Here is a 1,153,433-nt window from a genome sequence, read left to right on the forward strand (position 1 = left end):
AGGCACTGGTTTGGATTCTTAGCACCGCATGTTTAAAAAAAAAAAAAAAAAGGAGGTTATAAACCACATACTATATCCAGACACTGTTGGAGGTCCAGGGAATGCAACATTCAATGAGAGAGCTCTCTAAGAGATTACATTCTGTAGCTGAATGTGGTGGTACAGGTCGGTAATCCCAGCAGTTTGGAAGGCTGAGACAGGAGAATCACAAATTCAAGATCAGCCTCAGCAATTTAGCTTAGGCCCTAAATAACTTAGGGTGACTGTATCTCAAAATAAAAAGAGGTAGGGATGTGGCTCAGTGGTTAAGCACTGCTGGGTTCAATCTCTGGGGGGAGGGGGGAGTATACTCTGTGATGAAAGTAAACACTAAACAAGAAAATTATTCAATTCCTGACATTGGGTGTGTCCACTTTTTGAGGCAGGTTCTTGCTAAACTGTTTAGGCTGGCCTTCAACTCAAAATCCTTTTGACACAGCCTCCCAAGTAGTTGGAGTTACAAGAGCAGGGTTTTACTGATAAACCCTTGCCAGAGAATTTAATAAACTGATGAAAAAGGAAGTCAGTGGGTGGGTACTTTATACCAGAGGGTCAAGGTAGGCCTGTCACAGGAAGTGGCATTTAAACAGATGTCAAGGATAAGAAAAAGCCAGCCACACAAATACCAGCAGAAAGAACTAGAAAGGGAACCAAGTAGTGGAGCATTATCTAGAAGAGGAAGAGAAGGTAAGTGAGGGCTTCTTTGTTTTCTTGTTTTTCAGTCTTGAGTGAAAGTACTAGAAAGTGTTATTTTGCTGATTTCCAGAGAAGAGAAATACTGGGGACATCCTAGAGGAAAGAAGAGAATAGCAATAGTAGAACTCTTGGTAAGGTTAAGCCCCAAGCCCAAGTGAAAGAGTTGATCTTTTACAGAAGCAGCTGTTTCTTCCATAGTAACAAGAGGGAGAGCAGAGAAAATGAGTTAGATGTCAGTGGGGTCTGGAGTTAGATGGTAGAGAAATGAATAATCTTCTTTTTTTAATATTTATTTTTTAGTTTTAGGTAGACACAATATATTTTATTTTTATGTGGTACTGAGAATCGAACCCAGTACCTCACGCATGCTAGGTGAGAGTGCTACCACTTGAGCCACATCCCCAACCCAGAAATGAATAATCTCTTAATGTTTATAAAGTAAAGACTGTGGACTCTAAGCAGGATGCGGTGGCACACACCTGTGATCCAAGAACTCCAGAGCCTGAGGAAGAGGATCAGAGGATTGCTAGCTAGTTTGAGTCCAGTCTTTGTTTCTTTTTATTTTTAATTATTTATTTTTTTGTACTGGGGGTTGAACCCAGGGACACTGTAGCTCTGAGCTATATCCCCCAGTTGTTTTTATTTTTTGAGACAGGGTCTCACTAAGTTGCTGAGGCAGGGATGTAGGTAGCTCAGTGGTAAAGTTTCCCTAGGTTCAATCCCCGGTAGCACAAAAAAGGAAAAACTAATGTGTACTCCTACTATTTTTTTAAGCATTTATTTTTTAGTTTTAGTTGAGCATAGTATATATTTTATTTTTATGTGGTGCTGAGGATTGAACCCAGTGCCCCACACATGCTAGGCGAGCGCTGTACCACTAAGCCACAACCCAAGCCCCCCCCCACTCCTACTATTAAAAAAACAAAATTAACTATAAAACAGCCTCAGACCGCTCCTTCAGGAGATATTTCAGAAGACAATGCTATCAGACGAGATGACAGCTTCATGTGTTTTATCATTCCTAAGGACTTTCCAGTGAGACAAGACATGGAGGTGGAAAGCAATAATATTGATAATCCTGTCCCTGTGTGAGCCTAGGCTAATTGTGTTTGTGTCTCCATCTTTTAAAAAGAATTTAACCTTTATTATTTTTATGTGGTACTGAGGATCAATGCGCTCTCACTGAGCTACCACCCCAACCACCTGTGTCTTCATTTTTAAATTTTTCTTTTTGGTACTAGGGATCGAACCCAGAGGGGCTCTACTACTGAGTTATATCCCCAGCATTTTTTATTTTTTTATTTTGAAACAGAGTGTCACTAAGTTGCTAAGGATCTCACTAAGTTTCTGAGACTTCCCTTGAATTTGAAATCCTTCTGCTTCAGCCTCCAGAGCCACTAGGATTACAGGCTTGCATGCACCTGGCTCCACCTCTTGCTTTTGATTGAAAGCAGGGTGACATCAGTCCCCACTGCCATAACAACTCTAGGTCACTGGCCCATGCTGACCAGTTCTAACTGGAACCTGTTCTTACAGATTTTATGGTTAGGGGGAATTAGCCTTATCTCCCTGAGTTCCAAGATCTGGTCTGTGTAAGGTTCATAAAAGTCATCCCACCACTGCCCCCAGCTTTGTTTCAAGATAACTTGTGTTCTTCTTATCGGCATTTTGGGGCCTGCATTTCTTCTACAGATAGAAGGAATGTAACATATCCTGTGAACTTAAGTCAGGCAGGCCGGCAGGTAAATTGCTTTTTTTTTTTAAGCTGTAGATGGACACACTATCTTTATTTTTTTATGTGGTGCTGAGAATTGAACTGGAAAATTGCCTGGAAATCTCGACATTTAATAAGGGACCTGAGATTCAAAGAAACTAACCCACTTGCCTAACTCATACATGTTAGGCAAGCGCTCTACCACTGAGTCACAACCCCAGCCTGGTAATTGTTTTTCAGAGGTGAAAACGTAGGGATCAGCACAGGGTGCCCAGTTTATAGAATCTCATGTTTCCACTGTTCACATCTGTCTGTTCCCTATCGTAGGTATGTCTACATGTACATTTTTAAAATAGACTATACTGTATAACCTAGGTGCACAGTAAGCTATACCATCTAGGTTTGTGTAAGTATACGCTATGATGTTTGAACAATGACAAAATGGCCTACAACAATGACAAATGCTCAGACAGTATTCTTGTTGTTAAAGGATGCATGACTGACTGTACCTGGGTTTGTACAAAAACACTTAGTATCCAACACTTAGTAGCTAAGTGAACTTGGGCAAGTTTTCTAACTTCTCTGTATCTTAGTTTCCCCAGATTCACATCTTTAAAATGCAAATAACAATAGTAATTGCCTTCAAACTGACTGTTTGGAAGATTAAATGAACTTACATGGATAAAAAGTTTAGACAATGACTGGTAGAGAACAAGCACTAGATAACCAAAGACACAAAACATACATGCAACTTAATATAATATAAAGCCAGTTTCTTTCCTTTTAGATGTACTTTCCTCAGTTCCACCACTTATTGTTCACTGTGTATCAGGAACTATGCCAAAAATATTACATAGCTTATCACATTTAATCTTTGCTGTACTCTTTTGAGTCAGTCTCTTTTTTTTTTTTTTTTTTTTGATACTGGGGATTGAACCCATAGGTGCTTTACCACTCAGCTACATCCATAACCTTTTCTTTAATTTTTTTTTTTTATTTTGAAACAGGGTTTCACTAAATTACGAGGTTGGATTGGAACGTGCAGTCCTCCTCACTCCTGAGTTGCTGGGATTATAGTTGTGCACCACTGTGCCTGGAAATCTCAACATTTAATAAGTAAGGGACCTGAGATTCAAAGAAACTAATGCACTTACCTAACTATCTGATAGTATTCAGTGACATGTATCTGAGTTCATGTAAACATGTCTGAATTTTTATTATGCTGCAATGGTCCCCCCAAAACACATTACACACTTCTCATGAAAATTGATGTTCCAGGTCTTTGCCTTTTCTCCACCATAATGGTACGCACACTTGACTGTGTTCTTTGCCATGTCTTCTCACAAGGCTTGGAGGATCAAGCAATTCCTGGTCATAAAAAAATCAAAAATCATTTATCAATGGATTAGGATAAAAACTGGTAACAAAATCAGGTACAAACTCCAAGAGGATACATGGGAGGAAATCAACCTGGATCTATAAGAAATTGCACATGAGATGGCACACTTTTAAACTGTATCAAGATCATGATCATCTTACCATGTCAAGCTGAAAATGTCACCACTGTCTGGACAATTAGCATATTTAACTAGGTATCTGGTCTTTCTTTAGCTATGAAAGTGCTATAGTACTAGGTTCAGTTAGTTCAGTACTAAATATGTAAAGTTTTGAACTGAAAAAATTTGATATTCCAGAAACTAATCAGCATAAACCCTCCTGTTACAGATGTCTTTTGGAGTAACCAAAGTGTGATGATCTTGAAACATAACGATTCAGGTTAAGTTAAAAGACTTACATAGTATTAATTACTATTACTACTCCTCCCTTACCCTCTTTGTAAAAATATTTTTAGCTGTAGATGGACATAATACCTTTATTTTATTTTTTTTTTAACGTGATGCTGAGAATTGAACCGAGTGCTTCATACATGCTAGGCAAGAACTCTACCACTGAACTACACCCCAGACCCTCCCTTAGCCATTTAAGAGAAGGAATCAGGTCTTAATTGTCTTTGCATTTCTAGAAACCAGCCCAGTACCTAGCACACAGAAGTTGCTTAATAATTATTGTTTGATTTAAATTATGTCTCCATTGAAACTTACCTAGGTTATAGGACTTTGCTAAGTACTATCATCTAAATTTTCTCCTTTAATTCCCACCACCATCCTTCAAGGTTTATATTATTATATCCATTTTACAGATGAGGTTACTGGTATACAAAGTTATGCTAGGCACAGTGGCGTGCACCTGTAATTCCAGAGACTCAGAAGTCTGAGACAGGAGGATTGCAAATTTGAAGCCAACTTCATCAATTTACCAAGACCCTGCCTCAAAGTCTATAGATTAAGACATTTAAAAAAAGACTGGGGTGGGCTGGGGATGTGGCTCAAGTGGTAGCATGCTCGCCTGGCATGCGTGCGGCCCGGGTTCGATCCTCAGCACCACATACCAACAAAGATGTTGTGTCCGCCGAGAACTAAAAAATAAATATTAAAAATTCTCTCTCTCTCTCTCTCTCTCTCTCTCTCTCTCTCTCTCTCTCTCTCCCCCCCCTCTCTCATTCTCTCTTTAAAAAAAAAAAAAAAAAGACTGGGGATTTAACTCAGTGGAAAAAGCACCCTTGGGTTCAATCCCCAGTAATAAAAACACCACCAACAAAAAGTTATTGAGTATCTTGTCCAAATTCACACAACTAGTGAAAAGCAAAATCAGAATTAGAATCTAGGTCTTTTACTCCCAGATTTATTTCACCCCAGCTGCAAGCTGTATTTGCATTGTCTAGGTGTGTAAATAGATGTCTTAGACATGATATAGACAGCATCATCAACTTCTAAGTCAGATTTGACTTTCATCAGGGTCACCAGGCATCAGCAGACTCTGCTTCAAATGTCACAACACCAGTCATCAGGAAGAGTTAGGAGCAAGGGCAGTTCTTGACTCCTAAGATCATGTCCAATTTCACAGCACTTTGTCTACATTTTACACAGTGTTAAACTCCATGCTTTAGATCATCTGCTAAAATTAAACATGGTAGAAACACATCAGCTCTCATTCCTACATTCCTCAGTGACTGGCCTTGCATGGAATGAAGTGACAGCTGAAGTACAGCGGAAAAAGATTAGACTCAGAGCCAAAAGGTGGAGATAGTGTTAACTATTAACTTCATAAACTCACCAAGGACAGCAATTGAGGCTACTTCATCCTGCCATTATTAGAATATCAATAAATGTTAAAGGCATGATTTTTTTTCTTCAGGAATCAAGTCCAAGGCTGGTGTATACTAGGCACATACTCTATCCCTGAGCTATAACCCCAGCCAAAGATTATCCTGGCAGAAAACTGAGGACAGAGGGGCAAGATTGTAGACAAGAAGACAAAGAGACTTTTTAAAAGCCAAGCAAGCAATAAAAAGGGTCTAAGCTCAAACAATGAGAACAGGGATCAAGAACAGGAAAGATAACTATACTATATATTTATTAAAAAAACATTTTAGAAATAAGATTTTTAAACTATCCAGGCACTTTGGCACATGCCTATAATACCAGTGACTCTAGAGGCTGAGGCAAGAGGATTGCAAGTTTAAGGCCAGCCTCAGGATCTCAGTGAGACCCTCAGCATCTTAGCAAAATCTTATCTCAAAAGTAAAAAAATTAAATAACTAGAGGTGTAAAACACCCCTGGGTTCAATTTCCAGTATTAAAAAATTTTTTTTGAAAACTCACAGAAGCAATGGAATTAAATGAGGGAGGGCGTAAATGAGAGTCAGAGATAATACCAAGGTTTCTAACTTGTGTAACTGGATAATTGTTTATGTAACCACGTTTGTTAGGTTGGCTTTTTGTTATTGCTGTTGATGTTTTGCAGAGAGTCTGTACTAGGGATTGAACCCAGGGGTACTTTAGCACTGAGCTAATCCCCAGTCCTTTTTATTTTTTATTTTGAGATAGGGTCTCACTAAATTGCTGAGGCTAACCTCAAATTGTGATCCTCCTGCCTCAGCCTCCTGAGTCACTGGGATTTTATGCATGTATCACCATTTCTGCCTTGTTGAGGGTTTTTGCTGATTTTTTTTTAAGGAAGAATAAAAAATGGCTTGTGTTACTCACATGAAGTTTTCAGAAATGTGGTTTTCCTGTTTTTTTTGGGGGGGGTTGTTTGTTTGTTTTCTAGTACTGGCAATTGAACCCAGGGGTACTCAATCACTGAACTACATATTTAGCCCTTTTTATTTTTTTGAAACAGGTTCTTGCTAAATTGCTGAGGCTGGCCTCGAACTTGCAATCCTCCTGCCTCTGCCTCCTGAGTTGCTGGGATTATAGGAATACGCCTCCATGCCTGGTTGTTGTTTTAGTTTTTGTTTTTCAGTTTCTAGTAAAAATGATTTCCAACTTTTCTACAGCTGGGAATGTAGGTGCAAATTATTTCATAATACATTCTGTTGTTGGTGCTTTGTTGCCTTCTCTTCCTAAACTTCCCACCAGCTGCTTTTTGTTATTACTGTTATTGTTGTCTTGTTTAATTGGCATTTGTTGGCCAGAAATAAAACAACATTCCCAGCATGTTACCTTCTTAAGGAAAACACAGAAACCTACAAAAATACGATTATCCTTTGTTGGGTGGCTAGGTGAAGAGAAAACAGATCATAGTTTAGTTTGAAAAAAAGAAAAACAAGACATAGCCTATTTTGTCTACAAACAGCATGTTCTGGTTCTTTCCCACCCAATCCTCTTTCTAGAGAGAGGGAATGAGATATCAGGTTTAGGAAAATGAGGCTAAAAGGATCTGGGAAAGAGAAAAAAATATTTGAGGAGTTCTAGGCTCTACCAACGTTCTAAGGAGAGCAAAGAAAAATGAACTGGTTTTTTGCATCCTCCTTCTAACATCCCCTTGGAGAACCACATTCCAGCTACCCTGGGCTATACATCCTCCTTCAGGATGATTCACAAATGTCCTTCTTCAGGTGGAACTGACCATTCCATTGTGTCCCAGTCTACCCTGAACAAACTTTTTTTGTGTGTGTGAAAAAGCTTTTTTATTCTAAATCAAATTGGTTCACCAATCTAATCATAACAATGCTTAACATTTCCCAGTTTTGGCAATTTCTATCACTCTCAATTTTGGGTAAGCCTACCTATGTTCCCAGCATCATCGCTCCCATGGTCCTCAGCAACCATTCCAGAAAACAGAGATGATCTAGTAATACTACCTGTTCTTAATTTCATTAGTAAGTTTAAAATTTTTCTCTATTAAAAATCATTAATAAAGTGTTCATGCTTCTTATGAAAGGCTTGACATCATACAATGGTCCTTGTATGAAAGCAAAAACAGTTTTCCACTATAGTCTTTATCATATAACTGTTAAAAGGAAAAAAAGGAAGAGCCGTATTTCTTGAATTTTTTTCAAACCCTGAATAAATTCTCAATCTATGAATGAAACACAAAACCCATATTTCTTATTGGAACTATTTTTCTTAATTTGAGGTTTTTTTTTTTTTCAGATCCTGAATTTCTTCTAAGTCTACAATGAAACAGCCAAAGGATTGGAAACATGTGTTCTGAGACAGACCCACTTGGTAATGAGAAAGTCCAATTCCAACTGGGGAAATTTACCTGAGTCCTAGCCTTTCAGTTTAACATTACACCTACCACCTAGAAAAATAAATCCAAGTACCCATCTGGGTTGAAGGAAAAGAGTTACTTGTGACTTTATAAAAAATGGAACTATGTAATGTAAAATTCCAAAAAAAAAATTCAAATGGTGCTACATAAGACATTTTTGTTTCTTTTTCTTAGGAAAAAGGAGTTATATGGAAATTTCTCATTCTTTTTCTTCTATGTCCAAAGTTGAAGACAAGTCATACTATAGGGTCCATCACACCTTCTTAACTAAAAGACTACTTGTGCTACTTTTCTTCCAGTTTTGGCTGCATGGAAAACTAACTCTACTGTGCTGTAGGACTCCACAAAACAGGATGAATGAAGCTCTATACAGCAGCTTCTCATCTTAGGAAGGTGAATAGGGTTCCATTGTGGACTCAAACTGGGTTGTTTGCTTTTACCATTCTTTCGACTAAATATAAGCATGTACTCACAGGGTTAGCCATTACACAATCTGGTAAGTCTGTAGAAGAATGACAAAATTTAAAAACAGCAAAGGTTCTAAGACTTGAAAAAGTCAACAACAACTTGTGTCTAGGAGAAAAAATCCCTCCTTTCATCCAAAAATGTGGATTTACAGATGTAAAAAAATGTATTTGTACAGAATCTCTTTAGGTATATCAGATATGAAATCAATCTTGATATCTTGTCTTTATGCTTCTTTATCACATCAAAGGGTTATCTGCAAAACCAGACCTTCATTTCTATCCAGTAAATCTATGTCACAAGATGAACCAGGATTTAGAGATATATATATATAACTTTTTAACATCTCTTTCTTTTTCAGATTACAACAAATATTTGGAATTTACTGCTGCAGTCTCAAATGTGCTTTCCACAATAGTGGCCAAAACTGGAAGACATTTTTTTTAAAAAACCCTGAAGTCATTTATACTTGCCATTTATTAGTCTTCTTGTTTGGAACAAAAGGCTAATAATTTACAAATACCACGACCTAAGCACCTGTTTCAAATTAAACATCAGCCTTCAGCTTGCAAAATAATTTTTTTGATAATTAAGTAAATTGCATAAGACCCATCAGTTGCTTTTTTTCCTTCCTGGAGAAGTCAGCAGGATAACTGAACCCTCAGGGCGTCTTTCTGTGTTGAATCTGAAAGGTGAAACAAAAGAAAAGCAGTCTTTTCCATACCATGTTTGTGAAACTGATGTGAACTGATCTCCTTACCTCTTTCCCAACTGTGGAGGTAATGTGTAGAAAGGTATCCATATTTCAGTAGGGAAAGTAACTGGATAAAAGAAGCAGGACTACCCACTCCAGAAGACAACATGGAAGTACCTGCCACATCCTGAATTCAGAATTTTGTTTTGAGATGAATATAAAAGCACTTAAATATCAGGAAAGTGGTCATTCTGTGTGACAAGGATTCTTGTATGGTCTATCAGATGCAATTGGCTTTCTGGGTACCTGCCTGCCCCCAGCCCAGAAGCCAAATGATCAGATGATGGAGGCGCTCCTCACTTGGCCATCTTCACTTCTTCTGAAAAGAATCTAGGACTCCTTCTTGTATCTACTTGTTCAGGGTCTGAATCCCCCACCCTTTGACTTGGATTTTTTGAGGACTCCATGTGCATCCTCAAGCTTAGCATAGTGGCTCATGCAGGCAGTATGGAACAGTGTTAGAAGCAGACAGTCTGCTTAGCAGCAGCAGGCATCCCAAATAGGTGAGACTAGGGAAGCTAGTTTTCTGAAGGCACAGTTTTGTTTTGTTTTGTTGCTGGGAATTGAGCCCATAGATGCTTTACCATTGAGCCATATCCACAGCCCTTATTATTTTTCATTTTGAGACAGAGTCTCACTAAGTTGCTGAGGCTGGACTCGAACTTTTGATCCTCCTACTTCAGCCTCCTGAGTCACTGATATTACAGGCATGCACCACCAGGACACAGTCTTTACTTATACTGTATATTTATTTGGATTGGTTTAAGGGAGCTAATATAGATTAGTGGGTTAAATCTCCCAAGCAACCTTCTTCATTAAATAATGGTTAAATTAAAAAGTCATTTTTTAGACTTTTACCTCCTTGAGATCAGTGACTTCTTTACTTCTATATTCCCAAGAAAAGAGCAGTACCTGGGACATAGCAACCCAGGTTGGATGTTTGTGAAACTGATGTGAACTGAACTCCTTACCTCTTTCCCATTATTCCCTCTTTGTGAAATATCCTTCCCCTCATTCCCCTCTTCTCTGCCTGGGGAAACTTGTGAGTGATCATTCAAGTCCCAGTACAAATATCACTTTCTCTTTGAGACCTTTGTGCCCATACCCAGAGAGAACTAATTTTACCTTTGCTCTGTTGCACAGAAACTTACATACAAGTAATAATCATTTCACAACATCCTTTTTTTTTTTTTGGTGGGGGGTGTTGCTGGGTATGGAACCTAGGGCCTCATGCATGCTAGGCAAGTGCTCTACCACTGAGCTAGACTCCAGCCCCTTATAACATCCTTAATGAGTTCACACACAATGTACTGTGACAAGAATATACAACATTGTCAGATATTTTTTTGTTTGATATTGGTTTTGGTCCTTGGAATTGAACCCAGGTCCTCACACATTCTAGGCAAGGGCTGAGCTAGACTCCCAACCCCTAGATACAAATGTTTTAGATGAGCAATCTATCTGCTGTGACCAGTATGGATACCATGCTGGCAATAGGAAGACCAGAGTATGTGAGAGAAGATGAGGCCTAAATGAAAGCAGGAACACAGGGGATGGAGTTGTAGCTCAATGGTAGAGTGCTTGCCTAGCATGTGTGAGGCACTGGGCTCCATCCTCAGCACCACATAAAAATAAATAAAGGTATTGTTTCCATCTGCAACTAAAAATTTTTTTAATTAACAAAAAAAGAAAGCAGGAACATAGAGGATAGAAAGGAAGAGGAAGAAGAAGAGAAGTGTTCAAGATGAGGAAAAGGCAAGAATCATGTGGGATGCAGATTTCCAGGCTGGGAACACAGGAAAAGAAAAGAAGTTACAGGGGTGCTGGGGTTGTGGCTCAGCGGTAGAGCACTCACCTAGCATGTGCGAGGCCCTGGGTTTGATCCTCAGCACCATATAAAGATAAGTAAATAAAATAAAGGTATTGTATCCAACTACAACTAAAAAATTTAAAAAAAAATTTAAAAAAGGAGTTACAGGGAATCTACTAAAGATAATGCTGAACATGTTGAATTTGAAGTGTGTGGCACATCTAGATGGAAATAGATGGTGAAATGGCAGGTAGATATACTAATTTGGAGCTCAGGAAAGAAACTAGAGCTAGAATCACAAATTTGAGGTTTTAATCCAAAGGAAATCCATAGGTGGTATCCAAAGGCATAGAGGTTCTACAGGAAATGTGGATAGAGGGTATGGTTAAGGATGAAACCCTAGAAGGCAGTAGCATGTAAAGAAGGTAAAATGAAGAGGTAAGTGGGGGTGGGAGTACAAACTATTATAAAGGAAAAGAATGAGAGAATTTGGGAGGAGTCAATGTCTAGAAAAAATACTTCAAGACCTAATGCAAGAAATTAAGATGGCTCCTCCTTCATGAACTCTATTTCTTTATGAATTAGAAGGTCATTAACAGCCAGGCGTGGTGACGCAGGCCCGTTATTCCAGCAAGTCAGGAGGCTGAAGCAGGAGAATCCAAATTTGAGGCCAGCCTCAGCAAAGTTGAAAAATAAAGTAAAATAAGTATAAAGGATAGGGGCTGGGACTGTGGCTCTGCAGCAGAGCGCTCGCCTCGTACGTGCAAGGCCCTGGGTTCTATCCTCAGCACCACATAAAAATAAATAAATAAAATAAAGGTATTGTGTCCAACTACAACTAATAAAGTAAATATATATATATATAAATATATATATATATATATATATATAGGACTGGGGATGTAGCTCTGCGGTAAAGTGCCCCTGGGTTCAATCCACAGTACCAAAAGGAGGAGGAGGAAGAAGAGGAGGAAGAGGAGAAAAAGAGGGGCTGGGGATGTGGCTCAAGTGAGAGCACGCTTGCCTAGCATGCATGAGGCACTGGGTTCATTTCTCAGCACCACATAAAAATAAAATAAAGATATTGTGTCCACCTAAAACTAAAAAATAAATATTTTTTAAAAAGGAGAAAAAGAAGGTCATTAACAGGTAGGGAAAGAATAGCAGGGGAAGGAGGGGAGGGGTAGATCTATATAGTGAACTTTAAGATGATGAAGTATGAAAAGCAAGAAGAAGGGGTCCTGTGAAATGAAAAGGGACTTCAAAGTAGCAGTGAAGAGCCAGCTGAGTGTGAAGATACCAACCATTAGTTTCACTGGCTTATTTGGTTGTGGGCATTTTTTTTTTTTAATGTCAGGGATTCTCAAAAACTGTAGGAATAGAGAAGGCACATAATTGAAATTACCCAAGGTTGGGGGGATTTACAGGGTAAGTATGACAGAAAGACTGGGAAGCCAGGCTAGCTGTGGCAGAAAAGAAAGACAGATCTGGAGAAAGAATTTAAGTGACTGGGTTGGGTCTCTTGTGAGGTTTAGGATTAGTGGGAATAAGGCAAGGCAGGAGGCTGGGAGGTTATAGTCAGAGGAAAAAAAACATTTCCAGTTTCAGAGTTGGAAGTTAATAGGTGATGGAAGTTTGAGAGAGAAGCTATAAGAATTGAAATCTGGAGTGTAGAAAGAGATATAGATTACAAGAGACCTAGCAGTCAAGGAATGGTGAGGTCACCAAGCTGAATATATTGTTTACATGGAAGTTGAAATTACCTGTATGATGGCAGGGGTTGAAGTTGAAAGGAGAGCTGCAGGACAGGTGCTATAATCTCAATAAAGCAAGTCAAAAATGACAAAAGTAGAATCTTGTGTGATTTTCCCACAGGCCTAAACAGAAGACTAAAGAAGCTAGATTGGGGCTGGGATTGTGGCAAAGCTGTGAGCGCTTGCCTAGCAAAGGCGGGACCCAGGTTCGATACTCAGCACCACATAAAAATAAAAAATGCATTGTGTTGTGTCCATCTACACCAAAAAATAAATACTTGAAAAAATAAAAAAACATATAAAAAATAAAGAAGCTAGATTGAGATAAACTATGTGGTATATGCCTGTAATCCCAGCAACTCAGGAGGTCGAGACAGGAGAATCCCAAGTTCGAGGTCAGCCTCAGCAATTTAGAGAAGCCCTAAACAACTTAGAACCTGTCTCAAAATTAAATATAAAAAAAGGGCTGGGGAATGTAGTTCTGGGGTAGAGTATGTGCCTAGCATGTATGAGGCCCTGAGTTTAATCCCCAGCACCATAAATACACACAAAATCTGGGATACAATGATAATGAAAATTATGATATAAAATTTAATATATTGATTAATATACAAAAAATTTTGTATATTAAAAGTTTATTATAAAATTGGAACTGCACTTGCCTAGCATGTGTTAGGTACTGGGTTCGATTCTCAGCACCACATATAAACAAATAAATAAATAAAGGTCCATCAATAACTTAAAAAAAAAGTTTTTATATCTACCTGGAAGACTGTAGGGGTATACAGGAAAACATCTGTAGTGAGCATATGGGATTATAGTTGATTTTATTTATTTTTTCTTTATACTTCTTTTGTGTTTTCCAAATTTTCTATAAGTCAGAGGCATTGTATTTACAATGAGAAAAGAAATGACATTTTGTGAAATATTTTTTTAACAGAGTAGAATTTAAAAATACCATCAGGCAATTATGTCAGCTCTGAATTTGTGAGGCATTTGCCATTTATAAACATGTCTATCTCCTCGAGGAGCTGAAATAAACATATATCATGGTTCAAACTGATGCTCAAACTATCATTAAAGTGATATCTTGTCAGATTGCCACAGCTTCTGACACAACCAGGAGTCCTACAGAATTCTCATGCTCTCTGCTTATTCTACACCATCCATGTCCCCATAACTTGAAGAATAGTGGAATGCAGTGGCACACACCTGTAATCCTAGCTACCTGGGAGACTGAGGCAGGAGGATTAGGAGTTCAAGGTCAGCCTCAGTAATTTAGCAAAACTGTCTCAAAATAAAAGATAAAAAAGGGCTGGAGCTCAGTGGTGAAGCACCCCTGGATTCAATTCCCAGTAACAACATCAACAACAATAACAACAACAAAAACCTTCCCACACACAAATTAACTTGAAGATAAATCACCACAGCCATGAATTTGCAGTTGTATTTGTTTGTATCTTTTTTTTTTTTTTTTTTTTTTTTGGTACTAGGGATTGAACTGAGGGGTGCTTTACCACGGAGGGACATCCCCAGCCCATGTTAGCATGCACCACTTGCCCAGTACAATTATTTCTAAAGAAAAGATAAAATTCAGTTCCTTTATTTTATGGGGACGGATACTGGGGATTGAATTCAAGGGCATTTGATCTAATAAAATATAATTAATTATTTTGTATTTTACTTAGAGACAGCGCCTCACTGAGTTGCTTAGCACCTCACTTTTGCTGAGACTGGCTTTGAACTCGTGATCCTCCTGCCTCAGCCTTCCTAGCTGCTGGGATTACAGGTGTGTGCCAGGCGTGAAGACTCAGTTCCTTATTTTCCAGTCTTTTTCAAGTCTTTCCTCTTTTCACTTCCACTTCCAATTACAATGCTACATTTATGTCATTGTTGATCTATGCAACATTTTTGCTACTTCTACTCCCTTGTATTGAATGTCTTCTTCTTGTATGTTTGTCTAGAAAATACCTACTTATCTTTCAGGATTCTGTTAAAGTACCTATTACCTTTTCTATAAATATTTTCTTGATGTTTGTCCCCAACTAGTTAGAAATCACTATTCCCTCATTTGAATAGCTGCTATAGCATTTGTAACATATTTGTGCATTTATTGGTTTACATGTGTGTGTTTTTCAATAGATTATAAACTCTTTAAGGACAGGGAAATAATATTATTCATCTCAGTATCCCAAGTACCTAACATAGAAGTTGACATACATTTTCTATTAATGTCAGGTAGTAAATATTTTGACATGGGGACCAAATGTTCTCTATCCCAACTACTCAACATGGCCTAGTAAAGCAAAAGCATAAATGAACGGGCAATAAAATTTGACTTACAATACAAGAGACAAGCCAGATTTGTTTACAGTCCCTGATTATAGTGATCATAGTTGTCAATCTCTGACCTAGTGTAGATGGACTTGCAATGATTTTTTTTTTTTTTTTAGCCTAGTGGAAAATTAAGTGGTATGGGCAGGATTCACATCCCATTACATTCAGTCACAGATGCTGTTGGTTTCCTGTTCATATTTTCTTGGCCTTCACTTCCACATGCTGAAGGCTACTTACAGGAAACACCTGCGTCTCTTTGCCTGAGTTTAATTTTGTTGTGTTTTTCCCTTCTTCTCTCTGGCCAGGAAACATGTTCTGCCTGTACACAGAGCAAGCTGGAAGTTTTAGAGATTTAACATCAGAACCAATAACAAATGGGAATTGGTGGATAATACCCCAGCTTCCTCACCACTCCACTGGGATTCCCTGCATGTGTCCTATACTGTCTCCCAGAATTCCCCAGAATCACTGAGGCCCAGCTGGCCCCTATGATAACTAGCTCAGTAATGTATGCATTATCGGCTCCCTTCACTTCCTTGTCTCACTGCCTTACTCTCACCCATGTTTAATGACATCAAACCCCAGATAAGTTACTTGTACTAGACACATACTTGCTACTATATCCCAGGACTTAGCCAGAAGACCCCTGTTAAAATGCTTTTGTTGTTGGTTAAAAAGAAAGAAAGAAAGAAAGAGAAAGGGCTGGGGATGTGGCTCAAGCAGTAACGCACTCTCGGGGCACTGGATTCAATCCTTAGCACCACATAAAAATAAAATAAAGATGTTGTGTCTACTGAAAACTAAAAAATAAATAAATAAAAAGAAAGAAAGAAAAGTAACATAAATTATTGGCATTCCCTAAAACACTGGCATAGAATAACCCAGTAACTATGCAAAAAAAATTATAACTTTATTATTTTATTTGCTTATTTTTTTCATGTGGTCCTGAAGATTGAACCCAGTGCCTCACATGTTCTAGGCAAGTGCTCTACAACTGAGCCACAACCTCAACCACCCCAAATTTTTTTAAAGAGGATTTTTAGAGATTAGAACATAAAAATAGGCTTTGCCATAAAACAGCTGTGTCACTTTGGTCAAATCACTTGACCTTTCTGAGACTTTGTTCCCCTTCTAGAAAGGCAATATTACTCACTTCACTGATTTCTGCGAAAATGGAATAAAATAAGGTATTAAAAGCTAGGCATGGTGGTGCATCTGTAATCTCAGTGGTTCAGGAGTCTGAGACAGGAGGATTGTAAGTTCAAAGCTAGCCTCAGCAACTTAGCAAGGCACTTAGCAACTCAGTGAGACCCCGTCTCTAAATAAAATATTAAAAAGGGCTGGGAATGTGGTTCGGTAGCTAAGCACCCCTGCATTTAATCCTCAATACCAAAATAATAATAATAATAAGGTATTAAAAATATTCCTCTAAGTCCCCTAACTAAAACTTTAAGATGTTAAATCTTTAAATCTAAAAATCTTTTTCTCAGCCCTCATTCTTTTTGGCCACAGTTAATTTACTTTTTTGTATATGTTTACAATATTGTTATTCACAATAATGTTTTGTTCATTTTTTTTCACTTGCATTTAGCTTTTTTTTATGTTGCTAGTTTCAAAAAGCAGGGCCTTTTATAGCTAAATTAAATCGTATATTTGAAATGTTTTGTAAACTGCCAAGTGTTTTGTTATTACTCACCTCATTCCATCAGTGTATTTTTATCACTCACCATGTGCCTGTCATTGTGCCAGGCTAAGAATAAAGAAAGAAGCAATATTTGTTTTAGGATTCAAGAACTTAGAGTATGGCAGGGCACAGTGACATGTCTGTAATTCCAAACACTCTGGAAGCTGAGGTGGTAGGATCTCAAATCCAAAGCCCTTTTGGACAATTTAGCCAGACCCTGTCTCACAGAAAAAAAATTAAGAAAAGGGTTATAAAGGGATTGGGATTGTGGCTCAGTGGCAGAGCATTTGCCTAGTGTGTGTGAGGCACTGGGTTCTATTCTCAGCACCAAGTATCAGTAAACAAAATAATGGTCCATTGAAAACTAAAAAAATATTTTTTAAAAAGGTGGGGGAGGGTGGCTATAGATATGGCTAATGGTAGAGTACTTGTCTAGCATGTGCAAGGCCCTGAGTTTGATACCCAGTACTTCATACACAAAGAGTTTAGCTTATGAAGGTATATAAATAAGTTACCATACAGTGAGATGTATTGGGGAGGAACATGATGGAAGGACTTTGAGAGCTTCAGGAATGGAATCCTGACTTGCCTGAAGGAAATCCTCAGGTAGAACCGGATTCCAATTCCATCTCTACCTTTTACAGAAGGACCCTGGCCAAGATACATGACCATTAAACAGTAGATTCCGGGCTGGGGATGTGGCTCAAGCGGTAGCGCGCTCGCCTGGCATGCGTGCGGCCCGGGTTCGATCCTCAGCACCACATACCAACAAAGATGTTGTGTCCGCTGAGAACTAAAAAATAAATATTAAAAATTCTCTCTCTCTCCTCTCTCACTCTCTCTTAAAAAAAACAGCAGATTCTTCTTCTCCTCCTCCTTTTTAAAATAAATATTTATTGTACTTGTAAATGGACCTTTATTTTATTTATATGTGGTGCTGAGACTTGAACCCAGGGCCTCACACATGCTAGGCAAGTACTCTACCACTGAGCCACAACCCCAGCCCCAGATTTTTCCTTTTTTAAAAAAATATATATTTTTTAGTTTTAGATGGACACAATACTTTTATTTTATTTATTCATTTTTATGTGGTGCTGAGGATCAAACCCAAGGCATCACACGTGCTGGGGAAAACTCTACCATTGAGCTACAACCCCAGCCCTAGATAGCAGATTCTTGACCTAGGAACTTAGGATAAAGAATTCCTTCTGCCAAATATATAACAACAAATTCCACCATTATGTACAACTATAATACACAAAAAAATGTTAAAAATATCTTCTGGGGGCTGGGGATGTGGCTCAAGCGGTAGCGCGCTCGCCTCGCATGCGTGCGGCCCGGGTTCGATCCTCAGCACCACATACCAACAAAGATGTTGTGTCCGCCGAGAACTAAAAAATAAATATTAAAAATTCTCTCTCTCTCTCTCTCCCCTCTCTCACTCTCTCTTTAAAAAAAAAAAAATATCTTCTGCATAAAATTGCCAAGAGGACTAAACAATATGATAAACGCAAAGGACCCAGCAAAGTGCTTCTATATAATTGGTGTCTAGTGCATTCTTAGGAAAGATAGGAGAGACTTCCAAAGGAAGTAATGTGTGAGCTGAGTTTACAGGCATGAATGCTTCGCTTTATTTTTTAGAGAGGAGAAACTAACACTTGTAGAGAAACTACTAAGAATAGGAACTTAGTGGGGTTTCCCAGAATGAAGAGGGGAAGAATATTCCAGGCAAACAGAACAGCATCAGGAAAAGACATAAAGGCCTTGAGACTTCATACTGTGCATATGGGAAACGGCATCTTTTTCAGATGTGGTTAAGTCAAAGGAAACAAATGACCCCACAGTGAGAGGCTGAGTAGAATCAGATTACAGTTTGAACTGTTCTTTTCCTCCCGACATCTAGTATTTGGAGTTTAAATGTCCAGTTAGACCTGTAGGACTGCAGACACACTGTCTTTAGAAAGAAAAAAGTTTTCATTGATCTGCAGGGTTTGACCCCTGAAGTAGAAGAGTATCAATTACAAAGATCTAACCTCCTATCTAATTCCCAGGACTACACAGTCATTTCCAAAACATGGACCTTAGTGCATAATTTATGCACTCACTTTGTAGCTCTGTAATTAAATCTGCAGAGGGCTTGGAGCTACATGGCAATACTTGTACAACTCTCTGTGTATGTAAATACGTTGTACTTGAATGTCAATTGATTTTTTTGAACACTCCCCCTTTCTATCCTAATGATAGATTGCATTATGGTTGAATTGAGTGGGATTGATGCACTGAACAAATAAACAATTAAAAAAAAACATGTGAAGTGATTGACCCACACAATCCTTCCTGATCTAAATTCCTGTTACATTCAGGGTTTGTACCATCTATTCCAGTTTTCTAATATCTATTATGTATATACTGACCAATTCCCTAGGAGGTCTGGTCAAATAAATCTGATATTTATCAAGTGTATACTATATCCTGCTATTATGTGACTAATTTCATGTTCATTTTACTGAGTATTTACTTCTATGCCAAGTGCTGTAAGTACACAGTAGAGAACAAACAAGACTTATGCTCTCATGTAACTTCTAAGTCTCTAACAATGTTACAAAACTCAAATTTTAAGGAGTGGGAAATGAGAAATGCTACTAGGGAGGCTGAGGCAGGAGGATTGATTATGCTTAGAAGTTAGAGGCCAGCCTGGACAACATAGGGAGACCCTGTTCAAAAAAAAGGATACAAGAATATCAACAATTGGTCCCAAAGATGTTTATCCACAGGCATAGTAGGCACCATGCTAGGGGCCCAGGGTACTTTTAGGGGCCCAAGAAAATGTTTTAATTTTAATTTATTTTAAAACCAGAAGAGAAGCTGGGTGTGGTGGCATACACCTATAATTTCAGAAGCTCATTAAGCTGAAGCAGGAGGATCACAAGTTCAAGGACAGCCTCAGCAACTTAGTAAGGCCCTAAGCAACTTAGTGAGACTTTGTCTCAAAATTAAAAAAAAAAAAAAAAAAAAAAAAAAGGCTGAGAATATGGCTCAATGGTTAAGTGCCCCAGTACAAAACTAACTAAATAAATAAATATCAGCCCAGAAAAAAAGAACACATTAATAATGAATATATAATAATGAACCTTGCCCACATTATATTTGTCTTTATGCCAATGCAGTCATCTTTAAATACTTTTTTTATGGAGGAAAGTACCCATTAAGGCAAAAGTAGTTAGGGCCTAAAAAGATCATAATATGACTCGGATTAGCCCAAGATCACATGGTTGGTAAGGAACAGAACAAGGTAAGACAGTCCGTTGTAAGCCTGACATCCCTTTTGTTTAGATGCATCTAGAGGTTGGAAACTATGCCTTTACTTCCCTCCCAGTGCCTGATTCATGGGGGTACTCAACAAATACCAAATTAAATCACTTTGAAGCCAGGCATAGTGGTGCACACCTAAAATCCCAGATATTTGGGAGGCCTAGGCAGAAGGATGGCAAGTTCCAGGCTAGTCTCAGCAATTTAGTGAGATCATGTCTCAAAATAAAAAATAAAAAAGGCTGGGGTGTAGCTCGGTGGAAAAGAGCCATTGGGTTTAACTCCTAGGACTGTGAAATAAGTACGTAAGTAAATCATATTGAGTCACCTAAAGTACCTTATACAGTATTGCTATGGTTAAAATGTATGTGTCCTCCCAAAATTCCTATGTTGGAACTTAAACCCCAGAGTAATAGTATTGAGAGGTAGTGCTTTGGGGAGGTTAGACTCACAGGGTTCCTCCCACATCATGGGATCAATGCCCTTATGAAAGAGACTTCAGAGAGCTGCCTGGTCCTTCTGCCATATGAGAACACATTCATCTTCTTTTGCATCTTTTCTGCCATATGATGCTACTGCAAGAAGAGAGTATCTTGGAAGCAGAGAACAGCCCTTATCAGAAACCAGATCAGCTTGTACCTTGATCTTATACTTTCTAACCTTCAGAATGCTGAGAAAAAATATCTTTGTTTCTTTTTCTTTTTTAGTGATACTAGGGATTGAATTGAGGTTCTCATGCTTACTTGACAAGGGCTCTACCACTTAGCTACATCCACAGCTTATTTTTATATTATTTTGAGACAGTCTTGCTAAATTGTACAGGCTGGCCTTGAACGTATGATCCTCTTGATTTCTTTCTTGTGATCCTTCTTCTTGTATCCTTTTTTTTTTTTTTTTTTTTTTTTTTTTTTTTTTTTTTTAACAGAGTCTCCCTATGTTGTCCAGGCTGGCCTCTAACTTCTAAGCATAATCAATCCTCCTGCCTCGGCCTTCCTAGTAGCAGGGAATATGGGCATGTGCCATATAAAGTTGAGAAATAAATTTCTATTTCTAATAAGTTGCTCAGTGTTGGAGATTTTGTTATAATAGCACAGATTAAGACAAGTAAACAATTTTAAAAATATACGTGTGTGTATGTGTGTGTGTGTGTGTGTGTGTGTGTGTGTTGTACTGAGGATTGAATCCAGAGGTGCTCTACCCTTGAACTGTATCTCCAGCCCTATTTAGTTTCTATTTTGAGACAGCATCTTGCTAAGTTGTTGAGGCTAGCAACAAACTTGTGATCCTCCTGCCTCAGTCTCCAGAGTCACTGGGATTATAGGAATGAGCCAACACATCCAGTTTAAAAATATATTCTTGGGGGCTGGGGTTGTAGCTCAGAGGTAATGTGTTTACACGACATGTGAAAGGCCCTGGGTTTGAGTTTGACTCCCAGCACTGTACACACACACACATACACACACACACACACACACACACACACACACACATTTTTCCCCCATATGGAAAATACACCTGAAGCCAAACATGATGGCACACATCTGTGATCTCAGTGACTCAGGAGACTAAGATAGGAGATCAAAAGTTCAAAGCTAGCCTCAGCAACTTAGCAAGGGCCGAAGGAATTTAGCAAGACCCTGTCTCAAAATAAAAAATAAAAAAGTCTGGGGATATAACTCAGCAGTTAAACTCCCTGGGTTCAATCCCTATTATACCCCCGCCCCTAAAAAGAAGAAAATAATATAGAGCGCACACATTTTATTGATTTGTAAGATTTGGGGATCAAAAGTCTAAAACCAACATCTTTACTTATAAATGAAGACGTTTATCATTTAATCTGTATCTGACATATCTCTGACCTCAACATATCCTAAAAAAGACATTATGTATGTAGTGCGATTCTAAAATTCACCAACTCTAACATTCATTGTTCTAGAACCTGATATATGAAAACAAAGAAGGCACAGTGATCACTGCCCTTAAGGAGCACATTGTTAACTTTATCATTTCACCTAAAATGAACAGACTCCATGTGAATGCTACCAAACTAGGTATGAGTAAGTCCAACTTATCAGAGTTGAAACACAATATAATTTTTCACAAAGGCTGATACATTACAAGCATCACAATGGTCATTCTAAGAGAGGTTGTTAATGTTAAGAAAGCATTATAAATTATCATTATTATACACTCTTTCAAATCCTGAACCCCACCAGTTCTTAGAGCAGTAGTTCTCAATTGAGATTCAGTTTTGTACATGCACACCCCAGGGCACATGTGGCAATGTATGGTGACAGTTTTAGTTGTGAAAACTGTTGGAGAGAGTACTATTTAAATCTGTTCGGTAAAAGTCAGGGATGCAGCTAACCATTCTACAATTCAGGGACTATCCCCTACAACAAAAATTTATCTGATCTAAAATATCAATAAAATAGAAATTGAAAAACTCTGGCCTAGAGGAAAAAAATCCAAACTCCTCCATCTAGATTTCAAGGCCTAGAACATTTTGATCCTGTTCATCATTTCATTTTGTCTCCCTCCACCTTATTCTTTGGATGCTTCATCTTCATAAGAACCTTATATGTCAACCCTATCAGATTGTCACAAAATTTTAAAAACAGCGATTAAGCACTTGGGCTCTGAAGTCAGGGAGATCTGGCTGAGTATCCAGGCTTTGCTACTTGTCACCTATGCATCCTTGGGCAACTTACCCAACATCTCTAAGACTCATTACCTTCTTGTCTAAAATAGGGATAAGAATAGTGATTGCTATTACAAGGACTATATGAGATGACACAAGTAAGTTATACACACTGTCTGGCACATCTCACTGCCCCTGTGCTTCTGCTGTTCTTGCCTTTACTGAGGCACCAAACACAGGCACCTTTAGTCCTGAGTTAGGTGCCTAAATAAAGTTGCCATCACTCCAGCTGGCTTGAGAATTCTCGGAGGGCAAGGATTAGGTCCTCTCTGTCTACACACCTATCTGGCCCCAGCACCTGGCATAGTACTCTGCATATAGTGAGTGATTAGCATACATTAATAAAATTACAATTTTGGCACTCCCTTTAGGAGAAGACTTCCTTGTCAATGAGTTAAAAACCCTTAGGATTCTAAAGGTGGCTCTTTCTTCTGGAGTCAGTTGTGGTTTCCTTTGCTTCTTCCACTTTCTCTGCCCACTTCTCAAGGTTGGAGTTCTTCAGGATTAGGTATTTAGCATGGTTCTTCAATCTTTCCTCCCTCTTAAAAAGATCTAGCTAGATGGCCTAAAATACCACTTATATTTCCCCAAATTATATTTGTAGCCAGGACCTTTTCTCAGCTTGATTTATATATTTTGACTTTCAACTTGACATTCTCAACTAAGTGAACAACAGCCAAAGTGATCTTTTAAAAATGTAAACCTGGTGATGTCACTCCTTTCAAGGGCTTCCTACTACACCAGTTACAAATCCTTCCCATGGTCTACAGGCTTCTTTGAAGCCTTGACTCAACTCCTTCTGCAACCTCGCCTCCTCTTTGCTTACTGTGCCTAAACCACATTAGCCATCTTTCTGCTGCTCAAATGAGAAAACTCATTTCCCTTCTCAGAGCATTTGGACTTGATGTTGCCTTTTCCTGGAACATTTGCCCCCAGTTCAACATATGGCTTCTCATTCAGATTTAAATCCAAGTGTCACCTCAAGGAGGATTGCCCTGACTCCTTCCCTATCCCAGTCTATGAGTCTACCCCTTCTCTCTCTAACCCTCTATCACTACTTTTACTTTTTAGAGAAGGAATTATCTCATTTATTTGCTTTCTTTATATTTTTCTGTCTCCTCCACTAGAAAATGAGTTTCATGAGAGAAGACTTGTCTTGTTCTCCTCTGTGTCTTCAGTGCCTGACACATAATAGAACCTCAACAAATAAACATTGAATAGATGGATGAAATGAAATAAAAGTGTATTGGAGGTACTGGAATAAGAAGTTCTAATTTCTGGGGCTAGGGTTGTAGTTCAGTGGTAGAGTGCTCGCTTAGCATATGTGCTTGCTTAGCATATTCACATAAAATAAATAAATTAATTAAATAAAGGTATCATGTCCATCTACAAGTAAAAAAAAAAATTCTTTTAATTAAAAAAAAGTTCTGATTTCCATTCCCTACTCTTTTTCTATATGACCATGGTATATGTCACTTGTATCTCAGAGTTCCAGTTTGTTCACCTGTAAGGTGAGCCTTAAAACACCCTCCTGGGGCTAGGGTTGTGGCTCAGTGGTAGAGCACTTGCTTAGTATGTGTGAGGCACTCGGTTCAATTCTCAGCACTGCAAGTAAATAAATGAATAAAATAAAGGTCCCCCATACCAAAAACAAAACAAACAACAACAACAATAACAAAAAAACCCACTCTCCTCAAACACTTGGATGTGAACATTAAATTGTATAATGCACTTGAGTGCCAGCTGCAGTGCTTAGCACAATACAATGATCAGCAAAAGCTGGTACACTTCCCCTTCTTTGAGCTCCATTTTCCTCACAATTGGGGAAATAACTGTGATTGAAATGTACAGGCTGATGTAGAAGTAATATTAGTCCGCCAGTCTTTCCTTCCTCTGCGTCTTCAGGTAGTATTGCCTTTGCTCCTCTTCCTCCTTCCCATTTCTCTCTGCAACCTTGGCATGCCTCCTTCAGGAAGCTTCCTTGAGATCCCATGCTGGATTAAGACTTCTTCTGATCCCTAGATATTTCTGTTAAACAGAGGTCACTCTGCTATCACAGTTTCTTCATAGCCCTAGGGAATGGATGGACCCACGGATGGAAGGAAAGATAGAAGGATACAGGGACCTAAGGATAGTGAAAAGAATCATGAGAGAGCGCTTTGAAACCAGCTACACCAAAGTTGAGTAGGCTCAGGGGAACCCTGAGGCCAGCCTCAACTGGCCCTGCCACTCCCCCACTCTCTAGGGACCCTTTACTCTAGCTCTCATAACACTTGCCACCCCACCCCACTCCCCGCCCCTTAGCTCCTCCAGCACTCTCAGAGCGTGGTCCCCAACCATTGGCTGTAGCCCTCATTTCACCCCCACCAAGGCCGCGAATGGGAGGCGGCCAAGTACAGAGACCTCAGGCCCCTGGCGGGGGCGGGGGTCCAGGTAGAAGCAGCCGGCAGCAGCGCACAACAGCTGACCAGGTACCTGCACTCGGAAGCTGGGCGCAGGGATACGGGACCTCTGCAAAATGAAAGGGCTGCAGCTGCTGCCACTGCTCTTGGCGACCTGCATACTGGGGGAACAGGTGCAGCGCCAAGTCTACCTGCGCGAGGAGTTCGAAGATGGGGGTAAGCGTTCTGGCAGTGGGAATGACCCTGGACCAGACCCTTCTTGATCCTCCCCAATCACCTGCCCCAGTGATCCCTCTGACTTTCCTTGTTTGGGCTCATTTAGAACCAGAAGGACCACGGTTTAAGTCCCTGCTTGCTATTTCTTAGCTGTCTGACCCTGGGCCAGTAGCTAACTATGTCTACGTTTCAATGTCCTTTTCTAATAAATGAATATTGAGAGTTAAATTAGATAAGAAGGGCAAAACATTGTTCTTAGTACATAGTAGATGTGCAGTACATGTTTTTTCCCTCCTTTTCATCCCCAAAGTACAAACAAGTGAACCCTGGAGGGGAAAATGACAGCATTATTTGTGGTAGTGAAAATTTTTGTGGTTCATAAAATAGAGCTAAGAGAACCTTGGAGGTCATCTCATTCAGCATTTCCCCTGAAATGTCTCAGGCCCATCAGGTAATTATGTCAGATCTTGCTTATTTAAAGACACATTTTCAACAGTACTGTTTCAGGGCCTGCCCCCCCACCCACCCCCCCACACACAAATACTCTTCCTCTGTGTGTGTAAAATCTGATTCTTTGAGAGAAGAGTGAATAAGAAAATTACCTAGGAATTGGGAACTTTTAGATTTGAGTCCACGTTCCAACTTCAAAGCCTGGATAAGCCCTTTCCCCTTTCTGAGACTCAGTTTCCCCATCTGTGATACAAGTAACACCATGTTGAGGGTAGTCAGGTGCAGAGGTGGTGCAGAGGAAGGAGGGAATAACCCAGACAAGAGGGAGGGACAGGAAGACTCAAGGAAGAATACAAAACTCAAGCACTGTTCTTATGGATGAACAAGAGTCCACAGCTAAGCAGAGGTGGGAAGAAGGGCATTCCAATTCAGAACAACAGCAAGTGCAAAGGCTCTAAATGATGATGTAGCCTGAGGGGTATCTCCAGGGAACTGAAAGTGTGAAGGGAGACTAGAGAAGGTGAGCCTGTAGAGAAGGCAGGGGCTGAATCAAGGGTACCAAGGAGCCTAGCCTTTGCTGAAAGCAGTGGGGAACTATTGAAGGTGGTAAGCAAGGAGACACAGACATGACCTGTGTCTTACAGCACGTCAGCAAAGATATGGAGATGGATTGTGAAGCTAGCCAGAGAGATCAGAGATGAGAAGACCCTCTAGGACATTATTGTAATTTCTTGGTGAAAAGTAGTGAGGCTGTGCATGAACACAGTGGTACTGGGGATTGAACCTACTGAGCTACATCCCCAATCCTTTTTATTTTTTATTTTGAGACAGGTTCTTGCTATGTTGTTAAGGGTCTTGCTGAGTTACTGAGAGTAGCCTTGAACTTGTGATCCTTCTGCTTCAGTCTCCCAAATTGCTGGGATTATAGATGTATGTCACAGCGCCAACACACAGGGGAATGTTTAGGTGCTGACTGAGGAGTGGGATGCAAGAAATCCCTTAGTTTCACTAATTGGCTGTGGAGGAAACTTTGCATAAGGCACAGTCTCTTCCAAAGATAGGGTGCTAGCCTCCCATTTCCTGAATGATCTCAGCGCAACCTTTGCAAGCTTCTGACTTGCCAGCTCTTAGGCCCTCCTCCCTGCCTGGCCTGGCTTTAACTGACACCGTAATTCCTTTCTGAAGCAAAGAAATCATGCATAGACCTGCATCCATTTCCCCAAGGACTAACTCCACTTGTTCAAAGTGGCAGGAGTGAAATGCCCAAGGGTTTTATCAATGTTTCTGAACTGTCCCTTGAAATCAGGGAAAGAGTAGTTTCAAGACCTAAGCCCCAAGACAGTTGATGAGGTCAAAATCATGAATAAAATCCAGCACATTACATGCTGTAAAGATAACTCTTCATGACCTTTCTTTACCAGGAAGGCTTGCCTATGCCACTTCGCCACCTCTGTGCTTCTGTGTCATCCCTGTGCGCACTGGCTATTTTCTCTGATTTTCCTCTGTGTTTTCAATATCAAAGTCAGTGGCTGCCCTAGAGAGGTACCAGGTTAAGGACTGTTGTTGAATGATTGAATGATTGGACTGAATTTTGACACACACACCAAAAAATAACACTCCAGAAAGAGAATGTTCAAATAATCTTCCCATAGCAGCAGGACTGAGACATCTGAAATGTATAAATGTATAATTTGAGACAGGGTCTTGCTAAATTGCTGAGGCTGGCCTCAAATTTGTGATCCTCCTGCCTCTGCCTTCTGAGGTGCTGAGATTACAGGTGTGCACCACTGTGCCAGGCAGGTTTGTGAGGCTTATCCTCAGTTTAGAAAATCCAGAAATCCAATACTGTTAGGGTACTAGAAAGCACTGGAAAGATTTAAGCACTGACTTATTTTATCCAAACTCATAAATATTGACATAAAACAAGATGTCCATAAATTCATGTGTATCTTAGACTTCGTTAAAAGCACAACTTAGGTGTTCTCCTTCAGACTTGGTCTTTCTCCCTTGGTCTGCTCCATCTTGGTAAGTAGACCAACATATCACTTGATTGTTTAGATCGAAAATTTAAGATTCATCTTTGATTCCTTTATTTTTTCCATCAGCAAGTCTAATTGATTCTACCTTCAAAATATATTCAAAGCCTGCTATGTTTTACCTGCCCTATCACTACCCACCTCTCATGTACACTATTTCACTAACTTGAATGGCCTTTCTGCTTTCCCTACTCTCTTTTGATATAAAATTCAGAAGCAACCTTTAGAAATGTAGATCAGATAATATCATTTTGAAACTTAAAAACTTCCACACCTTCCTATTAGATTTAAAATGAAATCCATCTTTCTTACTGTGACCTACAAGAATCTCTGTGACCTGTCCCCTGCCTGCCCCTCCACTTTTGTCTTCTGCTTACTCATTACATTCTAGTCACAGTGGCTTCTTTGCTCTTTCTCAGATACTGCCAGCTCAGTTCCATCTCAGGGTCTTAGCACTTGCTGTGACTTCTGGCTAATTACATTTCCTCCTTCTCATCATCCAGATTTCTGTCTAAATGTTTCCTGACAGGGACTTTTCTTGTTTATCCATCAAAAAAAATATTTTATCCTTTTATGTGACTTAAATTGTAATCAACTTTCTTGAGATAAAACATTCATTTACTTATTTAAACTGTATCATTCAAAACTTAAAAAAAAATCAACAACAAAACTGTATCATTCAGCTGAGCATGGTGGTGCATGCCTACAATCCCAGTGACTTTTTGGAGGCTAAGTCATGAAGATTGCATGTTCAAGGCTAGCCTCAACAACTTAGGGAGACCTTCAACAACTTTTTGAGACCCTGTCTCAAAATAAAAAAGAAAAAGGGCTGAGGTGTACTTCAGTAGTTAAGTGCTCCTGGGTTCAATCTGAAGTACCAAAATAAATAAATAAATATATAAATAAAGTGTATCATTCATTAAACTTTGAAAAATGTCTACACCTGTGTAACCACCACCATAATCAATATACAGAACATTTCCATACCCCAAATACTTCCCTTGTGAACTTTTGCATATTCAATATTTTAGACTACTTCCCACTATGTTTCTTTTTAAAAATATTTTCACCCCCTGCCCTTTTCTGTCCTCTTTCTTGCTCTCCTCATCACTAGATTAATTTCCTGAGAACTCAGTGCTTCCCTGTTGTGTTCATTGTAATATCTGTAGCATCTAGAATAGTGCCTGGGTCAGGCATATAGTTGGTGCTCAATATTTTTTTGTTGAATGAATAGATTAATTAATAAATGAATGAACTTCCCTGGGAAGTGACGTTTCAGATATCAGAATGCTCTTATTAGCCAACACAAATCATTCTTGGTTCAGGGAACCCAGGAAACTAAACTCAATGAGATGGAACTTAATCTTATTGAATGCCTATTGTGTACCAGTAGTTTTTTTTTCTTTTCTTTATACATTATTTTAATGAAGAAGGTGTGAGCGGTCCTTAGAATTCAACCTTCCATGTACAGATGGGGAAATTGAGCCCTGGAGAGGAAAAGTGTTTTTCCCAAGGCATAATAAATCGGTGGCAGAAATGCTTGCTGAACCCAAGTCTTCTGCCTTCATATATAATTTGTTGGCCACTGAATCAAGTTGCCATGTCTGATGGTCATCAGGTCATAATACTAGTGGCTTCAGGGACAACAGGAGCTTTAGGAATCCCAGAACTTGCATAGGGACTGGCACATTAAAATATGCAAGAATGTTAGTAGATTGAATTGGAGAATCATCGAGTTGATGATACAAATAGATATGAGTGGAAGACTAATGGTGACAGCAGTGACCATTGTCAAAACACAAAATCAGGCAGAAAGAAACTGGAATTCAAATGAGGAGCTGAATGATGCAGGAGTCACAAGGTGTGTGTGTGTGAATGTTAATTCTGTTAGCTCCCAGACTTGACCATGAAAACTTGGCTGAAGAAACATTCTGAGACAAAGGGCCTCTGTGCCCAGCTGGCACAGACACACTGAGGACAGCCCAGCAGGGCTGAGGAACACCCTGCTGTTCAGGCCTCTGACTGATAAGCAATTGAGACCATCTGTGATTCGGGGATACTTGGACATGCTGAGCCTGGGGAAGAATCGCCCTGGAAATATGCCCAAACCAAAGAGGCCCCATCCAGCTGGCCTTTCCAGGTCTCAAGTACAAACTGATGGCAAGGATCTCTCTGGAGCTCACAGGGATGAGAAGGCAAAATGAGGGCCTTGGAGCAGACAGATGAGGCTTCAAGTCCTGATTCTGCCATTTGCTAAGTGGGTGACCTTGGGTAATTTATTAACCTATTTGAGTGTCCATGAAATGGAGGTGATTACCTTACCTCCTTTGAAAGGCACTGTGAGGACTGAATGAAATGAGATATGGAAACCATATTGCACAGTACCTGGTACATAGGAAGTGCCAGCTCCCTTTCCTTCTTCCTTCTCTCTGGTGTTCTGCTTGTGTAGCTCACCTGGAATATGGCTCACTCTTCAATCACTGATCAAATATCATCTCAGCACAGGGCCTGGCTGCCCCTATCTAAAATGACACATTATCACTCCTTATTTTTTTTTAAATATTTTATTTGTAAATGGACACAATACCTTTATTTATTTATTTATTGGGGGGAGGTTATACCAGGGATCGAACTCAGAGGCACTAAACCACCGAGCCACATCCTCAGCCCTATTTTGTATTTTATTTATTTAGAGACTGGATCTCATTGAATTGCTTAGCACCTTGCTTTTGCTGAGGCTGGCTTTGAACTCACGATCCTCCTGTCTCAGCCTCCCAAACCACTGGGATTACAGGTGTGCACCACCGCATTTAGCCTATTTATTTATTTTTATGTGGTTCGAGGACTGAACCCAGTGCCTCACACATGCTAGACAAGTGCTGTACACTGAGCTACATACAACCTCATCCCCCTTATCACTCTTGTTGTTACCTAATATTATATTACATATTTATATGCTATTTTGTTTAAAGTTTATCAATTAATTAGAACAATAAACTCCAATTAAAATATAAATTCTATGAAGGAGGAACTTTATTCTGTTCCCTGTCTAGTGCTTAATAAGCCCTCAATAAACACTAATGAATAAATGGAAGGAGGAAAGGAGGAAATATTCAAAGGATGGTTAGAGTTTTTCTCTCTTCTTGTTTTATAATGTCATGGGAAAGGCAGAGTAGAGGATATTAGAATAGTATGAAGTGAGACTTTGGAATTGTAACTTCCGGTCTTTGGGTAATTTGCCTTAAAATTTCATTAAGTGAGCTGGATGTAGTGAAGCATGCTTGTAATCCCAGCAATTCTGGAGGCTGAGGCAGGATTGCAAGTTCAAGGCCAGTCTCAATAATTTAATGAGGTCCTAAGCAATTTAGCAAGACCCTGTCTCAAAATAAAAAGGACTGGAGATACAGCTCAGTGGTAAACTACCCATGGGTTCAATCTCCAGTGGAAAAAAAAAATCATTAAATGAGAATGGGGATATAACTTAGTGGAGAGTATTTGCCTATCGTATGTGAGGCCCCAGGTTTGATCCCAAGCAACATACACACATCATCATCATCATCATCATCATCATCATCAAGCAATACTCTTATGATTTGTCCTCTTACCTGAATAAATGTTATACTCTAATTAAAACACTTTTAAAAAATTAATGACACCCAGAGCCCATTTTATGGTTTATAATACCATTATCTAATAAAAGAAACTAGGCTTCCTTAAAGAAATGTCTGATTCTAGGACTGGGAAGGGAATATACATGATGACATCTGAGTATTTTATAGTTTCAGAAAGTAAGGAGGTGTTCAAAAAACAAAACCATAGGAGAATGTCAAAAGGACACAGAACCAACTGGAAGAATTTGGAATGGCAGCAGGGTATGGTGGCATAGGCCTGTAATCCCAGCTTCTGGGGAGGCTAAGGTAGGAGGATAGCAATTTCAAGGCCCACCTGGGCAACTCAGCAAGACATTGTCTCAAAATAAAATTTAAGAAAGAGGAGGGCTGGGGTTGTGGATCAGAGGTAGAGCGCTTGCCTAGCATGCATGAGGCACTGGGTTCCATCCTCAGCACCACATAAAAATAAAATATTTAAAAAGAACTTTAAGAAAGGGGAAATGCTAGGGAATGATATTGGCCAAGTTAGAGTGTGTGCATGTATAAATATATAACAACAAATCCTACCACTATGTATTATTATAATGCACCACTACAAATATGGGAAAAGATTTAAAAATGAGAGTTAAGGATGAAGTTCACAGCACTACATCATACTATAATTCAATTCCCAGTTCTGAAAAAAAAAATTCCCAATGGCTAAAGACATTGAGCAACAAAATAATGTGGTATTGGGTTAGATTATAACTCTAAGTATAAAATAAATATCCATTAGTTCATACTAATATAATGAAATGATAGAATAAATAAATAAATAAGGACAAAACACAATTTTTAAAAATTGTAGATGGACACAATACCTTTGTTTTATTTATTTATTTTTATGTGGTGCTGGGGATCGAACCCAGTGCCTCATATGTGCTACGCAAGTGTGTGAGCTCTACCACTGAGCTACAACCCCAGCGCAATACAAGATATATTTCAAATAATTTATGTAGATAATCTGCCCTCAAGAAAGTGGACTATACAATGGGTGTGGTGGTGTACTCCTATAATCCCAGAGACTCAGGAGGCTGAGGCAGGAGTCTAGCAAGTTCAAAGCTAGTCTCTGCAACTCAGTGAGACCCTGTCTCTAAATAAAATACAAAATAGGGTTGGAGATGTGGCTCATGGTCAAATGCCCCCAAGTTCAATTCCTGGTACCAACAAAACAACTAAAAAGGACTAGGAATGTAGCTCAGTGGTAGAACATCCCTGGATTCAATATCCAGTACTGAAAACAAAAAGAAAAAAGAAATATAAAATAAGAAAAGCAGATGTCTTTCATTAGACTATAACCTCTTTGAGGGTTTGAGAGTTCAAAGAATTATGTCTTGTTCAAATTAGTACCCTGGCATCTAGCACTCAGGCAGCACAGAAAAGGTGCTCTGCAAATATTTAAGGGAAAAACTAGTATTTTTTCCTTCTGCAAGCATATAGGCTCTTATTTAATGTCCACTTTCCTAGCAAACTTGGCTAAGATACAGTGGATTAGAAATGACAACCTCCAAGAGAAGTGGAAGTTCTACTAGAAGCTCTGGTTCAATGACAGCAACAATAATTATTTTTATTATCTTAACTAATTGGGTCCTCGTGCCAATCCATTACTTGAGAAACATTTGTCGAGCACTTACTATGTAAACAGGATTCCTTTCTTTATTTTTATTTATCTGTGGTACTGGGTTGGAACCCAGGGACACTCTACCACTGAGCCCTTTTTTTTTTTCAAGACAAGTTCTCACTAAATTACTGAGGCTTTCCTCAAACATGCAATCCTTCTACTTCAGTCTCTCAGATTGCTGGGATTACAGGTGTACACCACAATACCCTGCCTGCCTGCCTGCTTGCCTGCCTGCCTTTCTTTTTGGTACCACGGATTGAGTTCAGGGGCATTCAACCACTGAGCCACATCCCCAGCCCTATTTTTTGTATTTTATTTAGAGAGAGGGTCTCACTGAGTTGCTTAGTGCCTTGCAGTTGCTGAGGCTGGCTTTGAACTTGTGATCCTTCTGTCTCAGTCTCCCTAACCATTGGGATTACAGGCGTGGGGTACTGCACCTGACCAGCGTTCCTTTCTTTAAAGAGTTTAAATATAATACCTTTTTAATAGATGAAGACACCGATGCAGAAAAGGAATTGCCCAAGTCATATACAACAGCTAAGTCAGTTGCTAGAGGCAAACACCTTAATCTCAGGGAGAAGTGAGTGTTCCAAGAAAAGGGACAGTGGAGACTGAAAAACTTGAAAACCAGACCTACATCTCTGCTGTACATTATAGGTTGATAGACAGTTTGAGTCTTTAAAAAGTTTACGTTTTTTTATTAGAATTCTGTACACAAGAGACTAGTATATTTTATCATGTCTAGTGTTTTCCACTGAAAATGATAGGTAAAATATTGGCACCTGAAGAGGTAAATGTTAAATTGTCTAACAAATTCTCTTCTGTTGAATAAGATCTTACAATTTTGAATAAATACAGCAAATCTGTATTTTTATCTGCTTATTCAAGCTTCTTCTAAAGGATCTATTCTGGCTCAGGACTAGATGCTGGGGAAGATACAACTTTTATCTTCAAATCTAAAAATATTTATCTTTACCTTTGATGTTATGAAACTTTGTATACATAAATACACACATATGCAGATATAACACCACTGGTGTTGATTGAGCACTTGCCTGCCTACAACTGTGCTGCGTGCTATTTCATTTAATTATCCCCCAAACTCTATGAGTTAGGTAACTTTTGTACAGGCGAGGAAACTGAGTTACAAAGAAGTTAAAAATACTGCTGAAGCCAGATGTGTAAGCATACCTGTAATTCCAGCGATTTGGAAGGCTGGGGCAGGAGGATTACAAGTTCCAGGCCAGCCTCAGCAACTTAATGAGGCCCTAAGCAACTTTGTGAGAACATGTCTCAAAATAAAAAAAAATAAAAAGGACTGGAGATGTGACTCAGTGGTTAAGTACCCCCAGGTTAAATACCTAGTATCAATAAATTAATTAATTAATTTAATTAAATATTGCTAAAGCTGGTGGCAGAGCTGAGTCCCTAGTCAGTCTGTTGATTTGAGCTATATCACAAGCAGATGGTTGAGAGGTACAATTATGGGGGAATGTTTAGCGAGGAACTCTGTTTATATGGCCTCCTTGCTTCTCTCTACAGATTTGAGTGTGATTATTTGAGTGTGATTATGTGCATTTATCAGCCAGATGTGCCAGCTCCCAAACACATTAGTTTTTGCTGGAGAGGTCTCTGTAGACCTATCGATATCTGACCAATTTAAAGGGAAGATTTATCAGGTGGGAAGAAATGGCAGCATTCAACTTTAGTTAATCTAATGTTACCTTGATCTCAAGAGCTCTCCTTGATATGGCTCTTTCTCTTCTCTTCCCTAAAAAACTATACAGTTTTTATAGTTACCCTGAAACACAATGCTGCTTCATGCCTCTGGTCTTTTATAAATGCAAGACATTCTGTTTGGAACACCCTCTCCTCGCCTTTCTGCCCTTTTAATTCTTTCTTCAAACAAGCCTCCTCTGAAGTCCTCTCTGATGCCTGGGAGAAGGTAGATGTTTTCCTGGATGTTACTACCCTCTGCTTCCTTAACCTACCCTAACCACACTGTTGCTTCACTTGTCTGTCTACTTGTTTACTATTTAAATTGTTTACTTGTATGTTTCTTCTACCAGATTCCCTGAACTCCTCAAGGCTCATAGGTCCCTGAAGGGGCCTTGTCAGATTTTCATGTCTGTGTACCTAATCCCTGGCATAAAGTGAATGACTAATATTCATTTGTTGAATGAAGGAACAAATGAGCCCAGAGCCAGAGTGCAGAAGTACTAGATTCTAGTCTCAGATTTGCAACTGGTAACTATGTGTCCGTAAGCAAGTTACTTCCTTCTGTGGGCTTCTGTTTTCCTTTATATAATGTAAAGAAGTTAGATTAAATGACCACTGAGAGTCATTCTGGCTTGAGTCTTCATGATGTTAAGACATTATAAAGTTAAAAGGAAAATTATAAGGCAATAAAATGGAACTTTATTAATCATATGACATTATTCTCCTAAAAAAGAGAGACTTCTTGTTTTAGATACCCTAAATTGTGTCAGGTTTGAATTGTATCCATACTCTTTACCCTGAAAAATAATTTGAGATGGGAAATCTGGACTTCTGTTCTAATATCTTCTACCATAAAGTTCAAGGCCAAGATTGTATAATCGTCTCTACATACTGGTTAAATTCAATTAATATTTGCCGGATGGATGAATAAATGCATTATTCTATTTGTAAGGCTGAGAATCTTATGGTTTAGGCAAAAAGCATAATGACACATCCATTCAGGCATTCAACAATTTTTTTTAACAATTTACTGTGTGCTAGATACCAGGACACAATGGGCAACAAAATCGTTATGTAACTTACCAGTCCAGTAGGAAGATAGACTTTACTAAAATTATACACAAATTATACATCACAAACTATAAAATGCCACAATTGACTCTTACACAGGTTGCACACTCTTTAGGTTATAAAGGGCTTTTCACATGTTTGATCTTAGGGAAATATATAGAGTCTAGAGTCTAGACTATTTTTAAGTAGTCTAGTCTAGTCTAGCTAAAAGTACAGATTTTAGTGTTGCATAGATCTGGGTAAGCTGCTCACTTACTTACTAACTGGGCTCTTAGGCAAGATTCTAAACTTCAGTTTCATCATCTTTTAATGGGGAAAAAAAACCAGGACATTCATCACAGGACTATTATGGGAACACAATGAGATAATGCGCATAAAGCACTGAGCACAATGCCTACATATGGCTGCTAAATAGTATCTATTTTTTCTTTTGTTTTAAATAGTTATCTTTAAAAAAAAACATTTTTAGTAGCTATTATAAATTATAACACATTTTTTTTTCCTGCATAGCACTTTTCCTTGTATCTCTTTCTTCTTTCAGAGGAAAGACAATTATGCAAGCCAGACAGAACTGATTCCACCACTTATTAGGTCCACCACTAACAAGGTGCCAACTGGAACAAAGAGTACCTATCTCCTAGCATCGTCACATGAGGTCCTAACATATATCTTTGGCTTTAGCATTGATCTTTTGACTTTGGCATCAATACTTATCCTTCATTGGATCAACTCTGGTCAGAGAAATAAGGTCTACTTCATACAAGCCACAGCAATTTTAGGCAGAAACTCGTGACACCACTCTCTTAGGAGGGAGAGAGAGGTGGGCACCAAGGCTGTCAAATACTGAGACTTTGAGAGAGACGGAGAAAACAATGAAGTATTGGGGAAGGAAAATTTTCTTTCTTCCCTTAGAGGCTTTTGTTTTGTGGTGCTAGGGATTGAACCAGGGTCTTGCTCATGCTAGATAAACTCTCTACCGCTGAGCTATACCCCAATCCCCTTTTAGGTTTTTTGGCTGTCCTTGCTGAGACTAAGAATTAAATTGATGTAAAACAGAATAACAGGAGAAAAGCATACAAATTTACTTAATTCATGTTTGTTTTGTACTGGGACTTGAAACCAGGGGCACTTTTTAGATGTTTAGGAGCTTTATTTTTTTATTCATTTTTATTTATATGTGGTGATGACAATCGAACCCAGTGCCTCACACATGCTAGACAAGTGCTCTACCACTGAACCAAAATCCCCGCTCCTCTCCAGCTCTTTTTTATTTTTTATTTTGAGACAAGGTCTCACTAAGTTGCTTAGGACCTTGCTAAGTTGCTGAGACTGACCTTGAATTTGCAAGTTGCTGGGATTATACATGTATTCCACCGTGCTGGGCACTTAATACATGTTTTATGTGGCATGGGATTGCTCATAAAGAAGTGAAAATGCAGAGAAGCAAAATTAATCTCTTAAACACTGAATTGGACAAGTAATAGGTTGTGAAATGTGATAAGGAGTTTGGTAGGGAAGTGAATTGGATAGTGAAGTGACTAGGAAGATAAAGGTTGATGTAATGAGGTTTGTCCAGATTTTCATGAGGTTCCATTTCCATCTTCAATAATAAGAATGTTATATATATATATATATATATATATATATAGTGAATATACACACAAACACACAACACACACACACATACACACACACACACATATATATTTTGGTACCAGGGATTGAACCCAGGGGCACTTAATCACTGAACCACATTCCCAGACCTTTTTTATATTTTAGAGAAGAGTCTCACTGAGTTGCTTAGGTGCTTGATAAATTGCTGAGGCTGGCTTTGAACTAGAAATACTCCTGCCTCAGCCTCCAGGGTGCTGGGATTACAGGTGTGCGCCACCATGCACAGCAAGACATTTTTCACATGAGAATTTTATTCCTGTGGTATATATATATACCACAGGAATAAAATTGGACTGAATCGGACAAGTAATAGGTTGTGAAATATTTATATATATATACATATATATATATATGTATATATATATATATATATATATATATGTTGTAGTTGGACACAATACCTTTAATTAATTAATTAATTAATTTTTATGTGGTGTTGAGGATCGAACCCAATGCTTCACATGCGCTAGGCGAACTCTCTACTGCTGAGCCACAACCCCAGCCCTTATTCCTATTTTTAAGAAAAAGAATGAAGGTCAGAGTGATCTTCTTGCACCTGCTGTTTTTAAATGTCTTTAATTCAACACAGTCAATATGCCAGAGCAGCATATTTTAGGGTGGTATATTCTTAACTCCTTCAAAAGCAAGCCCAAGGCCCTTGGGTTTCATGAAAGGAAGTAGTTGAGTCATCAGGCTTGAGTAACAGTAGCTGACAGAGCAGCTCACAGTGGCCTTAATGGGTGTATGTTGGTTCAGGATTTTCATGGGTAGAGCTAAGGCTGAGATATTGGGGAGTGGAATTTGAGAAATATCCATTCAGCTGCAGGGAGGAGATGAAATAAGGCTACCTCCAAGGCCTTTTCTATCTCAAGTTGCCAAATTGCCCTGTGACTCTGGGACCAGGATGGGCCCAAGAAGTGGGAGTCAGCAACTCTGAAGCATAAAATCACAAAGGCAATGAATGTTTGGATGGAGTGCCAGGTCCCAAAAAGAATGCCTCTTTGTCTGCATGCCATCTGTGCCAAAACAAAACACATTTATCAGCATCTCCTTGAAACAGTAAGGGAGAGTCTAAAAAGTTTAAGCAACAAAAGAAGGTAAATGGAAATTGATTGTTCATTATCATCATTACTAATTCAAGAAGTATAAAATGTTACTGCTAATCTCTTGGTAAGCTAATTTTATTATTTTGCTTTGCTAAACATAAGTACGTATGATTTAGCCTCCTAAGCACATTTTTTCTACCTACTTTTATGAGAACAAATATTTCATGCCCTTCAACCATATTTCCATGGTGGTCTTTAGAATTTAACTGTCATAAAAGATGATAGAGTAAGGCATTATGTATAAATTACTCACATACTTGGTATTTAAGCCACTTCATGTGGTAGTGCCTGAAGAGTAAGATCTTAGGCATTGTATAGTGAGGGGATTTCAGGAATATTGGAGTCATCCTCTGTTATACTCTTACCCTTTCCATAAGACTTGATCAGCATTGGCTGCATTTTATTTTCTAACAAAAAAATTTTTTTCTGGGCTGGGGATGTGGCTCAAGCGGTAGCGCGCTCGACTGGCATGCGTGCAGCCCTGGTTCGATCCTCAGCACCACATACCAACAAAGATGTTGTGTCCGCCGAGAACTAAAAAATAAATATTAAAAATTCTCTCTCTCTCTCTCTCTCTCTCTCTCTCTCTCTCTCTCCCCCTCTCTCACTCTCTCTTTAAAAAAAAAAAAATTTTTTTTCCTTTTTTTTTTTTTTTTTTGTAGTACTGGGGATTAAACCTATGGATTCCCACACACTAGACAAGAATTGATCTAATCTCCAACCATTTTTATGCTACTTTGAGTCAGGGTTTTATTACATTTCCCAGGCTCCTCTCAAATTTGTGATACTCTTGCCTCAGCCTCCCAAGTAGCTGGGGTTACAAATGTGTACTACCACACCCAGTCACAAATAAGTTTAATATGTTGCTTTTTTTTTTCTCCTTTACTCCACAGATGAATGGAAAAAACGATGGGTAGAATCTAAACATCGGCCGGATTATGGTAAATTTCAGCTTACGGCAGGAAAATTTTATGGAGACCAAGAAAAAGATAAAGGTAAATACTGGAATTCAGGAATGCACCAATTGAATGGGAAAATTATGACTTTTATGCAATTGTTTTTGTTTCTGACTATCAATTCATTTCTCTTAAAAAATTAGAAGATGGAGACCAGGCAGGGTGGTGCATACCTAATCCCAGTGACTCTGGAGGCTGAGGCCATAGGATCACAAATTCGAGGCCAGCTTTAGCAACATAGCAAGACCCTGTCACAAAATAAAAAAATAATAAGGACTGGGAATGTAGCTCAGTGATAGAATACCCTTGGGTTCCATTCCCATGACTAAAAGGAAAAAAAAATAGTAAATGGAAAAGGATTAACTTTCCACTAAAATAATAATATCCATTCATTGAATAATAGGCATTTTAAACTAGGTCCTTACACATATTATTCCCATTAATCCTTCTAACAACTTTATGAGGTGGTCACTATTATTTTCCCAGTTTTGCAAAGGAGCCTAGGAGAGGTTGGGTTATGAGCTCAAGTCCATATAACCAGCTGCCAACGGGTGGGACTGGGATCTGATTGTGGGTCTGGCTTCAGAAACTGTTCATTACTCGGACTCTGCTGCTTTCCCAACCCCCCTAGGATTTTTCAAGTAGCACTCTGCACTTGAAGCAGAAGAAAGCACTGCATAATGTCCAAATGTTTCTCTTCCCTAGAGCAGTTTAGTATTGTAGATAGTGGAGTAAAACAGACCTAGGGCTAACTCCCATCACCTACTAGCTATACAATTAGAACAAGTCTTTTTACTTCTCTGAGCCTTGATTTTAGGAGACAGTATCATCACTTGCCATGTTCATTAGACAGAGCCATTTTAAGGGCCAATAGTATTGTGAAGAAAGAGTGAGCTCTGAGGACTAGGGCTGTCAGCATGGGTTTTTGGTCTCAGAAAGCTTTTGTCTATAAATAGAATTCATTGATCATTCTCTGCAGTGATTTCCCATCTTCTCCTTCCTGGCTACTGTTATGCATCTCATTTTCATGTTTACTGAAGGAGAGCATTATAAACTGGTTTAAGCATTTTAAATCTTATTTAAATCCACTCTGGAAAATTGCTTCTAGAGAATTAGAGACTGAGTGACCCATGGGACAGACACCTGTGTCATGGTGACTCCAGTAGGGCAGTCTGCATAGCCACCCATCTCCTGTCATTTCACTCTCAGTTGTCATCCTTCACATCTCATCCCACTCAAGCTCTTCAGATTCCTTTTGGTTGTCTGGAAGGTCCCCAGGGTATGAAAGAGGCTTGGTGAAGGGGAACTGAATCAGGCAGAGTTTGGCAGAACAGAGCCTCAAAACTTGCTCTTCTGGGCTGGGGATGTGGCTCAAGCGGTAGCGTGCTCACCTGGCATCCGTGTGGCCCGGGTTCGATCCTCAGCACCACATACAAAGATGTTGTGTCCACCAAAAAACTAAAAAATAAATAAAAATTCTCTCTCTCTCTCTTAAAAAACAAAAACAAAAACAAACAAACAAACAAAAAACTTGCTCTTCTGATCCTGTGCCACTCCTTTCTCTGAGGAAGTCTTTCCTGGCTTCTCTAACTGCTCCCCTCCCTGAGATCTTTGAAGAAAGATCTCTTTTAAATTTTCTTTAGCTGGGCAGGGTGGCACATGCCTGTAACCCCAGCAGCTCAGGAGGCTGAGGCAAGAGGATCACAAGTTCAAAGCCAGCCTCAGCAAAAGTGAGGCACTAAGCAACTCAGTGAGACTCTGTCTCCAAATAAAAATACAAAATAGGGCTGGGGATGTGGTTCAGTGGTCAAGTGCCCCTGAGTTCAATCCCCAGTACAAAAAAAAATCTCTTTAAAATGAGAACAGGCCACACACAATGGCATATATTTGTAATCCCAGCAACTGGGGAGACTGAGGCAGGAGGATCACAAGTTCAAGGCCAGCTGGGGGCAACTGAGTGAGACCCTGTCTCTAAAAAACAAAAGGCCTGGAGGTGTAGTTAAATGGTAGAGCACTCCTGGGTTCAATCTCTAGTACCGCAAAATAGTAGTAGTAGTAGTCATCATGGAATAAAAATGTGCACAGTTCTTAATATGATGTCAGACAGGGAAGTACTTATCAAAGAGCCTGGTGTGCAATAAATGCTTGAGGGAACTTATCTGAATCAGAACCTATCATCCTTCTAATAACTCAATACACATTTATTGAGCATTTCCTCTATTCCAGCCCTGTCCTAGATGCTGGGAATATAAAGATGGCCCTCTTCTTCAGGAGCTTAAAAATTACTCAAAGGGACTGAAATAAACCTAAATTCACCAGAGTGTGACTCAGGGAAGTAGAGAGAACTGTGAGCTCATGAAGTAAAGACCTTGAGCAAGCATGAATCATGATAGCCCCTTACATTGCATGTTGATAGCTTTTTAAAAAAAATAGAAATATTGCATTTATTAACTTGGAAATTTGAAAAAAGGTGGGGAGTATTTTATGTTAGAATATAATGGGAATTTCAATTAGAGATAAAGAAGTTAAAAGTACATGGAAAGCTAAGAGATTAATAAATTAATACTGAACAAGACTGCAGGGTCTAACATACAAGAATGATTTTGTCTCCAAAAGCACGTTGCACGAACCAATTCTTTATATGACTTATGGGATTTGTGTTGACAGTTTATAAGTACTTCTCGCATCTCTTGCTCACTTGACCTTCACCAGGAACCCTGTGAGATAGAAATAATTATCCACATTTTGTTAATGAGGAAATGAGACTCAGAGAGTTAAAGAGGCAGAGCCATCACCAGTCAGCTGGGCAGCAGCGTGGCATAATAAAGACTACTGGCCTGGGAGCCAGGAGACTTGGCTTGTCTGTTATTTGTGACTGTGTGATCTTGAGTAAGTAACCTTTCTTCGCTGGAGCATGTTTTCCTCATCAATAAAGTAATGTGGTTAGACTAGAAAGACTCTAAGATCCCTGACCACCATGATATTTGCTGAAGAGGGAGGAGGTAAAAGACTTGAAGTGAAGGCTGGGGGTTCTGGAATTAGAAGGATTGGTTGGGTGATCCTGGACAAGTGAAATGGCCTCATCAATTTTATGACAAAGTGGAGACATTAGTAGAGCCCAACTAATGAGGTTTTTATGAGGATTAAGTGCAATAACACACATGAATGAACACATTGTCTGGTAAAGATTAAGTGTTCAGGGGCTGGGGTTGTGGCTCAGCGGTAGAGCACTCGCCTAGCTTGTGTGAGGCGCTGGATTCGATCCTCAGCACCACATAACAATAAATAAAATAGAGATATTGTGTCCAACTACAACTAAAAAAATATTTTTTAAAAAAGATTAAGTGTTCAGTCAACAATAGCAAAGATGATCATTTGATCTAAGAGTTGATACAGGGTCTCTCTCTTTAAACATTTTTTTAGTTGTAGATGGACACAATATCTTTGTTTATTTGTTTTTATCTGATGCTGAGGCTCGAATCTAATACCCTACATGTGTAAGGCAGGCACTCTACCACTAGGCCACAGCCCCTGCCCCTGCAGGGCCTCTTTTAACCTCAGCACTTTTGCATGGCAGAGCCTCATTTTGGCCTGGGTGGGGCAGGGAGAGGAGGTGTCTCAAAAAAAAAAAACAAAACAAAACAAAACAAAAAAAACAGGGCCTTGTTTTGTAAAGCTACAGAGCAGTGTTTAAATATCTCTTGAAAAGCAGAGGTAGCTTGGATAGAAGGAAAGAAAGCATTTGTCAAATGTGGCTAAAACTTCCAGCTTGATTCCTTATCAGGCATGTGGTCCAATGCAGGTCTCTTGACTTCCCCAGAACTCACCCTCCAGACTTGTAAAGTGGGGTTATACCATTTTGCAGGATTGTTCTAAGGCTTGAATGAGATTTCAAGTGTAAAACTTTCAGCACAGCTACTGTGTGTGAGAAAATACCAGAGATTGGTTAGATCAAGTGATGAGTCTCTCTGGTTGCTTTTTGGTCATTTAATCCTAAAGTCTCTATGCTCTCTGTTTTTAGGTCTCCAGACCAGTGAAGATGCCAAGTTTTATGCCCTTTCAACAAGGTTTAAGCCGTTCAGCAATGAGAATGAGACCTTGGTGGTTCAGTTTTCAGTAAAACACGAGCAAGGCATTGATTGCGGTGGCGGGTATGTGAAACTATTTCCTGCCACCCTGAACCAAGAGGATATGCATTCAGAATCTGAGTATTACATCATGTTTGGTAAGCTCTCTGAAAACAGTTGCTGTCAGTCCTACAAGGTACTAAGTGAGATAAGAACTACTGTGGTTGTTGAAAAGATTTACGTTGACCTGGAACAAAATTTGTAATGTGATAGTTTCACACTACCTGTGCAGTAGGACTCTTCAACAGGATATGAAAAAAGCAACTCTAAACCTAAATGTTAATATAAGTAGACCAAAGAGGTGGGGAGGTGCCTGGTATTAGCAAATTTATAGCACAGGGGAAAGAGAAGGGAACTGGAACTCTATCTTAGTGGTTGAGGTGCTTGCCCAGCATGTTCAATGTCCTGGGTTTGATTCCCAATACTCCTGGGTTGGGGGTGAGGAGAGAAGGTTGTCATAAACAATGTAGACAGTCTCAAAAGCTATTACTACAATGAAACACTGTGCTCTGCATCCTCCCCTTTTCCTACTTAGTTTTTTGTCATTTGATCTCTTATTCAGAGCTCATTCTGTGATCTTATAGCACCTCATTAATATCTCTTAAAAAATATGACCTTCATTCTTATAGCATCACTGGTTGTCAAAATTATGTGTCTTTGCTCATTTTTCTTTCTTCAGAATTTACCCTTCTCACAAGAAATGTATGTGTACACAGTGGTAGTAGCAGGGAAATTGGAAATAATAAAAATGTGATTTTTTTTCCCTTTTATGTGTACGTTATTTATCTGATCCTCAAACAACCCTACAAGATTGGGTTTTCTTTCAGGCAAGAAATTTGCCCAAAGTGAGTAAGTGGGAAACCAGAACTTGAACCCAGTCCATTTGCCTCTAAAGCCTGTGTTTTTTTCTACTTCATCCATCCACCTTCAGGCAATTGAATAATTTTTTAACCGATGGAATGAACCCTCAGATATACACTTGTAATCCCATCTTCTCAGGAGGATGAGGCTAGAGAACTAGTTCAAGGCCAGCCTCAGCAATTTAGTGAGGCCCTAAGCAATTTAGTGAGACTCTGTCTTAAATCAAACATAGAAAAGGGTTGGGGATGTAGCTTAGTGATAAAGTGCCCCTGAGTTCAATCTCCCGTAAGGGATTTGCAGGGAGGAAGAATGAAGGACATATTTTTTAAAAGATATTAATGAGGTGCTATAAGATCACAGAATGAGATCATGGCATGATTCAGTTCAACTGGAGGATTTGGGGAGGAGATGTTAATTGTTCTTTGAAGATTGAGTTAGATTTTAATAAGGAGGGAAGGAAGTAGAGGGTATGTAATGAGGGCAGAGGAAGCATGTGTGCAAAAGTTGAGTCATAAAATTCAGATGGAAGTAGAGAATTGGTGAGAACATCAATGTAGCTAGAGCACTTTGTAGGGGTGTTTGTGTGTGTTGGATAGTCAGAGAACACTAACTCAGAAGGTGAAGTTGAGAATTAGGTTATATTCCTGAACCTTTGGCATATAAAGTTCTCTGGGCTCAGAGTTACTGATCAATAAATATTTCCCCTGAGAGTTTTCACAAGGTAGAAAGGCCCTAAGGCTCTGCAACTAGGTAGGCAGTGTTTTCAATCCCAGCAAGGCTTCTTATTAGCTGTTTGACCTTGGGCAAGCTGCTTAACTTTTCGGAGACACAATTTTCCCAGCTAAAAGTGGAGATAGTAATACCTACTTGTGAGAATTAAATGACATGGTATAAAATGCCTGACACGGGAGGGGATTCCGGTTGGTTTGGTCAATAGGATCCCTGGAAGGACATCAGAGAGACAGAAAAGAGCTGTATCCCTCAACTAAGAGTACCCTTTTCTCCTGGCTGCTTCTCCACAGGACTCTTTTTGCAAGCTCTGGTAACTCCTCCTCCTTCAGGCCCTGGGTGGGACTAACCCCACTTCCTAGCCCTGAGATAGCACTATAGCTTTCCCAATGTCCTGACCCTGCCTTTATAAAGATTCCTTTCATTAAATCTTTCTCAAATATTCCTACAGTAGAGTATGTCATGTATTTCTTGCTGATCATACTGATTAACACACAGGCTGTGTCTGTCTTGGATCTTGGCCTTGGACTGGGCAAACTGCCTGAAATTGATGTGAAATCATGCTTTGGGGTTTAATTTCCAGGACCTGACATTTGTGGCTTTGGCAACAACAAAGTACAGGTCATCCTTCATTACCAAGGGAAATACCATGAGAATAACAAGACCATCAAGTGCAGGGTGAGTGTATAGGGCTGGTCCTCAGCCTGGGGGGAAGGATAAGCATTTTATATTGGTTATCTCATTAATCCTTATAAACTAAACACTATCATCTACATTATACAGATTAGAAAGTAGAACTAAGGAAGTGCTATAAATTCACAAAAGATCAGCTGATCCAGAAACCTGTGAAGTCATGTAAAGTTCTCAATGCATGACATGGCCCAATCCCTAATGCTAGATACTGGGGAGAATGGGGAGGTAAGGAATGCTGGGCTTTAAAATGAGGGGTCAGTTTATTATAGTAACATCAGGCTAGAGACACTAAGTTTAGCTAAAGGAAAGTAGGTGGATTTCATGAGTAATTTGACAAACACTCACCAAATGCTAACTCTGAGCTGGGACTTGGGGGTGGACGATGTGCTAGACATGACCTCTGACCTGATAAAACTTACAATTAAGTGAAGATAAGAGTAAAGAAGAGGAAAGTTGGGGCTGGGAATATAGCTCAGTTGATAGGTGCTTGCTTTGCATGCACAAGACCCTGCGTTCAATCCCCAGCACCAAAAAAAAAAAAAAAAAAAGAGGAAAATGACCACCTAGTATAATTGGGGTCTGGGAATACAGGGGAGGACCCCTACCCAAACTGGAGGCTTAGACAATGCTTCTTCTTCTTTTTTTAATATATATTTTTCTAGTTGTAGTTGGACACAATACCTTTATTTTATTTATTTTTATGTGGTGCTGAGGATCAAACCCAGTGCCTCGTACATGCTAGGCGAGCGCTCTACTACTGAGCCACAACCCCAGTCCAGCAATCCTTCCTAAAAGAACTTTTTCCCTGGGCTAAGTTTTCAAAGATGAGCATAACTTGAAGGGATATGATAATTTTACAGAGAACTGAATTCCTAGCGGAGAAAATTGCTTGAGAAAAGTCAAGGAAACTTGAGGAAGACTGGTACTGCCAGAGATTTGGCACAGCCAGGGCACAGAGAAGATAGGAACTGAGTCTAAAGAAGCCATGGGGCCTGGGTTATTGGTTCAAACCCAGAGCCTTCCGGAGGAGGATGGTGTGGGGGCTGTGTGTGCAGGAGCTCCCTGATGTCCTCCTCTGGAGCAGGAATGCAACTGATGGATCATATATGACTCCAGCTGTTGAGAAGCTCATAGTCTAGTGGGCTAGACAGAAAAAGTCAAGATCAGAGAATGATCAGAGCTATTGTAAAGAGGAGGCTGGAAGGTGAGGGAGACTGGAGGAGTGTGTACTAGGACAACAGACCCAGGATACCTAGAGGGTTAACCAGAGAAAGGGGAGGAAGATGTGATAAAGTATATTTGTGAAAATGTGGGAGGTGGCATTCAGGGAACTGTGGATCTCGTGTATTTAATGCTTGAGATCCAAGAAGTTCAATATAGAGCTGAGACATTTCCCCATTTCCTTTATAGATCAATAAAGACACTCACCTGTATACTCTGATCATTCGTCCCAATGCTACTTATGAAGTCAAAATTGACAACCAGCAAGTGGCAACTGGGGAACTGGAGGATGATTGGCAGTTCTTGCCTCCCAGGAAAATAAAAGACCCCTATGCCCGGAAACCAAGGAAATGGGATGAACGCCTGCAAATAGAAGATCCTGAAGATAAGAAACCTGAGGTCAGAGGATATTTGTCTGGGAAGTGGGTGGGATCCCAGCAGTGAGGTAAAAGGAGGAGGCTGGGAATGATAGAGCAGAGACTGGGCCCATCAAGATCAGTATTCAAAGCAGGATGGAGGGAAGAGAGCACACATTTGTTGAGGATCCTTCTGACAACCTCTGTGAGCAGTGTTGTATGCATAAGGAAACACGTTAGAAAACGAAGTGACTTGCCCAAGCACACACACATTAGAAGGAAGATTTGCACCTCTATTTCTTTGACTCCAAAGTTATTGATATGGGCAATATAAGGTACATACTCATTGATTCATTATCATTCTGGAAAGCTGTACTGGAGGTATCTTTGATGAGGACAACCCTTATTCTCCAAGAACTCAGAGTCTAATAGGGGAGGCAGATAAGAAAACAAAGATCATACCCTGTGATCAGTGCTGAGACCCAGGGAGGTCAAAGCCTGTGAGAGCCCAAGCCCAGTTTGGGGTGGAATATAGGTTGTGGTCTGAGAAAGAAGATAATGTTTAAGTGATTAGATTAACCTAAGGGATAGAAAAATAGACTCTGGGGCCAGACAAACATGAGCATCAATGTGAGTTCCACCACTTATTAACTATGAGACCTCAACCTACTAACAAACCCTGGGCAAAGAACATACTGTTGTGAAAGTCAGTTTCATAAACAGGGATTAGTATGATGCCCATGCATGAAAGTTGTTGTGAAGATTAAATGAGCTAATATAAAATACAGAACATAATGTCTGGTACATGGTAAATCCTTAATATATGGCATTTATATCCTTTATAACATACTGAATTTCAAAATATAAATTCACTAGAGTAAGGGAAGTAAAAATGGGTTAGAAGAAAGACATTCCAGACCTAGGGAATAGGTGAAGCAAAGGTGGAAAATAATATGATTGTCAAAAGAACTGAAGCAGCAGTTCAGTATTTTGGGAGGATAAAGTTCAAGGTGGTACATGATAGGAGGACAGCCTAGAAGTCTTCCAGAGCCAGCCCATGGAGGGCCCCACCTGCCATGTTGCTACTCCACAGGTCAGAGTAGGGTCAGTTTCTTGTGAGGAGATGTTTGGGGTAGGTGAGGGCAGCAGGGAACCCAACAGCTGGGTTTGGTCCTTGGATATATAAGATGTCCCCCAAAAACTCCTTTGTTAATGCAGAAATATTTAGAGGCAAAATGAATGGATTGTGAGAACTGTACTGTAATCAGTCCATCCTAGTTTGAATGGGTCACTGGGGAATGTGACCTGAAAGAGTTCATCTTCCTTGCAGCTGCTTTCTCTCTCTTCTTCCTGACCTCCATGAGGTGAGCCCTGATTCTCCACCACACCCTTCTGCCATGATATTCTGCCTCACCTTGATCCCAGAGTAACAGACTTGGCTGACCATGGAGTAAATAACTGAAACCATGAGCCAAAATAAACTTTTCCTTCTCTCAGTTGTTCTTGTGGGGTCTTTTGGTCACAGTGGCAAAAAGCTGACTAACAGTTCTTAAAGAGAAGCCTGCAGTGTAACCTTATGTAAAGAGACTCAGCAAAAGACTCCAATTACAGGGGGAGGGAGATTTAGGCAGAGATTAAGACAGATAATCAGGCAAAGTGTCTGGGCCTTCAGCACCGTGGGAAAATTAGGTCTAAACTCCTACCAAACCTGGTGGGCAGGCTCAGGGCAGCAAGATTAACCATAGATCCGCCCTCCTGGTGAAACCCTCCACCTGATGCTGTCAGAGTTGGCTCAAGTCCTGGGTGAAAGCAGAGAGGCTGAAGGCCTCTGTTCCCCCTGCAAAATGAACCAGAAGAAGATGGAAACTGATTAGCTGGTTGGGGATTAGCTTCCTGAAACAGAAAGTTAGCATCCTATCCTGGGAGCTATCCTCTTGAGAGAACCCTGCCTAGAAAATCTGTCTCAAAAATTGCAACACCTTTCAATACCATCACACTGGCAATTAAATGCTGGTGGGAACAAACCACATCCAAACCATAATAAGCACATGTTTGGGGAAAGGGTGAGGTCAGAGACAAGGGAAATTCCTATCTGATTTGAGCTTCAAGTACTCAAGGTCAGAGTGATAGAGAACCCAGAGGTGGGGCAGGAGTTGCTGCTTAAAGGCTTTTTGTTTCCTGCATAGGAGTTTATTTACAAAGTCCTGAGCTAGCCCTTTATGTAGGTGAGCAGAAGGATGGTTGGGGTAGGGAACCAGTTCCTCCTGACCACAGTTTCATCCCAGACCACAGATCTATCTGCATGGAGAAACATTTCATTTTAGGACTGGGAGGACTTTGAGTACATCCCAGACCCGGAGGCCAAAAAGCCGGATGACTGGAATGAGGCGATGGATGGGGAGTGGGAAGGGCCCCTGATACCAAACCTCAAATATAAGGTGAGGTGGAGGTAGGGAGGGGGGTGTGTGTCTTTCCAATGGGTATGAGAAATAAGATAGAAGCAATGTATATTCTAATTTACAAAACAAATTCTGAGATCCTGTGGTCATTTTTCCCTCACTTCTACTCCCTTACCCCAAATAACACTGTCCTCATGCCAACCCTTCTCTCAGGGCTGTGCCCAACTGGGAGAGGATAGGCTGGTAAGGACAATGCTCAAGCTCCTGAGCAAGGAGCTTGTCCAGTGCAGTGGAAAGCAACCAAAAGAACATGGTCCAAACAGGAAATGGGTCTGGAAGTCTCAGAAGTGGGCCTGGAAGGGAAAGGGTAAAACATGCATGAACTCAAGCTGTTAGGGGACAGGAGAACTTCTTTTTAAGGGTTAATTCCTGACCTCTTGTCAAAAGCAAGAACTAAAGAAGTCAGTTGACAAGTGGACCAACAATAAAACTGACTGAGGCAAGCAATTTATTTGGCCACAGTTTCCTGTGCCACCCACCAGGAGGAGATTGGCCCGAGTGCCAAGATACTTAGATGATGTTCTCTAAGAAGCCACAGTTTCTTAACTTCATGAATAAGCTCATGCAGAGATGGGGACACGCTCAGAATGAGTCTCTGCCCCATCCTTTAGCACCCTCTGAGTAGAAAAGGCAACTTGAAAGAGTCTTGTGCATTAACTCAAAGAAAGGGAAAGAAGCTCCAGGAATCCTGCTCTGAATTCTTATGTCTAATACACAACTACTCTAATGAATTGATTGGCCTTTTTGATTACATGAGATCAGAAGAATGGAAAAATGTTAATCCTGTGTTCATGCTTTGGTTCTCTGCTCAGGGACAGTGGAAACCTCGGATCATTGACAATCCCAATTACCAGGGAGAGTGGATTCATCCAGAAATAGACAACCCTAAATATAAGCCTGACCCCACCATTTGTCATTATTATAACATCAGTGTTCTTGGCCTGGATCTTTGGCAGGTAAAGCTTTCTGGACTCTGATCAACAGTTCTAGTTTTCACACTGTGGAAAGATCCCCAGGTTGGAAATCACAAACTTGAATAAGCCTTTATCTTTCTAAACCTCAAACTTCTCATCCTTAAAATGGGAAATTATATTCATCCTAGTAATTTTAGCTCTTATAAAAGCTAAAATTGACTGAGTTCCTACCATGTACCAAGCATGTCATTAAGGGATATGCCATTTAATTTTCATTATACATCTTCTATTTCTAAATGTGAAAAGGAGGCTCAGAAAAGTTAAATTGCCAGATAATATACAACCGGGAAGGTGAGCAGAAAACTAGGATCTGGGCTGGGCATGGTGGGGCATGCCTGTAATCCCAGCGATTTGGGAGAATGAGGCAGGAAGATTGCAAGTTCAAAGCCAGCCTCAGCAACTTAGTGAGGCTCTAAGAAACTCAGTGAGACCCTATCTCTAAATAAAATACAAAAAAGGCTTTGGGATGTGACCCAGTGGTTAAGGAAGAGGAGAGGAAGTAACTTGGTTTTGTAAAAATTGGCCTGGGATCAATGCTTTAGCTATATTTTCTTCCTTAATTCCCACACCTCTGTAAGGTATTTTATTATTACCTCTTTTACAATGGAGAGAATTGAGGCTCAGAAATGTCAAGTGAGGTACCCAAGAGCACACAGCTCGTGCATGGGAGAGACAGGATAATTCAAATACATGTCTGTCAGTATCTAAAGTTCTTTCTGTAATGACTACACCCACAATACAACAGAACCTCTGGAAACCACAGCCACGTATCCTTGGGTGTATCTTGGCAGGTCCCTGGTCCTAGAAATCTCTGTTTTATCTCTATAGCTCACAGCCACCAAAGATCTCTGGATTAGACACATCATATTTCAAGTGTCTCTTAATTTCTTTATTCACTTCCTACTTTATTTCCACTTTTGTGGTTTTCTGGTTCAAGGACACCAACATAGAAGTGCAAGGAGGTCACATATGTAAATTACCAGGTGCAGGGAAGGGATTCAGGTGAGCAGTGGCGGAGAAAAATAGCACAGCTTTCCTTCCTGGTTTATCTGATAAATGTGGATACAATTTACACAAATTTGCATTGTTATCTTTCTTTTTTAATTGTCCCTTTTTAATACATTATAGGAACTTTCTACATCTTGGAAACACATGTGATCATATTACTATGCCTAGTCTGATTATTGTCTTAAAATGCCCCCCCTTTTTTTCCCCCAATGAAATCCTTAAGGTACACATTTTAAACTTTAGTCATCTACAAAATTAAAAATTATTTGACACTAATTGCTCTGGGTTCTCTCAGCCTCTCTAAGCAGGCAAACCTTTCTATTTTAAGAATTTAAACCATGCCAGAGAAATGCTTCTCAAATCTTAGCATGCATAGAAGTCACTGGGGAACCTTATTAAAATGCAGATGCTGGGACTCGGTGAGACTCTATTTCTAAACCCCCAGCATTACCTCTTTATGGTGTGTGTGTGTGTGTGTGTGTGTGTGTGTGTGTGTGTGTGTAAAAGAGAGAGAGAGAGAGACAGAGAGAGAGAGAGAGAAAGAGAGAGAAAGAGAATTCTGCATGATGCTAGCACCGCCCTTGAAGGCATTTTTTTCCCCTCTAACATCTAGTTAGGTCTGGCATCGAGCCGTCTACTCTACCATCCCCACTCAGCTAACCTGGAGCATATAGTTTATCACAGTCTCTGCACCTTATTGGAAAAGCCAAGGGACTCTACACATGAAAACGATGGATATTCCTTTACCTGCCCCTCCCCAACCACCCTAACCCCGCTTTCCAGCCTTTGGATATTCTGCCGGTTCAGTTGCCCGCTCTGTCCTTCCTTCATCCCTACTTAGTAAGTCAGTTGACTTTTCTGCCTTGCCCTGACCCCTCCTGTTCCCTGTTCTGAGGCCTTCAAACATAATCCCTTTATTTTTTTTCCTTTTAGATATAAGTAATTGCATTCTTTGGTCAAGGCAGAGGCTAGGCGGGGGTGGCAGAGCAAAGAAAATACTTTTCCTTTGGGACTCCTCATGATCTATTCAGTAACATAAACTTCAACAAGTATAGCCAGACATAATGCAAAGCACATTGATATCCTTTAGGTCAGGTGGTCTGTGTCAAAGACCTGTGAAGCCAGGAGGGTAGGACTTGCTATCTCCATTTTTTTCCTTCAATTTGTGTGTGTGTGTGTGTGTGTGTGTGTGTGTATGTGTGTGTGTGTGTCTGGTGACCCAGACTAGGAAGCTAGGCAAGCACTCTGCCTCTGAGCAACATCCTCACATGCACAAGGCCTTGGGTTCAATCCCCAGAACCACCAAGGAAAAAAAAAACCCTCTTTCTTATGTGTTCTTTTCTCCTGTGTGAAGAAACCAGAGAGGGTATATTTTCTTCCATTTTGCCATTTTGCAGATGAAAACAAGCATAGAGAGGAGGTAAATAGACCAAGGTCATCCCACTGGTAAGTTTTTGGAAGCAGGACTAGTACTCTCATAATCTATAAATTTGACATAAGAGGGCAAGGGGTCACTGAAGAGACCAAGGGAGATTAGTAATATTGGAAACAGGAAAAATGGAAAAGCCAGCAAATGATCACCTTCTTTCCTTCCTTCCTTTCTCTCTCCTCCTTCTCCTTCTCCTTGTTTTTTGCTGGTGCTTGGAATTGAAACCAGGGGCACACTGCCACTAAGCTACATCCAACCCCTTTCTATTTTTTAATTTTGAAACAAGGTCTCCTAAATTGCCCAGGCTATTCTAGAACTTGCAATCCTCCTCCTGAGTTACTGGGATTACAGGCTTGCCCCTCCACACCAGGCAAACAGGCAGTTTTCTAAGCAAGATTGCTGACAACACAAAAGAAAAGAAAAAATCCCCAAAGTCAGAAAATATCTTACAGTTGCACAAAGAATTTTTTTTAAATATTTATTTTTTAGTTACAGGTGGGTGCAATATCTTTATTTTATTTTTTTGTGGTGCTGAGGATCGAACCCAGTGCCTCACACATGGTAGGCGAGCACTCTACTTCTGGGCCACAACCTCTCTGCACAAGGAATTTTGTAGACAAATTTTTTTTTCAAATGAGTCAGAGCAAAATAACAATCTCTATCTATTTTGTTGGTTGGTGGGATGAGATGAGTCAAATAAAAGTCTTTCTCATGAAAAACAAAAACATAAACAAAATATGAAAAAACAACAACAAAACCCTTTTTGGTCACAAAAGTGTATGGCAAGGTGGAAGTTTTCAAAGCTTTGGGGAGCGACATAGTGTAACTCACCTGAGGCTTTTTCTTGGTCACACAACTTCTCCCGTGAAATTAACTTGAAGATTTAACATGGCGCTAAAGTAAAATATCACTGATTGGCCCTCCTTTTGTTTGTTTTGAAATATATCCAGATACCAAAAAAGTATAATCACTATTATCATTTACTGAGCATCTATTATCTGCTGAACACTGTGCTTTGCATGTATTAGCTCTAATTCTCATGACACTATCACAGGGAGTTATTATTTCCCTTCTCTTATCAGAGGAGTTGAGTAACTTGCCCAAGATCATACAACTACTATGTGGTTGAACTGGTCTGTTTGACTCCAGGTCTTGTGCTCCTTCTATTCTATTCCTTTGTTATGAAATAAATAAACAAACACTGAAAATATTACATACCATGAATTTAATTAATCTTTCTTTCAATGGTGAATATTGAAAATGTTATTTAAGAAAATAGAGAAATATGGTATAGGATCTAAATTTTAGAGAATTTAAATTCTGCTTGCATTTCTTATGAAAACTTTTCTTTCCCCCATGTTCTTTTAGTTTTTCTGATTATTCTAAGGAGAGGACCTTAAATATAGTATCTATATGTAGGCATCATCAGAAGGAGGTGTTGTCAATCTGAGATGGGGCATGAGCCACTGGGCACAAACTAGAGGTTAGCAGAATTATGGAAGTTTCTTTACAGACCTCTTAAATAGTGGGTAGAGGCTTGAAGGAACACCAAGCCTTGGATATCAGTAGATTAACTTCTTTCTACAGCAGATCATCTGGGGCAGTAAAGCATGCTGGATGATTTGAATTTTTAATAATCTTTGCATTCCCACCGTAACCTCCATCAATATTATTATTATTTAATTTTTTATTTTTGATACTGGGGATTGAACCCAGGGACACTTAACAATTGAGCCATATCCTCAGCCTTTTTAAAAAATATTTTATTTAGAGATAGGGTCTCACTGAGCTGCCTAGGGCCTCTCTCAGTTGCCGAGGCTGGCTTTGAACTCAAAATACTCCTGCCTCAGCCTTCTGAGCTGCTGGGATTATAGGCATGTGCCATGGTGTCCGGCTCCCAAACTCCATTTCAAATTAAAATTTCTGAACCCAAGGCTTGGGAATCTGCATTTAGCAAGGGCCTCCTAGTGAACTATATTTGTGTATGTGTGTCCATTTCAAATTAAAATTTCTGAACCCGAGGCTTGGGAATCTGCATTTAGCAAGGGCCTCCTAGTGAACTATATTTGTGTATGTGTGTCCATTTCAAATTAAAATTTCTGAACCCGAGGCTTGGGAATCTGCATTTAGCAAGGGCCTCCTAGTGAACTATATTTGTGTATGTGTGTGCTGAGAATGAATCCCTGGCCCTGCATAGGTAAGCATGTGCTCTACCACTTAACTACATCCCTATCCTCCAGGTGATATTTCTTTTTTTTAAATTTATTTTTTGGAACTGAGAATTGAATCAAGGGTGCTTCACCACTGAGCTACATCTCCAGTCCTTTTTATATTTTATTTTTGAGACAGGATCTTGCTAAATTGGCTTAGGATCTTGCTAAGTTGCTGAAACTGGCTTAGAACTTGTGGTCCTCCTACCTCAGCCTCCTAAATTGCTGGGATTACAGGCACTGTGCCTGACTCCAGATGATTTTTTCAGACCCTTTAATATTTAAGTACCCAGTTTTAATAATCCCATTATTTTATTTTAACAGGTAAAATCAGGCAGTATATTTGACAATTTCCTTCTTACAAATGATGAAGAGTTTGCTGAAGAGGTTGGAAATAAGACCTGGGGAATAAGAAAGGTAAGATGTTCCCCAACCTGTATTCCAAATGTCTGTGTCCTCAGTTGTGCACTGTTATTTGCATTAATTTTTTTTAGTTATAGATGGACATAATACCTTTATTTATTTATTTGTATGTGGTGCTGAGGATCCAACTCTGTGCCTCACATGGGCAAGGCAAGCGCTCCACCACTGAGCTACAATTCTAGTCCCTATTATTTGCATTTTTAAAAATCAGTCTCACATTATAACCCACAGCTGGTAACATGGCCTTGAGAAGTGAGACAAAGAACTCACATTCATTGGACATCTACAACTCTGTACTTACGACTCTGTGAGTGCTTTGCAAAATTCACCTCAGCCCTTAAGATGACCTAAAAAGATATTATTACTTCCATTTTTCAGATGTAGAAACTGAGATTCAGAGTATAAACTGTACAAGGTCGACCACATGCACTCTTTAACTTGGTGAGTTCAAATTTGAACCCAGAACTCATATACCTTTTGTGCATCATGCTGAGTACTCAGTGTGGTGCTCTAGGAGGGAGCCACTGAGCCCATTTTGGATGGATGGCTTGCAGAAAGTGCTGTTTACTAGCTTCTCTGTCCTCCCAGAATATTGTATGGGTGGAGTAATACTTGAGACAATGGCCTTATGATAGTGACACAAGGCATCCAGATGTCCTGGCTCTGCAGGAAGGCCCATTCAAGCAGGGTGTAGCCAGTGCTTGACTATACAACAGGAAACATCCTTAAAGTACTTGCAAAGCATAGACAAAAAAAAAAAAAAAAGGGTACTTGATATTTCAAAAAAAGCTTTAAAGTAATAATTATGGGGAAAAGTTATTAGACTTTTTTATACCTTTTAGTATGGTTTTGTCTTGTTTATTTGGGGGTTATCATCAAATATTGTTTAATTGAGTCACTATTACATATTGGTTAAGAGTATGAGTTTTCATTAGAATCAAGGCATGCACCATACTTAGGGCCTGGACTACTGCTTTCCCTTGGAAAGAAAAAAATTGGGTTTGTATTTTTCCTTGACATCTACCAAATATAACAATTTTGCAAGTTAAAAAAAAAGAGTTTGAGTTTTGGGGCTTGGGTTGTGGCTCAGTGATAGAGTGCTTGCCTAGCATGTGTGAAGCACTGGGTTCGATCCTCAGCACCACATAAAAATAAATAAACAAAATTAAAGGCATTGTGTTCATCTATAACTAAAAATTTTTTTAAAAAAGAGTATGAGTTTTGGAACTAGATTGCTTAGATTCAAATTCAGTCTCCATTCTTCACTGGCTGTATAAACTTGAGCAAGTTATTTAACCTCTTTATTATTCAGAAATAATGATAGCAACTATCTCATAAGTTACTGGCATACAATATGTGCTTAATAATTATTATTATTATTGAACCATTTGTTCACTTTACAAATATTTTCTGACAAATATTTGCCTGTTCAAAGCTAGGTATATAGCCAAGAAATAAAATAAAGAAGTTTTTGCCTCCATGGGGCTTACATTCAATTTGGGGGAAATGTATAAAGAAATCCAAACTTCAGATCCTATGTTTAGAAAGTAGGACAAGTAACACTTACCTCATGCATTGCAGTGAGGAATATAAATGATGTGTGTAGATTGTTTAGCTCTGTGTTCAGCAGCAACAGTAGGCATTCAATAAATATTTGGTAATTCTGAATCAATTTTTATTTACAAATCACACACACACACACACACACATTTTCATCCCACACATTTGAAATTTTGTGTGTAAATAAATACTATCCCAGAAAGTTTTTAGGCTATGGGAAGATGCCAGACATTCTAAAGTGGGTTAACTTTATTTATTCTTTCTGTAAATTATTTTGAAATTTCACATTTTAAACAGGACATAGAAAAGCAATGGAGAGAACTGTATGAAGAAATGGAAAAAAGAAAACAGGAAGAAGAGGCCAAGAAGAGAAAGGAAGAGGAAGAAGAACAGGAAGATGACATCTGGGGACTTGAAAAAGAGGAAAATGAAGAGGATCCCAAGGAGGAACCAGGAAATTCCGACAGGCAGGTGCAGGAAGATAATGAAGAAAGAGGTTTGCTGGGTGAAAATGAAGAAATCCGTGTTGACCAGAAGGATGAACTGTAATTGGGGAAAAAATGATGATGCTCTGAAGCAAATGATGGTACTTAGAAGGAGAAATGTTTAATGCACCAATTTTTTAAAATGTGTGGAAAGAAAAGGAAAAATGAAAAAGGAGACTGTTGGAAGAAACTTTGGGTTTTTATTTTCACCCACCTCCTCTGCTCTGCAAGATCTTCAGAAAGTCTCATCACCTCTTGGGATCATTTCCTTATTAGTGGAAAGGAGAGATCATTTCTATTTCATGAGGTTGTTGTAGGGATTAAAATGAGCTAATATGTGTAAAGTGCCTGAATATAAATGTATAGTCAAAAGTAGTAACTATGTTAGAAGTCAGCCTGGGCAACTTAATGAGACCAGGTGTCAAAATAAAATTTTAAAAAGGGCAAGGATGTAGTTCAATGGTAGAGCAGTGGCCTAGCATGTGTGAGGCCCTGGGTTTGATCTCTAGTATTGCAGAACAAATAAGTTAATTAATTAAATTGTAGCTATAAAAATTATCATTATCATGGTGTTTAAAATTGTTGGTTAGTAAGCTTCTGTGTCAACCTGATCCTCATTTTCAATTTGTTCCGTATACCTAAGGATTTTATTTCATTTAAATATTTCTATTGCTTAGTCTTTGTTGAGTAGCGCTGATGCTTGTACTTGTGCCCATTGATGTTTTCATCTTGCAAATGTATCAAGCACTTAGAAACAAAATCAGATTTCCTCTTAAATAAGAAAGCTACTTTATTTGTTTGTTTGTTTATTTATTTATTTATAGTACTGGGGATTGAACTCAGGAGCACTCGAGCACTGAGTCATATCCCCAGCTCTATTTTGTATTTTATTTAGAGACAGGGTCTCACTGAGTTGCTAAGCACTTCACTTTTGCTGAGGCTAGTTTTGAACTTGAAATCTGTTCTCTTCTCTGCTGTTTTGTGCCCTAATTTTTTTTCTTTATTTTATTTTTTGGTGGTGCTGTGGGTTGAACCCAGTGCCTCACATGTGCAAGGCGAGTGCTCTACCACTGAGCTAAAACCCCAGCCCCCGCTAATTTTTAAATAATTTTTTCTTGTTTGCAAGTTCGTTGGTCTTATATCTTTTCTGTACCACCTGTTCACACATCATTATCACTTGCATTCTCATCCTTTACAGATTACACTTTCTCATGAAGTTGTGGAGCTCCTATAGTGTGCTTATCTAATATTCATAGCAGTCATTTGTTCTGGTTCTGTTAGTAAGGGGCAGGGCCAGTATTTGAACTCAAGTTCTTTTGGTTTCAAAACTTATCCTTCCACCACACCAATCAGTTGAATATGTGAGTACCTAACTGCTATTGAATACAGAGTAGGCAGCTTTCTACATGGAAGAAATGACCTTTTAAGTGTACTTTTAAAAAAAATTTACATCCACTATCCAGTGAGTCAGGCTCAGACATGACTGTCATGTGGTTCAGTAAACCATAACACAGGGCTTCAGATACAAATCTGGAACATGGTAGGTGCTCATTTAATATTAGTTGAAAAAAGTGAACAAAACTCTGCCTGGGGTTTTCAGGGAAGACTTTGTGAATGAAGGGAGATCAAATAATGCATGAGTCTGTCCAGTGAAGAAGAAGTGTGGACCTAATTTCAGTCAAAGAGTAGGGTACTTAGATGACAGGCAGTGGGTGGTAAGATCATGGAGGAGCAGCAAGAACTTCATCCTTCCCCTTCTGCAGGCTGGCTTGTGTAGTTTCTGGAGCTTAAAAATCTATGAAATACTCTCTGGATAATGAAGCTTGATTTTATACCTACTTCTATAGCATCAGAGTCTTCCCATTATGAAAAAGAGCAAGGCTACGGGGGCTGAGTTGGAACATTTTGTCTTTGGGTTAGAGGGCTGGTGTTTGGGGTGATCTACATTTTAAGGATGCCAGTCTGATGAGTATTGTTTACTAAAAATATCTGCTCTGCTCAGTCGGGTATATGTTCCACCAATTGTTACATATTTTCAGTATCACCAGATAAAGATAATGATTTTCATGCACATTTTTGAGGGAAGAGTAAAAAATAATGATTCATTTGAATATTTTTTGAAGATTCTGCTCCCACCTTTGCTAAATTTTCTTTTGTCTTTTATTTATTTATTTATTTTTAATTTTTTTTAATTTTTAATATTTATTTTTCAGTTATCGGTGGACAAAACATCTTTATTCTATTTGTATGTGGTGCTGAGGATCGAATCCAGCGCTCTCGGGCATACTAGGCAAGCATGCTACCACTTGAGCCACATCCCAGCCCTATTTATTTATTTATTTATTTATTTTAGTTGTTGATAAAATTCTATTTTTATTTATATGTGGTGCAGAGAATTGAACCCAATGCCTCACACATGTTAGGCAAGTGTTCTACCCCTGAGCTATAACCCCAACCCTTGTCTCTTTTATTTTGACCAATTGTATAAATACACTTTTTTTTTTCAAAAATTAAGGTAAATTTAAAAAGAAAAGGGCTGGGGATGTGGCTCAAGCGGTAGCGTGCTCGCCTGGCGTGCGTGAGACCCGGGTTCGATCCACATACAAAGATGTTGTGTCCGCTGAGAACTAAAAAATAAATATTAAAAATTCTCTCTCTCTCTCTCTCTCTCCCCTCTCTCACTCTCAAAAAAAAAAAAAAAGAAAAAATGTGTATACAGTTTCACCCATTATGCATACAGACTTTGAAATTTTTTTTTGTTTCTTTTTAGGATTTATATTTTAAATACCACCATTCTGCCACTGAATCATTTTTCTTCAAGTGATTCAATTTTTTTTCTAATTTTATTTAATTAATATTCAAAAGAAACTGATTTTGCTGTGAAAAATTTGGAGTTGACAAATGTATTAAGAAGAAAATCAAGGCAGACATGATGGTGCACATCTGTACTCCCAGCTATCTGGGAGGCTGAGACAGGAGGATCTCAAGTTTGAGGCCAGTCCAGGCAAATTAGTTTAGACCCTGTCTCATAATAAAATTCAAAACAGAAAAGGGCTGGGGATGTAGCTCAGTGGGGGAGCATGCACAAAGCCCAGGGCTCAATTTCCATAAACACTCTCTCTCTCTTTCTCTCTCTCTCTCTCATACATGCACACACAGACACACACACTATTCTAAAGTCCAGAGATAGCTGTGCAATATTTATTGTACATATTTCCTGCCAGTTTTGTCTCCATGTGTTGATTGGTTAGTTCGACTTAGGGCATATGGCATTTTATCATCTTTGGTCTGTGACAATGTAACTTTTAAATTTTATTTATTTTTCCCCCTGTATTTCTTTTCCCTTGTTTTTAATTTTTTTTTAACTTAGAGGTTGCTGTCCTTTTACTTATTTTCAATGGTTTTGTGCATCTGGTATTTCAAATATAACCTTCTATTATCTTATCTACTTTTTCCAGTGTCTTTTTTTTAAATCTTATTTATTTATTTACTTATTTTGTAGATGGACACAATATCTTTTTATATTTATTTTTATGTGGTGCTGAGGATTGAACCCAGGGCCTCACATGTGGACCTCACTGAGCCCCAGCCCCAGCCCCCAGTGTCTTTTTAAAAATATTTTATTAGTTATTGATGGACTTTTATTTATTTATTTATATGTGGTGCTGAGAATTGAACCCAGTGTCTCACACATGCTAGGCAGGGACTCTACCACCTGAGCTATATCCCCAGCCCTATATTTGTGTTGTAGTTTGTGTTTTTGAAGTTTCATTCTTCCCTTCTCCTCAGTCCCAAACTATAATAGTCTCCTAATATTTTCTTTATAATTTTAGTTTTCACATTTATTGTGTCTTTAATCCTGTGGAAGCTACTCATATAAGATGCAAAATTGATGAAATACGGTAATTACACTATTCAAGCCTTGATATATCAGTTTCTGAGAGGAGGATATTAAAATCTTCAGCCACAGTTATGTATCTGTATTTCTCCCTATGAGTTCTATGTATTTTCTGTCTGTATGATTAGATGCATCCATGTGTTGTATCTTTTGTTTCTATTGTTATCTTTTTAGGTTTTTTTGTTATCTATTGTTTCTTTTATGAATACGTAATAACTTTTTATCTCTTAGCTTTTGAGATTAAAATTATTCTTTGACAGATGTTAAGATCACAACCCCGTTCATATTTGCCTGGTGCATTTTTTTATTTTTATTCTTTCTGTCTTTTTGTATTTTTAAGTATGTCTCTTCTTCTAGCTAATTTATTGTGTAATTTTATTCCCCACTGGAAATTAAATTCAAAGCTTTGTGCATGATAGGAAAGTGCTTCGCTGCTCAGTCTCATCCCTTTTTATTTTTTATTTTGAGGCAATGTCTCACTAAATTTCCAAGGTTGGGCTTGAACTCACGAACCGCCTGCTCAGTCTCCTCCGTAGCTGGAATTACAGGTGTGAACCACAGCACCCTGCTTGAAATTTTTAAAAAGCCAATTGGGAGGTGCTAGGGCGATAGCTCAGCGGTAGAGTGCTTACCCTGCACATGTGAGGCCCTGGGCTCGATCCTCAGCACCACATACAAATGAATAAATAGAATAAAGGGGTTAAAAAAATCCTTCCTTAAAAAAAAAAAAGCCAATTGGCAATATTGACATTTTTACACTTAATATACTATACATTAAGATTTAGTTCTACCATCTGTAGAGGCAGAAAGATGTGAAGCTTTTTCTCATACATTCTAAGGGTCACATCAGATACCTCTATAACAAAGAAGATATTAATATGAGAAAAGCATAACATATTATTTTAATGAAATATTTAGATGAGAGCTCCTGTCCCTACTCAGGCTGAGAAACAGAAGCAGAGCCCAGCTGAGTGCGGGGGCAGGGCTGGGGCAAAGCTGGTTCAGCACTTGAACAAGAGCAGGCTGAGAGCCAGGCTCAGGATAGACTGAGAGTTCAGGCAGGGCCCTGGCTGGGCCTGATGGGAGATGGGATAGGGTTGGGCTAAGAGCCCTCTTAGGGAGGGGGGTGGGGGGTGGGGTGTGTGTGTGTGACATACAAGGAAGGGCCAGGTTGAGAGCCAAGCAGTTCCCAGCTCAGAGCTGGAACTGTCAGTTATAGTGCCTGACAGTGATAGTGTCAGGATAGAAAAGGGATTTGGGGGGCTTACATGACACGGGAACATTCAGAAATAAAGATTCAAAGATTCAGGGGAAACTATTTTTATACTTAGGTTCAATGAAGAATGGACAGTCATGTGAAAAAAATGTGGTTGGAAAAAAAGATATGACCTCATGGTAATAGACTGAGAAGGGAAACCCATCTTGGCTTCTGAGATATGGGACAGGAGCTTTCCTGCAATGAGGATCTTAATGACCTTCTGTCAGACAGGGCAGGTCAGAGAAGTTCTTTAAGGCCAGCTCTAATACAGAAAGGTAGGTGAAGTTAGGGTGATATTTCTAGTTTCTATGACCCACCTTGGGGATGTGGTATTTTGGGTTTTATGACTAACTTTGGGGAAGAAAGAAGGGTGGGAGGCAGGAATGTGGGAGAAGGTCAAAGGGAGACTTTGCTTCCGAGGCTCTTTCAATGTCCTTCAGTTCAAAGTACAACATGCATAAGTGACATATTTTGGAATATTGCTTTCTGAGCCCCAATATATCAATTTACTATATATTCCTTTTTAATTTTTAACCTTCCATTTGGTAGGATGAGTTTTATTGTGTTGTTTTATTTATTTATTTATTAGTTTTTAGTTTTTGATGGACCTTTATTTTATTTGTATATGGTGCTGAGAATAGAATCCAATGTGTCACACTTGCTAGGCAAGCGCGCTACCACTGAGCCACAATCTCAGCTCCATGTGCTGTTGTTTTAAAATTTTTTTTTCAGTTGTAGATGAACACAATAACTTTATTTATTTTTTTATGTACTGCTGAGCATTGAACAATGCCTCATGCATGCTAAGCAAGAGCTCTACCACTGAGCTACAACCCCAGCCTTTATTTTGCTGTTTTATTATATAAATTATATAAATATATATTTATATATTTTATTATTATATATAATTATATTTTTTCATAGAGGTAGTCTGTAACCTCAGACTCTTAGTCATGGGTTTAAGAATAAATTTTCAATAAATACTCCAAACTTGATGCTCAAAAATTAAATATCTTGTGTCTGAACTGATCCAATCACTGTTGCTGAAGAAGAGGGTATTTGAACTTCAAAGAAAACATAGGGTATTTAAAATTTTTTTTTAGTTGTAGTTGGACACAATACCTTTATTTTACTTATTTATTTATTTAGTTAGTTGTAGATGAACACATATCTTTATTTTTATTTATCCATTTTTACATGGTGCTGAGGATCGAACCCAGGGCCTCATGTGTGCAAGGCATGTGCTCTACCACTGAGCTACAACCTCAGGCCCTATTTTATTTATTTTTATGTGGTGCTGAGGATCGAACCCAGCGTCTTGTATGAGCTAGGCAAGCGCTCTACTGCTGAGCCACAACCCCAACCCCAAACATAGGGTATAGTTACCAAAGGATGGGGGAATGGAGACTGGGTGACCATAAAATGATATGTCTTCTTTCAGATGAAATAAATTTATTTGAGTTCTCTATTTATTCATCTGTGTAATGGCTATAATACCTACATCAAAGGGGAGATTTAAAGAGCAAATTAATAACAGATATGAATATCCTTTGTGAATTATAAAGTACTGTACAAAGACTAGTCATTATTCTTGCTTTTGCATGCATCACGTGGTATTTGTTTAGATGTTGGTATTTATCTTAATGGTTGCAGGGGAAATACTTCCCTACCTAGTATTCTCCCTAAATTGTGCTGATGTCCATATAATTGATTTTCTTTTCCCAAGAATAAAAAATGAGCGAGATATCAGGATTATATTTGACCAGTTCTATCCAAAGAGTCCTAAAGTCTAAATCAAGGTAACTTGTTAGTAGCCTTCAGGATGCACACAGCTATACACTTGGTACGATGGTGCCAAACTGGGATTCAGTTCCTTCTCTACCTTGAATTAGATATGAGGCCCTAACCATGTTACTCATATTGTCTGAGCCTCAAAGTCCTTGCCTGAAAATCAGAGGTCATAAGAAGACCTATCTCTTAGAGTTATGGTGGTATTAAATAAGATTATATATAAAGGTCCCTGGCCTAAGAGAAGATCTCGTTTTGTCAGACATAAACTTGCATCTCTTTATTGAATGCTTACTACCTTCCATTCTGCTACCTTATAACTAAGTTGAATGTAGGTTCATTCTCAACTCTAAAGTACATTAAATTGCTCTGTTTCCTTGGAAAATAGCTGCTGTCTTCCTCCAGACCTTGTATCTTCAGAATTTGGACCATCAGTATTTGCCAGGAGGATAGGGTCTCAGAAATCTTTTTCCTTATTGGCAATTGGATTTGTTAATTCTGCCTTTTTTCACATAGGAAGGATTTAGATTCAGACCAGACTGAAAGATAATGTATACTTGTTGTGTTTACTGAAATAGGTTCTACCACATGATTGCTAATAAGCCCATAATAAGTCCATGAATTAAGTACTGATATCTTCATTTTATTGATAAGGAAATGGAAGGTCACATAAATTAAGTAACTTGACCTAGATAAGAAAGCCGATTAAGACACGGGAGACATGGGTTTAGAGGTGTAGCTCAGTGGTTGAGCACTTTCCAAGCATGTGTGAGAACTGGAGTTCAATCCCCAGCACACAGAGAGAAAGGAGGCAGTCTAGTGTAATAGAAGGAATATGGGCTTTGGAATCAGATTTAAATTAGGATCCCCACACTGCCATTTACTATATCTCCAACTTTGGTTCAGTACCTAAGTTTTTAACTCTCAGTTTCCTCATCTGTATGGTGGGGAACTATACAGATCTGATTGATCTTCTATAATGTTGTGAGTTTGAGTTGAGAGTACATGTAAAATAGCATGTGGTACGTGGTAGGTGCTTCATAAATACTCAGGTGACAAGAGTCCAGAGCTTATAGAACCCACATAGAATATTAACTTACAGGAAGTTCCAATTATCATCAAACTCCTTTAAAACATTTCATTGAACATTCAAATACTTACCTTACAAATCCCTTGGACTGTGATTCAAAATGATAGTCCCAGGCAGGAAATCAGGCAGCAAGATACAGTGAAAGAAGCACATAGGTGGGAATCTGGAGGCCTGGCATCCAGTGCTGGCTCTTATTCAGTGTGTGTGGGATCTTGAGCATGGCACTTTTTACCTCCCTGAACCTCAATTTCCTTATTTGTTAAACAGAAACAATATTCTTTACCTCCCATGGTTGCAGGAGGTATAAAGGCAGATGAATGCAAATGTTTTTCTTACATTTTGGAAATGCTATATTAATGCAACCAGTTGGTAGTTTATGTTTACTATTCTCTCCAGAGGGGGGGGGGGAAGAATTGGACTCAATGATAAACTGTGGCTTGTCTCAAGAGAGTAATTCGTGGGGAAACTCAGGCCATAGCATGGCCTGTTTAAGTATTTGTTACTGCTACAACAGCAACTTATACTCAAATATCATTCACTATGCCCACTAAATTGTCCTCCTCGTGAAAGGCAATATTCTGTAGGCACTCCCCTCCCAAACCCTGCTTAGACTGGGACTGGGTTTATGACCTAAAGGCAAGTGACCTACAAATGTGGCCTGGCTCCTCAAGAATGAGTTGGTCAAATCAACATTTCTTTCTCAGGAATTCGAATCAGGAAGCATGAGATGATTGAGGGCAATTAGCAGCAATAAAAACCATGACTAATAGGATGTAAAGAAAGAGGCCGTGAGGTCGATTAAGGGTATGTATAGGAGGAGTCAGAGCCGGGGCTGCAACAATCCAAAGTGATGAGGATGAAGAAATTATGAATACACTGAAGTCATGAAGTAAAATATGATAAAATATGTCTATGCAATAATTATCTCTAGAGTTTCTTCTATGAACAGGAAACTGAGTTTGTCTCTGAATATATAAAAGTGAGACACAGGCTTTGCCTTCACAGCACTTGATTTTTTTTAAACATTTTTTTAGTTGTAGATGGACACAATATCTTTGTTTTATTTATTTATTTGTTTATTTTATGTGGTGCTGAGGATGGAACCCAGTGCCTCACGCATGTGAGGCAAACACTCAACTACTGAGCCACAACCCCAGCCCCGCAGCAGCACTTGACTTTAATGGAGAAGAGAGACAAAACAAGTATGGGGCTGAGAGAGAGCCAACCAGCAAGGGACCTAATTCAGAAATAGCATGGGAGGGAAGGTCTCTGAAGAGAAATTAGAATGAGACTTGAAGAATGAAGTAGAACCAGCCATGAGAAGAATATTTGAAGTAGAGGATGTTAATGGCTTTTAGCAAAAAAGAGCTAATCATGTTCAATGAAGCTGGGGAAAAGCCACATGTATGGAACAAAGGAAAAGAAAGAGAAGCATAGATGAATTTTCAGGGGTAAGCAGGAGGTGACAACCCAGAACCTTATAGGTCTTGGTGAGGAGTTGGGAATTTAGTTCCATCAGCATTTGAGGCTGGTTAGTGACATGACTCAGTAAAGTATACTAGAGAACCTTAACAAATAAGGAATCCGTCTGTTCTAAAACTAAGTTCTATTGTTTATCAGCTGTATAATCTTGGCAAATTACTAAATCTCTCTGTGCCAAAGTTTTCTCATCTATAAAATTGAGGTACATTTGGTATTATCTCATGGAGTTGTTATGGGAAAAGAATATATATATTATACATATATAAAAATATAAGTAAGCCAGGTATGGTGGTTCCCAGTGGTTCAGGAGGCTGAGGCAGGAGGATTGCAAGTTCAAAGCCAGCCTCAGCAACTTATCAAGGCCCTAAGCAACTTAGTGAGACCCTGCCTCAAAATAAAATATAAAAAAAGGGCTGGGGATGTAGCTCATTGGTTAAGTGCCCCTGGGTTCCATCCTTAGAACCGTAATAATAATAATAATAGTGATAAATGTATATATTTAGATCTGGAGCATGACACTTTTTTACGTGTTTTTACTTAAATTATATATATATATATATATATATATATATATATCTCACACAGACACACATATATTTTTTTACTTATATATATTTTTCCAGTTCCTAGCACATAGCCGATACTCAATAAATATAAGTTTATATTAGTATTTTGTTTTTTAAAAAATCACTGTAACTACTATGTGGAGTGAATGTGTGAGGGATAAAAACAAGAAGATAAGGCATGGTGCAAGAGAGGTCAACAAGTAGTCTGTGTAAGAGATGAAAGGTGAAGTGGTGGTGGACACAAAGAGGAATGGACTAATTTGATGTAAATTTGGAGATGAAATTTTCATGTTTTGCAGATGGACTGGACATTGTAGTTGAGGAAAATGGAGGACTCAAGAATGACCTGTAGGTTTCTGGCTAGTGCAGCTAGGTAGATGGAGGTGACATTTACTGAGAGGAAGGAGCTGGAGAAGCTGATTTGGCAGGGAAATTAGGAGTTCTATTTTAGACATGTTAAACTTGAGATGTCCATGAGAAATCCAAGTGGATGTAGTTAGGCAACTGGTTTTAAGTTTGGAAACCAGAAAAGAAGACTGGGGCAAAGATATGAATTTGGATGTGGTCTTTAGCACAATCAGCATTTGAAGACAGAATTAGTTGAAATCATCTATTAGAGAATTTAGAGAGTAGTGAAGGATGCCAAGAAGAAGCCTGAGGAGCAGTAAATTTTAGGGGGATTGAATAGAAAAGGAGAAGGAGGAGAGGCCTGTGAAGAGAGAGTAAAGCTAGAGGGATATGGGAATATGAAAGCCAAAAGAGGACAGAGTTTGAAGAACATTGGAGAGGCAGCTGAACATGCAAGGTCAAGTATGACAAGAATAGAGACATACTGGTCATTGACAAGTAGTTTTCAGGAGTAGCTTCAGTAAGTGGGGGGCCCAAATAAGAATTGAATAGCTTGGGGGCTGGGGTTGTGGCTCAGTGGTAGAACGCTTGCTTAGCACCTGTGGGGCGCTGGGTTAGATCCTTAGCACCACATAAAAATAAATAAATAAAATAAAGCTATTGTGTCCAACTACAACTAAAAACAAAAACAAAAACAAAAACAAATATTTTTTAAAAAAAGAATTGAATAGTTTGAAGAATAAATTAGAGGTGTGCTTGCTTTGATAGCACATATGCCAACACTGGAACAATGCACAGAAAATGGGCATGATACCTACAAAGAGATGACACACAAATTTGTGAAGCAGCCCATATACTTCTTGCATGGATTTGAATGTGGGGACAGTTCAAAAATGAAAATTAAATCAAGGAGAATGGAAGGAATCCTAAAAGCAAATAGAAATAATTTAAATATCTAATGCAACCACTCTGGAGGAAAAGGGAAAAAAAAAAAAACGAATTCAAATACTTCTGAATACAGTACTTTCAATATACAACTTTATTTTAAAAACAAAATTGTAAAGAAATCTTGAACCTTATTTAGTGTGTTATTTTTGGTAGTGGAATGATTTTAGCAGCGAGGAAACTATTTTGTGTGCATTATAACACTGAGTAAATGAAAAAGACACAGATGTTATTGGGAGCCTGAGCTCTCACTGTGGGAAAAGGGAAGTGCAAATAAAGACCCCTATGGTGTAGAATTGGAATTAGAGGCGCCAGTAATGAATTCACGATTAAAAATAGTTACATAAATTAAATTGCTGTTTTCCCCCTTGGTTCTGTTTATTAAAAGGGCCTAGAAGCAATTATACCCAGTAGCAATGAGCATATCTGGTGCCCACATCTTGGTTTCTAAATACCATTCCCCCACTACAAGGGAAGCTCATTGGAGAAATGGCTGATTTCCAGAAATAGCCCATGAATATATAGCATGACTGGAACATCTTCTATGAGAAAGTAGGAAGTGTTAAAAAAATTGATGAGGACATATCAAAAGTACACAAATGTCAAGCTGAACATGGTGGTACATGCCTGTAATCCCAGCAACTCCAGAGGCTGAGGCAGGAAGATCACAAGTTTGAGGCCAGCTTGGGCAACTTAGAGAGACGCTGTCTAAGAAAAGGGGTAGGGACTGGTGGGTGTACCTCAAGGGTAGAGTGCCTGGGAAAAGAAGGAAAAAAAAAAAGACACAGAAACCGGCTTGGCAGGGCTCTCATTAGCCAACCCTGAGACAAGTTTAATATAATATGTAAATAAATAAGAGAGAATGGAAAGATCTCACAGTAGAATGCCAACTAAAAAATGCATATGAGCTGTGCACAGTGGTGTACACCTATAATCCCAGCGGCTCGGGAGGCTGAGGCAGGAGGGCTGTGAGTTCAAAGCCAGCCTCAGCAAAAACGAGGTACTAAGTAGCGCAGTGAGACCCTATCTCTAAATCAAATACAAAAATAGGGATGTGGCTCAGTGGCTGAGTGCCCGGAGTTCAATCCCCAGTATTCCCTCAAAATACATATGAAATGATGAAGTTAGAAAATCTCAGTTTTGCAACTATCATAGTAATTGATTGAGACAAGATTTATCCATGAAGGTTGGGCAAAAGTTGGAAGAGGAATGGGATATTTATACCTTTCCACTCATTACTCATTATTTACATAACAGAAAATGCTAACTGTATGGTGAGAAACCTGGCAAATATCACCCACCTGATCAAAGTGAACACAATCAATAATGGGCCCAAAGGACATGGTGTTTCTCCTTGTATGATGCACTGAGAAAAATACTACCTCAAGAGGCACAGTGGGGCAACCCTGTAACCCCAGTGACTCAGGTGGCTGAGACAGGAGGATTCCAAATTGAAGGACAGTCTTTGCAACTTAGTGAGACCCTGTCTCAAAATAAAAAAGAACTGGGGACTGGGGTTGCAGCTCAGTGGAAGAGCACCTGCTTAGCAGTGTGAGGCACTGGGTTTGATTCTCAGCAGCTCATATAAATAAATTAAATAAAGGTCCATCAACAACTAAAATATATTTTAAAAAATAAAAAAGGACTAGGATGTAGTTCAGCGCTAGAGAGACTGGGTTCAATCCCCAGTACAGCTTTAAAATAAATAAATATAGTTAGTGTTTCAACCTGTCACCTCCCCCCAAAAGAAAATGCAAACTTAATCAAGCAGAAACATAGGACAAACCTAAATGGAAAAATCTATATAATACCTGGCAAATAGTCTTTTTTTTTAATTTATTTTTTAATTTATATATGACAGCAGAATGCATTACGATTCTTATTACACAAATAGAGCACAATTTTTCATATCTCTGGTTGTTTATACAGTATATTCATACCAATTCGTGTCTTCATACTTGTACTTTGGATAATAATGATCATCACATTCCACCATCATTAATAACCCCATGCCTTTCCCTTCCCCTCCAACCCCTCTGCCCTATCTAGAGTTCATCTATTCCTCCTATGCTCCTGCTCCCTATCCCACTACGAATCAGCCTCCTTATATCAGAGAAACCATTCGGCATTTGTTTTTTTGGGATTGGCTAACTTCACTTAGCATTATCTTCTCAAACTCCCATCCATTTACCTGCAAATGCCATGATTTTATTCTCTTTTATTGCTGAGTAATATTCCATTGTGTATATATGCCACTTTTTTTTTTTTTACCTATTCATCTATTGAAGGGCATCTAGGTTGGTTCCAGAGTTTGTGAACTGTGCTTTAAAAGCGTGAATATTATGAATAATGAGGAAAGACTGGAGAACAATTCTAGATTAAAGAAGACTAAAAAATAATGAAAGTTAAATGCAATGCATAATTTGGATTAAGCACTGGATCAGACCCAAATGGAGGGTTGGCCCGCTATATGAAATATTATTGGGCCAATTAGTAAACTTTGAATATGGCTATGTATAAGGATTATATCAATTGTAAGTTTCCAAAATTCAATCGTCATACTTGGTAGGTATATAGATATAAAGAGAATATCCTTATTTTGAGATATACATACTGAAATATTTAGGGTATCTGGGATAAATTCAAATGGTTCATAAAATACATACAACCATGTACATACAAGTACACATACATACACACTCAAAGAATGTGGTAAAATGTTAAGCTCTGGTACATCTGGTGTTCTTTGTAATATTTGTGCAACTCTTCCACATGTTTGGAATTAATTCAAAGGAAAATGTTAAAATATTAATTGGAGGCACAGAAATAGAAGCACTATGTAGATAACTCTCAAAATTTTGTCTGTGGGGCTGGGAATGTAGCTCAGAAGTAGAACAACTTGCAGAATACACTAGGCCCTGGATTTGGTCCCCAGAATGGCAGAAAAGAAAAAAAAAAATGGCTGTGAAGAGGAGCAGAGAAATGGAACCAGAGAAAGTATCAAGGCCATTAAATCATAAGATAGCTCTCTTCAAAGATAGATGATACTAGTTGGGTGCAGTAGTGCACCCTTGTAATGCCAGCTACTCAGGAGACTCAGGCAGGAGGATTGCAAGCTTAAAACCATCCTGGGCAACAAGAAAGACCCCATCCTGTGCTTTCCAACAAAAGATAGAAAATGCTAAAACAGATTTGTTTTCTGATGACAACCAGTACAGTCTCAATCCCTCTTTTAAAGAGAAGCCTAGATCAGATATCCTCTAAGGGCCTTTCCACCTCAGGTCCTCTGTGACTCCCGTGACCACTAGACATCATGAGCTCTTCTGAAGGCATGTTTTATTCCTTAAACTGCAAACAGCAAAAGACATCTGGGCCACCACCACTTGAGGGCAGTACAAAATGATGCTGCATGTGGTTCTGATGGTTTTATTGTTTTGGCTGCTGGAACAAAACAAAGCCCTTTACATGATTTCCAGTCCAATGTATTGGGTGAAAATAAAGCTCCTGCCAGTACACCACTTTTTCCAAGTGTTTAAATTCTTATTACATAGGGATATCAAAAGACAAGCCCAACATAATTCATAACACAGTTTGAGGAGAGGAGTAACTGAGTGAAAGGATCACATGCCTTGGGAAAATGCCGATACATATTATGAGTTTAATAAAAAATAGCTGTTAATAGAAGATTAGAACATGTCAGAGTTAAAAAGCATGTTAGAAAGGAGGCTGAATACAGCCCCTTAATTTTGAAAGCAGGACCCTGAGCTCAGAGGAGGGAAGGAGCTTGACCAAAGCCACAATGACAAGGTAGAGAAGGAAATGATTTCAACACTCATCTGGTTAGTCTGTGAAGACAAAGGTTGTGGTATTTTCAAGTGACATCATAAATACAGCTTTTAGCTGGGTATGGTGGTGCATGCCTATAATCCTAGATACATGGGAGGCTGAGGCAGGAAGATTTCAAGTTTGGGGCCTCTTGAGCAACTAGCCAGGCATATCTCAAGACAATTTGGTACCAGGGATTGAACCCGGAGGGTTCAGGAGGATGAGGCAGGAGGATGATTAGTTCAAAGCCAGCCTCAGCAAAAGAGGTGCTAAGCAACTCAGTGAGACCCTGTCTCTAAATCAAATACAAAATAGGGCTGACACCACTGAGCCACATCCCCAGACCTTTTATATATTTTATTTTGAGGTAGGGTCTCACTAAATTGCTTGAAGTCCTCATTAAGTTTGCTGAAGCTGGCTTTGAACTTGTGATCCTCCTGCCTCAGCCTCCTGAGCCACTAGGATTACAGGCATGTATCACTGTGTCTGGCTCACCCACACATACAAAATTTTTAAAAGAGCTGGGAATGTAACTCAGAGGTAGACATCTAGGTAGACATCTAGACATCTAGAATCCCCACTAGGTTCAATCCCCACTATTGCCAAATAAATAAATAAATACAGCTTGCAAAGAGATTGACCTCATCACTGATATTGATTTTGAGTTCCTGAAAAAATTATGACACCTCAGATGTGAAGCTGTGCCCCTGTGTCTTCCTCTCCCTGGGTTGGTAAGACTGTTCACCTTCAACTCTTACCCATTTCGACTGGTTCTATGCCTGAATAGCATAACTCTGATCATATCCAACTTGTTTTCCAACTTCTTTCTGGTAGTATCCTCAGACTCCTGTGGAGTCATGTTCTAGACTTTCCTATCAATATTGAGGGATAGAGTTGGATAGAAAGTGAATTGGTAAGTATCTTTGGAAAGACACTGTATTATCATTGGAATACAGGGGAGGTGATCTTAAAAAGGACAATCAGAAAATCCCAGTGAAACATAATAATCATATATATATATATATATATATATATATATATATATATATATATGAATGATTTTTTTTGGAAGGGGGATGTGCCAGGGTACTCAACCACTGAGCCAGATTTACAACCCTTTTTATTTTTATTTATTTACTTAATTATTTTTGAGACAGGGTCTTGCTAAGTTGCTTAAGGGCCTTGCAAAATTGCTGAAGCTGGCTTTGAACTTGTGATCCTCCTGCCTCAGCCTCTTGAGCCACTGGGACATAATAATCCTTAATATGACCTAAGTACATGATGGAGAATAAAATAACCTTAAACTAATCAAAACACAGAAGCCAATATGACTTCATAATATGCTAATAACTGGGCTCAATTACTTAGCAGGGTCCTTAACCTCACTATTACCTATAAGTAAGTGTTTAGGCATTGGCTTCATGTGTTAGTCAGCTTTTCATTACTGTATCAAATGCCTGAGATAATCAATTTTTAAAGAGAAAGCATTGTTCTGGCTCACAATTTTAGAGGTTTCAGACCATAATCTATTTGCCCTATTATTTTGGTCTGCAGTAGAGCAGCACATCATGGTAGAAGCATGTGGCAGAGCAAATTTTTGTCTTTTTTTTTTTTTTACTGCTATATTCTCGTACCTAGAGCAGTGTCTAGCACATTATAGGTACTCAGTAGTATTTATTAAAGTAGTGAACAATTCCTCTGGTTAACCCTATCAGGCAGATTCTATTTTTATTACCCTCATTTCATAGAAAAGGGAATGGAGGTTTAGATAAGTTAAAAAATTTATCTCACATCATTAAGAAACTTACCTGCCACCCTATTAAATGGCAGAGCTGGATTTGAAATTAAGGTGTGTTTTCCTTTAAAGCCCTTGTCTCTAACCATTGCACATACCATGCTTTTTCTATCCTTACAATCAGCTCTTCTAGATCTATCACTGTGCTACAGTGTTGGCCCCAACATTTCTTCTTTAGATCTCTTTAAAGGCTCCTTGAGCTGGCATGGTGGCGCACACTTGTAATCCAGCTGAGGAGGCTGAGGCAGGAGGATCAAAGCCAGCCTCAGCAAAAGAGAGGTGATAAGCAACTCAATGAGACCCTGTCTCTAAATCAAATACAAAATAGGGCTGGGGATGTGGCTCAGTGCCCTGAGTTCAATCCCTGGTAACCCCTCCCTGCCCGCCCCAGCAAAAAAGCTCTTGACCTCACTGCCCCGTCCTCTATACAAAGCCAGGATGATCTTTCTTGTGTTTTTTTTAATATTTTTTTTAGTTGTAGTTGGACACAATACCTTTATTTTATTTTTTATGTGGTGCTGAGGATCGAACCCAGTGCCCCACACATGCTAGGTGAGCACTCTACCACTGAGTCACAACCCCAGCCCCCTCTTATGTCTTTTATTAAGTGTGCAATCACATGATTTTAAACATATTCAGAGTTGCACAACTCTCACCATTATCTAATTGTTGAAAATTTTCATCATTCTGAGAAGAAACTTTTTACCCCTTTCTATAACTCTGTAGCCTAAACTAGCTCCTTTTCCCCAGGCAACTACATATCTACTTTCTATGTCTATGGATTTGCCTATCTGAACATTTCCTGTAAATATACTCATATAATTTGGGTCCTTTTATTTCTGAATTTATTTTTTTTTTAGTTTTAGATGGACACAAATCTTTATTTTATTTATTTATTTTTATGTGGTTCTGAGGATCGAACTCAGTGCCTCACATTTGCTAGGTAAGCGCTTTACCACTGAGTTACAACCCCAGCACTTATTTCTGAATTTTTTTTACTTAGCATAATGTTTTCAAGGTATATCCATGTTGTATTATGAATCAGTACCCCATTCTTTTTATTGCTGAACAACACTCCATTGTATGGAAATCAAAGTGTATTTATCTATTCATCAGTTGATAGACATTTGAGTTGTTTCCACTTAGGGCTATTTTCAATAATACAGCTGTGAACAGTCATATACAAACTTTTGTGTAGACATATGTTTTTTTATTCTTTTGGTTATGTATCTAGGAATAGAATTTGGGGCCCATATGATAACTCTAACTTTTTTTGTGTGGTACTGGGGATTGATTGAACCCAGGGGTGCTCCCCCACTAAGCTACATCCCCTTTTAATTTTTTGAGACAGGGTCTCATTAAGTTGCTGAGGCTGGCCTCAAACTTGCAATCCTCCTGCCTCAGCCTCCCCAGTTGCTGGGATTTAGGCATGCACCACCACACCTGATATGTGACTTTTTTTTTCCTTTTGTGCTTTGGTGTCACATCTAAGAAATCAAAAGGTGATGAAGATTTACATCTATGTTTTCTTCTTAGAATTTTGTAGTGAAGTAACTCTTAGCGTCTTTTTTTTTTATTGGTTGTTCACAACATTACAAAGCTCTTGACATATCATATTTCATACATTAGATTGAAGTGGGTTATGAACCCCCAATTTTACCCCAAATGCAGATTGCAGAATCACGTCGGTTACACATCCACAATTTTACATAATGCCCTATTAGTAATTGTTGTATTCTGCTACCTTTCCTATCCCCTACTATCCCCCCTCCCCTCCCCTCCCATCTTCTCTCTCTACCCCATCTACTGTAATTCATTTCTCTCCTTGTTTATTTTCCCATTCCCCTTACAACCTCTTATATGTAATTTTGTATAGCAGTGAGGGTCTCCCTTCATTTCCATGCAATTTCCCTTTTCTCTCCCTTTCCCTCCCATCTCATGTCTCTGTTTAATGTTAATCTTTTCTTCCTACTCTTCCTCCCTGCTCTGTTCATAGTTGCTCTCATTATATCAAAGAAGACATTTGGTATTTGTTTTTTAGGGATTGGCTAGCTTCACTAAGCATAATCTGCTCTAGTGCCATCCATTTCCCTGCAAATTCTATGATTTTGTCATTTTTTATTGCTGCATAGTACTCCATTGTGTATAGATGCCACTTTTTTTTTATCCATTCATCTATTGAAGGGCATCTGGGTTGGTTCCACAGTCTAGCTATTGTGAATTGTGCAACAAGTACATGAAAAAATGCTCACCATCTCTAGCAGTCAGAGAAATGCAAATCAAAACCACCCTAAGATACCATCTCACTCCAGTAAGATTGGCAGCCACTATGAAGTCAAACAACAACAAGTGCTGGCGAGGATGTGGAGAAAAGGGTACACTTGTACATTGCTGGTGGGACTGCAAATTGGTGCGGCCAATTTGGAAAGCAGTTTGGAGATTCCTGGGAAAGCTGGGAATGGAACCACCATTTGACCCTGCTATTGCCCTTCTCGGACTATTCCCTGAAGACCTTAAAAGAGCATGCTACAGGGATACTGCCACATCGATGTTCATAGCAGCACAATTCACAGTAGCTAGACTCTTAGCGTCTTTTAAGAATTTTATAGTCCAATGGTCAAAATGGTCATTGATCCATTTTGAGTTAGTTTCTGTATATTGTATGAGGTAGTGATCCAACTTCATTCTTTCACCTGGGGTTATCCAGTTGTATCAGTATCATCTGTTGACAAGACTGTTCTTGGCAACCTAGTTGAAATATCTTGGCTAGTTGAAAATCATGTGACTATTTAGATATGGGTTTATTCTTAAACTCTCAATCTTATTCTATTGATTTTGATGTCTCTATTCCAGTACCATACTATCTTGATACTATTTTGTAGTAAGTTTGAGATGAGTAAGTATGAGTCTTCGAACTTTGTTCTTCATTTTCAATATTTTTTTTGGATATTCTGAGTTTCTGGAAGTTCCATATGAATTTTAGAATCAGCTTGTCAATTTTTATAAGGAAGCTAGCAGGGATTCTGATAGAGATCGCATGGAATATGCACATCAATTTGGGGAGTATTAATAATTTAACAATTTTAAGTCTTCCAATTCATGAATGTGGGAAGTCTTTTCATTTATCTGTCTTTTTAATATCTTACAATAATAAAACTATAAAGTTTTATAGTTTTCAGTTGTAAGTATTCACTTCTACTAAGTTTATTCTGATTTTTTCTTTTCTTTCTTTTTTTAAGTTTTGAGACAGGATCTCACTTAGTTGCCCAGGCTGGCCTTAAACTTGCAATCCTCCTGCCTTAGCCTCCCAAGTAGCTGGGATTACAGGTGAGTACAACCCCATGCCTGGTTTATTTTTTCTTTTTGATGTTAACATAGATGAAATTTATTTCTTAGTTTCATGTTCAGACTGTTTATTGTAATGTACAGAAATATAATTGATTTTTGTATATTTGTCTTGTGTCTTGCACCTTGCTGAATTTTGTTTATTCTAATTGTTTATTCTAATAGGTTTTGTTTTTGTTTCCTTAGGGTTGTCTGTATACATAAGTCATCTCATCTGCAAATAAAGATAGTTTTACTTCTTATTTTCCAATTTGGATGCCTTTTATTTATTTTTCTTGCTTAGTTGCCCTGGCTGGAATCAGGGAAACTAAGCAAGAAAAATATGATGAATAAGTACAACGATGAATAAGTGAACCTTCTATAACATGATTTTGAATTTTTATTTCCCTCCCTTAGAGTCATTCAGTGACTCCACATTGCCCCCAGGATAAAGATCACTTTTTATTAGCATACATAAGGCCAGTTTAAATCTCACCCTAGCCTTGCACCTTCATAAGCTAAAATCTAAACCACCTGAATTACATATTTTTCCCAGATGTTTGCTTTTTTGTTTATGGACCTTTTGTGAACATTATTCCCTCTGCCTGGAGTATGACCTTTTCTGTCTATCCCTTGATTCACCAAGGTACTTCCTATTTAGTTTTCAGGTTTCAACTTATACACAGTCTCATTAAGAAATCTTTCCCTGGTCCCACAATATGAATGTATTCCTTCTGTATGTTCCTACATTTCTGGCATCTTAATCTTCTCCTAACTCCGTTTTTATTGCTTTTATAATTACCATTGAATTTGTCTGGCTTCCTCTCCAGACTGGGTGCTCTTTGAGTGTAGGACCAAGTCTTTTTTATTTTCCTAACTCCTCTTCTTTGTAGAGATCTTAGCATAGTATGTACTAAAACTTGGCTTGTCAAATGATTGATTAGGAATGCAAAGAAGCCTACTAATCTGCTCTTCATAAGTCCCTTGTTCTACAAGCCTCTTTTGGGGATTTTAATCGGTAGTCTAAAAACTAGTCCAAGAGGCCAGCTAGGAGTTTGCAGGATGTATGTAGTTCAATGCTGTTTCATGGGCCTGAGATAATTTTAATGCACCTTTGAAATTCCAATCAGAATCTTCTCTTGTTAAATAATTTTTAAAACACCTATTCACAGTAGTCTTTGTATGAATATTTAATTATAGGGACAATTTGTTTTACATAGAATTTCAGATGAATAGTCTTTCAGAAGTAATTGTTTTCTTGAATCCAATTCTTCAATGTTGAAGATTTTTTTTTCAGATCCCAGTGCATTTTGATTTGACTAAAGCTACTACTAAAAAAAGTATCTTCTAAGCCATGTGGGGTGGTACATGCCTGTAATCCCAGTGACACAGGAGGCTGAGGCAGGATTGCAAGTTTGAGGCCAGCCTCAGCTCCTTAGTGAGGATCAAAGAAACTTAGAGAGAGTCTGTCTCAAAATTAAATAAATAAATAAATAAATAAATAAATAGGGCTGGGGATCTGGCTCACTGGTAAAGTGCCTCTGGGTTCAATCCCTAATAAATATATCAAATTTGACTTCAAATTTAATATATATACTTAATATATATAAAATCTTCTCAAATGCTTATTGTGTGCTAAAAACTTCATATAAATTATTATCGTTTTATCCTTACAATCTGTTCAGTGAGGCAGTAGTGATTATAATCTACTTTTTATCACAGAAAGATGGAGTGGTTAAGTAACCTCCCCAGATTCTCAGAGGCAGAGCCAGGAGTTGAATGTGAGTCAAGTCTTTTTGACACTAAATTCATGCTTTAAACAATTTACTTCCTCTATCCTACCTACTGATGTATAATTCATATAATTTTATGAATAGGACAGTTGTAACTTACTTGAGGTTAAGCTTGAAAATTAGTAAGGCAAAATTGTATAGTGCCAATATTATCCTCAGAAAATTCTTCTTTAGTCTGGTGCCATGGTGGATGCCTGTATTTCCAGCAACTTGGGAGGCTGACACAGGTGGTTTGCATATTTCAGTCCAGTTTCAAAAACTTAGCAAGACCCTGTCTCAAAATAAAAAATTAAGTGTTCACTTTGGCAGCACATATACTAAAACTGGAATGATAGAGAAGATTAGCATGGTCCCTGTGCAAAGATGACACACAAATTCATGAATCAGTCTATATTTTTACGTTTACTTGCACAAAACTGATCAGTTTTGAGAGATTGTTAATGCCCTTATAGTGTTTTTTGTGGTTGTGAAACAAATGGTGAGAATTTGAGTTTGTCCCTCTTATTATAGTATTGAAATTCAGTTTACTTAATTTATCAAATCATGTTCATGTCCTCATTTTATATACTTGCGTCTATTAATAAACATTGTGATACATGAATAAAAATAAAATAAAAAATTTAAAAAGACCTGGGTGCCAGGCACAGTGGCACCTTCCTATAATCCCAGTGACCCAGGAGGCTGAGGCAGGAGGATTGCAAATTCAGGGCCAGCCTCAGCAATTTAGCAAGATTCTGTCTGAAAATTTAAAAAATAAATAAACAAAATAAAAGGGACTGCAGGTGTGGCTCTGTGGTTAAGTGCCCCTGGTTCAATCTCCAGTATCCCCCGCAAAAAGGAGGGGGCTAGGGACCTAGCCCAGTGGTAAAGTACCTCTAGGTTCAATCCCTAGTACAAAAAAACTTCATAATTCATTCAGCATAATATACAAACATAACATCTCTGCATGAACTCAACACACTCAATTGTTTTCATCAATGTTAAGTCAAATCCTTGAGTCTTTAGTTGAGTACCCACTAAAATCCTTGTCTTGCATATAGAGATGATGCTGAATAACAAAAACAAAACAATCTTTCTTAAAAATTGGAGCACTGAAGATGTATAAATATATTCATATATAGTTAAATGCAAAAATGATACTGCTTTTCTTTTTATATATTTTGATCTTCTGGACTGGGGAATAGAGCAGGCAGTGCCTCTAGTGCAAGTATATGCCCTTTTATGTATCTCTCTGTGCCAAGTTTTGCTGTTAAATGGGAGAGTCTTCTTAGACTTTGAAAATTTAGTAAATTTATTTCAGATCTCTGTTAGAGGAGGAACACAGCATTTTTAATAAAGCTCACAGACATGAGGCAGTTATAAAGAAAGCAAATTCTTAATCAAAATCATCATCATAACAATGGGATAATACCCATTTGTTGAGCACACATTCCCATGTGCCAATTACTGTTCAAAGTGCTTTAATGACATGGTTCATTTATTCCTCTTCATCACTTTGAGATGTAGTTTACATAAAACTGAGACTCAGAAACTTTTAATAACTTTCCCATGGTATTATAGCTTATAAATGGAGGACCTTGATTCAATCTCAAAATTGACTCCCAAACTCATCTTCTTAACCACTGTGTTGACGTTAGGATTCCTGGTCTATAATCTTGACTTTATCTTAAAAGAGGAATCTTATTCACTGGGCTCAAAGTCATTATATTTGAAAATACCACCAACATAAAACATTAAGAGACTCCTTTCTTCCAGTGGGTAATTCTGGGTCTTGGAGAACTCTAAAGAGACACACTTCTCCATGCCACTTCCAGTTTAGCCATGATATTGTCTGGGTTGTCTTCTTTTCTTTCTTTCTTTTAAATATTTTTAGCTGTAGATGGACCCAGTGCCTTTATTTTATTTATTTATTTATTTTTATGTGGTGCTGAAGATCCAACCGAGTGCCTCATATGTGTGAGGCAAGTGCTCTACTACTGAGTTACAATCCCAGCCCTTGTCTGTTTTTTTTTTCTAACCCTTTTTACCATTCTCTGCTAGTTCTTCCCTCTCCCATCTACACTATATTCCATCCCACCAGACCTCTCAGCATACTTGGAACACATTTGCTTTTCTGTGCTTTGCTGACACATATTTATCTGGAATGGTACCCATTTGTTATGGTTTAGCTATAGGGTGTTCCCCAAAAGCTCATGTGTGAGACAACACAAGCAAGTTTATATTCAGAGGTGAAACAATTAGATTATGAAAGGTGTAACCTAATTGGTGGATTAATCCATGGATGTGGGTTAAGCTGTAGGCAGGTGGGATGTGGCTGGACAAGGTAGGTCACTGGAGGTGTGACTAGGTTTTATATTTTGTCCCTGGTGAGCAGAACCAAATCTCTCTGCTCTTCCTGACCCTGCCATGAGCTGAGCAGTTCCTCTGCTAGGCCCTTCCCCCATGATATTCTGATTCAGCTTGGGCCCACAGCTACAGAGTTGGATGACCATGGACTGAACCTCTAAAATCATGAGCCAAAATAACCTTTTTCTCTTTTATGTTGTTATTGTCAGGTCTTTTGGTTACAGTGATGAAGAAGCTGACTAAAACACCACTGTAGACCTTGGTCAGCTGGTTGATGAGAAATCCCTAAAGTTTAAAAGGAAAGTACAAGATCGAATTTATGTTTTAAAATGATTTTTCTTGGCTTGGGAGGCTGAAGCAGGAGTATTGCAAGTTCAAAGACAGCCTCGGCAACTTAGCAAGGCTTTAAGCAACTTGGTAAGACTCTATCTCAAAATAAAATATAAAAAGGGCTGGGGATGTGGCTCAGTGGTTAAGCATCCCTTGGGTTCAAACCAATTATTCTGACTATGATATGGAGAATGGATATAAATACAAGCATAGAAGCAGAAAGATTAGTTGATTTAGGAGTGATTCAGGAGACAGAAGGTGGCAGTGGAAATAATAAGAATTGGTCAGATTGGGATATACTTTGAAAACAGAATCAGATTTTTTTTTTACATATATAGGAGATTTAGCCAACAGAACTTGCTAATAGGCTAGAGTTGGGCTGTGAGAGAAAGCACAAGAAAAGCAATCAAGGCCTAAACAAGACATTCTCTATTTGGGCTATAATGTGAGATTTTTCAATACACAGTCATGGTTTTAAACCAAGACACAACTGTGATTATGGCTTAAAGAAAAATCTTTGAAAGAGTTGTCTATTTGTCATTATGAGTGTGTGAGGGGAATGTCTTGGTTTTCACCAGTGACATGAACCAGCATTATCAGCATCTGCAAAGTGCCAAACACTGCACTAGGCTCCTTCACAAAAGTTCCATCATTTAGTTTTTCCCCAAATGCTAAGTACCAAGAATATCCCCATTTTTCAGAGAAGGGAACCAAGACTTTGTGATTTGACTGAAGTTATGCAGCCAGGTAGGGGCTGAGCTGAGATCTGAAGTCAAAGTGCACTGTGAAGCCCAAGTTCTTATCACTGCACTGATTCAAAGATAGAGAATCAGGATTCCTCAAACTTTTCTCCTCATTACTTGAAGCCTTCTGTTGACTCTCTTATGCCCTATTTTAGAGCCCAAGGCTGGCAAACAAGACAGCTTTGTTCTGTCTGTAGCCTATCCTCTGACTTGGCCTGTGATTTAGGACAAGCTTCTTAATTTGATGGTGTCTCATCATTCACACATGTTAAGCAGGACTAGTAATTACTGATGGAAAAAAAAATGCTTTGAAATCTGCAGATGAAAGGATTTTTGGCCTTGAGTGCAAATATTGTCTTTCCCATGGTATTCTTTTTTTTTTTTTTTTTTTTTTTCATTTTTGGTTTCATACCCCCCACCACCACTTTTTTTTTTTTTTTTTTTTTTTTTTTTAGTACTGGAGATTGAACCCATGGCTTCTTGCATGTTAGGCTAGTGCTCTACCACTGAGACATATCCCTATCCCCAGTTCTTTTATTTTAAGACAGAGTTTCCCTAAGTCATTCAGGTTGGCCTGAAACTTGTGATCCTCCTGACTCCAGAATAGCTGAGATTACAGGCATCTTCCACCATGTCTGGATATTTTTGGTTTATACAGCTTCCAGGACCCTTCATAAGAAAGGGGGAGGAAAGGAGGAAACAGGGCAATTGTAAAGTAAAGCGGCGTTTGCTTTCTCTCTAAAAGGCAATGGCACACTGGGGACATGAATGTAATAATCTCCTTTAATTTATAGTACTCAAGAAATATTACTAATAGATGAAAATATTTTAAGAATCATTAAGTCGGCTTTGAAAAAGCCTTAAAAATGATTTCTATTTTTGTGTTCAGGCTACTTAAACCCTAAATGTTCTCCGGTAGAAATGCAAAGGACCTAACATTTATCTAGTGTCTGTTGTGAGCCAGGTATAGGTTTTCATATGTAATCAGGCAGGTGTTATTATTACCTTCAGTTTACAGAGAAAGAAACTGACTGTCCAAAGTTACAAACTAAAGAAGCTATAGGGCCAAGAACGGACCAAGCTGGGCCTTTCCAGGTATAAACTCAGATTGTTCCCAGGACATCCTATTGCACTGAAAAATTAGTAATGATGACAATTTTGAACTTTCCTATCACACCCCGGGTGTGTGTAGCATTTAAAAATCTTTTATTGCTTGTTCTTTTCATGGCTTAGACTCTGGCACAGGGACAGTTATTTGTGTAGCACAATTGTTATTATTGTGCAGCTTCACATATTCTCTCTGCTCTGGGCAAAAATGAACAATGATGGGCTATATTTATGAAACCAGCAGCTTGGAAGTATGAGCTCCAAATTACCATTACAATTGTAGTATTTTTCTTATTTTTAATAGCTTAGCACCATTTATGTGGAAGGCCCTTCTCAAAGAATCATGAAAATAAACTGGTTCTTTGTATATTCAGAGAGTTCCTCACAGTCCCCCCTCGTCCCATAGTTTCAATCAATCATCCTGCATTTCTCAACTTTATAAATGCTGGCATCACAGATATGCAGTGTTCATGAAGAGCTGATATGACAGTTGCCTGCAAAAGCTGGTAAAACAAATAAATAAAATAATTGTGATTTTATTTAATGGTGAACTGGGGAAGGAAAGTGGGGTTAGAATAAGATTGAAAGATGACTGATGAAAAAGCTGTACAGGATTTAAGGTCTCCTCGTCAAGCTCATCTCAGGTTTATGGTTATCACAAATCCAGAGCCTCATCTTCAGCTTTCCACATTCAAGAGCACTATTTTATCAAGACTTCTTAGGAATGACTAATTTCTACAGGACACCAGTAACATGTCCTTTAAAATGTATATGAGTCAGAAGACCTGTGTATAATTCTCAGTCCCGTCATTATGAATTTGGACAAATTCACCTTCTGTAAAATAATGTAAAAAATAATACCTATAGGATTGTTATGCAAATGAAATAATGTACTTGACAACCGCAGTTTTTGGTTATTAATATTTAGATTTAAGTCATCAGACACATCTTTACATACTTAGGGAACATCTATGAACCTTTAAAATGACAAGGATATTTGTGTCAGCTGCTCAAGGCACCCCACTTCTTTTTTTTCTTTTTTTTTTTATACTGGGGATTGAACCCAAGGGTTCTTAACAAGTGAGCCACAACCCCAGCCCTTTTTAAAAATATATATATTATTTTTTTAAATTTTGAGACAAAGTCTAAGGGCCTAAGTTGCTGAGGCTGGCTTTGAACTCATGATGCTTCTGCCTCGCATCCCAAGCCACTGGGTTTACAGGCATGTACCACCATGCCTGGCAGCACCCCACTTCTTATAACTAATGTATTTGCAAGCCCAACGTAGTAATTGCAGTCTTGCCAGAGTAGTAGATAATTAAATGGTGACCCAGGCCCTTTCATAGGCCATTTATGCGTGATCCCTTTTTTAGTTTTATTTTTACAATACTGGACTTGAATTCAGGGCATTGCATATGCTAGGAAAGTGCTCTATCAATGAAATAAAATCCCACCCCTTTCTAAAAATTTTATTTTGAGACAAGGTCTTGCTAAGTTGCCCAGGATGACCTAGAACTTGTAATCTTCTTACTTCAACCTCCAGAGTAGTACAGGCATGTGCCACTTTGCCTGGCCATCTCTAATTTTTACACTATTCCTACTGAGTAGGCCTTAATATCACCAATGTGCCTCTTATGTTTAGATATGAGGTGTTCCTCCAAAGCTCATGTGTGAGACAATGCAAGAAAGTTTAGAGGTGAAATGATTGGGTTATGAGAGCCTTAACCTAATCAGGGCATTAATTCACTTTCATGAATTAAGTAGGTGGTAACTATAGGCAGATAGGGTGTAGCTGGAGGAAGTGGGTCACTGGTGGCATGCCTTTGGGGTTTATATTTTGTCCCTGGTGAGTGGAGTCTCTGCTTTCTTACTGTGTTCTTCTGCCACACTCTTTCACTGTGATGTTCTGCCTCACCTTGGGCCCAGAGCAGTAACTGAGATGTCTGAAACCGTGAGCACCTGATGAACTTTTCCTCCTTTTTGTTGTTCTTGTTGGATCTTTTGGTTATAGCAATGAAAAAGCTGACTAAAACAGTGCTTGTGAGGAATATGAGGTTTAGAGACCCAGAGATATTAAGCTGCCCTAGAAAATATAGGTAAGTCCTTTTCATCTCTCATATGCAGTTCACTCTTGTTACGATGAATTAGATCATAACATATCTTCCATTAGCTACATTTTATGATCCTAAAATAGATTTGGGATGTGACCCAGTGCTTTGATGAGATCTGGGACACACATTAGCAAATTGTCATAGGCATTAAAAAAAAAAAAACCACACACACACACACACACACACACACACACAAATCCAGTTTCAGAAGTTCTAGGCCTGTTTTGGGAGTTTGGCCCATCATTCCCATTCCTAAAGGCTGGCTCTCCCATGACATGTCAAGTTATTAACTGAAACCAGAGCCTGTAAGCAGAGAAACAAGCTAGTGCAAATTAGGTTCTGGAAGGGGCCTGGAACAACTCCCATATAATAATTTTAAGGGAGTCTTTCCCTCTTGAGGGGAAGTGTCTGATTCTATTTTTTTTTAACCAAGATTCAAACCCTCTTTGGCCCCCACTTATAGTACAGAATTTGTTTCTTTACTTTATCTTTTTTTTTTTTTAAAGAGAGAGAGGGAGAGAGGGGGGAGAGAGAGAGAGAGAGAGAGAGAGAGAGAGAGAGAGAGAGAGAGAGAATTTTTTAATATTTATTTTTTAGTTCTCGGCGGACACAACATCTTTGTTGGTATGTGGTGCTGAGGATCGAACCCGGGTCGCACGCAGGCCAGGCGACCGCGCTACCACTTGAGCCACATCCCCAGCCCCTCTTTACTTTATCTCCAGATAAGAAAATCAAGGAACAAATAACTATATATAAGATCGTGTGTTCAGTTCAACAAACTTTTTTTTTCTTTTATAGAACTGTGTATAGAACCAGGGATACTTTGCCACTGAGCTACATTTCCTGTCTTTTTTTTGGGTGGGGTGGGGTGTGTACTGGGGATTGAACTCACGGACACTCAACCACTGAGTCATAATTCCAGCCCTATTTTGTATTTTATTTAGAGACAGGGTCTCACTGAGTTGCTTAGTGCCTTGTTTTTGCTGAGGCAGGCTTTAAACTAGTACCTCCCAAACTGCTGGGATTACAAGAGTACTTGGTCCCTGTTCTTTTTTTTTTTTTAAAAGAGTGAGAGAGGAGAGAGAGTGAGTGAGAGAGAGAGAGAGAGAGAGAGAGAGAGAGAGAGAGAGAGAATTTTTAATATTTATTTTTTAGTTCTCGGCAGACACAACATCTTTGTTGGTATGTGGTGCTGAGGATCGAACCAGGGCTGCACGCATGCGAGGCGAGCGCGCTACCGCTTGAGCCACATCCCCAGCCCCGGTCCCTGTTCTTTTAATGTTTAATTTTGAGAGAGGGCTTGCTGAGGTTGGCCTTGAAATGACAATCTTCCTATTTCAGCCCCTTCCAAGTAGCTAGGATTACAGGTGTGTACTACTGCATCCAATCAGTTCAACTCACTTTTATAATGTACTTATTAGGCATCAGGAGTTGTGCTAGATGCTGTACATATAAACATTTATAAACTGTGAAAAGCAGTATGACATAAATAGAAGATGCTACTTTTGGGGGGGGGTTATTAGGGATTGAACCCAGGGCCTTACACATGCTAGGCAAGCACTCTACCACTGAGCTACATCCCTTTTTAAAAATTTTGAGACATGGTCTTGTACAGGTTGACTTGAACTTGCAATCCTCCTGCTTCAGCCTCCCCAAAAGCTGGTATAAGGTATCATTTTGACAACATAAATCACATAATAATGATAATAATCCCTTATATTTCCTTAACATTTTCCATATTGATTTGCTAATTATCATACATGAGAAACTAAGGGCCAGATAGATTAAATGGTTTGCCTGAGGGCACACACTAAGTTGATTCCAATGTTCTCTCTACTACCACACACTGCCTTTCCAGAAAATTCTAGACATCTGGGATTCTACCTAATTCATCCAAGGATAATGTCTTGGATAACATGAGGTTTGGAAGAGTTTCCTTGAATAGAAAGTAAAATTGTATTCCCCAAACCAATTTTCTCCATGACTTTCTTTTCTTTCTCTTTCTTCTTCCCTCCCCTCCTTCCTTCATTCTTTTTTATTATTTTTATTTTGGGTGCTGAGTGTTGAACCACCCAGGGACACTCTATCACTAAGCTACATCCCTATCCCTTTTTTAAAATTTTAAATTATGACACAGAGTCTTGCTAAATTGCTGAGACTGGTCTCTAACTTGTGATCCTCCTGCCTCAGCAGGAGTAGTTGGGATAACAGGCATGTGTCACCATGCCCAGCCCGCTCTATGACTTTCATATTTCTTGTGTATCTACAACTTTAGATGCATTCACATGTTATTTTATAACAACTCTTAGGTCATGTGACTAGTAAATACTGGAGTCAAAGCTGGAATCTTGTTTCTAATGTTTGAGCCCTGTTCATTTCACTATAACAATACTGCTTTGGAGATTATCTGTATAACCTTGAACAAATCACTTAACCTCTGTGACACTCTGTTACCTCATTTGTGAAGTGAATTGTGAAATGCAGATGTGATAATATAAAATAGAAAACTCCAATAGAAATATCACTTGTGGTTATTGCTGTTAAATGCACCAAAGTGGAATTTTTTAAAACAGTATACTCCCTTTTCCTTTGAATAAAAAACCAAAAAAACATAAAGTGGCCAAGGGAGACTCTCTTAAATAAGGGGAGGCCTGTATGACTTGCTTTTTAAGGCTGGATCTGGTCAGAGGGGTCTGAGTGGAGTTAGGCAGGCATTTCTGTGGGTGGTTGGTTTGTGGTGGAAAAAGTCTGAAAACCAAAGTGGGCTAATTACAACTGGGTCTTGTTCAGCTGTCCTTCTTAACGTGCCAAATGGGGACTACTATGATAGTGGTAATGGTTGTAGGACTGATAAGAGTTGTGGTTTCCACCACAACTGGATGGTGGTGTGGGAAGCCACCATGCCTAAGAAAGAAAGACCAATTCTGGGTTTTGGGGTAGGCTACAGCTTTACTGCAAGCTTAGCTAAACTGTGAGGGAGGCAGAGTAGTAAGTCAGTCACCTGTCCTCAAGATTTTTCAGTTCAGTGAGTGGCAGAGAAGCCCTCAGCTGTTAAAACAAGACAGAACATAATAAAAGTCACATAAGAGCAACTACGAGGTGGGGTGTGGACTTCTAGAAGGCTTCTTGAGGTAGTTAGCATATAAACTGAGCCTATGATGATGAGAATTTCAAGTAACTGGTTGGTTATTCCTATTGAGAGTGGCAGCATGAGAAAGTAGGATGTGTTATGTTTAATATGGCTTTTATTGAGCTACGTGCTAATAATGTCTGAGAATACAAAAAGATACAAAAAATACAAAACCAGTTATTTTCCACTGGGGAATTCTTAATCTAGGGAGGTAGACAGTCATTAGGGGGATTATGATTTCATATAGTAGAGAAAAAAGGTTAAAAAGGAGAATGTGTAACTTTCATTTGGAGAGAAGATACTTTGCAAAAGAGGCAATACTTGAATTGTGTCCACAGAAGGGAGGAAGTGTTTGCAAGCTGAACTAAGGGCAAGGTTAGGAGTGCTTCAGGCACCAAATAGGTCCTAGTGTTTTTTTTTTTTTTCCTCTTGGTGCTGGGGATGAATCCAGGGCCTTGCACACCTGTTCTTACACTGAGCAACCTTAGCCCTCTGCAGGACTCTCTTACTTAAAAATCTAAATGGAACAAGCAGCAGGACTATACTCCTTCCTCCTTCTAAAAAGGTTTTAGCTGGAGGAAATAACCTATTTTTTTTTTTTTTGTACTGGGGATTGAACCCAGAGGCCTTAAGCACTGAACCACATCCTGACCCCCCCCTTATATATATATATATATATTTTATTAGAGTGTCTCACTGAATTGCTGAGGCTGGCTTTGAACTGGCAATCATCCTGCCTCAGGCTTCCAAGTCGCTGGGATTACAGGTGTGCTCCTCAGCGCTCAACCTTAAAAAGTTATTATTATTTAAAATAATAGCACATTGAAAGGCTTTAGAGGCAAACTGAGATACTAATCAAGCTATTTAATCTTTACGTAAGACATTTATTTTGGTCTGTTCCCTTATTTGTGTAATGCATTTCTGTTTCAGTTCCCTCATTCATATAAGTAAAAAACAAAAGCATCTGTTACACAGCCTGAAGTATATATAGTACTGTCATTATTTAGAATTCTTATCTCTTTTAGTCCTCAGAAGCCACATTAACTGTGGGTATACTTTCTCTCATTTTTCTGAAACAGAAGCGCAAAGTAGGTGACCTACCTTAAGTTCACACAGGACAATCTGGTGCCGCCTCTGTAGCCCGTCCGCCCCAAACTTATATCCGCGCCGGGTTTTTCTAGGCGACCCAGGGCATACTCTGGTCCGGCAGCACTCACTCCCGCGCCAGGGTTTGCGCGCCGCCGCGGCCAGCTCGGGCCGGCGGGCGGGGCGGGGCCGTGAGGGGAGGGGCGGGGCGGGGCCGTGAGGGGCGGGGCAGGGTGAGGAGGGAAGTTGTCGAAGTTCGGGGAGACGCCCGCCCGCCGGCCGGCCCGCCCGCCCGAGCCTCGCCTACGGCCGCTCCCTCCGCCTCCTCCCCGCCCCGAGCCCCAGTCCGCCCGTCCTTCCTTCCCCTCCCGTGCATGATGGAAACACCATGGCTGCGGCAGCCCAGCTCTCCCTGACACAGGTAACGCCGCCTGCCCGTCGCCGGGCTCGGCCGGCCGATGCCCCCGGCCCCCTCCCCCACCGCCCTCAGCTTCGCTGACCCGGGCAGCTGCTCGGGACTCGCGCGCTTGGCGGCCGGTGCGCCCGAGCGAGAGCGTGTGCGTGACCGAGCCAGGGCGCCATCCCGAGCCGGAGCTCCGCCGTCTCGGCCGCGACCCCGCCCCGAATAGGCCGGCGCCCCTGCCCCGCCCCGCGCGGCCCTCATCCCAGCCCACGGCCCGGTGGACTGTGCCCCGGGCCGCGCTCGCGCGTCCCGCGCTGGCTCAGCCGCGTCAGCTCTCACCCACCCAGGAAGTTTCCCCTTCCAGGCCAGACGCCCGCCAGGTGAGCTCCTGTTGAGCTCGCGCGGAGTAGCCTCACCCCCGGTCGCAGGCGGGTTGTCCTCTGGGCCACCGGCGGCAATGCCTTCCCGAGCGGACGCACAGGCCCCAGCTAAGCAGCCTTTGCCCGCTGGAATTCGACGGAAGCCCTCCTTTTCTCCAGTAGTTCTCTCCAGTTAGCCTTGCTTCCTAGTAAGTCGCATCCTACTCAGGTACCTGCCCTGCTCGCCCCTTCCTGAATTCAGGAATTTAGCTCTTTTTCGCTCCTGATCAGGTTAACTTCTGGGTCAGACCCCCGATTCAGTCTTTTTCACCCAAATCTACTTTCACTTCCCCCCCGGCTGGGGGTGGGGAACTCTCACCTAATCGCTTGTCCGAACCGATAACAGAGGAAACATCTTTTAGCAGGTGTAGCACTTTGGCTAGGGTTGGTGCTGGGAACCACCTAGCAGATCAGTGTGTCCGGGAGAATCTTCACCAAAACCTGTCCTCAGGGTCTTCTTGCCTTTTATGCTTGTTCTTCACAGAAAAAGTCTAACCATCATTCACTTAAGGAGCTTGGTTCCTCCCTCTTAGTAAAGAAAGTCAATTATAGCCTTCCCACTGTGTCCAGGGTGATGAAGTGCCAGACACCTGTTAGTCCCGTCCAGCTCTAACGACCAAAACTCTCTTCAGCCTCATCTTCTCAGCCTGTTTTCTGTAGAGCTGGTGGCCATGTACTCCCTGATCTGAGCTCCCCTAGCCTTTTTAGCTGTCTTGTGGTATCTCCCTGCCATCTTGTCTCCGTGGCCTAGATTTTTCCGGTGCTTTTAAGGCTTTAACGCTGGGATAGGGCATGCATTTGGTCTTTGTGTTAGGATCAAGAGACTTTGTGGCGTTTTGCCTAGCACTCTAGGATAGATAGAGTGAAAGAGTCTTTTTCTTAGAAATAAGAACACACACATCCCTCAGGTAAAAATAACTTCAGAACTTCAGTTTGCAAGAATTGTGCCTTAGAGGTTTATTTGCTATTGTGTATTCTTTTTGACCAATAAGCAGGGAAGAACCTTTAACATGGAATGTAATGGTTTAGTCTTGGTCCCAGGAGTCTATTTTGAAAGGTCCTTCTGAAATTCGAATTTGAGGAATAGAAACATTGACTTTTAGATGTTCACTTTCTAGGAGTCTAGTTAGTGACTTGCATTATATGAGGTGCCTGCTGGCAAGCTGTGGATTTCTGGCTCTGCTGGCAAATTCTGGCAGGAATTTTCCTCTCTTGAAAATTTTGTTCTCTTGAAAGCTTCTGTAAAATTGTTTCTAAGTTGTGTGCATATTTTATTTGTTTTTAGTTTTTGGTTACTATCATTGCTTCAGGCTCTGTCCGTTTTTTAGTTGCTTAAATAATTTACGTATGTTCTTGTGGTTATATATATTTAGGTATTAACATGTACCCAAGAGTAAATACAGAATCAGTAGTATTAATCTTCAGTGTCTTATATTTAAGAGAATATACAATGGCGGTTAATTATTGATAATTCAAATAAATCAATTTAGAATATTTTGATCTTAAGACACTAAGAATCTATACAGTTATAAAGGCACAGGAAAAATAAAAACTCCTAGTATATGATCTAAAAACAATAAATGTTATAAGAATGCTCTTCCTTTTAGTGCTTTTTAAAAACATTGCAAGAGTGATATAACTGTATTGCAGACAGTTTGGAAATTGGAGGGAAAACATCTCCCATAATTTCAGTTTCTGGTGTTTATTTTTAATTTAATTAAAAAATACACTGTGCTGATTAACTTCACCTTAGTGGTCTGTTTTAACAATTATGATAGTAAATACAGGGCAGAGTTTGAAAATTACAACGTGCTCTGAAGCAGAAAAGGAATATTTTATTCAACATGACAGATATTTGAGTTTCCACAATGGAAAAGGCACATTAATGATATTTTTCATTTTTGCCTGTACTTATAGTTTATTCAGGAAGTCTCTGCTTCCTTGAGAGATATCTAACCATTCTGAAAAATGGCTTGGAATGTTCAGCACTTGGGAGTGGTTGTCATAGTTAAATTAATTAGGAACAGTTGGATTTGTCCAGTAGAAAGTCTCCCAGGAGTCATCTGAGAGTACATTCCTTTATTTTTTACTTTATTTGCAGATAGAATGCTAGTAAAAGACTAACATGTGGTAGAAAAAGATCAAACATCCTTAGCAATGAATTATAGTTCTGAATCTCTGCTCTCTAGTAGTCTTATAAGGGCTCAATTTACTTGCTTTTCAAGGTAACGTAAAAACATTTAATATACTTCTTTGGGAGTTTTGGGCTTAATTAAATTATAACCCCAGAAACCAAAAAAGAAAATGGTCTGATGGAGAGATCTAGTAACTTGGAGAATTAGTAGTATAATAAATGAAAAGGTAAAGTTTATTAGACAAAGCTCTATGCTGGAATTTCACTTTAAAGCACTTGAACCCTCATCTACAAGATAAACCTTCATTAAAAATTATGTCTGGGGGCTGGGGATGTGGCTCAAGCGGTGGCGCGCTCGCCTCGCATGCGTGCGGCCCGGGTTCGATCCTCAGCACCACATACCAACAAAGATGTTGTGTCCGCCGAGAACTAAAAAATAAATATTAAAAAATTCTCTCTCTCCTCTCTCACTCTCTCTTTAAAAAAAAAATATCCATTAGACATTTAAAAAAATTATGTCTGTTAGGGAACTTTTAATAGTTTAAGGAGTGTTGATAACTGAATGCTGTATTACAGTAAACAGGAAAAATTTTATGTAGACAAATGATGTAATCCAGTTAAGGGTGCATAGAAGAGACTGAAAGAAAAACACTTAAGATTTTATAGTAGTATGGTAATTGTATTTATTTACCTTGTTTTCAACAGCATGTATTCTTTCTCTAATCAACTGATTTAGCAGTTCTGTATGACAACATTTTTGAAATTTTACTCATTTAAATTGAGACCAATAAAAATTGAGATCATTAACTATTAAAGTAAAACTGTATTCTGAGAATGCTTCTACACTTAAATATCATTTTACTTTTTAAAAAAAAATTATTATGCTACTGGAGATTGAACATAGGGCCTTATACTTGCTTGACAAGCATACTTCCATTTAAAATTCTCATCTTTGGATTTAGAGAAATTTGTCAGGGAAATGATAATAATTATTATAATAGGTTTGGAGAAATCACTTAGAAGGCTAATTTATAATTTTGTGTGCTGCTTTATAATTTACAAAGCATTTTATGTTCTTTCATTTGATCTTATAATAACCAATGAATTAGGCTGTTATTATCATCATTTCTAATTGGAGGATACTGAGGCTCAGAATTTGACTTATGTTTTTTATAGTCATAAATAAAAGAGCCATCATGAGTCCATGTTTTTTTAAAAAAGCAATACTAGTGAAAAGTCTTCTTTCTTCCCTAGGTCCCTAGTCCTTTTTTCAGAGGCAGCCATTCTTGCCAGTTTGTTTGTTTGTTTCTCTCTCTCTTTCTCTCTCTCTCTTTCTTTCTTTCTTTCTTTCTTCTTTTTTTTTAATGTGTTTTTGGTAGTTGTAAATGATCAGAATGCCTTTATTTTATTTGCTTAATTTTAGGTGGTGCTGAAGCTCAAACCCAGTGCCTCATGCATGCTAGGCAAGTGCTCTGCTGCTGAGCCACAGCCCTACCACCCACTTGCCAGTTTCTTGAGTGTACTTTTCTTAATATTCTGTGTGTGTGTGTGTGTGTGTGTGTGTGTGTGTGTATGTATGTATATTCCAGTTTAAATTTTTTTTTTTTGCTGTTGTAGATGGACAGCATGCCTTTACTTTTTAATTTATTTTTATGAGGTGCTAAGGATCAAACCCTGTGCCTCACATGTGCTAGGCAAGCACTCTACCACTGAGCTACAGCCCCAGCCCTGTTTTGCAGTTTCTATAAGATTTTTTCATTCATTCTTTTTAGATATACATGACAGTAGAATGCATTTTGGCATATTACACATGCATGGAGTATAACATCCCATACTGTGGGTTGTACAGGATGTGGAATTACATTGATCATATATTCATATATGAACAGAGGAAAGTTATATGTGATTCATTGTACTGTCTTTCCTAATCCTATGCCCCCCCTTCCCTTCATTCTCCTTTGTCTAATATATTGAACTTCTATCCTGCCCCCTTTATTATGTGCTAACATCTGCATTTCAGAGAGAACATTCAAACATTTGGCCCTTTGGTTTTGGGGATTGGCTTATTTCATTTAGCATGATAGTTTCCAGTTCCATTCCTTTACCGGCAAATGCCATAATTTCATTCTTCTTTAAAGCTGAGTAATATTCCATTGCATTTATACCACATTTTCTTTATCCTAGGTGCTGAAGGGCACCTAGGTTGGTTCCGTAGCTTAGCTGTAGTGAATCGAGCTGTTATAGACATTGATGTGTCCACCTCACTAGAGTATGCTGATTTTAAGTACTTTGGGTATATGCCAAGGAAAAAACTTCCACAGTTTATTCTTATTATATTTACCTTATCTGATCTAGGAAATTGTTCCATATCAGTACATGTAGAGCTTCCTCATTATTTTCAAAATTTCATGGTATTCTTATTTGTGAATGTAATTTAACTTATTTAACTAATCACCTAATGGTGGACATTTATGTTTCCAATATTTTGTTAACAGCAGTACTACAGTGAATATTCTTTTACATGTCTTTGTGCTCATGTGTATGTGCAGTAGTTTCTAGTGGTTGTAATATTTAGGTCAGACGACTCCCCCCACCCCCCAAGGGTTACTTTTTAGTTTTTTCTTTGAGACAAGATCTCACCAAGTTGCTGAAGGTCTTGTTTAATTGCTAATGCTGTCCTCAAACTTGTGATCCTCCTGCCTTAACCTCCTGAGTCGCTGGAATTATATGTGGGCTCCTATGCCCAGTTACTATCAAATGTTTGTCTCATATGTAGAAATGATACTTCATTGTTTTAACGTATTATTTTTTTAAAATTTTGGGTTAAGGTTTAACTTCTTCAGCTGTTTATATTTTCTTTTTTGAAACTTTCTGTTTAGTACTTTAATGTGACCTCCTATTGGGTTTGTATATTTAGAAAATTTGCACTTTGGCATATTCTTTTTTTTTTTTTTTTAAAGAGAGAGGGGGGAGAGAGAGAGAGAGAGAGAGAGAGAGAGAGAGAATTTTTTTAATATTTATTTTTTAGTTATTGGCGGACACAACATCTTTGTTTGTATGTGGTGCTGAGGATCGAACCCGGGCCGCACGCATGCCAGGCGAGCGCGCTACTGATTGAGCCACATCCCCAGCCCAAGGCATATTCTTTTTAAAAAAAATATTTTGTTTTAGTTGTAGATGGATACAGTACCTTTATTTTATATGTTTATTTTTCTGTGGTGTTGAGGATTGAACCCAGTGCCTCACATGTGCTAGGTGAGTACTCTACCACTGAGCCACAACCCCAGCTCACTTTGCAAAATTCTTTTTATTTTTAAATATTTTTTAGTTGTAGATAGACACAATATCTTTATTTATTTATTTTTATGTTGTGCTGAGGATCGAACGTAGCACCTCACATATGCGAGGCAGGTACTCTATCACTGAGCTGCAGCCCCAGCCCACTTTCCAAACTTCTTTACAAATATTTTTTCTCTTTAAAATTTTCTGTTTATGGCATTAAAAAATATTTTTAGTTGTATATGAACACAATACCTTTATTTTACTTATTTTTACTTTTATGTGGTGCTGAGGATCAAACCCAGTGCCTCACACGTGCTAGACAAGTACTCTACCACTGAGCCACAACCCCAGGCCTGTTTGTTATTTGTAGTTATAGATGGACAGAATGCCTTTGTTTATTTATTTATTTATTTTTTAATGTGGTGCTAAAGATCAAACCCAGTGCCTCATACATGTTATGCAAGTGCTCTGCCACTGCTACAGCCCAGCCCTGGCATTTTTTGATTATGTGTAATATTTTTTAAAATTTTTGTTTAAATTTATAGTCTTTTTTTTTCTTCTGCCAAATCTAGATTTTTGTTTTTGTTTTTTTCTTTTGCGGTACCCGGGATCTAACCCAGGGCCTCACACAGGCTAGACAGGTTCTTTACCATTGACTTATATCCCTAGCCTCAGATCTAGATCTTTAAGTGTAAGGAGCACAGGTAGAAGAATATATCTGTAAGAGCATTCTTATTCTGCCTCTGAATAGCTCTGTAATCTTGGGACACATTGCTTGACCTCATAGACTCACTCATTTTTGGACAGTAGAAATAAATTATTGAGACTTCACAGGTATATTGTGATTACAAAATAAATTGGTGAATGAAAAAGGACATAAAGTAAATGCAACTTTCAGTAAATATTTTCTTTAACTATCCCTGTAGTCAAATTTGTTATAAGTTGATGTCATACCTTGTATCTGCATTGGTTTTTTCCTGTTTCATAAATGTGAAAACTGTGCCCTTCCCTTCCTTGGTACTAGGGATTGAAACTGGGAGGGCTGTGCCACTGAGCTACACCCATAGCCCATTTTATTTATTTATTTATTTGTTCTTCTTCTTCTTCTTCTTCTTTTTTTTTTTTTTGGTACCCGGGATTGAACCCTGGGGTGCTTATCACAGAGCCACATCCCCAGCCTTTTTAAATTGAGACAAGTTCTCTCTAAGTTGCTTAGGGCCTTGCTGAGGCTGTCTTTGAATTTGTGATCCTCCTGCTTCAGCCTCCTGAGCATCGAGGATTACAGATGTGTGCCTGGCTTTATTTATTTTGAGACAAGGCCTTGATCAGTTGCCACGCTGGCCTGGAACTTGTGTTACTCCTGCTTCAGTCTCCTGAGGAATTCCAAGTGTGTGTCACAGCACATAGAATTAATCTTCTATATTACTTGCTCAGGGTTGTATTATAAATGGTAGAGTTGAGATGTGAATCCTGGTATATCTGTTCTCCAAGGCACATTTTTTATGCTGGTGTTTGTAAACAGTTATTAGCAGTATTTCAGTCAAATTTAGGATGAAAATGAACATTCACATGATATTACATTCCTCTATTAATGTGTAAAGGAACAAAACTATTCAGAGTGGGGGAGACAGAAGGAATGAGAGAGACTGTCAGAATAATAATAACTAATATTTATGAGCGCTTATGATGTATTACTATTTTCAGTAATCCTTACAACTTGGCAACTTTCATTAGTTTTTACAAACTGATAATCTGATAATCCTTGGTATCCTTTACAAAAAGAGAAAGGGGAGACACTGAAGTAAAGCAATTTTTTCAAGGTCATAATGCTGCAAAATTGTACAGCCAGATTAACCAGGCAGTGTAAATAACTCAGATCAGTTGTTTTTTGTTTTTGTTGTTGACACTGGGGGTTGAACCCAGGGGCACTTCTACCACTAAGCTATACCTTTCTGTGTTTTGTTTTGAGACAGGATCTCACTAAATTGCCTAGGCTGACCTTAAATTTGCCATCCTCCTGCCTCAGCCTCCCAAGTTGCTGGGATTATAAGTTTGCCAATGTACCTGGTTTTAACAACTCAGATATAAATTGAATGAGTCTGTTTGTTTTAAATTGGGGATCTTGCTTTGTTGCCTGGATTGTTCTCGACTTCTGGGTATAATAAGCCTTCCTCCCAAGTAGCTGGGAATCCAAGCCTGTGTTACTATGCCTAACTTTGAATCTGTAATTTTTTCTTTCTTTTCTTTTTCTCTTCTCTTCTCTTCTCTTCTCTTCTCTTCTCTTCTCTCTCTCCTTCTCTCTCTCCCTCCCTCTCTCCCTCCCTCCCTCTCTCTCTCCCTCTCTCTCTCCCTCTCTCTCTCGATACTAGAGATAGAACCTAGGGACACTTAACCACTGAGCTACACCCCTATCCCTTTTTTATTTTTTATTTTGAGGCCTTGTAAAGTTGCTGAGGTAGCTTTGAACTTTTGATCCTTTTACCTCTCCTGAGTCACTTGGAATTACAGGCATGTGCCATCTTGCCCTACTTGAGTCTGTATCAATGTAAGGGCAAAATGGTCTGACAAAACTGATTGAGATGCCAGTCCTTGATAAAACAATGTATGATTTAATGTGAAAATCAGCATACCACAGAGACCACATCTGTAGAAAGTGATGGTTGTACCAAGTTATGGTGGAGGGTTTTTTTTTTTTTTTTTTGAGAGAGAGAGAGAGAGAGAGAATTTTTTAATATTTATTTTTTAGTTCTCGGCGGACACAACATCCTTGTTGGTATGTGGTGCTGAGGATCGAACCCGGGCCGCACGCATGCCAGGCAAGCGCGCTACCCCTTGAGCCACATCCCCAGCCCTGGTGGAGGGTTTTTTAAAGATAGTTGAAAGTAGTTTAACATTTTGCAATCTCTATAAATGTATTGCTTATGAAAGCCTAATCTTATGTAAGGATGCTATATTTCTTGTCAATATTTACTTTTTTCATAGCTTTATCAAGGTAAAAATTCTTTTTTTCATTTTGATGTTCATTTTTTTATTGGTTGTTCAAAACATTATGAAGCTCTTGACATATCATATTTCATACATTTGATTCAAGTGGGTTATGAACTCCCATTTTTACCCCGTATACAGATTGCAGAATCACATCGGTTACACATCCATGTTTTTACATACTGCCATACTAGTGACTGTTGTATTCTGCTATCTTTCCTATCCTCTACTATCCCCCCTCCCCTCCCCTCCCCTCCCATCTTCTCTCTCTACCCCATCTACTGTAATTCATTTCTCTCCCTTATCAAGATACAGTAAAATGCATATATTTGAAGTATGCAGTTTGATCAGTTTTGACATGTTTTGACATGTATGTAATCAATGCAATCAATATAACATTTCTCTTATGTTTTTTTTAAATTTGAAATCATGCAGACTGTGTGTCATGGATGATTTATTACATTAGAAATTAATCACCTTAAGATATATAGAACTCCACTCCCACATCTCAACTACTTCAAAATTAAATGGCACACTTATAAATATCTCACAGGTCAAAGAAGAAAGCACAAGAAAAGTAATAAGAAGTGCTTTAAACTAAGTGATAATAAAAGCTTAAAATATCAGAATGGGAGGAAATAGTACTCAGATATACATTTATAACTTAAAGTACTTATATCAGAAAGAAACTAGATTAACAAATTATTTTCAAATTAGGTAGTATTAAGGAAAAAATAAGAGTAGGAGCAGAAATATATGAAATAGAAAAGAAATAATACAGCTATAAGTTGATAAAAATCAAACAAGTCTAATCAAGAAAAAGAGCAAAAACACAAAAATTAATATCAATGGAAATGGAGTTATCAAAACAACCCTATAGATGGTAAAAATATATTAAGGTAATATTATAATTGTATGCCAACATATGTGATAGCTTACATAACATGGTCTATATTAGAGAAGGGTTCATGTGCTGCTGAGGAGAAAGTGTATTCAGTCATTGATGGATGAAATATTCTATATATGTCTGTCAAGTCTAAATTGTCAGTTGTGTTTTTTTAGTTCTAAAGCTTCTTTATTTAGTTTTTGTTTGAAGGAGCTATCCAGTGGTGACAGAGGCATTTTAAAGTTATCCAGTATTATTGTGTTGTAGTCTATTTGATTCTTGAAATTGAGAAGGGTTTATTTGATGTATATAGATGTTCCATTGTTTGATGCATAAATATTTATGATTATTATGTCTTGTTGGTGTATAGTTCCCTTAAGCTGTATGAAATGGCCTTCTTTGTCACTTCTGATTAATTGTGGCTTGAAGTCCACTTTATCTGATCCTGCTTGTTTTGTGAGATCCATGTGAATGATATGTTGCTGATATTTACTTTTAATCTAATATTCTTTTAGAGTTTCTTCAGTATGTTATTGCTGAAGATGTTAGCATGTATCAGAGAAACTAAACAAATATATTATTAAATAAAACCTGAAACCACTATTTCTAAAGATTTATGATGTTCCAGATATGGTCATTTTTGCAAACTAGAATAAAATAGTGGGAGATCTTGGGCCAAAAGTCAGAATATCTTAGCTTAATTGACCATCTTAATTATTTATAGAGATGTTAATTTTTATGAAATGTTGCACTTAATTTTGATAAATCACTGATATTAAGAATTATTGATAACCTCATTTTATATTGTATTCTACTGACATAATATAGATTTATAATTAAGTATATATTAAAAATAAACTTGTATGCATTAAAATTGCCTCCAGTTTTGCTGGTTGAGTCTCTTATTTCTTTTTTTTTTTCTTTACTGTTTTTTTTTTTAATTTTGAAAAATTTTTTTTGGTTGTTCAAAATATTACAAATTTCTTGACATATCATATTTCATACATTTGATTCAAGTGGGTTATGAACTCCAATTTTTACCCTGTATACAGGTTGCAGAATCATATCGGTTACACATCCACGTTTTTACATATTGCCATACTAGTGACTGTTGTATTCTGTTATCTTTCCTATCCTCTACTATCCCCCCTCCCCTCCCCTCCCATCTTCTCTCACTACCCCATCTACTGTAATTCATTTCTCTCCCTTGATTTTTTTCCCTTCCCCCTCACATCCTCTTATATGTAATTTTGTATAACAATGAGGGTCTCCTTCCATTTCCATGCAGTTTCCCTTCTCCCTCCCACCTCTCGTCCCTGTTTAATGTTAATCTTTTTCTCATGCTCTTCCTCCCTGCTCTGTTTTTAGTTGCTCTCCTTATATCAAAGAGGACATTTGGCATTTGTTTTTAAGGGATTGGCTAGCTTCACTTAGCATAATCTGTTCTAATGCCATCCGTTTCCCTGCAAATTCCATGATTTTGTCATTTTTTAGTGCTGAGTAATACTCCATTGTGTATAAATGCCACATTTTTTAATCCATTCATCTATTGAAGGGCATCTAAGTTGGTTCCACAGTCTAGCTATTGTGAATTGTGCTGCTATGAACATCTATGTAGCAGTATCCCTATAGCACGCTCTTTTAAGGTCTTCAGGGAATAGTCCGAGAAGGGCAATAGCTGGGTCAAATGGTGGTTCCATTCCCAGCTTTCCCAGGAATCTCCATACTGCTTTCCAAATTGGCCGCACCAATTTGCAGTCCCACCAGCAATGTACAAGAGTACCCTTTTCCCCACATCCTCGCCAGCACTTGTTGTTGTTTGACTTCATAATGGCTGCCAATCTTACTGGAGTGAGATGGTATCTTAGGGTGGTTTTGATTTGCATTTCTCTGACTGCTAGAGATGGTGAGCATTTTTTTCATGTACTTGTTGATTGATTGTATATCCTCCTCTGAGAAGTGTCTGTTCAGGTCCTTGGCCCATTTGTTGATTGGGTTATTTGTTTTCTTATTGCTTAATTTTTTGAGTTCTTTGTATACTCTGGATATTAGGGCTCTATCTGAAGTGTGAGGAGTAAAGATTTGTTCCCAGGATGTAGGCTCCCTATTTACCTCTCTTATTGTTTCTCTTACTGAGAAAAATCTTTTTAGTTTGAATAAGTCCCATTTATTGATTCTTGTTTTTAGAGTCTCTTATTTCAGAAAGCAGTTACTGAATGTCTCCTGTGTGTCACTACTTCAATAGGCCACGGAAATATGAGACTAAGACCATGACATTTAGCTGAATTAGTTTTTGGTCTTTTAGGGGTAAACACTGCTTTTTTGGTGTGATAAGTACTATAATGTACTCCACCTGTGATTATGATGGAATTTTTGTAGTAATTTAGTTTTTAATTTTTAAAAATACTTTATAGTATTCAAGGTTGATTATATAGATGACTTCTTAAATCATACCTAGGGCAACAACAGGGCTGGAGACATAGCTTAGTGATAGATTGTTTGCCTAGCATGTACAAGGCCCTGAGTTTGATCCCCAGCAAAGTGGATGAAAAAAAAAAAGACATTTGATTCAAAACATATTTAATTCAAGTCAGTTTTCTTATGTTTTATTTTTTTTCTTTGGATTAAAGCAAGAATTTTAAACTTTGAGTTAGGACATTAGAAATGGGGTTCAAGGATAGATTTAAAAAGACCTGTCCCCAGCAGTATGACAACTATTTACACAATATTTACATTTTATTAGATGTCACTGATTTAAAGATGATTTAAAGTATACATGAGGATGTGTGGGGGTTATATGCAAATACTGCATCATTGGACTGATAAAGCATGTGCTAGGCCCTGGGTTGGATCCCCAGAATTGCAACAACCTTCCCTACTCTCCAGCCCCACAAAACAAAACAAAAACACTTCACCATTTTAAGGGACTAGAGCATCTGCAGATTTTGATATTTGTAGGACATCTTAGAACCAATCCCTTAGGGAAATCATGGGACGACTGTACTTCGTAGTATAAAGGAGACACTTAGTAAATAGAATTGCTTTGATTTTATTGATATTTATGTACAGAATTCATATAAGTATTCTTTTAAATGTTTCTTACCTCCGAAGTTCTTACTCATTAAAGAAGACTTGGAACATGCAGAAAAATAGTAGATGGATAACCATCCACACAGTTTTTAAGATTTTTTTAAAAAATGTTTCCCATTTATATGATTTTCATATATGACTGTGAAATCACATATTCAGTGTATAATTTTCTATTCTGAAGGGATTTTTTTTTGTACTGGGGATTGAATCTAGGTGAGCTCTATCCCTGAGTTACATACCCAGACCTTTTTGTTTTTTACTTTTTTAAAAAAAAATTTATTTTTTAGTTATAGGTGGACATATTAATATCTTTATTTTTGTGCGGTGATGAGGCTCAAACCTAGTGCCTCATGCATGCTAGGCGATTGCTTTACCTCTTAGCCAAAACCTTTTCACTTTTAAGACAGGGTCTCCCTAAATTTCTGAGGCTGGCCTGGAATTTGTAATCTTCCTGTTTCAAATTTTTGAGTTGCTGGGATTATTGGCATGACCACCACCCTCAACTGAGTTTTGTTTTCTTTAACTTAACATTATAGGTATATTCCTTTGTGGTCTTTTAAGCATCTTTTTCATATCTTTGGAATCTTTCATTGATTAGGTGTTATATACTTTAGTTAATTAAGCCCTTTATGTATACAGATATTTTATATCAATTATTATTAATACTATTGCACATAACCTTTGATATACCATTTTCTGGGTTCTTTTCTATAGAATTGTATGTGCTACTTTTCTGTATAATTGAATTATTTTTCTATGTATACCTTTGAGTTTTGAAATCAAATGAGTTGTTTTTTTGGGAGGGGATTGAACTCAGGAGCACTCAACCACTGAGCCACATCTCCAGCCCTATTTTGTATTTTTTTTAGAGACAGGATCTTACAGAGTTGCTTAGCTCCTCACTTTTGTGGAGGCTGGCTTTGAACTTGTGGTCCTCCTGCCTTAGTTTTCTGAGCTGCTGGGATTACAGGTGTTTGCCAAGGCGCTGGCAGATGAGTGGTTTTTAAGATCTTGAATTGCAGACAGCATTAATGATTCAAATAGCACCATTTTATAGTAGCAGCACCATTTTATAGTTCTACCAGTAGTTAATGAGGATGAGGATTTTCTAATCATCCTCTCCAATGATTGTTAGATTGTTATATGAATTTTTGATTCTGACCATTTTAGTTGGTGTGAAGTGGTATTTCATTGCTTTTTTTTAAAATGTCCTTGAAAGTATATTCTACAAATTGTAAATTTATTGAGTTGATTTCTAGGCCAGGTTTGAAAATATTCCATGTATCCAAATTAATGAACAGGTATAGTTTAAAACAAACAAACAAACAACAACAACAACAAAAACAAATGTACTATTTTGAAGGAATTAAGATGAGAATATTTAATTTGGTTGAGAGGCCATTAATAATTTGTCAAATTTCACTTATTATTGGAAATTAATATTAAAAATTGTGAGCTTGAAGAAGATTCAAGTATTTCAATTTGCATACAATTTTCATCTTCAGTGTGTTGCTTTCATTCTTAGCCTGTTCTCTACACTCTGTTCTTTTTATTTTTTTTTTCTGGCACACTTTTTTTTAAAAAAAAAATTTTATAGTTGTTGATTGACCTTTATTTATTTACTTATATGTGGTGCTGAGGATGGAACACAGGGCTTCACACATGCTAGGTGAGCACTCTGCTGCTGAACCACAACCCCAGCCCATTCTGGCATCCTTTTATGCATGGCCTTGTAAGATCTGGAGGTGGATTCTAAACCATCTGGCACTTTAGAATGGTTCAGAAACTTAACTCTGTTGACTCTGCTTTGAGCCATACTTGCTTTAAATGACCTGGTTTGTCTTTGTCTCGGGAAGTTTTCTTCTTTATACCCTCACACAGCTTTTTATGACCAGTTTCTTTCTTAGCACAGGAATTTTGGCAGTATCAGTGTACATAGATTAAGTTAAACAAGTCTTATTTTCAAATAATCTCACCAAAAAAATCATAAGGAAAATTTCAGAAAACATTTAGGTTTTTTTTTTTTTTTAATGGATCTTATTTTATTTTATTTATTTATATGCGGTACTGAGGATCGAACCCAGGGCCTCACGCATGCCAGGCAAGTACTCTACCACTGAGCCACAACTCCAGCCCCAATATTTAGTTTTTTAAATAAGTATATAATTGAAATAATTTGTATACTAATTCCTGTTTGATAAAATTGCAGTTTTTTTAGGTACTAATTATAGGTATTCTTTCATTATAAGGCCAGGTGGAAAGAAAGTATATTCTACACATTGTAAATTTACTGAGTTGATTTCTAGTCCAGGTTTAAAAATATTCCATGTATCCAAATTAACGAACAGGTGTAGTTTAAAACAAACAACAACAACAACAAAAACAAATCCTATACCTGCATTTAAAAATATAAACCATCAAGCACTTCCACAAAACTTCTGGAGGTACTGAATTATGTTTAAATTTATGTTTAAATATTGGTTATTTGTTAAGATATTTTCTTTTGAACTCATGACCTTTTGTTTTCTTTAAGAAGGTTATATTTTTTGCTTTAAAAACAGCTTTATTGAGATATAATTGATAATATAATAAGTTTACCCATTTAAAGTGTATAGTTCACTGATTTTTAAAATTTTTTTGTAGTTGAAGGTGGTCGGTATGCCTTTATTTTTAAGCGGTGCTAAGGATTGAACCCAGTGCCTCACACATGCCAGGCAAGACCTCCACCACTGAGCTACATCCCCAACTCCCAGTACACTATTTTTTAGTCATTAATATATATCTACAAACAAATTTAGAGCATTTAATCACCTCAAAAACAAACCCCATACCTGTTCAGTATCACCATTCTGCCTCCACGTTTCTCCTAGCCCTAAGCAACCACTAATCTACTTTCTGTCGGTATAGATTTCTCTATTCTGGACTTTTTATGAAGGGAATAAAACTAACATGTAGATGGTTGTGACTGGCTTCTTTCACTTAGCATAATGTTTTGAGATTGATCCAAGTTGTAGTAAGTATTAGTAATTCATTCCTTTATATAGCTGAATAGTTTTCCATTGTATGGTTATACCACATTTTGTTTATTCATTTGCCTATGGATGGATATTTGATATGTTTTCATCTTTGGATTATCATGAATAATGTTACTATAAACATTCATGTATAAGTTTTTGTGTGGGATAAATATTGTTGTTTGTTGTGTATATATCGCGCCATGTGGGAACTCTGTTTAGTCATTTGAGAGACTGCTGACTGCTTTCTAAAGTAGCAGCACCATTTTATAGTTCCACCAGTAGTTAATGAGGATGAGGATTTTCTAATCATCCTCTCCAATGATTGTTAGATTGTTATATGAATTTTTGATTCTGACCATTTTAGTTGGTGTGAAGTGGTATTTCATTGCTTTTTTTTTTTTTTTTTTTTGCATGTCCTTGATGACTAATGCTATTGGGTATTTTGTGTGCTTATTAGCCATTTGTATATTTTCTTTGGAAAATCATCTGTGTCCCTTCCTCATTTGAAAATTGAATTATATATCTTTTTATTGTTGAGTTATGAGAGTTTATATTCTAGATTTAAGTGTCCTGTCAGATGTATGGTCTGCATATATTTCTCCAATTTAGTGGGTTGTCTTTTTACTTTCTTGATGGTATTCTCTGAAGCACTTTGTTTTTAATTTTTATTAAATCTTATTTATCTATTTTTGTCTTTTATTGCTTATGCTTTTGGTGTTACATTTAAAAATCTTTTGGCAAATCCAAGGTCACAATGATTTATCTTTATGTTTCTTCTAAAAGTTTTATAGTTTTGGCTGTTGTATCTAGTTCTTTGATCTGTTTTGAGTTAATCTTTATAAAGGATGTGAGTTAAGGGTCCTACTTCTTTCTTTTGTTTTTGTGGGTATCTTTTGCTTGTTATATGGTGTCACAGCACCATTTGTTGAAGACTATTCTTTCTGCCTTGAATGATCTTACCACCTTTGTAAGAAATCAGTTAACTGTAGATGTATTGGTTTATTTCTGACTCTTAATTCTGTTTTGTGGATATGTAAGTCTGCCCAGGCAGTACAATGCTGTCTTGAGAACCATTGCTTTGTAGTGAGTTTTGAAATTGGAATGTGTTAGTTATCTAACTTTGTTTTTTTCCTTTCAGGATTACTTTGGCTATTCTGGGTTTCTTGCTATTCCATGTGGATTTTATTTTATTTTATTTTACTTCGAGACAGGGTCTCACTGAATTGCTCAGTGCCTAGTTTTTGCTGATGCTGGCTTTGAACTTGCAATCCTCCTGCCTCAGCCTCCCAAGTCACTGGGATTACAGGCATGCACCACCGCGCCCAGCTTCCCTTCATTTTTTTTTTTTTTGAGAATTTTAATATTTATTTTTTAGTTTTCGGCAGACACAACATCTTTGTTTGTTTGTGGTGCTGAGGATCGAACCCGGGCCGCACACATGCCAGGCGAGTGCACTACCGCTTGAGCCACATCCCCAGCCCTCCCTTTATTTTTAAGATCCTTCTCTTCAATTTTATTTTTCTGCTTCTTAAGATTGATGACAAAAGGACAGGTAAAAGAGTTAGTTGTGATATGGTCATCATTGCTCCACATGTGTGTACTTGGTTGTACATAGAAAATATTCATCTAATTGTTACTAAAGTTAATTTTGTTTGTAGAAACACAGGAAGTTGAATTGTAGCTTAAATTTTGAATCTTTGTCTTCTAAGAAATATTGTATAATGTGACATAGAATAGTTTTTTTCCTCTGCATAGGATTCTTTAGTATTATTCACTTACTCCATTCTTTCAAATATTTTACTTATAAAGTATTTGTTATCTTCTACATGTAAGGTACCATGCATATATGTCAGTAAGAAAAAAGTTCTGAAACTTAGATTTGAATTGTCCACTACCATTTGTCTGATAGTTGCCTTTAGACTGTATTAATTGCTTAAATCACTTCGAGTATATTATAGAATTTTCAAAGGCAGTGGAAGTTAATGTGTTGATACAATATCAAAAGAATACCATTCAGGGCTGGGGTTGTGGCTCAGTTGTAGAGTGCTTGCCTAGCACATGTGAGATATTGGGTTCAATTCTCAGCACCATATAAATAAAGTTATATATAAAAAGTATCTCATGCTTACATAAAAAAAAGAATGCTATTCAGGTTCTGAATGTAATTTAATTAATTTTAAAAATGAAACTAGGAGTTAGAACAAATAGAGAAAAAGAAATATAAGAGAAAACTGTAGTATTTTTCAGTGCTGAAGTGTTAGAAGTGAGGCCTACTGCTAGGTCTTGTGCATGCCATCCTCATTCTGTGTCCACCATGCATGAATGCAGGTGGCCATTCAGACCTGCTAGCTGGAGTCCCTTTTCGGCCATGTCTGTCTCTTCTGCTCACTGCATGGCCTCCCCAGGCCACCCTACACCCTCTGTGTGGAGGACTGGTCCTAAGGAAAGAAGATCCTAGCAAGTGCTAGAACCCTAGGCCCTTAGTTCCTAGTTTCCCCCCAGCTGCAACCATGCTGTGGGATTGACCTTGTGGGTTACACTGGGTACCAACTCTATTTGTTTTCCAAGGAAAAATTCAAATTGCTGCTCTTTTGAAATTACTCTGTCAACATAAAGAACCACGTATGGATCTTGTTTCATTTTTACGTCAACTTGGTAAAAATGCACTTGAACTCTGGAGGGGGGGAGATGGTGCCAGATTATAAGAAGCAGCATGTCTGTCTGATTGTATGCATAGTTGTCAATGACCAAAAGCAAATTAAAAGTATCTCTAGATTCTGAATGTGAAGAAAGCTTTGTGATACCAAGAAAAAAGATAGATAAATGTGCATAAGTACAAGTTAATAAAAAAGTGTTACTTTATCTTTTATTTCAGTAATTATTTGTGTTTAATGGAAAATGGTACTTATGGCTGAAAGTTTTTTTAGGATTTAGGAAATATGGTAATACTTTTCTGAGTGTTATAAGGTTTGAATGATGTCATTCACATGAAAAATCTTAGCAAGGTAATGGTGAAGATAATAACAAAATTGATAATAGAGGTAACAAACTTAAAAATTAAATAATGTAAGTCCTACTTGAATTTAAATCCTGGTGCCAGTACTCAGGTAGATGTATGACTTTGAGTCACTCAATTTATTAATGTCTTATTTTCCTTATCCTTTAAATACAGTGTATTAATATATGATTTATAAAGTTAAAAGGCTTCATTAATGTGCTTAGATTAGTAGTCCCTGGTGTACAGGAAATGCTCAGTAAGGATTCAGTGAAAGTTATTGTTAGGAATCTGTGAAACACAGTGTTTGTATGATTTTAAAATGTATTGCTGTTTAAGTTCGTACTTTAGCATTTAACTTGCCTTTTTATTAAAAAATAAAATTAATTATTATTATTATTATTTTTTTTTGGTGGTGTTGAGGATGGAACTTGGGACTGTCTTTAAAAAAACAAATTATTTTCACCAGTACTAGAGATTGAACCCAGGGCTATATATCACCAGCCCTTTAAATATATATATATATATTTTAAATTTGAGATGAGGCCTTTCTGAATTTATTGCCCAGACTGTCCTCCAATTTGCAGTCCTCTTGCCTTAGCCTCCCAAGTAGCTGGGATTACAGCTAATTTATAAAACAACAACATTTCATTACTGATCCTTTTGGGTCTCGGGTACCCTGTAAATTTTAAGAAAAAAAACTAATTTGTGCAAATCTAAATTTTTCTTATTTAATCCAATTTGGTGTCTAGAGTGAACTCTGAGGGTCTGTCCTCCATCCCATTTTGTAAGTCATTACTGTTTAAATTACTGATGAGAATCCTTACTAGCAAATTCTTTACTGCTTTGAAAATAAGTACTATTCAGCTAGTAAATATGTAAACGTGTGTTTTCTCAGTTCACTTTAAGAAATAAATTTATTTAGAGCTGATACTGGTGGTGTGTGCCTGTAGTTCCCCCTACTTGGAATGCTGAGCAGGAGGATAACTTGAACCCAGGAGTTTGGGGCCACCTTGGGCAATGGTGAGACTTCCTCTTGAAAAGAAAAAGAAGAAAAAGTAAATTGATTTATCTAGAAAATAATGTTTATGTAAAATTATACTTGATAAAAGTAAGTTGTATGGACTTTTTTTATTATATATATTTTTAGTTGCAGGTGGACACAATATCTTTTCATTTGTAATTGGTGCTGAGGATCAAACCCAGTGTTTCACTTGTGCCAGGCGAACACTGGACCACTGAGCCCCAGCCCCAGCCCAGGACATATTTTTTGATCAGATTGAATTAGATTCCTGAAAAGTAGTCTAATATTGATTTGAGTTATTGATATGGTCTTTTTAAACCCATCATTTTTCAGTAGTATCCAGCTGAACTATCTTTTTGAAATTCTTTTTCTCTCATTGCTGATAATTTCCAAAGTCAATATTTTCTTAGATCCAAATTTTAAAAACTTCAAGAATACTCTACTTAACCAGTATTCTTGGGTCTTTGCTTATTATGCTCTCAGTTTAAAAATGGTTTTTATGGAACAAACACGACATGTTAACATGTTTGCAGAATGAAGTATTGCAACTTTTACTAGAATGTAAGCTCTTGTGAGAGCAGCAGCCCTGTCTGATGATGATGATGATGATGATTCTTCTTCTTCTTCTTCTTCTTCTTCTTCAAAATATAGTTTTAGTTGTCAATGACCTATATTTTATTTATTTACATGTGGTGCTGAGAATCGAACCCAGTGCCTCACATATGCCAGGCAAATGCGCTACCAGCCCCAGCCCCACCTGTCTGATTATTCTGACTCCAGATAGATCAAACCTATCATTCTATACCTAGAAGGCATCCACTACATGCTTATTAAACTATTAAATGAGTTGCAAATGCTCATGGTTAATGTCATGGATTCTTTGGGGGAACTACTCCAGTGACTGCTTGTGTTTCCTTGTTCGTACCTTACCCCATGTCTACAGGTGAGAACTCTCACCTAAAGGAGAACTTGATTTTCTTTCTTTCTTTTTGGTACCAGAGATTGAACCCAGTGGTGCTTAACCACTAAGCCACATCCCCAGACCTTTTTTATATTTTATTTAGAGATAGGGTCTAATTAAGTTTCTTTAGGACTTCGCTAAATTGCTGAGGCAGGCTTTGAACTCGAGATCCTCCTGCCTCAGCCTCCTGAGCCACTGTGATTACAGGCATGGGCCACGAGTGGCTGGGACTTGATTTTCTTTACCTTCCCACTTTCCCTACCAACAACTTCAGAGTTGTTCTCCTTTCTAAGATTGTCTATTACTGGCTTTCTCTTGACCCCTCGGTTTCTGATTTCTGTTTTCCTTTTCAGTTTGGATTATTTGAACACTATTGCACATTTTTATTTTCATTTCTGCCTTCTGTTTATTGTTATTTTTCATCCTGTTTTCCTTTGCATTGTAAAGTGTGTAAATCTTTTAGACATCACAGACCTATCAGGAAGTTTTAGTCTTCTAAACTCAAAACATTCACATTGTGTAAGCATGTGTATGAAAGAGTAGGCTCTTGGTTGTATTCGTTTAGTACTTTGACTTTAGGGGATCACCATTAGAGGGGTAGTATTGGTGGTTGAGGAGGAGTTGAAAGATGTAGGGATTGGTCCCCCTTCAGGTTTTGTAGCCCTCTTGAAAATGAAGTATTGGAAGGCAGAATCCTAAGTAGTTGTTTTGTGTTAATAATTTTGTTTTGGGCCTAAAATAATTTTTTTATTGCAAATTAAAGAAAGTTGTGTGCATCATAATGCTGTTTTTTTTAATGTTCACTGGTGATGCACTGTTACTTATTTTTTTTTTTAATTCCTACTAAATTGCTAAGTCTCAAACTACTGATCCTCCTGCCTCAGCCCTCCAGATTGCTGGAATTATAGACACCACGTCTGGCATCATTTTTCTTAAATTTTGAGAGAGAAAAACTAAAAAGATTTTGAGTTGGCTTATTTGAAGCAAGAAAATCTATTTCATCATCTTTTTTCTTCTTCTTCTTCTTTTTTTTGGTGGTATTGGGAGCTGAACCCAGGGACACTCTACTACTGAACTACATCTGCAGACCTTTTTGTTTTTTATTTTAAGACAAGGTCTCAATAAGTTTTGAGACTGGCTTTGAACTTGGAATCCTTCTGCCTGAACCTCCCCAGTAGTTGGGATTACAGGTGTGAGATACAATGCCTAGTCCATTGTCCCCCTTTCACTACCTAGACGTTGTATATGTTTGCCTATACAGTCTTTCATTTTCTTTTCCTTTTTTTCTGCCTGAATTATTGCTGCCTTTTTTTTGGAATTTGCAAAGTTAATTCAGATAAGTCCCCTGTACCCTTCATCCAGTTTTCCTATTTGTAACATCTTGTATAACCATGGTACAGCAGCAAACCATAGACCTTATACAAATTTCATCAGTTTTATAAACAGTTCTGTGCTATCATGGTTTGAATATCTTCTCTAAAATTTATATTGAATGTAATTGCCATCATGTTGGTATTGGGAGGGGAGACCTTTAAGAGGTGATTAGGATCATGGGAACTCTACACTCATGAGTGAATTAATGTTGTTACCTGGTAGTGGGTTTATTGTATTGAGAGTGGCTTGTTATATGGGCTCTTACATTTTCTACCATGTTCTGGCACAATTGGAAGGCCTTTACGAGGTGCTGGCACTTTAATATTGGACTTCCAGCCTCTAGAACTGAGAAATAAAATTTTCTTTATAAATTATCTAGACCACAGTATTCTGTTACAGCAGCAGAAAATAAATTAAGCCATATTCATATGCAGGCTGAGTACCCTTTATCCAAAATGCTAGGGACCCAGGAGTGTTTAGAATTTTATTTTTGGGCTTTGAAATATTTGCATATATGTAATGAGATATCTTAAAGATGGGACCCATGTCTAAACACAAATTCATTGATGTTTGATGTATATCTTACACACGTGGTCTAAAGGTAATTTTCTACAATATTTTTAGTGTGCCTGAATTTTGACTGTGACCCATCAATGAGGTTGGGTGTGGAGTTTTCCACTTGTGCTGTCATGTTGGTGCTAAAAGTTTTGTGTTTTGGAATATTTTGAGTTTATGATTTTTGGATTAGTAACACTCAGCCTGTACAATTTATCAAAAGTGGTGTGGATTCATATGGGTTCACCCTAACCACAATCCAAGATAAAGAACTGTTTGATCACAGAGATCTTTTATAATCATACTCACTCTTCTTTCCATTTTATGAAAGCATTCACTGATTACTCTGTATTTCATATGACCTTGGAATAAACTGAAAAAATATTGGCAATATGTTTTAGGGTTTTTTTTTATTTTTTCTGAGGATTGAACCCAGTGCCTCACATGTGCTAGACAAGCACTCCACCACTGAGCTACAACCCCAGCCCCTGTTTTCTTTTTTTTTTTTTTAACATTGCTCTGTAACTATTTACAGTAAGGATTTAAAATGTCAGTTCATTTTGTATGCTTCAGAATCTATGTCTCAAAAGAATTGACACTGAAGAAACTCTTTACATTACTAACCTGTGAATTTCTCCAACAGCTGGATTCCTGCATGTATGCGTGGGTGTATGTGTATGTGTATGCATGTACACAAGGTATAGTTGGTGTAGATTTCCTTATATGTTTTTTTTTTTGTGTGTGTGTGTGCTATATTATGCTGTACTAAGAAACAACTCAATATCAGTAACTTACAATAAGAAAGGTGTATTTATTGCCCACATTATAAGTTCCCTAGGAATTAGCTATGGTTCTGTTTTGGCAGTTCTTTTCATTTCAGGATTCAGGCTTGAGAGCAGTCCCTATTTGTGACATATTGTTCTCCTGGCAAGGAGAAAAGAGTAAGAGCTAGCAAAAACACACAGTAGCTCTTAAAGCTTCTACTTAGAACTGGAATTTTCTCACATTTTATTGGCCAAAGTAAGTCATATGTCCAAGCCTCACATTATAATGGAACATCCTCAGAGAGGCTCTATAAGTTGCATTTTTTTTTTCAGACTGTGTAGTAAATAGAAATGACTCTTTGGAAGTAATTTTTCTTACATTTATAAATATTTAACTTAGTCACAACTGATAATGAATAAATTTTTCATTGTTTTCTTGTGGTGCTTGGGGATCTAACCCAGGGCCTTGTACATGCTAGGCAAGCTTTCTACCACTGAGCTCAGTATTCTGAACTACATTTTCAGCCCTTAAATAATTCTTTTATATTGTAATAAAAGAATTTTAAAAGGCCATATTTTGATTTTGACAACTGTTTAAAAGTTTAAAAGTTTTCCATTCACCACAGATAAGAAAAATTGTGCTTTATATATGCAATATGAATTGTAATGCATTCCGCTGTCATATATAACAAATTAGAATAAAAAAGTTTTAAAAAGTTTTTCATTAGCTGTTTAGTTGCTAAAAGTTCATATGCAATTTTGTATACTGATGAGATTTTTGGATTTTTATTTTTTTTTCAGATTAAAAATAGCTTTATTGTTTCATTCTCATTATATAGGTAGGACATTCTTATCATAAAACTGTCTTTGGAGAATGCAAAGCAGGGGCTGGGGCAGTGTAGTTCAGTGGTAGGGCCCTCACCTAGCATGGACAGGGCCCTGGATTTGATCCCTAGCACTGCAAAAAAACAAAAAAACAAAAACAAAACAAAAAGAGGAGGAGGATGCATAGGAATACAAAGAATATAAAAATCACTTATTATCCCATCATCCAGAGGTAATCACTGTGGTGACTTGAGGCATTTTTTTTCCTCCATGCATTCATTATGTGTGTGTGTGATGTATGTGTGTTTAAAATTGGTCATATTTATAGTTCAACAACGAAAAGTCAAGTTTTGTGTGGGTTTTTGTTTGTTTGTTTGTTTTGGGTATCAAGGGTTGAACCTGGGGGCCCTTAACACTAAGCCAGCCTCCAGTCCTTTTTGTTTTTTATTTTGAGAAAGCATCTCTCTAAGAACCTGAGGCCGGCTTTGAACCTGAGGCCCTCCTGCCTTAGGTTCCTGAGCCTCTAGGATTACAGGTGTTTGCCACTGGGTTTGGCAAAAGCCAGTTTTACTGAGACACATCTAAAATACTCTGGTCATCTTACTTGATCAGTAGTAACTTGGCAATTTGGATGACTTTTTCCATTCTCACTTAACTGTATCACATTAGTATAGTAGTTAGCACAGGGTGTACTTTAGAACACTTTAGTAAACTAATACCTTCTCATATATGTTTATGTAGTGACCAATGAATCTGTAATTTGATGATTAATAAGGTACAGTTTGGAGCTCAGGATTTCTTACTATGTTTGATCCCTGCCCCCTGTACTAAAAATGCTACTAAAATTAACTTTTTGTTATCAAGGAAATATTTCATTTGCTTCTATATCAAGGTATACTTTTGTAAGTAGGTGACTATATAATTTTTTGCTCAAATTGAGGCATTTTTGAGAATAAAAAGGGATATTAAAATATTTGAAATTCTATACATTTCTGAAATATTTATTTTAATCATTAATGGGACTTTAATGGCATTAGTAGATCAATAAAATAGTTTCACTTAAATTTTAAATTCAAAAATAAAATTCTTAAGCATTTTATTGTACATAATACTGAAATAAGGTTTTTATTGCATGCTAAGAAGCACAAGCAGATTATTTTTGAAAATAACAACTTTTTAAATCAGTGTTTTTTTAATTTTATAACTTTTTATTTTATTTATTTATTTTTATGTGGTGCTGAGGATCGAACCCAGGGCCTTGCATGTGTGAGGCGAGTGCTCTACCGCTGAGCCATAACCCCAGCCCCTTAAATCAGTTTTTTTAGCCTGCTCTGTCTATGTTATGTCACTCTGGTTTTAATTTTTTCATAAAGTTGTCTGCATGAATTTTCAGAGTTGCATTTTATACATTGTGGTTGCTAAACTTTATAGTTGTGTCTTTTCTGTAATTAGAAAAAATTTTTAATTGCTAATGTACTCCTTATGTGCTGCTCAGATAATATTTACTAAATGGAGAACATTCATAATTCTGTTTTTATTATTAAAAATTATAAATTTATCAGCCCCATATTTTTCATCTGTAGTGCCTTTTTGCCTCTATCCAAGTATTATCTTTGACAAATACTTTTATAAGACAGATCTTGTCAAATAAGTTTTCTCTATGTATGATTATTTTACATGTTCCACCAAGTTTAAATGCTGCAAAATTGTAAGCCTTCTCTAATTTTATTCCTTTCCAGTACAGAACTAAAATTTATCCTGTTAAAAATAGGAAGACTCTTGATGGAAATTCTGCAATTCATTCCGAGGTTTAATTACAGAATTTCAAAATCAAATCTTCTGTACTATTTGAGCTCTCACTTAAATTTGTTCAGTTTTTACCTTGCTTTTGAAGTATACATTTCAATGTCTCAGCAAACTTTGTTTATATAAATAGATCTTAGTTAAGTTTTATGAGCTGAAGGATTTTTTTAGCTTTATTAATTTAAGACTTTAAACTTTAATTACGGGTTTCTAACTGTCTTTGAATAATATGCACCCAATATTTGGAGTAGTTAAAAAGACTCCTTTATAAGTCCAACCTAAGTTTCTCAGTAGTGAATCTTTTTTGAAAATAAATCCTCCAAACTCTTGCAATTGTCCCTCTTTCCATCCTCATTTTTCTTTAGTTTTACCATGGCGCTTGGGGATCCTTCACAAATTCTCCTGTTTAAAAATCACACCCCTGGGGCTGGGATTGTGGCTCAGTGGTAGATCACTTGCCTAGAATGTGTGAGGCCCTGGGTTCAATCCTCAGCACCACATAAAAATAAATAATAAAAATTTTAAAAAAATTCAATCTAAATATATATATATATTTTTTTTAAAATCACACTCCTGGGGCTGGGATTGACGCTCAGAGGTAGAGCACTGGCCTAGTATGTGTGAGGCACTCGGTTCAGTCCTCAGCATCACGTAAATATAAAATAAAGATATTGTGTTCACCTATAACTAAAAAATAAATATTTTTTAAAAAATCACACTCATATCTTCTTTCAGAACTATTTGCTGTTCTTTATAGATATAGCTGAGCTTTCTGTTAATTGATGCCTTTATATATACTGTAATCTCTGTGTAGAATCACTTTATTTTCACCCATAAAGTTCCATACTTTAAGTTTCTATAAAGCTTCCCTGGACTTACTTCTGAGTCTTGAACATTCTTACATATTGATATACAGGTAAACCTGAGCCTTTAAACACTGATATATATTCTTTTGTTGTCATTCAGATGAGATATTAAATGTGTTTATCTGCTGACCAAAGAACCCTTTGTGTGGAGGGCCTTCACGCTGAGTGACTAGCATTTTCCTTCCCTTATCAGTTGAGGCTGTGTTGGTCACTTCCAGTGATCTGGCCACATTCAAAGTGGCCCCAGATGGTTGTCCCAATCCTGGAAGTAGCAGAATGTGTCTTCGTTCGTAGGCGTGACTTCCTGCAGCCCCATGCATTGAGCTATGCTCACCTGTTCCTTTGTGATATTACCCCTTTGCCCTGTTTGGGATAGAATGTTCCATGGAAATGCCCTTTGTGTGACCCCTTCTCTTGCTCTGCCTTTGGGTGTGGCCTTCCTAGATGTCAGTCAACCTGCTGACAGCAGACATCATGAAGCTAGACTCAACCCCTTGAATCCTAACCCCTTGCCTTATTTGAATGTCTTCTCCTGTATAAAAAGGGTCAGCACACCCTCACACTCTCTCTTTCTTCGGACTCTTAAGGTCAGAGGAGCTGTCTCAGGACCCCCAAAGAAAAAGGTATCGCTGTCTCTTGTGTGGTTATTGCACGCTACCCAGTTCCCCTGGAGCAACCCTAGGAAATGCTACACCTTTGAACTATGGTGTGAATTGAATGGCCCTGCCTAAGTTTAGGCATTTCACATCTGATTATGTCAATATCATCTTTTTTGGGGGGTGGTGGTGCAAGGGATTGAACTCAGGGGCACTCATTCACTGAGCCACATCCCAGACCTATTTTGTATTTTATTTAGAGATGGAGTCTCACTGAGTTGCTTAGCACCTTGCCATTGCTGAGGTTGGCTTTGAACTTACCTTCCTCCTGTCTCATCCTCCCCAGCTGCTGGGATTACAGGCCTGCACCACCACGCCCAGCTCAGTATCATCTTTTTGTACTTCAATTTATGTATTCATTTATATTTATTTTTTGCAGGACTGGAGCTTGAACCTATGACATTATGTGTGCTAGGCTAGTGCTCTACCAATGAGCTACATTCCCAACCCCTTATTTGAATATTTTATTGAAGTGGTTTTTGAACTGAATTCAAAGGTACCTAGGGCACTTGGGTAGAGAATCAGTGTGTAGAATGTTGGGGCCTTCCAACTGGCTTCAGCTAAAATATTTCATCTCTAATTTGTCAGATGTTGGGTTTCTGGGTAGAATTTTGCATGAGAAAAAGTTCCAATATAAACAATTGTTTTATATTTGTTACTGGGATTGAATCTAGTGGTATTCCACCACTGAGCTACATCTCCACCTCCCCCTGCCCTCCCTCTTTTTTAACTGCTAGTAGTATTCTTCTTTTTAGAAAATTTTTAGTTGTAGATGGACATGATACCTTCTTTTAATTTACCTATTTTTATTTGGTGCTGACTATCGAACCTAGTGCCTCACAAATGGTAAGCAAGTGCTCTACCACTGAGCCACAGCCCTAGCCTTCCAGCCCTTCTTATTTTTGGTCTCCTACTTCAGCCTCTTGAGTTGCTGGGATTACTGGTGTATGCTACTGTACCCAGCTTTGTGTTAAAAACAGTTTTAAGATTCTTGTTTTATTTCTTGTCTACTTAATCCTTAGTAAAACGTGGGACTGTCTTTTTTTATTCTCCCTTTCAACTTGGCAAAAAAGAAATGAAACCAATCTTAATTGAATTAAGGATCTTTTTTATTTTATTCACCTTTGTTTCTCAATATATTTGTATGCCAAACATGTTAATAGAAGTTATTGAATATAATTATTATTTACTTTTTTATTTTAGTTATCAAGTGGGAATCCTGTATATGAAAAATACTATAGACAGGTAAGATTTTTTTTCTGTTTTTCCTAGATGGAACATAAAGTATACTGTCAACTGTCAATTGTATGCATGTAGATTATCAGCTAGCTGAATAAATTTGACATGTCTTGTTTTTAACTTTTTGTGCTTTATAGCCTCTAGCTTTGAATACTTAGTGCTTCTAGAAAAAAGAAGGCAAAATAATTAAAGTAATTTAATTGCCTTAAATATCTATATGAAATCTATACAACATTAGATATATTTATTCAGATATAAGTATTAAAATTAACTTATAATCCAAATTGAAATGGCTTTTATACTGTTTTTGTAGAATATTTTTTTAGTTGTTGATGGACCTTTATTTTATTTATTTATATGTGGTGCTGAGAATCGAACCCAGTGCTTCACACATGCTAAGCAGGTATTCTACCACTGAACTACAACCCCAGACCCACTTTTATGCTGTTTTTAAAACTTACTAAAGTATAATTTTCACAAGCTGAAAACCCTGGGTTTCATATGAATCTAAAATGAGCATGGGGATTGAGAGAATATCTTAGTGATAGAGCAGTTGTTGAGCATGCACAAGATCCTAGGTTCCATCCCCAGCACCACAAAAAAAAAAAAAAAAGGAAAAAATAACAAAAAAAAAACAAAGGGTGGGTTGGAGGAAATCAAGGATTTTTATTCAATTTATTAGTTATTGAAGGAACCAGTTGAGTATAAAAATGAGAATATGAGTTACAGAGATTCATACTCTGCCAGACAAAGTTTACTTGCATTGGTATAGACAGGAATGATTTGTATTGATAACAGTTTTCTATAATTTTTGATTTATTTTATTTTAAGAGAGAGAGAAAGAGAGAGAGAGATTTTTTAATATATTTTTTTTAGTTTTTGGTGGACATAACATCTTTATTTTTTATGTGGTGCTGAGGATTAAACCCAGCGCCCCACGCTTGCCAGGCTAGCACGCTACTGCTTGAGCCACATCACCAGCCCCTAATTTTTGATTTGTTTATTTTGGATTAAAACCAGGGGCTCTCTACATCTGAGTTATATCTTCTGCCTCTTTTGTTGTTTTATTTTTGAGACAGGATCTCACTAAGGCTGGTCTTGAGGCTGGACTTGAACTTGTGATCCCCCTGTCTTAGCTTCCCAAGTCACTGGGATTACAGGCATTGAGCTACTGTACCAGGCCTCAGTTTTCCATAGTTTAACCTCTATCCCTGCAGTGTGTAGAATAGTCTTTCCAATAGAAAGTTACTCAAGGGTATATAGTATATATCAGATAGTCTCTCAAGGGTATACACACTCTCACTTACCCATTTCCAAGTATTAGATCATTTTTTTCTAAAAGCCTCCTTACCTTGTGATGATGATTATGGAAAAGACTGGTCTCATATCTGGCCTGACCATCCACAGAGTTGTGGCAAATATTAATTAACCATTTTAGGCCTCTTTGATTTTGACTAGTAGACCTAGAACCATAGACTATTTAGCAGTTTAAAAGGCCAGAGAATTAATTTCTGCTTGAAAAAATTTTAGAATCTGATTATATTTTTATTCTTTAATTATTTGTTTATTTTTATTTTTAATTATTTTTTCTAGTTGTAGAGAGACACAAATCTTTACTTATTTATTTTTATGTGGTGCTAAGGATTGAACCTAGTGCCTCACATGTGCAAGGCAGGTGCTCTACCACTGAGCTGCAGCCCCAGACCAATTATTTGTTTATTTTTTAAGAGCTGAGGTCTGTCTTTACCAAACTGGTCTCAAATTCCTGGGTTCAAGCGAGCTTCTTGCTTCAATCTCCTTAGTTTCCTTAGTCTCAAATTCCTGGGTTCAAGCGAGCTTCTTGCTTCAATCTCCTTAGTAGCTGGTGTATGCCACAATCCCCAGCTTGATTGTACATTTTAAAGCCTCTATTAATTGTTGTTCTTTTTTTTGTCGGGGGGTGGGGGCAGGTGTGTACTGGGGATTCAACTCAGGGGCATTTGACCACTAAGTCATATCCCCAGCCCTATTTTGTATTTTATTTAGAGACAGGGTCTCACTGAGTTGCTTAGTGCCTCGCTTTTGCTAAGGCTGGCTTTGAACATGGGATCCTCCCGCCTCAGCCTCCCAAGCTGCAGGGATTACGGGCATGTGCCACGGTGCCCAGGTTTTTTCCTTTGTCTTGAGGCTATGATCTGAATCTTTAAAGTTCTCTCTTCCATATTTCACCAGCATTACATGTAAATTAGAATGAATTTATCACATCTGAAGGTTTCTTAGACATCCAGGGTTCCTGGCTTGCTGGTAAGTGACCTTGCTTTATTATCTGTGAGGCTGGGACTTGCCAGATAGCAAGTCAGTTATTCTTGAGAGGGATTTGTAAGTATTGACTCAACATAAAGTCAATGTTCTTCAATAGTAGCTTTTTCTATGTGAATATCCAAAATAATATTAATATAATAAAAATAATAAAAGGAAATCATTCTTAAATATGACCTTGTTTTGCACACGAGTTATCTGTCTCCTTACAAAAGTAGAACAAATTGTAATTAGATCTTTAATAATTACATTGCCATAAAAAGTAAAGATGTTAAAAGAAGTATTTGTTTTTTTATTTTGATAGGCCAATGATCTGATAGGCCAATTTCCATTCATATCAAATTGAGGATTGAGATAATGTAGGAAGAAAAAGAAAATTAGAAAATTAGAAATAATACCACCAGATGAGGTGACTCTCTCCTATATTCCTCGATACTCAGGAAGCTAAGGCAGGAGGATCACTTAAGCCTAGGAGTTTGGGGTCAGCTTAGGCAATATGGTGATACCTCATCTCTTAAAATAAAATCAATAAATAAGAGGACTCAGAGTGTAGTAACTCAGTGGTAGAGCATATGCTCAGTGCATGCAAGGCCATGGGTTCAATCCCTAGCACCATAAAAATCAAAGCAAAATGAAAAAAAAAAACAATTTATTTCAAGTAAATAATCATAATTAAATTTTCTTCACTAATTTAACCAGTTCTGTATAATTCTTTTTTGACTGGATCTTGGGTCAGGAGTCAGTTTTCATGAAGTACATCTGTTTCCAGACTGAAAAGAATCCTGGAAATCCTTATTTCATCTACCAGTATAGCCTGAAAAATTGCTTAAGTGATATCAACTCAGAAATCTTTACCCAAAACTCTATTTTTGGAGTATTAGTATTTCAGAGACCCTTCCATGAGATCTTTGAGAACTGTCTGTTGAAGATACAGATTCTAGCCTATATAGTTTATAACAGAGCATCAGAGTACTATAGAAACTGTCTATAGATGACACAGACTCAGTGACTGTGTTTAATTTATTATGGCAACCAAAAGAATGACAGATAGTAAAATTCTTTATTGGGATACAGTACACAAATATTTCATGAGTTGACTGCTGTTTCCTCTGAGTGCCTCTGTTTAGGTTATATTAGGTATGAGTATTCCTTTTCAATCCTGGTCAGGGAGAGAGCAAAGAACAGTAGTTATGGAGGATTCTGGAGGCAGATTTCCTAATCCTTTCTGTAATTCTTATTCCAAATTTGAAGGATTAGGCAACTCTTTCTTTTTTGCTTAGTTTCTGATTTATCCTATGTTCTAGCACTTGAAAGAAAGGTTTTCTTTTTTTTTTTTTGCCTCTTTGTTTATACTGAACAGTCTTGAATACTTTATGTTTATAGTAAACTTAATCTTTTAACTGGCAATACAGCTATTTCACAGACATCCTAGTATACTGTTAACTTTCCCATGACTTTTTAAATTTTACTTTATATATTTTCATATGGAACTTTAGGAAATTTTTGCAAAAATGAGAGTCATTTTTTGGAATTTTTTTTTCTCTCTCTCTCTTTTTTTTTCCCCTATTCTTGTGACATCATTCTGTCTTAAAGGAAAGTCCCCATTAGTTAAATGATGCATTTCCCTTAATGAATTGTAGAAACTTAACAATTTTAACAATATTTCTTAAAGTTTATTGTGAAATCAATTTCTCCTCCTCCTCCTCCTCCTTTTTAAAGTGCTGCAGTTCTTATAGAGTACATATAAAAGCAGAAGTTGATAATCTGAAACTGTTTGAAGAGGCAGACAACATAGGCAGCTAATTCTCATTTGTTAGAAGACCTGTCCAGGAAATGAGAAATGCTGCCTTTTTTTCTTCTCTTGCCATTTAAGATTATTGGAATTGAAGTGACAATCATAAAAAATTGGAGTCAGAAGACATGTGTTGAAGTTCTAACTCCACTAATTTGCTTTTACTTCCCCTGAGCTTTGGTTTCTTATTGGATAGTAGGCATGATTAACAAAACAAAACAAAAACAAACTTAGCAAATTGCTGCTGCTGTATATGTGGTACTCTACTCATATTACTGTCCGCAAATTCCTTAGCCTTTGTTAGTAAGAGGATTCCTGCTCATTTCTTGAAAAAGCCAGTCCCAAATCACAGGGATGGAGGCCAGTAAATGGTGACAATTTTGCCTTTGTGTTTTCTTTCTAAGCTTACAGTTTGTGTCTTTTCAGGTTGATACAGGCAATACTGGAAGGGTGTTGGCTTCAGATGCTGCTGCTTTTCTGAAAAAGTCAGGGCTTCCAGACTTGATACTTGGAAAGGTAGTGTTTATATATTATAACTAGGTTATAATGAATACATAGAATGCTAGAAGATTAAGAAACATAACCATCAAGAAATTTAAGAACCGGGGGGCTGGGGATGTGGCTCAAGTGGTAGCGTGCTCGTCTGGCATGCGTGCGGCCCGGGTTCGATCCTCAGCACCACATACCAACAAAGATGTTGTGTCTGCCGAGAACTAAAAAATAAATATTAAAAATTCTCTCTCTCTCTCTCTCTCTCTCTCTCTCTCTCTCTCTCTCTCTCTCTCTCTCTCCCCCCCTCCTCTCTTACTCTCTCTTAAAAAAAAAAAAAAAGAAATTTAAGAACCAAATCAGAAAAGCAGTTACAGTAATGGGATGAGGGACATATATGACATAGCAATTTACCTTCTTGAAAAATAAAGCATAGTTCAAATTTAAGAAAAAATTACTTTTGAAGAGGATAAATGAGGAAATAATAGTACATTTGATTATTGTTGGGAAATAGTGGAACCTTGCCACCCACTCAGAGCTGGCTCTATCCCTGCTTCCTCTATATAAGTGTCTCTGTTGAATGTGTGATGAATGGAATGGGGATTTTGGGAGGCTTTGGAAAGAGCACAAAAAAGGCAGAAAGCCCCTGTCCTATGAAATTATTTTGCTATTTATTGATACATAGTTAAAATCCTGAAAAATAACCACTTTTCTTAATTTAATTATTTGCAAATAAACATTTACCTTCTCAATTTGCCCATGAGAAATAATATAACCTTAATAAGAACCTAAAATCAAGAACAGTATGTTGCAGTAGAAAGAGCATGTTTGACTCAAGAGTTAAAACCTGGGTTAGTGAAAAAGGCATTTGACTGGAAGTTGGAACCTGGGTTTCTTCTTTCCCCGATGCCTTGAATGTTCTTGAGGCAAGTCACTTAACCTCTTTGGGTCTTAGTATTTTTGTGAAAGGTTGCATTGAATGATCTTTAAGGGTTCTTTCCACTTTTAATTCCACGATTTTTAGATTTGATTATCAGAATATGAGGTTGTAAATTATAGGGATTTAACTTATCTTTGAGATGATTTCTGTTAAAAATATAGATTGATTCTTTTTCCACCCCCTAATTTCAGATTTGGGATTTAGCTGACACAGATGGCAAAGGCATCCTGAACAAACAAGTAAGATTCAGAGATTCATATGAAAAATTTAAGTAATTTGAAATAAAAAATAGCCAACAGATTTTTATATTTTTAAGCTAAGAATTGCTTTTTATCAACATTAGGGAATTTACAAGAGCAATTGTCATAACAGTGAAAATAATACCAAGCACTAAACGTTAAAATATCTGATTCCTAAAGGTTAATGTTAGTTTGGTGACATTGTTCCACTGAGATTTGTTTTCTGTCCTATAGAAAGATTTTGCTCTTTTAATCTTACTAATTCAATTTTCTGGGTGTATAAGTAAACATTGTGTTAAGATGGTATTGCTTGGTATATTTGAAAGGAATCTCTTGGCTAATCAAGCCTGAGTATTCTGGCCTGATTCTGTTCTGACAATGACACTTGGTGCTTTCCTCCTCTAGTATAATTTTTATTTTGTTGCTCATAACACATTGCAAGTTAGTTAGTATTAGCTCCCCTTATGTGGAAGTTTTAATTTAATTAACTTGCCCACGCAACTTTAGATAACAGAACTAGAATTTCATGGAGAATTCTTTCACTTAAAGAGTCCATCTATACAGTGGAAGTGCACCAGATTACCTAAGAGTAATTGAATCTCTCAGAATAAGACAAGAAGGAATATAAAGAGTACTTAGAATACCAGCATTTAAAAGTGAGAGGAGGTATAGACTCCAGCAGAAGAGACTTGAAAGGTCAGAAAGAACTAGGAGAGTTTCATTAAGCTATTTGGTGGAGAAGTACTTCAGAATGAAAGAGAATGAGGAGGACATAGGCATTAGGTTCCCTAGCTAATCAAGGAGTGGAGTCTTTTACATGGAAACTTTTCGAGTAAATCAGAAGAGGGTTTCTTGGTAACATTTTTTTCAAGAAATTTATGACTGAAAGGCAAGGTATTGTATAAAACAGACAGCCTGACTTTTTAAGAAAAAGTTAGGAATAGAGTAATAGGACATAGGTGAGAACAAGAGGTTTTAGAAAAGTAGGGAAGTGTTGAATAAACTACTGTATTAGGATGTCAACAAGCCACTGTATTAGGATGTCAACAAGTTGTAAAGATTATAGCTGGAGTAAAGTCTTTTGTTATCATGTCTATTCCTAGACTTATTTCTAACTCAAAATAGCTGAAAACCAGTTGCTTTAGCTTCTTTACATTTATTTATTTAATTAGTTTTGGACTGAGACTTAAAATCCAAGGACCTTTGTGGGAGATTTATAAACATTTTGAAGTCAAGCAGTTATATAATTGTTTTAAGTGCTACTCATTTATTTCTGCAGCTGTTTTGGAATAGCAGTGATTGAGTCACTTGAATTACTGATCCATGTTTCAAAATTTATAATCTCACACTGAAGAGATGATTAATAACATTTAGTGATTTCCTCCTAGGCTCCCACTCTCAAATTCCTTTTTCTCAAAACATTTTCTAACAACATTAAACATTCTTTGAAATATGAGTATTAGTTACATAAAATTTTCATTATCAGTATGTATCACAATTTATTTAAATACTTTCTGTTTATATTGTTATTTGTTACTTACAGTATTAGAAAAATCTTTGTACATGGGTCTTTTTTCAATTTTAAAGCAAGTGTTCTTGAAACAAATTTGTTATTATATTTGTTGCTACACAAAAACTCGGGAGTAATTATGAATTCTTTTATATTTTCAGATTATAAGTAGTATGTGTGGTAGATAATGGTCATACTTTTTTTCCTCAGGAATTCTTTGTGGCTTTGCGTCTTGTAGCATGTGCCCAGAATGGATTGGAGGTTTCACTGAATAGCTTGAACTTGGCTGTTCCTCCACCAAGATTCGTAAGAAATGATTTTAGATGTAAATTGTATCTAATTATTAAAAAGTGACACCACATGATTTGAAATTAAAATTAATATATTAAAAATAAATTTCTCCTTTAACCCTATCCCTCAGCTACATGATTTTCTTTCTTAATAGCTGCTATTGTTTTTTGTGTCTTCTTTTTTTTTTCTTTCTTGTGTATTCTTCAGTTACTATGTGTGCATATAACGAAATATAAATATGTATAAGTATGTATTTCCTCATTTTTTGTTAATTATAGCATATTGACCGCTTGAATCTATAACTTTTTAAAATAACAAATGTTTTATAAATCTCTACATATCATTGCACAAAAATTTCCTCTCTGTTTTTTATGGCTGCATAGTATTTCTTTGTATTTACCATAATTTATTTAACTTCCTATTGTTTGACTTTTAGATTGTTTTAGTGTTTTGTTATAAAATGGTTCTATGAATAATAACTTTGTACGTATATTATTTTGCATGTGCTGATATATGTATGTATAAATTCCCAAAAGTGGAATTGATGTTCCAAAAATTTTTGCCTTTGTAATTTGGGTGTATATTGCCTTCTGTAGTGGTTTGTTAGTTTACATTCCCACCAGAAGTTGGTTCAAGTGCCCTGTTTTCCTACATATTTGGTAGCATACTATTGTTATACTATTAGAAAATTATTGTCAATTTGGTGACACATGGTTTGTAAATATAATTCCGATTCATCCTTTTGGTTTTATAAAGTGAGGTTGAGTATTTTTCTTATGAACAGTTTACATTACTTTTATGTGACTATTTAATTGTAGGCTCTCCATGTTTTTCTTGGGTAGGTTTTTTTAATTTATTAAATTCTAGAGATTCTTTAAAAATTAGGAAATTAACTTTTTGTCTATATATGCTGCAAATATATTTTCCCAGCATGTCATTTGTCTTTTGCCCTTGCTTTTGATTCCCCCTGCTCCATGACTGTTTTTTTTTTTTTTAATCAAGTAAGTAAATTGTCAAGTTAATTTTTTTTCAATATTTAAGTTAATACTGATTTGGGTATCAATATGGATTCAAATTTATGTTTTCAAGATGGCTACCCTACAGACTCAGTGTAGTGGGTTGAATAATCAATCTTTACTGATTTAAAATGCTACCTTAATCATGAGCTTAATTCTCATGTATTTAAGTTTTTTTTAAATTTTTTTATTACTTATTGATCTGTTTATTTGCTGGTTTTATGTTATTTTAATTATCATTATTTGGTAAATGTTTTCTGTATCTGTTTATGGCTAGTTCCTTTTGTCCCACTCTTTTTTTGGAAATATAATGACTTTTTTTGCTTTTTATTTTAATTCTATTTCATTTTTTGTGGTTCTGGGGATCAAACTCAGAGCCTTGTGCATAATAGGCAAGTGATCTACACTGAACTTAATACCCAGCTCTAGTTTGTTTGCTTTTTAAATTTTTTTTTTAGTTGTAGGTAGACACAATATATCTATCTACTTATTTATTTTTTAATATGGTACTGAGGATTGAACCCAGTGCTGTTATGTGTGCTAGGCAAGCGCTATATCAATGAGCTACAACCTCAGCTCCTCTTTGTTTTTAAACTTAATATTTTAGAAGTATCAAGAATTTAACTTCAGTTTGGGGGATGTCTGCACTTCTTTGTTTAGGCATGGAATCAAGTGTCAATATAGGGATTTGTTACCTAACTATTATTAAAAAGATTTTTCAAATATATTAATCTGGGCTGGGGTTGTGGCTTAGTTGTAGAGCACTTTCCTAGCATGTGTGAGGCACTGGGTTTGAGTCTCAGCACTGCATATAAATAAATGAATAAAATAAAGGTCCATCAACATCTTAAAAAACATTTAAAAAACTTTTAATCTGTCTTCATCCAGATAAACATAATAATTGGGACATACTATTAATAGGTATTGTGTACTTAAAACTTACAAATGCTAAGTTCGTTTGTTTTCCCAGTTTTTAAAAGATAATATTAGGGAAAAGTCATCAGTTAATAGGACTTCAAATATTTTCGTTAATATTCAGATATCTGCTGAGCACAGTGGTGCCTGACTATAATCCCAGCCACTTGGGAGGCTGAGGCAGGAGGATTGCAACTTTGAGGCTGGTCTCAGTAACTTAGTGAGACCCTGCCTCAAAATAAAAAAAAAAAATACAAAGGACTGGGAGTACAACTCCGTGATGAAGCAACCCCTTGTTTAATCCTTGGTAACAAAAAAAAAAAAATTTTTTTTTTTCCAGATAACTTTATCTTTCAATTGTTGTAGGATTTCTTTTTTAGTACGTTTTACTTAGTCTTCCACAGTGATTTATGTGGTCAAGTGAAAATGACTTTGTTTTAGTAGAAAATAGTTGAAGGTCTACTTAATGTAAGAAGTGTTTTAAGTGCTTAGAGATCCAGTGTTTTATATGAATATATTTAAATCCAAAGACCATTTTTCTTCATTGCTTATTGATATGAGAATTTCAACAATTCATGTGCTATTTACATTTTAGCATGATACCAGTAGTCCTTTACTAACCAGCGGAACCCCTGCAGCTGAGCTTCCATGGGCTGTTAAAGTAAGTAATTTGTATAACTATTCATTTCTTACTCCTGCTTTGCTTCCTACTCACTTATATCCTTTCCCCCTACTTCTGAAATACATTGCAATGCATGTTAGACTTTTGTATGTATATTTAAGGATAATAGGAAAAGTACCCACACTGGAATCTTTGAGGGATCTTTCAGTTCTGTTAGTCATTTTGTGACAAAAAAAAAAAATGAGGAATTTGGTATTGACTGGACAAATAATGAATAGAAGATTTTCATGTTATACAAGTAACATTTAAAATTTTAGGAGATGTCTTGTTGACAAGAAAAATAAATTTTGCTTTGGGAAAATTGGGGGAATCCTGGTGTTTATTCCTAGAGTATTGATGTTTGTTTTTAAAAATTTCATTTTTTTGCATTTGAAATGTACCTAATACCATGTTTAGAAACTCATCAAATGTTATAAAATTGTGACTTATGAAAGTTACTTCCTTGCTGTATGTCTGTTTAAGTGAGAGAGTTAGAACTAGTTGTTTCTGTCTCTGAAATCTTTTGATTCTAACAAAGAGTGTTCCAGCTTCAAAAGGAATAGGGGACACTGGACTCTTAAGTAGAATCACTTTAAAATTATTAATTAATATATTTGATGAAAGTAAAAAAAATGTTTTTTAAATGTTATTTTTAAAAATGTCTTCTATGAGGACTTGATTTTTATAACTGCAATCAAAACATTTCCACCATTACTTAACTTGTCATTTTTTTAAAAAAACATTTTATTTTAGAGTGAAGATAAGGCCAAATATGATGCAATTTTTGATAGTTTAAGTCCAGTGGATGGATTTTTGTCTGGTGATAAAGTGAAGCCAGTGTTGCTCAACTCTAAGTTACCTGTGGAAATCCTTGGAAGAGTAAGATATTAAGTTTTAAATGTAGTATTTTCTGTATTATAACTTTATATTTACTAAGAGCACTTGTTGGTCATTATTAAATCTACAATCTTATTTTAAAATTGCCTTATTATAGAATTTTCTGTGTCCTGACTTAATATATAAAATTATTCCCAGTTTATTTGTGTTTTTTATTATTCCCTGTAAAATATAAGTGATTGAAGTTAGTTATATATGTAAGCCCCTTAAGCAGGTCCATTTTTCTTTGTGCTGTATGCTCTAATTTCCAACTGCATGACAGTTTTTAAAGACTATCAATATTTTATGTTTACCACTTACCCCATATATCATGTGGTCTTATAAGGAATAGTTTCATCTTTGAAATAATTAATTGTACTTTCTAACTTGAACTTTTTCTAGATCTTTTCTTTAGATACTTGCAAGACTTTAATTCTTTGATTTCACTCAGACCTTTAAATCTTAGACTCCTTTACTTTCCCTCTGTCTTTTTTTATTGTGGTAAGATGCATATAACATGATATTTGCCCTTTTATCCAATTTTAAATGTAAAGTAGTGTTAAGAATACTACATTGTTGTTCAACCATTACTATCATCTATCTTCATAACTTTTTCATCTTGTAAAACTAAAACTGTCACCCCGCGCCCCCCCCCCTTTTTTTTTTTTTGGCTGTGCTGGGGATTGAATCCAGGGCCTTGTGCATGCTAGGCAAAGGTTCTACCGCTAAACCATATCTCCAACCTTTCCCCTTATCTTTTGAAATTACTGTTTTCCTCATGCAGCTTGGTCCCTGACTCCTGGTCTATAATTCCATATTCTCTTCCCAGCTCCCTTTGCCACATTTTCTTCCATCTTCTCTACCTGATGAAATCATAAATTCTATTCTTTGACTTGAATTCTTTTTTCCCGTTTTAAATTAGAAAATTTTTTTAATTTGATGGAGAATGTTATACGTATTTATCATGCACAACATGATGTTTTGAAAATATATTTTTAACCATATATATGTGTGTGTGTGTGTGTGTTTGTTTAAAGATGGCTACTTAGTGGGAATTATATTAAGATGTAAAATATATTAAGATCCATCTGTGAGAAAACATAGATCTGTCTTAGGTTCCCCCAATATATTCTGACTTGAATTCTTGTCTCTCTAGAGACAAGAATTTTTTTTTTTCCTAGATGCTTGCAAGATTTTTTTTTTAACTTCACTAAGTAGTCTTTGACTTTACTAAAAATCCAATTTTATATGAACCTAATTATCACTGGTTGCACATATGAGACAGCCTAATAAGATTAATGTCATCATAAATTTGTGATCACCACCTTCAGGTGGGGTTCTTCCTATTGCTTAACACCCTTTTTTTGTTTCCAAAGTGATTTCTCTCTACTCTCTTTTCATATGTCAAACCTTATCTTCTCTCTCTAAACCTCTGGCCCTTACTTTAATTCCCTGCTTAAGCAGACTATATAGGGTCACATCCTGGCTATACTGCTTCTTAGTTGTGTGACCATGGACAAATAATTAGAAAACCACATCTTGGTTTTCTGATCTTTAAAATGGGCATATTTTCCAGTTTAGAGGGTTGTAAGCATCAAATATGATAATGTAAATAATGTACTCACTGGTACTGTTAAGCATCAAATATGATAATGTAAATAATGTACTCACTGGTACTGTTATGGGCATATTTTCCAGTTTAGAGGGTTGTAAGCATCAAATATGATAATGTAAATAATGTACTCACTCGTACTGTTAATAGCTGCTTTGGTGATGTTGATGATGACGATAATGATGAAGGCAACATTACCACCACAATATTTACACTACTTCTAGATGAGTGTTAACATAGATTGGGGGCTCAATAAATATTGATTTTAAAAAAAAACATGTATATGTTTCCCACTGTTTATTTCTCTTCTATGTGGTAAGGATTGCAAACTGTAAATAATTGTGTCATTTTATTACTTGAATCTAAGTTTTTAGAAGCTTCCCATTACAATTAAGAAAAATCCAAACTCCGTTCAAGGCGTTTAATGACCAAGCACTTGCTTATCTCTACTTCTTTATATTTCTCTAGTATACTTTCTCTCTCAGTTCCTAAACAACACATGAAATGAAAGAACATTGATATTTCTCAATTTTCTTTTTTAAGGTTTGGGAATTGAGTGATATTGACCATGATGGAAAGCTTGACAGAGATGAGTTTGCAGTTGTAAGTAACTTAATGTTCTTAAAATATGAAATATCATAATGGTTTTATCATGTGAAAATTTACCCTTTTAATTAATCCTTGAAGGAAAACTTGTGTTTATCAGATTGTTGGTATAAACATTTTTACCTAGAATTTATAGGTAATTAATAAATATTTTAAAATAAATGAGTAACAAAATGTGTGTTTTGCTGTCTTCATTTTATTTGACTTTAAGGTATATTGGGATATATATGCCAGGCGAGCGCGCTACCGCTTGAGCCACATCCCCAGCCCCTATGTTTTTTAAATTATCATTATCATGTTTAAAAAAATGCAGAAACAAAAACTTAAGCTGACTTGAATTTATAGTCATAGTTCCTAGTCATTTTTGTTTTGATTTGCGTAATGGTTGGAAAGTGGTAAAGAATACACTCTCACAATGGTGGCAGAGGTTTTTCAAGTTATATATCAGGGGTTAAGTCAATTGTTTGTGGAATGTTTTGGGGAAAGGGGATGTATTGAAAAGATTTGTATGTGATATACCATGAAACATTGTCACACATAACACTTTATTTATTTTTAGTACCAGGAATTGAACTCAGGGGCACTTAACTGTTGAGCAACATCCCCAGCCCTTTTTATTTTTCATTTTGTGACAGGGTCTTGCTAAGTCACCTAGAGCCTTTCTAAATAGCTGAGGCTGGCTTTGAACTTGTGACCCTCCTGCCTTAGCCTCCTGAACTGCTGGGATTACAGGTGTGCATCAACTATGTAAAGAAGTGTCTTTTGTGTTAAGAATATTGGTACAAAATCTTTGACTTGGTAAGAAGTATTGAAGATTTTTTTTTCTTATAAAGATAAAACTTTTTAAATTTCAAAGGATTATTTGTATTAATATAGTTAGAAACAGGGAGAATAATGATATCCTCATTTAATAAATAGTAGTATATGCTAAGATAATTAAATAAACATAGTTTATCTTATATACCCTGAAGCCTTTTCCTAGGCAACTTACTTTTTTAAAAAAATAAAAATGAATCTTATTAAAAGGATAATTTAAGAATAATAAACACAATTTCAGTAAATACCTACTTTAAATTTTGTTTTGTTTTATTTTTTAGTATGGGGGATTGAACCCAGGGGGTGCTTAACCACTGAGTCACATCCCCAGCCCTTTTTATTTTTTATTATGAAAAATAGGCTCTCGGGCTGGGGATGTGGCTCAAGCGGTAGCGCGCTCGCCTGGCATGCGTGCGGCCCGGGTTCGATCCTCAGCACCACATACCAACAAAGATGTTGTGTCCGCAGAGAACTAAAATAAATAAATAAATAAATATTTTCAAAAATTCTCTCTCTGTCTCCTCTCTCACTCTCTCTTTAAAAAAAAAAAGAAAAGAAAGAGAAATAGGCTCTCACTAAATTGCTTAGGGCCTTGCTAAATTGTTGAGGCTTGTCTTTACTTGCTCAGCCTCTTAAGTTGCTGGGATTACAGGTATGTGCCACTATGCCTAGCTTCCATTTTATTTTAAATAGTGAACATCGCTTTATCTTTTCTTAGACTTATTGTTAGTCATTTTTAATATTTGTTTTCTATGAACATTCTTTAGAAATTTTTTCAACTTTAAATTCTAGCTTGTGTGATTTGATATACTACTTCTGTGCTTTTTTTGCTATGTAATATTTCTTGTTTATTGTGTATCTTTCTTGAAAATGGAGCATTTTTGTTTTTAATATTTTACCCATTTATGATGATACATGTATTGATTTTACCCATTTATGATGATACATGTATTGATTTTCCCCTACTGTGTCTATTTATTTTACATTATTTTCTTCTTTATTTCTGTTTCTGTTGTTGTTGATGAATTTGTGATTCCTCCACCTCTTCCTCCTTGTTAGTGTAGAAATTCTATTATAATGTCCCATTCTATTAATAATCACTATGCCTTTTTCTGTACTCTAACATAGTTCTTCAATGTTTGCAAATAAGATTGTTCACCCTGATTCCAGTAAAATGAGGCATTTCAGTTATTTTTACTTCTCTTTTTCCCTATCTCCCAGCTTTAGAACATTCTGTGAAACTCAAATTCTAGCTTTTGCTCAGTTAATTTACTTCTTTTAGTTCTAGAATTTTCTTTGTAGTTTTTTTCATTGTTTCACTAGCATTCTTTTTTTTTTAAATTTTTTTATTGGTTGTTCACAACATTACAAAGCTCTTGACATATCATATTTCATACATTAGATTGAAGTGGGTTATGAACCCCCAATTTTACCCCAAATGCAGATTGCAGAATCACGTCGGTTACACATCCACAATTTTACATAATGCCCTATTAGTAATTGTTGTATTCTGCTACCTTTCCTATCCCCTACTATCCCCCCTCCCCTCCCCTCCCAACTTCTCTCTCTACCCCATCTACTGTAATTCATTTCTCTCTTTGTTTATTTTCCCATTCCCCTCACAACCTCTTATATGTAATTTTGTTTAGCAATGAGGGTCTCCCTTCATTTCCATGCAATTTCCCTTTTCTCTCCCTTTCCCTCCCATCTCATGTCTCTGTTTAATGTTAATCTTTTCTTCCTACTCTTCCTCCCTGCTCTGTTCATAGTTGCTCTCATTATATCAAAGAAGACATTTGGTATTTGTTTTTTAGGGATTGGCTAGCTTCACTAAGCATAATCTGCTCTTCACTAGCATTCTTTTGATTTAGAATTTATCTGATATATCTTCTTCCATCCGTTAACTTTCATAAATGGAGCAACATAATCTGTATTTTTTTTTTCTTATTCTTTAAGATGGGATCTCCCTATGTTGTCAGGATGGCCCTGAATTCCTGGTTTCTAGTGATGCTCTTGACTCAGCTTCCTGAGGAGCTATAACTATAGGCATATACTGCCGCACCCAGCTCTGTACTGGATTTTAAAATTAAAATTGCTACAATATTAGTAATTTAGCTTGTGCAAACAAAACTATAAGTCATGTGACTTGTCTTTATTTACAATCATTAATTTTATAAAACTGAATTTTAAAAATTAGTCTTAATGTTTCTTGAAAATGAAATTTAAAAATATTTTTGCAATAGAGAAATAACTTAAGACCTGAACATTTTAAATTATCTTCCAAAATAATGAATTGTCCACATATATACTTACTCATATGATCTATCCTTTTAGACTGTGACAATTTAGTTTGTAAGATTTTTTTGCTGAAATATAACAAAAGGGGTTGGGGTTGTGGCTTAGCGGTAGAGTGCTCACCTAGCACTTTCGAGGCCCTAGGTTCAATCCTCAGCACCACATAAAAATAAATTAATAAAATAAAGATATTGTGTCCAACTACAACTAAAAAATAAATATAATTTTTTTAAAAAAGAAATATAACAAGTTCCCCTGAGATTATCTTATTTTACTAACTAATCAAACCTGGATTGAATATAAGAATCTTTATGTTCATCATCCACCTTTAAAATTCTTACCCATTTCCCCATGGATTAAATGGTACAATTTGTTCATTTGTGTCAAGAGACCCAGTATAAAAATGAAGACTATAGATGTGTGGTTGTATTTGTGTGTGTGTGTGTGTGTCTTTTAGAAATAACTTATTTCGACCCAGTGTGGTGATACATGCCTATAATTCCAGCTACTTGGGAGACTGAGGCAGAAGGATCTAAAGTTTGAGGTCAGCCTGGGCAACTTAGTAAGACCCTGTCTTAAAATAAAAAAAGATCTGGAGATATAGCTCAGTGGTAGAGTGTTTGCCATGTGCAAGACCCTGGGTTCCAACCCTAGTAACTGATACATACACATATTTATTTCACTAGTGAATCAAAACTGAATCTTTGTGTTCTAGATTTACCTTTAAAACTCTTAACCAGTTGGGATTTTGGTTAATTTATTGTTTAATTGGGATCAATGAAGTCAATTCTAATTTGTGTAACATTCGTTGCTATGCAAACCTTTAATGAATGGCTCTTATTTCTTTTCAAATGTAAATTCTTCTTTAAATTTTTAAAAATTTGTTCTAAGGCTGGAGTTGTGGCTCAATGGTAGAGTGCTTGCCTAGAATGCATGAGGCACTGGGTTCGATCCTCAGCACCACATAAAAATAAAGATATTGTGTCCAACTACAACTTAAAAAAAAAAGCTTTAAAAAAATAAAATAAAGATATTGTGTAAAAAAAAATTTTTTTTTAGAATGCATTTTGACACAAGTATAACTTCTTATTCTTCTGGTTGTACATGATGTAAAATCACACTGGTCATATAATAATGTATATACATTATAGGTTAATAATGTTTGATTCATTCTACTGTCCTTATCCCCTTCCCTCCCTTCACTCCCCTCTGCCTAATCCAAAGTGCTTCTATTCTTCTCTAACTCCCACCCGCTTATTGTGAATTAGCATTTGCATATCAGAGAAAACATTTGGCCTTTGGTTTTTTGGGAATGGCTTATTTCACTTAGTATGATATTCTCCAGCTCCATCCATTTATCTGCAAATGCCATAATTTCATTCTTCTTTAAAACTGAGTAATATTCCATTTTGTGTGTGTGTGTGTGTGTGTGTGTGTGTGTGTGTGTATCTATCATATTTTCTTTATACATTCATCTGTTGAAGGGCATCTAGGATGCTTCCATAGTTTAGTTATTGTGAATTGAGCTGCTATAAACATTGATGTGGCTGTGTCAATGTAGTATGCTGATTTTAAAAGTCCTTTGGGTATAAACTGAGAAGTGGCATAGCTGGGTCAAATGGTGGTTCCATTCCAAGTTTTCTGAGGAATCTTCATAATACTTTTCATAATGGTTACACCAATTTGCAGTCCCAACAGTCCCTTTGTATACATTGTGTACCTTTTCCCGTACATTCTTGCCAGCATTTATTGTTGGATGTGTTCTTGATAATTGCCATTCTGACTGAAGTAAGATAAAATCTTAGAATAGTTTTGATTTGCATTTCTCTAATTGCTAGAGATGTTGAAACTTTTTCATATATTTGTTGATCAACTATGTTGTTGTTCTGTGAATTGTCTGTTCAGTTGCTTAGCCCATTTATTGATTAGGTTGTTTTTTTGTTGTTAATTTTTTTTAGTTCTTTATATATCCTAGAGATTAATGCTTTATCAGAGATGCATGTGATAAAGATTGTCTCCCAGTCTATAGGCTCTTCCTCACATTGATTGTTTCCCTTGCTGAGAAGAAGCCTTTTAATTTGAATCTATCCCATTTATTGATTCTTAATTTTACTTCTTGCACTTTAGGAGTCTTGTTAAGGAACTCAGTTTGTAAGCCAACTTGGTGAAGATTTGGGCCTATTTTTTCTTCTATTAGGTGCAGGGTCTCTGTTCTAGTGCCTAAGTCTTTGATCCGCTTTGATTTTAAGCTTTGTGCAGGGTGAGAGATAGGGGTTTAATTTAATCAAATGTAAATTCTTAATGCTTTTTCATATTTTTTGAAGCCTAGTGGTTTAATTAAAACTTCTGAATCTAGAAAAATCTTTGAAAAAATTAATAAGTGCATTTGTAAAATTCAAGCATGGAGGCTGGGGATATAGCACAGTTGGTAGAGTGCTTGCCTTGCATGCACAAGGCCCTGGATTTGATCCCCAGCCCCGCAGGGGGAAAAAAAAAAAGTTCAAGCATGGGTATTCTGACCACAACCAAAATGACTCTTTAGAGTTTTACATGTGTATACGTAAATGTATATACACATAATTATACTTTTTAAACTAGATCTACCCCCTTGAGTGTAGATTTTCTGTTACTTTGCATCGATATTTTATTTACTCATTGATGAATAAGCTGATTAGATATAGAAATATTAGAAATATAGCTCCCTGAATTTTCCTTCTGACTCATTTAGCTTGGTAGAAAGTTTCTAATAGGGCATTAAAGGGGCTTCTTGCAAAAATGCAAAATAAAAAAAGATAAATGCTTCTAAGTTTAGTATCTGTACCTGTCTGAAGGCATTTGCTAGTATATTTCAGTTTGAAAACTGACTATAATTTTTTTTTTTGGTGAGTATGGTACAGTTACCTTTTTATTTGTGCCAGACTTTTAAAAATACACTTTTTTTTTTTAGTTGTCAGTGGATCTTTATTTTATTTATATGTGATGCTGAGGATCGAGCTGACTGCTCTCACATGTTAGGCAGGCTGTCTATCACTGTGCTACAACTCGAGCCCTGTGCCAGACTTTTAATAAGATAAAGTACAGTGTAATAAGAAAGCAAACAGTCACAACCCAACAGAACTAAAAGTATTCTGTTTACTTTTTTTCTTTTATTGGTGAAAAAATTGGGACTTCAGTTTTGTCAAGGAAACTATTTTCAAGACAACCTGAGATTGATATCTTCTCAGACTTTCAAAAAAAAAGTGTTGTTTATTGTCAGCAAATGGCTAACATTTATTTTTTGTTGTAGTATTCACTTTTTTAGGAAGTGACTTCTGTCTGCAGCAAGCAGAGTGCTGACCTTTAATGTGCTTGCTAGTCACTTCTCTTAGAAAGGTACCAGTCTAATACTACAGATGCGTGAATTTGGTTGAAAATATATGCTAGCCTGATTGTTTTCTTTCTGGAGATTCAAGTTTTCTGAGACAGAAAATTTGTGTTTTCCTAAAACTGACATTGAGTTGGCTACATCTGAGTTGGCTAGTGTGTGAGTAGAGAATCTGGTTTGAGTCAAATAGGTAAAATTGGTCTCTGGATGCTGCACCTGGGAACTTGGTAAAATGAAAATTCTTTGACCTAGCCCTAGAAGAATCAGCCTTAATGATTTCAGAATTCTGAGTATAGGGCTATCAAGCTGTTCAGGTAATTCTGATGTCTGCTAAAATATTGAGTACTCATGTATTAAACTTTAGCTTTATCAGTTGTAAAAAGAAAGCATGGGGTTTTAAAGTTACATGTGTGTTGCTAATAATGTTGATGAAATCTGGATAAAGTAAGAGCATTGTAGCTGGAAGATCTTTGAACCCTGCTGTGTGACTTCTTTACCATAATGTATTGGGCATCTCTGAGCCTTGGTTTCTTCATTTATAAAGTATTAGGAATTGTAGAAATCATGAATCAATGTTGTTGTATTGGGCGTTCAATAAACATTAATTTGAAAGCTCCACAAAACTAAACTTAAAATCAAAAATAGATATCCACTTGGGAGAATTATAATTTTCAGTGGAAGAAAAAAAATCAAGAAGTATACAAGCTTTTTCATAATTGCTGCTGTAATTTTTTTTTTTAATTTGGTATTAGGGATTGAACTCAGAGGCACTTTACTGCTTAGACATATCCCCAGCTCTTTTTGTTTTTTATTTTGAGACAGTCTCACTAAGTTGCTTCCGGCCTTGCTAAGTTGCTGAGGCTGGCCTGAAACTTGTGATCCTACTACCTCAGCCTCTTGAGTCACTGGAATTACAAGCGTTTGCCACTGCACCTGGCTCTGCTGCTGGACTCTTTCTAGAGGTTCTAAGCTATTTTGAGTAATTCATATCCTTAACTATAGTCATGGAAACTTAAAAAAAAAAATCTGTTCTTTTTCTCCCTTTTTTATTTTTTAAAGCCCTGGAAACTTTTCATATTCCACAAGTGTTGAAAGTGTCTTGAATCCTTTAAAATCTTGTAGCTTATGTCCTGGGAATATCTATAGGCAAGTTGTCCCACTTTGTGTATATGCTTTAAGTATTTGTTAATTAAGAATATTTTAAAACAGGCAATACATTCTTATAGTTTAGAAATCAATACAAGAAGGCATTCAGTGAAAAAAAAATTCTCAGTTCATTCCTGTCCTCAACTGCTCCAGTTACCCTACTCTATAACCAGGTATTTTTCTTCTTTTCCTGTCTCTCTTCCTAGAATTTCTTAATGCAGATATAAAAAAAATGAGTAATTATTTTTTCCTTACCACAAAATATAACACTGTTCAACACTACATAGATTCTTGAGTTTCTTTTCAGAGTGCCACATGATTTTTTTTTTCCTGATCTATTGAAGACTGTATATAGTTAAATTGAATCCAATTTAAGTGAATAATTTGATGAGTTCTGACAGTCATATGCCTGTTAAAGTTCTATCATAGTTAAAATGCAGAATGTTTCTGCATGATTTTTCTTTCATTGCTTCATAGCATTTCATTGTATGGATATATCATAGTTTTGTTTGTTTTTTTGGCACTGGAGATTAAACCCCGGGGAGCTTTTCCACTGAATTATATAATCAGTCCTTTTTATTTTTTATCTTAAGGCAAGATCTTGCTAAATTGCTAAGGGTCTTGCGAAGTTGCTGAGGCTGACCTGGAACTTGTGATCCTCCTGCCTCAGCCTCCCAGTTGCCAGGTTTACAGGTGTGTGCCACTGTTCCCCACTATACTATAGTTTTAAAAACTATATATTAACTGATGAACACTGGGTGCTGATACAAGTTTTCATTTAATAACCTTTGCAGCATTTTATATGTAGGCAAATAAATCTAAGGATGGGTTCCCAAATGTGAGATAGCTGAGCTAAAGAGAAAATACATTTGCAATTTGGTAGATGTTGCCATTATGCCCTTCAAAAGAGTATCAATTTGACCTCTGTAGGGGAGAAAAAATAATTTTCCCTCTACCCTATTAAGGTCTTGGTTGGGATATTTTTAACAAAAGATTTAAAAGAAAAGCAAGTCTATTAACTTATATATTTCTCATGTACATAGGAGACAACTCAGGGAAAGAGTAACTCTCAAAGAAGTTGCTTAAAACTCAGCTTATGTAGCATCTTTAACAAAGAACATAAATTTTAGAGATGACAAGAAAAAAGAAAAAGACCTTGAGTCTGTAGGGGTTGCAAAGTGTAAGAAGATAGATATATGTGGAGCTAATGATAGATAAAGTCTAGTTAGTAGGCAAGTTTGTTACATGGATTCTTCTGATATGCCATCTCCAGGCTGATAAGGGTCTAGAGTTGTTTTGGGGAGGAAATTCATTCTTACAGAAAGAAAAAGGCATACCTTTGTAAACTCAAGTCCTTCCTATAGGCACATAGCGGGAGAGCAGAGAACTTTTTGTTTGTATTTGCTGCTTCTTAGTTGTCTTCAGTCCAAAATAATTCTTATACCAAAATGGTGTGTTTGCAGTTGACATATTTTGTACCCTCAGTTGCCCAATAGCAATCTATGACAGTGCCTATTTCCCCACATAGCTAAGAAAACACATTATTAAACCTTGTATTTTTGCCAGTGAAGTAGAAAATGGTATTTACTATTAACTTGTAGTTTTCTTATTAAGAGTGAAATTGAATTTATATCAATTTGTATGTTTGTATGTTATGTTATTTGTATGTTAAAGGATGGGCCATTTATAATATTTAGTTTTCTTTAAAGTATCTGTACACTTTATTTTTCTGTTGGACTTAAGGTTATCTTCTCTTAATTTCTAGGAGCATTTTATATATTCAGGAATTACTTCTTTCTTTATAGATACTATCCCCCGCCCCCCATTATCATTTGCCTTTGTCATTGAAGTAACTTTAGTTAAAGGTGTGTATCTAAATTTTTTAGCTGCTTGGAATATTTTCCTAAATATTGCTTAGCTTTGATTACTTTTCTTCCTCCTTCCTTTCATTTCTTCCTATTTTTCTCTTACTTTCCCTCCTAGCCTAATTTCTTAAAGAAGGATTTGAGACAGCTTGAAGATTATTTGTTGTTGAGTAATAATTAACTCATTGGGTAAATGTTAAATGATTTTAATATATATGATCCTGGTTCATCTTTTTTGAAGGCCATGTTTTTGGTATACTCCGCATTGGAGAAGGAACCTGTGCCAATGGCCTTGCCTCCAGCCTTGGTGCCACCTTCTAAGAGAAAAACGGTCAGTATATCAGGCTCTATGCGGTTGATCCCCTCTTCATCATCAGCCAAGGAATCTTACTACTCCTTACCACCTGTAGGCATTTTACCTACCAAAGCACCATTAAGACAGGTATAGATTTATCAGTGTTAAAGGATTTTTCTTTTAGCAAAGTGCATGTCATTTAACAGTTGAATTACTTTATAAGGTTAGAGAAAACTGTTAAAGGGATCGAAGACTTAGAGCTGCCTTTGGTTGAACTTACATAATGAGACGTTCCAGAGGAGTCATATTCTTTTGTATTGCCGTAACTCATATGTAAAGCTCAGTGTTTCATTGGCTTTACTTATATCTGCCTGGAATTGGAGATGGTAGATGCTACATGCTAACATGACATACTTGTCGTGGCATAATTAATATTTGGTTTTGCTTGATCTTAAGTTAACTCTTGATTCTTTGGGATCTGATTATCCAATTCTAGTTTGTCCAGGACCTTTTTCTCCCTCTGACCTGCCTCTTGTCAGGTTGAGTAAAGCAAAGGGGTGACAGGATCTGCAAATTCCAGTTTGGCTATAGTTAATAATACTGGATGGAGCTATAGAAAATGAAGATTGAGAATCATATGAATATTTTATTTCCCAGTTACTTGTGTTAATGTGGGATTTCCTGGTCAAGAGTTAACTGTGCTTGAGTTTACTCATTACTTAAAAGAAAAAAAAAAGTTAAAATGGGCATCTATATGTATATAGTCCCAACTGATCTGTATTTTTAAAATTTTCTCTTCACCACAGCATTTTGGTTACTATATGATGGAAGTGACACACTGTTGTGGTTAGTGGGATAGACTTGTTCAGAATATGATAGATACTGTCAGGGTTTGAAAGAGTGACACTTCAAAGTTTGTTTCATTTTGGCAGAAATACTGTTTTTCCCCCCTCTCTAGTGGGTTGTATCCCCTGCAGAAAAAGCTAAGTATGATGAAATCTTCCTGAAAACTGATAAAGATATGGATGGATTTGTATCAGGATTGGAGGCCCGTGAAATTTTCCTGAAAACAGGCTTACCGTCTACCTTACTGGCCCATATTTGGTAAGACTTTATTTTATTTAAAGGGATTTTTTAAAAAAATATATATGGTTTTGTGTGGGGTCTAGTTTTGTGCACTCTTAACTTTAGTCATTTTTGCAAGCAGGATAGTTTTTGTTTCCGAATTTTTTCTAGAGAAAATTTTAAATCTGAAGAGTTCTTCTGAGTAATTGACAGAAGCTTGAGTATAGGTTTCTTGAAATTTTATAAGATTGAAAGTGTCAATTGTTATTAGAATGTTAAAATTCACCATTTGTTTATCTTAAAATTTTAATGGAGATTCAAAATATGTGAAATATAAGCAATCTAAGAAACAGTGTCTTTAAGGCTTACTTGTATAATTCTATAGAGTATATGTATACTTTCACACTTCATTTAACACATTCCATCATTTAAAAATACAGATCCTTTTCTGGGTGTGGTGGTACATGCTTGAAATCCCAGCTACTCGCAAAGCTAAGGCAGGAAGATCACAAGTTCAAGGCCAACCTGGGCAAATAAGCAAGACTCTATCGCAAGAAAAAAAAAAATGGGGCCAGGGGATGGCACTTGGGAGGTAGCTGAGTACTAGAGCATTTGCTTAGCTTGTGTAAGGTCATGGGTTCAATGCCCAGTATCCCGATTACTCTCACATGAGACACAATTCAGTGTATTTATTTTTCTTCTTTTATTTGTTTTTTTTTCAACTCTGTGTTTTAAATGAATTTATCATTAAATGTGATATTGTATATGAGCATGCTTTGAAGTGTGCCTCCTACCAATCCAGCTAACTATTACCAGAAGTAATTTTGAGGTTTTTAAGAGGTAGCAGATATCAGAAGTGAAACAAAATAGTTGCAAAGAGAAAACTTAGAAAAGAACAGAGCAGGGTGGTAGATCTGCCTTAAAAGGGACAAGTACCCCAAACTGGGAAAAAGTAAACATGCATAACTAACTTTTTGAGTGCCTACATTAGGCATAATACTCAATAAATAGTAGCTGTCACAGTTAGGCTTGGCATTTTGTGCAGATTTTTAATGTATCTAATCTTTAATTCTCATAGTAACCTTACAGGATGGGTATTATCTCCATTTTATAGATAAGCAAACTAAAGCTTAGAGAGGTTAAAAAGCTTGGTGTTCAGGTCACAAGAAGGAAATAAATAGAAATGCTGGAATTTTAAGTCTGTTTGATACTGTGACCTGTAGTCTTTTTATCAGGCTATGCTGGCTCTCAAATAATTAAACAGATCGGAACTATTTATTTATTAAGCTAAGTCTTAATAAATGAATGAGTCAAAGAAAGAAAATAAGATGAAACATTGTGTTTCTCTTCAAGTGATTTTGTAAAGCTTTCCAGATTGCTGCCTTCTCACATGTAATCTCCATTTGCAGCTGTTCTTTCTGCTTTGGCTTAGAGATCCTTGTGTCCTCCTATTCCAAGAATTTCAGGAAGCAAGCTGACATGGAAATTTTTCCTTGTTTTGGATTTGTTAAACTGCCATTAATGAACTAAATTTTCTGAGAAAACTTAGGTTTCATTTTTAACATCTTTTAAAGTTAAAAATTTGAGGAATTGGTAATGTTGGGATTCTTTGGCTCACCATAACATTTACTCTGTAGTGGTTCTGGGAAATAATGAGAAAGCACAAAGTAAACCAAATTAGTGAGGCCTCTGCTGAGCACTAGGGTGAACATTCTCTTTTTACAATCTTATCTGTCTCTTCTGGCATTTGAGTGAATTTTAGACAAGCTGCAAGTTGGTGTTACTGTCTTTTAAAAAATTCAACCAATTGTTTTTAAAAAGGTACACAGTTGGATTATTCTTTTTCCTTTTTTTTTCTTTTGGTATCGGGTATTGAACTCAGGAGTACTTGACCACTGAGCCACATTCCCAGCCCTATTTTGTATTTTATTTAGAGGCACTGTCTCACTGAGTTGCTTAGTGCCTCACTTTTGCTGGGACTGGCTTTGAACTTTTGATCCTCCTGCCTCAGCCTTCTGAACTGCTGGAATTACAGGCATGCACCATCACGTCAGCTGTCCTTGAGTTTGAGGATGGTAGTTGTTGTGCTTATATACTGTTCTTTTTTGTTTGTTTGTACAGGGCATTATGTGACACAAAGAACTGTGGGAAACTTTCAAAGGATCAGTTTGCCTTGGCTTTCTACTTAATCAATCAAAAGTTAGTAAAGGGCATTGATCCTCCTCACATTCTTAATCCTGAGATGATTCCACCATCAGACAGGACCAGTTTGCAAAAGGTAAGATAACTTAAAAGAAAATCCGAATGCATTAATAGAAAGGAACAAGTGTCCTGTCAAATTATAGAGTTGATTTGAATGGAATAGTAGAAATATGTATCTGGCTAGTAGCATAGCACTACATAGTTTGTAGTTTAATTGGTGCCTATAAAGATGTTCATGTGTGTCTTATATAACATCCTTAGTCTGTATCTTGTTTACCCAACTATTCATTACATATATGACAACTATATTTCCCAATCTTAAATTGGAAGAATTCAGTCTTATTTTTCCCTTCATGGATTTGTGAGTTAATTTTTATGAATAAAGTATGAAAACTAAATGAAGGCTATTAAATTATTGTGTTCCATTTTATGGCTCACTCTTAAAGGAAACAATACAAATTTGGAAAAAAATTATAGGAGATAATAATTGCTTGGTGTCAATTTTATAATAAAAAAGCCCTCAAGAAAACATTATGTTGAGAATACATCTGTGTGTGACTTGCCATAGATGACCCTTCATTCCTGAGTTTGCATATCTGAACAGTTAAAAGCAAGTTTTAGTTATTTGGGGTTTTGGGCCAGTAGTGGGAATTTCCAAAACTTCATTATTTCAACCATATTGTGCCTTGATTTCTCACATTATCTAGAAATTCTTCCTGCATAGTGCATTTTTATGATTTCTTGGCTTGTAATAGACCTTTAAAGGTACTTGCATACGGGCTGTAGCTGTAGCTCATTGGTAGAGCGCCCGCCTTGCACGTGTGAGGCACTGGGTTGGATCTTCAGCACCACATAAAAATTAAATAAAGACATTGTGTCCAACTACAACTAAAATTTTAAAAAAAGGTACTTGCATACTGTAGTGTCTGTTTGCCTTTAAAAATAAATGTGTAGCGAAATGTATCTGTAGTCCTAGCCCATGGGATGATCTCTTGAGCTCAGGTGTTCAAGGCCAGCTTGAGCAACATAGCAAGACTTTTTCTCAAACAAAGTAAACAAAAAACAAAACTATATTTAAATATGGCCTGTAAAATAATCATTGGTGTGGTAATTTTTTCATGATTGTTTAAAATAGGAGCTGTCAAATGTGTGCTATGTATAAGGAGGTTCTCTTTCAAATATCAATATAAAATGAGTGAAAGGACCATCAGTTGAGTAGGAAGGAGAATGGCAGGGAAGAAGAAAGGGAGGGCAAATGGCAAAGGTGGGCAGGGGTAGTAGGTGGTGACGTGACATAAATTAAAATTCACTTCTGTGCATATGATTTTATTGAGTTTAACCCAACAACTATGCATCTCTATAATGCTGTAATTTAAAAAGTAAATATAATGTTTTGGTTTTGCATTAATTTTGTAACAAGGGTTTAAAAAATCCCATTTTAACCTAATAAAAGTCAACATTGGGTTTTTTTTCCCCCTAAGTAAACTAAATGAAATTTACTGCCACTGGATATAGAGAGCTACTTATAGGAGTATTTTTTTTTAAAGATTGGTGTGATTTTTTTTTATACCTGTATTTTATTTATTTATTTTTACGTGGTGTTGAGGATCGAACCCAGTACACATGCTAGGTGGGTGCTGTACCGCTGAGCCCCAGCCCCAGCTTCTTGTTCTTGTTTTTAATAAAATAAAAATTTCATTATCTGTTTTGTGAGGGTCTTTTTTGATGGGGGTTGGTAGTACTTTGCGAATTTTTAAAAATTGTTTTTGTTAAAGATAATATTACTGAATTTGTATTTATGTCTTGTGCTATGTAACTGTATTTCAGTTATAGAATACTGTGTTGGCTTATTCTCTCACACATTTAGATTTTTTTCCATGCCTCCTTTAACTACTAATAAGACTTTCACCAACACAAAATTATGACAGATTTCTGAAGCAAATTGTTCACTGAAATCTCTGTAATGTTAGTAGATATTTGAAGTTGCATCTGGGTATACACAGTTTTTAATTTAGTAGGTTTATCTGAAGTCTGTTCACTAGAACATAGAAAACTTTTTGTCAGTTTTGTGTTGGATATCAGCATTCATCGAAATGGGATTTTATCACTGTTGACTTATCTATTAACCAAAAATTTAATACTAAAATAAAATTTGCATTCATTTTATCTTTCAGATCATCTCTTTTATCTGTATAATCGATTTTTTTAAATACGGCTTTTTTTGGAGGGGGGGGGGCAGCTTTGACTAATCCTTTTGAATGTTGCTTTCCTTTCTGTGTTTTTTCTAGTTTGGACTATTTTTTCCATTCTGCAGCACTCTGCTTTTCGCCTTTCTTGTACTGTCAGTTTCTTAACTCTACTCTCCCTCAAGGTTAGAGCTTTATTTTATGCCTTTTTTTTTGTAGACTTACAGTTTTTGGTTTACACTATACATTTTGAAATTAGAAGTTTTTTATGAGCAAAGTTGATGCAGAGAAAATAACCTAAACAGTATGCTTTTGTTATGTATCACTTGGTCCTTGTGTATTTTAGCTTGCCTTCCCTGGGCTCTCTGATCCACTTAAAATCATCAATGTGGAATTTTTGTGTAATGCACAAAACAGGGTGAGAGAAAATATGTTGAAAATTTTACTAATTACATTTTTCTTCAGATACCTTCCAAATGTTGTGTATAATAATAGCTGAACTTTTTTCTTGCTTCCTGGTTTTGTGCCATTCTAGTCATCTAAGGTATTACACCTTTTACTTATTTGAGGTTAAACCAATTTGTCTCATTCTGTCTTCTTAATTAATGATATTTTATTAGGAAAGATGGTCAAATATGAGTCACTTGTAAATTAGAGTGACAGAAGAGGTGTGGAAGTCATGTGATTTTGGATGTGCTTGCACCTCTGATAGCAAATTTCTCAGTAGCATTTATGTGTAGAAGTTACTCTTGGCGATGAAAGTGAGACCAAGTGCTATTTTTTTCATTTTATTTACTTGTTTGGCTGTCTTGTGTGGCTTAGCTAACTGGACAAGTTTAAACAGTTATAATTATAGGGAATAACTGTCACATTCAGAAATCTACTTTAATACTTCTAATTTAATATGGCATTAATAAGAGTTTTGTGTATCAGTGAAGTACAGTAAAACAGTATATTTGATATGAATCTAAAGTATAAAACTGAAAATATCATTAACTGAATTTTCATAGATGAATTTTCAAATTGATAGTCAAAACAGCTCAGTGCTAAAAATGCAATATGGCATTAAAAAATACAGAAGGAATTATTTGCCAAATTTTGTGGATCATCAAGTTTACTTTTAACATATACTTTTAACATGTACTTAATGATCTTGACATGCAAGTGCCAAGGGGCATAGTGTAAAATGGCACTTGAATTTAATCAGAAGACTCTTGATTTAGCTGTTAGCTAAATTTGTGCAGCCATTGAATCTGTTTCCTTAGCTATATAATGGGGTTAATAATAATATCTGCCCTACCTCCTTCCCTAACAACCCACTTTTTATATTAGTTTTGAGAATTGACCAATGGATTTGACAGTGCTTATGAATTACAAATGACCGTATAAATGTGAAGTATAGCATATTGTTGTGCAAGTTGATGACATAAGTTCATAAGAATGTAATTTTTAATTCTACTGAGTTTTATATTTTACTAATACGGTCATCAATATATGTAACATTTTAGAAGTGTGATTATTTTGTTATTTGTCATTCTCGTTGTAGCACTGGGTATAAAGTGTTTTTGCTCTGACTTCAACCAGCCATATAGAACCTCAATTATAGTTTACAAAGGAGATATATTTCATTTAATTTGTTAAATGGCCAGGGCAGAGATTATTTCCCTATCTTACAGGTGAAGATCATGCAGCTAGTAAAATAGCAGAGTTGTGAATAAACTCAGCTGAATTTTCTAAGTGCAGGTATCATTTAGGGACCAATTTTTGTACCTTCATTATTGGAAGAAAACCATATGTAAAGGATGTCATGTATAAAGACAGTCTTTTATGTGGTGATACTAATACTTACTATAGAAAATATACCTGAACAGTTTGTTTTTACTTTAAACAGACACTGAATGTATTTAACCAAAGTAAAATATTTATTGAACTAAGTCAACCATTATAATTCTGAGATTCAACAAAAAATTGCATACTTATTCTGTGTCAAATGATACAATTACAAACAAATCCTCCATTGATTTCCCTAAGAAATTTATACTTTGGTGGAGGAATTAGTTTATAAATCTGGTATTTGTTTTCCTGCAAAATTCTGAACAGGCTAGAATCAAGTCACAAAAACTTTTGGATATGAGGTGAGGATACATTTTATAGAATAACAGCTTTTTGAGAATTTAAGGGAACTTATATTACTATATAATTATACCAGATATGATTTTATTAAATGAATTAAAAGTATTAATAATGCAGTAAAATATGTAATACCTTGTATCTGTGTATAGCTTTTAGCATTTTCAGTGCTTGGCCTTATCTAACTTTATAGTAATGCGTAATTGTGAACTTTTTTTTTCAGAACATCATAGGATCAAGTCCTGTTGCAGATTTCTCTGCTATTAAGGAGCTAGATACACTTAACAATGAAATAGTTGACCTGCAGAGGTATGTAAATTAAAATTACAGGTGACTTCATATACACATCTACATAGAATATATATGTATGGTGTATATGTGTGTACATGCACACACCCTTCTGTTTCTGATACATAGTTTGGTAAATACTACCTTGTTCATCTTTACCATAATTCTATCTAAATGGAATCTTTATGCCTTATTTCATTAAATATAAGGCAACCTTTATTTGCAGGATGTGCTTTGTATCTACATGAATTTCAATGACCTTAGTATCGTCTCTTTGAACAACAAACATGACTTGACATCCTATACACTTAGTCTGTGCAACTTTTGGAATGTCATTACTTAGTTTGAGTTAATTTACTTTATAAAAATATGACCAAATTCTCAACTTTTTGAAAATTAGCCTTTGTTTTGTTACACAAAGCCTCTAAGCTGGACTCTGTAGCATACACCTGAAATTCCAGCAACTTGGGAGGCTGAGGCAGAATGATTGTGAATTAGAAGCCAGTTAGCCATTTAGTGGTTAAGTATCCCTGGGTTCATTCCATAGGAAAACAAAACAAAACAAAAGCAAAAAAACAAAAACAAAATACCTCTAATAAACAAAAACAATGAAAAAACCTCCTTGGTGATCATATAGTCCAGTTTCTTTCTTACTCATGGGGGGTGGGGGAAATCCAATGTCACATATCAAATTACAGTTGGTGCTTGTACCAGATTGAAAAGTTCAGCATTCTTTCTTTTATATAATTTTGCCTCTTATTAAGATTTAAACATTTTCAACTTTGGTTTGAAATAGGAAAAATAAGCATTTGGTTACCAAATTTGTAATGATGTTTGGGTTTCTTATTTTCAGATAGTCCTTAAATAATTTTGCTTGATTTGTTTATGTGAGACACATTTTATAATGGCTATATTTGAATATGTTTGTCTTTCTGTACCTATCAAGCCTGTGAAAATAGGCATATACTCCAGTGTTTTAGGATTTGCTTTCTTGACTTCCACAGTAGTTCTTTAATATATGAAATACTTTTAAAAAATATTTTTTCTTTTTTTAGTCATCCATGGACCTTTATTTTATTTATTTATATGTGGTGCTGGGAATCGAACCCAGTGCCTCATACATGCTAGGCAAGTGCTTTACCACTGAGCTACAACCCCAGCCCAGTATAAAATACTCTTGTAGTGAGTTTCAATATTAATTAGAGTATCATAATAAAATGCTCTTGCCTAAACCACCGATTGTAATGTGTGTTATATTTTGGTCAATTAAGCTTTCAGTAACTTTTAGTAACCATAATGTTCAGGGGTACCAATGTCAGTCTTTGTAGTGAATAAAAAAGAACAATTTAAAAACATTATATTTGGGCTGGGGATGTGGCTCAAGCGGTATTGCACTCGCCTGGCATGTGCGTGGCGCTGGGTTCGATCCTCAGCACCACATACAAATAAAGATGTGGAGTCTGCCGAAAACTAAAAAATAAATATTAAAAAATTCTCTCTCTCTCTCTCTCTCTCTCTCTCTCTCTCTCTCTCTCTCTCTCAAAAACAAACAAACAATAAAACATTGTATCTAACATTTTCTAACTGTGTTATGAAAGTTAGAAGTTTTAAAACTTTGTTAGTTTTTAGGTTATAGTCACATTTTATAAATGTTGTGATATATTAATACATGATTTGATATTCATGAAAATATTTTCTCTAGGCTTTTATTTTAGGTGAGATTTATAGGGTAGACAAACTTTCATGATCTGTCAAAGCCAGTGATGTCATAATGAATTAGTAAAATTATACTTGTTAAAATTCACTTTTGTAAAAGTGGTTTTATTTGGTCACTAAGTAGTTAGCGTATCCCATTAAAAACCTTGACTTTCATTATTGTGAATAACATTTTTTTTCTGGGCAAAATTCTTCCTTTTTATGCATTTTATTTTGTGGTACTGGGACTAAACCTGGGGCGCTGGGACTGAACCTGGGGCGCTCTTCCACTTTCTAGATTCCCCAGTCTAATTTTATTTTTTTTAATTTTTAATTTTAATTTTTACATTTTGAGATGGGGTCTTGCTAAATTGCTGAGACTGACCTTGAACTTGCAGCTTCCTGAGTTGCTGGGATTCCTGGTATGCAATACCACACTCAGCTGTCTTCAGCCTTTAAATCTCTTTTAGTACTATATCAGGATGTGATGTGTATGACTACAAAACAGGAAAAAAAAATTTAAACAGATTTTATTTGTGGCATTTACTAAATTGTTGTCTGGCAAAATATTAGACTCTCCTCCTTTGTTGACTTTGAGATGAAGATTTAATTTTAGTCCAGGATCAGATCTACAAATAAACAGCATACATAATATGGAAAAATTATAATCAATATATGATGAATATGGCACTTTATAATACTTTTTTCCCTTGATAGTTATAATGCATATTTATTATAAACATTTGGAAAGTGGTGAAATGAACGTTTCATAGAATAATATTTTGTTTTCAGCATTGCACATCAATGGAAATATTGAAGGCTATATATGTAACTTGGGAGTTAGTTGGGTAAAGAATATTCTTTATTAGAGCTGAGAAAGTAGCTCAGTGGCAGATTTCTTGCCTAGCACATGCAAAGCCCCAGGTTCAATCCCCAGTGCCACAACAAACAAAAGAACATTCTTTGTTGCTGGTCAGAAATGAGACATTGTGTTATCATCTCTAGTTCACCAGATTATTTCTAATAGAAAATATAAAACATTAATAGCTTTTGCTTAAAGTAGGAAAAGCAATGGTTGTAATATAATACTCTCATCAAATACCTGGATCTCTTGCTGGAGGTCAGGACATATATTTTTCATTGTCCACTAGTGTTTTCATCTGAATTTCTAGGGAGGCATGACTTTCTCATCTGCCTGACTGCTATCCTGTATTTCCCTTTCTCGGTGACATCACCATTCAACCAGTCACTCAAACTAGAAACCTGAGATTTTTTTTCCCCTCCCGTTTTTAAAATTTTTTGAAATATTTCTTGAATTCCTTCCTACCTTCCCATATCCTTTCCCTAACCAGCTCCTTCTCATCCTTTAAATCTTACCTTAGAAATTATTATCTCTAGGAGGAGAGGTCTTCCTTGACTGTATTACCTCCTAAGCCTCGTACTCTTCAAATCTTATTTAAGAGCCCCTATTTACAAAGGTCATAGCACATACTTACCATACTTTATTATAATAGTCTATTTTTTAAAAATCTCTCACTAGACTGTGTGTTTTTCAATTATAGGGATTACTTACTTTTTACTGTTATATCCCTAGTGTTCATCTTATAGTAAATGAGAAAATAATTAAAATTTGTCTTCTCTTTCTACTATTTTTGTCTTAGTTTTAACCCTTTCCTTTTATCTGTATTACTATTATTACCTCCTGTTTGGCTCCCTGCTTTGAGCCTTTCCTTCCTTTCTTTAGACCTTTCTGCACTTACAGTTGATATATAAAATACACCCAGATCCCTCAGTGACTCCTTCCCCAACTGGATACAGTTCACTTTCCTGAGCATGGCTTAAAGGCTTTTCCTTCATGGTATTCCCCTGGCATCCTGGCCATTCTTCTTCCTTAGCCATCTCTCATAGTACAACACCATGAAAGTTACTGAGAGCAGACTCTGTGTTTGCTCTTTCTACATCAGTGCTTAGCAGAGTAGTCTAACCCACCATTTTATATTCATCCCTTTCTCTAGCTATGGCACTATAACTATAACATGCCACCACTTTTATTCTTCTTTGCCTATGATTGTGCTTTCCTCTTTGCTTGGAACACACACCTTTTGCCTTGTAAACTTCCATTCGTTCTTCCAGGCCCAGCTTAAATGTCATCTCTTCTGTTAAACCTTCCCTGAAATCTTCAGAATGTTAATTGTTTCTTTTCTCTACCTCCAGAGACTTTATTCCTGTATTTTGTTACTTGCTAAGTTTCTTTTAGTAATTTATATTTCTTATTTGGGAAATTTTGAATTCCTTATCCGCAAAGTACATCATAGAATCTCAGCATAGATTAGTTGATTAGTGAATGAATGAAAGTATGTTGTAAATATCAGAATATTTCTTATCAAATAAACATAATATCAAATTCATCATTAAAAAAACATTTTTAGTTGTAGATGAACACAATACCTTTATTTTGTTTATTTAGTTTTCTTATTTTTTATTTTTTAATGTATTTATTTATTTTGTGGTTGTAGATGGACAGCATTCCTTTATTTAATTTGTTTATTTTAATGTGGTGCTAAGGATTGAACCCAGTGCCTCACACTAGCTAGGCAAACGCTCTACCAATGAGCCACAACCCCAACCCAAACTTATCATTTTTAAAACTCTACAGTTCAGTAGTATTAAATGTACAACCATCACCATATCACATCTTTAAAATTCCAGAAGTGCAGTTGCTGAGTCATATGGTGGTAATTGCACAACTGTTTTTGTGTTAGGATTTCCTTTGAGAATTTGATGAAGGCTATTTGTCTATGCCCCCAGAAAAAAAGAACATGTTTCCATCTATGCTATTTTGCATTTATTTTAGGAGTTCCTAGACCCTTAAAAACTTATCTGTGGATCCATTTTTAAGAATCCTTGCTCCAAAAGTAAAATGTGTCAGATAGGGAAGTTATTGGTGGAGAAAAATGCAAAACATTTGGGAGATTGATTAAGTCACTTGGTTAGTGTAGTGGTGGTGAATTATGCTGAGGCAGGAGTTAATATTTTGCCTTCTCTTAGTGTCTACTTCCTATCTTTGTCCTTTTAGCAAGAACATCAGGAAGTAAAAGCCACATCCTGTCTTGCTTGTTCATTATCCTGGTCTTGAGCCAATAAACAGGATAGATAATTATTATAATAGTTATGGGTACTGTGATGTGCCTGCTTTATATAAATTCTTCTTTTGAATTCTTACAACATTCCTTACAAGAGTAAGGTTTTATCTTGTTTTTCAGATGAAGAAATATTGAAATAGGTCTGTATTTCCAAGAAGCTTTCCCTGATATCTACCTCAGTTAAGAGAGCACTCAGTTTCCTTCTCTCAGAACACTTTCAGTAGTGAATTATATTTCTTTACCCTACAGATTCTGAATTCTGTGTGGTGGTAAAGACCAACTCTTAACTTCTTCTTCTTTTTTTTTAACACAAAACCCATTTTATTATACAAAAAATAGTACACAATAAAAAGCTATTTCACTTAGTCCCACTGTTCATTGGTAAACCAGTTATAGTTGGTGTGTAGCTTTATATTTATATTCAGATTTATATTTATGCACATATACATGTATAAATATTTTTACAAAAACACATACCATGATATAATGACCAACTCTTAACTTCTAACCAGGCAATATAGTGTAGAATATCAGAGTATGGCTCTTTAACCAGATTGCCTGACATCATTTGGTCAAATTTACTTAACCATCTGTACTTCAGTTTTTTGATCTGTGAGATGAATATACAAATAATACCATGTAGCATCGTTAACACAGTTCTTAGACCATGGTAAACTTTAAATACATGGTAGTAGTTATCATCATTAATCATTATCCTCATTCCTAACACTCACTTTATCACTTAGAGCACTGAATTTACTGAATAGCTACTCAGTAAATATTTGAATGAGTAAGAAGCTGAGTGAGTTCTCTTTCCCTAGTTGAAGAGAGATTGGAACTTTGTAGCCAGGTACCCAAATTCTGTATTCCTAATTATATAGACCTCTATTCCAATCATATTTAAGGACTTAATTTTTACAAAAAAATTAAAGGAGTGTTAGCATATGCCTTGAATTTTTAAAAAAAAAATGATTTTTGGCCAGGCACCATGACACAGGCCTGTAATCCCAGTGACTCCAGAGGCTGAAGCAGGAGGATTGCACATTTGAGGCCAGCCTCATCAATTTAACAAGGCCCTAAGCAACTTAGTGAGATCCTGTTTGAAAATAATAAGGACTGGGACTGTGGCTTAGTGCTAAAGCACCCCTGGGTTCAATCCCTGGTACAATAAACTTAAAAAATAATTAAATAAAATAGTAAAAAGACAAAATATTTTGGTTTACTTTGGTTCCATTTCTATCAAAACTATTACATCTGGACAAATCATTGCTTATAGTATTAAATGTGAGCTCTTTGCTTATCTGATCCAATTTGGTCTGTTTCTGGCTCTGTAAAGGTCTCAATTGAGCATTACTGATTAAATACTTGAAGCTCTAGGTTGTATGTGCATTTGTTTGGTAATAGAGTGGCTACCTTGTTCATTTTCACAGTGTATGGGTAATCATTAAAATCTCTGTTTGGCAGATTCCCCTTATTTGAAAATTCCTTGTTAAAATCTGAAGCTGCTTTGTACAGTGCAGTAGCCACTAGTCATGTGACTGTTGAACATTTGAAATGTGGCTAGTCCAAGTTAATATTTGCTATTAGTATAAAATATACTGGATTTCAAAGACTTAGAAAAAGAATGTAAAATGTCTCATTAATATTTTTATATTTATTACATGCTGAAATGTTAATAATTTTGATATAATTAATATAAAATATATTAAAATAAATTTCATTTTTTCCTTTTTATTTTTTAATATGTAACTGTAAGATCATTTAAAATTACATAGTTGGCTTGCATTATAATTTTGGTGGGCCTGCTTTGGTCTGACTCAATTGTGTTCTGTAGAAATTACATTTCATTTACTTGTAATATTTTGTGGTTGTGGTAACTTATTAAGGGGGCATTGATCTCTTTTAATAAAGCATTATTTTTCTAACAGAGAATAAGTATTCTTATTGATTCTTTTAGTTATATAAAACATTAGGAGGGCTGGGGTTGTGGCTCAACGGTAGATTGCTTGTCTAGCATATGCAAGGCGTTGAGTTTGATCCTCAGCTCTATATAAAAATAAATAAAATAAAGGCATTGTGTCCAACTACAACATATATATATATATATATATATATATATATATATATATATATATATATATATATATAATAAAATAAGTAAAACATTAGGATGTCCAGATGTCATGACGGGTAACTATAATTCCAGTGATTCAGGAGGCTGAGACAGGAGGATCATAGGTTCAAAGTCAGCCAATTTAGTGAGGGTTTAAGCAACTTAACAAGACCCTGTCTCAAAATAGAAAATAAATAGAGCTGGGACATAACTCAGTGGTTAAGCACTCCTGGGTTCAATCTCCTGGTACCAAAACAATAACAATAAAAACAGCAGGACACATTTTGACATAATCACAAAAGCAGGGAATATAATTTGTTCTAATTCAGTCCTCAGCACTTTCCCTCTCCCTTCCTCCTACTTCCCCCTTCTCCCCTCTTTCTACTCTACTGATCTTTTTACAATTTATAGTTGTAGTTTATTATAGTTATTTATAGTTTTTAATTAATGAACTGTGCATATATACTTGATATAAAAATTCAGTCAGATTCATTCCACTGTTCTTCTGTTTTCCTATCCTTTCTTCCTCCCCCTCAATCCTCTTCCTCTACTCTTTCCTCTTTTTTGATAAAATTCCCTCTTCCTTTTTACCCTTTCTCTTTCTCTTTCAGACCCCACCCCTTAGATTGGATCAGCTTCCCTCATTTCAGACAAAACATTCACCTTTTGACTTTTTGGGACTGGCTTATTTCACTTAGCACAATAGGCTGTAGTTCCACCTATTTACCAGTAAATGCCATAATTTCATTCTTCTTTATGGCTGATCAATATACTCCATTGTGTATATATACAACATTTTTTTATCTGTTCATCTGTTGAAGGGCACCTAGACTGTTTCCATAGCTTGGCTGTTGTGAATTGTGCTGTTATAAACACTGATACAGCTGAATCACTGTAGTATGCTGATCTTAAAAATCTTTTGAATGTATACTGAAGAATGGGATAGCTGGGTCACATGGTAGTTCCATTTCTAATTTTTTGAGGAATCTTCATACTTAAAGCTGTATTTTTAAATATGTGATAATCTATCAAGAAGTTTCAGCTCCTGGAGAATTTAACAGTCTGTCTCCACAGATATAATTTACCTCTTTAAAGAAGCCAGTAACGGTTGTGTTTTTGAAATAATAGCAAATAATATAAGGGTACTAATAATAATAGTTGAAATTTATTTAGTACTTACTATGTTGAAGGCATTGTGCTAGAGTCTTTGTAGATGTAAATAAATTCTTCCCATCAACTTCAATATCCCCATTTTGTAATTGAGAAAGCTAAGACTTAGTTTTACATTTCTTTTATTTTTTTAAATCTCAATTTGTCATTCTGGAAAATTAGAACAATTTTTTTTTGATTTGCAAAATTAACTTTTATTTCTCCTTTGAAAAGTCCTGCACTAAGGGATGCTTTGGTTATGTAAGCCATGCTCCAAAGTTTATGCCTTTTCTGATTCCAGTTAGGCTTTCTTTTCAATGACTTATGTCCATGAGTATGTTCTCTGACATATTTTTCAAAAACAAAGCTATTAAAACAGCCAGCCTCTCAGAACTAAGTAAGAGATTGAATTGTTCACATAGTACCATTTGCCCTTAAACTTTACAGCATTTATCCTAAAATTTTATGACTAATATCTTTTTTTCCTAGCAAACTATAAATAAGGGCCCAACTTAAATCTTGTTTTGTGTGAAGTATATATTCAATAAATATTAGTTCAAAGAAAGAAATAATACAATTTATATATAGAACATATAATTAAGGCAACTTTTAGAGAAATACCTTATACTTACTATTAGCAGCTGGAATACTGCATTATAATTATTTCTTTATTTATTAGGCAGAGGAGAATGAAGGGAGAAGAGAGGGTATGGAAGTAGAAAGGATAGTTGAATGAATCAGACATTATTACCCTATGTGCATAAATGATTATTTCTTTATGTTCTTCTCTTCAACTTCCCACACTAAGCATGTATATACACTGAATTGAGAGCTTAAAGTCTGGTACCTATCCCACTATTTTTACATTGCAGTCACAATTATATAGTAGGTCTTCAAGTCGCATAGGGATATATTGGGTCTGTTGTGTATTTTCCCTTTTATTCTTCATACCAATTCTACATGTAATATGAAAAGTAGATATCTTTTTTTATAAACACAGAAAACTAGGGCTTAGTAAGAGTTTGCTGCTGTTTAACTTTTTATTTAGCATATACTATTTACTAGATGTGTTGGCAAAAATTATTTAATCCTTTCTGTAACTGTGAGATACATCAGGTTTATTTACCTATTTGAAGAGAAGAAAACTGAGGCTTAAGAAAGGTGAAGATGAAGTGATATACCTAACTGGAGTTGGTTTAAGCAAAAGGGAATATTTAATGACTACATGAAATTGGAAGCATAAGGGTATAGATGGAAGGTGTGTTAGGACTCATAGAAACAGAACCTTTAGAATATGTATAAATGGGAAAAATTATTTTAAGGAATTTGTTCACATGATTGGGGAGCCCGTAATTTAAAAATCTGTAGAGCAGGCCAGCAGGCTATAGACTCATAGTAGAGTTGATATTACAGCTTGAGTCTACAAAGGCAATCTGGAAACAGAATTCCCTCTTTCTTCAGGGACTTCTTTAAGGCCTTCATCTGATTGGATGAGGGCCACTTACATTATAGAGGATAATCTACTTTATTCTGATTTAATAGTTAACCTCACCTAAAAAGTACTTTCATAACAACATCTTGCCTATTGTTTGTGCATGTATCTGGGTACTGTAGCTGAGCTAAGTTTGCACATAAAGTTAACTATCGTAAGTGACAGGAGCCAGGGCCTAAGCCTTGCCAAGACTTACTCTCTAGCATCTGTAATTTATTATTAGTAGTAATAGTAGCAGTAGTAGGTATCATATTGGCAATAGTACTTTTTTAATTTTAGTGTCAAGTAAAGACATCTTAGATAAAGATTCTGACAGTCTTGTCTTTGATCACAGACCCATTCTTAAATTAATTGCTATAATTATGAGGTAAGGTACTAGTTGAGTGTGGATCAGGAACTAATCTCTGGTCAGTCCTTGCTCAAAGAGATAAAGTCTACAAAAAGGTGGCATCTTCTGTTTGAATCATCTGGACAGAAAAAATAGGTTAGAGAGAAAGAGAAACAGTTTCCAGAAGAAGGATTGCCAGACCCTAGAAGGGAGGTCCAGCCAGAACCAATATCACTTACTATAGTGATTTAAGATTATCTGTGAGGGAGTCAGTATTTTAATTCTGGACTATTTTCCTTCAAATCCTATGCTTTGAAACTGTATAATGAGTTTGTAAAAGTAGAGAATAATTGGATTATTTTTTATATTTAGACAAGATTTTAAGGCAGAGATTTTAGTGATAATATTACATTCTATAACTCTGTCAGATTGTTTTCTAATCATTAAGTACTTTTTACATATTTAAAAATTTCTCCTGCAAACAAAGATATGAAAAATTGTGATATATATATATATATATGTGTGTGTGTGTGTGTGTGTGTGTGTATTAAGAATTGTAATGCAGGGCTGAGGATATGGCTCAAGCGGTAATGCGTTCGCCTGGCATGCGTGGGGCGCTGGGTTCGATCCTCAGCACCACATAAAAAATAAAATAAAGATGTCGAGTCCACCGAAAATTGAAAAATAGATATTAAAAAATTCTCTCTTCTCTTTCTCTTTTAAAAAAAAAGTACTGTAATGCAAAAAAAAAGTTCATGTATAATGGCGCATAAATTGACATGAACATACTTTATATACAGAGATACAAAAAAATGTGCTCTATATGTGTAATAAGGATAGTAATGCATTCCACTGTTATATATTTTTAAAAAATAATAAAATAAATTTAAAAAATTTCTCCTAGACTTAGGTTGTAATTCAGTTGTAGAGCACTTGTCTAGCATGTGTGAGGCATGGGGTTTGATACTCAGCACCATAAATAAATAAGTAAAATAAAGGTCCACTGACAACTAAAAAATTATTTAAAAATAAATAGATAAAAATAAAAAATTACTCCATCAACATTAAAGTTCTGAGTAGCTGGGCTTGGTGGCTAATGCATATAATTCCAGCATCTTTGGAGGCTAAGGCAGGAGGGTTACAAGTTCAAGGCCAAGCCTTGGTAATCTAGTGAGACCTGATCTCAGAATGAAAAATAAAAGAGGGTGGGGTGGGGTAGAGTTCTAAGTAATGTTGATATTTAGGCTGAAAGCCTTTTTTTCCCCTAAATTATATGACATTTTCTACATTTCACCTTCCAATCCTGATATGGTAGAGATATTAGTATCTACATATGGAAAAGAAGACTGGGGCTCTGAAAGGTTAAGTGATGTAATCAGAGTCAATCTGTGTTTCACAGCAGAATCAAATTAGAATCTGTTCCCTGGTTTTTTTGTTTGTTTGTTTGTTTGTTTTGCTCATTTTGTTGCTCTCCATAAGACCCACATGTCTCCCTAATGTCTACATAAAAATAGCATCTTTTACTTTGCTTGTAAAAGCTACTAAATAATAAGCATTTTGAGGGTTAAATGTGCCCCAAAAGAATTTTTACAAATGGGGCTCAAGAGTGTAAAATATAGTTTAATGAGTTTTTACAGCTTTCTAGTTTTCAAGCTTCATTTTCTGGTTAGAAATGCTTATTTTCAGAATAGAGGACTAAACTATGAGTCTGGGAAGGACTTCGAAGGTGATTTAATTCTGTCTCTATGATAATATTGGAATAGCATCAAAGTTAAGACAGATGGCTCACTCCCTTCTCCTCCTAAACAGAGCCTGGGAAAATGGAAGTGAATCATATGGACTCAAGGTTTTTCAGCCTGTCTTTGTGAGCCACTTTTGACTACTTCATATTAGATCTATGCAGTTATCAACCTCAGGCTTCTGAAAGCCTAGCTTGGGCTTTGTTTTCTTTGATGATTCAGATTCCAGGGTGCATGGAATTAGATCTGTCAGTCTGAAACACTGGGAAGCTGTGTCCCTGGTTCTACCTATAGCTTTGGTTCTTATGGATTTCTCAAAAGGTGCAAGTATCTTGAATGTTAATAGGGGTAAAAAATATATACCTGGGGACTCTGCATATAAAGATTGCCACTTCTCATTGTGGCACAGATCCTTGAAAAGAGAATTCAGTTTTTAAATTACTGGTGTTAAACAGAATGGTTTGTATTTAGGAGAATGCACATTGTTGTGGCCAAGCATCTTTCATGTATCTAAATGTATATTTAGATGTTTTTTTGTCTGAAGTGAGAAGATAATTATAGAAGTTAAGAGCTATTGCATGACAATAGAATAATAATTTGACATCTGAAATTATAAGTCGTAAGAAAATTATTCAATTATCAGCGTGGTTTATGGGGCAAGTTTTCAGTTTATTTCTGTATAGAAAGTGATATAATTGAACATTTAATTTTTACTTTTTTATTATTTTTTAAATATATATATACATATATATATATATATGTATATATATTTAGTTGTAGATGAATACAAAGTATCTTTATTTTTATGAGGTGCTGAGGATCAAACCCCATGGCGCTTTACCACTGAGCTATAGCCCCAATCCAGAACATTTAATTTTTAAAGTTTTCTCTTTAGCAATGTATATGATAGTACTTGGTTTTGATTATAAAAGGAATTAATATGAGAATAGAATTTTGCTAGATTATTAAGTTCATTTTATCTCTGTAGTAAGAAGGTTCCCATATTTTATTTAGTTGGGAAAGATTTTCAGAATATGTTTGGAGACAGCATCACAGTTTGTTCCCTGCCCCATACACTTCAATTTATAAAGAGAAATTTGTACTCTTCAGGCTTCCTCCATGTTACACAAACATAAACCTTGTTTGCTGATTAGAGCTGAGAGTCCTTTGTGATGTTTTCTTTTTCACCAAGTGAGCTTTCTTCCTTTGCTCTGCTATTCTTCTGCCTGGCTACTTAAAGTCAGCTCACCGCCTTCTTGCAGCCCTGTTTTCCTGCATGTACACTTGATCTTCTGAGCAGACACTGTCAGTAACAGGATTTAACAGCAGAGCAGAAAGAACTAAAATGTGCACGTTCACATTTACATTGGTATGAATAGTGCTGATCTATGATATTGTGCAATATTTTCTATTTTTGTTATTATCTACTGTCTGAAATGGAGCTGAAGTGATGTTGACCTTGTGTGGAATGCCTCTGAGGATTAGAGGTGGGGGTGAGGGCTAGATTTTCATGTGACTTATTTCTGACATACTGCAGCAGGACTGAAACACTCATCTGCTCACATAAGGAGGAAAGAAAAAAATTCCAAGATTGAGCTTGCAGAATTTGTGTGGTATTTTCAGAATTTTTTCCCTTGTGTTTTTCTGTTTTTCATTTTACCTAATTTGATAAGGGTTGGAGGTGGGAGATGGCCTTTGTATAATAAATAGATTAAGGGATGGAAGGAACAGGCTGCAATGATGATGATTCGCATGGTGAGGGACTGTTTAAAATCTCCAGGACATCATGACCCACATTGCGACCTGTCCGACAAACGGTTAGTGAGCTCCTTGGCCATGTCAAGTCTTTAAAAGTAACAATATACAAATACCTTTATTCATGTGCTTTTTTCTTCCATACAAAGTTTTAAAATCATCGTGCCTACATATTCAAATGATTTTTGTCTACATTTAAAAGTATCACCTGAAGAAGGTGAGAAATATAAATGAAGACTCTCCCTTAAATATCTCCTTAGTAGATTTTTTTTTTTTACTTTCCTTTATGCCAAAATTCAGTGAAGCCTGAGCCTACATTTGAGTTATGTCTGGAATGGAAACTGAAATATAGTAATGAGGCTTTGAGGAAAACTCTGCAGTACTAATCTGGAGAATTTCTTAAATCCTACCTTCCCCTCTCCATGTTGCCTTCTTTTACTCCTCACCCCACCCCAAAAATATATTGCTGCAGAGTTCTATGGGCTTTTTTTTCTCATTTTGTAGTAAAGAAAGGAATGGGAGCTGTGTGTGGGGGTGGGGATGGTGGGGTGTTGATAAACATGGACAGTTAAATTTGTTACATTAAAGAAATAGCTTTATTTTGCAATTCTGAATCTAAGGTCACTTGAGATTCATCATAGGAACACGGCCTCTAACAAAACATGTAACAATTTATAGATGATATTTCAACGTAAAAGTAGAGCCCAATATGTTTGATTTGAGAAGTGGAAGAGATAAATTCTACTGTGATTCTTATTTTATGAAGTATACATTGATCTATATATTAGATCAATTGGGTTTGTTAGGTTGTTTCAAAATAGCTTTTTAGAACAGATGTGATATTTGATTGAGCAGATTACCTGGTATTAACAATCTTCTCCATTTGTTCTGTGTTGTTGCATTCTAAAATTGATGCTCACTAGTGACTTAAGGGGAAATTAACACTTCGGCAAATGCCTTTTTCCTTAATATTGTTCACCAATTCTATTAGCCATTTTCATTTCATTTGACAGTGATAATTAAGGGTTAAGCTTACAGAGCTGATGCAACTCCTCCTTTTCTTCAACAGCCATTTTCATTGGACAGTATTTCCATAGCAACAGTGAGATCAGTGGAACCTGAGTGTTTCATTGATTATTTTTCTCTTCTTCCTTTTTTAATCTATTCTCTTTTCACCACATTTTAGTGAGGAAGCAATTTTTTAAAATAAACAGCTATATTGATTTCTATTCCATAAATAATTAAAAGAGGGTAGAAAAATCTGCCCTTCATTTAAAAATTGAATGTTTGACTATGTATTTAAAAAGCGATTCAGGATTAGGAGGATGGATAACCATACCAGCTGTAGCTGATGTTCTCAAATATTCTTGCATTGTTTGCTGGTCTTCTAGGGAAAAGAATAATGTGGAACAGGACCTTAAGGAGAAAGAAGATACTATTAAACAGAGGACAAGTGAGGTTCAGGTAGGTGAACTATAAAATTCACTATTCCACTTCTGATTTAGGAATATTTTTTAAATGTATAAGGTCACTTACTATTAGATGGATATGGTATTAGGTTTAGGGAATATCTGATATTTGTATAATATAAATGTCTTTCTTTTGTAAAATGATTGTTCTTGCTTTGAATTCTGGCTTTTATTATAGTACAATGAGAAAGCAGAAATTTTCAGTGAAGATTTCTAGTTTTGAAAGTATTTTTTAATGATATTTACCTGCATAGTATATCATTAAAGGTAACTTTGAATGACTTTTGATATGAATATTATTATACCAACAAAATTAAATGAGTGAGGTCATCATCTCATCATCATGAAAAACCAAATTGCTTTTCTCATGCATATGAAATTGTATTAACTAAGAGACCTACTATTTTCAAAGACTGTTTCTTGTAATTCTGCTTGGGTAGGAGATGATATAGAACAATTTAAAATAACATTTTATATGTTGCTTAGCAGCCAGCATATCTTAACTTTGGTGTAAAGAGATTTAATTCATTTTCACTAAGTTCCTTGTTAAGTAGTTTCATTTTACAAATAAAAAAGGTAGTAAAACCTGTTTATATTTGGGAAGTGATATAAAATGGGGTGTTTCAAACATTAAAAACATGGAAAATTGGGCAGTGTTTCATTTAGAGCAGTAAACAATTCATGTGGCCATGTTATTGGGGTACCATTTCCTGAATGCTACACTAGCACATACAGGAGGAGATGCCAGTGAGAGCCCATGGATGGGCATTTCTTAGTGTGTTACTTGTATGTTGATTCCCTATTTATAATAATATTTCTAAATAGGCAAAAGCTCTAAATTTTTAGATTCATTGTTTTGTTTTGATGTGGTACGTTCATTAGGGGTTGTCTGTCAGGTAGATTATGCTAGGGTACAGAGAATGATTTACTGAAAGATTGAGGAAGAAGCCAGAGACATTTCTAGATAGTTGATTCTCTGATTGGGTGACTGCATTTATTCTATATACTGGAATTTTCCTAAAAGCAATGCCAAAGTTAAGATATCACCACCAGTATATTTCTCTTTCTGGTAGTGAGATTAGGTGTAGGAGTGTCAGTTACTTGAATCATATTATTTTTGTGCAGTTTTTAAGTTTCTTAACAAATTCCAGAGTCATAACTTTAAGCAGTTATTACTGAAAATAGCTCTGAGAATGGAAGACAAAAATCTAAAAATATTTTCTTGGTCTGAAGAGATACAGTCTTTGATATCTTTGCCAGCTTCTAAATTTAGCCACTTACTCTTTCAAAGTGCATAGATTCTTGTGATAAACAATATTTTGTTACTTGAGTACATCCATCCATTGTTTTTTTTTTCCCTATTGCATCTTTTGAACATGGGAATTTAAATAACCAGATAAGAAGAGCACTAAACTTCACATTGTTCCTTTCAGGCTCAATGGGTTATTCTTAAATATTTAATTCCTTATCATTAGAGAAGTTTCGTTATCAGGATTTCTCTGTGATTTGCTTGTTCTTACTTAATGGCAGTAGTAAGGTATGTGTTTAACCTTAAGCTTTGTGAAATCCAAAATATGAGATTGACGCAGAAAATCCACATTGCTAAATTTTTCTGCGTAGGGTGCTATAAGTACAAGGAACATGATTATCATAGACTGAGTAGTAACGGTTGAACATAAATTCCTTAGAAAGTAATGCTGGATTGGTCTGGGGCTATAGCTCAGTGATAGAGTGCTTGCCTAGCCCATGTGAGAGAGAGACCCTGGGTTTGATCCTCGTCACCACATAAAAATAAATAAGTAGAATAAAGGTATTTTTAAAAAAATTTCAAGTCCTAGAAGATCCTTTGTAATGTGGACTTGATCTTAAAAAAAAAAAAGTATTAAAAAAGTATTGCTGGATTGATTAAAGCCTTGGGTTACTCATTTTATCCCAACAGAAGTATTTGTTTTTAATGGTAATGAGGCACTAGACTAAGAATGATAGTAATTGATATATATAAACACTTAGACCTCTACACTTTAGTAATCATTTCCAATTTTCTGAAGCACAGGACAACTTGCCAAAAATGGTAATAAGTAGGTTTCATTATATTAATTCTGATGTTACCTGTTGATAATGAATCATGGACTAGGAATAAAATGGGTAATTAAAATCTATAAGCAGTTTTACTCTCAGTACTTCTTTTCTGACAAAAGTAATTTATTAGAGTTATTAATAGAAGCAGACTTTAAAAAGTATGCTTCACTGCTTCTTTCTGACCCCACTTTCTAATCAGAAAAAGAAAATTTGGCCTATCAGTGAATTTGGATTAAGTTCAAACCTGAAGATTTTTTGCTTAATCCAAATTTGTTTTTCTGAGTATTCTTGCTTTTTTTCCTTATTACTAAAGTCACAAATAATGAGTACCTGAGTTCACATTTTAAGCACAGAAACCAAACTTTCAAAATCAAAATTGATTTTTTTTGTTGATTTGTTTATTGTGGGTTTTTTTTTGTTTTGTTTTGTTTTGTTTTGTTGGTTGTAGGGATTAAACCCAGGACCTTTTGACTAATCAACAAATACCTAGGGATTCACTCTTATTCAGTTTTTCATAAAGATTTATAGCAACAAGTTTGAAACAAACTTGAATTTAGTTCCTGGTTCTATGACTTCCTAGGTTTGTGATCCTAAATAAATAATTTAATTATCCTATGCTTCTATATTCTCTTCTGTACCAAACATTTCAGAGGTGATACAACAATAAATGTTCTGTTTAGTTTTATTATTCTTTACCATACAGTCACCTCTGTACACGCACCTTTCTTCATCAACCTTTTTTTTTTTCTTACCTTCTAACTTCACATAGAACTCTCTGCACATAGGACTTGCCAATTTGTATATACCCTCATTTGGCTTGGCTATTGCTGTCACTTTAGCTACCACCTATTTTTCTCTACTTTTATTTCTCTGTGTGACCATTTTTTCCCCTTCCTGTTTTTTCACCAACCCTATATAATATGCTATTTACCTGTTTCCCTGTGCTTTATTTTTTCTCCTAGAACCAGCAATCTTAAGTAATCACTGCTTTCTTGGGTTATATGCTTCTAAATACCTTCCTACCTTTTTTTTTTTTTTTTACTTCATTTGCCTTTGTGAGGATCAGATAGACTATGTGTGTGTGTGTGTGTGTGTGTGTGTGTGTGTGTGTGTGTGTGTGTGTATCTTTCCCTCCTTAATGTCAGGTGCCAGTCCCACATCTTCAGTTAACCATTTTATATTTAGCATTTCAAAGTCAGTATATCTAAAATGAATCTATCTTACTGAAAAAAAATCTTCAGGTTCGAACTTTATTATTTTTATCAGTTCTCTTTTTCATTGCTGTCACCCTTTCCACCTATCATGTATAAATTCACAGTCATATCATAAGTGCTCATTCTGACCTCTTTTTCCTTTCTTCCAAAACCAATTTTAGTACCATGAGTCAGATATAAAAATCTTTATTGTTGCCCACTACCACTGTTAATGATGAGAGATTGTCATATATCACCGATATATCTGAGGTAGAAGAAAAATGAAATACAGACCCTCCTTCATACTAGTCATGTTTTGATCATCTGACTCTGAACTATATGCCATATATATTTCTCCTCATTATCTCTACTTATACCTTGTGTTGTTATACCCTGCTTATATAAATTATACCGATGCCTTAAAGTTTAGCTCAAATTGCACCACTTCTCTTAAACTTTCTCTTCTCTTGCTCTTTAGTCTATATCAGTTTTTCCTGTATTTTCCCAAAGGAGTGTATATCTATTTTATGGCATATACTTTATGTTCCCTTATAGTGCTAGCTTGGTGTGCGTGTATATAGATTCCAGTATCATACGTTATGAGTTCTTTGAGCTTAGGAATTGTGCCTTGTATCATCTCTTCTATATTTGGTAATATGTTATTAGATGGAGGTTAATGAATTGATTAATTGATTGATTGATTGATTTTGGTGCCAGGGATTGAACCAAGGGGCACTTTACTACTAAGATATATCCCCAGGCCTTTTTTGTTTTTTATTTTGAGACAGGATCTTGCTATGTTGCTTAGGCTATCCCTAAATTGCTGAGGCTGTCCTCGAACTTGTGATTCTCTGCCTCAGTCTCCTGAGTTGCTGGGATTATAAGCCTGCACCACTATGCCTGGCTAGATGAAAGTAAATTTAAGGAAGCAGTTCACCAAAAAAAAAAAAATGAATAAAACTTTGATTTTGTGCATGAAACAAATAACAGGAAAAGACACACCCAGAAGCCACAGGCAGAAAGTATTGGAAGCATAGTAGGTGTCATTGAGTTCATAGTAACCTCATGTAACAGAAGCTCCTAATTATTTGTACTTCATCAGTTAAGAGTAACTCTGAATAATTGCCCATATTGTTTTCATTTTAATTTTAATTCACTTAGTTGGTTTTTTTTCTCAGAGGACAAGGGATGATTTATTTTAGTTAGAAATAAAATTAGATATATGAGCTCAACATTCTTTCCCTGGCGATAATGCTCTTTAGAATACACTGGGAAACAGATGATTAGGAAATAGAGGCAGTCTTGTTTGTGGGGTTTTCTAACACTCACCTCATTTAATAGGCTTCCTTTCTGTTCTTTGACTTGAACATCTTGCTCCACAGTTGATCACCTTTTTTATTTTAAGAATAATCCTGTAACTTCTGTTTTGAGTGTATATAATAATGTTCCTGATTATTTCTCATTTGGGATTAGTCTGTAAAGGTTTTTTTTTTAAGATAAATAACACTTTTTGTGAGATTACCAAAATTTCTCTTGTTATCTTTAATAATTCTTCGATGTAGAGATATTACTATAAAAATGTGTCTGTATATATGCTTTGTTTTTTTTAAGCAAAACATATTGCCCTTTTGTTTATTTTCACACTGTATTTTGTAAGAAACAGTCAGAAACACATTTATTTTGTTAATATTTTATAGGTTGAATTCTTACTGGGGATTGAACCTAGAGGTGCTTAACCATTGAACCACATCCCTAGCACTTTTTTAAATTTAAAGATGGATGCAATATCTTTATTTATTTTATTTACTTTTATGTGGTGCGGAGGATCAAACCCAGTGCCTCACATGTGTGAGGCAAGCTCTCTGCCACTGAGCTATAACCCCAGCCCCGCCAGCACTTTTTTATATTTTATTTAGAGGCAGGATCTCATTGAGTTGTGTGGAGCCTCACTTTTGCTGAGGCTGGCTTTGAAATTGTGATCCTCCTTCCTCAGCCTCCTGAGCTGCTGGGATTACAGGCATGTGCCTGCCACCAGGCCCGGCTTACAGGTTGAATTCTTAAGTTACTTCTTAGTTGTACATTCGACTTGGGTTACTAAAATTAATTATTTTATTCTTTGATATATCTAATATCACTTGATAGGGTGTGGAAGAAGGGAATGAATTTGTCATTTTCAGTAACCTGAGTGATTTCTAGAAAACAGGACATTTTTCTTAAGCCAAGATTTTCAGCTCAAATATCCTTCATTCATGAATGAAGACTCTTGGATATGACTGGCTTTGGTATTTTTCTAAAACAAACTTTGGCATTGTATTACATTTAATCTTGTTAACTTCATCCTTGCCACTCTCTAATTGCTGTTATCCTCCTCCTTTTGTTGTTGATAGCTCTGGGAGGCAGGTAGAGCATGATCAAGGAAGATAAAGAAAAAGTATCTGCAAGTGTCTTGAGTAACTCACTTGAGGGGATGATATTTGAAAGTGCCGAGTTCATGCTTTGAACCAGGAGAGTTTTTTTCCCAAATGGCCACCTTAAGATTAAGAGAAAATTATCCAGGTTTGATAGAAGGTACTTTTTGCCAGAACCTGCCACTGCTCTAGTTGAGATGTGGCAGAAATGGGTGAGGGGGACATGCATCAGTTTCCTTTATTTAGTTTCAGGATAAGCAAAATAAGAGTCAGTATATCTAGATGTACTGATAACGATATGGAAATTGCATTACAATGGTGGTCACAAATTTGCAAGTACAAATAATTAGGAGCTTCTTTTACATGAGGTTACTATGAACAGTATGAAAAAGTCTGACTCAGTGATACCTACTATGCTTCCAATTTACTGTAAGAATGTGTCTGTATATATGCTTTGCTTGTATTGCCCTTTTGTTTATTTTCACACTGTATTTCGTAAGAAACAGACAAACACATTCATTTTGTTAATATTTTATAGGTTGAACTCTTACTGGGGATTGAACTCATGGGTGCTTAACCATTGAGCATTAATGAAATTAAAGTGAAATTTGATTCTTAATTCCTGTTAGCATATATATTTGCAACTGTTCATTTTTACTTTTTTCAGTTTAATAACTTTAAATCTACTTACTGAACATGAAGATCTTCTTGTTTATGTTAGAATTTTTGTAGAAGGTATTTTTCATTTTAGAAATAGACATGAAGAGGTACGAATTTTAATTAATTTTAATGTGGATATGTATCCAGCTCTAAGTATTTGTAAGGTGTTTTCTCAGTAACCTTTTCCTTAAGGCCTGTACTTCCATGTTGCCTTGTAGATTCTTACTGCAGCTAAGAGATGAGAAAAGGCAATAAGGTGGGGAAATTTGAGTGATTGTGTTTGCTCTTTAGAAGAGAAAGTACAGGAATGAGTAAATATTATACTGGTTTGTTCATACCCTTTTATGTACTTCTGAGGTTATTATATTTAAATGGATCACCAAAAATGCTATTTTTAAAAATGTGATTCAGTTTTTTTAAAGGAAACCAGCATTAATCCTATTATTGGTAATTATTACATGAAAATTTAGTCACATCAGAAATTTTTATATTGGTCTGAAATCATCAGAAAAATAGCAAACTTGATATTTTCTGATAATATCATGGGAGCATAGTAAATTTGTAAAATACAGAAAATTACAAGGAAGAAAAAGAGAGCCTTTCTATAGAGAACCATCATTAACATTTTTAAAATATTCTTTTTAGTTGTAGATGAACATAATACCTTTATTTATTTATTTTAATGTGGTGCTGAGGTTCAAACCCAGTATCTCACATTGCTAGGCAAGCATTCTATCACTGAGCTACAACCCCAGCCCCCATTGTTAACATTTTGCTATATTTTCTAAGTAGACATAAATGGCTTTATATTTATTAACATACTATATATACCTTTCTGTTCAGCTTTTAAAAGTTATTACTGTATCCTAGACGTTTTCTTATACCTTATGGTCCTTTTTTTTTTTTTTTTTTTTTTTTTTTTTAGTTATACATGGGCACAATATCTTTATTTTTGTTTATTGATTCTTATGTGGTGCTAAGGCTAGAACCCAGGTCTCACACATGCGAGACGAGCACTCTACCACTGAGCCACAACCCTAGCCCCCCTTATGACCCTTTTAAGATCCATTGTATTGGGGTTGAGGTTGTGGCTCAGTGGTAGAGCACTTGCCTAACATGTCTGAGATGCTGGGTTCAATCCTCAGCACCACATAAAAATAAAATAAATAGGGCTGAGGATATAGCTCAGGGTGTGTGTGTATACACACACACACACACACACACACACACACACACACACACACATATATATATATATATATATATATATATATGAAAATATTATGTCCTCTACAACCAAAAACAAATTTTAAAAAAACAGATCCATTTTATTTTTTTTCCATTGGATTTGCAATAAAAGAAACCAAAATTACATGTAATCATAAAAACTAGATATTATTAGAGATGTGAAGTCCTAGATTTTTAATTGGGAATGAGGCAGAATGGGAAATTAGACTAGAATACTTTCTGGTGGGGATAGATAAATAGTTTTACTATTCCCACCTCTAACTTTTTTTTTTCTTTTTGTGTGTGCACTGTTTTTGGAGTTACTGCAATGTCCACTCAATGCATGGAGTGGATGGAGCAAGCACCAATTCTATCTCCTATTTCCGAAAATATATTTAATATATTTAATGTATTGTCTGGGATAGAAGATGTATCAGATATTAAACCTGTAGGAACAGATACTACACTGGACCTTAGCAAAAAGCTGAAAGGTGATCTGAATAGCTTTAATTAAAGGGAAAGAGAAAAATCTTTTTCCCCCAGGAATTGAAAAAATTCTTTGGGGTCAGTATATTACTACATATAAACTATGTGAATATTTTATAAACAAAGTAAGGAATGTTATAATGAGTTATGTATCCAAAATAATAAAATTACTTTAGTTGACGGTTTAAAAATATTGTATAACTAAATTATAAAAATTTTTCAAACCATGTAGTTTTTCAGGCTACAGTTGGCCCTCTGTCCATGAGTTCCACATCTAGCAATTAAGCCAACCACAGATTGAAATTGAAGTATTTAAAAAGTTGTATGTGTACTGAACATGTACAGACATTTTTTTCTTGTCATTATTTCCCTAACCAATACTGTAAAACAACTGTGGACTTGATATTTATGCGTTACAGTCATACCTCAGCGATAAGGTGGTTTCAATTATAGTCCACCACAATAAAGTGAATATCACTATCAAGTGAGTCACTTGAACTTTTTGGTTTCCTAGTGCATATAAAAGTTGTGTTTATACTATACTATTTAATCTATGGGATGTGCAATAGCACTATATCTACAAAACAATGTACACATCCTACTTTAAAAAATATTGGTAAAAATGCTCACTATCTTCTGAGTCTTCAGCAAGTCATAATCTTTTTGCTGGTGGAGGATCTTGCCTTGATTTTGATGATGGCTTACTAATCAGGGTGGTGGTACCTTAAGGTTGGCATGGCCATGGCAGTTTCATAAAACAGTAATGAAGTTTGCTGCATGGATTAATTCTTCCTTTCATGAAAGATTTCTTGGTAGCATATGACGCTGTTTGAGAGCATTTTACCCATAGAACTTCTTTCAAAATTAGAGTCAGGGGGCTGGGATTATGGTTCAGCGGTAGAGCGCTCGCCTAGCACAGGCGGGACCCGGGTTCACTTCTCAGCACCACATAAAAATAAAGGCATTGTGTTGTGTCCTTATACACCTAAAAAAATAAATACATATAAAAAATTAGAGTTGGGGGCTGGGATTGTAAATCAGTGGTAGAGTGCTTGCCTGGAACATGCGAGGCATAGGGTTCAATCCTTAGCACCACATAAAAATAAATAACTAAAATAAAGTATTGTGTCCAACTACAACTAAAAAAATTTTTTTTGTTAAAACTTGGGGTCAGTCCTCTCAAACCTGCTTTGTCAACTAAGTTCATGTAATATTCCAAGTCCTTTATTATCATTTCAGCATTTTTTTTAAAGAGAGAGAATTTTTTAATATTTATTTTTTAGTTTTCGGCGGACACAATATCTTTGTATGTGATGCTGAGGATCAAACCTGGGCCGCATGCATGCCAGGCGAGCACGCTACCGTCTGAGCCACATCCCCAGCCTCTCATTTCAGCATTGATCATAGCTTTTTTGCCAGGAGAGGAAAACACGTTTTTTTTTGGCTTATCCTTAAGAACATTAAATTTTATCATGTGGGGTTGGGGTTGTGGCTCAGCAGTAGAGCACTCACCTAGCACTAAAAATAAATAAATAAAATAAATGAATTGTTTCCAACTACAACTAAAAAAATATTTCAAAATATTTTATCATGTGATTATGGCAATTCAGTCACATCTTCAGACTCCCCTTATAATTCTAGCTCTTTTGTGCTTTCTACCACATCTGTAGTTACTTCTTCCACTGCTTTCATCTACCTCAATAAAATTAAAAGGGCTGAAGGGATGTAACTCAGTGGTAAAGCACTTACTGAAGTGTACACTTAAAATATACAAATTTTATGTTATATAAACTGTTTTAAATCTGTTTAAAATAATTATATGCCAAGGTTGAAAACGGTATGTTAAAATGAAAGAAGCCAGGGCCAGGTGCAGGGGCACATGCCTGTAATCCCAGTGACTCAGGAGGCTGCGGTAGGATGATCGCAAGTTCAAGACAGCAAATCAGTGAGGCTCTGTCTATATAGAACCTAGACTATAACAGCATTGACACTGGAACTGAGAGGCCCTGGGTTTCACCCATCCACACCAGGCAGTGGACAGTGAGCTGAAAACTGGACAACAAATGTCACCCACAGCCACAGCCCTTTTTAAATTTTGAGGGTCTAGCTCATTTCCCCAGACTGGTCTCAAGCTTGCAATCCTCCTGCCTTAGCTTCCAAGGAGTTTGGATTACAAGTGTGGACACCACCCCAGCTATGTTTCATTTTTTTAAAAAAATATTTTTAATTTTAGTAGACATATAGTAATTGTACATGTTATTAAGATGCAGTGTGACATTTCAAATACCTTTATACAATGTAAAATGGCCAGGTCAGGGAGTTGACTTATCACCTCAGACATGTCATTTTATTATGGTAGAACATTTAAAATCCTAATAGCTATTTTGAAATATTTAATGATAGTTGTCAACTATAGTTATCCTACTATGCAATAGAACAAAAAAGTAATTCCTCTTATGCAGTTGCACCTCATTGTCTATTTTCCCACTTGCTTTCCTTCCCCAGGTCTTCCCAGGCTATGGTAATCATTATTCTAGTCTCTATTGTGCAACCACCTTTCTCACTTCCACATACAAGCCTCAGAGTGTATGATATTTAGCATAGGTTTTTAATAGTGGTTGATGTGCTGAAAATACACAGAAAGGTAGCATGAATGGAAGCAGGGTTATCAGCTGGAAGGCAGCTATCCAGAAGAAAGATAAAAGTGGCTTGCCAAATTGGCATGAGGCCGGTGGGGTGTGGGGGACAAGACAAAAAACAATCCCATTTATTTGAAGGAAGTAGCAACAGGATTTGCTGATGTATTGGAGATGAGAAGAAGATGCCGTATTTTCTTGACTAGAAAAACTGAGATGTGGAAAGATTGAAATTAAAGAAGATTTTGGGGAAAGTGCCAGGAGATCTATTTTCAACATGTTAGAGAAGCCCATAGCTGCCCGGGGCCAGCTTTTTTGTTTTGTTTTGTTTTCAATTTTATTTTGTTTTTGCAGTCCTGAGGATCAAACCCAGAGTCTCACATATGCTACCACTGAACTACATCCCCAATCCTGAAGGATAGATTTGAGTAAGCATATTGGATATCTAAATCTGGAATTTAGGGAAGGAGTTCTCAAGTAAAGATTGTATATAAAGCTAGGAGTGGAGGCGCATGCCTGTAATCCCAGGGACTGGGGAGACTGAGACAGGAAGATAACAAGTTCAATACCAACCTCAGCAACTTAGTGAGGCCCTAAGGACTTAATGAGACTCTATCTCAAAACTAAAAAAAAAAAGAGAACTGGAGATGTGGCTCAGTGGTTAAGCATCCCAGGTGCAATCCCTGGTATGGTGGTGGAGGAGGTTGTCTTCCAAAACAATAAGAGTTTTTTTCTCCTAAACTGGATTTGTTTATTTATTTTTAAAGATATATATATTTTTAGGGGCTGGGGATGTGGCTCAAGCGGTAGCGCGCTCGCCTGGCGTGCGTGCGGCCCGGGTTCGATCCTCAGCACCACATACCAACAAAGATGTTGTGTCCGCCGAGAACTAAAAATAAATATTAAAAATTCTCTTCTCTCTCTTTCTCTCCTCTCTCACTCTCTCTTTAAAAAAAAAGATATATATATTTTTAGAGATGGACACAATATCTTTTTTATTTTATTTATTTATTTTTTATGTGGTGCTGAGGATAGAACCTAGTACCTCACAAGTGCGAGGCAAGTGCTCTACCTCTACCAAGAGCTATAAACCCAGTCCCTCCTAAGTTGGATTTAAAAATTAACTTAAACTTTCCCTGCCCCCAAAGAGAATAATATATTAATTTTCTTATATTTCAGGATCTTCAAGATGAAGTTCAAAGGGAAAATGTTAATCTACAAAAACTACAGGCTCAAAAGCAGCAAGTACAGGAACTCCTTGATGAACTGGATGAGCAGAAAGCTCAGTTGGAGGAGCAACTCAAGGAAGTCAGAAAGAAATGTGCTGAGGAGGCCCAGCTGGTAATGTCTGGCTACTTATTGCTGCCTACATCTGTACCTGAGTTGTTTTTCCTGGCTTAAAATGAAAATATTCTCTACTTTTGTTATTATTCTCATTAAGTGGCAATCTCATCAGCAGTTGGCATATGAGGGAAATGGAGTAAGGTTCATCAGAAATTACAGGCTCTCTTTAGTGGAAATAGAAGAACACTGTTGTAGAAGACAAAGTTTTTCCAGATAGTTGGGAAGTAAAATATCTATACCTTCAACTCTCCTCTATACTTTCCCCAATTACCCTTTTCTGCCAAAACCATACATTAAAAAACACCAAAATAGTAAACAAAGAAATAAGTACATTATTAACATTTTAATGACAGCTCTTTTTTAATTCCCCTTTCTTCTTATTTATCTCCATGTTATAGATCTCTTCTCTAAAAGCAGAAATAACTAATCAGGAATCACAGATCTCCACTTATGAAGAAGAATTGGCCAAAGCTAGAGAAGAGCTAAGTCGCCTGCAACAAGAAACAGCAGAATTGGAGGAGAGTGTGGAGTCAGGGAAGGCTCAGCTGGAACCTCTTCAACAGCACCTACAAGATTCACAGCAGGAGATCAGTTCAGTAAGTCTTTGTAAAGCAATAAATAAGCCCAATTGGACTGTCAGCTGACCTCTTAGTCAACTTTTGATCTTTCTCCCTCTGCCTACTTTATTATTTATTTTTTGGTTATTTATCTAAATAGGTTTCTTGTCGTCAGTTACACATTAAAATTATATATCCTGTACATCTCATGCTGGAGCAGTGGGTAAGAGTGTGGGCTTTGCATTGAGATGGGCTAGGTTTTTAAGGGCATAACAGATCAGTGACTTACAGTAAATTTAGAGTTGTAAAAATGTAATAATTCTATTTTAGAACATTTCCATCTCTCTCAAAAGATCCCTCATACTTATGTTTAGTCAGTCTCCATTCCTACCCTCAGGTAACAATTAATCTGCTTCTTGCCTCTATAAATTTGTTTTATTGTATATAAATTTTATCTCAAATGGTTTTCTTTAATTAAAAAAAAACAAGGAAAAAAATATTTTAAAGAATATTCATTCATCTAGTAGCATTCCCAGTAGGATAACTATTTGGGGTTATTCATTTATTGAGGACCAACCTACACTGGGACCAGAACTGCCACTAACTAGATGAATCACCTTAGGATCAGATTCTTTGTCTTTAAAATTGGAGAATTAATAAAACACCAACTTCTGAGGGCTAATGTAAGGATTAATGAGGCAAAAACCCGTGAGATATTTTAGTATAGTGTTTGGAACATACATGCTCAGCAAGTGTTGCTTACTTTTATAAGTAATAACCTAGTGTCTTATTGTTCTAATTTTGAAATCGGTTTTTCTGTTTGGGAAAAACTTTTATTTTTTTAAATTAGAAAATTGTTTCTTCTATAAATAAATTTGGGATTTTATGGTTGGTCCCATGTATAAATCCTTTGCTTTTTCATTTCTAGCCTTTACTACATGGAGAATTAACATTTTAGTTATCATGATAGTAAGATGGTTGGTTACATAAGAACATAGAATTCATGTCATTTCCTTCTTTCAATTTGAACTTGAATAAGCTGAGGCCAAGGAAATTATGCTTACATAATCTTTAAAGGAGCCACATTCATCCAGGTCTTCTAAAACCCCTTTCAGTATTCTTAATTATTATATATAATGAATTCCTCCTTTCTCTGCTCCCTCTTATCTGGAAGGTGAGCTTTTGGTGGACTTTGTTATAATAATGGTTAAGATTTTTTCCTGCACATTTATTTATATGTTGATCTCTTCTAGTAGATTTTCCTTTCTGTTCTAGGAGCTTACACAGTTTTTTGGTTTTTTTTTTTTTTTTTTTTTGTTTTGTTTTTTTAATCTGTCGCTTAGCACAGTTCTTATTTCAGTGTAGGTCCTCAGTAATAAGATAACCCAAAATAGTTTCCCTGGTTGGTAATGCTACCAGAAGGATGGATATTCTTAAAATAGCTTTTTGGTTTTTTAAAAACTCGTTTGTTGAGGTAGAATTTATATATCATAAAATTCTAAGGTTTTTTTTTTCAAAAATGATTTTATCTAAAGGGTTTTTTAAAAATATTTTTTTAGTTGTAGATGGACAATACGTTTATTTTATTTATTTATTTTTATGTGGTGCTAAGAATCAAACCCAGTGCCTCATACATGCAAGGTAAGTGCTCTACTGATGAGCTACAATCCCAGCTCTAATTCTCAGGTTTTAAGGGTATAAATCAGTGATTATTCAGTAAATTTTGAGTTGCACAAGCATCACAATCCAGCTTTAAAATACTTCTTTTATTCTTAAATGATCTCTCCTTCTCTTTTTTTTCAGTCTTCAATCTTTTTTTAAAAAAAGAGAGAGAGAATTTTAATATTTATTTTTTTTAGTTTTTGGCGGACACATCTTTGTTTGTATGTGGTGCTGAGGATTGAACCCGGGCCGCACGCCTGCCAGGCGAGCGCACTACCGCTTGAGCCACATTCCCAGGCCCCAGTCTTCAATCATATAAATTAGCTTTCTGCTTCTTACATATTTGTCATTTTTGGATACTTCATATAGATGCAGTCAAACAATATGTAATCTTAAGTGATTTTTTAACAGCATATTTTTGAGGTTCATCTATTGTGGAATGTATCGTTGATATTATGTTTCATTTTATTGCTGAAGATATTCCATTATATATTTAGAAACTATTTCATTTATTTAATGTCCCAGTTAATGAACATTCTTTTTACTTGTTGACTATACTGAATAATGTTGCTGTGAACATTCACCTACAAGTCTTTGTGTAGGTGATTTTATTTCTTTTGGTTGTGGAATAGCTGGCTATGTTATAAAGTGGTGCTTTACTTCTTTACTTTAACATTAATAAACTGTTTTCCAAAGAAGCTGCACCATTTTATACATATACCAGCAGTATATGAGGGGTCTAGGTTCTTCTGTCACCAATACATTATAGTCCTTCTAATAGGTGTAAAGTGGTATCTCATAGTGTTTAACTTGCTTTTCCTTGATGAGAAGTTATCATTTGTCATTTGTTGAGTGCCTTTTCATGTACTTATCAGCCATTTTTTTATCTTCTTGGATGAAATGTCTATTAATGTCTTTCATTCATTTCAAAAATTAGATTGTTTGTCTTTTATTATTATAAGTTTCTAGCATGTTCTGGACCTAATTCCTTTATCAGATAAATGATTTACAATAATTTCTCCCAATCTTTGACTTGTCTTTTCGTTTTCCTTTCTTTGACCTTTTTAGAAAGGGGGCTTCTTTGAAAGGAAGGAACATAAACAAGTAAAGAAGATATTAGAAATCATTATTGAGAAAATAAAGCAATGTGTATGAGCCATACAAAAGAAAACCTAATTTTGGTCAAGATTCTATTAATTGTCTCAGGCTAACCCTAAGGATTCTGTTCTAAATAAATTGTTTGATAAGCAGGTATTTCCTCTCACTGTTTCATCTATATGATGGGTTTAATTTTAATTTCATGGTTTTAAAGTTGTAGTGGAGCATGAAATTGATATAATGATCAGGATAAAAAAATTTTTTTAAATGAAATACAGGGCTGAGGGTGTAGCTCAGTAGTAGAAAGCTTACCTGGCATGCATGAGACATGGTGCATTAATTATAATCAGGATAAGTACAACTTCATGAAACTTGTTTCACTAATATGTGTGTATATTATATATATATGTGAGGGTATGTATCTACTCACATCATATAAATGCATGTGTCTATGTTATGTGTGTGTGTGTCTTTATGTATACATATACACAGACAGATAAATCCAAATGTGTACATATACCTTTACTGCATTAAGATGTGTAATTGATTTATTTTTATGGGTTAAAGTAAAAGAGTTTATAAGCCACTGCTCTATTATTATATAAAGGTTGTATGCTGTGTTTTATAAATGTGTAATATTTTTAGATTGTTTAAACTCAAAATACGATGTTATTTGGTAGATTATACACACACACACAAACACACTTACTTATAACCACTGTTCAAATATATAAAGCACAATACTGATGTTCATTCAGTGAATATATTAAACTTATAGAGTGCATCGTTATGGTTGATGTTGATGTATATAAAACAAAACTTGTAGTTTCTAACCTCAAAGAGCTCAAGATTGTTCATTAAAAAAAAAGTGCAGTGAATTAGTAGAAAAGGAACAAAGGACAAACAAGATGCTAGAAAAACTTAAGTGCTATGATAGTAAAAAATGCATTGTGCTGGGTACTTTTATGTACTTAATTCCTCATTTACATAGACTTTTGCTTTTTAAAGAGTTCTTTTGAATTTTATCTTTTGAGCCATACAACAATCATCTGTGAAGGTAGTCATTTTTCTGTATAGATTAAGAGAAAAACTGAAATTTGAAGAAGTTGCTTTGACTAAGGTCACCCAAGTAGTAGAAGATGACTAGATATGCACCTATCTCCTAAACCAATGTAGTGTTCTTTCCCTGGGTATAAAAGACCTGTGGAAAATTATAGATTCCAATTTCAGTAATTTAAAAACCCTATGGGGAAATTAAAATAGAGGGTACAGAGAGGCTTGATTTATGAAAGATCATTAAGTAATTATTCATTTTTATGTTTGCTAAAAACAAAAAGTGGCATGGTAATAAATGAAGGGAATTCAAAAGTGATTTTTAAAAATTACAGTGTATGAAAAAATGGAAATTACCCAGTAAAATTCCATCTATACTTTTTCAATAGAAACTTTTTGAATCTGACTTAATGATTGTTATTTTTTAAGAGAGAGAGAGAGAGAGAGAATTTTAATATTTATTTTTTTTTAGTTTTTGGCGGACACAACATCTTTGTTTGTATGTGGTGCTGAGGATTGAACCTGGGCCGCACGCATGCCAGGCGGGCACGCTACCGCTTGAGCCACATCCCCAGCCCCTATTGATTTCTTTGAGATATTTATAAGTTTGCTTTTTGTTATTGTAAATGTTAGTATAAACATTGCTGGTGGGACTGCAAATTGGTGCAGCCAATATGGAAAGGAGTATGGAGATTCCTTGGAAATCTGGGAATGGAACCACCATTTGACCCAGCTATCCCTCTCCTCAGTCTGTACCCAAAGGACTTAAAATCAGCATACTACAGGGACACAGCCACATCAATGTATATAGCACCAGAATTCACAATAGCTAAACTGTGGAACCAACCTAGATGCCCTTCAGTAGATGAATGGATTAAAAAATATTGTGCCATATATACACAATGGAATATTACTCAGCAATAAAAGAGAATAAAATCATGGCATTTGCAGGTAGATGGATGGCATTGGAGAAGATAATGCTAAGTGAAGTTAGCCAAATGAAGTTAGCCACTATGAATCAGCCTCCTTATATCAAAAACAAATGCTCTGATATAAGGAGGCTGATTCATAGTGGGGTAGGGAGGGGAAGCATGGAGGAATAGATGAACTCTAGATAGGGCAGAGGAGTGGGAGGGAAAGGGAGGAGGCAGGGGGTTAGCAAGGATGGTGGAATGTGATGGACACCATTCTCCAAAGTACATGTATGAAGACACGAATTGGTGTCAACATACTTTATATACAAACAGAGAGATGAAAAATTGTGCTCTATATGTATAATAAGAATTATAGGGGCTGGGATTGTGGCTCAATGGTAGCGCGCTCGCCTAGCATGCATGAGGCACTGGGTTCGATCCTCAGTACCACATAAAAACAAAATAATGTGTCCGCCTAAAACTAAAGATACATAAATAAATAAATGTTTAAAAAAAATGTAATGCAAAATAAATAAAAATAGATGTTAGTATTTTGTTCTTCTATTCATGGTCCCATATAGCATCTAGCTTTTATAATATATTACAATTTATTGAATTCTGTCTTATGGATCTTATTATTGTTCCAGGAGTATAAATTCATTTGGATAATGAAATCAAAAACACTTTGAGGGCTGGGAATATAGCTCAATTGGTAGAGTGCTTGTGTCACATGCACAAGGCCCTGGGTTCAATCCCCAGCACCATAAAAAACAAAAACAAAACAAAACAAACCACGTTGAGCTGGGTGTGGTGGTGCATGCCTGCAATCCCAGTGGCTCAGGAGGCCCAGGCAGGAGGATCACAAGTTCATGGCCAGCCTCAGCAATTTAGGGAGATGCTGTCTCAAAATAAAATAAAAATAAAAATGACTGGGGATGTAGCTCAGAGGTATAACATCCTGGGTTCAAGCCCTGTACACCCCGTCATAATAAGAAAGAAAAAAAAAAATACATGCTTCAAGTGTTCTTTATTTAACATGCCCAGCACAACTTAGACAATACTTTCTAGGGCTCTAACCCCATTTACATAGTATAGGACCCTTATCTTCACTCTCCTTTCCCAGTAGAGTACAGCTGCTTCCAAAGCCTTGTCTCTCCCTCAACTTCTGTATCTCTATTATAAAGTACTGTCACTGAGTATTCTTTTTCTCTGTCATATTGCTCTTTCCTTCCAGTACTCTGGCCCTTCTTTTTCTAATTCTGCCACAAAATACTGCTAGTTCACAGATTCTTTGCGATTTATAAGAATCGAAATTCTTGGGAAATTTCAAAAAATACCCCAACAAAAAAAGAAATCATGTGTACTAGAGAGAGATTACTGAAATCTTTCCTCTAAGTCATGCTATATTCCCAGAGGATTCTCCTGGTGAAGAGCAAATTTGTTTTTGACCAAATCTAAGGATATAATTATTTTATGTTGCATGTCTTTCTACTAATAAGTTGTTTTGTAATTTTACTTTGTGTTGACAGATGCAAATGAGACTCATGGAAATAAAAGAGCTGGAAAATCATAATAATCAGTCAAATTGGTGCAGTAGTCCACACAGCATTCTTGTAAATGGTGCTACAGATTATTGCAGCCTCAGTACGAGCAGCAGTGAAACAGCCAACCTTAATGAACAGGTTGAAGGCCAGAGCAACCTGGAGTCCGAGCCCATACATCAGGAGTCTCCAGTGAGTCTAATACCTTCATAATCAACTTCAGAAAAAAAGATGGATGAAATCAAACTTTTGTTGGCATCATACCTAATATAAATATGTTAGTATGCCCTGAGGACTATTGAGATTTCGTTTTTAGAGGCAGAGAGTGAGTTTTGATACAATAAGACTCACAGCTTTAACTAGTATTAAAATGTAATTTCATTTATTTTTTAATTTATTTATTTGTTTATTTACTTATTTATTTTAAAGGAGGTTACTGGGGATTGAACCAAGGAGCACTTTACCACTTGAGCTACATCCCTAGACCTTTTTATTTTTTATTTTGGGACAGGGTCTCACTAAGTTGTTGAGGCTGGCCTCAAACTTCTAATCCTCATGCCTCAGCCTCCTGAGATTACAGGCATGCACCACTTGCCCAGCTCTTGAAATGTAATTTTAATGGCTTGTAGAACATATTTAAAAAACAATACTTCTAAAGGAGAGTTGTTGAGAATTTATCTTACAATAAGCAGATGCTGCTGCACCTCAACCTGACTTAGATATTAACTTTTAAAAAAAATTTTTTTAAGTAGCTGAGGGGATAGCAGTGTGATAAAGAGCTTGCCTAGCATGTGAGAGTTCCTGGATTTGCCCCAGTACTGAAAGAGAAAGAAAAAAAAAAAACTAATACCAGAAGTTTTTTAGTTACTCTCATTCAAAGCTGAAAGTAATTCTTTATTATATAATATTATAATATTGAGGACATTGATTTTTACTAGTTATTTAGATTGTGCCAACTATATGTGAGGGCTATAGAGATAAAGTATCTTTAACTTTTTCCTTTAAGCAGCCTATAGTCTAGTAGCATGACACTGTGTTAAAAGACTGATAAAAGAAGCATAGTCTTTTCAGATAGGACAGCTGAAAGGCACTCAAAAAAGGTTTTGTAGGGAAAGCTTTGGCAAGTAAATAGGGTTGAGCAAAGAAAAAGGTGGTACATTCCTGTCAGAGAATCAGTATAGCATGGATACAAGTAGAAGAAAACATCTGTTTAGAATCATGAATCATGAGAGGTTTTGAGGACATCTTGTGATGGTGAGGAAGATATTAGCAAGAGGTAAGTCTCTCTCCTAGTGGGCATCTGCATTTTCTTAAGTACTTTCTCAAAACACACATGTAATATATTCTACCCCAAACTTGCTGAAGTAGTTTCTGAAATGGAACCAGGTACGTGTATTTTTAAAACAAATTCTATGCATGATTTTGATGTGTGGATCAAACTGGAAAAAAATTACTTATAGATCATACCTGGCCAGAGGATAAGAAATTTAGCTTCATCTTGAAGCATTGTGGAATTTATCTTACTGCCATGAGTAGCCATTGAAGAATTTAAAATGAGAAATAAGATGATTAAATTTACCTTTTAGAAATGGGGGAAGTGGAGAGTGGGGCTGAACACATAAAGGGGCTATTGAGAACCTGTGAGAGTTGTTTTAGCCTAAATTTAAGCAGTTACAGAAGGAATGGTGAGAAGACGACAAATTTAAGAGGTATTAAAGATGTAAAACTTAGGGCTGGGGATGTGGCTCATGCTGTAGCGTGCTAGCCTGGCATGTGTGGGTGGCGCTGGGTTCGATCCTCAGCACCACATACAAATAAAGATGTTGTGTCCACCGAAAACTAAAAAAAAAAAATATTTAAAAAATTCTCTCTCTCTCTCTCTCTCTCTCTCTCTCTCTCTCTCTCTCTCTCTAAAAAAATGTAAAACTTAGAGACTTCATTATATTTAGACAATGAAGTCATAGATACATGATTTAATATTCTTTTAAGCACGAAAGTCAGATTACTGGATTATCCTTTAAACACATCAAACTGCTGGTATTAGTAAGACTTTTTACTAACGATCTAAATCAAGAAAACAGTGAAGAGTTGTTGAAGAACTTTTAACCAGAAAGACCATTATAAGATTCACATTTTAGATCTCTTACTTTGGCTACTATAAAGGAGGGTAGATTGAAAGAGTACAATATTGGAGGCAGGAAGGCAGGTGGAAGGCTACTCCTACAGTCTGGATCATAGATGATGATTATATAATGAGTGATAGTGACTGTCTGGATGAAGAAAAGGAAAAAGAAGAATTTGAGAAAAAGAGGTAGAAAGAGCAAGACTTGGACTCTTATTTTAGCTGAAGGATAACCAAAATAGGAAGTGGCTAAAGATGACCTGAACACTTCTGGCTTAAGTGACTTTGATACTTGATGACACCATTTTTCTAAGATAGATTATAGGAGAAGAAATCATTCAATGAGTATATTATGTTTGTCTTTTTGTTGTTGTTTTTTAATAAAGTTTGAGTTTCCTTTGTTAGTTTTCTCTGCCAGGTAGAAAAGGACAATGTAGTCTGTAGCAGTAATATTTTATAAGTGGGGTGAAGGGGATAGTTCAGTGGTAGAGCACTAACATAGTGAGGGCAAGGACCTGAATTTGATCCCTAGTGCCACTTCAAAAAAAAAAAAAAGTGTGTGAGTGTATATGAAATTTTATGTATTTACTAAATCATAAATAAATGTTGGGGCTGGGGATGTGGCTCAAGCGGTAGCGCGCTCGCCTGGCATGCGTGCGGCCCGGGTTCGATCCTCAGCACCACATACAAAGATGTTGTGTCTGCCGAAAAACTAAAAAAATAAATAAACAAATATTTAAAAAAAAATTAAAGTATATTTTAATATAAAAAGTGTCTATGCATATGTATGTGTATATTTATTTGTTTGTTTGTTTATCTTGTAGGCAAGAAGTAGTCCTGAAATATCACCTGATGTGATTGATGAAAATGAAGTGGTAACTGCATCTGTTAATGAGAAAGTTTGTCCTGAATTTGACAATGACAAACATGCAAAAGAGGTAAATAATTTTATATTTAAGTACTCTTATCACTAATGTGTTAAATGTTCTTTATGACTGCAAAAATATAATATTTGTTATTTTAAAGCATGGGTATGATTTAAACATGCATTATTTTATTTTAAAATGTTGTATTTTAAAACCTTGGTTCCTAAAATTTTTTTTTTAATTTAAAATTATTTTTAGGAAGATCCATTTAAATCAGAATCAAGTTCACTGACAGGTCCAGTTGCAGATACAAACTTGGATTTTTTCCAATCTGATCCTTTTGTTGGCAGTAAGTATCATTTTGTTGTTGTTGTTGTAGTTGGACACAAAACCTTTATTTTATTTATTTATTTTTATGTGGTGCTGAGGATTAGAGCCCAGTACCTCACACATGCAAGGCAAGCGCTCTATCGCTGAGCCACAACCCCAGCTCCAAGTATCATTTTTTTAAATAGTTTTTACTTGTCAATGGATCTTTATTTATTTATACGTGGTGCTGAGAATCGAACCTGTGCCTCATACATGCCAGGCAAGTGCTCTACCACTGAGCCACGTCCCCAGCCCCCCAAGTATCATTTTTTAATATTATAAGTTTAAGTTTACCCAAAAAGACTTTTTAGCATGTAAACTATGTAAGAATTAGGACTTCATTGAGAGCATACTCATTATAAGAAAGTGAAAACAAACACTTATAGTCTTAAGTTTGCTAATATTTATCTGCCACAGGCAACTAAATCCAGGACTAAATCTTTGATTATGTCTTAGGGGTCCCTAATTAAGAGTATGTTTCTTGGGGTTGGGGTTGTGGGTCAGTGGTGGTGAGCTTGCCTGGCATGTGTGGGGCGCTGGGTTTGATTCTCAGCACCACATACAAAGAAATAAAAGTCTATCAACAACTTAAAAAAAAAAAAGAGTATGTTTCTTTTTCAGAATAAGAACCAAAGGAAAGGGGCTGGGGATGTGGCTCAAGCGGTAGCGCGCTCGCCTGGCATGCGTGCGGCCTGGGTTCGATCCTCAGCACCACATACCAACAAAGATGTTGTGTCCGCCGAGAACTAAAAAATAAATATTAAAAATTCTCTCTCTCTCTCTCTCTCTCTCTCTCTCTCTCTAAAAAAAAAAAAAAAAAAAGAACCAAAGGAAAAATGTTATAGGCAAGTAGTGGAGATTGTGGAGGTTGGACACTTTTTTTTTTTTTTTGGTACCTGGATTGAACCCAGAGGCATTTGACCACTGAGCCACATCCCCAGCCCTTTTTCTAATATTTGGTTTAGAGACAGGGTCTCGCCAAGTTGCTTAGGGCCTCAGTAAGGCTGAGACTGACTTTGAACTCAAAATCCTTCTGCCTCAGCCACCGGAGTCACTGGTATTACAGGCATACGCCACCATACTGGACTCAAGGGTAAGACATTCTGAAGTTAGCCAAGAATTAGTTGATATCAATGTAAAGTACTTTAAATATTACTTGGGTCAAAGCTCTTTGACATTGTATTTTACTTCCAAAATTAATTGTGAAACTGATGAGTTTGATATTAGTTTTAAAGATGTGAAACTTAAGGACAAAGGCAGAATAAGTTACTTAAAGTTATATCAGAGATAGCCTAGATACTAGAATTCTTTTTTGAGGGGTGTGGGGGGTGTGTATTTGGAGTGAACAGGAGTGCTTAACCACTGAGCCACATCTCCAGCCCCCCCCTTTTTTTTTTTTTGTATTTTATTTAGGGACAGGATCTCACTGAGTTATTAAAAGCCTCTCTAATTTGCTGAGGCTGTCTTTGAAATTGTGATCCTCCTGCCCCAGCTTCCACTGGGATTACAGGGTTGCACCACCATGCCCGGCTAGAACTCGTTTTTTAAAAACAGCTTTATTGATATGTGTAATATATATGTGTGTGTGTGTATGTATGTATGTATATATGTATAAATACATATAAAGTGTCAAAAGATATAAAAGTTGTGCATTTAAAATGTTGGGGTTGGGAGTGTGGTTTAGTGGCAAGAGTGCTTGCCTAGTATGGTCTAGGTCCTGGGTTTGATCCCCAGCATTGCAAAAAATAAAGTGAAATAATAAAAAAAAATACATAATTCAATAGTTTTAGTATGTTTATGGTTTTATAATCATCCCCACAATCTAATTTTGGAAAAGTTTTTATCACTCTGTAAACTTCATACCTAATAACAGTCACTTTCTATCTCCCAACGCCCAGCCCTATTGCAAAATGGACAAAATGATTTAAATAAACATTTCACTAAAGTAGATATACAAATAACCAATAAACACATAGAAAAAATACCTAATACTGGTCAACCCCCCAATAAGATATTGCTTTATACCTACTAGAATGCATATAATCAAAAGTATAGATAATATCAGGTGTTGACAAGGATATGGAGAAATTGCAACCCACATACACTACTGGTGGGACTGTAAAACTGTGCAGTCTCTTTGGAAGACAGTCTGACAGTTCCTCCACCAATTAAGCAGAATTACTAATTAAACAAAAATTATTGTATGAACCAATAATACACTCAGAAATGAAAACATATTCACACAAAAATTTGTTCGCAAATGTTGAGCATCAAATCTTTTTGCCCATTTTATATTTGGTTTGCCTTTTTGTTATTGATTTATGAGAGCTATACATATTCTAAATAATAATTCTCTTATGAAATATATGATTTGCAATATTTGCTTGACATTCTATGTTGTCTGTTATGTTCTTCATGTGCTATTAAGCACAAAGATTCCTAAACTGGGTAAAGTTCAATTTATTTTTTTCTTCTTCCAAGAGTTTTATAGTTCTGTTAGATTTAGATTTTTTTTATATGATATGAGGTGTAGGGGTTGTGTTGTCCCCAAACTTTGTTGCAAAGACTGTTGTTTCTGCACTGTGTATTGTTGGTACTCTTGTAAGAAATCAAATGGCCATAAAAATAAGGGTTTGCCTCTGGACTTCTCAGTATTTTCTCTCTCTCTCTCTCTCTCTCTCTCTCTCTCTCACTTTCATTTGCTCAGTGAAGCTCAGTGTCTTCATTTCTGTAGATATTTTTTAGTAAAATTAATGCTGTTGTGCCCATCTTCCCCTTTATTTGTAACTTATGCTTGTGATCAAGGTAAGTATAGTAGGTTCTGTTTCAAATTTGTCTCTTTTGAGGTGTATTTCAGTTCAGCCTTTATCTTTTATTTTTTTAAATTCTTTATTATTTTAAATATTTCCTAAGGTGAATAACATTCATAATTTTATTTGCTTGGAGTTAGAGTTATTGAAACTAACTTAGTTTTAAAAAATTTGACTTTTGTTTAACATGAAAGTTTTTTAAGAGTTACCCTTTTTTAAAAAGTTATCCTTTAAGTAATGGTGTCACAAGAATAAATTTTGTTATTTTGATTTCTCCTTATTTTATCCAGGTGATCCTTTCAAGGATGATCCTTTTGGGAAAATTGGTCAGTACATTATTGCATTACATCTTAGCTTTAATTCAATTCTGCTTATTGTAGGCTTATTGTAGGCTTTGTATTTAGGAGAGTTAACAATGTTGGAGAGTTATAGGAAATAAGCTTCCTATTTATTGAGTTGAAGCTGCTTTACAGCCATAGTCTAAAATAAGATACTGCATATGCCTGGCATTTTTAGTAAGAGAGTCATAGGTTCTTGTGAATTTGCTTAATAAACTGTTAGCTGTACTGTGTGTGTGTTTGTGTATTTGTGGTGCTGGAGATCGAACCCATAACCTCACATATGCTAGGAGAACTATACCTCCAGTCCCAGTTTTACTTTTTAATAATCTTTAATATTGCTTTAAATACTATTGGCTCTAATCTCTCTAGCTAAAGATTAGATGAGCATAATGAATCTACATACTACAGGGTTAGAATATAATTTTATTTTCCTAAGATTATAGCCTATTCATGCGAATGGGGAAAAAGGAAACATCTTGAAGAATTACTCAGTATTGGACTTTAAGGTATTCTTTTCCTGGGATTTTTCATTAGAATAAAGCAATCTTGGGCTGGGGATGTGGCTCAAGTGGTTGCGTGCTCACCTGGCATGCGTGCAGCCCGGGTTCGATCCTCAGCACCACATACAAAGATGTTGTGTCTGCCGATAACTGAAAAATAAATATTAAAAAATTCTCTCTCTCTCTCTCTCTCTCTCAAAAAAAAAAAAAAAACCTTTAGAATAAAGCAATCTTGTAATTTAGTTTTGTTTCCTGAACCTGTTCCAAAGTATTGGCTGTTAGCTTTAAACTCAGAAAGGGAAATATATTTAAGTTTTTGTTGCTGTTTCCTTTAGTTATGATAGCATAGAATAAGGGCACGGAAAATTAGATCTCTTAAAATTATGTGCTAATTTTAAAAGTAAGTTTAGTAGGTGAAAAGCTCTATATCTCATCACCTATTTTAGATTCTGCAAGACTTCAAAAATGTCTTTTAATTAAGGCAATTGTGATGCCTGTCTTCAGGTGATAGGAAGTTTACTGTAATGATGTTTTTAATTTATTTTATTTTATTTGTGCTTTATTTTCTTAGATCCATTTGGTGGTGATCCTTTCAAAGGTTCAGATCCATTTGCATCTGACTCTTTCTTCAAGCAGTCTTCTACTGATCCTTTTGCCACTTTAAGTAACGACCCTTTTAGTGCATCCAGCCAGAGCAATAATACATCAGTAAGTGGGAGGATTTAAAACTGTTAATTTGAGTGGATAACTAATGTCCTAAGTGAATTTCTTGAAATGTATAGTGATGAAAGAATCATCCCTTAGATTATTACTAATGGGTAATATAAGAATTTCTATCTCATCCAGAACCTTGGTGCATGCCTATAATCCCAGCTACTTGATATCTAAGGCAGGAGGACTATTTGTTTGAGGCCAGTCAACTTAGCAATTCCCTGTCTTAACATAGAAAAATCAAAAGATCTGAGTAGATCAGTGGTAGAGTCCCCTGGATTCAATTCCCAGTTTTGAGGAGAAAATAAGAATTCTGTCTCATCTCAATCCATTTAGTTTTTGGTTCAGGTTTGTTATTCATAGTTTGATCAACCACTAACAATTGAGTATACTGACTTATAGTGTTCAAAAATTAAGTTCATCCTTGAGAAGGAATCAAATTTTATCCCATTCAGGATATTAAAAATAAATGACTAGAAATCCAAAAACTAGTCTTAAGTAAATCTTGCCAGAAATATTTGGTATATATTGAAAATTACTGTAAAAGGAACAATGGAGACATCTGGAATATTAATCTTGTATAGAAATACAAATTCCCACTAAATGTCAAGCTTTCTTGAGTATATACATATCTGCAATAACATCCACTATTTTAATAACCACATACTATGACCCAAGTGTTTCTATGTGTTTGTCATTTATTATTTGTGATCTTCACATCAAAAGGTAGGTGTTGGTATCTCCATTTCAAAAATAAAATATGGGACTAAAAAAAAAAATACTAACTTAACATGCCTAAGGTCATACAGGTGAGTGCTTTATTATCTGATGACCTTTATATTATAGATATTTCAAAGTACTCAAAACGAAGTAACAAACCTCCTCCATGTATCTGTCACACAATTTCAATAGTTGTGGATGGACTGAGAGTTTTTTGCTTGTTTGTATCTTTCTTTTTATTTGGAGACTTAGTTTTTGAGACAGTAGTTTCATGTTGTATAAGTAAACTGGACTGAGATAGGGGCAGTTGATTGACAGGTAAAATCCTCACCTCTTATATCCACTAATTGTGCAACTTGATTCCAAACTTTCACATAGTTTATTATCAAAAGCAGCAGTTTTCTTTTTAATGAAAGCTGTGTGTTTCCTCTGAGGCACAGAATGCTAGAATTATTTTTAGGTAACAATTAGGAAATAAAAACAAAGGATTTTATGATATGAAGTTCCAGAAAATCTATGAAAATAGTGTGCATCCTGAATACACCATGATATCCTGAAGTAGAAAAAGAACATTAATGGAAAAACTGGTAAAATCCAAATAAAGTCCATGCTTTATAGTTTTGTACTAATATTAATTCCCCAGTTTTAACAGATGTTCTATGATTATATGAAATAGTAACATTAGAGGATGCTAGGTGAAAGGTGTATGGTAACTGTTATCTTTACAACTCTTCTGTCTGTTTAAATTATTTCAGAACAAATAGTTTAAATAGCTTGCAACTGTACAAGTAGCAATGCTATGAAGAAATGAGTACCACCAAAATCATGGTAATAATCATCTCAGCAGAGGATGAATGGGGTTGTAATTGGAGAGGGGCACGTGACATCTTCTGAGGTGTTGGCAACTTCTTGGGAAATGATTACATGGATGTTCATCTAATACTTAACTTATTAAACCATATGTACATTTCATGTACTCTTTGGAATGGATGTTGCACAGTTCAAGAATTAATTTAAAAATAATATGTATCATTTCCACTTAATAAGACTTAATAAGGGGAAAACATTTGTTCCTAATATTTGTGTTCTTGAATTAATTTAGAATTTGTAAAGAATATTTTCTTGAGAGTTAAAGTTAAGTTTCAGCTATGAAATGTTGTATCTCTTAGTCATGGATTTGTGTAATTTGTTTAGGTAGAAACATTGAAGCACAATGATCCTTTTGCTCCTGGTGGGACAATTGTTATTGCAGCAAGTGATTCAGGTAAAGAAATAATTAATCAAATTTACTGAATATGAAACATTAATTACCCTTTAATATTTTTGTCTCTATATTTTTGGTCCGGTTAATTATGGATTTAAAATTATTGCACAGTTCTGTCTAATTATAACTTACCAATAATAAGAGTGTCTAATTATAACTTACCAATAATAAGAGTGTCAATCATTTGTTTATCACTTTCTCCTTGTATTGTTCATTATCTCTGTTATTTCTAAGGTTAAAGATCTTTCTAGAATATATACTATAACCAATATTTGTACAACCAATAATAATTTTTTGCTTTATAAAAGATAGTGTTACTTAAGTCAGCATTGACTCTTATAGATGTTGGGCTAAGTGAAAAGATAGTGACTTCAAACAGATAATGAAAATTGTTTTATAAATGTGAAAAGATTCTGTTAATAATACAGAGAAAAGCTAAATGTTATTTTAGCATACAATCTTCATACTTTATTTGTATTATCTAATTTTTAATTTTTTTAATGACCTCTTAGTATTTCCACTTCAAACATCTAGAAACTGAGGACCAGAAATATTAAGTTACTTAATATAGTTCAACAGATTTGTTCCAGGTAGACCAGCAGTTTACTAGATTCAAATCTAGGACTGATGGAGTTTAAAGCTTTTTTTCACTAAGTAACTCTGCTTCTTCCCCACTGTTTATTTAATAATAAAACAGATAAACAAGCCAGCTACTGTGTAGCAGAGCAGGAAATTAAAGGAAAATAAACACAAACATGTTAATACTTCTATGTCATGCTGAAAGTAGGATGCTTTGTTTTTCTGTGTTGCTGAGTGCAACAAATTAAGAATTATGAGCATAGATAGATTAGTAGAAATGCCTTAAGAACTTGGATTTCTTATATTGAACAGATTATAATGAGATTTAGCACAGTGTGTTATTTGTTTCGAGGTTGAAAATTAACTCTCAATAGGAGTAGCGAGAGTGAGGAATATAAAAGGCAGGTGTGTAGTAAACAAGATTTGATGTAATGTCAGGTATTGATTTAAACAATGTAGAATAAGAGCAAATGAAAATTCCAAAAAACTTGTAGTAATAGTGGTTAAATCATACCTTTAAAAAAACACATGTGCATCTTTTTTAGATCCTTATTATTAAACTGATGAATTAATATATTGCTAGGGATATTAGGTAATTTGAGAAGATAACTTAATAAAATAAAAGGAGAATATAATTAACTCTTGATTGCCCACACTAAGGAAGTGGTAAGTGCCATGAGAGTGGATTAAAACTTTAAAGATGTAAAAGAAAGGAGGTCACATTAAGGGTAAATTTTGAGTGATTTCAAAGCCAAAGATGGCTTTTGTGGTATGCTTCGAAAGAATGGGCTAGAATTTTAGCAAGTAGATATGAAAAGAGATATTATGTGACACTAAGAGAGTAATCTGAACCAGGCTGGGAGACAGGAAATACAGGGCATGTTTGAAAATAAGCAAATAGACATTTTGACAAAGAGCTAATTGATAGAGAAATAGTTAAGTAAAGTGGTAGAGTAAATGACTATAACCTAGGAGGGTTTATTGTTTTTAATCATAATAATAACTACCATTTATTGAGCACTTAAAGAGTTCCAACACTCCATGTGCTAACCATTTTCCTATACTTAATTCTTAGATGAGATAATGGGTATTATGTTTACTGTAAACAGCATACAAGGAAAATCAAGGTGTGGAGAGAGAAAGTAATTTTCACAAGGTTAAAGAAGAAGTAGTAGTAGTAGTAGTAGTAGTAGTATATGAATCCACATTCAAATGAGGTCTCTGGTTTTCCTCCTGCCTCTCCCTGCCTGTTTGGTCATTCTTCTTCAGTTTCCTTTGCTGAGACTTCCTGTTTTCCCATCATTTTAATGTTGTGTTGTCCCAGGTCTTAGTCCCTAACGTCTTTTCTTTTTCTTTTGTCTATACTCCCCTGGGAGAGTTTCATAGCTTCAAATACTATTTATATGCTGATTTGTTTCTCTAGCCACATCTCTTTCCAGAACTCCAGGCTCCTTTATCCAACTACCTATTTGACATTTCAACTTGAATATATGATAAGTACATCTAACACAATATGTCTAACATCAAATACCTAATCTTTCACAAACATGTTTCTCTTGGTGCCTTCCCTGTCTTTGTTCATAGCAACTTCATTTTTAATGTTTTCCACATCTAAACATCTGACCACATGATGATCTCTATTAACTTTAATAAATCTTGATTCAGATACTACCTTTTCGTTGAAGCTTCCTTTGGCCACCTTTTCTAGCATTTACAAGTATACTGTCCTTCTCAGCACTTGCACATTACCATTCTCTACTGTTTTCTACTTTCATCATGACATACTTTCTAGCATACCATCTACATTGTTTTCTATTCCCTCCTACTACTAGAATTTAAGCTCCATAAAGAACTGGGATCTTTGTTTTCACTGGTACATTTCAAGAACTTGAAAATATGCCTAGGCATGTAATATTATTGAATAAATGATTGAGTCAGCTATTACACTCACAGCACGTGGTAAAAGCCCAGTGAGTGAGGATTTTGGTGGAAACTCGTGACAGATATTATTTGTTTTGTTCTGCCAAGTGGATTTTTAAAAATTATGGTAAAACACACACACACACACACACACACAAAAAAAAAAAACCAAAAAAAAACAAAAAAAACACACCATATATGTTGCATTAAATGAATTTTTCTTAAAAGTGGTTTTCTATTACATTAGCTTATTTACCATGCTAATTTTAGCATGAGTTTACTATCCAAGCTTTCTAAGGAAAAAAATAGGATCCTAGGCAAAGCTAATGAAATATTTTTAAAATAAATTCACTCATGGGGCTGAGGCTGTGTCTCAGTTGTAGTGCACTTGCTTGGAATGTGTGAGGCACTGGGTTAGATTCCCAGCACCATGTATGAATAAATAAAAAAAAATAAAGGTCTATCAACTACAAAAATATTTTAAATAAATAAATAAATTCACTCGTGAATACACGGAGTAGTCACAGTAAATGTTCCTTTAAGAAAAAAAAATGTGGTAAAACATAAAGTTTACTTTGGTGGGGTGGAGGGGGTACCAGGGTTTGAACCCCGGGACACTTAACCACTGAGACACATCCTCAGCCATTTTTTGTATTTTATTTAGAGTCAGGGTCTCACTAAGTTGCTGAGGGCCTCATTAAGTTTCTGGGGCTATCTTTGAACTCACAATCCTCCTGCCTCAGCCTCCTGAGCCACTGGGATTATAGGCATGTACCACTTTGCCCAGCTAAAGTTTACCTTTTTTTTTTTTTTTTGTGGTGCTGGGGATTGAACCCAGGGCCTTGTGCATTCAAGGCAGGCACTCTACCAACTGAGCTATATCCCCAGTCCTAAAGTATACTATTTTTAAATGTACAGTTAGTTTATTAACATTAGGTACATTCACATTGTTGTGAAACCACCACCATCATCCATCTCCAGACTTTTTTGTTCCAAAACTCATATTCATACCCATTAAATAACTCCCCATCCTCACTCTCACCAAACTCTAGCAATCATTTTTTCTGTCTCTATGATATTGACTGGTAAATGTACTGCATGTAAGTGGAATCATAAAGTATTTGTCCTTTTATAATTCATTTATTTCACTTAATGTAATGTCCTAAAGGTTCATCCATGTTGTAGCATGCTACAACAGAAATTCCTACCTTTTTAAGGCTGAATAATATTGTATACAGATACTACATTCTGTTTATTCTTCTGTTAATGAACACTTTAGTTGCCTCCACATTTCATCTGTATGAATAATGCTGCTGTGCACATGATTGTACAAATTAACTATTTGAGTGTCTGCTTTCATTTTGGAGGAGTAGAATTTAAGAAGTGGAATTGTTGGATTAAAAGGTAATTCTATTTTAAATTTTTGAGAAACTGGCATACTGTTTCTACAGTAGCTGTACCATTTTACATTCCTATTACCAGTGCACAAGGGTTCAAATTTTTCTACACCCTTGCCATCACTTACTACTTTATGTTTATTTTGTAATAATAGTCATCTTAGTAGGTGTGTAGTGATATCTCAATGATTTGATTTGCATTTTCCTAACAATAAGTCATGTTTTTAGCATCTTTTCATGTGCTTACTGGTCATTTGTCTATCTTCTTTGGAAAAATGTCTATTTTTGCCCACTTTTAAATTGTGTTGATCTTCTGTTGTTGAATTATAAGAGTTTTTTATATATTCTGCATATTAACCCCATGTCAGGTACATGATTTGCAAATACTTTGTCCCATTCCATTCCACAAGTTGCCTTTTCATTCTGTTGATACTGTCCATTGATGTACAGAAGTTTTTAATTTTTATGTAGTCAGTCTTACCTACTCTTACCTTTTTTCTTTTGTTACCTTGCTTTTAGTGTCATAACCAAGAAAGCATTGCTAAATTCAGTGTCATGGATTTTTTGTTGTTTATTTTATTTTATTTATGATTATGTTATGATACTATCACTATAAAATATTAAAAGATGTCTTTTGTGGGCTGGGGTAGTGACTCAGTGGTAGAGCACTTGCCTAGTATGTGTGAGGCCCTGTTTCAGCACCACATGTAAATAAATAAAATAAATGTCCATTGACACCTAAAAATAAATAAATAAATGGAAAATAAAAGATGTCTTTTGTAAACTTCATGGTAACCACAAAGCAAAAATATATAATAGGGCTGGCTGGGGTTGTAGCTCAGTAGTTGAGCGCTAGCCTAGCATGTGTGAGGCACCGGGTTTGATCCTCAGCACCACATAAAAATAGATTTAAAAAATAAAGGTATTGTGTCCATCTATAACTAAAAAAAAAATTAAATACATAATAAACAAGCCAAATATAGTAAGAAAGAAATTAAAACATACCAGGTACAGTGGCTCACACCTCTGATCTTACCAATTTAGAGGCCGAGGCAGGAGGATCACAAGTTTGAGGCCAGTCTCAGCAACTTATTGAGACCCTGAGCAACTTTAGTGAGACCCTGTCTCAAAATTTGAAAAATAAATAACCATACTTGTGTCAGATGAAGTAGACTTTAAATCTTAGGCAATAAAGATTGATAAGAAAGGTCATTATATGATAGTATGAGCTGAACATGGTCGCACCACACCTATAATCCCAACAACTCGAGAGTCTGAGGCAAGATGACCATAAGTTCAAGAGAAGCCTGAATAATTTAATGAAACCCTATCTCAAAATAAAAAGTTCTGGAAATAACTCCATGGTATGGTTCAGTCCTCAATCAAAACACACACACACACACACACACACACACACACCAAAAAAAAAAAAAAAAAGATAAAGGAGTCAGTTCCACAAAAGGAAACAACAATTGTGAATATATATGCACCAATATATATGAAGCAAATATTAATTGACCTAAAAAGAGAGAGACTCCAACACAATAATAACTGGGGATTTTTACCCCCCACTTTCTGTAATATACACATGATCCAGACAGAAAATCAATAAAAAAACAGCAGAATTAAATTGCATTCTAGACTAACACCGAAGTACTCAAAACCCTCTATTTCCTTGTTTATTTTCTGGGTTCTATTCTATTCACAATTGAAAGTGAGACATTGAAGTCTCCATATAACTGTAGAACTGTTTCTCTAACTCTGTGAAGGTTTGCTTCATATATTTAGAACTCTGTAATTTGTATATTATAAAAGTATAAATCTTGGTAAATTTCTCCTTTCATCATTATATAATGTCCTTCTTTGTCTCTCATAGCAGTTATAGACTTAATATCTATTTAGTCTGATACTCATGTATCCCCTATATCCCTTGTTATCCATCTGCAAGAAAAATCTTTTTCTGTATTTTCCCTTTCAACTTATGTACATCTTTAGCTCTAAACTGAAAATCTATGCCTTGCATATAGAGGGGTCCTTTTTTCTTTAAATCTATTCTGCCAATCTGTCTTTTTGATACCAGGGGTTAAACCCAGGGATGATTAACCACTGAGTCACATCCCCAGCCCATTTATATATATATTCTATTTAGAGACAGGGTCTCACTGAGTTGCTAAATGCCTTGCTAAATTGCTGAAGCTGGCTTTGAACTCAACATTCTCCTGTCTCAGCCTCCCAAGCCGCTAGGATTGTAGGTGAGCACCACCTTCACCCAGCTAGTCTATGTCATTTGACCATAGCATTTAATCCATTTGCATTACTAGCTGTGGGCAGTGGCATAGGCCTGTAATCCCAGTGCCTGGGGAGGCTGAGGTAGAAAGAGGATTGAAAGTTCAAAGCCAGCTTTAGCAATTTAGAAGGCCCAAAGCAACTTAGAGATACCCTTTCTCAAAAGAAAAAATGGAAAGGGTTAAGGACATGGCTCAGTAGGGGTTAAGCATCCCTGGGTTCAATCCCTGGTAGAAAGAAAGAAAGAGAGAGAGAATATGAATAATAAAGAATGCATTATTTCCATTTTACTGTTTGTTTTCTGTATATTGGTTGCTTTTGTCCCTTAGCTCCTTCCTTACTGAATTTCTTTGTTTGGTTGATTTTTTATCGACATACATTTTCCTTTCATCTGATTATGATAAGTAAACATTTTAAATTTGAATTTAAAATGAATTTTAAGTTAAGAAAATTCCATCCAGTTGTTTCACCTTTTGGGATTCCATGTAGTTTCAGAATCATTATTTAGTCTGTTTTCTTAAGCAAACTATATTATGGAACGGAAACTGAGTCCCAGCATCACATATCAGTTTGTTTCCAAATCTATGTCTACTGATCTTTCCACAGTCGTAACCAGTCTATCTTTCTACTATGTAGATGACAAAATTAATAAATCTTTGAAACCCAAAATTTGAGGAGGGGCAAGAATACTAATTATATAGGAGAAACAATGAAATGGAAAATACTAAGTAAAGAGATGAAAACACTTTAATAGAAAATTTTTAAATGATCCATGGACATACTCTTTGGAGGTATGAGAGAAAACTCCAGACTTTACCTTTACTGGACTCTTATTACAACAGCAACAGAAATAATTAGGAAAGAAGGGAGTCCTTTGAAATACCCTAAGCAATGACTTTGGAAACCATCAAGTACAGCAGCCTTTTGGTCCCCTTTGTACTTTGAAAAATTACTGAGGATCCATGAAGACTTTGTGTCTACCACGCGGCCTGCGCAGTGGTTTCATTAATGAGGTTCTAGGCATTAAGTTAGTTAGAAGAGATCAAAATAAAACACACAAACTAGTACCTTATTTTACATTGCTAGGTCCAAGACGGCTCGCCTCCCTGGTTCCCGCCTCCAGCCGCCCAGCAGGGCAGCGAGGATTACTCTGGGCTAGAGAGAGAGAGAGCGAACACGCCTGGGAGCAGCCTTTTATTTGGGGGACAAGAGATTTAGGGGAGAATTCCATCCAATGAAGGTTGAGGGGGGGCTGCACTCCAAGGTCAGGGCCAGTGATTGGGTCTCCGGGGTCAGTGGTCACGCACACCCCCACACGGATGGGCTCTCTCATCAGGAAAGGGTCGGGATAGCTCCGACACAGCCAGAGCGCCTCAGGCCCTTAACGGGAGTCACCCAATCACGTGTCAGAATGGCTCCCCACATTTGTGTTTGAATGGATAACATCTATCAGAATTTGCCATATTAGAAATTGCAATACACAGTTCAGCCAGGTACAGTGTGCCACTGTAATCCCGGTGACTCAGGAGGCTGGAGCAGGAGATCGCAAATTCAAAGCCACCTCAGCAACTTAGTGAGGTTCTAAGCAACTTTTGAGACTCTTTCTCAAAAAATAGTCCCCCTATAAGTTTATTATAGTGAAAAACACAGTGACTCCAAATCAGTACAATATACAGCTGTTCATCATCATTGGTTTTATGACCTTGGTGCAGATATCAACATGGTAAGAAAGGTAAATAACACTTTAATATTCTAGAAATAGCTTTGACCTCACAAAAGGTATCTTGGGGACCACTGCTTTCTGTGGATTACCACTGTTTCAACATATTCTAAAAGATTTTCCTGTTGCTGTATATTACGCTGGTCTCTATTGCCTTAGTACAGCTTGTTCTCAGAAGGCATCTGGAAAAGATGTTCCCTTTTATTCAAATTAGGAACCAGAGAATGATCTAAATGTACTGGAGAAGTTGTTGAAGAGTAAGGGTTCTCTCTAGTTGTGAATTTAGCCTGGTGCTTCTGTCCTTTTCATGTACCTTCTGCCATTGTATTGTCAGTTCTGTGCCTTCACAGCCTGTTTCCTGAAGACTGCTGGACCTAGTCCAGTAGTCTGGAATGCTCTCCTGGCTTCTGTACTATGTCAAGTTACCTGCTGCAGATTTCTTCTCATATGTCCTAAAGGCACTTCAGGCTCAGAGTGCTTAATGGGAAAAAAAAAAAAAAAAAAAAAAAAAAAAAAAAACACCTCTTTCAATTAGTCTCACCTGAAAAAGAGTATAATACAAATGAAAGCAAAAGGCAAATCTGTACCCATTCCTCCATTCATTCTATAATAATAATATTATAAGTGGCCTTCAGCAGGTCATTATTTACTCTTCTTATATTCCTCAAATTCAGTAAATCACAAAAGTTTTGTTGTTTCATCCCCAAATGGAATCTGATTGTCTTTTATTCCTCATGCTCACTTTGTTTGCACTCTCATCTTCTCTCATCTCTCTTTTTTTTTTTTAATTATCAGGAATTGAACCCAGCAATGCTTAACCACTGAGTCACATCCCCAGCCCATTGTATTTTTTATTTTGAGACAGCATCTTGCTAAGTTGCTTAGGGCCTTGCTGTATTCCTGAGGCTGGCCTTGAATTTGTGATCCTCCTGCCTCAGTCTCTCAAGTCATGGGGATTATAGGCATGTGCCACCAAACCCAGCCTTATCATGTTTTATCTAGACTATGATATTAACTTAAAATAGCTGGGCACAGTGGTGATCACCTGTAATCCTAGTGGTTTGGGAGGCTAAGGCAGGAGGATCTAGAGTTCTAGAGTTCAAACTCAGCAACAGCAAGGCACCAAGTAACTCACTGAGACCCTGTCTCTAAATAAAATACAAAATAGGGATGGGGATGTGGCTTAGTGGTTGAGTGTTCCCGAGTTCAATCCCCAGTACCAAAAACAAAATATAATTACTACAAATCTAAATCACTAGTCCTGTGTTCCAGATATAATTTTTTTTACTTAATGTCCAGATATATGTCTGAAAGTGAAATATAAAACAATTCTTTTTTTAGTTGTAAATGGACACAATACCTTTATTTTATTTGTTTTTATTTTTATGTGGTGCCGGGGATCAAACCCAGTGCCTCACACATGCATGCTAGGCAAGTGCTCTACCACTCATCCACAACCCTAGCCCCGAAATATAAAACAATTCTGAACATTCTTCCAGATAGCCTATTTGTTAACCCATTAAATCACAAGTTTTCAATTTTATGAATATTTCAATGAAATAAATACAGGTTTATTAAAATAGAATAGAAATCATAGTCTAGAGCTTATTAACTAATACTGTTGATACTAATAATTATATTGTTTTTATATAATTATATACTATATTTAGGTTGTTTTCATAGGTATTCCACATCTGTGGCAATGGGGCAAAATGGGTTAGTGTGGCTATCTATTCAATTGCCCAAGCAGAATCTTGGGAGTCATCCTAGGCTGCATCTGTATTCTTTCTAAAATCTCTGGGGAGTAGCAGAGCTTTACCAATTGACTGATGAAGATATGAATAAGTAATTTGTCTCAGACCTGCTACATTGTAAGATTTTTAATTGAACAGTAAAGAGAGAGACCAACTTTCTTTTCTGGGAAGACTATTTTTTGAAATTAACTTGGCAAATCTGTGTTTTCCCCTACTTATGTATATAGATTCGTTTGTTTGTTTTTAGTAACAACAGCATAAGTCTTTCCTCTACGTTGTTTTCTTGAATTTCATTATGCTTGACATAAAAACTTTCAATTATGGGGATATGGGGAAGCTGAATGAGTTATAAGTAATTTAGATCAGTGGTTCATCCCTAAGAATCTAAATATTTTTATGGGAAAAAGAGGAATGTACATAGTTTTTTGTTTTGGTACTGGGGATTGTGCTTTGCCACTGAATATAGCACTAAGCTACATTCTCAGCCTTTTTAATTTTTTATTTTGAAACAAGGTCTTGCTAAATTGCTGAGGACCTCACTGAGTTGCCAAGGCTGGCCTCAAACTTGTGATCCTCTTGCCTCCCAAGTTACAGGGATTATAGGCATGCACCACCACACCTGGCTATGTATAGGTCTTTACTATATTCATTTGTTTACTTTCCCTGTTCATAAAATTCCAACATCTGGTAACCACTGAGACTCAAAGAGATCACACTACATATCCAAGGTCACAAACATATTTGCCTTAGTTATTTCCACCCCTGTACTCTTACTCTTTTATTCTATCATGAAATTAATTTAACAAGCAAAAAAAAATTAATCCCATGGGATAAGGAATTATAAACTTTCACTGGGTGCGGTGGCATACGCCTGTAATCCCAGTGGCTCAGGAGGCTGAGACAGGAGGAGGATCGAAAGTTCAAAGCCAGCCTCAGCAATAGCGAGGCACTAAGCAATTCAGTGAGATACTGTCTCTAAATAAAATACAAAATAGGGCTGGGGATGTGGCTCAGTGGTCAAATGCCCCTGAGTTCAATCCCTGGTACCCAAAAAAAAGTTATAAGTAGATAATTTCTGTCCCCTTTCTTTCAGTAGTAGAAATATGAGTGTCTTCTATTTGCTAGACTTTGTGCTAGGTAGGCCTTGAGGATGCAATAGTGAACAAAACAATTCCTGTCATCATAGAGCTTATATGGGCAGTACAGGCACTAAGCAAATATATGTCAAGTATTGATAAATGCTGAGATTTTTTTTCATAGCTTTATTTTATTTCATTTATTTTTTATGTGGTGGTGAGGATTGAACCCAGGGCCTCACATGTGCGAGTCAATCCTTTACCACTGAGCCACATTACCAGCCCAATAAATGCTGAGATTAAATCAATAGGATAGGGCTAGGGCTGTGTGATGCACTGGGTTTGATCCTCAGCACCACATAAAAGTAAAATAAAAATATTGTGTCAACTTATAACTAAAAAAATGTTATTTTTTAAAAAATCAGAATAGGATATAAAAAGTGACCTATCTAAAATACAGATTTTTCATTCATATTTTCCCAAAGAGGTATGTCAGCATAGCATGATCTCAAAAGTTTAAGAGGTCTCCTATTATTTCCATGTGCTTGAGTCAAATGTATGAAAGATGATATATCATGAGCTATGTAATGCTTTAAATAATCAATAAAAAAAATATAAAAAAAAAGTTTAAGAGGAAAAAAAAGTGCTGAGAAAAAGGGCTCGGGCTCAGGTTATAGCTCAGTTGGTAGAGTGCTTGCCTTCAATGCACAAGGCCCTGGGTTCCATCCCTACCGCCACAAAAACAGAAAAGGAGCTCTTAAAGAAATATGCTAAAATACTGGCAAGAATTATTTCTGATAATGACATTATAGATGATTTTTCAATTACGCTTTTATATGTTTTTCCAGAATATATTGCTTTTTTTCTTGGAGCAGAAGAGGGTACTAATGAGGTACTATTTGCATTGATGTACATATCAATAGGAAGAAAGCCACCTGCAGGCTTCCTCTCCTAGTGTTTCCTCTCCTGGGACTTCCTTTCCTCTCCTGGGACTTCCTCACAAGGCATCTCTCATGTGATGTTGTGAATCCTTCCACTTTCTGAGAAGGCCTGTGCTTCACCTCCAGCATGATCATTATCTGAAGATTCTTGCCAAAGTCTTAAAAATCTCCAACTTGAGCAAAAGCATTTTGTCATTCATCTAGGATTAGGTGATCCTCAGTGTTTGAACCAATGCTATATGTGTAATTTTTGTAGAAGGTGTAGAAAATCTCTCATACATAATCTTCACATGGCAATATCTTCTTTTTTAATTAATTTATTTCACAACGTATATATCACAGCATTTCAGGCAAACCTGATCTAACTCAGTTCTGTTGCTATATGTGTTGTGAACTCTTGTGAAGACTGTGGGGGCAAGAGCAGAGAAAATACATGAAGCAAATTTAAGTCCTTCTAGTGGAACAAGGCCAACTCCTTTACCCTCACCACCCTTTCTGCCAGTCAGGAGAGTGTCTGTACCTTGCTCAGGCTATACCTCAGCTGCTACAACATCAGGAATAACAGAAGAGGAGAAAAAGTAGGAAAAGCCTGAAAACAGTACCCATGATGAGACTGGGCCCCAGGGCTGTGGAATTTATCAAATATGTGTTAATAAAAAAGCTTTTTTATAGATAAAGTTGTAAGATTTCTTATAACTCTAGATTTTTCAACATTCTTTTAAAGATCAGAGTTGCTGATGAAACCCTAAAGGACTGAATTTTCTGTGTTAGACAAGTATGATCCTTGAAAACAGGAATATAGCCTATCCAACATGCCAAGAACATAAGAAGATACTGTGTGTGTGTGTGTGTGTGTGTGTACCTATCCCCTTTTCCCACTCTGATACCCCGTCACTGCCTTAGTGACAGAGCCAACAGAATAATATCCCTTCCTTGTTTCCCTTCTGTTTTTATCTGTAGTTATCTTATTTATATACTTATTTCTAGAGATGTAGGGACACTTTACATTTTTTTTAAAGAGAGAGAGAGAGAGAATTTTTTAATATTTATTTTTCAGTTTTCGGTGGACACAACATCTTTATTTTTATGTGGTGCTGAGGATCGAACCCAGCGCCCCGCACATGCCAGGCGAGCGCGTTACCACTTGAACCACCTCCCCAGTCCCACTTTACATTTTTAAGTTGGTAGTTGGGCACACTTTCTTTTTAAGTAATTCTTATGTAAAGATGAAGAATTGAGGAATAATAAGGAGAAATTTTTTGTACCTCTTTGTCTTGCCTTTTCTTTTGCAAGTCTCTTTTCCCTCCTTCCTTTTCTTCCAATTCCTTCCTTCTTAGATCAGGCAGCATTTACTGTAGAAACTTTGATATTATTCATAGCCCTTCTGTCCAAATAGGTGAAGTCTACTTTCAAAGTTAACTATAATGAATGTAGCATTGGTTAAATAATGCTTTTGCAGTTAACTGTTCTGCCTGGTAGTTTGCTTTCTTTCCTTCACTTCCTTCTATTTGGCAAATCATTTCTTATTCAGAAGACCTTAGTCAAAAGCTCAAATGTAATAACTACTTTGTTACTTTTCTGATTCTCCCAGGCAATTAGTGATTCCCACTACAGGATTGTCATAACCTCTCTAGTAAACTGTACAATTCTATTTTATTATTATTTGTTGATGTGTTTCTCATCCCACTATGAACTTTTAAAGGGTAGGAAGTGTATCTTCTTATGTTCTTGGCATGTTGGATAGGCTGTATTGCCTGTTTTCAAGGATCATACAGGTGATTATCAATCAGGTAAGCATGGTATAAATCAGAATGCAGTTACTGTCACAGAGAGTGAAGAAACCAATTCTTGTTGTGGAAATCAGCTACATCTAGGGTTCTCTAGGTGTAGTAAAGTTCTTTGTGGGTAAAGTAGCATTTCACCTGGGCCTGGAAGGATGGGTATGAGTTATAGAATTAATGGTATCTAACGTTTTTGATTTGTAGTGTCTTCATTAGAAATAGTTTAAGTTCAGAGAAGCTGTACTGTTTGACATGTATTCCACAGCCTTAAGTACTTTAGCTAGAAGTAGTTCACCTGTTTTTGATTTTGAATCATTTAGTTGATTTACACAAAGGAATACATCTTTGGAATTATTCATGTGCATTCTGTCTCTGGACATCAGTCATAAATTAAGAATTATATAATTTAGAGTTAATATTTTGGAGTAAATATTTTCCATCTGAAGTTACCAACTAAAAGAAAACATGAAATTTGATGTGTTCTATCCCATTGATTTTCTTTACTCATTTTAGCCACAGACCCCTTTGCTTCTGTTTTTGGAAATGAATCATTTGAAGATGGATTTGCTGACTTCAGCACATTATCAAAGGTAATCTGCAGTGATTAGTGAGGAAGGAGAATATATGTGTTTCCATCAAAGAAACAGTTCCTCCTTTAAATTACAGACTCCTTTCACAGACATTGCAACTTGATTGCAATAAGTTTAGCAAATTTTGATTTCAGATAGAAATGAAAGAGAGCTGTAAACTATTTCTATACATAAAAAGACTGGTAATGATACAGACAATTATAATATGTTTACTCAATAACATTATATTTAATCTTCTATTTAAACATGTCTCTTCCGATTGAACTTTGTTTCCCTATGTACTGTTTGTGTCATTAGCTGTTATATTTATTCTAACCGCTCCATATTGGCTACTTGATTTTATGCTCTGAAGTTGTTAGGGTGAGTACTAAAATGATTAATAAACAAAGCCCAGTGCTAAATGTCCACTATATGTTTTCCAGCATAACTCTGGTATTAATTTAGGCTAAGAGAGAAGGATTCGTGTATGTCAGATTGACCCCCAAAGAACATTTAGCAATGACTAGACACATTTTTGGTTTTCACAACTAGGTAGAAGATGCTGTTTCCATTTAGTGGATAGAGGCTAGAAGTGCTTTTAAACATTCCACAGTGCACTGCCCAGCCCCTCTCAACAGAATTATGTCCAACCCAAAATGTCAACAGTACCACTGATAATACTGGCCTAAAGAGTTCTGAAGTCATAAAGCCTTGAGTCATTATTTTAGAAAATGAATCTTTCATTAGTCCATGTATGGAAGGAGTAATCTTCAAAACCAAATTTAGACTTTATCCATGAGAAAAGTTTGCTGTAAAAAATTGACTTTTGAGTTTGGTTTTATAGTTTGTCTAGATACCATTTTGTTTGCATTAAAATTAAATCTTTCCTTTATTTAAGTGCATTAGTGAGAAATCAGTAATTTTTTTTCTTTCATTATCATCTGGCTGACTTGACCCTTTAAAATGGGTTGTGATTATTGCCTGAAGTTGAATAAGGCTTCTGTCCAGAGTTGGCTTGTTTTGGCGTGATCTGTTGCTCTTTATAAGTAGTGATGTTACAATTACTACTCATATAGAATAACTAAAGAATGATCCCATCTGCCCTTGAATGCAAAGGTTAAAATGTCAGTGCTCTTAGAAATGAATAAAGCCACATAATACTTAAGTCATTTTTCTGCATGTTCTGTGACTATGCACAGTTTGCTTGGAGATAGATGTCTTACATATATATATAAAATCGTGTATAAACATTTCTTTTTAAAACAAAGGCGAACAATGAAGATCCTTTTAATTCAGCCACATCAAGCTCTGTCAACAATGTGGTCACTCCAAAAAATGTGTTCGATGAAACATCCATCAAGAGTGAAGATGTACCCCCAGCACTGCCACCTAAGACGGGAACTCCAACAAGACCCTGCCCACCACCACCTGGTAGGAGAGTTGGTGCCTTTCCTAAATCAACTCAATGCCTTTTCTCCTGAAAAGTATTATGCAGATCTTACTTAACATACCTGTATAAAAGGCAGTGAACAAAACAAGTCAAACACATAGCAGAAACTTGCTGACTTCAGTATAGAATTATAGTCATGTGCCTAAGAGGCCAGCCTGTGTAACTGATATGAACTGACATGAGCTTTCTAATAAGAGCTCTTTTATTCCCCCTTAATCATTTCAGAGAGGTAGTAAATGGAAAAAAGGAAGTGTAGATGGAATCTCTTTTTAGAAGATCATTGATTACCATTTGAATAGCAGTTTCCTATACTTTGGTGTTTTAATTAATTTCTATAAGAGAAAAAAAATTCCTACACAAGGTAAAGTCTTTCTTAAATCCTTTAATGTAAAAAAATATGGCTACTGGTATCCAGAATTCAGCAATATAGTAGTTTAAAAGGAAGTATTGCCTTTCTTAAAGGAAAATCTTATTTTCAGCTCACTTTAAAGACTCTTTTATAATAGTTATCATTTGGTGGGGAGAGGTCCAGGAAGTTTTTAGTACAGATAATAAAGAGCATATAAAGTGGCTAAAAGGCAACCCCCTGTTGTGCTACTTACTAGGCTATTCTATGAGAAGACACATTTGACACGTTAGCTTTTTAGTTATATATCATTTCCTGGTAAATTTTCAATCTAACACTTATAGATTATTATTCTTGCCTTTTCCTAATAGCCTCTTCATGATATTTCTTGGGCAAATTATTTCTTTTTTTTTTTAATTTAAATAACTGGATGTACAGTTAATTATCTATTGAAAAATCAGGTAAATTATTTAAGTGGTTTCTGTCTTTTAAGGAAAAGTAGCCTTTATCAATTGCTAGAAGTAAGGTCAGAATACATGAAGAAATAAGTAATTGTCAGTTTACTCATTTAAGCTTTTAAACCTGTATGATGCCAATGGTGAGGTTATTTTAAAGTCGTAAGTAAAGTAATATACTGGTGCCTTAATTAAAATTAAGAATAGAATCTTTTGAGTATACATCATTGGAGGAAGACCAAGGGAAAAAGGTGGTTTTTTGGAAAGAACACTGATTGGGAACCAAAACACCTGGGTTCTAATTCTGGATATTCCCTGACTTGCTCTGTAATTTTTTTTCTCTGATACTGGGGTTCAAACCCAGGACCTCGTGCATGCTAGGTAAGTGCTCTACCACTGAGCTATATCCCCAACCCTCACTCTGTGGCCTTAAGTGTATAATTTCACATGTCTAACTCTCAGCTGCCTAAGTTGTTAGATGGTGGCGGTAACTCTAATTTTGCCTGCTTTCATAGGATTGAGATTTGGGATTTAAACATCTTTTGTAAGATAAAATACTGATGGAAATAATCTATTATGATTGTTTAATTAACCAGCTTAATAAGCATGTTAAGATAAAATATATTTGAAGATATTTTAACACCATTCTTATTATCTTTTCTTCAAAAAGTATTAAGTTGGGGCTGGGGATGTGGCTCAAGTGGTAGCGCGCTCGCCTGGCATGCGTGCGGCCCGGGTTCGATCCTCAGCACCACATACAAACAAAGATGTTGTGTCCGCCAAAAACTAAAAAATAAATATTAAAATTCTCTCTCTCTCTCTCTCTCTCTCTCTTTAAAAAAAAGAAGTATTAAGTTTAAGACTTTAAAATTGGAGAACTTTCCAGATGCAGTAGTGTACACTTATAATCCCAGCAATTCAGGAGGCTGAGGCAGAAGGATCACAAATTTGAGGCCAGCCTCAGCAACTCAATGAGACTCTATCCCGAAATAAAAAGGACTGGGGACATAGCTCAGTGATAAAGCACCCCTGAGTTAAATCCCCAGTTCCATAAAATAAAAAAAAAATAAAATCACAGAACTTGTTGGAAAGTGATACTGAACTAATAAGTGACTAACAGAACATCATACTGTTATTTAACCAAAGATTTGTTTGTCAACAACCACAAAGATACAGGCTTTGGTCTTCAAAACATTGTTTATTTTTAAGTTTGAAATATTGTAGATGTCAAAAAGTAGGCAAGGTTTTACCAAGATAGTTTTGTGCTCGTAGATATTACAGAGAGAGATTTAGAGAAAAACCAGAGGAATTTTGCCATTTTTAAGGGTCATTTGCTATTACTAGTGGGTGTCGGTACAAGTATCAGGCTAAGGTTATAACAACAGAAGCCATTGACATCTTTATTCTTTATCATTTTCCTCCTATTTTTGTCCTTTCCTCCCTCTCTTCTTGGGAACATGCTCTTTTGAGGTGAGGAAATATGATTCCTGGCCTATTCCACTCTTTGCTGTTTTTTTTTTTTTTTTAAGCTGTATCTTGTTGGAGTCTATTTGAGAGATCAGATTGTTGGTATGGCATTTGAGTCGATATAAAGAATATATTTCAGGTTCTCACCCCCATCCTCCACCTTTAATTCTTTAATGCTCCCTGTGTACATGTTCTTGTGTGCTTGTGTTTGCCATATTTACTGGTTGAGTTAACTGTAATGATTTTGATCCAGGGAAAAGACCCATCAACAAATTGGATTCTTCTGATCCCTTTAAAGTGAATGATCCATTTCAGCCTTTCCCAGGCAATGATAGCCCCAAAGAAAAAGATCCTGATATGTATTGTGATCCATTCACTTCTTCTTCTACTTCCACTACCAATAAAGAGGCTGACCCAAGCAATTTTGCTAACTTCAGTGCTGTAAGTACTGTGAATGGGCTGTTTGGGGGAAAATCTTTCCATTTACAATTTGAGGAGTTTTCCAAGACGACTTTGGAGTCTGCCAAATTTGTATCTCTTCAACTAAATTTGCCAAAGTAATCTTGTATTCTTCCCCCAAGCAAAACCTCTAATTCTGTTTTGATGGTTCTAAAATTTCTTCTTTGCACAAATGATTTTACTACTCTTAGTTCTTGTGTTATATACAAGTTGCTTTATAAACCTTCCTCTTGGTCTTAGTAACATAAATATAAGTAAAATCTTGTCATATAGTTTTGCAGATGGTTATGGATGATGATGATTTAATGGACTATTGGAGAATAATTTACTATTTGCCCACTGGATGAATAATGCCAGTGGTGAGCTTGTGTATTTGTAACTGTGTTGTATGTGTGTGTTTGTGTATAAAGTTTTAATGATTTTTGAAGACCACTTAGCAATTATTATATAAGAGGATAGAGAATAGTTGCAGGGATTTTTTTTTTAAGTGCTGAGCATCAAATTCAAGGCCTTGTACACTCTAGTCAAGCAGTCAAGCACTCTTCCACTGAGCTACATTCCCAGGGATTCTTTGAATTGCATACCCTCAGCCCCATGACATCTTTTCTAAAATCTTAATGTATCCTGGATATGGTGGTGCATACCTATAGTTCCAGCTGTGTCTTTCACCACATAATTGTTACCACCATAATTGTGAATATACATTAATTCACAAATATTCCACATATCCTAATATTGCCCCAAGATGGTGTAGTAATAAGCGATTTTTAAATCATACTAGCATAATTTTTTAAAAATAAACTTTTACAATAATGATCACACTCCACTTTTTTTGCAAAAAAAAAAAAAATGGCATGAAATCTATGGTAAATAGGGTATTTGAGAAGCTAAGGTGGAGGATCACTTCAGCCCTGGAGTTCGAGACCAGCTTGAGCAACAGAGCAAGACCCCAGCCTCCTAACCCCCTAAAAAAAAGTTTATGAAATCAATTATTGTCAGGATCTAAACAATTTAGAGCTCTAATTCTCTAGCCTCCCGTACTTGCTGTGCATTCTCTCAGAGCTGACTAAAATAAGACCTTTAGAAACCATAGAAAGGTGCTATGATGGGCTAAGGACGTAGCTCAATGGTAGAGTGCTTGCCTAGTATGCATTAGGCCCTGGGTTAGATCCCCAGCACCACAAAAAAGAAAAGAAAAAAAAAAAGAAAGGTGCTACGATAATGGCATTAGGCACGGCCTGTAAGAGAGTAGAAATTGGGCAATCAGCTGGGTTCAGTGGCACTCCAGAGGCTGAGACAGGAGGATCACAAGTTCAAAGCCAGCCTCAGTGATGGCAAGGCACTAAGCAACTCAGTGAGACCCTGTCTCTAAATAAAATACAAAATAGGGCTGGGGATGTAACTCAGTAGTTGAGTGCCCCTGGGTTCAATCCCCGGTACAAAAAAAAAAAAAAAGAGAGAAGAAATTGGGCAACCAATCACAGAAATATCACTCTGGAGAGACATAAAGCAGTATCATAATATTCTGTTATTTAGATAAAATCAAGTCTTTTGCTTTTTAATAAAATTTGTAGAATAACTAATCGAAGTTTTATTTTTTTCAGGCTAAATGACCTCATTATCACTGCCTGTTCTATATCGAGAATTTTTCTTTATCTATCACTTTATTTTCTTGATTTTGGAAATAGAAGTTGTAATGGCCAGGTGACCCTGGCTACAGTCTGACTGATGTTTTCCTCCTTATTGTAACAGTTGGTCACTCAACTAGTTTTATTGCTGCTGCTATTTCTATTAGAAAGCAGGTAGGCAAACAGGCACAGTGGTGCACGCCTGTAATCCTAGCAATTTAGGAGGCTGAGGCAGGAGGATAACAAGTTCAGAGCCAGCCCCAGCAACTTATGAGACCCTGTCTCTAAATAAAACATAAAAAGGGCTGGGGATGTAGCTCAGGAGTTGGGCACCCCTGGGTTCAATCCCTGGTACCGAAAGAGAGAGAGAGAGAGAGAAAAGGTGGGCAAGAATCTGTGTGCAACTAAGGAAGGTGTACCACCCGGCTTTTTAATCTGTACTTTTAAGTTCTGATGGCTTCTGCTGAAGGTCAAGGAGAAAAATAGAACTCAATATTTCAAATATTGTAAAAAGTGGAGTGTCAGAATTATCCTGACCTTTCATTTCAGATGGAATTTTAGTTATTTAAAGCAGAGAATCAAGAATTGGCTTACTTAGAAGATTATAATTCTCTTAGTATAAAAAAATAACCTGTGACAATTTGTGGTATTTAATATGTTAAATAAAGTTTCAGAAAGCAAATCAAAACCTGGTTGAAATAACTTTCAAACAATAACTGAGGCATTTTACTTACTTCATACTCAAATCTCAGGATAGTGTAAATATAAAGTAGCTTGTTATAAAAATATCCTTATTTTAATTTTGGAATACTTGTTAAGTATTATAAATTTCACAAGTACTCTAATTCTTCTAGGAAAAAAACTACCATTTTCAAAAAGTCTTGAATATTGCTTTCATTTTATCCTTATAAAGTCTTCTTCTGTATGACAAGACTTGAAACCAAGTAGAATTTTGTATTTAGTTTCTGCTGAAGTTGCTGTTTTGGTTGAATAAAAACATTTCCCCGATTGAATAATCATTAGTATTAAGGGTTTTTTTAAAAACTGAGTCCAAAAGTTCTCAAAGCCTGCCAAAATCTTCAATATACTTAAAAAAATAGTTTTGGTTCTTATCTTGCTTAGTATAACCAATACTCTTTATTATATATAGCAAAATCAGCCTATTTTTTCCTTCATAGTTTTTCTATACCTGAAAGTCTAGGATGAGGTGGAAAATTGCCAGTTGGCTTAAGTTAAAAATTATTTATAATGTGAGGATGCTCACTTAAGTTTAAATAGTAAATATTTTACATTATATCAGAAAGTCTACCCCTCTTCCATTTTTGAATCTGCTTATCTACTTGAAGTGTTTCTAAGTAATATTTTTAATATTTACTTTTATAGACAAAGTCTATAGATGGAATTTTTTTTAAATAAACCACAGTTATGTAACTGGTTAAAACTAAACTTATTGCTGAGCACAGTAGCACGCACGTGTAATCCCAGTGACTGGAGAGGCTGAGATAGGAGCATGACAAATTTGAGGCCAGCCTCCGCAACTTAGCAAGGCCCTAAGCAACTGGGTGAGACCCTGTCTCAAAATTAAAAAGGACTGCTGGGGTGGGGGCTCAGCGGTAGAGTACTCACCTAGCACGTGTGGGATACTGGGTTCAATCCTCAGCACCACATAAAAATAAAGGTATTGTGTCCAACTACAACTAAATATATATGAAAGTTTTATATAAACAATTTTTTCTTCTTTTTATTGTTTTACTTATTCATTTAGTAATTTGTTCATTCATTATGTCTTTTAAATGGCAGTATCCCTCTGAAGAAGATATGATTGAATGGGCCAAGAGGGAGAGTGAGAGAGAGGAAGAGCAAAGGCTTGCCCGACTGAATCAGCAAGAACAAGAAGACCTGGAACTGGCTATTGCACTCAGCAAATCTGAGATATCAGAAGCATGAAGAATTCTCTTGTCCTTTGTCTACAATACTCTTCTTCCTAAATATTGATGCTATTTACCATGTATATCAAAACTACCTGTGAGCATGGGAATACAAAAGGTTTGAGATTCCTGTAAATGTGACAAAAGTCTAGGTTTTTTCTTTTGTACTCTCAGATTTGATTTTTATTATTTCCTCTAAAAGCAGTAACCTAATCAGACAGCTTTACCTAGGCCCTTGTTCTGGTGTGCATTTACTGTGAGCTTCAGCCTGCCTGTGCTACTTTTACTTGTAAAGCTAGAGCATCCAAGCTTCTGCCTTCTGGAATGTAGAGAAATAGTTTCACCCCATGCTACCTTTGTTCTGTGGTTATTCTGATTAGAGTCAGTGGAGTTTATAAAGTTTGCAGTATTCTCCCTTGATTTGAATGGTTGAAGGAGAGGAAGAGAACAAACATTGCATTTCTTTTATGATTGATATAAATTGGCTAGTATAAAGTACATTTTTGTATATCCTTGGAGTACAAATACCATTTAATTTGTTTTTTAGAGAAAAGGAAAAATATTTTGCATCAATCTACTCCACTATTGAAAAAAGGATGCTTTAGATTGAACGATTTTAACTTAAAACTTAAATTTTTCCTAAATAAAAACCATTAAAACCTCATGTGGAAATACATTTTTTAAGACAATTTTCTGTGGATTTAAGGAATTTTAGGTCAACAGATACCTCTCCATAAATTTGCTAATTAACAAAATCAGTTTCTTACAAGTAAAGTTTGTAAGAAAATGTCCATTTTAAGTGCCAGATGTGAAGAAAATTTATCACTTAAAATGTACCCATCAGTATAAGGTAAGCACAAATCTTGATTTACATGCAACTGTTCTGCCTTTGCAGTGGCACTGTCCTCTTGAGTTCATTTAGTTTACTATTATACTTTTGCAGAAGAAACATTAGCAAGCTACAACTGGAAGGTACTTTAATTTTTCATGTATATTTTTTTTTTGTTTAATGAAGTCTTAACTACTTGAAATATAAAAACTTTCACTGAATACAAATAGGAAAGGTGACATGTATTATACCATATTGCTTTTTTGTCTTTGTAGTTTAAATTAGTTTATTTACTTCATGTTTTTCACCTATAAAAAGGGCAACCTAGCCTTTTTTTTTTTTAATTGGAAGGGAAAAGATCTGCCAAATTTTCAAAACTCCTTACATTTTAAAATCCCATCTTTAAAACTAATCTAGCAGGCAAGCTGAATTTGAAATAGACTGTGAAGAAGGCTGTATATTGTAATCCTCTTTTTGCACATGAGTTACTGAGTTAGATAATGTATTAAATAACAGATAAATAAAAATGCACCTAAAACCTAATTTAAATTCTCTGGGATCAACAAGTCAAGGTGGTATTGATCTGTAATAATCAGAGTAACTTATTGCTTAAACTATAAGTAAATTCCAAAATATCTAATTCATATGATCTTGAAATGGTGCTTTTCTTCTTTCCACACACAATTGGATGGCTGGAGTTTAAAACAAACCACTTCCTGTACTGCTAACTTTTTTCTAATTTTTATATAAAAACATTTCAACATAAAAGTCATATATGAAGCAAGGGCTGAATCATAATCACAAGGCTTTAATTTTGATAAACTAATCCAGTGACTAAGGATTTAGGCAAGTTAGCAAAAGTTGATTGAGAAGGTAGCGTTGGGAATTGCTGGTAGGTGGTGTTTTCTGTTTTCTTATTTTTTTTTTTTCCTCCTTCCCCTTACTCTTTGAGAAAAAGGTAAGTTGACTTGAACAACTTTCTTTTGCACTGGGAAAATGAACAAATGTTTGAAATGCTTTTAAAATATTTTTTTAATTAAAAAAAACACTCTGGAAAATATTAAATATCTGTAACTTATGAACACCAACTTTCAATGTAATAAGTGTACCCTAATCTTATGTATGTTTAACTGGATTATATAGATTCTTATCTTTTGTTAAAATATATATACTCAGTGGACCAATATAATATTAAAATATGTATATATTATATAAATATATATCTTTATCTCCATGCTTGCTTGTGTAGGTTGAACGTCTTATGGTCATTTGTGATATTTTATGTTGTTGACCCTGGTTTCAGGGCCTGTAATTAAAAAGGACAGATAAGTATTGCTGAGAGCTAAGTAGCACTACTTACAAAGTTTTAACCATCTTCTACATACTGATTCAGCTTTATTTGGGCTCTCTAAAATTTTCTCTTGCATTTCAAACTTCTAAATTGTAACCTGTAATTATGAGAATAATATACTTTAAGTAATAATAAAGCATACTACCCACATATTCAGTTTATACTGGAGTTTTGCTTTAATGTCAATTTTAGTTATTTTGTCTGTTTTTGTGAAAGGAAATATATATGCACAGAGAGAGATATATACAAAGATATGCAAAACATTTGTGGCTTGTATATATTTATTGAATAAGGATTATGACATGGATTCTTGGAAGGCACTGTGAGCTAATAAATTGATAACAATCCTGGGCTTAAATCTCCATTCTGCCACTTTTGAGAAAATAATGTAAAGATGGCTTTGAGAGCCAGGTATGGTAGTACATGCCCATTATCCCAACAACTTGTGCATATGGCATGTGCTTGTAATCCAAATTTCTTTTTATTTTTTTAATATTTTTTAGTTGTTAATAGACCTTTATTTTATAATTTATTTATATGCAGTGCTGAGAATCAAAGCCAGTACCTCGCTCATGCTAGGCAAGCACTGTACCACTGAGCCACCACCCAGCCCCTGTAATCCCAATTTCTTTCTTTTTTTTTTTAATTTTTTTTTAGTTGTCAGTTGGCCTTTATTTTATTTATTTATATGCAGTGCTGAGAATCAAAGCCAGGGCCTCACTCATGCTAGGTAAGTGCTCTACCACTCAGCCACCACCCCAGCCCCTATAATCCCAATTTCTTGGAAGGCTGGGGCAAGAGGATCCCAAGTTTGAGACCAGCCTGAGCAACTTAGTGAGACCCTGTGTCAGAATAAGAAAGGGCTGGGGATGTAGCTCAGTGGTTGTTTTAGGCAGCTTTTTTTGCTGCTGTGACTAAAAGGTCTTACCAGAATAATTGTAGAGAAGAAAAAGTTTATTTTGGGGTCCACGGTTTCAGAGGTCTCAATTCATAGACAGCAGGCTCCATTCTTTGGGGGCTCAAGGTGAGGCAGAACATAATGGTAGAAGATTGGTGGAGGGAGGTGGGATACATGATGATCACAAAACAAAGAAAGACTTCACTCACCAGATAAAAAATATATACCCCAAAGGTATGCCCTTAATGACCCACTTCCTCCAGCCACACCTTACCCACCTTCAGTTTCCCACTCAGTTAATCCCCTTAGGGGATTAATTCACTGATTGGGTTAAGACTCATATAACCCAATAATTTCTCCTGTAGACCTTCGTGCATTGTCTCAACTTGAGCCTTTGGACACCTAATATGTAAACCATACTAGCGGTAGAGCACCCACGAATTCAATCCCCAGTACCCCAAAAATATTTTTTTGAGAAAGTTATTCAAGCCTTCCTGAACCTCATTTTCTTCATCTAATAAATATCCTAATACCTAATTTATGGGATTGTTATAAAGGATTTTTTTTTTTGAGATGATGGGGTCTTACTGTATTGCCAAGTCTGACCTCAAACTCAATCTTCCTTAGTCTCCAAGTAATTGGGATTACAGGCACATGCCACCAAACCCATTCTGATAGTGTGTTAATATTTAAGTAAATAAATTCAGACACTTTTCCCCAGAGCTGAGGACTGAACCCAGGGCCTCACATATGATAGGCAAGTGCTCTACACTGAGCTATACCCTCAGCCTCACATTTTTATTAATAGTAAAAAAAAGCATTTTGTTATTTGAATGTATATTATGTGTGAAGCCCTGTTCTAAGCATTTTGTGTGTGTATTCTTGTTTCTTGTCCGGTCTCCACAATAGATCTAAGTAGCAGGTACTATTATTATCCCCTGTTTTTTTAAAATGGAAGGACTGAGGCTAAAAAAAGATACAATGTGCTTTTGACTATACAGCTAAGAAGTAGCTGAGCCAGGAATTGAACACTGGTCTCTGATTCTGAACATGATACTCTTCAATTTATCATACTTTGTTTTATGTGCAAAAAATTTTTTTGCAGGAAATGGTAGGAACAGGATATAATAATATTTTTAAAGCTCTAAGCATGATCCTAAGTGTTTGCTTATATTAGTTCATTTAGTCCTCACAGCAGTAACCCTGAAAGGTATAGATTCTATTATTGTCTCCATTTTGCAGAGGTGCCCAAACTTGGCTAGTAGTTGCAGAGCTGGAATTTGAACCAAGGAGACTAGTTCCAGATTTCTAACCACCACTTTCTATTCCAGTTAAAAGATAAGCCACAGTAGAAATATCACAAATAAAATAATTCCTATAATCTCACTCTTGAGGTTGAATGGAATAAACCTACTACACTGCATGTGGCTAAAGCATTTTCCAATTTATTATCCTATTTGACACTCATGACTTGCCAACACATGAAAGTACTAAGTAATTTTTTGTTATTACTGTTACCCCACATGTACATGGTAGAAAGGGCCAGCCATGCTTTTTATTAAAGAAATACAAATTTTAAAACCATATGGCTGAAAAGAAAAACAGAAGGCTGGCAAAAATGAAAAGTAATTTATCAGTGATCCCAAGACTCTGGAACGAAGATATAAAAAGGGAGGCAGAAAGTAAGTTTGAAAGAGTTTGAAGTAGCTCACTGTGACTAGAGTTCATTGGCAAAGAAGTGAGTTATTCATGTTTGCATGTAAGAAAGACCACCTCAGTGGTGATTTGGGGCACTGCTTTAGGAGTAAACCAGATAAAGCAGGGAGAGCAGGGGGTAAGGTTGTTGTAGCCATCCACAGGAGATGGGAAGGACCTAAACCATGGTTGTGGCTGAAGCCTAAGAGAAATCGAGTGATTTGAGAACAATTTAGAATTAACAGATCTTAGAGTTGAGATATAGATAGTGGGAGGGAAGGTCTACTTCTCCAGATTTAGCAATCATCAAGATCACCTGGAGGGCTTATTGAACTACATATTGCTGGATCCCACCCCAGAGTTTCTGCTTCAGTAGATCTAAAGGAAACCCAAGAATTTGCATTTTCAACAAATTCCCAGGTGTTGCTGGCCCAAGGCCCTTTCCTTTGAGAACCACTGGAGTAGAAGATAATTTCTAAATCTTTGTTCTGTGGTTTTATTAAATATACTCATATAATATGCAGTCCTGTTACAACCTTGTCATTCTATACTTGTAAATTCTGCTGCTTTTTTTTTTTAAGAGAGAATATCTTTTTTATAGATTGACACAACACAATGCCTTTATTTTTATGTGGTGCTGAGAATCGAACCCCGGTCCTGCCTGTGGTAGGTGAGCGCTCTACCGCTGAGCCACAATCCCAGCCCTAAATTCTGCTGTTTAGTGTGAAAAATCTTCAGTCTTTCTTGTAGATAGTTTTAAAATATAATAATTGAAAACTAACATTTAGATGGCACTTAATGTGCCCAGTACCATTTGAAGCACTTTATATATACTGATTCATTTAATCTCTATAGCAATTCTTTAAATTAGGTACTGTTATTCCCAGTTTACAGCTAAGAAGTCTTAGGTACATGGAAGTTAAATAATTGGCCCAAGATCACAGAGCTAAAAAGTTCCAGAGCTAGGATTCAAATCCAGACAGTCTGGCTCCAGAATCCATATTCAGTTACTTGTTCTGCTTAAAAAATTACATTCTTTTTTTTTTCTTTGCATGCTTGGATCTATAGTATACCTCTTATTGTCAGAAAGCTTCATATTGTGTGAGTTTTGAAAATGCACAGTGGGAAAGTCACTGTCATTCCATTGACTTTGAAGACTCATATGAGGGTCCTGCCATTTGTGGTGTAGTGGGGAAGATATATTTGCTTATACTTTGTTTCCCAGCATTGCATACTGAAGATTACTGTGGGGTGCTGGAACACCCAGAAGAGGGAAAGAATAGTTCTAAGAGGACTGGGGAAGGCTCCTTAGAGGGGGTGTCCCCAGGACATGGTATCCTGTTGCTTTGTTACTAGCATTAATGAAAGCATACATGGTCACTGTTAATTTTTATTTTTTATTTTTTTTGAAGGTAAGCTCTCACAAGGTCACACTGGAGAAGGCCAGCAGACAGTCTACCAGGAGGCCTCATTTATGTGGCATTCATTACATTAGTAAATTCAGCCTGGTCCAGGGAATGACCTTCAGGTTTAGAAACTTGACTTTCATCAATAAAACAGAGACAGCTCCCATTAAGCAAATTCACGGGGACTGATGTAGAGACAGGGATGACACTTTCCAGTATAAATAAAGTTACCACAGGACTTTGAATGCCCGCAGTTGGTTCAGTGCTACTCCCTCTTCCTTGCTGGTGCTTGACTGCCTCCTGTCTCAGGCTCCTCTTAATGTCAGCTTTGGCAGCCGAAGCTGCCTGCCTGGGCCATGGACGCATTGTTTTGGATTCATATGCTTAATCAGGTTACAGTCTGGTTTGACTGGTTGGGTAGCTATAAGTCTGGTTGTGGTGACTTTGCATATCTTTGCTTTCATCATTGTGTATACATTTTTCAGTATGTTAAAGAGCATCATTTTTTAAATCATGAAATTTGTCATTGATATGTCCTGGGTCAAAAGAAAAAATGAAAGCCACTGATTTTCTTTTTAAATCTTTTCAATTAAAAAATTTAGGTGTTAATAGTATATAACCAGGTAAATTATATAAAAGATTATCTCCATCAGGCCTGGGAGTACATGCCTATAGTCCCAGCTACTTGGGAGGTTGAAGAATGAGAATCATTTGAATCCAGGAGTTCTGGGCCAACCTGGGATACATAGCAAAATGCCTTACCATTTTCTAGCCGGGTGACTTAGGGTAAGTCTCTTAAACGTCTTTGATCCTTAAGAGGGATAATAATTCCCTCGAAGAGTTGTTGTGGCAAGATGGCAAGTGAGGAAGTAAGGGGCAGGGCCAGAACAAAGGGGTACGAAGAGGATCTTCTAATGAAGTCAACTTCCTGCAAGACAAAGTGCTCATGGACACAAGTGCGGGACCCAATCTGTGCTCCTAAGTGGGAGATCCAATAGAAAAACTAAAACAGATGGGCGTGGTGGCGCACTCCTGTAATCCCAGCAGTTCAGGAGGCTGAGGTAAGAAAATTTCAAGTTCAAAGCCAGCCTCAGCAAAAGTGAGGCACTAAGCAACTCAGTGAGACCCTGTCTCTAAATAAAATACAAAATAGGGGTGGGGATGTGGCTTAGTGGGTGAGTGCCCCCGAGTTCAGTCCCTGGTACCCAAAAAGAAAAACTAAAACAGACATGCAGACAGAGGGGGGCACCAATCAATTATAGTGAGGAGAGAGTGGACAGGGGAGGAAATTCCAGATACCATAAAAATAACTGGCCCAAACTCCCTCACCAGATTCCCAGTTCTGGGGAAGTCTGTCTCTCTCACTTTTGCAATAAACCTACTGTTTCCTTGCTCTGCATCCTGTTCTTCAGTTATTTGCTGAATGGAGACAACAATCCCAGCAACTCAGGACAGGAGGAGGACTGCAGTTTGAGAACAGCCTCAGTAATTTAGGCCCTAAGCAACTTAGGCCCTGTCTCAAAAAAGACTGGAGATGTAGTGGTAAAGCATCCCTGGTTCAATCTCCCAAACAACAACAACAACAAAGATGGATATAATGTCTGGCTTCCTATTACGTGGCAGATCCTTAGTGCTAACATACCTATTTGTTTGTTTGTTTTTAATATTTAATTTTTAGCTTTAGGTGGACACAATATCTTTATTTTATTTTTATCTTGTGCTGAGGATCGAACCCAGTGCCTCATGCCAGGCAAGCGCGCTACTACTTGAGCCATATTCCCAGTCCCAACATACCTGTTTTTAAAAAATAAAAAAGGAGCCAGGCATGGTGGGACACACCTGTGACTCTTGAGGCTAAGTTACAGAGGATTGCAAGTTTGAGGCCAGCCTTGGCAACTTAGGTAGGCCCTAGGGAGTTTAGTGAGATCCTGTCTCAAAAACTAAAAAGGGAGGGAGATGTAGCTCAGTGGTAAAGCACCCCTGGGCTCAATCCCTAGTATCAAAAAAAAAAAAAAAGGGAAAAGGTAATAACATATTTTAGGAAAATGTTTGATCTGTGATTAAAGGGAATAAAATTCAGTTATCCTGAAAGTTGTATTTATAGTATATTTCTAATTCTGGATAAATTTACCACTGAAGGTAGTTCATATAACACTATGTCTAGCACCATTCTCTTTTGTTTGCATTAACTCATTTAATCCTTGCAACAAGGTTTGTAATAGATACTATTTTTGTCCTCATTTTCCTGATGAGAAAACAGGAGCAGTGAAGTAACTTGCCTGAAGTCACACATAGCTAGCAAGTGAGGAACCAAGATTCTAACCTAGGCAGCATGCCACCAGAGCTATGGAGGATAGGAAGGATAAAACCTACACTACCTTGGGGTTGTTAGGAGATGCAAAATAAGATAAAGTTGGGGAAATGGCTCATAAGTGCTTTGTGCATTTTAGGCTTCTATGGCAGGCCGACTGAGGCTGTGGTTAAGATGTAGTCTGGCTGTTCGCATTGAGTCCCAGCTCTGCCATTTGTGTGATTTTGAGCAAATTACTTAATCCCTCTCTGCCTCACTTTCTCAACTATTAAAATTGATACATATAAGATGTAAAAGGACATACATGAAGCCAAATGTGGTTGCACATGCCTGTAATCCCAGCGACTCGGGAGTTTGAGGCAGGAGGATCTCAAGTTCAAAGCCAGCCTCAGCAATTTAGCAAGGCCCTAGGCGCTTAGGAAGACCCTGTCTTTTTTTTTTTTTTGGGGGGGGGGCGTTGGGAGTGGTACTGGGGGTTGAACTCAGGGCCATTCAACCACTAAGCCACATCCCCAGCCCTGTTTTTTTTTTTTTTTAAGAGAGGGAGAGAGAGAGAGAGAGTGAGAATTTTTTAATATTTATTTTTTAGTTCTCTGCGGACACAACATCTTTGTATTTGGTGCTGAAGATGGAACCCTGGCTGCATGCATGCCAGGCGAGCGAGTGCATTACGGCTTGAGCCACATCCCCAGCCCCCCAGCCCTATTTTTTATTTTGAGACAGGGTCTTACTGCTTTGCTTAGTGCCTCGTGGTTGCTGAGGCTGACTCTGAACTCATAATCTTTCTGCCTCAGCCTCCTGAGACTGGGATTAGCCGTGTGTGCCACTGCTCCTGGCATGAGACGCTGCCTTAAAAAAACTTTTAAAGGCTGAGGATATGGCTCGGTGGTTAAGTGCCCTGGATTCAATCCCAGGTATAAATTTAAAAAAAAAAAAATGCCAAACTCGGTGCACGCCTGTAATTCCAGCAGTTTGGGAGGTAGAGGCAGGAGAATCGTGTGTTCAAAGCCAGCCTCAGCAGTTTAGCGAGGTGTTAAGCAACTCAGTGAGACCCTGTCTCTAAATAAAATACAAAATAGGGCTGGGGATGTGGTTCAGCGGTCAAGTGCCCCTGAGTTCAATCCCCAGTACCCAAAAACAAAACAAAAATACATGATATAGTTGTTTAGTTGTTTCTGGGATTAAATGAGTTGGTACATATGAAATTTAGAATAATGCCTAATATAGTTCTAAACAGATAATTTTAAGAATAAGAAACTAACCTGAAGTTCAAGAACTTGAAGTTGAATCCCAGCTCCTGATTTGGTCTTAAGATCATTTCTAAACATCTGAGTCAAATTTCTTAAAACAGAATTGTCTGGATCAGAAGTAGTGTTTGTAGAACCTCAGCCTAGTACCTGCCACTGAGTAGCAACTTGCTAGGTATTACCTTCATTTACTCAACACTGAGTGCTAAGATATGTATCAATGTGCTAGGCTCCGAGGAAGACACAGATATGAGTTATTCTCCATACTTTCAGATAGAAATCTGAAGACTAAAACTGATGTTGTAGATAACTAATGCAAAGAATTAAAAATATGTACTGCTAAATACTGTACAAGAAACAAAAATGTACCCTCTGAAGAGACCTCCCTCAATGTGAAAATCTAGAGGGCTTCCTAGAGGAAGTGGCATTGGCTATGGGCTCAGAGGCTAGGTGATTCTTTAATTCTCTTTTTTGTAGACTGAGCTCTGGAGCTGTGGGAGACTAGGCTTCTGACGCCTTGCCTGGGAGCCCAGGAGAATGCTAGCTGTCTGCAGTGCCCAGTGCTGCCCAGTTGGACAAGGTTCTGTGAACTGAGGGGTTTGGGGCTTGTAGGTACACTGAAAGTGGAATTTCCAGATCTGGAAGTTCTAGTTTTATGGGCAGATAGGCAGCATTCTCAGGCCCTTGCTGATCTGCCAAGACCATCTCATGAGTGCTCAGAGAAAGGGTGGAAAATCACATCTCTGCCTACCAGGGAAGAGTAAGAGACTGCCCTGATGGCCCTTGGGGTGTTCACACTCCTGGCAGATTTGCCCAGAGCCTCCCACCCCATGCCCAGCCCACCTGTGGACCACAGACAAGCAGGTAGAGACAGACAGACATGGGTTTAAGACCTGATTCCACAACTTGGTCTCAGGGAAGTTAGTTAACCCCTCTGAACTTCAGTTTCATCAGCTGTAAAGTGGAAATATTTAATAAGATGAAGAAATATGAGAATTGGTGCAAAATGCCTGACTCAAGACTTGGCACATCATAGAATTCTAACTTGTAAGAATCAGTCACCATTTGTTTGACACAAGATTGGAATTGCACAAGCACCTAGCATATAGACCCAGCCCAAAATGAGCTACCTTGCCTCTGCTGTGTTCAATCCTCACCCATGAAAGAAGCCTCCACAAGCCCTTGAATCTATTCCCATGGGATCTGGAGAAGTTCTCTTCTAATACTTCAAGGTGTTCCTGTGCCTCATCCTTAGCTGAATTGTTGGGACTGCACCTTGAGGGGCTCACCTGGAGGTGCCAGAGCCAATTCCACTTGTTGATGATAATTTAAAATAAAAATCAAAAGTGCACATGACCCAAGAAGAAATACAAGGCTTTAAAGAAAGTTTGTACTGGAGACAGACTGTGGCTTATTCTCCTCTTTCTATCCACCTCCATGAGGAGCCTGGGACCAGAAATCCATAAACTGGGTTGTGTTTCAGTGCCTGGCCTGGCCTGGTTTGGTCTGCGGGTTGTACCCTTTAGGACCAGGCAACTACTTCCTATCTCCCTTCTCCATGTCAGCCCCCTGCCACTCCTGCTCTGTGCCTTGCATTTGACCCAGTCCCAAGCATTTGACCCAATTCAGGCACAGGCAGGCCTGGGAAGGCCGGTTCTGTAGTAGGTGGGAGAGAGAGGGGTTGGCGGAACCACTTTGTCACGCAGAGGCCCTGGTTGGGCCATCAGGCCACTCCTCAGCATGGAGGCCAGGCTCTAGGCAGAGTGAAGAGGGCTGCGCCTGGCCCCGTGTGTTACCTAGAACAAACCCCTGGCCCTCGGTGGGCCTCAGTTTCTCCCATGCCCAATGATGTTCGAGGTCCTCTCTGGTTCTGGATGGGAGTGTGCTGCTCTGGGACCCCGCTCCCGGGGTACCGACGCCCTCACCAAGCAGGGAGGTGCCGGCCAGGTCTGGGAGGAGCTGCCGGGCCCGCCCCGCGCGCCGGGTCCTGGAGCTGCCGCTGGAGCCGCGGCTGCTGTCGCCCACACCGCCACCTGGAGGGGCCGCCCGTGCCCTCCTCAGAGCCTGGCCCGCGCCCATGGCCTTTCTGACCGCCTGGAGGGGGCCGGCTTCCGGGAAAAGAGACCGCAGGTACCGGGCGGGGGCGGGGACTCGGTGGGAGGCGCAGAGGGGACCGACAGGCCGCTAGGGGACACCGCCGACGGGAGGGACAGCCGAGGGGGCACAGAGGGAGACGACAGCGCACAGGCTGCTGGGCACGGGGTTAATGGCCACAGGGGCAGCCTCGCACCTCCCCCAGCTCCAGGTGCTCCCAGCTCCAGCACAGCAGGACTGGGTCTGGAGCCTAGGGATTCAGTCTCACCTGAGTCCTGCTGCCAGTGCCACAACCTGTAGTCACCCTGAGGGGGCTGGACCTCTGGCAGTGCTGGTAGTCCACTTTGGGCAGCCACTCTCTGCTCAGCCCTCTGCCCACTCGCATAGCTCTCCCCAGCTTGCCCCCACAGATAAGAGGAGGAACATTGTCCTCCTGAGGGGCTGTCTCCATCAGAGGGCAGCAAGCAGTGTTGGGAGTTGGGGTGGTGACCATATCCTGGGTCTTAGTCCGAGTGTGGAATGATGTGCATCACAGCTTCTCCAATGATCCTTCAAAGACGTGTCATTGCCCTCTTTTGATTGTCACCTCTCCCAGCTAACTCCACATCCTGGATGAGTTGCTACCTATGGATGTGTTCCCATGAGGGGACAGCCCTGATCCTTCTTCTGAGCTGAGACCCTCCCCACAAGTCCTTCTTATTGACATATTTAAAGTTCACTCTTCTATCCTGGAAAGAGCAATGCAACTATCCTCCATCTGACTGTCCTAGGAGCACCTCAGACTTGGCAAGTCCCAAACTAAATTCAACATCTTCATTCCCAAACCTGTTCCTCCTCCTGGGTCCCCATCCCAGCCAATGGTATAGTCATTCACCCAGTTGCCCAAGCCTGAAACCTGGGAGTCACCTCTGACACCTCCCTCCCTCACTCTCACACCAGTTTCCAATCCTGCTGATTTTACCTCCTGGATGTTTCTGAAAGCTGTTCATTTCCCTTAGACTCTCACAACAGCCCCTAGCTTTCCCAGCTCCTCCAATCTCTCACTCTTCAAACATTCTTTCTAAAGCACAAACCAGATTGCTATTTTTCTGCTCTAAAATGTTTCCATGAGTCTCCGTCAATTAGAGGTTGAAGTTCAAGGCCCTTGGTGGGCAGGGTTGTGACCTGTCCAGGTGCATCACTCATTGGTCACTCATTGATCATTCACTGTCCTAGCCACACCAACTGGCCTTGTGCTCTCAGGACTGTTGCTCAGGGTTGCCTAGAAGGCCATTTCTTCACTCTAACACTCCATAAAATTCAACTTCAGGTGACCTCTTGTTAGAGAGTCTTCTGAGCCCATCCCTGAGTCAGAGTCATGGTCTCCAGGGCCCTGGCATCTTGGCTTCTCTTTCCTGGCTCTCAGTCTTTCATCACATTTGTAACCCAGGACCTGTGTACATACCATGTTTCAGGTATTGTATTAGGCACTACAGATACAGTGTTACTTTACACATACAGGCCTGGGCTCTGGAGACCATATTCCAGTGTGAGACACAGATATACACAGGTAGACCAGGAAATAAGTAAACATCAGAAATAGATGCTGAGTAAGACTTAGAGTAATGTGACATGATGCACAGTAAAATCTACCGCCCAGAGCATGGTGAAGATCAGTGCTGACCAGATCTAGGATCCAGAAAGCAGGCTGACCAGAACAAACAGGAAAGGAGGTTTCACTGTGTGTTGAAAAGCACTCTCTAGTGCTTTAGGCAGGGTATTTACATACTTACATATTTAAAGATGATCATGCTGCCCTCCAGAGAAAATATTTGTGGACAGAACATTTCAACTCTACTCCTTTTTCTGTTTCCCCATTATGCCTGGAGGAGGAGACAGATTCTTCTGCCCCATGTCCCCAGAGCCCAGCACAGAATGGGTTTCAGGCTCAGGCTGTGTTCAGTTTTGATGAGTACATGAGGGATTTCTGAGGAGGACAAGATGCCCTGGTTGGCGTGGTAAGGACTGGCTGTGTCCAGATGGATTTCTTAAACTCCCAGGATTTCCTAAACACCTATGAGAATCCAGTTGTGCTGTCTTGGGTACGGGAACCTCCACGCTAATATTCTGTGTGTATATATTATTGTTATTGTGTGGAGAGAAATGGACAGGAGTATCAGAGGGGAGGCCACACAATGATCCGGGAAAGAGATACTGGGATGTAGATTAGGAGAATGGAGGGGATGCCGGACAGAGGCTAAGCAGCAAGAACTGCACCTTGGTGAAGGGACAAGCTGGGAGGCAAGACTCAGAACCACAAAGATGGGAAGGAGGTGAGGGGCTGGGAGAAGTGGGAGAAGGGGCCCTCTGGCCAAGCAGAGGCCTCCACATTCCTGGGGGGGGGGCGGCCTATGTGAGGGAAAACATGTGCAGTCAGCACACAAGTAGCCTTCATATTTCAGCTAGTACCTGCTGGACACAAACACCAGAGAATTCTTTATTCCCAGTTGCTCCCACAAGGTGTCACACCTGAGGCTTAAACCCAAGTCTCCATTCTCCCAGTGTGGGGACATGTCTTCTCTCCACCCTCACCCCTGACCTTCACACTGCCTGGTCTCCCACAGCATGTCCAAAGGGGGAAGGCTTCAGATGTTGCTCACCCCCTATTCGGCCACTTGAACTTGATTCAGTTACTTGATCTGCGAGAGCCTCAGCTTACTTGGCCATAAAATACTAGCTATTTTCTGAGGAGAGGGAAAGACCCACTGGAGTCATATTTGTAAAGGACCTAAAAGTCAGCCACTGGGGCTGTTCAGTGTGGAGTAAATGTGAGTTCATGTCCTTGGTGCTGGTAGGAGGAAATATCGCCCTTCCAGACCATTTGCGTTGGACAGAGGGGATTCTGAAAGGTTCAGGAGTCAATGATCAAATTCCCAGAAATGGAAACCCCAAACTGTTAGGAAGAGGAAATGGAACTGTCCCATCCTTGCACATCTTAGCGTGAGGACCAGCCTACAAATAGGGCTCCCTCCTAGTCATTCCGCAGCCCACTTGTGGTAGGCATAGCACCAGAAGCCCAGGCGAAGTGCAGGCAGGCAGGTTTGCCCAAGTGACTAAAGGGCAGAGCTGCAAAACGAGGAAGAGGCTGGGCTGCAGCAGACAAATTCTTGCTAGAGGAGCCCTCAGCTGCCTCCAGGTTAGGTGTGTCTCATCTGGTGGCTGGAATCCTTGGATAGCTGTGGAGTCCCTTCCTTGGAAATGGATCTGAACTCAAAACCAGTGATGAGATTTCATCTCTGTGATTCTCAGATCCATCAGGTGGAGGTGTTTGTGATTCTGGACCTATGATTTAAAATTCTAGGGCTGGGGATATAGCTCAGTTTGGCAGAGTGCTTGCCTCACATGCCTAGGGCCCTGGGTTCAATCCTCAGCACCAAAAAAAAAAAAAAAAAAAAAAATCTAAACTTTGCAAGGTGCAGTGACATAGGCCTATAATCCTAGCAACTCAAGAGACTGAAGGAGGAGGATCACAAGTTCAAGCCAACCTCAGCAATTTAGTGAGGCCCTGTCTCAAAATAAAAAATAAAAAGGGCTGAGGATGTAGCTCAGTAATAAAGCCCCTAGGTTCAATTCCTAGTACTAAAACAAATAACAACAAATTTATGCTTCTATGATATTGAAGCTTCTGATTCCAGGATTCAGGTCAGCTCCCTGTTGCTGAAGGCAGTTATACAGGGCAGGAGACAGTTCTGGTATGAGAAGCACATTTTGGCCCCACATTTGGCATTTGGGTTTTGGGGATTGGATAACTTCACATAGCATTATCTTCTCTAATTCTATTGATCTACCTGCAAATGCCATGATTTTATTCTCTTTTATTGCTGAGAAATATTCCATTGTTTCTATATGTCACATTTTTTAATCCATCATATGATCATCTCAATAGACACAGAAAAAGCATTTGACAAAATACAGCACCCCTTTTTGCTCAGAACACTAGAAAAATTAGGGATAACAGGAACATATCTCAACATCATAAAGGCTATATATGCTAAGCCCCAGGCCAACACCATTCTAAATGGAGAAAAATTGGAGGCATTCTCTCTAAAAACTGGAACAAGACAGGTATGCCCTCTTTCACACTTCTATTTAACATACTTCTTGAAACACTGGCCAGATGAAAATTAGACAGATGAAAGAAATTAAGGACACACATAGGAAAAGAAGAACTTAAATTGGCACTATTTGCTGATGATAGGATTCTATACCTAGAAGACCCTAAAAGTTCCACCAGGAAAACTTCTAGAACTAGTAAATGAATTCAGCAAAGTAGCAGGATATAAAATCTACACCCATAAATCAAAGGCATTTCTGTATATCAGTGACAAATCCTCAGAAAGAGAAATGAGGAAAATTATCCCATTTACAAAAGCCTCAAAAAATAAAATAAAATACTTGGGAATTAACGAAGGAGGTGAAAGATCTGTACAATGAAAACTACAGAACCCTAAAGAAAGAAATGAAAGAAGACCTTAGAAGATGGAAAGATCTACCTTGCTCTTGGATAGGCAGAATTAATATTATCAAAATAACCATACTTCCAAAAGCACTACAGATTTAATGCAATTCTGATCAAAATCCCAATGACATTCCTCATAGAAATAGAAAAAGTATGCAGTATTATTTTGGGCACATTGTTTAACCTCTCTGTGCCTCAGTTTCCTTATCTGTCAAATGAGGACTGTGAGGATTCTAAGAATTTGTTTATGTACAGCCCTGGGAACAGTGCCTGACACAGTGCTGTAGGAGAGCTTCTGATTATAAGAGGAAGGGCCTTCTCCATCAACTCTAGGAAATTGGTCTGAAAATCCCCGGGGGGCTATTCTAATTGGGTCTTCCTACAACCAATCACTGTGCTCTGAGAAGCAGGGTCAGGTGAAGGGATGCTCCTGCAGGTCAGCCGGTGGGGCTGGAAAGGAGTGAAGCTTCTTGAAGAACTGCTTTTTGAAGAAGAAGCACATGAGGGGCTTATAGTATAGAGGTGGCCACTGACCAAAACATAAAACGAAGCTATAGTTGTGCAAAGTACACAAATCACAATGCATTTGGAGGACTCCTGCCCATTCCTCTGAGACCCCCAATTGTTTGTGATATCCTAAGAAACTGAAAGTTGAAAAATCCTTTGTGGCCTCCTCTGGGGGCCTGTGCCACTCACTGTCCTCCTGCAGTTGTGGCTTTTCTAGACCCAACCATTCTCTCTCTGACTGTGACCACCACCCTGGCCTGGAAACAGAGTGGCCCTGGAGGCTCCTTACTTTATCACCTGTCAACTTTGTTCCCATTCAGGCTGCTCTAACAATACCAAAAGCCAGGTGGCTTCCAAACATCAGAAATGTGTTCCTCACAGGCCTGGAGGCTGGGAAGCCAAGGATCAAGGCAGATTCAGCTTTCTGGCTCACAAATGGTGCCTTGTTGTGTCCTCACATGGTGGCAGCCATGAGGAGTCTTTTATAAAATCCCTAATCCCCTCCATGGGTGGCTCCACCTCATGCCCTGATCACTCCCCAAAGGCTCCACCTCCAAATATCATCACCTTGGGGTAAAGATTTCAACATGTAAATTCTGGGAGAACCAAATATCCAGTCTATAGCAACTGCTGTATCCCAAGGACAAGTCACACCTAATTACCCACCAGATTGACTGGGATGCTTTAGCAAGTAGGAAAAAAAAGAGATTTTTTGTTTGTTTGTTTGTTTGTTACTAGAGATTGAACCCAGGGTTTCTTTATCACTGAGCTACAACCCCTGTTTTTTTTTTTTTTTTTTTTTTTTAATTTTGAGACAGGGTCTTGTTAAATTGCTTAGGACCTTGCTAAATTGCTAAAGCTGGCTTCAAACTTTTGATCTCTGCCTCAGCCTCTCAAATTGCTGGGATTATAAATGTGTGCCAGCACACCCAGCATAACAGATTTTGATGATACCATGGCCATTCTCCAATCTCTTGAGCATTCTGGAATTCTGGAATGAGCTTTCTCTGGGAGAAACCTATGCATGTCTTCTAGCATCTTCTTAATTAAGAGACAGGAAGCATATTCATTCTCTCTCTCTCTCTCTCAGAAGGTATCTCTCTATGTTGCCCAGGCTTGTCTTGAACTCCTGCATTCAAGTGATCCTCTCACCTCAGCATCCCAAGTGTCTTAGATGATAGGCATGAGCCACCAAACCCAGTTCCACATTTTCTCTCTTACCCCAACTCTAAAGCCTTCCTTTCCCAGCTCAAGATCAGCCTTTCCCAAGTGAGCAGCAGTGCAGAAATCTACCACTTTCAAGTAAAATTCTTTCCCTCACCCTACAAATAGCTATTTTTTGCTGCACTACTCCTGGCAGGACTAGATGGGACATAAGGTGCCCCATCCAGGTGGAACTCAGCCAAGCAATTCCATTCTTTTGGATCCCTTTTCTTCCCATGGGAGTAAATTTCTTCCTTGCTTTTTGCCTCCTGCAAAAAGGTATTCCCCTTAGTGCCTTGCAGCCGGCTCTGACTAATACCCACAGCTTGCAAAAAGTAGTAGCATAGCCCCTCGCTTCATTTCCAGCAAAGAAACACCCTCTAACAGGTACAACAGCTAAGCCTCAGGTTGAAGGTAACTTTGCTTTCTTTTTGAGAAAATGAGTGGGTGGGCATTTGCTTTACATCTGGGTGCCAAAAGGGCATACCCAAGGACCGTCCCTGAGCACAGATCAGGCTAGTCAAAAGTTAATGGCTCCACTCAACAGTACTTCTCTCCTCCTTCACCTGCCACTGCTTCCTCCAAGTCCCAGCTTCTCTCCCAAGACACCTTCTGGACCAGCTCTCTGCCTTCAGAACTCTCCCCTCTCCCGCCTTTGGGATCCATCATAACATAGGCCTTCGCCCATGCCTCACCAGGAGCACTTGACAGGCATCATCTATTTTCCACACAATTTTGACCAAAGAGGCCTCCAGGTCCTGGGCAGGGCCCTTGGTGTACATCTTAGGAGAAATCCTTTTAATTTTTTTTCTGGGCAGCCTTGTGTAGTTTGAAGTCTCTTTCAGGTTCATTTGCTTATTTAATGCTCACAACAGTCCTGTTATCCCTGCTTTTTGGGTGAGGAATGTAAAGCTGAAAGATAATGACAATGCTCTGTTCTAAGAGTTTTTTTGTGGCCAGGCATGGTGAGTCCATGCTTGTAATCCTAGTGGCTCTGGAGGCTGAGGCAGGAGGATCCCAAGTTTAAAGCCAACCTCAGCAACTCATCGAGGCCCTCAGTAACTTAGTGAGACCCTGTTTCTAAATAAAATATTTTTTTAAAGGGCCAGGGATGTGGCTCAGTGGTTAAGTGTCCCTAGGTTCAATTCCCCAGTACCAAAAAAAAGGTTTTTTTTTGGTATATTACCTCATTTAATTCTTGCAACAACCCACCATCATTCTCATCCCAGAGATGGAGTCACTGACCCAGGTGTCAGAGCTGGGTACAACCCTGGTATTTGAGCTGTTCCCTGAGCCACTCCCTACCCTGCCTCAAGCTAATCAGATGACTTGCCTAAGATTACCTAGTTGGGACATCATGGGACCAGGAGTCCATCCAAATCTTCCTAGCTCTGCAGCCCAATTTCTGAACCCCAACACCATGCCACTTAATGGCAGAAATCCTTCATTAGAGCTGTCACCCTTGATGTATCAGAACTGTTCTTGGTTCCCTGTGCCTGCCCAGGCTCCTTCTGTAGGCCCACCCTTGGCAGCTGCTGAAGACCAGGCAGTAGAAGACCTCAGTCCTCGAACTGAGAACGTCAGAGCAGGGAGGGCCCTTGAGCTCCCTATCCAGCCTCCCCTCCTCTCTGTATTTGGAGGAAAGAGAGAAACTAAGGGCCAGAGTAGAACAGTAATATGTGCCCAAGGTCACAGGACTAGTGTGGGCACAGTCCACGTGAGGGAAGAGGTCCATCCAAGGATCAGACCTAGGTACCCCCAAAGGCATCGTCACTACAGGGAATATTTAAGAGCTGTGATTCTCACAGTCTCTTCAAAGGTCCATATTGGGTCTATTCACTTGTGAATTATTAACAAGCCCAGTTCTGTATCCTGCTGGGTAGGGCTTATTCTCTCCAAGAAAACCAGTTTTACAATCACCAACACAGCCCCATTGGGAAGGCTCTGGAGTCAGTGGTGGATCTGGGCTGGCACAGACCACAGGGGTTGGGAGGGGCACTTTGTGCCAGGAAGGGCCTGGGGGAAGGGACTGAAATGAGGATGGGGACAAGAATCACCCAGATAATGCTCACTTATCAACCCAGCACCCCTGAGAGTGATGGAAGGAGGGAAGGCAGAAAGCAGGAAACAGGTGTCCTGACAGGGGAGGAAGGGATCCTCGACTCAGAATGCTGTCAGCTCAAGGTCACGGGTGGGTGGATGGATGATCAGAGTAGAGTTACTGTGTTGAGAGGCAGAAACAAGGATGATGACTCACAGGCTCCCCTGGGCTGGGACTGGGCAGCTCCTAGGGGTGGGGAATGGGCCAGGTGGGGCCTTCCTGAGGGTGGGCCTGTCCATGCTCTGACTCACCAGGTGAGTGGGCATCACGATACTGGGTTGGCTTCAGTATCGTTGCCACCATGGTGGTGTGAGGAGTGTTCCAGCTGTAATGGCAGCCATGCTGCTTACCTTGCAGAGCTCAGTTTGCATCTGTAAAATGGGGAGCACAACATCTGTCACACTACCACAGTTACTGGGTACCTATGCAGCACTATGCTACATGCCAGGTCCTATTCTGGGCATTGTGCATACATGAATTCTTAATTCTTACAAAAGCCCTTTGATGTAGGCATTAGTATTATTTCTATTTTACTGATGAGGAAACTGAAGCTCTATCTAGTTAGAAATGAAAATTAAATGAGATAACTCATGTTACATATTTAATACCATGTGTGGCACTTAAGAAGCTTTTGATGTGCATCAGCCATTGTTGCAATAATTACCTTAGAGGTAATTATTTCCTTAGGGAAACTATAAAGTTCTGGACCTAGTGTTCATGTCTGGTGATTAGTCAGGCAACACCAGCTGTCAGGCGCTGAAACACACAGATGAATCTCACCAGGCCCTGCCCTCAAGAGTGTCCCGTGGTAGGGGGAATTAGGATTGGTCAGAGCAGGTTAAGGCAGTGGGTGCCCAGGATTCCCAGCCCAGCCTGAGAGGGAGGGCTTTCTGGAAGAGGCAGTATCTGAATAGAAACCTGTAGGGTAAGGAGGAGTTTGGGCATTAGAATGTTCTTAATACATGTTGGTCAAATACCGTGAAGATCTACCTTGGAGCTAATGTAGCTTAAAGCTTCAGGATCTCTTCCTCACCTGCCTGGCATCTTCTGAGGCTCCAGGAGGACCCTAGCAATTTTCTATCAGTAAATTTGTATGATTTTTTTTTAAAGAAGCCTCCCAATAGTAAGCTTCTGGATCCATCCCTGGTCACATGAATGGATAATGAGTGACAAGGAAAGGACATATGTTCTAGGGAAAGGAAACAGCATGGGCAAATACGTGGAGATTTGAAAGTGCATGGCATGTAACAGCCTCCCAGCCTCATCACCTGGGACTTGTTTTTACAATAAATTGCTGGTCTTGTCACAGCCTCCAAACTCCAGCTGTCACCAATGTGCCCTTGCCACCTCTATGTTTTCATGCATATTGTTCCCTTACCTGGTACACTTGCTCCACAACTTCATTAATAATATAACTTCAAAGCTCAGCTCTGACCCCACCTTCTCCAGAAGGCCCCCTGACTCTCCTCATCTGGATTCCTTACAGTTTCGTGTGGATGTCATTATAGACTGCTTCTTAAAGTTAATTATCTTTTTTATGCCTATATATGAGACTGCAGAGGTGGGATGATTCTTGGAAGTAAGCATCTGCCCTCTGCTTACACATGGGCTGGAGGGGAGCTTACTGCCTTCCCAGGAAGCTTGTTTAATGTAAGCAATAATCCCACAAACCTCTCCCCCCTACAAACAGCCTGCCTGGCTCCCCTGGGATCTAGTCCAAGTCTTCTTCCCACCCTGGTTGCTTCTGCAGACTGCCCCCTCCTGTTTCCTCCTCTGACATCTAGGAACTTAACCTGATCTAGGGGAAGTGGAGTCCCTCCTTCTCCTGTCCCCAGCCTATGTGAAGGGACAGCTCTAATGGCAGCCACGTGCTGTGCTGTGATGAGTCATGATTAAGAGCATCTGGGACCCAGAGGTGGTGGTTGGTTAACTCCTGATGGGCCAGAACTTTCTCTGCCAGGAGATCAGGTCAGTTCAACCCTGGGCTTACATACCCACCTGAGGCCTAGATGCACAGTGGACACCTGGAGAGTGACCCCACACACAAGCATTGAGAATAAAAGAGAAGATCAGTGGGGTGAAGGACTGGCACATGAGCTCCAGAGTCAGAAGGGCAGGGTTCCAATCGCAGCTTGTCACGTATTAGGTGCGTGCTCCGGAGCCAATCACATGAACCCTATGCCTCAGTTTCCACATCTGTAAAATGGCAATTATGGAGATTGAGAAGACTAGTGTGAGCTGCCCACTAGCAGTGAGTGCTAAAATCGCGTTATTTCCCGCCTTCTGGTCTCCTACAAACATACTCCATGGACATGTGTTTGGGATTAAAATTCAAGCCTGACTCTGGAGGCTGTGTCTTTCTCTGCATGAATGCCCCCATTAATGTTGTAGGACATCAGAGGCTCCGGTGGGAGCCGCTGCGGGGCGGGAGCTGTGGGGGAGGGGAGTGACAGGAAGGTGGACCTCAGGTCTAGGAGAACTTTCTAACTCTGGTGGGGGCGTGAGCGGTAGGAGCGAGCGCTGGGCGGGGTCTGCGCACAGAATCTGTGGCCCGGGTCGCACCTCTCCGGGCTGGGAGTGGGGACCCTCGCGCGGGCCGGGCGAAGGCAGGCCCCGCCCCAGCCCTGCCCCAGCTCCGGGAGGCTGGGGGTGGCCGTGGCCCCACTGCGCGGGTGGGCAGACCGAGGCCCGGCCCGGCCCGGCCCCGCCGCCTTCCCCGCCCCCGGCGCGCCCCTCCCCGGCCGCCGCCTCCGTGGCTCGGCTGCACAGCGCGGGGCTCCGGGATCCGGCGGCAGCACCTGGGCCGCTGCTGGCGTCCGGCGGGGGCAGCGCCGCTCGCCCCCCTCGGCGATGACCACGGCCGGCGCCCCGGGCGCCCTGCCCGCGGGGTAAGTGCGCGGCGGGCGGCCCCGGGGGCGCGGGCCGGGGCGGGGACGTGCGGGGGCCCGCGCCGAGCCTCCCCGCCGCGCCCGCGGCCCGCACTGCGGCTGTCGCCCCTGCCGGGCGCGCAGTCCCCCGCCCCGCTGCCTCTGGGGCGGCCCGCGCCGGGAGCCGCGAGGGGGCTGCGGAAACTGCCCCAGGGGACCCTGGGTCGGCCACTCCCCCTCTGGGTCCCAACTTTCTCACGGAGGTGTAGTCAGAGCCATGTTTGCAGGAGCCTGCTTACCAGCCGCGTCGCGTTGGTGTCTGGGGTGGGCCTGTGACCATCCCCGCGCTAAGATGAGGAAACTGAGGCATAGCTCTTTATCTGACTTGTCTCCGCTCCTCCCCGAGGTAAGAGTTGGGACGAGTTCTGTCTGATGTCAGAGCTCCCACCCACGTCATCTTCAGTGATATTGGGTGGACTTAAAGGGCTGTTTCGTCCAACCCGGCCCAGGGGATGTAACAGGGTTGTAAAAGGTGGGCGTTGGCACTATCAACAAGGCTGTCTTGCCCAGCCCTACCCCCACCCATTGAGGAATCCTGTGGGACCTCCACATTGTCCCTGTAGCAGTGACAGCTGCTTGCTGTCCAGAGACCTTCCGCAGCTCTGCCTTTCCTAAGGCCCGGTGGGTAGGGGCAGCTGCCGGGATTTCTGGCTGCTGGCAGGTTGCTGGGCAGAGATAGAAACCCAGGTGAGTTGGAACCTATGCCTGCCCTGCCTGGAGCCTCACTACCGGTGACAATATTTGCCAAGGGCCTGAGGCCTAACAAATGAACAGGGAAGTTAGGAACCTGGTGCCATCTGGGCAGCTGGATGCCCCCATAGGGCCTTTGTGTGGGGCTGGAGTATAAGAGCTCAGAAGCTGGGTTGCTGGTGAGGGATGCCCTGGTAAGTTTTGCCTTGATCATTTGTTATATGACTTTGGCCACGTTCTTTACCCTCCCTAAATTTTTCGACCCACCTTTGGAAAATATGGGGAGGCTGGGCCACCTTCCTGCTGAGGGCTGAAATCCTTGTAAATCTGGAGCTTGCTTAGGTCCCCTTCTGCCCAGCTCTGACTTAGCACCACCCCACTGGGTCTAGAAAAGTGATTTCCTGGAGAGTATGCAGGCATGGAGCAAGGCTTCCATGAAAGAATCCTAGACTTTGGGACTGAAATCCACATTCATCCCTCTTCTTTATACCACCACATCCATGCCTGAGTCCCCTCCACAACCTCAGGCTCCTCTGGGCCTGCTGTGGGATTCCAGGGCAGCAGGCTGGCTCTTCTAGCACTGGCAGACCTTCCTCAGACTGACCTCACCTGCCTCCCTGCAGTCCTGCCATGGCCTACTGTTCTTTGAGGTCACGTAGGTCTATTTGCCCCTGCCTTGGTCAGAGTCATCCTCATGGGATCTGAGCAGTTGAGGCCCAAATCAGAACCATCTCCACCTTCTCTGTGAACACTAATTCAGTCACTCATCAAATAAGACCTGTTTTGGGCCCAGCCCTAAGGCAGGATGGTCAGTGGTGAACAAAGTAAGCCTCAAATCTCTACCACTTTAAAAATTATAAAATATTTTTAATTCTTTGGAAGAAGATAGCAAATAATAAACTGAACTCTCATGTTTTTGTCACCCAACTTTGTCAGATATTATCACTGTGCCCCATTTAGTTCATGTTCTTTTTTTTTTTTTTAATAAACCATGGAAACCTCTGTGGACACTCCTTCCCTCCTTCCCTCTCCAGAGATAATTGCCATCCTGAATTTTGGTTTTTTCATTTCCTCATTTTCATTCTTTTGCTGAATATATGAAATGCTAAATGGTAGGTAGATGTTCTTTAAAGTGGAGTCATAGCATGTGTTGTCCTGCAGCTTTTTCCTCATTCAATGTCAGGTTTCTGAGGTTTAGCCTTCTTGATCATGTGACTCTGGTTGTCCTTGCCCTGATATATGGTACACCACCCTGTGTAAAGACTCACATTTATTTACTTTCCTTTCTTGTTGGACATTGAGGTGGGTCCCCATGTGTTGCTGTTCAAATACTGAATATTCTTGTACAGGTGTCCTTTGCGCATGTGTTTCTCTGGAGTGTCTCTTAATAGTAGAATTGCCAAGTTATAGGTATGTACTCAATCTTTTAAAGTTATTTAGTTTTATTATAAAATCAGTGCTGCTCAGTAAAATAAATGATGGCAATACATAATGTTAGGAAAAAGTTATAATTGCTGACCTTTTCTGAGTACTTCCTATTGTGCTTTACACAATCTCATTCTTTACGACAACACAGGGAGGTAGATCCTGTCATTCCCAGGCCACTGATGAAAAAACTGAGGCTCATAGAGGTTAAAGAACTTTCTCAGGTTTTTGCAGGAAGTTATTGCTGGAACACAGCTTGAGTCCAGGGTTATGTGCTTTCAAAATTCTTAAAGGCCACCTTGTCATGCCACAGGGCACTCGCTTTATGTGCATTTAAGGGGTCTCTGGAAGGAGTTTAGAAATGTCACTTTGGAAGTGGATATGTTACTTCACTGGTGGCGCCGAAGTCCCCCTCTCCCATGATGGAGCGGGGATTAAAAGCCACTTCTGGCTCCAGTCTGCTTCTTGAGTGACTTCGCTTCCCTGCCCCACATCCAGCTCACCCTGACTGAGGTTGGGATGGGAGCTTTTTAGCTGGGGCTGAGGATCTTCTAGCTACCCCACTCTGTCTCTGCCCATGAAGCACTAGGGTAGCAGACCAGGTGACAACAGATGGGAGGTGGGAGGCTAAAGGAGAGCAGGGAGGGGCTCCAGGCTGCCTGATGCCCCCTTCCACTCTGTCCAGTTCCTATCTCATGTGGGCCTTAAGTGGATGGGATCTGAATGGGAAAGCCCCACCACCACTAGCCAAAATTCCTGTAGTTGGTCACCAGCCCTGCTCCATTCTTCACCCAACCCTGTGCTTCCCTTGGCCACCTTCCTTACCCATCCCTGTCAGTGTTCCCAAGGAGATGGCCCCTCATCACAGACCCATCACCTGCTTACCTGAAGGTGCCCTAAAGGAGAGTGGCCTTCAAGACACAGCCTATGGGAAGGAGGGGCTTCTGTCACAGTCAGGCCAGGGGAAAGACTTGGAGCACTGAGATGCAGAAAGCATTTGTCTTTTCCCAGCTTCTTGGGAGGGGCCAGACCTTGTTTCCGCTTTAGGGCCTTCCCTCCCTTATCTGTCAGTACAGATAAGAGTGCCTGCTAGCTGGAGGATTGAGTGAAATAATGCAGTCTCCAATTTAGATAAAACTTGAATGATATTCTCTTGGTGGTGGATGGTGTTAATGCTATTATTAAGTTAAGTGGGGCCAGTGTCCCTCTTTTTTTTTTTTAATTTTTTATTGGTTGTTCACAACATTACAAAGCTCTTGACATATCATATTTCATATATTAGATTGAATGAACTACAGTGTCCCTCTTTCCTGAGCTCCCCCGTCAGCCCCCCGCCCCCGTCTCACCTCTCTATTTAGCTGCTTTTTTGGAGTCTCTGTCTTCCAACCCTTTGAGACTGCTTAGCCCCCTAACTGCTGTACAGGTGTGGTGTCTCCAGCCCTTTGTGCACATTGTCCCTTCTTGCACTTCTTTCTCTGTCATATCTGCAACTCTGCACCATCTGTCCCAGATAGCTTTCTTGAGTGCCCCAGGCAGGGTTGGAGACCTCCTCTGGGCCTCTTCAGTTCCAGTGATCCCCATGATCACAGCCCTGATCAGGATGACTATCACTGTCTCCACCTGCACCTATTGCTACTACAGACTGTGAGCTCAAGGGCAGGCCCAGGTCTGGGCCCTCTCTGTGTTCCCAGAGCCTCGCCCCACACTTGGCCCAGAATAGGAGCTCAGTGGGTATTTATGGGAGTGAAGGAAGGAGGAAATCATCTGGAGGAAGGAAAGTCACTTACCAGCCTCACTCCAGTTAAGCCAAAGAGGTGCTAGGGTTGCCAGGGGGACAGATATGCATCTCTGTACTGTTTGTCCCTCAGGCTGTGCATGGACAGGTGGGCAGAACCTCTTCTTGGTGGGGGATGGAGGGAGTAGGGTATGTGTGCATAAATGGGAGTTAGGCTCTTGGACATAAACCATAGCAATGGACTTGGTTCCCTGAGGCTGAACTGATATGTCTTGGCTCAGGAAGAAACTTGGGTTGGAACTCACATGTGGGTGTATCACCTTGGCCAAGTCACCTCTGTGTCTGTTTCCTCATTTGCAGTGTGCGTGTCTGTTTGGCAAAGGGAGCGGGGGTGGTAATAATCCTATTGCACAGAGCATTTTGAGAGTTCAAGGAGAGAGTGCTGTTGAACATCCAGGGTAGTAGGTGCTCAGTGCCACCTTGTTGATTTATTTATCCAACAGAGCTGAATGGATTGAGCATTAGTTGACAGGCTGGGCCCAGGGCACAAAGGAAGATAGACACATCTAGGCCTTGTGAGGAGAGGGCTGGGGCAGCTTGGGGTGGGACTTTTTAGACCATGAAAAGGAACTGGGTCTTTGCCTTGAGAGGATGGGGAACCAGTGAAGGATTTGAAGTCTAGGAGTGACATGGTCAGATCTGTGGGGTTTTTTAAATATTTATTTTATAGTTGTAGTTGGACACAATAACTTTATTTCACTCATTTATTTTTTATGTGGTGCTGAGAATTGAACCCAGGGTCCCGCTCATATGAGAGGAGTGCTCTACCGTTGAGCCACAACTCCAGCCATAGATCTGGTTTTTAAATGGACATATTTGGCTATAAAAAAGGGACAGATTAGAGGGAATAATGTTTCAAATATTCTGCCTCCAAAAAAACTACCTGGAGGATGGATGGGTTATACCAATCACCCTTTATGACACCTTCTGAACTCCCTCAGTAGAAGCAGATTCTCTCAATCCAAGAACAAAGAGGGAGCTAGAGTCAGGCTGGAAATGAAATGAAGCCACAGCAACTTTAGGGTCCTTGCAGATTCAGAAACCTAGACCTGTCAATGCCAATAGCCACACAAGGGACGGGAGATGAGGTCTTGAGCCTGCGCAGGTACAACAGTATGAGGAATTAGCATATAGTCTTCCTCTTCCTCATAAATGTGGGACCCTAAGGCCTTCAATCTCAGTGACTAGGAGGATGGGCCAGAAAAAAAGATCATCCACCAGAAAAGGGAGACAACAGTTCTGGTGGGAAAAAAAGGGTTCTCTAGAAAATTCTAAATATTGATCTGCCATGACACAAATGCTGGGTTCGAATGCACACCACTTTTGTGGTCCTAGAATTCATAAATTAGAAAAGTGACTTAAGTGGTCTCAGGATGTCAGTGCCTCAGGGAACTTGGCTGGAGTAAATGGAAGTCCTTTTTGGATGGATGTGCCCTTGTCCCAAGGTCCCTTTGACAATGATGAATTCATGTTTAAATTTTAAAATACACAAGGAAACAAGCCATTATGATCAGCAGATATCAGGAACAAATGGTAGTTTATCTGAGAGTCTTAAATGCTAGAATTAGCAGATACAGAATATAAATAATTGTGCTTAAGAATTGTGGAGACATTGATGCCAGGTGTGGTGGCACATGCTTGTCATCCTAGCAGCTAGACAGACTGAGGCAGGATGATCAGGAATTCAAAACCAGCCTCAACAAAAAGTGCAACACTAAGCAAATCAGTGAGACCCTGTCTCTAAATAAAATGCAAAATAGGGCTGGGGATGTGGCTCAGTGGTCAAGTGCCCCTAGTTCAACCCCTAGTCCCTCCCCGCAACTCCCCCGCCGCCAAAAAAAGAATTGTGGAGATGTTGAAACAGGCATAGTGATGCATGACTGTAATCCTAGCAATTCAGGAGGCTGAAGCAAGAGGATCTCAAGTTTGAGACCAGTCTCAACAACTTAGTGAGACCCTGTCTCAAAATAAAAATAAAAAGGACTGGGAATCTGGCTCAGAATAAAGTACCACTGGATTCAATCCCCAGTACCCCTCCCCCCCAAAATATATAGAAATTGAAGAAGAACTTGAAACAATAAGATAAGCAGGTAACAAAATACTACCTAAAATATCCAAAACATACTTGAAAAAGAACCAAGAAGAATTTCTGGAAAGGAAAAATATAATAATCAACATGAAAAAAAAATCAGTATCCTGGACAAATAACAGATCAGACACACCTAAAGAAGGAAGTTGTGAAAGACCTAAAGAAAGTACTCAGAACCTAATAAGTCAAATGGATAATAAAGAAGCAAGTTGAGAGACATGAAATGTGGAATAAAAACTGTCTAGCTGAGGGGCCGGGATTGTGGCTCAGTGGTAGAGTGCTTGCCTAGAGTGTGTGAGGCACTGGGTTCAATTCCATATAAAAATAAAAACAAATAAAATAAAGGTATTGTGTTCATCTACAACTAAAAAAGTATTTTTTAAAAAATTTTAAAAAAGAGAGAAGGGGTAGGAAGTGATCGGAACAGACTTGGGTAAAGATGATAGAGACTTGGGCCAGAGGCCACTGGGCATGGAACGGGGTAGGTAGGGTTTTTCTTGGTGGTGGTGAGGTACTAGGGACTTAACCCAGGGGCACTTTATCATTGAGCTGTATCCCTAGCCTGCTTTATTTTTTGAGACAAGATCTTCCTAAGTGCTTAGGACCTCCCTAAATTGCTGATGCTGCCCTCGGACTCACAGTCTCCCTGCCTCAGCCTCCCAAGTCTCTGCTATTACAAGGCTGGGGCATCATGCTGGACAAGAGGATGGTTTTGAGACATTTAGGTAGTATAGTTGATAGCGTTTAGTGATGTAGTGGATGATGGAGGCCTGTGAGAGGGGTGTGTCAAGGATAACTGTCAGATTTCTGGCTTGAGAAACTGGGCAGAGGTGTGTCACTTATTAAAATGGCAGAACTGAGGGAGAACATATTTGGGAGAATGAATGGGAGTTTAAACGGGACACATCTCATTTTGCCTGGTAAGATCCGATGTATGGAACAGGAAGCACTAGAATTGGGCCTCAAGGTATAGGTAGTTTACTTGGTGGAGAAGAGGTTTTTTCTTTACTATTTTTTGGGAAATAGGAATTCCCTTCAATGATATCACTGAGCTCCTTTCTGGAACCTTCCTTCACTCACAAGAGATCCCTTGAGAAGAGGCATTCTCAAGATTATCAGTCAGACTTCTGGGATCTTTCTCATTTCACATCTTATTTTTTAGATGGGAATACTGAAGCCCAGAAAAGTTAGGAATTTGTTTTCCTTGTTTTTTACTCCCATTTTTTCATTCATTCATTCATTCACTTCACATATGTGTTAAAAGCCTACTTTGTGCCAGATCCTAAGTGCTGGGGATACAGCAGTGATCAAAAGTAAGATTCCTGTCTTTTAGTGCTTGTATTTTTGTGGAGAGAGAGAGACAGACAGACCATAAACACAAGAATATATCACATATGAGAGAAGATAAGGACCTCAGAGACATGTGAGAAGTGGGGAGGGCGGGTGTGTGGGAGGTGTCATTGGGAAGGTGAGACTGCAGTATGGAATGCCCCGGGCTGCTTTTACAGGTCTGCTGCCCTCCATGGCCCATTATGACAGTGTCTGGGGTTCTAGAGTGCAGGCCCGAGAGACAGGAGGAGGCCTGGAGAAGGAGGGACAGAAGTGGGACTTAGTGGGTGAGCTGCACCCCCCCAGGGGGGACAGCAGAGCCCAATGGGTCAAAAAGGCCACAAGGATCCCCACTGCTCTTGTGGAGGGTAAGATACATTTATTCCCGAGGTCTTCTTGCTGTCTATTCTCCTGAACATCTCAGATGTCACACACACTTTTGCTCCTCCTCTCACCCTTGGAGACATTGAGAAGTGGGTCCAAATTGTCTCTTTATTCCAGTACAGAGTGGGCAGCCTGGAAGGGCTTGGGAAAGATACTCAAGGCTAACCAGAGAGGTAGTTGGCCAGGAGGAGCTGAGGCCCATTTCTCTCCTCTCAGGACTCCTGTGAGCAACCTCCATGAGGCCCTGGACCAGTGCATGACGGCCCTGGACCTGTTCCTCACCAACCAGTTCTCAGAAGCACTCAGCTACCTCAAACCCAGGTGAGCTTAAGCCCTAGTGGGGGTGAAGGGCGGAGCTGCGTGTGCACATGCGGTGCAAATGTGTGTGTAGGGATGGGGCATGTTGGTCGTGGAGAACCAGAGGTCTTGTTTGAGAAGAACCTCATGTAACTCAATGCCTTCAGCTTTCTGGGTCACCGTGACCACTGAGAAGTCCCATAAAATGGCTCAGGATCCCAGTCCCACAGCCTTTGAGCAGCCACCATAGAGACCTCTCTAAGGTCGCTGTGACTTATTCACCTCTTCCCACTTTACCTCTTATTCCTGCTGAGTCCACTGGGGCTTCTTGTCTCCATCGGCTAACATAGTTGCTTTGCTTATTTTCCCTGCAGTTGCCTACTTCAAGATCAGTAGGGTAATAATGAGCACTGCTCTTTTAATCAATTCCCCCAGTGTTTGCTGCCTTATTTCTTGATAATATGCCTACACTGCTTTTTCTTATCATATTTTCTTTGTCTTTAAAACTGAGATATGATTCTCATTTCATGAAGGTCACCTTTTTTTTTTTTTAACTTTTGATCCCACACTTTGATTATATTCTTTATTTGCTGTTTCTCTCTCTCTTTTTTTTAAAATATGGTTCTTTTTAGTTATACAGAGCAGTAGAATCCATTTTGATATTCATACAAGCATGGAATATATCTTTTGAAAGTCACCTTTTTTTACTTACTACTTTTTGAAAAATTTTTCTAATTAGTTATACATGACAGGCAGAATGCACTTCGATTCATAGTACACAGATGGAACACAATTTTTCACTTCTCTGGTTGTACCCAAAGTAGAGTCACACTTTACACATTTATCCTTAATTCCACCAGTTGATCCTATCATGAGTTTTTCCCTATATGTCCAAATACCAAGTGAGCTCTCAGTCCCTGTTCTTCCTGGAAACCTGGATATACGGTCTCCTGGCCACTCCCAGCTACCACCCCCGCCCCAGGCTCTTGTTGCCTCTCTCCTGTTTCCTTGAACCCAAGTCTTTCTCTCATATAGTCTACTGGATTTTTCCAGAATATGCCCTCTAGAAATTTCCTAACAAAGAGTTGCATGAACATAACATGTTTTTCTATCAGAAGTTTGAAGGTATAACTCCCCTGCTTTCTGTCATCTTCTGTCTCTCTGAACCCTAATTCTACTTTTCATGTGATCTTTTTTCCTTCTCTAGAAATGTTTAGGATCTTCCCTTTTAATCTTGAAAATCTGGAATTTCACAGTGATGTGCTAAAACAAAGGTCTCTTTTTTTTTATCCCATATTATTTTTTGGAGACTCAGTTCTAGGAAATTCCCTCTATATATTGTTTCTCTTTCCTGGCTTTATTTATTTAGATCAATCCTTTTCTACAGCTCTTATCTCCCGTTCCCCTTTCTGATTCTTTATCATTTTCTTCCTCCAATTTTTGGGAATTTCCTCAGCTTCGTTATTAAGTCCTTCTATTGACTGCTTCTACAAGTACATGATAATTTTTTAGTATTCTGTATTGTTCTGTGGATCTTCTTTTTTTCCTATAACATCTTATTCTTGATTTGTGGACCTGTTGTCTTCTTTATAGCTACATTTAGAATGTGAGGTTCCATATGACAGAGCCTGACATAGTAAGCTTTCTAATTTATCATTGTTGTTGTTATCATCACAGCTTATTATCCCTTTTTAAAATGCTCTATTCTTTTCCCAGGATCTTTATTCTTTTCATATGATCTTGACTTCTCCAGTTTCCTGAATTCTGTTTAATGGTGGGAACCCTTCTCTCATGGGGTATTTTCTCAGATACCTGATGATCCCTAGTCATAGTTAACAGTGAATTCACTCAAAGGCCAGCTGGAAAACCTGTGCCAAGTAGCCTTGTGATTGGTGAGATCTGGGAGAGAGCTGCTGGCCCCCAGATGTCAGCATCTGGTGTGGCCCAGTTTCCTGAAAAGAATCCTCCATTTCTAAGCCTGGACAGAGAACCCAAGGCTGCCTGAATTCTGAGGTGGGGTGAGGAGGCTGGGGTCCTATCATGTCATCTGCCTATTTTCCTTTAATCTCCCTCTCTTCAGTCCTACGATATCCTCTATATTGCTATACCCAGTTCCCCAGATCCCAGGAAAGCTAATGCCCAGGCAGGCCTACTGGTTTATACAAGTCCCCAAGCCTGATTGTTCACTTTTTTAAAAAAAATATTTATTTTTTAGTTGGACACAATATCTTTATTTATTTATTTTTATGTGGTGCTGAGGATCGAACCCAGGGCCTTGTATGTGCTAGGCGAGCGCTCTACCACTGAGCCACAATCCCAGCCCTCTGTTCACTTTTTCTGGAGTTGACTGGCCCATCATTCTGTTTTCTGGGCTCAGAGGCCCAGCTTCTGGAGTGTGGTGGGGGATCCAGGATGTGATGATCAGAATGAGTCTTTCTGGTAGCTATCCTATACCTCATTCTCACCCTCTGAAGGACTCAGGTGACCCAATCATCTTCTCCATTGATAATGCCCAGGTTTCCTTCCAAATAGTTTTTGTTTGTTTTTTGTTTTGAGGTACTAGGAGTTGAACCTAGGGATCCTCTACTACTGAGCTACACCCCCAGTCTTTTTTCTTATTTTTTTTATTTTGAGACAAGCTCTTACAAAGTTGCTGAGGCCGGCCTTGAACTTGCAATCCTCCTCCCTCAGCCTCATGAATCTCTGGGATTACATCATGTGCCACTGCATCTAGCCCCTTCCCAATAGTTTTGGAAGGCTTCTTGCTCCCAATTCCCTCCTGGTCATCTCCTGTCTCTCATTGTCCTGGACCCCAGACCATAGCCATCTCCTGCACTGGAAATTGGCTATCTCAAGACTATACTGCCACACACCAAACATTGACACTGGCTTTTCTCCTCATCCCCTGAGGCCTAGTGAACACCAGGTCACACCTTGGTTTAACTCTGGACTGTCCTGTAGACTTGGGGCCAACAGAAGAGAATCAGAGCACAGGGGGAAAAAACCACTAAAACCACATGGCACGTTACACTCAGGTCCTCAGTGAACCTACCAAAAAGTCCTGAGGAGGGATTTTTCCTCCTCCTCTCCCTCACCTCAGGGAAGCACTCCAAAGACAAAACCTTCACTCTAAAGGAGGTACCCCAGAGAACCAGTCTTCCCAGGAGGTCCCTCTTACCTTGCATGTAGAGCAGGGTAGCCTCGGTGCCTCAGTGCTTTCCCACAGGTGATAGTATCAATTCTAGCCCTCCCTACCTGCCTTGTGTTAACCAAAAATGTCTCCAAAATTGCCAAAAGTCTCCAGGGGAACAAATTATGTCCCACCTGTGATAGCCAAAAAAAAAAAAAAAAAAAAAAAAAAAAACTTTAGAACTTGCCAGATGTCCTCGAGGGGCATGTTGTGGGGGCAAAAAAATACCTCAACATGGAGAACCCCTGGTTTAGGGAAAATGATTCTTGCTAAAAAGCAGTCCTGGTCCCCATTTGTAGCCTCTGAAGCTTCAGGAGAGGTTGGGATTAAATTTCACTGTCACGTTGTCTTGTTTAATTGTCTGCCTTAGCTATAGGGGATGTTATCCCTCTTTTACTCCCAGGGGAAGTCACTATGTTTACCAAGCTCCCTTCCTTATGTCTGTTCTGCTAATCTCTGGTACTTAGCTCTTTGTCAGTCTCACAACATTGTCTCTGGAACATGGAGTCTGCCCTGTTAATTTTTCTCGATAAATAAGTGATCATGGTTCATAAGTGGCAGAGCTGGGATTAAATGCAGGGCCACTTGGCCCATAGTCCCCACTCTGACCACTGTGCTCTGTTGGGTCTTGGCAGGGTGGAGGCAGTCACCTTGCATAGGAAGACCTCATGCTGCCTCTCCACCAGGAGGAGTGAAGAGGTAGAAAAGGGTGTGCACAGACCTGCATGTGCCTGGGCACAGGAAGTTCAGGGTGCATCCCTGTGGACATCCTGGAATTTCTCCAAGAGAAAGGTCACTTGTTGAGACTGAGGGGTCAGGCAGTGGGGGGGGGGCATAGGGAGAGTAAAAGGTGAGTAGTGTGACAGGCCTGACCAGGCCCCCAGCCTGAGGTGTGCCTGTCTGCCTGGCAGCTCTCTCACAGTGTTCAGTAGCAGTGTGGAAGAAGCGGGCAGTCCTGCAGACCCTGGGCTGGGGTTCCTAACTGAAGGCGTCATAAGGTCATATAGGACTTAGCACTGAGTATTCTGACAAGAGACAGGCAGGTATGAGGAAGGCTGGCCGAGGGGTCAGGAAGAGGAGACAGGTTAGAGGTGGGGCAAAGGCAGGAAGCTAGGGAAACTGTGGTTGTGAGGGCGCTGGCATCCTTTAAGGCTCCAGAAGCAGAGCCATTCTGCATGATGAAGACGAGGTTCAAGGTGCCATCCAGGGGAAGGGAGGGCGGGAGAGGACTGTTGCTGGTTCATTCAACCTGCATGAGGTGTCCTGATACTCCAGTACTATGCAAGACATGGGCTGTTGTCAGGTCCCAGCAGGGGAATAGTGAAACCAACCATAAGCTTGCTGAGAGCTACACAGGGACTCCAACTCATGTGCGGGTCAGGAAGGCTTTGGTGTCAGCTGCATAATTTCTTTCTTTTCCTTTTTTTTTTTTTTTTTTTTTTTTTTTTTGTGTGTGTGTGTGTGTGCATGCCCATGCACTGGAGATTAAATCCAGGAGCACTTTACTACTGAGCCACATCCCCAGCCCTCTTATTTTATTCTTTATTTTGAGACAAGTTCTTGTTAAATTGCTTAAGGCCTCACTATATTGCTGAGGTTGACTGGGAACTTGAAATTCTCCTGCCTCAACCTCCTGAGTTGCTGGGATTACAGATGTGTGCCAATGTGCTATCTTTTATTTTTTATTTTGAGACAGGGTCTTGCTAAATAGCCTTGAACTTGGAATTTTTCTGCTTCAGTCTCTTCAATCTTTTGAGCTGTTAGGCTTATAGGTGTGTGCCCAGCAAGATGCCTAATTTTCAGACCCCATTGCAAAATGAAAATGTGGGGTCATTTAGCTCCAAATTAAGAATTTTGAACTGGGAACAGTGGCATATGCCTATAATCCCAGTGGCTTCTGAGGCTAAGGCAGGAGGATCCTTGAGTTCAGAGCCAGCTTCAGCAACTTAATGAGGCCCTGTCTCTAAACAAAATACAAAAAGGGATGGGGACAAGGCTCAGCAGTTAAGAGCCCCTGGGTTCAATCCCTGGTACCAAAAAAAAAAAAAAAAAAAAAAAAAAGAATTTGAGGCAGTGATAACAGAATTAAACCAAACATAGGACCTTTTTAGGTGCAATGCTCTGTGCAGCAGCACAGATCAAATGCCTGTGAAACTGGCTTCAAACAGCTTTCTTGAAGAAGTGACATGTAAACTTCTGGGCTGGATGAGAGGGAATAGCCTGAGCCTGAACCTGCAGTGAATGAGGCTCTGGTGTATTTGAGGGTGGAGACCCTCAACCTGGCTGGAGTGGGAAGAGCTACAGCAGGTCCTAGTAGGGAAGGGTCCCAGCAGTCTGAGGGAAGGTGAATGGGATGTACAGTCCCCTGGAAGCAGCTTGTCTTGAGAGGAGGGCAGTGAGGTGAATTTTGAGAAGACCAGGATGAGGGACCAGGAAATGGGAGCTCTGATGAAGAGGGAGTAGAGATAAGGAGAGGTAGAGGGCTGTGTCTGCCTCCAGACATACTTGGAAAGTGAGGCCCTAGGCTGGGACTAGAGTTGGGGGCCTAGGAAAGAGCAGTGGGGGTTGGGTCAGGATGAGAAGGCCCAGATGGTGGAGGCAAGGGCCGTCATGATGGCTGATAAGGCCTAATTGTTGGGTGTGAGCCAGGAAGGAAGAACTTGAGGTCACCTCAAGTGGCCAAGGGGTCCCCAGTCACAGCATCCTGCTCTGTTGATGGCTCTTCCAGCACCCTCCCCATCTTGATAACTGCTCTGGGCCCTGGAAGGTGGGATCCCAGTGGGCATTGTTTGGCAGAGCTGGGTTCAGCGCAGCTGTGTGGGGCCTAGATTCTGTGTGTGCAAATAAAAACATGTGGAGTACATACTGAGGTTTGGGGGTTGTCCTGCCTTTGTATATGAGTTTTTAGTCTTGATCAGAGTTAGGGGGCTTCCAGATGATAGGCTGAGACAGGGCTAGGATTCTAGCCACAGATGCATGTTGGAGCCTTGGAACTCAGACTAGAAATTCTTCTTTGCCTGCCAGCTACACAGGTGGGGCTGTCCCTCCTTCTGGGCCAAGTACCATATTGGGCTCAGCAGGGAAGCTGGAGAGGTGGGGCTGATTCCTGGGACTGAGACCTGTGGAAGAAGAGGAAGGGAAAGGCTAGGTCCTGAGTTAGAGAGGTCTGAAGAAGGGGTTGTGGGGCGTCAGGGGGTTGGGTGTCTGTGTTGCTTGGGAAGCCCCTCATTGAGGAGAGGGCTGGGAATTAACCTTGACCCTAGCAGGACACAGAGGAGCTCAATTTACTGAGCATAGACATTGTGGCCCCTGACCTGGGTGTCACTCAAAAAATACAATAACCCTTGGACAGAAGAGTTATTTTATTCACTTTACAGAGGAAAAACTTGAGACTTAGAGAAACTGTGATGTTTACCAGAGTCATACAGCTGGTGACTGGCAAAGCTGAGACTCCATTCTGTGTCTAAGGGACTCTGAAGTCCAAGTTTGGCCCCACTTCAGGCAGCCATTTTTCCACAAACTGCTATCCCCAGAGGAAGCCTGATGAGGTATCTTGAGGACAGGCAGGGATCACGAGGGGTCCTCCAGCTTTTTGTTTCCTTCAGGAATCTTTGACTCTCAAGAAGCCTAACACCCAAGAGTCACTCAGAAGTATTAAAAAAAAAAAAAAAAAAAAGAAACTCAATCTACAGATGTTTCATGAACGAGAAAGGAAGACGGTTAGAGTCACATGATTTTATGATAAAACTGTCTATAAACCTTAGTCATCTCTCTCTCCTGTGAAGTTCCCAGCATAAGCCTGGCACTGAGGAGTTTTGTAAATAATTGACAAGGGCACGTGGGGAAGCAGCAACACTGCTGCTGTGCCAGGCAAGCAGCTCCCTCCTGTCAGTCCCAAGGGCCACAGGGCCCAGGCCAGCCAGCATCATTGCCCCCTTTTGCAGAACAGCCACCAAGGCCCAAACTGGCATAGTTCCCATGCCTCCTTGCCCTCTGCCCTCTCCATATGTTAGGCTAAACCACCCCCCTCCTTCCCAAACACACGTCTGTGGAGAAGCCCAGGGCTGTGGAGGAGCAGGGAGGCAGGAGGCAAAGGCTGAGGACAGAGGTGAGTCACATCCAAGCTCTGTCCTGGAGGTGCCCACAGTCTTTGGAGATGGCTGAGTCTATGCTGATGACAGTTCAGTGTGGCCTGTGCCTGGTCATAGGCACACAGTCCCTGAGGAAGAGCCCTGGATTCCCAGGAGGCTTGGAGGCAGGGGAGGGGCATCTCAGGGCATAGGAACCATGAGGAGGAGAGCATGGGGTTTTTTCGGGGAAGGTCTGGATGGTTCATTGAGGCCAGTGGTGCAATATTCATTGTAGCCAGACCATGTGGGGGGGGGGGGGCGGCAGAGCTTGTTTCCAGTGGAACTGGGATGTTAAACCAGGGGCTAGTGGTCAGATGATGGGACAAAGGGATCGAGAGTACAGCTGATCCAGGGGGTTGGGGATGAGAGCTAGCCCAGGGTTGGGGCTTGGGGATAGAAGGGATCTTGGGAACAGATAGGACCAGGGATTGCCTGCCGGAGGTGAGGGCAGAAACAAGAGGCGGGCCCAGGTTTGGGGAAGGGCAGCTATAGGTTCACACTCCTCCAGGACCTTAGTCCTCAAGCTACATTGTTGCTACCACCCCTCCCAGAGAGAGGAGGAACTGAGGCTCAAATTTGGAAGGTCATTTAGGACCCCTCAGCAGGATGAGGAAGAGCTGATCCGAGGTCTTTTGAGTGGCAGTGAAAGGGTCAGACAGTACCTGCTTCCCTCATGAAGAGCTGGAAGGGGATGGCAGGTGATTTGCACTTGTCCAGTCACATCTGGAGCTGGAGGAGGGGTGCCCTCAATGTCCCCTTTCTCTGGCAGAACCAAGGAGAGCATGTACCACTCGCTGACGTATGCCACCATCCTGGAGATGCAGGCCATGATGACGTTCGACCCCCAGGACATCCTGCTTGCCGGCAACATGATGAAGGAAGCACAGTTGCTGTGTCAGAGGTTGGGGCTGTGGGGAGGCAGGGACTGGGGTTTGAGGTCCCCCTGTTTGCCATCCTGTCCTATCCTAGTGCCTGGCACTGAGGAGTTTTGTAAATAATTGACAAGGGCACTACTAGTGCTGTTGCTTTTTGCTAAGTGGTTTTGTCCTCAAGTGCTAAGAGCCGTCCCTGCCAGCACAGCAGTAAAGCTTTGTCATCTGCTCTAGTTACCAAGCAGCTTTCAGGTACCAGTGCTGACTAGGAGAGAAATCTAGCTCTGTCACTTCATAACTCTGACCTTGGCAGGTCCCTCTCTGGACCTAACTTTCCTCATCTATAAAATGGGTGTGATAATATATGATGATGGGTAGTTCTGGAAACTGCATGAGGACATGGGTCACAGGACCTGGTGCATAACTGAATGTGTCCAATCCATATTTGCTGTATAAGTGGGCCAATAGACCCTGAGTGCCTGGGCCAGATGTGGTGACCTAGATTATCAAACTGGGGCAGTTTTGTTACCTGTACCACCAGGCAGAGACACAGACCCAGAGAGTGATTCAGCATGATTCAGGGGGCTCATGGGGTTTTGAGTATCTAGCCCCCAAAGTGAGAAAGACTCCTGGAGAAGGTAATACCTCAGAAGGGCCCTGGAGTGTGATGAGGTGCTGGTCAGGGCAGAGTGAAGCAGGACAGGGATTCAGGCAGAAGACAACAGCAGGGCAAAGGGTGTAGGAAAGTCCTGAATTTGGGAATGCCAGGAGTTCAGTATCTGGAGAATCCTATACACCTTGGAATTTTCTGGGAGCATAGCAAAAAAGGGGCAAAGACCTAGGCTGGTCCTCTCTTTTATCCCCACTTAATGACTGGAGGCCTCTTTTTCCTTTTCAGGCATAGGAGAAAGTCTTCTGTGACAGACTCCTTCAGTAACCTGGTGCACCGCCCCACCATGGACCAATTCACAGAAGGTGTGGCATCTGTGCCCAGCCCAGATGACCCAGCTCCAGACCTGAGGAGTGAGGGGAGGGGCAGTTCTTTTTCCAGTTACCACGGGGGCAGGGCCCTGGGCCTACATGTGGGGCATGTGTGTCAGGCCTGGGACCTTTTCAAGAATGGCCCTCTGGTGAGGGTGTGAGGAGACCTGCCCACCCAACAGCATGCCTGGCTGAGAACCTGGACTGAGGAAAGGGAGACTCATGGAGACCAAAGGGTGCTTAGAATGGAGTGTCGATCAGGTGCACCGATGGACTTGCCTTAGTGACGCTGTGTGTCCCAGAGGGGAAAGTGGTCTTAGGAATTGACATCCCAGGTTTAGACAGATGGCAGCAGCAGCAGAAGAGTTGATCTGGGCTCTTGTAGACCACGTGGCATCTTTAGGCCATGACATTGGGTGACAGTAGCCAACCATAAGTTATTTGGGGCTTTTCAGCACAGGTACAAATGATCTCACCCACCTGAGAGCACTGATAGTTTTAGTATCAAACAATGCATGCAGTGGTGCAGGGTGCAGCGGCATCTGCAGTGACACTTGGGGAAGGAGAAGGGTCTGTGCCTATATTTGGGGTGTTAGTGCTGGGAGCCAGTCCAAAGACTAGGGAGAGAGCTGTGAGCTAACTTTGGACAGGGTGACTGGGTAGAGTTAGGGGAGGTGCTGACACAGCCTCCCTTTGTTTTGGGAAAAGAGGGGGTTTGAGGATTGCCCCCCGCTTCCTGGCTGCAGTATTTTGTCCCCCCCCCCCACAGAGGAAATCCACGCTGAGGTCTGCTATGCAGAGTGCCTGCTGCAGAGAGCGGCCCTGACATTCCTGCAGGTAGGGACCTCTCCTTTTGCTGGGAGGCTGGAAATTTCAGATCAGTTACCATGTCCATGCCAGATGGGTACATAGCACCATGACCCTCCCCTTGTGGTCCAGGCGAGGCCTGAGGCTTAGAGCCCCAGCTTCTGGTCCTGGCCAGCCTCGCTGTGGAGGGAATGGGCTCTTCCCCTCCCACCCAGCACAGGTGCTCCCAACCATTTCCAGGGTGTGGCTTCCACCTTTTCACTGCTGCTGCTCCTGTTTATAACCATGTAGGGCAACAGGCATTGTCACAGAGCCCTGTCACAAAGCCCATTTTTTGTTTTGTTTTGTTTTAAAGAGAGAGAGAGAGAGAGAATTTTTTAATATTTATTTTTTAGTTTTCGGTGGACCCAACATCTTTATTTTATTTTTGAGAGAGGGAGAGAATTTTTAATATTTATTTTTTAGTTCTCGGCGGACACAACATCTTTGTTTGTATGTGGTGCTGAGGATCGAACCCGGGCCGCATGCATGCCAGGCGAGCGCGCTACCGCTTGAGCCACATCCCCAGCCCACAAAGCCTGTTTTACACTTGATTCATCCAGTCAACACAGGTAGCACCTACAGTGCACCAAGCTTTTGCACACAGCAAAGTATGTCCTTTCTCCATACCTCACACACATCAGTTTGTTTTTATATATGTTTACATTGTTATTTAATCTTCAACTCAGAAGCCAGTGAAGAGGCAATTTAGAGGAGTCATTTTCTCAAGGTCACAGGATTAGCAAATGGCCTCCTTACCACCCTGTAGGATTCATGAGAACTATCACTGCATTATTTTACTAAAAATCCTGGCTTATAGTTATAACATATTATCAGGATATTTGGAGGGAAGGGATACACATGGGTGCTGTTTGTTATTCTTAGCTCTTTTTTTTTTTTTAATTGTCTTTTGGGACCTTTGGTGATTAGGATTAGATTAATCCTAATCTTTGGTTTAGGACTCACTATAATAATTGTACCATGAAAGGCTTGTTTGTTTGTTTGTTTATACATACTGGGTAATGAACCCAGGGGTGCTTCACTACTTAGCCACATTCCCAGCCCTTTTTACTTTTTATTTTGAGACTGGGTCTCACTAAATTGCTGAGATTGGCCATAAACTTGTGATCTTCCTGCTTTAGCTTCCAGAGTCTCTGGGATTACAGGCATGTACCACCACACTTGGATTATTTTATTTATTATATTACTACAAATAATAAACACCTTCAATCCCCAAGAACAGCACTGGTGGAAACTCTTCTTGCCGTCTGAGATCCTGCCACCATCCTGGCCTCCCTCCACAGGGAAGCCACTAACTTCATTTTCCTTCATCCCCCACCTGTTGTTAAAAACAGTTTATCAGCTTCCTGTTCCTTTCTGAACAGTACATTGTTATGCTTCAGTGTTTATGAACTTCCCAAGGGCTCAGGCTATGTGTTGCTTGCTTTCTTCACTTGTCCTCATGTGGCTGTATGATATTGTCTTAGATGAACATACCCCATTGTGTTTACCCACACTCCTATTGGGTTGTTTTGGTTCTCAAGCCTGGGCTGGCTCTCAGCATCTCTTCCTTCTGCAGGATGAGAACATGGTGAGCTTCATCAAGGGCGGCATCAAAGTTCGAAACAGCTACCAGACCTACAAGTGAGTGGGACTTGCCAGCAGGAGGGCTGGGAGGCCTGGGACCCCGGCATCTACTACTCTGGGCTGCTTTGTAGGAGGCAGAGAGTATTGGCTGGGGGCTGGAAGTTTAGCGTGCTGAGCTCAGGCAGATTTCTGCACCCCCAGTGTCTCAGTATTCTGAAATAATATCCCCCTGGTTTTCTGGCTGTGTCTGTTCCTTTGATCTCCTGAGTGCCTTCTCTGAGGCTGAGCCTATGCTAGGGAAAAATTAGACCCAGATTTCACACAAATATCTTGGTCTAGTGGAGGCAGGGAGACAGACCCAAGAACAGTCATTCGAGGAACAGCAGAATTCATACATATCCATGAAGGCCATGATCCTTTCCCCATGAAGCTTTTCTCAACTCCTTTAGTAGTCAGATTGTACACACACACACACACACACACACACACACACACACACACACCCCACCCTTGAGGGCCAGAATCATTTTCATGCTCTGTGGATCCCTGACTTTCAGCCGTGGGCCAGACATAGATTGTGTTTATGAATGAAAGAATGAAGGTACAATCAAGAGTACTTTTACCCAGTATGTCTCCACAGTTCTTTATCTATAATCCAGCATCAAATAAAGCTCTGAAAACTCAGTATCCCCTTAAATTTTACATTAAAATTTATTTCCCATGAAAGTGTGAGACTACTTATCTTCATCTTTCCCATGTAGTGTGACTGTTTCCCTACAGATAAGTGTTGCTCATCAGTGTGACAAGTGTGGCTGGGGTGGAGCACAGGATTTGTCCAAGGAGCCAGACAAGTGCTCTGGCCCCACAGCCTGCCTGTCAGCTGTCAGAATGATGTCTCCAAAACACACCTGGCTAGGTTACCTCTTGCCAACTCCTGAGGCTCCTTCTGCTCTGAGAAGACTCTTGGTCACTATCCAGCCATTCCTGGGAGCTCTTCCCTACCTTCCTTGCCAAATCCTCTCCTCTACTTTGCCTCAGACATTGGGCCTTCCCCCAGTTCTTCAGCTATGCCCAGCTGAGTCCTGCTTCAGGGCCTTTGGATATGATGTTTGGTCAGAAACACTCTGTACCAGGCTAGCTCCAACTCACCCCTTAGATTTTCTGCTCAAATGTCACCTCCTAGCTAAAGACTTTCTGATTCCCAGATGAGATTGGGCCCAGGGCTTTCCCTCTGAGGTTCTCTTCACTCTTGCAGTGACTTGATGGAGCTGTCCCATAGAAGGTGGGTGCTATGGGGCTGTGCTTGGTCGTTTTGTTCCCTGCTGTCTTCTAGTGCCTGGAGCTGAGAAGCCTCAGTGGTGCTTGCCAATCAAAAACTCATAAGATGTTGATAGTCCAGGAAGGAAGCAGACACTTTTATATATATATATATTTCTTTTTGAGAGAGGGGGGGGGGCTGGGGATGTGGCTCAGCGGTAGCGCACTCGCCTGGCATGCGTGCGGCCCGGGTTCGATCCTCAGCACCACATACCAACAAAGATGTTGTGTCCGCCGAGAACTAAAAACTAAAATATTAAAATTCTCTCTCCCTCTCTCCCTCTCTCTTAAAAAAAAAAAAAAGAGAGAGAGAGAGAATTTTAATTTTTTTAGTTCTCGGCGGACACAACATCTTTGTTGGTATGTGGTGCTGAGGATCGAACCCGGGCCACACGCATGCCAGGCGAGCGCACTACCACTTGAGCCACATCCCCAGCCCCAAGCAGATACTTTTTTAAAATACTGGGAATTGATCCCAAGGGTGCCAAGGGTGCTTTGTTGCTGAGCTATATCCCTTTTCTTTCTTCTCTTTTCCTTTTTTTCTTTCTTCTTCTTTTTTTTTTTTTTTTTTTTTTTTTTGAGACAAGGTCGCTAAATTACTGAGGCTGGCCTTGAACTTGAAGTCCTCCTTCCTCAGCCTCCCAAGTTGCTGGAGTTATAGGCATGTGCCATCATGCCTGGCAGCAGGCACATCCTGAGAATCTCTGGCTTAGCCTGGGCTAAGGGATCTTTAGTTGGTGACCAGGAAGAAAGGGTTGGATTCCAACCAAGCAAACTCTTAGAAGATTTCCTGAGGGAGGGGGCTTTCAAGTTAGCCAGTGGTTCTCACCTGGTGGTAATTATGTCCCCTGCAGATGTTTGGCAAAGTCCCACTGGGGAGAGGATGCTACTGACATCCAGAGGGTGGAGGCTGGAGATGTACTAAACAATGCAAGAGACTGCCCCAGTTCTGCTCCCTTGCTCCAACAAAATTAGCTAGCCTACCTAAACTGTCAGATTGAGCAACTCTGTTCTAGTCAGAATGCACAGCATGAACACATGCCTGAAAGACAGGGCGAGGCGTGCTAAGGTCAGTGTAGCTGAAATTCAGGGTGAGGAATGTGTTGTCATGGTGAGAGATGGTTAGAAATTCTTTGAGTATCAGCTCTCTGGATCTCTAGAATTGTGTAAATCTACCACCAGGGAGTTAGATCAGGCTAAAGTGTAGTTGACCTTGGGCCCAGCTGGAAGGGACCCCAGCTTCTGCCCCCAGCATGTGACTGAAACAGAGCTTTGCCTGTTCCCACAGGGAGTTGGACAACCTTGTCCAGTCCTCACAGTACTGCAAGGGATCGAGCCACAGGCACTTTGAAGGAGGAGTGAAGCTTGGTGTAGGAGCCTTCAACCTGGTGAGTGGGAGTCCCCTCTCCCCATTTCCACAGTGTCTGGGTTCCAGATAAGTCTCCCCTGCATGTCTCTGCCATGTGTGGTCACTACTGAGTGCACCATGTTTGGCTATGTGCCAGGCACCAGGACCCAGAGATAAACCTCACATATCACCAACCTTCAGAGGCTCAGAACTGGGGCGTGGGTGGAGGGTGCTGGACTCGGCTCCAGAGACTCCATCTGTGCATCTGTGTGTCAAATTGGTGGCTCAAAATTTACCATGGGGGAAAATCATTATAGCACTAGAACTTGAAAAATCAGTTACATCAGGCCTTTAATGACAGGGAAAGCAACAGGCCTGGAAATAGCTGGTGACCAACAGAGGACCGAGAGCCTTTTCCAGGAGAGCTGGGGAAGTTTTTCTGGGAGACAGATTAAGCATCTGGATGGATCTCCATGGATCTTGAAGGATCCATGGAGTTTGCAGATTCGGAAGGATATTGCAGGCAGAGGGGACAGTGTGTGCTCAGACAGGGAGACTGGGAAGCACTGCTCTTAGGAGGTGTTGCTGCTCAGGTCCCTGCCACATAGGACTAGGGACCTTTCCAAAGGCATGTGTGTCGGGGAAGTTAGGGCTCTGCTGTCCAGAAGTCTATTCAAAGAGCAGGCCGTGGGGTGGGGTTCCCTGTCCACACTGGGGTGCCCTCATTGTACCCAGCTGTCTCTGTTCCTGCAGACATTGTCCATGCTTCCCACTAGGATCCTGCGGCTCCTGGAGTTTGTGGGGTTTTCAGGAAATAAGGTAAACACTTGCCTTTTAGTGCCTTTGTCCTGCTCTGCCCCAGGACTGAAGCTGGGCTTGAAAGGGTGCAGCTGAGGACCTAGGTGCCAGTCCAGGCTCAGCCCCCCTCAGTGTGTAACCCTGGAGAAAGCCCAGATCTCTGAGTCTGCCTTCACTCCATTCTGGTCCTATGGGGCAGTTGATCCCTCCCTGGCCCCTCACATGGAGGAGAGGCTCTGGGGTGAGGGTGGGTGTGAAGGGCAGCCCTGAGGGACCTGGAGTTCTTTTCCCCTCTGATTCTTCCTCACTTCAAGGCTTTGAGCAAGTCCTTCCCTCCAGGACAATTGTTTGGTGCTCCCATCTCATCTGGGAGATACCCAAGGGAGCCATCCTGGGCTTCAGAACATGAGAGGGAACCAGAGAACTTGAGCACCCGGAAGCCTTACTGAGAGCAGGAACTTGAGGGCTCTCTGGTGGAGGAGGCTGGTGGTGTGGAAGGAGCACTGGCTTGGAAGTCAGGAGCCTCATGCCCTTCCTGTGACTCTGAGCAAGTCCCTGCCTCCCCTGAGTCGCCTCTCAGTGAAACAAGGGATCCCTGCGGGCTGGATAAGAGTTGCTCAGAGGTGCACTGTCTCTGGCCCTTCCTGACATCTGCCCTGCCCGTGGATCTCCACGGTATTATTTAGATACTTTTCTCAAAAGTCACTCAATTTTCACTTGAATTTTAATGAAACCATATTACATGAAGTGTATATTATTTGACTAGAACATTATTATAAAAAAGAACATTATTATAAAAAAATTACGAGAGCCACCCAATCTTATGAAATAGTGACTCCCTAACTCAACCTCAGGCTGCTTCTCTTTGTGAGAGGGAATTTAGGGCAAGAGTTTGACACATGCCAGCATGGGCCTGGAGCTTTCCTCTAGATACCATCAGGACAGAGAGAGCCAAGGAGGGAGATTGTTACCTGAGGCTTGGTGGTACTGAATGCCTGTCTTTGGGCCCTCAAAATTTGGGTTGTCAACCAGGCACAGTGGTGCACAGCTGTAATCCCAGCAACTTGGAAGTCTGAGGCAGGAGCATTGTAAGTTTGAGACCAACCTCAGCAATTTAGTGAGGCCCTAGGGACTTAACGAGACCTTGTCTCAAAATGAAAACAAAAGGGCTGGGGATGTGGCTCAGTGGTTAAACAACCCTGGGTTCAATTCCTGGTGCCAAAAACAAACAAAATAAAATAAAAAAGAAAAAGGAATTTTTTTTTCTTTTTTTTTTTTTTTTTTTTTTGGTTATCATCTGTGGTCCATGACTGGAGGCTTCAAAGGTCCATCCTGTCAGTTTTGCTGATGACAGGTAGGGTCTCAGGGTGCTGATGAAAGAAAGAGTATGAGAAAGGCCCAGGGTGGGATAGGTAACCCTAACCTGCAGCATCCAGCCTAGGCTTTGTCCCAAAGGCAGAGTAGCCATAGAGAGTTTGAGGCAGATCAGGTTTGTGTTTTAGGAAGGACACAGGAAGGACAAGAATGCTGCAGACTACAGACTGAGGGGCAGGGACTACAGGAGGGTCTGGCCTTGCTTCTCCCCAAATTAGGCTCTGGAGGCTTCTCCCCCAGGAAGCCTTCCCAGGCACCCAGACTCGTGGCCCCACCTGTGCCCCGACCTTGTGGTTAGGGTTTTCCTTTCACCACTCCTCCTTCCAACATGACCAAGCTGCTTGGCTCTCAGAGCCCACAAGGCTGACAGTAGATGCATACAGGGAGGAATGGGAAGGGACTGTGGGAGAGGTGGGTGACACCCAAGACCCAGGCAACCCTTTATCCTGGCCTTAGCAGCGGTGTCCCCCACCCCGCCCCCAAGGTGGCTGAGGCACTGAGAACGCAACCCTTTGCTCAGGGTCACACAGCCTGGGGGCAGCTGCTGTGGCCTCCAGCTTTCCAGACAAGCCTAGTGCTCTCTTGCCCCTGCTTCAGCAGTACAGACTCCCAGGCCCCTGGCTCTCTCTGGGAACCTCAGCCTGTCCTCCTTTCCCCCAGGACTATGGGCTACTCCAGCTGGAGGAGGGCGCCTCGGGACACAGCTTTCGTGCTGTGCTCTGTGTCATGCTGCTGCTGTGCTACCACACCTTCCTCACCTTCGTGCTTGGTAGGAGCCCTACATGGGGCCCCGGGGTCTAGTGGTCTCCAAGGATCAGAGGTTGCAAACTATGTTCAGGCCTGTGGGATGAGGGTGGGTTACTGAAACCAGAAATAACAGAGCCACATTGACTATCCTGAGGCTAGCCTGATGGCCACTCAGTTCCTTCCAGTGTAACCACATTCCAGCCACAGTTTCCTCATCTGCAAAATGGGCATGATTGTGCCTACCTTGCAGGGAGTGAAGATGCTGTCTCTGTGTTTCTGGACACAAACTTGGCAGATTTTGGCACCTGACTGTTGAGCCCTGTGATATGCCAGGGTGATATCTGCATTATCTTATTTAATTCTTATGTTGCCTAAGATAGGAAGAATTATCATCCCTGTCTCAGAGAGTAGGAGGTAGAGGCCCTAGGAAGGCCCTGGTAGGCTGCTGGGAAGAATACAGGAGCCTATGATGGTAATGTTTTATGCTCCCCTGGCTGCCTCCTCCAGGTACTGGGAATGTCAACATCGAGGAGGCAGAGAAGCTGTTGAAGCCCTACCTGAATCGATACCCCAAGGTGAGCCCACATTCAGCCAAGCACTCCAAGCGCATGAGCACACCACGGATCCATACATACCTTATGTATTTCATTGCAGGGCGCCATTTTCCTGTTCTTTGCTGGGCGGATTGAAGCCATCAAAGGCAACATTGACGCTGTGAGTGTTGGGGGTCTCTTGGGGACTCCCAGTCCAGCAGGAAGTCAGGCAAACAGAAGCATCCTTAGTGGATAGAGCAGACTTGTAGTGGGACCCCAAGAGAGGACCCACACAAGTGTAGGGTAGGAGATTCACTTCTAACTAACGCAGTCTGGGAAGATGAAGGAGGACATGGCATCTGTACTGTAGGATTTTTTTTCTTTCCATTTTTTTTAATGGTGTGTTAGAGTTGTACATAATGATTTGTTGTGCTGTATGATATTCTAGGTGAGGGGGATGCTTAAGGGAGGTGGAGAGTAGGAAAGGCCAGTTGTTCAGAGCATGGTGAGGCTGGACCCTGGTGAGTAGAGTGTTATTGCCAGGGGCTAAGGGGAGCCAGGGAGAGTTAGAGACGGGAAGGGTCACAGTACTGGTAGAGACTCCAGCACTAAGTCAAGGCCCACAGCAGATTCTACAGTGTGGAGTGCTGGGGTTTCTAGCTGGCCCTGGTAGGACAAATATCCCAGGCACAGGTAATCTTATAGAGGCTACTGATAGACATTATTTTATCACTGTCATGTTAATTCCTTCCACTTCCTGTTATCCTCTCCAGTGTAGCTCTGTCCTACCTTTTCATTTTGTGACTGAAATCTAGAGTCCCAAAGAGGGGCAGTAATGGGCCCAAGGACATGTAAGACTTAGGTGGGTAGAACCAGGACAGAAAGAAGATCTCCTGGCCCCACCCAAGCCTGGCACAGGGCTGGACCACCATGCACTGGAGGAGGTCAGGTCTGCTGTGGAGGTGGAGGTCTCAAAGGGTGCAGAGGGTGGGGCAGGACACACCAGGCTGACGCAGAGGTGTCCACAGGCCATCCGGCGGTTTGAGGAGTGCTGCGAAGCCCAGCAGCACTGGAAGCAGTTTCACCACATGTGCTACTGGGAGCTGATGTGGTGCTTCACCTACAAGGGCCAGTGGAAAATGTCCTATTTCTATGCCGACCTGCTCAGCAAGGAGAACTCCTGGTCCAAGGTGGGTTGACTTCCTGTGTCAGGGTACTGGGATGCTCAGGCTGACCCAGACTGGCCATGAGTCCCTAGACCAAGAGCTAACCCCCTGGCTGAACAGATGTGCCAGATGGAATCTAAACAGGACCATACCTTCTAGTGGAACCCAGAGTTTGAAGGAACTAAAACCATGAGGAACAGAGAAACTTTTTTTTTTTTCTGGTGCTAGGAATTGAACCCAGAGCTTTGCACGTGCCAAGTTTGCATTCTGCCACTGAGCTACATCCCCAGAATTAGGTCAGTCAAGATTTTTGGTCACAAGGAATAGAAACATGGCTCACATGTCTAGGCAAGTGCTGTCCAATAGAACTGCCTGGCTCTTTCCATTTCCTTCACATCACAATCAAAGGAAAAGTTGCCATCTCCATTGAGTACATGCCAGACTCTGAGGCTGACTTTCCTGGCCCACTTAGCTGTTGGTGATAAACCCTGGATTTGAGATCAGTTCTCTGAGACTCAGGGGCCTCTGCTCTTCCCTCACTGCTCTAGTCCTCCCAGGGAGGCTGGCTTGCCCTGAGACCACTCTGTTGTTGGGGGCTTTCTTGGGCCCAACCCTTGTGTGCCCACCACACCACACCCATGCCTCATCACCTCCCACTCCGAGTAGAATTAAGCCTCGGGAACCTTTTTGAACTAAAAGTGACTGTGGAAGCCTTCCTGTGCAGTGAGGTGGCAGGTGGGTTCACCCACTTGGGGGAGACGGGGCATGGGGCATCTACACAGCTGCTGTGAGGAGCAGTAGGAGGGCCAAGTCTCCCAGGTGTCAGGACATCTCTGGCTGTGACAACCAGCTCAGTCCCCAGCTTACTGAGTTTTTTTGGGTCTGTAAGTCCCTATCTACCTATAACACTGTCAGGGGGGTTTCCTATAGAAAATGGGGGTTGTAGCACCCTGAGTCCTGGGGCTTATCCATTCCTAATCTTTAGCACGTGGCCACCACAGTGTCAATCAATGTCCTACTCTAGGGATTTGGCCTGTGACCATTGTCATATGTGTCATATGTGTCACCTTCTCTACTCAGATTTCTCTCTGCTTGGACCCTTCAAAGGCAACCCTGTGAAGATCTTTGAGTTTCTCCAGTGCTTAGCCTAGGGATTGAGATGGTCAGAAATTTGGTAGTGACATCTATGCACTTAGTAATATAAAGGGGAATGAGAGCAGCTCTGAGGCAGCCCAGAGGACTAGGAAGGCCTCAGGAAGAGGAGCTCTCTGAGCTGAGCCTTGGAGGAGGAGCTAGTGTGGTGGAGTGGAGGAAGTGAAAGGGACAGCAAGAGCAAAGGCTTGGGCCAAGAGGTTCTGTGTTACCAGGACGGGGGCACTGAGGGGTGTGGGGTGTGAGTGCAGGGACACTAGAGAGTCCTTCCTCCTCTGAGCCACTTGCTATAAGCTTTTTTTAAAAAAAAAAAGAAATTATTTTTTAGTTTTTTGGTGGACACAATATCTTTATTTTACTTTATGTGGTGCTGAGGATAGAACCCAGTGCCTTATGAATGCTAGACGAGCACTCTACCACTGAGCCCAACCCCAGCCAACCATATGTAAGCTTCTTGATGACAATTACTTTCTGCCTTGCACAGACCCTGTACTGTAATCCAGCAAGGTAAATGTTTGTGGAATCAAAGAGCAAACCGTCAGGTACCTTGGGGAGAAGGGACTCCCAACAGGGGAGGTTGCTGCTATGTTCTACAACATCCCTGGATAATTTGAATGTGTACAACTCCAGGTCACAAATCCATCCTAGCTCCTGGTAGCATAGTGAGGGTGAGCTGTCTAGGAGCGAGTAGAGAAGGCTCTTAGGAGAATGAGACTGACAGAGGAGAGTGGCATACTGGGCAGAGGAACAGTGCAGGCAAAGAGTAATGGAGAAGAAATGGCAGCAGATAAGCCAGAAAAGGAGTTTGGGGCAGGTGGTGAAGATCTCCAGTGACTTTTGGGGCTTTATGGTAACATCAGGGGTAAGGACAGCCCTTGAATGCTAGTGGTTTACAGATTTGTGCATTCTGGGAACCCCCAAGTGCCAGGTCCTGTTCTAGGACAGGAATACAAGAGTGAATAAAGTAAAGACCCTGCTCAAGGCTAATATCCTAGTTGATGTATATACATCTACATATATAGATGTATAATACATCATTATGTTGATCCCCTTCTAATGTATGGGTAGTCAGGGATGCCTGTCAGGGAAGAAACTGGAATGTGCTGAAAGGGCAGGCCTTTCTATTACTTCAGACAGAGGAGCCAGAAGCTGTGGTGTAGGCCTGTAATTCTAGTGGCTCGGGAGGCTGAAGCAGGAGGATGGCTAGTTCAAAGCCAGCATCAGCAACAGTGAGGCGCTAAGCAACTCAGTGAGACCCTGTCTCTAAGTAAAATACAAAATAGGGCTGGGGATGTGACTAGTGGTTGAGTTGGCCCTGGGTTCAATTCCTGATACTGATACCCACCCCCTCAAAAGGAAGGACCTTCAAACAGAGCGAGCTGTGGATGCAGTAGGCTGCAGATAAGGCCTGGTCGGAAAACAGGGAAAAACACTATTCTGGGAATAGCTCAAGGCCTGTGAGGAGTGTGTGAGTGAGGGGGAGACTGTAGGAGATGAAGTAGGAGAGTGGGGAAAACTGAATCTCATAGTCCATGGTGTGGGTAATGGCTTGCAGGGGAGTACAAATGGGCGCAGGGAGCACAGGAGACCATGTGGACTAGGAGTACAGCCTGCAGCGGGGAGAGGGTGGGGGGGCTGGTACGGTGACTGAGGGGTGTCTGTGGGAGCAGGGCCTATGAGATTCAAGGCTGGACAGGAGGTAAAGTCACTGGGAACTAGGCGGGGCAAAGGGAGAGAGCTAGAGTGTGCTGGGGAACAGGTTTCCACAAGGGGGAGCTTCCCATCAGCTTTTTGACGTTGTGAAGGGTTGACTGAGGCGCGGGCTCAGCGTGGCTGCCAGATGGAAGGCTGCTTTCTGCCTCCTCCAGAGATCAGACTCCAGGATGTCCTGCTCCTATTTCTTTCTTGGCTACTGGCAGGTGTTTTCCTTGGCAGCAGCCCCAGGAGGCATGAGCTGTGGTTCAAGGATGGGCCACTTGAGGGCAGCACGCAGCTGGGCAGCACGGAGCCAGGCAGCACCCAACTGGGCGCCTCTCCCATACACTTCCGGGGGAAGGCGTGCGCAGGCGCGCAGGGATCCTGTTCCGGACTGGGCTGCCACCTGCCTGTACTGCACAGTCCCACCTCCAGTGCTTTGTTCGGGCCACTCTTTGTTGGCTGGAAGGCCCCTTCTTGTGCCTCTGCGAATCTTATGTTCTTCAAGAGTCCATTCCTCAGTCGCTGCATCCCAGAAGCCCTGATGCTCTCGCTGTCCTTGTCTCCATCCCAGCTACTAGTTGCTCGGTCCTTCTCTCCACTGCTTCAGGATGGAGGAGATGACTGCTTTGACATAAGATCCTCCAGGATTTAATTCCCAATTCAATTCCTAAAGTTACTTCAGCTTCCTCACTGTCACTTTCTCCCCAGGGGCTTCGGGAGAATGTTGGGCCACAGTGAGCTCTGAATGAGGAATTTGTGCCATTCTGGAACAGTGACTGGCAGGAGGGTTACTCACATTTGTCTCTTGCTGTCTCACAGGCCACCTACATCTACATGAAGGCCGCTTACCTCAGCATGTTTGGGAAGGAGGACTATAAGCCCTTTGGGGATGATGAAGTGGAGCTATTTAGGTAGGTCCTGCCATCCCACTGTGGACAGACCAACCAGGCTTCTCTCACAGCTGATGAGGGTAGCAGAAAGGGGCCTGGTGAGGTGGCCATCTCCTCCAGCTCTGGGCTTCCTGTCCAGAGAGTGTTCACAGCTTGTCATCTCCTGTCACCCACTATGACGCTGCTGGTCAGAACCCTTTGAATGCCCAGGTTTCCTTTCATAAGTGGTTCTGTAGACTTTGTCTACCACTCAGCCTCTTCTATCTGGTCAATAAAACAGAGGTGGACACTGAGACCTACAGAGGAGCAGGTCCTCCTTCAGCTGAGTTAGCCTGATGCACTCCAGAAGCACAGTAGAGAGCCCACCCCACAAATGAGGACCAAACCAACAAGGTTAAATCTAGCCTGTGCCTTTTTTTCCCCCTGTGGTACAAAGGATTGGATTTGAGAGTGCTCTACTACTGAGCTACATCCCCAGCCCTCTTTGTTTTTGAGAACAGGATCTCACTAAGTTGTGCAGGCTGGCCTCAAACCTGCAATCCTCCTACCTCAGGAATCCTAAGTGGCTGGGATTACAGGTGTGTCACCATGCCTAGCTCAGCCTGTGCCATTTCTTAGCAGTGTCACCTTGGACAGTCTCAGCATCATAAATCTTCCAGGGTTATTGTGTGACAACTAGATAATATATTTAAAGTGCCTGGCATAGGACCTGGAACCTAGTGAGCAGTCTGCCAAGTGGTGCTCTTTTCATTCTTATCTGTACCACCTGTTTGCCTCCGTAGGCAAAAAGGTTGTTAAGGGAAAGCTCCTTTAGCTGTGGCAAGCTAAAGATGGGAGTCTAGAGTCTTCCTAGGGTCATGATGAGGTTGGCTGAACCCAATTTGCAGACTTGGAAGTGGGTGTAATATGAACTTCCTGGACTACTACTGTCACATACAGCATGTATCACTTATGGAGTGCCTGCTACTATAGCAAACTCCATATCCCTGTCCCATAGAACTCTTCCAGAAGGCCTGAGAAGGGTAGGTATCATTAATACTATAGAGATGAGAAAACTGAGGCTCAGAGAGGTTCCTTCCAGCATGCAAGGCATTTCGGGTGGCCTCATTCCTATGTCCAGGCTGTTTCTGAAGCCTAAATGTCTCAGGCCTGAGGTCCCACCTGGAGGGTGGGAGAGCTGGTGGGTGAAGATCCAGATATGGAGGTGTGCTTAGCTGCATACTGCATATTATTCTGTCCCTGGAAACACCTGAGGCTAAAGCTCGAGAGATTGGAATTAAGGCTTTGAGCAGTTTGGTCTAGGTAGGTCCTACCCTTTTTCTGGGTGTTGGTCTTCCCTGTGAAACTAGAATTAGATTTCCATTGGGTCCTCCCAGGAAATGGAGCCTGGGAGTAGAGGAGCAATAAGCCTAGTAGCATTTGGGTATATTCTTACCTTCACTAGCCACAAACCCCTTGTCTAGCCAAAGGAAGTAGCCAGGTGGTGAGAATAGGGCCTATGAAATAAGACTATAGCCAGAGGCTGTTTCAACCTGGAAGGCTCTTAGAGTCACTCTTTTCATACAGATGGGAAAACAGGTCCAGAGAGAGGGACCAAGTAGAGGCTGGGTAGCCTGGGGACCCTCAGTGCTTTCTTGCTTTTTCTCATTTCTTCCCCACCCTCCTTGTCTCTTTCTCAGAGCTGTGCCAGGCCTCAAGCTCAAGATTGCTGGGAAATCTCTACCCACAGAGAAGTTTGCCATCCGGAAGTCCAGGCGCTACCTCTCCCCAAACCCTATCTCATTGCCAATCCCTGCTCTGGTGGGTAGGAAGGTCTGGCTTGATCCTGCCCTTGGGTTTGGTATTGTGAGGATTAGATGAGAGCCACTGCCTGTGGGAAGTACATGAAGAAACTTTCATGTCTCTGAGCCTGGAGAGGGTTTCATAGTTCACCTGGGATTGAGGGTAGGAACAAAGATGAACTGACCTGGCCCTGAACCTGAGAAAAGTGCTGGTCTTGGGGCATGGGGAGGAGATACCTCAGGGCAGAAAGAGCAGTTCTTAGGCCATAGCCTGGTCCCTAGGCAGAGGCATCAACCTGACTGTCCTCTGTTCCCAGACTATTCCAGTTCTGTCACATGATGATAATAATTGTTGCTCATGCTGGTGTCCCCTTCATTAAACTAATCTTTTTTGAGGGCTGGAGTCTCAGCCCATGGCATATTTAACTGTGAACAAAAACTGTGTGGCTGGGGTATTAAGGCCTAAAAGATGAACTTAACTTGTCCAGTTTGCTCAGCTAGTAAATTGGAGTCAGAATTTGAATTCAGCAGCATGGCTTCAGAACCTGTATTCTGAGCCACTGTTATAAAGCTAATTCAATGCCTGATTTGAGCTGGCATCAGATAAACTTCCCCTTAGCTAAAAATCATATTGTTATTTAGCTAGTAAGGCAGGTAGAAAAGTAGGAACCCTGATTTAGAGACCCAAAGCCAGCTCCACTACTCACTAATGCATACCTTAGGTAGCATTCTTCTTCAATATAAACCTGATAATATGTGTCTTGTCTATTTCCACAGACAATTAAACACTTTGTAACTTGAAAAGCTCAATATTTATAAAGAATTTTATTTAGAGCCTGAATATTTCTAAATGTTAAAAAATTTTACAATTAAAAATATATAGTAAAGCTGTTATTATCAAATGGAGGAAAGGATTATTGTAGGAAGGGCAGAAGATGCAACTTTACTGAAAAGTTAGGGAAGAATTTTCCCAAAATGTAATCTGCAAAACACTATTTATGCAGAAAATAGTTTCAGTGATTAAATACATTGGGAAAGTGAGCCTAAACAAAGTTGATATGTTGTAGACTTTCTTGGAGATTTTTTATGCTGATCTAAATGATAGGTTTCCGAGAAGAAGCCTAAAGATATGTATGATTTTTCCCCCTTATTTGGGCACAAAACCCCCCTCTTTTTTAATGGGATATTGGCTAACTTGGGACAATAGAACAATTTGAGAAATACTGGTCTAAATTCAAATTCCCTTCCTAGAATATAATAACTGCAACAGTATCTTTCTAGAACTTTATACAAATTACATTCCAATACTTGGTTTGATCGTTTAGGAAATGCTAATCTAAGCTAACAGTTACTTGAATGCAAATTTAATATCCTGAGCTTCCTGGAAGTCAAGACAAAACAACAACAAACAACAACAAAATGGAATCAGGATATATTTTATAGTCTTCATGATAGTAATGCAATTCTAAAGGAAATGGAATGTGAGTTGCCATTATTGAGCTCATTGGGGAGGACAGGAGAAAACAAGACAGTATTAAATTTTATTATCCCAAAATACTTAAATGAATTATGGCTCCTCCAATATAAGGAGTCCCTGCTGGCTGGAAAAGAGGATTTCTTGTAGGCTGGGACATGGCCTGGTCTTTAGAAATGCCAGGTTTGGACAGAGGTTGGAAGAAGACATAACAGTACCCAGGGAAGCCACAGAAAAGTAGATGAAACATATTGGTAGTTATGAGCAGAATAGTGAGGATATTGAATCCTCTGCCCCACTGCCAGTGATAGGGCCTATTGCATGTTAGGCAAGCGCTCTACCACTGAGCTGTTGTACCCCCTTCCCCAACATTGGGCCATCTTAAATTCCTGACTGGGGTTAAGGTGAGATCTCAATAATATATGATGAAGTTCCCTCCATACCACTCTCAAGCCCACAACTTTACAGGCTGGGCTGAAACCTGGTTGAGAAATTAGAAGGGATTGTGAGATCCTCTGATCTGAGCTTTCATTTTATAGATGGAAAAACTAAGTCCCCATTTAGGGCAGAAATGTAGGACTGACTTGTCCTATCCCCTGCCCTCAGGAAATGATGTACATCTGGAATGGCTATGCTGTGATTGGGAAGCAGCCGGAACTCACAGATGGGATGCTTGAGATTATTACCAATGCTGAAGAGATGCTGGCAAAGGGCCCAGGTGACTACACTCAGGCTCTTGAACCTGCCAGGCTAGGGAAGGTCTTTACAGTTGAAGATTCCCTCAGCCAAAAATGCTTTTCCTCGCTTCTCTATTCTGGTAACTGTCCTTTTTTCTTTCTAGACTGACCTTAAATGTCAGCTCCTCCAAGCAGCTATCCTTTGTCCCCTTGTCAAGGCCTCCTCTCTAGGCTTCCACAGCCCCTGGGCTTCCTTCTGTCATGCCTGATTCTCTGTATTGTCAGTCTCAGTATCTTTTTTTCCTACTCAGATGTGAACTCCCCTCCCCCTAGGACAGGGACTGTGATTCACTCTTATCCTGGGCCCTACAGAATAGGAGCTCCCCAAGTAATGAAGCAGAAATGACTAAGCCTATATCTTCTTCCCTTACACCCCTGTTCTCAGAGAATGAGTACTCAGCAGATGATCAGTGCTTGGTGAAACTGTTGAAAGGCCTGTGTCTGAAATACCTAGGCCGTATCGAGGAGGCTGAGGAGAATTTCAGGAGCATCTCTGCCAAGTAAGTACCTCTGGCTGCTCCTGCTGGGCCTAAGCCTCCTGGGAAGAATTTCGGGGGGCTCCTCCATCCTCATGTAGCTGATAGCAGCCAACCCCATTCACCCATGTGTACTACTATCTACTGTGCTGGGTACAGAGAATTCAGACCTAGACCTCCAGGCTCACCAAATCATACAGCCATGTTTCCAGTGAACAGTGCCCTGGTAAAGTTTGTAATTCAGCAGCATGGGAAGCAACATATTAGAGATGGATATCTATGGCAACCCAGCCTAGGGCTATGCTGGAGGGAAGCAGAGGATGCCTGGAGGAGGGATCTAAACCTAACTGGAAATGCTAGAAAAGGCTTTCCAGTGCTGATTATTTAAACTGGGAAGTTTATCAGGCAGAGAAAGTAAGGGAGAAAGTAGTAGATACAGCCTGTGCAAATGCCTGGACACAGGATAAACACCTGAGATTGGGGTAACAGTGGTGAGATCCTTTGCTGCATAAGTGAAGCTATAGAGAGAAAAAGGTTATAACATGAAATAAAGAAGGCTGCATGTTCTTTTGCATAAGGCTAAACTATCCTGCAGAGGAGAGCCAGGAAGGATACTAGACAAGGCAGATTTGTGTTTTAAAAGTATGACTCAGGGGCAGCATAGAACATGGGTCAGAGCCAGGAGACTTCCCAGTTTAATAAACTATTCAGCCTGGAGTATGCAGTTGGTATTGAGGCAGGGGATAGGCTAAGTATAGACAGGACACATAGATTGTCAGGAGCCTTAGGGTATAGAACTAGAAGGCTCCCCTGTGGACTCCAACCTTTCTAAGGTTAGGTAGTGGCAACTTTCCCAAATTGGAATGCAGGTCAGGAAATCCTCATATGAAGTTCTTGGGAAACTACAGAGGAGGACCTGAAGGATACCTCAAGGGCAAAAATTTGTAAGCCATGCCTTCTGTTCTGCAGTGAAAAGAAGATTAAATATGACCATTATTTGATCCCAAATGCCCTATTGGAACTGGCCCTGCTGTTTATGGAGCAAGGCAGAAATGAAGAGGCCATCAAACTCCTGGAGTCAGCCAAGTAAGGCTTGGGTAACCTCCATCTGTCCTTTGCTCACTCTGAGCTCAGAAGCTGGGCAGGGGGAAAGGAGCCCTCAGGAAGCGGTGAGAGAGGTTTCTTGGGGAGGACACACAGTCCAGAGGCCAATCATGTATCCCTGGGTACTCAGCTCTGCACTATCATAGGAAAACTACTTCCTCAACTTAATTGGAATCCCAGAGGAAATGGGCTACCAAGGACTGGCGTGAGGACCCAGGTCTCCTGCCTTCTAGTCCAGGGATATATCTCCTGAAACCACCCCTTCATGTTTAGGGACCCAACAGGACCAAGAACTGTTCCAAAGGGCATGATACCAGGGTGAGGAGGCACACACCCTCTGGGTATACCTTCCCTTGGCTAGGACTCCACACTCATATGGATCAGTCAGGGATTTGAGTCTCTAAAACGTAACAGGGGAAAAGCTCAAATAGAAAAAAGAAAAGAGACCTCCCAGAGCAGCTTCTTGTATCTAATTTTCTGCTCACTTCCAGGCAAAACTACAAGAATTATTCCATGGAGTCAAGGACGCATTTTCGAATCCAGGCAGCCACACTCCAAGCCAAGTCTTCCCTAGAGAATGGCACCAGATCCATAGTCTCATCAGTGTCCTTGTAGCTTTGTGTAGCATTCCTGGGCTGCAAGATGAACAGAGACAGCTGGACAGAACTCCTGGAAACATTTCAAAAGATTCCCTCCCTCTGCCCTGCCCTGCCTTTGGGGTCCACCGGTGCTCCAGTGGGATGGCACAGCAAGAGTAACCATGCAGAAGCAAAGCTGGCATTTTCACTAGTGTGGCCACATGCCTTTGCCAAGGGCAGAGCAGGTGGAGCCCTCTGCCTGCCCTATCACACATACGGGTACTTGTTTTTCACTGTGATGTTTAAAGAGAATGTATGAAGAGTTTACATTTTCCTTAGAAATACAATGATGGGATTATAGTTGGCTTTAAAAACAAAACCAACCACCTATAAACCTTTGTTTTCACCCACACTGATGTGGCAGTAAATCTCTTTATTATAAGATGCCAAATGCCAAACTTCTTTTTAAGCCTCAGCAAAGACCTTCCTTTCAGAGGACCTAAAGAATATCCAGAGGGTCTGTGACTCTGAATTTGAGGTTCCTGGAGGTAGGGCACAAATGTCACACAGACACCTACTCTCATACTTCATATCCCGCCCCCCTTATTAACTGTCCAACTTAAAAATCAAGCAGGTATTTTTTAGGGAGATGAAGTTTGAGCCCATCTGTAGAAAAATAAATTTCCACCAGTAGGGAACAGGGATGCCAAGGCCCAGCAGAGGCACCTTGTAACCTTTGTGCGCCAAAACCAGGAACTTTGTGGGAAGTGAGGGAGGTGGTTTTCAGAAACCAGTCTGCATCCTTGCTATATGCCAAACTAAAACCACTGGGAATAATGAAACGAAAATATGTACTTCACTCCAAGGTATGTTTATTTACAGACAGCATTTTTCTTAGAAATAGAATGATTATTCTTGGCCTGCTGTATTATGTTTTAGATTTTTCAGTGAAGAGATATTTAAGTAATAAAATTTATACACTTGAAGAGGTCATGCAACATCTATTTCAATAAAATATGTGTTGCTTGAATTCTTGGGCAGAGCAGAAAGTCTTGATTAGAAGCGACATGGCTCATGTCAACATTTTTTTGAATAAGTTACCAACATTATAAAAATGAGAAGATTTTGCAAATGAATCTGGTTTCTAGCCTCAACATTGAGCCTCAATTCCCACAAGAGGACAATCAGCTGGAGTTAAGTAGAGACTACTTTAAACACCACTTCTATCTTTCTGGCCCCTAACAGCATTTGAATTTGTAAGCTCTGGGACTGTTAAGTGAGAACTCAAGTTCGGTTACCAACAATTTTACTGTTCATATTCTAATATCAGTACATTTCAACATAACTATTTAGTTAACAGTAAAAATATTCATCTGTAAAGAAGTGACTCCCCAGATGCATGAATGCAATTTCTATAAGAATCACAGCCATCTTTTTCAAATTTTCCAGAATTGCTGTTTAGCAAACACCTGAGCATCTGCCAGGGGTTGGGTTAATACTAATATACAATCAACCAGCCTCCTATGAGCAATGCTGAAAGGAATAACTGGTTTTAGCTAAAACACATTCTTACCAGAAAAAAAAAAAAGACAACTCTTCATCCAATAACATCTTTTGCACTCTCAAAAGTGCTGTCAGAGTGTAAACACTGTGAAAAAATATTCTGTCCAAGAGAGCCAGTCCTTTGCAAGCTCGCTCTTCTCCAAAGCCTGGATGCTGGGAGACCAACCTGTTTTTAGGCTGTTGGACAAGACAAAGTGAGAGGGGTGATTGCTTGATGAGGGTGACGGTTTCCCTACATATTAGAACGCTGTCCTGATACATTATTTGCAAAATGCAGTTTAAAACAAAATAGGGGGACTGGGATTGTGGCTCAGTGGTAGCTGCCAAACATGTGAGGCACTGGGTTCAATTCTCCGCACCTATATAAATGAATAAAATAAAGATCCCCAAAGAATTTTAAAAATAAATAGGGCTTGAGATTGTAGCTCCGTGAAAGAGCACTGGCCCGGCATGTGTGAAACCTTGGGTTTGATCCCCAGCACCACAAACACACACAAAAAATCTCTCCTTGAATTAAGAAGGAAATTATAAAACAAAAACAACTTTATTTCAACATTCCTTTCAGCTGTTTTTTGCTTTAAATTTTTATGGGAGGATTGTTTCCTTTGCCAATATTTGTTACTACTGATTTCCTGTTGGGCTTCATTAATTGGCCTGTGTCACTTTTACCTGTTACTCTGGTTGCAAGCTGACTGATAATCAGTGGGGTTTTACCTCCTCTGTAGCTTCTGAGATAGTCTCCCCAAAAACATCCATGTGAAACAGAGTGAAAACACTGAGTCTAACAACATATCCAGGGGTCTCTGAAGGTGAAAATCCTGTCATGAGCTTCTTGATATCTCCTTAGAGTCATTTTGGTCATTAAATCTCAATACTGCTGATCTTTCTAGCACATCTGCCCTGCAGAGGCTGCTGATTAGTTTTGGCTTGGAAATTAGAAGATCTGAATTCTAGTCTTAACTTTGCTATTGACAAGGTGACCTTGGAAAAGCCACAGACTCTCAAAAATGGCAATTTATATTAGAGTAAGGCTCTGATTCCAACTCAGGGCAAGTCTGTTTCTTAGTTTTCATCTGCAAATAGAGGGAATAGATATACCTCCCTATTTTTCTGCTTGTCTTCACAAGCAGTTCAACCATAAACAAAGACTCCCTTAAACAGGAGTAGGATGAGGGAGGTGGAGCTCCACAATAGCCAGGATTCCAGAGAACAAGTAATCTTCATTTAGAAAAGGTCTAAATCCTGTGCCACACAGATGAACTCAGTTTTCAGGGAAGTAGCAACTGTGTAACAGGATCTGAACAGGCCCTTGAAAACACAAAGTTTACCTTGGCATCTCAACTGGTCACAAAGGCCCTCCTGCACCCTGGCAGGGTGGCTTGGCAGTGTGATGGTCTCTATCAGCTCTCCCACATGTTGGCAGGTTTCCCTATTTCCTTATCTACTGAGTCAAATGGGAGTGTTTCCAAGACAGTTATCGTCATTCACAGCAAAAGCCACAACCTGACATCAAAGCCGGTTTTTAAAAGGCCAACATCAACCCAAGACTTGGCTGTGGTCCAGGAGGGAGATTCCAGCCTGAGTAGAACTAGAAGGTTTTCAGAAAGCAACAGCCTGTGGATTATTAGACCATTTAAGAAAGAAACTAAATTCACTTTTCCCTAGAATTATTCCCAAGTAAATTTAAGAAGATAGAAAGCCAACAATCTTAGCTTGTTGCTTTCAAGTATACCAGTTGTGTAAGTATTTTATGTAACTACCCTATCAAGCAGGGACTATTGTTGCCATTTTATAGAATGAGAAAACCGAGACACAACTAAGATCATGTAGCAGAGAAGATTCAAATTCAGGTAGCTGAACTCAAGAGCCCATACTTTGCTAAATTACTGGTCAAGTTGTAAAATTCACTTCACAGCTGGTCTCCCCAATATACATTGAATCTTGGGCTTATGCCAAAGATGGAGGAGGTATTGGCTAATAACCACTGGAAATCCTTGGTTGGAACATATGGAATATGTTTGTGTCACTTGGTTCCCCTAGGCTATTTGGCATTTTGAGGTAGGAATGTGAATAATCAGAACAAAAACAAAAGGAAGAAACAAAAAAGTAATTGTACTCATAAAATCACTGAGGGATGTTAGAGAAAAGGGCATGATCTAATTCCCACTTGGATAGGTAGAGTTCAGTCAATAATTCCAGAGATGGGAAACGAAGCCTGCAAAGATCTGAGGCTTAAGAGGGGAGCAAACTATATTGTAGAAGAGGACTGCTATCAGACTAGAAGTTGGAATGTCAAGACAGTGGGAGATGTACAAAGCTAATCAGTAACTTTTAAACACTTATGAGTGCTTGGCTAGTCAAAACCATCACATCTGTGGGCCAAGTGATTCATGGGCCATATATTTATTTTCCTTCTTTTCAGTGCTGAGAATTTAAACCAGGGCCTCATTCATGCTAGGCAAATTCTCTACATACTGAGCAACACCCTAGCCCTATGAACCAGAATTCTGCCACTCCTGGGCTAGAGCTGATTTACTGCAGTTATCTCTGGAAAAGGTGGTAAGCAGACCCACACAATGAGAAAGGTTGGCTTACTAAAAATACTCAATCTTTAGACTATGGAGCAGTGGATAAAAGCCGACTGTATTTAAACTTATTTGAACTTCTTTACCCCATGGAGAATCAGTTTATTTTTATATAAAATAGGGCTTTAATGTCAACTGCTTCATAGGTTGCAGAAGATACAGTTCATGTAAATAAATCTAGCATAATAAGGCTCCTGATAAGCATTTAAGTATACTGGTCTACACATGCTATGGTGGGTCTGACCTGTGGGGTGACCAAATTAGGGGCTATAGTGCTGCCATTAAGGTTTTTCCATCTCTTGGCTTTGCTTCTGTATTAGGCTTATTCTCTTGATTTCTTTGAATGGCAATTTTCCTAAATCCTGCATAAAAAATGAATTAGCGTGGCCTGGGATGGTAGGTCCCACTACATTAGAAATGCTCTGATTGCTTAGGACCTCTCTTTTCCCCATTTTCTTTCCCCCAGTTTAATAAAAACCATGTGACAACATACCATCCTGCTTTAAAAAAAATTTTTTTTTAGTTGTAGATGGACAATACCTTTATTTTATTTATTTTTATGTGGCGCTGAGACTTGAACCCAGTGCCTTATATGTGCGAGGCAAGCACTCTGACACTGAGCCACAATCCCAACCCACTATCTTGCTTTTGTGGAGCTTACTCTGATAGGGAAGACATATAGGTACATAAAGAATTAAGCCATGGAGTAAATAATGGAATATATTTGGCTCCAAGGGCTAAGAAGCCAGCAATCTGAACAATGTTGAGGAGCAACAGAGCAGAAACTATACTGCAAAAAGATGAAACAGGTAAGAGCATGGCATTTTTAGAAGACACTAAAAGATGATCCATGAAACTAGATGGTAGAATCCTATGAAATAAAAGAGATGCAGAAAGCCAACTCATCCCAGTTAAGGAGTTAACTTAAAACAGGAAACTATTAAAATTTTAAACTGAGGAATGACATCTTATAATCTATTAAAGTTATTTTACTTCCCATGTGCTTTTATAAGGTTAAACATGGATGTAAACCTTTAGAAGCAATTATTTCTGACTTTTCTAAATTGTTAATAAAAATACCTTATCTTCCCTTCACCTGTTACTGGAATTAGGAGGGGAAAAAAGGAAATGCTTTCAACAGGCTAAGTGATCATCACTTACATGAGTTGCTATTTCATATTCTTAGCTCTCCCAGGAAATCAGAAGCCCAGTTGATCAAAAGCCACAGCCATGAACATCATTTCTTATTTCAACAGCATATTCAAAGTCATTAATTCAAGGTTTAAGAGAGAGTAGGACTGGCAATAACAGCCCGTCTGAAAATGACTTGCTAGAATAGCACCTATCTCACAACCAGAAAGACCTATGAATTATTTTCCTCCGTGTCATTACAGATAATCAGTATGACAAAGGTCATAAGGACCAAATGCTGCATTGTAATACTGTAGTTTATAATCTGTTTACTGAGTTTAGCCACACTCATGGATAGAAGATCATTATTTGGCACTGCTTCAAAACTGAAGGATTAGCTCTACTTCTGGAATCAGCAGAATGTAGCCTGCTCCTGCACTCTTGTACAGATAGTACTAAAAACCAACCTAGATAAAACCTAGATAAAAACCAACCAGCATAGACTAGGGTTCCCAGTTCATATAATGCTTCTGAGTCCTAACTGACTACATCAACTACTATATGGTAGGCTTTTTATTGATTTATTTTGGCATGGCCAACCAAATCTTCTCACAGGAATCCATTACTATGCCCAGATTTTTAGGGTAAGTCCTTAGTTAATGCAAATTTAACTTACTTTCCTCAATGCCAGGAAATCTGGAGCCTACAAGCATGGTTTTAAAAGGGTTCAAAGCATACAGTGCTGCTACTCTACTGATCACATTAGGCATTTCAGATGCATAAAATATGCTCTCCCTCATTCATACTAAGAAAAACAAAACCTTCTGTGGAAAGTACCCCAAAATAGCAACCTCCCAATAAAAAATAGTAAAATTTCTCAAGAGACAAATTTAATGAAAAATTCCCTCCCAATTCTGCATTTCCTAACTGAAGTATTGTAACATGTTGTTTTTTGCATTTAAAAGGATAAGGTTATTGTTTTTTCCTGGTTAGGCTTTTCATACCACTTCAAAATGACTTGGCAGAGGCAGCCAAGACACAAGGGGCAGAAACTTCACCCTATATTCCCAGACCTTTTTAAAATTCTCAGACAGGGTCTAAGTTGCTGTGGCTGGCCTTAAACTTGCCATCTATGTGCCTCAGCCTCCTATATCACTGGGATTAAGGTATGCACCACCATACCTGGCTCAAATCCCACATCTAAATAAATTCCTCTATTGGGCTTTAGAAACTTTAATGCTATAGTGTTTTAATGCTATACTGTTTCAAAGTATGATTAAATGATATTAAATGCCAAGCAATAAAAATACTTCCTAAAGGTATATATATATACCTAAAGATTTCAAAGTGATCAAATTTAAAATTTATACATGACCCCCCCTTTTTTGGGGGGGAATATCTTGGGAAATATTCTCAGTAATCAACTCTAACTGTAGCCCTTCACAGCTGTATTATAACTTTATTTAACAACTCAGTAAAAGCCAAAATTGATGGATTTTAACATGGTATGTGGAAAACAAAGTCAAAGAATACAAAGTGCCCCCAAAATCATTCTGTTCAATACCAGTGCCTTCAATATTACCAAACTTCTGTGAAAGAAGCCTTATAATAAAGAAAGACTAAAATCAACATGGAAACAGATTTAAAAAAAAAGTTCATTTAGCAATTCTGACAATCTAGAAAAGAAGGTCTGACTATAATTCTGGATAACATAGACATCATGTTTTAAGTAGAAAACATAAGAACAAAAAGTAATTATCACTGAAAATATTGCACAACTTCAGCTGTTTCCTCCAAATTTACTTTATATAATCAGATGGATATAAATTAATGAACAAAAATTTAAGCAAGATACATTAACAATTTAACAGAATCCGATAATCTAATTTCTTCCAATTTTTCTCAAATTCATTTGAGTGTTTCCATCATGGTGCTCATAAGGAAATCAAACAACATATGGCTACTACAGTTGAATGTCAAATTAACTATTTATGACATACTAAATTCTTCTATAATACAATTATGAAGAATCTTTAAGGAACTTATGTTTTGTATGTAGAAAAGTGTTAGAGTCAAACATTCAACAACAAAAATAAGAAACATTTCTGATTCCTCTGTTAGGTGTAGACTGCTTCTCCTTTTGCTAATGAATGTTTTTTAGCTGTAATATCACTGAGCTGAACAAATAAATCACCTTGAGTACATAAGGAAAAATAAACACATGCTAAATGGATAAACATTACTACTATATCTTTACTAGACCATCTCTACCTCTAACACTTCAGAAGCTTAGAGATTTAGAGTATTCTTACATTAACTGCAAGAAAAATTAAAGGAGAAATTCCTTTTTTGAGATCACAACTATGAAGTCATGTGGTTATAAAATTCTGCATTTGTGTGCAAAACATGAATCACATTTACCTTTATTCTCCCTACTTGGTCTTGTCAATCACCTAGCAGGACTTAACAGATACCTTTCAAAGAAACATAGACTGAGATGTGTTTATATAACTTCAATAACCTCATCACTATAGTAATGAGAGATGCAGTATCCTTTTGCTATGGTTCAAGACAACAGGGAAGGAGAGATCACAAGAAAGAGAAATCAAAATTATTACAACTGAGAAACTACTTCTCAATTAAGTTTTACCATGGTGCCACTTTCATTTTTACATAAGCATGGTGGCATAATTCAAGCTCAATAAATCGGAAATCTTAATATTTAAAATTTACCTTGACTTTCATTTATCACCATATTAACAACCAAAAGAATTAGATAAAACACATAGGAAAGGGTAATATTAAACCCACCTTGCTGAGTTGATTTATTGACACATTAACTCATATATAGAAAAGGGATAGTGCATCTCAGTTTGCTTACAAGCTAGGAGATCACTTAAAATTCTGCATTTCCTAACTGCAAACAGAATATAGCACTTACAACAGGTTATAAATAAACTGGTTTTCAAGCATAGAGCCAGCCCCAACGATAATACACTATTTAAAAAGACCTAAGGCAATGAATTCCATTTCCAATGGAAAAAAAGAACTGTGCAAACAAGCTTAAAACTACTTTTTTTTTGTGCCAGTGTTATAAAATGTAGCTTTTAATAAAACCTTGACCCAAATGCCATTAACTTCAGAAAAAAATTTGGTGGAGAGAAGAAAGTTATTTCATTTAGGAAAAATAACCACTATCTTTTTTTCCTAATCTTCAACACACACAATTTAAACATGTACAGTTGCTTTAACACTTTACACAATTCCTATGTACTGGAGCAATAACAAGGTCTAAATACAATTATATTCTTAAACACTGGGTCAAGGCTTTACATAAAAATACCATCCTACTTTCCCCCCCTAAGTTTCTAAAATATCACATACTTTCCTCAACATCTGCAGCCATCCAGGAATTTTTAGGAAACTTTTTGTGCATGATCTTAATTCCTAATCCCTGGCTCTTTGGGCTCAGTGACGAAAGATCAAAACCACCAAAAAATGATGGTTCACTTGAAGTCAGACGAGAGACCCTGGCTCAATTAGTCTCATAGGATGAGAGCAGTGCTGCATCAACTGGCTCCATGCAGGAGGGGCACGTGAAGGATCTCATCAACCAGTCATCTATACAGTCCAGGTGATAGATGTGCATGCACGGCAGAAATCGAATTGGGTCCCCATAAACAAAGTCCATCATACAGATCACACACCTGTGGATGTGAGAATAAAGTATTTTTAGGTGAGTGGCCTACTCAGAACACTCTTTAAAATCCCATAACAAAGACAATGTTAATACAAACAACACATCATTACCAAAGCATGCAAACTGAATACATCTATAGTGATGTATTCAATGTTGATAAATGTTGACACATTCATATTATCTTATTTTAATTTTCTGGGAATTTGCTGGGCCTTCATCACAATCAGCAGAGCAAAGAGAAAAAGATCTCAGAATCAGGTTCACTGATGTGCTTGTAAAACAGCTACATATTACAGGATACCTCTGTGGAAAATGTGGCACTTTATGAAGGAAAGCATCAGTTAGATCAACTTTCCTTGTACTGAGTTTTTAGTAGAATGCTGGAGTAATATGATTTGCATTTTAATAACTACATATGAAAACAGAACCACTGATTTAATCCTACCTACTGGGCTGCTGTTTTAAACCTATCTTCATTAACCCAGTTTCGAGTTCACTATACTTTTCTGAGGTTCAAGAAAGCAAATCAATTCTACAGTGTTTTAGAAGTCAATATCTACACAGACTATAATGTAAGTACTAGAACTAAATGTTGCTATAGCTCAAATAGCCAAACATTAACTAACACAGTAAATTAGATTATGTCTGTGTTAGTGAAGCCTATCTCTATTTAAAAGGAGAATGAATGTCCTCATTAAAGATTCTCAGATATCAATGATGAGCCCTGGGGATAAAAATTCTCAATAAGCAAAATTTTACCTACAACTCATAAAGCATAATGAATTTCACAAGAAATAAATTTCTCTCATCACTATAAAGCCTTAACAATTTTAATGACTTCATGTTATTGATGGGAATCTTCCTAGGAATATTGTTTAAAAAGGTACATAACCCTTTCTCAGAGGTTATCAGTCCTTGTAATACTGCCAAACATTTCCAAAAACCTGTTGAGAGGCCACTAGCAATGTTCACTTTCATATAGATGAATTAACTACCATCAAAGTCATTCAAATAGACAAGCAGCATATAATGGTCTGAATCCACACTTGATTTATTGGCTTTTTGTTTTTTAACAAAACTCTTCCTTATTGTTACTCTGAACCTCTTATTGCATTAACTGAGGTGTTCTAAAATCATAAATATCAGACTTCCAAAGTACATGAGAAAAAGCAAATTTTCAAAAAGTTAATCTCAGAAAACAGACCTCTGAAATGTGTTTATTAATTAAAACTTACTCCCGGATCTTTTTTTCGGATCCATCTCTTCCAGGGTCATAAACTCCTTTAGGCAGATGTTGTATAAGGCCTATTCTTTGAGCTATCCTAATTTGTTCCTCTTCAGTCAGCTGAGTTGCTAGCCGAGTCTGGCTAGGTGTTGGATGATAAACTGGAACTGGAACTTGTTCCTAAATATTAAAAAAGGAATTAAAGATTAAAAACCTTATTTTATTACAGTCTGTTTTCTTTGGTTTTGTGTGGTTTGGGAGAAGGGGGCACCCAGCTCTGCCTTAACTTTAGCTTAAATAAATAAAACAAAACAAAAAATTCATGTTTAGATATCAGACCTAGTTGATTTTTTTTTTTAGTTGTAGTTGGACACAATAACTATTTTAATTATTTTTATGTGGTGCTGAGGATCAAACTCAGGGCCTCACATGTGCTAGGCAAGCACTCTACCGCTGAGCCACAACCCCAGCCCTCGGACGTAGTTTTAAAGGAAACAAACATTAGCCTTACTGAAAACCTAGCATAAAATTAATAGAAGTTATTTTTCCATGAAGTCCAGTATATCAAGATATATTCATTTCTGATATACCAATAGATAATATACGGAGTTGTGGTCACAATATTAACAATATTTGTGTCTGGCCATCCCAGACTTATTTTCTCTTTTCTTTCCACAGATAAAATAACCTTAAAATGCATCTACTATTTGAAAGACTGGGTATTGTTGCACTAAAATCTGCAAAATTCACTGTGCAGTCTACACAATCAAAAAGTGTGATCCTTTTTCAGGCTAGAGGAGTTCCTAGAAAGGGGGACCTCAACTCAGGACATGTGAGGTCCTTGTTATAAGTGACTGAAAAGAATTTCAGTAGGCACAAGGCAGAGGCACATATTTAGGAAAGTAGATAAACATTCAGAGGAGAATGTGGGCTCTCAAGAGAGAGATGTCATTTGGATAAGGTAACAGGCATTCAAAGGAGAATGCTGGCCATTTAAACAGAATACAAACCATCTTGAGTGAGAAGTTTTCGGAGTAAATCAAGGAACACACATTCAAGGAAAAAGTGTGGGCCACCTCGAGAAGGAAATCAGCCGTTCTTTGATGTGGTATGTTAATATTTACAGAGGGTCAGGTGCTAGGGACTTGATTAGAGGTTGAATCAGTAAGGAGTTACGTAATTTCCCATCAGTTTTCCTTGCACATGTGTTGCCTGCATCATTTTAATGTGTGTGTGTTTGTCTGTGTGTGTGTGTGTGTGTGTGTGCGCACGTGCGCGCATGTTACCCAGGGGTGTTTTACTACTCGGCTATATCCAAAGCCCAATTTTTTTCCAGACAGTCTTCCTAAACTGCCCAGGCTGGCCTCAAGCTTGCAATCCTCCTTCCTCAGCCTCCTGAGTCAATGGGATTACTGGCTTGCACTACCACACCCAGCTGCATTGTTACTTTTGTAAGCAAGGGCATGGGCTAAGGATGTACCTCAGTGAATGTTGATCAAGAAAATGTGTCATGATTGTTTAAATCTCATGATTATTTCCAGTATTCCAGGATTTCATGGACATTTTCCTCAAGAAAGTATATCTTTCTGTCTTCCCATTTCCTATTTCATCTTTAGATATTAAATCATAAATATGGTGTGGGCACCCTGTTCTGAGCTACATTTCCAGTCTTTACTATTTCATTGTGAGACAGGGTCTTGCTAAGTTACTGAGGTTGACCTTACACTTGCAATTCTCCTGCCTCAGCTTCCTGAGTCACTGGGATTATATGTGTACACTGTTACCCCTGGTTAAATGGGAATTAAGTGTTATCCTAGGCATTGGGCCAAATACATAAGTTCAGTCAATAAGTACTATTACAGCTCTGAGTGCAGAGCATTTAACAACTGACTTTTGCACTGGACTAGAGGAAAAGTAAAACTTGTTTTTTTAATTATATATATTTTTAGTCATTGATGGATCTTGATTTTATTTATTTATATTCAGTGCTGAGAATGGAACCCAGTGACTCACACATGGTAGGCAAGCACTTTGCCACTAAGTCACAACCCAGCCCAAAGTAAAACTTTTAAATGGGAGTTTTAGAAATCATCTAAGACCAATTCTCCCACTTTATAGGTCCAAGCTAGCTTATAATCAAACAATTACCAATAACAGGGGGAATTAGAATTCTGCTTTCCATGTGAGCTGTAATTTCCTATATAACATACTTGGAGATACAAGGAGATTCTGTAAGTTAAAGGATTTGGATTTTGTCCATTTACATTACATTGAAAAAATATACTGAAGCCAGGTGTGGAGGTATACACATGTAACCTCAGCTACCAAGGAGGCTGAGGTGAAGAATCCCAAGTTTGCGTCCGGCCTGGGGAAATTAAATGAGACCATATCTCAAAATGGAAAAAAAAATTATATATATATATAAAATTATATATATATATATATATATATGTGCGGTGGCGCAGCACACACCTATAATCCCACCGGCTGGGGAGGCTGAGACATTTGAGGATCACAAGTTCAAAGCCAGCCTTCGCAAAAGCGAGGTGCTAAGCAACTCAGTGAGATCCTGTCTCTAAATAAAACACAAGAAAGGGCTAGAGATGTGGCTCAGGGCCCCTGAGTTCAATCCTTAGTTAAAAAAAAGGGGGGGGGGATGTTCTTGTCAATCCCCATTAGCTCAAAAATAAAGATTTGGATTGGGGGATAATTCTTCCTATTCCATAACTGATGGTTCACTGTGTCCAAACTCTTTATGTAAACTACAATTTTTGCCAAAAACCTGATTTCCTTCTGATTCTAGAATATGGTATATGCTAGGCAAGTAAGTGTCTATTTTAATTCCTTGGGTATGAATCACCAATGAGCTTCCCTAGATGATAACCCTTCACACATGTTTCTACATGTTGGAGGAATTAAGCTTTCTGTATGACTCCACCAGGAAAGGACTTTTGGAAGCTGATGCTTGATTTCTTCTGAACTTTGCCCTATGCACCTTTCCCCTTTACTGATTTTGCTTTGTATTCTTTTGCTATAAAGCTGTGAGTAGGATTACATGCTGATTTTTGAGTCTTATCATCAAGCCTGAAAATTGTCTTAAGGATTCCCAATGCCAATGACTATGATTTGTTCCCACTTCATTTCCATGGCTACTGTCATTGCCAGCTAAAAACAAATGAAAAATAAAAATTTTGAATAGAATATACTCCAAGGCCTAAGTATAGAGCTGATGATAAAAGGTATAAAAACATACTTTTCAAATAATGTTCACAGTGATAACAATGGTGCCTGCACTGATGCCCATGTTTTCAAATGGTAGTATTACATATGCCCCCTTGAAAAAGCAAAATACAAACAAAACCCCAGCATGCTTTGAATTCTCTTCTTCTTTGCAGTTCTGGGGTTTGAACCCAGTACCTCAAACATGCTAGGCAAGTGTTCCATCACTGAGCTATACCATCAGCCTTCACATACTTTGACAACAGTGGTGATCCAGCATCAACTTTTCTCAAAGTTAATTTAAAAGGAATAATATTTTGAACATTTATTATTTAGTGTAAGGAAAAAGTACTTTCAAGAGAATCCATTAGCTATCTGCCTCTATCTTGAGGGGGTAGAGGGTGTTAAATAAGATCCTATGTGCATCCTTTTTTAATCCTTTCATGGTCTTCACCTAACACTATGGCCTTGTTGACAGGTATGATTCATAAATTTATTTATTTTTAGGCCTGGGGATATAGCTCAGTTGGTAGAGTGCTTGCCTCACATGCACAAGGACCTGGTTCAACCCCAGCAGCCCCCCCGCCCCCAGCAAATTACATTTCAAGTCTGGATCTCCCTTTTAAACTCTAGGTTCTACCTGATAGTTCCAATCCAATGACTCAAGGGTACCTCAAACTCAACATGTCCATAAACAAATTCCCCTTCAAATATCTGATCCTCTTTTAGGCTTCTCTCAGTAAATGGCATGATCCTGTCTTTCTATTTTTGTAAGATAAAGACATCCTTGACACCTCCTCCTTCTTCCTCACCCTCTCATATTAAATATGTCATCAGGTTGTGGTGAACTTCTTTTCTACATAAATAGACAATCTGTTATTTTCTTTCCATTTCTATTGCCAACATAGACAAGTTGCCTAGTGTAAGCTCTCATTTCTTCCCTAGTATGCAGTATTAGCTAGCAAACCCTCAATTTGTTTTCTATATAGCAGTCAGAGCAATTTTTTTTGGGGGGGTACTGGGGATTGAACTCAGGGGTACTCAACCACTTAGTCACATCCCCAGCCCTATTTTATTTAGAGACAGGGTCTCACTGAATTACTTAGTGCCTAGCTTTTGCTAAGGCTGACTCTGAACTCATGATCCTCCTGCCTTAGCAGGAGGCACTGGGATGCACTGTGCACTGGGTAGAGTAATTCTTTAAGCCTAAATTCAAATCATTGCTTTTTAGTCTTACTGGCTTTCTCTCAGATTCTTGAAAGAGACACTGTCTCATCAGAATGGCAATCAATAATACAAGCAACAATGAATGCTGCCAAGGATGGGGGGGCGAGGTACACTCATACATTGCTGGAGAGACTGCAAATTAGTACAACCACTATGGAAAGCAGATGGTAAAAACCACCATTTTGAATAGCAATTATCAAGAATGTAAGTAACAATAAATGTTGCAAGTATATGGGGAAAGTGTACACTCATACATTGTTGGGACTGCAACTCATGCACTGGAAAGCAATATGGAAATTCCTAAGAAAACTTGGAATGGAAACACCACTTGACCCAGTCATCCCATTCCTAGGTTTATACCCAAAGGACTCAAAATCAACATACTACAGTGACATCAATGTTTACAGCAGCTCAATTCACAATAGCTAAACTATGGAACCAACTTGGGTGCCCCTCAACGCATTAATTCACAATAAGAGTGAGTGAGTGAGTGAGTGAGTGAGTGTGTGTGTGTGTGTGTGTGTGTGTGTGTATGAGAGAGAGAGAGAGAGAGAGAGAGAGAGAGAGAGAGAGAGAGAGGAGAAAGAGGTATTTTGGACTAGACAGAGGGGAGTGAAGGGAAGGGAGGGGGCATGGGGTTAGGAATGTAAGTAGAATGAATCAGATATTATTCCCCTATGTACATATATGATTACATGACCTGTAACTCTACATCATGTATAACCAGACAAACGAGAAGTTATATTCCATTTATGTATGATGTGTCAAAATGCACTGTACTGTCATGTATATATTTAAAAAGCTAGAAAACAAAAATAAAGACCAGAAACAATTTAACCAGTCTCCTCTGTATGCTGACACACAACCCCTTCCCAAATACGAACACTTAATGTGATTTTAACCACCTGTGGAAAATAACATTTAGCAATTAATCATGGAAAGAATTATTTATCTAAATCACCAAAGTACCAAATTGGGGCTGGGGAAGTGGCTCAAGTGGTAGCTCGCTCGCCTGGCATGTGTGCAGCCTGGGTTCCATCCTCAGCACCACATACAAAAACAAAGATGTTGTGTCTGCCAAATACTAAAACATAAATATTAAAATTCTCTCTCTCTCCCTCTCTCTCACTCTCTCTTTAAAAAAAAAAGTAACAAATTGTTAATATAAACATTGGCCTTAAAGAGAGTATTTGATTAAAGCAGAGAACACCAGTTAGAAAAAGGCCAAAATGTACCTGGGAATTGGCAATTCTTGAATGAAAGCTCCTTGGATTTATATTACAGCAAGAATAATCAATCAATCAATCAATCAATCAATCAATAAATAAATAAAGAATAATCATCTCTTGGCTATGAATACAAACCATCACTGTGTTTGGGCTAAAAAAGCAATTTAACTGTGATTCCCTTCCCTAACCCATACTAGAGATTGAACCCAGGGCACTCTATACCAATGAGCTATATATATCCTGCTGCCTGCCTGCCTGCCAATCAACTTATCAATCAATCATCAAGGCAGGGTCTTCTTGAATTTCTGGTCTCAAATTTAGTGATCTTCATGACTCAGCCTCTTGAGTCACTGAAATTACAAGACTGTGCTACCTTACCCAGCTCTATCTGTTTACCAATGCGCAGTACCTGGCACATAGTTGGGACTAAAACATTACTGGATAGCTGAATGATCTATATCAAATCACTAGTGTTCCTATAATCTATGTTATAACACTTAGTTTTTTAAAAAAACTGCTGATGTAATATGAAAAAATTGCTAATGATTTGATAAATCACAATAAAAAAGGTAAACTTGATATGAATTATAACAGGGCTTCTCCAAGTACACCTGGCTTGCTATTTTTCAAATTTCTACCTACCCATCCACAAGAACTTCAATAGGTCCAAACCAAACTATACCTCTATATAGTTCCATATTATTTTCAAATCCAGAATTTCTATCTAGGTTAATAGCAGAGAAGGACTGTGTAAATACAAGCATTTCATGGAATTTCAACACTGGCATGTAAACAAGTATGTGACTTTAGGCATGTTACTTAATACCTCTGAACAAGGTGCAGTGGCAAAAGCCTGAAATCCCAACTCATGAACTGAGTCAGAAGAGTTTGTGGCTGGCCTCAGTGTTAAAGTGGCCCTGGGTTCAATCCTAGTACAAAAACAGAAACAAACCTCTGAACCATTTGGGCTATCCTATAATGATATCACCAGTCATTTAAGTAGATATTTCATTCTTCCTGACTTCCTTTATCCATCATCTACTTAAGTATCTTACAGTCTTATTTATCATGTCCTCAGTGATAGGATACACACAGTTGCTTGCTCTTGGACAGGTAGAATTCAGTTAGAAAAGCAAATCTTTTACCAATAAATTTAAAACATTTTCCTTAATGCTTTCTTTAGTTCTCCAAAAAAGTCTGCATGTAAATAAACAAAAAATAATAAAAATTCCAAGTGAATTCAAAAAGACACATTTGTCCTATAGAAAAGGAATAATTTAATGTGCACTAAGGAAAAATGCAGCAACATGGAAGAAGGTAGAATATAAAAAGGACAGAGGATTATAAAACATGCAAATACAGGGCAATGGGTTCAGACACAGGCAGAATCAAAATATAACAAAGCAGGTCCAACCTTATGAGCAAAATCTCTGAAACATTCCAATTGTTTGTTAATAAATAAGGTAGCATCTACAAAATGAATAGAACATTCTGGGCCCCAATATTAAGACAAAAACAGATGAAAATGCAAAATGTGACCATCTGAAAGGTATTCATTAAAAGTTGGATTCAACTTAGGGAATATGATACAATTTCAGAAGCTAAAACAATGCAGTGGGGAATTGCCTAAATAATGTGCTGAGACTGGAAATAGTACAAGTCTGGTTTGTGGTGACAGAAAAATAAAGTCACTGCTAAAGAATGCAGCTTGTCACCAAAAGCTGTATCTTTTTATCCAGTAAGAAATAAGAGCCAGCCCTTCTGATTTTTCTCCTTACAGCCTTAAAACTGTTGCTAGCACCACCTCCTCCCCAGCTGCAGTCTCCTGCTGGGCATGTTTTCTCTGAATTTTGCCAAACTTACACTTATGGTCATAAAAAAAGAAAGAAAGAAAGATTTGGAATAGTTGGTCACAATGTGTATTTTAGCTCTGATGTTCTATTAATCTTGCTCATAACAGCAAGAAAACCCCCAAATAATAGCATTTAACTATACTTATGTACAAATACACACAGAAACAAAAGTCAGCATCTTATCTAGATAGTGAGAAATGATATCACTTTATTAAGAAAGTTGACAGGCGAGCGTGGCCTGAATGTTTGAAAAAGTGCTCTGCTTCCAGGGCTGGGGTTTGTTTGCTTGTTTTTAAAATGAAATTTACTAGTTGGTTTCTATTAAATACTGAGTATTTCATACATAGGATTGCACAGTGTCCTATTTGGAAGAGAAATGTGTTATCACTAAATGTATTATCACTAAAGGTTGTGGCAATGCCAATTAAAAGGCAGGTATAATCAAGATTATGGGGAAACAAAATTAAGATAGATTGTAGAACTATGCACATATTAGGAGATACCACAAACAAAAAAAATCTTGAAACCCTAGGTAAAACCATGTGAGGGTCTCACAGCAGAGTGAGTCCCCTGATTTCTCGGCAGCTTTTGATTTTTAATTCATATGTATCATTAAAATAAACCATCTTTCTCTGAGGTATTTTTACCTAATTTTAAGAGTCTTCTAAGCCCCACCTCCACTTTCTTCCCTAAATTCAACTATCTTTTCTATCCCACCAAGCAATCTGGTTTTGAAGGGAAATGGCACCTCCTCACTGATTAAGTATATTATTATTAAACATATATTATATTAAACATATAAGAGGTCACTGGTTTGAACTGGGCTCTGCATGAGGCCCAAACCAGAAACCAAAATGCACTCACTCTTTCTGAAATTCTATGCCAGCAAAGCGAAACCAAGTTGTTTATCTGATCTTCCCAGAGAGTTAATAGCCAAATCCCCAAGCAAGCTAGTTTTAGTCAGCATGACATGCAAATTCCCTCTGCTTTAACCCTTATAAAAAAATAACTATAAGTTACAGGAGGCTAATCATTTTTTATACAAACCCACTGTTCTGTTATTGCCTGGTTGGGAGCTCTCATTCTACTTCGTAGAATGGAATCTTCCCCAATCTAAATTTGCCAAAAAAAAAAAAAAAAAAAAAAAAGCCAATTCAATAATTCAATTTATAAATAAAATGGCTATAATTTTGTCTTTTGGCAAAGAATTGTTTGCCATTGGTACAGATCTCCGGAGTATTTGCAGGCCAAGAGATTATTTCCTGACTTAGCATGAATTTTATTGGAACTACTTTACAACAGTCTTTTGAAATTTTTTCTTTCTTTCTTTTTACTTATTGCAGTGCTGGGGTCTGAACTGAAGGCCTCCTGCATGATAAACACAAGATTTACCCGGAGGCCAAAAGCAATTTGACATCACCAATAAAAATTATTCCTTCTACAAAATGCTGAACTCTCATGTTAAGAATGCTGAAAAATAATTATTTAGGAGATATATTTCTTGGATTCTAGCATTTTTGAAGGTAAATAGGAAATCAGCTTAATCAATGTACATATCAGTTTAAAAGTTTTAAAAAGTGTATCTCATTAAGGAAGTACTACAAAGCAAAAGGCCTACATTGAATGTAACACCTGAGATGAGTAATATATAATTCACAATTCAGAGAGTTTTAGTATGTTCCAAGAATTATACAATCATTACCAGTGAATTTTAGATTCCTTTCCCCCACTAAAAGAAATCCTGTACCCATAGCAACTCCTCATTTCCCCCTAGGCATCCTGTCTTTAAAGATATGCCTATTTCACTTAAGTAGAATGATGCTAATGTGGTCTTTTGTGAGTAGACTTTCTCTCCTCCCCCCCCCCAATGGGGTGGGGTCCTGGCTTGTTTCACTTAGCCTATTTTCCAATTCCATCCATTTACTTGCAAATGTCATAATTGTATTCTTCTTTTAATATTATGTGCATGGAATTTCATTTAGCATAGTTTCAAAGTTCATCCAAGGTCCAGCAGTATCAAAACCATTCATTTTTATTGCTAAATATTCTATAATATGGAAACACTACATTTTATGTAGTTATTGATAAGACATTTGGGTGATTTCTACTTTTTTTTCTTTTTGGTACCAGGGATTGAACCTAGGGGTGCTTTACCACTATCCACATACCAAGCTCCTTTTATTTTTTTATTCTGAGAAGGGGTCTAAATTGCTTATTAGCATCTTGCTAAATGGCTTTGAACTTACCATCCACTGGGATTACAGGCATGCACTACCATGGTTAGCTTGTTTCTCTACTTTTTGGCTAGTAATACTCTTTAAGAAAATTCACTTCTACATTTTTGTGTAGAGCTTATATTTTTCTTGGGTATACAAGAATAGAACTCTGGGGCTGGGGATGTGGCTCAAGCGGTAACATGCTCGCCTGGCATGTGCGGGGCACTGGGTTCGATCCTCAGCACCACATAATAAAGATGTTGTGTCCACCGGAAACTGAAAAAACAAATATTAAAAAAAATTCTCTCTCTTCTCTTTTTAAGAGAAAAAAAAAGTAGAACTCTGTTCAACCTATTGAAGAAGTGAACTATTTCTCAAAGCATCTGCACCATTTTGCGTTCAACAGGAGTATTTAGTGTTTCAATCTCTCACATCATTGCCCACATTTACCAGTTTAACTCTCATTCCAGAGAGTCTAAAATGGTATTTAACTGTTTTTTTTTTGTGTTTGTTTTTTTCTAGCACTGGGAATTAAACACAAGGGCACTCTACCCTTGTGTGAACTATATCAATGGTGCTTTTTATTTTTTGAGACAGTGTTTCATTTAGTTGCCCAGGCTGGCCTCAAACTTCAATCCTCATGCTTCAGCCTCCTTAGTAACTAGGAGTACAGTGTGGGCCATCATGCCGAAAATTCATTTTGATTGATTCCCACTTCCCTGACAGCAAATGATGTTAAGCATCTTTTGATATGCTCACTCTTTGTTAAAATTATTTTTGTTCTGAATTTATTATACAGACAGATTTGCAAATATTTTCTTGCTTTCTAATGGTTATCTTTTCACTTTTTAGATGCTGTTCTTTGAAGCGTATTTTCTTCTTTTTTCCCCTCAAGTGATAGGCATCAATCCCAATTCTCAACCACTAAGTATCATTCCCCAGCTCTGAAGAGTCACTTCAGAGTCACTTCAATTGATGATGACTGATTTATGTTGTACTTTCTGTATCATCTAAGATTTTGTTTAACCCAAGTTCATGAGGACCTACTCCTCCCAGAATTTTGCTATGAAGCACGGCTGTTTACCTTCAAATATAAATCAAACCTTAATTATTTGGGTATTTCTATTAATTTTTGTAAACACTGTTGTACCACATAAAGTCTACCTTTATATGATTTATAGGGCATTTTTAGAAGACCCATTTGATTATAAAGGAGTCTCATTACTACAGGTATCATTAAAAATAACTTCATCCCAGGGGCTGTGACTGTAGCTCAGTGGTAGTGCACTGTATAAATAAAAGGTCTATCAACAACTAAAAAAAATATTGAAAAACAACTTCATTCCAATGTCCCTTTCCTCTGCTGACTCCCAGAGGACTGCCTTTGAGGCAAATCTATCATATATATTTACATTTTACAACTACCCCTGTCAGATTATAGTTATCACTACTGTTTAAGCTCAACTCTCCTAACTGACCTGCTCTACTGCTAAGTCTATTTCATCTTTAATATAAAGTAGAACTATTCATATTTATAGATTATAAAAATTTATAAATGACATCCTGGTTTATGGCATTTAAGGAATTTAGGAATTTTTGTCTAACAAATAAAAAGCTAAACAAATTGATGAATCAAAAATTCTTCTTAATCGTTTGAAGTGAGGTCACACCAAGTACATGCCTACAATTTCAGAGGCTCCGGAGGCTGAGGGAGGAGGATTACAGATTGGACGCCAGGCTCAACAATTTAGAGAGGCTGTAAACTTAGTAAGATGCTGTCTCCAAATAAAAAATAAACAGGGCTGGGGATGTGGCTCAGTGATTAAATGCCCTTGGGTTCAATCCCTGGTACCAAAAAATAGTGAGGTTACAGGACAAACATTTGCTCCTACAATCAGAGAGAAAGGTGGATATATGGAATCCCACTTACTAGAGTAGAAATCCCAGAGACTCAGTTCCCAGGTATAAAAACTAAATAATTGTGTTTGATGAATTGTGGAATTCAAATCTTAGGGGAACAATCACACTTGTGAATTTTACCTCCAAGACCTCTTTATATCAGTCCTTGCAATGAAAAAAATCTCATGATCCCAATAAGTAGAAAAGGAATGATTTGAAAGATGCTAAAGCATTGTTTTTTAAATATGGGGGTCTTGCTATGTTGCCCACATTAACCTCAAACTCCCAGACTTAAGCAATCCTCTTGCCTCAGTCTCCCAAGTAGTGGACTATAAGTAATCAGAGCATTCTGTGCTTAACAAAACTAACCCTCAGGAGAAACACTTGTCAGAGCTAAGTGTCACTCAGAAAAGGGAACTACCAAAATCTAGCCCTTTCGGATTATCTGTCCCATTTGGAAGGAGAGAGATGAAAAGTACTAAGAACTGAAAATTAATACAAAAACAAAACAAAAACCCACTCCAATATATACATATTAGGATAGTAAAAATCCAAAAAACTGGAAAGATGTGGAAAAACAGGAACTCACGCCGCTGGTGGTAACATAAAATGGTACAGAGACTTTGGAACACAATTAGTTTCAAACCAAAAACGTTCACACAAATGTTTAAGCAGTCCATCCATCCGTCCATGTTTGTGTCCCCTCTCCCCCCTCCCCCCGCTAGGGATTGAACCCAGAGCTTGGTGCATGCTAGGCAAGCACTCTACCACTGAGCTATGTCCCCAGCTTCAGATCTTTAAAATGGGTAAAAAAAAAAGAATGGGCATAGTGGTGCATTCTGGTAGTGCTAGCTACTCCAGAGGCTGACGTAGAACTGCTTGAGCCCAAGAGTTAAAGACAACCTGAAAGATATAGTTAAGAACCTGCCTTAAAAAAAAAAAAAATGTGGATAGCCAGGCGTGGTGCACACAAATGTAATCCCAGTGTGCTGGAGAGGATGAGGCAGGAGGATTGAGAGTTCAAAGCTAGCCTCAGCAATTTAGCAAGGCCCTAAGCAACTCAGTAAAACCCTCTCTAATAAAAATACAAAAAGGGCTGAGGATGTGGCTCAGTGGTTAAGTGCCCCTTGGTTTAATCCCCAATACAAAAAAAAAAGTGGGGATGTCGTTCAGTGGTTGAGCACATACATGGCATGTACAAAGCACTGGATTCAGTTCTTAGCACACACAAGATTTGAACAGACACTTCTCAAAGGAGGTATACAAAGATCCAATTAAGCCCCTGAAGATGTTCAATTTAATTAGCCTTTAGGGAAATACTCATCAAAACCACAATGAAAACTATATCACTTAGGCTGGAGTGCTCAATGGTAGAATATTTGTCTAATATGTGTGAGGCTCTGGGTTTGAGCCCAAGCACCAAAGAAAAAGAGGGAGAAAAGCTAATAAAGATAACACTTCACTGCCATCCACCAAAATGACAAACAATAATTTTTAACAAGTACATGTAGATATCAAAGCCCTCTACATTGCTGTGGCAGATGTAATATGGTCCAAGAGTTGACAGTTTTTCAAAAGGTTAAATGTGGAGTTATTGGGTACAGCAATTCCATAAGTGTATATCTAAGCAATGAAAATATATAACTGCAAGAATGCTTGAACACAACTGTTCAATGTAGCAGCATTCATAAGAGCCAAAAAGCTAGAAATATCCCAAATATCTATCAATTAATGAAATTATTAAGTTGTATATCTACACAATGGAATATCTGACAAAAAGCATGAAGTCCTGGAATGGTGAAATAATTTAGTAGTAGAGGACTTGCCTAAGCATGCATGAGGCCCTGGGTTCCACCTCCAGCAACAGAAGCACATAATACATACAAAGTCCCACTACATTACAAAATATGTAAAACTTAAAGTCATGCTACGTCAAAGAATCAGGCACAAATGACCACATATCAGTAGGAGTCCATTTGTGAATCTAAGACAGACAAATCATAGACAGGAAGTAGATTTGTGTTTGCTTCCAGCTGTGGGGTAGAGGTGGAGAAATGGGGATGGCAATGGATAGTGGATTGTTTTTTTCTGAGGCCATTCTAAGCTTGACTGGTGATGGCTGCATAACTCTATACAAAAACCCACTGAAGTATACACTCTAAACTGGTGAATTATATGGCATACCTCAATAACATTGTTAAAAAAAAATAAATGTGACAAACATAGGCAAATTAAGTTGCTTAGCTTCTGTAAGCCTCAGCTATAAATATACTGCATGATATTATAAACATACACTATATACATTATAAGTACTTTATTCCAAGGCAATACAATGAAAATTAGAGATATACTAACTCCCAAAGTAAACAGTAAGAGTCAACAATAATAATATTCATCTGAAATATGAACTAATCCAAAGAACAGTAAGTAAGGGATACCCAATTCTTATCAGGACTGATCTACTGACTTAAAAAGAAAAGCTATAATCCAATCAATAGAATTACAGATGATTTTGAGGGGTGATCTACTGACTTAAAAGATAAAAGCTATAATCCAATCAATAGAATTATAGATGTGCTGACAGCCAGTAAGTTTAGAGTAAGAAAAAAAGACAAGATTTAGAAATGCCACTTTTGTGGACATTTTCCATGGTTTAGATAAAATTATTTAAGATTGTACAACCAATTTTTGTCATCATGGATCTTAAAATTCGTCACATCTTTTTATCCAGCATTTCATAAGAAACTTTATACTATAAAATATTCTAAAACAAATGTCTGACGTATTAAACACTCACAGAATAATTTAAAAACAGCAAAAGGGCCAGATGTGGTGGCACATGTTAGTGTTCCCAGTGAGTGGGGAGGCTGAGGGGCAGGAATATCAGTTGGAGACTGACCTTGGCAACTTAGAACATGTCTCAAAATAAAAATTAAAAAGAGGGTCTAGGGAAGTGGCTCAGTGGTAGAGTACTCATCTAGCATGTACAAGGCAATCTCCAGTAAAAAAATACACACACACACACACACACCCCACACACAAACATGAGACTTGAAATGTATTTTAGTGATGAAGTACTCAAACCTCAGTCAAAAACAAATACATTAATTAATTAATGGGGGTGGGGTATTGGGGATTGAGCCCAAGGGCTTTATCACTGAGCTATATCCCCAGCCCTTTTTTGAGACAGGATCTCACTAAGTTGCTTAGGGCCTTGCTGAGTTTGGCCTCAAGCTTATGATTCTCCTGTCTCAGCCTCCTGAGTTGCTGGGATTATAGCAATGGGCCACCACACCAGGACTATTTAATTAATTTTTAAAAAATAGCAAAAGGGCATGGGATGGTGGCACAGGCCTATAATCCCAGCAACTCAGTCAGAAGGCTGAGGCAAGAGGATAGCAAGTTCAAGGCCAGCCTCAGCAACTTGAGAGCTCCTGTCTCAAAATTTTAAAAAAAGCCGGTTGGGGGAGAGCTAGTGATGTAGCTCAGTGCCCTGGATTCAATCCAAAATAACAAGAACAGATCTGGGGTTGTGGCTCAGCAGTAGAGCACTTGCCTAGCATGAGCAAGGCCCTGGGTTCAATCCTCGGCACCACATAAAAATAAATTATTTTTTATTTATTATTATTATTATTATTTTTATTTTTATTTGTGTCCAACAACTGAAAAATAAAATATTTTAAAAAATAACAAAAAGCCAAAAGGGTGAAATAATTTGAAGAGCTGAGCATATCTGCAAGGAAGGCAAAAAAAAATTTTTTTTTGTATTCTAGCCCTTAACACAATCTCAGGTTTTCATTCCCTTTTCTTTTCTCAATGTTATAGGGAGAATACTTACTATTGATTCTATTAGTAAAAATATAATGTATTTTTAACTCCTACAGATTCATTTGGGACAGACAATGCAATTAAGAACTGGGCAAAAGACTATATAAAAGATGATATCCAAAAGGTCAAGCATATGAAAAGGTTCTCAATCCTAGTACTCACTAGGGAAATGCAAGAAAACCACAAGGAAACATATCAACACATCTATCATAATGTCTAAAATAAAATAAAGACAATTCTGGAGATTATTATTATTAAAAAGAGAGAGAGAGAGAGAATTTTTTAATATTTTATTTTTTAGTTTTCAGCGGACACAACATCTTTGTATGTGGTGCTGAGGATCGAACCTGGGCCGCACGCATGCCAGGCAAGCGTGCTACCGCTTGAGCCACATCCCCAGCCCCATTCTGGAGATTAGTATAATCTACTATGTGTAGCTGAAAACTACTACTAGATAATCTTAAGGTTCAACAAAAAAACTGAGGTTGTGTATCTGTTAACTAGCTTGGTTATAGCAATCATTTCACATGTATAGATATTGAAATATTGTTGTATACAATATAATTTTGTCAAATATAACTCAATAAAGCTGGGGAAAAAAATTTTAAAGACAACAGACTGACAATACCAGATGTCAGTCTCTCATATTTGATGGAGTGGTAAACTTGGGAAAACTAATTGGCAACTTTTTGAAATGCACCAAAAAAAATTGAGAATTGAGAATTGTACAGATATGTACAAATACATTTGCAAATACAGCAAAATGTTAACTGCAGAATTTATGGTTGAAACATGAATATTCCAACAATTCTGTCAACTTTTATTTTTGATAATTTCTCTAATAAAATGTTGAAGGGAAAACTAAATATATACACATATACTTACCCAAAATTATGCTCCTGGATATACACCCAAAATAGGTGCTTATGTATAATGTTCACAACAACTTTATAGAGCCAAAAAACAATGCAAACCAAATATACATCATTAGTAAAATGAATGAATAAAATATGGCCCATTTTATACAAATGAATACTGCACAAAAATGCAAAAAACATGAGTTACTGCCATTATGTAACATGAATTTCACAAACAATGCAGAGAATTATTTTCAATCTGAAAGTCTGGTGATAAATTAGGATAATGTTTACCTTTGGAGAAAGGGTACTGATTGTTGGAGGGGGCATGAGTGAGATGGTGGGGGGCTGAAATTAGTCTATGCCAGAGGTACATAATTGTTCACTGGATTATATAGTAAAAAAAAAAAAACCTCTTAGTTATTTACACACACACACAGTGGGGCACAGTGGTGTCTGCCTGAATCCCAGTGATTAAGGAAACTGAGGTAATGACAGCCTCAATTTAGTGAAGCCCTAGCAATTTAGGAACACCCTAACTCAATAAAAATAAATTTTAAAAAAGTGCTTGGGGAAGTAGCTCAGTGGTAAAGTGCTCCTGGGCTCAATAACCCATACATAAAAAAATATATAAATGAGCATGTGTGCACACACATATATAACACATACCTGCTGTGTCACAGAAGACACAGGTATTAGGACTTCTGGATTTTTAATGAGTATTCACAAAATTTTAATTGGACATAAATTTGAAGGAATGCTTTCTTCATTTCTATATTTTCAGATCTCTTAGTTACTTTTGATGTGCTCTCTGGATTAAGAAATAAGATAATTACTCATCTGGCCCCTGGGAGCACACCCCAGATTCACTATTAAAAGGGTATGTATACATTCATAGGCAATTTAACTTGAAGTATTCTTAGTCAAAATAAAGAACTCTTACTAGTAAGTCAGAGTTCAAAGATAATATCATAAAGACAAACTGACTATTAAAAAAATGTTTTACCAAAAGAAATTTATCCCTTACTTTAAGATTTCTTTTAAAAAAATTTATTTTACTTTTCAATCTCATGTAACCTTCTGCCCTTAAAAACCACTTTATCTATAAATCAATTCTTCCTCACATCTTTCATATTTCCAATATTAGAGTATTATAATTATACACAGTAGTTGGTTTCATTTTGACAAAGTCATGCATGCATAAATTTTTATTTATTCCATTACAGTCCCCATTTTTCCCCCTTTCCCTTCACTCCTTCCTCCCCTTATTCTCCTTCCTTTATTCTTCTGATCTTCCTATTGCTTGTTTATTCATTATTTATTAATATTTGTTCAGCAATATTAAATGTCACTCATAAGGAGTCGACTTTAGACTTTTTAAAGCCTATTTTTACCAATTTTTGTTTTAAAATGCACATAGAATTTACCACCTTAGCATATAATTCAGTGATAGTAAACACATTTATGATATTATACAACCATTACCACTATCCATCTTCAGAGTTTCTCTTCTTTTAGAACTGAAACTGTATACCCACTTAACAGCTCTCCATTTTATAGACTATTTTTAATAAACAATAATACAGAATGGAAATATATTATCCCTGAGCTGGGCAAAGCAGGGCTCGCCTGTAATCCTAGTGACTTGGGAGGCTGAGGCAGGAGGATTGCAAGTCTGAGGCCAGCTTCAGCAATTTAGAAAAACTGTCTCAAAATAAAGTAGGCTGAGGATGTAGCTCAGTGGTAAACTGCTCCTGCGTTGAATCCCCAGTTACCCCCACCCTTAAAAAAATAAATTAAGCCCTTAAAAAGAATCCCATCATGAGCTGGGGGTTGTAGCCCAGTGGTAGAGCGCTTGCCTTGCATGTGTGAGGCATTGGGTTCCATCCTCAGCACCACATAAAAATAAAAAGATATTGTGGCCATCTACAGCTAAAATATATTTTTAAAAATTCCATCATGCTTTAAGCATTTCTTAAAAACTTGTATATTAAAAAATTATAAATATTTAAAATCAATTAGGTTTCTATTATTACCTAAAAATTGTTAAGAAAATCAAGTTCTCAGATCTTATGTACCAAGTAACTCACTGCCCCATCTTCTCATGTTACCCTATAATTAGCTCTAGAATTAAATTCTGTTGACACTCAGTACTCTTAAAGGTGCATACATTCTTTTTTTTTTTTAAGAGAGTGAGAGAGGAGAGAGAGTGAGAGAGAGAGAGAATTTTTAATATTTATTTTTTAGTTCTCGGCGGACACAACATCTTTGTTGGTATGTGGTGCTGAGGATCGAACCCGGGCCGCACGCATGCCAGGCGAGCGCGCTACCACTTGAGCCACATCCCCAGCCCGCATACATTCTTTTTTAAAAAATATTTTTATTAGTTGTTGATGGACCTGTATTTTATTATTTATTCGCTGTGCTGATAATAGAACCCAGTGTCTCATGCATACTAACTTGGCAAGTGCTCTACCACATTCTTAAAGACAATTAAGCAATTTTAATTAAAGGACCAGTGGGAAATCAGGCAAACAACAAAAAAACCCTGAAATAATGGTCACAATAAATAACTTTGCTCTTGTATAAAAAAACTAAGCAAACTGAACTTCACATAACATAAAACCAAATCAAACAAACAAAATATAGCCAGGCACAGTGGGGCACACCTATAATCCCAACACCTCAGGAAGCTGAGGCAGAAGAATGGTAAATTTAAGGCCAGTCTAGGCAATTTACCAAGTCCTTGTCTCAAAATAAAAATAAAAAGGACTAGGGATGCAGCTTAGTGGTAATGTACCCCTGGGTTCAATCCCCAGGAGCAAAAAGAGAAAAGTTATCTGAAGAATGGTACACAAAGAAGTAAAACAATTCAGACTGAGAAAAATTAAGAGCCTTTCTTAAGAAGCCCTGTACTCAGGAGGCTGAGGCAGGAGGATCACAAGTTCCAGTTTAAGCAGTTTACTCAGGTCCTATCTCAAAATTAATAAAAAGCAGTGGGGATGTAGCTCAGTAATAAAAGAACCCTGGGTAAAATTCCCAGTACCTAAATAGATAAGATAAAAAAGGGGTTGGGGTGTAGATCAGTAATTTTTCAATGCTTGCCTTGTATAGCCAAGGCCCTGGGTATGAGTCCCACTACCACCAAAAAAGAAAAGAATTTTATGTTGCAGGTTGGAATTCATGAACTCATGACATTTGAGCTGGACTTTTGAACATTAGGTGGTTAGACTGGGAAATATTAAAGAAGAGCATACTGAGTAAACTGAACAGAAAGAACAGAAGTGAAAGTCAGGAAAGCAGAAGGCATATATAGAAAATTGTTAAGTTTGACTGGAGTAAATAGGTTACAGGGTTACAAAGAACTGGAAAGGTGTACAGAATCAGATCATAACCTTGAATGCCTGAACAGATCTTCAGTAGTTAGTCATGGAAGAATCATTAAGGATTAAGAAACAATCATCTGAGATTTATCCAGTGTCATGAAATGGAATCAGGAAGTGTCAATTAAGTTATTGTTGTAGGAACTGACAAAGTTCTCAATTGTGGCATAGTTCTAAGCTAGTTAATCAAATATTCTGCGGGTGTCTACAATATGTATAGTGCCTTTCCATTCCACCAAGAAATTTTAAAAATTCAATATATCATTCTTATTTTTGAGGAAACTGAACTGGAAAAACAAATATCATTAAGACCAACAGTTAATTAACAAGATAGTAAATGTCAAGAGAAATGTTAAAACAAAATTGTACTTGACAAATTAAGAGTGAGAAGAATGAAATGTCTAGGGAAGCCTTTATTAACAAAGCTGGAGTTGATCTATACCTCAATGAGAAAGTAGAAGGGAGGGATAAAACTTCACACAAGGGAAAGTTTTTTTCTGGCAGTTTTTTCTGGTTTGAACCCAGGGACTCAAGCATATTTAGCTTTGTATCACTAATCTACACCCCCAGTCCTTAAGAGAACTTTCTAAAAGTTAAACACTTTGTTTAATAAGATTAAGATCAATGAAATAAATTTGGAGGTAACTTCCACAAAAAGGTAAACACGATGCTGATACATTTAACAAACAAAAACCCTTCAATTATCTGAATTAGGTATCAGAAAATAAGGCATTAATATAGACAATTCCAAATACTTTTAAAATAAATAACATATCCCAAGATTTTCAAGGAGGGAGGTTACTATTCAATGAGTTCTATATGACAGAAAAAGCTATTTAACAAAAAAGTACCTTGAAGAAAGCATTATTCAGTGACATTTTGATATATTCAAAGCATTACATTTTCTTGCTTGTGAAGGAAGTTTATCAAGACATAATTTGATAAACTCTTTCCTTTTTCTTATAAGTGGCCAAGCAATTTGAATCCAGGTCTATCATTATCTCTAAAACCAGAGATATTCTTGTATTCACTGTTCTATTAATAGCTTATTTTCCTTTTGACTTTTAAACTTCCAAATGTTATTCATCAAAAAGTACAGGGTATGCCAGGTGAGGTGGCATATGCCTACAATCCCAGCTACTGAAGGAGGAAGACAGCAAGTTCAGGGTTAGAATGGGCAACTTAGTAAGACCCTGTCTCAGGATAAAAAAAAAATAAGGTTGGATGTGGTGGTGCATGCCTATAATCCCAGCTGCTCTGGAAGATCACAAGTTCAAAGCCGGCTCAGAAACTTAGTGAGACCCTGTCTCAAAACAAAAAAAGGGTGGAGGGGTTGGGAGATATAGCTCAGTGGTAAGTAAAGCACCCTGGAGTTCAATGCCCATTGTTTGAGCAGGGGAATGGGAGGAGTGTAAGGCAGAGAAAGAAGACTGGTAAATCACAAACTATAAATGCCCCTCAATTTACATTGGGGCTAATCCCAATAAACCCAATGAAAGTTGAAAATATTTTAAGTAGAAAATGCATGTAACATATCTAACCTACCGAATGTTATAGCTTTGCAACACAGTATACCTTATAGAGTATTGGTTAAGCTTGCTACCCACTGCCTAGCATCACAGTAGAGAATCATAATCATGTATTACTAGCCCAGGAAAAAAAGCAACTTCAAAATTCAAAGTACAATTTCTATACTGAGTTTGCACCTTAATAAAGTTGAGAATTTACCAGGCATGGTGATAAAAACTGAAATAACAGCTACTCAGTACATTGAGTCAGTAGGATTTTCAAGTACAAGGCCAGCATGGGCAATTAAGTGAGACTCTTTATCTTTAACAAAAAGATAAGAGTCAAAACTTAAGTCAATTTTTTTTTCTTTTGGTGCTGGGGATTGAACCCAGGACCTTGTGCGTGTGAGGCAAGCACTCTAACAACCGAGCTATATCCTCAGCCCCAAAATCTTCTTAACTGAGGGAAAGTCTACATATAGTTCTTATAAAACATCAAGATGTCATTATTTATATGTACTCAGAAAAACTATAAAGTGATTTGTTGTCCAATGACAACTCTTAGCAAAATGCCTCTGTCAAACCAGCACATAACAGGGTACTTAAGTGACAGAGCGATACCTCTAGCTGTTATAGGCTGCCTACTTGATCCCCTTCTCTGATGAACCTCCATTCCCCAGCCTTTCATGACTTTACTACCACTCCAAGACTGCCTTAGATGGGCAGATTTCATTTGTATTATTTCTAAACATTCGGAAATAAAAAAGCTGGGTAAAATGGGTTGCCAAATTTTAATTCTTCCAGTTCAAGAAATGCCTCAGTCACTCCCCCACCCATACTTCAAAGGTAAGTATTCAATTACTTTACCATAAAACATCTAGAGGCAATATAGATATGCAAATTTTTAAAAAAATTTTATCAATAAATTATTTTAAATCAAGTCCAATATTTAATGTTCTTGGCACTTGACTTTTTAGGAGTGACTAGGAATTGCAGTTTTCCTCTAAAACATTCAACTTGCATTCACTTCATAATACATTTAATCTACTAAAGGTGAATCCATATATTCCTTCAACCAAATTATTGAGTGCCTAATGTGTCAAGCACTACTTAGCAAACATCAACTTTCCAAAAATCTCCTTTCCTCTTAGTGAAAGATGGATAAACATAGTAAGTGTGTGCTTGAAAATGATAAATTCAAGCCTTTCAAGGTGGAGAATACTCAAAACTCCCGCTAAGTCAAAAGGCTGAGGCAGTAAGATAGCAAGTTCAAGGACAGCCTGAGCAATTTATCAAGACCCTGTCTCAAAATAAAAAGGGCTGGCAATGGAGCTCAGAGGTAGAGCACTTGCCTAGCATGCACAAGGCCCTTGATTCAATCCTAGCACCTCTTCCAGAAGAACAAGAAACGAAAAACATCAAAGGAACAAACCCTTGAAGGAGAGGAAGTCAATCAACCATGATGATACCTAGGGAGCACTCCAGGCATAGGAGAAAGCAGAGCAAAGGTCCTAGATAAGAACAAGGAGACCAGTGAGACTCGAGGGAAGCCAGCAAGGGGGAAAGCATAGATGTCATAATAAGTATGTGTGGAGATGCGGAATAAATTGTATAGGGTTTATGTGACATTGTAAGAAATTGTTTCATTAAACAGGGATCCATGAAAGACTGAGTGCCATGATTTGATCATTATCATTCTTGCTACTGTGCTTAGAACAAATTACATAAGGAAAGCAAGGGTGAGAGCTAGGAGACTACTAAAAGGAACACGGCAAAGAAATACATACTTCCTATAAATGTTGATTGTTAATGGCAAAGGAATTACTCTTTTCTTTCTTTTGACAGGTGCTGTTGATTGAAACTTGAGCAAATACACCCTTGCCCAGGGCTCATTTTTAAGCAAAAATTTTTTAAAATTAAAAAAAAAAAAACTTACAAAACTGTCATATCCTGCTAATAAGAAATATCTGGAATTTTCCTTTATCAAGTTCTTGGTAAATATGTACATTGTACAACATAAACACAAAGTTATCTTGACTATAACTCACCACGGGGGGTGGGGGGGTGGAGGGGGGACGGACATGTTCCTCTACTTATAATCAGCTATTCCCTGTTCGAAGTCCTATGCAGCTGAGTCTGTTTTTTTTTTTAAAGAAACAAGGGGTCAGTGGTAGAGTGCTTGCCTAGTACCTGTGAAGCCCTGGGTTCAATCCTTAGTACCATGAAAGAAAATAAATAAGCCAATGTTACTGTAGTTCTGTTAATTATTTACTAATTCTTGAAAAAAAAGTTACTTTTGTTAACTGGAAATATTACAAATCACCTTGGATTGGTGCTACTCAAATTAACTAAAATAAATGTTCCTAAAATCTTATTTCTTTCAGGGGGACAATATTCTTCCTAAAAAATGTTTCCTTTTATGCTCCTGCTCTTAATATAACTATTTTCATAATTAATACAAAATTCACAATTAATACAAAACTTTACATCAGTTATCTAGGTCATTCACTTCAGGAAAGGACAACCACAAAAATTTCCCACTGTCAAAAATAACACATACCAAAAAATGCTCATGATCACAAAAAATCCTTCATCATCTAGTGCTTCTGGCAAACGCAAATGTGGTTCTCTAAAGTTATCCTTAATATAGCAATCAAAAGGATAAGAGAAAGAGCAACAAGTTAAAGATACTAAATTGCTAGGGAGCATAAATTTTATAATGAAAATTCATAATTCTAAAAAATTTTATTTATGAAACTTAGGTACATTTGCTGTAAAGTATATATATATATATATGTATATATATATATGTATATATATATATGGAAGGGATGATGAAATTTAAAAAGTTCACTTGCTTTCATGCAAAGACATTTGGAAAGACATCCAGACACTGCTTGGAATTACAGAGATTACCGCTGTGACAACTTCAAATCCTAGGTGTATATAAGTACAGTAAGTATAATATTGAATGCAAGCTAATTCATTCAACATTTAGGTGTTTTAATGTGCCAGAAAATTCATGAAAACACTGAGATTAGCCATTGAGAACAGGGCTTCTATTCTTCATTTATCCCAGTTACCAAGTACCTACTATAATATAAAGGGCACCTGGAAATACAGGGTTCCTAGACTCATACAGCTTAAACTGGGAACAAGGGGAACACCTCAAGGATGAGACACATATCAAACTAAAGAAAAAGAACATTAAAGTGTTATAGGTACTGCTTATGTAAGTGTAGAGGGTTCAGTGGGAGACACATCCGGGAATTCAAAGTGGGAGGGAGAGTAATGTCAGGACTTCAGATATAAAAGCTGAGTCCTTAAAGCTGATTAGATGTTCACCTGGCCAACCTTGGGGGAAGGGATCCAAGCAGTGAGCAACTGTAGAAAAGGCAGATGTGTGAAAACCCTGATGTACTTTCTAGGCTTGTAATACAGAATGAAGAGAGAAGCCATTGAGGGTTCTATGTACTACAATTAACACTGGACCTGACTGATACACATGAAAGAACCCTCAAGGGTTTTATTCAGAAAACAGCATATGTGATCTGGTTTTTCTGGTGTGCTGAGACACTGGGTTACACAGGAATGGCAAAAGAAAACACAAATGATGTCACCACATGAAACAACAAAGGAGACTGCCCAGTTAGAAAACTAAACTCCCTTCAGGAAAAAATAAGGACTACTATTCAGGCCCTTCTGGAAACTTTTTATTCAGTATCATTTAAAATGGAAAAAGCAGAGGAAAGGCTTTTAATCTATCAGGGATTACAACATCTGCATATCTATTTTGAGTTTTCAAGAACTCTAGCTCTAATTAATTCCAACACATCTGGGGTTAGTGGTTTTTACACCAAGAGCAATGAGACCTGTTCAGGAGAATCTGATAAAAAGGGAGAACCACAAAACAGAGGCATTTCCAGTCAGGCTGAAAGGTTTTCAAAGTTCAAGATAATCAAGTCTTAATAAGCTGGCTCGTTAAAAAGGTGTGTCAGGGGTGGAACAAGAGGATGACTTAAAATTAATATACCCATAAACAACTCTTGATATTGCTGACTAAAATCACCACTTGGAGATCTGTCTCCCAAGCAGAGGGAGAAATGAACACCTACCAGATCCAATTAACAAAGACGGGTGGGGGTGGGGAGAATCGTATATGAAAACATAAATGAGTGGGGTGGGCGGTTGACCACCTATCCAGTTGGTGGTTGTGATGAGGAAATCATACGATTCGGTCATAAAGGCAGGAAAACAATGTCACACCCAAACTCCACATGCTAAGCACCAGACATTGGCCAACGGGATATGATCACATACTCTGATCCCTGAACTCAAGGACAGGGAGTACCAGCCCCATACGGTGCCCGAGGGGAGGTGAAGGACCACCCCATTCTGAGGCTGGAAGCAGACACCCTCAGACCCAGCCTTAACGGGGTCACCACCCGCCAGGCTAGGCCTCGCCAAGGCCAGACATCCCTAAGCCCCCTCCATCTCGGCCAGCGCAGCCTCTCCTCTCACCCACCCCCAACACACACCCTCCCCTACCTGATATGGCGGCGGCGGCTCCTGATCCGGCTCCGTCCCCTCGCCAAAGCTAGCCCGGTCGGACTGAGACTCGTGAAGCAGGGAGATGTCATCCGAGGTGGGGGATTTGAGGCAGTTCCCCATCTTCCAGGGCTGGGGCGTGTGATCTGAGGGGGAGGAAGAAAGCAGTGACGGGGTCGTTCGCACGTTCTGCGGTCAGCCTCTCTCGGCGAGGTGGGGTAGACGGCAGACTGGGGTTCAGGCGGCGGCTCCCCCGCCCCCCGGCGCTGCCGAAGGGCAGCTCATGCCAGCCCCCGGGGGTGGGGACTCAAGGCTGGGCCGCGGGCCCCGCTGGGGTCGCGGCGGTTGCCTCCTTCGAGGCGGCTCTGGGGGGGGGGGGCGGGGAGACGTAGAACTTCCCCACCCCGCCCCCCCGCGGGGCGGCAGCGGCCACGGAGCTGCTGGGCCTAATCCAGGTCAGGAGGTGGGGGCGCGGCCGTCACGGCTGCCTCAGCTGCTGCCTCAGCTGCTGCTGCCCCCGCCGACGCCGAAGCCGCAGCCGCGGGCCTCATCCTACTCCGCCTCAGCGCGGCGGCGGCGGCGGCAGCCAGAACGAGGCCGGCTGGGGACCTGCGTCACCCCGTCGTGCGTGCACTGGCTCCGCCCCGGGCGCCCAAAGCCCGAAACAGGGCGGCTCTGGAGGCGCGGCTGGCCCCTCCCCCCTTTTGCAGCTGCTGGGCGTCTGGAGCCGGCTGGATGCGGGTACCTGACTCTGAAATCTCTCAGCGGTCTCCCACGCTTACATCCACTGCTCCAAACCTCCCCTCTTACCTCTGCACCGTTCTGATGGTCTTCTCACCACCCTCTGCCAGATAGTGTATTTATAACCCCATATCTGAATGGATCAGTACCACTATTAAAATGCTAAATAGCCTTCCCTTTATCCTTTCAGAATAAAGCCCAACCTCTTTAGTGAACTCTCCCTATCTCTCCAATCATTTCTTTCCTACCCTCCTATCTCACACCCAGAGATTTTCCTGTTGTATATCTCAAATTATCCCATTTCTTTCCGTTCCCACCACCATAGTCCCAAATTACCATAATGTCTTAACCACACTTCTGCTCCATTAATCTCTGTGCATTCATCATTGTCATCATCCAATCTACTTTTGTAATCTCCACAGTTGACAGTTATGTTTTTTTAATACTTTATTTATTTATGTGGTGCTGAGGATCGAACCCAGTGCCTCATGCATGTGAGACAAGCGCTCTATCACTGAGCCACACCCCCAGCCTGACAGTTATGTGTTTAACTGTAGATCTGGCCACATACTGGCCCTGTTCAAAACTTGCAGTAGCTTCCCAATTCTGTTCTTAAAACAATCTTTAAATGGTTTACAAACCTGACTGCCTCTCAAATTTCATTAGCAAGATTGTCCACACCTTCACGAATTCTAAACTCTAGGCCATTCAAAGTGCTTCTAGTTATCTCAAGAACTGTTCCCTTTGGTTGGGGCCTTTGCCCATATTGTTTCTCTGACAGAAATCCACTTCTCAGTCCTGGCCTTCTACCTCTCATCAGGCTAATCATTATTCCCACCTGTCCCTCCTGTATTCAATTTCATTTTCCTTGGGAAGCCTTTCCTGACCCTCCAGCCTAGATTAATCACCTCTTCTGTGCTCTCAGACCTTGAACTTTTCTTTTTCACAGACTGATCAAGCTGAATCATCTGTCCCTCCTCTGTACAAGGCCTGGCACATTGCCTAAGGTAAAGCAGGCTCACTTCTTGGTTGAATGAACAAATAGCTCAAACAGCATATGCAAAGAAAACAAGAAAGATGAGAGTACTCCTAATATTCATTCAATCTGAAGACAAAGAAAAAAAAAAGAAGACAAGAAATGGATTTTGAATCCTTTTTTTATATTCTTATTTGTATGTGTATGTGTCCCTATATGAGGCACTAATAAAACTGATGATTATCCAGCCTGGCTTGTTCTTGGTGGAGCCTAGAATCCACTAGGAAGACAAGTAAACAGAGGAACCCTTCTGAGCCTCTCCCCAACCCCTACAGTCTTTAGAGAACTGAGAAGAGAATGATTGGTTCAGTTGGCTAAGGATCAGAAAAATTCCTAGAGTTAATATTGTTTTAAACAATATGGGCCTTAGCACCCTTACTTTGGAGTCCCTAATTCTACAAAATCACATTCTTAAAATACATTCAAATTCCATGTGAAATATAACATTTTGTAGTAGTATTTCTTTTCTTTTTCTTTCTTTTTTGTTTTTTTTGTGGGAGGGGCTGTACTTTGGATTAAACTCAGGGGCATGCTATCACTGGGCTACATTACCCAACCCTTTTTGCTTTTTGTTTTGAAACAGGGTCTTGCTAAATTGCCCGGGCTGATCTTGAATTTGTTGTTCTCCTGCTTCAGCCTCTTGAGTTACTAGGATTACTGGTGTGTGCCACCATGCCTGGCTAGTGTAAAAAACTTTTAAAGATTGTAATAATTTTGATTTCTAAATTGTTGAGTTTCCAGGAAGTCATGTAATTTGTGCTTAGCTAAATCTTCCAGAAATCAGTGGTACTCCTGAATTTTTGCAAAGTGAGGAAAATTTAACTTACAAATTATTTTCATGTCTAATGACATTTCATAAATAACAAATTTAATGTAATGTTTACACAATGCTAGAATTTATAGATACAGGGTTTTTTTGTTGTGGTTGCTTTTTAGGTTTTGTTTGTGTCCTACTTTTTTTCTTAATTTTGCGCTTGCTCTCTATCTCTCTTTGTCCTCTCTCACTCGCCTCCCCCTCCATACACATATACATATACACCATATTACTACCTCACGTAGGTACAGCTTTAGATCTCCGTGTGGTGAGAGAACAACTGTTGCATGTTCCTGAACCCAGCACTACCACCTAATTTAGGTGACAATATTGATAATAATGAGAGTTTCCCTCTCATTCCACAGAAATTCAAGTCAGTTGTAAATTTTTTTTTTGTTACTCTTTGTTTGGTACTACAACTTTAATCCAGGAGTGCTTTATCACTGAGCTACATCCCCAGCCCTTTTTTATTTTTTACTTTGAGACAGGGTCTAAGTTGATGAGGCTGGCCTCAAACATGCAATCCTCCGACTTCAAACTCCTGAGATGCTGGGATTGAAGGCGTGCACCACTGCACCTGACTGCAAATTGTTTTTTTAAGCAGCCACAGAAAGTATGATTTTATAATAACATCTAGGACATAAAGCATACAATGAAGAGGAGGTATGGAATTATATTTTAGAAAAGGTGGGTGGTTATTCATCATTATTTCCTTAGGAAGAGACTCTCCCTTTCCCCCTCCCTGTGGCGTTAAGGATTAAATTTAGGGCCTTGTACATGTTAGGCAACTGCTCTGCCACTGAGTTATGTCCCCTAGCCCCAGCATTATTTCCTAAGGGATGGACAAAATACCAGCTATAATTCTAACACAGTTTTTTTTTTTTTTAAGAGAGAGAGGATTTTTTTTAATATTTATTTTTTAGTTTTCGGCGGACACAACATCTTTGTTTGTATGTGGTGCTGAGGATCGAACCCGGGCCGCACGCATGCCAGGCGAGTGCGCTACCACTTGAGCCACATCCCCAGCCAATTCTAACACAGTTTTAAAAAATGATACAAATGGTCTTGATGATAATAAAATAATGCATAAGAAACTATATAATCATAGTTATGCACCACATAATATTTCAGTTGACAACAGACTGTATATATTATGATGACCCATAAGAATATTGGAGCTGAAAAATTCCTATCACCTAGTGATGTCTAGTCATTGTAACATTATAGCACAATATGTTACCTGAGTATTTATGGTGATGCTGGTATAAACAAACCTACTGTACTATGGTCATGTAAAAATATAGCACATAGAATTATGTACACTACATAATACTTGATAATAAACAACTGTTATTGGTTTATGTATTTACTGTATTATCCTTTTTATAATTATTTTAAAGTTTCGCCTTATACTTATAAGAAAAAAGTTTGCTGTGTTACACCAATAGCAGCCTCATATATTTTGTGTTTCCCACACCTCTTAATTGCATCATTTTCTCTTGTGCTTGACTTAATCATGTTATTTTGTTCATTGTGGTCCCTAATCATGCGAAATCCATTGCAAGTGTTGCTAGGAAGAGGCCACATCAACTGAGTGACCTGAAAACCAAATTAAAAGTGATTAAGAAGCTGGTTGTGGTGGTGCACACCTGTGATCTCAGCTACTGGGAGGTGAAGAAAGGAGAGTTACTTGAGCCCAGGAGTTTTTGGCCAGTCTAGGCAAAACAATGAGAGGCTATCTTAAAAAAAAAAAAAAAATTAAGGACTACAAAGGTGGAAAATCAATGATTATTATTAGTCACTTCTCAGGCATGTCCCATTACACTATAACTAGGATTTTGAAGAACAAGAATAAAGTGACAGAGGCTGTTAAGGGATCTATTTCCATTGACAGCAATGTACTAATAAAAATTTTTTTTAATTGGTTGTTCAAAACATTACAAAGCTCTTGACATATATTTCATACAGGGCTGGGGATGTGGCTCAAGCGGTAGCGAGCTCGCCTGGCATGCGTGCGGCCCAGGTTCGATCCTCAGCACCACATACAAACAAAGATGTTGTGTCCGCCGAGAACTAAAATAAACATTAAAAAAAATTCATATTTCATACATTAGATTCAAGTGGGTTATGAACTCCCATTTTTACCCCAAATACAGATTGCAGAATCACATCGGTAACACATCCACATTTTTACATAATGCCATATTAGTAACTGTTGTATTCTGCTACCTTTCCTATCCTCTACTATCCCCCTACTAATAAAATTTTGAGAAGAGCCTATATCAGAAATGGAAAAACTTCTAATGACGCCGGACACAGAAGCATATCCCTCTCAACTTCAAGATCATCACAACCAAAGCAAAAATTTGTTTGCATTGTGAAAAGAAAAGACTGGACTTGACTACCTATGACATTCACTTTACTGCTGCTCTGAGTTGTTTAAAAGATTCAAGAATCATTATTCTGGGACTGGGGACATAGCTGATGGAGCATAAGACCCTGAGTTCAACCCCCATTACATGGGAAAAATAAATTCTGGTTAGGGATGTAGCTTGATGGAAGAATAGTACTTGCTTATCGTGCACGAGTTTTTACCCCCATCAATCAATCAATTAATCAATCAATGAAAGATTTGTTATTTAAGCTGGATGTGGTGGCTGGCATCTATCACCCTAACTACTTGGGAGGCTAAAAGGGAGGATCAATTGGGCCCAGAAATTTAAGGCCTGCCTAGGCAACATTGTGAGAGCCCATCTTAAAAAAAAAAAAAAAAAAAAAAAAAAGAGTAGGGACTTGAGTCATCAAATACTAATGTGAAGACAGCTTGAGAATTTTTGTACCTGGCATGATAGTGTACACCTATAATCCTAGCTGCTCTGGAGGCTGAGGCAGGAAGATCACAAGTTAGAAACCTGCTTTAGCATTTAGCATGGCCTTAAGCAACTTAGCAAGACTCAGTCTCAAGAAGGACTTGGGGAGGCAGCTCATGTAAATGCTCTGGATTCAATCCCCAGTAGGAATTTTTGGAAACTCTAGATAAGCTGATTTTGGGGGAAAATCACTTGCTTGAGCAAAGCTTCAATGTGGATGAAACATTCTTATTCTGGAAACAGATCCCTGGACAAGACTTCCATTCATAAGGAGACTAAGTTCAGTGCTGAGTATCCATGGATTTAAGGACAGACTAACAATCTTGCTATGGGACAATGTTTCATGCTACAAATTGAAATCCTCTGTGATCTGGCACAGTGAGAATTCCAAGGTCTTCAAGCATATCAGTAAGCACACAATGCCAGTGTACTACAGCAGAAATAAGAAGCCATGACCCAGTTCCTCTTCCAAGGTGCCCTCCTGCATTGCTGTGCCAGCCAAATGGAGAAGTGCCATTTAGAGAATAACACACCTTTCAAGATTCATGATAATGCTCTCATGAATCCTCCTTTTATTGGTGAGTTTCATCCCAATATCAAACCAATATTTTCCCCACTAAACCCAAGCTCTTTGATTCAACAGATGGATCAAGGAGTAATAACAGCTTTTAAGATGTACTACCTGAAGAGAACCTTTTCCCAGGCTATTGCTGCAACTGAAGACATCAGGAAGACACTGATGCAATTCTGGAAGAATTACAAAGTATTTCAAGAGCCTCACTTGGGGTTGGGATGATGTCACCAGTGTGGAAGAAGACATTTAAGAGGTTCATTCATGACTTCATAAGACTTCCTGCCCAGGATGAGGAAGTTGCAAAAATCAATAAAACTATGGAGATACAAACAACTTTAAACTGCATGGGGATGAATTTGACATTGAGGAGCACATAGAGGTGGTTCCTGAGGAAATGACTAATGAGGAGTTGTTGGAAATGAAACAGGAACACATAGTTGAAAAAGAAGCAAGAGAAAAGTGAAATGCAGAAGAACAAGAAGAATGCCTAAGAAAATTCACAGCTTAGCCGAAGGATTTACCAGAAGTTTTTGCAAGTTTCAACAAGCTCCTAAAAAGTTTGAAAACATGGTCCCCAACACTGAAAGTTTGTCATTAGCAGAGAGGAATGGTCATGGTTCATTATCTCCTTATAAGCAAATTGATGATGAAAAAAGAAACAAACCAAACCACCTTGGACATATTTCTGAAAAGAGTTGACTTCTCAGAAGAGCTTTAGGAAAGTCCTTCCTGAAGGGATCCAGAAGAAGGCATTATTATCACAGGAGTTGACAGCTCCATGCATGTTATTGTCCCTGAAGAACTTACAGTGGGATAAAATGTGAAGTTAGAAGACAATGATAATTCTAATCCTGTATAGGCCTAGGCTAATATATTTATTTATTTTATATATTTGTTTTAGTTGTAGATGACACAATAACTATATTTTTATTTGTTTATTTTTATGTGGTGCTAAACCCAGAGCCTCACGAATGCAAGGCACGCACTTACCACTGAGCTACAACCCCAGCCCTAATATATTTATTTTAAAACAAAAATGTTTGATCTGGGCACATTGGCACATACGTGTGACTCAAGAGACTGATGCAAGATTACAAGTTCAAAGTCAACCTAAGCAAGTTAGCAAGACCCTGGATCTCAAAATAAAAAGGGCTGGGGCCTGGTTACAGTGGTGCATGCCTGTAATTCCATGGGCTCAGGAGGCAAGGCAGGAGGCGTTCAAAGCCAGCCTCAGCAAAAGTGAGGCACTAAACAACTCAGTGAGACCCTGTCTCTACATAAAAGACAAAATAGGGATGGAGATGTGTCTCAGTCCCCCTGAGTTCAATCCCTGGTGCCCCCACAAAAAAAGGGGGCTGGGGAGGTAGCTGTATGGTAGAGTCCCCTGGGGTCAATCCCCAGTACCCCCAAAATAAATAAAAATAAAAAGATTAAATAAAATATATTTATGCTAGCACACAATGAGCTTCATATTGTTATTTTTAAACTAATATGCTTATGATATTTTTTTAATATTTAGTTTTCTTAGTTCTTTAGGTGGACACAATATCTTTATTTTTTTATGTGGTGCTGAGAATCGAACCCGGTGCCTCATACATGCTACCACTTGAGCCACATCCCCAGCCCTGCTTATGATATTTCTTAACATTAGTTTCTAACATTATAAATATTGATAGACATAGTTCATATAAACAAAAACTTTTGGGGGCCTTTAATCTGAAGATTAAAGTTTGAGAATCCCTGTTTAAGGCCTTCTTACTCAACTGTGTGGTCCATGAATCAGCACTATCTGAATCACTGGTGAGTTAGTTAGAAATGCAAAATCTTAGGTGTGGTAAAGTGGCCCACACCTTTAATCTCAGCAATTGAGGAAGCTGAAGCAGGAGGACTGCAAATTCCAGATTACCCTCAGCAATTTAGCTAGGCCCTAAGCAATTTAGCAAAACTCTGCTGCCAGGCATGGTGGCACACGCCTTTAATCCCAGTAGCTCCTGAGGCTGAGGCATGAGGATTAGGAGTTCAAAGCTAGTCTCAGCAAGTTAGCAAGGTGCTAAAATATAAAAAAGGATGGGATGTGGCTCAGCGGTTAAATGCCCCTGGGTCCAATCTCTGGTTTAAAAAAAAATGCAAAATCTTTAAACAGATCTGAGATTGATTAAATGAGAATGTATCTTTTACCATGATACTCAGGTGACTTATATACATATTAAAATTTGAGCAACACTGATCTATGTGGTTAAAAATTCTTGGAAGAGGTGACACTTGGATTTTATAGGATGGGTAGGAGTATCCAGGGAGGACTGCACATAGATGATGTGGGGAAGGAGAGAGCTGGAGGAAGGTATAGTAGAAAGAAATGTCATGACATTCTGTGACACTGCCAATAAAACATGCCTAGATCCTTAGCAACGTTTAGTCCTCCAAAAATAATGAATTTTCGTGGGCTGGGGTTATGGCTCAGCAGTAGAGCGCTCTCCGAGCGCCGGCAAGGCCCTGGGTTCAATCCTCAGCACCACATAAAAACAAATAAATAAAACAAAGGTATTGTGTCCAGCTACAACTAAAAATAAATATTTTAAAAAATGAATTATGGCAACTATAAGAGTTCAACAAAAATCAGGAGTTAGGCAGTTGTGGTGCAAGATGCCTATAGTCCCAGCTACTCAGAACTTTGAGGCAGGAAGATCCCAAGGCCAGCCTGGACAACTTAGTGGAGACTCTGTCAAAATAAAATAAAATTGGGAATTGGGAATGTAACTCAGTGGTAGAGTACCTTTGTGTTCAATACACCCCCCAACAAATTACAATCTAAAAGTGCCTCTAGTCCTCTTTCTGAAACTTTATTCTGAAGGAGATTTTTAAAATAAAAGTTTGTAAAGTAGCTGGGCACGGTGGTGTATGCCTGTAACTCTAGCAACATGGGAGGCTGAAGCAGGACAATATCAAATTCAAGACTACTCTCAGCAAATTAGTGAGATCCTCCATAACTTGGTGAAACCCTGTCTCAAACTTTTTTAAAAAAAGGACTGGGGATGTACCTCAGTGGTAAAGTGCCCCTGAGTTAAATCTCAAAAAGAAAAGTGTATACACACGCACACGCACACACACACACACATATGTAGGCTCCCCCATGATGCCACCCATGAGGTTCTCACCCAAGCTGGCAACATATTTGGAATGCCAGACTCCCAAACTGCTCCACTGCTCCAGTTTTGAATTCTACAAGTCTTCATTTAACCACACCCTAAGGAGAAAAGACTCATACATTTTTTAGTTTTTCTAATAAATATTGGAAACCTCCTAATCCCACGAGGCTGCCAAGCCAGGATAACAACAACTCAGCTCCTCTCCAGATGAATATTTACGGTTCTCCTTTGACTATTGGCCTAGCTCATGTATAACCACCAAGAAGTTACCAGCAACTACCTACAGAAAGTTACTGTGGTGCCAAACTCACAAAGGACTTTTACCCAAGTTTTCTTTCTATTTCTCTCTCTTTTTTTTTTTAGATTAATTACTATATTATTTTTGTTTTAGTGATGCGATCTTTCTTTGTTGCCCAGACTGGCCCTGAACTTCTGGGCTCAGGTGATCCTTCTGCCTCAGTATCTCAGGAAACTGAGATTACAGACATGTATGACCATGCCTGGCTAGTTACCCAAGTTTTCTAAAATAAGATAATTTATGCCTGGTGCAGTGGTGCATGTTTGCAATCCTAGTGACTCTGGAGACTGAGGCAGGAGGAACACAACTTCAAGACCAGCATAAGCCCCAGCAGCTTTGTTTTTCTTAATAGCACTTGCCATTTTACCATATATCAATTATTCACTGTATGTCTCCTTCACAGGAATAAAGTCCACATGGCAAGGACTTTGTCTTATTCACTACTGAGTCCCCAACATCTAAAATAGAGTCTATCTTGGCCCTATGGCTCAAGCCTGTAATTCTAGCACCTCAGGAGCCTGAGGCAGGAGGATATTGAGTTCAAAGCCAGATTCAGCAACTCAGCAAGGCCCTAAGCAACTTAGTAAGATCCTATCTCTAAATAATAAATATAAAAAAAGGCTGGGGATCTCACTTCTGTAAGAGTGTCAGCCATTATGAAGACAAACAACAAGTACTGGCGAGGATGCGGGAAAAAGGTACACTCATACACTGCTGGTGGAACTGCAAATTGGTGCAGCCAATTTGGAAAGCAGTATAGAGATTCCTTGGAAAACTGGGAATGGAACCACCATTTGACCCAGCTATTCCTCTTCTTAGACTATATCCAAATGGGGCTGGGGATGTGGCTCAAGCGGTAGCGTGCTCGCCTCGCATGCGTGCGGCCCGGGTTCGATCCTCAGCACCACATACCAACAAAGATGTTGTGTCTGCCGAGAACTAAAAAATAAATATTAAAAAAAAAATTCTCTCTCTCTCCTCTCTCACTCTCTCTTAAAAAAAATTCTCTCTCTCTCAAAAAAAAAGACTATACCCAAAGGACCTAAAAACAGCATATTACAGGGACATAGCCACATCAATGTTTATAGAAGCACAATTCACAATAGCTAAACTGTGGAGCCAATCTAGATGTCCTTCCATGGATGAATGGATCAAAAAAAAATGTGGCATTTATACACAATGGAATATTACTCAGCAATAAAAAAGAATAAGATCACAGCATTTGCAGAGAAATGGATGGCATTAGAGAAGATTATGCTAAGTGAAGTTAGTCAATCCCCCCCAAAAAATGCCGAATATCTTCTCTGATATAAGGGGGGTGACTCAAAAAGGGGTTGGGAGGGAGAGCAAGGGAGGAAGATTACCTCTAGATAGGGAATATGGGTGGGAGGGAAAGGAAGGAAGAAGGGGAATCGCATGGATGGTGAAAGGAGACCCTCATCATTATACAAAATATATGTATGGAGATGTAAATTTGGTGTCAACATACCTTATATATAATCAGAGATATGATAAATTATTGTATAATGGTATATTAAGAATTGTAATGCAAAAATAAATGAAGAAATAAAGAAAAAAAAGGATGGGGATGTGGCTCAGTGATTAAGCCCCCCTGGGTTCAATTCCCAGTACTATAAATAAAAAACAAAAAGGGCTGGGGATGTGGCTTAGTGGAAAGGACCCTTGAGTTCAATCCTCAGTACCAAAAAAAAAAAAACAAGAACAAAAACAATTTAGAACATTGTAGGAACTGTGGACATATTTTAGACAATATATGAATGAAATATAATCTTCAGTATAATACATAGTAAATACAGAAAATAGAATGAAATTTATTCTCTCTTTAAAACAGTGAAAAATGACATATATATGTTGATAGAAAATGGAATGTAGGAACTTGGAGACAATAATCACCAGGATAATGTGGAAAACCAAAAATGGCTTATTTGATAGGGGACAGAATTGCTAACAATGTCTGCCCTTGCCACAGTATTACTGTTTCAAAATCGTTTGTTTGTACAATGAAATAATTGTTTTGGGGAGATGGGGGATGCTAGGCAAGTGCTCTAACCCTGAGTTACATTCCCAGTAAGAGTGAGCCAGGTGTGGTGACACAAACCTATAATCCCAATGACTTAGAAGGATGAGACACAAAGATCACAAGTTCAAGACCAGTCTTGGCAATTTAGTGTCTTTTTTTTTTTTTTTTTTTTTTTAATGCTGGGGATTGAACCCAGGGATACTTTGCCACTGAGCCACATCCCCAGCCTTTTTAGTTTTTATTTTGAGACAGGGTCTCACTAAGTTGCTTTGGGGCTTGTTAAAGTGCTGAATCTGGCCTCACACATTCAATCCTTCTGTCTCAGCCTCCTGAACTTCTGGGATTACAGTCATAGGCCACCATGCCTCATGAGAAATCATAAAAAATAAAAAGGACTGGGGATATAACTCAGTGGTAGAGTACTACTGGGCTCAATCCCCAATGCCACAAAAAGTGGATTAAAAATCACTGTGAAGGTAAAGATAGGATATTATGTTTGCAAAACTTATTTCTGAAAAATGGGACTCTGTATTTCAAGATGGAAAAGCACAGTCCTTAGTACTTTTGGAGAGAGAAAAATAAGAGAAGTAGGATAGTTTGCTTATTGTCTGAACAGTAAATAACAACACATTAGAATTGGGGAATGTGGAGAGAGGAAATGGAAAATAGCCTCTCTGATCTGTGCCCACAGGCTCTGTTCTGAATTTTATAATGGAACACTAACCACAAGGCAAAACAGAGAGCTGCACGGTCTGTACATGTTGCAAAGGTGCCCAACTCTGGAAACAAGTGGCTGTTGAAATTCAGATGTTACTCTGTAAGCTATTGAAATTGTCATAGTATGGTATTTGCCCATATGGTGTGCCTTGTTCTAATTTTCACAAAGGCATCACAGAATATGGCTGAGGCCCTATCATGGGTAGTGAAGTGGGTCATTGATTTAGTGTGTTGGAGTCTAATGTAGGTGAAATAACCTCTTAGTTGCAACATTTAAATCTCTACTCCAGCAATATTAGGGTCAGGTTCAACATGTAGCCTTCATAGAACAATATGAAAACAGTGATTGATGTTTATCACACAGTGTCCATTACCTGGAATTGCACATATTATTGAAAAACAGAAGTTTATGTACTGGATGTAAATATAGAACGATAAATGACCTTATCTTCCTCTAATCCTACTGCCATAATTTAATGAAGAAACGGGGCTGGATTGTAGTGGTGGTAAGTGTTGCAAATGGGGAGAACAGAAAGGAAAGTGTTGGAGTCACAACCCTTGGAATTATCAGTAGGAAAAACACTATGTTGTGCTTGCTTCAGCAGCACATATACTAAAATTGGAATGATACAGAGAAGATTAGCATGGCCTCTGTACAAGGATGACATGCAAATTTGGATAGTGTTGCATATTTTTAGAACTTGTGAGATACACACACATACACACACAAATAATGGCATTCTGCTCAGCCATTAAAAAGAATGAAATTATGAGAATATCATGCTAAGTGAAATTAGCCAAACTCAGAAACCAGAAGGTCCAAGGGTTTCTCTCATAATTAGAAACTAGAGTAAAATAAAGGAAAGGGGGAGGGAAGGATAAGATTACATAAAGAACCCATCAAATACAAATTAATAGATACGCAAAAGGAAGTCCAATAGACTAGAAGACAGAGAAGGGGAGAAGGTAGGGAGCATGGGAGGGAAAAGGGGGATCATACATCTATTTCCATGCATGTATTATAATGGGTTCACTTGATGTTTTGACTATATTCCTTGTGGCTTTGAAATTTACATGTTTTTTTTTCTTTTTCCTAACCTTCTTCTCCTTGATCTTCTTTTCCCTAACCTTGTCCTTCCTGATCTTCTTATCCCTAACCTTCTCTTCCCTTATCTTCTTTTCCCTAAACTTCTCCTCCCTGATCTTCATTTCCCTAAACTTCTCCTCCCTGATCTTCTTTTCGCTGATCTCCTTCCTAATCTCTCCTCCCTAATCTCACTTTCTCTAAATCACCTCTTTAAAAAAAAAAATCCCCTGTTCTACATGATGGGCAGAATCACAGCCTTTGGGATGGGAGTCTCCGTGTTTCTCCTTTGCTAACAAAGCAATAAACTTTTTTTTTTTTTTTTTTCCGTTTTCTCAAACCAGTGTCCTCATTATTGGATTGGCATCTGGACAAGGATGAGCTTTTGGCAACAGTAGGAGTCTCAGGATGAAACTAATTACTATGTATAACCATAAAGCTCTAATAATAAAATAAAACAAAACAAAATAAAAATACTATGTTGAAATGAAGTACCCAATCATTTTCTCCCTATCCCTCTGATTGATTCAGAAAAAAATAAAATAAAATAAAATAAGCACTTTGTACCCCTCACCACCTTCTTCACCAAAACATACTATGTACATTCTCTTACAGTTCCTCTCCTTGATTCATGAATGGAAAGTCTTTCATTTTTTTTTTCTTTTTTAAAATGGTACTGGGGATTGAACTTGAGGCGGGGGTAGTGGGGAAGTTTACCACTAAGCTACATCTACATTCCCAACCCTTTTCATTTTATTTTTTTGCAGTGTGGTGCTGGGGATTGAACTCAGGGCCTTGAACATGTTAGGCAAGTGTTGTACGAATGAGCCACATCCCCAGCCCCTCTTTCATTCTTTTCTGTTAGCAAATTTTCTTCATTTTTCAAAACTCAGCTCTATGAGCAGTTCTCTGAGAAGCCCACCCTAATACTCTTAGCCAGTCTAGTCCCTTTTACTACAATATTCTATTACCATCTTGTATTAACTGTGAACCTACCTACTGACCTTATTAGTTTGTTAGTTGTACCAGCTAGCCCTTCCCCCTGAATCTAAGCCTACTCTGTGACTGCTTCCACTAATAAAATATGGCAGGAATGACACTATGCCCTTTACAAAGCTACACCTTAAAAAATTGGAAGCTTTGACTTCCTATGCTTGGAACACTGCCTCATGGAGTCCCCAGGTGTCATGTAAGATATATGACACCCCTCTGGAGAGACCTCATGGAGTCTTCAATACTATATGCAATGAAAAAGGTTCTGAGCCTAGCCTTCCAGTTTTTCTTAACAATGTGTCAGTCACATGAATAAAGCTGTCTTGGATCCTCCAGACCTGACTGCCTGCCAGCTGAATACCATCAACTGATCTTGCTTGGTTGACCCCCTAATTAGCATCCAAGTTTTACCCTGAATATTGACTCACAAAATTGAGAGAAATAATGAATTTTTTGAGCAACTAAATTTTGGATAGTTTGCTACATCATTAACCGATAAACATAACAGAATTTTATACCTGCAAATAGGGTGTTTCTATAGCAAAAACAAACAAACAAAAACAAAACCCCAAAACATGTACCAGTTACTTTGGGACTGGCCAATGGGTCTCTACCTTCAAGATCTTGAGGAGCCTTTTAGTGAAAGCTGGAAAGCCCTGGACGAGATCGTTAATCTCTTGTGTTTGCCACCAAGGAATTGTTATGGGAAGCTGGAGACAAGTTTGACAACACTGTTGATTTTGGTAACATGCAAAGTAGAAAGATACTTAATGACCATGTGCATATGGTTGGGGAGTTTCCACATAGAAAGTGCAGAGTATCAACTGACTATTTCTAGTTGTCTATCCAAAAATATGATAGAAGGACTCAAGGTCTAGTCTCTGTAAGATCTCAAAGGAAGAAATGGTAAATATCAAATCCATAGAGTTGCCAGTAAAATGAGATCACAGGGTAAAGATAAGTCAAGGGTGTGACTGCAAAACCTTTTAAAATCTCAGAAATTTTCAGATACTTTCAAAATCATTTCTAAAGGAAAAAATTCTAAGGATCTTAATTATATGCCTTACAGTCTCTCCCTGATCAACAACAGGGTTTTTTAGCCTTATGGATGTGGTTTTACATCAGCTGTGTATGGGGCCCATCTACAAGGTTATCTGAAAAGGTGTGTTTTTTTTTTCCCTAATGGAGTGGAGTATAATTTGAGACATAGAAAACTCTCTAAATTTTATTTTATTTTGCTTTTTATTTTACCCTCCAAAATTTAAAAAGTTAATTAGCTCGGCTAATTCACAGACAGTACAAATCAATAAAAGGTCTCTGGATCCCTACCTACTAAGGGCAGAAAGCAGACTGAGGAAAGTAGTAAGCTATAAGCCAAGAACAGTGGTAAGCATCGGTAGTCCAGGCACTGGGTGGGGTAGGAGGATTGCTTGAGCCCAGGAGTTGGAGACTAGCCTTGGCAACATAATAAGCTCTTGTCTTGGAAGGAAGGGAAGAGGAGAAAGGACAGGGAAGGGAAGGGAAGGGAAGGGAAGGGAAGGGAAGGGAAGGAGAGATTGATTTTGGGCTAGGGATGTGGTTCAGTGGTACAGCACTTGCATAACATGTATTAAGGTCCTGGGTTCAATCCTCAACACTGCATTAAAAAAACACTCAGTTTCAAAAATGGGCTGTTTCTTATGGAAAAGAAATGATGACAGAGGGCAGAGAATCATTTCTAGGTAGCAGAACCAAGTCTTAACTAAGGAACTTGCAAATAGCTAGGTTTCTTTTTTTTTTTTTTTTTTTTTGGTATCTGGGTTTGAACCCAGTGTCACTTTACTGCAGAACCATATCTCCAACTCTTTTTATTTTGATATAGGGTCTTGCTAAGTAGCCAAGGCTAGCATGGAACTTGCAATCCCCCTGCCTCAGCTTCCCTATAGCTGGGATTACAGGCATGTGCCACTATGCTTGGCCCCACAATCCTCTCAAAAAAGAATGTCTGTTGCAGTTATCTTATACCTATCTCACCATTTGTAGTTGTGTGTGTAAAGAGGGGCAACTTATTTTTTTTAGTTCACAGGTGTTTAGGCTGAAAGGATACTCAAAAACTAAACTCTGTGAGCTGTGTCTGAAGCCCACAACTACACCTAGCATTTGAAGAGATCACAGACCTTGATCCTCAGTCTGATGTAGTGAGCTGAGTTTTGCTGAGTCCTTTGAAGATGTGAGCATACTTTGCATGGTGAGAGGAATGTAAATAATTTGTGACCAGAAAGTAGATTGTGACAGATTAAAGATGGCTGTAAATGCTTTGATAATCCTGGCAGGGTCTTGTGTTTCCTTCTCTCTTTCTCTCTCTCTCTCTCTCTCTCTCTCTCTCTCTCTCTCTCTTTCTTTGCTTTATTCCCCCAACATTTTTTTTGGTGCATTATAGTAGTACATACTGATGGGATTTGTTGTTATATATCCATACATGCACACAATACACAATATAACAATATAATTCAACCAATATCACCCCTTCTTTTATTGACAGGTTTATTTAGGAAAGTAGTTACACATTCAAGGGAGTAGTTACACATTCAAGTGAGAAATACATTCAAAAGAGAAATGCCGGGCTGGAGATATAGCTCAGTTGGTAGAGTGCCTGCCTCATGTGCACAAGGCCCTAGATTCAAGCCCCAGCACCTTGAAAAAAGAAAGAGAGAGAGAGAGAGAAATGCTTTTGAGAATATGCTGAGCCTGGCCTCTAATTTGCATTAATCCTACCTCACTCTCCCGAATTGCTTGGATTACAGATGTGTGCCACCACACCCAGTTATTTTAGTGAGTTTTGGAGAATGAATAAAAGGTGAGTAAGTAAAAGTAAGGGGAAGAACACTTCAGAAAGAATAAATAGCATGTGCAAAGGCTCAAAAGCCTGGAAATTTTAGTAAATCTCATTTCAGAATTATTGAAATAACAAGTATAAAAGAAAATGAGGCAGATGAAGCTGAAAAGGTAGACAAAGGCAAGCCTCAGGAAAGATATGTATGACTGCCCAAGTGTCTATCCATAGACTATGAAAGATACTGACTGTAAAATTATCAAGTATCTTCTTTTTAAAAAAACTATTTTTAAGTTGTTGATGTACCTTTATAATATATTTATTTATATGTGGTGCTGAGGATTGAACCCAGTGCCTCAAACATACTAGGCAAGTGCTCTACACTGAGCCACAACCCCAACCCCTATCTAGTATCTTTAATCAGATAAATCATATTATTTCTCTTTTTGTATATATGGAAAATGAGGCTCCACACAGGTTTTGCCACCTGTTCAAGAACACATCATTAGTAGGTGGCTAATGAAGGATTTGAATCCATGTCCAATAACTATGAAACTATATTTTAAAAGACTTCAAGGGCAAACATGACTTCATTTTTTCTTTCCACATTTGTTATTGGTGCATTATAATTGTATATAATGATGGGATTTGTTGTTACATATTTGTACATGCACAAAATATAATAATATATTTTGGCCAATATCACTCCCCAGCACTTATCTCCTCCCTACCCTCCTCCCACCCCTTGGTCCCTTTCCTCTCCTAACTTCCCTTTGATTTTCATGAGATCCCTGATGACTTCATTTTTTAAAACTAATTTTTGAACACATTCTATCTGCCAGAAATTATGTAAAGTGAAGAGATGTGAAAGTGAATGTCATAAGCAATATAACATATGAATGTGTTGTGCTAAAAATGATTAATTTTCCCTGAGGAAATGAGAAAAAAAAGCTTCTTAGAAAACAGATATTTTACCTATTTATTCATCATTTATCTTTTATTATTTAAAACTAGAGCTAACACTCTTTGAACTCGAATCTCATCTAAAGATGCCTGACCTTGTACTAAGTGTTTTACATGTATTATTTTGTCTCATCAACCCTATGAAGTAGCCACTATTATTTTCTACATGTTACAGATGAGGAAACTAAAGCAAAGAGTTTAGGTAACTTGTTCAAGGTTGCACATTTAGTAAACCTGGATTGGAAGCAGTTGGACCAGATGTCATGCTTTTAACCAATAATAGGGATATTTAAGTTGTTTTTATAAAGAAGATTTGTGGGCCAAAAGGCATTTAAGAGAGAACACACACATACACACACACACAGAAACACATGCAAGGTGGGCATAGTGGTGCAGCCTATAATACCAGCTACTCTGTAGGCTGAGGCAGGAGGATTACAAGTTCAAGGCCAGCCTGGGGGATTTATCTAGAATTTGTCTTGAAATAAAAAAAAAAATGACTAAATAAAAAGAGTTGGGGACGTAGTTCAATGGGTTCAGTCCCCACTAATGAAAAATAAAAAAATAATAAAGAATGAAAAAATACTGCCCATGTCCGGCACAGGGGTTGGAATCGGGATAACTCTGTGTGGTGTGGGCTGTCGGGGAAAAGACCACATGGAAGTAATTTTTTCACAAAGCAGGGGTAAGATGGCTCTGCAACCTTAAAGGACTTGCTATCACGTTGGAAGGCAGGAGAGTGAGAGAGCACCATGCACCAGAATCTCTTTATTTATAGGGAAAAGAATAAAGGATTTTCTTTTCTTTCTTTTTTTTTTTTTAAAGAGAGAGAGAATTTTTTAATATTTACTTTTTAGTTTTCGGCAGACACAACATCTTTGTTTGTATGTGGTGCTGAGGATTGAACCTGGGCCGCACACATGCCAGGCTAGCGTGCTACCGCTTGAGCCACATCTCCAGCCCAAGAACAAAGGATTTTCAATAAAATGTTCTTCACCAAGTAAGGCTAGGGGGACTGGTCAAGTCCCAATGGATGACGCCCAGGTCCAGAGCCAGGAGGAAGCAAAACTTCTTTGCCGATTGAAGGTAGAAGTCACCTGCATGGGCAGCCTGAAGCTGCAATGCTAGACTAACACCTTCTTGGCTCAAGACTGAGAGAGAATGCTTAATCATAGCTCTGGCCACCCACAAAAAAAAAAAAAAAAGAAAGAAAGAAAGAAAAAGAAAGAAAGAAAGAAAGAAAAAAGAAAAGAAAGAAAAACATGCAAATGTTTGATGACTTTAAAAAATTCACTGTGCTCTAAGAATAAATTTTAAAAGTATCTAAAATTTAGAGAATTTCTCTAGTGTGTGTGTATGTATGTGTGTTGGGATATGAGGAAACGGGATGAAAGAAGAATGATAGGTGGAGTGTGCTAGAAGAGTACTTTCTTTGGGGCCAGGTAATGGAGGACAAGGGAGTTTTGACTTGATCCAATGGGCTGTGTGGAGCCATGATTTTTTCCTCCCTTTTTCTCTTACTTTGTATTTGTTTTTGTATTTTGTTTGTTTGCAATGCTGGGGATCTAACCAAGTGTCTTCCACATGCTAGGTAAGTCCTTTACCACTGAGCTACATCCCAGTTCCTCTTGGCGGTTTTTTTTTTTTTTTTTTTGATCGGGGAGTGACAAGAGTAGATCTATGTTGGAAAGAACAGTCTGGTGGCAAGGGGAAAAGGATTGAGTGGAAGAGACTGGAAGCAGAGAAAAAGGGTTGTTAGGACTCAGTTGCAATGGATATGGAGACCCAAACTAGGAATGATGGCAGTGGGGATAGAGGAAATGGAACCAAGGAATACAAAAACTAGTGATTGTAAGGTCAGGCACGGTGATCAAAAGGAGGCAGATTAAAAGCAGCTGAACAAGGCTTTATTGAGATTTGCTCCCTGGAGCGGGTCTGGGAGAATAGCCCCCAGGCTTAGCCAGATTGGAATTTTATTGGGTTTAGGAGAGGAAAGGAGGGCTTGGGACAGGAAAGGGAGGGTTTTAGAGTTCCCTGGTCCTCCTGGGGTAGGTTGGGGGATCTTGCTGAGATCCATGTCCTTCCAGGATTGGTCAGGAGATCTTCTGATTGACAGGTAGTTATGAGGCACCATCACTGCTTGTCTGTTGGCACCTGATTGGTAGTTCTTTTGTGCACCAGTTGCCTGGTGTTTTGTTCCCTTAGCCACCTCAAACCAACCTAACAGAGATTATTTCCACAGATAATACCTTTTCTTTCTCTCTCTCTTTCTGTACTGGGGATTAAACTTAGGGGCACTCAACCACTGAGCCACATCCCCAACCCTAGTTTGTATTTTATTTACAGATAGGGTTCCACTGAATTGTTTAGCACCTCCATTTTGCTGAAGCTGGCTTTGAACTCACAACCTTTTGCCTTAGACTCCCTAGCTACTGGGATTACAGGTGTGTGCTACCACACCCAGCCAGGACATGCTATTTTGAAAGATGATTAAGTATTGCCTGGTTTTGCTTGGAAAGGCTTGATAAAGGCTCATTTTCATAATTTGTAAAGTTAGGAACTCTGCCTACAACTCAGCATCCTCCTTACAGAGCAAATCAGAAACACTGAGGCTACACATATCAAAAGAATTTGAGCCAGGTATGGTAGCACCCATTTGTAATCCCAACTATTCAGGAGGCTGAGGCAACTTAGCAAGGTCTTGTCTCAAGATAAAAATAAAAAGGCCTGGGATGTGTCTCCAAAGTAAAGCACTTGCCTAGAATGTTCGAGGTCCTGGGTTTGATCCTTAGCACCACAAAAACTAAAACAAAAAATGTACTTTGGTAGTCTCCTCTATTATCCATCATTTGCTTTCTGTGGTTTCAGTTTTTTTAAGCTCAACCTCAGATGGAAAATATTAAATGAAAAATTGCAGAAATGAACAATTCATAAATAATTATGAATTATGAAATAAAATTATTTTATTTTCTGGTACTGGGGATTTAACCCAGGGATGTTTTACCATTGAGCTACCTACATCCCCAGCCCTTTTTATTTTGAGACAGGGTCTCACTAAATTGTTTAGAGTCTTGCTAAATTGCTGAGGCTGGCTTTGAACTTGCTATGCTCCTGTCTCAGCCTCCCAACTTGCTCACAGGCATGCACCATGTACTGCTGAGTAGCATGAAGAAATGTTTTAGTGTCCTGCCTGGGACATGAATCATCCCTTTGTCCAACATACCCATGCTGGATACACTAATTACCCATAAGTCATTTAATAGCCATCTAGGTATGGATTAGTCTGGGTTCTCTAGAGGAACAGAATCAACAGGATGTATAATTATAAAAGGGGGGCTTATTTGACTGGCTTAAGCAACCTGAAGCTGGATAATCCACAAAGGCTGCCTGCAGGCTGGAGAGCTGGAAGAACCAGTAGCTGCACAGTCCAAGAGGCTAAAGCCCCAGAACAAGAGGGATCAACAGTGCTACCCTAGTTTGAGATGGAAGGCTTCTGGAGAATCGCTTTGGAAGAGTGAAGAAGTGAGAGTCTAACATCCTCAGATGATCACAGCAGCAATCAAGAACCCATTCAAGAAGAATTAAGGGCTGGGGATGTGGCTCAAGCGGTAGCGCGCTTGCCTGGCATGTGTGCTGCCCAGGTTCTATCCTCAGCACCACATACAAACAAAGATGTTGTGTCTGCCGAAAACTAAAAAATAAATATTAAAAAATTCTCTCTCTCAAGAAAAAGAAAAAAATTGAGCTTGCAACTGCTGCTGCTTTCTATTCTTCCAACTTTTATTCCATCCAAGTCATCATCCTATTGGATGGTGCTGCCCACAATTAGGGAGGGTCTCCATTTCAGTTGGCTATTCCACATGCCAATCATTCCTAGACATGCCCTCATAACACACCCATAAGCCTCCTAATCATCTGCATCTCAACCAATCAAGTTGACAATTCAAATTAACCATTAGAGGGTTATTAGATTGACTGTCACAATATTGCAGTGCTTAAAAGAGTACTGATGCTTTTGCAATTCAGATACACCAAAATAGAAGCCTTAAAGTGCTTTCTTTAAGTGAAAAGGTAAAAGTTCTCAACATAATCAGGAAAGAAAAAAATCGTATGAAGTTGTTAGGATCTATAGTGTAATAAGATTTTTTTTTAGAGCATTATAATTATACATGGTGGTTGGGTTCATTCTGATGAAATCCTACATGTAAGAAATTTTATTACAGTCCCTAGTCCCCCTACTTTTCCTTCCCTTCTCCCTCCCCTATTCTCCCTTCTCTTCAGATCTTCCTTTTATTCCTTTATTTATTTTTTATCATCATCATCATCATCATTATTTTTGGTACTGGGGGTGGAACCCAGAAGGGCTTTAACACTGAGCTACATCCCCAGCCCATTTTATTTTTATTTTGAGACAGGTCTCACTAAGTTGCTGAGGTTGGCCTCAAACTTGTGAGCCTCCTACCTCAGACTCCTGAGTCACTGTGGTTACAGGCATGTGTCACTGTGCCCAGCTATTTATTTATTTATTTTTATGTTGAAGAAATAGTATATTTAGAATTAGCCAGCTGGATATTTATTTATTTTCGATTGGTGCCTTCTACATATACATAAAGGTGAAATTACCTTTGGCACATTTATATATACATATAACATGATTTTGTTAAATTAATTCCATATTTCCTCCCCTTTCCCTTCCTTCCTCCCTCTAATTCTCCTTCTTCTACTCCACTGATCTTCCCTATATATTTATAATATCAGATACTCCCACCTCCACTGCCTTCTTTCCCTTGTTTTGCTCTAGTTTTCACATATAATAGAAAATATTCAACCCTTGATTTTCTCAGTCTGGCTTATTTCACTCAGCATAGTATTCTCCAGTTCCATTCATTTACTGGTAATGGCCATTATTTCATTCTTCTTTATGGCTGAGTAAAACTCCATTATAGGTATATACCATATTTTTTTGATCCATTCATCTATTGACTGGCATCTAGGCTGATTCCATAATTTGGCTATTGTGAATTCTGCTACTATAAACATTGAAGTAGCTGTATTGCTATAGTATGCTGATTTTAGTTCTTTGGGATAAATACCGAGGAGTGAGATAGCTGGGTCATATGATGGTTCCATTCCTAGGTTTTTTAGGAACTCCCTACTGCTTTTCAGAGTGGTTGTATTGTTGTATTGCTGTCCCACCAATGTATGAGTACAACTTTCCCCCACATCCTTGCCAGCATTTATTATTATTTGTATTCTTGATAGTTGCCATTCTGACTGGAATGAGATTAAATCTTACTCCAGTTTTGATTTCTATTTCCTTGATATCTATAGATGGTGAACATTTTTTTATATATTTGTTGGCCATTTGTATTTCTTCTTTTGGGAAATTTCTGTTTAGTTCTTTTACCAATTTATTTATTTATTTATTTATTTATTTATTTATTTATTTATTTTGCACTGAGTAATGGAGTTCTTTATATAATCTGGATATTAATCTCCTGTCAGAGGAATAGCTGGCAAGGGCTTTTATTCCCCATTCTGTAGGCTCTCAATTCATGCTCTTATTTGAGAGCTTTGTTGTACAGAAACTTTTAAATTGTATGGCAGCCCACTTATTGATTATTGGTTTTATTTCTTGAATGTTAGGGGTCTTGTTGAGGAAGTCAGCACCTGCACCAATGTCAGGGCACATGATGGAGTGTTGACCCCATGTTTTCATCTATCAGTTGCAAGGTTTCTGGTCTAATTCCTGTCTTTGATTCATTTTGATTTGACTTTAGTGCAGGGTGAGAGATAGGGATCTAAATTTCATTTTTCTACACAGGAATATCCAGTTTTCCCAGCACCATTTGTTGAAAAGGCTGTCTTTTCTTATTTTATGTTTTGGTAACTTTTTCAAGATTGGATAACTGTAGGTATGTAGGTTTGTCTTTTTGTCTTCTATGACATTAATCTTCATGTCTATAATAAGTTTTTCTTTTTTTGGTACCAAGATTGAACCCAAGGGTGTTAAATCACTGAGCCACATCTCCAGCCCTTTTGTATTTTCTATTTTGAGACAGGGTCTTGCTAAGATCCTTGCTGAGTTGCTAAGGCTGGCCTTGAACTTGTGTTCCTCCTGCCTCAGCCTCCCAAGTTGCTGAGATTACAGGCATGCACCATAAAAAAATTCTTTTGGGGTGGAGTACCAGGTATTAAAATCAGGGGCACTCAACCACTGAGCCACATCCCCAGCCCCATTTTGTGTTTTTTTTTTTTTTTTTTTTTTTTTTTAGAGACAGGGTCTCACTGAGTTGCTTAGCACCTCGCTATTGCTGAGGCTGGCTTTGAACTCATGATTCTCCTGCTCAGTTTGCTGAGCCACTGGAATTACAGGCATGCACCATTGCGCCCAGCCTATAAAATATTTTGAGAGAGATTACATTCATACAACTTTTATTTCAGCATATTTTTATAATTATTTAATGTTATTATGTTGTTTATTTCTTACTGTGCCTGATTTATAGATAAAATTTTATCCAAGATGTGTATGAGTAGGAAAAATATCATATGTAGATCTAGGTATCAGATAGCCACTGGGGTCTTGGAACATATGTATCCCACCTGGATAAGGGGAGACTATTGTATATTTATTCTTTTTGGTTTGTCAATTTTAGACATTATTTTGGAATTCCATTATGAAAGATGAGGATTTAACTCTCTTTCATCACTCTAGGCCTCTATTTTCCCTCCCTCATATGGTTAAAATATAAATTTTTACTAAATCAAAATTTATTGAATTTAAATGTTGTTTACTGCTAAGCTAGGTGCACTGTATTTTCTTTCACACCCTTTTTTTTTTTTCTTACTGGAGATAATAACTTTGTTCTTTTCTTTCTTTTTTCGGTACTGGAGATTGAATCCAGAGGTGCTTAACCACTTAGCCACATCCCAGCCCTTTTTATTTTTTATTTTGAGATAGGGTCTTGTTAAGTTGTTTAGGGACTGGGTAAATTACTGAGGTTGGCCTCCCACTTCCCAAGTCACTGGGATTACAGGAGTGCGCCACACCACCCTGCACTGATAACTTTTTTCATTTACTTAATTCTCTGTCACTATTTTCTATGTGACCAAATGTACTAGATAAGTTCTGTTCCTAAAGTCCTCCATTCTACTGTTCCAAAGTATGCATGGGAAACATCGGTCATTCTAGGATTCCCCTTTATCATCCTCCTGGGGATTCTCTGCTTCTTTTCTGTGCTGTATTTCCTGTTTTACACATTCCACGTCTTTTGCTTTTTTACTTTGCTGTCTCCTTTTAATGACACATACTCTTGCATTATCTTTCCAATTAAGAGTTATGGAAAATAATTTTTTGGAAACTTTACAAGTCTCAGTATGCCTTCCTTTTTCTTTCATGCTTGATGAGTGTTCTCTGGATGTAGAATTCTAAGTTGAAAAAAAACTTTACACAGAATTTTTAAGGCCTTGATACTTTGTATTCCATTTTCTAGTGTTTGCTTTGAGACATTTAATGTCATGTCAGTTTTCTTTCTATCCCTTGTATGATACCATTATTTTTTCCTGGAAGTGTGGCATATTTTCTTTATCTGCTAGTTTTCATATTGATGTGTGTGTGTATGTGTGTATATGTGTGTGTGTGTTTGTGTGTGTGTATTTCAATTCTCAGTACCAAAAACATAAAATCTATGTGTAAATTCATACATTGTTTTTTTTTAAAGAGAGAGTGAGAGAGTGAGAGAGAGAGAGAATTTTTTAATATTTATTTTTTAGTTTTCGGCGGGCACAACATCTTTGTTTGTATGTGGTGCTGAGGATCGAATCCCGGCCGAACGCATGCCAGGCGAGCGCACTACCGCTTGAGCCACATCCCCAGCCCGTAAATTCATACATTGTTGATACCAGTATAAGCTAATATAACTTTTTCCAATGTAGAAATCTGTAACTGAGTCATAAAATGTTTTGACTTTACCTGGCTCTGCTATGAAATTAGAAGTAAAAAAAAAAACTATAAACAAAGAAGGGATTCTTTGTTATGGGGAACTGAACCTGGGTGCTTTAACATTTAGCTACACCCTCAGCCTTTTTTTTTTTTTTTTTTTTTTTTACTTGAGATAGGGTCTCACTGAATTGCTGAAGCTGGCCTCACTCTTGTGATCCTTCTGCTTCAGTCTCCCAAATCACTGGTATTATAGGCACGTGCCACCACACCGGGTCTGAGATTATTCATTAAAATAAAATTTTAAAAAATTGGAGGCACAAAATTTTCCAAAAATCCCAGAATGTTAAAATTCTTTAGATTTTTAGTATTATAAAGTAATTATTTAAAGTAATAATTATGTTGATAATAAGTGCAATGAAAAGGACAGGGGCATATGTTCACTGCAGGTCAGCAATGTAAATTTTTTATAACTATAAAGGCAATATGCAAAAATAAACATTGTTTGCAGAGGTAGAATTGGGAAACTTTTTCTTTTCAAAAAAATTTATACGTGTTGTCACAAAAACGTTTTTATAATTAAAAAAATAAATCTCAAGTCTAAAGCTAACAAAAATCATAGCGACATGTCTCAAATCCCCCTTAGATGAAGATGAAAACTAAACTGTTCTGCCACACATCTGAATGTTTCAGAACAGCCAGGTCTTTGATGTCGGGTAGACTAAACAACCAGATGTTTGACTGAAGTTTTCTGTTTTCATCTGAAAGGCTGACAAATGTTATAGCCTGAGTGTGTAACTGATGTCAGTTACCATTAAAGTTCAATGACTTGCTAACATGGCCCCATGCAGCTCTCCTGGCCTTCTTCATTTGTTGCTCAAACATATTTTTAATTGGCTCTTAGCTTTGGTGTTACATAACTCTTAGATTATTCTTCATTATCTAAAGAGTAAAGGCTAAACTCAACCCTTTATCATGTGGTTCCAGTTGACTTCACCAGCTTTATCTCTCATTTTTCTCTCTTACAGAGTCTATGTTTTTAAATATTAGAATACAGCCTTTGACCCTCAAGATACTCATGGTTATATCATTATTATTATTATTGATGTTATTTGGGGAATAGCATTGTTATTCATTTTACTAGTGCTAAAGTGCTAGGACTTTGTATATTTTATTGAATTTGATCTTTATCACCTTCAGTGGAATTATGATTTTCCTCTTCACAATGAAAAAAAAAAAGAGGCTCAGAGAAGTTCCATATCTTGTCCAAAGTCATAACCACTAAGTAAGCTGCATATTAATAAGTTTACTACAGCATGTTGGTGGCTACAGTGGAAGTATGAAGAGAATGAGAACTATAAAATTTACAGGAAATTGGTAATAATAGGCAAAGGTTTAGTCCAAAAACCATTTATAGAGTGCCTAGTATGTTCTGGGCTCTATGACAAGCATCTGGGACATGGTAAAGTCAAATGTCCTCTCTTCCTTGAAGGAGAAAATTGCCTGATAAGGATGTCAGTCAACTAAAATTAGGTGGAGAGCTCGGGTGTCCCAGAAATGCAGCCAACAGAAGTGATGGCAACATAAATGATCAGGGATTAGCTGGGGTACAGGTCCTAGCCTCATAGTTCCAGGAAAAGGGGATGGAGACTCAAACAAATCCCAGGTATTAAGTGACCTAGAGACAGTTCCCTAGGAAAATGTGTGTCTCCCCACAGGAATATTTGAAAGGTGAGGAAAGAGGAGAAACTGACATCCCATCAATATGAAGAAAACACTGAAGTCAGATATTCTGTTGTGCATCTGGAATCCCAGGACCTCTGGAGTCTAAGTTAAGAGGATCACGAATTCAAGGTCAGCCTCAGCAACTCAGCAGGACCATCAGCAACTTAATAAGACCCTGTCTCAAAAAAAAAAAAAAAAAAAAAAAAAAAGGACTTGGGATATAGCTTAAGACTCATTAAGAGTGGAGTAAGGGGCTGGGTATAGTGGCATATGCCTATAATCCCAGTAACTTTGGAGGCTAAGGCAGGAAGATTACAAGTTTGAGAGTGGCGGGAATAATTTAGTGAGATCCTGTCTCAAAATTTTAAAAAAATTAAAAGGGCTGGGAAATATAGGTCAATGGTTAAGCATCCCTGAGTTCAATTCCCAGTATCATAAAAAAAAATTGACATCATTGTATATTTTTCTCCAGTCATATTCAGGGGTTTTATTGCAGGCACAGAATGAGCAGAGTTGGATATGTGAATGGTTCTAGTTCATTTGTTTGTTCGTTCTTTCTTGTTCCTGGGATAGAACCCAGGGGTGCTTAACTCTTAGCTACATCCCAAACTCTTTTTATTTATTTATTTATTTTTATTTTGAGACAGCATCTCATTAAGTTGCTTAGGGCCTTGCTAAGTTGATGAGGCTGGATTCAAACTTGAGATCTTCCTCCTCAGACTCCCAGGTAGTGGTGGCATGTGCCACCACACCTGGTAAGTTTGGCACTTTTATTCATTGGTTTTGAAAAATACTGCTCCCTCCTCCTACATTTAAAAAGAGAGTATATGAATTTATTTTGTGCCAGCAGCTAATTTAGAGGATGGAGGAAGCCAGTCCAAGGATATGGTCAACATATATAGGAGGTTAGAGATGATACAACAATTTAACAATTGAGGATAAGGCCTAATTGAATTGCCCTGAAGTCTGCAATATTGTTTAACTTTCAGTTTCATTTGCCAAAAGTTTCTTTCCCTAATTAAGGCAATTTGAATTTATTTTCTACTACTTGCAGCTGAATGGATCCTAATTTGAAACACCTATGCCTATGATCAGTATGCTTTAACTTGTATTTTTTTTAGTTGTAGTTGAACACAATACCTTTATTTTATTTATTTTTATGTGGTGCTTTTTAAAAATTATTTTTATGAGGCCCAAACCCAGTGTCTCACACGTGCTAGGTGAGCACTCTATCACTGAGCCACAACTCCAGCCCCTTTAACTTGTATTTTTAAGTAGGTGTGTAAACAATGATTCACTATGTTTTAACTCTGTCACTGTTGCTCTACAACTGACATGTTATTTTTCTTTTTTCCCAACCTTCTTCTTCCTGGCTGATCTTCTCTCCTAATCTTCTCTTCCCTGATCTTCTCCGTAGTCTTGTGATTTCTTTAAAAATCTGCTGTTCCTCATGATGGGGAGAATCACAGCCTCTGGGACAGGAGTCCCCTGTGCTAGCAAAACAATAAAACTTCTTCTTCTTTTTTTTTTTTTATAATCATGTCCTCATTATTGGATTGGCATCAGAGACAAGGACCGACTTTTCAGTAACAGGCAGTATATGAGTAATTCACATGTAATATGGTATTTTATATTTTTTAAATTTCTTGGGCAGTTAGATGAAATACAGAATGTCCATTTTTACATCAGATATTTGTAAGCTCTAATGGCTTGTGTTGGCATATGTGGATATGACTCTGGAGAAGTAGACAAGAGAGTATTTTATTCTAAAGAAAATGGAATGCCAAAGGAAGGGTTTAAGCAGTTTAAACAAAAGAATGTTTTTTGTTTTGGTTTTGAAAATAAGCAATTGGTTTTTATTTACTTAATTATTTTGTGTGCTGGGAATTGAACACAAGGCCTTGTTCATGCTAAGTACGTGTTCTATTACTGAGCTATACCCCCAACTTCAAGAATAAGATTTTTTTTTCTTTCTTTCTTTCTTTTTTCTTTTTTTTTTTTTTTGTACTGGGGATTGAACTCAGGGGTGCTTTATCACTTAGCTATATCCCCAACCCTTTTTATTTTTTAATTTTGAGACAGGGTCTTGTTGAGTTACCCACGGCCTCACTAAGTTGCTAAGGTTGGTCTCAAACTTGCAATCCTCCTTCCTCACCTTCCCAAATTGCTGGGATTACAGTGTGCACTACTACTCTGGGTGAGAATAAAAATTTTCAAAAGGGTATTTTTCCCTGATTTTTTCTCATCGTCAAATTTTTATTCCTTTCAAAAGCTCTCTCATTCATATGGTGACTATTATTAAGCACTTACTATGTATTAAGCACTTACTATATGCCAGTCATAGTTGTAGGAACTTAGGATATAGCAGTGAATGAAACAGACAAAAATTCTAGCCAGAGTAGGTCTTACATGCTACTCACGCCAAAGAGCATTTTCCCCAAGATGTCTTCCTGAATTCTCTCAATCTCAATTCTTTCAGCTTTTGTGGCATGGTGTACCACAGTAAGTACATTTATCATAGTCTATATCAAGTTAGAGGCATTGCTTCAGCTGTCAAGAATCTCTTTCACAGAACTGAAGAGTTCTTGGGTTTAGGATCCATGTTATTAATCTGCCTCCCAAGCACAGAGCTGCTTTGGAGCAAGTGCCAGTGGGTGTTGAATGAGCCAACCATCTTTTTTACTGTCCTACAGATCACTCCTACAATTTTCACTGAAGCCTCTGCTAGGCATTTTTTTTTTTTTTTTTTTTTTTTTTTTAGCAATTGGGAGCCAACCATAGGGTGTAGCAATCTGGGAGCTATATAGAAATGACATTCCTTTTTCTTTTCTTTTGAACTTGGGATTGAACCCAGAACACTTTCCCTCTGAGACATATCCCCACCCCTTTTTAAATTTTTTAAATTTTGAGACAGGGCCTCCTGCCTCAGCCTCCTGAGTTGCTGGGATTACAGGTGCATGCCAAGCTAGAAATGACATTCCTAATAGTGATTATTACTGATAAACAACAACAAACTTCATTTGTATGATCACTGGCATAATAGGAAATGAATATCTAAATAATTCTCTTATGGAATTCAAATAGCTGTCCAAGCTAGGTGTGGTAAAGCATGCCTGTAATCCCAGCTTCTCAAGAGGCTGATAGATGGATCACAAAGTTGAGACTAGCCTCAGCAAGTTAGTGAGGCCCTAAGCAACTTAATGAGACTGTGTATCAAAATAAAAGATAAAAAGGGCAGGAGATATGGCTCAGTGGTTAAGTGCCTCTGGGTTCAATACCTGGCATTAAAAAATCAAATAAAATAATATAAAAATAATAGTCTAATTTAAAGACTGTAAATGACTCTTTGGTAAAGAGATGGAATGATGCCCATGAAACTGATAATTGCAAGTGTAAAAAATTTTTTTGGTTTAAACATAAAATATTTTATAACTGGGTTTTATATTAATTTAAATACAATAATTATAATTTAGGGGCAAGAGCTCTGATTTTTTTCTTTTTCCCTCCATATTTTTAAATTGGTGATTTATAGTTGTACTGATGGGATTTGTTGTTACATATTTGTACATGCACACAATACACAGTATAACAACAAAATTTTGCCAAGAACTCTGGGGCTGGAGTTGTAGCTTAATAGTAGAGTGCTTGCCTAGCACACATAAAGCATTGGGTTTGATCCTCAGCATCACATACATAAATAACATAAATAACTCTACAACTGAAAAAAAATCTGTTAAAAGCAAAAAAGAGTTATTGTAAAGATCCAAAGAAATTGATGATTATCAAATAATTTCTGTGTGGTTGCTACATAGCCAACAGAGGGAGCCCTTGTTACAAAACCTAATAACTTTCCTACCCATTAATAGCCAATAGAAGAATAGAATGAATAAAATAGTTCAGGTATTAGACAATTCTGTTTTAAATGTGTTGGGAATCTAGAATTCATTTTTGAAACTAAGCTTAGGGGATAATGTTAAGTTACAGGTATTTCAAAATAGCATATATGTATTGGATATTTATTTATTTATTTATTTATTTATTTGATACTGGGAGTTGAACCCAAGGGTGCTTTACCACTGAGCTACATCCATACTCTATTCATTTATTTATTTTTGAGACAGGGTCTCACTAAGTTGCCATGGCTGGCCTTGACCTTGTGATCCTCCTGTCTCAGCCTCCCAAGTTGCTGAGATTTCAGGTATGTGCCAGTGCACCTAGTTGTATCGGATTTTTAAAAAGCTCTGTACATATTGCTGTAGTGTTCCTGTGTCTATATATTTGTGGTGCTAGAGATCAAATGATTTATCTTTAAAGTACACAATATGATATTTTTCTGCTTGAAACCAGCCAATGGCATCTTCGTTACTCATGCAACAAATCTAACCTTATAGAGTGGTGAAGATTATAGCATGAGACCAGTCTCACAGTTAAATTCTTAGCTATTATTTTTCACTACTCTGTCCTTATTGAACTGATTCTTGATCCTTCAAACTTCAAACAGAAATGCTTTTCAAACTGCCCTATTTATACTTTAGCCTTCATTTGCTTAATTCCTTTTTGTCCTATAGATTTCGGAATCCCAGAAGTCTTGCCTCATTCATAGTGTAGGTGTTTTTCTGGTTCTTAACACAACATCTTATAATGAATTGTTTACAAAGGTGTCTCTACTACTTTAGAGAAGAAGTCAGGTCTTGTTATTTGTTCTGTCTTCAGGGCCTAACAATAGAATGGCCAGCTGTCCAGGTTTGTCTGGGACTGTTCCAGTTTTAGCACTGAAAGTTGCAAGTATCTGGCAATCTTCAGTACCAGGCAAAGTGCGGCAGTTAGTCACCTTACCTTAGGTCCTCATACATTATTAATACAATCAGTACAACCAGTAAACTTGCTTTCTAAGCAAATTATCTTTGATCAGTCCCCTTTGCTTCCTGGGTTTAAATTTCTCCAACTGAAACTAAAAAGATTAAACTGGATATTGGCTAAGCCCCTTTTGATTCTGATATTTTAGAATTGGATGTTACTGACTTCAGCCATCATCTTACTTTATTTAAAATCTTAAATGGCTGGGTGGTGGGACATGCCTGTAATCTCAGAGGCTTGGGAGGCTGAAGCAGGAGGATTGCAAGTTCAAAGTCAGCCTCATCAACTTAGTGAAACCCTGTTTCAAAATAAAATATGAAAAAAGGGGCTGAGGATGTAGCTCAGTGATTAAGTGCCCCTGAATCATCCCTGATACAAAAAAATGAAAAATAAAATCTTAAATTGTTACCACTCCATCTAATTTTTTATAAGAGTGCTGCTGAAAATATCCATGATAAACTAAGTGAAAAGCCTAAGATATAAATTATGTATATATGGTATAATTTCAGTTTTATAAAACATGCTTATTTTCATATTTTATAGAAGAAAGGGACTATTTTATGAATATATATTTTATTATGGATAGTCTTTTTTCACTTTCTAGGATTTCAAAAATCTCCAGAATGATTGTATGATTTCATAATCAGGCAATAAAAATATACAAAATGCCAACATTTGTGCTGATGTAGCAGTGAGTGCACTTTAATTATTTTTCAGAAAATTATTACCTTTGTATGAAATTGGTAACAAAAGTTAAGTAACTGATTATATGTTTCCTTTAGAAAAGTGCTACTCAAACTTTAATGTTGGTTTGTGATGGGCCTGAGATTTTCCATTTCTAACAAGCTTACAGCTGATGCCAGTGCTTCTGATCTGCAAACCAAATACACTAAACGAGGCTTTAGTGGATATGAATTTGAATCCACATTTGACTGCTAATTACAAAAATTTTAACCATCCTATGCCTTTGGCAGTACTTCCCAAACTGACACATTGGGGTAAACATAAGCAGCTGCTTATAATTCAACTTTCTGAGAACCGAGGGGATCAATGCCTTGGAAAACTCATAAAATCTTTGAGGTACAGAATGATATCCATTCTGCTATTGAGAACTCCTACCTTGCAGATCATTTTTTTTTTTTTTGTAAACAGGAAGTCAAAAGCATGAAAACCTATCAGGATAACCAAAATACTGGAACACTAGGTTGATAGATGCTATATTACTCAAAATAGATTAACTACCCCTTCCTTTATGCTTCTCACTGAACTGGTACAGTTGTGCTCTACTGGTAATATTTGAACGAAGGAATGAGTTTAAGTGTATTATAATGCTAACAGCTGAATGTAGTATCCTGTAGGTTTAGATTACTAGTTCTCAAAGTTTCAAGTATGTGAGACTTACCAGGGGAACTAGCCAAAATGTAGATTCTTGGACTATTCTCCCCCCAAATCAGATTCTGGGCAGTGGAGTTAAAGAATCTGGTTTTCTGTGTTTTTTCTTTCTTTCCTTTTTTATTGTGGCACTAGGGATTAAATTCAGGGGTATGCTATCACTGAGTTATAGCCCCCAGACCTTTTATTTTATTTTGAGTAAGGGTCTCACTAAGTTGTCCAGGGTAGCCTCCAACTTGTGATCCTCCTGCCTCAGCCTTCTCAATAGCTGGCATTACAGGCGTGCACCATAGTACCAGGCTTTATTTTATTTTATTTTTTGGTATTGGCGATTGAACATAGAGCCTCATGCGTGCTAAGCATGCACTCTATCACTGAGCTACATTGCCAGTCCCAGGGTTACCACATTTGAAAAATAAGGTAGATAATGTTGCTCAAAATGAAGTCTACATATGTCTTTAATTCTAAGTAAAAATCAAACAATCTTTCAAACCCATAGAACTCATGAAATGGGAAACTAGGGATAAATTTTCTAGCAGTAGGAGTTAATATTCATTGAATACTTACTATGTTCCAGGCATTTTTAGAAGCATTTTATATTATTTATCTCAGTCCTCACATCAATGCTGCAAGGAAAACATTCTTAACTTCATTTTTTAAAAAAAATTTGGAAACTTAACCCTGGAAGAAGATTAAGTAATGTGCCCAATGTTCCAATTAAGCAGCAGAAATACTGTCCAAACTCCAAAATCCTTAAATGGCCCTACTTTCCCTACTTCACCGTCACACAAACTCCTGATTCATTCTGCTATAGTCAAAAAGATGCTGAAACCTAGTACCCTCCTAGTACCCTTGCCTACAGCAAGAGCTATAGCGGGGAGGTGATTTCAAAGAATGGGGCAAGGACTGGGGTCACACAGAAACATTTAAGAAAGGAGATTTTCTGTCTACTTTCTCCAGGAAGTTTTCACTACATCATCAAACCAGGAGAAACTAGAAGAAATCCAAGTCCCTTTCATTCATCTTCCAACCTCCTGACAAACTCCTCCCCAGCCCACTCCTCAGATACACAGAGGAGATAGTCCTGGAAGTTCTCACCTGAGGCAGAGAAGAATTCCAAAATGAAAAGGGCATATATCCTTTAGTCTTTGTGACTGAATACAGTGACAGACTCTTGAAACCAATAAAGATCTTAGTTGCTTCAATGGTAGCTGATTCCTCTCTGTTTGTGACCTTCACTCTGGTCCTGTGTCTCTGGATTCCAGCAGCAGGCTTTTGATTCAGGCTCTGAACTTGGCATGGTTTATATAATTCAAACTTTCCATCTAAGTCATTCTTGAAAACCTTTTGAAAATTAAAAATTACAAAATTTCTCTCTAAAAAATAAATAACAAATCATTATTGACCTTCTTTAAAAGTATTCAAAATAGAAAATGTGGCAGTTCTTTAACACATGTCCTTTATTCTATAATGTAGACACATACTTCTTACTAAGACTGGGTATATAGCTAGGTTGGTAGAGTGCTTACCTCGCATTCATAAGGCCCTGGGTTCAATATCCAGAACCACAGAAAAGAGAGGGCGGGGGGAAGGAAAAAAAATTATGTGTTGAAATCCAGACCTTCAATATGATTGTATTAGTAGGTGAGGCTTTTAGTAGGTGATTAGGTCCTGAGGGCTTTGCTCTCATGAATGACATTAGTATCTTGATTAAAAAAATAAAAAAGATGCCAGAGGACTAGAAACATAGCTCCTTGCCTGGCATGCTACAAGGCCCTAGGTTTGATCCTCAGGAAACACCCTCCTAGGAAAAAAGACCTCAGAGAGCTCATGTGCCTCTTCTGCCATATGCAGATGCTATAAGAATATGGCTTTCTTTTCAATCTCCCTCCCCCACTCCTTTCTCTTCTGGAGATGGAACCCAGGTCCTCATACATACTAAATTCATATTTTACCATTTAACTACACCCCCAACTTGAAAAGACAGCTTTCTATGAAGCAGGAAGTGTGCCCTCACCAGACACCTAATCTGCCAGGTATCTTGATATTGGACTTCTAGCCTCCAGAACTGTTAGGAATAAATTTCTGTTGTTTATAAGCCATCCAGTCTATGTTATTCTGTTATAGCAACTTGGATGGATTTAAAAAGTTGTCTGTATTCCTAGGTGTGATGCCAAATGCCTGTAATTCCAGCTACTCTAGGAGGCTGAGGCTGGAGGATTCTTGAGGCTAGCCTCTGCAACTTAGTGAGTCCTTGTCTCAAAATAAAAAATAAAAAGGATTGGGGGTGTAGCTTAGCGCTAGAGGGTGTCCCTAGATTAAATACACAGTACTTTCTCTTCCTTAAAAAGTTATCAATATAAACTCATGACTTCTTTTTAATTCAATATATTATATCATATATAATAAATGTGATCGTTATTCATTTTTTATTTCAAATTTCCTCTAATTTGAACAGGGGAGTTCCTTGAAGTTGGCTCAGGTATCCCCTAGGCATAGTCCCATCAATTTATAAGCTCTCTTCTTCTTCTTTTGTACTGGGGATTGAACCCATGTATATTCTACCATTGAACTACATCTCCTGCCCTTTTTTAAATTTTGAGACAAGGTATTGCTAAGTTACTCAGACTGGCCTTGAACTTGTGATCTTCCTGAGTCATTTATAAGCACTTCTTTACTTTAGCCACAGGAAAATGTTCCAGGATCACTTTGTACTTTCCTTGTCCTGACCATAATATCAGCCATTTCTTCAAGGAATGTTTTTCATTTGAGTATAGCTTTTGGACCAAGATCTGGATGTTAGCTGTTGTCATTGTCACTAAAATGAGTTATCAATGTGAACAAATGTAGTATGAATATGTAGTATTAGAAGTATCAGTGTGAATAAATTCATAAGCACACATGCACACAATACACATCCATAGTCTATTTGATACCTTTAATTCCTGTCCAGTATCATTTCACAGGGTTTTTTTCTTCCCCGTCTGGGATTCTACTTTATATGAGTGTCAGACAAAGCCTCTCTAAGGAACTGATATTTGAGATGAAAGTGAAATAATATTTAAGAGCTAGCCATGAAAATATCTAGAAACAGAGTTTTACAGTCAGAGGGAACAGCAAGTACAAAGACCTAAGGCAGAAATAAATGTGGTATGTTTGAGAAACAGACCAGCCAGTGTAGTTGAAATGTACTAAGTTACTGGGGAGGATGGTTTGAAATGAAGCCAATGAGATAGGAAGGAGCTGCAAATAAAACTGTATAGGATATAATAAAGGAATTTGAAATTATTTTAGTAAAATAGGAAGACATTGAAAGATTTTGAGAAGGAGATTACAGTAAATCTGTTTTATGTTTCAAAAGGTAACTTGGACATTGCAGAGAGAATGCATTATTAAAGGGAAACCAAGCAGAGAGATAATTATGAGACTTGCAATAGTTTAGGCAGGATAAAATAATGACTTATATAAAGGTAGTAGCAAATGACATAGAAATAAGATAATAAATTTGAGGCATATTCTGAAGGTAGAAGACATGGTTGGACAAATTCTAAATTCTTAAATGAATACTGAAAATCCAAATGAATTCTGAATTTATACATCTGCTATTTGCTGTGTGTTGTGCTAAGTCCTGAGGATAGAAAAATTTAAAAAAGGAACTCATAAAATAACAGTGGGTGATAGAAAGGCAAATAATTATAATGTAATGTGATAAACATATAATAATAGGCTTAAAAATAATAACAATAATAGAGTTAAAGACAAGGTAAAATACAGACCTTAAGGAGGAAGGAACTGACTGTCCATGGATGCAATGAGTGGTTACAGTAATTTTCAGAAAAGACAGAAAATTACATTCTTTTCTTTCTTCCTTTTTTCATAGTATTGGGGATTGTACTTAGGACCTTGCACATTCCAGGTACATGTACTCTACCAGTGAGCTACATCCCCTGCCTTTTAAAAATTTTTATTTTGCCACAGGGTCTCTCTTAAGTTGACCAGCCTGCCTCAGAATTGTGATCCTCCTGCCTCAGCCTCTGAAATAACTGATTATTGATGTGTTACAACATGTCTAGCTTGGAAAGCTGACATTTATTTATTTATTTAGGTGTTGTGGATTTAATATGGAGCATTTCACAACTGAGCTACATCCCTGGCCCCTTTTATTTTTTTTTTTATTTTGAGACAGGATTTTTAATTTTAAGATAGGATGCTTAGTTGCCTGGGTCATTGCTAAATTGCTGAGGTTGTCCTCGAACTTGCAATCTTCCCGCCTCAGCCTCCAGAGTCACTGGGATTACAGGCATGCACCACCAGACCCTGCAGAAAACTATCTTTTAAAGGATAAAATTAGTTGGGAAGAAAATAAGCATAGGTGCATGAAATAGCCTGGTGAATTGCAGGATCTCTTACAATGAATGAAACCTAAAGTTTAAGATAAAGAGTTTAGAGTCAGGAGGAAGCAAATGAGGGTTTATTTTTGTTTGTTTTTGTTTTGTGGTATTGGGGATCAAAACCAGGGCCTTGTCTACACTAGTCTTTTTTTATTTTTATTTTTTTAGTATTTTTTTAGTTATACATGGACACAATATCTTTATTTTGTTTCTTTTTACGTAGTGCTAAGGATCGAACCCAGGGTCTCAGGTGAGCACTCTACCACTGAGCCACAACCCTAGCCCCCTATACTAGTTTTATGCTCTACCATTGATCTAAACCACTGATCTTCCCCCAACTCCTTTTGAGATGAGGTCTTGCTATGTATCCCAGGCTGGTTTTGAACTTGGATCAAGCAATCCTTTGCCTCAGCCTCTTGAATATCTGGGACTAAATGCACAGACCAACACACCAGCTCAAATATAGGAGTTTGGGGAGGCTAAGCCAGAGAGAATTGGTAGAAAAAATATTAGAGATGAAGAAAGTACACAATGAATGAACTTTGGAGATCCATAGAAGGTTTTTCCCTGTTTCTATACTGAGTATTGATCTGTGCTTGCCTATGAGGAAACTATTTGAGGCTAAATATTAGAAAGCAGTAGGCCAAACAATTCCCACACCTCACTCAGAGCTGGGAATATTTTGTGCAAAACTAGAGTGGGAAGATCATAATACATAGGGCATCAGACAGAGTTCTTAGACTTAGTAATAGAGCTAAATTTGGCATAGACTATAAAGGCCAATCTTGAACCCAATCTAACAAATCTTAAAATCAAACTTCAAAAGGATCAAAATGATTATACATTCCATAAATGTATGACAAAGTCCAACATTATTTAAAAACTTTTTAAAAAGTACACCAGCAATGTTTTTGTTTTTGTTGTTGATGGCTGTAAAAAAAATACAGTAATGTAAAAAAACCCAAAACAACAACAACAACAACAAAAAACCCATGATGTCTAATGTCAAATTAGAAAGTACCAGGAAAATGAAGGAGCAAGAAGATATGACCTGGGCTGGGGATGTGGCACAAGCGGTAGCGCGCTTGCATGGCATGCATGCAGCGCGTGTTCCATCCTCAGCACCATATACAAACAAAGATGTTGTGTCCGCCGAAAACTAAAAAATAAATATTAAAAAATTCTCTCTCTCTTTTTTTTTAAAAGAGAGAGAGAGAGGAGAGAGAGAGAGAGAGAGAGAGAGAGAGAATTTTTAATATTTATTTTTTAGTTCTCGGCAGACACAACATCTTGGTTTGTATGTGGTGCTGAGGATCGAACCCGGGCCGCATGCATGCTAGGCGAGCGCGCTACCGCTTGAGCCACATCCCCAGCCCAATTCTCTCTCTCTCTCTCTCTCAAAAAAAAAAGAAGATATGACCTATAATCAGGAAAAAAATCAATCAAAATAAACAGATACAAAAATGACAGAGATGATGGTATTAGTAGACAAGGATGTTAGTGCAACTATTACAAACATGATTCATATATTCTAAGAGGTAGAGGAAAACATGAGTATAATAAGGAGAGAAATGGAAGATACAAAAATTATACAGGCATAGTGTTACATACCTGTAATACCAGCTATTTGGGCTGATGAAGCAGAAAGATGACAAGTTTGAGGCCAGCTTGAGCAACTAAATAAGATACTATCTCAAAATAAAAATAAGGGGGCAATCAGCGGCCACCATCTTGGAGAGCTGAAGTATCCACCGCCACTCTCTGACAGACTGCAACAATAAAACAGGTCTGTGTCACTCAGCCCATCCCCCATACATCGGGGAATCCGCATAAAACCTCTCCTAGGCTTTCCGGGGGAGGGAGTATCAGAGTGAGCCCGCATAAAGACTAAGGGAAAACTAGAGACACCTGACCTTCAACTCCCCCTCCCATCAGCAGCCAAAACGAAACCTGTCTAGCCAGCGCTGGGGGAGGGACAAGCAGATAAAAACAAAATGATAGAGTGCCGGGGATCTCAATAGGCAATTATGCGAACCCGGAGATCTGGGCTGACTGATCCCCGTGGCCTGCCCCGTGGCTACAGAAGGCGGGACGCCGCAGAGAAGCGATTAATTAGCAAGCAGGGAGGAAAGTGGCTGCAATTCTGTGGAATCCTGCCGGATGAGCCCGTACTGACCCCCGGGATGAGTGCGGGACTTCAGAGGGGGAAGGAAGCGGTACAGTTCTATCCCCCACAACGGAAACAAAACAATAGAGTGCCAGGGTCCCCAATAGACACCCTCCACACCCAACAAACGGCAGGTCCAGAGTACAGTTTGAACTGCCGAGAGCCATCACTCAGGGGAAATCTGGTCTAGTAGGAGGAACCAAGACTAGCAGGAGAAACTAGGGGACTAGAGGCCAGGCCCTCGCGACTGGGAGGCTGGAAACCGCAGGCCCGCCGGCAACAGTTCGCCCACTGCCCGCGTAACTGGGCAGTAGGAGAACGCCCGCCTGCCGACTACAGACCGCTGGACTGGGTGCCTAGAGATCGCCCGCCCACCGGCGACAGCCGGCCCTCTGCCCGCGCGACTGGGCAGCCGGAGTCCACTCTCCTGCCGTGACCGATCACCCGCCCGCTGCCTGAGATACTGGGCGGCTGGAGACGGCCTGCCTGCCTCGACGGGGAGCTGAAACCAAACAGAGACAGTCCAGTCACACAGCCCCATTAGGACACCCCAGCAAGGAGCCTGGGGCCCGTCATAGCAGAGTAGTGACGTCACTGGAGCTCGGCCGTCGGAATTCCTTCCCAGCAGAATCCACGTTAGCAGGCACAGTTTAACAACACAAAGAAGAAACAACAGAGTAATACAGAACCAAAACAAATCTATAGAAGAGAGCAGAAACACGGCAATCAAATAGAGCTAGAAAGTAACGTGGACAACATGAGAAAACAAGGGAAAAAAGGAGTACAAACAATGCAGGACAACTTAATTCTACAGGAGGACATAGAAACATCAGAAGCAGGGATAGGGAAAGAACTCAAGGCATACCTAACTCGAATGGAAAGGAATATCAGGGAAGACATGAGATAGCAAGTCCAAGCAATAAAAGTATATTTTGAAAATGAATTAAACAAACAAATTCAAATGGCAAAGAACGAGCTCTACCAGGAGATAGAGATCTTAAAAAAAATCAAACAATAATCCTAGAATTGCAGGAAAATATAAACCAAATTAAAAACTCAAACGAGAATATTACAAACAGACTTGATCAAGTAGAAGTCAGAACATCAGATAATGAAGACAAGGTTTATCAACTTGAAAAGAATATAGTCAACACAGAAAAGATGCTTAAATCCCATGAGCAATCTATTCAAGAGATATGGGATGTCATAAAAAAACCAAATTTGAGGGTCATCGGGATAGAAGAAGGCACAGAGACTCAAACCAAAGGAATGGACAGCATATTAAATGAAATAATTCTAGAAAACTTCCCAGAGATGAAAGATGAAATGGATTGCCAAATCCTGGAAGCTTACAGGACCCCAAACATTCAAAACCATAATAGACCAACTCCAAGACATATAATTATGAAGATAGCCAATGTACAGAACAAGGAGAGAATATTAAAAGCTACGAGAGAAAGGAAGCAGATTACATTCAGGGGTAAACCAATTAGGTTAACGACTGATTTCTCATCACAGACTTTGAAAGCAAGAAGATCCTGGAACAATGTATTTCAAACGCTGAAAAATAATGGATTCCAACCAAGAATACTGTATCCAGAAAAATTAAGCTTCAGATTTGACAATGAAATTAAAATCTTTCACGATAAACAAAAGCTAAAAGAATTCGCAGCAAGAAAACCAGCACTGCAAAGCATTTTGAGCAAAATACTACAAGAAGAGGAATTGAAAAATAGTGCCCAAAACTAACAGCAGGAGGTATCTCAGTAAAGGGGGAGGGAAATAACCAAAAAGTAAAACCAGCCAAACTAAAATAAATAAATAAATAAAGAAGCATGACTGGAAGTACAAATCATATCTCAATTGTAACCTTAAATGTTAATGGCCTAAACTCACCAATCAAGAGACATAGGCTAGTAACCTGGATCAAAAAAATAAATCCAACAATATGCTGCCTTCAAGAGACTCATATGATAGGAAAAGACATACACAGGCTGAAGGTAAAAGGTTGGGAAAAATCATACCACTCACATGGCCCTCGGAAGCAAGCAGGAGTGGCCATACTCATATCGAATAAAATCAACTTTAAACCTAAGTTAATCAAGAAAGATAAAGAAGGACACTATATACTGTTAAAAGGAACCATCCACCAACAAGACATAACAATTATCAATTTGTATGCACCAAACAATGGAGCTGCAACATTCATAAAACAAACTCTCCTCAAGTTCAAGAGTCAAATAGACCACAACACAATAATTATGGGTGACTTCAACACACTGCTCTCACCATTAGACAGATCCTCTAGACAAAAACTGAATAAAGAAACTATAGAACTCAACAGCACAATCAATAACCTAGACTTAACCAACATATATAGAATATATCAACCATCATCAAGTGGATACACGTTCTTCTCAGCAGCACATGGATCCTACTCAAAGATAGACCATATATTATGCCACAAGACAACTCTTAGTAAGTATAAAGGCATGGAGATAATACCATGCACCATATCTGATCACAATGGAATGAAATTGGAAATCAATGATAAAAGAAGGAAGGAAAAATCCTACATCACATGGAAAATGAACAATATGTTACTGAATGATCAATGGGTTACAGAAGAAATAAAGGAGGAGATGAAAAAATTCTTAGAGACAAATGATAATATAGACACAACATACCGGAATCTATGGGACACAATGAAAGCAGTTTTATGAGGGAAATTCATTTTTGAGGAAGTTCTTTCCTCAAAAAAAGAAAAAAACCAACAAATAAATGAACTCACACTACACCTCAAAAACCTAGAAAAGAAAGAGCAAAACAACAGCAAATGTAGTAGAATACAAGAAATAATTAAAATTAGAGCAGAAATCAATGAAATTGAAACGAAAAAAACCATTGAAAAAATTGATAAAACTAAAAGTTGGTTCTTTGAAAAAATAAATAAGATAGACAGGCCCTTAGCCATGCTAACGAAGAGAAGAAGAGAGAGAACTCAAATTACCAACATACGGGATGAAAAAGGCAATATCACAACAGATACTACAGAAATACAGAAGATAATTAGAAAGTATTTTGAAACCCTATATTCCAATAAAATAGAAGATAGTGAAGATATCGATAAATTTCTTAAGGCATATGATCTGCCCAGATTGAGAAAGGAAGACACACACAATTTAAACAGACCAATAACAAAGGAAGAAATAGAAGAAGCTATCAAAAGACTACCAACCAAGAAAAGCCCTGGACCGGATGGGTATACAGCAGAGTTCTACAAAACCTTCAAAGAAGAATTAATACCAATACTTTTCAAGCTATTTCAAGAAATGGAAAAAGAAGGAGCTCTTCCAAATTCATTCTATGAGGCCAACATCACTCTGATCCCAAAACCAGACAAAGACACTTCAAAGAAAGAAAACTACAGACCAATATCTCTAATAAACTTGGATGCAAAAATTCTCAATAAAATTCTGGCGAATTGAATACAAAAACATATCAAAAAACTTGTGCACCATGATCAAGTAGGATTCATCCCTGGGATGCAAGGCTGGTTCAATATACGGAAATCAATAAATGTTATTCACCACATCAATAGACTTAAAGACAAGAACCATATGATCATCTCGATAGATGCAGAAAAAGCATTTGACAAAGTACAGCATCCCTTTATGTTCAAAACACTAGAAAAACTAGGGATAACAGGAACTTACCTCAACATTGTAAAAGCTATATATGCTAAACCTCAGCCTAGCATCATCCTAAACGGAGAAAAACTGAAGGCATTCCCTCTAAAATCTGGAACAAGACAGGGATGCCCTGTATCACCACTTCTATTCAATTTAGTTCTTGAAGTATTAGCCAGAGCAATTAGACAGACAAAAGAAATTAAAGGCATAAAAATAGGAAAAGAAGAAATTAAATTATCGCTATTTGCGGATGACATGATAATATACTTAACAGACCAAAAAGGGTCTACAAAGAAGCTTCTAGAGTTAATAAATGAATTCAGCAAAGTGGCAGGTTATAAAATCAACATGCATAAATCAAAGGCATTCCTGTATATCAGCAACAAAACCTCTGAAATGGAAATAAGGAAAACCACTCCATTCACAATATCCTCAAAGAAAAAAAGATATTTGGGAATCAACCTAACAAAAGAGGTGAAAGATTTATATAATGAAAACTACAGAACCCTAAAGAGAGAGATAGAAGAAGATCTCAGAAGATGGAAAATGTACCCTGTTCATGGATAGGCAGAACTAACATCATCAAAATGGTGATATTACCAAAAGTTCTCTACAGGTTTAATGCGATGCCAATCAAAATCCCAATGGCATTTCTTGTGGAAATAGATAAAGCAATCATGAAATTCATATGGAAAAACAAAAGACCCAGAATAGCAAAAGCAATTCTAAGAAGGAAATGTGAATCTGGAGGTATAGCGATACCAGAGTTCAAACTGTACTACAAAGCAATAGTAACAAAAACAGCATGGTACTGGTACCAAAACAGGCAGGTGGACCAATGGTACAGAATAGAAGACACAGAGACTAATCCACAAGGTTACAACTATCTTATATTCGATAAAGGGGCTATAAACATGCAATGGAGGAAGGATAGCATCTTCAACAAATGGTGCTGGGAAAATTGGAAATCCATATGCAACAAAATGAAACTGAATCCCTTTCTCTTGCCATCCACAAAAGTTAACTCAAAGTGGATCAAGGAGCTAGATATCAAATCAGAGACTCTGCATCTGATAGAAGAAAAAGTTGGCTCCAAACTACATATAGTGGGGTCGGGCTCCAAATTCCGTAATAGGACACCCATAGCCCAAGAGTTAATAACAAGAATAAACAAATGGGACTTACTTAAACTAAAAAGTTTTTTCTCAGCAAGAGAAACAATAAGAGAGGTAAATAGGGAGCCTACATCCTGGGAACAAATTTTTACCCCTCACACCTCAGATAGAGCCCTAATATCCAGAATGTACAAAGAACTCAAAAAATTAGACAATAAGACAACAAATAACCCAATCAACAAATGGGCCAAGGACCTGAACAAGACACTTCTCAGAGGAGGACATACAATCAATCAACAAGTACATGAAAAAATGCTCACCATCTCTAGCAGTCAGAGAAATGCAAATCAAAACCACCCTAAGATACCATCTCACTCCAGTAAGATTGGCAGCCATTATGAAGTCAAACAACAATAAGTGTTGGCGGGGATGTGGGGAAAAGGGTACACTTGTATACTGCTGGTGGGACTGCAAAATGGTGAGGCCAATTTGGAAAGCAGTATGGAGATTCCTGGGAAAGCTGGGAATGGATCCACCATTTGACCCAGCTACCGCCCTTCTCGGACTATTCCCTGAGGACCTTAAAAGAGCGCAGTATAGGGATATGGCCACATCAATGATTATAGCGGCACAATTCACAATAGCTAGACCGTGGAACCAACCTAGATGCCCTTCAATAGATGAATGGATTAAAAAATGTGGCATCTATACACAATGGAGTATTATGCAGCACTAAGAAATGACAAAATCATAGAATTTGCAGGGAAATGGATGGCATTAGAGCAGATTATGCTAAGTGAAGCTAGCCAAGCCCTAAAAAACAAATGCCAAATGTCTTCTTTGATATAAAGAGAGCAACTAATAACAGAACAGGAAGGAAGAGCATGAGGAAAAGACTAACAGTAAAGAAAGACAAATGGGGGGAGAGAAAGGGAGAGAGAAGGGAAAGCATATGGAAATGGTAGGAGACCTTCAATGATACACAAAATTATAAGAGGTTATGAGGGGCAAGGGGGAGGGGGTAAAAAGGGGAGAGAATTGAACAACAGCAGGGGAGGTAGAGAGGGAAGATGGGAGGGGAGGGGAGGGGAGGGGGATAGTAGGGGATAGGAAAGGTAGCAGAATACAATAGTCACTAATATGCCATTATGTAATAATGTGAGTATGTAACAGTTGTGATTCTGCAATCTGTATTTGGGGTAAAAATGGGAGTTCAAAACCCAATTGAGTCTAATGTATGAAAGATGATATATCATGAGCTCTGTAATGTTTTGAACAATCAATAAAAAAAAATAAAAATAAGGGACTGGGGTTATAGCTCAGTGGTAAAGCACTTGCCTAGCACTTGTGAGGCACTGGGATCAATACTCAGCACTACATAAAAATAAATAAGATAAAGGTATTGTGTCCATGTACAACTAAAAAATATATAGTAAAAAAAAAAAAGAAAAAAGAAAAAGGTCTGGTCGGGGGATGTAGCTGAGTGACACAGCTCCTGTACTGTGTGCAATAGCCTGTGTGCGTGCACACACACACACACACACACACACACACACACACACACAGAGTCTATCTCTATGTATCAAATGAGACTATTCTGCATATAAAACACTACAGAACCAAGAGATCAGTGAACTTGAAGACAGAGAAATAGAAACTATTCAAGAGGAATAGCATATTGGAAAAATAATAACAAAACCCTCAGATGAACAGAGAGTCAATAACTTGTGGAATAAAATGAAATGTTCTAATATATATCTAATTGGGAGTATAAGAAGGAAAAAATAGCTGTGTGAAGTGATGCATAACATCAATAATACCAGCTACTCCAGAGGCTGAAGACAGGAAGATAGAAACTTTGAGGCTAACTGAGGCAACTTAGGAAGACCCTGTCTCAAATAAAATTTAAAAATGTTGGTGCTGGGGCTAGGGTCGTAACTTAGTGTCAGAAGCTTGCTTAGCTAGCATGTACGGGGCACTAGGTTTGATCTTCAGCACCACATATAAATAAATAAACAAACAACAAACAAGTAAATAAAATAATGGTATTTGTTTATCTATAATTAAAAGAAAGTTTGGTACTGGGGATTGAAACCAGGTAGAGTGGACCCTGGTTTCAATCCCCAGTACCAAAAACCAATCAAGTAACTAAATAAAAAATTTTAAAAATATAAAAAGATGTTTATAACATCACTAGGTGATATAATCTTATGAGACCAATGCCATATATGAAGACAATCATTGGCTGAAATATTGTTAAGAGTATATACTTTTCATCAGGAACTATGCAAACCAGAAGTCAATGGAACATTTCTAAAGCACCAATAGAAAAAAAAATACCAATATAAAATTGTACACCCTAACCAACCCAGATGCCCCTCAGTAGATGAATGGATAAAAAAAATGTGGCATCTATACACAATGGAGTACTATGCAGCAATAAAAAATGACAAAATCATAGAATTTGCAGGGAAATGGACAGCACTAGAGCAGATTATGCTTAGTGAAGCTAGCCAATCCCTAAAAAGCAAGTGCCAAATGTCTTCTTTGATATAATGAGAGCAAATATGAACAGAGCAGGGAGGAAGAGTAGGAAGAAAAGAGTAACATTAATCAGTGACATGAGATGGGAGGGAAAGGGAGAGATGAGGAAAATTGCATGGAAATGAAGGGAGACCCTCATTGCTATACAAAATTACATATATGAGGCTGGATGGGGAAGGGGAAAATAAATAAGGAGGGAGATGGATTACAGTAGATGGGGTAGAGAGAGTAAAAGGGAGGGGAGGGGAGGGGGGATAGTGGGGGATAGGAAAGGGAGCAGAGTACAACAATTACCAATAGGGCATTATGTAAAATTGTGGATGTGTAACCGATGTGACTCTGCAATCTGCATTTGGGGTAAAATTGGGAGTTCATAACCCACTTCAGTCTAATGTATGAAGTATGATATGTCAAGAGCTTTGTAACGTTGTGAACAACCGATAAAAAAAAAATTGTACACCCTGTGGAAATATATTCAAATATTGAAGGAAAAGTAACAATTATTTTCAGGCAAACAAAAGAATTGAGAGAATTCATCACTGTAAAACTAAAGGAATTTCTTCAAACAGAAGGTGGAAATTAGTATCAACTTGAATAAGCTTAATGCACTGGAAATTATAAATATATGAGAAAAAAAGACTATTTTTTCACTTTTATTCTCTTTAAAAATAATTTATTATAAAAAAAAACAGCCCAGTGCAATGGTGTACATCTGTAATCCCAATGATTCAGGAAGCTGAGACATGGACAGCAAGTTCAAGTCCATCCTGAAGAACTTGGTGAAAATCTGTCTCAAAATAAAATAAAAAGGGCTGGTGGTATATCTCAGTGGATAGTGCCACTGGTTCAATCCCCAATATTACAAAAACATAAAAAGTCTAAAATAATAATAAAATAAAATTAATAAGGATGCATTGTGATGTTTAAAACAAAAGTAAAGGTAAGACATATGACAATAAAATCACGAAGAATGGTATTAGAAAATGAAGTATACTATTATAAGATTCTTACACTATATACTAATTCACTACATATACATACTATATATAAATACTCTCTAATAGTATTTGAAGGTGAACTGTAATAAGTTAGGCATATATTAAAATACAATAACAGTGATAGATTACACTTTTCAATCATTTATTCCTTTGTTTCCATATCCCTATGAGGCCAAAGTTTCAATAAGAACAGGTATCTTAGACTTTTAAAATTTTGCCTGAAATCCAGTTATTAATAAAATTATCACATTTTGCTTGCTGTGATTTATTTTTTTTTCTTTTTTTTAATGGTTGTTCAAAACATTACAAAGCTCTTGACATATCATATTTCATACATTAGATTCAAGTGGGTTATGAACTCCCATTTTTACCCCAAATACAGATTGAAGAATCACATCGGTTACACATCCACATTTTTACATAATGCCCTATTAGTAACTGTTGTATTCTGCTACCTTTCCTATCCTCTACCATCCTCCCTCCCCTCCCCTCCCCTCCCATCTTCTCTCTCTACCCCATCTACTGTAATTCATTTCTCTCCTTGTTTATTTTCCCATTCCCCTCACAACCTCTTATATGTAATTTTGTATAACAATGAGGGTCTCCCTCCATTTCCATGCAATTTCCCTTTTCTCTCCCTTTCCCTTCCACCTCTTGTCTGTTTAATGTTAATCTTTTCTTCCTGCTCTTCCTCCCTGCTCTGTTCTTAGTTGCTCTCATTATATCAAAGAAGACATTTGGTATTTGTTTTTTAGGGTTTGGCTAGCTTCACTAAGCATAATCTGCTCTAGTGCCATCCATTTCTCTGCAAATTCCATGATTTTGTCATTTTTTAGTGCTGCGTAATAGTCCATGGTGTATAAATGCCACATTTTTTTTAATCCATTTATCTATTGAAGGACATCTGGGTTGGTTCCACAGTTTAGCAATTGTGAATTGTGCTGCTATGAACATCGATGTGGCAGTATCCCTGTAGTATGCTCTTTTAAGGTCTTCAGGGAATAGTCCGAGAAGGGCAATAGCTGGGTCAAATGGTGGTTCCATTCCCAGCTTTCCCAGGAATCTCCATACTGCTTTCCAAATTGGCCGCACCCGTTTGCAGTCCCACCAGCAATGTACAAGAGTACCCTTTTCCCCACATCCTCGCCAGCACTTGTTGTTGTTTGACTTCATAATGGCTGCCAATCTTACTGGAGTGAGATGGTATCTTAGGGTGGTTTTGATTTGCATTTCTCTGACTGCTAGAGATGGTGAGCATTTTTTCATGTACTTGTTGATTGATTGTATGTCCTCCTCTGAGAAGTGTCTTGTTCAGGTCCTTGGCCCATTTGTTGATTGGGTTATTTGTTGTCTTATTGTCTAATTTTTTGAGTTCTTTGTATACTCTGGATATTAGGGCTCTATCTGAAGTGTGAGGAGTAAAAAATTGTTCCCAGGATGTAGGTTCCCTATTTACCTCTCTTATTGTTTCTCTTGCTGAGAAAAAACTTTTCAGTTTAAGTAAGTCCCATTTGTTGATTCTTGTTATTAACTCTTGTGCTATGGGTGTCCTATTAAGGAATTTGGAGCCTGACCCCACAATATGTAGATCTGAGCCAACTTTTTCTTCTATCAGATGCAGAGTCTCTGATTTGATATCTAGCTCCTTGATCCACTTTGAGTTAACTTTTGTGCATGGCGAGAGGAGGGGATTCAGTTTCATTTTGTTGCATATGGATTTCCAGTTTTCCCAACACCATTTGTTGAAGATGCTATCCTTCCTCCATTGCATGCTTTTAGCTCCTTTATCAAATATAAGATAGTTGTAGCTTTGTGGATTAGTCTCTGTGTCCTCTATTCTGTACCATTGGTCCACCTGCCTGTTTTGGTACCAGTACCATGCTGTTTTTGTTACTATTGCTCTGTAATATAGTTTGAAATCTGGTATCGCTATACCACCTGATTCACACTTCCTGCTTAGAATTGCTTTTGCTATTCTGGGTCTTTTATTTTTCCATATGAATTTCATGATTGCTTTCACTATTTCTACAAGAAATGCCATTGGGATTTTGATTGGCATTGCATTAAACCTATAGAGAACTTTTGGTAATATCGCCATTTTGATGATGTTACTTCTGCCTATCCATGAACAGGGTATATTTTTCCATCTTCTAAGATCTTCTTCTACTTCTCTTTTTAGGGTTCTGTAGTTTTAATTGTATAAATCTTTCACCTCTTTTGTTAGGTTGATTCCCAAGTATTTTTTTTTTGAGGATATTGTGAATGGAGTGTTTTTCCTCATTTCCGTTTCAGAAGTTTTGTCGCTGATATACAGAAATGCCTTTGATTTATGCGTGTTGATCTTGCTGTGATTTAGAAGGGTAAAATTTTCAGATATTACTTTCACTGATGTTTGGAGCCTTTAGAAAATATTAGGGGCTGGGGATGTATCTCAGTGGCAAAATGCTTGCCTAGCATGTGCTAACCTCTGAGTCCAATCTCTGGCACTGAAAAAAAACATATATATATATATATATATATATATATATATATATATATATATATACACACACACACACACACACACATACACACACATATATGTATATATTATATATATATATATATATATAAATATTCCAGTTATATATATAATAACTATCTTGAGATCAACTATCTTTAAAAAATTGTTTTAGTCATAGATGGACACAATATCTTTATTTTGTTTATTTAGTTTTTTTATGTGGTACTGTGGATGGATCTCAGTGCCTCATGCATGGTAGGCAAGCGCTCTACTACTGAGCCACAACCCCAGTCCCTTGAAATCAACTATCTTGACATAAATATTTTATATATATATATATATATATATATGCAGAATATTATATATAACTGTAATATTATATGTAAGTATTATATATAACTGTTTATTTCAAGATAATAGGCTAATTTCAAGATAGTTATATATGTAACTGGAATATTTATTTCAAGATTGTAGGCTGATTATATGTGGTAGTTACTCCCAACAATACATCTTAGAAATGAGTGAAAATTTACTAAAAACAACATGGAGGTTTTCCAGCAATGACACAATTTCTCATACTGAGTGAACTTTTATGCAGTTAGCAGTTGTGAACTGAAAGGCAGCCAAAAGAGGACATAAGCTGGAGATTTGGCATTTGAAAGAAAGAAACTACACTAGGTAAAATACATGTTTAAAAGGCCTTTTCCGTGTACAATAGTCCTGACTCTCTGCAGTCCCTGGAGGCTAGAACTGAAAGCAGAAAGCTAGTCTGTTGAGAGCCACAGCCAAAGGGGCCCCAGCAAACTTCCAGCTGCCAGCTGATTGGCTCCTCTGCTGGTGATGCTCATTGGGCTGTTTCCCCTTTCAGACCACGGAGCTGCTCATTGGGGGACTCTTTTGGCTCCGCCCACATGACCCAGCCAATCAGCCTCAAGAGCAGGAGGAGTGTGGGGGTTGAGAGGCTAGCTGGAAGTAGGTGGTGGCAGTTGGGCTCTCAGGGAATTCCTGAAGAGCTTGTATGGTACCCAGTGTGTTCTAAAAATAAAGTTTGTTTCCGCTTGACAAGAGGCTCCTGAATTGTGCCCAGCCAGATTGCGGCACTAGTCTTTTTTTTTTTTTTTTTAAGAGAGAGAGAGAATTTTTTAATATTTATTTTTTAGTTTTCGGCAGACACAACATCTTTCTTTGTAAGTGGTGCGGAGGATCGAACCTGGGCCTCACACATGCCAGACCAGAGCGCTACCGATTGAGCCACATCCCCAGCCCCAGAAAGCTAGTCTTTTTGACTTGAAGAGTCAGAAAAGGAATTTCAGATTTCCCAGAGCAGCTGGAAATTGAGAAGGAAATCCCAGGAAGGGGAGAAGGATGAAGGACAGAGTTTCAAGTCTGCATATACATACCCCTCAAACCCTTGATTAATTGTTGAACCTTACATGAAACAGGGGGAAAATCCAGGGTATCTAAGGGAAATAACAGCTAGAGGGCCAAAGAAACCCAGAAGGCACTTCTGCTGCTATTACAGTATAGATCACAGAAAAATTTGAACCTTTAATTTTTACTTGATTTGATTAAAAGGAGCCAGGTGAATAGCCAGGTGCACAAGCCTGTAATCCCAGCAACCTGGGAGCCTGAGGCAGGAGAATCATGAGTTCAAGGCCAGTCTCAGTAATTTAACAAGGCCTTAAGTAACTTAGTGAGACCTGTCTCAAAACAAAAAAATCTTTTGATTTTTGGGCTGGGGATGTAGCTCAGTGGTAAAATGTCCCTGGGTTTAATCCCTAGTACTAAAAACAAACAAACAAACAAACAACAATAAAATCTCTTAACTCTGCTAAACAGGTCTCACTTAAATTGTGGCAATATGGAATTGTGATTCCTCAACTACTTCCCAGATTTGAACCAGTTCACAGAGTCCTTTGTATAAAGGATGGCTTTTGAAGAAGGAATCTGCTGTGCTCTATTTAAAATTTTACACTGTAAGTATTTCCCAAGGTATCCCCTAAAAGAATTGCAGCCATTTACCAGGTGACAGTGTATTATGCTACAGGAAATGATTAGATTTTTTGATGTATCAGTCACTGTGAATTTACATAATTCTTGGAGACCTAAAATACCTTAGAGGTCTACTAGGGGCTTCTAGAGTTTTTAGATTATTAATGGAGTTTTGGTTTGAGTCCATCTCAGTGGGCCTAGTTGGTTTCAAATTCATTCCCTGTTCTTTTCTCACTTATAGACTGCATAATTGCAATATCTATACATAGATATAGCTATATTTCTAGCAAATATCAAATTGTCACATTGATTCCCTGACCTATGAAATGAAACATATTGTTGTATCAAAAGCCAAGCATGAACCACTGGAACTTCTTTTTCTCCACCAAAAGAGTAAATCAAGTTGAGCACTGTGGTGTGCCTGTCGTCTCAGCTACTGGGTGACTGAGGCAGGAGGATGGCTTGAGCCCAGTAATTTGAGGCTAGTCTTGGCAACATACTGAGACCTCATCTCAGAGTTAAATGCACACACACACACACACACACACACACACACACACCCCAAAAAACGGTGACCAAAAGCAATACCACATAGAGAGATTAAGGCCACTTAAAAGATGCAGGGTTGATGATTCTTGCCATACCTCCTTTCAACTCACCCATTTGGCTTGCACAAAAGACAGATCTTAGAAAATTAAAGAGGTTTCTTTCAAACCTAGTCAAGGGGTTCTTCCAACTCCAAACCCTGTTTCAAGAGTTGTTTCGTTGCTGGAACTGCATCTGCTATCCAGTTATTCCTCTGGCAAATACTTTTTTCTCTATCCTTATTATTATTTCACCTGAAAGGATTAGTACTATATCTCCACTTTTTTTTTTACCTCAAAGATATATGTTGCCATTACCATAGACCAAACACATTTGTGTCTTCCCACAATGTTAGATTTATTGAATAACAATGAATTCACAGGTTACACCACATTCAGTGGTGGCTATTCTTTGAATACTGTAGTCACCTGATAGTCACAAACTGGGCAATCTCAGGTTCTTTCATTTCAATCTTAACTATATTGTATCTATAATACATCACATCACACTTTAAACTATTACATATAAGGTTACAGAAAGGCTAAAAAAGAGTTAAAGCAGCCACAGGGGGTCAGGAGACTGAACTGAGAGCAAGGGCAGAGAGCAGATACTGAGTCAAGCCCCTTTAGGCAGTCAGATAAAGTTACCAGCCAAAGAACTTGTGCAGGGTGCAAAGCTGTCAAAATACAGGAACTTATTCAAGGCCAAAATCCAAATGGATGGCAGTTTCAGAGTGTAAGCTTAGAGTGTCAGCTTGGAATGGGCTATGTTGTCATCTCAGGCAGGAGAAAGTATACTGGGCTGAAGCCAAAGGATAGGGATTTGGAGGTTTACTGCTATGGCCATTTTCATGGGTGAGTTTTCATAACAAGTGACCAAGGGATGGGTTTGGTCTAGTCTTGGGTGTTTCTCCTTTTATGAGCCTCAGATGACGGGGTTGCTTTCAGTGGTCTGGTGTTCAAAGTTCAAAGCCAGCCTAAGCCTAAGCAATTTAGTGAGACCCTATCTCAAAATAAAATATAAAAAGGGCTGAGGATGTGGCTCAGTTGTTAAGTCCCTCTAGGATCAATCCCTGGTAACAACAACAACAACAACAAAGCTGTTATTGGCTTGCTCAATGGACTATGAACAGAGTAGTCGTGGTGGAAGGAATGGAAATTACTCATAGGCTTTAGCAATATGAAAGTCCACTCACCAAGGCACTTCTGAGTGCCTACTTATGAACAGTAGAGATGTTGCTGGTCCTCTGTTCCCTGGGAGTGCAGAAGTGGTGGGAAAGATGAGTCAACCATCTGGAGACAGGTTCTTATATTGAACTACTTCCTTCATAGCGAAGGTATCACCTATATTCTCACTGGAATATACACTTATTTTGGATATGGATTTGCCTTCCAGGAATACAATGCTTCTCTCAATACCATCATCCATGGACTTCAGAGTACTTTATTGACCACAATGGTGTTCTGCAAGGATTGCTTCTGACTGGGAATTAATTTAATTACATCAAGTGAGGTGTGTCAGTGGGCTCTTGATTGTAGAACTTATGCATTATCCTGAAGCAATAATCGGATACAATGGTGGAAGGGATTTTTGAAGATTCAGTTACAGTACTAACTGGCTGGCAATATGATGCAATACCCAAGCAATGTCCTCCAGATTATGGTGCATGCTCAGCTACCAATATATGGTGATGATTGTCTCATGGCCCCGATTTTTCAGGAAACAAGAGGTGAGAATCAGACTGACTCCCTTATTACCTCTACTAGTAGTGATTTTTTTTTTTTACTTTCTGTCTTGGCTATGAGCATGTAATAAGTCATGGAAATGATGATAATAGTTAGGAGTATTTCATTATTACTTAGAAATTAATATATTTGTGTATACATATTAACCAATATTTTTTGGCTCCTATCTCATTCTGCTACTATACAACATCTGTTAATAGTGGTTAATTATATATCTCATTTGTTAGATATGGATATGGATATCCATACAGAATATCAATAGAGATCTGTCTCTTACTATAAGAGAAAGAAACATCACCCAAAGATGGATAAAAGGATTTAATATCTTAATTTGGGGAGAGAGTTAATGTATTTTTTTGTTGTTGCTCTTGTCCCAGGAGAGATTATATACATATATAATGATTGCTATAGCCAAGAAAATTAACATACTCATTATCTCATATATTTAACTCTGTGTGTGTGTGTGTGTGTGTGTGTGTGTTAAGAACACCTAAAATTTGCTCAGTTGGAAAATTACCAGTATACAATATTATTAACTATAGTGGACAGATTGTACTTTAGATCTCTAGACTTATTCATCCTATATAACTGCAACTTTGTACCCTTTGATTTACAACTTCCCATTTCCCATCCTTGCTACTGGTAATCATCATTCAACTTTCCAGTTTGTAAGTATCCATTTGAAAAAAATTACACATGTGAGATCATGTGTTATTTTTCTTTCTGCATCTGCCTTATTTCACTTGGTATAATGTCCTCTAGGTTCATCAAAGTTGTTGCAAATAGCAATATTTCCTTCATAAAGACTGAATAATATTTCAGTGTGTGTGTGTATGTGCGTGTGTGTTCATGTACTTGTGTTTGGGTGTATTTCTTTATCCATTCATCTGCTAACAAACACTTGGTTGTTTCCAGATCTTCACTATTGTAAATAATGCTGCAGTGAACTGGGAATTGTGTGAGTACATTATATATTTGACTTATTAACCCCTTATTAGATATATGTCTTGCAAATATATTCTTCCAATCTGTGGACTGTCTTTTCATTTTGTTGCTTATTTCCTTTGCTGTATAGATGCTTTTTATTTAATGAAGTTCCACTTTGTTATTTTTTTTTTTTTAAAGAGAGAGTGAGAGAGGAGAGAGAGAGAGAGAATTTTTAATATTTATTTTTTAGTTCTCGGCGGACACAACATCTTTGTTGGTATGTGGTGTTGAGGATCGAACCTGGGCCGCACGCATGCCAGGCGAGTGCGCTACTGCTTGAGCCACATCCCCAGCCCATCACTTTGTTATTTTTGCTTACGTTACCTGTGGTGTCCTATCCGAAAAATCATTGCTGAGTACAATATCAAGGAGCTTTCCCTCTATGTTTTTTCCTCTGGTCTTGTGGTTTGGTGACTTATTTTGAAGTCTTTAACACCTTTTGTTTTTGGTACTGGGGATTGAACCAGGGCCACTTTAACACTGAGCCAAATCCCCCAACCCTTTTTATTTTTTATTTTAAACTCGATAAGTTGCTGAGGCTGGCTTTGAACTCACGATCCTCTTGCCTCAGTCTCCCAAGCCACTGGGATTACAGGCATGCACTACCTCACCCAGCCCTTAACACATTTTGAGTTAATTTTTGTTTATGGTATAAGATAAGGACCTAGTTTCCTTCTTTTGCATGTGGATATCTAGTTTCCATAGTACCATTTATTGGGGGGATTATTCTGATTATTCTTTCCTCATAGAATCTTTTTAATTCCCTTATTGAAAATTAGTTGACCATATGTGCTTAGGTTTCTTTCTGGACTCTCTAATCTGTTCCTCCAGTCTATGTGTTAGTTTTTATACTGTTTTAATTATTATAATATTGTGATAGATTTTGAGATCAGGTAATGTGATACCTCCCATATCATTCTTTTTGCTTAAGATTACCTTGGCTATTCAGGGGGGTCTTTTGTAGTTCCCTATGAATTTTAGGATTGTTTTTTCCACTTCTATGAAAAATGACATTGGAATTTTGACAGGGACTATATTCAAATCTGTAGATCAAATTTTGGTAATTTTATAATTTGAACAGTATAAAATCTTCTAATCCATTAACATGGAATATTTTCTGTTTATTTTTTTCTTCTTCAATTTCTTTCATCAATGTTTTATAAGTTTCTGTGTACAGATATTTTACCTTTTAACTTTAATTTTAAGCATTTTCTGGTAGCTCTTGTAAATGATTTTTTTTTTTTTTACCTTGATTCTTTTTTGGATAGTTTATTGTTAGTGTATGATTTTTTTAATTAATCTTGCAACTTTACTGAATTAATTTATTAGTCTTTTTTTAAAAAAAACTGGAGATTGAACTCAGGGGCACCCCGCCCTATTTTGTATTTATTTAGAGACAGGGTCTCACTGAGTTGCTTAGTGCCTCACTTATGCTGAGGCTGGCGTTGAACTCTGGATCCTCCTGCCTCAGCCTCCCAAGCTGATGGGATTACCAGGTGTGCACTACCATGCCAGCCATTTATTAGTCCCAAAAGGTATTGTGTGTGTGTTTGTGTGTGTGTAGTCTTCAGGGTTATTTATATATAAGATCATGTCATCTGCAAACACAGACAGCTTAATATTTTCCTTTCCAATTTGGATGCCTTTCATTTCTCTTTTTGTCTTGAGATAGGGTCTCATTATATTCCTTAGACTGGATATGAATTCATAGGCTCAGTTGATCCTACTTTCCTCAATCTCCCATACCTCCATATAATAGAAAAGAAAAAACATTCCAAACTCATTCCACAAAGTAAGTATGCTGTGCTACCCAAAATCTGGTGAAAAAAGGAGAGAGAGAGAAAGAGAGAGAGAGAGAGAGAGAGAGAGAGAGAGAGAGAGAGAGAGAGAGAGAGAGGAGAGAGAAGAGAGAGAGAGAGAAGAGAGAGAAGAGAGAAAGAAAGAACAAGCTGTAGACTAACAACCTTGATAAGCAAAACAAAAATTCTCAAAAATAACTTACAAGTAGAATGGAAAAACACACTAAAAAAGATACACCATGATCAAGTTTGTCTCACTCCAGGGATGCAAGGATGGTTCAACATATGAATATCAGCAAACAGCCAGGTGCAGTGGTACATGCCTGAAATCTCAGCAACTTGGGGGGCTGAGTCAGAGGGATGGAAAATTCAAGGTCAGCCTCAGCAATTTAATAAGGCCCTGAGCAACTTAGCGAGACCCTGTCTCAGAATAATAAATAAGGGCTGAGGATGTAGCTCAGTGGTAGAGCACCCCTGGGTTCAATCCCCAGTACCAAAATAAATAAAACAAAAAGTTATACTACCAAAAGTAATCTGCAGATTCAATGAATTCCTCATTAAAAAATACCAATGACATTCTTCACAGAGCTAGACAAAACAGTACTAAAATTTACATGGACACACAAAACTCTAAAGAATCAAAACAATTCTGATTTCAAAGTATACTCCAGAGCCGTAGTAACAAAAACTGCCTGGCATTGGCATAAAAACAGACACATAAACCAATGGAATAGAATAGAGGACCAGAAGTAAACCCCATGCATCTACTGCCAACTGATTGTCAAGAAGATGCCAGAAACGTATATTAGAGAAAAAACAGCCTCTTCAACAAATGGTTCTGGGAAAACTAAATATTCACATGTAGCATATTCAAGCCAGATCTCTAACTCTCACCCTGCACAAAAATCTACTTAATATATATCAAATACCTTAACGCAAGACCTGAAACTTACAAACTTCTTGGGGAAACACTTCAACATACTGGCACAGGCAATTATTTCCTGAATAGGACTCTAATAACTCAGAAAATAAAATTAAGAATTGACAAATGTGATTACTTCAAATAAAAAATTTCTGTACAGCAAAGCAAACAACAGAGTGAAAAAAAAAAAAAAAGAAAACCACAACCTATAGAATAGGAGAAGATCTTTGCCTGCTATTATTATCCAAAATATATAAAGAACTCGAAAAATTTAATAATAAAAGAACAATGAATCTATTCAATAAATGGGAAAATGATCTAAATAGACACTTCTCAAAAGAAGAAGTACAAGGCCAATAAGTACATGAAAAAAATACCTAACATCTTTAGCTATCCAGGAAATGCAAATCAAAATTACAACGGGAAAGAAACCCCTACAAGGGTCCCCTTCTTCCCCTGCAAGAGTTCTGTTTCTATTCTTTACACTTGAATAAATTCTACTCCTCTTATTCTTGCAAAAAGAAATTACATTGGGATTTCATCTCACCACAGTCAGATTGGATATCATAAAAAAATAAAACAAACAAACAAAAACCCAAACAGAACTAACCAATGTTGGTAGGGATGTAGGGAAAAAGGAACCCTCATACGCCATGGGTGGGAATGTAAATTAGCATAGTCACTGTGGAAGAGTATGGAGGTTCCTTCAAAAACTAAAAATAGAGCTATTGTATTGTCCAGCTATACCACTACTGTGTGTATATCCAAGGAAATGAAATCAGGTAAAAAATGAAAAGAAATAGCTGCATACCAATATTTATTCTAGCAGTATTCATAATAGAAGTATGAAATCAGCTTAGTTTTCCAGTAACAGATTAATAGATCTTAAAAATTTTGGAATTTATGCATGAAGGAGTACTATTCAGCCATCAATAATGAAATAATGTCATTTGCAGGGAAATGGATGGAATCAGAGGACACCATGTAAATTGAAATAAATCATGCACAGAAAGACAAGTATCACACATTTCCTCTCATATGTGAAGACTTAAAAATGACTTATTATTAAGGAATGAAAAAGGACCAGAGAAGGATAGAGAGGGGAGAGCAAGGAAGGCTATCGTAGGGAAGGTGGATATGATCAAAGCATGACATATACATTTATGAAAAAGACACACTGAACCCCATTAATTTGTACAATTAGTACACATTAATAATTATTTAATTTTTTAGTGATTACACACCACCATTACAGCATTCTGAATTTTACTATATGGCTTTACCATTGAGCTTTTTACTCTCGTATGTTTTCATATTGTTAATCAGCATTCTTCATATTAACTCAAAGAACTTCAGTTAGCAATTCCTATAAAGTTAGGTTTAGTGGTGATGAGCTCCTCTAGCTTTTGTTGCTGAGAATATTCTTTAGGTCTCTTTCATTTATGAGGATGACTTCGCTAGATATAGTTTCCTTGGTTAGCAACTTTTTCTTTCAGCACTTTGAACGTATCAACTTTCTTCCTCCTGGCTTTACAAATTCCTGTTGAGAAGTCTGCCCTTAGTCCTCTTGTGTTTTTTTTTTTTTTTTTTTTGTAGGTAGTTTTTTTTTTTTTTATTGGATGTTCACAACATTACAAAGCTCATGACAAATCATATTTCATAGATTAGAATCAATTGGGTTATGAACTCCCATTTTTTCCCCAAATACAGATTGCAGAATCACATCGGTTACACATCACATTTTTACATACTGCCATATTAGTGACTGTTGTATTCTGCTACCTTTCCTATCCTCTACTATCCCCCCTCCCCTCCCCTCCCCTCTTCTCTCTCTACCCCATCTGCTGTAATTCATTTCCCTCCATGTTTGTTATCCCATTCCCCTCGTAAACTCTTATATGTAATTTTGTATAACAATGAGGGTCTCCCTCCATTTCCATGTGATTACCCTTTTTTTCTCCCTTTCCCTCCCGCCTCATGTCTCTGTTTAATGCTAATCTTTTCTTCCTGCTCATCCTCCCTGTTCTGTTCTTAGTTGCTCTCATTATATCAAAGAAGACATTTGGTATTTGTTTTTTAGGGATTGGCTAGCTTGTATAAGCTTTGTCTCTCCACACTTTCAAGATGCTTTCTTTGTCTCTAACTTTTGACACTTTGACAATAATGTGACTTGGAGTATTCTTCTCTGAATTGACCTTGCTTGGGAACTTTAGAATGTGGATGTAAATATTTTTTTTTTTTTTTTGAGAGAGAGAGAGAGAGAGAGAATATTTTATTTATTTTTTTAGTTTTTCTGCGGACACACAACATCTTTGTTTGTATGTGGTGCTGAGGATTGAACCCGGGCCACACGCATGCCAGGCGAGCGCGATACCGCTTGAGCCACATCCCCAGCCCTACTCCTTTTTCTTTATATTCCTTTCATTGGTTTATCTTAAATTACTTTTTTTATTTTTATTTTATTTTGCCTTACTGGGGATTGAACTCAGGAGTGATTTACCACTAAGCTACATCCCCAGCATTTTTTTTTTGAGAGAGAGAGAGAGAGAGAGAGAGAGAGAGAGAGAGAGAGAATTTTTTAATATTTATTTTTCAGTTTTCTGTGGACACACATCTTTATTTTATTTTTATGTGGTGCTGAGGATCGAACCCAGCGCTCCTCGCATGCCAGGCGAGCCCGCTACCGCTTGAGCCACATCCCCACCCTTTTTAGGTCTTGCTAAATTGTTTCAGTTGTCCTCAAACTTGTGACTCGCCTTACTTGGCCTCCTGAATAGCTGGGATTACAGGTGTGCATCACCACACTTTGCTTGAATGACTTGTCTTTGAATTTGCTAATTTTGTCTTCTGCTTGATTGAATTGGCTATCAAAACTCTCTACTGAATTTTCAGATATATCATTATATTATTTAACTCTAGAATTTGTGTTTGGTTCTTTTTAAATGGATTATATTTTAGGGGGCATTTGTTGTTGAATCCATTTAACTATATATATTTTAAATTTTATTAAAAAACTTTTTTAGTTATAAATGGACAAAATACCTTTTTTTTAAAATGTGGTGCTGAGGGTTGAACTCAATGCCTCATGTGTGCTAGACAAGCACTCTAACACCGAGTCACACCCTCAGCCCCCTTTTATTTTATTCTTTATTTTGAGATAGGGTCTTGCTAAGTTGCTGAGGCTGGCTTCAAACTTGTGATTCTCCTTCCTCAGCCTCCAGAATCATTAGGAGTATAAGTGTGTGCCATTGTGTCTGGCAGATTCTATTTTGTTACCTTTTTATTTTGTTCATGCATTTTCCCCCTAATTTACTTGATTATCTGTACATTTTCTTTCATCTCACTGAGTTCTCTGATCTGTTCTTAATTCTCTTTTAGGCAATTCATAGATCTCCATTTCTTTGGGTTCAGTTTCTGGAGCTTATTATTATTCTTCATTGTCTGTGTAGGCCATGTTGGCACTTGTGAAGGAGGAAGAGCCAATTCCAGTCTTTACAGATTGCTTTCAGGAGATTAAAGATTTCCTCTGTTAGGTTTCGGGATTGAAGGATTGCTTCTGGTACCACAACTGAATGGGGTTGGAGTTGGAGCTAGGTTACATAGTCTCTGCTGCATCTGTAGTGGGGTCTGTAGTTGGCAGCCCTGTTACCAGGGGTTCTAATGAGAATGAATCCTTCTGGTCCCTGAGTAGACTCTGCTATCTCCAGGACCTTAGGGCTGGTGCTGGGACACAGGCCAGCATTAGGATCTTCAAACAGTGAGCCTTTTATTAGGTGTGCAATCTAGGTGTGGCTTCATCTGGAAAATCTCCTGTGAGGTCACTGGGTAGGTTCCCAGACAAACAGTATTGCCCTGGTCAATGGCTGAGAGGGGATGGACCCAAGTCAGTCACAGTCTTGTTTCAGGGACCACAGTTAGAATTGAGGCTAGTAAGCCTGCTACAGGGACTCAGGCAGGTGTGTCTCCCTCTGGGTCCCTGAGCTGGCAGTGGAACTAATTTCTGATTACTGCTGAGGCGGGCTGGAACCAAGTCTCAGAGGCTTTTCAGTGTCTGCTATGAAATTAGGGTCATAAAGCCTTCCCTGGTGATTCAAGTGGGCATCTCTTTCTTTGAGATCCTATGGCACTGATTGAACTGTGCTCTGACTGCTGCTGAGTGGGGCTAGAGTCAAGTTTCAGAGTCATTTGTAAGTACACTGCCAGGATCAACATTAGCGGGTTGTCATCTTAAGGCATAAGTGGGTGTGATTCCTTCCAGGTCTCTGAGTAAATGGTTCTAGAATAGGACCAAAGCCAAAAGGGCTATATTTCCAGATTTCCACCAAATCTGGAAATATAGCCCTTTTGGCTTTGGTCCTATTCTAGAACCACCTGCAACCACCTGCAACCACCTGGTTGCAGTACTGCCCTCCTTGGTCTTGGGCTGTGCCAGGTTTTCACAACCTCCTACCTGAATCCCACTGAGTAATTTTTATCCAGTTAGGATTGAAAATTTATTGTAGCCAGCGTGGGGTAGGTTTGGGGGAGGTGGGGGGATATGACAGAGAGATCTCTTCTTCTGCTATCTTGCTGATATCATTCTGCTATTGTTTATTTGGAAGTTTTAAATATGGCTAAAATATAAATGAATGCCCAATTGATGACAGGTGGAATGTGGTAGTTTGTACTGTGTCAATTTGGTTAAACTAGACTCATGTTTCCCATAATCATTTTCCCCACATGGTCCAAAGAGAACTTTGTACATTATCTGTAAGCATAATTTAAGGAGAAGCCATTGCTTTGTGAATGCTGTCATGCTTAGATATTGTAAGGGACTGTAGAGAGTCCTGTGGGTTCCAACTTTTCCTCACTCCTCTTTCCTGTGGCAAGTTCTTCTTCCCAGTTGCTGACCCTGTTGGCAAACAAAGGCCTGGGGCCCACCACCAGATGCTTGCTGTACACTTTCAAAGGCAGTTGCTTCCTGTAGACATTCCTAGAGGCTCAGTTTCGGTAGACATTCCTACTATCCTTTTCTTCTCCATTTTGTTGTGGCAATGGACAAAGTGGCTTCTCAGATTAACTGATCAGAGACTCTTTCTCTGATTCTCCAGTTTCTCTCCTTAACTTTCATTCCCGGCTCCTTCTACATCTATGCAAGATATATTAATTCCTATAATGAATCCTGTACTGATAATAGTTCTGCTCTCACGGAACCTTGACTAATTCAAATACGGAAAGTGCTTGCACCTTTTTCAGTATATATATATATATATATATATATATATATATATATATATATATATATATATTTTAACTTATTTATAGTACTTGGGATTGAATCCAGGGATGCTTTATTACTGAGTTACATCCCAACTTTTTATTTTTTTAGACATGGTCTTGCTAAGTTGCTGAAGGTGACCTTGCATTTGTGATCCTCTTGCCTCAGTCTACCAAGTTGCTGAGATTAAAGACCATGCCCAGCTCAACCTTGTGCTTCCTACATTTAGTTGTCCAACCATTATTTGGATTCTGTTTATGAAACAAAATACTCTCCCCACCACCAAGCTAATCATTTAGGGTTTCAGGTGTTGTTGTTGTTGTTGTTGTTGTTGTTGTTATTATATATTTTTTGGTACTGGGGATTGAACTCAGGAATGCTTAACCACTGCGCCACATCCCCAACTCTTTTTTATGTTCCATTTAGAGACAGGGTCTTGCTGAGTTGCTGAGGCTGGCTTTGAACTCATAATCCTTCTGGCTCATCCTCCCAAACTGCTGGAATTACAGTCATGAGCCATCAAGCCCAGCTATCAGATATGATTTGTAATCAAAAGAATTGTAACTAATGCCCTATTGCAATGTTAATGATAAGTTTGCTTCTTTCATTTCTGTGTGTCTATAAGCAGAAACAGACTGCCTATGTTCCAAAGTATTCGTTCGAGGATGTTTACATGGCAAATAATCTAGGAAGACAGTGATTATGGCTCCTGCTGATGCAAAAAGGAACGCACAACTTTACTGTCCATTTAGAAAACATTTGGTTCCCTGAATTTTTTCCTATAATAATGCCACCCACTGTGTAGGCATTATCTGTTCCTCTTCACCTTATCTTATAGGAACTGAGGCTCAGGAAACAATGTCAAAATGATGATATTCTGGCTACTTCTATTGTTATGAATAATAACCTGTCCTTTGTGTTTGATCAAAGAGACATGAAACTGTTGCAGGCTAACTTGTCAGCTTGTATTGAAGGTGAAATCTCAGATCCTTCACAGTTCTTAAAAATAAGATCATTTTTGACTGGTGTAATTTATACTGGTACAAGTATTGTTCTGTGGGCTTTTCAAAGAGAAAAATGTATATGCCTCTGATATGGATTACTTTTTTTAAAATTGTAGATGGAAACAATATCTTTATTTTTATCTGGTACTGAGGATTGAACCCAGTGCCTTACACTTGCGAGGCAAGCACTGTATCACTGAACTATAGCCCCATCCCATGGGTGACTTTTTTACAAACAAATAAATATGTTAGGTTTTAAGAAATTGCTGGGGCTGGGGTGGTGGCTCAGTGGTAGAGCACTCACCTAGCATGCATGAGGCACTGGGTTCGATCCTTGGCACCACATAAAAACAAACTAATGTATCCACCTAAAATTAAAGATACATAAATAAATAAATATTAAAAAAGAAATTACTATATCACTATAGTATAACAATTACTTTTATATATGTGTGTGTGTGTGTGAGTGTGTGTGTGTATGTATCTGTGTTTCCCATTTGTAATATAGACAAGAATTTGGATAGGATGCTTTGGTTGTATTAATAGAGACAAACCTCTTTTTAGTTTATGTGAAAAGGAGAATTTATTACAAAATTACAAGGGTACCTTAACAAAGCCAAAAACAATAGTTAATTCTAGGCCTCAGGGATAATGGCCAGTAATAGAAACCAAATCTTGCTAGCAAAGAGGAGTTTACAATTAGAACATAAAGACACTTTACCAAGCCAAGGGCAAAAATTACAACCATGTTTCATGAAGGGTTAGGACAAGGGAATGGAACACTGTTAGAAAGGCAGGAATCATACTCTTTTGATCTCTCATCTCTGCTTTTCAATTTGCAAATGCTTTTTTGTTCTCTCACTACAGATCTGCTACTTTCCCTGCCTAAGCTACATGGTAGAATATGGCAACCCACATCTCCCCAGTTTATATTTCCTCTATTCCAGAGACTAGTCAGACCAAGGCTAGAATCTCTTATCTCAAACCCAGAATTTCTGGGGAAGTTGTAGGACCTTGCCAAATTTAAAGATAACATCCTTCTCAGGGATGGGCAGTAAGTCAGAAATTTCAGGAAAACAGGAATAGAAGCCAACTGAATTTTTTATTTTTGTTGCTCCTTAAAGACCTGGGGATGAAATAGTTTACTTTTACATTTAGGGGTGGATAGGAGATAGATGCTCAGAAACCACAGCATACTGTGTGGAAATGACCAGATACTTCAAAAGATAAGGACATTCTAACTCTTTTTAATATTTCCTGGGTCAGAGATGACAGACTTGGATAATGATATCTTATTTGAGACAAGTTTCTTCTCATCTGTCATGATAGGTAGGGTTTATCTCTGGGAAAATTATGAACAGGTCTTGATATAAATTATTTAAACACAAATGGTAATATTATTCTTTGTTAATCAGATTTTCCAAGAGAAATTTTAAAAGGTGGTTAATTATATGGTGAGTGTTTAGGAAAAATGGAAAAAGAAAAGAATACATTGGCAGATGTCAGAAATCCCTCAGAACCATAAATAAAAATTTGATCAAAGGTATCTCAAACTAGAGAGGAACTCTTACTCATGTAGTTTGAGTCAGTTGCTTATGAACTATTTCTATCATAGTAGGGTGAGGGTTGAGGGGATATTCAAGAAATATAGGAGATGGGAAAGAAAACTTGATTTCTTGATTCTATGCAGTGTTTCAGACCTCCCTGTAAGAGCAAATTTATAATGCTTACTGCTATGGTTTGGATAGTGGTGTCTCCCAAAAGCTCATATGTGAGACAATGCAAGAAAGTTTAGAGGTAAAATGATTGGGTTGTGAGAGGCTTAACCCAATCAGTATATTAATCTGCAGATGGGGATTAACTAAGTGGTAACTATAGGCAGGTAGAATGTGGCTGGAGGAGGTGGGTCATTGGGGGCATGCCTTTGGAGGTTTATATTTTGTCCTTATTTTGTAGAGTGCTCTCTCTGCTTCCTGTTTATCATCCCAAGCTGCTTTCCTCTGCCACACCCTTCCACCAGGATGTTCTGCCTCACCTTGGGCACAGAGCAATGGAGTCAGCTATCTAAGGACTGAAACCTCTGAAACTGTGAACCCCAAATAAAAATTTCTTCCTCTAAAATTGTTCTTGTCAGATCTTTTGGTTGCACCATGAAAAAGCTGGCTAAAACACTTACCAAAAGCATGTCGTGATACTATTTGAAATATAGGTGATTTTTATATTTTAAAATCAGAGAAGCTGATAGAGGTATTCCACCCAGCCCTAGTCACACTGAAATAAACCTGAAAATGTCCAAATTATAAAGAAATGTTGTGGATGTTTTATTAAAAATGTATTCATGCTAAAGATTTCTTAAAGTATTTCTCTTGTGTGTTGAAAACACATTCCTATATTTGTGGTATCTTTTGATGAGATACAGGGAGTTAAACTTAATGTTCATGATACTACTGTACTTCTTCTCACAATTTTGATTCTAGAAATAAGAATCAGCAGAAGTAGGACCACTCTATGATAACTAAGAAGAAAAGCAATATTAATGTGAACATGTTAAGAGACTCAAAAGCTGGAAATTCAGTTTTGACTTTACCTGATTTCAGTATATACAAGGTTTCAAAAGAAAAAAAAGTCATTCAGCATTATGTTGAAGGTTTTGTATTTCGACCTCTGTGTTTCTTCGTGAAAACATTTCCTTACTGTTGTCATCATGTTCATCATCATAGAGTGCCGTATTCATTACATTTTCAGTACATTCTTCTAATGAAATTGTTGACAGGTATGAAAATACTTTTTCCATTAGAGGTTCCCTGAGAAGAGGCTTTGAAGAATTCTTTTCTGCTAGAGAATCATCAGAATACCAGTCTTCAGCTGCTTCAATACTTTGGCTGTAATAAGCTTCAGATGGTAATGTTGATAAGCTTAATGGAATGCTGCTGCCATTTGTTGCTGAGCTAGTCTCTGGGGGATCACTGATGATTTTCTTTGTTGCAAAGCGGAATTCATTTTTAGAGTGATCTTTAATTGCTGCAAAAATATATTTATTATGAATATTACATATTCATGAGTCAAATCTTAATTTATAAGGGAATTTTTTAAAAATTCAGACTATTGGGGCTGGAGATGTGGCTCAAGCGGTAGCGCGCTCGCCTGGCATGCGTGCGGCCCGGGTTCGATCCTCAGCACCACATACCAACAAAGATGTTGTGTCCACCGAGAACTAAAAAATAAATATTAAAAAATTCTCTCTCTCTCTCTCCTCTCCCACTCTCTCTTTAAAAAAAAAATTCAGACTATTTTTAGGGCTATAATGGACAGGATAATGCTCTTCAAGAACATTCTAAGTTACTATCATCATCTGTACAATGTTTAATATGTAATTGGGAATTAGCAATATTTTCATGAAAATTAAGAGTAGAAAAGACTATACTGAAAACCAACCAGTTTTTACAGAAAAAGATTCTAAGTGGGACAGAAACCTCAGTTTTGGAAAGTTCCTTAAAGAGGACAGATTCTTAAAGATTTATAACTAAATATTGTCTTATTTTAAAAATATAAGCTTCCTTGAGCAAGCAGATTACCAAATGGAAAGGGCCTATGGGCTGGCCCTATCTAAATAACAGTAATAATATTACTACAGAACTTTACAATTTACAAAGTGTTTTGATATAATTATTTTCTCAATAATTCTTCAAGGCAGTTATTAGCACCACTTCACTAAAGAAAAAGAGATTTAGAGAGATGATCCATCACAAATCAGATACAAAATGGATTTCAATCTACATATTTCTTACTTTAAGTCTAATTCTTTTGCCATTGAATTATTTTTTTTTTAAAGAGAGAGTGAGAGAGGGGGGAGAGAGAGGAGGGGGGAGAGAGAGAGAGAGAGAGAGAATTTTTTTTAATATTTATTTTTTAGTTCTCGGCGGACACAACATCTTTGTTGGTATGTGGTGCTGAGGATCGAACCCCGGCCGCACGCATGCCAGGCGAGTGCGCTACCGCTTGAGCCACATCCCCAGCCCTGCCATTGAATTATTTAGGTTGCACAATGGCTATTTCAAAGTGTTAGGTTTTATAAAATATCACATACTATCTTTTTTTAAAAAAAAAAATTTTAGTTGTTGATGGACCTTTATTTTATTCATTTACTCATATGTGGTGCTGAGAATTGAACCCATAGCCTCACACATGCTAGGCAAGTACTCTGCCACTGAGCCACAACCCCAGCCCTCATATACTATCTTAAATGCTTTTTATATGTTTTATATTTTCATATTAACTTTTGATACTTTACATATTAATTTTTAAAGTTGTTTTAAGTATGTTACCTTATATTAACATTTCTAAAATTATGTAGGAGACAATGGTTTGAAATTCTAAGACATAACCTACAATATCTAGAGCTGTAAAAACTTGGTTTTTTTTAAATATATATTTTCAGTTGTAGTTGGACACAATACCTTTATTCCATTCATTTATTTTTATGTGGTGCTGAGGATCCAACCCAGGGCCCCATGTGTGCTAGATGAGCGCTCTACCGCTGAGCCACAATCTCAGACCAAAACTTGTGTTTTGAGTTTTTTCCCCCCTGTTTCTCTTCCTCTCTGATTTATTTTTATCCTCAAGCATGAGTACATGGCTTTGACTATGATATCTTTGGGCTCCAGTAGTAGACACAACTTAAAATTTCATAGTTTAAGATCTGACATTACAATTTTTGTTTTTCTAAAATTTATGTGCCCATTCACATACTAATAAATTAGCATTTCTCTTCAATTTTCATAGTATTTAAAATACTTAAAATTAAGCATAGCCTCTTGATTCTTAAAGTTGTAAATTGTTATACGTTAGGATTGTTTCTAAGAAACTATTGGAGAAAACATACCTTTTATACGTGCTGCTTCTTTTTTTCTTTGCTCCTCCTACATAAAAATTTATTTGTATTTTTAAAATGAAATCATTTTTATATAATTTCTATACTATATTTAATCTATACACTTATATAATAGTAATACATTTTGCACCAATGATTACAGGTTTATTACAAAGAATGCAAATCAGGAAGAGCAATAAATTTTAACATTTATTTACATTTCTAACAAGCTCCCCAGAATAATGCTGATATTGCTGGTCTGGGAACAAGAGTATGGCCCTGGACTGATTGAAATTCTATCCAATTAAATGAGTGAAAAAGCGGGCATTCTTGTATACTGTAAATCAGTACAAATATTTTGGAGAGAAATTTAACAAATCTACTTGGAATATATTATGGCAAGTATATAATTTTATTTTTGTGTCAATGTTCAGTCACCCGAATGTTCATTCAATGTGTGTAGCATTTTTTTAAAAACTTACAATTTAAAAATCCAAGATTAAGTAAATAGTTAAATGCATTATTATACCTAGATACAAAGGATGTTATTTCTTTCTCTCTCTCTTTTTTTAATACTTGTGGGTTGAACCCAGAGGTACATTACCACTGATCTACGTCCCAGTTCTTTTTTTTTTTTAAATATGTTTTTAGTTGTAGATAGACACAATACCTTTATTTATTTTTTCATGTGGTGCCAAGGATTGAACCCAGTGTCTCACGAATGCTAGGCAAGTGCTCTACCACTGAGCCACAACTCTGGCCCAATCCCAGTTCTTTTTATTTTTTATTTTGAGACAGGATCTTGCTAAGACATTGACAGTCTTGCAAAGTTATTGGGACTGGTCTCAAATTTGGGATCCTCCTGAGTCAGCCTCCTGAGTCACTGGGTTCACAGGCATGTGCCATGGCACCCAGCTGGATATTCTTTCAACTATTAAAAATTAAGCTATTTATCAGTAAGTAAGTAAGGACTAAAAGTAAAAAAACACTATGGAAACATATCATAAAGACAGAGGAACAACTTTGATTAGATTTGGGCATTAAAATACTGAGTGATGGATTATAATGTGCTGAGTACAATAGAAATTCATGAATTCATACTTAAATGGGAAAGACATAGCAAGGCATTATCTTATATATTCAAACTAAAATCATTAATTAGTGTCAAACATTGTAATTAAGGACAAATATTGCATGTCTCTTGATATGATAAACTGAATCTGATCAGAAGGAAAACCAAACTGAAGAATAGTTTATTATTCATACATTAACTGCCTTATATTCTCAAAAATACCTATATCTTTTTAGACTTTTATTAAAATTTAGTATTTCTACTCTTGAAAGAGGTGATTAAAAGACAAACCACAGAGCAGTACAAAATATGTTCTTTCATGTATCTTATAAAAGACTTATAGCCAGAGTATGTAAAGAATTTTCAAAACTCAGTAAGAAATAATTCAATAAAAATGGGGAAACTTTGGGGCTGGGGTTGTACTTCAGTGGTTGAGCGCTTACCTTGCATGTGTGAGGCACTGGGTTTGATCTTCAGCACCATGTAAAAATAAATAAATAAAGATATTTTGTTTTTTATAACTAAAAATATTTTTTTAAAAAATGGGGAAATTTTTGAACAAATATGACATACAGATGGCAAATATGTACATCAAAAGATGTTCAACATCAATATTTTTGGGAAAATACAATTAAAATCATAATGGAATACTACTACATAACTTAGAAAACAAAAACAAAAAACCCTGGCAATTTCAAGTTTCTAGAAATTTCAATTTCTAGAACTCTCTCTATATATATTGGTAGTGAAGATGTATAATGGAGCAATCAATCTGGAATCAGTTTGGCAGTTTCTTATAAAAATTGGAAAACATATATAATCCAGTAATCCCAGCAGTGAGTATGCTGACTGCCAGTGGACATGGGGTGGGAGAGCCCTGGGACTCAGTGGGGTGACCTCTGGCTGAGGGAGCCACAGTGCTTCTGCCAGGAGGATGACAAGCAGGGACCCCAGATTGACAACACCCCTTTCTGTGGTAGAGGAACTTTGAGAAGGGTTTGCATGGCAGACCAAGGATTAGGAAATCCTGATGCAAGTGTGTGGGCCGTGTCATGCTTTTGCATATACTAACAGCACAGTCCTCACCTCCCTATCTGAATCCTGGTTCCTGGTACCTCTAGACCCCATGACATGGATAACTTAGCCCTATAGCCTGGGACCCTCCTGGCTTGTGCTTTCCCACCAGAGAGTGGAGAGGGCCCAAGCCAGAAGCTTAGCACCCAGCATCATGGCAGTTTGGCAGTTTCCTGGCAGGGCCTGCAAGATCATCCTGGTCGTCTTCTTCTTTTTTTTTTGTTTTGCTCTAATTAGTTATACATGACATCAGAATGAAATGCCAATATCTTGAAATATGAAAGGCTGAGGATTTAAAGAGACTGAAGAGAAGGGACAGATTAAATCAAATATAATTTGGACAGGATCCTTAACTAGAGGGAAACAATTCTATAAAGGACATTATGGAGATAATTGATAAAGTGGAATATAGAGTATAGATTATAAGAATATACTTAATGAATATAAAATTTTTAAATTAGAAAACTATAATAACAGAAGTGAATAACTCATAGATTGTACACTGAATTATTAAAGGCCAAAAGAGAGTAACATGCAACTAATGTCAATTCTTCTCAAACTATTACAAAGTATCAAAAGGGAAGGAATATTTTGGTTCTGAGTCCAGCACTAACCAGATAACAAAACTAGACAAGAACAAAACAAAAATTAAACCCAGAGACCAATATTCCGGACGAACATATATGCACAAATTCTCAACACGCAGGGCACAGTGACATGTGTCCCAGCAACTTGCAAGATTGAGGCAGGAGGACCATGAGTTCAAAGCCAGCCTCAGCAACTTAGCAAGACCCTCTCTCAAAAATAAATAAATAATTTTTTTTTTATTTATTGGATGTTCACAACATTACAAAGCTCTTGACAAATCATATTTCATACATTAGAATCAAGTGGGTTATGAACTCCCATTTTTACCCCAAATACAGATTGCAGAATCACATCGGTTACACATCACATTTTTTTACATACTGCCATATTAGTGACTGTTGTATTCTGCTACCTTTCCTATCCTCTACTATCCCCCCTCCTCTCCCCTCCCATCTTCTACATGGAGGGAAATAAATAAATTTTTTAAAAAGGGATGAGGATGTTGCTCAGTAGTTAAGTCCCCTTGAGGTCAATCTCTGGTACCAAAAAAATTCTCAACAAAATACTAGCAAACTGAACCCAATGGTACATCAAAAAGATTGTACACAGGATTGATCTCAGGGGTACAAGAATAGTTCAACATATGTAAACCAATAAATATCTTGCATCAATAGAATGAAGGATAAAAACACATAGTCAACTAAATAGATGCAGAAAATGTATTAGATAAAATTCAGTATCCCTTCATGGTAAAAAAAATTAGGTATAAGAGGAAGATACCTCAACACAATAAGGACTACATATGACAAACCCCACAGCTTACATCATACTGAATGGATGAAATATCATGAAAAAGACAAAATTGTCCACTTCCAGTATTCTTATTCAATTAGTATTGTTTCTTTTAATCTCATGAAAAAGACAAAATTGTCCATCTCCAGTATTCTTATTCAATTATTATTGTAAGTTTTAGCCAGAGAAGTAAGATAAGAGAAAGAAATAAAGGGTATTCCAATAGGAAAGAAGGTCAAATTATTCCATCTGTTTGCAAACAAAATGATTTTATTTTTTTGTTTTGTTTTTCATTTTATTTATTTATTTTTATATGGTTCTGAGGATCAAACCCAGTGCTTCACACATGCTACCCAAACACTCTACCACTGAGCTCCAACCCCAGCCCCCCAAAATGATTTTATGTATGGAAAAACCTAAAGATTTAAAAGAGCTTATAAATGTAAAGATGTAAAGTCAGTACATGAAAATCAGCTTTTATATACATCAATAAAGAAATTTCTGAGAAAGAAATAAGCAATCCCATTCAAAATAGCTACCTAAATATTTTAAAATATTTTTTTTAGAGAGAGAGAGAGAGAGAGAATTTTTTAATCTTTATTTTTTAGTTTTTGGCGGGCACAACATCTTTGTTTGTATGTGGTGCTGAGAATCGAACCCGGGCCGCACGCATGCCAGGCGAGCGCGCTACCACTTGAGCCACATCCCCAGCCCTTAAAATATTTCTAATATTGAAATATTAAAAATATAAATTTTCCAAGGAAATGAAAGATCTTTACAATGAAAACTACAAAACAATGAAGAAAGAAATGGAAGAGAACACACACACATACAAATGGAAAGTCATCCTATTATAAGACATTCCAATATTAATTGGAAGAATTAATATTGTTAAAATGACCATACTATACAAAGTGAACTACAGAGTCAATGCAATTCTTATCAAAATACCAATGACATTTTTTACAGAAATAGGAAAAATGCTCCTAAAATTTTTATGGAACCACAAAGACACTGAATTGCTGAAGTAATCCTGAGCAAAAATAATAAAGCTGGAGATATTACAACAGCTGACCTAAAACATACTACAAAATGATAGCAACAAGACAGCATGTCACTGGTGTAAAAGTAGACTTGTAGACCAATGAATCAGAATGAAGACATGTGAGATCAATCCACATACTTCTGGCAATTGATTTTTTTTATACTGAAGATTGAACCCAAGGGTACTCTACCACTGATCTTCATTCTTCCACCTTTTTTTTAGTTTTTAAAAAATTTATTGGTTCTTTTTAGTTGTACATGACAGCAGAATCCATTCTGATTAATTATTACACAGGCACAGAATATATCTTATTCTAGGTAGAATCAATGTATATGATAGTGGGATTCACTGTGGTATTTCATATGTATACTTGGGAAAGTTATGTCAGATTCATTCCATTGTCTTTACTCTCCTTATCCTCCCTTCCCCCCTTCTCTCCATTCCCCGTTGTCTAATCTACTACACTTCTATTTTTCCCCTCACATCCCCCCTTATTGTGGGTTAGCTTCCACGTATCAGAGAAAATATTCAGCCTTTTGCTTTTGGGGGCTGGCTTACTTCATTTAGCATGACAGTCTCCCAATCCATCCATTTGCTGGCAAATGTCTCAAAGTCATTCTTCTTTATGGCTGAGTAATATTCCAATGTGTGTGTGTGTGTGTGTGTGTGTGAGAGAGAGAGAGAGAGAGAGAGAGAGAGAGAGAGAGAGAGAGAGAGAGAGAGAGAGATATGTCACATTTTCTTTAGCCATTCATCTGGTGAAGGGCACTTAGGTTGGTTCCATAGCTTAGCTATTGTGAATTGAGCTGCTGTAAACATTGATGTGGCTGTGTCTCTGTAGTATGCTGACTTTAAATCCTTTGGGTATGTACTAAAGAGTGCTACAACTAGGTCAATTGGTGGTCCCATTCCTAGTTTTCTGAGGAATCTCTATATTACTCTCCAGAGTGGTTGCATAAATTTGCAGCCCCATCAGCAATATATGAGTGTATCTTTTTCCCCATCCTCACCAACATTTACTTTTTTGTACTCTTGATAATTGCCATTCTGACTGGAGTGAGATGGAATCCCAGGGTAATTTAATTTGTTCTCTAATTGAGAGAGATATTGAACATTTTTTCATATATTTGTTGACTATTCATATTTCTTCTTCTGTGAAGTGTCTGTTCAGTTCCTTTGCCCATTTATTGATTGATTGTGTGTGTGTTAAGTTTTTTGAGTTCTTTATATTTTCTGGAAATTAATGTTCTATCTGAGGTGCAGGTGGAAAAGATTTTCTCCAATTCTGTAGGCTCTCTCATCATGCTCTTGATTGTTTCCTTTGTTGTGAAGAAGCTTTTTAGTTTGATGCAATCCCATTTACTGATTCTTGATTTTACTTCTTGAGCTTTAGGAGTCTTATTAAGGAAGTTAGTTCCTGAGATGATATGTTGGAGTGCTGGACCCACCTTTTTTTCCAGTATGTGCCAGGTTTCTGGTCTAATATCTAGGTCCTTCATTCACTTTGAGTTGAGTTTTGTGCACAGGTCCATTCTACTATGTATGGATTTCCAGTTAACAGCACCATTTGTTGAAGAGAGTATCTTTTCTCCAATGTATATTTTGGTGCCTATACTGGAAAATTGCATACAAAAACACACTAAAAAGATTGTTCACTGTGACCAGATGGGGTCATCCTTCGATGGAAGGTTGGTTCAACATATGGAAATCAATAAATGTAATTTATCATATTAATAGACTTAAAGACAAAAATCACATGATCATCTCAATAAATACAGAAAAAGCATTTGATAAAATACAGCGTCCATTTATGATTAAAACACTAGAAAAAATAGGGATAAAAAGGACCATATCTTAATATTGTAAAACCTATATATGAGAAACCCAAGGCTAACATCATTCTAAATGGAGAAAAACTAAAAACATTCCCTCTAAAACAGAAACAATACAGGGATTCCCTCTTTCACCACTTCTGTTTAACATAATGCTCAAATCTCTAGCCAGAGCAATTAAAGCAAAAGAATGAAATAAAAGGAATAGAAATAGAAAAAGAAGAGCTAAAATTAGCTGTTTGCCAATGACTTGATTCTATATTTATTTTTTTAATTTAATTTTTTTTTAGTTTTAGGTGGACACAATGTCTTTATTTCATTTTTTTATGTGGTGCTGAGAATTGAACCCAGTGCCTCATGCATGCTAGGCGAGCACGCTACCACTTGAGCCACATTCCTAGCCCTTGATTCTATATTTATATGGCCCAAAAAACTCCACCAGAAAACTTCTAGAATTTATAAATGAATTCAGCAAAGTAACAGGATACAAAATTAACACTCATAAATCAATTGCAATTCTATACTCCAGTGACAAGTCAGCTGAAAGGAAATTAGAAAAATCATCCCATTCACAATAGCCTCAAAAAAAAAAAACCCTGGGAATCAATCTAACAAAAGAGGTGAAAGATCTCTACAATGAAAATTACAGAATACTAAAGAAAGAAATTGAGGAAGACCTTAGAAGATGAAAAGACCTCCCATGTTCTTGGGTAGGCCAAATTAATATTGTCAAAATGGCCATAATACCTACAAAAGGCAGTTATGATATTCATGGAAAAATAAGGGGCCCAGAATAGCCAAAGCAACCCTTAGTAAGCAAAGTAAAGCAGAAGGCATCATAATACCAGAACTAAAATTATTCTATAGAGCTATAGTACCAGCATAGTATTGGCACCAAAACAGGCAAGAATACCAATGCAACAGAATAGAAGACATAGAGACAAATCACAAAATACAGTTATCTCCCATCCTCTTAATTTTTGAGACAGGGTCTCTCTAAGTTGCTTAAGGTCTCAACAAATTGCTAAGATTGACCTTCAGATTTACAATCCTCCTGCCTCAGCCACCCAACTCACTAGGATTACAGTCATGTGTCACCATGTACAGCTTCAGCCATCGATTTTTGACAAAGGCAGCATGAACATACATTGGAGACAGGGCAATCTCTTTAATAAATGGTGCTGGGAAAACTGGATGTCTAAATGCAAAACAAAGAGTATACCCCTGGGGGTGGGGCTTTAGCTCAGTGATAGAGTGCTTGCCTAGCATGTGTGAGGTATTGGGTTTGATTCTAAGCACCACATAAAAATAAATAAATAAATAAACAAACAAACAAAATAAAGGTATTATGTTCATCTACAACTAAATATAAAAATTTCTTAAAAATAGTATTAATAAAAAACAGGGGCTGGGGTTGTGGCTCAGTAGCAGAGCGCTTGCCTTGCACATGTGAGGCACTGGGTTCAATCCTCAGCACCACATAAAAATGAATAAACAAAATAAAGATATTACATCCGTCTATAACTAAAAAATATTTAAAAAGAAACAATGTACCTCTGTCTCTTACCATATGCAGAAATTAAATCAAAATGGACCAAAGACTTAAGTTTAAGACATAAAACTACTAGAAAAAAATATAAAGAAGTGTTTTAGGACATTGGTTTGGAAAAAGAAGTGTTAGATATGACCTCAAATGTACAGGCAACAAAAGCAAAAATGGACAAATGGGAGTACATCAAACTGAAAAGCTTCTATACAGCAAAAGAAACAGTCAAATGAAAATCTACAAAAATGGAGAAAGTATTTTTAAACTATTCATCTGACCAGAGATTGATTTCCAGAATATAAAAGCAACTCAAAACCTCACAGAAAAAAAAGTTGAGTGACCTAAATAGACCTTTTTCAAAGGAACATATACAAATGGTTGACTGCCTCTTCCAACCAGCAGACTACTGTGGGAGGTCAAGCACTTTGGTCCAGATCCATCCACACCAGCATGTGCTGGACCGAGGCTCACAGTAGGCCTGGGTCCACCCCTCTACCTGCAGGCATCTGCCAGAGCCCAGCCTCTGGCACAGGACCACCTCTTCTGACCAGTAGATTACTGGGGGAGCCCAGACCACCCACACTGACTTGCACAGGACTCAGGTCCAGTGTAGGTCTGAGTTCACCCTCCCCCACCTGGGAGCCTAAGTCTAATCCACTTCCATCTTGGGACACTGCAGTCATTGCCATAGCCTTCCTAATGCAGTAACCCCTAACTTTTTGACAGCAGACAGGGCCTAGAAGCAGCTGCATCTCAGAGCAGGCATCCCAAAGGGAGTGTGAGGCCCACTCTTTCAGCCCTATCTCTGTAAGACTTGCTTCCATCTTGGAGCATCTTAACTACCTCAGCTATTGCCACCACCACCTTTAGATGCAGTAGCATACATTGAGGTACACCAGCAGGGTCTATAAGCCCAACTTCAAGGTGAGGTATGGACAATCTGCATGGGTACTACAAGAATATAGGGAAGAAACAGTAATATCTCAGATCCACACTGTCCAGGAAGACACATAGACATAATGAAAAAACAAGGGAGGAAAGTGCCCCAAACAAACCAGGACACTATAACAACAGAACCCATGGACAGCAAAGTCAATGAAATGACAGAGAAGGAGTTCAGAAGGTTCATAATTAAAATGATCTGTGAATTAAAGAATAACCTAAATGAGCAAATACAGGCAAAAATTTGATCACTTCAACAAAGAGATAAGAGAACAAATACAGGTAGCAAAAAAGATTACTTCAAGAGAGAGACAGAAACTCTGAAAAAAAAACTAGTCAGAAATCCTTGAAATGAAGGATGCAATAAATCAAATAAAAACTCAATAGAAAGCATAATCAACAGAGACTAGATCACCTGGAATAAAGAATGTCAGGTAATGAAGACAAAATATACAATCTGGAAAATAAAGTTGATCACACAGTGGAGAAACCATAAACAGAACATTCAAGAATTGTGGGACAGATCAAAAGACCAAATATAAGAGTTATTGGGATAGAGGAAGGCACAGAGCTTCAAACCAAAGGAATGCACAATCATCTTCAATGAGATAATATCAGAAAATTTCCCAAGCATGAAGAATGAAATGGAAAACCAAATACAAGAGGCTTACAGGACACCAAATATACAAAATTACAACAGATCTACACCAAGGCATGTCATAATGAAAATGCCTAGCATACAGAATAAGGATAGAATCTTAAAAACTGCAAGAGAGAGGAATCAGATCACATATAGGGGGAGACCAATTTGTATCTCAGCAGATTTTTCAACTCAGACCCTCAAAGCCAGAAGAGTGTGAAGAAACCTACCAAACTCTGAAAGAAAATGGATGCCAACCAAGAATCTTATATCCAGCAAAACTAATCTTTAGATTTGATGATGAAATAAAAACCTTCCATGATAAACAAAAATTAAAAGAATTTACAATAGAAAGCCTGCACTACAGAACATCTTCAACAAAATATTCCACGAAGAGGAAATGAAAAACAATGATGAAAATCAGCAGAGGGAGGTATTATACTAAAGGAAAAATCTAATCAGAGGAGAAACCAAGTCACATTTAGTCACATTAAAAAAAAAAAAGACCCAACAATATGCTGCCTCCAAGAACTCATCTCATAGGAAAAAGCATCCACAGACTGAAGGTGAAGGGTTGGGAAAATTCATACCTCTCACATGGACTGTGGAAGCAAGCAGGGGTTTCCATCCTTATATCAAATAAAGTAGACTTCAAGCTAAAGTCAATCAAAAAGGATAAAGAAGGACACTGCATACTGCACAAGGGAACCATACACCAACAAGACTTTAACAACTATAAATATAAATGCCCCAAACAATGGAGTGTCTACATTCATTAAACAAACTCTTCTCAAGTTTAAGAGTCAAACTGACCACAACACAATAATTTTGGGTGACTTTAACACACCTCTTTCATCACTAGATAGATCTTCCAAACAAAAGCTGAACAAAGAAATGATAGAACTCAATAATACAATCAATAACTTAGACTAAACTGACATGTATAGAATATTTCATCCTTCAATGAGAGAATACACTTTCTTCTCAGCAGCACATGGATCCTTCTCTAAAATAGACCATATACTATGCCACAAAGCAACTCTCAGCAAATATAAAAAAGTAGAGATACTACCCTGCATTCTATCAGATTATAATGGAATGAAATTAGAAATCAATGATAAAATAAGAAATAAAATCCACTCCAACACCTGGAGACTAAATAATATACTATTGAATGAACAAGTGGGTTGCAGAAGAAACCAAGGAGGAGATTAAAAATTTTTAGAGGTGAATGAGAATACATATACAACATATTGAAATCTCCGGGACACTATGAAAGCAGTTCTAAGAGGAAAGTTAATTGCATGGAGTTCATTCCTTAAAAGAAGAAAAGTCAACAAATAAATGACTTAACATTACATCTCAAAGCCCTAGAAAAAGAAGAACAAATCAACACCAAAAGCAGTATAAGACAGAAAATAATTAAAATCAGAGCTGAAATCAATGAAACTGAAACAAAAGAAACAATTGAAAAAAATGTCAGAATTAAAAAATTGTTTTTTTTTGAAAAAATAAATAAAATTGACAGACCCTTAGCCATGCTAACAAAGAGAAGGAGAGAGAAAACTCAAATTACTAACATATGTGATGAAAAAGGAGATATCACAACAGACACTACAGAAACACAGAAGATAATTAGAAATTATTTTGAAAACTTGTACTCAAGTTTTTTTGAAAAATAAATAAAATTGGTTTTTTGAAAATTTTTTTTGAAAAAATAAATAAAATTGACAGACCCTTAGCCATGCTAACAAAGAGAAGGAGAGAAAAACTCAAATTACTAATATATGTGATGAAAAAGGAGATATCACAACAGACACTACAGAAACACAGAAGATAATTAGAAATTATTTTGAAAACTTGTACTCCAATAAAATACAAAATATTGAAAGCATCAACAAATTTCTAGAGTCATATAATTTTCCCAAATTGAATCAGGATCATATACAGAATTTAAACAGATCAATTTCAAGTGATGAAATAGAACATGCCATCAAAAGTTTACCAACCAAGAAAATCCCAGGACTGGATGGATACACAGCCGAGTTCTACAAGACCTTTAAAGAAGAACTAACACCAATACTCTTCAATTTATTTCAGGAAATAGAAAAAGAGAGAGCACTTCCAAACTCTTTCTATGAGGCCAATATCACCCTGTTTCCAAAACCAGGCAAAGACACATCAAAAAAAGAAAACTTCAGATCAATATCTCTAATCAACCTAAGTCTCTAATAGATGCTAAAATTCTCAATAAATTCTGGCAAATCAAATATAGAAACATATCAAAAAGATTATGCACCACTATCAAGTGGGATTCATCTCAGGGATGCAAGGTTGGTTCAACATATGGAAATCAATAAATGTAATTTATCACATCAATTGACTTAAAGATAAGAACCATAAGATCATCTCAATAGATGCAGAAAAAGCATTTGACAAAATACAGCACTGCCACAGTCTGGCTGCAGCAAAATAACCAGGGGGTGACGAGCAACTTGTGTAGATTGATACAGCAGGAGTGGAAGCCATTTATTGTGGACAACAGAGGTATTTATACATTCCACACAGCTTACCTTAATTAGCGTAAACTAGATACATCAGTCAACCAATAAGAAATCTCCACACTTAATGGCTCGCTGGCCTTACCTCACAAACCACTCCCTCTGGCATTTTGCCAGGCACCATCCAGACTTGTTTACAGACTCTAACATTTCTCTGGCAAAATGCCAGGCACCATCCTGACTTGTTTACAGACTCTAACACAGCACCACTTTATGTTCAAAACACTAGAAAAATTAGGAATAACAGGAACATATCTCAACACCATAAAGGCTATCTATGCTAAACCCCAGGCCAACATCATTCTAAATGGAGGAAGATTGAAAGCATTCCCTCTGAAAACTGGAACAAGACAGGGATGCCCTCTTTCACCACTTCCATTTACCATAGTTCTTGAAACACTGGCCAGAGCAATTAGACAGATGAAAGAAATTAAAAGGAAACAATTAGGAACGGAAAACTCAAATCACCACTATTTGCTGATGATAGGATTCTATACCTAGAAGACCCTAAAAGTTTCACCAGAAAACTTCTAGAACTAGTAAATGAATTCAGCAAAGTAGCAGGATATAAAATCTACACCCATAAATCAAAGGCATTTCTATATATCAGTGAAAAATCTTCAGAAAAGGAAATGAGGAAAATTATCCCATCTACAAAAGCCTCAAAAAATAAAATAAAATACTTGGGAATTAACGAAGAAAGATCTATACAATGAAAACTAACCCTGAAGAAAGAAATAAAAGAAGACCTTAGAAGATGGAAAGATCTAGCTTGCTCTTGGATAGGTAGAATTAATATTATCAAAATGACCATACTTCCAAAAGCACGATACAGATTTAATGCAATTCTAATCAAAATCCCAATGACATTCTTCATAGAAACAGAAAAAGCAATCATTAAATTCATCTGTAAAAGTAAAAGACCCAGAATAGCTAAAGCAATCTTTAGCAGGAAGAGTGAAGCAGGTGACATCACTATACCAGACCTTAAACTATACTACAGAGCAATAGTAACAAAAACAGCATGGTATTGGCACCAAAACAGACTGGTAGACCAATGGTACAGAATAGAGGACCAGAGACTAACCTACAAAATTACTATTATCTTATATTAGATAAAGATGCCAAAAACATGCATTGGAGAAAAGATAGCCTCTTCAACAAATGGTGCTGGGAAAACTGGAAATCCATATGCAACAAAATGAAATTAAACCCCTATCTCTCACCATGTACAAAATTCAATTCAAAATGGATCAAGGACTTAGGAATAAAACCAGAGACCCTGTGTCTAATAGAAGAAAAAGTAGGCCCTAATTTCCATCATGTGGGATTAGGCCCCAACTTCCTTAATAAGACTCCTTTGGTGCAAGAATTAAAATCAAGAATCAATAAATTGGTTGGACTCAAACTAAAAAGTTTCTTCTCAGCAAAAGAAACAATCTGTGAGGTGAATAGAGAGCCTACATCTTGGGAGCAAATCTTTACTTCTCACACATCAGATAGAGCACTAATCTCTAGGGTATATAAAGAACTCAAAAAGTTAAACACCAAAAAAACAAGTAACCCAATCAATAAATGGGCTAAGGATCTGAACAGACACTTCTCAGAAGATGATATACAATTAATCAACAAATATATGAAAAAATTTTCATCATCACTAGCAATCAGAGAAATGAAAATCAAAACCACTCTAAGATTTCATCTCACTCCAGTCAAAATGGCAGCTATTATGAAGACAAACAACAATAAGTGTTGGTGAGCATTCGGGGAAAAAGGTACACTCATACACTGCTGGTGGGACTGCAAATTGGTGCAGCCAATATGGAAAGCAGTATAGAGATTTCTTGGAAAATTGGGAATGGAACCACCATTTGACCCAGGTATCCCTCTCCTCATTCTATACCCAAAGGACTTAAAAACAGTATACTACAGGGACACAGCCACATCAATGTTTATAGCAGCACAATTCACAATAGCTGAACTGTGGAACCAACCTAGATGCCCTTCAATAGATGAATGGATTAAAAATGTTGCATATATACACAATGGAATATTACTCAGCAATAAAAGAGAATAAAGTCATGGCATTCACAGGTAAATGGATGGAGTTGGAGAACATAATGCTAAGTGAAGTTAGCCAATCCCCAAAGACCAAATGCCAAATGTTTTCTCTGATATAAGGAGTCTGATTCATAGTGGGGTAAGGAGAGGGAGCATGGGAGGAATAGACGAACCCTAGAGAGGCAGAGGGGTATAGGAGGGAAGGTAGGGGGCATGGGGTTAGAAAAGATGGTGGAATGTGATGGACATTATTATTCAAAGTACATGTATGAAGACATAAATTGGTGTGAATATACTATGTGTACAACCAGAGATATGAATATTGTGCTTTATATGTGTAATAAGAATTGTAATGCATTCTGCTGTCATATGTAAATAAAAAATTAATTTTAAAAAAACAAATGACCAACAAGTTCCACATCAGTAATCATCAGGAAAATGCAAACCCAAACCACAGTGAGATATTATCTCACTCCAGCTTAAATGGCTATTATAAAAACAGACAAAAAAATTAAAATTGGAGAAAGAGGACTCTCATGTACTGTTGATGTGAAAGTATATTGGTATAGCTATTATGAAAAACAGTGTGGAAGTACTTCAAAAAACTAGAAGTAAGACTATCATATGATATAGCAGTCCAATACAGAGTATATATGCAAAGGAATTGAAGTCAAAGAGACATCTGCATTTGCATATTTTTGGAAGCTCTATTCACAATATTCATAGGTGCCCAGTGATAAATGAATGGATAAAGAAAATGTGATATATATATACAGTGACACACACACATATATATATATATATACATATATATACATATACATATACAAAATGAAATATTATTCAGCCATTAAAAAATGAATTCATGTCATTTGCAGCAACATGGATCCAACTGAAGATATGTTAAGTTGAATGTCAGGCACAGAAAGACAAATACTGCATGTTCTCACTAATTTGTAGAACCTAAAAAGCTGTTCTCAATGAGGATAAAATAGTGATTACCAGAGCCTGAGAGGGGCGTAAGGGAGGGTGGGGTAGAAAGGGAATGGTTAATGTGTTCCTGGATACAGTTAGATAGAAAGAATAACTTTTACTGTTCCATTGCATGGTAGGATAACTATGGTCTACAATAGTTACTTAAATATTTCAAACTAACTAGTAGAGAGGATTTTAATGTTTACAACGCAAAGAAATTTTATATGTCTAAGGTGATAGAAATGCCAATTAGCTTAATCTGATAACAGTATGTTGTATACAAGTATTGAAATGTCATTGTTCCCCCACAAATATGTATAACTACTATGTGTCAATTAAATATAAAATATGTTTTTTTTTAAGAGAGAGGAAGGGGGGGGAGAGAGAGAGAGAGAGAGAGAGAGAGAGAGAGAGAGAGAGAGAGAGAGAATTTATTTATTTGTTTATTTTATTTCTCGGCGGACACAACATCTTTGTTGGTATGTGGTGTTGAGGATCGAACCCGGGCCGCACGCATGCCAGGCGAGCGCACTACCGCTTGAGCCACATCCCCAGCCCTAAAATATGTTTTAAAATAAAATTCTTCAGAAAGTGAAGCAGAGGACACTTCCTTACCAATCATTTTGTGACGAGAATAATTGTGATGTCAAAATATAATAAAGATATTATAAGGAAATGACAGAACAATATTCATCAGGAACATAGATGGAAAGATTGTTTAAAAGATACTAGTTAATCAGAGACTGGGACTGTAGCCCAATGGTAGAGCACTTGCCTGACACGTGTAAGGCACTGGGTTCGATCCTCAGCACCACATAAAAATAAATAAATAAAATAAAGGTATTGTGTCCATCTACAAATAAAAATATTAAAAGAAAAACTTTTTTTAAAGATACTAGTTAATCAGATCCAGTGAGATTTATTCCAGAACTACAAGGTTGGTTTAATATTTGAAATTTACTGTAATTCACATAAAAAATTAAAGAAAAAAACCTCATGCAAACATTTCAATGGAGCAGAAAATGCACTTGGCAAAATTCATCACCCTTTCATGATTTAAGAAAAACAAAATGAAAAAGCTAGGACCTGAAGAGAACTTCTTCAACCTGACAATATTCCATCTACAAAAATCCTGAAGCTAACTCCCTATTTTAGTGATGAAAAGCTGAAAGTGTTCTCTTTAAGATCATAATATAACAAGGATAACTGTTATTACCACACTTATTCACCATTATTCTGGAGATCCTGGCCAATACAGTATGAAAAAAAAGCACAAATATTGGAAAATAAGTAAAACATGTTTTTTCATATGTGATATGATTGTGTATGAAGAAAACCTTACAGAACCCACAAAAGAACTACTAGAAGTGATAAATTATTTATGAAGATCACAAAACACAGGTCAATATAAGCAACAGTTATAGTAATGATGGCACAGCTCTCTAAATTTATAAACTAAATGTAATTTACATTAAAACTTCAAGAAGATTTTTTTTTCAACCTGGAGTAAAATTACCTCAAATATTATGTGTACTAACAAAAGAACAAGACACATTAAAAACAATATTGAAAGAGAAGAATAAAATTTAGAGAAATCATATGATTAAGACTTATTATATCATTACAGTGTGTTATTGGCAGAGGGATAGATGTACAGATCAATGGAACTGATAGAGATCCCAGAGACACATTCATACACGTATGCCTAACAGATGTTTCACAAAGGTGCAAAAGCAGTTCAACCGAGAAAGGATAACCCCTTGAACAAATATTGCTTAGACAATAGTTCAAAAAATCAATCTGAATTAAAATTGGAGAAAGAGAACTCTCATACACTGTTGATATGAAAGTATATTAGTATATCTTGTCTTAACCCACACATTTATGCAAAAACTAACTGAAGATGGATCAAGGATATAAGTGTGAATGATAATACTTGAAGTCCAAAGCAATCTTGAAAAAGAACATAGTTGGAGGACTCATCTTTCCTGGTGTCAAAATATACTACAAAGCTACAGTAATCAAGACAGTGTGGTACTGGCATAGGAATAGACATACTAGACCAATGGAACAGAACTGATTATTCAAAAATAAGTACTCACATTTATAGTCAACTGATTTTTAACAAGAATATAAAAAAATTCAATGGGGAAAAATGGACTTTTCTACAAATGTTATTGAGACAACCAGATATCCACATGCAATCAAATGAAGTCACATCTCGTACCATACACAAAACTAACTCAAAACAGACCAAGCATCTAAAGTAAGAGCAAAAACTGTTAAACTTTAAAAAACATGCATAAATCTCCATGACCTTTGATTAAAAAACTGTTTTGTTTTGTTTTAAATACTGAAGGTTGAATCCAGGGGCACTCTACCACTGACTGAGCTCAGTCCTAGCCCTTTTTATTTTTTATTTTGAGACAGGAAACTTAGGGTCTCCCTAAGTTGCAGAGGATGGCCTCAAACCTGCAATCCTCCTGCCTCAGCTTCCTGAGTAGCTGGGACGACAGGTGTATACTACCATGCCTTGTATTTTCTGCCTTTTTTGATATGACACCAAAAGCATAAAAATAAAATTTAAAAAGTGGACTCATGAAAAAGAAATACTTTTGTTCTTCAAAGAACACCATTAGAAAATGAAAAGATAATAAATAAAAAGGGCTGGGAATGTAGCTCAGTGGCAAAAAAGAAAAAGAAAAAAAATTAAAACTCATGAAATGAGAAAACATTTTTACAAACAGAATATTTAACAGAGGATGCATATCTTGAAGATGAAGACAACTCTTAATACTTTAGTAATAAAATGACAACTCAAGTTTAAAAAAGAACAAAGAATCTGAACAGACATTAATCCCAAGAAGAATTTACATATCCAATAAGCAGATGAAATATTACTCAGTGTCATTATCCTTTAAGGAAATGTAAATCAGGATCATGATGAGATACTCCAGACACTCACAAGAATGCTTATCATTATAAAAGATTGATAATAACAAATGTTAAATGGTGGAAGATTGGGGCCCTCATACACAGTTAGTGGGCATATAAAATGGTTCAGGTGCTTTAGAAGATAGTCTGATAGTTCTTTAGCAGTTAAAAATAGTTACCATATGGGTTTTGGGGTTGTGGCTCAGCGGCAGAGCGCTCACCTCGCACATGCAAGACCCTGGGTTCGATCCTCAGCACCACATAAAAATAAATTAATAAAATAAAGATATTAAAAAATAGTTACCATATGGCCTAGAATTTCTTTTCCTAGGTATACTCCCAAGAAAGTTAAAAAACATGTTCACACAAAAATTTACACATAAATTTTTATAACAAGATTATTCACATAGCCAAAACATGGAAATAACTCAAAAGTCCAATGGGCAATAAATGGATAAACAAAATGTCATATATCCGTATGATGGAATATTTTTCAGTCATAAAAAGAAGGAAGTACTTACTATAACATGGATATAGTACTATATCATAGTAAGCACTATAACATGGATGAACTTTGAGAACACGCTAAGTGGAAGAAGCCAGACACAACAGACCATATATGGTATGGCTTTATTTATAATGGATGCCCAGAATGGGCACATATATAGACATAGAAAGTGAAATGGTGGTTGTTTAGGCCTATGATGGATGGGAGGTAATGAGGAAGGGGTGATTTCTAAGAGTATGTTTATGTGTGTGTGTGGGGGGGGGGTCTTAAATAAAAAAATGTTCTAAAATTGATTGTGGGGATAGTTTTACAACTCTGTGACTATAGTCATAACCACATAGACTATATATTTTTGTGGTGCTGGGAATTGAACCCAGGGCTTTGTGCATACTAAGTGTGTACCATTGAGCAATGTCCCAAGCCTCAAATTATGTTTTATTTCTTTCTTTATTTTTGTTGTGCTCGGGATTAAATCCAGAGCTTCACACATACTAGGCAAGTGCTCTACCACTGAGCTACATTCCCAGCCTTTGGAGCATATATTTTAAATGAGCAAATTATATGGTTTATATTTTTGGTTTTGGTACTGGGGATTGAACCCAGGGGTGCTTAACCACTGAGCCACATCCCAGTCCTTTTATCTTTTATTTTGAGACAAGATCTCACTAAGCTACTAAGGCCCTCACTAAGTTGATAAAACTGGCTTTGAACTTGTGATCCTCCTGCCTTAGGCTCCTGAGTTGCTGGGATTATAGGCATGTGCAACTGTGCCCAGTTTAGTCTAATTTCTGTGGCTCTAACAAAATAACTGAGCCTGGGAAAAGATGGCCGCTGCGTACGAGGGTTGCTGAAGTGCTGAGCCTGGTGCTCAGAGCAGCGGCTTTAATCGAGACTTCGCGCAGCTTGTTAGAGCTCCTTTCACCATTAATCTGTAGTGGACCACCCTGCCAAGCAGCAGAAAAAACAAAGAGACGCTTGGCTCCCGGACGCTTTCCTGCTCAGAGCTGCGGGCGCTTTGCGCCCATCTGCTTCCTCTTTCACTTCGCTCCCAGCAGAGAAGCTGAATGGGTAATCAGCAGTGGATTGTAAGTACCTGAGGCAAAGAAAGCTCAGTACACCCCGCCTTTTTTTTGAATATTGTCTATACAGGGAGAGTAAGTGGATTGGAATTGTTGGCTGGGTTGTGGTTTCGGGGCCGAAAATCCACCACGCGGGAGCCGCCATTTGCTTTCTGCATGCTGTCTTGATGGCCCTGTCTACACGGTCCAGCTGCCGCATCTAGAGACTGGAACTGGGCTGCGTGCCGAGCCCTGTCCTCCGAAGGCTGGACCACGGCCTCAAGTGCCTCGGTCGCCTGTTCCCTGCTGCACCTTGGGGCAGAGCCTGCTCTGGGGTCGTTCGGCATCCCCCTGCGAGGGGACCCGTGCTCTGAAGGAAGGGGCTGGAGAGCCGCGGCAGCAGCCGCTTGGGCCCCGGGAGCTAGGCACCGGGCCGAGGAGCAGCGGAGGCCGTGGCGGCGCTGCTAAGGTCGCGGACAAGCGCGGCGCCCAAGAGCGCGGCCCAGAGGTGGAGGCGACGGCAGCAGGGTTTCAGTTCTAGAAAACTGGACTGGAAACACAAGCAGCAGTTTGTATAACCCCAAGATCTTGCTTATGCCAGGAAACTGTAAGGGTAACATGAATATCATTGAGGAGGTCTAACATGGCGGCAGGCGCAGAGAGATCAAGTCTCTGACCTCTTCAACTGCACGGGCATAGGGAGCTGTAAATTATCTAAAGCCTGTTTGCTCAGGATCACTAGGCAATGCTGAGCTGATGTGGAGCTAGGGCGTACACTTTGGGCCCCTCAGAAAACACACACTGAGCACGAATCTGCTGCATTCAAGCCCCGGTTCACCTGCTTCTCGTGACTCAGCACTAACGATCCTGCTGAAATAACTAGTTGGCCCACCTGATCTCACAGAGGTAAAAGCCAACTGAGCACCATAGCCAGACCCAGGGAATCAGGAGTGACGTGGGACTAGTGGCTCAGAACCCCTGGCTATCGCTCCCACCAGGGCTGACAACAGAGGTCCCTTGCACCAGCTACCAGGGGAGTTGCTACCTGAGGGCAAACAAACTTGCTGGGGGTCCTCAGCCCCAAGCCCTACAAACTTAGGGTCCGAGGGAGGCAAACAGAAAGGGTGTGCCCAGGCATCCATGAAAAGAGGGCTCCCAGGAGCAGCGGACCCGGCGTGTAGCCAGTATTGTGGTAAGCGTCACAGGTGAGTGGGGCCTGGATTGAGGAACCACAAGAGAAGGACCTAGGCACTCAGGACTGGAGACCCGCACAGTCTGGGAAGAAGAGCTGAGGCACAGTGATTGGTTCCCACCTATCAAGAGGAGAAGCCTGGCCCAGTGGGCATAGCTCCACCTACTGGAAGAGAAGTTAATCGAGCTCTATGACTGCATTTTTTATTATTATTATTATTTTTAATGATTATTATTAGTATTTTTTTATTTTATTCTCACTTTTTGTAGTTGATGTTGTTGTTGTTCTTTAACTTTCTTATTAATGGTTTCTTTTTTTTAATTCTTTTTATTCTATTATTATTACTATTATTTTTTAAACTTCAATTTCTATTTTTTTATTATCATTATAATTTTTTTTGTTTGTTTTAAATTTTTATTTTTTCGTTTTTTCTTTCTTTCTTTTCACTTTTTTTTCTTTTGTCTTTTCATTTCTTTTCAATTTTCTTATTCCCCCTTTCTTGAATTCTACCTGCCTACACTCACTCTCTTTAGTGACTTCTTCCCTTCACTTCTAATACCTCTCCTCCCAAGCATCAAATAAATTTATAAGAGTAAACAGTAACTCAGCAGTCAAACAGAACAAGAAGTATCATGAGCATAAAAAAGCAAGGAAGAAAAGGAGTACAAACAATGGAGGACAGCCTAAATATTCAGGAGGACCTGGAGTCATCAGAAAAATGGCCATATAAAGAACTCAAGGAACACCTTAGACAGATGGAAAGGAACCTTAAAGATCACATTGAAAATGAATTACATAAACAGATAAAAGAAGAAGTTAAGCATCTTTATCAGGAGATAGAGATTATAAAAAAAAATCAAATAATAATTCTAGAAATGAAGGAAACGATAAACCAAATTAAAAACTCAATCGAGAGTATCACTAACAGAGTGGAGCAAGTAGAAGCCAGAACGTCAGATAATGAAGACAAAATATATCATCTTGAAAAGAGTCTAGCCAACTCAGATAGGCCGGTAAAAAATCACGAGAAAAACATCCAAGAGATTTGGGATAACTTAAAAAAACCAAACTTACGAGTCATCGGGATAGAGGAAGGCACAGAGATTCATGCCAAGGGAATGAGTAACTTGCTGAATGAAATAATTACAGAAAACTTTCCAGAAATAAAAAAGGAAACAGATATACAAATTGTAGATGCATACAGGACACCGAGCACACAAAATCACAGTAGACCAACGCCAAGACACATTGTTATGAAGATATCCAATATACAGAACAAAGAGAAAATATTAAAAGCTACAAGAGAAAAGAGGCAGATTACATTTAGGGGTAAACCAATAAGGTTAACAACGGATTTTTCATCACAGACGCTGAAAGCGAGAAGATCCTGGAACAACGTATTTCAAACACTGAAAGACAATGGATGCCAACCAAGAATTCTGTATCCAGCAAAATTAAGCTTCAGATACGAGAACGAAATAAAAATCTTTCATGATAAACAAAAGCTAAAAGAATTTGTAGCCAGAAAACCAGCATTGCAAAGCGTCTTGAGCAAAACTCTACACGAGGAAGAAAATAAAAACAATAACCAAAACCATCAGCGGGAAGTGCCTCGGTAAAGACAGAGGACAGGGGGAAAGCTAATCATGGAGAAACAAATTAAATTAGAAAAAAAAGAGATAAATAATCAAACATGGCAGGAAGTACAAACCATATATCAATAGTAACTCTAAACGTTAATGGCTTAAACTCTCCAATAAAGTGACATAGGCTGGTAACATGGATTAAAAAAACAAATCCAACAATATGCTGCCTCCAGGAGACACATCTGATTGGAAAAGACATACACAGGCTCAAGGTAAAAGGTTGGGAAAAAATATACCACGCACACGGTCCTCGTAAGCAAGCAGGGGTGGCCATTCTCATATCGAATAAAATCGACTTCAAGACTAAGTTAATCAAAAGGGATAAGGAAGGACATTATATACTGTTAAAAGGAACCATTCACCAACAAGACATAACAATTATCCATATTTATGCACCAAATAATGGCGCTGCGACGTTCATAAAACAAACTCTCCTCAAGTTCAAGAATCAAATAGACCACAACACAATAATCATGGGTGACTTCAACACACCTCTCTCACCATTGGACAGATCCTCCAAACAAAAGTTGAATAAAGAAACTATTGACCTCAATATCACAATCAATAACCTAGACTTAACTGACATATATAGAATATATCAACCATCATCAAGTGGGTATACTTTTTTCTCAGCAGCACATGGAACCTTCTCAAAAATAGATCATATATTATGCCATAGGGCAACCCTCAGTAAATATAAACGGGTTGAGATAATACCATGCACTTTATCAGATCATAATGGAATGAAACTGGAAATCAATGATAAAAGAAGGAAGGAAAAATCCTACATCACATGGACAATGAACAATATGTTACTGAATGATCAATGGGTTACAGAAGACATAAAGGAGGAAATCAAAAAATTCTTATAGATAAATGAAAATACAGACACAACATATCGGAATCTATGGGACTCAATGAAAGCAGTTTTAAGAGGGAAATTCATCGCCTGGAGGTCATTCCTCAAAAAAAAAAGGAAAAACCAACAAATAAATGAGCTCACACTTCATCTCAAAGCCCTAGAAAGGAAGAGCAAAACAACAGCAAATGTAGCAGAAGGCAAGAATTAATTAAAATCAGAGCAGAAATCAATGAAATTGAAACAAAAGAAACTATTGAAAAAATTAACAAAACAAAAAGTTGGTTCTTTGGAAAAAATAAATAAGATCGACAGACCCCTAGCCATACTAACGAAGAGAAGAAGAGAGAGAACTCAAATTACTAACATACGGGATGAAAAAGGCAATATTACAACAGATGCTTCAGAAATACAGAAAACAATTAGAAATTATTTTGAAAACCTATATTCCAATAAAATAGAAGATAGTGAAGACATCGATAAATTCCTTAAGTCATATGATTTGCCCAGACTGAGTCAGGAGGAAACTCACAACTTAAACAGACCAATATCAATAGATGAAATAGAAGAAGCAATCAAAAGACTTCCAACCAAGAAAAGCCCAGGACCGGATGGGTATACAGCGGAGTTCTACAAAACCTTTAAAGAAGAATTAATACCAATACTTTTCAAGTTATTTCAGGAAATAGAAAAAGAGGGAGCTCTTCCAAATTCATTCTATGAGGCCAACATCACCCTGATTCCGAAACCAGACAAAGACACCTCAAAGAAAGAAAACTACAGACCAATATCTCTAATGAACCTAGATGCAAAAATCCTCAATAAAATTCTGGTGAATCGGATACAAAGGCACATCAAAAAAATTGTGCACCATGATCAAGTAGGATTCATCCCTGGAATGCAAGGATGGTTCAATATACGGAAATCAATAAATGTTATTCACCACATCAATAGACTTAAAGACAAGAACCATATGATCATCTCGATAGACGCAGAAAAAGCATTTGACAAAGTACAGCATCCCTTTATGTTCAAAACATTAGAAAAACTAGGGATAACAGGAACTTACCTTGACATTGTAAAAGCTATCTATGCTAAGCCTCAGGCTAGCATCATTCTGAATGGAGAAAAATTGAAGGCATTCCCTCTAAAATCTGGAACAAGACAGGGATGCCCCCTATCACCTCTTCTATTCAATATAGTTCTCGAGACACTGGCCAGAGCAATTAGACAGACGAAAGAAATTAAAGGCATAAAAATAGGAAAAGAAGAACTTAAATTATCACTATTTGCGGATGACATGATTCTATACCTAGAAGACCCAAAAGGGTCTACAAAAAAACTACTAGAACTAATAAATGAATTCAGCAAAGTGGCAGGATATAAAATCAACACACATAAATCAAAGGCATTTCTGTATATCACCGACAAAACTTCTGAAACGGAAATGAGGAAAAACACTCATTCACAATATCCTAAAAAAAAAATAAAATACTTGGGAATCAACCTAACAAAAGAGGTGAAAGACCTATACAATGAAAACTACAGAACCCTAAAGAAAGAAATAGAAGAGGATCTTAGAAGATGGAAAAATATACCTTGTTCATGGATAGGCAGAACTAACATCATCAAAATGGCGATATTACCAAAAGTTCTCTATAGGTTTAATGCAATGCCAATCAAAATCCCAATGGCATTTCTTGTAGAAATAGATAAAGCAATCGTGAAATTCATATGGAAAAATAAAAGACCCAGAATAGCAAAAACAATTCTAAGCAGGAAGTGTGAATCAGGTGGTATAGCGATACCAGATTTCAAACTATATTACAGAGCAATAGTAATAAAAACAGCATGGTACTGCTACCAGAACAGGCGGGTGGACCAATGGTACAGAATAGAGGACACAGAGACTAATCCACAAAGCTACAACTATCTTATATTTGATAAAGGAGCTAAAAACATGCAATGGAGAAAGGATAGCATCTTCAACAAATGGTGTTGGGAAAACTGGAAATCCATATGCAACAAAATGAAACTGAATCCCCTCCTCTCGCCATGCACAAAAGTCAACTCAAAGTGGATCAAGGAGCTAGATATCAAATCAGAGACTCTCCGTCTGATAGAAGAAAAAGTTGGCTCCGATCTACAGATTGTGGGGACGGGCTCCAAATTCCTTAATAGGACACCCATAGCACAAGAGTTAATAACAAGAATCAACAAATGGGACTTTCTTAAACTGAAAAGTTTTTTCTCAGCAAGAGAAACAATAAGAGAGGTAAATAGGGAGCCTACATCCTGGGAACAAATTTTTACTCCTCACACTTCAGATAGAGCCCTAATATCCAGAGTATACAAAGAACTCAAAAAATTAGACAATAAGACAACAAATAACCCAATCAACAAATGGGCCAAGGACATGACAAACACTTCACAGAGGAGGACATACAATCAATCAACAAGTACATGAAAAAATGCTCACCATCTCTAGCAGTCAAGGAAATGCAAATCAAAACCACCCTAAGATACCACCTCACCCCAGTAAGATTGGCAGCCATGATGAAGTCAAACAACAATGAGTGCTGGCGAGGATGTGGGGAAAAGGGTACTCTTGTACACTGCTGGTGGGACTGCAAACGGGTGCGGCCAATTTGGAAAGCAGTATGGAGATTCCTGGGAAAGCTGGGAATGGAACCACCATTTGACCCAGCTATTGCCCTTCTCAGACTATTTCCTGAAGACCTTAAAAGAGCACACTACAGGGATACTGCCACATCAATGTTCATAGCAGCACAATTCACAATTGCTAGACTGTGGAATCAACCCAGATGCCCTTCAATAGATGAATGGATAAAAAAAATGTGGCATTTATACACCATGGACTATTACGCAGCACTAAAAAATGACAAAATCACAGAATTTGCAGGGAAATGGATGGCACTAGAGCAGATTATGCTTAGTGAAGCTAGCCAATCCCTAAAAAACAAATACCAAATGTCTTCTTTGATATAATGAGACCAACTAAGAACAGAACAGGGAGGAAGAGTAGGAAGAAAAGATTAACATTAAACAGAGACATGAGGTGGGAGGGAAAGGGAGAAAAAAAGGGAAATCACATGGAAATGGAGGGAGACCTCATTGTTATACAAAATTGCATATAAGAGGTTATGGAGGAAAATGAATTATAGTAGATGGGGTAGAGAGAGAAGATGGGAGGGGAGGGGAGGGGGGATAGTAGAGGATAGGAAAGGTAGCAGAATACAACAGTCACTAATATGGCAGTATGTAAAAATGTGATGTGTAACCGATGTGATTCTGCAATCTGTATTTGGGGTAAAAATGGGAGTTCATAACCCACTTGATTCTAATGTATGAAATATGATTTGTCAAGAGCTTTGTAATTTTGTGAACAACCAATAAAAAAAAAAATAACTGAGCCTGGGTACTTTATATAGTAGAGAACTTTATTTGGCTCATGATTCTGATGACTATAAAGTTCAAACAGCATGGTGCCACAATATGGCTGTGTCCCAACATGGTGGAGAAGTGAAAAGGAAATCAGCTATGCGCAGAAGGGTCATATGTATCAATAAGAAAGCAAGAGGGGGGAGGGGCCGGGCTCTTTTTTAGGCTCTACTTCTAATTCTAGTTCTCTTGCTATTTCTATTACATAGTTAGTTTCTCCATTGAAGTCTTGAGCCCCTCAAAGTCATCTATGAGAGTTGGAATCAACTCGTTCCCCCCTTCTTCATGCTAATATTTTGAGCTCCTTCCCTGCATCAGGAATGTTCTAAATGGCATTTTGAATGGTGATCCCTTTCCAGAAGGTTTTCTATTTTCTTTGCCCAGATCTCCCAGAGGAATTGCTATTTATAGCAGCTATAGCCTTATGAAATATATTTATTAAATAATAAGACTTAAAAGGTGAACTTACTCCTTCATTCATGGGCTGCAGAACAGATGTTGTATTAGGCATGAAAACATTAATCTCCAAGCTCTTGGGTGACCAGGTACATGGTCAAGGAGCAGTAATATTTTGAAAGGAATCTTTCTTTTTGAGTAGTAGATCTCAAATGTGGGCTTCAAATATTCAGTAAACCACGTTGTAAAAACATGTCATCCATTTATAGAGCACAAAGTAGACTTAGTATAATTTTATTAATTAAAAAAAACACATCATAAAAATAATGCAAAGAAAAACTACAAAATGGATGAAGATATTAAAATTACCATAACTGGAAAAGGTTTAGTTTCTAGAATGAATGATCCTTTCAAAGTGTTATAAAAAGACAAAAAAACCTATTAGGAAAAAAGTAAAAAGATAGCTGGCATTTTATATAAGAGGAAATAATTGTATCCAGTGAACTTTAGAAAAGACAATTGCCTCATTTTTTTAGCAGAAAAAATACAAATTAAAACTATAGTGAGATAACAATAAAGTGAATGAGAAAAGCCACAGACTGGGGAAAAATATTTGCAAAAAGCATTATCGGATAAAGGACTGTTATCCAAAATATACAAAGAACTTTCTAGATTTCAATAAGAAAATGAGTAACCTGATTAAAAAATAAGCAAAAGACCTGAACAGACACCTCATTAAAGAAAATATACAATTGACAAATAAGCACACAAAAATGTTTATCAGGGAATTGTAACTTAAAATGAGATACCACTAGACATCTTTTAGAATCAGGAATATCCAAAATATTGATGACACTAATTGCTGGCAAGGAGGTGCAGCAACAATAGCTCTCATGCATTACTGGTGGGAATGCAAACTGATACAGCCACCTTGAAAGATGGTTTGGCAGTTTTTACAAAACTATACACATTTGCAATATGATTCAGCAATCATGTTCTTTGGTACTTTCCCAAATGGGTTGAAAAATTATGTCTACCCAAAAACCTACACATAGATGTTCATAGCAGCTTAATTCATAATTATCCCAAACTTTAAAGCAACCAAGATGTCTTTCTATAAGTGAATGGATAAATTGTGGTATATCCAAATAATGGAATATTATGCAGTGCTGGAAAAAAATGAGCTAACAAGCCATGAAAAGATAAGAAAGAAAGAAGCTTAAAGCCATTCCCAAGTGAAAGAAGCCAATCTGAAAAGACCACATAGTATATGATTCCAATTATATGACATTCTAGAAAAGGCAAAGACTATGGGAACAATATAGCAATCAGTGGCTGTGAGGGTAAAAAGGGAAGAAATAAATTAGAGGGGCACAAAAGTTTTTTAGGTTAGTAAAACTATTCTGTATAATAACATAATGGCTGATACATATCATTACACATTTGTTAAACGGACAGACTACATAATACTCAAAGTGAACCTTAAATGTAAACTATGAATTTTAGATTATGATGTCAATGTGGGTTTACAAGTTGTAATGAATATACCTTGGGTGCAGGGTATTGACAGAGAGGCTGTGCATGTGTGGGGTCAAGGGGTATATGGACTATGTACTTACTTTCTGCTCAGTTTTGCTGTGGACCTAAAATAGCTAATGATAATGATGATGATGATGATAACAATAATAATAATATATACTTAAAGAAAAAAAAACAAAACTAAGATGGGTGCAATGGCAAGAGAATCACTTGAGCCCAGGTGTTTGAGACTAGCCTGGACAATATAGCAAGATCCTGTCTCCAAAAGAACAACTACAACAACAACACATGTTAAAAAACTAAAACAAAGTGCTATAGTGAGATAGTATTACAAATTCATTAGATTGTCAAAAAATTACAAGCCTTAAATATTAATATTTGTTGAATATATAAAGCAATTTATGATCTTTTACATGTATACTAATAAAACTACTTTTAAAAATAAAGAATTATAAAATAATGTTGAACATGCAAATAATCCATGACTCAGCAATTCTAGTTTAAAAACAATTTTTAAAAAATTGTACTGGGGATTGAACCCAGGTGCACTAAACCACTGACCCACATCCCCAGCCCTTTTTATTTCTTTTTTATTTTAAAATTTTTTAAAATGTTGATGGACCTATATTTTATTCATTTATTTATATGCGATGCTGACAATAGGACCCAGTGCCTCACACATGGTAGGCTAGTACTCTACTACTGAGCCACAACCTCAGCCTCCTATTTTCAATTTTTTTATTTTGAGACAGGGTCTTGCTAAGTTGTTTAGAACCTTGCTAAATTGCAGAGACTGGCTTTGAACTTGTGATCTTCCTGCCTCAGCCTCCCAGGCTGCTGGGATTACAGGTATGTACCTCCATGCCTGGTGCAATTCTAGTTTTCAACATAGTTTCTATAGAAAAGTTCCTGGAGAAACAATTGAAAATAACCCAAATATCTACCACATACAACTTGATATATTCATACAACAGAATAACAAATAGTAAAAATAATGAACTGTGACTATGTGCATCAAGTTTGATGAATCTCATAAATGTAATACTAGACATAAAGGGAACATTAGATATGGAACCCAAAAAGTATAAAATTTGGTAACATATTGTTCAGGAATCCATAACATTAATAGTAAAACTATAAAGGAAAACAAGAAAATGGTTAAGTGCATTTACAGACTAGAAGATCTTTCACTGGAGAAATAAGAAATAACTTGTGAGAGATTTGAGATTCAGGATACCTCAAAGGAGCTGGTAATGTTCTATTTCTTATTCTGGGTAACATGTATTAGAAATCTCATTTATAAGCTAGGTGTGATAGTGTGCACCTATAGTTCCAGCTTCTTGGAAGACTGGGACAGAAGGATATGTTGTTCCCTGAAGTTTAAGGCTAGCCTGGGTAATATAATGAGACCCTATCTTTTAAAAAATCTATTTTAAATTATGTGTGTGCATACTCTTCTGTAGGTGTGTATTACTTCACAATAAAAGCTTTTTTAAAAAATCAGGCTCTACACATCAATGTTTATAGCAGCTCAATTCACAATAGTTAAACTGTGGAACCAACCTAGGTGCCCTTCAATAGATGAATGGATAAAGAAACTGTGGTAGATATACACAATGGAATATTACTCAGCATTGAGAGAATAAAATTATGGCATTTGCAGGTAAATGGATGGAGTTGTAGAATATCATGCTAAATGAGGTAAGTCAATCCCCAAAAAGCCAAAAACTGAATATTCTTTCTGATAATTGGATGCTGATCCACAATGGGGTGGGGGGGGGATGGAGGAACTTTCATTGGGCAAAGGGGAGGGAGGAGAGAGGCAGGAAAGATGGTAGAATGAGATAGACACCATTACCTTAGACACATGTATGACTGCACATATGGTTAAACTCTACATCATCTACAATCAGAGAAGTGAAAAGTTGTGCTGTAATTGTTTACAATGAATTAAAATGCATTCTGTTGTCATATTCATATATACCTAATTAGAACAAATAAATAAATAAATAATCAGGCTCTAGATCTTTATTATATGAAGCCATATTTTTGCTATACTTTTCATCCTCCTGCCAGAGGATGGATAGAACAATCTATCTCTAGTAGGAGTTGAGCTTAATATAGAGGCAGAAATTGAGACAAGAAAAAAAGAGAGACTCAATGAAAGAGGCTTTTTATACTGAAAGTGCTTTATGGCTGAGGTCAGCATTTCTTTTTGTTTCTTTCTTTTTTTTTTGTTCTATTATAGTTCTGTTATTATTTTTCACATATTTTTGTTCTATTAAAACTTTCTTATTATAATTTTAATGGGGTTCCTATCATTGGATGTTAAGAATTCTGACCAAAAGCCTTAAAAGAAGAAGAAAACCCTGTCATTTGTGACAACATGGATGAACCTGGAAGATATTAAACTAAGTGAAATAAACTAGGGACAAAAAGACAAATACCACATGACCTCACTCATACACAGGATCTAAAAATATCAAACTCATGAATAAGAGAGTAGAATGGTATTTACCAGGGGCCCGGGGAGTGGTGGGAGGCTTGTAGGGATGTGGATGAAAGGACAGAGAAGTTCAGTTAAAAAGGAGGAATAAGTCCATGAGATCTATTGTACTACATGGTGACTATGTTACCAACAATGTATTATATTCTTGAAAACTGTTGAGAGTAGATTTAAGTGTTCTCACCAAAAATAAAAAAAATAAGTGAGGTAACACAGATATTTATTAATTTAATGTAGCTATTGTACAGTGTATATACAATCTCAAAACAAATGTTGTATATCATAAATGATAAAAATATTTATCAATTGAAAATATTTTTAAAAATATTCCTGAAAATTTTATGTCTACTTGTACATTCTCTCTCCCACTACACCATGAACTTTGTAAAAGCAGGGAATATTCTCACTTGTTTATCACCAAATTCCCGGTTGCCTAAAACAACGCCCCCTGCTTTTCACATATTTGTTGAATGAATAATAAACTACTTAAAATTTCACTTCTGACAGTTTTGTAATTTTCTATTTGGTGGTGATTCCACCATTAAATATGATGGCATCATTATATCACTAGTACCCAGCCAAATGCCTAGCAAAATGCTCAATAAATTAAATAAATATCAAATAGACACATAGAAACAATATTTTCCTCTGCAATGCAATCTTTACTTCAAACTCCTTCATTTGAAAGTCAGAGCAAATAACCTTCTGAATTAATTTGATCTTTATATTCATCTGCTTAATATCTTGCAGCAGACAATTCTTTCTCTTTTCTTTCTCCTCCAGCCGCCCAAGATGCCAAAAGGAAGAAGGCCAAGGGGGAAAACGTGGCCCAGGCCTCCACCCTGGTCAAAAAGCAGAAAGCCAAGAAGGTGGTGAACCCACTGTTGGAGAAGAAGCTGAAGAACTTTGGCATAGGACAGGACATCCAGCCCAAAAGGGACCTTACCCGCTTTGTAAAATGGCCCCGCTACATCCAGCTGCAGCGGCAAGGGGTTATTAACAGTCACCCAGCAGCTTAAGCGTGCCCACAAGTACAGACCAGAGATGAAGCAGGGCAAGAAGCAGAAGCTGTTGGCTTGGGCTGAGAAGAAAGCTGCTGGCAAAGGGGATGTCCCTACAAAGAGACCGCTGGTCCTTGGAGCAAGGGGTCAGCTGGTGGTGATTGCACATGTCGTGGATCCCATGGAGCTAGTTGTCTTCCTGCCCTTCCTGCTTGGCAAAATTAGTGTCCCAAGGTGGGAGTTCCTTACTGCATCATCAAAGGGAAGGTCAGGCTGGGACGTCTGGTTCACAGGAAGACATGCATCACTGTGCGTTCACACAGGTTAACTTGGAAGACAAAGGAACTCTGGCTAAGCTGGTGAAAGCTATTAGAACCAACTACATTGACAGATATGAGGTCCATAGCCATATGGGGAGGCAACATCCTGGGTCCAAAACCCGTGGTTGTCATTGCCAAGCTGGAAAAGGCAAAGGCTAAATAAAGAACTTGCCACTAAAGTGGGATAAATGTACACTGTTGGGTTTCTGTACATAAAAATAATAAATTGTCCTCTTGGGCGGGGAGAAACCCTGCCGTAATAGTAATAATGTACTTCCATGGTGCTCACTTTTCTGAATGCTTTTCACATACTAATTCATTTACTCCCACAACAACTCAGTGGAGGGGAAATTATTCTCACTTTTCAGAAACATAGGCAAACAGACACAGAGAAGTTAAGTAACTTCCCTAAGATTACAAAGTAGTTGTAGAGCCTGGTTTTAAATATGTGGAATCTGGCTTTACAATATATGCTCTTGACCATGATCCTGTAATCCCTTTCCGTGGATTTGTATAGACAAAGGAGCAAAATCCAAAATTCTTAGGAGTTCCATTAAATCTTAACTCCAAAGTTGTTTCCTACCTCTCCCTTCTATGAACCCTAGGTTTCGAAAGGTAACGTTTACTTTTGAACAAAATATTTCCTTTGTTCCCTTTCCTCCTGGCAAACTTTCATTCATTTCTCAAAACCCAGTTCAAAAGATCTTCTATTGAAGCCCTCCTCAATTCAGACTTCCTTGTTTGCACTCTTAAAACTTTGTGAGTTCTTATCACAGTGTTGTAATTATTAGTTTGTATGGTTTTCTTCTCTCTAAGGCTAGGCTCATATCTTATTTGTTTACAAATAGGCTCGATGGCAAAATTAGCAATGCCACATAAAAGGCACTAAAATGTTTATTAAATGAACCAACACTGAGTTCAACTTGACTTCAGTACTCTACACTTGATCTTAGCCAAAAGGCCGAGAAGCGATTGACTTCAGTACTCTAGATGCAGAGTGAAACTTTGGCATCCTATCAGTTTGTCACTATCTATTAATGCTCTATGACCACTGATATATTTGTTTTGTTTAGCTGTATCACAGTTTCAAATTTCTACTAGTCTCTGCTTTTTTTACCTTTGTCCACATAACATTGTTTTGACACTTCTCATATAGCACAAAGTAAATTATGGTTTGCCTTTCTCACTTGTACTAAACAAGCCCCTTGAAGGATACTTATCATCCCCAATAGAGGGGCCCAAGGGTTGGGATATAATAAAAGGCTAACAGCTCTTTGGCAAACTGAATTCAATTTCAATTGGTTTGATTGGGTTATGTGGGTATTCGAGTAACTCTTCATTTCTTTTCCTCTGACTGGCCTGATAATTTTGTTTTCAGTTTTTCATATGCCATGATTTTTAGCCCTATAACAATTCCAATATAGGGAAGGCAGGTTCTTGGGCTAAAAGCACAGAAAAGCAACTTTAGATGGAATATATTTTCATTTAAGTTTTCAGTTTTCCTATAGTATAAACTCTAACTAGCTTGGGTAATTTAAACTTGGCTTCATACTATTGTCCCTCAAATTAAAAAACAACAGTGTGGGGCTCAGGATGTGGCTGAAGTGGTAGCGTGTTCGCCTGGCATGCATGAGGCACTGGGTTCGATCCTCAGCACCACATAAAAATAAAATAGAGATATTGTGTCCACCTAAAAAAAACTAAAAAATAAACATTAAAAAAACAGTGGCTATCCAATCCTTCAAATTTAAAGACAATAATGCTAATGACACAATACCAAAATTTTTGGAAAGATTGGTATAAAATATTACACCATACCTGTAATTGGAATCTTCCAGTATGAAAATTTCGAGAAATAAAAACACATTGAGAATGAGATTTCATCTTTGCCTTTGATGGTTTTTGCCTGAATCTCTCACAAGTTGCTTTAAATTTGGAATTTTGAAATATTTCTCTGAAAGATATTTTATAGAGAATATTATTAAACATGAAATAGGTTGTAAACCAATTAAATAATTATTTCTAATATTTATACTAAGGGTTTAAATATCAGAATAAACATATTACAGCATATTTATTTTTAAAAACACACATCAATTTATATACTTTCTTCTAACATGTTAGATTTTATTATATCTATTTTATTCATAGAATATAAATTAAGCTAATTATAAAGGGTCAATATTTCTAGTTTGAGTATTAACCAGGAGTCACTTTTTTTCTGGTTGTGAGATAACCAGTTGACTTTAATGTTAATTAGCCTTTTTTATAAATTTGTCTTTCATAGCAAAGAAAATTAAATGAATTTCATTGGTCACTTTTGGTATTTAATAATATCTCTGGAAAAAAGTAAGAAGGAAACTGAATTGAAATTAATGACTTACAAAGGAAGAGTACCTGTGATCTTTTATTATCCATGCAACCGCAAGCAAATGAGGAAGGATTAAAAATAATAAAGTGGCAAGTAAAAACTCAGCTGATCAAAGGCAGATAGTTAAGTACAAAGGAATGTGGTTTCAAACAGTTATTATAAACTTAAGGATTTAAGAAATAATTCTTCCAGAAAATGGAATAATATTCAGAGCTAAAAAGAAAAGAACCGTTAAGTCATGAAAGGACATGGAAACTTAAATGCACATTTTAGAACAAAAGAGGCAACTCTGAAAAGGCTACATACTGCATGACATTCTGGAAAAGGCAAAACTGTGTAGAGACAGTAAAAAAAAAAATCAGTGGTTGCTGGAGGGAGGAAGGGAATAGATGAAGCACAGAGGGTTCTTAGAGCAAAGAAAATGCTCTGTGATACTCTAAGGGTGTGAATGTCATTATACATTTGTGCAAATCCACAGAGTGCACAACACATGAATAAACCTTAATGTAACCTACAGATGGGGAATGATAATGTATTGATAGAAGTTCCTAAATTGTTGCCCTCCCCAAATAATAATAATGCTGATTACCATTTCTTCTTTCAGAGATACTAGAAAAATTCCAAATTAATTCAAGAGATCATATTATGTTACTTAAGGAGGTATTAACAATTAGGATTCATTCATTATTTAATTCAATTCACTTAACAAATATTTGAGTACTTATTATATGTCATATGTGCTGGGTGTTAGTGGTAAGGGGGAAAAAAAGCCACAATCACTACCCTCATAGAATTGTCATTGCTCTTATGGAACTTAAATAGTAGTAAGGGAGACAGACAAATGATCACAAGGAAATGAAAAATTACAACTGTGGAAAGTGCTATTGAGGAAAGCTACCTGGTGCTGTGTGATATAACAAAGGGAATTATCCTGGATAGAGTGGTTGAGAAAGGCTTTCCTGAGGAGGGGAGGATTGAACAAGGGCATCTGAAGAAATAATAGTAGTAATAGGTAGAGTTTGGTGGAAGAGGGAAGATGTGAAAGTAAGAATATTCTAGACAGAGAAAACATCAGGTACCATGATCTAGCAGCCAGATTTAGAAAAACACATAAAGCAGGAGGGAAAGTAGGATGTGAATCTGGAGACTATGGGTAGCCAGAGCATGTAGGGTCTTAAAAGTCATGATTTATTGTTATCTTAAAAGCAATAGGAAGTCCTTTAAAATATAATGGGGCTAGAGAAGGAGGATACTGTGACTTGATCAGATTTGTATTTGGAAAAATTCTGGCTGAAGTGTAGAGATTGAATGAAGATAATATTGAAGGTATGAGGTTGGTTCTAACCTCTATTATAGAGGTTTATATAGTCTATATGGGAGATAATGATAAATTGGGTGAATAATGGTTGGGCGTAATGGAGAGAAATGAATAGGTGTGAGCAATTTTTTGAGGTAAAATAAAACTTGGTGATAGATTTAGTGTGGATGGGGCAGAGAGCAGGAGCTTTTTAGAAGAAAAACAATTTTTGGCTTCACATTTTCCTCCAGCTACTAACCATTCATCAACTTCTCCTCACAAAAATAACTTCTTGAAAGAGCTGTCTATATCTCAATTTTCTCACCTCTTGTTTTCTCCTCAAAGGAGAATTTCTGAACCCATCTCTCCACCAACACTTCATCAAAGTGACCAATGACCTCCATATTGCCAAATTTGAAAATCATTTATTTCTCCTCATCTTTCTCAACTTAAGCACCTTCAATATAACTGGCTGACACCTCCTTGTAACAGTTTTTAATTTTGACTTTTTTCCCCCTTTTTTCCCCCTCAAATGTTGTTGATTCTTTCTACTCTTATGCTAGATTTCATCATGGTAGCACGAAGTGCATAGTACCAGTTCTCTTTCTCTTTTGACAATCACTCCCTGTTATTTTCATCAGGTTCTAGCCTTTAGATACTCTCTGTGTATCAAATCTTCAACCCTGTCTTCTTTCCTGAAGTTTATGTGTATATTCAACTGCCTAGGTGACATTTCCACTTTGATGTCTAATACACTTTTCTATAGGCTTTCAAGCTTGTATCCAAAACTGAACTCCTACTTTATAACCACTCCCCAAATTATGATAATTTCCTCATCAAAGAAAATGGGACAACCAATTACTCAGTTGCTCACCACAAAAACTTACACATCAGCATTAATTCTTTCATTTCACTTATCTTTCCTTACTTCATTTAATCTATCAACATGTCCTGATTCTACCTGCAAAACACATTCCAAATCCAGCCCCTTCTTTTTCATCTCCTTTATGTTAATATTAGTTCAAGACACCATCACCTCTCACATGGACTAAATAGCCTCCTAGGTTGTCTATCTGCTTTCATTCTTGCTTTCTTAAGATTCAGGCTTCACAGAGAAATAAGAAACATCTTTAAAAAAATATAAACCAGAACTCTTATACATTGATGTTGGGAGTACCACATTCGCTTTGGAAACTATTCAGCAGTTTCTTATAAACTTAATCATATGATCTAACAATTATACTCTTAGGTATTTATCTAAGATAATTGAAAATATGTGTACAAAAAATTTATATAAGAATGTCCAAGGCAACCATCCCTGAAAGCTAAAACTTGGAAACAACTCCAATATCCACTAATAGAAGAATTTTTTTTAAAAGTATATTTGTTCATACAATGGTATACTACTTATTATTAAAAACAACAGACTGTGGGGACTGGGGTTGTGGTTCAGTGGGAGAGCGCTTGCCTAGCATGTGTGAGGTACTGGGTTTGTTTCTCAGCACTGCATATAAACAAATAAAACAAAGGTCCATTGACAACTAAAAAATATTTTAAAAATAAAAAAATAAAAACAACAGACTTGATAAATGTAACAATTATAATCTAAAAAATATTATGGTGAGTGAAAAAAGCAGACATAAGGAAGTCCATATGATTCTGCTTAAGTTCAAGAATAGGCAAAATTAAACTATGACAATAGAAAGCAGAATAATGGTTGCCTCTGAGGTAGGACATAGGAATTAATGCCTGGAAAAGAACATGGTGGAACTTTTCAGGTGTTAAAGTGCCGCAGTCTGGCTGGGCACAATTCAGGGGCCACTTGTCAAAAGAAACAAACTTTATTTTTTGAACCACACACGCCAAACAAAACAGCTCCTCAGGAAAACCTTCAGAGCCCAACTGCCACCACCGGCTTCGCACAAGCCTCTCACACCAACACAAGCTTCACCACCTCCCCCAATCCTCCTGCTCTTGAGGCCGATTGGCTGGGTCGCGTGGGCGGAGCCAAAGAAGTCCCCCAATGAGCATCACCGCAGAGGAGCCAATCAGCTAGATGTTGCTGGGCCGCTGTGAGCCAATCATCAGCTGGCAGTCTGAAAGTTTGCTGGCAGCTGGAAGTTTGCTGGGGCCCCTTGGCTGTGGCTCTCAACATTAAAGATTTTCATATTTTGACTGGGGTGGTTACATAAATATTTATTGAAATTTATCACTGTGCATTTAAAACCTGTATGCTCCATTGTATGTTAATTATACCTCAACTTTAAATTCTTTTTTAAAGTATTCTTTTAGTTGTAGTTGGACACATGTGAGGCATCCCCTGACACTTTATTTATTTGTTCATTATCTGTCTCCTGCAGTGGTACTGTTAAGTCTATTTGACAGAAACTTTGACTTGTGCACAGTTGTAACCTTAACTCCTAGAACAATGGCAGATAGCCAATAAATATTGCAAGAAAGAATAAGTCAATAATTTCTTGGTTTCTGATTTGTACATGTGGAGGGGTACCACTTAGTCATTTGCTGAGACAGGTAATATTAGAAGAGTAGTATGTGGGAAAATCTTGTTGCAATTTACATTTTTAAACATCAGACAATGCAAATACTGATGTGATTGAATAATTAGAAGCACCAGATTTTAGAATGAAAGGAAGGAGGTTTCAAATAATATTTATTTTTTTTTCTTTTTCTGGCAAGACACTACTACTTCTGGACCATACCAGAGCATTCTGTCAGTTCTTTTCTTAGCTGTCTCCTAAAGAAAGAGTTTATTTCCCTCTCAGCAATGTTTTTAATCTCAAATTGAAGTTGAAATTTTAAAAATTTTTAGCTTTATATTACAATCAGTCTCATGATTTCTTGAAAATAAAATAGGATTTATTATTCTTCAAAATTTTCATGCATAAGGGTTGCTATCTTACTCTAGTTCTTTGGGCTACTTAAATAAATATATGTATGTATATATTTTTATTGGTAGTGGGAACAATACCTTTTATTTATTTATTTTTATATGGTGCTGAGGACCAAACCCAGTGCTTCACATTTGCTAGGCAATTGCTCTACCACTGAGCTACAGCTACAGCCCCTGGGCTATTTAAAACATATAAAGCCTTCCCTCCCCAACAAAGGTTCTACAACCAAATCCAAGATTACAAAATCAAGACTATTATAGTTACTTAAGTTTAATGCTATTTGAAAAAGCCCTTTGAATTTTTAAAAGAAAAACTATTCTAATAAAACTTACCTTCGTTTGCAAATTAGGAACCACAAAGCAGATGCCAAAGCAAAGAAACCAATTCCCAAACTAACAGCACCAGCAGCCAGAAAATAGGTTAAGTGGTTATAAAAACCTATACAAAAAAATTATAAAATATTATTTCATGTATGTATCTTCATTCTCTAGGTAAATTTAAATTATATGATATTCCAAATAAATAACATAGTATAGTGTGAAGATTCTGGGACATTGGGAGACCTGAATATTCGTCCTGTGTTATTCTAATAACTTGAAAACTCCAAGTTAGAAAATGGCATAGAGCCCCCTGCAGATTAGGTCCCAGGGCACATTACTTTGACCCTGCCAGGATTTGAAACCTAGATTTGTTTTTGTACAGCTGTCACCTCCTCCTCCTCCTCCTCCTCCTCCTCCTTCTTTTTCTGGTTTTCTCCCTTCCCAGTCTATCTGTAAATTTTTGTTATTCCTTTGGTATCAATACTGATAGACCTCTGACACAAGAAGATTTAAATGAATTCTAGGATTCGTATTATCTCTGGGCGTGGTGGTAAATGCCTGTAATCTCATAGATTCTGGCGCCTGAGGTAGGAGGATCACAAGTCTGAGGCCAGCCCGTAGCTTTTAAACTTTAATAAAAATTAAAGAATTTTTTAAAAGATTGGGAATGTAGCTCAGGGATAAAGTGTCTCTGGATTCAATACCCAATATAATACATATATTCATATTATTAATCACTATAAGGAGGCAAATAAAAAATAAAGGAATAAATATGAGGAATTTGTTTTATTTTTTAAATCAATTAAATACATTCTTAAAATCAAAACTACTGATTTTAAGAATGTATTTAATTGCTTGGATTTTAAGATTTAAGAAACCTTTAAAAATTTTATTTCCACTTTAAGGAACTGCAAAATATCTAGGTCAAAAACTAAATGAAAGCAATAGAAAATACTAGCATATCACAAATTTTGTAATTGTGAAATTTTATAATCTAGGAATTTTACAATATAGAAATTTTATGATATAGGATTTACAGTTTTACTCCTTAATTTTACAAAGGCAAAATTGAGGCCCATGTAAGAGAATTAACTGAACTAAGATTGTGCAGCAAATTAATCCTAGTGTTTTGGGTTTTTTCTACAATCCCTGCTATGAAACATCTTAATGCTGGTATATTAAAAATAATAAGGAATAATACTGAGAATGGTGGTGCACATCTGTAATCCCAGAGACTCGGGAGGCTGGAGGATTGCAAGTTCAAGGCTAGCCTCAGCAATTTAGCAAGGCCCTAAGCCACTTACTGAGACTCTGTCTCAAAAAATAAAAAGGGATAGGGATGTTGCTCAGTGGGTAAGCACCTTGGATTCAATCCAATTAAATAAAGAAGAAAAAATAAAGTAGGTACTTATAGATAGTTTGGTTAAGTCTTTTTTTTTTTTCTTAAAGAGAGAGTGAGAGAGGAGAGAGAGAGTGAGTGAGTAAGAGAGAATGAGAGAATTTTTAATATTTATTTTTTAGTTCTCGGCGGACACAACATCTTTGTTTGTATGTGGTGCTGAGGATCGAACCCGGGCCACACACATGCCAGGCGAGCGCGCTACCGCTTGAGCCACATCCCCAGCCCGAGTTTGGTTAAGTCTTCATTAAAGGTTCTGAAACACACTACCTAAGCATAAAACAAACTGCAGAAACTTTCACAGAAGGCAATATAGAATCTAACTGAGGAATAGATGATTTGGGAAGGAGGGTTAAGAAGTATAAAACTGGGCTGGGGTTGTGGCTCAGCGGTAGAGCTCTCACCTAGCATGTGTGAGACCCTGGGTTCGATCCTCAGCACCACATAAAATAAAGATATTGTGTTCATCTACAACTAAAAAATAAATATTTTTTTAAAAAGAAGTATAAAACTAATTGAAGATCTTTTTATGGGAACATATAATCAAGTTTCACTAAGGATATGACATGACTTTTGTTTCCATATTTGTGTTATTTCCCAAGCAAATTCCAGTTTCATGATAGTATCTCTCAACCCTTGGTTTTCTTTGGATTCAGAACTGTCTACATTGAGGAATTAACAACATGAAAACACCATGAGCATGCTGGGCTCTGAGATCTGTTTGCAATCTGCAAGAAACAAGCAAAACCCCAAAACCAAAGAAACAAGTCAAGACCTAGTCCAAATTATCCTCTGGCACAGTGAATGAATCCATATGACCAATATCTCTGAGAGAAGAGAGCTCTGAGTCGTCAACAAAAGTCCAATTTGAAACAGGACCAATGAGGAATCTTAGAAATGAAAATTTCAAGACTTTAAAATGGAGTAAACCCTTCTTTGAAAACAAAGAATAAATTAAATATAATATAGTACTGAGAAATTTATCCAATTACACAAAGAAATGAAAATATGATAAAAAAATTATGAGACATGGAAAAGCTCAAGAGTATATAACATAAAACCAAAAGGATTCTTTCTCTTCCCTCTCTCCCTCCTTTCCTTTCTTCCCTTCTCTGTCTCTCTCAAAAAAAAAAAAAATTCCCAAACCCAAAAGAATGCCAGGCATGGTGATGTACACCTAAAATCCTTATGACTCCAATGGCTGAAGCAGGAAGATTTGAAGTTTGAGGCCAGCCAGCCTCAATTTAGTGATATCCTGTCTCAAAAAAAAAAAAAAAAAAATGGAACCACCATTTGACCCAGCTATCCCACTCCTCCGTCTATACCCACAGGACTTAAAAACAGCACACTTCAGGGACACAGCCACATCAATGTTTATAGCAGCACAATTCACAATAGCTGAACTGTGGAACCAACCTAGATGCCCATGAGTTGATGAATGGATAAGGAAAATGTGGTATATATACGCAATGGAGTACTATTCCGCATTAAAAGAGAATAAAATCATGGCATTTGCAGGTAAATGGATGGAGTTGGAGAATATAATGCTAAGTGAAGTCAGCCAATCCCAAAAAACCAAATGCTGAATGTTTTCTCTAATACAAGGATGATGATTCATAATGGGGTTGGGGCAGAGCCTAGGAGGATTAGTCAAACCCTAGATAGAGCAAAGGGGAGGGCAGGGAAGGGAGGGGTCACGGGGGTAGGAAATACAGTGGAATGAGATGGACATCATTACCCTAAGCACATGTATGATGACACGAATGGTGTGACTCTACTTTGTGTACAACCACATATGAAAAATTGTGTTCTGTATGTATAATATGAATTGTAATGCATTCTGCTATCATATATAACAAATTAGAGTAAAAAAATCAATAAATTGCTTTCAATATAAAAAAAATAAATAAGGGCTGGGTTGTGCCTCAGTGGTAGAGCGCTTACCTACCATGCGTGAGGCACTGAGTTTGATCCTCAGCACCACATAAAAATAAAATAGATATTGTGTCTACCTATAACTAAAATATAAATATTTAAATGAATGAATGAATGAATAGATAAAAATGGGCTAGGGCTGTAATTCAGTGGTAGAGCACCCCCGGATTCAATCCCCAGTACTGCAAAAACAAAAGCCAGGAGTTCCACTAACTTTGTTCTTTTTTATGGTGCTGGGAATCAAATCCAGGGCCTTGCACATGTCAGGCAAGAGCCCTACCAGTGAGCTACACCCCCAGCCCAAAAGGAGTTTCAAAAGAGATTACAAAATAAACAGTACTCAGAAATAAAACACATAGTTTTTTATGTTAACATTTTAATTTACATATTGTAAAACACACATTTTGTGTGTGCACTTCTTGACAAATACAGAGTGTTTAATCACACTGAAACCAAGCTACAAAGCACTTCCATTACTTCTCCTTCCCAAATTTCTTAATTCTGTCTCTGGGATCCCTCACTAAATTCTAGTAACCACTGATTATTGTTTATCCTTATAATTTTGTGTTTTCCAGAATTTCATGTAGATGGAATAATAAGGCATGTAGCCTTTTGAGTCTGCTTTTCACTTAGCATAGTACATGTAAATTTCATCCATGTTGTTATATATGTCAATAGTTTGTTTCCTTGTATTGCTGACTAATATTTTATTTTATAAATGTACCACAGTTTGCTTTTTCCTTGGATGAGAGACATTTGGGTTGTTTCCAGTTCAAGGAGTTAGGAATAAAATTATTACATACTTGCATATAGGTCTTTGTTTGAACATAAGTTTTTATTTCAATATTTTCATGCAGCAAGTATTTGTTAAACTTTATAAGAAATTGCCAAACTACTTTCTAGAGGGGTTGTGCCACCTTTCTTTCTCACCAGCCATTCCAATTGCCCTGTATTACCACCACACCACTTGGTACTACCAGTTTCATTTTAGCCATTCTAATAGATGTGTAGATATTTCATTATGATTGCAATTTGCATTTCCTTAGTAAATAATGATGTTGAATATCTTTTAATGTGCTTATTTGCCATTCACATATCTTCTTCAGTAATGCATCTATATAAATCTTTGCTGAGTTTTGAGAATTCTTTACATATTCTAGGTACAAGTCCTTGGTAAGATATATAATTTAGAAACATTTTCTCCCAGGCTATGACTTGCCTTTTCAATTCTCTCAATGGTGTCATTAAAAATCAAAACATTTTTCATTTTGAAGATGTCCAATTTACAATTTTGTTATTTTGTGGATTATTCTTACAGGTCCTATTTAAGAACTCTTTGCCTAACACAGGTCACAAATATTTTCTCCTATATTTTCCTTTAAATGTCTATAGTAAATACTAGATACACCAGGGACTGTTCAAAGTGCTTTACATATATTAACTTGATTCTCACAACAACCCAATGAATTAAATACTATCATTTCTTCACTGTGATAAGAAAATAGATTGCCAAGTGGGGGGAACGATATTAATTTAAATCGCTAAAGTCTTTCCTTATCTAGACTGATAGAGACCATGAATATTTTTAGACTTCATTAGCAAAACAGTTTAAGGATGTTTAAGAGTATCATAGAAGAGAATATTTAAGTAGCCAAAACACATGTGAAAACTGTGTTGATTATCAAGGAGGAGCAAATTAAACCACTATGTGATATTATGATGTCAAAATTGAAAAAGACAGAATATAATGTCCAAAATGAAAAAGACAGAATACATCAAAAATTGACAAAAAAAGAGTAAATTGAACTTTCACTGGCTGCTGGTAGCAATTTAATTTAGTACAATACTTTGGGAAACTGGCACTATCATTAAAACTAAATATATGCATATCCTATGATCCAGAAATTCAACTCTTAAGCATATACCTGACTGAAGAGCACAAACATTTTCACAAAAACATGTTTATAGCAGCACTATTTGAGATAACTCACAAATTGGAAACTTCCCAAATTTCAGCAGTAATTGAATGGATAAATTTAAAAAACTGAATTGACTAAAGAAAACAAAATGTCCCACACAAATGGGAAAGAATGGATTATAGCCATGCAAGACAAAGTGGATAAATTTCAATAGACATAATGTTGGGCAAAAGAAGTCAGTCACAGAGTTCAAACACAGACATCAAGGGTAGTTTTTGGGGTGCTGGATATAAATAAATGTGTGTGTGTGTGTGTGTGTGTGTGTGTGTGTGTGTGTGTTTAGTGAAACTTCATCAAGCTTAACATTTATGGCTTATGAGTAAAATAAATCTATATATTAGCATGAATAGAGCTGAAACACATAATGTTCAGTTAAAAAAGTTAAGTTCCATAAATTTAAGTTCAATAATTTCAGCTAATACTGATCTAATTTATGAACATTGAAAGAAACACAAAATAATACTTTTTTTACAATTAAATATAAGTATTAAAATACACCAAATTCATGATGTTAGTTGACTCTATGGATGAATTATAGACTTTGTAATGTTTCATACCTTAAAAAAGTCAAAGCTTTAACACTCATAGACCACCCCCGCACTGGAAATGCTCATTTAGGAGGACATCCATGGGTGTCTGTTGTCCTTTTTTTCTTTTCATTTTTCTAATTTTTTCAAATATTTAAAAAATGTAAAAGTAATATAATCTCAATTTTGGAAGAAGAAGAAGAAAAAGATAAATATTTGTATTAAGAGAATAAACACTGGCTATTCCTGGAGTACAGGTTTATAGGTAAAAATTTCCAGATTTTTCAGTATATTCAAAATGTCTGTCATGGATATCTTAGAAAAACCAGGGTAAAAATCGAAACCTAACATGTAATTCCTGGCTCCTTTACTTAGTTGCAACAAGTCTCCTTGTAGTAAATACCTTCTCTATTTTTATCACTGTAGCCCGCTGGACTTTCATCTCCTAAAGATCTTTTCTTCCCTCTTAAAAATTCTTCAGCAGGGCAGAAAATAGGTGTGATGAGCACACCTTCCAGTCTTTGGTTTAAAGGTACCATTGACTTATTTACATCTCAGGGGAATTCCAATGAGATCTAAGGATTCCAAAAGTTTCTAAATCACTCTTCCAAGAAAATGATAAATTATTTGCTAACACCTTCAAGTCATACTTTCTCTCTATAATATAAAATGAGAAGGCTTGACTCAGTGATCACCAAGTTCTGCACCCATTCTGAAGGTGTAGTAAATAGATTTAATTTAGTGACATATACAAACCTAGTATTTTTACTTCTTGACTCTGCCCTTAAATATTCTATCCAAAGTAATGATTCCTCACTTTCAGCCATCACTTTAACATGTCAATGTTTCTTTGTCTTTAATAATTATTATCATAGTCTTCTCTACTTATTGGCTTTTTATCTGTCCTCTTCCATTACAAGATGAGTTTCTTTCACCATGGCATTCTCAGAATGTAGAATACTGACTGGTTACTCAAAAAATGGTTGAAGTCAATGAATGAAAGATAGGCACTGGATGGTAGTATTAAGGAAATGAATAATATAAGGTTGTTTCCCTCAAGAAGTACATTTCTTAGTAGGAAGGACATACATGTAAAAAACGTTTTTAAGTATTATAGATGTTATAATGAAAGAAACAAGTACAACATAAAGACATAGGAAAATCTATAAAGGGGAAAGTTTAAAGAAAAAAAATTAGGCTCTAATTAAACATTGCCTGAGAATGTTCTATTACCAAATTCTTGTCAAGAACTGGTGATTCAACAGTAAATGATACATGATCATGGAGCTTCAATCTGGAAGGTGAAAAGACATTTAAAAAGATGTATTCCCTAAAATATTCCAAGTGCTATGTTAGTGATCTGTTCACAATGCTACAACACAAGGATTCTGATCTAGTGCAGGAACAGTTTCCTACAGATGACCCCTGAGCTGAATCTGACATAATTTAAGAAATAGCTAGCCAAAGGAATGTAGTCTTAAGCCTGGTTATGACTTTTTCATCTCAAAATAGATAAAACTCACCCTCTACTTCATAATTGATCATTTTCTTATATACAGCCAAAATTCTTTTTTTTTGGGGGGGGCAGGTTTAACCAGGGATTAAACTCAGGGGCACTCTATCACTGAGCCACATCCTCAGCCCTATTTTGGATTTTATTTAGAGATAGAGTCTCTCTGAGTTGCTTAGTGCCTTTGCTTTTGCTGAGGCTGGCTTTGAACTTGCAATCCCCCTACCTCAGCCTCCCTAGCTGCTGGGATTATAGGTGTGTGCCACTCATCTGGCCTACAGCCAAAAATTCTTTTTAAAAAATTCCTATTTTCCTGTAACTTCTATTTCCAAGGTGATTAAAAACTTCATGAATACTAAATTACAAGGTATGTAATATAAATTTGCATGCTTTTTCTTTTATTTCTGTCTATGCCTTTACTGCCCTTGGGAGTCCCTCTTCCATAGTCTATCTATTATATATCTGTTACATATTTATATGTTATATATCCATCTATTAAACCAGAATTACAAGGAATTGTACTAGTATTTCAGGTAATTTTTTTTCAATGCTCCCAGAATGGTAAACACTGCTTTATTTTTTTTGAGTAATTACAAACTACCTTTTTTTAAAATTACGAACTACCTCTTTGTTTTATTCTTTTGAAGTTTTGCTAGATTTCAGTCTCAAACTTATACTATTTACAAATGGTTTACTCCAATTTAAGAAATATCTGTAGCGGGGCTGGGGTTGTGGCTCAGAGGCAGAGCGCTCGCCTACCATGCGTGAGGCACTGGGTTCGATCCTCAGCACCACATAAAAATAAAATAAAGATATTAAAAAAAGAAATATCTGTAGAATACCAGTAGTTCACTCTGGATGACACTGTGCAGAACACCAAAAAGATAGGGAATAGGAAGTTTTAAAAATCTGTTTAAATAAAAATTCTCACCCTAAGTTTTAAAATTCTATAATAAAATATAAGCCGAGTTGATACACAAGCAGTACATAAAGTTGTCCATACTGATCTTTTTTTATAGTGTGTGTCTGCTTTGATTGGATATAAGCTTAACTGGACCTGTGAGCTTGAAATTTTTACCTATTATGTTGATCAAATTTTAATGTTCTCCCTTGAATAATGGGAATCATACTGTCTCAAAAAATTACAGTAGGAAATAAGAAAATGTTTCAAGAAATTAATAATAATAATAAACAGAAAGGCATTTTAAATTTAAAATAAATATAGCAGGTCATAAAGCAAGATTTATAAAATTAATATTATATATATCAATTCTCTGACAATAATAAAATTCATTTCTAAATTAATAATCTAAAATATAGCCTAAGAAAAGCTTCCATGCTTCTGGAAATTTAAAATCGCACTGAAAATGGCTCATATTAAATAATAAATCTATGGGAATTAGAAAACAATAAAACTAGCTGATAATAAAAGTACTATGTGTAAGTATTTGCAACAACACACCTATAACAAAAATCTAAGGGACATGTATAGCTCTAAATGCATATGTTAGAAAAGAAGATTGAAAAACAATGAATTTAGCATCTAACTTGCAAGTTGAAAAAGACCAAAGAATAATAATAATAATAATAAAATAATAATAAGCCCAAATAACATAGAGGAAGGAAATAATAAAAAAACAGAAGTTAATGAAATAAAAATTATGATTCTGTTGAAGACTTCTGAAATTGACCAATCTCTAGTCAGGTTAACCAAATTAAAATATTTGAAGGCATAAGTTAACAATACTAAAAATGAAGAAAAGCATAATTACAGACATAAATAAAATACTTTCAATAAATTTATGTTAATATATTTTAAGACATATAAAATAATGTATACCTAAAAAATGACTTACAAAAAGTGACTCAAGAGGTAATAGAAACCTAAATGAATATGTATCCATTAAATTGAATTAGCAGTTACTAACTTTCCCCCAAAGAAAACAGCAGGGACTAGTAGCTTTACAATTTCTATTGTATACCCATTTTCAAGTATTTCTTATCTTATACAAGCTCTTCCAGAGAACAGAAAGAGATTTCTAGCTGTTTGTCCAAATATATTTTCCTCTTCTTCCCAGGCAAAAGGCTAGATTACATGTCTCAGCTTCCCATACCATTAGGTGAAGCCATGTGACTGAGTTCTAACCAATGGAATTTGAGTGGAAGTGATGTCACAAAAACCTCTCATTTTACTTTTCTCCACGTTCTCTCTCCAGACTGAAATAGAGATGATCCCCAGGAAAACCTTGGAAGCCAACATATCACCATCCTAAGTCAACTGAATCTAATTAACACTATAGAAAATTCAATCCAACAACAGAAGAATGCATATTCTTTTCAAGTGCATGTGGTATATTCTCTAATAGTTGAAAATCATTGAAACTTCTAAATAATACATTTCTAAATAATCCATGAGCAAAAAGAGAAAGTCTCAAATTAAAATAGAAAATATTTTCAACAAATAAAATGAAAACAATATATCAAGATTTATGGAATGCCACTCTCTAAAACAGTACTTAAGAGGTTTAATCTACCATTTTTTTCATAAAAGGGGCAATCCTCTATCTTTATAAATTATAGAATGTGGGAAGCCCCTCTGAATGAACACACCTTCCAGTCCTGATGTAGGGGGCTCTGACCAATTACTACATTTTGTAGTGACTTGGGCGTTGCCTCAGCTTGGATAGCAAAATATGACTTCAGGTGTATCCGCTGGGGTTGAGTTACACTCACCTGCTTCCTTGTAATCCTAACCCTTGTAATCCTGCCCTTTTTTGGATAGAACTTTCTAAGAAATGCATCCCCCACCCCCCAAATAAAAGCCTATTTCCAAACATGCTTCCCTCTTTCTGGTCAGCCTCTTGTGACTTTCTCTTGCTCTCTCTTTTGGGGGCTTGAGGCCGAGAGCCGGGGAAAGCCATCTTGAAGCTTGTGTAAAGGTAATTTGTGTCTGTGTTTTATTTTGCATCATCCCAAATTCACACAAGTGACCTTAGTTCAACCACCTGCATTGGACAGGGGCGGTAATAGAACCAACAGTATACTACATATTTCATGAAAAAGTCATTGCACTTTTATTCTCAATGAATTATAGACCTAGATGTTGTAATGTAATGGCTTATATGGACTATGAAAGAGGTTTTAGAAATAATTATTTCTGATGACTTCTACAGTGAATTATATAGATATTTAACCAGCTCTTTTTCCTGTTCTTCACTGCAGGTACTTTTTTAACTTTCTCCTTTTTTGCTCAAGGCCAAGGCAGGAGGATCACAGTTTCGAGGCCAGCCTCAGCAGATTAGTGAGACCCTGTTTCAAAGTAAAAAATAAAAAGGTCTGGATGTAGCTCAGTGATAAAGCACCCCTAAGTTCAATCTTCAGTATCACAAAAAAAAAAAAAAGGAAAGAAAGAAAGAAAAGACTCAGGTCAGAGCTGGTATACCCACAGAAAGCCATGCCTGACTCTTCACAGTCATTATAAGGACAACTCCATACTGTCAGAATCCACTGAGCTGAGCAGTTAGATTTGAGCACTCAGCTGGGTGTGGTGGTGCATGCCTGATTTCCAGCTACCTGGGAGGATGAGGAGAATTACTTGAGCCCAAGAATATGAGACCAGCCTGGTCAACACAGCCAGACCCTGTCTTTTGAAAAGATAATTAAGGGGCTGGGGATGTGGCTCAAGTGGTAGCGCGCTCGCCTGGCATGCGTGCGGCCCGGGTTCGATCCTCAGCACCACATACCAACAAAGATGTTGTGTCCGCCAAGAACTAAGAAAAAAATAAAAAATTAAAATTAAAATTCTCTCTCTCTCTGTCTCTCTCTCTCTCAAAAAAAAAAAAGATAATTAAATAAGTAAAATAAAAACTAGATGGCCAGAAGATATAGGCAACTCCTTTATAATAGATGCTATAACAATAATTCTTTACCCCCCAAAAAGAGTTCAGCCAAAATAACCTGTACCATGTTCAATTACAAGTTCAGTTACAGATAGTAACTATAATAAATACTCTGGCACAAAAGAAAATGTAGTTGTCATTCAATACTCTTGGGACTCATCTTGATTTTTGAAGACAGACTAGATCAGGTGAAAAGGCACGAGATTTTTCAAGTCAGAAGTTCTGAGTTGAATTCTGATTTACCTCTTGACATTACCTCAAGTTGTTGGCAAAGTATGAACTAATGAATAAAAAAAATTAAAAGGTATAAATAGATATTAAATATATTATTCATCTGATGAAATGAATAATAACAATAATTCTCAAAATAGATCATCTACTTTATTACCTACCTACCATATTTTTATACCATATAATTTTTATACCATATAAAATACACTGATTTTATGTGTATAAAATGAGTTTGTATCATAATTAGATAGCCGTCTTGAACTTATTGCTATCTAGCTCTTTGAAGTCAGTGCAGACAAATGAAATTTGAACTAATATAGATATAAGAAGCAAATATTACTTGTATTAAGTGACCCTACTAGAAAGTATACCTAAGTGATATCAGTATTTCTAAATAAATGCCTTTAATAAATTATACTTCAATATTATCTGTTAATTTTTAATGAACAAGGATCTAATAAAGAAATGATTATATAGGGAGTAATTATCAAACATTAGCTATTTTATCCACTACATAATCCTGTGTCCCTTCTATAAGAATTTTATGAGAAATTCCTTTTAGAATTTAATATCAAGAAACATTTTTGTCGGGGCTGGGGATGTGGCTCAAGCGGTAGCGGCTCGCCTGGCATGCGTGCGGCCGGGTTCGATCCTCAGCACCACATACCAACAAAGATGTTGTGTCCTCCGAGAACTAAAAAAAAATAAATATTAAAAATTCTCTCTCTCTCTCTCTCTCTCTCTCTCTCCTCTCTCACTCTCTCTTTAAAAAAAAAACATTTTTGTCAAACTGTCAACTGTGTATTTTTTGTCAGATAACAAGAATTATAAGTCCAGTGTTTCTTTGTTTTGCATACCAGAAAGTTTAAATATAAAATTCATGCTTGATTATGGAAATTAATTTAACTCAAATTTTAAAATGATGACTTTCCCATTTCTACTTTTAGTTTTCATCTTTTATATAATCTGTTCTATTATATATGACTTTTACTGAAAGTTACTTTAAACCACAAAAGTTGGCAAGATAAACAAACATACATACAGTCAAGTTCCAGTGAAATTTTAAAATTTGCCATAAATTTGTTAGTACTTTAAGGGCCCCTACTAGTGTCTCTTGACACTTTGAAATTTTATTCTTAAATAAATTTCCCTGCTGCCTGGTATATAGTAGAGATTTAACTGTAAAGATTCATACTCCCATTTGAGAAATCACTACACAATGGAAGTGGAATTCATTCATTCAACAAATATTTACTGAACACCTACTATGTACCAATACTAATCTAGAAGCCAATAATATGGTGGTAAATAAGACAAGTGTTCAAGGGCTCATATTTTACTACAAGGGGACGAATGAATAAACACACAAACAAATAAGATTCTTTTAGAAATTGATAAAAGTCTTGAAGAAATTATATAATGCCCAGGAGGGAGTTGCAAAGAATGCCTCAAGAGAATATGTATTCTAAAGAAGATAAAAATAAAAATAAGAAAGAAAGAAAAAGAATATGTATTCTCATACTGTCATCCACTGAAAGATCTGAATTATCCATTTAAGAAGGACACTGCCTATATTTGTCACTGACTCAATCAGTTGGGGAGTTTTTTTTTTTTTTTTTTTTTTTTTACAGTGCCAGGAAGCCCTATTTAAGTATATAGAAGTAAATATGGTACCACTGGAGAGCAGAAGTTTGTTGACCTTCACCAAAAGAGGCTTTAATTTTATCTCTCAAGTCTCCCCTGAATTTACCTGGGATCTCTTCACTACAACCTTTCTTCCAAAAGGTGAGTGGGTCATAGATAAATACACATCACTGTCTACATAAATACTTAAGTATTAGTTTCTCTGACTTCAGTTAGGAAGACATTGAAGTCATTGTTGGCTTTTCTTTGTTGCAGCTGTAGCATCCTCTGGTGGGCATTAATTTATCGTATACCTGCTGAGAAAAACTCTTATAGCTTTTGGCACAAAAATAAAAAATATACAACACTTTATTATTTGTATTAATAAAATAAAGCATCATGTGGTGCTTGTTGTCAAGTTTACATAAAACCCTGAGGAAAAAAATGTAGTAAGTATAAATAATATTGTTACTATTAATAATAAATGTAAATGTTGTGAGGGCCTTGCTAAATTGCTGAGGCTGGGCTTGAGCTTGCAATCCTCTCGTCTCAGCCTCTTTATCCACTGGGATTACAAACATGCATCACCACACTCAGCATCATTGTCCACTTTTTTTCATTTTTAATTTTTTTTTAGTTGTTGATGGACCTTTATTTTTATTTATTTATATGTGGTGCTGAGAATCAAATCCAGTGCTTCACACATGCTAGGCAAGTGCTCTACCACTGAGCTACAACCCAACCCTCATTGTCCACTTTAATGGACCGTTTCTGTCATGAACTGTTACCAATTTGACTGAACTCCAACTTCCACAACACTGTGAAATATTCTCTGTAACTACTGCTATTTTCCCCTCCATTCCTCTTTAATCCTATTAAGAGACTCTGAAATGAAGTAAGCAATTTTGTTATTTAAGCTCATTGCACATTCTGAAATGATCAAATATATGACTAGAAGTTATTTTAACCCCCTAAAAGCCAGCAAGAGATCAAGAGGGAAAAAATAGTTTGTTCCATAACAAACTGAAATTTTATTCCACAGCAAACTGAAACTTGCACATCTTAGAGAATTAGATACAACTAGTAAGACTAGTTAATATACGCAATCTTATAGACATGTCTGTATGCATTAAAATGTTATATATAATCCTATTCACTTAATACTTCATAAGTAAAAGCAAAAGATTTCCTTATATTTAGTTTTTTAATAAATGCTATCTTGACCTTGTTTTGAGGTCCTGGCTAGAGAATGGTCAATTCCCTTTCTGGAGCAGCCTGTTAAGTTCATAATTTCAAACATCTCCCTTACTGGGAATCCCACACTCCGGCCACTATACTACCAAACCTAATTATCCCAGGATCTGATACCAAACAACCAGGGGATCTACAATCTTACAATGAGATTCCTTTTCTATTATGCTTACTTAAGATCTTATTTAAAGGAGATCCTACTAAATAAAGTACAGTCAAACATGACTGAAAGAAGTTTGGGGCAGAGATGGCGCCTGGCACTTTGCCAGGAGGAGTGGTTTGTGAAGTAACGCCAGCGAGCCATTAAGACGATGAGGATTCCTTAATGACTGACTGCTATATCTAGATGATGTTAATTAAGTTAAGCTGTGTGTAATTAGTTGGGTATATGTACCTCTGCTGTCCCGCAGAGAAGCGGCTCCTGCTACCTTGGGTGCCCACTACTTTGAGTTCTCAGTTCCTGCTAATTCACTCGCAATAAAGTAATTCCTGCTTCAACCTTCTTGAAGTTTGTCACCTCTCGGTTATTTTGCCCAGCCGGACTTAGGCAGCCCAGCTGGACTACAGCATACATTTTTATACATTTGCATTATTTCTTTTTCAAAAATTATTATTATTATTTTACTTCAGGTACCTGTCTCTTTTGTAATTAATTTCAACCACTTATTAATTTAAAGTTCTGTAGATGACTTCTGATTCTATTGTGACATCTTGGCTTTAACAACTTATTATTTTGGAGGTTTGAGTGAAATTCCTTCAAATTGCGCTGGCATTGTGGCTCAGTGGTAGTGCGCTCGCCTAGCAAGCGAGAGACCCTGGGTTGGATCCTCAGCACCACATAAAAACAAATAAAGGTATTGTGTCCAACTACAACTAAAAAATAGAAATATTAAAAAAAATTAAATTCTTTCAAATTATTCTCAAGATTCTATCATATGACTATATTCAAATCTCACATTCTTTGCCAATTGAGAGTGCAATTTAAATACACATTGGGCTTTTTAGTTTTTCTTAAATAAATTCTGAAGTTGCTTTCTTTTGCTTTTTAAAAGTGAATAACTGGGCTGGGGTAGTAGCTCAGCAGTAGAGTGCTTACTTAGCATATGTGAGGCACTGGGTACGATCCTCAGTTTGATATACATTAAATAAATAAATAAATAAATAATAAATAAATAAGTAAATAAATAAATAAAGGTGTTGTGTCCATTTGTAACTAAAAAAATCTTTTAAAAATCTTCTAAAAATTTAAAAAATGAGGGGCTTGAGTTGTAGCTTAGTGGTGGAGCACTTGCCTAGCATGTGTGAGGCATTAGGTTCGATCCCAGGCGCCACATAAAAATAAATAAAGGTATTGTATCCATCTACAACTAAAAATACATATAAAAAATTTAAAAATGAAATTGAGTAAATGTTCCAATCTCTTATTCATTTTATTCCAAAGGTTTCTTGAATATTCTTGTTCTATTGACAATCAAATCTACATTCTCTATAAGTTGACTCTTTTGAATTTTGATTGTTTTTTTTTTTTTAAACAGAGGTTAGGAAGACTGAAGGACTTTTATTGCCCATTTTTTGGGGGTAAACTTTGCTATGATTTTTCTGAGAATATTTCCTAGTGCTTCTATCTTTTATTAAACTATTTAAAGAGTTAGGAATGTAGCTTAGTTAGAGCACTTGATTAACATATGGGAGGCACTGGGTTCATCTCTATCATCATAAATCAATAAATAGTATGATCCTTCATGACATGCTTTATATAAACATCATGGGATTTCTTCCCACTTTATTTTCTTGTTTAACACATAAAATATTTTTGAATGAATAATCCATATGTTTTTCATGTTCTGAAACTGACAAGTTATCAAGTTAAGAAATGTTAGCAATCTACTAAAAACACAATATCTGTTTATTATTTGTAATTTGAAATTATTTTGTTTTTGTTGTCCTGAAGAGAGTTGGTTAAATTTACTACTGAGATATTCACAGCTGGGCATGGTAGTGCATGCCTGTAATCCCACCTATTTGGGATGCTGAAGCAGGATAGCAGGTTTGAGGCCAGTCTCAGCAATCTAGCGAAATCCTTTCTCAAAATAAAAACAAGAAACAAAAACAAAAACAAAAAGACTGGGGGTGTAGCTCAGGGGTAAAGTGTCTCTGGATTCAATCCCCAGTACCTTCCCCCCTCAAAACAAACAAATAAGTAAATAAAACTGAGATGCTTACTAAAGTGCATTTTATTCTCATGAGCTTTTCTCAATGCATTACCAACCACATGTCATTTACCATATGTCAGATCACACTATTAAAATTCATTAAAGTATGCTAGGCTGGTATTCTTTTCAACTGCGTTCTTAAAAATTCTTTTTGTACTGGGTATTTAACCCAGAGATCCTTGACCATTGAGCCACATACCAGCCCTTTTTGTTTTTTTATGTTGAGACAGGGTATTGTGAAATTATTTAGGGCCTTGCTAAATTAACTTAAAATTCCTTTTTTTGGTACTAGGGATTGAACTCAGGAGCATTCAACCACTAAGCCACATACCCCCAGTTCTATTTTGTATTTTGTTTAGAGACAGGGTCTCACTGAGTTGCTCATAGCCTTGCTTTTGCTGAGGCTGGCTTTGAACTCACCATCTTCCTACCTCAGCCTCCCTAGTCACTGAGATTACAGGCATGTGCCACCATGCCCAGCTTAAAATTCCCTTATAATATGTATTCTGGTATCTTGTATTTCTTCACACTACTTATAATTCCTAATAACATTGTTTTTGCTGTTAAAGTTTCTTATTTATCTTGGGTACATAAATTTTTTATTTCACTGATTTTCTTTCTTTTTGTTTGCTTTATAAAATGATCTTTTAAATATTTCTAAGTAGATGGGTGTGGTAGCATAAACCTGTAATCCAGAGGCTGGGGTGGTAGGGCAGTGGGGCTGAGGCAGGAGGATTGCAAATTCAAAGCCAACCTCAGCAATTTAGTGAAACCCTAAGCAACATTATGAGACCCTTCTCAAAATAAAAAATAAAATATAAATGGATGAGGATGGGGATGTGCTCAGTGGTTGAGTGCCCTGGTACAAAAAAAAAAAATTCTAAGAAGTTTTTGTTGCCAATTCTTAACTTTGTTTTATATTTTGGGTTGAATCTCTGAAAGCTTTAATAAATTTATAAATTTAATACTTTAGTAATTTAAATTTTGAAGCACAGACTGCTTTGAACTTGAAAGTAGTAGTTCAGGTTATCACTGATACTGATGCTCTTTTACTTGCTCTGAAAAGCATTATAACTTACAATCAGAATATTATAAAGCAGAATTTTGTAGAGGGTTACCAGAGATTGATACCAAGGGTGTTTAACCACTGGTCCATACATCCAGCCCTTTGTATTTTTTTTTAATTTTGAGATGGGGTATCACTAAGTTGTTTAGAGTCTCACTAAATTGCTGAGGCTAGCCTCAAATTTTCAATCCTCCTGCCTTAGCCTCAGGAGCTGCTGGGATTATAGGCTTATGCCACCAAGCTCAGCTAAAGCAGATGTTTTAAATCACTTTGTTAGTCAGTATTAAATCATTGATTATTATGATTATCATTTTGCAGAATTCTAAAAAAATAGTAAAAAGTAAAATTGAAAAGAATTCTAAACAATGTAGTAGGATATTAATTCAAAAATAAATCTGCCTTATGAAAATCTAATTATATCAGTTTAATTTGGGAAAACAATCCAAATCACCTCATCTAGAAAGTGGAAGTTAAGATAGTATTTATCTGCCTAAGGATTGTGAGAATTAAGTGAGATAATGCATGTAAAATGCTCAGTAGAGTATCTAGCACTCTAAAACTATAAATGATAACAATCATCATGGTGCCCTACTCTTCAGGTCCTCCCTCACCTCCAACTCACCTCAGATCCAAACTAATTCAATTATGAAATTTTAACTACTATTTAGATATGAGGTGTCCCCCAAAACCTCATGTGTGAGACAATGCAAGAAAGTTTAGAGATGAAATGATTAGTTTATAAGAGTTTAAACTAATCAGAACATTAATTCCCCGATAGGGATTAATTTGATGGAAACTGTAGCCAGGCAGGTAGAAGAGGAGAGTCCCTGGGAGTGTGCCTTTGGGGGTTGTTTTGTCCTCATTGAGCAGTTCTCTCTCACTCTGCTTCCTGGTGTGATGTTCTGAACTCCTTTCCTCTGCCACAGTATTCCACCATGATGTTCTGCCTCATCTCCAACCTCTGAGGAATGGAGTTAGCCATCTATGGACTGAGACTTCTGAAACCATGAGCCCTCAAAAAAAAACTTTCCCTCCTTAAAATTGTTCTTGTCAGGTCTTTTGCTCACTGCTAAAAAGCAGAATAAAACATTCTTATGTTCTTTTGACCAAAATATACTACTTTCTTATCCTTATTTCAGTTTTTACTTCCTTGATCCCACCATAATTTTATATTATTGATGATTCCAAACCCTTGATTTTCTCCTCCTTTTCCCCAATTTATTATCACTCTCTGGCTTTACTTCCTTACCTACTTCTTCCCCTTGATATGGTTTGGATATGAGGTGCCCCCCAATGTCAGGGGCTAGAAGGAAGTTCTCCTTCTAAGAATAGCCTGACCTTTACAAGAAACAGCCTGCGGCCATCTTGCGGATTATCTCACCTCTGGCAGTTTCACAACCTACGCCCAGCAACTGCCAATAGGAGAGCTTCCCTATCCCCAGCATATAAATACCTCTGTGTGAACAATAAAAATTTGCAGCTTGATCAGAACTCCTGTCTTGCTGTCATCCCTCGTGTCTCTTGTCCCTTCATTCCTCCCCGCCTAGGTTCGCGGCCCTCGTTGATGTGTCCTGCCGGTCGGGACACCCCAAAAGATCATGTGTGAGACAGTGCAAGATGGTTCAAAGGAAAAATGATTGGGTTGTAAGAGTCTTAACCCAATCAGTGATTTAATCCCTTGATAGGGATTAACTGAGTAGGAACTGAAGTGGTAAAGAGGCTGGAAGAGATGGGAATTGGGGCATGGCTTTGGGTATACATTTGTATCTGGCAAGTGGACTCTCTGTGCTTCCTGATCATGAAGACAGATGCTCCTCTGACAACACACTCTTCTGCCATGATGTTCAGCCTCACTGGAGTCCTAAGGAATGGAGCTGGCCTTTTATGGACTGGGACCTCTGAAACCGTGAGCCATCAAATAAACTTTTCCTCCTCTATAATTGTGCTGGTCAGATCCTTTTTAGTCACAGCAATGAAAAAGCTGATTAAAACACCACCATTCATCATAAGGCCTGATTGTCCACAAATTTAATAGCACATCCTTGGGTTTTGCTAAACCTTAAAGGCATATCAGTCATAGAATCTGAACCCAAAAAACTCTGGGTTCAAATTCTGGCTCACCAGTTGTGAGAACTGAATAAGATATTAGTCATCTTTTGATGCATTTATAATAATGATTTATGCAAATACAGAGCATTCACCACAGAGGCTGGTATATATTACTTTAAAGCTATTTTCTCCTTAATTACACAAGCAAGTTATGATTACATGTTCTTTATAAAGCATATATATAACACAAAAATATACAGAATACAGAGTTAACTGTTCATCTTGACTTCTCTCCTCCAAACTCCATATACACACCTCCCTCTCCACAAATACCTACTATTAACAGTCTGATCTCATTCTTTTTTTAAAAAAATTTTTATTGTTGGTTGTTCAAAACATTACATAGTTCTTGATATATCATATTTCACACTTTGATTCAAGTGGGTTATGAACTCCCATTTTTACCCCATATACAGATTGCACAATCACATCGGTTACACATCCATTGATTTACATATTGCCATACTAGTGTCTGTTGCATTCTGCTGCCTTTCCTATATTCTACTATCCCCCCTCCCGTCCCCTCCCTGCCCCTCTTGTCTCTCCACCCCCTCTACTGTAATTCATTTCTCCCCCTTGTATTTTTTCCCTTTCCCCTCACTTCCTCTTGTATGTAATTTTGTATAACCCTGAGGGTCTCCTTCCATTTCCATGCAATTTCCCTTCTCTCTCCCTTTCCCTCCCACCTCTCATCCCTGTTTAATGTTAATCTTCTTCTCATGCTCTTTGTCCCTACTCTGTTCTTAGTTACTCTCCTTATATCAAAGAAGACATTTGGCATTTGTTTTTTAGGGATTGGCTAGATTCACTCAGCATAATCTGCTCTAATGCCATCCATTCCCCTGCAAATTCTATGATTTTGTCATTTTTTAATGCAGAGTAATACTCCATTGTGTATAAATGCCACATTTTTTTATCCATTCGTCTATTGAAGGGCTTCTAGGTTGGTTCCACAGTCTTGCTATCGTGAATTGTGCTGCTATGAACATCGAAGTAGCAGTGTCCCTGTAGTATGCTCTTTTTAGGTCTTTAGGGAATAGACCGAGAAGGGGAATAGCTGGGTCAAATGGTGGTTCCATTCCCAGCTCTCCAAGAAATCTCCATACTGCTTTCCAAATTGGCCGCACCAATTTGCAGTCCCACCAGCAATGTACAAGTGTACCCTTTTCCCCACATCCTCGCCAGCACTTGTTGTTGTTTGACTTCCTAATGGCTGCCAATCTTACTGGAGTGACATGGTATCTTAGGGTGGTTTTGATTTGCATTTCTCTGACTGCTAGAGATGGTGAGCATTTTTTCATGTACTTGTTGATTGATTGTATGTCCTCCTCTGAGAAGTGTCTGTTCAGGTCCTTGGCCCATTTGTTGATTGGGTTATTTGTTATCTTATTGTCTAATTTTTTGAGTTCTTTGTATACTCTGGATATTAGGGCTCTATCTGAAGTGTGAGGAGTAAAGATTTGTTCCCAGGATGTAGGCTCCCTATTTACCTCTCTTATTGTTTCTCTTGCTGAGAAAAAACTTTTTAGTTTAAGTAAGTCCCATTTGTTGATTCTAGTTATTAACTCTTGTGCTATGGGTGTCCTATTGAGGAATTTGGAGCCCGACCCCACAGTATGTAGATCATAGCAGACTTTTTCTTCTATCAGACGCCGTGTCTCTGATTTGATATCAAGCTCCTTGATCCATTTTGAGTTAACATTTGTGCATGGCAAGAGAAAGGGATTCAGTTTCATTTTGTTGCATATGGATTTCCAGTTTTCCCAACACCATTTGTTGAAGATGCTATCCTTCCTCCATTGCATGCTTTTAGCGCTTTATCAAATATAAGATAGTTGTAGTTTTGTGGATTGGTTTCTGTGTCCTCTATTCTGTACCATTGGTCCACCCACCTGTTTTGGTACCAGTACCATGCTATTTTTGTTACTATTGCTCTGTAGTATAGTTTGAAGTCTGGTATCATTATACTGCCTGATTCACACTTCCTGCTTAGCATTGTTTTTGCTATTCTGGGTCTTTTATTTTTCCATATGAATTTCATGATTGCTTTCTCTATTTCTACAAGAAATGCTGTTGGGATTTTGATTGGCATTGCATTGAACTTATAGAGAACTTTTGGTAATATCGTCATTTTGATGATGTTACTTCTGCCTATCCATGAACAGGGTATTTTCCATCTTCTAAGATCTTCTTCTATTTCTCTCTTTAGAGTTCTATAGTTTTCATTATATAAGTCTTTCACCTCTTTTGTTAGGTTGATTCCCAAGTATTTTATTTTTTTGAGGATATTGTGAATGGAGTGGTTGTCCTCATTTCCATTTCAGAGGATTTGTCACTGATATACAGGAATGCCTTTGATTTATGTGTGTTGAATTTATATCCTGCCACTTTGCTGAATTCATTTATTAGCTCTAGTAGTTTCTTTGTAGACCCTTTTGGGTCTGCTAGGTATAGAATCATGTCATTTGCAAATAGTGATAATTTGAGTTCTTCTTTTCCTATTTTTATGCCTTTAATTTCTTTCGTCTGTCTAATTGCTCTGGCCAGTGTTTCGAGAAATATGTTGAACAGAAGTGGTGAGAGAGGGAATCCCTGTCTTGTTCCAGATTTTAGAGGGAATGCCTTCAATTTTTCTCCATTCAGAACGATGCTAGCCTGAGGTTTAGCATAGATTGCTTTTACAATATTGAGGTATGTTCCTGTTACCCCTAGTTTTTCTAGAGTTTTGAACATAAAGGGATGCTGTACTTTGTCGAATGCTTTTTCTGCATCTATCGAGATGATCATATGGTTCTTATTTTTAAGTCTATTGTTGTAGTGAATAACATTTATTGATTTCCATATATTGAACCAGCCTTGCATCCCAGGGATGAATCCTACTTGATCATGATGTACAATTTTTTTGATATGTTTTTGTATCCGATTCGCCAGAATTTTATTGAGGATTTTTGCATCTAGGTTCATTAGAGATATTGGTCTGTAGTTTTCTTTCTTTGAAGTGTCTTTGTCTGGTTTAGGCATCAGGGTGATGTTGGCCTCATAGAATGAATTTGGAAGTTCTCCCTCTTTTTCTATTTCCTGAAATAGCTTGAAAAGTATTGGTATTAGTTCCTCTTTAAAGGTTTTGTAAAACTCTGCTGTATACCCATCCGGTCCTGGACTTTTCTTAGTTGGTAGTCTTTTGATGGTTTCTTCTATTTCCTCAATTGATATTGGTCTGTTTAGGTTGTCTATATCCTCCTGACTCAATCTGGGCAGATCATATGACTTAAGAAATTTATCAATGCCTTCACTATCTTCTATTTTATTGGAGTATAAGCATTCAAAATAATTTCTGATTATCTTCTGTATTTCTGAAGTGTCTGTTGTGATATTGCCTTTTTCATCCCGTATGCTAGTAATTTGAGTTCTCTCTCCTCTTAGTTAGCATGGCTAAGGGTCTGTCAATTTTATTTATTTTTTCAAAGAACCAACTTTTAGTTTTGTCAATTTTTTCAATTGTTTCTTTTGTTTTGATTTCATTAATTTCGGCTCTGATTTTAATTATTTCTTGCCTTCTACTTCTTTTGCTGTTGTTTTGCTCTTCTTTTTCTAGGATTTTGAGATGAAGTATGAGATCATTTATTTGTTGGTTTTTTCTTTTTTTAAGGAATGAACTCCAAGCAATGAATTTTCCTCTTAGAACTGCTTTCAATGTGTCCCATAGATTCCGATATGTTGTGTCTGTGTTTTCATTTATCTCTAAGAATTTTTAAATTTCCTCCTTGATGTCTTCTATAACCCATTGATCATTCAGTAACCTATTGTTCATTCTCCAAGTGATGCATGATTTTTCCTTACTTCTTTTATCCTTGATTTTCAGTTTCATTCCATTAAGAAATAATGGAATAAGATGCATGGTATTATCTCTACTCCTTTATATTGTCTAAGAGTTGCCCTGTGACATAATATATGATCTATTTTTGAGAAGGATCCATGTGCTGCTGAGAAAAAAAGTGTAACTGCTTGATGCTGGGTGGTATATTCTATATATGTCAATTAAGTCTAGGTTATTAATTGTGTTATTGAGTTCTATAGTTTCCTTATTCATCTTTTGTTTGGAAGATCTATCCAGTGGTGACAGAGGTTTGTTGAAGTCTCCCATGATTATTGTATGGTGGTCTATTAGACTCTTGAACTTGAGAAGAGTTTGTTTGATGAACATAGCTGCACCATTGTTTGGGGCATATATATTTATGATTGTTATGTCTTGTTGGTGTATGGTTCCCTTGAGCAGTATGTAGTGTCCCTCTTTATGCCTTTTGAAAAACTTTGGCTTGAAATCTATTTTATTTGATATGAGTATGGACACTCCTGCTTGTTTTTGAAGTCCATATGAGTGATATGATTTTTCCCAACCTTTCACCTTCAGTCTATGTATGTCTTTTCCTATAAGATGCGTTTCCTGAAGGCAGCTTATTGTTGGGTCTTGTTTTGTGATCCATTCTACTAGCCTGTGTCTCTTAATTGGTGAGTTTAAGCCATTAACATTTAGGGTTATTATTGAGATATGGGTTGTTCTTCCAGCCATATTTGTTTATTTATGTTACTAAACATGTTTTTTTTCCTCTTTGATTATTTCCCCCCCTTTACTGTACTACCTCCCACTGTTGGTTTTCATTGATATTTTCCATTTCCTCTTCCTGTAATATTTTGCCGAGGATGTTTTGAAGAGATGGTTTTCTAGCTGCAAATTCTTTTAACTTTTGTTTATCATGGAAGGTTTTAATTTCATCTTCCATCCTGAAGCTTAATTTCGCTGGATACACAATTCTTGGTTGGAACCCATTTTCTTTCAGTGTTTGAAATATGTTATTCCAGGATCTTCTAGCTTTCAGAGTCTGTGTTGAGAGATCAGCTGTTATCCTGATTGGTTTACCCCTAAATGTAATCTGCTTCCTTTCTCTTGTAGCTTTTAAAATTCTCTCCTTATTCTGTATATTGGGCATCTTCATTATAATGTGTCTAGGTGTGGATCTCTTATGATTTTGCACATTCGGCATCCTGTAGGCTTCTAGGATTTGGGATTCTGTCTCATTCTTCAAGTCTGGGAAGTTTTCTCGTATTATTTCATTGAATAGATTGCTCATTCCTTTGGTTTGGACCTCCATAACTTCCTGTATCCCAATGACTCTTAAGTTTGGTCTCTTCATATTATCCCATATTTCTTGGATGTTCTGCTCATGGTTTCTTAACAGTTTTGCTGAGCTGTCTATGTTCTTTTCAAGTTGAAATACTTTGTCTTCATTGTCTGATGTTCTATCTTCTAAGTGTTCTACTTTGCTGGTAGTATTCTCAATTGAGTTTTTAAGTTGGTTTATTACTTCCTGCATTTCTAGGATTTCTATTTGTTTGTTTTTTATTACCTCTATCTTCCTGTATAATTGATCCTTTGCTTCTTGGATTTGTTTATGTAATTCCTTGTCAAAGTGATCTTTCATTGTTTGATTTTGCTGTCTCATGTCTTCCTTGAGACTCCAGATCATCTGAAGCATGTATATCCTGAATTCTTTATCTGACTTTCCATCTGTTGCAGCTATTACCTCTTCTAAAGTTGAGTTGACCTGCATTGCTTGTGGTCCTTTCTTTCCTTGTCTTTTCCTACTGCTCGCGTTTCTTTCTGCTTGGTGAAACTGTTGTGTTATTGAATTTTCCCCCTATATATTTATATTGCTCTTGTACAGTTGAAAAGTCTCCCTTGCAGGGGTGGGCAGCGGCTGTGCTCCTCCTTCAATTGGGATGATCTGTCTACCACGCTGACGGGCCACTGGGCCTGTTCTGCCGGTCAGTCGCAGGTCTGCCTACCTTGCAGGCTCGGGCGGCGGCTCTGCTCTGCCCTTACCCCAATTGGGGTGACGTGTCTACCACACCAGCGGGTCGCTGGGCCTGTTCCGGGTGCGTGAGGCGGCTCTGCTCTGCCCCTAGTCCAATTGGGGTGACGTGACTACCACGCCGGCGGGTTGCTGGGCCTGTTCCGGGCACAGGCGGCGGCTCTGCTCTCCTGATCTCATTCTTGTAGACTAAATTCTACTTATTCATCAATCCTAAGCTTAGATATCACTTCCTCCTGAAGCTTTCTCTGATTCATTGTCGGGGTCAGTTTACTCCTTCTATTTGCTTCTACAACAACTTGAAGTTATCTTTATCAAAGTATCAAAATGCATTTTAATTGTTAAACTTTGATTAAACCCAGTCTGAACTGTGAATAAACTGTCTTTAAATTCCCCAGTTTGTCCTGGTGCTTCATACATTTTTGTTGAAAGATAATTACACTGTCTTTGTTCTCACTAAGGTCTAGTAGAGATAAGGTCCTGCTGAATTGCCCAGGCTGACCTCCAACTTGCAATCCTCCTGCCCTAGCCTCCTAAGTTTCTGGGATTGCAATGGATGGTGAACCACCATGCTCAGGTTTTGGTATTTTTTGAATGGACCAGGGGCTTAACATTACTCTACAAGATAGTAATTAATATTTCCAGTTTATAAAGACAGAAACTAAGGTGTAATGAATATAGCAGATGTTATCAGGGCCCTGCCCATATCCCTTTGGCCCACCACTGAGGCCATTTGCAGCTTTAATGGCAATTCCCATACATTCCATGCTAATGGCTTCAGATCTAAAGTATTTTTATTTCTGCCCAAGGTTTTTTCCTAGCAGCAGGAGTATACTGTTCAAAGGAATACTGCCAAAGGAAGTACCAGAAAGTTAACACTCCCAGGAGTAACCCTCCATCACTGAAGGAAGGGGTTTGGTGGAAAAGAATCCTAATTTTCTTGTTCCTCAGTTGAATAATTGAGTTCTGTTGTATATAGTCTCTCAGTTTCCAATGGAATTGAGGTCCGTTTGCCCTCAGTGGTAACCTACTTATTAACACACTTTCTACTGACTTTACTCCCTTCCCTGTTTCACTTTCTCTGCAGGTTTCCTAAATGAAGTTCTCCATATCCTAATTCTTTTTTTTTAATTTTTAGTTGTCAATAGACCTTTATTTTATTTATATGAAGTACTGAGAATTGAACCCAGTGCTTCACACATGCGAGGCAAGTGCTCTACCACTGAACTACAACCCCAGCCCCTAATTTTTTATCTTGGAGTCTTAATCGTGGGGGAACCCAATTTAAAATAAATAGATTGCTTCTGGGCTCGGTGACACATGACTATGATACCAGCTACTTGGGAGGTTCAGGCAGGAGGATTGCAAATTTGAGGCTAGACCAGGCAATTCAGTGGGACCCTGGTCTCAAAATAAGAAATAAAAAGTCTGTTGTGCGACCAGCATGCAAGCTTCATAAAAGAGGTTCGAAGCATAGAAATTAACTAGTGAGTTTAAAATTAAAGAGTCATATTCTCAATGCCTAGCTCCGGACGGCTTCTCCTAGCTCACGCCTCCAGCCACCTAATGCGGTGGCTAGGTTTACACAAGAGGCTACCGAGAAAAAAAGAGCACGCCAGGGAGTGAGCTTTTATTGGGGAACAAAAAATTCAAGGGAAAAATCCCATCCAATGAAGGTCAAGGGGGGCATCATTCCAAGGTCAGGGTCAGTGATTGGTCTTCAGGTCAGTGGCCAGGCACACCTCCACACGGACAAGCCCTCGCACCTGGGACAGGGTGGGGAAGGCTCTGACACAGTTGTCTAAGCACCTCTCGCCCAGCCAGGGAGGTAACTCAAATCACATGCGAGAATGGCTTCCCACAAAAAAGTCTGCTTGTGTAATCAGAGATAGGGCCCAGCATGTGCAAAGCCCCTGGGTTCAATTCTCAGTACAAGGTGGGGAGGGTGTTAAGTTGCTTAAACTCATGCATAGCGTAGCTAAAATATTTACACTTCATTACTATTACAGATCCTGCAAATGTAAGGTCACTTATGGAGGATACTCCTGGTGTTTACCTTAATTAACAAGTGGGAAATTAGTTTCTTTTCAGAAAGTGTTCAGATGTAAGGAAGAGGGAAAAGAGGGCTATCTTCATCCTTTCTAAAGATCACACTGGAAGGACCAGCTTAGGGCAACAATTTGTTTTATAGTGAGCTCTTTCTTCCTCCTTTTAAGAGGATTTAAGCTGCTCCCTTACAAACAGGACCAGAGTTATCAACTAGAGGACAAACTCTTCCAGAAAATCTAGGTGAGAAAGGGAAATCACTGACTCCAAAACCTCAAAGCCCAATGGATGCCAAAGAAAAGGAAAAAGACAAAATGAGAGCGCAAATGGGTACTCTGTGGCTCAGACTTGATAAAAGAAGACCTCACAGAGGCCATCATTCGCTATAGGCTCACAGGGAAGGGGACAGCCTTTTCATTGCGTCTGAAGTTTGCTAGTATGGCAAAAATGGAGAGAAAGGACCCCACTAGAGTCAAAGTGGACTGGGAAAACGAACGGGTCTACCGGGGAGCCTAGAGGAGAGGGAGCTGGTCAGCGCTTCCACCAACAGATAGGTGCCTCTGCGACTGGCCAGAAGCCAAAGCCTGACGCCGGAAGCAGAGCTTGAAGCCGGAAGCTGGAGTCTCCAAGCAGAGACTCAGCAGGTCCCCTGATGCCAGCCCTTGAGGGCAGAAAGCTTGGGGTTTGTATATTGGAAGACCGAATCTCTTTCCGAACGCTTGCCACCAACCTCCTGCGCTGACATAACCGGATGGAAGGGGAGGGACCAGAACTCCTCCTCCTCGTCCTGGTTCTGGGCTGTTCATTTTGAGGTAACCAACACCCTTGCGCAGCTTTCCAGACGCCATGGTGGGTCAAGCCCTAACAAGTCCCTGTACCGGTGACTGTGCTTTTGCCCACTTCTAGGTAACAGCAAGAGTGAGGAGCCTTAAGCTTTGTCTCCCCAGAGCTCACAATGTATTTTAGTTACTATTTGCTTTTAATTAAGTAGCATGTAATAGATTCACATGTATAAGGTATTTGCTTAACATCTGGATGGCCATCTTAAGTGACAGCCACTATTTTAAGGAAAAAGTTTGGCTTTCCTGCCCTCATACCAACCCAACCCCTAACAGACTGCATTAGGACCCGCCGGGCTCTGATTCCTGAGTCTGCCCCATAAAAGTCACAGAACCAAGTCTGTTTGCCTCTCTCTGCTCTAGAGAGATGGCCCTTTATTCATCAGCTCTGACAAATATATTCTTTCTGTGTGTCTGCCTGGTCTCCATCTTTCATTTTTTGCTTACCTGTCTCTCCTTCCTCACTTTCCCTTCAACACGTGCATCAAAGTCCTGAAACAAATTAAATGTTAAACAGTTGACTTTGGACTTATCAATTTTGACATATTAATCTCAGTATTTTTTTCTTTTTTCTTTCTTTCTCCCCACCCCTCCTTTTTTCTTTCTTTTTCTTTTTTTTTTTTTTTGGTAATGGGGATTTAACCTTAGGTGCATTAAGGTTTACCCACTAGCTGCATCCCCAGGCCTTTTTATTTTTTATTTTGACAGAGGCTCGAAGTTGCTGAGGATCTCACTAAATTGCCATCCTCTTGCCTCGGCCTCCCACATTGCTGGGATTACAGATGGCCACTACCTTGCCTCACTCAGTAATTTTTTTGAACCAATACACAACACTGAACGTCTTTGTTTCAAATCTTGAGGAAATAAAACATGGTTCTTGCTCTTAGGCAGCACCCAAGTTAGGTGAAAATACCCAAAACACATCAGTATTTCATCATGTATATTCAGTGAGAATTTATTAAACACCTATCATATTAAACCCTGTGCTAGGTGTTGGGTGTAGGATGGTAAATGAATCTTATGCTCAGAGCCCACAGCCTTAGTGGGTAAAGGTACAGAGCAGAAAATAATTACCTTTCAAGGACAGCATAAATGCTAGTAAATGCTACTACCCAGATTCAGAACAAGTGGGGATCCAGGAAGCAGAGAATTGAGTTGTGTGTTTAAAGGGAATTTGAAAGGCTTCCTACAGGAGGTAGCATGCAAAGTAGGCCCTATAAGGAGAGGTTATATTTACATATGTTTACTTCTGGCTTAAGTTTTATACTTTCTAATAGACATTACTTGAGGGCTTTGTTCCATTTCTTTCTTTCTTTCTTTTTTTTTTTTTTTTGCTGTGTAGTCTCTTTGTCATTCACCTACCCACTCAGCCCCCTTGGTCTCTTTTCTTGAAACTCGCCTAGGCCAAGGTATATCACTTACAAATTATTTTATTTAATTTCCTTTTATTTTAAAACTTATTTCTGCAAGGATAGTACTTGTAAAGAAAGAATTTTCATTTTTAGAATTTGTTTTAGCCAAGTCAACAAAGCCCAGTTCCTGTGGCCCATCTGTTAGAACACAAAAATAACTTCACTATGTAGAAACAGATGTTTAAAATGGTATTCATTAAAATGAGATTCCACCTGTAATAGAAAACAGAAAGTGGATGCAAAAGGAATGTTGTAAGCTGGGAAGTTCTTGCTATTGTCTTTTATTCCCTTAGGAATCCATATTTTTGAGTAAAATATTGCTAATAAGAATATGCTTCTGATTGGTGTCTAGTGATAGAGATTAGTAATAATATTGAAATGGTGACCTTAGGTTGCTTAGGAAGGTAGAAGTCATAGGGAAGAAAACCCTCAAAGTAGGTGTCTTCTTAGCAATAAATGAAGTTATCCTGGGAAGAAAATTCATGAATACCCTATATTAATGACAGAAATTAACATTTACAGATTACCTTCTGTGTCATTACTGCACATTTTTACAAGAGTCTTATGAAGGAGATATCCTCATTTTATAGGTGAGGAAATTGAAACTGAGCAGTATATTAAATAGCTTACCCAAAGTCACAGCTAGATTAGAATCTAAGAATCAGATTTCTAAGTCCATGTGTCCTTTGTCCTATTTCACACTGTCTTTACAACAATGAAGGCACCTAGTAAATAACCTACACTACCAAATGGAATATCTGGAATATAAATCCAGGTCTGTCTGATTCCAAAGTCCATGTCTATGTCCCTCTTATATATTTTTAGCCTTTGCTTCCAAGTTCATTTAGCTCTTTTATGGAATGGAGGGGAGGACAAGCAGACAACTTCTAGTGGAATTGAGTTCTAAATTATAATTAGTTAGTCCAGGTTAGCCTTAACGACCATAAGCAATTCAGAAAAACATCATGTAAACTCATGTAAAAGTATGAGCCTTTTAGGATGAGTATAAAAGGTACATTAATTTTATTACTTTTTAACCATATTATTTCATTCATTAATTCAATAAGTATTTGTTGATTTCTTACTTTGTGATGCATAAGATCAATCAGATAAAAGTCCCTGTCATCCAAATAAGGCATGGTGGTGCATACCTATAATCCCAGTGACTCATGAGGCTGAGGCAGGAGGATCACTATTCAAAGCCAGCTTCAGCAACTTAGTGAGGCCCTAAGCAACTTAGATCCCGTCTCAAAATGAAAAATAAAAGGGGCTGGGGATGTGGCTTAGTGCTTCAGTATCCTTGGGTTCCTCACTACCCCAAAAAAAGAAAAAAAAAAGTCCCTGTAATCCGTTTACATTCTGGTTGGAATGTAAAAAGGTAATAAAAGAAATATTAATAAGAAAAGTATATTGCACATTACTTGGTAAATGTTGAATAGAACAGTAAGTAAGTAATGGAAATAGAGGTGTGACGGGAACTATTTCAATTTGAAGTAGGGAGAACTGTACCTCAAGGAGGTAGGGGAAGGAGCCATGCACATATTCATGGGAAGTGCATTCCAATGTATGAGATATCAAGTACAGAGGATTTGAAACAATATGGGATATGTGGCTAATAAGATAAGGCTGGTGTTATAATGAGATGGTGTTCAGATTTGGAAGGGTCTGTGAGTTTAAAGACTTTGACTTTTACTCTGAGTAAGCTGAAAACCATTGAAGGATAGTGAACTGATGAATGAAATGATCTGGATCTGCCTTGTGTTTTGACAGTATCAGTTCAGCTGCTGTGTTCAGGAAACCAAAAGACAGCAGAAGTATAGACCCCATTAGGAAGAAGTTATTGCAGTAAGTAATCCAGATGAAAAATCTCCAACAAAAGATTGGAGAAAAAAATAAGACCAAGGTCTTGCAAAGTCATCTGGCAGTGTCTCTTGATAAAAAAAGTCATTGTTCTAGGCTGGGTGGGGCTCAGTGGTAGCACACTTTCCTGGCATGTGTGAGGCACTGGGTTTGACTCTTAGCACCACATATAAATACATAAATAAAAAAATAAGGGTCTATCAACAACTAATATATGTGTGTGTGTGTATGTGTGTGTGTGTGTGTGTGTGTGTGTGTGTGTGTGTCATTGTTCCTCTCATTATCACTAATTCCATATAATTCTGTCCTTTCAAATTATGTTATCTTCCTTTCGGCTTAGGGATGGTAATACCTTTGCCACTATTAAGCTTAGAACCATCCCTTGTGGTTTCTTTATTTTTTTATAAATAAAGTCTCAGTGAGTTATTCTCTTTTAATTGTGTCATATGCTTCTTGTGGAGACCCTGATTCATACATTAATTTTTCAGTTTAAGATGCAGTACTTACTGGGGAATGATATTGACCACATTATAATGTTATATAATGTGCATGTACAACTAATTCCACTATTTTTATAATGATAGTGCACCAACAAAAATATGGGAAAAAATTTGCAGTGCTTTAAGCATTCCTATTAAATCAAGCTTGTTAGTTATTTTGAAATATTCTACATTTCTGCAACTTTAAAAAATTGTATGATTTATCAGTTACTGACAGAATTACATTAAAGTTTCCTATTTTTACTAGTATCATCCCCTGTCTTTAAGAACCGGGATTCCCTATGTGGAAGAGGAAATATAAAAGTAATATAAAAGTTAGAGACAGTCATATAAAAACCCTGTACAGATTATTCCCAATTTATAATGGTTTGTGTTAGTGATTTTTTGACTCTACAATGGTGAAAAAGAGATTGCACTCATAGAAACTGTAATTTGAATTTTTAATTTTGATCTTTTACCAGGCTAATGATATGTCTGTCTGTGGTAAGATACTCTTTTGAAATGCTAGGCAGTGGCAGTGAACCACAGCTCCCAGTTAGCCAGAACTCTACAGAGTACTGTGTCACCAAGCTATGCTGTTCAATAGTTAGGTGTATTTAATGCAGCTTACCATAGATTTATTAGCATGTAATCCCAATGTAAGTTTAGCATATGTAGTTACTGGCATGAACTTGTAAGATGTCATATATATGTATATTTTTATGTATATATGAATCTTTGCTCACCAAAAACGAGTAAAATAAATGACCAGCTCATTAATAATGAGGAACCTTTGCAATCAAATACTCAGATTATGGTCTTGAAATAATATTTGTCACTCAAATAAACCAAGACTTCTAAGAAAACTGGTTCATTCTAGGAAATGTGCTAGATAAGCTTGAACCATTTTGTCAAACTAGAGAGCAAGGAGGCAATAGAAGACTTCCAATTAAAAGAACACAAACCCAAACTTGAAGTGGCTCCTGTCTACCAGATACGAGACAAATTGAGCAGAAATAAAGATCACAATTTTTTTTTAAATGAAAGTAATCCATCAGTTCATAATGTGACAATAAAAATGTTGGTTACATTCAGAAAATGATAGGAAACACATTTTTTTTAGTTTGAAAAGTGACAAAGGGAAAGATCAAGAATAATGCTATGGGGCTGGGGATGTGGCTCAAGCGGTAGCGCGCTCACATGGCGTGTGTGCGGCCCGGGTTCGATCCTCAGCACCACATACCAACAAAGATGTTGTGTCCGCCGAGAACTAAAAAATAAATATTAAAAAATTCTCTCTCTCTCTCTCTCTCTCTCTCTCTCTCTCTCTCTCTCTCTCTCCTCTCTCTCACTCTCTCTTAAAAAAAAAAAGAATAATGCTATGACTACTCAACTATAATTCTTCCTGTAATACTAATTTGATTAAATAAAATACAAAAAAAGATAGTCTTTCCTGCACAAATTGTACCTTTGGGTAACCAAATAATAGCTGAGGAGAAATGTCATTTATTGAAATATTTCAGCTAATAAAAAGATATTAAAATTAGAATACCATCATTGAGGAAGTCCCAGCAAATTATAAGCATTCAGCAGTAATGGTTAACATCACAACCAGATGTGATAAGCCTCTCAAAGAAACACACAGCACTCTGGTTTTGCCAGAGTGACCTTGAATCTGGATCTAGCTGCCAACTTGCAGAAGAGAGTCAGAAGAACACACTGAACTGCAAGTTTCTCTGATATAGTTTCAAAGCATATTTACTTTCTAATAATTCATTAATTTATTTATGAATTCATTTATTTTGCAATACTGGGGATTGAAACGAGTGTCTTACACATGCTAGGCAAGTGCTCTACCACTAAACTGTACCCCTAACACTTTGTATTATTTATTTATGTTTGTCTGTTGAGACAGGGTCTTCACTAAATTGCCCAGCCTGACTTCAAACTTCCAATCCTCCAGCCTCAGCCTCCCTAGTATCTAGGATTACAGACATACACCACCATGTCCAGCTGTGTTTTATTTTATATTAGTAAAATGATAAATAAAAAATAAATTAATTAATTAAATCACTTGATATATTTAGTGGAATTGCCTATTTTTCCTTGTACTTCTCCTAGTTTTTGTCATATATACATAAATACACAACACACACACACACACATATATATTCACATATGTATATACATAACTCTGTGTGTGTGTGTGTATGTGTGTAGAAAGAGAGATGAGAAAAATTTATTAAGTATATATAAGTTTAGAACTAAACTTCTGGTAAGTTCCATGGTGACTTTCTTCATTGTTAGTAATTTTTTCCCCTGAAGAAGATTTTTCATGTTAATATAATGACACTATCTTTCTTATGGTTAATATTTTCCTGGCATATCTTTGTCCATCCTTTTAATATTTTCATTCCTTTGTTTTATTTATTTATTTTTATGTGGTGCTGAGGATCGAACCCAGCACCTCATGCGTAGTAGGCAAGTACTCTACCGCTGAGTCACAACCCCAGCCCCATAAAAATATTTTTAAATACTAAATAACCCTCTGTCAAAGAGAAAGTCTTAAGGCAAATGAGAAATATTTTAAATTGAATAAAAATATTAGGACTGACATCAGTGGGAATGGTGGGGGTAAGGACCCCAAAATTTTCTATTCTTTAAAATCAAAGAGAAAAATGGGGGAAAATGTTAAAATCAGCTTTTTCAGAACTCTGGAAATTATCCAAAGTTTTTCAGCAATCCAGAGAGCATTTGTTCAAGAAAAATGGCTGATTTGGTAAGCACATAAGTTTTGTGGTGTTTTTACTTGCCCAGTGTCTATCTCCCTTTCCTCAGCTCAGTGGTACTTGTTTAAAATAACAGCCATACAAGAATGGTCCAAAATCACCACGATCAGAGAATTGTCATTATTTAAATTGTCTTACAGTCACTTTGGTGTTTATTGCAGCACAATTTATAATAGATAAATTATGGAATCCAACCAGATTCCTATTGATATATAAACATATCAAGAAAACCTGGCATATATGCACAATAGAAGTTTACTCAGTTATAAAGAATAATGAAGTAATGACATTTGGTGGTAAATGGATGGAAATGGAGAAAATCATGCTAAGTGAAATAAGCCACACTCCGAAAATCAAGGGTCTAATGTTTTCTTTCATATGTGGAAGCTAAAGCAAAATAAGGGAAAGAATGTAGTTGGGGGAGGAGATTGGATATCGTAAAGATATAGGGAAGATCAGTGGAGTAGAAGAAAGAATGAGAGGGAGGGAAGAAGGAAGGTAAAGGGGAAGAAATATGGAATGAGGGGCTGGGGTTGTAGCTCAGCAGTGGAGCACTCATTTAGCACATGCGGGGCCCTGGGTTCAATCCTCAGCACCACATAAAAATAAATAAAGCTATTAGGTCCAACTACAACTGAAAAAGAGATATCTATAAAAAAGAAATATGAATGAATTTAATAAAATCATGTTCATATATTAAGGGAATATATATAATATATAAAGCAAAGGGAATGTCATATATATATATATATATATATATATATATATATATATATATAAAGGATCAATCAAAAAAGAATAAAGGAGTGAAAAGAAAATTAGTAGAGTTGATCCAGAATAGGGGGAAGGAGGAGGGGAGGAAAAGGAAGAGGAGGGGTGTTTGAAATCAAATTCCTTACATGTATGATTTTGTCAAAATGAACCCAAATACTGTGTATAATTATAATGCTCTAATGAAAAATTATACATAATGTCAAAATGGGATTTGTTCCAGTATTGCAAGCTCAACATACTTTATAATAGAATAGACAAAACCATATGTGATAGGGGCTGGGGTTGTGGCTCAGTGGTTGTGTGCTTGTCTAGCATGCATGAGGCACTGATTCATTTCTCAGCACCACATACAAATTAATAAATGTCCATCAACAACTAAAAAATATTAAAAAAAACATATGTGATAGATGCAAAAACAGAACTCTGAAAATTTACCAATGTTTTGCAGCAATCCAGAGAACATTCATTCAAGAAAACCGCTTTAAAGAGAACTTGACAAAATCCAACATCTTCACATTAAAAAAAAACAACTCACAACAAAACAAACAAAAACACTCATGAAAAAGGATTGGAAGGCCACATTGGAGTCTGAGTCAGGATGACTGCAAATTCAAGGCTGGCCTGGGTAACTTAGCAAGATCCTGTCATAAAAAAAGAACTGGGGGTGTAGCACAGTGTTTAAGCACTACTGGATTCAATTCCCAGCAGTGATGGAATAAAAGAAAAAGAAGCCTTGCAGGCCAGGAGAGGGTAGAACCATATATTCGAAGACTGAAAAAAAAAAAAGAAAAAAAAACCCCAGCCAGCCAAAAACACTATCCCTGAAGAGAATTCTTTTAAAAATTAAGGGAAAATGAATGATGGTGGAATGTAATGATCATTATTATCCAAAGTACATGTATGAAGACACGAATTGGAAAGACATTCTACGAGGCCAACATCACCCTGATACCTAAACCAGACAGAGACTCTTCAAAGAAAGAAAACTACAGACCAATATCTCTAATGAACCTAGATGCAAAAATCCTCAATAAAATTCTGGCGAATCGGATTCAAAATCATATCAAAAAAATTATGCACCATGATCAAGTAGGATTCATCCCTGGGATGCAAGGCTGGTTCAATATACGGAAATCAATAAATGTTATTCACCACATCAATAGACTTAAAAATAAGAACCATATGATCATCTCGATAGATGCAGAAAAAGCATTCGACAAAGTACAGCATCCCTTTATGTTCAAAACTCTAGAAAAATTAGGGATAACAGGATCATACCTCAACATTGTAAAAGCAATCTATGATAAGCCACAGGCCAGCATCATTCTGAATGGAGAAAAATTGAAGGCATTCCCTCTAAGATCTGGTACAAGACAGGGATGCCCTCTCTCACCACTTCTGTTCAAAATAGTCCTCGAAACACTGGCCAGAGCAATTAGACAGACAAAAGAAATTAAAGGCATAAAAATAGGAAAAGAAGAACTTAAATTATCACTATTTACAGACGATATGATTCTATACCTAACAGACCCAAAAGGGTCTACAAAGAAACTATTAGAGTTAATAAATGAATTCAGCAAAGTGGCAGGATATAAAATCAACATGCATAAATCAAATGCATTCCTGTAGATCAGCGACAAATCCTCTGAAACGGAAATGAGGACAACTACTCCATTCACATTATCCCCCCAAAAAATAAAATACTTGGGAATCAACCTAACAAAAGAGGTGAAAGACCTATACAATGAAAACTACAGAACCCTAAAGAGAGATATAGAAGAAGACCTCAGAAGATGGAAAAATATACCCTGTTCATGGATAGGCAGAACTAACATCATCAAAATGGCGATATTACCAAAAGTTCTCTATAAGTTCAATGCTATCCCAATCAAAATCCCAACAGCATTTCTTGTAGAAATAGATAAAACAATCAGGAAATTCATATGGAATAATAAAAGACCCAGAATAGCAAAAACAATGCTAAGCAGGAAGTGTGAATCAGGCGGTATAGCGATACCAGACTTCAAACTATACTACAGAGCAATAGTAACAAAAACAGCATGGTACTGGTACCAAAACAGGCGAGTGGACCAATGGTACAGAATAGAGGACACAGAAACCAATCCACAAAACTACAACTATCTTATATTTGATAAAGGGGCTAAAAGCATGCAATGGAGGAAGGATAGCATCTTCAACAAATGGTGCTGGGAAAACTGGAAATCCATTTGCATCAAAATGAAACTGAATCCCTTTCTCTCACCATGCACAAAAGTTAACTCAAAATGGATCAAGGAGCTCGATATCAAATCAGAGACACGGCGTCTGATAGAAGAAAAAGTCTGCTATGATCTACATACTGTGGGGTCGGGCTCCAAATTCCTCAATAGGACACCCATAGCGCAAGAGTTAACAACTAGAATCAACAAATGGGACTTACTCAAACTAAAAAGTTTTCTCTCAACAAAAGAAACAATAAGGGAGATAAACAGGGAGCCTACATCCTGGGAACAAATCTTTACTCCACACACTTCAGATAGAGCCCTAATATCCAGAGTATACAAAGAACTCAAAAAATTAGACAATAAGATAACAAATAACCCAATCAACAAATGGGCCAAGGACCTGAACAGACACTTCTCAGAGGAGGACATACAATCAATCAACAAGTACATGAAAAAATGCTCACCATCTCTAGCAGTCAGAGAAATGCAAATCAAAACCACCCTAAGATACCATCTCACTCCAGTAAGATTGGCAGCCATTAGGAAGTCAAACAACAACAAGTGCTGGCGAGGATGCAGGGAAATGGGTACACTCGTTCATTGTTGGTGGGACTGCAAAATGGTGCAGCCAATTTGGAAAGCAGTATGGAGATTTCTTGGAAAGCTGGGAATGGAACCACCATTTGACCCAGCTATTCCCCTTCTCGGTCTATTCCCTAAAGACCTAACAAGAGCATGCTACAGGGACACTGCTACTTCGATGTTCATAGCAGCACAATTCACGATAGCAAGATTGTGGAACCAACCTAGAAGCCCTTCAGTAGATGAATGGATTAAAAAAATGTGGCATTTATACACAATGGAGTATTACTCTGCAATAAGAAATGACAAAATCATAGAATTTGGAGGGAAATGGATGGCATTAGAGCAGATTATGCTAAGCGAAGCTAGCCAATCCTTAAAAAACAAATGTCAAATGTCTTCTTTGATATAAGGGGAGTAACCAAGGACAGGGTAGAGACGAAAAGCTTGAGAAGAAGATTAACATTAAACAGGGATGATAGGCGGGAGGGAAAGGGAGAGAGAAGGGAAATTGCATGGAATTGGAAGGTGAGCCTCAGGGTTATACACAATTACATATAAGAGGAAAGGAGGGGTAGGAGAAAAATTATATAAGTGGAAGAAACGATTTATAGTAGAGGGGGTGGAGAGAGAGAAGGGAAGGGGAGGGGAGGGGAGGGGAGGGGAGGGGGGATAGTGGAGAATGGGATAGACAGCAGAATACATCAGTCACTAGAAAGGTAATTTGTAAATCAATGGAAATGTAACTGATGTGACACAGCAATCTGTTTACGGGGTAAAAATGGGAGTTCATAACCCACTTGAATCAATCTGTGAAATATGGTATATTAAGAACTATGTAATGTTTTGAACAACCAACAATAAAATTTAAAAAAAGACACGAATTGGTGTGAATGTACTGTGCATACAACCAGAGATATGAAAAATTGTGCTCTATATATGTAATAAAAATTATAATGCATTCTGCTGTCATATATAAATAAAAATGATAAAAATAAAAATGAAGGGAAGGTCTGGGGTTATGGCTCAGTGGTAGAATGCTTGCCTTGCATGGGTGAGACACTGGGTTCAATCCTCAGCACCACATAAAAAAATTAAGGTATTGTGTCCATCTACAACTAAAATTATTTTTTTTTTAAATGAAGGGAAGAGGGCTGGGATTATAGCTCAGTGGTAGAGTATGAGAGGCCACCATGTTATGTGACCAACGTTTTCCTCTCATGATTGGTTTGAGGCACTGTCGGTCACTCCCAGTGATCTGGCCACTCTCAAGTGGCTGTAGACGGTAGCCCCGATATTGAGAGTAGTAAAAATGACGCCAAATGTGTCTTCCTGCATGGGCATGCCTTCCTACGTCCCCAGGGATCAAGTTACCTTACCTGTCCTTGTAACCCTGCCCCTCTTGACCTTTTTTGGATGGAAATTTCTAAGAACCAGAGTCCCCCCAATAAAAGACCACTCCAAAACGTGCTAGCTCTCTCTCACCAGCCTCTTGTGACATTCCTCGCTCTCTCATTTGGGGAGCTTGAGGCTGAGGGCAGAGGAGCCTTCCCCAGGCTTGAATTTAAAGGTTAAAAAGAAAAGAAAAGATGCTTGGTGGAGACATGGGAGCAAGGCAGCCCCTGAGACTGCATAACCATAGGGCCACCAGTGTGCATTTCCAATCTGGGAAAGCTGTAGGCACATGATTGCTACTAAACCATGAGAGCTACTCATTGGACTGAGCCCAGAAAAGCCATAGTGGTAGGGCTGCCCCTGTGTGCCCAGGATGTAGAACATGTGGTCAAAGGGAATTACTCTCTAGCTTTAAAGACAATATTAAACTGGGCATAGTGGCACATGAGACCTCCAGATACTCTGGAGGCTGAAGTGGGAGGATCATTTAAGCCCAGGAGTTCAAGACCAGTATGAGCAACATAGTGAGACACCATTTTTTTAAGTGATTATCATCAATGTTTATAGCAGCTTAATTCACAATAGCTAAACTATGGAACCAACCTAGGTGTCCTTCAACAGATGAATGGATTAAAAAATGTGATACACACACACACACACACACACAATATGGAATATTACTCAGCCTTAAATAAGAATGAAATTATAGCATTTGCCGGTGAATGGATGAAGCTGGAGAATATTATGCTAAGCAAAATAAGCCAATCCCCCCAAAAAACAAAAGCTGAATGGTTTCTCTGATATGCAGATGCTTCACAATGGGGAGGGGCTAGGGAAGAATAGAGTTACTTTAGATAGAGGGAAGTGAGGAGAGGGGAGGGAGCATTGGGGTAGGAAGGATAGTAAAATGAATCAGATATTATTACCCTATGTACAACAAGTGTGATTCTACATCATGTACAATCAGAAGAATGAGAAATTATTCTCCATTAAATATGATGTATCAAAGTGCATTCTCTCATCATGTATAACTAATTAAAACAAATTTTTAATTTTTTTAAAAAGAATAGAAATCACATAATTGTGGCAATTAAATGACAAAATAAAAATGAAGTATATTGAAGAAGAAGAAAAAAGTGATTATAAACATTTAATGTTGGTGGCTAGGGGTATAGCTCAGGGGTAGAGTGCTTGGCCTAACATATACAAAGCTCTGGGTTAAATCCCCAGCACTGGAAAAAAAAATAAATGACTCAATGTTATTTTCCCTGTTGGGTTTTGGCCTTAACTTTGGATCAGTTATTCCTTTCTTCTTGCCTGTTTCTTCCACTTGGAAGAACTATGCCTGTCCTACTGCTATATTTTGGAAGCATGAAACTTGAAAACTTAATTTCATGAAAACTTAATGTCACGGGCTCATAACTGGAGGGGAATTTCCTCAAGATAAGTCACACTTTGACTCTTACCCATATCTGATTTGGAAGAGATCCTGGATTTTCACCTTTTTGAGTTGATGCTAAACTAAGTTAAGACTTTTGGACTATCGGGAGGAAAGGAATGTATTTTGCATGTGAGAAAGACATGAATTTGGGGGGTCAGGTATGGAATGCTATGGTCTGAACATCAGTGTCATCCCACAATGCATATGTTTGAATCTAATGCCTAATGTGATAATAGTAAGAGGTAGGGTCTTTAGGGAAGTGATTGCTTCCTTGTAAGACAGATTATTGCTTTTGTAGAAGTTGAAGGAGTGCTCCTTTCCACCTCTTCCACCAAGTAAGAACACAGCAAAAGGGCACCATCTGTGAAATAATAGGACAAGCTCTTACCAGACACCAAATAAACTGGTGGCTTGATAATGGACTTTCCAGTCTTTACAATTGTGAGCAATTCATTCTGTTGTTTAAAAATCACCCAGTCTAAGGTATTTTGTTCCTACAGAAGGAAAGGACAAAGATAAATGATTGCACAACTCTATGAATATGCTAAAAATGATTGTATTATAGAGTTTTAAATTTGTGAACTGTAGGGCTGGGGATATAGCTCAATTGGTGGAGTGCTTGCCTTACAAGCACAGGCTCTGGGTTTAATTCCCAGCACCACACACACACACATACACACACATACAAAAATTTGAGCTGTATTGTACATAAATTCTATCTATCCCCACCCCAAATTTTTAAGAAACCTGAAAGGAGAAAAAACACACAACATTTTAGAATTTGTAGGACACAGCTAGAGTAGCATTTATTGTGAAATTTGTAGGATTAAATGCCTCTATCAAATGCATATATTGGTTGTACCATAAGAAAAATTAAATAAAACCCAAAGCAGGCAAAAGGGGGAGATAAAGAAAAGAGAATAATCAATTAAAATGAAAACAGAAAAAATAGGAAAAGTCAATGAATCCCAAAGCATGCACTTTTAAAGAATCATTTAAATATATCAATCTCTATCAATATTACTCAAAAAAAACCCCAGAAAACATAAATTACCAACATTAAAAATTAAGACAGAATATCACTACAGATACTATAGACCTTAAAAGAGAATATGATGAACAGTTCCATGACAATAAAATTTATAATATATCAAAGTGGCAAATTCCTTGAAAGACACTAATAGAGCTCACTCAGAGAGATGGATTGATTTATTTATCTATGTCTATCTATCTAATATGAGTAGCCATATATCTATTGAAGAAATTATACTGTTTTTATAATTTTATTTATTTATTTATTTATTTTTAAAGATTGAGTGAGAGAGGGAGAGAGAGAGAGAGAGAGAGAGAATTTTAATATTTATTTTTTGGTTTTTGGCGGACACAACATCTTTGTTTGTATGTGGTGCTGAGGATCGAACCCGGGCCGCACACATGCCAGGCGAGCACGCTACCGCTTGAGCCACATCCCCAGCCCAATTTTATTTATTTTTTTATGTGGTGCTGAGGATTGAACCTAGTGCCTCACACGTGTAAGGCACTCTACCACTGAGCCACAAACCCCAGTATGAAATTATACTTTTAATTAAAAATATTTATATAAAGGAAACTGTATGCTCAAATGACTCCACTAGCAAATTCTATCAACCATTTAAGGAAGAATAATGCCAGGTTTTTTTTTACAATTATTTTTCATATAGGAGAAGACAAGAGAACAGTACTTTACCATCCCGTGTTGGGTCGCTCCTCTGCAGAGATTCCCTTTTCACTCTGCTCAGATTCTGACATGGTGGTATGAGATGTTGTTTATTTAATTGGTATGTCCAAACTTTTATCTTTCCTCTTTAAATTGGGAACTGGAGATAATCTTGTTGGAAAATTACTCAAGATTAAGATTCTGATTGTCCCAGGACAAGTACATTGAAGTTAGCCTGCATCTACACTTATTTGGTATGGCAAGGAAATTAAATTTATAGGCATGTTGAATTAACTGTTTCAAGAAATAGCTTAGGAGAAAGCTTAAACCACACTGCTGGAACCCCTTTCACAGAGGACTACCTATTGAACTGTTGGTAATGGAGCCTGTGGGTCTAAAAAGAATAGATGGATAGTAACTGAAGACACTATCCTAAGGAAAATCCCAAGAGATGAGTTTGTAGCCATTGCTACTATTCATAGGAGAGGAAAGCTGCAGGATTTTAAGGCCTAGGACACCAAAACGAGAGAGAACCTAAGAAATTAACTTGATTTTGATTGGAAAAATGGGAACTAAAAGGCTTTTATAAGTATAATCACATTATAGCTATTTTTCTATTTTATATATTATTTTTATGTTGTTGTTGTTATTGTTGTTAGAGGTGTTGGTAAATTATGCTAAACCCATGATGGTAAATAAAACCTTAATATTTCCCAATATTATAGATATTAAGTTTGACTTTCATTTCTCTGCAGTAACCTTTCTATTTTGTCACAGAATGTGTCCTAGGAAGAGTCAGACAAGGTAAGGCACCTGTAGTTAGTCTTTATTTACATGGGAATTTAGAATTAAGCAATAATAGTGCTACTTATCAATTGAGCTCTTTGTTATTTTCCCCTACTAATCTGTTCAGTGTGTCAGAAGGGAAAAAAATAACCACATGTAATCAAGGGACTACATGGGAAAAGTGATAAATATTTTGGACAGTCCTATAAGGATTGAGTATAGTATGATCTTGTTTTTATACAAAGCTAGCAGGTTACAAAATGTTAAATTTGCATAAAATACAAATCATGTCATTTTGAGTTTTATGAAATCAAATGAAGATATGCTTATGTAGCTTGTGGCCCATAGTTACGGGGTTGGTTTAAACCATTCAAACCTATCCAGGTACTGCTGTCATACTGTTGTTTATTCTACCTGAAATATTGATAACTGGGACTTCTTTTTTTTCCTATACAAGCCATTTATTTGAAATGCAACCTGTAGGATAGAATCAGTTACATGTTTATCAGTAATAGTAGAAAAATAGAACCAGTGAAAACCTCTGTACAGCTGCAATGGTACTCAGAAGAGATATATATCATTTTACAATGCTTCACACAGACAAATTCAAGTTTGGAGGTACCTAAATAAAAATACTATGTATTTCTTTAAAAACACAACGTACAATTGAAGTGTAAACAAGTTTTACAAAGTATTGGTTATGCAGGTTATAGAAAACATTTGCATAGGACATGAAATCAATTTAAGAAAAATTTCTGAGCCTTGATTATTGAAGGCATTTGACTTATTCCAGTAACAGCACAACCAGGAGAAATGCAGTGGTGCAGAAGGTCTCATGTCCCCCAAGTACAGATGTGGTGCATACACAGCAATTGGAGTTCAGGAACTTTAGCTTTTAGCCTCCCCATCCCAGAGCAGGGTTCTGCCCAGATCACCCAGATACACAGTCACGTGCAGGTAGAACCAAGGAAGTTTCCAGTGCTATTGAGATCTTAGAACCCCTGTATACACACAAACACAAGAGGTTATTGTCAAAAAACAATTTTTCAAGTAACCTTTCTATAGAAATAGCTATAGCATTATAATATTCAGAATATGAAAGATTAAAACATGTTGTAAGGATTTTCTAGAGGGAAAAAAAAATCAAAAGACTGCCAGACAATGACTACAACAGCTGTTGCAACTGATGGGGCACAAAGACAACATTTTATAAAACGTTGTTCATACAAAGTGTTAATAAAGAGAACAGTAAAATATCTTCTGACATGTACATGGCAACTCTTTCAGTAAGAATATCTGTTATGACTTTTGAAAGTAGACATAGTAGACAATGTAAACCATTGTAGACCCTGGAAGAACATCCATCACTGTGGCTTTAATAGTGTCTGCAGAGAAATGAAAGTCAAAGAGGCATTTCCATTTTAATTCCGTCCTAAGATAAAAACACAAATGCCTTAGGATTGCAAGACCACAGTTTTACAAGTGTTTCATTTTTCTCTAAAAGGCAAATTTACCATTATGAAAATAATAAATCTTGCTGGGTGGCTGCTGGGGCATGCTGACTCTTCAACTACAGAGAATATCACCTGAGGCCAGAATATCACCTGAAGCTCTAGGGCTCTGCTATGTTTGCTGTTTCCCTTTTACATTCTGAAATATGAGCTTCATTCAAATGCACAAGGATTATACCCATTGTTAGAACTTGAACAATGAGTCAAAAAACCCAATAAAGGATAACAAACAAAACAAAACAAAACAAAACAAAAACCAGAGTTTCTGAAGAAGCCAAAACAAGAATAGGTCAACTTTCATAGGTAGTTCTAAAAAAAAATCAGAGAATTTACCAACCAGATACAGAGGCCCCGCTTGTATCCCTAACTAGGACTTCTTGATAGCTACTGTGTGGTTCCAGGAATCTCCTCCTTAATTGACACCCAGTTTGTTGCTACTTTAGCGAGATTGGACCAGGAGAATAGGAGGCTACGATAACCCACTCTTTGCTTCCTGATCTTTGATGGTGTGGAATGCTGCTTCCTCGTATGACTTCAGCCTTCCTTCCATATACTCAGTCTCTTCCCCTGATGCCCACCCCACAAACAAATTAGAACTTTAGCTTATTCCTATTTGAGGATTACAAATTGATCTTACTCCAGGGCTTGTTGCCATTTTACTGTATTTGAAACAAGATTTCTAAGAAAGAAACTCAAATTACACAAAAATGAATCATTGTTGAATATTTAGCTCTAAAATCTTTCTTTTCCCTGAAAACCTAACACTTGTTTACCGATGGTGGAGTAACATAGTAAAAGAGTAATAACTAAGAGTTATAAGACCTAATGTTAATCCCAGTTCAACAAATGTTTACTAAGTACTCATGATAAGTACAGATTAGGAAGTGTTGTCCTGCTACTAACAACTAGGATGTCTGACCTTTGATATGTCACTTTATCTCATCTGAGCTCATCTGAGCTCATTTTATTCACTGGTAGAATGAGAATATCTTTTTCAAGTTTCAAAATTAAGTTCTTTAGATGAATTTTAACAGGACAAAGTAGGCATAATAGAATTCTACATTTTTAATTTTGTTGATGTTCTTTATTTCTTCTCTATTTCCATTCCATTAATTTCTGCTCAGATCTTATTATTTCCTTTTTTTTTCCTAATGTTTTCTCGTTGGGCACACTGGCACATGCCCGTAATCCCAGGAGCTTGGGAGGCTGAGGCAGGAGGATAGCAAGTTCAAAGGCAGCCTCAGGAAAAGCAAGGCACTAAGCAACTCAGTGAGACCCTGTCTCTCAATAAAATACAAAAAAAAAAAAGGAGGGCTGGGGATGTTGCTCCATAGCGAAGTGGCCCTGAGATCAATATCCAATAATGCCCACCCACTCCCAAAAAAGTTTTCTCTATCCACATTTTAAAATTTGTTCTAATTAGTTATACATGACAGTATAATGCATTTTGACACATCATACATAAATAGGGTATAACTTCTCATTCTTCTGATTGTACATGATATAGAATTAAATCAGTTGTGTAATCATATATGCACATAGGATAATAATGTCTGATTCATTCTATTATCTTTCCTACCTCCATACCCCCTCCCTCCCACTCCTCACTGTCTAATCCAAATTACCTCTATTCTTTCACAGGCTCCCCTCCATTGTCAATTAACATCTGCATATCAGAGAAAACATTGGGCTTTTGTTTTTTTTGAGGGGAGATTGACTTATTTAGTTTAGCATACTCTCCAGCTCCATCCATTTACCAGCAAATGCCATAATTTCATTCTTCTTTAAGACTAATAGTCCATTACCACATTTTCCTTATCCATTCATCTCTTGAAGGGCATCTAGGTTGGTTTCATAGTTTAGCTATTGTGAATTGAGCTGCTATAAACATTGATGTGGTTGTGTCACTATCGTATGCTGATTTTATATCCTTTGGTTATAAACCAAAGAGTGTATAACTGGGACAAATAGTGGTTCAATTTAAAATTTCTGAGGAAGCTCCCTATTGCTTTCCATAATGGTTGCACCAATTTGCAGTTTCACCAGCAATGTATGAGTGTACCATTTTCCCCACATCCTCATCAACACTTTTTAAAAATTTTTTTAATTGTACATGGACACAACATCTTTTTATGTATTTATTTTTATGTGGTGCTGAGACTTGAACCTAGTGTCTCAAACATGGAAGGCAAGTGCTCTATCACTGAGCTATGGCCCCAGCCCCCTCACCAACATTTATTGTTACTTGTATTCATGATAGTTGTCATTCTGACTGGAGTGAATTGGAATTTCAGTGTAGTTTTGATTTGCATTTCTCTAATTGTTAGAGATGTTGAACATTTTTCATTCCATTTATTGTATCTTGATTTTACTTCTTTCACTTCGGGAGTCTTGTTAAGGAAGTCAATTCCTAACCTGATGTGGTAGAGATTTGGGCCTACTTTTTCTTCTATTAGGCACAAGGTTTTTGTTCTAGTGCCTAAGTCTTTGATCCACTTTGAGTTGAGTTTTGTACAAGGTGGGAGATAGGGTTTTAATTTCATTTTGCCAGAACAATTTGTTGAAGAGGCTATCTTTTCTCTGATGTATGTTTTTGGTGTCTTTGTCTAGTATGAGATAACTGTATTTATGGGGGTTTGTCTCTGTATCTTTTATTCTGTACCTTGGTCTATGTGCCTGTTTTGGTGCCAGTGCCATGCATTTTTGTTACTATGGCCCTGTAATTGTTTAAGTCCCGGTATTGTGATACCTCCTGGTTCACTTTTCTTGCTAAGGATTGTTTTGGCTATTCTGGGTCTCTTATTTTTCCAAATGAATTTCATGACTATTTTTTCTAATTCTATGGAGAATGTCATTGGGATTATAATAGGAATTTCATTAAATCTGTGTAATGCTTTTCATAGTATGGCCATTTTGACAATGTTAATTCTGCCTATCCAAGAGCATGGGAGATCTTTCCATCTTCTAAGGTCTTCTTCAAATTTTTCTTTATTGTTCTGTAATTTTCATTGTAGAGATCTTTCACCTCTTTTGTTAGACTGATTTCCAAGTATTTTATTTTATTTTTTGAGGCTATTGTGAATGGGGTAGTTTACCTAATTTCTCTTTCAGTAGATTCATCACTGATGTATAGAAACACATTTGATTTATGTATTGATTTTATATTCTACTACTTTGCTGATTTCATTTATTAATTCTAGAAGTTTTCTGGTGGAATTTTTTTGGATCTTCTAAATATAGAATCATGTTGTCAGCAATTAGTGATAGTTTTAATTCTTTTTTTTTCCATATCTTTTCAATTTCTTTCTTCTGTCTAATTGCTCTGGCTAGTGTTTCAAGAATGATGTTGAATAAAAGTAATGAAAGGGGGCTTCCTTGTCTTGTTCTGGTTCTTAGAGGGAATGCTTTCAGATTTTCTTTGTTTAGAATGATGTTGGCCTTGAGTTTAGCATATATAGCTTTTACAATGTTGAGGTATATTCCTACTGTCCTTAGTTTTTCTAGTGTTTTGAACATGAAGGGGTACTGAATTTTGTCAAATGCTTTTTTTTTTGCATCTATTGAGATGATCATATTATTCTTGTCTTTAAGTCTGTTGATGTGATGAATTATGTTTATTGATTTCCATATGTTGAACCAATCTTGCAACCCTAGGATGATCCCATTTGATTAGTGTTCACTATCTTTTAATATGTTTTTGTATGAGATTTGACAGAATTTTATTAAGAATTTTTGTATCTATGTCCATAAGGGAAATTGGTCTGAAGTTTTCTTTCCTTGATGAGTCTTTGTCTGGTTTTGGCATCAGGGTGATACTAGTAGCTTCATAGAATAAATTTGGAATGGTTCTCTCTTTTTCTATTTTATGGAATAATTTGAGGAGTATTGGTGTTAATTTTTCCTTGAAGGTCTTGTAGAACTTTGCTGAGAATCTGTCTGGTCCTGGGCTTTTCTTTATCAGCAAGCTTTTGATTGTGTCTTCTATTTCATTGCTTGAAATTGATCTGTTTAAATTATGTATGTCCTCCTGATTCAGTCTGGGTAGGTCATATGTCTTTAGAAATTTGTCAACATCTTCAAGATTTTCTATTTTATTGCAGTATAAATTTTCAAAATAGTTTCTGATTATCTTCTGTATTTCAGTAGTGTCCATCATGATATTTCCTTTTTCATCACAAATTTTAGTAATTTGAGATTTTGCTCTCTTTCTCTTTATTAGTACAGCTATGGGTTTATCAATTTTATTTATTTTTTCAAAGAACCAACTTTTTGTTTTGTCAATTTTATGAATTGTTTCTTTTGCTTCAATCTCATTGATTTCAGCTCTGATTTTAATTATTTCCTCTCTTCTACTGCTTTTGGTGTTGATTTGTTCTTTTTCTAGGGCTTAGATTTTCTAATCTTTTAATGAATGAACTCAATGCAATGAACTTTCCTTGTAGCACTGCCTTCATAGTGTCCCAGAGATTTTGATATGTTATATCACTATTCTCATTTACCTCTAAGTATTTTTTTCATCCCTGATTTCTTCTGGTATTCATTAGTAATTCACTTGTGTATTATTTAGTCTTTAGGTGTTAGGTTAGCTTCTATTTTTATCTTATTTTTAATTTTTAATTTTATTCTGATAGAATGCAGAGTATTATCTATAGTTTTTTGTGTTTGCTAAGAGTTGCTTTTTTGCATAAGATATGGTCTATTTTAGAGAAGGATCTGTATGCTACAGAGAAGAAAGTGTTTTCACTCATTTATGGATGAATATTCTATATATGTCATTAAGTATGAATTATTGTTTGTATTATTAAATTCTATAGTTTCTTTGTTTAGTTTTTGTTTGGAGGATCTATCCATTAGTGAGGGAGGTATGTTAAAGTCATCCAGTATTATTGTGTTGTTGTATATTTGATTCTTGAAGTTGAGAAGCATTTGTTTGATATATGTAGATGCTCCATTGTTTGGGACATAAATATTTATGTTTATCATGTCTTGTTGATATATAATTACCTTAATTAGTATGAAATGTCTTTCTTTGTCCCTTCTGATTAACTTTGGCTTGAAGTCCACTTTATCTGATGTGAGGATAGAAACCCCACTTGTGTATGTAATCCATGTGAGTGAAATGTTTTTCCCCAAACTTTCACCTTCAGTCTGTGAATGTCTTTGCTTATGAGGTAAGTCTCTTGGAGACAACATATTGTTGGGTCTTGTTTTCTAAACTAATCTGCCAGTTTGTGTCTTTTGATTGATGAGTTTAGGCCATTAACATTTAAGGTCATTATTGAGATATTATTTGTATTCCCAGTCATGTTGATTTATTTCCAGTATTTAATTTGAATTCATTTCAAATTAATTTGATTGACTATCCCTTTAGTGTAGTTCCTCCTTTTGCTGGTTTTCACTTTTTTCCATTTCATCTTCACAGAATATTTCATTGAGAATGTTCTGTATACAGGCTTTCTAGTTGTGAATTCTTTAAAATTTTGTTAATCATGGAAGGTTTGTATTTCATCTTCAAATCTGAAGCTTAATTTTGCTGGATATAGGATTCTTTTTTTTTTTTTTTAAAGAAAGAGTGAGAGAGGAGAGAGAGAAAGAGAGAATTTTTTAATATTTATTTTTTAGTTCTCGGCGGACACAACATCTTTGTTGGTATGTGGTGCTGAGGATCGAACCCGGGCCGCACGCATGCCAGGCGAGCGCGCTACCGCTTGAGCCACATCCCCAGCCCTGGATATAGGATTCTTGATTGGCATCTATTTTCTTTTTTAAAATACTTTTAGTTGTTGATGGACCTTTATTTTATTTATTTATATGGGGTGCTGAGAATTGAACCCAGTGCCTCACACATGCTAGGCAAGCACTCTACCACTAAGCTACAATCTCAGCCCCTGGCATCTACTTTTTTTTGGAACCTAATATATATTATTCCAGGACCTCCTATCTTTGAGGGTCTGGGTTAGAAATCAGCTGATATCTGAAGTGTTTTCCCCTTATATTTTTCTCTCACGGCCTTTAAAATTCTATCCTTATTCTGTACATTAGGCATTTTCGTTATAATGTACTTTGGTGTGGATCTGTTGTAATTTTGCACATTTGGGGTCCTGTAAGCCTCTTGTATTTGATTTTCCATTTTGTTATTTAGGTTTGGGAAATTATCTGATATTATTTCATTAAAAATATTGTGCATTCCTTTGGTTTATATCTCCATGCCTTCATCTATTCCAATAAATCTTAAATTTGGTCTTTTCATATTATCCCATAATTCTTGAAAGCTTGCTCTATTTATGGTTTCTTATTATCTTCTCTGTGTGGTCAATTTTATTTTCAAGATTATATTTGTTTTCATTGCCTGAAATTCTGTCTTCCAAGTGGTCTAGTCTGTTAGTGATGCTTTCTATTGAATTTTTAATTTGGTTTATTTATTCCTTCATTGCAAGGGTTTCTACTTGATTTATCTTCAAAATCTCTCTTTCACCTTCTGAAATTTATCTCCTATTTCACTCCTCACATTTTCCTTTATTTTGCAGATCAGTTTAACTACGTACATTCTAAACTCCTTTACTGACATTTCTTCTACTGCGTTGGATTCTATTATTGGAGCATCTTGGTTTGTTTGGGGCATTTTGTTCCCTTGAGTTTTCATGTGTTTTGTGTGTCTTCCCATCTAGCAGTGTGGATCTGAGGCAGTACAGTTTCTATCTTCTATACTTACGGTGTCCCTGAAGGTTTCCAGTGCCTTGCCTTTAAGGGGGAAACCAATATTAATAGCATCATATTCGGGCTGGGGATGTGGCTCAAGCGGTAGCGTGCTCGCCTGGCATGCGTGCGGCCCGGGTTTGATCCTCAGCACCACATACAAAAACAAAGATGTTGTGTCTACTGAAAACTAAAAAATAAATATTAAAAAATTCTCTCTCTCTTTTAAAAAAAATAGCATCATATTAAAACAATATACAGTCTTAACCCAAATAGCTCCTATTTAGATATCTACAATTTTGTCATAATAAATAGAAATGATGTGTTCAATTGTTGTCTACAATATAAACAGTAAGTTTGCAAAAGGGTTTATAATTTCAAATGGTGGGCAGAGAACAGAAGTGGTATAGGATGTGATATGAGAAATGAGGAGAAAAGATAGAAGTAAAAAATTATAGGAAGAGTGAAAGAGGAGTTAGTGGGAGAAAAGAAAAAAAGATAATTCAGGGAAACAGATAAGTGAGAGGAAAATATGTATATATAAAGTAAAAATTAAAAAAGAAAAGAAAAAGTAAAAAGTAAAAAGAAAAGAATATACAACAAAACTATAATATATTATTCAGATATCCCAGTCCTCAATAAACTGATGCATAAAAAATACTTGGTTTCAATAATGGTAGAAATGTGAGAGAGAGAGAAAAAAAAAGGGATCTCAATAAAAAAACTGACCAATTGTTTCCATTGGAGTTCGAAAGTTTCTCAGCTTCCCTTATCAGCAGTTAGGTTGGGTTGCCTGGAGTTTGATGCAAGCTCCAACCTCAGGATGTTTGGGGTTGCTAGGGGTTAGTCTGGGATGTTTAGTTATGGAGACAGAACTCCTAGAGGCAGTGTGTAGGCTAGGTATGCTCTGGTCTCTTTGCTGTGTGCCAATCGGTCTGGAGATTTTACATCAGCACACCTCCAGGGTCCAGCAATCACTGGCCCATGTTGGAAGACTGCACCCCAGGAATCTCCTTTGGGTTCCACTCATGTGGTGTGGCAGCCTATTCTTAGCACCTTATGTCACCTGTGGACCCCATAATCTCTGGTCTCTGATTTAGTCTCCAAACTCCATTTCTCCAAACTCAATCCTTTCAAACTTCCGGTCAGCTGCTTCTCTCCCAGCTGGTCTTGAGAGCTAGGCACTGGGACCTGTGTGCTGGTCATGGAGCTATGTGCTAGACCCAGCTGGTCTGGCGGCTAAGAGGAGTATGGGGCCCAGCCATGTTGGGGGCCCAGCTGTTTTGTGACAGGTGCATCAAAACCAGTGCTGAGACCTGTGGGCCAACTGCAAAGCTGTAAGGGATGGGCTGGGTTGGGGGCTAGGGGGGGTTGGGAGACTGAAGAATAATGAGCCAGAGAGCCCTACTGGGTACCAGAATGATGCCATACCTGGCAGGACCAGTGGATGCCAGACTGAGGAAGGAGTCGGGAACCAGACTTGTACCAGGACCTGGCAAGCGCTAGCCCAAGTAGGCCTGGTGGGCCTCTAGGAACCTGGTAGGTGCTGAACTGGCTGGCTGGGTGAGCTGAGAGCAAGATGCCCTCACACTCTCTTCCAACCTTCTGACCCACTGTAGCCAGCCTTGTCAGTCCCTATGAGCTTCAGGACTTATGGAGCTGGGTAGAGCTCCATTCCTGAATCAACGATTGAAAAAATCCAGTGGATAGATTATTTTTTTTTAGTATATATCTGATTAATGAGTCAAGAGTCTGTGGTTTCACTCTGCCAGACTGCCCCTCCAGTCTCAGGATTCTTCACTCTAAGCCTCAGGGAGATGTGATATTCCTACTGTTTAATTTCTGGGTAGCTGAGCTAAGAGAGATGCTGACTCACACTAACCTAGCATCTTTGAGCTCCCCTCTTTCCATATTTTTTTAATTTTTTTGTAGTTGTAGATGGACAGAATGTCTTTATTTTATTTGTTTATTTTAATGTGGTGCTGAAGATCAAACCCAGTGCCTCATGCATGCTAGGCAAGCGCTCTGCCATGAGTTATAGCCCAGCCCTCTTCCCACATTGTTATTGGTGCATTATAGTTGTATGGAAGGATGGGATTTGCTCTTACATATTTGTATATGCACACAATATAACAATGTAATTTGGCCAATATCTCTTCCTAGCACTTCCCCCCTCAAATTCTACATTTTTAAGTCTACATTTTATTGTTCATTAGCTGTAACATTTCAAAGACTTGTAACTCAGAATCTACTTTCAGTATTTAAAGGAAAAAATTAACAGTCTTCTTTTCCTTCAGACCTCCTAGAAAATAAATTACTTCTAAGAGTAATTTGTTGTGCTGCCTGGATTTATTGGTGAAGAGCCTGTCTTTCATATCAGTTTATGATATATAAATTTGAACTAAACTAGAATAATTTTTTATTCATTCAGTAATTTTATTGAGTAAATTCTGTTTCCAGGAACATTTCTTAAAACTTTACATACTAATTTAAATTTTAATAAAATAGGAAGATATTTTACAGAGAAAGAAACTTCATCTATAGTGTTGACCTATGTACTGAAAACATATATCTATATAACCCAGTTTAAAGCCTGGTTTGTAGAGAGAAAGACTACTTAATATTTAAAAATTTTCCAGTCTTGAACTAATTTCAATGTCTTTATTCTTTTTCCTGCCACATTGCCTCTTATTGAGAACACTTTAAAACTTTCTAAAAACAAAAACAACAAATCTTAACCAGCATCTCTAAGACATTGCTGGTGGAATTACAAAATGGTAAATCACCTTGAAAAGTTGTTTGGCACTTTTAAAATAGTTAATACATTCATTTATAACCCAGCGGTTCTACTCTTAAAATTTCTCAAGAGAAATTAAAATCTTCATAAATTGGAATGTTCACAAAAAGATATGTGCAAGCCTGTTGTGGTGGTACAAACCTGTAATCCCAACAACTCAGGAGACTGAGGCAGGAGGAACTCAAATTAGAGGCCAGCCTCAGCAACTTAACAAGACCCTGTCTCAATATAAAAAAATAAAAAGGACTAGGGATGTGGCTCAGTGGTCAAGCACCCTAGGTTTAATACTCAGTACCAAAAAAAAAAAAGTTTTCTGCAAGAGTGTAATCAACTTTATGACTGTAGCCAACAACCCACATATCCATCAACAAACGAATAGATAAGTGAACTATGATATGTTTATACAAGGGAATAATACTCAACTATTGTTGATCATTCATGAGTAGGGGGAAAAAACCTCAAAAATATTGAGTAGAAGTAGGAAATACTAGAATATAAACTGCATGGTTCCTTTCATATTTGTTCAAAATGAGGCAAAACTCACTTATGATGGTAGAAATGAAAACAGGATATAGGAGAACTGACAGGAAAGGGATATGAGGAGACCTTTTTGGGTCATAGAAATGTCCTATAACATGATTGGAATTAATGGTTTCATGAGCACACATTTTTGAAACTTATGAAACTATATATTCTTCAACGGTAGACATTTTATAAAAATGTAACTCAACAAAAAAGAATATTTGGGGGGAAATCTAAGTGGTAGGCCTTGCCAACCCCATTTTCCTTCATGCCTTCTTTTATTCATTCAACAAATATGTATTGAGTGCCAACTCTATTCTAGGAACTTTTCTAGGTGTTGGGGATCTAGTCAATAAAAAATACAGAAAGGCTTGTCTCATTATATATGCATTGTAATGTGAGGAAACAAATAATAAACAGAATCAATAGATAAATACTTACATATATTTAAGATAGTGATAAGAATTAAGGCAGGGAAAGGGGATATGAAATAATTTTTAATATAGGTTGGCCAGGGAAGGCCACACTGCAAGTGTAGCTTTTAAGTCAAGTCCTGAAGAAAATGGAGAGATAAGTGTAGAAATCTTGGCAAAGAATATCTCAGATAAAGGGAAAGACAGATGAAAATGGTACTGAAAGTAGGAGCGTCCTTAACATGTTCAAAGAAGAGCAAGGAGGGCAGTGTGACTGGAGCAGGGTAATCAAAAGTCAAGTTGTTTAATATAAAGTTATAGAAGTAAAGTGAAGAGGTCCAGATCCTTAAGAGCCATGTAGGTCAAAGTAAGAATTTGAGTTTAACTCTGTTTAATATTGGAGAGTTTTGAAGAGAGAGGTGACACAATCTGGCATACATGAACAATATTACTCTAGTTGGTGAATTGAGAATCTCCTCTGGAAGAGAGGCAGGGGAGAAGAGCAGAAGCAAAGAGATGACTTAGAGGAAGATATTAAAATAGTTGAGATGAGAGATGACAACAGTATGGACCAGGGTGATAACAGTAGGAGTTTTAACAAAGATAAAATTGTGGATGTATTTTAAAGGTAGAGCTAATAGGATTTACTATCTAATTAACGTGAGATGTATGAGAAAGAAGTCAGAAGATAACACCAAGTGTTTTGATCTGAATAGTTGAAAGAATGGAGTTTCCAGGAAGAGTTGGTTTAAAGTGAATGTTGAGCCCAATTTTAAATTGGATATTATTAAATATCCAAGTGGAGATGCCAAAGAGGCCATTAGATAAATAGATCTGGGAATCAAGAAAACATCTGGACTGGAGCAATAAAAAGAGAAGTGGATTCTGAGGGTCTTTGCTTCATTATTATATTTTTGTGTAGGTATTATGTGTGTATTTTTGCCCAAAGGTTTAAGGTGGGGGCAGGGGAGAACCAAAGACTGGGAGGAAGGAGACATAAATCTGGGGCTATATATGTTACATGACATTAGGAAAATAATTGCTGTAATATGGTCCCATGCTAGACTTGAATCCGCATTTTCAAACTACAGACTGCAAGTCTGATGGATCTCCTAGAACTTGGAGAGGCTGATGTTAAAAAGACCTGGGTGGGCTGGGGTTGTGGCTCAGTGGTAGAGTGCTTGCCTAGCATGCACGAGGCACTGGGTTTGATCCTCAACATCACATAAATGTAAAATAAAGATATCGTGTCCACCTAAAACTTAAGAATAAATATTTAAAATGATAAATAAATAAAAAGACCTGGGTTAGAGAAATGCTATGGACCAGGGTCAAACTGTTCTGCAGAGATTGTCCACACTAGTTGGATTTTTGTGGGAAGTGTATGTGTGCAACCTTAGACATACACATATCAGGTCTAAGGTCACTGAGCAACCAGAACAGGGAGATTTAAGAGGTTTAACATTCAATAGATGCAAATGTGTGGATTGTGAAATGCCTGCTTTCCATTTCAGTTTCCTTCTCCTCAAGGACTTAGTGTTAACAGTTTCATATGTATGGCTGCTATTTTCCATCATATAAGTGGTCATGATTTAATCCCCAATTGATCACTATCAAGTTACTTCCAATCTTTGCTAATACAAAGTCTGAATAACCTTTTACGTATGTCATATAATATATATGTGAAATTATCTATAAGTAGAATTGTTAGATTAAAAAATAATGTACACTTGTAATTTTTTAGATTTCGCCAAACTGTCCTTTCTAAAAGTATGCTAACATCAAAATATATGAGAATGACTGTTCTTCCAATTTTCACCATACTGGCATATTCAACATTTTTTCTTTGTCAATTTTGGGAGAAACATTATCATGGTGTAATTCTAATTTATTTTTCTTAGTATGAGAAAGATTGTTTTTAATGTGTTTGAAGTGTTCCTTATGTTCTTTATCTGAGCCAATGGTTGCTTGAAGATTTAAGGTAAAAAATTAGTTTCAGAACACTGTTTTTAAAATGATATTGTGGACCAGAAAATACTTCTATCATTTAATCTTAGGTTATTTTCAAAAAGTATTCCAAAAAAGGGGGAAATTTTCAAGGACCAATCATCCTAGTTGTGTAGAATCTTAGTTCTACATGATAGCTTCAGTGACCTAGCTACATATATAACAGAAAGAACTAAATAATTTTTGAAAGTTGTTAGTTCATTTCTCTTCATAATGGATGTATTTAATAAAATAATGTGTCTCAAAGACTTAAAAAGTTTAAGAGAATTTTAATCATTAAGGAAATTTGCCCTTTAGGTTTTATTCTTGTTTATAGTTTTCTATAATGTTGTAATAATAGAGGCAGCCTTCCTACTGTTTCATAATATTACATAATTAGAAGAATATTGTCCCAAAATGCAATAATAAGCTTAGTTCATATAAAATTTTGTATATAATAAATTAAATATAACAAATATAAATAATATTTTAATTTGTCATACTTGTAGGACTTGGAGTACATAGGTCATTAAATTATATTTTAAATATCAAGATTAAAATTTTAAAGGCTAGGGTTGTGGCTCAGTGGTAGAGTACTTGCCTAGCATGCATGAGGCGCTGGATTCAATCTTCAGCACCATATAAAAATAAAATAAAGATATTGTGTTCATCTAAAACTAAAAAATAAATGTTTTTTTAAGATTTCAATATGTCTTAATTTCTGAGAAGCAGAATTGCACTGTGGCAAAAATTTGGGCTCTGAAGACTTGAATTAAAATTCATGACTTCCACTCTGGGGTTGTAGTTCAGTGGCAAAGTGTTTGCCTAGCATGTGTGAGGCACTGGGTTCAATTCTCAGTGCCGCAAAAAATAAATGAATAAATAAATAAATTAAGGTCCATTGACAACTAGAAAAAAATTTTTTAAATCATGACTTCTTAGTAGCTATGTGACCTTGCGGGTTATATAACTATTTAGTCTTAATTGTATTAATCTGTAAAGTATAAATAATAGTACCAATTTGAAAAATGGTTGGAAGGATTGTATTAAATAACGTATCTAAATACCTAGCTTATAGTAAGTAGGTCTCCAATAAATAATATTCTCTGTTTTCTCTATGTGTAAATATGGTAACAAAAACTGTTAAATGTAATTGTAAACTCCAAATACTGGACCTTCACAATGAAAGTGTTACAAATAACAATTTCTCTATATATTTTTAATTATGTAATTACATCCTCAATTTTTCTCTACTACATTCTGAAAAAGACATTAAAACTTTGTGCTTAATACTTTTTAAATTAAAACATTAATGTACCTACTACAATTTTTTATCACAATCAATAAATAGTTACATGCTTAATATTAAAATAATTATAGGACTGGGATGTACCTTAGTGGTAGAACATTTGCCTAGCATGTATGAGGCCCAGAGTTCAATCCCCAGCACAATAAATAAGAAAATATTTTTTTAATTTTATATTACCAGAACTTGATGTTTGGTATTTCTCTCCTAAAATTTAAAAACTACCAGTGTGTTGTAAATAAGTGGTTGTTGGGCTGGGGATGTGGCTCAAGCGGTAGCGCCCTCGCCTGGCATGCGTGGGGCCCGGGTTGGATCCTCAGCACCACATACAAACAATAATGTTGTGTCCGCCAAAAAATTAAAAAATAAATATTAAAAAAATTCTCTAAAAAAATAATAAAATAAGTGATTGTTGTTATTTGAATATGGTTGAGTATGTTCCCCGAGGATTCATGTATTGAATAATCCCCATGGTGAGGTATTAAAAAGATGGAAACAATCCAATCATGGTGTTTGGACATTCCTTTTGGAGGTGATTAGGATTAGATAACATCATCAGGGTGGAACCTTCATGCTTGGATTCTGTTGACTTTATAAGAGGAGGGAGAGAGACCAGAAATATAAGCACACACACTCCGTTTTTTGCTATGTGATACCATGTGCCACTTTAGGACTCTACCAGCAAGAGGATCATCATCAGCTGCTGGACTTTTAATTTCAGAAGTGTTAGCTAGATAAACCTCTTGATAAATTTATCCAGCTTCAGGCTTTTCATTATAGTTATACAAAAGGGATTAATACAATGATTCATATCCAGTGAGTAATTTAACTGAAATTTCTCTTAAAGGTTTTTTTCCCTTAAAAAACAAAACAAACAAACAAACAAAAAACCATATTCTGTATCAGTTTGCTTTTCTATCAGATCCTGAAGTTAAATCAATTAAAAAGTAGCACACATATTTTAGAAAGTCTAAAATATCCATTTGATGTTTTCAACACCAAGTGGCCAGTTTGAAAGTTTATATAAATGGCTAATACAGGAAATACTTTAAAAAGAAACCAAAACCATGCTGGAGCCAGTTTAATAATTTACTTACATAGTTGAAGTTCTTTGAGAGTGAGGAATAATACTTGCCAATATTTTTTTAACTTAAACTTTATTTTAAAACTTTTATATGTTTTTTGTAACTTTCTTTTACATTTATTTCCATATAAATGTTTGTACAGACCAGCTGTTTGATGAAATATCCACAAGATGGTGCCATGGTTAACATGTTAGCCTGGGAATTTGAGAATTAAAAGGGAGTAAAAGATCTGGCACACTACTGTATAACAAAATGACCATCAAATGTTCATGTTTCTATTATGATAATGGTTATTTACGTACTTTAAATGTTTTGAATTACTGCATTTCGTATCAAAATTTTTTATTCTCTGTAAACAAATTTCTTCGTAGGCCATATTAAGCAATGGAATGATATTCAGGTTGCTAAAAGACAAATTGAACCTTTCTTACTTTTCAAATCAGTGGATATGTATAATCCACTGCTATACGGATAATCTCCTGCTCAATTTTTAATGCCAGGATTAAAAATGGTATCCCACTAACTAGTAGATATAGGCAAAGTCTTTGCTATAGACTGAATTGAGTCCCACCCCTCTCCCCCAACCAAATTAAAATGTTCAAGTCCTAATACCCAATGTGAGAATTTTGGAGATAGGGCTTAGGAAAGGTAATTAGGGTTAGATGAGGTTTCGAGGGTAGGGCAGTCATTAATGGGTTTGGTGCCCGTATAAGAAAAAACAACAGAAATCTAGTACTGTTTTTCCACATGTACGATTGTAGTCAGAAAGTGGCTATCCCCAAGCCTGGAAGAGAAAACTTACCAGAAATTGACTATGTAGTTACCCTGATCTCAGACTTCTAGTCTCCACAACTGGGAGAAAATAGATATCTGTTGTTTTAAGTCACTCAGTCTATTGTATTTTGTTATGAAAACCCAAGCAAACAAAGCTTTTCTCCCCACCTCAGTGTTGGGGATCTAATCCAAGGCCTTGCACATACTAGACAAGTACTCCATCACTGAGCTATATCGACAATCAAAACATGGTCTTTAAGAAAAAAATTAGTTTTTAAAAAAGTCCTATATTGTAGATAGAAATTGGTCTAGTTGATAATATTTAACTATAACATATAGTTAATTATATATAATTGTTAATAATATTTGAGAGTATTGCCATTTTAGGTCATCACAGCTGTAGTAAGGATGGTTATGTGGGTAAAAACATCAAATATAATCATTTAAGGGAGAGTTCTGAAGGAAAAAGTTGGTGGAGAATTTGATAAGTGAATAGGGAGAATTTCCAATATAGCCAATGGCATGCAGCAGGAATACACTGAAATTTAAGCAGCTCAAGAGGGAACCTAGAAGTGGGTAAAGTGAAATGAAATCCTGACTGTGAAAATGTCTCTAAGTTTTCTATAAATACTTAAAAGACATTATTTTGAAAATTTAACACTGAACTATTATTCCTTTGCACTTTCTTATCATGGTGTGCAATTATTATTAGTTAACTCTGCTTGAATATTGAAGTATTCCTTGATTTCCCAGGTTTTTAGACATGACTCATCCATCACAAGATTTTGCCAATGATTCCTCTGTGCAATATTTATAATATATTTTCTACCTAATTTTTGAGTTACTGAAAAAAAAGTCTAGATACTCTCCCAGATTTTAATCTAGTATCTTGTTTGCAACATAATCCATTGCTTAAGAAACACCTTTCATAAATTCTGTTTTGGTGATGCAACTATTCATAAATCTGAATTCATTTTGGACTTATTCTGAACTTTGTAACCTTTCAATTTCTGCTTTTTCTTTTCCCCTTTCACTATTCATTTCTCATTACACATTATCAAGTCATCTGTTTATTTAATGCAGAGAAACTAGTTTTTAAAAAACACAAGGAATTGGATAATTAAAGTTAATTTGTATTTTTTTATACAAAAACTTTAAATTATGAAATAATTTCAAATTTAATGCAATAAGAATAGTACAAAGTCTTGTATATGCTTCACTCAAAAATCACTAATTGTAAATGTTTTGCCATTTTTTTTTTTGGTTACTGTCTTCTCTGTTCTCTCTCTCTCTCTCTCTCTCTCTCTCTCACTCTCTCTCTCTCTCTTTTCACACACACCCTTACATTCTGGGCACAAAATTAGAGACATTTTCAAAGTCAGATTTCATTTTATTTTACCTACTTCTAGCTTCCCTCTTCAGATTACATGCCTATAATCTCAGCAATTTTGGAGGCTGAGGCAGGAGAATCACAAGTTTGAAGCCAGCCTCAGAAATTTAGCAAGGCCCTGTCTCAAAACTAAAAAATTAAAAAGGACTGGCAATGTAGCTTAGTGGTAGAGTACACCTGAGTTCAATCTCCAGTACCAAAAAAATAATAATAATAGTTAAACATATACATGCATGCATATATATAAAGAGGTTTAAGACATATATGTGTGTATGTATATCCATATATATGTATATAATATACATATTATACACATATATGTATATGTATATAAACTGTCCTGAGTCACTTGACAGTGAGAGTTATAGTTCTAATGTCCCTAAACAGTTCTCTGTGTATTTCCTAAGAACTACAAAACATTTGCTTATACATCCATAATACAAGGTTTAGAAAACTGAATATTGAAATATTAGTATTATCTACTATATAGTCTACATTCAATTTTTGCTAGTTGTTTTAGTAACATTCTTTATGGCATTTGCTATGGTTTGGATATGTTCTGAGTTTGTCCCCCCAAAGATCAGTGTGCTGGAAGCTTCATTCCTGCGTAGTGCTCTTGAGAAGAGGTAGAACTTTTAAGAGGTGGGTCCTGGGAGGTATGGGAGGTAATTGGATCATTAGGAGTGATTCCCTCAGAAGGGATTAATATCATTCTTGTAGGACCCTCATTGGTTCTGTTAGAGTGAATTATTATAAAAAGAGCAAGCCTGGCCTCTCGTCATCAGCCGGCCCCAGCAACATCTAGCTGATTGGCTCCTCTGTGGTGATGCTCATTGGAGATGCTCATTGAGCTGTTTCCCCGCCCTTTCAGACTGCCAGCTGATGATTGGCTCACAGCGGCCCCAGCAACATCTAGCTGATTGGCTCCTCAGCTTTACACATATTAGCCCAATCTGCTGGCGTCATGTTCAAGTTGTTAATGGATTCGACCATGCTAATAGTGAAGGGTGCTTGAGGACCATAGGTTGTTACAGCCTCTTTTAGCTGCTTCACTGTTTTGAAATTTAAAGCATGGTGAACTCGCTGCCCTCCTGCCTCAAATACAGGGCATGTTAATATTTGAGATCTTGTCTCAGGATCCCAACTATCAACTGCAGGGGTTGGGGGCCTCCCAGCATATGGAGGTGGCCTTGTTAGTTGGACACTTACGTCCTCTGGTGATAGAAAGGAGTTAGTAGCAGTCTCCTGTAGAGGTGATACTGTTGGTTAGACACTTACATCCTCTGGTGATAGAAAGGTGTTAGTAGCAGTCTCCTGTTGTAACTTTCCCCCTGATGGCTTTTTCTGCTTTACACTTTCTTTCTCTGTCTGACTAGCTTGAGAGGCCTTCTCTTTTACTTGAATTTTTTCCTCTGTCTGACTAGTTCAAGAGACCTTCTCTTTTAATTGAATTTTTTCCTCTGTCTGGCTAGCTCAAGAGACCTTCTTTTTTACTTGAATTTTTTTTCTCTGTCTGGCTAGCTCGAGTGACCTTCTTTTTTACTTGAATTTTTTTCTCTGTCTGACTAGCTCGAGAGACCTTCTCTTTTGCTTGAATATTTCTACTATAACTATTGTAAAGGTAAAATTTCTAAGCTGATTCTAAGCTGCAAAAGTCTGAGTTAAAGTGTAAAAGACTAGGACATTGTAAAGCTTCTAGATTACAAGGCCTGGGCTAAAAGGTAAAAGTCTATTGTTACAATTCCTCTGCCATCTCCGGAACCTGTAATCTCTGTAAAGTTGTTAGGACAATGCAGGAACTGCCCAGTAAATATCTCCATTGATTCCCTGGTTGTTTAATAGCTAAGGGCTCCAGGTAGCATGGCACGTAAGCATATAGGCCCCAGAACCAATCAGTTTAAACGTGTACCCCGTTTAGAAGTGACCAATCACCCCTGCCCAAACTGTTCCCGCCAATGAATGGACTAATCATGTATCAGAATTGTTGTTCAATTTTCCTGCGCCTCATGGTGATTTGTTCTGATGCATGCAAAGCCCCCCGCCCTCTCCAAAAAGTGTACTTAAGCTCTGCTTGACCTCTGCTCTGGGCTCTGGGCTGCTCTCCCTTCTTGAGTGAGCACGGAGCCCCAGCGCGCTGGAACGGATCCCTAATAAATCCCCCTTGCCATTGCATGGAGCTAGTCTCGTGTGGTCTCTTTCTCCGACGCTTCGCCGGACCCTTACACTATAATACAACCTAAGAAGATAACGCCAAACAAAACTGAAACAGAATGAAACAAAATTGAAACAACAGAAAATCATTATAGCCTTTCTATCCTCCTGAAATGTCCATCCGTCCTTTCTCTCTATCTGTTCCTCAGATGTGAGAGGTTTTTCTTCCATCTTACACATCTCCAGGGACAGGCAACTTAAAACAAAAGTGAAGCAAAACAAAAGAGGAATCTTAAAATGGCTACCCATCCTCTCGCCCTGCCCTCAGGGGCAAGCAGTTTACCTTATCACTTACCCTCAGTCATTCCCGTGGGGCCCACCAAATGCCGCAGTCTGGCTGGGCACAATTCAGGAGCCACTTGTCAAAAGAAACGAACTTTATTTTTAGAACCACACAGGCCAAACAAAACAGCTCCTCAGGAAAAAACCCTCAGAGCCCAACTGCCACCACCGGCTTCCCACAAGCCTCTCCCTCAACCACAAGCCTCACCACCTCCCACAATCCTCCTGTTCTTGAGGCCGATTGGCTGGGTCGTGTGGTCGGAGCCAAAAAAGTCCCCCAATGAGCAGCTCCGTGGTCTGAAAGGGCAGGGAAACAGCCCAATGAGCATCACCGCAGAGGAGCCAATCAGCTAGATGTTGCTGGGGCCGCTGTGAGCCAATCATCAGCCCGCAGCTGGAAGTTTGCTGGCTGCTGGAAGTTTGCTGGGGCCCCTTCGGCTGTGGCTCTCAACACTCGTACTATTCAATTTTTGGTTGCTATAATGAAATATCTAAGACAGGATACTTATGGGGGAAAAAAGAGGTTTATTATCTCACAGTTTTGGAAGTTGAAAGTCCAAACAGCATAGTGCTAGCTGTATTGAGGATGTCATGACAAATAGTGGAGCATGTGCAAGAGGAAGAAATCACATCAGAAACAGGAGCACAGAGAAAGACTGGGGTTATATAATCTTTTCCGAGGTCCCCAAATGACCTAATCACCTTCTAATAGGCCTTACCTTTTTAAGGTTTCACACTCCTAATACCATCATCCTGGGGACCAAGGCTCTAACACATGAACTCTTGAGGGACAAACTACATCCAAACCCATAGCACCCTTGAATCTCTCTTGCTTTCTATCTCACCATGATCTTTTTCTTTTGCACAACTCCTACTCTGATGCCATGTTGTGGTGTAGCCAGAAAGCCTTCATCAAAGGCTCAGCAGACAGGGCAGCTTGATCTTAGACTTTCAGCCTCCAGGAGGAATGTAAGCTAAATGAGGCTCTTTTCTTTGTAAATAGCCAGCCTCCAATATTTTGCTATAGCATTCAAAAACATACTAAAACAAAAACGCTAGAATTTAATTTAGGTTATATGTCGCGCTTTGTTGCTATGTCTCTTTAGTCTTAGTTTCACCCATGGGAGGAGCCACTGCAATGGCTAGACTTTATTGGAAAGAAGAAACTTCACCCACATTCTGAGTAAGTAAGTTGTAGGGGTTCAGTGGGCAAACTGGTGGGGAACCAGCTTTGTAGTGGGTTCCACAGTTGGGGCATCTCTGAGTCTCACCTTTGTGCAGCAAGAACCAGATGACAGCATTGTTGTCCTCTTCACAGATGCAACCTATGTTCCGCTTGTGAGTGATGGATGGTACTAACTTAGGGTCTTCCTTGGTGCCTGAAGCTGCCTTTGGGGGAAGTATATTGTATGGATCCAGTCCCTTCCTTGTAGCCATCAAGACCTCCCTTTCTAGCCCAGTGGCCTGCTCATCATCAGTAGGAACACCACCTCCAGAAGCCATGGAGCACACAGAGGCCACCCCTTAGGGGCCGCCAGCACTCCTGTTCCGTGAAGTAACCTCAAAGCCATCCATCGCTTCCCCATCAAGCAGCGGCACTTCCCGGAACAGAGGCAAGTTAGCATATTCCTTCCTTATTAAATGGCAGCTATCTTGAGGTCATTTAAATTAATAACAGGTTTGGTTAAAAAGGCATCACCCTTAATCTAATCTTTGCAGATAGGCTGCCATTTTTTTTTTGGCAGAGAAATCTTAGTGGGAGAAGCTAAAGCATGGAGCCTTATATTTTTGTTTGAAAGAATATAAACAATTAGATTTAAACAACAACAGTCCTTATATGAGTCAATTTAGATTGTTTTCCACAGAAAGGGAGACTTTCCTTTAACAGAACTGAATTCTCTTTCATCTCTTCTTGAAAATTGGCCAATTCTTGCCTGAACTTAGAGCTTTCTTATAATATCTTGCTAAAAACAGCAAGAAATGGTAGTATATCTTACATTCTAGTATTTTCTAACCCCTTCATGTTGAGCTCCAGGTTCTGTCAACACATAATCTTCTTCCAAGATATTAGAGGCTACAAGTTTTGAATGTTTTGGCATGGTATATGAAAATAATCAGTATCTTTTTGATATACTGCCAGACTACTAAGCAAACAGTAAATATTTAAGTATTTTTATTGCAGCCACACCTATTTCTAGTACAATATTCTGCCAGTGAGGGTTTAATCCAGATAACAGAGATGACACTAAATATTTTGAGTAGGAAGAAATTTAATACAGGGAGCTAGGAGCTTTTTGACTGATTGCTCTAGAATAAATATTAAAATAAGTCTTAAGTGTTACAACTGAGACAGCTCACACTGAGGCCAAGGTATCTATAATTTAAGAAGCTACTGTCACACTATCTATAACACCAAAGAAAGTAAAGAATGAATGTCTAACACAGCAAACTAAAGATTACAAAGTATGAATTCAGATGAAGAATTATTGCCATAACCCTTGCTCCTTTGCTCACAGGCTCATGAATTCTGGAATACTATTGTAGAAAGTACACATTTACAAATCTTGCTATATAGCAGCAATAGACCAGAGATACAGCTAAATAGCATGTATCACACCATTCAAAATCTTCACTTGGGTGTATTCAGTGATGAAACCTGATCCAAATTTTCAGATGGGATTCCAACATGACCTACAAGTGTGTGTGTGTGTGTGTGTGTGTGTGTGTGTGTGTGTGTAAAATCTTTTCAATCTCTCCAGAATAATTTGAAAGAAATTAATTCAAATGATCTACCATAATCCATTAATGTGAATAATCACTGTAAGTTTTTTTTTACATTATTAAGCCAAATAAGCTAAGATTTTATATATATACATATGATATTTATAAGATACACACACACACACACATATGCTACTGATGACTGAACCCAGGGTCACTTTACTACTGAGCTACATCTCCAGCTCTTTCGTTTTTTATTTTGATACAGGGCCTCACTAAGTTACTTAGAGTCTTTCAGCCTCCCTAGTCACTGGGATCACTGGAATTATAGACATGCACTATCTCATTCTGGATTTCATTTCATTTCTTTTTTTTTTTTAAATACTTTTTGAGTTGTCAATAGCCCTTTGTTTTATTTATTTATATGTGGTACTGAGAATCAAACCACATATAAATAGGCAAGCATTGTACTGCTGAGCCACCACCCCAGCCCCTTCATTTCTTTTTAATGTTGTTTTTTAGTTGTTGATGGACACAGTACCTTTATTTGATTTATGTATTTTTATGTGATGCTGAGGATCAAACTCAGTGCCTCCATGTGCTAGGCAGGCACTCTACCACTGAACCACAACCCCAGCCCTCCTTCTTTTCTTATATATGTTTTAAATATTGGTTATGTCTGTGATTATTTTTATTCAAATTCAGTATTCTCTCTCCTTCTTTTCCTTGAGTCTCTTTATAATTGATCTCTCACTCTCTCACTCTCTCTCTTCTTTTGACCAGTTCTGCTTTAGCATGCTATTTTGTTTTAATGTATTAAAGCATTATGGATTCACTAGCCAGTAAAAAACTAGTATTCTCAACTTGGAACACGCCTTTTTGTTGTTGGATTTGCATAAAACAACATAGAAGAGAAAAGAGTACAGTTAGAAATCTCTTTCCTAGGGCTGGGATGTAGTTCAGTGGTGAAGCACTTGCCTTGCATGTGCAAAGCCCTGGGTTGGTTCCCCAGCTCCAAAAAAGAAAAGAAAAAGAAACAAAAAGAAAAACCAAACAACCAAACAAACAACAACAACAACAACAAAAAAAAAACCCAAAGTCTTTCTCCTATATTGTCCCTTGAGTGTGTTAGTGTCCCCCACTAACTCCAGGACATTCTTTCTCCTATATTTTGTAGATACCTTCAATCTGTTTAAAGTTCTGTCATAATTCTTGAGTTAGTTGATGAGATGAAACTGAGTTCTATCAACTCCTGTTTCCTGTGGCTTTCCAGTATAACATTTAGTGGAGGGGGCCAGTGGATTAGAGTCTGTCAAGAGACAGCAGCCAGGGGCTGGGGTTGTAGCTCACTGATGGAGTGCTTGCCTGGAATGTGTGAGGCACTGGGTTCAATTCTCAGCACCACATATAAATAAATGAATAAAATAAAGGTCATCAAAGTCTAAACAAATATTTTTTTAAAAAAAGAGAGACAGCAGCCATCCTGATTATTTGCATATAAATAACTTAATACAAAGTAGTTTGACCAGGTAACTGGAAGGGCAAACAGAGAACCATAAGTATGCCAAAAGTGGTAATTCCAAAAAACAGGTTTCACCACCAAAATGGGTGAGAGAACACAGGGAAGATATTGGAATTACTCAATGTAGAATCTTAAAGAAAAGATGCCAGAGATGAAACTCAGATACCTTGAAAATAGTGTTGATTGGCTGCTACTGTTGGCTCTGGGATTGAATAGGAACCTCAGGGGTCTAGGTATCAAACCTCTGAAAAGGGGTATGGCTCAACTTAGGAAAGAAGGAAGACAGAGAGGAAAGGAGAAAAGAGGTCCAAATAGAACAAATAGAAAATAACAAGTTTCTTACTCCTCTGTCCTTGAAGTCTACCTCAACTCTCACCTATTAGCAGAGCCACTTTGAACTTCCCAAAGGTTTCTTACAGTTCTTGTTACTTGCTGAAAATCATCCTGAAATCTATCAGCTAGCCAGCTAGGGTTTTTAGAGTCCAGCACTAACTTCACACAAAGTGTATATAGAGATGGGTTTGGAGCTCAAGGACAGTAATATTATAACTGATACTGTTAGCAACTACAGCTAGTTCACTATACTATATGAAATCACAAATCCAGAGTTTGAATGTAATGGTTAATATCATAGTTAAGATTCCATAGAAAGAATGATAACACTAAAAGAACAGGAATGTTTCTGTTCCTTTGGCTATAGTTTCTTGTATCAATATCTTGTATGAATGACTTAGCAGATATTACTGGAAAAAAAACAAACAAAAGAGTTGGCCACCCACCCTTAATCATGGACACTACTTAGATGAGTAAGTATAGCTAATGTTTGAGTCTCTGCTCCTCCTTTTCTATGTTCTTGGGTGAACATCTCCCTTTCTAATTTTTTTTAGATTCATTAATACATTTAGTAAGTAAGACCTATGTGATCTAATAAAAAAAATCAGTGATTAAATTTAAAAAATTAGTATCCTCAACTTGGAACACACCTTTTTGTTGTTGGAGTAGTCTGTGTTTTATAGCTTTGGCTCTACCTGCTGACTGGAAGTTTCAGTGTTTGCAGAAGTGGTTCCAGAATTTCTGTGAATAAGGGGATTAGAGACAGCAATCTAGTCTAAAGCAGTGCTTCTCAAATTCTCTGTTGATGTCAATTTTATTTCACTTCTATATCAAGCCCAATACTTTTGAAAAAATAAGAAATGCATTTAGCTAAAAAAATGAAATGGTTTCACTGGGTATGGTGGTACATGCTTGTAATCCCAGCAGCTCGGGAGGCTGAGGCAAGAGAATCAAGAGTTCAAAGCCAACCTCAGCAATTGCAAGGTGCTAAGCAACTCAATGAGACCCTGTCTCTAGATAAAATACAGAATAGGGCTGGGGATGTGGCTCAGTGGTTGGGTGCCCCTGAGTTCCATACCTGGTACCAAAAAAAGGAAAAAAATGGTTTAAAAACATGCAAAAACAAACCAAGTTTTTTATCAACCATATTAGACTCAACAGACATAAAATTACATTTCAATAAATATCACCAAGGACAAGCATAAAATAAAATAAAGGAAAAAACTATATGTTTTAAATTTCTTTTTCTGCCCATATTACACTGGTTAGCATTTCAAGAAGTAGCTTTATTGACTTTATCATGATATTAGGAGGAAGTATTCAGTCTTAAAGCATTAAATATGATGTTAGACATTTAAGGTTTTGTTAGCTTCCCTTTATCAAGTTGAGGAAGTTCTATTTTATTTTAAGTTTGTACAAATATATAGAGATATACTTTTTTGGTACTGAGGATTGAACCCAGGGGTACTTTATCCCTGAGTCACATTCCCAACCCTTTATATTTTTTATTTTGAGGCAGTGTCTTGCAAAGTTGCTTAGGGCCTCACTAAGTTCTCGAGGTTGGCCTTGAACTTGCCGTCTTCTGGCCTCAGCCTCCTGAGTCACTGGGATTACAAGCACGCACCACCATCTTTATGTCAAAATCTTTGTAAAAAGATTTTGTGATAAATAAGTGATGAGTTTTGTTACATATTTTTCTATAGCTATTGAAAATTTTCATGCTTTTGTCCTTATTCTGTTAGTATGTCTTATTACACTAGTGAATTTTCCAATAGTAAAACGATTCCTGGGATAAATTTTATATAATCATGGTGTATAATCCTTTTTATGGGTTGCTGGATTCAACTTGTTAAATATTTCTGTCTTAGTTTTTTTGTTGCTGTGACAACCAGAACAACTGTAGAGGAGGAAAAGTTGGAGGGCTCACAATTTCAGAGGCCTTAGTCCATAGAAAGTCAATTCCATTCTCTGGGGCTCAAGGTGAGGCAGAACATCATGGTAATGGTGAAGGGAAGTGATTAACATGATTACCAAGAAGGAGAGAGAGAGAGAGAGAGAGAGAGAGAGAGAGAGAGAGAGAGAGAGAGAGAGAGAGACACTCCACTCACCAGATATAAATGTATAATACAAAGCTATGCCCCCAATTTCCACCTCCTCCAGCCATACCCTACTGCTTCAGTTACCACTCAGTTAATCCCTATAAGGGAATTAATTCACTGATTGGATTAAGACTCTCACAACCCAATCATTTCTCCTCTGAACCTTCTTGCATTGTCTCACACTTGAGTTTTTGGGGGACACTTCACACCCAAACCATAACAATTTGCATTTGTATTGATAAGTGATATTGGTCTATAGATTTGTTTTTTAATGATGTCTTTGGTACAAGGTAATACTATCCTCACTAGTTGGGAAGTATTCCTTCCTCCTTTGTTTTCTGAAAGAATTTGTACAATTGACATCAATTCTTTCAATATTTAATAGAATTTATGTGAATCTGCATGAGCTTGAGCATGTATATATGCATGTATGTGTAGATCATTTTATTACTAATTAAATTTATTTCCTTGATGTATGTCTATTCAGATTACCTGTTATTTCTTGAGCAGCTTTGTAATTTTGTCTTTCTAAGAATTTGTCTCTGTCACATAAGTTGTCTACTTTTGCTTACAATTGTTCACAACCCCCTACCCCATCTCTTCCCTGTAGGATTGACAGTAATAGCTATATCCCTTCCTTCCTTCCTTCCTTCCTGATTTTGGAAATTTATGTCTTCCTTTTTTTTTAACATAATGTCTTTATTTCACTTTATGTGGTGCTGAGGATCAAACCCAGGGCCTCGCACATGCTAGGTGAGAGCTCTACTGCTGAGCTACAGCCCCAGCATCCTTTTTTTTTCCTTTGTCAATCTAGCTAAAGGTTTAACAATTTTATTCATCATCTTTTTTTTAATATTTATTTTTAAGTTTTTTTTAGGTGAACACAATATCTTTATTTTACATTTACGTGGTGCTGAGGATCGAACCCAGTGCCTCATGCATGCTAGGTGAGCACTCTACCGCTGAGCCACAACCCCAGCCCCTTTATTCATCATCTTAAGTAACAAACTTTTAAATTGATTTGAAAAATTATTTTCACATGGCACAGTAGCACACACCTGTAATACCAGGGGCTCAGGAGTCTGAGGCAGGAGTGATCACGAGTTCAAAGCCAGCATCAGCAATCACAAAAAGCTAAGCAACTCAGTGAGACCCTGTCTCTAAAGAAAATACAAAATAGGGCTCGGTGGTTGAGTGTCCTTGAGTTCAATCCCAGTACCCCTCCCCCCCCCAAAAAAAAATATATATATATATTCATTCTACCTTCTATTTCATTGATTTCCTATATGATCATTATTATTTCCTTTCTTTTCCTTATCCTTTTTCCTTTTTCATCCATGTTTGTTTTCAAATTTCCTGGCAATGTTTCTGGGAGTGGATTTCTTTTTTTTATCCCAACTGGTACTTGTTATGGTTCTTATAGATGTATATTTCATGCCTTTCATCCATTCTGGAAAATTCTAAGGTGTTATATTTTTAGTATCATATCTCCATTCTTACTGGGAATCTACTTAGTCATATGTTAGCACTTTTAACAGCTCTTAAACTCTATTTCATGTTTTCTTTCTTAACTTTGTGTGGTACTTTTAGAATTACTGCTGGGTGTGGTGGCAGACACCTGTAATCCCAACAGCTGGGGAGGCTAGGGGAAGAGAATCACAAGTTCAAAGCCAGCCTCAGCAACCTAACAAAGCCCTAAGCAACTTATCAAGATCCTGTCTTAAAATGAAAAAAATTTTAAAAGGCTGGGGATGTGGCTCGATGGTTAGGTGCCCTTGGATTCATTCCCCATTACCAAAAAAAAAAAAAAAATATCAAACTCTGGATAGGGCAGAGGGGTAGAGGGGTTGGAGGGGAAGGGAGGGAGCATGGGGTTGGAAATGATGGTGGAATGTGATGGTCATTACTATCCAAAGTACATGTATGAAGACACAAATTGGTGTGAATATACTTTGTATACAACCAGAGATATGAAAAACTGTGCTCTATATGTGTAATAAGAATTGTAATGCATTCCGCTCTCATATATAAATAAAAAATCAATTAAAACCAAAAGTTATCTATAATTCTCTATGTTTTCCTTTCTACTTCATACCTATTGTCTCTATTTTATTATAGCTAATTTGTCTTTTAATTCATCAACTGAGTTTTTCAATCACTTTTATTTTACTTTTTATTTCTGGAAATTCGATTTAGTTTCTAATTAGCTTGGTCTTTTTAATTGTATGGTTTTATTGATGATTTTTAAATAGCATATTAATAATTTACTTATTTTGTATTCATTATATAATCTATTATATGGAGTTTCTGGAGGTCTAAACTTATTGTTTATCATCTTCCTCTTGATAACTTGTTTCCATGTATGATTGCTATGGTGAATTTATAGAATTTATTAAATTCAGTACATAGAATTGTGAACATTTAAATTGAGATTACATTTTTCTCAAAAAAATTTGTATTTTATAAGTGAAATTTTTTATTTTACTCTTTTTGTCCATGCTAAGGATCAAACCCAAGGCTTTTCTTCTGCTAGGCAAGAAAAGCTATACCCAGCTCTTCTAAAAAGGATTTGTGCTATCTTCTGATAAGAACCATGGGTGCTTTGGGTACAGTGGCACATACCTGTAATCTAAGCAGCTCAGGAGGCTGAGGCAGGAAGATGGCAAGTTCAAAGTCAGCTTCAGCAATTTTAAGATAGAGAGGCCCTATTTCAAAAACAGGAAACAAGGGCTGGGCCTGTAGCTCAGTGGCAGAGTGCTTGCCTAGCATGTGTGAGGTACTGGGTTTAATCCTTAGCACTATATAAGAATAAATAAATAAATAAAAAATAAAACAATTTAAAAAACCCTAAAAACAAAACAAACAAGAATCCACAATGGGTACTATAAATATGGGACTACTTAATCACTATTTTGAAGCCCCAGAAAATTATTGTAATCTCAGATTCAGCACTGCATTTTAGGGTAGGCTCCACCTTCTGTGTACCAATATTAAAGTTGGTATTTGGCATTTAATTCCAATGGAATCGCCCCTTTAGCATTGACTAAACCCTCACAATTCAGATTTCATATTATTGTGTCTTTATCTTAGCTCTTGGGAAATTTACTTCACGAAATTGATTGCCCAGCAAAGGTTTTAAAAATTGCTCTTGCTTTATTTTTTCTAGGATCTCATTATAGTAGGAGAGTTCTTTAGTGTCTAGTCTGATATTTTGTTAGAAGCAGATCTTTCATGTGTTCTATGTATCTTATCAAGTTAAGTACTAGATATTCTTTGGGTTGGTTGTTTTTGGTGGTGATTGTCATCATGATGCTGTTATTATCCTGTAGAAAAAAAACTTTTTATTCTTTTTTTTATGTTTTTTTTTATTGGTTGTTCACAACATTACAAAGCTCTTGACATATCATATTTCATACATTAGATTGAAGTGGGTTATGAACCCCCAATTTTACCCCAAATGCAGATTGCAGAATCACTTCGGTTACACATCCACAATTTTACATAATGCCCTATTAGTAATTGTTGTATTCTGCTACCTTTCCTATCCCCTACTATCCCCCCTCCCTTCCCCTCCCATCTTCTCTCTCTACCCCATCTACTGTAATTCATTTCTCTCCTTGTTTATTTTCCCATTCCCCTCACAACCTCTTATATGTAATTTTGTATAGCAATGAGGGTCTCCCTTCATTTCCATGCAATTTCCCTTTTCTCTCCCTTTCCCTCCCATCTCATGTCTCTGTTTAATGTTAATCTTTTCTTCCTACTCTTCCTCCCTGCTCTGTTCACAGTTGCTCTCATTATATCAAAGAAGACATTTGGTATTTGTTTTTTAGGGATTGGCTAGCTTCACTAAGCATAATCTGCTCTAGTGCCATCCATTTCCCTGCAAATTCTATGATTTTGTCATTTCTTATTGCTGCATAGTACTCCATTGTGTATAGATGCCACATTTTTTTTATCCATTCATCTATTGAAGGGCATCTGGGTTGGTTCCACAGTCTAGCTACTGTGAATTGTGCTGCTATGAACATCGATGTGGCAGTATCCCTGTAGCATGCTCTTTTAAGGTCTTCAGGGAATAGTCCGAGAAGGGCAATAGCAGGGTCAAATGGTGGTTCCATTCCCAGCTTTCCCAGGAATCTCCAAACTGCTTTCCAAATTGGCCGCACCAATTTGCAGTCCCACCAGCAATGTACAAGTGTACCTTTTTCTCCACATCCTCGCCAGCACTTGTTGTTTGACTTCATAGTGGCTGCCAATCTTACTGGAGTGAGATGGTATCTTAGGGTGGTTTTGATTTGCATTTCTCTGACTGCTAGAGATGGTGAGCATTTTTTCATGTACTTGTTGATTGATTGTATGTCCTCCTCTGAGAAGTGTCTGTTCAGGTCCTTGGCCCATTTGTTGATTGGGTTATTTGTTATCTTAGTGTCTAATTTTTTTAGTTCTTTGTATACTCTGGATATTAGGGCTCTGTCTGAAGTGTGAGGAGTAAAAATTTGTTCCCAGGATGTAGGCTCCCTATTTACCTCTCTTATTGTTTCTCTTGCTGAGAAAAAACTTTTCAGTTTAAGTAAGTCCCATTTGTTGATTCTTGTTATTAACTCTTGTGCTATGGGTGTCCTATTAAGGAATTTGGAGCCCGACCCCACAATATTTAGATCGGAGCCAACTTTTTCTTCTATCAGACGCAGAGTTTCTGATTTGCTATCAAGCTCCTTGATCCATTTTGAGTTAACTTTTGTGCATGGCGAGAGAAAGGGATTCAGTTTCATTTTGTTGCTTATGGATTTCCAGTTTTCCCAACACCATTTGTTGAAGATGCTATCCTTCCTCCATTGCATGCTTTTAGCCCCTTTATCAAATATAAGATAGTTGTAACTTTTTCGATTAGTCTCTGTGTCCTCTATTCTATACCATTGGTCCACCCGCCTGTTTTGGTACCAGTACCATGCTGTTTTTGTCACTATTGCTCTGTAATATAGTTTGAAAGCTGGTATCGCTATACCGCCTGATTCACACTTCCTGCTTAGAATTGCTTTTGCTATTCTGGGTCTTTTATTTTTCCATATGAATTTCATGATTGCTTTCTCTATTTCTACAAGAAATGCCGTTGGGATTTTGATTGGCATCGCATTAAACCTATAGAGAACTTTTGGTAATATCGCCATTTTGATGATGTTAGTTCTGCCTATCCATGAACAGGGTATATTTTTCCATCTTCTAAGATCTTCTTCTACTTCTCTCTTTAGGGTTCTGTAGTTTTCATTGTATAAATCTTTCACCTCTTTTGTTAGGTTGATTCCCAAGTATTTTATTTTTTTTGAGGATATTGTGAATGGAGTGTTTTTCCTCATTTCTGTTTCAGAAGTTTTGTCGCTGATATACAGAAATGCCTTTGATTTATGCGTGTTGATTTTATTTTGAAAACCTATATTCCAATAAAATAGAAGATAGTGAAGACATCGATAAATTTCTTAAGTCATATGATTTTCCCAGACTGAGTCAGGAGGATACACACAATTTGAACAGACCAATATCAATGGATGAAATTGAAGAAGCCATCAAAAGACTACCAACCAAGAAAAGCCCAGGACCGGATGGGTATACAGCGGAGTTTTACAAAACCTTTAAAGAAGAATCAATACCAATACTTTTCAAGTTATTTCAGGAAATAGAAAAAGAGGGAGCTCTTCCAAATTCATTCTATGAGGCCAACATCACCCTGATTCCGAAACCAGACAAAGACACCTCAAAGAAAGAAAACTACAGACCAATATCTCTAATGAACCTAGATGCAAAAATCCTCAATAAAATTCTGGCGAATTGAATACAAAAACACATCAAAAAAATTGTGCACCATGATCAAGTAGGATTCATCCCTGGGATGCAAGGATGGTTCAACATATGGAAATCAATAAATGTTATTCACCACATCAATAGACTTAAAGATAAGAACCATATGATCATCTCGATAGATGCAGAGAAAGCATTCGACAAGGTACAGCATCCCTTTATGTTCAAAACATTAGAAAAACTAGGGATAACAGGAACTTACCTTGACATTGTAAAAAGCTATCTATGCTAAGCCTCAGGCTAGCATCATTCTGAATGGACAAAAGTTGAAGGCATTCCCTCTAAAATCCGGAACAAGACTAGGGATAACAGGAACTTACCTTGACATTGTAAAAAGCTATCTATGCTAAGCCTCAGGCTAGCATCATTCTGAATGGACAAAAGTTGAAGGCATTCCCTCTAAAATCCGGAACAAGACAGGGATGCCCTCTATTACCACTTCTATTCAATATAGTTCTCGAAACACTGGCCAGAGCAATTAGACAGACAAAAGAAATTAAAGGCATAAAAATTGGAAAAGAAGAACTTAAATTATCACTATTTGCAGATGACATGATTCTATACCTAGAAGACCCAAAAGGGTCTACAAAGAAACTACTAGAACTAATAAATGAATTCAGCAAAGTGGCAGGATATAAAACTTTTTATTCTTGCATATTAATTTTGTAATCAACCATCTTATTAAAATATCTCATGTTTCTAAAAATTTTAAGTTTATTTCTCTTAGGTTTTCTAGATATTTAATCATGCTATCTGCAAATAATAACATTTTCCCCTCTTCCTTTTAAAATTAGCACCTTTAATTTTGTACTTTGTTAATATTATTAGCTAGGATTATTACAAACCTACATGTTCTTGCATCAAAGCCTTCCAAGGTAATGGGAAGGATAGAGGAACTTTGGATTGGGCAAATGGGGGGAAGGGAGGGGGTACAGAGGTAGGAAAGATAGTGGAATAAGAAGGACATCATTATCCTAGGTACATGTATGATTGCACAAATGGTGCAACTCTTCATTGTGTACAATCAGAGAAATGAAAAGTTGTGCCCCATTTGTGTACAATGAAAAAAATGCATTCTGCTGTCATGTATGATTAATTAGAACAATTTTTTTAAAAAGCCTTCCAAAGTAAAAATATCTATGCAGTATATGCTAAAGATGAAAATAAAACAATTGACTAAAATTATCCATAAGTAAATGTCTTAGTTGTTTAGATTGTATTATAAAGGCATACATGTTATGCCCATGATGAGTTGACTTTATATATTTTTTTATTTTATACACAGCTTCCAACTGATTAAATTAATAAAATCCTGAGTTGGACCTTAAGATTGAGGTATCCGAGGTCCTCCTCAAGAATTGCACCATTTCAAATTATTTAAATATTTTCGGAAATGTCTAAAGCTCTCTTAAGTGCTACAATAGATATCTCAGTCTTCAAGAGCACTGTTAAAAAACCCCGTGGGATTATTTTATCCAGAGTAATATATTGTCCCTAACCTTTACTCATAATATTTATTTCCCAGCCCACTCATAATTTTTGTTAGTATAAGCTTTCTCTAAATGTTCTGTTTTTCTGAGGTCATAGAATTTATTGTATTGTTCACAGATAGTCTAAGAAATATCTACATTGTGTGAAGGATAACTAGAATTTGTTTGACATATATTGTCCTCCATTTATACATGCTAGAATTCTGTTTCCATTTTATTTATTTATTTATTTTAGTTTTAGTTGAACACAATATCTTTATTTTACATTTATATTGTGCTGAGGATTGAACTCAGTGCTTCATGCATGAGTGGCAAGCACTCTACCACTGAGTCACAATCCCAGCCCCTCTGTTTCCATTTTTAACAACTTTATTGAATTACACCTATTTTAAGTTGTGATAACCTTGTTCCTTAAATTCTTTTCAGTCATTCTTGCACATAGCCTATGTTCAATAATAAATCACTTCAAATAAATTCTTTCATTTATTTGGGTAGTATTTATAGAAAACTAATACAAAATTTAAAGTTACTTTGTTACTTTCATGTTTGGTGTTTAAATGATTATCTTAAATGAACATTAATAGTGTCCCAATCAAGAATCAAGAGACTTCATCTTTTGATAAACTTGATGTGAGTCTACAAGTTTTTGCTATCTAGAAGTATTCAATATTTATCTATATTAATAATATCTAGAATGAAAAATACTACTACTACTCTATTGTGGTCAAAATACTCCTTAAATATAGAATTCAGTTTCAAAATGGTGTATTTTATAAGAGATACAAGACAAGTCAAAGCAAGACCAAAAAAGAAAAAGTAGAAATGTAAACAAATTCCACTATGTATTTAAAGAAAATTTGAAGGAAATAGAATGTTTAGCCCAGAGTGGTAGGGACAGGAACATAATTGGCTTTTCCCATATTAGAACATAATTGTTTTTTCCCATATTTGAAGGGCAACATGTAAGAGAAAAGTGAGACTAATTTTTTATGACTTCAGAAAGTAGGATAGAGATAAAAGTTTGAAGGAGGTACATTTTAGGGAAAAAATTTTCTGAAAATAAAAGTATTTATCTTGATATGAATTTCCTGCCACTGAAAGTATTCAAGTAAAGTTTATATGGTCTTTTCTTTAATACCTTTATGAAGAATTCAAGTATTTACAGAGAACTTTAGTAAAATATACTTAAATCTCCTTAACTTTTAGATTAACATTTCACTTAATTAAAAGTTTTGAACATTATTTTTTTATACTAAATAATTTTCTGAAACAGCATAGCAGATACTGGGTAAGCTCAAGGATGTTGAAGCTATTCTCTAGGTTTAGGTCTGACTGTCACTTACTAGCATTGTGATCTTGGTCAATTATTTAACTACCATGTTGAGCTTTTACCTAGACAAAAACAATTAGTTTTCTCATTTGTAAAATGAGGATAGTTGTGCCTGCCTTATAAGGTTATTACAAGGATTTGATAGCTTAATATTTGTAAAGTGCTTAGAACATAACTGGTACATTATAAATACTATTAATGTTATTAAAAATAATAAGGATTTTAAGGGACTTTGTTTAATGCTGAATTCTGTATTTATAAGTTCACTTATATATTAAAATACATGGTTTTAATTACAATTTAGTTTTTGGTGCTGTTTGTTTTTAAGTAAGAGGAAGTCTGTTCATGCCACAATTTAAAAATTATAAGTGTAATAAGTTAGTAAATTATGATCATGTGCTATTACACACCAACGGTTTAGCTATTTTATATTAGATTCTTTCCCTCTATATTTACTCCACTTCCAGTTTAAATTCCAAAATGTTGTTTCCTAACTCATTTTAAGGCCTGTCTTTCATCACTTTTCTTTTTGCTTACCCAAATGCAGCAATACCCTTGCTTAACCAAGTTAACTTATGCATCTGGAATTGCAACATAAGGGTCCCAAAACAGCATTGAGAAACTATGATTTATACTTAATGTGTAACAGGTGGCTTCTAAGAAGAAATGCTTATTTCTTGTGTCATTAAAATGATGAATTTCTAAATTCTCAAATTGCATTTCAGTTAAAAGTTAACTATAGTTCATTTTCTTACAAATTTGGTCTTGCATACACATTCCCAAAAATAATTCTTTGACCTATGTTTAAAAAAGCAAAATTACCACTAATACCCTAGTAGAGGTAGATGAATATTTAAAAATTCAGCAATAGTATTTTCTTCTATTAAAAACATCATACCTTGTATTTAGACTAAACTGTACCAGATTTTATGACATGTTCTACAAATCATCTGGTTTGATAATTTATATCAGATCACTGTAAAAGCCAATAGGAATATAATACTTGAGGAAACCTCAAATATGAATTACACCAAAGTAAGTAGCAACTGTAGATTATACCAGGTGATCTGTTACACTGATTTCTGAGCAATTGATTATGTCCTGTGAGAATTTTAGTTTCCGATTCTAATTTTTTTAATGAAATAAATGTGAAAATCATGTCTTTAAAACACTGCTGACTGTACCTTTGCTAAGTTAATATTTTCAATTTAGAAGTTGTTTTAAAAATGAATACAGAGCAAGGCATGGTGGCTCATGCCTGTAATCTCAACAATTCAGGAGGCTGAATTGGGAGGATCACAAACTCCAGACCGGCCTGGGTAACTTAGCAAACCCTCTCTCAAAATCAGATAAAAAGGACCACTTGCCTAGCATGCATAAGGCCCAGGTTTCCATCACCCCACAGCAAAAAAAAAAAGGCAAAATTAAAAAAAAAACCTACAGGACCATGTCCTTGCAGTTTCCAGTAGCTGTTGTGTGATATTGAAAACATCTGTTGATTTAAAAGTAAATAATATCCATTTTGGGCAGCTTTTTGTTGCTGAAACCAAAAGACTTGAGAAGAGCAATTAGATGAGGAAAAAATAAGAAAAACTTATAATACAATTTGAAAATATTGTGATGGGGGTACTAAAAGAATATAGTGACTATCAAGGAGTAGGATAGCTGGGTCCTATGGTGTTTCCATTCCTACTTTTTTGAGGAATCTCCATTCTCTTTTCAAAGTCCCATCAACAATGCATGAGTAGACCTTTATCTCCACATTCTGGCCAGCAATTATTGTTATGTTTCCTTTCTTTCCTTCTTCCTTCCTTTCTTTTTTCCTTCCTTCCTTCTTTGCAGTGCTGAGGATATCTTTCTTTCTTGCAGTACTGGCAAGGGCCTTGCACTTGCCAAGTAAGCACTCTATGCCTAAGCTACATCTCCAGCCCTGTTATTTGTATTCTTGATGATTGTCATTCTAACTGGAATGTGGTGAAATCTCAGTGTAGTTTTGATTTGATTTGCATTTCCCTGATTGCTACAGATGTTGAATATTTTTTCATATTTTTTGTCATTTATATTTCTTCTTTTGAGAAATGTCTATTAGATATTTTGCCCATCTATTGATTGGGCTGTTTGTGTTTTTTGGTGTTAAAGTTTTTGAGTTCTTTGGATATTACTTTCTTATCATAATATAGCTGGCACAGACTTTCTCTAGTTCTGTAAACTCTTTCTTTATGCTCTTGTTTCCTTATCTGTGCAGAAATTTTTAAATTTCAGATCATTCCACTCACTGATTCTTGGTTTTATTTCTAAAGCTTTAGGGGTTTTATTAAGGAAGTTGGTGCTTGTGCTAATTTGTTGGAGCATTGACCCTGTGTTTTCTTCTAGAAGTTGTAGTGTTTTTGGTCTAATTTTTAGGTCTTTGATCTACTTTGAGTTTATTTTTATGAAGGGTGAGAGAGAGAGATCTAGCTTTATTCTTCTACATATGGATATCCAATTTGCCAGCACCATTTGTTTAAAAGGCTATCTTTTCTCTGATGTATGTTTTTGGTATCTTTGTCAAAGATCAGATACCTGTATCTATGTAGATTTATCTCTTTGTCTTCTATTCTAGTCCACTGGCCTTTACATCTGTTTTTCTGCCAATACAATGCTGTTTTTGTCACTATAATTTGAGATCAAGTATTTTGATGCCCCCAGCATCACTTTTATCACTTTCGATATTCTGGATCTTTTATTCTTCTATATTAATTTAGCATACTACATCGATACATGCATAACAATATTTATAGCAGCACAATTCTCAGTAATCAAGTTATGGAACCAGCCTACATGCCTGTCAACAGATAAATGGTGTTTTAATTAACTTTTATATTACTATGATCAAAATAACTGACAAGAACAACTTAGATGAAGGAAAATTCATTTGGGAACTCTCAGTTTCAGAGATCTCAGATGGCTGACTCCATTGCTCTGGGCCCAAGGCAAGGCTCTGAGGGAAGGGTACAGCAGAGCGAAGCTGCTCCTCTCATATCAGCAAGGAATCAGAGAGAGAGAAAGGGCAGAGGCTGTGGGGAAGATGAACATTTCCAGGACACCTCCCCAGTGATCCACCTTCTCCAGCTACACTCTACCTGCCTACAGTTACCATCAATTCTGTCCAAACTAGATGGACTGATTCAGTTACAGACACCAAAAACATGCATCAGAGAAAAGATAGCCTTTTAATCTAATCATTTTACCTCTCTGACTATTCCTGCATTAATAGGAGATTTTGGAGGACACCTCATATCCAAACCATAACTTTCCATCCTTGGTCCTCAAAGGCTCATGCCCGTCTCACAAAGCAAAATTCATTCCGTCCATCTCCAAGAATTCATAGTCTTAACAGCATTAGCATTACCCAAAAGTCCAAGTCCAATATCTCATCTGAAACTCAAGGCAAACTCTTTGCTGTGAGCCCTGTAAAAATCAAAATCAAGTTACATATATCCAATATTCAGTGGCACAGAATAGATATTCTCATTCCAAAAGAGAGGAATAGGGTCATAGAAATAAGGGATAGGGTTAAAGCAAGACAAAACCCAGCTGGGCAAACAAATCTAGTAATTCCAAATACAGCATCTAGGACACATGGTGGGGAGATGTGATTTCCAGAGGATCTGGGCAGGCCTACCCCTTGGCCTTTCCAATTGCAGTGCACATGGTCTCTCTTTTAGCCTGGCTCTCTCTGCAGCCAGCAACTTTTCTCTGCAAAGATTCCACATTACTGACATCTCTTAATCCTGAGGTCTCCATTCCAGCTTCAGCTTCAGCTTCATTTTTACAGTCTTATGCATCACCTCTCAGGGGAATCCCACAGGGACTCTGATTCTGCTATACATTTCATGGCCTTTCAAGTCTGCCTTTGAATTTTTGGTGGAAAACTTGATGACACCCTAACTTCAGCATCCTGCATCCCTGCAGAACCAGCACCGTGTGGTCTGCTGCCATAGCATGCAATGCCTGAGTCTCCTGATAGCATAGTTACAGAGGCCTTTGAGTGCCTCATGGCTCAGCAGGGTGAAACAACTTTCTGCCATCCACCACAGACCTCCCATGCAAACGGTGTGCCTCTGTGATCTCTTCTCAAAGGAATTTTCTCTTCTCTACCCTGGAGCCTGTACTGTACTGGGTGTCTTGCAAGTTCCTGAGATGCTCTCCAGGCATCTTTCGTATTATCTCCTCTGTGCAGAATACTTAACATTTCTTTAGGAGCTGCAGTCTCTTCAGCATGCACCTTTCTTGACCCCATCTTTTCATGCTCTTTTCTGGCCAACCTGCAAGTTTTTAAAATCCTTCAGTTCTATTTTCTCCTTCCAGTGCTCATGGTAAACATGGATAAAGGCTTCCAGCAATATCCATTCCACTGAATGAATGCTGTGCTGCCTTGAAATTTCCTCTGCCATATTAATTAGTCCACTTTTAAATTCAGTCTCATACAAAATATCAGGATGTGGAAGCCAGGCACAGTGGTGCACACCTGTTATCCCAGCAATTCAGGAGACTGAGGCAGAAGTATTACAAGTTCAAAGCCAGACTCAGCAACTTAACAAGGCACTTAGCAACTCAGGGAGAACCTGTCTCTAAATAAAATACAAAAAAGAACTGGAGATGTGGCTCAGTGGTTAAAGGCCCCTGGTTCAATCCCTGGTACCAAAAAGAAACAAAAAAAGGAAGGAAGGAAGGAAGGAAGGAAAGAAGGAAGGAAGGAAGGAAGGAAGGAAGGAGGGAGGGAGGGAAGGAAGGAAGGAAGGAGAGAGAGAGAAAGAAAGAATCAATCAATCAATCTCGGGATATGGGGAAAATGTAGCCAAGTTCTTTGACAGAATGTAATCCAAGTGGCAGAATAAAATTGACCAAATTATGTTATGTACAGTATGAAATTATCACAGTGAATTCCACTTTTATGTATAACTATGATATACCCATTTAAAAAACAATAAACTTATAGAAAATTAAAGTAGGAGAAGGAGATCAGGAGCATGGCAGAGGGGAGGGGAAAGGGGAAGTATTGGGTCTTGAAATGTAGCAAATTATATTACATGCATTCATGAATGTGTTGAAATAAATCCCACTGTTATATGTTAAGCTATAATGTACTGATAATTTTTTTTAAAAAAAGAACATAGCAAAAAGATACCTAATTGTGCCTGAAATGACTTAGGAGAGTTTTCTGGATGAGAAAATGGCTGACTTAAGACTTAAAATTTTGTGGAAATTACTAGGGGGAAAATCTAGGCTAGCATAAGAAGATGTTAAGGTATTCCAGGAAAAGAACAGCATTTTCAAAGACAAAGTTTTAAGAATGAGTGGTATGTTATAAAGAACACTAAATATTTTGGTATAGCAAGTAAACAGCATTCTGTTGTTAGAAAGGAGGAATATTCCTGGTAAGGTAAGGTCCAGTTCAATAAGTGTCTTCAATTATTCCTATAATTTACAATTTTATGCTCATTATGACACATTGTCAAATTTTAGTGGCTACCATACCAACATTTTCCATTGATGTGTGACAAACACATAGTAAAATGTGTTAAATATTCAACTAAACTAAGATGCAAAACTAAATTAAAATAAAGGACATTTCAGGATTCTAGGTCCTCTCATACCCCTTTCTTATCTATATGTACATGTCATTTGTACAACCACTATTCTAACTTATATTATGATGAATTCATTTTGCTAGTAGTATTTCAATACTTTTTATTTCTTTTTTTACTCAAAATAACATTCATGAGATTAATCCATCATAATGCATTATAGTAGTAGTATTTTTTATTATTAAGAAGTCTCTCCTATGATTTTATCATAATTTGTTTATCCTTTCTGTTGTTCACAGATGTTTGCATTGTTTTCAGTTTTTTCCTACAATAAAATAAAAGTATGTAAGCATTCTTCACATATCTTGTTAAGGTTGTTTCATTATTTGATAGGTATATGCATTAACTTCTTTTGGGTGTGTTCTCTTGAACTGAATTAACTTTTTAGATTTAGAATATACTGCTAAAACGTTTTCTTAAGTAGTTTACTAATTTATACTCACCAGCAATGTGTTAAGAGTTCAAGGTGATCTATATCTTCTTTAATATATGGTACTCTTAATCCTTTTTATTATTAGCTATTATGGTAAATATGAAGTGATAACTCATTATAGTTCTATATTGTATTTTCCTTATAAAGATATTGAAAATAATTGCCAATTTGGAAATCTTTTAAGTAGGTCTGTTTGATTTTATTGTCAGTTTTAAAATTAAAATGTGTTTTTCTTTGTCTTATTTGTAAGGAGTTCTTTATAAGTTCAGCATATACAAAGTACATTTATATATTATGAGTAATTTCTTTGGACTGTTAGCCTTCCTTATTACTGTTACTGGTATTTTTTTTATGAACTGAGGTTCTTCTTTCTTCTTTTTCTGGTTTTCTTTCTTTCCTTCTTTTCCTGGGGATTGTGCCAGGGACATTCTACTACCGAGCTATATCCCTAGACATTTTTATTATTTTTATTTTTTATTATGAGAAGTCTTACTAAGCTGCCAAGGCTGGCCTTGAACTTGTATCCTCATGCCTCAGCTTCCCAAGTTGCTTAGATTACAGATGTGTACCACAGCTCCCAGAGAACTAAAGTTCTTAATGATGTATGTTATTAATTTTTATTTTAGTTATAGTATCTTTGTGCCCTGTTTACATCTTTGCTACCACAATATTGTAAAGATATTCTTCTATGTTTTTCTCCATAAACTTTATTGTCTTTTCACATTTAGATGCACGTTTCATCTCAACTATTCTTATAGGTGGTATGAGTTAGGGGGTAAGTTTCATTGTTTCTCATACAGACATCCAATTAGTCCAGCACTATTTGCTTTAAAAAATTTCTCCTCTTACTGAATTGCATTTACAACTTCATTGTAAATCAGGTGACAGCAAGTCTGGATCTCTTTCTCAAGTCAGTAGAATACTGTACTATTACTGGTCTATATATCCATTGTGCTAATGCAAAAATATATTAATTACTGTATCTTTATAGTAACTTAAAATCTTATTCTTCTTCAAGATTATGCTAATAAGGATTCAGATGGGGATGGGTTTGTGTCTCAGTGGTAGTACACTTACATGACATGTGTGAAGCATGGGGTTTCATCTCCAGCACTACAAAAAAAAAAGTCTCATATGGAAATGGGAATTCTGTTGGGAACTGGATTAGAGGCTGCCTGTGCTATAATAAGCAAAAAATTTAACTGCATGCTGACTGCATTTTATTCATGTCTAAGACAAAAGGCTGAACTTAAAGGTGATAGACTAGTTATTGGGGGTGGGATGTTTCGAGGCAGCACAGTATTCAGGCAATGGAATGGGTATTCTCATTTACAATGAGAATTGGAAGCAAAGAGGAATAAAGCAGAAAGATAAAAAAATGTGTGTGTGTTGGGTGGGGGGGGCGTTCAGCCAGAAAAGGAGCATAGGTAAAGTTTTGACCAAGGAGGGTACAGTTGCTAAATAAAATAACACCATTAAAAAGAAGTCAAGTATAGCTAGACATGGTGGTGCATGCCTGTAACACCAGCCAAGTACTTGGGAGGTTAAGGCAGGAGGATCACAAATTCAAAACCAGCCTGGACAACTTAGTGAGACCCTACCTCAAAATAGAATAAAAAGGACAGGGGATGCAGCTCAGGACAAGAGTGCTTCCTTAGCATGTGTGAGGCCCTGGGTTCAGTTCCCAGTACCTCAAAATGCCTGCCTGCATGCATGCATACATACATACATAAATGGAAGAGTATAAGTCAAGTTCTTTGCACCAAGACAATAGGAAAGATGCCTGGAGGAAATCACAGAAATTGGCAAGTCCATAGCCATCATAGTTTCAGAAATGTAGAACCACAATTTTGTTTCAGAAACTTTCCAGTCTACAGATAAGATTATTGAGGCACCCTCCCTTCCCAAGATCACCTTAGGTACATTTCCCTGAGATTTGTTTTAGTCACCAAAGTATTCAGAAACTGCTCTGCTGAAGTTGTGGTTCAAGTGGGCCTAGGTAGAGTTCATGCCAGCAGCCAACCTTGGCATTGTCCACAGGATGCTGGTTTTATAGATATGTAGAATGGAAGAGTTATGGAGTCATGGGTTTCCACTGAGATTTCCAAGTTCAGGCAGGATGTGGCAGAATTAGATTCCCTGCAAGCAGTCCCTAACAGGGAAATTAGTTTTGAGTGTGAGAGTGAAGTTGAAGCAGCAGTGGAGACCCTAGTTAGTTAGAGATGCCAGGAACATGGAATGTCTGCCAAGGAGAACTACAGGAAGCTGGAAAAGTCTGCCCCAGAGAGAGGCCATATGTTTTGCAATCAGAAAGACCATAAGGATGAGGCCACCCAAGCCCATTAGAAGCCTAAATCCTACCACAATGTGCTCCATATACTGGTCATGGAGTTTTAGGGTTTAATGATTGCCCTGTAGGGTTTCAGTCTTGTTTTGATCCCATCCCTCCTTATGGTTTCAGTCTTGTTTTGATCCCTTCACTATTCCTTCCTTTTTGAGTAGAAATGTTTATCTTGTGCATTGTGCCTTGGAAGAATGTCATTTTCTTATTTTTACAGGGGCTCATAGCTGAGTTTTCCTTGAGTTTTTAAGGAAACTGTGGACTTGAACTTTTCATCAACTCTAGAACAGTTAAGACTTTAGGGATTCTTGGAGAGAGACATGTATTTTGCATTGTGAAATGGACATGAGCCTTTGGGGGCCAGGATTTTTGGAATGCTGTGGTTTGGATCTAAAATTTCCCTCAAAGGCCCATGTGTTAAGTCTTAATCCCTAGATTGGTGACTTTGGGAGGTGTTGGAAACTAGAAGAGGTGGGTCTCAGTGGGAGGTCTTCTGGTCATTCTGGAAGTGCCATGGAAGGGAATAGGGAGACCCCAGTCCCTCTACTTTCTCTGTTTCATGTATTGACCCTGAGGTGAATGGTTTTACTATACTATGTGTTCCACTATAGGGTGCTGCCCCTCTTCCAAGAATCCTAAAAGCAATGGGTTTACCCAATCATGGCCTGAAACCTCCAACACTGAGCCAATAGAAGACTTTTCTCTTTATAAAGTGATTATATCAGGTGTTTGTTACAGTGGCAGAAAGCTTACCAACACAGATAGTAAATATAGGCAGTACTTTCAAATCAGTACTTCTACCACAAATAGAAGACTCTTACAACAATTTAATTCTATTTATCCCCCTTCCTCCCTTTATGACAGTTGTCATATATTGTATTTCTACATATATAATATGTAATAAATCTCACAAGATGCTATTATCATTGCTTTTTAAAATCTAACTTCTTTTGTACTTACCTACCTAGTTACTCTTCTGGTATTTTGATTCTTCCTACAGCTCTGCTTCATATGTTTTTCTCCTCACACCCCCTTTCTAGATTCTAGCAATCACTATTATACTTTCTACTTCTATGAGATCAACTTTTTAAGCCTCCACATATGAGAAAGAACATTTAGTATTTGTCTTTCTTATTTTTTCTTAGCTTTTTTCAATTTTATTTTTATTCTAATTTGTTATGTATGACAGCTGACTGTATTACAATTCATATTACACATATAGAGCACATTTTTTCATATCTCTGGTTGTACACAAAGTATATTCACACCATTCGTGTTTTTATACATGTACTTAGGGATATGATGTCCATCTCATTCCACCATCTTTTTTACACCACTTGCTCCCTCCCTTCCCCTCTGCTCTATCTAGAGTTTGTCTAATCTTCACATGCTTCTCCTCCCAACCCCACTGTGAATCATCCTCCTTATATCAGAGAAAACATTAGGCATTTGGTTTGGCTAACTTCACTTAGCATTATATTCTCCAACTCCATCCATTTACCTGCAAATGTCATGATTTTATTCTCTTTTATTACTGAGTGGAATCCATTGTGTATAAATACCACATTTTCTTTATCCATTCATCTACTGATGGGCATCTAGGTTGGCTCCACAATTGTGAATTGTGCTTCAATAAACATTGATGTGGCTGTGTCCCTGTAGTATGGGCATCAAAAACATACACTGGAGAAAAAATAGCCTCTTCAACAAATGGTGCTGGGAGAACTTGAAATCCATATGCAACAAAATGAGATTAAACCCCTATCTCTCACCTTGCACAAAACTCAACTCAAAGTGGATCAAGGACCTAGGTATTAAACCAGAGACCCTGCATCTAATAGAAGAAAAAGTAGGCCCCAATCTCCATCATATCAGATTAGGCCCCTACTTCCTTAATAAGACTCCTATAGCACAAGAATTAAAATTAAGAATTAATAAATGGGATGGATTCAAACTAAAAAGCTTCTTCTCAGCAAAAGAAACAATCTGTGATGTAAATAGAGAGCCTACAGCTTGGGAGCAAATTTTTTCCACTTGCACTTGAGAGCATTAATCTCTAGGGTATAGAAAGAATTCAAAAAGCTAAATACCAAAATAACAAATAACCCAATCAATAAATGGGCCAAGGAACTGAACAGATACTTCTCAGAAGGTGATATACAATAAATCAACAAATATATGAAAAAAATGTTCAACATCTCTAGCTATTAGAGAAATGCAAATCAAAACTACTCTAAGATTTCATCTCACTCTAGTCAGATTGACAACTATTAAGAATACAAACAATAAGTGTTGGCGAGGATATGGGGGTAAAAGGCACTCTCATACATTGCTGGTGGGATTGCAAAATGGTGCAGCCAATATGGAAAGCAGTATGGAGATTCCTTGGAAAACTTGGAATGGAATCACCATTTGACCCAGCTATCCCATTCCTTGGTCTATACCCAAAGGACTTAGTATTTGTCTTTCTATGCCTGACTTATTTCATTTGACATAATGACTTTCAGTTCCATCCATGTTGCCACAAAGACAGAATTTCACATATTTTTATATCTAAATATTTCATTTTGTGTATGTACCACACTTCATCTATTCATCCATCAATGGACACCTAGACTGATTCCATATCTTGGTTACTATGAATAGTACTGTAGTAAACATTGTAATCCTTGTATCTCTTTGATGTAATGGTTTCATTTCCTTTGGATATATACCTAGTAGTGGGATTGCTGAATCATGTTAGTTCTGTTTTCAGTTTAGGAACCTTCCTTCATACTGTTTTCGATAATGGCTGTACTAATTTACATTCCTACCAACATGTATGAGTTTCCTATTCTCCACATTCTTGCCAGCATTATATTTGGTGTGTTTTTTAAAAAAATAGTCATTCTAGGGTTGGGGATATGGCTCAAGTAGTAGCACGCTCACCTAGTATGCGTGAAGCACTGGGTTCGATCCTCAGCACCACATAAAAATAAAATAAAGATATTGTGTCCACCTAAAGCTAAAACATAAATATTTTAAAAAAGAATACTCATTCTAATGGGGATAGATGATATCTCACTGTGGTTTTGATTTACATTTCCCTGATGATTAGTTATAATGATAATTTTTTCATATATTCTGTCATTTGATTATTTTTTGAGAACTGCTTATTCAAATCATTTGCCCATTTTTTTGGAGGGGTACTGGGAATTGAACTCAGGGGCATCCAACCATTGAGCAACATCTCTAGCCCTATTTTGTATTTTATTTAGATATAGGATCTCACTGAGTTGCTTAGTGCCTCACTGTTGCTGAGACTCGCCATCCTCCTGCCTGAGCCTCCCAAGCCACTGGGACATATTCATTTAAAAGACAGAATTGAGGCTAGAGCTATAGCTCAGTGGTAGTGCTTGCCTAGCATATGTGAGGCACTGGGTTCAATCCTTAGAACCTCATAAAATAAAATAAAATAAAGGCATGCTATACATTTACAACTATAAAATATTTTTAAAACAAACAAAAGAAAATGACAGAATTGAAGTAACCCAAATTCTGTTTCTTCATCTTTATAAAATCTACTATCATTATTTATAATAAATGAATTGTTGAAATACACAAATATATAGTACTACAGTGGTTAGAGAAAAGAGGTTAGAGCATCTTCAGTGTTCACAGCAAGTCTGAACCATTGTGAACTTCTTAAAAGAAAAATGTGTAGCTGAGTTTAATTGCATTGGAGGCTGACTCCAAATTAACTGTCATGTCAAATATATTGTTTAAATAATAAATGTGCTGAACAAAGCTTACATATATATTATTAAAAATCGTAGTGCAGGGCTGGGATTGTAGTTCAGAGGTAGAGCACTTGCCTAGCACTTGTGAGGCACTGGGTTCGATTCTTAGCACCACATAAAAATAAATAGATAAAATAAAGGTGTTGTGTCCATCTACAATTAAAAAAAATTTTTAAAAATCATAGTGTAACTGCACAATTATCTAGAACTTAGAACAACAAGATACGTGGAGGAGCGGGTATTTTGTCACTGACATGGTTTAGAATTGCTGGTGCACTGTGATAGTAGAAAGAAGATCTACATTTAGTCAGTTTTATATTGTTGTTCAAATTTTCTCTACTAGGTTTACCCACTTACTGCCTTCATTCAGAGCAGACCACTCCCACTACCCCCTCTTTGGTACACTACACCACACTGATTTTTAGATAAATTTCTGGTTTTTCCCTAGACTATATTCCCATTTTTGAGATCTAGACTTTAAAAACCAATCTGCTAGATAAACTAGGAATTTATAGGAATTGCTATGCATAAAATTAGAGGAGTATAAAGAGATTTTAAAAGCAACAGGGTGAAAAAAACAATTGGGAAGACAGGATGGGGTGTGTCCTAAAGATCAGGCCCAGCTAATGGACTTAAGTTTGAGCTCCTTAGGGAAAGGCATTTTATCTGGAAACAGAACAGGCTACTTTCACAAATTACTATAGGAGGCCCTGGGTTACAATCAGCATTGCTTGTTTTCCATGTATATAAAGTGAGGGAGAAAGGCATTTTCTTCTCTGTTCCAAATATTGCCCATTGAAAACTCTAAGAAACTCATTAGAATTTTGGCAACTAAAGGATTTTGGGAGCAGCAGTGCTGGTCCTGTGTGGAGGTGCTCTTCAGCGGCAGTTCTCACAACAGCGCCAGGATGAGTCCGCTTCGTGTTTGTCTACGGAGATCTCTCTTTATCTCACTTGCCTGCGGAAAATCGGGCTGAAGCGACTGAGTCCTCCGTGGAGAGAGTAAAGGTACAGTTCCATAAACTCTTTATTGGTGGCTTAAGTTTTGAAACCACAGAGGACAGTTTAAGAAACTACTACGAGCAATGGGGAAAATTTACAGATTGTGTGGTTATGAGGGATCCTGCAAGCAAAAGATCCAGAGGATTTGGTTTTGTAACCTTCTCATCCATGGCTGAGGTTTATGCTGCCATGGCTGCAAGACCTCATTCAGTTGATGGGAGAGTGGTTGAGCCAAAATAAGCTGTAGCAAGAGAGGAATCTGGAAAACCAGGGGCTCATGTGACTATGAAGAAGCTGTTTGTTGGCGGAATTAAAGAAGATACCGAGGAACACCATCTTAGATATTACTTCGAAGAATATGGAAAAATTGACACCATTGAGATAATTACGGATAGGCAGTCTGGAAAGAAAAGAGGCTTTGGTTTTGTTACTTTTGATGACCATGATCCTGTGGACAAAATTGTATTGCAAAAATACCACACCATCAATGGTCATAATGCAGAAGTAAGAAAGGCTTTGTCTAGACAAGAAATGCAAAAAGTCCAAAGTTCCAGGAGTGGAAGAGGAGGCAACTTTAGACGAAGATCTGACGGATATGGAAGCAGACGTGGATTTGGGGATGGTTATAATGGATCTGGAGGAGGACCTGGGCGTGGCAATTTTGGAGGTAGCCCTGGTTATGGAGGAGGAAGAGGAGGCCATGGTGGTAGAGGATCTGGATATGAAAACCGGGGTGGGGGCTATGGAGGTGGTTATGACAACTATGGAGGAGGAAATTATGGAAGTGGAAGTTATAATGATTTTGGAACTTATAACCAGCAACCTTCTAAATATAGTCTAATGAAGAGTAGAAACTTTGGTAGCAGGAACATGGGGCGACCACGTGGTAGAGAAAATTATGGTCCTGGAGGAAGTGAGGGTTATGGTGGGAGGAGCCGATACTGAGCTTCATCCTATTTGCCTTGAGCTTCATTGTATAAATAGGAGAGGATGAGAGCCCAAAGGTAACTGAACAGCTTCAGGTTATCGAAATAACAATGTTAAGGAAACTCTTATCTCAGTCATGCATAAATATGCAATGATATGGCAGAAGACACCAGAGCAGATGCAGAGAGCCCTTTTTGGAATGGATTAGATTATTTAATAACATTACCTTACCGTGGGGGAAGGATTGTAAAAAATAAAAATAATAAAAGCCTTTTTTTAAAAAAATAAAAAAATAAAGGATTTTGGTATATTGGCACTAGCAGCTTTGGGAGCAAAGATACAATGGTTTTGGAAAGGACATCAGAAGACTCAAACTGAACTTCAGGACTAGTAGCAATGCAGAGGCATCATTATATCTCCAGCTGTTGGAGGTCAAGAGCTTTTACCAAAGAGAGTCTAGCAAGTACAAGACACATGGTAGAAGATGAGTTATTCGTGATCTCACATGAGATATTCTCTGAATTCCAGGCATAACTGGGTGAGATTTTAGAGGTACAAGATTGGAGGTCTTATAACAACAACTAAAACAAATAAATAAAAACAATAACCTGGGCATGGTGGTGCATGCCTTGTAATCCTAGCAGCTCAGGAGGCTGAGACAGAAGGAACACAAGTTCAAAGCCAGCCTCAGCAACAGTGAGGTGCTAAGCAACTCAGTGAGATCCTGTCTCTAAATAAAATACAAAATAGGGCTGGGGATGTGTCTCAGTGGTTGAGTGTCGCCAAATTCCATCCACAGTACCCCCCCAAAAACAACAACAACAACAACAAAGAAACAATAACAAAACCTTTTTAAATACCCTGCAGTATGATGAATTTCTTACTTTCCATGGTATCATTCCAATTCTAAGAACACAGTCTCGTATCCCACTTTTATTTTATTATTTTTTTTAAATTTTTTTTATTGTTGGTCGTTCAAAACATTACATAGTTCTTAATATATCATATTTCACAGTTTGATTCAAGTGGGTTATGAACTCCCATTTTTACCCCGTATACAGATTGCTGTATCACATCAGTTACACTTCCATTGATTTACATATTGCCATTCTAGTGACTGATTTATTCTGCTGTCTATCCTATTCTCTACTATCCCGCTTCCCCTCCCCTCCCCTCCCCTTTTCTCTCTCTACCCCCTCTACTGTAAATCATTTCTTCCACTTGTATTATTTTTCTCTTACCCCTCCTTTCCTCTTATATGTAATTTTGTATAACCCTGAGGATCACCTTCCATTTCCATGCGATTTCCCTTCTCACTCCCTTTCCCTCCCACCTCTCATCCCTGTTTAATGTTAATCTTCTTCTCAAGCTCTTCATCCCTACCCTGTCCTTGGTTACTCCCCTTATATCAAAGCAGTCATTTGGCATTTGTTTTTTAAGGATTGGCTAGCTTCACTTAGCATAATCTGCTCTAATGCCATCCATTTCCCTCCAAATTCTATGATTTTGTCATTTTTTAAAGCAGAGTAATACTCCATTGTGTATAAATGCCACATTTTTTTTTATCCATTCATCCATTGAAGGGCATCTAGGTTGGTTCCACAATCTTGCTATCGTGAATTGTGCTGCTATGAACATCAGGCCAGCATCATTCTGAAAGTATCCCACTTTTAAAAGTCTTCCCTTGGCAATAAATTCACCTTTGGCTACCACCTCATTTCTTTGTTTCTTTTCACAGTGAAATTCTCAACCTGGTCTCTACACATTTTTCACTCTTCTTCATCTTGCATTTACTCTTCAACCCTATTTCATTCTGACTGCTATCCCTATCACGTCACCAAAATTTTTCTTCTACCTTACTATTACCAAAGCCACTGGATAATATTTCCTCATTTTACTGGGTATCTCTGTAACATTCAACACTTTTATTCTTGAACTTTTCTTTCTTTTATCTGTGATGTTGTCTTCTGATTTTCTTCTCACCTCTCTGGTTCTCTCTCCTTAGCCTTTTTTTTTTCTGTTTTTTAAATTAAATTTAATTTTTTTTGTAGTTGTAGGTGGACAACATGTCTTTATTTTATTTATTTTTATGTGGTGTTGAGGATCGAACCCAGTGTTTCACATATGCTAGGCAAGCACTCTGCCACTGAGCTACAGCCCCAGCCTCTTTTGTATTCTTTTTGTACTGGAGCTCAAAGTGTTGGCATGTTCTCCAGGTGTACTTATTCAGATACAAAACTATAAAGATAAATTTTATCTCCAACCTTGACCTCTTCTCTGTGTTCAAGACATTCACATATAAACATTTATTGTACTTTTCCATTTGGATAGCCAATAACATCAAATTTAACAGATCCATAACTAAATTCCCACTATTCCCAATCTCTATTCCCCCCGCCCTAAGAACTCTTTTATTTCTTGGTTTTCCTCATTGTAGGCACTCAATAAAAATTAGTAAAATGAATAAATGAATATTTACATTGTCTCATATCATTCTAACAATATGCAGTTATTGTAGGTACTATTTTTTCTTAAATATTTATTTTTTAGTTGTAGATGGACACAATACCTTTATTTTATTTTATGTGGAACTGAGGATGGAACCCAGGGCCTGACATGTGCTAGGCAAGCACTCTACTGCTGAGCCACAACCCCAGCCCTATTGTAGGTACTATTTTTAGCCCAATTTTTAATATTTATTTTTTAGTTCTCGGCGGACACAACATCTTTGTTGGTATGTGGTGCTGAGGATCGAACCCGGGCCGCACGCATGCCAGGCGAGCGCGCTACCGCTTGAGCCACATCCCCAGCCCTAGCCCAATTTTTAAAAGGAGGAAATTAGAGAGGTAAAGTAAATACTTCTCTAAGGTAAGGAAGCTTGTAAAGTTTAAGAGCCAGGCTTTTCACCTCTGTGCTTTTCTCTAAATCTAAAATGCTTTTTATCTATGCTATAATAGCTTCCATTGAAATAATGATGATTATTGTAAATAAGATTAGGTTTGTGAACATAAACTGGTGCCAAGTGGAAAAACATGGGTTATATTATTACTATTATTAATTAATGATAACAATGATTATATAGTACTTACTAAACACCTTTCATACACTGGGCAATATGAGAAACATTTTAAAGTAAGACTTTATTATTTAGAATAGGTTTAGGTTTACAGAAAAATTGAGCAGATAGTACAAAGTTCCCATATACATCCCCACAGCTTCCCCCAATCTTATACATTATTATATTATTATAGTTAATGAACCAGTAAATACATTATTATTAAGTCTATAGTTTATTCATGTTTCCTTAGTTTTTATTTAATGTCTTTTTTTCTGTTCCATGATCCCATCTGACATCCCTCATTACATTTAGTTATATTGTTTTTTTAGGTTCCTTTGGTTGTGACATTTTCTCAGATTTTCTTTATTTTTCCAGGCCTTGATAGTTTTGAGGACTACTCAGGTATATTGTAAGATAACTATTAGAATTTGTCTACTGTTTTTTCATGAATAGACAGATAATATAAGGTTTCTAGAGAAATATTAAAATGTAAATTTTGATTTTCATCACATTCTGTCAAGGTTATGTACCATCAACATGACTTAGGACTTTTGATGTTGACCTCAATTAGATGACTAAAGTAGTATTTTTTAGGCTTTTCCATTGCAAAGGTACTCTTTTCTCTCTTCACCTTTCCCTACTATATATATTCTTTGAAAGCAAATAACTATGTGCAGCTCTCACTTAAGGAGTGGGGAGTTATCAATATATTTGGAATTCTTCTGCATTAGGTATGTGTCTATTCTTCCCAATTTCTTAACTACAAATCATTTATTTGTATCAGTATGGATCACTGGATATTAAATTTATCTTTGCATTATAATTCAGTGCTGCTGTATTTACTTAGTTGCTCAAATTTTTCTAACTTTGGTCATTGTGAGTTCTTTCAATTGGCCTCTGTGTTCCTTTGACCACATCTCATCAGTTGTGTGTACCCACAGGGATTCTCTTTGAACATTCCTTCTTTTCTTTTTTTAAATATTTTTTTAGCTGTAGATGGACACAATATATTTATTTATTTATTTATTTATTTATTTGTATGTGGTGCTGAGGATCGAACCCATAGCCTCATGCATGCAAGGCAAGCACTCTACCACTGAGCCACAACCCTAGCCCCACCAATTCCTTATTTTCTAACAGTATAAAATGACCCAGCTTCATCTTGTGTATTTCCTATCCCAGTCCTAGAATCAGCCATTTCTTCAAAGACCTTTGGCTCCTTTTTATGGAGAATGATATTAAATATCAAAATCTAGGCACTAACTGTGCTCAGTGCCTCTGGGATGTCATTTATTCTAGGCTCTCTCAGATGACAGAACAAAGAAATATATGTGCATATACTAACCCATGTATATACATATATCTATAAATATTTCTATATTTAACTATCTATATTAAATTAAACATGAGTTTTAACTAAAATATCCAACTAATCCATTACCACATGAATCATTCTAGCCTGTTCTCCTTGTCTGTAATCTCATGAGAGGAATTTCATACATATAATTTCATTTAATCCTGTGAAATAGCTATATTATCTCATATTGTAATTAGAGAAACTGAGGCTTAGAGATGAGAAATTTGTTTTTCAAAACCACACTGATTAAGAAGTAGAACTAGAGGGGCTGGGGATGTGGCTCAAGCGGTAGCGCACTCGCCTGGCATGCGTGCAGCCCGGGTTCGATCCTCAGCACCACATACCAACAAAGATGTTGTGTCCGCCGAGAACTAAAAAATAAATATTAAAAATTCTCGCTCTCTCTCTCTTTCTCTCTCTCTCTCTCTTTAAAAAAAAATAAGTAGAACTAGAACCACTTCTGGGAACAAAAGAACACATAAGACATACATAAAATTGTGAAGATATATGGTTTGTGCATCAGGTCATCCTGGTGAATCAGTAATTTAGATTGTTTGTTAATATGTCCCTGAATTCAATTTTGATAATTTTTAAATTTATGTTTTAATGTCCTACATACTTCTTTGAAGAGCAAATTATTTTCTGAAAATTTTTTGTTAATTATATATCACCCCATGAATCAATTGTAAAACTGTTTAAATTTCATTTGCATCTTCTAAAAGAGGCATGCCCTCTTAAATTCATAAAGGTCATTGAATGTTGTACATTTTTTTTTCTTTTTGAGTGTTGTACAAATGGGTGTGGATGAGAGGTAATTTGTACTTCTAGTCAAAAATTTCTTTAAATGGTTAAAAAATTCAAAGCAACAACTATGTTCTTCTGCCAAAATGTTACAGCCTATTTTGAAATGTTGATTTTTGTTCCTTGAAAAGGGGGGTTCTGTGATTTCAAAGCTTGGGAAACTGCATATTCATCAATACCCTCTCAGAAATTTATATTTGTTTGTTAAAGTAACTACAAAAATCTTCAACAAAAATCAATTCAACTTTTGAGTAATTGATACCCAAATTTATATGTCTACTGCATGCTTTCTTTTCTTTTTTCTTTCTTTTTTTTTTTTAATGTAAATGCTATTAAGATCCCACATGGAGCCACATGGATTGTTGTTCAGCGGTAGAGCACATGTGAGGCTCTGGGTTCGATCCTCAGCACCACATTAAAATAAATGTACTATGTCCAACTACAACTAAAAGAAAATAAATTTTTTAAAAAAAGACCACATGGACCTATGTGTGGAATGAAACGTTTATTCATTTCAGATGAGGAGGGACTTGGTCCATTTTTTCTGTTGGTAGAGCCTAAACAGGGTCTGAAACACAACAAGTACTCAGTTAATATTTGTTAAATAAATAAATGAGCAAATATTTATTGCAGTGTGTCAGTTACAAGGAATATAATGTTAAAAAATTAAACTTGATCCTTTCCTTCATGTAACTGGTCTAAGCAATGCTATTTTTGAAGATTAGCCTATAGCCCTCTAATGTATTTACACAAGCAAAGTTATAGTTTAGTAGGAGCTGAACATATCAAACTTCATCCTTCATTCAGATCCCATGTTGAGATAGGTTATAATAATTAAAGTAAAACTGGTGGCATAATCAAAATGACTTAAGAGAGTTTATAAAGAAATGATTTTACAAGATTAAGGGAAAAACAAGGTAAGGATGTTAAGAACCAAAGACAGCTGGGAGTGTAGCTCAGTGGTAGTGTGCAGATTAGCATGCATGAGGCCCTGGGATCAATCCTCAGGATGCATATACACACATGCCAAACAAACAAACAAACCCACAAAAAATAAAATAAAAACAACAACAACAAACAGCTAAAAGACATTAGCACTTTTATATCTGAGGACAAGGGAGTCAATAGGATCAAGACATTTGGAGTTGACTAAAAAAAAGAACTATATTTAAGTGGCTAGGTCATATGCAGGCAGCACAAACCACATCTATATAAATGTGATTCCATATAGGCAAAAACCAACTCTGTCTTCTTGACTACATCTTAGCCTTTATTGTAATCCTTTTACATTATATATAGTTGGATGTGATTATACATGTATACTGAATTTATAAATTGCATCCAACAGAGATAACCTCCTTGAATGGTAGTACTCACCTATGTTTAAATGTAAAGAATTTATCGCTTTTAAAAGCAATAGTAATGCTCACTTCGGCAGCACACATACTAAATTTGGACCGATACAGATAAGATTAGCAAGGCCCCTGTGCAAGGATGGCTCGCGAATTTGTGAAGCTTTCGGTATTTTTTCAAGGCCAGGGTGATTATTCTGGGAAACCTTGCAACAGGATGGTTCGTGGAGACCCAAGGGCCATTGTGGAATATTGTGACCTGGATGCCCCATATGATGTTTATTTCTTTTGAGCTGCGTCCCCTGTCCTCTATTCCTATTATCATCTGTAATTGTGACTTATTTGTTCCATCAGCTGAGAATTTTTTTGTACGTTCAGACATACTGCCAATAAAAGCACTTCAGTGGTGACTCATCAAAAAAAAAAGCAATAATAATTCACTGGGCAGAGTGGCACATATCTGTAATCCCAGTGACTCAGAAGGCTGAGGCAGGAGGATTGCAAGTTCAAAGCCAGCCTCAGTAACTTAATGAGACCCTGGGTAACTGAGCATGACCCTGTCTCAAATTTTTTTTTTTAGAGAGAGAGAGAGAAAGAGAGAGAGAGAGAGAGAGAGAGAGAGAGAAAGAGAGAGAAAGAGAATTTTTTAAATATTTATTTATTTATTTTTTAGTTTTCGGCGGACACAACATCTTTGTTTTTTTTGTATGTGGTGCTGAGGATTGAACCCAGGCTGCACGCATGCCAGGCGAGCGCACTACCGCTTGAGCCACATCCCCAGCCCTGTCTCAAAATTTTTTAAAAAATAAAAATAATTCATTTGAAATTTTGCGTATAAAGTAGTTATCTAAGTTAAATAGGGTAATTTTAAAAATTAAATTTATTTTTTACGGATATGTAAAATGTAAAGTTTATACCATTAGTGGGGGTACCATGCTGATATCCATGTGATACATATATACTTGTATATGCTGCATAATGTTAAACATCTATATCTTCAACCTTCAAAAACATTCAAGAGGGGCTGGGGCTGTAGCCCAGTGGCAGAGCACTTGCTTAGCATGTATGAGGCTCTGGGTTCAAGTCTCAGCACCACATATAATAAATAAAATAAAGGTCCATTGACAACTAAAAAATATTTAAAAAATGTATGAAGAAGTCGCCAAAAAAGAGGGAAAAAAAAACATTCAAGAGGCTAGGGTTGTATCTCAGTGATAGAGCACTTGCCTAGACCCTGTAAGGTACTGGGTTCAATCCTCAGCACTACATAAAAATAAATAAAAAACAAAGGCACTGTGTCCATCTACGACTAAATTTTTTAAAAAATAAATTTAAAAAACATTCAAAATAATTTTTTCTAAATTTTTGAAACATCTGCGGATTCTGTGGGCTCCTGCCAGCGGTGCAATGGCTGTGCTCAGTGCTGAGTTCTGGGTTTGAGACGGAGGAGAGAAGCGGTCCAGTTCAGTTCTCCACACCGGTCGGACCACGGAGGAGGCCAGTGGCCGCCATCTTGGAGAGCTGACATAATCATCCCTGTTTTCTACTGATCTCAGCTCATTCAGCTACGGAGCAGGTGATTTCAGGCTGTTATTTGCCTGCGTCTCACAGACAGATTGCTCAGGCTCAGGGCTAGAGAACCCGCAGAGACTGCTTCTTGGAGCCTGCTCCTAGCGGACCGTGCACCGAGCTCTGAGCGGCCGGGTTCTGGCTCCTGGAGCTGCTTTCGCCCAGGGCTGGGGAACCCGCGGAGACTGCTTCTCGGAGCCTGCTCCTAGCAGAGCGTGCACCGAGCTCAGAGCAGTCGGGTTCTGGCTCCCGGTGCTGCTTTGGCCCAGGGCTGAGGAACCCGCGGAGACTGCTTCTCGGTCCGGGTCCTGCTGGGTGCTGTGGGGGCCAGAGGGGCAGAGTGGAGCTGCCGCCTGTGCCTGGAACAGGCCAAGCGACCCGCCGGCGAGGTATCACGTCACCCCAACTGCAGCTGGGGCCGAAGAGAGCAGCCGCCCACGCCTGGAACAGGACCAGCGACCCGATGGTGTGGTAGTCAAGTCACCCCATTTGGAGTAGGGGCCGAGAAGAGCCGCCGCCCGAGCCTGCAAGGTAGGCAGACCTGCGACCCACCGGCGGGACAGGCCCGGTGGCCTGCCAGCGTGGTGGACACGTCGTGCCAATTTGAGTGGGGGCTGAGCGGGGCCGCTGCCTGTGCCCGGAAAAGGTCCAGCGACTCACCAGCGTGGGAGTCAAGTCACCCCATTTGGAGTGGGGGCCGAGCAGAGCCGCCACCCGAGCTCGCAAGGTAGGCAGACCAGCGGCCCACCTGTGGAATGGGTTTAGCGGCCGGCTGGCGAGGCAGACACGTCACACTGGTTGGAGTGGGGGCGGAGCAGAGCCACCGCCCGTGTCCGGAAAAGGCCCAGCGACCCGCCGGAGTGGCAGTCAGGTAGCCCCATTTGGAGTGGGGGCCAAGCAGAGCTGCCGCCCGAGCCCGCAAGGTAGGCAGACCTGCGACCCACTGGTGGAATAGGCCCAGAGGCCTGCCAGCATGGTAGACACGTCACACCAATTGGAGTAGGGGCCAAGCAGAGCCGCCACCCGCATCCAGATCAGGCCCAATGACCTGAGGGCATGGTAGTCACGTCACCACAATTGGAGTGGGGGCAGAGCAGAGCCGCCACCCGTGCCTGCAGGGTGGGCAGACCTGCGACCGACCAACAGAGCAGGCCTAGCGGCCTGCCAGCGTGGTAGACAGATCACCCCAATTGGAGGAGGAGCACAGCCACTACCCGCCCTGCAAGGGAGATTTTTCAACTATACAAGAGCAATATAAATAAATAGGGGGAAATTTTCAAAACACAACAGTTTTACCAAGCAGAAAGAAATGCGAGCAGTATGAAAAGACAAGGCAAGAAAGGACCACAAGCAATGCAGGTCAACTCAACTTTAGAAGAGGTAATAGCTGCAACAGATGGAAAGTCAGATAAAGAATTCAGGATATACATGCTTCAGATGATCTGGAGTCTCAAGGAAGACATGAGACAGCAAAATCAAACAATGAAAGATCACTTTGACAAGGAATTACATAAACAAATCCAAGAAGCAAAGGATCAATTATACAGGAAGATAGAGGTAATAAAAAACAAACAAATAGAAATCCTAGAAATGCAGGAAGCAATAAACCAACTTAAAAACTCAATTGAGAATACTACCAGCAAAGTAGAACACTTAGAAGATAGAACATCAGACAATGAAGACAAAGTATTTCAACTTGAAAAGAACATAGACAGCTCAGCAAAACTGTTAAGAAACCATGAGCAGAACATCCAAGAAATATGGGATAATATGAAGAGACCAAACTTAAGAGTCATTGGGATACAGGAAGTTATGGAGGTCCAAACCAAAGGAATGAGCAATCTATTCAATGAAATAATACGAGAAAACTTCCCAGACTTGAAGAATGAGACAGAATCCCAAATCCTAGAAGCCTACAGGATGCCGAATGTGCAAAATCATAAGAGATCCACACCTAGACACATTATAATGAAGATGCCCAACATACAGAATAAGGAGAGAATTTTAAAAGCTACAAGAGAAAGGAAGCAGATTACATTTAGGGGTAAACCAATCAGGATAACAGCTGATCTCTCAACAGAGACTCTGAAAGCTAGAAGATCCTGGAATAACATATTTCAAACACTGAAAGAAAATGGGTTCCAACCAAGAATTGTGTATCCAGCGAAATTAAGCTTCAGGATGGAAGATGAAATTAAAACCTTCCATGATAAACAAAAGTTAAAAGAATTTGCAACTAGAAAACCATCTCTTCAAAACATCCTCAGCAAAATATTACAGGAAGAGGAAATGGAAAATATCAATGAAAACCAACAGTGGGAGGTAGTACAGTAAAGGGGGGGAAATAATCAAAGAGGAAAAAAAACATGTTTAGTAACATAAATAAACAAATATGGCTGGAAGAACAACCCATATCTCAATAATAACCCTAAATGTTAATGGCTTAAACTCACCAATTAAGAGACACAGGCTAGTAGAATGGATCACAAAACAAGACCCAACAATAAGCTGCCTTCAGGAGACGCATTTTATAGGAAAAGATATACATAGACTGAAGGTGAAAGGTTGGGAAAAATCATATCACTCATATGGACTTCAAAAACAAGCAGGAGTGTCCATACTCATATCAAATAAAATAGATTTCAAGCCAAAGTTAATCAAAAGGCATAAAGAGGGACACTACATACTGCTCAAGGAAACCATACACCAACAAGACATAACAATCATAAATATATATGCCCCAAACAATGGTGCAACTATGTTCATCAAACAAACTCTTCTCAAGTTCAAGAGTCTAATAGACCACCATACAATAATCATGGGAGACTTCAACACACCTCTGTCACCACTGGATAGATCTTCCAAACAAAAGTTGAATAAGGAAACTATAGAACTCAATAACACAATTAATAACCTAGACTTAATTGACATATATAGAATATACCACCCAGCATCAAGCAGTTACACTTTTTTTCTCAGCAGCACATGGATCCTTCTCAAAAATAGATCATATATTATGTCACAGGGCAACTCTTAGACAATATAAAGGAGTAGAGATAATACCATGCATCTTATTCCATTATTTCATAATGGAATGAAACTGAAAATCAAGGATAAAAGAAGTAAGGAAAAATCATGCATCACTTCGAGAATGAACAATAGGTTACTGAATGATCAATGGGTTATAGAAGACATCAAGGAGGAAATTTAAAAATTCTTAGAGATAAATGAAAACACAGACACAACATATCAGAATCTATGGGACACATTGAAAGCAGTTCTAAGAGGAAAATTCATTGCTTGGAGTTCATTCCTTAAAAAAAGAAAAAACCAACAAATAAATGATCTCATACTTCATCTCAAAATCCTAGAAAAAGAAGAGCAAAACAACAGCAAAAGAAGTAGAAGGCAAGAAATAATTAAAATCAGAGCCGAAATTAATGAAATCAAAACAAAAGAAACAGTTGAAAAAATTGACAAAACTAAAAGTTGGTTCTTTGAAAAAATAAATAAAATTGACAGACCCTTAGCCATGCTAACTAAGAGGAGAGAGAACTCAAATTACTAGCATACAGGATGAAAAAGGCAATATCACAACATACACTTCAGAAATACAGACGATAATCAGAAATTATTTTGAATGCTTATACTCCAATAAAATAGAAGATAGTGAAGGCATCGATAAATTTCTTAAGTCATATGATCTGCCCAGATTGAGTCAGGAGGATATAGACAACCTAAACAGACCAATATCAATTGAGGAAATAGAAGAAACCATCAAAAGACTACCAACTAAGAAAAGCCCAGGACCGGATGGGTATACAGCAGAGTTTTACAAAACCTTTAAAGAGGAACTAATACCAATACTTTTCAAGCTATTTCAGGAAATAGAAAATGAGGGAGAACTTCCAAATTCATTCTATGAGGCCAACATCACCCTGATGCCTAAACCAGACAAAGACACTTCAAAGAAAGAAAACTACAGACCAATATCTCTAATGAACCTAGGTGCAAAAATCCTCAATAAAATTCTGGCGAATCAGATTCAAAAACATGTAAAAAAAAAATTGTACATCATGATCAAGTAGGATTCATCCCTGGGATGCAAGGCTGGTTCATTATACGGAAGTCAATAAATGTTATTCACCACATCAATAGACTTAAAAATAAGAACCATATGATCATCTCGATAGATGCAGAAAAAGCATTTGACAAAGTACAGCATCCCTATATGTTCAAAACTCTAGAAAAATTAGGGATAACAGGATCATACCTCAACATTGTAAAAGCAATCTATGCTAAGCCACAGGCTAGCATCATTCTGAATGGAGAAAAATTGAAGGCATTCCCTCTAAAATCTGGAACAAGACAGGGATGCCCTCTCTCACCACTTCTGTTCAACATAGTCCTCGAAACACTGGCCACAGCAATTAGACGAAAGAAATTAAAGGCATAAAAATAGGAAAAGAAGAACTTAAATTATCACTATTTGCAGATGACATGATTCTATACCTAGCAGACCCAAAAGGGTCTACAAAGAAACTATTAGAGCTAACAAATGAATTCAGCAAAGTGGCAGGATATAAAATCAACACGCATAAATCAAAGGCATTCCTGTATATCAGCGACAAATCCTCTGAAATGGAAATGAGGACAACTACTCCATTAATAATATCCTCAAAAAAAATAAAATACTTGGGAATCAACCTAACAAAAGAGGTGAAAGACTTATACAATGAAAACTACAGAACCCTAAAGAGAGATATAGAAGAAGATCTTAGAAGATGGAAAAATATACCCTGTTCATGGATAGGCAGAACTAACATCATCAAAATGGCGATATTACCAAAAGTTCTCTATAAGTTCAATGCAATGCCAATCAAAATCCCAACGGCATTTCTTGTAGAAATAGATAAAGCAATCATGAAATTCATATGGAAAAATAAAAGACCCAGAATAGCAAAAACAATGCTAAGCAGGAAGTGTGAATCAGGCGGTATAGCGATACCAGACTTCAAACTATACTACAGAGCAATAGTAACAAAAACAGCATGGTATTGGTACCAAAAAAGGCGGGTGGACCAATGGTACAGAATAGAGGACACAGAAACCAATCCACAAAACTACAACTATCTTATATTTGATAAAGGGGCTAAAAGCATGCAATGGAGGAAGTATAGCATCTTCAACAAATGGTGCTGGGAAAACTGGAAATCCATTTGCATCAAAATGAAACTGAATCCCTTTCTCTCGCCATGCACAAAAGTTAACTCAAAATGGATCAAGGAGCTTGATATCAAATCAGAGACATGGCGTCTGATAGAAGAAAAAGTTGGCTATGATCTACATACTGTGGGGGTGGGCCCCAAATTCCTCAATAGGACACCCATAGCACAAGAGTTAATAACTAGAATCAACAAATGGGACTTACTCAAACTAAAAAGTTTTTCTCAGCAAAAGAAACAATAAGAGAGGTAAATAGGGAGCCTACATCCTGGGAACAAATCTTTACTCTTCACACTTCAAATAGAGCCCTAATATCCAGAATATACAAAGAACTCAAAAAATTAGACAATAAGATAACAAATAACCCAATCAACAAATGGGCCAAGGACCTGAACAGACACTTCTCAGAGGAGGACATACAATCAATCAATAAGTACATGAAAAAATGCTCACCATCGCTAGCAGTCAGAGAAATGCAAATCAAAACCACCCTAAGATACCATCTCACTCCAGTAAGATTGGCAGCCATTACGAAGTCAAACAACAACAAGTGCTGGCGAGGATGTGGGGAAAAGGATACACTTGTTCATTGCTGGTGGGACTGCAATTTGGAAAGCAGTTTGGAGATTCCTGGGAAAGATGGGATTGGAACCACCATTTGACCCAGCTATTCCCCTTCTCCATCTATTCCCTAAAGACCTAATAAGAGCATGCTACAGGGACACTGCTACATCGATGTTCATAGCAGCACAATTCACGATAGCAAGATTGTGGAACCAACCTAGATGCCCTTCAATAGATGAATGGATAAAAAAAATGTGGCATTTATACACAATGGAGTATTACTCTGCTTTAAAAAATGACAAAATCATAGAATTTGGAGGGAAATGGATGGCATTAGAGCAGATTATGCTAAGTGAAGCTAGCCAATCCCTAAAAAACAAATGCCAAATGTCTTCTTTGATATAAGGGGAGTAACTAAGGACAGAGTAGGGACGAAGAGCACGAGAAGAAGATTAACATTAAACAGGGATGAGAGGTGCGAGGGAAATGGAGAGAGAAGGGAAATTGCATGGAAATGGAAGGTGATCCTCAGGGTTATACAAAATTACATACAAGAGGAAGTGAGGGGTAAGGGAAGAATAATACAAGTGGAAGAAAAGATTTACAGTAGAGGGAGTAGAGAGTAGAGGGGAGGGGAGGGGAGGGGAGTGGGGATAGTAGGGGATAGGAAAGGCAGCAGAATACAACAGACACTAGAATGGCAATGTGTAAATCAATGGAAGTATAAATGATGTTATTCAGCAATCTGTATACGGGGTAAAAATGGGAGTTCATAACCCACTTGAATCAAACTGTGAAATATGATATATCAAGAACTATGTAATGTTTTGAACGACCAACAATAAAAAAAGAAAAAAAAAGATCCTGAACTTGATCCCCAACACCATAAAAATAAATAAGTAAAACAAAAAAATTTTTTGAAACATACACTATATTACTATTATCTATAGTCAACCTACTATGCAATAGCACACCAGAAATTCATGCTTCTAACTATAATTTAGTACCCATTGATCATTTTTTCCCCATCTTTCCTTCCTCCATACTCTCCCCAGTCTCTGATAGCCACCAATCTACTCTCATTTTCTGAGATCAACTCTTTTGGATTCCAAGTATGAATGAGATAGTGTGATATTTTTATTTCTGTGTCTGGCTTATTTCACTTAATGATCTCCAGTTCCATCCTTGTTTAGTCAGGGTGAATTTTATAAGAGTATGACTGTTTGAAGTTTAGAACTATGCCCTATTTGGCAATTATGTATTTCAAATGAAGAAAACTATTCTCTTGAGGTCTACTGAAGAAGCCAGCAAAATCAATAATAAACTGAAGAGAAGGGCTGGGGATGTGGCTCAAGCGGTAGCACGCCTGGCATGTGGGCGGCCCGGGTTCGATCCTCAGCACCACATCCCAACAAAGATGTTGTGTCCGCGGAGAACTAAAATAAATAAATAAATAAATTCTCTCTCTCTCTCTCTCTCTCTCTCTCTCTCTCTTTCTCTCTCTCCCCCCTTTCCTCTCTCTTTAAAAAATAAAAATAAAAAAAATAAAAAAATAAACTGAAGAGAAGCTGAAAAGGATACTTGCACAAAGATTTAGACCAGGTCTTCATTTATGTTTTAAGTATATAAACTGAATTAAGAGCATCTTAGGAAACAAAAGCATTTTTTACCATTTAGATAAATGTATCATGAATTTGCATATATTATCATTGTTCTATTCAATGTGAAAAAGATTTATTAAGCATTAATCTGATTTTTTTAAAAGAACACACTGGCTCTAGGTAATTAAAAATATTTCTAGGGCCAGGGTTGTAGCTCAGTGGTAGAGCACTTACTGAGCATGTGTGAGGCACTGGGTTCGATCCTAGTGCCACATAAAGATAAACAAAATAAAGGTATTGTGTCCATCTACAACTAAAACAATATTTTTAAAAAAAACGTACCAAGGATTTTTATAGGTTCCATAAAGTAATTAAAATTTGAAAACATTTATAGACCATCCTAAGATTAAATGCTAAACTTATTTATTTTTCTCCTACTTAGTTCCACTATATGCTTGTCAAATTACTTAATGTTTATGAGACTGATTTGGGTTATAATATTGCAAATCTGTATTTTTGCTGGTATCCATTTATCCAGACACTTGGATGGAATTGACTCAATGCCCTAAGATGGGCATGACTTCATATTGGTAAGACAAAACCACAGTGATTATTTCAGAGATTCTTATGTCACCTAATTAGCACCAATGAGACTCAATGATAATGAAGGTAAGAAGTCATCAAACTCATTATATATATATATATATATATATATATATATATATAGTGTGTGTGTGTGTATACATATATTTATACAGGAGAAATTGCAATGGTTTAAATGGTATAAGAGAAAATGTCAAGATTGATTATTCTGGGCTGGGGTTAGCTCAGTGGTAGAGTACTTACCTAGCATGGGTAAAGCCCTAGATTCCATACCCATCACAAAAAAAGAAAAAAAAAGATTCATTATCCTGATTATTTGGGTGATAATAAGTTATTTAGTGAGATAGAAACTACAGGAAATAAAACAGGTTTTATAAAATAAAATTTAACAGTTTAGTTTGGGATATCCTAAATATGAGATGCCTATCAGACACACAATAAGAGATGTCAAGGAAACAACTGTACAAATTAATCTAGAGAAATTTAGAATTCCTTAGGGTAAATTCCTAGTAGTAGAGTTGCTGGATCAAAGGTTATGTGCATTTTTATAATGTGCTAGAGCCAGCTGGCTAAGATAGCCAGTATAACATTAAATAGAAGTGTTAAGAGTGTATATCCTATCGTTTTTCCTGATCTGAGGAGGAAAGTATTCAAACTAAAAATTAAGTACTGGGTTGGGTGTAACTTAGTGATATAGTACTTGTCTGGCATGTTCTAGGCCCTGAGTTTGATCTCCAGACACCATACACACACAGACAGACAGATACACACACACACACACACACACACACACACACAAATTAAGTACAATTTTGCTCTACATTTTGCCTAAATACCTATTTGAGATTAAAGAAGTTCTATTTTCTTCCTATTTTTTGAGAGTTTTTTAAAATCATGAATGGGTTTTGTGCTTTGCAAATACTTTTTTCTAAATCTAGTGAGATAATCATAGTTTTCTTTTATGTTTTGTTAATGTAGTAAATTAAACTGATTGCCTTTTGAATGTTAAATCAGCCCTGGGCTTCTGGGTAAACTTCATTTTCTCAAGCTCTAGTACATATTGCTGAATTTTATTTGCTAATACTTCATTAAGAATTTGTATGCTAGGTGCTGTGACATATGCTGTAGCTTATGGGGAAGGATCACTTGAGTCCATGAGTTTAAAATCAGTCTGTGAAAAACAGACACCATCTCAAAATACATGATTATTTTAAGAAAAGATTTTGTGTGTCTATGTTCATGAGGTATACTCTGTAATTTTTTTCTTGTGATACCTAGATTGAGTATAGGGTGTGCTGATAGAATAAAATGAGGTGGAAATAATTCTTACCTCTTCTATTTTTTTATGGAATGCTTCACAAATTTGTGTGTTATCCTTGCCCAGGGGCCATGCTAATCTCTCTATCTTTCCAATTGTTAGCATATGTGATGTTAAAGTGAGCACTTATCTCCTCTATTTTTTTAAGTTTATGGAGTATTGTTTTTTCCTTAAAAGTTTGGTAAAATTGGGGCTGGAGGTTTAGCTCAGTGGCAAAGCACTTGCTTAGTATCTGTGAGGCCAGGGTTCAATCCCCAGTTCAGGGGGAAAAAAGTTTGATATGATTAAGTAGTGAAGTAATATGTGCCTGCAGTTTTCTTTTCCACAGTGTTTTAAACTAAGAATTCAATTTCTTTTCTTTAAGTGTGAATATATGTGTACTACATAAAGGATTTTAAAAAAAGGATAAACTCACAAAATTTTAGTTATGCAAAGTAAATAAGTTCTGGAGATATACTGTACAGCATAGTGCATCAAATTAACAATACTGTATTTACACTTAAATTTTTCTAGAGAGGAGACTTTTTAAAAATAAATGTGTTCGTAATATTTCCCTTTATCCCTTAAATATCTGTAGTAATTAATTTTCACTTTCTCCATTTCTTCGTTAATCTAGTTATGGGTTGTAAATATTATTAATCTTTTCAAACAACAAGCTCTTGGTATCTTCTAAGAACAAAGATGTTCTCCTACATAATCACAATGCTATTATCACACCCAAGAACTTAGCATTTATAAACTAATCATGTCTAATCTATATTCCAAATTTATTCAAAAAAGTTCTTTAAAACTGCCTCATATTTGAGAATCCATGATAAGTTCATGCATTGTTGATGCATATATTATCTCCATATTCACTTCTAAATTTTTTTTAGTTATTTACAGACATTTTGTTTTATTCATTTATTTATTCATGCAAGGCAAGTGCTCTACCACTGAGTCACATCCTCAGCCCCTCCATATTCGCTTTTAATCTATAACAGTTTTGGACTACTCTTCTTTGATAATATTTTTCCTTCTCATTGGTGTATATAATTATATATAATAGTGGGGATAGTATTGTTTTTAAAAGTTACTCAATTGTCTCATAAAAAGGTTTAAAAAAGAATGTCTCAGTCTGTATTTATATAATTAACTTTTCATAATTAATTATACATTCTATTTTTTAAAATATATTCTTTTTAATATTTATTTTTTAGTTGTAGTTGGACACAATACCTTTATTTTATTTATTTATTTTTTTATGTGGTGCTAAGGATCAAACCCAGGGCCTTGAATGTGCTAGGTGAACACTCGACTGCTGAGCCACTACCCCAGCCCCAGGTTATACATTCTTGGCAAGAATATTTTGCAGGTAATATTGTGTACTTACCACTGTATCCATCAAGGGACATATGCCACTGGGCACAGTGGTGCATGCATCAGTAATCTCAGAGACTCAGAAGGCTGAGACAGGAGAATTATGAGTTTGAGGCCAGCCTCAGCAATTTAGCAAGACCCTGGATTAAAATATATTTTTAAAAATTCAAAATAAAAAGGACTGAGATGTAGCTTAGTGGTAAAGCACCCTGGATTCAATCCCTAGTACCAGAGGTGGTATGTATGGAGGGTGCTATTTATAGCTGATGGCATGCCAACCTATAGTCCCAGCTGCTTAAGAGGCTGAGGCAGGAGGAAAACTTGAGCCCCAAAGTTTCAGGCCAGCCTAGGCAGTATAGGGAAATACTGCTCCCCCCACACCTGAAGAAAAAGCTAGATATGGTGGCCTACCCCTGTAATACAACTACTCAGGAGGCTGAGGTGGGATTTCAGGGACAGCCTAGGCAACTAAGCAAGTCCCTATCTCAAAATAAATTTGGAAAGAGCTGGGGATATCCGTGCAGTAGTGGAGTGCTTGTCTAGCATGCATGAGGCCTTGGGTTCCATCCCAGCATTGAGGGGGGTGGGCAGAAGAAGCACATATCAAATCATTTTATTATGATAATTTTAGGGGTGATACTTTGAGATCATATAGATGTCCATTTTTTCTGCAAACTTTCATACAATGGTTTCTAATCAAGTATTACATTGTTGGTTATAAAATAGTGTTCTTTATAATTTGTTTTCAGTGCTGGGGATTGAACCCAGGGCCCTGCACCTGCTAGGCAAGCATTCTTTCATTAAACTACATCCCCAGCCAGGATTTCTTTATCCTATCATTCATCTACTTTCTTTGATCATTCAACATGTATTTACTGGGCACCTGTCATATGTAGGCATCATGCTAGGAATTGGGGTTAGTGAGTTGTCCAAAAGAAACACATTTCCCTATTCTTATGGAGGAGATAAATGAGGAAACAATCTCTTTTCAATACTCCAAGAAGGAGCTATATAAATTAAAAATGTAAGTAACAAGGCATAATTGTAGTCATCATCATATTCGTATTAAGTAAAGGGCAGTAGATATATAGCTATTTTCCTTTTGTTTCTTTTGTTTTCAAAAAAGAATGCATATATAAATTGATCACATGCACAGCACAGGTGCGTAAAGTTATTTAGAGTGATAACTTTAGGTCTTAACTTGAAGTTTTCATGTTGAACTGGCAAATGTATTACTAGGGTTGTGGTCAGCTAAGAGGAATTTTTTTTTTCCTTTCTGACAAATAACACTACATCTCAGGAAACCCATTTGTTTATAACCTTCCATATTTCCTATATTAAGAGTTTGAAGTAGATTGCTAATAAATACTGTTTATGAGTATTACAATACTGTAAAGTAAATATTATTATACTCATTTTAGAAATGAAAAAATTGAAGGTCAAAGGTTAAGTGCCTGTTCCAAGGTAAGATGCATAGTAAACACCAGAATTAAAAAAATTTGACTCTAAAGCCATTCTCTATCCTCTACTGACTACTAATTATGGGTGCCATTTTGTAATGCTTATGAACTGCTTGCTATTTTTCTATTCTTATTTGAGTCAGAGTATCATATTCATTTATTCCAAAATAATAAAAGACATCTTTCAAAATACCTACTTATGTATGATTTTACAATAAATTTTCTGTCCATGTAGTCACTTTCCAATGTTTGCTGGATATATTTGTTAAATATAGACATTCCCAGAGATTACAAATTAGAAGGATAAACAGTTATTTGGGGGTTGCCTTTCCTTTTCTTTTTAGTATGAGAAGTTTTCTACAGTGGGATATTTAAATGAATATCATTAGCCTTCCAATAAGAATTTCCCAATAAGGCTGCTTTTTGGTGCCACCTATGCAACATACTATCATACACTTGCTTATATCTCACTTACTTCCCAATTGTTATGTGTCTGCCATATCTTTATTTACCCTAATAGTTTTTAAGTTGCTTATTTTAAGTTGTTATTTTGAATTTCCATAATGATAATAGCTGTTTACTAAAGGCTTATTGAGTATCCAGAACATTGCACAAATTTCATTTATTATTTACAATAACAAGGAAAATTAGGTATTATTGCTCCCATTTTACAGATTTTGAAAGCCTCAGATATAATTAGTCCCAAAGATCATAAACCTATTAGGTGTCATAATAATGGGGTCTTAACATGTGATCATTTTGTTGAATTATTTGTGGCAATTTTTGTGAAAGATCTTTCCATTGGGTCACAGTGCAATAGAAAAAGATATGAGTTTGTCTTGTGCTATAAATTACCAGTTTGACTATGGACAAGTTACTTGCTCATCATCAAATCTGATTTTTCTGATTTGTAAAATGGGATAAAAATATAACAACCTATAAAGGGGTTATGAATATTAAACTAGGTTAAAACAGATGTAAGATAAATGTTTATTAACTTGCTTATGTGTTTCTTTTCTCCCATTGAATGGTAAACTGAATGAACAAGAACACAAATTAAAAAGTATCCAAAAAAGACATTTAATAAAATACTGCTTATTTTTGTATGTATATGACTCACTAGTCTACAAATGATGACAAATTAAATATAATTCAAAATTCTGTCAAGCACATTTTGTATGCTAACATATTCATAATTACATTAAAACATTTTCAGAGAATCCTCTCAGATAAATTACTATCACACTTCCTAAAAAGAGACCACTTATTTTTAGGATGTTCATAACACTTTCATAAATGCTTAAGATTTAATTTTCTACAGTATTATATAAGAAACTAATAATTTTTGTCTAATAGAAAGAGATTTAAGTATTTTCCCTTCCTATTCCTTTCCCCTGAACTGATTTTTGTGTCAGATAATTTTTCTATCAGTTGATTTAATATCATTGTTATCCTGTAGCTTGAATTTTATGTATGATGTTTTTTATTTTTTTTGAGAGAGAGAATTTTTAATATTTATTTTTTAGTTCTCGGCGGACACAACATCTTTGTTGGTATGTGGTGCTGAGGCTTGAACCCGGGCCGCACGCATGCCAGGCAAGCGCGCTACCGCTTGAGCCACATCCCCAGCCCTATGTATGATGTTTTGATCTGATTTCTTTTCAGTATGTTTTGTTGATAAGTAGAATAAACTCACAGCAGCCATACACTGTTCTATTGTTTAAATTCTATATATTTAAACTCAAAGTAATATAAAATATTACTTTACTATTGCAATCTTATATTAATATTACATTGTTTCTAAATATAATAATAAAGAAAGTAGAACTAAAAATTCACAGATCTTCATCCTTGTATTTTGAGATAATATTTTCCTTAGAAAGCACTGATCTTTAAAATTTTTCTATGTAGATAAACCAGAAATTTTATTTGTTGACCTCAGCATATGGTATCAGTTCTTTCAATAAGGTCTGATGACCAAAAAGTATTTTGGAGTACTTTTTCATGGGAATTTTAAAAATTAGAATATTAATAAGTTAATATGTATTGGTATTCTTCAGTAATAGCCATGTTTAAAAAATTGTGCATTTAAAATCTTTAAAACATGATAAGTAAGTCTTTTAAAATAATTTGAAAGCAATCATTTATCTTCAGCTGATGTTGTTATGTACAATTCTCTATTATATTGCCACCTTAAAATTTTTCTTATATCTGTTATGTCCCTCTAGACTAAAAATAAAACATTCCTTCTTTTAACTGTTTTTGTATAGATCTATTTGCTTTTCCAGGAGGTACATCACATATTTAAATAACTATACTAGCTCAGAGCCATTTTGATTACTTTTGAGCAAATTAGCCAGCATTCAGGCAATTCAATGCTCTCTCCTATGTGGCCCTATTTTGACTTCACATTGGACAGTCCCTTCAGTCTAGTCCAGATGTCCAGCTGTATCCACTAACCCTTTCAGAATGGTGCTAAGCTTGGTGCTGCTATTTTGGGGTAGAATATGTGTCTGTTGTATGTAAGTTAAATATGTTCTATGTAAGTTAAATATGTATGTGATTTACACATATTACTATAAATAGTGAGGTCCATTGCTTTGTATTTTAAAACATTATCCAAATAAAAATAGTGGAAAATTTCACAGGAAACTAGAAAATTGTCCATGTAGGAAAACTAATTTGCTTATATTTATTATTGTGATATAATGAAAAAAAAAACCATCTTTTTGGTCTTCTTTGTCCTGCTTTTTGATTCTTGGACAAATATCTTTTAGTCTTGTTTCATCTTTGCTTTTGGATTCTTTAGCAAATTATCCATCACATAACTAATATTTAATTAATCTAGAGCTATTACTATCTAAAACATTGAAATTATCCATTCTTCCTCTTGTCACCATCACAATTCTGTTTCTAATACTTGAACTTTACAAATTGTGAATGGTAAGTGGGTTTTATATGTATTTGTCTCATGATAAGAATGTGAAATAATAACAGGTAGAACTAGGACCTGCATCATTGTTTCAGTATTCAGATTTTAATTTTTATCTTTCCCTGGCTCATTAATGAAAATGATCTCACATACATCCTCCAAAATTGTCAGCTTATATTTCTGTATACGATCATAATTTAATATCTTAAAATAGTAATGTAAGATAAATTGGCAGTTTCTGTTCAAAATGTCCATTTGTTTAGTATTGAATTTTAGTAAGAAATATCTCAACATACACATAACAGGACCAAAAAAAAACCATTATTTTGATTACCTGTTTATTACATAAAAATAGAAAAATTTAAACATAGAAAATGTTAGTCCATGTGCCAAGTTCAAAATGTGACTATAAAATAATGTATTCCAAAATTAAAATATGTGATTTACTATCAAGAGTAATTTATTTTCTAAAAATTGCTTTGGATTTGATATCATAGTCTTCTCTTCATATTTTCTATAAGTATTAATAATTTAACTTTTTATTAGTTAAAACAATTACCTTTCTCTTATTATGACAAATTAAACTATGTTAAATTATTTTCTGAAGAGTAAAAATTAAATTTAGAGTCTTTTACATTTTGATTCTATGCTAAAAATCTTAGCATATGTCAAAATATTAAACATTTTAGCATTTCAACTAATTTATATTCCAAACATAAATACACAACATATATATAACTTAATATCCATTTTTTTCACTTACCTTTATTTTAAATAAAAAATGAATGTTTTTTGACTCAGGTCAGGCCTATGATAAATTTGAATTAATGGGGATGAAAACTAAAAAGTTCAAGAAAAATTTGAGAATAGAGAGATGGCTGAGGAAGTACGAATAAAGAAAAATTGGAATAAAGAAAAAAATCTCTACATGTGATTTTTTTGTTCATTATCTAAAATATGGAAGCAAAACATAAATAAATAAATAAAAGAGGAGAAAGAGGAAAAAAAGAAAAGAAAAAGTAAAAAAGAAGAAGAAGAAGAAGAAGAAGAAGAAGAAGAAGAAGAAGAAGAAGAAGAAGAAGAAGAAGAAGAAGGGAGTTAACCACTATTCTTAATTTTGTTTTACTTATCATTGAAGAAGAGATTCTGGGGTGTTCAATTACTTTTTTTTCCTTATGATGATTATTATGTAAAATTATCTTTCACAATTAAAAAGCATACCACAACACACACTCTTGTTTATTTGAGTATTGAAAAGGGAATATTATATTGTTAATCATCATCAGATGCTGCTTAATTTAATAATTTGATCACAATTATTCTTCTAATATATAAGTATTTTATTTATATTGAATCATCAACACAATATAAGATTGTTATTGATTTGTAAACTATTCTAGGCTTCCAAATGATTTTATTTATTCATATGTGTTCTAAACTTTGACAATAGAAGAAACACATGTCATTTTTAAATAGTCTGAATAGGTTTGGTCTTAAGAGCTTGAATTAGCAGAATGGGCATCAGAATGTTGCTGTATCATTGGAGGCAGTTACTTTTTAACAAAAACATCTAGGGGAGAAAACTATGGAACATGAACTATGTGGGCTCGAAGGAGCCCAAAATGTACAATATAATAATTCCAAAATGTAAGAAGGAGGTACTGTTACATTAGCTGTATACAGAATTGTCAAATGATAGAATAATTATTCCTAAATATCAGTGAGCTATTTTTTTATTTTAGGAAGTCACATATCCAAAGCATACTTTTTAAACTCAGGGAAGACTTCTTTTTCAACAGCTTAAGCAAATAGAACACTGAAGGGAACACAGGAGGGGGACTGTATTTTAATATGGTTATGATAATTTGGTTGAATTTCTAAATTTAAAAAATCAACATTAAAAGATGTTGACAGTCTTCCTTTAAATGTGAATTTTCACTATTCATGTAAGTAATTTGAAGATTTAAGGCATATAACTAAAATAAAATTGGTCTACATGATACTACTTTATATATGGTCAAGAAAAAGTATCTGTTTTTTTCCTAAAAGACTATTGTACAATGAAATACAAGGAGCAGAAGCCTCTGTCTCCAAATACTTCCAGGAAGAATTTTGAGTTTTTCACCTATCAATTCCAGAATCTGTCCCACTGATTTCATGTTAAAAGACAATATCACTAATTACACCCGTTAAAGGTGTTTGAGGTCCTGGTGAACTATTTTTTTCATAGCATTGATTGTAGGATTTATTAGTGCTCAAAATAAATGACGTGTAGTTGGATAAGGATTGGTAGTTTCTTACTTCTTCCCTTAAAGAGTTGATGTTTTTGGCTGGTGTGTGTGTGTGTGTGTGTGTGTGTGTGTGTGTGTGTGTGTGTGTGTGTTTGGGGTGGTGGTGAGGGAAGAGGAAAAGGCAGTATAAAAAAATTATTAAGTAGGCCTACACTAAAATTCTTCCTGGATTGATGAAGATGGGGATAGGGGAAAGTTAGATGCAAAAATTTTAGTGTAATAATATGTGTGGGGTTTTTTTTTTAAGTGTACAAACTCTCCTGTCCCCGGTGGCCACCCCCCTCTCCCGCCCCCCGTATATGCTGGTACCTCTGGACAGTTCAGAAGCCATTTTAGAACTCAGGAAGGAAAATATGTGAGTTCCACTTGTGCTTTCACAGGTGCTGTGGTGGCAAGGATAACCTTTGCTCGCTTGCCGGGCATTACCAAGCTGTTTTTCATGTCTGTGAGGATTAAAGACAACACAGAAAATTCCAAACCCACATCCTAACACCTGAAGTTCTCATAATGTTTCTACAGCAGATGGCAAAAACATTTCCCTGAAACCTAATTTACCGAGCCTACACCCAAATCTGGGGAGTTTTATTCTTCTGAGGCATCGCTCAAGATCTCAAGTGGATTTTCTGAACTCTTTGGGATTGAAAAAAAAAAAAAAAAACAAGATTCCCTCTAGGTGTTCTAAACAGTCCTTTAATTCACTGTGTTTCAGGCTGAGGGTCTTTCGGAATGAACGTGCATTTTTGGTCCTGTACCTCTAGTAATTTATGAGAGAAAGGCAAAAATCACAGGGTAACTTTCTGAATAGTGCCGGGGCTAAGAAGCTAAAGAGGCATTTGTCTCCTCTCAGTTGGACGTCAGGCTTAGAGACCATCTCTCTTCAGCTGTCATGTGGGGAGGAGGAACGGAGTGCTGGCACTGGCATTGGGCACCGAGTTGCTCCATTCGCCCTGCCGCCAGCTCACCTCTGCAGAGAGCTAGGCACTCACCCGCCCGATCACTCCTGCTCCCACGCCGCCCTTCGGCCCCAGTCCTCAGGCACAGGTCGCCAGAACTATCCAGTGGGGTGGCTGCCGCCTCCTCGCGGACCGCTGCCTGAGGGCCAGGACCGCGGGTAAGGGCTGGCCGCCTGGGTAACCCGCAGTTCCCGAGGCGCTGCGGTGGCGGCCAGGAGGCGCCGAGCCCGGCTCCCCTTCCCCGCCCCCACGCTCCCGCCTCCTGCCCGCTGCGCGGAGAGCCAGCTAGCCCCAGCCGGCTGGCGCGGCAGCGCTCACACTCACTCCGAGGGCGCCTCCAAGGTTACCCGCGGGGTGGGGGCTGGGGCAGGCTTCGGCCACTGGCCTTCTCCGCTGCCTTCCTGTAGTTGCAGCCCTTTCGCCGCTCCAGGGCCATGGTGATCCAAACCCCAAAGCAGAAGACGCTCCCAAGTTCGGGAAGGGAAGTCAAGCTGAGAAGCAGGCAGGCGTCCGGGTCGGGGCGGCCTTAGTGGCTCTGGGTGCCTGGACAGCCGGGTCATGCGAGGTCGCGGCAGGAGGGTGCTGTGGCTCTAGTCGCGCGCTGGATGCGGTGCAAACTGGGCCTGGGGCAGCACAAGGGGGCTGCAAGCAGCAACTAGGCGCCCGTGGCGTCTCAGGCTCGTAGAGGGACAGAGACAAGTGGGCGGCCAAACCTGCCGAGGAGACTAACTAAATAAAAGGAGACTGTTATTTAAGGCGCGGAAATTTGAAATATTTGGACAGGAAGAGAAGAGAAAAGAAACCTTTGCGAGGGAGGGAAAAAAAAAAAGGCAACCTAACGGTTTTGAAGCTCCCCCACCCCCACCCTGGATTTTTCTGCAGGCGGTGAGGAAGCGCTGGGCTCCAGCTTCCTTACTAGGGAGCCTGGAGCCAGAGTTGGAGTCTGGAGAGAGTTTCAAAGGGACCGAAAGGATGTCTTCGGAGCCCCTCCGTATAACCTGGATTGGCTATGGGCAGAGCTCCATGTCTCAGGCGGAAAGTTTGTTTCCTGCCTCTCACTATGTCTCTGCGTGGATCTGTTTTCTTGAAACTGCAGTGTAAAGCAAAATAGTACAGAGACCAAGACGGGGACTTTCCCCCTTTTCAGCCCTTTGATGAAGGTTGCTTAGGGTAGTCAGGAAGGCTGCAAGTACGACCCTCTCTCGCTCAAGCTCTAGCACTGCGATCTTCCAGGGCTTCTGGACTATTACTTCTTTCTACCCCTATTAAAAGCTGAAAGCACCTTTTAGGGAACTGAGATTTCGAAACCAGTCCCGGACCATGGTTTCCACAATGTTCGTTTGATAAGTACGATAAAGGAAATTTATCATATCGTCAAGTGAATTGCTTTTCCCAAAACAAAATGCCTTATTGTATATTTGTCAGTTACCCTGTGTGTATGTGCGTGCGTGTGTGCGTGTGTACATGAGCTCATCATACCTTGCAAAGTGTAAAATGTCCATCAAAAATTACTGATTCACTACTGAAATAGGATAAAAAGCATTTTGCTTAGTGGTTCAGCTACCAGAGCATATGTTGAGGTTTTGTACGTGCCCCACCTCTTGTCCCAGGTGTAAGCCTGGATTTAGATAACCGAGCAAAGGCTTGAGCATTGTGGATGCGAATGCAGAGAAGAAATTTTGGAGCGCATCATTGCGTTGTCTTCTTTATGCTTTCTATCACATTGTCCCCTGAGGCTCTGGGCACCCTATTAATTAGTACTTGCATCCTCACTCTTTGTATCTGAATAAATTCAGATCTCTCCCCCGACCTCAGTTCTCTTCAAGTTAAACCCGGTTGAACTTAACAGTATCGTCTTTTCCATCCTATATATTTCAGTATACTGTCGAGGTTTTTTGAGAGATTGAATAATGGTTTTCATATTTCCTAGAGGGGACCACATAACTCATTTCTGAAATACTTAGTAAAGCTACTTCCTGCGAAGAACCAGAGTACTGTAGGATGTTTTAATGCCTACCAAATTTTAGGCTGATGAAAAGATAACTCTTCCCCTCCCTCTATTGTGTTCAGACCACCGGAGAACAAAACAGTAGTAGAAGTATTCCTCTTTGGCTTTATGATCATATGCCTTTATATTTAAAAACCTCTAAAGGGGAATTTTACTTTATGACACATAGTGGATACTGTGATGTTTAATGGAACCTGAATTTTAAATTCAGAATCATTCAACTTGACAGTTACAGATTGTAAGGTTTTTAAAATTACTGTCAGTAGTAGTGTGCTTAGAAAATATTCAGCACACAAAAGCAATATATCCTGAATGTTTACTGTATTTTAAACATAGCATGTTTTTTCCTTCAAAATCAGGTCAATTTCTATTTTTTCTTAAAAAGTTGCCATCAAAACTTTATGTAGTAAATCGTTATTAAAGGTAACAGAAATCAAAGTCTTGTTACACCTAGGGAATGTAAATTTTACTCAAAAAATGAAAAGGATTAAACTTGCACTCCTATATTCTTTAATCTTTTCATGGAAAATAAATGATTGAAAATCACTTTCCTGCAACTATTCCAGTCCTTTTAAGGGCAGCCATCAGAATCATGCCCTTCAATAAAGCTTTAAGTATTTTGTTCTTTTTGAAGCAAGGGCAGAGAGCTTATGAAGCAGAAGGAGGGGATTTTCATATAAAACACCTCTGTTCATGTGGGAGGTGATAAATAAATTATTTGAAATGTATAAATGATAACTGCATTGAAATCCTTTGGTGATAATCTTTAATATGACAGAATAAGTAGTAGATGTTGGGAAATCCTCTTAGAAATTTGAGATGTCTCTATTTCCTATTTTATTTTTAGTTAATCAGACTTCTAAAAAAGATTTTATACTACTTTACCAGAAAGTTTTGTAGAAATCAAGAGCCATATGGAAGGTTGGCTTATTTATTTATTGAAAACGTTTCTACATTTATTATTATGCAGATCTGAAACAGTTATGACCTTTATATGTAACTTATAATTATTCTTGCTGAATCTTTTAACCCATCAAAATTGTATTTGCATTTTATTTTAATAAACATTTTGTGATTTTACATTTTTGAGATTCAGGGAGAAAAGTCCAGTATTACATTCAGTACACTTATGGTACAATATTGGGGAATGTATTAATTACTAAAACAAATGTTTCATTTAAAAAAATTTTTTTAAAAATCAACTAATGGGAGGCACTTTTAAAGTGTCATTTTAAAACTGGTTTTTAGAGCTAATGTTTATTTGTTTTCAGACTGCTACTTCTGAAAAATATTCTTCAACTATTTCCTTTAACTTTGAGAAAAAGAAAAGAGAATATTTGGAGAAATTCATACAGAAATAATGTCAACTTTGAGCTTCAAAAATGCTGTTCTTCTTCTTCTTCCTTTTTTTTTTTTTTTTAAAGGAGAAATGAGTCCCAAGTAAACTTTCTGTGGAGTAGGTTGGGAGAGAAAGAAAATAATAATTGAATCATAAACAGAATACATCTAGTTTTCCAAATGGTCTAACTTTTTCCAAAACATCTTGTGAACTTTCAGTACAGTTTTTAGCAAGTGGCATGTTTTGTGTGGGTTATAGAGGAGTGAAAATCACAGAAAAATGTCTGCCTGCTTGGAAAAAGTGTTTTAATTAGGCTAAAGAAGCATCAGGACAAACCATTTTATAAACAAAGTCTCGAAGTTGGATATAATGATTGGCAAAGGGGTAAGCAAAGAAAGTCAAGTAGTTGATAAAATGTGGAGAAGAAAGGCAAAGCTATTTGCAATTACACATTAGATATCAAGATTTTGCCAGTGAAAAAGATGTTTAAATATATTCATGAACCTGTAGCAAGATTTCCACTTGTGCAGTTTCAGAAGCTTTAACTAGCTGCTTAAAATATGAAAAAACTATATTTTAACAAAAGATATTAAAATAGTCAAGACAGCCAACTAATTAACTGACAAAGTAAAGGCAATGTGGGAAAGCCCTCCCATATTCATTGCAGATTTGCTGCTCCCCCGACCCCGACCCCATTTGCCTCCAACAGGCTAACGACCTCATTCTTCCCATAGAGCCTGGCCAAGTCGAAGGCTGTGTCCCCCGAATGGTTCCGATGCCCCACATTGCTGGCCGTGTGCTTCACAAGGAACTCCACCACTGGGAGGTGGCCTTCTTTGGCAGCCAAATGCAAGGGCAGGTTCCCTTCATTATCCTCGATGTTAACATCAGCTTGAAACTCCAGCAAAGTCTGTAAAGTGTCCAAGAAACCTGCTCTGGCTGCATCATGAATGACAGCAAAACCAGTTCGGTCTTTCAAATTGGGATTAGCACCTCTAAGTAGTAGTCTCCTGGCAATCTCGGGATTTCCAAGTTTCATAACCTAGAAAAGACGTAACAACATAGGATCCTTCAAGTGCTTATGCTACAGGAATATTTTAAAATATCTATCTGTCCTATTTATATAACTATTTTTAATGCAGTCCTTAGATTCCTAGCAACTCCTCCCGAAGGGCTCAATTGAAGGAAAGTACTAATTAGTAAAAATAGAATACTTCTGAAAATTGAGCTTCTTTGATGGAATATTTTAAATGGGCCCAGAAGTGGGATAAATTGATCAATAATAGTTGTGCAACTTGTGTGAATTTTGCTGACAATTCAGTTATTTCCCATGAGGAGTTGCATATTTTCTTTCATAAATTCATTGAAATAAAAAAATTTGTGATTTAAATAAGATTTTCCTTCTCCTATTTGCTCATACATGTTCATAAAATGTGCCTACAGTATTAATTCTGGAAAATCAAATGTGAGTAAAATTTGTTTCTAAATAGCTACTGAAAACAAGTAAGGATGGTGAGTTTCTTTAAAGTCCCAAATAAGTGTCACCTAGTGTAAAATTGATCTATTAAAAATCCATTTTCTTAAATGATTACTTTTCACATAAATAGAGATTTTGATAACCTCGAATTTCCAAATATTTATTTTAAAATATTTTTCTTTGCAAGTTCTTTACTATTGACTACTATGTTCAATGTTTAGAATCCTTCATTTCAAATTACAGAATGTTACTGATTATTAAAGCATTAAGTAAGCCACAGTGTTCTATAATGCTTATTATATCAATTTATGTAAAATTAAGTTCATGTTATACCTTTTATTAGATAGAAAATGATTGTTTGGCAGCTGTTCTTGAAAAGGATGAAATAGTCATCCTACAGTATTATTTACTGTTTCTCAAAGTTCTAACTAACCTCCTGATTTTCAAGAGAGCAAAAGCAAAAACCAAGATATTTGATGTGTGTTTTGGGGCACGGACAGCTTTGTCTTGTGGTTTCAGCCCATTTAACAATGAACTGGTGAGCCTATCATTTACTTTTATAGTTATTATAAGCATTTAGGAATAACTATTTGTAAATTGCCAAAATTTTACAAGTCAAAATGTGTTATTAACATGGGCTATCAACATGAAATAATTCACATCCTGAAAACTTATTTACTGTTGTTTAAATGTATTTCACTTTAATAAAAGGTGTCTATTAGTCTCTCATAGTTAAAAAATATCTTGTAGAACAGCATGCAAGTGTAATATAATTTAGTTGTGAGAAACATTATTCATTAACATGCCAGAAAATTCAGCATTTTAACTAGTTTCATTTATATTTAGGTATATTCATAATAATCTAAATTTAAAATAAATAGGTTGCACAGAAGACAATGTTTATTAAATTAAATAATAATCCATTGGAAAATACATACAAAGTTAATTTTATTTCTTTGAAATGTTTTTAAAAATCACAATTATGTAACATAAAATATACTGAGAATTATAAATAAAATATATTTTAGAAATGTAAACTAAATAGATGGTCAAGATATTAAGTTTCCCAGTTGATCAACCCTGTGAACCTTTAGTCCTTCCTTTATGGCAATAGTAAAAAAGACAATTTATTTTTCAAGAACTTCAGGGAAATATACTTTTTGGTTATTAAAAATTAATACAATTTAATTTTTGCCACAACTCTTTCTAAAGATTTGGCCACATTCAAGTGAGAAAAACAAGAGAGACCCCATGGATCCTTGCAAAGCAAATGTATGATTAAGGCCTTCATTATTATACTGATTGAAAACCTAACCCTAGGAAGAGAAAGCTTTTGCAATTGAGTTAAATAAATATAATTATAAAAGAAATTTGCCATCTCTCATAGAAAATAATAGTAATATTAGAAAGGTTTTGAAGAAATTTCTTTCTTATGACATAACTTCAGAGGCATACTGAAAATAAGCCTCTAGATTCCTGTTTGTGTGTGTTTTATTTCATTTTATGTACTAAGACTAAGTCACAATAAGTGAGTGTTATTATCTTGATAAGTATGTTAAATATGAACATGATTGCTGAGTTGTATTAAAAATATTTGTTCAAACTTTTTTTATAGTATTAATTGTCCAATCTTCTTGTTCGTCAAAAGTCCTGTAAGATCTTATTCTGAACATGGATTCATACTTTGTGAGACTGAGATAATCTCTGGACTCTTCAGTAGGAAACTTTCCAATATATTACATTTGTGGCATTGTTATTATCACAAACCTGTTGAAAACTACTAGTTGGAAAAAAATTCTTTCCCTACTTAATCTATCTGAAATAACAAGATAAATACTTTAGTATCTATGAATAATCTTCCTTAATACTGAAAGTTTTACAAGGCCAGTGCATTCAAATTTAAAATGTTCAGAGTATGTGAACTTAAAACTTCTAATTCTTATAATAACAAAGCCTTCTAAACAAAGCCATTTAAAAGCCCTCCTCCCACTGGGTTTTCAAAAACAGCTTCCAAATAAGAACAGTTCATAAAAATATCATAAGAAGTCTGATAAAGCAACTATTTGAGACTACTTTTCCATTTTTTTTTTCTGTTTCTAAGCCTTTCTACTAAGTTACATGATAACGTTTGGAGGAGGAAAAAATTATCAGGTACATATTTGGCAGCTTGACATGTGTCAATTGTTGCCTGTAAACCTAATTACTGAAAATTAGAGCATACCAGGGCATGACCACAGAGACAAAAACACTGCAGCTGAGCTCTGACTAGAAAATTAAACTTTTTATTTCTTTTCATTCCTTAATGGGTGGATGGTATTATATTAACTGTGAAATGTACATCCTGTCCCTGTGCCCATTCCAAATGAGGAAAGGTCATTTGTCAAAACGTGAAGCATTTGAAGGAAAAACACTCTTGCTAGTAGTCAAAAAAATTAACATTAAGGGCAATTATTGAGGGCAAAGTACATGAAACCACTAATAGCAGTGCATTTACTTCAAATAATAATCATAATATTGTGCTTACAGAACTGTCTAAAACAAAACAAAACAAACAGTCCTCGGCGCTCCTATCACTACTTTAAAATCCCCAACCGTCACAAAAACATTCCAAAAATCAAAACCAAACCTAGAATCCTCTTGGTATGGAGGATGTTATTGGATCTGACGAGTTTGTTCAAAGTACGTCATTTTGGGGAGCTGGATCCACTTAAAGTTATAAAATATGGCAACCGACTAGGTTTAAAAACAGTGAAAATTTGTACCCCTGAAAATTGAAAAGCTGTCATGCTAGAGACCTGGTTCACGTAGGCAACATTATTAACCTGTTTTCCCCACCTCTTTGGATACCAACCTGCAGTGCAGTTCTTCCAAATCCATTTTGTGCATTGACGTTTACATTATTTTGCAACAAACTAGTAAGTTGCTCTAGGTCCCCCCTGGCAGCTGCGGACGCCAACTCGTTCCCCCAAGGTTCGGCCATTCTTTAGGGTCCTGACGATTAGGAAAAGATGAATTAGTTGTTTTTCTTTCTCCCCCTTCCTTTGCTCCTAACTAGGCTGCATGATGGCATCGGAGACTGACAGAAGGACTGGGATGGTTAATCTGGAGTAGAGCTTGGTAGTAAATACTAGTAAGATCTGCCTGCCAAAAGCCCGCCCCTCGATTCACACGTGATTATTCAGCAAAACTGAGCCATTGGAGGGGGGGCTCCTTTCCTCGCTTTTTAGCTTAACCCCTATGAAGATTCAACCCCCTGGTGATTCAACAGAGAGACACACAGACATTCTTGGTTAACTGCTCTGGACGTGAGGTGTAGGCAGAAATGTCACGCACTTACAGATCTCTGAGGAATATGTGTGGAGACTTAAGGGACTAGGTCAGGGTAAAAAATACCGCGGAAGAAAAGGCATTTGGGAGGAAGAAAAGACATTAACCCACCCTTGTTCACGGTGGTGACTTGAGCCAGAACTTCAGGGGCAGGTCCTCCGAGGGGCTTGGTTTCCATCCGTCTTACGGAATGGGGTAGTCTGGAGTCCTCCGTTGGTGGGAGAGCGCCGCGGTGGCTGGATGCTGACGTGCTCCGCGAGTTAAAGATGATCGCCAAAGGCAGACAGGAGTAGCAGTTCCGTGGCCCTCCAGTTACAGGTCGAAATAATTTCCAATGTTTTCGGCTTCTCAAGAGGAGCCTTTAGTCCGGTGGGGGCCGAGCTGCGGACTACTGCCGCGCTAGAAGGCTCTGGAGCCCGCCCGCCGGGCTGCCGCAGCTCCTCTGAGCCTCAGAGGCCGTGGGAGCCGGGCTGGGCGCGCAACTCCCAAGGTTGCCGAGCGTGCGGCCGGACCCGGCAAGCCCGTCATGCCGGCCCCACCGGGTCCCGGGACACCCGGCAGCCTGAGCAAGGAGGATAGCGATGCGGGAAGCGTCTATCGGGTTCGGGTCGCTGGTGCAGCTCGCGGCAGCATCTCAGCTGCAAAGAGCAGCTCACGGGTAACTTCCCGCCTACGACTGAGTTAGGTCTGGCTTTCTGCTGTAGACACTCATTGAGCTGCCGCCGTCGCCTTCTTTTCGTGTCTTTCCCAGTTTTCTGTGTGCCTCCGAGATGGGGAGGGTCCTGGGAAGAGGAGGCCAAGCCCTGAGTATGGGTAGTCGCCACAATTCCAGGGCGCAGCCAGTTCAGCCGCCCTCTTGACGAGAGCTCAGCAGTTTCGACGTCCTGTGCCACTTCGCCAATCTTTCGCGGTCCCCCAGCCTGTGCCCCTTGCCTGTGCAGCCGACAGGGCAGCGGCTGCCAGCCAGCTGTGCCCTAGAGCCGAACTGAGCAGCACAGCTTCCTCCCAAGCTGCAGCACTGCCAGTGACAGTCTCCTTTGTAGTTGGTCCCCAAAATTGCAGGTCTCTGCTCGCCTCACCACTACAGGCACTTGCGCGTCGTCCCCCTTTCTGACCTTTTTCTTTCCTCCCTCCGTTGCTTCTTTTTTGGCTGAAACAATTGCTGCTTCTGTTGCCTCTGCAGAGATGGTGCCGGTTTCTTCTCCCTTTTTTCCGACCTCATCAGCTTTTTTTGAAAAGAAAAAAATTGAGCGCTTTTTGAGTTGAAAAACCCGCCCCCATTTTAACGGCAGAGTTTTAAGGAGGCCCGGCGGAGTTGCTGCGCCGCGGGAGCGGGAAGGCAGGGCACCGCCCACGCCCCGCCCTCCGCCCTGGTGGCGCTAGAGCTCGCAGTTTAGCACGCTCCGCCCTCGAGGCCCCGCGCCCTTCCTCCCGCCTTCTTGCTGTCTGCCTGCTGGGTCTGTAGAGCTGGCTCCCTCCTGTCGGCCCCGCGGCCCGGCCCCACTAGAGCGGGGATCGGCAAGGCAGAGCGGGGCCTGCCCTCCTCCGGCTGGCTGGAGGGCGGGATGGAGTCCGGGACGCGAAACCCGGGTTGTCCTGTAAGGGCGGGGGCAAGGGGACTGTTAAATTGAGTCGATTGTGCAGAGCTGAAAGGCCTTGGAGGCTCGGCAGCACAGGCTGCTGGCAGGCGGAAAGGGAGCTGGTGCTGAGCGAGGCGGGTCGCCGCAGCCAGGCTCGCAAAGTTCGAACAACCCGGCCTGCCGCTGCCTCCTCCTTTGGGTGCGCGCGCTGTGTAAATTCGGCCTCTCTCGCTCAGCTCCGGGCCTCGGCCTCGCACCTGCCAGATCATCGCTGAGGGCCGCCGAGGTGGCGGTTGGGTTGGAGGAGAGATCCAGACTGACAGCACAGTGCCCAGAAAAAGCAAAAGTCTTTTTTACACACCGAGGTTTTACGAAAACTGAAAACATGTTATAAGTAGAAAAGCATAATGAACTCTGGAGTCTTAATGTTGCAGGGACTAGAAAATGTGAAATATTCCTCCTATTCCTGGAGGAAAAGGAGAAAAGCAATTATTTTAAACTATTGAAAGTATGCTTTGGAAAGAGTTTTCTAACCGCTTTTTCTTTGTTGTGGAAGTTTTCTTACTACTTAGATGGGGTTTGGTTTTCTGGGCTGGAGTTGGGGAGGAAGGTCTAAGTGTAAAGGAATCGTCTCTACCCTACCTGTTTATTTCAATCATCAGGTCCCAATTCTCTGTACCTTCAACTTTCTCTTTTAGCTATGAGACGTTAATTAACTATTGCTTTCTTTATTTTTATGCTCTTAAAAATATCGAACACGTTTGCATGATGCACCCGGTGGTCAAAATGAAGTCAAGCAAAAAATGACAAAAGGTCTAATTAGAACCAGCCTCTGGCACCATATGTACTTAAGCAACATCTATACCCAAGTCCTTGAAATAAACTGGGAGTGTTAAAACACACCAGATACATCTGAATAATTATCTAGCAACAGATTGGCTGTTAGGTGGAGGGACAACTGAAACTGTGAAGAATCTGGCAGTGTTTTAACTGAATTGTTCAGGAAAAAAGAAATAATCAGAGCTCTTTATTTGAGGTAACTAAAGATGAATTGTGAATCAGGTGGGAACTGCAACACAAGAAACTGATGCCTCTTTTTTCTTACATATATTTACACAGTCCAGTTGGACATTTAGGGTTCTATATATGCAAGTAATAAATAATTTTCTTTGGATTATTTTGGGAACTGTTTTTTTTTTTTTGTATAGATGGGAAGTATAGCACTATTGGCTAAGAGATAACTGATATTAATACAATTTATAAAAGTTGCTTTCTAGCATTCATTATGACTTCTTGCTTACAGATAATATTGTAATGAGGAAGAATCAATTGTACTTATTATGTAAAGAATGGGTTAAACATGTATTATAATTTTCATATTGTAAAATACTTTTGCTGTTTAACTGAGTAAAAAAAATTAGGGTAATACATGATGCACATGGAACTGGATTAAGATTTTTACAGATCCTCCTAAGCACTGAAAATATTTTGATGTCCCAGCATCCCTATCTCATATGTAAATAACATTTTTTTAAACCCCCAAAATAAAAAAGTACAACAAAGTTCTGGTTTTCTCCATAATGACTAGTTCAGTTGCTTATGCCGAATTATTAAATTCTTTAGGGAAGTTTGTGCGTGTGGAACTTTTTTTAAATTTGTTTTTGTGGAGTTTGCTGGACCCCTAAAGTGTATGTTTACTCTGCCTTATGTGTATACCAGAACTGGCAGCACAGAGGTTAGTCTAGTTTAGAGAGCATAAGTGAGCATTATAAGTATTGCCAATGAAAATACAACATATATTGAGTGCTAGTTCACAGAAATAGATTCAAGAATATTTCTGCCTTCAATAAGCTTATATTCTAACATGAAACACACAGTATTCTATTATATTGAGAGTAGTGTTTTCTTTTTTAACATAGTAATGATATGTCCCTCAAATACTAAAATATAGACTTTCTAGTTGGATATTAAGTACTAACAATCGTGGGAACTTCTTTCTTTAGTAGTTTAGAATCATTTTAAAGGAATTATAGAATATGATTTAGCCAAACTTTTCTGTACATTTCCCTCATTGACTCAAATATACATGGTTTCCGAATGATTAGCTTTTGACAATATGTATGAGATACTTAAAATTTCTTCCTCCTCCTCCTCCTCCTCCTCCTCCTCCTCCTCCTCCTCCTCCTCCTTCTTTTTTTGGTGTAGGGGGGTGGCACTGGGGATTTAACCCAGGGGCACTTTACCACTGAGCTACATTCCTTTTTGTTATTTTTTATTTTAAGAAAGGATCTCACTAGTTGCTTAGGGCCTGGCTAAATTGCTGAGGCTTGATCTTGAATTTATGATTCTCAGGTCTCAGCTTCCCAAGCCCTGGGATTACAACCTGCAACATCACTTCCGGCTATAATTTCTTAACCTGGTCTCAAAATCTTTCTCTTTTTCGTATTTATAGATAAACAGAGGTGGAAAGCAGACCAGCAGTGGCAGGGAGCCTTATTATGACTTTTACTTGTGGCTTTGACATTTTATTTCTGAGATTCAGTAGGCTTTTTCATCTGGGTACTTATACGACTTAAGAAAGTCCTTTTGTAAAGTAAGGGGGAAAAAAAGCACAGTAAGTAACTCAAAAGCTTAAGCATAATAGCAACAATTAGTATTTGGATAGTGTTTTATGATGATGAAATATGATACATGTTATTTAATTTTGACAACTCTGTGAGGTATATATAATTATTCCCATTTTTCAGATGAGGGAATTAAGAATGATATATTGTGATTTAAAGTCTGCAGGTAGTGGACATAGTGTTTGAACTAAGATCTTAGGCCCTAAATCTTATGTCTTACAGATTTTCTTTACTTATGAGTCTAGAATTAACACTGGATTCTTAAAAAACATGCAATCACTAGATGAAATACATGTTTATTTACTTAAGTATGGGTCTAAGACTGTAGTAGCATTTGTCTTGTGAATTACACTATAAGTAAGAAATATTGTTTAAAAAATTTGGTTATCTTAAAGGATCAAAGTTAATACCACCAGTAGTAAGTCATTTTGGTAACACGTGGCCTTGTTATGAGGCGAAGAGAAGGACACATCACTTCTGTAGTATTTTTCCTCAAAAATCCATAAACAGTTCTGAGGAAGCATTAGCAAACTCAAATTGAGGGACATTCTATGAAGTTTCTGATCTTTAAAAGCTTGACTGAGAAACTGTCACAGATTGGAAGAACTATAAAGATACAATGATTAAATGTACTGTGGTATTCTAGATTAGGTCTTGGAATAGGTAAAAGATATGAGTATAAAAATCCAAATAGATTCTCTGGAATTAATAGAATTCTAGCAATATTAATTTCTTAGTTTTGATACATGTACCATATTATATAAGATAGAAACATTAGGGGAAGATGGAAAAACATGCAGTAATATTCAGTATTATTTTGAAACTTTTCTATTAATCCAAAGTGATTTAAAACAAAAATTTAGTAAAGCAACTAAAAATAAGGCTTATTGTTTATATTTGGAAGAAAGATGAAGTAAAAAATTCCTTTTAAAATAGTAATAATAAGATCAAAGAACATGGAAATTCTAGAAAAAGATGTGTTTGAGCTCCACATAATATTGCAGTAGACCAACTATGAGATTGGTAAATAAAAATAGGTAGATTAAAATTATTTTTCATTGTTCATGTTTATGAGCAAAGAAGTTCTCCTCAAGGAAGGAATTTTGAAGAAATAGAAAATAAATTGTTTTTTCTTCCTCTTAATTCAACATTTGTTTTTCTTTCCTTTCCTCTGTAGTGGATAGTTACTTTGGATGCTGTTTTCCAACCATTGGTAATAGCGAAGAACTTGTCTTTTCAGGAACTGTTTAAACTTAGCAACATTGAGGGTGATACTGTAGGGAGGGGTCAGGGTAAGTGGAGAGAATATTGGTTTTAACCTATTCTTGAATCCTAGGTTTATCACTTTGTAGCATGAATTTAGGCAAATTCTTAAACTCTCAGAGCAGCTTTTTATTCTGTTAAGTGTTTTTTTTTTTTGGTGAGGATTAAATTAAATAAGAAATAAGGTGTGTAATGTACCTGTACATACTAGACACAATAAAAATAATAAATTCAAAATTATTGACTATCTACCCAAGACTCTGTTACACATGAAATATGGTGAATATACAAACCCATAAACTGGGCATGGTGGTACATAACTTAATCCCAGCTACGCAGGAGGATTGCAAGTTCAAGGACAGCCTCAGCAATGTAATGAGGCCCTGTCTCAAAATAAAATATAAAAAGGCTGAGGATGTAGCTTAGTAACAGAGTACCCTGATGTTCAATTCCTAGTACCAGAAAAGCAAAAATAAAGCAAAACACATGGAATGAAGTGGCTTATTATTTCAAGAAACTTTCAACATTTGGGAAGAGAGAAAACATACATAAATGAAACAATTAAGGAAAAAACGCAGAATTCACTAGAGCACTAAACTGTGTTGTAAAGATACTAAAAACCATGATAGGGATCCTTATTGGCTTAAGTTTTATTAAAGGAGTGGACCCTCAGAAAAGCATTTAGGAATTGGCATATAGGATAACAACAACTAATATGTTAGGAAAGTTTTAAGGTTTATGAGGAGTTTTCATAAGCATTTAAAATCACTCTATATAAGTTCCTTAGTCCCTTATAAAACATAGTCTATAAGTTTTCTTTAGAGATAAACAGATTCAGAGGGGTTTTGTGAAGGAGCAGAGTTAAATCTCAAACCCAGGAAATCTATGAAATATGTTAGCTTTATAAAAAGATTTAATATTTTCTATACATTTTCATAAAATTATTTTCTCATTTACCACCTGAAACAGTCCTCTTAAAAGCTGAAGTCAGAGAGCCTTAAGAAACTTATCCAACTTCCTACAGTTAATTATTTGGGAAATCAGTACTAAAAGTCTGCCTGAATGTATAGGATATTCTTCCATCTTTCTACATTATATTGTTTTAATTTCCAGATGGAAAGAAGGGAGGAATAAAGAGAGTAGCACAGTATTTGGATAGGTTCTGAGGTACAGTCACATAATATATAGAGGAATCCCCACAATGTTTTACGGCTGTATTTATCTGGACCATATAAATAGAAACAATTATTCACCTTCCTACCTAGGGTGACTTATGCCAGTGGGGCAACTGTTTTTAGCCTTACTTATATTGTTGGCACTGTTTCACTTCATGATTTTTATATATGTATATATATCTTATATATATATATCTTAAATGTGTTTAGTTGTTGATGTATAGTTATTTATTTATTTATTTATATGGCAGTGCCGAGAATCCAACCCAGTGCCTCACATATGCTAAGCAAGAGCTCTACCACTGAGCTACAACTTCAGCCCTCATAATTTATATTTGTACTGAATTTTAGAATTTCTTTTCAGGGAATAAAATATATAAATGTACTGGGGATCCAATGCAGGAACCCACTCATGGTAGGCAAGCACTCTTACCACAGAGCTACACCCCCAGTAAATCTAGATCTTAAAACAACTTAGCATACTTCTTTGTATTCAAAAAACTGAACATTTAATTTGGATTTCTGATTTTTCAAGGATACATTTCCAATTTAAAAAGCTTAGGCCTAGATTTCATATGGTAATTTCATTAGTTTCTATTTTAGATGTACTACATAAAATCAGCAATCTCACTTCACATTTTATGGTGTTTACATACTTTACAAAGCATACAAATGGCCCATTACAGTCCAGAAGCTAATATTTTCCCAAGTCAAAGTTGAACATACTCCACTGTCACCCTTCCTCTAGTCTGGATGGCAATTATAAACTGCCGCTGTTCATTGTACATTTTTTTTTTTTTTTGGCTTGTTTAGGTACAAAGGCTGTAAATTTCTGACCAAAGCTTGAAACTTTCAGGAATTGATGAGTAATCTAGTTTCTTTATTTGTAAGAATATTTTAATAAGACCTGAATACTTTCAAAACTGGAAACAATAGATGTGATCACAACATAAGTCAATTTTATTTTTTTTTAAATATTTATTTTTTAGTGATAGTCGGACACAATACCTTTCTTTTTATTTACTTATTTTTATGTGGCGCTGAGGTTCGAACCCAGGGCCTCGCATGTGCTAGGCCAGCGCTCTACCGCCGAGCCACAACCCCAGCCCACGATTTTATTTCTTATAACTACCAATTTAAAAATGCTCAGCCTCTTTTTGAGGTCGAGATTCTGAAGACTCTCTCAGCTTCCAGGCCTCCCCCACGTATATGTTAGAAGGAGTTTGGGTACTTCTGTGGTACTGAGAGACTGAGGATGCAGACCAAGAGGCTTGAGAATATATGTGACAGTGTTAGCGGGTTTTCACTGTCAGGTTGACGATTAGGGACTGCATATGAAGCTGTATTTTGGTGAAACTTAAAATGTACATTTGTGAAATGCTAGTTCGACGGGTTGTGAGAATGTGTTGAGTTGTTGAGACGCTGTAGGTGTGTGACTAACCACGTGAGGCGAAGACTCTGATCCCCGCCCCAGACAGCTGGAGGCAGTACCCCCAGGCCTTAGCTTAAGCCCAAACCGGAATAACCCGTTGCGGGACTTCCAGCTCCCGCAGTTGCTGGTTGGCGTCTGCGCTGCGCGGGTAGGCATCTCCTCCCGGTAGTCGCGCTCCCAGCGCTTGACAGGAGGGCGGTCACGTGATAGCCGCAAAGCGGCGCTTTGCGACCTTGATGACAGGCAAAATGTGCGACAGCTCTGGCACTGGCCAACCAGGGGCGGAGGCGGCGGCCAGGGAGGAAGCGGAGGAGGCGGAGGCGGCCGTGGCGTTCGCCCGCCTGCTTGTTAGCTTCGTTTCCCCGCCCCCGCCGGTCTTGTCGTGGCTGAAGGGTGCCGGCTGCGCGCTGTCGCAACCTGCCCTCATCCTGGCCTGCGACAGTAAGACCTGATCCTCAATCAATCCAACCTCCCTGTTGGGGCGGCTGCGGTGCGGGCTCCGTGGGGCCCTGGCAGGCTGCTGGGGCGCCTGAAGGTTACCGAGTGCATGAGCACCTAGCGCCTCCCGCGCTGCCCCGCCCGCCGGCCCGCGGGCCCGCCCGCCGGCTCGCCCGCCAGCCCCTCGGCGCCCGGCGGCGGCGGCGGCGGCGGCGGCGGAGACGGCCGCAGGAGGCGCCGTCTCCCTCCCAGGTGCGCGCTTCGCTCCCGGAGCCGCGGTACTCGGCGGCCGCCATGGCGTCCAACATGGACCGGGAGATGATCCTGGCGGATTTTCAGGTGAGGTATTTGGCCTGATTCTCCTCCCTCTTCCAGCCTCCTGAATTCCGGGTATCTGAAGGGTGGCCTCTTCCCAGCGTTTGGTTGAGTACTGCAGTGGTGTGTAGTTGAGGCTTTTATGTGGGACGTGGTGTGTGTGTGTGTGTGTGTGTGTTTTGTGAATCGTAAGCCGTGGGGAAGCATAATTCATTTGCTCTGTGGGTGTGTGTAGAATGTATTAAGTACGGATTGAATGAGATTTTTAGGTTGGAGGCTATGAATTTTGGGTTACTATGTGTGGAGTGTTTATCACATAAGGAATGTGTAAAATTTGGGGGTATTAAGTGAGGGGCCATTAAGTATGAGGTGTTTGGGTTGTTCCATGAGGAGCTTGGGATGTTTGGAATGTGTGCGTGTGTGTGTGTGAGTGTGTTTGTGTGTGTGTTTGTGTGTAGTGTGTGTTATGGGTGTGGTGTATTGTATTAAGGGAAGAATAAAACAGAATGATGAGGAGGTGGTGGTGAGAGTAGCTGGGCATTCTAGTCCTTTTCAAAGAGAAATAAACATTTGAGACTTTGAGTGCCTTACTGGAATCTTTGGAGGGTAAGAAGATAAGGAAGAGACAGTAGTCTGTATTTCATTGTATTCTCTACAGTGATTTCACGTGCTTAATAACCAATTCATATGTTGCGGCTCCCCCTCCCCTACAGATTTAAATGCTTGGTTGGTGTACTGTCTCCAGGAATAACTTAAAAGATAAGTAAAGGTTATTCCCCGCAATAGTGACACTGGCACGTAAGTATCTTAGGAGGCCCTTTCAAATTAGAGCTGTATGCATCAGGAGATAATTGGAGTTAGAAGTGATACTCTTTGAATGTTAACTTTGTCTTTTGCTGTTTGGTGAAGAAAATATTTTAGTGTTTTTATCCATTTTGACATTAACTTAGAAGGTATTGTCAAGCATAGTCAGACTTTTGTTGCTGTGATCCAACACTAGCATTGTAGGCATCATTTTCCTCACTGAGCTTTTCTTGGGCTTCTTCTCCACCCCCGACCCCCTTATTATTCTTTATTTTTACAACTTCATGTTCTGGTGACCGTTTTGATCATTTCCAGAGTTTGTTTTTTTGGTTACTCTGTGGTATGTGATGTGCTGGGAATGTTCAAGTAGCTACATTTTCTTTATATTATACTCACAAGACTAGGGAAAGGAAAAATCTTAAAATAAGTTGACTACAAGATTTTGTTGTTTTGTAGGTTTAGGAATGGCCTGAGGTCTTTTGCTTGCCTAAATCTTTCATCATTTTTTTTGGTTTTGCTTTTTTGTTTTAAATCCTTCAGTTCAGTCTTTATTGTGGTATGCATTGTGTGAAAAAGAACTCTATATTTCTGGGTATAGTTTTATCCTGTTATAAAACTGTTGTGTTCTGATGGGAAAGTCTTTGGTCAACAAAAAGAGCAGTTTACTTTGTTAAAAGCCCTAAGGTAATTATAACTTTATTTTGATTTCACCAAACTTTTTACCTCTAATAATTTGTTGCTGCTTTCAATTTTATTATTTGTGACAATTATTTTGCTTACTGTTTAATCTTACATTGACTAAAAAACTGGAAATTTAGTTTTTTTTTTGGGGGGGGGGATGGAGGTACCAGTTATTGAATCCAGGGGTGCTTAATCACTGAACCATGTCTCTAGCCTTTTTTATTTTTTATTTTGAGACAGGTTCTTGCTAGGTGCTTACCACTTCCCTAAGTTGCTGAAGCTGGCCTTGAATTTGAGATCCTCCTGCTTCAGCCTCCTTTGTGCTGAAATTTCAAGCTTGCATCCCTGCCCCCCCCCTTTTTTTGTGGTGTGAAAATTTGAATCCAGGGCCTTAAGCATGCTGTGTAAGAGCTTTACCACTGAGTTATATCCCCAGCCCAGGTTCTTACTCTAAGAGGCAAAGTTAATATTTTTCTGATAAGTATCTGGAGTTTTGGTCATGATTATTTTGATCTCAATAAATTTGAAGAAGATTTTCTTTACTGGAATGGTCCTATTGGCCAAGGAAAATGCTGTGCATTATTGTTTATTAATGAAAAAACAACAAAAAAAAAACTTAACGGCATGTGCTGTGAATGGTTGTTTACCAAATGGGAATGTTATATTGTCAAATAGCTAAGAAGATATTATTGATAGAATAAAAAGCTATTTAGAAAGCTATATACATGTTAAACACATTAACCTTTTGTATATTTAGGAACCTGTAATCCTCTTAGAAATCAAGATGCCAGATAAGTTTGCTTTTGTAGTCTTACTTTAAAATTGATTATACTTCCTATTTTTTATATAGTATGTTTTTTCAGGACTGACTTTTAAAAATAAGCATTTATGGGGCTGGGGATGTGGCTCAAGTGGTAGTGCGCTCACCTAGCATGTGTGAAGCAATGGGTTCAATTCTCAGCACCACATAAAAACAAAATAAAGATATTGTGTCCACCTAAAACTAAAAAATAAATATTAAAAAAAGCATTTATCCAGTTATATGAAAACCAGGTAATTTATTTTAAAGATTATACTTAAAGACTTGGGTGTAGGATGTGAAGGTGATCTGGCTGCAACATCTGTCACCCTATTGATCATCAGGGTTGATTCAGCTGATCTGGCTGGCTACGTGGATGTCCCCATCCTTCCTCACCACTCCTTGTGCATCCCAAAGCTGCTGAAGAGGACAACCTTCCTCTATAGAGGAGAATATAGAGTAGGACCCTACTTGGGTGAAAGGTATGGCCAAGGGTATACGAATAGCAGCATTCCCTTTCTAGAACCTTCAGACAATCCCTCAAGAGTGGATATAGATTATTGGATGACATCAGTTTCTTCTATAACTGGACAAATTATTTTCCCTACACAAAAATGAATATATCAAATTCATATTTTGTTTATGATTTGAGAATTTGTAATAACTTGAGAGTTCAGTGTCTTTGTAGAAAAGACATAATTCAAAAATTTGATTAGATTTAAAATTCAATTTTGATCATTGCTGGACAATAGGTTCTAATAAATACAATGTTTAAGTATGGAAAAGCTTTTTTTTCTTTTCTTTTTTAATAGTAGTAGTAGGGATTAAAAATAGGGGCGCTCTACCACTTGAGCTATATCCCCAGCCCTTTTTATTTTTTAGTTTTAGACACGATCTTACTAAGTTGCTTAGGGCCTGGCTAAATGACTGAAGCTGGCCTGGAACTTGTGGTCCTCCTGCGTTAGCCTCCTGAGTCACTGGGATTGCAGGTGTGCCACAACCGTAAAATCTTTTGAGAAGGAATTTTGTATTATTTTTGACTATTTCAACTCACTAGAGAAAAGACTTCTATTGAAATCAGTGGAGAAGTGGTGATAAGAGGTGGATGGAAGATTATAGCTCATACTTAAAGGGATAGTATAGGTGGGGGAACTTAGTACAAGTCAAACAGCCCCCTCCTGAAAATTATCCCAGTTAAGTAAATATTTTATTTTTTGTAGTGCTGGGGATCAAGTTTAGGGCCTTGTACATGCTAGGCAGGCACTTTACCACTGAACTACAGTCTCAACCATAAATAAAATTAATTGTGGTAAAATATGTACTAAAATTTGCCATATTAGGCTCCTTTAAGTCTTAAATGGGATTAAGTACATTCACATTGCAGTGTAACCATGACCACCAACCATCTTCAGAACTCTTTTCATCCTATAAAACTATAATTATGTATCCATTCCTCCCTGTCTCTGGCCCCTGGCAACTACTATTCTATTCCCTCTTCATGAATTTGACTGTTCTAGATAGCTTATATAAATGGAATCATATACTCTTTATCCTTTTGTGACTGGCTTATTTCACTTATAATATATTCAAGGTTTATCAAATTTGTGTTATGTGTCAGAATTTTATTCCCTTTTATAGCTAAATAATGTTCCATTGTTTGTATATTTCACATTTTGTTTATTCATACATTTTCAATGGACATAGATTCTCACCTTCTGGATATTATGAATGCTGCTGTGAACACTGATGTATAGACATTTGTTTGAATTCCTGCTTTCAGTTCTTTTGGGTATATACCCAGAAGTAAAATTGCTGAATCACATGATAATTCTAATTTTAGTTTTTTAGGAACTGCCATACTGTTATCTGTAGTGGCTGCACCACCAAAATTTGAATGGAGAGAATGCCAGCATCTTGTTTAGTAAATTATTTTTAAAGTTAGCTCTGAGCTAATGAATTTAGAATTTGGAATATTTTACCAAAATGTACCTTTAAACATACATAGTGTTGTTAGCACAGTGTGATACTGGTATAGGAATAAATAGAATAGTACACCTACAGTTCTGCCTAGCTATTCCCAGGAGGGAGTGTAAAGAAATTTCCTGGGTTTAAAAAAACAGATAGGCATTGATTAATCATGAGATTCTCCCCCCCCTCAATGTTTTTATAACAGAGATGCATTCAAGTGAAAGTTCCAAATCTTGTTCTTTTAGTAATTGTAGAATTCTTTAACAACTGATTTTTATTCTTTCTTTTCCTTTACAAAAATCATTCAATCAAACAAACTTTGAAACCCTATTTGGTTTGTTTATAGATGTGAAAATAGTTATCTAGACAATCACAGTTGCTGTCAGATAATTTCAGTAATATTAGTTATCTCTTATGTGGTTCTGGGTTGACCACAAATATGAGCCTCTCTCCACCCACCTTAACCTTTTGGTTACTGTCATGGTGATTTGTTTTCTAAAATAAAATTTTATAGCTCCAAAATAAACTTTTATGGTGGCGCATCTTTAATTCCAGTGACTCAGGAGGCTATTGGAGGAGGATTGCAAGTTCAAGGCCAGCCTCACCAATTTTTAGCAAGACCCTATCTCAAAATAAAAAGGACTGGGGATGTTGTAACTTAGTGATAAAATGTCCCTGAGTTCAATACCAACTACCCCCCCATATATATATATATATATATATATATATATATTATATAAAAAACATTTTTCTTTGGGAACAAAAAGGGGGAGTATCCATTTAGATTAGTATCACAGTTTGTTTTATATTTTTCTATTTTTGTTTCTCTGTTGGTGATAATACAGAGACAGAGAGCATAGTGCTACTCAAGTGAAGAAAAAAAGAACAACTCCCAATAGTAGTAATATTTTGTTTCAGACTTTCTCAGAAAGAAAACCCTGTCTGCCTTGCTAAAAAGTATTCTTTCTGGATTTAGTGATCATAGATTAAGAATTTCTTTATTTTTTTCTCAAATTTGGCTTTGATTTTGATGTTACTTTTTTTTTTTTTTTTTTTTGGTGGTGCTGGGGATTGAACCCCGGGCCTTGTGCATGGTAGGCAAGCACTCTACCAACTTAGCTATATCCCCAGCCCCAATTTTGATGTTACTTTTAGTTATATTTCCTATATAGAACTATAAGTATATCACACTTTTGTTTCTCCATTTAGTAATTTTTGAGCTACATTCCCAGCCCTTTTAATTTTTTTTTTTTTTGAGAGGGTCTCACTAAGTTGCTTTGGGCCTCGCTAAGTTTTTGAGGCTGATCTTGAACTTGTGATACTCCTCCCTCGGCCTCCAGAGTTACCATGCAGTTTTAAGATTTCATTGGCCTCTGAGCTCCTTTTTGAAGTATAGTATTCCATGACACCTATCTACTGAACATAGTTTCTGCCCCTTTATAACTTTGTCTTCTTCTAAATGAAGTTTTTAAAATTTTATGTTCAGTTGTAGATAGACACAGTAACTTTATTTTATTTATTTATTTTTATGTGGTGCTGAGGATTGAACCCAGTGCCTCACACATGCTAGACAAGTGCTCTACCACAGAGCCACAACCCCAGCCCCTAAATGAAGTTTTGATTCTCCTTTCTTTCTTCTTTATTTTGATGCAAAGGGATATCTTCTGCAAAAGAGGCTGGTAGACTGTGTGAGCTGAAATGGTAGTAATCCAAGCAGATGGGTATTCTTTGTGATATGTGGATTAGGGAATCAAACTAAGTATCCATGGGACATTTTGCATTCCTGAAAGGAATGTATAAGAGATTGAGTTCTGTGACCACAAACAGTTTTGTATCCATCCTTTTTTTCTTTCTCCTCTGTCCTCTCGTAGAGGGACAATTCATGTTGTTTTAGATTTGGATTGTAGGCTGTTGGGGAAATAAAGTTTTGGCATGTAGAATGAAGTTTAATAGTTTGTGGTTAAGGATGTGACTTTGGCTTATCCAGACCACTTGGATTTAAATCATAGTTCTGGGTTGGAGTTGTGGCTTAGTTGTAGAACGCTTGCCTAACACGCGTGAAGCACTGGGTTCGATCCTCAGCACCATATAAAAATGAATCAAATAAAATTATTGTGTCCATCTACAACTAAAAAAAAAATAAAAAATCATAGTTCTGCTACTCATCTTGCAGTCTTTGGCTAGTCACTTCACACCTCTTTGCCTCAGTTTCTGAATATGCAAAATGAGTTAACACATGTAAAATGATTAGAACAGATGTCTGATGTAGAAACAACACATTCTAGCTGTTACTTTCATTTTTGACAATTTTAAGATGTATGCTTTAAGGGAACTTCAGAGGTTATCTGTTCGAAGCTTGTCATTTTTTCTTTTGTGGAAATTGAGATTCCAGAGAAAAGGAGCCGACTTGTCCAAGGTCATGGTTTGGTTTGGAATAAAAATTTTATCCATGTACACGTAAGAGTGTTCATTTTCTAGCTAATTTGTCAGATAGCTTGAAGTTTTTGAGGAAAACAGATCTGCTATTCAGAAATTTCTCCAAACGAGGAAACTTATATATGTATATAAACTTAAATATTTACATTTATATACATACACACACATACATGCATGCACACACATATATATCTTTATATATATATGATACATATGATATATATATATATATATAATATATGTATATTATATACATATATGAAATAACAAGTCAGGTGTTGTGGTGTACACCTGTAGTACTAGCCATTTGGGAGAGTTGATCATTTGAGCTCACTTGTTTGAGACCAGCCTTGGCAATATAGCAAGACTCCACCCCCACCCCAAAGATGCCTTACATGTAGTAGATGTGTAGGAAAGCTGGCACTTTGGTAGTTCCCAGTCTACCACTTAGTGCCATGCTGCTATACCATAGGCAGTTGAAAAGCCATGGAATGAACAGAGTCTCTTCTATATTTGCTCAGCATGATTAGGTTGATGCCTGTTGTTTGCTTGAGTTGTTTTATGATTCCTTTAGATCAGGAGTTAGCAGACTATATTTTGAAGGCTGACTGCTTGTTTTTGTAAGTAAATATTGGTTAGAATATAGTTAACATGCATTGGTTTGCCTCTGTTTTCTTTCTTGCTGTAGTGATATTTGAGTAATTGAGAAAAAGACTATATGACCTATAAGCCTAAAAAAGTTGGCCCCTTAGGATAAAAGTTATTCCTGACTTTCCCCTTTCCCCAATGAAACCATTATTTTTCTTTCTAGGTTTTAGTAACTTCGCAGTGCCTCCCAGGTTGCAGTATATGGTTACACCTCCATAGGAGGCAATTGTTAGAGCATTGAATTTAACATAAATTTGCTGGAACTGTAGTGTTTTGTTTTGTTTTGGGTATGATTCTCAGAGTATATTTAATAAATAGAATGCAGATCTGTCTAGAGTCCTGTATATGTTAAAAGTGGACTAGATCAGGCCAAATAAAGTCTGGACAGTTAACTTGGCAGCAGTGGGGTTAAGGACATTTAATTGTAATTCAGGTAATTGATTTAGATTAGGAATCAACGAACTACAGCCTGAGGGCCAAACCACTACCTGTTTTTGTAAATAAAGTTTTATTGAACATAGTCACTCATATTTGTTTACATGTTGTCTCTGGCCAGTTTGTCCTCAGTAGCAGAGTTGGGTAGCTGTGTGGCCTCTGAAGGTGAAAATATTTACTATATCCCTTATAGAAAGTTTATTGATCTAAAACAGTGGTGATTTCTGTATTCCCTCCTCCTGCCAACATTAGGCAATGTCTAGAGATCCTTTTTATTTTTTTGGCTGTCATAGCTGGAGGGTGCTACTGGCATTTAGTGAATAGAGACCAAGGATGCTGTTAAACATTTTGTAATGCTCAGAATATCTTTCCACCCACAATGAAGAGTTATCTGTTCCTGAATGTTGATAGGGCTAAAAAAATTTGATCTAAATCAGTTGTTCTCAAAGTTTAGCTTGCATCAGAATAATTTGGAGGGTTTGTTATACCATAGGTTGCTGGACCTCTACCCCAATATTTTTGATTCACTGGGTCTGAGGTAGGATCTGCAATTTGGATTTTTACCACATTCCTAGATTATGATAATTCTGTTGATCTAAGGATATGTAGTTTGGATTTTTACCATATTCCCAGATTATGCTAGGGCTGCTGATCTCAGGACTATACTTGAAAACCACTGATCTAGGTGACTTTTGGAATTCTATCCATTCCTGTAATTCTTTGATTTTGTGATCTTAAGTACTGTTCCATGTCTGTGACTTAGAAAAATGAAATATTTCAGTATATACTTGATGCTTTGGCTGTTTCATGACTCTGTGTCTTTGGATCCTTAATTTTTGTGTCCCTTTGGAAAATTTATATTCATCTTTCAAAATCTGCTGCCTACCTTTTGCTTATAAACATTTGTACCCTATGTCCAGTTGGTTTAATAATTTCTTCTTCCGTATCTTGTACTTGTTTCTCTTTTTTTTGAGCCATGTGAGATCGTCTTTGATCAGTTTCCCTGTTCTTTCCCATAATGTAAGCTCTTTGGGGGAACAACTACTTAGCTCTTAACCATTTGTTCCTATAGTGTTTAGTAATAAGTGCTCAGTGAATATTTATTAGTATACAGCAGTTAATTTAGTTATGGCACAAATAGGATATATATATATATATATATATATATATATATATATATATATATATATAATATGTAAAATATGTATATTGTTATTGGGGATTTAACCTAGAGGTGCTTAACTATTGAGCCATATCACCATCCCTTTATTTTATTTTATTTTTTGAGACAGGGTCTTACTAAGTTGCTGTGGCTGGCTTTGAACCTGGGATCCCCTTATCTCAAGCTTCTGAGTTGCTGGGATTACAGGTGTGTGTCACCACACCTGGTTAAATTTTTATGTTTTTAAGTATCTACTATTTACGGATATGATTTTGAATAATCAAAATCATTCTCTCTGCCTTTGAGAGAATAAAACTTTGTTATATTACATTGAGGATTATAACTTCCAAGTGATCTGAATATAGTGACTTGATTTAGATTTTATGAAGGGCCTCAGATAATATGGTAAAATGTCAGACTTGAGTCCAAGAACTTTGTAAAAGTTTTAATATTATTACTGAATTGTTGTGTCAGTAACTCTTCTTGATTATGGTTTCACTTTCAACTTTTTTTTTTTTTTCCCTAGTGCTAGGATTTGAACATGTTCTACTATTCAGTTATACCCCATCCCTCCAATTGTTTTTTAAGGCAGACATTTTAATCTTAAATCAAAATTGTTCACCATATTAATCACTAATCATAGGTTTTGCAATGAGCTTGACACCTAATTTCAAAAAGTAGTCTAGTTAAATTAACAGAACCTGCCTTTATTTATGGTTATAGAGAAATTATTGAGATAGAAAGGATGAGATGTCAAGCTGTAGTAAAGGAAGGAGAATTTTCAGTTTGTGTACCTTAATGGCTTTAGAGTTAGGTTTGAGTCACTTTCTTTTTCTTTGCAACTCACCTTTGATTCTCTGGATTCTTTAATGGTAACTACTATAATACAAGTGTGTTACTGAGAGGAATCTTTTTATCTTGATCCCTGCTGGCTCTCTTGCCTTCTTTTCCCCCAATGGACAGAAGTTATTGAATTATTTTTTAAAGTCAATTTAAATGTATCTTTTGGCATCTCCTTAAAGTGAGGTGGAGACATAATTGAGGAGTCATATTTTAAGTTTAATAGCTTTGAGTTCCTTTACATGTTTCAGATAGCCGTGCAAGGTACTTAATATATAACCTTTATAGTGATCCTGCATTGGGATATAGTGACATAATTCTCCATGTTTTTTTGCATAGCTTGTTGAGCAGAGGCATTGATTACCTTTGTTTCTTTTTCAAGCATGTCCCTATTGAAAAGCTTTGGAAAATAGAGATAATATCTCCCTCTGGAAAGAAGGGCAGGCACACATACTTTCCATTATAAAAGAGTTGAGTTCTCTAGGTTCTGAGTTCCTTTTCTGTAATGCATTCCACTGCATGTGAAGGTATCAGCCTACTTTGTGGCATTCTGTGGGAAATGGAATTGGAGAATCAGTGCAAGAAAATGCTGTTATTCTAGGATATTACTCTGAATAATTAAGTTCATTGTTCTTGACCTAGGAGTTAGTGTTTTTAGCCAGCACATATGAAACTGGCAGGCAAAATTGTTAGCTTGCAAGTAGGACAAATCTCAGATCCTTTGCAGTTTTTAACAGTTTTGGTGACAAGGATGGAATGTTGACAGACATGACATTTTGGAAGAAGAAAGATGAAGAACTTATAGCTTAGTTAACAGAATTTGGTGAATCTCATGGGAATTAGTAGAAACATGTGACCAAATTGTTCTTTGTTCTCTATTGTCTGTTAGTGGGGAGGTAGTTGCACACTAAATTCTAAGAAGTTGGGTTGAATATGGCTGTCTGAACATTTCTCTGGTTGTTACTAATTCTTTTGGGTGGGCAGGACTTTTTAAAAAAAATATTTATTGTTTTTATTTTTTTTTTATTGGACACAATACCTTTATTTTATTTATTTATTTTTATGTGGTGCTGAGGATCTAACCCAGGGCCACGCATGTGCTCGGCCATCACTCTACTGCTGAGCCACAGGCCTGGGCAGGACTTTTTTGACCATTCTGAAGGTTAGCCTCAGGCTCTCCCCATTGTAACTACTACTACTAAGATGTGTTGGGTCTGAGCAGGAGGTTCATTCCCCCTTCAGACAAGAGTTTTGGATGTGTGTACTTACTTTAGAGCATGAAAGGATGCAAATTTGCAGCTTCTGGGGCAAAAAACAAATTTGCTAGGAACCTTGGTTTGCCTGAGAGATGGAGTGCTTAATGTCTATGGCTCAGTCTCTTTGGAGGAAACTTTATTTCCCCCTTTGTTTTAAGCAAAGCCACTGGCACAACGGAGACCTCAATTCATAGAAATTTTATTCTAAACCTGGGCCTAGTTCACTGATGGTTCAGCCAGGCAGAAAGATGATTATGTTTGCTTAGTTCTGAATCTGTTCAGCCTGTGCACTAGCTAGGCAGACTGAAAATGGGTATGATTGCTCTGTTCATTGGGCAGAACTCAAGGCTGTTCTTAAAGCTCTGGCCAGTACTCTTGATGAAACTTGTTTTTACTGACTTTTGCCTGTTGCCAATGGCATAGCTCTTTGGTCTGCCACTTGGAAAACTCCAGACTTGCAGATTGATGATAGTTCTTTTTAAACCTATGAATTATACAAATAAATTATACATACTGATCAAACCATTTGTATCACTCATGAAGGTGTCCACAGTAAGGATTTGTTTTCTGATGAAGTTTACTAGAATGAAGTTTCTGATTGAGGCCATGCTGTCCATACCCATGTTGTCTGTATTCATCATTGTATTAGATATGATGGCATGTCAACCATCATCAACTGAGCAGAAAGTGAAGGACTCTGTGTCTGACACAAAGGATAGCACTATGTGTCAGATTTACAACTCCTGCCAAAAGTTTACCCATTTGTCTTGGGATAAGAGAAACCAATTGCATAGGGGGGCATGACCACTGCCTACTCCTAGCAGATTGTATATTGGATCTTTGACCTTTCTCTCAGAGCTATCAGTGGTGCCTCATTGATGTTGGCACTTCTTCTGGTTGTGATGTTGCTGTTGCACTCTAATCAGCTGGTTCTGGCTACACCATTGTGGCCCTAGAAACTAACCTGTATTATGTTTTTGACTTTCTAGACCATTTTCATTCTGATGGTGATGTACCTTTTATTGCAAAAACCACCCAGTAGTGGTTGATATTTTATGGACTGTTTGTTTCCCTTGCCAGTCACAGATGTGTAGTTTGTTGATGAACATTGAACGTTGGGACAGTTTTTTCAAAAATCAAATTTGACATCCTTTGCTTCCTCCTAGTTCACATACCTTAGTAAGTCAGTTTGGTCTCTGAATATAACTCTCCCCAGAAAGGAATTGTCTAAGCTTGATCACTTTCTGAGTAATGATCAGGACAGAAGAGGTGGGAAGTTTATAGCTTTGTTTTGAAAAATTGAGATTCCACGTCGACCATTTGTGGGCATGTTGTTTCTGTTTTTCCACTAGCAGCAACTGCAAACCAGCTTGGCTGGTGTGTACCTTCTATGTGGTGGCAAGACCAAATGGTGGCTTTCAGAATTCAAACCTAGTTCTTGTTCAGCTACCTGGAGTCTCTTGTTGGATTGATACAGTTCTAGATTATCAGAATAGTGACTGTGGTTTAGTACACTGATTGCTGTGTCCATTGGTGGCCCATGTGGGCCAGTGGAGGCCATAATGGGTTTCTATAGGTTTCATAAAAATTCTGTTGAACTTCTTGTACTTGACATTTCTGGATAAAAGGTCTAGGTGTGAGTATGAAATGATTGAAAAAAAAGATGAAGTTAATGGCTACTGGATTGAGAAATAATGACTTTTGTGGCAGTGAACAGAGCAATAGTCCTGATACTGGAGGAGGAAATATCTTAGACTTCTAATGTTCAAGGGAGGGAAAGACAGTAATGTTCTTTGTCTTTCACAACCACTCTTTTTTTTTAATATTGTTATCAATGGACCTTTATTTATTTTTTATTTGTATGCAGTGCTGAGAATCGATCCCAGTGCTTCTCACATGCTAGGCAAGTGCTCTACCACTGAGCCACAACCCCAGCCCTTCACAACCATTCTTTTTTTTTTTTAGTTGTAGTGGACTCAATACCTTTATTTTATTTATTTACTTATATGTGGTGCTGAGGATCGAACCCAGGCCTTGCAAGTACTAGGTGAGTGCTCTACCGCTGAGCCACAACCCCAGCCCTGACACCCATTCTTAAAGACTTTCTTATGAAGGAAAAAAGGAAAATTCCTAGGTGCAGCTCTTCTAAATTGCTGCAAGCACGTCAAATTTAATTAACTACTGTATCTGGTATTCCCTATTAGGGGGCTCTGGTCGGGATTTGCTGTTCTCCTTATCGGGATTGGCCCTAGCTCTGTATCTTCCATGCAAAAAAAGTGTCAAAACACTCAGATGTCTTCTTCACTGCATCCCATAGCCTTCACTCAGAGAATTTGTAGGGCAGATGATGGCCACCTGAATCTTGGCCTGGATAGGGGCTGGACTGACCTTATTTATTCCTTCCCAAAACAAGTATTAAGCCCTAGGTTGGGACATAGATTGACTGTGTCTCAGCCTGAAGTAGATCCTACTTGTAAAGATCTAACAACTCTTTCTTTTTTTCTTCAATTAATTTTTTATTTGGTACATTACAATTATATGTAATAGTGGAGTACATTATGACATTGGTATGTGTACCTAATATAATTTGTTCAGTTTCATTCTCTAGTACTTTTTCTCTCCTCTCTTCCCTCTGCTGGTCCCTTTCTCTACTAAACTGGTCTCCCTTCTAATTTTATGAAATCACCCTCTTTCCTCCTCCCCTTTTTTTCTGTCTAGGTGCCACCTGTGAGAGAAAGCAGACAACCCTCGACTTCCTGAGTCTGGCTTATTTCACTTAAAATAATGATCTTAATTCCATCCATTTTCCTGTAACAACAATTTCATTATTCTTTTTTCCCTAAATGTTTATTTTTTAGTTTTAGGTGGACACACTGTCTTTATTTTTTATTTTTATGTGGTGTTGAGGATCGAACCCAGCGCCCCACACATGCCAGGCAAGCGAGCTACCGCTTGAGCCATATCCCCAGCCCCTCATTATTCTTTATGGCAGAATACAACTCTGTTGTATATACAAACCTCTTTTTATTTATCTATTCATCTGTTGATGGACACTTAGGCTAGTTCTATTACTTTGATATTGTGAATTGTGCTTCTACAAATAGGGGCATGCGTGTATTGCTATAGTATGTTGACTTTAATTTTTGAGGGTAAATATTGAGGAGTGATAACACCTGGGTCACATGGTGGTTCCATTCTTAGTATTTGAGGCACTCCATACTGATTGCTGTAGTGGTTGCACTAATTTAAAGTTCTACAAACACTGTATAAAGTGTTCTTTTTCCTCCACATCTTTGCCAGCATTTAGTATTATTTGTATGCTTGATGATTGCCAGTCTAACTAGTGAGATGAAAATCTTAGTGTGATTTTGACTTGTATTTCTCTGCTGAAATATTGAACTTTTGTTCATTATTTGTTGGCCATTTGTATTCTTTTGAGAAGTGCTTGCTCAATTCACTTGTTGATTAGATCATCCCTTTTCTCCCTCTTGTGAGTCCTTTGTTTATTCTGGATATTAGTCCTCTTTTGGAAGAGTAGCTGGCAAAGATTTTCTCCCATTCTGTAGGGCTTCTCTTCATACTTTTGTTTTCTTTGCTGCACAGAAACTTTTTAATTTGATGCCATCCCATTTAGTAATTCTTTAAAAGGACTATGAAGAAATTGTTGCCTATGCCTATATCTTGGAGCGCTGACCCTATATTTTCTTTTTGCAGTTGCAAAGTTATTGGTCTAATTTCTAGGTCTAGGATCCATTTCAAGTTGACTTATGCAGGGTTAGAGGTAGGGATGTAGATTCATTCTTCTATGTATGGATATCCATTTTTATGAGTACCATTTAAAAAAGGCTCTCTTTTCTCCAATATATGTTTTTGACGCCTTTGTCAATAATCAGATGACTGTATATATCTATGTGAATTTATTTCTTTCATTCTATTGCATTGGCTTGTGTGTGTGTGTGTGTGTGTGTGTGTGTGTGTATATATATATATATATATTTACGGCAGTTACCAGGCTGTTTTTGTTATTACAGCTCTATAGTATAATTTGAAATCAGGTATTATAATTCCTCCAGCATTGGTTTTTTTTTTTTTTTTTTTTTTTTTTTTTTTTTTTTTTTTTGCTTACAGTTGCTTTGGCTAGCCAGGCATGGAGGTGCATGGCTGTAATCCCAATGACTCAGGTAGGAGGATCACAAGTCCAAAGCCAGCCTTAGCAACTTAGTGAGGCCCTAAGCAACTTAGTGAGACCCTGACTCAAAAAAAAGGGGAGGGGGGTGTCCTGGGGATGTGGCTGAATGTTTAAGTGTCTCTGGGTTAAATCCATAGTACCAAAAAACGAAAACAAAAAAGGATGGGTCTTTTATCTTCCATATGAATTTTAGGACTGTTTTTTCTAGTTCTATGAAGATTATCATTGGAATTTTGATTGGAATTGCATTGAATATATAGATCACTTTTAGTAATGTGGCCATTTCAGAGTTCTTGTATATTTTGATCATGGTAATTTACTTTCTTTTCTTTATTATTGTCTGAATATTCAAGGCTGTCCACTTTGTTTTCCAGCTCTGGGATTCTGTCTTCTACTTGGTATACTCTATTGGAGAGACTTTCAGCTTAATTTTTTATTTGATTTATTATGTCTTTCATTTCCAAGATTTGTTTGGTTCTTTTTCAGTATCTCTATCTCTTTATTGAGGTCAGGCATTTGAGTTGTATATAGCAGAGTATATGAGGTACACCCTCTGTGATCATTCTTCTAGACTTGACAACTCTGTATGTTCTAAAGAAATGGGATCTTGGATGAGGTCCTTTGTGGGTGTGGTGTATACAGTTATCCTCTCTAGTGTTGGACCTGAGGCCCCTCCCTAGCAATTTCTACTTGGGGTCTGGTTGTTAGTTTGGGGGTTTATGTCCTCTAATCTTTATGTTAAATTATTGCTGAAGTTTTAGTGGGGTTAGATTGTGTGTGGAGCATGGAACACCGTCTTTTAGCTTTACAATCCTTTCTAGGAGCATTGTCTGTGCCCCTGGGACTGTACTTCTTTAGTGTAAACCAAGCCTTGACTTGCCTGCCTCCTAAAAACACAGACTCTTGTACCTTTGAATTTTAAGGAAATATCAGTAGATTTTGTAGTCTGTAGATGACTTTTGAGATCTTTCCAAAGTGAGTTTATTTTTGGTTACTTGGAGAAGCTTCCCCAAGTGATAACTGATTTGTTACTTATGTATACTCTGTGAACACTTGTCTCTATGAGGGGAGTGGTTCATTTAGCTTAGGCAGTATAAAATTTTTCTTTTTGTTTTTTGACTTTTTTTAGCTTAAGCAATCAGTGACCTACTGTGGCCTTGAGATGGATTAAGGTCAGTCTCAATTCATTGACCAGAGTTATTTAAGGATAAAATTGCCCTTGATTTTTCTTAGTGGGCTAAGGCAGTCTGCACAATTGCTAAACCATCCTATTGTTCTTGTATTAATGTCTTGGTAGAAATGGAAAAGCCACCTGGCTTTCTGAGTGTGTTGGTCAGGTTTTTGTCTCTGTGACCAAAATAGTGGACAAGAACAACTTAATGAAAAATTTATTTTAGGCTCAGGTTTCAGAGGTTCAGTCCATGGTGGGCTGAAAGTGAGGCAAAACATAAGCGGGGAAGTGGAGAAGTGCTGCTTCATTTCTGGTGGCCAGGAAGCAGAGAGAGGGAGGGGGCCCCCCGGGAAGATGAATCTTTCTAGGGCTTACCCCTAGTGAGTCACCTCTTCCATCCGTGCCCCGCCTGCTTATAGCTACCACCCTGTGAGTTCATTCAAACTAGGATGAACTTTTTAGATAGGTTACAGCTCCCACAAGCCAGTCATTTCACCTTTGTGCATTGACATAGGAACTTTTGGGTAACACCTCATATCCATATTATAACTCTGGGGTAGACCCTGATGGCTCGTAGGATTTATCTTATTTGGGTATGTGATCTTGAGGATTATGGTTAAAATCAATTGTGAAGATTGACCTCATCCTGCTGTTTAGTCTTGTTGATAGCAGCTTTAATTAATTATGTGTGAGACAAATTGTCAGTTGGATTAATCAGAGTTGTTGCTGGAGTGGCATACTCATTAAAAAAAAAATTCATCAACATCCAGGATGGCTATAAATGAGAGGATAATGTTTGAATGCAATCCTCTATGTGTCTCCTACATTTCTGTACCTCTTATGAATAGAGGCACTGGTTGTTCTAGAATATCTTTGCAAGGATGTCATGTTTCACCCAGCCTTGGTAGTGTTGCCTTCCAGACCAAAAGGCAGGTTACTTTTAGTCTGTCAGATAAAGATATTTTTTGCTTCTAAAGAAATGGCAATCATAATTTTTATCCAATATAATTGATTCACATTCCATAAGCATAGAGTTTCTCTCCTCTAATGCAATTCACTGGATGTATGATGTCATTTGGCCCACTCTGTGTCATCCTGAGGTTTAGGAATTATGTAAAAAGAATGCTGCTACTGTGGTTATTATTGATGTGACTAATAAATCTCTTTGTCCTTGACCCAAGAGTCTTGTATTTTCCTCTAGCATCCATGAAATTATAATAGGATAAATTATTAGCTTGCAGCTAAGTTGGGTAGAATCTTAGGTCCTTTACAGTTCTTACCACCCTACCTTGCAAGGTAGACAATCCCTTATTTTACAGTTTGATTTAAAATATAGTAATTATAATAACTACTACTAACATTTGCTAGCAGTTTCTTTCTGCTAGGCTCTTTGATAAGCTTTTTTATTTGTGTATTATTATATCTAATTGGTATACCCATCCAGTCTGTGATAGTCATTGTTATTATTTCCATTTAAAAATGAGAAAATAGGCCGGGGTTGTGGCTCAGTGGTAGAGTGCTCACCTAGCATATGTGAGGCCCTGGGTTCGATCCTCAGCACCACATAAAAATAAGTAAATAAAATAAAGGTAATGTGTCCATCTACAACTTAAAAAAAAATAAAATAGGAGATAAAAAGGTCAACTACCTAATGACAGGTCGTGAGTAACAAGGCTGAGATTGGAACTCAGCTATGTTTGACTATAAAGTCAAGTCTGCAGTCTTATATGTCCATGTTTTCCAAATGTGCATGCTAGGAAATACCCAAAGCTACAGAATAAGCCAGGAGAGGTGGTATACACTACAATCTTAGCTACTTGTAAGGCTGAAGCAGGAGGATCACAGCCCAGGAGTTTGAGGCCAGCCTGGACAACATAGTAAAACCTTGTCTCACAGACCAACAAAGCTATAGAATAAATGTACACATCTTTCTGAAGCATTGATTTATTAGAATAATTGAAAAAGAAACACTGTTCTTAAAACATAAATAACAATGATTATAATGTATGAAATTTACATAAATTTTAATTAGAAAATGAGATTTCTGGGACATAATAAGTATGTGGCTTGTTTCATCTTCTCTTCTAATGGGGAATTTATTTCCCTTCTTCTGTTTGTATTGACTACAGTAGTGGGAAAATTTAAAAAGTACTGTGCCTTTTAAAAAAACAAATCAAAGCTGCATACAGATAGTTTTAAAATTTCTTCATTCTGTCATAGCTTTTTGGAATAAAGAAAGAATAGTAAAACCTTTCCTCTTGTTCTTAGACTGACTGAGGCCAGTAGAGTAATAAACAAAACAAAAGCTGGAGTTTGTTGATTGCTTATAATGAAGATGTGTGTGTGGCAATGATAGTTATTGAGATTACTTAGTACTTCAAGGAGAGATTATTTTGTTACTCATATTCTTTACCTTTTACATTTATAATTGTCTGTAAATTTTTGTCTTATTATCAGTCTATACTAGTGTTAAGTAATTTTGCCTTTTCTTTCTGGAAGTTGTGTCAGTTTGGGGTATATTCCCTATGGCTCAGTAGTGGAACTTGATCCAAAAGTAACTGGCATTGTGAAAAAAAATAATAGAATTGACTTCAGCTGAAGCAAGCAGGTCTCAGGGTGACTCATGGTATATTAGAAAGGGAAAACAGTGTTTACTGATTACTTTCAAATAATATAGTGAGAAATATTCTGTCAATGCTGACTGGTATTTGATGATATTAAATAATTATGTTTTTTAAGTGTGATTATGTATTGGGCTTTTTAAAAGTGTCATTGGCTCCTAGAGGCATGTATGGATGAGATGGTATGATATACAGCATTTACTTCAAAATGACTTGTGAAGAGGGGGATAGGGTCAGCAGGAAGTGAAGTGGTTAGCTGTAACCTGGTAACGATTTTAGAGAGTACTGTGTTCATGCCTGGTGTCTTTACTATTATCTCTACTCTTATATATACTTAAATTATCCATAATAAAATAAATAAAAAGATACGTTGCCAAAATAAAAATAACTTTGGGGAGATTGTAAGCATTAATATAACAAGGTCATGTACTAATGTATGATTGGATTACAGTAGTGATGAGACTATTACAATGAAGTAATAGCATAGCAATCACAATAATAATAATTACTGTGATTACTATTGCTCTCTAATCACAGCATTTAAGCAAAGTAGTTGGTAAATTTTTGTCTGTATTATCACAGGAAAATTTTTTCTTTCTCTGTTTCTTTTCTTTCTTTTTTTTTTTTTTTGGTATGTGGCAGAGTATGGGGATTGAACCTAGGATTTTGTATATGCTAAGCATAAGCTCTATCATTTAACTATGTTCTCAGCTACCCTGATGTTTTAGTCAACTTTTCTGTTGCTGTGACTAAAAGACCTGACAAGCATTTTCAGAGAAGGAAAAGTTTATTTGGGGTCTCACGGTTTTATAGGTCTCAATCCCTAGACAGCAGGCTTCATTCCTTGGGGCACAAGGTGAAGCAGAACATTATGGTGGGAGAGTGTGGTGTAGGGAAGCAGCTCACATGATGATCAGACAGGAGAGAGAGAGAGAGAGAGAGAGAGAGAGAGAGAGAGAGAGAGAGGGAGGGAGGGAGGGAGGGAGGGAGGGAGGGGGGAGGGAGGAAGAAAGAAACTCTACTTGACAAATACAAAATATATTCCCCAATGGCACACCCCCAATGACCCACCTCCTCCAACCACACTCTAGTGTCTTCAGTCATCGCCCAGTTAATCCTATCAGGAAATTAATTCACTGATTGGGTTAAGGCTCTTATAACCAAATCATTTCTCTTCTAAACCTTCTTGCATTGTCTCACACATCAGCTTTTGGTGGACACCTCACATCCAAACCATAACACCAGAAATTTTATAGTAGTTTTCTTGATAGATTATACTTGTACAAAGCACTAGCTTTGTAGAATAATTAATATAATCTCATCACCTTATTGGATCTTAATAGAATGAAACCAAAAATCAACAGCAAGAAAAATAAGAGAAATAAGAGAAATTATATTAACACATGGAGATTGAACAATACTCTTTTAAATGAAGAATGAATAAAAGAAGAAATGAGTAGAAATCAAGAAATTCTTAGAAACAAATGAGAATAGAGATACAGCATATCAAAATCTCTAGTATAGTATGTAAGTACTTCTAAGAGGAAAATTTATAGCATTGAGTGCTTACTGTGAAAAATTATATCCCAAAAAAGTAAAAGTATGCTCCACCGCAAGGCCTTAGAAAAGGAACTAATTCCAAAATCAATAGAAGACAGAAAATAATTAAGATCAGAGCCAAAATTAATGAAACTGAGAATAAACCACACAGGATCAATGCAATGAACGCAGTAAATACGATTGATAAACCCTTGCTAAATTAACCAAAAGAGAGAGATGGGGTTGGGGTTGTAGCTCAATGGTAGAGCCCTTGCCTAGTACATGTGAGGCACTGGGTTCTATCTTCAGCACCACATAAAAATAAATAAAAGTGGGCTGGGATTGAGGCTCAGTGGCAAAGCGCTTGTGTGAGGCACTGGGTCTGACTCTAAGCACCATGTATCAATAAATAAAATAAAGGTCCATTGACAGCTAAAAAAGAAAAAAATAAATTATTGTATCCATCTACAAATTTAAAAAAAATTAAAAAAGAAAGAGAAGATGCAAATCAATATAGTTAGAGATGAAAAACAAAATATCACCGCATATACTTCTGAAACCCAGAAGATCATTTGAAACTGTTCTGAAAATTTATATTCTAATAAATGGACAATCTAGAAGATATTGACAAATTTCTAGATACATGTGACTACCCAAATCAAACTGGGAATAAATAGATAATAATAAATGGACAATCTAGAAGACATTGACAACTTTCTAGATACATATGACTACCCAAATCAAACTGGGAATAAATAGATAACCTAAATGTACCAATATCAAGTAATGAAATTTAAACACTAATTAAAAACCTTCTAACAAAGAAAAGCCCGGGTCCAAATGGAGTCTAAGCTGAGTTCTACCAGACTTTTAAAGAAGAATGAACACCAGTCTTTCTCAAATTATTCCACGAAATTGAAAGGGAGAGAACACTCTGAATGCATCCTATGAAGCCAGTATATCCCTGATACCAAAATGAGACAAAGACACATCAAGGAAAGAAAATTACAGACCAATATCTCTGATAAACATAGATACAAAAGTCCTTAATAAAAATATCAACAAACCACATCCAAAACACATCAAGAAGATAATATACCATATCAAGTAGGTTTCATCCCAGGGATATCCCAGGGATGAAAGGTTGGTTCATCATACACAAATCAATAAGTGTAATTCACACTTAAACAGAATTAAGGACAAGAATCATGGGATTATCTCAATAGATGCAGAAAAGGCCTTTGATGAAATCCAGCACCCATTCATGTTAAAAATGCTGGAGAAACTAGGGATGGGAGGAACTTACCTCAACATCATAAAGGCTATTTATGACATACCCAAAACCAACATAATGAATGGAGAAAAATTAAAAGCATGTCCTCTAAAATCAGGAACAAGACAAGGTTTTCCACCTTTACCACTTCAATTCAATATAGTTCTCAAAACACTAGTTAGAGCAAGCAGGCAAAAAAAGGAAATTTAAGGGATACAAATAGGAAAAGAGTCAAACTGTCTCTGTGGGTGACATGATGCAATGTCTAGAAGATCTAAAAAACTCCACCAGAAGACTTCTGTAGCTTCTAAATTAGTTCAGCAAAGTAATAGGATACAAGATCAACATGTACAAATCAATAGTTTTGTTATATTCCAACAGTAGGAAGAAATCTACTAAATCGATCCCTTCACAATAACCTCAAAAAACAAAAAACAAAACAACAACAACAAAAAAACCCCACAAAAATTTGGGAATTAACCTAACCAAGGAAGTAAAAGAATTCTAAAATGAAAATTACAGAACACTGAAGAAAGACATTGAAGAAGACCTTAGAAGATGGAAAGACCTTTCATGTTCTTGGATTGGCAGAAGTAATATAGTCAAAATGGCTATATTACTAAAAGCAATATACAGATCAGTGCAGTCCCCATCAAAATATCAATGACATTCTTCACAGAATTAAAAAAACAATCCTTAAATTTATTTTGAAGAATAAGAAGGGGCATGGGAAGATTGGAGGAACTTTGGATTGGGCAAAGGGGAGGATGGGGAGGGGTTATGGGGGTAGGAAAGATGGTGGAATGAGATGGACTTCATTATCCTAGGTACATGTATGATTGCACAAATGGTGCATCTCTATACTGTGTAAAACCAGAGAATTGAAATGTTGCTCTCCATTTGTATATGATGAATTGAAATGCATTCTGCTTTCATGTACAACTAAGTAGAGCAAATTAAAAAAAAAAGAATTAAGAAAGTCAGAACATCAAAGCAATACTGGGAAGAAAAGAAATGCAGGGGGCATCACAATGCCTGATCTATAATTATACTATAGAGCTATACAAAAACAGTATAGTATTGGCATTAAAATAGACATGAAGATCAGTGGTACAGAATAGAAGACAACTAAAAAATAAAAAAAATAAAGTATTGTATCAAAATAAAGTATTGTATCCATCTACAAATAAAAGAAAATTAAAAAAGAAAGAGAAGATGCAAATCAACAAAGTTAGAGATTAAAAACGAAATATCACCACAGATACTTCTGAAATCCAGGAGATCATTGGAAACTGTTCTGAAAATTTATATTTCAAGTTCAAAACCAACATCAGCAATTTAGTGTTGGATTGAGACAACCCACATACTTACAGCCATCTGATATTTGACAAGGATGCCAAAAATGCATTTGGAGAAAAGACAGCTTCTTTAACAAATGGTGCTAGGAGTACTGGATAGCTATATGTAGAAAAATGAAACTAGACCCATTTGTGTGATCCAGCACAAATGTCAAATCAAAATGGATCAGAAACTGAGGAATTGGACCAGAAACCTTGCAACTGCTAGAAGAAAACATAGGGTCAACACTCCTGTCATATTGATGCTGGCACTGACTTCCTCAACAAGATCCCCAAAGTGCAAGAACTAAAACCAAGAATCAATAAGTAGGATGCCATCAAACTAAAAAGCTTCTGCACAGCAAAGGAAAGGATTAAGAGTGTGAAGAGACAGCCTAGAGTATGGGAGAAAATTTTTGCCAGCCATTTCTCCGACAGGGGATTAATATCTAGAATATAATATAAAGAACTCAAGGGCTCAGGTTGTGGCTCAGTGGTAGAGCGCGCTTGCCTAGCATGTGTGAGGCACTGGGCTCAATTCTTAGCACAATAAATAAATGAATAAATAAATGTATGTATGTATGTATGTTCATCAACAAATAGACTATTAAAAAAAAACTAAAAAAACTGCCAAAAAGTCAAATAACTCAATAAATGGGCAAAAGAACTGTACAGATACTTATCAGAAGAAGCAGTCTTGGTAACAAATATATGAAAAAATGTTCAGTATATAGCAATCAGGGAAATGCAGATTGAAACTACACTAAGATTTCATCTCATTCCAATCAGAATGGTAATTATCAAGGTTACAAACAATAATAAATGCTGGGAGGATGTGGGGGAAAAAGTACACTTGTACATTGTTGGTGGGACTGCACACTAGTATGACCACTCTGGAAAGCAGTATGATAATTCCTCAGAAAACTAGGAATGGAACCACCATATGACCCAGCTATCACACTTCTTGGTATTAATACAAAATACTAAAAGAAGCATACATTAGGGATACAGCCACCTTAACTTTTATAGCAGAACAATTCACAATAGCCAAATAATGGAGTCAACCCAATGCCTGTCAATAGATGAATGGGTTAAGAAACTATACACACACACAACACACACAATGGAGTTCTACTCAGTCAAAAAGAAGAATGAAATATGGCATTTGTAGGTAAATGGATGGAAGCGGAGAACGTCATGTTAAGTGAAATAAGCCACACCCAGAAACTCAAAGGTCGAATGAATGTTTTCTTTCAAATGTGGAAGCTAAAGTAAAATAAAGAGGGAAGGGTAGGATATCATAAGATACAGGGAAGATCAGTTTTGTAGAAGGAGGAGACTGAGAGGCAGAGTGGAAAGACAGAAAGGGAAAGAAATGCAGATTTATTTATTTATTCGTACCAGGAATTGAACCCAGTGTTGCTTAACCACTGAGCCACATCCGCAGCCCTTTTTTAAGTTTTATTTTTGAGATAGGGTCTTACTAAGTCCTGAGGGCCTCACTAAATTGCTGATGTTGGTTTCGAACTTTAAATACTCCTGTATCAACCACCCATTTGCTAGGATTATAGGTGTGCTGCCCTGTGCCCCCCAGAATGAATTCTTCAAAAAAAAATCATGCAAATGATTTATAAATATAGCACAGAGAATTTCACCTTTATATATAAGTAAAAGCAACCAATCAAAAATAAAATTGCTGGGTGTAGTGGTGCATGCCTGTTATCCCAGTGGCTTGGTAGACTGAGGCAGGAGGACACAGAAGTGCGGAGGAAGGATAGGAGGGAAAAGCAGGGGATCTTGAACTTAAACCGAATTCTATGCATGTACGATTTTGTTGGGATGAACCCAACTACTGTATAACTACAATGTTCTAATTAAAAAAAAAAAAAAAGACAAACCAGTGACAATTTGTAAGGAATTAACTTCAATGTAGTAAATATGAATACCTGAAGGTGAATGTTATTTTGGTAAAGAGGTACTAACAGCGTTTTTCTTTAACATAAGATTTTAACAAAACCAGAAACCTGAAAAGATACAAAAGATAATATTAAGCAAAAAGAAAAAGACAATTAGAGAATGTCATTTCTGTGTGTACTGATAACAATTTCTTTCAAATGAATTTTTTTGTCTTTTCCAAATAGAACAGCACATAGTAATTATATTTAAATATAGTTCATTTTGGCAATGGAAATACTGTATAAGTTATTAATCCACCTACTGACGTGTGGTGAATATATAAAATTAAAATGTAGATTATGTTAAAATGAAATACATTTTTATTTAAGATTAAATATTTTTGTTAGATCATAAATACTACCCAAAATCTAATAGTAATCTAATTTGCCATGATAAAAATATTAATGTGCCAGGGGCTGGGGATGTGGCTCAAGCGGTAGCGCGCTCGCCTGGCATGCATGCGGCCCGGGTTCGATCCTCAGCACCACATACAAAGATGTTGTGTTCGCCGAAAATTAAAAAATAAATATTAAAAAATTCTCTCTCTCCCCCCCTCCCTCCCTCCCTCCCTCTCCCTCCCCCTCCCTCCCTCCCTCTCCCTCCCCCTCCCTCCCTCCCTCTCCCTCCCCCTCCCTCCCTTCCTCCCTCCCTCTCTCTCTCTCTCTCTCTCTCTCTCTCTCTCTCTTAAAAAAAAAAAAATAATGTGCCAGAAATAACTACTTTCTTTCCTGGCTTATTTACTAGAAGGATTTTTATTTCTTTTCAAAATCTTTATAGACAGTATATGTGTGTTTATATGTGTGTTTATATCAGTGACTAGGAAGGTACCCTGAACAAATAATAAATATAGAGTCTTTGATGAAAGGTCATTGGTGACATACATAGTTGGACCTAGGACTCTGTTCCTTTTGCATTTCTACTGAATTTTTAGGAAACCTTCATGAAGATAGCTCTAGGGAGTTCCCTGCTGTCCAGGGGACATCTTATAGTTGGTATTTGTTACCAATGGAGAAAGCACTAAACTGGGGAGTATGACTATTAGTTGCCTCCTACCTTGCTCTAGTAATCCCAGATTGGGTATTCTGAACCTTCCCAATAGGCACTGGCTCAGCAAGAACTCATATAGTTGGCATTGTGGTCAGGTAAGGGTGAAGGTTTTATCACTGAGTTTGGTGGCATTAGTGACTATACTTAATAAACAGTGTCCTTTAATTCTTATGCTTTAAAATAGTCTGTAATGAGGGTATACCAGTCACTCAGTTATTCAGATACTTGGATAACTTCACATGTATTGTGATGTAACATTGAGAAGCGCAAGAAATGTATTTACCCAACACTGTCTTCATATTTTCATTTGCTTGGCAAAATAACTTTTTGAATGTCTGTTCTGTGCTACTCTTTATAGAGTCATCATTTTGCATCTACAGGAGGTGGGAAGTGTTGATTACAGGTGGTGTAATTTCCCCTTCTGTACCAACAGTGCATTCCAAAATCTGAAGATGTTCAAGTCCCTTTTAAAAAATGGCAGTTTTTGTGTATAACTTATGCACATCCTCCTGTATACTTTAAATTATCTCTGTATTGCTTATAATATCTAGTACATTGCAAATGCTATTTAAGTAGTTGTTATACTGTATTGTTATAGTAATAATGATAAATTCTGTACATGTTCAGTAAAGACCTCAACTTTTTTTTTTTTTTTTTTTTTTTTAAAGAGAGAGTGAGAGAGAGAGGGGGACAGAGAGAGAGAGAGAATTTTTAAATATTTATTTATTTTTTCTTAGTTCTCGGCGGACACAACATCTTTGTTTGTATGTGGTGCTGAGGATCGAACCCGGGCTGCACGCATGCCAGACGAGCGCGCTACCACTTGAGCCACATCCCCAGCCCAAGACCTCAACTTTTAAAAAAATATTTTCAATCCTTGGTTGGTTGATGCAGATATGGAGGGTCTAATGTACTAGGTATAGGTGAATAGGCATTAGGGATGTGAGGAAGAGATTAAAAAAAACTGATTAGATCAATATTTTTATAATTCTCATAATAAATAATTATAGTATAGAATGACTATAGAGGAATGGAGAATTCTGTTCCAGTGGTTAAGATGGATACACTCATATATATTCTTTAAACCAATAATAATGGACATATCAAAGAACACAATATGATTACTTGTCAGCTGGTAAAACTGTACACATCTTGTGATAGAAAGTGACAGGGCAAAAATTCCTTCTCATGTTTTCTTATGTCCAACTTTTGGTTGAACGTTTTTTGGTGACTGGGAGATCACTACTTTGTGAGTAAGCTAATAAAGCTAATAAAAGTTTACCTCTCTGTAACTTACTGGTTTACTGTAGTATGGAGTTTTTTTCCCCCCTACCACATGAAGGCAGTGTTACCATTAATTCTTATTATCTGAGCCCTATTTTTTCTAGTTTTTTTTTTCTATAACTCATCACTTGGTTGCTTTCTGTGGATATTTTAAACTACAAAAAATTATAAACTGCATTTACTAAACTTGTTGGTAATAGTATCAACATGATGATACTAACTTTTTCAGAGTTTAAGCAAGGCAGGAGGCATTACTCAAATGGAGACTTATTACTTATTTGCCACTTAATTGAATCAGTGGTTCTACTTACTACCTAATCCCTATAGGTAATGGTACTAAGATGGATGTGCTTATATGTTAATGGTGGAGTACCTCAAAGGTGGACCTTGGAATTGAACAGAATATTCCAATAGAGTTTGAAGTAGAATAGAAAATGGCCTCTCCCCTAGTTTTTTTTTTTTTTAATATTTATTTTTTAGTTATCGGCGGGCACAACATCTTTGTTTGTATGTGGTGCTGAGGATCGAATCCGGGCCGAACGCATGCCAGGCGAGCGCGCTACCGCTTGAGCCACATCCCCAGCCCTGAGGGGTTTTTATCTGATGCTGATATACTGGCAAAACACTGAGGTAGTGCAGGGCATCTCATGGCAATAGACAGGAAGCTGATGTGTTTTTCTGATCTATCTTCTCATAAAGCCACTAGTATTCAAATGTGAGGGCTCTACCTGGATGACTTTATTTATTTATTTTTGGTACTGGGGATTGAATTTAGGGGCACTCAACCTCTGAGCCACATCCCCAGCCCTATTTTGTATTTTATTTAGAGACAGGGTCTCACACTGAGTTGCTTAGTGCCTTGCTTTTACTAAGGCTGGCTTTGAACTTGTGATCCTCCTGTCTCAGCCTCCCAAACTGCTGGGATTACAGGCATGCCACCGCGCTCCACTGGATGTCTTTACTTAATCCCAATCACCTTCCAAAGGCCTCACCTCTAAATACAATGACTGTATTTAGTTTCCACCCTCTTAATAGCTCATAATGGGGACTAACCTTCTACATGAATTTTGGAGAGAATAGAATATATTCAAACAATAATAGAATACTTCCCTCATTTTAAATTTAATCCTTTGAACTTCTATGATTTGATGGACAACTTCATATTTATTTTGTTCACTTTCATCCTTCTGCTCTTAAATCATCTCTATAAACTTGCTCCATCAGTTTTACCCTATATTTGCTTTGGCTTCTGCATCTCCATTTCTACTGACTCTGATTTTCTAACCCTATTTTCAGTTTAAAAACTTTTCAGTCTATTCCCATTGTAAAAATATCATCCATTGATTCCTTCTAGATGATTTCATATTTCTCTTCCTATTCCCCTCATGATTTTCTTAGTTGTTAATCTACCTTAGGGAGCTGTCTTGTCTCTTTCTTTTCCATCCTACCCCATCTCATGATTTCTAGATAATCATCCTTTCTTTGGTTTTAACTACCCATTATATGTATGCTATTAATTCCCAAAGCAGCAACCTTATTCTTATCCCTTCCTTTGAACTCCCTGTTCAGTTGCTTATAAAGGACAAAGATCAAGTTTTTTGGTATGGCTAACAAAGCTCTTTGTGATTTGTTATTTTATAATTTACACTTGAACCAATACCATGTGTTTGTTGCAATACTTTGATGCTTGTATTTTTCTTGAACATAGGTGATTTCATGTTTTTTTGTGGGGTTGGAGATGTAGGTCAGTGGTAGAGTACTTGCCTAGCATGTATGAGGCCCTGGATTAAATCCCCAGTACTGCAAAAACCAAACCAAACCAAAACCCCCCAGAATCTCATGTCTTTGCCTTTGTCAATTTTCCCATTGCTGCCTTTTAGTCTTCTTAGACTTATGCATGGACATTATCATTTGTGAAATTTTCCCTGACAATTACTCTTTCTCATATCTCATGAATACTTTTGCTATTGCAGCTATCACATTACTTCGTAAATATTGATTTTTCTTACTAATTTTCCTTACAGGGAAGAACTGTATCTTAGGCATTTTGGTATTTTTGGTGCCTAGGAATACACTTCCTAGCCCACAATGTATTCTTATTGACTCTGTAGTGTGCTGTTTTTAAGTCCTTTGGGTATAGGCCAAGGAGAGGGATAGCTGGGTCAAATGGTGGTTTCATTCCCAATTTTCCAAGGAATCTCCATACTGTTGGAGATGACTGCACCAATTTGCAGTTCCACCAGTTCCACCAGCAGTGTATGAGTGTACCTTTTTCCCCACATCTTCACCAACACTTATTGTTGTTTGAGAGAGAGAGAGAGAGAGAGAGAATTTTTTTTAATATATATATATATATATATATATATATATATATATATATATATATATATATATTTAGTTTTTCGGCAGACACAACATCTTTAGTTGTTTGTGGTGCTGAGGATCGAACCCAGGCCGTACGCATGCCAGGCGATCGCACTACTGCTTGAGCCACATCCCCAGCCCCTGTTGTTTGTATTCTTAATAGCTGTGATTCTGACTGGAGTGAGATGAAATCTTAGAGTAGTTTGGGTTTGCATTTCTCTAATTGCTTGCGATGTTGAACATTTTTTCATATATTTGTTGATTGAATGTGTATCATCTTCTGAGAAGTGTCTGTTCAGGTCCTTGGCCCTTTTATTGATTGGGTTATTAGTTTTTTTTGGTGTTTATATATACCTTAGAGATTAGTGCTCTGATGTGTGAGGGGTAAAAATTTGCTCCCAAGCTGTAATCTGTCTACTTACCTTACAGATTGTTTCTTTCGCTGAGAAAAAGCTTTTGAGTTTGAGTCCATCCTATTTATTGATTCTTGATTTTAATTCTTGTGCCACAGGAGTCTTATTAAGGAAGTTGGGGCCTAATCCCACATGATGGAGATTAGGACCTACTTTTTCTTCTATTAGATGCTGGGTCTCTGGTTGTATTCCTAAGTCCTTGAGCCATTTTGAGTTGAGTTTTGTGCATGGTGAGAGATAGGGGTTTAATTTCATTTTATTCCATATGGATTTCCATTTTTCCCAGCACCATTTGTTGAAGGAGGCTGGCTATTCTCCAATGCATGTTTTTGGAGATTTATTTGATTTTAATTCCCATTATTAATAATATTTGTTTTTGTTTCTTGAACTATTTGAGTTCTATTCAGGAAATCATTGCCTGTGCCAATATCTTGAAGTGTTTCCCCTGCTTTTTTCTAGTAGTTTCAGTTTAACCCATTTTGTCCCAGTGTCCCAGATAACATATTTGCCCAATGTCCTGTTTATAAGATAGCTTATATGGGTAAGTGATACTATATTTTCTGAGTGTCCTATTTATAGGACAGTCTGTTTTCTTTATTAATGATAATAAAGGATATATAAGCATTAGATTATGATTTTCATCCTATTTTAATGCATCTTTGTCAATTTTTGTTGAAACATTCATGGAATGAAACTTAAAAAATAAAGTCTAACATTGAGGTCTCTGATATATTTTGAATTGATTTTTTTACAGGGTAGGAAATAGTGGGTCTGGTTTAGATGTTCTGCATACATGTGGATGTCCACACTCTTCAGCACCATTTGTTGAAGATGGTATCTTTATTTGAATATAGGTTTTGGCCCCTTTGTTGAGAATCAGTTGGCTATAGCTGCATGGGTTTATTTCTGGGTTCTCTATTTTATTCCATTGGTCTACATGCCTATGATGCCTATACCATGCTGCTTTTGTTACTGTGGCTCTGTAGTATATTTTAAAATTAGGTTATGTAATGCTTCCAGCATTGTTCTTTTTGCTCAGGATTACTTTGACTATTTGGGGGCTTTTGGGCATCCATATAATTTTTAGGTTTTTTTTTCTAGTTATGTGAAGAATATCATTGGCATTTTGGTGGGCAGTGCATTGAATCTGCAGATTGCTTTTGGTAGTATGGCCATTTTAACAATATTAATTCTCCTAATCCATGAACATCGTTTTTCCTAATCCATGAACATGGTAAGTCTAGTGTCTTCCTTAATTTCTTTTTTCACTATTTTGTAATTTTTATTGGTAGAGGCTTTCACCTCCTTTATTGGGTTATTCCTAGATATTTTATTTAAAAAATTTGTTTTTATAGTTGTAGATTGACAGCATGTCTTTATTTAACTTATTTATTTTTATATGGTGCTGAGGATTGAACCCAGTGCCTGACATGTGCTAGGCAAGTGCTCTGCCACTGAGCTACAGCCCCAGCCCTATTTATTTATATTTCGAGTATTGTGAATGGACTTACTTTCCTGACTTCTTTCTCAGTGAGTCATTGTTGGTGTATAGAGAAGCTACTCATTTTGGTTTTGTTTTGTGTAATGCTGCTAAGTTTGTCAGTTCTAAGAGTCTTTTGGTGGGGTCTCGGGGGTTTTCTAAGTGTAGAATCATATTTGCTAACAGGGATAGTTTGACTTCATTCCTTCCTATTTGTATTCCTTTTACTTATTTCTCTTACCTGATTGCTCTGGTTAAAATTTCAAGTAATGTATTGAATAAGAGTGTTGAGAATGAACACCTTTGTCTTGTTCCTGATTTTGGAGGAAATGCTTTCAGTTTTTTCATTTTAGTATGATGTGGGTTATGACTTTGTTATATGTAACTTTTATTGTAATGAGATATGACTCTACCTAGTTATTCAGGGGTTTTATAATGAAGGATATTGCATTTCATCAAAGGCTTTTTCTGCATCTATTGAAATGATCATGTGATTTTTATACTATATTTTATTTACATGCTGTTACCTTTATTGATTTGCATATATTGAACCATCCTTGCATTTTGAATGAAAGTAACTTGATTATGGTGTATAATATTGGTTCATTATTTATTTTATTTTTTTGGTACTGGGGATTGAACCCAGGGTACTTAACCACTGAGCCACATTTTATTTTTTATTTTGAGGCAGGGTCTCACTAAGTTGCTTAAGGCCTTGCTAAGCTGCTGAGGCTGGCCTCAGTCTTGTGACCTTTCTGCCTCAGCCTCCTAAATTGCAGGGATTGTAGGCATGTGCCACCATACCTGATGGTTATGGCGAATAATCTTTTTAATTTGCTTTTGAATTCAGTTTATAAGTATTGTATTGAGGATCTTTGCATTCATGTTTAACAAGGATAACAGTCTATAGTTTTATTGTTGTACTCTTATCAGGTTTTGGTAGCAAGGTAATGCTAGCTTCATGGAGTGAATTTTAAAGGGTTTGTTTCCTTCTATTATATGGAATAGTTTGAGGAATAATTGGTATTGATTTTTCTTTAATATTACTCTCATAAAGTTTAGCATTGAATCTGTCTGATATTAGGTTTTTCTTTGGTGGAAAACTTTTTGTTTTTGGTGTCAGAGATTGAACACAGGTGCATAACCACTGAATTACTTCCCCAAACCTTTTTAAAATTTAAAAAAAAAAAAATTTTATTTCGAGACAGAGTCTCACTAAATTGCTTAGGGCCTCACTAAGTTGCTTAGGGCCTTGCTGAGTTGCTGCAGGAATTTTTTTTGACTCTTTCACTCTCGTTGTTTGTTACTGATCTATTTAGGATATCCATATCCTCTTCGTTCAATTTTGGTAGGTCATATGTGTCCAGAAATTTGTTCATTTCTTCTAGATTTTCTTAATTGCCACATAGTTTAAAAAACAAAACGAAACAAAAACAACAACAACAAAATTCCCTAATGAGTCTGGATTTCATTGATAACTATTGTAATATCCCTTTTTTTGAGTCTAATTTTATTTTTGTCTTCTCTAATTTTTTTTTCTATTTTTGCAATATTGGGGCTTGAATCTATGGATGCTATACTGTGCACCAGTATCCCTAGTTATTTTTAATTTTGAGACAGAGTCTTGCTAAATTGCTTAAGGACTAAGTTGCTTGAGGCTGGACTCAAACTTGCAAATTTCCTGCCTCATCCTCCCAAGTCACCTGGATTATAGGCAGGAGAATTAAGACCTTTTACATTCAGAGTTGTTTTGGAAAGGAATGTAGTAGTCCCTATCATTGTGTTGTTTTTCTCTTGGTTGTTTTGAATATTCTATGTTTGTTTTTGTCCTTTCTTAAAGATTTGTTGGTTTTTCTGTATTAATAATGTTTGATTCTTTCCTAATTTTAATTTGGCTGTCTGTTCTAATGAGATTTATTCTTTCCTACACTTGTGGTTGTGTTTATCTTTGTTTTTTCAAGTGTAGGATTCCCTTTCTTATTTTCTGAATGCTGGTCTACTGGTCATGAGTTCTATTGGTTTTGTGCTTATCATAGATTATTTTGTCTTCAATTCTGAAGGGTAACTTTGCTTGGTATTGTAATCTAGGTTTGAAGTTATTTCATTTTTTTTCTATCAGGAAATGAATGTAGGGGTCCTTAAACACTGAGCCATGTCCCCAGCCCATTTCTTTCTTTCTTCATTTGGTACCAGGGATTGAACTGAGGGGCACTCAGACACTGAGCCTCATCCCAGACCTATTTTGTATTTAGACACAGGGTCTCACTGAGTTTCTTAGCGTCTCTCTTTTGCTGAGGTTGACTTTAAACTCATGCTTCTCCTGCCTCAACCTCCTGAGCCACTGAGATTACAGGCGTGCGCCACCATGCCTGGCTCTTAATTTTTATTTTGAGACAGTGTCTCATTAAGTTACCTAGGGCTTTGCTGAGTTGCTGAGGTTGGCTTTGAACTTGAGATCCTCCTGCCTCAGTGCCCGGCCTGAAGTTATTGTCTTTCAGGATTTGAAGGACATCATTTCATGCTCTCCTGAGTTTCTGCTATGAGAAATCTGCAGTTGTTCTGATGGGCTTGCCTTTAAATGTGACTTCTTCATTATGTAAATGCTTTTATATTTTGATATTTTTTCTTTGTTTTTATACTTTTGGCGTTTAACTATAATATGTTGTAGAAAACTTCTTTTTCTGGTCTAATTGCATCCCATAGCTTGATATCCAGGTCTTTCACAAGATTTGGGAAATTTTCTGCTATTATTTCACTGAATAGGTTTTGTGCCCTTCAGCCTGTGGCTCTTCACCCTTGTCTATTCCAATTATGTGTATTTTTTTTTTTAATGGCTTTCTAGAGATCTTCATGGATTCTGTTTATTCTTTCTTTTTTTTTTTTTTTCTGTATTAGTGTCTGAATGTAACGCTGCCTTCAATTCTTTTTCTGCTTGATCAAGTCTATTGCGAGGGTTTTATCTGAGTTTTAAATATGACTTACTGAATTTTTCATTTCCAAGATGTTTATTTATTTCTTCCCCAAAATCTCTCTTCATTGAAAAATATCTAATAATTAACTGAATTCATTCATATCATCCATTGCCTTCCTTAATTCATTCAGTTATTTATTTATATCCTCTTGGAATTAACTGAGTTTTTAAAAATTATTCTTTTAAATACTTTGGCATTGCATCTACTTCAAAAATGTTTGGAATCAGTTACTAGAGAGTTATAAATTTTAGGAGTTGTCATGTTGCCTTGTTTTTTCATATTTCTTGTGTCTCTATATTGAGGGTTTTTTCCTCTTTCCACATTTATTATTGGTGCTTTATAGTTGCATATAATGATGGAATTTGTTTTTACATATTTGAACATGCACACAATATAACAATATAATTTGGCTAATATCACTCCTCAGCACTTCCCCCTTCTCCCCATCTCGCTTGATCAAAAGCAGTTTGCTTTTCTCTGCTGATCTCCCTTTGATTTTCATGAGATTCCCTTCCTCCTTTCTTTTCTCTTTAGCTTCGAAATATAAGAGAAAAACATGTGGCCCTTGATCTTCTGAAGTTTGGCTTATTTTGTTTAACATAATGGTCTTTAGTTCCATTCACTTTCCCACAAATGACATGTGTTCATTTTTTTTTTTTAAATGACTGAATAAAACTCCATTGTGTATGTATATTACCTTTTCTTTATCCATTCGTGTTTTTGATGGACACCTAGGCCAGTTCCATAGTTTGACTATCTTGAATGGTGCTGCTATAAAAACATGGATATGCTTGTTTGTATCACTACAGTATGATGACTTTAAAGGATAAATACCAAGGAGTACTATACTCAGTCATATGGTGGTTCCAGGCCTAGTCTTTTGAGGAACCTCCATACTGATTTCCCTAGTGGTTGCACTAATTTGCAGTTCTACCAACAGTGTAAAAGTGTTCTTTTTCTTCACATTCTCTCCATCATTTATTATTATTTATATTCTTGGTGACTGCCATTCTAACTAAATATTTTTAAAAAAATTAAAAGAGGTGAAAGTGTAGTTTTGATTTGCATTTCCCTAATTGCTGATGATGTTGAATATTTTTCATATATTTGTTGGCCATTTGTGTTTCTTCTTTTGAGAAGGGTTTAACTTATTTGCCCATTTTTAAATTGAGTTATTTAATTTTTTCTTTTTTGGTATTAGTGTTTTGATCTCTTTATATAGTCTAGATATAAATCCTCTGTTAGAAGAGTAGCTAGCAAAGATGTTATTCTATTTTGTAGGTTTTTCTTTTAGCATATTTAATTGTGTCATTTGGAACACAGAAGCTTTCTGATTTGTTGCTATCTCATTTATTATTCACTCTTGGCATTATTTCCTGAGCTTTTGAGGTCCTACTGAGAATGTACTTGCCTATGCCCACACACTGGAGTGTTGACCTTACATTTTCTCTTGGCGTTCCATAGTTTGTGATCTAATTTCTAGGTCTTTGATCCATTTTGAACTGATTTTTGTGCAGAGTGAGAGATAAGGGTCTAGTTTCATTCTTCTATATATGGATAAGCAGTTTTCCTAGCACCATTTGTTAAAAAAGGCTGTCTGCACTGGAGAGTGTATATTTTTGGTACTTTTGTCAAGGATCAGGTGACGATAGATGTGTGAGTTTGTCACTATGTCTTCTGTACTCTTGGTCTATGTGTTTGTTCTTATGCCAGCACTACACTTTTTTTTTTTTTTTAAACTATAGCTCTTTAGTATAATTTGGAGTTTAGTGTTGCTTTTTTGGCTTAGAGTTGCTTTGGCTATTCTGGGTATTTTATTCTTCCAAATGAATTTTGGGACAGTTTTTACTAGTTCTGTAAAGAATGTCATATATGGTTTGATGGGGATTGCATTGAATCTGTATATTGCTTTTGGCAGTGTAGTCATTTTAACAATATTAATTCTGCCTACTAGTGAACATGGGAGATCTTCAGTTTCTTTTTTTAATGTTCTGTAGTTTTCATTAGGCGTCTTTCATTTCCTTGGTTGGATTTATTCCAGTGTATTGTGTGTGTGTATGTATATATATATATATATATATATATATATATATATATATATATATATATATATATATATATTTGATGTTGTCATGCATGGAATTGTTTTCCTAATTTCTTTTCTGGCAGACTGTGTTGGGATTTGTGCATGTGTTGAGGATAGATCTCTCTTCCACTTTTATGAAGGCTTTCTAAGTAAGCATCCTTCCCTTGATGATGTTCCCTGGGACATTGGGTATGTTGTCTAGTGTTAAGCTTAATTCCAATTGGACTTCATAGTGTAGTGTTCCTGTGTTGTTTTTGACTGTAATTAGAGGTTTTTGATACAAACTGTCAGAGCTTGAGCAATCCTCTTTCTCCGTAGGTCTCACAAGGTTGGGGTCCCTTTTATAGTTTAGGCAGTTGTGGTATGAACAGCAGAATATATGCAGTGCATGCTCTGTGGTTACTCCTTCTGTGGTCTTATAGTATATAGTAGTGACCTATGCTGAGGTCCCTTGTAGGTGTGGTGTCCATACTGTTGTTTCTCTTTGCTTTTGCTATAGGAATGAAGAAAAGAACAAGATTAAATATCAAATGGAGAAGAAAAAGAGAGATAAAAATTTGTATACAAGCAAACAGCAATAAACAAAAAGTATTAAAAAAATAAAAATCTACTCTTTCCTTAAGTGGTTGATTATGTGGGCTAGAGTACATGATTGCTACCTGTGTTGAACTGAGTTTCTTTCCCTGTCTTTTTGGGCTGTGCACTTCTTGGAGAGAGCTCAGGGTAGGGTTTATTCACCAACTTCTTCATGTGTTTGTTTTGCTCCCAGGGTGAACAGTGGGATTGGTTTATCCCTTGAGCCTTTTGGAATACCTCTCAGCTACCCTGCACACCAAAACAAGCTCCCCAGGGACAGATTTCTTATGGATTTATTTGGACTGCGGGTCAGATGCTGATTATACAATGTGTCAGACTCTGGTATCTTTTGATGTGAATTCCAGGTGTGGGGAGAGGTTATAGAGTTGCAACTATCTGTGGAGGAGGAGGAGGAGGAGGAGGAGGAGGAGGAGGAGGAGGAGGGGGGCATGGTTCCTGCATAATTCACCACCCATGACTTGATATCCTGAGTTTTTTTCTCCTGTGTCATTGCTTCTTTCTCCAGACTCCTGCAGCAGCCTTTTTGAACTGATAGTTTCAATGGGGAAGTGACCTCAGTTCCCTTAGGCATTGCAGTCCAGTTTTTTGTCCCATAGAATTCTCAATGGACTTAGAGGCTCTCCCCTGTGGCCAAACTGAGTCTCTTGGCAGCCACCTGCTAAGCCAGTTCAGCAGTATCATCATAAAGACCCAGAAAAAGGAAAATGCAGGGGTCTTTGACTCCTAGAGCATTCAGCTCAGGTGACATCTTCTCAAGATGACTCCCTTTTAAAGCACCATGAGAATACACTGGGAAGTACAGAGAATTTTGTTATGTAAATTGTTCCAGAGCCAGTTCACCCTCTAAAGTTTGTGGCCTGTTTAGATGATTTCTGCAAGGTGCTGACTTTCTCTCTCTCTGTCTCTCTCTTTTGATATTGGGGTACAACAGGGTAGGTACTTAGTAATACTTAGTAAATACTTTTTGGTAGTTTCATTATTATTATTTCTAGTTATTGTCTCCTAAAAAACATGTGTGAAAACAAGTGTGTAATGAAATTCCCAAGATATGTTAAATGTTTGCTCCCTCTTGTGGATAGAAAGGAGAATGTAAGCTCTTATAATGAATCTGTTGTCTAGTTTGTGTTATCAAAAGATAAACTGTGGGGGCTGGGGTTATGGCTCAGTGGTAGAGCACTTGCCTAGGAGGGGTGAAGCCCTGTATTCGATCCTCAGCACCACATACAAACAAACAATAACAAATAAATATTAATTTTTTAAAAAGATAAATTATGAATTTACAATTTTATTTCTTTTTGGAGAAATAATACAATTTTATCAAACCAATAAATGTCTTAGTTCATATGCACTCATAAAACATAATTATCGCTCAAGTATTTTTGTGTGTGTGCGTGTGTGCACGCACCCAGTATAAAAGTTGTATAATAGTACACTCATATGTTACATAATGGTGTTTTAGTCAACAACCCACTGCATATATAGTGGTGGTCCCACAAGATAATAGAACTGAAAAATGTCTATTTCCCAGTGATGTCATAACATTGTAGTGCAAGGCATTACTCACTTGTTTGTGGTGATGCTATTGTAAAACTACTGTTTGGCCAGTTGTATAAAAGCATAGCATTTACAGTTATGTACTGTATATAATAGTTGATAATGGTAGTAAATGAGTGTGTTCCTGGTTTATATATTTGCTGTACTATGCTTTTTATCATTAGAGTGTACTCCTCTACTTAAAAGAAAACGTTTACCTGAAAACTGTATGCTATGTTATATTGACAGCAGCAGCCTTATATATCTTGTGTTCACTGTGTCTCAAATGCATCAAGAGGCCACATTGAATGATTGGCATCCACCATCTAGGTTTGTGTAGTACAGTCTGTGATGTCACATAACAATGAAATCACCTAACACCACATTTCTCAGAACATATCCCTGTTAATGAGGCATGACTATTTAAGGTAGGAACTTAAATAATACTTTTTTATGAGCCTGTTCCTTCTGCTTCCTTCATATAAATTGCATGATTCATATAAATTATGTTTTAATTCTAAAAATGTATTAGATATTGTTGGCTATTTTCCGAGAATATTATTATTGAGTGTTTATTTTCCTAATGATACTAAGCATTCTTTGTTTCATTCAAATAAAATGACTTAATCATTTTTCTAGCCTTCAGAGTTTTTTGGTGGTATTGGGTATTGAACTCAGGGTCACTCTATCACTAAGCCACATCCCCAGACCTTTTTAACTTTTTAAAAATTTGAGATAGGGTCTTGCTAATTTACTGAGGCTGGCCTTGAACTTGTGATTCTCCTACCTTAGTCTACCAAGTCACTGTAATTACGGGTGTATGCTGCTGGCTGGCCTTCATAGTTTTAAAAGTCAGAACACTTAACCAGGTTTTTTTTTTCTTTTTAAAAAATACATATTGCTTTTATTCTCAACTATTTATGTGGACTGGAGATGTATGTTTTTTTAGTGGTAGAGCACTTGCCCAGCATGTGCAAGGCTCTGGGTTTGATTCCCAGCACTGCCAAAACAAAAGAAAACAAAGATGAAGTATTAATATTATTGACACTAAAAGCAACTATCCTTTAGGAATGCTCTGACATGGAGACTAAATCTATATAGATTTATAGAATTGATATCTATACCTATTTTCTGCATTTTTTAAATGGAAAATCTTCTAGACATAATTAGTAAATTTATAAGGTCAGAATAAATATATGATAAATTACACTGTACTCCATAAATTAAACATAGTATTACTGATCCAGTAATTTCACTTCTGGGCATAAATCCAAAAGAATTAAAAGGAAGGGTTCAAACATTTATTTATAGATTCTTTATGTTTTCTCATAAACTCATATTATTTATTAGATCTCTTCACTTCTATTTTTTGTTATTAGTAATGGAAGTTGACTTTCATTTTAAAATTGAACCAATTATTTTTACCATTTCAGAAAAATTGTATTCTGTTTGCCAAAGACAGATGCATGCAGTAAATTATACTGTGGTGTGGATGTAAACATTGAGTAGGTTTTGCTTACTGGATAGGTGACTTTGTTTCTGAAATGACTTTGTTTCTGTTAGTATGTGATGTAAACCCTCACCTCAACAAAATCACAATGTATCTGTAATTAATCAAATAATATCCCCAAAGTTTATGGGGGTATTATATTCAGGCAACAAAGAACACAAATCTGAAGAGTATAGTTTGATGAACTTGCACAAAATGAGCACATTCATGTAAATAATACTCAGGATTAAAATCCCAGAATATATACAAAAAGAGTAGGGGGGGGAAAAAAAAAGAAAAGGAGTTTAGGAGACAGCATTGAGGGAAGACCATGCGTAGATACAGGGAGAGGATGAAGTCAAGGAAAGGGGCCTCAGAGAAACCTAATTGTTGACAACTTAATTTGACTTCTAGTCTCTCAATTGTGAGAATTAATTTCTGTTGACTTAACAACAAAACAACAAACTCGAAGAGCCTCCCCTTCTTTTCAGTCCTCCCCACCCACATTCAGAATAACCCAGCACTGTACTTTGATTAATTCTCTTCCTCCTTCTCCCTTCCTGTTCCTCTTATTCCTCTTCCTTCTCTTCATCTTCCTCCTCTTCTTCCTCCTCTTCTACTACCACTAGTACCAATAGATGGGGTCTTGCTGTGGGGTGCAAGGTGGCCTTGAAATCCTGTGTTCCAAGTGATTTTCCTATCTCAGTCTCTGGGACTATAGGCGTGTTCCACTATGACCAAGCTCCCAGGATTTTGAATTCTGACCTCATTTAACATATATATGTAAAAGGAATTACCAAATGATCAGCAATTTTACTTCTGGGTATATACCCAAAAGAATTAAAAGCAGATATTCAAACAGAAACTTATCTGTTATATGTAATATTTTCAAAACTGGCAAAAATTATTTATATAATATATATAATGCATATAAACATATTATACATTGTTAATATCAGTTTTATATTATGTATATTCTATACTGTATATAGTAATGTTGACACTTTAATTTTGATTTCTAGTCTCACAGTTGTCAGAAAATAAATTTCTGTTGTTAAAGTCAAAGAAACAATATAACAAAAAACAAACTTCAGGAGCCTCCTGTGCTTGTCAGTTCCCCAGTCCTCCTTCAGAGTAACCCATTACTCTGATGTATATAGTATATGTTATATAACATAATATATAATATGTAAATGTATAATATAAAATATCTACGTATCATATACAGATTACATGACATAATATACAAAACATAATATGTAAGTTTTGCTGGTCTTAAAAATATATAATCATTATAACATATTACATATATAAATACATTTAATATCTAATATATTGGACATATAATGTTTTATCTGTTTTAAATGTATTTATATGTAATACATATAAATTATTTATATGTTTTGCCAGCTTTTAAAAAAATTTTTTTTGTAGTTGTAGGTGGACAGCATGCCTTTATTTTATTGGTTTATTTAAATTTTTTTGTTGTTGTTGATGGACACAATATCTTTATTTTTATTTGTTTATTTTTATATGGTGTTGAGGATTGAATCCAATCCCTCAAACATGCAAGGCAAGTGCTCTGCCACTGTTGTGCCAGTTTTTAAAATATATATGCACAAGACCAAATAGCAAGCTTTTTTTTTTTTTTTTTTTTCTGTACTAGGGATTGCACTCTGGGCCTTACACATGCTAGGAAAGCACTCTATCACTGAGCTACATCCTCAAAAATTGGCAGGCTTTTTTATTATGATAAAATATGCATAGTTGCCATTTTGAGGGCTGGTGTTGTAGTTCAGTGGTAGAGCACTTGCCCAGCACAGGTGAGGCCCTGGGTTCCATCCTAAGCACCAAATAAAAATAAATAAATAAAAAGAAAGGTATTGTGTCCAACTACAACTAAAAAATAAAATAAAATAAATATTAAAAAAATAAAGTTTAAATTCTTTTTTTGGGTACTGGGGATTGAACTCAGAGGCACCACATCCCCAGCCCTATTTTTTACTTATTTTGTATTTTATTTAGAGATAGGGTCTCACTGAATTGCTTAGTGCCTCACCATTGTTGAAGCTGACTTTGAACCTGTGATCCTCCGATCTTAGCCTCCTGATCCTCTGGGAACCCCCTGGGAACTGTGCTGGCAAAGGTTAAGTTCTTTAAAAAAAAGAGTTGTCATTTTGACCACTTTAAGTGTACAGTTCAGTTGTATTAAGCATATTCATATTGTGTACTCCACCATCACCATCCATCTCCAGAACTTTTTCATCTTCTCAAACTGAAATTCCATAATGATGAAACATTGACTTTTCTTTTCCCTTTCAACTCTAGGAGTTGGTTACTTTGGGTATCTTGGGATCATACAATATTTGTCTTTTTGAATTTTCCTTATTTGACTTTCTATAATATTTTAAAGGTACATCTATGTTATTACATGTGTCAGATTCCCACCTTTTAAGGCTCATTAATATTTTTTTGTATGTATATACTGCATTTTGTTTATCCATTTATCTGTCCATGGACATTTGGGTTGTTTCTCTCTTTTGGCTATTGTCAAATAATGTTGCTACAAATTTGGATGTCTAAAAATTTGTTTAAATCTCTGCTTTTAATTTTTTTCAGTATATACCCAGAAGTGAAATTGCTGAGTCATGTGGTAATTTCTTTTTGTTTTTGAGAACACAGCTGGTTTTTGTCTTGTATTTTAAATAGGCTGTGGTCTTGTAAATTTACTCATTATTTCTAGAAGGTTTTCTTTAAAGAATGCAGAGGATTTTAAAAAATATACAATTATTTGTGATAAAAAATAGCTTCCTTCTAGTCTTGATGACTTTGTAAAAATTTTTTTTCCACAAGCAAAGTTTTAAGTAAGAAAGCAAGGATTATGCACTCAAAGGGGAAGAGAGAGCGTGGGCTATCTTCAGAGTGAGAAGCTGCTTTTTTCTTTCTTTGTTGAATTTGCTAGTACAGTGTTGAAGAGAAGTGAAGACAGCAAACATCCTTGCCTTGTTCCCAGTCTTAGGGGAGAAAATATTTAGACTTTCAGTATTTAGGTAGGGTGTTAGCTATAGGATTTTTAACAAGTTGAGGAAGTTGCCTTCTTAGTTTGCTAAGAGTTCTATTATGAATTTTTGTGTCAAATATTGTCAAATACTTTTTCATCTTCTAATGAGATGATCAGATTTTGTCCTTTGTTTGTTAATATGGTGAGTTAATTATCTGAATGTTAAACCAACTTTGCATTGCAGAGAGAAACCCATATTAATCATGATTTTTATTTATATCTTAATTGAATTGGTTTGCCAATATTTTGTTAAGAATATTTGCATTTACATTTATGAGGAAAATTACCCTGGATTTGGAGGATTCTGTGCCCATCTCCCTTGTCAGTGAAGTGAGCCAGCACATCAGTGACAGTGAATGTGAGCTGCAGTAGTACTTGGCATTGTACCTAGCCTATTCCTTTTCACCCTTCCAAATTTTGCACAATATTTTATAGTGGCCATTCTTTTCTTTTTAAATATATTTATTAGTTATTTATTTTTATGTGGTGCTGAGGATTGAACCCAGGGCCTTGCATGTGCTAGGTGATCACTCTATCGCTGAGCTACAATCCTGGCCCCCAAATAGTGGCAATTCTTGACTGGAAACCTCTTGGAAGGAGTTTCTAGAAATATAGTTTCAGCTTATTTTATTACAGTCTAAGAACAGCTGATCCCAGTTGCTGTACCTCTTAAGCTTCTTTTTTCTTCTCTTGTTCTAGAGATTACAGTATACACAGTTTATTTATCACAGTTTATCTTGAATTATATTATACTACAATAACACAAAGGTCGCAGGTTCGTTCCCCGTACGGGCCACCAAATGCCGCAGTCTGGCTGGGCAAAATTCAGGAGCCACTTGTCAAAAGAAATGAACTTTATTTTTAGAACCACACACACTGAACCACACAGCTCCTCAGGAAAACCCTCAGAGCCCAACTGCCACCACCGGCTTCCCACAAGCCTCTCCTGAAATGGTGGCCATTTACAGTATGTATAATCTTAAGAATTTTATTTAAGAGTATATCTTTATTTACCCCCTCCCAGGCTTAGTTTAATTCTTGCCTTGTAGTTTATTGTTTTTATGTTGTAAACATAATTATTTGCTGTTATTTTTACTTTGAAGGGTTGTCTTAAAGACTAAAGGAAACAGAGAAAAACTTATTTGCCATTTCTTGCCCTGTTTTTGGTAGATTATTGTTTTCCTCTGGTATCATTTCCCTTTCATGAGAAAACTTTTACTATATCTTCTTGTATTTAGATATGTTGGTGAGAAATTCTCTCAGCTTTTGTTTATCTGAAAATTTCTTTATTTTACTTTTGCATTATTTATGTTAATGCTTTTGTTGGGAGTTTCTGGGCAGTGGCAAACAACTGCTCTGGGCATGTAAAAATATTTTGGTAAAGAATATAAAAGAGAATCAATCATCAAGGGAATCGAATCCCTGCCACTTCATAGTCTATCATTCTGCCTTTTTTTTTTAAGTTGTTGATGGACCTATATTTTATTTATTTATTTGTGTGTAGTGCTGAGAATGGAACCCAGTGCATCACACATGCTAGGCAAGTGCTTTACCACTGAGCCACACCCCAGTCTCCTGCTTGTTTTTTTTTTTTTATGAGTAAAGTCCATTTATTTATTTTGCTTTTTAATTAAAAAATTTTTAGTGGGGGGAGCAAGTATCTATATGACTTTGGAGCAGGAATCTCTTAGCCAAGAGAGGAAAAACACAAACTCACAAAGGAAAAATATTGATCGACATCACTGTATTAAAGATTCTGTGTGACAAAATTACCAATAATGTGAAAAGACAGCAGAAGGTGACATTTGTAGAACATATGTCCATCAAAGATCACTATGGTTTCAGGTCTCAGTCTATAGATGTATCATTCCATAGCTGTGGGCTCAAAGTGAGGTAGAACATTCTGGTGGAAGGGTATGGCAAAGGAAAGCAGCTTAGAATGTGGCTATCAGGTAGCAAGAGAGAACTATAATTAAAAATATTTTAGTTTCTGTGAAATTCCTATTCATTAGAAATGCACAATTTGATGAATTTTAATAATCGCACCTATCCCTCTAATTTTTACTCTAATAAGGGTATAGAATGTTTCCATTGTTCCAAAAAATTTCCTTCATGCTTTATTCCATTCAATCTTCATGCCTCCTTGGAAACCACTTTTTTGATTTCTATCACTGTACATGAATTTTGTCTCCTGTTTTTAGATTTCATATGAGTGGTAATAGAGTATGTAATCTTTTGTGTCTTTTTTTTTTTTTTTAGCTGAAGCTTTTGAGGTTACTAAGATACAAGTATTATGAATATTTTTCTCCTAGTCTGTGACTTACCTTTTTATTTCACCTTAGATCCTGGTATGTTGTCTAAGGTTTAATCCTGGCTGGTATGTGAAGTGTAATTTTTATTTCATAAGATTGCTAGAAAATATGTTCTGTTTTTTTCAGAGGCTTTTTACTGAACTTTTTAGCTTTTTGACCTATTGATACCTAGACCTTAGTAAATGTTACTTTGCAGAAAGTTGACATTATGTTTGAGGCCCCCAAATTGTCAAATCTCAGCTAGTATCTCGGTTCATATTTGTTATCTCTGTGTATGCAAAAGTTGTTTTTTCAGATACTTTGTCAGAATTGAAAATGTCCTTTGCAGAAATCAGCTTAGTTCTTTTAGGTTTTCCTCTCTTAAGCCACTCTGTTGTGTCCTGTGAAAAAGCTGTTTACAACTTTCTGATAGATTATTGCAGTATTTCTTCCCAGAATTTTTGTTTGTTCTTAGTGAGAGAGCTGGTGTTCTGCAAACTACTCCATCTTACCTGGAAACAGAACCTTTGAACACCTTATTGATGAGAATATATATATTTTTAATAGTTGGGATTTTTTTTTTTACTCTTTACCCAAGTATAAACATCATCTTCCATTATTCTTTCTTTCCTCCTCCTTTTTTTTTCTTGATTCTCTTAAGATTATATATTTAGGACAAGTTATCACATGATGTATGTGGTAGAAACTTTTTTTCATTATCGTCTGGGACTTGTCTGATTAAAAATTAAAACCTGGGATTGGTTGATTTCTCTTCACTTTCCTTAAAATTAAAAAAATAATTGATACAAATGTGATTTTTTTTCTATACATGTTTACTGTTCAAAGCAGGTTAAACATTATCTCCTCAAACATTTATTATTTCTCCATGGTGAAATTATTAAAAATCCTTTCTTGGGCAGGGGATGTGGCTCAAGTGGTAACGTGCTCGCCTGGCATGCGCGGGGAGCTGGGTTCCATCCTCAGCACCACATAAAAATAAAATAAAGGTGCTGTGTCCACTGAAAACTAAAAAATAAATATTAAAAAAATTCTCTCTCTTCTCTCTCTCTCTCTCTCTCTCTCTCTCTCTCTCACACACACACAAAAAATCCTTTCTTCTAACTTTTTAGTGCAGTCTAATCCCGTTTGTCTACTTTGGGGTCTTTTCCAAAAAATCCTTGCCCATTCTAGTGTCCTGGAATATTTCCTCTGTTTTCTTTTAGAAATTTCATATTCTCAAGTCTTACACTTAAGTTTCTAATCCTTTTGAGTTGATTTTTGTAACTGGTTAAGGACAGTAGTCTAGTTTCTTTCTTCTCTGTGTGTGGATATACAATTTTCTGAGTACTTTTTTTTTTAATTTTTAAAAGACTGTCCTTTCTTCAGTTTGGGTTCTTAGTAATTTTGTTGAAATCAATTGATTGTTGGTATGTTGGCTTATTTAGAGGCTCTCTCTTCTATTCTAGTGGTCTGTGTGTTTTATGCCAATACTATGCTGTTTTGATTATAGCTTTGTAGTGTATTTTGAAGTCATTTTGTGTAATTCCTTCTTGCTTTGTACTTTTTGGCTTTGGCTATTTGAGTTTTTTTTTTTTTTCCCCTTCTGTGAGGAATGTCATTGGTATTTTGATAGGGATTTTGTTGAATCTGTGGATTGCATTGGGTAGAATGGACATTTTAACAATACTGTTTCTTCCAGTCTGTGAACACAACAGGATGTCTATTTTTTTGTGTCCTCTTCAATTTCTTTTATCAATGTTTCAAAATTTTCATTGAAGAGATCTTTACCTCTTAGTTTAGATTTATTTCTAGTAATTTTTTTGTAGTGAAATTAAATGGATTGCCTTTTTGATTTCTACTTCAGAAAATTAACCTTTGGTATATTGCAATTCTACTGAATTTTGTTTGTTGATTTCTTTGTTCTGAACTTTGTTGAATTTATTAAAAAATTCTAGTTTTTTTTTTTGTAGAATTTTGGGGTTTTCTATATATAAGATCATGTCGTCTGCAAACACTTTTCTCTTGTTAATTTCTCTGATTTGCCTATTTATGTCTCTGTCTTTTGCTTCTAGATATAAACCATAGATGGGATCTTGGTCCATTTTCTGTTGCTATAATTTCCTAAGACTGGAAATTTATAAATATTGGTTCATGGCTCCGGAGGCTGGGACATCAAGGATTGGGTGGTGGTGTCTGGTGAGGGACTCATGCTGCTTTAACTCGTGGTGGAAAGCCAAAGGGCAAGTGGGCATGCCCACTTTATGCCGAGCAAACACGAAGGGTGGATTTGCTTTATAAAACCTGTTCTTGTGGTAATTAATCGAGTTCCAAGAGAGTGAGAATTCATTGGAGACAGGCATTAGGATAGAGAGAAATCTGAGAGAAATATGCTTCTTTCTACAATAGTGAAAAGAAGATATGAAAAAGGTAGAAGAATATATTGATAACTTTTTGAATCTAAGAAATGAGAGATAAGGAGGAGTCTAGGATGATTAAACATTGCTCTGGTAGTGTAATAGAGGGGATAATGTTCTTTCTCTTGCTTTTTTAGTTATCTGGGAAGGATCAGAGAGAGATAAGAGTTAAACAACATAATGAGGTAAATAATTTATAAGTCAGGATGCAATTAAATGCAGAATAATTATTCGAGACAATAACTCAGAAGAATAAAGAAAGAATTATGTTTCATGTACAGGTTGAGTATCAATTACACGAACTGCTTGGAAACAGAAGTGTTTCAGGTTTTGAGCTTTTAAATTTTTTTTTTGATATTTAAATACTTGCATAGACCTTACTGGTTAAGCATACATAATCCAAAAATCTGAAACATAAAATGTTAAAAAATCCAAAACTTGTCTGATGTTCAAAAACTCTTAGCTTTTAGAGCATTTTGGAATAGTTCAACATATGGGGGACTTCAAACCTTAAAGGCTTAAAATCTAATCATATTTTAACCTTTTCTCTGTCATATCTCAAAGTAGAATGTGATTAAGTGCTAAGTAAATTTCTTAGATTTTTTTCTTTTTTCTTTTTTTTTTTAGGATAGGGTCTTGCTGTTGCCTGGATTGACCTCAAATTTATGAATCTTGTGTCAGAGCCTTTGAAATAGCTTGGGATTATAGGAGTGAACCACAGTGCCTAATTCTAGATTTTTTTCCTTTGGATACACTAATTATAGAAGTTTTGTAGAAACGATTTGCTAGGAGGATAGAAAAATTACAAACTGATGGTAGACACAGAACAGTATCTCTTAATATAAGCAAGTTTAGGAAAGATTCTAGCTTATATTAAAAATGCTTTTTATTGGCCTATATAATTATGTACACTTATTTATATGCCTATGATATCATAAACAAAATTCCCTCTTTGGTGTGCTTGAAAGTGAATGGAGAGAAAGATCTAACTTTAAGACAGTTCTAAAAAGGAATCACAATTGTTAACATCAGGTTTTGGTATCTCTGTAAATGTGTCTCAAATAATGAGAGGTTGCTTGTTTGTGAGGAATCTGTGGTCTGATCCTTTGCTTTGTAGACTTACGTTGGATTTAAATTTTTTTTCCTTTTAGATATACATAACAGTAGAGTGTATTTTGACATATACATTCATGGAGTATAACTTATTCTAATTAGGATCCCATTCTTGCAGTTATACATGATGTAGAGTTTGACTGGTCATGTATTCATATATGAACATAGGAAAGTTATGTCCTATTCATTCTACTGTCTTTCGTATTCCCATTTCCCCTTCCCTTCCCTTCATTCCCCTTTGTCTAGCTGAGGACTGGTTTCATGCATTGAGATGAAGAATAAGATTCAGGGAAGCAGTAAAGAAGTATTCCCAGGTGACCATTCATCTTGGGTCATGGGGTAAAGGCATCATTATTCTCAAAAAAAAAAAAAAAAAAAAGAGCTTTAGAATGTTAAGGCTGAGTTCTTACTAATAAAATTTGGTTCAGAACCAATGAAATCCCTAAGTCCAAAGCAAATGAAAGAAAACACTTTTTTTAAAAAAAATTGTTTTGATTATTTTTTATTTGTTCTTTTTAGATATACATGGCAGTAAAGTGTATTTTGACATATTATGCACACATGGTTACTTATTTGGATCCCATTCTTGTGGTTGTACTTGATGTGGAGTTTCACTGGTCATGTATTTATACATGAACATAGGAAAGTTATGTCTGATTCATTTATTCTACTGTCTTTCCTATTCCCATCCCCCTTCCCTTCATTCCCCTTTGTCTAATCCAGTGAACTTCTATTCTTTTCTCCCCAACTCTGATTATGTGTTAGCATCTACATATCAGAGAGAACATTCTACCTTTGATTTTCTGGGATTGGCTTATTTTACTTAGCATGATAGTCTCCATGAAATCATGTAGTAGAATGAAATTTAACCTGTATCTCTTACTCTGCACAAAACTGAAATTCAAAGTGGACCTAGAACCCAGGTACTAGACCAAAGATCCTGTGTCTGCTAGAAGAAAATGTAGGCCCAGCTCTTCATCATGTTGGCTTAGTCTTCAACAAGACTCCTAAAGTATAAGAAATAAAATAAAAAATTAATAGGATGATATCAACCTAAAAAGCTTCTTCACAGCAAAGGAAACAATCAAGCATGTGAAGGTGAAACATACAGAATGGGAGAAAATTTTTGCCACCTACACCTCAGATAGAGCATTAATCTCTAGGATATAAGAATAACTACCCTCCCCCCCTAAAAAGACCAAAAAACAAACACAAAAAACCCCCAAATAACCCAGTCAATAAAAGGGCAGAGGAACCAAACAGTCACTTCACAGAAGAAATATGAATGGTCAACAAATATATGAAAAAATATAGAGAAATGCAAATTAAAACTACCCTGGGATTCCATCTCACTCCAGTCAGAATGGCAATTATCAAAAATACAAGTTACATTAAACGTTGGTGAGGATGTGTGGAAAAGGGTACACTCATATATTGCTGGAGGGACTGCATATTGTTGCAACCACTCTGAAAAACTTTATGGAGATTTCTTCAGAGAACTTGGAATGGAACCACTATTTGACCCAGTTTTCTTACTTTTTTTACATGTATAAGTCTCTTACTTGTTGGTTAAATTTATTCTTAGGTTTTTATTCTTCTGGATTGTATCATAAGGAATTTAAAAAAATATTTTTTGGATTGTTTATGGTAATATATTTAGAAATAAAACTGAGTTTCCTGTGTTTATCTTTTATCCTGTAGTTTCACTGAATTTATTGGCACTGGTTTTGTGTGTGTGTGTGTGTGTGTGTGTTTACGTGTGAGAATTTTTAAAGATTTTCTGTACCTAAGAATTTTTATATAGTTTTGCTTATTCTATTTCAGCTTCAGTGTGTTCTTTTTCTTGCCTTTCTTGCTTTTCCAGGAAGTTTCATTATTCTGTTGCATAGAAGTGGCAAAAGGGGCTGGGGGGATATAGCTCAGTTGATAGAGTGCTTGCCTCACATGCACATGGCCTTGGGTTTAATCCCCAGCACCACAAAAACAAAACAAAACAAAACAATAGAAGTGGCAAAAGGACCCACCCTTATTTTATTCCTGATCTTAAGGCAAAGGATTTAATTTTTCATACTTTGAGTATAGTGTTAGTTCTGTTTATTTTTAATAAATGTCTTTAATGCTAAGGAAGTTTCTTTGTAGTTTAACATTTTTATAATGAAAGCCTTTATTTTTTATCGCATAATGTTTTTTTGGTGTGCTTTTAGCTATTATGGTCTTTTTTCTCTTTTCATTCTATTAATGTAATAATCATTATTATATATTGAACCACCACAAATGAGGCCATGTATTCCTGGTTTTTTCTTTGTTGGAAGTCTTGATTACTGATGTTGTCCCTTTATTTGTAGATAGTTTCAAATTTCCTTTTTCTTCTGGTAGTTAGTTTCTAAGAATTTTTAAATTTTATCTAGGTTTTCTAATTTGTTGACATGTACTTGTTCATGGTATGCTTTTTCATATTTTTATTTCTATAAGGTCATTATTCATATTCTTATTCTCATTTTAATAATTTGAGTCTTTTTGATTTGTCTTTTAAGATTTCTTAGATTTGATTTGTGTTCTAACTAACCTTTATTCCGGAGAATGTTCCATGTGTACTTATGAAAAATATTTATTCCTATTGTTTTTGGAGTTGAGTGTTCTGTATATGTCTGTTAATGTCTAGTTGCTTATAGTGTTTTTCAAGTCTCCTATTTTCTTAATGATCTTCTTTCTAGTTATTCTGTTCATGAGAGTGTCATGTTGAAGTGCCCACCTATTATTGTAGAACTATTTCTCTTTTTAGTTCTTTCAGCTCTTTACTTCATTATTTTGGGGGCTCTGCTACTAGATATGTATATGTTTATCATATTTACATCTTCCTGATGCATTGTCCTTTTTACTAGTATATAATATGCTTTTTTTTCCCCCTCTTGTTTGAATTATTTTGACCCAGAGTCTGTTTCATCTATGTTAGTGTAGCCACTAAGCTCTCTTTAGATAACTAATTGCATGGAATAGCATTTTTCATCCTTTTTCTTTCAGCTTATTTCTCTCTTTGATCTGAAGCACATCTCTTGTAAGCAGTATATAGTTGGATTATGTCTTTTTATTCATTCTATTCATCTTCATCTTTTATTTGAAGAGTTTAATTCGTTTATACTTACAACAATTACTTATGGAAGCATTTCTGTCATTTGCTGTTCTGAAAATGTGTCATGGACAAATGAGTCAACATCTTTTCTTCCTCAATTCTTTTATTATTGCTTTCTTTTGTGTTTATAACTCATATATTTTTACTTCACTTCATTTTTGTGTCTATTTAAAAAGTTATTATAGGTCACTCTTGAGATTACAAATCTCTTTAATTATGAATGTATTTTGAATTAGCATCAATTTAGATCCAGTAGTATACAAAACCTCTGCTCCTCATTTCCACTTCATGTTCTTGTCAGCACTTACATCTTTGTACATTATATGGTCACTATTACAGATTTATATTTGTTTATGTATTTTTCTGTTAAACCATATAAAAAGAAAAAAGGACTTAAAAAACAAAAGTACAATAATACTGACTTTTGTACTTATTTATGTACAGATGCTCTTGAAGTGATGATGTGTTAATATACCATTAAACCTTTCATAATTGAAAGTATTATAAGTTGAAAATGCATTTAATACAACTACCTTGTTGAACATCATAGCTCCTTAACATAGTACATTTTTGAGTATCTGTTGTTCACCCTTGTGATGGTGTAATTGAGGGCTGTGTCTCACTGCTGTTGCCCAGGATCACAGTAGTATGGTACTGCACATCACTAGCCAAGAAAAGCATAACAATATATATGCAGTGGGAATATAATGAGAATATAATGCAGAGGAAAGAGAGAAGGGGGCAGAAAGAATATTTAAAGAATAAATAATGGCTGACCATCAACATTGGTGCATGCCTCTAATACCAGAGGCTTGGGAGGTTGAGGCAGTAGGATTACAAGTTCTAGGCTGGCCTCAGCAATGTTGAGGCCCTAAACCTGAATAAGACCCTGTTTTTCTTTTCTTTTTTTTTTTTTAAAGAGAGAGAGACAGAATTTTAATATTTTATTTTATTTTTTTTTAGTTTTCGGCGGACACAACATCTTTGTTTGTATGTGGTGCTGAGGATCGAACCTGGGTCGCACGCATGCCAGACGAACGCGCTACTGCTTGAGCCACATCCCCAATCCCAAGATCCTGTCTTAAAATAAAAAAAGACAAAGGGCTGGGGAGATAGCTCAGTGGTAAAGCATCTCTGGGTTCAATCCTCAGTGCCACAAACAAACAATCTTTTTACAAAAGAATAAATAATGGTTAAAAACTTCCCAAATATGATAAAAGCTAAGACTCTACATCTTTGTGAAGTTCAATAGGTTTCAAGAAAGATAAACACAAAGGTATCTATATCAAGACACATTATAATCAAACTATCAAGAGCCAAAAAGAAATTTTTTCCTCTTCTTCTTCTTCTTTTTTTTTTTTTTGGTAGTTCTGGGGATCAAATCTGGGGTCTCACACACACTAAGCACATCTTTGCCACTGAAGTACATTTCCAGTTCCCAGAAAGTATCTTGGTAACAGCAAGTAGTGATTTTTATATAGTTGTGTACCATGTTTACTCTGGTAAACAAGAGAATGCACATACAATGGTGGTACCATGAAATTACAACAGAGCTGAAAAATGCCTGTTGCCTAGTAACACCACAGCATTTGTGTGATGTTGGTGTCAACAAACCTACTATGTTGTCAGTCGTATAAAAGTATGACACAATTTGTGTACAGGACATAATACTTGATAATGATAATAAATGACCAGTATTACTAGTTTATGCATCCACTATGAGATCCTTTTTATCACCAGCATGTATTCCTTCTACTGTCAAAAGAAAAGTTTACTACATAACAGTATTCCCTGGTACATTGTCGTGTCATTTGATTACATCAAGTGTCTGGCCTATACCATCTCTAGATCTGTATACACTATAATGTTTACACAATGACAATATCATTTACCAAGCCATTTCTCATGAATTGACATGTGGATATAAAAATGATCACTAATAAGATTTCATAGTCAATTTCTCATCAAAAGCTGTACAGTCCAAAAGACAAGGAGATGACATATTTAGTTTGCTGGAGAAAACAAAACAAAAACCAACAAAACATGAAGTAAAGCACTGTCTGTAAAAATTGAAAGAGAAATTGACATTCCCAGATACTAAAGGTTAGAGAGGTTATGACTATTATTAGATCTACCCTATTAGAAATGCTAAAAGGAATCTACTGGAGGAAATGAAAGGGCACTACTTAGAAACTTGAAATTATACAAAGAAATACAGAACACTGTGAAGGGTAACTACAGATGGCCCCTGACTTAAACTTGTTAAACAAAGCATTTTTTTTTTCACTTTGGTCTAAATGTGATACAAATTAAAGAGAAGTTGTACTTCGAATTAATTTTAATGTTAACAGTTAGAGCCTAACTCAGTTGCGGAGGCTGTCTTGAACTTAGGATCCTCTTGCCTCAGCTTCACAAATTGCTAGATTACTAGCATGCACTACTGCACTTGGTGCATTTAGGATTTATATAACTAAATTGTACCCGTGTGTATTTTATACTTATAGCACGTCTTAACTTAGTTGAGCTAGTTTTTAAGGACTCAGAAGTCACAAGTGTCTGATGGCTGCTGAATCAGACAGCACAGGTCTTAGAAGTTTTATAGATTTAGGTTACAGTTTAGGTCTGTTACTTGTTTTGAGTTAAGTTTTATATTAATTGTGTTTTTGCTTGAGTTCAGTTATTTACATAAAATTGTTCCTAGCAATTAGAGATCTAGAGATTCTACTGAGCTCCAAATCTCAATACTTAAGCATATGTTATTATCTTAATTTTCTTTTATTTTAGTATGATCTAAATTTACTTTGCAATCTACAGTTCTCAAACTGTATGCATAGAGTGTTCAGAAGTATTACCCATTTAGTTTCTTGGCTTTATATATTTTCTTGAGCTTCGCATACATATTATGTATGCCATTTGCTTTTTAAAATCTAATTAACTTCCCCATTTCTAAAATTATATCTAAAATGCTTATTTTCTTGATTTTTAGGCATGTACTGGCATTGAAAACATTGATGAAGCTATTACATTGCTTGAACAAAATAATTGGGACTTAGTGGTAAGTACTTTTAAAATTTTCTGACCTGTATTCAAATTTTATGAATTTTTGCGTGTCTTTACCATTCTTTGTATATGGTTCAGCATACCATACTCCATGACTTATCTGAATAAGTAGAATCTAATTATCATATTTTTACTATGTAGTCATTTTTAGTTCAGTATTAAATTACTAAATTAGTTTGAATTCTTAGATAATTGTGATTTTTTTAAAAGTTATTATCATATTGTATATTTTGTTTCATCTTCCCCTGTAGTGTTTTAGTGGAGATTTCTGGAAGGAATGAAAAGTCAGACTTGCCTGAATGTCTGAGTAACTCTATTTGATGTTTTCCCTTTACTTCTTGGGGTCTCACTAATAATTACTCCACTCTAAATTATTAAAGAAGAGGCTTTCTGCGTGGTTTCCTTATGAACCCCAGACAGTTTATTATAGAGGTGGTTTAGTTTAGTCTTTTTTTCTGGAGGCAGGCAGAACTCAAAAGGGAAGGTATATCACACCACCAACTGCAGCACAAACTAAAAATAAATTGAATTGGAACAGTCAGTACTGGTTACTTTAGGATGACACAAAATGTCCCTTTATGCCTTTGAAGGGCTGAAGAAAGTTGAAATTACAATTTTGAAGAAGTACTAATTTTCAAAAAATCAAAACTTGAGATGTATATTTACAGATATATAAGTACATATATATTTGTATATTACATGGACTTACAAAGTTTGTAGTTATTACCTATATGCTTAGTGTGGATCTACCATTATTACTTTTTTACTGAATGTAAAAATTTTTTTCAGATTGTAAAAAGTAATAATGCTCATTGTTATTAAGTGAGAAGATACAAAAAATTTACAGAGAAGAAAATATCACAGGCTGAGCATTCCTAATCCAAAATCCCTATATCTGAAATCCTCCCAAATCTTTTGGAGTAAAACAATATAAAAAGTTTTGAATTTTGGAGCACTTTGTACTTCAGATTTTTCTTTTCTTTTCTTTTTTTTGGTACTGGGGATTGAACTCAGAGCACTCGACCACTGAGCCACATCCCCAGCCCTATTTTGTATTTTATTTAGAGACAGGGTCTCACTGAGTTGCTTTGCACCTCACCATTGCTGAGACTGACTTGGAACTCATGATCCTCCTGCCTCAGGCTCTGGAACTTTTGGAATTACAGGCATGCACCACTGGGTCTGGCAGACTTCAGATTTTTGATGTGGGGATATTCAAGTATAAAGTTTAGGCAAGTTTTCAAAGATTTGAAATCTGAAAATATTTCTGGTTGTAAGCATTTCAAAATAAGAGATACTTAATCTGAAATTGTATTTAATCTCATTACTCAGATACTTGTTTCACATTTTTGATATGCAAATGAGATTATTTTATAATCTACATTTTTACTTAACAGTACTTCATGAATATTTTTCTGTCTAAATATGACTGTTTCTCATTTAAAAAATTTGCATAGCATTTCATGTTTTGATTGTAGCATAATTACCAACCATTCTTATGCTATCGAACATTTTAAGATTTTTATAATAGTTTGTTATTGTGAACATTTTTTTTAGAGAATATTCTTATATGTACATATTGTATATTTAATCTTCATTTTCCTAGAAGGAACTGTGTAAATTCAATTCATAATTGAATTTCTAGGTCAACTTATGCATATTTTTAGAATCTTGGATACTTAAAGCCAAATGGACTTCCAGGATGGTTTCACTAATTTAAATTTCTGCCAAATGTGTACCTCAAATCATTGCTTCCTTATTTTTTTTGGATCTTGGGAAAATTTTAAATCATTTGTATATCCTAGTCCCAAATCCGTACTTTTAACCACTGTACTGTATTCCAACAGAGCATGATATTAGGTGACAGCCTCGTGATTTTTTTGTAGGGGATGGATGGAAGGGGCAGCGATTTATTTGGAATGATATCCCCTAGCTTCTGTCTTCAGACTCTTTTAACATTAGCATGTGCATTACTTGATTTAGTTTATATATTTTGCAAGTGTTTTTGAAGAGACTGATGAAAATTATTTGGGAGGTTAAAAAGCCCATCAAGTCATTCTTGCATGATAATAATGGGATAGATAAATGATATAGAAAAAGACAATTGTAGGCTGGGATAACTCTTTGATGTGGGAATTGTCATTTGGGGGAGTAGTTCTTTCTTATCTCTTTCCTGTTGATCTGTGTTTTGAAGGTTTTGATTTTACATCATAGTGGGCCAAGCAAAAACCTCAGACTATCTTTCAGAACTTTTAACTTTGGCTTTCTTTCAAAATGCACCTCCTAGTTGACTTTCCTCTGCATATATCCACTTTTATTAATAGTAAAGCTTTGCTGTACTTTTTAATTGTCTTGCTTTATAAATTTTCTTATTTGTCCTGTTTTCATTTCATATTGACTGTGAATATTTTCTCAACCCAGTCTATCTAGAGTCTTGAAAAGGAGAATTTTCCCAGACATTGTTGAATAATTGAATGGTAAGGTTTTCTCCAGTTATTTTTGAGTTACTTGATTTTGGAAAATATTATCAAATAGCACTTGGGGTTAAAAACATTAGAGTGATTTATCTTTAAGTACTTGTCCCAATCTAAGATAAAAATGAAACAAATTAGCATGTGCATTTTGAATTGTTACTGAATTTCTAGTCCTCAAAGATAATTTTATACTTATAGAATCTTATAGTAAATTCATATACACCTGAGAGCTAAAACCAACGAAAAGTATCATGCATATAACCTGTTGCACATCAAAATTCATTGATGTGCCTTGAGATATTTTCATTCTACCAATTTTTACTTTTCATTAAACATATCTTAATGATTATCCTAAAATTCCATAGAACACTTTCTTCCACTACCCTGTTCAGGATGTGGCTATCGCAGTCCTCAAATGTGCACCACTTTCCTGTTTTATACAGTGTTAAGAACACCTGCAGTTTTATGAATGAATAGCCTAACCAGTGAAATAATAAGTCTCTGTCCTCATCAGAAAGCAGCCAAGCATTGAACACTGCCCTTCATCAATGGCCTTCAGACTCTGGCTTATATTTGCACAGATGCTGGCTATGACAAAGAGAAGTTGCTGTGAAAGAATATTTTATCATATCAATTTTTCTTCCTTTGCTGCAGCCTTCTTTGTTTCCCTCACCCCTTTCTTATGGCCCTAAGGAACCATATCCCATTATTACAGAATTATTCAGTTTCTCAGGTTTTAACCTGGCAGACATCCTACATTCTACTGTTTCTCCTTTACTTGAGGCCTACTTTTGCTAAACATCATGTCAGCTGATTATTTCCTTTAATTTTCACAGCAGTTCTAAAAGATGGGGAGGTGATAAGTATTAGCTTATTTTTACAGATAAGAAACTGAGGCCCAGCAAAGTTAACTAAGATAGCCATGCTCAAGTAGCTGTTAAGAGATTGTTGAACCCAGGTCATGCAGTCCATAAGGAATTTTCATAGCTTTAAAATAACAGTTGAAGATTATTTAAAACATTATAATTTTTTTTCTATCCAGTGTGAACTATTTTATTCCACCTACCACTCACAACTAATTTCACATTGTTAGGTGAAAGGGGTTTTGCTATAGTCACATGATGTTGCTTTATACTAAGTATTTTTTTTTTTTTTTTTTTTGATACCAGGGATTGAACTCAGGGGCACTTGACCACTGAGCCCTATTTTGTATTTTATTTAGAGACAGAATCTCACTGAGTTTCTAAGTGCCTTGTCATTGCTGAGGCTGGCTTTGAATCCAGATCCTCCTGTCTTAGCCTCCTGAGCCATTGGGATTACATGTGGTGTGGGCCACCATGTCTGTCCTCTTAAGCATATTTGTTTTGTTTTCAAATCGAGTCTTAAGATTACAGATGAAAGGCATTGTGTTTCTTACTAATTTTGTCTTTGGTAGTTGCTTAATAAATGCTTGTTTGATTGATTTTGTTATTAGCAAGCTTAGTTTTAGGTCTGTTCCTTCTCCATCATTTGGATATTTGAAACTATTTGCTGTTAAGACTTTTGACTCTTACTGATTTCACTTTTCTTTATCTCGAAAACAAGTTTAAGGGAAAGGTAATGTGGGTTAACCCAGCCACAGAACTGAAAAATAGGATAGGGTAGGGTTGGTTTTAGTATCTTACTAACAAAAGTTTAGATTGTGGCATTTTTGAGAAAGTATTTTTCACAAATATTCTTTTGCAGTTTTTTTCAAGCATCGCATTAAAATTTCTTTTCCTTTTTATTTTTGCTTATATCATTCTACCATAAGGAAAGCTTATTATATAACCTAACCTATTTGAAAGTTTTCCTTAGTTCTGCTTCTCAGGAGAAACCTCCATGATAATAAATGATTACTGCTATTTAAAGTATTATTTAGTGGATATGAAAGAATCATTTTATAGTTTTCAGAGGAAACCCCAAGTTGTTATAAACATGAAATTCTCATGTTTATACCTAATATGTATTAAATATGTAAAATGTAATACCCAATATGTATTAAACTCATATTGGGTCACGTTATCAAATTGAAACTGAGGTCTATAAATTTTCTCTTGACTGCAACTTGACTATCTCTTTATTTTCACATTGGATTTTGTACCACTCTCCTTTTAAATGTAATCTAGTTTTATAATTATCTTATTACATGAATTAAACATCTCTCTCCTCTTTTTTAAAAATTTTTTTTAGTTGTCAGTGGACCTTTATTATTTATTTATATGTGGTGCTGAGAATCGAACCCAGTGCCTCACACTGAGGTTCTACCACTGAGCCACAACCCCAGCCCCTCCACCTTTTATAAAACCTTTGTTAAATGCATGTTCAGAGGTGTTTTTTTTTTTAAGAGAGAGAGAGAGAGAGAGAGAGAGAGAGAGAGAGAGAGAGAGAGAGAGAGAGAATGAGAATGAAAATGAATCTCAATATTCATTTTTTAGTTTTCGGGGCGGACACAACATCTCTGTTTGTATGTGGTGCAGAGGATCGAACCCGGGCCGCACACATTCCAGGCGAGTGCGCCACCACATCCCCAGCCCTGTTCAGAGGTTTTAAGACCTAATAAAAATGTGGTGTGTTAATCACCTAACAGGAAATGATGTGGTACAGAGTTAAATGCAATTTGGAAACATGTGGCAAATATTGTGAGCTTTTCATGCCCATGGATTATGTTGACCCTTGGGTGATATTTGGGGGAAAAATTGCTTCTGTGCTGAATGTTCAGATGCTTTTTTCCCTAGTCATATTTCCTAAACATTGTAGTGTAACATCTATTTACATATTCTTTTACATAGTATGTATTAGATATTTTAAGTAATCTAGAGATTATTAAAACACATGGGAGAATGTGCATTGGTTATATGCAAATACTGTGTCCTTGTGTATAAGGTACTTGAGGATTTGCCCATTTTGGTATCCTTGGGGTGGGAGTAAGGTGCTAATTAACTAAAGATACCAAGGGACAATTGTATTTACTTTTGTTTTTAATTCTAGTACTACTTATTTAAACTGTTTTAGAATATAGCTAAACTACTTAAATGAAATAGTAGGATTTCAGTTCACTGTTGGGAAACTAAAGATTTTATCTTGGTTCTGAAAGAAGTAGATATGCTATTTAGTTGATTATTAAAAAGAAAATAAAAGTTTAAAAAATAATTTGTTTTTAAACTTGTTCTAATCAATCAGATGCACCTGATACTTGTTTTTAAATTTTGCTGACCTACAAGTTAGCTTGATTTTAAAAGTGGGTTTATTTTAAACAAGTTGCCCCATGATATTTAACTAGTTTATTTCCATTATGGGAAATGGTTTAAAAAATATCGATGTAGCAAAGTCAGTCATTTAGCACACCTGTAAATGTGATGACTTGGTAGTTCTTGCTGGTTTCAGGGATCAACTGGCATAAGTCAAGTATGCTTGGAAAATAACATAAAATAAAATAAAATATGGCAGTTTAAATTCCTGTTCATAATTCTTTATATTTTTGCTGCCAGATTTAAAAAAAATGCTATTTAGTGGTAATATAATTTGTTAAAAATTTTACTCACAGTTTTGTAGTTAATTAAAATGTTAATATTCAAGATACACAATAATATTCATATAAAGTTTATATATTTCCTACTGATAGCTTCCCAGGTTCTCATTTTTCATCATTTAACTATTTTGGGATTTTATTTGGTTTGTATTTAATTTGATGCTTTAGTTTTTTTAAAATTTAGATGTACAATAATTGAGCATGTACTCAATTTTTCTTAAACACATACTTACTATATCTTATTAAAAAAAGAAAGGCTTAAGCTGGGCGTGGTGGCATACACCTGTAATTCCAGTGGCTTGGGAGTCTGAGGCAGGAGGATGCAGAGTTCAAAGCCAGCCTCAGCAAAATCAAGGCATTAAGGAACTTAGTGAGACCCTGTCTCTAAATAAAAATGTAAAATAGGGCTGGGGATGTGGCTTAGTGGTTGAGTGCCCCTGAGTCCAATCCTGGGTATTCTCCCTGCAAAAGAAAGTATGTAAAAAAAAGAAAGGCTTAAAATTTCTCTACATGGTAAATAATAGTAAATAGTTCCTTAGTTCTTTAGATACTTAGGTACTATAAGTGAACTATTTGTTTATATATACTTTAGTTACAAGGAACTAAATTGTAGGCTTCTTTATTTGTTTATTTTTTCGTACAGGGAGTGAACCCAGGAGAACTTAACCACTGAGCCACATCTCCATCTCTTTTTAATATTTCATTTAGAGACAGGATCTCACGAGTTGCTTAGGGCCTCCCTAAATTGCTGAGGCTGGCTTTGAACCAGAGATCCTCCTGCCTCAGGCTCCTGAGCTGCTGGGATTAACAGGCTTGCACTAGCAAGCCCAGTTTATTATTATTTTTTAATGTATGTGATACTGGAGATTGAATTCAGGGCCTCACGCATACTCGGAAAGTGCTCTACCACTGAACTATATCCCTAGCTTGAGTTTTTTTGAATATCTGTGTTACTGAGTTTCCTCCTTAGCTTAACATTGAAAGCCTGCCCTTTAACCCTGTTTCTTTATTGTGAATGATGAATTATGTATGACTTTGTAATCTAATGAAATTAGTCTATAATCTGAAATAAGACAATGTGTATTTCTGCCTCCAGACTTTGGCTTTTATGGTTCTCTTTTGGATTTTTTCCCCCTATTTCTTATTGACCGTCCAAAGTTTGTACTTCTTTTAAGGCTCACATGAAGTCTTAACCCTTTTGTTCCCGGATAACCTTTGTTAGTAAACTTTCCATCACTATGACAAATACTAGAGGCAATCGACTTATAAAGAAAAAAGATTTACTTTGGTTCACAGTTTTGGAGGAAGGTTTTAGTCCATGATTAGTTGGCCCCATTGCTTTGGGCCTGTGGTGAGACAACATCTCACGGCAGAAGTGCAAGGGGGAAGTACACCTGCTCACCTCTTGATCAGCATACCAAAGAGAAAGAAAGATGAAGGGGTGGGGCTTCATTGTCCCCTTAAAAACGGCATGCCCCAAGTGACTTGAAGATTTCCCACTAGACCCCACCTTTTAAGGTTTCACCACCTCCCCAGTAATGCTAAGCTGGGGACCAAGCCTTTATAATACATGGGCCTTTTGGAGATGTTCCAGATCCAAACTATAGCACAGCCTCTTTTCTCATTAGGTATACATGTCTCTGAGATTTTGTGTTCCTTATTGTGCCAATAGTCTTCAATACTTAGTGTTTTCTATCTTGTTCCTTGAACTGTTACAACACCCTGTACACCCCCCCCACACACACACTACATTTAAGCAAAATGTGTGTTGATAGAATTTAAATAATTTGCCACTAAGATGTATAAGAAGGGTTTTTTTTTTTGTTTTAGAAAGGGTTTTTTTGATAAGCTTATACTGATTCATCCATATCTGTATTTGGTGTATGGTGGATTTAATCCAGTGGCACTTTACCACCGAGCTACATCCCATACCTTTTCTATTTTTTTTTTGTTTTGTAGATGGATAGCATGCGTTTATTTTATTTGTTTATTTTTATGTGATGCTGAGGATCAAACCTGGTGCCTTACATATACTAGGCAAGCACTTTGACATACACTAGGCAAGCGCTTTGCTACTGAACTATAGCCCCAGCCCCACTTTTTACTTTTTGAGACAGGGTTTCACTAAATTGCTTAGGATCCCACTAAGTTGCTGAGGCTGGCCTTGAACTTGCAATCTGCTAGTCTCAGCCTCTCTGGGATCTGGAATTACAGCCATCTGTCACCATGACTGGCTATTATGATTGATAGTTTTATCCTTCTAGCACTTTAAAATTATTACATTCTTCATTTCTAACATGATTTTTTGAGAGAAATTTGTTGTAATTTTTAAATTTTCCCTCTGTATAGCATGTCTTTTCTTCCCTCTGTCTTCCTACAAGATTTCTCATTATGTTTGATTTTCAGCAGTATGAATCTGAATATAATATGTAACCACCAGTTGGTTTTGAAAAATCATGGTAGTTATTTTTTTCCTGCATTTTTCTTTGTCTGTTCTAAGATTCTGACTATGTATATATGAAATAATTTGATTTTCTCCTATAACTGTTGGATGCTGTAAATTTCTTCCCTCATCTATTTTCCCCTATATGTTTCAGCTTGAGTAAGTAATTTCTATAGACCTAATTTCAAGTTCACTGATTCTTCCTTGATTTTCTCAATTCTAATGAATCTGCTGAAAGATGTTCTTCATCTATTTTAATGTGTCTTTTATTTCAGCCTAGTTTCTCTCTGTTGTAATTACCCATCTAGTCTTCTCTGTTGTGAATTTTTTCTTCTAGAACCTTTAACATATTAATCATATGAGCTGAGATTTAGTTAGTTCTAAGAGCAGATCCCATGTCAGTCTATTTGTGAAGCTAGCTTGTCTTTTGAAAATGCTTTTTTTTCCTCCCCCTAGCCTTTAGGTATGCTTTGTGCTTTAGTTAGTTTAGCTTTTGGGTTGCTGTGACCAAAATACCTGACAAGATCAACTTAAAGGAGGGAAAAGTTTATTTGGGGCTCACAGTTTTGGACATGAGATGGCTAACTCCATTACTCCAGGCCCAAGGTGAGGTACACACACACACATTATTTCTCTCTCTCTCTCTCTCTCTCTCTCACACACACACACACACACGCACATACACACTACATTTAAGCAAAATGTGAGTTGATAGAATTTAAATAATTTGCCACTAAGGTGTATAAGTGTCATGCTTTCCTTTGAAATCTTCGTGAAAGCCTCATGGCAGAAGGGCACTGCAGAGGTAAGCTTTTACCCTCATGGCAATGAAAAAGCAATGAGAGAAGAAAGTGGGGGTGCCAGAAGGACAGGGGTGGGGTGGGAGAAGGAGACACAGGAAAGATGTACCCCCAGTGATCCACCTCCTCCACTCCTCCAGCCATGCCCCACCTACCTACAGTTACCAGTGACTCAGTCTATTCAAAGTAAGATGAACTGGTTAGGTTACAGCTCTCATAATCCAAACATTTTCCTCTAAATATTCCTGCATTAACAGGAGCTTTTGGGTGATACCTCATATCCAAGTCATAGCATTCCAACCTTGGCCCCCCAAATGTGTCCATCTTATAGTGCAAAATGCATTTAGTTTTATCTTCAAAGATAGTATTAGTAATTAGTAATTAGTAGTCTTAATTATTTTAGCATTGTCCAAGTCTGAAGTCTCCTCTGAACCTCAAGATGGGGCCAAAGAAAGACCAAAACCTGGCCAGGAAAACAGATCATATAACCCCACCAGTAACTTCTCACACAGTATCTAGGACACTTGGCTTTGGGCAGCCCTGTCCCTTTGGCCTTGTCAATAGTAGTGCATTTGGACTCTTTTTTAGCCTGGCTTTCTCTGCAGATAGCAGCTTCTCTCCACAGACAGTCCATGTTACTGGCATGTCTTAATTCTTGGGGTCTTCCTTCCAGCTTCTGTTTCACCTTCACAGCTTCATACATCATCCTACAAGGGCAGCCCCCAGGGTCTCCCACCCTTCTACACTGAACCTGGCCTCCCATGCCTTTCTTTGAAATCTTTGTGGAAGCCTCCAAGATCCACTAACTCTTGCAGCTTGTATTCTAGAACCAGCACCATTTGTATCATGTGGAGGTTTGCTGCCATCATAGGCAAAGCTTGGGCCTTAGGAAAACACACCAGTAGAAACTTCTGAGTACCCAGGACTCAGCAAGGTGAAACAACTTCCTGGGCCCCCTTTGTGAGCAGGGTGCCCCCATAATCTCTTGTCAAGAATTTTTACTTCTGTATCCTGGAGCCTGAACTGCATGTGGTTTTGTAAATTCTCTCCAGGCATCTTATCCCTGTTGTCTCTGTGCAAAGTCTTCACATCTCTTATGGGCTGTGATCTCTTCAACAAGCACACTCTTCTTGGCCCCAGGTTTACATGCACTTTTCCAGCCAATCTGCAAGTTTTTAAAATCCTTTAGATCTGTTTTCACCTCCTGATTTACCATTGAGTCACACTGACAGCCCATGTAATAACTTTCTTTATGTTGAGATATTAGTGTGAGAATTTGAATTAATCAAATTTTGAGTTTGTTTTGAGATTTATTTATCCCTTGGCTATGTTCAATGTGCCAAAGCCTTCAAATTCTTTTAGTGATACCTCGTATTTAGGGTGTTGACTGGTTTGCTTGCACACAGTCACAAATAGTGTGTATGTGTATACATACATGTGTCAAAAAAAAAAAAAAAAAAGAAACCAACAAAAACCTTTGCTCCACTCTCAGCTTTTGGTTTTAAAGCTGTTTCAGAGAGAGTGTGTGTCTCCTGTGAATTACTTCTTACTCTGCTATCTAGCCTACTCATGGGGCCTGCAGAATACTGTTGTCCTGATAATATACCTTGGTGTTTGGCAGGCATGGTTCTTTGGTCTTGGGTTTATGGCCTTTCAAAAGTCCCTGTTTTTCTTCAGTAAAATTTCTGAGCTAGCTTATTTTCCTGTCCTTCTTCCTGTGGTAAAGAATTTCTCTCCCTCTTTCTCCTCTAGAAATGTAAGAAAACATAAATCTGGAGAATCACAAATTTATGGTCAGTGAGACAATGTCTCAAAATAAAAAAAAAATTAAAAAGGTCTGGGGATGTAGCTCAATTATGAGCACCTCTAGGTTAAATTCCTAGCAAGTACCACAACAAACAAACAAAACCCCCCATGAATCTATAAAGATACTCTCAATACTCCCCAGTGTCCTAAAGATGACAGTGTTTATTGACCTTATCCTCTTAGGTTGAGGCTTCTTTAGTAAGGGAGATAGAAAAGTCCTGGTAATGTTTTTGTTTCTTACAAAGTGTCTGCTACTATTCTTTCCTTGTTTTACATCTGAGTGGAGCTTTCTCAACTGTTCCAGTTTTTTCTTTGGGGGTGGGTAGGTGGGGAGAGTAGTTCCTGGAGTTCATGGAGAAAAACCCTGCAAGAACTTGAGGCTACCCTGTATTTACCTTCATCCTATCTCACAAATGTACTGTTAGTTTCCATTAATTTGTCTGATGCCCTGCTGGCACTCTTAACCCTGCGAAACCAAGGCATCTGTCTTGTCTCTCTGTGGGCATCTGCCTCTTTGATTTTTGGGTCATTTGTGTGTCCTGTGACTCTAGCATTCCAGCAGATTCAGGAAAAGTTATGAACTAACTGGAATCACTGATAATCTCTCTCTTCCCAGTCTCCTTTCGTATCCCTCTCCTACTTTGTGTTGTAAGATGTAAGATGTGAGTCTTTTAAGTCCTAGCTTAATAACCTAGTCATTATTTAAAAAAAAAAAAAAATAACCTTTAATTTTAATTTGTATTATTTCTTTACCCAAATACATGTTTAGTTTTAAAATTTCTATATTCAAGGTATTTTATATTTTCTTGTTTTTGTTTCTAACTTCTACTTATGTTGCATTGTGAGAGTGTTATTTGTAGCATTTCCACTTTGTGAAACTTATATTTCTTTTTGAGGAACACATGATTATTCTTACATGATTTTTTTTTTATCCTTCTTTCTTAAAAATTGCAGTCCTTACACTTTTCCCGAGTATTTACATTTATTTTTGTATTGCACTTTGTTTATTGGCAAATATTTATATGTTTTAAAAAATACCCTCTAGGCGCTGTGATACTCATCTGTAATACCATTGATTTGGGAAGCAAACAGACAAAAAGCCCATCCATGGTCCTTTTATTGAAGTTTTAGTCTTTGGTTGATAGGATGAAGGACTTCCTCTGATAGATTTCTCAAGAATGGACTTCCTCTGATAGATTTCTCAAGAAATGGTTGATTAGTGCAGAAATCTTGTATGTTAGAATCTTTTTCTTTTTTCCTTGCCTTTTTTCCTTGCCTGCATATAAAATCTTTGGGTCATATTTTCTTTCATTGAGTTTTAAAAACTGCTATTCCCTTTTAAATATATTGCTAGTCTTTTGCTTTTTCCTTTCTAATTTATTTGATCTTCACCTGGCTATCTTAAGGATTTTGTTTATATGTTCAAAATTTAATAGTCTTAACTAGAATATGTCACAGAATTGATTGTTCTGTATTAATTTTCTAAAGGTGTACAGTGAACCATTTAGTATAGAATCTTTTTTGTTTTATTATTTCTTCCAATTTTTCCTGGATTGTAGTTTTAAATTTCAATTCATTTCCTTACTTTGTATTTCTCCTTGAGGAACTTGATAGGATTAACTTCTTTGTTTTCCATTTCCATTGCTTCTGATTTTTTTAACTTTTTTCATTTTCATTTTCTTTAGTTTTTTTTCTTTCAATGTCTTCTGTTAAATTTTTGTTTATTTTTTTCTTGCGGGGGGGCATCTTCTGATTTATTTTTATTTCTAAGATTTTTTTTCTTTTTTTTTTTCTTTTTCCTAAGTACCATCAAGTTTTTCCTTTCTCCGTTTTTGGTGTTGCTGCTGCTGACTGTGATTTTTGATTCAGTTTCCTTTTACATATCCTCAAATTCTTAAGTATGTTCAACTTTGTTTAGAGCATTGATTTTACAGTTGTTTTCTGCTTTCTGGCTGTTTTTTTGGAGGGAATTTCTCTTAGTAGATGTGTTTGTAATTTTGTTTCCTGAATTTTTGCAAAAGATTTATAGATCTGTTGATATAAGCATGTGCCTGCATGTTTATGTCTGTGTACTTATGTTCATTTTTTGTTGTAATAGTATGATTTACATGATTTTTATTTAATAGTTCCCTCTTCTTTTTTTTTACTGTTTGTTCACAACATTACAAAGCTCTTGACATATCATATTTCATACATTAGATTGAAGTGGGTTATGAACCCCCAATTTTACCCCAAATGCAGATTGCAGAATCACGTCGGTTACACGTCCACAATTTTACATAATGCCCTATTAGTAATTGTTGTGTTCTGCTACCTTTCCTATCCCCTACTATCCCCCCTCCCTTCCCCTCCCATCTTCTCTCTCTACCCCATCTACTGTAATTCATTTCTCTCCTTGTTTATTTTCCCATTCCCCTCAAAAACTCTTATATGTAATTTTGTATAGTAATGAGGGTCTCCCTTCATTTCCATGCAATTTCCCTTTTCTCTCCCTTTCCCTCCCATCTCATATCTCTGTTTAATGTTAATCTTTTCTTCCTACTCTTCCTCCCTGCTCTGTTCATAGTTGCTCTCATTATATCAAAGAAGACATTTGGTATTTGTTTTTTAGGGATTGGCTAGCTTCACTAAGCATAATCTGCTCTAGTGCCATCCATTTCCCTGCAAATTCTATGATTTTGTCATTTTTTATTGCCGCGTAGTACTCCATTGTGTATAGATGCCACATTTTTTTTATCCATTCATCTATTGAAGGGCATCTGGGTTGGTTCCACAGTCTAGCTACTGTGAATTGTGCTGCTATGAACATCGATGTGGCAGTATCCCTGTAGCATGCTCTTTTAAGGTCTTCAGGGAATAGTCCGAGAAGGGCAATAGCAGGGTCAAATGGTGGTTCCATTCCCAGCTTTCCCAGGAATCTCCAAACTGCTTTCCAAATTGGCCGTACCAATTTGCAGTCCCACCAGCAATGTACAAGTGTACCTTTTTCTCCACATCCTCGCCAGCACTTGTTGTTGTTTGACTTCATAGTGGCTGCCAATCTTACTGGAGTGAGATGGTATCTTAGGGTGGTTTTGATTTGCATTTCTCTGACTGCTAGAGATGGTGAGCATTTTTTCATGTACTTGTTGATTGATTGTATGTCCTCCTCTGAGAAGTGTCTGTTCAGGTCCTTGGCCCATTTGTTGATTGGGTTATTTGTTATCTTAGTGTCTAATTGTTTTAGTTCTTTGTATACTCTGGATATTAGGGCTCTGTCTGAAGTGTGACGAGTAAAAATTTGTTCCCAGGATGTAGGCTCCCTATTTACCTCTCTTATTGTTTCTCTTGCTGAGAAAAAACTTTTCAGTTTAAGTAAGTCCCATTTGTTGATTCTTGTTATTAACTCTTGTGCTATGGGTGTCCTATTAAGGAATTTGGAGCCCGACCCCACAATATTTAGATTGGAGCCAACTTTTTCTTCTATCAGACGCAGAGTTTCTGATTTGATATCAAGCTCCTTGATCCATTTTGAGTTAACTTTTGTGCATGGCGAGAGAAAGGGATTCAGTTTCATTTTGTTGCATATGGATTTCCAGTTTTCCCAACACCATTTGTTGAAGATGCTATCCTTCCTCCATTGCATGCTTTTAGCCCCTTTATCAAATATAAGATAGTTGTAACTTTTTCGATTAGTCTCTGTGTCCTCTATTCTATACCATTGGTCCACCCGCCTGTTTTGGTACCAGTACCATGCTGTTTTTGTCACTATTGCTCTGTAATATAGTTTGAAATCTGGTGTCGCTATACCGCCTGATTCACACTTCCTGCTTAGAATTGCTTTTGCTATTCTGGGTCTTTTATTTTTCCATATGAATTTCATGATTGCTTTCTCTATTTCTACAAGAAATGCCGTTGGGATTTTGATTGGCATTGCATTAAACCTATAGAGAACTTTTGGTAATATCGCCATTTTGATGATGTTAGTTCTGCCTATCCATGAACAGGGTATATTTTTCCATCTTCTAAGATGTTCTTCTACTTCTGTCTTTAGGGTTCTGTAGTTTTCATTGTATAAATCTTTCACCTCTTTTGTTAGGTTGATTCCCAAGTATTTTATTTTTTTTGAGGATATTGTGAATGGAGTGTTTTTCCTCATTTCCGTTTCAGAAGTTTTGTTGCTGATATACAGAAATGCCTTTGATTTATGCGTGTTGATTTTATATCCTGCCACTTTGCTGAATTCATTTATTAGTTCTAGTAGTTTCTTTGTAGACCCTTTTGGGTCTTCTAGGTATAGAATCATGTCATCTGCAAATAGTGATAATTTAAGTTCTTCTTTTCCAATTTTTATGCCTTTAATTTCTTTTGTCTGTCTAATTGCTCTGGCCAGTGTTTCGAGAACTATATTGAATAGAAGTGGTGATGGAGGGCATCCCTGTCTTGTTCCAGATTTTAGAGGGAATGCCTTTAACTTTTGTCCATTCAGAATGATGCTAGCCTGAGGCTTAGCATAGATAGATTTTACAATGTCAAGGTAAGTTCCTGTTATCCCTAGTTTTTCTAATGTTTTGAACATAAAGGGATGCTGTACTTTGTCGAATGCTTTCTCTGCATCTATCGAGATGATCATATGGTTCTTATCTTTAAGTCTATTGATGTGGTGAATAACATTTATTGATTTCCATATATTGAACCATCTTTGCATCCCAGGGATGAATCCTACTTGATCATGGTGCACAATTTTTTTGATGTGTTTTTGTATTCGATTTGCCAGAATTTTATTGAGGATTTTTGCATCTAGGTTCATTAGAGATATTGGTCTGTAGTTTTCTTTCTTTGAGGTGTCTTTGTCTGGTTTCAGAATCAGGGTGATGTTGGCCTCATAGAATGAATTTGGAAGTTCTCCCTCTTTTTCTATTTCCTGAAATACCTTGAAAAGTATTGGTGTTAATTCTTCTTTAAAGGTTTTGTAAAACTCCGCTGTATACCCATCCGGTCCTGGGCTTTTCTTGGTTGGTAGTCTTTTGATGGCTTCTTCAATTTCATCCATTGATATTGGTCTGTTCAAATTGTGTGTATCCTCCTGACTCAGTCTGGGCAAATCATATGACTTAAGAAATTTATCGATGTCTTCACTATCTTCTATTTTATTGGAATATGGGTTTTCAAAATAATTTCTAATTGTCTTCTGTATTTCTGTAGCATCTGTTGTGATATTGCCTTTTTCATCCCGTATGTCAGTAATTTGAGTTCTCTCTCTTCTTCTCTTCGTTAGCATGGCTAATGGTCTGTCGATCTTATTTATTTTTTCGAAGAACCAACTTTTTTTTGGTTAATTTTTTCAGTAGTTTCTTTTGTTTCAATTTCATTGATTTCCGCTCTGATTTTAATTGTTTCTTTGCCTTCTGCTACATTTGCTGTTGTTTTGCTCTTCCTTTTCTAGGGCTTTGAGATGAAGTGTGAGTTCATTTATTTGTTGGTTTTTTCTTTTTTTGAGGAATGACCACCAGGCGATGAATTTTCCTCTTAAAACTGCTTTCATTGTGTCCTATAGATTCCGATATGTTGTGTCTGTATTTTCATTTATCTCTAAGAATTTTTTGATTTCCTCCTTTATGTCTTCTGTAACCCATTGATCATTCAGTAACATATTGTTCATTTTCCATGTGATGTAGGATTTTTCCTTCCTTCTTTTATCATTGATTTCCAGTTTCATTCCATTATGATCAGATAAAATGCAAGGTATTATCTCCACCGCTTTATATTTACTGAGGGTTGCCCTATGGCATAATATATGGTCTATTTTTGAGAAGGATCCATGTGCTGCTGAAAAAAAAGTATATCCATTTGATGATGGTTGATATATTCTATATATGTCAGTTAAGTCTAGGTTATTGATTGTGATATTGAGTTCTATAGTTTCTTTATTCAACTTTTGTTTGGAGGATCTGTCCAATGGTGAAAGAGGTGTGTTGAAGTCAGCCATAATTATTGTGTTGTGGTCTATTTGATTCTTGAACTTGAGGAGAATTTGTTTTATGAATGTTGCAGCACCATTATTTGGTGCATAAATATTGATAATTGTTATGTCTTGTTGGTGAATAGTTCCTTTTAACAGTATATAATGTCCTTCTTTATCCCTTTTGATTAACTTAGTCTTGAAGTCGATTTTATTCGATATGAGGATGGCCACCCCTGCTTGCTTACGAGGACCGTGTGCGTGGTATATTTTTTCCCATCCTTTCACCTTCAGCCTGTGTATGTCTTTTCCAATCAGATGTGTCTCCTGGAGGCAGCATATTGTTTGATTTGTTTTTTTAATCCATGATACCAGCCTTTGTCGCTTTATTGGAGAGTTTAAGCCATTAACATTCAGAGTTACTATTGATATATGGTTTGTACTTCCATCCATGTTTGATTATTTATCCTTTTTTAAAAAAATTTAGTTTGTTTCTCCATGATTATCTTTCCCCTCACCCTCTGTCTTTACCGAGGCACTTCCTACTGATGGTTTTGGTTATTGTTTTTCATTTCTTGCTCGTGTAGTGTTTTGCTCAAAATGCTTTGCAATGCTGGTTTTTCTGGCTGCAAATTCTTTTAACTTTTGTTTATCATGAAAGATTTTTATTTCGTTGTCATACCTGAAGGTTAATTTTGCTGGATATAGAATTCTTGGTTGGCATCCATTGTCTTTCAGTGTTTGAAATACATTGTTCCATGACCTTCTTGCTTTCAGTGTTTCTGATGAAAAATCCGTTGTTAACCTTTTTGGTTTACCCCTGAATGTAATCTGTCTCCTTTCTCTTGTAGCTTTTAATATTTTCTCTTTGTTCTGTATATTGGATATCTTCATAGCAATGTGTCTTGGCGTTGGTCTACTGTGATTTTGTGTGCTCGGTGTCCTGTATGCATCTTCAATTTGTATATCTGTTTCCTTTTTATTTCTGGAAAGTTTTCTGTAATTATTTCATTCAGTAGGTTACTCATTCCCTTGGTTTGAATCTCTGTACCTTCTTCTATCCTGATTACTCGTAAGTTTGTTTTTTTTATGTTATCCCATAACTCTTGGATGTTTTTCTCGTGATTTTTTACCAGCCTTTCTGAGTTGGCTAGACTCTTTTCAAGATGATATATTTTGTCTTCATTATCTGACGTTCTGGCTTCTACTTGCTCCACTCTGTTAGTGATACTCTCAATTGAGTTTTTAATTTGGTTTATCGTTTCCTTCATTTCTAGAATTATTGTTTGATTATTTTTTATAATCTCTATCTCCTGATAAAGATGCTTAACTTCTTCTTTTATCTGTTTATGTAATTCATTCTCAATGTGTTCTTTCGCTGCTTGAATTTGCTGTCTTGTATCCTCTTTAAGGTTCCATTCCATCTGTCTAAGGTGTTCCTTGAGTTCTTTATATGACCATTTTTCTGATGACTCTAGGTCCTCCTGAATATTTAGGCTGTCCTGCATTGTTTGTACTCCTTTTCTTCCTTGCTTTTTGAAGCTGCTCATGTTACTTCTTGTTCTGTTTGACTGATGAGTTACTGTTTACTCCTATAAATTTATTAGATGCTTGGGAGGAAAGGTATTAGAAGGGAAGGGAAGAAGTCACTAAAGAGAATGAGAGTAAGCAGGTAGAATTCAAGGAAGGGGGGATAAGATAATTGAAAAGAAATGAAAAGACAAAAGACGAAAAAATAGGAAATAAAAAAAAGAAAAAAAAATTAAAAAAAAATTAAAAAAATAAAATTAAAATTAGAAGAAAAAAAATTTAAAAAATTGTAAAAAAAAATTAAAAAAACAAGAAAAATGAAAATGAAAGAAAAACCCAAATCAAAAAAAAAAAGAGAAAAGAAAAAAAGAAAAAAACCCCAAAAAACTAATAAATGCAGTCTTAGAGTTTGATTAACTTCTCTTCCAGTAGGTGGCGCTGTGCCCACCAGGCCAAGTTTCTCCTGTCAATACGCGGGAACCAATTACTGTGCAGCAGCTCCTCCCAGACTGGGCGAGTCTCCAATCCTGAGTGCCTAGGGCCTCCTCTTGTGTCTAGTCACTTCCCACTTTTCCTCTAGCCAGGCCCCTCTCACGGGTGCCGCTCACCACAATAGTGGCTACACGCCAGGTCTGCTGCTCCCGGGAGCCCTGTTTTCATGAACGACTGGGCACACTCTTCCAGTTTGCCATTCCCTCAGACCCTAAATTTGTAGAGCTTGGGGCTGAGAATCCATGCCCCCGGTAGCTGGTGCAAGAGACCTCAGCTGTCAGCACTGGTGGGAGCGGTAGTTCCGAACCGCGGTTCCGGTGCCACCTCTGATTCCCTCGGTCTGGGTATCGTGCTCACGGGAGAGCTGGGAGGGGCCCTTAAAGTTTCCCCGATGTGTGGAGAGGGAAGGCTAGGGAATTACACACCTGTAGCTGCAGGTTTCAATGAAGTTATCTCCTCCGCCGCAGTCTGATGACGTCAGTTCTCTGCCATGGTGGTATCTCTTGCAAATGGCGACAGTTCGTTTCCCTTTGCCGGGCGACCAATGCAACGGGTGTGTCCTTACTGTCTCTCCCAAGCCCCGTTTCAAACCTGTGGCCACTACCTATGAAGGCTCGGTAGGCATTTACCTCCATAGGATGAGAAGGGCTGACCAGTTGTTTCAGCCGGATGGATTAGTGCTGAGTCACAGCTGTTTGTCTGCGGGAAGCAGGCGAACGGGAGCTTGAATTCAGCCGATCCGGGCTCAGTGTGTGTTCTGAGAGGCCCAGATTGTTCGCCCCAGATCCACATCAGCTGAGCATTGCCTAGTGATCCTGAGCAAACAGATTTAGGTTGTTTACGACTCCCTATGCCTGCACAGCTGAAGAGGTCAGAGACTTGATCTCTCTGCGCCCGCCGCCATGTTGGAATCCCTCAATAGTTCCCTCTTCTGTCAGTTTAGGAAAGTTTAAATAATTGACCCTATTTTTTAGTTTGTTTTACTGTTTACAGGGGTAAGAAATAATTAAGTATTCTGATTCTGTAGTTCTCTTATAAAACCTTTAAGTTTATCATTTTGCTTCTTTTTCTCTTTACCATTCATTAATGGAGGCTTCTCACTTCTTTTTTGCCTTTTTTCGTTCTGTAGAGGTATAACTTTTGGTCTGTTTGAACTTTAAGCCGTGCCTGTCCCTTGAAATTGTGTGTTTTTTTTTTGCAGTCCATTTCCTGTAGTCTTTGTTCTGATCTGGGCTTACACTATTTTAGTGTCTTCAGATAGGTTACACTTAGATTCTCAGGTAGTTTTGAAGCAACTTGAATCTCCTTTTAGCCTCCCATTTCTGTCTTCCCCTCAATTTTTCTGGGTCTGTCTTTGTAGAATGGGATGGAGCCAGGAGCTTGAGAAATCATATGTTGGGATTTGGTAATTTTTTTTCCTTTCTCTCTCTTTTTTTAAAAGCATTTCTTAAGATGTCGATGAACCTTTATTTTATTCATTTATTTATATGCAGTGCTGAGAATTGAACCCAGTGCCTCACACATGCTAGGGAAGCACTGAGCCACAACCCCATCTCCTATTTTTTCTCTTTTTATTCACAGTTTGAAGGCTAAACATTCCCTTTATTTAAGTCACTATGAGAGCATGTTTTTTGTTTAGCTTTGTTTCCCCCTTGTTGTTTGGTATTGTTTTGGATGGTGTAACATTCTGGTTCCGTTCAGTTGATAGACGATCAAATATTAGGTTGAAGAGGTGATGTTTAATATAAGGAATTTTTAATTGTTAAATGAGTAAGTATAAAACTTGAGGAAACTGTATGGTTCCATTGGACCAACAGAGAGTACCCAAGCAAAAGTCAAACTTGGATTCTTACTTGTTGGAGAAAGTGTAGTTCAGCCTACTGAATAGAAAAGATGGTTTACTAGCTTGGCGAAGTAAGGTTTTGTTTGTATTCACTGGTCAAGCAATTGGCATTTTCTGATGTGCAGGTGGAAGAGCATATAAACAAGTAGTAATGTGGGTGTGCAATGGCTTGCATAGAGAGTTGGAACCTTCTGGGTACAGGCAGGCTGCATGTAGCAGGTAAGCAACATGAAGAAGAAGTGGCAGCATGATATGAACCCTCTGGTTACTGGAAGGCTGTGCACAGTGGCTTGGCAGAGGGAGTTAAGAGTGCAGCAAGAGTTAACAGGGCAGGCAGAAGGTTTTTAGGCAGTGGTTTCTATGTTAAGGAGGTTAAGACTTCAAGGTTGCAGAGGGACCATGTTCTGGATCCATGACTGAGGACACTGTCTGACTTGAAAGCTTGCTCTTCTTTCCTCTCTGAAAAACATTAATCTTGCTCTTGGCATACTCTGTTGTAATCTTGATCACAACTTTGTCTCTACCAATCACTGCTACCTCCTTGTAATCATAATTTAGGGCATCCTTTCCTGCCACTATCTTATAATCTTTTATTGCTATGTCCCGTGTGGGCAAGGGAATGTGTTTCCCTTTGGTGGGATGTGCTGGCAGAGAAGTAAAAGCGAAGAAAAATAGTATGGCAAAATGACCACAGAACAGAGAAAGTATTTTCGAAGAAGGGGGCAGAGACTGGCAAAGCTGACCAGATGGGTCCAGCTTCTAATAAAGAAAGGAACCTGCAGTTGCTTTATTTATATTGGAAGACATCAAAGAAAGTCTTTGGAAATTTCTTCACAAAAATAGGAGAGAGGTGGGGGCAGGTAGGCTGCTCAGTTCCTAGTAGGTTATACCCATCTCTGGTGTTGCGTGAGACCTTCTAGCAGAGCGGAGGGAAAGTTCACTTGCATTGGGCCATTTATCCCAGTCATACTGCCATGGAAAGTTCCCAATGCCAGATCTACCCCCTCCCTGGCTATGATGCTGAAAAAGTCCTCATACATTTAATGGATGGCTTCCTGCATTGTCCCCTTTTTTACTTTGCAAATATGAATGATGAGCTGTTATTTCAAGTTCCCAGATTCTTGTTCTGAGAGTATGACAACCTATTATTATGATACAAAGAGAATTATTAGCAAACATATCATTCCAATAATATACCATGCAGAATGTTTCAGTATATTTCCAGGATTAAAGTCATTCAATTCTTGAAGTATTTCATTGGGTAGAGAGATAGGGTCCATAAAATCACTTTTCCTTTTTTGAATATCCTGGACTCCGTAAGATCCAGGCTATTTTTATTGCCATGCCAAATACCCATTATATGATTTTTAACCTTTTCCCAATCCCATTGGGAAGCAGCTTTATATTTGGCTGCAGTGACACATACATATTTACAGTCAGCATGGCATTTAAGCCTTTCCTTAAACTCGAGAGCAGAAAGCTCATTACCAATATTTATGACAGTTTCTTCTAAGGCATTCAATTTAGTTTCAATGTTTTCATCAATATTTATCTGATTATGGAGGACTTTGGAAGTATTTTGAGCCAAATTACTAAGAAAAATTTGCATGTTGAGTGTTTTGAGATGTATAGCCACTGAGGCTGTTATAGTAGAGGCGATGAATGAAATTAAAGCAGCCACTCCCAAGAATTATGAGACCAGGAGCTTGTTTGGCTCTGGTTAACAGAGCATGCATCTGTCGTAAAACTTGAGCACCATCATCAGCATATCATGGTTCTGAAATATTGGCTGGCAGTAAGACAAAGGAGACTTCTGTTAAATCTAGTGATGGAATTACTTAGACTGCATCTTTTACAGGCAACAAGATATTTATCATCTTTTTCTAAACTCTTACATTTTCAGAAATTTAAAGCATAAGGAGATTGAACACAGGCCGTAGTAGGAGCCCTCTTTGCAATTCCTGCCCACAAAGTCAGGCATAGGACTATCTATCTGTATAATTTCGAAAGACTGAGACTGCAGTTAAATGCCAGAGATTTTTTTGGATACTATCTTTACTGAATGTTAGAATATTGTCAACGAAACCTCCAGGGGTCATAGCATCCTTACTCATTTGCCTTTTATCAATTCTTAGAGACCAGTCCAAAATATATCCACCATTTCTAGAAACTTTACATTGTATGGGCAAGACAATTGCACATTCTATCCATTTAGGAAAGGTGCCAAATTCTATTGCAGAACGATTAGGACAGTAAGGTATTGGTGGATGTTCTGTAGAAATGACTGGCTTGTTATGAGAAAGTCCTATTTTAATAACTGTTCAGACATATGGCCTTGTGTCCCAGGGGCCAGTGTGATTGGCTGGTCTAGGCTTCTTATATGCTATCTTTTTCTTGAAAGATACCCTTGGAGAACCAGCATGTTTATTATGGGACCTACATATAGGTAGTTGTTCACTGTAACCCATATAATTAAGTCCAGTCACATGGATGGGTGTAATATGAGTATCTGTAAAGCCACCCATCATATGAATATCATTAGTAATACCTGGATGGATTCTCCAGTCCACACTGCTGGGTGTACTAAAGGTGGATCTGGAAAATAGGTCCAATGATTTTTCCCTGGATCCCACTTACCTGAGAGCTCAATAGAACTATAGTGGCAAAACAAAACAAAACAAAACAAAACAAAACAAAACAAAACAAAACATTGTGGCTGGAGATTTAGTTTCTCCTTGTTGTTGAACTGTCTGTTTAGCCTGTTGTGACAGATTGTTCAGTTGTTTCCATGATGGTAGTTTGGACATTCAGTCTCTCTGGGCCTTTTTTGTCCTTTTCGTCCTTACTAGTTTTTTCTTCCTGCTGGGTGTCAGGGTTGACATCTCTGGATTGATCTTCAGTCATTTGAACCTGGTCATTTGGCTCTATGTCCTCCATGCCTGATGGCACGTTTGGGTATCCAAATAGGATGAGAGGCACCTTATGGGAAAGTACAAGCATAACCTTTATCCATCATTATCACTGGATTTGGTCCTTCCCACTGTCCTATTTGAAAATCTTTCTGCCAAACTAGGCCCAAGAGACATGTTGCAATGGAAGACGTGTCTCTTGGCAGCAATTCAGTCTTTAGAGTCACAATTTTAAAAATTTAAAATAAAGCATGGTTGAGGTTATTTTGTGTGGTCTTATTTCCCTCTTTTTGTTTTTGTAATTGTTGTTTAATAGATGAATGAGCTTGTTCTACAATGGCTTGACCTTGAGTGTTATAAGGAGTCCCTGTTTTATGATCAATATGAAATTGATGGCAAAGCTGCTGAAAAGAAGAACTGGTGTAGGGCTGGGAATATGGCTCAAGCGGTAGCGTGCTCACCTGGCATGCGTGCGGCCTGGGTTCGATCCTCAGCACCACATACAAACAAAGATGCTGTGACCGCCGATAACTAAAAAATAAATATTAAAATTCTCTCTCTGTCTCTGTCTCTGTCTCTCTCTCTTTAAAAAAGAAAAAAAAAAAAGAAGAACTGGTGTAAACTGGAGCATTGTCAGTTTTAATCTGTAAAGGATAGCCTAATACTGCAAAAGCAGCTAGGCAACGAGAAATGACATGTTGAGTATTTTTTTTACACGGGCAGTAGGAAAGATAAACCGAGAGTAAGTATGAAGAATAACGTGTTTGCCAAATTGAGGGATGTGAGTTACATCCATTTGCCATAATTGATTTGGTCGTAAACTGTGAGGATTAACCCCAGTTGGTGAAGATGGAATATGTACAACACATTGTGGATACTGGTGAACAATTTGCAAGCTTGTTCCCTAGTAATATGAAATTTTTAATGTAAACTAGACGCATTCTGATGATGTTAAGAATGTGAGGCTTGTGCACAATCATACAAAGACATTTATTGACAGACAGCAACAAGTTTATCAATCTTATCATTACCTGATGCTAAAGGACCTGGAAGATTAGAATGTGCTCTGATATGGCCAGTGAAACAAGGATGCTGATGCATTTGAATTGTATTTTGTAAAGTATGAAAGAAATGAAATAACTTGTAATGATGTGTTCCCAATAGTTGGTGTCTTGATAATATTTGCAATTCCAACTGCATATGCACTTTCAATCATAAATATTGATTGGCTCATTAGTAAAATGAAGTGAAGCACGAATGAGAACTGGAAGCTCTGAGAGTTGTGCAGAAGTATATGATGTCTGTATTATCTCAGTATGAGCATGGATAAAGAAACCCGCTTTTCCTAAATTTTTTGAACAGTAAACATCTTATAGTTCCGACTGTGGTTGAGCATGTAAGATTTGGGGAAAAATAAATGTAGTTACAAGAGCAAACTGAATAACCTTATCACAAAGATAGTGACTTTCTATTTGACTAGGAACGTTAGCAAAAGGTATTTGCCAACTATTGGAAGATTGCCAGAGCCAAGTATGCTGTTGAGTAGAAAAAGGAGTAACAATAATATTAGGCTCTGATCCATCCACTTTTAAGACTCATCTTCATCCTTTAATAACTAACTGAGCAATAAAATCATGGAATGGAGTCAATGACTTTTGAGGAGAATGATCTAGAATGAAGCCATTCAATAATTCCCAATGACTGCCATATTTCTCCTGTGGACATATGAACAGTGGAAAATATTAATAAATATATAGGCTCTTGTGGATTAATTCTAGTAAGCTGGGCAGTCTTAATGGCAGATTCACCTTTTTTCAAGGCAGTCCTTGCCTCTGCCCTAAGTTGATGAGAAGTTGGAGAAAGATCTCCCTGTAAAATTTGAAATAAAGGACTTAAATCTGCAGTGGATAGCTTCAGACTTGGTCATAAACAGTAAATATCACCTAGTAAATTTTTTAAAAAATATATTTTTAGTTGTAGATGGACACAATATCTTTATTTATTTATTCTTATGTGGTGCTGAGGATCGAACCCAGTGGCTCCCATGTGCGTGTGAGGCAGGTGCTCTATCACTGAGCTACAGCCCCAGCCCTCACCTAGTAATTTTTGAAAGGTCATTAAGAGTATGTAAACCATCAACTCTTATTTGTAGGTTTTGTGGATGAATTGTGTGTCCTTTGATTAAATTGACTAAATATTGGAAAAGAGAAGAGTTTTGTACCTTCTCAGATGCTGTGCATAAACCCATTGCAGTAAGTGAAGTTTCTAACTGAGCAAAAAAATTTTTTAAATATTTATTTTTTAGGTGTAGATGGACACAACACAATGTGTTTATTTTTATGTGGTGCTGAGGATTGAACCTGGGTTCCACCCGTGCTAGGCGAGCACTCTACCACTGAGCCACAATTCCAGCACCTGAGCAAAAATTTTTAAGAGTACATCTGAACTAGCATGGGTCAAAAGGATATCATCTATGCAGTGGATTATATATGCATCAGGGAATTGTTCTCATATTGAAGCAATAGCCTGTGCTACAAAATTCTGTCATAATGTGGGACTGTTGGTCATTCCTTGAGGTATTACCTTCCAGCAAAATCTCTTAACTGTTTCTTTGAAATTTATAGCTGGGATGCTAAAAGCAAATCTCTTACAATCATCTGGATACAGTGGTATAGTGAAAAAAAATCTTTTAAATATATTACTGTTAATTGATAATTAAGAGGATGACTGTAGGGGAAAGAATCCCAGACTGCAAGGCTCCCATTGGTTCCATAGTAGATTAATAGTTCTTAGATCTTATAACAATTGTCATTTGCCAGATTTTTTTTTCTTTACCACAAAAAAAAAAAAAAAAGGAGTATTCCAAGGACTAAGAGTAGGCTCAATATGTCCACTTGAAGCTGTTCTTAGACTAGAATATTGGCTCCTTGGAGTTTTCCCCTGTAAGGGGCCATTTCTCAACCCAGACAGGATCAATCGACAGCCAATTAATTTTCTGTGCCGTTTTCTGGGCCAGGGAAGAAACCAATGCCACCATTCAAAATTTTGATTGGATGAATTAGATAATTTAAATTGTTTTCCTTGAGAAGACTGAGTCATAGGTAAAACCCTTTTTGTTGATTTCCTTTTAATCCTTTAGTAGGAATAGATCATTGATTAAATATTTGAAATGACATCATGGATTAGGCACAATTAATAATACTCCTAGGCTACTCAAAATATCTTGTCCCCATAAATTTACTGGCAAAGTATCAAGGACATAAGGTTTAAAAAGTCCTGTTATGCCATCCTTATCTTCCCATCAGAGGTATTGAGCACTTTGAGCAGACTGAGAGATTTGTCCAGTCCCTTCTAGACAGGCAGGTTTGGTATGCAAAGGCTAACCCAGGGCCAAAATCTACTAGATATGACTGAGGCATCTTTCCCTTTGTTGATCACCCACTTGAAAAATTTACAGTTAATTTTAAGATCCAATAGAGGGTGCTCTTGCTTAACTAATTGAGTCCAGTAGGTTTTGTCCAGGGACCTGGAATTCTGAGCTTCCAAGAGTCTGTCTGCCAAATCTTTCTCTGAGAACAGCAAGGCAAGAAAATTATTTCTGCAATTATATCTTTCAGAGAAAACTGAATAATGGAATTTGTTTGAACCATAATCCTAATTTTCCCATTAAAATTTACATCAAGAATACCCAGTAACACCTGAATTCTTTTTTGAGTAAGATCGCTTCTTCCTAATATTAAACCTATTGTGTCTGGTGGTAGAGGTCCGTGAATTCCTTCTGTAGGAATTATTTGTGGTTCCCTCTCTGGAGTCAGTATGAATTCTGAGGTAGGATGGAGCTCCAAGCTTCCAGTTATTGAAAGGAAAATGTCCCCGATCTATCACTAGACAGAGCCTGTGCTCAAGGAGGTTGGGCTGGAGTAAATGTTGGATGACCAGGAGCCAATAACTGCTTCAGTGTGAAGTGTAACACCCCCATTGTTTGACTCTGCCTCCAGTTTCCCTGCTGTATAATCAGAGGTAGCCATTTTAGGACATGCTCAGAGGGCCACAGCGTGGGCAGAGACCTGGCACATTTCTTTGTACTTGTGACCATTTGCACATTTTTCCATTTCTTTGTACTTGTGACCAATGCCCCATTTTTCCACAATTGAAACATTGCCTTTTGGTGTGGCTCTCCTTTAATGGAGGTTGTAAAACCTGTTTCAATGCAGCTGCCATTGATATACCTTTAAATATGCTGGTCCCACATCTGTGCAAAGGCACATTAGTCTCTTTTTGTGATGAGGCCGAATTACCTTTATTAGCATTTTCAAAAGCTAGCTGGTTAACTAATATCTCAGAGGTGTTTGGATCTCTGACCATATGGCTGGAAGCTTGATACAAGTGCACTACAAAGTCCAAGAAATTCTCCTCTGGCCCCTGCCAGATCTGACTGATATCTAGTTTTTTTCTCCCTTAGTGGATAATTCTTTCCATGCCCTTCTTGCACACATACTAATCTAATTATCAGCTTGTAAATCATAATTTAACTGTTTTAAATCAGCATTGTCCCATCCCAGTCAACATGTCTACTGTGATATGAATTCCATGACTTGTATTAGTTTCTGCCTGCTCGAAGCAGAACTCTATTGAATTTAGGTCTCCACAGCAAGTAATCACTTCCAGAAAGACAAGCTTTAGTTAGAGTTATCCAGTCATAAGGCTTACATATAGATTCTATCAGGCTTTGAACTAAAGGCGAGTTTGGACCATAGGTGGAGCAACACATTTTAATTCTTTTAATGTTTTAAAAGAAATGGCAGTATGAGTTTGTGCACGTTGGTTTTGCCATCTAATATCTCAAAAATTAGGAACAATCTGAATCCTGATGTATCTTCCCCAGCTGTTGTAGGGGGACAGACAAGGCAGGACACCAAACACAGCAGGAAGCAGGTCCAGAGGGTAAAGCTTTCGAGGTAATCAGTTAATCCTCCTGAACCTGTAGTTAAGGCAGTTTCAGAACTTTATACCCAGCATGTAAGGGGAGGGGCTCAGAAGTTCACAGTCTCCTGAAGCTCACACAACAGTAGCTTTTTCTTTCACTGTTCTGGGTAAGTTAACCCTTCAAGGGCAGCACCTGAGAAGGGGAGAGCTTCTTCTCCCATTTTCCCTCCCCCTGCCAGCTGTTACAATGGATCCCAATTAGTAATGTCTTCTCTTTGAAATGTAAACATCCCTGCCTTGCTCAGGCCCAAGGCCAGAGGCCTTGTTAAAAGAATGTTTTTCTTATCATACTCTGCATTTGCAGACATACTTCCCTTGAAAACCTTTACAAATTGTCCGTGTGTGTGTGTGTGTGTGTGTGTGTGTGTGTGTATACAAATACACACACACACACACATATATATACACACACACACATATATATACACACACACACACATATATATATATATATATATATATATTTTTTTTTTTTTTTTTTTTTACTAGATAGTCCATATATGTTTGTGAAAAACTACTAAAGAGGCATTCAGCACCTGGAGTGCTGATCTCTTTCAGGCCTGTGGCCAAATTTTAATAATTGTAAGATAGAGAACAGGAAATAGGAAGCTTAACTATATTGAACTCTTTTGTAGAGATTCTTTTGCTGATCATCCTAAGATCAATTATGGTGAAGATTTTGGAGAAATGAATTAAGATTTTCTGTGGAGGGGCCTAGGGTAGTGGCTCAGTAGTAGTGTGCTTGCCTAGCATGCATGATGCACTGGGTTTGATTCTCAGCACCACATACAAATAAATAAAGGTCCACCAACAACTAAATATAAATATATATAAGATTTTCTGTGGAGGAGGGGGTGTCAATACACAGCCTTCATGGTGATTCTGAGACCATGTTGTAATGGGGACATGTTTGTGGCGGGCGACCATGATTGAGTATGTGAGCCTTAGCCTTCCCCAAGGATCACTGGAACAGGACCATAAATGCAAATTATGGAGGTCTACTTCCAATTCAATTTCTTCCTCTAACTGAGAATCTTCTTCCAAGTTCCCAGCCTGGATCCTTCCCCTATCTTCCTGCATCTTTCTTCCTAATGAAACTTTATCTGGGCTATTTCCTTGCCATTCTTGCTCTGGCTGTGCCTGTAGGCTGTTTCCTAAACTCTGGCTTGCTATGAATGAAGCACCGCTTTGGTGCTGACCTCTAGATTTGGTTCTGCCCTTATCTCTTCTCCCTGTCTTTGATGTATTGGGGTACCTGAAGACAGAGAAATCCTAGGAGCTGGGCAAGCCTGTTTACTGGGTCTAAGACTTTTAACTGCATCTCTAAGGCCCATAATTAAGTCTACCAAAGACCATCGACCAATATCTGGGTTTGAATATAAAAATCTTTATTGGCGTCCAAATTTTTTGTACATTTTTGATTGCGCTCGCACTCTTAGGCAGGTTCGCAGATATACAGCCAGCATGTAGCTCCCTGCCAAGTTTTTTGTAAGTATGCAAATCAAGTGATTCCTCCTCTTAGAACCATGGACAAATTTTCCTTAATCAGTTTCTAGAAACTGATGGAGCTGGGATCTTTTTATATCCTTTCTCTTTTGTTTCATTATTGTCTTAAGAATTGCAAAATAAATTTCTTTCTCTTAAGACAAAGAGTTCCCCGTGCTTAATGTCCTTCTGTAAAGAACTTCCTCTGACTTCTTTCTCTCAAAATGCGAATCCATGCACAATTCTCCGGTGAAAGAGGAGCCAAGCATGCACCAGTTACCTTGCAGTCCCACTTGATGAGGGTCCTGTGTTCCAGGCACCAGTTATTGCCCATGTCACACGCGGGTGAGGGAATGGGATTTTCTTCGGTTGTACTGGCTGGCTGAGAAATAAAAACTAAGAAAAATAGTACAGCGAAATTACCACAGAACACAGAAAGTATTTGCAAAGAGGGGCAGAGACGGGCAAAGCAAAGGTACCTGTAGTTGCTTTATTTATATCAGAAGACATCAAAGAAATTCTATGCAAAGTTCTTTATGAAAACAGGATGGGGGGGGCAGGTAGGCTGCTCAGTCCCAGTGGGTTATACCCATTTTCAGTGCTACGGGAGACCTTGTATCAGAGCAGAGGGGAAGTTCACTTGCATATTGTGGTCTATCTGAGTGGAACTGCCTTGGGAAGTTCCCAATGCTACATCTACCCCCTCCCTGACTATGGTGCTGAAAAGTTCCTCACATATTTCACTTATGGCTTCCCCGTACTCTTTCAACCTGGCTTGAACATTCTTTAAGCACTCCACATCTATAATGTATTGATCCTGCCACCTTTATATTGTCTTTCAGATCCTGTGTATCCACTTTTCCTGACTAGATTTCTTGGTTTCACAATTATGTTGACAATACTGTAGGACTAGAATTTGAAGCCCTGGTCTTCTGACTTTGGAATCAAATTCTACTATACTAGAGATGACTTATAGTTTTAACTCTTAAGCCAGTTCTCTTACATTTTATTTTGTTAAGTATAAAAATTATAATAATGATTATTATTAATGATTATTAATAATATTTAACAATCACTATGTTAATAATTAGTAATTATTTGTTATAATTAATAATATTATCATTATTATATTGATAATAATGTCTACCTTGAGCAGTAAGTTAAGATTTATGGAAGTATATCCAGGCTTAACAGGAAAAAGTGATATAGTTGTTTTTGAATGTCTGCCATTGAAAATACATTATGGCAGATTATATATAAGTATTTAAAAGTATACCATGTAAGTTTTAAAAAATAAATACTGTGAATACCATGAAGAAAACCAAACAGAATAATGGAATACAGTGCTTAAAGGCATAGAAGATGATATTTTATGTTGTATAGTCAGGTAAGGTTATTTTATGGGATAACATTTTAGCTGAGACCTGAGAATGAGGAGCTGGCCATGTGAGGGTCTGAGGAAAAAACATTATGAAGACAGAGTGAAGAGCATTGTGAGAGAGCAAATGTGTTTGAGGAAGGAATAGAAGTCTGATGTGGCTAGAATACAATGAAGAAAGGAATATGCTAGGAAGAGAGGTCAGAGTGGAGATAGGGGTCTGAGTTTGTAGGACTTTGTAGATGACAATTTTGTTTGTGGCAAGAACATTTTAGTTTGGTAACTCATCCAAAAATGATTTTCTTCACTAATTCATGTAATTAAGAAAGATTTAAAATTATTATAGTTTAGATTACATAGTAGTATACTCTTAATGTAGGCCTTAAAAGGAAAGTTATATAATACACATCAGTGAAGAAACAGTGAAATAAATAGAAGAGCTCATTCATTGTTCCAAGGAAATCATCATCTAGACCAACAGCTGTTTTCCTTTGTACCCATCTTCCTTTTACTATTTAGAGTGCATAGATCAAGGAACTCAAAATATAGAATTTTACATTAGAATGAAAGTATTAGTTTTAGTCTAAACATCAATGGGCTAAGTAATTTTAGTGTGTATAATGAGGCTCAGTGCAGTTAGTGTATGTGGATTCAACACTCGCAATTAGGGTAGTAAAATTCAATATTTACATTGTTGGATAGTTAATCTAGCTAATTAGCATATGCACCTCACATAATTACTATTTCTGTGATGATAATATTTAATATCCACTCTGTGTTTTTCAGGAATACATTGTATACATTGTATTGTATTTTCAACTATAGTCACCATGCTATACATTATTAGATCTATTGAATTTATTCTTCTGATCATTATGTAATCTTTGACTAAAATCTCCCAACTTTCAAACCCTGTTCATCACCTCAGCTTCTGATAACCACTCTTCTACTCTGTATGTCTTTGAGATCAACTTTTTTTTTTGTTTTTAAAGATTCCACATATGGGTGAGATCATCTGGTAATTTTCTTTCTATGTCTAGGTTATTTCACTTACACAGTGCCCTCCAAGTTCATCCACATTGTTGCAAATGACAGGATTTCCTTTTCTCTTTGAGTCTGTATAGTAGTACATGCCACATTTTCTTTAGCTATCAATCTGTTGATAAAAATTTTAGCTTGATTCCATATCTTGATTATTGTGAATAGTGCCTTGGTAAACATGGGAGTGAGATATTTCTTTGTCATACTGATATTTATTAACTTAAACAACTACTTTGAGTTCTTTGTCAGGAAGTTCATATATCTCTGTCTCTTCAGGGTCAGTCACCAGCCCATTGTTTTGTCTATTTGGTGTTATCCATGGTCTTTCTTGATCTACATGGTGTGCACTGATGTCAGCAAATTGAAGAAGTAGACACTTATTTCAGTCTTTGAATTCTGGCCTTGGGAATAACTATCAGTAGTAAACCTGTCCAGAGATTCTGGGCAGGTTGCCTGGTATAGTTGATAAACCTATGAATGCTAAGCCATTGCATTGTTAGGGGCTTACTTAAGTCCTCTGCTGCTATGTTTGACACAGTACCAGTCTGGAATCCTAAGACTGCAGTGGCTGGTGCAGTACTGGTGTGTGTCTGAAGCCTGCTGGCCAATGAGGCTGGCCTGTCACTTCATTACTGTGTGGAGGCTTAGGCCTCTAAAGTCCACCAGCTGTTTTGTGGGCTGGAACTCAAGGCCATCTTGCAGGGGTTAAGGATGCCTATTTGGCCCTGGGGAAGGTCTACAGGCTTAGTCTGAAGGTTCTAACCTGGAGTCAGTGCCTGAAGAAGTTTGCTCTTTGCTGTGTTTTACAGCGGCTAGCCTGGTATGAGGGGGCCAACACAGTGTACTATGCTTGCTTCTCTTTTTCTCAAGTGGTTGGAATTTCTTTCTGAAGTATGCTGCCTGGGGTTGGTAGAAGGATGTCATGGGGAAAATAAGCCTGTCCTTCCTGCTTGCTTTAAAAATTGTTGTCTTGTCTTATTATTATGTTTTAACCAGGTATTGTAACTAGGTACGTGGTGTCCTTATCTCTCATGAATGTATTTTCTTACTGGGTAGTCCTTCAGGTTTTCGTTTTTTAACATGTTAATTGATTGGCTGCTTATAAATGATGCATTTCAAATAGATTTTTTACTAAAATACTAATGGCAAAGAAGTAAATGGAAGAAAAAAAGCTCAGTTTATCCCATGATTCTTCTGAATTTAGTAGTGTAAGGGTCCGGCGAAGCGTCGGAGAAAGAGACCACCAAGAGACCACTCATGCAATTGGCAGAAGGGGATTTATTGAACCAGCATGCTGGGGCTCCATGCCCACTCAAGAAAGGAGAGCAGCCCAGAGCCCCGGGCAAGGATTGAGCAGTGCTTAAGTACACTTTTTGGGGAGGGCGGGGACTTTATACACATCATAGTCTCCTTTAACAAATCACCATACACCGCGGGAAAATCAAACAATAATTCTTAGACTTGATTAGTACATTCATTGGCGGGAACAGGCTGGGCAGGGGTGATTGGTCACTCCTAAGCGGGGTACACATTCAAACTGATTGGTTTGGGCCTTGAATGCCTACGTGCCGGGCTACACAGAGTCCTAAGTTATTAAACAACCAGATGGCCAGTAGGGCATTGTCTTAACTGCCTCAGGAATTTAACCCAGGCTTTGCAGTTTAGAAGCAGGTTTACAATGCCTGGTCCTTTACATTTTAATTCAGGCTTTGCAGCTTAGAAACTTTACCCTTTCATTTAGCTTAGAAACTTTACCCTTTCAGTAGTATTGATATTTTAAAATATATTTTTGTGGTGATGGAGATCAAACCTTTGGCCTCATGTATGGTAGACAAATGCTTTACCATTGAACTACAACCACTGCCCTGTGTTTTTGCTTTAATATGCAAAATGCAGAATTGATTGCTTATTGGGTATGCAGAAGTGATCTGTGTTGTGAATGTATAGCAGGAGAAACTAAGTCAGAGAAGGAGTTGGGGATTCCTTCTATACCTTCAGAAAGTTAAAGACAGAATTTTATATTAATTTTCAGGGCATTGAGGAATTAGTTAATCAGCATAGGTATTTTGTCATCCATTGGCATGTGCTGGTGTTGAACCTTGCTCTTTGAGATCTTGTTCTTATTACTGTAGTGGAGCCATTGGTGCCCTAGATTTTGGGGTCCTGGTAGTATTATTGTTGGGATGTAAACTGACTATTACCACTGCCATAGTTAATGTTTACTCTTAGCTGTTTCTGTTAAATCATGACACCCATATGCCAAGGGATTGTAGTCCTAATATGTGTTACCTGTAATTCATGCTGTCATTTTTTGTTGTCATTGTTGAGTAACTGGTATTTCACTGTAGAATGTACCATAATTTATTTATTAAGTTCTCTACTAATTTACACTTAGGCTTTTCTTAATTTTTCTCTATTATAAACCGAACAATAGTGCAGTAAATACCTTTATATTTACTTATGTGACAGTTTCCTTGGGATGAATTTCTTGAAGTGAAACCTTTCAGTCAAATTTGATATGAGTTGCCTGCATTGCATTTGAGAAATATACCAATCTATAGATAACAAAGTATGTCTTTGCTAACATTGGGCATTATAGAATACTTTTAAAAAAATATTTATTTTTTAGTTTAACACAATATGTTTATTTATTTATTTTTCATGTGATGCTGAGGATCGAACCCGGGCCGTGCACATGCTAGGCAAGTGCTCTACCGCTGAGCCACAACCTCAGCCCAGAATACTTTTATTAGTTATGTTTTTTATAAAGTGAAATGTGTGGAACTTAATTATATACTTACATAGCTGTGTGGGCAGAGCCTCTTTATCACTCTCCATATGTGTTTATTGGCCCTCTGTCCTCTGTTTTCTTTGGTGAAGTAACCTTTTGACCATTTTATTTTAATTTTCTTCTTCTTATTGAGTAATAAAAGTTCTTTACTTTGGATACCGACCCTTTGTCTCTCTCTCTCACACACACACACACACACACACAGCATGATATGTTTTTTTCTAGTATGTGACTTGCTATTTCATTTTCCATATTGTCTTTTGAAAAACAATAGGTAGTAATTTTGGTGAAATTCAATTTAGGAATTATGTTCTTTTATTCATGTTTTTGTGTCTCATGTAGGGAATCCTTGCCTTATCAGATGTTACAAACAGTTTCTCCGTTTTTTTTTTCCCTAGAAGTTTTATTGTTTTAACTTCTATGTTGAGATATTTGACCCATTTTGAGTTGATTTTTGTGTGTGGTATGAGCTTAGGGTATAAATTATTTTTATTTTTTTTATGCCAAATGGATATCTAGTTGTTCCAGTATCTTCTTAAAAAAGTCTCTTCCTCATGAAATCAACTCATGCCCCTTTTTGTAAATCACTTAGACTTACAGAAATGTTACACTTTGAAGAATAGGTTTGTTTATACTATTAAGGGAGTCAGGATCTATCTAGGCTTTGTGAGTCTGGAAATTAATTAACTTTGATAGGCCTTAGCTTTTTAAAAATTTCTTTTCTTTTATCTTTTTTAAAAATTTTTTGCATGCCTATAATAGAATGTGATTTGTAATGTATTAAGTTTTAGTGGGGCATGTCCAGATTTTTCTCTTTTTTAACTACCATTTTGTCCCAAACTATCTTCTGATATTAAGGGTCAAAGAAGTTCATATGAATCTGGAAATAGTTGTTAGAAGGATCTGCAAGTCACTATAATCATCCTTGTATAGAATACCCCACTTCACCCTTCCTGTGAAAACATAAAATGTTTGAATTAGCAAAATCTAATTCATAGTATTTGGGCCATTTCTGTATTGCTTGTATTTGCTGTCATTTTTTTTCTGTTATCAGGCCAACACTGATCATGGTCTTATGGAATTCTGATTAAATAAAACACCTGGATAAATAATAATTTCCAAACATGAAAAAAGATTAAAGTCTGTAAATTACATATTGCCCCCGTCCCCTCAAATTGTGAATATTTTGAGTGTTTGGGAGTATATAATCTTGGAGTATGTGACTGGCCATTTTGTACTGGCCATTTGATTGATGTTGATGCCACCATTATGTTTTGTGTTTTTCTTTCTTTCTTTTTTTTTTTTTTTTTTGGTGGTGCTAGGGTTTCAACCCAAGGCCTTATCCATGTGAGGCAAGCTGTCTAACAACTGAGCTTTATCCCCAGCCCTTGATGCCACCATTATAAGCTAATGTAAGCAAATGTGCTTTGTAAGTAGGCAGCAGCTTGAGTCTTCCATTTTTTTGTGTTTATACAAATAATAGTAGAAATTTAGTTACTACAGAAATGAACTTTTTTCTGTTTTTCTTGTATAACTGCCAAGAAAAAATGTAATCATTAAGAAAACTGTGGGCTAATAAGTATATATATATTTTTTTAGAGAAAAACAAAGCCAAAAAACTTATTTACTTCTTGTAATAGAATTCTTTGTGCTCTGATCACATCAGAAAGGCAGTTGAGGTCATAGGAGGGCCTGGTGGCACAACTAAGTTGATATTTTCCCCTTTCATATTTCAGTCACAAACATTTATTTCATGAGTGTATATCTTGGTAGTGAATACTGGGACCCTGTTCTCCTCTTCCATCTTTTTCAAAGATTAGTCTGAGTTATAATTTTGATTCTGAATCAGAATTTATTGTTACAATTTTAAAAGAGCTATTAGTAAATCGAATAGAAATGCTGATGTACTATTAATAGTTATCATATTTAAGGCGTTTTCAAAATAAAACATCCTGTGCATGTTATCTTTTTGAAAGAATATTATGATATTCAGAATGTTTATATTTGATTAAAAAAATCCAGTAATATCCATGGGAACAGCATATTTTCCAGAGGGATTCAAGAATAGTGCTTATTGATAATTTTATTAAGTAAATTGTAACTATATAGATTTATTTTGCAGTTTTACATATTGAAAGGTATACATTTATCCTATAACTTTCTGTGTATATATGGATTTCTTAGGATAAAAGTTCCTTAATATATCATAGCTTTGAATGATATTAATTGTTGAATATCCTCAATTATAAATTTTTCACTTTTTAAGAAAATAAAAAAGAAACACATGTTTTTCTTTGAGGTTGCTGTGTTGGCTCCTCTGACCTTAAGGTTCTGCAGGAAAAGAGAGAGAGAGAGCAGGAGCTGACCCCTTTTATTGAGGAGAAGCTATTCAAATGAGGCAAGGGGTCAGGTTTCAGGGGGCTGAGTCTATCTTTATGATGTCCACTGTCTGCAGATTGACTGACATCTAGGTAGGCCACACCCAAGGGTACAGTAAGGGAAAGGGACACACACAAGGCACTTCGCATGGAAGATTCTATCCTAAACAGGGCAAAGGGTTATATTACAAAGGAACGGGTGAGCATAGCTTCACCCATGGGGCTGTAGCAAGACACACCCAGGCAAGAAGACAGTCACTCAAACCCTAGAAGAGCAGGGCAGTTTAGCAGCATGGGTGCCTGACTGCCACATTGCCCAGCAGGGGAGTTAACTCAGTCACATGCGAGGTTGGTCTCCCACACTACTTGTATCTTGAATGCAATGTGTTATAAAACTTTTTCTTTTCATTGTATATTATTCTTCCACTAATGGTTCCTTGATCTACCCAGATAGGCCACTGAGGCATCTGGTAGTCATCCTACAATTCCTATACTCTTCTACTTAGCTCCAGAGGGAGAAAAATAGGAGAAAGAAGGAACTAGTATTTTTGAAAGGATATTATGATATTTAAATACATGTTCAATACCTGTTTCTACATGTTTGGTGATTTTCACAAATCCCCGCCCCATGGAATCAATATCTCTCCTTGTCTCTTACACAAATATTATTAAACTTTTCCACCAAACACTAAGGTGATGTCTTTAATTTTATATTTTCATAATGGATATTGGGATATAGACTTAAAGAGGTTAAGTGATTTGATCTTAAGTTAAAGAGCTTGTAAACAGCAATTCTGGGATTTGAATTTAGGTCTTTCTCAAGTATGTGTTCTTTCCAATGTACTTAAACAAGTTTCTCAAAATTTCTCTTGCTCTTTATGACACTCTCATTGCTTACGTCTCAATTTGGAGTACTAACAGCTTACTTGATCTGCCTTTTCTGTTTTCAACTTTGCTTCAGCTTCCACACTGTTGAGAGTGACCTTTCTAAAAAGCCAATGTGATCTTACTGCTGCTTTCACTGATAGTATCAAAATGGCAAAGAAAGCACTTAATTTGACCTAGATCCTTTTGTATTCACTTTCCTCACTTTCACATGCTTCCTCACATTTATGCTACTCCTCTTTAGTCACACTGAAAAACTGAATTGTAGGTGTATTCTGCTTGTTCTTACACTTGTTACACTTACTGTGTCTTGGCTAAGTGCCTCAAATGACTATGTGTTTCAGGCTTAGTTGCTAGCCTGGTGTTACAGAGAGGTGGTAAAACCTTTAAGAGTAGAACCTAGGTGGGAGGAAGTTAGGTGACAGGGCATGTGCCCTTGGAAGGAATATTGGGATCGTTCTCTCTTTGCCTCCAGGTGGCCATGGGGCCAGCAGCTTCTGCCATGTGTTTCCATGATGTACTGACTGTGGACTGCTATTGCATAAACCCTAAAGCAAGGGGGCCAACAGATGATGGGCTGAAATTCCAAAAGTATGAACCAAAATAAACCTCTCCTCTTTTTAAGATGATCATCTGAGATGGTTAATGAAGTACACTCTTTGCTCTTTTCATTCTTTGCCACGTTACATGTTAGATTTATTATTCATGATTCCAAAGTGAAAGTTCCTATGGGAAATCTTCATAACACCTTCACTGGCTAAATTAGGTACTTTTTCTTTGCCCTATGCATGTTTCCATTATAGACCTACATTAAAACTGTTTTTTTCATGCCTTTTACTACAATGCTATGAAATCTTTGAGGGTCATAGCTATGTTCAGTAAACGTTTATTTTGGAATGGAAATTAAATGCACTTCCATTAATCTCAATACTATGAAGGGAACCAACAGCTATCAACTTTTTCATAAAGGTTGTTTTCAGTGTTTTATTCATTCTTTGTATTGGGATGGCAATTAGGGGACTTGATTTCTGGTTTTGGCTTTGCCACTTTTTTGCTATCTTCTCAGCAAGTCACTGTAATGTCCTAAGCCTTAATTACCTCATCCAATTTAATATCAGTTGAATTAACTATTTTCTGATTTTTTATTCATCTTTCCAGTGAATCTGATTTTATGATTTCATCCGTAAGTTTTTAAAGATGTGTCGCATTGGCATTGATGGTATGAGTTTTATTTTGACAGAATGTATAGGAGGAAGTGGGTGGATTGGACTGATGCAGAGACCAGTTAAAAAAGCACCTGGGATGGGATTAGTATTTGGCAAAGGAGAAATAATTATGAGGGAGGCTTTATAATAGTAAATGCAGTTTTGTAATGATAAAACTTTGAATTGGTGAAGGCAGATGGGGTATCATGGAGAGATAATTATATTTGTTCCTCATCACTGGCACAGAGCTATTAAAACTCTTGGAATTTCCTCAGCCATAAAGAAAATAAGTGTGTCTTTTTTATTCTCCTGAGGTGTCTTTCAGTGGGCCCCTACATAGTTTCAGGGCTGCTTGCTAGATAGACCAAACCTTGAGTAGAAGATTTATTTTTCTCTTCCACCCTCCAATCTCTGGGAGGGGAGAGGGTTGGAGATTCAGTTAATCACCAGTGGTCAGTGATAATCATGCCTTTGTAATGAGACCTCCCCTAAATCCTTAAACAATGGGGTTTTTCAATGGTAAACATATTGAAATGCTGATGTTATGCTTGGAGATGTCATGGAAATTGTGCTTTCCCCCAAACCCCCTGTCCTGAGTGTTTCTTCCATTGGATGTTCCTGAGTTCTATCCTTTATAATTTGTCCTATAATGGTAAAAACCACATTTCATTGAGTTCTGTGAGTTTCCCAGCAAATTTTAATTATACATGACAGTAGAATGTGTCTTGTCATACATAAATGGAGTATTACTTTCATTTTTGTGGTTGTACATGATGTGGAGTTGCATAGGTCATGTATTCCATATTTGTATATAGAAAAATTATGTCTGATTCATTCTACCTCCGACCCCAATCTGGTGAACCTCCCCACCCCTCCTATTGTGAGTCAGCATCCGCATATCAGAGAGAACATTTGGGATTGGCTTATTTCACTTAACATAATAGTCTCTAGTTCCATCCATTTACTGGCAAATGCCATATTTTCATTCTTTTTAATGCCTGAGTAATATCCATGTGTATATGTACATTTTATATGTATATTTTATTTATATGTATATTTTATTTATCCATTCATCTGTTGAAGGGCACCTCTGATGGTTCCATAGCTTAACTATTGTGAATTGAATTACTGTAAACATTGATAATTACCATTCTGATTGGAGGTGAAATCCCAGTGTACTTTTAACTTGCATTTTTCTAATTGCTAGAGATGTTGAACATTTTTTCATGTATTTGTTGACAGATTATATTTCTTCTGTGAAGTGTCTGTTCAGTTCCTTTGTCCATTTATTGATTGGGTTATTTGTTTTCTTTTTTGGTGTGAAGTTTTTTGAGTTCTTTATATATCCTGGAGTTAATGCTCTCTCTGAGGTGCAGGTGGCAAAGATTTTCTTTCATTCTGTAGGCACTTTCTTCACATTCTTGATTGTTGTTTTTCCTCTGAAGAAGCTTCTTGGTTTGATACCTTCCCATTTATTGATTCTTAATTTTACTTTTTGTGCTTTAGGAGTCTTGTCAAAAAATTCAGTTCCTAAGTGGACATGATGGAGATTTGGGCCTACTTTTTCTTCTAGTAGGTACAGAGTCTCTGGTCTAATGCCTATGTCCTTGATTCACTTTGAGTGGAGTTTTGTTAGGGTAAGAGATAAGGGTCTAATTTCATTTGGTTACATTCTGATTTCCAGTTTTCCCAGAACCATTTGTTGAAGAGACTATCTTTTCTCCAACAGGTTGACTTTCATTGGGAACTAGGTTTTTATTTTTCGTGGTATGAAACTAGAGAAGTAAATAGTTTAAATTTCTCTCTAATTTTGGCATTAGCTTCAAAAAAGAATGACAAGAAATGGAAATGAATAACTAGAGACATAGTCATATCTGATTTATATAGAAAATGTGTTAGAAGCTTCCTAAAAGCACACAAAAAAGGGTTGTCAGTCACAAGAAGCAAACATCAAACAGGGAAAATAGGTTGGAAAACTTTAATGAAATACAGGTATTTATTTATGTATTGTTGTTCTTTTTAGTTATATATATAGTCTATTTTGACATATTTATACAAACATGGAGTATCCTATTCTAATTAGGGTCCCAGTCTTTTGGATGTACACAATGTTGAGATTTATTATAGTGTATTCATGTATGCACATAGGAAGATTATGTCAGATTCATTCTACTGTATTTCCTATTCCTATCTCTTCACCTTTCCCTTCATTTCCCTTTGTCTAATCCACTGAACTTCTATTCCCCCCAACTCCACTGTGTATTAGCATCCACATATCAGAGAGACCATTTGAACTTTTATTTTGCTGAGGGATTGGCTTATTTCACTTAGTATGATAGTCTCCAGGTCCTTCCTTTTATGGCAGATGTCATAAAGTCACTCTTCTTTAAGGCTGTGTAATAATCCAATAAGACACATTTTCTTTATCCATTCAGCTGTTAAAGGACACCTAGTTTGGTGCTTATTTTAACTCCTTTGGAAGTATACTGGAGAGTGGTACAACTTTGTCAAATGGTGGTTCCATTCTTGGGTTTTTGAGGAATCTTTGTACTGCTTTCCAGTGTGTTTGCACGAATTTGCAATCCTACCAGCAATGTATAGGTGTACCCTTTTCCTCACATCCTTGCCAACATTCACTATTACTTGTATTCGTTTTTTTCTTTTTTTTTTAGTTGCAGATCGAACCCAGTGCCTCACATGGGCGAGGCAAGTGCTCTACCACTGAGCTCCAGCTCCAGCTCCTCTTGTATTCTTAATAATAGTTGCCATTCTGACTGAAGCAAGATAAAATCTCAATATAGTTTTTTTAAAAATAATATCTTAGTTGTAGATGGACATGATATCTTTTCTATTTTTATGCAGTGCTGAGGATCGAACACAGCAGTGAAAAACCTTACTAAAACACTAGACAAAGGTGCCAAAAACATACATTGGAGAAAAGATAGCCTCTTCAACAAATGATGCTGGGAAAACTAGAAATCCATATATAGTAGAATGAAATTTAACACTTATCTCTCACTCTGCACAAAACTCAATTCAAGATGGATCAAAGACCTAATATTAGACCAGAAACCCTGCACCTACTAGAGAGCGTGTAGAATGAGAGAAAATCTTTGCCACCTTCACTCAAATAAGATGTTCATTTCCAGATTATACAAATAACTCAAAAAGCTAACACACACACACACACACACACACACACCCCAATCAATAAATTGGCAAAGGAAATAAACAAACACTTCTCAAAAGGAGAAATACAAACTGTTAACAACATGAAAAATGTTCAACCCATTCCTTGGGGCTCAAGGTGAGGCAGAACATCATGGCTGAAGAGTGTGGCAGAGGGAAGCAGTTCAATTGATGATCAGGAAGCAGAGAGAAACTCCATTCACTAGATATAAAGTTTATACCTTAAAGTTACACCCCCAATGCCTTCTCCTCCAGCCATATTCTTCTCACCTTCAGCCCACACCAGTTAATCCCATCGGGGGATTAATTCACTGATTGGGTTAAGGCTGTCATAGCCCAAGCATTTCTCCTCTAAACCTTCTTGCATTGTCTCATTCATGAGCCTTTGGGGAATACTTCATATCCAAACTGTAACATCTAGTTTGAGGTAACTGAGTTTATCTCTGTTCTGGTTATCTGGTTTATCTTCTGTTCCATCAGTCTTCACATCTGCTTTGGTGCCAGTCCCATGCTGTTTTTGTTACTATAGCTCAGTAGTCTAATTTAAGGTCTTGTACTGAGATTCCTCTTGCTTTATTTTTCTAAGGATTGATTTGTCTAGTCTGGGCATGTTACTTTTCCAAATGGATTTTATGATGGCCCTTTTCTATTTCTATGGAGAATGTCATTGGAATTTTAATAGGAATTGCATTAAATCTGTGTAGTGCTTTTGGTAGTATGGCCATTTTGACAGTATTTATTCTGCCTATACAAGAACATAGGAGATCTTTCCATCTTCTAAGATCTTTTTCAATTCTTTCTTTAGTGTTCTGTAGTTTTCATTGTAGAGATCTTTAGCTTCTTTGTGTTAGATTGATTCCCAAGTGTTTCATTTTACTTTTTGAGGCTATTGTGAATGTCGTTTTCCTAATATCTGATTCATAGGTGTTCATCATTGTATATAGGAATGCAATTCATTTATGGATGTTAATTTTATATCCTGCTATATTGCTAAATTCATTTATGAGTTCTAGAAGTTTTCTGGTGAGGTTTTTTTTGGATTTAAATATAGGTTCATGTAATATGCAAAGAGATAGTTTTAGCCCCTCCCTCCCTCCCTCCCTCCCTCCCTCCCTCCCTCCCTCCCTCCCTCCCTCCCTCCCTTCCTTCCTTCCTTCCTTCCTTCCTTCCTTCCTTCCTTCCTTCCTATTAAACTCAGGGACACTGGATCACTGAGTCATGTCTCCAGCCCTATTTTGTATTTTATTTAGAGACAGGGTCTCATTGAGTTGCTTAGCACCTCGCTTTTGTTGAGGCTGGCTTTGAACTTGTGATTTTCCTGCTTCAGCTTCCTGAGCTGCTGGGATTATAGGCATGAGCAGTTTAGCTCATCTTTTCCTCTTTGTGTCCTTTTAATTTCTTTCTTTTGAATAATTGCTGTGGCTAGAGTTTCAAGGACTGTGTTGAACAGAAGTGATAAAAGAGGGCATCCCTGTCTTGTTCTAGTTTTTAGAGGGAATGCTTTTAATTTTTCTCTGTTTAGAATGATGTTGACCTTGGGTTTAGCCTAGATAGCCCCTACTTTTTCTAGTGTTTTGCATAAAGTGGTGCTGTATTTTGTCAAATGCTTTTTCTGCATCTGTTGAGATAATCTTGTGATTCTTGTCTTTCAGTCTGTTTGTGTGCTGAATTACATTTATTGATTTCTGTATGTTGAACCAACCTTGTATCCCTGGGATGAACCCCATTTGATCATGGTGTACTATCTTTTTAATGTATTTCTGTATGTGTCTTGCCAGGATTTTGTTGAGCATTTTTTGCATCTATGTTCATCAAGGATAGGTTTGAAGTTTTCTTTCCTTGATGTGTCTTTGTCTGGTTTTGATCAGTTTGATACTAGCTTCATATTTTGAGTTTGGAAGGGTTCCCTCCTTTTCTGAAATACAACTCTTTGAACATGCTTATCAAGTTCAAAGGTTGTAAAGTTTTGGTTTAGAGGATTCTCTTCCCTTCAATATGTGCTGTGGGGAAGATCTTAGTATTATTAGAATTGCACACTTATATTTAGCATTTATTGAATTCTCATATTTATTAAATGAGGAACTTTAGAAAACGTGTACTATACCATAGTGGTGATACTGGTGTTCAACAACTGTACAGAGTGAAGACATCAAGAATTGTTCTTGGTAACAAAATTGGCACTAAGGCTGAGAAATGCTATAGCTGACCAGATTGGTCCTAATAGTATTGATGAATTCTGAGTCAGTATAGGACAGTGTAACAATTGGTTTAGCTTTTATTGCTAACATTTCTACCCAAACGTGTTGTAAAACCATTATTTGGTAGTTTTCTAAATAATGGTTTTACAACACGTTTCCTCCAATTTTTTGTTTCATGTTCTTCCTTCTACACTGCACATTCAAGTTTCTGATAATAATTGTATCAGTTGTCTAGGGCTTCTATAATCACCACAATTGTGGTGGCTTAAAACAGTTATTCCCTTATAGTTCTGGAGTCTAGAAATCCAAAATCAATGTGTCATTAGGGCCTTAACCCCCCTGAAAGATCTAGGGGAGAGTCCTTCATTGCCCTTTTTGGTTTGTGGCAACATAACTCCAGTCTTTGCTTCTATCTTCACATGGCCTTCTCTGTGCCTCTGTGTCTGCCCCCGCCCCCACCCCCACCTCTGACTTTGATAAGAGAAAGAACTTAGGGCCCACCCTACTTCAGTAATTTCTCATTTCAATTCTTACTTTAATTATTTCTGAAAGCCCTATTTTCTAGTAAGATTACATTTGTAGGTTTAGAATAGGTATGAAATTTTGGGGATTAGCAGTCAGCCCAATATAGTAAGGTACTACTGATTTGTAAGAATTCTCATTGGTGGGAATCTTATTTTCTCTTGATTGTATTCATTAATTTGCTCAACAAACATTTAATGAGTTCTACCAGGGACAGGTGTAGAGAAAGATAGACCAGATAGATTCTTTGTTCTCAATGAGCTCTCAAGTGTCATTGAAAGTCAGTTAGAGACATCCATACCTATAATACAGTATGACAGACTGGACAATAGAAACTTTTATATATGGTGCTATACAGAAGACAGATCCTATATGTGTTGTGGAGGGACACAAGACGGAAGAGGAGAATCAGGAAAGACTTAACAAAAGAGGTGGAAATTTGATTCTTGAGGGAAGACAAGGAAGTTGCCAAAACAAATAATACATGGACTAAAGACATTGTGGATTGAAAAGAGTGGTTTAGGAAACCACAGTTTCTTAAATGCTATGGGATCATACTGGAAGAATGCCAATTCCTGGTCTTAGGTTATGATAGTTCTATGGGTAATGTTGCAAAGATAATACTATACTAAATTTCTCTAAATCCTTTACAGAGTACTCCTTCTGAGACAATCAGAGAGCTGGAATTTCTAGCCTTTTTGAAGTAGATTTTCTCCTCTCCCTCCTTCCCTCCTAAGGTGTGGCAGATTATGGAGTTTTTTGTCCATGTGGTAGAGCCACAATTTTGGAGCAGCCCAAATTATTGAGTTACCAGATGGGAAACAGACACAGTCCTGGAGAGTTGGTCATATTTTCACTAGGTTTTTGTTTGAGAAATAAACTTTTTGATTTGTTAAACTACTGAAATTTGGATATTGATTACTGCAGCATAGCATACGCTATCATGATGCATATAATTTTTAAGAACTTCTTTTACATATTCCCCAAATTAAAATTAAAAAATGGGGTTGGTTTTATATTTTGGCTTAAAAATCTATTTCAGATACAATTATATATTTCAGATTTACCCCTTATTTACAATTATAAAAGTCATGTAGATTCTTTTTTTAAATTGTAGGAAAATACAGAACAGATATGTTATTAACTACTCAGTTACAAATATGTTCAGTAATTTAGTATAAATGTAATTCTTTTTTTTTTTTTTTTTTTTTGGTACTGGGGATTGAACTCAGGGGCACTCGACCACTGAGCCACATCCCCAGCCCTATTTTGATTTGTACTTAGAGACAAGGTCTCACTGAATTGCTTAGCATCTTCCTTTTGCTGAGGCTGGGTTTGAACTTTTGATCCTCCTGCCTCAGCCTCCTGAGCCTCTGGGATAATAGGTGTGTGCCATCCTGCCTGGCTATAGTTCTTTTATAAATTAGTTTTAATACTTTTGATAAAGTTTGAATTTATTGTCCCTCCCACCCCACCCCATGTACTTCCAATTATTGTACATTTTGGTTTGGTTTGGTGTTTTATAATATAAACTCTATTGAGAATGTATGTGTTGAAAAAAGAAACATGTAAAAGAAATCCCTAATTATTTCTTTATGTAATTAAGCATAAATTTGTTGGCTTAAAGGATCCTCTTCCCTGATTCTTTTTAATTCTTTTGATGTTTTTATAAATTAATCTAAAGAAAGGTTGTACCTATTTTCATTCCCATGAACTGTATATAAAAAAGCTTTTTCTTTCAGTTCTTAGCAATTTTAGATATTCTCATTTACATATTTATCTAATTTTTATTTGCTTGTCTTATAAGCAAGCATGTTATCTTATTTTAATTTTTATTTCTTTGGTTGTTATTTTTTCTTCTCTATAGGTTGTATATTTACTTGGTAAATTAATATTGGTCATTCATATTTCTTTATGAACCATAGGTTTATAATGCTTGTCCATTTTTTTCATTTGAAAAAGTCTAGTGAATTTCTATTAAAAGTATGGACTTTTAAAATTTAAACTATCATGTATGTGTTTCTATGCTCTCACCCCATTTTATCATTTGTCTTTAGCTTTATTTATTGTGTTTATGTAGTTAAAGATAAAAATAAAAATTTTACAACCAAGAACACAATAAATAAATATGTGTGTGTGTATATACACACACACACACACACTGTGAAAATGCTTAACTCGAGTTTCTTTTCTGAAAATACACATATATTTCTCCTAGCACTGCTATATTTTCAGATTTTTCACATTTAAGTCTTTAATACCCAGGGTCTGTTATGGTATAAACAGTGATTTTTGTATAGTTTTTTTTTTCTTCCAGTTAATGAGTTGCTAATCTCAGTTATTCACAAAGTCTTTTTTTTTTTTTAAACAACCCTTGCTTTCTTTACTGACTCAAAATGTCACCTTTAGCACAACGATTTATTCTCACACTTCTCCCTGCTCATATACCATGTAGCGTGGTTTGTTTGGGGTGTTGTTTTCGTCTTTTTGATTTTTAAAAATCTATTCTTGAGGTGGGTAGGAATGTACTTGCCTAGCATGTTCAAGGAGCTGTGTTTAATCCCCAACAAATGAACAAATGAACAAATCTATGAACAAATGAACAAATCTATTCTTGAATTACCTTCAAATGGTTTTCCTTAAAAATAATGGCATAAATGTTTTTAATTTTTTTTTTAGTTGCTGATGTACCTTTATTATTTATTTATTTATATGTGGTGCTAAGGATCGAACCTAGTGCCTCACACATACTAGGCAAGTGCTCTGCCATTGAGCCACAAACCCAGCCCCCATAAATGTATTTTTGTTATACTCTTACACAAATGTTTTGTTTTCAACAATTTTTCTTTCAGATTTTTTTTGAGGTACCCAAAAAGATTCTGTTATTACTTTGAAACTTCAAGTTAATTGAGAGAAATTGGTGTTATTTCAGTACTCTTTTTCAGGGATAAGCTCTCCATTTTTAAAAGTTTTTAAAAATTTGTTCCTTAGTTTTAGATGTGCATGTGTGTGTTTGTGAGGTGTGAAGCCATTGGAGTTGGTAAACAAAACTTTGAGGTCTGAAAGATGCCATAGTGTATAATAGCTTATTTATTTGATTAATAGTAATAGATTCTATTTAGATAAAAGGTAGGTTGGTAAAACTTAGGAAATGTTTTATTAAGAATGTACTGGTTGCTGAGTATATTCAGAAATTGCCTATCTGAATTTATGTAATGGTCAATTTGAATTGATCTGATGACTGTCAGAAAATTTATAGAACAACCCCTTTCTCCTTTTTTGTTTCCATTGTCCTTGCATCTGAAATGATACTCTGGGGATCATGAGGAAAAAGATTAACAAATTTTTTTTTTAATTTAGATTTTTGTGATCTGGATTTAGTTATCTTCTGCCAGCTTATCTGACCATAAAAGGAACATAGTAAGACACCAAATTTGTGTGGGACCTGCATGCTATATTCTAATTATCAAGCCATTTGTATTACCTGCTATCACAATAGTGAAATGATATAATAAATTTATTAAGAGAATGTTTATTTTGATTCATAGCTTTGGAGATTCCAGTCCATGATCAGTTGGCTCCTTTTGCTTTGGGCCTGTCTTAAGGCAGCATATCATGATGGGAGCATATGACAGAGCACATCTGATTTTGAGCTGGGAGCAAAGAGAAAGCCGAAGGGGCTGGGGTTCCAACAATACCCTTCAGGACCTCCTGCTAGGCCCTACCTGTCAATGGTTCTACTGTTTCCCAATAGTGCCATCCCTGGACCAAGCCATAGGCCTTTGGGGACATTCAGTATTCAAATTAGTGCACCATCATTATTTTTAGTAACCTCATGATTCCTTTCAAACTACTAATGATGCCTTTCTGATTTAGACCAATACTTTTCTTTTTTTTCTTTTCTTTCTTTTTTTTTTTAAAGAGAGTGAGAGAGGGAGAGAGAGAAAGATAGAGAGAGAATTTTTTTTAAATATTTATTTTTTTTAGTTATTGGCAGACACAACATCTTTGTATGTGGTGCTGAGAATCGAACCCGGGCCGCACGCATGCCATGCGAGCGCGCTACCGCTTGAGCCACATCCCCAGCCCCTAGGCCAATACTTTTCTTATTTTACCCTCTTGCAAAAGCAGTTTGGCTTAGGAGGTTTAAACAACTGAAATGCTGGCTCTTGGCCTGTCAGTATTTGGCAACTCAGTAACAGGATGAAACATAGCTGCCCAGATTTAACAAGTGGAATAGGAAAAAAAAAAGAAAAGGGTGTGCTGGTAGTTTCTTGGTTTACTGATGTTTCGCTCAGTAGTACAGAATGCCCTGGAAGGGAAATGGACTGTTGAGGCAGGGCATTGCTTTTGACTGCCTTTAATTCTAAGCAGCTGACTCTTTTCTGCTTACTCTGGCACATATGCCTCTTTCCCTCCTGTGGAATGAGTTGAAGATGGCAGCAGATGGGAGTCAGCACTACTGAGGTTAAGCTCTAAAGCTGCTTAGTTGGGGGTGAATCAATTTATGGTTTATAGCATATCATGTTAGTAATTCACAGGAGATAATGCTGTGAAAGCAAAACTGCAAGATCTCATTGAACAAGTGAAAAAAAAAATGTGTGTTTTGTATATTCTGCCCTAGCAAACAACAGACACTGAAGTGTGATTTGGTCCAATTATCCTCCTTGATTTTAGAATTTAAAGCTCCTCACAGTAATTTCTCCTTCCTTCACCTCCCCTCCCCCATGCATACCCTGTGGTTATATCACCATACTCACTACCTTTTCAAAAAAGGGGTTGTCAGTACAGCCCATCTTCTATTCACTTATGGTCAGAATTAATGGTTAAGAGTTGCTCTGTATTCTTGCCAGTTCTTGCGAGCCATTTAATTTTTTTTATCCATTTGTTTAAGCATAGAGGCATTTTATTGTGGATTTAATTTATATGTCCCTGATTCTTTTTAAATATATCTGTTTATTTTTAGTTGTAGTTGGACACAATACCTTTGTTTTATTTATTTATTTTTATATGGTGCTGAGGATCGAACCTAGGGCCTCACAGGTTCTAGGTGAGAGCTCTATCACTGAGCCACAACCCCAACCCCAACCCCATATGTCCCTGATTCTTAATGGCCATTTGGAGATTCTCTTTTCTGCCTGCCCATTCAAAAATGTCTATGTAATATTTTTTTTTTTCTGTTGTCTTGCATGTCTTTTTCCTGTTGATTCACAAGAATTCTTTATATTTTCTGATTAGGAGCTCTTTGTTGCATGTTGCAAAGATCTTCCATTCTATGGCTTAGCTTTTTGTTCTTCTACTGCCCTTTTTTTTTTTTTTTTTTAACCTCCTAGTACTGGAGATTGAACTCAGGGGCATGCTACCACTGAGCTATATTGCCTCTTTTTAAAAATTTTATTTTTTAAAATTCTAAATTTGTTATATATGACAGCAGAATGCATTATTATTCATATTACACATATAGAGTACAATTTTTCATATCTCTGGTTGTATGCAAAGTATATTCACATCATTCATGTCTTCATACATGTACTTAGGGTAATGATGTTCATTCATCTCATTCCACCATCTTTTTTACACCCCTTGCACCCTTTCTCTCTTCCCTTTGCCTTATCTAGAGTTTGTCTCATCTTCCCCTCCCAACCCCACTAAGAATCAGCCTCCTTATATCAGAGAACACATGTGGCATTTGGTTTTTGGGATTTTTAAATTTTGAAATAGGTTGTTTCTAAGTTTCTTAGGCTGGCCTCAGACTTGTGATCCTCCTACATTAGCCTCCCAAAATTATTGGGGGGGGGGGTTACAGGTCTGACCTTCACACCTGGCTTAGTGGGATCTTTAATGAGCAGGAATGACTAATTTTGATGCAGTTCAGTTTATTAATCTTTTATTGATTTTGGTATTGAGATCATGTTTGGAAGGAAATAATCTGTCTCTCCTAAACTCATAAAGATGGTCTTCTATTTTGTCTTTTAGAAGGTTTATTGTATTTGCTTTTTACTTTGAAGTTATAACTTACTGGGGGTTGATTTTTTTTTTTGTGTGTGTTTGTGTGGTATGAGATGGGTTGAAGCTCTTTTTTCTGTCTCTCATGGTATATTCATTTAACTTACTATCAATTACTGAAAAGACCATTTTTCTCCTACTTCTGTGCAATGACATTTTTGTTGTAAGTCAAGATTATGGATTTGTTTCTAAACTATATTCTTTTCTGTAGATTTGTGGCTTCAGAACCACACTATTGTATTTATTGTAGATTTATAAAAGTCTTTATAATCAAATAATGTAGATTCTTGAACTTGGTCATATATAAATTCATTATGGGTATTTGTGGATCTTTGTATATTCTTATAAATTTATAATCAGGTTTTTAATTTCCACAGAAAATTTACTAGGATTATAATCAAGATTATATTGAATTCAACGGTGGATATGGGGAGAATTAATATCTTTATAGTATTGAGTTTTCAAATCTTAATCATTGAATGTCCCTCCATTTATTGATCTTTTTTTGATTTAATATCCCCTTATAATCTCTATTGACTATCTTTATTGTAGTCTTGTTCATGTTTGTATAGGAATTTAAATTTTTGTGTTCAACCTGCTCGTAATTTGTAGTTCTTTTTCTTGCCCATTGTCCTGGCTTAGACCTTTTGTACAATGTTGAAATGAGTGATAACAGTCGATGTTCTTGAGTTGTTCTTGATCTGACAAGGAACAATTTACTGCTTAATTTTCTGCATATAATACTATTCTAGTTAATTTTTTAGTATTGTTTTCCAGCCTACTTTCACTTTGGTCAGATAATGTACACCATAATTCCAGCCCTTTGAAATCCACTGAGATTTTTCTCTGTTGTTCAAATTTCAGTGTTTTATGTGCACTTGAAAAGAATGTGCAGTCTGTATTTTTCTGTTGATTTTATGTCAAGTTTGTCATGTTCATATCTTCCATATTCTAATTTTTGTAAATTCTAATTATTATAAAGGTTATAACATATCAGGTTTTTTTTTCTTGTATTAAGTAATACCTTTTTTTTTTTTAACCTCCTGTCAATCACTGGTAAGGGATAGGATAAAATCTCCCTCTGATTGTGGATTTTTCTGTATTTTATCTTATTTACTTTTGGTACCAGAGTTTGAACCCAGGGGCACTCAGCCACCAAGTCACATCCCTGGCCATATTTTTGTATTTTATTTAGAGACAGGGTCTCACTGAGTTGCCTAGTGCCTCACCTTTGCTGAGGCTGGCTTTGAACTTGCTGATTTTCCTGGCTCAGCCTCCTAAACTGCTGGGATTACAGGTGTGTGTCACTGTGCCTGGCTTTTTTTTTTTTTTTTTTTTTTTAATTTTGTTTTTCCTTTAATTCAGTTTGCACTCTATACTTTTAGGGATCTACAAATTTAGAAATGGTATATATTCCTGGTAGACTGACCCTTTTATTACTATGGAAAAGCTCTATTGCCTATATATTCTAATTTGTCTAGTATTACTACACATATACTAACCCTTTGATTTAGTGTTTTCATAGTATTTCTTCTTATATCTAGTTTTAAAAACTACTTTAAATATTTTTAGGATTTTATCTTTTAAGGTATGTCATCAGAAATTTTTCTTTTTTTCTTTTTTTTAGTTTATGCTGACAATCTTTGGAACATTTAGCCTATTTACACGTAATGTTATTAAATATATTGATTAAAAATACTATTTTTTGGTTTGTATTTATCTTAGTCTTTTTTCCTTGCCTTTGTTTAATTTTTCCCTCTTTTGTCATAATATGATTATTATAAAGGTTATAACATATATCAGTTTTTTTGTATTAAGTAATACCTTTTTTGTTGTTTTTTGTTTTAAAATAGACTTAGTAGCCAAGGAACTTTAGTAAATATTAATATTGCTAGTGCATTACAGAAATTTACACTGTATTTATTTAAAACCTGTAGTACACCCCCTTTTCACTCAGTGCACGTTCTTTTTTTCCATGTTTTTGTCAAGAAATAAACTCCCCAAATTGCTTTGTAATGAAAAGAACAGGACTTTTGAAGTTAGAGGGACCTGAGTTTAAATGGTAGCTCTGCCACTGTGTATAATCTTGGATGAATCAATCCCTCACAATATCACCTTTCTCAAAATTTATAACATGTTTGCTTTATAATGTGAGAATTAAATGATGTGTAATTATTATACACAACACCTTACACGTAATAGTTGTTCACTTTCCTCTACATTCACTCTTAAAGTCCAAAAGATATTTAATAATGAAGTTTAATTCATATAACACATTTAGAAATTCAGCAACAAACCTTTATTGAGCATATATTATAAGCAAAGCTCTCAAATATAACAGTGAACCTAAATAGGTAAAAATTTCTGCCTTGATAAGGCTTAAATTTTTATGAACAGGCAATAAGTTATACAAATAAGTAAAATTATATAGCATGTCATGAAGTGACAATTCCTAAAGAAAAAAAAAATTGAAGCAGAGAAGAGTAGAAAGTTCGTTTTCTTGAAAGCAGGATAGAAAACATTTTTTTTTAAAGAAACATTAAATAGGTGACATTTGAATAAAAACATAGAGGAGGTGAATAAGGGAGGCATGTATCTGAGGGCAGGAACATTTCAGTCAGGGGGGATAATAACCCCAAGACCATTAAGTGGGCATTCAGGTCTGGTATTTTCCAGGAACAGTAGGAGACAAGTATAGCTCAGGAAAGGAGGAGGAAGTGAAGTTAGTGATCACAGAAGTGAAGGATGGGTAAGGCACCCTAAGGAAGTTGTCTGTTTCTCAGAGTAAAGTTTAGTGGAAGATTTTGAGCAGAGGTTTGACATGATCCAACTTAAATTTTAATAGGTTCCCTGTGGCCACTGTGATGAGAGTAGACAGAAGGCGAGCAAGGGCAAAGCAAGGAAATCAGTTAGGAGCCTATTCCAGTAATGCAGGAGAGAGCCTGGAGATGTGGACCTACGTGGTCGCTGTGGAGACTGTGAGATGTGATCAGATTCAGGATGTCTTTTGTTAAATTTTAGCAATCAGAATTTGATAATGAATAGAAAAAGAAGATGTAATGAGAAAATAGTAGTGAAAAGATAACAGAGTTTTTATTATCCAACCAAATTCAACAATTAAGTCGTCCTTTATTGAAATAGAGACACTTTCTGTATTCTGGTAAACATTTTAGATTTTGTTTACTTATCCTATTATTCCTCATAGTTTCCCAAGGTGTAGGGTGGTTTTGTCTGTGTATTATCCACAATATCCAGCACAGTTTTTTTTCTTTTGCACAAAGTAATTGTAACCTAGTTTCTAGAATTAAATTGATTTTGAAATGTACATTACCCTGTAAACAAGGGCACCTATATTCAGTATTGCTAGTAACAAGGAGAAATGTCTTCCTTCTGCTGCTGCTTGTATTATAAAGCAGAGATGGCTTAATAGTTTTGTTTGAGATCCAGAAGTCTCCCTTGAATCATATTCGATGTCTACCCTCTATAAATCTTTAAAACTTCTATCCTCAGATATTTCCATTGCATTTTGGTTATAACTTGAAATTTTATCTATAAAAGGCAGATTAGTTGATATTTTCTGTTTCTTTGTCTCATGCCCAGAGACTAGACAATAAGGCAAGGGTTATTCAGTGAGCAAAAGAGAGGTGAGTGAGCCTTTAGGTGATACTGAGCCAAGTCAAATTATTGTTACTTACGAAGGGGCAAAGAACTTGGGGAAGGGATGTAGGTGACTGTCACATAAACAACTTTCTTACATTTTATTTTTGGTAAATGGGATCTTGGTTTTCAATTCCTTTTGTTTCTAGCTATCTTGTTCACAACTGTTATATCAGTACCCAGAACAGTTCTAGGTTGGTGATTTTAAAATATTTTGTTGGATTGATTAAATGTAGAATGGATGAATGAAATATTTGAATGAATGAATGAATAATATGAATAAATGATAATAAATTAAGATAATAGGAAAATCATTAAGAAAAAGTTCTGAGTTATTGAAATTTTCTTGAAGGAAATGTTTCAGATCTAGGTCTTGAGCTTGATTTGACAACAGTGGGAATTCCTTCCTTTGTGATACAATACTGTTGTCACATTGCATTGCCAACAGAGTTTTTCCTGTAAATATCTGTTGAGGAAGGACCATGTCTTTTTTTTTTTTTTTAAATAGAGAGTGAGAGAGGAGAGAGAGTGAGAGAGAGAGAGAGAGAATTTTTTTTTTTAATATTTATTTTCTAGTTCTCGGTGGACACAACATCTTTGTTTGTATGTGGTGCTGGGGATCGAACCCGGGCCGCACGCATACCAGGCGAGCGCGCTACCGCTTGAGCCACATCCCCAGCCCAGGGACCATGTCTTGTTATCTGTCATAAACACTGCCTTGATTATATCAGGTGATCAATGAATAAAAGAATGAATGAATGTGAATTAGTGGAGATTGTGGAAAAGAGAAAGAATATTGTATATAGGGGATCATTATAAATGGAGGAAGGAATGTTGTATTAGAAGAATTTACTTGATGGTATGATTATAGTTGTGAATGCTAAAATACTAGTACTTTCAAAATACCTATTACATAGGTATTTTCTTTTTCTGCTCAATAATCAATACAATATCAGGTAACCACTGATCTAATTACATAGGTATTTTGAAAATATTGTCTGTCTATCTATCTAAATAATTTGAAATTGAGAAAAAGTGTACTAATTTAGAAAGCATTTTTCTGTACTTCAGATATTTTCTAGAGAAGTACGGTTAACAAAACAAAGCTAATATTGTAATAATAACAATAATAAATTATCCCATTCCACAGGCTTTCCAAACAGAGAATATACAGTTGTCTGTACTTTTAATTCTAGCTGCTAATAATGTCCATCGTTAAAGAAATAATGAAAATATGTTTAATTTTTCATAAAATTTAAAATTTATGTTTTCTAATTATTTAAAAACTTTACATTTGAAATATGTTTTATGTATTTAGTTTCATTGATCTGAAGTCTGTAATTTCTGAGGAGGTTACTAGTAATAGCTAATTATAATGCTATGATAAAAGTCTCAACGTCTAAAACAATTATTAGCCTCTGGTATGAATTATATTGGATTTGTCATGTAGCCTTTTCTAATCTCAGGTTATCATTGTTTGAATGTAAAGGGAATGAAAAGATAGAAACAGAAGTTATTGGAAGAATGCCAAGGTGCTCACAGATTTGAAAGAGAATTTGAAAAACCAGGCCTTGAGTAGGTTAGTAAACAGAGTTTTTCCATTGGAAACTCAAAAAAGTATCTCTTGAATACTGTTGTGAGGACACAGCTTCAACCAGTGTTCATTTATGTAAGATACACATTAACAGAGAGTCTAATTGATCTAGATGTTGACTGATCATGATAAACAATTATAATATAATATGGAATGGAGTAGTTGCCTAAAGGCAAAAGGAGGGTTTCTATCAAAAGAAAAGAGAAAAAGGATGCCAGATAGGTAAGAAACCCTGATGGGTTCTTTTAATAGCTAATGGAGTATCACTTGCATCTGAGATTGCATTTTTCTACCTTTCTGTGAAACTATGAATTAAAGTGGAGTTACAATATTTGTATTTTTTTTGTTAACTCAAATTTTGTTAATAATTGATTTACAGACAGTAAAATACATGATATAATGGTATACATTTCTATGAATTTTGGCAGTTGTATACATTATGTATTCAACTGCCCATCCCCATCAATATTTCCTTGTGTCAGACATCTTTTTTTCTTTGTGTTTTTTTAAAATAGTAATCCTCCTAATGAGTGTGAGATGATATCTCATTGTAGTTTTTTTAAAGACCCATTTCTTTTTTAATTTTTTAAAGTTGTAGATGTACATAATACCTTTATTTTATTTATTTAATTTTTATGTGGTGCTGAGGATTGAACCCAGTGCCTCACATGTGCTAGGCAACCACTCTACCACTGAGCTATGACCCTAGCCCCACTCATTGTCGTTTTAACTTGCATTACTCTAATGATCAGTGATGTTGAATATCACATGTATTTGTTAACTTTTCCTATATATTCTCTGGAGAAATATCTGTTCAAATTCTTTGCACTTTTGTTTTGAATTGGGTCAATTTTTTTTTTATTATTTGTTATTGAACTAGTATTTGCTTTGCTTCTCCCTTGCCCCCCATTTGGTACCAGGGATTGAACCCAGGGATGCTTAACCACTGAGCCACATCCCCAGCCCTTTTTTTGTATTTTATTTAGAGACAGGGTCTCACTGAGTTTGCTTAGGGCCTCACTGAGTTGCAGAGGCTGGCTTTGAACTCAAGATCTCCCTGCCTCAACCTTCTGAGCTACTGTGGTTACAGGCATGCACCACTGTGCCTGGCTTTGGTATTTACCCTTACATCTAACTTTTTTCATTTAGCATGTTTCTGAGATGCATGCATATAGTTGAATGTATCTGTAGTGTGTTTTCATTGCTGGATAGTATGCTAGTGTACCCATACAATGTGGTATACCCAAAACATTTGCCTGCTGTTGAGCATTGGGTATTGTGAATAAAGCAGCCATGAATATTAGTATACAAGTTTTTGGGGCGTATATTTTCATTTTGGATGAATATTCAAGCGTAGAATTGCTAGGCATATATTTTCCTTTATTCGTTTATAACAACTGTCAAAACAGTTTTGAAAAGTTGCTTTATAATATATAAGACTTCCTGTTGCTTGACATTAATGTCAAAACTTGTATTTTCTGATTTAATTCTAACCATTTGAGTGTGTGATTAAATCTTGATTTTAATTTGTATTTGCCTAATGACTATTTACTTTGAACATCTCTATATATGTTTATCAGCCATTTATATTCTTTTGAGAAGTGTCTGATCAAATCTTTGATGATATGAGAGACTAGATCCAAAGTTTGCATTTTCTCAACCCTTAATATTTTTTTCCATTATACGGTGGCATTCCCTAGTGAAAATGTGAACCAAAATCTTACTAAGCTCTAATATTTTAGTTCTTTTCCAACATTGGAGAGTATTTTCTTAAACATTTTATGTTATTTAATATTTGTGAGATATTTGTATTTAGAAACTTTGCTTTCAACAAGGGGGATAATTGACCTGTCACTAGGAAAAGATGCTTCTATTGAATCTTCGATCTTGAAAACCAATTTTACCATTTGCTTGACTTAATTGAAAAAGTCAATTTTCCAGACTTGTCAGTTTTTAGATGTCTGTGTATCCTCTGCTGTATTAACCTGTGGATTCCTTCCTTCCTTCCTTCCTTCCTTCCTTCCTTCCTTCCTTCCTTCCCTTCCTTCCCTTCCTTCCTTCCCTTCCTTCCCTCCCTCCCTTCCCTTCCCTTCCCTTCCCCTCCCTCCCTCCCTCCCTCCCTCCCTCCCTCCCTCCCTCCCTTCCTTCCTTCCTTCCTTCCTTCCTTCCTTCCTTCCTTCCTTCCCAGTAGAACTTTACAACTCTCAAAATTTATACCAAGTATCTTACCCTTTGCTTTATCTATCTCCATTCAGCAGTTCACCACTGTAAAATTGACCCCACTCTGGCAAATATGTAAATTAATGTTTTTCAGAATACATGAACTCCTTTTGGCACTTCGTTTCCAGGTAGCTGATTAAACATTCAAGTCTTAGTTGTTCATGTGTTTGTGTTTAATTTTCATCTTCATTCTTTTTTTTTTTTTTTGGTGCATGGGCAAGGGAAGGAAAGAAGAAATTTGTATGGTAGAAAAGCAAAGATGGAAAGGTTGTGATTTTGTTTTTTCTGTTGTTGTTTTCCCCAGAGAATATCGCTTACCCTGCAGAGAGCTGCCCATAGTCCTGGATGGGACAGCTTGCCTGCTTAGAAGCCCTCAAAAACATTCATGTCATTTCATACCTGTGCTGTGCTTACTACTTGGGAACTTATTAGTTAAGAGAAGAGTGTCAGAAATATTTTTATAAGGAAACATCTCCTGCTTTCTTTTGTTACCTTATATTATAGTCATGATGTTAGGTTTATCAAATAACTTTTACCTCTACATTCTTTCCTTTATCAATGTTATTTTCATTAAGAATAATGATTATTATATCAAAGAATGAATTTAATTCTTCACTAATTTTTGCATTCTCATTGAGATTTTCATTTGTGACTGTTGAACCTCTCAATCTGATGAAAGAAATAATGTTAAAAAGATTAGTTTAAGATATTGATTTTACTTGTTCTGACATCCTTATGCATTGTTTTTATGGATGTTTTGCTTAAATGAGAATTTCTGTGCCAAATGCATAGGTCTTTAAAAAATTTTCTAAAATACTGTTTTAGTATCAAGAAGTAGAGAAACATTTAATGTTTTGGTGCCTGGTGCATTCCTATAATCACAGTAACTTGAGAGGCTGAAGCAGGGAGATCGAAAGTTCCAGGTCATCCTCAGCAATTTGTGAAAAACCCTATCTCAAAATACAAGATAAAAAGGACTAGGGTATAGGGGTTGTGGCTAAGTGGTAGAGTGCTTCCCTACTACCCGTGAGGCACTGGGTTCGATCCCCAGCACCACATTTAAAAAAGAAAGAAAAAGAAAAACTAAATAAACAAAAAGAACCGGAGTGTAGCTCAGTGGTAGAGCATCCCTGTGTTCAATTGTCTGTAACCTCCCCACCCTGCAAAGAGAGAGAAAGAGAGGAAGAGTATTTCATATTTCACATCATTAAGGAATTATTTTGCTCTTATACATATTTCAAACTATACTTCCCCTTTACAGTGTTCCCTATCCCCCTTGTACAGTTATTTGTTTTTGTTTTTTTTAATGGCCTTCTCTGTTTCTTGTTTGCAGGCAGCTATCAATGGTGTAATACCCCAGGAAAATGGCATTCTACAAAGGTATGTTGTAAAGTGTAAAATAGAAAGTTGTTAATTTTTTGTTTCAATTAAATATATATATATATATATATATATATATATATATATATATATATATATATATATTTAGTTGTATGTGGACACAATATCCTTATTTTGTTTTTATGTGGTGCTGAGAATCAAACCCAGTGCCTCATGTGTGCCAGGCAAGCACTGTACCACTGCCACAAAACCAGCCCTTTGTTTCTTTTTAATAGAGGATTTGATTTTTGGTGTGAAAGTTCATTGTTCTTTCAGACATTTTTTTGTTATATTAAGTCCATAAAGTCTCCAACTTTTAACTGTATAATATTTTTTTGTATTGGGTAACATCATCTTTTAAGGTTGTTTATTTTATTATTAAGAAAACTTTTAAAGGTCATCTCTTGTTTTATAGGATGGAAGGAACCGAATTCTTTAAACCGTTGATTGGCACTGAGAAAATGAAACATGGTTCAGAGTATGTTTGTCATAATGTTAACTATTCAGCCTTTATCTCCAAGATGATTATAACTCCCCACTCCCCATTTCGGTTTCTAAATCATATGATAGCATTCAACAATTTGAGTAAATTCTTAATGATGAAACTTTACAGAACACTGAACTGTTTTTCTGAAATATACAGTGTTAACATGTGGACTGGTTTTGTTGATTTTGATTCTTAGTCAAAAGGTAGAATTATAAGATGAGGCCAAGAGAACCATAATAGTTAAAACATTAAGTTAAAAATACCTGGTGCCTGCTATGTGTGGGGCACTGGGTTTGATTCTCAGTTACCACATATAAATAAATAAAATGGAGGGATTATGTCCACCTACAACTAGAAATAAAAAAAATTAATAAAAAAGAATAAACTAAAAAGTTATAGAAGGTAAAACCATTCCCCCTTCCAAGTGTAGTGTAATTACTTGATCTCCTCCCGCCCCTGCCTACCCTTCTCAATTCAAACTTTGGCTGTGTTTTGGTGGCTGGGATTGCTAAATCACTGAAGCATGCTCTACTAAGTACAGATGAGGCAAATAGAAAACAGTGGACTAGGAATAAAGTTGTTTTGGAGACGAATAAAAGTGCTCTTGCAATAACTTCAAAAAAATTTCGCCCTGAATTGCAAAATGTGCTACATTTTGTAGGAAACAGTGTACTTAGGATGAAAGCAAATTCTATTGGTACCTGTATCACCCTTAATGATTAATGAATGGTTCTAGGTGAAGCCTGTTCCCCTACGCCCTTTTAAAAAATTGTCAGAGTGACATGTGCAGAGTAAATGTGGCTGGCTTCCAAAATCTGTACCAGCCATTTGTGTGTGTGTGTGTGTGTGTGTGTGTGTGTTCAAAAGCAATTCAGTTCTATTGAAGCCCTGTCTAGAAAGCAAACCAGATGATTACAGAAACATCTTTCATGCTCAGTTTTTAATTTATTGGGGTAGAAAGTTTAGACTGCTAAATACGACTCCAGTTTCATTCTTCAGTGTTAATTACCATGGTGAAGTTCTTAGTATGCACAAAGCCTGGGTTCCATTTCTAGTACCAGAGGGGAGAAGAATACAAAGCCCAGGTATCCTTAATGGGTGGTAAGAGGGGTGAGAAAGTGTCCAGTAGTAAAGTTACTGAACATAGTTCAACTTGAGTGGACAAATGAGGGAAAAAAACAACAACAATGATTCACGAATTTGCATGTTGTTCTTGCATAGGGGTCATGCTGATCTCTGTATTGTTCCAATTATAGTGAATGTGCTGTCAAAGCAAGCACCTACCACAATCCTTTTAAAAATTATTGATTAGTAAGAATAATGAGGAAGTGAAATTATAGGATTGTCATTTTTATTAACAAAAAATTGAATGTTATTTTTAAAGTTTGGATGTCATTTAAAAACTCTCCAAATTTTAAATTCATTATTTTTTGAGTGAACCTGAAATAAAGGAATTATAATTAATAAGAAAATTTCCAAATGATAACTTTAAGAAACACAACTTTGTAGCCAGGCCTGGTGGTGTGTATCTGTAATCCCAGCTTCCCAGGGAGACTGAGGCAGGAAGATCGAAAGTTCTAGGCCAGGTTGGTCAACTTAGGGAGACTTTGTCTCAAATAAAACAATAACAACAAAAATGTTGTGGCTGACAAGTATACAAGATAGTCTGCTGTGATTAAAAATATTATACTACCTCTGAGAGTTAGGTCTTAGTAAAGGAATAATAACAAACACCCTAGTGATTTCAACAGAATTTCATATAGGGAATCAGTTACAAAGATATGGAGAGGGTTGAAAGAGCAAAAAGGTGATGCTGAGACAACACAAATGAAATGATTGCAGAAAACAGCTGAATTACTATGCTCAAATGAAGGTAGTTTTTGCTAGTTGATGAAGAGGAGAGACCAAGGGTTATTTCAGATTCATAGCTTCAGTATTCCCTGAGATGGGTATGCTGGCTTGAGGCCTGTTGGGGGACCAAAGTCAAGGCTACAACTCCAAGCTAAAAAGCAGCTTTAGCTTAGATTAACTGGAATGGCCCTTGCTGGCAACATAGGGCACAAAGGAAAGTGCTATAGGAATAAAGGACAGAGTTTGGGAGAGGTTGAAGTCAACAGAACTTTGAAGGCCAGAGGGAAAGCCCTGAAAACTTGATCTTAGACACATGAGAAGGAAGTCCGGTTTTGCTGGCAGTCCTACAGGATGTGAAAAGGCTTGTGAAAAAAGTGTTGAAAAAAAGATAACATCAATTATGATGCTAAAACAGAGTGAGTGCCGCTGTAGGAGTGACATGTGCAAGGTTGGTAGGATTAATGTACGAGGCACAAGAAGAAAGTTTTATGTAGTGTGTGTGGGTGTGGGTGTGCGTGCGCAGGCATGCATGTCCATCCACTGGCAAGCACATTTATGCCTCAAAATTCCCTTTTCTGTTACTGGTCACAAGGCCATAGTTAATATTTGCAGTTTCTTTTTCCACTATTTATTTTGTATTCCCTATCTTCAACCTTCTAATGGTCAAAAGTTTTTACCTTTGGGGATAACTCAGACCTTCGTGCTTGGAAAATCATAATCCTCAATGCAACCATCTTTTTTTTTTTATTAGTTACAATTTTCCATTAATTCTTGTTATTGGGTATGTCCTAAAAAAGATTCTCTGGACCCAGTAATAGCAGCAACCCCAATATTTTCTTTGTAATCAAAACCAATCATGCCAGCCAATAACCCTTCCTTTGCTGAGTGATTCAGTGCAATGAAGAGTACAAAATGGCCAAGCAATGTTGCAAAGTTCTAATTCAGTGAAAGTATTCTGGAAACATTATATCCGTAAGTGCTATGATCTCTGAACCATTGAAGCCCAAAGTTGCAGAAGCAAAATTTTGTTAAGTTATTGAACATAATGAAAGAAACCATTACTTAATTTCTATGCACATTTTTTTTTTTTTTTGGCACTAGGAGAAATAGCCTGGTGTTTTAGTTCACTGATATAAAGCATATACCATATCCTTTATTAAGGTGCAGCCCCAAGCTTTGAGGTCACTTTGTTTTATATACTGAGTTTTGCTTATGGAGTTTCTAGTAAGCCTGTTTTGTTAGGTTAGCTAAGTCTGATGGCATATACAAATAAGCTCAGTGCTATACTTCTTTCATTGTGAAATGAGTTCATTAGTTAGAACCAGGCTTATGTTGAAAGCCATAGATGAATAAGATATTTTCCAAACCTATGAATGGTAGTACTAGCCGAAGCATTACTGTCAGAGAATACAATTTTATATCCAGAAAAATGGTTCGTTCCCTCCCTCCCTCCCTCCCTCCCTCCCTCCCTCCCTCCCTCCTTCCTTCCTTCCTTCCTTCCTTCCTTCCTTCCTTCCTTCCTTCCTTCCTTCCTTCCTTCCCAGTGAAGACAGATCATTGCCTCTTTCCTTATTGGAAAAAAAAATATTACTAGGAAGTCCTTGTTGTGCCCATGCCTAGCCTCCATCCCTTTGTACATTAATGTACAAGTAGCAAGTGGGAAAAAAAAAGCTGACTAAACAACAATGTCTTCTTATCTATGTTATTGAGAGCCTTTTCTTTAATGGGTAATGTATAGGAAAAATTTTATGTGTGTTCCTCATTCTTTCTAGTTACCCAGTTTTCCAGTTTTATTCTTTCCAAGTCCTGATCATTCTCTAGCCCATTAATTGTTTATGATTCAAAGAAGATTTGTACCTTAGTGGCTCTCTTCTTCCAAATGAAATGGCCAACCTGTGGTGCAATTTTAACTTATCCCCACTAGGAGGCTTTTCTTTCACTGCTGTTTTTCAGGCATAACTTTGATTGAGGCTATAATATTGGATCAGTCAATTTTTGGTTGGTGCCAGCATATTATACATACCTAATTTTTCTCTTCCTAGTCTTAAGTTTTTTCTTCTTTCGTTAGCTTACTTATCTCTTAGTTATTGATGGGAAATGCAAGGCATAGCAACAGATATTTCATCCCAACATGATTTTGACCACTGGACCCCAGAAGCTTTATTAAGTTAGTAGACTCCTATTAAGACAGAAGGCCCTTGCATTTTTTTGAGTGTGTAGCATGCATGTGTTATATCAAAACATCAGTTACTACTTCTGTTCTTTTAGGTTCAATCCTCATTATCATCAATGTGATATTGTTCTGTGGAATGTCTAGGTGATCAGGATCTTTCTGGATTAGATTATTGTGACAATGGCAGGAAACTAACATAGTATCTTCAGAAAAAGACAATGAAGGTATACTGTGTTGGGTGAAAGTAAAATGCTTGTCATGATGCTTGCAAATTAGTGTACAAAATAAAAAATATGCGGAAGATCATTTGCTAATAACCCTAACTCTGTGGATCAGGAAATCAGTGTAGGATTTCTGGCAGTTACTGTGTCTTTCTAGTATGCATTTGGGACCTGGGGGAATAACTGTAGGGAAAGTTGACAGATTGAACTTACTTGAACCTACAAAGAACCAGTTTATGCCAAGACTTCATTTACATTGTAACCTTTCACTTTGAAAAATCTCTAGGAGTTAGCATCATTTCAGGAGGCAGAATCTGTCAGTGCCCTAAAATTTTGAGTATTTTAATTAGTACACAGAAGCTAGTAAACAGCTGCAGATGTCTTAGGAAATATCTTAGAATAAAATTTACAGTACACACTTGTGTCTCTGTTGCATTGTTTTTGTGGGGTCCAGAACTCCCATTTAATCCAGCGATTTTATGTTTGTAAACTACTTGTGCTTAGAAACTCTGGGAGTGACTGACTATCCATTTTGGTTACTGAAGTTGGGATTTAAGCTGCCAGGTTTAAAGTTTCTGTTGTTCATAGATCAAGTAATATTTTCATGGCCTGACCTTAAATTTTTTTCCATAGAAATACTGTGGCTTAGTGAAGCACTATTAAAGGTCTCTGCAAATTGATTGCTGCTTTTGTCCTTTAGTGTAATTGCTCATATTTTTTTCTTATCATTAAATTTTGCCATTTGATTTCTACCATTCTGGTATCTTATCATGCTCATTAGGAAGACTGTCAGTGGTGTCTTGTACTCATTTCATTCCAGCCCACAGAAGAAAGCCACTACAAAGTTTTTCAAGGATATAGATTCGTTTACTAATATATTTTTTAATTCTAAAATGCAGTGTCCTTCATGACTTCATGGATGATGTTGTAGGAGGGTATATGTACAGTAGACATATCATCACAATGAGCTATACATAATTAATCATTTTTCCAATGCATGGTATGGATCACTAGTATCACATTTTCTCTTGGCAAGGAACTAGCAATGAATTGAAGGTCAAGGACATAAGCAAGCCAGTTCTCCAATCTTATCTTTAAAAGTATGTTTCCCAGGACCCCTTAGGATCTAGTCAGGAAAATGAAAGTCTATGTATTAGAACAGAGAAACATTAATGTAGTGTTGGTTATACAGGTGTGAAAGACAAAAGAGCAAAAAGGTGAACCTTAGATATAGTAACTGATGGAAGAAGTTAATACTCTTAAATGAGGCTCAGAGGGGGTCTATGGAACAGGGGTCAGACCTATGAACACACATTGTCCAGCTGCTGCTGGTATCTGTAGGAATATCAAGAAGCTGGTTATAGGGCTGTTGATATGGTTCAGTGGTATAGCACTCGTATAGCATGCATGAGGCCATGGGTTTAATCCCCAGTACGGAGGAGGTTGGAATGGGGGAGAAGAAGCTGGTGATTCATAGTGGAGTAGGGAAGGGGAGCATGGGAGGAATAGATGAACTCTAGATAGGGCAGAGGGGTGGGAGGGGAAAGAAGGGGGCAGGGGGTTAGAAATGATGGTGGAATGTAATGGACATTATTATCCAAAGTACATGTACGAAGACATGAATTGGTATGAATATACTTTGTATACAACCAGAGATATGAAAAATTGTGCTCTATATATGTAATAAGAATTGTAATGTATTCCTTTGTCATATTATAAATAAAAAAATTAATTAAAAAAAGGAGAGGACTGGAACCTTTAGGTGATGCTGATGGAAATGCATGCAACCAAGAGGTAAGAAGTCTTGACTTCCTTCCTCCTAACTAATAACCCCTGTTGCAGGAAACCATCTAGCAAAGGAAAATACAGTTTTTCAGTTTCTCAGCTTCTGTATCTCAGATGGACTCAAATAGAAGATATATAGAAGGATATTTTGGACTCAAGAAACAATAAGTCAGTTACCTGCTTAGTGTCCTAAGCTGTTTTTCTTAGGGTTTGAGAAGTTGTGGCAAATATTAGAGAGATGAAGAAGTTTCATTGCATAGTTTCTGTTCATAGATATTTAGGAACTCACATTGGATTTCAACAATATCATGCTTTCCTCTTTTGGACATTTCTCAGTTCCCATGTCTTATTTATAGGATTACTTTCTTTGAATTTAACAAGTGGGAGAGAGGGTAGATTTTTGTGTTTGGATCAGTGATTACTGAAGTGTGCTCTGTGGTGAGATCTGAACTTTGCTTTTGAATTTTTTTTTTCCTTTAACCTATAATGAGAAACACTTGGAAGCTCAGACACACATATGCAAATATGTGATAGAATACAAAGTTTTATGAAACACTTGATCCTCTTAAGTGACATATCCCAATAATTTCTATTCTATTCTGGTTTTTAAAAGACTGATCACAAATCTCTGAATCAACTGTGTAATCTATAGTTTGATAAACATCAGAGCAATAGTATGATGAAAGGAAATTGACATAAATATTCTCTCTTGCTTGGTTGTTTGAGCAGTGCTTCAATTGAGTATGTATTGGTTGTTGTTGTTTCTGTGCAGGTTCCCAGTCTATTCTTTTTCCTTAAATTCCAGGGGAGAATAAAAATGTTTTAGAGCTGGTCTTGAGATCTGGTGGTGGTGGAAGACACATACAAAATGATGCTGCAACTAAACCATACTTTATGTTCCCTCCCTTCCCAAACTTTTCCTTTAGTGAGGAAACAAAAAGGTGACAATGCATATCACAAATTAAGTCAGAAAAAAATCCAGTGTTTTGAATGATTATTCCTCATTTATTAGTTTGGCAAATATTTGATTGCCTCGTATTATTTGATTGCCATGTAAAAAATATTGAGCTCGGAGCAAAGGATACAGATGTAAAAAAAAAAAAAATGCGATGCACAAAGCTCAACTCAAAGTGGGTCAAGGAATTAGTCCAGAGACCCTGCGCCTAATAGAGGAAAAAGTAGGCCCAAATCTTCATCATGTCAGATTAGGCCCCAACTTTCTTAACAAGATTTCTAAAGCACAAGAAATAAAATCAAGAATTAATAAATGGCGGGGCTGAGGTTGTGGCTTAGTGGTAGAGTGCTTGCCTAGCATGTGTGAGGCACTGTGTTCGATTCTCAGCACCACATATAAATTAATAAATAAATAAAGGTGCATTGACAAGTAAAAAAAAAAGAAAGAAAGAATAAGTGGGATGGACTCAAACTAAAAAGCTAAAAGAAACAATCAATGAGGTGGACAGAGCCTTCATTTTGGAAGCAAATTTTTGCCACACACACATCAGATAGAGCACTAAAGAACCAAAAACTTAACATCAAAAAAATAAACAACCCAATCAATAAATGGGCTAATGAGCTGAAAGACACTTCTCAGAAGAAGATATACATTTGATCAACAAATATATGAAAAAGTGTTCAACATATCTAGTAATTAGAGAAATGCAAATCAAAACTAAGATTTTATCTCACGCCAGTCAGATTGGCAGTTATCAAGAATACAGACAATAATAAATATTGGGAGGATGTGGGGGAAATGGCACACTTATACATTGCTGGCTAGACTGAAAATTGATGCAGTCTGCATCAAAACAGATGCAGATTCCTTAGAAAGTTTGGAATGGCACCACCATTTGACCCAGCTATCCCACACCTCAGTTTATACCCAAAGGATTTAAAATCAGCATACTACAGTAATGCAGCCACATCAATGTTCATAGCAGCTCAATTCACAATAGCTAAACTGTGGAAGCAACCTAGATGCTCTTCAGTAGATGAATAGATAAAGAAAATGTGATATATATACACAATGGAATATTACTCAGTATTAAAAGAGAATAAAATTATGGCATTTGGAGGTAAATGGATGGAGTTGGAGAATACCATGCTAAGCAAAGTAAGCCAATCCCCAAAAATCAAAGGCCAAATGTTTTCTCTGATAAGTGGATGCTGATCCATAACGGGCAGGGGGAGGCATGGGGAAAATTGAGGAACTTTGGGCAAAGGGGAGAGAGGGCAAGGAGGGTTCATAGGGACAGGAAAGATGGTGGAATGAGATGGACATCATTACCTTAGGTACATGTATGACTGCACATATAGTGTGACACTATCATGTGCAATCATAGAAATGTAAAGTTGTACTGCAATAGTGTACAATGAATCAAAATGCATTCTGCTGTCTGCAAATTTTTAATTATAATATCGGTAGAGAATTAGACCTAGTGTATGGTAACAAAATGAATTGAAATATATTCAGTCAGACAAAACATCTGAAACGGAAATGAGGAAAAACACTCCATTCACAATATCCTCAAAAAAAATAAAATACTTGGGAATCAACCTAACAAAAGAGGTGAAAGGCTTATACAATCAACTACAGAACCCTAAAGAGAGAAGTAGAAGAAGATCTTAGGAGATGGAAAAATATACCCTGTTCATGGATAGGCAGAACTAACATTATCAAAATGGCGATATTACCAAAAGTTCTCTATAGGTTTAATGCAATGCCAATCAAAATCCCAACGGCATTTCTTGTAGAAATAGAGAAAGCAATCATGAAATTCATATGGAAAAATAAAAGACCCAGAATAGCAAAAGCAATTCTAAGCAGGAAGTGTGAATCAGGCGGTATAGCGATACCAGATTTCAAACTATATTACAGAGCAATAGTGACAAAAACAGCATGGTACTGGTACCAAAACAGGCGGGTGGACCAATGGTACAGACTAGAGGACACAGAGACTAATCCACAAAGTTACAACTATCTTATGTTTGATAAAGTGGCTAAAAACATGCAATGGAGGAAGGATAGCATCTTCAACAAATGGTGCTGGGAAAACTGGAAATCCATATGCAACAAAATGAAACTGAATCCCTTTCTCTTGCCATGCACAAAAGTTAACTCAAAATGGATCAAGGAGCTTGATATCAAATCAGAGACTCTGCGTCTGATAGAAGAAAAAGTTGGCTCGGATCTACATATTGTGGGGTCGGGCTCCAAATTCCTTAATAGGACACCCATAGCACAAGAGTTAATAACAAGAATCAACAAATGGGACTTACTTAAACTAAAAAGTTTTTTCTCAGCAAGAGAAACAATAAGAGAGGTAAATAGGGAGCCTACATCCTGGGAACAAATTTTTACTCCTCACACTTCAGATAGAGCCCTAATATCCAGAGTATACAAAGAACTCAAAAAATTAGACACTAAGATAACAAATAACCCAATCAACAAATGGGCCAAGGACCTGAACAGACACTTCTCAGAGGAGGATATACAATCAATCAACAAGTACATGAAAAAATGCTCACCATCTCTAGCAGTCAGAGAAATGCAAATCAAAACCACCCTAAGATACCATCTCACTCCAGTAAGATTGGCAGCCACTATGAAGTCAAACAACAACAAGTGCTGGCGAGGATGTGGAGAAAAGGGTACACTTGTACATTGCTGGTGGGACTGCAAATTTGTGCGGCCAGTTTGGAAAGCGGTATGGAGATTCCTGGGAAAGCTGGGAATGGAACCACCATTTGACCCTGCTATTGCCCTTCTCGGACTATTCCCTGAAGACCTTAAAAGAGCATGCTACAGGGATACTGCCACATCGATGTTCATAGCATCACAATTCATAATAGCTAGACTGTGGAACCAACCCAGATGCCCTTCAATAGATGAATGGATAAAAAAAAATGTGGCATATATACACCATGGAGTACTACGCAGCATTAAAAAATGACAAAATCATGGAATTTGCAGGGAAATGGATGGCACTAGAGCAGATTATGCTTAGTGAAGCTAGCCAATCCCTAAAAAACAAATACCAAATGTCTTCTTTGATATAATGAGAGCAACTATGAACAGAGCAGGGAGGAAGAGCAGGAAGAAAAGATTAACATTAAACAGAGTCATGAGATGGGAGGGAAAGGGAGAGAAAAGGGAAATTGCATGGAAATGAAGGGAGACCCTCATTGCTATACAAAATTACATATAAGAGGTTGTGAGGGGAATGGGAAAATAAACAAGGAGAGAAATGAATTACAGTAGATGGGGTAGAGAGAGAAGATGTGAGGGAAGGGGAGGGGGGATATTAGGGGATAGGAAAGGTAGCAGAATACAACAGTTACTAATAGGGCATTATGTAAAATTGTGGATGTGTAACCGACGTGATTCTGCAATCTGCATTTGGGGTAAAGATTGGGAGTTCATAACCCACTTCAATCTTAATGTATGAAATATGATATGTTAAGAGCTTTGTAATGTTGTGAACAACCAATAAAAGAAAAAGAAATATATTCAGTCAGAGATATGAAATATGAAATATAATTAGGTCTAAGAAAAATAGAAGTGAGATTGATTTGGTGAAGAAAAACTTTTCTTTGAAGGAATAGCTTATGTTCTTTGGTGAAATGTTAAGGACCAAGGTAAGATAAAATTAATGAAGACAGTTGTGGTTATTAACATGCTACAGGATGAGAATGGAAAGGTAGGATTCAAATCAGGGCTTTAAAGGGTACTCTATTAGAAGAGCTGTCAGGATTAATGGAAAGATTAAGAAATAAAATGTACAAAGACATTTTTTTTCTTTAATTTCACTTTAGGGATGGTGTTTTAGTCAGCTTTTCACTGCTGTAACTAAAGGATCTGACCAAAACAACTGTAGTGGAGGAAAAGTTTATTTGAGGGCTCACAGTTTCACAGGTCTTAGTCTATCAAATCCAGCTCCATTTCTTGGGGCTAAAGATGAGGCTGAACATCATGGTGGAGTGTGTGGCAGAGGGAAGCAGTTCACATCATAGTAATCAAAAAGCAGAGATTCCACTTGCCAGATATAAGTTCCCAAAGCCATGCCACAATGCCCACCTTCTTCAGCCACACCCTACCACTTCAGTTCCACTCAGCTATTCCCTATCAGGGGATTAAATCACTGATTGGGCTAGAATCTCACAACTCAATCATTTCTCCTCTGAACTTTTACTCTCATGTGAGCTTTTGGGGGTTACCTCACATCCAAACCATAACAGGTGGTATGGAATGGATTGCAGGGGAGCAAGAGAATGTAGTAAGAGATTAGTTGGGAGGCTGTTATGTTAGTTGGTACAAGAGATGATTGTGACTTGGATTAAGGTAGCAGTTTAATAAGAGAGTAAAGGTGGATTATTTATCTAAAAGATTTAGGAGGTAAAATTGAAAGAACTGATTAGACTTGGGAGTTGAAGAAAAGAAGGCATCAAGGATAACACCAGAGGTTTCTGGATTAGGCTGCTGATATTAAGAATAATCAAGGAGGATCAGACTTGGGGAAACATTAATGAAGGTTTAGATACACTGAGTTTGTGGTTCGAGATCTTACTAGGGTACTAGCGTTGTCCAAATATAATTATTTTTCCCATTTTACAAATGAAACAGCTATTAAGTAGACAGATCTATGATTTCATTTTTCTTAAGAAGACAAAAGATTTGAAATATGTTTAAATGTTATTCACAGAATTGGGGCAGGGTTGGGGGAGCAGAGAATCCAGAACACAGGAGTTACCAAAGATACTGGAAAGGAAAGGAGGTATAATCCTTAATGTAAAGCTAATAGAAGATGGTATTAGATTTTTCATATAGGAACAATGGTGTCCCCTGTATTTTATATGAAGAGAGAGTGAGGGAGAGTGCATATCTGGGTTAGTTTGTGGATTTGATGTTAAGGGGAATTCCTCTTGATGTTTTCTCTTTTCTCTGTGGACTAGGAAAAAAAAAGTCTTTGAAGACCACGAGTTAGAGGGGGTAGAAGTGAGGAATAAAGCTGTAAAATTTCCAAATAGTCTTTGTGGAAAGTAGAGTGTGTGATATTGTGGCCTTTGGTCCCTGAAAAAGATTTATTGGAGGAAGTGGAACTTAAGTTTGGTCTTGACTCATGGGTGTGTAAACTTCATAGGAAGAATATAGAAGTCAAGGATGAAGAGGGTCCTTAGTAGTATTCTATAATGATCTATTTGATGATAATTCTTCTTTTCTGTTAACGTTGTAGTGATTATGGAGGTGAGACCATACCAGGCCCTGCATTTGATCCAGCAAGTCACCCAGCTCCAGCTACTACTCCCTCCTCTTCTTCAGCGTTTCGACCTGTGATGCCATCTAGGCAGATTGTAGAAAGGCAACCTCGTATGCTGGATTTCAGAGTTGAGTACAGAGACAGAAATGTTGATGTGGTACTTGAAGACAGCTGTACTGTTGGTAAGAATTTCTATACCATAAAGTCCTCACAAATGAGTAATTAATTAGGTATATATTCGGTTGAAATTCTTTTCTTTTGAGTTGATTGCTACCAAGAAGGGTTGTGTGGGGGGGAACAAATTGAAACTGATGCTTTCTCATACAGGTCGATTGTTGTGTTCTGTGAGTTTGAGGTAAGTTTAAGAATAATTGTTTTTTGTTGTTCCACATGGATGAGATGGTGTATGCTGCTATTTTAGGGCTGATGCAAATCAAAAATACTATAATTATTGGGAACATTGCATACCAGTTTTATTACTAGAACACATTCATTTTTTGTAGTATGCTTCTTAGTTTTGTGCAGTAACAGAATACCCGAGCCTGGATAATTTGTGAAGAAAAAAAATTTATTTTCTCCTATTTCTGAGGATTGGGAAATCAAAGATCAAGGCACTGGCAGGTTGAGTGTCTGGTGATAGCTGCTTTCTGCTTCCAAAATGGTACCTCTGGAGGGAGGACTGCTGGGTTCTCACATGGCATAAAGCGGAAGGGCAAAGGAATGAGTTTTCTTTGTCAAGCCCTTTAATAAGCATCTCTAAAGGGCAGAACCCTCATTGCCTAATTACTTCTAAAGGTTCTACTTAATACTCTCACATTGACACTACCTGATGTATTCTTTTTTAAATTTTCTCTCTCTGCCAGTTGAGAAATCCTATTAAAGGAAACTCAAAATATGTGCTTGCCATTTTTGGATAGACTTTAACTTACTTTAAGTAACTAAGTTACTCTAGCTTAACCATATTGAAGTCGTATTTGGTTCAGCTTATTTGATCCAATTTTGTTATAGACTGAGAAATTGTATTAATTTCTATTTTAATGTAGTTTTGCCTTAAATCTAGATAAATTTGAAATTTTGCCTTTGTTCATTTTGTGGGAAATCATTTTGTAATACAGTTTCACTAATTGGCATTGAGAAACAAAACTGTTGAAACACTAAACAATAATCAGACTATATTATTCTCTCACTTAAAACTGTTCAAAAACTTTTCATTGTTTTTTAGGATAAAATTTTAACATGACTTGTAAGTTCCTGCTTAATTAGGCCCCTGCCTATATTTCCAGTTTTACCTTTACCACGATTTCTCTCTTACTCACTGAACTGTCATAATTGACTTTTTTTTCTGTTAACTGAATGGATCTATAGCATTGTTCATTTGTTTTCTTATGATCTTCTAGCTGGATGTTCTCATTATTGAAGGTAAAATATTGAAATCCTTTACTCTAATTATGTTGATTTCTGTTTCTGCCATCAGTTTTATGTTTGTTTCATATATTTGGGTACTCTGATGCTATATATTTGTAATTTTAATTGACCCTTTAATTATCATAAAATATCCTTCGTTGTCTTTTGTGACAAGTTTTGACTTAGTTGGTTTTGTTTATGTAAATATGGCCACTCCTAATTTTCATTATTATTGGAATGGGATATTTTTCTATCCTTTGTGTATCCATAAATCTAAATTCAGTCTTTTGTAATAGCATACACTTGAATCTTTTTAAAAAATCCACTAAACTACTCTTTATGTCATTAAAAAAATCTTTAATAATATACAAATTTTAATCATATACATTCTCTTCTGTCTTATTTCTCCCCACTCTGGATATTTTATGTTATTGTCATAAATGATACATCATTTTATATTGGGCATCCATTATTTTGCTGTTTTTTTTTTTTTTTTTGCACTGTCTTTTAAGTTACATAGCAGGTTAACAATGACTTAAAACCATAATATAGAATTCTGCATTTGTCTATACATTTAGTTTTACCAGTGAACTTTATATCTTCATATACTTTCTTGTTGCTGCCTAGTATGCTTTTGTTTCAACTTGAAGAATTCACCTTACCATTTATAATGAAGGTGCTAAACTCCTTCAGCTTTTGGTTATCAGGGAAAGCTTTTACTACTTTTTCTTTTAAAATTTTTTTTAGCTGCAGACAGACATAGTACCTTTATCTTATCTATTTATCTACTTATTTATTTATTTTAAATATTTATTTTTTAGTTGTAGTTGGGCACAATACCTTTATTTATTTAGTTAGTTATTTTTATGTGGTGCTGAGGATCGAACCCAGGGCCCCACAAATGCTAGGCAAGTGCTCTGCTGCTGAGCCCCAGCCCCTATTTATTTATTTTTTATGTGGTGCTGAGGATCAAACCCAGTGCCTCACATGTGCCAGGCAAATGCTCTACCACTGAGTCACAACCCCAGCCCCTCTGTTTCATTTTTGAAAGTTCATTTGCCTGATAAGAGTTTTCTGGGTTTGCAGATATTTTAATTTCCTTACTATTGCCATTTTGTTTTTTTCTGTCTTAATGACTTTTGTTACTCCCCCCCCCCACCCTGTCTTACTCAGCTGTGTCTCTCAGTGGGATATACATTCCCACTCCCTTCTGATATACAAGGTTTCTGACTTCTGACAATATAATTAAAATGTGTCTTTGCCCTAGTGAAGTCCTTTTGGTTTCTTGGATCTGGATGTCCAGTTCTTTCCTCAGATTGGGAGGTTTTGGTCTGTTATTTCTGAAAATAAACTTTCAAGCCCTTTGACTTTTCTCTTTTTGTGAGTCCCATAATGAGCAAAGTGGTTCACTTGGTGATGTGGACCAGGTTTTTTAGGCTTGCTTCAATCTTTTTCATCTTTTTTTCCTTCTCTGGATAATTTTGTAATTTCAGGAGATCTGTTTTCAAGTTTGTGAATTTTTTTTCTTTTGCTTTATCAAGTCTGATGTTGAATCCTCCAGTGAATTTTTCAATTCTGTTATTGTGTTCTTCACTTGCATAATAATTTTTTTGGGGGGGGATTGAACTAGGGATTAAACTCAGGGGGCACATGACCATAGAGCCACACCCCTAGCCCTATTTTGTATTTTATTTAAAGACAGGGTCTCACTGAATTGCTTAGCACCTCGCTTTTGCTGAGGCTGGCTTTGAACTTGTGATCCTCCTACCTCAGCCTCCTGAGCTGATGGGATTCCAGGTGTGTGCCACCATAATTGTTTTTTAACAATTTCTCATTGTTGATATTCTCATTTTCCTCATACATTGTTTCCATGAGCTCATTTAGCACCTGTTATTTTTCAGGTAATTTATATCCTTCCATTTGTTGGCATTGGTTTCTGGAGATTTAATTTACATCATTGTTTTTTCCTTGTTTCCCTGTTTCTTTGTGTATCTTTTAACTGTTGGGATCACCCTCACTCCCTTCCCCAATAGCTGCCTCTTTTCAGTCTTTATGGACTTAGATTCATACAGGGAAAGAACTTTGATACCTTTTCTGTGAATGCGCCTTTGGATTTACATCTGTAAGTTTGTAGAGGGATTTGCTGATTTCTTTTTTTAGGAGTATGCAATCTCTTACTCTGGTGTCTTTCTATAGAATTACAAGTTCTTTGGAAGAGCTGCAAGGTGCACATCTTTTCTTCTTAGTGGTTTGCAGCCTTTTAGAGTACTGTGGGTCTCATCAGTGCTCTGAGTTGAGTAGCCGACAAACTAGAACCTTGGGTGGTGTCCCTCAAAGGTGGACTGTTGGATGTACACTGCACTCTCCCCAAAAGATTGATTAGTTGTATTAGCTCCTGTAGGCTGTACTGCAAGCCCTCTGAAACAACACCAAGCTGTCTGGCTGTCCTTTGTTCTCAGTAGCTTCCAGGTATGTAGAGTGTGTTGGGTTCTGTCAGCCCACCAAAACAGATGAGATAGAAATCAGTGCCTTGAGTAGCATCCCGAAAATCTGGAATGTTGGACACAGGCCTCAATTCTTTTCATCCCCAGGAGTGGTGTGTAGGAACTGTTACGTGAACATGTGTTAATCTAATCCATCATCTTTGTTGTTAATGGCTCTCAACCTGGTACCCTTTCCTGTCAGTGCTTAGATTCAGGCATGACAGAAACCAGTCCTTTAGGCAGCCTTTGAAAAAGCCTGACTACGGTAGATAGGTTTCAGTCTTCTCTTACTTTTCCAGGGAGAACTTGAGAACTGGGAGTTTTCTCAATTAGTCCCAGGGAAAGATTATGCTATAGACTTTCCTGAAGGCTTCTCTGTGTCTGGTTTCTTTTTTACCCAGAGTATAATCATCTCTTAATTGATTTCTGGATTTCTTACAAAGGTTTTTTTTTTTTCTTATTTTTAATTTTTATTGAATTGATATCTCCATAAAGGATCAGAGAATCTGGGGCTTCCTGTTCCATTATCTAGTTGACGTTACCTCTTTCCTGTATATTCTATTGTGTTATTTATTTCCTCTTTCATAGTACTTAATGTTTTATAATATATTTTTTCTGACTAGATATGTTGTTGTTGTTGTTGTTGTTCTTGTTCTTCTTCTTCTTCTTCTTCTTCTTGTTCTTGTTCTTCTTCTTCTTCTTTTTAATAGATGGACACAAAACCTTTATTTTATTTCTTTCTATTTTTATGTGGTGCCAGGGATCCAACCCAGTGCCTCATGCATGCTAGGCAAGTACTCATACTGAGCCACAACTCTGCCCCCTAGATATGCTCTTTGAATACTAACGCCATTTCTCTTTATTGCTGTGGTTTCATTATTAAGCGCATGATTGTTTAATAAAATACATACCTGTTGACTGAATACAGTTACTTTTTATGGAATTGATTACAGTTTTGAGTTGCTTAATGATGGAATACATGTTTGTTAGGCATTTCAGCATTGTATGAACATATAGAGTATACATACATAAACTAAGATAGCTACAGTGTCACTAGGTGATATCATCCTAGGAATCCACATTGTATGTGCACTCTGTTCACTGAAATGTCGTTGTGTGGCACATGACTATATTTGTATGAAATTACTTCATTAATAACATATGTTCAGTTTGCCATTCAGGGCTGGCATGTGTGTGGCTTCAGTTTCTTTTCATACTTTGTATGACTAGGACCACTGAAAATGGGCATGAGTTATATAACCTTCCACCTAGATAACAAATAAAACCTCTCATTATTTTTGGCAGAAGAAAGTCCTACATTCACTAATGTCATATTTCTGAACGTTCTGTGGATTGAAAGAAACTTCTGATTATTAAAAGGAAAGTATAAACAACTTTAATAAAAAATTAGCTGTGAAACAGAACAGGGTTTATGTATTGGACGAGAACTTTTAGATAAATCACACAGTTTAAAAGGCAGTAATACTTGATGGTTAGAAGTATGGATTTTAGGGCTGGGGCTAGCTTGGTGGTAGAGCAGTTGCCAAGCATGTGTGAAGCCCTAGGTTCAATCCCTAGCACTGGGGGGTGGGGAGGAGAGTGGATTTTTCAGTCAGACATACCTATATTTTAATGCTGATTCTACCATTTAATTGATGTGTGATCTTGGTATATTTTGTATTGTCTTAGTCATTTGGAGCTGATATAACAAATATACATATTTGGAATGGCTTTAATAAAGAACAATATTTCTTATGACCCTAGCATCTTGGAAGTAGAAAATCAAGGTACCTACATACCTGAGATCTGCTAGGGTCCTACGTCTTGATTTGAAGATAGATATCTCATCAGTGAATCCTTACAAAGCTCAGGACAGTGAGAGAAATGAGCTGTGTTTCTTCTTACAAGGCCAATCCCAATATAAGTCTCTACCTTTAAGAGTTAATCATTCCAAAGATTCCCACCTCGAGATACTATCACATTGAGGTGTAGGGTTTCAACATAGAAAGAAACATTCAATCCATATCATCATTTAGTCTTCTCAAAGCTTAAGATTTCTTAATTATAGTAATATAACCATCCCTATCTTCTAGCCATATTTTGAGGGTTAGATGTTTTTAAGCTGGGCATGGTGGTATGAGCCTATAGTCTTAGCTAAATGGGGAGGCTGAGGCCAGTGGATTGTGTTAGACCAGAAGTTTGGGGCCAGTCTACATAGTGGGACCCCATCTTAAAAAAATATTGTAGATAAAATGCTTAGTTTTTAAATATAAAAATAAAGATAAAAATACTTATTTAGAGTAAAAACTTGCTAAAGGGTAGTCTATGCTGCTGCTTCTGCTTTAGCCACAGTTACTTGTGCTGCAGTTGTACACTTCAAAAACATCTGGCTCTCCCCAGTTATTTAGTAAGAAATTTACATCTTTTTTTGCTTGTTTAAGGTAACTTTTTACAGAAATAGAGATCCATAGCAGTAATGGAATACACTTAAAGTACTACTTTCTAATGTAAAAACCTACAGTCTTAGTCTACAGATTTCAGAAACCCTACATACATGATCAGAAATTATGAAAATTAGCTATTATTTTCAGAGTTTCAAAGAGCAAGTTTCTGCAGTTTTCCTTATAACCTGTATCAAGGACATGTTTTACTACTCCCCGCCCCCCCCAAAAAAAAAAAAAAAAAACAAAACAGATCCTTTATGCTGATGTTTCATTCCATGCTCTTGTTTGATCTGTAGTGAAAATAGATAAGTTTTTGTATTAGTTTTCCTTGTTATAAACAAAGACATTACCATATGCTTTCTTTTCTCAGGCTGAATAATCTAATTCTATTAATTTTCCTCAAGGGCTTATTTTTTTAAACTTCTTTATTCATATAATTTTATCTGTACCTTGCTTTTTTGCAGATGTTAAATAAACTAGGCAGTCATTCTATTGTTGTGTTTTAATGATGCACTTACTAGAAGTATTTTACTTTAAAATGTTAGGCGTATATTGCCCTCATGATCATCTTTGTTAAGTCTTTAAAATTCTTCCCCCTACCCAGTCACATGTAAAGGGATATACTTAAACATTTTTCAGTTTGAGTTCTATGAAACCGAGATTGAAACTTGATCTTTCTATCTTAGCATATTAAAATATAATACTTGTGGAGTACATACTATTTACAAGCTACTGCATTAGCTATTTTACATACTATGAGGATTCTTTGAGTTATCTAACCTTTGTCTTCAGAAGAAAATAAAGCTATTTACAAATATTGAAAATATTATAGTTAGGTACAATACGAAAGACCAGTCAGGAAAAAAAAAAGAAAGATGAAATGAAGGTAAAGCAAAATAATAGGAAGTCAAGTGCATTCTATGATGTGCAATATTCTAGCTAGCATTGAAACACACATCTGCTGATACATTTTCAACTAGTGATTCTGAAAGAGAAATTAACTTATTTATTATATTTCAGAAAAAGAAATTAACTTATTTAGTATATTTCAGAAAAATAGTATATCTGACTATAAAATAATAAAGAAATTTCAAAGAATCCTTAGAGAGAGTAAACATACCTCTGAAACATGATTAGCCTCAGTTTTTACTCAAGTAAGACATATAAGAGGTATACTGTGACAACATTTTTAAGCAATATTCCTGATGCATTTTAAATTTCAATCCCTGCCCCCACAAGGAATCCAAATTCCAAAGCTCATTTTGAATTGAGACCTTTTTAACAAACTGGTAATCTCTTTTTCCTACCTTTGGCCAATAAATATTAAATAAGAATGTAGTCATCTGCCAAACTCATCAAACTTTTTTAGGTGAAATAACTATGCTATACATTTGTTTTTCTTTTTTCCTTTTTCCATTTTAAAATCTTACTTTTTTGGGGGAAGTACCAGGGATTGAACTCAGGGGTACTTGACCACTGAGCCACATCCCCGGCTGTATTTTGTATTTTATTTAGATAGGGTCTCACTAAGTTGCTTATCACCTTGCTTTTGCTGAGGCTAGATTTGAAATCCAGATCCTCCTGCCTCAACCCCCTGAGCCTCTGGGATTACAGATGTATACCATCATGCCCTGCTTACTCCTCCCCCCCCCCCCCTTACTAGGCATTGAACCCAGGGATGCTTAACTACTGAACCACATCCCCAGCTCTTTTTAAGATAGAGTGTTACTAAATTGCTTAGGGCCTCACTAAATTGCTGAGACAGGCTTTGAACTTGTAAACCTTCTGCCTCACCCTTCTAAGCTGTGGGGACCACAGGTATGTGACACTGTATGTCACTTTTTTCACTTTGGGGAAAAAAAAAATTTTTATAGTGATGAGTTGGAAAGTATGTAATGAGGAAATGCAGTTATGAATTGAGTTTGGCTTTTTTGGATTCAGTATAGTTTCAAAGAATTCAACAAGTTTTAAATGATATTTAAATAAACTTGTACTTTTAATGACCAAATCCCGTCTACTAATATTTAACAATGGCTTTGTTTCTCTTTTTAGTATTAGTCAGAATTGATCATTCTTATTGCTTATATGGATTTTTAGTAATATTGTTAAGGCATCCTTTGTCTCTTTTGTGGACCACTTAAAAAATGTCAGATGTGGGCTGGGGTTGTGGCTGAGTGGTAGAGCACTCATCCACACGCCTGGGACGCTGGGTTTGATCCTCAGCACCACATAAAAAAATAAAAATAAAAACAAGGGTATTGTGTCCACCTACAACTAAAAAAAAATACATGTATATTTTTAAAAAGTCAGGCATTGTCTTTACTTTCTTAATTTACTGATGGATATTCTCATCATTAGTGCCATTTTAAAATTTTTCTTTTAAATCTTAAAAGAGACAAAATCTGAAATAATTTCTAAGAAAACTAGAATTCATTTCAATATTAAATACATGTGAACTGCTGTTATGTTGCATGTGGCCAAATTCATGTGAATAAACAGTGTCTCACTTGGTTCTTTTTGTTGATGGGCTATTTGATGTAGTAGATTGGAAGTTCATGGATATTTTGAATACTTGAACTATTTTCTTGAGTGAAATCCTTGCTCATTTCAAGCGTAGTGTGTAGTGAGCTTTCTACTGCTGTGACAAAATATCTGAGACAATCAAGTTATAAGGAGAAGAGATTTATTTTGACCCAGTTTCAGAAGTTTCAGTTCATATTTGGTTGGCCCTATCACTTTGGGCATGTGGTGAGGCAGAACATTATGGTGAGGAAGCAAACAGACAGGGAAGGGACCAGGATCCCAATATAATCCTTTAAGGGCATGCTTCCAGTGACTTACTTCTTCCAACGAGGCCCCACCTCTTAAACTTTCTACCACCTCACAATAGCACCACCAGTTGGGAACTAAGCCTTTAATATTTGAGTTTTTGGAGGACATTCCACTTCCAAAGTATAAAAGATAGTGCTCGGAAGCGCATGCTTCTCTGGATGATATATGTGAATATTGTACTTTTAATTTTGTCTTTATGTAGAGAGTATAGAAATATTTTAAAGCTTTATCATAGATTCATATGAAAGAATTTCTAGGAATCACGTTTTATAAACTGTTGACTTTATAATCCACTGTAAAAATGTGCTTAAGTGTGATAGAGTAAGAGTAGTCAAGTTGTCATCCTATTTGAAAACAAGTAAAATAGTTAACAACATACAGTAAACAAAACATCTCAAAATGAAGTATAAATCAGATATTGTTAATAGTTTCAATTTTCTTTGTTCTGTGTTATAGTTATTCCCTTATAAACACCAAACTTATGTCATGTACCTTCTTTTTGTTCAGTGTTGGTATAAGCAAAGGAACGCATATTTATGGATAATATTTGGGCCTTTTTAGATATTTTTCTTTTTTCACTGCTTTTTTTTCTGTTAAATTCTGTGAGTTATATCACTTGAATCATTCCATTTGTTGCAGTGTAAGAATTCATTTTGGGGCATGAGTTGTTAAAATAATTCTATCTAATGTCCATGGGTTAAGATGTTTTTCTTTCTCTAGTCTATATATTTTATAGTTGCACTTAAGTAATCTTTCTAAAATACAGCTCTCCTTACATTGCTCCCAATTTCCTGCTTTGTATTTGATTTTCCTTTTGTTGTTCTTTAAATTTGTTATTCTTTAAATCTTGCCTTTTAAATTATTTTTCCAAATACAGTGTTTAGTATATTCATACCTGTTGAGGAAAGGAATGGTTCTATAAAAGAGGTATGCATATATGTGTAGGTATATTTATTCATCCAGCATAGGATATTTTAAAAAATACACTTATTAAATTTTATGTGACCTGCAATATAATAGTTCTGTTAGATATAGATCATCTAATAGTTATTCAAGAATTAGATAAGTTCTAATATTTCTGTAGGTATGTGTGTACAAATTTTAAAATGCCAAGAAATGCTCAATAAAATAATGCAGCCTTTTCATGTTATTGCCAGGGAGATGCAACAAGATATGAAAACTAACCAAGAAATTTTATATCAGAGTGACACCTAGTGGTGATGACATTGGCCCATTACTGTTTTTAAGTGTCCTCTATTACTGCATTTTCATTTCAGTTTGAAAAACATTCTGAATTCCATTTTCTAATTTTTAAAAAAATCCTTTTTAAATATACATGGCAGTAGAGTGTATTTTGACATAATATGTATGCATAGAGCTTACCTTCCTATTGTGGTTGTACATGATGTGGAGTTACACTGGTCATGTATTCTTACATGCACATAGGAAAGTTATGTCTGATTCATTCTATCCTTCCTATTCCCATTCATTTTCTAATCTTGAATAAATTCTAACCTTGAAAAAAATCTTAACCCATGGAATTTAGAATTACTTTTAAAGCATTAGTCCCTGTGTAAAATACTTTCTAGTATAAAATAGTGTGATATCCTTGGGGGTAGGTGTTGTTATTATTTCTCCAAGATCTAATGTTGGATTTAACTTAACATACAAGTATTTGTTTAATAAAGATTGTTGAATTAGTGCTGTGAACAAATCTGCTTTTGTTGGACTTCTTCTGTATAGCCTTTTTTTGAAATTCAGAAAAAAATCTGTTATTAGTTGAATTATTTGTCCCTTTTTTGTTCATGTTTAATCTATTTTCTTAAAACCTCTTTTATTAGACCATTTTAGTTTCAAAGTAAAATATGGAAAGATTTAAAACATTTAGGAAGTGTGTTTTCAGTTTGAAGAAGTTCATGTTAATTAAACTATTGTTTTCCAGAATCTGTACATTTAATCTAGTCTTGACTCTGTAATTCAGGTTAATTTTGTAATCTTTGGCAAATGCCTTAACTCCTCAGTGTCCCAGACACATATTGTGAATAATGAGTGTTAGGGTTTTTTTTTTTTTTTTTTGGTTGTTGTTGTTAGTACCTGCAAAAAGAAGAAAAGAACAATAGTCTTATTTGCCGTTCAGAGATACTGTGAACACAAAATGCAAGAGGACTAATTATAATCTGTACTTTTGGGCAAGGGTAGACAACAAATGATGTGTGTCAGCATTGTTTTGTCCATCTGCAAATTGATAGCTGTTCATGCCGAAAATTTTATACTGCCCAAATAATTTGTAGAATCATTTAAAAACCTGAACAAGCAGCATGTCAAATTGTGGTCGTAATGTGCATAGTTATTTTTATTTATGTATTAGAAACATTTTAGTTTAGCTTTGTGTGTTTAAATTGATATTTATTAATTGTTTATAGGGTATTATGTGATGTGTCAATACACAACTATTTTGTAGAATGAGTAAATCAAGCTAATTAGCATCTTGTTACCTTATATATTTATCATTTCTTTGTGGTGAGAATATTTAAAAATCTAGTCTTGCAGTTTTGAAATATACAGTATATTATTGTTAACTGTATTCACCATACTTTGCACTAGAATTGCCTAGTTGAAACTGTACCTGTAAAATTTTTTTCTATCTATCTATCTATCTATCTATCTATCTATTTTTATGTGGTGCTGAAGATTGAACCCAGTGCCTCACATTTGCTAGGTGAGCGCTCTACCACTTTGGCTCTACCACTGAGCCAAAGCCCCAGTCCTGAAACTGAACCTTTTGATCAACATCTCCCTTTTCCTCATTCCTGCTCTCTTACCCTCACCCCCCATCTACCCCTACCCTCTAGTAACTCCTACAACTAAACAAAGAAAACAATCCGATTTAAAAATAGAAAAAGGACTTGAACAGACATTTCTCTGAAGAAAATACAGAAATAGTTATTAGGCACATGAAAAAAATGTTCACTATCGTGAATCATTAGGGAAAGGCAAATCCAAACCATGGGGGCGGGAGCAAAATAATAAATTTTGACAAGGATATGAAATAATTCCTTTCTTGTGACATTACAAAAATATTACTGAAACAAGAAAAATTGTTTTTGAGTGTACTTGAAATATATTTTGCACATATTATTTCTTTTGGGTGACATTTATGTCAGCTTTGAAATGGGTTAGGTTTTATTTTACTCTTGAGTTTTTGGCGCCATCTTGTGTTGACATTTTTTATTTAAAATGGTAGCAGTATTAATCTGAAATGTTATTTGTAGCTTTAAAAATATATAGAAATAGTGTATATATAAATAAATATGTATGTGTGTGTGTGTGTGTGTGTGTGTGTGTGTAAAGCCCCGAGGGCTTATAATTTGGCATACTAATAGTCATGAAGAGAAAGGGAACAGTGCTTTCTATCGTAGTGATCATAATACTATAATAGTTTGCTACATTCTGCTTGGAAATGGTTAGTACAACCACAGTATCCACTTTCACTGTAGTTTTCCTTTCTGAAATAATAGGAATATATTAGTAGTCATGTGTTTTATAGGGACAGATCCCTCCCAGCCATGTTTAGTTGCCTTCTGAAAATTACAAGTGTTTAATATTATAAATTTAAATCCTAATTTTCAAAATGAACTTGAGAAAAGATATTTCTATAGAATCTGCATTTTTTAGATTGTTTGTTAAGATTTGGAACTCTGAAGAAAAATTAAAAAAATATTTGAACTGATCCGTTTTTCAGGCATTTAAGTGGCAAATAGAGAGTTTGGAAAATCTATTCTTAGTTTATTGGAATGTTAAGCAGACTAGATGGAATGACCTTTTCCTGATTATTTTTTTTCCTGGGTATGCCAAAATTCATTGAGTAATTGTTGACTTGGGCTTAGATAGGGTTTTTCCCCCCTATTTTACTTTAATTTTTTAAATTAAACTTTCTGTTCATTCAAAATTAGAATGTTCTAGTAAAAGGTTGTTAAAAACAAAAAGCAAAGCTTATGATCTAGCTATACCTCTCCTTGGTATCTATCCAAAAGAATTAAAGACAGCCTATTTTAGAGATACATACATTCCCATAAAGCTGCACAATTCACAGTAGCCAAATTATGGAGCCAGCCTAGGTGTTCATCAATAGATGAGTGACTAAAGAAAATGTGATATATATATATATATATATATATACACATACACACACACACACACACATATACAATGGAGTTTTATTCAGCTATAAAGAAGAATGGAATAATATCTTCTCCAGGAAAATGGATGAAGCTAGAGGGTATTATGCTAATAAGTAAATTAAACCAGACTCAGAAAGACTGTGTCAGAGAGAAAAAAATAAAATAAAAAGGAATTTTGTGAAATTAGAAGGGAGACCATTATAGTAGAGGAAGGGGATCAGGACCAGGGAAGAAGGGAGGGCAAGGGATTGTGCTGGGGAGTGAAATTCATCAAATTATGTTATATGCATGTACAAATATGTCACAATGAAACCATTATTCTGTATAATTAATATGCACAAATAAAAATTGCTTAATTTAAAAGAAACAAAAAGGAAAGACAATTTTACTCAGCAACATTTGAATTATCTTTATTAATCTGTAATATAAATTGTTAAATGAAATGATTTATGGTAATAGCTTGGTTCATGTTAACATACAACTGTGTGAATATAACCTACCCTATTGTCCAATGTGAAGGTAGGCATTTTCATGTAAAATAGAATTAGCATGCCTAATAGTTGGAGAAATAAGTTTTTTATGAATTCTATTTGTGACTGGTTAGTTTTCTGAAATTCCTCAATCTTGGCAGATCATTGAGCTATTTCTTGGCAGTAATTGGTGTGCACTACAGAAAATTACAAGAATTTCTACAAAGAAAATTGTGTTCAGAGCAACATTTGAAATATACATATTATTCTTCAGGATAATTAGTTTCTGGTAATAGCTTGGTTTATATTAGCATTCACTCGAGTGCCTGAAAAAATGGACAAAATATATGAACAACTCTTGTTAAGCACTGGAAAACCAGCAGCATCTGTCTGTGATCCCTGAGACACAGAAAACAAGCCAGGTGAGCCCTATAGTTGCCTCTGATTTTTTTCTGGAGGAGGTTTCTATTATGGTTCAGGAAAAAGGACTTTAAGCAGAGCTGAAGAGTCTTAACTGATTTGAGGAAAAGAGCCAGGACACTGGAATATATAGGGAACAATCTAGAGACAAGAGAAAAATTTCAGAAATCTTGATCGTGCTTCCTGTAAATCTTTGACTGAATAATAATCTGTGCATAATTGGGTAAGCTAAACAATCCCTTGAACTCATAGATGAGGCTAAGAGACTGTTAAATTCATTTAATAGTCCAGAGGGAAACATATGAGACAATTAGTAGTGACATCAGAAATAATGTTTTCCGTATTATAATTAAAACTGAGAAATTTAAAGAATATTTATTGATTAATTAATGTATAGCAATAATGAACCCATTGCATGTCATCAAAAATGAGATTTGAAATGAAAAATAACTTTCCAAAACCAAAAAGTTTGGCAAACTTCAGATTTTTATCTGTATAGAAAGAAGGTAGCTTCTTATGTCAGCAACTCCCCTCATTCTATTGCAGTATATTACTTCTATTGAAGAACATAAGAAAATACTACTTTAAATAGATGTGTATTTTGAGAAAAGAGGAGTATTTGAATAGCCAGGTAATTGTGACATTCTTTTTAAATACTGTACCAAAACTTAGTGATGGATGGTTTAAGTTTAGTTGCAATATAAACTGTGAAACTACTTTGAAATTTTAACATTCTGTTATATTAAAATCCATTGAAATATCTTATATTTCAGTGTAGGATTAATATGAATTTAAAAAAGGAAAAAGGACCTTAAGCAAGCTGAAGAGTCTTAACTGATTTGAGGAAAAGAGCTAGGACATCTGTAAAATCGAGATTACTGGAATATATATGAATTAACCACTTGGAAAATATGGGTTCACTTCATTATGCATATCAATCATATATTGATACATACATGATAATCAAATACATTTGTTAATAATCTCACAAAACAAATGTATAAGGAAGTTATCAGGCTGCTAGTGGCAGGTACAAATCAACATTTGGATTTTTAAAAAATAATGTATTTATTTATTTATTTTTATTTTTATTTTTTTAATGTGGTGCTGAGGATCGAACCCAGCGCCTCGCATGTGCCAGGCGAGTGTTCTACCGCTGAGCCACAGCCTCAGCCCTTCAACATTTGGATTTTAATTTGAAGGTTTAAATTTAATGAAAACAAATGTTGCAATTGTTTTCTTCAAAATTTCCCCATGGTACTGGGAATTGTAACTCGGGGCCTTGCTCATGTGTTTTTTTTTTTTTTTTTTTTTTTTTTTTAATTGACTGGCTCACCTTTGTTCAATTTTGAGAAAATACGTAGTTTGAATGCTATAGTTTGTTAGTTACTTGTTCAAATAAAAATGATATTCTGCGAAAAAACCAAGTCCTTTGACTTAAGGCAGTGATTACACTTGAGTATGTAGCAGAAGTGCTTTTAGGTAATTCCAATTTCATTACACATTATGTTAAAAACATCAAAATTTAATAAGAGTAATATTTTTGTTACTTCATGAAACATGTATAAATATTTTTGTTTTTGGTGGTGAAAAATATAACGGAGTGACAACTCATTCATTTTAGCACCTCTGTTTTTATTTGTGATAAGACATCTGCAGTTTTACACAGCAGTACTTTTGTATTATCAGTTCCAAGGAACCTCAGGAATCTTTTAGCTATGTTTTTGAGAATTACTGCTTTAGATGCACCTGATAAAAGCTTATAAAGGAGTTTCAGAATAATCAGTCTGATATACAAGAAGTTTAAATGCTTGCCAGAATAAACTTCCACACTCTTTTAAAGGTAAACTACTAAATCTAGACACTCATTAATGTGGTTTTCACAATGTCTGGCAGTCAATCAAAAAGTAGTGGACACCAGTAGAAATAACTTACGAATTATAACCCCAAGAACAAGTAGAAAATAAAAACATATCCTTTAATAGCAGTGACGAAGTAGACAGGATTTGAAAACAGGTCTTATAAACATGCTTAGCAATGTAAAGGAAATCAAGAATTTAATGAGGAAAGTAATGTAAAATATTTGAAAATAACCTAATGAAAAATATGTAACTGAACATAGAAATTGTAAAATTAAAAAGTTACTCAGATAGATTACAGAGATGAAAGAAAATATCAATGAATTAGGAGACATAGCAACAAAGCAATGTGAACTGTTGTGCACACACATACAACAAAAATACTGGAATAAGTGGGTAGGGAGGGAAGGCTGGAGCCTGAGTGGCCTGTACGGGGAAATAAATTGGTATAACGAGTGATTAGAACCTCCAAAATAAATGGTATAGTGGAAAGGGGGAAATTTTAAAGAAAAAGAAAATAGTCCATTGCTAGCTAAAATTGAGGAAAACTGAATTCACAGATCTCAGAAAGTTATTTGGTAATAAATCAGAACTAAGAAGATAATTTGGTTCATATCCATACAATAGAAACTACTTGGTAATGAAAGTATAGATTGTTATTACATGCAACAATGTAGAAAAATCTCTGACAATTTATTTAGAAAGAAGCCAGATTTAAAGGAAACCATATCAAGTCACATTATAATCAAATTGCTGAAACTCAGTAGTAATGTACTCTTTAAAAGAATCTGGAGGTGGGTTGAGGGAGATATTCCACAAAGGGAAGATCCCAGAATATTTGGAAATAACAAACATATTTCTAAATAAACCATAGGTGAAAGAAGAACTCACAAGGGAAATTTAGAAAATATTTTGATCTGAATTATGATTGTTTGATGTCATCAAATTGATATTAAGAGGGAAACTTAAGAACTTTTAAGTTCAAATGATTAATTATAAGAGAAGAAAGTTATAAAAGCAATGATTGAAATTTCTACCAACAAATAAGAAAAGTTCTTACTTCAGCTTCTAGCCAAGATAGAATAACAGTAATCAGACTTACTCTCACTCCCAAAAGTACTTAAAACACCACCCAAAAGGCTTATGGGAACAAGACTGGGCATAGTATCTGTTCCCACCAGCTAGACTAGAAAACCTCACAATTCATGGGGCTTTGGATAGACTACTCAGAAGGGTCTTGCTTCATTCAGTACTGGTGACTGATTAGCCTTAGATGTACTGCTCTGGTGGGGCTGACTAACAAATCTTAAAAACAAAATGCAAAGTGATTGAACTATGTCCAAGTGACTTAATTGCATCACAGAAGCTAGTTCAAGAATCTATCTATGCATCTATCTGAATAGAAAAATCCAGCACCCCAAAGAGACAACATTCAGTGTTAAGCATCCGGTAAAAAATATCACCAGACATATAAAAATGCAGGAAAATCTGGCTCATATTGAGATAAATCAATCAAAACCAACCCAGAGCTGGCACAGATGTTAGGATTATTAAGTAATGTTACTAGAACAATTATAATTTTATTACTTGTGTTCAAAAAGAGAGGAAAAGATTTAAAATAAGTCCTTAGAAATGTACAAATTACCCAATTGAACATCCAGAGATGAAGACTGTGATGCTTCCTTCAGATGACAAATACACCAGATGTACTTAATAGCTGATCAGAAGTTGAAGAAGAAAAGATTAGTGAACTAAAAGGCTTACAAGAGAAAACCACTTTGGAAAAAAATTAGGCAGATTCTTAGTTAAAAATACACTGGCCATTTCTCTCCTAGGTACTTAGCCAAGAATAATGAAAGCATATGTTCATCAGAGACATGTATATTATTGTTCATAGCAACATGATTTGTAATAGCCCCGAACCAGAAACAACCCCCATATGTTCATAAGTCAGTGAGTAGATAATTTGATTTCTATACATACAATAGAATGCTACTTAGAAATGAAAACATAGGATTGTTGTTACATGCAACAATGTAGAACAATCTCTGACAATTTATTTTGAAAAAAGCCAGATAGGACATTCAGCAATTCCATTTATATAAAATTCTAGAAAATTCAAACTAATCTGTAGTCTAGAAATAAAATTTGTGGTTCTTTGGGGCGAAGGTGAAGGGTAGTATGGAGGAATTATCAAGAGGCATAAGGATACCTTTGGGGAGTGATGGATAAATTCATAACCTTAAGTGTGGTGGTTCACTGTTGGATACACTTGTCAACATTTATCAAATTCTTGATTTTAAATATATGCAGTTTATTTTATGTTAACCATAACTTTATTAAGAAATTTTAAAAAGAAGAGGAAATCAAACCCAAAGTATGCTCAGAGGAAAATAGGTATAAGAGCAGAAGTCGATAAAGTAGAAAATGGTTACATATTAGGAAAACGAGCAAAACTTAAAACTTTGAGAAGATTAATAAAAGTCAATATGAACAAGAACAAAAAAGAAAACACAAGTTATTAACATTGTGAATGAAAGAGGTACCCACAAATATTAACACATGGACAATATTCCTCCCTTCCTTCCTTCCTTCCTCTCCTTCCTCTCCTTTCTCTTCTTTCTCTTTTTTTCTCTCTTGGCTGGAAGTCTCATCTAGTGTTTTGAGCATACTGGGCAAATGCTGTCTCACTGGGTTACATCTCCAGCCCCCAGAAGCAATATTAAGAAGAAACTTAGGCTACCAAAATTTAAAGATACATGAAACTTTAAAGGATTAGAAAATTTATTTTTTAAGTGTACATGTTATTGCACTTACAGAAGTAAAAGTAAAATACGTGAGTACTTGTACATTAAATATATAAATTGAATTAACGAACAAAACCTTCCCATTAAGAAAACCCCAAGCCCAGATGGTGTCTCTGGTAAGTTCTACCTAATATTTAAGGAAGAAATCTTATCAATTCTTCACAAAACAGAGAAAGATGAAACATTATGTAATTTATTTTTATGAGGCCAGCATTACCCTAATATCTAAAACAGATATTACAGGAAAAAAATATAAGAAAAAAGATATTACATGAAAAAATATTTTTAAAAAGATATTACATGAAAAAAGACATTACATGAAAAAAAGAAAACAAATCTTCTTATAACTACAGAGGCAGAAATCCTTTACAAATATTTACAAATTGGATCCTGCAAAATATAATTAAGTCTATTCACCATGAAGTATGCTGTTTTAGAAATGAAAGACTTGATTAACAGGTTATAAACCATCACTGTAATTTCTCCATATTAGTACAATAATGAGAAAATTATTTGATCATCTCAGTATATGAAGGGAAAAGCATTTGACAATATTCAATACCCATTTCATGTTAAAACATAAAACCAAAACTAGAGCAACATAGGAATTGAAGGGAACTTTGTCAACTAATAAAGGATGGTGCTCAAGAACATACAAATAATACTTTACAAGGAGAGACCAAGTACATTGCTCCTCAGAGAGCAATGATAGGTCCACTGATAATACTGTTCAGTACTTTATAGAAGATGATATGCAAATAGGCAGTAAACACAGAAGGATGCTTAGTGGCATTAGTGATTAATAATCAGGGAATATAAATTTAAGTTACAATGAGAAACTATACCTGTTGGAATGGCTAAAATTAAAAACACTAAAAATTTCAATTGTTGTTAGCGATAGGGAACAAATGGAACTTGGTACAGTCACTCTGGAAAATAGTTTGGCAGGGTTTTAAATGAGGTTAAACAAGGTTCTGTCTAGCAATTCTGTTCTTAACATATTTACTTAAGAGAAATCAATACATATGTTCACAATAATGTCATTGTGGCTTTTATTTCCAATATGGAACAATAGAATCAGCTCAAATATTCATCAACCAACAGATAGGTAAACAATTGTACTATATCCACATGTATTGGTTGTTATTTTGTAAGAAATTACCCAAATCTAGTGACTTAAAAGATGATGTGTTATTTCACAGTTATATATAAATCAGGAATCATGGTATAAATAGTTTCTTTTGGGCTGCAATCATTATGTAGTCTCAAGGTTCAACTGAGAAAAAAAAAAAACCTACTTCTGAGATCAGTTGTTTTTGATTTTCTTGTGGGCTGTTGAACTGGGGGCCTCAGAAAGAGATATAAGTCCCAGTATTTTGTGATCTAACTTCTGAGATGATATTATTTCACTTTTATTTTATTCTTTTTTTTGGGGGGGGTTACTGGGGATTAACTCAGGGCACTCAACCACTAAGCCACATCCCCCTATATTTTGTATTTTATTTAGAGACTGAGTTGCTTAGCACCTGGCTTTTGCTGAGGCTGGTTTTGAACTGGTGATTCTCCTGCTTTAGCCTCCCATGCCACCAAGATTACAGACGTGTGCCACTGTGCCAACTCTATTCTTTTTTAAAAAATTTATTCTTTTCAGATATACATGACAGTAGAGTGTATTCTGACACATTATACATACATGGAGTATAACTTATCCTAATTAGGATCCCATTCTTGTGGTTGTATGTGATGTGGTGTATCACTGGTCATGTATTCATATATGAACATAGGAAAGTTATGTCTGATTCATTCTACTGTCTTTCCTTTTCCTATCCTCCCTCCCTTCCCTTCTTTCCCTTTTGTCTAATCCAGTGAACTTCTGTTTTCCCTGCCACCCTTATGGTGTATTAACATCCACATATCTGAGAGAACATTTGACCTTCGGATTTTTGATTTTGCCTTATTTCACTTAGCTTGATAGTCTCCAGTTCCATCCATTTACTGGCAAATGCCATAATTTTATTCTTTTTGGTTAAGTAATATGCCAGTGTGTGTGTGTGTGTGTGTGTGTGTGTGTGTATATCACATTTTCTTTATCCATTCTTCTGTGAAGGGCACTAGGTTCATTCCATAACTTAGCTATTGTGAATTGAGTTGCTATAAACATTGATGTGACTGCATCACTGTAGTATGCTGTCCTTTGGGTATAAACTAAGGAGTAGGATAACTGGGTCAAATGGTGGCTTCACTCCAAGTTTTTTGAGGAATCTCCATACTGCTTTCCATAATGATTGAATCAGTTTGCAGTCCCACCAACAATGTATGAGTGTACACTTTCTCCACATCCTCACCAGCATTTATTGTTACTTGTATTCTTGATAGTTGCCATTTTGACTGTAGTGAGATGGAATCCTAGTTTTAATTTGCATTTCTCTAATTGATAGAGATGTTGAACATTTTTTTAATATATTTGTTGACCATTATAGAAACAATACTTAGATACAACCACCCTCAAGGAGATTTTAAAGGGCAATAGGAGGTGGGATGATTGGAAGCCATTTCAGAAGCTGTCAACCACATAAAGGAATAGTACTCAGCAATGAAAAGGAGCTATATAGTTGATATATATAGTAACATGGATGAACAACATGGACAGAAGAAAACAGACAAAACTAATTTTTAGGATGAAAATGAGGATCAGTGGTTGGTATGGAGGCTGGTTTTTAATTTCAGAATGGTATAAGTAGGCTTTTTGTGTTACAGGAAATGTTCTTTATCTTGATTGTATGGTGATTGCAACAGTGAAAATATTGTTAAATTTCACCTCAAAAATCACAAGTAATTTTATTATTTGTAAATTATAATTCAATTTTTTTTTAATTTTATTTTTAACTGACATATTAAACCTAAAAATGTACATTAGGGGATATTAATGTGATATTATTGGAGTACCAAGTTATACCACATATACCTGCATGAAAGTATAGTGTTTATCATATCTATCTCCTCAAATATTTGTCATTTCTGGTAAAAACTTTCAAAATCCTTTCTTCTAGCACTTTAAAATATACAGTATACAGCAAGCCAGACTTCTTGCTCCTGTTTCTTAGTACTCATTGATCAGCCTTTCACCTTTCTCTTCTTCTTCCCTACTCCTTAGTTTCTGGTGACCACCATTGTACTTTCAACATCTATGAACTTCTGTGAAGTTTTGTAGATTCTACATCTGATTGAAATCATGTGGTACTTCTCTTTCTGCGCCTGGCTTATTTTACTTGGCATAATGAGCTCCATTTTTCATTCATGTTGTACAAAAGATAGTATTTGGGTTTTTTATGACTGAATAATTATGTACCCACTGATGAACACTTAGGTTGTTTCCATTTCTTGGCTATTGTGAACAGTGCTACAATGAACATGAAGTACAGATTTCTTAGATATACTGATTTCACTGGGATATATACCCATTAGTGGAACTGCTGATTCAAATTGTAGTTTTATTTTTAATTTTTGAGGTACCTCAAGTTTTTTTTTTTAAGTAAGCTATTGGATTCAGTGATCTGTTCTTGATGACAATGGCCTATCTTGACAGTTGTCCAAATAACATGGGCAAGAGGGGTGAACACTAATGGCAGTGCTATTTTGTGGTAAGTTTTTGGGAATTAGGCAGATCCAAGTAGGAATGAGACTTGCTGTACTATAGCATTTTTCTGCTCCAAATTATTTTAGATATCCTAAAACACAATAACCAGGTAATTGAGAGCCTACATTGACAGTTTCCATGCTAGAAAGTTAATGTATATGTTACCTCATGAGTTGTAATAATGATACAACTCAAACCAACATTTTTTGAATTGAGGTAAATACAGAATAATTGTTAAAATATGAGGAACTCAGATTGCTGTCGTGGTTCTGGCTTTGTTTTCTTTTTTTTGGGGGGGGTTGATATAGGAATTGTTTATTATATTTTTTTTCTTAAAATATGTATGTGTTACTTTTATTATTAGTGAAAATATTTTAGAGTTTCTCCAGTGCAAATTTAAAAGACTTCAATTTTTCTTTTTTAATTAGCACATAAATGTGCATGTTTATGGGATACAATGTGGTAATTTGATACATGTATATAGTGTATAATAGTCAAATCAGGGTAAATAATTAGCATTTCCATCTCCTTAAAAATTTATCATTTATTTGTGTTTGGAGCCTTCAAAGTCCTTTCAGTTCTTCATAAAATATATAATAAGTTGTTAAACTATAGTCACCGAACTGTGCTGTATAAAATTAGAACTTACCCCTCCTAATTATAATGAAGATGCAACCTAAACAATGGGAGAAAATATTTGGAAACTTTGATAAGAAAAGATTTTGGAAATATTTGATAAGATTACTATCCAGAATATATAAAAAATAAAAAACCTCAACCACAGCAGCAACAACAAACCCAATAATCTGATTTTTAAAATATCAAATAGGGCTGGGGATGTGGCTCAAGCGGTAATGCACTCGCCTGGCATGAGCGCAGTGCTGGGTTCGATCCTCAGCACCACATAAAAATAAAATTTAAAAAGATGTTGTGTCTGCCGAAAAACTAACTAACTAACTAACTAACTAACTAACTAACTAACTAACTAAATATTAAAAAATTTAGGGCTGGGGATGTGGCTCAAGCGGTAGCGCGCTCGCCTGGCATGCGTGCGGCCCGGGTTCGATCCTCAGCACCACATACCAACAAAGATGTTGTGTCCGCCGAGAACTAAAAAATAAATATTAAAAAATTCTCTTCTCTCTCTCTCTCCTCTCTCACTCTCTCAAAAAAAAAAAATTAAAAAAATTTAAAAAATAAAATATCAAATAGCTGGGCACAGTGGCGTATACAATTCCAGTGATTCAGGCGGCTGAGGTAGGAAAATGGCAAATTCCAGGCCAACCTCAACAATTAGCAGGACCCCCTCAGTGACTTAGCAACACCCTGTCTCAAAAAATCAAAAGGATTGGGGTTGTAGCTCAGATGTAAAGCTCTCGGTGTCCAGTCCTCACACATGTGAACATGCCTGTGTAGTGGTGCAGGCCGAGGAAAGAGGATCTTTTGAGCCAGATAGTTCAAGTTCATCCTGGACAAATTAATGAGAGCCCCATTGTAAAAAAAAAAAAAAAAGAAAAAAAGAAAGAAAAAAGAAAAAGAAAAAAGTGGAGGCCCGATTTGAGTAGACATTAGACATTTCTGGAAAGAAGTTATACAAATGGCCAAAAAATATATGAAAAAAATGCTAACATTACTAATTGTTAGGGAGATATAAATTAGAACCACAGTGAGATAACATCTCACCCCAGTCAGAAAACCTGTAAAAATGAAAAAGCAAAAAATGATGGTGAATATGAAGAGAAAAGGGGAACTGTCACTCTTAATGGGGATATAAATTAACTGGTGGGGATGTGAGTAGACAAAATGTGATATAGATACACAGTGAAATATCATTCAGCCATAAAAAGAATGAAATCCTATCATTTGTGTCCAAGTGGATGAAAGAAGAGATCATTAAGTGAAATCAGCCAGGTACAGAAAGACAAATGCCACATGCTCTCAACTCATATTCTGAAGCTAACAAAGTTGATTTCATAGAAAAACAACAGAATAGTGAGAATTGTAGTAGAATTCTTAGAGGACAAGAAAACATAGCAGTAAGGGGAAGGAGAAAAGAAGATTAGATAACTGACTTTGGTTTTTATTCCTGTCTTGTGAACAAAAGTTTTTTTTTTTTTTTTTTGGTCTCATTCTTCAGGCTTTCTGCAAAGAGTAATTGAGACTTTTTTAAAAAAAAATATTTTTATAGTTGCAGTTGGACACCATATCTTTATTTTTATTTATTTATTTTTATGAGGTGCTGAGGATAGAACCCAGCACTTCACATGTGCTGGGTGAGCATTCTATGGCTGAGCCACAATCCCAGCCCCCAGTAATTGAGACTTTAAGCTAAATTTTTTTTATGGTTGTTTTTTTGTTTTCAAGATTGTAAGAAGGAGGTGTCAGGTGGAGGTATGTTTCTGAGAAGAAGAAAGCATTGAACAGACTTTTGCAAATGCATATGCCCAGTTCTAGACAGTCACAGCTCCAGAAATACCAGCCTTAGCCTGAATGAAAGGGCAATGTTTATATGTGTTTAGTATGAAAAATAAAGCTTACCTTTTTACTATTTCTGTAAACAGAATGATACTTAATCTTTGTCAGCAGTGACATTTTTGAATGACAAGGTTGATTAAAGTTTGTTCTACAAATATAGTGTTGAGCTAGAATTGTTTTTATGATGGCGAGGCACTAACCAAAGTGTCCAGATAGGAACTTTCTTTTGGAAAGTAAAAATTGTCACTGAGGCAAGTTGTAGCATTACCTACTTCAGCAGTTGTGTTGCATAGAACTTATGCAGCATAAGTTTTTTTCCTCTTGCTTTTCCTTTAATGGCATGGAATTATTTTCCCTCTTTAACTAGATCAGATGTTTCTGTTATTTTTAAGTGAAATTAAAATATTTTTACTCTAAAATTATAGACCAGCAGCAATCCAGTATAAGCAGATATATGACAGATTTGCATATTTTGATTCAATGTTCTGTTTCAAATAGCATGATATGAGAGCTCATAGCATTAATTTGTAAGTAGATGTGATTTGTGAAAAAGAATTTCTGAAAAATATGGAAAAATTGTGCTTCCTCACTGTTTCTCATTAGCATCTTGTGCAATTTTTTTTATAAAAACCTTTCAATTTCTTATCTTTACTGAATAGAATTTCCTTAAGTTTCATCTCTAGTTTCCCCCCGCCCTCTGAAATTCTTTTGCTTTACTCTTCAATAAAATTTAAATTGTCTTGTAGATCATATGCATTGGCTTTTTTTTTTCAGTCTCTTCTTATTTAAGGTATATTATCTCCTTTCATACTTGTATCCTATGGATAGATGAGATAGGTGATATTCTTTTCCATTTTATAGAAGCAGAAATAAGAGCAGGCAAGTTATTTTATTTTCCCAAAATAAAATTTCAACATAGATTTTCATTATAAAACCTGCTCTCTATGAACTATTATTATTATTACTTTATTTGCTACTCCTATCATATACTGAGCACATGATAGATATTGTCAATTGATTGGCTTCTCTATTCAAACCCCCAGTCACTGATATCTATTTATTTAGAAGCCATGCTTTTAAACAGATTAGTACATTAATTAATGAACTATTTAATTAATTGTGGATTTTTGCATAATTAATGTTGAAGCCTGAGTTCTTCAAGGGGGCACTAAGTTGTTTGATCAAGGAGATTTGAAGTTTGGACTAAATTTTAAAAATATCATGCATGTGAAAAATGTCATTGTATACTGTATAGAAATATTAATGCTAGTCCTATTATGGATAAATGTTGGCAGTGTTTTTTTGTTGGTAATCTTTGGTCTTTTCTTATTTATACAGGAGAAATTAAACAGATTCTAGAAAATGAACTTCAGATTCCTGTGTCTAAAATGCTGTTAAAAGGCTGGAAAACTGGAGATGTGGAGGACAGTGTGAGTTTCTTTTCTTGCTTTTTTGGTATTTAGTACTGGGGATTGAACTCAGGGCCCCTTTATCACTGAGGTATATATCCCTAGCCCTTTTTATTTTGAGATAGGGTCTCACTTAGTTGCTTAGGGCCTCACTGAGTTGCTGAGGCTAGCCTTGAACTTGGTAATCTTTCTGTCTTAGCTTCCCTGGTCACTAGGATTATAGGCATGCACCATCGTACACGGCCAGTGTGAGTGTCTAAATTGCCAAGAAATAAAATTAAATTATGCAATTGACTAACTTGTATATAAAAATTGATTTTAACTAATATTGTTATATATGCCAGAAATAGATTTGGTGATAGTAATTTTGTTTATGTAATCCACAGTGATTTTCAAGCTAAAGTCTTTTTGTACTAAACCAAAAGAGTTTTAAATGAGTTATGTAAATGAAAATATTATGTGGAGTATTTTTTTCTAAGTATTTTATAGGAGTTTTAACACTCTCTCTTTTTTTTTTTTTTTTTTTTTTAAGATGTCCATCTTTTTCTCAAACTTCTTAAGAGTGTCAGTGAGTGCTCTGGAATGATAATTTATTGAACAATTACTTACTTACCTGAAAGAAGTCTCACACAATGTGTGTGTGTATATGTATATATACATTTTTTTGGGGGGGGGGCACGCTGGGGATTGAACCCAGGGCCTTGTGCTTGCAAGACAAGCACTCTACCAACTGAGCTACACATCCAGCCCCTCATACAATGTATACATTTTTGCAAGTGTAAATTATGAAACAAAGATAATAATGGGAAACTTAAAACTTAGAAAATTTAAATGATAGAATATTTCTTAAAATAATATTTTAAGAATTTGCAATGTTGTAATTTTCAGATAATAGCTTCTGTTCTTAGGCATGTATTAGTAGCCTTGGGTATAAAATGTTTCATACACCTTATTTTTTACAGAAAGAGTGAGGACGGAGGAAAAGAAATGAGTTAAATCTAAAGTTGTAAATGTTTGAGATAGAAATAATATATTGACTCTTCCCATACTGTTACTGAGTCAATATTTTTACAATCAGGCATAAATAGAATCTGTAACTTTTTGTTCAGTTCTCTGTGAATAGCTTCAGATAGTCATTGTGATTTTAGGTCATATGTGAGTTCATGTGATATATGGAGAGTATTTCAATAAGTTATTTACAGGAATTTCAGGTAGACAAAATATTTAAAGTTTAGATATAAGTTAGGAGTTAGCAAACTGTTTTCTGTATAAAACTACCATAATAAATATTTTAGGCTTTGTGGGCCTTAAGGTCTCTATTGCAGCTGCTTGACTTGGCTGTCAAGAAAGAATGAAAGCAGCCATAGACAATATGTGAAAGAGCAAGCATAATTCTGTCCCAGTGTAACTTTATTTATGGACAACATATTTAAATTTTATGTAATTTCATGTCACGAGAATATACTTCTTTTTGATATTCTTCCTCCCAACTATTTAAAAATGTAAAATCATTCTTAACTTTCAGACTATACAAAAACAGTTAACAGGCTGAATTTGTAGTGGTTGATAGTTTGCTGACCACTGGTGCTAAGTGGTTTTTCTATTTTTGTAATGCTAGAGATCAAAAAAGAGCCTCATGCATGATAGATAAGTGCTCTATCATTGAACTACATACAGCTCAGGCCTCTGGCTGTTCTAGTTTATACATGGATTTATTAAAAAAAAAAGAGAGTAGTATGAACTAACAGTCTTGACAAAAATAAGTAAAACACCAAAATGTAATCATTTACATAGATATTATTTATTCATTCTTTTATTTAGAAACTTGTGACTATGAAAAAATCTTGCATGGAATTTTCAGTAGTTTTTGAAGAGAAACACCCCCCCCCCCACTTCCAGTGGGGTCTTGATGTTTCCCAGGCTGACCTCCAACTTCTTATCCTTCTCCCTCAGCCTCACTAGTAGCTGCCATTACAGGCACACACCACTACACTGGCTAAGGCAATCATTTTGAAAATGTTGATTAAGCTGTGTGTTATAATATTTAACATAGCCTTTGTTTCAGTAATACTTTCAAGCTGGTTGCCATGGCACATGCCTATAATCCCTGCTGTTCAGGAGGCTGAGGCAAGAAGTTATAAATTTAAGGCCAATCTGGACAACTTAGTAAGACCCTGTCTCAAAATGAAATAAAAAGGGCTGTATAGCGCTCAGTGATAGAACATCTCCAGATTTAATACCTAGTAGCGCAAAAAAGAATAAGTTCTTATTCCCTGCTTATGTAAGATCATTCTTTCCTAGGAGTCCTTACCTCCATCTGCACGCTTAAGAAGTATTACTAAACAGCCATTCCTTGCTTTCTAATACTTTAACTTTGTATTATCATTTGCTTTGATTTAGTCTGGACTAATTTCATTACACCTTTCCCCCCCGTCAATCACTGCAAGGAGTATGAGATTCCCAAGTCATTCCTCACTTAAATCCTCATAGTCCCTACACATCCATACCTGTCTCTGTCCTTTTTCCTCTATGATGTCTTAAACTTTTTTGCTACATGCAGAGGTTTGCTGTGGAAGGAATTAATCATTAGCATAATTCCTTCTATTATCAAACTCTTCCCTTGAAGACAGAGGTCATCTTTTCCAATGGGGTCTTTCTGTGTTTCCCAGGCTGACCTCCCAACTTGCTATCCTCTTCTCTCCTCCCTCAGCCTCATTGTTCCTCATTTCTTTTTCTAGACCTTTATCTGTTTTTCTTCTGTAAAATTCCTTTGACTTTGGATTTTCATGTCAAAAGATTATATCATCTACTTATTGAAGTCATTACCCTTTATTTCCTGATAATTTTTAGTGTCTGGTTTATAATTACTGTTTCCTAATTCTTAATATAATGTAAATGATTTTTCTAATACCTTAACCTTTTAGTTCCATAAATATCTCCTCTACAAAAATCTTTCTCCACTTAGCTCAGACCTGTGGTCTTATCATCTTTTAATATGACAACTCTTATCTTAATTTCAAGCTCCCATTTTTTTTTTTTTTTTGCTGATCATCTCTCATCTTTCTCGCTCACTTATTTTAGATATCCTAATCCCAACAATTCTTAACCCAATTTATATTGCCAATTCATTTTTTCTTCCCTCTTTTCATGTTCATTATATCATTTTCTCCACATTTTACTCTAGATTAAATTTCATGATTAGTCATTATAATTTTCTTGCATACATATGCCTCATGCTCGACTGAAATCCTTACTTTGACTAAATCCAACTCTCTGGCTTTTCTGTGTCGTATAGGAAAATGTAGAGACAAACAAAATCATCCTGATAGTATATTTTTAAATTCATGATCATGATTTTCAGAGCACTCCTTAATGTTGCTAGGAAATCCTAATGTGTATACTTGGTTTATCTACACTACCCTTCATTCTTACTCTCAGCTGATGACTTTGTTCTTTCCTGTAATTTTATATTTTTTTAATTTATATATCCATTTCAGATGTGTCTTGAATTCCGAATTTCTATATCCAGTCGTTTACTTACTTTCTCTACTTGAATGTTTAGTAGACATTTCTATTTAGTGGGTGCAAAATGTAAGACTGGAATTTTATTTTAGGCTATTCTAGTCAGTGCTATCCTCCATGGCTGGAGTAATCCTATCAAGGAGTATGTGACACAATAAAATATCTGTTGAATAAGTTTATGTCTTGAGCTGTGATGTAAAATATACTTCCTAATGTTATTGCTGCCCAAAAAGTATTTCAGCAAGTATTTACTATCATATTATGAGTTTGAAATGTTTGAATTTTGTAGCCAAGAAATGTAATAAACTTGTGTATGGTTTATTTAGATGGTAGGTCAGATGTGGCTCAAGAGTAATTTATTCCCTCCAGACAGAGAGCTTTAACAGGAAAGGTTTCTAGAGTAAGAGTAAATTGAGCTAATTAATACTTCCTTATATACAAGTTAGGTAACCTCTCAGGGTGTAATTCCTCCTTATCTACAGAATCATTAGCTTGAGGTGCTCTCTATTATCTTATCTTTCTTAGGTCTAATGATTTCTGAAAATCTTCATTGCTAATATTTGTCATAATGACTCTGGAATCAGTGCATATTAGTTGCAAACATATACTTCTAGAGTGAAGAAATTAAATGAGTCTCAGGTGTATGTTTATCCATTTGTAACTCTTCATGAGCTAAAGAATTTACATTTTACTTTAATAGTCATAATTTGACTAATTTATAATATATACAAGAGAAACTAGGTTATTTGTATTCAGCACTTTTGTATTACCCTATTTAGGAAATTTCCAAAAGACAAAAAGTCAAACTAGAAAATTGCTAAATTTTCAAGTATTATTTAAAAAAAAACCATAAATCAACAAATGTTTGTTTATTTTTTCTTTTTCAGACGGTCTTAAAATCCCTACACTTGCCAAAAAACAACAGCCTTTATGTCCTTACACCAGATTTGCCACCACCTTCATCATCTAGTCATGCTGGGTAAGGTGTTTGCTTTTCCTGGGAATCTGAAGTGAAAAGTTTGATTGTTAAATTGCTTTAAGCTATTACTTTAAGCTATAACTATCTAGTCTGGATAATTTGTTAGTTTTAGAGGCAGAATCTTCTTACTCAAAGAAAATCTTTAGTAAAACTCCAGTATGTTAAAAATAGTTATAATGACTCTTTTCTGGTTGAAAGGGAAGAATTAGAGTTAGAGGGAAGAGAAAGAATAAATGGAGCTCTGAGCTCTCATTGCAAAAGAAGATATATCTTAAACTAGGATGTGGTGCCTATAATCCTAGCTGCTTGGGTGGGAGGCTGATGCAGGAGGATTATAAGTTAGAGGACTAGCAATCCAGAGAGACCCTGTATCAAAATGAATGAATGAATGAATGAATCAATGAATGAGGATGTATTAGAATGCTTCCCTAGCATGTGTAAGGCCTTGAGATCAAACTCCAGTATTAGGGGAAAGGGAGGAAGACATACCTTTAAAGAATATTCTTTGGGCTCTGAAGAATAAAACTGGGAAAACAGACATAAAATTTTTATTAAGATTATTTTCTCTTTGAAATAGAGGGAATTAGGTTGGGTCTGTGGCTCAGAGATAGAACACTTGGCTAGCATGCGTGAGGCACTGGGTTTGATCCTCAGTACCACATAAAAGTAAAATAAAGGTATTGTGTCCACCTACAACTAAAAAATAAATGTTAAAAAAAAGAAATAGAGGAAATCATTGTTTTTGTTTTTTGTTTTCATTTTTCAACACATTTATGGAATTTTAAAGAGATTTTAGTATTTAATAGCACATTAAATTTATTATTGCCAGATGAAGCAAATAATCTGCGGTAACTGATTATACTGATAGAATAATAATTTTGTGAGTCTTTTAAACAATATTACCCCATAACTACAGTTGATTTTTAAATTTTCAGTTTTATACACATTTCTTCTTCTTATTGATTTTTAATTCATTAGTTATTTTTTATTCTTTTGGTGCCAGGGATTGAACCCAGGGGCATTTAACCACTGAACCACATTCCCAGCCCCCTTTATTTATTTGTTTTTAAAGTTTTGAGACAGGGTCTTGCTAAGTTGCTGAGGCTGGCTTTGAACTTGGGATCTTCCTGCCTCAACCTCCTGAGCCTGTTGGGTTACAGGCAAGCACCACCAGGCCTGACCTCTTTTCCTCTTTTTAATACAACTTGGTGTGTGGATTTGCTTAGTTTATGTGCTAGAAAAAATTGTATTCCTAAGCTTTGAGTATCATTAAGTTCTTCCCCAGTCATCTACCAAATATTCTCATTTTTAGGTAAGTACTGAGAGAGAGAGGGGAATCTTAAATTTGGCTTCATCAAAGTAGAAAATCACTGAACTGAAAAGTTAAGTTTAGCATAATTATATTTGATAGTCTGTAAATAGTTTTTTCTAGGTTAAGAATATAAAAATTTCTTGTATTGCTCTTCATCTTCTATATGTAGATCATATAAATAAAAAGTGGAATATGCACAAATAATCACAAATGTACAAACTACAAACATAATCCTTGTGTTTATAGTAATGTTGATAGAAAACTCAGATGAGCTTATGACAAAGAGTTGTAAGTGTGATTCTGTATCTAGTCAGGTAGAACATTATTTTGTAAGTTAGTTAACAAAGTGTTATCACTGTCATATAGTATGTAATCCACATCATTAAAAGCAGACAGGAGCATCATTGTTTATAATCTTGTGCTTTCCAATAGCATGATTAAACCGATTTATCAGAATGTCTTCCTAGGCTAATGGAAATGTTCTTCATTGCCATGTGGCTGACCTCCTATTGCTAATCACTCGGTCCCTAGGCAAGCAGGGGCCTACAATACTGCTGAAATGGCAGTGTTTATTAGAGAATGAGAACTAAAGCACAGAAGTATTTTCCTATTTGACTTCATGGATTTTTATCAAGTTATAATGATGCCATTTCTTACGTTGAAACAATAAGAGAAAAGTTCAAAGGCCAACAAAAGATACAATGTAAAAAGGGGATATGTAGATTCCTGCTGTTATAAAAGTCACATTAGTATACATTTTAGTAAAACCTAACTAAAAAGTCAGGGTTTGTTTGTTTATTTATTGGTAGCCTTACCACTGTCTCTTCTGGTATAAGTAAAAATTAGCTTTTTAAAAAATATTTAATTTTTAGCTGTAATTGGACACAATGCCTTTATTTATTTTTTTAATGTGGTGCTGTGGATTGAACCCAGGGCATAGCATGTGCTAGGTCAACGCTCTACCCGTGAGCCACAACCCCACCCCCAAGAAATTAGCTTTTTATAACATACTTTCAGTGCTCATTTCATGGGAAATAAATTCATTCATTTATTTATGGTGCTGGGGATTGAACCCAGGGCCTTTGAATGCTAGGCAAGTGCTCTACCACTGAGCTTTATCTTCAACCCTCATGGAAATCATTCCAAAAAACAAAACCTTAAAAGCTAACACTAATAATTAATTTAACTTGTAATTTTTTTCATTTTATTTGGTGTTTCATGAAATAAAAATAATTTTGACATCTAAATAATAGTGTACAAAAAAATTTCCTAGAGTTATATACCATTTCAAATTATGAAAATAATAAATTCTGTGAAAAAACTATTTTGTTTAGGTGGTTGGTTTTATATTTAATTGATTTTATTGATATTTTGTTACATTTTTCTCTGGAATCAGTTCAGTGGATGTTGCTAGATTGGTGGGGGTGGTAGTTGTAGAATAAAGTAATTATAATGCAACAACGCTGATAAGGTTCTGCTCCTAGATACCACCATTCCAATTCTAGTGCAATAGCAAACATAAGGTTCTTTTCCTATAAAGTATTAATATTCTCTAAAACAATACATACTCTTGAAGGGAGTTTATTTATATTATTTCACCTACTATGATTCTTCTCAAGAATATTCATGAATTTTCAGTTTGTAAATTTACTCTTAAGTAAATTTTAAATAATTTAATAAAACATAAAGTACCAAATTCTTAAACTATTTACTGACAAGCCATTTTCTCCTGAAATTTTGGTGAGAATTATTTTTAAAAAACCTTCTTGACTTTACTGCCACTAGGGGGTGCTTGGTAATTGAGTCTTTGTATTTATAATTTCTGGGGAAAGAAAAAAGGTACTAGAGTTGCAAAATTATCATATGAACACTTACAATTGAATTAAAAATCATTTTAAAGTAAATTATACATTTAGAAAACAGAATTTCAAACTTTTTGAGAATTTAAGAGCAAACTCTTTAGTCATGATCTTTATAACAGTTAAAAAGCATTTTAAGACTTTTGAAAAATAAATTAGCTGGCACAGCTTCATGTGTTTGTGATCCTAGGTACTTGGAAGGCTGAGTGAAATGATCATAAATTCAGCCAGCTTGGACAACTTAGTGAGACTTGTCTCAAAAAGGGGGGAAAATCAGATTTCACTAATTAATTGTGAGGCTGAGGCCTCTGTGGCACAGCTGCAAATTAAATTATAAGTCATAGGAAAATTAGAAAGGTTAAAAAAACTACATGTTTCATATTATTGTAGGAAAGATTTAGCTCATTGATTTTTTTCTTTTTTTGATTACTTACTGGATAAAGAAAAGCTCTGTCCTCAAAAAGTGTGTAAATCTATTCATTGAAGATATGAGGCCTCTAAAAATTTTTTCCCTTTTCTGAAAAATTTTTTTAGATTATATTTATTCCTAGTTCCTTCTAAATTCAGGTTGCTTCATTGAATCTCCATTGTAAGTTTTTCTTTTCTTCACCTGTTCTAAATATTAGTGTTCTTGAGAGTTCTATTCTTAGCAATCCTCTTATTTATTGTACCTTCTCCCTGGCATTTTATCTCAATCTTTCATTTTCTTTTTCTTTTAATTTTTTATTTTTGGTTGTAGATGGACACATACCTTTATTTTATTTATTTATTTTTATATGGTGCTGAGAATCCAACCCAGTGCCTCACACATGTCGGGCAAGCGCTCTACCACTAAGCCACAATCCCAGCTCCTCAACCTTTCATTTTCTACATCAGGCAAGCGCTCTACCACTAAGCCACAATCCCAGCTCCTCAACCTTTCATTTTCTACAGTCTAGTTTTTATTTACAAACTTGAATGTCCAGTTTGTATGTGAAGCCTGACATTTTTGCATCTTGTATTTAATTCAGAGTTAAATTCTAGAACTGAGCTAATTATCGTCCTGAAAAATCTATACTTGTACCTTTATTTTTTGTCTCAGATGAATGATATTGTAAGATACTGAGGTACATTTTATAGGATGATGATTATTAAAAAGGCCATTGGGTGGACATATATAAGTAATTTATGACTTTATTAAAATCACTTTTGGTAGAAAGGTGTAAAGGACAACTAGAATATAGTAGATTTTAAGGGATAAGTGAGAATTAAGGAGTTAATATTATCTTCAGAAAACTTGACTACTAAGGGAAAAAGTAGTGTTTAGAGACTGGATAATTATTGGAGAAAGAAACAGCAAATAGGAAAAATTTTAACAAGTGAAACCAAAAAAGGGCTGACAACCAAAAAGGGGTATGGGAGTGTCTTAGTTATCTAAGTCTTCTATAAAAAACTGTGTGTGTGTGTGTGTGTCAGAGAGAGAGAGAGAGAAAAGAGGGAGAGAGGGAAGGGGTACCTCCAGAGATATTGATCCTTTTCAGTCCCAGCACATTAGGGCCCCATCTTTATGACCTCATTTAGCCTGAGTTACCTACTAAAGACCCTATTTCCAAATATTGTCAGTCACATTGAGGGTTATGGCTTGGATGTATGAATTTTAAAGGGATACATTTCATTCTGTAGCAGGGAAGAAGGGGTGGAGTTCATTAAGTTTTAAAATGAAGTTAGCTAGTAGGTTTAGAGTCAGTGGGAAAGGTGAAAGAATAGAAAAGAATAAAAAGATTTGATGCCAAATGGGCAATATTTTTGGGTTCTAGATTTCAGCACTGTAATAGTAATGGTTTGTAACAAAGTAGACAACACTGAAATAGAAATCGTGTGATAGTGAGAATAAGGATTTCAAGAAAGTATTAAGTATTTGATAAGTGATATTAATATCACTTAAATTTAAGTTATGAGCATTGTAGTACAAGATGATGTGACAGCTGTAAATTTGTGTAAACAAGTCAGCAAAATTTGGCAGAATTATAAGGAGAAATTGACCGATCATAGTCACATACCAAATCTTTCACATTTATTGTCTATCTCATCACAACGTAAAGCTACAAAAAAACCAAGACACTTTTGTTTATTGCTGTGTCCCTAGCAGTCAAAAGAGTGTCTGAAACATAGTAGATACTTGGAAATATTTTTGGAATGCATACTGTAAAGTGCATTCCAAATATTCCTAAGAATATTTGCCTCTTAAAAGACATCTAAGCCAAGGAGTGGAATTCTAATGCTGAAGAGCAGAGACTAGATATTTGGTTAACAAAGGACAAATATCTCATAAATTTAAGGAAGTAGACAATTGCTACTCCTTGACATGAAGTTAGACTTTATCTTTGCCCAGTGTTCCCTCTGGTTTTTCCCAATCTGGTATGGGGTATTGAAAGAAACTCTTGACATTATATTTAAACAGAGTTTGTTCTGTGTATGACCTACAATAAGTTTCGTAGCCTCAGGTTACAGGTTTCTTCTGTGAGCCTTAGTTTTCTTCATCCTCATACTGTTTGATGTATGATGATCTCTCCAACTAGATCCTAAACTATAAAGAATAAGAGTATTCTTACTGAGCATCTCCCTAAACTTAAAAGTGTTATAAGAAGTCTGTAGTAAACATCTATTGTAATGAATATGAAAAGTTTCATGACTAATGGAGCAAAGTGAGTTTTATTTTGGAGGGAGTCTATCATCTGTATTCTGTCTACTGGTTGTTTTACTGTTGTCAAGCTTATCATAAAGTGTTTCAGATAAATGGAGAATCTGTCATATTACACATGAAGAGTGTCAATTATTCACTCATTAACTAGATATGTACTGAGTATATTCCTATAATGTGTTTAGGTCTTTGTTGTAGGTACTAGTGATAAAATGAGGAACAAGATAAACAAGGTCCCTGCTTTCACAGAGTTTACAGAGTAATATGTGTAGAGGTGATGGGGGTTGTAATATGTGTAGAGGTGACGGGGGTTGTAATATGTGTAGAGGTGATTGGGGTTGTTTATAAATAAGGTAACAGAAAAAAAGAGGTGATCCTAAGTACTTTGCAGAAAAACAAAATAAGATGACATGATAAAGAGTAATTGGGTGACTAATGGAAGTTTCTAAGATCAGGAAAGGCCTCTCTGAATATGTACTATTTAAGTTGAGACATGAATGATCAAGGAATCATTTAAGTGAAGGGAAGAGTTAAGAGTATTCTAGGCAGAAGATTTAGCTTGTGCCAGAGCCTTAAGACCTTGTATAAATCTCGTTGAAGAAGGTTTGACATTTCTTGCTTGGTATTGCCTATGATCACCTTGTTAGTAAAGGGCTGAATGGATATTTTGCTAATAAAAGAGAGTCTTTGCAACTTGCTTTGTTCACAGTCTAATAAGTGATGAAAACTTTCAACTAGTAGGCCCAGTATAAAAGGTCAAGTCTCAACTACTGATGGTAAAAGGGACAACTACAAACAAGAGATACATGCCATAAAAGGGAGGAAAATCTACATAGTTAAAATGGAGCTGGATATTTTCATATATTACAGACTATGACCAAAGCATTTGTAAAGACTGTCTTTTATTATGAAGACATTTATTTAATTCTTTTCTAGCAGGGCCATGGTAATCTTTTATTGACTTCTGTGAGAGTGTTGAGCTTTCGTCTTATATAGTCAAGTGCATGACCATCTCATGTGATCTCTATATTGTGAAGTTATTTTCAACTGTGGCTCTGAATTATTTGCTGTTTCTGCAAGCCAAAGTAAATTCAGGTGCTAGTTGGGACTCCTGTGATATTTGAGTAAACGACTGTTGTTAAATATATGTGTTAAGGGCTGGGGATGTGGCTCAGTGGTCTAGTGCCCCTGAGTTCAATTCCCATTATGTCTTTTTTCCCCGCTTGGAAAAAAACTGTTGGTGGGAGAGAAGGTGACAGTAGTTGTGAATTAAGAATACAATTATTGTGTTTTTTCATTGGGTGCTGTGCAAGTTGTTGAGGAGTAGTGAATCAAAATAGCTGAGTTTTAGGTCCATCACTGTTACTGCAGGTCTGGACTCAGATGCTACCTGAAAATAGAGTGGCTTTTCCTTTCTTTTCTTCTTTTTTTGGTAGTAATAGTGGTACTGAGGATTGAACCTCAGGCACTCTACCCCCGAGCTACATCCCCAGCCCCTTATTTTTATTTTTTTGTAAGACAGTATCTCACTTAGTTGCAATCCTCGTGCCTCAGCGTGCACCACTGTTCCCAGGTTATGAGGCTTTTCTAGATTTGTAGGCATTCATGATATCATTCACCCTTCTTGGTTTCTTAGCAGTGGATTATATATGGAAAAATCAATGGCCAAATTGGAAAACAAAACTGCTTTAATAGCTGGGCAAGCACCGAATGGAGCTAGTGGTTTAGACCTGAGTCTTAAATGAGATCTTTTTACTCTCACTCCAATTCTAAATCTTAGGATCCCACACTCTGATAACATATAGAGTTATGACTTAGTCTGCAGAGCCTGGTAGCATGATGCAACAGGCCTGCCTCATCAACCTAGTCATAGGAAAGACAGCTTAGAGATCTCATGACAAGTTTTTTCCATGTTTGTATCTTCCACAGCAAGTGAGAAATGGAAAAGAATTTAGTGAACTGTGGCACAGGAAGTAAAAGAGGAAGCTGCTGGTCTCATTCCTGAATTCATAATACTATCTGACCTTGTGAATAGTCCTAATTGGCTCTTTTCTCCCTCACATAGAAACAAATCTAGAATGGAGAAGGGGGAATGCTACAGATGTTCTTGTTTAAAAAAAAAAATTCCCTCATAGTATATATATTTTTCTTTTTCTCATTCCCACTTCTCTCATCCTGGACTGAGGTAATTCTAGCCACTTTACTGTCCCATTAGTCCAACTAAGAAAGATATCCAAAGAATGTTGTGGGATTCGATAATGAGAAGGACATTCTGAGGTTACTTTAAAATAGTTCCCATCCTACTTCTGTTTCTCCAAACAATCTATGCACAAATCTTAATCTTTATAGTATTTTTCACCCCTTTGTCTGTATCTGACTATTTCAATTTTTGGTATACTCCCCTAACATTAGCAAAGTCACATCCAAGAACTCTGACTTCTTCCTAGAGAAGGAAGTTTTAGGATATCATCTTTGGAAAAAGCTAAAGCAGCCATCTAATCCAATCCCATTTTATGACTGGGGTGCAGAAAGAAAAGGTTAAATAGTCTGTTGAGTCCCTAGCATCTTCCCTGAGAATGTTCAAGATAATAATTTCTCTAATACAGGACTTTGGGGAGCAGGTGTGATTAAATAAGATAACATTTATGAGCATTAGGCCTGGCACCTTGCAGGTACTCGGTAGTTTCTCTTTGCCAGGTGACAGAGCTAGTTAATAGATGAGCCAGGACTTAACTCCAAATCACTCATCATGTGCCTTGATCATCCTAGAGATGAATTGTTCAGTATAACTCAGTGGTTGCTCAAAAGAATGGTCCTCAACATAAAAATCTCATTTAAATCTAGTTATGTATTGAAGTAAACCAACAGCAGCGCCTCCTGGCCCACAGTAGATATGCAGTAAGTAAGTCCTTTATATGGATGGGTAAAGTGGTGCAGTGTTCAGGAATACATAGGTAGGCAACTGCCAGTGGGAGAGATTTTTAAATATTTTTATTTTCAAACTGGAAAAAATAGGTTTCAAACTATGTAATTTCTCCAAATTGATATAATTTCATTTGCAGTTTTTTTCTGTGTTTCTTCCTCATGATTGCTTTTCAGTGATCAATTTTCTGAGGTTTTTTTTTCCTGCAGTGTGGCAGTAAAAAAGAGTCCTTTCAATGACCTATACAGTTTATGTATGCTTTATGTATCCAAGTAAATATTTTTGACTAAATCAATTATATTTTTTTCTTCCAAAATACCTTACAAAACAACTTTTTCTTGTCACAAAGGATATTTATCTGCAAAGATACTTTAAGTCACAAGTGTTATAATTAGAACAAAGCATTGTTTGATGTAGGACTCAAAATGTTTCTCCATTATAAGTTGATATAATCAGTATTTCAAGTACATTATTGTGATTGCTTTTCAACTTAAGTTTAATTCAGGTGGGCATTATTATTAGACTTTGTGAAAGTAAAATTTGAAAATACTGGGTTGGTAAATGTTTCTTAATAAGGAGCTCCATGAAAGTGGCTCATTTTAAGTAGAGGACATTTCCCTAAAGTTATGCATTCTGGATGGAAAAAGAAACTTGTCCCCAATTAAAGCATCAATGGAGACCACAACACATCTAATTGGAGTCATGTACCAAACCTATTATTACAGTTTACTGCCTTTTGATAGGTCAGTGACTACTGAGATTAGCTTGTTAGCATCACACTTTGAAAAAGAACTGCAGGTATTCTCTGTGACTGAGGGAACTGATTGATTTAATGGACAGCAAGAAACTTGGTCACTAATTCATGAAACAAAAATCAATATATCTGTAAATATAAATTTTCCCTCATAGTTAGTCTAGATGGATGGAATTATATTGAGACAGTTTTACTGTATCACAAAATATCACCATCACTACTAATTACCACATTTTGATTAATCTTATGTACTTTGGTTAATGCATTTTGCTGAATCCAATATATCACTATATTGATAAACAGTAATCATAGACAAAAGGCTGCCTGAACTTTGAAATCATCTTAAAAAATGTTATTAGGAAAAATGTTATTATGAATTATGTGAAACAAAATGTTTGTTTATCTAGACATATTTAATTGCCAGCAAAGAAAGCAATTAAAAGTAGCTGCAGAGTAAGAGGCCAACCTTCGTTAAACATGGTTTTAAGATTGTTACAGAACTTGTGGTGATGATAACATGGTGTCTTGGAGGATGTTAACAACTGTAGCAGAGTGTTAATTAAGAATGATGTAATCTACAGCTCAAAATTATTAGTATCGTATGTTAGTTTAGCTGGACAGGAACAAAACCTAGTTTCAGTTATGATAATAGCTCAAGTAATATTTATAGTGGAAAGATTAACATTTTATTTTTATGCTGTTCCTGAGACATTTTAAAAATCCTGAATGAAATACAATCATGTGTAAACATCAAGCCCCTAGTTCATTTACATATGTGCCAGATTTTCAAACTGATTGCTATTTGAACCTAATCTGTCATTGCTGGCTGCATTAGCTACAACAAACATTACATTTACATATTGATTTCTTATTTTGTTTTAGTGTAAATAATCCATAATTATAGTAAATTTAGTCTTTTGTTGACAAGAGCTCATATGACTCTGTAAGTTTAGAATGGAAATTTAAATTGCCATGTGTCATGCTTTTTAATCTAAAATCAGATATATTTAAAAGGATAAAAAGATCATTGTAGATCACAACATATTCTAAAGAGACAAAAGAGAAAAATTCTAGTGTGTTTTGGAAAGATGTAAAGTGTAAATGAAAAATTCAATAATGTATTTTAAAATTATTTACTTTTTTATTATATAAATCATAGGTGTTTGAAATAAATTAATGTTCTTGCTTCAATATCAGGCCATATTTAAAAAATAAAATCTAGTATAAATAACCTGATAATCCTGTCTTATATTGATATTTTTATTTAAAATATCCAGTGCAAGAAAAGAAGTAGCACATATACACAGCAGGAACAAAAGGAGACTTTCTATCTCTGTATTGATAAAAAACAAAAACAAAAACTTGTTTTAACTACACATGCAGCATTGATTTTAAGAAGCATAATTTCACTGATGACAACTCACAGATGTCATTAGACATACAGTATTATTAAGTCATAATGGCAACAAGCCCATGGTTCCCTTTTACACTGATTAAAAGTGTGTTGTATTTTTGAAGTTAAAAAATATTGGGCAAGCTGTGCACTGTGGTGCATGCCTATAATTCCAGCAGCTTGGGAAACTGAGGCAGGAGGATCGAGAGTTCAAAGCCAGCCTTAGCACTGCGAGGCGTGAAACAACCAGTGAGACTCTGTCTTTAAATAAAATCTAAAATAGGGCTGGGGATGTGGCTCAGTGGTTGCCCCTAAGTTCAGTCCCCAGTACCCTCCCTCCCAAATTGGGCCCATTGAATTGGGAAGATGGTGGCTATCAGTTTATTCAAGCATTTTTTATGGTTGAAATATTTTATGGAAATGTAATTAACATAAAGTAAATGTACAATTCTTAAGTGTCTCAAAGTTATGTATGAGTTTTGATAGAAGTATATGGTTTTCTACCATGGATTTTAATGAGCCAGGTTTTAATTTGGATGTATACATACAGGTGTCTAACAAGCAGCCACTTTCGAAGTCTATACTGAACTGATGACAGCTTTTACTTGAGTTCTGTGAATACAGAAGCCCTAACTAAGGTCCCTTAACATTAGTCAGCTTGGGCTGCTGTGACAAAATGCAAGAAACTGTCGGATTTAAACAACAGACACTTATTTCTTACATTTCTAGAGTCTGGAAGAAGTCCAAGATCAAGGTGTCAGCAAATTCAGTTTCTGAGAGTGCCTTCATTTTGTCTTGGCTGCCTTCTTGCAGTATTCTCACATGGCAGAAAGAGAGAAAAAGCTCCGGTTTCTCTTAATCGTTTTATGAGAACACTAGTGCCATCATGGGGCACCATCCTAGTGACCTCATCTAAACCTATTACTTCCCAAAGGATTCACCTCCAAATGCTATCAAATTGGGAATTAGGACTTTAATATATGGATTTTGGGTAGGACACAAACATTTTAGTCTGTAACAGCCCTGAAAATTTATCTTTATCTTTTCTAGTTTAGTTGTTAGTTTTGATGAGGTTAGACTTTATAATAGTGAGTTCCTGCCCTAGAACAGTTAATGTTTTAATAGGTAGTCTATGGTTCAGCCTGGTTAGATCTGCCCACTGAAGACTTTCAGAGGGAATTCTGGATTCAAGAAATTGCAGGAGAAGAAATTCCTCGATGATATTTTTATTCTTAGTTCAAGATTCCTTAACCTGTTAATGTGATACACTATGAAATGGGCCTGCAGAGGAGAAACCATTTCTCTTTATTCTTCAGGAATTAATGATAGGTCTGTAACTACATGGTGATCAAATGATGGTTTTACTACTACAGTGCAGCTATAAGTTAACCTTGAAAAAAAATCAATATATCATATATATTAATATAGCCCTGAGCTTTTCTGGCCTGCTGAAATGCTCTTTGAATATAAAATAAATTCAGTCAAGACAATAAAGACTTATATTTATTTTCTTAGTGTTGCTGATTTATCAGTTCTTGACACGTGAAGGGTAATAATATATGGCTTTGTACATTCACATGTATAAAAATGCCTCAACTACAGATTTATCTTTTTTCCTGATAAATGTTTATAGTTAAATTGGTAGGTGATCTTCTCAGGCATAGATAATAGATTCTTCTAATGAAAGAATATTGGAAACCCAAGACTTGTGGACAAAGAAGAGAGCTGTTTTTGGCTTAGATATTAATGCTTAGTTATGCTAAGAATGTTAGGAAATTGATTGTCTTGTCTTTATTTTAGTGTTCCCTCTCTTACACATATTCTTCCCCAGTGTTAAGAAATTAGCTGGGTGTTATGGTGCACACCTGTAATCCTGGCTGAATCAGGATGATTGCTGAGCTCAGGAGTTCAGAGCCAGCCTGGGCAACATAGCAAGACACAGCCTCTTTAAAAACAAAACAAAACAAAAAACAAACAAACAAACAAAAACCTTGTTAGAAGAATTATGAGATGATATGAGTTAAAATGTCTTCTGTCCTACGTGCTTATGATTCCATCCCATCCCATCCCATCCCATCCCATCCCATCCCATCCCATCCCATCCCAAACAGCCACTAGCTCAGAGTTTGGGGACAAATGTATATGGTTTTGATTATATTTTAAATATTAATCTCAGTCTGTATTTGAAGGTAGAGCAAAGTTTTGTAGAAACCAAACCATGTCTTTGTTGATAAACATAAATATCTCAATTGAAAAAAATAATGGAGAAAAAAAATTTAAAAAAAGAACAATGAGGAGGGACCTATGTTTTATTCTCACAAAACTATTTCTTGCAGTGTGTTAGAATTTAAACTGCTTTTTAAAAGTTTTTACATTTCTTTTGTTGCCACTTTTTATCATCTCTTGAAGAGAAAACATGCCATTTAAAACAAAAACATTTCATTATTTCTCACCTAGCTATTTCAGCTGATCATCCTTCTTAGACTTTAAAAATCAAAAGTTGAAGTAGCATTTGCATTTTGAAATGCTACTTGAGAGACAGCCTGTGTGATTGTTGATGGTTGTGGTTATCTTGACAACCATTAGGACATTAGGAGGCACTGTGAGGGAAAAAAATTGCTTCTGGATACAGCAACTGAGTCCCTATTTTTTTCCATTAGCTTCAGCAATTAGAGTCAATTTGCTTAGATAACATTTTAGCAATAAAATCCTTGCAAATTATGCTGGATTCTGTGGAAAGTATAGATGGTCTCATTTAAGTATCTTTTGGTGTGTGTAGCACATTAAGAAGATCGGTATTAGAGTTTTTAAAAGCACATGGTACCATGTGTACCATATGTGAACTTATGTGAATTTTTTCCTTTTTTTAATTTATTTTAATTAGTTACACATGACAGTAGTGAATTTTTTTAAATTTTTTTTTTTAAAGACAGAGGGAGAGGGAGAGAGAGAATTTTAATATTTATTTTTTAGTTCTCGGCGGACACAACATCTTTCTTTGTATGTGGTGCTGAGGATTGAACCCGGGCTGCACGCATGCCAGGCGAGCGCACTACCGCTTGAGCCACATCCCCAGCCCAGTAGTGAATTTTTAAGTATGCTTGTCTACCCATCCCTCAATAAACTCAATGGAAGCAGAAATATAATCTTACTGGGTTCAATTCCCTGGTAATTAAGGGCAAATCAGAAGAGTATAATCTCTGAAAAATGAATATGGTCATTTTCCTGGCCTTATTGCACTTAATGTAGCAGTAGCATTTAGTGTGATTGAGCATGTCCTAATTGAGACAGTTATGTCATTTGGTTCTCTTATACTAGACTTTCTTGATTTTTCTCTTATCTCACTATCAAACTCCATTAAAGGACCCCTTCCCCTTTGCTTTATTTCAAGTGACTGGAATTCCTTAAGGGCTCCATCTCACCCTCTCTGCTTTTCTATAGATAACATATTGTCCTAGGTGATTTCTTTTGGCCACAAAGTCTATTTTTTTTTTTTTAAAGAGAGAATGGGGGGGGGGGAGAGAGAGAGAGAGAGAGAGAGAGAGAAATTTTTAATATTTATTTTTTAGTTCTTGGCGGACACAATATCTTTGTTTGTATGTGGTGATGAGGATCGAACACATCCCCAGCCCCGCACAAAGTCTAAATATTGTCTGTATACCGTTAACTCTCTTGCTTTGACCTCTCTTGACTTTTGGCTCTTACATTCAACTGTTTGTGACTTTTTTTTTTTTTGATGCCTAATAGGCATTTCAAATTTAATATATCTAAAACATCACTCTCAATTTCCCCACCCATTTTCCTTGTTAAATGAAATTTCATCCTTCTCTTTGCTCTAACCAGAAACCTTGGGGTTCTCTTTTTCTCTCACATTTCATCTAATGGGATAGGTACTACTGAGAAATTGAAACAAGCACAATGAAAACTGAGAAGGAAGTACTTAAACTCTGCCTCAGGGTAAAAGAGGGGAAAGCTTTAGAGTAAAAGACATATAATATATAAGTTGAAATATGAAAGATGAGTGGTAATACCCTAATTTTTGTCACTGAGAAGTGATGAAATTTTTCTGGCTTCTATCTCTAAAATGTATTCTGAATTGAACAACTCCTTTCCATCTCTAACTCTACCATCATAGTCCAACACCATCACTTCTTTTATGGATTAGTTTCCAGTCTGTCTTCCTATATCTCTCATCTCACTGTAGCCAGAGTAATCTTAAATAGATGTAAATATATATCGGCTTTTACCACTTTTCTTTTTTCTTAAATATTTATTTTTTAGTTTTAGGTGGACACAATATCTTTATTTTTATGTGGTGCAGAGAATCGAACCCAGTGTCTCACGAATGCTAGGCGAACGCGCTACTACTTGAGCCACATCCCCAGCCCCAACTACTTTTCTTTTAACAAACCTCCAATGTTGCTACAAGGACCTATGTGATTGGACCCTTGTGGTCTCTTTGTTATCATACCAACCTCAAGTTATATCTCTTCCTTAGTGATGCATTCTCTAACTGTTCTGTGGAAAATAATTCCTTTGACCTTGACCCTCTGTTATCTCGTATCTTATAATCCTGTTTTATTTTCTTTACAACACTTAACATTCTTTAAAATTATATATTCATTTACTTGATCTTTGTCTCTTTTACTAGAATGTAAGTTTTACAAAAGCAGAGACCATGTTTTTTTTTTTTTTTAACCCACCACTATTTCCCTAGCAACTAGAATGTCATGAACATACATAGGTGTCTAGTAAGTACATGGGTATATTATGTCCCTCCCCTAGTTTCCTTGTGTAAAAAAAGTGCTACCTTCTCCCTTACTGAAACAAAACAAACAAAACTTTTTTATCCCTTCTGAATGATAGACTTTTAACTTCCTACTTATCTTTCATATTTCAACTTATATATGTCTTTTCTTCTGAAGCTTTCCCATAACTCTTTAATCTTTTTACTGAGGTAGAGTAAAGTACTTCCTTCTCAGGTTTCATTGTGCTTTCAACTTCTCAGTAGTACCTATCCCACTTAGACTTGAGTTTTTCTTGTTTGGATTGATTTCCTTTGTATCTGAAATAATGCAAAACATTGAAGTAATGCTGATAAATAAATGAATCAATGTCTTAACTCTAATGGTAGTTTTTTAGAAGACAACATTGTTGTTTGAGACACAAGGATGAATCAGACTTTTACATTGTGGACATCCACAACTTATTCATTATTCAATAAGAATCTGCAGTGTTCCGATTTTATGTTTAAGATCTAAGGATACAATGACAGAGATTCTTGCCTCAAGAAACCTGGTAGAATTTCTTTTGATTTTGATCAGTGATATTTCATGATATATATTAGTGCTTCCTAGGTATTTTTAGTCTGTAATTAACCTGTGAACTCTACAGGAGGCAATAGAACAAACAGCTTCTAATCTTTATGTTGAGTGCATGTTTATCACATAATCACAAAGTTTCAGATGGGCAAAGGAGGAGTTATGAAGGCCAGAGCCATGTAGCACAGCCAGAATATTGTCAAAACTACACTCAAGGCAGGAAGTATAGATTATTTGAATATAATAGGCAATAGACTTTTATTTTAACCTTAGATTAAAGATAGTATGTCTTAATAATTAATAGACATTAAAATAGAATTGTGACACCTTTCTTAATTTATGTGGCTAAATATCATAATTGTTTGTTTCTGATAGATTTCTAACATTTTGGAACTTAGAAATGGGATTTTTAAAACGTTGCTTAGAATTTTTTAATTTCTTAATTCTGTATAGCTGGGTCCTAAATGAAAGCAGAATTAGTGTGAAGGAATTTTGGTGTAAAGTTCTATATATTTCAGTATCTTCTGAATTTTGACAGAAATCTTATTTCTATTGTTGTATAAATTCATGAGTATAAGCAATAATTTCATACTTATTCTAGTATAGCTGCTTCTACCTTAAGATTGAACCAGTCTTTGCATATTTGTTTTAGTAGCATATTTGGAATTTGACATAATTGATAATTGGTTCTTTTAGAGGAAATATGTATGTAGACAGAAGCATATAACTCATGGAAATTTTGTATGTATGCAAAGTATTTAGAATTGAAGTTTAAAAACATTTTGGTAGAGAAGGAGTTAACAGGTTAGCTCCCCTTGGTTGTTCTCAGCCTGCTCTCTTGCCTTTAGGAGCTGAAAAGATGATAACATTGGGCCCAGACATGCCTGTGTGGAGGTTAGGGTACTCCTGGGGTTTTTGCAGCTAGCTGTAAAGCAAGCTAGAACTTGTTCATCTCTGAGTTCCTTGTTTTTCTTTCAACCCTTTCAGTGCCCTGCAGGAGTCATTAAATCAAAACTTCATGCTGATCATCACCCACCGAGAAGTCCAGCGGGAGTACAACCTGAACTTCTCAGGAAGCAGTACCATTCAGGAGGTGAGTTATGTCTCACAGCTAAGGAATAAAGGTAGCTCATTATAGCTAATGTTGACCCTGTTAAAAGAGGGCTTATCTGCTCTGGTTGGAAACTCTCTTTATGTTTCATTATTGGGTTCTTAATTTTAATTAACTGGAACATCAGTGATTACTGTAGATATACTAAATGATTTGACCCAGAAAGATATGTTGTAAATGGGAGCTCTTGATAATTCTTAAACTCATCTACTTAAAACCCTGCTTAAGAATAATACATTATCATATAAGGTATTTCATGCTTTCAATAGTGATTATTCAAAATGTTAATTTGGAAATTATTGATAGCATTCATTTTGGAAGATGCTTATATTTTATTTGAAAGGTTACTCTCAAATATGTTACCTATTCATATTTTTTACTCTTCTGTTTCTAAGAGAAATTTGAGGAAGCTTTTCTTAAGCAGCTCAATTCTATCCATGGACAGGATTTGTAAGGTGCTGTTGGAGACTGTCATTTAGCTCGAATATCTGAGAAGAGTCTATTTAGCATGTCAATATTTTCTTTACCATGTCTAAGGAGGGCCACTGTTTCAAAAAGGAACCTCCCCCAAGAGAGAACAGGTACCTTCTTGGTATGCCTTTGGCCCCACCTACCTAAAAGCCAATAATTTGTCTCCGTAGGGGGAAAACATTTAAGGTTATGACTGAACTAGTGTATTCAGAAAGACTGAAATAGTAACTGTGTATTATTACCCCTCATAATTTATGAAGACAATAGTCTTTTGTCTGCTAATTTTTTGAAGAGAATTAATCATGCCTAATCTTGGATTATTTCATAATTTTTTTACTTAAGACTATATTGCTTAAAATATTACTTACGTTATCTTGGAAGAACCAGTTATTTTCAGAAGTATATAAATTGTTTCAGTAATGGCTAGACAATTACTGTTTCTTTCTTTCATGTTTTGTCAATGAATTTCCTCTTTTGAATTTGGAATAAAGATCTCATTGCTTTAAATTTATTTTCTCCATTGATCACTTAATTTGTTTACTGGTAATCAAAGTCTTTAAAAATTTTTTCTGACTCCTAAATTGAATCATATGTTGGTTTATTTGTTTTTTTTTCAGGATTATCAAAACATCAATTTTTATTTCACTTTTAATCTCTATAATGTGTTAATCTCTAATGGATATTCTATGCTCTAAATTTAAAAATTTAAAAGTCATGTGTTAATGTATTAGAAATAATAATTTATTGTGGCTCTACCTCAGAGTTTCAACAGAATCTTCATGACAGTAAAATAAAAATTATATATGTGAATTTTAATTAAACAAGGAAATGCCGTTTGAACACAAAGCAAAGATAATGAGAGATGAATTTGATTCTGTTGTTGATTCACTTTCTGAATTGAATGGTAATATAATACATGATGGTTTAATATAATCTGCTTTCTTTTTATTTCTGGTTGAAGTTTTTATATATATATATATATATATATATATATATATATATTCCTGCCCCCCCCCCCCCCCCCGCCCCCGCCGCCGTGGGGACAGTTTCTGTTAACTCAGGTGTATGGGTGTATTTCAACTTTCTTCCACAAGAGGGCAGAAAGGACTATTAAGCTGATAGCCTAAAAATGCCATTCAGTGTTTTCAAATTAGCTTCTCTTATATTAACAAAAAGGAGCATAATGGCCAAGTTATTGTTTGATTTACAGATAATTGGCATATTGCGGGGAGGAGACTTAATTTCACCCTTTTAAATTAAACAGGGAGATTTAAAAAGACATAAAATATTCATTAATGTTCGGTGATTATAAAGTAGTGGCATATATTTATTTTGCCTTTATTACTGTTTCGATGGGAAAATACTGCAAATATTTCCGAAATCGAGTTGGCCATACTGACAAGTTGAAATGTTTAAGCAGCGTTAATGCAATCTGCTCACACCTGATATCCTATGCAGAATGATTCAAAATGACTACATCAATTATTAAAAGAAATATTTAAAATTCTGTAAATGTGCCATTGTGAGCCACAGTTGGCTGAAACTGTTCTCCATGGCATACTATTTAGATTATCAAATATATTTTAAGCTTCAAGGACTTGAAAACAGTAAATCTTTTTCCTAACATTTTCTAAATATCTTTTGAAAAATGTTCCAGGAATATTTTTTGCAGAAACAGATATTCTTATGTATTTCTTGGTAAGAGTTTGGTTTTTTCTTCTTTTTTCATTTTTAAAAGTTATTTTAAATTATATTTTGAAATGCTAGCTGCCAGGAAAAAATAAATGTAGTTATTTTTGTACTAATTGCTTTTCTGTGAGTAGACAGCCCACATTGGCTCTTATTTTGAACAATTTAGGAAAAGGATATGGATCACCTCTATAGGCATAGTCCTATCACTTTTCTCCTTCTACTTGTGGAATACCTATGGTTGGGGTGGTTTCAAGAGCCAGAAAGGTGTTCTTATGTACAGCCTTGCCACCCACGGAGACCCTTAAGTATGTGTATTATTTCTTGTTGTAGGACTACAGCTGCAATCAAAATCAGTTTGATTGCACTAAGATAAAAATATAATGTTGAAATAATTTTGGAGTTATATTTTATAAATACTAATACTTCTATTCTTAACATGGAATTTTAATGATGCCATGTGTTCTACCGTGTAAATTAATCACCAGTTTCAGTCTTTTTAGTACTTAGTCCAAGAATGAATTCTAACCAGTAATAAAAAATTGTGAGAAAGGAAGAAATTTTAGAGAAACCAAACAATTCCTAATCATTTTTCCAGTGTAGTATATTATTTTTGTGTTCTAGGTGAAAAACAGTTGTTAATTTTAGAAAGCCTTGAAGTTTTAAAGGAAAGCTTTTTGTTTTTTGACCCAGGGGAAATTTTTGTAAATGAAATACGATTGAAAAAGGAACTGATTTCAGCTGTTAATTGGACAAAATACATTCTAAAAAATATTGAATTAGAAAATAAAACCAAGATTCAGTTTGAATTTCAGATTAATTCTTCAGTGACCATATGGTCATGCAAGTTAGTGGTGATAAACCAATAGTTGTACAAGTGTTTGTTCATTCTGACTCTGGTCTGCTGCCCCATGACACATGACTTTTGTCCTTTGATGCTCTAGATTTTAATTTAAGCTAGTTAGTTATTGAGGGTTTAATTTTGATTTTATTTTTGTTTTAACCTTTTTACAAATCCTTCCACTTATATTATCCTCCTATTTGAGAAGGCAGTAAGAGTATAAAAAGGCCAGAATGGGGAGAGTTTCAAGTAGTCATGAGAAGAAAAATCCTTTCTCTTTTCCATTATTATAAAACAGTTTATAAAAAATTATATAATTATATGACAATTTTTTGTGACAATCTAAATTGGTTACTTGTCACATTTTAAAATGCTGACCTTCCTTGAAAATTTAAACAAACTCACCTTGTTATAAAAAATATTCTACCCTGAAAATTCAGATTTCTAAACAGTTAGTTGTACAGATTTAGTAATCTGCTGATAGTTTTAAAGATCTGTGATTTCCAGTGCACTTGGGATGGGTTAAAAAAGGGAGTGGAAGGAAGATGGATTTGCCTTTTGCAAATCCTAAACCCAGGTGTGGAAAAGGATATAAGTCCCTGAAATCAAGCCAACTTTTCTTGGAAACTGATTCTTTGTTGTCTGTCTTATTATTGCAAAAGCTTCTGTTAGGCAAAATATCTACTTTTCTTTGTAGATGTCATGCAACGTAAGGAATATACACCTGATCCAGAATAACAAAGATAAGAAACCTAAGTATTTTTAGTGTGGAATCATGGGGTATCACTTATGTATTACAGTGAGAAGCACAATGAATAGCTATTGGAATTATTTAAATCCTTTCCCAAGTTTCACTTTACCCCAGAATTCTCACTGTTCTTACTAATGTTGATTTACTTCTTAATGGGAAGAAAATGGGGAAATGGACAACCTATAAAGCTATGTCTTGCAGGGTGTAACAGCACATTTCACTACTAGTACCATGTTGTACAAACTAGTGATTAAGTGGCAAGCCAACAGAGTTTTTGAATCAGTATCAAGACAGGAACTTACATACTTAAATCTCCAGTTCTTTAAAATAATTGTAAAAACACAAGGCTAATTTTAACAGTGAAAATTTGAGCCTCATGGCAGATTTTGTGTGTTGTGCTTATTTTTCTGCTTGCTACTTTCTGAACTTGTTTGACTAATATATACTTTGGAATATTCTTCTTTAATTCTGGTGGCCAGTAACAGTTGGTGAATATGTAGTTTTTACAGATTGTACTAATGAGCAATTTTCTAGCAATGAATTGACTATAACTTCTTAACTAACATGCCTTTTAAAATGTTTTAAGTATTGAGTGTTTTTGTTTTGTTTTTGGTTGGTTTGTTTGTTTTCCAGTATGGGGAAGGGAGGGTTGCTGGCACAGAACTCAGGAAAGAGTAGGATAGCTGAGAATGTGCATATGCTAGAGGGTTAAATTAAGTTGTATGCTTATTTAATTAAAAGTTTAAGTGGTTAGTTTTTGCTGCAAGATAAATGACATATTAGCTCAATTAGAATAATAATTTTAATTAGCATATATCAGAGTTTGATTTTTTAAAAATTTGAAATCACAAATGACATCTTGGCAAGAATGAAAGAGATATAAATTCTTAGGCACTGGCAATGAATTCAAGCCTCTATTCAGCTTTCAGAAAAGGAGATTATGAGTTTTTTCTAAATATGCATATACATTACTGGTTTCACGTTGCATTTTAAGACAAATTTGTTGAATCTCACTGCTTTAAATAAACGAATCAGTAATGATCATTTTATAAGTGTTGAGGTTTTCCTTAATTTTTTAATAAATCATCCCCTCAGAAAGAAATTTTAAGTAATACTTCCAAATGTAACTGTTCAGAAATTACCCCTCCCCAAATCCCCGAAAGTATTTTAGAATACTTCCCCCCCCCCCCCCCCCGTCCTGTGAGTATTTTTTGACCTGCATTTCAAGAAGATACAATGAAATTTTGTTAAGAATTAAAGGCAATGCTGTAGTCCTTTGTTACTTAAGATATATGTATCCTCTCATTGTAGCCGACAACTATGTTTCATAATGTGATTTTTGGGTTGGTAGTTTTAAAATGCCTGAGTTAAGAAAAATTATGTTCAGTTATCACAAACTAATAAACATAAGACATTTTTTATATGCAAGAAAAGGCAGAGAGTAAATAATTGCACTGGTGACCAATACTGTAATAATCCTGTTTTACAATATGCACTTGACAGGTTGTAATAGTGCTAATTGAAGAGACTAATTCACACTTGCTTCATTCTATTCAAAGGCAAAATCAGCAGCTTGTTTTGCTTTTGACCAGATGGTCCTCATGAACACCTACTGTGCACTTTAAGTGCTTTACTAGAATTACAAAGGCTGGGGGCTGCGTTCGACTCCAAATGATTTGAGAAGGTGGGGGGAACCTCTGTGCTCAATGGATTTGGTGCAAGTAAATTAATTCTAGTGGACCCATTACACACTGAGCCCCCTTTTCAAAGCTCTGAGCCTCCTCGCTTGCTCTGTAGCAATGAGAAAGAGAAAGAGAAAGGCAGATTACTGCAAACAGAAATAAAAAAAAGGGGTATGAAAGGGAGAAAAGAGGCCTTGAAGCCTTTCATATCATTTGAGTTTTTCAAGTGCGTTATTTTTGGGGAGGGTGGATGTATGAAAAGCCAATTGGAGTTTTTTTTGTTTTAAAGTGCGCTATTTAAGCACCATGAATGTAGGCGCAAGAGCAACAGTTGACTGAGTTTACTGTGGTGAAGCTTTGTGTCCCAGGATGAATCAAATTCATTATATTCAACTCTTTGTGTTTTAACATGAATGTAGGGTTAGTTTCACAAGACTGTGTCTGTTTAGGATAATTATAATTTAATATTTTCCTTTCATAAAGTTATCACTGTAGATGTCTAAAATTTTAATCAAAGCAGATTTTGTACATTGACTTTGAAGCACCCTGACAGTTTAAAATTCAAAGGAAAAGCTTTTTTAGTTTTCAAAAGAAAAGAAAGGCTCATTCTAATGGCATTGAAGCAGAGATTATTATAACTAATTAGAAGTCACACATCTGTTAGCTTTTGGTTTGTGACTTATTTATGTATTTTTTGAGTAAAATATATACTATAAAATATATTGCTGCTATTGAGTGAACTGAAAGGATAAAATACACATTAAAGAAAACTATTTGAGTTAACCATTTTTGCAAATCTCTATATTGTCTCATAAAGAAATTAGTGTAATAAAGTACATTAAATGCAAGTGGGAATTGTGTAATTTATAATTTTAGTGTTGGAATACATTTCCAAAGAAATTTTTTCACACAATTCTATTAGCATAATTCTGGCTATTAAGTGGTCATTATGAATTTACAAAATATTACCAAATCCAGTTTGCACAAATTTATGGTTATTCTATATCCTTGAGGCTGTTCATATACACTATTGTAATTGGAATACTAACACTTCTAAATAATCAGTTCTCCTTATAAGCTGTGTAGGTTAGGATGCAAAGGACCAAATTTAGAAAGATATTTTCAGTTGATTTTGTATGATTTTATAGTTTCTCATAATAGGTTGTATCATGCTTTATTTTTGTTTGGTGACATATATTAGTGACACCATTATTCAAATTCATTTTAATAGTAGCTATTAGCAAAGAAGACAACAAAATCCTATCAATTTTACATATCAGTAGTTATAAATGTTTCATATAGTTTTCTAAGTTTAGCCTGTCTCCTTAAATGAACATCTAAAATTTATATTCCAGAAAGCATGCTATTTGGATCTATGTTTTAATTCCATTCTTAGGAAAAAAAAATACAGAAATGCAAAATCAGCCACAAAATTATATTATTTTTCAAAGAATTTTAATTAAGGAGGGTAGCATGCTCAATTTGATATTTGAAATAAAAATTTGATTATTTCATATTTATATGGTCATTACTTGGGACTTTCCATTGAAATATAAGGTGTAGGATGGGGAGAGAGGAGTATAATTCTTAAACCTATAGCCAACAAAATATCCAATGAAATCCATAAGCAATGAGACTTTACTGAATTGATATTCTTGGAAAGATTATATTTCAATAAAAATTGAAAGATAAGAAAAACAGAAAAAAAATTCTTCTTGAAATAGACTATTTAAAATAAAGATAAAGCTACTAGACTTTTTTTTGCAGGTACAATAAAAACTTATCTTTAAAGCCAAAACCTTAATTAGCAGAAGAGGAGGATTGATCATGACCATACAGACACTTTCTTAGGTGGGGCTGATTCTGTGCTTTCACCAAGACTACTGTGGTTAGAATGCTTTTTTCTTATGAAGAAGAGTTTATTGCAGTGTTAAAATATTAACCCCTAGGTTCCTGAATGTGAATGCTAGAGATAAGGTTCCCTCCTGTAACATAAGGATTAGGAAAGGCTGCAGTTTCTACAAGACCACACTGCTTAAGCTGAGAAGTATTTTAACATTTAAATATTCTTCATCCTTAAAGTAGAGTAATATCCCCATTTCTCCCTATCCCTCCACCCCTGTAAAACAAGCCAATAAAGAAACAAAAAACAAAAAAAGGAATTCACGGATAAGTGAATATAAAGTGCTAGTAGACATAAGTTAGACCAAGACTCGGTATAAGGTCTACAGGTGAAAATTATTTACATCTGCCAAAAATTATTTGACCACAACCTCTTAAAACTTTTGGTTATGGTACTCTTCTTTTGTCTGATGTGTCTTGTGTATGACTCAATAATATGCATTCAAAGAATTAATCTTTTAAAGAACATATTTAGTGTGCTGAATATATTTTAAAAACCTATTGTTCAATTTGGAATTAATATTATTGCTTTCAGTATTTTCCTATTATTATTTGTAAAAAATCTTTTTGAAGAAAAAAAAACTAAAAGCTCATGGCAAACATTTTGTATAAATGACAAAATGTATTCCTTTGCTTTGTGGTCATTGCGTGACCAGACAGTAGAGTACTGGATTGTTCAAAGGTTTTACAACTGCAAGGCAAAAGCATCTGCTCATTGCAAAGCCCTCATTGTTTAATTTCGACACTGACTTTTCCATGTGTCTTGTACCAAGGACTGGATTAGATGCCACTAAGATGAAATTTGTTTTAAGTTGCTCCCAAGTGCAGCTGTCCCCATATACCGTCTTATAGCTTAACCAAAACAGACAGACATAGGATCAATCAGAATCTTTGCACAGGGTCACTTCACTAGGCTAGGGAGGCTCAGAGGAAGAATGTTAATGATATTATTTATTGTGAATAACTGCAAAATTAGTTTCCAGGCTTATTTAGTGTGTGTAGAAGTTCCTCTCCTCTTTTTTTAGGGCAATAAAGCCATTATTAAATATTTAGTTTTTCAAACAGGATTATAATGGTTAAGTATTTGGGTACCCTGTGCTCATTAGGCACTATTCTTCCACAATCTTTTGCATGGGGGAAAAAGATCATTTTATTGGTCACTAAAGTAGTAATTGAACGAAAATGAAACCCACTCTAAAATGGCTCTGCTAAAATCTTGAAAAGTGGACATTTTTATAGAATGATAATTTTTCTTTAATGTTTCAAGTGAATGAAAAATGAAAGAGCACCTCACTTCCCAGGTTTCCTGGGATTGTGTGAATTTCTACCCAGCTGGTCCAAATTGATTGATACAGGGCCAAATATTTGTCTGCCTACATTTCAAAGTCTATAATTTGCTAATGAATTGTGGTAATAATCTTTCATCATACATGAAAGATTTAGCCAAACAATTTGCTAAGTATGTATTTTGATCATAAAATTTTTGGACTTACACCAAGCTTTACATCTATTTTACAGCTAATGCATGGGGGTGGAGGGAGGGCAGTTGGAGAAATAATACTGAACATGGACACTTGATGGAAAGGGATGAAGGAAACATGGAAAGAAGGTACTTTGGAAAAGAATAATGCTGGGAAAGTCCTCTGAATGACAGAAGAAAATGAATTATATTTGCATCTGCAGAGTAAAGTAGGATTTTTTAAAAATGCCAGCACAGTTCTTAACCTGCACTGTCCAGAGATGTGTTGCTAAGGCAGATGAGGGCAAGGAAAGAATCTTTTCCAGTTTTGACTATAGCTATTCCACACATTGATTATGGAGTTATTTCCTAGAAACAATGCTGTCAAATGAAATGTCCACAAATTTTGGATAATTGAAGGGATAAATATCAAAGCCAAATGTTGTTACAGTCAATTTTTAAAAATGTGGAATAAATGTGATTTGACTAATTCCAGAAGAACGTGAAAGAAGAACCTCCTAGGGAATGAGCACGAGTATTGAGAATAATATTTAAAGCAAAGATTATGCAAAAGAAAATTAAGCTTTTATTTATGGATGATATGTAATCTCTGCTTGAAAAGTGCAAACTATATTTACATATTTTGGGGAGATATGTATAAAAGTTCTAAATTGCCCTGTGGAATAAGAGGGCAAGAAAATGTTCAAAATAAATCTCTTATACGTGTAATTTCTCCTTAAGAGATCAGGGTGCCATGACATCCTTTTTGACCAATATAGTCTAAATAATTTTTTTATTGTTCATGGTAAGAATATAAATAATAGAAATTTCCCTTGCCTGGCCATTTAGTAGCAAGAGGGAAAAAAAATGGAAAATGGAAGAAAAAACTCTGCCCTGCAGAGAGGAAGCATATACAATATAATAAAGGTAGATAATCCATTTTTATGCAGGTAAGAAACTTGAGAAATTTGATATATGTGCTAGACCTCTTGAATATGTGATGAAATGTCACATTTCCAGAGCATTGATTTATAATCATTTACATAACTCTCTTTTTGTTTCTGCTAGAGGTTAACTTGTTTTAAATGTTAGTACAGTGAATCTAAGGTGGCACCACTGGCCAATCTTAAAGTGTTCAGAAAAGTAAAAATTCTATGTCTAACTCACAGGGTATTTTAAGTAAATTGAAAATAGTGTTCTACACATTGACTTTCTCAGCCTCCTTCCTTCTATTTGGCTGACAGTTAAAAATCTTTAGCAATGCAATATCATACTTTTTGTTGGTCAATTGTAACCATATTGTTTGTGATAGTTACTGCCATAAATACTGAACAAAGTTTTGGTTTGGGGATTCTTATTTTTTCCTGTTTTATTAAAGAAAAGTTCTGTAATCATTATGAAGGAAAAATATAGTGAAAAATCACATTTAAATAAAATTAATTATAAGCAAGATAATTAGTAAGATTGCTGATTTTTTATGAAAACTCAATTTCAAAAGCAAATATTAGAGTTATAGATTATGTATATTAAATTCAAACTACGCTGTTGGCATTTTGTTCTAGACTTTTTGGTGTTCTGCTATCAGAATCAGTTTACATTTATATGCCTGATTTTACCTGATGAAAATGTAAAATATTTCCTCTGAAGAAGTATGTTTATAATGCCCTATAATCATCATCATCATAAGAATATCAGTTAAATAGTTCATTTCTGCTGAATTAAGAGATAGTTTCCTTATCCTTCAAATTACAAATGAGGGAATTTTAGTAAGATATTTTCAAAGGATGATGTTTTCCTTCTGCTGAAATTTTTTTTTGTTGAAGATTACGTGTATATACATGGATTCTTAAAATTTGAAATATTAGAAATATAGTAAAATGCTTTAAGAGTCCTGATGTCTACTGCTAGTTTTAATTTCAGATATTGCAACCAATTTTTATGTTGAATGAATGAAGCAAGATGGTTGGCATATCTGCAAAGTGAATGTGATTGATATGTTAATGTGCACATGTCCTAAATCTAAATGAATGTTGATTTTTTCAGATCAGTCATCTTTTTGGTCATATTGCTCAAAAGTTATACTAGAGTTCCAGGAACTGATTTTGGAGCCATGTTACTTTTTTCTTTCAATGATTTGACTTATAGCCATTTTTCTGTGTAGGGGGAAATCAATTTATTGAAACTACCAAAAGTAATTTGAAGTCAAGTGTTGTGAGCCAGGCGATTGTTCTATCTGGATGGTCCCCATTTATGTTTATTCAGGTTTTTTGTCTCTTTTCTGAGTTCCTTCTTTCTTCGTGAACATATATCTGCTGTAGCACTGTACTTGTTTGTAATTATCTGTTTACTTCTCTCCTATTACACTATATGAACCTTAAAGCCAGAAAAGTGTCAAATTTTTCTCTTTATTTCAGGGCCTACTATTGAAATTGTCACAGAATAGGTGAGCTTAATGAATGGCTAAATTAGAAAATAAGGATCTATTAAGCAAGATTATTTCTAACTGAAGGCATTTGCAAAGGAGAAATCATCCAAGAATTTCTGAGTATTTTCGGTATTTTAAATATTAATGTTGAAATAAATATGTACTTTCTGAATGAAATTGTTGTGAAAGGATCTCTCTGGTTTGGTTATAAATTCTCACATTTGTTAAAATGGACTGAGAATGGACAATTTATGCAGAAGTACAAAATAAAAAGAAATCCTGCTTCAAAATAGATTTATGTCATTTTAATTTGTAATATCTGACAAATAATTTATGATGACTTTCTTCTCAAAGGGTTATAGAAACTTTTAAAAAATGTTATTCTTAATCTACTGGTGCACTGTTACGGATTTTAATAAACTGAACAGTGCTTCTCAATTGGCAGTTAGTTTACTTGTAATAGTGGAAAGATAATTGCATTATGACAGGGAATTTAAGTACCAATCCTTGTATGACTTAACACACTGTGTGATCGTTTCTTTCTGAGTAGCCTAGTTTTTATTTTTCATGTTTGCATTTTATAATGTAGATTGCAGCAACCCAAAGTTTTTAGTAGTGAAAATATTCTTTAAATTATATTTATTTATTTATTTCTGGTGGTTGATGGACCTTTATTTTTTTCATTTATATGTGGTGTGAGAATCAAACCCAGTGCCTCACACATTCAAGGCAAGTGCTCTACCAATGAGCCACAACCCCAGCCCTAAAAATATTTTTTTAATGTCTTAGAACCAATATGTGTACAAAGTTTTCTGTATATACTTCTGTTGTAGCATCTCTATCATTGTTGTGTGGTTTGAATATGGTTTCAATATGTTTCCCCAAAGGTTCACAGGTTGAAGGCTTGATCTTCAGTGTGGCTATGTTGAGGGGCAATAGAACTTTAAGAGGTAAGGCAGGGCCTAGCATAAGGTTATTAGTTGTTAGGGTTTCTACACTCCTTAATGTAAGTCTTATAGGACCCTGGTTAGTTGAGAGAGGGAGAAGGGGGAGGAGGGCAAACTAATCAGTAGACAATAACTGCATATGGAGATGTCTAAATATGTCATATGAAATATAAATATTCCTTTAATCCTTAAGGTATTATTTAAGGGGTTCAAAGTTGACATAGATCCTTTGTTACCATGGTGTTTTAAGTTCCTATAAATCAGGATCGTTTTCCCACTAGATAATGAAGAATATTATGTTTATTCTAAATTAGACTTTATATGTATGGTAATACAGTAAGACTTTAACAGTGAATTGTATATATGTCTTTCTAATATATAAGATTCTTTAATATTGAGTAAACAGTATTAATTTGATGTTATTAACTTAGTGTGCTAAGTGAATTAAAATTCTATGTGAGTGTCAAGACTGTGGTATCAGCATATGGGCAGATATACAGATCAGAGGAATAGAATTAGGAACCCAGAAATAAACTCCTACACTTATGGTCAATTAATTTTCAACAAGGGTACTAATACAATTCAACATGGTAAGAATAATCTTTTTAACATATGGTGCTGGAACAACTGGTTTATCTACATGTAAAAAAATGAAATCAGACCACTCCTTCATATCATATAGAAAAATTAACTCAAAATTTTTTTTTGGTTAAAAATAAATAAATAAATAAATAAATAAATAAATGGATGTAAGAGCCCAAGCTATAAAACTCTTAAAAGGAAATATAGGTAAAGATCTTCATGACTTTGGGTTAGGCAATGGTTTCTTTGGGTTAGGACACCAACATAAGCAACAAAAGGGAAAATAGATTAATTGGAGTTCATCAAAATTTAAAACTTTAGTGTCTCCAAAGGCACTATCTGTAAAGTGAAAAGGTGATTCAAAATGGGAGAAAATATTTCCAAATCATATATTGATTAGAGACTTGAATCCAGTATATGTAAACAATTCTTACAGCTCAGCAATAGACAACCTAATTTAAAATTGACAAAGGATTAGAATAGACATTTTCTGAAATAAGATATGTAAAAAGCTAATAAGCACATGAAAATTTGTTTCTCATTTTTAGTCATTTGGAAATGCAAATAAAAAATCCAAAGGAATTATAAAATCAGGATGTCAGATGGTGCCTATATTCATTGCAGCATTAGTCACAATAATCAAGATGTGGAAGCAACCTAAGCGTCCATTACTTAGATAATAGATGGATAAAGGTGAATATACATAGTAAAATGTGGTAAATATACATAGCCTTTTAAAAAGAAAGAAATTATGCTATTAGCAGTAACATGGATATAGCTAGAAGACATTTCTTTTTTAAGATTGAATAATGTCCCATTGTATGGATATGCCACATTTTGATTATTCATTCATCTATTAATGGATAATTGTTTTGCTTCTACTGTGTGGCCTTTATGAATAATGCTGCTTGCTGTGAATGTTCACCTATGTGTTTTTATGAGGACATACATTTTTAGTTCTCTTGGTATGTATAGGAGTAGAGTTGCTGGTTCAGTTGGTGTATAGATATATATATATATTTTCTCTTTTCCTTTAATTATGGTAAGAAGATGTAGATAACAGCATTTACTATTTTAATCATTTTTTAAGAGTAAATTTCAATGACATCAAGTAGCAGTCACTTTGAACCATTACTACCATCCAATTTCAGGGCTTTTTTGTCTTCCCAAAGTGAAACTCCATACTCATTAAACAATAACTCCCCATTCCTTTTTCCCCCCAGTCCCTAGCTTTCTAACCCTAAGAATTTGATTATCTTGTGTACCTTGTATAATCATACACAATATGAGGTTTTTGGTGTCTGAGTTATATCACTTAAGTTAATGTCTTCAGAGTTCATTCATGTTATAATGTGTCAGAATTTTTTCCTTATTGACAAAGAAAAGATTCTACTGTATGTGTATATCTCATTTTATTTATCCATTTATCCATTGGAGGCCCTTGGTTGTTTCCACCTTTTGGCTATTGTGAATAATGCTGCTATGAACATGAATGTTTAAATATATTTTTGAGAACATGTTTTCAATTTTTGGAGGGAATATACTAAGAAGTGGAGTTGCTTGATCATATGGCAATTCTATTTTTAAGCTTTCTAGGAACCTTTGATTTCTCCCACAAACAGCAGCTGCATCATTTTAGATTTCCATCAGCAATTCATAAGAAATTCCATTTCTCCACTCCACCAATACTGGATATTTCTGCATCTTTTAAAAAATAATAGCCATCCTAATGTATGTGAAGTAGTATCTCATTGTGGTTTGGTTTGCATTTTCCTAATGATTGGTGATGTAGAACATCATTTCATATATTTAGAGAAATTCCAGTCCTTTGCCCATTTGGGGAGAGGGGAATTGTTTTTTGGAGTGATGAAAATGTTCTGGAATTAGTGATAGTGGTTGCAGGACTGTGTGAATATGCTGAAAACCACTAAATTGTACACTTAAAAGTAAATGCAACAACAACAAAAAATGAATACGGTGAACTGAAAGCTCATCAGAGAGCCAAACCTCCAGAATGAAAAATTGTACCAAAAAGGAAGATTAGGAGACTGTGGTGATGTCAGCTGGATAAAAATATAGGAATAAGAACTTTTCAACTTAGCAGTGTTTGACTAAGTCTTTTCACTTTTCACTGAATTTTTTTTTAAAGAGAGAGAGATAGAGAGAATTTTTAATATTTTTTAGTTTTCGGCGGACACAACATCTTTGTTTATATGTGGTGCTGAGGATCGAACCCGGGCCGCACGCATGCCAGGCGAGCACACTACCGCTTGAGCCACATCCCCAGCCCCTCACTGAATTTAAACCAAGAAAAAATGGACTTTGTAATGTTAGAAACAGTTTTTCTTGAGTTTGATATTATTAAGCATTTGAGTTGTATGAAACCACATTTGAAAACTTTTTTTTTTTTTTGCTAAATCTATAAAAGGGGACATATTCCTACTCTGTTTCTACTTGATGGCAGGTCTGTTGCACTAGTAGAAGAAGATTTCAAAAGAATTAATACCAACTTTTTTACATGACAAAGGTAGCTACAGTTTGCATCACAGTTTCTATGTCTAATTTTGCATAGTGTTTCCATCAGTATTATTCTGTTATTATATTGTAGAAGAAGTGTTTTGAGGATACAATAAATACTGTCTATGGAGAATAAAGATACTACTTTGTTTAATACATTCTCAGCTGGGCATGATGGCACACCCTGTTGTCCAAGCTATTCAGGAGGCTGAGGCAGTTGGCTTACTTGAGCCCAGGAGTTTGAGGCCTTACTGGGCAACATAGTAAGACCCCCATCTCAGAAAACAAAACAAAAGCATTTTTCCCCTGGAGAAATTATCATGTATCATCTACATTTCTAGCAGATATTAAATTAAAAAGAGAATGGTTTTTACTTCATAGTAATTTGTGTGTGATTTTGTGGAGATGTCTTTTAGTCAGTGGTTTTTGACTTTGAAAGTTTGTATCAACTTTACTGAGGGGAAAGAGGAAGAAACTTAACCTTATGTTAGTATTTTATACATTTCAACTCCTTTCCCCCACCTAGTTCTTTTGATCCTTATGATATGTATTAGTGTCAGGCCTGCTGCTTATGGCTGTGCCGATTGAAAATGGTACCTCCTGAGGCTGATGATACAACTCAGTGGTAGAGCACTTTCCTACCATGCTTGAGGCTCTGGGTTTGATCTCCAGTACCACAGGAGAGAACGAGTGGGGAAGGGAATTGAGAAGAGGAAGGAAAGAAAGCAAAGAAAAAGAAAGCAAGGAAAAAAATGGTAGCTCCTGAAATTGTGCAACACAGTGATCTTGGTGAGGGTGTATGTAAGGACTTGATGGTTAACTCTCCCTGCCATAGAAATAGAGGTATTGATGCCGAAATTAGGCAAGTGATATTGAAGAGTCCACAGGAAAGCCATTGCATTTTCTTGTTGTATGATTTTGTGTGTTTTCAGTGATTCCATTTCCTTAATCTTTCATGCTTCATGCTATAGTAGTAGCCTACTTACCTCACCCTATTCTATTCATTACACAAACTCTTTCCTCATCTGTAAAATAGCATAACAGTAATATTACATGCCTGACATTTTTTAATTGTAAGAATGAAAATAGACAATATAGGTAAAGGCAACCTTATTTACTCTAAAGTACTTTCTATAGAAGTTCACCTTATCTTGAGCCCTTTCTTCTCATGCTATTCAAAGACCCATGTATAGTTGAGGAAGACCACACTTAGCTGATACATCCTTCAGAAAGTTTTTTGTAATCCTCTTTCCTGTATGAATGTACCCTTTTTCTTGAGTTTTCCTTCATATTGCAAAGTGTTATTGTGCCACATTATATACTCATTTGTATAAATTATCTTATTCTATCTTACAATCTATATTTTCTTTGAGGATGGAGCTGTATACTACAAAATAATAGTTTGTATTCTCTACAGAACTGAACAGAATGCTTTAAGAATAAGAAAACAAAAGGTATTTTAGAAATTACTTGAATTCCAGGGGGGCTAGGGATATAGCTCAGTTGCTAGGGTGCTTGCCTTGCATGCACAAGGCCCTGGGTTTCATCCCCAATACCACCATCACCACCACCACCACCAAAAAAAAAAAAAAAAAAAAAAAAAAAAAAAAAAGGAGGAGGAAATTTATTATAGTACTAATTGCTGGTCAGTTTGGAAATATTCTGTCAGAGCTATTTGTTGTATAGTGCTGGAGCTAACTCCTATTGGTGCAAGAAATTGGTTATTAGATATTCAGAAATTTTGTGAATCTCAAACAGTAGCTTGAGATTGGTTGCAGTGAGAATATTTACCCCACGGACATTGACAAACTCTACAAAGGATGCAATTTTGTTTCAGGAGAACCAGTGTACCACAGGTATGTGTCTCTAAACCCTACTGGTTTGTTACTTCCTTCAATTCATCTCTGTCTGACTTCACTATGATAGGAGCACACTTGCTGAACTAATGAGTAAATAAGTGACAGAATATATCAGTGTTTTATTCCCTACTTCTTGACCTCTGCTGGCCAAATCTAATGTATTTTTTGAGAATGAGTTTAACAGTAGATGATGCTAGAGACTGTAGGTTCTTTGTTGTTTAACCTTTGAAGAAAAAAATTTTTTAACCTTTTTTAGACTATTGTGAATGGGATAGTTTTCCTAAATTTTCTTTCAGCCGATTCGTTGTTGGAGTATAGAAACAATTGATTTGTGAAGTTAATTTTGGATCTTGCTACTTTGCTGAATTCATTTATGAGTTCTAGAAGCTTTTTGGGTCTTTTAAATACAGAATCATGTCATTGGCAAATAGCTAGGTTTAGCTCTTCTTTTCCTACTCGAATCCCTTTTATTTAATTCTTTTCCCTACTTGTTCTGGCTAGAGATCTGAGGACTGTGTTGAATAGAAGTGGTGAAAGTGGGCATACCTGAAAATCTTTACCACCTGTACCTCAGACAGAGAACTAATCTCCAGGATATATAAAGAACTCAAAAAACTTAACATCAAAAAAAAACAAATAACCCAATCAATAAATAGGAAAAGGAGCTGAGCACACACTTCACAGAAGTAGTACAGTCAACAAATATATGAAAAAATGTTTAATATCTCTAGCAATTAGAGATTAAAACTAAAAATTAAAACTACACTGAGATTTCATCTCACTCTAGTCAGAATGGCAATTATCAAGAATACAAATAACAATAAATGTTATTGAGGATGTGGGGGGAAAAGTACACTCATACATTGCTGGTAGTACTGCAATTTGGTGCGGCCAATATAGAAAGCAGTATGGAGATTTCCTCAGAAAACTTGGAATGGAACTATCATTTTGACCCAATTATCCTACTTCTTGTTCTATACCCAAAGGACTTAGTATCAGCATACTATAGTGACATGGCCATGACAGTGTTTATAGCAGCTCAGTTCACAGTAGCTAAGGAACTAACCTAGGTGCCCTTCAACAGATGAATGAATAAAGAAAATGTGGTACATACGTAACAAGATGAAATATTCCTCAGCCATAAAGAAAAATGAAGGCATGGCATTTGCTGGTAAATGAATGGAACTGGGAACGATCATGCTAAGTAAAATAAGCCAATCCCCCCAAAATCAAAGGCCACATGTTCTCTCTGATATACAGATATTGACTCACAATAGGCTGGGGTGAGGGAGGAGGGAAGGTTCAAGGGATTGGTCAGGGGAAGGAATGGGGAAATGGGAATGGAAAAGACACCAGAATGATTTGGACATAACTTTCCTATGTTCATATATGAATACATGACCAGTGTAACTCCACATGATGTACAACCACAAAAATGTGAAGTTATACTCCATGTTATGTATGAGATATCAGAATACATTCTACTGTCATATATAACTAAAAAGAACAAATAAAAAAATTTTAAGAAAAGGAAGTGGGCATCACTGTCTTGTTCTGTTTTTAGAGTTTTCCTCCATTTAGAATGATGCTGACCTTGGGTTTGGCTTTAGTAATGTTGAGGTGTAATCCTTTTATCCCTATTTTTTCTGGTGTTTTAATCATGAATGAATGAATGAATGAATGAATGTTACATAAGTTTTTCATGTACATATGTGAAAACAACACAGTGAATCCCACCATGTACATCCATAAGAATGAGATTCTAACTAGAATATAGTATATTCCATGCTTGTATAATTATATCAAAATGGATTCTGCTGTCATGTATAATTAAAAAAAACCCCAGTAAATTCAAAAAATTAAAATTGCAAAAAAAATAGTGTTGGAGATGAAGGTTATTAAACACAAGCTTTAATAGCACAGTAAACATGGCATTTCTGTCAGTTATCACCTTGTTGAGCTATTCCTGCTTAGACTTTGCTACCTATCATCTATTGCTAACTCACCTTACAATTTCCAAGGTGGGAGTCAGTAATGTGAACCATCTCCAATTAGGTGACAGATTTCCTTTCTCATTTAAGAGGTAACTAATTGATTTGTTCTCCGTAGTCATCAAAGGCATATGAAAATGTAATATCTGGGGACCTTAAAATATTCATTAATAACTATATTAAAACAGCTTGTATTATTCTTCTATTAAGGTTTCCATCAGTTTTATTTAAATTTTAGCTATACTTAGGATTGAACCCAGGGCCTTCTGCATGTGAGGCAAGCTTTCTACCATTGAGCTACCTCCCCAACTGAGGTTTCTATCAATTCTATCAAAAGTAAGATTATGCCGGGCATGGTGGTATACTCTTGTAATCCCAGAAGCTCAGGAGACTGAGTAGGAGGATAGAAAATTCAAAGATAGCCTCAGCAACTTAGTGAGGCCCTAAGCAACTCAGCAAGTTCCTGTCTCTAAATAATATATAAAAAAGGGCTTGGGATGTTGCTCAGTGGTTATGGACCCCTGGGTTCAATCCTTGGTACCAAAAAAAAAAGGCAATATTATGTAAAATTAAAAAGGTAATATTGAATCACTTGACTTTCTTTTCTAGGATATCCTTCATAATCTTAAGATATATATATATATATAAATTATATATATATATTAAATGATGTTTTCTGACTATTCTGTGACATCTGTTATCAAAACAAACTATTTTTAATTAACTTTTTTGTTCATGTTGGAATTTGAACCTAGGGCCTGGTGCATGCAGAGCAATGACTTTATTTGATTAAATTAAAATTAATTCCAATCAAAATCCCAATGACATTCCACATAAAAGTAGAAAAAGTAGTCATGAAATTCATCTGGAAAAATAAGAGACCCAGAATACCTAAAGCAATCCTTAGTAAGAAGAGTCAAGCAAGTGGCATCACTATACTAGACCTTAATCTATACTACAGCAATAGTAACAAAAACAGTATGGTATTGGCACCAAAACAGATTTGTAGACAATGGTACAGAATAGAGGACACAGAGACTAACCCACATAATTACAGTTATCTTATATTTAACAAAGGCATCAAAAACATACATTGGAGAAGAGATAGCCTCTTCAACAAATGGTGCTGGGAAAGTTAGAAATCCATATGCAACAAAATGAAATTAAACCTCTATCTTTCATCATGCACAAAACTCAACTCACAGTGGATCAAGGACCTAGGAATTAAAACAGAGACACTGCATCTATTAGAAGAAAAAGTAGGCCCAAGTCTCCATCATGTCGGATTAGGCCCCAGCTTCCTCAATAAGACTTCTATAGCGTAAGAATTAATATCAAGAATCAATAAATGGATTTAAACTAAAAAGCTTCTTCTCAGAAAAGGAAATAATAACGTGAGTAGAGAGCCTACAGATTGGGAGAAAATCCTTACCACACACGTCAGATAGAGCACTAATCTCTAGACTGTATAAAGAACTAAAAAATCTTAACACCAAAAAAAACCAAATAACCCAATCATTAAATGGGCCAAGGAACTGAACAGACACTTCTCAGTAGAAGATATACAATCAATCAACAAATATATGAAAAAAACATGTAACATCTCTAGCAATTAGAGAAATGTAATCAAAACTACTCTAAGATTTCATCTCACTCCAGTCAGAATGGCAGCTATTAAGAATATAAACAACAATAAGTGTTGTTGAGGATGTGGGGGAAAAGGCACACTCATACATTGCTTGTGGGACTACAAATTGGTGCAGCCAATGCAGAAAGCAGTATGGAGATTCCTTGGAAAACTTGGAATGGAACCACTATTTGACCCAGCTATCCTACTCCTTGGTTTATATCCAAAGGACTTAAAAACAGCATATTATAGTTATGCAGCTACATCATTGTTTATAGCAATTCACAATAGCTAAACTGTGGAACCTACCTAGATGCCCTTCAGTAGATGAATAGATAAAGAAAATGTGGTATATATACACAATGGAATATTATTCAGCATTAAAGGAGAATAAAATCATGGCATTTGTAGGTAATTGGATGGAGCTGGAGAATATAATGCTAAGTGAAATTAGCCAATCCCAAAAAAACAAAGGCCGAATGATTTCTCTGACTTGAGGATGCCGATTCATAATATGTTGCACAGGGAGAAGGCATGGGATGGGAGGATTAAATGAACTCTAGATAGGGAAAAGGGGAAGGAACGGTATAGGAGTAGGAAAGATGATGGAATGTGATAGTCTCATTACCCTAAGTACATGTATGAGGACGTGAAGGATGTGACTCTACTTTGTGTACAACCAGAGATATGAAAAACTTTGTTCTGTATGTGTAATATGAATTGTAATGCAGTCTGTTGTCATATATAAGAAATTAAAATTTTAAAAAATAAATAAAAATTAACTTATTTGGTATGGAGGATAGAACCCAGGGGTGCTTTAACCCTGAGCTACACACCCAGCCTTTTCTTTTTTCTTTTCCTTTTTTGAGACAGGGTCTTGGTAAATTGCCCAGGCTTCCCTCAAACTTGTGATCCTCCAGCCCTATCCTATCCATTTGCTGGAATTATGGCTGTGTGCTACACTACCACTCCCAGTTCTCTTTTAGATTTTGTAAAGACAAAAGCTTTGTTAAATTTTTAATAGTAAAAACTAATGTCTAGAAATAGTAAGCTGCTCTCTGAAATTCTCAGTTTTATGTTCTAGGTACTGTTTCTACTCTTATTTATAGTATATGAAATCCCTTTCAAAAAGGGTAAGTTGTATTAGGATGGATTAGCTAATTCATTCTTGTAACCAAGGTGTTAAGTAAGGTAGTCACTTACCAATGTACTTTTTAATTTTTGGAGTTCTGCTTTTACTTGGCATAATAGGTTACAAAAATGACATTAGATAACATGCATGTTTGTTGATCTTATTGAAAAGTGTGAAAACATTCAAACAGTTTTAATTAGGTGCAAGTGCACTCTTTCTCTAGAGGTATATCTTTTGACACTAGTTGCACACTGATACTGTGCTGTATGGAATTGACATAACACAGATTCTGTTGACATTTGGTTCATAAATAATAATGGAGAGTTGGGGGTTGTAGCTCAATGGTAGAGCACTTGCCTAACCTGTGTAAAGCCCTAGGCTCAATCCCCAGGACCTCAAAAACAAACAGAAAAGGTAATTGCATTTCAATAAAAACTTGCCAACTGTATGGAAAAGTTAAGTGATAGAAACTAATCAGGAGATCAGATTTCTGATTGTGTTAAAAAAATTTACAGTGTGCTGGGCACAGTGGCTCTGGAGGCTGAGACAGGAGGATTGTGAGTTCAAAGCTAGCCTCAGCAGAAAGCAAGGCACTAAGCAACTCAGTGAGACTCTGTCTCTAAATAAAATAAAATTTAAAAAAAATCACAGTGTGCTGATGTTTGATTTTAAGTGTTTGTGTGTGTACAAGAATGTTACTGAATCATTTATATGGACTAATAAGCATTTGAAATTTATAATAGAAGAATTATCTTTTTCTAACAAAGTTATTACAAAATTTGGTAGTAAAGAAGCATGAACTAAGCATTCTTTCTCAGGCATTTTATAAAAACATGCTTCAGAATGTAGTATTTGTGATCTATAATACATGATAATTTATATATGTAGAAGCAACTGTTACCATAAGAACAGCTTTGTATTGATTCTGCATATAATTGATTTGCTTAAATTCTATAAATGTCTTTCTAATTGTAAGAACAAAAAATACTTAATCTGAGTATCTTGGAAATGAATAGAAATTTTCGAAATTCTGATGATTTATCAAGAGATTTTTGTTTACAGGATTAACTGCATTATAAAGAGTTGCTTTGACCAAATAATCCAATAGGTCATTTTTGCCTCTAAAGTTCTTAGAAGCTATACTGGATTTTCTAAGTGTTTCCTTGCCGCAGTCTGGCTGGGCATAATTCAGGAGCCACTTGTCAAAAGACACGAACTTTATTTTTAGAACCACACATGCCAAACAAAACAGCTCCTCAGGAAAAACCTTCAGAGCCCAACTGCCACCACCATCTTCCCACAAGCCTCTCCACCTTCTCCACTCCTCCTGCTCTTGAGGCTGATTGGCTGGGTCACGTGGGCGGAGCCAAAAAGTCCCCCAGTGAGCAGCTCCATGGTCTGAAAGGGCAGGGAAACAGCCCAATGAGCATCACCGCAGAGGAGCCAATCAGTTGGCAGCTAGAAGTTGCTGGGGCTGCTGTGAGCCAATCATCAGCTGGCAGCTGGAAGTTTGCTGGCAGTTGGAAGTTTGCTGGGGCCCCTTCGGCTGTGGCTCTCAACATTTCCTTAATAATATGATAGAGCATTATAAGTTCAGTTTGCAGTCTTTTATAGAATGTACCTTATTTGAATAATACATAGGGAAAAAATTAAAGAATGTTATAATTAATATTTTCTGATAAAGCTAATTGTGTATAATATTTGGATTTTTAGCTATATTTTTAACTCAAGGCAAACTTTCACTTCTTTTGATGTAAAAGTGTGAGTTCCAAGTATTAGAACTTATTCTTTTTTAGTTCATTTACCCAAAATGGAATCTATTGTTAGTCTTTGTAATGTTGTTATTAGATATGTTAACTGCCAAAATGTATGGTTTAGATTCAAAGTAAATGCATATACAGAAACTATTTATGTTTGAGTATTTGCATTTACAATGTGACATGCATGTACATGTGAAAATTATAACAGTTACAAAAATTTTTGTTTATGTGCTTTGCATTTTGAGTATATATTGTTACACTTTCATTCAACAATAAAAATGTTTTAACAGTACTAAATTAAAATACAACTAGTAGAAATTTATAAAATAGAAATAACAAACATCTACAAAATAATAACAATTACTCTCTTCATGTCTGAGTATTGTTAAGAGCTAAAAGCAAACAACTTCACCTTTTACATTCATTGTTCACCAGAAGTTTCAAACACTAAAAGCTGCTCTGCATTCTTGGGACACATGTCCCTGCAGCTTCTTGTTACTTTTCTTTGCTCACCCTCACTTCTGCTCCAGTTGCTTTTACCTTCCATGTTCATATCTAAAATGTCTAATGCTCAAGAGTTGCCATCTTCAGAAGGCTTTCTCTCATCCTTTCCATAGAGGATAAGCTTGGCTTATTATGACTTTGTTTTGGTACTTAATAATGTAATATTTTAAAGTGTATTTGCATAAAGGTCTGCCTATGTAGAAGAAATATAAACATACATGCATCAACAAATATTTATGGTATTCCTACTATGTGTTTAAGGACTGCTAGTAGCTTATAGTACCACATGGATGATTTGCTTATGGAATTTCTGTTGAGGAGATCAACTCAAACATTAAAGCTAATTTAATGCTTATAAAAGACTAATGGAAAATGATTCGGACAGAGATTAGCTTTACCTACAGGTTTGAGAAAGTCCTCAGCAGGCAATATTTGAGCTGGGCCTTTAAAAACAAGTATTTTCTGTGTGAACAAGAGATTAAAGCATAGAACCAGCATGAAGATGTATTTAGAAAACATTTTTCTGAAATACCCAGAAAGAAGGATTCTTGAATCTTTAAGCCATGTCATGGTCTACCTAGTGGAGTGTTGGTATATAGAAAGATCTTTTAATTTTTCTTTTTTAGTTATAGTTGGACACAATATCTTTATTTATTTATTTTTATGTGGTGCTGGGGATGGAACCCAGTGCCTTGCATGTGCTGGGTGAGCTCTCTACCGCTGAGCCACAACCCCAGCGCTACAGAAAGGTTTTTTAAAGAGAGTTTTTAATATTTGACTAACTAGTAAATCCAAGTGATATTCATACACAAGCATAAACTGCTGTGTCCATCTCTTGGGTCTGCTTCCCTTTGAACTATGTTTTTCTCAGTCAGTATATTCTCAAGTGGTAATGCAGTAGCTTCTGCATAAAGCTCTGTGGTATTTCTATTCTGCTGATTTTGTAACTTCATTGAAATTTGCCTTTCTCATAGTTTTAGAAAAAATTCTGCTCCTGATTTAACAGACTCAATATGGATCACATATTTATCTTTAAACAAATAACTGTGGTGGGTAAGGAGATAATGATGTTATTAATTTTGAGAGATGGAAGGTGAGATCATTCTAAGTGCAATGGGATGCTTTTAGAGGTTTTAAGTTGAGAAATTCTAGCATCCTAGTATACTTTAAAAAATACTACTTTTGCTCCTCTATGGGATGGATTATAGAAGGCAAAAATGAGGAGCACAGAGAACAGTGAGGTACTATTGTAATAGTCCAGCTGAGAAATGATAGCAGGCATGTTTTAGTTATGGATGGAAATATGTGAATGGTAACATTACAGGAAAATGAAAGATGAGTATTAAATTTTTGTTTTGAGTAACTTAGTGAATGGTAGTACCCTTAATTTAAATGAAGAAGACTAGGCACAAGGATACTTTGCAAAACATTACCTTTTCCTGTTAAATTTCTGCTTGGAGAAGCAGACACTTCATTAGGCACTTAGGAGTCATTTTTCTCATTTATAAAGTTAAAATAATGCCATTTATTTAATAGGATTACTGAGATAAGTGTTAATGTAGAAAGCATGAATGGTTAGTTGATGAATAAAGCAAGGAAAAAATGAAGTAGACCTTAAAGTGTAGTAATTGCACCCTTTAAAAATTGGAGCTTTCTTTGAATCAGTACTGTGAATTGATTTTCATATTTTTAAAAAATATTTTTTGAGAGAGAGAGAGAGAGAGTTTTAATATTTATTTTTTAGTTTTTTCAGTGGACACAGCATCTTTGTTTGTATGTGGTGCTGAGGATCGACCCAGGCGAGCGCGCTACCGCTTGAGCCACATCCCCAGCCCTGATTTTCATATTGATAAATAAAGGATCTGGCATAGGACAATGTATTTTTTTAAATTTTTTTTTAGTTGTAGATGGACATAATACCTTTATTTTATTTGTTTATTTTTATGTGGTGCCAGGGATCAAACCCAGTGCCTCACACATGCTCGGCAAATGCTCTACCACTGAGCTACAACCCTGGCCCAGACAATGTATTTTTAAAAAAGCAATCAGTTTGACTTTATCAGATTGTCTAGTTCTCACCTTTCTATTTGAGTTTTACTCATAAAAATGGAGAGTTTTATGAAATGTGCAGACTGGAGGAAAAAGGGATTCCCTGTAGTAGCTGCCTTTCGATAATATGCACTAATGAACTGACTAATATGCTACTAATGAACATGACTCTCAATATGCTTGACATTGTCTGACCCATGAACTTAATAAAAATGACATTGTCATTTCAGTAACATACAGTTGTCTGTTTACCCAGTCCCTTGAATATACTTCTCTGTGGTGTTAATGCTGTTTGGACTAATGAAAAATGGGAATGCAGTTTTTGGATTTTGAATTATAGGACAGTTTGGAGGCAGGGGTGGGGGGAAAGTGGGGTGTAGGACAAAAGCTGGCTGGAGCAGGTAAAGGACTTGATGTTAATTAATGGACAGTGGCTATATCAGATAGTCTCAAACTATCCAAAAAAATTCAATTAGTATTTTCCCTTTGTACTTTACACATTTGGCCAGATTTGCTTCACAATTCATATTGTTCTAAATTTAGTATTACAAATAAAAATGAAAAAAATTATCCCATACATTCAGATTGAAGTTGAAAATTATAAGAACAAAATTTCTATCACAATGTTATTTAGTTTTTTAAATTGTTCTAGAAGTAGATGAATAACATTTTCATTGTAAATGATTCAGGAACTCAGAAATCTAAAAGATAATTCATGATGGTTTCTCTTTATGAATTGTATAGATATCCTTAGGGTAAGTACTTAGAAATAGAATGGCTGGGTCAATGGGTATGTTGATTTTATTTTGATATTGTCAAACTACCCCTCAAAAAAGCTTCACCTACTTGTTCACCTACCAGCAGTATGTGAACAGGCACCTTTAAAATGTATGAGTATACACTACTTGGGGTGTGTGTGTATGTGTGTGTATGTGTATCAACAACAGATTTACGTAAATACTTTTAGTTTTTGCCTATTTGAAAGGTGAAAATGGCATATCGTTTTACTCTGCATTTTCTATTACTAGTAAAATTAAACATTTTTGTTTATTGTTTTATCTTAATGATATAGTTTCTGAACCAAGTAACTCTAGTATTAATTTAATTAGAAAGTGATTAGTATGCATATAGAGATGGTTGAACTGTCACAACACTGAAGACCCTGATTCATATTGTTAATGGTACTATAGATCAAGTATACATTTTTAATTTATTCTAATTTATTATTTATGTCAGCAGAATGCATTACAATTCATATTACACATTTGCAGCACAATTTTTCATATCTCTGGTTGTACACAAAGTAGAGGTACACCATTCGTATTTTCATACACGTACTTAGGGTGATGATGTCCATCTCATTCTACCTCCCTTCTCCTCCCACTGCTTTTCCCTGTCTAGTGTTACTCTAATCCTCCAATGATCCCCCAAATCCCATCATGAATCATCATCCTTATAATGAGAAAACATTTGGCATTTGTTGTTTTGGGATGGAGTTGGATGCTAAGTGAAGTTTAATGCTATGTGAAGTTAGATCAAGTATATTTTGTGGTGTATATTTTATTGCCTTTTTTTCCATATATGTCATCATAGGTATAAAATGTAGAGGTAGCATAACATAGTGGTTAAAAGTGTGACTCTTGAGCCAGAATGTCTGGATCAGAATACTATTTTCAGTACCTTGAATATATACTCTCTGTGCCTCAGATGGCATGAAAATAATTTGTAAAGTGTCTGGTCATACTCAGTGCAATTTAAATCATCTTCTAAATAAATAGTTGAGTTGATAAATATTATTTCATAATTGAGTGCTTATAACTGTTTAACCCCCTAGAATCTCAGCATTTTTAATAGAACTTTATAAAGCAAAGATATAATGTAGCTCAAGGATCAACGTCTAAAACTCACATCTCGAATATTGCCTCATAGGTCTTCCAGGGTGATTATTAAATTGAAAAGAATAACTTTTTATGTGAAATGAATTAAGTGAAAAAGGAATTAGTTTCATTTTCAAATGTGAGATAAGGTAGGAAAAACAATAGATTTTTGAAGTCAGAATGGAGTTCAAGTCCAGCAGTTTTATACTGCCTAATATGAGGAATGATTATTATGAATATGAAATATGCAAAGCACCTAGTTCAATGCCCTGACACTCAATAAATGGTAGCTACAGCTATTATAATTGCTTCTTTTCTGTACCCTCCTATTGCCTCACTTATATTTATATAAATTGTTTTTATATAATTGTTTCTGGGCATAACCTTTTGAGGCTTGTGAGTTCCTATAAGAAAAAAATATTATGGCTTTATCTGTCTTTGTTTCTCTCCAGTGGTTGCAAACTGGTAATTATAAGACTGTTTTGCCACCAGTTTGAGACCCACTATTTTGCCAACTACTTTTAAATTTGGTTGCCAAAATTTAAAAGCTAGAAAGTTTCACATTTAAATAAAAACAAAACTGAAAAACAAGATTCCTCACTACTGATTTTTCTCAGAGAATAAGAAAATTCTGGTGATGCAGAATCCCAGGTTTTCCATAGCAATGTTCAACCAATTTGAGTAGCATCTGCCTCCTTGGATGCAGCATACTCTTCAATTTGCCATATTCCCTAGCAGCCCAAGAGTGTTTCCTCAAAACTAAGACCAGATGCCATTTGCTTATCATGTTTCCCTCATTTGTGTTACTTGTCTGGCTTCTCTAGATATTTGTATTTGAGATTGATGTTCTAGTAACCTTAAAGAGTCTAGAATTTAGAAATTGTACAATAGATGTTGAATGGATGAAAGAATGAACCATAAATATATGCAAGTATAGAAAGTTTGCAAGGTTTCTATCTTAAAATGTACAAGATGATAGAGGTCAAGCTGTGTGTAGCTCTGCATTAGCAATATCTATTACCACCATCATTTTTCTGTTTCAATATACATCATGAAGAATGAGTGATAATATAGGAGTGTCAGAAAATGATGCTGACTTTTTTTTTAATTGGATGTGATTGCCAGGCTGCCACAACTTTCAAGGATGGGCATGTTTATTCACTGGCGTAATATAGTGAAACATGACAAAAATAAAATATGATCAAATGCACTCTCCATTTATTTTAGAATGCATGACAATATCTATTCACTGGAGCAAAAACATACAAACAACACCCAACTGTGTTTGAAGACAAAATATCTTTGATCATAATCTCCCTTTGAGTTAGCTATCACTATAATAAACTTTTATTATTATGTACCTGACGATAATTTTGAATTTATGATTATTTAGTCTATTTGAACTGAAGCATGTTGCAGATCTACGAAGGAAGAGCAAGTGAACAGTGTGAGTAACATTTCTTTGGCAGAGAGTATGTTTGGGGCTAGGTTTGGGGATAGGGGAGGACAATAAACAGAAAGGAAAAAAAAAAAAAACCTCCCATGCATTTCAAGTTTTAGTTTTTAGGGAGGTATCATGGTACTGTAAAAAAGAAAATATGTCTCAAAGTTCAATATATTTCCTTTTGGATCCTGCTTCTGCTACTTATTTGGAGAGTGGATCTTCAATTTATCCTGTAAAGAAAAGAATAAAAACTACACGGAAAGTATTAGAGAATGTATACATGGATGTAAAGCACCTGGCAGAACCTTTGCATTTCATGTTTTTTTCTTCCTAGAACACTTCTTCTGGGACTTGTACCGTCTCACTCAGGTTTCAGTTCATCTACTTAGAGAACAACTGGCAGGAATTGTTATTTTTCATAGCATTTATCTCATGAATTTTGTTTATGTACTTATTTCTTTTCTGTTTCCTTCATCCCTTGTTTACCCTTACTACTGTACGCTTAGTAAAGAAGGAGTATATCCTCGGTGAAGGCATACACTTTGTCCTCTAATACCTCCCTCCCTTTTCCTGATCTGCTTGCTCTACTCTACTGATCTCCCTTCTATTATTATTATTTTTGATTAATACATTATAATTATATGCATGTAAGTAGGATTCATTGTGGTATATTCATACATGGACAGAGCATAATTTAGTAGATTTCATTCCCCATTGCTTCCCCTTACCCTCTTCCTTCCTTTTTGATCCCCTTCCATTCTCCTCCTCCTCCTCTTCCCCCCCCCTTTTTTTTTGTGTGTGTGTGAAATCTTCCTTTTTATTCCCTTCCTCTCTCTCACTTCTTCATATGAGAAAACATTTGACCCTTTATTTTCTGAGTCTGGCTTATTTCATTTAGCATGATATTCTCCAGTTCCATCCACCAGCAAATGACATAATTTTATTCCGTATTTAATTCTTAACATGTCTTCTCTGACTCCATCTACATTTTTTATTTGCTTCTTCTCCATTTATTCAGTCAGTCATTTTATTTACCTTTTTAAGAAATTCTATAATGCTGGGCACGGTGACACACAGCTGCAATGTTGCTCCCCAGGAGGCTGAGACAGGAGGATTACAAGTTGAGGCCAGCCTGGGTCATTAAGGGATAGCCTGCCTCATAATAAAAATAAAAAAGGATCGAGAGTCTTGCTCAGTGGTAGAGCACTTGCCTAGCATGTGAGACCCTGAGTTCAATCTCCCAAACTATCCCTAAAAAAATCTATGACATGTATTTATATTGTAAACATCTATTAACATATTTTTCTCCTAAGTTTCTTAATGGAATGTAGGAATTTGTTCTCAAAGCATCGTCTACCAGCATGATCATTGCTATATTGTAGACACTTACATATGATTAGTGTTAAATACTTACTGAATTCAATAAAGGATTGAATTTGAGATCGATAGTGATTTCAGTATCTACTAGATGAATGCGTCAAGGATCTTGACCTTGCTGCCTCCCCCTGCCAAAAGAAATTAATTTTTAATCATCACTCTTTAAAAAACTTAGAGGAATATAATGAACATTACCTATTATAGTCACATCTTACTTGTGGTAATCATTCTTAGATAATTATTTGTGACTGAATTACTGAATTATTATTGAAGACCCTAGGTTATACAATGTGGCAGTTAAATAAGTAAAACTTAAAAAAATTTTCACTCTCAACTATTAAATGATTAAAATATAGCCTGTTATTGCTCTGGGAGTTTGTTGTTATTGTTGTCCCCCCTTCCAAATTTTCATTAACATGTATTCTATCTCTGTTGCCTCAGTTGTGAGATACTGAAGGAGACACAGAAGTTCCTACTGATACTTCTCAAGGACAAAATTATGTTATTCAAAATAACAAGTATATGTGTGAAAAACAATTTAGCTACAATATTTTTACCTTTATGTTTCAAGAAGTATAAAGAAATTGGAATGGGGTGAAAGGGCATCAGTGTGTAATTTTAGCAATGGTATGTTTTTATATTGCTCAATAAGCTCTACTTTTTTTTTTGAGAGAGAGAGAGAGTATATATATATATATATATATATATATATATATATATATATATATATATACACATACATATATTTATTTTAATTTTTCGGTGGACACAACATTTTTATTTTATTTTTATGTGGTGCTGAGGATTGAACCCAGCGCCCTGTGCATGCCAGGAGAGTGCGCTATCGCTTGAGCCACATCCCCAGCCCAAAGCTCTACTTTCTTAAGTAATGTTAATATCTTATAGGATAGCTCCTTGCATGAGTGGTAACTTAAGTTTAAATTGACGAAAAATTTTAAAAAGTTCTATTCCTCAGTCAGATGATCTGCATTTCAAGTGCTTAGCAGTCACATAGGATTAGTAACCACCTCTTTGGACAGCAGAAGTAAAGAACATTCTTAGTATCACAGAAAGTTCTGTTACCTCTGGTAGACTATCATATACACATTTCCCTACCCTTCATTTTGCCATATTGTCGCTAGTTTTTTTTTTAAATTTATAATTGAAAATGGATGTTAGTGTGTTTTTAAAATACCAACTTTTGCTAACTTCTTAAACTCTTTATTTCCCCCAAATGGTCAACAGTATAGTTAAATCAACACTTTTTTTTCTTTGCTTTTCTATTCATTAAGATAGTCAACATCTGATAACTTTACCATTATTTAAAACTCTTAAGTGCTTTGATGAATATAGTTGAAGTAATGCTTGTAGAGACAATAGGACAGTGTCTGAAAATGCCTCTTACATCATTTACAGTGAAAAAATACTTTTTAAGTCATGATTTTTCCTCCTTTATCTTATTAAGTAAATTATACGGTCTTTTTTTATGGAAACTTCCATAGTTAGAGATGTAAAACAGCAATTTCTTGGTTCTATAGCATGACATAGTTCAGAGCTGAGATTAGAGAAACCCCGTAGAGTTGTTAATACTTGAGGGCATCCCCAACTAGAAAAGTATGTGAATTTAGGCATGGGAGGAAGGAAGGATCTGCTTTAAATTTAGTGTAGGGTCACTGAATCTTAATGATAGATTAAACAAGGGAGGTAGAATAATGAATAGGGGTATGCTGTGTGTAGCACTAATACCAGAAGTCCATGGTTTGTGGAGGTTTTTTAATGTCCTTTCCCATATGGTTTTGAATAGAGCCAGGTTATGGCAGGGATGAGCTAAGGAATAGCTTTGTTAATGAATAAATAGAAGTAATTTTTTAAACAGGAGACTTCAGGCAGTTTATTTAGAGTGCCTGCTTATTTAATGAATTGTGTGGTCAATTTTTTTCCCCTGAACTTAATAATACTTTAAGTGGAAATGCTAAGGTATTCCTGGTATTTTCTTTCAAAATAAGCTATATCTACATTTCAGTGCCAGTCTTAACAGTGAAATCCATGAGTTGGAATTTAACTACCTTAATTAAAGCCAGCTGTATGGAGCTTCTGAACATTGGTGGCATCATTTCTTAGGGTTTGGTGTACACTATTAGACATTAATTCAGTGTCCATTCACTTGATAAGATTTGATTAAATTGTCATTTGGACCCAGTTTCCAACTCTGTCTCATTTGCCTGAAGTTAACTAGGTGTGTAATTTTGGTGCTTAGTCTCTTACTGTAACTTTTCTCTTGGCATGGTAAGTACTTTTCTTAGGATATCCTCTCTGCCCTCTCACCCACATCTCTCTGAGGAATGCTGAAAGCTGATCTTGAAAAGTGTCAAGTTAGAATTTTAAAATCTTATCAAATACAATTTTAAATATCTCTTAGGGCTAGTCCTTGGATAAACTTACTTTACATTTCCTAACAAAGAGGTTATGTAGGTTGTCTCTGGTGCCCCAGTTATGCAGAGTGAAGGGAAATGTAACTCTCCTGACTCCAGGGCCCCAAATGCAAACACTGGCCTAGTTGTTCCCAAACTTTCTTCTTGATGTGGATGACTTGAATGGTTTATTTTCACTTGATGAGCCACACCCCCAGGCCACTTTAGTATTCATGGCAGACCTCAACACTAAGTCCCTTTGTTGTCTTTGTTTTTTGCATTTTTTTGTTAACAAGAAAAGATAAAATTATGAGAGACCTGATTATAGACTGAGGTTCCATTGCTGATGGTTTCCCACCACTTTTTTCACATCTCAGAGAAAGCAAAGACCTGGATGGACAACAGAAAGCAGCAAAGCAAACATAAACATTATGTCTGAGCATCATTGTACTATCAGAGTAAGAAAGGGATATGTAGTCTTTATCAAAATATGAAGGTGGTTTTTTATTAAAAATATTAAATCATTTAAAAATTTTTAAAGTGTGCTATACAAGTGATTCTCTTTAAGAAAAAAATTAGAAAAAAGAAATGGATTAAGAATGCTTAAAATTTTTATCATTCTGACTTAGGCATTAACAAAATGAATGACATTTAGGAAAGTAGCTTAATTGTCTGTATATGCGTACCCATGCACAAATGTATGTTTTAACTCCTTGATTTTAACTCACTTGAAATTAAAATCAAAAAGTAAATGCAATTTTACAAAAATAAATTGGCAGATTATATTAATGGTATTGTCCCCTGTCTTATTTCTCATAGATGCATTTTTATTTTAGAATTTAGAGACATTACAAATGAAACAAAACTAATTGTTTCTGATGAGTTTCTCTTGTCCAAATCAAAAGCATAGAAAAGGAATTGGCAAGAGTGCCCAACTTTTGAGAGAGGGAAAACTGGAATAACAAGATAGGGCATAATTGATTTAGTGCACATTAGCCAAGTAAAAGTAGCAGGCCCCTAGTGTGAATGTCCAAAACCCTTATATTAGTAAGGACTGAGGGAGATTCAGAAGGCATTGGCCAAAAGTTTATTAAAGGTAGAGCCTTTGCTAACTCTCACATGATAAAGTTTACTATTTAAATATGTGGTTCTCCTTTTATCTTGATTTATTTTCCTAAAAGCTTTTTTATCTTGCCTCTTTTCTCCCAGTTGTATGTGACACCAGGAACTGCCCTCTTACTGTGAAGGCAGCATTTAATTGTTGAATAATAATAAGTTTCTATTTGTTCTGGCAGTTGTCCTTCCTAACAGCATTTTAAAAGTACAAAGTTGACAGCCTGTAACTGCTCTTCATTGCCTCTTGCAGTACAACAGTTGTGAAAAGGTTAACTTGTAATCATGATGGAGGCTTGGCGGATAGTTGGTCACTCTCACTTTTTACCATTTAATGTTCACCATTCAAAGTATAAATGTTCTCAGGATATTCTTAAATGTTAAGGCCAACCTTAGCAACTTAGGGAGTCTCTGAGCACCTTGATAAGACCCTATCTTAAAAAAAAAAAAAAAAAAAAAAGCAAGCCTATGGTATAGTTCAGTGATAAAGCATCTCTGGGTTCAATTCCCTAGCAATGGCCCTCAGCACACCTCCCCCTCAAAAACTTATATGTTACAAATGTCATGTGAAAAATAATTTTAAGGATAATTTATTACAACCTTTTATTTCATAGTATAGAAAATTCAGGCTAAGAAAAGATACGTCATAGTTATGAAAGAACCTAGACTTTAGAATTCCATAGAACTAAATTACATCTTGGTCTCAGCACTAACTAGAGTAACCTTGAGCAAATTGTTTATTGTTTCTGAGCCTCAGTTTCTGTATTTGCAAAATGAAGATAATAATACATGTAAAAGGTTATTTTGAGGTTAATAACATTAAGTAAGACCTGGTGTATGTCATATGCAAGATGTTTAATACAAGTTCAATTTTGCCTTTGTCTTTCCTTCTCCTTTGCTTTTCTTTTATTCAGTATCACTCGGATAATTAGTGGCCCAGCCGAAATAAAAACCTGGTTGGTTCTGATTCAAATGCATTGCTTTACTTTGAATAAAAACCAATTTAAAATTTTTCCTACTACTACACAAGAGAAATTTAGAAAGAGTAGATATACAGAAATCTAACATGAATCTTCCTCTTTTTCTTTTCTTTCTTTTTCTTTTTTTTTTTTTTTCCTTTATGGTGTTGGGAATTGAGTCTAGTGCCTTGCACATGCTAGTCAAGTACTCTACATCTGAGCTACATCCCCATCTCCTAGTTTTTCTTTAATACTATGTGACCACTTTGTGTGTGTGGGGGGGTAGGAGGGTGTTACTGGGGAGTGAACCCAGGGCCTTACCCATGTTACAAGCACCATGAAACTGAGCTACATCCCCAGCCCTTTTTATTCAATTTTGAGGCAGGATCTCAGTAAGTTGCCCAGGCTGGACATGAGCTTGTGATCCTCCTGTCTTAGCCTCCTGAGTAACTGGTGTTACAGGTGTATATCACTGTGTCCAGCCTCATGTAACAACTTTTAATGTTATTATATATTCTTCTACATTAGGGGTTAGGAAATGGTGGGTTTGGTTTCCCCCATCCCCCCTTTGGTAAAAGACGGGACAGTAAATATTTTAGGATTTTCAAACTATGTAGTCTATTGTATCTATTTAACTCTGCTCTCCTGGTAGTATAGAAGTAATTGAAGATAGTATGTAAACAAATGGAGGTGACTGTGTTCTAGTGTAACTTTACTGACAAAAGCAACACACTGATTTTGGCCTCTGGGATATAGTTTACTGACCCTGGCTTAATAGCATTGTGTTAATGGCTGCATGGTATTTATTTATTTAACTATCCTCATATTGGATATCAGATTCTGCCAATTTTTTGTGTGTGGTGATAAACAAGATTGCAATAAATGCTTTTGGAGCTAAATATTTGGTTTCATGTATGAGTATTTCTTAAATTAATTGTATGTTGCTTCTGACATTATATCAGATTTTTACAACAATTCAGACTTAAAACATTTCTTTTTTTAAGTATTTATTTTTTAGTTATAGATGGACACAATGTCTTTATTTTACTTTATGTGGTGCTGAGGATCAAACCCAGTGCCTCTCGCATGCCAGGCGCATGCTCTACCTCTGAGCCACAACCCTAGCCCTTAAAACATTTCTGATATGCAAGTATTTCATGGTTTATATTACTAATCTTTTTTTGTAGTTGCTGAAGATTGAACACAGGACCTTGTACATGCTAAGTAAATGCTCTACCACAGAGCCCCTATATGACCAATTTTTAAAGTCATATATAAAATTAAACTTTACAAAATGAGTGTTAATTAAACTAGAATTGTTTAAACTGTTTATGATTGTTGCAGTTATTTGTGTTTCACTGTGGGTTTAATATTTTTTCCCTTCCTGGAGGAATTATAAAATAATTTATTTGCTTTTACTTTCCTTTAATTGGGGAAATTTTAAGAGCCTTTACTGAATGACTGCTGTTTTATTTACTGCAGACAGTAAGAACCATTTGCTTCTATCGTATTTATTAGGCTGTCAAATGGAAAAACAACGTCCTCTCACTGTTTCCATAAAATGCAGAGAGGAAATATTGCCATCAAAGACAAGGTTTTTGGTTGTTGTTGTTTTTGTACCAGGGATTAAACCCAGGGGCACTTAACCACTGAGCCACATCCCCAGCCCATTTTTAAAAATTAATTAATTTAGAGACAGGATTTCACTAAGTTGCATAGGTCCTCACTAAATTGCTTAGGCTGGCTTTTGAACTTGTGATCCTCCTGCCTCGGCCTTCAAAGTTTCTAGGATTACTGGTGTGTGCCACCATGCCCAGCAAGAACAAGGTCTTGACTAATTTACATGAGAGTAAACTTTTGAGTCATACTTCAGTTGTCCTATGAGAGATAAAAATGAATAAATAAATAAAGAAATCTGCTTATAGTCTTTGATATGGCTCAAACATAATTATCTGATGTTTAGGAACATTTCTTCAATTCAGGTATTATGTTCAGGTGTCTTCCAAGTTTATTTATTATGACCATTTGATTTTCAGTTTTAATGTAATGTAAAGTGTATTTTATAGCCAGAAAGCAATCACACTTAAGCCTTAGGCAGTAAAACTGAAGCTTAGTGCAGGTTTTCAATCAGTAGAAATTTAGACTAAAAGCTATGAAATCTGAAGCAAAGAGATAGTGATTTCTCACCTTAATTTCTGAGTCTAATAAGATTATTTATCCATACAAAATTATACCATTTTTACAATTTCTGTGACAAATCATTAATCATTTATTTTCAGAGGAACTGGCCACCTCAGAGTTCAAAACTGTTTAGGATTAGCTAATTAAAGAGGCATGACTATCTGGAAGAGCCTGTGTACATAATTTGTACATCTGAAATCAGTGCTTCTTATTCATTTTATTTATTTGTTTATGGTACCCTGGGTTGAACCTGGGGGGGTACTTAACTGCTGAGTTATATCCCCATCCCTTTTAATTTTTTTTTTATTTTGAGACAGGGTCTCACCAAGTTGCTTAGGGCCTCCCTAAATTGCTGATGCTGGCTTTGAACTTAGGATCCTCCTGCCTCAGCCTCCTAAGTAAGTGGCTTTAAAGGTGCATACCACTGTGCCTGACTTGAAAGCAGTGCTTCTTAAACTTCAGATTGCTAGGAATCACCCTGAGAGCTGGTTACAGTTCAGCTTGCTGGACCAGAATGTCCAGCATGCCAGGTTTACTACAGGGCTCAGGAATGTGCATTTCTCATAGCTTCTAGTTGCTATTCCATCTATCTCACTTTGAAACCACTGTTACAAAAAAATCACTGACCCATATTTTTTCATTTATTATTTCAGTATCTGCAACTTTACAATTTTTCTAAATCCTGCTACCCCGGAAAACTCTTAAAATGTACCTCCTTATAGTTTGTGAAATATACTTGGCTGTTTTTATATACTAAACATTTTCTTGGCAGATTAGCAGTCGTCTTTTATCTTTAAAATCCATACTTAACCTTTCACTACAGATATAACCTTTCACTACGGATATTAGTTTGTTTTTAAAAATCCATGACTAATAGTTTAGTCACTTTAAATATAACTTTGTAATTTTCAACGTTTTTTGCCCACGCCAGACTTTTAATATAGGAAATTCGGACTATAGCCATATTTCTATTGAAAATGTTATTCTTGGTAGTTTTTTTCAGGATGGTCAGAATATATTTACAATTATATTCATTTAAACTAGATTTTGTATTTGACTCACTTTGTCATTACCACAGTAATTTCTTTAAATGCTAACCATCTAGTTTCTTTATAAGTGGATGAGAAGTGAAATCAATTTTTAAAGTATGATCTAAAGCAGAACTGACTTACAGTTATTGAAATGAAGAATTCATTTAGAACCAAAAGATGTTTTAAAGGTACAGAATATAGTCATTTCAAAGCCTGATTGAAAGCAACTTCATTTTTATCGTCTTCTTGAAACAATATCTTCATTGTTTTCTAGAAAGATGGTATTTGAGAAAAAGAAATGTCTTGAGTTACTGTTTTTATGAAGAGAGAATTGCTCAGTCTTTTAAATAGTTAATGAGAAGAAGTAATAGTTAAACACTTGGAGCATTGATTTCTGATTTAAATTCTCCAACACAGGCCAGCCCTGGGGGAAGAAAAAAAAAAGCTTGCTAATTAACATTTGATTACTGATGCCACCTTCTCATTCCCCTTGCACCATCCGGTTTCAAGTGTTTTTTTGTTCAGGAAAGATTTCTAGAAGGGTTTAACTTGCATCTTAATAAAACAAATCCATGTGCAACTGCAATGTGTGTATAATGTGTTTTGAAAGAAAGGTAGGGGGAAGCAAGAGATATGAAGTATGTTTTCAAAAACCCACTCTGAATCAGAAATGATTGGTTTCTAACCATATAAGCCTTTCAGAGTACCAATGATTGCTAAGAAACTGGAACTAAGCCTAGTCTGTATGCCTTATTTTGATTTAAACATACAAATACTTGTTTGTTCCATGCAGTTGTTAATAGCACATTCTTAACCAGAGTATTATTTGATAGTGTGAAATACTTGGAACTCACAGTTTGATATATTTAAACTTTGGATAAGCTCAGGTTCTAATATGACCAGAGGCCTCTTTCTTGTAAGAATGAGATGGATGTCTGTAGTTTCAGGATTATGTTTTGAAAAGCCTCTAATGTGCCATAGTATCTTAATTTAGAAAATCTAGAAATGGAAAGCTAATTGATGGCTATTCTAAGCCCTTGGCAATTAAATATTTTGTTTTTATTTTTGTTATGTTAAAATGTTTGATATGTGAAGAATCCTCAGCCAGATTTCAAAAATCTTTAAGTTAATAAAGCTTTAAAACTAATTCTTAAGTAGTAGTAATTCTGGGAAAACCATAACCTCAGTGATTAACATTTGGTTGAGGGAATAATTGTTTGGGAAACCAATGTACCAGGTTTTATTTTGAAGTGAGATTTTATAAGGGAAAAAACTAATAAGGTTTTTTAAAAAAGGGAAAATAAAAGTAAAGACTAAGATTTTTCTTTATCCAAGGAAATCCATCAAAAAATGCTTATTTTGTCTTTGTTTCTCACCTGAAATTATTTGCAGTTTTTCTTTTTTGATGTATTATTTACTAAATCTGTTTATATTTACTAAACTGTTATTCTTCCATTTTCTTGCTTTGATGATTGTATTAATTTCCCTCATTACCTTTTTTTTGTCTTGCATATATTTAACTCTTCTTTTTCTGCATTTAGGATTAGCTCCAACATCCTCATGAAATCATGGAATTTTAGAGCTTTGAAAATCAGAAGTGATCATGTTTTAATATCTTCTATGATTGAGGAAACTAAATCTCAGAAATGACTCCACCAGTTAGCCCTTAGTAATAGCTGTGCAGAATTAGGATTAGAAATCTAGTTCTCTGCTTCTCTTTATACCTCAACATATCAAACTCTGTGGCTTTTTTTTTTTCCTATTAGAATCAGCTTTCCCTTGAATAATACCTGAATGACATTTGAAATTCCCTGAAATGCTTTCTAAAATTTTTTTGATATTTTTTCAAATTTTATTTTCTATTCTAATTTGTTATATATGATAGCAGAACACATTACAATTCATATTACACATCTAGAGCACATTTTTTTAATGTCTCTGGTTGTATACAAAGTATATTCACACCATTCGTGTCTTCATACCTTACACACTAAATGTTTGACTAACATTAGCTCACAAGGAATGACTTCATTATTACTAAGCTTTATATTTTCCAATTTGAAAACTTGTGAACAACTCATTTGAGTCTAGTCTGAGCCTTAACATTTAGCCTTTACCAAATATTTTAAGAAATTCTGATTGCATTTAACTAAAAAGTAAAGCTGATTAAAAGTTTAAGTGAATCAAAGGAAGAATTTGTAGGAAATGAATATGTTATGCAAATTCTTTTATAATTTTATATTGAATGGGTCTTAATAAAATAATCTTTTTCAGTGCTAAGTTTAGCATTGAAATTTGTATAGATTGAGAAAATGTAAAATTTGAAATAGAGATCATGGCTTAGTTTTTTAATGTTAATTATGGTATATAAATAGATATTAACAATGAAAGGCTGATGATAAACAAATCAGTTCCATATTAATTCTGTACTATTTCAAATTAATCTGATTTATATTTCAATCACAATTTTCTTATCTGAAGCAATAAGAAAAACATTAAATTATCCCTTTCAAAAAGTCTACTAAATAAACTATGGAAAATCTGTTATCAATCTAGAACTCCTGATCCACAGTATAATTTGTAATGTAATTTTAATGTTCAGCTGGTAATCAAAGCATTTATTAAATTCCTCCAGAACTAATTGAAACATTTGCATAGTTTAACAGCCTGAAATCTCATAGATTTAGAGCTTAATGCAAAACAAGAATTGAGAAGATTATGATGGTTGGGTATGGTCTTGAGCCAATGCTGATCAAAGAAAATGTGTAAGACAAAAAGGCCCTTAGGAAATGTTACCCAGTGAAGTGCCACTTGTCCTTAACTGGAATTTAACAGTCTTTTGAGATGAAGCTCCATCAGAAGCAGTACAATAATGGCAGCTGGGCATGCCAGTCACAGCAACCCGGTGTGTGTGTGTGTGTGTGTGTGTGTGTGTGTGTGTTTTTTCTTTCCACCCCTCTCAAGTGCTCTGAAGTCTCAGATCAGTCACTTTCCTCCCCTCACTTTCTCTTTTTCCCTCTGTCTCTTCTCATCTCTTTGTGTCCCCCCCCCCATCTTTCTTCCCATGTCTCTATCCCTCTCCTTCTCTCTCCATCCTCCTCCTCTGAGAGAATTGAGTAAACTCTTTCGTTGGCTTCATGATGACTTTAAATTCATTTGTGTAATTTTATACACAGTTATATTTTTTTATTCAGGTTTCCCCAAATTCTAATTTTTTAAAGAAATCTTTTATACTTTAGAATTGTGTACATTTTGGATTTTTCCCTTCCCTGCTGGATTATGACTTAAAATTTTAATTAAATATAACCATTGGTTAAAAAAAACAATTTTTATCTCTATTACTAAAATCACCATTCATTTGGCATTTTTGTCATCACTTGTGCTTCTTCCATACAGTGGTAAAATCTTCTTATTGTTGATAAACATGGAATTATTTTTGAAAAACCAATTTGTTTTTACTTAAATTGTTGTTTGGTGGTTATGGTTTAACACAGGATTCTTTTGGCTTAATCTTGGAGTAGTCTGTGAATTTAACCTTTCCATTGGAACAATCAAACATTAGCCTAATATGCTTTACATGGTACTCTCTCAGCCAAGTTCTGTCTGCGTTAACCAGTTTATTCTATGACAAGTTGCTTAACAGATGTCATTCTAGGGAGAACAATGAAGCCAAATACTTGTGCAATGGCTAACATTACTCTAACTTTGATCACTTTTGTTTAGCACATCAGTCTGGCATTGTGCTTAATACCAACATAACACTATAGCCAGAACATGCTTTTCAGGCTTAGAATAGTGAAGGAATGTTATTCAATTCAGTGCAGTTACAGATGAGTTAATGAAAGAAGAAAATACTGTTTATTTCATAATACCATAGTGTTGTATTTTGGAATTAAGGTAGAATTTAAAGAATTTCATGCCACAGTTATTCGTTTATGTATTCATAGTAGTCTATACTTTCTAATACTATGGTAGCCTTGCCACCTTTCCAACAGATGTAAATATTTTTTCTGCCTTTTTCACAAATTACTGATGAATTTTGCTGTCTTTAGACACTCTAAAAATAACTTTTAAGGAAAGAAATTTTGCCTTAAAGCCCAGAGAAAACCCATACTCCCTCTTCTGAATTTTCCCTCTTCAAAAATAAAATTCTTTGGATTTGTGGAACACCTTTTTCTTTAAGAGCACTAATGTTTATCCATAACAGAATAGTCTTAACTAGTGAAAATGGTGAGAGGGATAGGCCAGTTACATTTGGTGAAATTGTTGGGTTGATAATGACTGATGAAAATTTCCAAACTCGTTTTGACTTAGTGTAAACAAAATAATGCATGGTAGGCTGACCATCGCTAAGAACTATGAAGAAAAGCTGTTTGTTTGAATTGAGTGGGGATCAAGACATGTCCCAAGCTCCTCAGATCTCATTTACTAAGTCCTTTTTTCCACAGGTGTACCATAGTGATAAAAATAGATTGAGTTCCATGTTTTGTTTTTCCTTTCCCTTGTGAACATATCTCCCTATTTCACTGGAAGGGTAACTTAGATGTGTTTATGATAGTATAATAAAGAGTAATGTGATAACAAAATGCTATAATTGGACAATATGATACTTCAGGTTTCTGCCTTTCAAAAACATGAATGAATGCTGTTTGTTGAAGTATGAACAACTATATTGAAATCTTATTACAGAACATCTTATGTGCAACATTTTGTCAGAGTAATTGTGCTCTAAATAACCTAGAGTTAAAGTGGATAGTTTTAGTTTCTCCATTGTTATAATTGGTTAATTTAATTGCAAATCAAAAATAGAATTTCTGTATGCTATTTAGAGAAAAAAAGCCAAAAAAGATATGATGCTTTTTAATTACTGGATTACTGGATAAAGTTTAACCTTCCAACACCTTATCTTATCAGTTCCTCTCCTTTAAAAATGAAAGGTATAATGTTGCTGCTGGGAAAAACAGATTTAAAAAGCATTAATAGCTTCTACTGTATATTCTTTCTAGGAAGTTTATAAATATTATACTAGTGGATAGCTCTGGTGTTAGTAAATATTGTGTTGAAATAGTTTTTAATTTGATATCATTGGAAATAAATAACCTATACTGTTTTATTAAGTTTTTAATCTTTGAATCTTATATGTATATAAAAAAGGACAATTTCAATCTCTCACCATCCCCAACCCAAAAACAAACAAACAAACAAACAATGCTTTGTTTCTCTCTCCCATGTGGAAACTTGAAATATATTTGAAAAAATCACACACTTTAAACCTTAAAAGAATTATAAACATTAATAATTGTAGTCTGTACTAAATGAAATGGGTCCTTGAAGTTTCTTGACTAAAAAGAAACTTGAAGTCAACGAGGAGTATATAATCAAGGAGGAATGGTGTTTCTAGAACTTTTAAAAATTTTAAAAATTTCATGTAGCCTTCACCAAAATTCTGCTTATAGATTTGGTTTTGTTTTATTTTTTACAAATTTTTTTCTTAGTTTCAAATTCTTATTCTGAATCTAAAAGAAATGTTGAAATGCCTTGTCTTTCATATAAATTGACTGAAACTACCATAAGTCATGTGGAAACCCTATCATAATTGTGCCCCCCCCCTTTTTTTAATAGGTAAAGAGAAATGTGTATGACCTTACAAGTATACCCGTTCGACATCAGTTATGGGAGGGCTGGCCACCCTCTGCTACAGATGACTCAGTAAGTAACAGACAAGTTCTCAATTTTGTATCTTTTCCCTTTTTTTGCCACTTTTAGTCATAATTGGTCTTGCTAACATGCAGAATCAAATGCTTCAGATATTCACCTGAGAAAGTCAAAAAATGTGAAAATAAAAGCAGTTGTAATAATTTAAGCTCACTTGCAGAAGAAATACTACAAGCCAAACACATCAACATTCCATTGGAAATGTTTGAATGTCAGTATCAGGAGTTTGATGCTGCTTGATTTGACTTAAATTTTTTCTTCATATAGAATATATTTTCTTCAGAAGAACATACGTAAATATATATATAGTGAAATGTTCAAAAGAATTTTCATTAATTACAGATACTTCAAAATCATCCTAATGGGCTGGGGATGTGGCTCAAGCGGTAGCGCGCTCACCTGGCATGCGTGCGACCCGGGTTCGATCCTCAGCACCACATACCAACAAAGATGTTGTGTCCGCCGAGAACTAAAAAATAAATATTAAAAATTCTCTCTCTCCCTCTCTCTCTCTCTCTCTCTCTCTCTCTCTCTCTCTCTCTCTCTCTCTCTCTCCTCTCTCACTCTCTCTTAAAAAAAAATCATCCTAATCATTATATTTAATAGTAAGACTACATTTCCTAGATTATACTGGTGCTCTAAAAAATGATTAAATTTGACATCTCATAGCCCTTTAGCCTTAAACAGTTTTATAAGTTTCAGTTTCATAAAAAACTTTAGTCTATCATTTTTACCTGTTATATTTATTTCTAGTGATTTTCTACTATAAATTTTGAAAGCTTTTCTACTTCTGTCTCATTTCCTATAATTACCCTTGTCCAAGAGAATAAATTTTATTATCTAAAAAGTTAACTGAGGTTTTGGGCACTTTGCCCATACAATATCTATATTCAAAGATGCTCATTAAATAAAAGTAAAATTTAGAATGTTTCAGGAATTCTAAATTAAATCAAATTTTTAAAATAAGGCTAAAAAGAAATCAGGACTATGTCAACCTCTTGTAATAATAAGTAGTCAATTATTCTTGACTAAGAATTAAATTACCTTTTTATATTTTCTACTATATATTATATTTCTGTCTGGGTACTAACTATTTCTCCCTTTCTTGCACCACCATCATACATTTTAATATAAAAAAATTCTTGGTACAAGATAGAAAAATTTTAAGAGTTGGTTAATGTAGATGCTGCTTGGGTCTGTGCCTTGGAAAATACTTTGTGAATTAACAAAAACTTAAAAAAAAAAAAAAACGAAACAGAAAAGAGCAAAAAAGAAAATTTTTTTAAATGAATGATTCCAGGAAAAAAATGTTTTAGGTATACACAATTACATTTATTTCTGAAAAACTGATTTTAACATTAATATTATATCATTAGAATTATTGGCTGGTTCACCATTACTAAGAATAGGGCTATAGTTGTTTTGTTTTCTTTGTAGGTTGGGAAATTTGGTAGAAAATTTATGACGTGCTTATAAAAACACTAAGGAGACATGAGGAAACTAGAAATGTTGGTTGTATTGTCTAAAAACCTGTTACAATAAATAATAACATTAACAGAAGAAAATAATTAATAAGATCTGAGCATTTCACTAAAATTCTATGAGCGTCACTTACCTATTCTTTTGCAGCATTGTTGATTAGTGATAATATATCATGATTAGTGATAATATATTTTCACTACCTGGCTCATAGTAGGCACTGTATCTGAGAGTTAATATTGTAATTAATATTAAGATAACGCAAAAAGGACCGTAGGCAAGAATTGACTGATTTAAATAATGAAATGATGTCTGAGATTTGAGTAAGAATAAAGGCAATACAAATTAGGTATCTATTGATCATTATTGAATCTGAACAATGGATGTATTAAGTTTATATATTATTTAAAGGTTTCCATGATAAAAGTTTTAAAGCAAAAATAAATATCTGGCTTAAGAGCAAGGTTATAATAAACCATATGTAATAAGGCTTATTACCTTATTGCATAAAGTAATAAAAGAAAGTCTAGAAATGTGAGACTACACTGGCTTCAGAACAGATTCACTAACTTCAGTGATTGAATTTAAGCAAAAACATCATGTTGCATACTTGTAGAAACCAGACTGAAATAGGCTCATCAGGTGTAAGTTCAAGAGGAAAATTCAATGAAATATGAACAATTTTTCTGTAACAAAGTGTCTTTACACATTTTCAGTGCTAATTCATTAAATTCGGTTGACACAGTCTTTTATGAGACCTATGTTTAATGATTTTTGTAACATTTAAATTTTTACCAAATGATTGTAATGCAATTTTACTGCTATAGGACAATATGGAAAGCAGGTGAAACTAACAGTATCCACAATATCCAAGAATGTAATGCTACCTAGTGCTGCATCTAAATCACAATAAGTACAAGAGTTTGGAATCCCCATTAAGAGGCTTGATTCTTTTTGTCTCATTATTCATATTTGCACCTTGTCCCAGAACCTGTGAAGTGGTGCTGCCCACTTCTTCAGAGCAAATGTTACCACATTGGCAGAATGTGGCCTTGAGCTACGTGATTTGATACAACAAAGCTGTTTAGGGCCAGGCTGCTTTTAACTGGTTGCCACAGCAGATCTGCTTGCTCCAGTGCTTCAGTTTAAGCAAAAAAATGGCTTTAGACTTCTAAGGATATCCTAGCCAAATAATTGTCATTAAATCTTTCTTTAAGACCATAAAAACTTCTAAGGCTGATGATTGTAATCTATATTGTTGCAGGAAGTGGTGTTTTTATACTTACTGAAATCACTTCAAGTGGAGGCATCTGCTACAAAACAAGATAGTCCTCACAGCTTAGGGCATGATTTGGGTACAGCTGAGAAATGTCAGCTGTGTAAACAGCCTGAAATGTGTTACCAACAAAAATATAATTAATTTCTTTCCAAGACAGTGTGCCATAACTTAATACTTAGAATGGTTTAACTTTCAGTGCAAGCACCTGAACATTTGCTTTCTGGTGCCAGAGTAGAGGATTGGTTAGAAAGGTCATTAAAATTAGAGTTGGTTTGCACTTTTTCTTCTTAGTTGCAGAAATTTGTGTGGCTCTGAATATACAATAGCTTTACAGTGGCTTCCGTGAATTTATGGAAATAGAGATCAAGAAGTTAATAGATTTTGGGTGATGGAAATGTTCTAAAATTAGATTGTGGAAAAGATTGCACACCTTTAAATTTACTAAAAGTCATTAAATTGGACATTTAAATGAAAAAAAATGTTACGGCATGTAAATTATACTTCAGTGAATATTTTTTAAAAAGATAATGAAGAACTAAATTAATACTTATTCATTTATGTTCTTATACTGCATGAGAAATATTTTGAGGTAACAGAAAATGTTTTCTTTATTATACTTCTCATTAACCTTTAACTTAGGAAACAGAACAAAGAAATAGACTTCTTAAAATTAGATTCTTGTATAATCTTAAGTCTCTTATGAACCTGTTATACTTGAGTCTTGACATTTTCTGGCTACTCTGTGAAGTCACCAATCATTTAGAACGTTGTTGCTCATCTTCCTTCAGAGTTAAAATATTTCTTTTCTTATAGTTGTAGAGTAATGGAGTATAAGATACTGTATGAATTGTCAGCAACTCTTTCAGTTCCTTTTGCACTCTTTCATCAGGGAAATAGGTATCTAAAGCTTTACCAGTAGGGGAATGTTTTCATGCTGTGACAGTTCAGCTGTGAGAACAAGGAGTTGGCAGAAGGTGAAACCTTATTTTATACTTTAAGGAGGGATGCTCTTGGCTTCCACAGAATATAAATAATTTTAACACTGTGAATTATGTCTAAACATTTTATTATAATTCTATTAGAATATATGTAGTTTTTAAGATACAGGATTTAATAATGCTTATACAAAGGAGGAAAAAAAAATCTTTCCTTTGTTTGCTTGTTTTTGCCATACCAGGAATTAAACCTGGGAGCACTTTACCTCTGAGCTATACCTAATTCTTTTTATTTTTTATTCTGAGATAGGGTCTTGAGAAGTTGATGAGACTGGATTTGGATTTTAGTCCCCCTGCTTGAGCCTATTGAACAATTGGGATTTCAGGAGTGTACCCCCACAACCATCCTTAAGTTTTAATTCTTTTTTATTCTGTGCCTTTTGTTTTCCTTTCAGAGAATTAATGGTTTTCCAATGTTCTGTTATTGGCTAAGGGATATTAACTCAGAATTTGAAACATTACAAATTTTAAAATTAGAGTTCTTCAGGCATGTGTTAGGAATCACTTATTAAATATTTAATAACTTATTAAGGGCTGGGGCTGTGGCTTAGTGGTAGAGTATTAGGCACTAAGTTCCATCCTCAGCACCATATAAACATAAAAATAAGATAAAGGTATTGTGTCCATCTATACCTAAAAATTTTTGTAATTAAAATTAAATATTTAATAACAAAATATTTTCACTTTGAGAATGTTATATCATTAATGAGCAAAACCATTATGGTGGCCATTTTATTAAATAAAAATACAGTAAAATGTGGAAATACATCCACGCCCTTTGAGCAAAACAATCTGTGGTAAGAGGGTGTCATCTACTTTGATCCTTCTGAGGTGTATGTGGGAGGGAGGGGTGGATTTTCTTCTGTGATTTCTTCCTAAATACTTATTAAGTAGGTATCAAGTTATGGAAATTTTTTCTGACTCTGGACCCCAGACCCAACTGTATGGAAGCTGCTATTCAAATATTCTCTTAGTATACATACTTAACATTGAAATTATCAACTAAGTAAATTTTAAGCCTCTAACTATACTCATTCTATTCATTGCTGCAAAGTTAACAGCTCTAAAGTATAGCATGAATCACATTCAGTTTTGTTTTGTTTACTTATCTTTAATGGCAATTCAGTACCTGTGTATTTTTTTTTCTGGCATTCAGAATCCTTCATTCTTTGATGGGAAACTTCCCATCCATGTTATTTTGCCATATTGGCCCAGAGTAAATGCTTGATATATATTTGTTGAATAAATGAATAAAATACACCATATGTGTGTCAGCTTTCACTAAATATTCATCTTGCTGTTCCTCAAATGTACTTTGTGATCTCTCCCACTCTGTGTCATTTCATCATACTATTCCTTCCATATATAATACCTATAACAATTATCTTCTTCCTTCAAAAGGCCCTACCTATATCCTTCTTTCATACTACCTTTTTCAACCTTCAGAGAAATGAGTTTATAATACAGTTCTTCCATTAACATTTTTTTTTATTTTGTCCTTTCTTTCATTCCTCTTTTCCTTCCTCCTGTCTAGTTTTATCCTTTTGTCTGCGTCACCATAAACAATTAACCTCTCTCAGTCTCCAGTCTATGTAACTGTAAAATAGTTAATAATTAATTAGTTATTGTAAAGACTAATAGTTGATAGTTACAAGGATAGTTACTCTCATAGGTTTATATTGAAGATTGAAGTAATCAGTACAAGAAAAGTGTTGAACATGTTAATCTTTTTTTTTTTTTTTGAACATGTTAATCTTTGGCTGTTTTTTCCCATTCATCTATCTATTCATTCACTTGACATTTGTGAAATTCTTACAAGCTAGTAATAACATTATCCCATAAAATTACAAGGATAAGGTACTTCTCAGGAATTACAGAATATAGTAAGATATATATATATAACAATGACAGTTGTTATATGCATCTAATGAGATCATAAAAGAGAACAACCGATTTTGCTAACAGGTGGTTAAGGTGAAAATATGGCTTTTTAAAAAAAGGGACATATTGAGTACATTTTAATTTGTATACATGTGCTCCTTTTCTGTTTTGAAAATTCTAAACACACACCCTGCCCCATGGTGGGGATTGAAGGCTTTTGCACATGTTAAGCAAGCACTGTACCATTGAGCTACATCCCCCACCCTTCTTTTATAAATTCTAAATATTTGAAGTAAGCGCTGTCTTTCTTATCTGTGTATACATTGCAGTATCAATCAGTGTTTTATTTATTCATTCACTGAATTGTTCAGAACTTCCCTATGTTGACATCTGTGACAATAGACAACATCAAATTTATATGATTATAGGAACTTCATTAACTTTGTGAGTCAGATTATTTCCTTTCTTAAAAAAATAAATTATCAAAACTAAACATTTCTTTAGTGGAAAATAGGTAACAGATTTAGGAAAAGGAGAGAGCTACCTTGTGAGCTCATTTGTACCAATATGTGAATGTCAGAGAAAGAGAGAGGATAGGTGAGCAGACCAATCCCAGTTCATTGAATCTCAAAATTGTTATTATTTGCATGGCTTATGTAATATATGAGTTTCAGTTTCTTCATCTTCAAAATAAAGACATTGTTGACATCCTTAAAAGTCTATATTGTGAAGATTAAATAAGTTAACACATTATCTTGGGCCATATGAAATTGTCATTTTGTAAGGAAAAAATGGTTGCATTTGAGTAGTTTTATGTGGTTTTTACCTAACATGGAAAGCACATAATATAATGCAAGGGATGGAAATTATGACTGTCAGCCCAAATCCCACTCACCATCTGTTTTTGCCAATGATGTTTTACTAAGACATGTTATCTGCTTTCACACTTTCGTCAGGGATATATAGTTTCAACAAAAGCCTTACAGTCCACAAAATCTGAAATATCTACTCTTTGGCCCTTTTCAGAAAAAGTTTGCTAACCCCTTATGAGTAATGGCTGGCATTTAGTAGGCATTCGACAAACATTAACTCCTTTTCCCTCGAGTATGAACCTTCTTCATATCACACACACATGCAGAATCAGAAGCACTCTTTGAGTAGCTTCAGGGTTATTTTGTGCTATTTGAATTACTTTGTTAACCTGCCATAGGGCAGATAGATTTATAAAATCTTTGGACATTTTCACTGGCTTTTTCTTTATTTGGCAAGGTCATAGATAATGTTGCTTCTGATGGTGGTAAGACTCAGTTGCTTCGGAGAGTTCGTTGCCCTTGTCAACATCTTGAGTCTTTTACAAATAACACAGGCAAAGACTAAACAGGCGGAAAGAACAGCTTTGAAAGAAGTGAAAGAAAGTTTGGCTTTAAAGGGAAAGAAAAGTTATGAAATAAATTCTATCCTGAACAGAGAGAGCAAGTGTTATTGAAGCATTCACAGGACATATTACTCAACAAATATTAGGAAAAACACATGGAAGCAAGACAGCCCCCAATAGGAAATTTATAAACACTGATGCTTTGAATCTTGGTTTTAGTTTGTTAAAAATCTTCAGTCTGTGGATTGCTATGTCTGTCATGAAGGGAAACTGCTCTGTGAATTTTCCTTCTTTAAACAATTAGAAGATAAAATATATGAAACAACTATTTTCAGGTATTGGACAATAGATAGTGCAGGACCATGAAGAAGGAAAATATTAGTACTATGACAATACTGGCAACAATTTCTTGAAGCAGGAAGAAGAAACTAAAACAACCTGGTAGTTTCACTGAGTAGAAGGTATGAAGATTGGAGTTTTGGAAGGCCAAGACAGCTCTACTTTGAAAAGCAAAGTACCAGCAGAGAAAAAAAGTTCCAATCTGCTTATGGTTCTCCAAGTTTTTAGCTGAATATCAATGTGTGCATACATAAGGTGAAATTCTAGGAGGTGTGGCAAAGAATAACTACTAGGGAAAATAGTTTGAGTTCCTAACCTCTAGAAACAATCTCTATGAATATACAAGGCATTCAGTAGATATCTCCAGATAATAAAGACAACTCTAGCATTTCCTTTTAAAGCTTAAAAATAAGCCTCAAAAGGAGCAAACCGAATAACAGGTAACTGACTCTAAAAACAAAGTCCAGCATATAATTAAAAGGTATGACATAGGGGCTGGGGATGTAGCTCAGTGGTAGAGAGCCTCACCATGTGAGGTACTGGGTTCAATCCCCAGCACCACATAAAAATAAATAAATAAATAAATAAATAAATAAATAAATAAATAAATAAATAAAGGTATTGTGTCCATCTGCAACTAAAAAAAAATATTAAAACAAAAAAGTTACAACATGTGCAAATGAACAGGAAAATCTGACCTATAGTCAGGGAAGAAATCAGTCAAAAGCAACAGATATAGAAGTGACTTAGATAATGAATTAGCACATGTGGACTTTAAAATAGCTATTATAAATATTATGAAGATGCATAAGGATTTAAGTGAAAATATGAACTTAGTGAGGAGAGAGTAGAATATATAAAATAAGATGAAGTATTACTTCTAGGCCTCATACAATATGTGAAATTGATATATCAATGGGAGAGATGAATTGCAGATTAGACTCTGCCAAAGGAAAGATCAGTGAACTTGAAGATAGAGCAATAGAAAATGTCCAAATTGAAAGAAGACAAGAATAAGTGGACAAAGCTAAAGTGAGACAAAATCAGTTTTGATATACATGCAACTAGGGTTGTAGAAGGAAATGAAAGATGGAGGAAAGTAGACCAAGACCAAAAAAGTATTCAAAGAAGTAATGGTTGAAAATTTTTATCTTTGATGAAAACTATAAATCTCCTAATCCATAAAGTTCAGTGAGCCCCAAGAAGGATAAACACATAGAATCAATTTGCTGAAAATGGATGAAAAATAGGAACATTTCAAAGCAAAGTAAATATATATATAATACACACAGAGGAACAAACATAGACTCTTTTGATTTCTCTTTAGAAATAATGCAAACCAGAAGACAATGGAATGACATCTTTAAAGTACTGATTTTTTTAAAAGACAAATTAAAATTTGATATCCAGTGAAAATAATGTTTCAAAATTGAAGTTGAAATAGACTTTTTAGATGGGGCGGGGGGAAAACCCTGAAGTTCCTGCCAGTAAATCTGCACTGCAAGAGATATTAAAAGAACTTCTTTAGGCAAAGAAAATGATAGCAGATGGAAAGTTGAATCTACACAGAAGAATGAAAAATGCACTAATAGTAAGAATAAAAGACATTTTTCTGTATTTTAAATTTTTATTAAAAGATAATTTTTAAAAGAAAACCAATAAAAAGCAATATGGACTTTTGAGTATATGTTGAAGTAAAATGTGTGACATCTGTAGCACAAAAATAGAATGGAAGTGTACTATATAATATTAGTTGAAGTTAGCAACCACTAGTAAATAACACAATGAAGGGTCTAGGGATATAGCTCAGTTGGTAGAGTGCTTGCCTTGCATGCACAAGGCCCTGGGTTCTATCCCCAGCACCCCCTTCCCCAAACAAACAAACAAACAAACAAAAAACCCACAATAAGATTATAGCTAATAAGCCTTTAAAAGTGATGAAATGGAAAGTCAAAAAGAAGACAGGAAAATAGACCAAAAAAAGGAATAAATACAAAGCACACAGCAAGATGGTTTACTACAACCATATTGATAATTAACAGTAAATATGATTTTTTTGTATACTGAATGGAAGGAAATATCAAAATTAGTTTTAAAGAGCAAGAATCAACTATTCGAATCAAGTGTAATACTGTCTATAAGAAACATTTTTAATAACAATAATAGGGTTATCTATCAAGATTTTCCCATTAAATAAATGGAAATATACTTACCATGCAAACACAAAACATAAGAAAGGTCTAATGTGATCTGGGGATATAGCCTGGTAGTAGAGTGTTGCTTGCCTTGCATACATAAAATTCTGGATTCAATCTGCAGCACTGCAAGAAAAGAAAAAGAAAATCATTTCTAATTACACATACTATCAGAAAATACAGAATAAGGAAAATTACTAGAACTAAAAGGAGACTTTATGATGATTAAAAGTCTGTTTCAAGTCAGATACAATGGCATGTACCTGGAGTCTTTCCTGAGGCAAGAAGATCTCAAATTCAAGCCCAGCCTAGGCAACACAGCAAGACCCCATCTCAAAAACACAACATAAAACAAAAAGACACAAAAGGACAATTCATCGGAAAGATAAAGTATTGTACAGTTCATAATATATAAAGCAACAGCTGACAGATCTAGTAAAATAGACAAGTCTGCAATTAAAGTTAGAGATTTCATTATCCTTCCTTTAAATTTCATGAAAATAACAAATTAATGATTTTCATTAATCAATTTAACCTAATTGAAACATATGGTCACTTTGCCCAACAATAGCAGAATACACACATTTTTTAAGGATACCTAATACATTCACCAAGATTAGATTATAACCTATACCGCAGTCTCAGTAGATTTTAGAGGATTATAATGAGCATTGATGAACAAGATAAATTTAAATGGCATGTATAACAGAATGGTGCCTGAAAATTCCTCAGTGTTTGAAATAAATAGCTTCATATTTAAAAAAAAAATACCACGAGCCAAAGAAGAAATCACACAAAAGTATCAGGATCATTCTAAACTGAATATAGATGAAAACACAGAATATCAAAATTTGTGAGATATGATTAAACAATGCCAAAAAGAGGATGCTTATATAAGGAAAGGACGTTCAAAATCGGTGATCTATTTATTATTTCACCTTAAGAAGAAAAAAAAAAGAAAAGAAAATTAAATCCAAATAGGTGAAATGACATATTAAAGGTGAGAGCAGAAATCAATGAAATAAGAAACAACGAATAGTAGAAGAAATCATTGAAACCTAATGCTGGCTCTTTTAAAAGATCAATGGAATTGATAAACTTCTGGCTAGACTGATCAAGAAAAAAGAGAGAAGATACAAATTACCAGTGTAAACAATTGAAGAGGAGTTATCAATATAGACCATATGGACAATTAAAAGATGAAAAAGAAAGGTTATGAATGACTTTATGCCAGTAAATTCTGCAACTAAGATGAAATGGACAAGTTACTTAAAATACTCAGATTACTAAGTTGATGCAAGAAGACATAGAAAATGAGAATAGCCCAATTTCAACTTCAGAAATTAAATTTGTAATAAAAAATGTTTCCATAAGAAAAATTCCAGGATCAGATAGATACTTTTGCTAGCAAACTCTGCCAGACATTTGAGAAAAATTAATACCAATCTTATACAGATTCTTCTCCAATGCATTTTATGAGGCCACTGTTTTTATCTGATACTAACATCAGTCAGAGACACTGATAGGGAAAGAAAACTACAAACTAATCAATATCCTTATGAAATGCATGTGAAATTTTTAAAACATTGAAATCTAAAACATGTAAAAAGGATAGGTGATGAATAAAACATTTAAAAAGAATGAATTTTATGTTTTGTGGTATGTTATTGTATCTTATTAAAGCTGTAAATTTTTAAAGAGAAGTGCTGAGAGGGAAAGGAGACAGAAGACCCAAATAAAAAAGAAAGGATAAGGTATCATGATCCATCGTGATTTATCCCATGAATACATGAATGCTACAACATTGGAATCTCAACCAATGTAATTAACAAAATATGAAAATATGCATAATGAGTTGAATAGATCTTGAAATAGGTTTCAATAAAATTCAGCATATATTCTACATTCATGTTGAAAAAAGGTCAGCAAGGTAGTAAGGTAAAATGGTACAGCCATCTTGGAAATACCCAGCTTTTAGGTGTTAACCCCAAAGGAGCAAAAACAGATTTTCTCACTATCCTAAACAGATTCTTTCCCAGTGCATTTTATAAGGCCACTGTTACTATACTGATACTAACATCAGTCAGAGATACTGAGTTTTTGTAGGAGCTTTATTCATTGTAACCAAAAACTGGAGGCAGCCCACGTGTCCATAAACTGCTAAATTATAAATAAGTGGTGATTGATTCATACAACTGAGTGCTACTCCTACTAAAAAGGAACAAACTACTGATACACACCACATGATTTACATATGCTAAATAAATAATGTCAGACACAGAAGACTATATCCTGGTGTGATTTCACTTATATGAATCTGGAAGAAAACTAAAGTACAGATATAATACCAGTGTATTGCCAAGGAGTGGTAGAGGAAATTTACCTCAATAGAAAAATTTTTTTTTGAGGTGGGGGAAATGTATTTGTGCCTGTTGTGCTTGGAATATTGTGATTTTTATATATATAAATGAGTTTTCAATAATGCTCTTTTTTTTTTTCAATAATGCTCTTTTTGTTTTTGTTTTTGTATTGGGGATTGAACAAAGGGTGCATTGCTGCTGAGCTAGATCCCCAGTCCCTTTTTATTTTTTATTTTGAGACAGGTTCTTGCTAAGTCACTGAGGCTGGCCTTGAACTTGAGATCCTCCTGTATCAACTTTGTGAGTTACTGGGACTACAGGCATGCCCTACCGTGCTGGGTGCTTTTTTTCTTTTTTTAAAGAAAAAACTAACTTAAAAACTGGTAATAGAAAAAAATTTCTCCAGTCTGATGAAAGCAATCCATGAAAAAGCTACAACTGATATATTTTAAGATTGCAAATAAGGCAAGATGTTCACTGCTACAACGTCTTCTCAGACATAACCATTACAATAAGGCCAGGAAAAAAGAAAACAGGCATATTTGGAAGGAGGACAAAAGTTATGTTTATTCTTATACAAAATATTTAGTAGTTTTGTTTCTTGGTATATACAATATAATCAATGAAAAGTTGTGACAAGTGAAATTAGCGAGGTTAGGAGATCAATATATAGCAGTTGTGTTACTATATAGTGGTGAAGAACATGTTGAAAAATGGATTTTTAAAAATCATGCTGCTCACAGTTCTCCAGAATGTGAAATCTTTAAAAATAAACTTAACAAAAATATGTTTAAGATCTATACATTGGAAAATTTAAACTATTAGAGAAAAATTTACAAGAACTGGAAAGATCTCCTTAGAACTGGAGAGATCTATGAGGAACATGTGTTAGAATCCTCAAGCATTTTTTAAGTACAAGTTAATTCTAGAGATGTATTTGAAAGCATGAAGATTAGATTTCCCAAAACATTTTTGAAAAAGAACCAAGTTGAAAGGCTGATACTGTTTGATTTCAAGAATTAATACTACAATAGTCAAGATAATGTGTTATTTGTGTAAAAATGTACATAAAAATAAATGAGTAAAATAGTGTGTTCAGATATAGATCCACGCATATATACATATGATATGAACATATTCTGTATGTGTGCGCCTGATTGATTTTGTACAAAAATTACTAAAGTTATATAGTGGGAGAAGGATAGCCTTTATTTAACAAATGGTGATGGAACAACTGGATATTGATAAGGACAATTTCAGTCTTTATGTTCACACACTCACACACCCTCTCAAAATAGATCATAGATCTAAATACAAAAGTTACAACTATAAAAGTGTAGAATATGTAGGGGAAAACTTTCTACCTTTTGGTATAATTTTTTTTTTAAAAGAAGCCACAGATTGAGAGAAAAATTTTTGCAAATCTTATTTGGCAAAGTGCCTGTGTCCAGGTTATATAAAGAAATTTTAGAAGCAAATAATAAAATGATAAAACACCAATTTAGTGGGTTTTTACCTGGAGTCAAATTAGGTATTGACTAGAAGAATATAACAGAATTTGGGGAGGTGGAATTTTCTATATTTTGATTGTGGAGGTATTTACAAAGTATATACATGCCAGAGGTAGTGATGTACTTGGCTGGGTTACATAATCCCAGCAACTCAGGAGGCTGAGGCAGAATTGCAAGCTCAAGGATAACCTCAGCAACCTAGCAACACCCTAAGCAACTTAGCTAGACCCTGTCTAAAAAGAAAAAAAGGGCAGGGGATGTGGCTCACCTCTGGGTTTAATCCCCAAATGCTGAATCAGTATTCAACTCCAAATCTGCCCTCTCCCTCATGCCACTGCTTTTTCTATTGTATCATACTATTGGTTATGTGTCCATGTTTTTGAAATAGTTCCCATTTTAACATATCCAGTCTATTTTTTTCCTAAAATTATACTCACTGGTCAAAGTACATACCAAGTATTAAGGTTTAAGGAGTATAATAGCAAGAGACTTGGATAGGCTTTTCAAAGAAAAATATCCTCCCAAATCTGATGTAAATATCTAGTGACATTACAAATTAGGCAGTTGTCTTGACCTTTGTCTGTAGTGGTTTAAGAACCCCAAACCTAAGGCCAAGTGTGGGCTAAATAAGAAAGTGGCATTATAAACCAGTAATTCTACTAAAATTTTGGTACATTCATATGCATTTATCAGAATACAAACCATACATGGATGGACATGTATTCACAGAACACAGAAGAACTAAGATAACATAATAGAACTGATGACTGGATGCTTAATAACAAGGTTCTCTGATGCTTCTTTACCCTCTGTATATATACTACAGTATAGCAGTAAATAAAAACTTTAAATCCCTACCCTTATGGAGTTTATGCTGGTAGCAGAAAACATAAGAGGAACTAGATGATAGTTATAGAGAGTAAGTAAAATTCATGGTTCTCTGTTAGTGATAAGTATTTGAGAAGCAGTTGCATTTAGATAGATCCATTTATAAACTAAAAGAAATAAAGCCTTAACTAGGTACAGTGGTGCCTACCCATAATCCCAGCAACTGGAGAGGCTGAGGTAGGAGGATTGCAAGTTTGAGTCCAGCATAAGCAATTTAGCAAAAACCCTGAGCAACTTAGCAAGACCTTGTCTCAAAATAGAAAATAAAAAAGGACCAGAGAGGGACTGGGGTTGTGCCTCAGTGGTAGAGTGCTCACCTTGCACGTGTGAGGACCTAGGTTCAATCCTCAGAACCACATAAAATAAATAAACAAATAAGGGCACGGTGTCTCCCAGAAATAAATAAATAAATAGATAGATAGATAGATAAATAAGCAAATGAATAGATAGATAGATAGATAAAGGATCAGAGATGTAGCTCAGTTGTAAAGCACCCCTGGACTCAACCCCCAGTACTAGAAAAAAAGGAAAGAAAACTAGCCTTAGTATTAACTCCATTCAGAACTATTTGGAGAAAAATTTTGTTCTGTAATTGTCACTCTTTGTGGCGGCCAATTAATGACTTTTTCCCACATTTTAGTACGAAATGAGGAGTGGGTGTGTATGTAAGGAAAGATTGATAGAGAAAACAAAGTTAAGCAGAATACAACAATTACTAATAGGGCATTATGTAAAATTGTGGATGTGTAACCGACGTGATTCTGCAATCTGCGTTTGGGGTAAAATTGGGGGTTCATAACCCACTTCAATCTAATGTATGAAATATGATATGTCAAGAGCTTTGTAATGTTGTGAACAACCAATAAAAAAAAATTATATCTCAGTGGCTGACCTGAAGGGATTAATGCATCCTTCCTTAATTCTCTTTGAATACTGAGGTGCCCATATTTTTTTCTTCAGTGTTCATACCTAGTATATGATTTTCACACAGTAAATTCTGATCAAATACATTGAGCCATATAGATGATTTCCCTCAATGAAGAGGACTCTAAAATAGGATTGGGATGGAAAGTGCCCTTCTTGTGGTGATGGAAGTCGACATTAGTCTAAAATGCAACCTAATGATAATAACCATAGGAATAGAGAGGAAGAGATGCTTTATCAAGTATTTCAAAGGACAATCAGCAAGATTCAGTAAGTGAATATTAGATATGAAGAGAGAGTAAAAAAATGACTTGAATTTCTTACTAAGCATGGAAATGTCACTGTTGGAAAGTAGAAGGTTGGAAGGCCTTATTTTTAAGAGATTAAGCACCACACATATGTATTATAAACAACCTTCTCTTTCTCAATTATAGAATACAGTCAAGTACAAAGGTTCCAACAAGACCTTATTTTTAATATGAGAGATAATGAACAGTTAATACATATTTGGGTACCTTAAGTACCTAATATAGGTCCAGAGAAGTGAGCTAAATGTCATCTATACAACTTAATTTCCAGTCAACCATTTTATGAGGATTTCAGAGACTGATCTAGTGCAATTCCAGTATTTTTGTGGAGACTTTAAATTATAATCTTATATTCTTGTTTGCTGGTGATCAAATCCAGGTCCTCCAGCATGTGAATAAGCACATGTTCTACTTCTGAGCTAAACCCACAATTCTTTATCTTGTATTCTAATGTTCCCATATTTGACCTATCTCAATTTTAAAAATCAACTTGTCTAAAAAGGCAAAATTTCTCTGAAATAGACCATATGCTAAAAATGATTTAGAGTCTTTGCATTTTGACATCTAGAAAGAAAGTAGGGATAAGTTAGGCTGAATTTTTCTGTCTTAATTTGATGAAAGTGAATTTGAAGCTTTATAATTACTCAATAAAAAGCAGAAACAGAGAAATAGAATTTTCATTTATTCTCCATATTATCAGTGTAGCAGGGAATGAACAATAATAATCTGTTTTGGAACAATCACTTAGCATAGTGGTAGGTGATAAATCAGGAGGCATTTATGTAGTGATTTGTAATTTGCAACATATATTTCATGGACATGATTTCATTTGAGCCAAGGAGAAGTGTATGTGTAAATAGTTTTTTTTTTTAATAGAAATAGTATACAGAGGAATATAACTACTATTGTCCTAAAATTTTCTCAGGGTTACTGCAGACTAACTTTTCCTTCTAGCTTAGTTTGAAAAAAGAGCACTTGAAATAACTTTCTTTCTATGAGACTATGAACTCATTGAGGGCAGGAAGCAGTCTGATCCATTTTTGTGTCTGAAGTACCTACCATAGCCTCTGGCACAAAATAGCAGTAAATATTGTTTGTGTTAATATTACAAGTGGGTACTGAAAAGTCAGTAATTGACCCTAAATAGCAATAAATAACTAGTAGCTGAGTGTTTCAATACATATTACTTTTGCTTCAGAGGTACCATTTCTTTATTTCAAAAAACCAGGGTTTTTTTCATCAAAGGTCTTGTTGGAACCTTTGTACTTGACCCTATTCTATAACTGAGAAATAGAAGGTTGTTTATAATACATATGTGTGGTCCTTAATCTCTGGCATTTGTGTTTGCAAGTTAACATGCTGAACAGCTGTAACATATGTGATAAGATTTCTTAATAAGTCATTTTCTTGCGCAGTGGAAATATGAAGAGTGGTAGTCCCAGCTTATATTACATTGAGTTTTTAGACCCTTGGGTATTAGATATAATCAATTACCTATAATTCTGTGTTTGAGAAAGATAGTGAAAAATAGTATTATAGCCTGTTTTGGATCTAAAAGAGATCTTATAGCATTTTGTGATGTGCAAGAAGGGGAATGTTGACAATTGTTTCCAAATGGGGTTACAAATTCTTAGAAAATTTCTAACCCAAAGAAAAGGCTTAAAATGAGCAATGGTGCATGAAAGAAGCCTCCTGAGCTCAAAGTCAAATCAGTTGTGCTCTACATCTTTATATTATTTAATATTCTACCTGTAGGAAAAAAATGTAGTTTTTAAAAAATAAATAAATATCCACAAGAGATTGTTAGTACTGATTGTTCCCAAAGCCAGTGAAAGTCTTTTTGTTCTTTTATTGTACGTTTGTTGACAGTTGTGATCAACATGGAATGAACTGCTTTACAGTTTATTACTTTCAAAGTACAAATTTGAATGCTGTGGATTCAGATGTATAAAAGAGATAAAATTACAGACAGCTTTGAGTGGCAGTTACATATCAAACCTCACGGGGGTTTGACAGGCAACGAATATCGTTATTAGACGCTTTTTCCATAATTGCTGACATTTATCCAGTGTTTCACAGTATTTGCTAATGTATTAATGCAGTCAATCTCTGAGAGGCTGCACATGCCTTTTTAGCCCTGGCTTTTATGGGATTCTGAAATTCATAGACCCACAGATACTTATTCCCTGCTGGTTGCCGTAGTGACAGAGCTCAGAGATAAGCCAAGACAGAGCCCTTTTGTGATTGCTTTTCAGGTGACATTCAGCGGCAGCTTGAGTAGAGTGTCCTTTTATAGTTCCTGTAATTCAGAAAATGATAACAGCTTTTTGCTGCTTAGAGGAGAAGTCTGTGGACTGCTCCCGGTGGGATTTCGGTTTGCTGTGCCACTTCATACCAACACCAGCCTGATAAAGTTCTTATTATTGTGGAGATTTCAAAGTGCAAGAGGACTGAATTAATTATGACAGGTTAGAAAATGCAGGACTGATACTACAAATAAAACTTTAAAGAGCCAATATATCTTCCTCAATCATATGTAACAAGTTGATTTGGACATTGTAAGCTATTAGTAGTGATATAGCCACTTGCTTAATAAATAAATGTACCTGACTTATAAATTACTGGTTAACTACACTAGCTGTTCCATCTCAAAATTTAGAAGTTATCTTTCATTTCTGTGCATCATTTTTTTTTCCTGTTTGAAACTATTATTTCAAGATTCTGGTGTTTGGAAGCAGACAACTTCATTTGGACATTTTGTAAGTCAAGATTATTTTAATTTTTTGTCATAATTCTTAGTGGAATAATTAAAATTGCTTTATAAAGTAGGAGCTTATTTGAAGTGGTTCAGATTTAGAAGAGAACACCTGTAATGATGGGGAACAGTTGGAAGAGGAGCAGTTCAAGAAATAACTGGAAAGATCATAAGGCCAATAGAAGCCATTATTTTTCCACTAGACTCTTGAAGCCAAGAGAGTTTATCATCTTAATTCTGAAAGAAGAATTCCAGTCATAGGAAACCTTGAGAGCTAAAAACTACTGTTTATTTAGTTGACAATAATGAAACCAGGTGGGAGGCTGGGAAGGAGGAAGAACACTAACCCCAAATTGAATCATGCTAATCTGATGGGAGATATGAAGCACTTAACTATCATCCTTAAAATTTAAATGTAGATCACAGTTAAGCAGAAAGCAAGTAGGATGGGCTAAGTAGAAAGTAACTTGAGAATCTGAAGAAATGAAAATGAGTAGATGTGTTCCATATTTCTAAATTGCTGGTGAGCCACACAAGAATGGACAGCCATTTGGACAGCACATGAATGAGGGTTCAGGAAAGCAGTATGGCCTAATAAAAGCTAATCAGTTATCTTGAATAAAGTGTGCAACTGGAGATCTGATTTGTTACTTATTTCTAATCTTTCAGTCTCATTTAGAGCAGATGTAAACTCAATTCTCATGATATGCAAATATTTATAATTCGACAAAAAAAAAGAATAACCTTCAGACTAGTGACAAACAAATATGACATTTTCAAATGATATGTAGAAGACCTTTAATAACATTGGGTTATCCCACAATGTTCATTGTACTCCTTACTTCTTAATCATCTGCTTTGATATATTAAATGAGAGAGGAGAGATTTTTTTAAGTTAAATGATATGCTTTCCTGTGCTGTGGTTATCCAGATAAACCACAAAATTTGTCATTCACTGACAAAATCTTTTGAGATCATACCACTCCCAGTGTTTTAGAATTAATGCATATCAGTTAATACTTGTTACTAAAACAAAACAAGGCAAACTGAAAAATGCAACCTACAGAATAAGAAAAAAAAATGTAGCCTCTCAAAAAATGTAGAGACTCCACATTTAAAAGCAGTTTTATTATATCCAAGGAAGTGGTTCTTTTTAGTAACATGAGAAATTAGTCCCTGAATTCAGAAACTCAAAAATGTTATCTTACCTATAAAGTAAAAATAATTACTATCAGCTTTTTATAGTTTTACATGACAAGTTTGAAGTAATTGCCAAATTATCTCCCCAAAATTTAATTTCAATCATTTTAATGTAAACTACATATTGACTTCTGAGCCCCAACAAACACAAAAATGGTTTAGATGAAACTTAAGCATTTCTCTTAACCTCTATTACCATTTCTTAGGTTGTTATCAATAGTAAAAGCAACAACAGGAGCAATATCCATTTATCTTACTTTTTCTAGGTATTTGCTGAGCCCTTATATGTTTTATCTGTAATCCTCCCATTAATTTATCCTGGAAGGTAGATGTTATTATCCCTATATGTATATATGAAAGACCTGAGGGTACTTTCATAACTTGTCCGACAACACATAGATAAGAAGTGCTAGAAAGAAAATCCTGACCCAGTTTGACTCTAAAAGATACATCTTTCCATTGTACCATAAGAAATTTCTCTGTGAACCTTAAATCCCACATTCTTATTCCTTAGCCTAACTTCCTAACTGCTCCTACTCCTTGAATAATCTGTTTGGTCCTATAAGATTGGTTCTTTCTGCCTTAAACTCATTTTAGACTGTCTTTCCTTGCATGTTGATAAAATTAAATAGTACTTAAACAGTACTTATTATACTTAGAATACTACTTGCTATATATAAGAAACTAGTGTTAGCAATAAACATTTAATAACTCAATCTTCCTAGAGAGCCTACAGAGAGGGAGAAAAGTCTTTGCCACCCATACCTCAGATAAGGTGTTAATTTTCAGAATATACAAAATCTTAACACCAGAAAAACAAATAATCCGACTAATAAATGAGCCAAGGAACTGAACAGACACTTCACAGAAGAAGAAATAGGATTGGTCAACAAATATATGAAAAAAATTTCAACATCTTTAGTGACTAGAGAATTGAAAATTAAAACTACACTGAGATTTCATCTCATGCCAGAGGGAATGGCCATTATCAAGAATACAAGTAACAATAAATGTTGGCAAGGATATGGGGAAAGGGCACATTCATACATTGCTCATGGGACTGTAAATTGGTGTAAACCACTCTGGAAAACAGTATGGATATTCCTAAAAAAAACTAAGAATGGAACCACCATTTGACCCAGTTATTCCACTCTTTGATATATATACCAAGGAGTTAAAATAAGCATATTACAGTGATGAAGCCACATCAATTTTTATAGCAGCTTATTTCACAATAGCCAAGCTATGGAACCAATCTAGGTACCCTTCAACAGATGAATGGATAAAGAAAATGTGGTATGGAATATTACTCAGCCATAAGGAAGAATGACTTTATGACATTTGCTGATAAATGGAAGGATCTGGAGATGATCATTGTAAGTGAAATAAGCCAATCCCCCAAAACCAAAGGCTGAATGTTCTCTCTGATACGTGGATGCTAACACACAGTAGGAGTTGGTGGGGCAGGTCAAAGTTCAGTGGCTTAGACAAAGGGGAATGAAGCAAAGGGATAGGGGATAGGAATAGGAAAGACAGTGGAATGAATGTGACATAACTTTCCTATGTGCATATATGACTACACCACAGTGAATCTCAAAATGTATACATCCACAAGACTGGGATCCTAATTAGAATAAGATGTACTCCATATTTGTGTAAATATGTCAAAATAGACTCTATTGTCATGTATAATCACAAAGAACAAATAAAAGACTCAAATCTTCCTAACAACACTGAACTAAAGGGTATTGCTTTTCCCATTTTACAGATGAACAAACTAAAGTCTTTATATGACCACAAAATTAATAAGTAGCAGTGGCATTTGAACTCTAATAGAATAGCTTTACCATACTATGTATCTCTCCTAATAACAGAGGAGGATCCATTACTGGAAGTATGTGAAAGCCTGTCACTTTTGTTCTTCACCATACCATATATTTCCTGTGGAGCAATTCAGTGATTAGCATGCTTATTCATTGTGCCTTTTGTTCCACTTTTATGGATTGTGAGATGGTAATTGTAACTAGGTTTTTCTTTAACCACTTTCTGTACCATGTCTACCAATTCTCTCTTCCTTTATTTTAGTTGCATTGTTTGAGATAGTTGACAGGTTCAATTTAATACCAGGTTTTGAAATCCAGGAAGAAGGTAGTATCATACTAGTCCTTTTCTTCTCTACAGCTATTAGCTGAGGATTGATTGATCCATAAAACTCCAGAAATGACATTAAATGTTTTCAGCATTTTAAACATGATGATCCTTTGGCTGGCTGTTTACAAACTTGTCCAAAGCTACAAAGAGAGACTTAAAACTTGGAAGCTCCTTTACATTGAACATTAGAATATTGCCACTAGCCCAAATCTCACAGTTTTAGAACAGATAATTGTATCCAGAAGATAACTAGATTTAGGAGTCAGAAGCCTTGCTCTGGTTCCAAATGAGTAAGATCATTACTTTCACCTGTACTCTGTACCCCATTTTCTTTTTTCCTCTGTGAAACTATGTTTTTGATAATCTCTTCTTTAATATACCCATCTCATTGTGTTGGGTATTCTATCAACATTTAAATGTGAAAAATGTCTCATCACACTTACACACATACACACACACACACACACACACACACACACACACACCCTACACGAAAATAAACCAAAATTTTCTCCCTGACTTTAGCTGTTACTTTCTTCCAGAAACTGGAGTTATCTGTAATTATTTCTCTACCAGAATAGCTTGTCTTCAGGTGTAGTGACTGTCATGTTGCTAATCAAATAGGTGTTTTTTAGACCTCATTGTAGGCAGCTTAGCAGCATTTAAAAATACTTTTTAATGAAGGTACAACTTAATGAATTTTCATAAAGTAAATACTTCCATATATAACAAGCATCCAAATTAAGCAAGAGAATATTTCCAGCATGCCAAAAAGTGCCTCCTCAGATCCCTTTTATCCAAAAGATAAAAAGCTGTGGAGTAGTTTTGACCTTGAATAAATGGAATCATATAGTGTGTACTCTTTATCTAGTCCATTCCTCTTTTCTTTTCTCCCTCCCTCTTTTCCTTCCTTCCTTTTTTTCAAACTTACGTTTGTAAATGAATATTCTTCTTATGTAGTTATAATTCATTCATTGTCATTGTTTTATAATATTTCATTATGTGGGGATATTCCACATTTTTATCTATTCTACTGTTGATGGGGCAAGCATTTAGAGGTATTTTAAATACTTGGTGGCAGCATTTGACCCTATTGGAAACTCCTTGAAACACTCTTCCCTGGATTCTCAGGGCACTGTGCTTTCCTCATTACCTGACCCCCTGTTTCTTTGTTGCTTCTTTTTCTACTGACTCCTTTGTAAACTCCTCCAAATCACTCAATATTGGCCTTCCTTTAGGGTTCATTTCATGTACTCATTTACTCTCACCTAGTAAGTTCTCCCTAGGTATTCTTAATACACTTATAGTTTAATCGTTATTTATGTAATAATGATGAATAAATTTTTTTTCTAACTCAGTCCTCCCATGAAAACTCCAGAATAGCCTTTTCATCATCGTCCATCTCTCTATCTATCTATCTATCTATCTATATATATCTCCATCCCAAAGAACTTTAAGTTCAGTATATCCAAAATCGAATTAATGTTTTTCCCTGGCCATACCTGATCCTCTTCTAAAGTTCAGTAATTCCATATATGTCATCACCATTTATCTAATTCCACAAACCAGATAGAAATTGCTTAACACCTCTTTCTCTTGATTACTCGAGTTCAGTCATCATCAATTCCTGTCAGTTTTAGCTCCCACATACTTTTCATTCACTCATTTCTATTTCTGCTGCCTAACTATTCTATTTTTAGCTACCAACTTCTTTAATCTTTACTATTGCAAGAGTCTCCAAACTGAACTCTCATTCATTCTTACTTCTCTACAATCAGTTCTTCATACTACACCAAAATAATCCTTTTTAAAAAAAATGAATCTACTAAAGTAATCTCCCTGTGTAAATCATCTCAAATAAAGACCAGACTCCTTAACATCACCAACCAGGCCCAGCATAGTTTGATTCTTGCCTTCTTCTCTTTAAAAAAAAAAAAAAAAAAAAAATATATATATATATATATATATATATATATATATATATATTTATTTATTTTTGTAGTTGTAGTTAGACACAATAACTTTATTTTATTTATTTATTTATTTATTTATTTATTTATTTATTTATTTATTAATATGGTGCTGAGGATCAAACCCAGGGCCTTGCATGTAGGAGGCAAGCACTCTACCACTGAGCCATAACCCCAGCCCCTCTTGCTTACTTCTTTAGGTTGTTGTGTATTTTACCATCTCTTATTCTCTTTTACACTTGTCTTCTGACTGGTGTACAGTCTGATGTACAATCACTGATGTACAGTCTTTCATTACCCTCCCTAATCTTTCCTGTGTAATTTATACTCATTTTTCCAACAATTATTTCCTCATTGTTTTTTCATTGCTTTGATCATAGTTGTGATTTTATATTTAATATAATTGATTATTTGCCACTTTACCCTGTAAGTTTCCACAAGGGTAGCTATTTATTTTTTTTTACCATTGCATACCTAATTCCTTCATATAGTAGATGCTTAATAAATATTATTTGAATGTATAAACCTTCATGGACCTCATTTTCCCATTCTTAAAATTATCCAACATTGCCCCCAAATTTAAAAAGGTTATATATGAGGAAGCATACCTCACAGCAAACATACTACAGAAATGTAAGGAATTGGTATCTTTATGCCCAAGCAGAGGGTCTCTTGCTATTAAAGATTATAAGTCTTTAAGTTCACTGTGATTGTGGGGTTATGCAAACAAATGTCAACAAGTATTGTGTGTTAAGCTTTCATCCCTTTACCTATCTCCCCTATAGTTCTTTCATCCTTCCATAGTTCTAGTTCTCATCATTTTTTAATGATTTCCCAGTTTTAGGCCTCCATCTCTTGCTTTCCCCATTCTAGTCTCCAGAATTTGTGGAATGTGAGTTATTTTACTAAATGCATTTGCAGCGTGTTGCTCCCCACTTCAAATTTCTCAGTGTTTTCCAGTTAACTATAGTTTAATGAGTAAACTCCACATTGGGGTTCTGTGGTTCAGAGATGTGACTTTGACAAGAGCACTACAGTTTAGAAAGTTATATCTGGACAACAGCATCATTTCTGATTTGCCTACTAGAACTGCATGGCCTTTCTAAGTGGCCACACCAGCACAATGCCCTCTGTGCTTTGAGGAATTTTTTAATCTAAGCCAAAATTTCTGAAAACTTCCAAACTACAAAGTGGAACATCATCCCCCAAATGTAATGATTTCAGTGAATATAATAACAAAGTCCTTAAGTGTTATTCACTTGTTATAAGCTGGTTCAAGCTTAGTGCATTAATTGAACTAGTTGATACTTAAGGCTCTAAGGAGATGAGACTCGGTACAGGTAATGTTCAGTAAAGCTGGAGGCTGGTGAGAATAGGATCGTGCTATAAAAGAAGATATGGTTATACTGTATGAAACAAATTGTAATAATGAGCCCTAAGGAGCAGAGACTAGGGTACAGTATGTGGTTATCCAAGTCTAGGATGATGAGGGAGAAAACTAGATCCTAGGGGAGAATTTGGTGGATTAAGGTAGAGTGTAGAAGTAACTCCAGGCTGCCTCTCACTTGTGTCCAGTTATGCTCACCAGTGCTCCCAGATATATACATATACTAACAATGATTTCCCAGGGATATCAGATCTCCTTTCTCCTCACAGTATGTAAGAAACATCCCACTCTAATAGAAAATAGAGCATTGTCACTTAGTGCTTCATTGCCCACATGTCCAAAATGGCAGCCTAGACTTTCTTAAGGCTCAAGGTACGAGCCTTGGTGAGTACTTCCTTAGTCTTTCCTTAGCAAACTTTACTCATGACTGGCTATAGCATGGTAGTGTTTTTCCCCCCAAGAACATAACAAGTAAATGCTTTAATGTTAGGAAATTGGAGAAATTTCAGTTTAGGTAATTTTTTTGGGGGGGGAGGGTTGTCAAATAGGTTTGAGTATCATTTCAGCTCTGGAAGAGGAAGAGTTTGTATGACATTATTAGGAGACTCTTGCATTGTGTGGTCATGATATATGTGTTTGAGAGTATTAAATGACAGAGTATGAAGGCCCAGTTTGTAGTCTCCCTCAATAATTCATCAGCTGTTTGATGTTGGGCAAGTCATTTAACTCTCTAGACTTTGATTTCCTTAGTAAGAAATTTTATGTTGAAAAACATATGTGTTACCATGAGTAGAATATGTTAAATTAGGCATAGACAGATTTACTAATTTTGCTAGGCCTAGTTTTCTTATCTGTCATATGGACATATTAGCAGTTTGGGGATTAAGTGAGGAAGTGAATATGACTTGCATGGTTATAAAAGTTTCTTTTGTGTGGGCAAGGAGATGTAGACTCTGGAGTGAGAACAATATAAATTGGAATTAAATCTCAAACACTACTATGAGTAAATACTCTGAGGATTTTTTTCTTACCCTTAAAAGGGGAAGTTGCGATATCTACCTCATTAAACCCTTATATTAATTGGGAGCGAATTTGTTGTTGTTGTTTTGTTTTGTTTTGTTTTATTGTGTTTTGTTTTTCACTCATATCACTGGGGATTTGAGTGCAGGGATGGTCTATCCCTTAGCTACATCTCTAGCCTTTTTTATTTTTGAGACACAGTCTTGCTGTATTGCTGAGGATGGACTTTAATTTGGTAATCCTCCTTCCTCAACCTCACAACTCCTGGGATTATGGGCATGTGCCACCACCATGCTCAGCTGGGAGGATCAATTTATAGTATGTGTCACATAGTAAATGTCTAATAAATTTCAGAGTCCTCTCCATCCTTCTCCAGCATCATTCTCTCTTCCTTCAAGTCAAAAGTTTCCCCTTATTCTAAAATTCTTTGGTTGTGTGTTTTCTAGTTCACAATTCTTTAGCAAATAAAATGGATCTATTAGAACATGTAAATTTCAAATAATGTAGAACTCTGAATAATAATTGTACTAGCATCCTTTTAAAAAGACAACTTATATTCTCAAACTATCCTTTTCATTTTGCTGAGAAATTTCATTTTTTTGAAAGAAAAATTCTGATATGACTGTGTATGGATCAAAATAGTGTATAAAATGATTTATCCCAGTCTTCTTGAAAATGTTTTTCAGCTTTTAGTTTTTTATAAACACATTCTTTTTTTCTTTAACTGTACTTTTCAGTAAAATCATTCAGCTCAAACTTACAGCCTACTTTTTAAAAAAATAGGACTTATATTTAATCCACAAAAATGATTGCTGCCTACTTGAAATCACAGCTTTTCATTTCATCATTTTCATTGATGTAAATAAATGCTGCACTATGAGTTTACCCATAAGTTTGACTTGGGAACACAGCATTATTTTGCCATATGTCAGAATCTTTTTTTAACAGAGGATTTTATCTGAAGATTCTCTCATTATGCTTTTTGTTTATTACAGTTAAAGATTATTCTTGGGGGATGTTGCTCAGTGATCTAGTGCCCCTGAGTTCAATTCCTAATACTTCCCCTCAAAAAAAGATTATTCTTAGGATGTATCTGTACAAGAACCAGAGTACTAGGAAATAAACATATACACATGTATACCTATGGAGTATATATTGGTGTTTGTATTTACTTGAGTGGGATTCCTAAAAAGTATATTTAATACCAAAATAATGGCAAGTATCTCTTCTTCCTACCCTTGCTTCTGTCTTCTCCTCCCTGTCCTCCCACTATTATTATTTTCTAGTGAGCATCTTCAGATATGACTACAGCACTTATAGTTATCATTGTCGGATCATGCCGGGTGTATGATATTTATGTGAGATTTTTAAAGAGTGTTAAGAGTATTTTATGTCTATTATGCATTGCTAGATAGTTTCTAAACTAAAAAAAAATGAAAACTTTTTATTAGTTACATTATACATCCTTATAAATTTAAGAACCATAATATTTTACAAAGTCAAGTTGAAATGACATTTGAATTATTTCTAGTTCCCATGGAATCCACAGATAAATATTTTAGAATGTAAAGTTAATCATATGGAAACATTAAATATGAAATAAGCCTAGTATGACTTTATAAAAAATAAAAAAACTTGTTTAATTATGTTTATATTTGAGTTTGAGTGTTCTCTATATCGCTTATTTTGATTGGTAGTCATCATTGTCTACTGAATTAAACTTAGCATGCCATCTCAAAAGAATATTTTTGAGTCCAGAGGACAGAACGTTTCTTAAATTCTGGTGGTTTTTAGAATTTACCTTACTTTGGAGTGGTGGCTAGACTGGAATGTAGAGTTAGGTAGATTATGTGTATTTCTCTATAAAATTCAAAGTCTTGGCAAGGGAAAGTACCCATGTACCCATAAAATTAAAGGAATAGATATTTATTGTATGACTAGTCTAAGCAAAACTATTATTAAACTCTTTGATAGCTAAAAATGAGAATATAATACTAAATGACCTTAGAATTGGACATTTAAACCTAGATATAATCAGCCTTGTGGGGTTTTTTGTTTTGTTTTGTTTTGTTTTAATGAGGAAATTTACTTGGTTCATGGTTCTATGGTTCTGGAGTCTTGGAAATCCAAGATTGAGGGGCTGCATCAGGTAAGGGGTTCTTTTAAACCACAACTTTAAGTTTTGTTTTTTAAATTGTGTGTGTGTGTGTGTTGCTGGGAATTGCACCCAGGGTCTTATGCACACTAGATGAGTGCTCTGTCACTGAACTACATTCCCAGCCCCCATGTTTAAACCAGGAATTCTAGATATTCCCAATGAGAATAGAGGAGTTGAACATAAGGAGAAAAATCACTTGGCTGGGATAGGCCAGCAAGGATTAATTAGGAAGGTGAAATTATTTTTTCCTCATTTCTCAAGAGTACCCATTTTTGCTGGTATGCTTAACTTGATATAGTTAATTTGGACTCTATTTTTCCTAGGAAAAAGAGATGCTCAGTAGCACTGTGTCCATATTCTGAGACCCAAGTTGTTAGCATAACTGCCCAAATTTTGCCAAGGAATTAGTTGCTGCTGGAAAAATATCCAGAGCTCCTATGTTTGCTATCCAAAGAGTTCCACAGTATTGTGGGGTAAATGGCATCTCACTATTGACTAGACATGTGCCAAATGGCTGGTTGGTACTCTTTATGCATACAAAACAGGCTTTAAATGTATCCTTGCATATATGAAGGTGCATGGTAATGATGAGCTAAATTCGCCACTGATTAATATAGTAGCTCTCTAACATAATGCACTTCTTAATCAAACTTAAAATGAGGAACCATCTTGAGGTTCCTTGATGACTTATTTTTGTTTTGCTGTAAATATATTTTGATTATAGAATAAGGAAGGCAAAAGGCTTTTTTCATAAGATCCTGAACTCTTGATATTCAGTATTTCCTATGTTAACTTTATAAGCTTTGTTAATAAGTGACTTTATGAATGTTAGGAAAGTTAAGAAATGTATCTTATGTAGATAAAACCCTACATTTCCAATGCACCTTTCATGTGTATCATAATTTTAAAATTTGTTTTAACTTTTAAGATACCAAAATTATGTTACTAAACCAAGATTGAACTGATATCATTCACCAGTGGGTGTGATTTTATACAATTTCTTCGTTGAGTTTCCAATTCAATGTTGTTTTTTTCCTTTTCTTTTCATGAGTGCTTAATACTTTTAGATTCTATTACAAAGCTTACAAAGCCAGCTTCCATTTGCTCTGGCTTACATCCTCCATCGTTACTGTGTGTGTGTGTGTGTGTGTGTGTGTGTGTGTGTGTGTGTGTGTAAAGGAGACACAGAGGGAAGGAAGTAGGGAGGAAGGGAGAGAGAAAAAAAAAATGAAACTGAATTCCTGTCAGCTCTGACCAGGTAGTGAACCCTAGACAGTTTTGAATCAAACCATGCACGTGTGGCAAATGCAGATCTGTTCACTATTGTTTTGCTAGTGCATATTAGCTGTGGTTATAAGGCAGACATATATCCTAGACTTTTTGGATCCTCATCTAAATAACAGCAGCAAATAATGAAGTACCTACAGCTTAGCCATCATCTTTCTGTTTTCTTGAGTCCAAATTGAAGTTAAAATGGAGCAAGAGACCATTTTATTTATTTTTTAAATCCCCTATCAGCAGAAAGTAATTAACTGAAGATCCACAATTAGCCTCACAGCAGTCCATATTAACCACCTCCACCCATCCCAGGTCTTTTCAGAGGTGGCATAATTCTGAGATTATTTTGCACTTGAAACAGAGACTTGTAATAAGTAGCTTGAAACACATTTAAGAGTGTGAGGTTTTTCCCTTTTTCTTCTTTTGGGTTAATATCTACCATCTCTAATGATAATTTTCTGGCTTACAAATGGTTTAAAAAAACACATTAGAAGTCTGCTTCTTTCCTAGCTCATATAAGTAAGTAGCTGCTTTCCTTTAGCTAGAAATCCCAGTTTTGAATTAGTTGCTGGATGCAAAAGAATTGACAAAACAAATCAAATATTCAAGCAAAATGAAGAAAATTTAAAGAGGGCCTACTCATTACCATTGATGACTTGGTAAGGTACAATTACTAGCTCTGCCTTGTTTACCTTTTGGTTTTGTTTTATTTTGTTTTAAGGAAATGTTTAGTTTTATACTTGCATAATTCAGATACTGCACAAAACTCAACCCTGGGAACCTATTCTGTGGCTCTCTGAATGTTTTTATGTAACTTGCTTTTATAGGTTTAAATTACATTTTGTGACACTGTTTTGTGGTTAAATTAGAAACTTTTTAAAAAGTTAAACCTGTGATAAGTAATTGTCACAGTTAGTGCCCTGGTACAATACTAATTTGAAGTGACATGTCCATACTGGCCCTTAGTAACATGAAGAAGCCTAACAGGTGTGAGGGGTGTGGCTTCCCATGGGCTCTGTTGAACTTCTAACCAGAGAAAAATAGCAGAAAAAGTGAAATGAACCTTGAATAAAGCTGTCAGCAGTAATTATCTCAGCAACACTTTGTAGGGAGTTAAAATAAGCACTGCTGCTTTTATAACCTGAACATACTGCATCCAAGATAGATTTTTCACCCAGTTAATATAAACTGGTAAATACCTTTCAAGAGATAGTTCCATAGATCCTAATTAAGCAACAACAATTATTATGAAATATAAATTATTGAAAGACATGCATATATGTTTATTTTAACATGATTCTTTTTAAGTTTTTGTAACAAAAAAAGTTTTCTTCATGCTTCTTGCTTTGATAAGCCATTATGGTGTGAAACATCAACTTGTATATAGAATATCATATTCTCTTCTGGGAAGGATGTTTTTACAATTAGAAAAATACTTAAAAGTTTAATTTTCAGTTATTTTGAGAGGTGTTCAGATTGGCCCATATGAAACATTGTAATACATGTGCACACTGCTGTATTTGAGTACATTAGGAACCAGGGAGGATTTGATATATCTTTTTTTTCAAAGCTCAATTCATTGTCATTTTGTTTGGACTAGTACTTTAAAAGTATACTTTAATTTTCTTAACAAAATAATTCAAATGCCCCGACTGTGTGCCTGCCTGAGAAGCATAGAGAAGTTAAAAATGAGATGTTTCTTTACAAATTTCTAGGTTATAGCAGCTAACCACAAAAACAAAGAAAAAAAAACACAAGATTTTTGCAGCATAAGTTATTTTCTTTATTTCTTTCACCCTCTTTTTATATGCCTTGAAATCTATTTCTGTGCTTTTGATAATCTAGAGACTTATATTTCTTTTTCATAATTGAGTTTTACCATGTTCTTGTACCCCCCAAATTAAAGGCTTAACAAGCGAACCAGACTGGGTTCACATATCAAGTGAAGATAAAAATCATTACAGAAAACCTAGGAATCAGCTTATGTTAGTTTTGATTCCACTGTCTTATATATTAGTTCTGTGATCTTGGATGAATATGAGCTCCATTTTACTTGTCTGTGGAATGGCAATGTGGCACACTATACAGGTTCATTCTTACAGATAATAACAATAGGTATGACAGAATGAAATTCAGCTATTATGATATATATTTTGCTATTCACAAACTTAGATTCTAGAAAACAATTAGCTTTGTCATAGCAGAAACTGTTTGCCCTTGGCTATATCCCTAGCACTCTGAGTTCTTCATACATTGTGGTTGCTCAATAATTTAGTTAAGTACTCTACTAAAAACAAGCTTAATACTATCTGTTCACCCATATTTATATGGCAAATTCCATCAATCTTCAAGTATAAGTAGATAGGCAAGCAGACAGACATTCTCAAACCCTTACAACAGTTTATGACTTAGAATACTTTACAGAGGTGGAAATGGAGATCTGAGAAAATAGGAGAGTTTTTCAAAGTCATATAGCTATTAACCACCAGAGTTCAGATTTCAAACCCTGGCAGTTTGACTTTGGAGTCCAAGTTCATGGTCACTCTTGCTTTTATACCTCTGCAAGGAACTATATGACATCTGCTTACCAAAGAAATCTCATACAGTGATACATGTTTTTCCAGAAACTTCCTATCTCAGGTAAAAATTATTTGGAAGACATGGAGAGAACAATTTGGCATGAAATTCCTCATAATTCAATGCAATGCTCTCAAACAGCAAGTCCCCTGATCCTCTGCATTCATTAAAGCAGTGTTGCTACTTCCTTTAGGATTACTTCTTCCCCCAGTGACATAAATGTTTTACAGGGTATGGCCTGGGAAGACGTCTACAAATGTAGGACAACAGTTTTGATCTCTAGTAATTTGACTTTTCCCCTCAGTCCACTTTCATTCCTTGGCCCACCCACATTAAACCTTTACCTATAAGATCCCCCTTTGTTTCCACCTAACTCACCTCCCATAGGGATTATGGTCTTCTCCTTAGGAACTTTCAGAATAAAAGATAATTATTTCTTTTAGAATCCCCAAAATAATAGATAAGCAAAAAGCCTAAGGGTAGGCAAGTGCAAGACACATTTTGGGATCATTGAGCAAACAAACCTATATACAATACAAAAAAAAGTAATAACTGAAAAAGATAATTCAGATTGTGTCCTTGAATATCATACAGAAAAAAAAAAAACTGTTCAGAGTGACAAAAAAGAACTTGGAAATCATCCAATCCAGAATTTTCTTTTTGCAGGTGATAAATATGAAAGTTGATCAAGATCATATAACAAATAAAAAGCAGATTTATAATTTTAACCTAGGTCCTTTGCTTTATGTACAGTGGTCTTCCCATATGTTATTCTTCCAATGTTTTTACACAGAATTGTTTTACAGACAGCATTGAAGGGAGAAAGTCATAATAGGGTACTATGTAGCCTAAAGACATAGAAGAACAATATTTGGTTTGCTTCAATACTCCCAACAGAAGAGAAGTGTCTGTAGACCAGTTAAATGTTTTGAATCTGAATGTTCTCAGTAGGCTTAACTGGTCTCCTAAAAATACTGCAACAGACAAGACTCCTCTTTCCTTTGCACCTGACTGCCTCTTGTTCTTTTCTTTCAATTTTGGTTAACTTCATCTCAAAAATTGAATTGGAAACCTATGGCAGGTTCTACTTTGGACATCACTTTGTAATTTATCCCTTTTAAGATTTCAGTCATAAGCAGATAGTGAGTGATATCAGAGATGGTCTTTTATAAGCACTCTGAGCTATAATATATCTAAACAAACACACTTTCTGCTAGGTGGCACTTATGAGAATATTATGATGGAAGAAATAAGAATCCCTTAAAAATCCAAATACTTTATTAGGAAGAAAATGTTTTACTAACTATTGGTAAATATCCTTCAGATATCTGGATGTGAAAAAGATTAATATATTTGGTTGCTTTGTGTATGTTTCAGAACACATACTAATTAACTGTAATTGACATATTAACTGTAATTGACATAAGCTTGTGTAAAACACTCAAATGATAACAGTAGGTTATCTAAGCTTAGATTCTTAAAGATAGAAACAATTAGACCTTGCAACTGAAAATATCTATATGATAATCCTTCCTTTGTCAAGGAGTCAAAGTGCGTTGTGCATATATGAATTTTTTTAAGTTAACAAAATAAACTAAGTTCACTATGCTAGGCACTGTTTCACTTACCATCTTTTACTGGTGTCGAAAAAGATATTCCTATTTCTCAGATGATGAATCCAAGATTTTATGAGTTTATGTATCTTTCCTGGGAAATGACAAAAATAACAAAAACCAGGCTTCAAGACCAAGTTGCCTGGATTGAAGAGCTAAACTTATTATAATAAGAATTTAATAAGTGTTTTTGAATTACCAAATTATAGACTCTGAGTAACTGTATAGTTAGTATAATTTATTCATCAACTAGCTCTAAAGTATTAAGTAGTATGGAGGAGAAGAGCAGAATCAAAAGAATATGTGCCTGTTCAGTAACACTGATTAGAAGCAATGCTGTTTGTAATGTTTTTTCCCTTTTCTGCCCTCCACCAGAGGGTGCTCATTAGCAATTAAGTTCCATAAAGCAATAGAGAGAGAGGAAATGAGAAGCAAAAGCCATTTTAATTCACATCATAGATTATTGGCCTCTGTGCAGGAGTCTACTTTATAATGGAATCCACTTACCCCCCCCCCGACTGTGTACTAGGAATTCCTAGTTCAATCAACCCAGTAATATTCTGCCTCTGAACTACATCTCCAGCCCTATTTTATTTTAGAAAGGGTTTCACTAATTAGCTCAAACTGGCCTCATACTTGGTGATCCTCCTGCCTCAGCCTCTTGAGTAACTGGAATTACAGATATGCAGTCCCAATGCCAGAGGCAGTGGCAAAACAGAAAATTTCACTCAATTGAAGTGGCTTCTTTGGTTTAAAGTTGCCTTGCAACTTGCCCACATTCCTGAGGCTAGTACTATTCTATGGGTAAGCCTGATCATTATCTCTAAATACATGTAAGGGAAACTATGTCACTAGGCAGTGTCAGACTGGTCTAATAGGTTGTAGTTCTTGTTGTATAACTTAATGCTCTTCAGAAGTTTTCTGGTATTCTGAAGTACTTTCAGAACTTCTAGTGTGCTTACTAAAATCAATAAGTAACAAAATCTAAGAATATTATGGTATCTGTAGTTTGTTAACAAAAGTGTATCTGTTTAGAAACTTTGTTATATTTTTCTATGGTATAGTCTGGTTTGGGGAGCTGAAATGCAATAGAAGATTTAAAACAACAACAACAAAACAATAAAAACAAAACTGCTGGGGCTGGGGCTCAGTAGTAGCGCAATTGCCTGGCATGTAAAAGGCACTGGGTTCGGTTCTCAGCACCACATATTAACAAGTAAAATAAAATAAAGTCTGTCAACAACTAAAAATGTATTTTAAAAACTTCCTGTATTGAATAATCTCTTTTTGATTAAGAAAAAAAAATACTGAAGGTTGTATAAGTGTGGGCACACATATATGTGGGCAGTTTTAATGTGAATCAGACATCCAGTGATTCTGTGTGGTTTTAAGAGTTGTGGCTCAGTGATAGAGCGCCTGCCTAGCACATGTGAGGCCCTGGGTTCGATCCTCAGCACCACATAAAAATAAATAAATAAAAGTATTGTGTCCAACTACAACTAAAAATAAATATTAAAAAATGGGAGTTCAAAACACAATTTGAGTCTAATGTATGAAAGATGATATATCATGAGCTATGTAATGCTTTAAATAATCAATAAAAAAATTAAAAAAAAAGAAAATTAAGAGTATGTTAATATGTTTGCAATGAAAATGTTTATTAAAATAACAATACTTTATATTTATTTACCCTAAAACACATAGAAATGGACATAGAAGTGTAGCAATAATAGAGACACTGAAAGAAAATCGGTTTCTTTGTAAACTGCAATACTAAGCAACTAGACAATGTGTGATAAACTGAGTTTCCTAAGAAAAGCTGTAATGTTGCAGGATAATCATTGCATAAAGGAGAACAAATGAAAAAAGCAAATCCATGCATCAAATATTTTACCTTTATTGGGAGAAATTCATATTTTAAGTACAGGGTTCACTCAAGTCACCTCACAATAAAAAAAAATAGTTTTTTGTTCCATGGAGCAAATAAAGACTTTTCAGAAAAAAAAAATCTTTTCAGATAAAAAAACAAAATATACAAGTCAGGAACATTTTAAATTTTTAAAATATATATTTCCAAAAATTTTTAAGAAAATTTGAGACAGTTAAACCAAGATACTTATTTTTATTTTGCAACTAGCTATCTCTTTTTTTAAATAGTTAATAGTTATAGTTATTTGAGAGAAAGTTTTGTTGTTGTTGTTGTTTGTGTGTGTGGTGCTGGGGATTGAACCCAGGTCTTGTGCATGCTAGGCAAGCAGTCTACCAATTGAGCTATATCCCCAGCCTGAGAGAAAGTTTTTAATTAGGAAGCTTTTGATTTGTCTACAAAAAGCATGGTCAGGCTATCTTTAGGTAGATGTGAGATTTGGGGAAAATTTTACCTTCTTATACCTTAATTCCTTCCCTTCCCCATAAGTGGAAAGATCTTTTTGTGGAGAGAAACTGTCTCTCATTTGGAATCTTTTGGGGATGGTGGAACTACTGATAGTTTAAGAACAGGCTTGCTGATATCTTCTTTCTGGAAATTATTAGCTTGGAAAGAGGCAGAGGATACGTGGCAAGGGAAGATGTGGCATCTTCACTTGACTCAGCTAAGACTTTCATGATTTGTCTCCTGGTTGGAATACTGGCAATTGATGAATTATGAGGACCCTTCCAACTCTAATATCTTAAGAGTCTAACATGAAGCTATCTATAGAAGCCATCCTTGTTTCTTCCCACTCTGCTTGTTTTTATAGTAGCATTTGTGCTTGTGTATGTAGCAGAAAACCTTTACAATTTGTTACTGTTGGTACTTATTTCATAAACCTTACCAACTTGCCAAATCAATTGAGCACATAGCAAGGCCAGGCCGCAAACACCATTTTTTTTTTCGAGCTATTTACACAGGAGTTTTGTAGATAATTGATCTTGACCTGCTCATCTTTTTTACTATTTCATTGGTTCCAGAATATTATTAGTCATTTCCTTTTTAACAGTGTGCTTTCTTATGAGGTGACTAAACTGCTGTTTAACCCTGCTACAAGAATGTGGCAGTGGGCTAGCCCAGACAAGTGGATGTGCACTTGGTAACTAGCATTCTTAATAAGCTTGCTTCAACCTGCCACAAATTAAAGCTCTGTGACTTTTCTAGCACATTAAAAGAAAAAAAAGCTTGGATTGTGAATAAAAATAAATAAGCTTTTTTGATTTGCACACTGATTGGCAGTAAATGGAATTTCAGCCTCATGACTCAGTTTGACTTTAAACTGCCTCAATAATCTGTCCAGCTCAACAGTGAGCATCTGAAAAATTTAAAGAAGTGACCCAGCAGTCATCTTCAAGGATCCCTACCCATAAAAGGCTTTGTGTTAGAAAGGTGATGAAGAAACTCCATGGCCTTTGGGGTTAAATCTGGATTGCCACTTAGTAGCTAATTTATGTTGGACAAATTACTTCCTATTTTGTGATCTGCATATCATAATCATTTTATTTTATTTTATTTTTTTTATTGGTTCACAAAATTACAAAGCTCTTGACATATCATATTTCATACATCAGATTGAAGTGGGTTATGAACCCCCAATTTTACCCCAAATGCAGATTGCAGAATCACTTCGGTTACACATCCACAATTTTACATAATGCCCTATTAGTAATTGTTGTATTCTGCTACCTTTCCTAACCCCTACTATCCCCCCTCCCCTCCCATCTTCTCTCTCTACCCCATCTACTGTAATTCATTTCTCTCCTTGTTTATTTTCCCATTCCCCCTCACAACCTCTTATATGTAAGTTTGTATAGCAATGAGGGTCTCCCTTCATTTCCATGCAATTTCCCTTTTCTCTCCCTTTCCCTCCCATCTCATGTCTCTGTTTAATGTTACTCTTTTCTTCCTACTCTTCCTCCCTGCTCTGTTCACAGTTGCTCTCATTATATCAAAGAAGACATTTGGTATTTGTTTTTTAGGGATTGGCTAGCTTCACTAAGCATAATCTGCTCTAGTGCCATCCATTTCCCTGCAAATTCTATGATTTTGTCATTTCTTATTGCTGCATAGTACTCCATTGTGTATAGATGCCACATTTTTTTTATCCATTCATCTATTGAAGGGCATCTGGGTTGGTTCCACAGTCTAGCTACTGTGAATTGTGCTGCTATGAACATCGATGTGGCAGTATCCCTGTAGCATGCTCTTTTAAGGTCTTCAGGGAATAGTCCGAGAAGGGCAATAGCAGGGTCAAATGGTGGTTCCATTCCCAGCTTTCCCAGGAATCTCCAAACTGCTTTCCAAATTGGCCGCACCAATTTGCAGTCCCACCAGCAATGTACAAGTGTACCTTTTTCTCCACATCCTCGCCAGCACTTGTTGTTGTTTGACTTCATAGTGGCTGCCAATCTTACTGGAGTGAGATGGTATCTTAGGGTGGTTTTGATTTGCATTTCTCTGACTGCTAGAGATGGTGAGCATTTTTTTCATGTACTTGTTGATTGATTGTATATCCTCCTCTGAGAAGTGTCTGTTCAGGTCTTTGGCCCATTTGTTGATTGGGTTATTCGTTATCTTATTGTCTAATTTTTTGAGTTCTTTGTATACTCTGGATATTAGGGCTCTATCTGAAGTGTGAGGAGTAAAAATTTGTTCCCAGGATGTAGTCTCCCTATTTACCTCTCTTATTGTTTCTCTTGCTGAGAAAAAACTTTTTAGTATAAGTAAGTCCCATTTGTTGATTCTTGTTATTAATTCTTGTGCTATGGGTGTCCTATTAAGGAATTTGGAGCCCGACCCCACAATATGTAGATCGGAGCCAACTTTTTCTTCTATCAGACGCAGAGTCTCTGATTTGATATCAAGCTCCTTGATCCATTTTGAGTTAACTTTTGTGCATGGCGAGAGAAAAGGATTCAGTTTCATTTTGTTGCATATGGATTTCCAGTTTTCCCAACACCATTTGTTGAAGATGCTATCCTTCCTCCATTGCATGCTTTTAGCCCCTTTATCAAACATAAGATAGTTGTAACTTTGTGGATTAGTCTCTGTGTCCTCTATTCTATACCATTGGTCCACCTGCCTGTTTTGGTACCAGTACCATGCTGTTTTTGTCACTGTTGCTCTGTAATATAGTTTGAAATCTGGTATCGCTATACCGCCTGATTCACACTTCCTGCTTAGAATTGCTTTTGCTATTCTGGGTCTTTTATTTTTCCATATGAATTTCATGATTGCTTTATCTATTTCTACAAGAAATGCCGTTGGGATTTTGATTGGCATTGCATTAAACCTATAGAGAACTTTTGGTAATATCGCCATTTTGATGATGTTAGTTCTGCCTATCCATGAACAGGGTATATTTTTCCATCTTCTAAGATCTTCTTCTACTTCTCTCTTTAGGGTTCTGTAGTTTTCATTGTATAAATCTTTCACCTCTTTTGTTAGGTTGATTCCCAAGTATTTTATTTTTTTTGAGGATATTGTGAATGGAGTGTTTTTCCTCATTTCAGTTTCAGAAGTTTTGTCGCTGATATACAGAAATGCCTTTGATTTATGCGTGTTGATTTTATATCCTGCCACTTTGCTGAATTCATTTATTAGTTCTAGTAGTTTCTTTGTAGACCCTTTTGGGTCTTCTAGGTATAGAATCATGTCATCTGCAAATAGTGACAATTTAAGTTCTTCTTTTCCTATTTTTATGCCTTTAATTTCTTTCGTCTGTCTAATTACTCTGGCCAGTGTTTCAAGAACTATATTGAATAGAAGTGGTGATAGAGGGCATCCCTGTCTTGTTCCAGATTTTAGAGGGAATGCCTTTAACATTTGTCCATTCAGAATGATGCTAGCCTGAGGCTTAGCATAGATAGCTTTTACAATGTCAAGGTAAGTTCCTGTTATCCCTAGTTTTTCTAATGTTTTGAACATAAAGGGATGCTGTACTTTGTCGAATGCTTTCTCTGCGTCTATCGAGATGATCATATGGTTCTTATCTTTAAGTCTATTGATGTGGTGAATAACATTTATTGATTTCCGTATATTGAACCATCCTTGCATCCCAGGGATGAATCCTACTTGATCATGGTGCACAATTTTTTTGATGTGTTTTTGTATTCGATTCGCCAGAATTTTATTGAGGATTTTTGCATCTAGGTTCATTAGAGATATTGGTCTGTAGTTTTCTTTCTTTGAGGTGTCTTTGTCTGGTTTCAGAATCAGGGTGATGTTGGCCTCATTGAATGAATTTGGAAGAGCTCCCTCTTTTTCTATTTCCTGAAATAACTTGAAAAGTATTGGTATTGATTCTTCTTTAAAGGTTTTGTAAAACTCCGCTGTATACCCATCCGGTCCTGGGCTTTTCTTGGTTGGTAGTCTTTTGATGGCTTCTTCAATTTCATCCAATTTGATATTGGTCTGTTCAAATTGTGTGTATCCTCCTGACTCAGTCTGGGCAAATCATATGACTTAAGAAATTTATCGATGTCTTCACTATCTTCTATTTTATTGGAATATAGGTTTTCAAATAATTTCTAATTGTCTTCTGTATTTCTGTAGCATCTGTTGTGATATTGCCTTTTTCATCCCGTGTGTTAGTAATTTGAGTTCTCTCTCTTCTTCTCTTCGTTAGCATGGCTAAAGGTCTGTCGATCTTATTTATTTTTTCGAAGAACCAACTTTTAGTTTTGTTAATTTTTTCAATAGTTTCTTTTGTTTCAATTTCATTGATTTCCGCTCTGATTTTAATTATTTCTTGCCTTCTGCTACATTTGCTGTTGTTTTGCTCTTCCATTTCTAGGGCTTTGAGATGAAGTGTGAGCTCATTTATTTGTTGGTTTTTTCTTTTTTTGAGGAATGACCACCAGGCGATGAATTTTCCTCTTAAAACTGCTTTCATTGTGTCCCATAGATTCCGATATGTTGTGTCTGTATTTTCATTTATCTCTAAGAATTTTTTGATTTCCTCCTTTATGTCTTCTGTAACCCATTGATCATTCAGTAACATATTGTTCATTTTCCATGTGATGTAGGATTTTTCCTTCCTTCTTTTATCATTGATTTCCAGTTTCATTCCATTATGATCAGATAAAATGCAAGGTATTATCTCCACCGCTTTATATATATATATTGATAATTGTTATGTCTTGTTGGTGAATTGTTCCTTTTAACAGTATATAATGTCCTTCTTTATCCCTTTTGATTAACTTAGTCTTGAAGTCTATTTTATTCGATATGAGGATGGCCACCCCTGTTTGCTTACGAGGACCGTGTGCGTGGTATATTTTTTCCCATCCTTTCACCTTCAGCCTGTGTATGTCTTTTCCAATCAGATGTGTCTCCTGGAGGCAGCATATTGTTGGATTTGTTTTTTTAATCCATGATACCAGCCTATGTCGCTTTATTGGAGAGTTTAAGCCATTAACATTCAGAGTTACTATTGATATATGGTTTGTACTTCCATCCATGTTTGATTATTTATCCTTTTTTAAAAAAATTTAGTTTGTTTCTCCATGATTATCTTTCCCCTCACCCTCTGTCTTTACCGAGGCACTTCCTACTGATGGTTTTGGTTATTGTTTTTCATTTCTTGCTCGTGTAGTGTTTTGCTCAAAATGCTTTGCAATGCAGGTTTTCTGGCTGCAAATTCTTTTAACTTTTGTTTATCATGAAAGATCTTTATTTCGTTGTCATACCTGAAGCTTAATTTTGCTGGATATAGAATTCTTGGTTGGCATCCATTGTCTTTCAGTGTTTGAAATACATTGTTCCATGACCTTCTTGCTTTCAGTGTCTCTGATGAAAAATCCGTTGTTAACCTTTTTGGTTTACCCCTGAATGTAATCTGTCTCCTTTCTCTTGTAGCTTTTAATATTTTCTCTTTGTTCTGTATATTGGATATGTTCATAGCAATGTGTCTTGGCGTTGGTCTACTGTGATTTTGTGTGCTCGGTGTCCTGTATGCATCTTCAATTTGTATATCTGTTTCCTTTTTATATCTGGAAAGTTTTCTGTAATTATTTCATTCAGCAGGTTACTCATTCCCTTGGTTTGAATCTCTGTACCTTCTTCTATCCTGATGACTCGTAAGTTTGTTTTTTTTATGTTATCCCATTACTCTTGGATGTTTTTCTCGTGATTTTTTACCAGCCTTTCTGAGTTGGCTAGACTCTTTTCAAGATGATATATTTTGTCTTCATTATCTGACGTTCTGGCTTCTACTTGCTCCACTCTGTTAGTGATACTCTCAATTGAGTTTTTAATTTGGTTTATCGTTTCCTTCATTTATAGAATTATTGGTTGATTATTTTTTATAATCTCTATCTCCTGATAAAGATGCTTAACTTCTTCTTTTATCTGTTTATGTAATTCATTCTCAATGTGTTCTTTCGCTGCTTGAATTTGCTGTCTTGTATCCTCTTTAAGGTTCCATTCCATCTGTCTAAGGTGTTCCTTGAGTTCTTTATATGACCATTTTTCTGATGACTCTAGGTCCTCCTGAATATTTAGGCTGTCCTGCATTGTTTGTACTCCTTTTCTTCCTTGCTTTTTGAAGCTGCTCATGTTACTTCTTGTTCTGTTTGACTGATGAGTTACTGTTTTTTTCCTATAAATTTATTAGATGCTTGGGAGGAAAGGTATTAGAAGGGAAGGGAAGAAGTCACTAAAGAGAATGAGAGTAAGCAGGTAGAATTCAAGGAAGGGGGGATAAGATAATTGAAAAGAAATGAAAAGACAAAAGAAGAAAAAAAATAGCAAATAAAAAAAGAAAAATTTAAAAAAAATAATTAAAAAATTAAAATTAAAATTAGAAGAAAAAAATTTAAAAAAATTGTAAAAATAAAAAAACTTAAGAAAAACAACAAGAAAGAAAAATGAAAATGAAAGAAAAACCCAAATCAAAAAAAAAAAGAGAAAAGAAAAAAAAAACTAATAAATGCTGTCTTATAGTTTGATTAACTTCTCTTCCAGTAGGTGGCGCTGTGCCCACCAGGCCAAGTTTCTCCTGTCAATACGTGGGAACCAATCAGTGTGCAGCAGCTCCTCCCAGACTGGGCGAGTCTCCAATCCTGAGTGCCTAGGGCCTCCTCTTGTGTCTAGTCACTTCCCACTTTTCCTCTAGCCAGGCCCCTCTCACGGGTGCCGCTCACCACAATACTGGCTACACGCCAGGTCTCCTGCTCCCAGGAGCCCTGATTTCATGAACGACTGGGCACACTCTTCCAGTTTGCCATTCCCTCAGACCCTAAGTTTGTAGAGCTTGGGGCTGAGAATCCTCAGTGAATTTTACTTGCCCTCCGGTAGCCACGCCCCCGGTAGCTGGTGCAAGAGACCTCAGCTGTCAGCACTGGTGGGAGCGGTAGTTCCGCACCACCTCTGATTCCCTCCATCTGGCTATCGTGCTCACGGGAGAGCTGGGATGGGCCCTTACAGGAGAGCTGGGAGGGGCCCTTAAGGTTTCCCCGATGTGTGGAGAGGGAAGGCTAGGGAATTACACACCTGTAGCCGCAGGTTTCAATGAAGTTATCTCCTCCACCGCAGTCTGATGACGTCAGTTCTCTGCCATGGTGGTATCTCTTGCAAATGGCGACAGTTCGTTTCCCTTTGCCGGGCGACCAGTGCAACGGGTGGGTCCTTACTGTCTCTCCCAAGCCCCGTTTCAAACCTGTGGCCACTACCTATGAAGGCTCGGTAGGCATTTACCTCCGTAGGATGAGAAGGGCTGAACAGTTGTTTCAGCAGGATGGATTAGTGCTGAGTCACAGCTGTTTGTCTGCGGGAAGCAGGCGAACGGGAGCTTGAATTCAGCCGATCCGGGCTCAGTGTGTGTTCTGAGAGGCCCAGAGTGTTCGCCCCAGATCCATGTCAGCTGAGCATTGCCTAGTGATCCTGAGCAAACAGATTTAGGTTGTTTACGACTCCCTATGCCTGCACAGCTGAAGAGGTCAGAGACTTGATCTCTCTGCGCCCGCTGCCATGTTGGAATCCCTTTCCATCTTCCCATAAATTTATGGGGACGAGATGACCTTCCTTGTCTTTATCTTCCACCATCTTGATGCGGAGCCGGTCGCCTTATCATAATCTTTATTTTGCAGAGTTGTCATGTATGGTAGATATATTATGTTAAATGTATACTGTATAGTACCTGGCAAATTATGGTCTCCAGGAGTAGCTGTTTTAATTATGCCAAAGAAAATAATTATTATTTACCAGACCACAAGACATGATATAGTAGAGCCTTAATGGTTGTTTGAATACGTTTTAACTGGCCGTGAAATGAGCTGCCTGATATTAATTTTGGCTCAGTACTTAGTACCTATGTGCCGTGGGCAAGATTCTTCATCTGTGTAAGGCTTAGTAACCTCATCTTTAAAATGGATATTACAGTAATACCTGTGAGCAGGTTTATGAGAATTAAGTGGGGCAATACATAAGCACTTCTCTTAATACCAGTACATATTGTGAGCTTTTTATTGAGCTCTTTACTTGAATTATCATTCAGTTTAAAAAAAAAAAATATTGAGTGGTTTCATGGGTGTATACGTATTTAAACTTTTCAAATTATACTGTATAGTGGGTTGTAGGTGAATTACATGTCTACATAGCAATACTCAGTCATACATTCACACCTTTACAGTATTATACTGATTATATTCAATGCTAATGCCCAGGAGTATTCCCAACTTGGATCGAATTAGTTATGGGGGTGCCTTTTTAAGAAAATGACAAGCTTGAGATATGTTTTTAAAAATTAAAACAACTTTCTTTTAGTAACATTCTTGTTAAAACATAGCTGTAATCCCAGCAACTCCAGAGGCTGAGGCAGGAGGATTTTAAGTTCAATCAAGTTCAGCCTTAGCAATTTGGTAGGACCCTATGTCAAAATTAAAAATAAAAAGGACTGGGGATGTAGCTCAGTTTTAAAGCACCCTTGGGTTCAATTCCCAGTACCAAAACATATACAAACACACTCACAGCATATTTTACAAATCGATTTTTCTAAAAGATATACATATAGTAAAGCTATAGTGTCAGAGTTGTTCAGTTGTATTAGTAGATATGTCACATACCAGAGGTAAGGAGCCAGTAGGTTGCTTAACTAGACCTTCTTAGTGATGTAATCCCAGCAACTTGGGAGGGGGAGGCAGGAGGATCACTGAGTACAGCCTCAGCAAATTAGCAAGGCCTAAAGCAATTTAGTGAGAACTTGTCTCAAAAAAAAAAAAAAAAAAAAAGCCTGGGGGATATAGCTCACTGGTAAAGCATACCCCTCGGTTCAATCCCCCATAATGACACCCCTCAACTCCTGCAATTCATACCTCATTAGAGCTGAAGGGATCTGGGAGGTCCTTTAGTTGGTCATCCCCCATATTTTACAGAAGGTTCCTAATGACTGACTTAAAGTCCCATAATTCGGAACTTCTAACTTCCACACTAAAATGTCTTAGTCTTTGTCAATAATAATTAGGAAGAAAGAAAGACTACACTATATATTTGGAAGAGGGATAAAATTTGGCTATTAAAAAAAAAATACTACTCTGAGCTGGTGCAGTTCATTGGTAGAGTGCTTGCCTAATATGCTCAAGGTATTGTGTTCATTTCCCAGGACTGGCCCCCCTCAAAAATTTTTTTAAATAACTAATTAATATTTTTTTTAAAAAAGTAGTATTAAGAAGGGCCTTATAGGGGCTGGGGATATAGCTCAGTTGGTAGAGTGCTTGCCTTACATGCACAATGCCCAGGTTCATGCCCAACACCACAAAAAAGACTGGAGGAGAGCTTATAAATACACTGAGGATTATGCTTAAAATAATACTGCATTTTATTAATGACTTACCAGAGATAGCCACTGATCAGTCATGATGATTTGTATAGTTTTGCAAATTACCTAAATATTTTCTTTTATTAATATTTATAAGTAAAACATTATGCTTTCCTATTACACAAGAGAAAACATTGAAAACATGCTAAAATTTCACAAAGAAAGTCCTTTTTTCGTTTCTTAGTTTTTTCAAATAATTGTCATTATTATGTATGAAAATTACTTACATTAGTACACATTGCATGGTTCAATAGTTCACAACTTTTTGTTCAAAGGATCCCTTTATGCTTTTAAAGAAAAATTGAATAAAAGTGACATAATTTTTACACTTTTGAAAATCTCTCTACTGTCTAATTTAATGGAAAATAAAAGGATTCTTATGTCTTCTCCTTCTGCATTTATCCTTTCAATGCAGGGTACGAAAAAGATCTAGCCCCACACAGATCTGTAGATGGAAAAGGGGAGGAGTATGTTAATAGTTTTTCCAGATAATTATGAATATTTTTCTTTGATACTAAACCAGAACTTGACAAGTGGTAGATTCCTAAAGGCTAATATCAGTGTCAAATCTGAAGCAATTTTCTGAACACATTTCATTATATGATATAAAGAAAATCCCATGTTTATATCACCACTGATCTCATCATAAGTCTTTAAGCATTGAGAATCTGTCAAACTTGTGATGACTGATATTTTTCCAAATTTTAAATTCTTATTTGAAAACTCATATTTTGTTATTGACAGTTAATGCTATTAGACCTGTTCTTGAAGTGGTAGGCTTATTTTTATCCATTTTGGAGAAAAGAACCCTGCCAAATACTTAAATGAAAAATGTGACTGATTCAGCATACAATGCAAACAATTGCAATTTTTCTTCAATATGACAATCATACTTAGGTATGCAGTATGAAACCTCTATGTACACTTTCCATTTGTCACATAGAGTATTAAATTATATCAAGAGTCAAGTTTTAATTAAAAATAATAATTTTCACTTATTCAAGAGGGACATTCTTAAGTAAAACTGACTCCCCCCCCCCCCGGCCCCCTACTGGGGATTGAATCCAGAGTTGCTTTACCACTGAGACACATCCCCAGCCCTTTGTATTTTTTGTTTTGAGACAGGGTCTAACTAAGTTGTTTAGGGACCTGCTTAGTTGCTAAGGCTGGCCTTGAACTTGTGATCCTCCTGCCTCAGCCTCCTAAGTCAATGGGATTACAGGTATATGCCCCATGCTGAGCCCAAACTGGCATTTTTATAGTCATTATTGGCGACAGTCACATTTTATCGAGTTCATCCAATTCACTGTAAGTTGTTTGACATTCAGAACCACTTTGAATCACTATATTGTTCATAGAAAAATAAAAAGTAATGTTTGTTGAGCATCTACTGTGTGTGAAGCATGTTCTTTTTGCTTTACTTATTTTAGCTCAACATTATTCCTACCTTATGAAGAAAGTAGTAATCTAATATTATCTTTCTTAATGTATTGTTAGAACAAGAGTGACTTTTTCCATTGTTGATTTGTTGGTTTTCATTTGTTCTGTTGTCTTCTTTGTCTTATAGTTGTATATTCATCATCTTCCCAAGACATTTTTCCAAGTATCTTTTAAAGCCTGTTTACAAGGGCTTTTAACACTTGTATGTTTAAGGACAGACCTCTAGGGATAATCATGAAATTGATAGTAAATAACCTTGCCCCCCCTTTATTCATCAATCTTCCAGGTAAACTGTATAATCATCTGAAATCTGATTGAGATTATTTCAGGATAATTTATCTTTTCCAAACACTATATTGTAGTTCAAAGTTCAAGTATTTAGGGAAATACTAGGAAAACATTCAAAAGACCCTGCTTCTACTCTCTTAGAGCTTACAGTATAAGGTTTTTTGTCTGATCTACCTTTGAGTTACAAATACTATCTGTATTCTTATTTGTTATGTAGCCGGGTCCAGTGTTTATTTCCAGTATAATTTTAGATTTAAATTTATAGTATTCACTCAAGTGAGGATCATTGTTCTTTTTTTAAATATTTTTTTTAGTTGTAAATGGACATAGTACCTTTATTTTATTTATTTTTATGTGGTGCTGAGGATCAAACCTGGTGCCTCACAGGTGCTAGGCAAGCGCTCTACCATTGAGCTACAACCCCACCTCAGAATCATTGTTCTTTGTGTAGGAAAGCTTTGTTGAGTTTACTAGTTTATAAATTATGGTAACCTGACAATGTGTTTAAGTATGAAGATTTAGCTAGGTAGCAAAAGAATGTAAGTAAAAGTGTGATTGCTGGAGAAAAGAATTACCCGTCAGATCTTTTTTTATAACACTGATGCACTTTTGCTGTTTGAAATATTGTGTTTTTATTATCTCTTGTGTTTTGGAGTTCTATTCAGGTTTTTACCCTGAATACATCTTTACCTGTAGTATTATATAGGTAAACTATTAGTCTGTTGACTAACAAATTGGTGTGTGCATATTAATTAATAGACAAATAAATCAATAACACCTTATTCTGAGTAATTCAGTGTAGAGAATAATTTTTCAGCAGTTTGATTCAATTGTGACAATTATGTTGGTGCATATGATTGACATTTTTCTCCAGGAAAGCACAGGACACAATATAACTACATCGGTTTATAAGTCACATAATGTATCACACAAAAGGTCAATAGGTCATAGCCTCTCAGGGTTAGAGATTCTAAAATTCTGTTTCTTCTACCAATCTCTCTCATCTCTATAGATATCCAGAAGATTTTTTTCTCCCAGATATGCAGCATTTATTAGAGTACAGAATTAAATAATAAAATGAAAAAATGTTGACATATGCTTATTTTGAATTTCTGAGACTTGTTTTATTGGGACTAGGGATTAAAACCAGGGTACCTTACCACTGAGCTGCATTGACAAACCCCCTCACCCTCTTTCTTTTTAATATCAGAGATTCAACCCTGGGGCTTAACCATTGAGCTGCATCAGTAGTCATTTTTATTTACTTTGAGGCAGAATTTCACTGAGTTTCTTAGGATCTTGCTAAGTTGCTGAGCCTGGTCTTGAACTTGTGATCCTTCTGCCTCAGACTTCCACATCTCTGGCAATATAGGCATGTACCACCTTCGCTGGCTTGGGAGACTGTTTTGAATCTTTGCTTCAGTGATAAAGAATTACAGTCTAACATGACCAGAAAAAAACTAAGTAAACTGAGAATAGATTTTGAAAATTGGTCACAGTCCTTATTTCTGTTTGGTTAAAGTAATCTTATGATTATAAAATAACCATAAAAAAGGTAACTGTGATATACAGATTAATTAACTACGATAATATGTCCTCTAAATCTATATTTTTAAAAAGTAATATTCAACTATAAAATCAAACAAGTCTTCAATTCCTCTTTCCTTTCTCTAATTTGTTGCAAAATAAATACCCCCAATGTAATAGTGTTGACACTTTATGATTGCATAATCATTCAGTTTTACGTTATCTCATTCAATCTTCGTAGCAACTCTGCAATCATTCAGATTATATTAGTCTCTTTTGTAAAATAACGACAGTATATTATGCCATTTTCTAAATAAGAAAACGAAGGTACAAAAATTCTAAGTGATTTTGCCCATAGTTATAGGGAAATTGAGTGATTTAACCTAAGTGGACTGGGCATCTGACTTCCTATCACTTATGTAAGTTTAAGTAATGAGTCCCAAGGAAACATTTAATCTAGCCTTGACTTTTTGATATCACTTTCTGAGTGATTAGTGTTCATTCCAAATAATCCACAGTCCTACAGAGAGAGACTGCCTGGTAAAGATATAAACCAATCCTTACCCAACTTCTATTTCTTTTTCTTAGTGCATCTCTTGTCTCATGAACTGGTATAGATGTTTCCTTAAAACAAAACAAACATCGTGCCTTTTTTTTAAAATCGGTCCTAGACATCTAGTAACTTAGAAAATCTAAACCCTTTAATTTTTTTAGCTCAAAAATCCAAAAGCAGGAGTGATGCAGAGACTTATTTCATTACTGGTAGATAAAGGAGAAAGTGCTACTATCTTCTCTCCTCTTATCTTCAGTAATAATTAGTAGTATGTATGGGGAAGGTTAATGTTGATAACTCTGGGGGCAAACCCATTGAAGAGCCCCCTTACAGTACAGTGTATTTTTAGTGTTTTCCTCCAACTCCTTTAAATATGCATTTTTTTCTTTTTAATTTATACACAATTAACCTGCTTTCAAAGGCCAGCACAGTAGAAGACGAAAAATAATGATCATTAGAATTATAACAAATCTTCTGCCTAATACTGTACAGTTTCAAAGCCAGCTTTTACTAACCTTATCACATTTAACCCTTCCGGGGGAAAAAAAAAGTCCATTGAGGTGGTCAGGGCAGAAATTACTCACCTCAATCAATAAACAAGAAATCTGTGGAAAAGAGAAATGACTTTCCTAAGATCAGGAGGGTTGGCAGTACTCGAATCAAGGTCTTCTGGCTTCTAGTCCAGGTCTCTTTCCATTATATCACATTGCTTCTGATTGTCAGTGACATTTACTATCATTGCTGTTTTATTACCAGAGGATTTAAGAGTAGAAGAAATGAACTTTTTTCAAGTGAAAACTATTGTGAAAGTAACATGTTGAAATTTAGTCTACGCTTTTTATCTAACTTAGCTTTGTTTTTGCTTGTATTAAAGAGAAATAAGTAGATAGACTCAATTGTGACAATTATGTTGGTGCATATGATTGAATAAAAATGTTCAGAATTGATGAAATTTTGCACTTTTTAATTATTAAGTCTTCTAGCCTTTGTAAAGTATAATCTCAAAATATTTTGATGCAAAAGTAAGAAAACAGAAACCTCTAACCAGACTAAAAGAAAGATAGAATAACCAAACAGTACAATCTGTACAACAATGCACAACTCACATGATTGATAATACCTGGAGAGTTATATGAAATTTCTATTTTCCATTCCAATAGTTGTTTTAAGATAATTAACTTGATTAAACACTTTTGAATTCTAGTTATGTGTAACTCTTGTGCTATTCTCTCTGAATTTATTTGATTTCAACATATATCAGTGTAATTCATACCTCCCCCTAATATTCCAAATGATATTTTAGTGTGCTAGAGAATGCCATTTTATTCCTAATAATAAAAGAAATTTATTTATATCATCATCACCTAAGTTCCATCATCACCTAAGTGCCATTTTATCTACACCAAGAAAAAACACACTCTTTGGACTATTTAATATTTTCTTTGTTTCTGGTACTGGAGACTGAACCCAGGGTCTCACACATGCTTAGCATTCATTCTACCACTGAGCTACACCCCAGCTCTTAATATTGTTTTAATTCTTCTATATAATAAAAAAATGAATGAAATATAAATAACCTGTTGATAGACAAATTAAATGCCTGACACAGAATATACCATATATAACATGCACTGTAGTAGTTATGTTACCTAAAATTATCATTAATGAATTGTTGCCATATAAATTTGCTTGTACTAGACTTTTTTTTTCAAATTATACTTTCATTTTTTATTTTCCTTAAGGTATGCTAATACTGAAACATGTAAAAATTTAAACGTATCTTAATTAAAAACAAAAAATGCCTGTAGCAGATACTCTTCGTGTACCCTTACTACCCTGAAAGTTATAAAACTAAGGTATTATTCTACTAATCTAAAAAGTAGCAGATACATACTGGTATTAGAGAGTGTATGTGATTGCCTTATTTTTGATGTGTTACAGTTTTCTGGAGCCCTGCTCTATCATCTAATGAAAATTATCCTTGGCTACCGTAATATATATGTATATATACCATATGTAGAAAATCTTCAAGTTTCTAAAGCATTCTTGGTAATGTAATTATACTCAGGCTACCATAGTAAGCTTTCTAATCTAGATTCAAAAATAATGACAAAAACTAAGTCTTTTGTGATACATGGCCACATTTTGTTTATCAATGATGTGTTTACTTTCCACAGATGTGTCTTGCTGAATCAGGGATCTCTTATCCCTGCCACCGACTTACTGTGGGAAGAAGATCTTCACCTGCACAGACTCGGGAGCAGTCAGAAGAAGTAAGCCTGTTTGCTAGATTTTTCAGAAGGCCTATATCCTCCACCCACTTGCCCACTTCCTATTCTTTTTATCTGCCACAACAATGCATTGGAAAAGTTAATGTAGCCTGAATAAAGCCTCAGTAAATTCCTGAAGGCAGAAACTTTCCATGCAAGGTTATTGCTAATGTATGTGTTCCTTCATGTAGTGTTAGTTTCATATTTCAATAGACAAAATTCAGATTGATTGATTGAAATAATTTTTACTTAGAGCTGTCAGGTTAACAAAGAGTTTTTTTTTTTTTTCTCTGCTGTGTAGTTGACTACATTTATTGGTATTGATTCTGGAGGTCCTTTAACTCATTGAGTTAGAATACCTTCTATGAGCCAGATATGTCTGCACTGGATAATAAAGATGAAAAACAATGTACCTATATGAAGGATAATAAATCTGTAAATTGGTAATGATGACATAATATAAAAACTTTAGTGACAGCAGTACACACAAGGGTGCTGTGGAAACAAAGCAATGAGGCAAATAAGATTGAACATGCTATGTATGTGCCTCTGTATGTCTATTTAGGCCTGTAGGATATTTTTTTAGTAATTTTTAAATTTTTACTTATTTATTTATTTTTATATGGTGCTGAGGATTGAACCCAGTGCCTCACACATGCTGGGCAAGTGCTATACCACTGAGCCACAACCCCTGCCCCAGGTCTGTAGGATATTAAAAGGTAATATCTTAATTCTGTTCCATGTCTACAGGTAGTAATTCTATGCCTAACTTTGACCTTGGTTATAAGGGGATGGTAAAGCAAACATAGACATTACAGTTTTTTTCATTTAAAAAATATTCAAACTGGGTCTGGTGGCACACACTTATAATCCCAGAATTTTAGAAGGTTGAGGCAGGAGGATCACAAGTTTGAGGCCAGCCTCAGCAACTTTATGAGACCATCAGCAACTTAGCATGACCCTGTCTCAAAATAAAATCTGAAAATGCCAGGGGGAATAGCTCAGTTGTACAGTGCTCTAAGTTTAATCCCCAGTACCAACAACAACAAATTATTCAATGAAAGTTGGGGGTGAATCTCAGTATTAGAGTGCTTATCTAGCATTAGCAGGGCCGGGTTCAGTTGCAGTATTGGGATACTGCAAATACAACAGTAAAAAACAAATACATATACAAAAATAAAAAGTACTTAATGAACTCTTACTATGCACTGTGAGAAGTTATCACCATCATTTTAAGTGAATATGAATATATATGTACCCAGCATCAGAGCACCTAAATGTGTAAGGCACACTTTAATAAGGAGTGAAACAGAGTGTAATACAATAATAGTAGGGGAATTCAATATCCCACTTTCAGATCATCCAAGTCAAAAATTATTGAAGAAACATTAGATTTACACTGTATACCTTAGACCACATTGGCCTAAGAGATTAAGAGAAGCTGTAAAGTATTTCCTTTAAGGAAAAAGGTAAGATTTCTAGACTTAATAAGGAAAGAAAAAAATTGTATGCTGTGGTTGCTAAGATTTGCAATAAGAATGACTCTTCCATTAAACTTTGAAAAAGGAAAAAGAAATTCCTGTGAGTTTTGCTGTCACACTTCAAACTATAAAAGTTATGCCCACAGTGTCTGATAAGTGTTTATTTAGTTCAGGTGGAAGAGGAATTAAATTTAAGTATGGGAATGTAGGCGAACACATAGTTTATATATATATATATATATATATATATATATATATATATATATATATATACACACACACACACACACACACACACACATATCTCGTTTGGTACTATTCAAAATTTCAGGTATCCATTGGGGGTCTTAGAACATATCCCCTACAGATAACGGAGGTCCACTGTACTGTCCAATAAATTGGATACACTAGAATAAATAGATAAATTCCTAGTTGTACACAACCTACCAAGACTGAGTAATGAAGAAATGGAAAATCTGAATAGACGAATAAAAAGTAAAGAGATTGAATCAGTAATAAAAAGCCCCAGTCCCAGTGGTTTCACTACTGAATCCTACAAACATTTAAAGAATGAATACCAGTTCTTAAATGTCTTAAGGATAGAATACTTGCAAACTCATTATATAGTTGCATCATTATCTTGATGTCAGACAAGGAAAATAAGAAAATTATAGACCTGCATAGATGAACATAGATGGAGATATTTTCAACAGAATACTAGTAAATCAGACTCAATAGCACTTTAAAAGGATAATTATTCCCCATGGTTGAGTGGAATATCTCCCTGGAATATAAGGATGATCATACCAAAACCAATAAATGGGATGGATTCAACCTGAAAAGCTTCTCAGCAAAAGAAATCAGTGAGGTAAAGAGAGAGCCTATAGAATGGGAGCAAATTTTTACCACATGTACATCAGATATAGCACTAATCTCTGGGATACATAAAGAACTCAAAAAACTTAACACCAAAAACAAAAACAAATAACCCAATCAATAAATGGGCTATGGAATTGAACAGATACTTCTCAGAAGATTATATACAATCAATCAACAAATATATGAAAAAGGTTTAACATCTCTAGCAACTAAAGAAATGCAAATCAAAACTACTCTAAGATTTCATGTCATGCCAGTCAGAATGGCAGCTATTAAGAATACAACCATCAATAAGCGTTGGGGAGGATGTGGGGGAAAAGGCACACTGATTCATTGCTGGTGGGACTGCAAATTGGTGCAACCAATCTGGAAAGCAATATGGAGATTCCTTGGGAAACTTGGAATGGAACCACTATTTGACCCAGCTATCCCACTCCTCTATTTATAACCAAAGGACTTAAAAACAGCATACTACAGTGATGCAGCCCCATGAATGTTTATAGCAGCACAATTCACAATAGCCAAACTGTGGAACAAACCTAGGTGCCCTTCAATAGATGAATGGATAAAGAAACCATGGTATATATACACAATAGAATATTTCTGAACATTAAAGGAGAATAAAATCATAGCATTTTTAGGTAAATGGATGGAGTTGGAGAATATCATGCTAAGTGAAGTAAGCCAATCCCAAAAAACCAAAGGCCAAATGTTTTCTCTGATATGTGGATGCTGAAGTTGGGGGGAGCATGGAAGGAATGGATGATCTTTGGATAGGGCAAGTGTGGAGAGAGGGGAGGGAGGGCGTACGGGGGTAGAAAAGATGGTGGAATGAGATGGACATCATTACCCTAAGTACATGTATAACAACATGAATGATGTGACTCTACTTTGTGTACAACCAGAGAAATGAAAAATTGTGCTCTATATGTGTACTATGAATTGAAATGAAATTTGTAATATATGGCGTTCTGTTGCCATATATAACAAATTCGAATAAATTAATTTTAATAAGCAAATAATTATAAATAAGTAGTGAGTTCTTGAATATAGCTTAATTTCATTATTCCGGAATTTATACATATGTCAAAACTTATTGTACCCTATAAATATATACAATTATTTGTCAATTAATGTTTTTTAAAAATCTTCTCCAAGTTTATCTGAATGCATCAGAGGAAATTATCAGTAAATCACAAAATATATTGATACTGATTGAAATTTTCTAAACTAAAATATAAATATAAATAAGAAAATAAATAAAAACAACATCTAAGACCATTAATATGTGGTTTAACATGTGTTATTGGAGTTCCTACCAACCATCAGAGAGAAAGAGATAGAGGTTGTAGAATTTGAAAGATAATGAAGAATTCTAAAGAACTTTATAAAATTAATGAAAGATAATCAATTAATGAAAGATAATTAATGAAAGATAATCAATTATAGATCTAAGAGACTCAGAGTACACAAAACAGGATAAATGCAAGTAATTACTTATGTCAATATGTAATAGTCAAACTGCTGAAAACCAAAGATGAATCAAAAGTATTAAAAGTTATTCAAGTTAGAAACAGTATATTTAAAGAAATAGATACAAAAATAACATCAGAAAGTATGCAGTTCAGAAGAAAATGGATGACATGCATGACTGAAGGAAAGAACAGTCAAACAAAACCTTAAATGAATGGTTAAGAAAGTTATTTAAGGAGAAAAGGCATGACAAACAGATAAATTTATAACTACACAAAAAATTAACATTGACAGTTATCACAAAAATGTAAGAAAATATTTGAATTATATATTTATTTTAAATCTCTTTAAAAGACAAATACAAAAACCAAAAGATGGCTGGGGTTGTGGCTCAGATGTAGAGCACTTGCCTAGCATGCATGAGATACTGGGTTCAATCCTCAGCATCACATAAAAAGTTCAATTTTTTTTTTTTTTTTTTTTTTTTATTGAGAGGAACTGTGATTGGGCAAAGGGGAGAATGGAGAGGGGAGGGTATAAAGACAGGAAAGATGGTGGAATGAGATGGACATCATTGTCCTAGGTACATATGTGACTGCACATATGGTGTGACCCAACATCATGTGCAATCAGAGAAATGAAAAGTGCAGTTGTGTATAGTGAATCAAAATTCATTCTGCTGTCATATATACATAATTAGAATGAATAAATAAATTTTAAAATAAAGCATTGTTTTAATAGACAAAGAACTTGAATAGACATTTCTCTAAAGAAGATAGACAAATGACTAATAAGCACATGAAAAATGCTCAACATTATTCTTCCTTAGGTAAATGCAGTTCAGAATTACAAATGAGATAACACCTCAAACTCATTAGAATACTACCATTTTTTTTAAAAAAAGGAGGAAGTGACAATGTTGTCAAATGTGTAGAAGATTTGGAACTCTTGTATATCGTTGGTGGGAAAGTAAAAGGATTTGGCAACTGCGAAAAGCAATAATGGCAGTTCCTCAAAAAATTAAAAATACAAGTGCCATATGATCCAGCAATTGTACTATTGATTATGTACAATAGTACAATAGCTCAGAGGTAGAGCGCTTGCGTAGCATACATGAGGCACTGGGTTCAATCCTCAGCACCACATAAAAATAAAGGTAATGTGTCCACCTACAACTAAAAAATAAATGTTTTTTTTTTTTAGAGGAACTGTGATTGGGCAAAGGGGAGTATGGTTTTAGATAAGTAAGGTCTTAGATATTTGTAAACCCATATTCATAGCAGTATTATGTACAATAGCTAAAACATAGAGCAGCAATTCAAGGGTCCCTCAACAGATGAATGAATAAACAAATGTGTATTTGTACAAAACCATATTAAAAAGGAAGAAAATTCTGGCGTATGCTACAACATGAGTGAACATTACGCACCTCTGCCCCATATGAGTTCCATCTCTTCATCTTAAAAACAGGTTCAGATTTTCTCATCTGAATATATATATTTCAAACCTGCATCATCTTCCTTCCTCTCTTCTTTCCTTCCCCTTTCCCCCTCTTTATTTCTTTCCTTCTCTCTCCCACATACACACACACACATACACACACACCTCACACACACAGGCAAGAGTGATCTATGCTGGTTGACTCTACATCTTCTATTCATGTAATTCAAAGTTGGCTTCTTCCTTCTGTGTGACTAAAGTTGAACTTAACTGTTAAAATCAGAATGTAATTTTGACAAGCCACCATGTTATATCATATCCTTTAATTTTCATAGCACTTCTGGGGTTAATTTTAGTCGTATCTTGTAACTGGAATGTGAAGACACCTGTGCAGAGTCATTAGGAAAATGATAGAATAATCAACCCTAGGTCTTCTGATTATAAATTCAGGTTTCTTTGGTAGTTATTTTCTCATAATACTGTTGCTGTTTCTTGAAAAACCTCAGCAGTGATTTTTTTCGTTTTCCATTTTCTTTATCCTCAAGTCTACTTGGTCAATAATTCTTATCAGTCCTGCTGAAAGTATATTGCATTTCTGTCACCTTTAATTAATTCCCATTGCTCCTGCTCAAGTATAGTATCATAGCTTCTCCTACCTGAAACTTTGAAATATGTCTCCCTTCTCATGTCTGCAGGTCTAATGTGCCAGGAACTCATGTCACCGAAAATACAGATATCAAATTTGTTTCTTTGAACATTCCTCTGCCTATATCTCTAGTGGTTTCCTTATTGCCATCACAGTAAAGTCCAAATATCTTAGCATGTCAGTTTGAGGACTGACACAATCTAGTTCCATCAAACCTTTTTTTCTGTTACTGCCATTCTACATTTCTTTCCCATATTTAAAACTGATTATTCAGTTTGATTTTTTTTAATTATTTATTGATTTTTTAAAAAAATATTCAATTCCTCACTTGCATTTTTTCTCTACTTAGTATACAACTGTCCTCTATACTAATCTTCCCATCTTCTACTACATTAATATCTTTCTTCAAGGTATGGATTAAATATTAGCACTTGTGTGAAGCTTTGCACAGACTAAATCATTCTGTCCTTTATTCTCCAATAGTATTTTTTATACTTATATTGTATCTTTTAGACTAAAAAAGATATGTTTGTAACTAAATATATCTTCCTTTTAAGTTGAAATTTCTTTTTTATGGTTTTTATTGGTGGTACCTTATAATCATACATAGTAGTGGGAATCATTGTGACATATTCATACCTGCTCATAATTTGATCGCTTTCATTTTCCAGTGTCTCCACTCTGCTCTCCCCTCTCTCCTCCCTATGGTTTCCTTTCTATTTACATGAGCCATCCCTCCCACCCCCTCTAGTTTCCTCGAATGAGAGAAAACATTCATCCCCTGACTTATTTCACTTAGCATGACGTCCTCCAGTCCTATAAGTTTACCAGCAAGTAATATAATTTTATAGAATGGGAATTTCTTAAATGCTAGAACCATATTTTATCTCTTTATTCCTACCTTTTAACTTGTGCCTCAGCATAATAGGTAGTTGGTGAATGTCTGCTTCAAGGCACATCTACTTCAATTATAAGCTTGCTTTAATGACAGTTACATGTTCTAAGTTTTTGTCTCAAACAGTTTGGTTATCATCCCCTCCAGGAAGTTTTCTCTGATTCCTCCCACCTCTAATGAATTAGGTACTTTCCTCAGAATTTACTTGTTTTATTACTTATCACTCTATATTATAATTATCTGTATAGTGCTTATAAAGAAGACATAGACTGTCTTTCACACAAGTCCAGATGTTGTGGTGCAGAGTAGGGCTTTATAAATGTTTGTTGAATGATAAAGAGACTAAATGAATGCAATATATAGCTGAAATAGAGTTTTTTAAATGTTAGGTGTTTTTAAAATTCTGAATAAATAGCTTCTAGATTTAAAGAATCTTCGAGCTTCCAAGACTGATACCAAGATATTATCTGTTCTCCTCGGCAAATATTAATGGGAAAAAAAAGATTATTTATCTCACTTTTTAGAAAAAGCTTTTCCTAACCTGTTAGATGTCTGATAAGAAAATGTGAATAGATTGGGAGTTCCTTATACATAATTAAGTACCTCATTCTTGCAGATACTTCAATAATTCATATTTGAAATATACTTTTTTCAACAAAAATTGGCTTTTTAGATACCTCCCTATAAAGATGATATGGTTGTAGGATTTCATTTTCTAGGATTTTTAAAATTTATTTTTTTATTGTAGATGGACACAATATCTTTATTTATTTTTATGTGGTGCTGAGGATTGAACCCAGCACCCCTCACATGTGAGGCAAGGACTCTACCGCTGAGGCTGAGCCTGAGCCCCAGCCCCAGCTCCTCTTTTTCTAGGATTTTAACAGATTGGGATATTCTATTTTTTGTGATGACTGAATGAATAATGGGTTATAGAATCACATAGAGAAAGTAAAAATCATATTGTTAAGAAAAGAGGATATTATTTGATTGAAAACTGAACTTGGAGAAAGAGAATTTGGAGAAGGAAGATAGATGTGGGACAGTAAGATAAAAGGGATGAGAAAAGAAAAAAGGAATAGTCCCTTCCCCATGTCCCTTAACCCTGCTATTTATTAACCTTATGCTTCTTAGGGAGAGATGAATCCTAGACAGAACTAAGGGAGAGGTAAATCCTAGGTAAAACAAAGTAAAGGGTAGATGATAACTTAGCTGACAGAGGATGTAAGGTTGTCATGCTGGTCCTTTGCTTATTCCACTTACTGTGCATTGTAAAGCATTGTAAAGGAACAGGTAGTGGATCTTGTAGATTTGAACCTTTACTTCTTTAAGCCGAAAAGTTAAAGGGAAAGTCATGCTGAGGATATTTGAAACACAGAAGGAATTCAAGGGCAGTTGTCTTATAGTGTATTGTTTGAAAAGGAAACTTCCTCCTTTAAAATAAGAAGGGGTGGGGCTGGGATTGTGGCTCAGCAGTAGAGCACTTGTGCTAGACCCTGGGTTCGATCCTCAGCACCACATAAAAATAAATAAGTGAAATAAAAATATTGTGCCCAACTACAACTAAAAAATAAATATTTTAAAAAAGAAGGGGTCTTGAATTATTTTAAGAGAGAGTAGGAGGGAGAGAGAGAGAGAGAGAGAGAGAGAGAGAGAATTTTTTTTAATATTTATTTTTTAGTTTTTCGGCGGACACAACATCTTTGTTTGTATGTGGTGCTGAGGATCGAACCCGGGCTGCACGCATGCCAGGCGAGCGTGCTACCGCTTGAGCCACATCTCCAGCCCGGGTCTTGAATTTTTAAGCTGTTGAATAGCATAAACAAAAAGGAGATCCAGCTCTACAGAACAAAATACTAAGGGAGGGTTAGGATTGTGTATAGAACCAAGACTTTTATGAGAAAGAATGGTAGAGTCAGAATAGCAAGTTAATGGCTTAAGATTAACACCACTCATTAATGCATCAACAAATATATTTCTTATTTGCCTTATCTATTGAAAAAATTAGACTGTCTTAAAGACAAGAGAAAAAATATCATCATTCTGGGCATTAATACTTGAGTATGGCTTGACTCGGTGGTGCATGCCTGTAATCCCAAGGGCTGGGAGGCTGAGTCAGAAGGATTGTGAGTTCAAAGCCAGTCTCATTAATGGTGAGGCACTTAGCACCTCAGTGATACCCTGTCTCTACATAAATACAAAACAGGACTGGGGATGTGGTTCAGAGGTCAAGTGCCCCTGAGTTCAATTCCCAGTACCCCCCAAAAAAAGACATTTTAAAGATTTAAAAGGACTGGGAATGTATAAAACACCCCTGGGTTTTATACTAGTACAAAGAAAGAAAGAAAATGCTTTTACCTGCCAAATATAGGTTAGTATGATCTTTTTGAGAAACATAGCTTGCTTACTTTGATTCTGATTTTTCTAGGTGTACCTATTTCCTTATTTATTGAGCTCTTAGTTGTGTACTGTAGGCTAAGGGTAAAACAAAGATACCTGTCTTCCTTGAGTTTATAAGTGTCCTTCATTTTTTTTATCAGTCTCCAACCTTTGGTTTACAGATTTCATACCGAGTTTAGAAATGTTTATGAGCCTAAAAATAAAAAATATTAAGCATTACTCTAGTAAAGGTGACTTCTTATTTGATAAAGCTTTTATAAAACTAATGTCCTACTGTGATCACATAACTTTAAAATTTGATATGCTAAAGTCAATATGTGTCTAATCAGGACTTTTCTTAAATAGCAAAGCACCGATGTTCATATGGTTAGTGATAGCGATGGAGATGACTTTGAAGATGCTACAGAATTTGGGGTGGATGATGGAGAAGTATTCGGCATGGCGTCATCTGCCCTGAGAAAATCTCCAATGAGTGAGTATTAATAGCTCTTTGGGGCCAACATTATAATCTCTCTTTTAGTATACAAACTTAAAAGTAACAATGAACTGAAAACCCTTTTTCTGATCCTTAGGTTTGGAGAGAGAAAATAAAATGAGTGGTCATTCTTCATTAGAATCAGAGCCTTTCAGTTTTATTAAGCCTAGAAATTCTCAACACATTAGTAAAAATTACCCCAAAAAAAGGAATGTAACTTATTTCATATGTATAGTTCTGACTCTCTCTCTTTTCACTTGAAACCTAGAGATTGATTAAGAGGCAACTGTAATTTCTGTGACTGGTACTTGTTCCCCACATCTGTCAGAGATATCAGTGTGAAGACTAGTAATACTACTTTTTCATTTGCCGGTACCCATCTTTGGAAGGAAAAACAAAAGTAAAGTAAATGTACCATCTTTCTAATTTGCACTTGTGAAATGCATACTGTAGAAAAAAAGAAATGCTTTATGCAAAATGATCATTAAAGTAAATTCATAAATGGCCCATTTGCTCCATGAAATTAGGGACATCCTGTGGGCATAAATACATGTAGTATTTACATAAAATTAAGAATTTTCAAACCTCATTGTTTGAATGGGGTATTTAAAATAACTTCATATTTTTCATATAATTTAATCACAAATGTCTATTTCAAGAAAACATTGAAATCCTAATTGACAACTGGCACATATTTTAGATGCTTAACAGGATTGTATCTTTTAATTTCCAAAATTTAGGGGCTTGAAATTTTTTAAAGGTTCTTTTTGATTCTAGTTTGATGAAATCTTCTAATGTATATAGAGTTAAAATGTTCCCTCAGATATATCGCAGAAGCTAAAACTTAATTTTATTTCCTCTTTATTGATTAAATATATTTCTTATATGTGGGATTAGATGTTATGTGGTTTGTTTTTTGTGTCTATTTGTTTTGTTTTTTTTTTTGTTTTTGTTTTTTCTTTTGTTTGTTTTTTAGTGCCAGAAAACGCAGAAAATGAAGGAGATGCCTTATTACAATTTACAGCAGAGTTTTCTTCAAGGTAGGGTTAGGACATTAACTATATAAAATTAATGTTCTTTTATGCTACTGTGGTTTTCTTTTAGGCCAATTTTAATCATAAATTGTTTAAAATTTCTCCTCAAAGGATATATTTATCAATTTATGTATGTAGTGCTGATAGAGAAACACATTGTTCAGTGTGAGATAACTAATACATCATTTATGCCACTTCACTATATCTTTATAGAAGTTTACAAAATTGATCACTAATTTTAATATATTTATTATATTCCCCCAAAGGAATACCATATAGGATATGATTTTTAGTATATATTAGAATAGACAGACCCACACACACAAAAATAAATCTGTAAAACAATGTTAAGTAAAAGGATAATTTAAAATTTTTAAATGGAAGTGAATTTTTTTTTTATTTTTATTTTGGAGTTCTTTACCATTTTTTTTTAAACTCTAATATAATGTTTTACATACCTGGGGGAGTGGGGGAGTGCTGAGGTATTAAAATATAAAGAGGATTACTATTTAACCTTCAATTTGATGTAAAGTATATTTCTCTTCTGTGTTATTTTCTGATGAAATATAATATTGGCACTATAAGAAACCATTTCCCCCTTTTGCATTGGAATTTTCAAATAAGTGAACTAAAGTGAGAACTTAAAACTGACATAATAGTATAATCTTATAAAACTGAGTAACCAAGGATTTGCTCCTTATAATCATAACTTTCTTTTCTTTTTCCTTTCCTTCCTTCTTTTTTTTTTCTTTTCTTTTCTTTTTTTTTTTTTTTTTTTTTTTGGTACTGGGGATTGACTCCAGGGGTGCTGTACCCCTCAGCTACACCCCCCAGTTCTTTTCATTTCTGTTTTGAGACAGAGTCTAGCTAATTTATTGAGACTGGCCTCAAACTTGTGATACTCATGCCTCAGCCTCCTGATCTGCTGGGCTTACAGGTGTGCACCACCACACCCAGCTCATAGCACTTTGGAAATTCACTTGCTAGATAGTGTTCTAATATTAGTATAGACCAGGAAGAATTGAAAAAAGTAATGAAGCTCACTTCCAAGCTTTTAAAAACATAGTTTAATATTTGGTCTGCACTAGACATTAGCCCAACTTTACCTAGCCCATTGATTAGACTTGAGAATTTTGAAATGAATTTGAAATGTATATTAACTAATAGACTTAATTTTTCCTGTAGATATGGTGACTGCCATCCTGTATTTTTTATTGGCTCATTAGAAGCTGCTTTTCAAGAGGCCTTCTATGTGAAAGCCCGAGATGTAAGTGCAATCTTGCCTGTTCTGTTTAAAAAAAATACAACCCACATGTTTACCACTAGGCCTGAGGCAATGCTTAATGTTTTCTATTTTTGTTTTGAGGTTGAAGTCTTGATTTTGCTTCTGGTTCATCAATGGACCTAATCTTCACCAAGATGCCCATTTCAGAGGGAGGATTAGTGTAATAGAATACTGCTGGTCTTTATAGAAGACATGTCAAATTCTGTATTAGGGTTTTTTTTTTTTTTATGGGAGGTAAAGCAAACATACTGACAAGGGACCTGGCTATAATTTAGTTTTCTCTTTAGTTACATGAATGAGAAGTTCTTGATACAGGATTTGCCCATAAGTCTTTTGTCAAAATTATTATTCTGTGTAATAATTATCTGTGAGGCCTGTTTTCCCAGACCCCTAGTGAGTGTCTGAAACCTTGGATAGTATGAAACCACACACACACACACACACACACACAGGTTGAGCATTACTATTCCAACAATCTAAAATCCAAAATGGAGTGTTTCAGATTTTAGATTTTTGGATTAGGTATTCTCAACCAGTGAAGTCTATCTAAATTTCCAAATCTGAAAAACTCCAAAATATAAAACACTCTGGTCCTAAGCATTTTGAATAAGAGATACTCTGGGTGGTGTGTTCTGGGGAAGGTGTTATAATTAAAGAAGGCAAAGAATTTTGAAAATAGAGTTTAATTGTGCCTCTGAGTCCTCTGTATGCAAATTTATATTAAATTCTGATATAAAGAAAATTCATTTTAAAACAAATATTTTTAAGACTCAATTCCAAAATGATAATTAGTAATCAAAGCTAGAGGTATGTCTGACAGATAATGAAGTAAATTAAGAAGCAAATTGTTCTTTACCCTTAAAGGTGAAGTACCCCTTAACAATTAAATCTATATAAGTAGCTATTATTTTTAAGGAAATGCATGATTCTGTTTATATATTTATGGTTTCATAAATGTAGGTTTATGGAAAATACTACAAAGCAAATAGAATGTTTTCTAACATCTTTTAATGATTAACTTTCTAATACATACTCTGCATTTTTTATGTTAAGTTTGAGTGAATGTGTTTGTGGGTATTTAATAAAATTGAGCCATTACAATCCTTTTATAGTAGGTTTTTACTTTTTAATATTATACAACCATTTCTTCTATATTATTTATGGTATTTTAACTTTTTACTATTAAACAATTCAATATAGGAGGTAGTAGAAGTAATAATACAGTAAAAATTCATCTCCCGTATACCTAGATTTATTAATAATGAAATTTTTTGCCATGTGTTTTTTTCATATATAGGTATCCCAAACTCTGAATGCTTTCAAAAGTTTTCTATAATCTGACAAAACAACAGCATTTGTAAATTAATTATTTACATTTGGATTTATAATTTTGATGAATATTTTTAGATGACTTTTTATTTTAATTCTTCTGTGATGAAAAATGGCAAATGTTGACTTTAGCATTAAGTAAATTTTGCAGATGTAGCTTGGTAGTAGAGTGTATGCTTAACATTCCTGAGAACCTGCATTTATCCCCAGCACCACGCACTCACAAAATTACTACTTAAAATTCATACAAACAAATGGAAAATAAATACAAATAATTAAAGCAAAAGTTTTAAAGTTATTAAAACCAAAACCACATAAAAACATTTAGTAATCTCATATTCATTATTTTTGACTGAACCTTTTGAAAGTACATTATAAGCATCACACTTTACCCCTGAAAACTTCAGTATGTATTTTACAAAAGTCGTGATACTTGTACTTAATCACATGAAAAAAAATTAACAATCATTCTTTAATATCCAATACATATTCAAACTTCAGTAGTTGTCCCCAGAATATAGATAGTTTTTGGTGGTTTTTTGAACCACACTTTTCTGAACGATCATAAATTATATTTGAATGTTAGATTTCCTAAGTCTGTTTTAAGCAAGCCAGCTCTCCCTTTTTTTCCATGACATTTGCTTTGTGAAGAAATCAGGCCAGATGACTTGTAGATTGTTCCAAATTCTGGATTTGTGTGATTGTTTCCTTGTGAAATTATTTACCTTGTTCCTCAGTCTGTATTTCCTGAAAAAAATTGATATTAGGTCTAAAAACTTTTGTAGATTCAGGTATTCACTTTTTATAAGAATGCTTTGTAAGTAATGCTAAATATTTTAACACAGATTTTAATGATTGTGGAATCCTTCATTGTATGGCCATGCTATTATATTTATTTACACTGTTGGTTATAAACATATTTGAGTATCTAATTATAGATTTAAATAGTCTATTTTTCAACTCATTCCTCAATAAAAGTGTATTTGGATATATTTGTTTCTGCTTTCAAGCAAGATTGCTAAGCAAATGTTAGGGCCTTACATAATTTAAACTAATTAGATATTTGCAAAATCCTGTTTCAAATGCTTTTTAAGATATACTATGTATACTTCACACATTATAGTTTTAAATGCAGATATTTAAATATACAGTATATTATAAACAAAAGAACTTTCACTAAGTATCTTGTACAGTAAATTGGCATTTAAATTTATTCTCACTGATAATCCCCAAAGGAGCATAAGCTCTTATTTATTAAATCCTGGGTATTTCTAATGAAACAATTGATAGTTTGGTTTTTATTAGTGTCTAGGTGTTTTAGAAAATGAAAGTCATTGGCTTATATAATTAAATGTTTTGCTTCATATTAAATTCCTACCAAAATTCACTAACCTGTCTGGATTGCTAACATGTCTTTATTTTTCTCCCCTTGTTCAGGGTTTTTTCCTTTTCTCATTTCTCATTTTCAAGTTAGAGAACAGTTTATGCATAGTTCATTACATTTTCTCTAAATTAAGTAAAATGTAACCTTATGACGGTAAACAATCAAAAATTAAATCTAAGCTGGTACATTTAATATAGCCATCAAAATATATTGTACATATCCCTTTTTAGTTGTATGAGTACAGTATAATAATAATAATGCTGTGATTTCTATGAGGCTCTGTGGTTTATAAAACATTTCATATGTTTTATAAATGTGTACTTATATATAAGTATATATATGATTATTATATATATATATATATAAAATATATATATATATATATATATTACACATATATATGATTATTTGAAACCTATTACAAACCTGTGAGATAGGGACATTTAGTACCCATAGTCTCATTTTGGAGATGTGGAAACTCTGAAAATGTACATGACTTACTCAGACATGTCAACAGCAAGTAGTAGAGGCCAAATCTGAGCTCATACATTCCAGGATAGGTAAGTATGTTTACTCTATGATAATATTTCAGTTTTGACTGCTACCTACTATACTTTATAATTCAGTTATCAAACTTCATCTCTACTTTTCATATTTCACCTTTGAGAATTAACACAAATCTTATTCAATATTATTTTTAAAATATTCTGAATGAACCATTTTCAAGAAAACAGTTTACTGGTGTTGAAACATTGTAAGGCAAGTGTGACTGATACTGTGGCACTCTTACTAAATTTCTTTCCTCTTAAATATCACATGTTTAATTTAAACTGTGGGAGGCACATTAATTTTACCAGGGCAACAGATGAGTCTCGAGTACCAGCTTTCTTCACTGAAAGTGAGAAATTGAGTTCCAAGAGTAAATAAAAACAAGATTGAAGGTTTAAATCCTCTGCTAGGCTTTTTGAACTTATATACTCATTAAATGTTTATTGGAGTGGTGGGATTACAAAGGATTTGGGGAGCTTCATCAACTGGTATATAGTTAATCACTAAGTAAAACACTACATTTGATAAAGTGTTTCTCACGATGCCACATTCAATCCATCTTAATGAAAACTGCTTCACAGTGATTTCATTTGAGAGTACTTGTTGGTGAGAGTGTTCATAATTTTCTTCCTTTTTCTTGAGGAATTTGCAGTACTGTCCAAAGCAAAGCTCCAACTTCAGCAAAGCAGATGTTCTCAAGTTCTGTGTCTGTTTTAAGTGTATCATGACAAAGTTTTGACTTCTGGTAACAGGTTGATCAACTTTATGATTTCCTTTCTTGCTCTTAACTATGAAGGATGCTCATCCAGTTGAAAGTTATAAATATTTATCACATGCCCCCTAAGGATCTGGGATATAGAGTTTTCCTGCCCTCGATAATCTAGCAGAGAGAAGACAATATAAAACAGATCCATAAAATACAATTTGCTATAAGGGGTACCTCATCTACCATAGAAGTTCTGGCAGCAGGGGGGTGATTTCTAGAGGAGATAACAATGATATGAATCCTAAAAGATTAAAAAAAAAACTTAGGCAAGTAACAGAATTCTGTAAAAATTTAAAATAACTTCAATGAAAGAGTAAAATGAGGGAAATAAAATCAGTTTGTTATTACTGGAGCAAAAATAAATAAATAAAAACCCAGTTGCTTTGCAGGGAATGGAGCTGGGAAAGTCACTGAGGGCCAATCATGGAGGGGACTATGATTCTCTAGCATTAGCTGACATTTAAAAAATATTTTTAGTAGATCTTGTAGTGTATCTTTAGATAAGTGAGAACCAGTGTTATCCTCCTTAATTAAGTTTGCAAAAGAGTTACCACTGGCCATAACATGATTCCCTAGGAATTTCCAAAGAAGATTCTGTTTCTCTTGATAGGCTCCATTCCGCTCATGCCTTTACCCCTGATGAATTTTCTTCTACACAACAAAAAGTACCCTGGAGAACAACTAAACATTTATACTAACTAAAAATCAAGAGCAATAAAAATCCCAGTGCCAGGGCTTATCTTCCATATGAAGATTGTTTCTTTCCCAGGCATCCCTTTGGGATACTGAGCTTTGATATCAGTAATCCTGTTAGAGTCCCTAGGTCTGACTTCAGGCCCAATACTTTTTCTAAATATCGTACATAAGTTAAAGAGTACTCAGATCTTGATTTCTACTTGATATCTCCATGACCCCAAATAAATCATGAGCCTATTTCTAATCTGGGGAGAGGGGAAACAAGGAGTTGATGAGAATATCTACTTCATATGGTTAAGGATTAAATGATGCTATCCATAATTAGTATCATTAATTATGGATAGAATCAGCACTGTGGCTAAGATAGAAAGTGCTATTTAGCAATTTTAAACGAATAACAAAAAGACTGGTTTTCTTATTCAGTTTATGAACTACCTCTAAGGACAGTTCCAGAAAGGAATTTTTGAGAACCTCTATGAGCATTTCCATCACTATAATGCCTACTTCATTTTAATAGTGCTAATTATTTATTAAGTTTTAATATATATGTGTGTGTACATAATATATATTATAATAATTAAATATATATTAAAATATATATATTTTATATCAGCCTGTTTTAAAGTAGTGCTATTTATACTGCCTTAGGTTAGGTTGAAAGAAAACTAGCTTTTATCTTTTATCAAAGTCTTTTAAGAAAAATAAGTACTACATAAATCTGAGTCCATAGCTCTAGTTGTTGAGTTTCTAGCATCCTATCATCCAGAAGACCAAGCAAATAAACTTCTCTATGCTTTGGAAAATATACCCAATCAACTCTTGTCTGTGGTACCTTTTAAATTTAAATTCTTTAAATGCAGGACAATTTCTTTTTTACAGTAATTTTGTATGTCAGCTAGTACAGGATCTTTTGCACATGTGTAAGACAAGACCTATGATGCTAATATTTTTTTTAGAAAAATACACAAATAATGTTTTTTGTGGGTGAAAAAAATACAAATGCACTTGAAGTATAATATGAAACTTACCACATAATTCCAAACTTGAAAGTAAACCCTATTAAATGTGTTTTTTTAAGTGATTGTTATAAAAGAAATCAGTAAACATGTATGTCAGTTGGAAAACTAACATAAGTACAGCTACACCAAATATGCTGTTGTATACTTAGATGTTTCCATGAAACAGTATATTATTAGCATCATTTAGAATGTATCATTAATTCTTTAATTTAGTCAGAAGGTCTTAAAACTATAAAAATTTTTAATGACCTCATTAAAATCATGCTATAAAGCATTATAAATTAGTCAAAAATTTATTAGTTTAATATATGCTGCCATGTGAAACTTTCTTCCTTATTTACTGCTATTCATATCATCTTTTAAAAATGATATTGGTAATTTAGGAAAATATCAAAAGAAATTTTCCTCATGGGTTTTATCCATATTTGCATCATTTCTCCCAAAGGGCCATACTGGTCCTAGAAAGTTTTGTTGTTGTTGTTGTTGTTGTGTGTGTGTGTGTGTGTGTGTGTGATTTATGGTACTGGGGATTAAGCCTAGGGCCTTCCCCATGCAAATCAAGTGCTCTACTACTGAACTACATCCCAAGCCCTAGAAAGTATTTTTTATTCATATTACCTATTTAAAAAGGATGTAAAGCAAATTAGACTCTTAAGTATTTCATATGTAAGTTCAAGAAATCTGCTCCAAATCTAATCTTAAACATTCTCTCTTAAAAGTAAGGGGCATGATAGAGAATTATTAGGTCTGAATTCTGACTCCTTCCCATTTACTAGTTGCTACTAAATAGGTGTGTACTGTTAACCAGGTTATTCTACCTCCCTGAGCATTAATTTCTATATTTAAGACTTTGAAGTATAATACATACCTCACAATGTTGTTTAACAAAAAATTAATGCTTACTGTGTAAAACATCTTTGTAATGTATGTAAAATTTATTTGAGATAGTTTGCTTACAATAATGGACATTGAACAAATCAAGACAAATCTGGATTTGAAACTAAGCCCTAATACCAATTTGCTTGTTAAGTCTCCCCTTTGTTTTCTCTGAAATGGGGCTAAAATGAATCCTCACATAGATAAGTTATTCAAATATGCATGTTAGAGAAGATGAATAGGCCTATTTACTAGAATTTACTAGAATATAGGATATAGGTAGGAAAATATTAAGTGATAGGGCAAGAGAAAAGTATGGGAAAGGGAATCATCACAGAAATCTATGAATGCCAACTAAATACATTTTATCTTTTTTGTTAGGTATTGGTTAGCTTTTGAAAGATTTTTTTAATAAAGAATTTTATTATTTATAGAGGCACTCTTGGCATGCTATGGGTCCAGGCTGGGCTGAGCATGCTGACATGGCCGTGGGCCCTCGCCCAGCAGCTTTTGAAAGATTTTGAAGAGGATTATATTGTCAGGGCTATAATATACAAAAGGAATAGTGATATGGTAGCAGTTGGCAAGATGGATTGGATACAGTGACAGACTGATCTGGTGCATATTTGTATATGTGCAGCTATTGCACATATATAGTGCATATATATTGCATAAAAATTGTATGTTGAGCAATGATTAGAAAATTGTAGGACATCATAGTTTACAAACTCTGTGGCTCTAAATTTCACAACCTTCTTTGTACCTTTTCATACACATGTATCTTCAAGTATTCTATTTCTCTCCCACTCTATTTGAAGTGTTTAACAAAATGTAAAGAATAACATTGTTGAAAATTCATACCAGAAAGAGCTAATTACTCTAATTACTCTTGAAGAACTCCAAAAATCAATAAGAAAAAGGCTCTTATAGCATCGACTAGCAACATAAATACGTATTTCACAGAAAAGGAAATAAAAATGGCTCAATACAAAAACATGATTCATATATCATAATATAATGCAGATTAAAACCATATTAATATGTAATTTCACTATCAAAATACCTGAAATGTTTCTATACATATGCTTATGCAAATAAGAAAGGAGATAAATGTAAGGATATCTATGGTAGCATTGTTTAAATAGCAAAAACTGGATGTCCATTAGTAAAAGACTGATTAAATAAATAATGGTACATTCAAACAGTGGAATACCATGTGGCCATTAAAAATAATTATGGGGCTGGGAACATATCTCATTTAGTAGAGTGCTTGCTTCGTGTGCACAAGGCCCTGAGTTCAATCCCCAGCACCACACAAAAATGTTACCTCATAGATATTAATGTAGAATATATATATATGTATGATCAAGATCTATTAAGTGAAAAATTTGAGGTGCATAATAGCATATGTGACATGTTTTATATGATAAAAATCACTTGTGTTAGGTAGGTAGGTAGATAAATAGACAACAAAAAATATCTAGACAAATCACTTACTATGACTTCAATCACAATGTTGAGTCTCAGGTTTATATACTTTGGTACACATGGCACTTCACATACTTGCACACTTGACGATTACACTATTCCAAACACGTAAGCCATTTGCTCTGGATTAATTGGGCTAGACTATATTAACAATAAAGATGCCTCCTTCTCCATTACATGAAGATAAGACTAGAGTCACCTCAAGCAGTAAGCTCCATGCTTTCTTTTGTGTTTATCCAGTCCGAATCCTCGTTGACCTTCTGACGATAAGTCTTAATAACTAGAAATACAAGATGGAGCTTTTTCAATATCTGTCAGTTCATTTGCCTCAAGCCAAAGTTCATCCCCATTGGTATATAACTTAGGGCCCGCTGGTATAATGTGAGAATCTTCCTGTTAGGACAAAAACTAATCCATAAATGCATGTCTTTTTCTTCTTATTTTCTGAATTAACGATATAGTTCCATAGACTATCATTTTATATATGATTGTGGATTTCTTACAGCTATTATTAATAAAGGGGATTTGATTTTTTAACAGAAAAATAAAATGTAATAATGGCTTAAGCAAAATAAAAGTTAATTTCTCTTTCTTTCATGAAATTTTGAGATCATCTGTCCAGGCCTAGTATGGTACCTCAAAGACAAAAACTCAGTGTACTTTCATGTTGCTTTAATGGCAAGGTTTGGATGATGTCATGATTCAGGATGGGTATTAGAACTCCAACAAACACTTCTGTTTAAATTGTCCAGAACTTAGTTACAGAACCACAGTTGATTAACAAGAGTCCAAGAAATGTAGTTTTTAGTTGTCAGCTACTAATCTAACTAAAAAGATGAATAAGAAAAAATTCACATCTGCCAATTGGTTCTTCACTCTTTAAAAATTACTAGTTGGGTGTTCTTTGGACAGACTGGGAGATTGCCACTCAACCTTTCCGTACTATTAACTAAATTCAAAATTCATCTTAAGTCCCAGAGAAATCTGTTACTGTGTCCCTAGTTTTAAAATTCCGCTCAAGTATCAATTTTACTCATGACCACTGATTTGCTATCCTTACCCCCTCACCATTCCCATGTAGGCTGAGTGTTGTATATTTTTGACCTCCAGAACTGCATGGCACCCAAGCACAGAAAATTGAAGTAATTTTTTCAAGGTCCACAGAGCTAAGAGGTGGTAAAGTAGGAATTTTGAATCCAGTGTGGCTGCCTCTGTCCTTACCATGTTATTATGTCATGATTAAATGCTTAGCTGGACCTGTGAACATCCATAGGGGTATACTAGAATAATTCAAATTAGATCCTGGATTTAGTAAATAAAACAGCTACCCATGTTGGGTTTCTTAGTAGCTTCTTTGGCACATGTGTGTTTCATTTGGAAGAGTGTTTAAAATAAATCAGTGAGATAGTGATATAAATCACTAATCTCTTTCCCAAAGTCTGTTTTGCCCCACCTTAATTAAGTATTTTGGGGAAAATTTGAATATGAACTCTATATTAGATGATATTAGTGCAGTAATGTTAAATGTCTTTGTGATAAAGATACAGTGGTTATATCTCAAAAGACAGATACTGAAATATTTGTGGTGGAAGCATATTATCTGCAACTTTCAAATAATTCAAGGAAAGAAGTATAAAAAGAATGATAAAATGAATATGGGCAAATGTTAATAATTGGTACATCTAGATAAAGAATAAATGGGTGTTTATTAGAACCATTATATCACTTTTTGTGTAAATAAACCATCCCCAAACTTAAAAAACAAAAGACTGATAATAGTAATGATTCTGATTATTATGGTAATGATAATAATGAAGGAAAAGATCAGAAGTGGGAAAAAGAAATAAAGTCAAGTCCCAACATACACAAAGTACATAATTTTATACCTTAATTCTTTTTTTTAATTGTAGTTGGACACAATATCCTTATTTTGTTTATTTATTTTTATGTGGTGCTGAGGATCGAACCCAGGGCCTCCTCACACATGCTAGGTGAGCGCTCTACCACTGAGCCACAACTCCAGCCCTATGCCTTAATTCTTACACTGAAAAAACTCTGAACTACCATTTCTAGAAATTATTTGTGATATCATATTAAAATAATTGAACACACAGATTATGGATATTTTGTCACTCAAAAAGATACACTTCCATTTTAGTCCTTCACTGTTTCCTGAGTGTTCTGTGACTGGCTCATTTTGAGACATAGCTACTTTCTTTCAGTTCTAGTGTTCTTTGGTTCTATGATATTGTTTCAATACAATAGTCAATGCAGCTCAAGGCCAAGTTACATTGGTTGCTGTCAGCTGGGCATTTCCTAAACATCAATTTAGTACCTTAACTTCTAGATTGGAATGTGAAGATTAGTGAGGCACTGACGACACAGTGAGCATCCCAGATACTATTGCCAGTAGGAGCTGCTTAATCTTTAATACATTTTCATGACTATGATTTCTTTCAGAATTGCTTTCAAACCCCTTTTATTTGCATGGATAGTCCCGGAATCTTCATCCTAACATACTTTTTATTCAGTACCTGCTGTGGGGCCCTGCATAATAAATAGATGTTTAACCTACTTTGTGCACAGTCTTTATGACCCTTCTTACCCCATGATCATACAACTGGTAAATGGCAGAACTCATTTTAGAATAGAGCTTTCTATTATTTTAAAGCTTGGAGACCATTCTTTATACTGTGTTACCAAAACCTAGATCACAAAATGGACATATGAGAATAGTGAAGCTGAGTTGTTTGCCTTTATGATCTACCAGAGTTAGACCCTCTGCCAAATTAGAAAATACAAATAAAATAGTACCCCAGTATTATCATTGTTACATGGTTAAATGTTTACTTCCCAACATACTCACCCACCCCCAATTATTTAAGAGCAAAGGAACTTTGTTTTATTCATCTCCATATTCTCAATCTCTAACACATGGCACTCTGTAAATGTTATTGAACTAAATTATTAATGGACCAAAGGAAAGAAATGGTTATAGTAATGGAAAACAAAACACTGTCTTAATGCTTTTTCTGTGTACTCTATGCCCCTCTTCACAGAAGCAGTTTTCTGATTACTTTGCCATTTCTACTCTCCCAAGTTGGTTGATGCCGAATTCAACTCTGTTTTGCCCTACCTAAATTAAGCTCAATTAGGTAATCAGAAATCTGAAACTGGACCTCATTTATCATGCCTATAATTAAAATAGACTGTATAGCCCAAATTTAGTAGCATTTGCATATTATTGTGTTTGTTTTTTGACAACTGTCAAAACAGCAAAAGAATTTTTTTTTTGTTATTGTTGAATGCTTATCCTGTCAGAGAGATGAGAGCATTTTAATATTATTCCATTTCCCTATGGAAAGCTGCTGTGGGCGTGCCCCCAGGCTGAAGATCTTTTCCTGATACTCTTTTTTACCATCTTCTTTCTCACATTCAGTTTAGAGTTTAAAGTGGGAATTTTTTTTAAGTGTGTTTTCCTGGCATCTCATGTTTAACAGTGTCAGGGGTTTGTGTCCCTGGAAGGAAAACTGTTTCTCCAGAGCCTTTTTTCTCTCAGCTTCTAGTGAAAAGAGGGGCGAGGCGAGCCAGTCGCTTACCACAAAGCAGTGCCACCACAAAGGAAAGATTAAGGGTTTAGAGAGAGGTCAATGTGGGTTTTTCTCTAACTAAACACTTTCCTAAAGTTTCCTTGTGGAAAAATAATGAAGTCATCTCAGAGTTTTTAAAGAATTTTTATTTCTTTTTCACCGTCTGCATTCGCTTGTCTTCTCAGCATGGATGTTTAATCTTCCTAGGCTTTGTGAATTGGCCCAAATGAATAAGTGGTGAGCTGTCTCTCTAGGAGCTAGAGGCTTATTCTAAGGGCCTAATCACTGAGTAAACACATCTTTGCCCTCCCTCTCACAACTGCGATATAATAGTCGAGATTCTAGCACAGTAACCTGGATATTGCAGGGACCAATGCTTTGAAATGCAGAATGGTTGATCCTCCAAAACAGACAGTCCCTGATCTTCGCCCGCCTCTTTCTTCTTTTTTAAATTAAATATTGCCAAAGAGATGCTGTTTTATTGCTTGATATTGTGCATTAGTGCCCTGGATTTCCAAGTTTAGTTTCAGTCAACACTGTGGGCTTCACTTATGGGGAACTCTGCATGTTGGGTTTCTTAGTAGCTTCTCTGGCACATATGTGTTTGGTTTGGAAGAGCATTTAAATTAAATCAGTGAGATAGCGATATAAATCACTAATCTCTTTCCCAAAGTCTAAATGTTCCATTACAATGTTCTTGAGAGAAATAGGCATTTTAAAGATTTAGCAATTGCTATTGTTTGGTGAGAAATATGCTGATTTAAAAGTAGACAGCTCTCTTGTTCCCAGTGTCTCATTAAATGTAGTTGCTGAGATACGAACAAGCTGAATTAGAGGTTGACATCCCTCTGTCTTTTCAGCTAGAGATCTCCTAAGAAGAGGAGCTCTGAATTTGTTTGCAGCCAGGTTCACAATCTTTCCCTAAAGCAGCAGATTCTTGATTCACTTACTAAAACTGATTTAGCATTGTCATTGCCATGTGGTGTCTTTTTTTGCTATGAGGCCGAGGTTAATATCAGCATTCGGGTTGTTTTCCTCAAACAGGCTGGCACCTATGCTAGTTTAGGTTGTAAAGAAGTCAGAAAAAGACCTAGACCTGACCCTTGAGAGACTTAGTCTAGAGGAGAAACTGGTAAACAATTTTACTAGTGGGAAGAGCTAGCAACACGGGCAAGGAAGCTCTTAACTTTGCCTAAGAGAATCAGAAATGGTTTCATAGAGGCATTTGCTTTGAACCTTCAAGGTTGAGTCAGAATTTACCAAGTAAGTATTTCTCCAACAATATATCTGATTGCAAACTTCCTGCAGACATCAACATAGATGAAGATACCCTGAGTCTTTCCTGTTCACCACTTTATCATTTGTACTTCTTCCTAGGCCTGACACAATGAGTATTTGAACAAATGCTTGTTAAATGAATGAATAAATGAATTAACACATAGAAGCAGAGTGAGATCAGCCAAACTATTTATACAGGAACCCTGTCCTTATTCCTGTTACATGCAGTTTCTGAGGCCTGGAAGCACTGATGTTGTAAGTAGTCTAGCAGCTTCAAGTTATATGAGTGCTCCCACATGCCTTGACTATGGTGTGGTGATTTCCTTGCTACATTGTAGTATCAGAGATAGAACATTAGACTTGGATTCAGACAATCTGGTTTGTAGTCCCCAGTGTGTTTCTTACAAACTGGTTGTGGAATTTAGCACAAGTCAGGGTTCTAAACCTCAGTTTCCTCATATGCTAATGAGGTTAGTACTTGTTTTACAATTCTGGAGGTAAATGTAAAAATAGCAGGATGATTTTAGAATTTTAATCTAAAATCATTTTACCTTTATTTAATATATTTACCTCTTTTATAGTACAAAATTTTCTTTTGAGAAAAATATTTTAATGATTATTTTTAAGGCATTGTTACAATTTGGGTTCTTTATCAGGATACTTCAAGCATCAGACATCATTAGGCATTCATCAGTATGAGTCTTTATTTAAGAATTACACCCAGCAAATTTTCAGTTAACGACTACCATCATATTCCTTACTTAATATGAATGGAAATATCTTAAAACTTCCTTGAAATTTTCCTCTGGCAGAATTTCACTTATTGGTTTATATGTTTTATCTTTCCTTTTCCTGATAACTGTGACTCTTAAACTCAGCTCTTCTATAAGGTAGCATTAATAAGTTAGTCAACAGAATTTGAGTTATTTCATTTTTGTCATTATTGTAGCTGACATATTGCAAATTATATTGTTCAATTTTAGTTTTTAATTTGAGTTATTTTATTGAATACCCAACTATGACAGGACGTTTTTAAGACAGCAAATGTCATTTCTTAAGAACAAGTTCTATCATGGCCAAAAGAAAAAAATAATTTTTCATAGGAGAAACTACATTGGATATCTTATAAAATTTAAACCAAAAAAGAATTCATGTCGACTGCATATTTTTAAACATCTTTTCAAATGGTAATTAAAATTACATATTCATAAGTAAGGACTTTAATATGGGAATATATTAAGCATTTTGAAATTACTAGTAGATCTAAAACAGAACTTTATTTCAACCCTTTTTCTTTCAAGTAGAAGAGACTATTCAGTGTTCAGATTAAAAACATAAAGAATATGTAAGAGATGTTTTGCCATCCAGTCTTAATGATTAATTTTTTTCTGCATAGTTAAATGCCTCAGAGTTAATATTTCTCTTTTACATAAAGATGTATTGAACATAAAGAATGGTAAGTCCATTTTATTTAAAGAAAATGCAATTCTCTTGCAAATTTTGCTTCCACATGTTAATAGGAATCTATGCTAGCAATCTGTAAAACTAGATGTAATCATACTTGCCTCCTTATTTAAAGTGTAAGGAGGCAAAAATTGTTTATACTGGTAGATGCTTTAGGAACTCCAAATGTAAGGAACGCTTTTAGGGAATAGCATTTAATTTTTGTCTTTGCTGTTCATTTATATTGATTATACCTCTCCAAAATGCAAGAATCTTTCATTAATGAGTATTTTAATTGATTGGTATTTTCTCCTCTTTGCAGAGAAAGCTTCTTGCTATCTACCTCCACCATGATGAAAGTGTACTAACCAACGTGTTCTGCTCACAAATGCTTTGTGCTGAATCCATTGTTTCTTATCTGAGTCAAAATTTTATAACCTGGGCTTGGGATCTGACAAAGGACGCCAACAGAGCAAGGTAATATTCTGTTCACAAGTTGTAAGTTGGTCTTCTGTTTTTTAAAAAGTCATTATTGTATTTGGCTTCTTGTCATCATAAATATCTTTCATCTTTAGCATTAACGCTTCTATTACATTTCATTAGATAAAAGCTATTTGTTATAGCTACATATGCAGTTATTTACAATTTTGAAAACATAACTTTAAAAAGACTCTGCTTAAATTCAATAATAACCTGAAAAAAAAATATATTTCTCTTTTTTTGCAATAAGACAGATAGTATATATTTCTAGTTTGTTGATTGTTTAAAGAAAATCAGTGTTTTTATGATGCTCATAAAAGGCAAAGCAAGTCTAACACGTAATCCTAGTAGTAAGTTTATTTTTTTAATAACTTCAGTGAAGAAGGCAGGACATTCTGGACCAGTCCAGTGAAGTTGGTAAAAGCTTAACTCTAGCATATGCTAATTGATGTAATCGCTTTATTGCACACATTCTTTTGCACACAGCCAGCAATGCATCCATATTCTCAAAAGAAAAAAAAATCCCTTTCCTATTTGTCAGTATAAGTATAGTTAATTTGTTAATCATAATTTCTTTAAATGATAAGTAATTCTTCATATTTTACCTTTCTGAGTTTCCCATCTGAAATATATTTTCAATATGTGTAATTACACATGTGACTGTAACATCCCATGATGCTATTTTGGATGTGTTAACACAATCATAACACAAGACCGCGGGCTTATGAACAGGGAGGTTAAATTAATTCATTTCAAAAAAGCCTATTATAGTTACCTAATTTAAATGATTATAGATCAATTAGAAATCATCCGATTTATATTTTTATTATTTTATGTCTCACTGAATTTTTTATTATCATTCAGACTTTGCTTTATGTTATCTGAATCTGAAAAGAAAGAAAATTCTTCCCTTAACTGTGAGCCCCCCCAAAAAAATGTTGAAGCAATTTCTTCATCTAATACTTAATTTCTTTAAGCAAATGGCTAGGAAATTTCCTAGGATGACTTCGTTCTGCCTTGGAAATATTCCCTGTTATACATAAATAAAGAACCTCTAGCACCTGTATTTGTTTAAATTAAATCAGGTTATTATTCACACTCAGTTAAAGGTGATGAAAAGCAGTGCCAAAAACAGATAAAAATGCAGCATCGAAGGTCTTTCATGAGGCAAAATACATAGACTGGAGACGTGGCTAAATCTTTTGCCATTCACTGGCAGTAAGGAATCTCCTCCTTTCCTTTTATCCACAACTTGATGAAGAAGGAAACACTATTTCTAAACCATCTGTAGTGGCTAAGTTCAGTGGGCTACCTGCTGTTATTTTGTTCTATCCTCCATTTAATTCCTTAGTTCCTTTTATTTTACAATGACAAAAAATTGCAGTGTAGTTTCTTTTGAAAAACAGTGTTTGAGGTTTTTTTTTTATGACTGGCAATCAACAGCCATGTAATTGCTTTGTTATGTTTTACTAAAGAAGTCTGTTAAGTAGCACAACTTTGATACACTAGTAATAAGAGTTTGCAGGTTACAGAGACACCTGTGGTGACCAAAGCGACAGAAGCTGCTTATTAGAAAGAGCCAGTACAGCTGTGTCCTATTAACTCCTTATGACACTTCTTTAAAAACACTAAATAAAGGCCTTGTTTAAGGCTTTAGAGCTATTTCTCAATGAATTGCAGGACTGACTATGAAGTATGATAAGACATTTCTGTCTTCATTTTAAAAAATGGGATATTTCATTAACTGTCATAAAAATAAAAGGAAGTGATATTATAGACTGAAAATAGAAACATCTAGGAATTCAACTTAATAAACGTTTATAGGAAACACAGAGTAATGTAGAAGAGAACAGAATAATTCCTAGAATTTTAAGATAATTGCCATACTTATTCAAAGTTCACTTCTGTTCACATTAAAAATCAAGAACTATTTTAAGCTGTGTTCCATTTTCTATATTAAAGTAACAAAACAATATAACTCTTTTTGATGTACAGTTCCATCATTATCACTGTTAAGAAATAGGAAACATTTTTAAACACAAGATTAGCGTTTTATTAGAGTGTCATATTCCCAAAAAGAGAGTAAAAGTGGGTCTCCTTTGATACATGAAACTAACAGAATTAGGCTGATTTATTGCCAAAAATGAATGGTTTAGCTTAGCCACAATTTTCTTATCAGGTGTCATAAATTCATCTGAATAAAATTATCTAATTGGGTTTCTTGCTGTATGATCTTTCTTGGAATTTTATAAACCACATTTATCCAAAGGTATTTATCATGAAAATCTATTGCATCATTTATTTGATTCTTTTAACTTTAACTAACCTCAAACTTTCATTCTCATTTTACAGAAGACTGCTTGTGTTAATATTTGTCTATCATTGGGCTACATATAAAAAATTACTACATATCAAAAAATGATGTGCCATCATTTTCATAACTAGAGAGCTGAAATGAGGAAATACAGAAGTACAGAAATGAGGAAATGAGGAAAGTACTGAAATGAGGAAATACAGAAGTCTAGGCATCAAAAACAAGATTATAGGGGCTGGGGTTGTGGCTCAGTGGTAGAGCGCTTGCCTAGCACATGTGAGGTACCAGGTTCAATCCTCAGCACCACATAAAAATAAATAAATAAAATAAAGGTATTGTGTCCAAATACAACTAAAAAATAAATTAAAAAAAATAAGATTGTAGCCCTGGCTTTTTAACTGTTTTCTTTATAACTGATGTAATAATAGTTTTTGAATAAATTTATGGCAGATAGTTTTTCTTGTCCCATCTTGGCTATCCTAGTTCTGACAAATCATGTAAATGTAGAGGGACCTGGATCTGTAAGCTATTTAACTTGTATGCTTCCCTAGTGGTTTCTAGGACTACCACCTGATGTTATACCTCTAGACACTGATGTCCAAGATGGGAAGGATCTTGCTGATCAAATATTTTTGCTTAAGGTATATTCTAATTAAGGCTACAGAAACATTAATCCTCCAAGCACAATTTACTGTGAATCTCTGGTGTGTAGAAGATAAATGAAGGATATTGAACTCATGTGAATGCTTTGGTGAAGTTACCAGGATATTAATATCACTTGCTATTATAAATTAAATTCTAGGAGAAAGAAACTCAGAATTTATCAAATAAATATATACATCCAATTCCATCTAAGAATGCTGCTTATAATTTCAGTGTTGCATATTTAAATGGAATTTCTTTAAAAATTCCATGGTTTTGTTGACAGCTGTGTCGATGGATTTCAGGGCCATTCTTTCTTAAAGTCATAGGATGAAAACCCTAGGTTGTATTAAGAGGTGCTAGAGGGTATAATTTCTTAACTGTTCATTTTACTAATGAACCTGATAGAAGGATATACCTATAAATGAAAGAGATAGAAACAGGTAATAGTAAGCAAGGGGACCTTGCAAAATCACTCCTGGGCATGACTAAAAAATATTTTAAGAAAGTTTTTACATTTCTTCACATTTATTCATTGAGTAAATATTTACTGAATATTTAGTATAAACCAGGAATGGTGCTAAGAACTGAGGATGAAAAGTTGAGCAAGACAATCCTAACTCTCAAAGCACTGATAGTCTAGTAATCAAGGCAAACAAAAGTAGCACTAGGCACAGTGGCACACACCTGTAATCCTAGCAATTCAGGAGGTTGAAGCAGGGTTGCAAGTTTAAGGCTAGCCTCAGAAAACCATGACTCAAAATTTAAAAAATAATTTTAAAAGTCACACAAAAGAGATAATATATAATGTATGTGAAAGTGCTTCAGGAGTAAACCCCATAGGAAATTGTTACGCATAAGGGAGTCAGAGAAGGACTTTAAAGAGATGACACACAGAAAAATGTGAATAGAATTTTACTTTTTCTATTCAAAAATTTTTGTATTAGTAGCATTCCTAGTCTATTAGGTTGTGGCTTTTTTATTCTTTACAAAGAGTATTGGTATTATTTAAAGCATCATAATTAAGTATCTGGAATGAAGGGTCAGTGCTTGAGATAATTGTTGAGGAAAGAAAGATGGAAGGGAACTGGCAACTAATGTAATCCTGTATGGTCTGAACCAGATTGAGGATTAAGCCAATCAACTGGGAGGGACAGATCCAAAAAAGTTTTGTTATTGATCCATCCCAGTATTGGCATATGCTTACAAGCAGTTGGTGGAACAGAGATCAAATATCTTTTGGATGCATAACACGTAGAAAACCATCATGGTTTAACTAAAACAATAAAAATATTTTGAGTACAATGTACTCTTAGTGAATTAGTACTTAGCTGTGAAAGGATAATTTCTTAAAATTCAGGACAAATATCACTACCTAGAAGCCTTGGCTTTCCTCATCTTCCACTTCAGTCTGGGTTCAAAATGCACTTTCTATGTGTTCCCATAATATTCCTATAGTAGCTTGTTTTAATAGCACTCATTACAGTGTACAGTTATTGGTTATCTACCTACAAAGTTGTCAGCTCCCTAAGGGTGGTATATCTATAATCTTATACATTACATAATGCCTTTTAAAAATTAAATACTGGGACTGGGCTGTGGCTCAGTGGTAGAGCACTCACCTAGCACATGTGAGGCATTGGGTTAGATCCTCAGTACCACACAAACAAAAAAAAATACCTAAACAAAATAAAGGTATTATGTCCATCTACAACTAAAAATATAATAATAATTTTTAAAAATTAAGTACCAAATTGGTAATAAATAATCTGTATCAAGCTTATTGTGAAAGCAATGGAAATTAAGCTTGGGTAATGGCAAGAGCATTGGTCCTCTAACTGTGTCATCTTCCTCTGTAACTACTAATAGGACTAATAAAACTACAGCTTTTGTTTCCTTGCATAATGAACTTAAAATGTCCAGGCTGAATACTTTGTCTTCTGCAGGCCCTAAAGGGGTCCTAAAATATCATGGCCTATACCTAGGGCCATACATACCTCGAGACTATCTGAAAAAGGGATTGAATTCCAACCTACTTGAGTTCATTTAAGGATTCCAGAGTTTCCTGCACAGACTTTGCCAAGTCTCTGTGCTATCCCAAAAGTAATCCCAAGTTGAGCCATTGTCAGATGGTACTGAATCTTCTGAAGTGGTGATGGCAGTGATTAAAATAAACATGTTCATGGAATCAGCATGCTTGCCTGGTTATTTCATAAGATATGCCAAGTAATCAGGCACATTCCATTTGGGCACCATCAACATTAACTATAAATAATACTGTGTAACTACCAGCATAGTAAGTGTTAAGTTGCTTTCATCTATTAAAAATATTTGGACACATATCACATGCATTGAAACATTGCCTTCCATGATGAGTGGGTTCTTGGCTAAGTTACTTTATCAAGGAAGGTTAGAGTAGATCAGCATTGACCTGTAATAAGTGCATTAGTGGTTATCTCTTGTTCTGACTAGAAGGGCCCACAAGGCAAATATAGGTGCTTGTATAAATGATCTAATTCCAGAAGACTTAAAATTAAACATTGACTTTGACTAGGATAGTGGCATCTGGGTAATCAGCCATCTATGAGTACCAGTGTGTTAGTTGCTTAAGTGCAAGTTCCTGAGGTAAAAATGTTGTATGTGCTACAAAATGGTTAAATCAGGCTTTGCAGTATTCAGAGTAACTGTTAAGAGTTACTCTGATAGTGCCCAGGTTACACAGGTTGCACAGGTTGCATGATATATATATATATATATATATATATATATATATATATATATATATATATATATATATATAATTCATCATTAATACCAATGTTCACAAGATAATTCTATTGCCTGTGGCTTTTAGCTTTTGAACTTAATGCCCTTGGCTGCTGTATTTAAGGTTACTGCAAACTTCCTCTACTGTGCTAACAGGTACTTGTTAGCTTTAATGTTCAAGTAATAATTTTCCACATAATCTTTGGCAAGAGTTAATTAACTTAAAGCATGTATTATCACTAGGCCATCTTCATCTGTACTTTCCGTCTTAGTAATTAGCCATATTCACAGTGGCTTACCCATAATTCCTGACCACTCAGTGGTTCATGCCTGGCTGAAGCCTAGCTGACCATGTTAGCCTAACCCCACACTTCCATTTGATCCAGCAAATATAGCCCAGGTGTGGGGTCTACATGGGAGACACTAGGAGTGTTAATTTCCAGCTGCTACCCTAAGAGCAAATATGTATTCTACAGAGGAGAGCAGATAAAACAGATGAACATGTTGTGGTCAGGGTACTAAGACTTCCAGAGAGCCTTCTTGCCAGATGTCCATATAATTTTCTCCAACTTCTTTATTCCTTTTGTGCAACATTTTCCTTCCAGTACTTTTAAAGGAAGTGCATTGCCATCCTAAACATCCCAGGTCAAGGGCTTAATTAATGCTTTAAAATAAAGGTTCCAAAACACCAGGAGAGTTTGTCATTTTCTCTCTGGTTTGTTTTGTGAAGAGGGAGGAGAGAAGGTGAGGAGGAACCCCTCCTGTTCCATGATTACATCCTACCCACTCATTTTCTCCTTTTCTCCTCTGCTTTTGATTTTTAGTGGCCGTCTTAACAGAATGTCAAGATCAATTTGCAGCATGGTTTAACTCAAGGTTTGCGTTCTGCCAGCAGCAATTGTCCCTGCAAACAATGCCGTGTGTTCTTGTAACTTCAGAAGCTTTTAGAAGGATCATGGCAAGGGCAGCATCTAATGACTTTATTAGTGTAGGGTTTCAAAATGGGCTCAGTAATTGTTCATATCTCTTTGTCAGCAAGTCATAATTACTGCTCAGCATTGTCCAGTATTACACTTGTGAATAGTTTCCTAATAGTACTGAAAGGAAGGGAAAGGGGGAATGGATAAAAGGTGATGGCCTCTTAAGATTGAGAACAAACCAATCTCTATGTAGATGATGGCTAAACTGTTTATAATACATTCTTCTCTCTTTAAAATAGATAATCCTTTTAAAATGTCCTTCAAGATAATTTAAAATTACCAGTTTACAAGCTTCCCTCCTCCCCTCTGATCTGGACATTTCCCACATTTCTACCTACTTCTACATGTATAACTGCCTGACAGTAAGTGCATTGAATCTGGTTCAAAGCATTTGGGTGGGGATATTTTTCTACATATTCATCTACCTAATGCTATTTAGGAAATATGCATTTAACTCAGATACAGTTGTCAATAAACAGTATATATGAAAACTGTTGTTTAGAAAGAATAATACAAAGGTGATACTATTGACAAGCCAGTTCAAAGAACATTATAAATTTTTTTCAAATCCTATTTTTCTCATGCACTATATTATTATCTAGTTGGTATTTCTGCTAAGCACTGTGTGCTTCGAATATTCTAGGTATCATGATTATAAGAATCACAGCATTTCAAAAAATTTTCACTATGTCACATTGCCTGAAATCTGAGTGTGACACCAAGCCTTGGGACCTTTATGATCTATTGCCACATCTTTTTCTGTTCTCTAACTCCATGTGGTGTAATTGTAAAGTTATGTACAAATTGTCAATCCCAATACCTAATCATCTTGTACTTTAGAATATATACATTCAATTAAAAAAACAATATGGTTGTGAGATGTAGTTGATCCACTATTTATATAGGTTTCAAAATGTAAAGCAAATGAAACAAATTCCCAGAATAAGATATTTATAAACTGAAATATCTTAAAACATATGTGTTCCATCAGGTCTTTTGCTTTTCTTATTGTATGAAATTGAAAAGGTCTCCAAAATTTGTATTTTTAACTGCTGTGTCATTATTAATAATTTTTATATTCATGGGTGCTTCTGAAGAATTTTTAACTAATCATAACACCTATGCCATTTAAATTAGTAGTACATTTTTCCTCTTCCATAAATACTAGTAGTAAAGCAGAAAAATTAATATTATAATAAAAATTATAAAATAAACAGATTTGTTCTGTGATTTTAAAATTACTTGTGGAACAAGATGTGGTGGCACATACCTGTAATCCCAGCAACTCAGGAGGCTGAGTCATGAGGATTACAAGTTCAAGGCCAGTCCCAGCAGCTTAAGGAAAACCCTCAACAACTTGGTGAGACACAGTCTCAAAAAATATAAAGGGCTAGGGATGTAGCGCCTCTGGCTTCAATCTCCAGTAACACAGAAAAAGAAAGAGAAAGAAAGAAAATCAATGTGGAAACTGGATCCTTTGACATTTTGTCCAGTATCTGCCTATCAGTCTGCATAGACACTCAAGGTTTTATGTCAACAGTCTTAACGATCTGTTCTGCCAAAAAGTGGATAAGTTTCTATTAGACTGGAATTGGGGAATAAAATGGAATCCTGCTTCTTCTAAGTTTAGATAACTCATTAGGGAATAGATTTGGTGTCCTTTTCTCAAGCATATTTTTTTTAAGGAGACAAGAGAATTTTTTAATATTTATTTTTTAGTTTTCCGTGGACACAACACCTTTATTTTATTTTTTTATGTGGTGCTGAGGATTGAACCCAGCACCCCGCACATGCCAGGCAAGTGCGCTACCACTTGAGCCACATCCCCAGCCCACAAGCATATTTTTTATGATTCTGAACTTGATAGCATTAAGTAATAGAAAAGAGTGATAGTTTTGTATTGTTCACAAACGAAGCATAAACTATAGAACTTTTTTAAAAAGCCATCTATTACTTTACTATTGGCTAACTCAGTCTGTAGTCATAGAAAAAATTTAAAGAATCCAAACTAGGCTGTGTGTGTGTGTGTGTGTGTGTGTGTGTGTGTGTGTGTGTGTATGAGTTACTATGAGCAAAGTTCTGTTAGGCATATAAGAGAAGTGTAAGATGAGAGTTACATCTTATTGGGAATTAAACACATCCTTAGCAGCACAATTTGCAGCCATGTGGACCTTTCTCTCCATAATATGCTTGACAGACATTGCTCCAATCTCTGCCTAAATATTAGAGAGAACAGTGTTTGAGGAGCTGGTCTAAAAGCTGGACAGTTCTTTGCTATAGTTCTTCTTCTATAGAGGCCTTCCACAACTTTCTTGGTTTTGGTTCTAGTTTTGTATTTATCTGAAATAAGCCTAACTTATCTCCTAATATTACATTCCACTGTCAATTTCCCTATAGCTCTCCTTTGCTCATTTTCCCTGCATTTTCTTACCAAATACAATTAATTCTTTTCACTGTTATTTATAAAATAGTCTCCTGTAAATGTGCAAGGATTCAACATAGTGTTCCAGAGGTTTGTTTGGTACTATGTACAAACTATTCTGGAATTTAATTATTGGTTTCTGTCAAACTCCGGAAGTCAACTGAAACCCCCTACTTGTTTTTCAAACTTGAATTGATAATAAGCCATATATCTGCAATTTGCTACTAATGCAATTAATTGAAAAGATCTTTGGGGGGGGGGTACAAATTCTATTAACTTTCACAAATTTATCACTCACCTTAACTTCTTGTTTCTACTCTTTGATAATCCTCTTAGTTCCTAGATATGTGTAACTCCAGAAAATTTTTCTGTAGTTACCAATGGAAACTATACCACCGCATATATTTTTATGTAAAACATCTGATTCTGACCACTTCTTCCTAGTAGTCCCACTCATTCAAATATAATAAGTACTTGTTTTTTAAATCTTCCTGTAGTCTCCAGTCTGTTACTCTACCACTTTCTCTCACTCTACCCAACCTTTCTGTCTGTAATTTTTATTTCCCTCTTTGTCCTATGTAGATTTTGAGAGTCATCATTATCAATTCCTGGTGATATTTTAAACTCCATTCAATATATTCACTTTGTTGGACCCACTTATTTGCCTTCCCTTTGCCTTTGTGGTTAAACACTTCTGGAGAAAATCATACTAACTAGTGAGCATACAGTAATGCTAGGTAAGCCTACTAGGATTCTCTAGTTAAGTCTTTCTTCCTGGGTGAGATCTCTAGATGATACCACATATTTATCAAAAACATCACACACCTCTCTACTCCCTTTCAAAGCTGCCCTCACTAGTTGTTTAAGAAACAGAAGTCATCAGAAGGACAAATGATGTCATTTGTCCTTTAGGTCTCAGTGTAAATATCCCCTCTTGAGAAAAGTCTGATGAACCTTTCTAAAGGTGGCTTTCCCACCATCATTCTTGTTCATAGCACCCTCCTTGAGCTTTCCATAAGACATCAGTTTTACATATTTTTAAATTAATTTTCTAATTCTTCCACTAAAATATAAGCTTCATAAGAGCAAAAGTTGTGTGTTCACTTTTCTTTCTTATTACAAGGCTCAATATTATTTGTTGGATATTGTAAGAATGAAGGATAGCATAATGGTTAAGAATATGAATGAACTTTCAGTTTACCCAGACCAAGATTCAAATCCTAGCTATGCCACTAGGACACTGTAATGACCTTGAATGAGTCGAATAAAACCTCTGAGATAAGCTTTACATGTTATAAAATGGAAATAAAACCACATTCCTTAGAGTTTTTATTATAATTAAATGGTATAATTGATTAAAAACAGTAAGTGTTCAGTGCATTTACTTATACATATATATTTGATTTCCTTATCTCACATATGAAAATGTTGACAGGACAAAGCCAAATAGTTAACTATTTGAGACAACACTCAGTTTGGTAGCACTTTATAGATTGAATTTCCTGGTAATTTAGTTTGTATTTCTGAATCTTATCCTAAAGGATCTTTTGAAACACCTCTTCACATGCCTCTCCAAAGTCCAGATTGTCAAAGTTTATTGAACATTCAGGAGTTCACAGTGTAATAATCTCGTGTTAGGCAAGCATGGTATGTTCTTCCTTTTTTGTTTGTATGTTTGTTTGTTTTTATGTTTTGAGGTACTGGTGATTGATCCAGAGGCACTCTACCACTGAGCTACATCCCCAACCCTTTTGATTTATTTAATTTTAAAATATTTTTTAGTTGTAAATGGACCTTTATTTTTTTATTTATATGCAGTGCTGAGAATTTAACTCAGTGCTTCATGCATGCTAGGCAAGTGCTCTACCACTGAGCTATAACCCCAGCCCCACTTTTCATTTTTTATTTTGAAACTTGCCCAGGCTGGGCTCAAACTCACAAATCTTCTGCCTCAGCCTCCCCAGTTGCTGGTATTATAAGTGTGCCATGACGATTTTGGTGTGTTTTTAGTGACCTATGCTACCTCCTATTCATCACTACTATGTTCTAAGTATTCATAAACAATTTGTCTAAACAACTTTTCTCAATCTTATAGGGACTAAGGGCAAATTTATTGGTAGGTGCTATTTGAAAATCAAGATATTTACATATTTGTCCCCAGATTAGGGGTGTGTATTTAGCATTAACATTTTTCCTACTTTTGAAAATGGATGTAATCACTATTCAAGAGTAAATAAATATCAATCAGAAAAATAAAAACAAATGAAAACCAATTAACAGTGGTAATAGTTGACTTATATTTTGGACCTAAACACCAAATTCAGCTCTGAAATTCTTGCAGTTAGAGAAAAAAAAGATGTCATAAGCATATACTCATTCATTCATCTGTTCATTTGATATACACTCATTATATTTCTCTTATGTGCCCTAGAGTTTACAGTTTGTCCTTTATACTTTTTATCATCTATTAATAGAAGTTTAACAGGTTCATTTTAAGATTTCCTGACACTGAATTAAAGGCTGAATTTTGTTGTGTGATTTTCTATTTGAGTGACATTAAGAAATGTAATAGACAATTATGTTACACAGAAGAAGTTTTTTGTATTAATCCCCTATAAAAGCAGAGAGCTTTGAATTAAGTCTGTTTTTTTCAGTAATGGTAATACTTTGGGGAGCTTAGGTGATATGGTCTTTATTCCTTTTTTGAAGATCTAACTTAAAACTGATATACAGCTTAGAGGAAAAGCCTACACAGTTAACATGTCCATTCAATGCTATCAAACATCAGCTGTCTCAAGTGAGCCTTTATCAAATCTTGCATGGAGCTTTGATGAGTGACTAAAGTGTAATATTGTGTGCTATTGGTCTTTTATTTTTTAAAGACTTTCCTCCTATGTATGACATTTCAACTAAGGCTGTCCTACTACTTTTTTTAGCCTATTAGAACGATAGGTCTTTTCAAATACTTACGGAAATTATTTATAAATGTCAGGGTTCTAAGAGAAACCAGCCAACCAAATGATGCTGAAAATGTTTTACATACTAAAATCATGAAGTCTCCAAATTTGGCAGCTGTAAAAAAATAATAGAACATGATAACATGTTATATGTTCTACCTTAGATCAGAACATCATTTTATGATAGTGCTGATACATACTCTAGAAGCTATAGACCAGTAAGCTTATTTTAAGAAACATTTTACCTTATATTTATTCTGTGGAGAGGAGAAACCAGATATGACTCTGAAGCACATAAAAGGGAGGAAAAAGAAGTAGTGTTTATGAATTCACAGACCAATTCCAAAATTACATATCGTTATCTATTATCTTCATTTATACATAAGAAAGCTGAAGTTCAGGAAGATTAAATTATCCAAAGGCACAACTAGTGAGTCAGGTTCATTTGACTCCAAAGTCTTTGTTCTTTCCACAAGACTATGGTTCTTGCAATAATTCCTACTTGCTCAATTATGTTAATATTTGGATATTTTCCACCTTCCTGAGTCAATGGGTAGTGACAGAATGAAATTTATATAAAAACTGCAGTTTCCTAAAAGTCAGAGGGAAGTTTAGAACTTGTGGGCCAACACCTGCTTGGTTCATTTGAGAGGCCAAATGAACTTGTGGGAAGAGAAGCACAGTGAAAGCTTTGGAGATCATGAAGATTCATCCAGAGTGTCTTTTTTTTTTCTTTTGCCAGTGGCAGTATTGGTGGTGGGTATGAACCCAAGGCCCAACTTGTCGTTTTTTTTTTTTTTTTTTTTAATGTGTGTGTGTCTCTGTCCTTGTTTTGTTTTGTTACTTTTTTATCGGTTCTTTGTAGTTATACATAACAATAGAATCTGTTTTGTTATAATTATACAAAATGGAATATATCTTATTCTAATTAGGACCTCATTCTTGTGGATGTATCTATCCTGTTGTGGGATTCACTAGTGTTTTCATATATATACATAGAAAAATTATGTCAGATTCATTCCACTATCTTTCCTTTTCCTAACCTCTCTTCTTCCCTCCATTCTTCTATGTCACTTAGTCTATTGAACTTCTTAATTAAACTGATTTCAGTAGTATTTGGAAGAGGAAAAGGAAAGTCTCATGGTCAACATTGTCATAGTGGAAATAAAGGTTACTGAAGCATAAACTGGCCCAGTTATGCAACACATGTATGTTAACTACTAGGAAATGTAGAGGTGAGAGTGGTTTCCTGTCTAGGAGCACTGCCTTGCTATATAAATTTCTCCCTGACTTCTAAGTTCTAATTCTCTTCTGTGTTTTCTCCAGAAATCTAAAACACTACATGTAGGCCCTAGTCATATACTAGCTTGAGTTTACTATTTGGGGACCTTGATTTACCAAAGCCAAAATATTCTTAGTCCCCTTAGGATACAAACCATAGCTCAACTCACATTTAGTAGGCTTTCATAAACATTTATTGATTGGTAAGAGTCAAAACACAGAAGAAATGTTAGGCATTAAATTTAATATATATTTGCTCTCCCCTGGAAAATGGATCTTCTATTTACATTGCTAGACAAAGAATTTCTGTATCTGATAAGAGATTGAATAACTGTTCTCTATTATCCTTCTCAACTACAATTCTAGGGTCTAGATATAAGGAAAATAAAGCATACCCTTATTTGGGGAAGTTTTCATGTACTTAAAATAATATTTATGTTCTTATTATAAGTCAAATAACCCTTATTTGAAAAGCTTAGGGCCAGAAGTATTTCACTTGTCAGAGTTTTTTGGATGGGGAGATATTTACATCCCTAATCCAAAATTCTAAAATCCAGAATGCTCCAAAATCTGAAGCTTTTTGAGTGCCAACAGGTTTTTGGATTTTCAAATTAGTCTTCTGAGGTGATCACTTTAAAAATGTTAAGGTCCACGGAAGCTCCATCACCTGAAATGTTTTGGGGATGACTTCTTTAAGAAATGCCTTCAGGGGGCTGGGGTTGTGGCTCAGCGGTAGAGCATTTGCCAAGTATGTGCGAGGCCCAGGTTCAATCCTCAGAACCACATAAAAATAAATAAAATAAAATAAAGTCATTGTGTCCAACTTTTTTTTTTTTTTTTAAAGGAAATGCCTCAGAAACAACTTCTAATCTTTACAAGGAAAATAGTCTTCTGTCATGAAAAGTGTTTCTAAAAAAGTGTGGCCATTAACCACTTACATCAAAATCTATTAAAAAGGCATTTTCCTGGACCTGACCCCTGGGGGATGGAGCTGAGGAATTTGCCTTTCAAATAAACTCCCTAGGTGATTCCTAGGCTACTAGAAGTTGAGGATCAATGCCTTTATGGTTAGTTTCTCCCATTTTAAATATATATATATATATTCCTGTTTTCATTAATTCAGTTTAAACCAAAAATCAAAGAACAAAGGGGCATATACCAGCCATGCTGAAGACCATTCTCAATGGGAATTTTCAGTTTCCAGAAAGAAACTGACAGTGGAATTTGAGGGGCATTCAGACTTGTGAATTTTTCCTAGTAAGGCAAAAAAAGGAGGTAAAGAGAATTGTGTATTAGCTAGGTGATCTCTAAACTCCTTTATCTTACATTCTGGTTTTTTGTTTTGTTTTTGTTTTGTTTTATTTGTCAATCTGCATAAATGTAACTGAACAAACATAAATGAATACATGTTGCTGGGTGTGTGGTGCATGCCTGTAATCACAGTGGCTCTGGAGGCTGAGGCAGGAGGATTTCAAGTTCAAAACCAGCCTCAGCAGCTTAGCAAGGCACTTAGCAACTCAGCAAAACCCTCTCTGAGTAAAATATAAAAAAAGGACTGGGGATGTGGCTTAGTGGTTGAGCAACCTGGGTTCAATCCTCGCTACAAAAAAAAAAAAAAATGAATACATGTAAATAGTGAGACTGCTGTGGCAAAAAACTGTTTGGTCTGTTTGAAAGGGAAGAAGCTTCTTAAACCAAGATGGCTTTTTTTAAAAAGTAGGCAAGCAGCTGCAGTTAAGGAAGTGCATACAAAATACTATTAAAATATTATTCAAACTGTTGGACAGTATGGGGGAAGTCCGTTAGCATTGTTTGGATTTGGAAATATATACATCCCTATTCCAAAATTTTAAAATCTGGAATGCTCAAAAATCTGAAGTTTTTTGAATTTATACATGAATTTTTTCTGCCCAGTAACCTCTCATTTGGGAGAAATGGTTCACACTTTATCAGAAAGATGTTGTTCAAGAATAAACAGTTATTTTGATATTGTTGGTTTTAAGTTAACTTTTTAAAATATAAATATATAAAAATAAAAGTGATTTTGGTGTTTTTGTTGTTGAGATACACACAAGAGTTTATTTGACAGAGATAACAAATAAAGGCCATCTCTCTATAGGAGAGAGAGGCTAAAGCCTTTTTTGTTGTTGTTTTATTGTGGTGTTGGGGATTGAACCCAGGGCCTTGGGCATGCAAGGCAAACACTCTACCAACTGAGCTATATCCCCAGCCCGTGATTTTTGTTTTATATTCACATTTAACTAAAGTTTTGTTGTATTGCACAGCTGAAGCATCTATAATTGTATTTTCTTATAATTTACTGTGCAAAAATCCCTCAGTGTAAACCTGAAGATTTCATTTTAATTGTGAAAGTAATGACAAAATTGTTAATTTTGCATGTAACAGTAATAAAATGGCTATAGTTTTAAGGCCTACCATATTTTGCACATAGGTATAAGTGTTTTTGGAATCTTGCCTTACTTCATTCTTACAAGATTATAGGTGTTTTAAAGACCGTGTTATTCCCATTTTATATGAGTCGCTTTAAACTTATGGAAATCATATCAAAGTGTAATAATCAGGAACCCATCAATAGAGTAGTGGCATTCTTATGCCCTCCATTTTAAAATCAAATGTTTCTTCTTTTACAATACCTAGTATATAATAGATAGATAATAAAGTGTTTATAAAATTTCAACTTCCTCTCCCTAAATTTCACATAATATATCTGTTTGCTAGGAAGTATAGCTTTGTTAAAGTATAATTATGACTTTGACTGAAAGAAACTAAACCATATCCTGTTTTGAATTAAAAGATTACTTTTTTCCCATATCTGATTTATTAGTAATCTTTGTTTCCATTAGCAAGGTAGGAAAAAAAGAATCTATGCTTCAGAGACAGAAAATTTTACTAATGATTAATATATTCTGGCCTTCAAATATTCTGTTTATTTTTCTCTGAAGTTTAGGTAAAAATCATGTATCTTATCGTCCTATTCTTGGTTTTCTAATGGCAAGAACTAGTGAATATAAAAGTGTACCTGATTTGTGATTAGCCATTTTCTTTCATTCATTTTTTCATTTCCTTTTTTCTTATTTCCCTTGTTCATGTTACCCCTTGGTTGTATGTTGAAAGAGTCAGAAAGAGAGGAACTAGGGACTGAACCCAGGGTTTTATGCATGTTAGGCAGGAGCACTACTGTTTAGCCACATTCCCAACTCATTTTATTCCTTTAGTGACAGCATCTATTCTATGTCTGGTCATTCTAACTTTCAGTTTCAGGGACTTAATGTGGCAGCTTCTTATTCCCTTCCTCAAATATGTCTGTGATGGGTAGATTATTTTATTCTTTTTTTTTATAGCAGTACTCAGAATTAAATCCAGGCCTTATATGTGCTAGACAACTACTCTGTCACTGAGCTACATCCCCAGAACTACTACTACTACTACTACTACTATTATTATTATTATTATTATTATTATTATTATTCTGCCACTGAGATACATCCCCAACATTGTTGGCGTCATCATCATCATCATTATTACTAATTGTATTTTGAGATAGGCAATCACTTAGTTGCCCAGATTGGCCACAAACTTGGAATCCTCCTGCCTCAGCCTCCCAAGTGGCTGGAATTACAGGTGTGCACCATCATGCCCAGCTAAATCCTATAATTGAAAGAGCCACTTCTCCTTGTTATGGATTAGTTGTCACTGATTACCTGTTTGCATTTGAGATTGCTGGAATCCAATGACTATAGATACCACTATCCCTTCATGATATATGACTCTACTGAATGCAAAGTCAGTTACAGTTGTGTTGACAGCTTTGGCCCTACCACTAGGTACATGGGCATACTTTTATCTGGTCAAAGGGAAGAAAATACCATAAATAGAAAAACTGTACTTTTTCTCTTAAAATGAGTTATTTTTCCCCTGGTTTTCTTCTGTTTTGAATGGAATTTTTTGCTGTTATTAATGTGCTGCTGTGGTGACTTTATGCTCCTCTTGGGAAGAAGCAGAGCTCCCAGCCATGAGAAAGAATGGATATCTGTGTGTGAAGTTCTTACTAATTATATAATTTCAAAGTAGGAACTTTGTAATTTCAAACATTCCATTGACCCTACAACCTCTCAATTGATCACAAATCTCAAATATGATTCAAATTTTAGGAAGATTAACTAGATTGATTAAAATTTAAGGTTTTTTATTATTATTTGAACAAAGTGTTAATTTAAGGCTATTCTCTGGTATCAGCTGAGTACACGATCTCTGTATATTTCTCAACTCCTTTCAAAAAGTTAGAATGACTTGCCAATCTTTGGTTCAAAAAAATGATTTTTTTAAGTTAATTGAATATCTATATATCTTTGAAGACTATACCTCTCTTGAATTTGCTTGCTCATTTTCACAAAAAGGAAGTTTGTGAAGTCACAGATTGTAGGCAAATATTTGATATCGCTTGGAGACTAGTGCTGTGATGGGTATCTACTATGTGATATTCACTTACTCCATTGGTGTGAAAGCAACAAGGACTTATTTTCTCCCTTTTGTAGTAAACGGCATTCCAACTGTTTTTGACATCTTTAATTTTAGAGGTTGCCAATGGTCAGATCAGGGTCAAGGCTGACTTCAAATATTTTAGTAAGAGGCAGAAAGGAAAATGAGATCCTAACTTGCTAGCCTCCTGATCTACACATCCCCATTGATGAGTTAAAGCTATATGGGTGTGAAATTTGGTATGGAGGCTTAGGCTGCTTGAGCACCTTTTATCCCATAATAGTTGTGGAATGTGAAGATTTGAATTTTCATGGGGGCACTGATATTTCATGGTTGACAATGGATTTCTTAAGGCCTTGTCATTTCAAATTGCCATGAGGTCTTGTTATTGCTGCTCCAAATGTGTATATGAACCTGCCTTTCAATGAACTTATTACAGTAGTGCTAACTTGTCTTGACACTCTTGCCAACAGTTCTAGTAGTCTTAAGAAGATCTACTTTCTGTAGTCACAGCATAGGTTTTATGGAGGATTCAGCCTAGTTTTTGGAGATGAATTTCTATAGACAGAAAATATATTGGCTTTAAAAATTAAGAGGTTTGATTCTGTTTTGAATTTGGATATCAAATGAATCTGAGCACATGACATTTTAATGTCGTTTGTCTTTTCAAATAGATTTACCTTCTAATGCATGTGACGACAGGACTTTGCTCATCAGCTAGAACATACATTTCAGAGGAGTTGTTACCTAAAATATTATCATAAGGCATAAGAAAACACACGATTTAAGTTGCCTTTCATGAACATAATTAAGAATTAATAAGCCAGTACCAGTGGCTAGTCCCCAGAATTTCCACTGTTTTGCCTTTTGTGACCTGTGTTATTAAAAGTCCATTATTTTTACAGACTTTATTAAATTGGATCTTATTAAAGCATTCTATATTTGCATTTGGTCTTTCATAATTCATTATTATTATGACATTTACTTTTTACCATCAGATCTGAAAACATATCATAAGCTACCCTTTTCTCTTGAAAGAAATGCTAATTTCAAACAGTCCTCTAATAGAAGAGAAAAGCTTTATCAGTTTTTTCATTTATTCCAGATCGTGTTAAGAATACTAATGCTAGACTTCGGTATGCTAATATCTCTGAGCTTTTTTGGCCAAAAGCTTAGAATTATTATTTTTATCCTATACTAAGTACAAAACTAGAAGATCTTCTAATATACTAGAGAATACACAATTCTTGAAGTGTAATTCTTGATTCTAAAGACTTGTGAAAATGTTGCTAAATTGTGTTTCTTAGAATCTTGCTAGTCAGTCTGTCTTGATACCATGCTATATTATTTGTTCTATTTAAGAAAGTCTGTCCTCTTGAAATTCATTTGATAGTTTTTTTCCTCATAGTTTTTAGGTAGTACAGCTTGTAATATTTTAGACTGAGAATCCTATGCTATCAGCCCCAGACAGCTTTTAGGGTGTACTTCCTGCTTTTCTATATGATAATCACTAAGATTTAGTTGAAAGTATAGCAAGATTTTATATATTGATAAAAGGTAAGCTAATTTTTACAGAACTAATAATAAGGGTTTTGTTAGAAGTACTAGTGAATTTATTAAACTCTGAAATGAAACTGACTTTGGATTTTGTCTCATTTAAGGTTTCTGACAATGTGTAACAGACACTTTGGCAGTGTTGTTGCACAAACCATTCGGACTCAAAAAACAGATCAGTTTCCACTTTTCCTGATTATTATGGGAAAGCGATCATCTAATGAAGTATTAAACATGATACAAGGTAAAGTTCCTGTCACAGCAAGAATAAAGTCTTCCCAAGTGATAGCCCTATAATTGTTACCCTTAAAGTTGATGATACTTATTTCTATTATTGAATATATTTGCGTTTTAAAATATAGAGTATCCTGAAAAAGAATATCTTCAAAGAGTTTGGGTGCTATAAAAAATGAAATATGCTGCATAAAATTTAGCAGAAACATCTGAATAAAACTGCACTCACTACCTTTTGTACATAGAATATTCAAGTTTTAAATGATCAGAATTGCTATATTCTCTAAATTAGCAATTAGATTATAATCATATGTCAAGTATGACTTCTTATTCATATTGACTTATGAGCATAATGTTGATTAGTTGAAAGAAATGCTTATCTTTTGTTGTCTAGAAAATCAAATGACTGTATATTGCAAATTGAATTGTTCAGTGACAGTTGTTTCTCCTTATTTAATGCATGTCTAAGATGCAGCCCGAGGCATGAAGCTATCAAATACCTGTAAATTTAACCACAGTGTACATTCTTTACCAAAATATTAGTGAATGATTTTTTTCTCTTACAAATCACTCCAAGAATTAGTATTAAAATATTACTTTGTTCATGCCAAAGCTTAAGTGAAAACGGTATATCTTCTCTTTTCCTCTGGGAAAATGGTTTTTCACATACCCAAGGTACACCTTTTGTCTGGGATGTTTCTTTTCTGCCTCATTTAAGTCTGATGGGGGAGGAGGAAACTGTAAATTCCAGTACCTTTAAACCCCAAACAAAACAAAACCTCTGGTACTTTATGTCTTCTCTATAACCTAGAGTATTCAGTTTCATAATGTGTCTACAAAGAGAGCTACTGCAGGGACTGATTTGCATAGGGTAAGTAAATGGATAATGAGAATGAAATTTCATTCTTTTATTCTTATCCATCAGTGGCCATATTGCCATAATTAGTGATTCTCAAAGTGTTAGATATGGACTTGAGATTTCCTAGACCTTTTCAGGGGATCTACAAAAATCAAAATTATTCTCATTATTGTAATAAGGCTTCTCCACAGTTTTTATTCTGTTTACTTTTTTTTTTTAATTGAACCCAGGCCCTTGCACATTGCTAGGCAAGCACTTGACCACTGAGCTCCATCTTTAGCCCTTTTTATTTTACTCAAGACAGGGTCTCACTATGTTTCCCAGGTGGCCTTAAATCTGGAATCCTCCTGCCTCAGCCTCGAAGGTAGCTGGGTTTATAGTTATGCACTACCATGCTGGGTAATATGCATTAGTGTCTCCAAAGTAATGGTTTGTAAAACTGCTTGCACCTTAGCATGAGTCAAGACCATGACACAAAACTATACTGGTATCATATTCTTCATTGCCTTGGACTTGAAATTAGAAAAGAAAGGGCCTTAAAAAAGAAAGAAAGAAAGGGCCTTTTAAAAATCAATGTCTTTATTAAATTTTAACTCTTTTTTTAATATTTATTTTTTATTTTTTTTTCCGCGGACACAACATCTTTGTTTTGTATGTGGTGCTGAGGATCAAACCCAGGCCGCACGCATGCCAGGCGAGCGCGCTACCACTTGAGCCACATCACCAGCCCTAAATTTTAACTCTTAATAATTTGTGACATAATGGAAAATATAAACACTTATGCTACACACTAATGTACACTGGTTGTCTCAAAGAAAAGCACTTATGGCTTGCCTGAGCTGAGCTAGTTTATTTTTTCTCCCCCACCCGAAATCATATTTACTTGAAAATATAACTGACAATCTGTGCTTATGTATCCTGGATATTTGGCAAACATTTTCTCCAAAATGAACAAAGTGAATTGGTCACTTTCAAGTAAAAGAACTGATGGATATTTGTTGCTAGTAATAAAATGAGTTACCAAGCATAAAATTATATCCTTCACCATAGATAGACAGCTAAAATACTTTTCTGGTGACATTAGTGGTGATATTAACAAATGTGATTTTTTTTTTTTTTTGGATAGCATATAATGAAGTATGTCAACATTCAGAAGAAATGCATAACTTAACCCATGTTTTCCAAATACATCAATGCATGATGTTATAAAATCAAGCAAAAGATAAAGATGTGTTCATAGGGCAACAGAGGGCCAGGTGTGGTGGTGCACGCCTATAATCCCAGCGGCTCAGGAGGCTAAGGCAGGAGGATCGCAAGTTGAAAGCCAGCATCAGCAAAAGCGAGGTGCTAAGCAACTCAATGAGATGCTGTCTCTAAATAAAATAAAAATAGGGCTAGGGATGTGGCTCAGTGGTCAAGTGTGTGTTCTTGAGTTCAATCCCTGGTACCCAGGGGTGGGGGGGAAGGCAACAGAGGGCTGGAGTTGTGGCTCAGTGGTAGAGTGTGAGGCACTGGGTTCCATCCTCTTCACCACATTAAATTAATTAATTAATTGATTGGTTAATTAAACCAATTATTTAAAAAATAATAATAATAAAAGACAACAGAACCAGGCTTAGTGGTGCATGCCTGTAATTCCAGCTTCTTGGAACACTGAGGCAGGAGGATCACAAGTTAGAGGACAACCTGGGCAATTTAGCCAGATCCCATCTTTACTAAAGAGATCAATTGGGGAAGGTGGGGGCAATGGATTTTAATGTAACTGTCACCATACTGGGGTCCAAGGATGTCACTCCATGAGGGCAGTGGGACCTCAACTGCCCTGGGCAGATTCTTAACACTGCTGAAATGCATTTCAGGACACATTGAAAGCAAGGCACAAACAAAGATTTATTACAGGACAGCAAAGCAAAAGTATTCACACCACAAAAGTGGGAGCAGGAACCCTTAATTCTAAAAAAAAAAAAAAAAAAAAAAGGAAGTCTAGCCATAAATTAGTTATGGGCACATTGTTTAGGTCTTTGAATCTGGTGACATGTAAATCGATTGTTTTGTTCTAGATGATCTGGTACAAGTATACGCTGGAGGTTTTGTTCATTTAACTAAAGAGATAGCATGGCTGATTATGCTTTTAGATCTGGGTCTCCATCTAGTAAGGGTCTCTTTTTTCTCTTTCCCTGAGAGCTTACCTATCTCATTTCTAGTTTATTCCATAAAGTATTCATTTCCCATGTTCTGAATCTTAGTCACACAAATTTGCAAATAAGATATGGATATACACAGACCTGCCCAGTAACAAAATCTACATTAAACGTGCTCCTAAACTTGTTTTGCCATCTTTGTCCTGTTAATAACTACCAGTGATTAGGTGTATGCTACATGCCGGACACTTTATATTATCTCTACTTCTTCTAAGAACCTTATAGAAGTCACATTGTCTTTATTTCAAAAATAAGAAAATTGATCCTTAAGAGCACTACAATCTACTCATTCTCGTATTCATTTGTTTATTAAATAAATGTTTATTAAGCCCCTTTTTTATGCTAGGCAATTTCTAGATGCTAGATCATGTAACTTATAAGCAGTGGATCTTGGTTGAAATTCTAACTACAAAACCAATTCTGTTTTCTTAGTACCAAGATAATGCTTGTCCTTTTTCTTATTTATTGAGAGTAGTACTGATATGAACAAATTGGGTCATTTCTTTTGCTAAGAACCACAGATGCTCCCTAATCCCTTATTGCCAAGGATCATATAGAAAATTTGGGAAAGGACAATTGAAAGATGATGTTAGTGAAGCCCTACTCTGGGAATAGCCAGCAAGGATGCTTGCTCTTCATTGTCTTGTTGGCTAAATTTCATTAATGTGACAAGAAGACAACTTCTCAGGCCCTGGAGAAAAGCTTTCTGCCTATAGGTTTGAGATCAGAAGAACCGCCCTATATTTGTGTATTTTTATGAATTTCTTTCTCCTAGTTGCATCCAAAGCAAACAACAAGGACTTATATTTATTCAAGAGATGGTAATATATTTGTTATAGACTTGGACAGGGAATAAAATGACATTAAAGAAAATCAAACACTTAAATACCCTCTTCATAAAAATTATATTATAGTCATTTGAAAGCAGCAAAAGTGGAAAATTATCAATTGGGATAAATAGGGTTTTTTTTCAGAAATTGTATTACTATTATTTGTTTCAACAATAGTAGGAGATGATTTTAAATAAAGGCAGTGTACTAAGGGTGACAGAAGACAGGCTTTTGGGTGAGACTCATTTGGTTTCAAATCTGGGCCCCACCAATGAACCAGCTTGTTCTTGATTGGTCAGGTTATCTTGAGCTCTCTAAGTCTCATTTTCTCTCATTTTAAAATCAAAATCATAATGAACCCTTAATAGAATTGTTGTACAGATTTAAGTTAGATAATATGTGTAAAGTGCTTAGCCTAACTGTAGCATAAACAATTGGTAGTCGTGCTAGTGTTCTTAAGTAGATATGTTTTCATAATTTGAAAATTTTTGAACCTCTTAACTTGGACATTCTTTATAGTGCTAAAAATCCTTCTCCCTGGGCTGGGATTGATTAATTCTGGAATGACTTTCCATGTTTAATAAATTAAACCATTTAAAATTATATGTAAAATAAAGTTTGGCAATGTCTGTGTTGTTAGGTAACACAACAGTGGATGAGTTAATGATGAGACTCATGGCTGCAATGGAGATCTTCTCAGCACAACAACAGGAAGATATAAAGGATGAGGTAAAGTGAAAGATTAAGCAGACCTTTAATAAAATTTTGGTGAGGTAATTAGTCAAATGATGTTGTATGCCTATATCATAATTGGGATAATAAAAACAATTTTCCTGATTAACCAAAGTCTTTTATGCCACTGAGTTTACTTTTTGGTCTCTTTGTTTTATGACCCCAACATCTAATAATTTGTTAAATACATTGACTATTTACTCTTTGTTAGAGTGGTAACAGGAGGCTAATTTACAAGAAATGAATTTAGAGAAATGTTTATAGAAGAAACTACAATCCAGGAAATTCTGTCTACCATATGGATTTTATCATTCACTTTTCTCTCTAGTCCTAGAAGAGGATGCTATAGAGAGAGGACTGCTTTTGATAGAGCAATGTATCCAATGCTGGTTGTCTGCTAAGGACAACACCAGGAAATAACTTAATTTTCCATCAGTATTGTGATCTCCTGTTAATACTTTCTGTTGACTTAACCCAATCAGAAGCTATAAGGCAGGATAATTTTTCTGGACCAAAAGCTATGTAGAATGTGGATCCAGAGAGACAAAAGGAAGTAAAGGTAGTCCAGATTGGTATGATTATTTTGATTTTTCAACTGAGAAAAGTGAGAGTCAAAGTTAGATAAATTAGACCAAGATCATATGGTTGATAGAAGTTATAATAAAAATCTCAAATAATTCTTAGCATTTTATCAATCAAGAAATTTTCTGGATTTGGAAAATAGCCTGAAGATAAAATATGAAGCACATATTAACATTTGTTAACTTAGGATGCTTAGTTTACAGATATTTGTAAAATTATCTTTCTAATTTTTGTTTTTAATTAAAAATATATTTCTCTAGAATAAACAAGGAAAAATGTATTTCTGAACATTTCCAGGTATAATGGGTGTTTTCAATAGAGTAGCCTTAAGTTATTGCAAATGTGAAACATGTAGATAATATTAACATAACTCCGTAGAATTAACATATCTCTTTCCTCCATTAGACTATAAATTTGTTAAGAGTAAGGATCATAATCATATTCATGTTTGTAAATATCCCCCAGCAGTGTACCAAGGAAAAATTTAGTGCTCAGTAAATGTTTGTTAAATGGTTGAATAAATGAATGTTTGGAAAAATATAGGTGAAATATGGTAACTTAAAAAAATATGATTACAATTATACAAACCCTGAGGTGTCTACGTAAACAAATATGAAATTTTTATAACTAGATTTTTAATGCTCACTAGATTTTTTTAAGTGCTGTAAAGATATTGAGTTTATAATTTTTCTTAATAGTCAGTGTTTCATTCACCTGAAGGAAAGAGAGTTGGCTGTACGGTAGAAAGATTTTATCTGTTACTCTATAAATTGACAGTGACATTTTGAAATAATGAAGTACTGTTCTTAGTTAGGAATTTGTAATAATAGATATGTTGCCATTCAAGATTACATTTATCCTGTAAGAGAGGCATTGATTGACAATAATTCACTCAACACATTATTCAATCATTTAAATCTTGAGTCTCATTAGTATCAGATTTATAGATTATGTGTAATAAATAGTATGATCATACAATATTTGCATGCATATTCCCAGTTCATTCTTTCATCTTAATTTGTGTTCACCATAATTCATTGGTAAAGAAATTAACTTTAATTCCTTTAATGCTGAGCACAAAATTTAATATGAGGGTTACAGGAAAAATCCAAGGCTCCATATAATTGAAATTTTTATTGAAATTTAACTATAAGAAGTAAGGATTTTTTTGTGTTTTTAGAGTGTCTTCATGAGAATTATCATTGGTTATTAATAAAATTCCTAAGAAAAGCTTTGCTAAGTTTAATGACTTCTTTGGAACTATGTATAAATCATATTGATTTGATATCTACTGGATATGTGACAAAAACCACTATATCTTATAATTGTGAACTTGCCTTTAGTTTTAAAAAATTATAAATAACTTCACATTAAACATGTTAAAATCAAATTAGGAAACAGGTTTAAAGTGCAACTTCCTAAGCCTGCATTTATTTAAACTTAACTTTGGTTAAATTACATCCATTGATTCAATGATTCCATTATTTTAGTACAACTAGAGATGCCTATATACAGTATTAAGTTGCCATTAAACTCAAGTCTGAAGTTTAGTATTTATAGTGTAAATCATTCTTCAATGGCCCACAATGAATTAACCTTTATATCATTGATTGCTTTCTCTCTGATCAGGACATATATATTATATGAGCTTCTGTTATGACAGTACTATCTATAGATTTTTTCTTAGACATTTTTGCTAATATTTTGGTATTATGAAATGTTTATTGAGCATCTACTAAGTACATAATATGGGCTAAGTCCTTCAGACAGAGAGGTGCTTCACTCTCATAAGGGACTGTTGGCAAAGACAATGAGAAGAATAATATCACTGTGATATTAGCAACATTTTAGAATCTTTTTATTTTTATTCTTTTTTTTCCTTAAAGCTTTATTCCAAATAATGTATGCTTCCTAACATTTAAATGAATTAAATTTTCTTCATATGTAGTCTTGTTTTAGCTATAGGTAATTTAGAAACCTCTGATAATCAAGAGTATATAATACTTAGTTCCTAATCTCATTTCATTTATTCACTCAACACCAATTCATTTAGAACTCTCTATCCTAGATGCAAGGATTATTCCCTTCAGTCTAGCCTCTAAATTACTTACATCTGAGCAGTAGTAATTGTAACAATCTAGATATTGGAGATCATAGTAGATTTCAAGGGCAGTTAAATTGTGTGTGCCTCTCCCTCTCTCGAGCACACTCGTGCTTGTGTGTGTGTGTGTGTGTGTGTGTGTGTGGTTTGTTTTTGGTAATTCTTAGAATATTCTGGCACAATAAGGGCAAAATATGCCAAAGGGGCATTCATTGCCAGCTTATTTTAGAGGGTTCTGATTTGGGACTTAAAACAGCACTGCCATAGCATGGGAAGGGTATGCTTTTTAGCTCATTGTAGCTTTTGTATTGCCAAAGGAAATTGTTGCCTTTGTAGTTTGCTGCATGAAATTTGTAAATTTTTTTCTCTTAAGCTTTGTCTTTTTTTTAATTGCTTTTATTTTTTAAGTACATATAGAACACAATTTTTCATATCTGTATATAAAGTATGTTCACACCAATTCATGTCTTCATACATGTACTTTGGATAATGATGTCTATCACATTCTACCATCATTGCTAACCCCCTGCCTCTCCCTTCCCCTCTCACCCTTCTGCATTATCTAGAGTTTGTCTATTCCTCCCATGTTCCCCCTCCTTACCTCACTGTTTTCAGCAGTTCACTCCTTTTCCTTCCCTTAGTTTAAAACCCTAACATTGTCACTCCCATTCTCTTTGCAGAGCTAACAGTGACAAATAAGATACAGATTTTAATTTCTGCTGCTGTTTTCTTTAAACAGGAACAAGTCATTACAAGACACACAGAGAACAAACACAATCTCTTTGCACAAAAACTTAAAGCAAAGCAAAACTTACTTAACAGACCAACCTTTCAAAAGCTATTTTACTTTTATTCCTTTAAAATACACATACACACATACACACACACACACACACACACACACACAGTCATACACATCACTTCCTAAAGATAGCAAGATTACTCATTGCTCAGTAGTTCAGTTAGGAAAGTCACAGAAGATTTACTACTCAGAAGTATTTTTCAGGAGAAAGGGCTAACCACATTAATTGTTAATGCTAAATGGTTAGTTGAATACACCAGAGAATGCCTTTCTGCTCAGAAAAAGAGTTCTTGATCTAGTCGACTTTTCATCTTTTGAGTATGATAAGCTCATTGACTTTGAGCCTGACAGAGTTTATTTTATGAGAAATTTCTTCATTTGGGTTCTCGTTTGATCTAGATATTCAGGTATAACTAAATGAGCTGAAAAGCATGTGGTTCTAGTCTGAGTAATAGCTACTTGGTTCTTTTTAACTTAATACAAGTTTTAAAAATTTTCTTTATTAAAAATAAAGAAAAGAGCCAAGTGTGGTGGCACATGCCTGTGATTCCAGTGGCTCAGGAGGCTGAGGCAGAACAATTGTGAGTTTAAAAGTAGCCTTAGCAACTTATTGAGGCCCATAGCAACTCAGTGAAACCCTGTCTCTAAGTAAAATACAAAAAAGGGATGAGGATGTAGCTCAGTGGTTGAACACCATTGGATTCACTTCCCAGTAACAAAAAATAAAAGTCAAAAATAAAGAAAATAGATGAAATATAAAAACCAACCTACTACTCAGAGAATCATAATATAAATAACCTATCTTTGTGAGATATTGTCAACAAAATCAGCTACCTTCTAATTTTCAATAAACCTCTTAGTATTGTTTAAATATTCTGTTTCTGCTACCTAGAAATTATGATCTTAGAAGTTTTCCTACAGTTGTTAGTTTGTACATAGACCAGTATGTGTTCAATATTAAAGTCAAAATATTTTTTTACCAGTCAATTATAGAAAACAAAAATTTAAATGAAAGAATGGACTGGGACTAACTAACCATGCAAGAATTTTATGTCCATATACTTATTCAACATAATCTATGAATCTGTTACTAACAAGACTCAATTGATGCAGAAAATTTTTGACCAAAAAATTTAATATTTGTTTAATGATAAATACACACAATATAGTAGGAATAGAAGGGAACTTCCTTGACATCATAAAAGCCGTATCTGAAAAACCCACTTGTGATGTCATGCTCAGTGGTGAAATACTGAAAACTTTTCTCCTAAGGTCAGGAAAAAGACAAGAATGCCTGCTTTTACCACTTTTATCCAACATAAAACTAGAACTTCTAGCCAGAATAATTAGGCAAGAAAAATAAATGAAGCATCCCAATTGGAAAGAAAGAAGTAAAAGATCTCTATCACTGATGACATGATCTTCTGTGTAGAAAATGTAAAAGATTCCACACCAAAGACCTATTAAAGCTAATAGATGAATTCAACAGAGTTGCAGGGTATGAAATCAAAATATAAAAAATCAGATGTAGGATAGCAATAAAGAACCAGAAAAGGAAATTGAGAAAACAGTTCCATTTATAATACCATTAAGAAGAGAAGTACTCAATTTAAGCTTAACAAAAGAGGCCTATGCCTTGTATATTGAAAACTACAAACTATATCTGAACAAAATTAATAAGACTTAAATAAATGGGGGGGGGGAATTCCTGTTCATGAAATGGAATGGAATGGAAAACTTATTAATAAAATTTAGAAATCTATTCCCTACCCAGAGCCAATTACAAATTTAATGCAGTCCCTATCGAAATACCAAAGGTACTTTTTGAGAAATAGACAAAATCATCCTAAAATTCAAATAGAATTTCAAATAACTACAACAATAGTGAAAGAGATAAACAAAGCTGGGAGATTCATACTTCCTGATTTCAAAACTTACTATAAGACTACAGTATCAAAATATTGTTGTACTGGCATAGAACCCTTAGAGAATACATGAAGGAATAGCTTCATGACCTTGGATTTGGCAATTATGTCTTGGATATGACACTAAAAAAAATAGGAAGGAAAAGAAATGCTGAATAGGTTGGACTTCATCAAAATTAAAATTTCTGTACATCAAAATACAGTATCAAGATAGTAAAAAGGGACCAAGGAATGTATTTCTGTAGCAGAGCACTTACCTACCATGCCCAAGACCCTGGGTTTGATCCTCAGCACTGAATTTTTTTTAAAAAAAATTGTGAAAAAACAACCCATAGAATGGAAGAAAGTAAAAAACAAACAAAACAAAAAAAAAAAAACAACCTATTTCAAAAATGGGCAAAGGAACAAAATAAATATTTCTCCAAAGAAGATGTACAAATGACCAACAAGCATATGAAAAGGTGTTCAACATCATTAGTCATTAGGGAAATGCAAATCAAAACCATAATGAGATACTGCTTCACACGCACTGTGATGAGTATAATAAAAAAAATTGAAAATAACAAGTGTTGACGAGGATGTGGAGAAATTTGGAACTCTTGTGCATGGCTGGTTGTGATATAAAATGACAGCCACTGTGGAAAAGAGTTTGGCAGTTCCTCAAAAAGTTAAACAAGTCTGGTTATATAGCTCAGAGATGGAGCACTTGCCTGGCATGTACAAGGCCCTGGGTTTGGTCCCCGAGCACCTCTACACACACACAAAAAAAAAAATGTTAAACACAGTAACCATAGGAACCAGCAATCTCACTCTTGGTAATACACCCAAGAGAACTGAAAACAGGGGACTCAAATAGATATTTATGCACAAATGTTCATTGCAACATTATTTATAATGACCAAAAAAATGGAAACCATCCAAATACCTGTCAGCAGATTAGTGGATAAACAAAACATGGTATAATCATAGAAATGGATAGTATTCAGCTATGATATGGAATAAAGTACCAATGCATGCTATAATATGAACCTTGAAAATATGCCAAGTGAAAGAAGCCAGACCCAAAAGGACAAATATTATGTGATTCGTGAATAGGCAAGTATTTGAAAAAAAAATTTTTTTAATTCCTAGAGATAGAAAGTAGATTAGAGTTTACCATGATTAGGAGGTGTGGAAGCATATGGGGAATTAATGTATTCTAATGCTTATTTTGCCATGGTTAAAAAAAAAAACATAATACACATAGTGCTATGAACAGTGGTGCACACCTATGATCCTAATAACTTGGGAGACTGAACTGGCAGGATCACAAGTTTGAAGCCAACCTCAGTAACTTAGCAATATCTTTTCTCAATATAAAAAATTAAACAGGGCTAGGGGTATATCTCAGTGGTAAAGCACCCCTGGTTTCGATTCTTGTCTTCCTACTGGAAATCAATGTAGAGTGAAAAGCATTCAAGCTCTGCCTTCAATCCCAAGAAGTTTATTATTCTGTATTAAATTCCAAACTTTCACCTCTAAGAAAGCAAGGATTTCAAAAAGGGATTGAGCATGTGTTGAGTATCTGCTTTGCCAAGCAGTATGTTACTTTCTCTTTTAGTTTGAGATAGTTGTTGCCCTGTTGTATTGAGATTGAGGATTATAGAGTTTAAGTAGTTGTCCAAGGTCATATAACTATGTCAAAGCCAGAATTCATAGTTATTTACTTTGCATACGTCATGATCCCCTTGTAAAGCTGAGGTGCAATTATGTTAAAGATTCATGGGATAAATCAGTGCTCTTCCCAAGATTAGAATCAGAATGGACTGACCTGAAGAGTATGTCAAACTATATTCCCAAATATCATATTCACTTGAGTAGGATAAGTAAATTTATCATAACTGTCAACTTTTGTGTGTAGAATAATGCTCACTTTAAAAAAATACCTATTCCCTCTTTGTTTACATTTGTTGCTCTTAAAATGTCTGCTGATGGATCAGTTCATCCATACCTGACACTTCAGAATAGAAGTTAATGATTGTCACAGATGAAACTAATGTAAAGAGATTTGAGACTTAACATTGGCATTACAATTCAGCACACCTGTTCAGAGCCAACCCTCCACAATTTTACTTCTTTTGCCTGAGGTGGAGACTTCTTCATGGATTACAGTAACACTTTTTGACAAGCTTAAACTAGGTGGAGCTGCCATGTAATGATAGAACACAATTGATGATATCTCAGTAATGCATTCTTTTTTGATATAGACTGTCACCATTTATTACTATAAAAGCATTCGTTGTTAAATAACTAGCCCAACCTGTCCACTTTTTTTTTTTCAAAAGCAATAAGGTCGAACAAAGTATATTTACTTTTCTAGTTAGGAAATAGTAACTGGCTTTTGGAGTAGTATATTGTGTGTGTGTGTGTGTGTGTGTGTGTGTGTGTGTGTGTGTGTGTGTGTAATGTACTATTGTTTTTAAAGTAGTTTCTTAATGTTCTCCAAATAAAAATGAACACCTACTTCTAAAGTCTTCTCAAGTGGCTGTTGAGACCTTCCCAATATCATAAACCTGGCAGTCATCTAAAGGAATTATTAATTAATGAAAATATTCTGTCTTCATAAATCCTTTTAAAAGAATCATGAGAAATTGTTCTTACTATTACACACTAACCTAAATCCCTAACTTTTGAGACATCGATGCCCCTCATGAATTTTTTCTTTCCCCTGGGGCCTTATATGTGGCCATGTTTACAAGAAGGAATTTGAAGGCTGTAATTAATTTTTCATGTATAGTCTATCTGTGCCTTGAATATTTTTGCTACCAAATTGAGGGACTACTGCTCACTATTTCTGGGGAGGTTAAGAATAATGTGGGGTCTTGCCACAAAAAAAAAATGATAAATATGTGAAGTTATGCATGTTATTTGGCTCCATAGAGCTACTCTTCAGTGTATACATCAAAACGTGTACATGATGAATATATACAAGTTTTATCTAAACGATTATGAGGGACAGTCCTATTCTTTTTTTAATATTTATTTTTCAGTTTTTGGTGGACACAACATCTTTTTTTTTTTTACATTTTTTTATTGATTATTTAAAGCATTACATAGCTCATGATATATCATCTTTCATACATTTGACTCAAATTGTGTTTTGAACTCCCATTTTCACCCCAAATACAGATTGCAGAATCACATCTGTTACATATTCACATTTTTACATAATGCCATATTAGTGACTGTTGTATTCTGCTACCTTTCCTATCCCCTACTATCCCCCCTCCCCTCCCCTCCCCCCCATCTTCCCTCTCTACCTCCCCTGCTGTTGTTCAATTCTCTCTCTTTTTTTTCCCTCCCACTTGCCCCTCATAACCTCTTATAATTTTATGTATCATTGAAGGTCTCCTACTATTTCCATGTGCTTTCCCTTCTCTCTCCGTTTCTCTCCCCCCATTCGTCTTTGTTTACTGTAGTCTTTTCCTCATGCTCTTCCTTCCTGTTCTGTTCTTAGTGACACAACATCTTTATTTGTATGTGGTGCTGAGGATCGAACCCAGCACCCTGCGCATGCCAGGCGAGCACCAGGCTACCGCTTGAGCCACATCCCCGACAGTCCTATTCTTTAAGGAACTTGCCATCTCAGGATGGAGAGCCAAAGCATATCCTTATGAAAATATTTCTAGCAACAGTTTATTTATCTAGAAGAATTCAAAAGGATCAATCTTTCTCATTAGGAAGGCCCTCTCTAAAGAGGTGAGATTTGATCTGGTTCCAGAAAGGACAGTAAAATATACATGTGCAAAGGAAAAAGGAGAACATTAAAAATTAGGGGAAAGCCTGAGTAAAATAAATAAGTTGAAATTATGTTGAGCCAGCTTATAGAAAGCCAAGAATTTGTACAGAAAAAAAGAAAATACCAGAACGAGATTTGTCATTCATGAGAATTTCTACTGTCACTTTTATGTCTTCAAACTTTTCTCTGATCTTTATGCCTCTCATGAACTTAAGAATTCTCTGGCACTTTTCATTCAGTTGGAAATTTCCCTTGACTCCAGTTACCCCATCTAATTAATTATCATTCCGGTAAACAGGTATTTGCAATTTAGTATCCAAACATAGCAATGGCAATAAGTATAAGGTACAGAATTGACAAAGAAGACTTATAGAAAAAGCATTCTAGTCTTAAAGGATTATACACAGGTATTCAGCAGGTACACCATCATTAATTTGTTTTGACCACTAAACCTATTCTTTTTTAGGGACTTGCTATATGCCTACATTACGCTCAATACTGGTAAATATATGGATGACACAGTCCTTTAGATGATCAGTGATGTGCAAAGAATTCCAGTATAATATCATAATTTCCATGATGGATATAGATATACTGCATTGGTTAGAAAGGCTGCACCAGGGAAAATTCTTTTAACCTGAAACTCAAAAAGACTAGCAACATGTGGCAGGTGACATGTGGAGAAGTGTATTTAGAAGAAATAAGGGTCCATTTCCAGCAGATGGCTAAATTGGAGGACTCTACTATCAACCCAAAGAGACACAAATCATAATTAAATGAGGGCTACTTGTTAAGCAAAAAGATTCTTATTTCTTATTAGATATTTCTTCAACAACAGCCATATATACCTCCCATTTCCTATTATTCATCTTTGCAGGCTATTCTTAGCACAGAGCACACCAAAGTTAGTTACTACAAAGGAGTGTTTCTCAATGTTTTGGGGGGGGGGTTCTTTCTTTTTTCTGGGTATATATAGGAAAACATCTCTAAAGAAAATTATAGCAGACTAAAGAAAACTGTTCTAAAAGATTTGCGTTTGGGAATTCTCAGCTGCCCACTGTTGTTATTTTTTTTTTCTCTTTTTAGTGTTACTTTCTCTTAAAAAAATTTTTTTTCTTATAATTGCACATCTAGTAGATGATTAAATAAAATATATGTTGAGAGGAGAAAATTTTCAAATGATTTTGAATTCTATCATTTTGTTTTTAAACAACATTTTCTTTTGAAAAAAAATCTTATACTTTTGCTAGAAAAATGCTTCCTAAATTCTCATTTTCACCTATTCATAATGTTTTTATAACTTATGTGTTTATATGTTTGATTACACTACTTTAGCAATTATTAAGGATTTGTCCTAAGGAAAAGAGAGATTAGAATAACTACATGTAAATTATAAAGAATACAACCTAGGTATTCTCTTCACTGCAAAGATTCCAGGTGTAACTGAGACAAAGAGCATGTACTTTGTAATCCTGAACTAGTTTATTCATGTAAAGCAATAGAAATATTCAGCTTTGCAACCCACCCAGAGTTTTTGTAAACTTCTCTACCTGGTAAGAGGGTGAAACTTTCTATGCAAGTTTGTAATCCAGTAATCAATTTGAATGTATACCCGTGGGTTAGCTAATTACTATTTACTAGGAGACTGAACTATAGGATTTCACTTTTGAAAGAGAGGACCAGCCAACCATGGAGAACAAACTATCATGTGCTTTAGGGCCTCTTCACATTTGCTGTACAAAATGGCATACTTCTATAAAGAAAGGCACTAACAACGCCTGCCCATTCACTACCTTATTCTTCATTTTGGAAGAACTACCTATTACCAATTCATGTGCTTTCTCTTTAATCACTGAACATAGGTTAGCTGGTAAATACTTGCTCTGTATTTCAGTCCAAGAATTCTTTGAGTGACTGACTTTTGATAATCCCAGGCCAATTACAAAGAGTGACACAGTTTCTACCCTCAGGGAGCTTGCCACTTTATAAATGAAACCTCAGTTTCTGAAGCAATTAGGGAACAATTACATTCAAAATGGATAGACATAGTCCGTATACAAGTGGAATGGAAGGAAGTTAAAAGAGTAGGAGACCCAAGCAGGATAGAAGAATCTGAAGAGATAGTTTGAATTAGGTCCTGGGTAAGTACGGAAAGTAGCTTACTGTCTCATGATAAACTTGAGAAAAATCACTTAATCTTGTTGTGCCTCAGTTATTTACTTAAGTCAAAGTTACTTGATAGGTTATGGAGAAGATTGAATTAGTTAGTACATATCAAGTGCTTAGACTGGTACCTGAGTTATACTAAGTACTCAGGAAGTATTTTCTGTAGTAATAATAATATAAGCTGAATTTGGAAGAATGAATAGGAAGTAATAATTTTGGGTTGAGGGAAAAGGATGAGGCAAAAATTTAGAAATAAGATATAGCATAGAGGTTGTCATGGCGTTGGACATGTGGGAAAGGAGAAGTCATTTAATAAGGCAAGAAGCTGTTTATAGAATGAAGAAATGAGGCTGAAGATGTGCACTAGGGAACAAATCTATGTTTTGCTATAGAGTTTGAACTTTAAACTGCGAATAGCGAACATTCACTTCTTTTAGACAAAAAACTGACATGATTAATTTGTGATTAATGAAACTAATTTTGGTGGCTATGCCATTTGCTCACACTTTGTTCATATATTAATATATAATATTAATAATATTTATTTTGTTATAATTTATCTGTTTTGTTTGCTTTTGGAAGTACAGTGCTTTTCAAAGTGTAGTCCAGTGAGCCCACCTTTGTTAAAAATACAGATTCAGAATTTCCACTGGTGGTTCAGAGAGTCCTTTTTCACAAGTTTCCTATATATCAAATGACATATAGGAATAATTTGAGAACGACTGGTTTAGTGGAAAGAACATGAGCATTAGAAACAGTTAGAACTAAGTATAATTTTGTTCCTTATATATACCATAGGCAGGTTACATAGCCAGTTCAAATTTCAGTTTACCCTTTTTGTCATTTGGAAATAATAATACCCTATTATGCTATTGTGGAGATGAAAAGAAACAGAGTATGTAAATTGACTAACCCAGATGTATGTTTCCTTCATTTTTAAGCTAAAACAACTATGTCTTATAATGAGAAAATGAAAATATCTTACTCTTCTTATTGTCTCTAATTCCCAATCCAAGGCCTAACATCAAATAGATGTGCAGTAATTGTTTTATAAATGTGTAATTGAATGAATTTTAGCAGCAGGGACTGGAAGTTGTGGTACCTTTAACGAGATAAATACTTTAGTCTGAGAGATGAGGCATCATGCTTAAAATATGTGGGTTCCTTCACAGGTTACCAGGCAGATATGTAGATTGTCTCTGGGTTGGCTTAGCCTTAACATAAACTCTCACAAGTTAGCCAGTTTCCTCTAGACATTGAGACAGCAATCCATCATTTAAAATCCTGCCACTAAATAAATTAGCAAACCAGTCCTAAATCCAGCTTTTCAACTTACTCCCACATACCACTTCTATTGAGATGAAAAAGAATCTTTTCTAAACATCTCCACCGGAAATTCCAGAGACATTCTAGCAAAGCAAAATGATCACAGTAAGGACTTGGGAAGTTACTTGCTACTTGTGAATTCATCTCTCTATTTTCATAGTTCTACAGAGGATTATTTTGAAATTTTTCTGTTTAAAACTATCGCTAAGTGGAGTTTTAAAAATAAACCAGTTAGTCTAACATTTTAGCAATCTTTAATATGATAGGTAGTAACCAGATAGAATATTCAGTGGGGGTTTTGCCATAAGCCTTATTTCACTGTTTTTGAGCACTAGCATTATTTAATGACTTCTATATTAAATTTCTCGAGGAACCACAATACTGTGTGCCAAGATGGATTCATCACTTTATATCCCATCCTGCACTGAAAGATATTTTCTACCAACACTTGCTACTTACCCATTTTTTTAAAATTATTTTATCTTTATTAATTTTTGCACAATAGGTGTAAGGTCATTTCCCTAACAACTAATGATGATGAACAAACACATTTTTATGTATTTCTTGGCTATTTTTATGTCTTCTTTGAAGAAATATCTAATTCTGATACTTTGAAAATATCAGACATTATTTAAATATTCTGTTTTGTAAGATTATTAGAATGCCCTATGATCTGAGAAATTTTCAGAAGTAAGTTCTGAATTATCTGAACTCTAATTCTACCCCAATTAGACTATAACTTGGAAGAGAAAAAAGAAACACCCAAACACTAAAGAAGAAATTAAACTAAATTTTTAGTCTTGCTTGTGCCTAATTAATTAGTCCACTTATAAATTATAGTTTAATTACTAAAATCTCTGTTTTCTCTAAGTAAGTACACCAATCAGGTACTTAACTTAGAAAACATAATTATCAAGTTGGCCTTGGGGGCAGGTTTTGAAAACTCAACTTTAAATTATAAAATATTTTAGCTATTTTACTTTTTCTTCCTGAAATCACTGAATCTATAAAATTGGCAGAGACTTGCTTATCTATTTTAGTGACTTAGGAAGTCACATAATTATCCTCCTACTTGACTTCAGTCCACATTTGTTGAATACCTACTGTGTGATAAGCACTGTGTCTAGTAATCAGCATCAAGATTCCCCCTGAAAATAAACTTGGCATTCATGCAGATCATGTTACAAATGTAGTCCTGGTGTAACCAGTCACCCTTCACAGGAGAATAATTTTCCTTAAGAAAGGTGTTTCCTCATTTTCATTCCTACCTGTTATCATTTCTCAAGGTTTCTAGCAATTGCCAAAGAGTGGCAATAACAAACATTTGCTAAATGTTTACTATTATTATCCACCACATGCCAACCATATGTTAACTTATGCTAAAAACTCAGGTTACCAAAACACTTTTTTTTACCCTCTATATATATGCTCACAGTATAATGAGAAGGAAATGTGTAAATATATCATTACAACAATACGATGTGAATGGTACACAGGACTGAAACCATTCAACACAGGTATGGTAGAAAAAGTCTTGCCTCTGAATACCTAGAACTGACTCTTAAGTTAGGCCTGAAAGATAAGTGTGATTTTTTTTTTCCTGAAAGAGAAAAGATGGAAAGTGTTCCAAGCCAAGGATAAAGGATGTAAAAGGCAGAGATTTGTGCAGAAGTCTAGTCTCTTCTGGGAGCTCTGAAAGGGTTTGTTGTTTGGTGTGTGGAAGGGAAAAGTGGACAGTTAAACTGATGAAGTATGGCTATGTTAGAAAGTTTTAGACTTTATCCTGATGATGTGGGGAGATCATTGAGAAACAGAAAATAGTGTTGTGTGATTTTATTTTAGAGGGATAATTCTTTTACTGATAACTGAGGTTTCAATGACAGGAATTTGATAAGTAATATTAAAATCTTCATGAAAATAAGGAAATAAAAACCTTGTTCTTTTCTTTTAGATAAAATGTAATATAAATACTTCTTTTTAAAGTAAGATCTAATTTAAAATTTTTCTCTTTCCCATCATACTTGGCCCAGTACATTGCTCACAGTAGGTATGTTCAATTCATTACCTGAAACTAAGCCAGAATACAAACTGGTTCAGAACAAAGCCTAAGAACATATATCTAAGAACATATCTAAGCCTCCAAATGGAAAATAATTCCCTAATCTCTCCTACATACCTAAACACCTGTCCATTTTTCTCTTGCTTTCGTGTTTGATCAAATTATTTCTATCTATACCGTGAAATCCCTTTCAAGATTTGTTACTGTTAACCCATGCAAAATTTGTAATATGCTACTGTGAAACTTTAAATTTTTCATAATAATGTCAGAGCTAAGTTATAGCTTCTGATTTTTTGGTAAAGACAAATTAGTTGCCTTTTCCTTTTGACCTTTCCTTTTCCTAAAATTCTCCCTAGACCTTTATAAAATTTAAATCCTATCAGGATTTTATTCCCTGCCTACTGCAAATTGAAAGTTTAAAAGGCTGAAACCAGTTTTTATAATGGTTTTAAAGGATCACCAAACTTTTTTTATAAAGAACTAAATAGTAAATATTATTGGCATTGGGGCTATCTCCTTCCTATCACAGCTACTCAATTCTCCCATGATAACTTAAAAGTAGCCATAGATAATATATAAATGAATGGGCACAACCAGGCATGGCCATAGCCAATATAACTTTATTTACAAAAACAGGCCACAGGCTGACTTTGGCCCAAAGACCATAGTTCGCTGACCCAAAATTGAAAGTAACCTTTCTCCTGTGTCATTTGTTTTCAGAAAGGAATCCTGACTCATTTAAGTGGCCACAGAATATACTCTTCAGATTTTATCAGAAATTATTATATCATCTCCCTGTTGCACATATGTGCATACACCAAAATTTTCCAGAGCAGTTAGCTAGATTTATTATATAACAGAGCTATCATATTAGAGTTGAAATATATGTTTGACTATTTCTCTTATTATGTTTGTCAGAATGTATGCTCTGAGTGGACATGTTCCTTTGTGAAGAATTTACATTTCTGTTTGGAAACTTGTTGTGGGACTGTTCAAAAGCACAGGTTTTATCTCCCAAACTCTGACCTAGATCCTAAAGGATTAGAGCCCAGTCCTGGTATTTAACACTTTTTTCCATGAATGTGGGTTACCTTCCTTCATGCGTGGTTTTCCTAAAAGTCAAAATAACATTCCAATCTCTTTTAACCTAAGCAATATTAGATACATTACTTTTAATAAAAAATATTCTTGCTGTCTGTAAGACTGATTGTTCAGCAGATTGCTATGGTCTTCTTAGGTAGTGCTTTTCAAAATTTAACAGCTGTAGGAGGTCTGGTTGAAATTCATGTTCTGATTCAGTTATTCTGGAGTGGGATTCAAGACTCTGCATTTCTCAGAAGCTCTAAATTAACTTTAATGCTACATGTCCTAGGAGTTATTATTTTAAATGGTTCTTTTATTCTTATCTTTCCTCTATACTGGAAAAGTAAAAAATATTATCTCTAAGTATAGCTTCATTCTATATATTCTCTCCTAGAATTCCTGGCAGATGCTTATTATTTCTATCCTCCATATCTCTTAAATTCTCTACCATATTTTATTTCTTTATCTTTCTGTGTTCAAATTCAGGTAATTTCTTCATATTAATGATGTTTTATTAATTTTCCCTTCTCCTTTATCCATTCATTTGAATTCATTCATTAATTTTTGCAGTATTATTCTTATTATTCTGAAATATTATTCTAAAGCTATATTGTGTATAATTGAGAAACAGTAAACTATACTTATAAAATGTGTAATTTGACAAGTTTTGACATATCTATATAGCTACGAAACCCTTACTACATTCCAAATGGTAAACTATACATCACACCCAAAGCTTCTTTATGCATCTTTTTAATCCCTCTCTCTTGCCTCTGCCAACTCAAATGTCAGGTACCTGTGATCTTTCTGTCAGTATAGATTTGTTTGCATTTTCTGGAATATTATAAAAGATTAAATCATTCTGTGTTAGCTCTCTATTGCCATGACAAAATGCTTGAGAAAGAACAACTTAAAAGGGGAAAGATTTATTTTGGCTCATGGTTTCAAAGAAACATCCATTGTCAGCTGGCTCCATTGTTTTGGACCTGAAGAAAGCTATAAATAATATCATGGCAGGAGGAGCGAGTAACAAAGGAGGTTGCTCACTTTATGACAGCCAGAAAGCAAAGAGAAAGAGGAAGAGGCTGGGACAAGATATATTCCCCATGGCACACCCCCTAGGACCTCCTCCCTTCAACTAGGTCTTACCTCCTACAGTTTCTACAACCTCCTAACAGTCTATTTCACTATGAACCCATCAGTGGATTAATCCATTGATAAGATCAGAGTCTTCATGTTTTAGTCAGCTTTTCATGGCTGTGACCAAAATACCTGACCAAAACAACTTAGAGAAGAAAAAGTTTAGTTGGGGTCACAGTTTCAGAGGTCTCAGTCCATAGACAACAAAGTCTATTACTCTGGGCCCAAGTGAGGCGAACATCATGACTGAAAAGCAGGTTGGAAAAAAGCAGCTCACCTCATATTGGCCAGGAAGCAGAGAGAGAGATGAGGTAAGGGATCTCAGGGAAGAACCCTTCCAGGACAAGCCCCCATTGACCCACCTTCTCTAGCCATGCCCCACCTGCCTACATTTACCACCCAATCAGTCCATTCAAACTAGTATTGATTGATTAGATTGCAGCTTTTACAGTTTAGTCTTTTTACCTTCAAACATATCTGTATTAACACAGGAGCTCAGGCTGGGCATATAGCTCAGTTGGTAGAGTGCTCGCCTCGCTTGCACAAGGCACTGGGTTCTAGTCCCCAGCACGCAAAAGAAAAAAAGGGGGGGGGCTCTTAACACAGGAGCTTTGGGGAGCACATCATAGCCCAACCATAATACCTCATTATCCAATCCCTTCCCCAAAGCTCCGCCTCTGAACAATCCTGCCTTGTGGAACCAAGCCTTCGGGAGACATTCAAGATCTAAACTTGTGTTCAGCATAATTGTTTTGAGATCCATCCCCATTGTTGCATTTATCACTGACTTATTCCTTTTCATTGCTGAGCATTATTCCACAATATGTACATACCACAGTTTTGCTTTGTTTGTTTGTTTGTTTTGGTTTTAGGAATTTTTTTAATGCAAGTGGAATTCACATAATGTATGGTTAACTGTTGTAAAGCATACAACTCAGTGGCGTTCAAGGTATTCATAATTTTGATCAACTACCACCTAACTATATTAATAGTATTGCCTTTAAGAATAATTAAACTTTTGCATTTTTAAATTTTGCATAAATGCCTTTTAAAAAAAAAACATTGAAAAAATAGCCAAATAGCTCAAATTGCAGTGTCATATCTGTCTTTCTGATTAGTTCATAACACACATATATATGCACACAAGAAAGCTTGAATAAGATATAGTATTCCAATTTAGTACTTTATTCATTGTTAAAGAAGCTGGATCTTAAAACCAGGCTGCCAACATATAAGGCAAGTCTGGCCTCCCAATAGCTGATGATGATGATTAAAATTTGTACTTATGAGACTACTGCCTGATCTCAGTTCCCATCAACCAACCATTGAAATAGACATGGCAGATTCTGTGTAATTCACTCTGAATGCCAAAATCCTTACTTTTCTATTATGCAATGGAAAGATTGTCAGTCTACTTTTTTTTTTAAGAGACAGAGAGAGAGAGAGAATTTTAATATTTATTTCTTAGTTTTTCAGCGGACACAACATCTTTGTTTGTATGTGGTGCTGAGAATCGAACCTGGGCCGCATGCAAGCCAGGCGAGCACGCTAACGTTGGAGCCACATCCCCAGCCCTGATCTTTTTTTTTTTTAATATTTTTTTAGTTGTTGATAGACCTTTATTATTTATTTATTTAGTTATGGTGCTGAGAATCGAACCCAGTGCCCCATACATGCTAGGCAAGTGCACTACCTCTGAGACACAGCTACATGACCATAGCAACCATGTCCACCATCATCATCATCATCTTCATTTAAGAAAATGAAAAGGGCAAAGCTAAGAATCAGTAGCTTCGGTTCTTAGTTGTTTATTCTCTGTCTCTGTTTTCACTGTTTTTTGAATGAAGTTGAGCAGATTGATTTACCCCTGCATTTCAGTGCTGTTGTCTTGGGTCTTGATTCTGCTTTGTGTTGACTACCTTCGAACCTAAGTCTCTCATTTCTGATCTTGCCTCTTCCTTTCAGTCTCTAACTCAATGGATTTAGAGGACACCATACCCGATTATAATTGGCTTAAAATGTATGTAAATGCAGCTAATAAAGGGCTTACCATTCGCTGAAATCATATTAAGAGGAATTGTTATATAGTATTATGACAGAGGTTCCAGTGTCTATCTGCTCTGAACAAGGAATAGTTTGACAAAAGCCCCTAATGTTGCTTTCAGTAGTGTTCATATTTTTGCCAGATACAGTACAACCTCTTGGGAGACTGAGGCAGGAAAATCACAAGTTCAAGGCCAACCTTGGTAGTTTAGTGAGACTTTTTCTCAAAAAATAAAGAGCTGGGGATGTGGCTCAGTGATAAATCACCCTCGAATTCAATCCCCAGTAACCTAAAAATATTAGTTTTTATATTTATATACTCAGGGATTTTTTAAATGTTCACCTGTTGATGGTATCAATTAAGTAAATCAGAAAGAGATTCTCTGAAAATTTATTAATTTTTATTGGGGAATAGCATTGCAGTGAAAATAAATATGCCATAGTAACCTTTCAGCATATTCAAAAAGGTTAGGTCAAGGAGAAATTTCTTAGCCAAAAATGAGGATGCCCGTCTGAGGTTGACAGACAGTAGCTGGTCAGATATCCTTGCAAAAGTATTTTTTTAAATAAAATTGTATTCGCTTTTATGCAGGGTTGTGGTTCTGGCATTAATAATGCATTACTAATATGGTTCTGGTAGTTACTAATAGGCAATTGTGTGAGAAACTCTTCCTTCATAACCTCACAGCTTTTATTTATTTATTGTTTTGTTTTTACAAGCAAATCTATTTTTATTCTGATAACTTTCACAATGAATAATTGGACTATTTCCTAGGTTTTATCTCTTGTGTACATATTTTTGTATGAACATGTGTACTCATTTGTCTTGGGTAACTAATTAATACCGAAATGACTAGATATGTTGTTAACTTTTTTAAGAAACTGCCAGACTGATTTCCAAAGTAGTTGTAGTATTTAAAATAACATAAAATCTGAACACTTAACAATAGATCAGTAGACTTTATAACAAGGGTGACTGGGGTGGCATGTCCAAGAAGGATTTGTTGAGAGGGAAGGGAAGAGGAAGGGAGAAAAGAAGTGTAGGCAGGAAGGAAGTTAATTGGCCAGGAAGCCCTCTCACAACCGGTGCCACATTCTGGGGCAGAGATCTTTTATTTAACAGCCTTTAATATCTGCAACAGTCTGTTTTAAAACAAAGCTGTTTACTTAGAATGCTTGTATTATAAACTGTATTTGTGCTTAAATGGCTTCCAGCTGTGATAGCTTATCCCTTTGTTGTATGTACATAGTATCATAACAAGTCATTCCTGCCTAGCCAGTCAATTGCATTGACTCAGATGGGGCCACTTTATGGATGAGCTGAATCTTTTTCCTCCTTAATTTTTACTGCAAACAATTGATATTTTATGCCTGGAAAGATGATTCATTTATTCATTGTTACACTTGGGGATAGGCTATAGCTTACTGGCAGAGTATGTATTTTAGCATGCTCTAGGCCCTGGGTTTAGTCCCCTGCACCAAAAAGGTAGGTGGGTATGTAGCTTGATTCAATCTGTGTGTGGAATACAGAGGTATATAATATAGATGATTTCTATTTGTGGAGGTTACTGTTGTATTTTATCATGCTCTAGGCCCTGGGTTTAGTCCCCAGCACCAAAAAGGTAGGTGGGTATGTAGCTTGATTCAATCTGTGTGTGGAATACAGAGGTATATAATATAGATGATTTCTATTTGTGGAGGTTACAGTATCATGGGAAAAACACACCTTAAATAAATAATTATATGATAATTAATTGCAATTGTGATAAATGCTTTAAAGGAAAAGCAGAAAATGTGTTCTGAGATAAACCTAAACCAATTTGAAAAGTCTTAGGTCAGGAAAGTAAAGTCAAATTAAAATTTTAAACATCTTAAATATTTCCCCATTTAAATATAGAAAGGTAAGATTACTTTCATAATTTGTTGATTGTATTCTAGAGATAGATTAATTTGAAAAGATGCATTATCCATAAAGGCAGAGGATCCTTAGAAGTTCAATTCTTTATTTTAATAGATGTCTAAAAAGAAAGACAATATTTACCCTAAAACACATAGCTTGCTACTGACAGGGCTAGAACTCAAAACACAGGTCTGCTAGTCTTCTCTCTTCTATTACCTGAAAATAATTATCAAATATAGATCAGCAATGATCAAGTGAACTATTAAGGAGCCACTCTATATAAATTGTGTTTGGGGTAGGGAAATGAGTTCATAGAGTAATGCATTAGGCAAATACAGATAAACACAGAAAAACAAAAATATTCCTTAGCAGTTTGATTGTATCTAGTCATAGTAAAACCTTGGTTAATAGACCCAAATGAAAGATAATCAGTTGAAATTAGTGAAATGTAATTAAAGAAAAATGCTCCTACAACTTTAAAATGTAAATACTAAGTGCTAAATCATTTTTATTCATGTATATTATTTGACATATAAATTGTTCTGACTGCTTTGTAGCCTGAGTGATCTCTAAGGTTAAACATGGTTCTGGATATTTTATTACCAAATATAATTTCCCCAATATATCCTTATACCCTTTCATCATACATAGTATAACACTCAGCTTCAGGTTAGCAACATCTAATTCTTCCTGGTTTTTTTGTTTGAAAGACTGAGAATCAGTGAAATATTACAATTCTTAACAGAGCTTTTATTTTGAGACAGGGCCTCACAAGATTGCCTAGACTGGACTAGAACTTATCCTCTGCCTGCCTTAGTCTCCGAAGTGCCATTGTGCCCGACAAATTTCCAGTTTTATAGGTCAAAAATATTCAAATATTGATGACTTTACATGGTTCAAGCTAATACACAAATGACTAAAGGGAACCAACACTAATGTGGACAGGTGTGGGTATTTATTAAGTTTGAGTACAAGTATATTATTGGCCACACTGCTGAGCTTTGCAAATGAGAAATTCTGTTAGTGAATTAAATTTTAATTTCATATGAAATCATGATTTAAATATAGGCAGATGGTATACTCACTTCAGAAGCTAAAATATTGAACAAGATTTTCGAACTTAGGTAACTTCTGTTACTTGCACTTCATGAATATAAATGTAGTGGTAAAATACTTACTTGATGAGCGAAGTTTTACTGCTGAGGTGTCGAATGAGGTTAACATAACAAGCATATTTTACTTTCATTCTTCCCAGTCCTTAGTCCCACTGATGAACAGTCTCTAAATTAATCTTAGAAAAAAATCAAAATAAGGGCAAAAAGGAACTAATAATTATGCAAATGAACTAGTGCCAGATGCTTTGTTAGACAGTTTCATATTGTTGCATTTAATTCTCACAATAACCCTAGAAGACAAATATTATGTCTATTTTACAATTAAAGAATAGAGAGATCTAGAAAGGTTAAATAAGTTACACACACAGTTTATAAGTAGCGGAGCTAGAATTTAAACATCTTTACTATTTATTACCATATTACTCATTGTTTGTTTTTTTATGTCTGGTACACCTAAAACATTCCTTATTTAATAATAAATTCATGCAGAAATAATACAAAGGGGTTAACATCAGTTTTTTCCTTTAAAAAAATATAAAAACTCAGTTGACTCTTTTTTCTTTCTTTTAAGGATGAACGTGAAGCCAGAGAAAATGTGAAGAGAGAGCAAGATGAGGCCTATCGCCTTTCACTTGAGGCTGACAGAGCAAAGGTAGGTTTTGTCAAGGTACTTCTGAAATATAGATATACTCCTGGTCTTTGATTATCTGAATATCAGCCCTTTTATTACTTTGAACCGCCAAAATATTGGATTTGCAATAGGGAGAGCTAGATTTAATAAAGAGAAAACATAATTCTATCCATAATCCTTAAAGCATGGTTCATTTAGACAAAATAAAGTTTGTCAGAATCATAAAAATAAGAATGAGCCTACAGTATTTTATTTATTATTTATTGGTCTGTCATACAGCCTAACAGTTAAAAAAAAAAAATAACTCTAGGTGATTCTAATGTGTAGTCACTGTTAATGACATTGATTTGTTTAATCTTAGAAAAAAAATCAAAAATTTGATTTTCTTCTTCAGGACCTGCTACTGTATTGGGTTTTGAAAATGGAGTGGAAAATGTATAAGCCATAGTTTCTGCCCTCAAAGAAATACTGATAAATGTGGTTGATTAGATTAAGTCAATAACACTAGTAGCTGTAACATGAAACAAGGATCCTAAGTGCCATAAGAGAAGCACTGAGTTTTGAGAGAGTTCATGGAGCAGGAGTTTCATTGGAAAAATTTTCCCAACCTTTTTGGATAACCAGAAAATGGGAATGTTCTCTGGAATATTTCATAGAAGTGATACAAGTAACTATACAGGGAAAGAAGAAATAATATAAGCTAGTACCCAGAAAGCATACACAATGAATAAAGGCTGATATGACTAGAGTTCAAGATTTGGGGACAAACTCAGAAAGTCAAGGGTTGCATGTTTTCTCTCATATGTGGAAGCTAAAGAGGAAAAAGGAAAAGAAAGGTAGAGACAGAGCTCATGAAAATCAAAGAGAGATCAGTAGAAGAAAGGGACCCAGAGGTGAGAGATGGGTTGCGAGGAGTGATATTGGCCAAATTATATCATTACACTGTGTACATGTACAAATAGGTAACAACAAATCCCATCATTATGTATAACTATAATGCACCAATTTTTTTTAAAAATGTAGAAAAAAAGAAAGATCTGGGGACAGGAGAGAGATCAGAAAAGGCCATAAAGGAAGATAAAAGAGAGGAAGGAAGGTTCTTGAATGACACATTACCCAAAGTGCTCAAAGCATTACAGTAGGAATCTTTTATATCTGTTCTTATTCTGGAGAGAAGCACTGCTATTACCACTGTGTACCTCTGAATTTTGTTAAATAAGGCCTTTGAGTTTCGCTTTGGTTTTGGTTTTTTCCTTGTTTAAGGTAAACAAGTATTTATTAGCCAGGCACAGTGAAGCATGCCTGTAATCCCAGATAGTCTGGAGGATGAGTCAAGAGGATTATAAATTCAAGGCTAGCTTGGGCAATTTAATGAGACCATGACTCAAAATAAAAATCAGAAAGGGCTATAGATGTAGTTTAATGGTAGAGCACTTGCCTAGCTTGTATGAGGCCCTGGGTTCAATCTCCAATAAATAAAATTTTATTTATTAAAAAAAGAATGTAGGGGCTGGGGATGTGGCTCAAGCGGTAGCGCGCTCGCCTGGCATGCGTGCAGCCCGGGTTCGATCCTCAGCACCACATACCAACAAAGATGTTGTGTCCGCTGAGAACTAAAAAAAAAAAAAAATATATATATATATATATATATATATATATATTAAAAATTCTCTCTCTCCTCTCTCACTCTCTTTAAAAAAAAAGAATGTAATATTTATATATTTATATACATATATTACATGCTTGCTCCCCATCTATTTTATCAACAGAGGGAAGCTCATGAGAGAGAGATGGCAGAACAGTTTCGTTTGGAGCAGATTCGCAAAGAGCAAGAAGAGGAACGTGAGGTGCGGCATAATTTTAAGAAAAATTATTCAAAGCTGGGTTGTATTACTGTATTTGATACTAAGGCTGTTAATATTTCTTACAACTTATTTCTTTTTGCCTTTTCAGACTCATTTTAGAATGAAAGACCTTTCTTTATTCCTGATCTTTATATCTGTTCACATACTAGATTTATGGTTTTCTATTATCTTCGATTCTGTTTCCCTTTTGTTACCTAACAGATGCTTCCCATCCTTCCTGGATGCTGTCTCACTCCAATAACATAAAGACTGTATTTTTTTTCCTTCCCTGTATTTGACGTTACCTATCAAAAGATATTGCGAGTTACTTATGCAGCATCTTGCAGATGTGCTTGGCTGATATTTTTTTTTACTCTGAGTTTATGTCTTCTGCATCAGTGTAGAGAATTTTATATTCACTTGTTTTGGAAACATTTTTTGAATACTCAATACTTAGAGGATAGTGATGCAGACATGGGTTCTGCCCTTCAGGAGTTCATAGTCTTATAAAAAGAATTATAGTACTATTAGTAAAAGTTATGATAGATTTAGACCCAAGTGCAGTCAGAACAAAAAGAAGGGTGTCAAATGACCTTAAAATAGCTTTACAGAAAGGGATTTTTAATATTTTTTTCTGGACATGGGATTAATAGCAAGATTCATTTATAAAAAGAGGAAGCCATCAAATCAATTATGGAAAAAATTGGGAGATCCCTAACTGGGGCTGAGGAAAATCCCATTAGTCATCATTTTGGTCAAAGGATGCTACATCCTTCATTTATTCTTTTTTTTACCTATCTCACTTTTTTTTTTGGAAGAGAGAGAGAAAGAGACAATTTTTTAATATTTATTTTTTAGTTTTCGGTGGACACAACATCTTTATTTTTATTTTTTGTGTGGTGCTGAGGATAGAACCCAGCACCCCGCGTATGCCAGGCGAGTGCACTACCACTTGAGTCACATCCCCAGCCCTCACCTTTTTTTTGAACAGGATAATAAAATGTTTTCTACCTACAAAACCAGATTACAAGCTAAGCACAGTAGCACATGCCTGTAATCCCAGTAACTTGGGAGGCTGAAGCAGAAAGATCACAAGTTCAAAACCAGGCTCAGCAATTTAGTGAACCCCTATCTCAAAATAAAAAGGGCTGGGGATGTGGCTCAGTGATAAAGAGCCCCTGGGTTCGGTCAATCCCCAATACAAAAAAAAAGGCAGATTATATTCTTGTACAGAAGATACAACATGTCTACAAGTAACAGCAAATCAAGGAGAAAGTATGCTAAATGATACAGGATATGCGAAAGCAAAATACCTGGTGATTTCAAGGGCATAAGAAAAATCCTTTACAGCTTTGATAATCAGACAACAAATGGAAGGAGTAATTTGAGCCTGGTCTTAAAAGATGATGAAATGTCACTGTTTGGAAATGAAAACTTATTTAATACTTAACACATGTGTACAAGATGCCATGCCTACAAACCCTAGTTTCTGTGCTCTGATTGCTAAAAATATTTTGTTGAGCCTGTTTTGTGTATCAAACTCTGCAAGCTGCTTTGCATACAGTTACTCATTAACCATTAAAACAAATACAAAGTTAGAAATTCTCCCAAAAAATGAGAAAACTGAAGCTCATTGAATTACACATGTAGACACCTAGGTCTTTATGACTACAACTCAAGCTCTTTCTCACACTACATTTTCAGTCCAAGGCCATAAATCATAATATGTGTCTGTAGGAGTTATATATGTAGAGTTTCATGCAACTTTAGATAAGGGAGAGATTGGTCATTATCCTTTTAGGCTGTATTCCAGGAAATATAGGTTAAAAATAGGATTCCTGCTCCTTTGTGCTCTGTTTCACACATGCTCACTCTCTCTTACTAGTATATCTTCAAGTATACTAACTGGTTAAAATGTCAAGAGTACACAGTTAACTTTACATTCTGAATTTAGAGCCTGGTAACATATATACTTTCTTCTGATGGACTTACATAAACTCTGTATGGGTTGAACATCCCTAACCTGAAAATCTAAAATGCTCCAAAATCCAGTGCAAGTTTGAATAATACTGTATACTCTGCCATCCCTCACTCAAGAGTCACAATTAAATGCTGTTGTAAGTCCTGTCGTTAAGAAACTTTTGAGGGGCTGGGGATGTGGCTCAAGCTGTAGCGTGCTCGCCTGGCATGCATGCAGCCCGGGTTCAATCCTCAGCACCACATACAAACAAAGATGTTGTGTCTGCCGAAAACTAAAAAATAAAAATATTAAAATTCTCTTTTCTCTCTCCCCCTCCCTCCCTCCCTCCCTCCCTCCCTCTCTCTCTCTCTCTCTCTCTCTCTCTCTCTCTAAAAAAAAAGAAAGAAAGAAACTTTTGAGGACTGGGGTTATAGCTCAGTGGTAGAGCACTTGCCTAGCATGTATAAGGAACTGAGTTCTACTCTCAGCACCACATATAAATAAATAAAATAAAGGTCCATCCACAACTAGAAAAAAATATATTTTTTTAAAAAAAGAAACTGTTGGTCTTAATTTTGTTCAGTCTATCCAAATTTATTTGATCCTTTTTTTTTCATGGAATATCAGTTAATATATTTCAGCACACTAGTCTACTGTAAAACTACAGTACCAGGGAATAGCTGGTATTGGGCAACCTCTGAGAAAAATGAGACTCAGAAAGATTATATGGTTCGACTGTCATTACCAAACTGGTCAAACACATAATCTGGATCAGAAGCCAGGTCACCTGACTTTTCACAGTAACATTGCCTCCCTTCTAACTGGAAATCCTAATCCATATAATTACATTGAGAAACAAGAGTGGTTTTATTATTTTTATTATCTCCAGTATTTCAAAGGCCTTTAGAAAAATGAAGTATTGAATAGTCAAAGCACTGTAGTCCCAGGGAAATTACTAAGTGATCAGCCTCATTTTGCTGTATGGTAACTTTTGGATTGTAGTTAGTAAAATGTAGAAAGCTTTCTTGATCTGGTTCTTAGCCATAAGGGAAAAGCTCTAAAGCAATTCAAAGGAAAAACAAAGAAATTACAGCAAAAATCTTCTCTCTTTTACTCATTTATATATTTACTTTAATTCCTTCCAAAATCAGTTTCAAGTAACAAATATAAATATATGCAATTCAAAGGGATTTAAAAGGGAAGAATAGATATAGAAGTGAGGGTAAAGAAAAGCTAAAAGGAAGTTAAAGGAAGTGAAAGTGAATGGTAAGACTAAATGTTGACAATAGATAATCCAACCCAGGCCCCAGATGCATATAACAGAGTCTGTACATTTATTCAATATTAGCCACAAAATTTGTTCTGTACTTCTCTTGGGCCAACACAAAGGAAAATATGATAGTTGAGAAGTTTTACTTTGTGTGTAATATTAAAGTGTGATAACTCAGAAGATCTCTTGATTTTTCTAGCACTAAGCAATGTTTCTTCTTGGTGTCTGTTCAGGATCTTTGAATAGTATTGCCAGCCATAGCTATAATAACAAGTCTGTCTGACAGCTGCTTATACCTTTTAAAATATAAAATCATAAGGCCAGAGCACAATTTAGTAAAATCATCTTTGTAAAGGCCCAAATGATATATATGTATGGTAGGCCAGTTTAAGAAATGGAATTTACAGTAAGTAGTGAGATGTATGAACTACAGAGCATCCAAGAAATCCTTCCTGAATACTTTTTTTTTTTTTGCCACCAAATTTTTGGCAAGTAAAGAAAGTTTCAGCTAAAATTTTGACTCTCAGTTCTTTGATTCAGTGAGCGTTCAGCAGATATTTATCAATCTTATTCTACATGCAAACATTAAATCAACTGCTGTGGATATTTATTTAACTCACATTATGTTATGTATAAGTCAGTCAAGCCCTTGGAATGTTTTTTACTGTCTAAATATAATGTAACTATCAGAAAAGATACTATGTTAGCCAGACACTATGGGGCAAGCCTCTAATCCCAGCAGTTTGAAAGACTAAGGCAGAAGGATAATGAGCTCAAAGCTAGCTTCAGTAATTTAGCAAGACAACTTTGTGAGACCCTGTCTCTTAAGAAAATGTTGTTGCTTTTAAAGGACTGAGGATGTGACTTGTAGAATAACTATATGTAAATTATACCCTAATTTTACAATGGAAAAAAAAAATCATTGAGCAGCCTTCTCAGGGCCGTATAAAAATCTAACCACTCCTGTATTTCCTCTTTAACTTCAACCGCTCTTCCTCTCCCCTCACTCATTCCATTCCAGCCACATTGACTGTCCTGCTGTTTTTCAAACAATTTAGGAACAGGACCAAGGCTTTGGCACTTGTGATTCCTGCTTATTATTACACTTCTAGGTCTAAATGTCCATGTGGCTCTTTAGGTCTTTTTACTTACTGAGATTTACAGTATTTAAAAAGTGTACCCACCTCTCTTCTCCCAGCGTTCTCTGCTCTCCCCCCCATAGTACTCATCACTGTAATGAGTCTTTCCCGTATGTGTTTTTGTTGTCTTTCTCCCCATCCTACTAGAATATAAACTCCATTTAAGCAGAATTTTTTTTATCTATTTCATTCACTGCTATTTTCCCATCATCTAGAATAATGCCTAACTCAAGGAAAGTCCTCACTAAGAATTCATGGAATTAATGAATGTTAGTTTTAGCCTATTTAACCCTAGAGAAACTGGGCTATAAACTGTTATTTGGTATGTAGCTGTAGAAGCAAAGAGAATAGTGTGTGTGTGTGTGTGTGTGTGTGTGTGTGTGTGTGTGTGTGTTTATACATGTTTATGTGTAAGTAAATCAAGCCAATCTTTGATTCTTATTGTAAGAGATTGGTGTAAGTATACATTATCTTTTCTTTTTAAAAAATGAAATTGTGTAGAAACAAGTAAGTGTAACATCAATTCATATTTTCTTATAGCAGATTTTCCTTATTTTATCACAAACCTAAAATAATACAAATAAAAAACTATATTTGTTGAGCAAACCAAATTGAAGTTTAACAATGATGTTTACTTTGTTGTTTGAGTGTATGTGTCCTTTATGTCATTATTTTACAACAGTGTTTGCTTACATGAGGCCTTTTAGCCAGTGTTTGGAACTGGACCACTGGTGTATTTTTATTCTTTTTGCCAGTAAAACTGATGGGTATTCAGATATCAAGGTTGCTAACTTACCTAATAAATCTTCATTGTTTTCCATATAGTGTGGGATATCCAAGGTCTGTTTTTCATTCTGGGGAAAAGCCCTGGAGACTGCGTAAACTGAGGAGCAGATATTGTCTGCCCTGTGAATGGAGTAATGAGCTACTGTTGTTTATTCTTCTGTAGTATAATTGGTTGAATTCAGACAATAATGTAGCATCTGTTGTTAATATTGTGTAGGGAAATGTCAAAATAGAAAGCAAGCAGACAGGTGGATTAAAGGGAGGGCAGGAGGGGAAATCAGGAAATACCAAATTAAGTTCTGGTTTAAAGTAGGTACAAAGTAATAATCATAATGGCAACAAGACCAACCACTGTGCTTTGTTGTTGTTAATGTTGCATACAGCATGAGGTTGATACTGAGTATTTGTCACTGAATGCTGACCATGTGTCAGCACTTTGTGTTTTTAATTATTACTCTATTTTATAGGACTTTGTAAGAAAGTTGTTATTGACCTTGTTTCTTATATGAGGAAACCAAAGGTCATACAGACTGTCATTTGTCTAGTGGCTAGTATTTTGGTTCTGTTCTTTCATACCTTAAAGCCTATGTTCCTAAACATACCATTGGATTGAACTAGGGTTTTTTAAAACCTCACTGTTAAAAGTTAGGATAGTGATTGACTTTGAGGAGATTTAGCACCCAGAAAGGAGGCATGTTTTTGAGATACTTGATCACAGTGCTAGTTTTACAGGTATGGGGACTTTCTGAAATTTTTTCAAGTTCTACACTTAAGATTTGGGGACTTTTTCTCAAATATGTTATACTTTAATAAAATTTTAAAACAATTACAAAATATGTACCTTTGAACAAAATAATAAAAAGATTAATATTGATTTAAATTTTGCAAAAGGTCAAAAATACATACATTTAAATTTTATAAAAAGTTAAAAAAAAGAATGAATGGTGCTGGATGCAGTGGTGCACTGTTATCCAAGCTATTAGGGAGCCCAAGACAGGAGGATTGCAAGTTTGAGGGCAGCATGGCAATTGAGTAAGATACTATCTCAAGATAAAATAGAAAGAGCTGGGGAAGTAGCTCAGTGTTAGAACACTTGCCTAGCATATGTAGGGCCCTGGGTTCAATTCCAGTACTGCAATGATGGGGTGAAAAAAAGTACATTCATTTGGAAGTAGTGGTGATGGTTGCATGAATGTACTTAGTGTCACTGAATTGTACACTTAAAAATGGTTAAAATTATTGTTTAAGTTAATGGGTATAAATACTTAAATGATGAGAATGATTACTTATTGATGGTGACTTTAGAAAATCTAGGTTACTTTTAATGTTTTCCCCATTTAATCTATGTTTTTCAGTGAATATATATTACTCTTATAAGCAGGAAAAATTATTTTTAATCTCAAAGAAACAGTAGTGGTACTGATAGATGACCCCACTAATAGTATAGAAAATGTATATGACTAATCCTCCTATGAGAGACTCATGGTTCACCCTTAGGGACACATATGTTAATGCTATTGATGCTAGAAGGAGTCAGACATCAGAAAAAAGAGAATCAGGATGTTGACTTCTTTGTTACTAGAAGTAGAAGCCATGAGATTTCAGATTCTTTACACATTTATTAAACAAACACCTGTCATGTGCCTGTCACCATACAAAGCAGTTTTACATGCCTTATTTGAGTTAGCATGTTAATTATTCCCTCCATTACCAAATATATACTAAACACTTACTTTGTGCTATGCTATGTGCTTCTTAAAATAAGAAGACATAATCCCATGCCATAACAGAGCTGCAGGTCAATGGGAAAGCTAAACATTAGACAAGAATACTGTAATATAGTGAATGCTATAGTAGACATGTTACAACTGACATTTAATTTTAATATATACACATTTATGTATATATTCATATATATGTATATTTAGTATATATGCATGTATATATATCAAAATTTGGTTATTAATATATGACAGTGTTACTTAAGTAGATTAATATTTGAAATACTCACTTGAAACTCATTGTTACTCAAAATACCAATATTAGATAAATTTCCTTTCATACTATCAAACAAAAAAAATGGCAGAAATGACTGGTTTAACTAACTGTCCTTTTAATTTTTAAATTATATTTCTTAATCTTCTGGGCTTCAATTATCCCCATTAAAAAAGAGAGAGAGAGAGAGAGAGAGAATAGGACTGTTTGGCCAGTGTAGCCCCTTCCTGGTGTGATATTCTGTATATATCTTATCTCATAATAATAAACAACCATTCATTAAAGCCTGTTGTGTCAAATGCTGTTAGTCAACTTTTCGTTACTGTGAGCAAAATATCTGGCAAGAACAACTTAGAAAAGCAAAAGTCTATTTTGGCTGATGGTTTCAGGGTTTCAGTCTATGGTCTGCTGGTTCCATTGGAATGGGCCTGAGGTGAGATAAAACTTCATGGCAAAAGGGCTCAGTGGAGAAAAGCTGCTTAGCTTATGCTAGCCAGGAAGCTGAGAGTGAGGGTGGAATCAGGGAGAAGCCAGAGAGACCTAATACAATCCTTCACAGAACACCCCCCATCAATCCCCTACACATGGGTTTAATCTCCAATACATATACATTCATATTTATATATTTTTATTCCAGTATTTTGCAGATTCTTCAGTTATTTCTAATTAATAAATATGTTTTCTCAAATACGAAATTTCTCTTTTTTTCTAACTCAGGATATGCTTTTATAATGACTTTGTTCTCAATTTTTCTTCTACTTGTTTTTTTGGGGAAGAATTTTTCCCAGCCTTTTTGGTCTAACTCTTAATTTACTTCTTTTTCTTTCCTTTTTTAACTTTTTGGTTTTATTTATTTATTTATTTGAAGTGGGGTCTTGCTATGTTGCAGGGACTGGTTTTGAATGCCTGGGCTGAAGTGACCTACTCCTCCAGCTACCCCAGTAGTCCTTTCAAACTAGAATGGGCTGATTAGGTTACAGCTCTCATAATCTAATCATTTCACCTCTGGAAATTCCTGCATTGACAAAGGAGCTTTGGGGGGCCCACATACCAAACCATAACAGATACTGCGCTAAGAATTTTACATATATCATGTTTATAATTCCCATCTCTGTAATCCCCTCTAAGGTCAGTGGTATTAGTGCCTATTAGTAGGAAAATGACCTCTGAAGCATGGAAGAGATTAGCTTTCTCTGCACATTGCAGAAGTTTTTACTGCTTTTTAAGAAAATATTTTAATATTAGAATCAGCCAAATTAAGTGATACAGAAATTAAATAATTTCTTATCATACTCATATCTGTGCAAACTGTTTTTCTGTTGGTTATTTTAGATGTTTTAACAGAAAATACATCTATATAAGTAAAAAAATATAAAATGACATATTCAGGAAACTATGTATCCTTATCCATCCTGCTTCTTCCACTTTCTATGCATTACATTTTTTTCATTTCTTTGTATTTGCATATATTTATTTTCTCCAAAGAACCAATTTATTTACTGACTAGTTTTTTTTCTAACTCATTCCTTTATACTTTTATAATTATTCTAAATTTTCCTTCCACTTGTTTATTTATTTATTTATTCATTCATTCATTTGTACAATTTGATGCTAGGGGCTGAACTCAGGGGTACTTAGCCACTTGTTTATTTTTGGAGGAACTTTTCCCAACCTTTTAGTCTAATTCTTAATTTACTTTTTTTTTAACTTTTTATTTGTGTGTGTGTGTGTGTGTGTTTGTGTGTGTGTTTTAAAGAGAGAGAGAGAGAGAATTTTTTAATATTTATTTTTTAGTTTCGGGGGACACAACACCTTTGTTTGTATGTGGTGCTGAGGATCGAACCCCAGCCGCACGCATGCCAGGCGAGCGTGATACCTCTTGAGCCACATCCCCAGCCCCTTATTTGTGGGGTTTTTTTTTTTTGTTTGGTTTTTTTGTTTTTTGTTTTGTTTTGTTTTGTTTTGTTTTGTTTTGTTTTGTTTTGTTTTTTGAGGTAGGATCTCACTGTGTTGCCCAGGCTGGTCTTGACCACCTGGGCTGAAGTGATCCTGCTTCCTCAGCCTCCCTCCATGGCTGGGACTGCAGGCATATACTACTCATGCCCAGCTTATTTTCTCATTTTCAATATGAATTTGTTGTTGTTGTTGTTGTTGTTGTGGGGATTGAACTCAGGGGCACTCAATCACTAAGCCACATTCCCAGCCCTATTTTGTATTTTATTTAGAGACTGGGTCTTACTGAGTTGCTTAGCACCTTGGCAAGGCTGTCTTTGAACTCTCGATCCTCCTGTCTCAGCTTCCCAAGCCACTGAGATTCCAGACAGGCACCACCACAAATTTTTTTTTAATATTTATTTTTTAGTTGTAGGTGGACACACAATCTTTATTTCATTTCTGTGTGGTGCTAAGGATCGAACCCAGTGCCTCATGTGTGCTAGGCGAGCGCTCTACCACTGAGCCACAACCTCAGCCCCAACCACCACGAATTTTAAGGCTATAAATTTCCTCTGAGGACTGCTTCAGATGAATCCCACAGAGCCTAGCATGAAGTGTTTCAACAATCATTGTTTTCTGTATATTCTACAGTTTTGATTTATACTTCATTTTTTAGATGTTTAAGAAAAAGGTCAGTGTTTCTCCCCAGCTGTAAGGGTGACATCACATTTGAAAATGGCTGTTGAGATTTTAAATACTATAAGTCCCAGTTTCTCACACATCTTGTGATTATGATAGTTGTAGTTTAATTGAGGGGGAGGAATTCCTTCTATTAATGATTATTTGGTAATACAAATGTTAAACTATCCAAGAAAGAACAGAATGTAGCTGTGAAGCAGAACATGATTACCAGGCTTACTTATCTAAGGAAACTTCATGGCGCTAGGGACATTAAAAGTTTTTTGTGAATTTCTGCTACAAATTCCAGTTTGGGCGGGTACCTAAGAGTTCTTCTGATCTTCTGGTGGAATATCGTGAATATGGAAAAAGAAAAAAGAAAATACAATACTCTAGATTGAGAACTAGGAAACATGGATTCAAGGCCAATTCTAACCATGAGATCTCAACAGTTTATCCTACATGTTTGAGTCTGTTTTGTCTTCCATAAAGTAAAGGGATTAGTTTATCTATAGGTCCAGACCCCTTATCAAATTAATGGTAGAAGTGGAAAGAGGGCTGTGGTTTCCTACCTCCAATAAACCTGATATATGAATCTCTTTTTATTCCACTTTGTTTTTAAACTTTCCCTGTGGCAGAACATATAGAGAAATTTGCCACTTTTAAGTATAATTCATCACTCCAAACAGAATCTTTCCATTCAATTTTGTCATTAACACATTATCCAGGCTGGGCACTATGACACAACATATGTAATCTCAGCAATTTGGGAGGCTGAGGCACGATCACAAGTTTGAGGCCAGTGAGGCACTTAGACCCTGTTTCAAAATAAATAATAAAATAAAAGGGGGCTGGGGATGTGGCTCAAGCGGTAGCGTGCTCGCCTGGCATGCGTGCGGCCCGAGTTCAATCCTCAGCACCACATACAAACAAAAGATGTTGTGTCCACTGAAAACTAAAAAATAAATAAATATTAAAATTTCTCTCTCTCTCTGTCTCTCTCTTTAAAATAAAATAAAATAATAAAAAGGGCTGGGAATGTAGTTCCATGGTAAAGCTCCTCTGGGTCCGTTCCCTGGTACCAAAAAAATGTGTGTGTGTGTGTGTGTGTGTGTGTGTGTGTATGTGTGTGCGTGCACGCCCGTGCACACGTGCACACACACACACACACACACATTCCAATATTTTGTTGATTCTTTGATTGTTTCTAATTAGCCAATGAGTTTTCTTAAATATGAATGTGTGTGTGCATGCACATGTGTGTCTTTTGTGAATGCTTCTAATACCCTCATTTATACCCTAAAAAGCATCTGGGTATTTGATATCTGTTTCCTCAATCACAAATGTCTGAGTTCTTCAGTTTAGAGGTGGGGAGGGGGAAAGCCCTTGTTTTTGAAGTAGTTACCTATTGGTTTAATAAAACATGTCTTCAAGGCGGGATATAGTTTAATGAATTGTCTTTATTAATATTAAGAAAATTTAAAAACACCTGATTTTATTGTTCAAGCATTAGTGTTGCTTAATAAATGGAGCAGTAACTTTTTGATGAGTTCCTGGAAAGTAGCAGCTGTGTTCTAGTCTCTCCCACTCCCTACAGCCCATCTATCTTACATTTTAACACCTGTTTTTTTTTTTCTCTACTTAGGCCATCAGACTCTCCTTAGAGCAAGCCCTGCCTCCAGAACCAAAGGAAGAAAATGCTGAGCCTGTGAGCAAACTGCGGATCCGTACACCCAGTGGCGAGTTCCTAGAGCGGCGTTTCCTGGCCAGCAATAAGCTCCAGATTGTCTTTGATTTCGTTGCTTCTAAAGGATTTCCATGGGATGAATTCAAGTTACTGAGCACCTTTCCTAGGAGAGATGTAAGTTGCCTTTCTCATCATAGGCAGTGTGTCCACATAGGAGATCCCATCATTGTGGCTAGGAAAAGTAGTCCAAAAAAAAGATCAAATGGTAGTCTTCTAAAAGACACCCAAAGTCTCTTTGTTCTGCACATCATTCTCTCCTCATCTTTTGAAGAAGGTAAGGCTTACCAGGCCAGCAAACATATAGCCAGGAACCCATGTAAGAAATTCTTTTCTTTACTATCTAGCTTTTTCCCCTATTCCACCATTCATATAGGCTTTTCTTTTATTTTTTGCCTCAGAGTATACCTAAAAATTGTGTGCTTAACAGCCTAATTGTTCGATCAGGATCAAAGTTTTGGTTCAAAGAGTATTTTGTGATTTGAGGGATTTTTGTTTTGTTTGCAGTACTAGAGATTGAACTGAGGGGGCTTTACCACTGAGCTACATCTACAGTCCTTTTTGTTTTTTATTTTGAAATGCGATCTCACTAAGGTGATGAGGCTGACCTCAAACTTGCAATTCTCATGGTTGAGCCTCCCAATTCACTAGGATTACAAGCATGCACCATAGTTTTACTTTGACAGGTTTACTAGCCTGGAAAGACAAGTATGATGACCATATTTACTGTGTATCTGTATTTCAACAAAAGTATTTGGTAATGTTTCATAGTATTCATGGACAAGGTAGAGAGAGATCTACAGTTAGATGTATTCATTACTGAATAAATGGTTATGTCCAGAAAATGTTGATTGCTATCTCCCTGGTGGAAACCAAGAGACTCTTTATTTAGTTCTTTATTACTTACTATATATATCGACATCCTATACAAAAACTTTCTCTGATTTGTGGATAATGAATAATAAGATTCAAGAAAACCTTAAAATATGAAACAGTGGACAAAATGAAGCTTCCAGAATGCAGAGCAGGGCTGGTAGAAAGCAGAAAGAACTGAAAATCATGTCATCTGAGGAATATATCCTCTAGAGAAGGAAAGGGCATGGAAGACATTGTTGTTGTCTTCAACTACTTCAACTACTTGAAGGCTTGCCATATAAAAGAGGTATCTTACTTTTTCAGGCTTTAGGGTAGAACTGGGATCAATATGTTGAAAGTTACAAGGAGATACATTTGGGCACTTTCTAAGAAAGGAATATCTTGTGTTGTAAAGAAGTTTTTCTATCTTTGGAGATAACAATTGGTTCTCTTTTCCACAATACAGATATGTATTTATGGAGAGAGATCCATTCCCAGTGTTTCTGCTTTACATGGAATTGGACTAGCTCAACTATAAGACATAGTTTAATGTTCTGTGATTCCATTATCATCTAAGTCTAGTAACCTGGACTTCATCTAACATACCAAAACTAAGTATTTGGTTAAGACTTATCCAGGTCCCTCATATTGACTATCAGATTTGCAGGACAGAATCAGAAATGAGTGGTATATGTATAACTCTGTCAGCCAGCCATAAATCCCCTTTGGGTGGAATGAGTATTCTGCTTACATCTGAGTCCAGGAGCGTATTGTGGACTCCAGGTGGTTGTAGCCATTGGTCCTTTTCTCAGTGCCCTTCCTACTACTCTGAGCCTTTTCCCCCTTATTCATATATAAAGCACACAAACATGCACAAGATAAGGAATGCACATGCTCTTACCACACAGTCAGGTAAGAAACTACCTTAACCTATTAAGTCCCAAATTTTCAATTCTGAGAATATTGACACAGTTGCATTAAAATAGTTTGTAGGGCTAGGGTTGTTGCTTAGTTGCAGAGTGCTTGCCTAACACATGTGAGGCACTGGGTTCCATCCTCAGCACCACATAACAAATAAAATAAAGGCATTCTGTCCATCTACAGCTCTAAAAAATTTTTTTTAAAGTGTTTGAATCATAATTTAGAGCTTTTATATATGATTACATCTGTTAATATTATAATTATTCCATCATAATATAATTATCTAATTCTTTTGTAGTTCTACATCTGGAACAATGGGGCAAAATGGGTTAAATTCTGTCACTGAAATTGAACTCTCAGTAACTGAGTATTTGTTTATTTATTTACTTATTTTAGTTGTAGTTGGGCACAATACCTTTATTTGTTTTTATGTGGTGCTGAGGATTGAACCCAGGGCCCCACACATGTTAGACAAGCAACTCTACCACTGAGCCACAACCTCAGCCCCTCAGTGTCTGAATATTTAGAAAAGAGCCATTATCAGGGGGTTCAAGATCAGCCTGTTTCTCTTTACTTTATATTCTGCAATGAACATCTCATCTTGGAGAGCTGACTAACTTAAGACCTAAATGAATCCTTCCTATTCATTGGTTTTAAGTCACTCCCCTTCTAGGCCTTATCTGTAAAATGAAGGTAGTAAAAGAAGTAAAGTGAAAGAAATAAGGACCTTCCTGGTCTTTAAAATTAATTTGAAACAAAATTAAATCTGATTATAGATGGGTGGGGGAGAAAATTTTTTTTAAAAGATAGATTTTCTCTTCAGTGTTAACAACCTCTTCTTACATGGTAAAAAAAATGTAGACTAAAAAGTTGCTTTTGAAAAGAAGCGGGAGAACTTGATGTAGGATAGATGAGGCTGGACATCCAAGGAATTTTCAGGCAGCAGGTTTATTTAAGCTGCAGCTGACCAGAGGGACTAATGTCTCAAAAATCTTTTGGACCCCAGGTCTGGAAATTGTTTTAGATTTGTACTCAGTGAGATGGTAACACGACAGTGGGTGGGTTCATAATAGTTACTTTTTGTTCCACATTCTTAGCTCCGACAGAGGTTTCACAAATTTTTACCATGGAAAACAGAATCAGTAACTTTTACACAGCAAACTGTTGAGATAGAGTCTATCACACCTTTTGTATGCAAACCTGGCATTCACAAAAAAAAAAAAAAAAAAAAAAAAAAAGGAATCTTCAAGCCACAATGAGCTTTCAGCTAAAATCCTGTGAAATCCCATTGACACTCTTTGTAAAACCTTGCTGACAAGAAGCTTAATTATGGTAGGGGTCCCTGGAGAAGTTCAATTACGGTGGGTATTTTGGGGGCTACTTTAAACTAAAATGAAATGCAGAGGATTCTTGCATTTGCCACTTTCCTACTTTGAGTTCTAGTAACCAACTTTTCAACTTTGTCAATGCAGACTGTTATGTCATTATGGACAAGCCCTAAGTAGAAAGTCCATCATGTAGTCTTAGAGAAAATCTACTCCTGATTTGGCTTTTCATCACTGATCCTTTGTTTTACATTGCTGAAGAAAACTATTCAGTGTGGCTAACATTCTCTTCTCCTCGCATCTCTTTCACTCCTGACTCCATTTCTACCTTGGTCCCTATTCCAAGGCCAATTTAAATCAAGTTTGTCTTTGTTGCCCAAAGAAAAAAACCAAACCACCTGTCAGAGAAATCAGGAGTCTCCCAAAACTAATCACAAGTCCATTTTATGGTCCTTGGTCTACCTGAAATCATCTGCCACAGTTATTTTTTCAAAAACCCAACTCTGATAATTTCTTCTCTTGCTTAAAACTTTTTAATAGCCCCTACTAGCCTAGAATAAGTACAGACCCCTTAGAATGTTTTTTGAAAGATTTACAGTCTGTTCCATTTGTGCCTTTCTTATATCCTGCCTCTTTTATTTTTATCAGCAGGAGATAGGAGATTGCTCATTATTCACTAATGACACAGATTCTCATGCCTCCATGTCCCTGGCCTGTTTGAACTTATCTTTTAATGCCTAGTTCAGAAGTCACCTTTCTATGGGCTTCTCCCAAGCTCCCCACAAATATACCATTGTAGTTTATGCACTCCTCTCTCATAGTGCTTGTTCTGTTGTTCTGTAATGATTTACAGAGGCAGCCCAAATCATGTACAAATCTATATCCTCTGCAGTTCCTGCTGTGGTACCTCATATATAAGCATTCAGGAACTATTGTCAAATGTTAGTGACCTCAGGCTCCCCTAAATCTCTAGTTCCGTAGTGAAGGACCGAGGCTGTTCCAAATCACAACAAATGACCTAGACCCACCCAGATTCCAGTCCTAAAGTCAGAAAGCCCACCCAGGAATTTTTAGGCCTCTCAGACCCAGAGGTGGGGTAAGAGTTAATGGCTCTTCATCCTTCTTTGAATGCTCTTTCAAGTCAAATGACTAGTGTTTTTGCAAGGCTATTCTGTAACAGCCATCTGTGTCTGCAAGGATTAGGATCTAATTTGTAAAAGTCATCTTAAATTACAGCCAAAGTAAAGACTGTTAAAAAGCACATCTTAAGACCTTGCCTCTTTAATAACAAATACTCTAAGACTTAACTGTAGGAGTCTTATTGTGTCTTCAGCCTTTTCTCCACCAAGGAGAGGCTGATGTCTCACCAGAGGACTTATTAAATGTTCTTCAGTGCCCCCTGCACCCCCCCCCCCTTACCAAAACAATACTTTATGTTAAGATTTCCCAGCTGTCCAACTATTTACTAAGTGTCTGCTGGGTATTATACTTCACTGAACTGAGCACTATGGGATAACCAGAATAATAGCAGGCACAGGCCTTCCCTAGGAAAGCCTATTGTCAAGTTGCTAGGAGTATTGAGCTATTTGTTTGGGGGTGTTTTTTGTTTGTTTATTTCCATTATGTTAATAACAGTTACCAGGAGAAGTAGTATTTACTTCCCAAGCTTGGGTCATTAAGCTCTACTTTTGCACATGTTAAAAACCATAGCCAATTTGCCTTACTTGGGAATTGCCCTGGGAGTGAGTCCTAAAAGCTAAGTAATGGCATTGACCTCACCACTAGTCACTGTGGTTCCCCTCTGGACCTATAGTGACCCAGACACAGGCCTTTCCCAGAAAAACCTGTCACCCATCTTACTTAGACTGAGGTTATCAGTATCCTCCAATCTTCCTCTTCTGTGTCACTACCTTATCTTCCTTTTTCTTTCCTTCTTCCTTTCCAACCCCTTCCCTTCTTTCAGATCATGTTTCACCTTTGTTATCTACTCCATCTTCTTTCCACTTTTCCCTCTGTTATTTCTGTATTCCACAACTCTTCCTCTTCCTGTCTCTTCTGTTTTTCTTCTTTTGTCTACTCTTTTTCACATCTCTGAGGAGCTCCACTACAAATGGAAAGTAAGTTTTTTCTATGTATAGAAGGACTGGAAAGTACTAAGAAAGAGGATGAGGAATAACAGGTTAGCTCCAGAACCATTGGCCTGTGTGCTATCAAAAGAAAGTTGTAACAATCTAAGCTATATATCTAATTGGCTTTACTTTGTGAATTATGAATCATGCAACCTCTATTCAAAAAATAGAATGTGAGCTCCCACTGGCCAGTAGTAGAACAGTGGGTTTTGTAAGGTGGAAACAAAAAGACTATTGGGTGGGGGAGAACTAGGTAATAATCAGGTAAGATAAGTACTTACTTTTTTGTAAGGGTGAAGGCAGAGGAGTCTTATGCTGACTCAGTCTGGACTCTCCTGTTTTCAGGGGGGGAAAATGATATTTTTTGGAATCTCTTTGATTCCTTAAAGTTTTAATTTTATTATGGAACATTCATTATGACTGACTCTATTTTGGTTTGTTCTGGTCTTTTGGAATCTAGTAAAAGGACCAGTCCAAAGCAGTGACTTCCTATAACTTTTAACCACTACCAGCACCCCCCTTTTGGGGTAAGCTCTTTGTGGTATGAGAGTACCACCAAATAACATAGTTACCAACACTTTGGATTTTGGGTCTCAATATATCATTGGTAGATAATAGTGTCCTCATAACCATGCATTTCTTTCTTTTGAGTTTTTGTGATACCACCCTATAAGAGATATTTGATATTTGACAGATGACCACATTCAAACATTTTAAACTTTAGAAAGGATATGGCACACCAGGGAGACTACTATTATGACTATCAAGAGAATAATATCAAAAGTTTAGAATATGCTCCCTAGTAAGAGTCCCCATGAAATAAAATATCTAAAATTGAATGTATCAAAGAATAAGCCAGATGAAGAATGTTTGTTTTAACCAAGTAGCCTGATCATTCATTTTTTTAACTGTCTACATTATCCAATTTCCATGTCCAACCATAAGTGGTAGCAACATCACAAATTGCTCCCCGTTCAGTTAGAAGGTCACAGTTCTGTTATCTAGCATCTCATGGTTGAGTTAAATTAAAATACAGAGCAAACACAAGAGAGTCTAGAAGTCTGACTATTAAAAAAACCACTAGTACAACTGGAACAAGAAAATTAGGGGCTGGGGATGTGGCTCAAGCGGTAGTGCGCTCGTCTGGCATGCGTGCGGCCCGGGTTCGATCCTCAGCACCACATACAAACAACGATGTTGTGTCCGCCGATAACTAAAAAATAAATATTAAAAATTCTCTCTCTCTCCCTCTATCACTCTCTCTTTAAAAAAAAATTAATTGCATTAGAAATGTTGCTAAAGTTACCCACTAGGTGGACCAAAGGATCCCTTACATCAGGTAAAAAGTTGGGTTTACTATAACAGATTCAACACACTGTCAGATTATCCACAGAAGTTATTAATTATGAAATCTAATTACAGTTTTATCATGCCAAGTTAAAAAGGTAGGTAGAAGCAAGGAAAAACTGAGATAAGCAGTCTTATTATGGCAGGTCTTATTCCAACATCTTGGGTAAAGCTGTACTCAGCACGAAATCATCAATTTCTCATCCTGCTTAGCAGTTAGAATGTTTTTGGTTCATAGGAAGGTGATTTGACAAACTCTTTGTTTGACCCACTCGACAAGCATGAGACATGTTCCTTGAAATTTATGCAGAGTTGTCCAGCTTCAGCTTATAGAGCTTCAGGAACAGAGAAGTTCTTGTTCTTAGAGTATTAACTACATGTTGGAAGAAACTAGAATTCAGGATCCAGTTCATTCTATAGGTAGATAATAAGAATTCAAACTGTGAACAGGGCTACAATTGGGAGTACTATAGCTTATAGGTATATAGATGTACTATACAAGCAGATGTACTATGGTTTTTCTTATAAAGCATAATTTTATCTATGGTCACCCCAGTTTTTACCAAACAAAATCTAAGTAAGACCAATTTGTGTCCCCAGCAAACTTGGCCTGATTATTTTCATGAATGTGGGGATAGTACTGACCACACAAACTTTTTAAAGTTTGCTTTGCTAGAACTTTTGATAAGAAATCTCAGATTGAAGTTTTTTAAATTTCTTGGGGCTAGGAATTCAAACCAAGACAAACTTCAGAATGTGTACTGTGCCTGTAGATTCATTCATTGCACGCTCTCAAATACAATGTGCCAGTCAAAGCCTTGGTAATATAATCAGTATTTCCAGTTGTACCCTGATATAGAGAGTAGATTATTGTTGAACTTATAAATAATTACATTGCCATAAGAATACAAACTGTTTCTGAATTCTGGAGGGATCAGGTAAGGAGGAAATTAATATTTTAATCCCATTCACAAAGTATACTTTGTCCCAAATTGCTATAGTTTCAAATAGCTCAAGGGAAAGTAAAGAAAGATTTTTTTAAATTGGAAAACTGAGTATTAATAAAAGAACCAGCAATGTTGCAAATAAAAAAACGGGCTGTAAAACCCCCATTAATTCTTCATCAATTCATTAAGTCTCATGTAATTAATTCTTCTATTTTGTAGGTTAGCACTTTCACAAACCCATTAGTTTCTTCTTTAAAGTTCTGGAAATTCTTATCCAGTCCAATGGTAGAATCTTAAAGTTGTCATAAACCTGTATTGGTCAGAGTCCTTTCCGTGAATCTCCTTAAAGACATAGTTCTTTAGGATTATTGTCACTTGCAAAAAGCTTTCAGAAAGAATCATAATGAAGCAACTAACTGCAAACAACAATACTTAAAATGGCTGTGGTTAAAGATATGATGAGAATTCCTTGTAATAATGATGCAACTTACAAGGAAATTTGGTTATTTCTAGGGCATATAACATTTTCAAATATCTGATTTCTAGGAATTTCATACAGTTTTAAGACACAATAATAATATATTCATATAAATACAACTCAAAGAGTAAATATCATTTCTTATTTGACAGTGCTTCCCATATAATTAACATATCAAAGTAATTTACCAAATAAGCCTGAGAACAATCTCTTTTACAGATTCTTTTACTAATTCTAGGGCCCTCTGGCATGTCCTGAAGTTAGTTCAAAGACAAAAAGATATAAGTTTGAATTTGATTTAGGTCAGTTTGTCCAAAGAATCAAAGGTCTAAAACTCTTGATTAAAGAGGATAACAGATCACTGTGAGATCATTGTGATTTATTTAACTAGAGTGATAATTTAAAAACTTCAAAAGACAAATACAGAAAGTTACAAAATTGTAGAGAAAAAAACCCTTAATTTTCAGTTTTCTTAAATAATCAAAGACCTGCTAAAGACAAGATGAAATATAGGACATCTTGATAAAATACAAAATCTGTGTCTAAGCCAGTTACCTAAAAGGTAGAGAAAAACCTTTCACTATTTCTTATTAATTGCAGATTAATTCTCCTAGAAAGCCTTGTTTTGACAAAGAACCAAATTCTGCAATGACAAGGGAAGGCATTACAAAGGAAGCAAATGTGACGAGCCTTGCAGAGAGAGAGATATTCAGTGAGTGGAAATGGAATAGCAGAGTTAGAAGTGAGAATTTCACTGTTAGTTAGATTGAATCTGAACCTCACTCTTTCACATGCCTGCAATATAAACATTGGACAATTTACTTAGATTTTCTGAATTTTTTCTCTTTATCTTTGAAAGATAAATTATTATATCAATCTCAGAGAGTTGTGGTAAGATAAGTGAATGTAAAATACCATGTTTCTATCGCATAATGAATAGTATCTGCTAAAATTATCGTGTGTAGAGAGAATAACTATGAAGGACTGATAGGTTTTTTTGTTTGTTTTTTTTAATGACAACAGTGAATTCTTTATTCTAGAATAATGATGGATATTTGTATTTAAAATATCCAAATGCCTTTAACCTAAAATTAAGAATTTATGAAAAGGATTTCAAAATTATCAAAGCCAATGCTATCATTTTATAGATGTGGGATCAAAACAAGGTAAAATTAGGCACTTAAGTCACAGCAGTAAACAGGCATAGCAGTACACACCTGTAATCTCAGCAACTCTGGAGACTGAAACAGGAGGGTGTAAAGTTCAAGATAAGCCTTAGCAACTTAGAGAGGATGTAAGAACTTAGCAAGACCCTGTCTCAAAAAAAGAAAAGCGATGGGGTTGTAGCTCCTTGGTAGAGTACACCGATGGCTTCACTCTTCTATACTACCCCCCTCAAAAAAAAACAAACAGGATTAATTATAATAGCTGAACTGACACTAAAGCCCAAGTTTTCTTCTCGTGGCCATTGTTTTTTAGATTGTTGGCTCCTTTTAAACATCTGCTAGTAGACTATAGAGTTCTACTTTAAAATCAGTCATATAACGAAAAGAATTAGAAAATCAACATTAGAGACCACCTAGTAAATGAAATAAATGGCAACACCAAGCACCAATATTTTAAAATATTTTGTAGCTCAGCAGCCTTCATATGCCTCTAATATTGCAATGGGATTGATTTTCAATTCATATTAGATGAAGTTTGAATTTTTTTTTTTTTTAAAGCAGAGCTATGGGGCTTAGGAATGTGGCTCAGTGGTAAAACATTTACCTGCCATGCATAAGGCCCTGGGTTCAGTCCCCAGCACACACACAAAAAAAGCTAAAAGGAAAAATTTTAATGCCGTTGAACTACCTATATCTTAAAACCTTTGTTCTCCAAATTAAACCTCTAACTGGGAAAATACATGTTGAAGTTAAATCTGATGAGCTTGTTCCATTTCCCTCGGGTGTTTTATGTCACCATAGATGGTTATATGAGATTTTCTAATATTCCTAAATTATCCAAAGAACCAGAACTTTGTGGAGTGGAATACAACTAATATCTAGTTGGTCACAGTATTGATTCTGACTTTAAACTTTCTCAAATCTGTTCTTTTCCTCTCTCCCATACCAGCAGCCCAAATATTCACTGATCAGATTAGATTTATGGCTTTCTAATTCATCTCACTACCCCCAGCCTTGCCTATCCCACCCAATCCGTCCTCCCCAGTGTCTCTTGAGTCATTTTTCTAAAATACAGATTTGATTATATCTATCTCCTGCTTTAAAGCCTCCAGTGATTATAATGGCTTACAGAAAGAAGTTCAAACACCTTATAAAGGCATACGTACTCTTTCACAATTTCACACCATCACCTTTCCCTGTTTAGTTCTTCTCATTCCCTCCCATTATTTCTTCACCACATGCATCCACCATTAGACTGCAATATATTTATTTACTGAAAAAAACTGTGAAATTTCTCTCAAGTGTAAAATACATTCATAGAGTTATCTCACTCTTCTTCTGTCATCTTTGGGAGGTAGCAAGATAGCTGATATTAGTACCATTTAGCAGATGGACAATGTGAGGCCTTAAGGTAAAATTACTTGCTTGATAACATATATTCAATTAAAGTCTGCAGCTCAGCACTCTCTCAATTTTCTTTCTTTTCTTTCTTCTTTTTTCTAATTTTTCCAAATTTATTTAATGGATACATAAAAACAAAAATTATACGTATTAATGGGCATGTCATGTTTTGATAAATATATATATTGTGTAATGTTTAAATCAGGTTAAACATATCTCCTCAAACATTGACTATTTTTTTAATGGTATAAACTTTCAAAATCATTTCTTCTTGCTTTTTAAGATGAACAGTGCATTATCATTTATATACACCCTACTGTGCAATAGCACACCAAGAATTCTTGCTCCTATTCTAACTTTAGCACTGATTGATCAACCTTTCCCCCAACCCCCTCCCTTTACTCTCTCCAGAACTCTGGTAACCACCATTCTTCTCTCAACTTCTATATCTTTCTGTACCAGGTTTATTTTACTCAACATAATGATCTCCAGTTCTACCTGTATTACCATAAATGACAGGAGTTCATTCTTTTTTTTATGGCTGAACAATATTCTGTTGTGTACATTTTCTTTTTTCATCTGTTAGTTGACGGACACTTATTAGTCAATGCTTTCATTTCTTGGCTATTGCCAATAGTGCTGCAATAAACATGGAATGCAGATGACTTACACTGATCCCATTTTCTTTTATACTCAATAGTGGAATTGCTGGATCTTATATGATACTTGTATTTTTAATTTTCTAAGTAATTTCCATATAGTTTTACATAATGACTTTACTAATTTCCATTTCTACCAACAGTGTGCAAGTGTTCCCTTCTCTACACAACCTTGTCAGTATTTGTTATCTTTATCTGTTGTTTTGTTTTCAAAAGTTTTGTTGTGAGGAAAAATGATCCTGTATTATTTGACTACAGTACACTTGAGTTTATAGGCTAAAGTCATTTGGCAAAATGTTTACATAATATTTACAACATCCAAAAGAAACTAAATAACAAGAGATTTAAAAGAATGCTACAGTCAAGCAGGTGGCACACTTGTGTAATCCTAGCGACTCAAGAGGCTGAGATAGGAGGATCACAAGTTCTAGGCCAGCCTTGGCAATTTGGCAAGGCCCTAAGCAACTTAGACCCTGACTCGAAAGCAAAAATAAGAAAAGGCTGGGGATGTAGCTCAGTGGCAAAGTGCTCCTGTGTTCAATCCCCTGTGCCAATAAATAATAATAATAATAGTAATACAGCATTCTTAGTAGATCTATAAGTGAAGCTCTAATTTGACATGATGGCAATATAACTAAAGGGAAAAAAACTTTATAACAAGGGTAGTTTGTATATTTTTCATTTTGTTTAAGAAATTATTTTCTAAAGTTTAAGTTGGAATTTTTAAGAAACAACATTTAATTGTCAATTTTATATATCATTATGGGTATGGTATGATCTTTTGATATGTACATACATTGTAGAAAGATTACATCAAAAGGCTAGGGATTGGGCTGGGGCTGCAGCTCAGTGGTAGAGTACTTGCCTTGCATGTGTGAGGCACTTGGTTTGATCCTCAGGACCACATAAAAATAAATTTAAATCAAGTATTGTGTACACTCACAACTTTAGAAATTTTTTTAAAAGGGGGGAGCTGGGGATATAGTTCAGTGGGAAAGCACTTGCCTACCATGCACAATGCTCTGGGTTTGATCCCTAGTACCACAGAAAAAAAGAAAGGAAAGAATAATGATTAAATCAAGCTAATTAAATAAGGCTGATTAATATATCCATCACCTCACCTCTATAGCATGCTGTTGTTGTTGTGTTGTTGTTGTTGTTGTTGTTTTGGTGTTATTATTTAGACTCTATTCTTCTGACAGTTCTGAAATATACAGTACCTGTCTAACCAGGGTCACCTTACTGTGGAATAGATCTTTAAAATTTATTTGTCCTAACTGGAACTGTGTATCCTTTGACCAACATCTCCCCTTTCCTATACCCTAAGGACAGTGAAGATCAAAGTTAATTATTTGGAAAGATTTCAGGCTGATATACAGAATCAACTGAAAATTCATAGTTTTAAAGTAAGACTGATTCATTATTGGAATGATTAAGGAGATGGAATAGAGAGAAGTCAAGGTATAAAGGAAGAACATGGCATTGACAATCACAAGATCATTTAGTAGATATACAGCCTTGAACAAGGCACACCTACCCTCTAAGTCTCAATTTTCTTCTCCACAAAATAGCAACAATAAATTCTGCTTATCTCCCAGGATCATAGCACTGCTTAAGTAAAGCAATGTGCATAAAAGTGAGGTTCTGTTCAAATATGAAAAGTAATGATGATCGTTATTATCCAATAGCCAAATGTTCAGAATAAATCATTGAATTGTTAAATAATATTTATTGAGGGCTTACCATGCATTTGGAATATTATATTATTCTAAGTGCCCTGTATACATTTACCCCTAGAAACAACTCCAAAGGTAAATATTCATACTATCCCCATTCTGAAATGAGGAAACTTAGATACAAAAGATGCTAATTAAAACCTACCCAGTGTCATACATAATAAATCTTATTCCAGAAATGTGCTGTTAGTCCTTATGCTATCAGCTTCCTGAATTGAGGAGGGAATATTAGTGAAGTGGATTATCATCTAGAAAAATACTTGCAGTGTATAAATGAAAATCAGCATTAATATATTTGGAAAGATTTTGTCATCTCTGATTTGTTTCTTTTTGTAATTTCTACTCATGGATCACAGCTTATACACTTAGTTGTATATCACACCCTTTTTCTCCAACAAATTTTTATTTTGCCAGGTACTATGCTAAATGCTAAGGGATGAAGCCTGGACCTTTCATTTGAGAATATTCTAGCCCCTTCTACAAATTATCCTCACTGTGCCAAGATCCAAAAAGTAGTCAGATAAAAGCAATAAAAGCCAGAGTTGGCCAAGATCCCTACTGGAGTGGATGACCAAGAAAGACTTTATAAAGGAAATAGAAGTTGAACAAAACATTGAGATAGATAGGTTATGTGGAGAGTTGATAAGTGGAGAACATTCTCCAACAGCTGAACCAGCTTGAGGAAAGAAGCTACTGTTGGAAAGCACAAAATATGGTAAAATGATGGAATGCAGACCTGATTGGCTGAATCACAGGATTTGGATAGTAAATTTCTGAGAAAGGCAGAAGGGAGAATGGGGGACAGAATGTATAAAACTTGGAATATCAGCAAAGGAGCTTGGTTTTTTTCCTATGAAAAGTCGTTAAATAAGGGAATGACATGGTCATTATCAAAACAAGAATAATTGCCCATAAATTACTCCATAACTTATAAATTTACCTCACCTGGCACATAGTAAGTACTCAGTAAAAGTCCTCTGATCTCTTTCTGCCTATATTGGTGATTTCATCTGTCTTGTGTTGTTAAATGTCATATATATAGTTACAACTCCCAACAGTATATATCTAACCTAAATTTTCAACTCTGGATGTATATTCATACAATTACCTACCATATTTCACTGCCTAATCATCGCAGATTTTTTTTTTGTACCAGAAATTGAACCCAGGGTTACTTAAACACCAAGCCATATTCCCCACCTTTTTTTTTATTATTATTAGAGACAGGGTCTCACTAAATTGCTTAGGGTCTCACTAAGTTACTGAGGCTGGGTTTGAACTTATGATCCTCCTGCCTCAGCCTCCAGAATCGCAGATTTTATGCCAAATTTTAAAAGTAAAGTGTGAATTATATGAAGCTTTTTTAAAATTGTATCAGTGTTACTTAGAAATTATTCATTACTAAACTATCTTTGGTGCAAGATTAGAATACACAGAATACTCATTAAAATTCAATAGTTCAAGGTGCTGGGGTTGTGGCTTAGTAGTAGAGTGCTTGCCTAGCACACACGAGGCACCGAGTTTAATCCTCAGCACCACATAAATGTAAAATAAAGATACTGTGTTCACCCCAACTTAAGACTAAATATTTTTTTAAAAAATTCAATAGTTCAAGCCAGGAACAATGGTGCATGCCTGTAATTCCAGCAGCTCAGGAGGCTGAGGCAGGAAGATTACAAGTTCAAAGCCAGCCTCAGCAAAAGTGAGGCACTAAGCAGCTCATACATAATAGGGCTGGGGATATGGCTCAGTAGTTGAGTGCCTCTGAGTTCAATCCCTGGTGCCCCTCAAAAAAAAAATTAATAGTTCAACCACACACATCATTTCTTCCTGACAGTTTAGCACATAGTTAACACATTAGTTGTATTAATTTGTGCGTTATAATCAAAATATTGCATTTCAGAAAATTTGATACAGTGTCACATAATGTGGATTTACAAAATTTAATCTTATGTCCAAAGTCTGTGCCACTGTCATTGGTTTTGTTAGGTGACGTCGTTAGTCCTTAATATAAATGGCATCCTCAGCACCAGTCACTTAAGATGTGTTTATCTTTAGTACTGCAGTGTTCTAAACAAACCACACAAATTGGCTTTCAGAAATGTACTGACAATACACGTACACTGTAAATTCTAGGTTCATAGCACTCAGTGTGCAAAAAGACAAAGACACATCCATATGTCACTGGTGAATACATTGCTGCACTGTTTACCTTTTTGTTGTTGTTGTTTTGTTTTTTGTTTTTTTACCTTTTAAGTAGCATGACAAACAGAATTATACCATACAACAATTACACAATGAAAGGTTATAAACCAATTTTGGAATAAATAAACAGGGTGTAGTGATTAATGCAGTGAGATACGGTACTCAACCTTTCCGCTTTATGTCTTATAGCCATCTTAAATTAAACATAGTCAAACTAAACTGCTTCCTACTTCCTAAAATGTGCTCTTCCCTTAATCTTTGTCTTATTAAATGGCAACTTTCTTTTGGTTTAGGCAAAAAACTTCAGAGTCATCCTTAACTCTCCTTTCTCTCATGTCTGTATTCAACTCGTAAGCAAAATCTGTTAGTTTTATCTTCAAAAATTGTTCAGAATCTACTTCCAGTTGCTTTTACAACTGAACCCTCGCCAAACCAAGTATAATCTCTTGCCCAGATTATTTTGTCTTAACTGACCTCTCTGCCTCCACCCAGCACTCCCACACAATCCCTTTATTTAAATAAATAAATAAACTTTAAAAGATATTTTTAACATTAATTAATTTATTTTATTTTATGGTAAGGCAAATCGTGCCACTTCTTAAACCCTATTGTGGCTCCCCATCTAGTTCAGAGTAAAAGGCCTTCTTTGATCTAATTCCCTTGCATTTCTCTGATCTCTCATACACAATCCTTCCAGCCAACCCTGGCATCCCTGCTGTTTGTGAAGCACCATAAAACCTGTTCATTCTTCAGGATCTTGTACTTACTTCTACTGAAATAATCTTCCTTTGAATATCCTTATTGCTCAGGTCCTCCACTTCCTCCAGGTCTTGCTCAAATAGTACTTTTTCATTGAGGCATTTTCTGAGCAACCCATATAAAATAACAGTATTTCTTCCCTCAACTCTATAATATTCTACCTTTCCCACCCTGCCAGACTGACAACCCTACTATACCTCTTGCCCTGTATTCTCTTTCTCCATTGAACTGATCACCACTTGAATGGATATTTAGTTGTTTATTGTCTCCCTCCTACTTTAAAGGTTTTTGAGGTCAGGAAATGTCTTTGTTCACTACTATATTCCTGGCACTTAGGAGAGTACCAGCCATCTAATAAATTCTCAGTAAATATCTATTCAGTGAATGAATGAATGAATGAATGAATGAATCAAGTGAACAAACAGCCTTAAAATAATTATTATGCTACCATTTATTGAGTTCCAACTGTGTGTCAGGCAACTAGGCTAGGTTCTTTATAGGCATCATGTAATTGAATTCTTACAATAACCCTATAAGATGGGTTTGATCCTTACAAAAGCTCAAAGAAGTGGGTTTCAAAGCTATGTCAAAATCTCATTATACCAGGCAAATGTTTTCTCATTTTGCAGATAGGGAAGCTGAAACTTATTATAAGTGTTTTAACCAAGATTATATAGCAATGAAGTGGCAGAGCTGGAAATTAAATATGAAGGTGCTGCTCCTTTCTGTTATATCTCAATAGCAACCCAGAAAGATGGATTAACATGGAGAAGGACTGAAGCCAGAAAACTAGTCAAGGATGTTTTAAAACAAGATGATAAAAAATGCAGCCAGGCAGTGGAAGTGAGAAATGGTTTTGTGTAAAACTATCCCTGTGCTATTTTGATAAGTGGTTCCTTAGCTTTTCATGTCTCCTCTGTACTTGAAGTCAGATCTTTTTTCTAATGCACTGGCACTTCCACCTATTTGCTGTGTTACACCGAGTAAATCATTTCTCCTTTCTATATTTTAGTTACTTCATCTTTCAAGTGAGGATAGTGTCATGTGTCCTCACAGATAGATTGTGATGATAAGATCAAAAGTGATAATGAAAACACTTGGTAAACGGCAGAGGGCCATGCTGTTAGAGTTGGTAATGCTGAGCTGCTTTGATCCATCTCCAGCAAGTCACTGCCTTTGACCTATCTCTAGCCTTTAAAAAATAAGTTTTTAGACACATTCCTCATTCTTAATATATGGGTGACCTGCTCTCTGTCACTTGTATTATAATAGTCCCTTCCTTGGAAGAAAGTCCACTATTAATATTATGCTTAGTGCAGAGAAAATGTGTTCTGAATCTTGGCAGTCACAGGGAGATGGCACGCTTATATCCTATAAAGAAACAGTTTTGGGGGGCTGGAGGGCTTGGGCACATCACAGAACCTGTCCTTAGAAGGCAGATAATATTAGCCACCTGTGAGATGGTTGTAAGAATTAAATGAGATAATGCAAGAGCACAGATGTGACATACAGTAGATACTCAGGACATATGAGGCTATAAAATGTGTAGACCTCTGGTGGGGAGGAATAGTGCAGCTCACCATTGGACCTGCCCTTGGGTGGTGCACTATGTGGAGGATGAAAGCACACCATTTTGCTTTGAGTCCAGCTTTCCTTTAAGGAACTATATTCTCCCTTTTCTTCACATAACTGTTTCTACAAAGCAAAGTTCTCTGAGCTGGGGTTACATGGAAATGTGACAAATACCAGAAAGTCTTTCAGTGCATTGGTCCAACTTTTCTGCTTTGTTTCAGGATGAGTTGGGTCTGAGCTTTTTAAGTATAGATGTCTAATTTGAAAGTTTTCTTTAAATTTTCTAAAGCGTTTTAGATGACCCTTAGGTTGTTACTGCCTGTTCCAGCTCTCAGTCAGACCAGATAATTAGTAATTACTAATGTTCTAGTCTGTGCCAGTCCCAATAAAGATATGTTAGAAAGTATTCTCTTATTTAATCTAAAGGCATAGATAGTAGCCCCGTTTTACAAATAAAAAGAGGGGCCAATAGTTGTTGAGCTGTGTTTCCAGGATCACATATATGTGTGTGACAAAATCAGGATTCCAGTATGTATTAGACATCTTCATAGCTGCCTCCAGGTTCAATAATTTCCTAGGAAGACTCATAGGAGTCCACATATAATTATACTCATGGTTATGATTTATTATAGCAAAAGGATGCAAAGCAAAATCAGCAAAGAGAAAAAATATATGAGGCAGAACTTAGGGGAAATAGGGATAGATTTAGACAGAAATAGATTCCAAGGAAAATAAATCCTTGAAAATGACCTTCCAAGGGTCATCTAGAGGAGTCATGGAAGACTTCTGACTTAATTTCCCCAGCAACAACTTGAGACAGCATGTGTGGAATGTTGCCAATCAAGGACACTTATAGGAAGTGGAGGGGTTTTTGTTTGTTTATTTGTTTGTTTGTTATATATATATATATATATATATATATATATATATATATATATATATATATATCTTTGTTGATGATGACAGACCTTTATTTTATTTATCTATATGTGGTGCTGAGAATTGAAACCAGTGCCCTCACACATGCCAGGCAAGTGCACTACCACTCAGCCCAAGCTCCAATAACTGAAGTTTTTATTGAGGACCATGTAGGTAATCTTTGCTTGGCACATATCAAAAAAAGGCAGAGTCCCAGAAAGCCAAAAGGAAAGTATGTGTTCACATAAACCATATCAGTTCCACAATTTAGACATAATGAACCACTTTTTTTTCCCACTAGTAATTGAACCCAGGGGCACTTTTACTACTGAGCCCTTTGTGTTTTATTTTTTTTTTAATTTATTGTTGGTCGTTCAAAACATTACAAAGTTCTTAATATATCATATTTCACAATTTGATTCAAGTGGGTTATGAACTCCCATTTTTACCCCGTATACCGATTGCTGTAGGATCTCACTAAGTTGCCAAGGATAGCCTCAAACTTACAGTCCTCCTTCCTCCAGCCTCCAAGTGACTGAAATCATAGATGTGCCTCACCATACCAGGCTGAACCACTTTTATCAGTTCTAGAAAAAATGGGGACCCTCCTGAAACCCAAGTTCCCAGACTTCATCTTTGCAGGTAGGCCTTTCCGAGAATAGCAGTCATATCTATTGTATTAACCTTTATCTGTATAGACTGCCCCTTGACCAAGATGTCTTTATAGAAAAAAATTATTAGTAGTGGCATCCTGCATGCAGTGAAAACACCCGTAGTATTGATTTCAGTTATGGTTTTATGGTTCCTGAACTGGCTAGTTAAAACAAACCCCATTAATCTTAAAGGTCTAGCTTTAGGAAGCCATTTGACTTTCTTAGGTTTCTGTATAACCTTTGTTTTTTAACTAGGCCTAATTCACCAATTCAAATATAACATAATTCTAACTAAATTGAAGCTGACCCAATTACCTTGTACTACTCTAAGTGGTACCATGATAGTCAGGATACACACAAGTACAATCCCAGGAAACAATCCCCTGGAAACTATTTACTGTTTACTAATGTTAGGGGGCCCTAAGAAGGATATACATTAGTCAGGCAATGTAAGTTAACATGGCCTCCAGTGTGGGGCCTCTCATCTGTCCAAATGATTTAGTTTAGCCTTTGGTTTTAGACTGACTGCCTAAAGCAATCAGTTCAGTTTTTCTTGTCCGTGACACCAGTTCATCTGCCTCGTGAGTATAGATGACTTCTGGAGGTGTTCCGTGTATAAAGTGTAGGAGTGAGGGAAGCCCCCTGCTGTCTCTCAGTCACCACTGTTGTGTATAATTGTAGACCTAGCAATCAGTTTGAATTCAAGGCACTCATATCAGGTTGGAAAGGCAGCATGGGGAGTTTTCCTTCAGGAAGAGGAAAAGTGTCCAGGAACAGTTTTGAAAAGGAAAGATCATTAATGCCCTCTTTCTTCCCTAATACCTCCCTTGATGCCAGGGTTTTGTTGTTTTCTCCTCTCCCTTATTACAAAGTCAGTGCGTTTCATTTAGCAATTGTAACTATATTTTTAAAATCATCCCCTCCTCTCACTCAGACCTTTCTTCTTGAAGGATGTATGTACAAGACCGACAAAAATATTTTTATAAAAAATCCTTTTATTTAATTTAACTTAATCAGAAAAGCAGGAGTTGGTCAGGACAAAATTCTGGATTTTAAAATGTTTTTGAAATGAATTTACATAACTTCCTCCATCTTTCAGCCTAGTAATTATCTAGTGAGTAGCTGATGTAATGCAGCTTTTTTTTTTTAGGATCCCATAATTGTAGTTATATTTGATGTGGCATTACATTGGTCATGTATTAATTTTTCATATATAATGATAGGAAAGATATGTCCAATTCATTCTACTGTCTTTCCTATTCCCATTTCCCCTCCCTTCCCTTCATTCCCCTTTGTCTAGCCAATGAGTTTCTTCTCTTCCCTCCCCTTGTTGTGAGTTAGCACTCACATATCAGAGAGAACGTTCTGTATTTAGTTTTTAGGGGGACTGGCTTATTTCACTTAACATGATATTCTCAAGTTCCATCCATTTACCAGCAAATGCCATGATTTCTTTATGGCTGATAATATTCCATTGTGTATATACGCCACATTTTCTTTATTCATTCATCGGTTGTAGGGCACCTAGGTTGGGTCCATAGTTTAGCTATTGTGAATTGAGCTACTGTAAACATTAATGGGGCTGCATCACTAAGTATGCTGATTTTAAATTCTTTGGGTATATGCCTAGGAGTGGGAAAACTGGGTCAAATGGTGATTCTATTCCAAGTTTTCTGACAAATCTCCATACTGCTTTCCAGAGTGCTTGTACCAATTTACAGTTCCACTAGTAAATTATTATTGTTACTTGTATTCTTGATAATTACAGATTTAATGCCATTCCTGTTACTCCAATGATGTTCTTCATAGAAATAGAAAAGCAGTCATGAAATTCATTCATTGGAAAAATAAGAGACCCAGAATAGCCAAAGCAATCCTTACCAAGAAAAGTGAAACAGGAGGCATCACAATACCAGACCTTTATTTACACTGTAGAGCTAGTAACAAAAATAGCATGGTATTGGCACAAAAACAGACATGAAGACCAATGGAACAGAACAGAAGACACAGAGACAAACCCACATAAATACAGTTATCTCATACTAGACAAAAGTGCCATAAACATACATTGGAGAAAAGATAGCCTTTTCAACATATAGTGTTAGGAAAACTGGAGATCCATATGTAGTAGAATGAAATTGAACCTCTATCTCTCACCCTGCACAAAACTCAACTAAAAGTGGATCAAGGACCTAGGCATTAGATCAGAGACTCTGCACCTACTAGAAGAAAAAGTAGGCCCAAATCTCCACCATGTTGACTTAGGACTAACTTCCTCAGTAAGATTCCTAAAGCACAAGAGGTAAAATCAAGAATCAATAAATGGGACAATACCAAACTAAAAGGCTTCTTCCCAGCAAAGGAAACAATCAAGAACATGAACAGAGAGCCTACAAAATGGGAGAAAATCTCTACCACCAGCACCTGCAATAGAGCATTAATCTCTAGGGTATACAAAAAACTCAAAGACTTAATACCAAAAAAATGATAATAATAACCCTATCAATAAATGCACTAAGGAACTGAATAGGGACTTCATAGGAGAAAAAGTATGAATGGTCAAAAATATATGAAAAAATGTTCAATATCTCTAGCAATTAGAGAAATGCAAAGGAAAACTACACTGTAATGCATTTTTCTTACTATGGTGTATATACCAGGTATGTATCCCAGGTGAAAGGTGAGGGAATTAAGTCAAGCCTTTATTATTCCACATTATAAAATACAGCTAATCTAGAAAGTTGAGCACAAGTCAACAGCAGTGAGACATCCCCCAAAGGGAGTTCATAGTTGATCTGTTATGCATGGGCAAAAGGACATACTCCTTGTATTAAGACTTTCCCAATTTGTAGCTTATGATTGGAATCACATGTTAGGGATGCAGCCAGTCCCAGCATCAAATATTTAATCCAATCAGCTTCTTGAATTCAGATGATCCAATCAATACAAACCCCTTCCAATGGGTATTTGTATGGAGACAGTACCGACAGCATCTATGATGTTTTCACAATTTCAGGCCCACAGAGGGGTGTTCCAAATCTGCAGAGGTCCCAGAGTTGATGTAGAGCACATGCTTAGCATGTTTGAGGCCCTGGGTTCAATATCCAGCACTAATCAAAAAAGGAAGAAGAAAATAAGTCTTTTTAAATAATAGTAGAATACTACCCAGAAATAAAAAGAAATGAATTCTTGATATATACAACAACTTGTTATCAAGAGCATTATGCTGAGTGAGAAAAGGCAGTCTTAAAGATTATACTGTCTGATTTCATTTTTATAACATTTTGTGGGGATAGGGGAAAGCTGAGAACAAATTAGTAGTTGCATGAATTTAAGGATAGAGGGTTTTGTGAGGGGTATAACCATACCTTTCTTGGATTCATTTGGTGTCTTGATTGTAGTGGTAGATACATAAATCTATTCATGGGACAAAATTGTGTGTAATAAGCTAAATGTAGTCACACACACTTCTAATCCCAGCTACTGGGGAGGCTGGGACAGGAAGATCACAAGTTCAAGTTGCCTTGGCAACTTAGCAAGACCCTGTCTAAATAAAACAGAATAAAGTCTGGAAATGTAGCTCAGTGATAGAGTGCCCCTAGATTCAATCCCCAGTACCAAAATCAATCACAATCAATACAAATTTTTATAGGGCTAAGGATATAGCTCAGTGGTAAAGTGCCCTAGATACAATACCCCCAGTACTGCCAAAAAAAAAAAATTGCATGTAACTATTCACATGTACACTCAAATGAGTACAAACAAAACATAAAATGGGAGTAAGATTTATAGTCTAGTATGTAGTATTATATGTGTCAAATTCCTGGCTTTGTTATTACCCTGTAGCTATATAAGATGGTACTATTGGGGGAGTTGGGTAAAGTGTATGTAAGAGTGTACTATTTTTACAGTACCCTATGAGTTTATAATTACTTCAAAATAAGATTTTTTTTAAAAAAATGGGCATTTCCCACACAGCAGAAATACAAACTGAAACATATGAATATAAGCCAGTATGATAATGTTTGGGGAATTACAGTTTGCTGTGATTGCAATTTAGGATACAAAGAATTTTCTATGCATTAATTCACAATTTTTTAATACTTTTATGCACAAGATATTGGAAATGGGGTAGTGAATAGGTATATGAAGAACTATTCTGTTCTATCAAAGAATATTCACTTCTGAATGTCCAGTAATAGACAACAAAGTTTGGCCATCATTTAACCAATTCTAGTGCTAATCTAGAGCTAGATAGGGTAGATATTAACCCCTATATCAAAGACAGATATTAGCCCCATATCAAAAACTGACAAATGGCTTATATAAATTGACATAGCTAATAAGGTATAGAAGGAGGGGCTCCACGTAGGTCTTTTGATTTCCATATTTCTGCCTTTCCCCCACTGTCTCAACACTGTTGATAATGTTAATTAGGAAGGACTAGAGTAGAGAGAACCTAGAAAGGGAGACTGGATAGGACAATTGCAGTAAACAAGACAACAAGCCATGGGAGACTACTAAGATAGCAGCAATGGGGATAAAGAGGAGACAGGATCAGTGGGATGTGGTAATTATCTAGCCATATCAGAATTGGAGGAGGACAAGAAAAAAACAGTTGTCAGGTGATTTTAAAGTTTCCACCCTAAAAGTCTAGGAAGATGGCAGTATTACAGGCAGAAATCAAGGCAGTCAGGTGGGAAGGGAGTTTCACTTTTTGGGATTTGTTGAATCTGAGGAGCAGGAAGTCTAGGTAGTGCTTCTTTGCAGAAGATAAAGAGATTGAAACTATGAGGCTGGCTTAACACCAGAAAATGTCCCTTACAGTAACTGGATCAGATTTGAAGGAGATGAGTAATGTAAAGACAGTATAGGGTAGTGGTTAAAAGTCTGGAGTCACAGATTGAATCTCAGCTCTGTCATTTCGTAGCTCTTTGACCTCAGGTAAATTACTTAGCCTCTATGTAGCTCAGTTTCCTTATCTGTAATATAAGAATAATGAAACTTAGGGCTATTGTAAAAACAAAGTGACATTCATAAAACACACATAGTAAATGCCCTATGTATCTAAAATATTACAGTGAAGCTAATGGCAAGAAGAGAAAAGGGTCTGCTAACCCTCTGAACAGATCAAAGGAATATACAAAGACATTTTTTAAATGTTAGGTAATTAGGGGCCAGGATTGTGGCCCAGTGGTAGAGCGCTTGCCTAGCATATGTGAAGCACTGGGTTTGATCCCTGGGACCACATAAAAATAAAAACAAATAAAAAGTAAAGGTATAAAAAATGTGAGGTAATTACAGCCATTTCAAGGGGCGTTGAGTAGAATTCAGAGCCTTTATAAAATATGACTCCCCCCCCCCCTTTTTTTTTATAAAAACCCAGTGGTATAGTGGGAAGTGATGACAATGAGTATAGCCATTGCTTTGTACACCTATTATATTCCAAGTATTTCAGATACATTAATTTTCTAAAAGACAGATACTATTCCCATTTTACAGATAAAGGACATGAGAGCTTAGGGAACTTACATTTCTCTAGGTTGCACAACATCAGTACCAGTATTTGATTCTCAAAACCCAAATCCTTTTCCCATATTATGCTGAAAATTAAATGGAGTGACTATTACTGATTATCTGTAGGTATGTTGATGTATTTAAACCTTTCCAAAATTATTTACTCTGCCCCAGAACTTAATTTTGTAAGGTGTTTATAAAGCACTATACCATTCAAAATTGCTATATCAGAAATCAAATAAATTTTTGAAGGCTGTACATACAATCCAATCTGACTCCATCCAGCCATAAATAAAAAAATCATTAGTTCTGTACTCAGTATTCCAGGTGCCTCTGCAGACACGCTTTGCTCACTTAAAGTCTGTATAATAAACCCATTGTAAACACAAACAACTGCTAACGTGTATATACACAGATTAACCTTTTCTAGACACTCCTTGTAATTTTCAAAACCAATGCTGGAGTTCCACAGTACATTAGCACATGCATCAAACATGCCAGATCCCTGTGGCCTCATTGCAATGCCAACTCCAGCCCCAGCTCCAGCCCCAGCCCCAGCCCAGTTCACTGGAACCACATCCTTCTCTTCACCTAGAATCTGGACCACACAGCTTAGGTTTAATGTCTGTGGCTAAATCCCAAATCTGAAGATTATTTGGCTGTTTCCAAGTTTATTTCACTTTTCTTCTCGTTGGCCTCTGTAAAACCTTATGTTAATAAGCCTTAATCACGCATGCTTTTAGACTATGAGAGGTAGAAAAGACCCTTATTTTATAAATGAAAAACTGAGATGCAAAGAACAAATGTACCTTGCCCAAGGCTAAGAAAAAACAAAAGTCACCAAAAGCAGAAATGGCTAGCTCAAGTTTACATAGCCAGTCACAAAATGAAAGCAAGATAAACATTTTTTCAAGCAACAACAAATTGCATTTGAAGTTTGAAGTCATTTGTGAGTATATCTGATTCATCTGATTGTTCCCTAGCTCAGTGTCTGACACAGTAACTCTCATTTTTTTATTTATTGTATATAATACAATAAATGTAAAATGATTTATAAGATTTATAAGGTCAGTAAAATGATTTATAAGATTGTAGGACATAATTGTGTATATTGGAATAAAACAGGAGGAAAAAAAGAGATGATGACACTCTAGGAACTTTACCTTCCTGTGCTTCCATTGTGTCTGCTTCCCTATCATAGCCCTTCTCTATTCTGAATTCTGGATTGCAGTGGTCTATTTTCTCACCTATATACTGCCCTAGATTCTGTACTTTTTGAAGGTAAAGATAATATCTTGTTCACCACTGTATTACAAAATTTAACATGTTTCTTATATGTAGGAAACACTCAAAAAAATTAATTTGTCTAGCAAATAAATAAGAAAAATTATTAAGCCATTTATGCATCCACTGTTTTTTGTTTTGTTTTGCAATTTCAAACACACCAGGCAGAAACTCATGGGTAACTCATGATATTCTCAAGGCATAGGGTTAGGCAAGTTGTGGGGCCTAACATTCACCTGACTTATTTCTGGTGTCTTTCCTTCCATCCCCCCTCACTCCCTTCCCTTTCCTTGTCCTCTGTGTACATGGCCATGAAAATAGAACTCTCAGGTCTGTGGAAAAAAGCATGGAGTCTTTAAAGCTCAAGCAACAGAAGTGAACCATCCAGTTATTTTATTTTATTTTATTTTTGTACTGGGGATTGGTCACCAGTAAAAATGATGCTTTACCACTAATTCACATCCTAGCCCCTTTTTATTTTTTATTTTGAGACAGGGTCTCACTAAGTTGCTTAGTGCCTTGCTAAGTTGCTGAAACTGACTTTGAACTCAAAATCCTTCTGCCTCAGCCTCCTGAGTTGCTGGGATTACAGGTGTGTGCCACCACACCCAGCTTTGAGGTATCTTAACAGCTAGTTGTTAGCCTTTCATTCTGACGTCTCTAGTAGAATATTCTTAGAATAATGTGATACAGTAGGAAGAAGACTAAACAGGAAGCAGGCATCTTGCGGCAAAATTTTTATTCTTTCAGCCAGTTGTTATAACTTCAAGCAAATTACATTCTCCTGGGTCTTTGTTTTCTTCATCTGAAATATGAGGAGATTAAAATAGGTTCTTGTTAAACTTCTTCATCTTTGATACTATGTTGTTCTATGATTAAATGACCCAATATTGATAATACCTGCCCTGTTGACAACTCTGTTCTGAAGACTGGAGCAAAACCATTAACTTCCTGGTCTTACTGGCTTTATTTAAAATCATCTTCTCTTCTTTTATATGAGAATATCTCCATCTTAGGCAGTTTATAGGGATTTAAGCTTTTATTTACTATAGCTGGAGGCTTCTATAAGCTGAGGCTTTGACAATATTTCACATTTATTTATCTGAGCCAGAGCTTAGGATCAGGTGGCAGCTAAGTCACTTAAGGTTATTCAAATGCACTGAAAATGTTGCTTAATAATTCAGAACCAGTTTTCTCTGTTTAGAGTATTAAGATTTTTTAAATCCTTCTAATTAGCCAATTCCAACAACAGTTTAAACAGACAGGGGGAAATCTGTCCCTTCTGAAAGGGCAACTGATGCAAACTTGTCAGCCCCTGTTATCTGTGCAGTAGGACTGACTGAGGCTAGGGACTAGAAAGCATCCAGAGCCAAGGGACCTATTGGTATGATCTGAAATGTGTCACTGATAGGCTCTGCCTGCTGAAGGAGTGAGGCTGCAAAGAGGAAGTCTGAGTTTTTAGCTCATCCAGATTCCATTTCTTTGGATTGATGGAGGATCTTGGTTTTTGAAAAGTGGGGAGGCTCTATTCACTCATTTAGTAAACCAGTCTTTCAGCAAACATTTATTGAATTGATGCTGTTTCCAGCAGTATATTACACCCTAAGCATAAATAGACAGTTAAACCTCATATGTGCCCTCAGAATTCAACCTAACTAGAGAAAGAAACTCATAAATACACAGTTGTAAAATTATCTAAGGGACACAGTAGATTGATAATTCAGTGTGAGACTGCAGCTGATCCTTTGAGCTAGATGCGCTAGGATTCTTTACCTGGTCTAAGTATAGGAGTGCTATTTTAGCAAAGAACAAGGTTAGCATTGCCAGTACCTACGTTCCAGATTAAATCCTGACCTTGAGTTTACTAGCAGACTCTGACAGCCATATTATCTGAAGCGCCTAAGGTAAAACAAAGGCATATTAGTTCAGCAAATGTAGATTGGCCATATGCAGGGCAATGCAAAAAGAGGCCAAATATGATTAACTCTGTTTTAGAAATAGGAGAAAGAGATTAATTTAGGTCCTGTCACTAAAGCCTTGTTCCGTGTAGGAAGGAGCATTTGAGCTGAGCCTTGAAGAAAGTCTATGTTGGAATAGGTCCAATTAGGGAGGAAGGACAGTGCACGTAGAGTAAACAACATAACAAAGGTTCAGAGAGGAAAAGCACAAGACATTTGGGGGATGGCAAGCTACTCCAGTTAGCTGGAGTATAGGGTCTGTGAGGAGATAATATTTAGAGATCTCGAATAGTAAAGAATGTTAGGACCAAGCCACTATCACTCAAAAGGTTTAGCTCTAGATCTTACTTATTTGATGTATTTCTCAAAAGAGAATAAAATAAGTATCTATTTTGTGACTTCTAAAATTTTGTTAATATTGAGCTTGCTCTGTATTTTCCAATTTTCCATAATAGTCTCTGATTTGATACTTACTCTGCATGCATTTATTGAGAGCATATAACGCACAAGGTTCTTTGCCTGGGTTCTGGGAATACAGAGACAGCAAACGCTCAATTCCTGCCTGTAAGTTTAGTCTTTTCCAGGAGATATCCATGTAAAGGTGAGCTGTGATGATGTTCATAGCAGGTCTATACATTTTTGCAACAGATGTCAACATCCTTGTTTAACTGGATAGAAACTCTGAGGAAGGAAAGTGACTCGTTATCAGAAGAAGTATGCTGGGGTTAGGAGACAGGTTTACAATCCCCCAGAGGATGTTTGTTTCCTATATGTTCTCTACTCTGAGCCCTGACCCTCTGTGGACATGGGGGTTGACCTGATAGGAAATGAGCATGGTAAAAAGTCTGGCTGGGTAAAATGTGTATCTCCAGCCTCCTTCAAGTACCACTGTTCCTAAATAACTTATCATCATGGTGCTTTTCCTTAATCCTAGAAGTTTGGGAGTTCCTAGTATAGGTTTGGTATTGTACAGGTACTTGCTGGACCAGCGTTCAAAGAAAACTCATGCTCTGTTTGTGATGCTTGCCTTCCACTTTTATAAGTTTTTTGGGCAGATGAAATGTAATATCAAAATAGCTCAGAAAGAGCCTTGGTAACATTTAAGATATTGAACGTGCTGCATCTGGTAACTAGAAAATTTAATGATCTCCTGCTGTTTTGGTAATTGGATAAGTAAATACATCAGAATAAATCACACCAGCAAGTCTTTTGTATGTTGTTAGGGACTCAACTCTTTTAACTCCTGTTCAAAGCTCCAGCTCTTGAGTGGTATTTGTGTGCAGAGCTATGCACACACTGGCTTGCATGGCCCTTCTTGGGTATTAAAATGCATTCAAAACGCTCACTTTCTCCCTAACCACTCTGCCTGAAAACATATCAAGCACACCACTCAAGATCTCTCTGAAGACAGGGAGAAAAGTTTTTGTTTTGTTTTGTTTTGTTTTGTTTTTAAACTACATGCAGTAAGACATTTGAACTCTTCATGATCTGTCTCCAAACTCTTTCCAGTCATGTGATCCACTATAGGCCCACTGCAAACCTTGTCATAAACACCATCCATTTACTAATTGGGAAAATGAGGCAAAAGGAAAAGAGGACTATCTTATTTCAATAAAGGTTCATTTAAAAACTTGAAGTAGAAGAGTGGCAGGATCAGACCTTTTGTTCATCTCTCTGTGAAATAGAAGTGCAAAGGAGAGAGACCCAGGGAGAAATGGTTTATTGAAAGACTGTTGGACTGTTGGGTGATATCACTAGCTTATAGATGAGAAATGTGGGTCTTGTTGTATAATAAGTGGTTAAGCGACTTGCTCAAGAGCATGTGTGCAGTACCAGGATTTAAAACCTGCCAGTTTTTTGCCTCCCTAATTAGCATTTAATCCATGCCTAGTAGTGAAACTCTGAGGCAAACAATAATCAGCATTTCTCCAAAGGCTCTTAAGCTAGTTAACAGTTCTAAACCTAACCAGTAAACAGGTATCTCTCCTTTCATTTGTTTCTTAGTGCCCTGTTCCAAACATAGCCATCAATGTTGTGAACCAATCTTTTAACTGAAGAATCCTAGGAGCCTTTTATACAAGGACCTGGCTGCCTTCTGTGCTATTGCCTCTGAAAGTGATACATGCCCCCTAAATTAGTGTTTCCCTGTGTTTTTCAAATCACCACACTCACTGAAGATGTTATTTGTGCATCTCACTGGGGCAACCATACTAGGTTGCTCAGGGTAAAAGCAACCCAGCCCTGAGTCTTTGGCTACATCAAGGGATGAGGAGACCAGTATATTGGCACATCTGTAACATGGGCACACTGCTGAGGTTAATCACTGGATTTCTCTTGCCTCACTATAGAATGTTCATTCATGAATTTCCCTTTTCTCTGTTTTATGTTTCTAAGGACAGCAAGCTTACCAACTGCTCTGTAAAGTAGAACTTCCTTTATTTACTTGAAACTGTATTTTCTAGATTCCAAAAATGACTGATATTGGAAACTGACTTCAGAATGGGGAGATATGCCTGTTCCCATTCTGCTTAACACTTTTCACATTCTTTTTATGTTCTTTATTATTTTATTCTTTTTGCATTCATTCTGCATACTAGGAGCTTTTTCTATTTTTAGACCAAAGGGGCTTTCTTCTTCCCACCCGACCCTTATTAAAATACCCCCCAGTATACCCTGAGCCTTCCCCATTAACATTGTTGTTTAAGATATAGTGACCAACACTGCCATCAGGGAGACCAATAGAAAGAGAGAGTTACATCTCTGGTTTGGTATTCAGGGTATCCCTGACAATATACCAGGTTTAGGACCATTTTAACAGTAGTAGAACTACTTTAGAGTTGGTCATTAGTGTTCACATTAGCCCATCTAAAAGGATAGTCTGGAAGCTAAGAATCCAGATTTGGTTCCAGATTTGCCATGAATAGTGAGTAACCTTGAATGAATTCTTTGTACTTTCTGGATTTTTCTGCCTCCATGTGTTACAAAGATGAACTCTAAGAACCCCATCCAGCTCTTAACACTAGGTCTGTAATGATATACTGTTATGGGGAAGTATATGCTTCAGTTATATGAAAAGAAAAGTCCTTCCAAACAAGGATCTCAGATAGTCCAGTGCAGGACTGCAATATGAAAATCATCTACCATGGTAGTTAAGAACACAGACTTTGAAGCCAAACCTAGTTTTAAATTCTTGCTCTGCCACTTCCTGCCTATGAAATCTTAAACAGGTTATATAATCTTTCTGAACCTCTATTCCTCATTTTTAAAGTAGATAATAGTAACTCCCTCAGAGTGTTTATGTAATGCTCATAAAGCACAGAGCACACTTAGCACCTAGTAAGCTCCCCTTAAATGTAAATTTTTGTTACCATTATTACGTGTTAAAACAGGGCAGCTTTAAGATATGATTTCCATCTTTTTTGTCATCTTAGTCTCCCCCACTACACCTTTTTTTCTTCCTTTAACTTTTATTTCATTTCCCCTACTTCCCACCTAAAGTAGGACATCAAGGAAAGGAAAATGTCCTAAGCACCCTATATGCTTTGCAGCCACAGAAGCCTATCCAACCTCACTTTATAGCACTCCTGTTCTATTACAGTTCAGTAATGAACAGAAGAGCATCTGTCACTGTTTCCTGAAAACCTGCATCCCAGTGCCACTTCTTCCAGTGAGACAGATTGGCCCAGCAGCTGCACAGGAAGCTGAGGTGGAGATAAAGCACAGAGTAGTCCCATGGTAGAATCCTTCCAGATTGGAGGTTCCTTTGGGATCATGTTACCACCTGCAACAAAGGTAGAGGAGAATTGCTAAGAGCTACAGCTAGATTATTGCAGTTGCTCGTCATCATCATAATTTCTATTACTGCTAATAATAAAAGCAATCCCTTATATTTGCAGAGGGCTTTACAATTACCAAAGTCTTTTAGTAACTGTACATGATTAGTAGATCATGTATATGACCAGCACATGACCAGTAGATCAGTTTTAAGTTCTTCCTCTGAAGACTCATCAGAAATATGACTCACAGCCAACACTCCTAGCAGCTGGGAGTAAGAGGGTCTTCAAGGCAAATATAGACAGCATATCACATCATCTAGTGTACCCTGTTTGAGAAGTTTTTTGTGTTTGTTTGTTTGTTGTGTTAGGGATCAAACCTAAAGCCCCTGCATGTTGAGGACATATTCTACACTAAACTACAACCTCAATCCAAAAACTATATTTTTAGACATTTGAGTAATACTTGAATTATGTGTCCTTATAAAAATTAAAATAACCTAGTTTAGGGTTCCTCATCCTCAGCACTGTTGATTTGTTAAGTATTTGTGGTAGGAACTGTCCTGTGTATCATGGGGTGATTGGCAGCATCCCTTGCCTCCACCTGCTGAATGTTATTAGCAACCGCACAAACACCCTCTTGCTCACTCATCTCCATATATTACCCAATGTCCCCTGGACAGAAGAATCACCCCTGGTTGAGAATCACCATTCTGGGAAAATAGCCTTTGGCTAAAATTTCTAGTCTCAGTCCCCTCACCAGAAGTAACTATTTTTGAAGTTTTGAGGTAAATCCTTCTAGAATTCTTAGTATGCATTTATATAGATGTGTATCTAATCATGGAAAGTTCATAGTATATTTGTTCCAATTTCCTAACACAAATATAAATACTGTACGTATTTTTTTCTGACAAAAAAAATTATCTTGATAATTTGTGGATGTACCTCTCCTTGAGAAATTTCTAGTTCATCAAAAGAAAATGGAAGGCTGGGGATGTGGCTCAGTGGTAGAGAGTGCTATGCCTAGCATGCATGAGGCCCTGGGTTCAATCCCTAGCACCATACACACAAAAAAGGGAACAATTAGCTGTTTAGGACTAAGTTGATAGTAACAAAAGACAGCTTCAGCTTGTGTTCCTAAGAGGAACAACAGAGCCCATACCACAGTAGGGACAGAGCTATGACACAACTGCATGGTACAACTTTCTTTATGCCCAATGATAGCCATTTAGTCATGTTAGCTATATCTTGTTTAGAAGTAGGGGCAATTCACTGGACATGGTACAAATTTTGGCCTATCTTTTCTAAATTGATCAAAGTCCTTAAACATTTTTTTACCTCAAAGAATTCATTTATAAAAATTAGATAACAGGAATAGCTATCATGGTGCTTAACACTTAAGGATAACCAAATAAACTTGGCTTTCTGGTATATGCCTATAGTCCGAGCTATTCAAGAAGCTGAGGTGAGAGGATAACTTGAGTCCATGAGTTTGAGACCAGCCTGAGCAATTTAGTGAGATTCCATGTCAAAAAACAACAACACAGCCAGGATTGGCTGCCTATAATCCCAGTGACTCAGGAGGCGGAAGGATCCCAAGTCCAAGGCCAGTCTCAGCAATTTACGGAGACCCTCAACAACTTGGCAAGATCCAGTCTCAAAAGATAAGGACTTGGGGATATAGCTCAGTGGTAAAGCATACCTGGTTTCATTTCCCAGCATCAAAAATAAATTAATCTTTCACCCAATAGAGAAGGAAACTGAGCCCTAAATATCCTGCTTGCTTGACTGAGAGCAAGTGTTTGCCTCAACTGTAATCTAGTTAACTCCAATTGCAATTTAGTTAACTCCATTTAGCTGCTAATGTTTAATTCCAAATTCTTAAAAATGCAAAAATTAAAGCCTAGAGAAGAAAAGTGGACTTGTCCAAAACCATACTTCTAGAACCAGGACTGTAACCCATATTTTCTGGTCCTTTATATCCTAGTAACAGTAGATAGTATACAGCCTTGGTAGTCAGAGGAATTTAGAGAGAGGCTTGCTGAGGGCTGAGAGGCCTGGAAGGACTTTCAGAAGTAGGTAGTCTGAAGGGGTAGGGTCTTAAGATTTGGGGAAATTAATTGTAGTCTGTCTGTGTCTGATGTAGAAAATGGTGCCTGGTTTTCTTTCATGTTGTTGTGAGGGGAAGAAGGGTGTGGATGAGGTTCTTTGCATGGACTAGAAGGGACACGAATTTTCTGCCAGTGTGACAAAGTGCTTCCCCTGTGGGTTATATTGTTGAGGCTTCCTCTGTTCCCCGTGTTCCTGCATACAAGTCTGTAAAATAGGAATCTTTGGTCATCAGAGGTGAGCAGGCAAATAGCAGAGCAAATTTGATGACAGCTTTTCTGCTTTGAAGATGCTAAAATTTTCTTTCAGCAAATTTTACTTTAAAAGCAGGAGTGCATTTTGAGAAACCTTTGTTTGGTTTATTGCTGCACAATTCTACACATTGAACTCAAAGACTGTTAATGCATGTAGTGAGACAGAACCCTGTTTAGAGGAGGGTTATAGTACAAATCATGAAGAAACAAATCAGGAGGCCTGGGTTCTGGTTCTTCCACTGCCACTTGCATATATAGACATAGGTAAACTCAATCTTTAGATCTCATTTCCTTGTCAACAGAATGGGACTGATTCTCAAGGCATAATTCCCAAGTACTATTGCAGTGCATTTCCCCTATAAGTTGTTAAAATACATTAGGAACATGAAAATGAAAGAATGAGAAATCCAATAGCATTTTTTACTAAATGTAAAACACTAGATCCAGACTTGACTTTATGCAATTTCAAAATAAAAGTATTACCTCAGCAAAATTAAAAACAAAAAAGGGTTAGTCATAAAACCTTATAATACCTAAGCCATGATTGAGTTAATGTTTATATAAATAGATTGCAAGCTATAAACTACTATGCAAATATATCTGTGTCCACTTGTGAAAAGCAAGGTTTGGATTATTTGCCATTTAAGCTTTCTCACTCTAACATTCTGGGATTCACAGTGTGGCCTGAGATGAGAATTAGTAGCATCAGTTCACATTTTCCTTAATAGCAATAAAAGGATCTGAAGGACTGGGGATACGGCTAGCATGAACAAGGCTCTGGGTTCAATTCTTAGTATGAAAGAAGGGTTGGGGAAGAAAGAGAAAGGAAGGAAGGGAGGGAGGGACTGAGAGAGGGAAAGGAAAAGGAAAGAAACTGAATCCCAGGGATGCGATAGAAATAAAATGTATATGAAATTTCAAACTGTGAAGAAATTTGATCTAGAAAAGAATAGTTTTATTTGGCAGAGAGTGGGACCTATTTTTGCTAATATAAACAGGTTTCACAATATCAATTTGCTAAAATACTATTTTAATGAGAAAATATACCCATTCAGATTTTCTAAGTACAGTGAAGAAAATGTCAAGATGATTGACTTTCCTCTTCTAACTATGGACAAAGTCAAACTACAGCTCTTATCGGAGAATACCCCTCCTCCCCTAAGGAGTCCCAAAGGGTAGGTTTTTCTGTTGATTTAGAGAGTCAATAATTCAGTAAAGTCCCAAGTAAATGGCAAAACACAAGCTCAGATTGGGTTTTTGTATTCGTATTTTATAAACATTTCAGGATTTTTTTTTTAATGACCCTTGGCCTTTTGCCATTCTTAAAGTGAAGATCTTATATCCTGGAAACTTGGTTAGAAACAAACTCAGGCTTGCCTCATCCAACTTCTTTTTCTATGTGGATCCTACTCTAAGCAATGCCTCTGGCAATATAATCTAGTAGTTAAATGGATTCTAACATTAGACTGCCTTGATACATGTTCTGATTCTACTCTTAATCACTTTGAGACCTTAAGCAAGTTATTTAATCTACTCTATGACTCAATTTTCTCAACTGTAAAATAGGGGTAATTATTATACCTACTTCAGATACCCTACCTCAGGGGATTGCTATGAAAATTAAATTATTGTATAAATGTAAATTGCTTCAAAGAATTCCTAGTACAAATACAAAATGAAAGCTCAGTAAATGTTAACTCTCATCATCATCTGCAAATATGCCCCTATTTGGATGCTTCTAGGGACAACAGAGGGTTCACTTGCCCCTCCCCTCCTAAAAGCCTATCAACATGCCGGGGACATTCTGGTTATCATGAGCTTTGGAGTCAGACAAACCTGAATATGAAACCTTATTCTCTCTGCACGTTGATATCTTAGTGTAGAATGGCAATATACCTTCTTCACTGGGCCATTGTGAGGGCTAGATAAGGTGCTATATATAAAGCATAAAGTACTCTGCATGTTTCCAGTTCCATGGGAGGTACTTATTAACAATAGTTGCTGCTGTGATGATAATGACTGAAGATCAAGAAGAAAATTTTAAAAAAAGAAGAAAATAAAGAAGAGGAGAAGGAAGAAGGTAAAGAAAAAGTAGCTCTAGTAGCCACACCAGCTGCTGCTGCCATCTATTAAAAAGTTCTTTCTGTCTTGCTGAGTTCTGCCTCCCGGCAGTTTTACCTCATACTCCTAGCTCTGCCCACTGGAGCTGCACAGAACACATGACCCTATCTCCTTTCTGTCAGCCTGCAGATACTCATAGAGGGTGGCACAGCCTTCTCCCTGCACCTGTAGCAATGGCAGTGCTACCTCTTCCCTGTGCCCTCTCGAAACAGAGAGCTCCGGATCTTCAAATGTTTCTCAAGGGGTATAAATTTTTATATGTTTCTTACCAGGAGGTCCTTCCTGGAATATTCCATGCCTTCTTGAAAAGAGCCCAGAGCACTGCAAGATGGTTTCACACTCTGGCCACTATTTTGTTCAGGAGGAGAATAGTGTGCTCCATCCCCTAGTTTCACCTCAGTCACTTTGTTCAAGCCAGGTAACTGAGAGTGGAAACAGAAATTGCCCTTGTTTACTTTGAAATTTTTGTCTAAATGACCTTCAGAGGGGGAAAAAATTGCTTTAGCTGGGGCATCAGAGGGAATGCCCCAGCAGAGCCATGTTCACTTGGAAGCAATCCATTGGATAGCCCCACTGAAACGACAGAAGGAATCTCAGAGATCAAGACATTAGTCAGTCAGGGAAAGGGTAGCATTCCTGCTGTGGGGTAGAAACAAGAAAGGCAGCCTGGTTCCTGGCTCCCAGAGTCTTCGGGGATGAAGTTCCAGCTTTGTAGTTGGAGAAAACAGAGCCTCTACTCAAGGAAAACCTCATCCAGTAATGACTATCACCTACTGAACACTCCCTGACTCAGTATTGTACCAGAGTCTTCACTAACATTATTCCATTTAACATTATAACCTAAAAAGGAGCAATTACAATTCCCATTTTACAGGTTGGTAAATGGTCTCATGTTGAATGACTTCTTCAAGGTCATATAGGTATAGTAAATGACAGAGCTAGGATTTGAATCTAAGTTTGCTTTTAACCTCATATAGATTTCTTTCTAACCACATGACCTTAAATAAGTGGCACCACCTTGATCCTCAGTTGTCTCATCTCCACAGTCTTGCATGGTGGTCATATGGACTAAGTACTTGAGATGTTCAAGAAACTTTTGTTTCTTCCTTTACAAATCCCAGCTTTCCCATTTAAGAAAATCACTTAACTTTTCTTGGACACTGTTTTTCATTTGAAAACCAATTGCAGTTTATCAGTCTCTAACCTTGCATGTTGACAACCCCAGCAGGATGCAACACAGGCCTGATGCTCCAGCCTCCTAGCTTCTTTTTCTTTCCAGCACATTTTCCTGCCTATACTCACAGCTCTAGCACTGTTATGGTTTTTGGCTTTTTCCAGCAAACATCATATTTACAAACTACAAATAACAAAGTAGAAGATGCCGAAAGAGAGCTCTGGCATGTTAATTAAGAACAATAGCAGAAGCAGCTGGGCAGAAAATGCCAAAGAGTCAGAAGCAGAAGCAGCATAGCTGTTTGTTGACAGAAGCCAATGCAGCATTGTACGTTAATCGGGGAAGTGGGTAAACATTTGCCTGCAGCTTGCCCCCCAGTGCATTGGAAGACAGACAGCAGGACGGGCCCTCCCCACCACCTTGCCTGCCCATCTGCCCATAACCCAAGAGATACTAGTAGAACATGCTTTGCCCTGAGTTTTATAAACAGAGAGGATTCTAGGGGTGAATGTGTCTCCTTAATGATCCTCCTGGGCATACCAGGTTTCCATCTGGATACAGTCAAAGATAGTATTCCCCATTCAACTTGCCGGTCTCCCTGTGACACCAGCCTTGGCCCCCAGGGGCTCCCCTTCTCTCTAGCCAGAAGCCAGCAGAGTCATCTCATTAGGAGTGGCTTGAGTTGAGCAGAAGACTAGATTGCCTGCCTCAGGTGCTGGAGTCTTTGCCCGTGGGCCCAGAGCTCCTGTATGTAACAGCAACAGCTTCAGCCCTGACTTGAGACTGCCTGGCCTTCTGTCACACACACTCCCAGCTGCCCATTTGCCTGTGTGTCCATCCATGCTTTACAGTTGCTGTAACACACAGCAGCCATTCTTGACACCTGCTCTGTGCCAGACACTGTGCTAATTATATGTTTTTTCTCATTTAATCCTCACATCAGTCCTGTGATACTAACTCCAAAGACACAAAGCTGATAACCAGCACAGCTGTGATTTATACCAGTCTTTTAATTCCAAAACCTATGTCTTCCTTCCTATACCAGTATTTCTTAACTTTCTAAAATTCATGACCCTTTTTGATAAACATGAAAATTTTGTTTCTCAGATTCAAAAACCCATCATGTCCTGTCCCTGCCATTGGACCAGATGGGCATACACCTAATTTAGGATTCCTGTATCAGTAGCAAATCCCCTGGTGCCAATATTTCATCTAGCTTTACTTATTTTTAATAGTCCATTTTTTAATTTCTAAAAATTTAAAGTTGAATTATGATGTTGACTTATTTTTTTTCAAAATATATATATATATATATATATATCCCCAAGAAGGAGATTGTGGTATGCCTCAACAGGGAGATAATCATCCTCAGGTCTTTAGAATGACCATTTGCAGTTTACTATGCCTAGTTTTAGTGGGAAGAAGGTTTAGCTGTTGTCTCACCAAGCACAACAGGCCCTCTCATCAGGATTTAACCAAGCAGAGGTCCCCAGGAGCATCAGTCAGCTGTTTAAACAGAATCCTTTCTGAGGGCACAGGAGATGAGGGACTTGTCTAAGAAGAAGTTGCATCTCCAGAACCTTATGACTTGAGGTCCTCCACAAAACTAAATTCTGTAACTTGACCTTTCTGAGAGCTCTGTGTTCCTCATCTGAAGTAAGAATAACAACACCTACATTACAGGGTTATTTTGAAAATCAAATAAGACATCATGAATATAGCCATGCCAGTACATAGTAGGGCTCAAAGTAAATGTGCATAGGTAAACTTAATGCCATGTGGAGAAAATTGTACTGGTTCCAGCCTTTTGAATATGTTTTTTTTTTTTTTTTTCTTTTCAGGTAACTCAGCTGGACCCCAATAAATCACTATTGGAGGTAAAATTGTTCCCTCAAGAAACCCTTTTCCTTGAAGCAAAAGAGTAAACACAGCTCAGCGGTGGAACCAGCCTTTCCTTGACAAGCCAGAGGCCTGTGTCAAGAGATGGGCTCCTCGCCAACCCACCCACACGCTCGTCTCACTCAATTCAGTGTCACACTTCTGCCTCTTGCAAGATTGCTGGAAAAAAAAAAAAAGTAATAATAAACATAGCTACTTAAAATTTCCCATCCATGAGTATATGTTCCCAGCCCTTATTCCAGAGAATTGCAACTCTGCCACCCTCCCCTATTCCCTGCACTTCACCCTTGTTCAATGACTAATGTACTGTTCAAGTGTGAGTGATCACTAGTAGAATTTTTACCTCTCCAGTGCCTATTTTTTCCCCACAGTGTCAAGGACAGCTCTGTCTGTCCTGTGACACCAGGATACTGTGTATTTGATATGTCTCATTGAGCCAAGACTCACACCTCTGCCTTTTTATTTTCATGACTGGATTTCTACTTTGTCACCTACTTTTAAGAGGCAGGGGGGGAGTCGAATGGGACATTCTTGGCATGGAGATTAAACGTTGTAGGAAAAAAAATGTATATCATTTTTGTTGGTACTTTCTGACTTCTTTACTGAGATAAAAGGTTTTGTTTGAGGATTGGTTTGACATATATGCAAGATATTTATTCACTGCTGCTGCCTTGGGTCTCCAGGTTCCATCTAGGAGCCGAATGGGAAATTGTTCAAGTATACATGTGAATGTTGAAATAGTGTACAGAGGGGACTACTACCCAGACTTTGGTATCTGGCTCAGCTGTGGGAAGCTGCTGTTGGGTTTGGATTTGGGGAGTAAGGAACCCCATAGATACCAACTCCCACATTGCTGGTCCATCAGTATACACTGAGCAAAGTTCTCTCTTGCTCTTGTCTCCCTCTACTTCTTCAAGCATTCAAACCTTATCACCTGGTGTTTTAAGCACCTTTTCTATTGCCAAAATCTGACCAGCTATCCCTCCAGCTCTCCTACATTAAAGAACTTGCTCTGCTATTTCACTATTTTAACATTAGATATTGGAAAGAGCAAACCTGGGGGCTCAGCCCAGAAGACATATGTTACCTGAATCCACATGTAAAAATTGGGGGTTTGATTTAGTAATTGTGGATTTTGCTAACTATGGATTTGGGGTTTGGAGTAATTCATGGAACACTGTTTATATACCTTCACAGCCAATGATTTCCTTTTGGTCTTGGAATATTCTCCATAGCTGTTTTTGTGTCACCTGTTGTCTTTATCCTAGGGTTTGAGATCCCAATTTTTACGTTTTTTACTTGAGCAAAAGAGAACGTAAGAGCTTAAGTTTATTCCCCTGACTCTGGCAAGGGGTTCTCAGAAGACTCTAACCAAAACTGGAGATATGCCTGGTTAGTTTCCCTCTGACCAGAAGTGTGTGTAGGCCAAGAAAGTCCCACCTTGTGTATTTTATCTGATATTCCACCAGGGACTTCCCCTGAAAACTCTCTTAAAAAGAGATGTGTTCCTAACTGACTACGCTTTATCTGCCTATATGTGGACCTTCTCTGGCTCCAGGGAGACTGAAAGGGAGACCCACCATAGGGGGAGTTCCAGCTGAGTACTTTGTCTCCAGCTCCACTCCTTCCTTCTAAATCTAGTGACTCTACCACACAGTCATTCTTGGTGCTACAGACCCACCAGGGCAACAGCTCTTTTCCCAGGTGGACCTTGTTCTGTAGCTGCTGTGGAGAAGTGGCAGCCTGAACTCAGGCCATACTCAGGAACAGCAGCCAGAGTGTAGGTAAGTGTTTAAGAGAAGGGTCTCTGAATTCACCTTCATGCTTAATTAACCTTTCCTGTCATTCCCCTTCGATTCTGTATCCCAACAATATAGACTTTACTCTGAAACCAATTTTATAAAAGTTATTAAATGTTACATGAATGTGTGAAGTTGATATGCCCTTTTCAATCCTGTCTTGGAAAGTTCTCAGTCTACCCAGCCCCATGAACTCCCTGTCCTCTAGGCCCTCAGCTAATTGTCACTGTTCACTTGTAACCTTCTGGTCTACTGAGCTCCAGAACAGGAGGCCAAAGCAATTTTATACCTTTTCATGCAAACACAACATTAAAATGACTTTGTTCTCACCATAGATTCGGCGGTATCCTTTTGAGTTATCACCCCCTACTCTTAATCTTTCTTGTCCTGTACATCTCAGCCTTCAGATGCAGCAAGCCAATCAGAATATTTGTTGGGCATTCTTTGTCCAGCTGTTTCCAGTAAACTCCAGGGCTCCTTGTCATCCCTCCATTCCAGTTCACTCCCTTGTGTTCTTGGATTATCAGTTGTGTATTTGGAGAACTAGTTTGAAAGTTTAAGGAAGTATTACCAATTTCCCATTGCTTTCAGAAGGTGCAGTTTGTTTGTTTTGTGTGTGTATGTGCATTGGCACTTTTGGTTTTAAGTGATTTGCAGATGTTAATCTCAATGGTAAGCAACCAACGTCTCCGTTGAAAAAAGAGCACTTTTATGGAATTTTTTTAATATAGGAGAATGAAAAATATTTATAGAATTTACTTAATGGTGCCATTTAAAACTTCAAATACATTTGTAGTTGCATTAAAATTCCTACTTCCAGAAGCTAGATGTACTGACCTGTGTGTGCTGGTCAATGGGATGGACTTTTACAAGATTACAGAGCTCTAGCAGATGTCCGTCCTCCCAAGCATGGAAGTTTCATGTGGATGTAGGAGAGGGTCTCCATTAGCAGCATTACTGATTGACACATTTAAAACCATCCCTGTTAGCCTCTCAACTACCCAGTACTAGACCCCCAGGTGGATGGGACATGGGAGTTCTAAATTTAGTCCAAGAGTAACTCACCTAGACATTGTACTTTACAGTGTAAATAATCCTTCCATATGCATTTAATCATTTGAATTTTTAAAAAAATTATTGAAGGAAGAGAAGTTTTCACAAACACACACATCAGAGACTTTGGTGTCTTCTGATTTGAACCATCATTTGTTATTTAGTAGCTGTGTGACCATAAGGTGAGTAACTTCTGAACCTCAGTATCCTGGCAGTGTGCAGATAGCACTTGGCAATTTACCTCACCTCCCACACTCATCACTACTGTCTGCCTCTGTGAGGAAGGAGAGGTGACCATTCCATTTTTGCACATAGACCCTGAAGGGTTGTGACTGGCCTAAAGTTGCACATCATGTCAACAGAAGAGAGAACTCAAGCCCTGGCCTTTGATTTTCCGCTGCACTTCTACAAAGAGTCTCTAAGTTTCATGCCAAGAATGAGTCTTGGAATCTTCTACTATTTATACAAAAAGTTATAGGTTTGTTTGTTTATTTGTTTATTGGTATGGGGGATTGAACCCAGGGATTCTTTACCACTGAGCTACATCCACAGCCCTTTTTGGTTTTTATTTTGAGACAGGGTCTCACTAAGTTGCTGAGGCTGGCCTTGAACTTGCAATCCTCCTGTCTCAGCCTCCTGGGCATGATTACAGGAGTGTAGCTTAGTTCTATTTTTCTGGAAAGAGAATCTGCACTCATCAGATTCTGAGTGGGATCTGTTGGCAAAAAAAAGAAATTGAAGAACCACCATTCACATCATACAAACATTAGAATATTCTGGAAATTGAAACTGTATATCCTATTTATCAAGCCATATTATCTAAAATTCCCAAGGAGGGTGAAGTATAATCCATAGGCTTTATTCCCTTGAACCTCCCTCCTCATCTAATACTTTTCCCTTTTCTCACATAATCTGCTTTAGAAGATGACCCTTAACAACCCCTCTCTGCTGCATTTTGGAAGTTTGATCTGCAAGGAAAGAGACTTGATCTCCAGCGTCCCATCTCTTAATTCTTCTTAACATTCTCTGTTAGTTATGGTTCTTGGTTTTGGGAGTGGCCAAGAGCACAGCCTCTGGGTCCAAGCCATTCCTCAACTTAGTGGCAGTGTGACCTGAGGAAGTCACTTTACCTGAGTGGGTAGTAACAGCAGTAAGAAGTGGCAGTTTGTGGGAGAGGACACAAAACCAGGAGAGTAGGAAAAAACTACTCCAGACTCTAGGGAAGGGACCAAGAGCCTCTCTGGACACTTAGGATGTGCCCAGTACTGTGCTCAGCATTGCAGACCTTTCCTCAGGTAGCCTCACAACAGCCCTTGAGGTGGGTGTTCTTGATACCCTTTAGAAGAGGCAACAGGCTCAAAGGTGAAGCAATTAACCACAATAAAGAACAGGGACAATTCTGACCTAGACTTCTTACTCCAAAGCCCCTGCTATGTTCATGACAATGAAGTGCTGCCTTCGTGGAAAGCATAGCATTACCAAGGCATTATAACAGTAGTGACATAAAATGTTGGTGAATACTAAGTAAAGACAACTCCAAATGACCCATTCCCCAAGAGTTCTTATAGCTACTTTTATATAGAATGTATCAGGAGCCAAAACGTAAGAAACACCTTTTATTTTAAGTGCGTGTAATAAATTTTAAGACGTCCCCAAAATCCATCCCCTGCTCCTCCCTGACTTATCTAACTGCTATTTTTTCCTTCAGATCTTTATCATCTCAGTAGGATTACAAAATCACATTGTGATTGATCTTCATTTCTCCAGCATTTTCTAATACTAGACCGGTCTCCACACCACTTCCATAAAGGGCTCTAACATACCTGCCCCACCATGTCCCCACCTGCTTTGATCCTCTTGAAGGTTTCCTTTTACCTTCCAAATAACACCCAAATTTTTTACTTGGATTTCAACCCCTTAGACTGAAACACTTGACCCCTCCCTCCCTTCTAGCCATACACTCAACACAAGCAGCCTGCAATTTCCAGAACATTCTAGCTCTTTTGTCATCTTTGGCCTTTGCACTGATTTCCTCTGCCCTCATAGACTTCAACTATCCATCCATCCACCCATCCTGCGCTTTAATTTTAGACTTCCACTGCTCCAAGATGTTTTCTTGACCATTGCCACACCCCCTCACACCCTCCAGTCCTGGGAATCTTCAGCCATGGTGCTGCTCTTTCCATAGTGTTGCATCTCTCTGAACTATAACTCTTATCATCCCTAATGTTCTTCCTCCCTTGACCCAGGCTATTAGCTCCTGAAAGGGTCTGAGTCATTTACATTATCAAGCCTAGTTGAATGACTAGTACAAAATAAGCACATAGTAAATTTGAATATATTAACTGAATTTGAATGATATTGGTATCCAAGTACTTTAATAAGGTGGTCACTTCACTCTCCAACTTATCTGGGACCATTGAGAGGACAAAAACAAGATCTTAATCATCTGTTTATTTCCAAAGCCAGCCCAGGGTCTGGCACATAGTAGTTGTACACTCAGTGGTTACTGAAGCAGTTAAATTGATTGGAGCTGGAACAAAATCAACTGGAGCTGCTGAGGAAAGAACAAAAGGAATTGGTGTTGAGTTCCTAGGTAAGCCCAGCACCATGCTATGGGCTTTATTTTGTCTGTCTACCATCCCACCCTCAGAATTACTCTCTGAGGTAGGCACTAATATTATTCTTATTTTGCAGTTAAGAAACCAGATTCTGAGAGAGAAGTCACTGTTTCAGACACATTGCTAGTAGGGAGACAAACTAGGCTTCTTCAGATCTGCACCCAAACTCATGCCTACTCCCCTTCATTCGTGGGGCCCCACCCTGAGCAGCTTCAGCAAGTGTAACTTCTAACCCACAAGTCATAGACAGTAATAAACATTCTCACATATTTCCCTTTGCCTTCTAGGATACTGTACACCAGTTTTCCTTCTACTTCTGTGAAAGATCCTTCTGTCTCCATGCAGGGTTTATCTACCCTGCCTGACTGCTACATATCAAAAGTCCCTGAGTTCCTTCTTAAGCCCTCTGCTTTTCTTTCAAACTCTTGGATATGAGACAATTTACACCCAAGACTCAAGAGTTTGCTTAAGGCATAAACTCCATGAGAGTACAGTCAATCTGATTTGTCCTTTTATCACTCAGCACAGACCTGGCATTGCATAGACGCTTTATGAATACTTGTTGATAAGAGAATGAACACTTAAGTTTATTATATGCCAGAACTAAAGGATTATTTGTATTAACTAGTTTACTCCCCCACAAACTTATGAAGTAGGAGCTATTGTTTTCCTCACTTGATTGCTGAGCAAACTGAAGCACAGAGATTAGGTAATTTGCTCAAGGTCACACAGCTAGGAAACCAAGGGGCCATGCAAAGCCACCAGGCCAGAACCACTACACTGCAATACTCCAAGAACCTCCTGGAATCTCCAATACACATTAAGAACCTCTTCTAGTCCTTGTGTTTTCACGTTATGGTGATTATTTGCACAAGTCTCCCCCACTGGACCATGAGAGATTACCTCACCACCACTAAGGGACCTGGTACAGGGCACAGATAACAAACATTATTATGAATGAATGAACTACAGAACTACCATGTGAAGTGGAATGTAACATCCATATTTCATACGTTGATAAACTTAGGTTTAAGAGAGGCTGAATCCTTTGTCCAAAGTCTCATAGCTACTTTATTACCTACTCATGACCCATACTTGGGCCTCTCTCCAAAGCAAATTTTTTAATCATGTTTTCAGTAGACCAGCATTTAATTTTTACTATTTAAATGACCTCTGCCTTATAGAGATCAGGTTAGCTTTGACTCATCCACTCATGCTTGAGCCTCTTGTTAAACATGATTCTCAGCCCCTACCCTTGACCCAGAACTCCCAAACCCAGTGGGGCAGCCAATTTCAGGGCAGTACTGGAGGAGTTTCCAGTCTCAGTTCCCCAGTCTTGGGGACAAAAAGGCCTCCAGAGAGAGGTAAGGCCCATCTGGGAGCTCTAACTAGAGTCCCCTCAGTAATAAATGGGCCTGCCAAGCCTGACAGTCTAAGATCCCAGAATTAGAAAAGGGAGGTATCTTTACATTAGAATTGAGCCTGCCTTCTGGGCTCAGTTCTCTGAGCCCAGCAAATGTTGTCTTCCTTGGGCATGCACTAATAACATTCATATAGACTTTTCTGAGGAGTTAGCAACAAGAAGAATCTTACTGAAACTTTCATTTGTGTTGGGGAGGCACATGTAAGGAGTACCAGGTAAAAAGCCATTAACTTGCTATATTCTGGCATGTCTTTCACCACAGCAAGCACTGTGAGGAACCAGTTTGCACAGTTATCACCTACATGCTTCAGTGTCTTCAAACAGGGTGCATTTTATGAGGGGTTTTTTGTTGTTGTTTTGGGGGTTTTTTTTTGTGTGTGTGTCTTTTAAACAGTCTACTGAGGTCATAGCCACAGAGGGAAGAACATGTTCTCTCTAATAAAGGTGATACTGTACCATAGAGAAGCCCAGTTCCTGCCTTTGGGGAGTCCCATTAAGAACCAGCAATGAGCTGATTTATCAATAGAAGCCATAAATCTTGATTTTTAAATGTTGACAGCCACTAGGCATGGTGGAACACACCTGTAGTCCCCACAGCTCCAGAGGCTGAGACAGGAGGATCACAAGTTCAAGGCCAGCCTCAGCAACTTACGCCCTAAGCGAGACCCTATCTGAAAAAATTTTTTAAGTTTTTTTTTTTTGTACTGTGGATTGAACCTAGGGGTGCTTAATAACTGAACCACATTCCCAGCCCTTTTTAAAAAAATATTCTATTTAGAGACAGGGTCTTGCTGAGTTGCTTAGGGCCTTACTAAGTTACTAAGGCTGGCTTTGAACTTGCAATCCTCCTGCCTCAGCCTCTTGAGCTGCTGGAACAAAATTTAAAAAAAAAAATTTTTTTAAGGGTTCTGGGGATGTAGATTAGTGTGATAAAGTGCCTCTGGGTTTAATCCCCAGTACAAAAAGAAAAAATGAGAAAGAAACAGCAGTGCCAGTGTGCCCCAAATAATAGACTACCTGAGAAGAAAGAAGGGTAAGTAGGTGTTCAGAACCCAGAGAGTTTGAGGTGGGCCTGGGCTGTGCTACTCCTTTTTTGCGTATTGGGCAGTACCACTTTGTGCCTGGCAGTAAACATATTCTGTGTAACTGGAGAAGGTGCTCATGTAGCCAGAAAGAGTCAAAGTCAGGTAACCTAGAAAGGGAGATGGCCCAGAGTCCAGAGGGATCCCTCTGGGATCTTGAGTACCCCAACCTGCTGGAAAGTCTCAGGATCATGCAAATCCCCCAGAATTCTGTTTCTGAAGGGAGTCTTCCAGTGAGGGTTTAAAATCAGATGTACCTGGGAAGGCACTTCTATTGACAGCTGCCAGTTACTCAGTCTTCCTTCTCTTGGAGACAAAAAGGTGCTGAGAAGGGACCATTTTTCCTCTCTGCAGTGGTGGCAAAGATGAACCCATCCATTAAGTAACTGCTAACAAATACTAATCCCCAATAGTTCTTAAATATTTACAATGTGTTAAACACTGAGAAGAAGGATTTTTCGGGAATTACAATACTGAATGTTCACAGGGTAACCCAATATAAAAGTGTTGTTTTTACCCCCAACTTAGAGACAAAATATAACAAATGCAGGAGGCCCTGCTTAGCCTCCGCCCTATAACCAAAGGTGCTGGGGACACTAGAACGGGGTGCCAGACACTTGACGAGCAGTGGGAATGCAGTGTGATCAGTCCTGTGGGGTAAAGGGAGGCTGTAGGGGCACTGAAAAGGGTGAAGAAGCCCCCAAAGAAAGAGGCTCCAAACAGCAAAGGAAGTGCTCCCTTCCCCCATACCTTACCCAATGGGCCAATTCAGGAAACTGGGTAGGGAAAGTGGCTGCAACTCAACTCCCCAGTCTTCCACCACTTCCTCTTCTATAGATGTAAAGCACAGTTCTCACCCATCCCCACACTAGCTATATGGCCTTGGGAAGGCCACTCCCTCTATATCCTTTAGTTTCCTCTGATATAAATTAGAAATGAAGATGGGTGACTATGACTTCAGAGAGAAGAGAAGAGAATGCAGAGGCACTTGAAGAGCTTGCAAGGTCAGCAAGTGCCTGTTGTGCTCCTGACAAGAGACAGTGGGGCATCTTGAAGGCTGGGTTCTAAAGATTGGGTAGAAGTTTCCCAAGTAAGTAACTGGCCAAGGATTGGGAGCCTGGAGGAGGCAGGCATCTGTGCATCAGTGCCACAGCAAGTTTGGACTCATTGTGGTGGGGGTGGGGGTCCCATACCCCACCTCCATCCTCCAGGAAAGAGAGAGTGCTGGACTCTGCATCAACTAGCACTGGGCTCTATATTGGTGAAATATGGAACAGGCAGGTCCTGAGCAAGTCAGGGAACTAAGAAGTCCACACACAGCCTAGGAGATTGTGTGAGCTTGCAGGAAATAGAGGGGAGGCAGGGCAAGTGGAAGAAGTCAAAAATACAAGAAATTTATTTGAAAACAGACCATATGCATAAAGGGTCAGTGAAATGATGAGCAAGCACATGTGGCCCACAGAGGCCAGTTAGGCTTCTCCTTTCCAGCCCATCCCTTTTATCTTTGCTTTGGTTAATGACCTGAAAGTTACAGGCAGCAAGTTTGTGGCTGCTAATAGTCCATTGCTGTACTTCTGAGATGTCTGGGCTCAGGTCCAGGCCGATCTGGCCTAGGAGCCCTCATCCACTTCTTCCATACATTCTCCTTCCCCCAACATGCAGTGGCACAGCACAGCTGCTGCTATTCTCCAGGCAATCTGAGTTGGGGTGGCTGGGAAGTTAGACCAGAGATGGATAGCAACTCACCCAAGTTCGCACAGCACAATGAATGCCATGGGGCATATCAGCCTGGAAGCTGATCCCTGGAATTGCTATTTCTAGAAACCCTCTTGGGGACTGGGTCAAGAAGGATAGTCCAAAGAAGACCAATCTCTGGCTATATACCATCCTAAAAGCCTTAAGAGGACTTACAGATCTCCAGGGTCCTACTGTTTTCTCCACATCCACTCCCTTCCTCTGCCTGGCCAGTTCTGGGTCTCAAAATTGTAAGGACTAATGTGAAATTTTAAATGGGAAATAGGTCAGAAAGGAGGCAGTCTCCAGGATAAACACTACTACAATAAGTAACTTTCTTATGCTCTTGTCATAACCAGTTAGGTATCGCAGTAGATGAACAGATTCCATTCTCAGTTACTGCATAACACACCAAGGATGTGCACTTAAGAAACAGAACTACAGGGAGAGAATGGCAGCACTTATCAAGAGACATAAATTTGTGAATAAAGCCACAAGATCCTAGATGGAAACACCCCACACTGTGAAGATGAATATTCTACCTCAAATTAATTCTAAAGGTAGTTAAATTTCCAATTTCACTTTTTCAGAATTAGGTTTAAAATTCATCAAATGCTTATTTAGAAGACTATATTTTGAAAACAGCCTGAGAATTTTGAAAAAGAAGAATCGGGAAGCAGTAGTGTGACTTGCCCTCCTAAGTGTTACAGAATTACAATAATTAAATTAGTGAGGCTGGGACAAGAAGAGGAAACAACTTCCTAGAAGTGAAAGTGATGAAACCAACCAAGGCCACCTGAGATTTTTGTATATAGAATGTGTCAGTTGCAAATGGATGGATTATGAAATAGTGCTGTGATGATTGGATAATCATTTGAGGGGGAACTTGTTACATATCGCACACCTTTGATCAAAATTAATTTTAGGATTGGGATTGTGGCTCAGTGGCAGAGCACTTGCCTCACACATGTGAGGCACTGGGTTCAATCCTCAGTACTATGTATGGAAAAATAAAGGTACTGTGTCCATCTACAACTAAAAATATTTTTAAAATTAATTTCAAGTGAACTAAAGGTATAAATAAAGGTAAATTATGAAAAGCTAATATACAGGTAGATACTTTTAGAAGGTTAGATTTGGAAAATTCTTCAGTATGATATACTATACATACAATATATAAAGAGAAAACAATAACTTTGGCTACATTTAATAAAATTAAACTCCAGCATAGCAAAAATAAAACAGTATAAGCAAAAACTAAAATGTGGGAAAGTGTAGCAGATGTGTCAGAAAAGTTTGTGGTGTATGGATGGCTATTAAAATTAAGGGAAGGAGGAGCTCATAATAAAAAGATAAAGGATATCTGTGGATCGTTTTAAAAAAACACACACAAGCGACCACATGCAGAAAAAAAAAAGGAATAACTAAGGAAATGCAAATTGCAATGACAATGAGATACTACTTCTTTTGCTTTGAATAGGAAAAGATTAAAAAGATCATCAAGATGCATTTCTGTTGAGCGTGTTCATTGACACAACCAACCTTTCTTGAGGGCTATTTAACAGGTAGCTATCAAGAGTCTATTTTTAAAAAGCGTCTGATCAATCAATCTTATTTCTAGGAATTTATCCTAAGGAAATAATTGGGCAAATTTCAAAGGATATTCATGGTAGCACTGTTATTAGAGCAAACATTGGAAACAAACTAAATATGTACTAATAAAGAATCAGCTAAATAAATTAAGATCCATACAATGGAATATTAAACAATCTTTTAAAATGATTATGTAGATACATTGATATGAAAAATGTTTTTACTATTTGTAAACAAAAAGTGTATTTTTTGTAAATGTGTGCACAAAGAAAGCAGTTTAAAAATCATATACCAAAATATTTTGCTGAATTGTCTAAAATGTTTTATTTTACTTTATCATAATACGCAGTAACAGTGTTTCCATTTGGGAAACCTTAAGTTTCCTATCAGAGGTTCTATTCCCCTTTCACTGCCCTTCCCCCATTTCCAAGACTAGTGATTCCCACTGCAGCCCTGTTCTCACAGTAAGGCCATTGATAGGTGATTGTCCCAGTTGTTCAACAAGTTCTGTAAAGGCCCATCTCAGTTGGTTTGTCTCAGGACCTCAGGACTGACATATACTAGGTATTCAAGAAATATTACATGAATGAATGTTTCAGCGAATGATCCATGAATTGAACTGAAGCCCTGAGAATCCAATTGTACTCTCCCAGAACCGAAGGTGAGGAGATACAAGCCTGACTGTGGAAGTTGGGTATGGATTTCTGTCTTTCTCAAGGCTCAGCAGCACTGTGACCCCCTTGCCTGCAGAACCTTGTTTGCCTCAGGTCTGAAACATAGAACGTCGCACCTCCCCCAGGACTGTGTGCCAAACACGACAGCACACACCAAAGATTTAGCAGAGTGGCAATACACAGTAGGCGCTTAAAAAAAAAAAAAAAAAACAGACGCAAATAGATGGACGATAAACATCACTATCCAAGAGTTGTCCTGTGCTCAGATACTCCCAAATGGAAGGTTGTGGAGATAGGAAGCCTGGCGACACTGCCAGCCGCCTCCCTTGCGCGTGCTCTGCAGTCATGGAGGCTTGAAGAGCTGTGGCGGCAGGGGCCCAGTCTTGGGTTCCTGCCACGCTCTCAGCGCCAATGTCCTGGATTCCCCACCTTCAGGTGATCCCTCTGCTCGCTCCTTACGTTGGGAGTGGAGGGCCAGTGAAGCTGATGCGTACGGTCACATCTGGGCCCAGCGGGTGCAGGGAAGGGCCTCAGGCCAGGCTGGGGTCCGCGACGCACAGCAGGAGCCCGCGCCCGGAACCATGCAGATTGTTGGCGTTATGTAGGCTACTCCCGGGTTCGAATTTTGCTCGGTTCCGTACTGGTTGTGAGATGTGGAACAAGTCACCTCACCTCTGGACGGAGTTGGATTTCTCGCCTGACAAGTGAAATAATAGGACCTGCCTCCTAGAGGGTGGTGCGACTTCATCAAGCCACTGTAGGGGTAGCGCTAGGCGCAGGGCTCCTCACAAGAGGAGCGCGACAAAAGCCCAGTGCCATGATAAGAAGGGTTCTTTCTGACCCCGAAATTGTGCATAGTCCCTGGCCTGGGTTAGGCCGGATCTGTGGCTTTGGCCACGGAAAGGGCCATTTTAGCGCGACAGGGACACCAAACCAGGCTGCCCTGCTCCCTATCCACCCAGGGGTCTGCTTGGCCAAAGGTTTTAATCAGCGGAATTCGTGAGTTGGTCTGAAGGAAAACGATGTCGTTCTGTGTGTATATGTTTGTGTACACGTGTGTGTAGCCACACGAACAGGAGAGTCTGGTTGTGCGGGGAAATGTGAGTTGGGCAGTCTGCAGAGACTCCTTCTCCCAAAGGCGCTTTCCGCCTCTTCTCTGCGCCCCCTTCCCGGGTGAAGAGTTTCAGCCAAACTAACGGAATCCGGCTAGGGAAGGGATAGGGACGGGAGGGGCAATTCCGTCCCGGAGCCACCGGTTTGGGGATAATTACTTTTAATGTCAGAAAGATTTAGTTTAATATCATCTCTATTAGGCTGCCGAGAGGGTAATTAAACGCGACGCGTCGCAGCCGGCAAACAGATGGCGTCTGCTTGCTCCGAGGCCGCGGGCAAACAGCGCAAAAGTCAACGCCTCCCAGGTCCCCCATCCGTGCCCCCAGCCCTTCTCCTAGTTAGCGACACAAAAATCCTTATCCTCCGGCCCCCAGCCCCAGCCTCGCCCCAGGTACCCTCCAGAGTCATCTCTTTGGACATCACCACTGCCTGGGCATAGGTGTGGAGGATGGATGGGTTGGTTGTTCGTGAGTAGGGTTGGGGGCATTTTCTTGGCTGGGCCCTTGGCTCAGCAGACGTGTCAGCAAATCATTCTGAGCTTGGAGGACATGTACGCAAGTAAGTAAGTGAGGACCAGCCCTCGCTCTCCGCGGCATTTGTCCCGAAGGTCTATGACTTTCTCTGCCAGGGGCCCAGCCATAGGGGCAGGATTGGGACTCCATGGACGAGCAAGGGCAGACTGCGTGAGGATATGCCAGTATGGGTGTTCAGTCACCTGAGGTAGGAGTCTGTAGGCGTCAGGCTGTGAGGTCATTCCAGGAGAACATGCTTACAAGAGCGAGAGAGCTGTGAGGTCAAACTTTTTCTAAAGGGGCACCGTGGGTGGGAAGGCAGCACCATAGGTGAGAGCGCCCCCAGGACTCACTGCATATGTGTGTGTGTGTGTGTGTGTGTGTAGGTGTGTCCAAACTTTTGCTGTGAGATCATGCTTGCTGTGTTGTGTATGGGTGTGAAGCCACATTAAGTTGTGTGTGTGATGATGGTGGTGAGGTAGCCCCTGCTGCCTCAACCTAAGCATACTTTCCCCTCATCTGTGTCATGCCCTTGCAGCCTTCTGGTTCAAATCAGGAGGAACTAGCCCCAAGTGGTCTAGGAAGCTGGGCAGAGGCATCTTGCCCTGTTGAGGTGTGGGTATAGTGACCTTGGCCCATGACAGGTTTATTCCGCCTCTGGGCATAACGCGTTATAAGCACCCCAACTTCGGTCGCGTAGGGGGGAAAAGTGTGGATACGGGCCTGAGGGGATGTGAACGCCAGGAAAGAGGATCAAGAGAACTGAGAGGCTGGTGCGCTAGGGGTGAGGGATATTCCCTATGGTTTGGCTGGGTTGAGTTCCAGGATGCACCCCTTCCTCTTCCTAGGAGGAGGTTCCTTTCACAGGAGAGCTCCGGTTCCCAAGTACTCCTCTCAGGACCCTTGGCTCCCGCGAGTTCACCCGCACCCGAGTACCGGAATTTCACAGTGGCCTGGCCTCAAGCAAGAGAAATGATACCGAGGACACCACCCCACCCCAAAGCTAAGCGGATTTGTATAGTTTATTTCGTTTTGGGTTTCAAATATTTTCCCCTAAACCTTTGTCCAAAAACAAAACAAAACAAAACAAAACGCTCTGGGAGCTGGCGCCTGGCGGCACCGCGACCACCACCACGAAGAACACCCCCAACCCAAGCCAGGGAGAGGTCATAGCTGGGATTCACTGGGCATCACAAGCTCTAGGTGTTGCAAGGTGGGGCCTGGGGCCAGTGCTCCCAGAGGACTTACTATCCCCAAAGCGCTGTCTTCACGCTCTCACATCGCGGGAGCCCATCTCCTTTAGCTCCTACACCCATTTACAGGGAGCCCGGGATCAGGATTGGATCCCTATCATAGACTGTCCAGGTCAAAGCTCCCTGGAGCCCGAACCTGTTGAACTTTCTGGAAGTTCTCCACTCGATTCCTTCATACATCTTCCCCCAAGTCCCTCCAGCCTCATCTTCTGGGTTGACTTCTTCTAGCGGAGCATGCCATGGCTCTCCTGGGGTGTGAGGTTCTGGGGTCTGCGGAAGAAGCCCTGTTGGTGGTGCCTTCCTTCCCCAGTCCCTAGTTCCAAAGGTCAGAAGCAGCCAGATGGTCAGGGAAACTAGTTCTGCTGGCGGCAGAGAATGCATCCTAAGGCCCCGAGGCCCTGAACCTATTCTGTGGGTCCGCCCCTGAAACGGCATGGACAGACCCCTCGCTCCTCTGGAGGTTCAAAGAGCATCGCAAAAAACGCACGTTCGGGAGTGGAGGGAGAACGACGAGGAAGCTCACTTTTTTCATTATTTAAATGAATTTTCTTTACTCTGAAGGAAGAGAAAGAGAAAAAAAAGTAGAGATTAAAAACGAGAGTGACAGAACATCAGCGCATTAGAGGTCACAACAGGGGAAAAAAAGGCACAGAGCTAGAAGTATAGTTGGGAGAAACCAAGGGCGACCCTGCCCGAGGACCTCAGCATTTATTCCAGCAGTTGCCATTCTAAGGGTAACAACTCCAATTCGAAACCTGTTACCTCCTCTGCAGATGGAGCTGTTCCTCAGAGGTCAACACAGGTAGAATAAGACGTAAGTGAAAACTGTTCCTGAGCAGGGGGCGGGGGTCCCGCAGCGACCTTGTCTTCATCCGGGAAGCATCGAACGGATGCGCGACCATCCATCCTTCAAGAGGATCTGGGGAGATGCATAGACTTTTTACTTTCATTTGAAAGAGAGAGAGAGAGAGAGAGAGAGAGAGAGAGAGAGAGAGAGAGAGAGAGAGAGAGAGAGAGAGAGAGAGAAGCCAAAGTTTTCGTTAATTTAAAACAAAAGAATCCCACCACCAGAAGAGAAACAGACGAAGAGAAATGAGGAAAGTAAACAGTAAAGGGGCCGGAACAGGATGGGGGGGGGCGTGGTGGGGAAGGAGAGAGGAAAGCTTTGCTCAGAGCGCGCGGGGTTCGCCGCTGGCACTGACAGAAAGCGCAATCTCATTTCTTCTGAGCCGCTCTTTTAAAAACAAAAAAAAAATACCAATAAACCACACTTACCCTCCTTGATGCTTAACGTATCAGGACTTTTAAAATGAAGGAATCGAGGTTTAAAGGCTTTAGGGGAAAAAAACAAACAAAACAAAACAAAACAAAACAAAACCTCCCCAACTACCACAAACGCGTTGGACTTGGGAGCAAGCCGAATCACAGTCGAAGGAGACAGGAAACACTGCCTTGGCATTTATGCCATGATCACCCTCCCTTGCCCGCACCCGAGCCCCCGTTCTATTCCCACCCGACCGCGGTAATTGAATTGTCATATGCCCCCATCCCGCCCTAGGCCGCCAGGGCCACTTGGGAAGCTCGGCCTTGCCAAGCGCCCCCGGCCAGTGAGAGTGGTGCAGCCTAGCCGGCGCCCCAGAAGCGGAGGGGTTACACACGTCTACGTAGAGTCACACCGGACACGGTAATTAGGAGCAATTCACACGCTCTTGGGCGCACGGAAACTTCTTGTCACGATATTTTCAACGCTCCTCCTCGCCCACTTTTTTCCACTCCTTCCCTGGCGCGCCCCCTCCCCTCCTCGAGGCACACAGTAGAGCTTTTGGAGTTTCGAATCTTTCGGACACAGTAGAATGAGGGGCTCCCCGGGCGCGGGCCCGGCCAATCAGAGCGCTGTCTGCCTCCCCTGGCCAATGGCAGGCGCCACATTGTTGTCCAATTCTGTCTAATGGAGCCCTAAGGAGCAACAATAGAGCGGGCGAGAGGCTCATTGAGAGTCTGGCAGCGCCGGGCAACTGGGCCCCGGCTGAGCGCAGCGTCCGGCGCGCACCGCGAGGGGACCTGGCACTGCGAGAGCTTGGTCGCGGGTTCCAACCAACTGGCCCCAAATCGGGTCCCCGGCCCCGATTTCCGACGTGAGGGTTGGACTGCGCTGCTTGCTGAGGGGGTCCGGAAGTTCGGACATGGTGACTGAAGGAGGGTGACGTGGTCAGATCAGGGGCCGGGGGCAAGGGGAAGAGGCCAAGAGTGCAAGCGTCACGAGCAGAGCTGGGAGGCGCGTGCAGCGCCAGCGGAGGAGGAGGATCCCGGAGCCCAAGGCAGGTAGTTGAGGGCAGCCGGGAGAGCAGGGGAGGCGACCTGGCTTTCGGCCCCTGTTGAGAAGGCCCAGGTCCAGCGGGCCTGAGGGACTGAGCGGCCTGAGGGTCTGCGGAAACAGTACCCGCGTACCGGGAGGAGGTTTGGGATTCTCGGTCGGAGACACCAGGATCTGTCCTGGGCGCTCGTTGGGACAAGAGGGAGGGGAGTCCCGGCAGAGAAAGCCGCGGCGGAACCTAGAAACTGGGCCTGCTTGGGCCTTCTGGGGCTTAGGCGCAGGTGGGACTCCTGTGTCCTTTCATGGCCAGTTTCGGAGGCAAGTCCCCTGCCTCGTTGCGGCCTGCTGGGCCATCCAAGACCCCGGAACCCAAATGGGAGGCTGAAGGCGGGAATCTGCTCTCTAGCGGGGTCCCGTGGGGCCCCAGGATAAGGAGGGCGTGTCTGTACCCAAACTGTGAGGGGTGGGGAGGGCGGTGTAAGGAGGTCAGCGAAATAGATCCCCCTCAGCAATACCTAACTTTTCTCCGGATACTTCTTCCTACTCCAGGCTGCAAGGCTAAAAACTGCGCCACAGTTTTGCCCAATACCCACCACTAGCCTTTGCCTAGGTTTTTTTCTTACCTGTTTCGGGTGTCGCGCTGAGGACCCTGGGACTCAGGCACCTCTATCAGCTGTTTGTCGATGTTTTCCTTGCCCCTCAAACCCCTTTTGGGCTCGGTTTGCCTCCCCGAAGAAAGTTTCTTCTGCTGGATTTTCTCTTTAATAGTCCTCAAGTCTACTAAACTCAGCTCCACACCCATTTTCTCTCTCACTTTCTGGAGACCGGGCACCATGGAATCATACCTTTAAATGTCGTAAGGCCACTCTAGAGTTTGTTTCTTAGCCCGCACTCTACTATTAATGCGAAACTATTTCTGTTTTCAATTTCACCTCCAACTCTCCTGCCCCACATGAACAACAAACAAATAAAAAACAAAACAAACAAAGTCAGGCCCTCTCTGCCCAACTCCGCACCTGGACATTCCTCTCCTCTTCACCCTTCCACCAAACTGCACATTGTACTCTGGGTTTTCCTGTTTTGCCTCTGGCATGAGCTTGTTGGTCCAAAATTTGCTCTGTAATCTGACTCCCGTAATGCAAACATTTCACTCTTCCCATCTCACCCCAATTAACCTAAGTTTTGGGGAATAATATTGTCTTTTTAAAACTCTCCTTACATATATTTGAACCAGTGACTTCCAAACTTTATATGTCTTTTTGCTTTTTTTCCGGAAGAATCACTGATTCTAACAAAATCTTACCCCAGACGTGTAATGAATCAGATATAAGAGCAGCTCATGGGAGTGCGTTGTGGAAGCTCCGATTTACTTCCTAATGCACACCCTCCTAGCAATTTGGCGACCGCGAGCCAAACTTCCACCACCAAGGTTTCTCTTTCTAAACTTTGGTTCTTGGAGACTGTGCTTTAGTCTAGCACAGGGCGCTTTCCTTAAGCAGGTCTCTTCCACTTTCCCATCTTCTTCCACGTCAGGTCGTGCCATGGAGCTGCGTTCGGAGCTGCCCAGCGTACCCGGCGCGGCGACCGCGGCGGCGACAGCGACGGGACCACCCGTGGCATCAGTGGCGTCGGTGGCTGCGGCTGCAGCAGCGGCCGCGTCGCTACCAGTGAGTGTGGCAGGCGGCTTGCTGCGGGCGCCGCCGCTGTTGTTGAGGGCGGCGGAGAAGTACCCGCGGACCCCCAAGTGCGCACGCTGCCGCAACCACGGGGTGGTGTCGGCACTCAAGGGCCACAAGCGCTACTGCCGCTGGAAGGACTGCTTGTGCGCCAAGTGTACGCTCATCGCGGAGCGCCAGCGCGTCATGGCGGCACAGGTGGCGTTGCGCAGGCAGCAGGCTCAAGAGGAGAACGAGGCGCGCGAGTTGCAACTGCTTTATGGCACTGCCGAGGGCCTGGCGCTGGCCGCCGCCAACGGCATCATCCCACCACGACCGGCCTACGAGGTCTTTGGCTCAGTGTGCGCCGCCGACGGCGGGGGGCCAGGAGCGGGAGCGCCCGCAGGGACCGGAGGTGGCTCAGCGGGCACAGGGGGCGCAGGTGAGAACTCGGTCAGGGATGGGGGGAGCTGCAGGGTCCCAGCAGGGATGTGCACCTAGTCTTGGTACTGGAAGAGTAGAATCCCTTTCTCCAAACGTTTGAACTGCTGGAGTTCACTGCGCACGCGGCTCCAATATTGAGTACAGACACATAAACTCTCCTTCCTCCCCTTTCAGGACCATTTATTTGCACTTCCTTCCTTTCTCTTACCGGGCCCAAATGTGGAAATTTTAATCTTACTCTCCTCCACGCAGACGCAGGCAGGTCTCTACCTCCCTCCTTACTTCCTTTTATCTATTCCGTGTGGCTCACGTCTTTTCCTTTGCTCTGCTTTCTTAGCCATCTTTCCCTTTGCTCCAACCCTACTATTTTTTTTTTTCATAAACCCGACTCCTTCCAAGCCCCTCCAAGTCTGCATTACTTTCTTTAGTTACTGAAGACACCCTCTTTCATTTTCCCAGGGAGATTCCTTTTCTCGCGTTCCTGATGCTCCCTGGACAATGGGTTGCTATGCCCCACTTCTTTCTCTATCAGACCTGGTTTTCTTAGGGTGCACATCTTCTGGCTTCCCTTTTCCTCATCTCTGTCTGTTCCCTCCCTACATCCACCTTCTTCTGTGCTCCTGTGGCTTTTTCTGGGAGGACAGAAATTAGACTGGGGCTGTGGAACAGGGGGCTCAGCTCTGGAGGGGAGAACTTCTCTGGTCTCAGTTTTGGAGGAGGTGGATTAGAATATGGGATTTACTGTCTGTAGAGAGGCTTGTGACCTCCTTCATAATCATGACTACTGGGCTGCCCAGGAAAGGGTTGGCTCTTGGAATCCTGGGATGGAACAGGGTCTTCTATACAGTGTGAGGTATGGTTAGAAGTTCTGCTGGGTCCTGTTTGAACCCTGGACCAGGATACTTCTCTAGGGGAGAGGGGAACTGGGAGATAGTTAAGAGTGAGGGTGTTGAGGCACAGATGTGGCAAGAACAGTACTGACTATTAAGATTACAGGGTCCAGTGGTAGGGGTTCTGGGTACAGAAAGAAAGTAAGCCCTAGGGGGCAGGGAATAAAGGAACATGGGAGCCTAGAGAGGGAGGAATACTGGAGCAAAAACCAAGAAGGGGCACTGAAGCCTCCTTAATACAGGTTTTGGGATTCTGAGAGGCAACTGGGATCCAAAGGGCTTAGGTGCTGTGGGTGCCTATTCCCCTTAATCACTTGTCACATCCTTATTTTCTCCCATATCAGAAGCCAAGTTGCAGAAGTTTGACCTGTTCCCCAAGACACTGCTTCAGGCAGGCCGCCCGGGCAGCCCACAGCCACCGCAGGTGAAGCCCTTATCGCCCGACGGCGCAGACTCGGGTCCCGGGACGTCGTCCCCAGAGGTGCGGCCCGGCTCAGGCTCGGAGAACGGCGACGGCGAGTCCTTTTCCGGGTCGCCCCTAGCCCGGGCCTCCAAGGAAGCTGGTGGCAGCTGCCCAGGTAGCGCGGGCCCTGGGGGCGGCGGCGAGGAAGACAGCCCCGGCTCCTCCAGCCCTCTGGGCTCCGAATCCGGTTCCGAGGCTGACAAAGAAGAGACCGAGGTCGCGCCGGTTCCAGGGCTGGGCGGAGGCCCTGGTTCACGGCAGCGGACGCCGCTGGACATCTTGACGCGCGTCTTCCCGGGCCACCGGCGAGGAGTCCTGGAGCTGGTGTTGCAGGGCTGCGGCGGCGACGTGGTGCAGGCTATCGAGCAAGTGCTGAACCACCACCGTGGAGGCCTGGCGGCCAGTCTGGGTCCCACTGGGATCCCGGATAAGGCTGCAGTGGGTGCAGCAGCAGCTGCCGACGACGCGTGGCCGGGCCGCGTGGACGCCGCTGCCGCTGGGGGGCCGCTGCCAGCGCCGCTGCAGGCTGGGCCCGCCGCACCCCCGCACCACAGACCCTTGCTGGCCGGCGCTATGGCACCCGGGGCGTTGGGCTCGCTGAGCAGTCGCTCAGCCTTCTCGCCACTGCAACCCAATGCCAGTCACTTTGGCGCGGATGCGGGCGCCTACCCGCTGGGTGCACCTCTTGGCCTGAGCCCATTGCGCCTGGCCTACTCCGCAGCGGCAGCACACAGCCGTGGCCTGGCCTTCATGGCACCCTACTCCACCGCGGGCCTGGTGCCCACGCTGGGCTTCCGCCCGCCTATGGACTACGCCTTCAGCGATCTCATGCGTGACCGGTCGGCCGCAGCCGCAGCGGCAGTGCACAAGGAGCCGACCTATGGGGGCGGCCTATACGGGCCTATGGTCAATGGCGCCCCAGAGAAGCAGTAGGACCAAGGGCCCAGCAGCCTGGCGGCTCCCAAACACTAACCCCAGCCTTGTTCCCGCGGGCCGCCGGCCCCACTTCTCCTGGCGCGCTCTTTGCGCCCTGGCTGGGGTCTTCTGGCTCGGAGATGTTTTTTTGGTTTTGTTTTGGAGAGTGGGTGAAAAGAGCTGAGCAAAGAGGAGCATATAGAGGTGCAAGTGTTCTTGTAGGGTGTGAGTGGCCTGGATCCTCATCCCTCCTTCCAGCAACCTCCACAAGTCTCGCTCAGCCGCTTTTTCAAAAGGCCAGGTATTCTGGAGAATTCAGAGGGCGGTTGCTCCTGCTGCTCCTTTAGCTACGCTCAACCCGCCCGCCCACGCTCTCAAACGAACTGCAGGCTAATCCGAGAGTTTCCTCTGTGTCTCCCCAATCCTCCCTTTTAAAAAGTTAAAGTATTCGTTCTAACAAATATAAATTTAGGATGTACACATCTCTTGGCACTGAGTCTAGTCTTTGGGACACACACACACACACACACACACACATATATCGATATCAATTTTTTTTTTAAGGAAACAAGTTCTAAGGTGCACTTTCCTCGTTGCGGTATTTGTCGCTCTCTTTGTTGCTTATGCCGATAAGCATGGGTTTTCTTGGTGCAGTGTGAGTTTTTATATATGTATAAATCTATATATAATCTATACATATATATATATACAAGCCAGTGTATAATGTTATAAAATGGAATTCTAAGTTATTAATTGTAATCTGTAGGTGACCTCGGTATTAACGTGAAAAACATTCAAAAACAAGCAAAAAAAAAAAAAAGGACAAAATGGAAAAATTAGACTATGCGCGCATTGTACCTATCAGGTTTTATAGATTAAATATACTGTAAACTCGGGACGAATCCTGCCCACCCGCCCTCTTGCCTGCGGCCGGTCTTAAAGAGCCGTCAAGGTGCGCACTTGAAGCAGGAACAGAGCGACGTGTGACTGAGCCAGAAACGCCCGCTCGCGGGTGCATCCTCGCCTCCCGGGACTCGCCAAACGCCCTGGCGGAAGGGCCAGCAGCGAAAAACGCTGCTGAGAAAACCGCTCACCTTGTGCTTTCCTTTGCATAGATAAAAGCTAGAAATAAATGTTATTTTCTAAGAAAACAATGCCGAATCCCGGCTTCTCAAGCGGCCGGGAGGAAAAGGTCTTGATTTTCCTCTGGGACCACGGTGCCAGGGAGAAATTTGACCTAGGCCCAGCCAGTGCTCCTAAACTCTAAAAGGTTACGGGGAAAGGAAGCTGCCTCAAAACTCACGGAATAAGTGCATCCCCTGCGCAATCAGGACCCTGAAAACATTTAGGTCCAGTGCGCGAGCTGTGGTGGGGTGGCCCTGGGTCCGGGGACGCAGGCTGAGCCTTCACAGGGGTCCTGCTAGGCTGGGGAGCACTTTCCGCTTTCCCCCGGTGCAGATTTGGGTGCATCCGCACAGAGCCGGTCTGGCGGCGGCTGGACAGGGATGGCTTCCACCGTTCTCCAGTTAGGGCCTGTGGCCTGGGAGTTGTTTTGGGGTGGTGGCCATGAGGACTCGCCTTCGGGCCAGAAGTCGTCCCCGCAGCCTATTACCTTTCCTTCCCACACAGACCTGAGTAAATTAGGCTTCTGAACCGACCCCCTCCTCCAACCTTGGGTCCCTCCCGCACTCTGCAGTGTGACTGCCCCTCTCTAGGAAATAGGGTGCCCCCTCCCCTAGGCTGGGGCCGGCGACATCCCAAGGTAAACTTCTGGGGCCAGCGCGAGTTCCGCCAGGCGGTGAAACTTAATAGCAGGACAAGAAAACGGTTTAATAAAGAAGGGCTTTAATAGGGAACTAATTTGATTGAGTTGCCTAATTCCACTTTAATTGGAAAGGGGGTTTGGCTGTTTGGTTATAAAGTGCGAGGGTGACGATGAGATGGAAATGGGGCGGGGGGAGAAGGAGCTGGAGAAGAAAGATGCGAGCAAGACAGAAATGGGGTGGGAAAGGGAATTAAGATAGGAAGGAATGAAAATGGAGAGAAGAGGGAAAAGTTAGAAGATAGAAAGGTGGGAGAGACTGTGTAGGAGTTTCTAGAAGTGTGGACTTTGTAGCCCTAGGCTTCGGTGTCCTCTCAAGCATCCCGCTCCCCTCCCCCAACTTCAAGTTTTCCTGAGGCTTGGGGCCTCAGCCCGGCGGATCCAGCCGTCCCATCCCAAGCCTCTGTCCCCACCGCACCTAAGGTGAAGCTGTTTGGTCAATGTCTCTTGCTTTTAAGAGGAACCCACACTTGCCCTAGGCTCCTCAGTTTCTGCGAGTGTTCTGGCCAAACCCAAGGCCAGAGGCCTGTGGGCCTGTGTTACTCATTTTCAAGAACATCTGGAGCTTCCACAGACTTTGAGATTATTATTTGTAATTCGTCCTCACATCAAACTGGGAAGAATCCAATGAGTTGTTCATTACCGGCCCCATTTTACAGAGGAGGAAATTGAGATTCAGAGGGGTCCAAGGACTTCTACTCTCCGGATCTCCTGTCCTCTTCACGACCCCAGTGGGCCTTCTCCTTCTCATGAAGCGGTCTCTGCAGGCCAATGGTAGGAAGTCTGCGAAAGCATCCCACTTTGTTTGTGTGTACTGTGACTCAGAGAAGAGATGTGGCTTGTCCCGGAAAGCCCTGATATCCCAGAGAGTCTGTGCCAGCATCTTTGCTAGAGCTCAGGAATGGTTCATGCACAGTGGGAGCTCGAGGGTGTGTGTACTGGGGTCCCCAGATTCCTCTCCTCCCTGGCCCGGCCCGTCTCCGTGGACAGGACAGAGCGATTAGCCTTTGGACCCTGGCAGTCCTGCTGCCGTGGCGACCCCGACCCAATACGCACCGCATGGTCAAGAAAATAGGCGCAGAGACCAGCAATAAAAGGTCCAGGGTAGCTCATCCTGACCCCAGGAGCCCAATTCAGAACACAGGGTGCTCCCACCGGGGGGCTAGGTGGCGGGGTGGTGGGTACTGCGGGAAGGCAGCCAGTAGGCTTCTCTGGTTCTGGGAGCTTCCACAGCGGGCGGGCGGGGACTGTGGCGTGAGCGCGGCGGGATCCGCGCCGGGGAGGAGCGTGGGGCAACTGGGTCACCGCTGGAGCAGGTGAGGGAGAGACTAGTCGAGTGACCTTCTCTCAGAAGGGGACCTCTGTTGTCCACGTTTATTCACAAATTCTCCCCGAAGGCAGATGGAGCCAGCGATGGCCTGAGCACTAGGAGGACACCGACGTGGGCTAGTCCGACTGTTGTGGAGACAGATTCCGGGGGAGAAAACAGTGGTTTAAAAATTATTGATCTCTTCCTCCTCCTCCTTCTCTGCTTTCTTCTCTCCTTCCTCCTTCTTTGAGCGCCTGGTGTGCTAGGTCCTGTCCTAAGCAGGTTCCCCAATCCCGTTCAGGGGGCGAGAAAGAGCCAAGCGGAGGGCCAGGTTCTGCACTGGCTGAGGTCATCCATTCACGGATGACCTCAGTCAGTAAATCTTTACGAAGTACGTATTTACTGTATGCCAGACCCAGTTCTAGGACCTTGGGATGCACAAGTGCATGGCAGGCGCCATCCCGCCATCTCGGCCCTTTTTGCTGGGGGGAGGAGGGGCGTTAAGCAACAGGAGGAGGAGGCCCTCATCAATCCGGGAGAGGCGGGGTCAGGGAGGCTGCCCTAGGAAGGGCAGGTGAGGCTAGGTGCTTAACCTGCCTGCCTCCTCCATTAAATAGTGCTAATGTTAGGGTCTGTCTCTCTGGACGCTGTGAAGATTACATGAAATAATGTGTAAAAAAAGCTCTTAGCCTACTGCTTGCCCACAAGGTAATCACTGTTATAATACTCGTATCTTTTGGTATCGCTATTGTCCCTTTTCACAGAGAAGTAAACGGCTCAGAGGGATTGAGTGACTGGAGCAAGCTGTGCTTGTAAATCCTCTCACGTGTCACAGGTTATGGAAGCCACTCTGTCCAAAGCAAGGGACCACAGAGACAGGAAAGTGTGGTTGTGGAAATGCTTCTGAGAGGAGACAAGCTGCAGCTGGGTCCTGAGGCCTTAGTGAGGGGCAGCCTTGCCACTGTGGTAGGAAGTTGGTGAGAGAGTGAGGAAGAAGGAAGTGGGGACGGGAGTCAGGTGTAGAGAACCTTGAGGGCCAGTGTGAGGGGCCTGGGTTTCTGAGTGAGGGTACTGAGAACTGTTGGCAGTAATACCTGTTGAGATTTGCATTCCAAGATTCCAGATTCCAGATTATTAGGAGGAAAGCCAAACCCCCTTAAGGAGGAGCCATGAAAAATGATAGTGCTGAAAAATGATCCGTGGGAGTAGAACGAGGTTCAGAAGAGGTCCCTTCAAAAACTGAGAGGGGACTGGCTGCCTGTTCCTGTTAACTATTGTTGCATAACAAAGACCCCCAAATAGAATGGCTTAAAACAATAACCGTTTTATTATCTTATGATTTTATAGGCCTGGAATCTGGCTAAGATTTGGCTAGGTCATCTTTTGCTCCATGGTTGACTGAGATATCTTGGTGGCACTCAACTGATGGATGTGTTGGAGTGTCTGAGATAGCTTCAGTCACCTATCTGCTGCCTTGGTGTGGATGACTGGAGGGTGGGGTTCTGCTGGAGAGTAGAGTGGAGCCCTGTATGTAGTCCTTTCATCATGGTGGCTTTAAGGGATCAGACCTATTACAGGTGGATTTTGGGCTCCAAGGCAGATGTTCCAGCAAGCAAAGAGGAAGCTGCTCGGCTTTTATGACCTAACATTATAGATCTGAGATTGTGACAGGATTATGATGTGCAAGTGACTGACACTCAAGTCACACTGACATGAAAAGAGAGAACTGAAAAAAAAAGAGAGAATTGATTTATCTTTCTTCTCCTTCCCTTCCCTCTCCTTGGTCTTCATCACTCTATCACTCTTGCAAGTAACATGTGGAGTGTCTCTCAAAAATTGCTGGAAACAGGTGCTCAGATGACTTCAACTGAGCTGTTTTTTTTTTTTTTTTTTTTTTTTTACCTCTTAGATCACCTGTAGCTTATGTTGTCTTCATAAGATGCCTTTCTTTGTATGAAGACAAAGGGGTTCTTCATGGTCACCAGTGTCCTATTTTCTGTCCCTGTAGTTAAACAAAACATCTTGGAGCTGACCCACTGAGTAGGCTTTGTCACCCTTCTACTCCCAAATCAATCTCATGATTATATGGTTATATCCTATCCATGGTCGCACTCCTGAAGTACAACAGGAGGCTGCTCAGCCCACACCACATAAACAGGTTTGTGTGTGTGTGTATGTGTGTGTGTGTATGTGTGTGTGCACAGAACTCCCCAGGAAAACTGGGTACTGTTGCAGGAAAGTGAGGAATGGATGCAGAGCAGGTCAAGAACAATAGATGTCCTCCTGCAACCAATGCCCGGTTACCCAGTCTCCGGCAGGTAATGGGGCCTGCTGGAAAACTGCATGTTCAGGATTGCTGAATGCTTGCCCATTCATCCCTAACTAGTCTTCACTTTAGGATTTTCGGGTGGAAGCTTTATAAAGATGTTACTTGCTTTTCCCTGAGGGTCCCTGAGCTGCTCTGCAATTTCTGTGGTGCAACATCAACCTCATGATGGACAATAAAAGGGTTATGGGAACTTGTTGGAAAGAGAGTTCACTGGCTTTTCTAATGTGGTTTTTATTTTGAAAACATTTATTATGAAGATTTCAAGGATATGAGAAAGTAGAACAGAGAGTAAAATAAATTCTTATATAGTCATTATATAACTTTTATAACTTTTAACATTTTGCTATATTTGTTTCACTTGAGTTTGTTTATTTAAAAGTAAGATACAGACACTATGAGATTTCACTGTGAAATGCAATACGTATCTCTAAAACATAAGAACATTTCCTTTTCTTTTTTGTGGCCATGAGCCTTTTAGGCAAGTGCCCTACCATTGAGCCATTCCCCTACCCCTGTGAAGTTTTCTTACACAACCACAGTAGCATCAATACACCATTATCATTAATATATATATATATGCTACCTAATACCAAAATACAGTAAAAATTTTCCACTTGCCTTCATTGGAGACACTTTTTTCCTAAACAATTGATTTGTTCAAACCAGGATTTGATTGTCTATACAGACACTGTCGGAGTCCTGCCTATGTCCACTGAGCTACAATTCCAGGATCGGATTCTCTCTGCCTAAGGCCCTTTATTCCCAGAATTATAAAGAGAGTGTCATGCCAAGATTGGAATGGTGTCCCAGAGAAGACATAATGTTTGTGGAGAATTCAAAACAATAAGAATACTGTCTAGAAGTTGTTCTTTATAAATCATCACCACAAATCAGCAATTCTAAACAAATTTTATGTCAGAATAAAATATGCCTCACCTCAAAAAAACTGTTTGTGGTCTATGTTCTAAACAATCCCTTCAGAGATTCTTGAGTTTAAATTATTCTCTCCTTAAATATATTTATGTACTTCTCTTTTTACATATATAAAAATTCATATATATATCATTTTAATTTTTAAATATTATAAAATTTACTTTCTCATAGTACATTTCTAAAAGGTTTAACATACAGATAGATTTGTACAACTACCACATAATTAGGTTTGGAACAGTTCTGTCACCCCAGAAAACTTCCTTGCTGGTGCTGATTTTGTATAATCAAACCACCACTCTCATGCCCAACCCTTGGCAACCACTGATCTATTCCTGTCTGTCTCTGTCTCTTTTTTCCAAAATGTTTTATAAATAGATTCATACAATTGTATGATGTGCCACAATTTCTTTGTTTATTCATTCACCGTTTTTTGTTTTGTTTTTAGACTGGGTCTCCCTGTATTGCCCAGACTAACGTAGAACTCCTGGGCTCAAGAGACCCTCCAGTTTCAGCATTCAGAGTGCTGAGACTACAGGCAGGTGTCCCTGCACCTGGTTAACTCACTGTTAAAGGACATTAGGATTGTTTTGGTTTTGGGTGACTAAGCATTCATGAACAGGCTTTTATATGATCATATGTTTTCTTTTCTCCAGGACAAAAAAACTGACAGCACAATTTCCAGACCATATAGTAAGTGTATATGGACATTTATAAGGAACTGAGAAGCTTTTTCAGAGGGATTATACCACTTTGCATTCTCACCAACAATATATGTGCATTCAGTTGCTCCACTAGCAATTCGGTGTGTCTAATGCATGTTTTTAAATGCCATTTTAGCAGTTGTGTAGTGGTATCTTTTTGTGGTTTTAATTTGTGTTTCCTTAATGGATAGTGATCTTAAGTACCATTCTGTGTACTTATTTCCCATTCATTTATCTCCTTGGTGAATTGTCTGTTCAAATATTTTTTTTCCAATTAAAAAAAGTCTTGTTTTCTTACAGTTGGGTTTTATGCCATATAATTTGCCTATTTAACATATATAACTCAAGGGGCTGGGCTTGTGGCTCAGTGGTAGAGCGCTTGCCTTGCATGTGTGAGCATGGGTTCCATGCTCAGCACCACATTAAAAAAATAAACAAAATAAAGCTATTATGTCCATCTATAACTAAAAATATACAACTCAATAGTTTTTAGTATATTTTCAGAGTTACAAAAATATCATCAAAACTAATTTTGGAACATTTTTATCATTCCCAAAAGAACTCCTGCACCCATTAAAAGCCATTTGCTCCTAACTCACTCCCCCTAGGAGAGTTTCTGTATATAATCTACTTCCTGTATCTATAAATTTGTCTGTTCTGGATAATTTGTATAATTGGAATCATACGAGGTGTGTTCTCTCCTGGTTGATTTCTTGCATTTAGCATAGATGTTTTCAAGGTTTATCTGTGTTGTAGCATGTATCAGTGCTTCATTTCTTTTTACTAATAAATCATATTCATGTAGAAATGTATACACCCAAATAACATTTTATTTATCAATTCATCAGTTGATGGACATGTGGGTTGTGTCCATTTTTGGCCTATTGTGAATCATACTGCTATGAACATTTGGGTACAAGTTTTTTATGGGCATATTTTCACTGGGTATATATACCCAAGAGGGGAATTGTCAGATCATGTAACTCTATGTTTAAACTTTTGAGGAATTGCCAAATTGTTTTCCATAGCAGCTCCATCATTTTACATTTCCATAGCAATGTAATAGGTGTCAATTGTGCTACACTTGTTTTTATCTGTCTTTTTCATTCTAACTATCCTACTGGTGTGATGTGGTATCTCATTGTGGTTTTGATTTGCATTTCCCTGCTAGTTAATTATGGAGTTTAGCATCTTCTCATGTGCTTTTTGACCATCTTCTTTGAGACCTGAACATGCAAGTGCTGTGCCCATTTAAAAATTGTGGTTTTTTTACTAGTGAGTTGTAAAGATTTTTTCCTGATGCAAACCCTTCCTCAAGCTAGATGATTGGCAAGTATTTCCTCCGACTTTGTAGTTTGTGTTTTACTTTTTTGGTGTTAACTTTTGCATCACAAAATTTTTGAATTTTGATGAAGCCAAATTTATCTGTTTTTTTTTCTTTTGTTGTTTGTAATTTGGGTGTCATGTCTAAGAAACCACTGCATAAGTCAAAATTATGAAGATCTACATACACCTATATTTTCTTCCAAGAGTTTTATAGTTTTAGCTCTTATATTTAGATCTTTAATGTGTTTTGAGTTAATATTATTAATATCTGTATGAGGTAATAATCCTAATTTATTCTGTTTAATGTGGAATATAGTTGTCCTAGCCACTTTTTTTTGAAAAAATTAATCTCTTCCCCACTGAATTGTTTTGGCACCCTTGTTGAACTTAGTATAGATATGAGGGAATATTTCTAAAATCTCAGTTCTAGTCTATTGAGTTATATAACTATCTATGCCAAAACCACATTGTCTTGTAGTAAGTTTGAAATCAGGGAATGTGAGTCTACAATTTTTTTCAAGATTGTTTCAGATATTGTATGTCCAGACTTTCCATATGAATTTTAAGATCAGTCTGTCAATTTTTACAAAGAAGTTAGGTGAAAATTGATGTGGATTGTGTTTAATCTGTAGATTAATTTGAGAAGTAGCTCTATCTTAACAATATGAAGTCTTCTGGTCCATGAACATGGGATGTCTTTCTATTTATTTGGGTCTTTAATTTCTTTCAACAATTTTTTTTGTTTGTTTGTTTGTTTTGCAGTTCTTTTATTAAATTTATTCCTCAGCATTGAATTCTTTTTGATGTTACTGCAAATGGAATTGCTTTTTTCTTTCCTTATTTTTTTTCTTTTTTACAGAGCTGGAAATTGAACCCAGGGCCTTCTGCATGCTAGGCAAGTAAGTGCTCTACCACTGAACTACATCCCCAGCCCTGAAGTTATTTTCTTAATTTCACTTTGGGATTATTTATTGCAAGTGTTTATAAGTACAATTGATTCATGCATATTAATTTTGTATGATGAAACCTTGCTGAACTAATTTGTTAGTTCTAATTGCTTTTAATGAGTTTCTTGGGCTATTCCATTTACAATACAGTTGTACTTCCTCATTTTCAATCTGGATGCCTTTTATTTCACTTTCTTGCCTAATTTCCCTTGCTAGAGACTTCAGTACCAGGTTGAATAGAAGTGATAAGACTGGGCATCCTGCTTTTGTTCCTATTCTTAGCAGGTCATGATTTAGTCATTAACCCTTACATTTGTGTGTGTGTGTGTGTGTGTGATGTTGGGGATTGAACCCATGACATCATGCATGATAGGCAAGTGCTTTATCATTGAGCTATACTTCCAGTCCCTCATTGCTAAATATGTTAGTTGTGAATTTTTTGTAGATGCATTTTATCAGATTGAGGAGGTTATCTTCTATTCTTAATTTCTTTAATGTTTTTATCATAGAGGAGTGATAATTTTGTCAAAAGCTTTTTTTCCTGCAAAAACTGAGATGATTGTGTGGCTTTTTTTTTTCTTTTTTTGATACCAGGGATTGAACTCAGGGGTGCTCAACCACTGAGCCACATCCCAGCCCTATTTTGTATTTTATTTAGAGACAGGGTGTCACTGAGTTGCTTAGTGCTTCACCATTGCTGAGGCTGGCTTTGAACTCACAATCCTCTTGCCTCAGCCCACCAAGCTGCTGGGATTGCAGGCCTGTGCCACCGTGCCTGGTGATCATGTGGCTTTTTATAAGTTATTCTATTTTTTTTTGAGAGAGAGAGAGAGAGTTTTTTAAATATTTATTTTTTAGTTTTGGGTGGACACAACATCTTTATTTTATTTTTATGTGGTGCACCCCGCGCATGCCAGGCAAGTGCACTACCACTTGAGCCACATTCCCAGCCCATAACTTATTCTATTGACAAGATGTTTTATATTAATTGATCTTTGGATCCATGGGGGTAAATCCCATTTATTCCTGGTATATAATTCTTTTTATATGTTGCTCGATCCAGACTGTTGGTATTTTTAAAAGAAAATTCACATCTATATTCATAAGGGATATTGGCTGTAGTTTTTCTCTTCTTCTTGTGTTGTCTTTGTGATCAAGGTAATAACATCTTACTAGAATGTTTTGGGAAATAGTCTCTTCTTTTTTGTTTTTTTGGAAGAGTTTGCAAAGAATTGGTATGAAGGCTGGAGATATGGCTCAAGCGGTAGCGCGCTCGCATGCGGCTCAGGTTCCATCCTCAGCACCACATACAAACAAAGATGTTGTGTCTGCCGAAAACTAAAAAAAAAAATAAATATTAAAATTCTCTCTCTCTCTCTTTCTTTAAAAAAAAAAGAATTGTATGAATTCCTTTGTAATATTTGGTAAAATTCACCAGTAAAACAATTTGGGCCTGGGTTTTTCTTCATGGGTGGTTTTAAAAGTTACTACTACTGAAGCAATCTCTTAAATTGTTATGGGGCTATCTAGATTTCCTAGTACTTCTTGAGTCAGTTTCAGTAATTTGTGTATTACTAGGAACTTGTCATTTCATCTAAGTTATCTAAATTGTTGGCATACCATTCTTAGTATTTCTTCAGAATCCCTTTTATATCTGTAAGATCAGTAATGTCCCTTTTTTTCATTCCTGGTGTTAGTGCTTTGAGTCTTACATCTCTTTTGCTTGGTAGGTCTAGCTAAATTTGTCAATTTTGTTTTCCCTTTCAAAGAATCAACTTCTTTTTAGTTTTCTCTATTGTTCTTCTATGCTGTTTCTTTTCTTTTTAAATTATTTTTAGTTGTCAATGGACCTTTATTTATTTTATTTGTTTATTTATATGTGGTGCAGAGAATCGAATCCAGTGCCTCACACATGCTAGGCAAGTGCTCTCCCACTGAGCCCCTATGCTCTGTTTCTTTCTTTTAATCTTTTATTTCCATTCTTCTACTTGCTTTGGGGTTAGTTTTTTTTTGTTGTTGTTGTTGTTCAGTGTTGAGATTTCTTTATACATTCTTGATACAAATTCTTTATTAAATACAAGCATTTTCTTTCAGTCTACAGCTTGTTTCTTCATTCTCTTAACAGTACCTTTAACAGAGTAATTGTTTTTAATTTTTATTAGATAGATCCAGTTCATCTTTTTAAAAATGGATTGTGCTTTTGGTGTCTAAGTATTCTTTGTCTAACCCAAAACCACAAAGATTTTTTCCCTGTCCTTTCTTCTAAAATTTTAATAGTTCCACATTTTATCTTTAGATCTATGAATTTGAGTTAATTTTTATATGATATGACATTTAGGATGAAGTTCATTCCTTTGCGTTTGGATGAACAATCTGAACAAATAACACTATTTGTTGAAAAGACTGTCTTTTCCTATTGAATTTTATTTGTATCTTTGTCAAAAGATCAGTTGGCCATATTTGTGTGCATTATTTTCTGGTTTCTAGTCTGTTTCATTGATCTTTATTTCTATCCTTTTGCTAATACTACACTTCTGATTACTGTAGATTTATAGCAAATTGTAAAGTTGAATACCATTAATTCCTCAACTTTATTCTTTTTAAAAATTATTTTGAGGGCTGGGGATATAATTTAATGGTAGAGTGCTTGCCTAGCATGTGTGAGTTACTAGGTTTGATCCCCAGCAGCACACAGACTCAAACATTTTATTTTTTATTCTTTTTCTTTTGACTTTATATATGAATTTTAGAGTGCATGCCCGTAACTCTACAGATTTGTAGGTTGAGGCAGGAGAATTTTAAATTTAAGGATGACTAGACAACTTAGGAAGAACCTGTCTCAAAATAAAAAATCTGAGTTCAATCCCTGATATCACAAAAAATAATTAAAAACAATATGGTTTTCTGTATCTATGGACATGAAGTGATTCCAGGATTTTTATTAGAATTGTACTGAATCTATCTAGTTTTTGGAGGAATTGAAATTCTGATTATATTGAGTATTCCAACTCATGATTGTAATATATCTTTCTCTCAATTTAGGTACCCTTTCATTTTTTTTTTTTTGTAGTACTTTGTAGTTTTCAGCACACAGATTCTGAATATGTTGTACTATTTCATTTTACAGGAACCATTTTCAGTGCTATTTTAAAATTTTTGGTTTCCAGTTGCTTATTGCTATTAAAGAATCATGTATTTGTGTTATGGTTTGGATTTTGATATATACCCCCCAAAAGCTCATGTGTTAAGCAATGTGGCAGTGTTCAGAAGTGAAAAGATTGAAATAGGAGATCTGTAACCTCATCAGTGGATTAACCAATTTGATGGATTAATAATTTGAATGGACTACTGGGTGGTAACTGTAGGCAGGTGGATGTGGCTGGAGAAAGTAGGCTTCTGGGGGCATGATCTGGACTGTATCTGTCCCTGGCTCCTCTCTCTTTCTCTCCCTCCCTCCCTCCCTCCCTCCATCCCTCCTTCTCTCTCTGCTTCCCCTCTGCAATAACTTGAGCAGCTTTCCTCTGACCCACCCCTTCACCATGATGATGTTCCATGTTACCTCTGGCCCAGAGCATGGAGTCATTTGACCATGGACTGAACCTCTGAAACCAGGAGCCCAAGATCAACTTTTCCTCCTCTAAGTAGTTCTTGTCAGGTATTTTGATTACAGTGATGAAAAGCTGACTAAAACATATTATATTATGCATCTCTGCTAAACTTGCTTAGTAGTTATAGAAACTTTCTTTGTTTAGTCTTTAGGATTACAAACATGGATAGTCATGACATCTCTAAGTAGGGATAGTATCATTTTTACTGCTGTGTTGAATAAGAGTGATGAGAATAGAGATCTTTGCCTTGCTCCAGTCTTAGGAGGCAAAGGTCCAGTCTTTCACTAGTAAATATGATAACTTTTGATATGGTGTATTTAGTTTCAAAATTGAAGCTACTGGAGGAATAAAAAGAAGGAATCCCAGCAGCTTAGGAGGCTGAGACAGGAGGATTGTGGCTCAGTGATAGAATGCTGTCTAGCATGTGTGAGGCCCTGGGTTTGATTTTCAGTACCACATATAAATAAATAAACAAACAAACAAATAAATGTCCACTGACAACTAAAAAGATATTTTAAAAAAATTTTAAAAGATGCAAGAACAAATCAAAAGACAATGTTTGAAAGCCTTGATAATTTTTACACAGAACTGGATACCTACCTAAAGCAATGACTTGAAGTCAGAATTGTAATCACATAGACATTTTATCTGAGTTTTCAGAGTAAATAAAATGGAAGTTTTTACCAAGCATAATATATTGTGGATTTAATTATGAAGGTACTCTGGTGGAAATACTTTATTCTGGAGACAAGCAGAATCCACTAAAATTAATCCCTCTTGCCCCTCAAATAAAACAATGTGCATTATTATCACTTCTAGAATTCGTTGTGAGATTTTTAAGAATTAAAAAATTTCTACTTAAGAATTTTAAGCATATGAGAATTTTAAGCATACCTAACTACATATGAGTTACTTCATGAAAAAGAACCTTTTAAGCATTAGATTTAATAGAAAGAAGTAAAGATATGTTGCTAAGATATACTGTACATTTAACACAAACCTGTGAAGTAGAAAATTTTGATGAGATCACCACAAAAGTTAGGGCTCAGAAACAAATTGTGTTGCTATTATTTATTATTGTAAAAGACAAATAGGAATATTTATCCACCTTTAAAAATACGTTGATGTATTTAAAAAGCATTTACCTTTACTGTTTCCTTTGTGGTATTGTAACATTTAATTATTATTTTTATTTTAATGGCATGATTATTCAAAGTTCAACATAAGATCCTTTTTCATTGCATTTATTTTTTTATCTATCCAATCTTTTCTACTATGATTCCATTTCATTCCATAATAATTACTAAAAATAAATTTTCTTATAAAGGGGCTATTAAAATGTGATTCACTGCAGGAGTTGACTATATTAGGTATATCACTGATAGATTGCATCACCTGCTAAGCTTAGGTCAAAAGTACCAAATTAACATTCCCAGGGATCAGTCCTCTATAAATAATTGTTATGACTACTCCAGTTTCCTTGCTATTCTGGTGGGATAACTGGAATATTTTATTTCATGCCATTTTCCAGAGTTTCCTCAGGGGATTGAGGTTTGGTTGCCCACTGTGGTAGCCAGCTTAACAAAAACCCAACACAGGCTCCTTCCCTATTGGTATCTCTATTACCTCCTAAATAAACTCAGATCCTTATATCAGAGTCTGCTTCCAGGGGAACAAGTATAATTTAAGCTATAATAGCTTCTGACTTATTAAAAATACTTACACTATACTATGTAGAGTAAACTAATAAAGAGTTTACCATGTTCTAGGCATTGTTCTAACCACTGTATATAATATAAACACACTTAGTAAGTAAATATGTATTTCTCAGTACTTCTATTATGGCAAATAGAAGGTGTTTGATAAATGGTAACTAATGATGATGACAATGATGTTGATGATAATAATAACCTTTAAATTTTGCAGTGCTGGGATAAAACCCAGGGCCTTATGCATGCTGGGCATGTGCTCTATCACTGAACCATACCTCCAATCCAACAATAGCATTTAAAGAATTATTACTAATTCTTCTTAAACTCTTCCTAAAAACAGGACAAGGAATACTTCCAAACTAATTTTATGAGGTTAGCATCACCCTGATAACAAAGCCAGACAAGGACACCATAAGAAGAGAAAACCATATCAGAGTATAATGGAGTTTGTGAACAGCCATGGGCAGCCTGGTGAGACTCCATCTCAAAGAAAAACAATCAACAAAAACTCCAGGTAAATATCCTTGATAAGTTTCAAAAACTCTCAATAAAATACTAGTAAACTGAATTCAACAGCAAATTGAAGGGATTATACACCATGACTAAGGAGGATTTATCCTTGAGATGTAAAGATAGTCCAACATATTTAAATCAATCAATGTGAGACAACACGTTAACAAAATTAGAGGAAAAAACCCCACATGGTCATCATTTTAGTCCATTTGTGCTGCTATAACAAAATTCCACAAGACTGGGTAATTTATGAAGAACAAAAATATATTTGCTCATAGTTCTAGATATTGGAAAGTCCAAGATCAAGGTGCCAGCAGGTGGAATGTCTAATGAGGGCCCAGGCTATCTGCTTCCAAGATGGGGCTGTGTTGCTGCATCCTCTGGAGGGGATGAACACTGTTCTCACATGGGGGAAGGTGGAAGGGCAAAAGAGGTTTAAGCTACTTTCCCCCATCCCTTGTTCAAAGTGCTAATTTGGTCATGAGGGCAGAGTGCTCAGGACTTAAATCTCTTCACCAGATGCCCCCACCTATTAATACTATCACAAGGGAGACATTTAGACCATAGCAATCATCTCAATCGATGCAGAAAAGCATCTGACAAAGTTCAGGATCCATTCATGATAGTTGTGTGTGTGTGTGTGTGTGTGTGTGTGTGTGTGTGTGGTGGTGGGGATTGAACCCAGGGCCTGGTGCATGTGAGGCAAGCACTCCACCAACTGAGCTCTATCCTCCCATTCATGATTGACATTCTCAACACAATAGGAGTCAAGGGATAGGGAAATGGGAAGGCATTGGTTAAAGCCTTAGTTGTGTGAATGAATATGTTCTGGAGATTTTATCAATAGCAATGATGACTATAGTTAATAATACTATGTTATATATTTGATAATTACTGAGAGTTAACCTTAAGTGTTTTTATCACATGCATATACAAAAATTGTAACTATGTGAGATGATGGTTATGTTAATTAGCTTGATTGTGGCAATCATTTTACAATATATACATGTAGCAAAAGTTCATGTTGCATACTTTAATATGCAAAATTTTTGTTTGTCAAGTGTACCCCAGTAAAGCTGGGGAAAAAAGACTTGGTATTTCTTCTTCTTCAATATACAATGAGTCTGCTAAGTGGTTACAGGGCTTTTTTTTTATTGGCTATTCAAAACATTACAAAGATTGCAGAATCACATTGGTTACACATCCACATTTTTACATAATGCCATAATAGTAACTGTTGTATTCTGCTACCTTTCCTATCCTCTACTATCCCCCCTCCCCTCCCCCCATCTTCTCTCTCTACCCCATCTACTGTAATTCATTTCTCTCCTTATTTTTTCCCATTCCCCTCACAACCTCTTATATGTAATTTTGTATAACAATGAGGGTCTCCTTCCATTTCCATGCAATTTCCCTTTTCTCTCCCTTTCCCTCCCACCTCATGACTCTGTTTAATGTTAATCTTTTCCTCCTGCTCTTCCTCCCTGCTCTGTTCTTAGTTACTCTCATTATATCAAAGAAGACATTTGGCATTTGTTTTTTAGGGATTGGCTAGCTTCACTTAGCATAATCTGCTCTAATGCCATCCATTTCCCTGCAAATTCCATGATTTTGTCATTTCTTTTTTTTTAAAGAGAGAGGAGAGGAGAGGAGAGGAGAGGAGAGGAGAGGAGAGGAGAGAGAGAGAGAGAGAGAGAGAGAGAGAGAGAGAGAGAGAGAGAGAGAGAGAGAGAGAATTTTTAATATTTATTTATTTATTTTTTTAGTTCTTGGCGGACACAACATCTTTGTTGGTTTGTGATGCTGAGGATCGAACCTGGGCCGCAAGCATGCCAGGTGAGCGCGCTACCGCTTGAGCCACATCCCCAGCCCGATTTTGTCATTTCTTAGTGCTGCGTAGTACTCCATTGTGTATAGATGCCACATTTTTTTTATCCATTCATCTATTGAAGGGCATCTGGGTTGGTTCCACAGTCTAGCTATTGTGAATTGTGCTGCTATGAACATCGATGTGACAGTATCCCTGTAGTACGCTCTTTTAAGGTCTTCAGGGAATAGTCCGAGAAGGGCAATAGCTGGGTCAAATGGTAGTTCCATTCCCAACTTTCCCAGGAATCTCCAAACTGCTTTCCAAATTGGCCACACCAATTTGCAGTCCCACCAGCAATGTACAAGAGTACCCTTTTCCCCACATCCTCGCCAGCACTTGTTGTTGTTTGACTTCATAGTGGCTGCCAATCTTACTGGAGTGAGATGGTATCTTAGGGTGGTTTTGATTTGCATTTCTCTGACTGCTAGAGATGGTGAGCATTTTTTCATGTACTTGTTGATTGATGGTTACAAGGCTTTTGGAGAAAGGGGTTGGCTATGGCATTGTAGGATCCTATCTCAGGGGGTCTTGAGAATCCTCTCATTAATAGACTGTGGATCTGAGAACTGGCTGAACCTTAAAATGGCAAGGGATTATGATTTTTCCATCATGGCAACTGATCGTCAGTCTTCTTCTTCCACACTCTTGGTATCTTTTGATGTGTAAGTCAACACTCTGGTTGGCTGCCCATCTATTTCACGTCTGAAAACAACCATGACATATTGGCCATCAGCACAGGGCCTTGTGGATCAGGGATTCAGTTACCATTCTTCTTTTGTTACCTACAACTTCTACTTTGCCTCTGATGTTTAAGTGCCACACTGGTCTGATAGTTCAGAATTCTATCTTCCCACTGACACTAGGCAGGCTAGTTCCATAGCTGCATCTTTATCATCAACTTGGCTTACAGAGTAAAGCCACTACTGAGTTTCTTATAGTGCACCCTCTATACCATAGTGCACATTCATTTAGCAAAGTGGGTGTCCCTAGACCTCTTACAGAGCATTTAGGGTCATCAATCCTTTCCAGAATGCCCACTTCTCTGAACCTCCAGATCCCTTTTAATACTCTGCCAAGGTGTTTATGACATTCTACCAAATTTACTCCAGGCTATTATCTCCAAGCTTTAGAAAACAATTTTAGCAATGAATTAAGACTGGCTTTGAGCATCCTTGTCAGGATATGAAACCTTAAGTTACAGGAGCACTCACTTCAAGAAACCATCTCCTATCTAGCCTTATATTCTCAATTCACTGTGGTCCAATACCCTCAAAATACACTCACATGCATAATCTTCCAGTGCCTCTCGGTATATATTAGTTCCTGCAGCTCTGATGGTGATTAATCTTTTAGCTTTCCTGTAAGAGACAGCACTTCCCCATCAAGCCATACTGAGATAAGACCCTAGTTTTTGATAGGGGTGGGGTTTGGTGGGAATTGGCAGGAGAACCATAGTATCTTAAAGACATTTGCCTTAGGTGAGGACCATCAAATGGCTTCATGGTAAGGGAAGCATTCATGCCACCTGCAGGATTTAGGGAGATAATGGGCTCTAGGTTCTCAAGCTTGAATCCCAAATCTTAGAATCCCTCTTTGGTTCCAAATTTCTGGGGCTGTGAATTCAGTTTCTTTTGTAATTCAAAATCTTGCAATCAAATCTTGACCTCTGGATTTTGGCACAGTCTGCTTTCTAGATGTAGGAAATGAATGTCTCTTTAAATTGTGCCAAGGAGACCTTCCAGGCCATGAGTTGATGATGGACTTACCTGAGCTTGACAGATTCTTTCTCTGAGGCTTCTGTGACAGAGCACTCCACACAATTCTATCATTAGTAGGACCTGCATACTTTCCAAGTGCTGCACTACAACCTGGCCTTTGGTTCTTCTCCACTTGTGTATCTGCCCTGTGCATCAGAGGTGAGAGTCTTGTTAATTGTGATGTTGCTAAATCATACCACTTACCACCAGAATCACCATCTGGCTGGTTAGTGATTGAATTCTAGAATCCCCTCCTGAGGTCTACTGTCTAGGGTCATTTTTGTACCAACTGTTCAATTTCTGTTTTCTCCAAAATAGATCCTGAGAATGTGGGTGTAAGTAATTTATTTGGGGGGTGATTCTAGGCAGCATAGTGAGGGACTGGGGAGATGCAGAAAAGCTAATAAAAGGTATTATAATGAGTAGGTTACCTCTGAGGTCCCCTGGAGCTCTGTCCAACTAGGGCCCCCCTGAGAGGCTGTGTGGAATTGTCCTGCGGAGAATTGTCCACCTCCCATTGCTTGCTAGTTGAAAACTGCTCCTGGACAATACCTCCTAGCACTTTTGGCCTGCCCTGAGCATGGCTGAGCAGACCCCAATACTAGAGAGTTCTTAGGCAGAGAGACGTAAGAAATTGCTAGAACACAGGTAATGTATGGGTAGGTCAAGGGGGTGTGTGTTTCCAGCAGCTAATACCTCCCTTGTGATCACAGAAATCTCTTTACTGGTGACTCCCAAGGTTCCATGCTGACAGTTCCACTGTGCAGTTTAAAATCCAGTGATTCTCATAAACTGGTCACCGTTACTTGAGGGCCAGTGAAAGGCTAGACTTTGTATAAAGAGCTTCCCTTGCATTAATGCATTTTATCTTTACAAGAGCCTCATGGTATTCATTCCATGGGGAGAAAACTGAGCCTTCAGAAGGCCTGAATGCCTCGGGTTGGCACAGGGGCTCCTTCATAGTCCTGCCGCTGGTTCTCCTCCACCCTCCTGAGCCCTCTCTTTAGTCCCAGCCACACCACAACACTTTGTTCCCCAAACATATCCACCTTCACAACCCCCTGCCTGTGCACCTAGAATGCTTTTCCTTTTCTGCATATCCAAGTACCTTCCTGTTGTTTAAGACTCAGCTCAGGTGACACTTCCTCCCTAGGCAGGCTGGGAAAGCCCCCAGTGGGAGCTGCCAGTCTCTGTACTCTCCATGGGAAGGCTACCTTGTGGTGTTGGGTTTGACTAATTACACTCTGTGCCCCTGCCAAGAGCCTGAACCAGCACTCAGCTGGCATTTACCTGGTGAGTGAAGGATTAGCTCATCCATTTCAGTTTTCATTCTTTGCTAGCTTAGGCTGTTTTTTTTTTTTTTTTTTTTTTTTTTTTTTTTTTTTACTTTCTAACATTCCTAAGATTTTTCAGGGCCAAGATATAGGCTTCCAGGGCAGCAATCTGTGTTTTCTTGAAGGTTGGTCTTCTCAGGATTGGAAGCTTCAAGATAGAAAATACAGTGAGCCTCACACAATTGCATTCCACTACCAACCCCAGGCCTGGCGTGGAGTGGCATTGGATAGACACAGTTAGATCAATGCCCTTTTTTGCAGTGCTGGGGATTAGACCCAGGTCATTGCTTTTGCCAGGCAAGTACTCTACAGTGAGTTATACCCCCAGCCCAACAGCTGAATAAATGAATGAATAATCAATATTCTTTATGATGTATTCATTCATTGAGCTGTGTTCTGCGGGGAGATGAAGAAGGAAAATGGGACAGCTATATTTATGTCCTCAACTTTGGATTTATCCAGAGGCCCATTTTGAGATTAGGGCTCCTGTGCAAATAGCTTATAAGAGGTGATTTCAGGAAGCACTTGCCTGGGAGAAAAGTGGGACAGGAAAGAATGAAGCAAGGAAAGAATGTTACCAAAGAAAGTTCCAGTGCCAGTAGCTAGAGTGTCACCCTGTTGGGGAACTTTGGGAACTGCAGCCTAGAACACATGCCTTAAATTTATCCTACTGCAGGCCATGGATGAGGACGGGCACATGAGTGAGGAAAATGGTCTCTTGTAGCCAGAAGGAGCCTTCAGGTAGAGCATTGTAGACATGGGCATGTTGGGCAGCCATATGTGGGATGGTAAGAACATGGGGGAGGTAGGTGGGATACGGACAATGTCATCTGGTGAGTGACAATCATAGGCATGTCATTACTGTACAGTATGGCTCCAAATGAAATTCCTAAAGGGGACAGCAGATAATGTAAAGAAGAGCAGTGCTTGTGTTGAGAAACATCATACAGCCTTTCTACTCTGCCACTTCCTCCAGCTGGGACAGAGAGTTAGTTTGTAGGAGGATGAATTTGGGAGTTTTCCTTAATATCTGCCTGTTTCAGTTGTTCAGTGTCTTGAGGAAGGAACTGTGCTAACTGGAGGGAAACCCTGCATAAATGGAATTGGAGAGGCTGTTTCTCACATCCAGCCACCACATGGGACACTGAGATGGAGGCTGATGTGGGGCCAGATCTGATTTTTAAAATGGGAAGTAGTAATCCAGATATTTATATGAAATCTCCTGATTTTAAAGGTACTGTATTGAATAGTGTTCCTTCAAAACTCATATCCATCTGATGTACTTTTTTTTTTTTTTCTTGTGGTACTGGGGAATCAAACCCAGGGCCTTGTGCATGCAAGGCAAGCACTCTACCAACTGAGCTAATCCCCAGCCACCATCTGGTGTAAAATTAACATCCACAAATCATTTACATTCCTAAACATCAGTGATGAACCAAATGAAAGAGAAATTAGGAAAACTATCCCATTCACAATAGCTTCAAAAAAATAAAATACTTGGGAATTAATCTAACAAAAGAGGTGAAAGACCTCTATAATGAAACTACAGAGGGCTGGGGATGTGGCTCAAGCGGTAGCGCGCTCGCCTGGCATGCGTGCGGCCCGGGTTCGATCCTCAGCACCACATACCAACAAAGATGTTGTGTCCGCCGAAAACTAAAAAATAAATATTAAAAATTCTTTCTCTCTCTCTCTTTAAAAAAAAGAAGAAACTACAGAACACTAAAGAAAGAAATTGAAGAAGATGTTAGAAGATGAAAAGAGATGTTCTTGGATAAGCAGAATTTAATACTGTCAAAATGGCCATACTATCAAAAGTGCTATGCAGATTTAATCCAATTTCTATTAAAATTCCAACAATGTTCTTCATAGAAATAGAAAAAGCAGTCATGAAATTCATTTAGAAAAATAAGAGACCCAGAATAGCCAAAGCAATCCTTAGCAAGGAAAGTGAGGCAGGAGGCATCACAATACCAAATTATACTTAAATTATACTACAGAGCTATAGTAACAAAAACTCACGGTATCGGCACCAAAACAGACATGACAAATGGTAAAGAATAGAAGACATAGAGACAAACCCACATAAATACAGTTATCTCATGCTAGACAAACACACCATAAACATACATTGTAGAAAAGATAGCCTCTTCAATAAATGGTGTTGGGAAAAGTGGAAATCCCCATGTAGCAAAATGAAATTAAACCCCTGTCTCTCATCCTGCACAAAACTCAACTAAAAGTGGATCAAGGACCTAGGAATTAAACCAGAGACCCTGCACCTACTAGAAGAAAAACTATGCTCAAATCTCCACCATGTCTACTTAGAAACCATATTCCTCAATAAGACTCCTAAAGTGCAAGAAGTAAAATCAAGAATTAATAAATGGGATTGTATCAAACTAAAAAGTTTCTTCACAGCAAAGGAAACAATCAAGAATGTCAACAGAGAGCCTACAAAATAGGAGAAAATCTTTGTCACCTGCATCTCAGATAGAGCATTAATCTCCAGGATATATGAAGAACTCAAAAAACTTAACACCAAAAAACCAAATAACACAATCAATAAATGGGCAAGGGATTGAACAGACACTTCACAGAAGAAGAGATACAAATGGTCAACAAGTATGTGAAAAAATGTTCAACATCCCTAGCAATTAGAGAAATGCAAATTAAAACTACACTGGGATTTCATCTCACTCAACCAGAATGGCAATTATTGAGCAACAATAAGTGTTGGCAAGGATGTGGGGGAAAGTATACACTTACACATTGCTGGTAAGACTGTAAATTGGTGCAACCATTATGGAAAGCAGTATAGAGATTCCTCAGAAAACTTGGAATAGAACCACCATCTGACCTGGTTATCTCACTCCTCATTTTATACCCAAAGGTCTTAAAATCAGCATACTATAGCGATATGGCCACATCAGTGTTTGTACAGCTCAATTCACAATAGCTAAGCTATGGAATTAACCTAGGTGCCCTTCAATAGATGAATGGATAAAAAATGTAGCATGTTCACACAATGGAATATTACCAATAAATAAGAATGAAATTATGACATTTGCTGGTAAATGCATGGAACTGGAGAGGATTATGCAAAGTGAAATAAACCAATCCCAAAAAACTGAAGTCTGAATGTTCTCTCTGATATGTGGATGCTGACTCACAGTAAGTGTGTGTGTGTGGAAGGGGGTTAGGAAAGAATAGAAGTACTTTTGATTAGACAAAGGGAATGAAGGGAAGGGAGGAGGGATGGGAATAGGAAAGACAGTAGAATGAATTGGACAAATTGAACAATTTCTTATGTTCATATATGAATACATGACCAGTGTAACTCCACATCATGTACAACCACAAGAATGGGAAGTTATACTCCATGTATGTATAATATGTCAAAATATGCTCTACTGTCACATATGACTAAAAAGAACAAATACAAAATTTATATCCATCTGGGACCTTGGAGATGTGACCTTATTTGGAAGTAAGTTTCTTGCAGATGTAAGATGGGATCATGGGGTTAGAGTGGGCCCTAATTCGAGATTGGTGTTTTTTTTAAAAAATATTTTTTGGTTGTAGATGGACACAATACCTTTATTTTATTTATTTTTTATATGGTGTTGATTTTATTTATTTTTTTTATGGTGCCAGTTCCTCATTCGTCCTAGGCAAGCACTCTGCCACTGAGCTATAACCCCAGCCACTGTTTGGTGATTTTATAAGAGAAAAAAATGGGGACAGAGACACAGAATGAAGATGGCCCTATGAAGACAGAAGCAGAGATTGGAGCTATGCTGCCACAAGCCAAAGAGTGCCCAGGATTGCTGGCATTCACCAGAAACAGAAAGGATGGATTCTTCCCTAGATCTTATAGAGGAGCGTAGCCTTGTTCTCTTGATTTCAGACTTCCAGCCTCTAGAATGTCAGAGAATAAATTGTTGTGTTAAGCCAAAGTTATGGTACCTTGTTACAGCAGCCCTAGGAGACTAATGCAACTGGAAATGACTTGTTTTTAAATGCTGCACAGGAAAACACTGCATGTCTGTAGTGGCCATATGTTGGGTGTGGTCATTGTCCAAATGTTTGTCCCTGAGGATAGACTGGAAATTGGAGTGTAGTCCCCACTTGTAGGTTCACAACCTTGGCATGGGGACCAGCTCTGTGCAGAGGGCAGGGGAGCTTCAAGGAGGAAGCTTCTTGCTCCTGATGGTGCCTGGGGCAAGAAGGGAAAACTTCACAGAGGAAATGAGGTGGAAAAAATGTAGTCTTAGGTGTCCCCTCCCTGACAGGAGGAAGGTGGACCCCAGGGTGTTTGCAGAGGAACATTGACAGGACATAAGGTTTGGCAGTAGAGGTGAGAGAGAAGCCTGGAGTCACTCTGATGCTTCAGGCTTCATTGATCAAGGGGTGTCCTAGGTGGGGAGTAGCAAGAATGCTCAGTGTCTGACATTTGGGACATGCAGGTGGAAATGAAGAGGATCTAATTAGTTTGGGTCTGTACTCAGAAGAGGTATCTGGAGGTGTCTGCAGCTATCTCCTCTGTGAGGGAGAAGGAGATGCAGTCAGAGAGGGAGGAGGAAGACCTGGAGATTGGGAGGTTCTGGAAGGAGGGAGGGGCAACACCACCAAAGGCTGCTAAGGGGCAGGCTTTGGAAAACACGTTTCCTTTCATTGCTTGTTTGGAAAATTCACAAAGCTTCTTCAGAGAAGGAGAGAACTTGAAATGATAGGACCCTTTGTTTCAGATGAGTGGGGTCGGGGAGGAAGCCAGAGGAGAGGGGACAAGAGTGTGTGCGGAGAGGGTGGAGGCAAAGACTTTGGGCAGCATCTGCTGGTGTGTGTGGGGCAGGTTGAACTGTGGGGAAGGGAGGGAGGGACTGACAGATGAAGAGGCACTCGGATAAGGGCCAGGAGGAAGGACTCCACTTTTCAGATGGGCCAGTGGACAGGGGGCAAGGATGGTGGAGGATGCTGCCAGCTGTTGAAGAGAAAGGCTACTGGAGAGGTCGTTTCAGTGGGGGCACAGTGAAATAAGATCTGGGGTCACTTGCTGACCATGAGGGCCAGTAAACAAGGGGGTAAGTTGGCTGTCAGTGGACACAGTAGGGGCTGACCCAAGGTTCCTTGAGGGAGACTCCAAAGCTCACTCTTCTGTGAAGTGTTCACTGTCCCATGGACACATTCTTCTTGAATGTGTTGGGGGCACAATGTTAGCTGAAAAGACCAACCTGCATTGGGGTGTGTGTATCCCTGTGGGGGCTTCCAGTGCTGCAAAGCATGGCAACAGATTTGAGTTGAGGCTTCAGATAAGACAGCATATCTGCTCTTAGGCACTGGAACACCCTTCAGCTCTTTTACTTCATGAAATAATCCAAGGAGAGTATTGTTCATTATTCTTCTGTTACGGACATTAACACGACTCTGCTTGGATCATTCTGTCTCAGGCTGGCCCTTTGTACCCATCCCCTCACTCTGCCCTGTTGGAGAAGAAAGGATCACTGTTGTCCCCATCTTGTAGATGAGGAGGTTGGGGCAGAGGAGGGAGACATGTACCTGACCCAGGGGTGGCCAGCTGCCATCAGAGGTCAGGCTCTTGGTGACCAGGAGCAGCCCTCTGCTGTTCCAAAGTGGTGCTGTGGTTGGGGCCATATGTTGGGTGTGGTCATTGTCCAAGTGTTTGCCCCTGAGGAGAGACTGGAAGTTGGAGGTGTGGGGCTCCAGCAGGACCAAGATTCTCCTCCTTTGTCCCTGATAGAGATGGTGAGCTCATCTAATATTGATAACCTCTCACCCCTGCCCAGTTCTGTCCTTTCCTTCCCATCAGTAAGCTGCCTGGGAGCAAACAGTGGTGCCAACTCACTGCTAAGGGCCCATCCCAGGGCCTGTATTCAGGCTGCACTCAGCAGAAGAGTTCAGAACCAAACTTTGGCATTTAGGAATGACCAGACACTTTCTGTCCCCTGCTGAGGCATAGGGTGTGGTGGAAAGAGGTTAAGCCACCTGATTTTGACTACTGGCCCTGGTATTCCCTAGCTCAAGATCTGGGCCATAAGTCACACAGTCTTTCTGGGCCTCAGTTTCTCCATCCATAATATGGGGGGGATATTTTCCAGCAGCACTCCACATACCTGGAACCCAAGGGCCCTCCTCCACGCAGTAGTGTCACCACCATCACCATGATGGTTGTTGTCAATTACTGTTTGCTATGTGCCAATTGCAGTTCTAGCACTTTATGGTCCTTATCTCATTCCACCCTGACAACTCTGTGAGGGAGATAAGGCGAGCCAGGCACAGAGAGTTAAATAACCCAGGCAGCGAACAGCACAGCCCTTTCTATGCCTTGACAGCTGACCAGGACACCTATCTCAGTTTCTTCAACTATGAAATGAGCTTATAATAGTGTATTACAAAGTGAGCATGCAGCACCTTGCCTACTAATTGTTCACACACGACGGATCACTGTCACTCTAGCAGTGCTTCTCCCTTGATCACTCTGTTTCTCCCCACACCCTTCATTTTTCTGCGATGTTTCTTTTTGTGTATTTTCCCACCCCCCTCCAGCCACTTTTCTCCCAGTCTCCCACCCTCTCCTACCCCGCCCTCAAGGTTTTCTCCGCCTGTCCTCTGCTGCCCCTGTGTGGCCCGAGGAGGAACGGTTCCTCGCGGGCCCCACCCTTCCTCGGGCCGCAGGGCTGCAGGCTGCAGCTGGAGGTGAGCGTTCGTGGACGCAGGTGCGCGTCGCCCTCTGCACTCATCCGTTCGGCCCAGTGGGTTTGACACCGAGCCTTTGACTTGCCCTGGTCTCTGGATTTATTTTGACTTTGTTCTTGGTGTGGGGACGAAAGTCTGGCTGTGGCCTCGGTTCTCTTTTCACCCCGGGAACTGCCCGGCTGCTTCCAGAGCACCAGTCTCAAAGGAGGGCTTGCCTGGGCGCGCGAGCGCCCCCCTTCGCCTCTGAAATTCGTGAAATTGGAACTGGAGAATGTTAATTCCACAAGCCTGAAGCGAACACACCCTATACTTTCTCCCTTAGCCGGAGGTTTTCTTTTTGATACTTTTTGTTGTAACTAAGGGCTAAAGAACATTCGCAGAGATATTTATTTACCTCCAGGGCACATTGTCAATGAAAGAGATGGGATTTGAACCAAGGCATCTTCAAGTACTGTTCCTAGATTATCCAGCCTCTATTCAAAGCTGTTATTCTCCTGTTAGAAACCTGATTATTCATAAATTGTATTATATGGTTGCATGATATTTAACTCTTTTATGTGTGTAAGTATACTTTAAATGCATGGTCACTTTGGAAAGATTAGACACACAGTAAAGAACTTCCAGTTAATGATGGCAGGCTCAACTTCTGAGTGTTTTTAGCCATTGAAATGACAGCAGAGAGCTTATTGAAATATTCAAATCTGCAAGGACAAAGAGAAACACAGAGAAGCTGGTAGCAGCAGTATTATTTTTCCCACTTTTTGAGGTATAATTGGCAAATAAAATGCATATATTTATATATTTAAGATTTACAGGGACTGGGATTGTGGCTCAGTGGTAGAGTGCTCACCTAGCATGCATGAGCCACTGGGTTCGATCCTCAGCACCACATAAATGTAAAATAAAGATATTGTGTCCACCTAAAACTAAAACTAACTAAATAAATAAATATTTTAAAAAGATTTACAATGTGATGCTACATACACAAACACCCCTTCACAGAGTTACTCCCCTTTTTAATGTGGTGGAAATACTTAAGATTTACTATTAGCAATTTTCAGGTATACAATGGTACATCAGTGCAGCAGTAGGATTTGGAAGCTGGAACAGAGAGTGACATGTGAGTCAACTGATCTCAGAAAGCTGCATCTTCCATCCCAATAGGCCCATTCAAGAAACTTGACTTATACTGGAAAAATCCCAAAAGACTCAGACACTTGAAGAAGCAGGTTATTCTAGGAGCAGAAAGTGGTTGGAGTCCTTCCTTCTTTCCCTTTGCAGGCAGGTGACACCCTCCCCCAGCTTGGGCAGAAGACCAGAGGTTTATTTAGAGAGGTAAAGCAGAGGATCTTCGGCCTGGGAGGAGGGAGGCTATTGAGACTGGGAACTTTGTACTACCAACAGCAGGCTAAGAGAATGTCTGCATTCTGAATGTCTAGCACAATACCCCCTCCCTTGCCTCGCTGGGCTCCCAGCACCTGGTGACCAGGCAGATACCTCAAGGCAGGAAACTGGGCAATGATGCTTGGTGGGTGAGGGTCATCTTCCTATTCCCACAGGAGGTCTAGTGTCAATAAGCCAGACCCCTGAGCACACAGCTTCCATTCAGCTTTTTAAGTTTTTAAAAGAAATCTGCTGTTTGGGGGGCTTGGTTGTGTAATTTGGTGCCAGAGCTCCTGCTTAGCATGTGTGAGGCCCTGGGTTTGATCCTCAGTGTATATATGTGTGGGGTGGGGAGTGGGCAGAGGACCAACTGTTTTTTCCCCCCTAATTTCAAACTTAGAGAAAAATAATCACAAGAATTCCTGTCTACTGAACACCAGATTTCTCTAAAATCTGTTTATAAAAATTTTATAATGATGCCTTTTTTATCCCAAATAATTCATGTGTGTTTCTTAAAACCAAGAACATTATTTTAATGTTGAAATCAACATTGATTCAGGGTTATTAACTACAGATCTTGTTCAGGTTTCACTAACTGTGCCAATAATGTCCTTTAGAACAGAAAATTCCAGATCCTGTGCTGCATTTGGTGGTCATGTCTCTTTCATCTTTTTGTGTGCTGGTCAGCTTTTTGTTGCTGTGACCAGATACCTGACAAGATCAACCTGGAGGAGGAAAAGTTTCGGTGGCTCCCAAAGACCTTGAGACCTCCCACTAGGCTTCCTCTCTTCAAGTTGCCACCACCTCTCAACAGTGCCAAGAAGGGAACTGAGCCTTTAACACATAGGCTTTGGAGGACAGTTCAGATGCAAACTATATCAGAGAGCATCATTAAAAAAAATTCAATTGTGTGGTTATAAAGTAAAGCTGAAGAAAAACTCAGGTGAAACAAAGAGACAGAAATGGAAAATTACAAGCAAAAGTAAAACAAATTAGAGGTCTAGATTCTGAAATATAAAGGTTCCAGAAAAAGAGACCAGAGAAAATGAGATGAGGGCTACAGTAAGAGGAGGCTGAATGTTGGCCAGCCTTTTATGGAAGGACGGCGAGAGCTCCTGTTTTTGGCTATTTGAAAAATTGCTGGCTGTGGTGTGATGGCACATTTTTAAAAAACCTGCTCCATAGAAATATATGCATACATATGCAATTTTAGTTTTGTTATAAAATTTACTGAGTAGCACCAAATTTACAATAATAAAACATACCATATTCTTTATTATAAATTCTTGGTAGCCAATTGATTCTCACAGGATACTGTCATTACTTTTTGTCAAACTCATCTGTAGCTAACTGATAGTTGTAATTCAACCACAATATGAAAAATGCTCTCTTCCCAATAAATTTATTGTTATTAAAGCTGACATATGATTTACCATAAAACTGTTTCTTAAACTTCAAATTGTAGACATTAAATTTAAGCCTCTTTCAGTTTCAGTTCTACATATTTTGAAGTTTCACCAGGTTTAAATGATGTGAGTGACTTTTTTTTTCTGCAATAGATAATAGTTTTTCAAGTACTTGAAAAATAGCTCCTTAAAATTTTGTGTGAGTTATGATGTAACAGCCACAGATCTGACATGTTAATCTACATTATTAACATTTTTCATCTCTTTTAAATCATCTAGGCCAGAGGACCATATATTGACTGTTTAGGTTTTGAGGGCCTTATATGGTCTCTGTTGCCTAGTCTCCTTTGTATATTTTTACAATGTTTAAAAAATGTAAAAATCATTCTTGGCTCAACAGAAAAGCAGCACTTTGGTTGTAATTTTGCTAATAATCAACAAGACAACAACTCAAGCCTGAATCTATAGTGTTTGCCAATTTCTTTGGTGTAAATAATTTTACCATGGCTGATTTCAAGCTATTCACATGATATTCTTGAATACAGAATCAGAGAGACAGGTGCATAGCACAGCATTACATATTTGCCCCATACAGATGGAGTAGACCTGTATCATCTCAAGAACATAGGGAGTAATAACTGGAAAGTAATACATTTTGAATATATGTATTACCTTGTTTTTCTATGCAGTTTATTCATTGAAATTTATATAACTTAATTTTTAAAAATGGCAACAATTAACATGCAAGGTCGCAGGTTCGGTCTGCAGGGGCCACCAAATGCCGAAGTCTGGCTGGGCACAATTCAGGAGCCACTTGTCAAGCACAAGCGAACTTTATTTTTAGAACACACGCTGAACCACAGGAGCTCTTCAGGAATTCCCTCAGAGCCCAACTGTCACCACCCAATACTGTGGAGCCTCTTAACCTCTGACTCCTTCTGCTCTTGAGGCCGATTGGCTGGGTCCCATGGGCGGAGCCAAAAGAGTCCCCCAGTGAGCCGCTCGGAGGTCTGAAAGGGCTTGGAAACAGCCCAATGAGCATCACCCAGAGGAGCCAATCAGCTGGAAGTTTGCTGGGGCCACTGTGAGCCAATCAGCTGGAAGTTTGCTGGGGACTCTTTGTTGTGGCTCTCAACAGCTTGCAAAATTCTTCCAAATTTAATAATTACGTCTCATTGTCTATCATGAGCTGAATCCATTACAGAACTGCTGTTAGGTTGGAAAGGGCATGACTTTGCTCTAAGCACCTTTAGACAGAATCAGGAGGAGATGACTAAGTGGAGATGACTGGGAGATAGTGATAAGGACTTCTATGGTAGAGACTGCTGGTCTTCAGTTCTCATAAACTCTTGGTTTGTTGTTGAATGTGGAGTGACTAGAATACAGACTGCATTCCCTGTGCAGCTAGGTGCAGCCATGTAATCACACTCTGGTCAATGAGGTTTGAGTGGTAGGGAAGCTTAAAACTTCTGTGAGGTGTCCTGAAGAGGGTGGATGTGCTCTTCTTCCCTTAATTCCTTCTTCTTCCTTTTGGACAGAATGTGGGCCTGGAAGTTTCTAGCCATCTTGAAACCTGAAGTATCTTTGGAAAAGGAGACCATGCATGGTAGAGAAATAGACTACAAGAAATGGGATCCCACTCTTCTACAAGGGTCTATCAGTCATTCACGACTACTTCTAGACTTCTCGAACTTGAAGAGGAAACTGAATTCTTATTGTTTTTAAATTCTTATTGTGGGTTAACTAATGCAACTTCCTTCCAAGTTTGTAAGGATTTATGGTAATTCACACCCTGGATGAATGATTCACTTATTTACTTGAAGAATATAGGAGTTTGGGTCTACTTATTCTCTAAACTCCTCTCCAAACTTTGAAAATCTATTGTCTTAACTGGAGTTGATTTTATAATAATGGATTTTATCTCCTTATAAAGTAAATTTCCTATTACTGGAAACTAACAGGCAGAAGCTGTATGTGGCATTATAATAGTCTTTGAATTTTGTGAGAGTAGGGTTGTATTTGTGTTGTTCATGGCTGAAACTTCAGAACCAAGTCCTCAGTTGGTGCCCAATAAATGACTCATGAATGAACAAATTAATAAAAAGGAGATATAATCTGTGAAGAATATCATGGCATAAAGAGCACTGACATCAGATTTGGACAGATCCATTTTTTATCCTGGTTCTTCCACTCACTACCTGTGCATGGTGCTCTATCCACCTGGAATATCTGCTTCTTCACAACTGCACATCTCCTCCTGACCCCTCTTGGTTGCTATAGAACTGACACGTTCTTCAGAAATCTCAGCTTCTCACCATAGTAGATTGGCTGAGGAGTAGGGAGGGTGCTTGATGCTGGACCAACTGGGAATTTGGAATTGGAATTCAGAGATTCTGGCTGAATTGGGCTCTCCTCATAGACTCAGCTGCAAATTGGGAGCTAATTGTATTAGGGAAATTTTGTTTTGTGACTTGGGAAATTGAGGGGAAAAAATGAGGCACTTACCTCAGAGAAAAGCCAAGAGACTAAGAAAAAGGGATTCCTGCTAACTGTCACCAAGACCAGCTATCTCGGGTTTTGAGGTTCCCTCTATCTTTATAATCCCTTTTGGTTTCAGTCAACTTTAGTGGAGTTCTGTTTCTTACAAGCAAGAGTTTCAACTGATATGCAATAATAGAGATTTCCCAAGGAATGAAGGTGGAGAGAGGAGCAGGGGGCTAGGATGGAAGCCTGTGGACCGCCAGAGTGTTACCTCTAAAGGGAAGAGGAGCTTGCAAAGAGGACTAAGGGGGAACAACCTGAGAAGTGGGAGGAAAACCATGAGTGATAGTTGCAAATGCAACCAGAACAAAGAATGGCGGGAAAGTCTATTGCATTGGGGACAGATTGGGCGGATGCTGAGAGACCTGGGGAGAACAGTGCCTGAAGTAGAAAGATGACTTCTTGCTGCAGGCCACGGTTGAGAAGCCCTTGGAGAGGGGACTGTTGCTGGCTTAATGGGATCAGGAGGGAGGGAAACTCTTTTTTTTTTTTTTGAGAGGGGGGAAGATACTGAAGATTGTTTATAGATTGAGGAGAGACATTACCGTGCTGGGTTGTTGAGGACTCCCTGAGGGTCAAGGCACTGGGGCAGCTTGGACATGGACAGAGGAAGGATGCTTATCTTCTGAGGTGGAAGAGGAGGCAGCAGGAGTGGTTATGGTGTGTGAAGTCCACTGAAGTGAGAGGAGAGTGTTAAGAGTGGGCTGAGTGGCTGGAGGAGAGTGGTGGAAGTGCCTTGGAAGGGAAAGGGAGGAGGTACCACAGAGGAAGCCAGGGCCCGAGGGGCAGTGTGGAAGCCTTGTTGGGTGGACCAGGAGGTTCACCCCATGCATTCTGCACAGCAGGAGCCTTGAGCAGGTAGATAGTGGGGTGAGGTAGGAGGTCTGGGTGGTGAGAAGTGCTTTATACCATCCTCTGGGGTCTCTCAGGCAGTGGGTGAAGGTGAGGAAAATTGGGAAAAAGGGGAAGGTGGAGGATGAAAGGTCCCCAGTAGTCCAGGTACTGCTGAAACTCTGCTGGGGAGCAGGCATGGGGAAAGCAGGAATCTGGGGTTCAAAGGTGGGATTAGTCTCTAGATCAGAACTTTCAGGCTCAGGCTGTCATTGCTGTCAGGACTCAGTCTTTGCAGGGCTCAGTCTGGGGTAAATTTTGGGGCTCAAACTTTGATCAGAAAGAAACTGAGCATCTATTCTGGTAAGGTAGACTGACCCCAGCAAAACTGGAACCTCAAACTCAGGCCTCTTTAATTACAAGGCTGAGAACCAGATCCCAGATCCTAGGCTGAGTCAAAAGATTCTGTCCTCTATCTCATTCTCTGTCATCTCTCTATCTCCCACTAGAGAGCAGCAGAGACTTGATGTAAGAAAATGTTTGAAGCACTTCCCCCAACCCACACCGGCTCAAACCCTGCAAAGCTCCCAGGATGGAGTGGGGAAAAGAGGATTTCTCACTCTGCCTGTACCACCACTTGGTTCCAGGCTCAGCCCTGAGGGTCAGGTGTCGGGCCACAGTCTGCAACCCTAAGTTGACCCCAATCACTGTCTCTGACTGGTTATCCTGCCTCAGCCCTGGCCCTGTCTCTCAGCCAGATCATTGTGCCTGGAGGCTGGGAGTGGGGTTTGACTGCATTTAGACCCCCCCACCCTGACTCTGTGCCTGGCACAGAGCCCAGCCCCCAGTGGGTGCTTAGGAAATGCTTATGGAATTGTACTCAGAGGTTGGGGCAGTGCATTATGTTGAAAAGAGCCTGGCTTTGGAATCAGATAGCTCTGATTTAAAGTTGGGATCTTGCTGTATAAACTGAAGCAAGTCACTTAGGTTTTCTTGAGCCTCTGATCTGCCATTTATAAGAGAAATACTGGTACCTAACTTGAAAAGTGTTGTGAAGATTAAATAAAATGACACAGGGATATACAGAGTGCCAGAGGCCAGGTGCTTAATAAATTCAGCAATTAGGATGTGGTTTTGAGAAATGGTAAACGATCAGGTATGGCTAAAGGAATAGGTGGGAGATGGAAGGTGTGATTGTTCCCAAAGGTCAGAGGTCATGAAGGAGCTTGAAGACTACCACCACAAAAATGGGAAGTTATACTCCATGTATGTCTGATCTGTCAAATACTCTACTGTCATGTATAACAACAACAACAACAAAAAGAACAAATAAAAAGTTAAAAAATAAAACCATAGGTTCTGCTCTGTCTGCAAAGGGGGCCGTCAAGGAGCTTTGGATATCCTTGGTGAGATGAAATTTAGACATAGGAAATCTTTTTCTGGACCCTTTGGCAACCTCACTTATTGAGAATCCAGTATACACCACACACACATACACACACACACACACACACATTAGAAAGTATTTCAATTTTACAGAACAGTTGCAAGTATAGGAAGGAGAATATACATATCTTTTTTTTTTTTTTACCTCAAATCATGGATTTATTGTGAATTGTCACTTTTGCTTTATCCTTTCCTATCTCCCTCCCTCCCTCCCTCCCTCTTTCTTTCTCTGTTTCTCTCTCTCTCTCTCTCTCTCTCTCTCTCCCCATATATATACATGCATTGCTTATTATTCCTGAACTGGTTAAGAGTAAGTTGTATACATCATACCCCTTGCCTCTAAATACTTCAGTGAATACTTATATACAAAGAAAAAGGCTATTCTTGTATATAAGCACAGAGAAATTACCAACTTCAATAAATTTAATGTTGACATAATACTTTTTATCAATTACTAACTATTGTAGGCAGAAAAATGACCTCTCAAAAGATTTGCATATCCTAAACAAGTTTGTGTTGTTTTAAGGGACTCAATTTGTGATAATTGTTATAGCAGCAAGAGAAAATTAATAGTAATAATTTTATCAATTCTGACTCTCTGAATTTTGTCCATTGGCTCAGTAATGAATTTTATAAACAACTTCTCCCTCCAGTACAAGTCAGTTTTGGATCCGTGTTGCAATTAGTTGTCTTATCTCTTCAGTTTCCTATAATCTGGAGCAGCTCCTCAGAGTTTCTTTGTCTTTTATGATGATGACATTTTGACATTTTTGTCCACTCTCCTCAGCTCTGCTTCCCCCAGCTCCTTTGTCAACTGAATGTTTCTCATTTTGGGAAACTCTGATAAGATCTGTGTTCTTCCCAGGGTAATGCCTGGAAGCACTCAAGGTCCATTTACCTCTCAACGGTGATGTTAATTTGGATCCCTGGCCAAGTCATTTTAATGTCTCGTCATGCTGAGACCACTGAGAAGCATCTCACCTGCTGTCACTCACCTGTGTCCCACATGGTGGGAACTGGTACAATTTACATTATGATTCTCATTGTTCTGCTTGTGCGTTAGTCATCTTTTTTGCTGCTGTGACAAAGACCTGACCAGAACAATTGTAGAGCAGTAGAAGTTTATTTGGGGGCTCAGGTTTCAGAGGTCTCGGTCCATAGACAGCAGGCTCCATTCCTGAGGCTCGAGGTGGTGGAAGAGGGTGGTGGAAGGAAGCAGCTCCCATGATCAGAATGCAGAGAGAGACTCCACTTGCCAGATACAAAATACATACAAGGGCATGCCCCCAATGCCCACCTCCTCCAGCCACACTCTACCTGCCTTCAGTTACCACTCAGTTAATCCCCATCAGGGGATTAAGTCACTGATTGGTGTAAGACCCTCATAACCCAATCATTTCTCCTCTAAACCTTCTTGCATTGTCTCACACATGGACTTTTGGGGGACACTTCACATCCAAACAATAACAGTTGGAAATTGAACACCCAGAGACAGATAACATCTAAACTCTGCCCTTGAGACTACACAGCCTCTTGAGAAGCTCCTAGGCTAGTGGGAAGATGGACAAGTAGACTTATTCCTTCATTCATGCACTTATTCCACAGATATTTACCAAGCGCTTAGTGGGCCAGGTTGGGATACAGAGAGGACAAGAGAAAGTAGGTACCCATCTTCCTGATGCTTACAGTTTAGTGAAGAAGATTATTAATCAAAGGAATGCTGCATCCCCAGTACCAAGAACTGTGCCTGTCACATAATAGCTGCTCAGTAAGCAGGGCTGACTTGCTGAATGAATTACTGCCCATCAGAGCAGGATCGGTCCTTTCCTAGAGGCATTGTTTTGCCTCTGCTTCTTGAGCAGGTGAAGAAACTAGGGCTTAGAGAGGGGATATATCTCTCTTCCCCTAACCAGGTGGGCATAGAGGCTGTACGTGCTGATTCTCCCAAGCATCAGTGTTCCAGCCACTTGGTTTCCTGTTGGTGGGCAGCTGGGGGTTGGGCTCGCGTGGGAATGAGCGATTCCTGTCTTCCTGGGGCCGCCTCCTCTTTCCATCCTGCTGGGGCCTGGGGCCTGCTGACTGGGCCTGTGGTTATTTAGTCAGCGATAATATTGGATTTACTTTCATCTCTGAATTGCATCAAATGTCGCCAGTGACATTTAGCTGACACACAAGGAGGAGGCTGGCATTTTTAGACTGTCAGCGTGTTACAGATGTAGAAGCGGATTGTGTCGGGACATCTGGTTTATTGTTAATTAGATGGAGCCAGTGAGGCCTCCTCAGTGAGCGGGTGGATAAGCCCTTCCACAGCTCCTGCTTCAAACCGGCTTCAAACCCCCTCCCAGAAACTAATGAGGCTCTGACGATTTTTCCCATTGTGATGGGAAATTTCATTTCAGAAGTTCGGGGAGCGAATGACAAAGTGAGTTGTTCTCCATCTGTGGATCTCTCTTACATTTCAATTCTCCCCTGACAACTTACTCTCTTTCTCTTTTGCATCTGAGAGATAAAGTGGAGGGAAAACAGCCAGATTTGGATAGTGGTTCACATTAGTTCAATTCTTATGGCTGTTGTGGGGAGGAAATGAATTAAAATACTCAAGTGTTTGGAGGTGTGCCCGGCACATAGTAGGTGTCATGTGCCTTTCTCCAGCCACTACTATCACTGCTACTATGAGGAAGAGACACGGTTTGCAGAAGATTGCCAATGTCTTGGCTGGGCACAAAATCATGAGCCACTCACAGCTTTGTAGATTCAAACAGCAATTCTTTATTCCCGAACTCACACCGGCCTCTACACACGTTCTGGGGAAATCCCAGTTCTGCTGCCGCCCAATTCACCTACTCCACGAGGCTTTCTTTTCCAATACTTTTTTAATCTCAGGAGAACTCAACGGGAACTCAAGCAGCAGGAACGCCCTATTCCCAGCAGCAATAATCTTCAACCTCCAACTTCCCTAAAACCCATATTGTCTTAAACCGGGAACGCCCTAAACCCAAGGAGCGGGATGCTTCCTCAAACCTGCAGGATACACCCTAATCCTGGATCTACCCTGGTCCTTGAGCAGGGTCACCTTTCTCAAACACACATGCAATGTCACAGCGAATTTCCAAGGCAAGTCCATTTAACATGGGGTACGCTGGCAAGGAAATTTCGATGCGTCATTCCTACTTGGCAATGGCCCTCAGCAGAAGATGCCCTCTCTTCTCTCAAGTCACTTACACTCTGAGGGAGGAAATGAATATGTCCGCCTCCACTTTTTAGAGTCTAAGGCTGCGTCATTTCCAGATCCTATGATTATAGGGTTTGAAAGTTCTGTGATTTCATACTTATGAGATTCTCTGAATCCAGGATCCTTACGTTCTACAGGTCTGTGACTCTGTGTGATTCTAACTGCTCAGAGGTGATCTGAAGTGACAGATACTGGTTTGTTGTCCATGACATCTGTGTCATCTCCTCCTGGGTACACAGACTCTTTCTCCAGCCTCCCAGACAGTTAGGTGGGCAGAAATGGTGGAGGTCACTGTAGAGGTGGCCCTGAAGCCCCTGGGGAGTCTTCCTTGCCCTCTCCCTTTCCATATCTGGAAAGAGTACCCTAAGGACCTATCAAGGGGCAGAGCCACATGTGGAAGGAGCCTAAGTCTCTAGAGGAGCATGTGGAAGGGTGTCCAGTCAGGAATGAGACCAGGAAATAAATATCTACATGTCAAGTCATTGAGATTCAGGATTTATCTGATTTGGCAGTGAGCAAAAATTTCTATGCACATTTTGGGAGTTACATGGAGGGAAGGGTCTCAGAGGTGTGGGGCTAAGGGGAAGGCGGGTGGGAACTTTCCCTGATAGTCTCCTTCCCATCATTTTCCCATCATCTTCCACCTACTCCAGCTCCCTCCCACAGCCTTCCCCAGACTTTGATGTTGTCCCCCTTGTACAGGTCCAGGCTTGCACCTTCCTGAACCTAACTCAGTTTTTAGCAGGTAGGGCAAGAAGGCAGTTTGCTCTGGTAACGGTTTGCTTGTGGTCTTGGTGCCTGTCTCTCCTCACCCTGCAATAGCACAGATGTAGTCCATGTTGTCACTCTGAGCATAGGGACAAAGACTCCACCTGTGGGCAGGCCCAGGCCTCTCACACAAGCCCTTCCCCTTCTCAGTTGGGTTGAGCTGGTACAGCCTGCTGTCCTGCCCTGTCCCCTGTGGGCTGCACCTGCACAACCTTGTCTTCTCCCAAGCCTCCTCCCTGGGTGCCTGCCAGAGTCGCCTGTTCCTCTTCATGGGAAACTTGGCGCACTTCACACTGCACTGCACTGGGAAGGACTGTGTGTGCGGCTTGCACCAGCTCTAGGAAGTGGGCAACAGATAAGAACATTTGCTCTGCCGGGGCTTCACCGGGGTCTGACCTTTAAAAACAGCCTTAGAATGTCAGCCAACAGTCTGCAGAGGTGGTGGGGATCTGGGGGCAGGGACACATGGGAATCCTGTCCTCTTTGCCTGAAAGCCCTCCCCTTCTCCATCCAGAAAACTGGACTGGGCCCACTGCTGGGAGGCCTTCCTTCCTTCCCTCAGACAGAGCGCTGCTCTTGCTCTGTGCCTCAGTTGCCCATTCATAGGCTCATGCTTAGGACTAAATGAGATGGTACAGGACATGCAAAGTGCTCAGATCAGGGTAGTAGCATGGTGGAAGCTATGTTGGCTTTGGTGTTGGCTTTGGGGTGGCTTCCCAGGGTGCCGGTTTGAGGTGCATTGGCCTTCAGTGAGAAAGATCAGTACAGAAAAGTATGAGTTGGCCTTAGGACCCCAATATCAAGATTTGAAAATCTGACAAGGACATATTCCTATCCTTGAAATCTGGGGAAAGGCGTCCAGGAGAGGCTAAGAGCTGGGCACTTCTGAGCAGGGACCCTGAACTACCTTTTAACCCAGGCCTCCAGCAAACACTTGTCACGGGTGCCTAAAGGGAATGGAATGGGTGCCCTGTGGAAGCCCATCAATGAGAACTGGAGCAATCTGGTAGCCACTTTACCTCAAAGAGGCTGAGATTCAGAGAGGGTAAGTCACCTCTGCCATGTCAAACAGTCATTAACCCACAGAGCTGGTGTTAGAACTGTCAAGAGACTCAGTTGTTCCATGATTTTCCCTTGGTCTGGGCCAGGGCCCACACAGGCAAGAGCAGCAGCTGCAGGGACAGAGAACCCAGGAGTGTCCTCCCAGTTCGCAGTGTGGGTGAGGGCAGCTGGAGAGCTTTGAATGCCACCGAACAGAAGTCACAAGGCTCCTCAGGGACCAAGAGGAGGATGTAGGGCCTCGTGGACTCATTCTTCTCTGTCCCAGGGCTGGCCTTCCCCTCCAGCTGGCATGGCAGGGAAGCCAGCAGAATTGCAGACGATGCCTGTTCTCTGCAGATTAGCGCTTGTTTGCAGGGCCGCTGTACACTGCGCCTTTGCTCTACGTAAATAACAAAATAAAAGGCAGGCGCTGGCACCGTGCAATTCCACAGTCCCCGTGCAATTCCGCTGTCCCTTGGAGCCTGTGGCTTCCAATTGAAAGATGTTTAGATACTAATGGATTCTACCTGAGTTGCCATCCAAACAGCAAACACCTTTGCGACTGCATAATGCCTTTCCCATTTCGGGCAGGTGGTGGGAGAGAGACGTTGCGCTGGGTGGAGGTGGACTTCCCGGGCTGTTATTTTTAGGACAGCCAGAAGGGCCTTGGAGATTTGAGCCGGTATGGATGTTAGAGAGGGAGGGGTTTCAGGATAGATCTGATCTCTAAAAATGGAAAGAGGCCAAAAGAGGTGGTAATTCTGTTATGGCAGAGTCTGAGATAAAAGGCTAAAATATTGATGTCACCTTTTTAACCTGAATTTTATAGGGCTGAAATTTAGCATCCATCTTCCATTATGCGTTGTCGACCTTATGGCTGCACCCAGTGACAGAGCTGTGATAATGTGCGGCAGACAGTTTTATTTCTGTTGTTTACACAAGTCCTCTCTGGCATCTGACGGAGGCCCCGACCAGCGTGTCTTTGGTAATTTGCTCAAACACCTGTATATTAGAGGTGGCCTCAGTGACACAGCGCTCGGAATATATTGGAAGCTGTTTCCTTTCTCTCTCCTTGTGGTTGTTGCTAAGTAGAAGATTTGTGGACAACCAATCTCTGATTAATGATGGACTCATAAATAATCTCAGGACAATGGAAGTTGGGAGGCAGTGCCGTCACCCTCGGGAGGAGAGATGGTGTAATGGCCCCTTCACGTGTTTGGAGGCAGCTGTGCAGAGAGGAACAGGCACACATTTCCCCAAGAGACAGAACTGGGCTGTAGTCTCCTGTCTGCTGCTGTTCTCCATGAAGCTGGGAAAGTCATCACCTTTCTGAACTTCAGCTTCCTTAACAGTGGGACAGATGATAGTGCCTGCCTTACAGGGATGAGATGAAATAAGGAATGTGACGCTCCAGCAATCAGTGGTACCCCATGGATGCTGGTTTTTATCCTCGTAGGTTCAGCAGACTTAATCTATCTTAGGTTTGCAGTATTTCGTGTTCTCTCTCTCTCTCCTGACTTAGAAGTCAGGCTGAGAACAGAGACTCCAGGCAGGGGTGAGGATAGATGTTTGTTTTTCACAAACATCTCACATTTTTGAGCCGAGGTTCGGGGTGTTATGGTACAAACTTTATTTTTTTCTGGTGCTGGGGATTCAACCCAGTTGTGTGTGCGAGGCAAGTGCTCTACCACTGAGTCACATGTCCAGCTCCAAGCTGCTTTCTTTTTTTTTTAAATAGATGGACACAATATCTTTATTTTTATTTGTTTATTCTTTTGTGGTGCTGGGGATCAACCCAGGGCCTCAGCCATGTGAGGCAAGCGCTCTACCACTGAGCCACAACCCCAGCTCCTCTAGGCTGCTTTTTGACACAATTAATTAATTCTTTTGTGAGAGGTGACAACTTAAAGGACTTGGGTCTTGGTGCTGGTCCTTGGCTCACAGTAGGCCCTCAGTAACTTTCTGTGGTAGAATGTTCTCTGGGAAGTCAGAAGATTTCACAGAGAAAGTGGCATTTCAGTTGGGTCTTGAAGAAGCCCAGGAGTGCTCCAAGGGGAGGAGGAGGAAGAGGAGGAGAAGGAAGAGAGTGCTGAGGTCAATGGCCCATCAAACCCAGAGGCATAAAATCGAGCTTCAGTCCTAAAACCTAAGTGCAATCCACGGGTGTGGAGAAGGCAGCTCTGCACCCTCAGAGTCTGCCTGTGCTTCGGACAACCAGCTTTTGCAATGCAATTGCAGCGGGGGCTGCTGCTCATCTGGGTAACAGTATCAGTCGATGTTACTAAGCACTTGGTGTGTGCCCGGCACCACAGGTGTGTTACACATCTGAACTCCTCTAACCTCCATCAATTTGTCTATCTATTCCCACGTTTGGTCAAGGAAACTGATGCCCAAAGATGCTGGATAGCTTCCTAAAGATCACATGCCTAAAGGCAATAAGCTCCCTAATTCTCCCTTTCCTCTAGAAGTTGGGCGCATCTCAGTGTGCTCACTTATTTAGTGTCTCCCACGAGAGAAGTGTGCTGCCCACAGATTTATTATATGATAAAGCCAGAATGAGCCACTAATTTGGAAATCATTGTTCAGCTGGGAATAGGAAGGGGAGGAAAATTAGAGGTGGCTAAAATTAAGTGATATTACTCACACATCTCAGACCTACTCCCACACCTGTTTTTCTTCCTGTTTTCTGCCTTTGTTCTCCCCTCTGGTTTTGAGTAGGGTGGTCACAGGTTGCTGATGAGAAGAAGTTGAGAGAAATTCTAGAGCCAGGCAGTCTCCCTGCCAGCCCTGATCTGGGAGGCAGTGCCAGTTCCCAAGTGTGGGACCCACAGCAATTTCTGCTTTCCTTCTTTGTCTTTTTCTTCCGAGGCACAACTTTAGTTTCCCCCACCCCTTACTTGTTGAAGGCGCTGAAGATCAGGACATTTGTCAATAGGGGTGATGGGTGGGGGTGGCAGAGGGATGGAGGTGGAAGGAAGGGTGAAGGAAGGGAAGGAGGAGGGACAGAAGGGCTGAGAGGAGGAGGAAGGGTGCCAGATGAATGGTCAATTCTCTTTTGTCCTCTGCAAACCCTCTTCTCCCTGCCTCTGGGGTTCAGGAGGTGGCAGTTTTCCTTCTGGTCCACACACTGCAGTTCCTGGGGAAATGTTTGGTGCTGGACTCTGGAAGTCCACTTGTGAGGCTCTGCTCTGCTGGAGGCACTTGGTGACTGTGCTGAAGTAAGCTGAGTGGGCGTGCTCACTGGAGTGGGCTGGGGTGGCCATCAGTGAGTGTGGGTGAAGCTCAACCTCTGATTCCAGAGGAGGGAGGCCCCAAGTAGAGTGGGTGCTGCTGGGTTCTAGACCTTGTTAGATCTGTGTTCAGATCCTAATTTCTGTTATTTCCTAGCTGTGTCACCTTGATGAGGTACTGAACCTCTCTGGACCTTAGCTTCTATTCCCATTCTATCTACTGGGCATTAACTATCTCTGTGACTCTGAGCCACTTCTCCAAGACTCAATTTCTTGATCTATAAAATGGGGAGAATAATAAACTGCCTCCTGTGCCTACCTTACAAGGTTACTGTGAGGATGAAATGACACAAGGATAAAGACTGTGAAGCACTGAACTAATGGGATGTGAACATGGAACATCTTTCCATTTATTTAGTTTTTTAAAATTTCTTCCATTGGAGTTTTTAGTTTTCCTTTTATACATCTTTTGCATATTTTGTAAGACATATATTTAAGTATTTCATTGGGGGGGATGTGCTAATGTAAAATGTAATACTTTTTTTATTTCAAATGTCACTTGTTAATTGAGGGTATGTGAAAAAGTTATTAATTTTTGTTTATTAACCACATATCCTGAAACCTTGCTATAATTGCCTATTAGTCCCAGGAGGGTTTGTGTGTGTGTGTGTGTGTGTGTGTGTGTGTGTTTTGTTTTGTTAGTTCTTTTAGATTTACAACATAGATGATAATGCCATCTGTGAACAAAGATAATTTTATTTCTTCTTTACCAGTCCTACACTAGTAAAGGAAATCCTTTTCTTGTCTTATTTCATTAGCTAGGATTTCAAGTATGACGTTGAAAAGGAGGAGTGATGAGAGTGGACATCTTTATCTTGTTCCTAATCTCAGTGGGAAAACTAGTTTCTCATAATTAAGTACAATATCAACTGTAGGAGTTTTGGAAATATTCTTTATCAAGTTAAGGACATCTCCCTCTATTTCTGATTTGATAAAACTCAAATGGGCTTTGGATTTTGTCAAATGCTTTTTCTGCATCTATTGATAGGATCTCCTATAGCCTGTTGATATGATAGATCACCTTAATTGAGTCGCACTTATTTTACAAAGATTCAACTGAGTATCCATTGCGTGCTAGAAGGCATTCTAGTTGCAAACAAGACAGAGGAGGGCCCTCACAGAGCTTATATGCTTGTGAAGAAGACAGACAAACAGGGTGACCTCAGATTGTGATATCACTCTGGAGATGAGAGAGATGCTGAGATAGGAGGGCTGGAATATCTCCTCTCAGTTGGATGGTCAGGGAGACTTCCCTAAGAAAGTGACATCTGAGATTTGAAGAGTGAAAGGAGAAGCCAGCATATGAAGGTCTGGGGGAAGGTCATTCTAGGCCCTGGCCTAGGACTTGGTTATATTATTTTATGTGACCCTCACCATAGCCTCAGATGTAATTATCCCTATTCACTGGTGAGGAAACTGAGGCTGGGAGGTTAAGCTACTTGCTTGAAAAAAAAAGTGGTAGAAAAAATTAAGCCCAGGTAGACACAAAGTGCCTTTGGGAGTAGTATCTTTGTGAAGAAAATAAAGTAAAAGTGCAACATTTTATCTGGTAGAAATAAAAGAATAAATTGGCAGTATTTGTGGATGACTCAGTCTTAAAAACATTTTCCACCTAAGTAGGCTCTCTCAGAGATCCCCTTCCCCACGTCTTTGCCGGGGCCAGTATCAGTCCAGAAGGCCTTCCCTGCTTCTCTGTGTCCATTCATATTCTTCCCATTTCTTGGGGCCCAATGCCAGCTCCACTTCTCAGGAAACCTTCCTGGAGGGCTCCAGGCCCTGGCAATTGCAGGAAATGCTTTCCAGAGAGGGAAGCAGTTTTGTCCAGGGTCACCCAGAGGAAAGTGGTGTCAGAGCCAGGAGGTCAGATTCAAATGCAAGCCTCCTCTTGACCCTTGGAGAAGGAAGGGTTCCCCTACCCTCAGAGCATGCACTTGCAGCTGCCAGGCCCCGTTCACCCGGGTCAGCAGCTGTGTGGCATCTTCTGCAGGCTCGGGCTTCCGCCCCCTCCCTTTCCTCATTCCTCAGATTTCCTTCTGGGAGGAAAGAACTTTTTTTTTTTCCCCAGAGATGACTCTGTTCTTGTGGCCATAGATTACTCCCGACACCTAATTACTGTATATCATCATGCCATAAAATGATGATTGGAGGTGTCAGTGTCCCAAATTTGTGCTCATAAAATACGTGTTCTTTTTGTTTTCCTCCTCTGCATTTGTCTGGGAGAAAAGACAGGCAAATTTATTCCAACTTTTCAGAAGAACTTTAAAGCACAGGAACAGAAGAGTTTTAGAGGTGGGTGGTTTTAAAAATACCCTGCAGAGAGAGGAGGCCTCAGCCCAGCTGATTTGGTGTGGCCTGGGGAGAAGATGAAGACCTCAGTGAAGACACTCTTTCCTGCCAGCCCACATTCCACTGACTCCACTTGCCTGGCAGAAACCCCACCTTCAACCTTCTCACCTCTGACCCTGCTCCTCCTGATGGCCCTACCCTGTCATGGCCTCTCTAAGGGAGCACTGGAATGTGATGGAAAACAAGGCTTCAAATCTTATTTCTGCACATGACCTTGGGTAACCTGGTCACCTCTGGAGTGTTGGCTTCATCACACGTAAAATAGGGACTCATGATGTACCTCTAACAGCTGCTATGAGGATTAAAAATAAAATAGCCGTAGAGGTAAGGCATCTTCTAACAAAGAAGAGGGGCTCAACAAATGTCCACTTCTCTTCCTTCCCTCCATAAGTTCCCCTGCCTGTTCTTCCTAAGGGGCCCTGAAATCTTAGAGTTGTTTCTTCCCTGACTAGCATCCCCTTCTCTTGCAAGTTCAGGCTGCATATAGGAGTAGGAAAGCCATCTGAGTATAGGCTGGCAGTAGGGGAGTGACTAGGATCTATGTAGTCCTTGTGAAAGAGCAACCTCATTTGAGGATGGAGAAGTTAGCCTGCTCCATTGCTCTCTGCACAGGGAGGCCACTATGAACCCCTACAGGTGGCTCTCCAGCCTCTTGTCCACCTCTTGTGGAGATGAGGTCTCTGCCTTCTGATGTGGTCTGCTTAGAGTCTACCTTTCTGAGGCCTCACGCTGAGTATCCATCTCTTGAAGGGCAAATATTCTCTCTGGGCTGTGGGAGTGGTTCTTTAAAATAGGATAACTTAGCTGGACATGGTGGCACACATCTGTAATCCCACCAGCTCAGGAGGATTCCAAGTTCAAAGCCAGTCTCAACAAGACTCTGTCTTATTAAAGGTGGGTGGGTGAGGCTGGGGAAAGTGACTCAGTGGTTAAGTGCCTCTAGGTTCAATCTAGTACCAAATAAGCAGACAAACAAGTAAAATAAAAAATAAAAATGGGTAACTTGTGAATCCAAACCAACTTGCAGGTGGTTCTTGCCTTAGAAGGGGGACTTGAGGTAGGTGTGGGGTGAATGGCTTAATGGAGGCCCTTATCCTGTCTTGCCTCTGCCTGGCAAGCACCTCAATTCTCAAGGCTCCACTTGGAAGCACCCTCTCTGCATGCCTTCCCCACCTCTAGGTGAGGTATTCTTCCTTGGGATCTCTGTACTGGCCTGCTGCCTGGGATGGCCCTCAGTAGAGGCTGTGTATGGGTATGGGCCATGCCTTGGCCTAGATTCTGACTCTTGGAGCACCTTGAATGTTTCTGAGGCTTATCCAATGTCTGTCTGTCCTCCTAGGTGGTAGCTTTGCCAGAGTGGTGGCTGGATTGACCTGCTCATTGCTGTATCACAGGGGCTTAGTGCAGTGCCTAGCCAAAATGGGTGTTCAGTGAACAATCACAGTAGCATTACCTAGTACTTACTATGTGCCATTCTCCATTCTAACTGCTTTACATCTATCAGATCAAAAGAATTCCTAAATGTAGATACTGATATCATTCCTGTCTAGTATGGCAAATAAAAGCAGCGATTCTGGAGCCAGATTATTTGGATCTCTGACTAGCTAGACTTATTTTTTGTGTGACTTTGTGTTCTTCCTTGTTACCTGGGCAGAACTGTACCTGCCACAGAGTTGCTATGTCGTTAAATACCTTCACATCCATAAAGTGTGTATTAGGTATTACTTTCATCTTATGTGGGCAAAACTTGAGACAGAGTCTTAGTAACTTGATGAAGGTCACACAACTGGAAAGGGACACAGGTAGAACTCAAACCCAGGCAGTCAATTCCAGAGTCCATGCTCTTAACCTTGACACTGTGCCGCTCTTATTGAAGATGGATTTGAAGAACTGGCTTCTCAAGGAAGCTCTTGTAGAGGTTTCTCGTCCTCTGAAACCTGAAGCAGAAAAGAGTATTTAGGTTTCTTCTCTGATCCGGCCCCTGTTTGAGCGTTTTCTGGGCGTGAGCTCAGGTCACAGTACCCCTTTTGCCTGCAGAGATTCCGCAGGGGTGTCACCCCACGTCAGCGCGGCCAGTATCCGTGCAGCGACTCCTCCTTCCGCCAGCAGGGGTCAGCCGCGGCTGCTGTTGGTGGCTCTGGTGAGCTGCTGCGAAACCCTTGATGCAGCCGCGGGCTTGGCGCGGGAAGGACCCTTGGAGGTCACGCGTCCGCAGACTGGACAGAAGCTCAGAGATGGGGAGGTCTTTCCGAAGGTCATCCAGGGGTCCATGCTAATCTCTCCCTTCTACCTTGGCTCTTCCCCACAGCCCAAGAGTCCACTTCGAAGGGTTTTAGAAATCAATCCGTTTGGGCCCCGGGGAAGGTTCTACAGGAGTGTGGGTCCCTTGGCGGTGTGCTACTGCCATGCTGTGTGACGTCGGACAACTCATCACACTCTCTTTAGCTTCATTACTCGTCCAAGGAGGGGACCCGGGCAGTCAACACGTCCTGTGATTGTGGGGAGGGTACATCATCACCGCCTGCCTTAGCCACCTCAGGCGAGTCAGAATTGGACCACCGGATCAAGGCTGCCCCGAGAGCCACGCGCTGGGGGGTCGGACCCTTCCTAGGCTCAGTGCGCGGGGCCAGTGGGAGCCAAGCGCCCGGAGGCCGGCAGGGGGCGCTGCCGCATCGCGCGTGGCTTCCCCGCGTGTCCTCCCAAGGACAGTGTGTATGCGGCGGGAGGCGCACGGCAGCGGCCAGAGGAGATGCGGCCGCGCCCACACTAGCGTTGCCGGCCGAGGTCCGCGACAAGTGTGGGGCGTCGAGGGGGGCAGGGCAAGTCGTCTGGCACCCCCGCTGGCCCTGCTAGCTGGGTTATGTTCTAGATGTGAACGGGCATGGGTGACAGCGTAGGGGTGGGGTCTCCCGAACTAGCCCTGGAGGCCCAGGCTTCGCGGTGTGACCTTGAGAGGTCCCGGTCACTTCTGGGCCTCTGTTTCCTGTCTCTGTAATGGGGAGAGGAGGTTGCTGAAGAAGTCGGTGAGATAGTACATGTGAAAATGCTTTCAGGGAAATTTGAAGCTCAGGCTGTAGGCAAATTGGACCGCGTTTATTGAACAGCCGTCCCCTATCTCACCCAATCTGTCTGTCCAGTTCCACACTCAGGTGGTAACCATTTTAGCCATTTTTACCTGTATTTTCTGGGGTTTACCTACATATTTCAAAAGTAATATGCTTATACTACTGTTTTCTAATTTACCAACGTTAGACATATTTATTGTCTTCTTGTTGAAATAAATACGAAATTAGTAGTCTTCCATCCCCACCCTCCTGCCAGTGTATCTGGAGTACCATTTTTAGGTAACTCTATGATCAGCATTCCTAGCAAGAAAATGTACCTCTTATTTCCCTCCAAAGCTCCGTCAGAATTGCCATCCACCTCTCATCCCCTGTGTTCTTTCCACAAAAGCTCTGCTCTGTTCTCTCTTGTCTTGAGTTCCTTTTCCCAAGGGGACTCCCCCCCCCCACCCCCGCCCCGCCGGACTGCGTTTCCCTACTGTCTGCGTGGTCTTCTCCAAAGCTTTCTCTCCATTCCCGTGTTTACTTGGTCCTCTGTCTTTGTTGGCTTACTCCTTTAGGACACCTCACTTGCTTCCTAAGAAAGTGGGTAGGGGAGGGGAATTTTCACCTGTAAATTTATCTGTATTCTGCTCAGGCACTTGATGGATAATTCAGCTGAGCATAGATTCTGGGTTGGAAATCATTCTTCTACAGAGCTGGATGTTCTGCCCCACTGCCTTCTGCACCCAGAGCTACTGTTGGGAAACTTCCTACTTTCTGGTTTGTGTTCCTTTTCATGTTTAACCCTTTTCTCTTTCAGACGTTTTTGAGTATCTTTATCTTTGGAACCCTGGAATTTCACAACATATGTGACATGCTGGTGGCTTCTGTCATTCATTGTGCCAGACCCTAGGTGGCTCTTTTCAATATGGATACACACGTCCTTCAGTTCTGTGAAGCTTTATTTGTTCTTTAATATTCTCCTCTCTGCTTCTTCTCTGAAATTCCTGCAAGCCGGATCCTGGGCCTCCAGGATTGATCTTCAGACTCTTTTGTCTTTTCTATTTTCCTTGTCTTTTCTTCTACTGTCTATATTATTTCCTTGAATTTATGTCCCAGTCCTTCTATTGAATTTTTAAAAATATTATGTACTTTTAATACTTTTATTTATTTATTTATTTTTATTGGTGCTGAGGATTGAACCCAGTGCCTCACACATGCTAGGCAAGTGCTCTACCACTGAACTACAGCCCCAGGCTGTAGTTTTAAAAATTTCAGCTATCATAATATTAATTTATGAGAGAACATATTTATTCTCTGTTCTCTTCCACCCCCAATATAGACACAGTCTCTTCATATCTCTGAGGACATTAATTAATGTTTTATCTTTGATCCTGTTCCTTGACTTATTTCTGTGTCCTCCAGTTTCTTACCTTTGTTTTTCTGATTCATGTGGTCTCTCTAGCTCTGTTGTCTCCTCATGATGAAGGCTTCTCTGATTTTTGATGGTCCTTGGTTTTTGTCCATAGTTAAGGATGACTGGCACTGGATGTCCTATGAAGGCAGGAGGGGCTGATTTCCCTTTGGCTGGACTAAGCATAAATATCATCAAGGGGAGTTCTTTACCCAGGGTTTGCTCCACTGGGTGATGAGGCTGGCAGACAAATGAGATGCATGTAGGTTCAATATGGCAGGATGGATATGGTTAAGGGGACAGATTTTGGATTCAGTCTACTCAGGTTTGAATCCTGGCTCTGTTACATACTTGCTGTATAATCTTAGACAAGTCACTTAATCTCTCTGTGCCTCAGTTTTTTTTATCAGCAAATTAGACCCAATAAGAGTACTACTGCCTAGGTTGTTGAGTTTATATAGATGTGTCTTGATTTATAATAGGGCTATGTTCCAGTAACCCATAATACATTGAGAATATTCTAAGTAAAAAATGTATTTAATATACTTAACCCACCAAATATCACAACTTAACAAGAGCACACAGTAGAGTTGCAGTAGAGTATCAGTTATTTACACTTTTGGTTGCATGGTTAACTGCCAGCTGTAGCTCACTGTTGTTGGCCAGCATTTATTTATTTATTTTTATTTTTATTTTTAATGATTTTATTTATTTATTTATTTTACATTACAATTCTTAATACACCATTATACAAAAATTTATCATATATCTGATTATATATAAGGTATGTTGACACCAAATTGTTGGCCAGCATTTAAAGAGAGCATGGGAGCCAGGGGTGGTGGTACACAACTGTAATCCCAGCAACTGAGGCAGAAGGATTGCGAGTTCGAAGCCAGTCTGGGTAACTTAGTGAGATCCTGTCTCAAATTAAAAAATAAAAAGAACTGGGGATGTAACTCAATGATAGAGCACCCCTGTATTCAATCCCTAATATAAGAAAGAAAAAAAAGTATGGTAGTGCATATTGCTAGCCTGGGCGAAGATCACAATTAAAAATCCAAGATGAATATTATCACTTTTGCAACATTGTATAGTTGAAAAATTGTAAGTGGAATCATCATAAGTTGGGGAATCACCTGTATATGTAAAGCTCTTAACCTGATAGAGCTGAGGTCACTGCCATGTTCTTTACAAAGGGGAAAGAGGGAAGGAGTGTGGTTGGACTGTTCCCTATGCAGATTCTCAGTTAAGCCTGCTATTTTCAGCCATTTTTGGCCTCCAAATCTCATGCCTCCCTGTTAGGCTCTGCAAGCAGTTACCTTTCTTCTCATGGTATACCTTCTGCAGGTCTCAGTAGAAACCAGCGTAGGGCTGGCAAATCAGAAAACTTGTTTCAAGTGAGAAATTGTTAAAAAATGAAAAACATGTTGCAAACATTTTATTGTAACCTAAAAACTACAGATGTCTCTTCTCATTTCTTCAGTATGTTCCTGTTATCTGAAATTCTATAAGGTCTTTCTTGTATAAACCCCAATGCCTATGATGTTGTCTACCATTTCCAGGTTCAACTTCTTTATAGTGCAGCTAAAACTTAAAGGCACTCACAGAACAATCTGAATGCAGATTCCTTCTAGACTCATGTGTTTTCTTTCAACCTGTTAAAATTGCTCATCTGTAACTCATTTGAACTTTATTTATTTTCATAGTACTGGGGATTGAACCCAGAGGTGCTTTACCACTGAGCTACATCCCCAATCCTTTTTTTTTATTTATTTTGAGACTGAGCTTGTTAAGCTGCTAGGGCCTCACTAAATTGTTGAAGCTAGCCTCCAACTTGCCACGTTCATGTCTCAGCCTCCCAGGTTGCTGAGATTACAGACAGGTGCCACCAATGCCTGGCTCATTTGAACTTTAAAAAAGAAATAACGATCTGCCTTTATTGAATCTTTCAGAGCATTGAAACTAATATTCACAAAACAGCTCCCTTTTCACAATTGATATTAAATTGATATTGTTGATATTAAATTGAAACATATAATTACAAAAACAAGTACAACTAAAAAAAAAACAGGTTTGGGAAGAAGCAATTGTTTCTGGGAAGGCGAGACAGATAACTGAAGGAGGAGACAGGTGTTCTAAGGTGCAGCTTAACCTAACAAGAGTTTTAGCCCATAAAGTCTATAGAGAAGCTGTGAGTGGCTATTCTGAGAGTGACCTCAGTGGTGGTGGACTGGACTGCACACGCTTAGGGTGTGCTGTGGCTTCTATCCTCTGTTCATTCCTCCACCCCCCACTTCAGTCTTCCAGAAATTAGTTCAACTCTCTCATCTGTTAATGACTCTTCCTTTTTCCTCTCCTTGTGGGTTTCAGATCTTTTCTTTTACTTATTGTCATTTTTAAGGGGAGAGGATTGAGAGAAGAAGAGAATATAAGCATTAAAGTTTAAGCTGCCATTTTTATCCAGACAATTCTCTCTCATTTAAGACTTTCAACATCCGGTAAGCTGCAGAGTCTATTATTATCTCCACAAAGGTCACATAGCTGTAAATGACAGAAGCAAGTTTCAAATTCATGACTGTCAGAGACTGCAGTGGACATTCTGATGTTTTGTCCAGATCCCCTCTCCAGGCTGGACATGCCCTCCCCCAGCTGCTGGGAATATTGGTTGTTGGTGGCTCCCTGGGCATTGCTCTTGGCTGCAGGAACTGCCTCACTCTGGCATATGCTTCCTTGAAGCAGAAGGCTGTGGTCAATGACTGGCTGATGCAAGCAGAGAAAATCCCAACCCTCTGCCCTTAACTCAAGACAATTCTGAGTTGTCAACCCAGCTCCAAAGTTCCTTGCGATATCAGCTGGGTCAGCTTGTCCCTTGGCCAGTTGTAGGTGTAACTCTAGAGAGTATTCTCCAATGAACCTTATGCACTAACTCTGTTTCAAATTTATTCTAGGAAGCCCAAGATCAGGCAGAGGTCATGGTCCCTGCTCTTCTGGCTGCCTCTTCAGGTAGCAGAGTTCATAAGCTCCCAGGTTATCTTGGGGCAAGATTTATCAGCAAGAAAAGGAAAACTGGACTGGGGTGGTGGTTGAAGAACTCAGGCCCCACCTAAGGATGACTCTTCTCTGCAGGAGGGTCAGGAATGGCATGTTCCCAGGTGTGGTTGAACCGTCAGGGGCTGTTCAGGGTATGTGGTGGGTGATGAGGCTGGCAGACAAATGAGATGCATGTAGGTCCAGGCAGGATTGGCTGCCAGTGGGGTCATCAGAGGATTTTACATGGAGTGACATGTTAGATCTGTGAGTGAGCAAGATGAAACCAACTTCACAATGGATTGGAGGGGTCAGGTGGGAGGGAGGGCCATGAGGAGGCTATTACAGGGGTCCATGAGAGAAAGGAGAAAGCTTGGGCCAGGGCAGTGAGGATACAGAGATGGTTCTCAGTGAAGGACTGATACCTTGGTCTTTTTTCTGTACTTTCTAATGTGCCACATAATTAATCTATTTATTACATTTATTGTCTGTCTCCCTCCATTGCAGTGTAAGCGCCATGAAGAGTATGGCCTTTGCTTTTTTTACGCATTGTGTTCCCAACAACAGAAATGTGTGCCTGGCATATGACTGGTGCTCAATAAATAATAGTGGCTGGATAGATGAATGGATCTTCATAAGTCATGGGAGACTAGGACTAGCATCAGGGTTGATCTTTTGGCTTCTGTCTGGATGTCTGGATGAATAGTGGTCTCCTGGAAATAAGGTCAGGAAGAGACGTCTGGTTTTTCATGAACTGAAGGGTGCATATGGGAGATAGAGGAAGTCCCAAGTGCTGATGTCTAGCAGTTTCCGTCCCCATTAGACTTGAATTGTTTGGTGTTGCTAGGAGCTGAGATTTTTCCGTAGGGTGATCAGAGGGCTTGGAGTGAAAAGGGGTTTCTGGTTTTAATATGCTGCTTCTCTGTTGCCTCCCTGTCCACTCCTTCTCATCCTGAGCCCTACGCTCTGCTAGAGGGTCCATTGGTGTCAGGCAGGGAGGCTATGGAAAGAAAGAAGAGCATCATGCTTTGCGGTGAGTAGGGGCTCAGGTAAAGTCTATTGCTGGTGAAATGGCCCTGCTTAAGAGGCACCAGACTTGAATTTTCTAAATAATAAATAACAACCTTTCAGGAATAACCCTTGTAATGTGCTCAGCAGTTTAAAAATCACTTTACTTGTATGTTGTTGTGTGAGGCATACATAACAGCTGGCCCCATCTTTCAGGTGAAGAGTTGAAGGCTCAGACAGATGAGGAGCTTAGCAGGGTCGAGAGGCCAGGAAATGCAGGGCTGGGCCCAGCTCCAGGTTCTTCTGACTCCAGTTCCTGCTTTCTCAGGTGGCTCTACCTGTGTGAACTCTGTGCGGGGTGGGCTCCTTCAGCTCTCCAGCCCGAGTTGCTCTCTGTCAGGTGAGGTGAAGTTGTGCTTTGGTTTTTGTTTTTGTGGTGCTTGGGATTGAACCCAGGGGTGCTCTAGCACTGAGCTACATCACCAGCCCTTTTTATTATTTATTTTGAGACAGGGTCTCATTAAATTGCCCAGGCTGAACTTGAACTTGTGATCCTCCTGTCTCAGCCTCCCAAGTTGCTGGGATTACAGGGCGTGCCATCACACCAGGCTTGTGAAGTTTGTTTATCTGAAGTACTCCTGACCCCCAGCCAGGGTCTCCTCCCTCCTCTGATGGTTTCCAAGACACTGAATGCTGCATGACATTTGAGTCACGGCAGGACTTGGGGGAGTGATTTGTCACAGTCACAGAATTGGCTATGGACAGAAAACATAGGGGGGAGAGAGGTATTTTCCTGCATAGAAAATGTAAAGGATGGGCTCTCCATGGCAGTGATGGAATTATTTATTTATTTAACGTTTGTTTCTTTAGAGGTTTTTCTTAAATGACTCAGAGATGATTTTTCCAAAATGTACTGATTTCTCCTTGGATGTTTAATCCAGGGTGCGTGGCATCTCAAAGCTGACATGTGCCAACCCCAGCTCATCATTGTCCCTTCCAGACTGTTTGGAAATTATTTCTTCTCCTCCTCCTCCTCCTTTTCTTCATTTCCGTTTCTCTTCCACCCCCTCCTCCTCTTCTTATTCTTTCCTTTTTCTCTTTTCCTTTTTCTTCCTCCTCCTCTTTCTTCTCTTCCTCCTCTTCTTCTTTCTCTTTTCCTTTCTTCTTTTCCTCCTCCTTCTTTTGATTGTACCCAGGAGCATTCTCTCTCAGAGCTACACCCCCAGGCTTTTTTATTTTATGTTTTGAGCCAACTTGCTGAGGTTGAACTTGAACTTGTGATCCTCCTGCCTCAGCTTCCCAAGTTGCAGGGGTTACAGGCATACACCACTGTGCCCAGCAAAAATATTTTTATTTTGTCTTTTCTCTTTACAAATAGCTTTATTGTGGAAAATTCAAACTCACATGAAAGCAGAGAGAATAATATAATGAATGCCCCTGTACCCATCACCCAGCTTCAGCAGTTATCGCCTCATGGTCAGTCTTGCTTTATCTACTCCTGCCCCCTATTTCCAATCCTGCCCTGTCCCCAGATTTCTTTGAAGCAAAACCCAGACAGCTATCATCACATCTATAAATATAAGGATGAATTGACATCTATAGTAATAATGTCATTCTATACCAATCCCCCTAATTCTCCAATATCATGAAATATATAGTTAATGTTTAAATTTCGTAGGTTAACTCAAAATTTTATTTCTTTTACAATTTGTTGGACTCAGGATCTAATAAATCCCATGGGTTGCAATTGGCTGATAGTCTTTTAAATCTCTTTTAATCTGTTGTTTTCTCCCTTTTCTTATCTTCCCTGGCCATATATTTATTTAAGAAACTGGGTTGTTTATCCTACTTCCTACATGTGCGCTCTGCTGAACAACTGCTGTGGTGTCATTCGATAGGTTTATCTGTTCTCTGTATTTCCTTATATCATTATTCAAATCAAGAGGCTTTATCAGATTCAGATTTACTTTCTTTTGGGCAATACTTCAGAGATGGTGGTTGGTGTTTGTGAACTTCTATCAGGAAGCACACATATCTGCCATCTCTTTTTGTTATTAGCAGCTGTTGATGGTCATTGACTAGATCCATTGTTTCTTCAGTGTTTTAACATACTGATATTCTGTCCTTTTGTGTTTGTTTTTGTTTGTCACCTGGACTTTTATAAAGAGTAACATCCTCTCACAAGTGATTTGGTTACCTGGAGCTGCAGTTCGTCCAGGAAAGGCAAGATAAATGTTTGATTCTTTCCATTTATTCTTAAAAAATTTTTTTTTGTAGCTGTAGATGGAAAGGATGCCTTTATTTTATTTGTTTATTTTTATGTGGTGCTGAGGATCGAACTCAGTGCCTCACACATACTAAGCAAGCACTCTGCCACAGAGCTACAGCCCCAGCCCCTCCATTTATTCTTAATTTTTAAAATAATGACTTGGTTCCTTAAGATGATCCAAAATAACCAATGAGATTTGTTTTGTATCATCATGAGCTCATGTGTTTAAATAAATGTGATGTTTTTCCAATCCATTTCAGTTTTTCTCCTCCTTAATGCTCAAATGATCCCATCTTTGGCTAATGGAAAACTCTTTAACTTGGCTTCTGAGTCCTTCTGATTATGATCCCAATAGTCTCTGCTAGCTTCCCTGCTTTCCAGAATGACAAGATGTTCCAATTTGTACATTTCCTGCCCCAGACATGCAGTTGGCCACTCGAAGCAGCCTCTATTTACTTATTTGTTTTTAGAGAAAAATGGTATTTAGAGACCACAGTCTCTTTTAAATATTATATTAGATACACATGCAAGAGGAACATACCATATATGTAATTATGAAGCATGATAACAGGGCTACCATTTGCCACCACCCAATGTAAGAAATGGAGCTTATCAACAATAGTTCATCTTTATATGTGTCCCTTCTTTCATGTAATCCACAAGAGGCGGGGTTGGGTACTTATTCTCTTGCTAATAAAAGGGTTTATCACAGTCAAAAGTACCCTTAAATATATATGTTTAGCTTAGTTTGTTTTTGAGCTTTATGAAGATGATACTGCATTGTGTGTTGTCTTCTAAGACCTGCCTTGTTTTTACTCAATGTATGCTTTTAAGATTTATTTTTTTTAGCTGTAGTTGATTTATTTTCAATGATGTATAATACACCATTGTGTGACTACACCATAATTTATTTTGCCTATTCTTCTGCTTGTGGACATTTGAGTTGTCCCTAGTTTTTTTCTGTTCCAAATATTTTGCTGACATAGGGATGTGAGGCCACCTGTTCATGTTCCTGCACACCTGCAGGAGTTCGTTCAGGACAGCAGTCATCAAACACTTTAGTCTTACGTCTCAGAGAGCTTTTACTTATGCCAGTTATATCTGTATATATTCACTGTGTTAAGACTTGGAAAAATATAAACATTTTATTTATTAATTCAGTATATGTTAACATAAATTACATATTTTGAAAGGAAAAAACCCTGTATTTTATAAGGTAAAATAAATTAAGGGAGAAGAGCAGCAGTGTTTAAATTTTTAAAAATCTCTTTCATGTCTTGCTTAATAAAGGATGGCTGAATTCTACTTCCATCTTCAATCTGTTGGGATATCGCATGGTAGACATCCTCTGAAAAACTCCACTGTACACTCCTAAGATGAGAATCAAAAAGTAAAATAATGCCTTCAAAGATATTATGAAAATACTTTTGACTTCATGGATCCCTCGAAAAAGTCTCAGGTTCCTGGGCTGCAGTTTGAGAATTGCTGCTCTAGAGAGCATTGGTCTAGGAGTGAGATTGCCGGGTCCTTGGGTTACAGAGGGTTTAGGCAATTGGTTAGCTACAGAAGACAAGGCCACATTGTTTCCAAAATGATAGTAATTAACACTTCTACCACCAATGTCTGAGAATTCCCACTGACCTGTATCTGCCCAATTCATCTGATTTTTTCCTGTGTAGTGAGTATGACAAGGTATTTCCTCGTGTCCCATCTGTGCTTCACCCCGTCCTTCTCACACTGCCAGATTAATCTTCCTATGATAATATTTTGATCCTGTTATGCTTGTTCCTTCTAAACAACTCTCAATCAGCAGTCTCCCTCTATATCCTGACTAGTACCATACGTTCAGGCAAATAGAAATATTTGCTATTCCCAAATAGGCCCTGAGATTCTCTCCTTCAAACATTTTCTCATGAGATCTTCCTGACCTGAGTGCCACATGAAAACGTTGATTTTTTATGACATAGCTCAAACTCTCTGCCTCTTCCAAGAAGTCTTGCTCCCATCTTTCCCTTGGCCAAACACTCCCCTTTTTCATGTGTGGCTTGGGTTCCAGTTACAAGTGAATGTATCTGTTGCCCCCACTAGTCCAGGAGTTCCTGTGGTCAGAGACCAAGAATTTTTGTTTTCTGTATTCCAAACAACCCCTGGTTGCGTTTGGAATAGAGTGAATGCTAAACATCTGCTTCTTGTCAATGTCTCTTATACATAGGAGAAAACTGTGTTTTCTACAGAGCGGGGAAATCAAGATCTTATATAAAGATAGAATAATATAAAGTGTTCTCTGATAAATGTCTTATGGCTGACCTATCAAATGAGGGACCATAGAGAAAAGGTATGGGAAAAAAAGGGCACAGAAGAGGGAGGGGACTGGTGGCCAGGACTTTCTGGAGCAAGCAGAGGAAGATAGGGCTCTAGATGAGTGAAGGTACCCTGGACCCAGAGCTGGAGAGAGGAGATATGTGGGTCTGAAATACAGGGATGAGGATTTGGGTTGAATCCCAGGGCTCAGAATCTCTGTGAATATTTGTACCTTGTTCTCACTGCCTGCTTTGACTGGCAGGGGAATGGCCTGGCTCTGGTGCAGAGACCTGGGAACATCAGAGATGAAGTGGAAAGGCTCAGGGCTGGGGGCATTGCTGCAGCCCCCAGTCCAGCTACAGAGGACTGGATCCACCCAGAGGCCCTGGTGGAATATGGATTTTCTCTGTCATCCTTCAGAGGGGAGTTGATTGCAGGGGTCTTTTCTGAGCCTAGGGCTTTCTGTAGACTTCAAAGGTGGTCAGGGTTGCCCTCAGGGAGAGGACTTCTCTTTTGCCTACTGGCTTCTTCTTTTGTTCCCTGGATCCTTGGAAGCTTCCTTTCATCCCCTAGGGCCACTGCTCAAGGCCCTGGTTGACCTCTCTAATGGTCTTCTCTATTTATCCGGGTACAGAAGAGATTCATTGCTAAGATGTGGGACTTTGATTTAGTCATGGTCTGCACTAATCAGCTGGGGACCTGTTTAGGTTCTGACTAGAGGGGTCCAGCTCACATGGTTAAGGAGCTTTCTTAATGTCCAGCCCAGTTCTCAGCACCAGGTTTGGGGCCAGTATTTTGTTAAAAATCATTGTGACTGCCAGGTGTGGTGGCACACACCTGTAATCCCAGCAGCTGAGGCAGGAGGATTGTGAGTTCAAAGTCAGCCTCAGCAAAAAGTGAAGTGCTGAACAAGAAGTGAGACTCTGTCTCTAAAATAAAATACAAAATAAGACTGGGGATGTGGCTCAGTAATCGAGTGCCCCTGAGTTCACAAAATTCACTATGACTGGGGCTAGGGTTGTAGCCCAGTGGTAGAACGTTTGCCTAGCATGTGAGGCACTTGGTTCGATCTTAGCATCACAAAAAATAAATAAACAAAAAAAACTAAAGTTATTGTATCCATCTACAACTAAAAATATTTTAAAAAATCATTGTGACAGAGATATCCATTTCCTAATGATTATTCTGACTAGTTCTCTCACTCAGGGACTTGAAGGAGAGAGGACAATGCAGGGTGGATTTGGGCATGATAAACAGCGACATGTGGATTCACCCTGGTTTCTAAGAGCATCTCTAACCCATTGGGATAAATGTGCTAGGTGTTTATCTAGGTGGGCCCTCATTTCACTGAGGCATTGGTCCCGCTTTGCTGAGGAGAGGTATCGTGTTATTGTCTTGATCATCAACATCACCACCGCCTCTACTACCACCATCCTCCTCAACCAGTGTTCACTCACTGAGCACACCTCTGTGGAGCAGGTCGTTTGTTAGGTACTGAATGTGCAATAGTTTGTCAGGTCCTTGAATAACTTTGTAGGGCAGATATTATTATGCCTGGAGAGAAACAGGTGAGAAAATGGAGGCTCAGAGTGGAAAAGTTACTTTGTCAAAGTCATGCAGCTGCTGACTTGTGGAGTAGAAGGCAAAACCCAGTTTCCTGACTCTTGGTGTGGGACTGAGTAGCCAGGGTAGGACATGGCAAGCCCATGGCTAATGTGGTCCTTGGTATTTTGGGAGAAATTGAGTCAAAAGGCAGGTCTGGTTCACAGGGACCAAGTCTATAGACTTAGTCATTCCATCTGAATCCTTGTTGTTCAACCCCCAGGATGCAAATGCACCAAGCATATTGTTCATTTACCCCAAAGAGAGAGCTTGGAGGACTCAGTGGAGAGGTTTTAGACATTTTGTTACTCACATAGTTCTCAGTGACAGTGGGCCGTGGAGGGCCATGCTGTGCATACAAGCAGGAGGAATATACAGGGTAGGTTGTATGCCCACTGTGCAGGTGGATTTCTCCAGATGTTTTATGAGTACATCCTTTACTTTACAGCCAGGGTCACTGTTTTGATTGTCACCTAAAGATTGAACATAAAGGCCAGCTTCCCCTCTCCACTTTTGTTATCATATTCTTTAGAGTCCTTGTTCCACCATAAGCTTTTCTAGGCACTGATTAATGTTTACCTCCACACTTGGCCACCATGAGAACCACATGCCTTCCCTTCAGGGTACTGTTCCCTGCCTTGAGGAAGCTTCTGGGGCCTCCTGTTTGCTGAATCAGGAAGGTAGCTGGTAGCATCAATGGGAACTGTGTGATCCAGGACTTGCAACTATGCTTTCTGAGCCTCAGTTTCCTTTTCTGTAAAATAGTATTAGGACGACCTCTGCTTCTGTCTCAGGTCTTTTGTAAGGAAGAAACAGAACAACTCCCCCTACTTAATATCTACATATCAGTTGTAGACTGATATGTCAAGCTGAATACATTATCTCATTTAATACTTGCAAGAGCCCTTTGAACCAGGTTTTATTATTCTCATTTTACAGATTAGAGGCTGCACGACTTTCCCAACACCATGGAGCTAGGGAGTGGAAGAGCTGGGGTTTGAATTCAGGTTTCTTTGGGCTGCTGAGGGTTTTGCAATGGTAATGGTGGCAGCATGTGGATGTGGGTGTGATTTCGTATGAATGTGGGCTTTGGGCAATGCTGGCTCGCAGTGAGCCAGGCTATTTGCGGGAGTCAGAGCAGGGTGGGTCAGACCAGCTGGTTATGTGATATTTGCCAATAGACATGACAGAGAAGAAAAATGAAGGGTGAGTTCTCAGGAGGGATGGTGGACGGTGGAAGAGGCGGTACCTGGCAAACAGTTACTGGGTACTTCTCGGTGCCAGGCTCTGTACTGGTCTCTGAGGTCCTAGCAATGGAGCCTACCTGGTTCCCCCCTCAGGGAACTCAATCTGAGAAAGACAGACATCTAGAAAGACAACAGATGTGTGTTATATTTTATTAGGATGTGGAGGTTGCATTCCTAAGAAATCTTGTATTATAAAAAAGATGGAATGATAGAGACAATTGTTTCAGTGGGGAAAAAGAGGTTAGGGGCTAGAAGATTTCAGACTCACTATAACAAAGTTATTTTTCCTTCAGGAATGTCAACAGTAAAGGTGCTTTTACAACTATAAGTGTATAGCTGTAAAATCTGAGCATCCCAGAGCAAACTCAGTGTTCCACTTCCTCATGATTTTGCTCAAGGGGAATAGCCCATTCCTCCTGTCACCCAGCATGGTCACCAGCTCAGACTTTTCTCACCTTCCAGTCACCTGAACTATCCACCACTGGAGTAAGGAAGTGCCCAGATCACTAAGAAGCATTCTGGGGACATCAGGACCCTCCCTCCCCCATCCCTATCTCCTCTGCTGGTTCCTCTGTCATGTTATAACTCCCTGTGATCTGCTCAGTGTAAATTGTGCTCTCTAATTAAAGGATCACATTATGTTTAATTTGCATTTTAAAATCCACCACAGAAGAAATTGTTGTAAGATGTGAGGATTTTAATGGGGGTATATGGAGGCAAGTAGTGTCAGAATTAAGACTGGGGCCTCTTCCCAAGTTGGAATCCTATCTTTGCCACTTGCTAGCTGTGTGATTTTGGACAAGTGACTTGATGCTCTGTGCCTCATCTCTAAAATGGGGAGGAATAAAAAGCATCCCCTTCATATAATTATCATGATTAGAAGAGAAGTTGATTGTGAAATCTTAGCGTAGAGGCTGGTACATGGTCAGCACTCAATAAATGTTAATTATGCATGGTACAGAGAGAGGTGGTGTCCACTTAGCCTGGGGTAGGGGGTGTGGGAAGCAGAGTGGGGGATGGTCTCCAAGGAGGAGTAGAGACTGGAGCTGCACTTACAGGGAAGTATGACTACATAGCAGAGAACAGAGGCACACAACAAACTCTTCTGAGTTCCCTGAAAGAGTCTGGAATGACCAAGACCTTGGTTTCTACTTAACACCAGCTGATGTAACAGATAAAACTCAGAAAGGACAAGGGCTTACTGTAATAAATGCACATTTTTTATTCACATCAAGTTCAATGAGTGGCAGTGGGGAGGAGGGATGCTCTCATCTCACCTGTGTTATTCATCAACCTAGGATAACAGAGGCTCTGAATCATCCACATGGCTTCCAAGGTCACCTTGGGCATTGACACCCCGCTAGCAGGAGAAAGAATGTTCAGGGTCATGTGGGAGGTTTAAATGTGGAAAGCTTCAAAGTGACATTCATCATTTACTCATAGATTTCATTGGCTAGACTGTCAGGAGCCATCCATGTGGGTCACTGTGCATGGAAGCCTCATGGATAGAGACATCTAGTACATGGGAATGGCCAGTGGACATTTCCTCTGGTCAATTGCCCAGGGGCAATGTGAATCTCTTTCCTGCTCTGCCATGACCCATACAGCACCTGAGATGGGTGGTCAAGAAGTCAATCAACCTGCTGGCAGCAAGACATCATTAAGACATCACGCCCTTAAAGCCTTATCCCTGCCTTTGATGTACCCCCTAAATAAACCACCGGAGCCATTTTCCCTTTGTCTATTTCCAGAACCCACATGGACTAAATCTATCAGGGGCTTTGCATTCTGTAAATATATTTCTGAGTATTTGTGCTTTGTTACTAACTAATTGTCTGAGATTGTAAGTTTTAGGGTGGCTTGGACTCCCCTGGATAGGGAAAAAAACCCCAAAGAGATGCTAGCTGGTGTCCCCTGGATACTAGACCTTAAGACATGGACATCTGCAAAGGCATCTGGGTAATACAGTCTAGATACATTCTTAAAAAGGAGAATGAAGTGGACTTGGTTTTTAAACTGGGAGGTGTACCAGCCCAGAGGAACAGGGTCCAATGGTGAGGTCTTAGGTTCTGAGCCAATGAACTTCACCTTGACTCTGAGGGCAATGGGGAGCCTCTGAAGGGTGTTTGTTCATTAGGGGAACCACATAGACAGAAAAGGCCAGCAATTTGTTGGCTCACTTTATCAGGTAGAGGGTGCGGGAGGGTGAGGAGGAAAAGGTGGATGACAAGTTAGGTCTTTTAGAATTAGAAAGCCAGAGAATAAATAAATCTGTGTTCTCTTAGGCAGGGCAGATGACATCATTATAGGGGTGATGATGTCATAGTATGACATCATCATGTCATACTATCCATGGGCCTTGGGGATCCAGGAATATTTCAAGGAGGTTCTCATGCTCTTACCCATTGGTGCAAACTGGAGTCAGTTTCAGCCTTTATGTGAAAATACCAACTCCTGGGCCCTGTCCAAACCTTGGGAGCAGGACCTGGAGATGAGTACTTTTAAAAAAGCTTTGGAAGAACATCTCCTGCAGCTGGTCCATGGGAAAGCCCTGGTGGAGGCCCACCTCTTCCTTCCTCTCCTCTTCAAAACATGAGAGAAAGTGGACAAGGAGAAACCAAGTGACATCACTTGGAGGGGCAAGAACTAGAAGGGCTCAGCTTTATTATCTGTGTGACTTGGAGCAAATTGCTTCCCCTCTGAGCCTCATTTCCTCAAATAATAATCTGGATTGTTGATGACTTCTGCCTTTGGGATGTTATGAAAAGAATTTATTCCCTGTCCTAGGGTTAGGGCCTCTCTTCCAGAGGGAAGTAAAGTCTCCAGAAGGGAAGGGCTTTGAGCATTTTACCTGTATCAAAGGGTTGAGGATGTGGACAGTGTCCTGTGCATGCTTGTTGACAAGCCCTCCAGTCCTGGCCATCTTCACAGTCACCAGGTGAGGCCTAATCCTCTGCCAACTGGTTATGGCCCCAGTCTCCTTCCAGCCCCTCCCAGAAGCTCTGCAGGGAGAAAGCCTGGCCCTTCCAAGTAGCTTCTTCTGTAAAGCCCAGGAGATTGCCTGGGTACTCTCTGACTTTGCTATCCATTTGCACTTGGGTCTATATTGTCCAGGGATTCTGGGCTAGTCCCTAGTGGGGTGGTTGAAGCTTCTTTCTGGCTTGGTTTCTGCTAGTCCCTAATCTCAGGCTTTCACAAGAGTTATGATGAGTGACAGAGACTGGCCTGGATGTCAGTGCTAGAACTTGTGCCACCTGCTTTGTAACCTGAGTGGAGAGGAGACACTTGAAATCCTGGTTAGAGTGGTCTGAAGCAGGTTGCTTCTCCTTTTTAAGGGCCTCAGTTTCTTTGGGTGTCAAATGGATGATGCTAGGACATTTCCTGAAAGATTCTGTGAAGACTAAAAATACCATCGATTCAGCTCCTGAGAAGAGGAGCTGTTCAATGAATGGCAGCTAATCTTACCACTTGTGTGCACATGGCTCCTTCACCGGGCTGAGGGCTCTTTGTGGGTAGGGGATGTTTTTCTGCAATATAAGAGTCCAAATTTATGGAACACTTTCTGTGAGCTGGGCAGAACTTTCATGGGGTCAAAAATGACACTTCCCTTATAGGGTTGTGTGTGAGTTAAATGAAGGTAGTCCCATTTTACAGAGGAGGAAACCAAGGCTCAACTTGGTTACCTCTGTTTGCAGGTTTATGTTTCTTTGTTTTCTTTGTCTTATGTTTTCTTTGTCTTTGCACAGAGCAGACTGTGAAATTGTGGTACCTAGCATGAAAGTACTCATCTTGGCCCTGCTCACTGGACACGTGGGCGAGACCTGGCTTCCCTCCCTGTCCCCTTCCCTTTCCTTTCCTGGCTGCCCCAGCAGGAAGGGAACACATGACTTTGCTGAGCCAGCACTGGGGGGGTCACAAAAGTCTGGCAGTCAAGTATAGGGTTAGGGGAAGCCCATCAGAGGTATGAAGATCCTGTCAGAGGCCCCACCCTTGGTGGTGGTGGGGACATTTCAAGGAGCCCAGGAACAATCTATGAGGGCCTAAATCAGAGTATGACAGGAATGGCAATGGATACAGGCAAAACTCATCTCTGCTTTGACCAGAATTTTCTGTGAAGAGCCCCAGTTGGCAGAGGGCTCCAGTGCTTATGTGCATTCCTCCAGTTGTGCCTCTTACTGTTTTATTTTCCTGTTTCTCCAAATGATGGAACTGCGCTTGTTTCACTTTCCAGTTGAGATTGCAGAGGGAAAAGCCCTGTCCAAGGTGTGTGTGTGTGTGTGTGTGTGTGTGTGTGTGTGTGTAGGGGGGAGCCAGGAATAACAGACAGAGCCCTGGACTCAGGTGAGGCAGACTGTGACTCCACGTCTAGGGTAACTTGGCAAGTTACTTCGACCTCTTGAGCCTCAATCTTCTCATCTTTAAAATGGATAAATTAATATCTCCACTTCATTAGCATCAGCATGGAGATTAAATGAGGAAATGAATGCAACTTGTCTAGCATGGTGCCTGGCAAGAGGGGATGTTCACGGGCTGGGATTATGGCTCAGTGGTAGAGCGCTCGCCTAGTACAGGCGGGACCCGGGTTTGATCCTCAGTACCACATAAAAGTAAAAAGTAAAGATGTTGTGACCAACAAAAACTAAATTAAAAAAAGAGGGGATGTTCACAATGTGGGTCTGCTTGTTCTGCAGGCTCTATACACCATGGTGGCAGCATGTGGTTCTGTCACATAGCTCTTTCTCTTTCAGAACCAAGTGAGTAGAGGGAGGACCCAGTGGGTAGCTCAGATCCTCAGGAATCACATTGCACAGCATCCAACTCAAAGGAAACTGTGAATTGGCCCACAGCAGCGACCTGCTGGTGGTTTCTGATTCTATTTATACCATTTGAGGCTGCGGAGAGAGAACCAAATGCAGAATTGGGAGACTGAGGTTCAAGTACCGGCTCTGCCACTTCTGAGTGCTTGTGTGATTCTGGGCTGGTCCCTCCCTCTCTCCGGGCCTCAGTTTCTCCATCTGACAATAAGGGAGCAGACCAGGGAAAATTCTAGCACTATGAGTTTCTAAATTTACTCTAATTATATGTTTCAGGGAGGAGTAAGTAGACCTTGGATGTGATGTGATGAATGAATATTCTTAATGAGAAGTGGAAATAATTTGTGCTTGAGAGCGGTGTCTCAGATCAGAGTGACAGGTTACATGGTCAGGCTATATTTTCCAGCAGATTAAGTTAAAAGCTGTGGCTCAAGACATTGAAATATGAAGAATAAAGGAGAAGATGACAAGATATCTTTTTATGGAAATATTTTCCAGCCAGGTGGTGCAGCAGAGGACTTCCAGGAATTTGTTCTTGCTCCCTATCAAAGGCAAAGAGTTCTGTCTTCAAGGAAATGCAAGCTGTGGACAGAGTAAGGGGGCCTGCCTGGACCCTGGTCAGTTGCTGAACCTCTCTGAGCCCTGGTTTCTCTATAGGGGAGCTGATCTGTCTATCCAGGGTGGCTGCTGCAGGGATTAATGGAAGAGCAGCCCTCCTATAGCACAGGGCCCCTCTGTATTCTGGTTCTGATGCTGCTGGGGTGTGGCTGGTGTGGTGGGGGCAGGACATTAACGAGGTCATCAGAGGGTCTGCCAGTTTTATGATGCGAGCCAAGATTTCCATTTTGGACCAATGGTGTGACCAAAGTGAGAACCTTACCGTTTTTATTTATTTATTGAGCTAAAATTTATTGAACTAACATTTATTTTGTTAATGCTGGGTATTCTCTTAATTCTGGGTGGACAACAGCCCCCTCTACAATGTATAAAGTGCCTCCACATCCATAGGCTCCCCTCTGCCCCAGTCCAGCTCCACCTGGCAGCTGCCCACGAAGAGAATGGATGCAGCATCCCTCACATTTCCATACCCGTCGGACAAGCACATCGTATTCACTCTTCTCCTAATATCACTCATGCTGTCTTTCCTCCCACAGTGTCCTGTATTGGGAATCCACTTGCTGCCTTTCCAACCCACATCCCACAAGGCAGCCAGAGTGGTCTTTCTAAAGCATAACCCATGTTATTGTCTTGTTCAGAACTCTTCAATGGCTTTCTTCCAACCTCCTCAGAAAGGACGCAGCCCTTTGGGTGGCTCAACAGCCCCTTTCCCCCTGCCCCTGGTCTGGTCATACTCTTCAGCGCACACCACCCCTTCAGACCAAGCCCCACCTGGAAGTGCAGGCCTCCATGCTGGAATGCATCCCTCCTGCCAGCAACTGCTCAGTTTTGAGCATTGTGTTCTCTGTGAACTCTCTCCTGGGCCTCTCTCAGCAGAGTGGACTCCTTTTCTCAGCTGTGGAAATAGACTTGAAGCAAGGAAGTGACCACCGAAGATCACAAATGAGATGTGACAGGCCCTTTTTGTTTTAGTCTGCTTGGTCCATAACAGAACACCACAGATTTGGGTGGCCTAAACTACAGAAATTAATTTCCTCACAATTCTGGAGGCTGCAAGTCAGAGATCAAGGTACTGTCAGGATTGATTCCTGGTGAGAACCAATTGGTTCCTCTCTTCCTGGCTTGCAGGTGGTCACCTTCCCACTGCTTCTTCACATGGCCTTGGTTAGTCCTTGGGTCTCTCCCTCTTCTTTATAAGTACATTGATTTTTGTTGTTGTTGTTTTGGTACAGGGGATTGAACCCAGAGGCACTCTACACTGAGCTACATCCCCAGCCTTTTTAAATTTTGAGACAGAGTCTTGCTAAGTTGCCTAGGGCCTCACTAAATTGCTGAGGCTGGCTTTAAACTTGTGATCCTCCTGCCTCAATCTCCCTAGTTGCTGGAATTACAGGTGTGTGCCACAGTGCCCAGTGGGATACCATTCTTATTGGAGGTTAAATGTCCTTAGTTAACCTTAATTACCTCCTTAAATGTTCTTTTCTCAAATATAGTCACATTTAGGACTAGGGTTTCAATGTGAATTTTGGTGGACACAATAACACCCTTTTTGCTGGAGATCTGAGGCCAACACATAAGAAGTGGTTCAGGAGTAAGAGAGGAACATGTGTACACTGTGTAGCTAAATATGGGGTGTAAGGAAGAGCATGGAGGTGAGCGAGGAGAGGCAGAGGACTGGAACAGTCAGGGATGAGAAGGGGAGGATATTAGTGCCCTGGGGAGAAGGTAAGGAGGGCAGAACAGCTAGTGAGGGTGGGGAGGTGGACTTAGTATGAACATGCCAGCTGGGCCCTGGAAGGGGCATGGGAAAGGAGTGGTGTGGACCTCAGGTCTGTGTCCACAGAGCAGGTGGTCACTCATGGCTGCCATCCATGCTGTGAGCTCAGCCCTTCTCTAGTCCACACACCATCCTTCAATGTGGGGGGGGGGCGCACACCCCCATTTCTGGGAAGTGATAAAATCAGTCGTCTAAGCTGACTGTCCAGCAAGCAGCAGAAGCAGGACTTGCACTCAGGGGTCCTGATCCCCAGGCTGAGGCCTTTTCTCTCCTCAGGGTCAAGACTAGGGAAAAGCAGGTGAGATGCCTGGGAAGAGCTTACACAATCCCGAGGGGAAGGGCTCCTCTAACTTTGCACCCTTGGCACCTTTTTTCTTTCTCCCTAGTGCTGATCCAGGCCTCCCCATCCATGGTGATGCCCCTCTTCCCTCTAACCCTCTTCTCTGCAGCAGAGGCAGCAGGCTGAACGAAGTTGCAGCCAGGCTTGGCTTGGCTCTTAACCAAGTGGGAGGCATTAAGTTAATGGCCCTACAGGTGAAATCAATCCAGTTAAAGTTATTGCCTCTCCTTCCCTTGCCCACTTTGGGAGCCAGTCATGCAGCATGGTCTGTTCTCATTCATCTTTTTGGCTCATAGGTCCCATAGGTCTACTTTAGCAACTGGGGTGCCCAGCACAGAATGGGGGTAGGGGAGGTGAAACTGGGCAGGAACCCCTTTCTCCTCAGGCTGCCTCATGGGCCTAGGGCAGTTGTCAGAGGGCTGGAAAAGCTCAGAACTCATAGTTAGAACTTAAGTTCAAGTCCTAGTCTGCCATCTCCTGATTGTGGGACCATGGCAAGTCTCCAGACTTCTCTGTGAGTCTCCTCACCTCCTCTGCAAAGGGGGCAAAATACCCCCTTCCCCCCAGCTTCCAGGCCACAATTAGAGGTTGGTGTGAAAATGCTTTGAAAAACAAATAGGAGTGAGATGAAATTGGAAATAGTGATTTCTAGCACCTTTATAGTACTTACTATGGCACATATTGTCACATAACCCTAAGATAAAAAATCATCATCATCATCATCATCATCATCATCATCATTCCTATTTAGAACATGGCTCTAAGACATTATGTGGCTTACCTAAGGCTACTAAATGCTGGAGTGAGTTCAAACTCTGGCATCCAGCTTGAGAACTGTGCTCTTAACCACAGTGCTACTTCTTCTTTTCAGACTTTTTTGTACTGAATTTCAAATGTTAATTAAGAATGATAAGTTGCTTTCTAAAGGCCAGGTACTTTACATATCTTTTTTTCTACATGATCATCCTGAGATGATGGAAATTATTTACCCATTTTATAGATGAAAACCTTGGTACTTAAAGAGGGTCATAAAACTAGCAAGTAGAGTGTCATGATTCAAGCTTAGCTGTTTGATTCTGAAATAAACATGATAGCAATAGCAATAATGCTAATATTCATATTAGTGACATTACACTTGGGGTTGAGAACGTACATTCTCATCTTGCTTGGCCTCTGATTTTTGTGTGTCATTTTGCAAGTGCCTCCCCTATTGGGATCTCATTTTTGGTCTCTGGTTCTCAGGTCCCCTAAGCCCTGGCAGGTGGTGATTCACCAGGGTTGGCAATTTGAGGGCAGCTGATTCCCTCAGATGGAAGCATTTGTTATCTGTACATTGGAAATATTTATGTGTCTCAACCTAATTAGTGAACAAGCATAATTTAAAAAAAGCCATCCTGGAAAGGGAATTGCTGTTGGAAACAATTGTTTAGACAAAACACCATTTGTTCCCAGCTCTTGCTCCCTGCTGGAATGGCGGGCCACTTGTTTTGCTGACAGATGCCTTTTGACTGGGGTTTGGAGCATGAGGAGCTGTGTGGGGTGTAGTGGGGATGGAGCCAGCTCACTTTCAGCTGGCCTCCAGGGGAAATCCTAAAGTTCCCTGGAGGTGGGGTGCTCTCCTCCTACTCTAAGAAGCCCTCAGGCCTCTGAGGCAAGGCTAACTCCTTAGTCCAGATGTTGCCCTGTTTTAACTCAGAATTGAGATCCCAAGAGATACAATGGCTTGCACAAAGTCATTTAGTAAGATGGTGGCAAAACTAGAAGTAGAATCCATATCTCCTCAGTGTTTCCATGGCGGCATGTGGTCTTCTGAAGTTGATGCCACCTCACCTGGCCTTGGTGTCTGGTATCTAGTCTATCTGCTCATGCACAAATCTTCTCAGGAATTATTAAATCCTTATATCCTGTCACCAACCCTAAGATATTTGGTTTCTCACCAGGCACTATCACCCTCTGGGCTGGACAGATCCCAGGACGCTCGGGCTGGACAGATCCCAGGACGCTCGGGCTGGTCATGTGGCATAACAGAACAAGTGTTGGGGGGTGGGGTTCAGTCATAGTAAGGAGGCTTGAATCAAGTATAATAATTTTGGTCTTGGTCAAGTGACTTTCTTCTTGTATGTGATTAGTAGTTAACCTCTATTTGCTAGTGCTGCAGTCTGGCTGGGCACAATTCAGGAGCCACTTTTCAAAAGAAATGAACTTTATTTTTAGAACACACACACACACACACACACACCGCACCACACAGCTCTTCAGGAAAAACCCTCAGAGCCCAACTGCCACCACCGGCTTCCCACAAGCCTCTCCCTCAAAACCACAAGCCTCTCCACCTCCCACAATCCTCCTGCTCTTGAGGCCAATTGGCTGGGTCGCCTGGGCAGAGCCAAAAAAAAGTCCCCCAATGAGCAGCTCTGTGGTCTGAAAGGGCAGGGAAACAGTCCAATGAGCATCACTGCAGAGGAGCCAATCAGTTGGCAGCTAGAAGTTTGCTGGGGCACTGTGAGCCAATCATCATCAGCTGGCAGCTGGAAGTTTGCTGGGGCCCCTTCGGCTGTGGCTCTCAACATGTTAGTGTGTTTTAATCTCAGTTTCCTCATTTATAAAAAGGAGTGGTAATCTCTGCTCTCCATGCTCCATTCATTAGGTCACTATAAGGATCAATTACATGAAAAATAAAAAATCCTTGTGCACTAAAGCATGATACAAAAACATGACTAATAATGATGACCAATACTCATGAAGCACTTACTGTGTGGGTATTAGTTGAAGTCATGATGCTTGCCCGTAAAGCACACAACGTTCACATCCCAGTGGATTAAACAACCAAAGTTATTCCTCATCCACACAATGAGGCAGCTCTTGGGAGTAGCTCTTTTAACTTTATGTTTCCTGAATCTTTTACTTGCAGGTTCACCTGGATGATCACCTGGGCAGTTGAAAGCAACACACCTTGCTCCTGCCTATGTTTCATTTGCCAGAATTCAGACTCATGGTTCCTCATGGAAACTGGGAAATGGAGTTGAGATATGTGCCCCAGAGGAAAACAAAACTATCTGTGGACACATGGCATTTTATCAGTTATGATGTGCTATGAACCTTGTTAATCCTCATAGCAATATTCTGAGTGGTTTTATTATCCTTTGTTTTTTCACATAAGGAATAAAGTCTCAGTGAGGTCAAATGACTTACAGAAGATGCCTAATTAACAGAGGAGTGGTGATCCGATTTCAGCCTGTTGAGGATATATATATATATTTCTTCCACAGAGAGAACTTCCAGCTGCAGGTGGAAGTTTAGTTCATTTTATTTATTGAGTGGCTACTATTATACAGTGTCATAACCATTCCTTTTCCTCATGCCAAGACTGCCTCTTTTTTGTCAGCAATTCTAATTCTTTCTGGTCTTTAAGATCAGCCTCTGGAACTGGATTTGTGAGTCTGGACCAAGTATGTCAGCTAATGATGAGGCAAACCTCAATGGGGACCACCAGTTCACAGGGAACTGCTCAGGGAAGGTCCTTATCAGCAGAGCTTGTGGGGGTCACCCTGAACCTATGAGGATCCCATCCACAATAAAAAAAGCCATTGGTTAGAGCATAAGTAGGGGAGGGTTGCCTCACTCTGAGGTGTCACACTGGTGTCTGCTACTTCCTGCCCTCATTCCACCCCAGTACCAGAGCAGTGAGAGAGGGAGAAGGAGGTGAAATGGAGCAGATTCTTCCCTTTCCACCTAGAGCAAGATGCTTGAACTGTATTAGGTATGGTGGAGACAAGAGTCAGGGAATAATAGAGGTGGGGTAGGAAAAGCCTTGAATAAGAATAAAAAATTGTAAGTACATAGGATTTAATCCTAAAGAACCCAAATGAGACTGTTCTAATAACTGAAAGTGACTGAAAAGTTATGGTCCCAGACTGAGTTTGTTAAGGCAGCCTGCTACCCAGCAGGAAAAGAGGGTTCAACAGAGCACAGTTGGTAGCAGTTATTAGAAAAATAAAACTATTCCAGGTTCATAACCCAGTGAGCTGAAACTCCACATTAAATCAGTTTCATACTCATCCATTTAGCTACTATTTGCAGAGCTTCTGGTCTTTGCCAGACAATGCTCTTGGCAACAGCAAATCCAAGGAGCTTACCCTGGTGGGAAGACAGACAAGTCAAAAAAAAAAAAAAAAAAAGAAGTAACCATTCAGTGTGATAAAGGCTGTGAGATAGGATGGGAGAGCCCAACAGGGCATGGAGGAAGGGACTTAGTCATGGTTTTGTGTGGCAGGGGAGGGCTTAGAAAGATTTTCTGGGGTTTTGAAGAATGAGTGAGGGTTGACTAGGCAGTTGTGGTAAGGAAGGGTGTCCATGTAGAAAAGGATGGAAGAATGAAGTGAGGTATGTTGAAGAAACAGCATCTTAAGAAATGCATAAGGAGTGCCCATTATTTCCATTTTGTTTCTTATTTTCATATTGTCTCCTTTGCACAGCTAGACTGTAAACTCCTTCAAAGAAGGGAAATGTCAAGTCTCAATTTCATCTCACTCTGACTAGCTTAGGTGTAGAAATGTAAAATGGAGTATTTTTCACTGTTGGTAATCTAGCCGAAGTTGTATGATTCTCCGTGGTTGGGGAAATTTGTCAGAGGAGGGAAGGTAGATGGCTTAGGGCAAGTCAGCCTCCTGTCTATGCCTCAGTTTCCTCTTCTGTATCTAAGAAAGTTGGTCAGACATTCTCTATGGTTAGCTTGAATATGGTTTGAATTTTGAATTGGTGAGATAAATGCAGTGAACTGGAAATTAGGGGATTTGGTCCCTAGTCCCAGCCCTGATGTTGACTTTGTGTGTGATCTCCATCCCCAACCAGGCCTCAGTTTCCCTATATGTAAAATACAGGAACAACATACTTATCTCTATAGTCCCTTTCAGCTTCAAACTTCTGTAATTTCAACACTAAATTCAGTTGACCTTGTCCTGGCCTGGTGTCCTTGCTCAGGAAGGCCTCACTTTTCTCAGTATCCTTCAGATACATTTTCAAAGTCTATGGGGTAAGGGAGGGAGATTAGGGCCAGGAGAGGGTATTTGAGTGAGGCCATGAATATTTATAACAGATGCTCCCACCAGAGGACACATTAAGTCTCGCAGCATAACAAAACTGAATTACCATGAAATAAACTTTCTTAATTAAACCAATTAAATTTCTTCCCAGTATGTAATTTAGAAACTCTGATAAACCCTGGTTGAAAAGGTTTGTTTTAGCCTTAAGCTGGCTGAGAAAGCAGGAACATCTGGTTCGTGGTGGAAAGGCCTGTTTAGGCTCCAGGCCATGGGGGCAGCACCATGGAGCTATCCGTGGTGCTGAAAACGCCTCTGCCTCACGGCCTCGGTAAAGGACAGGCAGGCCAGCGCCCAGTGGTGCTTAGGAGATGTGCTATTTGAGGACAGTCTTCGACTCTAGGCATGGTGCACTTTTCTCTTTCCTCTGCTTGACAGCAGCCACTCAGAAGTTAACCATGTATTTTCCCTACACCCACGGGCCCATGAGAGTTTGAAAACATGCCATAAATTTTCTTATGTTTATGGAATCCTAGACCCTCAGAGATGAGGGAGATAGACTAATCCAACCCCTTGTTGTAAGTGTCAGGCAATTGGGCTTCAGAGAGAATTAAAATAGGTTGGCCCAAGATCACACACCTTGTAAATGACCGAACTTGGGTCAAACCCAAGTCTCTAACTCTAAATCTAGTGCTCTTTTTATCAGGATGTTCCTGTAGTCAGTGAATGCTTTGAAAATAGAGACCATGTCTTTTTCACCTAGATTTTATATTAGTTCTTGGAAAACTTATCTGAACAAATGAATACATGCATTCTCTTTCTATTCCTCCATAGTCAAATACTTTTAATAGCAATTATGCAAGAATACAAATTACACTAACACAATCCTTTACTTTTGTAAGATTACTAAAATTTATGAAGCAGTTTTTACTTGCTATCCAGTTTTATTCCCACAATAATCTTGGAAGAAGTTTATAAAAGGAAAATAAAAAATAAAGGAAAATAAAGGAAAATAAAGGAAAATAAAGCTCAAAGGTCTAGCAGTTTGTCCAAGGTCATGTAGAGAGTCAGGGAAGGAGCTAGGAGTAGGATCCCCAGTTTTCCTGATTCTTATCTGTGAACCCCAGGGCTGCACTTAAAAAGCAGAAGGGTATTACATGGCTCTTGCTCTCAAGCTACACTCCAGTTGTGCAGATAAGCTGTACAAAAATGTGTGGAAACAAGGAAGCAGGCATGTGGTGAGAGGCACGGTACTGCTCTGGCCTTTTAGGAGAGGAAGTGGTCCCAAAGGCCTTGGAGGATTAGGGAAGTCTTCGGAGAACAGATGGGAGCAGACCTGGCATTGGAGGGTGAATGAGATGAGTAGAGGAAACACCACTCTTATGAAATCAAACAATTTTATTTATTTATTTATTTTTTTTATTGTTGGTCGTTCAAAACATTACATAGTTCTTAATATATCATATTTCACAGTTTGATTCAAGTGAGTTATGAACTCCCATTTTTACCCCGTATACAGATTGCTGTATCACATCAGTTACACTTCCATTGATTTACATATTGCCATTCTAGTGTCTGATGTATTCTGCTGTCTATCCTATTCTCTACTATCCCCCTTCCCCTCCCCTCCCCTCCCCTCCCCTCCCCTTTTCTCTCTCTACCCCCTCTACTGTAAATCATTTCTTCCATTTGTATTTTTTCTCTTACCCCTCCTTTCCTCTTATATGTAATTATGTATAACCCTGAGGATCACCTTCCAATTTCATGCAATGAAATCAAACAATTTTAATGTCAGGAGAATCTTACAGTTGATCACTTACCTTCATTTTTCATATAGGGAAACTGAAATCCAAAGAAATGAGGGAATTATCCAAAACTATAAAGCCATGTATGGCAGACTCTTGTGTGTAGACATTGGGAACACAGGCTGGTAAGACATGTTCCTTTTCTCAAAGGGATTTTGGGCTTGTAGAGAGTGGGACATGAGAGTGAATAGAAGCACTCAGATGTCACAGAGATAATGATGGAGTCTATGCAGCGTCCAGAGCACTTGCAAAGGAGGAGGCACTTATTTACAGTAGAATATACTCAAAGTTCAAAAGACTTCATTTAGAATTCAAGGTCAATGAAGACTAGGAACAAAAAGCCAAAATCAATTTTCCAACTTATAAAATCACTGACTAGAAGGAATTTCTGCCTTAGTATGGTCTAAGCCAGAACACTGGAGAAAAAGCAAACATAGGATCTGGAATCTGGAAGGGCTGAGTTCCAATTCTGGCTGTCTTTTTCTGGTTGTGTGGCACTGAGCTTCCTGATCCTACTTCTAGGAACATCAGTTGCATTGTTATAGAAAAGGGAAGCTACTTTGTCCTTTTTCAGGGTTATGGGAATGAATAAGGGAAATATCAAGGGAAGAGTGCTTTGTCAATTCTAAAGTAATAAAGAAGTCACACACACATATGTTAATTGTTATTCCTCCCACATAGAGCTTGATGCAGGAAAAAAGTCCTGGATTATAGTTGAGTCACATCTCTGGGCCCTTTCTTATGTACGGAGTGGGATGATACTTGTCCTATCTACTTATAGAAATTGTATAAAGTGAAAAAATAATCATGATGATAAAATGATAGATATAAACAAACAAAAAATATAGCTGTATTACTGGCTGGGGACCAGTGATTGAGCAGAAGGAAAACTTGACAATGTTATCATAAACTCACATTTACACTTTGAAGCCAGTTGCAAAGAAGACTCACAGAAATTAACCCATTCAATTCCCTCAGCAGCTCTGTAGGATGGGGCTGAGTCTCTAACCAACGATTAACTTCACCTCACAGATGAGAAAACTTAGAGGAAGTGACAAGCCTAGAAGCTGAATCTCAGTCACTTCCCCTCTTCCTTTCCAGTCAACTCCCAGTTTCCTGGTGCCCAGAGTTCTATCTTCATACTGGTCAACTTAGAAGTCAGGTTCTCTTGGACTTTGCTCTTGCTTTGGGGGACGATGCTGGCCTTTGCTCCCATTCATCATTTATACCCAAAAGTGCCTGATAAAATCTGTCCCAGAGGTAGGTTGGAGATCTCACCTGCATGGGGTGCCCCTGTAAACTCATAGATCAAGCCACCTGTACCTTTTCCTTTGTTCAAAGGAGTCCAGATGGGAGACCTGCACAGCTGGCACACTCCTTAGGCATGCTTTCAGCTGCTCAGGCTGCCTCAGCCCAGTCATTCTCTTCTTTGTTCAGGATCTCAGCTAGGACTGGCTTCCCCATAATGCGGGCAGGAGCTTGGGAGTTAATGTCACTTCTCTGTTTATGCCCTCCTTTGCTGAAACCCTCTAGTAGTTGGATTAAGCCAGTCCCCCACGTGTGGTCCCTTTCCCATAAAGACCTTGAAGAATAGAGGAGAGGAGAATCATTTGAACTTGGGGTTTGGGGCATACTTAAATTGTGTTTTGTTAGAAGGTTTACTGTAAAGAACTTTGTCCACATGGTGGCCATAGAAGTTTAGGAACTGTTAAGATGGAGCCTCCTGTGGGGCCTACATACACAAAATTCAGAAAGTATGACTGATTTTTCTTCTAACAAGGGCAGGATCTGGGTGTAAAGTATACAGATCCAGTTAGGAGGGGAAGGAATTGCTAGGGCCAGAGATGGCCCAGGCACAGGAAATACTAATACCTGCCTCCTGGGGAGCAGTTATTGGTGGATGATTATCCTTTGAGAGCATCCCAGAAAGCTCCTCTTCCAGGATGCCTTCCTGATCCCAAGGCTGGGCTGGGGTCAATCTTCTGTGGTCTCCCAGGGCCCTGGGTTTCACTCTGACCCAGCCATGACCACACCATGTTCCTAGTGTTTGTGTTAGTGACTACATCTCCCATGAGATTCTGAGAAACCCTCCACCCCATGCTGGCTGTAGCTCATTTTTTACCCAGCTTTCAACACAGGTCTTGGAATACAGAAGGGTTAGCATTGTGGTTAGGAGCATGGGCTTTGTAGCCAGACTGTCTGTGTTTTAATCTCAGCTCTGGAGACAGGACCAGTCTCTTAACCTCTCTGGGTCTTAATTTCCCTTTCTGTAAAGTGAGAATAGTAATAGTAATTACCTCAAAGGTTTGTTATTGTGATTTAAAATGTAAAACATTAAGAGCAATGTCTAACACAGAGTAAGTGCTATGTCAAGGTTGTATTTTATTTATTTTAAATTGATACATAATAATTGTATATATTTGATACATGCATACAATGGCCAAATTAGGGCAACTAGCATATTCATCACCTCAAACATTTATTGTTTCTTTGGTGAGAACATTTAAAATCCCCTCTTCTAGCTATTTTGAAACATATTATACATTGTTATTAACTATAGTTACCCTACTGTGCTAAGGGTTGCATATTATTCCATTAGATTCCTGATTCTGTATTTTGGGTCTTCACTTTCTTTAAAGAAGGTCCACTTGCATCAAGATGAATTATTCCATGTTCCCTTTACCCCCAGCTTAGTTGTGAGAATGAGTTATGGGTCTGGGTCTAGAGGGCCAGGCAGACCAAGGAGAATTTTGCAAAATTTGTGAAATTTGACCCTTAATGACGTCTTTGTGTTCCGTGACACGAGATGATCTCTACTCCTAATCTGCTCATATGACAATTGTCACTTGGATCCAGCAGACAATGAGGGACATTAATGTTCTATAAATGTAAACGAGAAGAAAGTTGATCCCAATTATCCTCAGCTGGTGTGTGTTGAGTGGCTTAAGTAGGAGGGGATGTTGGAAGGCAACTTGTGAAGAAAGGTGAACAGAAAGTACCAGACGATTTCCTACTATTGTCCTATTAGATATGTCCACAGGGCACAGTGTCTAGATAATATAAGCATTTTAAGAATAACATACACCCTCAACCAGTCTGGTGAGGGGAAGCCCTGGAATGGTTTTTGGAGTCAGCCATTTTGGCCCTGCCACTTACTGGTTGCATGACCTTTTGAAAATTCATTTGTCATTTCAAGCTTCAGTTTCCCCTTGTGGAAAATGTGGACTTTAAAACCAATGTTCTCAAACAAGGCTAAAATCAGCCTTCTCAAATGAAAGCAGATTCTCAGGCCTTACCCTAGAGACTTTGATTTATCAGATCAGAGTGGTGCTCAGGCATCTATGCTTCTAACAAGCAGCCAGGCGATCGTGATGCATGAGCAACACTCAGAGCACAGATTGCTTCTTCCTGTGTTTAATATGTTATGGTTCTGCAATTTCCTTAAGATTAAGTTACAAGTCTGACCACACTGGGTCCTGCTAAATCTCTTTACCGACCCCTGTGGTTTTAAAGGAAAAGTCCAACCTTCTTAGCCTCTCTGGGTGCTGGCCCCCAACCCAGGCTCTGGATTGTCTCTCGCATGCCTTTGTCCTCTCCTGCTCGAACCAAACAAGAACTACTTGCAGCATGTATATTTCCCACCTCCACACTTCTGCTCAAGCTGTTCTCCTTTTCTGGTGCATTCTCCCTTTTCTTTCTTTTGAGGCCTAACTCAGGGCAGCCACAGGGAATCTATTCTCTGAGCTGCAGAAGCACTGACACTTGGTACCACTTGCTGTTTGTGGCCAACTGCCTTGTATAGGTATTTGTGTCTAAGCTTCATCTTGCCCCCTCCCCCATTAGTCAATAAACTTCCAGAGATCAGGGACTCATCCATGCCTTTCTACCTCCTTGTTTCAGCAGAACATTGTAGACGTTCAGTGAATGTTTGAAGAACTATAATATCTTAAAGTGATTCTGTCTCTGGTTGGGTGGCCCATCTTAGGGTGAAGCATGTTGTTGTGTGTTTCCAAGTTGAGAAATACACTGCAACAATCAATCCCATAGTAAAAGAAAATTACATAACTAGCAATATTGTTTTCATTCATAAACTCATGATTCTAAAATTATTATTCATTAATAAGAGTGGCAGTGGACTAGTTCATAATTTGTTAAGATGGAAAACAATTCATAGCTGCTATTTAAACTGTAAGGGAAAGTGTGCTTATGCTCACATGTATCCATTAAATAGATAAAATTTGGCAAAGGAGTATCTGTGGGAGATGAGTTTAACGAGCACTTCTGGGCTCTGAAAGCCTCATCCAGGAATGTGTCGCTCTTCCTTTCTTCCTTCCTCAATCTAAACCACATGTCTGTCATTAATTCTGCATGCTAACAGCATTGTCATCTAAATAAATAATTACGATTTTCAATTAAGGATCCCAGAACCTCTGGGATCCAAGCTGACCCAGACACTGAGAGGCCTATGTCCCCAGAGGCCATGGAGGCGGCTGCAGCTCTGCTCTTAGCAAAGCCAGCCGGATCCCTCAGATGGGAGGGGCTTTTCAGAGCCTGAAGCTGTGGGCCTTAATTGCTCACTAGCCCCACTGCCAGTCACTGTGCTGTGGGGAGAGCAGTTCTGGCCTGAAGCTCTCTTCTGGAAGTCAGGTGGTTTAGTACTTAGTCCCTTATTCATCTCCTGCCTGCTGGACCAGTGCTCCTCAAACTTGAACATACCTAGGAAGCACCTGAGGATCTACCTAAAATCAAGATTGTGGTTCACTAAAAATGGAGTGGGGCTGTATTTCTGTATTTCTTCTGGGTGCCATTGCTATAGATGATTCATAGATTGCACTTTAAGGAGCAAGGAGCCAACATGAGCTTTCCCATCTGAGCTAATTTCTTTTATCTTCAGGATGAAGATGACAGGTCTGATGATCTCCAAGAATCTGTCCAGCTCTGATTTTCTGGAATTTCATAATCAATAATAGACATAACTTTTATATCTAATGTTTATAGCAGCACTATTCATAATAGCCAACACACAGAAACAACCTAAATATCCATCAAACTGATGAAAGGATACATGAATTTGTGGCATGCCCTTGTGATAAAACACTACTGATCCATAGAAAGGAATGAACTACTGATACATTTAGGTGCCTGGATGAATCTCAAGTATATTACACCAGGTGAAAGAACAAGACACCAAAGACTCCAGAATGGGTTATTCTATTCATATGAAATTCTAGAAAAGGAAAACTGTAAGGACAGAAGTCAGATCAGTAGCTACTAGGGCCCATGAGCAGGGAGAGGGCATTGATAAAGGGTAAGAGGGAAATCTTTAGGGTGATGGAATTTTTCTATATCATCATCACCATGGTGATTACATGAATATATATGTTTGTAAAATTCTCTGATTTAGTTAAAACTGGTGAATTTTGTGGTACATAAATTATCCTCAAGAAAGCTGACCAAAACAAAAGCAAAATCCAATACAAAAACAAAAAGCAAACAAAGACATAGGTACTGTTTATTGAGTACCCACTATGAATCAGGTAGGCCACAGAGAGTGTTGCTTTTTTTTTAAATTTATTTATTTGTTCTAATCAGTTATACATTACAACAGAATGTTCTTCAATTCATTGTACACAAATGGAGCACAACTTTTGACCTCTTTGGTTGTATCCAAAGTAGGTTCACACCATTCATGTGATCATACATGTACCTAGGTAATGATATCTGTCTCATTCCACCATCTTTCCTACCCCCATATCCGCTCCCAGCTCTCCTTTGCCCCATCCAAAATTTCTCTCCCTCATCCCATGCCCCTTCCCCCATCTTGGATTAGCCTCCACTTTTCAGAGAAGACATTCAGCCTTTGGTTTTTTGGGATTGGCTTACTTCATTTAGCATGATATTCTCTTAACTCCATCCATTTTCCTGCAAATGCCATAATTTTATTCTCTTTTATTGCTGAATAATATTCCATTATGTATACATACCACAGTTTCTTTATCCATTCATCTACTGAAGGGCATCTAGGTTGATTCCTCAGTTTGGCTATTGTGAATTGTGCTGCTATGAACATTGGTGTGGCTGCATCACTGTAGTATGCTGTTTTTAAGTCCTTTATAATAACCATTTGAGGGAGGACTATGCCCATGATAGGAACCCTAAGCTTGGAGGAAAGCTGACAGCTTCAAAGAAGAGGTAGAATTTGAAATAATGTCCGATTGTTGGTTCCAGGACCTATGCTTCTCACGGGTGGCTCCACATCCCTTGGCCTCCTCTTGCAAATCCAATGAGTTCTAAAAGGTAATGAAGATGCCAGCCTCTCTACCAAGAGCTTTTATTTTTATTGTTTTTGTTGTTTTCATGGTGCTGGGGATTGAACACAGGGCCTCATATGTGCTAGGCAAGTGCTCTACCACGAGCTACATCCCCTTTTTATTTTGAGAAAGGGTCTCACTAAGTTGCTGAGATTGGCTTCAAACTTGTGATCCTACTACTGCTTCTGCCTCCTGAGTAGCTGTGAGTACAGATGTGGGCCACTGTGCTCAACCAGGCATTCATTTTAAGAAGTATGGGTACTGTGTATCTCTTGGTTGAACATGGAACACACCCTGGTTAAAAAATGCCCTTATGGTGAGTATGGTGTCCCTATTATCAGTCTGGAGAGTGCAATAAATCAATGATAAATACATTGTTACATATCAATACACATATATATGTATGTATCTATTATTATTATTATTGTGGCCCTGGAAATGCAACCCAGGGCCTTGCTTATAGCTAGGAAAGCTACACTGAGCTACATCCCACTGAGCTACACCCCAGCCTATAATTTTTTAACTTATAAGGGAAAGGCTATTCTGTGAGCACATAGTGTTTGAGGTAGGGTGGGAGAGTGGACCCAGTGGGGATAGTAAACTTCCTGGTTAAGAAGTGCAGGCAGTACAGCCCCCCTGGCCCTTTACAATGTGCACTACAGAGGCTGGTATTGTTATCTTCCCCACTTTGCAGGTTGAAAATCTGAGGCTCTTAAGGGTTAAGCCACTCCTCTGGAGTCACACAGCTTGCCAGGCTTAAAACTTGCTCTTGTGTCTCTCAGTTCCATGCCTTTTCTTTTTGATCATGAAGGAGAACACCGAGCCCTGCCCTTGACAAGTTTTTATGAACATGGCAGCTGCTCACAGCCATGAATGAATGTTGACAACCAGCCTGCGATTCTGTGCACTCCGTGGAGTAGCTCAGAATAAATGAGACTCAGCAGAGAAATGAGCCTGGAAGGACAGAGCAGTCAGGGAAATCTTCATGGAGGAGGTGAGCTTGTGTTAGCTTAGCCATAGTGGTTGAATATAGCCGAGGCTGTATTTGTGTCCCCACCTCTAGCTTCCTGGGAAGACCTGGATACGAACCCTGGGGAAAGTAATTGAACCATGGAGAGAAAACTTGGGAGGTTCAAGGCTTAGACCTATTGAAGAGAGATAAAAAAACTCTCTACTGTTCTCCCTCTGGTTCTGTCCAGGGGACATGTTTGGAAATAGGAAAGGGGTATCTGCCACAGGTGGGCAGAAGGCAGGTGAAGGCTGTCTGTCCTCAGGGCCTTCCTCAGCATTGCTAAGGGTGGTCAGGAGGTCTCCCCTCTCAGTCATGGCAGGCATCAGATTCTGCTGCTCCATGATTCCAGATGTGGCCTAAGAGCTGCTGGGGTCTTATTCAGCTTCACTCTCAACTCTAACATCACCCTACCCAGGACCAGACTGCCCCTCTGGGCACCCAGGAGGCCTGTTGGCTCCAGCAGCTGGTGCAGGATTAATAATTGAGGCTCTCTCCTGAGCCTTGGGGCCCATCAGGGACCAGTCCTCCTGCAGCCTGCTATTACTGCACTCTGATCAATTAGTGGGGAAGAAATGAGGTCAGAGAGAGCAGGTGTGGGTCTGGCTTTGTTTCTAGGGAAGGACTGAGCTGCGGCTGGGAAAGGGTGGCGATGATGAGGAGGGTTCTCAGGGCTTTAGGCCATGGGCAGCAGAGAGGAGAGTGAAGCACAACAAGTACAGGGCTCGTAGCTGGGAGGGCTGGGCCTCACAGTTGCCAAGAGATAAAAACAGCATTTGGAAAACATTTGTGCTCCAGGCTGCACAGGGCACTGAGATGGGCCCATTAGCCACTTAATGTCCTGGATAATGACCCTCGGCTTCCGAGAATGTCAGCTGGAAACCCAGACTCTACCAATGGTGTGGAAACAGGCCAGCATCCTTGGCCTCATGTTCAAAGCCCTCCCCATCTAGCCAACCAACCTTCCCCGCACCATCTACCGCCTTCCCCCATGTTGTTCTGTGCTTCAGCTTTCTGAACATTCTGGGCTGTCTTATTTCCCCTCCTTTGCTCAAGACAGTGCCCACTCCTGCCCCACTCTGATCTGCCTCTCCTGATAAACTTGTCTTCATCCTCCACACACCATGTCATATGCCAGCTTCCTCATGAAGCCTTCTCTTATAGCCATGTTAGGAGCAGTCTCTTACCTCTGACCCCAGGATGCCAATGACAGTTGGCCTGATATTAAGGGAATCTGAGCTCGTTCTCATCTTCTTTCCCTGACTGAGAGCAGTGGAATCACAGAATGTTGTTTGTTACTTGTCCTTCTGAATGGCTGGCCTTGATACCTCTTGACTTGTTTGGAAAGTGTGAATTGTTTCACATGCTCTCTGGCACACAGTAGGGTCCAGAGACTGTTGAGTCTAGTACCTACCTGTATGTATTCAGTCTGCTTCTTTATATTGCTCTGAACACCCCCTGAGTGTCTATGCCAATGACATCCATGTCCTAACGTTTTCTGTTCCCTTTGGCTCAAGTGCCCTTCCCTGCTTTAGTGTCTGCCAAGATCCAGCTCCAACGCAGGCTAATCTGTGCTCTCTTTGTATCTTTTACACTTCTCCCTGATGGCATGATTCACACTGTGCTGTGAGTAAGGCAGGCTTTTTGCCCTGAAAGATTCACAACCTGGCAGGCAGACAAATAGCCTTAGTGCCGTCTTCAAATCCAGGGCTGACTCTCAAGCTTCAGGCCTCAGAATTATAAAAATTCAAATAAGTAGGCAATGAAAAGTTTCCCTCCTCCAACACCAGGGCTGCTGCTATATTGTACATCCACAGGGGACATCATTGACAATGTGGCTTAAGCGTGTGGCTCTGGATGTGTTTACACAGTACACAAGCTTGACAATTGTATGTGGCGTCCCTGATCCTGTGCTTCAGTTGTGGTTCTCTTCCCCACGTTACCCAACTGTTGTTGTTTCTTATTTATCTTTCCAGATGTTCTATGCACATCAAGCATTTATGTATGAGCCATTTTTTATACAAATGAGATTTTGTCATGCCCAATCTTTTTGCATCTTGTTTTCTTAATCATCTTGAAAATAATTTACAATCAGAACAGTTAAACCTATTTCATTATTTTTTTTTCATTCGCTGTGTGTGTGTGTGTGTGTGTGTGTGTGTGTTTGTGTGTGTGGTGCTGGGTGATTAAACCCAGGACCTTACACATAACAGGCAGGTGCTCTACCACTAAACTACACCCTCATCCCTCTTTCCATTATTTTTACTAGCTGTATTATATTTAATATATAGTATTTTAATATCAATCATGTGTGTGTACCATAATTTAATCTCTTCTTGATGAACATTTAAGACATCTCTGATTGTTTTTCTTAACACTTTAAACAATGCTGCAACAAATATAGGTACTTCTTTGAACACTTGTAGGTGAATTTGTCAGTGGGACAAATTCCTAGAAATTGAACTGCTGAATCAAACAGAAGGTATATGTTCCAAATTTTGATGGACATTGCCAAGTTTCCTTTCAAAGACAGAGCTGAGTGTTCTCAGATGAGTAAGAACTAGAGAGGTGAAATCATGAATATGAGGAACAGCATGATCAGAAGTTTGATGGGGGCTGAAAAAACACAGTCTGTTTGGAAAAACTGAGTCATACTGGGTGGCTTGACTGTAAAGCATAAAGCACTGCCTGGTATGTGATGGGGCCGAGTCACTCAGGGCAGGATGGGTTGGTTTAAGTTACCAAAGTTGGCAAATGCTGACTTGCTGGCCAAATCTGGCTCACTGACTATTTTTGTAAGATGAATTTTATTGAAAAATAGCTACACCCATTTGTTTTCTTGATGTCTGTGTCTGCTTTTGCTACAATGGCAATTGAGTGGTTTGGGTAGAGTTCATGGCCAAGAGAGCCTAAAATATTCATTGCCCAACCTTTTAAGAAGTCAGATTGACTTGAGAACAATGGCAGGCCATGGCGGACTTCAAGGAGGGGAGGGGCACAGTCACTTTGGCATTTTGGAACCAGCACTCCATTGCTGTGCAGAGATGATTGGGCGGAGGAGTGGGGTAAAAGATAAGGGAAGAGGCTGGTGCCAGGGGAGAGATTATGGGAACTGGAATAAGAGAGAGACAGTAGGATTGGAGAGAAGAGGCTGAATCTAATAGGTACTTTAGAGGACTCAGAGAATGGCGGCATGTCTGAGTGGGGAAGATAGAGAAATTAAGGATGTTTGGAAAGAAGCTGTGTTTTGGTGTTGATGCAGCAACAGGCCATTCAGGCACCTGGAACTTCTGGCTGTTTTCTGGCTCCTGGTGTGGTACTCAGGGTATGGCTCTTCTCCCTTATTTCAAGGACTAATGTCTTTAACCCTCATCAGCAAAGGGGAACTTATAAGGCTGTGTTCAATTTTCATTTGCTCTTACTGCACTAACTCATCTTTGATTTTTTTTTTCATCTTTGATTTTGTATCAAACCCATCTCCCTGATTTTCTTCCCATTAAAATATTCATTATTTAAGATGACTTAAATGATCCTTGAAACTATTGGGGACTAGGGCTTATAGACCAGATCAGACTGCTATTTTGCTTTTATCCACCTTCATAAATATAATCTCTTGGTCATTTCCCACAAGAGAATACTTTTTTTTTTTCCTCTTTGAGCTGGTGGAGGTATCCCATTCAAATCAGAAGAGCTAGGTATAAAGAGCAGGTGAAGAACAGGGAACAATGGTTTGCTAGAATTTAGAGGGTTAGCCATAAGAGTTCTTAAGGGTGGAATCGGCCTTTTCAAAAGTCAGTGACACAGTCTCAGAATCCTTGATCTGAATAATAAGGATTATGTCCTGATGACAGCACAAGATAGACCATGGTTGTTCAGATAAAGGCAGAAAAGAAAGAACAAGCTTAGTTCAAGAGGCCTATCATGGTGGTTCTGGAAGTTTTGAGACTGACATGACCTACAGTGAAGCAAAAAGAGAGAAGGGAGAGAGGGAGGGGGAGCAGAGGACAGAGAATAATGGGGATGGATAAGAGGATACTGAATACATTCCTATGAATACTGGTTTTCGGTGAGCTATTTGTAGCATCAGGAGCTCCACACCCATGACTTGCTCATGATTTTTTAAAATGATTTTTTTAAAAAAATAATGCTGGAGTGTAGAGAGTATTGTCATCACTTCATGCAAGGGTCAGGGAAGTTAAATGGCTTGTGCAAAAATCTTCAGAGAATAGGTGATAGAGTTGGGAGTTCTGTTAGTCAGCTTTCTGTTACTGTAACAAATACCTGAGATCAACTAACAGAGAGGAAAGATTTATTTTGGCTTGCAGCTTTGGAGGTGGTCAGGCAGACCCACTACTTATAGGCCTCAGGTGATGAGAGCAGCAACACTCAGGGCATGGTGGAGCAAAGCTGTTTACCTCCCAGCTGTGACATAAAGGAGAGAGAGGAAGAGACCAGGGTCCCACAATCCTCTTCAAGGGCATCCCTGAAATCACCTAAAACCTCCCCCCAGTTCCCATCTCTTAACAGTTCTAACACCTCCCCATTGTACCAAGGTGGGAACCAAGCCTTCCCCACATAGGCCTCTGGAGGGCAATGCAGATGCTAACCTGGGGCTACCCCCCAGACTAACTGCCTTCTAAACCTAGGCTCCTCCATTCTACAAGGCTCAGCATGGGACTAGGGTAGAGGGAAGGGAGGTTTGGGAAGGCGACAGGGCTGGAGAAGGCTCACAAAATCCACAGTGCTTGCCAAGCTCAGCCACTCACGCCTGAGCAGCCGGCTGATTTTTCATAAAATAAAAGAAGTCCCTGAATTGAGAAATATGTGTGTCTCCTAGATTGGATTGTGCAGTGAACAGTAGCCAGAGCGAGCAGTAATCCATCACGGCCTGGCGTTGGCGGGTGCTGCCAGCTGGAGCCCTGGTGGAATTGTTGTGAAGGTGACCTTGGAGGAGAAACCGGGGTTCAATCTCCAGCTTCCTCCTGAGAATGTGGGCACAGGGTAGAGGGGAATGGGTGACGAGCTCCCTCCTCTGTACCGGGGAGCTGTTTTCCTCCATTTCCTTCTCAGTGTTTTTCATGCTGTACCAGTGCTAGATCTGGCAGAGCTGCCTGGGTCTCAGGAGCTGAGGATGGGACTAAGCCTAGAAAGAAAGGCTGAGCCACCAGATCCAAAATTTCACACTAGCATTTGAATTATTGCCCCTTGTTCAACTGTCCTCCCTTATTGGCTGGAGGTCCAGGGATGGGGCCAATGAGCAGAGATGGGCCTTGGAGGGCATTGTCTACCTAGGAGAGGCCAGTGGTTAAGAAGTTTGGCTCTGTAGTCAATCAGACCTAATTTCAAATCCTAGGCTAACTGCCTACTTAGTCTTCTCCTTAATACACTACGAACCCCCATTTCACAGATGAAGAAACTGAGGCTAAGTAATTGAGGCTCAGAAATTGAGTAACTTGCAAGGGTCAATGTTTCTATAAAGGATTTTTTTGAGCGTATCTTACAGGAGATTGTGAGGTTTACCTATAATAAGCAATACCTACTCAGTGTTGGTGATCTGCTTGGAATTTTCTATTTAATCTTCATAACCATTATAAGATAGGTTCTATAAAGATACTATTTACAGATGAGAAAATGGAGACACAGAGAAGTTAAATATCTTGCCCAAGATCACCCAGTGATGGAGCCAGAACTGGAGTACAGCCATTCTGGCTCCAGAATCTGTGCTTTATGGACATTGTTATGGCTGAGCAGGATCATGGGTTTGGTTTGGAGCTAAAAGCTCCATGTGGAGTAACTACAAACCAGAAAGGAGGATATGATTGTCATTGTTCTTGCTCAAATCTCAGAGAGGTGAAGCAACCTGTCTGAGGTCACACAGATAGTAGAATGACAGTCTTTTTTTTTTTTTTTTTAAGAGGGGGAGAGAGAGAGAGAGAGAGAGAGAGAGAGAGAGAGAGAGAGAGAGAGAGAGAATGAATTTTAATATTTATTTATTTTTTAGTTTTTGGCAGACACAACATCTTTGTTTGTATGTGGTGCTGAGGATCGAACCCTGGCCGCACGCATGCCAGGTGAGCACGCTACCGCTTGAGCCACATCCCCAGCCCTAGAATGACAGTCTTAACCATTAAACTCCAAGGACAATAAAGAGATGGCACCATAATCCATTTTCATTTTCTACTGGGAAGTATAAAGACTTGTTTTAAAGGATTAGAGGGAAGATGTTTAGCCTACTGCTTTGGGGGGTTTGTGTACATTTCAGAGAGAGAGGCAAGCCGTGGGGGTGAGGGATTGGAAGACCCTCCAGCTTGCTGAATATGATGAGGAATCCTGAGTTCCTCTGAATCCCATTCAAATTCTTATACCTGGGAACCTGCATGGTTTTGTGGAAAATTTGTACTTGTTAGCATCCAATGAACCCAACTTTGTCCTTTATACTCTGTATGGTCTTCAATAAGACTGAATTGCGGGCTGGGGATGTGGCTCAAGCGGCAGCGCGCTCGCCTGGCATGCATGCGGCACGGGTTCGATCCTCAGCACCACATACCAACAACGATGTTGTGTCCGCCGAGAACTAGAAAATAAATATTAGAAACTCAAAAAAAAAAAAAGACTGAATTGCTTTGCATCTCATTTTTTTTCTTTCTAAAATAGTTATAATAGTTCTGTATTGTTTGTTTTATAGGGTGTCTTTCACCAAATCTGGCACACAGTAGGTGCTTAATAAGTAGTGACTCTTATTTTTGTGCCAGCTGAGGGGGCTGGTTTCCTACCAGAGTGCAGGAGATGGGTGTGGGGCAGAGGTATCATCCTCAGGTGAGGTTCAGAATGGTTCTCCTCTCAAAAATGAGGAAACTCAGGCTACAGGACCAGTACTGGCTTTTCCAAGCTCACATAGCCAATTAGTAGCAGTGGTAGGGCTCCTGGCTCATAGTTCTTTCCATGGCTCAGCCTCAAACTGTGGCCTCAAATGGACCGCATGCTTTTCAGCTCTTCTCTGATGGGCTGAATGACAACCCAGTGTCCCTGAGAAAGGCTGATCCCTGGAGCCATTTATTGAAAGGTAAATGACAACTCAGGGAACCGGAGCTACTTCCCCCTGTCTTTTTCAAGGTCTGGGAATTGCAAAGGGCCACTCTGATAGATAGCCCTGCATGTGGCTGTGCCATGGGGACCCAGCTAGTAATCATCTCCTGTTGGTTGCCCCCAGACATGACTGAATACAGGAGGACCAAACTCCTCATCTATCAAGATTCCCTTGGCTCTCAGATGCCTCTGCGTCTCCCTCAACCCAGAAGCTGAGCTGTTCCTGTTGGCCGAGTCTGGCCTAATGTGACTGATGTTCTTCCAAGAGGTGCTGCCCACTCACACCCCCACTTTTCCTACTCTGTCTCACCAGCCACTCTACGTCCTGGCCTAACCTTTATTCTCACCAACTGGGACCCTGCAGCAGTCTCTGCTGGCCTTCCTGCCTCCCATTTGGCACACTGAAGTCAGAATCAGTTTTCTTGCCAAATCCAGCCCTGTCAACTATTGAAAAACCCTTTTGGATTTTTTTCTCTGCCAACTGAATAAAACTCCCTACCCCTTGGCTGGACATATGAATCTCAACCTTCATAGTTTGAGCCCTGTCTACCCCTCCTCTGTCATCTCCTGCATTCCCTCCCCATGCCACCAACTCATCCAGTTTCTAGTATTTGCCCTTGCAGCTCTCACTGTCTACAGGGCTGATTCCTCCTCATCTACTTGGTCAGACTACCAAGACATAACCAAATCACATCACCTTCCTCCACAGCCTCAGACTCATCCAAGCCTAGGCACTCCTTGACTTGTCTCCCAGAATGCTTTTGTGCAGTTCTTTTATAGCACTTACCTCTTTGGGTAGTCACTATTTGCTTGCCTCTCTGCTTGGCCCCTCAGTTTCCCACTGGGCAGTAAACTCCTGGAGGACAAGGGCCTGGGACTCCTTCATTCCTGTATCTAGGACCAATAGTTGGGTTGCACCAGTAGAACCTTGTTGGTGGTCAATATCCTGAAATATTTTTACATTGGCAGGTAGATAGCTGTCTTGTCCTCTTCTTTAAGATTCTTGGCCCTTACATGGGATAGCAGGGTCCATGGTGAGCACAGCAAGGGTCTCCTGATTTGTCAGTGTCTTGGTCAAATCTGTTGGTGAATTTCTAATTTTATCCAAAAAATCCTTCCACAGGGACTGGGGCTTGTTCCCTGCTTCTTTTCTACCTGGCAAATGGCCCAGATTCCTCCCAGATCTTGACTTTCAGTTCAAAAACAGTCCTAGTGATTTTGGAGGACTTGCTGCCTGGGAAGCAACAGAAACCTTCCCTATAAGATGCCCAGGTCTGAGAAGGTGGTAAAGTGTATCTGTCCCTGGCCTCACCCAGAGGCAGGCCCTAGAGGCTTTAGACCTCGGGCTCTAGGTTGGGTAAGAAGTGGTAGCTCCACTCAGCTTTGGAGCATACACTGGCTTCCTGGCACCAGGCAAGGTACAGAGCTGCATGGGTGTGGCCCTCATCCCTCTGGAGGTTACAGCCTAGATCAGAAAGTAAGTATGTTAAAAAAAAGAAAGTAAGTATGTAGAGATGATGACAATACAGGGTGACAACAGAAGTGGGGTTCAGAAGGCTCAGGTTAAGGAAGAACATCTTAGAGAGTGGAAGGGTGGCTGGCTGAGTCCTCAAGGTCTGCACAGAGGAGCCCCACCTGGCCCCAGGGTTACCCCTGTGAGGCACTACCCTCCCAGAAGGCTCAAACCAGTGAACAACAACAACCATAACCAACACTTAACCAGAGCCTACCATGTTTTAAGTGCGTTATATATAATGACTCCAGGAAGGAGACTGGTGCAGTGACCAGACCCCAGGGGAGACCCACATTTCAGGGGTGGGGAGCTGCAGAGATGCTCTGGTTAAATATAAGGTGTAATTTCTTCACTCAGCAAACCTAGCACCTTTCATGTACCGGGTCCATCTCTTCATGCTGTGAATGTAGCAGAGAACAAGGCCGTAAAGACCCCACCCCGTGGAAGCACACTTGAGTGGAGGGAGGTGGCCAATGACCCAAAGTCAAATATGTAGCATGACAAATGGGGACAAGTGCTTTGGAGACTAAATGAGCAAAGCAGAGCAGGGGTGGAGGGAGGGCCAGGTGGAGCCGCAATTATAAATATGGGAGGTCCCTCTGGAAAGGTGACATTTGAATGAAGATTTGAAGGAGGCAAGAGAGGTGGATATCTGGGGAAAGGGGAAACAGCAAGTCCAAAGACCCTGGGCAGGACTGTGCCTGGCACATAGGAGACTCCCTAGGAAGACATGTGACTATCACCAAAAAAATAAGTATGGTATAACTATTACAGAGCTTTCAGTCTTCTCCGACTCTGTAGTGCAATGAGTTTTACAGAGATGGCTTTAGGCAAGCCCCTTAATCTTTCTGTGCCTCAGTTTCCTCATCAGTAACATGGGGTTAGTAGTATTATCTACTGGTTAATAGGATTTAATGAGTTAATATATGTAAAATAATTAGCGCAGTGTAATTGTTATTATTGTAATTGTTATTATTTTGTCATCATCATCTCTCCCTCTCTACACTGAATCTTCAGAGGACAATGTCATATGTGGTTCTTCTCTTCAGCCCAGAGCTGTCCCAAGGCAAGAAAGACAGTGTGGGCTTGAAAAGGGAGACTTGGCTACAACAAGCCGAATAAAGCATGGCAGGATCCGGAGGGCACCAGGGTCCTGCTTGTCCACCTCCCTCCCACTGCCCAGGCCCCTCAGAGCTGGCTGGGACCTGGAAAGGAGGGAACTTGAAGCAGGTCCATCTTTATGTCAGTGTATGCGGAGCCTCTGGGCCTGACAATCTATTTGTTATTAGGGTAATAAATAAACAAGTTGCTTGTCAGCACGGGGACTGGCACGAGCGCCTTAGAAGATAAATGCTGCTTCTGAAATAGACAAATATTTACCATCCTCCAGACGAAGTTGTCAGCCCCGCTAAAGGCCTCCAGGGCTTAGAATTAAAGTGAACGTTAAGTTTTTTTTTTTTTTCCAAACTGAATAGAAATAGATCAGTGTTCTTTTTCATACCAAAAAAAAAAAAAATGTGAAATTGCCTGTCCTTGAGCACCTACTATGTGCTGAGCCTTTCTCACAATCTCACCAAACCCTTTCAAATAGGGGTTGTGACCACCATTTTATAGATGAAGAAAGTGAGACTCGAATGAATAAAATGGTTTACCAAGGGCTGCATGGCTGGTGGTGGTAGAGCTGGGATTTGAACCTGGCTCCCAGCGAGGACTCTGGGTTGGAGCTTCCTGTAGCCAATGTGTAAGGATCTTGAACTTGGTGGAAGGGACAGAAGATAAGAAGACAGGTGTCTATCTCTATAGGACTCTGGGGACACTTTTGCTTCATGGAACAGACAAATGGGGCTCATGTGGTTGCACCTGAGTGAGGTAGTCCCAGGATACTTCAGGAAGTCAATTGCAGAGCTTCAGAACTGGGGGAGGTCCTGGAGTTCCTTGTCTAGATGGAAACCAAGGTCTGGCCCAGTCCTCATATATATCAGCTGTGCTGTGTGCAGGAGTCAAGTGATGTGGTATCCATTTAAATAGCAGGAAACTAAGGCTCAGAAAATTATGACTTGTCCAACTACATGCCCATGGAATAGTAGCCTCAGAGGTCCAAGGTGGAGCAACTCTAGGTTATGCAGGTAGAGTGAGGCCCCTCCCCAAAGTTGAGTGTCAAGCTTCACAGTGCTGTCAATTAATAGCTATGTGATCTTGGGCAAGTTACTTAGTGCTCTGTACTTCTGTTTGCTTCTCTGCAAAATGAGCATCCTAATAACTTAAAATTATTAGGAAGATGACAAAATTAGTAGACACAAAGTACTTAGACCGCCTGACATATAGTGGGCAATAAGTATTGGTAATTATGATTACCAATTGGTAATTATGATCACTGTAGGGTTGTTTGTGTGTTATTCATTCAGGAAAATATATGTGTTTAAAACAGATACTCCCAGTGCCCATCCACATGCACCTACATTTATTACTTCTGAGGATGAGGGGCAGGCCAGAGGCACTAGGGTTTTCATACCCCACCTCATTTCCTGGAGCAACTTTCAGCCAGAGGACAGATATCCTTTCCCCCTCTCCCCTTGGGTAGGACAACTCTGAGGAAGGATTCTAGACTGGCTTTCAGAATTAGGTTCTAGTTACTGATAGCAGTAACTTGCTTAAAATATACAAGTTTGTTGGTGCCTTCCCCTCCTGTTCTTCTTTTTCCATATCTTCCAGTGTTAACTAGGAACATTTTCCAAATCACTGTCTGCACTTGATTCTTTGTTTTAGTATCTGCTTTTGGGGAAATCAAAACCAAGCCAGTTCCTAATGTGTATCAGATCCTATGTTTAGACTGATTATGCAGGTGCGGTGGGGATGGGAGATAGGGAGGGAATTTCTGGCAGAGGAAACAGTATCTGCAAAGGCCCAGAGATGTGAGCAAACTGTGCTTGGCAAAGGATGAGAACAGGAAGGCCGTGATGTGAACTTAGGAAAGATCCCTCTGAGGGCCATGAGAAAATTTCTGCCCACCGAACCATCCCAACCTGAATTTTTCTGGAAGTCTCCAAAGATATTCACAAACTTGAGGATGGTTTTGATTAGTTGGACTTTATTAACAAACACCAGTTATTGCTGATGAAACACACACACACACACACACACACACACACACACACACAAGAAAAACCAAAAACAAAAACTCCTGCTCTTCCATGCCCCTGAAGCTCTCTTTTGGATGCTCACAATCTGTTATCTAGTTGGGCAAATAGTCCCTGAGCTTACACTAAAGCAGGACTCTGTGCCAGACCCTGGGGACTCAAAAGATGCCTCAGATGTAGGTCTGTGCTCCAGGGAATTTCTCACTCTGGACAAGGAGAAAAATCTGTACACCACCAGCAGTTATGTGGGAAACAAGATGTCATAACTGAAAGCCAGACATAGGACTTAATCAAACCTAGGGAAGAGGCCATAAAAAGCATTTCTGAGCCAATGAAGGCTAAGCAGGGTTTGGAAGTGTTCAGAAGAGTTGGGTACTGTAATTCCTTGACCAAGAGTGTGCCTTCCTAAGAGGATGAGCATCAGATTCTGCCATCAGCTGCTTCCCTCAAGTCCAGCTAGTCCACAGATGGGAATGCTCAGGCTATACTCCCATTCTCCTCCACAACTAGAATCTCACCGACCATTCTGGTGGGACACAGGAGTAGTTGAAAGCTCTGGTTTGGAACCAGCACTACAACTCACCCTCACTGCTTTTGAATTCCTAAATAGAAGTTTCCCATTCAATCTTGGGAAACCTGGGCTTCTTCCCCCCCCCCCCCAAAAGACCCTGGTATTTCAACTCTCTTGTAGCCCGAACAAAGCTACCTTCTGCCTTTTTCCACCATCCTGGGTGGAGAGTCTTCATTTCCTCTTCTACATCAATCCCAAAGTTTCCTTCACCATTTCTCCCAAGGTTCTTCAAATTCCAATGTAGAAAGCCCCACTGTGGGAAGACCTCAGCTCTCTCAGAATTCCAAGGTGGCTGTGCAGATTAGATTTCCATGGTGATACCCACTGGGCTTCAAGTCTAGAACTGGATCACATAGGCTCCCCTTAAAGAGGGCTGCTTTGAATCTGTATCTGCTTTTCTTTTGCCATGTGACTTGAGGCAAGTTCTAACCTCTCTTAGCTTTAGTCTTTTGTGTTAAATGAAGACATAATAACCTATCTCATAAGACTAAGCATAACATATAAAAAGCTAAGCCTACTATCATATATACCTAATTAAAATAAATAAATTAATTTTAAAAGGCTGAAAATAGTGCCAATCAGGGAGGAAAAGGTGGCTCCATGTCTGTCAGCCCCCAATAACTATAAATCCCTGGTCTGTACACCTCCCTGAAGAGCTACAGAATCTTCTTTCACCTGTTTTGTTTTGCTCTTTTCCCCCTTTAGACTATGAGATACTTGATGAACCCTAAATTCATTATTTGTTTTTTTTCTTTTTTTATTGGTTGTTCAAAACATTACATAGCTCATGACATATCATCTTTCATACATTTGATTCAAGTTGGTTATGAACTCCCATTTTTACCCCAAATACAAGTTGCAGAATCACATGGGTTTCACATTCACATTTTTACATAATGCCATATTAGTGACTGTTGTATTCTGCTACCTTTCCTATCCCCTACTATCCCCCCTCCCCTTCCCTCCCATCTTCCCTCTCTACCCCATCTGCTGTTATTCAATTCTCTCCCTTGTTTTTCCCCCCCTTTCCCCTCACCATCTCTTATATCATTATTTGTTTTAATTTATTCTTGGCCTGTAAGATGGGTCCAGAAAGGTGGAGTGAAGGTCTCAGGGTTTTACAGTGTCTGAGTGGGTCTTGGACATGGATCTGGCTGAGCCCAGGCTCAGATTTATTAGAAGCTGGGGTATGCTAAGACATTCTGATAGAATAGTCTAAAGTTGCTTAATATTTCAATTAACGAACCTGGTTCCAATCTCAGCTTCTCACCTCTAACATTCACAGCTTGTGTTGATTTAGAATTTGTGAGCTGTCCTGAACTTTACTTTTGCATTTTCCATGTAAACTCTTAGAAAAGATAATTATTTCTGAAGAAAAAAATTCCATGGGGATACTTAATTGATATATTAAATGTATTAACATGATGTGTCCGTGACAAAGGTTGATATCCATTCATAAAAGTGAGTTATTCTAAGAATGGTTTTGACGGGCAGTAGAATATGCCACTTGTAGAGAGGTGGGGCAGAATGAATTTCCTTGCTTTTATACTATAGTTCACTTTTTAAATTTGTCAGCAAGAGTCTTTGAGCCCCTCCTCTCTAGCCACACTAGTTCTGTTTTTTTTTCTTTTTCATGGGCTTTTATAATGGGACAGTCCCCTGCACCTGTTGATTACTGTGCCATTACTCATATTGAGGATGGGGAGAGAGAGGTAAGGGGAAAGAAACCTAGAGTCCCATCCTAGATATCTCCACTGATTTTGTGTTCTTGGACTAATTATCGACCCTCTCTGAGTGTTACAGTGGCATTCAAGTCTCTGTATCTTGGCCCCACTCACTCTCATAGCCTCAGGTCCCATTTATCCCATGCATACCCTAAGCCTCCAGTTGAACAGGCTAACTTCTCTTTCCAGGAACAGGTTCCTTGCCTTCCTCCTTTCTCCACCAGGAATGCTCTTCCATTATTAGTATTGATTATTATTTTATTTTTTTACAAGTTTTAAATTTGTAAATATATGTGACAGTAGAGTGTATTTTGACATATTACACATACAATGGAGTACACAACCCATTCCAATTAGGATGCCATTCTTGTGGCTGTCCTTTCTTTGCCATTTAAATCTCACCCACCAGTCAGGGCTCAGATGAGAATCTCTTTTCTCTCTAATGCTTTTCTCTCAGTTGGCTGTGTACCTTCTCCTACCGTTTTTTGGGGGGAGCTCTTAATAATTCTTCCTGATACTATAATTCTTGTAGACATCTTTTTTTTCCATTACTAGATTGGAAGCTCTTTGAGGCAGAATGAATATCATTTATATTCACATAAATCCACACTGCAGACTCCAATCCATATAAATCCTCCACAAGAAGTGAAGGAGCTGAGATTCTTACTTGAGACTGGAATGCAAAGTCCCTGTGTGGTTGTTAATTTTATGTGTAAACTTGAATGGGATTGAGGTACTCTTATTTCTGGTAAAACATTATTTCTGGGTGTGTCTGTGAGATTAGCATTTGAACCAGTAGACTGAAAAAAGCAGGTCTGATCTGTTGAGAGCATGGATAAACACAAAGGAGAAGGAAGGGCAAATTCACTTTCTCTTTTTGAGTGGGACATCCATTTTCTCCTCCCTGTGGACATCATAGTTCTGTTCCTCAGGTCTTCAAATTCTGAATTACACCACTGGCTTCCCTGGTTCTCCAAATTCCCTATAGCATATCATGGGAATTTTTGGCTTCACACAAGACATTCTTAGCCCCTCACTCTATCATATCTATCTCCATCTGCATCTCTCTCACTACCTTCTAATGGTTCTGTTTCTCTGCAGAATCATGACTAATACAGACTAATATTCCTGTCTCTGCATCCTTATGAAGTGGAATAAAAAACCTGTTGGTTTGATTTCAAGTGCACATAATATTCTATATTTTGTGTTACCTATGGGGGATTATCATCAACTCTAGGTTCTTTCATTCTCAGAGAGTTATGGAATGGCTCTGGCCTTTGTGAATGAACAGGCTAGAACTTCAGCTGGAATTCAGTAGTGGATCTGTTTCAGGGACTTCTCCATGGACTCCAATGCTGGATCTTGGGGATATCCAGGTCAGATATTAATGACTCCTCCTTCTGGGACCTTGAGGATGAATAGAGTTCTGAAGCTCTTTGGAGTTCTGAGCTCCTTCCCAGTCAATCTTCCCATCCTTGATGTTCACTCTCCAAATCTCTCAAGCATATATTGTCTGGTAAAAAAAATGTTGATTGAGTCCTAACATGTATTAGGAATAAAATAAAGATTAATCAGAGACCATCTTTGCCCTCCAGGGACAGGCAGACATGGGAAGAGACAATGACAACCAAAAGAGACATATACTATGGTAGAGGGTAGCTTAGGGGTCATGCTGCCCCAGAGCAGCAAGCCTCGGGGGTCTGAGAGATCATGCTTCCTAATTTTTGCTCTCTTTGGACCATGGATAATGTTAATTTGCTGTTAGATCTTATATCACATTTCTTCTCTAGCCTTAATTTTTGTTCTTTACACAAGTCAACTGGGTTCAGTGGTTCCCCAGAACTCATCCCATAATTGTCACCTCTCTATGACTTTGTGCTAATGATGCTGGTCACCATGCCAGTCCTCATCATATTCTCCATATTTCTCATGAGGCAGAGGCCTTCCTAGAGCTCCAAGCCCCATCAGATAGAAACCCTGGCATTGGTGAGGGTTTGCCCTGGAAATTACACAGAGGTTCCAGGCCTTCCAGTGGTGTCTCAGTCAGTACTGGACATGGCCAGGCCTGCTCTGGACATATTGCCTCCCTTTTAGCCAAGTTACAAGAAAGGCTGCTTCCTGTGATCATTGTGTCAGGACCTGGGAGTATGTTGGGAAGCAAAACCAGACATAGTCCCTAACTTCATGGAGTTTGCAGTCTACTTGTAGAGCAGATGTAAATAAAACAGTCACATATAGGATTATATAATTACAATCTGAGATAAGTGCTTGAAAGCAAGAAACATAGTCCTAGGGAGCAAGTATAATGAGGATTGAAAAATGAGTTTGGCAGCATGAGATCATTATGGAGAGTTGTTTTGTCAGAGTGATGAGTCCAGAAGCCATGTGGGAGTGGGCTGAGGAGAAAGTGGGGCGAGGAAGTAGAAGTGGCCAATGTGTGTATCTCTTGATCAGTGAGCACTGAAAGGGCTGGAAGGAAACTTTGAGGTCTTTTATGGAAGGTGCTTTGAGAAAGGTTACAAAGAGATCCACAGATATCATCTTTTATAATACTTAGAACAATCTTGTGACATAGGAGGGTCAGGTTTTGTTCCTATTTGACAAAGGAGAAAAATAGAAATCCAGAAAGATGCTGTACCTTGAAAAGAATATTCACAAGAGAGCCAGGACTGGAACTGAAGCCCCTAGAACCCACACCTTCCTCTACTCTGCAAAGTTTGTTTACTTACAGGTTATCTGAATGAATGAATCTGTTTTCAGAACAATCAAGATTTCTTCTCCTGCAGTCTTTTAAGATTCAGGACCATGGCCAGCACCCACACAACTTTTGATAAACACTGAGGTAAGCCTAGTGTTTTAGCCGATGAGATCAGCACTGCTTTTGTAAGTTGGTTTTCTCAACAAATGTCAACTGGACATCTACTAAGTGTCAGGTACTATGAGAGGTCCTGAGAAAACAGAACTGGCAAACTTCCCTTATGGAGCCCACACTCTAGGATGGAAAAGACATGAACACAGAGTGCAAGATGTGCCCAGGGGCAGTAGAATCATAAAGCAGAGTGAGGGTGAAAGGTTTCCTAGAGGAGGCCTAGCCTGTGATGAATCTTGAATAGAGCAGATGGCAATGAGGAGCCACTGAGGGTTTTAAGCAAGGACATGACAAGGTTAGGTGTGCTTTTCAGAAAGATCCCTCTGGTGCAATGTGAGAATGGGTGGGGGTGAGAGAAGAGACAGGGACTGACTCAGGAGACTGAATAAAAAGAAGGAGTCTCCCCAAGCACATCCTAAAAGACATAGTTAGGTTTTAATTTTAATCTTGCTTGCAAGAACAGATGGAAATATTCTGGGTTTTACATGTTTTCTTTTGGCACAGCCAAGTTTCACTATCTTGACCAGCTGAAGCTGACATTGTGAGGGAGTTGTGTTGCTGGTGGACAGGAGGAAAATGAAATGCAGAGGAAGAAAGAAGGAGGAGAATTCAATTTGTTGAACAATCCGTATGCATTAGCACCATGCTAGGTGCTTCTCACTTTTCTCATTTATTTCTCTCAACAATGGAAAGTCAGTCAGTCCCAAGTTTTCATAAAGAGAAACCAAGGTTGAGAGAGATTAATTAACTGAGGCCCACATCCACAAATAATCATAAAAGGAAGAGTGAGGATTGGAACCCAAGTCCCTGCAGCTCCAAATACTTCACATTCCCTCCTCATGCCTTTGTTGTTTTGATGGAGAATGTACTGGATCCCCAGCTGACAGAGGAGCAGAATAATGGCTTCTGGGCTCCTACCCCTTCAGCCTCCTTGTTCACACATGAAGGAATAATCACATTAAGTATTCTTTTCTCAGCTCTGAAGTCCAGGAGCTTTAGAAGGCTGCAAAAGGACTCACGTCAGTGACCTGGTCCCTTTAGGGCTCGGTGTGCTTTGCTTACTCCTTACTACCCCCATGGTACCTGGAAGAAGTGCTTCTGTGTTCAGGGACAAGCAGATCAGAGATTTCATAGTGTGCCAAATACCTGCTTTGACACCCCTGAGGTGCCCTTGGTCCCCAAGTTTTGGAGACTGCACCATTCTCTCTGGGCTTTTTGTAGCGGCTGTGGTGGTGTCTGCCGCAGAGCCTGAGGAAGCTTTATGGAGATGGTCACACTCCAGTGCCCAGCCTACTTGTTGGAACTTTCCAGAAATATTGCACTGCAGACATTTTCCACGCCGTTATGCTAATGGAATCAGGAAAAATCAATTGTCCTTAAGGAACAGGGGAATGAGACGTGCTGTAAATGCCACGGGATGAGTGATTGGTTGATTGCTTGCCGGCGATCGGAGTGCGTCTCATCCCTACATTATTCTGATGAATTTTTATGGCATGCCTCCTTTCTTGCTTGCTTCCTCCCCCCCCCCCTTAGCTGGGGAAGAAGGTTTATGGCTTGCAGCTTCTCAGTTGATTGAATGCAGCTGGCATTGTTGCAGCAGAGGACAAATAGGTACATTTGCTTTACAGGCTGAGAAAAGTGGGTTTGGAGAAATTGCACCACCACATCCTTCTGCAACAAAGGCGCCCTTAAAAATGCAGATATTTTTTATGAAATGACTTTACTTTTCTTCTTGGCTGTCCCTAATCTTCCTATCAAAGGAAAGGGCAAAAAAAAAAAAGGTTGGGGAAAAGAAATATATGGCTTGCAATTCTGTGGAAATCCGATTTTTCATTCTTATCACAAAGGAAGCTAACGAAGGCATTTCATTAGTATTCATTTTAGGGCCGATGTGATTTTCTCCTCTTTGCTAACACAAAAATAAATAAATAAACAGTTGAGCTATGTCTGGGAAACTGCCGACAAGGCGGCTTGGAGCAGAGGTCAGCATTTTCCGGAATGAGTGTGCATGGCATTCAGCAAGGTGGCCAAGAAAATGGATCCAGCTCAAATAAGGGCCATCTGGGGCAGGAGGGAGACAAGGTTTGAGTGGAGACAGGTCCCTTGGGTTTCAAAGCTGGTGTCCAGCTTGGCTGTGACAGTGTGTGGCTGAAGAAGGCAATCGGGCTGTGACTGCTGTCTCTTTGGGCAGTAGCAGCTGCTGGTGCTCTATGCCCTGCAGCTGGGGATGTTTCAGCTGTGATCAGGGCATCAGGGAGTTTCTTATATTGTTTGTTCTCTCTTGTTTCTTCTTCAAGAGCATTGAGCCTTACTGGAGGTTGGGAAATCCTATCGGGTGAAAATCTAGGAGTGTTTCGTTGGGAAAAGGAGATTTGGGGACACAGCTGTAATCTTTATCCATTCAAAGGGGCATTGTGGACTGAGGAGCAGGCTTATTATTTTGGGCTTCAGAGAGCTACACTAAGATTGGAAGGTGGAAGCAACAGAGAAGCAGAGAAATCCACCAGATTTGAGATAAAATTTCAGATCAAGCATGTGTTGAGTATGTTCATAGGAAAATTACTGATGTCTCTGAACCTCAATATTCACATTTGCAAAAGAAAGCAAACTATAATAAAACTCCATTGTTTTCAAAATACTGTAAGGGACAGTAACTTACAGTGCTGGAAGTAGATGTTAATGACCCCTTTGTAGAGAAGGGGAAACCCCAATTAAGAGAGACAGTAATGATCTGAGGTTGTAGTTCAGTGGTAGAGCGCTTACCTAGCACGTGTGAGGCACTGGGTTCAATCCTCAGCACCACATAAAAATAAAATAAAGGTATTGTGTTCATCTACAACTAAAAATATTAGAGAGAGAGAGAGAGAGAGAGAGAGAGAGAGAGAGAGAGATATTAAGTGACATGAGCTCTGGGAAGCAGGACCCTGGTCTCTGAGGCCAGATCTCTCTGCTTCTCCCAGCCAAGGGCCTCCTTGTTTAATTGCTTCTTGGAGCCGCTGTGAACGGGAGGTGAGATACACAAGCTGAACACTCTTTGTTCTTGGATAAAAATTCTTACCCAGTTCCCCTCAAATGCCAAGTCATTTGACATATTTCCATGTCCTGGACTGCACATTCCCGGAGGGGAGTGTCCCTTTGTGCTTAATTCAGATGTTTCAGCAATTCCTGACTTGCCTTAATGTGTCATGCCGGGCCTTGGCTTGTGCTCTTGCCCATGTGTGGAACATTTTCCTTTGCCTTTTTCATTTGGCCAGGCCTCATCCATTCTTCAACTCAGGTGCTACCCTGTTGGGAAGACTTCCTGGAGACCTTGCACAACATTTTATTCTCTCTATGCTCTTCTCGAGTCACTGTATAGTTGTTTCTAAGTACTTGCAATACAAAGAGCACTGGGAGTCATGGTGTCAGGCTGACCTGGGTTCAAATCCTGGCCTTGGATATAATCGTGCGTGAGTTACCTAAACTTTCTGAGCCTCCCTGTCCTCTAATCAATGGTGATGATGATAGTACCTACCTTAAAAGCTATTTGGAAGACTCAGTGAACATTATTTGTAAAATATTTTGCTCAATGCCTGGCACATGGATGACTTTAAGCAATTCAAAATGAATGCATGAAATTTCTTTTTGGTTGGCTAGAAAACTTGAGAGAGATGAATGAGGATACATTTTTTTTCAGTTCCTTCATTTCTGTTCAGTTTCCCCTAGCTTCAGTCTTCTCTGAATGTCCCCTGCATGATAATTAATACCCATATATGTTGAGAAGTTAGAGGCAGAGCCAGGACAGAATTAGGGTGCCTGAGGCCCTAGTCTAGGGCTCTGTTTCACTCTCCTCCTCCCACCAGTACCAGTAGCTTCTCAAGGGCATGGGTCTCATCTTCTCCACCTGTCTCACCTGCCATGCCTCCCATAGGTCACACCCCTCTGTGGGTGTTCTATGAGGTGTTGTGACAGGGATTGTGGGCTCACTGCTAGGAGATCTGGAGCCTACTTCAATCCCTGCCTGCCAGTGTGACCTTGAGGCCATCAGATTTCCCTGTGTCAGGGGGTGATACTTCTGTGGGACCTACTGCACTGGGCTGTGCTTAATGAGAGAGGAAGAGGAGGGAGCTTTGTCAGCTGTTGTGCACTGCAGGAGTTGAAGAGATGGCCCTGCTGCTGCTGTTGTTGTACTTGCTGTTATTGCCTTTCAAAATAAGAAAGTCTCCACAGCCAGGGTCCTGGAGCCAGTCTGTTAGAGGAGATGGCTCTGCCCTTGAAAGCCACTCTCCTGGTCTGCCGTTTCCTGTGGGTAATTTGAAACTGGGGCTCAGAGAACTGAACTCCAGTTAATGGTTTTCAATAAAGAATTAAGTGCTGCTCATCAGGCTGGCGCTGGGACCTGGCTTCCCGGAAGGGGGGAGAGTGCTGGGGGCAGTTGCTTGCGTTTAGGGATGTATTTGCATTTTACGGTCAGTTAGGCAGCCTGATGAAAGAGGGATAAGATCAGGCCACAGCAGCCAGAGGGAGGGGGCAGGCAAGAGTGACCCAGCCCCCCACCCCAGAGGCTGCAGGGAGGGACTAATGGTCACACCATTACAGCTAGATCAGCTGTTTCCACAAAAAGCCTGTCAGGCACCTGGTTAGCGCCCCCCCCTCCCCTGCAGCAGCCCCTGTGGGAAGAAATGCTGAAGCATTTTCTGATGGAGCTGCCTCCCACATCAGTCATCACCATTACAACAATCAAAGCTCTTGGTATGGGCTTTTTGCATAAAATTACTCCTTCAAGCCTTATCTACAACCTGAAGTGTTGCAATTACTTTCATCACTCTTTGCGTTTCATATGAGGAAACTGAGGTTCAGAGAAGTTAAACTACCCAAGGTCAAGTTTCTGTGGGCCAGATGTTGCCTTCAAACCTAGGTAATCTGCCACCAAAGTCATGCGGTATAATCACTGTGCGGTGTTGTCTTTTGCATGGTCTTGGAATCACGAACTCTAGTTCATGACTTTGGAGGGGAAGGGCCATTAATTCCATCTCACAGATGAGGAGACAGGGCCAGGAGGGTGTTGTGCTGCTGCCCACAGGAATGAAAAGAGCGTGTGCGAGAGGTAGAGCAGACATCCAGACCTGGGGAGCAAGGTAGAAAGGCCCTGGGATTTCAAAAGGTATTTGGTATCAAAAGGTATCAAAAGCCTTCAGAGGGCTGGGGTTGTGGCTCAGTGGTAGAGCACTTGCCTAGCAAGTGTGAGGCACTGGGTTCAATTCTTAGCACCACATAAAAATAAATAAAAGGTATCGTATCCATCTACAATTTAAAAAGATATTTTTAAAAAAAGCCTTCAGAATGTTCATACCCTCATATTTCTTTATCTGAGAGCCTGCCTTAATCTTGCCAAAAGAAGACAATTCTAAATAGAAGAAAAGAATGATTATTTATAATATCAAATGACTGGAAGCAATTTAAGTATCTTACCATGGGAAATGGTTAAGTAAAGACTGGTGTTTACACTTGACTTGGTCTGCAGCCATGAAAAATAATATTTCAGACAGCAAAAATGCTTGTGATATGTTAAATGAGAAAAAAAGTGAGACCAAATTGTATGGATAATAAAATCCCAAGTATATTCCAAACTTGCAAGAGATATGCAAAATAATAGTTGCAGTGTTAGGATGATGAAATTGTAGTTACTTTCCCCTTGTTTTTCTAACTTTATGACATATTGCTTCAATTATAGATAAATTGATGGATTTGGTCCAGATATGTTTGGATTACATACTCTCTACACCTTGGTTTCTTAATCAAAATAAGCCTTTGTTGCAGGATTGCTATATTTAATGAAATAATAGACACAACATACCTAGTAGCACAATGTCTATGCAGGGAAGGTAACCAAGAAATGCCAATCATTCCCCTGAGGTTTGTTCCATTTTTTCACATTTTGTCTTCTGACTTACTGAGGTTTGTGACACTGAGAATCTGATGGCCAGGTCCAAACCTGTATTCCAGAGGTGTGGGATCCTTAGAGGTAGTAGAGACCCATCACTCCTCCACTGCCTGACACCAGCCAAAAGAATGAACCAGAACATCCAAGGAGGGTCAAAAGCACCCCTGATTTATCCTTTCCCTCAGGGACCCTCTAAGAAACACACACCATTTAGCTGCCTTCTTGACAGCATCTCCTTGAGTGTCTGGAGGGCAGAGAGACTCTGTGGTTCTGATTCTGACTGCTGGGCCCACAGGTCCCCAATTTTCTCATCCATTCATTTCTCATTCACTTGCTCACTCACTAGTCCTGTGGAGAGTCAGTGACCATAGATCTTTATAGGTACTGACTCCATGTTTACTGGGGGTGGGGTCTGTACTAGGGCTTTCACTTACCTTGGTTTACTGAAGCCTCACATCTACTCTGTAGAAGAGGTTCACTGAGCAAATAATAGCAACTGCAAAGAGCAAGATACAGAGGAGCCTCTCCGCCCATTGTTGGTCAGTCCCCCTGGCCCTGCCAGTTCTGTCTGCTAGTGTCTCTTTATGTTATCATTCTGCTCTGGCCCACTCTCTCTCTGCCTTTGTAGAACCCAAACCTGATCTCAGGAAGCATCCCTGCTCAATAACAGTCCCTTGTGGTCTGATCACCCACCATGCACCCCAACATACAACCACATTGCCCTGCCCCACAGTGTCCCTTTATGACTTCATGCTTTCCCTGCTTCCTAGGATGCCCTTCCTGCACAGCACTCCCTGACCCATCCTCTAAAGCCTAGCTCAAATTTTCCCCCTCATTGGCTCCCAAAGAAGATTGTTGCTCCCCTTCTCTGCCCACCCGCAGGAAGGTACTGCGGGAGGTACTGCAGGAAGTTTCCCGTTTGTTCCACCTTCCTTCAGGTGCATGTACTCCTCAAGAGCAGGGTCCACATCTTGTCATTTCTGTTTCCCAGAAGCTTAGCTCAAAGCCTGGCCCAGGCAAGAGCCCAATGAGTGTTTGTTGAATGAATTATGAATGACAGTGTAATCTCAGGACCTCCACCAGGGAGGAACAACAGGGCCCTTTGACCTCTTGGGAATGGGAAGTGTTCTCAGCTGAATTCTCCTGGCAGACACTTTCAGCATTGCCAGCTGCTCACTCCCCAGAGGCCCTGTCTCTGCTTAGCTCCCCGACTGATATAGGATCATTTGGCTACAAACCAGGCTAGCTGTGGGACTGCAGCCACCATCTTGCAGAGAGCTCACCCTGACAGAGCCTTGACCTGGACAGCTGGGCATACAGGAAGCCTCATGGTCTGTCCCTGCCACCACACAGCCACATGCCATGCCTCTTTGAGCCCTCATGCTCCTGGCTAAATCAAGCCAGATTGAAAAGTTTTCTGAAAGCATCTTATAAGTTTTGCTTTTCTTTATGATTCCTCCAACCTGGAATGTTCTCTACCTGCCTACTATCCTGTCTCTTGCTGGGGAATTCCTACTGGTTCTATGCTTGAATCAGGCGTCACCTCTCTTCTGGGCTAGGGGCTTATCCTGGGAGCCTCCCAGCATCGGTGGCACCTCTGTCTTTGCACTGTTCGCACTGTGCTATCATTATTTATTTTCCTAATGAGCTTATGGGCTCCCTGATGCAGGGACTTGGTCTAATTTGCTTTGGTTCTCTAATATCCGGATTGGGGTAGGTGCTCACAAGTATGTGCTGGTTGAATTTATGGTCAGATGGGTTTGCAGGTAAATTGTGCTGGGATGCTTCCCTTTTGCTGTGAGTCAAAGTGTGGCCCTGACCTAGGCCTAGTGTGGATAAGGTGTAAGGGTGGGGGTTACAGTATAGTAAAAAGCAATCCCAACCCTCAGCCTTGCAGGGTCAGTCAAGCACAAAGTTCATGAAAGGGAGCTAAGAACACTCCAGTGCAGCGTTAGGTTGGAGGGAGAACTGGGCCTCAGTACCAGCTTTGCTTCATATGGGGTCTGAGCTCTCTCCTCACGTTTCTAAACTTGTTTCCTGATCCCTAAAATGGGAACCACAACCCTTGCTTAGCCTACTTAACAATTATTGTGAGGAGCAAGTAAGAAAGATAATGTCTCTGAAATTCTTTACAAATGGTTTTTGCTCTTTCTAGGGGAGAAAGCTCAGCAACCCATACAAGGCAATACCCACCAGGGGGAGTGGCAGAGCAGGCCAGGCCCTCCTCACTAGAGAAAGTAGAAAGGAGGTGGCAGCTCTGGGTTAGATCCTGGGCTGGCCCAGAAAGGGGGGACACAGGGTCAGTACATTATGATAAAGTCACAGGCTCCCCTTTTCTCAGTGTTTCTCATCTAATAGAATGACACTCTGGATAAGCAAGAAATCAGAAGAAGACTTGTTTGCAGGGGGAGGGTGGTGGGCAGCACTAACTCTCTGCCTTACCTATAGGGGTGATATGGACAGGGTGGAAGTGTAGGGCCTCAGGTTCCTTCCTTTAAACTTTCCTGTATAGCTCAGGATCCTGGATTCCAGGTCTCTGAGGCCTTTGGGTAGCTGGCAAAGGACACATCTACTGACTTATAGGCTATCATGTTAGTGGGACAGGAGTTAGGTCTGTGTGTATCTCCCTTCATGGATGTTTGAAACCTGCAGACTTAGCCTCACAGTTGATTAGCATCCTCTTTGCTGGGGCGGGTGGGACCAGACAAGGAAGCCAGCTGGAGGAGAGCTCTGTAACCCAATTTGCTGTACAGAGAAGCCAGTCTGTCTGGCAAGAACTAATTGGAAAGCTGCTTCCTCTAAGCCTGGACCCAGGAGGGCTCTAGGCCTGGCTGGGTGGGGGGGCCCCCTTGGCTAGTCCAACATCACTTAGTGCTTTGTGGGAGCCGCTCCCAGCGGGATAGCACTTAGCCCTAGTAATTGGCCAGGCAGGCTCATCATTAATTCATGCCAAATTGTATTTCTTCTTTTTAGAGAGAGAGAGAGAGAGAGAGAGAGAGAGAGAGAGAGAGAGAGAGAGAGAGAGAGAGAGAAGTGGGGGTAGGTGGGAATAAATGGGTTTCTGAAGGGAGGAATCTGGGTTTGGCTGAAGCAGCTTTGACTTGGGATGGAGATCAGGGATTCATTTGCTAAATTGCTGTTGACCTGAGCAAGTTGCCTCCAGAGGCCTTAGTCTCCTGATTCATGGTCAGAGACAATAACCCATGACCTATCTACCTCAGAGGATGGCTTTGAGGACCGAATCCAGATATGAGGGATGAGTGCTCTTCAGCTGTTCAATTCAACAGGCTCAGGGAGACAGGGAGACTTTTACATTTAAGGTCATTTTTGATGTGGGTAGATTTCAGTCTATCATCATTTGGATCAACAGTAATTTTTAGTGACTCCATTTTATCTCTTTTGTTGGCTGATGACTCTATGGTGTGTTATTTTAGTGGTTACTTCAAGGTTTGTCGTATCCCTCTTTAAATCACAGTCTACTTTCAGGTGATCTTGTAACATTGCTCATGCAGTCTAAGAATCTTACCATGGACTATCTCCTCTCCTTTCTTCCTGGTCTTTATGCTAACTGTGTCACATGTTTGACTTACAAACGCCACAAGACATTGTTATTATTTTGTTTCAATGGTGAATTATCCCCCAAAGGGATTCAAGTAAGAATTTTGAATTTTTGTGCCTTTGCCCATGGAGCTGGCATTCCTAGTGTTCTGAATTCCATTGTGAGGATTCCTGTTTCCATCTGGTTGTCTTTTCCCTCTGACTGAAGGGCTTCCTTCGGTATTTCTTCTACTGTTCTTCTGCCTGGTGATGAATTATTTTGACTCCTGTATCTTGGAAAAAGGTTTATTTTGTCCTTACCTTCGAAAGATATTTTGTTGGGGTATAGACTTTGGTGGGCAGAACTTTCTTTTTAGACTTTAAAGATGCTATTCCACAATTACCTGGCTTCCACTCTTCTAACTAGGGTTGTTTTCATCTTACCTTTGTTTGTCTGTATACATATTTCTTTTTAATCTGATGGCTTTTAAGGTTTCCTTTTATTACTAGTTTTGAGAAATTTGATTATGATGTGCCTTGGTGTCGTTTTCTTAATTTTCTTGTGTTGGGAGTTTATTGAGCTTCTTGGATCTATGAATTTATAATTTTTTAATCAAATGTGGAAAATTTTCAGCCATATTTCAGCTGTATTTGTTCAAATAATTTCTCTGGCCCCTTCTTCTTTCAAGCACTTGAACTTTCTTGAAGTTTTTCCAAAGCTCATTGATGATTCTTTCATTTTTTTTGATTCTTTCATTTTAAAATTTACCTTTTCTCTGTTTCCTTCTGAATAATTTCTGTTTTTATTTATTCAACTTCACTAATTTTTTTTTACAAAGTCTAATCTGTCTCAATCCCACTCCAGGGTATTTTTCATCTCAGGCCTTGCAGTTTTCACCTCTAGAGGTTTAATTTGGTCTTTAAAAAAATATCCTTATGCTCTACTGACTTTTTGAACATAGGAAATGAAGTTATGGTAACTGTTTGATGTCCTTTTTCTTAATTCTAATATTTGTGTCAGTTCTGAATGATGCTTCTCCTGAGTACTGGTCATATTTTCCTGCCTCTTGCATACCCACTAGTCTTTAATTATATTGCAGACATTGTGAATTTTACCTTTTTGGGGGTCAGATATTTTTATATTTCTTTAAATATTTTTTAGTTTGGTCTGGGATGAATTTAGCTACTTGGAAACAATTTGATCCTTTCTAGTCTTTAAGATTTGTTAGGACCAGAGTGGCTTCTAGTCTAGAGCTAATTATTCCCCATAACAGAGGTAAGGCCTTTCTGAGTACTCTATGTAATACCCTGTGAATTATGGGCTTTTAAAAAGTTGGCTAGTAGGAACAGACACTGTTTCTGATCTTGTGTAATAGGTCTTTCTGTGGTCTTAAATGGCTTTTTCATACATATTGTACTCGGTTCATAAGGGGGAAACCTCTCAGATTTCTAGAATTCTCTATGTAGGGCCTTTTATTTTCAGTACTCTGTCCTGTTAAACCTAGTTTATTTTCTCCCTCTGGACTCTCAGCTTTAACCCCCCAATTCAGTAAGTCCACCAGTTTCCCCTCAGTGTAGAGGCCTGGAGACCCTCATGGCAGCATGTGGGACCATCCCAGGGCTCACCTTGCTTTCATGATGTTTAAGTCTTAGAGATTGTTGTTCTGAGTTGCCTTGTGTCTACTGTTTCGAAAATCATTGTTTTATATATTATCTTTGCATGTGGGTGTTTAGGTGTGAAGGTAAACCTGATCATTGTTACCATTTTGTCTATAAGTGAAAGTTCCCAGGGAGGCAGAAAATGGGGACCATTTAAATATAGTGTGCTCATCTTTCCTAGCCTTGACGGCGTGGGATTTCTGAACAAGCTATATAGCAGGGTTTGGTAGGAGGACCCAGCAACAAAGAGGTCAAGTTCCTCATTCGTGGGATCTATCTTTGATTCTTCTGCTTCTTATAATCTTTTAGACAGAGTCCAAAATTCCAGTCATATTTTTCTTTCCCAGTGCAGGCACTTTCAGAGGACTGACTACTCAGAGGAAAGAGCCCAAGAAGGAAGAGGGAAAATAGGGAAAGTTAAACGTTGTGTAGAATTCCATTTAATCTGAGGGAAAGAGGGCCTAATTTCATCAGTTGAGATCAGATATTAGTACAGATAGATAGTGGTGTGTGTACTTTGTATGTATGATCTAATTTAAGCCACTCAGTGAATACTGATCCTGGCCACAAACCTATTCTTAGATTAATATGTCTTTGTTCAGATAACTGTGGTTGGTTCTAGGTTAAGCTCTGAAACTAGGATTCACTGGTTCACATGTGTAAGAGGGGAGCATTCAATGCATCCTCTATAGGAAGCTCCTTAAGAGTTTTTGACTAGCAAGCACAAGGTCCTTTTTATTTTTTTATTTTGGTACTAGGGATTGAACCCAGGGGCACATAACCACTGAGCAGAATCTCCAGCCCTTATTTGTATTTTATTTAGAGACAGGGTCTTGCTGAGTTGCTTAGGGCCTTGCTAAATTGCTGAGGTTGGCTTTGAACTCATGATCCTTCTGCCTCAGCCTCCTGAGGTTTATAGATGTGTGCACAGTGCCCAGCTAGAGTCCCGTCTTTTTCCAGGGCTCAGTTTTCCTTTTTCTTTTTTTAAATGAGTGTCTCAATGATCTCAACTCTGAAGAATTTAACTGTGCTCTTCTGGGATTGACTACTGTAAGGGAACATATCATGCCCCTAAACCCTTATACTCAGCTCTGACCTCTGTCTGGGCTTGTTCTGGAATGGTGAAGACAAGGTTAGAGGTTGGAGATGGGGAAGATGTTTGCTTTAGGGCCAGGGTCTCCTTCCTGACAAGCCTATACTATGGCTATGTGGAGAATCCATCAGTTTTTCAGGGTTAGCAGATGAGAGTTGTGTCAGCACCAGGGAGAGCGCCAGGGGAGCCCAGCCTCCAAGGAGTCTTCTTGAAGTAAAGGAGGGCCCTGGCTGCTGACCAGTCTATTTACCTGGCCAACTCAACCCTGAGCCTTATCAGTCTGTTATAAATTCAGGCAAGGTTGCTATCTGAGTCTTTCTTTAAAAACTGGAAGCTGTCCACCCCTGCCTTACATCTTTTCTTTTGGAATGGTTGGCAGAATTTTACATCAGTGAAACCTTTGAAATTGTTATTTGAAGACCTGGTTTGATTCCTAGTTCTACCACTAAGTAGCCATGTGGGATTGGACAGATTTCTTAGTTCCTCATCTATATAAAGAGGATGATGATCTTAACTCGTTGTGGTATTGTGAGGACCAAGAGGGGCAGCTAGCAAAGCAACCTGTGCAGGGCCTGGAATGTAGAAGAAACTTACAACACTTTGTTGAGGGGCGAATGAAATCTCTAGCAATGTCTGGGCCTTTCTGGATTTGATACATAGGATTTCAGCCTGGATAAGGGGGAGAGGACATTTTAGGCAGAAAGAACAGCAGTAGCAAAGGAAGGGAGTCATGAAAGTGGACGGGCTGGCCAGGAAGTGGGGAAAGTAGTTTAATGAGACTGAGGCTATTCAGTGCCACTTTTGTTCCAAGGCCTCCTGAACCACTATTTTCAGCACAGAACACTCAGTTGAATATCCAGACTTTATTTCCAGCTAGCCTATTGTGCATCTAAGTTGAAAGTTCTACAATGCACCTCTAATATCCCTTTCTAAAACAGAATCCACCACTTTCCTCCAATGTACTCTCTTTATTTTAGATAGTATGTCACAAGGAAGAGGTGTCTTGTTAATGGTTTTGAACCAGTGAAAGTTTTCTTAAAAAACATGGTGATCTTATTTTACTTTTAAACTAAGAGCAGAAAATTAGAAAGATTTAACTTAAAGCATGAGATAATTGGGCTAGAGAAGGAAGGTCTTCCAATATCATAGATAGTAAGGAACTCAGAAGGGTTGATGGAAGGAGGCTATGCAATTCCACCCTCCCACCAAAATAAAAAAAGAAGATATTTTCATTTAGCTTGAGCATTCTGCTTCATCACCATTTAGTCACTATTAAAATAATAGAGTTATTAATATCCTTTTAACAACAATTTACATATGTATAGAGTTTTGCAGCTTGTAAAAAGGTCTAATTTGATCTTAATCGCCACCCTATGAGGTTATCAAGATGAGCATTATTAGCTCACTCCCCTTCTGCCCTCATTGCATACATGGAAAAACTGAACGATCAGCCACAGAAGTGACACAATTGGCAAAAAATCAAATAGTGCAGCCAAGAACAAACTATGTTTTCTAGCTCTCTCCAGACCTGTGCTTTTTCTCTAATATAGCACCCTATCAATGGAGATCAATGGCTACAGCAGCAGAAGCAACAACAGTTGACTCTGTAACTAAAGATCCATAGAGTCCCTCTTCCTGGTATTGTCACAACAGTGGGATAAAGAAGAACTGACCTCAAGGAACACAGGTGTTTCAGTTCAAAGTTACAGAGAAGGAAGGGAAGGCCTGATGTCGTATTGGCTTCAACCAAAAGAATTGGCAATAATCTATTTCTCACACAGACTAGGACTTGGCAGTTCACACAGAAGTTCTGTCCCCCCTGCCTCATTAGTCAAGCTCCCACCAACCTGGGAGGAAGTCTCATTGTTACCACCCCTTTACCAGATGAGGAGAGATAAGTTCAGGATGCAGAGGCTGAGAGAGGTCTATCCATGGATTTGCTGGAGGCCACTGGTCCATGACAGAATTGGGTCTGAATTGCCTTCTCTGGTCTCTTCCTCTAAACTCCTTCCCTCACTCTTTCTGCTGCATCCCAGCTGTCTCTGCGTCTGGCCAGACCTGAAAAAGAAATCTTGTAATTGAGTTGGAATGTGGGTGCTGGGCCCGGGAGACAATGTTTCCTGCTTTTCAATCTGTTCTTAATTTATTAAAGTGATGAAATAAGGAAGAGGCCCAGAAGGGGTGGATGTTTTCCATCAGTGAGTCAGGGGAACGTGCAGAGGCAGAAGGTCAGGAGGAAGCTGCCATTGCTCCAACAGCCTCACCTGCCACGGAAAAGCCCACACAGACGTTCTGGGGGGTGGGTAGGAGTGGGGGTGGATCTTCTTAGAGCTGTCCCTAAGAAAGAAAGAAGCCAGGCAAGAGAAGGCCCCAAAGGAGACTCTTCCCCTCCCTATGTCATCTTTGCTCATCTCCACATTTTCCTTCTTGTCTGATAAATGTCCAGGGTCTTAGAGAGAGGCCCAGGGAAGGCAGGTGGGGGCCTGGCTCAGCTTAAGGAGCATCAGGAGAGGCTTTCTAGTGAAGGTGGCAATAAAGCCTGAGACTTGAAGGGTGAAGAGAAGTTACCTGGGAAAGAGGGGTGAGGAGAAAATGCCTGGAAATGAGAGAGAATGGTTGGAGCCAGCAGAGTGGAAAGATGGGGCTAGCATGTGCAAGGGTTGGCAGTGCTCATATCCTGGAGAGCCTTCTGGGTCAGACCGGGAAGTCAGATTTCTTCTGAGGAAGGGTTTTGAATCATATATATATGAAAATGGATTGCCAGGGGTGGGAGGGGGCAGCCCAGGCAAAGAGTAATGGATTGCTGGAGAGTAGGTAAGGATGAGAGGGGTGCTGGCTGCGGAAATGGGACTAGGCAGAGGGATGAAGGGATGGAGCAGCATCCTACTAGACAATTGGATCCCTTGGGTAGTGGGTGGAGCAAGGACGAGGAAAAGTAAAGAGCTGGCTTGCCCCAGGTCTTGGTGACTTAGTCCTGGAGGCCATTACTGATGGTTGTCTGTGTACAATGGATTTGAGGACTATATCCTGTAATTGCCATTCCGACTCAGACTGTTTGCTTTTCATCTCCAGTCGTCAGGGTTCTTCAAAGAAACAGAACAGAATAGGCTATATAATCTCCTATATAACAGAAGATATACACAAACACACACACACAGAGAATTGCCAGTTATATGGAGGCTTAGAAGTCTCCTGTTTGCAATTCTAGCCTGAATTTAAAAGCCTGGGAACCAGGGTAGCCATCCTGTAAATTCTAGTCCAAAGGCAAGAGAAGATTCACGACCTAGCATATTTAGGCAGGCAGAAAGAGAACGAAGCCTGCCCTCCTCTGCTTTTTGTTCTGTGTAGTCCCTCAACAGATTAGATGATACTACTTACACTGGGCAGGGAAATATACTCTACTGAGACCACTGATTCAAATGCTATCCTAAGGTTAGAAACATCCTCACAGACTGGGGACTCCATGGTCCAGTTCAGTTGACACACAAAATTAAGCATCACATTATCTGTTAGGCAAAGTCTTTTCCGTGCCAGTTCTTGTACTAGGCACTGGGCATGCAGTAATGATTCAGAATCAAACCTTGACCTCCAATTTGGGGGATATCATGTCAAAAGTGATGATCACGTGGTACAATAAGTTTGGAACAGAGGGGTTGCGAGTCTAGAGAGGATATCTCAGAGGGCAGAAATCTGGGGAGGCTTCCTGGAAGAGGTAACACCTGAACCAGTTCATGAAGTCTGGTAAGAGTTAGCTGGGTTATTGAGGGAGAATAGAATTTTCTGAGGACATAAAGGGAGTTGGGAAAGAGTATGGTAGGATCAGAGGGAGGTTTATGGATGGAGCCAGGGATGTGGAGAAGGAGATAGGCAGGGCTGGGTTTTCCTGGTTCTCTTTGTACTCTGTTCTTTCAATATAAGATATTTTATCTTTGGCCCACATCACACCACCCTTCAAAGTCCACTTTAAATTCAAACTGTCTTTTGAAGACTTTCTTGATTCCCTGCCTGGTTATAAGCAATTTGCTGAGTACCTACTCTTAGTACTCTTTATGTAATTAATTTCATTTATTTGAGAAGACATCCCTGTGTTCAGTCTAATATCTGTCTGGTCCTTATAAAGTGGCATGCTCTGAGAATGAGATAGATTGATCATTGCTCTTGGTTTTAGGTAGCTTACATTGTAGTGGGAGACTTCACCTGTTAACAGGCATTTTCAATAAAAATGATAGTGGTACTCATATTAGTCAGCTTTCCATCACTGTGACCAAAATACCTGGTAATAAACAGCTCAGAGGAGGAAAGTTTATTTTGGTTTGTGGTTTCAGTCCATGGTCAGTCAGCTCCATTGCTTGAGTCCTGGGGGGAGGCAGAACATCATGGTAAAAGAGTGTGGCAGAGGAAAACTGCGCCATTTATGACAGCTGGGAGGCAGAGGTGGGTGGACAGGGGTTGGGACAAGATAAACCCTTCCAGGGCACACCTCCAGTATCCTACCTCCTCCAATGAGGACCCACCTCCCATAATCCAAATTATTGATCCATCAAATGAATTAATCCACTGGTGAAATTAGAACACAATCATTTCCTAAAAGCCCCTCCTCTGGACATTGCTGCACTGGGGACCAAGCATCAATGAGCTTTTGGGAAAATTCCACATCCAAACCATAACAGTGCTTTTATCTCCATTTTGCTGATGAGGAAGTTAGACATTTGTTTATTAACTGATTCCCAGGGCTAAATGGATAGTAAGCAGCACCTGGGTCTGCATGGAGTTGAAGTCAGTGCCCTGTCCTCTGCTCCAGTCAACCCCCATGACACTAACCATGTCTGCTTGCTTTGAGAAAAGGAGATGTAAATAAGGAGATGCTGATAGATTTGACTTGCCCTGGGATTTGGATGTGAGTTTACTGGAAGCAAGATCTATGTTGTAAAGCAGTCCTGCAGAGAGACAGTCTGAGAAGGAGTTGGAAACTGGTAGTACGTAGGAAGCAAGGACCACGGGTCAGCCCTGTTCCAATGCAGTCCTCCTTCCCACCCAGGTACCCCCTCTTCTGTGCTTCCCACTGCTCCCACTCTCTTCTACCTGGACTTTTATCTTTTTCGCTTGGTCATTGCCTATCAACTTGCCTGTCTTTCTCTACTTGATCAGTTTGGAATCTTCAGGGCTCAGCATAGTAGGTGGACAGTCGTCACCGTTCAGCAATCTTGTCTTGTCATGATGGAATTCTGAATGACTTCTACATGCTCTTACACAGGGTGTGTAAGTGTCTCTGCAAGAACCTGTATGTGTTGAGTCTGTGATTATCAGTGCAGACTCACCTGGTTTGCATGATGTGTGTGTAGCTGATTTCTGGGGCCCTACACTGACTTCTGCAGGTACCCTAAAAGGGCATTCCCACTCCCTTGCAAGTCCTGGGTCTCCTTACCTCATCAGCACCTTACCCCAACCCTCTCTCCTAGAAATGCATTTCAGGATAACCGTGTCTCTCAGCCATGATTAATATTCTTCTGAACACCCTGGGGTTTAGAGCTTGGTCTCTGGATGGGTATCTAGTGTCTGCATTTGCCAGCTGAGCTCCTGTCTCTGTAACTGCTGACAATGAGAGTGGCCCAGCTTGGTTCTGAAGGCGAGTGGGCAGTAAACGATAAAACTATACTTGGCCCCCTGCACTGTCCCCAGCCCCAAAAGCACTCCAGCTGGTTTACAGCTTCTCTAAGGCACTAAGCTTTGGGGGGAGTGGTGGGAAGGTAAGGGTTCAGAACTTATTTTCTTTAGACAGTTTGTGTTTCTGGATGTATGAGAAATTCTCCCCCCTCCCAAGCTGATCATGGTGTTTTAATGACTCAAAATCATGAATATTAAACTGAGGGAAAGTTGACAGTATTTAAATGAGCATCATTAAGAGACACATAAATTAACAGGGTTTTTAGTTCTTGTGGAACTGCCGTTTCAATGTTAATTAAACAACCGGAGTGCTCGGGCGCTTTTGCAGCAAACTGTCCCTAAAGTGTGCTGCAGAATATCATTATGGGTGGCTGCCTTGCTGTTTAATTATTTCCAAGTTGATTTTTTTTTCCATTGCTGCAGTAGTTTTCTGCTTGTCTTGCATTTGGAAAAGGTGATGGGGCCAAACCTCTGAAGAAACTGCCAGTATGATCTTTGTTGGCCCCTTGCTGAAATCCTGAGCTGAGCAGTGTTGTCCCTTTATGCCAGGCCACTGTGAAGGAAACCCTGTGTGACCCCTTGGGTCCCTTGATGCACTGGTCCATGGCTGTTGATTCAGGGAGTCCAGGCATCTGACTCCTTAGTTGCAGATAGTTTCACTCTTAGAGTTTGGATGAAGCCCTGAGATGTAGAGGAAAAGGCGGAGCATGACAGAGTAGGGGGTGTGTGTGGCTATGTTGAACGGTGTCGGGGAACAGGAGCCAGGATCCCTGGAATCTTTTCTGGACTCCATCAGTCTTAGCTAAGTGACCCAGAGGCATTCCCTTCTTCTCTCTGTGTCAGTTTCTTCAATTATAAAATGAAAGGTTTAGATTAGATTATACTTTCTTAAAAGGGATATAGTGTCCTCAAAAGGGTGAAAGGTGGTTCGTGTGTGTGTGTGTGTGTGTGTGTGTGAGAAAAATTTTACTCTTCAAAAAATTTTAAACAAAGGTAGGTGGACCTGCGACCCACCAGCAGGTCAGGCCCAGCAACCTGCGGAGTGACAGAGCTGCCCCATGCGCCTGCAGGGTAGGCGGACCTGCGACCCATCAGCAGAAAAGGTCCAGCGGCCTGCTGAGGGGCAGGCCCGCCCCCCCCCCCCCCCTGCAGATCAGGCCCAGGGGCCTGCTGAGGGGCGGAGCCGCCCCCTCCCCCTGCACCTGCAAGGTAGGCGGACCTGTGACCCACCAGCAGGTCAGGCCCAGCAACCTGCGGAGTGACAGAGCTGCCCCACGGGCCTGCAGGGTAGGCGGACCTGCGACCGACTGGCAGAGCAGACCTAGCGGCCTGCCAGCGTGGTAGAAGATCACCCCAATTGGAGGAGGATCACAGCCACTACCTGCCCTGCAAGGGAGATTTTTCAACTATACAAGAGCAATATAAATAAATAGAGGGAAAATTTCAAAAACACAACAGTTTCACCAAGCAGAAAGAAACGTGAGCAGTATGAAAAAACAAGGAAAGAAAGGACCACAAGCAATGCAGGTCAACTCAACTTTAGAAGAGGTAATAGCTGCAACAGATGGAATGTCAGATAAAGAGTTCAGGATATACATGCTTCAGATGATCTGGAGTCTCAAGGAAGACATGAGACAGCAAAATCAGACAAGGAAAGATCACTTTGACAAGGAACTAAATAAACAAATCCAGGAAGCAAAAGATCAATTACACAGGGAGATAGAGGTAATAAAAAACAAACAAATAGAAATCCTAGAAATGCAGGAAGCAATAAACCAACTTAAAAACTCAATTGAGAATACTATCAGCAGAGTAGATCACTTAGAAGATAGAACATCAGACAATGAAGACAAAGTATTTCAACTTGAAAAGAACATAGACAGCTCAGCAAGACTGCTAAGAAACCATGAGCAGAACATCCAAGAAATATGGGACATCAGCTGGCAGTCTGAAGGGCAGGGAAACAGCCCAATGAACATCACCGCAGAGGAGCCAATCAGCTAGATGTTGCTGGGGCTGCTGTGAGCCAATCATCAGCCGGCAGCTGGAAGTTTGCTGGCAGCTGGAAGTTTGCTGGGGCCTTGGCCCTGGGCCCCAGCAAACTTCCAGCTGCCAGCAAACTTCCAGCTGCCGGCTGATGATTGGCTCACAGCAATGGGATAACATTAAAAGACCAAACTTAAGAGTCATTGGGATACAGGAAAGCACAGAGCTCCAAACCAAAGGAATAAACAATCTATTCAATGAAATAATACGAGAAAACTTCCCAGACTTGAAGAATGAGACAGAATCCCAAATCCTAGAAGCCTACAGGACACCGAATGTGCAAAATCATAAGAGATCCACACCTAGACACATTATAATGAAGATGCCCAACATACAGAATAAGGAGAGAATTTTAAAAGCTACAAGAGAAAGGAAGCAGATTACATTTAGGGGTAAACCAATCAGGATAACAGCTGATCTCTCAACACAGACTCTGAAAGCTAGAAGATCCTGGAATAACATATTTCAAACACTTGAAAGAAAATGGGTTCCAACCACGAATTGTGTATCCGGTGAAATTAAGCTTCAGGATGGAAGATGAAATTAAAACCTTCCATGATAAACAAAAGTTAAAAGAATTCGCAGCTAGAAAACCATCTCTTCAAAAAATCCTTGGCAAAACATTACAGGAAGAGGAAATGGAAAATAACAATGAAAACCAACAGTGGGAGGTAGGACAGTAAAGGGGGGAAAGTAATCAAAGAGGAAAACAAATCAGGTTTAGTAACATTAATAAACAAATATGGCTGGAAGAACAAACCATATCTCAATCATAACCCTAAATGTTAATGGCTTAAACTCACCAATTAAGAGACACAGGCTAGTTGAATGGATCACAAAACAAGACCCAACAATATGCTGCCTACAGGAGACGCATTTGATAGGAAAAGATATACATAGACTGAAGTTTGGGGAAAATCATATCACTCATATGGACTGCGGAAACAAGCAGGAGTGTCCATACTCATATCTAATAAAATAGATTTCAAGCCAAAGTTAATCAAAAGGGATAAAGAGGGACACTACATACTGCTCAAGGGAACCATATACCAACAAGACATAACAGTCATAAATATATATGCCCCAAACAATGGTGCAGCTATGTTCATCAAGCAAACTCTTTCAAGTTCAAGAGTCTAATAGACCACCATACAATAATCATGGGAGATTTCAACACACCTCTCTCACCACTGGACAGATCTTCCAAACAAAAGTTAAATAAGGAAACTATAGAACTCAATAACACAATTAATAACCTAGACTTAATTGACATATATAGAATATACCACCCAACATCAAGCAGTTACACTTTTTTCTCAGCAGCACATGGATCCTTCTCAAAAATAGATCATATATTATGTCACAGGGCAACTCTTAGACAATATAAAGGAGTAGAGATAATACCATGCATCTTATCTGATCATAATGGAATGAAACTGAAAATCAACGATAAAAGAAGGAAGGAAAAATCATGCATCACTTGGAGAATGAACAATAGGTTACTGAATGATCAACTGGTTTTAGAAGACATCAAGGAGGAAATTAAAAACTTCTTAGAGTTAAATGAAAACACAGACACAACATATCGGAATCTATGGGACACATTGAAAGCAGTTCTAAGAGGAAAATTCATTGCTTGGAGTTCATTCCTTAAAAAAAGAAAAAACCAACAAATAAATGATCTCATACTTCATCTCAAAATCCTAGAAAAAGAAGAGCAAAACAACAGCAAAAGAAGTAGAAGGCAAGAAATAATTAAAATCAGAGCTGAAATTAATGAAATCGAAACAAAAGAAACAATTGAAAAAATTGACAAAACTAAAAGTTGGTTCTTTGAAAAAATAAATAAAATCGACAGACCCTTAGCCATGCTAACGAAGAGAAGAAGAGAGAGAACTCAAATTACTAGCATACGGAATGAAAAAGGCAATATCACAACAGACACTTCAGAAATACAGAAGATAATCAGAAATTATTTTGAATCCTTATACTCCAATAAAATAGAAGATAGTGAAGGCATAGATAAATTTCTTAAGTCATATGATCTGCACAACCTAAACAATAGAGGAAATAGAAGAAACCATCAAAAGACTACCAACTAAGAAAAGCCCAGGACCAGATGGGTATACAGCAGAGTTTTACAAAACCTTTAAAGAGGAACTAACACCAATACTTTTCAAGCTATTTCAGGAAATAGAAAAAGAGGGAGAACTTCCAAATACATTCTATGAGGCCAACATCACCCTGATGCCTAAACCAGACAAAGACACTTCAAAGAAAGAAAACTACAGACCAATATCTCTAATGAACCTAGATGCAAAAATCCTCAATAAAATTCTGGCGAATCAGATTCAAAAACATATCAAAAAAATTATACACCATGATCAAGTAGGATTCATCCCTGGGATGCAAGGCTGGTTCAATATACGGAAATCAATAAATGTTATTCACCACATCAATAGACTTAAAAATAAGAACCATATGATCATCTCGATAGATGCAGAAAAAGCATTTGACAAAGTACAGCATCCCTTTATGTTCAAAACTCTAGGGATAACAGGATCATACCTCAACATTGTAAAAGCAATCTATGATAAGCCACAGGCCAGCATCATTCTGAATGGAGAAAAATTGAAGGCATTCCCTCTAAAATCTGAAACAAGACAGGGATGCCCTCTCTCACCACTTCTGTTCAACATAGTCCTCTAAACACTGGCCAGAGCAATTAGACGAAAGAAATTAAAGACATAAAAATAGGAAAAGAAGAACTTAAATTATCACTATTTGCAGATGACATGATTCTATACCTAGCAGACCCAAAAGGGTCTACAAAGAAACTATTAGAGCTAATAAATGAATTCAGCAAAGTGGCAGGATATAAAATCAACACACATAAATCAAAGGCATTCCTGTATATCAGCAACAAATCCTCTGAAACGGAAATGAGGACAACTACTCCATTCACAATATCCCCCCCAAAAATAAAATACTTGGGAATCAACCTAACGAAAGAGGTGAAAGACTTATACAATGAAAACTACAGAACCCTAAAGAGAGATATAGAAGAAGACCTTAGAAGATGGAAAAATATACCCTGTTCATGGATAGGCAGAATTAACATCATCAAAATGGCGATATTACCAAAAGTCCTCTATAAGTTCAATGCAATGCCAATCAAAATCCCAACAGCATTTCTTGTAGAAATAGATAAAACAATCATGAAATTTATATGGAATAATAAAAGACCCAGAATAGCAAAAACAATGCTAAGCAGGAAGTGTGAATCAGGCGGTATAGCGATACCAGACTTCAAACTATACTACAGAGCAATAGTAACAAAAACAGCATGGTACTGGTACCAAAACAGGCGGGTGGACCAATGGTACAGAATAGAGGACACAGTAACCAATCCACAAAACTACAACTATCTTATATTTGATAAAGGGGCTAAAAGCATGCAATGGAGGAAGGATAGCATCTTCAACAAATGGTGCTGGGAAAATTGGAAATCTATTTGCATCAAAATGAAACTGAATCCCTTTCTCTCGCCATGCACAAAAGTTAACTCAAAATGGATTAAGGAGCTTGATATTAAATCAGAGACACGGCATCTGATAGAAGAAAAAGTTGGCTATGATCTACATACTGTGGGGTCGGGCTCCAAATTCCTCAATAGGACACCCATAGCGCAAGAGTTAACAACTACAATCAACAAATGGGACTTACTCAAACTAAAAAGTTTTTTCTCAGCAAAAGAAACAATAAGAGAGGTAAACAGGGAGCCTACATCCTGGGAACAAATCTTTACTCCACACACTTCAAATAGAGCCCTAATATCCAGAGTATACAAAGAACTCAAAAAATTAGACAATAAGATAACGAATAACCCAATCAACAAATGGGCCAAGGACCTGAACAGACACTTCTCACAGAAGGACATACAATCAATCAATAAGTACATGAAAAAATGCTCACCATCGCTAGCAGTCAGAGAAATGCAAATCAAAACCACCCTAAGATACCATCTCACTCCAGTAAGATTGGCAGCCATTATGAAGTCCAACAACAACAAGTGCTGGAGAGGATGCAGGGAAAAGGGTACACTTGTTCATTGTTGGTGGGACTGCAAATTGGTGCAGCCAATTTGGAAAGCAGTATGGAGATTTCTTGGAAAGCTGGGAATGGAACCACCATTTGACCCAGCTATTCCCCTTCTCGGTCTATTCCCTAAAGACCTAATAAGAGCATGCTACAGGGACACTGCTACATCGATGTTCATAGCAGCACAATTCACGATAGCAAGATTGTGGAACCAACCTAGATGCCCTTCAATAGATGAATGGATAAAAAAATGTGGCATTTATACACAATGGAGTATTACTCTGCATTAAGAAATGACAAAATCATAGAATTTGGAGGGAAATGGATGGCATTAGAGCAGATTATGCTAAACGAAGCTAGCCAATCCTTAAAAAACAAATGCCAAATGACTTCTTTGATATAAGGGGAGTAACCAAGGACAGGGTAGGGACGAAGAGCTTGAGAAGAAGATTAACATTAAACAGGGATGAGAGGTGGGAGGGAAAGGGAGAGAGAAGAGAAATTGCATGGAAATGGAAGGTGATCCTCAGGGTTATACAAAATTACATATAAGAGGAAATGAGGGGTAAGAGAAGAATAATACAAGTGGAAGAAATGATTTACAGTAGAGGGGGTAGAGAGAGAAGAGGGGAGGGGAGGGGAGGAAAGGGGAGGGGGGATAGTAGAGAATAGGATAGACAGCAGAATACATCAGACACTAGAATGGCAATATGTAAATCAATGGAAGTGTAACTGATGTGATACAGCAATTTGTATACGGGGTAAAAATGGGAGTTCATAACCCACTTGAATCAAATTGTGAAATATGATATATTAAGAACTATGTAATGTTTTGAACGACCAACAATAAAAAAAATAAAAGAAAAAAAATTTTAAACACACACACATGTATACATACATCTGTATATATTACACAAACGTGCATACAATACATAGTACATAAACATACATAGAATGCTTGTGGAATTATAGTTTCATAGGGGAAGAAGAATTAGGAGGAAAACTGTTTAAAAGACTTCAAATAGGTAATAATGAAAAAAAATTGAGAAACAGTAGGATGAGTAAACCCCAAGAGCTTTATTTGCTCAGGGAAGAAAATCTATGCAGTGGCCAGGTAGCCATAAGCTGTGGGACACAGATATGGTCTCCATAACTAGGTGTGTGAACTTGACTGGGCACTTACCTCCCCTGGGCCTCAGAGGACTAGAACCAAATGACCTTTAGAATCCAGAGAAGCAGCTTGGAAGAAAAGGATGCAATCTCAGGTCCACATGGTGCTGCAAAGGCCAAGTATGTAGCTTCAGGAACTAGACTGCTGGCATCAAAAATTGACGCTAGCACTTTAAAGCTGGGTAACCTTGGGTAAATTCCTAACTCCTTTTTAAAGTGGGCTTAGGAACAGTAGTTCACAAGAGCATTGTGAGGATCAGGCAGTCATCATGAACTCAACAGTGCCTCACACACACTAAGGACTTTCTTCATGTTGACTGTACTCGCTGCTACTCTTGGTTAGCTTGTTTTATTGTTATCACTAAAAAGTATTGTCCTTGAGTGGGCGGCTGAGGCTTTCTGGGTCTGGTTGCATGTTTGTACCCGGGACATGTTTCTTGGCTTTGTGATGTTTTTGTACACACTATTTCTCTGCTAGAATGCCCTTCTGCTGTGCCTTCTGAGCAAACTCCCTCCTCATTCTGAAAGTCCCCTGGCAGCCATTGCCTTCCTGGGAAGCCTTTCTTGGCCTCGTCAGGCAGGATTAGGTGTTCTCCCCTGGGCTCCCACAGACAGGCTTTCCTTGCAATGGTAATGGTCCCCCTCTTTCATTTCTCAGTTTATTTTTGCATTGCTTCCCTGACCCTCTACCCCTTTACCTTCTCCAAATGTCACTTTCTACCTGAGATCCTCTCTGGCCACTCAAATTAAGATTACCCCCAAGACATTTCTCGTCCCCTCCTTTATTTTTTTTTTTTTCTTATGCATGTTTTTTAGTCTGCCCCTTCATTTGAACGTAAGCTCCCTGATGAATTCAGATCTGTTTTGGTCACCGTTGCAACCCCAGGATCTGGAAGAGCAATGCCCATAGGAGACAATATTTATCGAACAAATAAAAGATGTGGTTTCCTTTCTTCAGCATTCCATGTAGGGTGTGGAAAAATTGGTGAAGCCAGCTTGCTATACGATCATGCTATGATTGGGGGGCCACAAGACCAGCTGAATCCCACCATGGCAAAGTCTCCCTTTTCTCCCTTGAATGTTTCCAGAGATATTTCTTGCAGAGATGGAGATGAGCATATCAATCTAAAGGCCAGATATGCTTAACTTTTTTAAAAAATTTATTTTTTTAGATATATGACAATAGAGTGTATTTTGACATATTATACACACACAAAGTATAACTTCCCATTCTTGTTATTGTATATGATGTGGAGTTATACAGGTCATGTATTTATATATGAACACAGGAAAGTTATGTCCAATTTATTCTACTGTCCTTCCTATTCCCATTCCCCCACTGCTCCCTCCATTTGCCTTTGTCTAATCCAATGAACTTCTCTTTTTCTCTCTGGTCCTCCTTATTGTGTGTTAACATCTACATATCAGAGAGAACATTCAGCTTTTGGATTTTGGGGATTGACTTATTTCACTTAGTATGATAGTCTCTAGTTCCATTTATAGCAAGTGTCATAATTTCATTCTTATTTATGGATGAGTAATATTCCATTGTGTACATATACCACATTTTCTTTATCCATTCATATGCTGAAGGGCAACTAGTTTGGTTCCATAGCTTAGCTATTGTGAATTGAGCTGCTATAAAAATCAATGTGCCTGCATCACTATAGTATGCTAATTTAAGTTCTTTGAATATATGTTGAGGAGTGGATAATGGGTCAAATGGTGGTTCCATTCCAAGTTTTCTTAGGAATCTCCATATTGCTTTCCAGAATGGTTGCACCAATATGCTGTCCCACAGCAATATATGAGTGTGCCTTTTCCCCCACATCCTCACCAACATTTATTGTTACTTGTATTTTTGATAATTGCCATTCTGATTGCAATGAGATGGAATCTCAGTATGGTTTTAATTTGCATTTCTCTCATTGGTAGAGATGTTGAACATTTTCTCATATATTTGTTGACTGATCATATTTCTTCGCCTATGAAGTGCCTATTTAGTTCCTTTGCTCATTTATTGATTGTGTTGTTCGGTTTTTTTTTGGGGGGGGTTAAGTTTTTTGAGTTCTTTCTACCGATATGCTTTACTTTAAACAAAGGTTTTCATCTCAAGCCCCAACACCAACACCAGGAAGCTGAGTTGGGCCACCGAGTTATGTTTCTTTCTCCTGAACTCATTAGGACTACATTTCCCCAGAGTACACTGGGCCGCCAATGCTTAAATCCAGGTCTCACATCTTACTACTGTGATTCAAGGTAGTACTAAACCAATGCCCAGAAAAGTGGAGGGAGGAAGAGAGTGATTGCTTTTCCACATGCCCAGGGCTAAGCTGGTCCAGTTGCCCTATAAGCCTCCAAGGAAGGGTGCTTAGACAAACAGCATCTCTTTTAGGATGCTTTGATTCATTTATTCATTCTATATTCCCAAGGGTAGATTTATTTAATGATACTAATAACAATGTCAAATGGAAAAAAAGAAAAATGACATAAAATTCTGTATGTGCCTATAGCTGTCTATGTGTGTATGTGTATATGCACTAGAATGAAAACCAGTTGAATGCTGCCCGGAGGCCTGCTTAGTGATCAGGCTGTGTGTCGAAGCACCTGTGGTGGAGCCTACAGGAAATTGCATGGGGATGGGGTGTTTATATCAAGCCTGAGCTGATGGAGTAGAAACTCCAATGTCTCTAGAATGGTGTCCACCTGAGAAGGGGACACAATGTAAAGACAGCTCGGCATTAGTTTCTTCTAGGAGGGGCCAAAGCCTGGGTTTGGAGATGAACTCGTTTCCCTTCTTTTGGTCTTGACTTTCTGGCTAGGCCCAGGTTTGCTCACTAGGGATCTTAAGTTCACAGAGCCTCAGCCAAGAGTGCAAATGCCTTCTTTCATAAAATCTTTTAGATGAATTAAAATTTATTTAGTCTTGGGGATAGGGAAGGCTTTGAAAGTCAGGACCACGCTAAAGACAAAAGTCATAAGGGAAAGGTTTAAGAAAGCCATAACAATTTTACACATACTACTTTTCGAATTATTGAAATTGCTTGTTTAAGATGTTTTCTGTATTGGACGGTAAGCTCTAGGGTAGTAAGTGCTGTGTGTACTTTTTCTCCTGTTATGTGACTGATCTCTGGCAGATGGGAGAGGTACTTTGTAAATAATACATAATAATAAATGGGACAGGGACCTTACTGTGCTCCCAGTATTTGTTATAGTTATGGGAAATAATTTAATTAAAACAAGAACAGAAACTTTCTTTGGAATGATCTCCATTCTTTCTTCCTTGTGTTTGCCAGGATTAATGGAACAAAGTTCATAAGCTTTAGAGTAGATTGGAAAAGTTGGCCATAATATTTTGTAAGTTGTCCCATCAGGAAATGGAGTGCATTTCAGGTTGGCTTTGTGACTTGCTTTGGCCAATAAATATATGACATTTTAAAGTCTAGGTCAAGAGACCTTGCAGCTCCTTACTGTTCTTGAAACACTGAGACTACTGCCTTGTGACCAAACCCAGGTTAATCTGTTAAGATGAAAAAAGACCTGAGGCTCAGTTGATCGCAATCAGCCTCTTTTGGCAGCCAGCCAACTTCCAGAAGCAGGGTTTCCTAGCTGACCCACAGACAAATGGATGACCCCAGCCAACCCCGGCTGGAGGACCATCACCTGAGGCTAGCTCAAATTCAACCTATGGAATTTTAAGCTAAATAAGTGGTAGTGTTAAGACACTGAGTTTTGGATGATATGTTACACAGAAATAGACTAGTAAAGATGTTCAGAGGGATATTCAGGACTAATTAGAAGGTGTTTCATCATGTACCCTGCCAACAGAAACACAATTAAAACAACCAAACAAAGCTCACCAGGAAATGTATAATGACTGTTACGACGACGTAGGAGCAACATTTTCAAGAAACACACTGAGCAGGTAGTTTCTGGGGAAGCTCTCCAAGGGAGATTGCCAAAGCCTGGTGAAGCTTGGTGGTAGCTGTCGTGTGTTGGTGGTAATGGCTGTGAAGGTTCAGAAGTTTCTCCGGTTCTTAAGGTACATTGGCCTCAACCCTTCTTCCTGGGCCTCAAAAGACCTTGCTTACCTATTCTTCTTATCTCAATGCCATTATAACTCTCATGCCAAAGAGGGTCCCTATTGCCTGTAAAAAATATTCAAACTTGGCCTCAGCAGTGTTTCCATTTCCTCCCACATCCTACCACCATCCCGTACTCATTAAGCCATGCAGACCAGTCCTGGGGGTCTGCACACCATTTCCTTGCTTCTGTGTCTTTGTACATCTCTCTCTGCCTGACTCTTCCTCTGGCAAAACCCCACTTGTCCTTCAAAACACAATTATACAAATTTTATCTTCTTGAGAAATAGCCTTCATTAGATGACAATTCTCCAGCTGTCACTGAGCTCCCAGATCCAGATTGTGGCCTCTGGCCTCATTTGAGGAGACTCTCTCCTCCTCTCTCCTTGTCTCCTCTTCTAAACTTGCCTCTTCTCCACTTGCAGAGTCCCCACCTAAATCCTATTTGTAAGTCAAATTCCCAGCACATGGCTTGTAATAGAGCAGGAACTCAATATATTCTTAGAATGAATAAATAAATGAAGAATTAAAACTAATATTTGAACAGGAATTTGCATCCATTGTCTCATAGTAGATATTCTCATTAGTCTTATTTTTCAAATAAGGAAACTGAGGCTCGGGACAATTAAATGACTTGTTGGATATTTCTCAGTGAGAGACAAAAAGGAGACAAGATTTTCTGAATTCTGGAACTCAGAATGCATAATATCCAGAGAGTCTTTCATTCATTACACAGATATTTATTTTGCGACCACTTTGTCTGCCTGCTCTTGCATTTTCCTGTCTTTCCCACCATGCTGCAAATCCTGATGATCACTCTTGCTTAGTCTCAAGGGTTACTCTCCTTGGGAAGTCTACATTGAACCCAGGCTGGGCTAGGTACTTTATCTCTATTCCCACAAACTCCTGGATTTTTCTGTCATATTCCTGCCTTCTCATTGGTCTTGAGCAATCTGAGGGTTCTCCAGAGTCTCTGCCATCCCCATTCCCAGCATGTTCTTGTCTGGTTGGTGTCTAGCAAGGGCCCATGGGAATGAAGATGTTAGGGGGTGGTCAGCAGAGGACAGATTTTTAAGGGATTTCCTAAACCTGTGAAGAGACTTGGACTTTGTCCTGAAGGCAAAGGGAAGGGACAGGAAGGATTTTAAGCAGGCAAAATGCCATTGTTTAAGGGATAAAGTAGTGCTCTTAAAAGACCAAGAGAAGGAATATCTGGTGGGACTCAGGAAATCAGCACACACGAGAACCATCTAGCACACCATGCTGGTGCTCCACAGAGCCCCCCCTTAGATGATCACCCCCCCCCACTTCATGTGCTTTCAGTGGTGCCCATGGCTCTTGTTTGGTGGACCGTCCTTAGGATCCTGGACACTAGCCCACTAGCACAGGCCACCAAGAATATCTGGGAGTTTTCCAATGAATGACAGGTTGTTGGAAGGGGAAAGTGAAAGCCCAGTTCCCTTGTCCTGAATTGGGACAATGTGCACTCCATAGTCCCCCTCAGGGTCAGATTTAAATTCTCAGTCTGTGGGACTTTTGCTCGAGGTCACAGTTTTGTTTGGCTCCTCACCCTTCCTGTCCTGCTTTCTCTGCTCCCTAGTGGTTTCTCACGGAAACATTTCCTTAACACATCACTCGCTTATGAATCTCCATCTCAGGTCTGCTCTCCAGCAGCCAACCTGAGACATAGATACCTACAATGACATACAGATGGGATAGAGCTGGGCTCATGCCCCAAAGCTGAGTCCTACTATCCCTTCCACGCACAGCAGACCAATGACCTTACTTTCTAGGACCCTTGTAAGGATTGATCAATCCCATGAAGTTGAGCTGGACTTGTTCTGCCTCTGTTGTCCATAAGAGATTTGTGGTAATCCTCCCTACCTCCAGAGCCCTTTCATTAGTTTTTCGCTGGGCCTCCTAAACATCCTGTAATATAGAAAGTTCAGTCTCATTTCATACAAAGATAGTAAAAGCTCAGAGTTGTTGAGTGTTTTGCCTGAGGCCACACAGCATGCTTCTGATTTCTTTGACTTTACTGTCCGAATTTTCTTCCACCAAGTTGCCCCTCTGTGGGCTAAATCTGGGGAAAAGTTTCATACCTTTGTGTTATAAAATAAAGATGAGTATACAGGAAGTAAACACATCCCTGCATAGAAATCCAGTGTATCTAACCAAAGAGACATAAGCACGTGGGAGTTAGTGTCAGGTCCGGAAAGAATGCCTGAGTGGTAGACAGGAAATGATGGAAGGTATTAAGACTGAAGAAATCTATATGCTCTCAGGGACCTTATTGTCCAGAGGAAAAGCCAGTATCCCTCAAAACAAACATTACAGAGTAGACCTTGATCCATCTGATATGTCTATCAGCTCACAAGTGGCTCAGTTCAGACAACCCTCTTGCTATTTAAACAACCTCTGCACACATGTTTGCCTCTCTGCTTCACCTGTCTCAGCCTCACACCTCTATCAGACCTTCAGTATTCCTAGGGCTTCCTGCCCCTCGGGCTGACACAGAGTGGGCTGCTGACCAGGGCTGGTTTGCTAAGTGACCACACCCTGATGAGAATGTGTTCACCAGGGCTGCACTGGGGGAGGAACAGGAATCAATAAGATCCAATAGCAAATGCACTGCTCAGCTTCCTCCACCTTGGCCATTCCTGTGATCAAAGGACATTTAAGAAAAGGTTTGTCTTTTTGCATGCAACAGAATCTGGGGTAGCAGAATCTTCTTTTCCTAAACCAAGAGTCTGACAGAAGTGGGAGAACAGTCAAGAACTTGAGGGCAGAGAATGCGGAAAGCAGAACTTTGCCTTCCCAGGCAGAAAATTAATTATAAAATCAGATTGTGTTACCAGAATTGTTTATATCTGTGTTTTAAGGAATTTGCCATCTTCTGAATCTAATAGATGGAGCAGTCAGAGCTTGACTGCTACAACAGTTTTTAATTTGTTTGGAAATTAGTCCAAATAATGAAGAAATGCTTTTCAATACAACATGAAGGCAATACAATTGGCATGTCTTATTTCAAACGACAACAGCATCGTTCTCAACATTGAATAATTAAAGAAACGCATCTGTCAGAAACAGGTTGTGCACCTCTGGTTTGGAGAAATGCCACTTTTAAGGGTGTACTGATACCTAACAGGACTTCATACTTGAGAACTTTGGTTTCTGTATCATTTTTGCCCTTTGAAATAGACCTAGAAGTCCAGCAGGTGACCTCACCTTCCATTTTGGACTTCAGAAAGACAGCTCAAGAGAATGTAGTCACATGCCCTGGGGACACAGCTGAACTGGTGCTCTCTGCACTGCTATGATGCTGCCCAGGTTTGGTAAACCTGTGGGTTTCTGCCCTTACAAGAAACAGGTAAATGTCTTTATCTGGAAACTTGTTGGTTTGGGGGCAAATCAGTCTGAAGTGTTAGTGATGATTAATGACATAGACCAAGTCCATACATTATAGCCTAATGGCCCATTTTCACATAGAATTAAAATGTTAATGACATTTTACCACCAGCAATCCTCTATGTGATCTTGTACACGTGGCTTTTTCTCCCTGAGCCTTAATTTCCTCCTCAGCAAATGGGGGTAATATCTACTTCACTGGTATGAAAATTAAAAGACATGGTTAGTATGTTAACAAGTAGTTGTGAATTAGTTAGCTAGTGGTGGTGAAGTATAAAATATTGGTTAAAACCAAGGTGTCATTATGGCACCTGTGACCATGCTGGGTATTCTAGAAGTTCCCAAACTGCCCTCTGTGTCCATCTTTAAGGTGAGATATGACCCTGAGCTTGCGGAAGCCACAGAATAATTTTCCTCAATGAGCACTTGAGCTTTGAGAGGTTGCATTATAAGTTTGGGAAAGGTTCTCAAACGCACCATTCTTGGTCCTTGTTTTTTTCTTTCGCTGGGTAATGTCAGTGGGTTGAGAATGGTCTGTTGGGGGCAGACTTGCATATTGAAGTTGAATTTTTTTTCTTTAAAGAGACAGGGTCTGGCCCCCAACCCCTGGTCCCTAATGATCCTTCCACTTCAGCCTCTTGAGTAGCTGCCTGCCAACCTTGCTTGACTGAAGTTGAATTTTAATCCCCGCCCCCTCAAGTCCTGAGAAGTGGATCGGATTTCAGAAAGCAAAGAGTTGAGGGAAAGGCTTCTCAGAAGAAGCAGCAGCTCAAGCAAAGATGCAGAGATGCCGGGTAGGGGCAAGGGGAAGATGGGGAGAGGGCCAGGTTAGACTAAGGAGGGCCACTTGTTGTGACAGTCAGGATCCAGTGAAGAGTTTGGAGAGGAAGAACGGCATCTACTGATTTTCTGTTAGGCACTTTGCACATGTCAGTCATTTAACCCATGAGGTAGGTATCATCATGCCCATTTTACAAGTGTAAAACTGAAATTCAGGTAGGGAGAAGGAATTTGTAATAGTCACACAGTGAGGAAGGGTGAAAGCCAGGACTTGAGGCCAGTTCTAAACAATTCCAAAGCCTTTGATCTCAGCACAACTTGCTGCCTTCCAGTGCAAAACAGGGTCTGCTCAAGTGGACAAATGTGAAGTCAAGGTTCTGGGAGTGGGGCCTGGAGGGGCTGGGCTGAGGGGGAGACGGGAACTGTTATCTCTAAATTTCCTCTGATCCTGGAGGAGGAATCAGAGGCCTTCAGTCCTAAGAGTGCATGGCAGAATCTTCCTTTCCTTTCTTTCTCTCATCTTCTCACTCCTGCTGCTCTACAGTCCTCCCTCCCCCTCCAGCCCATTATCCAGGCTTCTATGGCCCTCCAAGACATCTAAGGACAGCCCCTTTGAGTGGCTGTCCTGATAAATGATTTGCATGCACAGCACACAGCTGAGCAATGGTAGAGCTGAGCTGTATTCCAGGAAGTTAGAGCTTTTTACATTGTACTGTTCTCCTGCCTAGCACCAAGCCTAAGACAGAGTAAATGGTCAATCAACAGTGGCTCTTTCTCCTTCCTGCAGAAGCCAATGTCCATCCCTTCGGAGATTCAGAGTTTTAGAGCCTAAAGGTGTATTCACCCTCCGTTCCTTTTGGAAGCAGCTCTGGTCAGATTTTGGCCTTTTCTGGACTCGGGCTCCTCCATATCTGCCTCTTAGGTTGAGGGGGCTGTGTCAAAGGGTCTGGCCCTGATAGCAAGAGAGTGGCCTGGCCTCGGATTGAGCAGCCTCTCTGAAGGCTGGGTCCTGGCTGCTTTGCATGCGGGATGAGGGCTCCTCTGGTCAATTTGCTTTCACTAATGTCAGGCCCCTGCGGCGCGGTCGTCAGTTGCATAGCAACTGGCCGAGCAGCGCAGCAGAGGTGGCCATGCATAAAAGATGACACATGATGGTGGGGCGCGGGGTGATGATTTGCAAATTTAGATACAGTCACAGCAGGAAAATGAACTGGGCACTCACACAGGCATGGGGGTGGGTGGCTTTTTTTTTCTCCTCCCACCTCATTGAGAAAGCCAGGTTCCTACTGTATGGTGAGAGGTGTGTATGTGTGTGTGGGAACCAAATGGAAGTGAGGAAGGGAGGCTTGACTCCAGCCCCTAGAAAACCAGGGACTGGGCCAGTGAGGGCTGAAAGGAGCAAAGGAAAGAAATGAGTTTGGACAAAAATTCTAACGTAGACGGGCTGAGACTTGGGGCATGTTGGGGACCTTTCTCAGGTGCCTGGCTCCTCTAAGGATTCTTCCACCCTGGTAAAAAGGCTGATGAATGCAGCAGCTCTGAACACCCCTCCTGTGCCAGAGTGTCTTCTCTGAGCTACTCATGACAGCTGCAGGGAAATGAGGTGTGATGGCTCTGGAGTCCCCAGGCCTAGGTTAAAGTCTTAGTTCTGCCATTTCCTGATACTTTGGCAGGTGACTTTAAGTCACATCTAATTCAATCCATCCAATACCAGTTGAGCACTTATTACAAACCAGGTTCTGACCTAGGGGCTAGGAATGCAACAATATAAAATACAGTTTCCACCCTTGAGGAATCTCAGCGTGGTACAAAAAATAGAAGTTTGAAGATAAGATTATCCTCTGATGCACTGAGAGATAGATGGACTGGGGAGGACTTGACTTGAGTGCTGTTCTGAGTTTTAAAATTTTTATTTATTTATTTATTAGTAATTGAACACAGGGGTGTTTTTGCACTGAGCTACATCTCCAGGCCTTTACAATTTTTATTTTGAGAGAAGGTCTTGCTAAGTTGCTTAGGTTGGACTCGAACTTGCAATCCTCCTGCTTTAGCCTTCTAAGACACTGGGATTATAGGCATGTCCACTGCATCTGGTGCTCTGAGTTTTGATGGTAATGGCAGGACTGGCCTGAAAGTAAGGAATGGAGAGATAGATTCCAAGTAAAAGACAAAATGCAGGCAAAGGTGTGTGGGTGAGAACTTGCCTGTGCTCTCACAGGAGGTGAGATGGAACAGCATCAGATTAGGAAAACAAAGGTGTTTGATGGAGTCAGAGGGTAAAATATAGAATCTCAGTCTCATTAAGGACATGTCTGGTAATCTCTGAAGGCCATCCTCCATGTGTACTTATCTTCCTACCCACCCCTAGCCTCACCTTATCAAGACACAAAGAAGTAGCACACCATACAATTATTGATGGCTCCCTGGAAGGGCCTGGAAATCCATCTGACCCAAACCTCTTATTTTATTTTATTTTTTTATACATAACTTTTATTTTATTTTAAAATTATACACCAAAAAATCTTGGAATCTTTAGACAGAAGGAAGCAGCTCAGAGAAGGCAAGAGGCTGGTAGGAACCCCCATTGACCTAGGTGGGGACAGAGGAAGAAAGGGGACAGCAGTAAGTGGGGCAGTAGGGACACTTCTGATATGATGGGGACATGATGGCCTCATGAACAGAGACAGGCTTCCTCAGGAAGAGCTGGTCTGGGAGATAACTCCAGTGCAAATATCATTTGCAGCTGTAAACTGCACAAGGGTAGGAGCTTTTGGTCCTATTTGAGAAAACATGCCCAGCACAGGTAGGTCCTTGTCTATTGGCTACTGAATGAGTCAATTCTCATTTGTTTAGATTCTGACAATCATTATTTTATTTGCTCCTCTACAAATTTCTGAGGTGGGTGTTTTGTTCCCATTTTTTTCCAGATTAGGAAACCTCAGGGTAGAACAGAAACTTGCCTGAAATTACACTCAGCATCAGCTCTTACACGTTTTCTGATTAATGTTGTCATGCCCTCATGCCTCCATACCCAGAACTTCTGTCCTGGAGTGAACTGGGGGTAACTGTGACAATGGAAATAGGGAGAATTACTGATGTTGGGAGTTCATTCCAGAAAGTTGGATTTGGGGGCCACCAATGAGCAATGAAAGTGTCTGAGGGAGAAGATATAATTTGACTGAAAACTTGGCTTAGGGTCTCCCTGCACAGCATCACATACCAAAACAGGAACTCTGCTCAGGCAAAGTGGCTTCCCTCAGGCCCCATTATATATATATATATATATATATATATATATATATATATATATATATATATATATATATATATCTCATTCTTGAGAACCATGCAGGAGCTCAAATCCTGGCTCTGCCACTTAATTGCTAGATGACCTTGAATAATTCATTTATCTGTATTTCTCAAGTTTTTTTTTCTCTGTAAATTAAGACACTTATAGCATCTACCTATGGAGTACTGTGTTGTAAGAACTGAATAATTAATACATGTGAACTGCTTAGAACAGTGCCTGGCATATGCTGTGTGCTGAGTAAAGGTTAGATGTTATACTGAAAACACAATTATTATTTTTGGAGCAGACAAGAGGAACAGGTTGGGATAGGAGTTATAAGATGGAAATTGGGGAAAGGAGTCCTAAAGGATTTGATAACATGAGTTGAGTCTAGAAAGAAGTAGGAGTTAGCAAGTTCAAGACACATAGGGCAGGTTTACCAGATGGGCGAAAGAGAAGGTATTAAGCTTCAGAGGTTCCAACCCTTTATTTAGCAGACTAGGAAACCAAGGTGCAGAGAAGCAAGCAATGACAGAGCCAGGCTGGTCTCTGGGACAAAGGCTTCAGAAGAGATAAAAGCTCTGGGTACCTCAGGGCATAGGGCTACTGATAAACATGGTTTTGTGTCCTCTCAGCCAGGGCTCTGTGTGGAGGGCACAAGGCAGGGGAAAGATGGAGAGATGAGGCAGGCCTTCTCCAATCTCTAGAGAATCAGAGAAGAAGCTGGGTTCTGCTGGACCTTTGAGCTTCCACCTGGCAAAAGGGAAGAGGAAACCCTGGGTGGGGGCCTGGCACTTTGAGTCTCTAGTAGTTGAGGGGCTCATTGAACTATCAAAGAAAACCAGTCAAGTCCTGGCCTCTGGGAAGTACGTATCATCTGCATTTCTTAAAGACTGTCCAAGGTAGCTGTACCTGGTCTCTTTCAGATCTGAGGAGGGACCTCTATAGTACACATCCCCCAGGGCAAGGTCTTGTGAATTTCTAATTCCCTTATGTGCTCTGGCACGTGTGAGGAGCTGGATGAGGGTACCTGACCTACTTGAGCCTAAGAATGTTGGAGTGTGAGACAGACTTGCTCTTATGGGTGGGCTCTGATTGCTTCTGAGAGGTGTGAGCCATGGAGCCAAGTGACCTGGAAGCTTCTTGGGGCCAATTGCTGCAGTTCAGAGAAATGCACTGTTTTAGTCAGCTAACTCACTGCTGTGACTTAAAGACCCATCCAGCACAATTGTAGAAGAGGAAACATTTATTTGAGGGCTCACAGTTTCAGAGGTCTAAGTCCATAGAAGGCTGGCTACATTTCTCAGGCTGGAGGCGAGGCTGAATGAACATCATGGTGTGAGAATGTGGCAGAGGGAAGCAGCTCACATCACAGTGATCAGGAAGCAAAGACAGAATCCACTGGCCAGATACAAATATATATCCAAAGCCACACCCCAATTCCTACCTCCTCCAGCCACATCCCTCCACTTCGGTTACCACTCAGTTAATCCCTATCAGGGGATTAAATCTCTGATTGGGTTAAGACTCTTACAACCTAATAATTTCTTCTCCAAACCTTCTTGCATTGTCTCACATGTGAGCTTTTGGGAACACCTCACATTCAAACCATGACATGCACCAAGAGCCTGACAATTCAAATCCTTGCCCTGCCTCCTCCTGGGTGTCTGACCTTGGCCAAGTTACTCAACCTTCCTCCCTTTTCTCATCAGTTAAATGGGGGTAGTAATAGCACCAACCTCAGGATTATTCAGAAGGCTAAATGAAGCTGTGCATGTAAGGCCCTCAGCAATGCTCAGCCAATGGAAACTATTTAGTAGATTCTCAGGTTTAATTCATGCTCCAACCCAAATCTGCAGAAAGAATGTACTAGGTTTTCTACTGATGATTGGTTTTCCTTCTGAGCCTCCTTTCTTCCTCTCCCAACTAGCTAGTGGGGAAATCATTGCTTTCAGTTCTGACCAGGATATAATTCTGATCGTTTTGTTTTTAAACTGTCAGAAGATATATATTACTTCATCTTTGTCTTGGGATTCCTTCTGGAAGATTCTCTACATTAGAAAGGGCAAAGCTCATTTACTTGAAGAAGTAAAAGAGATTAGTACCTTCCAATTTTCAAAAAGGTTGCCTTTGCTACTCTTTGATTATTGTAATGACAATGCAGGGGCCACTACCTATTTCCAGGTTGAGGTTAGGATTGCAGCTTGCTTTATATCCTGAGACCAGAACAAGCCCTGGGCCACACAGGACATAACTGCTGTGGTGGTTCCACTTGCAGAGACAGCTGGTCCCAGAAGCCCTTGGCAGAGCACCCTGGCTCTGCACCGGCCTCATGTGCACCCACCACTGCCATGCCCTGTGCCAACGGAACCTGCTGCCTCCTGAGATCCCAGCCACCTGATCTCAACTGCAGTCCCTGTGTGATTCTCAGAGCCCTATTCAGAGACTTCTACCAAGGACTGTTAACAAAGAAAGAGCAGCCCCAGGGTTTGGGTTATATTTCTTTATTTCAAAAAGTAAGTTAAAAAAAGTAAAACTTAAGAAAACCACTCCCTTCTCTCCTTCTGGAAATGTCTCTGCGTCAACTTTTATGTGTCTCTCATTCCTCATCCAGAGACCTGGACATATAGTCAGATAAACAACAGCAGGGGTCCCTGCAGGAATGGCTTGGAGGAGGGTCACTCACAGGTGGCCTTGGGGAATTAATCTGCAGCTACCTGGAAGTCTCATCTGAACACTACCTCTGGTCATGTGTCTGTAAATAAAGCCTTGACAGTGGCTGGAAGAACTCTGGGCCACTCTGACCCTCAAAGGACAGAATGACCAGCCCATGATTATAGATGATTTGTAAGATGGTTTGAAAGTTACTAAATCCCTCTGAATCTCAGTTTCCTCTTTCTAAAATGGGGATAGTGCTAGACCACATGGATTTTTTTTTATAAATTAAATGGATTAAATGAGTTAATTCCTAAAATGCTTTCAGAACAGCCCCTGACACATAGCACATGCTATGTAAATGTTTGTTAAATAAATAAAATGCAAAGTTGACAGAAATAAATAGCACTGACTCATGGAGTGAGAAAGTTGTTCCATTGAACTTATCTTTGGATCTGTCTGATTATATTAAGAGGTGCACACACCTTGGTTTTGCACTCTTATGTGTTGAGTTCCTCTCTGACTTTTGCTTTTTTCCCCAAGTAGAAGCAGCCTTCAGATTTAGATTCTTTGGCAGGCAAGGGATGTTCTAGACTAATTTAGTAATTTTGTTTTGTTTTCAATGTAATTAAGTTTACATTTACTTTTTCTTTATTCTATGCAATTTAAAATTTTTTTTTAGTTGTCAATGGACTTTATATTTTATTTATTTATTTTATGGTGCTGAGAATCAAACCCAGGGCTTCATACATGCAAGACAAGCACTCTAACTGGAGCCACAACCCCAGCAGCTTCATGGTTTTCTTTTTATGATAGTGAAACACAATTCATCTAAAAATCAAAGTGAGTGAATTTAAAGAAAAATATAAAGTCAGTAATGGTAATGGTGACTTATGGGCTTGGCAAAATAGTGATTCTAGGAAGCAAATACTGGAAGTTAGGAAAACAATGGAAATCCTGTGTGTGTGTGTGTGTGTGTGTGTGTGTGTGCGCGCGCGCGCGCATGCGCGCGCGCGTGAGTGTGTGTGTGTAATCCCTAAAGAGGAGACCCCTTGGAGGGCCTGGAACATCAATTTTCATATTTACATTAGGGAGTGTCTCTCCCTGCCTGTGTCCCGCATGGGTTCAACCTGGGAGAAGCCACTATCACGTGCACAGTGCATGTGGCCCAGCTCTCTAGACATGCCCAGGCTTGTGCCTCTTAAGGGTCTGCCACTCTTGAGGTCTCTCTCCCCTCACCCTCTCTCTCCCTCTTTTAATCTTTCTGCCTGGCAGAGTGGCTGTAAATTACCACATTAATTTCTAAATCAAGCCAAGTTCCATAGTAACAGAACAGCTTCCATCCAGACCTGAAAAGATTCATTAGGAAGTTGATTCGCTAAGTGCCCTCAACTTACTCCTTCAAAATAACAGCTGCATTTACCCAATTCTGATAGCTCTCAGGGTGGGGGCTCCAAGTAGCTGTGATCTTAGTACCAGGATGGCTGGAGGGAGCCCTTGAGCAGATAGGTGGGCAAGTGGGGGAATTATTAGAACAGTGGAATGTAGGCTTGGTGTAGAGATCAGAAATCTAGGTATATCAGTGGGGGGGGGGGATGCTAGTGTGCTTGTCCCCCTTGAGAACACCTGGATGCCTATTCTGTTTGCTCAGTTTGTGAGTAGACTTGATTAACCCGCTGGGAGAGGTGACAGGAACGATTTAGGACTGACTGTCAGGACCCAGGATCCTAGAATTTTGGTTCTGGGGGAAAAAGTGAGGAACACAGCCCACTTCAACCTTTTCATGACAAGGGGAGGGCTATTTCATGTTTAAAAGGATCCTGTAAAATGCTTATTTATAAAGTTCAAGTAATTTTTAATTGTCAAATAAATTGTCCCCAATAGAGTATTGTTTGGAAGCTTCCATATTCTCATGCATAGAATAGGGACCTTCTCACAGGGTTACTGGGATGCCTGAATGGGATAATGTATGTAGAGTACTTAGTGCAACACCTGGCATGAAGTTAGTTCTCTGTATTGATGATGATGATGATGATGATGATGATGATGATGAATTGATAATTCAGCATCCATATTTCTGTAAGCATCACCAATATCTGCATATTCCCCCATCCATCCCTCCCTTAGCACTCTCTTATTCAGCATGTCAGCAGATCTGGAAGGTGCCCCTTCCTGAGTATTTCTCTATTTCACCACTTCTCTTCTTCACCCTGCCCTGATGAGGCTGTTGTCACCTTTCATTTGGATACCTGGACCAGCACATCCTAACTGATGTGTCTCTCCTGGCTAAAGCTGAGGGGGACAAGTGAAACAGTTTCTCCTCCCCTTTCCCTCCACTCTAAGCAGATGTGGTTAAGGTTAAGGCTCTGGGGTGGTTATAGCCTTAGGGGAGACACTTGCTACTCTGATCAGGACCCACTGCTCCCTAATTGTGTGGCTCTGGATAAGGGACTTGACTTCTCTTAGCTCTTTCCTTATCTGTAAAACTGTGATGCTTCTTTTAACCATAAGAAGTACCATTATGTGGCTTTATTCGTTTCCCTGGGCCTTGGACTGAGTCCTGGGTCCCAGAGCTGAGTAAGATTCAGGCCTGTCCCCCAGATGCTCATCTGCAGGTGGGGGAGAGAGATATCTGAAGGAACCCCATAGTTCAAGACACCAGAGCCGAATGTAGCGGGCACACCAGGAAGCCCTCCTGGCATGCCAAGCCATGTGACATTGCAGGACAGGAATTGCACATGAGCAGAGATTCTTAAAACTATTCCAAATCACCCTGATGCCAAGACTCCAAGCCCAAGTTTCCTGCAGAAAATTGAAGAGTACATAGTCCATGGCTCTGCCTACATTTCTGTGATATCTTCTTGGTAGAAAGAACTTTAGAAACTTTTTAAGTAAAAAAAAAATAGTTCTAATTAATTATACATGACAGTAGAATGCATTTTGACACATCATACATCAGTGGAATATAACTTCTCATTCTTCTGGTTGTACATGATGTAGAATCACACCGGCTGTGTAATTGTGTATGTACATAGGGCAATAATGCTTTTTTTTTAATTTGAGAAAATATATTGAGGAGACATTGTGGTTTTTTTTGTTTCCACATACTTTATAGAATTTAATGTGAGAAAGGTAATAACAAAGCTAAAGATTCTGGAACACCTACTATTTGCTAAGCTCTAGTGCTTTTCACATATTATCTGTTTGATCCTCAAATATCCCATGAGGCTTAGAGGACATTGTTTTCTCATTTTATTGATGAAATGGGGGCTCAGAGGAGTCACCCTGCTCAGGATCACACAATTAGGAAATTGGGTCTGCCTAAATCCACAGTCTCAACTTGTCGCCACTATACTGTGTCTCCTGGCACCAGATGATCCAGTTTTCAGATAAGAAAACCAGGGTTCAGGAAGAAGGTGATCATTTTGGAATGGATTTTTGGAGGCAGTGGTACAGGGCTTGAAGATATTCTGGGCGAAATCGAGGGAGTGGCAGCTCAGGAGGGTCACCCTTCCAGGAAGAGCACCAAGGTGCCATCAGTCCTGGAAGAGACTCCTTTGACAGTACCTAGTTTGTGGGCAGCAATTTCCCAATGGTTTCCTGTCTGTGTGGAAACAGCTTCAGGCCAGCAAGCAGCCTCCTTCAGCAGCCACCAGAAGGCAAAGTCCTCCAAATGGCATTTATATTTGCATTCTACATCCCTGCAGCCTGCAGTGGGGAGGGCAACCTTATTTTAATTTGGCAGAAATTAATAAGTCTGAGCAGAGAGACATCACACATCGGGCTGAACATGGCACTGTCACCCCCTCTAATTTGTTAGACAATACAGCCTTGCCACAGCTTCCAGTGTCGATGAGGAAAAATAAACACATGTATATTAATGACTTTAAAAGATTTCCGTTTATCCAAGCGTGTCTCTTTCTTTTTATTCAGCATATCATCAGATCAATAATTAATCCCCATACATTTTAATAACTGGAGTTTTCACTTACAATTGTTTTTCATAATTTTGCATTTATGTTTGACAAGTTCAGGAACTTGTTCAGTTTGAAAAAGGGAGAAAGAAAGTCAGGGATGGTTTCTTCTTGTGCTGCAGTGTCCCAAATCTAAAGAGCTGTGGAGATGTGAGCTTAGAGGGGCTCAGTAAACTCTGGGGAGTCTCTTGACCTGCTTGTATTCTGGGTGGTTACAACCTCAGGGATATGTGTATTGGGGTGGGGGCAGGGGATTGGGTTCTTCATTATTCACTATTTAAAATTTTTGTCATTAGCAGTAAGACTTGCTCAGAAGGTGATCTAGTGGGGAAGGTGGGGAGCTGCTGCACATGCTGAAGCCAGTGAGGTGTCTTCAAGAAGTATTTTGCCAATGAGCAACTAACCATTGCTATCAATAGTAACACTAAAGCAGACCGTTAATAAAACAGTTGTGGTGTATAATGTATAGGAACTCAGTACTTTCTGCTCATTTTTTATAAGCCTAAATAAACTACCTTAATAAAAAAGATATTTTAGCCCCACAAACAACAACGTCTTCTTCTTCTTCTCTATTGTTTTTTAAAAATATTTATTTTTTTAGCTGTAGTTGGACACAATACTTTTATTTTGTTTATTTATTTTCATGTGGTGCTGAGAATCAAACCCAGGGCCCCACACATGCTAGGTGAGTGCTCTACCGCTGAGCCACAACCCCAGCCCCATTCTTTTTCTAATGTTAAGAAAGATTCATTCAAGACCATTGCAAAAGGGGTACTGCAACAGGAGAGAGAGATTGAACTCAACTCTGAATTCAGCAATGACAACTGGGGATTTACTGTCAACAAGAAGAGTAAGGGGATCTGTGCATGGAACATTACTAAGAGGAGACATCAAGGATAGGAAGATGCTTCCTAACTTGGCTTAATAGAACTCTTGCTAAAGGCAGACCAAGGTCTTATGCATCATAGAAGAAGGATGAGGAATTTGATCCGATATCAAGGGTGGGAGGATTCTTGCTAAACTGGGTTATGCAGAATTCTTACTAAGATTGGACCAGGCAGGCCAAAGGCAGGACAGGACCAAGACCAGGCTCACAGGAGCTCGACTTAAGTTTGGTCATGGAGAGTGTCTTAGACAATGCTTTTAGGCATTGTTCCTGGGGGCAGGGGGGACTTCTTTAATTTTTGAAAGTTAAATCAAACTTGTCTTTGTAGAAAATCTAACTGTAGCTCCACACCCTCCTGAGTTTTTATGTCCTTCAGGAAAGGCCACTGTCACAGTGATGGTAGGTGGGACCTAATATTCACTGATGCCTGCTTTATATCAGGTCCTTTCTGTATTGCCATCACACCCATAATGGCCTTGTCCAGTAGGTATTATCATCTCATTTTACAGAAGAGCAACCACATATCACTGTGGGCCCCCAGCTGACCCTCTGAGCTGCAGCGAGCATGGCTCAGGTGTCTGGGCTCCTTTCATTCTGCTTTCCTACTTCAGCCATGTCATGGTGCTCCTTTCCACTCTTCTGTTATGACCCAGCACAGGAGTAATTATCCAGGAAGCCTCCCCTGTCTCCCCAGGTTTCCTGTCTGGCCTCCATGTCCCTGGGCTCCCCCGTCCCACACCATGGGTGTGTTTATCAACGCTCCATGTACGCACCAGTGGGCTGTCATCGTCTTTTTACACAACATCTCCCCTATTGGACTCTGGACTCCTCAGAGTGAGAATTCCACTTTATTTATCTTTGTGTTTTCTAGGCCTGGAAAACAAATATCTGTGGGAAAAAGGAAGGGAGGGAAGGAAGGAGAGATGCGGGGAAATTGAGCAGATTCGAAAGTTTTAGTTTTTCTCAACGCAACATATTCAGGATGAATGGAGAAGCATCAGTTCTCTTTTCCCAGCTCCTTATTTTTTATGAATGTGAAGGTTTATTTATTATTAAAGGCATATTATTATTTTAAAATGAACTAGGTGCTCTGAGCAAGGCAAAGAAGGCTACAACATGGTCTTTATATTCTTAGATCTTATAATGGAGCTTGAGAGACACACTGGTTATGTTAACTAAATAAGGAGCTTATGATTCAGAAGGGGGAGAGTGGGAGACTTAGTTATTAAGCATCTGCGACAGGAGAAGAGCTGAGTTATGTGCTTCACATATATCGTCTCATCCAATTCTCACTCTGGTGCTGTGAGCACAACTGCCCTTGTTTTATTAAAATGAGACCGAGGCTCAGGTTGGGAGGACAGTAGAACAAGCTGGTAGGAAATATGGACTCAGGTTTGTCAAATTACCAAAGCTTCTTCTCCATGAACTGATTAGTGAGCAGAAATTATGTGGGTTGCTAAGGGGTTGTAGAGGCAGGGAGAAGATATTTTGTTGATCTCTCTCTCTCTCTCTCTCTTTTTTTTTTTTTTTTTTTTTTTTTTTTTTTTGGCAATGCTGGGGATCCAACTCAGGGCCTTGAGTATGTTAGGAAAGCTCTCAACCACTGAACCACACCCCAGCTTCTCTGTGGATCTTGCACCCAGAGTCTGCTTAGCTGCCAGTCTCAAGGCTATCTTGTGTTTTCAGGCCCTGAGCCTTCTTAAAACTGACAGAATGGCTTTGGGGTTTGGCCTCAATTGTGGATGGGCTCTGGAATTAGGCTCAAAGCCCAACCCGACACATTGGATGCCTGTCAGAAGCCCTGTGGCCTGCCTTCTCCTTTCTTGGTATTAGCCCAATAGATACTTATCCCTGATGGATTTTCAGGGTCCTACAGAGGCCTCAGCCTTGCCCTCAGCCTGCTTGGCTGATGCCTTGATCCTACAACTGAGGATTGCCTCTGATTAAAGGGGTAGGAAGAGCAAAATCATGTTAGCCCATGTCAAGCAGTGAAACAAACCCCTCAAGTTATGTCAAGCAGAGAGTTGGCTATGTATAGCTGTTGGATGACCTGGAGAGCAAGGGGAAAAGCGGTACTCCCTATAGGTCAGTTACTGCTAGGAAGCCATTACTGCTCTTAAGTCTAGAGAAGCAAAAGGGGGAGAGTGGAGGCTGCACTCCAGGAACATTCCTGGAACCGATGTGAATACAACTCCTGGAATCCAAGAGTCCACACTTCTGCAGATGACAGAAGCCAAACATGGTTTCTATTTTCTTCTTATCTTCTTGTGGCCCATATATATTTTTCAACTGCAGAACTAGACTGGAGCCCAGCTGACCTGGGGGTCTGCAAAATGTAGCTCTCATGTTTCTATTTCTGATGGTACATGGAATCAACCACATTCAGCATTGGATGGAAAGAATAGAATCATATGGTTTAGGGTTCAAATTTTGGCTTTGTCTTAATGGGCCTTTTAGGAAAATTAATTCCATCTGTCTCAATTTTCTGATCTATAAAATAGAAATAATGATGATACCTTTTTTTTTTATAGGAGCACTGTGAGGTTTGATTGAAATTATATATACAAAGTGCTTAACACAGTCCCTATCCATGGTAAGAAAGCTATTGATAACATCAGGGTATTTCAGTTCACTTCTCTTTTATATAAACACAATCTTTTGTTTCTTGAACTTCTCATCTCTCTTCTTAACTATCACAATTAGTGCTCAGTTTCACTGCCTGTGAGGGTTTTTTAAAAAGACCTAAATCCTTTGAAGATATTGCACCTCTGCAGACACTTTTCCACCTATGCACCCCAGAAGTGGGATCCTACCCATGTTGTGCTTTTCCTCATCTCTTTATCTTTTTCTCTTGTGATTCCAAGGAGGAGACTGAGGCCTAGAGATATTGGTGGTTTGGATAACCTACCTTCTTCTTTCCTCCTCCTTCTGTTTCCAGTACCCCATGGTAGGATTTGGGGGGCAGGAATGCTTGGGTGGTGCTCAGCTCTCAGCATGTTTTCTGGGTACCCACGAGTGATGGGCACATAGCCAGGCAGCCACTGCCAAGCCCATCCAGTCTGGAGTCGACTCACGAGACTCACGCAGCTAGGAGGGGGTTGGCAGCAGGAAGAAGATGGTGTGAGAAAAAGAACATCTCATGCTCCCCTTGCCCACGCATGAGCCGCTCCTGGAGAAATTGGATCCAGCCACTTTATTCTACTTTCTGGCTCTTCAAATGCAATATTGGGCTAATTCCAATTCAATCCTATTTCACATGGGTTTATCAAGTATTCACACAGGTGGGTTAGGCCCAGGGGCTGGCCTGGAGGAGCTCACAGTCTGCAGAGCCAGATATGGAACAGCAAAGACGACTGTTGAGTCAGTGGTAAGTCAAGGAGTCACAGGAGGTATAGGAGCACAGAACAAGGGCAACTGATTGTGCCTGGGGATCTGGGAAGATGTCTAGAAGAAGTAGCTGACCCAAGACTGGAAAGGAGCAGAGTAGCTGGTTTGATGGGGGATTTGGAGATGATGACAGTGGCAGAGGGATCCGAATGTGCAAAAGCCATTTGGGGAACTGAGAAAGGCTCATGTGGCTGACACACAGGGCAAAAGCAACTGTGTCAAATGGTGAGGCTGTGAGGGATAGGACTGGGCTAAATCATACAGGTCCTTGTGAGTTATTTCTGAGTCTGAACTTTATCTTGGGGACAATGGACAGTCACTAGTGGTTTTTTTAAGTGAAATGTGACATGCTAAATCCATGGTTCAGAAAGGATATCCTGGGGCTAGAAAGAAGTAAGAGAGGACCCAACAGAAGACAGGGAGGCCACTGAGGAGGCTTTACCATTTCTAGAAAGAAATAGTGGTGACCTTGACTAGGGCAGTAGTATAACGAATGGAGAGAGGGGCAGGTTTATTCATGAGTTACTTAGGAAGTAGAAGCAACCAATGCAATTACAGTAGCAAAGTATTCTTGCCATATGCCAAGTGCCATTTTAAGTGTTTGCCATGTAATTCATTTAGTTCTTGCAATAGCCCAAAGAAACAGGCTCAGAAATGCATTCAAGTGATATACCTAGCAAGTGGTAGCATCAGGATTTGAATTCATGGAGTTGAGCTCTAGAGTCCAGGCTCTCAACCCTGCACTACATTGAGTCTGTAGGTCACAGTGGTTGGTGGATGATTAAGTGTGGAGGTAAGGGTGAGGGAGGAGTCTAGCATGATTCAGGGGCAGAGTTGAGGAAGCTGAAGGAAACACAGCTGCATACCTCTGCAGTAGGTGGCCACCTTCGTTCAGATCCCATTTTCTTTCTGGACCCAGCCTTTTGCCCTCATCTTTCCTGGTTCCTCTGGAAGCCTTGACACTGTTCAGGACCGCTAGCTCCTGCCAAATCCTGGGAGTTTAGGTTAGCAAACATTTCCTCCCAAGGGGGGTTCTGAGAACACAGGGATACTGCAGACATGGTCCCTGTCATTGACAGTCATGGTGGGGACACATCTGCTTCCTCTGTCTCCCATCCCCCAACATGTTCCATTATTTAACACCTCCTATACTATCCATGGTGAAGGATCTTTTATTTTTCCATTTCCAATATGCTATAGACCAATATTTTTGTAGAATACAGTAAAAATGCCTCAGCAATGTCAAACTTCTCTAAAGATTTCTATGTCCTTGTTCTCCCGTCTCCTGTTTTGTACCTGTCTGGCTGTGGACTGGTTACGATTCGTGGATCAGCCCCAGATTCAAGATCACTTTGTTGAGCACTGCCCAAGCCTCTATCTCCAATTTCACCACCACCACCCTGGGCTAGGCCATCAAAATCATTTTCCTGGACATCTGCAGTAGCCTCCTACATGGTTCACCCTCATCCTCTCTGGTTCATCCTAGGTTAGAACTGGAGGTGTTCTCTACCCTATCGACCTGACCAAGTCATGACCTCTAGGACTTCTCATTGTCTTCAGGGTGGTTCCTGAGATGCCCACTCCTACTTCTTCCTATCTATTTCAGCTTTCACTGTCCTCCTTATTCACATACACCAGGCTTCAAGTCAATAAACTGCTATAGGTTTTATAATGAACATGCTCTCTCATGCCCCAGGGCTCTAGCACAGGGGGTTCCCTCTATGGAATGCCTCCCCTCCCCCGATTAATTAGTTCATTAATTTTTTCATTTAATCAACTCTTACAGGACAGTCACTATCAGCAAAGCCTTGTGCTAAGCATGAGACTGCACCCATCCAGCCCATTTCTCTTAGGAACTTATGCTATAATAGGGAAAGAGACAAGTATGTTGACAGTGAACAGTTAGGCAGGGCAGTTACAAAATAAAGCACAGGGACAAAGAGAGGTAGAGAGGGTCCTGTGACCCAGCCTGGTTCAGGAAAGGCTGCCTGGAATAGATAACACCTGGGCAGATCACCAAAGAATCATTCTGAGTTATCCAGGCAACAGTAGAGGTGGGGTGAAGAACGGTGAGCTGGGCCAAGGAACAGCTTTTACAGGGCTCAGAAGTGCCTGCCAGGGAAGGGGAGAGGGGAATGACAAGAGTTTCTCACACACACACACACAATAAGAGTTTCTCTCATTGCCCAACTGGGCTTTACCAGGCCACAGTCGGGTACTGGATAGTCCACACATAAATATATACTTACAGACTGAAGTGCACACAGATGTACAAACATACATGGAGAACTTTGAAAATGTTAAGCTAAGTGAAGGGATCCAGACACGAAAGTCACATGTTATATGATTCCATTTATATAAAATACCCAGAATAGGTAAATCCACAGAGACAGAAAATAGATCAGTGGTTGCCAGGGACAGGGGGAAGGAGGAATGTGGAGTGACTGCTTAATGGGTACACAGTTTCCTTTCAGGGAGATGATAATGCTTTGGAATTAGATGGCAGTGACAGTTGTGTCACATTGTGAATGTACTAAGTGCTATGGAATTATACGCTTAAAAATGGTTAATGTAGCTGGGTGTGGTGGCACATGCCTGTAATTCCAGCAGCTGGGGAGGCTGAGGCAGGAGGATGGCAAATTCAAAACCAACCTCAGCAAAAGTGAGGTGCTAAGCAACTCAGTGAGACCCTGTCTCTAAATAGGGCTGGGGATGTGGCTCAGCGGTTGAGTGCCCTTGAGTTCAAACCCTGGTACCTCCCTCCCAAATTATTAATGTATGTTATGTAAATTTTGCCTCAATTAAAAAAATACAGACACTCATAGACATATTCACTAAACAAACATCTACCTTGGTCCAGGCCCTGAACAAACACTAAAGATTCAGCGATAGTTCATGCCCCTGAAAGTCCCACCCCTGTGAATGAAAACACACTATCTGAACCCAGACAACAGAAGTACATGCTTCATGAAAGTATGCAGGCACATTCATATATTTATTTAATAAATATTTATTGAGTACCTATTATGTGTCAGGCAATTGGCCAGATAATGGGCCTCCATCAGTGAACAAATAGGGGTAATGACTGTCCTTGTGGCTTATGGACACAAACGCATAGTGACCTACAGATACATATCCAGATTGAAGTTCACAAACACAAACAAAGACACAGCCAAAGCCCACCAGCCAAATATGTGTTGAGTGAAAGAAATGAGCAATAGCACACAGACAGGCAGGCACGTCCCCTCACGCTCCCCGACAGACACACTTCTCTCATACAATCAATGGAAGTTCCATTAAAAGTCAGATTAAAACTGGCTGGGGATTTCAGTGCCTTCTTAGGAGAGAGGAATAAACAGGCCTCGGTAGAAAGGCCTGGAGCATTGAGAAAAAAAAATCTCCAAGTCTCACTTAAGTGATTTTTGGCAGAAATCAAATTAACGGCAGGACTATGGACTGCTGACAAGGTGCTCCATCATGCTCTGCTGTGTGAATGTGTTTCTTCTACATGTTGTTTTCATTAGCACTTCATTGATAATGATAAATGGCATTTTCATTTGAAAGGAAAATATTAAAAAGTTCTGATTTGCAAGAGCAAGTTAGAATAAATGATATTATTATGTCCTGTCACTTGTTCAGCTTAGAGAAAAATAATAATAATGATAATAAAAAACCCCAACAGCTTTCCCTGCTGAAGAAACACAAGCATTTTATTTCTCCAGTGGGCCATTTTCTTGCCATCAAATCTGTCCTTGACACAGAGACTGCTGAAAGGCAATGGTCTTGGATGATGGGGGAGACATTGTAGAAATGTCAAAGGCCATCAGGAGAGGGAGACCTTGATTCTCTTAAGGAATAGCAGAAGAAGAGATCGATCTTTGGCTGAAACTCTGATGGGGGTTGGAATGAACTTTCTTGCCTTTGGGTCAAATTTCAGAAAATTTTCTCCACCCTTTATGGAAGCCTGGTCTCTTAAAAGCTTACTGTAAAGACTCCAGGATCATTATCATGTTTGACAAAATCACTGCCTTGCTCCACACCCATTAAAGGATTCCTCATCACCCACGGTATAAAGTCGTAACTCTTTTAACTTGACATCCAACACCCTTGGTGACTTTGCTCCTGCCTCCAGCTTCAACCATCCCCCGACACTTACTTCATGCTCTAGTTACAATGAACTTCATACAACTCCCTGCATATGCTTTCTGTTTTACCCAGATTTCACATAACACCCCTTGATTGCTCAAGGGGTGATCTACTTATTCCAAGATCTGGCTCAAACATCTCCCTATGAGATCTTATTTGAGTCCTCCTCTGTAAAGGCCCTCTTTCCTTTGTTCCCAAACCCTGCTTTTACATAAGTTCTCTGAGTACTCCCAGGCCCAGCACAGGTTCTGCTCAAAGAAAGAAGCAACCAGTATTAATCAAGTGAGTGAACTATGGCAAGATGGTCTTTCTAAGAAGGGTGTGCCATCTAAACTTATACAGAACTTGTGAAAATTAAGGCCAGGGCGAGTCAATTGGAGAAAGTTTTTCCTAGTGTTTCTTTGTATCAGTAACATAAACTTTCTTTTCTCTAGAGGTGAATCAGAGTCAAATAAGCTTGTTTGAAAGCCCAGCACATCTAAGAAGGGTCGATGGCATTAGCATGCATTGGGAGATTTCCAATGTCTGGCCTCAGCCCAGGTGATTGATGAATCTCCCTCCTTTCCTTTGCTGCGGAAGGAGCCTGGCACGACAGGAAAGGGATAAGTATCTGCTGCCTGTGGAGGAAGTGAGAACTGCTCAAGGTCAGTGACTATGTCAAAATGTGGGACTTCAAGGTTGTCCTTTCTTTCTGATCACTGGATGGTCTACCCAGCCACTGTTTCATTTAATGCCCTTCAAGAACCTCATGAGAATTCAATTCAACTAACATGAGATTAGCTCCCACCAACCGCCAAACACCTTATTGAGTAATAATGCCAGGAAAAGTATGACTATTCCTGTTTTATAAATGACGATCCAGTTCAGAGAGAGTAAGAGTCTTGCCCAAGGCCACCTAGCTGGCCAGTAGATGAGGCAGGACTGGAATCAAAGTATTTCTTGCTTTGACCTAATTTACAGATCTCCCTCCTTCAAAGCAAGACATCTTTGAGCATATGTAGGTATTCAGCCCTGGAATGGGTACTGGGGAAGAGAAAGGGTTGAATGAATCAGTTGTGAAAATTGGGATGGACAGTAGAGTCTGAATCCTATCTGACTCTGAAGCCCCAGTTATTCTATCTTCAGCCTCTTCCCGTCTCAGCCCATATCCCAGCCTGTATTCCAGACATAACATTTCCTAAGCAGACCTCACCATATCCACCCCCCAGACCTTTTCTCAGTACCCCTTCCTGCCTAACAGCCCCTTTTCTTATCTTCATCTGTCAAGATTCCCAGTCTCCTTTAGGATCCAATTCATATCCTACCTCCTCCAAGAAAGCTTTAACATTAACCAACTACATATGGTTCATTGTCCCAGAGCTTTATGGGCCTTTTGGGAATATGAACTTCTCTAATTCATTTTTGGATTATGCTTGGGACACAATAGGTGCTGAGTAAATGTATATATAATAATAATCATCATCAAGCCATATTTATTATTATTAACATTGCAATTCTTACAATAGTCTAAAACAGTGCTTCCCTACTAACTTGAAATTGCCTTCTCCTTTAAGAATCTACTGCTGGAAGCCATGCACTCTCCTGCTATAAATGCATAAAGAGAAGAGTCACATTTTATACAGGGTTTGGTTCTAAAGACAGTCTGTAAAGCAAAAATCACAGGTAATCCAAATTACCCTTGAAGATCCTTTGAATTTCTCCTACAAATCCAGAGTACATAGTTCTGTGTCTACACAGTAGTTAGTTGGTTTACACTTGAGAGCCATGTTGTATGAAAAAGTCTTTCTTTAAATAATAGAATCACTTTCAGCATAGCACAAAGCTGACCTATGAGAGGCAGGAGGGAACTTGGATTGTTTGATGGAACAATAGATCTATGACTGTACATAAATTTAAGATAATCTTCAAGGGGTTTGTGGACTTCAAAGCTCAGGCATGGACCTTAAGTTAGAGTCTTTGGTATAGAGCTTTAACATTTACCACATTTAAGCTCATTTAAATCCTAAAAACCATTCTTTGAAATGGATATCATTGAGGTTATTCTTACTTTATAGATGAGGAAATTGAGACTCAGAGAGTTTAAAATAATTTCCAGTCCAAAGGCCTGGTTTTCTCTTCCAATGACTTTGTCCAAGGAGTCTCCTATCTTACTACCTGGATGGTTATCTTGAGGGGCTGAACTAAACCTCAATACTTGTTGATGGAGTAAAGGGATATGTGACCCTAGACTAGTTAGGTAACCTCTCTGAAACTTAGAAGGTCTTATTTTCAAAATAAAAATGATAATATCTACCTGGCAGTGACCTTAGAGGATTAAATGAGCCACTATATGTGCCATTGCTGACAGGAGCCTGGGATATTGCAGAGGCTCCACAAAGACTGGCTTTTCTTTCCCTTCTCTGCTGACATTGGCACTATCCCAGGAGATTGAACAGAAAACAAAACAAAACAAAACAAAACAAAAAAACCTTCCTCTGCACTGCTGAAGTCTTCAATGATAGCTAGGCCTATGCAGGGTCATCTCTGACCTCCTAAGCTCTTCACAGTGTTGGAGTCTTGAGTAAAACTTAAAAATATACATACAATTTTCCTTGTCTTCAAAATATCTGATATACTCAATGCCATTTACTCAAAGGGAGTGGAGAACAGAGGAACAGAGGTCAGGAGGCCTGTCCCATTACAAATTCTGTATGCCTTTGGGCGACTGTCTTTGAGAAGCATTTATGGAGACACAAATATTTCCCCCTTCATCCAGGCTTTCAAGACTGTTCACAAATCTCTGCTCAGACACCCCAGTGGCCACCCGTTTGACTCAAGAGAAAAAGTGCAAGCATTGCAGGGGCCCATGGAGCCTTTATTCATCAGAGTCCAGTTGGGAAACACAGTCCACAACAGGTAATTCAGGGGAGGTCATTTAATGTAGGGAAACTAGTTATAAAATTGTTAGAAGAGTTGAAAGAGCAAGCAAGGGAAGATGAGGCCATCCTGGATTAGCAGATTCAGGGGTCACTGCTCCCCCTGGGGATGCAGAAATAAAGGGAGGAGGCCAGGCTATCAGAGCCCACAAGCTGGAGTGCCCCATCAGAGCCAGGGCCTTTCTGGCAGAAACAGGATCCTCAGGGAGCTATGGCTCCTGCAAGAGATGGCATTTGAAACTGGGAGGCAGAAGGTAGGCCTAGCATTTTTCTTCCATCCCACTCTCTTACCTCCTGTCAGTGTATCCCATTGGTCAGAAGCCAGAGGGCAGGGGGCAGTACAAAGAAAGACAGAATGGGTGTCAGGGGAAACTAGCTACCAGTGGCACAAAGACTTTCAGGTTATGGTACACCCTTCCCCAGTCCCCTGTACCTTCTGGACTCAGCATTCAACATCTCACACCTTGCTCACTTGGCCCCAGCCACGCTGGCCTCCTCAAGCTTTTACATTTGTGGTTCCCTCTGTATATGAGTTCATACAGCAGATAGTCACAAAGCTCCTTTCCCTGCTTGCATTTCTTTGGAAGCAAGGCCTTCTCTGATGATCCTACTCAAAGCTTGTACCTGCTTCCCCCTCATTGGCCCTCCCTTCTGCTTTAATTTTTCTCTCTAGCTTAAAGACCAGTCATTAGTCCATGAAGTCTACGTCTTCTCTCCAGCACAAGGCTCCAAGATGGCAGAAATTGCTGTCTGCTTTGTTTACTGCTGTATCCCTAGTGCTTATAATGGTGCCTATAATAGTGGATACTCAATAAATATTTGTTGAATTAAGAAATAGGTGAATCAAGACCCTAATACCCACTTCACCTGTATTCATTTGTTCAATCAAATAGATGATTGGAGGAAGGATTTGTGGGAGAGAGTTAGAAGCAGGTCGAACAGGGATGCACTTCTCATCTCTGGGCCTCTGTCTTCCCATCTACATGGTAAAAGGCCTGAGCAGGAATGCTCAGAGGACCCTTCCAGGCCCACCATTCTATAAACCAAGAGTATTTCTCTGACAGAACTACTTGGAAGATAAAATTAATCTTTTTTTTTTTTTAATCAGCAATTCCTATCTCTGCACGTGACTTGTCAGGGGAACTTTTCTCTGATGCTCACACGACGCGGGAACTTGTCACATCTTCCATCTCTGGGAACGTCCTCACCTGAAATTGAAAGGTAAATATTTCAGTTGTGAGTCTCTCTGTCATGACTCAAATAATTTTAAAATTGCTTAGATGTCTTTGCCTAACAATGTTCAGATTGTTCTAATGCAGGGGAAAACGGTAGTTTTAGACACAGTAATATTGATAGCAGCTAGTAATTTCCATGTACTTCTCACAGTTATTGGTGCTGCGAGGATTACCAAGGAGAACTTTCTACTGACTAAAAAGACATTCTATGTCGAGGGCCTAGCATGGTGCCCGGCAATAGAAGGTGTTCACTGGATGATGACATTTACAATTATTATTGTCAAGGAGTTAGGTTAGAAAATAGCCATGTTGCTCTCCAGCATGCTATAATGTCATCAGGGATCTCAGCTCCAAGGGATTTTATCCTCAGTAGGCCTCTTTAGACACCAGGACAGGCTCACTACAAGAGTATCAGAAACCTGTAGGGCAGAAAAGAGTAAAAGGATTGAAAAGTGCTGAGAAGGGTTTACAAGTAGGAGATGGTGGACAGATAAAACCTGGCACATCCCTTTCCCCACTCATTCATCAGATCACTTCTAGCACCTCCATGAGAATCAAATTCCATTCCTGCCCTCAAGCAACTCCAATCTATTTGGAAGGACAATATCATGCTGTAAATATCAGCCAAAGCACCTCAGTGTAATAATAAAGGAAGATATTGGGTATCTCCCTGTCTTTCAAAAAACTACACATTGAACCATGCACAAATTTTGTTCTGCTGACTTCCCTCACCAGTCCTAAATAAAAGGAATGAATATAAGAAGTAATTATCAGCATCTGACAGACTATAGTTTCTCCATGTGGTTATTTTTATTGTTTGTTTCTTCTTTGAAGCCAGGGAATTTTATTTTATTTTGTTAACTGCTTTATCCCCAGCACCTAGAAGAATGTGAAGTGCATAGTAAGTCCTCCATAATATTTGTTAACTGAGGGATTAGACAAGTACAGGAGAAGAAATAAAACTTGGCCCCAGTCAGGAAAAACTAGAAGAGCCCTGAGGTCTCTATGATTAGTATGATAGTGGTAGGTGTGGCAATTGGGAAGAAAGGGGACAGGGTTGCAGGGATTGGAAGGCTGGCTAGATCCTGGAAGGTTTGAATGACAGGTCAAGCATCTTGGCAGATCCTTAGGTCCTGGATTAAAGGATTTTAAATTGAGAGGAGGCCTGCTCATATACCTGCTGCACATCTTTCTCTAGAGAGGTTTCCAAATTTCTTTTGTGTCTCTTGCTTAATTCAACAAGTCCAGTCTTCCTTGGGAGTTCTCTGGCTAGCAAAGATCTTACAGCAAGTGAAAGGAATCCTGTTTTCTGTCCTTTCCTTCCCCAAATCCAACTCAACCTAATTCAAGCCCATATTCTTCCTGTAATTAAACCCAAACTCTAGCTAAATTAGGCAAATATTTAAACATGACAACTCAAGAAGAATGTTTTAGCAATAGTATGATGAAGATGTCAGATCTTTATCATTTCATTGCAGCCTGAAGGCCATCTGGGAGGGAAGTCATTTTGAGAAATTTTAATAATGTGTCCAATTCTTGATAAGTATAAAGTTGATGACAATTGGATGTCAGTCTCAGAGAGAGAATGGGTCCAGCTTTTGGTTTGGTGTGTCTGTGCCATATATATACATTTTTCACACACACACACACACACACACACACACACACACACACAGATCAAATCATCTTATATTTATTAACAAATATTTATTAAGCACCTACTAGGTTTAAGATACTTCCCTCAATACTGGGGCCAGAGAGACAGTGTTCACAAATCCAGTTCCTTACCATCAAGGAATTTTCAATCTACTAGGGAAGATTTGACACAAGGTCATAAGAACACCATGACAAAAATAGTTGTCTTTTTGTATTATATGTGATTTATATACATTTTTTTTCATTTAACTTATGGTGATTATTTGAAGTTGATATTTTTATTTCTATTTTTTAAGACAAGGAAGCCTGTGGCAGTGAGGTGAGTAAGTAGTGAAATTAGGATTTGAGCTGAGATCTGACCCACTACCCATGCTCATTCTGCAGGGCTGTGTCTTACCTTAGAGGAGAGCCAGTACATGTGTGTGGGATATGGCTGGCAGATAAACAGTGATGCAATATTTCAGGAAATCTTGCAAAAGATGAAAGAGCAAATGAAAAGTAGAAACTGGCTAAGATGGGGAATGCGGAAATTGGGAGGGACAGAATTACTGGTCTTCCATAGCGGTGGACAAATCATCAAGTACCAGGAGACTAGGGATTTTATTTTAATGGAACAAAGCCCAGTGTTTAGATGTCCTATAAAGACAGCAGACCTAGGAGTTTAGGTACTGTAGAACTCCAGCCCTTTCTATCCCTAGTAGAGAGAGTACCTAAAAAACGGCATTGACCTAGGGGAAGGCCTTGGGGAACTCAGGCAGGGGTTAGATAAGAAGAGGGGAGAGAATATAAGCAATGGACTCACATATCCTTGTAAACATTTACTGATTTCCACTATAGTTGCCCACAGATTCATTCTACTATCTCCACCTCTAGCTATATATCGTACTCATGTCTCTCCATGGATGTAACCTACCAATTCCATGGCAGTCCTAAGATTATCTACAGAGATTCTACTTATCTTTTCCTTTCAGGCACTTTCCTGCTCCCTTATATTTAGGCATAGCTGTATGACTTACTTTAGTTAGTCACATGCATGGAAGAAGGAAGCTTTAAGAGTCAGAGCATTATTTACCAGATTCTCTTTCTCCTGTTGCAGTGAAAGCCAGTGTCAAGAAAGAGCCTCAGGTTCAATCCTCAGCACCACATACAAACAAAGATGTTGTGTCCGCTGAAAACAAAACAAAAAAACAAACAAACAAAAAATCTTCCTTAAAAAAAAAACACCTTATTTAAAAAAAAAAAAAAGAAAGAAAGAAAGAAAGAGCCTCCATTATCCTGGGTCCGCCAGCAGCTACAATGAACAAAGCCTCCCTGCTGATCCACAGTGGAAATCTAATGAGAAATTAGATTCTAGTCTTCAATGTGAATCTTCCCATGTGCTGTTCTTCATCCTTTCCCTATCAGGGTACCTCACTCAATGCCTTTCATCTGGTTCCCTGAATACTTGCAACCTCTTATCCCTGTTGCCTTCATAGGTGACCTTCTCCCTAGGCTTAGATTAGTTCTAGAAGAGGAAATATGTGGCCTGTGAGAGAGAATCAGGTAAGAGACCAGGGACGTATTCAGTAGCTTAAATATTGAGAGTCATAAAATATTAGACATTTCCTATTAGAATGAGACTTAAAAATTATGCTTTAATATTTGAAACTGCCTGGAAGTTTTAATAAGTGGTTAGAGCTCAGTAATTGTGGTCTCCTTTTCCTTCCCTGGACTTCTCTCCAATTTCTAGAACTAATTATCACTTGTTGGAAAAGGGACTTGAGAAAGTTTGTCCATCTTTCCATTCTTCTATCTATTCATCCATTCTTCCATTCACCATCCACCCATTTACTAAATATTTTTACTATTTCCTATGTGCCTAGCACATTGCTTGGACTTCAGTGACTAATAAAGAGGCATTGCTCTTGCCCTGATGGATCCACAGCTTGGAAAAGACGGAGACTTAACCAGAACCTCCTTGGGGTGGGCACTCCAGTCTGACTGCCCCAGGTCTGCATAATGAGGGCATTGAGTTCCCCCTATTGGAAAGGGAGGCTGAACTGAATGCCTGGCCCTGGTAACCTGGCTTCCATGTGGACTGTCTTTTGCCCTATCACATTTGGACCATCCTGATGTATCTATTTCCTCTTCGTCTTGGGTCCCACCTTATTCTTGGCTCACTCCTTCCAGATACCCATCATGATCCTCACCCCAAGGCCAGGGGTCCTGTTTCCAGCTGCTAGTCCTCCCAGATGGCCAAGTTCAAACATGGGAGATTTCCTGATATCTCCCACCTCACATTTCTGATTCTCTCTCTCTCTCTCTCTCTCTCTCTCTCTCTCTCTATATATATATATATATATATATATATATATATATACACACACACACACACACACACACACACACACACACACATTAGATGGGCACAATACCTTTATTTTATTTGTTCATTTTTATGTGGAAGGGAATTAATTGAACCCAGTGCCTCACACATGCTGGGCAAGTGCTCTACATTGAGCCACAACCCCAGCCCTGATTCTCTTCCTTTAACCAACTACTACCATTCCCCTTGACTCCTGGGAGTTTTTCAACTGTCACTGGTGTCACCTTAGCGTATATCTCTTAAATACCTCACAGTGGGCAGGTCTAGCTGCAGGTTCCAGCTGCTTTCCCAGTGATGTGAGAGAAATAGAAATGCTTCTCTCCTCCGTTGTTTCCATGAGTGCTTCCTGTAGTCTACTGCTGAAATTGTATGGCTCTTGCTGGCTCAGAGTGTCTTCTCAGTCACTCACCTGCTTATCCATTTGCTGAGCAACCATCTATGTCAGGCCTATGTTGGGCTCTATGGGCACATAGACATATTAGACCTTGTCTTCCCCCTGGAGCCAACACTGCAGTGAGGAGACAGAAATGATTCCATAGTGTCTGTGTTGGGTGGTTTGGAGGACACGTTGAGGGAAGGAGAACTGCCAATGGGGTCTTCTCCAGACAAAGAACAGGGAAGGGCCAGAGTGGTCTTTATAGGGGACGTATCCTGAGCAGCTTTTGAAGGACGTAAGGAGTTCAGTAGCTGAGGGTGGGGATAGGGGTGAAAAGGGCTGGTGAGGGAGGAGCAAGCCAGAAAGGGCAAACTATATGTACATAGGCATAGAATTCCTGGGGTGTCATAACACCTTGAGGACTTTGGGATTCCAGAGTGAAAGAGGCCAAGGCAGGAGATTAATTTGGAGAAGGCAAGGGCAAGGGCAAGAAGGGCCTTGAATACCAGGTATGGTCATTACTGTATTCACTGAAATTTCTACCTGACTCCTCTTCTTCCAGAGTATACGGCATGACTACATCCCCAGCCACTATCCCCACTGAAGTTACTGTGGTCCCATAAAAACCTCCGATGTGATCCCTCTTTTCCCTGTCTGTTGGCCAGATAGAGATGAGTGCAGGGCCTTCAGTTTTGGTGGAACCAGCCATAGGATAGCAGTTTCCCCTTGGAGGAGAACTCACTCCTCAGGAACACCCATGAACACATTGTGTAGATGGGAAATAAACATCTATGTGTTAAGCTGTTGTAGTGTGTGTGTACGCACATGTGTGTTTCTGTTATAGCAGCTAGTAGATTCCTTTACTCAGTGATCTCAAGCTTTAGCATGCACCAAACTCACCAACAAAGCTTGATAAAACACAAATTGCTGGGCCCTACTCCAAATTTCTGATTATTTCTAGGATAGGGCCTGGGGTTTGTATTTTAGTTTTGCATTGCTAGGGCTTGAATCCAGGGCCTTGCATATGCTAGGAAAGTGCTCTACTAAGCTACACACTCGGTCCAGAGATGTAGTATTTTTAACAAGTTGCTAATGTTGATGCTGCTGGTCCTGGGACCACATTCTGAGAACCACTCTTTTACACCAGGATAAATGATTTGACTTTATAAGAGGAATAACCTTGGGTCTCCTGACAATATGGCACAAGCTGAATAAGAAAGGACCTTGGTTAGATGATGATGATGTGGTGAGGATGACAACAATGAAAATAATGAAGGGCAACATTTATTAGGTAGTCACTATGTGCTGTATTCTAAATCACCAAATCCTCTCAACAACCCAAGAAGTTAAGTAGAGCTCTTAAGTTTCCATCTGTGAAGGGCAAGTGTTCCTGTGGTGAAGGAGCCTTTGATGTCCCCTTCCCCAGAGTCTGTAAGAGAAGAAAGGAGGAAAATATCCCTGGGAGAGGCTGTGGGATTTAGTAGAAAGAGTACATAGAGCTTTGGAGTCAAGAGAAACTGAGCTAGAATTCTAACTTCTTCGCAGACAAGCTGTTGGTGCTGGAAAAGTCACACGATTCTCTGCATCTCAGATTCTTTACCTGTAGAGAAGGAAAAATACTCTGCAGTTCAAAGGAGTGTTAGTTACAGATTATGTGGTAAAGACCCTTGGTTTATACTCTTGAAAGGCAGCCCTGATTATTGCCTTTGCTTTGAGCTCCTGGACCCCATCCCTGGGCCAGGCCTGACTATATTAGCACATGGAAGTCCTTTTCCCTCAGCTGCTCCACTGTCTCTTGAGCAGCCCAAGCCACTGTGTGACGATGGAGGGAGAAATGCAGCTTCTGCTTCTACCAGTCTGTTCAGCTGGTTGCTGGCCTGGAACTCCAGCCTGGCTCTCCAAGATTGCCCAGGTGTGTGGGCCAGCTGGCCTGAATCAGATGCCCTGTTCCTTTTGTAACCTTTCTTGGAGCTGTCCTGACCTTGGGAGCGGTGGCTGCAGTCTCACCAAGGTTTATATTTAACTCTCCCTGAACACAGATGAGGCCCAGCCTCAACAGAAGGAGAAGATGGAGTGAGAGTTAACAGCTGGAATCTTGGCTGGAAACCTTCAGGCGTCAACTGTAGAAAAATGGCTCCTGCCTGTTAGAACTATTTTAATGTCTTTACATTAAAAAAAAAAAAAGATTTCTAACTTTCCCTTTTGCTTGGTTCTTGGTCTTTATCAATCTACATTGAACTTCAAGGTTTGTCAATGACACCTCTGAAGGTCCCTGATTAATTTCACTTGAATCTCAAGGCAATGGTGCTATGTAAGCAGATGAAAAATGCTTATAGATGTAGAGTTCAGAGAGGGACAGATACTTGCTAAAGATCACAAAGCTTAACGCTGACAGAAAAGGGGATCTGAATCCTCAGGTCTTAACATTATTCTATATTCTTTATGCAAAAAGTTGACATGGCAAATGAAATCAGTGGCCTTCTTATAAAATTCACCCTCCTTACGAGGTTCCCCAAAGCCCCTGTCAGCTCCCCATCGATATTCTTTTCCTGGCACTTTCCATGGGGTTCTTTCTGATCCTTCAGGTCTAATTTCAAAGTCACTTTCTCAGGGAAAAGACCTCTACCCTGTCTACGTAGAGCCTCTCTGTTATTTTCTCCCATTTATTAGGTAGTCACTATGTGCTGTATTCTAAATCACCGAATCCTCTCAACAACCCACCTTCTTTCCTAGCCTTTATCACAGTATGTAATTATTTTACTTATTGAAAGAACAGATGTTGAATGATTTGGTATTCAAGTCATTTAATTATTCCTTTATTCAGCAAGTATTTATTGAACACCTACTAAGGTCCAGGTACTCGTTTGGGTATTGAGGTTATAATAGTGAAGAAAACATACAAATCTCCTCCTGATGGGGAAGTCTTTTTAGAGGATGGAAGACAAAAAGAATGGAATTAAGTGTATCTTCAAGGGTTTGGGCTTGAGCCACAGGAAGGATGGTGCTTCCTTTTGCTGAGAAGAGAGCAGGATGGGTGGTTGGATGAGAAGCCAGAATTAATTTTTTTTTTCCTGTTGAGTGAGATGCCCCTTAGACAGCCAAGGGGAGATGTCAACTATGCAATAGGACACATGTCTCCAGAGGTCAGGAGAGATCTGGGCTGGAATATATATTTGGGAGTCATCCAAGAATAAATTATATTAAAAGAGACAACATTAGATGAGTAACCCAGGAGAATAATGTAGTTAGGTAAGAGGTCCAAGAACTCAGCCTCCAACATTTAGAGAGGAGGAAGCTGAGATGGCTGGAAAGGGAGGAAGAATATGTGGTAACTGGGGAACCCCGGAAGGCAAGTGAAGGAGGCATTGCAGGGGCAGATCGTGACTAACCCAATCAAATGCTGCTGCAAGATTGAAAAGGATGAGGACCCAGAATTGCCTGTTGGATTTAGCCATGAGGAGAACACTGGTAACCTTGACAAGAACATTTTGAGAAGAAGATCTAAAGAGAGCGTTCAAAGGAGAATGGGGAGAGAATCTAGGCAGTGACAATCATGACTCTTTTAAGAAGTTTTCGTCGGGGGAGTGAGAAATGGGATAGTAATTGGAATTAAAGCAAAGAGGGGTTTTATTTTTAAGATGGGAAAAGTAATATTTGTGTGCTTATGGGACTGACCTGGTAGAAAGTGAAAATCCAGTGTTGCAGGACAAGAGAGTCACACAGCGGTGTGAAGAGAGGTCACTCCTGGGTTCCTGAGTAGGTGAGAGGGTGGGTTCCAACACACAGGTGGAAGAAGGGCAATGAACAGTTTGTTCAGGGCAACAGGAAAGAAGGTGGAGGTGGGGGTCCATCCTTTTCTGGTGGATTTTCTCAGTGAAATAGGAAGCAGGGTCTTCAGTTGCAAACGAAGATGAGGAAGGAGGTCTAGGAGGCTCTAAGAAAGAGGAGAAAGAAGGAAAATGTCATTTAGGAAAGAGGGAGAGTGAATAAACTAGGGAAATACAGTGTGAGCTTCAGGCAATTTTCAGGCCCACGTGAGGCTGGTGGTCACTAATTTGAAGGGACTGTGGACAGCATGAATGTGCATCTTTCTTTTGTCAGATGGGACTGTAAGGGGGTAGGTGCAGAGGAGATGGAGCTTTGGTTGAGATGAAAGACTGTAGTGAAGTGGGGGAGGTCGGAGGAAAAGGAGAGCGTATGCAAAGAAAGATTATGTGTGTGTTTTATTTAGAATTTGAACTGAGTAGGAGGAGAAGGGAGCACATGGTGGGGAGAAGGCAGTAGAAAGGGAGTTGAAGGTCCCAGGGGGGATGAAGGATTATTTTGAGTCCTGTATTAAAGAGTATGAGATAGGACGCAGGTAGCAACAAGGGGAGGCTTGAAATTGAAATTAAGGTGTTGAGGCTTAAAGGATGAGCTGGGAGGGTGTGACCGAGGTAGAAGGAGGCGTAGAGGCTGAGGAGCCAGGATTTGGAACGTACATTCTGAAATCCTCAAGAATTATGACAGATGTGGTTTCAGAGAGAATCTTAGTGTGGGGTGTATTTATGGGAGATAAGGTATGTCTGCGTCCAGCACAGAGTGGGTTCTCAGTCAATTCTGTTTAGTTGTTTATTTGCAAAACGTTTTTTCTGGGCTCTGGGGCTTCTCTCTCAGTTGCTTCCCCAGCAGAGCTTCATGGAGTGTTGTGGGGTTGCATTGAGGGTGGGGGTGGAAGTCACAACTGAGTCATGAGGCTGGCCTCAAGGGAATGTGCAGGTCCCTGTAGCTGAGCTTGCCTCATAGCCCAGGGTCCAGGCCCTTCTTCAGGCTTCCTGCTGGGCCCCCGCTGGAGACACATGTCTTCAGCTCAGTGGCAGCAGCAGATGGCACAGAGTGGGCGGGCTGGGGCATCTGTAACTGATCCCACAACCACCAGATTAATGAGACCTCATGCCCACCTTCTTTTCTGCAGCCTGCCAGCCAACAGGAGCTTCCTTTACTGGGGAAGGTTTGTTTGTGGGAAAATTTTGGGCAATAAAAGCTTAGAACCTGATGGAAAACTTCCTCTGCCTCTCATTCTCCCTTCCCCTGGCTCCTAGGTTGGTTCTGATGTGCTCTGGGCCCTCCCGCCTGCTCCGGAGGTTCTTCCTTGTATTACACTGATGAAGCTGAGCTATGTTAGTCCTGCTCTTGCATTTCTGGCTGGGTAAACTGTAACTGAGAGTTTCCTCATTCATACTAGAGCAGGAGACTCAGGACTCTATTCCATGTCTTTCTGGTGCCTGGCCTCATCTCTGGGTTGGCATAGACCCCCTGAGTAAGCACTTGGATTGTTCATATTTGAGGTTCAGACATATATAAATATATCAGCATTGTAGTAATGGGGATATGGGATGTTAGGAACCAGATTACAATGGAGACAGAGGGGCTCCTGAGGGAAAATATTACTGTTGAGTGAGACAAGAGTCCAGCACAGAGGACCAGAGTAATCAATGGGTTTGAAGTGAAAGATTGCTAGTATGGGCACAGTGTAAAGCTCTTCTTAACTTTCTCTGCCCTGATCCTCCTGGTAAATCCTTCAAACTATTTAACTTTATCCTTATGGATTCAAGTGCCTCTATGGTAGAACTGTTTTTTCTTCATTGCAGGTGGGTAAAAGAAAGGGAGGGACCATCTCCAATGATGAACAAGAGGGAAGGAGAGAGATGAGTTCTACAGATGTGAGCGAGATGCTTGGAGATCCTAGTCACTGGGGGTCAAAAGGTCAGTACCACTGGACGGTGGCCCACGAGGAACCTTCAATGTGTGGCAAAGTGATGCAGGCAGTGGCATTAAGGCAATGAGTCTGGAGGCAGCTGGTGATGGAGCTTCTAGCAGTGTCCAGGGGCCACTGAGAGCATGAAACAACTGAGGGCACAGGCAATGGCCAAGGAGAAAGAACCATAATTAGCCTTAAGCCACTGAGATAAATGTTGTATAACTTTCTCCACACAGCAGCTCACATACAAAAATAGTCATAGGACCAAACAAGGTAGAGGATGGGCTGTTTGGAGCCAGAGATGAATGCCTTGGTAGCTCCATAAGCCCAGGGTCCCACCTGACTGCTCAGAGGGGTAAGGAAATAGTGAAAACATATCAATAAAAAATGTAGACATGGGTTGGAAAGCTTTTCTGCAAGGAGTTTATTTTTCTCAAGTAATATGAAGTCCAGAGGAGACAAGCTAGGACCATGGTAGCAGTTTAGAGGTGCCATTGAGGATGCTGGCTCCTTCTCTGTTTCTAATCTGCCATCCATGGTTTTTGGCTATTGCCTTCATGTTTGCAAAATGGCACCTGCAGCTCTAGATTTCACATCAACATTCCAGGTGGGAAGAAGGGGAAGAGGGCAATAGCAAAGGGAAAACTATGTCTGCTAAATTTGCTCCCTTTTAAAGAGCTTTCTTTGAAGACTCATGAGGGACTTCTTATGTGCCATTGACCAGAGCTGTTTGATAAAGCCATCACCAGGAAAACCAGAAGAGACTTTATAGTTAGGCAGTTAGGAGTGGGAGGATGGGAAGATTCTGAGAAAATTTCAGGAGATAAAATCGACAGGATTTAATAATTGATTGGATGGTTGAGAAGAAGAATACTTTGGAGTTTTTCCACTGCTAATGAAGATGTGAAACACAAGAAAAAGAACAGGGATAGAGGACACACAGGAAATTGGTGGGATTTGAACCCAGGAACTAGGAATTTAAACTCAAATCTCCTGGTTCTTTCCTGTTCTTTCCATTACTCTCCTTTTCATTCTTACCTTTGTCTTCTGGATCCCAGAATTAGAGGTCACTCTTATCTTTGTACCCACTGATTTCTCTCACCACCAAGTCATGAGAGCCCATAAATAACACTAATGTGGTTGTGGCATCTTGTTTCTGGGAGGCCCATTGTGATGAGGGTGTGCCAAGAGGATAGGTAGGGAGAGGCGCCACCATCAATACTGCCTCTGTTTTCACTGATGTCAGGGGTTCAGGGAAGGCCTGGACTGACATGTCTTCTCCCCATAACTACTCTTTCTTAACTCCTGCTTTTTGCTTCGGTGGTGTATTAGTTTCCTATTGCTGCTACAACAAGTTACTACAAATTTAGTTGCTTAAAACAACACAACTTCATTTACATAAAGTTTTAGATGTCAGAAGTCTAAAGTCACGGCATTAGCAGAGTTGTGTTCCCTCTGGAGTTTTCAGCGGAAACTCCATTTCCCTGCCTGTTTTGGTTTCTAGAGGCTGCCTGCAATCCTTGGCTCATGGGCCCTTCCTCATATCACTCCAACCTTTTACTTTCATCATCACATCTCCTACTACTGACAGTGATCCTCCCGCCTCTTTCTTATATAAAGATCTTTGTGATAATATCAGGTCCACATGGACAAACTAAAATAATCTATCTCAAAATCCTTGATTAGAACATATTTACAAAGTCCCTTCAACCACTTAAGGTAATGCCATTGTCTGAATGATTCTATTCCTCTAAACTTATAAATTTATATATAATCCCCCAATGTGGTAGCATTAAGAGGTGGGGATTTGGGGGAGGTGATTAGTTCATGAAGATTCACCTTCAGGAATGGGATTAGTGCCTTTATAAAAGAGGCCCATGGTGGCTCACCCAACCATTTGCTGTCTGAGGATGTATCAAGAATTTACCATTTATGATGCAGAAAAAAAATCCTCATCAGACACTGAATTTGTTAGCACTTTGACCTTATACTTCCTAGCCTCCAGAACTGTAAGAAATTTCTATTGTTTACAAATTACCTAATCTAAAATATTTTGTTATAGTAGCCCACAAGGACCAAGGTAACATATTCCCAGGTCCAGGAATTAAGATGTGAACATATTTGGGGAGGCATTATTCAGCCTACCACAGTTGAGTACTTTCAGTAATATTTTTCTATGTGCCTAGCCTTATGCTGATGAATAGGATTTAGTCCTTGCCCTTCATGAGCTTATAGTGTAGGGAAGAAGGCATAGAAGAAAACAACAAATTGCTCTATAGGGTGAGCGAGAACTTTGGAACTCCAGAGGCATTGTATATAACCTAGTCTTGAGAGGGCAGGGAAGGAGCACCAGAGAAGAGGGTATTCATGCTGAATTTTGAGATATGTAGAAGAATTAGCCAGATGGACAATAACAACAACAACAATAATAGCATACTTATAGCATAATTATCTATCTGTCAGGTTGTGTTTTAAGCACTTAACATATTTAAATGACTTTAATCCTTTCAATACTGAATGAACTTGGGCATTATTATCATCTGTATTTCACAGATGAGTGTATTAGGGTTCTCTGGAGAAACAGATCTAGTGGGAGATAGATAGTTAGAGATGGGACCATATGAGAGGGGATTTTTTTTTGTGTGTGGGACTTAGCTCACATGTTTATGGAGCTGGGAATTCCCACAATAGGCTGTCTGCAAACTGGAGAGTCTGGGAAGCCAGTAGTGTGACTCTCAGTCTATGGCAAAAAGCCTGAGAACCTGGGAGCAGCCGGTACAAGTCTTGGAGTCTGAAGGCTGGAGAATATGTAATTCCAATTTTCAAGGGCAGGAGATGAGTGTCCTGGCTCCAGCAGAGAGAGTGAGTAAGGAGTTTGTTTTTCTTCTGACTTTGTGTTCTATCTGGGCTGGTCCCCACTGACACTGGGTGGAAATGATCTTCTTACTCAGTCTACAGATTTAAAGGTCAATATCTTCCAGAAACACCATCACACATATCCCAAAAGTAATGTATTACCTGTGTGTTAGTTAACTGTCTGTCACTTTGACAAATATCTGAGATAATCAACTTATAAACAAAAAAAAGGTGGGTTGTTTTTTTTTTGTTTTTTTTTTTTTTTTGTTTGTTTTTTTTTTTTTTTGTGGCTCAGTTCCAGAGGGTCCAGTCCATGGTTGATTGATCCCATTGCTTTCAAGCCTGTGGCGAGGCTGTACATCGTGGCAGAACAAAATCATTCTTCTTGTTGCCAGGAAGGGGTGGGGGGAAAGAAAAGGAAAAAAAAAAGGAGAAAGAGGAAAAAAGAGTTTCTATTATTTCTTTCAAGGACACACCCCTAATAACCCAAAAATCTCTCACTAGGTTCCACCTACAGGGTTCTACAATATCCCATCAGCACCTCCCTAGGTACACAACATGAGCCTTTGGTGATATTTAAGATCCAAACTAGAGCATCCAGCTATCTGGATATCCCTTAATTCAGTTGACACCTAAAATTAAAACTTACATTGAGTAAGCTAGGCCTGAGCAAAGATCCACTGTTGGAATGTAGGCCCTTCCCTATTAGTTACTTTTAATTATGGAAAATCAAAGTCCTTCCTGTGGCTTGCAAGAGACTTGATGATCTGGTCTCTGCTACTACTCGCAGCCCAGCACTATTCCTGCTCTCCACTGCCGAGTCACTGTGCCTTACTTCCCTTTCCACTCTGGCCCTTTTACACATGCTGTTCTTCTCAGCCTTCAGAGATCAACTCAGATGCCACTGTGTCAAGGAGTTTTCTCATCTTCAGTCAGGCAGGTTTCTGTATTACTCATTGTCAGGCAGCCCATACTTGACCTTGACAACACTCACCTTAGCTATGTATAGCTCTCTGTTGTTCCCTTCTTGTATCTAGGAGTAATTAGAAACAAGATAATCTGAGACCATCTAGTCCAAAATTTTCCTTTAATTTCTGGGAAATTGAGGTCTAGAGAGGGGCAGTGACTTGTCCATTGTCATACAGCAGATTGGCATCAGAGCTGAGGATTGTGACTCTTGGTCCTGGGCTATAACCTTCCACCCTTCCCAAGGTGATACTTCTTGCCTTGCTCCATGCCTGCCAGTACAAATCTGATTCATGCTTCAAGACATGGCTGGTTCTTAAACACCTCTAGGATACTTGTCTTAATACATTTTGACTTTACCCCACCTTGCCAAAGTTAGAATTGACTGCTCTTCTCTCTGTGCTCCAAATATTTTGTATCTTTGTCTTTGTTCTGCTTACATTTTAACTCTTTGAAGGGAGGTAGTGTGTCCGATTCTTCTGTGAGTGCAGTGTATGTGGGGTGACACATGAAAACAAAGAGGTAAGGGATTGTTGAGGAATCTCTAACCCAGCCCAGGTTCGGGGAAGGTTCCCTAGAGGCAGTGAATCCTGAGCTGAACAAGTGGATTAGCCAGTTGAATAGTTATCTGTATGTGTAGTGTATGGGGGTTGGATGATGAGGGAAGAACATTTTAAGGAAAGGAGCCCTGATGTTGTGGCATGAGATTGTAGCTAGCTCACAGGGTGGGGTGGGATGGGGTATAGTTTGGGGCAGCCTAAAGCCCTTTTTCTCCCAAGGATTTGAATGAGGAAGTTGAACTGAATTTCAAGGACTGTCTATAGCTAACTAAGCAGGTGATATTGGACAAGTTTGGTATGCAGAATGTGGAGGAGGGCTGCCCTTTACCAAGGGTCTAATTGGATTTGTTTTCCATCTTGGGTGAGATAGAATTTTTGACTCTTTCTATATCCCAGAGGAATGTGGTATTTGTGCTATTTCACTTCCTTGCTCAAAAGCCTGCTTTCCTAAAGATGTCCCCAGCCTCTGACAGAGTATACAACCCTCTTCCTCTGATTCCTCTGCCTCCCTTCCCTGACTGCTGCCTAAGCTCCTTAGCACTGGATTCCATCCTTTTGCCCTAAAGTGAAGTTCAGTGACTCTTCAGTGATGCTCCCAGCTGCCTAATTCTCAGGGACGAATAAGGAATAATGGCTAAGTCCCTGTCATGGCCAGACACCAGAGAGTATCTGGTTGCTGACAGGTAATCAGAGCCTCTTCCAGGCACTGACTGCAGTTACTGTGTTTCAAAACATCTTACATTCAAGTGAGATTCCCAACAACTTGTTCCCACGTGTATCCTTACTACTTCTTCCCTCCCTTACTTGAAGGGACCTAAGGACTTCTTGATCTTTTACATCAGGGCATTGACCACTCACTTCCCTTGTCCAAAGGGATTAGCCCAAGCTCTCTTCTGGAAACTCTTTCTGGCTACTAATTAAGCTCTACTGCTTAATTCCTACTTTCCATTGAGTGCCAGGAATTTGACATACTGTATCTCTAATTCTCCCTTTTCTGATCAGTAATCTTAGAGACATTAGATGATTTGCCCAGGGATCTGAACCCAGAACTTTGGCTAGAGCTGGTCCTCTTTCCACCACTCTCATTCTTTCCTAGGTTCAAGAACATTCCTTCTGCTTCCCACAGATCTTAAAAATTACTTGAAATTCTCCTTCCAGCACAGAGGGCATGGCTGCATCATTTTATGTGTGTCTTGTCTTTATAATAAAACTCAAAATTTCTATTCTGTGCTTTTGTTTCTTATCATAACTCACCCCTCAGTGTTCCACACAAAAGAATACAAGGGAAAAAAAGAAGCTGGATGTGTCTATTTACCTTGCCCCTAGCTTAGTACCTGGCATATGGTAGGTGTTCAGAGTAAGGATTCTAGTGTAGACAAGGATTAGGACTCAGGGGAGCTGTTCCTCAAGCTCTCACCCTTGCACACCTCACATCCAGTGTGTTCAACAAATGGTGGTATCACACTGAAAGTCATCAATGTGGTTTAGTGGAAAGACACTGGATTAGAATTAGATGACATGTATGTAAATTCTAATTCTACTACATGCTATGCAAACTTGGGTAAGGTATTTAACTTCTTTGCTCTCTTTCTGTCAAGTGCAAAATGGGAATTATTCTACCTGCTTCCTAGGATAGTTCTGAGAATTCAGGGGCAACAGAGATGGTGAAAGGGCACTCACCACCATGCTATTGGTTTGCACAATGCCTTCCTCTCTTGGGGGATACCCACAGTGCAGCTAAGGGCAGCTGAGTTGGCTTAACATTCTTATCTTCTGTCCTATCCTCAACTCCTTTCTACCTCCATGACTCTTGGTGGTTAAAATAGAGCAGCTAACAAATAATTTCATTTTTGAACACTACTGAACAATAGTGCTTCAAAACTATCACCTTTAGTTTTTGTTTGTCCATTTGCTTGTAAAACAATGGTATTTAATTGGTTTTTCCATTAAAGATCTGGGAAGGGATTTAGCCTGAGGCACAGTGCATTAATGTAATTTCTCTGGTTCCATATATAACAGGACTCATCTCCACCTTTAATTGAAGTGAGGACCATTTGGTAATTGTTTTGAATTTAGTTTTACAAGAATTGGC

The 1,153,433-nt window shown here is 37.7% G+C and overlaps 10 protein-coding genes and 1 pseudogene across 29 annotated transcripts; 7 read left to right on the plus strand and 4 right to left on the minus strand.

Annotated features, from left to right (window-relative positions):
* Nucleotides 1-25,400: 25,400 nt before the first annotated feature.
* On the plus strand, nucleotides 25,401-59,194 carry LOC308656797 (calreticulin-like; the record flags this gene model as incomplete). The annotated part of the gene is made up of 9 exons (XM_081308155.1): nucleotides 25,401-25,500; nucleotides 39,721-39,822; nucleotides 43,805-44,008; nucleotides 46,084-46,178; nucleotides 47,604-47,813; nucleotides 50,095-50,208; nucleotides 51,042-51,185; nucleotides 56,175-56,267; nucleotides 58,131-59,194. The coding sequence occupies 9 exons, from the start codon at nucleotides 25,401-25,403 to the stop codon at nucleotides 58,380-58,382; spliced, it is 1,314 nt and encodes a 437-aa protein (XP_081164281.1). The 3' UTR covers nucleotides 58,383-59,194.
* A 32,316-nt stretch (nucleotides 59,195-91,510) lies between these two features.
* Nucleotides 91,511-218,707, plus strand: EPS15 (epidermal growth factor receptor pathway substrate 15). 7 transcript variants are annotated; one of them, XM_081306407.1, is made up of 26 exons: nucleotides 91,511-91,703; nucleotides 119,244-119,289; nucleotides 120,526-120,567; nucleotides 125,078-125,167; nucleotides 126,272-126,319; nucleotides 128,040-128,135; nucleotides 130,647-130,712; nucleotides 131,466-131,591; nucleotides 133,744-133,803; nucleotides 143,534-143,734; nucleotides 144,546-144,691; nucleotides 146,774-146,930; nucleotides 151,394-151,479; nucleotides 166,264-166,336; nucleotides 178,210-178,371; nucleotides 178,773-178,970; nucleotides 185,188-185,391; nucleotides 188,146-188,259; nucleotides 188,446-188,536; nucleotides 191,657-191,692; nucleotides 192,779-192,915; nucleotides 194,833-194,902; nucleotides 208,870-208,946; nucleotides 210,194-210,356; nucleotides 212,897-213,084; nucleotides 216,531-218,707. In XM_081306407.1, exons 1-26 carry the CDS (start codon nucleotides 91,672-91,674, stop codon nucleotides 216,675-216,677), a joined length of 2,856 nt encoding a protein of 951 aa, XP_081162533.1. In that variant the 5' UTR covers nucleotides 91,511-91,671; the 3' UTR covers nucleotides 216,678-218,707. The 7 variants fall into 7 exon arrangements, with proteins under 7 accessions (XP_081162533.1, XP_081162537.1, XP_081162539.1 ...); XM_081306409.1 differs by having other exon boundaries at nucleotides 91,512-91,703; nucleotides 143,534-143,623; XM_081306411.1 differs by lacking the exon at nucleotides 143,534-143,734.
* A 20,039-nt stretch (nucleotides 218,708-238,746) lies between these two features.
* TTC39A (tetratricopeptide repeat domain 39A) lies at nucleotides 238,747-278,106 on the plus strand. 8 transcript variants are annotated; one of them, XM_081306433.1, is made up of 18 exons: nucleotides 238,747-238,766; nucleotides 247,654-247,758; nucleotides 255,824-255,955; nucleotides 256,825-256,901; nucleotides 257,677-257,744; nucleotides 259,333-259,397; nucleotides 261,946-262,045; nucleotides 262,759-262,824; nucleotides 264,838-264,946; nucleotides 265,432-265,499; nucleotides 265,579-265,638; nucleotides 266,486-266,647; nucleotides 270,293-270,384; nucleotides 272,043-272,163; nucleotides 274,225-274,336; nucleotides 274,741-274,855; nucleotides 275,801-275,917; nucleotides 276,427-278,106. In XM_081306433.1, the coding sequence occupies exons 2-18, from the start codon at nucleotides 247,694-247,696 to the stop codon at nucleotides 276,548-276,550; spliced, it is 1,653 nt and encodes a 550-aa protein (XP_081162559.1). In that variant the 5' UTR covers nucleotides 238,747-238,766; nucleotides 247,654-247,693; the 3' UTR covers nucleotides 276,551-278,106. The 8 variants fall into 8 exon arrangements, with proteins under 8 accessions (XP_081162559.1, XP_081162565.1, XP_081162558.1 ...); XM_081306439.1 differs by lacking the exon at nucleotides 238,747-238,766 and adding an exon at nucleotides 239,309-239,686 and having other exon boundaries at nucleotides 257,677-257,811; nucleotides 259,241-259,397; XM_081306432.1 differs by lacking the exon at nucleotides 238,747-238,766 and adding an exon at nucleotides 239,309-239,686.
* A 6,904-nt stretch (nucleotides 278,107-285,010) lies between these two features.
* Nucleotides 285,011-313,109, minus strand: RNF11 (ring finger protein 11). Its single transcript, XM_081306447.1, has 3 exons — nucleotides 312,485-313,109; nucleotides 286,728-286,897; nucleotides 285,011-285,499 (listed from the first exon to the last, which is right to left on the minus strand). The coding sequence occupies exons 1-3, from the start codon at nucleotides 312,605-312,607 to the stop codon at nucleotides 285,328-285,330; spliced, it is 465 nt and encodes a 154-aa protein (XP_081162573.1). The 5' UTR covers nucleotides 312,608-313,109; the 3' UTR covers nucleotides 285,011-285,327.
* A 65,683-nt stretch (nucleotides 313,110-378,792) lies between these two features.
* On the minus strand, nucleotides 378,793-543,781 carry LOC308655947 (uncharacterized protein C1orf185; the record flags this gene model as incomplete). Of its 5 annotated transcripts, XM_081306441.1 has the most annotated exons (5): nucleotides 378,793-381,208; nucleotides 383,070-383,106; nucleotides 417,425-417,560; nucleotides 422,519-422,624; nucleotides 431,916-431,973. In XM_081306441.1, the coding sequence occupies 5 exons, from the start codon at nucleotides 431,971-431,973 to the stop codon at nucleotides 380,814-380,816; spliced, it is 732 nt and encodes a 243-aa protein (XP_081162567.1). In that variant the 3' UTR covers nucleotides 378,793-380,813. The 5 variants fall into 5 exon arrangements, 1 of the variants encoding a protein (XP_081162567.1); XR_014023559.1 differs by lacking the exons at nucleotides 417,425-417,560; nucleotides 422,519-422,624; nucleotides 431,916-431,973 and adding an exon at nucleotides 543,356-543,674 and having other exon boundaries at nucleotides 381,105-381,208; XR_014023560.1 differs by lacking the exons at nucleotides 378,793-381,208; nucleotides 383,070-383,106; nucleotides 417,425-417,560; nucleotides 422,519-422,624; nucleotides 431,916-431,973 and adding exons at nucleotides 464,778-467,443; nucleotides 543,647-543,781.
* On the plus strand, nucleotides 391,457-415,769 carry LOC308656798 (large ribosomal subunit protein eL8-like; annotated as a pseudogene). The gene is made up of 2 exons: nucleotides 391,457-391,619; nucleotides 415,069-415,769. The product of its transcript is annotated as a large ribosomal subunit protein eL8-like (transcript).
* Nucleotides 515,966-517,108, plus strand: LOC308655398 (heterogeneous nuclear ribonucleoproteins A2/B1-like). Its single transcript, XM_081305509.1, has one exon. It carries the CDS (start codon nucleotides 516,237-516,239, stop codon nucleotides 516,894-516,896), a length of 660 nt encoding a protein of 219 aa, XP_081161635.1. The 5' UTR covers nucleotides 515,966-516,236; the 3' UTR covers nucleotides 516,897-517,108.
* On the minus strand, nucleotides 543,053-543,882 carry LOC308655951 (uncharacterized protein; the record flags this gene model as incomplete). The annotated part of the gene is made up of 2 exons (XM_081306448.1): nucleotides 543,053-543,461; nucleotides 543,670-543,882. 2 exons carry the CDS (start codon nucleotides 543,880-543,882, stop codon nucleotides 543,213-543,215), a joined length of 462 nt encoding a protein of 153 aa, XP_081162574.1. The 3' UTR covers nucleotides 543,053-543,212.
* A 2,371-nt stretch (nucleotides 543,883-546,253) lies between these two features.
* CDKN2C (cyclin dependent kinase inhibitor 2C) lies at nucleotides 546,254-552,752 on the minus strand. Its single transcript, XM_081307407.1, has 3 exons — nucleotides 551,585-552,752; nucleotides 550,998-551,137; nucleotides 546,254-547,711 (listed from the first exon to the last, which is right to left on the minus strand). Exons 2-3 carry the CDS (start codon nucleotides 551,124-551,126, stop codon nucleotides 547,328-547,330), a joined length of 513 nt encoding a protein of 170 aa, XP_081163533.1. The 5' UTR covers nucleotides 551,127-551,137; nucleotides 551,585-552,752; the 3' UTR covers nucleotides 546,254-547,327.
* Nucleotides 552,753-559,937: 7,185 nt separating this feature from the next.
* Nucleotides 559,938-961,560, plus strand: FAF1 (Fas associated factor 1). 2 transcript variants are annotated; one of them, XM_081307503.1, is made up of 19 exons: nucleotides 559,938-560,324; nucleotides 615,676-615,744; nucleotides 676,406-676,452; nucleotides 689,203-689,408; nucleotides 715,577-715,668; nucleotides 720,057-720,148; nucleotides 737,378-737,483; nucleotides 781,705-781,791; nucleotides 833,212-833,307; nucleotides 842,864-842,990; nucleotides 843,970-844,033; nucleotides 845,213-845,294; nucleotides 860,053-860,207; nucleotides 879,734-879,870; nucleotides 884,391-884,479; nucleotides 907,074-907,154; nucleotides 908,903-908,980; nucleotides 920,386-920,601; nucleotides 959,587-961,560. In XM_081307503.1, the coding sequence occupies exons 1-19, from the start codon at nucleotides 560,280-560,282 to the stop codon at nucleotides 959,668-959,670; spliced, it is 1,953 nt and encodes a 650-aa protein (XP_081163629.1). In that variant the 5' UTR covers nucleotides 559,938-560,279; the 3' UTR covers nucleotides 959,671-961,560. The 2 variants fall into 2 exon arrangements, with proteins under 2 accessions (XP_081163629.1, XP_081163628.1); XM_081307502.1 differs by lacking the exons at nucleotides 559,938-560,324; nucleotides 615,676-615,744 and adding an exon at nucleotides 618,171-618,226.
* A 16,757-nt stretch (nucleotides 961,561-978,317) lies between these two features.
* DMRTA2 (DMRT like family A2) lies at nucleotides 978,318-981,200 on the plus strand (the record flags this gene model as incomplete). The annotated part of the gene is made up of 2 exons (XM_081307415.1): nucleotides 978,318-978,912; nucleotides 980,149-981,200. The coding sequence occupies exons 1-2, from the start codon at nucleotides 978,357-978,359 to the stop codon at nucleotides 981,198-981,200; spliced, it is 1,608 nt and encodes a 535-aa protein (XP_081163541.1). The 5' UTR covers nucleotides 978,318-978,356.
* Nucleotides 981,201-1,153,433: the final 172,233 nt, after the last annotated feature.

Source organism: Spermophilus citellus, assembly GCF_964194105.1.
Source record: "Spermophilus citellus genome assembly, chromosome: 9".
NCBI lineage: Eukaryota > Metazoa > Chordata > Mammalia > Rodentia > Sciuridae > Spermophilus > Spermophilus citellus.

Excerpts from the sequence above, each read along its gene's own strand:
- LOC308655398 (XM_081305509.1), top strand. The coding sequence starts at position 516,237 with ATGAAGAAGCTGTTTGTTGGCGGAATTAAAGAAGATACCGAGGAACAC.
- CDKN2C (XM_081307407.1), bottom strand. The coding sequence starts at position 551,126 with ATGGCCGAACCTTGGGGGAACGAGTTGGCGTCCGCAGCTGCCAGGGGG. Across the intron at positions 547,712-550,997 it reads TTGGAAGAACTGCACTGCAG|GTTATGAAACTTGGAAATCC; the intron begins GTTGGTATCCAA and ends CGTCTTTTCTAG.
- TTC39A (XM_081306439.1), top strand. The coding sequence starts at position 239,649 with ATGACCACGGCCGGCGCCCCGGGCGCCCTGCCCGCGGG. Across the intron at positions 255,956-256,824 it reads GCACAGTTGCTGTGTCAGAG|GCATAGGAGAAAGTCTTCTG; the intron begins GTTGGGGCTGTG and ends TTTCCTTTTCAG. Across the intron at positions 265,639-266,485 it reads TCAAAGGCAACATTGACGCT|GCCATCCGGCGGTTTGAGGA; the intron begins GTGAGTGTTGGG and ends AGGTGTCCACAG.
- FAF1 (XM_081307503.1), top strand. The coding sequence starts at position 560,280 with ATGGCGTCCAACATGGACCGGGAGATGATCCTGGCGGATTTTCAG. Across the intron at positions 715,669-720,056 it reads CTGGAGATGTGGAGGACAGT|ACGGTCTTAAAATCCCTACA; the intron begins GTGAGTTTCTTT and ends TTTCTTTTTCAG. Across the intron at positions 879,871-884,390 it reads AGTATTAAACATGATACAAG|GTAACACAACAGTGGATGAG; the intron begins GTAAAGTTCCTG and ends CTGTGTTGTTAG.
- RNF11 (XM_081306447.1), bottom strand. The coding sequence starts at position 312,607 with ATGGGGAACTGCCTCAAATCCCCCACCTCGGATGACATCTCCCTGCTT. Across the intron at positions 286,898-312,484 it reads AGCCGCCGCCGCCATATCAG|GAACAAGTTCCAGTTCCAGT; the intron begins GTAGGGGAGGGT and ends TTTAATATTTAG. Across the intron at positions 285,500-286,727 it reads TCCGAAAAAAAGATCCGGGA|GTGTGTGATCTGTATGATGG; the intron begins GTAAGTTTTAAT and ends TCACATCCACAG.
- EPS15 (XM_081306407.1), top strand. The coding sequence starts at position 91,672 with ATGGCTGCGGCAGCCCAGCTCTCCCTGACACA. Across the intron at positions 131,592-133,743 it reads CTGTGGAAATCCTTGGAAGA|GTTTGGGAATTGAGTGATAT; the intron begins GTAAGATATTAA and ends TTCTTTTTTAAG. Across the intron at positions 188,537-191,656 it reads ATCTGATCCTTTTGTTGGCA|GTGATCCTTTCAAGGATGAT; the intron begins GTAAGTATCATT and ends TATTTTATCCAG.